The sequence below is a fragment of the Cnephaeus nilssonii genome, assembly GCF_951640355.1.
Source record: "Cnephaeus nilssonii genome assembly, chromosome: 14".
Classification (NCBI taxonomy): Eukaryota; Metazoa; Chordata; class Mammalia; order Chiroptera; family Vespertilionidae; genus Cnephaeus; species Cnephaeus nilssonii.
In genome coordinates, this window is record NC_137085.1 from 77,835,152 (window position 1) to 78,988,584 (window position 1,153,433).

Consider the following 1,153,433-nt stretch of genomic DNA (forward strand, 5'->3'; position numbering starts at 1 on the left):
CCTCCCAGTGCACGCATTTCGTGCACCAGGCCTCTAGTAAGAATATAATGCTAATGAATGAAATCTCTTCTCTAGAATACAAAGCCATAGGTGGAGAAGGAATGGTGGCAATGGTGAAGAAGTAGTGTGGACTCGTTAGTCTGAACCAGACACAGCAATGAAAAACTGTGGCTAGTCCTCCGAGGAGGGTGCCTGCAGGTCTCTCCGCAGGTGGTGATCACCAAGGGACACCAGCCGCGACACAAGGCACAGGCTGCGCGGCCAGAACTCGCGCACCTCCCGGGCGTCCCAGGCTAACCGCGGGCGCACACGTCCCGCCGCCTCGGCGACTAGGTCCCGCAGATGGAGGGGGCCCGAGGCCAGGTCTCGGCTCCCGGCCGGCCACCGCCTGCCGCCAGCCTCGCGGGCCCCGGGCGCGGGCAGGAAAACAGCACACTTCCGGCTCTACGACGGCGGCCTCGCGGGCCAATCACGGCCGGGGGCGGGCAGGCGCGGGCATGACGGTCCTTGTAGTCGGTGCGCGGGCGGGACTACGGCACCCAGAATACCCCGGGCGGCGGCGGCCGCGGCGATGGGGTTGGGAGGGGCCGCTCGGCGCCGGCCCGGCCAATCAAGGACCGGGGAGGGCGGGCTCGTGTCCACACGGGCTCTGCGGTCGCGCGGGCGGGACTACGGCCCCCACATCGCCCCGCGCGGCGGGGAGCGCACTGCGGCTGTGCAGCGGCCCGGGCGCCGTCGGGCTGGGCGGTGGCCAAGCGGACGGGAGCCGGGTGCGAGCCCGGTGGAAGCAACGTGAGCCGGTCCGCGGCCACCATGTCGGCGCCGTGTGAGGAGGAGGAGTACGCGCGGCTGGTGATGGAGGCGCAGCCCGAGTGGCTGCGCGCCGAGGTGAAGCGGCTGTCGCACGAGCTGGCCGAGACCACGCGCGAGAAGATCCAGGCGGCCGAGTACGGGCTGGCGGTGCTCGAGGAGAAACACCAGCTCAAGCTGCAGTTCGAGGAGCTCGAGGTGGATTACGAGGCCATCCGCGGCGAGATGGAGCAGCTCAAGGAGGTGAGGCGCGCGGGCGGCCGCCGCCACGCCCTCGGCGTCCCCGCCCAGCTCCCCACCCCACCCTGGGCTGACCCCTCGCCGGGCGACCACCTGGCCGGGCCGCCCCAGGGCGCCCAGGGGTGCGTGCGCGGCCGGCCTGCCGCTGCGGGCCGAGGCTGGGTGGGCCCGCGTCGCCAGCCTGCCTGCTCCTGGTGGCAGGCCTCGGACGGCGGGTGTGTTTCCTGCGGCATTGGCTTCCCGGGTTGGGAGAGGGTGTGGGCGTGGGGTGAACGCCGAGAAGAGCCCGCCTGGTCCTGCATCACCTCCGGGCGGACACTTCCCGGGCGGTGCAGCTGCCTCCAGCCGGTGTAGTGGCGGCAGGCCGGGGCTGGGGCAGGTCGCCGGGCCTGTGGCCGTCGCGGCCTGTGTCTGGGGGCCTGGCTCCGGAGTCAGCTCTCCGACCATTCCCCCCATGACTGCTCTGGGAAGCGAGCTTCTTCCGCCCACTTCCTGCCTTGGCGCCCTCCAGGCTCTCCCCGGCAGACGGGGGACGGCCTCTCGGGGTGTGTGTCACGGATTTTCACTCCGGGATGAGGAGGTCAGGTCCTCGGCAGCCTTCCGGGAAGTAGTCTCAGTGACTTGAACGCCAGCTTCTCCCCAGCCCTGTGCGCGAGTGAGGAGGAGGCCTGCCTTCTGGCTGGAACCCGGGTATGGACCCAGGCCGCCCCCTTGCGAGAGATGTGGCCGTGGACCGGGGCCTGGGCCGCCTCCTCTGCAACATGGCCCACCCACAAGGCTGGTTAGGAAGGTCGTACGTTTGAGAAGGCGGAGCATGGTGTCAGTTTCCCTGACTGGGTGCCCCTTCCCCGCCTGACTCTCCCCTTGTCCTGGTGGGCTCTTGGCCCTTGATCTTGGGAATCACCATGCTAGCTACTTCCCCCCCCACCCCCTTCACCTCCTGGCACCAACACACCTAGTGGCCTGGGCTGGGTGCCTGGACTGGTCAGAGCCTCCCGGCCTCACTGGGGAGTCCGGTAGAGTCCTCTTTTGAAGGTGGGGAGGAGAGTAAAGGAGTCCATGCCTGGCAGAGCAGGTGCTCAGCGTTAGCATCAGTCAACAACTGACATGGGCGGGTGGGGAGGCCGGTGGCAGCTCACCAACCCCAGGTCCTGACATCTGTCAGCGCGTATTGGGGCCTCCTTTGAGCCAGGCTTGGCTGGCACTGGATCTGCAAGAGGAGTAACATGTGGCCCCTCCAACAAGGGTTCCATTTTTTGGGGGGGGATGCACCCAGGGTCTCCCTGGATGGGGCTCACCCCCCACAGGACTCAGCCCCCCTCTTGTGCTCACAAGCTTGCCTTTGTAACCCTGTAAGAAAGGACTGATCCCATGATTGCAGCGGGAACTGCTTTCCACTCAGGGACCTTTCATTCGTTAGCCCTTTTCCGTTGTGGACAGACGTTGTGGCCAATGCAAGCATCTTGGCTCCGTTTAGTGGGTGTGTCTGGGAGGTGGGTCCCAGGGAAATCAGGAGGAAGTGGGTCCATCTCCACAGTGTCCTTCAGGCGCCTGCTTGCTTAGCTTGCTGTCACCTGGCTTTTGCATACACTGACCACGTGGCCCTGGACATGTTGCCCTCTGTCCTGAACTCAGTTTTCCCCGTTGTAGGTGGGAAGTTCTGGCAGAAGCTAGAGGAAGATGAATCCGCTCAGTAGGTGTTGCCAGAAAGCTTGCACCAGTTCACTCATACCTGTACCAGTACAGGCTCTTGTCAACCTATTTATTTTGTGCCCATTTCATACTAAGAAACACTGACTCTTATTTAAAAAATCAAGATTTAAGTAGATAATACAGAGTGGAGCAAGAGTAGGTTTACAGTTGTGAGTACGTGAAACAGTTTAATCTTGTATTATTATTGTATTATTAGTTATTGTATTATTTTTCATGTGAACAGCTGTAAACCTATATTTGCCCCACCCTGAATTTGTTGGGTCCATTTTTTTTCTCCTGTAGAGAAGTGAACTATCTGAATTCTTTTAAAACTTTATTGAACTAAAGTGGATTCAGTTACTAACAAATGCTGCAAACAGAATTGCCTGTACTCCTGTCCAACATGTGTAGGTAATACCACGTTTGAGGGAGGGAAGCTGTCTGGCAGGGTGCAGGCACTGTGTCCTCAGCTGCAGCTTTCCGGGTGCAGGCGTGTTGGGTGGGAGCTCCTGTCTGGTAGGGTTATAAGTGCCAGAAGTAGGTGGTCCGCACCGGGGGCGGGGTGAGAGGGCATGCCTCAGGCCAGGGGCAGGTTCCTGATGCAGTGTCAGCCCTGCCATCTCTAGGCTCCCAGAGAGAGTGAGAAGACAGGTCTGGATGCCCTCCCTGCCACCTCAGGATCTTGACTGTGTGGCATACATACATCTTGGGGAAGCAGTGGGTGCAGTTTGGTGAGCCCTGGCATCTCATGGGCTGAGCGTAGTGCCTGCCTGGCACACAGGAAGTGCTTACACTTGCTGGTTAGTGGCCTCAGCTCCTTCCTTCCACCTCTCCGGCCTGGATCCCCTCCCTGCTGTTCCCACAGCCACCAGCTCTGCTCCTTGGCTTGGTGTGATCTGTAGCATCCCCACTGCATCTCCCAGGGGCAGCCAAGCCTGCTGCCCGGGGCCTCCAGCTGGCCCAGCCTGTACTGCCCTCACTGCGGATGCTTGTAAGCCTCTGCCACCCCCTCTGGACTTGCCTGAGCCCAGCTCCCAACCCTCATCCGTCATCCCTCCTGTCCTGCAGGCTCCGCAGCCAGGAGGGTTGGGGCAGAGCTGCTGAGAGCAGCTCCCTTCCCTCCCTCTTACCATCTCCTCTCGCAGAGGATGGGGAGACTGCGGTAGAATGGGTGGGAGCGACTCCGGAAGGCTCAGCAGCTCAAACAACATGGGAAGGGGTCCTTGGCACCGATTCCCCAGCCGTGTGTTTGCAGAAGTCACAGATTGGGTGGGTGAGCGCTGCCACTTGGTCTCACCCCTGCAGCTGAGCTGCTCCTGTCCTAGCCTCCCTAGGCCCACTGAGTCCTGCAGTCCCATACCAGCCCTTGGGTCACCAGATCACTGCATGGGTTGGTGCACCTGAGCCTGTGGGGGTGGGGGCTAGGGGGTTAGTGGCTGAGGGGCCTGAGCAGCTGCCTGGGACAGAGCCATGGCCAGACCAGCATGGGCTCCTGCTGCGCCTCCCCCCGACCCCCCATCACTTCCTGTGAAGGAGGTCAGCTTCCCCTCATCAGTGTGGGGCAGTCACCCCTTAGACCTTCGCCATGTCAGGGCACTGGGTGAAGGGCCACTACACGTATTGGGCGTAAAGAAAGGTTTGGTTTCTTCTTAGTGGCAGGGGCTGGCCCGGACCCCGCAGGCTCTGACACGTGAGGTCCTCCCCGGCCCTGTGTGGCTGTCCAGCTGCTGTCCTGGGCATTAAACCCTGCCAGCCCGCTGGCTCTGCCATGGGAGGTGGACTGGGCATTTGTAACAGTTGTTTTTAAAAAGACACAGAGTTGGGTGTTACTCTCTGAGTTGCAGAAAACCAGGTTTCATTCAAGGGGATAAAGAGGAGTTTCCATAGTTCGGAAGACGCCGTGCACTTTGAGTCTGTTGTATCATGCGAAATAATTGCGTGGTTTGTATTTCACAGATTTGCTTTTTTAAAGACAGTTTTCTGCATTGCTTCCCTCATAATGGCTTCCACCTTCTTTAGGGGAAGTTGTAAGTATAACCAGAGCAGAGGGAATGTGTCTCTCCGCCTGCTCTGGCATCCTTCTCTTTGCCTCACTTTCTCTCTAAGTACATTGGTGTGTTGTGCTGAGAAAGTAACTCTTTTTTATAAAACACTAGAGGCCTGGTGCATGAAAATTTGTGCACTCTGGGGGGGGTCCCTCAGCCCAGCCTGCACCCTCTCGCAGTCTGGGACCCCGCGGGGGATGTCCACCTGCCAGCTTAGGCCCACTTCCCTGGGGGAATCAGGCCTAAGCTGGCAGTCAGACATCCCTCTGGCAACCTGGGAACCCTTGGGGGATGTCTGACTGCGGCTTAGGCCCGCCTAAGACACAGTCAGACATCGTTAGCGCTGCTGAGGAGGCACTGCGCCTGCAGCCGTCAGCCTGGCTTATGGCTGAGTGGAGCTCCCTCTGTGGGAGCGCACTGACCACCATGGGGCAGCTCCTGCATTGAGCGTCTGTCCCCTGGTGGTCATTGCGTGTCATAGCAACCAGTCGTACCACTGTTAGGGTCAATTTGCATATTACCCTTTTATTATATAGGATAACCGTAGGTGAATTTTCACACCTGACAGAATTAACAATGATTCCTTAATGCTGTCTCCTGTCCGGTCGTCGTTTGGAGTCCCCATTTTTGGCTCGTAAAGGCAGCTTTGCAGTTGCTCTGTTTGCATCCGGAGCCAGGCAGGGTCTACTCCACGCAGAAGGCCTTGGTGCTTTATGGACAGAACCTCAGAGCCCGTCTGGCAGTCGCCCCTCCTGCCTCCCTCTTGGAAACCTAGAGCTGCTCTCCCAGCTCCAGTCAGGACTGACTCACACTCTTATCTTTTCTTAACTTCCTCTTTTTTGAAAAATTGGCCAGAATGATGCCTTCAGTTGATATGTGGCCTGGTTCTTGGTTGCTGGGTTGTTGTCCCCCATCTAGTCATGACACCAGCCTTTATGGCACCTGCTTGTGCCTGCAGGGGCTCTTGGTCACCCATTGAGTTTGTTCTGACTGTGATGCTGAGAGCTGCCAGCTCTCGCTGAACCAGGAGGGAGGCTCTTGTCTTCGTTCCACAGGAGGGGATGCTGGGGCCAGAAGAGTGAGGGTGACAGCCCATGCTGTGTGCTTGCAATGCTTGATGTGACCCTGAGCGGTCCCCTCCCTGGGCCTCGGTTTCGGCCAGTGCATCCCTGAAGCCCTGGGAGTGGACCAGCTTCCCTCTCAAATGATGGCGTAGGGGGACCGGGACCTCATTCTGCAGGCTCCTGTGGTTTGCTGCCTGGGGATTGGCTGGGCTCTCTCCTCCCTCCTTGCCCCTCCCACCCCATCCTGCACTTGCTGCAGGGTCCAAATTGTCCCACCAGCTGGAGTGATTCCCTGAGAGCTGTAAAATGTGGCCTGAGTGGTCAGAGGGACACTGCCCCCTGGAAGGGGGTGCGCCAGGAAGACTGTCTACCGTCCTGAACCCAGAGCCTCGCCTGCCATCGGTCACCATGTCACCTGTGCAGATGCTGGGGTTGGCATGTCCCACCCCTTGTGGGAGGGCAAGCTCCTGGCAGCCTCACGGCCAGGCTGCGCTCTCACCAGCACCTGTGGTGGCCGCTCTCCTGTGCCCGGTGTCTGAGGGAGAGACGGTGTTTGGGGGGTTGATTTCTATCTTCTTCTGTGAAGCACCTGGTTCTGCTGTAACACTTGTTTAGAAAGTGCCAATTGTGTCCTAGCCAGTTTGCCCAGTGGATAGGCATCAGCTTGTGGGCTGAAGGGTCCTGGGTTCGATTCCGGTCAAGGGCATGGACCTCGGTTGCAGGCTCATCTCCGGCCTGGGCCCTGGTCGGGGCTTGTGCAGGAGGCAACTAATCGATGTGTTTCTCTCACATCGATGTTTCTCTCTGTCTTTCCCTCGCCCACTCTCTCTAAAAATCAATGGAAAAATATCCTCAGGTGAGGATTTAAAAAAAGGAAAAGTGCCAATTTGTTAGAGTGGATGATATTTGAGGGAACAATGTGAGCATCATGAGCTTTTAGCATTTGCTTATGTGTGATTTTTGTCCCCAGAACACACCAGGTGAGCATAGACCCTGACCCAGTGACCACCCACCCAGATCTGGTGCAACTTCCCGTCCCATTTCAGAAGGCCCGCTTTCCCCGCCAGACGCCCGCCCGGCCTCACTGCCCGGCCTCACCGCGTTGTCAGGACAAAGAGCCGTGTGTGTTGCAGCATTTGTGTCTTTTTAAATTCTCTGACACACGTTACACTGTGCTGCCTTTCTCAGTTAATGTCTGAAATTAAGCCACTTCAGAAAACTTGTAGGCTCACAGAGCCACGGTGAAGCTAGTAGGGAGGCCCTCCTGCCACCAGCCTCCTGCGTGAGCGGGTTAGCCGGCGTCCGTGGTCTTTCTTAACCAGAGTTCAGACTTGTTTAGATAGTCTTAGTTTTCTGTTCTTTTCCTACTCCAGGACCCTTCCATGACCCCACACGGCGGTTGTCATATCTCCTCAGTTTCTCCTTGGTTGTGAAAGTTTCTCAGACTTTTGCTGTTTTTGGTGACTTGGACAGTTTGGAGGAGTACTGGTCAGGTATTGTGTTGAATGCCCCTCATTTAGGATTTGTCTGGTATTTCCTTGTAATTGGAATAGGGTTAGGGGTTAGGGGAGGAAGACCACAGAGGTGCAGTGCCAGCTCCCCGCATCCGATCAGGGTCCGTGACCTCCGGCGAGGGTGGCTGGGCGCCTGGCGGAGGTGCTGGTCAGCGGCTGCGCTGGAAGGGCCTCTGCCCCGCTCCACACTGCGCCGGCCCCTCCTCCTGGGGGGCACCCTCGGACGTTCTGTGGAACTTCCCTGCATGGGAGCCCCGTCTCTCTGTCTTCATCCGTCCGTTTACGTCAGTGTGGACTCAGGGGTGTTTGTATTTGTTAAAATCCAATGCTGCTTTACTTTGTTGCTCAACTTGTTCCTGATTTGGTCCCTGGAAGCTCTTTCATTTGGCTCCTGTGCCCCTTTGAGATTTCCCCCTTCCTCCCTCTCTCCCTTCCTTTCTCAGCACCTCCATGCTTCCCAGCACTACAAGGTGCTCCAGGCTCCTTCTTTACATCCCGGCCCCCTCAGCCGACAGCCTGGGGGTAGATGTGTACTCTGCACACACGTCTGTAACCACTGCTAGGTGCAGCCACCTACATCCGTGTGTGTGCAGCCGACCTGAGTTCATCCTGATGTCTCCAGCCCTGGGTCTCCCCTGCCATAGTGATGCAACACCTCACAGTGCCTCCCAGCTGCGGCCTGGGCCCCTTGGGGAACAGTTGACCAACTAGGCTCTAATCGTACGTGCAGTTCCCTTTGCTTTGTCTTACACACTCTGCTTATTTCCCAGTGAGTTACGTAGGCAGCACTCTGCCCCGTTCCCTCCAGTGAAGTGGTTTTGTCCATCTGTAACACAGTGAGTTATTTCACCAAACTCGGCATTTCCTCTGGGACCCGCTGGCCTCCTAAGTGACTTAAGAATGTTGCCTCTCCTCTTCGGCTGTAACATCATCTGGGTTTGACAGATGCAGTGTCATTTGTCTACCATTAAATATCGCACAGAATTGTTTTGTTACTTTAAAATATCTTCTGCCCTGGCTGGTTTGGCTCAGTGCCGTGGTCGGCAAACTGCAGCTCACGAGACACATGCGGCTCTTTGGCCCCTTGAGTGTGGCTCTTCCACAAAATACCACGGCCTGGGCGAGTCTATTTTGAAGAAGTGGCGTTAGAAGAAGTTTAAGTTTAAAAAATTTGGCTCTCAAAAGAAATTTCAATCGTTGTACTGGTGATATTTGGCTCTGTTGACTAATGAGTTTGCCGACCACTGGCTCAGTGGCTAGAGTGTTGGCCTGTGGACTGAAGGGTCCCAGGTTCATTTCTGGTCAAGGGCACATGCCTGGGTTGCGGGCTTGACCCCCCAGTAGAAGGCGTGCAGGAGGCAGCCGATCAATGAATCTCTCTCATCATTGATGTTTCTATCTCTCCTTCTCCCTTCCTCTCTGAAATCAATCAATATATATATATATATATATATATATATATATATATATATATATATATAAAGAAAATCTCCTATGCTTCACCTGTGCAGCACCCTCCCTCCGCAAACCCCTGACAGTTGCTGATCTTTTACTGTCTCCATAGTTTTGCTTTTTCCAGGATTTCACATCATTGGAATCATCCAGTACGTAGCCTTTTCAGATTCATCTGTGTTGTTATGTGATTTGATAGCCCTTTTTTTTTTTTGAATCACAGAATAATATTTCATTGTCTTGATCAGGACTGGGGGCCCTTTTTTCTGTCAAGGGCCATTTGGATATTTAAAATATATTCTGGCCATATAAAGTTATCAACTTAAAAATTAGCCTGCTGTATTTGGTCAAACATTTAATGAACTCACCCCTAATGCCTTGGCAGGGCCAGCCCAAATGATTTCCCCAGCCCTGGTCTAGATGTACCATAGTTTGTGTATCCATTCAGCCCGGGCATCTTGGTGGCCTCCAGTTGGGGGCATTATTAAGAAAATTGCTGTAAGCATCCAGTGCACATGTTTGTTAGGGCATAAGTTTTACTTTGCAAGTAATTCTTGGCTTGTCTTTTCATTCTTTTAACAGTGTTGTTCACAGAGTAGTTTTTAATTTAATACCATTTTGCAGATCATTCTTCCAGTGGTACGATTTTCATTACCAAACCCAAGGTCACATAGATTTTTTCCTATGTTTTTATTTAGACATAGTTTTGTATTTCACATTTAGGTCTGTGGTTCATTTCAAGTAGTTTTTGTGAAAGGTTTAAGATCTGTGTCCAGATTCGGTTGTTTTGCATGTGTATGTCTAGTACCACTTATTGCAGAGACTATACTTTCTCAATGAAATTGCTTTTGCTCCTTTGTAAACAACTAGTTGGCTGTATATGTGGGTCTGCTCCTGGCCCCTGACCCGTTTTCTGTCCCATTGATCCTGTGATTGTCCTTTCGCCATAGCCCTGCTCTTGATGGTGTGTTACTGGTTTTATTGGGTTTCTGTCTTTTTTCTGTGTCACTGACGAGTCTTTCTCTTCAGCCCTGTGGCTTTTATTGTGTCAGGTCTTCAGCCCCAGACTGCAGGGTTGGTCCTGGTCACCATCAATTGATGATGGTTCCTTTTTAAAATTATTTTTCTCGTCTTGAGAAAAAGTAGTAGAATGTAAATGGTTAAAGAGAAAAATCATGCCCTGGCTGGGTGGCTAAGTTGGTTGGAGTATCATCCCATACACCAAAAGGTTGCGGGTTCGATTCCCGGTCACTGTACATACCTAGGTTGTGGGTTTGACTCCTGGTCAGGGCATGCACATCAGGGGCAACCGATTGATGTTTCTCTCTTCTCTCCCCCTTTCTCTCTCTAAAAAAGTCAATAAAAACATATCCTCAGGTGAGGATTTTAAAAAAGAGAAGGAAGGAAAAATCACTAGAATAGTTGGTCAGATTCTCAACAGGACACACGTGAGGCTTCTCTCCGTGTCTGTAAGGCGGCCCAAGGACTTCCACTGGGCTCAGCTCAGTCAGGGCTGCCTTTCCTCCTGGGGCACCACCAGCAAGCTGCTTAACTCACTGCCTTTGCATCTGACCCTGGAGGCAGGCAGCTACTGGTCAGACCTGGGGTGGAGCCCTGCTCGGCGCTCACAGGCTGCTTGTCCCACGGGTCGGGGCTGGCTGCTAAGTCCCTCCGAACGTGTGACCACCGTCCCCGTGTGCGTTTCAGATGCCTCTGCTGTCATTTCAGGTGCCCCCGACCTCCAGGGGCACATCTTTCCGGGTCTGGTCCTTTGGTACTAGAGCTGGACTCCACCAGAGATGCCAGCCCGACCTCCACCCCATCCTGGTCTCTTCACTGGCTTCAGGACGGCTCTGCAGGACCCGCTGTCAGATTTATGGTTGTTCCAGCTGGCACGCACCTTCCCCCCATGCTCTCTGGGCATCAGTGTCTCACCCCCCTGTAGCAGGCCTCGCCATGCCGGCTGAGGTCTGCAGTGCCTTCCTGTTTTCAGGATCCAGATGGCACAGTGAGGCTCAGAGAGGAAGCAGGCCTGGACCGGTCGGGGCCTGACATCACTCTCCTGGCTGTGATCTGCTTGGTGGCTGCTGCAAGGGAAGCAGTGTTGGTGCTGTTGGGATTGGGCTGCGAGTTTGCCACAGGCAGTCTGTGGATGGCATCCAGGATGAGTCAGGAGTGGTGGCCCTGGACCCTCATGCCCACGCTGTGGTGGAGCGGGCCGGGTGCGCAGGTGTGGTACAGGAAGGATCTGCAGGCCTTGCCCCTCTGGGAGACTAGACACCTGGCTTTAGTTCAGGGTCCTGGCTGCCCCTCCCTGAGCCTCCGTTTCTCGTCTCTTTTCAGAGTCAATGTCCTCACTTACTCGGGGTCTGGGAGCCCCTGATGTCAGGTGATACTTAGTCACTGGGGTACCTGGGACTGATCCTGCCAGGGTGCCCAGGACAGAATGCCAGGCGTGGGGCACACGTGGTCCCTGAGACCTTTTCTCACCCTGACTGCAGCTGTTGACTGGTCCATCCACCTGCTGGAGCCCCTGGAGGGACATGTGAGCATCACAGCCACGCCCACTTCCCTCTGTGCTCCACGCTCGCCCCGCCCCGAGGCCCGCTGCAGAACTCATTCCAGGGCCATGGCCTGAATTACCGTCTCTGGGCACTCGCTAACCTTGAAGCTTGCTGAGTGTCCCTTCCTGAAATGCGCGGAGATTAGAGATGAAGGGAAAAGGCCCGGCCACTCCCGCCGGGCTGCTGTCCTGGGGCTTCCAGCCCACACTGTCCCAGCCGCCCTGTCCTAGCCGTCCTCGGGCCTGGGACACATGGAGCTGGACAGCTGTCCCTCCTGCCCTGACTGCAGGCCGTGGAATGGAGTTTTTGTCAGGCAGCCAGCTGCTGAGGAAGATGGTGGCTTGGCCCCAGGCCCCAGGATTGGCCTCTGTGTCCCTGGGTGGAAGTGCCGGGGTCTGTGGAGGCTGCCACCAGCCACGGGGCTCAGCTGGCCAGAGCCTGTCTGCTGCCACTGAGGCAATTAGGGTGTAATCTTCTCTGAATAGCACCCAATTCCGCCTAAATCTCTCCTGCTCAAGAGTGGATGCCAGTTTCTAAAAGCAGCTTAGTGTGCGGACGCTGCCCAAGGCAGCTGGGGTGAGCAGTAGGCGATGGGATGGACGTGGGCAGATAGGACAAACATGGCGAGCGGTGTGTGATGACCATCACAGCCCAGTCTTTGATTCCCTCAGCCAGCATGTAAGTGCTCTGAAGGGAAACTGAGGCTGGAAGCCACACAGAGGGCAGGGCAGGCCAGTGGAGAGGGTAGACATCATACACTGACCCTGTTCGGACGGGAATGGGTGTGATTCTCGGCACACTGGTCCGATGGGTGAGGGCTGTCCGCCAGGTAGGGTGTGCAGGTGTGCCAGCCTCTGTCCTGCCCCCCATTTCCAGGAGGAACTTGCCCTCGCCTGCAAGGGCCGGAGCAGCCTTCCCAGGTTCCTCCCTGCCCACCTGCTAGGTGAGCCTTTTGGGCCTTCTTGGGGTCCAGCTCCATCCTTGACCCACTCTTTCTCCCGTACATTCCACCCCTCCTGGGACACCCCAGCTCTGGGAAGAGGAAAACATTTTGGAGTGAGAAGCCCTGTGGTGCCAACAAGGCAAATCATCTGACCTCATTGAGCCTCAGTTTGTTCCCCTGTGAAATGGGAGTGGTGAAAGTTTCTACTTTGCCTGCTGTTGTGACGATGAAGTGAGATTGCACTGTCTCCTTGGGGAGGTAGCTAAGCCTCCCAAGCTGCCTCCAAACATGCCCAGGGCTTGGTGCCATTCCCACCACCACCTGCCTGCTCAGGACATGCCCTCAGAGCAAGGGAGGAGGGAGTTGGTCTGGGGTCCTTCTTGGAGCTTCTCAGCCAGGTGGGAGGGGAGGGGGTGAGCAGAAGTCTCTCGTTGGGTGGCCCTGGGGGTCCCTTTCGGTGGGTTGGCAGGTCCATGAGCACCCGGCTCTGTCTGGTTCTCGGCGGACTTGGGTTCCAGTGGAAGCACCTGCAAAGCCGGTGTGGTGCTTCCGAAGGGACCCAGGGGCAGATGGGTGTGGGAGCCCCATCCTGTCCTTGCAGCTTACTCCGGGATCCAAAGGCTTCCTGCCCGTGTGGTGGAATGTCGCTCTGCATTTGTCTGCATTGGGGCCCAGGCTGTTGGGAGGGCCCACCTCTGTGTCTGCATCTCCCTGCGAGGTCACGACCACCAGCTGCCCTGGGCTGGACCTGGAGAGGTCTCCTCCCTGGAGGTGTGCGTGAGCCGAGGATACACCCAGGTAGAGGGGTGCGGCTGGGGGCCGTTCTGCCTCTGAGTCACTGGGGCTTTGTCCCTGCTGGCTAGGGGAGCAGTAAAGAGGAGACGCCTGCAGCACCTCCCCAGACCTTGCAGCCCCTCAGCCTTCCCAGCAGACCCGGGGAGGCACTGTCCACTCACTGGACCTGGTGTTCCCATCCACCCACTTGTGGTGTGGGCCTGTCCCCCTGCAGTGTCCCATGTCCTCCCTGACCCCCAGTTCATCGACAGGTATTTGCTGAGTACCTGTTACTTGCCAGGTGTGGGCTCCCAGGTGCACCGGTGCTTGCGTTCCTTCCGTGTAAGAGGCCATCCTGGCCCGCACTGTGTATCTGGGTGTCGGGCCTTGCCTCCCCCAGGCCCCGTCTGTGTTTGTGAAGTGAAATGGCAGAGTGCCGCCCTCAGGAGGCAGGGGGGGCAGGACTGAGGGAGCTCTGCAGGGAAGGTCCCTTGGGTAGCCCTCGGCACTTTCCTGCCGGCCCCTGGCCCCCTGGTGACATCCTGGCTCTGAGGTGTGGCCTGATGGGGACCCAAGGGGGACTCACACAGTCAGTCTATCAGCCCTCCAGAAGGTTGTGTCTTGTGTGGGAGCTTGGACACCCCTCCCGCCCCCAGTGGCTTCCCTCCCCGGAGGCTCCAGGAAGCTGCTCCTGCAGCCCCTGCTGGCCCGTCCCTGTTTGTCCAGGAGACCCAGCCACTGCCTGTCGGGACGTGGGGGACTCCTGTGAGGTGGAGCGAGCGCCTCTTCCAGCGCGGGCTGCACGTCAGGGCCTCTCACCTCCAGGGACAGGTGCTTCTGGAGCCACTCTGGCTGCGGCCCAGATGATGCTGTCTTGTCAGCAGCTCTCGTTTTAAAATTGGGGAGTAATTTACCGAAAAGAAGACAGAGTGGTTGCGTTCCTGTGGATGCCCCTGGGGGAGGGGCTTCCTCATGTGCCTTCCAGCCCCCTCCCCGCCCAGGGGCCCTGCAGCCTCGCCGGGGTCAGGCTCTGTTCTGGGCATCGGTGCTGATGGCTGTCCAGGTGCTGTTGTAGCTGGCTCCTCTGAGAGGCGTCGAGCTGCCTGTGAGCCGGGCCTGAGTCACTAGCACCTCCCTCTGGGGACCTCAGGGTTGCCCATGTCTGGCTCTCAGGATCACAGGTACGCGAACACCCAGGCACGTGTGGACCTGAGCTCTCACCTTTTTTGGCAATTCCTGTGAGGTAAGCCCATCTCCCCATGTCCACAATGGACACACCGACAGCTCCCCTCCCCCCCCCCACCCCCCACCCCCGTTCCCTGGCCAAAGGACCAGCCTCTTCTCAGTTACCCAGCACCTGGGGGAGGGGCTGCGTGCCAGGAGGGAGATCATCGCCATAAATTGGCAGGAACTAACAGGCACTGTCCCAGTAAGCCAGCACCAGACTCCAGGCCCAGACCCCAGGGCTGGGAAGGGCCGACTGGCAGGTGTGCCTGCACCTGGGAACGGGTGTTTCTGACTCCCTGGGTGACTGAGGCTCAGGCAGCTGAGCAGTGGGGCTGTGGGTCCTGATCCTGGTTTTGCCTTTCAGCCACTTCTGCCTCTTTCCTGTCTTTGTGGTGGTTCCACTGGGAAACGATATGGAGTTGTTTGTTCTCAGAGTTCAGTTTCTTACTTGTGAAAGGAGATCCCTCCCAAGAGAGAAGCTAATAGGCTCCCGTTAGCACAGACTGTGAAGTGCAGAGGCCTGGGCTATTGCCCGCCCTCCACGGCCTCTCCCAGCTGTTCCATCTCCTCCCTTGACCCCTCAGAGCTGGGAGGGTGCAGAGGGCCTGGTGGGAACCTGGGGGCAGAGAGCTGAGCTGGCCCTGCTGAGCCACTTTGTTTCTGGGTGCCTCGGAACTTCCCATGAGGTCTTAGGGTGGCCTTCCTGGGTGCCAGCCCCTCTCATGCCCTCTCCCCTGACCTGGTTGTCTGCTCAGGTGGCCAAGCATGTCAAACTCAAAAGGCTACCACGGGCCAAATAAGGTGTGAGTGGATGTGGCCGCAAAAAAACAAAAGCTTCCATTTCCATAGAAACGTAGGTTTATTTCGATAGAGACATGCTGAATACAAAGGGCTGAAATAAATGAGTCATCCTTAACATAAAATAATGGAACATTTTAATTAAAATTTTTTCTTGAACATTCACTTACCAGACACTGAATAACTTCACAAATTAATAAGCGTAACACAAATAAACCTATTTTTCTTGTTCTCCAAAAGCAAAATGTTTCCTGTTGCGCACACCAAACAAGTCAGTTCAAGACTAAGGATGTGGCCCTTGGCTGCTGAAATATTCGCTGCTGGTGTTAGTGGAGAGAAATGGTGCGCCTGCGCATAAGGCGCGAAAGGGAAATGAATGCAACACGACTATAGTAATCAGCCATTAGCCAACGCTGTGGTTCGTTAATAATTATGTATAATAGGATATTGTAAAAATTAAGTTACAGAAATTTTTATTAAAACGTTCCTTACATACCGTTGTATTGGCTGGGCCGCGCCGCGAGTTTGACATGCCTAGTGTAGGGGCTTCCCTTGTTCCTCTCCAGCTGCCAGCAAGGCTGTGTGACCGAGTGCTGGAGCCGTGGCCCGGGGGCCTCAGCTCGTTTCTGTCCCCCTTCCTGATGGGACCTCGCATCCTCGCAGCAGGTTTTTGCTGAAGTGCATTATGGGAAGTTGACCTTTCATCTGGTCTCTTATGCCTCTGTCTCCTCAGTAAGGAGGGATTGGCTCCCTGGAGTATATCCAGCCTGGGGCACGTTGGCTTGGGTTTCATTGGTCTTAGCTCACATCCCTGGGCACGCTTGCCCTTCTGCTGCCTGTTCTGTCTCTCTGCCAGGCCCGGGCCTCTCAGACGTCGGTCTCCTAGCATTGTGCATTTGGGTAACATTTCAGATGCTGCTTCCTTTTTAATGGTTTGCTTCTATTTCAATAGCATAAGATACAGAAAGGACACAAATCATAATTGTACAGCTTGATGGCCCCACATAGCTCTACAGATGGAACAGTGGCATGTTGTCAGCATCCCAGGGACTGGTCCCTGACTTTGTCCAGGGGTAATGACTCTGGCTCTGAATTTCCCTATTTTTGAGTTACGGTAGGCCAGGGGTGGGGTACGTCTGGTCCGTGAAATCATTTGGTCTGGCCCTGCCAAGGCATGAGGGGAGAGTTAATTAAATGTTTGACCAAATATAGCAGGCTCATGTTTAAGTTGGTAATTTTGTATGGCCTGGAAACGATGTTACAAATATCCAAATGGCCCCTGGCAGAGAGAAGGTTCCCCGCCCCTGCGCAGCAGTCCCATCCACAGGTTTTGTGTGTTCACGCAGCGTTTTGTGTCATGAGGTGTTATTGCCTGAATTTGCAGATTGTCGACATTCGTTGCTGGTAGGGCTCTTGTGCACTCACCATGCTTCCCTCCCCAGGTTTGAGCTGTTGGCCTCTGTACCGCTGTACGCATGTGTGTGGATGGCACGGGCTGGGCTTTCCAGGGTAGTTGTACTAGCAGTGTGTGTATTCCTGGCTCTTACCATCCTCCCCACCCAAAGGGACACTTTCTGATCTTGTCTTCCTTGCTGGCCTGGTGCTGATTTGCATTTCCCCATTTGGAGACTCTTGTGAAGAGCCTGTTCAGGACCTATGGGGTGTCTGCCTTTTCCTTATTGACATGTCAGAGTTCTTTGTTTACTCTGGGGATAGATCCTCCTGCTCTCTGGCAGTATTTCTGACACTAGTGCCGTGAGGGATCTGTATGGCCCAGAGTTCCAGATGTCCCTCTGCCCAAAATAGCTGAGGCCTTGGCCTCTTGAGCCTTCGTTTCTTTGTTCATAAAATGGGAATGTCATTTCTCCTGAAAACTTTGATATACTAGTAGGCATTAAGTGAAATAATATGCTTACAGAGAATTATGAGAGTAGTAGCTATTATTGTGACTAATATTAATTTACTAGAGGCCTGGTGCACGAATTCGTGCACGGGTGGGGTCCCTCGGCCTGGCCAGCGATCTGGGCCGATTGAAGGGGCCAGCCGGCCCGGGGGGGGGGGGGGGAGTGGAGGGGGGCTGTGGGAGGTTGGCTGGCCATGGGAAGTTGGCTGTGGGAGCGCACTGACCACCAGGGGGCAGCTCTTGCGTTGAGCGTCTGCCCCCTGGTGGTCAGTGCACGTCATGGCGACTGGTCGACCAGTTGTTTGGTCGTTTAGGCTTTTATATATATAGATTTTTAATGGGAGGAGATCTCACACCCATTAGGATGGCTAAAATCAAAAGACAGACAATATCAAGTGTTGGTAAGGATGTAGAGAAATCAAAACTCACACTTTGCTGGTGGAATGAAAAATGGTGCAGCTGCTTTGGCAAATAGTCTGGCAGTTCCTCAGAGTGTTAAACAGAGTTAACAAGTCCCATCTCTTTACTCCTATGTATGTGCCCAAAGGAATTAAAAGCATGTGTCTACACAAAAACATATGTAAAGTTACAACAGAATTATTCACAACTATCCCAAAGTGGAAACCACCTGTATGTCCATTAACAGGTGAATGAATAAATGCAGTGTGGTCCATTCTTACAGCGGGATAGTGTTTGGCAGTAAGAGAAGTGCTGGTGTCACTAGTGAAGGGGTTCTTGCCCCCTCAAGATAGAGATCAAGAGGAGATGAGACAGATTCAAAAGAAGAGGTTTACTGAAAACGAGGTAGAGGGAAGGAGAAAGGGAACTTGATGCACCAAGGGAGCAGTCACTAGTGAAGATTATGGCGCCCTGGCCCAATAGCTTGGTTGGTTAGAGCGTCGTCTCCAATACGCTGAGGTTGCAGGTTCAATCTCTAGTCAGGGTACATCCTAGAATCGACCAATGAATGCATAAATAAGCGGAACATACCTCTCTCTCTCCCCCTCTCTCCCCCACCCTCTGCCATTCCCCTTCCACTCTCTCTAAAACGAACAAATCAATAAATAAAAATTAAAAGCAAATGGCTCCCTGAACTGCTGCTGGATCGAACTTATTCTGGCCTGGGTTCTTCATGCAGGTGCCGAACAGATTTCTTTGCTTTCCGGTTCCTCCATGGGCTGGTCCCAGCGGGCGCAGGTGGCGTGCAGCTCTCTGGGGAGTGAGTGCTTGAAGAGAACTTTAAGCATATTGAGGAGAGGCTTAAAAAAATAACTGAAGGCATTCCCATCGTTTAAGAGAAGCTCAGCCTGTCTCAGTGGTACACATGGGTGAACCTTGCAATCATGTTCAGTGGGAGAAGCCATAGAAACAGAAAATACATTGGTGGTTCTTAGCGTCTGTGGGAGGGGAGCTGGGAGTGACTGGGAATGAATGGGCCAGGTCTTTTTGGGTGAAGAAAACATGCAATTGGATAGTGGTGATGGTTACACAAACTTGTGAATTTACCAAAACCCACCGAATTACACATATTGAAAGGGTGAATGTTAGCCCAGCCGCATGGCTCAGTGGTTGAGTGTTGACCTATGAACCAGGAGGTCATGGTTCAATTCCCAGTCAGGGCACATGCTGGGTTGCGGGCTCGATCTCCAGAAGGGGGCGTGCAGGAGGCAGCTGATCAATGATTCTCTCTCATCATTGGTGTACTCTCCCTTCCTCTCTGAAATCAATAAAAGTATTTTTTAAAAGGATGAATGTTAGAGTATGTGAATTATATCTTTAATTTTTTTAGTGGAGATGAGGGGGAGAGTCTTTTTGCTTGCTAAATGAACTAGTTAAACTTGACTGTTACTCTGAAGTACTCCCAGAGGATTTAGGCAGTTTTCTTCAGCCTTACAGCCGTGTTGCCCATGTCACGTGAGTTCCATGTAATGACTGGGTTCAGCCTTTCTTATTAGAGTATTTATCGTTTTCTTTGACTGAGTCCATGTTTCTAGTTAAAGTGATATTCAAGTGGTAATGATTTTGATGTTGAGATTATAAACATAATTGCTGTTTTTTTATTATGTATTCCTAACCACATTTAATTTGGGGGGATTGGAGGTCTCTAAATGATCTTTTTGAGGTTGAAATCCTCACCTGTAAACAATGTGGAATTAATGTGTCCTCTCTTCTGGTCTCTATACAGTGTGGTGGGAGGCTTTCTTGCCTCAGCCTTTGGCGGGGAGTGACACCAGTGCTTGTCCATTGCTGCTTAATGCCTTCTGTTCGTTGTTACTGTTTGCTGTCACTTTAAATCTGGGTGGGTAGACTTACGATAGCTGTAAACGCTCTTTTTATGGCATACGCTTTCTGAAGCTTCAGTGGAGGGGTGCGGCCAGGTCCCCGAGAATCCGTCCCAGTGCAGAGGCCATCTCTCTGCCGTTTGCACATTGCTGTCGGGCTCCCCTCTGCCCCTCAGCACGGGGCACTTACTGTGCTCGGCCTAGCCTGATCCCTAGCCAGTGCCTGGTCGATACTTTTTAAGGTGAATTGAAGGGGTGCCGCTGGTTTTGTGCTCCTGGGGCATGATCGTGATGCTCAGGATGGACATTGCTTCTGTTTGCTGCCGTCTCGCCTGCTCAGTCAGCGTGGCGTTGAGGAGCCTTCCTTTGAAGGGAGGGTGTGTGGAGCTCTGGTGCCAGGTCCAGCTGGGTTGAGCCTGTGCTGACCTGACGTCTTCCCACCCCCCCCCCCCGCTCCTGTCTCCTGCTGGGAGGGGATGTGACAGGAGGCCCAGAGCCCTGAGTCCCAGCCCCGGTCCTGTGGGAGGAAGCCGGGCCTGCTGGTCCTTGCTTAGTGCCGGGTGCTGGATAAAAGCATTGCCGGGTTGAGAAAATAGACCAGCTTGGTTGCTTTTTCTTTTGTGTTGTGTCACTTTCCCTTTGGGAGGCGTGCGCCTCATTTCTTTGTCCCGTGTCTGCCTTTCTTTACCTTTAATGTGTGTTTTTAGTGCAGCCCCACCCTCAGCACCTCTCTGGAGTGATTCCTCGGTTCTGATAATTCGATGTTTCTATTTTTTTATTTAGTTTCCTGTTGTGTTGTTCTATCCACCCTCTGATATAGACAGTTTTGATGAGATCAATTTTCATGTGTTTAGGTGCTTGCTAATATATCTTTTTGGCTTTCTTATAGGGCAGTTTTAGGTGTACAGAAGACTTTTAAATACATACTTGCAGCGGTGTGTCCTGTCTTCCCTTTTTACATTGCTGTGATGTGTTCCCGCCCATTGTGACGCCATTGGGGGAAGCTGCCTTGAGAAGAAGGCTGTGTCCTTCATCCTGCTGTTGTCTTCTCTGTGTTGTGTTGGGAATGATTGCGATTGCTAAATGCCAGATCCCTAGTCGAGCATTTTTGCATGTCTGCCATTACTACGTAACTAAGCTGTTTGGGCCGGCAAATGCAGTGTTGATAGGTTTAATCGACTTTTGACAAAGACTTTAATCTCCTAATGCTATAAAATCTTTCTCTAATAGTAATGTCATCAACCTTCACCGGACTGAGCCCCCTTTTGAGTTTGGTGAGTGGAAATGGGGTTTTGCAAGGCTGACGGGCCCTTGCCGAGGGAGTTGCCCACACAGAAACGTCCGAGTGTGGCCCCCACATACCATGTCCTCAGAGTTGCCAGATCCCCCCTGACTCTGGTGAGGGATGATGCCCTGTGGCTTTGTGGGAAGTCCGTTAGTCCCCCATACCTGTTGAGCACAGTGTGGCGGGCCAGCATGGAGCCTGAGTTTTCCCTTCCCCGGGGCAGAAGCAGTGAATTCTGTCTTCAGCTTTAGGTGGGGCTGGCAGCAGGGCCAGGGGCACGGTGGTGACTGCCCTCTCTCCCTGAGCGCCAGCGCCCGATGGCCTAGCTCTGCCCAAGGCTAGCGTCTGCCTAAGGTGGTGCACACTTGCTCTGAGAACTGGGAAAGGGGACCACACAATTCGGGGGCTCCTCACTTTGGTTGCAGATAGAGAGGCTGTGGTGCTGAAGGTCTTTGACCAATAATCAATACCATTGGCGAGCCAAGGTGGCAGTGATGGAGAAAAGGGGCCACATGCTAACCCGACAAGCTCAGGGAAGGCCTGTGTGGTGGCCTTGCAAACTCAGAGACCTAAGGTAACCACAAAGGGAGGTCTGAAATGAAAATGTGTGAACCAGAAGGAGTTTATGGTGGGTAGTCATGTCCTAGGCCAGTATATTCTCTGACAAAGGTCAGTCTTTATCTTAAGCGCGCCTATTGTCTTGTTGCATCTACGATAACATATTGTTGGAATGTCAGAGTCATTTTTCTTTCCAGACCCCTCAAAGCAGACACGAATCCTCTCATTGTTACTGAGTTAATTGTTGTCTGTTAATTATCCTGCACCCACCTAAGTAAGAGATGTGTCTATCATTTTGCTTTTTATCCAATCCCAGAGGTTTCCCTGCTCTGCTTTCTCCCGCCTCCCTAACCTATCACCAATGGATTTCATGCCACCCATTTACGCCAGTCTTCTCTTTTGATTGCAATGTATAAAACAAGGTGCAAAAATGCCATTCTCCAGAGCATTATCGCAGTCCGCTGGGTTCCTGGCATTTGTTGACAGTTTGACTCAAGTAAACTCACAAAACTTCCTCACAGGTTTGGATGTTTCTTATATTAACACAGTGATTCTGTCATTTGATTCCCCAGGATCCCAGGCTTTGGGGTCTCACCTGGGACAGAGTTGGGTCCTGGGGCCTGACAGTGTCTGGTGTCTTTGCACCAGCGGCACCCATCTGGGGCCAGGCATGCAGTCGGTGCTACTGATATGGGGCGAAAGGTGCTGCAGGCCACTGGTAAGTTCTGGGTGAAGCCCCGTCAGGCCTGCATGGGAGGGTGTGTGTGCACAGAAAGACGTCATGAGCCTCCTGGACCCTGGTCCCGTTGAAGATCAGGCAAGGAGCTCAGCAGCAGGGTAAGAGGGGCAGTTGGCAGAGCTCAGGAATTTCTGGGCTGCCCTTACCAGGCGTAGGCTGGTGGCCCTTTAAGGGAGAGGTGGGACCTGCTGGTGGTGAGTGGGGCTGGGTCAGCCCAGGAAGGGGCTGAGAGCAACAAAGGAGCTGAGAATGCCAAATGCCAACTTCCTTCTGGGTTCTGCTTTCTGTAAGGATCCCTGTCTTCCTTGTGGGAATGCTGAAGTCAGCGCTCCTGGCTTGGCCGGTGGCGTGCCTGCTGCTTCAGATGCCAGACTGCAGGCCTGGCTCCCTGCCGGGGCCAGGAGGCCACCCTCAGCCTCCTGCAGCACTGCTTCCAGCCGCAGCTGTCCCAGCCTCTGGGAGCAGAGACCAGTGCTCGGACAGAGATGCCCGCACTGCTCTCCTGCTGGGCGGACAGTGAGCCACTGCCCACATGGGCTCAGGGGCAGAACTCGCAGGCTGCTTTCCAGCCGTGGCACACCTCACACCTGGGCTTGACAGGGCTCGTCTCACCGGTGGGCCGGGTCCTTCAGCTGCCTCAGCACTGGGCTGGGCGTGCCACACGATGGCCCAGTTCACAGCCAGGCCTAGGGAGTGGGAGGGACCTGCCTGGCTCAGCCAGGACGGCCCGGGCCGCAGGCACCATGGTGCTCAGACTGCTCTCCTGGCTGCTGGGTGCTAAGGTCTGTTATGTGGGTGCCAGGTGATGACGAGGTGCTGGCCCCTGCGCGTCACATCCGGCCCTCAGCCTGGTCTTGTGAAGAACGTTTTCCTCAGATTGCACATGTTAATGGATGCTTTTGACCACAGCAATGGAGTGGAGCGTTGCTGCAGCGGAGCCCATGCCTGCGTGTTACGTCTGTGGACGGAGGCAGCCCAGCTGGTGAAGCATCATTTCTGGGCGTGTCTGAGGCTGGTTCTGGAAGAGAGCAGCATTTGATTCAGTGGACACGTCCCGATGTGGGTGGCATGATCCAGTCTGTTGGGTCCCAAATGGAACAAAAGGCAGAGTTCTGTCCCTTCTTGATCTGGGACATCCATCTCCTGCCCTTGGGCATTGGAGCTCATGTATGTGTATATATGTGTATGTACATATGTATGTATATGTATCTCCATGTCCTCTTGATTCTGTTTCTCTGGGAACCATGACTATTATGATTTTGGTAACAAGCGTGTGGAGCTTCTTGGGGTCTCTTCCTGTTTTCCTTCCTGTTTCCACATTCCCACTCTCGTCCCTGCCCTGGGCACCCCACCCAGAGGGGCTTTCTGCTCCCCCTGGTGTTGGACCACTCCCAAGGGACCTTCTCTCAGCAGGAAGCCTGTGCCCTGAGCGGGCAGGTTAGGGAGAGGTGAGCGGGGCCTTTGGCCTGGAAAGTCCACACATTCCCGTGGACACAGGCTCTCAGTCCCCAGCGGGTTGCTGGGTTACTGACCGTCCCTGTGTGGGTCTGGACCCAGCCCCCCTTTTTGAGCCCCAGGCCTTGTGCCCATGAACTCAAGGCAGGGGTCCCAGCATCACGCTGGCCTGCAGAACCAGGCTTAAGCCAGACGTGGCCCATGGGGCTGCAATGTGCTGACCCCCAGTCTCGGAGTGCCTCTCCGCACGTGGTCATGTTGTTATTCTCTCTGCTTCTGTCTCTGGATCATATTGACGGCGGTCAGACATGTTGGCCGTGGAGGTGTTGGTTCCTCTGGAGGCAGAAGGGGGATTGCCCATCCACTGGTGGGTTCCCGCCACAGAGGAGAGCAGAGGTTTGGTGTGTTGCAAGAATATCCTCATGAGCCCTAGCCAGCTTGGCTCAGTGGATAGAGCATTGGCCTGCGGACTGAAGGGTCCCAGGTTCGATTCCGGTCAAGGGCACATACCTGGGTTGCGGGCTTGATCCCCAGGGGGGTGCGTGCAGGAGGCAGCCAGTCAACGATTCTCTCTCTTCATTGATGTTTCTATCTCTCTCTCCTTCCTTACTCTCTGAAATCAATAAAGAAATACATTTTTTTTAAAAAAAGAATATCCTCATGAGAACCCCATCCACATCAAGCCCCGCCCTCTTCGGTGGCCGACTCTGTGGTCTCTAGCTCAGCACACCTCAGCAGGAGCCCAGGGCCCTGTGCTCACTCCACTCCTCTGTGGGCCCCTCAAGCACTGGCCTCATGCTCTTGGCACCGTGTCTAGGCTGTGTCACCCCTGGGCTCTCAGAGGCAGCTGCTTCTGCTACGCCTCACTGCACCAGCGGCACCTTCCCCTAGACTTGGGGCTCACTCATCCCGGATGTCTGGGCAGTGCCCCTTTGTGTGGATGAACTTGAAGGGAGGCCAGTTGTGACCTCACACCTGGGCTCACTGGGCTGTGTTGTGGCTTGCCCAGTCTGGGCAGCTTCAGAGCAGTGGGTAAGGGTGGGTCAGGAGCAGCAGTCAGCTGCCCACAGCCAGCGCATCCCCTGGGGGACATCCCAGAGACACTGCCATCACCTCCTTGAAGCCCAAACAAATGTCCTGCAGTCAAGGAGGCATTGCCCTTCTTCCCAAGTGTGCAGGCAGGGCGGGGGTGGGGGCCCAACGGGACCCCCTCTGGAGGCTGAGGCCAGGCAGATGGTGAATGTCATTGCTCTGAGCACTTCCCAGGATGCGGAGGCAGGTTTGACATGGGTTCAAGGTCACACACGACGGTGCAAGGTGGGAGTGAGGGTGCTTCGGTCAGGAGTTGTTCTGACAGGTCGACCCTCAGCCTCCTGGCCTGTGACTGGAGCAGTGAGCACAGGGATGGGCTCCTAGGTTCACGTCCTGCAGGTTGAGGGTAGAATGCTTCAGAAACATCCGAGATGTTGTCTTAAACAGCTTTATTGAGGCATCATTGAAAAAACAGTAAATTGCATATATTGAAAGTATTCAGTTTGGTCAGTTTTCATGCGCGTGTATACTCAGGAGATCAACAACATAGTGGAGATGGTGAAAGGATTCAGCGCCCACGTGTTTTCTGGAGCCATTTGTAATCTCTCCCCTCCTCTCCAGGCGAGCTCGGAATACACTTACATTTCCTAGTTTTTATATAAACGAAGTCATACTACATGTACTGCTTTCTTGGTCTGGCTTTCCACTAAGCATAATTTGAGATGAATCTGTGTGTGCTTATGAATAACTGCTCCCTTTGGATTGCTGAGTGCCTCAGAGGCATGCGGGCTGGGGTTCCAGACCACTCACGTAAAGTGAGTGTATGAAGTCAGTTGTCACCCTTCAGCTGGTGGAGGCGCTCGCCTTCAGTTTGTACACACACATCTGTGAAGCACAGTACAGCGAAGTGCGATGGTGTGAGGTGTGCCTGTGGTGGTCTGTTGTGTGGCTGCACCACAGTTTTAAAAAAGCCCATTTTCCTAGCGATGGACATTGGGTTGTTTCGGGTTGTTTGTTTTGTTTTGGCTATTAGAAATATTTCTCTCTGAGTCTTTGTATGGATGTGTGCTTTTATTTCTCTTGGGTTGCTAGGCCATATGTCAGATACATTCTTAAATTTCAAGAATCTGCCAGCCCTGGCTGGTGGCTCAGTCAGGTGGGGCATTGTCCCATACATCAAAAGGTTGCAGGTTTCGATTCCCGGTCAGGGCATATCCTTATACTAGAGACCCAGTGCACGAAATTCATTGTACACGGGTGCGGGCGGGGGGGGGGGGGGGCCTCAGCCCAGCCTGCACCCTCTCCAATCCGGAACCCCTCAGGGGATGTCCAACTGCCTCTCGCAATCTGGGACCGCTGGTTCCTAACTGCTCACCTGCCTGCCTGCCTGATTGCCCCTAACCCCTCTGCCTGCCTGCCTTCCTGATCGCCCCTAACGGCTCCCCTGCTGGCCTGATCTCCCCTAACCGCCTCTGCCTTGCCTCACACCTGGGACCCAGGATTCCTTCCTCTGGCCGGTTGCAGGCACCCGGGACCTGGGCTGGCTTCGCCCAGGCACCCGGGACCTGGGCCGGCTTCCCTCCTCTGGCTGGTTGCAGGCACCCGGGACCTGGGCCGGCTTCGCCCAGGCCTGCCTCAGCCGCAGGGGACCGTGGACAGGCGGCTTGTCACTCTCCTCTTGGGCCACAGCCCCAGCTGCTGGTGCCCGGGACTGCGGGGCCGGCGGCTTGTCCCTCTCCCGGGCCACAGCCTGGCTGGTCCCCATTCGTCTCTCGTGAGCTCATTTGTGCCTGGCTGGTCCCCATTCCTCTCTCCCCAGTGGTGAGTGAGCAGTTCTGGTGCGAGCGCATGAAGACCATTTGCATATTAGCTCTTTATTATATAGGATAGGTTGTGCAGGTTCATTACCAACTTGGGGAGGCAACTGATTGATGTTTTTCTTTCATGTGGATGTTTCTGTCTCTCTCTCTCCCTCCCCCCCTCTCTAAAAAACCCATGGGAACATATCTTTGGGTGAGGATTAAAAAAAGAAAAAAATAGTCTGCCAAGTTCTTTTCCCAGGTGCTGCACCATTTCACATTCCCCAGCAGCAGCAGCTTAGGAGAGCTCCCATTGCTCCCCCTTGTGTCTACAAGTGGTAGGGTCAAGCATTTTAATTGTCAACGTTGGAGTAGATGTGTAGCAGGATCTCATTGTGGTTGTCATTTTCTGTTGTTGAGCTTCTTTTCATGTCATCCTTTCCCATAGACATATCTTTATAGTAAGGTGACCAGATTTTAACATTGGTAAAGCGGGACACCATTGACCCGGGGAGGGGGGGTTCTTTTTTTAAAAAATATATTTTATTGATTTTTTACAGAGAGGAAGAGAGAGGGATAGAGAGTTAGAAACATCGATGAGAGAGAAATATTGATCAGCTGCCTCCTGCACACCCCCTACTGGGGATGTGCCCGCAACCAAGATACATGCCCTTGACCGGAATCGAACCTGGGACCCTTGAGTCCGCAGGCCAACGCTCTATCCACTGAGCCAAACCGGTTTCGGCCCGGGGGGGGGGGGGGGGAGGTTCTTGATTAAAAATTTGGTCTATATTGTAATTGCTTTTGGTTTTTTTAATAAAAGGAAATTCACTTCTTAGATCATCGTTGAATTTGCATCCTCTTTTCTTACTCATTATGTTAAAAATCTAAAAAAAATAATTTAAAATTATATTATAAATTATATACATATTGCTTAAAAACACAGTAAGTAGGTACATAATTACATGAACATATTTTATTGTTAGTTTTTAAATTAAATTAATTTGATTGTTATAAAGTAACTATATTTTAAAAATTATTTTAATCCTATGTTTCTTTCTAAATAATAACAATACTAAGTCGTATTATTTTTCCTCTGAATTTGCCGTAACGGAAGTCTTAAGTGTCACTTTCAAGGCCGGCGCTAGACTTTTTGCCGCCACTATAAAATATAAATAATACGAGTACTGTCTGCTAAATTCAAGAAAATTTATGTATTTATGAAATAAATAAATAAATTACTTACCTAAATTATCTGAATAGCTGATTTGTAATGACATCACTTGTTTAACTAGCTTACTAGCACGCAGTACGATGTGTATCGTCTGAGAGACAGTTACAAAATGTTTTCATCGTTGCCAATCCCAAAAAATGCCATTGTTCATTAAGTCCAAACAGTGGTGGTCGAATTCTAACAACTGATCAACAATGCGAACTTTGATAAGCAGTTCTCGATAATCAGTTCTCAACAATTATTTGTTATTATTAAAGTTTAACGTTATAAAGTTAACAAAAATAATATAAAACTCATATCCTGGCTAAATAGGCACATGGCCGCCGAAAACCGTCTATTCCCTTCCCGTTCTCCCGCCGTTCCCTAGCTTGTCGTGCATTCTTTCCAAAAATTGGGACTTTTTTAAAACGCTGTGGGACGCGGGACAAATTGTTAAAAAGCGGGACGTCTGGTCACCTTACTTTATAGGTGAAGTATCTGTTCAGTCTTCTTGCCCATTTTTTTACTGTTTTTTTTTTTTTTTCTTTTCACTTTCCTTTTTTTGGTGGTGGTGGTAGGGATGTTTTTCTTTCTGAGTTTTGAGAGTCCTTATGTTCTGGATACAAGTCTTTTATCAGATGTGTGATTTGCAAAGATTTTATCCTAGTCTATAACTTGTCTTTCAAACAGCATAAATTCTTAGTTTTAAAGTCCAAATTACCAATTTTTTCTTTTATGGGTCAGGTCCAAGGTCACATTTTCTCTTGTTTTCTCCTGGAAATCTTATGCTTTTAATGTTGAAGCCTATGATTCATTTTTAATTATTTTTTATATATGCTCTGAGGTGTGGGTAGGTATCCTTTTTCATCAATTTGCCTTGTGCCTCTGTCAAATCAGTTGGCTATATGCGTAAATAAACACTTATTAAATACAGATCTATTTCTGGATTCTCTATTCTGATCAGATCTATTTGTCTATCTTTATTCCCATATCGTACTGTCTTAATTACTAAAGCTTTATAAATATTGAGATCAGGTAGTGTTCATTTCCATATGAATTTTAAAAGCAGGTGGTCTAATTCTACCAAAAAAAAAAAAATGGTGGGAGATTGACTGGCATTGTGGTGAATTGAAAAATCAATTTGTGAAGAATCTACATCTTAACACCATTGAGTCTTCTGGCCCATGAATAAGGTATGATAAGGTATATTTTTCCTTAAAAATTTACTTAATTTCTCCCAGCAATGTTTTGTGGTGTTTAGTGTGTTATTTCAATATACTAGGAATGAACAATCAGAAAGTGAAAACAATTTTAATGCTATTTACCAGAGCATCAAAAATATTAAATACTTATGTTTAGATCTGACTGTTTTGTGGCTTTTAATGTGTGGGTCTTGTATATCTTCTGTCAGGTCTATAAGCATTTAATATTTTTGATGTTCTGGTAAATAGCATTAAAATTGTTTTCACTTTCTGATTGTTCATTCCTAGTATATTGAAATAAGTTTGATTTTTTGCATATTTATCCCTTTATCTTGCAAACTAGCTAAAGTCACTTATTTGGTCTAGTGGCTCCTTTGTAGATTCCTTTGGATTTTCTATGTATAGGCTCTCATGTGACACGTGATTAAAACATATCACACAACAGTTTTACCTCTTCCTTTCCAATCTGGAAGTCTTTGGTTTTTCTCGCTTCATTGCATTGCAGGCGGGGAATTCCAGTACAATGTTGAGCAGAAGTGGGAAGGCTCAGTGTTTCGCCATTAAATAATGTTAGCTGTGAGCTGTTTGGAAGATGCCTTTACCGAGTCAGGTTGAGCAAGCTCCTTTCTGTTTGCTGAAAGTATTTATCAGCGATGGATGTTGAATTTTGTCAGATTGTTTTCCTGCATCTTTCGAGATCATGCAGCTTTTCCTTTTTGTTTGTAAATATACTGAATTACATTGCTTTTTCCCCTAATGTTAATCAGCCCTACATTCTTTGGATAAGAGCCACTGTGTCATGATTCCTTATCCTTTTTATATGTTGGTGGGTTTTATTTGACAAAGTTTTTTGAAGAATTGTTTGCATCTGTATTCTTTTTTTGTACTGTCTTTGGTTTTGGTTTACAGGGTAATGATGGCATCATAAAATTAGTTGGGAAGTATTTTTTCCTTTTCAGTTTTCTGGAAGAGTTTGTGTACAATTAATTGGATTTCTTTCTTAAATGTTTGGTAGACTTGAGCAGTGAAGCCATCTGGGCCCAGCATGTTTTCTGTGGGTTTTTAACAATTACACATTTAATTGCTCTAACAGATACAGGACTATCCAGGTTTTCTGTTTCTTCCTGAGTGGACTTTGGTAGTTTGTCTTTCAAGGAATTTGTTCATTTTATCTAAGTTATCAGATTTATTGGCATAAAGCTGTTTGTGATATTTCCTTCTTATTCTTTTTAAATATCTGTATTGCTATTACTTTTCATTCCTGATATTGGTAATTTGTGCTCCCTCCTCCCATTAGTGTGGCTGGAGGTTTATTTATTTATTTTATATATTTTTTATTTTTTAATATATTTTTATTGATTTCAGAGAGCAAGGGGGAGGGAGTGAGAGATAGAAACATCAATCATGAGAGAGAATCATTAATCAGCTGCCTCTTGTACTCCCCACACTGGGGATCGAGCCCACAACCCAAGCATATGCCCTTGACCAAATCGAACCCGGAACCCTTCAGTCCACAGGCCAAAGCTCTATCCACTGAGCCAAACTGGCTGGGGCTGGCTAAAGGTTTATTGATTGGATCTTTTCAAAGAACTTGTTTTTTATTTAATTGATTTTTCTCTGTACTTTTTCTTTCATTGACTTCTACTCTGATCAGTTTTTACTGGGTTTCATTTGCTCTTATTCTAGTTTATTTGATTTTACTTTTTATTGAGAAAAAGCTTATAGAGTACAAATCGTAAGTGTGAACTTTCAGTAGCTGAACACACACACAGCACCCAGTTCAAGAATCAGACCATCTCCAGCCCTAGAAGTCCCCTCAAGAGCCCTCTCAGGAGCTGACCCTCCCTCAGTCCAGGGCTCACACTGCCCTGACTTCTAGCATAGGTTAGTTTTACTTACTCTTGGAACTGTGTATATGAACAGAATCACACTTCTATGTCTGTCTTCTTTCATTCAACATTATGTGTGACTAGAGGCCCGGTGCATGAAAAACGTGCACTCAGGCGGGGGGGGGGGGGTGTCTCTCAGCCCGGCCTGTGCTCTCTTGCAGTCCCAGAGCCCTTGGGGGATGTCCAACTGATGGCTTACACCCGCTCCCCGCAGCAGTCGGACATCCTTAGTGCTGCCACGGAGGCGGGAGAGGCTCCCCCTACCACCACTGCACTCGCCAGCCGTGAGCCCGCCTTCTGGCTGAGCAGCACTCCCCCCTGTGGGAGCGCACTGACCACCAGGGGGCAGCTCCTGCATTGAGTGTCTACCCCCTGGTGGTCAGTGCGCGTCAAGCGACCAGTAGTTCCGTCGTTTGGTGGATTTGCATATTAGCCTTTTATTATATACTAGGGGCCCGGTGCATGAAATTCCTGCACTGGGGAGGGGGGTCCCTCAGCCCAACCTGCCCCCTCTCACATACTGGGAGCCCTCAGGGGATGTCCTACTCCTAAGCTGCAGTCTGGCCTCCCTTTGTGGGAGGCGACCGGGCTGATGAGGGAAAGGCACCAGCCCCATCACCCCGCTGCTGCAGCCACTGCCAGTCACCACAGCCACCAAGGTGATTTCATCAACATGGACTCCAGTCCCTTCACCAAGAAAAAATGACAACTTTAGGCATTTTCAAGATGTCTTTCGTAGGATATACATTTCTTTATTTTTTTTTATCCTCACCTGAGTATATGTTTCCATTGATTTTTAGAGAATGTGGAAGAGAAAGGGAAAGACAGAGAGAAACATCAAAGTGAGAGGAACACTTTGGTTGGTTGCCTCCTGCATGAGCCCTGACCTGGGCCCCAGCCAGAGAGGAGCCTGCAACCTAGGTACACGCCCTTGATCAGAATCTAACCTGGACCCTGCAGTCGGCATTATCCACTGAGCCAAACCAGCTAGGGCAGGATATGACATTTCTTAGCCCTCCAGCAGCGGAACTTTGTTTTTTTCCCCAGGAGTGTGGTGGAAAGCCCTAGATCACCCTTTTGGATTCTTATACCCAAGTTACTAAGAATATTACCAGTGGCATACAGGGAGCTTAGCCAATGAGCGGTCAGAAAAGGTGTTTCCTCTGTAATTCACACCTATCTCCTCCAATTGCTGGCTCTGCCCCTGCCAAGGCCTAAAGCCTCCAGCCCTGGGCAGGGGCCCTCCAGCTCCCTCTGATCGCCAGCTCCACTCCCTGCCCAGGAGCCCCCTGGCTCAGGCCCTTCCAAGGTTGCTCAGGACCCACTCGGGCCTACCTCAGAGTGACCTGGGTGCTGAAGAAGTTCCCAGGACCCAGGCTGCTGGGCGCCTACATATGCAAATTAACCTCCATCTTCGTTGGGTTAATTTGCATACTCACTCTGATTGGCTGTGGGCGTAGCAGAGGTACGGTTAATTTACATGTTTGTCTATTAGGTATGACTAGAGGCCTGGTGCATGGATTCGTGCACGGGTGGGGTCCCGCAGCCTGGCCTGTGCCCTCTCACAATCCGGGACCCCTCGGGAGATGTTGGACTGCTGGCCTGCAGAGATCAGGCCAAAACAGGCAGTCCGACATCCCCCGAGGGATGTAGCAGTACCAGAGTGGCAGGCGGCTGGGGAGGAACCCGAGCCGGGGCTGGGCGCCCCACTGCTTCCGATCCCCGCTGCGCTGGCTGCCACTGCCTGCCGCCCGCTGCTGCCTGCTGCCCACTGCCACCACCGCAGCTTTGCTTGCCAGCCATGAGCCCAGCTTCTGGCTGAGCTGCCCTCCCACTGTGGGAGCACACTGACCACCAGGGGGCAGCTCCTGCATTGAGTGTCTGCCCCCCTGGTGGTCAGTGCGTGTCATAGCGACCAGTCGTTCTGGTCCACCAGTCGTAATAGTCACTTAGGCTTTTATATATATAGACTAGAGGCCCGGTGCACGAAATTCGTGCACGGAGGGGGGTTGTCCCTCAGCCCAGCCTGTACCCTCTCCAATATGGGACCCCTTGAGGGATGTCCGACTGGGATCGGGCCTAAACGGGCAGTCGGACATCCCTCCCACAATCCAGGACTGCTGGCTCCCAACTGCTTGCCTGCCTGCCTTCCTGATTGCCGCTAACCGCTTCTGCCTGCCGGCCTGATCACCCCCTAACCACTCCGCTGCCAGCCTTTTTGCCCTCAACTTCCCTCCTCTGCCGGCCTGGTCACCCCTAACTGCCTTCTCCTGCAGGGTTGATCACCTCCAACTGCCCTCCCTTGCAGGCCTGGTCCTTCTCAACTGCCCTCCCTTGCAGGCTGGGTGCCTCCCAACTGCCCTCTCCTGCTGGCCATCTTGTGGTGGCAGGATCTTTGACCACATGGGGGCAGCTATATTGTGTGTTGCAGTGATGATCAATCTGTATATTACTCTTTTATTAGATAGGATAGAGGCCTGGTACAGGGGTGGGGGCCAGCTGGTTTGCCCTGAAGGGTGTCCCGGATCAGGTGGGGGTTCCCTTGGGGCGTGGGGCAGCCTGAGCGAGGGGCCTTTGGTGGTTTGCAGGCCGGCCACGCCCCCTGGCAACCCAAGCGGAGGCCCTGGTATCTGGAATTTATTTTCCTTCTACAATTGAAACTTTGTAGCCTGGAGCGGAGCCAAGCCTGGGGCTCCCTCCATGGCAGGAAGCCATTTCTGTTGGGGTTATAATTGAAACTTTGTTGCCTTAAGCGGGTGGGCCCGGCCAGGGTGTGCGGAAAGCTTTGCTTCCCCTGTTGCCGGTGGCAACCCTGGCCTGCTCTCTCAAGCTCCATTCTGCTGCCATTTGTTTGAATTTGTTTACCTTCTATAATTGAAACTTTGTAGCTTGAGTGGAGGCTTAGGCATGGCAAGGGGAGGCGGAAAGCTTGGCTTCCTCTGTTACCTAGGAAACCTTGCTCTCTGTGGCTGTAGCCATCTTGGTTTGGGTTAATTTGCATGCTCGCTCTGATTGGATGGTGGGCGTGGCTTGTGGGTGTGTCGGAGGTATGGTCAATTTGCATATTTGTCTATTAGGTAGGACTAGAGGCCCGGTGCACGAAATTTGTGCACGGGGGTGGGGCGGGGAGGTGTGTCCCTCAGCCCAGCCTGCACTCTCTCCAATCTGGGATCCCTCTCGCAATCCAGGACGGCTGGCTCCCAGCCGCTTACCTGCCTGGCTGCCTGATTGCCCCTAACTGCTTCTGCCTGCCAGCCTGATCACCCCCTAATTGCTCCCCTGCTGGCCCGATTGCCTCCACTGCCCTCCCCTGCAGGCCTGGTCCCTCCCAACTGCCCTCCCCTACAGGCCTGGTCCCCCCCTAACTGCCCTCCCCTGCTGGCCTGGTCACCCCTAACTGCCCACCCCTGCTGGCCTGGTCACCCCTAACTGCCCTCCCCTGCAGGCCATCTTGTGGCAGCCATTTTGTGTCCACATGGGGGCAGCCATCTTTGACCACATGGGGGCAGCCTCTTGTGTTGGAGTGATGGTTAATTTGCATATTTTATTAGATAGGATAGGGTTCTTCTTTGTTGTCTGTATAACAGTAATTTACTCATTTCTGTGTAGTATGCTGTCATGTGATTATATCTTTTCTTCTATTGACAGAGACTTGGGAAGTTGTGGTTTGAGGTTTCTGTAGATAATGCTCCTATAAATGCGTTCTCCCATGCACATGTGCAAGCGTCCTGGAGCACAGGTGTGTCCTTAGCGTTAGTAGACAGTTTCCCTACGTGGTTGTTGCAGTTACACTCCCACCACCAGAAGATGAGATTTCATGAGGGTTTTCGGCAGGCCTTGTCCATGATGCTATTCAGTGTTTGTTGAGTGACTGCTTGAAAAGAGAGACAGTCTGACTGGGGCTGGCTGAACTCTCATAAGACACCATCTGGGCCCAAAGACCAGCCCAAACAGGGAAGAGCCCCTTTCCTGGGGACTCACAGCTGTATGGAGGGTTTAACACCGTGCTTCAGCGGGTCTTGGGGTTTCTGTTCGGGACAAGTGAGCTTGTGGTGTCTGGGACACAGAGGTGAGGAACATGGCAGGACTTGAGGCCTTCATCCCTTGGTCTGCAGGAGGCCCACAAGCCATTTGGGCAAAGGCCTGGAGGAGTGTTGTCTGGGGAAAACCAAGTGAGTGAGTTGGGGTGAACACCAGGCTCTTACCAGCTGTGAACAGGGCCCAGGCTCGCGGCCTTGTGATTGTAAGCCTCAGTCTTCTCATCTGTTGAAAGGGCTCAACCCCACAGGGTGGTTAGCTGTGCCTTGAGCTTTGCACATAGTCCCCGGTCTAGTTTTTAAGATGGAAGCTGAGGCTGTTGCTCGGATTGTTCTTTTGTCCTGATACCGTCATTTAGTGCTGTGAAGACCCTTCTGAGTTCTTGGCTTTAGTGGCATCCCACAGATTCCCATATCACTTCATTTTCATTCAGTTACAAACACTTTCTAGTTTCCCTTTTTATTTCTTCTTTGACCCACGAGTTACTTAGAAGTCTATTATTTAATTGCCAAATATTTTGGAATTTTCTAGATATCTTTCAGTATTGATTTCTCATTTAATTCCCTTTGGTCAGAGTGCATACTTTTTATGGCTTGAATTCTTTTAAGTTTGAGACATGTCTAATGGCTCAGAATTTGGTCTATTTGGGTAAATGTACCGTGTGCCCCTGAAAAGAATGTATGTGCTGCTGCTGTTTACAAGTTAGTTAGTGACTGTCTATTTTTTCTTGCAGTTTTATCAGTTTTTGCTCATGTATTTTGAAGCTCTGTTATTAGGTATACAAACATTTAGAATTGTTATGTTCTCTTTGTGAATTAACCTCTTATTATGAAATGACCCTCTATCTCTGGTAGTATTTTTTGCTGTGAAATCTTTATTTGATATTAATAAAGATATTAATTCTACCTTTTTTTTTTTTTTTTTTGGTAATAGAAATGTAATTCCTAGTCCAGTGTTAATGCTTAACATTGCTTAGGGTTGAAGGAAAGAGAAGGCTTTAGGTCATCCAGTATTGGTTGAGGGCAATTTATATGCCAATTAAACACTTCATCTTTTTTTGGGGGGGGGGGGTGGTCACATTATTTTTATGTGCTAAAGGGAAATGTTATCGGGTCTTCCACAAAGACATTGTTACCAAGCACTTTATTCTGAGCCAGTGACCCTTATGTAAGGGAAGCTGAACAGTCATTTAGAGCAGGGGTTCTCACACACATTAGAGTTTGACAATCCCTATTGTAGTCCATCTCCATTTTTGTTGATGAGGAACAGCAGTCCAGAGAAGATAAGTAATCTGCCAGTCACCAAGCTCGTTGGCAATAGCACCAGCCTGGAACTAGTGTCCCTCAGGACCAACCTGGGGCTCAGAGCACCCTACCTTTTTTTTTATATATATATATATATATTGATTTTTGAAAGAGAGAGAGAGAGAGAGAGAGACTGATACGAGAGTAAAACATTGATCAGCTGCCTCCTGCATGCCCCCTATTTGGCATTGAGCTGCAACCCAGGCATGTGCCCTGACCACGAATCAAGTTGGTACCCTTTATTTTATTTTATTTTTTTTAAATATATTTTATTGATTCTTTACAGAGAGGAAGAGAGAGGGATAGAGAGTTAGAAACATCGATGAGAGAGAAACATCGATCAGCTGCCTCTTGCACCCCCCCCACTGGGGATGCGCCCGCAACCAAGGTACATGCCCTTGACCGGAATCGAACCTGGGACCTTTCAGTCCACAGGCCGACGCTCTATCCACTGAGCCAAACCGGTTTCGGCCAAGTTGGTACCCTTTAGATGCACTGAGTGACACCCAATGAACTGAGCCACACTGGCCAGGGCTAGCTTTCTTTTGATGAGTGTTAACATGGTTTCCTTTTTTCATCCTTTAAATTTTTTAAACAGCTGTATTTTAACAGCTTTACTTATTTCTGTAATCCACATAATACAATTCAGTGGCTTTTGGTACAGTCACAGAGCTTTGCAGCCATTCCCACAACCCATGTTAGATACCCTGCACCCCTTAGCTTTCACCTGTTCCAACCTCCCAACTCCATCCCCAGCCCAGGGCAACTGCTGGTCACATTTTCTGTCTGTAGGTTTGCCTGTTTTGGACATGTCATATAAATGGAATCATACAATATAGGGTCCCTTGTGACTGGCCTTTTTCACTTAGAAGAATGTTGTCAAAGTTCCTGTCTGTTGTACCATGTATCAGTGCTTCATTTCTTTTTGTGAACAACCAGGTCTCCCATGTTGTGGGTAGACTACATTTATCCATTCATCAGTGGGTGGGCATTCGGGCTGCTTCCGCTTTGGGGCTGTGATAAGCAGCTTTGTGCAGGAGGTGTTTGTGTGGACGTCTGTTATTCCTCTCGGAGCTCTGCCTCGGAGTGGAATTGAGGCTCCCATGGTGACTGTGTGTTTGACATGGTGAGGAACTGTCATGCTGTTTTCCACAGCAGCAGCACCAGTGTACGAGGTCCAAGTTTTCCAGATCTTGGCCAGCATTTTCCATTTTTAAAAATTATAGCCATTCTAATGAGTGTGAAGTGCTGTCTCATTTTGGTTTTGACTTGCATTTTCCTAATGTCTACTGATATCGAGCGTCTTTTCATGTGCTTTTTGGCCATTTGTTCATCTTTTTTTTGAAATATCCAAGTTCTTGTCCATTTTTTAATTGGGTTATCTTTTTATTGTTGAGTAATAGGAGTTCTTTATATGTTCTAAATACTAGACCCTTATAAAAATATGATTTACAATCTTTTTTTAAATATATTTTTATTGGTTTCAGAGAGGAAGGGAGAGGGAGACTGAGAAAGAAACATCAATGATGAGAGAGAATCATTGATCGGCTGCCTCCTGCATGCCTCCTACTGGGGATCAAGCCCACAACCTGGGCATGTGCCCTTGACGGGAATCGAACCTGGGACCCTCAGTCTGCAGGCCGACGCTCTGTCCACTGAGCCAAACGGGCCAGGGCTGATTTACAATCTTTTCTTCTATTGTGTATGTTGTCTTTCCACTTGATAGTGTCCTTTGATACATTTTAAAAATTCTGATGCAGTCCAATTTATTTTTTTCTTTTGTTGCTCATGCTTATAGTGTCACCTGTGAGAGCCCATTGTGAACAAGGTCATGAAGAATTTTTTTTTTAATTTTAATTCATTCACACCGGACAGCTATTGTGTTGGCTGTTGTCGTTTTTGTTTGTTTGTTTGTTTTTTCAATATATTTTATTGATTTTTTACAGAGGGGAAGGGAGAGGGATAGAGAGTTATAAACATTGATGAGAAACATCGATCAGCTGCCTCCTGCACACCCCCTACTGGGTATGTGCCCGCAACCACGGTACATGCCCTTGACCGGAATTGAACCTGGGACCCTTCAGTCCGCAGGCCGATGCTCTATCCACTGAGCCAAACCGGTTAGGGCGAGATCATGAAGATTTTATCTCTGTTTTCTGAGTATTGTAGTTTTAGATCTCACATTTAGATCTTTGATCCATTTTGAGTTCATAATTTTGCACATGGATGTCCATTCGTCCAGCACCATTTGTTGAAAAATTCACCACTTAATTATTTTTGTGTCCTTGCCAAAATCGATTGACCACGATGTGAGGGTTTATTTCTGGTCTCTTCTGTTCCATTGGTCTCTATTGTCTATTCTTATGCCAGCACCATACTGTTTTGATCACTGGAGCCTCGTGTAAGTTTTGAAATTGAGAATTCGAGGCCTCCGACTTTGTTCTTTTTCAAAGTTGTTTTAGGTGTTATGCCCTTGCAGTTGCATATGAACTTCCATCTGTGCAGAAAAGGCCATTGGAGTTTTGATAGGGCTTGCATTGCATCTCCAGCTAATGATCTTTTAAAGGGATTTAAAGAATAAGAAAAGTAAGTCTTTTATATTTACCCACACAGACCCCTTGTAAATCTAGATTTCCAGCTTGGATTGTTTCCTTGTTTGTTTTGCTTGAAGGATTTTATTTAACATCTGTACGCAGGTCTGCTTTTGTGTATTTGAAATGTGTATCTCGCCTGTTGGTGAGCAGTTGTCACTGCGTGTAAACCGCTTTTTGTTTTGTTTCCCAAGATGCCGCTCCACTGTCAGGAGGCTGGCCGGCACCGCGCTGCCCTCCCGCGCTGGCTTCTCTGAGGGAGTGCCCTTTTCCCTCGGGCTGGTCTTCGCGTTCTCCCTGCAGTACTGTTTGACACAGTCTTGTGGTAGCCTCGGTGTAGTTTTCTGCATGGTTTTTGTGCTTGGGGGTTGGTGAGATGGTAGTGTTTGTGGATTTGTAGTTTCCATCAAATTTGCAAGTTTTTCAGCCCTTATTTCTTCAAGTATGTTTCTGTCTTCACCCTCCCCTCGGAACTCGAGTTACCTGCGCATCGGGCTCCGTGAGGCCCACAGCTCATTCCCGTTGTTGGGCATGTAGTCTCCTTTCTGTGTTTCATTTGGGGGTCTTGATTACTGTTCCTTCAGGTTTCCTCACCTTCCCGTTAGGTAGTTTGCCGTTAATCCCACCCAGTGCCCCTTTCACCCCCATGTTGTCTTTCATCTTCTGTACTTGGGCCTCCTGAGCCTGTGGACTGTGGAGTCTGTCCTGCCCACAGGTGGGCTTCAGATCTGTCACCGCGCTCAGGTCTCCAGGTGCGGCTGGACCGCCATGCCCTTTGTGAGCCCTGTGACCTGTGGTGGGCTGGGCTCTGGCCGGGAGCCGGTGCTGTTCTTCCTGTGGATGTTACTGTGCTTTGTTCTGGGGTGTAGCTGGAGCCTTCCAGGCTTTGTCAGGACCGAGAGGACTTGCTGGCTCCACTTTGGCCAGGGCCTGTGGGTGATGGGATGGTTCCCCCTGTCTTGCTGGTGGTACCTTTCTGGCTCTGGGGGCTCACTCACAGGTTTGCCATCCCCTGCTGAGGCCCTCTGTCCGCAGGCCTGCTGCCATCCTTGCCTGGCCACGGTCTTCCCGCGATACCGCCTGCTCTCGTTCTGTTCTGTGGCTGGAGTTCCTTCTGGGAGGGGCTGGGGCTGTCAGGGAGCTCACCTGTGCCTGCCTCTCATTCCTGGGTCCAGTGACTTGAAAGCCATTGCTCAGTCACATCAGCTTCCCAGTTAGTTTTAGTTTCTCCACACAGGAAGTAGGTCAGTCCCTGCCACAGCTTCGTCCTGGCAGGTGGTACAAGCCTCCATCTCCATGGCCTTGGAAAGGCTGCCTGGGTGCTCCGGAGGCCCCGGCTGGGCGCGGGAGCGGGAGCTGGGCTGAGGCTGAGGTTCAGGCTGCAGCTGGCAGGCCTGGGCGCTGCAGGTGTGTGTGCCTCTCCCCCTCTGGAGCGCCTCTGGGGTGACTCCATGCCTCGTGAGATGTTGGCATTTTGGCTTAAGGTTCCTGAGTGTGTTCTGCTCTGTTCGCCCAGGTAGACTTGTCTGGAGGTTTGGAGAGACATCATGGCTGCCTCATGCTTCCCTGCACTTCTTGGAGCCCAAGGCTCTGGCATCCCCGGGCTGGTGTGCAGCCCAGGGTCGAGGCAGCCACCCAGGAAGGGGCAGATCTGCATAGACGTGATTTGTGCTCTGGGCTTTCCCTGACCAAGATGGAGGAAGCGGGGGGAGGGGGAGGGGAAGGGGGAGGAGGGGGAGGATGACGACAGAAATCACAGGGCTGAGCTAACTTGGTTTGAAAATAAACCAGTATCTTCACCGAACGGCTGTGCCAGTGCTGGAGGCAATAAGCAAGACTGCCCTCGGAGGGCAAGCCAGAACCCTAGCCAGATCCTCCTTCGTTTGGCCAGTCACTTCTTCTTTTTTCTTTTTTTAACTTTTATTCTTTAAAATTTTTTAAATTGATTTCAGAGAGGAAGTGAGATGGAGAGAGAGATAGAAACATCAATGATGAGAGAGAATCATTGATCGGCTGCCTCCTGCATGCCCCCTACTGGGGATCAAACACACAACCTGGGCATGTGCCCTTGACCAGAATCGAACCTGGTACCCTTCAGTCCGCAGGTTGACGCTCTAGCCACTGAGCCAAACCAGCTAGGGCTGGACAGTCACTTTCTATGTTTTAATTTGTTCTATTAGAAACACTCCTGCTAGTAGCATCTTATACATAGCTTTGCACGGTTTCCCCAACTGTCTTCTTGGGCTAAATTCCTGGACTTAGTATTATAATTTGTCTGGTCATATTGGCATGTTAGCCTAGACTTGGATTGTGGTAAACGAGTGGAAATGTTCTTGTTTCTCTCAAGAAATAAAGGCATTAATTTCCTTGCTACTCAGGAGCCCTGTAAAGAGACAGGGTCTCCCCCTCTCCTGAGGTTTGCATAGGGCAGCCTGTGGAAAGCGGGCCCGGGGAGGGCACACAGCATTGGCCTGAGGGGGTTCCATTTTGGCTGCTGGGATGTACAGGATGGGAGGGCAGGAGAGTAGAGGTACTTCCTGGGGCCTGCCCCTTGCCTGGAGGACAAGGCACAGGACTCTGGCCTAGTTCCTCTCACCCATGGGGGCTCTTCCCTGGGTCTGGGGTGGCGGCATCCTCTCCCGTCACACAATTTCAGCTCTGTGCCCAGGTCCTGGGCAGGCAGGTGGATTCTCAAATTAGGCACACGTGGTGGCCTGTTGGCTGCTTTTGAGTGTCCTGGTTCATGCTCTGGTCCCTTCATGCAGGCCTGGCCCCCTTGGGCATAGGTGTCTACCCAGGATGAGTGGACATATCTACAGTCAGTATCCCCCGCTCCCCACCCTCCACCCCGTGTCTGGCTCCACGTGCACTTTCAGGAGTGCTGCCTGGCCTACTCTCGGTGTCTCTTCCCCCGCAGGCATTTGGACAGGTGCACACGAACCACAGGAAGGTGGCCGCGGATGGTGAGAGCCGGGAGGAGAGTCTGATCCAGGAGTCGGCCTCCAAGGAGCAATACTACGAGCGCAAGGTGCTGGAGCTGCAGACGGAGCTGAAGCAGCTGCGCAACGTGCTCGCCAACGCTCAGTCGGAGGGCGAGCGCCTGGCCTCGGTGGCACAGGAGCTGAAGGAGGTATCTCGGGCTGGGCACGGGCAGGCTGCTCCCTTCGTGAGGAGGCAACCCCGGTGTGCACGGGGGTGGGGGTGCGGCCACACCACCAGTTGTCCCACCTGCTCAGCCCCAGCCTCATGTGGTCCAGCCAGTAAGTGTCCTGGCTCCGCTTGAGCTGTGCATCCTGGTCTCAGCGCAGCTCGTTCCTCAGATGAAAGTGGGATAGAGCGTCCCTGCCATCTTGTGACGAAGAAGTCAGAAGGGGTCGCTGCAGATGGCACCCAGGACCAAGCTCGACCCTGATAGGACCTGGCCGTGAGAGGCCTGGCTGAGTGGAAAGTGGAGGGCACGTGGCCAGTGGCCTCCGAGGGAAGTGGCAAGGCGGGCCACTGACTTCTAAACAGCTGGACAGGGACGCAGGTCAACTGGGAGTCTGTGAGCTGCAGCCCCACCCGTGGCCGTGGGTCTCTCCTCAGAGCCCCAGGAGCTCAGGAAGAGCAAAGGGCTTGTCTGGGCTGCCGAGAGGCCCACCCTCTTTCCTGGGAGGGTAGTGACAGGCAGGCATACGGCTCTGAGTGCCGGCCAGCTCAAGGGTGCACACCTTAGACATGATGGTCCCACAGGATTGGGAGGGGACACTGGCAAAGTTTGGGACAGAGCCCAGGGCCAGCCTCAATGACCTCTGACCCAAATGAACCAGCCCTTCCCCCTCTGGTTCATTTGGGTCCGAGGGCTTTGCGGCCTGTGAGCCTAGGAGGAGCTTGGCTTAGGCCTGGAGGTGGGCAGCCCTGGCGGCCTGGAGCTGGAATGTGTGATCCCATTTCCTCCCACAGGATTGCCCTGGTCCAGGTGGCGAGGAGGGGCTGTTAGGGTGAGAAATGGACCTCCTCACGGCCCGGCGGGTTCCTTTTGCCTCTTCCCTCTTCCAGAGGCACCTCTCCTGGGCTGTGCGGAGAGTGCTGGGACCTGCTGACTCCTGGCTTTGGGTGCCAGGAAGGGAGCGCAGCCAGTCCCACAGGCTGTTAAAAGAACAGGTCTGGTGTGCCGGGATCCCTGCTATTCCTGTCAGTGCCTCAGGAGAAAGCCTGCCGCTCCCCACACCCTCAGCCCTCTTTCTCCTGAGGCACATCCTGGATCCCCCAAGTCTCTGTGGTGCCGGCCATGTGGAGCCGTTGTGGTTCCTGGTTGGGGAGGAAGCTCCCTCCTGCCACCAGCTTGGACCGAGTCCTGGTCAGTCCCTTCCATTGCTGGCTCCATTCGTATCCTGCTCCCAGCCCTCTCCTGTGGCTCTTCTACCAGTCCTGGCCCTGCCGCTGCTGCCCGAGCTGCTGTGCCGAGCTCCTCTGTGCCTCTGGCATGGCCAACCCCCTCTTGCACAAGACTTGTGCCAAGTCTCAGGCCTGGCTAAGGAGCCTGGGTTATGAGGACACAGCACCAAGCACTGTCCCCAATGAACACAACCTGCAGCTGCTTCAGGATAACCCAGTTGCACAGACCTTGCGGGTTACCCCACGTGATGCCCCTTTCGCGAGGAGGGTATCTGTGTTCCCTGGTGCCGTCCTGACCTATGTCCAGTGCCTGATGAGCCACCCTGTCCATCCTCCTTGTGACAACTGGCTTAGGTGTTTGTGCCCCGCATGTCCCGCTAACCCAGGGGACCCTGTAGCCTAGGGTCCTGACCTCTGAACTATATGTAGCCATCCAGCTAGCTTCTGTCCTGGGACGTGGCCTTGAGCTCCATTTTATAGGTAGAGAAGTAGAGTCCCAGCAGGCACCAGGTGAACACTGCAGTGTGGGTAGACGCATAGGTCCAGGGTTGCAGCCGCGGGAGGCAGAGCCAGGCCTGTGCATATGCTGGAGACGGCCCTTGAGAAGCAGGACTGCTGTTGGGAGAGGGGTCAGCCTCATCTACCAAGTGAGGCCCTTACCCCCTGGCCTGCCTGTCCTGATGGGCCCTTACCCCCTGGCCTTCCATCCTGATGGGCCCTTACCCCCTGACCTTCCTGTCTGATGGGCCCTTACCCCCTGGCCTTCCTGTCCTGATGGGTCCTTACCCCCTGACCTTCCTGTCTGATGGGCCCTTACCCCCTGGCCTTCCTGTCCTGACGGGCCCTTACCCCCTGGCCTTCCTGTCCTGACGGGCCCTTACCCCCTGGCCTTCCTGTCCTGATGGGCCCTTACCCCCTGGCCTTCCTGTCCTGACGGGCCCTTACCCCCTGACCTTCCTGTCTGATGGGCCCTTACCCCCTGACCTTCCTGTCTGATGGGCCCTTACCCCCTGACCTTCCTGTCTGATGGGCCCTTACCCCCTGGCCTTCCTGTCTTATGGGCCCTTACCCCCTGGCCTTCCTGTCCTGATGGGCCCTTACCCCCTGGCCTGCCTGTCCTGACGGGCCCTTACCCCCTGGCCTGCCTGTCATAATGGGCCCTTACCCCCTGACCTTCCTGTCCTGACGGGCCCTTACCCCCTGGCCTGCCTGTCATAATGGGCCCTTACCCCCTGACCTTCCTGTCTGATGGGCCCTTACCCCCTGGCCTTCCTGTCCTGACGGGACCTTACCCCCTGACCTTCCTGTCCTATGGGTCCTTACCCCCTGGCCTTCCTGTCCTGACGGGCCCTTACCCCCTGACCTTCCTGTCCTGATGGGTCCTTACCCCCTGGCCTGCCTGTCTGATGGGTCCTTACCCCCTGGCCTTCCTGTCCTGATGGGTCCTTACCCCCTGGCCTGCCTGTCATAATGGGCCCTTACCCCCTGACCTTCCTGTCTGATGGGCCCTTACCCCCTGGCCTTCCTGTCTGATGGGCCCTTACCCCCTGGCCTTCCTGTCCTGACGGGCCCTTACCCCCTGGCCTTCCTGTCCTGATGGGCCCTTACCCCCTGGCCTTCCTGTCCTGATGGGCCCTTACCCCCTGGCCTGCCTGTCTGATGGGCCCTTACCCCCTGACCTTCCTGTCTGATGGGCCCTTACCCCCTGACCTTCCTGTCTGATGGGCCCTTACCCCCTGGCCTTCCTGTCCTGATGGGCCCTTACCCCCTGGCCTTCCTGTCCTGATGGGCCCTTACCCCCTGGCCTTCCTGTCTGATGGGCCCTTACCCCCTGGCCTTCCTGTCCTGATGGGCCCTTACCCCCTGGCCTTCCTGTCCTGATGGGCCCTTACCCCCTGGCCTTCCTGTCTGATGGGCCCTTACCCCCTGGCCTTCCTGTCCTGATGGGCCCTTACCCCCTGGCCTGCCTGTCCTGATGGGCCCTTACCCCCTGGCCTGCCTGTCTGATGGGCCCTTACCCCCTGGCCTTCCTGTCCTGATGGGCCCTTACCCCCTGGCCTTCCTGTCCTGATGGGCCCTTACCCCCTGTCCTGCCTGTCCTGATGGGTCCTTACCCCCTGGCCTTCCTGTCCTGACGGGCCCTTACCCCCTGGCCTGCCTGTCATAATGGGCCCTTACCCCCTGGCCTTTCATCCTGATGGGCCCTTACCCCCTGGCCTTCCTGTCCTGATGGGCCCTTACCCCCTGGCCTTCCTGTCCTGATGGGCCCTTACCCCCTGGCCTTCCTGTCTGATGGGCCCTTACCCCCTGACCTTCCTGTCCTGATGGGTCCTTACCCCCTGACCTTCCTGTCCTGGTGGGTCCTTACCCCCTGACCTTCCTGTCCTGGTGGGTCCTTACCCCCTGACCTTCCTGTCCTGGTGGGTCCTTACCCCCTGACCTTCCTGTCCTGATGGGTCCTTACCCCCTGACCTTCCTGTCCTGATGGGCCCTTACCCCCTGGCCTTCCTGTCCTGATGGGCCCTTACCCCCTGGCCTTCCTGTCCTGGTGGGTCCTTACCCCCTGGCCTTCCTGTCCTGGTGGGTCCTTACCCCCTGACCTTCCTGTCCTGATGGGTCCTTACCCCCTGACCTTCCTGTCCTGATGGGCCCTTACCCCCTGGCCTTCCTGTCCTGGTGGGTCCTTACCCCCTGACCTTCCTGTCCTGATGGGTCCTTACCCCCTGACCTTCCTGTCCTGATGGGCCCTTACCCCCTGGCCTTCCTGTCCTGATGGGCCCTTACCCCCTGGCCTTCCTGTCCTGGTGGGTCCTTACCCCCTGACCTTCCTGTCCTGATGGGTCCTTACCCCCTGACCTTCCTGTCCTGATGGGCCCTTACCCCCTGGCCTTCCTGGCCTGATGGGCCCTTACCCCCTGACCTTCCTGGCCTGATGGGCCCTTACCCCCTGGCCTTCCTGTCTGATGGGCCCTTACCCCCTGGCCTTCCTGGCCTGATGGGCCCTTACCCCCTGACCTTCCTGGCCTGATGGGCCCTTACCCCCTGGCCTTCCTGTCCTGATGGGCCCTTACCCCCTGACCTTCCTGTCTGATGGGCCCTTACCCCCTGACCTTCCTTTCCTAATGGGCCCTTACCCCCTGACCTTCCTGTCTGATGGGCCCTTACCCCCTGGCCTTCCTGTCCTGGTGGGTCCTTACCCCCTGACCTTCCTGTCCTGATGGGTCCTTACCCCCTGACCTTCCTGTCCTGATGGGCCCTTACCCCCTGGCCTTCCTGTCCTGGTGGGTCCTTACCCCCTGACCTTCCTGTCCTGATGGGTCCTTACCCCCTGACCTTCCTGTCCTGATGGGCCCTTACCCCCTGGCCTTCCTGTCCTGATGGGCCCTTACCCCCTGGCCTTCCTGTCCTGGTGGGTCCTTACCCCCTGACCTTCCTGTCCTGATGGGTCCTTACCCCCTGACCTTCCTGTCCTGATGGGCCCTTACCCCCTGGCCTTCCTGGCCTGATGGGCCCTTACCCCCTGACCTTCCTGGCCTGATGGGCCCTTACCCCCTGGCCTTCCTGGCCTGATGGGCCCTTACCCCCTGGCCTTCCTGTCCTGGTGGGTCCTTACCCCCTGACCTTCCTGTCTGATGGGCCCTTACCCCCTGACCTTCCTTTCCTAATGGGCCCTTACCCCCTGACCTTCCTGTCTGATGGGCCCTTACCCCCTGACCTTCCTGTCCTGGTGGGTCCTTACCCCCTGACCTTCCTGTCCTATGGGTCCTTACCCCTTGGTCTTCCTGTTCTGGTGGGCCGTTACCCCCTGGTGTTGCTGTCCTGGTGGGTCCTTACCCCCTGACCTTCCTGTCCTGGTGGGTCCTTACCCCCTGGTTTTCCTGTCCTGGTGGGTCCTTACCCCCTGACCTTCCTTTCCTAATGGGCCCTTACCCCCTGGCCTTCCTGTCCTGATGGGTCCTTACCCCCTGACCTTCCTGTCCTGGTGGGTCCTTACCCCCTGACCTTCCTGTCCTATGGGTCCTTACCCCCTGATCTTCCTGTTCTGGTGGGCCCTTACCCCCTGGTGTTGCTGTTCTGGTGGGCCCTTTGTGTCTTAGGCCTAGTTCAGCTCCAGGAGTGAGTGCAGGGATGTCCCAGCAGCAGTCCCCTCCCCTCCAGGCCAGGAATCAGGAAAGGGCTTGTTTCCTTCCGTGGTGGCCTCTGGGCCCCGGAGCAGCTGGAAGGAAGCAGGGCGTTTGCTCACAAGTGAGGTGTGTGGTGGATCAGGAGCATCAGCCCGGGCACCAGGTGAACACTGCAGTGTGGGTGGACGCCTAGGTCCAGAACCAGAGGACAGAAGTTGGGGGGCTGTCATGTCAGCAGACAGCCCGGGGCAAGAGGGGGAGACCTGGGTATGGAGGAGCTAGCAGGAGTAGGGCCCTGCAGGGGTGGAGGAGCTGTGGGCTCTGATGGTTCCTGAGAGAACGAACCCCATGAGGAAGCGCACATTCCTCCAGGAAGCAGGCGGGACCTGAAGTGCTCTGGTGCGCCATCCAGCAGCCCCAGGAGATCAGGGGAGTTGGTGAGAGAGGGTCCGCAGGGGGTGGGGGATGCCCCTGACTAGGCAGCCTGCACGGATAGGCTCGCTTCACTCCCAGGCTCTAAAATTGCCTGTGAAAAACATGCGCCTTCCCAGATGTCCAGAAAACAGTGCCCCCAGCGCCAGGCAGATGCGCCTGCTCCCCCATCATGCTCCCTCAGAGCCTGGCACTGCAGCTGTGGGCACTGGAACTTCCTAGGAGCTGAATTCTAGTTTACTAGAGGCCCGGTGCACCGACGGGGTCCCTTGGCCTGGGCTGTGCCCTCTTGCAATCCAGAACCCCTCAGGGGATGTCGGACTACCTGTTTCGGCCCGATCCCCACAGGCCAGGCCGAGGGACCCCACCGGCGGGCCTCTAGTATGCATATAAGATCTTTGGTTACCCTCTTCCCGCCCTCCGCCCTCCCCCCTTCCCTCTGAGATTCATCAATCTGTTCCATGTTTCCATGCCTGTGTGTTGAGTGTCTGCCCCCTGGTGGTCAGTGCGCGTCATAGCTAACGGTTGAATGGTCGATGGTTGCTTAGGCTTTTATATATATAGGTTACACTTACTTTTTATGAAGTGCACCTGGCCATGCGTGCTTCGTGGCTGCGGTGTGTACAGCAGAGCTCTGGAATCTTCCGTATCCCTGTGGAACCACATTCCTTGGCCTATCCTGGGACTCTGGTCAGATTGGCATCAGTGTCACCTCAGGACCCTGGGTGCAGCCTGGGCTGCCACTCCTCACCTCCCTGATCCTGGTGTTGATCAGTGCATAGCCTGCATCATCTGCCACTCTGGATGCGTGGCCCTCACAGGCCCTGCGTGCGGCTCGTCCCCAGCTCCCCTCTCTGATGCTCCCTCCTGTCCTTGTCTCCTTGCTTCCCCCAACCCCCACCTTATCTGTTCTGGGGCCTGGCACCCCATCATGGTCCTCGGGCCTTCCTAGGGTTGTGGGCCTGGCCAGAGGACAAAGGCCTGGGCTTGGTCGGTTCCTGCCCTCATGGCCTGCTGGTGCCTCTCACCCTGAAGCCACTTCCCTGATGGTCCCAGGATGGCCGTGCCCTCTGGTGAGCATCCCCTGTGCATGTTCCTCCATGGTGTCTTCATTGAAGGGGAGTGTCTGCCCCCTCCCCCCAGGGGACCTGAGGAGCCACAGTGTGAGTGTGCTGGATGGATGTGGTAGGGGCTCTGAGGGGCACAGGGTGGGGTGGCCGACACCATCAGGTGCCTGCTTGGCCCCTGAGGTCAACATTTTTTTTTTTTTTTTTACCAACAAGTAACCTGAGGTCAGCGGTCCCTTGGAAAGATGTGGAGATGGGACCCTACTTGCCCACCTTATTTCTCCATCAGGGCTGCCATCGATAGGCCAGCTGGGAGAAGGTGCCCACCTGCGGCAAAGCACCACACTCCACGTGGCCAGGCGTAGCTTGTTGGAACCCACAAATTTGGGGGGGGGTGTCGGGTGGAGGTGCCCACACATATGGTGGAGGGAGGAAGCCCGGTCGCTGTGGGAACCACGTGCGGGCCTGTGAGTCCTGCAGTTTCAGCAAATGGTACCATCCCCTGCCATGGTGCCTCGCCTCACTGCTCACCGGCCCGCCTGCAGGTCTGGCCATGGAGCAAGGCAGGACAAGCGCCTGGGTCCTGGGGACCCGCACAGGCCCTGCCCCAAGTGCGCCTACTCCACTTCTGAGTTGGGAAAGTCAAGTCTGCCCCACCACATGGGCAACTCCTCCGAGTTTCTCTCCACAGCCTTGGGGTCCATATGTTGTCAGTCCTGGTGCAGAGATCTGTGGGGAGCTGGTGGGGTTCTGACATGCCCCTCTCTTCCCCTCTGCAGTGGCCCTGGCGGGGGTGCTTCCTGCATGCCAAGTGCGTGACTGAGCAAGGAAAGGGAGGGTTTGATCAGACCTTTTTGGCAGAGGGTAAGCAAGCCCTGCTCGTGTGCTCACGGAACGTACACGGGAGGCAGTGTGTGCAGGAGGCGAGGTGCACAGCCACAGCCTGCAGAGAGCAGGGGGCCAGGGAGGAGAGACGGAGAGCAGAGCCATTGCGTGGCGTCCCCTCGGCAGGAGGTGGGAAGACTGGTTTTGCAGACGAGCTGGTGCAGCCTGTGGTGTGGCTGCGGCGGGTGGGAGGTGCTTTGGATGGATGTGTGCAAAGCCAACGCTTCCCTGCCACGGCCTTCAGAATGGAGCCGAGGCTCTGAGAGGCGCCCCAAGGCGTGGCAGCCATGCGGGGGCCGTGGCCTCCTGTGTCCTGGCAGCCCGCCCGGCCCCTTCGCCTCACACCCACCTGAATCAGTCTGGGCTGTCTCCACAGCTAGTCCCTCCTGCTTCTCCAGGTGTGGGTCCCTGCGGAGGCAGCCGTTGTCAGTAAAGACGGTGGAGGCTCCTTGAGTGCGTGGTAGCTTGTGGGGGAGGCTGCCCTGCAAGGGTGGGAGGTGCCAAGCAGGACTCCCGGGGTCACGTCCATGGCTCCTTGACAGCTTTCAAGTGGGGGCAGCATACCACCCTGTCCATGAGAGGTGGGGTGTCTAAAAAGGTGCAAACAGCGCTGGGGTCCTCTGGCCTTTAGCTTACCCGGCATAACTGCCCACACTCCCATGTAGCTGTCCAGGTCATCTTATCTGACACCAGCTTAACGGGCACAAGACCAAAATCTGTTCATTTCCCGCGGTTGTCATAGAAATTAACAACGGGGCTTATGACAACAGAAGTTTATTCTCTCAGTCCAGGAGGTCAGAGGCCACAAGTCGAGGTGTGAGCAGGGTTGGCCTGCTCTGGTTGCAGGCTCTGTGGGCGTCCATCCCGTGCCTCCGCCAGCTCCTTGGCCATCCTGGTGGTGTGGACATGGCTGTCCGTGGCCTCCCCCTGGGTGTCTGGTCCCCACGGCCTCCTCCTATTCACTTGATTATGTCTGCAAATTCACAGGTTCTAGGGATTAGCTTCTCAGCACATTTTGAACAATTTAAACCCTCTGGTCTTCAAAATTCATATCCTTCCCACATACGAAATTTATTCACCCCATCCTAACCTAAAGTGTTAACCTGTTCCAGCTTCAACTCGAAGTCCCAGATCGAAGCTAACCCCTCTGAGTCAGGGATGGAGAGACTCAAGGGTCCACCCTGGGGTAAAGCTCCCAGTGCACACGGCCTCCTTCCAGAAGTCCAGGACGGGCAGACACTCCAGGAGGGAAGGTGTGGGAGGAATAAGCCCCGGGCCCAGCAGGCCCTGTCCTGTGGGGGAAGGCGCACTGGGCATCAAGGCCCGAGAACAGGCCTGCGCTCCGTGCTCTGCGGCTCCAGGCCAGCTGTGGGCGGGGCCGTACCCTTGTGCTCTCTCCAGAACACTCTAACCTTTTGCAGTAAGGACAGGCTGGTAATTTTCTAAATCTGCAGGTTCTGGTGAGTTTTGCTTACCAGTTCTTATTTCTCCTTTTACCGGGAGAGACCGGCCGCACCTTCCACAGGCACCGTTTAGACTTGCCCAGCCGACGTCACGTTCCTTGCTTAGCTTACTAGCTTTCCGAGCAGCACGTGCACACGGCTCAGCCAGGCTCGCTGCTTCTCCGGGGGCCTCGGCCGCCCCCCCGCCCCCAGGGCCCCTTTGACCCCATCACACCCCTCTCTACAAGCACTTCCTGAGACCACGGAGCTGTCTCCGCGCCTCCCCACAATCCCACGATCCAAGCCGCGGGCAGCCGGGCCTTTTCCTGTCACGCTCAGAAGGCCCAGCCTCGGATGCCGCCTCCAAGGCCACTTCCAGTCCAGGTGTTGGCCACAGCAGCGCCGCTCTCCTGGCAGCAAGCTGTATTCGCTCTCTCGGACAAGTTGGCACGGGACGCTAGCTTAAAAGACAGGCGCTGTGCTCTTCCGTTTCCTGTCTGAAGCGAAGGTGCCAGCAGGGCTCTGCCCCTGCGGAGCTCCCGCCTGGCGGTGGCCGCCGCAGCAGGCCCGTCCCGTGGCCACGCTGTCCCCGGCTCTGCCTCACGGTCCCCTCTGCTGTGCGCACCCACGGCTCAGGGCTGGGACTCGGGCTGTGGGACCCCCGCACAGGTGGCACCCTGGCGGCACCCCGGCCGTGCTGCGGGGCAGCGTCTGCGGCAGCACGACACCCGCCCCTCCCCCACCCAGGCCTTCTTTGGGGGCCGCCTGGGGTGCTTCAGCTGCAGTGAGTCCCTCGCTGGCCAAGCCCCAGCACACTGCCTGTGGAGACGGGGCCAGTGAAGGTCCCTGAGCCAGGCAGGTGCCACACATCGTCCGGGCCCGTGGAGACTGGGAGCAGGCGGTCGCTGATGGCCGGGTGGCTCCTTCTGGGCGATAAAACGCCCTGGCACTGGGTGGTGGTGCGCGGCTCCGAGTCAGGGACCGCTGTTCGTACACTGTGGGCGATCCTTTGGGTGTGAATGTCACCTCCAGGAAGAACAGGTGACCCTGTGAAGGAAGTCTGTGCCGAGTCAGCTCAGCACAGGTGTCCGCTTGAGGGGAGTTGCTCAGTTTTAAATAAAGCCCATTGACAGCGACAGGGACAGAATTTGCTCATGGCCAACCCTTCCCCCGCCCCAGTCTCCTCACATGAACGGGCAGGTGCCCACACACGTGTGTCTGCCCGGGGAAGGCCGAACCGCGGGGGGAGCACCCAGTCCTCTGCACAGAGCCCGTGACGTGGCCCTTCTGACGTTAGTGGTGAGGGCGCGTAGAGAAGCAGACCGCTGGGTGTGCGTGTGAGACGGGCGTGCACGTGTGTGTCATGGAGGGTGTGCGTGTGAGACGGGCGTGCACGTGTGTGTCATGGAGGGTGTGCGTGTGAGACGGGCGTGCACGTGTGTGTCATGGAGGGTGTGCGTGTGAGACGGGCGTGCACGTGTGTGTCATGGAGGGTGTGCGTGTGAGACGGGTGTGTGCACGTGTGTGTCATGGAGGGTGTGCGTGAGAGACGGGTGTGTGCACGTGTGTGTCATGGAGGGTGTGCGTGTGAGACGGGCGTGCACGTGTGTGTCATGGAGGGTGTGCGTGTGAGACGGGCGTGCACGTGTGTGTCATGGAGGGTGTGCGTGTGAGACGGGCGTGCACGTGTGTGTCATGGAGGGTGTGCGTGTGAGACGGGTGTGTGCACGTGTGTGTCATGGAGGGTGTGTGTGAGAGACGGGCGTGCACGTGTGTGTCATGGAGGGTGTGCGTGTGAGACGGGCGTGCACGTGTGTGTCATGGAGGGTGTGCGTGTGAGACGGGCGTGCACGTGTGTGTCATGGAGGGTGTGCGTGTGAGACGGGCGTGCACGTGTGTGTCATGGAGGGTGTGCGTGTGAGACGGGTGTGTGCACGTGTGTGTCATGGAGGGTGTGTGTGAGAGACGGGCGTGCACGTGTGTGTCATGGAGGGTGTGCGTGTGAGACGGGTGTGCATGTGTGTGTCATGGAGGGAGTGCGTGTGAGACGGGCATGCACGTGTGTGTCATGGAGGGTGTGAGACGAGGGTGTGCACGTGTGTGTCATGGAGGGTGTGCGTGTGAGACGAGGGTATGCACGTGTGTGTCATGGAGGGTGTACGTGTGAGACGAGGGTGTGCACGTGTGTGTCATGGAGGGTGTGTCATGGAGGGTGTGAGACGGGCGTGCACGTGTGTGTCATGGAGGGTGTGCGTGTGAGACGGGTGTGTGCACGTGTGTGTCATGGAGGGTGTGCGTGAGAGACGGGTGTGTGCACGTGTGTGTCATGGAGGGTGTGCGTGAGAGACGGGTGTGTGCACGTGTGTGTCATGGAGGGTGTGCGTGTGAGACGAGGGTGTGCACGTGTGTGTCATGGAGGGTGTGCGTGAGACGAGGGTGTGCACGTGTGTGTCATGGAGGGTGTGCGTGTGAGGCGGAGAGTGTGCACATGTGTGTCATGAAGGGTGTGCGTGTGAGCCGGAGGGTGTGTATCATGGAAGGTATGCGTGTGAGACAGAGGGTGTGCACGTGAGACATTGTGTATGTGAGTGATGGGGAGGGTGTGCTCATGAGACAGAGGGTGTATGTCATGGAAAGTATGAGTGTGAGACAGAGGGTGAGTGCGTGAGATGGACGGTGTACACATGTATGTCATGGGGGGTGTGCATGAGATGGTGCGTGTGTGCGCGCGTGCACGCAGAGAATCACATAAGGAATTGGTTCCCAGGACTGTAGGGCCTGGCAGCCCAGCTCCGCGGGGGGCAGCTGGCGGGCACTCTGGGGCGAGTCCATGTTGTAGTTCTAGTCCGAAGGCCATCTGGGGGCAGAATTCTCTTTCTGAGAGTTCTGGGCTTTGTTTGTTTTTGTTTTTTAAGGCCATCGGCTGGGGGTGAGGCCCACTCACAGGGGAGGGTCCTCTGCCTTCCTCCCAGCCGGCTCATCTCAGTGTCGGTCTCATCGAAAGATCCCGGACACTAGGCTGGTGTCTGAGCAAACACCTGGATGCTGGGCCGGCTCAGCTGGCCCTGAACCCACCGCCCGGCGCCGGGGGTCAGTGCGCTGCCCAGAGGCGAGGTTGCGTGCGTGTGGAGACTTCCAGTGCCTCTCCAGGTAAATGGAGCGAGTCAGTGTGGTTTCCTCAGGAGGTGGCCCTCACGCTGCCATCATGCTTCGTTTTGCCTGTTTGCCGGGAGTTGTGCTCTGTGGGGCCGGGCCTGTTCGCCAGCAGCTCCCTGGTGCTGACTCCCGGCATCCACCTCCCAGGCCTTCTGCGGAGCCTGCGCCTTCCACTTGCTAGAGGTCGTGGTGGAAAGCCTTTGTCAATGGAGCTGTACGTGAGGACCCCCCCGTCCCCCCCCCCCCCCCCCCGCGGCTTTTCTTTGCCCTGCTTTAATCCCCTTCATTTAATAGTGCACGTTGCTGTGTGTGTGCCTGCAGGGATCTTGGAATCGGGGCTGCACTGGTGCATGGATGCCATCACCAGGCCCCTCCGTTCCCGCGGAGAGGACCGAGCAAGCTGGGGGCCTTGTGCCGGGCCCAGGTGCGGCGGCTTTGCCTGGGGCACCAGATCTTTGCCGATCTACAGGGAGGCCACTTGGAGCGACGGGAGGGGAGGGGAGATAGTGTGTCTAGGGGTCAGTTACGTCCCCAGGGGACCTTGGCTCTGTCTGGAGACAGTTTCCGTTGCCTCCACAGGGGAGGGGCTGCCTTTGGTGGGCAGGGGTCAGGGAACTACTAAACATCCTTCAGCGTGAAGTGACCCCAGGATGTCGCAGAGTCTGGGGCCAAGGGGCAGGTTCTGTTACGTGGTGCACACGCGGCCTCTCCCTGCAGGACATCTGAATCCTCAAGGCAATCTGGAGGCGGGAACTATTTTTTAACAGGTTCATCGAGATCATTTACATCCTTACAACTCACCCACTTAAAGTGTACAAGTCAGTGGGCTTCAGTATAGTCACAGATTGTGCACCATCACAAATCAGCTTTAGAGCATTTCATCATTCCAGAAAGAAGCCCCATTAGCAGACACTGTCCACCCCCCCAACCGATCACCCTACCCCCTACAACCATTCATCTACTTCCCATCTCTGGATTTGCCTCTTCTGGACATTTCATTTATGCGGAATCATACAACACATGACCTCTTGTGTCTGGATTATTTCCCTCATGATAATGTTTTCATTTGGGTTGCGGCATTATGTCAATTGTATGAATGTTTTAAAATGTTTTTATTGATTTTAGAGAGAGGCAGGGGGAGAGAGAGAGAAAGATTGATCGGTTGGCTCCTGCATGCATCCCAACTGGGGATTGAACCCGAGTCATGGCCTGTGCCCTGACCTGGAATCAAACTGCACAGGATGACGCTTAACCACCTGAGCCACACTGGCCCGGGCCCACATATGCTTATCTGTTCTTCAGTCTGTGCTTTCGTTTCTCGGGGTGCAGCCAAGGAGCAGCATTGCCAGGGCAGGTGGTAATTGCTGAGCTGTTCCCACAGGTTACACCACTGTAATCCATTTTACAGATGAAGAAATCAAGGGTCAGAGCCCTTCCCTGTTCACCCCTCACCCTGCCTGGGGCCCCTGCTCCCCTGCAGGCAGCCACGCTTGGCCTGACTGCGCTGAGCCCCCCAAGCCCCAGGGGTGGCAGGGCCAGCTGGGCAGGCTGATCACACCTGCCTTCCCCCGGCAGATCAATCAGAACGTGGAGCTTCAGCGGGGCCGCCTCCGGGATGACATCAAGGAGTACAAGTTCCGGGAGGCCCGCCTGCTGCAGGACTACTCGGAGCTGGAGGAGGAGAACATCAGCCTGCAGAAGCAGGTGTCTGTGCTCAGGCAGAACCAGGCAAGTGGCTGGCCGGGTAAGCTCTGGGCCGCGACCCTCACACCCCCTCACTCTGCCATTTTGCGTTGTTGGAAGGCCACACACTAATGCTGACAGGAAGTGTGGGGCAGGGTCTGGCCCCCCCACGACTGTAAGAACAGGGCCTCTGGCTTCAGTGTTGGCTGAGCACGGCCTGGCCGCGACCTCCTGGCCAGCAGAAATGGGGGATGCAGGTGCTGATGAAGAGGTGACACCAAAAATCCTCAGAGGCTGGGCATCCAGCTTAGCCAGTCCCCTCCGAGGTGCTGGCAGGAAGCCCGATGTTCCCATGCCCTGGGGTGCCCGGGAGGTGTTGGCCTGCGCATCCCTCCTGCTGTTTCAGGTGCCAGCCCTGTGATCCTTTGTGGTCCTGGCCTCAAGGGACCCTCTGGGTGAAGACAGGGCCTGCCTTGAGGAACAGGGGGGATGTTCGAGCCATCATCTGTCCTCGGTAACTCAGCAATGGGTGAGATGAGGAGGCTCATCTTCCCGTGACCGGCCAACCAGGTGGTCCTGGCCCGAGGGTCTCAGTGCTATCCCTGGCTCCTGCTTCTCTCACAGGCACAGCTCCAGAGTGGGCACGGAGGGGCCTCCTCCCCGGTGGGAACTGCAGAGGGGTGTGGGCCATGTGCTTATCCCAACAACAGAACCTCCGTGTTTGCCAAAGCCAGCAGAGAGCACACTGCTCCCCAAGCACGCAGCACGGAGCTCCGCCTCCAGTCGCACAAGGGCCCCAGGAGAGGGAGACCTCGCCTCCGGCCTGGGCGGCCTGTGGTGGAGTCCAGCTCCATCCTAGGAACTGCCCTCTGGGCTTTGGCCATCTGAGATGCGCCCACTACTGCCTCTCAGTGGGTTCCTTCTATTTCTCACAAGTCTTGCAGAATAACTAGCAGTGTTTTGTTAAGTTACGCATAGACCCTGATCTCCCACCCCCCATGTCGAGCACAGGTTTCTGCCTGCTCCTTCCTCGTCCATCTGCACGTGCAGTGTCAGTAGGATCCTGCCTCCTCCTCCCCGGGCTGTCTGCGGGTGTGCTGAGCAGCTGCGCACATCCTGCCTCTGTGGAACTGCGGACTCTTTGTTTTTGAAGTATCATTGGGATTAATGGTCGCAGCACACATCCAGACATGTCTTTTATGTACCTTAAACTGTTCATGTTCAGTAGCTGTGTAGCACTCAACGTCAGTAGACACTTGGTGACCATTACTTCATCTGACACGTTGGCCTGGTGCGTGTGTTTAGATTCCCACGGGGTCTCCGCCCCGAGCCCGGGCTGGTGCTCTGCACACGCCGTGTGCACACTGTCCTGGGTGCTTCCTCCCCAGCACTGGGCTGAGGCAGGGGTTGGCTCTTTCCCAGGTGGAGTTTGAGGGCCTCAAGCATGAGATCAAGCGTCTGGAGGAGGAGACCGAGTACCTCAACAGCCAGCTGGAAGACGCCATCCGGCTCAAGGAGATCTCGGAGCGGCAGCTGGAGGAGGCGCTGGAGACACTGAAGACGGAGCGGGAGCAGAAGAACAGCCTGCGCAAGGAGCTGTCGCACTACATGAGCATCAACGACTCCCTCTACACCAGCCACCTGCACGTTTCTCTGGATGGCCTCAAGCTCAGCGAGGACGCCGAGGCCCTGGCTAATGGCTTTGAGCACGGCTGCCTGGCCAAGCTGCCCCTGGACAACAAGACCTCCACGCCCACCAAGGACGGCCTGGCCCCGCCCTGTCCCGGCCTCGTGTCCGACCTCCTCAGTGAGCTCAACCTCTCGGAGGTCCAGAAGCTGACGCAGCAGCTGGTGCAGGTGAGCAGGTGGTGGGGCAGGTGGACAGGTGTTGCAGGTGAGGGTCCACCTCCCTCTGCCCCCCACCGTATTTCACCTTGGCGTAAGTGGAACTGCAGCGTTGCGGGTGAAAGGTACCCAGAGGGGTGGGTTCCTGGTTGAGGCTGAATTCTGCATGCTGGCCAAGGTTTTCTCGTGTCCCCCTGCAGTGCACGTGCAGTCTTCCTCTCTGTCCTGTGGATATGTCTCTCAGGGTTTCCTCCCGGACCGAACAGAACCCCAGTGTCTGTATCCTGCAGTTTGCCCGTGTCTCTGAGGGACCCGCGTGGCCCCCCAAGCCTCAGCAGGGGAGGACCAGCAGTGGCCCCACACATGGCACCCCATCTAGGCATGTTACTGAACTCAAGGGGTCTGCACTTGGGGTGCTCTAGAACGAGATGTGGTTGTTACAAGGTAGTTTTATTTATTTGCAGCAAGTAAAGGGGATTCATAGCCACTGCGCTGCCTCCGGGAAGGAGGCTCAGCCATTGCTTATGCACACTGTTTGCCAAGTACACCTCGGTATTTTCTTCGCAGATATTTGTCAGGTTGAGTGCCTATCAAGCTCATCCTGTTCACAGGTGCTTCTGCAAAACACTGTGCTACATTTAACACTTAACACAACAGCATTTAGTAAGACTGCCCAGGCCTGGAGACCCTTGTCCTATCTCAGTCCCAGGCCAGCAGCGTGACAGGGGGGGCTGTTGACGGGCCCTCTCTGTGCCTTTGCAGATGGAGCGGGAGAAGGCGGGCCTGCTAGCCACCCTGCAGGACGCACAGAAGCAGCTGGAGCAGGCTCGAGGGGCCCTGTCGGAGCAGCGGGAGGAGGTGAGCCGCCTCACCGAGAGCCTGAGTGCTCTGCAGCGCCTGCAGGCTGGCAAGGAGCGACGCACGGCCCTGGACAGCGAGAAGGAGCGCGACAGCCATGAGGATGGCGACTACTACGAGGTGGACATCAATGGGCCTGAGATCCTGGCCTGCAAGTACCGTGTGGCCCTGGCAGAGGCTGGTGAGCTCCGGGAGCAGCTGAAGGCCCTGCGCAGCGCACACGAGGCCAGCGAGGCCCGGCACGCTGAGGAGAAGGGCCGCCACGAGGCCGAGAGCCAGGTGCTCGCCGAGAAGGTGTCTCTGCTGGAGAAGGCCAGCGGCCAGGACCGCGAGCTGCTGGCCCGGCTGCAGACAGAGCTGAAGAAGGTCAGTGACGTCGCGGGTGAGACTCAGGGCAGCCTGAGTGTGGCCCAGGATGAGCTGGTGACCTTTAGCGAGGAGCTGGCCAGCCTCTACCACCACGTGTGCATGTGCAACAACGAGACGCCCACCCGTGTCGTGCTGGACTACTACCGTGAGGGCCCAGCTGGCGCAGGCCACTGCAGTCCCGAAGCCCACGGACACCGCTCGCCAGTCCTGCCCAAGGGGCCACTGGCTGCAGAGGGCGGGGCTGGGGACAGCAGCCTCTCCCTGCCCTCACCCCTGAGTGACCCTCGCCGGGAGCCCATGAACATCTACAACCTGATTGCCATCATCCGGGACCAGATCAGGCACCTGCAGGCGGCCGTGGACCGCACCACGGAGCTGTCGCGGCAGCGCCTGGCCTCCCAGGAGCTGGGCCCCGGCACAGACAAGGACCGGGAGGCGCTCATGGAGGAGATCCTCAAGCTCAAGTCTCTGCTCAGCACCAAGCGGGAGCAGATCACCACCCTGCGCACCGTGCTCAAGGCCAACAAGCAGGTGCGTGCTGTGCTCGGCCGCCGGCGGGCCGGTTGGCAGGCTCCTCGCCCTCCCTGCCCCCCAGGCCTGCATCTCACAGGTCAGCCCAGGCCTCAGGCTACGGATTGTGTTGGTTGTGCTACTGAAGGTGGGAGAGCCTCGACTCAGTGCCATGGGGAGGAGCTGGGTGCTGAGGGGCCAGACAGGTTGGGGTCTTGGCTGTGGCACTCGGTGAAATAGCGGATGCCTCACCCACCCACCCACCTGTGTCTCTGTGACCCCCAGACAGCCGAGGTGGCCCTTGCCAACCTGAAGAGCAAGTACGAGAACGAGAAAGCCATGGTGACCGAGACTATGATGAAGCTGCGCAACGAACTCAAGGCCCTTAAGGAGGACGCAGCCACCTTCTCCTCGTTGCGTGCCATGTTCGCCACCAGGTAACACTGCTCCCCGGGGACGTGCCATTCCTGGGTTTGCGAACACCCAGAGGGCATAGTGTGTGTTCACATGTCGGATGAGGAAGCTGAAGGCAAAGGCTAAAGAGGACAGGTCCCTGTGGCGGGGCTGCTGGTTACGCAAGGTAGATTGGGGCCAGTAACTGACAAACGAGGAGTTGGCCCCCAAAATTTGGCTGGAAGTTTGTGGATTAAGAATCAAGGCCTTTCTCAGCCCATCCCCCCTCCTTCCAATGCCCCCTGTCTGACCCTGACCGTCAGAGATTTGGGGCTGGGGAGGGTCTCGGGAAGTTCACGGCTTCCTGGTGTTGCTGCCATCCGGAGCGGCATGGCGCCATCTGCTGCCAGTTTCAGGAGGCCCTGGGCAGTGGCCGGAGCCCCTAGATGGTCCAGGCGCGTCCTCAGGGTCAGGAGGCGGAGGCTCCCTGCGTTAGGGGTTGTCAGTGAGCTCGGGGCCTGCTTTTCCTCCCCCTGGGGTGCTGGGTGACCCCGCTGTCCGGAGGGGAGGGTGAAGACAAGGAAGCGCCCTCCTGGGCAGAGGTGGGCAGGATGGGAGTCACTCAGCACTGGCATGTGGACACTCGCTTCCTCACCTGTTCACAAGCCTGCCTTCTCGGCGCTGAGATGGCACATGCTCCCCTCTGGGCGAGAGCTACAACTCACGGCTGGCCCTGGGCTCTGGCAAAGGAGAGCGTGGAGGTGGCCCTTCTGCCCAGGCCACGCCCTCCTGGGGGACAGACCCGAGTGTGCACGTCCCCCAGCTCCATGTGCAGTGGGCAGACCCACATGCGCCCTCCCAGGCTCGGGTTGGCCATGGGGTGCAGGTTTCCCGAGCACCTCCTGTGTGCACGTGCTCACCTGGGAACGAGCCACGTCCCTTCCTTGGCCAGGTGACATCTTGCCTCTGACCAGCTTCCCCGGGTTACCTGAAGGCCTTGAAAGGCACCCTTGCCCTGTCAGTGAAGACCAGCTTCATGGAGTCCCTCCCAAAGGAAGCCAGGTCCTCTTCTCCCAGCCTGATGAGCAGTGTCCACGTCCCTCCCGGGGCCTTCAGTCACACTCGCATCTCGATGTCCCCACAGGTGTGACGAATACATCACACAGCTGGACGAGATGCAGCGGCAGCTGGCGGCCGCTGAGGATGAGAAGAAGACGCTCAACTCGCTGCTGCGCATGGCCATCCAGCAGAAGCTGGCGCTGACCCAGCGGTTGGAGCTGCTGGAGCTGGACCACGAGCAGACCCGGCGGGGCCGTACCAAGGCCGCCCCCAAAGTCAAGTCCAGCACCCCAAGCGTAAGTCACACCTGTGCCAGTGCCAGCGACAGGACCGAGGGCGCCGGGCTCACTGCCCAGGTGCTCTGCGGCGAGAAGTATAACGTTTGCTGCGATTAGGCCTCCGGGCCGCCCACCACAGCTCACCTGTCGCCACCACTGTCTGCTTCGTCTCCACTAACCCACAGCCGCGGGACCGCACGCTAGGCTGGTCTTCCCGGGACTAACGCGGAGGGAAGGGTGTAGCTGAGATGGTGCTTCCTCCACCTGGACAGTGCAGCTGGGCGTCCTGTGGGACGGGGTGGGGGTCAAGGTGGGGTCAGAGCCAGGAGTTCTTGAAAAACAGTGGCTTTCCAGGGCCCGAGTGCCATCGGCTGCGATGAAATGTGCACGTGTCTAGGGCAGCTGTGCTGCCCGGCACCTGGGAGCATGTCAGAGGTTCTGAGAGTTCCGGCTGCTGCCTCTGAACAGAATTACTTTGTAGCTTGTGCACCTTCTCACTGCAAATCCTATTCGGGACTAAAGGACCGACTTCCTCCCCCAGAGAAAGCGCAGCCCTGAGCCCCGAGTCCTCCAGCCCAGGCACGTGTGCGCGCCGAGCACCAGCCCCGCGCAGCAGAGGCACGTCTGGCCACACCGAGATCAGCTCAAAACCTCAGCTCCTCTTTCTGAGATGGGCACACTGGTCTGGTGGCCTGCGAGGTAACACATCAGCAGGCCCGAAGCCTGGGGTTTTCCCTGAGAAAATCTCCCCAAGTGCCTGACCAGAGTCCATTCCTTGGGGGGAGCCCATCCTTTTGTATCAGGGTGTCCCCAGCTTTCCATAATCAGGCCTTCCTCCCAGGGGGCTTTAGACCCTAAGAAACAGTGTTCTGGAAACCCCCAGCCCAGCCCAGCCCAGCCCAGCGTGGGAAAGGAGACTGGGTGGGCCCCGGGCCAGCCGGTCCGAGGAGGGCCGTGGTTCTCGGGTCACTGTCCTTGCTGGGTGGCGGCGGGCAGGAGTGGGAGCTGCCTCCACACCAGAGCTTGGCCACGTTTGGAAGCAGAACCTTTCTCAGTATTTTTCTCCCTTTCACCCCACGGGGCCTCTCCCTGAAGGGCGCTCTGTGGCTCACACAGCTGCCTGCCCCAACTCCTCTTCCCCTGGGTCCCCTCGTGTATCTCAATTCCCGCCCGACTCCAGATGCTGCACAGACCACCCTGGGCTTTGCCAGCCACGGGAGTGGAGAGATGCGGGCTGGGCACCTGACCCCTCTGTGTGCCTGTCCCTGGCTCTGGGTGGCTTTGCTGAGGGGATGGCGGTTGGGGATTCCCCTCCCACTAGAGAAGGGTCAGGCCCTCCACCTTGTGCAAGCAGGATGCTGGGGCTAGGGCTCCACAGCTGCTCTGCCCCCTCGCTGAGCCCGGCACACAGCTTCCCTCCGTACTGGTAAGGAATCTTCACGAAGCACTTGGAGCTGGCGGCTTCCCTAACACGCGCAGGTCTTCTCTGCTGCTGACTAACGCACCTGCGCACTCAGCTCGGCGAGAGCTTCAGTTGTCCGACAAGTGACTGGTTCTAACGCTGTCTTGTTTTCTCCCGTTTCCAGCTGTAGATTAGCTGCCGGGAGAACTCGGCCGCCGGCCCTGTCACTCCGCACCCCCTTCCCTCCCCCCCGTGGGCCCACGCAGAGGAAGGAAGGGCGGCCTAAAGCCCACTTAGGAACGTTTTTGGATATGCCACTGCAGATAGCATTGCTGAGTGTTTAACGGCAGAGGGAAAAGCTTTCAAGTTCAGAAAGCTGCAGCCGCTGCTGGGAAGGGCTCTTGTACAAGCGCTTGAAGAACCTGTTGGGACGGCGGCCGCCAGGCTCACTTAGGAACCCGCTAGAAACGCCCACCCGGGCTCCCTGTTACAGAAGCTCCTCATTGGATCAACTTGTGCACTTTTGATATTTTGATATTACACTTGCTTCCTTAGTCCCTTGCATAGAGATGGTCTCATGCTGTGGTCGCCTTGTCCTGGGGCGCGGTCTTAGCACCTGACGTGCTGTTGGACGTCAGCGTATGGCACAGAGGTGTCCTCGTGTGCAGCTCTAGACTGCTCAAAGGCTCCGACCCGCAGGGAGCTCGGCTGAACACCCGCTGCAGGCCAGCAGCCTTAGCTCATGCGGCATTGTGGCTCATGTTTGAAATGAACAGTTTCAAACGCCATGCTCGTTAAGAAATCCAGGGTGTTCCGATTCTGGGGTTTTCATATTGTATTATTATTATTCTTAGGAATAGTTCAATGTAACAAGAAGAAAACTTGACCTTTGCTCTGGTTAAACAGTTATAGGCACTTGGAAAAAAAAAAGATAAATTATTGAATGAGTAGTATTACCTACAAATTCCAGAATTTTCTGGGTTTTAGGATGTCGTGAAGCATGACTGATTAACAGAATTTTATACAACTGTACCAGTAAAATTCCAAATTGGAATTGTTTTGTTACTCTGGTTTTGTGCCAAATTGTGGTACACTTAGAAAATTCTACAGTCGTCAAATTTTAGGGTGTTCTGTTTCAACACCTTTTTCTTAGTAATCATTGCCAGTAGTGCCTTCATCAGTTAAGGGAGGTGTCCCAGCCTAGTTTATTCTCTAAAATGGACAGTGAAGAGCTAGTTGGGAATGTTGAAGGCCAGTGTGGACTAATAGGTGTGAAAAGGGGTATACTTCACACCTGAACCTGGGCATCTTCGTTGAGGGAAAGAAAACAGCAATTGTACAAAATTCTGTTAGTCAGTGATTCTTTACTGTGCAGGTCCTTGCAGATTTAGGGGCTGAGCAATGAAAGTGGACACAAGCCTTGAGTGCTTTGGGAACCAAACGGACTTCATGGGACAAGCTAAGCAGGCGGTGTGAGGGACATGCCGTGTTTGTGAAGAGCACGGGCAGCAAGGAAGGGGGGAGAGGGACTAGCCATAGTATTCTTCGCAAACGTGAGAAAAAGATGTCATATATTCTCTTGCTTGGTGTACCTAATCACTGTTAACTTCAGGAAACAGAACCTGCTAGATAAAACTTCTTAGCAAACCGGTCTGCCCCGTTTGCTGGTGAGGTTGTGTGGTCCTATTGGTACTCAGAGAGGACGAGCAGATGTCCTTTCTCCTCCAAATACAGGACAAGTTCTAACAAGTGGTAAGAACAGAGAGTTCTGTTTCCTGGAACGAGCATTTCTTACTCCTAGTTGTAGGGACTCCCTTTGTACCTTCTGTTACAGTGCTGGTTCGTAAGAAAGGTCGCATTATGATAACTTCATCTATATGGGTATTTATTTGCAATGTCTGAGTACTGTATTTTTTTCTATGCATTGCCTAGTGTCAGAGTGGTGTTGTCTTTATTAAGATCGTATGCATGTCCTCCTGCCAAGGAACCTTTACGCAGACCCACACAGACAGACAACAATGGCTTCAGATGCCGAGAAAATGAGGCAGAGGATGGAGAAGGAATGGGAAGGATAAGTCGGTCGTGATGTGGGACAGGCGTGGTGTGAAAGCCCTCCGAGCCAGTGCACATAGGAACAGTGGGCCTGGGTGAAGGGTCACGTTGGTGGGACCAGTAAATAAAGAGTAAGACAAAGACAAAGCCAAGGCGTCCTGTGCTGCTTTGACCCCCGCCCTAGATGACTGGCCCGGCAATGCACTGTCATCCAGCACCGGAAACAACGAAACCAGCCTCTCGAAGTCCTGGTGGTGGGAGCTGGGAGCAGCCTTCGGTAAACTGGGGAGTGGGTGCTTCCCACTATGGGTGACTGTGTGAGCATCCCGAACGGTGGTAGGAGAGCACATTGCCTCCTCACCGTCCTGGCAGAAAGATCTGCATAACACAGGACCCTTTGCTGGCCAGACTCTTGCTCACTGAGCCCAAGAATGACTAGATGCTGACAACAAGACTCACCTGTTTGTCATCACAAACCCCTATTCCTCTACAGAAATGTGCGTAAGGCATGTTGGCTCCATCCGGGACTGCTGTGTGAGGGCGGGGGACACGTCTTGGCAGAGGGAACAGGAAGTCCCTGGGATACTCTGCCCCCCGCTTCCGACAGCCTCAGTCAGGCCTGAGCAAGTCTGTCCCCGCCTCGGGAAGTGCATCCGAGGCGACGTCCTTCTGCCCTGGCATCTCCCGGGACCCTTCCCGCCCCTTGGGATCTCCCCGGGCCTCCTGGCCTCTAGGGCCCCTGCCTCTGATGAGTCCCATCCCTCTGTAGTAGCTGTAGCTTGACACTATCTTCAATTTGAAACTTTCTTTCAAAAGAGACTTGTTTTTCTAACTCGGATTGCCCTCTGCTGGCTGGCGCTCCCCAACACCGCAGAGGCCGAACCGAAGGAGCTCCCCGAGAAGGAGCCCTCGGCCCTGGCCAGGCGGAGCCATCCTGTCTGGGCGTCGGAGTGATGTGCACAAGCACAGGTGCCAAGACCTTCCCTGCCGCAGTGTGCTCTGGGTCCTGCGCATTGCAGGGCTGGAGAGGCAGCCTCCCTTCCGATGGGGAACGTCTCCATTCCCACCACCTCCTCCCTCTCCGTGGGGCAGTGCTCTGCCCACCTCCCACAGCAGGTTCCCAGTGCCAGTTTGGAGCCAGCCCTTGGGTTGCATTACCCTCTTTTAGTAGCTGACTGACTCTGGCAGACAACCTCTGGGAGCCCCAGTTTCTCCTCTAGCGGTTGGGGACTGTGGTTCTTTGCTCAGAGGTGGTGAGGTTTCAAGCCCTAGGCATGCAGCGGATGCTCAATGGATGGGTGTTGCTAATGTGGTTCTTGCTGCCATCATCATCCTTACCAAGATCTGGGATGCCAGGCCACGCAGCTGGGCCTTTGTCCACTGGGGCATGTTATTTTAACTCAGCTTTTTACCAAAGCATAGTTTGCCTTTAGGAAAGTGCACATCCTAATGTACAGACCAGATATGCACCAAAGCAACAGCTGTGTGACCAACAGCCACCCAGTTCCTAGGAAGGCCTCTGCTGGCCCAGAGGGGGGTGCTGGGAGAAGAGGCATGCCAGCATTCGTCACCTGCCATGGGTTCTGTTAGGGATGGGCTGCCATCGGGTTTGCCTCTGTGCTCAACATTCAGATGTGTCCAAACACAGTTGAGCTATAAGGTCCGTGTATTGTCATTTTGTCAGATTGCTTGTGGACAAGCACATTGGCTCTTGGGAGTTCACCTTGTTCATCCATGAGCCTGTAAGACCAGGACGCTGGGGTGAAGGCCTGCCCCCTCCCGTGGAGCTCCTCCCCCTAATCAGGAAGCGGCATGTCCACAGTAGCTCACCCACAGGTACTGTGAACACACCCTGCCGTGGGCCTCCTAGGAAGTGAGAACAGTACTAAGCACATACACCAGGCTCCTTTGTGTTCCCCTCACTCTCAAGTAAAGGATCAGGGTTTGTTCTGTTTGCCTTAAAGTGTGTGTAAAGTTTCTCTTGGCTGGATTTTTGCAAACTGAATACTCTGCAGCCAGCATCCAAATGAGAAGCGAATGAGGGCAGCCCCCCCGCCCCCAGTCTTCATTCTCTGCACCCACTCTTCCTCCCTGAGTCTGTCAACACAGGTCATCTGTGCCTATTTCTGTACTTTATATAAATAGAAGCATAAAATAGAGACCTAGAGCAGTGGTTCTCAACCTTTCTAATGCCGCGACCCTTTAATACAGTTCTTCATGTTGTGGTGACCCCCAACCATAAAATTATTTTCGTTGCTACTTCATAACTGTAATTTTGCTACTGTCGCGACCCACAGGTTGAGAACCGCTGCTATAGAGCCTAAGACCATCGGAAAACACAGATACTTACATTACAATTCATAACAGTAGCAAAATTACAGTTATGAAGTAGCAACGAAAATAATTTTTTGGTTGGGGGTCACCACAACATGAGGAACTGTATTAAAGGGTCGCGGCATTAAAAAGATTGAACTATGGCCGAAACCGGTTTGGCTCAGTGGATAGAGCGTCGGCCTGCGGACTCAAGGGTCCCAGGTTCGATTCCGGTCAAAGGCATGTACCTTGGTTGCGGGCACATCTCCAGTAGGAGGTGTGCAGGAGGCAGCTGATCGATGTTTCTCTCTCATCGATGTTTCTAACTCTCTATCCCTCTCTCTTCCTCTCTGTAAAAACTCAATAAAATATATTAAAAAAAAAAAAGATTGAACTATGCATTTAGAGGTGACTCATAGATTCAATGATATCCTATATAATAAAAGCCTAATATGCTAAGTGTCTGGTCAGCCGCTAGACCGTTCAACCAATCAAAGCGTAATATGCTAATGATAGGCTAAGGCCACTCAACCACTCACTATGACATGCACTGACCACCAGGGGGCAGATGCTCCAACCAGTAGGTTAGCTTGCTGCTGGGGTCCTGCTGATGGGAGGGGTTCCTCGGCCTGGCCTGCGCCCTCGTAATCTGGGACCCCTCGGGGGATGTCGGAGAGCCAGTTTTGGCCCGATCCTGCAGGCCAGGCCAAGGGACCCCACTGTAGCACGAATTCGTGCACCAGGCCTCTAGTATTAACCTTTTGCACTCGGATGTTGAGTGTGACTCGACACGGTTAGCATTAGAATAAAGGAATCGAGAAAAAAGCAAGTGAGTGCAAAGGGTTAATATAAATCAGTTGGATGCAAAAGAATGGAAATATATATTCCCTGCAAACAGTAGCCAAAACAACAGGAATGGCTATACTAATAGACATTAAGACAAAGTTGTTAAGAGACAAAGGACACTGTGTAATGATTAAAAAAGTCAATTCACCAAGGAGATTTAATAATTATAAACATGTATGCACCAAACAACAGAGCCCAAAAATACAATAAGCAAAACTGCCAAAATTGAAGAAATAGTTCAACAATAGAGTCTTTAATACCCCATCTTTAATTACAGAACAAGACAAAATATCAATAGAATACTTCAACAGAACTATAAGCCAAGATTACTTGAACAGAACTGTAAGCCACGCCTAATACATTTATAGAACACTCCAATTGATAATAGAATACATATTCTTAAGTGCATACAGAACATTTTCCAGGATAGACTATATGTTAAACCACAAGACAAATCTCAAGGAATTAAAGTTAAACATTATTTTCCAATGACAATGGAATAAAATTAGGAATAATGAAATGTAGGAAAGTCATGAATATCCTATCTAATAAAAGAGTAATATGCAAATTGACCACCACTCCAACACACAAGATGGCTGCCCCCATGTGGACACAAGATGGCCAGCAGGGGAGGGCAGTTAGGGGCAAAGAGGCTGGCAGGAGAGCAGTTAGGCATCAATCAGGCTGGCAGGGGAGTGGTTAGGAGGTGATCAGGCTGGCAGGCAGAAGTGGTTCGGGGCATCAGGAAGGCAGGCAGGCGAGCAGTTGGGAGCCAGTAGTCCTGGATTGTGAAAGGGATGTCTAACGGCCTGTTTAGGCCCGATCCTACTGGGATCGGGCCTAAACGGTCAGCCAGACATCCCTTGAAGGGTCCCAGATTGGAGAGGGTGCAGACTGGGCTGAGGGACACACACCCCCATGCACGAATTTCGTGCACCGGGCCTCTAGTATGTAAATGAAATAATACACTTCTTAATAATGGACCAAAGAAGATAGCAAGAGGAAGGACAAGTAGCTCTCAAATCAACGATTAGCATGAAGAAAATGAAATAGGAAATGGGAGTGGGAGAGAAATAAAAATCAACAAAACCAAAAGTTATATCTTTGAAAAGATGAGCAAAAATGCTAAGTCCTTTACACACACACCTACAAAAATCAGAAATGAAAATGGAGAAATTATTACCAAATTTGGAAAAATATGAAGGATTACAAAAGAATACTGTGAATAATCACATACCAAAAAATTGGATAAACTAAACACAAGCCAAGAAGAAAATAGAAAATACTAGACCAGAGGTAAATGAAATAGAAAACTCAATAGAGAAAACATAACCAAACGTAGTTTCCTAGGAAAGTGACAAACCTTTAGCTAGACAAAAACAGATGACTCGCCCTGGCCGGTTTGGCTCAGTGGATAGAGCGTTGGCCTAGGGACTGAAGGGTCCCAGGTTTGATTCTGGTCAAGGCCACATGCCCGGGTTGGGGGCTCAATCCCCAATGGAGGAGGCAGCCGATCAATGATTCTCTCTCATCATTGATGTTTCTATCTCTCTCTCCCTCTCCCTTCTTCTCTGAAATAAATAAAAATACATTTAAAAAAAACAACAGATGACTCAAATTACTGTAAGCAGCAATGAGAATGGGACACTACTAATAACTTGGCATGAAAAGATTATAACAATATTATAACAATGCCAACAAATTAGATAACTAATAAAGTGGCAAATCACTAGAATCACACCAACTACCCAAAGTGACTCCAAAGGAAATAGTCCTAATAGCTCTGTAACAAGAAACTGAATCAAAACTCTTCCGACAGGACTTCTGGTTTCTGGGCCAACCTGTAAGGAGCTTGGAACTCATGACTTTGTCATAACAGTAAGTCGTGCTGAGCGAACTGGAAACCAGCAACTCTTCCTAGACCCGTCCCAGAAGTGACACGGAGCACCACTGCCCATCCCTGCCAGCACTGTAGAGACAGGCACAGAGAATACAACTTACCAGAGTAGGTGTAACCAGTGCCTGGGGAGGACAGACTTCTGCAGGCTCAGTGCACACAGTGTGGACGGTAAAAACTCCTGGAGACTCTCACATTTCACACCTGAGTTTTCCCCCAGGAGCCCTACCAGGTCCCACAGCAAAGACTGGAGGGAAATCTTCCAGCAACAGAAGGGAAGGAGCCATTTGGAAAACCCTACAGCCTTGCATTCTTACTGAGGTCCTCCCTCAGGACAAACACTTTCCCACAGACTAATCTCCAAGGCCCCTCTGGCCACACTTCACCACCGAACAGAGGAAAAGAAGAAAACACTGTGAAGCACGGGCACTGATCACAGATCAGTCCCCACAGAGCACTTCCCCCCACACTACCATTATATTAATAAAAGTTCCCTTTCCCCAGGACATCACGTCTGGCTTTCAACAAAAACTTAGGCATAATAAAATGAAAGAAAAAAAACAAACGGAGACAAGCATTAGAACCAGCCTTAAATATGGCAAGAATGTTGGGAGTACCAGACCAGAAGTTTAAATGACAGATTGACATACTGAGGGCAGTGATGGAAAAGAGAGACAACGTGTAAGAACCAGGCACACTATAAGCAGAAAGATGGAATCTAAGGAAATAAAAAATGAAATTAAAAAACTAAGAAATAAAGCCTTTAGTTGGCTCATGAGTAGACTGGACACAGCTGAGGGAAGCGGCTAAGCTTGAGGGTATGTCAATAGAGACTTCCAAAACTGAAAATAAAAAGACTGAAAAATGGAGAAGACTATCCAAGAACTGTGGGACTACAAAAGGTGTAACAGACGAGGGGAAATACCAGGAGGTGTAGGAAGAAAAGAATATTTGAAACAATAGTGACTGAGAATTTACCAAAATTGTCAGATCTAAGAAGCTCAGAGAACAAGCAGGATAAACACCAAAATAAAACTACACCTCGGCAGATGATATTCAAACTGCAGACAATGAATCTGGAAGCCAGATGGGGAGACAAAGGCTTGCTTATAGCAAAGCAAAGATAAGAATGACATCTGACTTCTCCTCGAAGCCATGCAAGCAAGAAGAAAGTGGAGTGAAATATTTAAACTGGTGAGAGACAAAAACAACCCCTAGAATTCTGTAGCCTGTGAAGTTATTCTTGAAAGGTAAAGAATAGACTTGCTCAGACAAACAAAAATGAAGGGAATCTGTTGCCAGTAGACCTTCCTTGCAATAAATGTCAAAATAGCTTTTCAGAGAGAAGGAAAGTAATATAGATCAGAAACTCAGATCAATATAAAGGAAGGAAGAACATTAGAGAAGGAATAAAGGTAAAGAAAAAACTTTTATTGTTTCTTAATCTAATAGCAGTTTCTTCAAAATAATACCTATAATGCATTTAATAATTATAGATTATGGCCCTGGTTTGGCTCAGTGGATAGAGTGTCAGCCTGTGGACTGAAGGGTCCCAGGTTCGATTCCAGTCAAGGGCATGTACCTTGGTTGTGGGCACATCCCCAATGTTTCTCTCTCATCGATGTTTCTAGCTCTCTATCTCTCTCCCTTCCTCTCTGTAAAAATCAATAAAAATATATTTTAAAAAAATAATTATAGATTATGTATAACTGAAATGAATGACAGCAATGATACAAGGAATAGGAGGGGAGGATTAAGAATATTTTGTTTTAGGGTACTGCATTACCTGTGAAGTGGGATAGTGTTATTTGAAAATGGACTTCGTTAGTTGTGAATGTATTCTACAGACTCTATGGCAACCACTAAAAAAGAAAAAGACGTATAATTGATATTCGAAGAAAGGCAGAAGATAAAATTAGGAACAAAGAACAGGGCAGTAATCACTAAACATCAATGGTTTAAATACATCAATTAAAAGACATACTGTGTCAGAGTGGACCAATAAGCAAGATCCAAATATACGTATTTTCCGGCGTATAAGACGACTGGGCGTATAGAAGATTTCCCTGGGTTAAAAAGTCGTCTTATACGCCGGAAAATACGGTATGTTGTCTCAAAAAAACTCACCCCCATTTAAAATAAAAGACATATAACTTAAAAGTAAGGCTATACCATGCTAACACCAATCAGAAGAAAGTGGGTGTAGCTATATTACTTTCTTTTTTTTAAAAATATATTTTTATTGATTTTTTACAGAGAGGAAGGGAAAGGGATAGAGAGCTAGAAACATCGATGAGAGAGAAACATCGACCAGCTGCCTCCTGCACACCCCCTACGGGGGATGTGCCCGCAACCAATGTACATGCCCTTGACCGGAATCGAACCTGGGACCTTTCAGTCCGCAGGCCGACGCTCTATCCACTGAGCCAAACCGGTTTCGGCAGCTATATTACTTTCAGAAGGAACAGAGCAAGAACGTTATCAGGGATAAAGAAGGGTATTACATAATGTAAAGGGGTTGATTCTCCAAGAAGACTTAACACTCCTAATGTGGCTGCACTAATAGAGGATCACACTGAGGCAAAAGCTGATAGAGCTGCAAAGAGAAATAGATGAATCCACTATTTTGGTTGGAGACTTGAACATCCCTCTTATCAGAAACAGATCGAAAAGTAAAACCGCAAGGACGTATTTGAACTCAACAGCACCATTGATCAATTGGACACAACAGACAATTGCAGACTCTGCAGAATACAGTTCTCAAGCTCACATGGAACATTTCCCAAGATGGACCACATTTTGGGCCCTAAAGTACACGTTAACAAATGTAAAAGAATAGAAATCATACAATGTCTGCTCTCAGACCACAGTGGAATTTAACTAGAAGTCAGTAACAGAAAGACAAAATCCATTAAGTACATTAAGTAATACACTTCTAAATAACACATGGGTCAAAGAAAAAAAATCTCAACAGAAATTTAAAAATAATTTGAAGTAAATAAAAATAAAACCAAAATTAGTGTTATGCATTAAAGCAGTGATTTGAGGGAAATTTATATCATTTAATACATATTAGGAAAAATAATCTAAACCAATAATACAAGGTTCCCCTTTAGGAAACTAGGAAAAGAAGAGCACATTAAATCCAAAGTAAGCAGAGGAGGGCAATAAAAAAAAATTAGAGCAGAACCAATAACATTTTAAATAAGAAATCAATAGAGAAAAATCAACAAAACTAAAAGCTGGTTCTTTGAAAAGATCAATAAAATGTATAAGCTTCTAATCAGGTTAAAAAGTTGTTGAAATAAGAAAAGGATATCACCACAGATCCCATGGACATCAAAAGGCTAACAGAGGAATACTATAAACTACGCCCACAAAATCAATGACCTTCCAGAAACAGCAAGCACTGGGCTGAGATGGGCTCACTGGTCAATGCTGCGCGGCATTTAGGGACCAGATTACACCAACTGCCTGCAGATCTTTAGAAGACAAAGCAGAGCACAGACTTCACAGGGCTCCAGACGGTGGGACCGGCAACCACCACCTGTCAACGGAGAGCAGGACGGCCCTGTAGCCACTGGGCTCCGCAGGTAAAGCCGCGAACCCAGACACAGACCCCGCCACCTCCCGGGGAGCCTGCGCCCGGCTCTCCGCCCCTGGGCGAGCTACAGCCCCAGCTTCCGGCCCCCCCCAGTCCCGGCCCCGCCCCCGGCGCGCTGCCGCCCCTGCTTCCTGCCCCCGGGCCCGCCCCCGGGCGCCTGGGCCCCGCCCCCGGCGCGCTGCAGCCCCTGCTTCCGGCGCCCAGACGTAGACGTCACTTCCGGTTTTTCCCAGGCGGCGGTTCCGAGGTGAGTCACTGTGCCAGTACCTAAGATGGTCGCTGGCCCATCCACCGCAGTGGCCAATGGAGGAGAAGCCGGCACGAACCCGGAGTTGCCCGGCTCCGCCATGGCAGCCGGGGGCGTGGCTTCCGGCGGCCCGCGCCTGCGAGTCGGGGTGGCCGGTCGGGCGCAGGCGGCGGCTGACAGGCGCTCCTCCTCCTCCTCGCCCTTCTCGTTCTCCTCCTCTTCCGACGGCGCGGCTGGTGCCCAGGCGGACTGTCGACCCCCAGCTCGCGGCCCTGCAAGGCGCCAGGGCCGCTCTGGGGGATGGACAAGGGGAAGATGGACGAGAATGAATGGGGGTACCACGGCGAGGGCAACAAGAGCCTGGTTGTGGCCCACGCGCAGGTGAGCGACGGACGTCGGCGCGTCCGGGACCCTCACCTTGCCCGACCGTTTCCGCGTCCCCCAGCACCCCGGTGCGGGTCGGTTCCGCTCCTCCCAGACCCCTTCCCCTGTCCCCACGGAGTCACACCTCCCCCCTCGCGTCAGTTTGCGTCCCCACTTCGTCACCCCCTCCCCCAGGTCGGTGCAGCGTCCCCCAGGGTCACCCCCGCCAGGCCGGCGCCGTGTTCCTCCAGGTCACCTCCCCTCCCTCGAGTCAGTTCCGCGTCCCCCCAGCACCCGCTTCGGGTCGCTTCCGCGTCCCCGCAGTGTCATCCCCTCTCCCGGGTGAGTTCCCTGTTGCTCCAGTGTCGCCACCCCCTGGTCAGTTCCCGTGGCCTCCCGGGCTGCTGGCTGCTGTGGGCGGAGGGTGCGCGGCGCGGGTGGGGAAGAGTCCGGCGGCTGTGGACCTCCGCGCGGGGGTGGCGGCGGCGGGCGCGCCGTCTCTGGGACGCCAGAGTTGCTGCTCTGCTGCAGCTGCTAATCGTGGAGCCTTGCCCAGACGCTTTTTGCAGAATCTTTTAGAATTGAGTTTCCCTTTTTTAAAACCTCCCGTCCTCACTCCTCCCTTTCTTAGTGAGGGTGAGAGTTTCAGAAAGTGCTGGAAGAACTCCCAGGGAGGTGACTCCAGGAAGAGAAGCTGTGGACTTGTGCGAAGGCCCAGGTCTCCCTGACCTGCTGCCGGCTGACACCAGCGGCAGGAATGCAGTGCTGGGGGAGGGGTCAAGAGCATGCGAGTTGGAGTCACACAGAACTGGGCAGAATCCCAGTTCTACCACGGCCTGGCCCGGTCTCCATTTCTGCATTTGCAAAGTGAACTAGTAACAGAACCCCCTTTGTGTAATTGCTAGAAAGATGAGGGAGCAGGAGCTGGACAAGTTACACCTGGCAAGTGAGGCTAAGATACCTGACCCAGTCCACCGGCTCCTATGGGAGGGCGCCGGGCTCTGCCATTCCAGTGCTGGTGCCTGGGTCAGCTGTAGGGTAAGTTGCAGTCACCCCGCTGACCCCTATGTACTGCCACAGTCTGGAAACGTAAGAACTGAGACTACACGCTTTGCTCAAGATCTTTAGATGAATTAATAATGGACCAGGCTCACCTGAAGCTGTTCTCTGCGCAGTCAGCTGGGCCCCGTTGTGTTTCAAGGTCAGGCAAAGCTTGGGGTGTTCCAGCATGAGCCCCTTCTGTTGTGGTGGCGCAAAAGCCTCCCACAAAACAAATACTCATCTTCCAGTTCCTTAGTGAGACTGGATAGTGTGTCTTCACCTTGTGTAAAGCTCAGCTTTTCTAGTGGGGGCTAATGTACTGAGTTTCAAAAATACTGTTGGACAAAGGAGCAAGTCCCAGACTTGGAATACTATAAACTACGCCCAAAATCAATCACCTCCCGAAATAGAAGCACTGGGCTAAGATGGGTCACTGGTCAATGCTACGCAACATTTAGGGACTAGATTACACCAACCGCCTTCACGGTGGGAGCTCAGCGGCATCAGGCACTCACACACCTTCGCCACCCCTGACAAGAGCTTGCTCACCTCCAGGGTGGTTCACCGCCCACCGCCCCGCCCCCGCACCTTGTTGCATGCCTGTTGTTGGGGTGGTGGGTTTTTTGTTTCTTTTTTTCTTTTAAACTCAGTCACCAGGCTGCCCTGGACCCGTGGTTTTCATTCTGTATTTTAAATCTAAATTTGCTCTGCTATGCTCATGCCTGCCTGCCTGTTAAGTAGCTCATCATTTGAACTTGAAGATGATCTTTGTAAGTAGTCGTGTAAGAAAGTGTTCCTACCAAGTGAAGGCACTGAGTAAAGGGAGGACTGTGCCCCTTGGGTGTGAAGAAGCCTTTGTGCTTTGCCCGGGCCTTGAGGACCGGGGGAGAGAGAGTCCTGGAAGGCAGCCCTTCCGGTTTGTGCTGTGCCCGAGGAGAGGGTGTGTGCAAGTGGGAGAGAAGATGGACCACTGAGCACAGGATTCCCTCACCTGCGGGTGGACTCCCCAGACCCCCTTATTCATTCCAAGACAGAGAGCTGCCTTCCCCACTTTTTGTTTTTAATGTATTTTTATTGCTTTCAGAGAGGAAGGGAGAGGAGAAATAGAAACATCAGTGATGAGAGAGAATCATTGATCGGCTGCCTCCTGCACGCCCCACCCTGGGGATCGAGCCCACAACCCGGGCCTGTGCCCTGACCGGGAATCGAACCATGACCTCCCAGTCCATAGGTCGACACCACCATTGAGCCACAGCGGCCAGGCCCCACTTTTTTCTAGATCGGGAGATAGTCACTTTCTTGGAGAGGGCATCATGTACTTCTGATTGGAAGGTCCCTATGAAGTGAGCAATCTGTTCTCTCCTCGCCAGCTCAGAACACGGCGTGCCTCCAGGCAGCCAGTCCTGCAGCCTGGCATCTGCACTGAAGGAACATGAGGCGAAAGAGAGCCTCCAGGAGTCGGGAGCTGTGAGGAGCATGGGGCTTGTAAAGTGGGGCCTGCAGACGGAAGAGCCAAGTGCAGGCCACAGGAGGACCGTGGCCCGGGGAGGTCTCAGGGCTGAGCGGGAAGAAAGGACAGTGCGAGACCCTAATGGCAGACCAGTTCCCTGGCACATTGCTGTCGGCTTCCTGGTGGCCCCTTCAGGCATCCTGTGTCTGTCACACTCAACCTGGTGCTCAGCACCCTTGGGTCCAGCCGTGCAGTTTAACCTTTTCCCAGGCCCTGGCCCTTGGCCCTGGCGCCAGCCCCGTTGGCCCACAGCTTGGCACTGTGTCCCAGTGGGTGCCTGGAGGCCCATGCACTGACCTCATGCAAGGTCTTGGGCAAGAGCACTTTCCTTGTGGGCAGTGAGGGTGCTGTCACTCGTCCTGGTGACCGTGCCACCCTTCTGCTCCCTCTGAGCTGTGGTAGCGAGGCCCAGGCCGCCCGCGTGTGCTGCGGGCTTTCTGTCCGTGTGGCTTTCACAGCTGCACTTGCCCTCTTCACCGTTGTCCTGTTGGCTTGGCTCGGGGTCCTGTCCTGTGAAGGTCACCATAGTCTGGTTTGTAATTTGATCTCTTAAGTGTCTCCAATGGTGGTGGGCGTCAGCCGGGGCAGGCCAGGCAGAGAGCTGCCCCCAGGCCTGGAGCCGCCCTCCGGCTGCCCTCACCTATGGGGTGCAGGGCAGACAGTGGCCCACTCCCTTCATCACACTAGGCTGCTGTGACAGAAGCAAAATGACAGACCTGCCAACAAAGGCCATTTGTCACAGCACGTGGGAAGCTGTCAGGTCTGATCTTTCAGGTTTTGCATTCTTCCTAAGATTCTGGGGAGCGGGGTGGGGGGTAGGGGTGGGGGGACGGGTGAAGCCCTCTGGCGTTCGTCTGGGTCCTGAAGATGCGAAGTTCCTGCAGTCAGGCCATCTGACTGCTCCCTTCCTGTCTTGCATTTTAGCATTTCTGGTTTGTAGGTCATACTTAATGTATGTGTCGGAAGCAAATAAGAATTGTTCTGTTCTATTGTTTTTTAAAAAATGACTTTTCCCAACTCCTGGGCCACTCCCTTCTTTCATTTTTTCCTGAATCTAGTTGAAAGAGTCTTAACCTTTTGTTGCCTCTAGATTTTTTAAAATAAGTAACTGATTCTGTATTTGAGATTTTTAATTCTATCCATCCAGGTTGATACAGTAGCTGTGACTTCTTTCTTGGTAAGAACTCATTGGAGACTCTGCATGTGGCTCCCACCTGTTGGCACCTGTAGTTGAATGCCTAGGATTAGTTATTTCCCAGTTGTGTTTCCTTTGGTGGTTTCCAGCCCTGGCCTTGGCGAGCGCTGAGCCCTGCTTTCCTAGCATCGAGGTCTGCCCAGCCAGGCCTGGTCTCCCAAGGTGGCCTGGCGCCCCAGCCTCCTCCTCAGTCAGAACTCAGGGAGCAGTGGCCCCGTGTACCGTGAGGTAAGGAAGGTTTCTGCGTGTGCGGCAGCAGGACGACTGCAGCGCCGGCTGCCCCGCCGCCACACGCAGGCATTTGTGCACTGCTCCAGAGCCCTCGTGTGGCCGGGGCGGCCTGGGCCTCGATAGCTCCTCCAGGACTCACGGCACCCTGCAGTGTTTGTCATTCCAAGTCGTCCTGCTCCTCTGGCTGTCACCCCGGCCATCCCTTCAGGGACCATCGAGTCTCCTCCGTTTCAGCCCCTGAGTGCCCTTCCCTGCCTGTCACGTGGATGTAACTCCACTGCCCCCTCCCCACCTCACGGTCTAGCTGCGCCTGCGTCAGCTGTGCAGTAGTGGTGGGTCCAGACGGGGCTGCCAGCCTGGGAAGGAACAGGTCCTCCTTCTGGCCTCGATGGGCTCCCCTCGGCGAGCTGTCTCGTCTCTCTGTTTTGTCTGAGGCTGTCCACCCAGCACCATGTCCCACCCCCTGTCTCCCAACCCCACTGTGGGTCCTGGGGTGTGTTACTCGTTGGGTCACCACAGGCGTTGACCTGGCCAGGTGTTGTCACAGATGCTCTGAGAGGCCACCCAGGTTGGGGCTGGCAGGGCAACTGCAAAAGGCAGCCTCACTGAGAAGCACCTGAGCCATCGGACACCCAGGGCAGCGCCTCGAGGGTGTCATCCTCTGCTGCGGCGGGTCCGCCTCCCTCCCCCGTCACGCGGCCGGGGCTGTGCCTCCTGGCGTCTTCGGGAGGCCCGGCTCTGGGCCGTCATCCCTGGAAGCCTAGGCTGCCCTGCGACAGCGAGGCTGCAGCCTGAGACACCAGTGAGGGTGCCCGCAGGCCATGCCTCCCCTGGGTGTTTGCCTGGGGCCCTAACCCTTTAATTCCACCCACAGGTTCGCTCTCTCTGGCTTCAGGTGGGCAGGTCTCCTTTTTAATATATTGGTTTTTATGGTCTTTTATTTGTGTTCAATATCAACTATTGCTTCCTCAGTTCCAGAAAATTCTGTATAATAAAACCCTAGTATGCAAATCGACCGAACAGCGTAAAGACCGGTCGCTATGACGCACCGGGGGAGTGCCGCTCAGCCAGAAGCCAGGCTCAGGGCTGGCGCCTCCACTGCGGGCGGGAGGTAAGGAGCAAGGGGTCCTGGACTGCGAGAGGGCACAGGCTGGGCTGATGGCCCCCCCCCTCCGTGCATGAAAGCACCCAATATTTCCACACTAAGAAAATAATTTTTGTTAACACTCTGGTGCACTTCCCTCCACTATGGTTTTATTGGGTACTTAAGAATCCTTTGGCCTGCCCAGTGTGGCTCAGTGAACATTGACCCATGAACCAAGAGGTTACTGGTTTGATTCGCAGTCAGGGCAGTGTAGGGGGAGTGTAGGAGGTAGCTGAACGATGATTCTCATTGATGTTTCTCTCTCTCTCTCTCTCTCAAAAAAAAAATCAATAAAAAAATACATTTTTTAAAAAGAATTCTTTGTTTCTGTTTTCCTGCCTTTTCACTCAGCCTTGCAGCCTAACAATGTAGAATACCCTTCACGGGCTGCAGAGCACTCTGGCGGCAGGCCCGGTCCCGTGCTGCCAGGCATTCGTGAGGCTGTGCTTCTAGAGCTATTCCGAGCCTTGCTTTCCGGGCATCCTGATGTTTCGATGACTTGATGTTCTCAGAGTGGATCGGAGGCACCTTTGCCAGGCCCACTCCCCCCGCCCCCGTCAGTTCCAGAAAATTCTGTATAATAAAACCCTAGTATGCAAATTGACCGAACAGCGTAAAGACCGGTCGCTATGACGCGGACCCTGGGACCCTCGCAGCACAGGAAGCTTCCTGCTGCTTTGCTAAGTGACAAGTTGTACCCTACCTCTGTACGTTTTGAGGTTGTTGATATGTGTCATTTCTGCACTCAGTGACGTTTTTAGCTTTTTGAAATCACTGATTCTCACCGGGGGGCCAAGGTGCAAGTGCGTGCGCCTCGCTCCCTGTCCTGCTGTGGGCAGAGCTGCCTGGCCCAGACCGTCTTCTCCATCTCACCCCTCTCTGAACTTCCTTGGCACCCGTCCTAGACATCGAGAAGGCCCATTTCAGACACCTGCGTGCCGATGTCTGGCTGGAGAGAACGTTTCCTTCCCAGCTGGTTAGACCCCCTGGCGCTCACTGGCGCAGCAGTGCCCACCCCCTGGGCATCTCCCCGAGGGCAGCCGAGGCAGCCTGCCCTTCGGCCATGGTAGGCCTGGGACTAGGTGTCTCTGCCAACGAGGGCCGGTGCGGTTGATTCCTCACCTTTCTCTGCTGTCCATCTGAACGGGTGTTGCTGGCTCCACAGCTGGCCTCTTGGCATGACCTGTGGCCACCGGCCCAGCCCAGGCCCCCACAGGGCAGCCCCCACAGCCCGGCCCCCACAGAGCAGCCCCCACAGCCCGGCCCCCACAGGGCAGCCCCCACAGCCCGGCCCCCACAGGGCTGCGGTGCTGGCCTTGCAGAGCAGGTGCACCACTGAGTGTGGTTTGTGGGGACTGGCCCTCAGGAGGACAATAGCTCCCTGGGGTGGGCTGGGAACATTGAGATCGTTTCCATCTTATTTAGAATTAGCAATACTTTTCTATGAGTAGTAAAACCTTTTGTACATTCTTATTTCCTTAAGATAAATTCCTGAGAGTGGGCTGGCTGGGTCAGAAGGCACAGGTATTCCTGGTTGCCCTGTGGCCCCAGTGTGTCCTCTGGTGGGGGCACCGGGTGTTCAGGCCAGGGGGCTGCCTCTGAGGTTGCCACCTCCAAACTGCTGAGGACACCCCCACGCTGCCCAACCCCTCCTGCACACCCCGCCCCCCAGACTGCAGGCGGCACTAATCACCCTTTGCTTTCTTTTCCAATAGCGTTGTGTGGTACTGCGTTTTCTGAAGTTTCCTCCCAATAGGAAGAAGGTAAGAGCTGTTGAGTTTGCCACCCAGGCATTGAAACAATGACTTAGGAACACTTTGATTTTATTTCTGATGGAGAAGTCTGAATGCGCATCATAGAGACTTAACTACGACACGGCATTCAGTCAGAACGTGGTGGGTCTGATTCCTGCAGGACCCAGTGCCTGGTGGGGTCACTGTGGGGAGTCCCTGGGTGCTGAGCTAGGAGTCGCCCGTTCAAGTCAGAGAGCCCTGTGGTTGGCGGGGACCCCGAGGGCCAGGTCTCAGCTTTGCGCTTCCCCATCTCTGAACATGAAGTCTGGGATGCTGGCAGGTAGGCGGCATTGCAGGCCCCACAGGCAGCTCAGATGGCGCCTTGGCTTCTATTTGCTGAGTCACCCAAGCCCAGGACCGGACACCCTCGGAGCTGTTGCTGCTCTGTAACCCCGCTGACCTCTGCGAGGCAGTGACCCTGGAGGTGGGGTGTCGCTGTGGTATTCATCCAAATCTCAGTGGGCGCAGGGCTCAGTCAGGGGGCCCTGCAGAGCCTTCCTCTGTGGGCCCTGGGGGAAGGGAGAGAGGCAAAGGAGCTGTGGGCCGGCCCTCACAGTGGGACGGCGGGTGGGGGTGGGGAGTGGGAATTGGGCAGAACGGCCGTTGCGTTTCTGTGGAATCCAAGTGCAGACCAGAGCCGTCTGGGAGGCTGCCCCCAGGCCCCTTCTCCACGCAGCGTCTGCTGAGCCCAGACCCACAGCTCTGGTCAGCTGTTCCTGCTTCAGTTTATTGAGGCATTGTCTTCCCAGGCAACCAGCAATGTGCGTTTACTCATTATGTCAGTGGCGTTCCCCGTGGGAATCCCGTGGTCATGCTGTCAACAAGGGGAGCGTGTGGCGTCACTGCGTGTGCTCTGGGCCTCTCTGTCGGCTTCATTCTCACACGTCACACTGCACGAGCCCTGGGATGCAGGCTGGGTCTGCGGGTGCTGTAGTGCAGATGGCAGCCCGGCCCAGGCCTTCCCTGGAGCTCAGGCCCTGTGTCAGCACCACCTGGACTGCCCTTGAGGACAGCTCTCTCGTTCCTTAGACCTGGCATGGACCGTGCGGAGTTCTCGCCTCCGCCAGGGGGAGGGACACAGGGCTGATTTGCTGTCTCACCCAAATCTCATAGCTTATTGGCTCCTTAAGAACATCTGACTTGGGAGAAAATATTTTATTCTCTATTTAGAGGCTGAAGAATAAAATGTAAATACCTAGTGATTTTTGGACAGGAGAGATTTTCAAAGTCCAATTCCTCGGAAGCGGTGCACGAGCTGCTGGTGGAATCCACCGGTGCTCCTGGCACAGGGTGGGTCACGTGGGGCCCTGGGTGGAAGGCAGAGGTGGGCCTGAGAGCTGAGAGGACAGAAGCTCCAGTGGGTCTGGCGGTGTCTGGCGAGGCCCCGCGTCAGTAAGGCCTTCTGTGCTTCTGTGTTGCAGGCCTCGGAAGAAGTATTCCAGCACCTCCAAAACATAGTGGACTTCGGCAAAAATGTCATGAAAGAGTTTTTGGGGGAGAACTATGTTCATTGTGGGGTAAGTGGTTTCATTTATGGAGTCTTAAGTTCATGGGCAAGATCTGTATTAATAATACCAGCTTCTCAATTACAGTTTGGAACTATGAGCTTGATAGTTCCTCATGTTAGAGTTTCCGAGTGGTTTGTTTTTCGCATTTGCTGTGTTGTGAGGTAGCAGAGCAGATAGTATTATTCCCATTTTCTAGCTGAAGAGCCTGAGGTTCAGAGAGACCACATGAGACCCCCGCTTGCCAGGGTACCAGTCTCCTCCCCCCGCCTTGGAGACGTGCAGCATGGCGAGGGCCTGAGCGAGGTCCAGACAGCCTGCTGCGTCCATTGCATGTGGCTGGTCTGCACTGCTGGCTCTTATTGGTCCTGATAACTGAGAGGCGTGCGTGTCACTGACAAGGTCTGTAGTTTGGACACTTGGGGAGGAGACAGTGTAGGAAGCCACAGTGGCTTTGGTCCACGCCGGTGACAGCTGTCTTAGTATCTGTTGGCCCTGCTGCCTGTTTTAGATCAGGGCCCTGAACAGACTAACAGTTTATCACTTTGCATCCAGAGAGCACTGCTCCGTTTTGCAGACCCTATGCCTTGCGTCTGTCCTGGGAAAATGATCCTAGGAGGTTGAGGACACCTGTGAAGATGAAGGGTTGCCGGGCAAAGTAGGCTTTAAATGGCTCTGGCAGGAAAGCACCCTCCAAGAAGGTCCCTAGACAAGCTGAGGATGTATGGGGGTGGCTGCCGGTGTCCCTCAGGCTGCAGCCTTGGCTGAAGGCATCAGACCCTTTTCCAGGGTGGCCCAGCCGTGGGGTTGGCAGGGTGGTGCGGCTTTTGGCTGGCTTTCTCAGCACCTCCCCACGTGGGTTTGCTGCAGGGCTCTGAGGGTCCGTGAGACTCAGCCCGGCTCCCCAGTACTTGATCTGAGAGATGATCTGGCCCAAAGTTGTGTCCTTTCCACAGCATCCTGCGGCCTTGCAGGTCAGCCCGCAGAGTGGAGGCCCGCAGGGAGCCGCAGGGAGCCGCAGTCTGTGTGCGGAGTCCCAGGGAGCGGGCGCACCTGGCCCCTGCGGAGCCTTTCTCTGTAGCACAGCGCTGAGGCTCCAGACCTTCCTCCTGGCGGGGCCCGTGAGGAGGGTGTGGGAGGTGGGGCAGCCGGATAAGTGGGAGCAGCGTCAGGGTGCCCCCCGGCCCAGGGCACCCATGCTCCGCCATCCACAGCGGACGGCTCCCTGGGTGCAGGAGGTGAGGCCACAGGTCGCTTTCTGGGAACGTGCATCCCGTTGGCACCTTGGCGTGGAGATAGCACCTGAGTGAGCACAGCCTGTCTTGCCCCAGGCAGACGCGATGTCCCCAGGGGACCGCCACTCAGGCCTGGCCCCACTGGACGGCGGCATCCAGAGCACGTCTCTGGTCCGCACACGGCCGTCAGCCTGTGTAGGTGCCGTGTGACGGGAAGTGGGCCAGATGCAGCCGGTGAGCATTCCCCTCCTCTGTCCTGGGACCAGATACAGCCAGCCCCACGGTGAGAGCCGAGGCCCAGCAGCACCCTGCTCGTGCCTGCACTGCCTCCGGGCCTGCCGGCTGTTTGCGGACTGGTCTGGGCCGGTTTCCGTGTGAGCTGGCGGTTCGGCAATGGGGACGAGGCTGTCCCTTTATGCCTACACATGTCTGCGTCTTAAATCCCGGGGGTAGTGGAGACCTGGCGGATTTTAGAAGTTCTGCCTCGCTTTTGTGGGCCTCAGCCTCCAAGTTTGGGTGCCCCTGGGCGGCCTGGACTTCACCTTTACCCTGACACGATGGGGGCACGGGCCGGGCCAGCTCGTGTGGCGAGTGAGGGTGCCGTCTCCTGAGGGAGCTCCTGGGAGGCTGCGGACCTGCCGCTCCCGGTTGGCCCCCAGTCTGGGCGGCCCTTCTCCTCCGCGGCCTCCCGCCATCCCTTTGAGGGAAGTGCCTGGCAGCAGGAAGCGGTGCAGCCGCATCTTCCAGGTACACTTCCTGGGAGGTTCTGTGCGCTTCCAGTCTCCCTGCGCGAACACCACGTGCCCTGCGGATGCCTCCGGGGCTCCGCGGCGCCGTTCGTCCATCCGGCCGGTGATGGCGCGGTGCACAGGGTCATGCGTCTGAAGCAAATGGAACCAAATGCTAGGCGGGGTGTCTACTACCAGCATTTCATTCTGACTTAAACACAAGTAGAACTCATTATAAAAGCAGGAATTTAAAGTTGCTTAAAGAAATAAATTCTACTTTTTACCTTAGTGACTGTGGACTCAGGTGGGGCAGTCACAGGTGCGTTTCAAGAGAAGCTGAGCCGCTTTGAGCTCTGGACTCGACCCCTCGGTCCTCTGCACGTGTCTGTCACTTGAGGAGTCCAGCAGGGCCTGCCTGCCTGCACAGGCCTGAGCTGCGTGCGGCCCTGCCCAGCCTGGCCCCGGGCTGGCTGCGGGCTGAGGTGTTTCTCTGAGGGCGGGTCTGGAGGCAGTCTTTATCTTGCCTGCACAGTGTCCCTGAGTGCCACTGCTCACTTCCTACCTTTGGTTTGTTTAAAGTGGAGTGAGACCTGGGCCTTTTGTGAATGTCTAAGTTTTGAATTTTCAAATGTTTATAATCCCCCCTCTTCCATTGTTTCACCTTACCTAATTCACTGAGCCAAACCGGTCACACCTTACCTAATTCAGAACTAAATTTTTAGCAACTCGCCTTTTATCAGTTTATAGCATGTGTAGGTAAATGCCAGAATTCACGAGGTCAGCTCGCACAGCAGGCTGGGAAGTGGACGACTGACAGCCGGGCCCACTGCAGGAGCCCGTCTGTGCAGCAGGAAGCCAGGCAGGCCTGGGCGTCCGCATCCTAGGCTGGGCTCCTGTGCCCTGCGGGGCTTCTCCCGAGGGCGAGCCTGCCACCAGGCAGCACCGGGGCCGTGGTGAGGGCTCGGACTAAAGCTCCTTCCGCAGGAAATTGCAAGGAGCAGCAACGTGGAGAGAAGTTACTCTTAGTCTTTCGCCCAGATGCACAGCCTGCGGGCCTCAGTCCCGTGGCGGAGGGCCCTCGGGTCGCCCCGGAGAGTAGTATTCCATCAGACCCTTCCGTGGGGGAGTGGGAGAGGCTCCGCGTGTCTGCGGAGACAGCTGCTGGGAGCCTTCGTGCCAGCAGCAAGCCCCTCCGGCCCTGCTTTGCCGCAGGGACACCACGAGGAGAGGCCAGGGCTCGTGAGGACACCGGCTGGGTGGTGGACCGCTGCTGGTCACCACCCGCACCCAGGCGCTCTGCGGAGGGCCGGCGCTCCCATGCTCCTGCTGAATCGGGACATGAGGCCCACATGCTAGTACTGAGGACTTTGTAATGTGCTGGAGTAGACGTCACAGAAATGTGCCGTTGGCACCACTGTCAGTGTGCAGCTCCGTGGCATGGAGGACGTTCTCAGTGCTGTGCGGCCCACACTGCTGCTCTTGTCCTTACAGGAGGTGGTCCAGCTGCCTTTAGATTTTGTGAAGCAGCTCTGCCTAAAGATCCAGTCTGAACGACCAGGTAAGGGTGTCTGACTTACACTTTTCCTTTGTCATTTAACATACCCGATGTGAAGTGTGTGACATTTTCCCTCATGCTCGGTAGATGCAGCTTTCAGCAGTTCTTTTGCCAGAAACTTGATCATCAGGGTAGAGATCCCAGGAGCTTACGAAGACAATTCTGGCATCAGATCCCCAGGCCACTGCAGAGAATGTATGACCAGGAACTAATTAATACTAATAAACATGCATTTGGGAGCGAGAGGGAGCCGAGGGAGTTAGGGGAGACTCAGGGAAGGGAAGGGAAGGGAGGCTGCAGGGAGGCTGGAGGAGTCGAAAGGAAACCAGGTAGACCCACACCGCAGAGGAGGGCCAGCCCCCAGAGCTGGAGCCCACCCAGCCTGCTTGTCCTCCTGGGGACCAGGAGACGTGAGTTCTGTGGGCAGTACCTGCCCCATCACCTCCCATACCTGCCCCGTCACCTCCCGTCCCTGCCCCGTCACCTCCCATACCTGCCCCGTCACCTCCCATACCTGCCCCGTCACCTCCCATACCTGCCCCGTCACCTCCCATCCCTGCCCCGTCACCTCCCATCCCTGCCCCGTCACCTCCCATACCTGCCCCGTCACCTCCCGTCCCTGCCCCATCACCTCCCGTCACTGCCCCATCACCTCCCGTCCCTGCCCCGTCACCTCCCGTCCCTGCCCCGTCACCTCCCATACCTGCCCCGTCACCTCCCGTCCCTGCCCCGTCACCTCCCGTCCCTGCCCCATCACCTCCCATACCTGCCCCGTCACCTCCCATACCTGCCCCATCACCTCCCATCCCTGCCCCGTCACCTCCCATCCCTGCCCCATCACCTCCCATACCTGCCCCGTCACCTCCCGTCCCTGCCCCGTCACCTCCCGTCCCTGCCCCATCACCTCCCATACCTGCCCCGTCACCTCCCGTCCCTGCCCCGTCACCTCCCGTCCCTGCCCCGTCACCTCCCGTCCCTGCCCCGTCACCTCCCATCCCTGCCCCGTCACCTCCCATCCCTGCCCCGTCACCTCCCGTCCCTGCCCCATTGCCTCCCGTCCCTGCCCCGTCACCTCCCATCCCTGCCCCGTCACCTCCCATACCTGCCCCATCACCTCCCATACCTGCCCCGTCACCTCCCGTCCCTGCCCCGTCACCTCCCATACCTGCCCCGTCACCTCCCATACCTGCCCCGTCACCTCCCATCCCTGCCCCGTCACCTCCCATACCTGCCCCATCACCTCCCATACCTGCCCCGTCACCTCCCGTCCCTGCCCCATCACCTCCCATACCTGCCCCGTCACCTCCCATCCCTGCCCCGTCACCTCCCGTCCCTGCCCCATCACCTCCCGTCCCTGCCCCGTCACCTCCCATACCTGCCCCGTCACCTCCCATCCCTGCCCCGTCACCTCCCATCCCTGCCCCATCACCTCCCGTCCCTGCCCCGTCACCTCCCATCCCTGCCCCGTCACCTCCCATACCTGCCCCGTCACCTCCCATCCCTGCCCCGTCACCTCCCGTCCCTGCCCCATCACCTCCCGTACCTTCTTGAACTTGGTCATGGCTTAGTGATAGAAGCCATGTCAAAGCCTTGCCTTTCAGGGTCAGAGACAAAGAGGTAAAGCCCCTGTGATTGAGATGGACATGCCTCCGCCCAAAACACAGCCCGGCAGCCACGGTGTGCAGTGGCCGGTGGAGAAGTCTCCCTTATTGACAGGAGCAGGCAAGCCCCCAGAGCACCGTGCCTGGAGCCGCTGGTGGAGGAGGCCCAGAGGAGTGGGCTCCGCATGGAGAGGGCTGAGGGGGGAAGGAGGTCATAGCCACGTTGAAGCCAGGTCAGCCTCTTAGCTGTTTCCGCCTCTAGACTAGACGAAGACAGACTGAGACTTGCTGTAGGTTCTGCCGTGCAGCTGCAGTGCTGCTCAGTGCCATTATTTTACTTTAGGATTAGTAATTAAATGTATGCTACTTAACAGTAATAAGGACTGTGCCCCATTGTAATAATGACTCATAATCAGCCTTGTTCTGTGAAAGGAGGAGAGCCAACCTCACGTGGGGCCTGGAGGCCATATGTGCCTCCTATGACTGCCCACAGCACAGCTTCCAGGAGCCCCTGCCGGGGAGCTGTGTGCAGGAGCGCTCCTTCCTCTGAACTCCCGGGGTAAGGGGCTCACAGAATTTGGGGACAGTCCCCAAGACCACCTCACTTCTGATGACAATTGAACATTTGGGGGTCCCCAAAACCAACCTCAGGATCTGATAATTTACTAGAAGGGCCTATAGAACTCATTGTCATCGTCATGTTATGGCTTGTCGCAGCTCAGGGACACAGGTAAGACCAGCAGAATGAAGGGGCACTGGGGGCAGGTGCTTCCAGGTGTCCTGCCCCCTGGAGTCGTCTGGGGTGCGTGCCCTGCTGGCAGCAGCAGTGTGTGAGCGCATGGAGGAGTGCCACGCACGGAGGCTGCCCAGCTGTGGTGGGAGGGTTTGGGGAGGGTTGGGCATTAGACACAGCTGACTAGCTAGCTGCCCTCAGCCTCCAGCCTTCCGGAGGTCGAGCTGATACCGTGAGACCCAACCCCCACCCTGAGTCACAGTTACACTCATGTGACTCAAAGGCCCCGACAGGCAGCACGCTCCAGCTGCCCAGGGGCTGGAGGCCAGGGCTGGCCTTTCTCCAGGGAATTTGCCAAGTTGCTGCAGCATCGTCTTGTATCTCTGGCCCTGATCCTCAGGTATGTTCCACCTCTGTTTTCTAGAATCTCGCTGTGACAAGGACCTGGACACTCTCAGTGGTTACGCTCTGTGCCTTCCCAATTTAGCCAGACTTCAGACCTACCATTTTGCTGAGCACCGGCCGATTCTGTGTGTAGAGATCAAGGTGAAGTTTTGTAAAGGGGAGTGGTGTGGGGAGAAGGGAAAGGTGGGTTCAAACTGTGAGTCCAGGGTACCTGCCAGAGCACACCTTCCCGCAGAAGCTCCTGCTGTCTCCACGGCCCCGCAGCCCTTCTCAGGTCCAGCACCTCATAGAGACTCCGTCTGCTTCCCGCTCCTCCCATAGTGCCTCCTGCTCCATCCTGCTCTGGTTTCTCCCACCGGCCAGGCCCAAGGGACATGCTCCCCAGGCCCCAGGTTTAGGCCTGTCTCCAGGTGCTGCAATGGAGAGACCGTGGACAGGCCCTGGCCGACAGCCACCAGCACAAGTGCTTTGGGTTCCACCCTCCCCGTTGGCTCTGGAAGGTGCAGCTCGCTAGGCCCTCGACCACCCCCTCTGCCATGCCCTGTGGGCCCGTGGTGACACTACATGCTGTGTTCCAGGAGGTCAGCTTGAGGGTTGCCCTTCAGACCAGGGGGCACTCTGTTCCTTTGCTTCTGTCCTGCTCAGGGGAAACCTCCCTGGAGGCACAGTCACATACATGACCCTCAAGGCCTAGGTTTGTCGTGGCCAGGAGTCCTGAGCGGGGAGGACACGGGGTGTTGCTCGTCTATTGGAGGAAGTGATTGCCAGATAAGGGCCAGGCCCCTGGCTTCATTCTGCTGCCCAGTGTCCAGGGGGCTGCTCAGGTCTTCCTCAGGAAGCTTCCCGGATGTCCCAGGCCATTGTTTGTCTCCTTTTCCAAACCTCTTTGGTGGTGATTTCCAGGTCACACCCTTGGCCCTGAGCACTCACAACCCCTGTGCTTAGTGGGGACTGTGGACCTGCTTCCCCAGCCAGAGGGTGAGTGCCTTGGCCTCACAGAGACGCGGCAGCTCTCCAGGGCCACATGCTAAGTGCAGGTCTTACATGTTGTACGTGCCCAGAAACCATGGGTTTCAAAAGGCACCTGGGGTTCCAGACGTTTTGGGAGCCTAGCAACCATCAGATGGGCCCTTCCTGTTCATGACTTCTTGTCAGAGGGAATGAGGTTCTGCTTCTTGGAGCTGGGAGCACTCCCAGCATCTTTCCAGTCTTGTTTGTCTTGAAAACACAAAGTGACTCTGTGGTGTGCTTTTCAATCCAGCAACTGAGGACCAATGAGAGTTCTGACTCGAGCAGCAAAGAGATGTTTATATGATGCGACAAGAGAAGCATCAGGGGTTGGAGAGAAAAGCAGCTTTGGGGACAGTTCTGTCCAACACTGCTGCTCCCAAAGTTGCCTTGTAGTTCTATGTCTGCTTAAAGGTATGCAGTTTCTCCCTAAGCAGATTTTCTTATTTATTTTGCAGCCAAAATGTGGGTTTATTCCTTCCTCCAGTGCCGTGACGCACGAGATGAAGCACAAGGTGTGTCGCTACTGCATGCACCAGCACCTCAAGGTGAGTGCTGGCCAGCCCACCCGCCTGCAGCGCTGTGGGGAGGGTGCTGGCCTGCAGTGACCACCCAGAGTTTTCAAAAGAGTGAAAGAAATTGTAGATGCTTATTATTTACCTCACCTTTGTGTTGTTTGTTTTAAATTGAGATAAAATTTTTTTGCCCTAAGATTCAGCCTTTTAAAGTGTATACATTGAGTATATTTTAGTATATTCACAAAGTTGTACAACCATCACCACTATCTAATTCCAGAACATTTTCATCACTTCAAAAAGAAATTCTGCCCCAGGAGCAGTCCCTGTCCTGCCAACCCCTGTCAACCTCCTGTGTGTCTGGATTTGCCTGTTCTGGACAATGTGTGGCCTTTTGCGACTGTCTTTTTCCACTTAGTATAATTATATTGAGTCCATCATGTAGTAGCATGTATCAGCACTTCATTCCTCTTGTGGCCAATTAATAGTCCATTGTCTGGGAACATTTTGTCCATCCACTCGTCTGTTGATGAACATGTGACTTCTTTCCACCTTTTGGTTATTGTGAATAATGTTGCTATGAACATGCATGTACATGTGTTTCTTTGAATCTCTGTTTTCAGCTTTCTTCCGGCATGGCCATGGGTGAGCCTGAACTCAGGCCCCTGTTCTCCATACTGAGCCCCACGTTGGGCGCCATATGTGCCGTGCCAGCACAGCCAGGTTCAGTGAGCCTGAGAGGGGGCGGTGAAGGATTGAGAAAAGACAGATAAGAGAAAAAAGCTGGGTCTGGGTGGGACGCTGTCCTCTCAGATGGAGAGCTAGCGACAGCGCCACGGCCTGCAAGCCAAGTCTTTATTTTATAGCCAGATTCCACAAGGCAAAGTAAGGGCATGGTCAAGATGTTTACAATGTTCATGTGGGTTTCGAATCTACTCAATTAACATGCACCTGAACTCTATCAAGCCCACATCACTCAGCCACGTGGGACCACAGGTTCAGACCTTAGGTTCAAGCTTACAACTATAGCCTTTGGCTATAATTGTGCTGGGGCTTGCACGTGGCTTTGCCACGAGAGGATCGTGCCTTCTCATTAGTCCCAGGCTTGAACCTGTCCAAACGCTGTAGCTGCTCCCACAGGCTAGATTCCTTGGAGTGGAATTACCGGGTCTTAGGAAAGTTCTATGTTTAACCTTTTGAGAAAACACCACACTGTTTTCCCCAGTGTGGTATTCCCATCAGCAATGTATGAGTGTATGAGTGTTCTAATTTCTCCACATCCTTGCCAGCCCTGGTTGTTCTTGTTTGTGGTGAGTGTGCAGTGGTAGCCCATTTTAGTTCTCATTTGCGTTTCTCTAACAGTGATGGTCAGCATCTTTTCATGTGCTTATTATGTCATTTGAATATCTTCTTTGGAGAAATGTCTATTCAAGTTCTTTGCCCATTTTGAATTGGGTTTTTCTGTTGTAGAGTTTACATGTTCTTTATATATTATACTAGAGGCCCAATGCACGAAATTCATGTAAGGGGTTCGGCCCTCGCAGTTCCAGCTTCGTCTGTGGTCGTCCGGAAGGACATCCGGAAGGTTGTTTGGCTGTTTGGTCTAATTAGCATATTATGCTTTTATTATTATAGACTAGAGGCCTGATGCACGAAATTCGTGCACTGGGGGGGGGGGGTGTCCCTCAGCCCAGCCTGCACCCTCTCCAATCTGGGACCCCTCGAGGGATGTCCGATTGCCCTCTTACAATCCAGGACTGCTGGCACCCAACTGCTCTCCTGCCTGCCTTCCTGATTGCCCCTAACCACTTCTGCCTGCCAGCCTGATCACCCCCTAACCACTCCCCTGCCAGCCTGATTGATGCCTAACTGCTCCCCTGCCAGCCTGTTTGCCCCTAACTGCCCTCCCCTGAAGGCCTGGTCACCCCTAACTGCCCTCCCCTGCAGGCCTGGTCACCCCCAACTTCCCTCCTCTGCCGGCCTGGTCACACCTAACTGCCCTCCCCTGCAGGCTTGATTGCCCACAACTGCCGTCCCTTGCAGGCCTGGTCCCTCCCAACTGCCCTCCCCTGCTGGCCATCTTGTGGTGGCCATCTTGTGTCCACATGGGGGCAGGATTTTTGACCACATGGGGGCAGCCATCTTGTGTGTTGGAGTGATGGTCAATCTGCATATTACTCTTTTATTAGATAAGATAGAGGCCTGGTGCATGGGTGGGGGCCAGCTGGTTTGCCCTGAAGGGTGTCCCGGATCAGGGTGGGGGTTCCCTTTGGGCATGGGGCGGACTGGGCGAGGGGCCTGTGATGGTTTGCAGGCCGGCCACGCCCCCCAGTGACCCAAGTGGAGGCCCTGGTATCTGGAATTTATTTATCTTCGACAATTGAAACTTTGTAGCCTGGAGCGGAGCCAAGCCTCCTGCTTGCTCCATGGTGGCAGCCATTTCTGTTGGGATTTATTTATCTTCTATAATTGAAACTTGGTAGCCTTAAGAGGAGGCCAAGACAGGCCAGGGCTGCAGAAGCTTGGCTTCCTCCATTGCCGGGGGCAACTCTAGCCTCCTGCTCTCTCCAGCTCCATGGCTGCCACCATTTTAGTTGGGATTTATTTATCTTCTATAATTGAAACTTTGTAGCCTTTAGTGGAGGCCTGGGCCCGCCAGGGTGTGTAGAAAGCTTGGCTTCCTCCATCGCTGGGGAAACCCAAGCCTCCCTCCTGCTCTCTTCGTGGCCGCAGTCATCTTGGTTAGGGTAGAGCCAGCAAGTCCCCACTCCCTGGCCGCCCGGGAGCCAGCACCTCCTCGCTCCCGGGCCGCCCGGAGCCGGCAAGTCCTCGCTTCTGTCTGGAGCACCACTCCAGTAGCTCCCTCCGCCACCCCACTTCCCCTCATAGCAGGCTTCACTCCGCTCTGTGCCTGCATATGCAAATTAACTCCCACCTTTGTTTGGTTAATTTGCATACTCACTCTGATTGGCTGTGGGCGTAGCAGAGTGATGGTTAATTTGCATGTTTCTCTTTTATTAGGTAAGATATGTCTGTCCTTATGCCGGTACCACTCTTTGATTGCTATAGCTTTGTAGTAGGTTTTGAAATGAGGAAGTGTTAATCCTCCGGCTTTGTTCTTTTTCAAGACTGTTTAGGTTATTTGGTGCTCTTTACAATTATGTATGAATTTGAGGATTGGATTTTTCATTTTTTCAAAACATGACTCGGAATTTTGACAGAAATTGTGGGAATCTGTGGATCACTTGGGTAGTATTGCCATCTTAACCATTACAGTTTGCTAGCATTAAGTACATCCACATTGTCGTGCAGCCATCTCTAGACGTTTATTCATCCAGCATACTGAAACTATACCCACTAAACAGCCCCACATGTCCTCTTCTCAGCCCCTAGAACCGCCATTGCAGTTGTTATCTTTATGAATTTGACTGCTGTTGGCACCTCATACATGTGGAATGATACAGTGTTTGTCTTTGTGACTGGTTCACTTTAACTCAGCATAATGTCCTCGAGGTTCATCCATGCTGTAGCATGTCTCAGAGTTTCCTTCCTTTTGAAGCTGAGTAATCCACTGAACTTGGGTTGCTTCTCCCTTTTGGCTGTTGTCAATGATGTTGCTATGAATAAGAGTGCATAAATAGCTCTTTGAGACCCTGCTTTCCGTTTTTTGAGTAAATACCCAGAAGTAAGAATTGCTAGGTCATATGGTAAAACTCTGTTTTTAATGATGAGGAACCACATTCTGTGGTTCATAGAGCTGTTCCAGTTCACATTCCACCACAGCACATTTCCCCACATCCTCACCAAAACTTGCTATTTTCTATTTTTGATATTAGCCATCTTAATGAGTGTGAGGTGAGAAATGCAATTGTTTTTTGCATATTGATATTTTTTAAGGAAAAGAGGCTTACTTCTTTTGTGCACAATGACAAGAGTGGTACCCACCACCTGTTCATCCTGTGCCCCCATCCTGGTTGGTGCAGGGTACTATTGTAGCTGGCATTTCCCCTCTTCCCTGTTAACGTCACAGCTGGTGGCCGATGTGATGTTACAGCTCTTAGACTGCAGCAGCTGCCCAAATTCTGACGGAGGGCAGGGAACGGAGTGCAGCTGGGTCTCAGGGGTATCCCTGAAAGAATGGAGATAGGACGCCAAGGCTTGGGACCCCTCTGTGTGGCCAGCTTCTGACTCCCTCTTCTGAAGCCTTTCTGCTGTTCCCTTCCATTGGAGCAATTCCTGGTCCAACTCCCCCAAAGCCAAGGCAGAGGTTGGACTTCCTTCTGTTTGGCTTATTTACACTTAAGACCCAGTCAGTCAGAAAAAAATTCAGTCTTGATTATCACTGCCCGACAGCCTTCTCTGTGGAAAAATAGAAACAATTCTAAGTAGAAAACTTTAATACAGGACATTAAGTGTTTGCAGACTCGTTGGAAAGCTGGAGGAGTGAGCCAGAGGTTGTTCTCTGGGAATGAGAACATTGGAGACCGGCCACCTCAGGGAGGTGACGGAGAGTCCCTGCAGAGCTGCATCCAGGCAGGGAGCCCGGCTCAGCTGCCTTCGGAGCACCAAGAACTCCAGATTGGACCCTGGGAGGAAAAGCCCACCCAGAACAAGAGCCTGCTGTGTGCTGCGTAGCGACCTTTTGTCCTGTCACCCTTTGAACTTATTTATTTGCTCTAACATTTTTTGATGGTTTCTTATTTCTATATACATGGTCAGATCACTTGCAAATAGAGATAGTTCTGGTTCTTTCTTCCCAACCTGATGCTTTTTGTTTTTCTTCCCTGATTTCCCTGGTTAGAACTTACAGTACAATATTGTGTAGAAGTAGCAAGAGTGGACACCCTTACCTTGTTCCTGAACTTCGGGGGGACACTTTCACTTTTTCACATTCTGTGTAATGTTCACTGTGAGTTTGGTACAGATGTTCATTTTGAGTGCTGTTCGTTTTTTTAATCATGAAAGGATGGTGAATTTTGTCAAGTACTTGTCCTATATTGAAATGATCATGAGGTGTTTTCTTCTGTTAACATAGTGAATCACATTGGTTTTCACATGTTGAACCACTCTTGTATGTCTTGGATAAATTCCACATGACTGTAGGTGGATAATCCCTTTAATATGCTGCTGAATTTGATTTGTCTGTTTTGGTTAAGGATTTTTTCTTAAGGAATAATGGTCTATGGTTTTTATTTTTTTTAATGATGTTTTTGTCTGGTTTTGGTACCAGGGTAATAACTGGCTCCATGGACGTGTGTTAGGAAGTGTTTCCTTCTCTCCACTTTTCCGTTTTTGGAAGACTTTGAGTGTTGGGGTTAAACACGTGGTAGAATCACTAGTGAAGCCATCTGGTCCTGAGATTTCCTTTGTTGGTAGGTTTTGATTACTGATCCAGTGTCTTGTTATTGGTCACTGGACAGTTTTTTATGCAGGGTCTAGGTGTGCATCTCTGGGATTTTATCTTTTCCCTACTCAGATCTGTTGTTAAGTCCCTCTAATGACTTATTCATTTTTGTTCTTTTCAACTACAGAATTTCTGTCTGGTTCCTTTTTAAAATTCTGTCTCTGTTGTTATTCTCCGATAGATAAGAGGTTGTTTTCCTTGTTTTCTTTAGCGGTAGCAGAGTTAAGGTAGCTGATTTAAAGTTGTTGTATCAATCCAATGTCTGAGCTTCCTCAGGGACCACCCATGGATTGCTTTATGCCCTGAAGGTATGGATCATACTTTTTGTTTCTTTGTATATCTTGTAATGATTTGCTGACAGTGGGCATTTTAAGTAATACAATGTAGTCACTCTAGAAATCAAATTCTACAACCTCTCTAGGATTTCTTATTTCTGCTTGTTGTAATTGTTACTGCTTTTTCAGTGACTTTTCCATGCTAACTAAAGGCCTGGTGCTTGGGTTCATGCACTGGTGGGGTCCCTGGGTGCGGCCTGTGGGAATCCGGCCAAAACCAGCAGTCCAAAGCTGCCTGCCCCTCCTGCCTGCCACTCCTGCTCATCCCAGCCCCACTGCGCCTGCCACCGCCGCTAGGTAGGCTCGCTGCTGCTCCGCTGCCGTCTCTGGGCCATGGTAGCCAGCTGTGAGCCCTGTGTCTGGCGCTCCCGCTGTAGGAGCACACTGACCACCAAGGAGCAGCGCCTGCATTGAGCGTCTGCCCCCTGGTGGTCCGTGCGTGTCATAGCAACCGGTCAACTGGTCGAACAAACGGTCGCTTAGGCTTTTATATACAGTAGGTCCTTGGGTTACATCAGAGATCTATTCCTACGGCGCAATGTAATGCAATTTTCGCCGTAAGTCGGAACCCACCTACATAAGCACCTACATCACTCACATGGAGCACACACACAGCAGTAATGAAGTGAAACAGTAAAAAAAATTTAAAAGAAAGATAACAATTCCTGACCTTTACTTGTGGTAAATAAATAATAAAAAACATAAAGCACCTATGTACATACATCAAAATAACGGAACTTTTTTTTTTATAAATAAGTAGGAGATGGCGACGTAACCACAAAACGACGTATGTTGAGTCCAACATAACCCAAGGACTGTCTGTATGTAGATTCTGAGAAGTCTGCAATTTTCTTATGTGTAGCTTCTGAAGTCTCTGCTCAGTTAGCTTAGCGGGCAGCTAATGGTTTGGAAATATTTTCTTAAATGGCTGGAACCAGTAAGATTCTCAGTTTTTGGCAAGAGGCTCTTTGTGTGTGCTGAGGGCTGCTTTCAACCCTCAGCAGGAGAGTTGCAACTTTGCCTTGGCCTTCACTTTCAGAGCCTCTGACCGGCGGGAGGTGAGGGCCTTGGCAGGTCTTTGCAGAGCCTGTGCCTGGCCATCTAGATCCCCCAGGATATGCTGGAGTTCTACACCCTGTGCACACTTCACCCCTCAGCCTTTTCTGTTGAGCTTCAGGTTTAGCCACAACTGTTATTCCCCATGCAGGCAGCTAGGAAGTTGAAACAGTTGCCTCTGAATAGTTGTCATAAGTGCCCCTGGGAAACAATGCCCCTTTGGTCCCTGGTAAGCTCTGAGACAGGCCAGTGAACACAGGAAACAAGAGGCTGGGGAGGTAATATAATGCGCATTCTCTGGCAATGAGGCTCTGGAGGAGCCCCGCCCTGTCCCGCCCTCTGCAGGCTGCCAGGCTTCTGTTTTCACCAGGACTGCTGGTTTCCAGGGTTCCCTTGGAACTAGACAGGGGGTGGGAATAGGACATTAAAGTGCCACAAAGCTCACAGTTCTTACTTAGATTGGGTTGTATTTCTTGAGTAAATGCTTCCTAAATTGTTGCAAGACTTTGGTTAATTTTCAGAGTTATGAAAATTTTAATTGATTCTGGTAGTTTTGCAGTTTTCTCATTGCTCATATGGGGGAGAGAATTTCCAGAGGTTCTTACTCCACTGTTCCTACTGACTTAATACCTGCTCATTTAACTGATAAAATACGGAATTGTATGAATTAGGTCACCTGCTTTCCCAGAGGTAACTCATGTTATCAGTTTGTACATCCTTCCTGACTTCTTCCTGTGCCGACAAAAATAAACGTTCTAACAGTGGAAGTGAGGGGATGCCATCTTTATACATATCTGTGTTCACATGTGCACTTGTACTCATTTCTAACGCAAACACAGGGTCTCGCCTTGTGTGATTGCTCTGCTAATTGCCTTTTTCACTTAAGTAACCCTAAGGATTGTGTTGTACAGCCTTCAAGGGCTTTTCTTTGCATGTTGTGTACGTATGTGAGACACATACTCCATTTCTTTTCCATTTTTAAATGTACTTTATGTTGTTGATAGTATTACAGATATTTCCCATCCCCCCCATCCCCTCCTCCCAGCCCCTACCCGGTCTTCACTACCCTATTGCCTGTGTCCATGGGCTATGCATACCTGTATATATAAAAGGTTAAGTGTCTGTCCTTCCCTCCGACTGGTTTCTATGACATGCACTAACCACCAGGGGGCAGACGCTCAACACAGGAGCTGCCATGATGCACACTGGCCATCCTAACTAATAATAGACAAATATGCAAATTGACCGTACCTTCGCTATGCCCATGATTGGCCAGGAGGCGTGGGGGGGCGGGACTCGGGGGGCTGGGGTAGCCGATTGGGCCGGCGGAACGCTGAGCTGTGTCGCCAGCAGCGGCACGAGCTCAGCGTCTGCGCCATGGCTGTGCTGCGGCACAGAAGGGGCCTCTGAGGCAGCGAGCTGACGTCCCGCTGCGGACCATCAAAAGAGGGGGAGCTGAGTGCCTGAGCGGACAGGCACTCAGCTCCCCCGCAATCGAAAGCAAAAGTGTGGGAGCTGGGTGCCTGTCCGCTCAGGCAGAAGGCCTTTCAGAAGCCTCCGCCACGCCTGAGGCTTCTGAAAGGCCTGGTGCACCAGTGATCGAAAGCAAAAGCGTGGGAGCTGGGTGCCCATCCGCTGGTGCACCAGCGGACGGGCACCCAGCTCCCCGTGATCGAAAGCGAAAGCATGTAGGGGACCCTACACGTGCATGATTCAATCATGCACTGGGCCTCTAGTTTAAAAATAAACGGCACCATGGACCTGGCGCCGACAAGCCAACACTCGGCTTCCCCCAACTGGGACACAGGCCCCGCCACCACCCCGTAGCGACACCCCACCAAATCACAGCCAATGCGGCCAAGACCCCATGGCGCAAAATGCAGCCCACAGCCCAGCCCAGAAACGGTCGCTGTGGGCACCGGGCAATGACGTCACATAGCAATGCCCGGCTTCCTCTCCCTAGCGACTAGTCTCCTTGGAGTTTCTTCATCCCAGGAACATGACTTGCTTTATAGCCAGGTGGAAACATTTTACACATTAACCAAATGTCTGTGAAGCGTTTTCCCATGCCTCATCTCATTTGATCCTCACAGAAGTCCTGGAGTAGGTAGATAGGAGACTCGGTAGAATCCTATTTTCTTTTCATTAGCCAGAAAATAGAGGTTTAGAAACTTAACCCAACTGAAAAGAAGTAAGAAATGGTGGAACTTGAAAATGACTTCAGGTTTTGTCACCAATCGGAAAGAATATATGCACCCCCATGTTCATAGCAGCACCCCTATGTTCATAGCAGTGTTATTTACAATAGCTAAGATTTGAAAACAGCCCCAGTGCCCATCAGCAGATGAGTGGATAAAAAACTCTGGGACATTTACAGCATGGAGTACTATGCAGCTGTAAAAAAGAGGGATCTCTTATCCTTTGGGACAGCATGGATGGAACTGGAAAATATTATGCTAAGTGAAATAAGCCAATCTGAGAAAGACAGATATCATATGATCTCACTTATCTGTGGAATCTAATGAACAAAACGAATTGACCAACAAAATAAGACCCAAAGCAGGGAAGCAAGGAACAGACTGACATACCTCAATGTGGGGCTGAAGGGACGAGAAGAGATAAACCAAAGAACTTATATACTTACTAGTGTCCCGGGTCACGGATTCGTGCACATTGAAAGGAAATTAATTAGAAGAAATATTTTAATATCGCTATTTGCCCTTTCTCTATAATAGAAGTGTCAACCAAATTCATGATCGACAATGACAGATGGAAACACACGCATGCAAATGGTGCCAGCGAGAGCTTTATATGTACCGCGCATGAGCAAGTCAGTTTAGCCTTTTAAATATATATAAACTTGCTTAATTAAACCTGCTTTCTGATTTAGCTAAATTTTTTCCAGCCCAGTGAAGCACCCCAACTTCTCTTTCAGATAATTGTCAGCAACACAGCAGTAAATATCAACATGAAGCAGATTATTATTGTAGATCGTGATTCTTCCTGATTGAATTTTGGAAGATTGTATGTTTCTAGGAATTTGTCCATTTCACCCATGTTGTCCAGTTTGTGGGCATATAGTTGTTCTTAGTATTTTCTTACAATCCTTTGTATTTCTGTGGGTTCCGTTGTTATATCACCTCTTCCATCTCTGATTTTATTTATTTGGTTCCTCTCTGTTTCTTGATGAGTCTGGCTAGGGGTTCATCAATCTCGTTTATCTTTTTAAAGAACCAGCTCTTGGATTTATTGATCTTTTGGACTTTTTTTTTAGTCTCTATGTCCTTTATTTATGCTCTGATCTTTATTATTTCCTTCCTTCTACTTCCCCTGGGCTTTTCTTGCTGTTCTCTTTCTACTTCATTTAGTTGTCGGGCTAGATAGTTTATTAGTCCTTTTTGTTGTTTCTTGAGGTAGGCCTGTAGTGCTGTGAACTTCCGTTTCAGCACCGCTTTTGCTGTGTCCCATAGGTTTTGAGTGGTTGTGTGTTCATTTTCATTTGTTTCCAGGAAGTTTTTAATTTCTTTCTTGATCTCATTGGTAACCCATTTTTTGTTTAATAACATGCTATTTAGCTTCCATGTGTTTGAGTGTTTTTGAGTTTTGTTATTATAGTTGATTTCTAACTTCATGCCACTGTGATCTGAGAAGATGCTTGGTATTATATCAATCTTCTTGAATTTGTATAAACTTGTTTTGTGCCCTAACATGTGGCCTGTCTTTGAGAATGTTCCATGTGAGCTTAAGAAGAATATACATTCTGTTGCTTTGGGGTGAAATGTTCTGTAAATATTGGTTAGATCCATTTGATCTAGTGTGTCATTTAAGGCCTCTGTTTGCTTGTTAATTTTTTGTCTTGAAGATCTATTCAGTGAAGTCAATGTGGTGGTAAATCCCAAATTATGAATGTATTGCTGTCAATCTCTCCCTCAAGGTCCATCAAGAGTTTTTTAATGTACTTCAGTGCTCCTATATTGGGTGCATGTATGTTTATAAGGGTTCTATTTTCTTATTGAATCATTCTGTTTAGTATAATGAAGTGGCCTGCTTTGTCTGATATGAGTATTGCTACTCCAGCTTTTTTTCGCTTTCTATTTGCATGGAATATATTTTTCTAGCCCTTCACTTTCAGTCTGTGTCTATCTTTTGTTCTGAGGTGAGTCTCTTATAGACAGCACGTATATGGCTCATGTTTTCTTACCCATTCAGTCACCCTATGTTTTTTGAGTTGAGCATTTAATCCATTTACATTTAAGGTTATTATTGGTAGGTATTTTATTTATTGCCATTTTTATTTTCTTTATGCCTATGAACCTCTCTCTCCTTTTCTTCTTCTTAAAGCAGTCCCTTGAACATTTCTTGCATTGCTGGTTTGATGGTACTGTACTCCTTTGACCTCTTATTGTCTGGAAAGCTTTTTATTTCACCTTCAACTTTATTTGATAGCCTTGCTGAATACAGTAGTCTTGGATTTAGGTCGTTGCTTTTCATTACTTCGAGTACTTCATGTCACTCCCTTCTGGCCTGAAGTGTTTCTCTTGAGAAGTCAGTTCTAATGGGAACTCCTTTTTTATGTAATTTTCTCTCTCTCTTGCTGCCTTTAAGATTCTTTCTTTGTCTTTAACATTTGCCATTTTATTATTTTTATTATTATTATTTTTTTTTTTAGTCCTGATCTGAGGATATTTTTTCATTGATTTTTTAGAGAGAGTGGAAGAGAGAGGGAAAGACAGAGAGGAATACTGATGTTAGATAAACACATTAATTGGTTGCCTCCTGCATGTGCCCCAACCAGGGCCCAGGCCAGGGTGGAGCTTGCAATGAGGTATGTGCCCTTGACCAGAGTTGAACTAGGGACCCTTCAGTTCACAGGCTGGGCTAACATTTTCCATTTTAATTATGAAATTATGATGTGTCTAGGTGTGGGTCTCTTTGGGTTCATCTTGATTGGGACTCTCTGTGCCTCCAGAACCTGTGTGACATTTTCCTTCACCATGCGGGGGAAGTTTTCTGTCATTATGTCTTTAAACAGGTTCTCTGTCCTTGCTCGCATTCTCCCCCTCTGGCATTCCTATAATGTGGATGCTTTTATACTTCATGGTGTCCCAGAGCTCCCTTAAGCTATCTTCCTGCTTTTTAATTCTTTTTTCTCTTTGCTGCTCTAATGGGTATTTATTTCTACCTTGTCTTCCAAATCGCTGATTCCTTCCCCTGCTTCATCCAATCTGCTTTTAATCCCTTCCAGTGTGTTCTTCATGTCAGATATATCATTCTTCCTTTCTTTCTGGTTCTGTTTCCCTTCTCATGTTGTTGTAATTTTCACTAAGTTCCTTAAGAATCTTTATAACCATTGCTTTGAACTCTATTTCTGATAGGTTTCTTGCCTCCATCTTGCTTAGTTCTTTTTCTGGCGATTCCTTCTTTTCTTTCACTTGGGGTTGTTTCCTTGTCTCCTCATTTTAACTGTCTGTTTATCTTTGCTCCTATGTACTAGATAGACCTGCTGTGCCTCTCAGTCTGTGGGATGGCCTTATGTAGGAAGTGTCTTAAGGGGTCCAGTGGTGTAGTCCCTTTGTTCACCTGAGCTGGATGCTCTAGGAATGCTCCTTGTGTGCATTGTTTGGGCTCTCCTGTAATTGGGACTTGATTGTTGATGTCCTATTTGTGGGAAGTATCTCCCCTCTGACTAGCTGCCAGTTTCAACCCCAATGTCTTCCTGCCAGCTGTCCAGTGGTCGGGGACTCCTTAGCCCAGAGGCTGTGTCTACCTTGAACCACACACCTTGGTTGACTCTGTTCTGAGCTGTACTTCCTTCCCCACGGAGCTGGTCCTGCAGGTGTCACCTGCAGGCACTTGGGGTCCTGCTGGCTTTTGCTTTCCTGAGCAGACTGGGATGGTGTCTTTGGTGGAGACCCAATCTGCTGTTTTGACTAATTAGATCATTCAAAGACTCAGAGCCTCTAGAGAACCACCTCTGTCTGCAAACTGATTGGATTCAGTCTTGAGTAGCCTCAGGCAATTGTCCACAGTTTGGGTGAGACATTTTCCAACAGAGTGGGACAGCTGCTTCTGCCTAGAGGCTAATTGTTACTCTCAGTCTCTTAATGGGCCTCAGAAACTCCACAGGGTGGGTCAAGGGGCTTTCCAATAGGGTGGGCCAACTGTCTCCCCCCTCCATTTGCTACCCACAAAACACCTGGGTAGCAAATGTCTATGTGAGAAAGAGGACCTCCACAGCATGAGGAAATGAGACTCAGCACAGGAAACCGGGGTGTCTGCCTTCTGAGGTCTAGCCACAGAGCCCCCAACCCTGGCTTCTGCTCACTCAGCTCCAGTCCACTCTGCCCTCCCTCTGCCAGAGCCCAAGGTGAGTGGCTGCACACAGGATTTTGTGTGTTGGCCCTTTAAGAGGGTGCCTGCATTTCTAGCCGTCCCTCCCTGGCAGACAGCAACTCTGCTGCTTTTCACAATCAGATGTTATGTGCACCTTTCTCATGTGGTGCTCTGCGCCGGGGAGCCCAGCTTAGGGTCTAGACCCCAGAGTTCTCAGTGGCAACCCCTCTCCCCAGCTGAGATCTCTCTCCAGGCCTTCAGCTGCTGTCTGTGGGAGCCCGGCCAGCCCCCGCCCCTCCTGCTGTCTCTGTGGTCTCCACTCTCTGTCCTTGGTGATCAGGGTTCTCTCCAGCTGGTCTTCAGTTAATTATTCAGGAAGTTTTTCTGTATTTTAGTTGTAATTCCAGTTTGGTCCTGGGAGAGTGTCTGTGAGCTTCTACTTAATCCACTGCCATTTTTAATCCCTACATATATCCTTTTTCTTCTCTCTTTTTTAAAATATATTTTTATTGATTTCAGAGAGGAAGGATGAGGGAGAGAGAGATAGAAACATCAATGATGAGAGAGAATCATCGATTGGCTGCCTTCTACACACCCCTTAGTGGGGATTGATCTGGCAACCTGGGCACGTGCCCTTGACCAAAATTGAACCCTGGAGCCTTCCGTCCGCAGGCTGATGCTCTATCCACTGAGCCAAACCAGCTAGGACTCTTTATTATTATTACTAGAGGCCTGGTGCACGAAATTCGTGCACTTGGAGGGTCCCTCAGCCCAGCCTGTACCCTCTCTCAGTCCAGGAGCCCTCAAGGATGCCCGACTGATGGCTTAGGCCCGCTTGTGGGGAGTGGGCCTAAGCCGTCAGTCACTCATCCTTAGCACTGACCCAGAGGCTGGAGAGTCTCCCCCATGGGAGCGCTCCTGCATTGAGCATCTGCCCCCGGTGGTCAGTGCGTGTCATAGCGACTGGCCATTCTGCCATTCAGTCGATATGCATATTAGCCTTTTATTATATAGGATTGTTATTAAGTTAGTGATATCATATGCTTTGTTCTGCAGGTTGCTTTTTGCCTTGAATAAATTTTGGTGATTTTTAGGTCTACCTCTTTCTGTTGGTGACTGCATATCATTTATTCATTCCTTCACTGAATATGTGTCCTCCCGTGTCCTAGCCCATGAGAGCACATGTACTGTGATTTACTTAGTTGTTTCTAGGTCTTGCTCTTAGTCAGATAGCAGTGAACATCCTTGAACCTGTCATTCCTTGTAGATTTGCCAAGTTGGGATACCCACCTTTTAATGTTTTAAAATATGTTTTTATTGATTTTAGAGAAAGGAAGGGAGAAGGAGGAGAGAGTTAGAAACATCAATGATGAGAGAGAATCATTGATTGGCTGCCTCCTGCACGCTCCCTCCTGAGAATCGAGCCCGGAACCTGGGCATGCGCCATGACTGGGAATCGATCTGGTGACCTCTGGGTTCATGGGTGGGCACTCAATCACTGAGCCGCACCAGCCGGGCCACCTTTTAAATTTTGATGGAAACCAGCAAGTGGCCTTTGTTGTGCCAATTTTTCTTCTCATTGACAACATGAAATTACTATGAGCCACACCTTCTCCTTCCTGTATATTCTAATTTTAAAGATTTGTTTATCTGGTTACCAGATTTGGCCATGTCGCTTTAAAAAGGTGCTTGCTGCTGCTTCCTGCTCATGTAGAGGCTGGGCCGGCAGCCACGTGGGAACCTCAGAGGAGGGCTGGCACCCACCCCGCTAGTGAGGGTGTGTCCCCGGCGCGGGGATACCTGCTGGGACTCCCATCATCTCATCCGCTTGGGCTTGTGCTAAGTCACCGCAGTGCTGCTCCCAGTCCCATCACGGACACGTGTGGTGGTTTCTTCACAGGTGGCAACTGGGAAGTGGAAGCAGATCAGTAAATACTGTCCCCTTGACCTCTACTCAGGGTAAGAGACAGTCTTTGTCCTTAGTGCCATCTTCCCTGCCGGTGGGGTGGTTGGGGGTGTCCTGTAGGGGTCATGGGGGTGTCCTGTGAGGGGGTTAGTAGGGGGTGTCCTGTGAGGGGCCAGGGGTGTCCTGTGAGGGGTCAGGGGGGTGCCCCCTCCTGTGAGGGGTCAGGGGGGCCTTGTCAGGCGGGTGGAGACAAGGTGCTCCTCCCCTGGGGCCCGTGTCCCAGGTGCCCCCCCACAGCTCGGCCACAGGCAGGGACTGCAAGGCCTGCTGCTGACCCTGCGCATCGTCCTTTCCGTTTTAGAAATAAGCAGAGAATGTACTTTGCCTTGAAAAGCTTGTTGCAGGAGGCACAGAACAACTTGAAGATATTTAAGGTAAGAGGTGCGTCTGTGCTGTGGCTCTCCCACAATGCATCCTGCTCTGCTCCTGGCCGGGCGGAAGCGCAGGGTGGGCCTTCCGATAGCATCCCGGGCGCCGCCTCGCCCCGGGGTGTGGGCTCCCTGACCCCCTGGGTGCCTGGGCTCTGATCATCCCCAACCTGGGTCTGGGGTGAGGACAGGCCTGGTGCCTCTGAGGCCTGGCTGGCATCTGCCTTCCCAAACCTGGGAAGAGAGACACCCAGTCAGTGTGTGTGTTGATTCTGGTAAGGACCTGAGGAGCTCTGTGTGAATTAGAAGATGGATTTCTTTCCGTCGGGGGCCTCATCTGGAACCTGTGGTCAGGCTGGCATTCTGACTGAGGTGGCCTTTCTGGTTGCCCTGCCGGCTGGGCCCCGGACAGCTTGTCCTGCCCTGCGCCCCGGGCTGGGCCTCAGACCTGGGCCGTCTGCTGCTTCTGTTGCCATCAGCACGGAAAAATCCAGAGTCTGGGAGAATTGTCTCAAAAGGGATGGATTAAGAGAAGGTACACAGCATGGCTTTTTACAATAACATCTGGAGCATTGCCGTCCATTTTCTCAAGTGCCGTCGCTTTTTAAAAAATGTATGTTTTTATTGACTTTAGATAAAGAGAAACATGGATGAGAGAGAAACATTGATCAGCTGCCTCCTGCATGCTCCCTCCTGGGGATCGAGCCCGCCACCCGGGCGTGTTCCCTGATGGGGAATGGATCCTATGACCTCTTGCTCATGGGTCAGTGCTCAACCAGTGAGCCACCCTGACCCGGCCCGGGCGCCGTCACTTCTGCTGGGCAAGCTGAGGTGCTGCAGCTCTCGCCTTCCGAGCTGCGCCTCCCGGTGTGGAGCAGATTCCTGGGCCACGGCCGGCACCGCCATCCTGCTGTTCGTCCGCGTTTGTTCATATATTCCATGCCTGTGGCTCTGTCCACCCCAACACTGGTCACTTGTGAAACTTTGGGGGGACATGTGGAGTGACATGGAGCCTGAGTTGATGGCTCTCCTCCAAAAGTCACCTGAGGTCCTTGAGCAGCTGTATCTGCAGGGGTGAAACGCCGTGCCCTCCGACTTCAGACCTGGGGAGGAGAGGTCTTCGCCTCCGGGCTTGCTCAGCCCTCCGGTGCGGGAGCGGGCTCAGTCCCGGCCCCTGGTGCCAGCTCAGCACGTCCTCCCGGCCTGTCTTCCCCCGGGAACTACTGCCTGCCCTTGGCCTGGCAGACCCGCGCCACACAAGGCCCATCTCAGTCAGGGGTGTCTCATGGGTTCCCTGCCTGGGTGGTGGTGGCCTTCGTTGTGTCCCCATCACCCTGGACACCCACTGAGCTCTGGCAGTGCCAGCAGGCCTCCCGGGGAAGCCGCGTCCTGTTGGTTCCCAGGACTTTGCCGAGGGCGGCACGCCTGTCTGCACGCCTGTGGGTTGACTTGCCTCCCCTCGGCCACCTGGAGCGGAGCAGGAACGTCCTGTCCTATGCCCTGCTGCTGCGCGACAGGCACTCACACCTCAGCTCTGCCGGGGAGAGCAGGGGGGCCGGCTCTGGCTCAGGGTCTCTCCTGAGGCTGCTCCCAACGAAACCCTGGCTGAGCCGATCTGAGCTCCCGGGGCTTCGACCACGCTGCTGTGATCCAAGAAGAGAGCCACAGTGCAAGCCAGGCACCTTTCACCCTAGTCTGTGAGAGACCAGCTGGACGCGCTGCCACTCTGCCTTTATGCTGCTGGGCACACGGACCCAACCTCTGGGACGTGGGAGAACCTCAGGGTGTGACTGTCAAGGGAGATGGGCGTTGGGCACACCTTCTCGCAGGCAAGGGAGTGAGGCGAGAGGCGCCACTCCCCTGGGTGGGCTGCTGCTCGGGGCGGGAGCCAGGTTCTCTCAGGGCCTTTTTACCAGACACCAGAGGCCACGTCTGTCGCACTCCCGGGCCACCGTGGGCCGGACAGGCAAGGGCTACGTGCAAGTGGGCGCAAAACCAGAAGCTCCCGTTTTCATAGAAACGTAGGTTTATTTCGATAGAGACATGCTGAACACAAAGGGCTGAAATAAATGAGTCATCCTTAACATAAAATAACTGAACATTTTATAGTAATTAATATTTTTCTTGAACATTCACTTACCAGACACTGAATAACTGCACAAATTAATAAGCGTAACACAAATAAACCTATTTTTCTTGTTCTCCAAAAGCGAAATGTTTCCTGTTGCGCACACCAAACAAGTCAGTCCAAGACTAATGATGTGGCCGTCGGCTGCTAAAATATTCGCTGCTGGTGTTAGTGGAGAGAAATGGTGCGCCTGCGCGTAAGGGAAATGAATGCAACACGATTCTAGTAATCAGCCATTAGCGAACGTTGCAGTTCGTTATTAGTAATTATGTAAAACAGGATATTGTAAACATTAAGTCACAAAATTTTTATTAAACTGTTCTTTACATGCCGTTATATTGGCTGGGCCACAAAAATATTCGTTGTGGGCCGCGAGTTTGACATGCTTGTTGTAGACCCCGTAAAAGTCATGGGCTAGGCCCATGGGGGGTTCCTGCCTGCAGCCTGTGAACACCGGTACCGCAAGGGGTTTCTTGGCTGGACTTGGGTTAGAAGGCAGGATGGCCTCAAAGGCAAGGGTTCACACCCGCCCTGGCGGGACCGGCCCAGCCGTTCGCGAGGACAGAGCTCTGCAGAACTGGCCACCCCAGCGCCCACGCTGCCTCTGCTCAGGCCTGACGGACAGTGTCGCAGGGGACAGCGTCCCTGCCTCTGCAGTCCCAGCGGCCAGTGCGCTCTGTGTCTGGCCTGAGGGTTTGTACGTCAGTTCAGGACTCCGGTCTCCCGTTTCTAGAGCTTTTCTTCTTTCCCACCTTCCAGTGGGACTTGCCTTTTGGTCCGGGACAGGGTGCGTGAGAGTGGGCTCCCCACCGCCGCAGCACCGTGTGTAGGCCCCGATGGGCACTGGTTGATGTTCGGTCCCTTTGCCTGCCTGTCCTGTTTCTTCCCTGCAGAATGGGGAGCTGATTTATGGCTGCAAGGACGCCCGCAGCCCCGCAGTTGACTGGCGTGAGCTGGCACATCACCTGAAGCCGTTCTTCTACCCGTCCAACGGCCTGGCCAGCGGGCCCCACTGCGCGAGGGCCGTGATCCGGGAGCTGGTGCGCGTCATCACGCGGGTGCTGCTCAGTGGCTCAGACAAGGGCCGGCCAAGTGCCCTGAAGTTGGGGCCCGGGTCGCCAGGCCCCTGTGTCTGTGAAGCCAGCCCCTTCGGCAGGAGCCTGCGTCACCAAGGTAGGCTGGTGGCTGGCGGGTGGGCAGAGCCCGGGCATCGCCGGCTGGGGTCCTGCCTGGCCTCACGGGGCTTCTGCGGGAGCAGCCTGGGCCCAGGCCTCCCCAGAGCCAGCCTCCCTGCCTCTGAGCCTGGGGGGAGGGGGGGAGGCGCCCTTCTCCCCGATGTGGGGGTGTCCTTGCAGCCCACATCTTCCCTGCACCCTGTCCACCGGGCCAGTGTTTGCGGAGTGCTTTCTCCACGCCCGCCTGTCCTCTTGGTGCACCTGGGCAGGCCCTGTGCAGGGCGGGAGGGTGCAGGGCTCCTGGCTCTGGGCGCTCCCTGCTCGAGGGCCTGTTCCTCAGACTCACCCGGAGCTGGCTGTGACTCGGTGGCCTCAGGGCTTCCAGGTGGCTAGCTTGGGTTTTTGTCCTGCGCGTCCCCGCGCTCCTCGTTTGCCCCTGTGTCATCCGCCAGCAGCTCCACCACGCGCCCAGGGCTGTGGATGAGGAGCTGCCTCGGAGGAGGGAGCTGTGCCGTTCGGCTGCTAAGAGCCCTGTGGTCTGAGCTCTGGTGGGGCGGTGGGTGACTGTCAGAAGTGAGGTCACCAGGCACACCTAAACCACCACCTCCGGTGCCACCTCTTCCCCACATGGGCTGTGGGTTGGGGCTCCACAGACGTGCTCTCTCCGATTTGGGCTGTTAACATGGTCACTTTAAATGTGGTGCCTTATCTGAGAGCCATCTCTCTAAACAGCTCTGGGTTGGTGTGATGGAGTTGACGGATGTTGCAAGGGAAGAGAGGCACAGAGCGAGACGTGGGTCACCTGCCCTTTGCTTTGTGCCTGGCCCTGTGCACGTGCCCGCAGCTCCAGCGCCTCTGTGAGGCGGGGCAGCCTGTGCCTGCCGCCGACATCAGTCCTTGACAGTAACCCTCCTTTTCCCCGGATGTTCTTGGTAGGAAAAAGCAGCCTGGAGCACTCGGGGTTGCCGAAGGGCTGTCTTCTGTACCAAACCCTTCAGGTGCAGATGTTGGACCTGCTGGACATCGAAGGCCTCTACCCTCTGTACCGACGGGTTGAGCGGTACCTGGAGGAGTTTCCTGAGCAGAGGTGAGGCTTGGCCTGTGGTACCCCTGCCCCTCTGGGCCCAGGTGGGGCCCCCAAGCAGCTCTGAGGGTGAGATGGGGTGTGAGGGTTAGGGTTCTCCAGTGGAGGACCGCACAGGGCTCCCAGGAGGCTGACCCACCCCAGCCGCCTTCCCTCTGTCCCTTCTGGTGCCAGGCCCGCCCGGGACAGTGCTCTGTGGCCCGTTCCTGGAAAAGCAGCACGTCCTGGGAGTTGGACAGTCCACGGCGGCAGCTCTGGGTCCTGAGTCGGGGCTGAGCTGCAGGGGGCAGTGCCGCTCCACAGCCAGCAGCCTCTGCCTCGGGCCTCCCTGTGCCCTCCCGTCGGGGCGGCTGGGCCCACACAGGCGGGCGGCGGCGGCACCTCCCTCCCACTGTCCCTTCCCGCGGGCTCTGACCGGATGCCGTGTGTCAGGAGCAGGACTGTTCAGCTCAGCTCCCAGGCTCTGGTCTTGCAGGGTCTTCAGGGCAAAGTGTGGAACTGGAGGAGGAGGAGCCTATGAGCCACAGGTGTGGCTGCGGAGTTGTTAGCAGTTTAAGAAACAGTCCCTGTGCCTGTGGCATCTTACTTCTGTCCCTTTCCTTCAGGAAAGCATTGCAGATCGATGGGCCTTACGATGAAGCGTTTTGCCAGAAGCTGCTCGACCTTTCCACGGAGGATGACGGCACAGTGGCCTTTGCGCTGACCAAGGTGAGCGGGCCTTTCCGGAAGCGCACCGGGTGCTCCTTAGGCTCTCACGCTGAGCTGGGCTTTCCTGGGAAATGTCTCCTGATGGTTGAAGCTGGAATCGGGGATTTTTTTTTCTTTTCAAAGAAACCAATTATATTGAGATACATATATCCAAATATTTGAAAAGGTGAACGATTTTATTTTTTTTTACAGCTTATTTTTTTTATTCTTTAAAGTATTACCAGTAGTAGTACATATATCTCCTTTTTTTTCCCCATTGACCTCCCCCCCGGCACATGCCCTCATCCCACGCCCCCAGTGTCTGTGTCCATTGCTGTGCTTATCTGCATGCATACAAGTCCCTCAGTTGATCTCTTTCCCCCCCTCCCCAACACTCCCCAGCCTTCCCGCTGTAATTTGACAGTCTGTTTGGTGCTTTACTGCCTCTGTATCTATCTTTTTGTTCATCAGGTTATAATGTTCTTTATTTTCCATAAATGAGTGAGATCATGTGGTATTTTTCTTTCATTGCCTGGCTTATTTCACTTAGCATAATGCTCTCCAGGTCCATCCATGCTGCTGCAAATGGTAAGAGTTCCTTCTTTTTTACCGCAGCGTAGCATTCCATTGTGTAGATGTGCCACAGTTTTCTAACCCACTCATCTGCTGATGGGCATTTAGGCTGTTTCCAAATCTTAGCTATGGTGAAATTGTGCGGCTATGAACATAGGGGTGCATATATCCTTTATGATTGGTGTTTCTAGTTTCTTGGGATATATTCCTAGAAGTGGGATTAATGGGTCAAATGGGAGTTCCATTTTTAGTTTTTTGAGGAAACTCCATACTGTTCTCCACAGTGGCTGCCCCAGTCTGCATTCTCACCAGCAGTGCACGAGGGTTCCTTTTTTCTCCACATCCTCGCCAACACTTGTCCTTTGTTGATTTGTTGATGATAGCCATTTTGACCGGTGTGAGATGGTACTGAATTGTCATTTTGATTTGCATCTCTCGGATAATTAGTGACTTTGAGCATGGTTTCATATGTCTCTTGACCTTCCTTCTGTCTTCTTTCGAAAAGATTCTATTTAGGTCTATTGCCCATTTTTTTATTGGATCATTTATCTTCCTTTTATTAAGTTGTATAAGCTGTCTGTAGATGTTGGAGATTAAACCTTTATCAGTGATAACATTTCCAAATATGTTCTCCCATGCAGTGGGCTTTCTTGTTGTTTTGTTGATGGTTTCTTTTGCTGTGCCAAAGCTTTTTATTTTGATGTGGTCCCATTTATTTATTTTCTCTTTAGTTTTTATTGCCCTAGGAGTGGTATCGATGAAGAAATTGCTTTGGCATATGTCTGAGATTTCTCTGCCTGTGGATTCCTCTAGTATTTTTATGGTTTCCCGTCTTATGTTTAAGTCCTTTATCCATTTTGAGTTTATTTTTGTGTATGGTGTAAGTTGGTGGTCTAGTTTCATTTTTTTGCATGTATCTGTCCAATTTTCCCAACACCATTTGTTGAAGAGACTGTCTTGACTCCATTGTATGTTCATGCCTCCTTTGTCAAATATTAATTGAGCATAGTGGTTTGGGTCGATTTCTGGGTTCTCTATTCTATTCCATTGATCTATATGTCTGTTCTTGTGCCAGTACCAGGCTGTTTTGAGAACAGTGGCCTTGTAATACAGCTTGAAATCTGGTATTGAGATCCCACCTACTTGGTTCTTCTTTCTCAGGATTGCTGTGGCTATTCGGGGTCTTCTTTTATTCCAGATGAATTTTTGGAGAGTTCTTTCTAGGTCTGTGAAATATGCCATTGGTATTTTAATGGAGAGTGCATTGAATCTATAGATTGCTTTGGGTAGTATGGACATTTTTTAAAAAATATATTTTATGGATGTTTTACAGAGAGGAAGAGAGAGGGATAGAGAGTTAGAAACATCGATGAGAGAGAAACATCGATCAGCTGCCTCTTGCACACCCCCTACTGGGGATGTGCCCGCAACCAAGGTACATGCCCTTGACCGGAATCGAACGCGGGACCTTTGAGTCCGCAGGCCGACGCTCTATCCACTGAGCCAAACCGGTTTCAGCAGTAGTATGGACATTTTAATGATGTTGATTCTACCAATCCCTGAACATGGTATGTTCTTCCATCTGTTTATGTCTTCCTCTATCTCTTTTTTCAGTGTCCTGTAGTTTTCCGCGTATAGGTCTTTTACCTCCTTAGTTAAGTTTATTCCTAGGTATCTTACTTTTTTAGGTGCAATTGTAAGTGGGATTGCTTTTTTATTTTCTCTTTCTGTAAGTTCACTATTGGTGTATAGAAATGCCATAGATTTCTTGGCGTTAATTTTGTATCCTGCTACATTGCCGAATTCATTTATTAAGTCTTATTAGTTTTTTGATGGAGTCTTGCAGGTTTTTTATGTACAATATCATGTCATCTGCAAATAAGGATAGCTTTACTTCTTCTTTTCCAATTTGGATGCCTCTTATTTCTTCTTCTTGTCTAATTGCAATGGCTAATACTTCCAGTACTATGTCAAACAGGAGTGGTGAGAGTGGGCATTCCTGTCTTGTTCCTGTTCTTAGGGGAAATGGTTTTAGTTTTTGCCCATTAAGTATGATGTTAGCTGTGGGTTTATCATATATGGCTTTTATTATGTTGAGGTATGATCCTTCTATTCCCACCTTGCTGAGAGTTTTTACCAAGAAAGGGTGTTGGATTTTGTCAGATGCTTTTTCTGTATCAGTTGATATGACTGTGATTTTTATCTCTCAGTTTGTTTATGTGATGTATCACGTTTATTGATTTGCGGATATTGTACCATCCTTGCATCCCTGGGATAAATCCTACTTGGTCATGGTGTATGATCTTTCAGATATACTGCTGGATCCAATTTGCTAGAATTTTGTTGAGGATTTTGGCATCTATGTTCATGAGGGATATTGGCCTGTAATTCTCTTTCAATTGTGTTGTCTTTATCTGGTTTTGGTATTAGGGTGATGCTGGCTTCATAGAAGGAGCTTGGAAGTGTTCCTTCCTCTTGAATTTTTTGGAATAGTCTGAGGATAGGTTTTAGTTCTTCCTTGAATGTTTGGTAAAACTCCCCTGTGAAGCTGTCTGGCCCCGGGCTTTTGTTTGCTGGAAGCTTTTTGATGACTGCTTCAATTTCTTCCATAGTTATTGGCCTATTGAGATGTTTAGATTCTTCCTGCTCGAGTTTTGGAAGGTTGTATTTTTCTAGGAATATGTCCATTTCCTCCAGGTTGTCCATTTTGTTAGAATAGAGTTGTTCATAGTATTTTTTAACAATCCTTTGTATTTCTGTGGGGTCTGTTGTTATTTCTCCTCTTTCATTTCTGATTTTATTTATTTGGGTCCTCTCTTTGCTTCTTGTTAAGTCTGGCTAGAGGTTCATCGAACTTGTTTATCCTTTCAGAGAACCAGTTCTTGGTTTTGTTGATCTTTTGTATTGTTTCTTTGGTCTCTATGTCGTTTATCTCCACTCTGATCTTTATTATTTCCTTCCTTCTGCTTACACTGCGCTTTTCTTTTCTTTTTTTAAATATATTTTATTGATTTTTTACAGAGAGGAAGAGAGAGGGATAGAGAGTTAGAAACATTGATGATAGAGAAACATCGATCAGCCACCTTCTGCACAACCCCCACTGGGGATGTGCCCGAAACCAAGGCACATGCCCTTGACCGGAATCGAACGCGGGACCCCCCAGTCCGCAGGCCGACGCTCTATCCACTGAGCCAAACCTGTTTCGGCACACTGCGCTTTTCTTGTTGTTCTCTTTCTAACTCTTTGAGTTGTTGGGTTAGGTAATTTATTACCATTGTTTCTTATTTTTTGCAGTAGGCTTTTAGAGCTATGAAATTCCCTCTCAAGACTGCTTTAGCTGTGTCCCATAGATTTTGGATTGTTGTGTTTTCATTGTCCTTTGTTGCCATGTTGTTTTTTATTTATTCTTTGATCTCTCTGATAACCCAGCCATTGTTTAATAGCATGCTGTTTAGTCTCCATGTGTTTGATTTTTTTTGGATTGTTTTATTGTAGTTTATTTCCAGTTTTATGCCACTGTGATCTGAGAAGATGCTTGATATGATTTCTATCTTCTTGAATTTGAAGAGACTTTGCCTGTGACCCAATATATGGTCTATCTTTGAAAATGACCCATGTGCACTGAGAAGAATGTATATTCTGTGGCTTTGGGGTGAAATGTTCTGAAGATGTCAATTAATTCCATCTGGTCTAGTGAGTCATTTAGGATTGGTATTTCTTTGCTGATTTTTTGTTTAGAGGATTTGTCCAATGGTGATAGTGGGGTATTAAAGTCTCCTACTATGATTGTATTGCTGTCAATCACTCCCTTGATATCCTTCAGGAGTTGTTGTGTGTTTTTTTTAATGTATTTGGGTGCTCTTGTATTGGGTGCGTATATGTTTACCAGAGTTATTTCTTCTTGTTGGATTGCTCCCTTTAGTATTATGAAGTGGCCTTCCTTATCTCTTGTTATGTCCTTCGCTTTGAGATCTAATTTGTCAGATATAAGTATTGCTACCCCAGCTTTTTTTCATTTCCATTCGCCTGAAAAACCTTTTTCCATCCCTTTACTCTCAGTCTGTGTGCGTCTTTTTTTCTGAGGTGGGTTTCTTATAGACAGCAGATATATGGGTGGTGTTTTTTTATCCAATCTGTTACCCTATGTCTTTTGATTGGGGCATTGAATCCATTTACATTTAAAGTTATTATTGATAGGTACTTATTTGTTGCCATTTTTATTCTATACCCCTGTGTTCCTTCTTTGCTTCCTTTTTTTTTTTTTTCCTTTACAGCAGACCCTTTAGCATTTCTTGCATTGCTGGTTTGGTGGTAATAAACTCCTTAGTCCTTTTTTGTCTGTGAATCTCCTGATTTCACCTTCAATTTTGATTGATAGCCTTGCTGGGTACAGTATTCTTGGATTCAGACCCTTCCTTTGCATGATTTTGTATATTTCATTCCATTCCCTTCTGGCCTGATGTGTTTCTGTTGAGAAATCAGTTGCTAGTCTGATGGGGGATCCTTTGTAGGTAACTTTCTGTCTCTCTCTGGCCTCTTTTAAGATTCTTACTTTGTCGTTGGTGTTTGCCAATTTAATTATAATGTGCCTTGGCGTCGGTCTTTTGGGGTTCAATTTGCTTGGGACTCTGTGAACTTCTTGGATTTGTGTGGGTTTTTTCTTCCCTGTATCAGGGAAGTTTTCTGTCATTATTTCTTCAATCAGGTTTTCTATTCCTTGCTCAGTTTCCTCTCCTTCTGGAACCCTTATTTTGCAGATGTTGTTTTGTTTCGTGTTGTCCCAAAGTTCCCTTAGGCTCTCCTTCTGCTTTTTCATTTTCTTTTCTAGAAGCTGCTCTACTTGGGTATTTTTTTCCACCTTGTCTTCTAGCTCACTGATGCGGTCCTCTGCTTCTTCTAGTCTACTCTTGATGCTTTCTATTGAGTTCTTTACAGCAGCGATGTCATTTCTCATTTCTTCTTGGTTCTTCTTCATTTCCTCTTGGTTCTTACTCATATTGTCGAATTTGTGTTCCATTCTTTTCAGCCACCTTATGACCATTTCTCTGAATTCTTTCTCTGACAGGTTGCTTGCCTCCATTTTGTTTACTTCCTTTTCTTGTGATGCCTGCTTTTCTTTCATATGCGGGCTGTTTCTTTGTCTCCCCATGATCTCTCTTCTCCGGGTGTCTGGTTACGTAGTTCTCTCTCTCCTGCGTTGATTTAAAGGCACAAAATACAACACAACCAGGTACAACGCACAAGGCACTGAACAGAAATGTATTCACGATATTAATAACCCCAAATAAAGGTGACCACCAGAGAAAGGCGAATTAGAGGATAGGAGAGAAAGAAGAAGAGAAAAAAAAAAAGGAGTGCAAAAATGAAATTGGGAACAGGAAAAAAATAGTAAGAGAGAAAAGAAAGAGAATAAGAAAGAAGAGGGGAACAAACTATATATATGGGGAGAAAACTCCAATATAACAGCCACTAATCCCAACAAATGCCAGCAACAAGTACCTGGACATGAATGCAAACTACAAACAACTAATATCAAGCGAGGCGAGGGAAAACAGAAGCAAAAAAAAAAAGAACAAGCAAAACAATCTCACAAACAAGCATAAAAAATTGATATAATCAACAATCAAGCAAACAACAACAAAAGGACAGAGAGAAAAAAAATTTTTTGGATAGTGAAGAAAGAGAAGAGAGAGGTGTGTATGGACTTGGAGCAGGGGATTGGAAATTAGATATATAAGTAGGGTGAAATTTTAACAGGAGGTAAAAAGAAGGAATAAAGAAATCTAAAGCAGGAATAGGGTAAGAGAAACAGGACAACAAAAGGGGAAAAGTGAGGAAGAGAGTGTTGTCATAAAGGTAAAGTTGAGATGGAGTAAAATGATGCTAAAGGAAAGATGAAAGTAGAATGTAGAACACTAATCCCAAAGTAAAATAAAGAGAAAATAAAATGGCACTTTTTTTAAAAAAAGGTAAAATAGTAGTAGTAATAATACTGATTGAAAATAAAAATGTAATCATTAAAAAGGTAAAATCGAGTGAGGAGAAAAGAAAAAAAATCAGTTTCTTAAGTAAAAGATGAAAAAAATACAAATGTGCAGTAGTGAAGGTCATTCACTTCCTCTACTCTTCTGTCTGGCACGCCTGTTTCCTAGTCAGGACAGTATTTCAGTTCTCTGCGTTCCACTGCTCCTCAGTTTTGTAGGCCACAGTCCTGATTTTCAAGCAGGCAGTGTGTCTTTATTTCTTTGCTCCTTTATTTGTGTTTACAGAAGAGTCAATTTGTGATTCAACCCCTGGGTGGCAGTGTTTCTGGATTGACCTCCGGGTCTATAGGTCCTCCCTAGCTAGAGTTTAGATTTTGTTTTCCCTGTGGCACTCAGTACCGGTTTGGGGAGTGGGCTGCCCCAGAGCTGGTTCTCTGACGATCATTCCCCGCTCCGATCCCCAGGTTCCAGAAAAACAACTTTCCCCTGCAGTCTCCCAGGGTGTCCCCAATTAGGTGAACCTATGTATTGGGCTTAGTACTCAGAAGCAAGGACTTAAAGAGGAAAAAAACAAAAAAGAGCCAGAGTAAGTGTGCGAACTCTGGTGCTGTGCGCAAGTCTGTGCAGTCTTTTTCCCCTTGGGCTAAGCAGCCGGCGCACTTTTAAAATTTTTAGGCTGTCCTTTTGCGCCCACATCAAAATGGGTTGCTTTTTAGAGTTCCCTTCTGTTAGCAGCTCTGAGGACCCCCTTCCACATTCACAGATCACCCAGCCCCAACGGCTGCGGATTTTTCTAGGCACAGACTTCCCCAGGTCCTCCAGCTCCTGCCATGAGCACGTTTCTCTCTCCTGCCGGGACCACAGACCTCACTATCCCGGGCGAAATCAGACCTTTCCGTGAGGGGGTGCAGAGCTGCTCTGGGTCTGTGTGCTCGTGCCACTTTGGGACCGGTGTTCGCGGGTTTGCAGCTGTTCGGTGGGAGCCGTAGTTGTAGATTCCCGGGCTTTTCAGGCTTCGATAACATCAACTTTCCCCTTCAAAATGGCGCGGTCTCCGCGTCTGAGCCGGTGACTCCGGGAGGGAACCCAGCAGCAGTGGGGGCTGCCCAGTCAGGGGAGCCCCGTCCGGCCGTCCCCCCAGTCTCCTGGAGTGTAGCTGTCCCTCAACTCACCAACAAACACTCCCCGTGCGACCACACACTCCCCCTTTGTTCTCTCACTCACACACTATGTTGCAGTCTGCCTTCCCGTCGGCAGCCATCTTCAGGTGGTTTTTTTTTCAGGAATCGGGAATTTAAAAAAGCATGGCTAAGGTTTTCCTCATTGGACTGACCTGGGGAGGGTTTGTCCTGTCTACCCCTGGGCCCAGCTGTTTGCGCACCCCATGCCGGGGTCCAGGGCCGGGGCCACCTCTCTGCGCTTCCTTCTGAGAAGCTGGGGGACTGACTGGCACCAGCCACCCTCTGTGGCCTCCCTGGGGTCTGGATGGGTGGCGGCGGGGAGCGTGGGAGAAACTTTTAGGGAAGAGGCCTGGTCCTGTTCTTTCTGGTTCTGTCAAACCAGGGAATTCAGAACCTCCATGGAACTGGTTAGAAAAAAATTACATCTTTTACTAAGTTAGCATTTCCTTCCATATGAACATGGCAATGACATCTATGGGGTGCACAGGATCCCGACTGCCCCCGAGACATCAGACCTTTCATTTCACACTGCAGTCGCTGCCGAAGCTTCACGGCGGCCGCAGTCCTCGTTCTGAGGTTGGCTGTGTAGTTCTGTGTGACACGTTCATTTTAAAAATTGTGTCTGATAGGGTCACTCTGTCCTTTATTTTGTGCACTGAAAGATGTGATTCTGAGAGGGATCCATGGGCTGCACTGGGCTGTCAGGTGGTGTCAATGCTGAGATGGGCGGTGACAGAGGCAGGAGCGAAGCGCTGGCCTCCTGTGTGCACTGGCGGCGGCCTGGCGCCCGGCACAGCCTGTCCTGGTGCCGTGCCGGGTTGGTTCCCACTGAGGCCTCACTGCGTCTGGCCGAGGAGGCCCGCGAAGGCCACACTGTCCAGGCGAGAGACCGCAGTGGGCCTCCACCTCGGCATCGGGCGACAGCCTGCCTGTTCCTTGCTTGTGGGGTAAGTAACAGCTGTGCTTCTTTCTTCAAGAGGAAACAGACTTTACTTCCTTTTCTATACATTTCTACAATTTCAAATGCCTACTAAATAAGCATGGATTACCTTCTAATTTTATTTCAGTTTTTCAATATATTTTATTGATTTTTTACAGAGAGGAAGGGAGAGGGCTAGAGAGTTAGAAACATCGATGAGAGAAACATCAATCAGCTGCCTCCTGCACACCCCCTACTGGGGATGTGCCCACAACCAAGGTACATGCCCGTGACCGGAATCGAACCTGGGACCCTTCAGTCCGCAGGCAGATGCTCTATCCACTGAGCCAAACCGGTTAGGGCTTATTTCAGTTTTTTAACCTCATGTAAACATAATCTTCCACAGTGATGAGAATGGTAAAGTCAGCACATTGGGGGGACACTGAGTGCGACACAGAGAAGCAAGGTCACTCACACACACCAACCAGCCCCTCGGGGAAACACTACTGCAGCTTCATGCAAAACGACACGTGCAGGCAGCCTGTGACCCCGCTGGGCACCGCTCTGAGGACAGAGACCCATGCACGCCCAGAGTCGGGGCTGGAATCTGGACTCAGCCCGTGCCAGCAGGTGACCTACAACAGGCTGCCTGAACGCATTGCTGAGCCGTGAAAAGGAATGAGCCCCGGATACACTCAGAACCCCGGGAATCCTGCTGACTGACAAAAGCCAACCACAGCCGGTCACACACTGTGATTCTGTTTAGGTGACTTTAAAAATATATACATATGTTTTTATTGATTTCCAAGAGAGGAAGGGAGAGGTAGAGAGAGATAGAAGCATCGATGATGAGAGAGAATCATCGGTCAGCTGCCTCCTGTACATCCCCTACAACCTGGGATCGAGCCCGCAACCTGGGCATGTGCCCTGACTGGGAATCAAACCATGACCTCCTGGTTCCTGGGTTGACTCGTAACCACTGAGCAACACCACCAGGCATAGGTGACATGTTTGCAATGACAGAGATGCGTCATTGCTGTGGGTTGGGGAGGAGGGAGTGGGTGTGAGTATAAAAGGCCTACTCGAGGGATCCTTGTGGTGCGGGACTGCTCTCTAACTTGACTGAGTTGGTGGGTGCACGAACCTGCATGTTTGATCACACGTGCACACACATGCACAATGGTACAGAGCTCTGCAGATGGGAAGGGGATGGAGCAGTGTTCAGGGTCACTCTCCTGGCTGTGAGACTGTATTCAGTCATTGCTGCAAGACGGCACCACGGGGCTGGGTAAAGGGCACTCAGGGTCTCTGCCTTGTTTCTCACGGCTGCGTGTGAACCGACACTTAGCTCTAGGCCCGTGGTCGGCAAACTGCGGCTCGCGAGCCACGTGCGGCTCTTTGGCCCTTGAGTGTGGCTCTTCCACAAAATACCACGGCCTGGGCGAGTTTATTTTGAAGAAGTGGCGTTAGAAGTTTAAGTTTAAAAAATTTGGCTCTCAAAAGAAATTTCAATTGTTGTCCTGTTGATATTTGGCTCTGTTGACTAACGAGTTTGCCGACCACTGCTCTATACCAATACTTTGTGGCAGAGTAATATTCTATTTTATAAGATATGCAAAACATAAATTTTGTTTATTCATTCATCAGTTGGTGGCATTGGGTTGTTTCCACTTTTTGGCTACTGTGAACAATGCTGCTGTAAATAATTGTGTACACATTTTTGTGTGGACATATGTTTTTACTTTTCTTGGGTGTAGGCATAGGAGTGGAATTGGTGGGTCAAATGGTAACTTGCTCTCCCACCAGCAGTGTAAGACATTTCCAATTTGTCTATATCTTTGACAACACTCATTATCTGCCCTGATTTTAACCATCCTTTTGGATGTGAACTGGTATCTCATTGTGGTTTTGATTTCTCATTTCCCTGAAGACTAAGAGCATTTTTTAAATGTATGACTTCTTTGGAGAAATCTTTTCAGATCCTTTGCCTACTTTTAAAATTATATTATTTGTCTTGTTGAGTTGTAAAAATTTTGTACTTTGTGGATAGGAGGTCCTTATCAGATATATGATCTGCAAATACCTTCTTCCATCCTGTCAGTTGTCTTTTCACTTTTTTAATAATGTCTTTTGATGCAAAAATATTTTTAATTTTGATGAAGTCCAATTTATCTATTTTATCTTTTTTTTGGTTCATGCTTTTGGTTGTCATATCTAAGAATCCATTGCTAAATCTAAGATACTGAATATGTTTCCCTGTTTTTCTAATAGTTTTATAGTTTTAGCTCTTACATTTGGTTCTTTGATTCATTTTGAGTTAATTTTTGTATATGAGTTGAGGTAGAGATCCAGTATCATCCTTTGCGTGTGGATATCCAGTTGTCCCTGTATCATTTGTTGAAGAGATTATTTTTACCCATTGAATGGTCCTAGCTCCATTGTGTTCCATTGCTCCATGTCTATATTTATACCCATACCTTGTCTTGATTTACTGTTGAAGTCTTCCAATTTTTTAACCTGAGATGCTTTTTCATTTATTTAGATCTTTTTCTTTCTTTCAACAATCCTTTACAGTTTTCAGAGCATACATTTTGTATTTTAAGTTTATTCCTGATGCTTTAGTCTTTTTGATTCAGTTGTAAATGGAGTTTTTTCCCTAAATTCTGTTTTCAGATTGATCATTGAAAATGTATAGAAATACGATTTGTTTTTGTATATTAATCTTGTTACTTGCAACCTCACTGAATTTATTAGTTCTAATAGTTTTTCAGTGGCCTCTTTGGGATTCTTTCTATATAAGATAATCTGTGAATAGAGATAGTTTTATTTCTTCTTTTCCAGTTCACATGCCTTTTATGTCTTTTTCTTGCATAAGTGCCCAGGCTAGAACCTTTAGTACAGTGTTGAATGGAATTGGCAGGAACAGACATCCCTGATTTGTTCCTGGCCTTATTGGGACAGTGTTCAGTCTTTGTCATTATGTATGGGGTTAGCGGTGGGGTTTTCACAGATACCCTTTGTCAGAGTAAAGCAGCTTCCTTCGCCTCCTCATTTGTTGGGTGTATTTATCATGAATGAATAATGGATTTTGTCAAATGTCTTTCTGCATCAGTTGAGATTATGTGGTTTTTTGTTTTTTATTCTATAGATATGGTATATTACATTAATTTATTCTTGGATAGTACAGCCAACTTTGCATTCCTGGGATAAATCCCACTTGGTCATGCATATAATCCTTCTTTTATGTTGCTGGATGCGATTTGCTATTTCATTGAGAATTTTTGTGATGAGAGAGAATCATCGGTCAGTTTTTTATCATCTATATTTATAAGAGATACTAGAGGCCCGGTGCATGAAATTCATGCATGGGGGGGGGTCCCTCAGCCCAGCCTGCACTCTCTCCAATCTGGGACCCCTTGACAGATGTCTGACCGGCCGTTTAGGCCCAATCCCACCGGACATCCCTCTCACAATCCAGGATTGCTGGCTCCCAACCACTCGCCTGCCTCTGCCTGATTGCCCCTAACTGCTTCTGCCTGTCAGCCTGATCACCCCTAACCACTCCGCTGTCAGCATGATCAACGCCTAACGGCTCCCCAGCCGGCCCGATTGCCCCTAACAGCCCTCCCCTGCCGGCCTGGTCACCCCCAACTGCCCAACCCTGCCAGTCTGGTAGCCACTAACGACCACCCCTGCAGGCCTGGTCACCCCCAACTGCCCTCCCCTGCTGGCCCAGTCACCCCTAACTGCCCTCCCCTGCTGGCCTGGTCACCCCTAACTGCCCTCTCCTGCAGGCCTAGTCCCCCCCGTACTGCCCTCCCCTGCAGGCCTGGTTCCCCCCCAACTGCCCTCCACTGCTTGCCTGGTCTCCCCCAATGGCCCTCCTCTGCTGGCCTGGTCACCCCTAACTGCCCTTCCTGCTGGCCTGATCGCCCACAACTGCCCTCCCCTGCAGGCCTGGTCCCCCCCAACCGCCCTCCCCTGAAGGCCTGGGTCCCCCCCCAGCCCAACTACTCCTCTGCCGGCTTGGTCACCCCCAACTGCCCTCCCCTGCAGGCCAGGTCCCCCCCCAACCGCCCTCCCCTGAAAGCCTGGGTCCCCCCCCCAACTGCCCTCCTCTGCTGGCTTGGTCACCCCCAACTGCCCTCCCCTGCAGGCCTGGTCCCCCCCAACTGCCCTCCCCTGCTGTCCTGGTCCTCCCCAACTGCCCTCCCCTGCAGGTCTGGTCCTCCCCAACTGCCCTCCGCAGCTTGCCTGATCTCCCCCAATGGCCCTCCTCTGCTGGCCCGGTCACGCTAACTGCCCTCCCTGCTGGCCTGATCACTAAAACTGCCCTCCACTGCAGGCCTGGTCCCCCCCAACTCTCTTCCCCTGCAGGCCTGTCCCCCCAACTGTCCTCCCCTTCAGTCCTGGTCCCCCCCCCCAACTGCCCTCCCCTGCTGAACTGGGTCCCCCCCCAACTGCCCTCCTTTGCTGGCCTGGTCTCCCCCAACTGCCCTCCTCTGATGGCCTGGTCACCCCCAACTGCCCTCCTCTGCAGGCCTGGGTCCCCCCAACTGCCCTCCTCTGCCGGCCTGGTCACCCCCAACTGCCCTCCTCTGCCGGCCTGGTCACCCCCAACTGCCCTCCTCTGCTGGCCTGGTCACCCCTAACTGCCCACAACTGCCCTCCCCTGCCAGCCAACTTGTGGCAGTCATCTTGTGTCCATATGGGGGCAGCAATGTTTGACCACATGGGGGCAGCCATCTTGTGTCTTGGAGTGATGGTCAATTTGCATATTACTCTTTTATTAGATAGGATTGTTCTGTAGCTTTCATTTTTTTATAATGTCTTTTTTGTCCTTAGCATTAGGTAATACTGGCCTTATCAAATGAGTTGGGAAGTATCCAGCCTCTTATTTTTGGAAGGGTTTGAGAAGGAGTGATGTTAATTCTTCTTTAAATATTTGATTGAATTCACTAAAGCCATCTGAGTGTGGCCTGTTCTTTGTAGGTAGTGTTTTGATGCCCAACTCAGTCTCTTTAGTTATTGTAGTTCTAATTATATTATCTATTTCTTCTTGAGTCAGTTTTGGTAATTTGAGTCTTTAGGAATTCACCTGTTTCATCTAAGTTGTCTAATTATAATAATCTGGCCACTCAGTGTATATCCTTTAAGTTAAATCAGTGCAAGTTCTTGATAAGTTCTCTGTTTATCTGGATATGTTTATAATTTGTCCACAGACATAAAAGGTAGTTTTTTCCCAGGTACAAAGAAGGGTTGATTGTGTTCTAGCATGTAACCATCTCATGCTACACCTTCTGACTGCATGTTGCTTCTGAGATGTCTTCTCTCAGTCTGGCTGTCCTTTTTCAGGAGGTACATTTTTTTCTCCATGGCTGCTTTTAAGGCCTCTTTCTCTTGTTACTGACCTTTTAGTGCAGTGTGATTCGGTGTGGTATGCTTTTTATATATACAGCTAAGTGCATGTTGTGCTTCCTCTGTGTGGATTTATGTTTTTCTCTTGAGTATGGGCATATCAATGTCATTTATTTGGATGTTGTCTTATTTGTTGCTGTTAAAGATAATGTTGACATTCACATTTTTGTATTTTAATAACCTCATGTAAGATAGATTCTTAGAAATAAAATTTCTAGATTTATTTTTCTTGTATGTATTTATTTTTAATCCTCACCTAAGGATATGTTTTTATTGATTTGAGAGAGAAAGAGAGAGAGAGATCTCGAAGTGAGAGAGAACATTGATTGGTTGCCTCCCGTATGCTCCCCTACCAGGAATTGAACCTGGAACCTAGGTATGCACCCTGACCAGGAATTGAACCTGCACCCTTTTGGTATACAGTCCGATGCTGCAACCAGCTGAGGTGCCCGGCCAGGGCTAGGGTTACTTTTGATAGATTCTGTCATATTATCTTCCCTCTGAGCTCCAGTGCTAGGGCAACAGCTTGAAAAGCACCAGGGACATACCAGGAGGAACGGAAGTGTCTGGCTTCAGGGCCAGGGCTGGAGGGCAGCTTCCCTCCCCCCACCCCCCACCCCCAGGACAGAACTGCTGGCAGAGGCCACTGTTCCGTGGCTGAGCCCTCCCCCCACAAAGCCGGCAGACACCATGCCTGAGTCTCCATCACCCTGGCTCTCACTGTTCACCCAGCCCTGGGGGTTCATTGTGACAGCACCCACCCAGCTTGCAGGCCCACACAAGCTGCTTCCCTTGGCTTTTCTGTACAAACAGCCCGATCTCTGCTCTCACTGTGGCATTCCCTGTAATCTATAAAAGGTTCACAAACCCCAAACAAAGAGTATCTGGCGATAGTTAGAATGGGGAGACAACGCAACAATGCCCAGAGGAAATAAAGAGGAATCACCAAGAAAGGAAAATAAGTGAAACGGAAACATGCAACATGACAGAAAAATAATTCAGAGTAATGGTCGTACAGTACATACACCAGATGGATGAGAAAATCAACAACCTATGCAAAAATCAGGAAGAAATCAAAAGTGATATAGTTACAATCAAAAATACCATGGAAGGTTTCAACAATAGACTAGAAGAAACAGAGGACTGAATTAGTGAGTTAGAAGATAAGGTAGAGAAACAAGCCCAATCTGAACAGCAACTGGAGAAAAAAATTAAGAAGCAGTAGGAGAGCCTAAGGGAGCTTTGGGACAACACAAAACGAAGTAATATACGTATAATAGGGCTTCCAGAAGGACAAGAAGAGCAGCAAGGATTAGAAAATCTATTAGAAGAAATAATGACAGCAAACTTCCCTGATATGGGGAAGAAAAAAATTACACAAATACAGAGAGTCCCAAGCAAGATGAATCCCAGAAGACCCACACCAAGACACGTCATAATTACAATGGCAAATGTTAATGACAAGGAGAGAATCTTAAAGGCTGCAAGAGAGGACAGAGAGTTACCTACAAAGGATCCCCCATCAGATTATCAAATGATTTCTCAACAGAAACACATCAAGCTAGAAGGGAATGGAAGGAAGTATACAAAGTGATGCAAAGTAAAGGACTGAATTCAAGAATATTCTATCCAGCAAGGCTATCAATCAAAATTGAAGGGGAAATCAGGAGCTTCACAGACAAAAAAAGGCTTAGGGAATTTATCACTACTAAGCCAGCAATGCAAGAAATGCTAAAGGGAATGCTGTAAAAAGAAGAAATAGAAAGGGCGGAAGGAACACAGACTTAAAGCACTGAAATGGTTACAAACAAGTACCTATCAGTAATAACATTAAATGTAAATGGATTAAATGCTCCAATCAAAAGAAATCAAGTGACTCAATGGATAAGAAAACATGGCCCACCTCAGAACAAGGGACTAACACAGACTGAAAATGAAGGGATGGGAAAATATCTACCAGGCAAATGGAAGTGAAAAAAAAGCTCAGGTAGCAATACTTACATCTGACAAAATAGACCTCAAAGTAAAGACCTTAACAAGAGACAAGAAAGGCCACTTCATAATTCTAATTCAACCTATGCAAAAATCAGGAAGAAATCAAAAGTGATATAGTTACAATCAATCTAAAGGGATTGATACAACAAGAAGATATAACTCTGGTAAACATATATGCACCCAATGCAGGAGCACCCAAATACATTAAAAAAATCCTCCTGGAAGATATCAGGGGAGAGATTGACAGCAACACAATCATAGTAGGAGACTTTAATGCCCCATTAACATCACAGGATAAATCCTTTAGACAAAAAATTAGCAAAGAAACATCAATTCTAAACGACTCACTAGATCAGATGCACTTAATCAACATCTTTAGATCATTCTACCCCAAAACTACAGAATATACATTCTTCTCAAGTGCACATGGGACATTTTCAAAGATAGACCACATATTGGGACACAGGCAAAGTATCTCCAAATTCAAGAGGATTGAAATAATATCCCGCATTTTCTCGGATCACAATGGCATAAAATTAGAAATCAACTACAGTAAAAACAATCACAAAAATTCAAACACTTGGAGGCTGAATAGCATGCTATTAAACAATGAGTGGGTAACCAAAGATCAAAGAAGAAATAAAAAAAAACATCCTGGAAACAAACGACAATGAAAACACAACAACCCAAAATCACACAGTGAAAGCAGTCTTGAGAGGGAAGTTCATAGCATTATAAGCCTACCTCAAAAAAAAAAGAAAGAAAAAAACTGGTAATAAACCATCTAACTTAGCAACTTGAAGAATTAGAAAGAGAGCAACAAAAAGGCCCAGTATGAGCAGAAGGAATGAAATAATAAAGATCAGAGTAGAAATAAATGACATAGAGACAAAAAAAAAAAAAACAATACAAAAGATCAACAAAACCAAGAGCTGGTTCTTTAAAAGGATAAACAAGATTGATGAACCTCTCTCTAGCCAGGCTCACCAAGAATCAAAGAGAGAGGACCCAAATAAAATCAGAAATGAAAGAGGTGAAATAACAACAGACCCCACAGAAATATGAAGAATTGTAAAAAAAAAAAATACTATGAGCAACTCTACTCCAACAAACTGGTCAACCTAGAAGAAATGGACACATTCCTAGAAAAATACAAACTTCCAAAACTCAACCAGGAGGAATCAAAAAATCTGAATAGGCCGATAATTATGGAGGAAATTGAAGCAGTAATCAAGAAACTTCCAACAAACAAAAGCCGGGGCCAGACGGCTTCACAGGGGAGTTTTACAAAACATTCAAAGAAGAAATAAAAGGTATCTTCCTCAGACTATTCCAAAAAATTCAAGATGAAGGAGCACCTCCAAGCTCTTTCTACGAAGCTAGCATTACCCTAATCCCAAAACCAGATAAAGACAATACAAAGAAAGAGAATTACAGGCCAATATCCCTCATGAACATAGATGCCAAAATCCTCAACAAAATTCTAGCAAATCGAATCCAGAATTACATTAGAAAGATCATATACCATAACCAAATGGGATCTATTCTGGGAATGCAAGGATGGTACAATATATGCAAATCAAGAAATGTGATACATCACATAAAAAAATTTAGAGATAAAACCCATATAATCATAACCATTGTTGCAGAAAAAGCATTTGACAAAATCCAACACCCTTTCCTGATAAAAACTCTCAGCAAAGTGGGAATAGAAGGATCATACCTCAACATAATAAAAGCTATATATGACAAACCCACTGCCAACATCATACTCAATGGACAAAAACTAAAAACATTTCCCCTAAGAACAGGAACAAGACAGGGATGCCCACTCTCACCACTCCTGTTTGACATAGTACTGGAAGTACTAGCCATTGAAATTAGACAAGAAGAAGAAATAAAAGGCATCCAAATTGGAAAAGAAGTAAAACTGTCCTTATTCACAGATGGCATGATATTGTATATACAAAACCCCAAAAACTCCATCAAAAAACTACTAGACTTAATAAATGAATTCAGCAATGTAGCAGAATACAATATTAACACCCAGAAATTATGGCTTTTCTATACACCAATAATGAACTCACAGAGAAATTTAAAAAGCAATCCCATTTGCCATTGCAACAAAAAAATTAAGATACCTAGGAATAAACTTTGCCAAGGAGATAAAGGACCTGTACTCAGAAAATTTTAGGACGCTAAAAAAAGAGATAGAGGAAGACATGAACAAATGGAAGAATATACCATGTTCAACCCCGAATAGCTGCAGCAATCTTGAGAAAGAAGAGCAATGTTGGAGGGGTCACAATACCAGATATCAAGCTATACTACAAAGCCACTGTTCTCAAAACTGCCTGGTACTGGCACAAGAACAGACATATAGACCAGTGGAACACAACAGAGAACCCAGAAATCGACCCAAGCCACTATGCTCAATTAATACTTGACAAAAGAGGCAAGAGCATACAATGGAGACAAGACAGTCTCTTCAATAAATGGTGTTGGGAAAACTGGACAGATACATGCAAAAAAATGAAACTAGACCACCAACTTACACCATAGACAAAAATAAACTCAAAATGGATAAAGGACTTAAATGTTAGATGGAAACCATAAAAACCTTAGAAGAAGCCATAGGCAGCAAAATAGCAGACATTTGTCATAGCAATATCTTTACCGATACAGCTCCTAGGACAATGGAAACTAAAGAGAAAATAAATAAATGGGACTGCATCAAAATAAAAAGCTTCTGCACAGCAAAAGAAACCATCAACAAAACAAGAAAGCCCACTGCAGGGAGAATATATTTGCCAATGTTATATTTGATAAGGGTTTAATCTCCAACATTTACAGGGAACTCATACAACTTAACAAAAGGAAGATAAACAACCCAATCAAAAACAGGCAAAGGACCTAAATAGACACTTTTTGAAAGAGGACATTCAGAAGGCCAGGAGACATATGAAACATGCTCAAAGTCACTAATCATCTGAGAGATGCAAATCAAAATGACAATGCAGTACCATCTCACACCTGTCAGAATGGCTATCATCAACCAATGACAAGTGCTGGCGAGGATGTGGAGAAAAAGGAACCCTCGTGCACTGCTGGTGAGAATGCAGACTGGGGCAGCCACTGTGGAGAACAGTATGGAGTTTCCTCAAAAAACTGAAAATGGAACTGCCATTTGACACGGTAATCCCACTTCTAGGAATATATCCTAAGAAACCCGAAACATCAATCAGAAAGGATATATGCACCCATATGTTTATAGCAGCACAATTTACAATAGCGAAAATTTGGAAACAGCCTAAATGTCCATCAACAGATGAGTGGATTAGAAAACTGTGGTACATCTACACAATGGAATACTATGCTGCCATAAAAAAGAAGGAATTCTTTCCATTTGCAACAGCATGGATGGAATTGGAGAGCATTTTGCTAAGTGAAATAAGCCAGGCAGTGAAAGAAAAATACCACATGATCTCACTTATTTGTGGAATATAAAGAACATTATAAACTGTTGAACAAAAATAGATGGAGGCAAAGAAGCATCAAACAGACTGTCAAACTACAGGGGGGGGGGGTGATGGTAAGAGATCAACCGAAGGACTTGTATGCATGCATATAAACACAACCAACAGACGTAAGACACTGGGTGGGGGGAGGCCGGGTGGAGGTCAATGGGGGGGAAAAAGGGAGACATATGTACTACTATTTGTAGTACCTTAAACAATTAATTAAATATATATATATATATATATGTGTGTGTGTGGTGTGTGTGTGTGTGTGTGTGTGTGTGTGTATACTTTTTTTTTTTTAAGATGCAGAATTTTGGGAACTAAGTCAAAGAGTGGGTTCATCATGCTTATTGTCCACAGAGTGCTGGAGATTGGTTAAAAGTGCCCATTGGCCAATCTTCCAAAATTGTCCCTGCACCCCTTCCTGGGCAGAAAAGACCCAGATGTCTTTGTCCCCTGGTCCAGCACTTCTCCCTCCCTGGTCTTCCCAGCAGATGTTTTTGATATTTTGTCCAGCTTTTTCTAGTTAGCCTCAGCAGTTGGCCCCAGTTACAGTCCAGTTACTCGAAGTGTAAGTCCAGCCATTTCGTTCTATGTCAGATATACATACACTAGAGGCCGGTGCATGAAAATCCATGCACTGGAGGGGGGTCCCTCAGCCCAGCCTGCCCCCTCTCACAGTCCAGGAGCCCTCAGGGGCGAGAGGCAACTCGGTGATCAGGGGAAGGTGATGCCCCCATCACACCTCTGCTGCTGCCATTGCCGGCAGCACAAGCCTCAGCCGGCCCTGGTTACCTGAGCCTCGGGCAGCCCTGGGCGGCTGGGGGGCTGAAGGGACTGGGGGACTCTGGAGGCAGGCGCACCAGCGGGGCTGAGGGCCTGAGTGCCACCATCTTGTGGCTGTGGGCGCTGCCATCTTTGAGGGCGGGGCAGTCAATTAGCATATTTCCTCCTTATTGGCTGTGGGCACCGCCATCTTTGCGACAGCATGAGGATTAATTAGCATATTCCCTCCTTATTAGATAGGATATTTATAGTTTTGTCCAACTGATAAGTGAAAAATATTTCACTGTTATAATTTGCATTTCCTTGATTATTAATAAGGTTTAGCAAGTTTTCAGGTATTTTTTTGGCTATATTTCTTTTTCAATTTATTTGGTCCCTATCTTTTTGGGGTTCTTTTCTTTTTCCATATTGAACTAGCACTTTTTATATTCTTGATGTTGATCACCTGTTATATGTTGCAAATATTTTCTCCCATTCTTTCACGGGTCTTTTACATTCATTGTGACTAGATCATATAAAATATTTTAATTTTTAGGTATTCCAATCTTTTAGTCTTTTATGGCTTCTGGGTTTTATGTCTTGCAGATCAGGAGATGCTAAATATTTTATACTTTGTTTTTATACGTATCTCTCAGGAAGACTTTGGGCGGCATTTGTTATGTACTTTGTGAAATGCCCATTTCTTAGCGAACTGAATAGCGCCGTTTCTTTTCCATTCTACTTGTAAACCCCAGGTTTCCGCAGGCCCGGACCCGCAGTCAGTAGGCCTGAGTGCCCGCAGCGGGGTCTCCCCGCTCCTCCCGCACAGCCTGGCGTGGGCAGGTAGACCCGGGAGGTTTTCTCAGGGTGGGTCCTCTGGGCGGGTGACAGAGGGGGTGGCTAAAGGGACAGGTCTGTCACCACAGACCAGCCTGTGAGCACATGGAAGGCCCACTTCATTTTTCGTCAAGTGAGAGCTATTCAAACGAAACATTCAAATGATACAGGAACGTCCAAAAGGGAAAGAATGTCCCAAAGTCCACCCAGAGGCAACCATCTCTGGGGACCTCTGTGTCTTTCACACACGTGAGCACACGCGGCTTTACAAGTCAGGCCCTGCGAACCTCCCTGCGTGCTGTCTGCGTGGCAGCCCTGCGGTGCGTTCCTGGCCGGTGGCACCATCCACGGGTGCTGCAGCCGATGTTGAGCTCCAGCTTCAGACCGAGGCCCTGGTGTGGTCCGGCCCTGTCATCGCCCAGCGGGTCTCGTGCCTGCCTCCTGGGGGGCTGGCTGGTTAACAGTTTGGAGATCTACCTGCAGCATCCTGCCAGGTGTCTGCACAGCCTGCGGGAGAGAGGACCCGAGGCGTGTCCTGCCGCCAGACTGACCGTGGGGGGCGCTGCTCTCCCTCCTGAGGGAGTGCTGTCAGTGTGGCCGGCGCAGCGGGAGCTGAGGCCGCCTCCTTCCTTTTCCTCTAAGGCCGCTTGGCGCCTCCACGCTGCTGGCAGGAGGCGGGGGGCAGGGCTTGCTCTGAGGCGTGCTTGGCCTGCAGCTTCCTTTTCTTTCTGGGCACTCTTTTTAAAAACATGTTATTGTTTAAGGTATTACAAATAGTAGTACATATGTCTCTTTTTTTTCCCCCACTGACATCCCTCCCCCTGCCTCCCCTACTCCCCGGCACTTGTCCTCTCCCCCCCCCGCCCCCCCCGCCGCCCCCAGGGTCTTGCGTCTGTTGGTTGTGCTTATCTGCATGCATACAAGTCCTTTGGTTGATCTCTTACCCCTCCCCACCCTCCCCTACAAATCTGGTCCCTCTTGTTGCTGTGGTTCTCCACGGTGTTTGCGTCCTTTGCTTACGCAGTTGCCTCTGAAGAGGTCTTTCTACTGTTTTCCAGTAGATGGCGCTGCATCGCTAGATTTTTTTGCCTCTGTAGTCTCCCAGATGTGACCTCCCAGGCTGACGTAAGGTAGTACAGCTATGCTGCTTGGGGGTAGGGTTTGTGTTGCCCTCACCTAATGGCAACCCCTGACCTCCGTGGTTCCCACGCCAAGTCCCCCTCTTGGGAATCAGTCACAGATGGAAACCAGTTCTCCTGCAGTAGCTCTTGGCTAAGACGCCAAGGGCCAGGGAGGCGAGTGTTGGGAGTCCCTGCGGCGGCAGGGCTCTGTGGGTGTTTCTTTGTCTGAAACACCGCCGCTGCCCGACAGTGGGGAGCGCAGGGCAGGAGCCTTGCTCTGTCGCGTCTGCTGGCCCCGTCACTGTTTGTTTCCTCGCCACTCGCCCTGCTGGGCTGCCCTTCCGCACCCCCAGCGGCTCTGTTCCTCCTGGAGAAGGAAGCCCCTCCACCCGGGCTCCCTCCCTGCGGCCGCCTTGGCTGTTTCTGTGGCGGCGTCTGGGGCAGGGATGTCCTTGCAGTGGGTTAACGTGTTGAAATTTCAAGGGGAGAACAAGGTGCACCCTCACGCCGCCACTCCTCCACGTCACCCCCCAGCTTCCTCACCCCCACGCGCTGGGGGAGGAGGTGCGTGCGGGGCTGACCTCTCCTTGCCCGCAGGTGCAGCAGTACCGGGTGGCCATGACGGCGAAGGACTGCTCCATCATGATCGCGCTCTCGCCCCGTCTGCAGGACGCCAGGTGAGGGGCCCAGGCCGCCCGACCCTTTGGCCTCAGGGGATTTGTGGGTTGAGAGGAGTTGGTTTCCCACATGTAGAGATCACAGAAGGTTGTGATTCGCTCTAAAAAGGCATGGAGAATGATTTAAAAAGATGGTTCTATTAAACTGAAGGTTATTATACTGTTTTCTAAGGACTTGGAAGCAGTGTGGATACTGTGTGCAAACTCCTTTCTCTCACAAGCCCCGTGCTGCTGCCACAAGAGCTGTTGCCCTGGTGCCGTGGTCGGCAAACTGCGGCTCGCGAGCCACATGCGGCTCTTTGGCCCCTTGAGTGTGGCTCTTCCACAAAATACCATGGCCTGGGCGAGTCTATTTTGAAGAAGTGGCGTTAGAAGAAGTTTAAGTTTTAAAAATTTGGCTCTCAAAAGAAATTTCAATCGTTGTGCTGTTGATATCTGGCTCTGTTGACTAATGAGCTTGCCGACCACTGACCTGGTGTAGTCTGGCCTCCGTCAGGCGACGCCTGCAAGCGGGCAGCCTGCTCCTGTCTGTGGCATCGTCCTGAGACCCCGTCGTCACCGTGTCCTCCGGCCTCTTTTAGGAACTCAGGATCGGCCTTCTCTTAGTCACAGACGGCACCGTCGGCATTGCTCTGGGGCGCCAGCCCCCGTCTGGGAACATCCTTGTTCTGGCCCCTGGATCCGGGCGCCCTGGCACTGGCTGCCGCCGCCCGGTTTTCTGCTTTTGACCTAACATCCCCAGAAGGCCGGCTGCCGGACAGGCACCGAGCTGTCCGTCTCCTGATCGGGGAACATGGAGGGGCGTTTGTAGGGTAAAACTGAAATACAGAAAAAGCGGGTTCTGTTCGGTTGAAAACCACCATTGTCCCCAAGGGAGAGGCCGCAGTGCTTAGCTACGAGGACGCCATCGGCTGCATTAGCTGGTGCTGCATGAGAGGAAACCACAGCGATGCTACGCTCTCCCCCCTGCCGGACGCAAGGGTGCAGTCGGGGAACAGAAATTACCCTCATAAGAACTCACAGACAGGAGCCAGGTCACGTGTCCAGACAGTTCTGAAACGTGGGCACCAGTCTCAGCCCAGGGCGGCCAGGGTTAGGTGTCAGGAGCCCATGCCCTGGACTCCTGGGGACCTTCTGGCCGACAGAGGGTCCGGGTTTTCATGAGGCGGCCCTGCTCCCAGGCTCCCAGCGGCTGGTGACGGGCTCGGTCTGGCTCTGAAGGGAGAGGGGGCGTCCTTGGAACGGTGTGGCTGTCCAGGCCCAGCTGCACTGAGCTCGGGGTGGAGGCCGAGAGGAGACGTGCTCCCTGCGGGGGGTGCGGGGCCGCTAAGAACCCGCACGGCCCAGGTCGCTGTCCGGTCAGCTGGCTCTCGAGCAGGAATGAGTCCGAGTTCAGGCCCTTCAGCATTGGTTCCACAGGAGCCTGCTCGCTGCTTCCTGCTCAGGCAGAGCTTTTGAAATGGCTATTTTGTTTGAATTGTTTTTTTAAGATGCTACTTTTATCATTTTTTAATATATTTTTTTAAAAATATATATATTTATTGATTTCTGAGAGGGAGAGATAGAAACATCAATGATGAGGAGAATCATTGATTGGTTGCCTCCTGCACGCCCCCCCTGGGGATCTAGCCTGCAGCGGGCCCTCCTGGTTCGCAGGCTGACTTGTGTTTGGATGATCTCTAACTAGTAGTTCAGCCCGGGGAGAGCACGGCTCCTGGCTGACTCCCTGCGGCCGCATGAACTCGTCTCACGCCTGTCGCCAGTCACCTTGCTGCCGACCGTGCCCTGCGCGTGCTCCACAGCAGCCTGGGCATCAAGTTCAGACTCGGCCTCGGGGTCAAGTACAAGTCATTGTCCACAGCGTTCACAGCTGCTGATATTTAGAAAAACCGAAAAACTAAGCACTAAGAGACAAAACACAAAACCCTGCAGATTGAGTCGAGAATCAATCTGCAGGGGGACGTGTCGGGACTCTGCTCCCAGCATGTTCTCATCCACTTGGCTGTTGAGTGGCCCGATCTTCCTGCTCTTTCTTAGGTTCTCTCATAGTTGGCCCAGCATTCGCTTCTACCACTGGGATATAGGGAATGTCACAAATATCCTAGTAATTGGTTTTCCATCTTTCTGCACATTAACCCTTTCTTACCTGGGCAATAGTGGGTCTCACAGCAGGAGCTTCGAGCGCTGTGCACACCATGGACAGACGGGGTGCATGTAGGCGCAAGAAGGGGTGCTCTCTGAGCAAGGAGAGGGTTGGGAGCGCTGAAATTGCTTTTTTACTTTCAGCTCTGATCAGAGGCCTGTGGTCCCTGCATCGCGATCCAGGTTTGCCTTCTCCGTGTCTGTGCTGGACCTTGACCTCAAGCCCTACGAGAGCATCCCGCATCAGTACAGACTGGACGGCAAGATTGTCAACTACTACTCAAAGGCTGTGCGCGCCCAAGACGCCGCCGCGGTGTCGGCCAGGTTCAAGGAGAGCGAAGACTGCACGTTAGTTCTCCATAAGGTCTAACTTTTCTCCTGTGGTGTCTGAAACTTGGACATGGGATGTGAAGGTTGGACGATAGCGCTTTGTGGTGGGTGCCTGGCTGTGACTTGTTGCTTTCTAACCACTGTTCGGGGCTGCTGCTGGGACGGGGGTGGAGGACCCTCCCAGGGCAGGAGGGCCGGGGGGCTGTGCACTGTGTCCTGGCGCCTCGGGCAGCTTCCTCCCTGCCCAAGCTCATGTCTAATCTCTACTGCAAACACCTGATTGTAAGACCCACGGCGTGGGCCTCCTGCCACCAGACTCCTAGCACACGGAACACGGACTGCCATGTGGATCTTACAGTTTGGCCTTTTAAGAAAACGGGATCCTACTGGAAATTCCCCAGCTGAGTGGCAGCCATACGCCAACCAGCACAGGCCCGTGGCTCCTGCAGGTGAGGGCACAGCGCAGACGGCCACCATTCTGCGTGGGATCAGCAGGGACCACGGGACTCAGGTCGGGCAAACACCATCGTGTGAGCACCGACTCCTTTCCTTCCTGAGTGATGCCGCCCTGGGCCTCTGCCCTGGGCCCCCCCAGGCCGGGCTGCCTGCAGCCTCGAGTGGTGCTGGGGCGAGGGGCGGCCCTGCTGGCTCCCCGGCTCTGGGTGGGGCTCCCCAGGCGCCAGGCTGCTGCAAACACGAGAGTCCTGGTGGCAGGTTCACTCCATGGTCGGTTGTACAGATTATTTATATCATCGTTTTGAGGGATTAATGAAGGCTTATTGTAATATATTGTAATGTTAGTGAAACTGGAATTATATGAAAATGCTACATGAAAAATGAGAGTATTTTGCTGATTGTAAATTTTTGTGGGGAAATTTTGTGATAACTTGAGAATTACACTTGTTTGAATTACGCCAGTTTTTCTAGAATTTATTCTTTAATTCTGTCGTAACATTTCCATCTTACTTCTGCCCTCGGGGTCGGAAAGAGACTCAAGAGGGCAGCCCCACCCTGCCCCTCTTCTGTCAGGGTGGGGCTGGGGCTCGGGTGGGACAGAGCGGGGTTGGGTGGGGGGAGGGGGGCCCCAGGCTTGGGGGGCACAGTGGGTCTTGCTGTCCCACTGCAGGCTGAAGCGCAGACTCAGTGTTTTGGGTCAAGGAGAGTGCGTGTCAGGACTGGCTGCGAGGAGCGGGGAGGGGGAGCCTCCGGGGGCGGGAGGGGCCCAGCTGCTCCTGGTGTGTCCGTCTTTGCATTTTGTGTTTAAACAGCTGTGTGTGTTTCTCATGTCCTGACAGTTGATAGATCATGTGTCATAACTGCACAGACGTGCCAAGGGTGTGGCTTCTACGTCGGCAGTAGCAAGTTTTCTATTCAGTGGCCCCAGGCCCCAGGCCCGGCTGAGTGGGCACCGGGCTTCCCTCCGCGCAGAGCAGCCTCAGCAGGCTCTCCAGAGCCGCTTCGATGCCCAGCACGCCCAGCAGGGCCCGGAAGCTGCGCGGGGCGGCTGCGACTGCTCCCTTCTGGTCCAGCTCCAGGGCTGTGCGGAGAACACACGGGTCAGAAACAGCCCGGCTGAGACCCAGCCCGCCTCCCGCCCGCAGACACACCCGCTCCCCGCACGGTGCACGCAGCCCAGGAGGCCTGGGGCGCAGTCCCTCCACAGGTGCTTTTGGAGTGGTTATTGATCAGAATATTTTTTAAGATGACATAAAAAGTACACTGAGATTCCCAGCTTTCGATTGTTGCCACGTGAACCAGGTGAAATAAGTGGGCGTCCCTGTTGGCACTAAGCCCGCAGAGCCCGCGGGCCTGCCTACCTCGCTGTGGCACTTGGGGGAGAAGATCCAGCTTCGGCACAACCTTCCCTTCTTCATCCACGTGCATCCTCCAAACGACGACTAGCTCAAACCTGAAAGAGGTCAGAGCCGCCCCGGGGCCTTGAAGCACGACTGTGCCGGGAGGGCCCGCCCACCGCAGGTGCTGCCCTGGCTGAGCTCAGCTGCCCCCCTTAGACACCCAACCCCCGCAGGGCCAGTCCTGGACCAGCAGGGCCGTGCCAGGCCTCGTGCGGTGCTCTTGTGCACTAATACTAGGATGACGGTACAAGTGACGTACAGCACGTAGAGCAATAGCACTTAGTTTCCTGTGGGAAGTAAGTTGGTAACTACTTTGAAAAGAATCTGGTGGTAACAGGAAGCTGAGTCTACGCTAGGCCCAAGGACTGCACGTCTAGGCACATGCTCAGAGACGCTGTGTCCTCCTGGGCCCGGCATGGTCAGGAGGTTAGACAGGGTGGAAGCGGTGAATAACCCACATGCCCTAAGGGATACGGGAACGCTGAAATGGTCGACAGGCACCACCAGACGTGAGGGACGGACACGTTTCCTTACTTCAGGGCGAGTCCCAGAAGCCCGCATAATTGTGACGCCATTTTAAGGCTTGAAAACAAACCCAAACCTCGGCAGGCACTCATGCCAGTCACCAGGCCCTCCGACCCCGGCAGATCCGCGCCCCCAGGCACCCAGCAGAGTGGAGGCCAGGTGGTCCTCCCTCCCTCAGAGCTGGCTGACCCCTGACCCTCTCCCTTGGTCCCCTAAGGGCCCCAGAAGTGCAGACATTCCCTGTCCCCGATCCCTCTTCACCCGGCCTGCCCCCCCTCTTCGGCCGCCATCAGTGGGTGTGCACCTGTTAGGGTGCCACAGACACCTGTCCTCTACATTTGTAATCCTCGTTTTCACCAGGAAATAACCGTCTGGTTGCTGGGAAGGGACTGGGCGAGCAAGGAAGCCCGAGCCCACGGGCTGTGCACTCACCCCGGCTGGCTGGCGCTCCGGATGCTCATGCAGCTGGAGGAGGCCCCCTCAGGGAGCTGCACAGCCGCTGGGTACTTCTCCTGGGAGAAGAAAAATTACTGTTTTTAAATCATTTTTTATTTTTCAATTACAGTTGATAATATATTAGTTTTCAGTGTACACCCCAGTGATTAGACATCACATAACTAAGTGATCATCTTGATAAAGCACATACCCATTTGACACCACACACAGTTTTTACAATATTATTGACTATGTTCCCTATGTCGACGTCACATTCCAGGGACTATTCGGTAACAGCCAATTTGTACATCTTAATCCTTTCAACTTTTCACCGGGCCCCCAGCCCGTCCCAACGAACTGCTCTCTGTATCTATCATTGTGTTTCTGTTCTGCTTGTTCATTAATCTTGTTGTGTGTTTTTAGATTCAATTGTTGATAGATATGTATTTATTGCCATTTTATTGTCCATATTTTTTAAATCTTTTTTTTCTTCTTCAAGACCCTTTAACATTTCACATTATACTGGTTTGGTGGTGATGAACTCCGTTAGCTTTTTCTTTTTTTAAAAAAATAAATATTTTTTATTGATTTTTTTACAGAGAGGAAGGGAGAGAGATAGAAACATCGATGAGAGAGAAACATCCATCAGCTGCCTCCTGCACAACCCTACTGGGGATGTACCCACAACCAAGGTACATGCCCTTGACCGGAATCGAACCTCAGACCCTTCAGTCCGCAGGCTGACACTCTATCCACTAGGCCAAACTGGTTAGGGCTAGCTTCTTCTTGTCTGTGAAGCTTTATATGTCCTTTGATTCTAAATGATAGCTTTGCTGGGTAGAGTAATCTTGGTTGTAGGTCCTTACTATTCATCACTGAATATTTCCTGCCACTCCCTTCTGACCACCAAGTTTCTGTTGAGAAATCAGCTGACAGTGTTATGGGAGCTCCCTTGTAGGTAACTAAATGCTTTTCTCTTGGTGCTTTTAAGATTCTCTCTTTTTAACTTTGGCCTTTAAATTCTGATGTGTCTTGGTGTGGGTCTCTTTGGGTTCATCTTGTTTGGGACTCCGCTTCCTGGACTTGTATGTCTATTTCCTTCACCAGGTAGGGGAAGTTTTCTGTCATTTTTTTCAAATAGGTTTTCAATTTCTTGCTCCCTCTCCTCTCCTTCCAGCACCCCCTTCAAGCGAATGTTGGTACACTTGAAGTTGTCCCAAAGGCTCCTTACACTATCTTCATGTTTTTGGATTTTTTTTCTTTTTGCTCTTCTAATTGGGAGTTTTTTGCTTCCTCATATTCCAAATCGCTGATTTGATTCTCAGCTTTATCTGCTTTACAGTTGACTCCCTGTTATAGTTTCCATATCCTTTTTTTTTTTTTTTCCATGTCCTTTTTTTTTTTTTTTTTTTAATACTGTTAAACTTGTAAGTTCATTGAGCATCCTTATAACCAGTGTTTTGAACTCTGCATCTAGTAGATTACTAAGACAAGTAGATTTTGTCTAGTTTTTCTCCTGGAGTTTTGTTCTGTTTTGTTTGGGGCATGTTTCCTTGTGTCCTCATTTTGGCAGCCTCCTTGTGTTTGTTTCTATGTATTAGGTGGAGCTGCTACCTCTCCCAGGCTTGGTAGAGTGACCTAATGTAGGGTCTAGCAGCACAGCCTCCCCAGTCATCCAAGCTGGGCACTCCAGGTGCACCCTGACCCTCCCCCAACCCAGTGGGCTGTGTACACCCTCCTGTTGTAGTCGAACCTGGATTGCTGTTGGCACATTAATGGCAGGGATTTACCTTCAGGCCGATGGGCTGCAAGGACTGGCTGATACCAGTGACCACAGACCACAGGAGCAGCTGTGCAGGGGCCCACCCCACAGAGCAGGACTGACTTCAGCAGGGCTCCGGTGCCCGCTGAGTCTGCCCCTTGAGTGTGCTGCTTGTGGAGGTGGTTGAGCGGCGTTTCAATGTGATCTGAAGCTATCCACTGAGTGTGCTGACTTTGGGGCCTCCTAGGGCATCCAGGCCAAGGTCAACACCATCTGTGTTCTGTCCGGGGCCATTTGGCGTGAGCTACAAAGCTATCTGCAGATGGCTGCTCCTTGTGCTGGGCTTGGACCAGCTCATTCTGCAGTGTCTCGGCCCCTCCTACTAGTCTTGATGTGGCTGCTCCTTTAAACCCCTAGTTGTAGGACTTCCATTCAGCCAGGCTTCAGGCAGTTCTGAATGACGGTGGTTCTGTGGTTTAGAAGCCCCCTTACCATTTTCCCACAGAGCACTCTGTGGGGCACAGGGATGCTGATCCAGGGACCGGAAAGAAGTGAGAGACCTGCTCCGAAAGCCCAAGTTCCTGACGTGCCAGCCCCTCGCCCAGCACGCGGCATCTAGGTGCCCTGGCCACGGTGCCCGCACTCCTGCCTTCTGTGCTCACTGGCACTGTGTTCGCCACGAGACCTTCCAGCTGCCTCACCATCAGCCCCCCACGGTGAACACGTTACAGAAATGTCATCCCGACTCCTCCCGCCCTCGGAGCAGAGGCAGCCTCCCCGCGTGTCCTGCGGAGGCCCAGCAGGCTGCCCTGGGGGACCCTGACGCCAGAGGGGAGTGTTCCCTGCCGGCTTCCTCACTATCGGGCAACTGCTTTTCTCTCAGCTTTAAAAGCCTTTCAAACTAAGGCCTATGGGCTGGCCGTCCACACAGTGGACACCCCCACCCTGTCCATCCTCACACTGGCTACCACCTTGCCCCGCCCGCATGGCAGTGACCGTGGGCACACGGCTCCTGCGAGGCAGGGCCACCCGGTCTCCCGTCGGCCTGTCCGTCTCCCCAGGCACGGGGCCAGCTGTTCTGGGTAAGGAGGTTGCGGGAAGTGTGGTCTGCAGGTTAGCAGCTTCCCAGTGAGGCTGTGTCCCATTTTAAAGTGAAAAGTGGGCTCCCTCAAACAGGAAGGTGGCTTGGGCCTCCCCCACTTCCAGGCTCGCAGGCTCTCCTGTCATTTCTTAGCCTGGCAGTGGCTGCTGCCTGTCGTTTGCAGCTGGCCTGGGCCCTTCAGGACAGGGCGGCCCAAGGAGGTAGCAGCTGTGAATGGGAAGAGCATCCTGTAGCCCTGCTTCCTGTGACTGTTGGAATTAACACCATGGTGAGGCCGACCCTCCGGCCACCAGCACAAGAGCGCTGTGCTGTCCCCGCGGAGGGACTGCCTGGAGGGACTGCCTGGGTGTCTGCGGGGACAGACTGCAGTGGGTGTGGTGAGCAGGCCCCACCGGGAGTCCCAGCTCGCAGGGAAAGACACCTCCTGGTGCAGAAATGGGCACCTGAGCTGTGCCCAGACCCGGGCCCAGCCATGGGGCCACTCTGAGCCTCCTGAAGGGACAGGGAGGCACCTGGTCTCAAAGCCTGAGGACCCCAAGACGGGCGGGGACAGGGCCGGGGGCGGGAAGGGAGAGGCCCAGGGATCTGGGGACAGGCCCTGTGGGGACAAAGATGGAGCCGCTCCAGCGGGCGGCCAGTGCTCCCGCCCGTGTGTAAGACGCTGACGAGCAGAACATGTGGGCAGAACATGTGCAAACACCAAGCTGTCTGACCACATGCTGGGCGGGCCTGGTTCACGTTACAGACAATTTCTAATCTCAGCGGAACAGTTTCACGGGAAAGTTTATACCTAAGTGATCTAAGTGGAAAGTGCTGGCTGGCTTTTAAACCTCAAGCTCTTCTAAGTGAATAACAGCTGCAGGAGGAATGCCGGAGGACGCTGGGCGAGGCCACACTCCGGGCTGAGCTGTGCGGCCTGTGGCCTGAGCCGGTGCCAGCGCAGGGCGGGCAGCGCCAGGGCTGCGGGCACGGCCTCCACGCAGGCCTCTCGGTCTCGCCCGGCCTTCTCATGAGCAAAAGGAGGGTTTAGATTAGAAGCTTTCACTAAAAAATAAATGGTATTCCCTTTAGTTTAGTTCGTTTAAAACATCAGAAAGGAAATGCAGACACTAGGAAGAGGTCAGGCATCCGTGTGTCTCTGGAGGGCTCGGGGTCGTGGGCGAAGCTCCCTGCTGGATCCCTGATCTCACCCGCGTGCCTGGCGGCCCCTGATCTGTCCGGGGACAACGGGCGGGAGGAGGGCGGCTGCAGTGAGGGTCCCAGCCACGGAAGGGCAGGGCTTGGAGGGAGGAGACAGCGCCCAGCGGGAACTTCTCCTCCGGCTGTTCTGTTCGGACTCTCAGGACGGGTCCCTGACCCCCGCCCCCAGAAGGGGCGAAGGGGAGGTTTGGCCGAGGCCCTTCCCTGGAACGGAGCTGCGGGCAGAGGGGGCGCCCGGGGCCTGTGGCGGGTCAGGAGCGCTGGGTGTGGGGCTCTGCCCTCCCGCCGCCTCGGCCCCGCAGGGCGCCCGGCCCGGCAGAGCCGCCAAAGGGCGTCTGTTTGGCTGCTGGGCACGTGCCCGGCTTTGCCTCCACAACCCCCGGCCCGGGCTGCGGGGCGCGGCTTTGGCCCTTCGCCGTCCGTCCCCGGCCCGCCGCCCTCTGACGCTAATTCATCTTCCTTGTCCGTTTCTCCCGGAGATGATGTCTGGCTGGTTCAATGGTTCAATGGTTTAAAAAGTTGGGATGTAATCCACATTACAGAATTCCCTCCTGGAAGTGCGCGCAGGTGCCGACCAGCACCGCGTCCCACTCGCGGGTCCCGCCGCCCCCGCGGCCCTGCGCCCCCCCATCAGGGCAGCAACCGGAGGGGCGAGCCCCCTGCCCCCCCCCCCCCCCCCCCCGCCACGGAGCCCCGCACAGCTCGACAGCAGGCGCCCTTCTCTCCCCGGCACGGCACGGGGTGACGGCCCCGCGGCCTGAGGGAGGGCGGGCTGCTGGCTGGACCGCCTCTGCCTCTGGGGGGCCACCCGTGACCCCGCTGGGACCAGGCCCCCGCAGAGGGGCAGACAGACGCGGAGCAGTGCCCCTCAGTGCGGCCCGGAACTGCCCAGGGAACCCGGGGAGACGCCCAGTGCTGGCCGGGGGTGCCGGGGGCTGGGGGTGCCGGGGGCTGGGGGTGCCGGGGGTGCCGGGGGCTGGGGGTGCCGGGGGCTGGGGGTGCCGGGGGCGGGGGGGGGGGGGGAACGTCCTGAGGGTGCTGGGTGGACCGCCACCCCGACCCCGCCCCGGCTCCTTCCGGGGCCCGCAGCCCGCCCGGACCCCCCCCCCCGCCCCCTGCGTGGGCTGCGCGCTCCAGGGCACCCCCTTTCTTGTTTCGTGAGACGTGGAAGAGCCAGAGGGTTTCAGGGACCCACTTTCCTGGAATATATTCCAATCGGTTTGCTTTTAACAAACCCTCCCGCACGGATGAGGCGGTGTCCCCGTTGGTTTTTAGAGCCGGTGGAGGGGAAGGGGCGAGAGAGACTTCCATGGGAGACACAGGGACTGGGTGCCTCCCACATGCACTCCCACTGGGCGGGGTTCGACCCTGCAACCCAGTGTGTGGCCTCGACTGGAATGGAACCTGCGACCCTCCCGGCGTGGGGCGGCGCGCTAACCACTCGGCACACTGGCCAGGCCCTAATAGTCTTTCCAAAGTGAAGACATGGCCATCAGGTCACGCGTGGCCACCAGGACGAGGGGAGCGCGGGCCAGTGACTGCGAAGCCCGTGGCCCCAGCGGCCAGCTCCCAGGACTTGCCTTTGCGAAGGAAAAAAACCTGAAGAGCTGCCGCCAAAACTGGAAACACCAATAAGAAAGGATACATGCGCCCCTGTGTTCATAGCAGCACAATTCACCACAGCTACGAGCTGGAAACAGCCCCAGTGCCCGTCAGCAGATGAGTGGATCAGAAACTATGGTACATCTACATACACAATGGAATACTACACTGCTGTAAAATTAAGAACATTATAACCTGATGAACAAAAAGATAGATACAGAGGCAGTAAAGCACCAAACAGACTGTCAAATTACAGCGGGAAGGCTGGGGAGTGTTGGGGAGGGGGGAAAGAGATCAACCCAAGGACTTGTGTGCATGCAGATAAGCACAGCAATGGACACAAGACACTGGGGGGGTGGGATGAGGGCATGTGCGGGGGGGGGGGGGGGTAGGGGAGGCTGGGGGGAGGTCAATGGGGGGGGGGAAGGAGATATATGTACTACTACTTGTAATACTTTAAACAATAAAAAATATATTTAAAAAATTCTTAGTTCAATAAAAAAAAAAAGAGTTGCTGCCACTGAAATACAGGAAACTCACAGGGAGCGCCCCGCCCGCCCGCCCGCCCCGCTGGGGACCGGCTCCGGCGCCGGCAGGGCGGCCTCGCTGCGGGGGGGACCGGCCCGGAGGCGGGGGCGGGGCGCGGCCTGGGGCGCAGCCAGAGCCGCAGGGGCCACGCCGCGTTCCTGTGGCGTTTGCTGTGGCGTTTGCTGTGGGGGGAGGAGACAAGCTAACGGCTTACACACGCGAGAAACAAGACCAGGTCCCACGGGTGGGCGGCCGACCACGTGGCCCGGGATGAACAGGACACGTGGCAGGCTTTCCGCTCGGCAAGACCCCCCCACGTTGCCATTTTACAGGACCCTGTCCTCCTGGGCCCTCAGACTGAAATGTACTTTTTTCTTCTATTTTCCTTTTTCTTAAATCCTCACCTGAGGGTATTTCCCCCAATGATTTCCAGAGAGAGAGGGAGGGAAGGAGGGTGATGGAGGGAGAGGAGGGAGGAGGAGGAGGGAGGGGTGATGGAGGGAGAGGAGGGAGAGGAGGGAGGGGTGATGGAGGGAGAGGAGGGAGGAGGAGAGAGGGGTGATGGAGGGAGAGGAGGGAGAGGAGGGAGGAGGAGGAGGGAGGGGTGATGGAGGGAGAGGAGGGAGGAGGAGGGAGGGGTGATGGAGGGAGAGGAGGGAGGAGGAGGAGGGAGGGGTGATGGAGGGAGCGGAGGGAGGAGGAGAGAGGGGTGATGGAGGGAGAGGAGGGAGAGGAGGGAGGAGGAGGAGGGAGGGGTGATGGAGGGAGAGGAGGGAGGAGGAGGAGGGAGGGGTGATGGAGGGAGAGGAGGGAGGAGGAGGGAGGGGTGATGGAGGGAGAGGAGGGAGGAGGAGAGAGGGGTGATGGAGGGAGCGGAGGGAGGAGGAGAGAGGGGTGATGGAGGGAGAGGAGGGAGAGGAGGGAGGAGGAGGAGGGAGGGGTGATGGAGGGAGAGGAGGGAGGAGGAGGAGAGAGGGGTGATGGAGGGAGAGGAGGGAGGAGGAGGGAGGGGTGATGGAGGGAGAGGAGGGAGGAGGAGAGAGGGGTGATGGAGGGAGCGGAGGGAGGAGGAGAGAGGGGTGATGGAGGGAGAGGAGGGAGAGGAGGGAGGAGGAGGAGGGAGGGGTGATGGAGGGAGAGGAGGGAGGAGGAGGAGGGAGGGGTGATGGAGGGAGAGGAGGGAGGAGGAGGAGAGAGGGGTGATGGAGGGAGGAGGAGGGAGGAGGAGAGAGGGAGGGGTGATGGAGGGAGAGGAGGGAGGAGGAGAGAGGGAGGGGTGATGGAGGGAGAGGAGGGAGGAGGAGAGGGGGGTGATGGAGGGAGAGGAGGGAGGAGGAGGAGGGAGGGGTGATGGAGGGAGAGGAGGGAGGAGGAGGAGGGAGGGGTGATGGAGGGAGAGGAGGGAGGAGGAGGAGAGAGGGGTGATGGAGGGAGGAGGAGGAGGAGGAGGGAGGGGTGATGGAGGGAGAGGAGGGAGGAGGAGAGAGGGGTGATGGAGGGAGAGGAGGGAGGAGGAGGAGAGAGGGGTGATGGAGGGAGAGGAGGGAGGAGGAGAGAGGGGTGATGGAGGGAGAGGAGGGAGGAGGAGGAGAGAGGGGTGATGGAGGGAGAGGAGGGAGGAGGAGAGAGGGGTGATGGAGGGAGAGGAGGTCCGCCCGCCGGGCAGGCTCACCTCCCCGCTCCGTGCGCCGGAACCTGCTCCACCGCGAGGCCGAGGCTGCCTTTCCCGAGGTCAGGCGGCCTGGCACCCGGCGCCCCCAAACCCCGTGAGGAGGTGACCTCCCCCCACCTCGCTCCGCAAGGCCCCAGGAGCGGGAGGGCCGCTCGGAGGGCGGGGCGGACGCACCAGCCCAGCCCAGACGCTACCCCGCGCCCCTCCGCAGCTCCTGGGGGGCGGGGGGGGTTGGGGGTTCGAGGAGCGCTGGGCGCAGGGCGCAGGGGGGCGGGTGTGGGGCCCAGAGGAATGCAGTCTCCACACCTTCCCGCTTCGGGAAAAGGGGCGATCAGGGTGCGCACAGCCAGGCCCGCCCCGCAGTAAGTTCAAGCCCACGTCGCGGGCGGGCTGTGCGCTGGAGAAGCCCCTGTTCCCTCCTGTTCTAGTGAAAAGTCTAAAATGATGAAGAAGCTGAATACACAGCCATGTAAACATAATAAACACCAGAAACCCTTCAGCGTGACCTCACAGCTCTCTCCATACCGCTCCCGGCCTGTAACTGTGCGGGAAAGCAGCTGAGGAGTCACGTTCCAGCCTGTGCGCCAAGGGTCAGTTCGCTCCTGGTTCACAGGTGGCACAGGGATGTGTCCGGGGCCGGTAAAGTCACCGTGGTCTCCTTCACACCTTTTCCGCGGGGTCACCGCCTGGCTGCCTTCCCAAGGGAACCTGCGCCCCGCGCCCTCCTCCTCCCGGCGCCCGCCGCACCGCTCCCGGCCCGGGCAGCGCTCCCGCGGACGCAGTGGGAACGCACCGCCTGTGTCAGTCCCGCCCCTCGGCCTGACTCCTGTGGGCAGCTGGCGCAGACGGCAGCCACACACATTTTTGTTGGGAGCATAACCGCCCCTGAAAGTTGGTTCATGCATTCCACACCCTGAGCCAGACGTGCCAGACCTCAGCCCAGCGCCCAGGGCTCCCGGCCCGCAGGGCTGCTGGGCCGGTTCCTATTCAAAATCAGCCGCCCCTGGAGTTCCCTCCGGGGCGCCCCGTGCAGCCCTTTCTGGAGACCCCTCTCCTGGCAGAGGCCCAGCAGCCTGGGGGGCTCCCAGCGCCCACGCACTCTTGGGGCTTCCGGCCCTCCTCCCGCCCCTTTTTTACAACCCTCTCCGCCGTCATTTCAGGACGTTTGGGGCAGGGCTCTCAGAACAGGCCGCCTGTCAGGATCCCATTTTTGAGACCTTTCGTGTTCAATAATATTGTTAATGTTTCCTCAGACTGGGTGAATAGTTTGGCTATAGAAGTTAAGGTTTAAATAATATTTAAATTAATTTTATATAGAGAGCTAATGATATATGTCCAAACTTGTACTCTAGAGTCCTATGTTTAATGCCTATGGTTTTTAGGAGTGGGAAGCAAATAAATGAACCATCGAGTCAACTTATGTTCTTAGTAAAGAGCAAACCCCCACCTCTGGGGCAAAATAAAATAGGGCATAAATAACATGCAAATTAAATTTTAAATGGTTAAAAATTCTTATTACATCAGGAGTCGGTGGGTAAGCCCTGGCCAATGTGGCTCAGTGGTTAGCGGGTCAGCCCCAGCACTGAAGGGTTAGGGATTTGATTCCTGGTCCAGGGAACATACCTCAGCTACAGGTTCCATTCTGGCCCCAGGCGGGAGGCAACCAATCGATGGGCCTCCTGCTCCCCCCAACCCCCCCTTCATTCTCTCTAAAAACCAAGCCTTAGTGAAATCGTCCTGAGGACGATAGTAATTTATGTGATTTGCATAATAGTCCCAGCTCCACCAGATCTTCACACACAGAACTCTGGGCACCTTCGTGAAGTGGGAATAGAAAATTAGGTCGAAAAAAAAAAGAAGAAAATTAGGTCGATTTTTAAAATAAGAAAAAAACATACACCTGCAGCTATCCTCTCTAATAAAATGGTAATATGCAAATTAACCATCACTCCGCTACATAAGCCACGTCCACCAGCCAAGCCACACCCACCAGCCAATCAGGGCGAGTATGCAAATTAACCCCAATCCAAGATGGCTACAGCCACAGAGAGCAAGGTTTCCCAGGTAACAGAGCAAGCCAAGCTTTCCATAGCCGTTGCAGGCCTAAGGCTCCACTCAAGCTACAAAGTTTCAATTATAGAAGGTAAACAAATTCAAACAAATGGCGGCAGAATGGAGCTTGAGAGAGCAGGCCAGCCAGGGTTGCCGGCGGCAACAGGGGAAGCAAAGCTTTCCGCACACCCTGGCCGGGCTCACCCGCTTAAGGCTACAAAGTTTCAATTGTAGAAGGTGAATTAACTGCCACAGAAATGGCTGCCGCCCCAGAAAAGGCTGCCGCCCCAGGCTACAAAGTTTCAATTGTAGAAGGAAAATAAATTCCAGATACCTGGGCCTCCCCTTGGGTTGCCAGGAGGCGTGGCCGGCCTGCAAACCACCACAGGCCCCTCGCTCAGGCCGCCCCACACCCCAAGGGAACCCCCACCCTTATCTGTGACACCCTTCAGGGCAAACCAGCTGGCCCCCACCCGTGCACCAGGCCTCTATCCTATCTAATAAAAGAGTAATATACAGATTGATCATCACTGCAACACACAATATAGCTGCCCCCATGTGGTTAAAGATCCTGCCCCCATGTGGACACAAGATGGCCACCACAAGATGGCCAGCAAGAGAGGGCAGTTGGGAGGCACCCAGCCTGCAAGGGAGGGCAGTTGAGAAGGACCAGGCCTGCAAGGGAGGGCAGTTGGAGGTGATCAACCCTGCAGGAGAGGGCAGTTAGGGGTGACCAGGCTGGCAGAGGAGGGAAGTTGGGGGCAAACAGGCTGGCAGGGGAGCAGTTAAGCATCAACCAGGCTGGCAGCGGAGTGGTTAGGGGGTGATCAGGCTGGCAGGCAGAAGTGGTTAGGGGCAATCAGGAAGGCAGGCAGGCAAGCAGTTGGGAGCCAGCAGTCCTGGATTGTGAGAGGGATGTCCGACTGCCCGTTTAGGCCCAATCCCACCAGGGTCGGGCCTAAACGGGCAGTCGGACATCCCTCCAGGAGTCCCAGATTGGAGAGGGTACAGGCTGGGCTGAGGGACAACCCCCCGCCGTGCACGAATTTCGTGCACCAGGCTTCTAGTTCTAGAATAATATTGAATGTAAACTGCAACTGAACCCAAAGTGACCCTAAGGCCTTCTGGAAGCAGGTTTCGGGTGACCCCTGGCCCAGCTCAGTGCGGCCCAGAGTGAGGAGATCAAAGGGAACGCACCCTGGAACCAAGAGCGCTCGTGCCCCAGGGACCCCGCTGGCCCCTGCAAGGCCCTATTAAATGTGCAGAAGACTGCATTTGTAGACTGACAGGAAAATGGGAAGACAGTCCAGAGCTCCCATACCATTCCTGACACCTGGCCCTGGGTGGTGTGTTTGTTATAATTAATGAACCAATATCGGTGCATCACTTTTATAGCTAAAGTTTATACTTTATTCAGCTTTCTTTCATTTTTACTTAATGACTTTTTAGGAAATTTACCTGGATGCTTACTCTGTACACTAGAGGCCCGGTGCACGAAATTTCGTGCACAGCGGGGAGGGGGGTAGCGGGGGGTGTTGTCCCTCAGCCCAGCCTGCAGTCTCTCCAATCTGGGACCCCTCAAGGGACCTTCATTTTTTCCTTCAAGAGTGTGGTGGAAAAACCCTAGATCACCTTCTTGGATTCTTATAACCCAAATTACCAAGAACACTGCAAGTGGTGGCATACAGGGAGCTTAGCCAATGAGCTGTCAGAAAAGGTATTTACTCTCAAACTGGTTTGGCTCAGTGGATAGACCGTGGGCCTGCAGACTGAAGGGTCCCAGGTTTGAAACCTTGGTTGGAGGCACATCCCTAGTTGGGAGTGTGCAGGAGGCAGCTAATGGATGTTTCTCTCTCATTGATATTTCTGACTGTCTATCCCTCTCCCCTCTTCTCTGTAAAAAAAATCAATAAAAACTTTTTTTAAAAAGGTGTATCCTCTGCAGCTCATGCAGCCCCTGAGTTGTGTCCACTGGGCTAGGGGCGTGTCCCTGCCACCCGGTGGTGGCTGCGGGGTCTCCGCACACCCCAGAGGCCAGCGGCAGCCCCCGGTCCTGGGCGCCTGGCTGGGGGCGTGGCCCCAAACTGCCACTTTGTGCAGGAGCCTTTGCAAGCCGCTGGGGTGGGGCGGAGCATCCCCCCATCGCTATAGCGACGCGGGGATGTTCCGCCCACCAGGTTGCTTGGCGCCTACACCCATAGGCTCTGAGTGGCCAGGGGGCGTTCTGGGACCCCTGCCACTCAGGACCTAAGCACGGGCCTACAGGCTAGGAGCGGCCTGGATCTGGAGGGTGTTTCCTGGACCCAGGCCGCTCAGCGCCCGCGTATGCAAATTAACCGCCATCTTGTTCGCTCTGATTGGCTGTGGGCATAGCAGAGGTGCAGTCAATTTGCATGTTTCTCTATTATAAGGTAGGATTTTCCTCTAGGTCCTGCCTCCGGCTGAAATACTACGCTCAAGTGTTTCAATGAGGGACTCCCGTTTTTCACGTAAAGAATCTTTTTCAGTTGTTAATCCTCACCCGAAAATGCCCTTCCCATTGCTTTTCAGAGAGAGAGAGAGAGAGTGGAAGAGAAGGAGGGAGGGGGAGAGAGAAACATCAATGTGAGAGAGACTCATCAATTAGTTGCCTCTCGAACGAGCTGGGGATTGAACCTGCAACCGAGGTACATGCCCTTGACGGGGAACTGGACCCCAGACCCCTGGGTACACGGGCTGACACTAACCAATGAACCAAACCGGCCAGGGGTCATGTCAAGAATCTTAAGAGAAAGCGCAGAGTCGTTCTTTGGGTCCTAGAATAGCACCCATGTCCGGCCACAAACGGCACAACCAGCTGACCACGCCCGCCACTACAGGCCTCCCTGCGGGCCAGCTGATGGCGGCTTCACACGAGACTCCAGCAGGTAACAGACGCAGCAAACACTGGGAACGCCTGCAACTACTCCTTTCTGTCCAGACCACCGAGAACGGCAAAGGGTCTCTTCCCCAGCAGCTTCCGCAGGAGTCGGGGGAGCGAAGGCGGGCCGGCCAGGAACTCTTTATCTCCCAGGGGCCCCTCGCTGAAAGTGTTTCAAGTCCATCCTCTCACGCATGTGAACGTGGGCTGACACGCTCACTTCCTCAGGGTGAATTCGGGTGTCTGCAGTGGGGCTGCGTGGACAGTGGGGTGTCACGCTCAGGCCACTAACGGCCGTGGGAGGAGGAAGCCTCTTCGGCAGGGCCCGTCGCTGGGCAGAGCGGAGCCAGGGATGCGGTGCCTGAGCGAGGAGGCTCCCAGCGGAGGGACTCTCTCGGTAACACCAGGCGCGGCCGTGCTGTTTGCTTTAAGCTGTGCAGGACAGAATCACACACATTTGTGCCTCTCAGTGCAGCACTCCAGCTCCTCACGCTGACGGAGCGCGTGAAGATGGGTGTTGTAGTTAAAATACTATTGGTTAGCCCGGCCCGTGTGGCTCAGAGACTGAGCATCTACCTATGAACCAGGTCAGAGCTACCAGCCCATCAATCCCCAGTGTGGGGTGTGCAGGAGGCAGTCGATCAATGATTCTCTCTCATCATTGATGTTTCTATCTCTCTCTCCCTCACCCTTCCTCTCTAATAAAAATCAATAAAAATATTTTTGTTAAATAAAATAAAATACTATTGTTTAGGATTCCAAAATGGCAGAAGCTCAGAGACATGCTCCCAGGACCAAACTGGAATTACAACTAAAATACAGAAAAACTTCCTGAATAATTAACTGAAGACCAGCTGGAGAGAACCCTGATCACCAAGGACAGAGAGTGGAGACCACAGAGACAGCAGGAGGGGTGGGGGCTGGCCGGGCTCCCACAGACAGCAGCTGAAGGCCTGGAGAGAGATCTCAGCTGGGGAGAGGGGTTGCCACTGAGAACTCTGGGGTCTAGACCCTAAGCTGGGCTCCCCGGCGCAGAGCACCACATGAGAAAGGTGCACATAACATCTGATTGTGAAAAGCAGCAGAGTTGCTGTCTGCCAGGGAGGGACGGCTAGAAATGCAGGCACCTTCTTAAAGGGCCAACACACAAAATCCTGTGTGCAGCCACTCACCTTGGGCTCTGGCAGAGGGAGGGCAGAGTGGACTGGAGCTGAGTGAGCAGAAGCCAGGGTTGGGGGCTCTGTGGCTAGACCTCAGAAGGCAGACACCCCCGTTTCCTGTGCGGAGTCATTCCCTCCCACTGCAGACACCTTTCTCTGGTGACCTTTGCCATCCAGGCCATTTTCGCCTAGGGGTGCTGGGGGGTGGGAAGGCAGCGGCCCCACCTTGTCCCACCCCCGTTTCTGAGGCCCATTAAAAGACTGAGGATTGCTCTGCTGGTGTGGCTCAGTGCTTGAGCATCGACCTAAGAACTTGGAGGTCACAGTTTGATTCCTGGTCAGGGCACACAGATGCATGCAAACAAATGAAACTAGACCACCAACTTACACATACACAAGAATAAACTCAGGGTGATAAAAGGCCCCAGACCAGTGGTCGGCAAACTCATTAGTCAACAGAGCCAAATACCAACAGTACAACGATTGAAATTTCTTTTGAGAGCCAAATTTTTTAAACTTAAATTTCTTCTAACGCCACTTCTTCAAAATAGACTCGCCCAGGCCGTGGTATTTTGTGGAAGAGCCACACTCAAGGGGCCAAAGAGCCGCATGTGGCTCGCGAGCCGCAGTTTGCAGACCACGGCCCTAGCCGGTTTGGCTCAGTGGATAGAGTATTGGCCTGAGGACTGAAGGGTCCCGGGTTCGATCCCGGTCAAGGGCATATGCCTGGGTTGCAGGCTTGATCCCCAGTAGGGGGCATGCAGAGGGCAGCCGATCAATGATTCACTCTCATCATTGATGTTTCTTTCTCCCTTCCTCTCTGAAATTAATAAAAATATATTTTTAAAAATGGATAAAAGACTTAAATGTAAGTCATGAAACCATAAAAATCCTAAAGAAACCATAGGCAGCAAAATCTCTAACATCTCTCGTAGCAATATGGTTAAGGATACATCTCTCGGGCAAAGGAAACTAAGGAGAAAATAAACAAATGGGACTACATCAAAATAAAAAGCTTCTGCACAGCAAAAGAAAGCATCAACAAAACGAAAAGGGAACCCCTGTATGGGAGAAGATATTTGGCAATGATACATCTGATAAAGGGTTAATCTCCAAAAGATATAAGGAACTCATACAAGTAACAAAAGGAAGACAAACAATCCAATCAAAAAATGGGCAAAGGACCTAAATAGACACTTCTCCAAAGTGGACATACAGATGGCCAAGAGACATATGAAAAAATGCTCAAAATCACTGATCATCACAGAGATGCAAATTAAAGCAACAATAAACCAAGAAACAACAAGCGCTGGTGAGGCTGTGGGGAAAAGGGAACCCTCGTGCACTGCTGGTGGGAATGCAGCCTGGTGCAGCCACTGTGGAGAACAGTATGGAGTTTCCTCAAAAAATTAAATATGGCCGAAACCGGTTTGGCTCAGTGGATAGAGTGTCGGCCTGTGGACTCAAGGGTCCCAGGTTCGATTCCGGTCAAGGGCATGTACCTTGGTTGCGGGCACATCCCCAGTAGGGGGTGTGCAAGAGGCAGCTGATCGATGTTTCTCTCTCATCGATGTTTCTAACTCTCTATCCCTCTCTCTTCCTCTCTGTAAAAAATCAATAAAATATATTTTTAAAAAATTAAATATGGAACTGCCAGCATGGCTCAGTGGTTGAGTGTCCACCTATGAACCAGGAGGTCACGGTTCGATTCCCAGTCAGGGTACATGCCTGGGTTGCAGAGAATTTTGTTAGGTCTGATAAAAAAATATTGAATCAATACCCCTCCCCTGGAAACTGAACTTCAGGCCACTTCACAACCAACATTCCTTTTCGCTAAGACCACATACCACTTGCCAAGACCATATCCCTCCTCTCCGGACTTTCCCAGGATCCAGACTCGCTGAGTCCTTTAAAACCTCTGACTCCTGTCCCTGAGGGCTGGTGCTATTTTGGGGCTCAGTCCACCTGGTTTCCAGATGACCTAATAAATTCATAATTCTTTACCCCTTTTGGCCTCGTGCATTCCTAACATTTGGTGCTGAAACCAGGAGGGTGCTATGGGGAAGGGGAGCCATCACCCCGAGTTTACTACTTGGAGAGCAGTAGGCAGTGGCAGCTCGTCCTGGGCTTGCCTCCAAATCCTACTCAGTGACATGATCACCAGCCTCGATTAGGCCTCCCTCCCTTCTAGACCCTCCCGAACCAGCCAAGGAGGATGCTGGATGGGGAACCTGTCCTTCTCCACTGCTGACCCTCACCCACCCCGGCCAGTCTTCTCTGGGTGAGTGACGTCCCACAATTCCCCTCGTCTGGAGTCTGTCCACTCTCTCACTGACTTCTCGAAAGTCTCTCTTCTTGAAAGTCCTAGCGCTGGGCCAGAAGACTCCTCAGCCATTCAGGCTCGGGTTCTTCTGGACTGGGGACGCCCAGTCTGGAGGGTCACCCCTCGTTTCTGTGGTGATTTGTTCAGCAGTGGGGACGCCTGCCCTAAACAGTCCCCTCTGAGAGCTTGTTTGGAGGGTCTAGCAGGGGAGCGCAGCTACTCGTATACCCTTGACCGAAGACCGGTCCTCTCCTCTGGGGCGAGGTCGTCCTCTTTGACCGAGCGCGCAGCTTCGGGAGGGACGCACACGGATCGGTGAGGGAGGAGGGGGACACCCACCTAGCCAGCCAGATCAGCCGAATCAACCTGGCGATCAATGGGGTGATGTCGCAGCCAGATCGCCCTCACATCCTAAACAGTCACCTTTGGATTTGTGGTCTGCAATGGAAAACGGTCAGAGATTCCCTACGTCCAGGCCTTTTCACCCTTCCCTCCCAACCCTCTCTCTGTCTGCTCTACCCATCAGACCCTTCTCCTTCACACAAAACAGCATACCCTAACACTTCTGATTCTGAACCTACTCTTTACCCAGCAGATCACCGACTGCTACCCCCTAACACCCCCCCTCCCTCACCTGCAGTAGATTCCCAAAACCCAGACCCTCCTAACCAGCAGCCACCTTCTCCCCGACCCCTGAGAGCCCAAATCCCGAGAACTCGCGCTCCAATACAGACTTTCCCACCTAACACTCGCTCTCGGGCCACCCAAAGACCGCCTTCCTCAACAGCCACTCCTATTCCTGTGCCCCATCAATCCCTGAGGGAGGTGGTAGGAATTGAAGGTGTTGTCTGGGTACACATCCTATTTTCTATGTCCGTCCTCACACCGATTGAGAGGTGTCTCAGATATTTTTCCACCGACCCCACCACCTTTACCAAGGAATCTGAGTGCCTGACCCAGTCCTATGTCCTGGCCTGGCACGACATCCATGTCCTCCTCTCTCACCCCAGAGGAGAAGGAGCACATCTGGCTAGCAGCTCAGGACCATGCCCATGCCCATAGACACAACCCTGACATGGTCCCCCCAACTGACCCGAGATGGGGCTATCAGGTTACTTCTCCAGGGCACCAGCTCCGAAGCCATAAATCACCTGTCTCGTTGCCAGACTCAAAAGGCTGTCCATAAGGCGGTCAGCTATGACACAATAAAATCACTCAGGGCCCTGACGGAAACCCAGCTCTCCTCCCCCCCCTCACGGAGGCCTTATGGAAATTGACCACCTTAGACCCACCTCCCCAGAGGGAACCCTTCTTCTGAACACCCACTTTATAGCCCAATCAGCCCCCGACATATGCCGCAAGCTTCAAAAAATAGACACAGGTCCACAGACACCTCAAAAAGACCTCGTTAACCTGGCCTCTAAGGTCTTTAATAATAGAGACCAGGAGACCCAAATCCAACAAGGCGAGATCAGGCCAAGGCTGAGGCCCAGGCCTTTCAGCTCCTGGCCACCGCTCTCACAAACCCCAAACGAAGTGCCGGTCCTCCAACAAGGGTAAGTCAGGGGCTCAGCCTCCTCCAGGCCCTGCTTCAAATGCAGCAAGGAAGGACACTGGGTCCAGTCCTGCCCAAACCCGAGACCCCCGCCTGGCCCTGCCCAACGTGCGGAAGGGAAGGCCACTGGAAATCAGGCTGCAGTCTGGCCCCTCCGGGTCGGACCTCAGCCAGTCCAGCAAGGCCACCCTCTGGATCCGGTTTGGAACTCCCAGACCTCCTGGGACTGGGCACCAAAGACTAAAGCTGCCCAGGCCCTGACAGGGCCCCACAGACTTACATCACCAGGGCAGAGCCTCAGGTAACGATGTGGTGGCAGGTAAGCCCATCTCCTTTTTAACTGACACTGGGGCCACTTGTTCTGCCTTCCCCGAATTCAAGGGGACCCTTGTCCCCTCCTCAGTCTCTGTTTTGGGGGTTGACAGACTAGTCTCACAGCCATTAGCCACCTCACCTCTACACTGCCTCGTACTAGACACCCCCTATATCCACCCTTTTCTCGTTCTACCTCAGTGCCCAACCAGGGCTGCAGTGCATCCCCTCATAAAGCCCAGCTGTCCCGAACCAGTGACCTACCTCGGTGTCACTCTCACCCCACAAGGCCGAGCCATTCCTTGGACTGTAAATGCATTGTTTCCTCCATGGCTGTCCCCTCCTCAAGACAAGAAATAGTCTCCTTTCTCAGGCTCGCTGGGTCCTTTGGCCTCTGGTTCCCAACTTTAGTCTCCTCGCAAAGCCCCTCTATCAGTGAAGGGACCCCTCACTGAGGCTTTAGATCCCAAGGCCACATTCGCACCCCCTTTAATGCTCTGAAAACTGCTCTCACTTCAGCACCTTCTCACCCCCCTTCTCAAAGAACAACTTCCTTTACTACAAAACTTCAAATGCTTACTTTCAGTCCTGCTACTATCAGAAGCTGAACTCATTATCACCCAAACCTTAGCGTGTTATCCCTACGGAAACATGGGGCAGTTTTAAATCCAGCGGCTGGAGGTCTGGGAACTGCAGTCCTAGAACAGGCTGCTGGGCCTGCTCCCTCCTCCCCCGCCTTTTCTCCAGCCCCATGTGCCTATACATAATTTTCCAGTCTTTGGTCACTCAAAGGCTTTGGAGCATTGCTGGGTTAAATGATAAACATCTAAATATTTTTAAATAACATAAAATACTGAAACACTGATTGTTAGACAAGTTTTAAATTCACCTGCTCTTCACTTTTACTGGTAGTACAGAATGTCTCTTGTACTTTGTTGAAGGTATATTTTCTTGAAAGTAAGAGTGTGTTTAAGTGTGTTCATAAATGCCAATCTAAGAAATCCTGGCTGCTTACTTTTTGATTATTGTTGGAAAATTATGGTTTCTAAGAGTTAAGTTATATTGGAAAGAAATTGTGGTTTTGGTAATGAAGGCATGAGGCATAGATATGCATTTTGAAGGAAAAAGTAAGTAAGTTAAAGTTGTAAGAAGGTTTGTGAAAGTTGTAGACTTGTCAAAGTTACAGAAGGTTAGTAGGGAGAAATGTTAAAAGGAAGTTATATAAAGGACACAGGTCAGTAAGCCAGGACAAGCAGAACAGGGAAACTGAGATAAACAGCAGTCCAAAGCCATCTAGTAAGTCCTATCTTTCCTAAACCAATGACACTTAAGAGTAAATGGTTTGGATTTTTTCTCCCCAACCAGAGGGTAAATAGCTTAAATCACCTTACTCAGGGAGACAGCAAAAATCCAATTAGTGACATCTGCAGACTATACCCAAAGAACAAATGAAACTAAGAATAAACCTCATTTTAGTATATTTGACTACAACCCTCCAAACTAATCTCTTTCCTTCCAGCAGACCATTTGTCATAATTCTTATTGTTCTAGCTTTTCCCCCAGTAACTAAAATGTATAAAACAGTTTGTCTCTACCAGGTTACAAGCCCTACTTGTACTCAGGAAGTACCACCCCTAGACACCATCACAACCTCCTTTGTGCCCAGGCCTCTTCGTCCCTCTGACAGAGCAAGGATTTTGGTTCTGAAGAAAAACATCGTTCCCTTTCAGCAGGAAGTAGCTAAGAGACCCTGCACCCTTTCCCCTGAAAGAATTCAGTGCCAAAACCCTTAGGGGGGATGTAGGCCCTGAGACCCCCAGAGCAAAGAAGATGGGCCAGGGCCAGGTACAGAAACTCACTGGGGCAGAAAGCTCTGGGTGCCCAGCACGGGGCAACACTGGGAAAACAAGAACCTCGCCCCCAGAATAACCTATCCTCCCTTTCATATCACCTGTCAGGCAGCTTAGACCCTGATCTTTTCCTCCCTAGAGACAATATCTAGGCTTTCAGCTCCAGGCCCAGAAAAGCAGCAAAACCAGACAAGTGACGCTGTGGCAGCCTCAGGACCAGCTTTTACCTCCCAGTCTCTCAACAGGACACTCTCCAGCCTTCACCAACCAGTCTCTCAGGGAAATCATGCTGCTGGACCCCTCGCTCCAGCCAGCAGGAATCTATAGTGTTCCAGCTGACGACAATCAGAGTCCATCCCCCTGTGATCTCACCACCCCCCTCAGCAGGAAGTAACTACAGAAGCTATGACCTTCGTCCCTATCCCATAAAACAAGAAGGCTGGAGTGTTAGGTCTGATCAGATAATTGAATCAATACTCCCTCCCCTGGGAACTGGCCTTTAGGTCACTTCACATCTTGCATTCCCTTTCGCTTAGACCACATTCCACTTGCTAGGACCATTATCTCTCCCCTCCAGACTTTCCCAGGAACTGGACCCACCAGAGTCCTTTAGAACTTCTGATTCCCCATCCCTGAGTGCTGGTGCCATTTTGGGGATCAGCCCATCTGATTTTCCAGATGACCTAATACATTTATAATTCTTTACCCCTTTTGGCCTCATGTGTTCCTCCTTCAGTGACCCTAACATTGTACGCACCCCTATGTTCTTACAGCAGCATAGTTTACAATAGCTAAGATCTGGAAACAGCCCAAGTGCCCATCAGTAGACGAGTGGATAAAAAGCTGTGGTGCATTTACACCATGGAATGCTATGCAGCAGTAAAAAGAAGGCTCTCTTACCCTTTGAGACAGCATGGAGGGACCTAGAGAGCATTATGCTAAGCAAAATAAGCCAGTCAGAGAAAAAGACAAGTATCCCGTGATCTCACTCATATGTGGAATCTAATGAACAAAATAAATTGTTGAACAAAATAAATCCAGAGACATAGAAGCATGGACCAGACTGTCAAATCTCAGAGGGAAGGTGGTTGGGAGATAATTAACCAAAGAACTTGTGTGCATTTATGCATAACCCATGGACACGTATGCAGGTATGCATAACCCATGGACACGTATGCAGGTATGCATAACCCATGGACACAGATAATAGGGTGCTGAAGGCCTGGGGCGGGGGGTGGGGCGGGCTATAAGGGGACAGTGGGGAAAAAGGGGGACATATGTAATACTTTCAACAATAAAGATTAAAAATAAAAAACAACAACAAAACTATTGTTTAGCCCTGACCCTTGTGGCTCAGTTGGTTGGAGCGAGAGGGGGAAGAGAGGGAGGAGAAGGAGGAGGGGGAGGGGGAGGGGAGCATCAGCATGTACAGCGAGGGGGTTGGTGGGGGAGAGATGGAGAGGAGGAGGAGGAAGAGCAGGCTGCTTCCAAGAGCATGGCCATCAGTCAGAAAAGGACAAGAGGAAGGACAAGAGGGAGGAAGGCGGACTGGAGGCGCAGGCGTGGGCTGTCTGAGGCGCTTGCTGACCAAGTGCTGCAGGAGGGGGAGGCATGCGTGGGCGTGGGCGGAGGGCCGGAGGCTGAGGACACCCAGACAGGAGGTCCCCTGGGCTGACAGAGGTGAGAGTATTCGCAGGCGAAGAGGAGCCGATGACCATGCACACAGCCAGGCTCCTGCTTCAAGGGTGCAGGCTCCACGGGGTCCCTCCAGGCCAAGGTCACTCGTCATTTCACACCTGGTCTCCAAGGTCACTCTGGATACAGTCGTCACTCAGGTAGGTCATGAGTCCAAACGGATGGCCACCCCGGACCGACTGGTCCACGGAGGGTCTCCACCGGGCGCCCAGCTCAGGAAGGCGCTCTGTTCACACGTGAGAGCCACATGCTCCGCATTCACTTCCGTACTTTTGAGAGTTACCCCAACAGACGGCTTCGGAAGTTCCCTTGCCTCGTGTTGTACTGACGCGAGCACCGCCCTCATCTCGAGGGCTGAGTGCACTTAGACACACGGCATCGCCAGGAACTAGGTGCCGCACCCGCACAACGAGACCCGCACCCAAGTCCTCGCCGTGTTCTACACGTTTCTCCCTGGAAACTGGTCGCCACGCGCAATACCTGCCGCCTCCAGCGCAGCCCAGGGCTCCCGGGCCTCCTCCGGGCCTGCCAAAGCCATTTTATTACAGAGCAACTGCAGACTCCCGGCAGAACTGAGAAGAAGGTGCAGCGCCCGCCCCCCTCTAGCCTCCCTCCTTATCAGCACCCCCTATAATGGCGCAACTGATGAAGCACCCGCCACAGCTACACGGGACCGACCACTCGGGTTTCACACGCCGTGTGGGTCACACAACTCATAATGACATGGATCCGTCTTCACAAGACCACACGAAGTGTCCACTGCCCCAAAGTCCTCTGTGCCCACTGTTCATCCCTCCCTCTCCCCAAACCCTAGCAAACTTGGATCTTTTTTATTTTTTGTTGATTTCAGAGAGGAAGGGAGAGGGAGGGAGAGATAGAAACACCAATGATGAGAGAGAATCATTGATTGGCTGGTGAGGTCTGGCGTGGGGGGTGAGGGCGGGCTGGAGGGAGTCGGTGGGGAAAAGAGGGGACATATATAATACTTTCAACAAGAAAGATGGAAAATAATAAAAGAAACAAAAAGTAGATTACCTAGCCCATGACGGGCACTTATATATGTTATTCGTTTATTGGCACAGAAATGTGAAAGTAGTTATTCCATCCCTGCTTACAAAGGGATGAGCTTTGGACAGGAACCCAGGGACGCCGGAGGCCCTCCGACCTGCTGCTCAGCCGCCCTCACGGCTTCCAGGTGGAAAGTGGCCATCGCAATGACAGGCACAGGGACAGCTTTTGGTCTTGTTCACAACACTGCGTGTGCAGCCCCGTGGGCAGAGAGACCAGGAGGTCACCCGTACCACCCAACTCGGCGCCCAGGAGCGCGGCTCCTCTCACGTGGCCACAGGGGCCCCTGGGAGCAGGGTGCACCCAGCGGGTCACAGAGGCACGGGCATGGGAAGGTTTGTCTGCGAAAACCAGATTTCTTAACCAAGCTCACTTCTGTCCTTCCAACTCCACCTCCTCGGCCGGCAGCGTGTCCCGCTGCTCCTGTGAGTCAGACAAACATCTCCCTGGAAACCGTGCTCCTAGTTACTCTCTGGGCTGATTGCAAGGCATTCATCCCCAGGGAAGCATTAGCCGTTACCATGGAGGCAGGGCATTTCCACACGCCCCTGTGTGCTGGGTCTTACGGAAAGCTCTGGTTTTGTTTCACTTTCAGCTGGAGACTTAATGACACCAAGCAAAGCCTCCTTAGGTTAGATTTCCAGGTAAAAACGTTTTCTGCTTTAAGTTTCTGCAACAGCATGTGCAATGGTTATAAATTTGGGTGTTTTATGTTGTAAATATGTTAACATTTCAGGAAATTAGCTCTTACTAATAGATGTTTAAAGTTTAAAATGTGCATTATCCTGTTTACTTGTTTTTCTCAGGGTAAAAACTCAAGTATTTCAAACTTTATGGAATTGGGATAAAATATATTTTTATATGTTTAAATAGAATTACATGCTCAGTGAAAGTGTAAGTTAGTTTGAAATTTTTGCTTTCTCTATTTTTAAGTCCTAAAAGAACATAAAGGGTTAATGAAAACTTTTTTCATTTTAAGCCTGCTGAGTGAGGTGAAAGGGATAACAGACATCTCTCAGCTTCATGTAGAAGATTAAAATTCTAAATTTAATATTTTAAAAGCTTACTTAAGAGTTCTGATAAAAAAAAAACTTTTTAAGGAAATAAACAGAAAGTGAACCAAGGTTTACAGATGATATTTGTGTTGGGATGAACACAACGAGCGCTAAAAAAAGAATTCACTTGATTAAAATAATACTTGCTGTGATTAGAATGCCATACAATCTTTACCTTGGGAAACATTAACTCAATTGCAAAGTTGCTTATTAAATATTAAACGTAGTGCGGAACTATAAATTACTGAAAATCACAAAGGCGCAGGCATGAAGGATAACATGAGTATTGAGAGGCCATTTCATAAAAATTACTTCAACATTGCAATGAGATTATTTAGATTCTAATTTTGTTAAAGTTAAGGGAGCTCTGCAAAGTTATTTCTGCGCATGCCTGTTTAGATTTCTGGATTAGTAAAAGCAGGCCAGCTTTGGGGGAAATAGAGAGAAAGACGAGGCAGCTGGTTTCCAGGATGGGGTGAGCTCAGGCAGCTGCTGAGTGTTTGCAGGCGGCCCGGGGACAACAGGCCCCAGACTTCCCTCCAGCCCTGACCCGCCCAGGGGAGCCCGCACACAGCGGCAAGGCCGGCCCAGGGCTGATGCTCTCCAGCAGGGCCTCGCCCCGCCACCGCGTTCTCCCCACAGCCCACCTCCCAGTCCATTCCCTAGGCTTCCTGCTGCTTTTGTTACTCCTTTCCAGGGCTGGCTTGCTCTCTGAACTCCCGTTTACAATTTTTGCAGTCAATCAGCTAAGGGATTTGTTCCTTCCTTACATTTTGCATGTTAGTGTTTTTAAAAGTAAGTTACAAAAAGTTGTTCTAATATTGTTTTCTTTCAATGACTTACAGTAAAGATTTCAGAATGACTGCAGTAACTAATGTGCAGATACACTGAACAAAGTTTGCAGGGCTGGGCTCGCAGACATAATACCTTAGTGGCGGCAAGTCAGAATATGACCCAAGGACAACGTGGCTAGGGGAAGATGTTTTTCGATAAAGTTATAAAAAAACTACTGAGATTCAAGAGGGCAAACTGAGCAGATTGCACACCCTCTTCTCCTCTCACAAGATCCCTAGAAATAAGAGAAGATGTATGATCAACAAATACACACATGAGTATGTAGCTCCACTGGAAAATAAGAACTGCTGAGACAGAAGCTGGGAGGAGGCCTCGAAGACGGGAGAACATGGGGATGTGGGAGAAAACTAAGCAGAAGAGAGCCTGCAGGGGAGAAAGGTGTTAGATGAAAAGGTCCCAAGAAGGATGAATTAAAAACCACCACCCAACCCTATACATTGTAGTAAATTTTCTGAATATTAAATTAATTGAAAATATGAAAAAGTTTCTATAGAGAGAAAAACAGATTTCTTGAGATGAAAATCAGATTAAATTTAAAGTTTTCACTGATAACACTAGATGTAAGAAACTAATGGAATAATATCTGTGAAGTATTGATGGCAAATGATTTTGAAATAATTCTATTTTTAACTAAACAGAATATTTTCTGAACATGAAAATTCAAAAATTTTACAACTCACAACATTCTCTTTTAGGACATGGATATATTTCAGCAGGAAATAAAATGAATCTCAGGGAACTTCTGCTTCTAATAATGGCAGGCCAGGCCATCAGGTCGACTGATATACTGAGAATAATTAGACAAGATAGGACAATAACAGCCCACATATGGGACGGGACTGAAACGCAAAGAGGTTTGGGAAACTTTCCTTCGGAGGCATCTGTGGATCCAGAAGAGGTGGAGAAGCTTAGTATATGGCTCTACAATAGCCTCATTAGGCAAAAGAAACAAAAATCAAGGAAAAGGACTAAGCAGGCAGCAGGGATGGCGGGGAAGGTGATGCTGGAAAAATCTCCAGGCTTGACTTGGGGCACAAAGTGCTTCCATCACTCAATCTATAATTGGTAGCCCTTAGCTTCATGTCCAAAGTAGGTATCAATCCTTTTGGGATAAAGAATTCATCATCCACCCTAGCCGGTTTAGCTCAGTAGATAGAGCTTAGGCCTGCAGACGAAAGGATCCCGGGTTCGATTCCAGTCAAGGGCATGTACCTCGGTTGCAGGCTCCTCCCCTGCCCGGGCCCTGGTCGGGGCTCGCGCAGGACGCAACCAATCGATGTGTTTCTCTCACATCGGTATTTCTCTCTCTTTCTCTCTCTCTAAAAATCAATGGAAAAATATCCTCAGGTGAGGATTAAAAAATAAATAAATAAATATAATAATAAAAGAATACTATTTAAGAATATATCATCCTAGGCCTTCAACGTATTTTCATAATTTTTTATACACAATGTCATGCAATCAAAAGCCACCAATCACACAAACAGAACAACATGGCTCAAGACTTAAAGAAATTCAGACTAGAGAAATGACTACTTAAAGAAATATAGATTACAGAGGACCCTGAAAACGGAGTCTTCAGACACAAACTTAAAAAAATGTGATAAGTTGTTTACCATTCAAGGAGGTGCGTGCAGGCCCCCCGGTCAGCGGCCCAGCCTCGTGTCCACTGGCCAGGGGGCAGGCCGCCGGCTCACAGCCCCTGAACCTCCCTTCCTACCTCCCTCCTTGAGCAGAATACATTCCATGGGTATTCACTACCGCCATCTGTGCACGGCGGGGCGTCCTGTCATTACACACATTGTTCTCATTAAAAAGTGAATTATACTCGAAAAAAAAAAAGTGATAAGTATGTTCAAAAAGTAAAAACCAAGATTAAAATTTTCAGTAGAGTCAGTAGAACCCATTGACAACTCAAAAAACTACAAAACAAACTACATAACAGAAATAAGGAAGTCAGTGAGTGGATTTAATAGCAGATAAACCACAATTGAAAAGATAATTAGTGAGCTGAAAGACAGATTAAAAGAATAACTAGGATGAACCAGTGAATCTCGGATGAAAAATACAAGGCAGGAAGAGAGACATTAAAGACATAATAAGAAACAAACAAACAGAAACACCTCATAGGTACAGAAAACAAACTGATGGTTGTCAGATGGGAGAGGCTTTTGGAGGGTTGGGGTCTGAGTGAAAAGGTGAAAGGGTTACGTAGTACAAACTGGCAGTTACGAAATAGTCCTGGGGATGTAAAGTACAGCACAGAATATAGTCACATTGTAATAACTATGTATAGTGTGAGGTAGATGCTAGACTTATCAGAGTGATCATAAGTTATAGAAATGTTTAACTAACTATGCTGTATGCCTGAAACAAATATAATATTGAGTGTCAACTGTAATTGAAAAATAAAAAAATTAAAAACCCAAACGTACAAAATAAAACTGACATAAGAATAAGACTATCATACATGCAATTGTAGTTCTAAAAAGAAAGAGGAGAGAGAAGCAAGAAAGTATTTGAAGAGACAAGGGCTTAGAAGTTTTGAAATCTGATGAATATGAGGCTACAGGTTCAAAAGTGCTATAAAAAAAACAAGAAAATCATATGTAAACAGATAAAACAGCTGAAAACCAAAGCCAAGAGAACATCTTAAAAGCAACCAGGAAAAAGGTAACTTTTAAAGGAGTAATAATTAGATTGACACATGACCACTTAATAGAAACTATGGAAAAAAGAAGACATTGGAATGAAATCTTCAAAATGCTGAACAAAAACACGTGTGAACCTATAATTTCATATCTACACAATATAGCCTTTCAGAGTAAACATAAATATTTTCAGATAAACAAAAAGAGAACTGGTCACCAGTTGTCCTGCACTAAAAGAATTAAAAATGTCAATCAGAAATAAAATAATTCTATAGAAAACTGATGATGCTGGAAAGAATAAAGATAATCAAAAAGGAAAAATGTTTAGGGAGATCTAAATTAGTGGTTCTCCTCTGGGAACAGGATAATTCCCTCTATACCCTAGGATATATTTGGTGATGTCTAGAGACATTTATGGTTATCATAAATGAAGGGAAGGTAGTAGGGGCATCTACTGGCTTGAGGCAAGAGATGATACTAAGTATAGAAAGGCCATCCCCCAACAAAAAAGAACTATCCAACACAAATTTTAACAGTGCTAAGCCTGAGAGAGCCTGATATAAATAAAATGTGAGTATAAAACAACAACAATAATAATAATCTTTTAAGGGTTTAACATATGTAAAGAAGTGAAATATATGACAAAAGCAGCACACATGCCAGGATGAAGTGGAAGGTTCCTGATCCTTGCATTGTACAGGAAATGGAAAAGGTACTGATTTGTATTAGACTTGATAACTCAAGGATGTGTGTGGTAACCTGTATAAAAAAAACAGAATAGTAAAGGTGTATAGTTGCTAATGTAATAATAAAAAATAAGTAATCAATATTTTAAAAAGCAAGCAAGAATAGAAAAAACAAAACAAAAACACCACCAAAGCCCAGGCAGGATAAGCAGGAAGCAAATAGAAAACAGATTTAAACAAAAATACACTGAGTGGCCAGATTATTATGATCTCTGAACGCATAATAATCTGGCCACTCAGTGTATAGCCTATATAATAAAAAGCTAATATGCAAATTGTCCCCTCGACCAGGAGTTCGACCAGCAGGCAGGTCGGCCAACCGCCCATGTCCCCTCCCCCTGGCCAGGCTGGCTGGACCCCACGCATGCACGAATTCATGCACCGGGCCTCTAATAAATAAATACACACACACACACACACACACACACACACACACACACAGAGTGGCCAGATTATTACGCGTTCAGAGATCATAATAATTTGGCCACTCAGTGTGTATTCCATTGGTTTTTAGAGTGAGTGAAGAGAGAGGAAAAGACAGAGAGAAATATTGATGTGAGAAAAACACATCACTTGGTTGCCTCCTGCATGTGCCCTGACCTTACCAGGGCCCAGGCCAGGGAGGAGCCTGCAACTGAGGTACATGCCCCTGACCGGAATCGAACCCAGGACCTTCAGTCCACATATCGACGCTCTACCCACTGAGCCAAACCGGCTAGGGCTATTTACTTCTTTCTTTCTTTATTTTTCAATTACAGTGAATACTCCATATTATTTTATATTAGTTTCAAGTGTGCAGCATGGTGAAGAGACAGTTATATATTTTATGAAGTGATCTCCTGGATGAGCCAAGTGCCCACCTGGTGCCATGCATCATTATTACAATATATTATTGACTGTATTTATTTCCTAGGCTGTACTTTAAATCTCCATGACTATTTTGTAAATACCAATTTGTATTCCTTTCTTTTTTACAAAATATGTTTTTATTGATTTTCAGAGAGAGAGGAAGGGAAAGAGATATAGATAGAAACATCAATGAGAGAGAAACATCATCAATTGCCTGCCTTCTGAAAGCCCCCACACTGGGAATTGAGCCTGAAACCAGGCATATGCCCTGACCAGGAATCGAACCCTTGACCTCTTGGTTCATGGGTTGACACTCTCTCACTGAGCAACACTAGCTAGGCCTAATTTGTTTTACTTAATTTCTTCATCATTTCATCAAGGCCAAACCACCATCCTATCTGGAAACCAGGAGTGAGTTCTCTGTATCTGAGTCTGTTTCTGTTTGTTCATTTATTTTGATTCCACATATAAGTAAAATCGTATGGTATTTGTCTTTCTGTCTGACTTATTCCAGTTAGCATAAAACCCTCTAGTTCCATTCATGTTGTCACAAATGGTAAGACTTTATTTTTTTAATAGCTGAGTAATATTCCATTTTATTTACTAGTACGTATGACATAGTTACCATTCTATCGATGAGTTGCTTCCATATCTTGACTATTTTAACTAATACTGCAGATGGACAAAAGGGTGCATATATCTTTTTGAATTAGTATTTTGGGTTTCTTCAAATATCTGAGAGTGGAAATGCTGGGTAATAAGATGGTTCTATTTTTATTTTTTTTAATTAAATCTTTACTGTTGAAAGTCTGACATACATCCCCTTTTTTTTGCTCATTGACCCTTTCTAGCCTGTCCCCACGCCCCACCGGAGGACTAAACCAAACCACTGTCGGCGCCCATGGGTTATACATATACGCATAAAGTTCTTTGTTGTTCTCATCCCACCCACCCCGCTCCCCGCCTTCCTTCTAACACTCTGCAGTCTGTTCTATGCTTCTATGACTCTGGATCAATTCTGTTCATCAATTTATTTGGTTCATTCAATTCCACTTATTTGATATTTATGTGATGCTTGTCGTTCTCTGACTAATTTCACTTAGCATGATGCTCTCCAGGTCCCTCCATGCTGTCTCAAAGGGTAAGAGATCCTGCTTTTTTACTGCTGCACAGTATTCCATGGTGTAAATGCACCACAGCTTTTTATCCACTTGTCTACTGATGGGCACTTGGGCTGTTTCCAGGTCTTAGCTGTTGTAAACTGTGCTGCTATGAACACAGGGGTGCATACATTCTTTCTGATTGGTGCTTCAGGTTTCTTAGGATATGTTCCTAGAAGTGAAATCACTGGGTCAAATGGCAGTTCCATATTTAATTTTTTGAGCAAACTCCATACTGTTTTCCATAATGGCTGCCCCAGTCTGCATTCCCACCAGCAGTGCACGAGGGTTCCCTTTTCTCCACAGCCTCTCCAGCACTTGTCATTTGTTGATTTGTTGATGGTAGCCATTCTGACAGATGGGAGGTGATACCTCATTGTCATTTTAATTTGCATCTCCCTGATGATCAGTGACATTGAGCATTTTCTCATGTCTCTTGGCCTTCTATATGTCCACTTTGGAGAAGTGTCTATTTAAGTTCTTTGTCCATTTTTTTAATTGGATTGTTTGTCTTCCTATTGCTAACTTGTATGAGTTTAGGATAGTAACCCTTTATCAGATGTATCACTGCCAAATGAGTTCTCCCATACAGCGGGCTCCCTTTTCATTTTGTTGACAGTTTCTTTTGCTCTGCAGAAGCCTTTTATTTTTATGTAGTCTCATTGGTTTTGCTGAGTTTCCTTTGGCCTTAGAGATGTATCTGTAAACATATTGCTATGAGAAATATCTGAGATTTTGCTGCCTTTGGTTTCTTCTAGGATTTTTATGGTTTTCACATCTTACATTTTATCCATTTTGAGTTTATTCTTATGTATGGTGTAAGTTGGTAGTTTAATTGTATATTTTTGCATGTATCTGTCCAATTTCCCCAACACCATTTATAGAAGAGACTGTCCTGACTCCATTGTATGCTCTTGCCAACTTTGTCAAATATTAATTGAGCATAGCGTCTTGGGTCGATTTCTGGGGTCTCCTTTCTGTTCCATTGATCTATATGCCTGTTCTTGTGCCAGTACCAAGCTGGTTTAATTACAGTGGCTTTGTAGTATAGCTTGATATCTGGTATTATGATCCCTTCAACTTTGCTTTTCTTTTTTAAGATTGCTGAGGCTATTTGGGGTCTTTTGTGGTTCACATGCATTTTTGGAGTATTTGTTCTAGATCTGTGAAATATGCCGTTGGTATTTTAATAGGGAGTGCACTGAATCTGTAGATTACTTTGTGTAGTATGGACATTTTAACCCTTTGCACTCGCTTGCTTTTTTCTCCAGCTGCTACCAATGCCAACCGTGTCGAGTCACACTCGACATCCGAGTGCAAAAGGTTAATGTTGTTGATTCTACCAATCCATGAACATGGTATATTCTTCCCCTTCGTTTATATTTTCCTCTATCTCTTTTTTCTTTTCTTTTTAAAATATATTTTATTGATTTTTTACAGAGAGGAAGAGAGAGGGATAGAGAGTTAGAAACATCGATGAAAGAGAAACATCGATCAGCTGCCTCTTGCACACCCCTTACTGGGGATGTACCCGCAACCAAGGTACATGCCCTTGACTGGAATCGAACCTGGGACCCTTGAGTCCGCAAGACGACACTCTATCCACTGAGCCAAACCAGTTTCAGCCTCTATCTCTTTTTTTCAATGTCCTGTAGTTTTCTGAGTATCAGTCTTTTACCTCCTTGGTTAAGGTTATTCCTAAGTATCTTAATTTTTTTTTGTTGCAATGGTAAATGAGATTGTTTGTTTAGATTATCTTCCTGAGAATTCACTATTGGTGTACAAAAATGCCATAGAATTCTGGGTGTTAATTTTGTATCCTGCTACATTGCTGAATTCCTTTATTAAATCTAGTAGCTATTTGGTGGAATCTTTAGGGTTTTCTATGTACAATATCATGTCACTTGTGAATAATGAAAGTTTTACTTACTCCTTTACAAGTTGAATGCCTTTTAGCTCTTCTTCTTGTCTGATCGCTGTAGCTAGGACTTCCAGTACTATGTTGAATAAGAGTGGCAAAAGCAAACATCCCTGTCTTGTTCCTGTTCTTAGGGGAAATGGTTTTAGTTTTGACCCACTGAGTATTATGTTCGCTATAGGTTTATCACATATGTCCTTTACTAGAGGCCCAGTGTATGAATCCATGCATAGGAGGGATCCCTCGGCCTGGCCAGCAATCAGGGCGGCTGGCTGGGGGAAGGGACCACGGGAGGTTGGCTATGGGAGTGCACTGACCACCAGATGCATTAAGCATCTGCACCCTGGTGGTCAGTGCACGTCACAGTGACGGGTCATTCGGTCGACCAGTTATATGGTCCCTTAGGCTTTTATATATACACTAGAGGCCCAGTGCATGATTGAATCATGCACGTGTAGGGTCCCCTACACGCTTTCGCTTTTCGCGGTGGAGCTGGGTGCCTGTCCGCTGGTGCACCAGGCCTGGTGCCGGAGCAGACAGGCACCTAGCTCCCCCACTTTTGATGGTCCACGGCCACTGAGGGGGGCTACCCTGCTGTTGAGAGGCGCAGGGGGCGGGACTCCTGCCCCCTGCGCCTCTCAACGGCCGCTGAGTGGGGCTGCCGCGGACACCTGGCTATCCTGCCGTTGAGAGGCGCAGCTGGGTGTCCGAGGCAGGCCCCCTAAGCGGCCGCGGATCTGGCCGTTGAGAGGCACAGGGGGCGGGAGTCCCGCCCCCTGCGCCTCTCAACAGCAGGGCAGCCCCCCTCAGTGGCAGCGGATCCGTGCCTCTCAATGGCCTGATAGGCCACCCCGAGTCCCGCCCCCCAGCCTCCCGCCACCCAATCGTGGGCGTAGCGGAGTGATGGTAATTTACATGTTACTCTATTATTAGATAGGATAGATTATGTCGAGATATGATTCCTCTATTCCCACTTTGCTGACAGTTTTTATCAAAAATCTGTGTTGGATTTTGTCAAATGTTTTTTCTAAATCTAATGATATGATCATGTGATTTTTGTCCTTCAATTTATTTAAGTGATGTATAATGTTTATTGATTTGTGAATACAGTGCCAGCCTCACATCCCTGGAATAAATCCCACTTGGTCATGGTGCATGGTCTTTTTAATATATTGCTGGATCCAATTTGCTAATATTTTATTGAGGATTTTAGTATCTATGTTCATCAGGAATATTGGATTGTAATTCTCTTCCTTTGTAGTGTCTTTATCTGATTTTGGAATTAGGATAATGCTGGCCTCATAAAAAGAGTTTGGAAGTGTTCCTTCCTCTTGGATTTTCTGAAATAGTTTGAGGAGTATAGGTGTTTATTCTCCTTTGAATATTAGTTAAAACTCCCCTGTGAAGTCATCCGGACTCGGGCTTTTGTTTGCTTGGAATTTTTTTATTACTGCTTCTATTTCATCAGTTGTTATTGGCCTATTCAGGTTTTCTGATTCTTCCTGATTCAGTTTTGGAAGACCTTATTTTTGTAGGAGTTTGTCAATTTCATCCCCATTGTCTAGCCTGTTGGCATATAGTTGTTCACATTATTTTCTTAAAATCCTTTAAATTTCTGTGGTGTCAGTTGTTGTTACTTCAATGCTTTCATTTCTGATTTTACTTATTTGGTTCCTCTCTCACATTCTTCATGAGTCTGGCTAATGGTTCACCAATCCTTTTTAACTTTTCAAAAAGCCAAATCTTCATTTCATCGATTTTTTGTATCATTTTTTAGCATCTGTGCCATTTATTTGTGCTCTAATATTTAATATTTCCTTCCGTCCACTTACTCTGGGCTATACTTGTTGTTCTCTTTCTCATTTTTTTAAGTTGTAGGGTTAAATAGTTTATTATTCATTTTTCTTGTGGTTTTTGTTTGTTTGTTTTTTGAGGAAGGCCTGTAGTGCTATGAACCTCCCTCTCAGAACTGATTTTTTTGTTGTGTCCCAGAGAATTGAGGTTGTTGTGTGTTTTCATTCGTTTCCAGGAAGTTTTTTATTTCTTTCTTGATCTCCTTGGGAACTCATTTATTGTTTTTTTTGTGTGTTTTTTAAAATATATTTTATTGATTTTTTACAGAGAGGAAGGGAGAGGGATAGAGAGCTAGAAACATCGATGAGAGAGAAACATTGATCAGCTGCCTCCTGCACACCTCCTACTGGGGATGTGCCCGCAACCAAGGTACATGCCCTTGACCGGAATCGAACCTGGGACCCTTGAGTCCGCAGGCCGACGCTCTATCCACTGAGCCAAACTGGTTAGGGCTCATTTATTGTTTAACTAGAGGCCCAGTGCACGAAATTCGTGCACGGCGGCGGGGGCGGGGGGGTCCCTCAGCCTAGCCTGCACCCTTTCCAATTTGGGACCCCTTGAGGGATGTCCGACTGCCCATTTAGGCCCGATCCCCTGGGGATCGGCCTAAATGGGCAGTCGGACATCCCTTTCACAATCGAGGACCTCTGGCTCCCAACTGCTCGCCTGCCTGCCTTCCTGATTGCCCCTAACCACTTCTGCCTGCCAGCCTGATCACCCCTAACCACTCCCCTGACAGCCCGATTGATGCCTAACTGCTCCCTTGCCAGCCTGATTGCCCCTAACTGCCCTCCCCTGCAGGCCTGGTCAACCCTAACTGATCCACCAAACCCCAACATATTCTGTTTTTCTGTCTTTTCTTCAATCTTTCACCGCCCTCACTCAGGCTCACCAAACCCTTGACTGAGCTGGCCGGCACAGATAGGTATATAGCCATTTTATTATTCATATTTATGTCCTTTTTTGCCTTATTCTTCTTAGACAAGCCCATTTAACATCTCTTGTAGCATGGGTTTGGTGGTAATAAACTCCTCTAACTTTTTCTTATCTGGCAAGCTCTTTATCTTGCCTTCAATTTTAAGTGACAACCTTTCTGGATAGAATAGTCCTGGTTGTAGGTACTTGCTTTTTATCACTTTGAATATTTCCTCCCAATCAATTATGGCTGGCAAAACTGTTGAGAAATCAGCTGACAGTCTTATGGGAGCTCTGTTGTATTTAACTAACTGATTTTCTTTTTATATTTTTAAGATTCTCTATCTTTAACATTTGGTATTTTAATTATGATGTGTCATGGTGTGGGCCTCTTTGGGTCCATCTGTGCTTCTGGACTTGTATATCTATATTTTTTTGCCAGGTTAGGGAAGTTTTCAGTCACTATTTCTTCAAGTAAGTTTTCAAAGCCCTTACTATCTCTCTTCTCTTTCTGGTATCACTATGAAGTGAATGATGTTATTCTTAATACCCCTTAAACTATCCTCTTTTAAAATTCCTTTTGCTGTTCTGATTGGGTGTTTTTACCTACCTTATCTTCCATAGTATACATTTTCCATCCTCTTAAGTTTAACCTATTTAACCGATTTTCATCAAGCCTAAAAGTGATTGGTCTTTATTTCTTTATATATAAATGTGTCTATGCTTCCTTGACACATACTGATCTGCTTAAAATTTTTATTAGTCTTTTGTGTGTGCATGTGTTTCATTTTGGATAATTTCTATGACTGTGTTTTCAAGATCACTCATTTTTTTTCTGTAATATCTAGTGTGCTATTCACCCCTTATCATGTAATTTATCTTTCACATTGTAGTTTTAATCTTTAAAAGTATGATTTGAATCTCTTTAGTATATTTCTCCTACCCTTTTAAACACATGAATATATTTATACTAACTTTTAATAACTTACTTAGTAATCATGTCAGTTGAACCATTTTTGCATTGGTCTCAATAGACTGATTTTTCTCATCGTTATGAGTCAACTCTTCCTGCTTGGGTGCCTGGTAAAAATTCTCAAGCACCATTAGGTGTTCCGGGAAATAGTAAATTATTGCAGATAGTATTGATTCTTTTGGAAAGGCTTGTTCAGTTTTGTTAAGTGGGATCAATGCAGCTATTAGTTTAGGGTGAATTGTTTCCCCTCTGCTATGCCCGTGTCCTGAGAACTCTGCTTGATGCTCTATGAAGTAGGTTTCCCACTCTGATCGGTGGGCACACCAACTCTTCCACCCAGGCTTTTTCAAGCCCCAGCGATTTTTCCTTCCTGGTAGTTGTTTCTCCAGTGTTGAGGAGTTTATTCAGACAGAGATGCTAGTCAGTACTCAGTGGAAGTCTTGAGGTCTCTGGTGGCTTCCTGGGTACCTCTCACCTTTCTGTACTCTGACCTGCAGACTCTTGCCTCTCTGGTATCTCCAGACCTCCAGGTCTGTCTTTTCAACTGAGGCAGACTATCGGGCTCAGCCTGGGTCCCCTCCCTGAGCTACAGCCTAGGAAGGAACTCCCTCTAGGCAATAAGCAGGGGCTCACCTTGGGTTTTGTGCCCCTCACCCTGCCCTGGGATCCCTGTCTTGTGCTGTTCCATGTCTAATATTTGAAAATGGTGTTTCAAGTTTTTTGTCAAATTTTCAGTTGTTTTAGGTGGGAAGGTATATGTGGTCTGTTACTCCATCTTGGTTGGCAGTAAAAGTCAGACTTGGTAAGTCTTGTTACCAAATTGGTAATGGCTGATAGTTCTCTCAGAAGTAACCATGACCCGACCTTCAGCTTCTCTGGGAGCCGCCCCTTCATGGTCACTAGTTGTCCAACTGGCAGGAGTGCTGGTAATGCAGGAATGGAAACCCCACAAAAGAGTGCTCTTATTCTTAAACTCTAGGTCATGGGTCAGCAAACTCATTAGTCAACAGAGCCAAATATCAACAGTACAACGATTGAAATTTCTTTTGAGAGCCAAATTTTTTAAACTTAACCTTTTGCACTTGGATATCGAGTGTGACTCGACATGGTTAGCATTAGAATAAAGGAATCGAGAAAAAAGCAAGCGAGTGCAAAGGGTTAAACTTCTTCTAACGCCACTAATTCAAAATAGACTTGCCTAGGCCGTGGTATTTTGTGGAAGAGCCACACTCAAGGGGCCAAAGAGCCACATGTGGCTTGCGAGCCGCAGTTTGCCAACCACGGCTCTAGGTGATGTACCATATGGCAGAATGGAAAAAAGATGTCAGTAGGGGGAAATGTCAGTGAATGACATTTGTACAGAGGCAAAGAACCCAGGGTGGCAACTCTGTTTTTGCTATAACCATTATAGGTTTTTACGGAGAGGATCACAATATTTGGCTGGACTTGACATTGATCATCTCCATTTGATATACATTTGGGTGCTAGGCACTGTGACAGGGAAGGCCTTCTTTGCCTCCAGTACACAATCTTCTCTTCAGATGCCCTTGGGCTCCCCACAGCCTTCCCGAGGTTTGGAAGCAGACCTGAAAGATAGGAGCGCCTGGACGTCAGCAGGCCACTCTCACCCGGAAAGGCTGAGTCACATGCTTGGAGGGTCACTTGTTATTTCCTAAGGTCCCAACACGGCTGCTGGCTGACAGGCTCTGTGCCACTGTTGGCCCTTTGGGCTCTCAAAGTCCCTCCAGGGCAGTTTGAAGTTTTAATTTTTGTAGCAGCACCACCTGGAGCCTTTCCCATCCCTGCCCTTCACCAGCCAGAGTGATGTTTTCTGAAATATAACAGGTTTGTTCTGGTTGACAGAGATGATCAAGGAGGTCTGTGAGGAGTGGGGTACACTTTGAGGATCCTGGGTCCTTAGGATCGCGGGGTTTCAGGTTCTCCTCCACATACCTTGGCTGTGTGCAGAGGCAGCTGATCAGAGACTGACAGTGAGGGAACCTGGGGAAGAGTGCAAGGGAGGAACTGCCAGCGGAGGGGAGGGTGGGTGCTAGCTCGAAGCTCAGACAGGAAGTGGACACTGCACAAGCCCTCTGCAGGTCAGAGTGTATGGCTGGGTGATCCTCCAGCAAAGCCCCTGTAATCACCTTTGAAGGGCTTCTCTCTACCTGTCCCTGCACCTGACTTTAGAGCCTGGGGCATCCTACCCGACGACAACACTGCTGTCAGTCCCTCACCAGAGCACTGAGGTGCTTCTCAACTACGCTTCTCAGCTTCCCCACGTGCAGGGCCCTGTGCTGCTCTTGAGACCAACTAATTAAGAGTTACTTTTTGTCCCTCTTACCTCTTTATAATTGATGCTACTGCCCCTTATTATTATTTTTTAAATATATTTTTATTGATTTCAGAGAGGAAGGGAGAGGGAGGGAGAGAGAGACAGAGAGACAGAGAGAGAGAGAAACATCAGTGATGAAAGAGAATCATTGATCGGCTGCCACCTACATGCCCCACACTTGGGGATCGAGCCTGCAACCCGGGCATGTGCCCTGACCAAGAATCAAACCGTGACCTCCTGGTTCACAGGTTGACACTCATCCGCGAAGCCACGCGGCCAGGCTCCCATTATTTTTATATAGTGTGATCATGTCCCCTCCCTCAACAAATAAAATTATAAAGCTATTAGAGAATAAAAGAACAACAAAGGAGAGCAGGGAAAATGGATTTTAGATAATGTCAGTAACAAAATGACTTGGCAGACAGGTGCAAAGAAATCCTACAACTCAGCGCTCCAGAGCAGGGTCGGGAACTGGCCCAGGCGCCACGTCTGACCCGCCACCTGTTTTGATAAACAGAAGTTTATTGGCATACAGTCCCACTCATCTGTGCACGGACTGTCTGCTTTCCTGCTACAATGGCTGTGGGGAGCAGTTATGACAGAGAATATATGACTCGTGAAGCCTAAAATATTTACTGTCTGGTCCTTTACAGAAAAAGTCTGCTCATGCCTGGTCAGGAGACAAAGATATTAGAAGTCTGATTCAGATGGAAAAATTCTGAATTCTGACTTGGCAGTAATACTGAAGCACAGATTCCATATATCGTATGTGATACTTCTCAAAAACTGCTGCTGAGGCATAGAGGCAATTATTAGTCAGTTTTCAGATGTAAAAATTTGGTCACCATTAACTCGGAAACTGTTTCATTCTCATTCTAGAAACTAGATGGTGAAAACGCAAGCATGAAGTTTGCAGGTTTGTCTTGTGTTTTTCTGCTTATCATTTTTCAAATTGACTTTGGACAAAATGATGGAATTCCTAGGAAGCAAAGGAGGAAGATGTACTACAAAAGACTGAAGAAGAGTTCTCCACCTAACCACAGGTCCAGCAGACAGCCTAGAGTTCAGCAAACAGCGGTGGTGACACCACGGGCAGCACTTCCCATGGTGAACTTGGATTCTAGCACTGAGGAGAAGTTTGAATCCTTTTTAAGTTTTCTTGGAGTAGAATCAAGCTACAATGTGCTACCAGGTAAGAAAACAGTACTAGAGAGAGAACCTCCATGAAGATAATTTTTAAAAATTAAACTTATCTTTTGGTTTAATCTATGAAGATATTTTGAATTAATTTTTAAAATCACGCATAGAATCCATTTATAAAAGTATTGGAAAATAGATAAAGTAATTAGTTGTCCTACAACTATATTTATAAAACCAATAGAGGCCCAGTACATGAAAATTCATGCACTGGAGGGGGGTTCCTCAGCCCAGCCTGCCCCCTCTCACAGTCCAGGAGCCCTCAGGGGCAGGAGGTGACCCGGCGATCAGAGGAAGGCAATGCCTCATCACACCTCTGCTGCTGCCACTGCCGGCAGCACAAGCCTTGGCCGGCCCTGGTTACCTGAGCCTTGGGCGGCCCTGGGTGGGTGGGCAGCCGCCATCCGAGGCAGCTGGGGTGCTGAGGGGACTGGGGCACTCCAAAGGCAGGCGCCCCAGCGGGGCTGAGGGGACTGGGTGCCGCCATCTTGTGGCTGTGTGCACCGCCATCTTTGAGGGTGTGATAGTCAATTAGCATATTCCCTCCTTATTGGCTGTGGGCGCTGCCATATTTTGCGATGGTGCAAGGGTCAATTAGCATATTCCCTCTTTATTAGATAGGATAGTTACCATTTTGTTTTATTTCTTTCTAGCCTGTTTACTATGCAATGTATTTTAGTTGTAATCATAAAGTTAACATACATATAAAACTGCTTTTTAACTTTCTATATTACCTAAGATATAGAAATAAACGATTCAGATGATTCTATAAAAATGGATATTAATTTTAAATCAAATTTTTTCAACAAAAGATAGAATTAAGCTATTTTATTTTATATAGACTAAATTACTGAAGTTTTTTATAATTTCATTAAAAAATTATTTTCATTTATTTCAGAAAGGAAGGTAGAAGGAGAGATAGAAACATCAACAATGAGGGAGAATCACTGATGTTTCTGCAGGCCCCACACTGGGAATCAAGCCCACAACCCAGGCATGTGCCCTGACTGCTTTCCAGTGGTTTTATAGCACTTTTTAAAAATTGCAGCTAAATGAAATAATATAAAACTTACCATTTTAACATTATAAAGTGTACAATTCAGTGGCACTTAGTAAACTCACAATGCTGTGTAACAGTTATCACTATCTAGTTCCTGACCAAAAGGAAACTCCAAAATATTAAGCAGTCACTACCCATAACCCAGCCCTGGCAACTACTGAACTGTCTCTAAAGTTTTCAAACTCTGGATACTTCATATGAAAGGAGTCGTCTGCAGCCGTTTGTGTCTGGCTTCTTCCACTTTAGTATAATTATTTCCAAGCTCATCCATGTTGTAGCATGTGTCAGTACTTCATCCTTTATTATGGCTGAATAATATTCCATTATATAGATTGACCATATTTTGTTTCCCCATTCATCTATTGATTGACATTTTGGTTGTTCCTAACTTTTGGCTTCTGTAAACAGCACGCTATAAACGCCTGTGAACAAGTTTCTATTTGAACTCCTATGTTCAATTTTCTTGGGTATATACCTAGAAGTGGAACATGGGGTACTGAGGAGCTGGGCCATATGGAAATTCTATGATTAATTTATTGAGGAGCCACCAAATGTTTTCAACAAAGGTGACAGACACCATTTTATATACCTACAACCAATGTTCAAAGATTCCATTTTCTCTGTACCCTTGCCAACATGTTATTTTTCATTTTTTTAAAATATAGCCATTTTTGTGGATGTGAAGTTTTATTTTACTGTATATTTCCCTAATGACTAATGATGTTGACCATCTTTTTATGTGCTTATTGTCCATTGTACAACTTCTGAGAAATGTCTACTCAAGTCCATTGCTCAATTTTTTAATTGGGTTGTCTTTCTGTTGTTAGGAGAGTTCCTTATGTATACTGTGGCTATTATGCCTTTATCAGAGAATTATTTGCAAATATTCTCTGCCATTGTGTATGCTGTCCTTTTACTTTCTTGATCATGTCCTTTGATGCATCAACATTTTAATTTTGTTAAAGTCCAATTTATCTGTTTTTTTGTTGCTGGGCTTTTGGAGTAATATCTAAAAACCCACAGTCATGAAAATTTACACTTGGGTGTTCTTCTATGAGTATTGTAGTTTTAGCCCTTATATGTATGTCTTTTGAGTTAATTCTTATATTTGGAGTGAGGTAGGAGACAACCTCATTCTTTTTGCACATGGATGTGCAGCTGTCCCAGCACCATTTGTTGAAGAGACTATCTTCCCCCTACTGAATGGTCTTGGCCCTCTTGTAAAAAATCATTTGACCAGAGATTAAAAATGGTCGCAGAGTAAATGGATGCTGCACAGACACGCTCCCAGGAACAAAGTGGAATTACAACTAAAATACAGAAAAACTTCTTGAATAATCAATGGAAGACTCACAGGAGAGAACCCTGATACCCAAGGACCGAAAGTGGAGACCACAGAGAGACTGGTAGGGGGTGGAGGCACGAAAGGGCTGGGCCAGGTGCCCAGAGACAGCAGCTGAAGTTCTACAGAGATATCGCAGCTGTGTGTGTGGGGCGGGGGCGGGGGGGGGTGCCACTGAGAACTCTGGGGTCTAATACCCAACCTGGGCCGCCCAGTAGAGAGCACCAGAACTGAGAAAGGTGCCCACATAACATCTGGCTGTGAAAAGCAGCAGGGTTGCTGTCTGCCAGGGAGTGATAGCTGAAAATTCAGGCACCCTCTTAAAGGACCGAAGCACAAAATTCCCTGTGTAGTCATTCACCATGTGCTCCGCCAGAGGGAGGACAGAGTGGACTGGAGCTGTGTGAGCAGAAGCCAGTATTGGGGCCTCTGGGATTACAGCTCAGAATGCAGACACCCTGTTTCCTGTGCTGAATCATTCCCTCACACTGCAGAGGTCATCTTTCTTATGCAGACATTTGCTTTGCCCGAGAGGAAGACAGTTGACCCACCCTATTGGAAAACACCCTGCCCTGAGGCCATGTAAAAGACTAACAACAACAATTAGCCTCCAGGCAGAAGCAACTGTCCCACCCTGTTGCCTGGGGACATTCAAGTGGAATCCTATCAATCTGTAGGCAGCGGTAGGCTTTAGAGCAGGCGTCCTCAAACTACGGCCCGAAGGCCACATGCGGGTGTTTTTGCCGTTTTGTTTTTTACTTCAAAATAAGATATGTGCAGTGTGCATAGGAATTTGTTCATAGCTTTTTTTAAACTATAGTCCGGCCCTCCAACAGTCTATAGTGAACTGGCCCTCTGTTTAAAAAGTTTGAGGACCCGTGCTCTAGAGGCTTAAAGTCTTTGCCTGATACAATTAGAAACAGCATTTGACACTGTCCTGCACTGGAGATTGAGAGGCATAACGGATCTACCTAATACATAGCCACAAATCCAAAGAGAAAGCCAAATGAGGAGACAGAGAAACAACCCTAAGTGAAAGAACAATAGAATCCTACTGAAGAAGAGATAAATGAAGCAGGGATAAGAAATTTATATGAAACTGAGTTCAGAGTAATGATGGTAAAGATGCTCAACAACATGAAAAAAGGTATAGTAACTATGAAAAAAGAATAGTCGGAAATAAAGAATGACATAGCACAAATAAAGAACACATTGGAAGGAACACACAACAGATTAGGGGAAGATGAGGATTGAATCAATGAATTAGAAGACAAGGTTGAAAAAAATCACTCAATCAGAGAACCGAAAAGAAAGCACAATTAAAAAAACAGGAGGACAGCTTAAAGGAGCTGTGGAACAACATGAAACATAACAATATTAGAACAGCAGGTGTGCCAGAAGAGGCAGAAAGGGATAGAGAACATGTTTAAAGAAATAATGCAGAAAACGTTCCTGACCTGATAAAGGAAAAAGTCACACAAGTTCAGGAGGCACAGAGAACCCCAAGCAAGAAGAACCCTAACAGGCCCATGCCCAGACACCTCAGAAACGTCATAATTAAAATGCCAAAAATTAAAGACAAAGAATCTTAAAGGCAGCAAGAGAAAAGTACTTACTTACAAAGGAGCTCCCATAAGGCTGACATCTGACTTCTAATCAGAAACACTATAGGCCAGAAGGGATGGCATGAAGTACTCAAGGTGATGGAAAGCAAGGATCTGAGACCAAGATGGAAAGCTGGATCTGAGATCCAGCAAGGCTATCATTCAAAAGAGACGGTCAAATAAAGAGCTTCAACAAGAAAGGCATGTCTGTTTTCACCACTCTTATTCAACACAGTACTGAAGTCCTAGCCACAGCTATCAGACAAGAAGAAGAAATAAAAGACATTCAAATTGGAAAGAAAGAATTAAAACTCATTCGCAAGATGACATGATGTTGTATATAGAAAACCCTGAAGTCTCTCACCAAAAAACTGCTAGATTTAATAAATGAATTTGGCAATGTAGTAGGATATGAAATCAATATCCAAAAATTAATGGCTTTTTTTAATACACCAAAAATGAATTCTCAGAAAGAGAAACTAAACAACCAATCCCATTTACCACTGCAACAAATAAATTAAGATACTTAGGAATAAATTTAACCAAGGAGGCAAAAGACTTGTACTTGGAAAACTACAGGATGTTGAAAAAAGAGATAGAAGAAGATATAAACAAGTGGAAGACTATACCGTGGTTTATGGCTTTATAGAATTAACATATTCAATGCAAGCAAGCAATCTATTATTAAAACACCAACGGCATATGCTCCAAAAATTTATATGGAATCAAAAAAGACCCCTGAATAGCTGCAGCAATTTTGAGAAAGAAAAACAATGTTGGAGGAATCACAATACCAGATTTCAAGTAATACTACAAAGCCATGTGGTACTGGCACAAGAACAGGCATATAGACCAATGGAACAGAACAGAGATCCCAGAAATTGACCCAAGACATTACGCTCAATTAATATTTGACAAATGAGGCAAGAGAGTGTTGGGAAAAATGGTGTTGGGAAAATTGGACAGATACATGCAAAAAAAATTGAACTAGAATGAACTTATATCATAAACAAGAATAAACTCAAAATGGATAAAAGACTTAAATGTAAGACATGAAACCATAAAAATCCTAGAAGAACCCATAGGCAGCAAAATCTCAGACATCTCTCGTAGCAACATGGTTATGGATACATCTCCTAGGACAATGGAAACTAAGGAGAAAATAAACAATGGGTCTACATCAAAATAAAAACAATGGGTCTACAGCAAAAGAAACCATCAACAAAATAAAAAAGGAGCCCACTGCATGGGAGAACATATTTGGCAATGATACATCCAAAATATAAGGAACTCATACAACTTAACAAAAGGAAGATAAACAATCCAATTAAATGGGCAAAGGATCTAAATAGACACTTTTCCAAAGAGGACATACAGATGGCCAAGAGACAATAAAAAATGCTCCAATTCACTAATCATACAAGAGATACAAATCAAAACGACAATGCGGTACCATCTCACACCTGTCAGAATGGCTATCTTCAACAAATCAATAAATGACAAGTGCTGGTGAGGCTGTGGGGAAAAGGGAACCCTAGTGCACTGCTGGTGGGAATGCAGCCTGGTGCAGCCACCGTGGAGAACAGTATGGAGTTTCCTCAAAAAATTAAATATGGAACTGCCATTTGACCCAGTAATCTCACTTCTAGGAATATATCCTAAGAAACTCGAAACACCAATTAGAAAGGATGTATGCACCCCTATGTTCATAGCAGCACAGTTTACAACAGCTAAGACCTGGAAACAGCCCAAGTGCCCATCAGTAGACGAGTGGATACTAAAGCTGTGGTGCATTTATACCACGGAATACTGTGCAGCAGTAAAAAGCAGGATCTCTTACCCTTTGAGACAGCATGGAGGGACCTGGAGAGTATCATGCTAAGTGAAATAAGTTAGTCAGGGAAAGACAAGTATCACATGATCTCCCTCATATGTGGAATCTAATGAACAAAATAAAGTGAACAGAGTGGATCCAGAGACATGGAAGCAGGGAACAGAGTGCAGAATCTCAGGAGGGGGAGGGTGGCTGGGTGGGAGATAATCAACCAAAGAGCTTTGTGCATCCATGCATGGCCCATGGACAGACAGTGGGGTGCTGAAGGCCTGGGGCGGGGGATCAGGCGGTGGACAGGAGGGGGTCAATGGGGGAAAAAGGGAGACATATGTAATACTTTCAACAATAAAGAATTATTTTTAAAACATAAACAGAAGCAAGCAAATCTTTGTAGTTCAAGTGAAAAAAATTTGACCATAGTAAGGGACTCTCAATATTCCATTGGCCTATATGTTTATCCTGATGCCACCGCTGATCATTGCAGGTTTGTAGTAACGTGAAATATCTAAGTGTGAGTTCTCCAATTTTGTTCTTGTTATTTTTCTTCAAGGTTTTTTGGATATCCAGGGCCCTTTGTAATTCTATGTGAATTTGAGGGTAAACTTTTGCATTTTTGCCAAAAAAAAAAAAAGCTGTTGGAATTTTGACAGAATATAGAACTTTTATAATCAGGAAAAATATCATGTGGATCTATTTTCTTCCACGGAAGGAAAGGGCAAGTGTCTCCAGGAGAGCTGGGCAGGGCTGGAACTGGACTGACAGTGGCGAGGGAAGGACGGGACACATGTGAGACTCACTTGGGAGTGCAATTTGGGGACAATGTGAGTTATTAGGTCAAGAGTGATTAAGAAGGGCACCAGGGCCAGGAGAAAACAATTCTCTCTACTATTCAAATCCGCGCGCGGCCTGGCCAGCTGACCGTCATCCCCGTGTCTATGCCTGTAGGACAGCCATCCTGCGGGCAGGAGGGAAGCGCATCCTGTCAGGTCCCTGAAAGGAGCAGAGAGCAGGGCGGCGTCTCACAGGGCCCGTGGGCGACATCACCCGCGGAGCCACGCAGCGGCCACCTGTGGAGCTCAGTGTCCGCTGCTCTCTCCTAGGGCGGAAGGGCCGCTGCGCGGTGAACGGGATGACCATGTACCACGGGGCCGCGTGGTCGCCGGAGCCCTGCACCACCTGCCTGTGCGCCCACGGAAGGGTGCTCTGCGACAGGACCGGGTGCCCGCCCCCGCAGTGCCTGCGCGCGGCCACCCCCGAGGGCGAGTGCTGCCCCGTCTGCTCGGACTCCGGTATAAACGTTCGGCCCAAACAAAACGTCACCTGGGGTTCGGTCCTTGCCCTCCCCCTTCCCCTGCACTTGCTCTCGTGTACGATAACCTAGTCGTCAGAATCCTTGCACTACTGGCACACACCTGCCTTGTCCCGGTACATCCTGCTCACCTGCTCTACCACCCCGCTGCAGTCCACTCTCCTTGGGGCCCATCAGGGAAGTTTTCTGTCATTATTTCTTCAAACAGGTTTTCTATTCCTTGCTCAGTTTCCTTTCCTTCTGGAACCCCTATTATGCAGATGTTGTTTTGTTTCATGTTATCCCAAAGTTCCCTTAGCTCTTCACCTGCTTTTTAATTTTTTTTTTTATAGAAGCTGCTCTACTTCGGTATTTTTTCCCATCTTGTCTTCTAGGTCCCTGCTGCAGTCCTCTGCTTCTTCTAGTCTTCTCTTGATGCTTTCTATTGAGTTCTTTACAGCAGCGATGTCATTTTTCATTTTTTCTTGGTTCTTCTTCATTTCCTCTTGGTTCTTACTCATATTGTCGAATTTGTCTTCCATTCTTCTCAGCCACCTTATGACCATTTCTCTGAATTCTTTCTCTGATAGGTTGCTTGCCTCTATTTCGTTTACTTCCTTTTCTGGTGATGCCTGCTTTTCTTTCATATGCGGGCTGTTTCTTTGTCTCCCCATGGTCTCTCTTCTCCGGATGTCTGGTTATGTAGTTCTCTCTCTCCTTTCCGTGGTGGAGTGAAGAGCTCCTTTGAATCCGCGTGTTTGCGCCAATTCGCATTTCATGTTTAAACTGCACTCAAATACCTGGAGGGAATACTCACTAGCCTCCCTTTTGCTCTGACTCTTCTTTTATTCATATCACAATGTGCCCTGCTGCCTTCTCTGTGCATGGTCGGAGCCTCCTACTCGCTACTCAGTGCTAGAGCATTAATGACACAACTGAATTTTCTGGTGATTCTTCAGAACAAAGAGAACCTCCTAATTCACTTCATCGGCAACGGCCACCTCCTTGGGTGGAACTGGACCAAGCAGTGAGAAAAGAGAGGCTTCCATCTGAGGAGGCTGAAGGAATGAAAGAAAATGAAGACAGGGAGCAAAGGAAAATGAGCCCAGAGCCTGGGGACCGAGGAAGAGTTGCTAGCCAGGGGCAGCACAGCGGGGCCGAACAGAGGCCTGGAGAGGAGGGCAGGCAGGCCCGTCCCCATGGAAACACAGCCTGGGAGGAGGAGGAGGACGAGGAGGAGGAGGAGGAGGAGGACGAAGAGGAGGAGGAGGAGGAGACCAGAGGTGTGTTACGGGTGCTGTCCCGACTCCCAGCCGGTGCTCCTCCCAGACGCAGGCCAGCTCTGCCCAGCGGGTGCTCTCTGTCCTACAGAACCATCAGCTGCAACAGTGCAGACCTCATCCAGATTCCACTGCTGGCAGCGCCCGAGGTGACAAGCCTGGAGCTTGCTGGTAAGAGATGTCGATGTCCATTTCGTTTTGAGCTTTGAAAGTAAATAACTCATTCCCCTATGAATGTTGTATTTTAATCTTGTAATATAAATGGATTCTAAACAGACTATTTTCACAATCTTTAAACACATAAACACTGCAGAAGAGGTAGGTGTTTTACTACAGTCTAGCATAATTGGATGTAAAGCAGAGTCCTCCAAATCCAACCATGATTTCTCCTGGACTTCTTTAAAAAAAAGTTTTTTTCAGAGAGTGGGAGAGGGAGATAGAAACAATGATGAGAGAGAATTCACTGATCTGCTGCCTCTTGCCTGGCCCTTACTAGGGATCGAGCCCGCAACCCGGGCATGTGCCCTGACCTGGAATCAAACTGTGACCTCCTGGTTCATGGGTCAACACTCAACCACTGAGCCATTCTTAAAGTCAGCTTTCCTGAGGGTAACTTTCATGGAGTAAATCTCATTTTTAGCATGGAACTGAATTTTGAGCTATGCATATAGTCAGGTAACCTCTGCCCAATTCTTCATGTCCCTCAGTTCACAAGCCCTGGCCACCAGACTGTAGCTGTGTCTGTAGTTTAGACGTTTCTAGACGACATGAGAATGGGGTCACTAGGCACACGGCCTCTTTAGCTGGCTTCCCCTTCACACTGCTTTCGGGGTCATCCAGGCTGCTGCATTTGGTCAGCATCTTGCCCTCCCTACTGCTGAGTGCCGTCTGGATGAACTGCTGGTACCAGCTGAGGCATCTGGAGTGTTTCCAGTTTGGGCAGTGCTGTGTACTGTAGTTATGAACACCCACAGGCAGATGTCTGTGGAGACCCCAGTTTCTTTCTCCCTGGAGTACGTGCCAGGAGTAGGACCGCTAAGTGACACAGACGCGTTTAACTTGCATTCTGTGTCCCGTCGGCCATTCCCCCTCATGCTAGCCATTCTGGTGGACATGGATGGCCCCAACCTTCTATTCGTGTGTTTATAGGGCCACCTGAAAAGGTCCTGAGTGCAGGAACAGCACGACCAGGTGTGGGTGTGGCTGGCTGGCAGGGAGGCTGGGCTAATGGACAACGGTGTCACGGCCCATGAGGGGTGGCCCTGCAGATGCAGAGGCCACAGGGCCTGAATGGGGTTTCAGGCATCTTGGTGGAAATCACAGCAATAAACTACCATCAAAATAATAAATGATGATATAACTACTCAACAGAAAAAGTCTGACACCTTTGCTCAGGATGGCCCTCTGTGACAGACCCCCTGCATCAGGGCCTCCCGACACCATGCTCCTGTGACTCCAGCAAAGCCCCTCCTGCGCCCGCGTGCCAGATGTCCCCAAGAAAGCTTGGTTCGCGAAAGTCTAGAGTCTTATGCCGGTGATGGCCGGTGCACACACTTGAGGGGGCGTGGATTTGCAGGAAGGTCACATGTGGTTTATATTGTGCTTGCTCTTTCTGGGAAGCTCATTTTCTGAGTTTAAAACCATGGACTACTGTACTTAACTAATGTCAAAACAAAACCCCATAAAGTTAAGGCATGTAGGAACTTCTGCAGATCACAGTCATGGGAGCAGAACCTCGGATCTGGAGGCGATGAGATTATCTCCCCAGCGGCTGATTTAGGGACTGAGCCTGGTGCTCCAGAGAGGGAATCGACACGCCACAATGTCACTGACTAATCGCAGGGTTATAGTTGTGAGCAGGGCCTAAGAAATGCCGATGGGAAAAGATGAGGAACTCGAAACCATCTAGCAACCATCTGTTATACCATGCCCAACCTAACAGAATTATCCAGCAACCACACTGCACGTTTTAAGCAGCTTTGTCTAAAACATGATGCACTAGAGCATGGCAAGTCCTTAGAGTGAACATTTTGACTGTGGAACAGTTTAGTCCCAGTCTTTTATTTCTCTAAATGTACATTTGCTTATGTAATATACATCCTGCCCATGCTGTGCGGATTGCTTTTTCATACAGAGAAAACTCTCGGTTGCTATCTATGCAAGTGCACATGTGTGTAGGTATTGGCACATTGGTCTAAAACACAACTGCCCTGTCCTAGGCAATTCCATCACCTCCATTCCAGAGGAAGCATTTTATGGACTACCGAATTTGGAAAGGCTTGATTTGAGCAACAATAACATCACCTCTTCAGGCATAAGTCCAGAAGCATTCAAGGTAAACCCACATTCTGATTTGTCACAATCTATTTGGATCGCTTTCCCATGACTGGTACTGCAGTGGTGGAGATGGGGACGAGAGGAGAAGCTGAATGTTTGCCTGGCAGCATTCTCCTCAGGGGAGAAACTTTCTTCCCTGACGTCCCTGAACTGCTGAAGCTTTCCCTGGAACAGAGCCGTTATGTCACATGTGTCCGGCTGCATGAGCACCTTAGAGCACAGGCACCCCACCAATGACAACGTGAATGTGTTAAACTTATGGAGTAGCTTCCCCCGGGTAGCTGAGAACATGTCGTGAGGTGCTCCCGGGAGGAAGGGCAGAATCTGGAAGCTTCCCGAACGCTGGGCGGCAGCTTGTGTGAGCCCCCGCTCTGGGCCGGGCAGCACTGAGGAAGGGACACGTTAGCAGAGGGCGTCTGGAAACACAAATGGACTCAGGGTTCAGGTTAGGAAAAGAGGAGGGAAGATGGGAAACAGCACAGGATACATTTCTGAAAGACTCAGATTTGATGTTTTTTCTCTAAAAAGGAGAAAAGAAGAGAGGATCAAGGACTTTCTGAGAAACAAATGCAGATGCAGGAAAGGAGACGGCTGTGTGTATACAATGCTCACAATGTGTGTTCAGAAGCCCCAGCACAAATACCACAGCCCCTGGGTCAAACTGCCCCCTCCTGGCACAGCTCCCTCGGAGGCACACAGTCCTGGCTCACCCCCATTCGGGCTGGCAGGGGAGAAGGCCCACACTTGCCTCACAGACCGAGTGCCCCTCAGGCAGCTGTCCTGATCGAAACCTGGGCACCCGTGCATTCCCGGTGTTTGGTAAAAAGGAAGACATTGCAGGAAATCACCTTCTCTTCTCGTCTGGGGGTTTCTGTCCCAAACTGCTCTGAACCCACTGACGTGAGTCGCCCACGTGGCCCCACTCAAACCCGCCAGCTGCAGTGCTCAGCGCGGGCAGCCAGGCAGTGCCGCCGACCAGCAGCTGGGGCGGAGACGCCCCCCTCACCCCACCAAAACCGTGAGGGTGCCACCGAGCAATGGCTTGTGATGCCTGACCACCCCGTGTTGAAGACATGCTCCGTCGTTAGTGCTGTGTTATAATCTGCTCCTAGTTAATGAACAGGAAGCTGAGTTTTACAAATACGTTCATGGGGTTCAAAGTGCTGTGCTAACGCCAGCACCCAGGAGGGCTCAGGCCCTGCACCAGTACATCACACAGAGAAACTCCCGCACGGAGAGCGTTAATGACCGTGTGTCTGCTGCTGAGGAGGTGGAAAGCCAACATCTGGCAACATATAACCGACCCAGTGCGACAGGACCTTTCTCTCGGTTCCGAGGCCACAGTAACGCGTGGCCGATCTCTATGGCGAGTGGAACATGCCTGCCTAGTGTGGCTGAAAGTACCCGGAATAAACACTCACAGGACCGGCATCTGCGCGGCAGAGAGAAGCTGGGGACCCCCATCTAAACCCCAGTAAGGCAGGCTTAGAGGCATAACTGCAGCTAACTGACCATTAAGTGGGATGTACTGGACACCTGTGCCAGACGAAATAGTAATCTGAGGTTTGCTTTTTAAGCATTTGAAGAAGCTGGTGCACCTGAACATGGACGGAAACAGCCTGGCAGAGCTTCCTTCGGCGCTGCCACCGACGCTGGAAGAACTCAAAGTCAGCGAGAACGGGCTCCGCGCCATCGACGGAGAGCGCTTGTCAGGTACCGAGCGCGCGCTGGTCACGTGTCCCTGGAACCTTCTGTCATCCTGGGGGCATTTTATTTGCGGAATTGCCAGATGCATAGCTGGCAAGGTTTTTTAGGTCACTTTACCATTTAAGTGGAGACACCTTGTTTTAATATTGACTGGTGTAACCTCTTAAAATGTATTTTAAACTGCCCGTTGTCTTAACAAGTCCTCTACGTGGAAATCAAACCTCAGTGACTTCAGGTCCTCTCACCTACAGTGACTGAGCTCCAGACCTGGAGCCCTGAGCAACACTAACTTCCCACGCGGCCGCGTGCGGTGCTGGCGGGACAGGGGCCTGTGCAGTGGTGGCGACGGCACCAGGGCTGGGACGGTCTCCTTATCGCTCCTGCGTGTGCAGTGCACGCGCCTCAGCCCACTGCCTGCCACATTTTGCTACTGTAATCTGTCATATGTTGGCATATAGACTCCATCACATGAGCAAGTGGACACAGGCAGCCCACGCAGTCTCTCTGGCCCGAGCACACGGGGAGGATGCCCGGTGTGTGGCTGCGGGCAGCCCGGCGCTCCTGTGGGTGGGTGTTAGGGACGGGCCCGCGGTCCATGCATCTGAGACACCTAGAACTGACTATGCTTGTGGCTGTTTCTGGACTAAGCTGGAGAGCTAAAGTTGTCATATGACCTATATATATGTAAAAGGCTAAGCCACCCTCCAACCGACCGACCGACCGTATGGTAGGTATGACGCGCACCGACCACCAGGGGGCAGACGCTCAATGCAGGAGCTGTCCAGCGACAGCAACTTTGCAGAGTGCCCTCTTGCATTCCGGGGACCCCTTGGGAGATGTCGGAGAGCCGGTTTCGGCCCAATCCCCGCAGACCAGGCTGGACCCCACCTGCCAGAGGCCCTCCTCACTCCACAGACGCCCTTTGAGCCGTGGTGCCGCCCCGGGTGCAGCCGGCCTGCCAGCAGGGAGGGACCGTAGGAGGTTGGCTCCAGGGCATGTCCAGCCCCCCGTCTTGCCAGTCCGCCCTGCAAGACTAATTATTTTCCTTTCGATGTGCACTGGGCCACTAGTGAACTCTATAAAAGAGGCAGGATTATATTTACCTTTTCAGGAACTCTAGCTAATGTCTTTGATTAGATTTGGTTTACTTTAAGACTAACTGGCAAGTTTTTTGTTTTATCTTCCTAACAGTCTAATGTAGCTCTTGAGGTATAGAGCTCAACACTTTTTATTTGATCTGAAATATACTTATTATGTTCATGTATCTTGATAAGCCAAGATTTTAAAGGAAGAAAACAATTCAATTATTTCCTTTCATTCCCAAAAAACTTCATAGGAAGAAAACAGTTCTGACGATGGGAAAACAATGATGAGAATTGCCAAATCTGAGGACTCCAGAGTTATGGAAATACTCTATTTCCAGATGGGTTTCAGGGTACACAAGAAAAACATTAATAAACACAAATTTTGATGGCCTTTTTAATATGGAAAATATATTAGAAAATTCAATTTCTAACTGCTAGAAATTAAAACAGACCAAAGTAACACTTAATTTAGAAGAAGTGTAGTAAGGGTTGTATGTGAATTACATGTGAAATCATGTAATTGTGTTGTCACATGACATGTTATACAATCTAAGTCCACATTTAGAAAATGCTGTCGTACATTCCTGCAACTGCTTTTCTCGTCCTCTCCCTCATGAACAGATGCCCCCTCCTCCCCAGCAGGGACCGGTCCGGCGAGCTGCCAACTGTCTGGGGCGCGAGGAGGCGCTCCTCTGCCACCCCCAGGCCCTGCGCGGGGACTGCCCTTCTGTGGGCTGTGTTCTGAGCCCTGGCCAGTGCTAACCACTCGGGCTGGGTTCTCTCTCTCTCTCCTTCTCTCAAACATTTCTTTTAATTGATTTCAGAGAGGAAGGGAGAGGGAGCGAGAGATAGAAAATCAATGATGAGAGACAGAGCGGCCGCGTCTGGGTTCTCTCCTCAGTGCTGCAGCCCAGGAGACTGCTCAGCTCCTGTGAGTCCTGCTGCCCCTGCAGGTCGGGCTGACAGGCAGAGAGCTGGGTGGGCCTGCGCAAAGGCCGGCCCAGCACTGTCTGCTCACTCTAGGGGAGCTCAGCTGGGCCATCAGGGCCTGCTGCCTTCCATTCTCTCCCGAGGTGGGGCGTCACCAGGACTGTCCAGATTGCGTGGAGTTCCAGGGAGACAGACACTTCAGAGAGACGCAGCATGAGCAAAAGCGCGGAGGAAAGGAGGAACCTGGACACCACAGGCTGCACGCAGGTCCTGCCTGTCAGCTGGGATGCAGGGGGGGCGGGGCCTGCGGAGGCGCAGGAACTGGACAACCAGGAGCTGCGGCCTGTGCTGGCCCTGAGAGCTCCCCAGACGGGACGCTGAGATCTGCATGCCCACGTGGGAGAGAGTTACCTCTACAAATGAGGAGCGGGAGTAGAAGGGCAGAGAGGAACAGCAAGGGAAAACCGGGGGGTTGAAAACAGGTCTGTCCACACCTATAACCTGTCATGCTGTCCCCCGCAACAGGAGTGACATCCTGCCAATGTCCTGCTAACAAATCCCCTTTCTACCCCATCTAACCTACACGTTTTAATCTTTTCTAACTCTATCCAGTTTCCTGTTACAGACAGTAACACACATACTGTGTTCCCTATACATACATTATATGCACAAATGAGAGAATTATTGCAAAATGATGCATAGTACCATAAGCTTGCATCGCGTATTAGGTTTCTCTCTTCTGAGGTAATGAAATAACCACTAGTCTACTTCTGTTACCTGTTTTTGACTGGAAAACTTCTATTAAAAACCCAAGCCTGATAAATATGCTGGATTCTCTTGACCTTCCGTTTTGGAAATTAAAGAAAAGATGAGGAACTACAATCACTTATTAAGTTTACTGGTTGGCCTCACAAATTCCGGTCTCTGAGCCCTTCAACGGATCCTGAACACCACCATCCAACCACGTCTACACTGCTGTCTCCTCAGGGTATCCCCTAGCATCTATGGTCTACTCCAGAGAGCACTGTCTTGCTTCCCTGATAGGCCTACAGGTAGGAAATGGGTTGCACAGAGCATGTAAGGTGATGGCTTGAGTTGAATATGAAAACATCCCCTATTCTGGAAATCTTAACCACTGAACAAATCCCCGAGTTACACCCTGAATATCTGACTCAGACGCCTCTGGCAATCATTACTCCTGAGCTGCTCATTCTTTTTTTTATAATTAAAAAAAAAATTATAAACAGCATAACAGATGGCCCCCATTTGCACCCGGTACCCCCCTCCCACCCAGTCCCTGGCCCTACCCAAGAGTCATTATACTATTGTTTGAGTCCTAGGGCTATGCATATATGCATATTACATTTTTGGTTAATCTCTTCCTGCTTCTTCCATCCCTGAGATCTGTCAGTCTGGATCTATTTTGCTCGTCAGTTTATTTTGTTCATTAGATTCCACATATAAGTGAGATCATGTCATACTTGTCTTTCTCTGATTGACTTATTTTGCTTAGCATACTCTCCAGGTCCCTCCATGCTGTTTCAAAGGTAAGAGATCCTACCTGTTTTTATAGCTGCACTAGAGGCCCGGTGCACGAAATTCGTGCACAGGTAGGGTTCTTAGGCCTGGCCAGTGATCGGGGCTGATCTGCGGGGCAACTGGGGGGCTCCACTCGCACCTGCCTTGGCTGGCTGGGGGCAGCTCCTGCATTGAGCGTCTTCCCCCCTGGTGGTCAGTGTGAGTCATGGTGACCGGTCATTCCGCCAGTTTGGTAAATTTGCATATTAGGCTTTTATTACATAGGATAGCATTCCATTGTGTAAATGTACCCGTTTTTTGTTTGTTTGTTTTTTAATCCACTCATCTATTGATGGGCACTTGGACTATTTCCAGATCTTAGCTGTTGTAAATTGTGTTGCTATGAACATAGGGGTGCATACATCCTTTCTGATTGGTGTTTCTGGATTCATAGGATATGATCCCAGAAGTGGGATCAGGGGGTCAAAAGGCAGTTCCATATTCAGTTTTATGAGGAAGCTCCATACTGTTTTCCACAGTGGCTGCACCAGTCTGCATTCCCACCAGCAGTGCACGAGGGTACCTTTTTCTCCGCATCCTCACCAGCACTTGTTGTTTGTTGATTTATTGATGGTAACCATTTTGACAGTTGTGAGGTGATATCTCATCGTTGTTTTGATTTGCATCTCTCGGATGATCAGTGACTTTGAGCATATTTTCATATGTCTCTTGGCCATTGGTATGTCCCCTTTGAAGAAGTGTCTATTCAGGTCCTTTGCCCATTTTTAAATTGGATTATTTGTCTTCCTTTTGTTAAGTTGTATGAGTTCTCTCATACAGTGAGTTCCCTTTTCAATTTGATGGTGTGTGTGTGTGTGTGTGTGTGTGTGTGTGTGTGTGTGTGTGTGTGTTTTTCTGTGCAGAAGCTTTTTAGTTTGATGAGTCCCTTTTGTTTATATTTTCCTTTGTTTCTCTTACCCAAGGAGACGTATTGGTGACAATTCTGACATGCGAGATGCCTGAGAATTTGCTGCCTATGGTTTCTTCTACGATTTTTATGATTTCACTAGAGGCCCGATGCACAAAATTCATGCAAGGGGCTCAGGCTCGCTGCCACCACACTCTGCGAGGCAATCGATCTTGGAGCCCTCCTCCCCCATAGATCACCCCCCATAGGGTGGTGGTGGCAGCCGGGACTGTGAGAGCCGAGGCAGCTGGGGCTGAGGCAGCCCCGCCCCCTGCCCACTGGTCATTCTGGAAGGTCATTCTGCCGTCCAGTCTAATTAGCATATTAGCTCTTTATTATATAGGATGACTTGCATTTAAGTCTTTTATCAATCTTGAGTTTATTCTTGTGGATGGGATAAGTAGGTGGAGTAGCTACATTTTTTAATGTCCCTGTCCAATGATTCCAGCACCATTTATTGAAGAGACTCTTTACTTCATGGTATGCTCTTGCCCCTTTTGTTGAATATTAATTGACTGTAATGGCTTGGGTCGATTTCTGTGGTCTCTTTTCTATTCCAATGGTCTTTATGCCGCTTCTTGTGCCAGGACCAGGCTGTTTTGATTACAATGGCTTTATAGAATAGTTGTGATCCCTCCAACTTTGTTCTTCTTTCTCAGCATTGCTGCAACTATTGGGGGTCTTTCTTGGTTCCATATAACTTTTTGGATTATTTGTTGTAGATCTGTGAAATATGCCATTGGTATTTTAATAGAGATTGTATTGAATCTAGAGATTACTTTGGGTAGTATGGACATTTTAATGATATCAATGCATCCAATATATGTACACTGTATATACTTACACTTTTTTGTATCTTCATTTCTTTTCAGTGTCCTATAGATTTCCAAGTATAGGTGTTTTACCTCTTTGGTTGTTTATCCCAAGGTATCTTATTATTGTTGTTGCAATGGTAAATGGGATTCTTTTTTTTTCTTTTTTTAAATTTAATAAATCTTTATTGTCCAGATTATTACAATTATTCCTCTTTTTCCCCTCATAGCTCCCCTCCACCCGGTTCCAAACCCAACCTCTGCCCTTAACCCCCCCCCCCCCACTGTCCTCATCCATAGGTGTACGATTTTTGTCCAGTCTCTTCCCGCACCCCCGACACCCCTTTCCCCCCGAGAATTGTCAGTCCACTCCCTTTCTATATTCCTGATTCTATTATATTCACCAGTTTATTCTGTTCATCAGATTTTATTAAAAAAGAAAACAACAAATTAATTTAAATTAAAAAAATCAGAAATTGTCTGGAAAAAACAATGGAGCAAATTAACGCCTAAAAAAGAGGGCTGCATTTTAGTGATCACATTTATTGGAAGGGTTGGAGAAAAATAAAAATGCTATTTAGCTTAAGAATTTGTGAGTTATGTGCAAATAAACTCATTTCAGGAGCAGAAGAATCCTTGGTCATTTATTAATATGAAAATTTACGCAGGTTTCTCTTGAATATCTTCTACCTTTAAAGGCGCAATCATATAAAGTTTCCTAATTTCCACACAGGGTATTTATTTGTTTCAACCAACTCTCAATGGAGGGGCAACTAGGACAACACCATCTCCCCGGACAAAAAGCATTGGAATATCCCGTTTTGTTCATTTATATGTCTCTTCATCAATTTCTATCATAGTCAGTTTCTTCCACATCTCCAAATATCATATTTAAGTGTTGATCATAAGCATGTAATCTACCTCGAAGCTCTCTGTCATTTCTCATTTTCACATAAATTCGCTCATTCAGGCTGAGCCTGAAAAGATCCAGGGGCTCTTCTAGTGTTGGTAGTTTGTTGCTGGTCCACATCGTCCACAATGTTTCAAACCATCTTCATCAGATTTTTTTATTCAGTTGATTTTTAGATTCACTTGTTTATAGATATGTATTTGTTGTTCATACTTTTTATCTTTACCTTTTTCTTCTTCTTCCTCTTCTTAAAGAATACCTTTCAGCATTTCATATAATACTGGTTTGGTGGTGATGAACTCTTTAGCTTTTTCTTATCTGTGAAGCTCTTTATCTGCCCTTCAATTCTGAATGATATCTTTGCTGGGTAATCTTGGTTGTAGGTTCTTGCTATTCATCACTTTGAATATTTCTTGCCACTCCCGTCTGGCCTACATAGTTTCTATTGAGAAATCAGCTGACAGTTGTAAGGGTGCTCCCTTGTAGGTAACTAACTGTTTTTCTTTTGCTGCTTTTAAGATTCTCTCTTTGTCTTTTGCTCTTGGCATTTTAATTATGATGTGTCTTGGTGTGGTCCTCTTTGGATTCCTTTTGTTTGGGGTTCTCTGCGCTTCCTGGACTTGTAAGAATATTTCTTTCACCAGGTGGGGTAAGTTTTCGGTCATTATTTCTTCAAATAGGTTTTCAGTATCTTGCTCTCTCTCTTCTTCTGGCACCCCCATAATGCGGATGTTGGTATGCTTGAAGTTGTCCCAGAGGCTCCTTACACTAGCTTCATATTTTTTGGGGATTCTTTTTCCTTTTTGCTTTTCTGGTTGAGTGTTTTTTGCTTCTTTGTATTTCAAATCTTTGACTTGATTCTTGCGATTCTCTAGTCTGCTGTTAGATCTCTGTATAATATTTTTTATTTCAGTCAGTGTATCCTTAATTTCTAGTTGGTCCTTTTTCATAACCTCAAGGGTCTCGCTAAATTTATTGGCCTTTTCTAGAAAATTCTTGAAAAACCTTATAACCGTGGTTTTAAACTCTATATCCAGTCATTTGCTTTCCTCCATTTCTTTCATTTGTGACCTGTTTCTTTGTCTCTGCATTTTGGCTGCTTCCCTGAGTTGATAGAGTGGCTTTGTGCGCTAGGTGCCCTATAGGGCCCAGTGACTCAGCCTCCCAGTTACATGAGGTGGACACTCTTGGTGCACCCCTTTGTGGGCTGTGTGCACAGTCTTGTTGTAGTTAAGCCTTGATTGTTGATGGTATCACTGAGAGGAAATAACCTCCAGGCCAATTGGCTGTAAGGATCAGCTGTGTCTACACCAGGAGAACTTCTGTGCTGGAGACACCCTTATGAGACAAGACTTGCAAAAGCCTCTGTGCTCAGCTTGGATGAGGCGGAGTCTCAGGGCTGAGCAGACAGCATTGGTTTCCCGTCAGCCCTGTCCTATGAGGCCCCTGGGTCTCAGTGTCTCATGGTAATCACTGCAAGCACCTCTGAGAGAAAGCCGCCCTCGAGTTCCGCCCGCTGCCAGACAGTCCAGTTTCTTCCCGAATGAGTGTGGGTCCCCAGAGTCTCGCCCAGAACTGGAGTTCAGCGCAGTCTGGAGCTTTTGTCTCCATCCCGCTTTAGAAAGCCAGCCGCGCACTCAGTTGCCAGTCCTCTCCGCACGAGCATCTCAGTACCTCTGCCTCCTGAAGCTCCTCTGAGTCTCAGTGTGCTTTTCTCTTTCCTTCTAGTTGTAGAATTTCCACACAGCCAGACTTCCTGTGGTTCTGGATAATGTCCATTTTGTCTTTTGGTTGTAGTTTTGAAATTGTTGTGTGAGGCAGCAGTTTAGGTGATTACCTATGCCGCCATCTTGGTTTCTCCCCCGTAAATGGGATTCTTTTTTAAGTTTCTATTTCTGCTAGATCATTAGTGGTGTATAAAAATGCCACTGATTTCTGGATGTTAATTTTGTATCCTGCTACTTTGCCCAATTTCTTTCATTAAATCTAGTAGATTTTTAGTGGAGTCTTTAGGATTTTCTATTTTCAATGTCATGTCACCTGCAAATAATGACAGTTTTAGCTCCTCCTTTCTGATTTTGATACCTTTTATTTCTTCTTGTCTGATTTCTGCAGCTAGGACTTCCAGTACTATTTTAAATAAGAGTGGTGAAAGCGGAGATCCCTGTCTTGTTCTTGTTCTTAGGGGAAATGGTTTTAGTTTTTGTCCAGTTGAGTATTATGTTGGCTATAGGTTTGTCATATATGGCCCTTATTATGTTGAGGTGGATCCTCTATTCTCACTTTGCTGAAAGTTTTCTAAATAAAAAATGAATGTTGAATTTTGTCTAATGCTTTTTCTATATTGATTGATTGATATGATCATGTGATTTTTTAGACTTCATTTTGTTAATGTGAGGTATCACATTTATTGATTTGCAAATATTGTACAGCATTGCATCTCCAGAATAAACCCCACTTGGTCATGGTGTATGATCTTTATAAAGTATTGCTGGGTCCAATTTGGTAATATATGGTTGAGGATTTTAGCATCTAAGATTATCAGGGATGTTGGCCTGTAATTTTCTCTTTGTAGAGCCTTTACCAGGTTTTTAAATTAGGATAATGCTGGCCTCATAAAAAGAGCTTGGAAATATTCCTTCCTCTTGAGGTTTTTGAAATAGTTTGAGGGTGATAGGTGTTAATTTTTCTTAGAATGTTAGATAAAACTTCCCTGTGAAGCCTTCTGGGCCATGCTTTTGTTTGCTGTGAGTGTTTTATTTTTATTACTGCTTCAATTTCTTTAGTTGTTACCAGCCTATTGTTTTTCTGATTCTTCCTGATTGAGTTTTGGAAGATGGTATGTTTCCATAAATTTTCCCATTTCGCTCAGGTTATCCAGTTGTTGGCATGTAGTTGTTTATAGTATTTTCTTACAATCCTTTGTCTTTCTGTGGTATCAATTGTTAGTCTTTTTTATTTCTTGATTTATTTATTTGAGCACTCTCTATTTCTTGTTGAGTCTGGCTAATGGTCAATCTTGTTTATGTTTTCAAAGAAGCAGCTCTTGGTTTCATTGGTGTTTTGTATTTTATTTTAGTCCCTATATTATTAATTCTGCCCTGATCATTATTTCCTTCCTTCTACTTTCTCTGGGCTTTTCTTGTTGCTCTCTTTCTAGTTCTTTTAGTTGTAGGGTTATATATTTTGAGTTTTTTTGTTTGTTTCTTGAAGTAGGCCTGTAATGCTATGAACTTCCCTCTCAGGACTGATTTCACTGTGTCCAATAGATTTTGGGTTATTCTGTGTTCATTTTCATTTGTTTCCAGGAAGCCCTTCCTTCCTTCTCTCTTTCTTGATCTCTCTGGCAACCCATTCATTGTTTAATAACATGCTATTTAGCCTCCATGTTTGAATGTATTTGTTTTTAGTGTAGTTGATTTCATTTCATGCCATTGTGATCTGAGAAAAGGCTTGGTATGATTTCAGTCTTCTTGTACTTGTAGAGCCTTATTTTGTGTCCTAGAATGTAGTCTACTTTGAGAATGTCCCACATGAGAAGAATGTCCCACAATATTCTTCACATTTTGGATGAAATATGTGGTGAATGTCAATCAAGTCCATCTGATCTAGCATATCATTTAAGGTTGCTGTTTCCTTGTTGATTTTTTGTCTGGAAGATCTACCAAGTGAAGTCAGTGGAATGTTAAAGTTCCCTAACATGAATGTACTGCTTTCGATCTCTGCCCTAAAGTCTTCTGAGAGTTTAAACACACACACACACACACACACACACACACACACACACACACACACACACAAATTTAGGTGCTTCTATATTGGGTACATATATGCTTACCAATGTTATCCTCTCGGTGGATTGATCCATTTAGTATTATTTAGTGATCTTCTTTGTCTTTGTTTTGAAATCTGTTGTGTCAGATATAAGTATTGCTACCCTTGCTCTATTTTTTTGTTTGTTTGTTTCCATTTGCATGTAAAAGTTTTTTCAATCCCTTCACTTTCAGTCTTTTTTTTTCTCAGATGGGTCTGTATAGACAGCATATACACTGAGTGGCCAGATTATTCTGATCTCTGAACACATAATAATCTGGCCACTCAGTGTATATCCTATATAATAAAAGGCTAATATGCAAATTGTCCCCTCGACCAGGAGTTCGACCAGCAGGAAGGCTGGCCAACTGCCCATGTCTCCTCCCCTTGGCCAAGCTGGCCGGACCCCACCCATGCACGAATTCATGCACACACACACACACACACACACACACACAAACTGAGTGGCCAGATTATTATGCATTCAGAGATCATAATAATCTGGCCACTCAGTGTATATGGGTCATGTTTTCTTATTTATTCAGCTATCTTATGTGTTTTGCTTTGAGCATTTAATACATTTACATTTAAGGTTATTATTGACAGCTACTTACTTGTTGCAATTTTTATTCTTTTTTGCTATGTTCTCTTTCTGTCTCTTGCTTCTTCTTCTTTTAAATATGTTTTTTTAAAATATATTTTATTGATTTTTGACAGAGAGGAAGGGAGAGGGATAGAGAGTTAGAAACGTGGATGAGAGAGAAACATTGATCAGCTGCCTCCTGCACACCCCCTACTGGGGATGTGCCTGCAACCAAGGTACATGCCCTTGACCGGAATCGAACCCGGGACCCTTTATTCCGCAGTCCGACGCTCTATCCACTGAGCCAAGCCGGTTAGGGCTTAAATATGTATTTTTATTGATGTCAGAGGAGAGGGACAGAAACATCAATGATGACAGAGAATCACTGATTGTCTGCTTCCTGCACACCCCTATTGGGGATCGAGCCCACACCCGGGCATGTGCTCTTGACTGAAATCGAACCCAGGACACTTCAGTCCACAGGCCAATGCTCTATCCACTGAGCCAAACCAGCTAGGGCTCTTTCTTCTTATTATTTCAGCAGTCCCTTTAACATTTCTTGTAATGCTGGAAAGCTATTTATTTCACTATCTATTTTGAATGATTGTCTTGCTGGATATAGCAATCTTGGTTTCAGATCTTAGCTTTTCATTGCCTTGAATATGTCATGCCATCCCTTCTGGCCTGTAGAGTTTCTTATTAGAAGTCAAATGTCAGCCTTATGGGAGCTCCTTTGTAGGTAACTGCTTTTCCCTTGCTGCTTTTAAGATTCTCTCTTTGTCTTTTATTTTTGGCATTTTAATTATGATATGTCTAGGCATGGATGGGCCACTTTGGGTTCTTTGTGCTTGGGACTCTCTGTGCTTCCTGAATGTGTGACTTATTTCCTTATTTCCTCGTCCAATGATATTTTTTCCATTGTTTTTCAGAGAGAGTGCAAGGGAGGAAGAAGAGAGATAAACTGATGTGAGAGAGACACATCGATTGGTTGCCTTCCACAAGTATGGACCAGGGCCTGGGATCAAACCTGAAACCTAGATACATGACCTTGAATGGGAATGGAACCTGTGACTCTTTGGTACATGGGCTGATGCTTTACCCACTGAGCAATGCTGGCCAGGGCTGAACATGTGTGACTTTTCCCTTCACCAGTTTAGGGACATTTTCTGCCATATTTCTTCAAACAGGTTCTCTATCCCTTGCACATTTTTCTCTTTTCATACTCCTCTGTTGTGGATATTGTTACTTTTCATGGTGTCCCACAACTCCCTTAAACTGTCTCCTGTTTTTTTAATTGCCTTCATTTCATTTAGTTCTCTTTTTGGAGATTCCTCCCGTTCTTTCATTTGAGGCCTACTTCTTTGCCGCTGCCGCCCCCCCCCCCCATTTTTTTAAAAATATTTGTTTCCTTGTGTTGGATGAGACTGCTATGCCTTCCAGTCTTGATGAAGTGGCCTTTTTGTGGGAGCCAGTGGTGTAGTCTCCTTAATCTTCTGAGGTGGGTGCTCTAATAATGACCCTTGTTTGCATTTTATGGCCCTTCTGTTGCATTTGGGTCTTGATTGCTTTTGCCCCATTCATGAGTGGGATCAGCCCTCAGGCTTGCTAATTATGAAACTCAACTGGAACTACATGTTGCCAGCAGTTATACATGTGCTTACAGAACAAAGTAAGTCTGAACAGAAAATAACATGAAAAAGAACCAACAACCAGAAAGACTGAAAAAGAAAAATACTAAGAGATATGAGACCTAAAGAACTAGGCGGGGGGGGGGGGGGGGGGGGGGGACGGGGGGCGGGTAGGGAACCAAAGAAGAGAATATGGAAGGAAGAAAAAAGAACTTTGGATCTGGAGTTTGTGGAGCTTGCTGGATTTTGCTCTGCTATTGAGTCTGGCCCCTTGATGTGTCTGTCCCAGGCCTCCCGGTAGGTTCTCCTATGAAGGTCAATATGAGTCGTTACCCTGTGTGGCCTTGGACACCTGACTGAAGCAGGCAGGGCCCCAAGTAGTCCTGCGGCAAAGCTAGTAGCAGAGATGCTGGGTCTGCTTCAGGTCCCTGGTCTGAGATGCTCTCCCTTCACCTGTGGAAGTGGGCTTTGAGGGGGAACTCTGGTCTTGGCCCGAATGGTTTGAACAGACTTGCATTGGGGGTGATTCCATAGTTTGGGGGTGGGGGAAGCGGCACTACCTCTCCTTCCAATGCCTCAGCTCTGCCTGGCTTGCTGGCACCCCTTGGGCACCTCAAACAGGAGCAGATAAGAAAATCAGCCTGACTTGGTACTCCAATCTTTCAATGCCATGGGCCCTTGCTGGGTGGGGCCTCAGCCCAGAATCCGACCAGCCAGATGTCTAAGTCCCCTTGCCGCCGGACCCAGCTGCACTGGCGCAGCCGTGCACCCAGAGCCGTCTCCCTCACTCAGGTCACTGCAGGGCAGTGCAGAACCAGCTGTTCTGCAGGTGGCGGAAGAGAGCTCCCCCATGCTTGAGCCCCACTGCCCAGTCCCCATCGGCTCTCCTCCAAACTTACTCCAGAGAACAAAGGGTCCCTCAGATTTACTGCTGGGTCTGCCTGTTAGACCCCTCTGCCGGCGCCAAGCTCTGCTGTGTGGCCCTTCCCACAGGCAAGGTCAGGGCTAACTTCCCTGGCAGGAATGCAGCTGGATGATGGTGCTGCTCTTTCCAGCAAGTCTTGGCCTCTCCCTCTGCCCGGAGCTCGGCTCCATGGCCCAGCAGCACCCAGGGCAGGGGAGGCACAGCCCCCCGCCCCCCACACACAGCAGTCCCTGCTGACTTCTGGTGCGGGGTGTGCGGGCTCAACACTGAGCCGCGTCTGCTCCTGGCACCCTGCTCACAAGGAGGATTCCGCAATACCCCCAAACCTGTTCCACACCTGCGGAGCTAGAAGCACCCCGGGCAGCGGGCAGCAGTGGGGCGCAGAGGGGGACGCCCACACACTCACGCACGTGTGCGCGCGTGCGCGCGCGCACACACACACACACACACACTCTCACCCTCACACGGGTCCTGTGCTGTTCTCATCTAGCTGCCCATTCTTCTTTAAGCTTCCAATTAATTTGCATCATACCAGTCCTAAGGCCAGTAAAAATAATTGAGATAAAACTTGTTTGTACAAAGGCCTTTCTTGGTAGTGCAATTTGATTGCATGGAGAGTTTTTGATTATTTCCCTTTCAAAACGTCCACTTGGCTGCATTCTCTGCCAGGAAGTGAACACTGTGATGGAAATTCAGTGCTGTATGTTCATCAACTGAGGGTTGCAGGCGAAGATGCTCCTTCTTGTGCCAGAAAAGGAATCCCTCATTGCACTGTACTCCTCATCTATCCCCAATTATGCTGCCATTTTACACCTACCTGTCCCTACAAATGCTTCAAGTGACCCACAACCTTCTCCTTTACCCAGCTGTGTTTCAAGTCCCTGCTTGGCTATTGCTGCCTCCGTGGGGCACCCTGCCCATCACCGAACCACCCCCACCCCACCCCCACTCCCACCCCCACCCCTTATAGTACATACTTTTTATTTTTATTCTTTTAAATCCTCACCAGAGGATATTTTGTCCATTGTTTTTTTAGAGAGAGTGATAGGGAGGGAGGAGGTGCGGAGAGACAGAGAGAAACATCTACGTGGGAGAGACACATCAACTGTTTGCCTCCAGCACGTGCCCCGACTTGGGCCAGGGATCGAACCTGCAACACAAGTACATCCCCTTGGACCTGAGGAGACCCTTTGGTTGGCAGGCCGAAGCTCTAACCACTGAGCGACCAGCCAGTGCCCTTATAGTACACACTTTGATCAGCTAGCACAGCAATGGTTTTTCTACAAGCCTGCCTCCCCACTGGACCATGCATTCAGCATTTAATCTTGGCTGAACTGAGCTACAACATTTGCCCTCCAAATAGACTGAAAATTTCACATGACATTGTAAAAATATATTTTCATTGAATTCAGCGAGGAAGGGTGAAGAAGAGAGAAACATCAGTGATGAGAGAAAATCATGGGTCAGCTGCCTCCTGAACATCCCCTACTGGGAATCAAACCTGCAACCTGGGCGTGTGCACCCTGACAGGGATCAGAACCCTGACTCTGGTTCATGGGCCAATGCTCAACCACTGAGCTTCACCGGCTGGGCTCACATGACCTTTTGAAAAGTTATAGAAATTGCATGGTTTTCCAATTATCCTAATATTACAATAATTTTATTTTTTATAGGCTTAAGTCGATTGGTTACCTTAGAACTGGAAGGAAACAATCTCAGTGAAACCAATGTCAATCCTTTAGCTTTCAGACCTTTGAAAAGCCTGTCCTACCTGCGTCTGGGACGGAACAGATTTAGAATTATACCACAGGGACTTCCTGCTTCTATCGAGGTACCAATATTCTTTTCTAACGTGTTATACTTTAAATACAGTATGTACAAACCCCCAAACCATACATTTTAAGAGATTATTGTGATGCATATTGAACTTGGTAGTTTTGATGCTGTGTACATAATTATTATAATTTAAACACTGTTTTCTCTTCAAATTATATGAAACTAGAGGCCCAGTGCACAAAATTTGTGCACAGGTAGGGTCCCTAGGCCTGGCTGGTGATCAGGGCTGACCGGGGCCTTCCTTCATTCTGCGCCGCCCCCTCATGGTCAGTGCACATCATAGCGAGTGGTCATACTCCTGGTTGGTCAAACTCCCAGTAGGTCGAACTCCTGAGGGGACAATTTGCATATTAGCCTTTTATTATATAAGATTATGAATCAAAGTTACAATTATGAGTAGAGACCCTTAAAAAAGTAAGAAATGGTCCTGATGACAGCTCGTCAGGAGAGGCTGGGAGATGAGCTAACAATTTAAACAGAAACTCCAACCTCCAAAAATACCCTGACTTGCAAGATAGTTTTAACTACCCCAACGGGATTGTGCGCCCATCCCCAGCCTGCTCGGCCCAGAGCCCCTCCTGAACTAGCAGTGGCCCTGCATGGATGGAAGCCACCCACCCCTCTGCCGGCAGCCCCCACCTTCCCCGTCCTGACGCTCCCACCCTGGTCCAAGGCTGCCCCATCTCACCCTCTCTGGAGATGCCCCTGCTGCAGAGGTGTGGCCACCAGGGCGTGGGCTGGGAGCCCACTGCAGAGCTGCCTGGCACAGCCTTGGATAGCTGTGCCCTGACTGGCTGCGCCCTGACTGGGGCTCCTTTCACACTTTAAAAAAGTGCACAGTGATTGCACTGTACACAGTTTGGGAGCCACTGATCTAGTTTGCACCCAAATGCACATGAAGGTAAAAGCAAACAGCTAGAAGTCTCTACCAATTTCTGATAAATAGCAAAATTAAGTGACAAAGAGGGGGAAATTCCTACAAAAGGAACAAAAAGTTACACTGAAAATACATACCAATTCTACTTCTGAATTCCAATATCCTTGTTGTGTGAAAACTCTCTTTAATGCCAAATGAAATCACATATGAAGATAATTACCTGCTGAACATTAAAGTTCTAGTAAACTTCACCCTGACATTAAATGAAATGATGAGCTTTCATTTATTTTCAATACAAAAGCAAGTCCAGAAAACATGAGTCTAAAAATATTACAGACGGCACTTCAAGTGAGGCCAAGCTAGGACGAGTTCTTGTCATATTCGATGAGCGTGCGACACTGGCTGCTCATGTCCTAGGCCTGATTCTCTCAAGTGCTAAGTGGGATGATACTTTCTACCTATTTTCTCGTCAAATGAAATAATTTATGTGAATAAAGTTTTACAAATGAGGAAAGCTTTATCCAATTATTATGGCATATGATATCTTGCAACATTTTATGGTTAAAAATCCTATATAACAAAGAGGTAATATGCAAATTGATTGTCATGCCCTCACACAAGATGGCCACCCCATATGGTCACAAGGTGGCCGCCACAAGATGGTCAGCAGGGGAGGGCAGTTAGGGGGGGACCAGGCCAGCAAGGGAAGGCAGTTGGGGGCAATCGGGCCGGCAGGGGAACAGTTAGGCATCGATCAGGCTCGCAGGGGAGTGGTTAGGGGGTGATCAGGCTGGCAGGCAGGCAAGCGGTTAGGAGCCAGCAGTCCTGGATTGTGAGAGGGATGTCCGACTGCCAATCCACCACAGGGATTGGGCCTAAACTGGCAGTCGGACATCCCCCGAGGGGTCCCAGATTGGAGCAGGTGCAGGCTGGGCTAAGGGGACCCCCCCCCCCAGTGCACGAATTTCATGCACCGGGCCTCTAGTAATTAAATAAAATGACAGACAATACATTTTCTAATTAGAAAATTTGACAACTTACAACATGAATTCCCTTGAAGGGGCAGTAAAGGCTTTAGATAATACTAATGAGAATAGCCTACAATGCTATTTTAATTTCTATAAAATTGAATGTATTTATCAACCAATAGAAAGAAATATGTCTTTTCTCTTAATTATAGGAATTGTACCTAGAAAGTAATCAAATTGAAGAAATAACTGAAATTTGTTTCAATCATACCAGAAATATCAATGTCATTATACTATGTTACAATAAAATTGAAGAAAATAGGATTGCTCCTTTAGCCTGGATAAACCAAGAGTAAGTATATGTTATAATTAGACTTTCTGAGACAATTCCTTCCTTCTGCCAATATTAATGAGGGCCTGAACATGGAGCCACGAAGGAGGTGGCAGCATCCTTTCTTAGTGAGCCCCCTCCCACCCCCAGAATGTGGCCACCTTCATCGGGTTCAAATCCTTGATGATATGACTGGTGTGAGGATGACTGACCACGGTCACTAACACTGTGGACACCTGCCACATGCAAGTGCTGCACCAGCCACATGGAGCCTGCGCAGGGACACGAGGTCTGACCACCATGACACGCACTCTGTGGACCTCACTGGGCGGTCCTGCAGGTGAAGGGAGTGACCCCTGCACAGAGTGAGGAAGGAACCTGCCCTTCCCCTCTCCCCTCAGGTAAAACCCTCCAAACTATTTCTACCTCCAGTCTTACAAAACAGATGAGAATGCTTGGCCCGACAGCCTAGGCAAACAGCAGAGCCCATCTGCCCAGAGAGAAATGTGGCCCCAGCCGCAGCCCTCACTGAAGGGGCCAGCGTGGAAGCCCTGCCGTTCAGGACGGGGAGTAAGCCATGTGGGAAAGCGGGTTGAGCCCTGATCAGATGTGGAATAAGAATAGAAAGTCCCCACATCGCTGCCATTTCTTTGTGGGAACCATTGAAGACTTTAGGGATAGGCAATTTGATGTTGGCCAGAACTCCCTGGATTTCACTTCTGAGTCAAGTCTGACCTTAGGGATATTTGGGGACTTCCTTGAGCCTCACGGTTGCCCTTCTGAATCCTGGTGCTCCTCTCTGGTGGAAACCAACTGGCTGTGCCCAGGTGAGCACATGCACAGCCACGGGGCACCGGTGGTATGCCTGCACCGAGCGCTGGCAGGAAAACCTGCAAGCATCCTGACTGGCCTGTCTAAACCTAGAGCTCACAGTCACTGCCCTGACGCACCGCTGTTTACTCTTTTCTTCGCTGCAGAAATCTCGAATCCATCGACCTTTCTTACAACAGGCTCTACCACGTCCCCTCCTACCTCCCCAAGTCGCTGCTGCACCTTGTGCTCCTGGGGAACAGGATTGAGCGCATTCCTGGCTACGTGTTTGGCCACATGGAGCCAGGCCTAGAATACCTGTACCTATCATTTAATAACCTCTCTGATGACGGCGTGGACCGAGTCTCCTTCTATGGGGCTTACCATTCTCTGAGAGAGTTATTTCTGGATCACAATAACTTAAAGTCTATACCACCAGGGGTACAAGAAATGAAAGCACTACATTTTCTGAGGCTGAACAACAACAAGATACGGTAAATTTTGGCTTTTTCAAGTACCCATTTAAATTGTTGTGACTGACAAAATATATGATTAAACTACCATGACATGATGTCTGGGATTTACTTTAAGAAAAAAAGTGATGAGAGTTGTATTAAACCAGACTGGTAAATGTTAATAACTGTGAAGCCAGAAGATAATACGTACATAAGAATTCATTGTTTTCTTCTAATGTTATATATTTGCTAACTTTCAGAGTAAAATTTTCAAGGTATTATTATATAACTAGAGGCCTGGTGCATGGATTCGTGTACCAGTGGGGTTCCTCGGCCCGGCCTGTGGGGATCAGGCCGAAACCAGCTCTTTGACATCCCCTGAGGAATCCCAGATTGCAAGAGGAGTTAGGCCAGGCTGAGGAACCGCACCAGTGCACGATTGGGGCCAGGGAGGAACCGTGGGAGGGCTCCAGGGCACGTCAGGCCCGACTTGCCCAGTCCCGAGTGGCTGGACTCCAGCAGCAAGCTAACCTACTGGTCAGAGCGTCTACCCCCTGGTGGTCAGTATGCATCATAGCAACTGTACAAACGGTCGAACGAACGGTGGAACACTTAGCATATTAAGCTTTTATATAGCTAGATTGATACTTAGAACATTAAAAACAGGTTGAAATGGGGCATCAGGCATTAGATTATGGTGCTGCTTCCACCTTCACATATAATTATGAACACTAGCTTGTGGAACACAAAACCTAAATATGTGCTAAAATTAAAATCACTTCTATCTAGATTCTTCTCAAGGCAAAATTCTAAATACATTTATGGAGACCCTGTATCCCTCACCTGTGGAGACACACTTTCTGCATGTGTTCCTCTGCCCAGGGTGCATGAGAGCCAAAAAAGGGGTTTTTTGGCTAAAACCCTTCACCTGGAACCTTGGTTAATGCATTAACAGGGGAGGCAGGTCACTGACCTTGTCCCTGAAGAGTACCCCGACTCTTTTCCATAGTTCTCAAATTCCAAACACATTTAAAGTCCCCCAGAAAACTAGACAGGGAAAGGGTCAAGAGTTTCTAAAAGCCTGTGGAAGAGGTGCGGTGGGGTAGACTTTGTAAGATTTGGTTTCAAAATATTTGGCTAAAACCCTTCCGAGGTCAGGCTATATGCTTGCTTCCTATTCCACTGCCTCAGGAGGCATCGGCTTCAGGCGGGATTTAGGTGGCCACGGCCTCCATTATGACCTTTCTCCTCCACCCCCGAGCCAATGGCCTCACACACAGATGACTGTTGCTTAAGCCTGTTATTTCCTTAGGGGTAATAAAATGGTGAATTTTTGTTTTTGTCATTCTTTCCATATTTGCTGGCTGGAATTCCTTTGTAAAGAAATTTTTCTTATCAACTAGGGCCACTTTGTTACTCTGAAAGGTGAGATAAATGATCAATTGTCTTTTTAAAATGCCAGAAGAAAAAGCTGGTTACATATCTGTAAATATGAAAGGTGACAGATGTTAACTAAACTTACTGTAGCAGGAGAAACCAAGATGGCGGCATAGGTTAAACACCTAACTTACAGCCTGGCACAACAATTTCAAAAACACAACTAAAAATCAAAACGGACATCATCCAAAACCACAGGAAAGCTGCCTGACTGAAATGCCCACAACTAGAAGGAAAGAGAAAACCACAAGGAAAATCAGAGAAGCCGTAAAAGCTTGAGGTATGGAGACACGGGCGGAGACACGAGCCCGCGCGCGTGCGGGGAAGACGGAGCCGGAGAGGAAGGGGCGGCTTACGGCCTGGCTGGCGTTCTCTGGCGGGAAGGAGATAAAAGCGCCAGATTGTGCTGAACCCCAGCTCCGACTGCACTGAACCCCAGTTCCGGGCGAAACCCTGGGAAGCCGGGCTCAGGCTGGGGGAGTCTGAGCTGTGGGACGGAGGCACAGAGGAGTTGCGCCGGAGCCGCGCACGGGAATGTGCGCAGAGGAGGGACTGTTGCTTGTGCCGCTGGATTGCCCTAGCGGGAGGGAGACAAAAGCTCCTGACCGTGCTGAACCCCAGTTCCAACTGCACTGAACCCCGGTTCTGGGAGAGACCCGGGGAAGCCAGGCTCATGCTGGGGAAAACTGGGCTGTGGGGCAGAGGTGCAGAGAGGCGGCGAAGAGCAGAGCACCGGAGGCGCGCACGGGATTGTGCGCGGAGGATGGGCTGTTGACTGTGCCGCTGAGTCGCCCTGGTGGGAAGGAGACAAAAGCGCCAGACTGCGGTGAGCCCCAGTTCTGACTACACGGAAACCCAGTTCTGGGCGAGAATCTGGGAATCCAGATTCATTAGGGGAGAGTCTAGACTGTTTGGCAGCGCGCGAAACTCCAGGGCGCTTTTCTCTCAGAGGTGTTTGCTGGGAATACGGAGGGGCACTGAGACACAGGAACCTCATAGGGCGGGGCTGACGGGAAGCCAAGGCGGTAGGCTCCGCCCTGTAACTCCGCCCCATCCAAGCTGAACACAGAGGCTTTTACAATTTTGCAAGTCTAGTTGAATGGGGCTGTCTCCCGGCATAGACACAGCTGATCCTCACAGCCAATTGGACTGGAGGTCAAATCCTCCCAGTGTACCAACAGCAATCAAGGCTTAACAACACCAAGACTTTGCACTCAGCCCACAAAAGGGGGTATCAAGAGCGACCACCTAGGGAGATTGGGGAAGCTGAGCGATAGGGAGGCAGCCAAAAGGGGAAGACACCGAAACAGGTCACGAATATAAGGGATGCTGTAATTCCTGCTGAGGGGCCAAAGGCAGTAGCTGACCTACACTCCATTGGAGACCCAGAAACGAGGGCATCTAGGGGTCGGTGTGAGATGACTCCAGATTTCAACCACTCGCATAAGGGACACATTCAAGAGGCAGACGCAGTGAGCGCCAAAGCCTTGCTGCACCAAGACCCGGCCCATAAACGTGTCTCCCGCACAGCAACTCTTCCTTTATAGACACAGAGGGTCCGCACAGCCAAGTGGCCTGGAGGACAATTCCTCCCAGTGACACCAACAACAATCAAGACTTAACTATACAAACAAGGACCAAGATGGAGGCATAGGGCAGAAGCCTGATTGCTGCCTACCACAACGGTTTTGAGACTACGACGGGAGAGCAGAGCAGACACCATCCAGAACCACCGGAGGGCTGACTGAGCAGACGCTCTACAACTAGAGTAAAGAAGAGGGGTGCGCGGGATGATGCTGATGCCGGTGACCCAAAGACCACACTTTAAAAACTACGGCTCAGGCGACACAATGGAGGCCTGGAACGTGCTCGGCGCAGTTCCCCGGCAGTCTCCGGCTGAGGGGAAGGCTCCACTCGCTGCCGAGCACGGACAGACGAGCCACTGGGAGACATGGGGTGGGAGACTACGCACTTGCTGACCTCCGAGTCCTTCAAGAATCTCAACGCCCCGGAAGCGGCCAGGTGCGCACGCTCGGCGACCGGCCACCGCTGCAGACCCAAGGGCCAACGCAGCCACCCCGGACCAGCCCGCCGCCGCGCACCGGGCGCGCCGGAGCTTCGCCGAGCCCGCCGCCCAACGAGTTCTGCGGTGGCTGCCCTGGAGCTCTGAGAAAATGGCCGAAGGAATTGCTGAGAGGGAATTGACCAACAGGAATTGGGATCAAGAAGACGAAACCCCGCTGGGTCCCAGATCCGGGTGAAGCCGCGCACCCCTGGGTCCGGGTGAGGCTGGGAACTGGGTCAGGGTGAGGCTGGGAACTGGGTCAGGGTGAGGCTGGGTCCCGGGTCCGGGTGAGGCCACGCGCCCCTGGGTCCGGGAGAGGCCATGCGACCCTGGGTCCAGGTGAAGCTGAATCCTGGGTCTGGGCGAGGCCGTGTGCCCCTGGATCCGGGTGAGCCTGGCCCCGGGTCCGGGTGAGGCCGTGGGCCCCTGGATCCGGGTGAGCCTGGGTCCCGGGTCCGGGTGAGGCCGTGGGCCCCTGGATCCGGGTGAGCCTGGGTCCCGGGTCCGGGTGAGGCCGTGGGCCCCTGGATCCGGGTGAGGCCACGCGACCCTGGGTCTGGGAGAGGCCACGCGCCCCTGGGTCCGGGTGAGGCCACGCGCCCCTGGGTCCGGGGGAAGCTAGATCCCGGGTCCGGGTGAGGCCGTGGGCCCCTGGATCCGGGTGAGGCCACGCGACCCTGGGTCTGGGAGAGGCCACGCGCCCCTGGGTCCGGGTGAGGCCATGCGCCCCTGGGTCCAGGTGAAGCTGAATCCTGGGTCTGGGCAAGGCCGTGTGCCCCTGGATCCGGGTGAGGCTGGGTCCCGGGTCCGGGTGAGGCCGTGGGCCCCTGGATCCGGGTGAAGCCGTGCCCCTGGGTCCGGCCGAGACCAAACCAGAGGGAGTCGGACCTGCATTACCACCATTTGTCCACCATCCAGAGCTGAGGGGTCAGTGCCGACATGTACTCATAAGGAACTGGTGGACATTGATATTGGGTCTCAAAAGAACTGTTGGTCCAGAAAGAAACTCACTAAAGACTGATTCATTTGCCTGTCAGCATAACTATTATTGCTCGTCGCACATTCAATTCTTATAAGTATATCTCTAGTGACACATGATTTCGCTCATCTAGGGGAAATGATGAACAACATAGACTGATGAACAAGAACAGAACCAGAAACAAGGAGGCATCGATCGGACTATCGGGCCTCAGAGGGAGGATAGGGGAGGATGGGGGGAGGGGGGAGAGATCAACCAAAGGTTTTGTGTGCATGCATATGAGCCTAACCAATGGTTAAGTTCAACAGGGGGTTGGGGCATCCATGGGGAGGGGTGTGGGATGGGAATGGGGGGATGAGGACAAATATGTGACACCTTAATCAATAAAGAAATTAAAATAAATAAATAAATAAACTTACTGTAGCAACCATTTCCCAGTATATACACACATCAAATCATTTGTTGTACACCTCAAAAAATACAATATTGTCCTAACCGGTTTGGCTCATTGGATAGAGCGTCGGCCTTCGGACTGAAAGGTCCCAGGTTCGATTCCGGTCAAGGGCATGTACCTTGGTTGCAGGCACATCCCCAATAGGAGGTGTGCAGGAGGCAGCTGATCGATGTTTCTCTCTCATCAATGTTTCTAACACTCTATCCCTCTCCCTTCCTCTCTGTAAAAAATCAATAAAATATTTTTAAAAATACAATATTATATGTCAATTACATCCTTATAAAACTGGAAAATTATATAGATGTATTATATATGAATAAAAAGACTATAAAATATATTAAAATGTTAATAGTGGCCATCTCAGGGAAAAATTAATTGGTGATTAAGTGTTATTGTTTTATTATTTTGTTTTTGTCTCTCTCTCTCTCTCTCTCTCTCTCTCTCTCTCTCTCTGGAGAATCAACATGGACTTACGGTTTTACACATTCGGAATGTTTCAATCAATTGCAGTTATTGCTCTTACACTGTCCTGTCTTTGGCCAACGGTAGCCATTCAAGCTGGCTCCTATGTCCTTGGACCGTCCTCATTGCCCCTGGACAGTTAACTAGTACGTTTCCTACTGCACACCTGTGCCGGCCTTGCTCCAGAGCCCAGCTCCTCTCATGGGAGCAGAGGATCCAATCTGCACTCCACGCATGTTCCTCCCAAGTGTGTTGTTGTGTTTTGAGGAATTTAAGTGGACTGCCAGAAAACATGCATTTTTTTTGGGGGGGGGGGGGAACATGCATTTTGTAAAGAAAAAGAATGAGTTTATACTGACACTGCCAATTCAAATCTAACATTATAGAGTATCCTTTTGTTTTATACTTATCTTACATTGAAAATCTAGGTTTCCAACAATATCAATTTACACTTATTATATTAAAATATGTAAACATTAGTATGAAAATGATAATACCATTATTATGAGTAACACAAGAGAGTTTGTGATATTTTTGGTAGCTCTATTTGTCTTTAGAGTATGCTCCACAAAGGATGCATACCTGAAATATAGCCGTTTTATCTGTCACAATGTGTCAACAACTTAATACATACTCAGAAATGGTCTTCATTTTTGGTTTTTAGCAAGTGTTATTTTTCTATTTAATATTATTTTTCCCATGTTAAACATTTATATGATTCCAACATCAAAACGTTATAACAAAGAAGTCTTTCTTCTATGTTTGTCCCTTACACTGTAATCCATCCTTCCCCACAGTTTAAATTTGTAAATTAACTTCTAGTTTATCCTTCCAGTATTTCTTTTGGAAAATACTGGAAGCATTTTCCAGTATTTCCAGTATGTAAATGCATACATGCATATTAATATTCCCCCATCCTCCCCATAATTACCATACAAATATTCCACAGAAGACTTCATTTCCCTCTCTAGAGAATGTGCTCACTTTCACTCTTTACTTTTTTAAAATTATCATTATGTCAAGGATATCATTCCATATCCTCTCTAATAAAATTGTAGTATGCAAATTAACCATCACACCGCTACATAAGCCACGCCCACCAGCCAAGCCACGCCCACCAGCCAATCAGGGCGAGTATGCAAATTAACCCAACCCAAGATGGCTACAGCCACAGAGAGCAAGGTTTCCCAGGTAACAGAGGAAGCCAAGCTTTCCATAGCCGTTGCAGACCTAAGCCTCCACTCAAGCTACAAAGTTTCAATTATAGAAGGTAAACAAATTCAAACAAATGGCGGCAGAATGGAGCTTGAGAGAGCAGGCCAGGGTTGCCGCCGGCAACAGGGGAAGCAAAGCTTTCCGCACACCCTGGCCGGGCCCACCCGCTTAAGGCAACAAAGTTTCAATTGTAGAAGGTGAATTAACTGCCACAGAAATGGCTGCCACCCCGCCCCGGAGGGAGCAGCAGGCTTGGCTCCGCTCCAGGCTACAAAGTTTCAATTGTAGAAGGAAAATAAATCCCAGATACCAGGGCCTCTGCTTGGGTTGCCAGGGGGCTTGGCCGGCCTGCAAACCACCACAGGCCCCTCGCTCAGGCCGCCCCACGCCCCAAGGGAACCCCCACCTGATCCGGGACACCCTTCAGGGCAAACCAGCTGGCCCCCACCCGTGCACCAGGCCTCTATCTTATCTAATAAAGAGTAATATGCAGATTGACCATCACGGCAACACACAATATAGCTGCCCCCATGTGGTCAAAGATCCTGCCCCCATGTGGACATAAGATGGCCACGACAAGATGGTCAGCAGGGGAGGGCAGTTGGGAGGCACCCGGCCTGCAAGGGAGGGCAGTTGAGAGGGACCAGGCCTGCAAGGGAGGGCAGTTGGAAGTGATCAACCTTGCAGGAGAGGGCAGTTAGGGTTGACCAGGCCGGCAGAGGAGGGAAGTTGGGGGCAAACAGGCTGGCAGGGGAGCAGTTAAGCATCAACCAGGCTGGCAGCGGAGTGGTTAGGGGGTGATCAGGCTGGCAGGCAGAAGCGGTTAGGGGCAATCAGGAAGGCAGGCAGGCAAGCAGTTGGGAGCCAGCAGTCCTGGATTGTGAGATCCTGGTGGGATCGGGCCTAAACGGGCAGTCGGACATCCCTCCAGGAGTCCCAGATTGGAGAGGGTACAGGCTGGGCTGAGGGACAACCCCCCGCCGTGCACGAATTTCGTGCACCGGGCTTCTAGTCAGTATATAAAGAATTTCCTCATTCCGTTTTATAACTGAATAGTATTTCACTTTGCAGATATGTTATGCAACCAGTTCCTTATTGATACACATTTTATTGTTTCCATTCTTTTACTAACTACAAATGCCAAAATGCACAACTTTGTTCAATTGTTTTTTTTTCAGTCTAACTTTGGGATCAATTCCTAAAACTGGGATTGTAGGGTGATAAAATACACATGTAATTTTGCTAGATAATGTAAAAATCCTTGGGCTGGAGCAGTGAATTCCTTTCAGTGGTGTTTGGTCTTCCACAGCCTAATTGTCAGGACATGTGGACGAGCTTTTGGACGTTTGGGCAGCAAGTCTGGTGAGAGTGATCTGCCAGCATACTTTCAATTTCCAGTTCTCTCATCATGAATGAACCCGAGCATCTTTTCACATTTACACATTTCATTGTTTCTTTTGTGAACTAGTTACCTTCTTTTTTTTTCTCTTTTCCCCTTTCCTTCTAGATGTTTAGGTCTTTGTATATAAGCCCTTTATCTGTGATAAAAGTTGCAAATATCTGCTCCTAGTTTGCCATTTGTCTTTTAAGTGCATTCTTTAACACCCAGTAGTCAATTTATTAATCTCATTTTTCAGTGCTTCTAGTTTACGTCACAAGTAGGAAGATCTTCCCCGAACCCAGGGCACAACCACGCTTTTGTTATTCTAATACATCTATGCCTTCATTTACTCACATTTAGATCTTTGATGTATTCTGAATCTTTTCTGGTACATAATATAAAAAAGGGATCTAACTTTATTAAATGAAAAAATAAAATTTAAAAATAAATATAAAATTTAACTCCTAAATTATGAAGGCAGTATATTACTTGGACCATTTTGACTTTCATGTCTACTTTTCCTTAGGCATATTCTCCCAGAACAAATCTGCAATGCCAAAGAAGATGATGATTCAACACTGGAACATCTTCATCTTGAAAACAATTATATTAAAATAAGAGAAATATCATCCTATGCATTTTCATGCATAAGATCATATTCAAGTATTGTTCTTAAGCCACAGAATATAAAGTAATTCCATATTTCCTTTGTCAATTAAAACCTGTATTTATATATTTACTGTAGCAGCATTTATCATCAAGAAAGACATCATGTTATGTTACATTCAGTATTATTACGGTAGTCTACCTGATTCATAAGAGATGAACAACCAAAAATATATCTACAAGGTTTAATCTTCCAGAACTTTCAGCGAAGCCTTCAGTTTCACGCTCGAGAATGAAGCCATCCCCCTGCAGGGCTCCCTCAGGAAGCAGGAGGCTGTGCACTGCTGAGCAGACTGCGAGAATCTGGGACAAAGTATGCGTGTCCTTGACCAGCAGCCTGTGACCAGCGCTATCAGCGGACACCTGAAGGCCATTTACAAATCGTGTATGTTCTGGTTCAAAACCAGGAAGTGCACAGAAAAAAATTACAGGTGGAAGTTATGAATGAGTGTTCTGTTTATTACTCCAACATTAAAACAATAATATATTAATTTTCGACCCTAGCTGGTTTGGCTCAGTGGATAGAGCGTCAGCCTGTGGACTGAAGGGTCCCGGGCTCGATTCTGGTCAAGGCCACATGCCCAGGTTGTGGGTTCAATCCCCACTAGAGGGCAGGCAGGATTCTCTCTCATCATTGATTTTTCCATCTCTCTCTCCCTCTCCTTTCCTCTCTAAGAAATCAATAAAAAAAATATTTTAAAAAAATTTTATTAAAAAAAATTTTCTTAAAGAACCGATGATACAATTATTGGTATAAGTACACTTAATTACTGGGTTAGCTTTAGTTTCTTCTATTAATTATATGTGTGAAATTAAAACACTATTGTAATGTTAATTTCCTGATGTTGATCATTGTACTATGGTTATTAATGTGATTATTAATATTAGGGGAAGCTGGGAGAGGATATACATGTCCATACTATTTTGAAAGTTTTCTGCAAGTCTAAGAAGTGTAATAGTATATTAAGATTACCATATTTCTTTATTCAAGATCAAAAGATTTTATGAAAAGCAATGGAGTTTGCTTAAAATAGATATTCTTTATCCTTGACTGTACACTTACAAATGTAACCTAACGCGTGAGATTTTGGAATCTTTGCGCTATTGATCACTCTTACCACCCATCTTCCTTGCCCTGATTTGCTCAAGTGTATGTATCCTTCCACTCAGTTCAACTTAACACAAAACTATCAATAGTCACTACATATCAGACACTATCAAAACCATATATCAAAATTTTCAGTATGAAATGACCTTTTATCTTTATTCTAAAATCCTATCTAATAATAGACAAATATGCAAATTGACCATACCTCCGACACACCACAAGCCATGCCCACAAGCCACGCCCACCATCCAATCAGAGCGAGTATGCAAATTAACCCAAACCAAGATGGCTACAGCCACAGAGAGCAAGGTTTCCTAGGTAACAGAGGAACCCAAGCTTTCCACCTGCCCTTGCCAAGCCTAAGCCTCCACTCAAGCTACAAAGTTTCAATTATAGAAGGTAAACAAATTCAAACAAATGGCGGCAGAATGGAGCTTGAGAGAGCAGGCCAGGGTTGCCGCTGGCAACAGGGGAAACAAAGCTTTCCACACACCCTGGCCGTGCCCACCCGCTTAAGGCAACAAAGTTTCAATTATAACCCCAACACAAATGGCTGCCTGCCTCAGAGGGAGCCCCAGGCTTGGCTCCGCCCCAGGCTTGGCTCCGCTCCAGGCTACAAAGTTTCAATTGTAGAAGGAAAATAAATCCCAGATACCAGGGCCTCGCTTCGGTTGCCAGGGGGCGTGGCCGGCCTGCAAACCACCACAGGCCCCTCGCTCAGGCCGCCCCACACCCCAAGGGAACCCCCACCTCATCCGGGACGCCCTTCAGGGCAAACCAGCTGGCCCCCACCCCTATACCAGGCCTCTATCCTATCTAATAAAAGAGTAATATACAGATTGATCATCACTGCAACACACAATATAGCTGCCCCCATGTGGTCAAAGATCCTGCCCCCATGTGGACACAAGATGGCCACCACAAGATGGCCAGCAGGAGAGGGAAGTTGGGAGGCACCCAGCCTGCAAGGGAGGGCAGTTGAGAGGGACCAAGACTGCAAGGGAGGGCAGTTGGAGGTGATCAACCCTGCAGGAGAGGGCAGTTAGGGGTGACCAGGCCGGCAGAGGAGGGAAGTTGGGGGCAAACAGGCTGGCAGCAGAGTGGTTAGGGGGTGATAGGCTGGCAGGCAGAAGCAGTTAGGGGCAATCAGGAAGGCAGGCAGGCAAGCAGTTGGGAGCCAGCAGTCCTGGATTGTGAGAGGGATATCCAACTACCTGTTTAGGCCCGATCCCTTGGGATCGGGCCTAAACGGGCAGTCGGACATCCCTCAAGGGGTCCCATATTGGAGAGGGTACAGGCTGGGCTGAGGGACAACCCCCCTCCGTGCACGAATTTCGTGCACTGGGCCTCTAGTAATTTATAATAGACACATATAGAAACTCTGTTGACTTCTTTGTTACTATCAGTTTTGTGTCTTGAAAGTTCCAGCCTTGGCACCCATGCAGAGGCTACGCTAATCTTGAACTGCAGTTATTTAATCTTTTAATAGTTCTCTCACCACCGTCAGAACCTCCCACCCTCACCTCACAAGGCTGTTATGAGAAGCACAACATGAAAAGCATCTGGGAAGTGTATATGCATGTGTTTACGTTTCATATAAAATTGAGAGCAACTAGCATATTCACCAAAGTTGATTATTACAGATAAAACTATTTCAAATTATACCAGGAATCAGGTATAATTATACCAGGAATCAGGTACCTGAGTGCCAATCTTGGTCATCCTAGCCAACTTGTGAAAAGTTCAGTTTACCCATTTGAGCATATAATTTCTAAGCCCTTCTTTCTAAGTCCCCTTGTCTTAATAGCTATTTTGAGATTATAACATAAACAAGAATAATAATGTGATGGAGACTGATAGAATCAAAAGTCAAGGCTTAAACTAGGTGGTTAAAAACAGAAAAATAATCTTATGGAACAAAAAGTTGAGATATATAACTAGTTTCAGAATGTAGGAGCATTAACTAATTTAAACTGGCCAAGGTGAATTTAAGAGACAGGTGAAAATAAGAAGATATGGCTATCCATTCATTTAACAAGAAACCTTGTGCAGTGCTTCTTGCTATGTGAATATAAATGCATAGACCTACAGCGATTTTCAACTGGTATACCTAAAGTATCTTAGACACATGCAATACCTGACTAGTCAGGGACACTGACCTCCTTTTCTCTTACATTGTCAAAAAGTGACAACAGCAGCCCCGCTGGTGTGGCTCAGTGGTTGAGTGTCAACCTGAGAACCAGGAAGTCATGGTTCAATTCTTGGTCAGGGCACATGCCCAAGTTGTGGGCTCGATCCCCAGTAGGGGGCACGCAGGAGGCAGCCAATCCATGATTCTCTCGCATCATGGATGGTTCTATATCTCTCTCCCTCTCCCTTTCTCTCTGAAATAAATAAAAATGTACTTTAATAAAATGATAACAGCCATCAAAACAATAGCCATCCTGTGTGAATGAATCAAAATTATACCTATATTTTTTGTCAGATCAGCAAAAAAAAACAACATCTTTTTTTGGTATACCACGAAATTTGAGTAATTAGTGTGTGCCATGAGATGAAAAAGGTTAAAATCGCTGGTTAAAGGCAATCTAAGCAGTAAACAAAATCATTGTTGGAGGGGACTCCACCTGAATAAATTGATTCCACAGACTTAGCACCCTGGGACAACACAGAGGGATACTGAGCCTCTCCTACACTCCTTCTCCATTCAGACAAGACCAGCTTTCTTATCTCAGCCTCTAATGAAAGGAACAGAGATAAGATTAGATGAGGACTGCTCTGGGAGCACCCAGTGTGGTAGGAGCAATAAGTAGGAAATCAAAAAGACAAGCAAACCAAGAGGCAGGCAGAACAGGGTGGAGAAGCAATGAAGCATGGTGGGTCCTGAGCCCCCTCTTCCTGTGTCCCCCTGGCCCCAAGTTTTAAGAGTGTCCAAGCCTCATGAGACCCAGGAAGACTGAGCCATTCCCAGCAGCCTTGGAGGGCATGAGCCCAGGAGCACAGTGAGACCCTACTGTGCGCTCAGGGACATCCTGTGGGGAGCAGAATATCTAGGAAGGCTGAAAATCAGAATGACTGACAGAAGCTTTGTTCTTAAATCAGAAGAAAAAAATCAGTTATTTCAACTGATTTTAGTATAATTAAAATATAAAATGTCTGGCACTGAACTTTTGCAGCTTTGAAATTTCATCATGCTCTGCATAGGAAGTTTTAAATACATTTTTAAAAAAGTGATCAATGTCCTTATAGAAAACACTAGAGGCCCGGTGCACGAAATTCGTGCACGGAGGGGGGTTGTCCCTCAGCCCAGCCTGTACCCTCGCCAATATGGGACCCCTCAAGGGATGTCCGACTGCCCATTTAGGCCCGATCCTGGGATCGGGCCTAAACGGGCAGTCGGACATCCCTCTCACAATCCAGGACTGCTGGCTCCCAACTGCTTGCCTGCCTGCCTTCCTGATTGCCCCTAACCGCTTCTTCCCGCCAGCCTGATCACCTCCTAACCCAGTGATGGCGAACCTATGACACGCGTGTCAGCACTGACACATGTAGTCATTTCTGATGACACATGGCCGCTGAGGCGGCCGCATGCCGAGGATGAAACATTTGCTGCTCCTGAGGATGAAACATTTGCGAAATAATGTTTTTTCCTCAAAGTGACACACAACCCGAGTTATGCTCAGTTTTTTGGCGAAGTTTGACACACCAAGCTCAAAAGGTTGCCCATCACTGCCCTAACCACTCTGCTGCCAGCCTGTTTGCCCCCAACTTCCCTCCTCTGCCGGCCTGGTCACCCCTAACTGCCCTCTCCTGCAGGGTTGATCACCTCCAACTGCTCTCCCTTGCAGGCCTGGTCCTTCTCAACTGCCCTCCCTTGCAGGCTTGGTCCCTCTCAACTGCCCTCCCTTGCAGGCCAGGTGCCTCCCAACTTCCCTCTCCTGCTGGCCATCTTGTGGTGGCCATCTTGTGTCCACATGGGGGCAGGATCTTTGACCACATGGGGGCAGCGATATTGTGTGTTGCAGTGATGATCAATCTGCATAGTACTCTTTTATTAGATAGGATAGAGGCCTGCCTGGTACAGGGGTGGGGGCCAGCTGGTTTGCCCTGAAGGGCGTCCCGGATCAGGTGGGGGTTCCCTTGGGGTGTGGGGCGGCCTGAGCGAGGGGCCTGTGGTGGTTTGCAGGCCGGCCACGCCCCCTGGCAACCCAAGCAGAGGCCCTGGTATCTGGAATTTATTTTCTTTCTACAATTGAAACTTTGTAGCCTGGAGCGGAGCCAAGCCTGGGGCTCCCTCTGAGGCCAGCAGCCGTTTGTGTTGGGGTTATAATTGAAACTTTGTTGCCTTAAGCGGGTGGGCCTGGCCAGGGTGTGCGGAAAGCTTTGCTTCCCCTGTTGCCGGCGGCAACCCTGGCCTGCTCTCTCAAGCTCCATTCTGCCGCCATTTGTTTGAATTTGTTTACCTTCTATAATTGAAACTTTGTAGCTTGAATGGAGGCTTGGCCTGGCCAGGGCAGGCGGAAAGCTTGGCTTCCTCTGTTACCTAGGAAACCTTGCTCTCTGTGGCTGTAGCCATCTTGGTTTGGGTTAATTTGCATACTCGCTCTGATTGGATGGTGGGTGTGGCTTGTGGGTGTGTCAGAGGTATGGTCAATTTGCATATTTGTCTATTATTAGATAGGATTCTTCACAATACAATGTTAAAAAACACGCAGATATCCTGTTTGGCTTCAGAAGTATGCTATAATTACTAACACATATGTATACAAAGGAACTGCTGATGTAGTCATGGTCTGAAAATATTAATGGTGTCATCTTTGCACATATGTACAAGGAATACTAACTACATTTTTAATTTTGAGACTTGGCTTATTATAGATAAGACTAGAGGCCCGGCCTGCACCTTCTCACAATCTGGGACCCTTAGGGGGATGTCCAACTGCCGGTTTAGGCTCGATCCATAGGGATCGGGCCTAAACTGGCAGTCAGACATCCCTCTCGCAATCCGGGACCACTGGCTCCTAACTGCTGGCCTGCCTGCCTGCCTCATAGCCCCTAACCACTCTTCCTGCCTGCCTGATTGCCCCTAACCACTCGCCTGTCCGTCTGATCACCCCTAACCACCTCTGTCTCAGCCCCCGCTGCCGTGGCTTCGTCTGGAAGGACGTCCGGAATGACGTCTGGAAGGTCGTTCGGCTGTCGGGTCTAATTAGCATATTACGCTTTTATTATTATAGATACCATTTCAAAAAGCACTAAAGACATGATATGGTGAAGGCATGTGTAGCCTGGAATCGTAAAGAAGTCACTGCCCCAGGATGGGATACCTGGTGCCCACCTTGGTCCTGATGATGAACTGGGCAGACGTTTCCCTTTCCTGGGACTCAATTAGCTCAACCACAGAGCAGCTGTGTGGACAGGCCAGTGCTAAGTGCGGCCCAGCAGGGGTCATGGGCCTAAGGAGGACGTATTCCTTAAGACTCTTCCTTTGAAGCAGCTTTGATGCCATTGGAAAGAGCTAGCTGCCACTGCTCCTCCTTTGTTCCTTAAAACAAACGGAAAGGCACTAACTAAATCACATGCCAAGTTTTAAGATTCACAAAGAACATGCAACCAAAGGCCCTGGCCCTCCTCTCACCTTCTGCCCAACAACCAGGCTGCAGAGTGTGGCCTGAGCAAACGCTTCTCAGGGGCCAGGTCACAGGTGCCTGGATGCAGTCAAACTCTGTGTATCTGGGCAAGAACGTTTAGTCGGTGTGTCTGTTCCTTCGAGCTCCAGCACCACAGAGTGGGATTAGCTGAGCACATCTGCAACAACCAAAGACTGCTGACCTTTGACCCGGAAAACCCTGAAAGGCAGTCAGCGGGGCGCAAGTTCTGCAGGATGGCTAGGGCGTGGCACAGACTAGGCTCATGCATCCTCCATCTCTGTCTGACTTTGGCCTTAACCTGCATCTGCTGATTGAAGTCCACAAAGCGGGAAGTCTGGATGCCGGAGAATGGGCGTGTGCACTTTTGAATTTGAGGGCACAGGTACCTGGTGTACTGGGTGCTGCCAAAAGGGTGAGGACGATGCAAGAACCTCTCCTTTGGCTCCCATTGTCAAATGACTCCATCACTTAGGAGTTGGCCTCATTAAGACAAAGTCAATTACTTCTTAAGATAACAGATTTTGACTAAAAATCCAAGATGGCAGAGGATTAAGTGAAGTTACACTCATTTCTACCCAGGACCCAGCTGATGTTAACACTACTCCTAAATAACAGAAAGGAATCTGTACATTTTAAGGATTTGTACAGAAAAAGTGATAAACTGAATTGGAAAAGATTTATATATTCATAAAATTAATAAAGAATGATTTCTCTTATTAATATTTCCTGGTAAGAACATCAGAAAGCTTAGAGCATACTGTATAAACAAGTCACATTCTGACAACTGGTAATACTTAGGAATCAACTGGCTGCTCTGCATAGCAGCAACATTGCTTATGTGCCCAAAGCCATCATTTAAGCACACCATGGATCACTCGGTTCTTAGATGCTGACATAAAAGAATGAAATACTCAGATTCTGCTGTTTAAGTGAAAACTCCAAGGGCTGGATGAAACCCTCAACGATATCTATTCCACCACATTCCCTTATTTAGGAAACAGTGTCCTCATAGGAGAGGTATTTACAGACTGACGACGATAACTGTTCCTGTCTGCAGTTGAATGAGGTAAACTTAAAATTCAAAAACATTAACAGTACCGTGAAGAGTCAGAAGTCCCGGCCAGCTCTCACTTATGCCAGATGACCCGGGGCCCCTACATCCTAGAAGTCTACGGAACATGTGGTTCATCTTTTGTAGCTAAACAGGAATGAGCATCATGGTTCTGAACTGGAATCCCTTTGACTGTGAACTTGGCCAAGTCATACTCTGATTTCTAGTTTGCCACATGCCTTCAATTGGGGGAACAACATCTATCTCCCAAGGCTGCGGGGAAGGTTGAATGAGGTGATGTCCATGAGAGTGCCAGGCACTCGGTGAATGTCAGGTCAGGGGCTGGGAAACCAGCAGGCAGGAAGGTTCAGTGACTTGCTCAAGGCTGCCAGGCCTCTAACATGGTAGATACTAATTATTCAAGGAACTTCATTCCTTAGAGTGTGAAATATAGCGGGAGAATGGCGGGCCTATCACACCAGGACGGAGGCAGCGTGCACTCTCAGACGAGGGCCAGGCTCCAGCGGGATCCACAGTGGTGCCCACAGCGACCCGGGCATGAGGGCCTGTCCTGAGTCACGCCCGCCCACATCCATCTCCCAGTGCAGGTGCCCCAGGGCAGCGCTCGCGAGCAGGGGCCACCCCTCCGTAAATGCCAAGTCTGAAATACACCTTGTCATACACTTGAGAAAAGTTTAGGAGCAGATTTTTTTTTTTTACTGGGGAGTTTAATTATTTCATTACTGCCCCTGTGACTGAAACTAATCCAACAGATCCAGAGGCATTTATAAAAAATTTTTAGCAAAACTAAAACAGACAAGGGAGAAACCAAGATGGCGGCATAGGTAAACACCTAAAATGCTGCCTCGCACAACAATTTCAAAAGTACAACTAAAAGACAAAACGAACATCATCCAGAACCACAGGAAAGCTGGCTGAGTGGAAATTCTACAACCAGAAGGAAAGAGGAAAGCACATGGAGAATCAGAGGAGCTGCAAAAGGCTGAGGTACAGAGACGCACGCGAGCAGCTGAGTGCCTGGCTGATTTTCTCTAGCAGAAAGACAAAATGCTGCCGACTGCACTGAACCCCAATTCCGACTGCACTGAACCCCAGTTCTGGGAGAGACCCTGGGGGACCCAGGCTTATACAGGGGGGAATCTGGACTGTCAGGCAGAAACTCAGGGGAGCCGCGAAAGGCAGAGGTCTGGAGGTGCGCGAGCAAGTGCGCGAAGAGAGGACTGACTGCTGATTGCACTGCTGGCTTTCCCTAGCAGGTGGGAAACAGAAGCTCCCCACTGAGCTGAACTCCAGTTCTGGGCGAGAATCTGGGAATCCAGATTCATTGGGGGACAAACTGGACTGTGTGGCAGCGGGCGAAACTCGAGGGCAGCTTACTCTTAGAGGTGCTTGCAGCGATTACCGAGGGACACTGAGACCCAGGGGCCTCCTAGGGCAGGGCTGACGGGAAGCCAAGACTGTCTGCTCAGCCCTGAGACTCCGCCTCATCCAAGCTGAGCACAGAGGCTTTTGCAATTTTGCAAGTCATGTCTCATAAGGTTGTCTCCAGCACAGAAGTTCTCCCAGTGTAGATACAGCTGATCCTCACAGCCAATTGGCCTGGAAGTCAATCCCTCCGAGTGATACCAACAACAATCAAGACTTAACTACAACAAGGCAGTTCACAAAGGGATGCACCAAGAGTATCCACCTCAGGTAACTGGGGAGGCTGAGCCACTGGGCCATATAGGATACCTAGTACACAAAGCTAGCCTACCAACTCAGGGAAGCAGCGAAAATGCGGAGACAAAGAAACAGATCACAAATGAAAGAAATGGAGGAAAACAAACAACTGGATATAGAGTTCAAAACCATGCTTATAAGGTTTTTCAAGAATTTCCTAGAAAAGGCCGATAAATTTAGCGAGACCCTTGAGGATATGAAAAAGGACCAACTAGAAATTAAACATACACTGACTGAAATAAAAAATATTATACAGAGACCCAACAGCAGACTAGAGGAATGCAAGAATCAAGTCAAAGATTTGAAATACAAGGAAGCAAAACACACTCAACCAAAAAAGCAAAAAGAAAAAAGAATCCAAAAATTTGAAGATAGTGTAAGAAGCCTCTGGGACAACTTCAAGCGTACAATCATCAGAATTATGGGGGTGCCAGAAGAAGAGAGAGAGCAAGATACTGAAAACCTATTTGAAGAAATAATGACTGAAAACTTCCCCCACCTGGTGAAAGAAATATTCTTACAAGTCCAGGAAGCGCAGAGAACCCCAAACAAAAGGAATCCAAAGAGGACCACACCAAGACACATCATAATTAAAATGCCAAGAGCAAAAGACAAAGAGAGAATCTTAAAAACAGTTAGTTACCTAGAAGGGAGCGCCCATAGGACTGTCAGCTGATTTCTCAACAGAAACTATGCAGGCCAGACGGGAGTGACAAGAAATATTCAAAGTGATGAATAGCAAGAACCTACAACCAAGATTACTCTACCCAGCAAAGCTATCATTCAGAATTGAAGGGCAGATAAAGAGCTTCACAGATAAGAAAAAGCTAAAGGAGTTCATCACTGCCAAACCAGTATTATATGAAATGCTGAAAGGTATTCTTTAAGAAGAGGAAGAAGAAGAAAAAGGTAAAGATAAAAATTATGAACAACAAATACATGTCTGTCAACAAGTGAATCTAAAAATCAAGTGAATTAAAAACCTGATGAACAGAATAAATTGGTGAATATAATAGAATCAGGGGCATAGGAAGGGAGTGGACTGACAATTCTTGGGGGGAAAGGAGGTGTGGGGGGTGCAGGAAGAGACCAGACAAAAATCGTACACCTATGGATGAGGACAGTGGTAGCCGGGGGAGGTAAGGGCAGAGGGTGGGGTGGGAACCGGGTGGAGGGGATCTATGGAGGGAAAAAAAGAGGAACAATTGTAATAATCTGAACAATAAAGATTTATTAAATTAAAAAAAAAAACTAAAACAGACATGCTCAGTCCTATGCATCTAAACAACATGTCGGCACGTTCTAACACATGACCCAGGTCCGAGCGGCCTCGTGCTGCACAGAAGCAGTGGAGACTGAACGCCAGTGACAGTCGCTCTGCCCCCAGCTGTTTACAGAGAAGGGAATGTTTCTCACTTGATGAAGAGCTTAGTGATCACTCAACTAAAAAAAAAAAAAAGCATGACTATTTCTTCTTTGAAGTTATGTTTCTTTTTCTACATTAACATGGAGATAAAATCAAACCTGGCATATTTTTTCCTTTGCACAAAATGTGAGGAATGTGAGTACACACAAGGGAAAACAGACCGCTTTAAACATAACACGCGATTGCACTAAACACACATTAGTTTGGAAGAGAAATACATCATGTTATTAAAATGTCATTGTGTGTTCCTAAGTAACAGGATCTCTGTGGTCAAATAAACTTACATTAAACTATCAGCTGATGCAAGCAAATCTTTAAAAAAATTTTTTATTAAATTTATTTGGGTGATATTGGTTAATAGGATCATATAGGTTTCAAGTGTACATTTCTATGATGCATGATCTGTATATTGCATTGTGTGCCAACATAAGCAAACCTTTTTGTAAGTAAGATTCTGATGAAGGTTCATTTGTTTTGAATAAGTTGAAAATTTCGTTCACAATTACCAAATGTATACGTGCACTGTCTGAAAGACAAATTTAACTACTACTGTGGTACTTAGAATGAAGATTGCACTAGAAATTGTAAATCTACTATAGGGCAATATTTCCTAACTATTTGAAGGATGGATGCCTTTGATGATATCATGAAAACTATAATGAGCCTTCTATACAGAAAAAGACTGCATGTTATCAAAAGATTCATATAACCTTTCACAAATTCTCTAAGGATTCATGTGCTCTAGGTTAAGAATCCCTTCTAGGGTAACTCCTTAATTAACATAAAATAAGTTTTACACGTAAATATTTAATTAGAGGTAAGGATACAACAAAGATAAAATTACTTTTAAGGCAAACTGCCTTATTTCCAACAATTATTTAGCATTTATTCCCCCTTTATTTAGGAATATTTCTAAGGCCACATAAAAGTTAAAAGAATTATATAATGGACATCTTTATACTCTTCACCTACATTCACCAATTAATAGTATTTTTCACATTCATTTTATCGCTTTGCATATCCATATGTCTATACATCTACACATACATATTTATGTACTTGCAGGGGACAGGGTCTGGAACATTTGAAGTTGTAGATATTATAACATATCACTTCCCTAAGAGTCTTTTAAGAACATTTTCTTACATAACCATGAGACGATGATCACATCCTTCACATTATCAAAACCCAAGAAATTTAACATTAACTATCACCTAACATACAGTCTATATCAGATTCCCCCAAATACCCCAACCATGTCCTAACTTCCTGTATGTGTGTGTGTGTGTGTGTGTGTAGTTCAGATCTAACTGAGCTCACATCCTGACCCGCTCATCTTCGCTAGAGTAGCAATTTCTTAACTTTGTTGAAGGGTCCAAGTCAGCTACATTGTAGAATGTCACTTAATCTGCATTTGCCCAATTGCTTCCTCAAGATTAAATTTAGTCAAAACATTTTTGGAAAGAATCCTACATAGGTGATGTCACATGCTTCTTTTTGCATCATAACAGGAGGCTCAAAATGCCGGGCTGGCCTGTTAGTGGTGATGCTGAGACATTAAGGTAAGGTGGGATCTTTATCACCTTGTAATCCTATCTAATAATAGACAAATATGCAAATTGACCATACCTCTGACACACCCACAAGCCACGCCCACCATCCAATCAGAGCAAGTATGCAAATTAACCCAAACCAAGATGGCTACAGCCACAGAGAGCAAGGTTTCCTAGGTAACAGAGGAAGCCAAGCGTTCTGCCAGCTGTTGCAGGCCTAAGCCTCCACTGAAGCAACAAAGTTTCAATTATAGAAGGTAAACAAATTCAAACAAATGGCGGCACAATGGAGCTTGAGAGAGCAGGCCAGGGTTTCCACCGGCAACAGGGGAAGCAAAGCTTTCTGCACACCCTGGCCGGGCCCACCTGCTTAAGGCAACAAAGTTTCAATTATAACCCCAACAGAAATGGCTACCAGCCTCGGAGGGAGCCCCGGGCTTGGCTCCGCTTCAGGCAACAAAGTTTCAATTGTAGAAGGAAAATAAATTCCAGATACCAGGGCCTCCGCTTGCGTTGCCAGGGGGCGTGGCCTGCCTGCAAACCACCACAGGCCCCTCGCTCAGGCCGCCCCACACCCCAAGGGAATCCCACCCTGATCAGGGACACCCTTCAGGGCAAACCAGCTGGCCCCCACCCCTGTACCAGGCCTCTATCCTATCTAATAAAAGAGTACTATGCAGATTGATCATCACTGCAACACACAATATAGTTGCCCCCATGTGGTCAAAGATCCTGCCCCCATGTGGACACAAGATGGGCACCACAAGATGGCCAACAGGAGAGCGCAGTTGGGAGGCACCCGGCCTGCAAGGGAGGGCAGTTGAGAAGGACCAGGTCTGTAAGGGAGGGCACTTGGAGGTGATCAACCTTGCAGGAGAGGGCAGTTAGGGATAACCAGGCCGGCAGAGGAGGGAAGTTGGGGGCAAACAGGCTGGCAGCGGAGTGGTTAGGGGATGATCAGGCTGGCAGGCAGAAGCGGTTAGGGGCAATCAGGAAGGCAGGCAGGCAAGCAGTTGGGAACCAGCACTCCTGGATTTTGAGAGGGATGTCCGACTGCCCGTTTAGGCCTGATGGGATCGGGCCTAAACGGGCAGTCGGACATCCCTTGAGGGGTCCCAGATTGGAGAGGGTACAGGCTGGGCTGAGGGACAACCCCCCTCCGTGCACAAATTTCGTGCACTGGGCCTCTAGTCCTATATGTTAAAACATAATATGCAAATTGACCAAATGGCAGAACGACCGGTTGCTATGACGCATACTGACCACCAGGGGGGCAGACGCTCAGCGCAGGAGCTGTCCCTTGGTGGTCAGTGCACTCCCACAGGGGGAGCGCTGCTCAGCCAGAAGCCGGGCTCACAGCTGGTGAGCACAACGGCAGTGGGGGGATCCTCTCCTGCCACCTCTGTAGGTGGGTAGTAAGGAGCGAGGGGGTCCTGGACTGTGAGAGGGCGCAGGCTGGGCTGAGGAACTCCCCCCTGCTCAATTGCACGAATTTCATGCACCAGGCCTCTAGCTAAGAGATAATCTGCAAGGTAAGACTTTGGATCTCTGAATATCTTGCCATCCATATCCTTTCACTTAGTGGTTTCAGCTTCCATTTATTACCTTTACCTATACTGGAGGGTACATGGAGGTGATTTTTTCTTTTTCAAATTTTTATTTATTGATTTTAGAGAGAGAAAACCATCGATCTTGTGTAACACTTACTCATGCACTCACTGGCTGGCTTGTGCATGTGCCTGCCCAGGATGGAGCCACAGCAGGGACTTTGTCCTCCTGTGTTCACCAGTCAGCATGCTTCTCCAGGAGCTCTGAGTCTTTTCTCTCGTTATTATACAAAAGATTTTGCATCGGACATGTTATAACCCATTGCCATCCTTATTCGTCTGTGGGTGTTCAAACTCCCTCCCAGTTTCCATGTTCTGTTCACACAACCTTAGCAATCTCTGTTCGCGTTCATGCCCGTTGGCATGCCAAGATGCTTCCAGCATGACTCCTGCTTTCCTGGCCCCACCTGGTCCTTCTAGTGGGAAACAGTCCCTAACACACACCCCGAAGGCAGACACACTCTCTTTCAGGTCTTCTCAGTGGAACAAACTGGGCAATTTATTTAAAACAAAACCTTTACTTGTAAGCATTCTTCAAAACAAACTGACTTTTCAGGCATCATTTAAAAATATTATAAATCCACATAACATTTTAAACTAAATTGTATAAGTTCTTCATTCTTCATAAACTTACTTCATTCTAAATGACAATTTATGGCATAAATTTGTTTTCAAGGGAAATCTCCCTTAACTGCGCATCACAGAAGCGAGTGCTCAACGGCACAGGGGACAGAGGGAGGGAGGCCCATGTGAGGGAGGTCACTGCCCTGAGTTGGAATCGCACAGGAATTAAGAGCTGACTTTGTCAGATTGATTTTTAAAAAATATATATTTTATTGATTTTTTACAGAGAGGAAGAGAGAGGGATAGAGAGTTAGAAACATCGATGAGAGAGAAACATCGATCAGCTGCCTCCTGCACACTCCCCACTGGGGATGTGCTCGCAACCAAGGTACATGCCCTTGACCGGAATTGAACCTGGGACCCTTCAGTCCGCAGGCCAACGCTCTATCCACTGAGCCAAACCGGTTTCGGCTGTCAGATTGATTTTTGAAGATATGCTGTAAATTTGGATTTGATATAAAATTTCCTGATTTTAAAAAACACCATATGCTCCAAACAAAACACATCTATAGCCTCCATCCTGCCCGTGGGCCATGACCTGCAGTATATCATCAATTCATTATGAACCACAAAGCCGCCTGGTCCACCCTGAAGGGTACCTGAGCATTCCACACCACCCAGAAAACACCACCCAGAACATCAAAGCCATTCCTTTCAGAAATCTGTGAGTGTGTGCTATATACAACCTTTATGTTATGCATAAAGAACACACGTTCTTTACCATATTCTTCTGTGTATAAGATGCCCTTATGGATAAGATGCCCCACACTTTTCCAACCAAAATCAAGAAATCAATATTTGAAAAATAAAACAGAACACAGTTTTATTTAGTAATCACTGCAGGTAATGTTTACATACCCGTACTATGATATTATGCAGCGTATCACTTTATCCAGCCTCTGCTGCATCACTGCTCTCTTCTTCATCACTATTAGTTCCAGACATATCACTTTCTCCAACTTCTATTGTATCACTGCTGTCTTCTGAGTCACTGTCTATATATGTGAGATCCTCCTCATAAACTGGTGGCATTTTCTGAGCTAACTTTGTTCATGTTCTCTTGGCCAACTCTTCTCTCCTCATGAAATTGAAGCACTATTTTGCCTTTCCTGTAAAATCAATAATGTTTATTTTGCTTGCAAACATCCTTGCCTGACACTGAATAAGCTTGGTTGACACACATCAGCCACTCTGACGCTGCTCCATAATCCAAGCCTTAAGCCTCTGCTCCAAGTTTGCCCTTTTGCTGGTTTTCCTCTTAAGGCCTTCTTCTTTTTTGGCATCGTCAGGAGTTGTTCTTCCTGTTTTCTCCACTGTCTGATCATACTCGCAGTGGGAGGAGGTCCAAATTGTCTCTCTGCAGCTCTATTTCCATGCTCCTTTGCAGAGCTGATTACATTCAGTTTGAATTTTGCAGAGTAAGACAAATGCTTACTGGTATTTATCTTTTTATTTTTTGACAGCTTTATGGGCTCAGAATGCTCAGGTCCCTGTTGCATCTGCACAATCTCCACCTCCACTTCCAATTACAGCATCAGCTGACGTCAGTAACAATAAGGCTCGTGATTGGAGGAAGCCTGTTAAACAAGGTATGGGCAGCTATGCACCTTCGAGGCTCCCTCCTTAGCTGACTTCCATGTATAAGACGCCCCTCGATTTTCAGTCTAATGATTTTAGAAAAAATTAGCTTCTTATACACAGAAAAATACGGCATATCACAGGAGTCAATGGCCTAAACCAGTGGTTCTCAACCTTTCTAATGCCGCGACCCTTTAATACATGTCCTCATGTTGTGGTGACCCCCAACCATAAAATTATTTTCGTTGCTACTTCATAACTGTAATTTTGCTACTGTTATGAATCGTAATGTAAATATCTGTGTTTTCCAATGGTCTTAGGCGACCCTGCTAGCGGTTCTCAACCTGTGGGTCGCGATTTACATTACAATTCATAACAGTAGCAAAATTACAGTTATGAAGTAGCAACGACAATAATTTTATGGTTGGGGGCCACCACAACATGAGGACCTGTATTAGAGGGTGGCGGCGTTAGGAAGGCTGAGAACCACTAGCCTAGACATTCTTAAACTATGTATTTATTTGCAAGGCACTCCCACACAGCCCTCAGGGCTTCTCTTTGACTGACCACCCTGCCAGTCCCATTTTGCTTTTCTCCACAGCACTCACATCACTCACAAAGAAGGACCAGGCCGACTTCCTGGTAGCTCTGACCACATGAGAGTGACACAATCTACTCCAACGCGCTTAGAAGGCGAGCACAGAGGAGGAGACACCAGATACTGGCTGCTGAACACCACAAAGTCAACCCCTGAGTGACACTGAACTCCAAAGGCGCACCTCTAATCCACATGCATTGGACTCTTAATTTGAATGAGTTGGTTTCTCAGGTCTTTTCCAGCTCATTTTGGGCTTGGACCACTCCATTTCCACAGTAGGAGGTGGTCAGGAAAGGGTCTTAGAAATTATAAATGTGCTTGGCTTAAGCAATTTATTTTTATATTTACACTAGAGGCCTGGTGCACAAAATTCGTGCATGGGGGGGGGGAGGCGTCCCCTCAGCCCAGCCTGCACCCTCTCCGATCCGGGACATCCCTCTCACAATCTGGGACTGCTGGCTCCTAACTGCTCACCTGCCTGCCTGCCTGATCACCCTAACTGTCTCCCCCTGCCAGCCTGATCACCTCTAACCACCTCTGCCTGCTGGCCTGGTCGCCCCTTACTGCTCCCCCCCACCCCAGCCGGTCTGGTTGCCCCTTACTGCCTCTCTGCTGGCCTGGTCACCCCCAACTGCCCCCCCCCCGCCGGCCTGGTTGCCCCCAACTGCCCCCCCTGCCAGCCTGGTTGCCCTACACAGCCTGCTGTTCAGTCATTTGGTCGTCCCTCACCAACGCCCCTGCTGGCCTGGTTGTAGACAGCCATCTTGTGAGGGTGTGAGGGTCAATTTGCATATTACCTCTTTATTATATAGGATAGTTGGAATATATCAGGCCATGCAAGAAATTTGTGTTTGAAGTTCCTTTTATAGCAATCCATGCCTGTGTTCATAAAGTATTAGTACAGAGATTATTACATATTCAGTTTTGTAATTTATTTTCCTGTTTACCATGTAATAACGTGCTGGTTATTCATGATTCCTAACAATATTGTTTGATATTGTTATAAGTAACTCTGCGATATTTAGAGCACAGCCTGACGAAGCAAAACCAAACAATACAAATAACAAACATGTGGGAAGGATCGAGTCCCTTCCACAGAACCCTGGCAGAAACCCCAGCAGGACATTTGCTTCTCACACTCCGTTAAGGAAGAGGAGGCACACTGCAGTGTCTGGAACACCTGTGAAGCTGTGGGGAAACTTCAGGTCTTTCCAAATGGAGTCCACGCCTGCTGGGCCATCTCCCCAGCATGAGGTGCAGTCTCAAGACTATGTAGGGTCTGTGCCCTGGAGGGGTCCCTAGCCACACTCTCTGCAGATTAGAGGGAATAAACCGTCTGCACCACCCGCCAGCATGATGCTCTAGCCCTCTGCCCAGCTCGAAGCAAGATGCTGGAGGAAGATAAGCTTAGGGCTCACGAGAAGAGAGAGAAAATGGCTGTCACACACCTTTACAAAACCACCTCCCCCAGCGCCCCCCAGCTCTGCAGGCAGAGGCCGAAGCCACCTGGAAGAACTGTGCAGAGGACAGGCCTGAGAGGAGAGTGGCATGGACACTCGGGGCGAGCAGAGGCCAAGGCAGAGTGGGGCACACGCTGCACCGAGAGGAAGAGCCGCCCCTCCGCCCAGCCCAGCGGTGCCTCGTAAAAGGAGGGGCGCACTGACAGAGCTTTACTTTGCAAGAGAAGCTGAAGCTTTTCAGTACAGCCATTGCACATAACAAAGCTTCATACACACGAGCCTCAGACAAAGAATGTTCGATGTCCATAGCTGCCCTACAAATGGGAAAGAAGCCAGCTGACTATATGTGAAGTATGTAATTTGTGGCACAGTCACACCATAGAACACCATACAATAATGACAATGAACAAATAACTGCTAACCAAAAGGGCCCGGCGGGGTCTCAAAACCCTAACGCTGAATGAAGCAAGCAGACCCAGAAGAGAAAGCAAGGCCTGGCGCCTGCTCCTGTGCCGCCGCAGGGCTGCGTGCGGAGCCAGGAGGGCCTCGGGACGGGGAGGCTCTGGCGGCGCAGCGGTTTTGCTCAGGGTGCGGTGTGTGAAGCTGAGCTATACCATTAGAGTGTGTTTATATTTTTGTCAGATACACTTCAGCTAAAAGTTAAAAATTAGACATTGTGCACAACAAATATGATTATGCCCAAGGGCCTCCCATCAGAGCTGCTGCTCTCATGGAACCCAGGTTAATAAAATCCCATCAACTTTCAAGATGTCACAGTTCAAGGTACCATGTTTAGTTCAAAAACAAAGCCACGTCTGAACTAAACATAACTGAGTAAACAGGACATAAGCATTCTCACCAAACCAGAAGCCGCCACCCTCAGGTACTGCAGGCCCGCGGCTCCTGGGCCAGCGCGTGGGACGGTCCATCTCCAGGCGCGAGAAAGGGTGGTTTATTTGGGTGGGGCTGGCCACCCGACACACCTGAGCCATCCTCTCTCCCTCTCCCTCCCCCTCTCCCTCCCTCTCTCTGGCTGGAGCTGCCATTTCTCTGGGAGGGAGAGGATGGTCAGATCTTTACGGCAGAAGAACAAACTGCTGACTGGAGGCGCCGTGAGAACAGGCCTGCAGGCCAGGACCCGGCATCTCGGCACGGAGGGCTTCTCAGCAGGTGCAGGACAATGTCCTCTGGCAGGGTGCGGCCCTGCCTGATGTGGGAACGGGCATTCTCTCAGGGGAGTGGGGAAGGGTATGCTGCTGGGCCTTTCTTCTCCGAGAAGGACGTCTTTCCGCTCCAGAGTCCTCCCGAAAAACTGTGTTGTCACAGCTGATATTCTCTTGAAAAGGGAACTTCCCAGCAGGTGTTACCTGGATCCAGGTGTCTGTGCCATATCAGAACACACAAGCTGGGGCCTGGGGTACCCCAAGGGCCTGCTCTGCAGTTCCCAACACGCCGGCAGCGGGGTTCAACGCCGTGAAAGGAAAGCTTGAGAAGTATGCTCTCTGCAGTCGCTTCCGTCCACAGAAGGAAACAGCAGCATGGCTCCTGTCTCAGATACACTCGGAGTTTGGTTTATACTTCAATAATGTTCGTATTCTTGACTAAGATTGATAAATATTTTGTTGAACTATATAGGGTAATTTTTAAATTTGTAATTTGTAAGTATTCTTTCATTTAAGAATTTCATAAATTATTTTTTCAAATCAGGATTTCTTAATGACTTCATGTACTTCAGTGGCCAGCTGCCATGTATTAGTAAGCACTCTTTTTCTTCAGAATCTTCCAGTAGACGTCTAGAGTTTAGCTAGAAGTTTTGGCTACAATACAAACAGTGATGGAAAACACATGAGCAGTAACAAGCTTTAATCTTGCTTCTCGGCACTCACTTGGGCTAATCTGTGGAAGCAGCTCACCCCAGGGGCAGCCCCTCGGTCCTCTGTACATGTGACACCTCCTCTCCTCCTTGCAGAGTACATGAGGACATCCCTGCAGGGAAGCAGTACATGCTGGGAAACTCGACTTTCATGAGGACTTGCTCTCTCCTTACAAGGTATGTTTTCATGTTGTTGTTGTTTTCATGTACCAGTAGACAATTACCTTATAGTCAATACTAAGGGGACATTAATATTATTAACATAAATGCTTGTAAATGATAGAATAAAGTTTAAAGTTTGTATAATTTCTTAAAAAGCAGTACTTAATTATATAGCAACCTAAAATAACTCTTTTTGTTTTACATATAATGAATTTATTTCAATATAATTGTGACTTTTTTACAGCTAAAAGTGAAAACCCATCATTGTGCTTTACCATAAATGCTAACATAGTTAATTGTAAAAAATCATTTAAACAAACATCTATATCTCCTTTTAGGAAAATAATATTACCTTAATAATTAATGATAAGGAAGTTTGAGAATATCACAAATACATTAAATGAAATAGTAAATATTTCTTTTGAAATGTAAAACTATATTTTCTAATGTATTTAAAAATATATGAATTATTCAAATTTCATTTTTAGTTACACATTTGAATGTTCATATTTTCCCTTGATAAATGTCTTCCTTATTCTTAGGTGATGAAATGGCACTGTACAGTAAAAACAGAAATCCATATAATTTCAAGAAAGAATTATGATCAGCAACAGTTTAACTAGATCTATATTCAACATAAAAAATTAGGAACTTCTTTTCACAAAAATCCATAAAGTCAGAATTTAAAACAAAGTTTTCTTTTGTCCCACCCCAAAGTAAATTTTGTATTAAATCTTAGATTTAAGAAAATCAAACAATGTGTTTGGTATTCTACTTCCTCATAATTTAAATAGAGCAGAGCATTCTTCCTTGTTAACTACTCAGAGGGGTGACAACCAGGAACCGTGGCCACATGTGTAGGATAGATCACAGAGAAACCTGAGGGGTCTAGGTCTCTCTAAAAAGTATAAAGTACTTTTATAACTTAATCCCACCAAGAACCATTGAATTGTTTAAAAAAGTAAATCCAAAGCCCACACATATGCAAAAGCATCTTGATATTTTGTTTTCCATATTTCACACATTGTGTAGTGCTGGGAAGATGAGGGGACGTGCAGGCCTCTATTACAACTAGCGACTGCATATTAAAAATATTAAAACAGAATATTTTATACTTAATCTGAGATATGAGACAAAACAGATTGACTTATAAGCACAAGTCTTAAGGAACTAGAGGAAACAGCAGAAAAATGAAGAAGCTTTTGCTTTTAAGACAGCAGCTAGGTTGCTAGAAGGCACTGAAAAACTGATGGACAAAAATTGGAAAAGCAGCCAACAAGTTCTTTTATCAGATGTTATTTATACTTATAAGGTAACGTTACTGTTTCTTTAAGGAAAGTCTAGTCTATAGAAGTATCAGTTTCCATGACCAAGAGGTGCTGTGAATAAGATTCCAAATGCATATTTGGATGTTTAACTGACCTTGTTTACACCTGAATTTAGTCTGGATTCCACCTCTGAATGTGCAGAATATGTTATGTAACACTCATATACTGGCACTTGTGAACTGATATAAATATTTCAGCCAAAGGGAAAAGTTGCCAAGCATGAGATTTAAAAGCAATAACGTGTTTCCCTAATAATAGTGTCTGACAGGAAATACCATTTCACTTAGACAAATTTTCCATTCCAAGTTTGTGGAACATTGAAGGGGAAAACAGGAGCCTTTGCAATTTCAGAAAGACATTTCTCAGGTCTGTTGCCAAGCCTGGGAATCTGGGCGAGCTTCTCAGCCCGCCTCTCCTCGGACAGTTGGGTTACTGTCTGGAAGTCACTGGGCCTGGGACTTGGTGGAGGCCATGCAGGAGGTGGGCAGTGCAGGAGTGAGAAGGCTGGCCTCAGCTTCTTCAGACGCAACGAGGGCCAGGGGAGGAGCCTCTATGTGCCACGGCTCCGTTAATACCAATTATCAGCACAGAAATCACATTCCAAATACTATTCCGATCTAGGGAAACTTGAAACCAAAATCCAGAGCTCTGCATGAGTAAGAAACTCTGGCAAAACTGGTCTATATTGGGAAAATACTGAGTCTTCCTGAGAACAAGACAAATTTCAGTTTATAAATGACACAACATAAATACCTCCAAAACTAATCAAGCAAGAGCCTAAGCCATGGTAATAAACTCAAAATTTAAAATAAGGACAAATAACTAAAAGTCACATCATATTAAATGAGAATATTCTCTTATATTCTTTCTGAATAATGGGGTGGGGAGGGGCAGGACATTACTATGCCGTATTCTCTCCTGGACATTCCATATTTTTCTACTGATAAACAGACTTAAGGTTTGGGGTCTACAATCACTTGTACTTTATCAAGTCTGTATCATCTCAGATGGGGTGTAAATCATGGGTAGGGAACGTTCGGTCCGAGGGCCATAGGGCCAAGAAATCATTTGGCCTGGCCCTGCCAAGGCATTAGGGGTGAGTTAACTAAATGTTTGACCAAATACAGCAGGTTAGTTTTAAGTTGATAATTTTGGATGGCCACAAATGATGTTTTATATCCAAACTAGAGGCCTGGTGCACGAAATTCGTGCACGCGGGGCGGGGGAGGGGAAGGGTCCCTCAGCCCGGCCTGCACCCTCTCACAGTCCGGGAGCCCTCGGGGGATGTCTGATGGAGTGAGCCTAAGCTGGCAGTCAGACATCCTTAGTGCTGCCGCGGAGGTGGGAGAGGCTCCTGGCACTGCCACTATGCTCGCCAGCCGTGAGCTCAGCTTCTGGCTGAGCGGTGCTCCCCCTGTGGTAGTGCACTGACAACCAGGAGGCAGCTCCTGTGTTGAGCAGGATCAGGCTGAAACCAGCTCTCTGACATCCCCTGAGGTGTCCCAGGCCAGGCTGAGGGCGCAGGCCAGGCTGAGGGACCCCACCAGTGCACGATTGGGATCAGGGAGGGACGCAGGAGGTTGGCCAGCTGGGGAGGGACCGTGGGAAGGCTCCAGGTTGTGTCTGGCCTGTCTCACTCAGTCCCGATCGGCCAGACCCCAGCAGCAAGCTAACCTACCGGTCGGAGCATCTGCCCCCTGGTAGTCAGTGCACGTCATAGCGACTGGTCAACCAGTCGACTGTCTGCCCCCTGGCGGTCAGTGCATGTCATAGCAAGCAGTTGAGAGGCCTTAGCATATCATTAGCATATTATGCTTTGATTGGTTGAACGGATGACCAGACGACCAGACACTTAGCATATTAGGCTTTTATTATTAGAATTAGTTTCAGGTGTATAGTATAGTGGTTAGGCAATTATATATTTCACAATATGTTCCTTCTGATATTTCCAGTACTTACCTGGCACCCTGCAGTTATTATAATATGATTAACTATATTTCCTATGCTGTACTTTACATCCCTGAAGACTGTTTTGTAACTATTAATTTGTACTTCTTGACCCCTTCGCCTTTTTTTGAATACCCAGCCCTACAATCCACCTCCCCTTTGGCAGCCATCAGTCTGTTCTCTGTAGCGAGTCTATTTCTGTTTTGTTTGTTGTATAGTGTTGTTTAGATTCCACATATAAGTGAAATCATAGGTATTTGTCTTTCTCTAACTGACTTATATCACTCAGCATAATACCCTCTAGGTCTATACATGCTCTCACAAATGGTAAGATTTTGTTCTTTTTCTGGCCGAATAATATTCCTTGTATACACTGAGTGGCCAGATTATTATGATCTCTGAACACATAATAATCTGGCCACTCAGTGTGTGTGTGTGTGTGTGTGTGTGTGTGTGTGTGTGTGTATATATATATATATATATATATATATATATATATATATATATATATATATTAGAGGCCCGGTGCATGAATTCGTGCATGGGTGGGGTCTGGCCAGCCTGGCCATGGGGAGGGGACATGGGCAGTTGGCCGGCCTGCCTGCTGGTCGAACTCGTGGTCGAGGGGACAATTTGCATATTAGCCTTTTATTAAATAGGATATACACTGAGTGGCCAGATCATTATGCGTTCACAGATCATAATAATCTGGCCACTCAGTGTATATGTACCACAAATTTTTTTATCCATTCATCCATTTATGGACACTTGGGTTGCTTCCATAGCTTGGCTATTATAAGTAACTAGAGGCCCAGTGCACAAAATTCATGCACAGGGGTCCCTAGCGGCTGCTGGCCGGGGCCTTCCTTCATTTCACGCCATCCCCTGGTGGTCAGCGCATGTCATAGCAAGCAATTGAACTCCCTGGTCGAACCCCCAAGGGGACACTTTGCATATTACGCTTTTATATAGAGAGATGCTGAATATAGAGGTGACTATATTCTTTCAAATTAGTGTTTTAGGTTTCTTCGTGTATATAAACCCAGAAGTGGAATTGCTGGGTCATAAGGCAGTTTCATTTATTTTTTCTTTGTTTTTTTGTTTTATTTTTTAAGGCAGTTCCATTTTTAATTTTTTGAGGAACAATGGTGGCACCAATCTGCATTCCCACCAACAATGCTCAAGGGTTCCCTTTTCTCCACATTCTTGCCAACACTTGTTGATTTATTGATGATAGCCATTCTGATAGTTGTGAATTAATATCTCATTGTGGTTTTCATTTGCATTTCTCTGATGATTAGTGACGTTGAGCATCTTTTTATATGTCTGTTGGCTATCTGTATGTCCCCTTTGGAGAAGTGTTTATTCAGGTCCTTTGCCCATTTTTTAATTGGATTGTATTTCTGATGTTGAGTTATGTGAGTTCTTTATAAATTTTGGATATTAACCCCTTATCAGATGTATCATTGGCAAATATGTTCTCCCATTCAATGGATTGTCTTTTCATTTTGTTGATGGGTTTCTTTTGCTGTGAAAAAAACTTTTTAGTTTGATGTAGTCCCATTTATTTTTCTTTTGCTTTCCTTGCCCAGGATATATATATATATTTTTTTTTTAATATATTTTATTGATTTTTTTACAGAGAGGAAAGGAGAGGGACAGAGAGCTAGAAACATCGATGAGAGAGAAACATCGACCAGCTGCCTCCTGCACACCCCCCACCGGGGATGTGCCTGCAACCAAGGTACACGCCCCTGACCGGAATCGAACCTGGGACCCTTCAGTCCGCAGACCGATGCTCTATCCACTGAGCCAAACCGGTTTTGGCTCAGGATATATATTATTAAGAAAAATATCAGAGTTTATACTCGCTACCTCTAAGGGGCCCAGTGCACGAATTCGTGCACCAGTGGGATCCCTTGGCCTAGCCTGAGGAATCGAGCCAAAACCAGGTCTCCGACATCCTCTGAGGGGTCCTGGGTTGTGAGAGGGCACAGGCCAGGCCAAGGGGCCCCACTGGTGCATGATCGGGGTTGAGGAGGAACGCGGGAGTTTGGCCAGCCGGGCGGAGGGGGGACTTCGGGAGGGCTCCAGGGTGTGTCCGGCCCGTCTCAGTCCCAATCAGCCGGATCCCAGCAGCAAGCTAACCTACCAGTTGGAACATCTGCCCCCTGGTGGTCAGTGCATGTCGTAGCCACTGGTCAACCGGCCAACTGTCTGCCCCCTGGTGGTCAGTGCATGTCATAGCGAGCGGTTGAATGATATTAGCATAGCATTAGCATATTACACTTTGGTTGAACAGACGATCGGACGACCGGACACTTAGCATATTAGGCTTTTATTATATAGGATGGCCCCTGGCAGAGAGAAGGTTCCCCGCCCCTGCTGTACACGGTGAGTTTCTTGTGGAATCAAGGTTCGCCTGACTTCTCTTTTGAAGTAACCAAAATATGTGAATACAAAAATGTAAGATTAATTTTACATGGCTAATAGAAGGCAAAATTAGTAAAGAGAGAAAAATGTGCCGGAAGACATTCTTGGTTCCAACATTAAGCATTTCCCAAATGTGTGGCTCCATTGGCTGGGCATTGCCCTGTGCACTGAAAGGTAGCTGGTTCCATTCCTGACCCAGTGGGGGCGTGCAGGAGGCAGCTGACCTCTGTGTCACCATCACATTGATGCTTTTCTCTCTCCCTCTCCCTTCCTCTCTGTCTCTCAAAGTCAATTATTTTTTTAAAAAGTTGTACTTACTGTTCATTATAAAAGTTAAAAAAGAAAAAGACACAAGAAGTCATTCCTCATTCTACCACCCAGAGATTATCATCAATTAGTATATTTGTGTCAGGGTTTTTGTTTGTTTGCCATGTATAGATTTTTATATTTGTTTTTCCTTAAAAGAAATTTAATAATTTTAAACATCTGTGCAAATATCTTATAGGTTACAAAGTATTTCAAGAATATACCATATTTCACATATTTCCCTTTAGCCATTTTTAATTTTTTGCTACCCTATATAATAAAAGCCTAATATACTAAATGTCTGATCATCTGGTCAGCCATTCAACTAATCAAAGTGTAATATGCTAATGATATGTTAAGGTCGCTCAACCGCTCACTATGATGTGCACTGACCACCAAGGAGCAGACAGTCGACCGGTGGACCAGTTGCTATGACATGCACTGACCACCAGGGGGCAGACACTCTGACCAGTAGGTTAGCTTGCTGCTGGGGTCCAGCTGATAGGGACTGAGTGAGATGGGCCAGACATGACCTAGAGCCCTCCCGGGGTCCTTCTCCGGCTGGCCAACCTCCTGAGTCCCTCCTCAGCCCCGATCGTGCACCAGTGGGATCCCTCGGCCTGGCCTGCGCGCTCTCGCAATCTGGGACCCCTCAGGGGATGTCAGAGAGTCAGTTTCGGTCCGATGGAGAAATGACCGATCACTATGACACACACTGACCACCAGGGGGCAGACGCTCAATGCAGGAGCTGCCCCCTGGTGGTCATTGCACTCCCACAGGGGGAGCGCCACTCAGCCAGAAGCTGGGCTCACGGCTGGTGAGCATAGCGGCGGTGGTGGGAGCCTCTCCCACCTCTGCAGCAGCACTACAGATATCCGACTGCCCACTTAGGGGAGCAGGCCTAAGCAGTCAGATATTCCCTGAGGGCTCCCGGACTGCAAGAGGGCGCAGGCCAGGCTGAGGGAACCACCCCCCCCCAGTGTACGAATTTTGTGCACCAGGCCTCTAGTCATACATCCTATATAATAAAGAGGTAATATGCAAATTGACCATCACACCCACACACAAGATGGCCGCCCCATGTGGTCATAAGATGGCCACCACAAGATGGCCAGCAGGAGAGAGCAGTTGTGGGCGATCAGGCCTGCAGGGGAGGGCAGTTGGGGACGATCGGGCTGGCAGGGGAGCAGTTCGTCGTTGGTCAGGCTGGCAGGGGAGTGGTTAGGAGGTGATCAGGCTGGCAGGCAGAAGCGGTTAGGGGCAATCAGGCAGGCAGGCAGGTGAGCAGTTGGGAGCCAGCAGTCCCGGATTGTGAGAGGGATGTCCCAGATTGGAGAGGGTGCAGGCTGGACTGAGGGACCCCCCGCCTGCCCCCAGTGCACGAATTTTGTGCATCGGGCCTCTAGTCCTATCTAATAATAGACAAATATGCAAATTGACCATACCTCTGACACACCCACCAGCCACGCCCACCATCCAATCAGAGAGAGTATGCAAATTAACCGAAACCAAGATGGCTACAGCCACAGAGAGCAAGGTTTCCTAGGTAACAGAGGAAGCCAAGCTTTCCGCCTGCCCTTGCCAGGCCTAAGCCTCCACTCAAGCTACAAAGTTTCAATTATAGAAGGTAAACAAATTCAAACAAATGGCGGCAGAATGGAGCTTGAGAGAGCAGGCCAGGGTTGCCACCGGCAACAGAGGAAGCAAAGCTTTCCGCACACCCTGGCTGGGCCCACTCGCTTAAGGCAACAAAGTTTCAATTATAACCCCAACACAAATGGCTGCCGGCCTCGGAAGGAGCCCCAGGCTTGGCTCCGCTCGAGGCTACAAAGTTTCAATTGTAGAAGGAAAATAAATCCCAGATACCAGGGCCTCCGCTTAGGTGCTAGGGGGCATGGCCGGCCTGCAAACCACCACAGGCCCTCGCTCAGGCCGCCCCACACCCCAAGGGAACCCCCACCTGATCCGGGACACCCTTCAGGGCAAACCAGCTGGCCCCCACCCCTGTACCAGGCCTCTATCCTATCTAATAAAAGAGTAATCTGCAGATTGATCATCACTGCAACACACAATATAGCTGCCCCCATGTGGTCAAAGATCCTGCCCCCATGTGGACACAAGATGGCCACCACAAGATGGCCAGCAGGAGAGGGCAGTTGGGAGGCACCCGGCCTGCAAGGGAGGGCAGTTGAGAGAGACCAAGCCTGCAAGGGAGGGCAGTTGAGAGGGACCAAGACTGCAAGGGAGGGCAGTTGGAGGTGATCAACCCTGCAGGAGAGGGCAGTTAGGGGTGACCAGGCCGGCAGAGGAGGGAAGTTGGGGGCAAACAGGCTGGCAGCAGAGTGGTTAGGGGGTGATAGGCTGGCAGGCAGAAGTGGTTAGGGGCAATCAGGAAGGCAGGCAGGCAAGCAGTTGGGAGCCAGCAGTCCTGGTCCTGGATTGTGAGAGGGATGTCCAACTGCCCGTTTAGGCCCGATACCACCGGGATCAGGCCTAAACGGGCAGTTGGACATCCCTCAAGGGGTCCCATATTGGAGAGGGTACAGGCTGGGCTGAGGGACAACCCCCCTCCGTGCACGAATTTCGTGCACCGGGCCTCTAGTAATTCTATAATGAACATCTTTATGCACATTAGCATTGCTTCCTGAGATTAGATTCCAAAAGCATAAATACTGGATGAAAAACAAAGATCTTTTTAAAGTTTCGAATGCATACTGCTGAACTGCTTTCTAAAAGGTTGCAAAATTTACTCACAATGGACAAGAATGACACTTCTGAGAAAAGTTCAGTTGCAGAATTGTGTTTAACTGTTAACTTAATCTTCAATGTCTACTTAGTCTTAGACTGGCCCTGTACACAAGACAACATGAAGGAGTATGTGCTCCTAGTTTTCTTGGCTTTGTGCTCTGCCAAACCTTTATTTCGCCCTTCATACATGACGCTGAAGAATGTGATGCTGAAGGACATGGAAGATGAAGGTGACGCTGATGTTGACAACTCTCTTTTTCCAACAAGAGAGCCAATTAACCCCTTCTTCTCATTCGATCTGTTTTCAACATGTCCATTTGGATGCCAGTGCTACTCAAGAGTTGTACACTGTTCTGATCTAGGTAAGAACATGTCAACTTGTTTTGGAGAATAATCCTATTCTGACAAAATTTAATTTTTGAAAAGTATAACAAACCACAAAGTACATGCAAACTTATTTTGAAAATCAGAGGAAAACCATGAGAATTTCATATAGAGAGCATTTCCTTCTCTTCCCAAATTTGAACCAAAGTGCCTCGATTTCATTTCCGTCAGAAGGAATGGATGTTACTGCAGCCTCTTCACCTCAGGGCACCAGAAGGTTGAGAGTGTGCTTTCTAGTAAAACTCTACACTAAAAAAGTAATCCACTGTCCAGGGCAATGAACAGGTTACAGAGTTGTGAAGTCTCATTTAAAGACAATTCCCTATTTGTTTTTAGTGATTTGAGTATAGAATGTCTATATAAGAAGTGGCTGAACTAAATTACTTTTAAAGTCTGTTAAAAATGTGTAATTCTCTATTTTATTTTTTTTAATACTTTAATGAATGTGTTCTCCCATAGAAGGGCACACTCAGACCCTGCTCAAAAGAGGATGTGATGGGATTTATATGAAGAGGTGCTGTAGTCAGCTATTTCCAAAAGAGGTGACTCAAATGTGCACACTGCAGGAGGCCAAGGTCTGGCACCCCGTCCCAGGGGCTGAGGCCATCAGGGCCGCTGCAGAGTGCGTCTGAACACTCGGTGTCTCGTCCTGCGGCTATGGCACTTGGGCACTAGTCAAAGCTTGTTACAATCCACTCCAGAGACTTTACAAAGTGTGCTACTAAGGGACAATACGAGAGAGGTGAACAAAAAGCATTCGTTAAGATTATGAACTAGAATCAGTGGGAAAATCTTAATGAAATACACAGGTTAGAAAAAAATGGTTTTTAAGCTCTACCTTTGGCATTGCTGTGATGGGGATGATAAGATGAGGTAATGTTTGAGAAAAGCTAGTCTGGAAGCACAGCAGCGCGAGTGTGGGACGAGCAGCAGAAAGGAGAAACTCAGAGGCTGAGACAGACCCTGTCGTGAGAAACGGCTGTAGTTAGGAAATATCAGAATGTACTGTCATTTCTAAGCTGCATCCCAGGCAAGCAACATTGACACCGGTGGGTGTACACTGGGCTGGTTCACCGTGGCTGTGACTAAGAGGATGTGCGTCGTCAGCACAGCATCCTTAGGCCAAGGCCTTCCTAGCCGCTGCCAGCTCCGCTCCAGGACACACTGTCATCAGAGAGCTGAAACCACCTGCCTCCAGACAGACAGCTGTTTGGAAATAGTGTCCCCTGAACAGTTAGCTCATAAAATCAAATCTACTGAACGGAATCTGCACTGCACAGACCTTACCATGACACCTCCCCATTAGCAGCGGACACTGCGCCTCCCCATGACACTCACAACGAACAGTTTGGGTATCTGTCACTCTTCTCCCTCAGAAAATGGAACTCTAAAATGCTCAACAGACCACAAATTTGCAAAGAACTTGAATGTTCCTCAGTCAAAGTGCACCCACAGAAGCTGGCCTCGCTGGAGCCTCCTCCACGCCAGGCCCAGGCAGCAGTCCAGCGGTGACGGCTGGACCAGCCAGACATCTTGTAAAGATAAATGACTGGAAACGGTCTAGGCCTTTCCAAAGAACAATGTTTTTGTCATACGTTACATGTTAAGTCATCTGTTATTAATGGTAACCATGGACTTTAACAAGTGCACAGCCTAACATATCAGCTATCTCCTCTAAGAAAAGAGTGTACATCTAACGTTTGTTTATTTCTCAGGCTTGCCCTCTGTCCCGAGAAACATTCCATTGGATACTCGAATGATTGACCTTCAAAACAATAAAATTAAGGAAATCAAAGAAAATGATTTTAAAGGACTCACTTCACTTTATGTAAGAATATATGCTCATATTTTCAAATATTTAAGTGAAAATCTCTATCACTGCTAAAATAATCACTCGTATTGTGTTTGTGTAAGTCAGTCTTACTTTGATGTGTGAAGGAGGACAGAAACTTAGCTATTCAATGGTGTTCTGGTTAATGAAAAATTATAGATTTAATTCAAGTGGTGTTTACTGACAACAATCAGGTGAAAGGCAGTGGGCTAAGAATTAACTAAATGGTCCTTAAATGAGCTTATGACCTATTCAGGTAGTCACTAAAATGAGTAACACTGAGTACTTACAGGAACTAATAGCATACAGGGCTAAGGAAATGGGTACCCAAACCAACTGATTTAAGTCTAACAGTGCCACATGCAATATATCTAAATGACAATATATATTTTCATGGCTTTTTTTCTCTAAACCTTAAAAGATAAAAAAAAATAAAAATGCTTTACTGTATTTATTAACATTTTAATTTTCTAAGATTTAAAAGATTTTTATTTCTAATTTTAACATTTTGAGACTCTAGGTTTTAGCAAGTAAAATTTCCAATTTAATTTGCAATTAAGTTTGGGGAGAGCCTGACTCCGCACGGTCACAGGGTGTCCCTCTCCCCTCAGCACCGTGCTCAGCCAGCACTGCTCTTCCAGGGCCACTGTCCGCCTCCTCCTGCTGCGCTGAGCGAAGGCACTCACAGCGTGGCAGCGGCAGTGAGTCACAGAGGAGAGGGAGAGCACCACGCCCACATGGCTCTTGCTGCCATCAAGTAGGCCTGTGCCCTCCTTCAGCTAAAAGATCGGCTGGTCATGTCCTCGGCACCAGGAGGGATGCTCTCTACTAGGCTCTCTTGCTCAGTCCTCACCCTAAACCTGCCTGGAATGGAGCCAGGTCAGCCCCCTGCCAAGTCACTCTCTTCTCTGCACTTCCAACATCAGGCTCCTGGGGCCTTTCAAACGTACCATGCAGACAGCTCAGATTTGGTTAAGCCCATACATAGCATAGTTTCCGAGAGAGAGAGGGGGAGGGGGGAGAAACTGAAAGAGCATATATTTATCTTATAACCGAGGTCTCACTTGAATATTAAGACAATCAGAAACAGAAATGGCACAATGGATCCACCCAGGATCCATCCAGTCCGCCTGTTCAGGACAGACCACAGGACAGCGGAGGTGGCGAGAATGGGTCACCATTCTACCCTCATAAGTTGGACATAGAGCCTATGAGTGCTTCTACCACTTCTTAACCTATTTTCAGCTACACGACCACAAGAATATTTAATGTCAGATTTAATACCAAAACCATAAAAAGTTTTCAACTTAATTTGTCAGAACATTATTGCATTTTAGGAGCATTCCAGGGACTTCCTGCACATGTAGTCCTGTCAATCAGTGGGAAGGCCGCATAAGAAGATGGCAAAGCCATCTCAGGCCGCCGTGATGGTCTCTTAGGCGCAGTTTCGAGGGGGCACTGTATTGGAGGGTGAGTGCTCTCCAGTCAGGCACAACTGGGCTCACATCTCGGCACCCTATCTCAAAACATTTATTGAATTACAGTGTCATCAGTACCTGTCTTTAAAGAGAATAAAAATGTTTTTAGATATTCTGTGAATTCTCTATATTATGCTTCAGCGACTTGTTTAGCATCGTGGTTCTTACACAAGAACAACACAGCGTTAGAGAGTGAGTGAGATCCTTACACACACACACACGTGCGCATGCTCCCAGGTCACCTCCAGTCCATTGTCACAGCCTCACTCATCATAGTGGCTATTTCTAAAAGGCTATATTTTTCTCATTGTCTGGCCTTCCCTAGAGCTACACTGGGTAGGGCTCTATAACTGCCCCTTTTGGAATCTATAATAATAAAAGTGTAATATGCTAATTAGACCAGATGTCCTTCCGGATGAAGCCGTGGCTGCAAGGGAAGCCCGGGTCTCAGGTGCCTGCAGGCGGCTGGAGGGTCCTGGGTGCCAGAGGGAAGCTGGTGCCAGCAACCGGGAGAAGGAAGGCCTACTTTTGCATGAATTTCATGCATCAGGCCTCTACTTATTATATGAAAGCCAACACTGAAAATACAAATCACCTGGAGACAACCTGCTCACCTGACTTGCTGGGGAAGCATTTGATGGCATGCCACAAAAACTCTTACCCCATTTGTACTACTTACACCTCCTTTTATGAAGCTCTGACAATGGCATGTCTTACCCAGGGAGGGGAACAAACCCAGACGTGATGGAGGACCTGCCTGAGGCACACGTTCCCTGTGGGCTCTTGGCAGTGCAGGCACAGGAAGCGCACAGACAGGAAGGGAGACTGGAGGGCAGGCAGGCGGGCCAGAGAGGAGAGCAGGCTAGTCGCTTGTCTGCACTGGGCCCATTTCCTCACCACCACAAGGAGACATAATTTTCGCTAAATTGACCTCAAAGGGTTGAGTGAAGGTTCATAAAGTTGTTACGTCCTCCCGTCCCCCCTCCCCTCACCTGACCGCACACTGCAATGTAACCAAATGAAAAGAGAACGAAGTTATAACTGGCATCATGCATTCAGAAAGGAGTACATGTTAGCATTTGGTAACAACTGTAGTTTCATTTGTTCCCCTAGCCCTACCTTTTCTCAGGTAAAAACTGTATCAGCACTGGTGATGTCTGAATGAAGAGCAAGAAAAGGGAGAAGCAAAGTGCCTATAATAATAAAGATAATTTAACTGTCAAAGCATTTATTTGTATTTCTTCTGTGCAATACCAATAACATGAATAACACGAGAAAGGCATATTAACTCAGTGTGGAAACCACAGGAAGGTTGTTGTAGAAGGGGACTAGGGACAACATTCACAAGAGGAGTGCATCTAGAGCTGCCCCTGAAAGAACGGGGCATCTGGACAGCAGAGGGGGTAAAAGTCCGAAGGAAGCTACACACCTGCCACGCCCCCTGGGGAAACACCCTTGCAAAACCTGGCAGTAAAAGAAGGATTAGGCAACGTTCATTTTGAAGTGAAAATAATTACTAGGGTGACTGACAAGTTCTGGCTGCCAAAGACTTCCCAGTTTGGGTTCTGACGTTCCCACGTCCCAGGGGACCCCCATCATAGCAGCCAACACCCTCCACAGGGCACAGCGGGGAGAAGGCAGTCACCAAGTGGTGTGCTGTTTTTTCTTGGCTGGGTTAATTTGCATACTCACTGCTGAGTGGCTGGGTCACCAAGTGTTTTTACTCTCAGGCTGCTGTCTCCTCTAAAGGATGCTGCCTTGTCACATGGAGACATCCCGCAGAACTGAGAAAGGGTTAGGCATTGCTCAGGACCCCCCACTGTCCCCAGTATCTGAAATATGTCTGAGGGCACTTGGTAGGAGCTTACTCTGACAGGTCTATATTCTGGGGAAAATGGTAAAGAGTAGGAAACACAAAAGAAGTGAGGTTAAACTTAATTTTGCAGAGTGAACCAATTCTAAGGTGAGATAAAGATAACACTACCAACTACTGCCCTAAAGAGAAGTGGAAACTAGAGGGGCCTCAACCAGGTAACACATCACCTCCTCAAAATAAACCAAAGACACAAAACCACTCATTAAAGCTTTGCACTGTTCCAACTCAGTGTAAATATATACATATTTAGTTTAGATTGGGCTGAGCAATTACTGACATTGTTAATCAAGTACAGAAAATGATGCAGTTTGCACTGACTTCCATAGTGACTGGCCATTGTGGAATCCTGGCAGGTCAATCTGCTTCCTAATATGGTGCCACTTTCTATCTTTCATCTAGGCTTTGATCCTGAACAACAACAAGCTAACAAAGATACACCCCAAAGCCTTTCAAACCACAAAGAAGTTGAGAAGATTATATTTGTCCCACAATCAACTAAATGAAATACCACTTAACCTTCCTAAATCATTAGCAGAACTCAGAATTCATGATAATAAGGTTAAGAAAATACAAAAGGAAACATTCAAAGGAATGAATGCTTTACATGTTCTGGGTAAGTTTTTGCAAATAAATGAGACATTTAGAAATTATAAGTAATACACAGAGATAGAGATTTTTATCATCATTAACCTTTAAGACTGATAATTTCTAAAAAAATTTTGAATCTAATATTCTTTACCTAGATAAGCCACTTACAAGTCAAATAAAATGTAAAATTGTATAGTACTGAAAGATGCCTTTTGTAATACACACACACATGAACTCTCAGACTCTGCTCTTAAATACGTAGTATGGTTTTTGTTTTCTGACTGCTCCCTAATCGGTAAAATCTGTTATCACTAAATTTAAAGGTAGTATTCTAAGTGTATTATACAAACTACTCAAATACAGTATAGAAAGTTCATTCGGATACTGTCTGGAATGTACATCTAACTTTTCATTAACTGCTTTAAGAATACTGAGCTAAGGATGGTTTTTGTTGTACATTTTAAATTCCACTCTGTTTTTCTTCTAACACCCATGGAGTAACCATGCCATCTCCCCATTCCACACCCATTCAAAATTCCCAACCAATGTTCTCCTTCGTTTATGCCCTTTAATTTAGCCAAGTACCTGCCCTTCCCATAGCCTCACTTACTGGCATTTCCTCGGTTATTTTTCTGTTAATCAAGTAACAATTTCGTACTGACTAATAATTTTAAAAGTTTAGGTAACAAACTAATATACACTGGCAAACAAATACTTTAAATTATATGAAGGCTGATCTTTTTTCTACAGTAATATTACTGTAATGAATCCTTGACCATGCTTCTGATTGGGAGAGAATGATAAATTACTGATTTAGTAATTGAAAGCAAAGTGGTAAACGTGTTATTACATTCCAACCTGCAAAGCAGTCTTTTTCGGAGACTGAGGGGAAATGAAGGCAACAGAAGCAGACACACTGAGTGAACAGCCTAGCGTGCACTGCGTCCTGGGATGTGCATGCTAGGTGGCCTCCTTCCACACACCGCTGAGCCCTGTCATTCCCCCACAGAAATGAGCGCAAACCCTCTCGACAGCAATGGCATTGAGCCGGGGGCGTTCGAAGGGCTGACAGTGTTCCATGTCCGAATCGCAGAAGCAAAACTGACCTCAATTCCTAAAGGTTTGTGTTCACTTTGTGTAAAATAACGTATTTTTTAATGTCATCCTATTTTTTAAATGACCATTAAAATGTAATGTTGTAAACTGTACATACTGAAATTAGAATCCTTTCTGCCAGTATATCTGGTCAGTGTAGTATGAAATCGAGTGTTTTCTCATGAACACCCTGGAGAGCCGTATGTAGTATAAAACCAGAATCTCCACCCCACCACAGTGAGAACAAACATTAAGAAATAAATGCCTAGTTTTCTTTTCCTTTCCTAATATTTGCTATCTATACTTTGTCCTTCTGTGAAGTACCTGTTTCAGGTAAGAATTCTGTAAAGAAAACCGAGGACAATGCACGGGGCCACAGACTCTTGTCCTGGGTGGCGCTGTGCGGCCCTGGCGGGGGTGAGAGGGCTGCTGTCAGAATAATGAGTCACTGCACAGAAGGGCCCCAGGACAATGCTGAGGACCCGGGACACGCCCTCTTGTGACATCACTTACCAGAATGAGTACCATCCTTTACCATGTGATCTGAAGCTGACACCTCAAAGTAAAATACTTCTTTAAAAAAAAAATAAAAAAAAAAAAAAATATATATATATATATATATATATATATTCTTATTGATTCAGAGAGGAAGGGAGAGCCAGTGCTGTGGGAGGGTGGGCTCAGACATGGGGACACTGCAAACCATACGGACTGCAAGTCTCCTCACGGTGCAGTGTCTCTTTAAAAGGAAGCTTTAACTTCTCAAGATTCTTCCAAAGCCTAAAGGAAGGTTTTACGTCTTAGGAATCTAAATTGGAATAAAATCTCTCATCTTACATAATTACTCCTCCGAGATCCCTAGGACATTAATAATCCAGTTAAGTTTTTTGTTTTATAACTTATTTGTTAAAATGCTAAGGTTAGCCCTGGCCGGGTAGCTCAGTCGGTTAGAGCCTTGTCCCGATAGGCCAAGATTGTGGGTACGATCTCTGGTCAGGGTACATATAAGAAGCAACCAATGAATGCACGGGTGACAGCAGGTCAGTGTTTCTCTCTCCCCCTTCCTCTCTCTCTAAAATCAATTTTAAAAAATTAAAATGTTAAGGCTGCCAATGGATGTGTCTCACATCGATGTTTCTTTCTGTGTGTCTTTCCCCTCCCTCTTCCACTCTCTCTAAAAATCAATGGAAAAATATCCTCAGGTGAGGATTAACAACAACAACAAAATGTTAAGGCTGACCGCCTAAATGTTATCATTCAACCATCAATGCCCCTTGTGGCAGGATGAACTAGGACCAACAAGTCCTTACCATACCTGACAAGTTAACATAAAGATAGTGAGAAATGTTTTCTTCCTATTCATTTGGAAAATCCTACTTTATAATAAATGGTATTGTGTGGAGGGAAGGAGAGGCTTGTTTGAAGATAGGATAGGAATAGAAATACCTGTATAAAAGTATGCTGATATTTGTTGGCAGTCAAGGAGCTGCTACCCAAATTCATACTTTTGCTCACTTATCCTACAGAGCCTATTCATTTTGGTTACCTACCTTCTCCAGGCCTAGAGAGAAGTCCCCTTAAGTTCTACAAACCCAAGACGTTTCCCTGCCTCCTCCACATGAGCAGATATTTCTCTTCTTTGACTTGCTATAAAATATTCTAGAGTAGGCTAGCACACTCTGTGAACTTTTTCTAGTGATTTTTGTATGCATTTGCTTAACTAATATATAAGGTCTTTAAAAAGAGAACCTTTTCTCTTACATATTGAAGTGAGTATATAGTCATTCCATAAAGTAATTAGGTTCAACTAATCAGAATTCAAGAAATTAGAACGCTCTTGGTTTAGAATTATTTTCCTGCTCTCTAGTTTATTTACTTTTAAAATTCAGAATAGATTCTGGAATCAACATAAACTCAGCCATGAAGAATACTGATATTTATAAGGATGTTTTAATTACCTTCATCAGTCTTTGCCACCAATATAGGAAGGAAATGTTTCAGCAAGAGTTGAAAAATAGAACACCTTTCTCAGCTAGTTAACTAGAACCTTTGGTTGACAAATAATACTTTACATTTTTAATACTAAGTATTACATACAATACTAGGTCCGACATAGAATAAAATAAAATCTAACTTAATTTTCCTAAAATCTAACTTAATTTTCCAGTTGCTATCTTATATTCCAGCTTCAATTAATCTAAGGAGGCCTGGGGTCAGAACACACAGGTTGAAGAAGAGAAGCGGCAAGCATTCACAGAGTAGCTGCCATGTGCCAGATGGCACTTGGTAGAGTAAAAAAAGATGCTTCTCTTGCCCTGGCCAGTTTGGCTCAGTGGAAAGAGCATTGGCCTGCAGACTGAAGGGTCCCAAGTTCAATGCAGGTCAAAGGCATGTACCTCAGTTGCAGGCTCAATCCCCAGCCCTGGTCAGGGCACATGTGGGAGGCAACCAATAGGGTGTCTCTCTCACATCGATGTTTCTCTCTGTCTCTCCCCCTCCTTCCACTCCTTTAAAAATCAATGGGAAAATATCCTCAGGTGAGAATTTAAAAAAGAGAGAGATGCTTCTCTTGATTTATGCAGAAACTACTGCTAATTGAAAAGAATTAATATTGTAATGGACCAAATAGAGTAAAAAACTACATGTTCATAGTGATAGTAAAAAAATTCACTGGTCACCTCTGGGCATTGTACTAATTCATTTCTTGAAATAATCGAGCATTTATGCTGCCTTTTCTGTAAAACTGTATCACATAGTAAATAAATAAGGAAAATTCTTTAGAGAAGAATTCCACGTAATAAATAAAGAATGACAAAATCAGGAAAATCATCATGTTCCCATTCTCTTTTTAAAAATGTTTTTATTGATTTTAGAGAGAGAAGAAAGGAGGATAGAGAGATAGAAACATTATGAGAGAGAAACATCTGCTGCCTCCTGCACACCCCCAGTGGGGATCGAGCGGAAAACCTGGCCATGTGCCCTGACCGGGAATCGAACAGTGACTTCTTGGTTCCTAGATTAATGCTCTACCACTGAGAAGCAATGGCCAGCCCGTGTTCCCATTCTTAGAGAAGTAATGGACCTAGGAGTCACCAATGAATGCTAAGACCATCAGGGGAAAGGGCTCCTTCTGAGTCTAATCTGGTTGTCTCTCAATCTAACCACTAGGTCCTAAGAAGTACGGGGTCTAGAGGACATGATAAACTACCTTGTGGAAGTCGTTAGCCCAACCCACAAATGCGTATCTCAAACAAATCAATATCTGAAACTAATCAACAGAAGAGAGAGAATGTAATAGGAGAACAGATTTAAGAACCAAATAAATGTACTCGGTAAACTTTATTAGGATACAGATTTGAACAAATCAACAACATATTTGAGATCATTAGGGAAAGGAATAAAAACAAATAAACTGTTTTTAATAATCAATAATTAGGGAAGGGAGGTTGGGGGCTGTATGAAAAAGGTGAAGGGATTAATCAAAACAAACAAACAAAAAAACAAACAAACAAACACTAATAGACACAGACAACAGTATGGTGACTACCAGGGGGAGAGGGGAAGGTAAAAGAGAGTGATAGAAGGAGACTTGACTTTGAGTGGTGAACACACAATACAATACAATACCCGGATGTTGTATTATAGAATTGTACAGTTGAAACTGATATTTTATTAACCAATGTCACAAAAAATTCAATTAGAAATAATCAGAAACTAATGGGGTAGATAAAACAAGATTGGAAAAATTAAGATAATTGTTGAAACTTGGCAACAGCATGGTGGTTCATAATACTAGCTTCCATTTTTGTGTATGTTTGAAATTTTCCATAATAAAAACTAAAAAAAAAACAGATCCCTAAAAAATTACCTGTCTATATTGTGATTCTCAACAAGTAAATAATTAATGGGGCTTGATTTTACTTGATCTAACATACATTTCTTTCCTTATCATTAGAGCTACCATCAACTTTATTAGAGCTTCATTTAGATTATAATAAAATTTCAAAAGTGGAACTTGAGGATTTTAAACGATACAAAGATCTGCAAAGGTAAAAGTTCCCCAAATCCTTACTTGCAAGTGGTAGTCTGTGTGATGAATATGAGTGAAATTTCCTGGAGAATGTGTATAGGGACCTAATGAAGATTATTGTTGTTGCTACTGGAAAGTGTGAAGGGAAAACTGGAAGGAACTGCTACTACTCTGTCGTGGTGATGAAAGAGGGCACCAAGTAGAATCACAAGACACTTCACTTTTTTTTTTTAAATCCTTGCCCAAGGAGTGAGGATATTTTTCTCATTGATTTTTAGAGGGAGTGTGAGAGTAGAAGGGAGAGGGGAGGAGGAAAGAGAGAGAGAAGCATCCATGTGAGAGAGATACATCGATTGGTTGCCTCCTGCATGTTCCCTGACCAGGGCCAGGGATCAAACCTGCAACTATGTACGTGCCCTTGACCAGGTATTAAACCCTTGATTCTCATAGTGTGCAGACCGATGCTCTAACCATTAAGCAAAGCTGGCCAGGGCAGATGACACTTTTCAAATGTTCCTTTTTAAAAGTATCTATCTCTATAAAAGCCTAAGCAACCATCACAACCGAACGAACAACCGAACAGGCTGCGTGGGGCGACCAGGCCAGCAGGGGGCTTAGTGATGGGCGACCAAACGACCGAGCAGCAGGCTGCATGGGGCAACCAGGCCCACAGGGGGGGCAGTTGGAGGTGACCAGATTGGTGAGGGGGGCAATTGGGGATAACCAGGCCAGCAGGGGGGGGTTCAGTTAGGGGCAATCAGGCAGGCAAGCAGGTGAGCAGTTAGGAGCCAGTGGTCCCGGATTGTGAGAGGGATGTCCGACTGCCGGTTTAGGTCCAATCCTAAACCGGCAGTCGGACATCCCCCGAGGGGTCCCGGATTGGAGAGGGTGCAGGCTGGGCTGAGGGGACACCCCCCCTTGCACGAATTTTGTGCACTAGGCCTCTAGTAAGTTACATAAAGAATTTTCTGACAGTGGAGGAGAGGGCTGTTAAATAAAACCATGAAATGCCTTTCTCTGAACACAAATATAAATATAAACTAGAGGCCCGGTGCATGAAAATTCATGCACTGGAGGGGGGTCCCTCAGCCCAGCCTGCCTCCTCTCACAGTCCAGGAGCCCTAAGGGGCGGGAGGCGAGCCGGAGATGAGGGGAAGGTGACGCCTCCATCACACCTCTGCTGCTGGCACTGCCGGGAGAACAAGCCTCGGCCGGCCCTGGTTACCGGAGCTTCAGGTGGCCCTGGGCGGCTGGGCAGCCACCAGCCTTGGGCCGGCCCTGGGTGGCTGGGGGCTGAGGGGACTGGGGGGACTCCGGAGGCAGGTGCGCGGAGCGGCCGGACCCGTCTGGGGGCAGGCCTGGCCATGCCGCGCGCCTGCTGCCCCCACAGGGATGAGGGGACTGGGTGCCACCATGTTGTGGCTGTGGGCACCACCATCTTTGAGGGCGTGGCAGTCAATTAGCATATTCCCTCCTTATTGGCTGTGGGTACCGCCATCTTTGTGAGGGTGTGATGGTCAATTAGCATATTCCCTCTTTATTAGATAGGCTAGGAAAGGTTTATATTTTTAACTCAGTTGTGTTTTGAGCTGAATTTATCACACTATCTGCTTAAGAGTTGATGAATTTTATATCATTTTTAGGCTTGGCCTAGGAAACAACAGAATCACAGATATCGAAAATGGGAGTCTTGCTAACATACCACGTATAAGAGAAATACATCTGGAACACAATAAACTAAAAAAAATCCCTTCAGGATTACAGGAGTTGAAATACCTCCAGGTAAAACATTCTACTTGTGTTTTGTAGATATGAGTACTTTTCTTTGTTTTTATGAAGCCTATCAGTACCTACTGCACAGACCAAGTAAGTAGCAAGGGTAAAGGAAGAGAGCATTAGGAGAATGGTTTCCACAGAAACGTCACTAGTACACACAGGCACCCATCTCCATCCTGCCCGTTCTCCCGTGGAGACCAAGGCCCAGTGGCAGAGGGTCAGCGAAGCTCAGGGCTCTGGGAGGGCAGAGGCTCTGTAAAGGCAGGACTGGGCGGGAGGAAACCGGGCAGAATCACACATCCTTTCACTCTGTAAACATTCCATGAAGGCAGACCGTGGGGACAGGTCCTACGTATTTTCACTACCAATGCAGTGTTAGATTAGAAGTGTATGCTTCTTAAAAAATTAAGGCTAGAATATAAAATCAAAAGTCCATATTTGGAACATCATAGGTTCACATTTCTTGTTCTTCATTATTAGAAATCTTTTCCATCTAATTTGGCAACTCCTAACTTATGAGGGAGGGACCACAGAGTCCTTGGAGAATCAAATAAAGATATTCCCAAGAACAAAAATGAAGACAATATTTTGCACGGAATTTTAAAAGTTTCACAGATCTCCCCAATTCTCACCTATGGACCTCAAATTAAGAATCCCTATTTAACCCCATTTCACTTTAGCCCATTTTCTTCATATGCTTTCCTTGCTATAATATACAATGTTTTCACTTTCCAAGAAGCAAAAACATGTGGAGACCAAAACTAGGCTTTGAGCTACTTGCCTCTAGATTTCTTTCCTATTTATCTTTAGACAAGTTTTGTTAACTACACTCCTGTCACATACAAGCTATCAATATGGAAGTGCTATATGCAGGTGTTCATCTCAAGGTTATCACTTTTGCTTTGAATTTTTCAATGCTCCATTTCAATGTCTACTGTTAGACAGCGAGCATGACCTGAGTCTTTCCTCTCTTAAGCCGTCCCATCTTTGCCTACTTCCTCCATAGCTCTGGCCCCAGCTTCTGGAAGCTCTTAAATCTACCCATTTAAGATTTAAGCATTTTAAAAATTGAATAAAATTGTAACACAAAGAGAGAAGAACACAGCCATAATGGTACAATTCAGGGAATGTCCACAAAGCTAACAGACCCATGTCCAGTACCTCTTCCCACTCCCAGGGAGACGGGGCTGGGGAAACTACCCCTAGCACCGGCACTGAGCTTGGAGAACTGCACAGCTCAGAAAGCATCGTCACAAAAGCCCTGAGACACAGGGCACAGGGACTCCAACGCCAAACCGAACGGCTTTAGTAACGCCTAACAGCCAGAACCAATACTTAGCTTGTCCAGCAAAAGGCTCCTACTTTGTTATATGCCAAATGCTGTCAGTTAAGTAGATTGTTTTTACATCCCAGAAATCTCAGTTCCCCAAAAAGACCAAAGAAGGAATTTAAAGGGATGTTAAGGGAATGAAGGAAAGTTTCTATATTGTGCACTCTGAGTAATAATTTAAGTTAAAGACATATACACAGCCTATAAAATTGTATTTTGTCCACTGGTGCAAAGATTCAACTATTGATAATGTATTGCAGATATGTATGTCAGATGTCAACAGACATGTTTTTTTCTATAAAACAAACTTACAAAAAAGCGGCTCTATAACTCTTTCCCTTGATCACATAAAATGCTAACAATTCTCCACACTCATATTGCAAGCCTAATTCTTAAAGCGTTAAACTCCATTCTAACACTTTAAGCGCATGGCTGCACAGATGGCACTGAGGCGACCCGCACACCCGGCAGCTGTGCAGAGAAGAGCGGTGCCGAGCAGGAGAGTGCTCCTGCCGCGGCGAGTCTGACACCACACTTCACACACAGAGCACTTCTGTGTATGACGCATGGACCTCAGCTGTTAAATTAAGTATTTAACAAGCATAAACGAGAACATGTATTTTAAGTGAAATATATTCAAGTCAGTATAAAATAAACCCATGAACTAAAAATAGAGTATCTTCTTTTCACATTTACTATGTATTTTAAATCCATCCTTATTATTACTACAACAGATAATCTTCCTTCATTCGAATTCAATTACGAAAGTGGGAGTGAATGATTTCTGCCCAACAGTGCCAAAGATGAAGAAGTCTTTATACAGTGCAATAAGTTTATTCAAGAACCCGATGAAGTACTGGGAAGTGCAACCAGCAACATTTCGTTGTGTTTTGAGTAGAATGAGTGTTCAGCTTGGGAACTTCAGAAAGTAGTAATTAGCAATGAATAATGTCCATTTATTATAAAATGTAAAAGCTGTTAAACTTAGGATACTTGAGCTCTATTAGTAATGGTGGTATTATGCTCAGAAGCAAAAATCTATTACCTTGTGGTACATCAGTGACTTGACTTTAGGACAAAAAATTTCATCAGAATTTTGCAAAACTATTGATACATCTAAATTAAGAGAAACAGCATCAATTGCAGTTTTCTTATGCACACAAATGATTTTGCATAAATCTCATGCTTGAATATTCTTTATAAAAAAAAGAACATTCAGTATTTAACACTTTATTATCAAGTATATTTTAAAAAGAACTGTACTATAAATGGAATGCCTGATGTAGCAAAATCTGTACTAATATCATTTGTTGTTAAAAAAAAAAACCCACAAAATTAACAAGCACAGTGATATGAAGAATACAGTATATTATTTCCATTCTTTCTTTAATAACTTGGGTAGTACTGTAATATTTCCAATAATGGTAAAGTATGGGTTGATATCATGTATTCAACTTCTCATGTCTTAGAGTCTTACTGTCTTTATGTTTAAAACTAATCCTTTCTAATAAAATTGTCAGTAAGTGCATATGATCAACTCGACCGATGTTGAGCTGGTTTTTGAGCTACAGCACCTGCTTTTCTTTTTTAATTATTATTATTCAATTATGAAACCTCGATGAAATGTGTAGTGCTTATGTAAACTCTGAAACTCAGGTTTTCTATTATCACAGTTATTCTAAGCTGTTACAGTATGTCAATGGTAAGGTTGCACAGCATTGTCACCTCAACACGAAGGAATACTTCTGAGAAGTCCCTCTGTAAGGCCGTCGTTGGGAGAGCCTAGTCACTCTAAATTCTGCACAGATTGGATGATTCTAAAAAACACAGCTGGTATAACTAAACAGGCAGAGCATTAAATGAAACACATAAACTAAACACTCTCAATAAAACTTAAGAGTACTTTATGTAGTTTTTATTGGCATTCAACCTAAGTTAAGTAAAACTAGAAAATCAGATAAACATTAAAATTTTGGTTTTAAATAAAACATTTGTGCTTTGGCTTAATTTTTATTCTCCTACCCAGGAACTATTTGACAGAAAACTCTAGTTTATATATAATTCTAGAGACCTGATGCATGAAATTCATGCAGGGGAGAGGGGGTGTCCCTCAGCCCAGCCTGCACCCTTTCCAATGTGGGACCCCTGAAGGGATGTCCGACTGCCCGTTTAGGCCCGATCCCACCGGGTAGTTGGACATCCCTCTCACAATCCAGGACTGCTGGCTCCCAACTGCTCACCTGCCTGCCTTCCTGATTGCCCCTAACCGCTTCTGCCTGCCAGCCTGATCACCCCCTAACCACTCCCCTGCCAGCCTGATTGATGCCTAACTGCTCCCCTGCCAGTCTGTTTGGCCCTAACTGACCTCCCCTGCAGGCCCGGTCACCCCTAACTGCCCTCCCATGCAGGCCTGGACATCCCTAACTGGCCTTCCCTGCTGGCCATCTTGTGGTGTCCATCTTGTGTCCACATGGGGGCAGGATCTTTGACCACATGGGGGCGGCCAACCTGTGTGTTGGAGTGATAGTCAATCTGCATATTACTCTTTTATTAGATAAGATAGAGGCCTGGTGCATGGGCGGGGGCCAGCTGGTTTGCCCTGAAGGATGTCCCGGATCAGGGTTCCCTTGGGGCGTGGGGCGGCCTGGGCGAGGGGCCTGTGGTGGTTTGCAGGCTGTCCACGCCCCTCGGCGACCCAAGTGGAGGCCCTGGTATCTGGGGTTTATTTTTCTTCTACAATTGAAACTTTGTAGCCTAGAGCGGAGCCAAGCCTTCTGCTTGCTCCGTGGTGGCAGCCATTTCTGTTGGGATTTATTTATCTTCTATAATTGAAACTTTGAAGCCTTAAGCGGAGGCCTGGGCCGGCCAGGGTGTGCAGAAAGCTTGGCTTCCTCCATCGCTGGGGGCAACCCTAGCCTCCCGCTCTTTCCAGCTCCGTGGCTGCCGCCATTTCTGTTTGGATTTATGTATCTTCTGTCATTGAAACTTTGTAGCCTTGAGTGGAGGCCTAGGCCGGCAAGGGCCGGCGGAAAGCTTGGCTTCCTCCATTGCTGGGGAAACCCAAGCCTCCCTCCTGCTCTCTGTGGCCGTAGCCATCTTGGTTGGGTTTGTTTGCATATTTGCTCCTGATTTGCTGGTGGGTGTAGCTGGTGGGTGTGGCTTGTGGGTTTAGTATTTTTCATCCCCCCATGACTATTCTGTTAGCAATGCTTATTCTTAATAACAGTACTGAAATATCCCAATTTACGAAATATATGAAATATAATCACCTTTATGTTAAACTACCTCAAAAATTAGGTTTTAAGTAATTCAGGGGGAATAGAAAACATCACAGATGTGTAAGAAGGTGCCTGGATATCCAGGTCAAGAACGAGCAAACAGGCCTTGTTCTTGCTCATGAAGCCCCCAACTTTGGCAATGCTGACACTCTGGACTGGAACACACCCTGGGGGGAGCGGGCACCTGTCCTTTGCAGAATGTCTGGCAGACCACTGGTCTCTACTCATCAGGATGCCAGTAGCACCTGCAGCCCCAACCCACTGTGTAACAACCAACAATTTTTCCATACATTTGCCAATGTGTGTGGAGGGTGGGGAGGAGGAGGGCGAGAATGGGGCTGGTTGAGAACAACTGCTTTAAAGGAAATTTACTTAATTTCTAAAAACAGCTATGTTTATTTAGTAAATTATTGTGATACTAGTGGCCCAGTGCACAAAATTTGTGCATGGCGGGGGGAGGGGTCCTTCAGCCCGGCCTGCACCTTCTCCAATCTGGGACCCCTTGGGGATGTCTGACTGACGGCCAGTAAGTACAACACAGGTGAATAAGAGACTATAATCTGATAAATAAAATTATTGGGAGGTACTGTTTTGAGGTATTATTACATACTAGAGGCCCAGTGCATGATTGAATCATGCACGTGTAGGGTCCCCTACACGCTTTTGCTTTTGATCACGGGGAGCTGGGTGCCTGTCCGCTAGTGCACCAGGCCTTTCAGAAGCCTCCAGCGCGGCGGAGGCTTCTGAAAGGCCTGGTGTCTGAGCGGAAAGGCATCCAGCTGCCACGCTTTTGCTTTTGATCGCGGGGAGCTGGGTGCCTATCTGCTGGTGTCTGAGTGGACAGGCATCCAGCTGCCACGCTTTCACTTTCGATCGCTGGTGCACTAGCGGACAGGCATCCAGCTGCCACGCTTTTACTTTCGATCGCTGGTGCACCAGGCCTTTCAGAAGCCTCCGGCATGGCTGGAGGCTTCTGAAAGGCCTGGTGCACTAGCGGACAGGCATCCAGCTGCCACGCTTTCACTTTCGATCGCTGGTGCACCAGGCCTTTCAGAAGCCTCCGGCGTGGCGGAGGCTTCTAAAAGGCCTCGTGTTTGAGCGGAAAGGCATCCAGCTGCCACACTTTTGCTTTTGATCGCGGGGAGCTGGGTGCCTGAGCGGACAGGCACCCAGCTCCCACGCTTTTGATGGTCCGTGGCCGCTGAGGGGGGCTACCCTGCTGTTGAGAGGCGCAGGGGGCGGGACTCCCACCCCCTGTGCCTCTCAACGGCCGCTGAGGGGGGCTGCCGCGGACACCTGGCTACCCTGCCGTTGAGAGGCGCAGCTGGGTGTCCGCGCAGGCCCCCTCAGCGGCCGCGGATCTGGCCTCTATCTGGCTGTTGAGAGTCGCAGGGGGCGGGAGTCCCGCCCCCCTCAGTGGCAGCGGATCCGTGCCTCTCAATGGCTGGATAGGCCACCCCGAGTCCCACCCCCCAGCCTCCCACCGCCCAATCGTGGGCGTAGTGGAGTGATGGTAATTTACATTTTACTCTATTATTAGATAGGATTCCCACACATTCTCCTTTGTTTTCTCTTTTTCCTCTCTCCAAGATAAGTAGCTGGTTCTGCCTTTATTGCTAATGGAGAAAGATTCAACAGAACATTCTGGATGGTGGCTACCTGGGTGTAGACATAGATAAACATTTATTGAGCTGTACAATTGAGATTTCTGTATTTTACCTGGCATTTGGCTCTTGTGTTTGCATAAACATAAGCAGTGGCTTCTAACCCACAGGTTAGAATCATTCAGGGACACTTAAATTTTACTGTTGGCTGGATACTCTCCAAATCAGCAAAATCAGAATCTATGGATATTGAACAGAATTGGAACACTAATTTCTGAAGGGGTAGACTTGTTGTTTGGAATATTTTACACACACACACACACACACACACACACACACACACACACCCTCCTCAAGTAATTCCCATGAACAGCTATCATTGAAAATCAACCCCCAAGGGAATTTAGAGTCCTTGTAAGGGGGCAGAAGAATTCAGGCACAATAAACAGACAATTGTGTTGCTAGAAACAGCAGGAAATGTGGGCCTTCCCTCACGCCCTACAGCAGCCTAAAAAGCCTCGCGCTGCCCACCTGGACTCCCCCGGCCCCCAACAGAACGGGACTTTTCCTGCAGGGCCTGGCGCTGCCTGTCCCGCCTCCCGGGTCCCCTATGGACCTGGACCCCTCATTTGGGGCCTGGTGCTGCCTGCCACGCCTCCCGGGCCCCGATGGACCAGGACCCCACAGTTGGGGCTTGGCGCTGCCCAGCCCGCCTCCCCAGGCCCCCTACGAAACAGGACTTTTCAGGTGGGGACTGGAGCTGCTCACCCCGCCTCCCCCGACCCCTGATGATATAGGACTTTGCAGGTGCGGATTGGAGCTGCTCGCCCCGCCTCCCCGGGCCTCCGATGGACCTGGACCCGCAGTTGGGGCCTGGTGCTGCCTGTACTGACTCCCTGGCCCTGGATGGAACGGGACTTTGCAGGGCGGGAGTGGAGCTGCTCACCCCGCCTCCCCTGGCTCCCCAATGGACCAGGACTCCGCGGTTGGGGCCTGGCGCTGCCCGCCCCTACTCCCCAGGCCCGATGAAACAGGACTTTACGGGCGGGCCCTGGCGCTGCTCGCCCCGCCTCCCCAGGTCCCCCTATGGAACGGGACTTTGCAGGCGGGGCCTGGGGCTGCCCACCCCGCCTCCCCCGACCCCCAATGGACCGGGACCTGCGGTTGGGGCCTCACGCTGGTTGGGTCCGCAATCGGGGCTTGGGTCAGCGCCCGCCGGTGGTGGCGGGCGCTGACCCAAGCCCTGCCTGCCCCGGTCCACCATCAGGGCTTGGGTCCGCGATCGGGGCTTGGGTCAGCACCCGCAGGTGGCGGTGGGTGCTGCCCCAAGCCCCACCTGCCCCAGTCTGCGATCGGGGCTTGGGTCAGCGCCCACCGGCGGTGGCAGGCGCTGACCCAAGCCCCGCCTGCCCCGGTCCGCGATTGGGGCTTGGTCCGTGATCGGGGCTTGGGTCTCAACGGTGGCGGCGGGCGCTGCCCCTCCCCCTGCCATCTTTGCTGGGTTAATTTACATAGCATCCCTGATTGGCTGTGGGCATAGCGAAGGTATAGTCAATTAGCATATTACTCTTTTATTAGGTAGGATAACAGAAACAATCCAAGGATACAGAGCTCTGAGTTGGAAGAACATACCATTTAAGTCTTAGGCAAATCTCAATCTCTTTGAAACTGCTGCCTCATTTGTAAAGGGTAGGATGACAACACTGAGTAATTCTGTTGCTATGAGAACTGAATAATAAAAATGTATGTGAAAATGCTTTGTAAACCATAAAAGATTCCTAAAACACGAGTAATTATTATACTGGACAATGACTGATTTTAAAAATTGTAGGCTACGAAATCCTTAAAAAAAAACACACTACAATAACAATCATTCTAAAATTCGAATATTCTAAAGTTCCAATAGTTTTCTGCAATATACCATAAAAATAAAACTGTGATATTATGGCACTTATACGAACTTAAGTAAAATAAATGTTCACTGAAATTAAGAATATAGTTCTTAAAAAACCTAAGTGCCCATCAGCAGATGAGTGGATTAAAAAACTGTTGTACATCTACACGATGGAATATTACGCCGCTATAAAAAAGGAGGAACTTTTACCACTTGCAACAGCATCGATAGAATTGGAGAGCATTACACTAAGTGAAATAAGCCAGTCTGAGAAAGATAAATATCACATGATCTCACTCATTTGTGGGATATAATGATCAACATAATTTGATGAACAAGAATAGATCAGGAGACAAATGGGAGGGGAGAGAAAGGGGGTTAGAGAGCAACCAAAGGACTTGTATGCATGCATATTAGCAAAATCAATGGACACAGACACTGGGGCGGTCGGGGCTTGTCCGAGATGGGAATGGCTGGAGGGGGGGGTCAATAGGGGAAAAGGAGACATATGTAAAACTTTAGACAATAAAAAAAAGGATATAGTTCTTAAAATTGATAATTAAATTAATAAGATTAATGCTAAGGTTAAAATCATCTAAATGGATCTGATTCGTAGAGCTTAGAATGGCTAAGTTAGTCTTTTTCTAAAAAGAAAAGACAGAAAAACTTTTTAAATACTGAAAATTATTCCTGAAATCACCGCAATTATTTCCTGTAGGTAATGTTTCTGTTTTTCTTTCCACAGCTGTTAACCATTTTGGTTATAATTTTACAAAAAACAAATCACTAATAAAAATCATAAACAACCAAAACTGCACTAAAGTTTTCTGTTATAAATCCATTTTACGATAAATACAAACTACTACCCACTTGAAAGCAATTAAAGTTTGAAAGCAAACTTTTACAACTTACTTGGTTTATTAAGAAATTCAAAATAGAAAAAAATCGCAGTGACCATCTATCCCGATTTCCTTGAATACAATAAAAAAATGATCATTGAATTCATAACCCAAACATTATTCTTTTAGAAGATCACTTGAAGTCAATAAAACTAACATTATTAAAAAATCAACTTGGGGGTATTCCCACATGGCTGCGGAGTAGTTGAAAGCAATACACACCTCCTCCCGGTGCCAAACCGGAATTGCAGCTAGAGTTTAGAGCAATCAACCTAAATAAACAGCAGAGAGGCCTGAGCAGGAGTGTGTCAAGGCCTGGGAAAGAAGCTACAGAGACTGGTAAGGGGGGGAGACGTGGAGAGGGGAGAGGCTGTGAAGCCAGAGAAATACTGGGGCTGCAAAAACACTCCCCGGAGGAAAGTGGGGTCTCAATCTCACACCGGGACCCCAAACCAGAACACCAGGGCCAGGAAGAAGGGCCTGCATAGCATCTGGCAGTGAAAATAAGCAGGGACTTTGTCCACTGGAAACAGGAAAAAGTCTGCTTGAGTCCCGGGTGCTCTTCATAAGGGCTAACGCACAGGGCCTGGCGCTTGGGCACTCAGCCGGGCTCTGCTGGAGCGAAGGAGATTCAGGGCCGTGGAAGCACAGGAGAAGGTCTGGGTGGCATCGCACTGGAGATCTGCAAGGTGGCTCCTGAGGCCCTGGTTCCTAAGCTAACATCCCACACGCCCTCAGACACCATCTCCCAGGGCCCAGCACTTCTGTTCTTACAGCACCAGCTAGAGAAAGGGCATTAACCCCGTCCTCCAAGCACTGGCGACACTACCCTGCCCTGCTCAAGTCCGGCATGAAGGGTGGTTGGCTGCACTGAAAAGGGACCAGAGGTGTGCGTTTATCCCTGCAGAACCACAGACCGACTCTTAGACGTTCACGCGACTGAGTGGCTTCGGAACAAGGGCCACTCTTCCTTCCTTCCGCAGGCTAGGCAGCCAGCACCCCCAACAGGAGGCTCCCTGGTTATGGTCTCAGGCAGCTGGGGAGCTAGGGAGAGGCGCGGCCCTGTGCCGCCCCAACAAAAGGCTGCCTGCATTTGCATTCCCAAGTCCTGCTGGCCTCACTCATCCTGTTAAACTCACATCCCTGGGGAAAGGGAGCACAATTCAGTCTGGACACGTGACAGGCCACCTCGAGCCCTCCAGCAGGTTCCCTGGCAGCGCACTGCCGCGACAGGAGGGGGCGAGCAGCTCTCTTCCCTCCAAATGGCTGGGGCCACCCCAAGGAGAGGGCCGCTCTGACCTACACCTCCAAGTCCCTCGGGGGGCTGCGAGCAGGGAAAGCCCGGCCGGCCCCGTCTGGCTAGGCTCCGTTCTGAGTGGAAGGAGGCTCTGCTCAAGGCCGACGTTCAGGCGCAGCAGCCTCAGAGGCTCCGGGCCAGTGCCTGAGCAGGGGGGGCCACAGCTAAAAGGAGAAGGGCACCTCGGTGGCACAGCTGGTGCTACCCCAAAAGAAGGCTTTCGTGATCTGTTTGCCCACGTCCCAGTGAATCCGTCCTGCCCTGTTGAGCTTTCTCCCACAGTGAGGACAGCAGGTGACACCCAACCTCACTGAACCTGTGGTGTGTTCCTCCTGGCACATGGAGTTGGAGACTCAGGTATAGTCTGATTGGAATGGCTTCACAATAGGAGCCACATTCTCTCTGTTGAGTGGCAGACCATGCTGCCCCAAACAGGAGACCTACTAACCCTGTTTGCTCAACCTGGTCACCCCAAACCATCAAGCCGGAGCCCTGAGGGATGGTTAGTGGGGTGTGGCCAGCATGGGCCCACTCTACAGCCTTCCTGTATAAGAGGTAGGAGGAAGCCTCTTATCAACATAAGCAGAGAAGCTGAAAGGTGGATACCAACCTGAGGGAGACTTGGTCTCTTACCGATCTGACCTCAACCCAGAGCTCCAAGAGCTCAACCCATCTACCCAGATTAGCCCTCCCATTGCACACCCAGGTCCACTAGAAGCGGACGAAAACAATGAACAGTGTGGAAGCTCCAGATAGACGAAAACTGGTCACACACAATGTCTGAAAACAACCTGTACCCGAAACCCATCCAAGTGAACACAGAATCAACAAAACCAGTGGTGGAACTCAGACAACACCAAAGTATGACCTAACCAGCCACACAGGCAAAGAAAAATCCGACAGGCAACAGGCCTTGGTAAGATCAATTACACTTTGGGGGCAGGCCCTGTACAACATCTCATACACAGTGACTGAAGTTACCCTTGGAGCCACCCAGTCTGAAGGGTTAATAACACTCACAAAAGGGGCAAGAGTATTCATCAAGACACACTACAACAGTAGGTGCACATAACCCACAAGAACATTCCTGGAGGATGGAGCTCAGGGGATCTGGAAGTTTTGTCACTGAGTCCAACAAGACACCTCAAGAATGCACCTGTAGCCGAAACCGCTTTGGCTCAGTGGATAGAGCGTCGGCCTGCAGACTGGGGGTCCCAGGTTCGATTCCGGTCAGGGGCATGTACCTTGGTTGTGGGCACATCTCCAGTGGGGGGTGTGCAGGAGGCAGCTGATCGATGTTTCTCTCTCATCGATGTTTCTGGCTCTCTGTCCCTCTCCCTTCCTCTCTGTGAAAAATCAATGAAATATATTAAAAAAAAAAAAAAAGAATGCACCTGTATAGCAGCTTGCTCACCAAAGCCCCCTTGGGACCTCACTTAAGCATCTCTGGGGAGTCAATCCCACCTACAATTGGTCCAACAGCCATCTAGACCAAATAGCGGAGAAGGAAAGATGGCTGCCGACGGGAAGGCGGACTGCAAGGTACTGTGTGAGTGAGAGAACAAAGGGGGAGTGTGTGGTCGCACGGGGAGTGTCTGTTGGTGAGTGAGGGACAGCTACACTCCAGGAGACTGGGGGGACGGCCGGACGGGGCTCCCCTGACTGGACAGCCCCCACTGCCGCTGGGTTCCCTCCCGGAGCGACCAGTCTGACACGGAGACCGCGCCATCTTGAAGGGGACAGTGGATGTTGTCGAAGCCTGAAAATCTACAACTGCGGCTCCCACCGAACAGCTGCGGACCGCGAACACCCGTTCCCAGTGGCGCGAGCACAAGGGTTCAGAGGAGCTCGGCACCCCCTCATGAAAGGTCCGATTTCGCCCGGGATAGTGAGGTCTGTGGTCCCCGCAGGAGAGAGAAACGCGCAGTGTGGGAGCTGGAGGACCTGGGAGAGTCTGCGGCCAGAAAAATCCACAGCCGTTGGGGCTGGGTGATCCGCGAATGTGGAAGGGGGTCCTCACAGCTGCTAACAGAAGGGAACTCTAAAAAGCAACCCATAACTGAACTGGGCACAGAAGGACAGCCTAGAGATTTTAGGGGGGTGCCGGCTGCTTGGACCCAAGGGGAAAGGAGACTGCGCGAACTAGCACACAGCGCCAGGTTCACACGCTTGCTCTGGCTCTTCTCTCTCTCTCTCTCTCTCTCTCTCTCTCTCTCTCTCTCTCTCTCTCGTTTTTCTTCTTTATTTTCTGTTTGGATCCTTGCTTTTGATTGCTAAACCCAATACATAGGATCACCCAAATGGGGACACCCTGGGAGACTGCAGGGGAAAGTTGTTTTTGTGGAACCTGGGGATCAGAGCGGGGAGTGGCGATCAGAGAACCAGCTCTGGGGAGGCCCTTTCCACAAACCGATATTAAGTGCCACGGGGAAAACAAAATCTAAACACTAGCTAGAGAGGACCTATAGACCCAGAGGTCAATCCGGAAACACTGCCACCCAGCGGCTGAAACACAAATTGACTCTTGTTTAAACACAAATAAAGGAGCAAAGAAATAAAGACACACGGCCTGCTTGAAAATCAGGACTGTGGCCTACAAAACTGAGGAGCAGTGGAACGCAGAGAACTGAAATACTGTCCTGACTAGGAAACAGGCGTGCCAGACAGAAGAGTAGAGGAAGTGAATGACCTTCACTACTGCACATTTGTATTTTTTTCATCTTTTACTTAAGAAACTAATTTTTTTTCTTTTCTCCTCACTCGATTTTACCTTTTTAATGATTACATTTTTATTTTCAATCAGTATTATTACTACTACTATTTTACCTTTTTTTAAAAAAAGTGCCATTTTATTTTCTCTTTATTTTACTTTGGGATTAGTGTTCTACATTCTATTTTCATCTTTCCTTTAGCATTATTTTACTCTACATCAACTTTACCTTTATGCCATCACTCTCTTCACCCTACTTATATATCCAATTTCCAATCTCTTGCTCTAAGTTCATACACACCCCTCTCATCTCTTTCTTCACTATCCAAATGTTTTCTCTCTCTGTCCTTTTGTTGTTGTTTGCTTAATTATTGATTATATCAGTTTTTTAATGCTTGTTTGTGAGATTGTTTCCCTTTTTCTTTTTGTTTTTTGTTTTTGTTTTTGTTTGCTTCTGTTTTCCCTTCCTAGCTTGATATTAGTTGTTGGTTGTAGTTTGCATTCTACTCTAGCTATTTTTTGCTGGCATTTGTTGAGATTAGAGGCTGTTCTATTGTAGTTTTCTCCCCATATATATAGTTTTTTCCGCTCTTTTTTCATATTCTCTCTCTTTTCTCTATTATTTTTTTTTCCTTTTCCCAATTTCGTTTTTGTACTCCTTTTTTTTCTCTTCTTCTTTCTTATCTTCTAATTCACCTTTCTCTGGTGGTCAGCTTTATTTTGGGTTATTAATATCGTGAATACATTTGTGTTCAGTGCCTTTTACATTGTGCCTTGTTGTGTTTTATTTTGTGCCTTTAAATCAACGCAGGAGAGAGAGACCTACATAACCAGACATGTGAAGAAGAGAGAACATGGGGAGACAAAGAAACAGCCCGCATATGAAAGAAATAGACTTACAAGTTCAGGAAGCGCAGAGAACCCCAAACAAGAGGAATCCAAAGAGGACCACACCAAGACACATCATAATTAAAATGCCGAGGGCAAAAGACAAAGAGAGAATCTTGAAAGCAGCAAGAGAAAAACAGTTAGTTACCTACAAGGGAGTACCCATACGACTGTCAGCTGATTTCTCAACAGAAACTATGCAGGCCAGACGGGAGTGGCAAGAAATATTCAAAGTGATGAACAGCAAGAACCTACAACCAAGATTACTCTACCCAGCAAAGCTATCATTCAGAATTGAAGGTCAGACTAAGAGCTTCACAGACAAGAAAAAGCTAAAGGAGTTCATCACCACCAAACCAGGATTACATGAAATACTGAAGGGTATTCTTTAAGAAGAGAAAGAAGGAAAAAAAGGTAAAGGTAAAAATTATGAACAACAAAAAGACATCAAATACATACCTACCAACAAGTGAATCTAAAAATCAAGTAAATAAAAAATCTGAAGAACAGAATGGACTGGTGAATATAATAGAATCAGGGACATAGAAAGGAAGGGGACAGACAATTATCAGGGGGAAGGGGGCGTGAGGGGTGCAGGAAGAGATTGGACAAAAATCTTACACCTATGGATGAAGACAGTGGCGGGGGGTAAGGGCATGGGGTGGGGTGGGGAATCAGGTGGAGGGGAGCTATGGGGGGGGGGGGGGGAGAGGAACACCTGTAATAATCTGAACAATAATAATGTCAATACAACAAGAGAATATAAAGCTTGTTACTACAGATGCACCCAATACAGAAGCATCCAAATTATTTTTTAAAAACCACACACTTATGGATGATTTTAAGGGAGAGATGACCAGCAATAGAATCATAGTAGGGGACTTTAACACCCAACTGACATCACTAAATAGATCTTCTAGACAAAAAAAAAAAAAATCAACAAGGAAATAGTGATGCTACACAACAACACACAAGATCAGATGGAATTAATTGACATTTATAGAACATTTCACTCCATATACATTCTTCTCAAGTACACATGTGACATTCTCAAAGATAAACCACACATCAGGACACAAACTAAAACTACAAGTTCAAGAAGACTGAAATCATAGCAAGCATCTTCTCAGATCACAATGGAATGAAATTAGAAACTAACAACAATAAAAACACTCAGAAACATTCAAACACATGAAGGCTACATAGCATTTTATTAAACAACTAGAGGCCCGGTGCACAAAATTTGTGCACAGGGGTAGGGTGTCCCTCAGCCCAGCCTGCACTCTCTCCAATCTGGGACCCCTCAAGGGATGTCCGACTGCCCGTTTAGGCCCGATCCCACCTAAATGGGCAGTCAGACATCCCTCGCACAATCCAGGACTGCTGGCTCCCAACTGCTTGCCTGCTTGCCTGCATGATTGCCCTAACCACTTCTGCCTGCCAGCCTGATCACCCCCTAACCACTCCCCTGCCAGCCTGATTGATGCCTAACTGCTCCCCTGCCAGCCTATTTGCCCCTAACTGCCCTCCCCTGCAGGCCTGGTTATTCCTAACTGCCCTCCCCTGCAGGCCTGATCCCCCCCAACTGCTCTCCCCTGCAGGCCTGGGTCCCCCCCAACTGCCCTTCCCTGCCGGCCCGGTCACCCCCAACTTCCCTCCTCTGCCAGCCTGGTCACCCCTAAATGCCCTCCCCTGCAGGCCTGGTCCCTCCCAACTCCCCTCCTCTGCCTGTCTGGTCACCCCTAACTGCCCTCCCTTGCAGGCCTGTTCCCTCCCAACTGCCTTCCCCTCCTGGCCATCTTGTGTCCACATGGGGGCAGCCATCTTTGACCACATGGGGACAGCCATCTTATGTGTTGGAGTGATGGTCAATTTGCATATTACTCTTTTATTAGATAGGATGGATGGGTTACCAAAAAGATCAATAAAGAAGTAAAGAACTTCCTGGAAACAAATAAAAATGAACACACAGCCCTGACCCGTTTGGCTCAGTGGATAGAGTGTTGGCCTGTGGACTGAAGGGTCCCGGGTTCGATTCCGGTAAAGGGCATGCACCTTGGTTGCGAGCACATCCCCAGTAGGGGGTGTGCAGGAGGCAGCTCATCAACGTTTCTAACTCTCTATCCCTCTTCCTTCCTCTCTGTAAAAAATCAATAAAGTATATATTTTTAAAATGAACACACAACAACCCAAAATCTATGGGACACAGTGAAAATAGCCCTCAGAGGGAAATTCATACAATTACAGGCCTACCTCAAGAAACAAGAAAAACGTCTAATAAACAAAACAACTGAGAGAATTAGAAAGAAAACAAGTCCAGAGTAAGTAGAAAAAAGGAAATAATAAAGATCAGAGTGAGAATAGATGACATAGAGACTAAAAAACAACACAAAAGATCAATACAACCAAGAGCTGATTCTTTGAAAAGATAAACAAGATTGATCAATCTTTAGCCACACTCATCAAGAAACAAAGAGAGAGGACCCAAATAAACAAAATCATAAATGAAAGAGGCGAGGTAATAACTGACCCCACAGAAATACAAAGGATTGTAAAAAACAAAACAAAACTATGAACAACCATATTCCAACAAGCTGGACTACCTGGACGAAATGAACATATTCCTAGAAAAATACAAACTTCCAAAGCTCAATCAGGAAGAATTAGAAAACCTGAATAGGCCAGTAACAATTGATGAAATGGAAGCAGTAATCGCCTGGCCCGTGTGACTCAATGGTTGAGTGTTGACCTATGAACCATAAGGTCACAGGAATATTACCAGTCAGGGCACATGCCAAAGTTGCGGGCTACATCTTCAGTGTGGAGTATGCAGGAGGGAGCTGATCAATGATCCTCTCTCATCACTGATATTTCCTTCTCTCTCTCTCCCCCATGCTGTCTGAAATCAATAAAAATATAAATTTAAAAATAAAAATAAAATTGAATCAGTAATTAAAAACTCCACGCAAACATTTAAAGAACAACTAACACCTATATTCCTCAAACAAAATCCAAGAGAAAAGAAACACTTCCAAGTTCTTTTTATGAGGTCAATATTATCTTAATTCCAAAACCAGATAAAGACACTACAAAGAAAGAGAATTACAGGAAAATATCCCTGATGAACATAGATACTAAAATCCTCCACAAAATATTAGCAAATGGGATCTAGCAATATATTAAAAAGGTCATTCACCATGACCAAGTTGGATTTATTCTGGGGATGCAAGGCTGGTACAATGTCCGCAAATCAATAAACGTTATACTTCACATAAACAAAATAAGACACAAAAATCACATAATCATATTAATTGATGCAGAAAAGGCATTGACAAAATCCAACACCCTTTCTTGATAAAAACTCTCAGCAAAGTGGGAATAGAGGCATCATACCTCAACATAATAAAAGCCATATATGTCAAACCTACAGCCAACAGCATACTCAATGGGCAAAAACTAAAACCATTTCCCCTAAGAACAAGGAACAAGACAGGAATGCCCACTTTTACCACTCCTGCTGGACATAGTGCTGGAAATGCTAGCCATAGTGATCTGACAAGAAGAAATAAACGGCATCCAAATTAGAAAAGAAGAAGTAAAACTGTCATTATTCACAGATGACATGATATTGTACATAGAAAACCCCAAAGACTCCATCAAAAAACTACTAGACTTAATAAATGAATTTGGTAATATAGCAGGATACAAAATTAACACCCAGAAATCTATGGCTCTTTTATACACCAATAATGAACTCACAGAAAGAGAAACTAAAACAAACAAACAAAAAAAGTCCCATTTACCATCACAACAAAAAAATTAAGATACCTAGTAATAAACTTAACTAAGGAGGTAAAACACCTGTACTCGGAAAACTACAGGATGCTGAAAAAAGAGATAGAGGAAGACATGAACAAATGGAAGAATATACCGCATTCATGGATTGGTAGAATCAACATCATTAAAATGTCCATATTACCCACCCAAAGCAATCTATAGATTCAATGCAATCCCCATTAAGATATCAACGGTATATTTCACAGACCTAGAACAAACTCTCCAAAAATTCTTATAGAATAAGAAAAGACCCCAAATAGCCACAGTAATCCTGAGAAAGAAGAACAAAGTAGGAGGGATCACAATACCAGATATCAAGCTATATTATAAGCTACTGTTCTCAAAACTGCCTGGTACTGGCAAAAGAACAGACATATAGACCAATGGAATGGAACAGAGAACCCAGAAATCAACCCAAGCCATTATGCTCAATTAATATTTGACAAAGGAGGCAAGACAGTCTCTTCAATAAATGGTGTTGGAAAATTAGACAGATGCATGCAAAAAAAAATGAAACTAGACCACCAACTTACACCATACACAAAAATAAACTCAAAATGGATAAGGGACTTAAAAGTAAGATGGGAAACTACAAAAAAATCTTAGAAAAATCCATAGGCAGCAAAATATCAGACATATGTCATAGCAATATGTTTACTGATACAGTTCCTAGGGCAAAGGAAACTAAGGAGAAAAAAAACAAATGGGACTACATCAAAATAAAAAGCTTCTGCACAGCAAAAGAAACCATCAATAAAACGAAAAGAGAGGCCCCTGCATAGGAGAACATATTTGCCAATGTTATCTCCAATAAGGGCCTAATCTCCAACATTTACAGGGAACTCATACAACTTAACAAAAGGAAGATAAACAATCCAATCAAAAAATGGGCAAAGGACCTAAATAGACACTTTTCAAAAGAGGACATACAAGAGACATATTCAAACATGCTCAAAGTCACTAATCATCTGAGAGATGCAAATCAAAACAACAATGAGGTACCATCTCAAACCTGTCAGAATGGCTATCATCAACAAATCAACAAATGACAAGTGCTGGTGAGGCTGTGGGGAAAAGGGAACCCTCGTGCACTGCTGGTGGGAATGCAGACTGGGGCAGCCGCTGTGGAGAAGAGTATGGCGTTTCCTCACAAAATGATACTCCCATTTGACCCAGTGATCCCACTTCTAGAAATATATCCCAAGAAATCAGAAACATATCCTCTTATAGGTAGAAAGGATATATGCACCTCTGTGTTCACAGCAGCATAATTCACCATAGCTAAGATTTGGAAACAGCCTAAGTGCCCATCAGCAGATGAGTGGATTAAAAAACTGTGGTACATCTACACAATGGAATACTACGCTGCAGTAAAAAAGGAAGAATTTTTACCATTCACAACAGCATGGATGGACTGGAGAGCATTATGCTAAGCGAAATAAGCCATTTAAATATTACATGATCTCATTTGTGGAATGTAATGAACAACATAAATTGATGAACAAAAATAGATCCAGAGACATAGAAGCATCGAACAGATGTCAAACCTCAGAGGGAAGGCAGAGAAGGGTTGGGGTGGGGCGGGGGAAGAGATCAGCCAAAGGACTTGTATGCATGCATATAAGCATGACCCATGGACACAGACAGTAGGGGGGTGAGAGCATGCTCTGGGGGGTGGTAGCAGCGGGGAGTGGTCAATGGGGGAAAAAGGAGACATATATAATACTTTAAACAATAAAGAATTTAAGTTAAAAAAAAGAAAGGTATTAATAATGACCTATATCTTCAGCTGGATGGTAAGCATGTGCTTGCTTCATTAATCTTGGTGTCTTATATTTATATTTATAAATACTCATATTTATTCTTTTTTCTTTAATATATTTTATTGATTTTTTTACAGAGAGGAAGAGAGAGGGATAGAGAGTTAGAAACATCGATGAGAGAGAAAAATCCATCAGCTGCCTCCTGCACACTCCCTACTGGGGATGTGCCCACAATCAAGGTACATGCCCTTGACCAGAATCGAACCTGGGACCCTTGAGTCCGCAAGCCGACGCTCTATCCACTGAACCAAACCGGTTAGGGCCTCATATTTATTCTTTATATAAAGTATATAATTAATGAGTCTATCACACATAAAAATACTTAGTAAGATAAAGAACAGAAGTAAGGAAATTAACCACACTATAACACAGATGGACAACTTTAATATTGGAAAATAGTTAAAAAAAGGAAATATGCAGGTCCAGTGAAATCAAACAGGCAGCAGTAGCAGCAGCAGCAAGTGGGAATAGTCAGGCAAATCCTGAAAAAGTGTGAGGTGAGCAAGTCCTACTACCAGACATTCAAAAAGATACAATTAAAGTTACACAGTACTTGTACAAGGGTTGACAAATAGCCCAGCTGGTGTGGCTCAGTGGTTAAGCGCTGACCCAAGAATCAAGAGATCACAGGTTTGATTCCTGGTCAGGGCACATGCCCGGGTTGTGGGCTTAATCCCCAGGAGGGGGCGTGCAGGAGGCAGCCAATCAGTGATTCTCTCTCATCATTGAGGTTTCTATCTCTCTCTTCCTCTCCCTTCCCCCCTCTCTCTCAAAATGAATAAAAACATTTTTTTAAAAAGAGTTGACAGACAGCTCAAGGGGAGAGAATGTAATACTGAGAAACAATTCATAAGTGTACGCTGACAACAGCATGTCAGACCGGATGGAGAGACGCAGGCATTCAGTAAGGCTACTGGCCCACCTGGAGAGCCACCCACCAAAACATTCCGGGGGTGACACCTCACAATAGATATTGTAAAATTCTAACAAATTAGAAATTTAAATGTAAAAATGTAACCCTAAGAGTTCTAGAAGAAACTGTGGATACCATGGGAGCATTTTTCTGATATTGTGGAAGTAGGGAAGGTAGCAAATGCCAGGAGGACCTTAAATAGAAATGTGTAAACAACTTAAAAAGTTTTCACAGCAAAACTGCTAAAAGCAAAGTGCAAGGACAAATGACACGCTGGGAAACAACATTAGGAGTCGGAGCACATAGGCCTTCCTTCCCTAATACATGACGAACTCTTAAAAGCCAACCAGAAAGAGACCTACACAACCGGCAAAAAAAGTAGAAGTTATCGCTATCTTCAGAAAAAGAAGTGCACATGGCTGCAAAATATAAGAAAAGAAAATCAAACAGGCTCACAGAGAAATGAAAACTCACACTATAATACCATTTGACCTAGCAGATGGTTACGAATAAAACTTGATTACTGTATAGAGGAAGATGTAACAGGTGCCCTTGGATCCTCTGTGGAGAGCAGCAGTTCAGATCCCTCAAATTTCATCTGAGAAATCTTTCCGGGCAGCGGCTACGGGGGCGGCTGTGGTGGTGGCAGCTGAGGCAGTAGCTGAGGTGGCGACAGAGGAAGCAGAAGACGGCAAATTTTTTTAAATTTGTTTAAATGTATTTTTTATTGATTTCAGAGATGCACAGAGAGATAGGAACATCAATTATGAGAATCATCGATCAGCTGCCTCCTGCATTCTCCCCACTGGGAATGGAGCCCACAACCTGGGCATGTGAAGATGGCAGATTTTTTTAAAGGATTGCCAGTCTACAACAAAAGCAATTTTAGTAGATTTCATGCCGACTCTGTGTGTAAAGCCTCGAATCAACGCCCCTCAGTCTACCTGCCCACGTGTGAGTACCCATCTGAACAGATCACTGTGCCAGAAAATAACATCCTTTCACGCTACCTATATCAGCAATGGGACAAAAAGAACGCTGCCAAGAAGAGAGACCAGGAGCAAGTGGACCTCGAGGGTGAGAGCTCAGCGCAGGCATGAGGACACTTAAGACTGATGCTCCCCCACAGGTGTCTCCTGTCGTGTCCGCTCCTCACCGGCCGACTGTGTGTAAGCATCCTGCCCACTCTCCCCACACCCCTTCCAACCTCATAGGAGCCCATGTATTTGTTTTCCTCAAGTTTTTATTTATGCTGCAAAATGTACCGAGCGATGGTTAAAGGGGATGTCAGACCCAGTAGTGTGATGCTGGTAGATGCTTCTTGAAAAACAAGTTATTCATGATCCCACCCCACCCCTGCTCCCCTCCTGCTGCTCCCCAGGCCTTGTCTGGAGAACCAGAGTGTCTGAGTGTCTAGAGATAAGCCCCGCTGCAGCTGGGTGACAGGGGAGGGCCCTTCCTCCCGCTCCCTTCCCGATCTGGCCTTACAGACTTGGTGTTGACGCCCGTCCCACTGGGATCTATTCTGGCCGAACCCTGCTCTGAGAGTACGCCACAGGAGGAAGTCAACCCTTTCGGATCATTCTCTTAAGTCATCTTATCATGGACTGGTGCGCGCTCAGTGTCCACCCAATAAAAAATCTTTCCTTGCCCTAACCGGCTTGGCTCAGTGGATAGAGCGTCAGCCTGCGGACTCAAGGGTCCCGGGTTCGATTCCGGTCAAGGGCATGTACCTTGGTTGCGGGCACATCCCCAGTAGAAGGTGTGCAGGAGGCAGCTGATCGATGTTTCTCTCTCATCGATGTTTCTAACTCTCTATCCCTCTCCCTTCCTTTGTAAAAAATCAATAAAATGTATTTTTTTAAAAAAATTATTTCCTTAAAAAGAAAAAAAAAGCTTTCCAAAAATAATGATTTTTTGGTTGATCTATTACCCTTCCCCACCCCTGTCCATCCTCCCCTGCCTTCCCTCTGAGGTTTGACAGACTGTCCAATGCTTCTATATCTCTACATCTGTTTTTGTTCATCAGTTTACTAGAGGCCCAGTGCACAAAATTCATGCACTGGTAGGGTCCTTAGGCCTGGCTGGCAATCAGGGCCGATCTGTGGGGTGACAGGTGGGGCGATTGGGGGGTCCTGCTGGCACCCGCCTTGGCTGGCCTGGGGCCTGCGGGCTGGGGGCAGCTCCTACATTGAGCATCTACCCCCTGGTGGTCAGTGCACGTCATAGCGACTGGTCGTCCCAATGGTCATTCCGCCATTCGGTCAATTTGCATATTAGGCTTTTATTATATAGGATGTTGTTCATTATATTCCACAAATAAGTGAGATCATGTGAAGTTATTTTTCTCTGACTGGCTTATTTCGCTTAGCATAATGCTCTCCAGATCCATCCAGGCTGCAGTAAACTGTGAAAGGACAATGGGAGTAAGGGGGGACATATGTAATACTTTCAAAAATAAAAACATTTTTAAAAAGTACAAATTAGCAGGTACAGAATAGTCATGGGGATATAAAGTACAGCATAAGAAATATAGTCAGCAATATTATAATAACCATGTATGGTGTTAAATGGTATTAGATTTATCAAGATGATCACTTTGTAAGTTATATAAATGCCTCATCACTGGGTTGTGCACCTGTAACTATACTGTACCTCAACTTTTACTGATGAATAAAAAAATATTTTAAAAAAGAAAACCAAAAATAATAATTTTTAAATGCTCATATTTGCTTCTAGATGTATAAAGTATCTCTGGAAGGATTCACACACAAAAAATGACACTGTATTCTACTGAAAGTCCCAACAGAGTGAATGTGTACCCTGGAGTCATGCAAAGTGGTAGCCCTTAGCAGGGGCTCCTGGTATGGGACCCGGTGGCTGAGGGTCAGAAGCTGCAGGGTGAGTTTGCATGGTGTACCTTTGTGACATAAGAAATACACTGTATATTAGGTCTCTGCCCCTATTCCTGACACAGAACTCCTAAAATCTTACAATTCCCGAAGTGATAGAAGCAGTAGGAGCTTCTTTTATCCTAATGATGTGGTCTTGGACCCTGTTTTTGACACAGAGATCCTAAATCTTTTGAAATTTCCTGGGTGATAGGAACATCTTTTGTTCTAAAAAGACTGTTTTTGTGGGTTCATGGATAACTTCAAGATAGGGGCTGATCACTGGTAAGACTAAATAACAATTAGGATATTGGAACTTTCAACCACACTCACAATCCTCCAGGGAAGTAGAGGGGATGAAGATGGAGTTAACGATCCATCATGCCTACATGATGAAGCCTCCACAAAGGCCCTAATATACAGGGTTCAGAGACCTTCCAGGTTGTTGTTGTCTTTTAATATATTTTTACTGATTTCAGAGAGGAAGGGAGAGGGCGGGAGAGAGAGAGATAAAAACATCAATGGGGAGAGAGAAACATCCATCTGTTGCCTCCTGCACATCCCCTACCGGGGACCAAGCTGGTAGCCCAGGCATGTGCCCTGACCTGGAATCGAACCATGACCTCTGGTTCACAGCCAACACTCCACCACTGAACCACACCACCCGCTGCTTCCAGGTTACAGAACACATCTCCGATCCAGGCCACCGCACCCAATCCGCAAGCACAGAAGCTCCTGCACGCAGGATCTTCCCAGCCCTCACCTTATGTCCATCTGGCTGTACCGCTGTACACTTGATACTATGCTTTATCAGATGATCAACTTGGTAAACATATCAAGTGTTTCTCCAAGTTCTGTTATAGCAAATCACCCAATCTGAGGAGGGGCTCGTGGGAAGCTCTGATTTGTAGCCAACTCGGACAGAAGTTGTGGGCAACCTGGAGCCCTACTGCTTACAACTGGTGTCTTAGGTGGGGGCAGTATGTGGAACTGTGCCCTTAACTTGTAGGATGTGACACCAACTCCAAGTAGACATTGTCAGAATGGAATTAAACCATAGGGACACCAAGAGTGTCAGATCACTGATTGGGGTGGGGGAAAACAGACATCTGTTGTCAAAGTACTATGAGAAGAAATAGCATAGAGGGCCGAAGCCGGTTTGGCTCAGTGGATAGAGCATCAGCCTGCGGACTGAGAGGTCCCAGGTTCGATTCCGGTCAAAGGCATGTGCCTTGGTTGCGGGCACGTCCCCAGTGGGGGGTGTGCAGGAGGCAGCTGATCGATGTTTCTCTCCCATCGATGTTTCTAGCTCTCTATCTCTCTCCCTTCCTCTCTGTAAAAAATCAATAAAATATATATTTTTAAAAATAGCATAGAGGTAATAAAGTTTTTGTTTTCAACCTTTGAGTCATTTAAACATAAAATTGGCTGCATTCTACCCAGACGTGAAATTTCAAAACCTCCACAGGTGATCCAGATTCAACGTTAATAATAAGAACCACTTCTTTCTTCTTTCCCCTCTTTTCTGTAGACTTCAGCCAACCAGTTGCCAAGTGTCCTCTTTTCTCAGTGTTACTGTATTTACGATTTTATTAACAGAAGTTTCTACATGCAGGACATATGATGTCCACTGATCAGCTGAACGGGTGAGGTCAGGGAGCCGACGGCAAGAGACTATGCAGGAGGACGAACATCCAGGCATGTGGGGCAGCTTTGCAGGACCATCATTCCTCCAACAGGCAAGAAGTTAGAAAGATGTTCAGAAAATAGAGAAGAGGAAGAACCATAGAAGGTATTGTGTCTTCATTCATTCATCAATAATATTTACTGAGTACCCACTATGAACAGACAATTGGGGACATGCAGCATACTAAAGGAAGTGTCGGTAAGGAGAAATCAAGACACACAGCATTCCAAGCAGAGGCAAAAGAACATGCCAAGGCATCAGCGAGGAAAGGGCAGGGCAGCTTGAGGGTTAGTGTGAGTACAACCCAAAAGCACAGTCCACTGGACCAAGAATGAGGAAGGGGTATGCTGTCAGAGCTTCCCCCAACTGAAGGTCATGTTTAGAATTTATCTTAAAATATGATGTACCAGTGGAAGATTTTAAGCAGAGCATTGTAAAGTTAAGATTTTTTATTATTTTATTTATATACCAGAGGCCCGGTGCACGAAATTCATGCACGGGGGTGTGTGTCCCTCAGCCCAACCTGCACCCTCTCCAATCTGGGACCCCTCGGGGGATGTTCAACTGCCGGGCCTAAACAGACAGTCAAACATCCCTCTCACAATCCTGGACTGCTGGCTCCCAACTGCTCACCTGCCTGCCTGATTGCCCCTAACCGCTTCTGCCTGGCAGCATGATCACCCCCCTAACCACTCCCCTGCCAGCCTGATCGACGCCTAACTGCTCTCCTGCTGGCCTGATCATCCCCAACTGCCCTCCCCTGACAGTCCGGTCACCCCCAAATGCCCTCCCCTGCATATTCCCTCTTTATTAGATAGGGTTTTTTCTTTAACATATTGGACAGCTCCAACTGGTTTGGCTAGGTGGATGGAGCAACGGCCTGCAGACTCAAGGGTCCCAGGTTCGATTCCGGTCAAGGCCATGTACCTTGGTTGGGGGCACATACTCAGCGGGGACTGTGCAGAAGGCAGCTGATCGATATTTCTCTCTCATAGATGTTTCTAGCTCTCTATCCCTTTCCCTTCCTCTCTGTAAAACATCAATAAAATATATATAAAAAAAGAAACATTTAAGATTCCTCCATATCTGCCTGGCTGGTGTGACTCAGTGGCTGAGACCCCAGGCTGGGGGCGGGGCCCGATCGCCACGTGGGTGCCACGGCGCCACCAGCCCGAGACCCCAGGCTGGGGGCGTGGACCCAAACCGCCGCTTGGTGCTAGAGCATTCCCAAGTGGCTGCAGGCAGGGCAGGAACATCCCCGCCCCCAGCTGCTTGGCGCCTGCACTCATAGGCTTCGAGTGGCCAGGGGGCGTTCTGGGACCCCTGCTGCTCAGGGCCTATGGGCCTACAGGCTAGGAGCAGCCTTGGTCCAGAGGATATTCCCGGGACCCAGGCCAATCAGCGGCTGCATATGCAAATTAATCACCATCTTTGTTGGGTTAATTTGCATACTCGCTCTGATTGGCTGTGGGCATAGTGAAGGTACGGTCAATTAGCATTTTCTCTTTTATTATTGTACATTTATCTGTTAATCCTCACCAGAGGGTCTTTTTATTTATTTATTTTTATTGAGGTATTATATGTATACATATCTTACCATTGCCCCCACCCCCACCCCACACCCATACATGCCCTCACCCCCCCGAGTTTTGCGTCCATTGATTATGCTTATATGCATGCATACAAGTCCTTCGTTTGATTTCTTATCTCCCCCACCTCTCCCTAACTTTCCCCCTGTAATTTGAAAGTCTGTTTGATGCTTTACTGTCTCTGTATCTATCTTTTTGTTCATCGGTTTATAATTCTTTATTATCCATAAATGAGTGAGATCATGTGGTATTTTTCTTTCATTGACTGGCTTCTTTCACTTAGCATAATGTTCTCCAATTCCTCCCAGGTTGCTGCAAATGATGAGAATTCCTTCTTTTTTTATGGCAGCATAGTATTCCATTGTGTAGATGTACCACAGTTTTCTGATCCAGTCATCTGCTGACGGGCACCTAGGCTGTTTCCAAATCTTAGCTATTATAAATTGTGCTGCTATGAACATAGTGGTGCATATATCCTTTCTGATTGGTGTTTCCAGTTTCTTTGGATATATTCCCAGGAGTGGGATTACTGGGTCAAATGGGAGTTCCATTTTCAGTTTTTTGAGGAAACTCCATACTGTTCTCCACAGTGGCTGCACCAGTCTGCAATCCCACCAGCAGTGCACGAGGGTTCCTTTTTCTCCGCATCCTCGCCAACACTTGTCGTTTGTTGATTTGTTGATGATAGCCATTCTGACAGGTGTGAGATTGGCTGTGGGCGTAGCAAAGGTACGGTCAATTAGCATTTTTCTCTTTTATTATTGTAGATTTATCTGTTAATCCTCACCAGAGGGTATTTTTACCATTGATTTTTTTAAGAGAGAGTGAAAGGGAGGAAGAGGAAGGGGGAGGGGAGGGGACACATCAATTGGTTGCCTCCCACACATACCCTGACCATGGCCGGGGATCGAACGTGCAAGTCGGGTACACGTGCCCTTGACAGAGAATCCAACCTGTGAACCTTTGGTGTGTGGGTCAACACTCTGATCACTGAACCATACTGGCCAGGGCAAGATTTATATTTAGATTGAACACGATGAAAAATGGTTTGGAAAAGGATATGTGTAAACAATGGGAAACCAGTTAAGAGACTACTAAAAACATCTGGGTGACAGACAGTGGTCTCTGGGAAGAAGACTGTGACAGTGAAGACCCAGTAACAGATCCAATTTGAAAGTGAGGACAGACCTGGCTGGGTGGCTCAGTTGGTTGGAGAGTCGTCCCCCACACCAAAAGGTTGCAGGTTCAATTCTGGGTCAAGGCACATACCTAGGTTGTGGGTTCGATCCCCAGTTGGGGCACGTAAGAGAGGCAAATGATCAATGTTTCTCTCTCACACTGATGCTTCTCTCTTTCCCCCATCCTCTCTCTCTAAAATCAGTTTTTAAAAAAACACACATATCCTCAGATGAAGATTAAAAAATAATAATTAAAAATAAGCAGTGCAGAACAGAAGGTAATTTAGATCAGTGGTTCTCAAGTTTCATGGAACCTGGAACACTTGTTAACAATATAAGTTCCTGGGTCTACACTCAGAGGTTCTGATTTTATAGGTCTAGGGTGCAGAGACGCTGGAGCCTGGATTTTTAAACCAGCAGCCCTAGCAATTCGCATACTGATGAATCTCCCACCACATTTTGGGATGCACTGATTGTGAGGACTCCCAAAATTATGCCTTACATAAAGAATCGGTTAATTTGGAATATGGGAAGAGTAAAGGAGGAGGGAAATACACAGAAGTTAGTCATGCATTCTGGAGTGTGCGCTCCTCAAGCCCTGTGGAGGCCCGGACCAAGGTGGGCTGGGTCTCCGGGGCCCGTGTGACAGTCGGGTCTGGACTATTTCTGTAGGGCTGCCTAAACGGTTTTTCTGACAGGAGCAGCTCACCAGCTAAGTTATATTGCCTCCTAATGTGACTGGATTTAGAATGCCGGGAGATGTCCAAGCTATCAGAAACAAACAGTTCTTGCTAGCCCTGGCTGACTCTATGAGGGTACCCCCATATCTTACTCCTGGATCACTTGGCCCTGGCCATGGCATCTTTTAAAAAATAATTTTAATTGATTTTTTTATTTTTAAAAATATCTTTATTGTTCAGAGTATTACAGATGTCACCCCTCCCCCCCCATTGCCCACCCCTCACCCCCGCCTAGTTCCCACCCTGCCTCAGCGCTTCACTACCCCATTGTCTGTGTCCATGGGTAATGCATACATGCATGTAAGTTCTTTGGTTAATCTCTCCCTGTCCCCACCACCCCACTTTCCTCTGAGATTTGTCAGTCTGTCCCATGACTCTGGTTCTACTTTATTCATCAGTTTATTTTGTTCTTTAGATTCTTTGTTAGTTTATTTTTAGATTCAATTGTCAATAGATACGTATTTATTGCCATTTTATTGTTCATATTTCTCCTTCTCCTTCTTCCTCTTCTTCCACTGGGTGCACTGGCTCTGGGGTGTACACCTCCCAGCAGGAGCTATGGAGCAATCCGCAGGTGGTTTACTACTTGTGTTGGGCTTGGAAGTGCCCAGGCGAGGCCAAGCTGTGAAGCAAGGCAGACTGCTGCTAGTGCTAGGTCTTGCTGACGCCAGCTGCTGCTTGTTTGAGAGATTTTTGGAAAGTCTGAAGCCTGAGCCAGGACAGGTCATTCACACGAAAAAGCCGCTGCAAACAGCTTGGGTGGGGCTACAAATTGGATGGGGCGGGGTCTCAGGAAATCACCAGTGGAGATATCCCTCCTGAATAAAAAAACAAATGTGGGTTTCGGACCACCCCATTCATGTCTCTGCCCCTCCTACCAGCCTCAATGTGCTTTCTTCTTTGCTTCTCTAGTTGTAGGGCTTCCATTCAGCCAGCTCTCAGTGGTTCTGAATAATGGTGGTTCTGTATTTGAGTTGGAATTTGATGTGGCTGTGGGAGGCCGGGAGTCCTGGCATTTCCCTGTGCCGCCACCTTGGCTCTCCCATGGCATCTTTTGCCCTCCTTATACCACCTTGGCTTACTCCCTCGCTGTATGCAGTTATTTGTTAAACTATTTAAAATAGGAACTTCCCTTTTGAAAACTTATTAATAGACTTCATCTTTTAGAGCCGTTTTAGGTTCACAGCAAATCGAGAAGAAGTTACACAGATTTCCTGTATCTCTTCCTTTCTCAGCACCTCCTTACTTTTCAGCACAGCAAGATGCTCCAGGCTCAGCCTTAATGTTCCCTGCCCCCGTCCTGGGATCAGCCGTTTTACCAAGGATCCCTGGTCTCTTTTATTCAAGGATGGCATTAGAAGCCAAGATTTCGGTGCTGGGTGTTTGTTGCTGATAAGAGTGTCATTGCTTCCTGGCCCTCTCAGCCCACAGCCTGGAGGTAGATGTGTGTACTCTGGCCCCTGTATGCACACACATCTATAAACCCTTCTAGATGTAGCCACCTGCATGTGTATGAAGCTGACCCTGAGTTCACACTGATGTCTCCAGCTCTGACCCATCACCACGTGGATCATGTCCACTGCCTCCCCTTGCTTATCTGTCACGTCCGCCAGCAGTGAGATGAAGGGTCTCTCACTGGCCATAGTTATGTAACCTTCTGCTCCTGCACACCTCACCGTGGTGTCCACACTGTTTCCCCAACCCCTGTGCTCATCTGTTTTACCCCTCTACCTTGCTTTACTCTTCTCCATTGCACTTCACACCACTTGCAATGTTTATTTTCTAATTCCCTCCTCCATGACAACAGGGACTTTCACTGCTGGGTCCCCAACCTCTAAAACTGCCTTGAACAAAGAAGGGGCTCAATAAATATTAGCCGAATTATTAAACAAATGAAAAATCTTTATGCTTATTACCATAACTAAGCAAGTCTCAGTCAGGCCTTTCTTATCCAACAATTGGTTATTTAGCCTTGAGATACTGTATCTACTTCAATCAGATTATAATTGAGGAGCCCTGGCCACGTGGCTCGGTTGGAGCATCGTCCTGTGCACCAAAAAGTTGCAAGTCAGGGTACACACCTACGTTGTGGGCTCCATCCCCAGTCAGGGCATGTATAGGAAGGAGGCAATCAATCAATGTTCGTCCTTCTTTTTCTATTAAAAAAAAAAAAAAAAAGGAAAACAAACAAAACAATAAAAACAACTTTGGGTGAGGATTTAAAAAAATTATAATTGTAGAATATAATTTAAACTTTTCACCAATTCAACTGACTTCTCTCCTTAATTGCTTCAATTATAACCACCTAACTGAAACAGCGAACTATCACAATCACCACCGCTTCTACTTTTCCTCGAAGGCTTTACTTGCACCGCCCTCCCCACCACTTTTTAAAATGTATCTTTATTGTTGAAAGTGTAAGAGATGCCCCCCCTTTTTCCCATTGGCGCCTTCCAGCCTGCATTCACCCCCCAGCCCCCGCCCCAGGCCTTCACCACATCATTGTGTCCATGGGTTATGCATATGCAGATAAGTTCTTCCCTCTCATATTCCGCTGTCCCATGTTTCTCTGTCTCTGGATCTATTTTGTACGTCCACCACGCTTCCTCCCTCCCCCAAACCCCAACCTCTTGGACACTGCCAAATTCATTTAAATTTCCTAGACGCTTTTGAATCAAGCTATCTATTGATAAATATTTTTTCACATTTGTTAGGAACTTGAACAACATAATCATTATCATAAATTCAAATCACAGAGTTAAATGAGGAATTACAGAAAAAGCAAACTGATTGTAAATTAATCTTCCAAAGAACTGTGAGAGCATGTAAAGTAATTTTTGAAAAAAGTACACATATTTGCTCTCTGTTCCTCAGTGTGGAAGCCTGAGTTTAAGAACAAAGACTCAGAGGGAACATATGGAAAAGATCAGTAACAAGATGGAACCTTGGCCAAATTCGGTCAGCCATGTTTCACATACCAGTGTCTCAAATAATAAATGAGATTTTTCAATATTGCCAAAGTATCACTTGAATTATTTTATGCTTTTTAAAAATCTGAAGTATAACAAAATAGTGTGAATTCTTTGTAAAAACCCAATGACAATTATTTTGAATGGAAAGCAAAATGAATTCCAGAATTTACTCTACCTTATTACTTTGCATAATCTTGAAAGAATCTCCCATCGAATGGACTCAAAAAATTCACTGCCAAGAGATACAAGTTAACTATCTTTTTAAAATATGAAAACATTAGTATAAAAACATATCATTTAGGCAGGAGAGACAATTCAGTAAATCAGAAAAATGTCCTACATTTGCAAAATAAAGGCAGTGGTAATTGGTCAGCAAAAGCTGCTAATTCCATCTTATTCAATACTATGAACGTGTTTTTTATACTACTAATAACAGGCAAACTAGAGATATACTTTCTGAAGGCAAAATACTGAATTCTATAAACTTAGAGGTTAATTTTTATTTTGAAAGTTATTAGAAGCCATTCTAATGAGTATATTTGGGAGCAAGGTGATAGCTAATAGAAAAGAAGATATAATTCTTTGTATGAAAAAATTATATATTTAATCTGCATCACCAATGACAATCTATTTCATTTAAAAAATTAACTAGATGTGAAATATTATGTTTCTAATCCTAGTTTGAGTCTCAATGAAAGAAAGCACTGGTATGAACATCAGGGTATCAGACAAGCAAGGTCTCCAAATAATTCTGAGTTCCACCTTAAATTACTGAGACACTGTGCTCTAGGTTTCAGTGGGCCTTAATTTGAAGAATTCTTTGGCATGAAAATGAAAATAAAAACAGTAATCAGTACATGCTGTTTCATTTAGCTATGTTTGTCCTTCATATTAGAGGAAATTCTTGCCACACCTCAAACCAAACTTAAGGAAAAAAGAAAGAAGTAAGCCACATAAATCTGACCAAGAACACAAGCATCTTAATTTGAATCCACAAAGTTTTGGATAATGAAAAGAAGTACATAATTTTAATTCAACCCAAGTGTTTTCCAGGCAGATTATATTTGCTTAAATTGCAACAGTGATTCAAGAGACAGCCCTATTTGAGCATACAGTTACTGTGGATTTTTAAGAGACTGAGTTAAAGACTTTAGGAATTTCTGATTCATTTACAGGATTTGCAAATTCATCAACCCCTGAAAACTAAAGCAAACTCAACAGGTATGATGATAAAATAATTTTCCATTTTTAAGAAAGTATTCCTACTGTTTAAAATAGAAAGTATATTTGATTTGTTTGATGTTAAAATAGATTGTAACCATCATAAAAGCACAACTTTTGGAAGCAATATCTAGTAAAAGCTACATTAAACTCTGATTAGCCAAATTATTCAGGGAAAGAAGTATTATAGTGAATTTTCTAACTTAAGATCTACCCACTATATAATCTTTGTTTATATATATTTTTGTTTTGAATGAAAGGTTTTAGATTGATGGAATAATTTTGTTTCTCAATGTAAATGACAAACACCTGAGAAGTGCCTGTGAGCCATAGATCTGAGCAGTGCGAGAGGCCGGGGCCGGGAGATGGGTGCTGGTACAAGTTTCTCTCTCCACCAACAAATCCCTGGTATAAGAATGTTTTTGTTTTCGTTTGCCTTTCTCAAAGATATGAGAGCTCTATCTAGTCCTGAAGGATCTAGTTTTTGAGTTTTGGTTATTTAAGATTTAAATGTGTTACAGCTAAAAAGAATTTTGAAACTTTTGTATTTTTAATAGTAAAAGAGCCTTATTTCCTTAGGCCTTTGGGTGTAACAGTGATGACATACTAATTCTACAGAGTTAAATTTAAGTCTGCTTTTAAAAAATTCTGAATCATACACTAATACTTAGTTTCTTATATTCTAGTTTCCGTGGCATACCAAGAAAGCAATTAAGTCTATTTTAAAATAATAAAATGCTATGAGGCTTTCCGACAACTTTAAACTTTCAAGAACAAAGTCTGTCTCGTCTTAATTAGAATGTTCCTGATGAAAGCAGGAGTGCCTTTCTCCAAGCTAGAGAAACGTTATAACATTGAAACTTTTATTGCTACAATATGGAAAAGTCACAATAGGTGATTTTTAAAACTGGTAACTTGTATTTTACTTTCCTTGTATTTTATTTTCCTTTTCACATTTGTGATTTTCCTACCACATAATGTAAGAGGAAAGTGAAGAATACAGTATATTGTGATGGAGACACATTCAATAGACAAGAGAATAGCCACATTCTCTATGACCATGTTCATTTAAAGAAATATCTGTGATGAAATAAATGCCTAGAAATAATCAACATTAAGAACATTAATGTTCTCAATCAACAGTAGTTAATGAGCATCGTTAATGAGATGAAATATAATGATTTATTAATCCAATCATTCATTCAACAAAATGTTGAGCATTTATACAGTGTGAACTTTAGTAGATTCTGTCAAAAATTAGAGGTCAGGAAATGAGATGCTTGACAGTGAGTTATAATGTTTTGCTATGAATTACCCTATAGGAAACAAGGCATAAATTATAGAACATAAAAGGTCAAAAGTAATAAAAATATGCTTAGTAAATGACTGAGAAGAGATTCATTGAAATAAGAGATCATTGTAATGGACAATTATTATGGGTGAAATTGAAAAGGAATAGAAGTAAGAAGAATAGAATATAATGATGGAGATAGATGGAGATAGGCTGGATATCACACCAGGAAGTTACTGATAATCATAAGGCTAAGATCTGGGGCCCCGCTTCTCAAGAAGTAAGGACAATGATGACAAGCTCAGATTTAGAAGAGAAACCTTAGGTCTTCTTAGGTGGCCAAAGCTGACGCACTAAGAATCTCTTCATTTCTAGAGAGACCCCATCATCATAAGGTCTTCATTATCGTAATTATTGGACAACAGAGTTCTGACTTTAATCCTCAAATGTACGGTTACTAATTGATGATTGCTAATTTTTTTTCATTTCATTGAATTTATTGGGGTGACAGTAGTTAACAAAATTATACAGGTTTCAGGTGCACAAGTCTACAACACACCATCTGTACACTGCATTGTGGTTCACCACCCGTCAAGTCTCCGCCCATCACCATTTGTCCTCCCTTACCTCCTCTTCCTCTCCCCCTCCCCGCTCCCCACAATCACATTGTTTTCCTTGTCCATGACTTTTTCTCTTTTTTTTCCTTTTTTGTTCTATCCTTCCACCCCCTTAACACAAAATTCAGAGTTCTATGAGCACACTCTTTTCAAAGTTCAGCTATGTAACAGCAAGCTTCTGAGACTCCTACATGCCATGAGCCCACGCAGCTGCATACCTTTGCCTCTACTTCTATCTTCATCTTTCTGGGACGCAGCAATCTTATAGAACCCCAACTCCATGGTACAGTGAGACTGACAGGAAGTATGGGAAGTACTTTAAAAAGTTAATATACTATACTATAATGAGTATAATAAAATACGATAAGTTTAATACATAACTTATCAGCTACTGAATAAAATGTTTAAGTTGTTCTATATCCATTCCTGTTAACATCCAAATGCCTGGACCAAATGAATATCTATATTAAAGACCTCACTGTCTCTACCAAGCAGGGGTAAGCACCAACTGCCACAGCACCCGTGTCTCTATTGTGAGCCACCTTTTCCTCGGCCTGAGAATATGGTGTGTTGTGCGGAGTCTCTCCCATCCACTAACCTATATACTCTTTATGGAAGGGACCATGCCTTCACAACTTCATCTCTGTGTTCCCCACCAAGTGCAGTGCCTAATCCCTAGGAATTCAAGACATTCATTAACCTTAGTTAACCAAACCAAATAACTACTAATAGTTGTAAGATGCTTCCTAACCATTTTCACACACCCCATCAAGCATAAGTCACTAAGGACAGCAGGTGAGGGAGCCCGCCACCCCCACCCCACCCCCACCCTCAGGGCAGCCAGCACGGAACTGCCCTCTGGAAGAAGACCACACTCCTGCACGCATGAGCACTGCTGTGTGAGGGTCATGGCTCAAGTTCACATTAAATGATGTGCGGGCCCAGAGTGTCAATTCCTCAAGTCAGAACTCAGGTCCTAAGGAATTTACTGATTTTGGTCCAGATTGAATGAAACAGTTTTATTTTGCTCCTTCAACAGTTAACCACCAGTTTCCAACACCCCAGCCTTGGCTACTTATGTATTTTTGCTCATCTCTTATATCTGGAAATCTCCCTCTATGAGCAACCTAACATTCTTTCAAAGTCTTATTCAAATTGCCACATCCTCATGAATCCCACAGATAAGAAGGAACAATGAATCAAGTCTAATGAGATTTACAATAAGAAACTTTATGCGTTTCAAAATCACAGTTTAAAATACCAAACCATTACTATTTTGACATTTTCTGTAGATAGGGATAAGATTAGTATATAATGAAAAATATATTAAACGATTGGTTGATCCTATTTTCTCGATAAAAAGCAGCAGCAAGGTCACCATCGAATATCGCCTGAGGCTTTGGAGGCTTGTCCAGGAGAGAAGAGAATTGCCTAAGCAGGTGCTGCTGGGCAGCATGTGAACGCTCATGAATTTAAAGTTCTACCAGTTGGCATGGTCCTGGTTTTTCTTGTCACAGTCACTGCCCGAGTCAGGCTGAAAGTAAATGAAGAACTGAAATTACCAGAGGCGTATGGAGCTGTAAGGGGCCAGATCGCGCATGGCATGTGCAAAGGGGTGATGGCAGTGATGCACTACGGCCGTGGTCGGCAAACTGCGGCTCGCGAGCCACATGCGGCTCTTTGGCCCCTTGAGTGTGGCTCTTCCACAAAATACCACGGCCTGGGCGAGTCTATTTTGAAGAAGTGGCGTTAAAAGAAGTTTAAGTTTAAAAAATTTGGCTCTCAAAAGAAATTTCAATCGTTGTACTGTTGATATTTGGCTCTGTTGACTAATGAGTTTGCCCTCCACTGCACTACGGAGTCTAGGCTGGTCAGAAGGAATTGAGTGTGCTGGGAGGTATGGGTAAGGGGCAATGAAAACAACAGGAGGCTCAATATATTTTAGGTCAGACTGCAACTGGAGAATTATTGCAGTTCAGAGTTCCTACGTAGAATAAGTTAAAAAGACAGGAGATAGCGATCAGAGTATGAAGGGGCTGCAGCCTAGTAATGGCAAGGCCCTTGGGATGGATTCATGGAAAGGAATGAAATGGTGGGGAAGATTGGAGAGGATATAACTGAAAGCAAAGAGATCAAGGGTCCCTGACTCTACTCGATTAACTACTTCAATTCCCAAATACACACAACATTTAATTCTACCAAGTTTTAGTTTCTAGCCCTCACTGGTTTGGCTCAGTGGATAAAGTGTAGGCCTGTGAACTGAGGGGTCCCGGGTTTGATTTCAGCCAGGGGCACATGCCTGGGTGTGGGCTCGATCCCCAGTGTGGGGCTTGCAGGAGGCAGCCGATCAATGATTCTCTCTCATCTTGTTGTTTCTATCTCTCTCTCCTTCTCCCTTCCTCTCTAAAATCAATTTAAAATATATATATATATATATACACATATATATATGTGTGTGTGTGTGTGTATATATATATATATATATATATATATATATATATATTTTAAGTTTTAGTTTCTAATAAGAAAAGGTATCAGGGTCTACAGCAGCCTTTCTAAAATGAGGTTCTACCAGAGAAAATTATCTAAGTAACTATTTTTTCAATTATCCCAATGATGAAAAATGGCTAGTACCATTCTACATGAATAGGCAATAACATAATTTAATTCATATAATGTGTTAGGACATTAATTCTCTCATAAAACCCTGGATGACAAGGACAGAGAAAAATGGATTCAAAATAAAAGGTATGATTCTTTTTTTTTTTTTAACATACTTATTACTTCTGAATCACGGTAAGCGGGCAGAGCGTATCTCATATGACCCTAACAACTACCAGATGAGATAAGCCGCTAAGCAATTATTCTTACTTTATTGGTGAGGTAAGAGGCAGATATGTCAAGTGAATTGATCATCAGAAGTAATAGGACTTGCCCGGCCTGTGTGGCTCAGTGACTGAGTGTCAACCTATGAACCAGGAGGTCCCGGTTCGATTCCTGCTCAGGGTTGCATGTGCCTCAGAGATTAAATAATTGGATTTTGAAAACTGTTTCATGGGGAAAATCTGAAGTCATGGTTAGGCTTGGGTAAAAAACAACAACACAAAGAGGAAACATGACAGCTATCTTTAATATCTAAAACTCTCACATAAAAGGCAGTGTTCCATGTCCTCCTGAAGGGCAGAAAAGAGTATCAGCAAACAAGTTGCAGTGAGGAATTTTGGTTAATAATAAGAAAGAATCCCTTAGATAAAAGCTCTCTGATTAAAACACAGGGTTTCATCAAGAGACCAAATAGCCATAAGAACACCCAGCATTTACAGTGAAGGGAACACTGACTTTGGAGTTGAGAAACATCATGTTGTCATTGCAAATCTATAGTCTAGTAAACTAGCAAGACAAACTAAGATTCTCTTAAAAGATGGCTATTTAGTCTGGTTCGATGCAATATGTGACTTTAAAAAAGACAAAACATCCTTACTGCTACTTACACATCCATTTTTCTCCACCCAGCCCCCAATCCCCTCCCCTCTGACAGCTGTCAGTCTGTTCCATGCTTCCATGCCTCTGGACTTATTTTGTTCATCAGTTTATTTTATTCATTAGATTCCCATATAAGTGAGATCAATGGTCTTTGCCTTTCTCTGACCGGCTTATTTCACTTAGCATAATACCTTCTAGGTCCACTTATGCTACTGCAAAAGGTAAGAATTCCTTCTTTTTTACAGCCTCGTAGTAATGTACATTGTGTAAATGTACAGCTTTTTTATCCACTCACCTACTGATGGGCACTTGGGCTATTTTAATTTTGGCTTGAGTATTATCTATTCATTCTGGACATTCTTTTATATCTATACTAATAAAAAGGTAATATGCTAATTAGACCGGACATCTTCTGGATGTCCTTGCAGACAAAGCCACGGTGGCAGGGGCTGAGGCAGAGGCAGTTAGGGGCGATCAGGCGGGCAGGGGAGGGCAGTTAGGGGGCCATCAGGCCAGCAGGGGAGCAGTTAGGGGGTGATCAGGCTGGCAGGGGAGCAGTAAGGGGGCAATCAGGCCAGCAGGCACAGGCGTTTAGAGGCAATCAGGCCGGCAGGCAGAGGCGGTTAGGGGTGATCAGGCAGGCAAGGGAGCAGTTAGAGGCATCAGGCTGGTAGGGGAGCAGTTAGGGGGCGATCAGGCCAGCAGGCAGGGGAGCAGTTAGGGGCTTCAGGCTGGCAGGCAGAGACTGTTTGGGGCAATCAGGCAGGCAGGCAGGCGAGCGGTTAGGAACCAGTGGTCCCAGATTGCGAGAAGGATGTCCCGGATTGGAGAGGGTGCAGGCTAGATGAGGAACCCCACTCCCCCATGCACGAATTTCATGTACCAGGCCTCTAGCATTTCAATAGATATATATGTGCATCTCTCAACTTATACAAAAATTTTTCTAAATTTCACTTACTTTTCCCACAATATATTTCCTTTTTTCTTTGCAATAGGACAAAAAGAAACTATGGGCTTTTTAAGTCCAGTGTGTTTCCTTTTCTTCTTTCTTGGAGGCAAAGTATATTGTCAATATGAAAGTTATCAATGGGATGAAGATTATGACCAAGAGACAGATGATGTTTACCAACCAGAATTCCATTTTCATCAAAATGTGGACTATCGAGTGCCTTTTCATCCACATGCTTTAGGCTGTGCCAGTGAATGCTTCTGTCCATCTAACTTTCCATTATCCATGTACTGTGATCATCGCAAACTCCAACGTATCCCAAATATTCCAGCACACATTCAGCAAGTCTATCTTCAGTTCAATGAAATTGAGGCTGTGACTGCAGACTCATTTATCAATGCAACTCATCTTAAAGAAATCAATCTCAGCCACAACAAAATTAAATCTCAAAAGATTGATCACGGAGTGTTTGCTAAATTGTCAAATCTACTACAACTTCAACTACAGCATAACAACTTAGAAGAATTTCCATTTCCTCTTCCTAAATCTTTGGAAAGACTTCTTCTTGGTTACAATATGATCTCCAGACTGCAGACAAATGCCGTGAATGGACTAGTAAACTTGACCATGCTTGATCTCTGTTATAATCATCTTGATGATTCTATGTTACAAGAAAAACACCTAGCCAAAATGGAAAAATTAATGCAGCTCAACCTATGTCATAATAGATTAGAATCAATGCCTCCTGGTTTGCCTTCTTCACTTATGTATCTGTCTTTAGAAAATAATTCAATTTCTTCTATACCAGAAGGTTACTTCAATGAACTTCCAAAACTTCATGCTCTAAGAATGTCCCACAACAAACTACAAGACATCCCATATAATATTTTTAATCTTTCCAACCTTATAGAGCTCAATGTTGGACACAACAAACTGAAGCAAGCATTCTATATTCCAAGAAATTTAGAACACCTATACCTAGAAAATAATGAAATTGAAAGTATGTAAAATTTCGTTATTTTTTAAAGACATAATCTATGCTTTATACATTGTTGAAAATGGTTGCTTTAAAGTAGGCTAGGAAAATGGGAGAAAATGGTACCAGCGAAAGGTGTGCTATAAAGTTTATAGTCTTTTCTATTAAATGTTATCACCTTGAACACTAAGAAATAGTACTGTGGAACATATAAAGAAAAATGAGTATCTTGAGTAGTGTGTCTAGAAAAATGGCAGAAATTGGCCCCAGAGAAAGGTGTAAAGTTTATAGTTTTATCTATTAAAGCTTATCACCTTAAACATTGAGAAACAGTACTGTAGAATATATAAAGAAATATGTGTATTCTGAGTAGTGGGACTATAGAAGATTTTCATTTTTTTCTTTTTGAGACTGTTTCTACTAAGAATTTATTACTTTAATAATTTATTATTTAAATTACTAAGTTTCAAATGAAGTCATTTATTTTAATATAAAATTCATTTATAGACTTATTTTCATTTTATTACTTGAGTAACTGTAAAAATAATTAAACCTAATTCCACTTATAAGTATTCTAATTAATAAAACTAGATCTATATAACATTTTAACAAAATCCGATACAGGATGATGAATGAAATATAACAAGACTAATATTTAATTTGTATTTTCAGATATCAATGTTACAGTGATGTGTCCGTCTGTTGACCCACTATATTACCACCATTTAACATACATTCGTGTGGACCAAAACAAGTTAAAGGAGCCAATAAGCTCATACATTTCCCTCTGCTTCCCTCATATACATAGTATTTATTATGGTGAACAAAGAAGCACTAATGGTCAAACAATACAACTGAAGACCCAAGTTTTAGGGAGATTTCAAGATGACCCTGATAGTGAAGAACACGGTGATCACCAAGAAGACTCAGAACAAGAAGGAACAGAAGAAAATGTTGACCCTCACTATTATGGAAGTCAAGAATGGCAAGAAACTATATAGGTATACATTTATGGCTTCATAAAACTTATAGCTCATGATAATATATGAAGAATTATGTGTTATAGTATAAAATCAAATACTTGAATTTAAGGTATTGGTATACCATCTGCATAATTACATAGGATTAGAATTTACTCAAAATGATACAAGTCTTAAAAAATATAAATCAGAATAACAAGTGGAAATCAAAAACTAAACTTTAAACATAAAAATTTTATATTGAGAAAAAGTGAATATGTCCTTTCTATTAACAGTAATTTTTCTAAGAATGATGAAAGAAGTAGCATCAAGAGCTTTGGTTACTAGGAGGACTATTTAAATGCAACAGGTTACATTCCTGTAATAGGCAGCCATTCACTTAAGGAATACTTTTTTTTTACCTGATCTCCAGAAAAGTGTTCTTGGATCTTATTACCATCACTGAATCCACCCCTTGGCCCTGCCACTTAGTGCTTAAGATGATACTTTTGATTTTCAAAAGATGCCACCCTACTAAGGACCCCAGGCATGGAGATTCATGAAATAAATGAATCCTGTTTTTCCCTCAGAGCTTCAAAGCAACAAAATTTTAAACTCTGTGTTTGAATAACTAAAAAACACCAAATTATCTCATTACAATCTGTATTTAGCAAATTTTAGAAAATTCCAAAACAGTCTTTACTGTGTTCATTTTAACTGGAATAAATGTTTTATTGTAAACTAGGTGCCCGGTGCATGAAATTCGTGCACTGGGGGGGGGGGGGGTGTCCCCTCAGCCCAGATTGCAAGAGGGCGCAGGCCAGGCCAAGGGACCCTACCGGTGCACGATCTGGGAGGGACGAGGGAGGGACAAGGGAGGGCTCTAGGGCATGTCTGGCCCATCTCACTCAGACCCCAGCAGCAAACTAACCTACCAGTTGGAGCATCTGCCCCCTGGTGGTCAGTGCACATCATAGCAACTGGCCAACCAGTCGACTGTCTGGCCCCTGGTGGTCAGTGCACATCATAGCGAGTGGTTGAGTGGCCTTAGCATATCATTAGCATATTATGCTTTAATTAGTTGAACTGACAACCTGACAACCAGACACTTAGCATATTAGGCTTTTATTATATAGGAGGATTCACTCAAGAAAGATTTATTTGTTTTAATTACATAAAGATTTGCTAATAAATAACTACTTTGTTCACAAGGTTAATATTAGCACAAGAAAGTATATCAACATTATTAAACACTTCTATTTTTCTAGTACAATTAATTAGGAACTTATATGTGTACTAGCCAATGTTTATTTACATAATGTTAAAGTTGAATAAAGTTCCTTTAAAATTTAAACAGATGGGTTTTGACGGTCTCGTTAAAACCTTAAAAATTACCTAGTACCTATAGTATTTTAACTATACCTTATGATAGAGATGATCTACCTGCTGTGATGAACTTTCTTGATTAGGCTAACATTTCATAGAATTCCTCAAATAAGGAATAAACACACAAATGTGGGGCTACCTATACAGAAAATCCAAAGAATAAACAACAATTAGGACAATATGCAAAGAACAGACATGTAACACTCTATTTTAGAAGCAGTTTTCAAGTTGTCTTTTTTTTTTTTTTGAAGTGCCAGTTTAAATGAAGCCTCTAATGCTCTTTATATCTTTAAGTTATTAGCATTTAGCAGAAATAGTACCCACCTGTCCCCAGGAACAAGCTCCACAATCCAAAATGAACAGACAGCATTCCATTCTTTCCTTTAATTAAAATTCATCAAGTCATTTGGTGGGTAGGCTTCGCAATGAGAGGTCAAGAAATGGAGTACCTATGTGGGACTGAGACACATAAGGTACAGGTGCGAGGGTAAAAGGCAGAGCAAAATGCTAGTGATGTGGGGAAAGCCCACTTTCAATAAAGGTTAAAAAAACATTTAAGGACCACCTACTCCTTTATTGAAATTTTTAAAAATAGGATTATAAATGTAAAAATTTATTATGAGTTAATATGTGGAAAATACTGCGGGTGTTTTAAGACACAAGAAATTATTAATAGAGTGTTTCTTACCTAGACTAATTTAAAAATTACTGAAGAGCCATCACAGAACTATCAATGGGAACCACAATGAGATACCCTTTCACACTCACAGGATAGCTATAAGAAAAAGACAAAATACCAAGTATTAGCAAGGAGGTGGAAAAAGGGGAACCCTCATGCAGCACTGGTAGGGATAGCAAGTGGTAAAGCTGCTTTAGAAAGCAGTCTGGCAGATCCTTAAAAAGCCCATCACCATGACATAGCAATTTGGACAATATGCAAAGACCAGACATGTAAAACTCTATTTCCTAGGTGCATACCTAAGAAAAATGAGCACAGGTTCATACAAAAACATGCACCGAAATGTTCATAGCAGTATTAACCATTAAGAGACAGAAAGCACACCATCATGTCCATCAATTGGTGAAGCCAGGACAGGCGGAACAGGAAAACTGAGGCAGAGAGCTGAACACACTGACAGCGATTCACAGCAGACACACAAGGTCCCCTCCCCACAGGTAACATCTAGGCTTCAGCTGTATTTCAGCTCCAGGCCCAGAAAAGCAGCAAAACCAGGGGGGCGGCACCAGGACCAGCTGCGATGACTGACAACCCCCGGCCCCGGCACTGACCAATCAGGGGAGACCACGGCCCTGGAGGAGCCCACCTGGAAAGCTGATGAATATTCTGCTGGAACCCTCCCAAGACCGCCCCTAAGGTTCCCCTGTGAGACAAAGGACCCAGATTGTCTCTCTAGGAGCAGCCCCCCAAATCCCCTTCTCCCTCCCCTTCCCCCACAGGCATGCGCCTCCTGAACTCTAAGGGACCCCACGAGGCTTGCCACCATTGGCAGCTCGTCCCAGGCTCACCCCTGAACCCTTCCCAAGGCCCCTTTTCTCTGCCTTCCCAGCCTAGCTCTCCTCTTGTTTTTTCTATACTACGTACATTCTTGTTTTACTGCCCCACCTTTAATAAACATTCTCTCAAGGTTACCTGGACTCGTGTTGTGAATTTTTTCCTGCACAAATTCAAGAACCTACACACTACCGGCTGGCCCTAGGCAGACCCACCAAGGGCCAGGTCCCCTTTTTGGTAACAAATTGATGAACAAAAAGTGGCATATCCACACAATGAAATATTATTCAGCCAAAATAAGAAATAAAGTAATAATACACACTGCAACACAGATAAACCATGAAAAGTTTATGCTAGTGAAAAATTAGTCAGAAAAGACCACATATTCTATCATTCCTTTTATAGGAAATGTCCAGAATAGGCAAATCTATAGAGACAGAGAGAGATTACTGGCTGCCTGGGCTAGGAGGAAGAGGAATAGAGGGAAAGTGGCGAGTGACAGATAATGGGTAGAAGGTTTCTTTATGGGGTGATAAAATATTCTAAAATTGATTGTGATGATGGTTGTACAAGTCTGAAAATACTAAAACACTACTGAATTATATACTTTAAAGGGTGAAATGTATGAGATGTGAATTATCTAAATAAAGCTGTTATTAAAAATTTTAATGAAGATCAAACAACTAATTCTAATACAAGGAGGAAAGACATCAAATGCTAAAGTGGCAGAATTATGAAAAGTGATGTTGCTGACGGAGGATGACCAGGATGTGGTGGAGAAGCAGAAGGCGTCCAGTGAGTAGGAACTGACTGGTCAGAGTGGAGAAAACACACTCTCAGGGCGAGATTAGTATAGAGATGGGGAATTATTTTACCTCTTCACTCTTAAAAAACAAAACCCTACAATTTTCAGAATTTTGGAGCTTCTATTTTTATATCATAAACTGATAAAAGAAAATACATTTTCATCTTCAAAGAACAACCTTAGCGAAGAATAAAAATGCACAATCTAGCAATTTATAACAAGGAATTTGAAATCAGATGCACCTGGGTAGAAGCCTGACTTCATAGTTCTGAGCTAGCTAACTTCAGAAAGTTACTTATTCTAGAAGCTTCCCTTTCCTCATTTCCATAAGGAAGGTGGTTCTCATATAATTGCTAAAAGGATAAAGAGAAATAGTGTACATAACAAAAACTGCAACAAGCCCATGCCAGTCACAGGTAGCCAGCAAGCCAGAACCAGGATGTCAGCATGTCCGTCCAGCACCTGCTGCATCCAGCTGCTCCCCAAAGGTCAGCTGCCTTTCGCACATGTAGGTGCTCTCTCCGAGCCCCTAGCATGGATCAGCACTCTTCGGGTTCCTTCCAAGATTCGACTCATACAAAAGATCAGTGAACAAGAGAGACGGACTAAAGTTTCATTAGGGAGACAGGAGGGTGCTTACATCATACACAGGCAACAAAAATGCTCTAATAGCAGCTACTTGTTCAGGCCTGCAGAGCACCGACAGCCGCCGGGAGGCAAGCAGGCCAAGCCCTCCCAGTGCATCAGGAGGAAGAGCTGCACTCTGCTCGGCCCCTCCCAAGGCCGCACACACGGACACAGCACAGAGGGCCTCCAGCCAGGGCCCAGGAGAAGATACATTCACACCCTGCTTCTTTTACTCTAAGAATATACTCTAAGGAGCCCGCCCCAACTATTTCTCATTAAAAACAAACTAAACAAAAAGGACAAATAACACCCACTGCTTTCTTTAGGAGAAAGTGAAGAATAAAGGACTTCTTCAACTTGCACATCAAAACTGCAGATACCTACCATAGCTACAGACAAACCCAGCTGATCTGATATTTATAACAGGAAAGAAAAAGATAAAAATTCATCTATTTCCTCATTACACCTCAAAGTATTAGTTATATAAGCTACTAGGCTGAACTATATGACTATCAACTAATCCAATCATACCATGAACCCAAGCTTAATTAATAAACATAAAAGCCCAACATCCTTATAGAAAGGAAATAAAAATAAAGAGTATTTCATAAATTTGCTCACAATAATACTAGTTGAGAATGTTTAGCTTGTGTTTAAATATTACCTGAAACACTATACATTTTGCCTTAATTTCTTAAGGGGAGCCACTAAATTAAAATGGAGACGTATGCATATCATGTAACACACTAACCACCTCCATGGGAACAAACGGAAGAAATAAACCTGTCTCTTCTACATGCTTTCACTATTGCAGAGAATTCATATGACCCCTGAGCCAAACTCATTTCCTCATTCCCAGTCTGTTTTGTCTAAACCTTAGAAATAAAGCATACTTGCAGCTAGAAACAAAATTAAATCATAGCAGCTAAAAATCCAAAGTTCTTTTTATATGTTCCAATTGCCTAAATAAATATAACTATGGCTAGCAAATAAATATCATGTAATCATGGACATGTCTGACATTAAAACCTAAATATGTTACAAATTCACCATATAAAGATTTATGTACTACTGAGAGAAATTATACTCACAAATATGATACATTTTTTACATGAACTCTTCCTTATATTGAGTCATACTTTCCTCCTTTTAAATGTCACATTTAACAAACCCTTTAGTTTGAGAAGTTCTGGGTTAACCAACTGACTGGACTTCAGGCATAAGCATGAGATCTGAGATGGAGATTCAAACCATAGATTTCCCATAAAACCTTGGAATATTCCTGGCCACTCGGTGATTCTCAACAGGGGTGATTTTGCCCTCCAGGAGACACTTGGCAATGCTTGAGACAATTCTGCTGTCCTGCCACCGAAGTGAGTGGAGGAGAGTTACTGGCATCTAGTGAGCAGAAGGCAGGGGAGCTGCTAATGGTCCAGTAAAGCACATGACAGTCCCTCCCAAAAGAATTATCTGGCCCAGCGGTCGCCAACTGTTCGAACCTCACGAACCACCAGTGGTCTGCAGACCACCCGTTGGCGACCACTGCTCTGGCCCACAATTTCAACAGTGCTGAGGCTGAGAAACCCTAGGGGCTAGATTCTAGACCACCAGATAAAGAAGATAAAGCACAAAGAATTAACCAAGATGAAGGGAAGGTTAAAAATAGAACAAAACTAATGCTTATGTGATTTGACTTCTAAACTAAATAAAGGTAGAGGATGAAGAAAATAGAGAAAAGATTCTTCGAGCTTCAGTTTTTGAAATGCAATCCACTTGTTAGTCACATGTTCTTTGTCAGTAGAACTAGGCCTCCTCCAAAAACAAACAACTCCTAGAAAACCCGATTCCAAAACGCAGTTCTGTTCAATACGGGCCTGCTGCTGAGAAACACTGCGGAGGCAGAACCAACTGGCCAGGCACACCGTCAACAACGTAACCTCCAAAGACGCCAGGGAATGTGACAGGGGCACCAAAAAGAGCACCACAGACAAGACACACTCCGTTTTGGATAAATGCCTGCTCTTAAGTCTTAGACAACGTCCATCTTTTATTACGGTGCAGTGAAAGCGAAAAGCTTTCTACTAGGATATAATAGTTCTTTGTAGGATAGAAAACAATATAAATTTCAAACATGTTTTATTCTGGGAACTGCACAGTAAAGACCTTTACACCCATGAGAGGTCTGGGCTTAGCTGTTAGCTTTTAGGAGGTAGCCAATATCCTTGTTTAGAGTTGGGGTCATCACATTACATCTTAGGGTGAGCTAATCATACCCAATATTGGGTTGGCCATGTCAGAAAGAGACCGGAAGATCATGTGATTCAGGATGAGGACTTTGGGTCATGCAATCTGTCAACCTGGATGCTGAGTTCAACCACATGGACACTCAATCGATCATGACAATGTAATAAAGCCCCAATAAAACTCTGAATGGGGCTTGGGAGCACTGAGCTGGTTGGCAAAGTGTGTTGTTTCGCATCAAAGCCAGGAGGGTAATGCATCCTGAGAATAATGGAAGCTCTGCACTTTGGAACCCTCCCATGTTATGCCTAATGTATCTCTTCTTGGATGATATCCCAATATATAAAAACCCTGGCAGTCATGACTGAAGACTCGACCAACCAGAAGTCAGTCCTGCAGTCAGCGCTGGGTTGCCATGGCGACCCAGCACTGACTGCCAAGGGGGCTGCAGATCAGGACCGAGGAGAGGCCCGAAGAGAGAGGCAGGGTCTGACGCGTAGCCTCTGTGGAAGCTGTTGATCAGCACTTGCCTCACTCTTTCTCTCCAGGCCTGGCCAGCAGCCGTGCCTCCATTTCTCTCTAGGCCTCCACCAGGGCTGCTGATCAGCCCCGCCTTTCTGATCAGGCCCATTGACAGGCCCAGAGACGCTGACTGGCATAGAAACCGACCAATCAGAACCAAATCTGGGTCAAGTGTGAGGAGCCAATGGCTGCCTAGGAGGCAGAGCTTATGACGCTGACTGGCATAGAAACTGACCAATCAGAACCAAATCTGGGTCAAGTGTGAGGAGCCAATGGCTGCCTAGGAGGTGGAGCTTTTGACACTAACTGGCATAGAAACTGACCAATCAGAACCGAACTGGCTGGCAGAGGAGGGCAATTGGGGCGAGATCAGGCCTCCAGGGGAGGGCAGTTGGGGGTGAGATCAGGCCAACAGGGATGGGCAGTTAGGGGTGATCAGGCAGACAGAGGCAGTTAGGGGCGATCAGACCGGCAGGGAAGGGCAGCTGGAGGCAACCAGGCCAGCAGGGGAGGGCAGTTAGGGGGGACCAGGCCTGCAGGGCAGGGCAGTTGGGGGCGAGATCAGGCTGGCAGGGGAGGGCAGTTGGGAGCAACCAAGCCAGCAGGGGAGGGTGGTTGGGGGCAATCGTGCCGACAGGGGAGCAGTTAGGTGTTAATCAGGCTGGCAGAGGAGCGGTTAGGGGGTGATCAGGCTGGCAGGCAGAAGTGGTTAGGGGCAATCAGGCAGGTGAGTGGTTAGGAGCCAGCTGTCCCGGATTGTTAGAGGGGGCCTAAACTGGCAGTCGGACATCCCCCAAGGGGTCCCAGAATGGAGAGGGTGCAGGCTAGGCTGAGGGACATCCCCCACCCCCAGTGCATGAATTTCGTGCACCGGGCCTCTAGTTTATGTATATAAACCATAACTATAATGGCTTTCAGTGAGCTCCATAAATCTAGCTTCTGGCAAATTATCATACGTGAGGGTGGTTTTGGGAACCCCCTAATCTTGTACTTGGGTAAGTGAGGATAGTCTTGGGGACTTTGCCCTCAAACTTTGTTTGGCTAACTCTGAGCAAGAAAATACGTTATTTACCAGTGCAAGTCTGAATATCTCTGGAAGCTTGCCTTGTGTAGTCATTTCCCCTTCTGTGTGGCTGTGACCTCTGACTTGGTTCTAAACAACAGAACATGACAAAGGTGAGGGCATATATGCGATTATGTCAGCATGATTGCTAAAAAGACTGCCATGTCCATCTTGCTGCAAGACTGTCTTCCTTTTTAGCTATGAAGAAACAACCTGCCATGTTAGGAGCGGCCTGATGAAGGAGGCGATGTGGCAAGGAACTAAGGGTGGCCTTCAGCCAACATCCAGCAAGAAACTTGAAGCTCTTCATTCCACATCTGCATGAAGCTTCAGCCAACAACCACATGGGCTCACACGCAAATCCTTTACTGTAACCAGCACTTGAAGTGAGGGTGCAGCCCCAGCCAACACCTTAATTGCAGCTTTCAGGTTAGATCCTGAAGTAGAGAATCAAGCAAAGCCATGGCTGGACTCCTGACCCACAGGAACTCTGGTAATAAATATATGTTATTTTAAGCCACTAAAGTTGTAATATATAACCAATACAACAGACAAGTAGTGGTATTCGTCAGATATGCAACATTAGTGGGATATTTCTAAAATGAAAATAGGATCACTGGCTAAAAAAAAAAAATCTCTCAGTGGTCTCTCACTGGCTATAGAATAAAGCCCAAACACCTTAGCAAGGTATAACACTCTCCTTAACCTGACCTCTAGTCCCTTATCTGATCTCTTACTATGTGCCACCCACTCACCACTTCTCTCCCTCCCTCCAAGCTCCAGCCATATACAACGAACAAATTTTCTCAAGCATTTACTCGCCCCACCTATGCAATGCTGCCCTTCCTAGAACATCACCCTCTGTCACCATCCCCACTCGTTACCCACTTTCTCTCCACAGGTCAGGATGGTGCAGCCCCCGTGGCCTCGCCCTCGCGGGCTATCACAGAGCTCTGCACATTTCTGGGTAGCAGGTCCCACTGTGCATTCTTTGGTTTGTGTGCTGACTTTCCTGCTGATTGACAGACTACAAGTTGCTTGAGGGGAGTTTTTCTCATCTGTGGTTCTGGCAGAGAACGGCTGCTCCCTAAACTATTACTAAACAAATAAATGCCAAAGTGTAGTCCTGGTCATAACTTTTCAAGGAAAGATATAATCCACCAATATTTTGTAGCACAAAGTATCAAATTGTGTACACCATTTGTAAAACTATGAATCTCTAAGATTCCCTATATCTGACATTTAATATGTATCCAATTCTGTTAAACCTGCAACACAATGTGAAAACAAATCATTATCTTCCGTTTCATTAGATATTTTCAAAGACTTTCAAAATTTTATTGTATCCTGTAAGCCATGAAATTGACAATTTTTATTAACCAAACCCAGAAAATATCACAACTAAATTTAAAATAATTCACATTCAAGTAAAAACATAAATATCAAGTTTTAGTTTAACCAAGTTTTAATTTGAAAGGACCTTAGACCAGTTTTGAATAGAAAAAGAGAAAAAATTAGTATTCTTTCATTTTCTATTTTTTAATATTTATCCACATCCACATTTACTACGTTTTTAGCCTAGAGGAGAAAGAAATGTTACCTTGATTGCTAAATGCACCAAAGAATGACAAAAATAAAAGTGAACCTTTAAAGATAGGCATATGGTTATCTAAAATATCACTTGACTCTTTAACCTTAAATTTAACATTAAATTTTGTTTCCCTCATTTAGCAAACAAAAATATATTTTGTTATCAAACCCCAAATTATAAATCAAATCTACTTTTTAAAAGCTGACTATTGGCACTTGAGTTCTTTTATATGTAACTAAAACTAATTTTTACAATAGAAATTTCTTGGTTCTAAACTAACTATAGTCTGGAACAATATTTTTGCTTCTCTTAAAATTAAGATCATACACTATGCTTTAGTTTGCTATTTTATTTCATTCAAAAACAGATGTTTTATCTCCTGTGAAAACATTAAAATGAAAAGCATGCTTTTATAACTATGTCATCTTCATAAATTAATATTCACAAAACATTAGTATTCATTTTATAAGGTAAAAACAACACAAACTTACAATAATTAGTATAAGCAGACTGAGTACAACAGTTACAAATATTCTAAGCACAGTTCTCGAGTGCAAGCCATTACATTTCAGCCCAGAGAACGAATGTGAGCAAAGCTCTCTCCCACCTGGGAACTGCCTGTAAAGCTGCCGGGCCCTGAAATTCTACTCAGCAGTTTAAAATCAGTGCACAGCTTTCCTCATTCACCCTCCCACTTGGGGCTTATGCACAGACATGAACATCTATTGAGGAAAACCACAAAAAAACTTCATAATAGCTACAATGGTAGGCTCCCCACCTCCCCAGGATTATTTTAAATATCATTTAAGATGTGACTCATCTAACAGTCTATCTCTAATTTTTTAATGTTCCAGTTACCTCAAACAATTACTTTTAACTAACACTTCAGTGTACATCATTACATAACTTTAATATCCATTGCAGGCAAGAACACGGAGCTGCAAACATCACCGACGATGTGATTCCTAATTTTTAACCACTGATTTTTGATGAGTGGCATTTACAATACAGCACCAGCAACTCTGAGTGATCCTGTTTGAAAGTATTTAAGAAAAAGTCTGAAATGTGTACCACCAGATAAAACCCACCAGTAAGCCTAAATTTTACCTATTACTTTCTCTAAACATTGATTAAAACTTCTATCTTTTTCTAGTCTACAATACTATTTTTTTACTTTTCATAGTTTAAATTTATAAAGCAATCCTATTAACTAAAAATAGTGATACCTATGACAATGAAAAAACTAAGAAAATTAAAATTATGGCTTTCCCTATATTTTGTACCACTTTTAAAAGTGTTAATGACTACTTTTTATAATGTTAAATTTAAAGTTTAAACTTTAAAACTTTTCTTAAAACTTGTTTTTCTTAAAACTTTGTTCAATACAAATCAAGAGTTCTTATAAAGTAGCAAAGTTGAAATATGATATTTTAAGCTCACATGAGACAGGATCTTGGGCCTTCATGTTAACCATTTATACTACAGGTATTCTAAGACTTCAAGTTCATAAGAGTACTGTGTTCAAGGCACTTAACTATTAAAAAACTAAAATTATCAACATTGCTTGGATTTTTTTGATAGAAAATAAATAAACCCATTTTCTGAAACTGTTTTTCAGAATGTCACTGACACATAAAAACTTCCAGCATGTAATTTAAGAACACTAAGGGTTAAATACTTGTTCTCCGGCCCCTACTGCATGCACTCTGCCAAAAACTCCTCTAAGCTTTTAAATATTGCTTCGATGGTCTGGATTTTACTTCCATGGAAAAAGGAGTATTGTCTTACAGTCAGCAGGCCTCTAGCTTATTAACTTCTAGTCACCTTAATTTTTGTAAAAATGAAGATTCTGCAGTCTACACTTCTCCTGTTACTGTTTGTGCCTCTGATAAAGCCAGCACCACCAACTCAGCAGAACACCGATAATTTTGAAGAAATTTTATTTACTCGAGATTATGAGGATCAATACCTGGATGGAAAACATATTAAGGTACCTTATTTCCACTCTAAATTTAACTTCTAAAATAGTCTAGCCTATTTAACTGCATGCTTTTGTTTGTTTGAATGTGTCTGATAAGGTAAGAGGAAAGAAAAAGTACTTTAAGCGATTCAAATTAATTAAAAATAAGTATCCCTAAGATTATATTTTTTAAAGATGCATGCCTCAATAAATCATACATATTGTAACCAAACGGTATCTATAGTAACCAACACATAACATTTAAGGAAAACTAAACTTTAAGATAATCCCTGACCAGTTGAAATTTATAGTATTAAGTAGTGTTAAACAAAGCCCTATATTTGGATATGATATTATTTCAAAATAAAATAGGAGATGTGTATTAGAAGAAATAAAGATGGATTACCAGCTTAAGGTTTATTATTTTAGGAAGAAGCGGTTCAAGAAAATAAATAGAAGAATACTGTCATTTTGGTATATATAATATTTCACAAAATTTATAAATGTCAACTATATACAGTACCAGAAATGAAAAACTACTTAATATGGGGCTTTCTTTTTAAATCAGCTTCAACAACTTAGACTATCAGTGTGTACCAAGCTGAGTTAGTACTCTACCACATCTTTCATACTCCACTTACATGGGCTAAGTGATTATTGTGGTTTTCCTGTCACACAACTGGGGAAGGAGAAAGTAAACACACCACAGAAGTATCTTCCGCCTGCCTATAGTGTGACACACACACTGAGAAATGAGAAAGGCAGCCAAACATTTAACAATGTCGGTCTCCTCAAAGTTCTTCTCCAGTATGAATAAGATGGCAAAGATTTTTAAAGTGACCAGTTATAAGTCCTTCCTTCCTTCCTTCCTTCCTCTCTCCCTCCCTCTTTTCCATCTTTCCTTCCTTCCTTTTTCTTTCTTTCTCTCACTCTCGATCTCTCTTTCCTTCTTTCCTCTCATTTTCTCTCTCACACACACGAGTAAATGTTAAAACACATTTTCTGTCAACAAAGTTAGTTAATATGCTAGTCTTATTCTTGCTAACAAGAAGACAAAAAAGATAGGTATAACTAGTTATAGCTTCAGATTTTTTTTAAAAAAAAGGCCCATCACAATAATAAACTATTGGCTCACAAGTATGATCTGAATCTATCTATCAGTTAAAAGAATACTTTCAAAACTCCCTGGTCCCAAAACATGTAATAAGTAAAAGAAGCTCAGTTTTATTTCTTCATGCTGCTTTAGAAGTCTATCTTAATATAAATGAAGTGGAGCAGAGTTCAATGGCACTTAATATACAAAGAGAGTGGAGGGGACTGTTCAACCAGAACACACGAGAGAATGAAGGAGTCGAGAGTGAGACTAAAAGTGGAAAATGCTCCTGATGGGTACAGAAACTAGGGCACCACACAGTATAATGGCAGTCTAATGGCAGAACATGTTCCCTCCCAGAATATGAAAGAGAGTAAATGATAAAGACCCCAGTTCTCCTAGAGCTAACAGCCTGGACCGGTGGTCTGAGTGTGGCGGGTAGGCTAGAATGAAAGGACTCCAAGGCCTTAATGCACGCGCATGTATACTTAAGGGTCACTTCCAGAAGTGACAAAGAGAGCCTACTCAGGGCTGTCCAGGTAGGACATGACTGGTGCTTAGTACAGGCCAACATGGCAGAGTATGAATAATTAAAAGAGCTACTTTACATAAAAATAGTTTCAAGACACTATTTTTATTTTAGGTTACACCTCAGAAAATCTTTAATTCCAAGGCATAGAATTCTCTCTTAGTTCCCATTTGGAATTTCAACATATTTGACATTTAGAAAGTATGGAGTTTGGCCTTTGAAGATATAAAAATTTTTTTAAAAGACCTGGTTCTTTTACTCAAGGAGCCCACGGGATAAGTAAAAGCAAGCTAAACAAATATTTACATTGTAATAAGTGCATAAAATCCTAATAAAACATAAAGTAAATGCCATTATGTGACTATGAGAAGACAGATATTGTCCATAATCCCTCAGCTTATATGGTGAAAATTAGATTTCTCGCACTTGATAATAAATTTCTATTTTTCTAATAGAAAAAAGAATCTATGATGACATCTGATGAGAAAAGTCTTCAATTACAAAAAGATGAGAGTTCAACATCATTACCCCTCAAAAAAGAAAATGATGGTAAGTATGAACAGTCTATTATCTATTTTTTAGAAGCTTTAAAAAACAGCTTATAATGGAATTTTAGTCTTCATAGTAATCAAAAATGGTCTCTGAATAGAGTAACCCCAAATAATAGAATTCTATCTCCAACAACGAAGTCAAATAGGCATGTTAGGAGAGCACATCATTTCCCACCCCATGCTAGGAGTGAGAAACGTGGAATAGGAACATGCAAGAGCAACCAAAGCTGATGCAGTGTAGCCCCTACAAAGTATGCCTTTCTGTCTCTGTAAAATCAATTCAAGACACAGTTATTAGACACCGATTCATTTCAAACTTAGTCCTGAATTTACATTTAGACTTAATTTTTCAACTTTATAATGGCCCCAAAGTGATACTCATAATAAATTACACGAGATGCTCAACACTTTATTGTAAAACGGGTTTTGTGTCGGGCACTTTGCCCAATTGTAAGCTAATGTAAGTGTTCGGAGCACATTTCAGGTAGGCGAGGCTACGCTATGATGTCCGGAAGTAACCCCATCGTAAGTCGAGGAGCCTATGTACTATGGGCAGCCGGAGGGTAAGGTAAATAAAATGTAACTCTTTCCCTCAAGAAAGTCACAGAAGACGGAGAGATGGCTATACAGACTGTCACCAACTTATGATGGTTCGACTTGCATTTTTTGACTTTATGATGATGCAAAAGCAATACGCATTCAGTAGAAACAATCTAGGCTTAAGCTAAGATGTTCAATAGGTTAGGCATAATAAATGCATTTCCGACTTACGATATTTTCAAGTTTCAGTTTATCAGTATATAACTCCACCAGTAAGTTGAGGAGCATCTGCATACAGTCATGTGCTGCTTAAGGATGGAGATACATGCCGAGATAGGCATCATTAGGTGATGCTGTCCTGCAAATGTTGCGGAGTGTACTGACACACACCTACAGGTATAGCTTACTGCACACCTGTGGTGCATAGAGCCTACTGCTCCTAGGTTCCAAGCCTGTTAAGTATGCTACTGTATAAAACAACACAACATTAAGTCAGCCAGAAAAGAAAATGAAGCAATCGAGACACCATAAACACAAGATGGTTGAGGCTGCTGCCAGTGTGACACAGCATGTAGTTTTACAGTGCACATTTGTTCATTAAGTAGAAGGAGTACGCACACGCTATAATGTTAAAATTATACTGTAGTAAATACATAAGTCAGTAACATACTCATTTATTGTGGACATAACTGTATGTGTTAGTTACACTCTGTGCTGGTAGCTCAATAGGTTTGCATCACCACAAATACATGAGTAATATATTGTACTACGACGCTATGAAGGATACAACTTCTTTAGGTGATGGACATTTTTCAGTTCCATTATAATCTTACGGACTCTCATCGTATATGTGGTTTGCCAATGACCAAAACATGAATAGGTGGTGCATGTCTGTACATAAGTAATTATAATGCACATTTCAATTGAATCAATAGAAAACTTATAACAAACTACGAAGTCCTATTCAATAGTTCCTATCCATTTGATTTATTCTTATTCCATCACAGAACATTATTTCGCATGACAGTAAAAAAATCATATACTAATTTCTATATTGCTACAATAAATTAAAATGAACTAAAACAGATAATATATCTTAAGAAACCTGAAAGTATCAAAGTAAAAATAGCCTTGGACAAATGGAAAGATATTCCTTCTGCTTGCTAAGGTGATTCAATATCATAAAAATGTCAGCTCTCTAACTTTGTAACAATAAACTTCTTTAAAGATCTGATAAGGTTGATACTGAAGTTCACATGGAAAAATCAAAGCTGTATAAACAGCAAGGGAAATACTGAAAAATGACAGGTAACTGCAGGAATCAGAAGCACCACACACATTAGAACATACTTTAAAAACTCTATACTTTTTTTTAATATATATATTTTATTGACCATTTACAGAGAGGAAGGGAGAGGGATAGAGAGTGAGAAACATCGATGAGAGAGAAACATCGATCAGCTGCCTCCTGCACACCCCCTACTGGGGATGTGCCCGCAACCAAGGTACATGCCCTTGACAAAAAACTCTATACTTTTAAAAGGTGTGATACTGGTGCATGAATAGAATAGAAAGTCCAGTCAGGCAGAAATATATGTACAAATTTAGTATAGAATAAAGCCAGCATCTAAAATCACTGAAGTAAAGATTATTTATTTATTATTATTATTTTTTTTCAATCCTCCCCCATGGGTATTTTTTCCATTGATTTTTAGAGAAGGAGGAAGGAAGGGGGAGAGAGGAACATAGATTGTTTGCCTCCCACACACATGTCCCGACTCGGCCGGGGATCGAACCTGCACACAGGTACATGCTGTTGACCAGATATCAAACCTGAGACCCTTCAGTGCACGGGCCAAGGCTCTAACCACTGAAAAACACCAGCCAGAGTCAAAGATGATTTTTTTTTTAATGGTGCTTGGACAACTGAGTAGTCAACTGAAAGGAACTACAATTAGATCTATACCTTACACTGAAAAATAAACTCCAAATAAATTCAGATCTAAATGTAAAAAGTGAAACCATATAAATCCTAGAAAATAAACTGGGTATGAGGTACCTCCAAATCCAGAGGCAATAATAGAAAATATCAATGAATTCGACTCCATAAACTGAAATTTGCATGGCAAATACATCATAAGTAAAGTCAAAGACAACTGAAAATTGAGAAAAATATTTGCAACTTAATAGCACGGACAAAAAAATTAATACCTCTAAATTTTTTTTTTTTTAAGTAAAGATCTAGGAAAAAATCTGACTGAAAAAGACATTGGAAAATCAGCCAAAAGAGATGTACAGATAATTCACCAACTGATATAAAAACTATCCTCAAACATACAAAAATATGTTATATCTCACACAGAGCAATGCAACTTAAAATTACACTGAAATGCCATGTTTCAACCTGACTGGTAAAATTAAAAGTGTGACAACATATTACTATATTCCATTGGCAAGGCTATAGGGTATCAGACAATCTCATACATTGTTGGTGGAAGTGCAAACTGGTACAACAATTTGGACCAAAATTTGGCAATCCTAGATAATAAAGAGGTAATATGCAAATTGACCATGACTCCAACACACAAGATGGCTGCCCCCATATGGACACAAGATGGCCAGCATAAGATGGCCTGCAGGGGAGGGCAGTTGGGGGGCAATCAGGCCTGAAAGGGAGGGCAGTTGGGAGCAATCAGGCCTGCAGGGGAGGGCAGTTGGGAGGAACCAGGCCTGCAGGGGAGGATAGTTAGAGGCAATCAGACTAGCAGGGGAGGGCAGTTAGGGGTGATCAGGCAGGCAGGCAGGCAGGCAAGCAGTTGGGAGCCAGCAGTCTGGATTGTGAGAGTGATGTCCCAGATTGGAGAGGGTGCAGGCTGGGCTGAGGGACCCCCCCCCCCCGCCCTCCCATGTACAAATTTCATGCACCAGGCTTCTTGTATCTAATAAAACCAAATCCGAAAGAAAATACATATGCAAAATCATTGAAGCACTGCTTGAAATGGCAAAATATTGGAAACAATCTAATTGCCCATACATTGGAGAGTGTACATATAAAGTATTGTATATTCACACAAGGGAATACTATGCAGTTGTGAAAATAAATTATCTCTATTGAACATGAAATGTTTTCCAGAAAACATATGTGAAAAAACCAAAGTCTAACAGTCTGTCTATAGCAGTGATGGCGAACCTATGACACGCGTGTCAGCACTGACATGCGTAGCCATTTCTGATGACACGCGGCCGCTGAGGCAGCCGCATGCCGAGGATGAAACATTTGCTGCTCCTGAGGATGAAACATTTGCGAAATAATGTTTTTTCCTCAAAGTGACACACTACCCGAGTTATGCTCAGTTTTTTGGCGAAGTTTGACACACCAAGCTCAAAAGGTTGCCCATCACTGGTTTACAGTATGCTGCCTTTCATCTCACAAAAAAGGGGATATAAGTACAGGCATCAGTTCACTTGTTTCTAAAGAAACCCAAGAGGGGTATTAAAAAACTGAGACTAGTTACCTACAGGTCACAGATGGGCCAGCAGTGGAAAGGTACAGGGATGGGAAATGAGGGGCTGTGTGGGAGGGTAGTGGCACTTCTCTGTTGTACACCTTATTGTGTAGATTTTATTTTAGAAAGAGGTTATGCTTCACATAAGCAAACGAACAAACAAATACACTGATAAATAAAATCAATAAGAATAAGATAAAAAAAAACAAAGTGAAGCCGAAACTGGTTTGGCTCAGTGGATAGAGCGTCGGCCTGCGGACTGAAAGGTCCCAGGTTCGGTTCCGGTCAAGGGCATGTACATTGGTTGCGGGCACATCCCCGGTAGAGGGTGTGCAGGAGGCAGCTGGTCGATGTTTCTTTCTCATCGATGTTTCTAGCTCTCTATCCCTCTCCATCCCTCTCTGTAAAAAATCAATAAAATATTTTTTTTAAAAAACAAAAACCAAAGTGAAATACAAATAGAAAAATAGAAACTTAATTACATTTCAAATGAATAACGTAAAACACTAAAGGGGAAAATTCTAATCCAAGTAACCCTTCAACACAGTATTTTGACTGCATTCCTTCAGGCAAATAAATAAATAAATAAATAAATAAATAAATACAAACATACTAAAATTCCAGTGAGTGGGTTTGTGGCAATAATGAAACTACTTAATGCTTATTCTAAGACTGGGTGATGTAAAGTAAACACACTGTGGATAATGAGAGCTAGGTTCCTCACTGTCAGAGAAGGGTGTTAGAAATATGGTAAGGGGAAAGGCTAGAATGAACACTGGAGCTAAACTATTATCACCATCAACTCATGGCTTGTAAACAGAGATACAAAAACAGATAAAGGTCTGTCTCTGTGTGAGCAAGCATGTGTTTTGTATATATGCATATGGTGTGTTTATGTATACACTAGAGACCCGATGCATGAAATTCATGCACGGGCAGGGTCCCTAGGCCTGGCTGGCGATCAGGGCCAATCCGGGCCTTCTGGCTGCCGGCTGGGGCCTCCCTTCCCCAGCTGCGAGCCGGGGCCTCCCTCCCCAACTGCCAGCCAGGGCCTTCCTTTGTTCTGCACCACCCCTGGTGGTCAGCGCACATCATAGCAAGCGAACAGTCTCCCGGTCAAACTCCCACCGTGCCAAATTGCATATTAGGCTTTTATATAGATGAGTATATGATGTATGTATACGTGCACGTATATATATAGTAGAGGCCCAGTGTATGAAATTCATGCACTGTGGGGGGGGGGGGGGGCGGGGAAAGGTGTCCCTCAGCCCGGCCTGCACCCTCGCACATCCGGGACCCCTTGGGGGATGTCTGACTGGCCTGCAGGGATTGGCCTAAACCGGCAGTCCGACATCCCCCGAGGGATGGAGCAGTGCGCCAAATGGCAGGAGGCCAGGGAGAAGCCAGAAGTGGGGCCGGGTGCTGCACCACTTGTGCTCATCCAGCCCGGTATGACTGCTGCCGCCACTTGGTAGTGCTGCCACGGAGTTATGAGAGGCTCCTACTGCCACAGCTGCACTTGCCAACCGTGAGCCCGGCTTCTGGCTGAGCGGCGCTCCCCCTGTGGGAGCGCATTGAACACCAGGGGGAAGCTCCTGCCTTGAGTGTCTGCCCTCTGGTGGTCAGTGCGCATCATAGCAACTGGTTGACGGGTCATTCAGTCGTTACGGTCACTTAGGCTTTTATATATATATAGATAGAACAGATGTATCATGTGTGTATGTATGTGTATTATTACATATTGAGAGAGACAAATATGCATGCATATTCAGTATTTCCTAGCTCTCTCTGATGGGAAAGCCTAGAAGCAATGAGATTCCAGTAGCAAGGAGCATATCGACACCCAAATCTTGGTTTCTAAATACTATTTTCCATTAAAAGTAACCAGTACTCCTTGAAGAAATAGCTAATTTCAGGCTTGGGACAGGGAAAAGGCAAGATTGGTCTGGGACATCTTACTAAGCCAGAAAATAAGGAAGTACTCAAATAATAATGGCAACATTTAACTTTTAAATAATTAATCAAAATATAAAATATACCTGGGTATAAATTTGCAAAAGATATACTAGGACCTGTATACTAAAATCTAGATAACAATACTGAGAGAAATTTAAGATTTAAACTTATAAATAGATATAGTGTGTTCAATGATGAGAAAACTCAAAGTCATTAATATGTCAATTTTTCTCAAATTTTTCTGGAGATTCAATGCATTCCCAATTAAAAACCTAGCAGGCTTTCCTGTTTTTTAAATTAACAAGCTTATTGTAAAATTTATGTGGAAATGCAAAGAACCTAGAACAATCATAACAATACTGAAGAATTAAATTGGAGGATTTATACAACCTCATATCAGCACTTATTATAAAGTTATATGAACACAAAAATAAGCAGATCAATGAAACAGCAGAGTCTAGAAACAGACTTACACAATATGATTATTTACAATGGTGCCAACACAACTGGAAAAAGACAATTTATTTTAAAAATGGTGCTGAAAGAAGCAGATGGTTATAGGAAAATAAAAAATAAACTTTGACCCTTCCATATACCATATATTAAAATTAACTCAAAATGGAACCTATGCTTAAATATAAAGAGTGTAAGCTATACAACCTTTAAAAAAAACATAGGATGGAAACTTAGTAGTTGGCAAAGATTTCTTAAATAAAACACAAATGAATCAATTGTTCTTCATTAAAGTTAAAAATGTTTGCTATTCAAAAGACATTGATAAGAAAATAAAAAGAGCCCTAGCTGGTTTGGCTCAGTGGATAGAGCGTCTGCCTGTTCAATTCTGGTCAAGGGCACATCTCCTGGTTATGGGCTCATCCCTAGTACGGGGTGTGCAGGAGGCAGCTAATCAATGATTCTCTTTCATCATTGATGTTTCTATCTCTCTCCCCCTCTCCCTTCCTCTCTGAAATCAATAAATATATATAAAAATAAAATAAAATAAAAAGACAAGCCACAGACTGGAGGAAAATATTTGCAAAACATAAATCTGACAAATGACATATCTATAATATATACTCTTATACTTCAATAATAATACCAAAAAGTCGCATTTAAAAAATAACCAAGATGAATAGACACTTCACCAAAGAAAATACATGGATAGCAAATATAAACAGATGCTTGGCATCATTAGTCATTAGGAAAATGCAAATTAAAGCATGAGATACCACAACCCACCTTACCTGAATGGCTAAAATTAAAACCTCCAATCATAACAAAACGTTGGTAAGGATATGGAGCAACTGGAACACTCATGAAATGTTGATGGGGATATAAAATGACACAACCACTTTGGAAAATAGTTTAGGACTTGCTTCAAAATGTAAACATACACCTACCTAGCCATTTTACTCTTAGGTACTTACCCCAGAAAACAAATGCATTAAGTCCACAAAACTTGTACATGAATGTTTTCAGCAGCTTTCTTTAAAATACCCCAAAACTGGAAACTGAAATGTCCACAAAATATAACTATAACAAGGGAATACTACTCAGTAATAAAAAAGAATGCACTACGGATACAAGCAACAACAGATGAATCTCACAGTAACTATGCAGAGTGAAAAAAGTCAGACAAGATTATGTACCACATGATTCTTTCGATACAAGATTGGGAGGGAGGGATTACCAAGGGGTGTGAGAAAGTTTTGGGGGTAATGGGTATGTTAATTATCTCAATTGTGGTAATGGTTTTCTAGGTACTGTATTTTCTGGCATATAAGATGACTTTTTAACCCAGGAAAATCTTCTATACGCCCAGTCGTCTTATACGCCGGAAAATACGGTATATAAAAATGTCAAAAACGTATACATTATACAAGTTAAATATGTGCAATTTATTGTATATCATTTAACATGTTAAGCGCCAAGCATGTTTTGTCTTCCTTTCCGTTTCAGTCACCGATGACTGACATGGCACTTAATGTGTTAACCACAGAAAAGCTGTGGCAAGACAAAAAAGCTTAAAAGAATTCTCACTGGCTAATCTGTGAAAATCCTAATATATAAAAACCCTGGGTCCATCACATCCACAACAACCAGGAGGCTCGACCAACCAGAAGTCACTCCTGCAGTCAGTGCTGGGTTGCCATGGCAGCCCAGCACTGACTGCTATGGCAGCAGGCACAGTGACCCAGCACTGACTGCTGAGGGGGCTGTGAATCAGGCCCGGAGAGAGAAGCAGGGTCTGATCTGTAGCCTCTGTGGCAGCTGTTGATCAGCACTTGCCTCACTCTTTCTCTCTGGGCCTGGCCAGCAGCCATGCCTCCATTTCTCTCTAGGCCTCCACCAGGGCTGCTGATCAACCCTGCCTTTCTGATCAGGATCCACTGATAGTCCCAGAGATGCTGACTGGCATAGAAACCGACCAATCAGAACCAAATCTGGGTCAAATGTGAGGAGCCAATGGCTGCCTAGGAGGTGGAGCTTTTGACGCTAACTGGCATAGAAACTGACCAATCAGAACCAAATTGGCTGGCAGAGGAAGGCAGATGGGGGCGAGATCAGGCCTGCAGGGGAGGGCAGTTGGGGATGAGATCAGGCCGGCAGGGGAGGGCAGTTAGGGGTGATCAGGCAGGCAGAGGCAGTTAGGGGCGATCAGGCCAGCAGGGAAGGGCAGTTGGGCGCGAGATCAGGAGAGCAGAGGAGGGCAGTTAGGGGCAATCAGGCCGGCAGCGGAGAGCAGTTGGGGGCAAGATCAGGCTGGCAGGGGAAGGCCACTGGGGGCGAGATCAGGCCAGCAGGGGAGGACAGTTGGGATCAACCAGGCCAGCAGGGGAGGGCAGTTGGGGGGGACCAGGCTTGCAGGGGAGGGCAGTTGGGGCAATCGGGCCGGCAGGGGAGCAGTTAGGGGGTGATCAGGCTGGCAGGCAGAAGCAGTTAGAGGCAGGCAGGAAGTTGGACCTAAACCGGCCTAGACTGCCAGTCAGACATCCCCCGAGGGGTCCCTGATTGGACAGGGTGCAGGCTGGGCTGAGGGACACCCCTTCCCCCCTCCCCAGTGCACGAATTTTGTCTACCGGGCCTCTAGTCCTATATAATAAAAGGCTAATATGCAAATCGACCGAATGGCGGGACCACCAGTCGCAATGACGCGCACTGACCACCAGGTGGCAGACGCTAAATGCAGGAGCTGTCCCCTGGTGGTCAGTGCGCTCCCATAGGGGGAGCACTGCTCAGCCAGAAGCCCTGGGCCAGGCTAACAGCTGGCAAGCGCAGTTGCAGTGGCGGGAGCCTCTTCCACCTCCCGGACTGCGAGAGGGCCCATACCTGACTGAGCGACCCCCCCCCAAATGCACGAATTCATGCACCGGGCCTCTAGTTTGATTATAAAAATAAATGTTATAATAATGTATTATGACCTATAGGATTAGGAATTCATAAGTTCATACTGACAGAAATAAATAAACAAACAAACAAGAAGGGAATGTTCCACCTTACACCAGAATGCCGATGAACAAGTATAGAAAGAATGATAGATTTAGAAAATCATTATTTGGCAACTATCCTACTGATAAACAATTCAGGTTAAGAATCAATGGATGATAAAACTAGTAGGTGAGAGTTTAATGGCAAATCAGATATTTAAAACCTCAAAGTACTTCTCTGAAAAATATTTATTAATTACAAAGTGAAAAATATTTACTTTACAAAGTGAGAAACATGGTGGATACCAAATGAACCAAGTGACCAAAGACAGCATTGTCAGGAATGGGACAAATAGATACCTTGTGCTCCTTGTTACATGGCACTGAGAAACCTACACCATTTCCATGGTATTCCTGCCCCAAATGGGGGAACTCAGATAAATCCTACTTAAAAGACATTTTTCAAAATATATACCATAAAACATAAACGTTTTTTTAAGAATTAAAACATTTTTTAAAAATAGGTGAAAAATAAAGACTAATAAAACTGTTCCAGGTTAAAAGAGACAAAAAAGGCATGACAAATAAATGCAATGAATGACAGCAGAGTGAAATGGAATCTCAACAGTGTCTATGCTGACTCTAATTTTCAAGTTAACAGTTTGCTCATCTAACCAGTAGTTTCTAAACTCCTTAGCTGTCACCAATCTAAAATGCGTTTGTGCCACACCAAGGAATAAATCAAGCTCCTGTTTTCCTTAAGTCCTACTTTACAATTTTTTCTGGTATTCAAATGAGGAAATATAACTGTTGATCAATTCAGCAATTAAAGAATCAATGCAAAAGCAGAGAATAAGAAAGACTGAATTACAAAATCCTATATAATAAAAGCCTAATAAAAGCAAATCGACCAAACAGTAGAACAACCTGTGGAACAACAGGTTGCTATGACATGCACTGACCACCGGGGGCAGACACTCAACGCAGGAGCTGCCCCTAGCCCACAGGCCCCAGGCCAGCCACAGCAGGTGCCAGTGCCCCCCACCCTCACCCCCTGCATTGTCCCACCAGTCACCCCGCAGAGGGAGGCAACCAGAGGTGGCTGCGAGGACAGGGCCAGGTTGCAAGCAGGCCGGCCCCGTCTCCTGATCACCCCACCAGTCGCCTCCTGCAAAGGGAGGCAACCAGCAGCGGCAGTGGGGCGGCTGGGAGGCAGGGCTGGCCAGTGAGCAGGCGGCACCAGGCCGGCCAAGGCAGGTGCCAATGGGGGCCCCCTGATCACCTCGCCAGTTGCCACACAGATCGGCCCTAATCGCCGGCCATGCCTAGGGACCCTACCTGTGCACTAATTTCATGCCCTTGGCCTCTAGTCTAAAATAAATTCTGGTGAATTATCAGTTATAATACAGGTCTTTAGCAATCATAATCATGGTATCTTTCCTATCACCTGCACTTCTGTAAAACACCTTTTCAAATCAGTAATAACATTCATAATAGCAATAATTTTGCCAGTAGAGGCCAAATGTTCTTACTGTTTATACTTTTATGACTTTTCCCAATTAGAAATGCCCACGTGCCTGCTGTGTGTGTGTTTAAGTGGCTCTGTATACTGTGAAGAAGTTGACATTGTAACTGTCCCACCCTTGCCAAAGGAATCAGCCTATCTTTATGCACGATTCAACAAAATTAAAAAGCTGACTGCCAAAGATTTTGCAGAAATACGTAAGTGAGTTTTAAATAAGATATTAGTATTAACTCATGCTAGTATTTAACTTTAGGTATTTGTGGCCTATCACATCTAGGTGTATAGGTGTATTTGAAATATCTACCACGTTTCACAAAAATCCACTGATTTGTTGATGAATCTCCTTTCCATTCAGATATCCTCTGCCATCTTTCTTTACTGGTGACTTTGGTGTCTGTGTTGACAGCCCATTTACCAAACTATGTCCTCTCAACTCCAATACTTCAAGATCCACTTGCTAGTCAGCAGCACCAATATAATCAGGATGTTTCTCCAATTACAATGTTTTATTTTCTACCTTCACTGTAAAAGCACAGAAACTGCTTTTCCTTCCTTTAACTCATGGTTCTTAAATCTGACTGCATGATTTAAAATATCTGGGGAAGCATTTAAAAATTACCAGGCAGGGCCGGGTCGGCGTGGCTCCGTGGTTGAGGAGATCATGGTCCGATTCCTGGTCAGGGCACATGCTCCAGTGATGGGCACAATCCCCAGTGGGGGGATGTGCAGGAGGCAGCCAATCAAGGATTCTATCTCATCACTGATGTTACTATCTCTTTCTCTCTCTCCCTTCCTCTCTGAAATCAATAAAAATATATTTAAAATACCAGGCAGGCGCTGAGTCCCCGAGGCTGAGGTCTGGGGAGAGGCCCAGGCATCATCAAACACAACCAAACGCCTCAGATGATTCTAGTTACAGAGTTGGTGTCCTGGAGTCATTCGCAGTCTTGACTACTGGCGTCCTATCAAACCAATCCTCTGCCTTCTGCAGAGCCCAATCCCAGTCCTGGATCACTGATCCCTCATAAATTTCCTACATTCCTATGTTGTCAAATGCTTCTGAGGAAAATCACAACAAAAAATGTACACTGGCCCTGCCCCAGTACACATCTACAAAATTAACAATACCTGGATTCATGCCGCGCCGGTGACTCCCACTGAAGTACAGTTGTCCCTCACTATCTGTGGCTTCCACATTTTCAAACTCACCAACTTGCTAAAATTTAGTTGTAATCCCAAAATCAATATTTGCAGCACTTTCCGTCATTTGCAGACATATGCACAGTGGCAAAAACAACTGAGTTAGCCAGTCGAGGTCGAAGGTGATGCTCTGACCTTTTGTTTCTGCTTTCATACTGTAAACGAGTCCTGTTCAGTCTACTTAGTGCCACATTTTTCACATTTTTGTGATGTTTGCTGTTTAAAATGGCTCCTAAGAGGAGTGCTAAAGTGCTGTCTAGTGTTCCTAAATGCAAGAAGGCTGGCTGTGATACGCCTTGTGGAGAAAATACATGTGTTAGCAATCTTCCTTCAAGTGTGAGTTCCAGTGCTGATGGCTGTTGAGTTCAATGTTAATGTATCAACAGTATATACTAAAGAAGGCTATAGCCCTACCTGGTTTGGCTCAGTGGATAGAGTGTTAACCTGCAGATTGATGTTTGTATATCTCTCTCCTGGGTACAAATCCAGTGAAGGGCACATGCCCAGGTTGCGGGCTCGATCCCTAGAAGGGGTGTGCAGGAGGCAGCCGATCAATGATTCTCTCTCATCATTGATGTTTCCATCTCTCTCTCCCTCTCCCTTCTTCTCTGAAATCAATTTAAAAAAAAAAAGAAATCTATTAAAAGAAACACACATAAAATTATGTATTGATTGCTGATGAAAATGTGTGATCTGAGGCTTGAAGGAACCTAACCCTGCATTTCCCCTTGGAGCCATAATGTTCCATATTTACTAATTCAGTGTTTGTGGCAATTTTATACACATGACCGTCCCATATAATGAGAAGCATTTTTGTCTGTTGTCAACCAATAAGGCATAGAACAATTCAGATAACATACCCACAATGACAATGCAACATGCCAGCATAAAATAATTTGTGATTCTATTCAATCAAGTGTAATGCTTATTTTCCAAGATTTGCAACAAGAATTTCTTTCAAACTGCCTGAGCATCCTGAGAATTCAGAAGACAGTAGGACTCTACAAAATTCTCTTCTGAACCCGTCATTCTAGATTCCAGTTAGAAAGGCCATCAGTGTAAGCACAGAATAGATGCTCAGCATTAATTCAACAAAATTGCCTGAGCTACTAATAGTAGATACTCTATTAGACACTAAAATCAAAATATGGCTGAATGACCTGTTAAATACTTTTCTTCAGTCCATACAAATGAAAATTTAACTTCTTATTTTTATATATTTTCTGTATATTTCCCCTTCAAGCTAATTTAAGAAGACTCGATTTTACGGGAAATTTGATTGAAGATATAGAAGACACTACTTTTTCAAAACTTTCTCTGTTAGAAGAACTGACACTAGCTGAAAATCAACTATTGAAACTTCCAGTTCTTCCTCCCAAGCTTACTTTATTTAATGCCAAATACAACAAAATCAAGAGTAGAGGAATCAAAGCAAATACATTCAAAGTAAGTATTTTATAGTATGACTGAACACAGTATCAGTTTTATACAGCCAGTGATGATATGATAAAAGAAAGAGAAGTTCTGGTCTAGAATTTGGTTTTATGTTTTAAGATAATTTTAATTTAATAAATGAAGACATTATTTACATAACAAATAGCCACACCATTAGGCTCATTCTGTGTAGTTTATGCCTAACCTCACAAAATTATATAATCTTTATCTTATTTCATGGACTACTTTGTGTCTGATGTTTTTCACTTGCTTACAAAGCAAATATTTATTTATACAGACACTAGAGGCCGGGTGCACGACATTTGTGCACTGGGACGGAGAGGAGGGGGTTCCCCTTAGATCGGCCTGTGTCCTCTTGCAGTCCGGGATCCTTCTCACAATACAGGGCCGTTGGCTCCTAACTGCTCCCCTGCCAGCCTAATCGCCCCTAACTGCTCTCCAGACTGCCTGATTGCCCCTAACCACCTCTGCCTGCCTGACTGATCGCCCCTAACTGCTCCTCTGCTGGCCTGATCGCCCCTAATTGCTACCCTGCCGGCCTGATCGCCCCTAACCGCCTCTGCCTCGGCCCCCACACCCAGAACCCAGGCTTCCCTCCTCCGGTCGGCCGCAGGCACCTGGGATCCGGGCTTCCCTGCCTCTGGCTGGCTAGAAGTACCTGGGACTCAGGCCAGCCGCAGGTGCCCGGAACCGTGGATGGCTTTGCCCAGGCCTGGCTTTGTCAGGAAGGACGTCCAGAAGGTCGTCCAGAAGACTCCGGGTCTAATTAGCATATTACCCTTTTATTGGTATAGATGGTTCACAGCCATATGGCACCAAAAACTCCAAAAGGGAGTTTTCCTGTCTTTTTCCTTACAATATTAGTAATTTACTAATGCCAGAAAAAATAAAGTTCTAGAAGTAAACACTAAATTTTAATTTTAATTTTATAAAATTTTATAGATAGCCTTCCTTTTGAATCCCATGATGGCACCGAAACAAAATTATCTATGTAGTAAAAATTAAATACTTTTCTTAATTTAGTATTTCAAGGAAACGTATGTACAGGAAAAGGGGAAGGTGTGTGACTTTGGTAGCCAGATTGTCTTGAAATGCATGGTCTATGGAGAAGTAATAATCTCAGCCCAGGAAGGAACCCCAGATAAAGGGTCATGCCACTGTTGACAAGAGAAAACCTCATTCAAAAAGAAGGTTTGTAGCTTGTAATGATAAGCACCTAAAACTATCGAATATTCATTATCATAAATTTATGATGATCATACAATGTACAATCTGTCCACAAACATATGTGTCAGAAAATGTAAAAATATTCCACTTTTCTCCTATTTCTGTCTACAATTAAGGAACCCTCTTTCTACTTTAGGGGCATTCTAGAGATACATCAAAGTTTCACAAAATTTAATGGACTTAGGGGACTTTTAAAAAACTAAACTAACTTTAAAAACAAACAAAAACCGCCCTAGCTGGTTTGGCTTAGTGGATAGAGCATTGGCCTGCGGACTGAAGGGTCCCAGGTTCAATTCCAGTCAAGGGCACATGCCTGGGTTGTGGGCTTGATTCCCAGTGTGGGGCGTGCAGGAGGCAGCCGAACAATGATTGCCTCTCATCATTGATGTTTCTATCTCTCTTCCCTCTCCCTTACTCTCTGAAATCAATAAAAATGTTTGAAAGAATAAATAAATAAATAAACCCCTGTAGTTGAAGATAGATAATTCTATCTAGTAAGCCTTTGAATAACTAGCATTGTAAAGACCTACAGGAACTGATCAACATTTCACAAAAGGAATGTTTGAATATTTTGCATTTTACACATGCATTACAGTAGGGATTCATGACAAGTTGACATGGAAATGATAAACTCAGCTACCTTGCAGTTTGACTTAACAACCTAGGCTTCAAAAGCCACTGGTAAATCAGGTTACTCTAACCCAGGGGTGGGGAATCTTCTTTCTGCCCAGGGCCATTTGGATATTTATAACATCACTTCAGGCCACACAAAATTATCAACTTAAAAATTAGCCTGCTATGTTTGGTCAAACATTTAATTAACTCACCCCTAATGCCTTGGCAGGGGCAGACCAAATGATTTCTCAGGCCGTATAGGGCCCTTGGGCCAGAGGTACACACCTCTGCTCTAGCTCAAGTGAAGAGGGCCCCTGGGGAATACAGGAGCCTGGGGTCCATATGGTGAATGATAAAATGCTAAAGAAGTATCAATAATAGCAAATTAGTTCTAAAAAATAAAATTGGAAAATTCTGCTACAGGATGCACATCAGAGATAAGGTAAAAGATTAATGTCAGGGAAAACTACATCTTGAAATCATTATAAAGTTATACTCAACTAGAGACCCGGTGCATAAAATTTGTGCCCAGCCTGCACCCTCTCACAATTCAGGACTGCTGGCTCCTAACTGCTTACCTGCCTGTCAGCCTGGTCGCCTCTAACTGCCCTCCTGCTGGCATGGTCACCCCTTACTGCTCCCCCTTGCCAGCCTGATTGCCCCTAACTGCCCCCCTGCCAGCTTGGTCGCCCCCAACTGCCCTCTCCTGCAGGCCTGGTCACTCCACGCAGCCTGCTGATCAGTTGTTTGGTCGTCCCTCACTAACTCTCCTGCTGGCCTTGTCGCCCCACACAGCCTGCTGTTCGGTTGTTACTGTTACTGTGATGGCGTCCTGGACAATTTGCATATTCCTCTATTAGTATAGATAACTGGGTTACTGATCATGAACAGTAATCCAGTATCAAACCCTTCGGGGGAATTTTTTACTAAAAAAGTATTTAATAAATAGCTTTGAGAAACATCTTACTAGTAAGCATATACACCTTTTAGGAATATTCGTTTTGCCATAAATTGGAGCTAAAATGGGAAGTTCTGAAGATTCAAGACAAGTTATGACAGCACCAGGATCCAACTGTAATCCTGTACAGGGACTGTCCCATTGGCTGCTCCTAAGACAAACTCAAAGGGCCCCAGACACTAGTATGAGGGCTGAGGCCGGGCACCGCTGGGTCTTCAGAGGCTGGATGAGTGGATAGAGCTGGGAATGCAGCAGGGGTCTACTGCCCTTCGTAAGAGACAAACTACACCATTTATGAGGCCAAAAATACCCACCAAGCCAAAACACTGTGATGGCAATGATAAATAGTACGGACGAGTCTGTCAGTATCAGTATGTATATCCATGTGGACATACTGAGTGTGGAGAACTGGAACCCGTAGAGAGATGCACTGACCTCACTGAAGTAAAGTGCCTTTCCTTACAGAAACTGAGTAACCTGTCCTTCCTCTATTTGGACCACAACGCGCTGGAATCTGTGCCCCTTAATTTACCAGAAAGCCTACGTGTAATTCATCTTCAGGTAGGACTGCTCCTTTCAAATACCTGACTTTAATTTAAATTACTAAGGATCAGTCTTATGACTCATTATGAAACGCACATTCACAGGTAAATTTTATCAAAAGTATCACTATGAGCCCAATGCACTCTCTGCTCACCAACTCGGGTTCTGTCCAGAGCACGTGAAAGGACCAGCAACACCAGGTCTGAGGCCTGCTCTCAGAGGGCGTCAGTCCCGAGCTGTGCACATAGTGTCTCCTAGTTAGCCTGGCACATGGATTTGAAGCTGGGGGACACTAAAACCTCGGGCTAAGTTTTTTTCTCGAAATAGCAATAAATCTTTGCTTTTGAAGCCTTTGCAACTGACTTTATTGTACAACATCAACTTAAGGTAAAGAAAAGTGAAGAGGGTATAAAAATAAACTAAAATTGATCTTTCAGCATCATAAGAATTCCTATTTGTTCTTTTTACTTATTCAAAGGTTATTTAAGGACACAGTATGCATTTTACGCTGACACTAGAATAGAATACATTTTTCCAGCTAGTATAATAGCAAGTTGTCTGTTCTTCCAAAGTCATGCTGTAGACTTAAAAATAAAGGCTGAGCTTGCACAGAGAGGGTTTTATTACCATGACGATGAATACATAGTATGTACAATACAGTAGTTTAAAAATCACTTTTTAGATAAAATATTCTGAGATCCCATTGCATGGCATACAAAAGATTGATTTCAGCTATCTGAACACCTTTTCCTTTTTTTTTCTAGTTCAACAACATAACTTCAATTACAGATGATACATTCTGCAAGGCTAATGACACCCGTTATATTCGGAACCAAATTGAAGAGATACGCTTGGAGGGAAATCCCATCGCCCTGGGAAAGCATCCCAACAGTTTTATCTGCTTAAAAAGATTACCTATAGGCTCATACTTTTAACCACTATCAGTGCAGCATATAAACTAAAGCACACACATACTTATAATCTATCTCAACAATGTCTAAAGGAGCATAAATACCTGTTTAATATTAACTTTGTATCGCACTATGAAGGAATTTTATGTTTTAAGCAAGTATGTTCAAAAGCTTACATATAAGTAAGAAGACTGAATCTCTAACTTCAAAACAAGGCAATGAGAAAATATTTAAACAGTACTACAAAATCTTTGTAGTCCATAGTAGAGCGCCCTTTAAAAGGTGTGTTTTTATGCAAATACCCAAAATTAAGAAGCATTATTTCTAATACTAATGAAGTACGAGGATAAGTCCAAGAAACTTTCAACTGTTTGTCTTTTCTGGCCTTTACTGGATCCCTAAAAGTAGTTAAGGCTGACATTTCAAAAACTCTGAAGAGCTAAATATTTCCAGTGATCTCCCATTTTTCTTTTATGATTCAGACATTATTCATTATGAAGGAGAAACTCTTTTCTTTCTATTAAGGCAGCTGCTATCTTTTTACTTAGCCTGAGAAATAGGGTATAGTCTCATACCTAGGTAAAACTTTACAAATAAAGTATAATTTTACTCTGATAAAGAGCTAATATAGTAATGTTCAATGTTATTCTGCTTTGTAGTCACACAGTTAAAGGTTTCAGTAAAACAGTATAGGATTCTCTTTCTTCAATATTAATATCCTAAATCTAGTGTAAATATTTTAAGAAGCCAAGCAGATAAAAATCAGTATGCTTGAGGGGAAAAAAAAAGTCTATCCCATTTCTCAGAAAATAGCTATAAAGAGCTCTATTGTAAAGGCTTACAAATATGATAAATACTGCAAAACATTTTCTTTTCACACTACATGAATGAGAATCTTATCAATAAATTTGTCCGAATGTAAGACATAAAAACAAAATGAATTCCATGGTGTCATTACACACCACCCTCCCATCCACCCCATACACATCCCCCCGTTCACCCAAACAGACCTTATATTCACAAGAAAGCTTCTGAGGAACATTTTCTAAAGGTCCATAAGCAACTAATATATTTAATGGTGAGAATTCATCTTCAATCTAGTAGTGAAGACTTATGATGACACAATGCTATCAGATTAGTTTCTAACATAAATTTACATTTGTCCAAACCCCATTCAAAAGTCTTTATCTCCGCATTATTTTGGGGTTACATACAAAATTATCAGTGCTTCAGAAACATGACTGAACTGTGTATATAAAAATTACCGGGGGAAAAAAAATTACTGACATTGGCCCAGCCCAGTTTGGCTCAGTGGACAGACCATTGGCTGCGGACTGAAGGATTCCGGCAGGGCATGTGCCTTGGTTGCAGGGACCCTGTGAAGGAGGCAAGCAATCAATGTCCATGTTTCTCTCTCTCTGCCTCCCTTCCACTCTCTAAAAATCAATAGAAAAATATCCCCAGGTGAGGCTTAACAACAACAACAAAATTACTGAGAATTGTTTCCAATATAAACTATACTTAGAATCAAGCTGGTCTCTGTATATTATGCCCAGAACAAACACTTATTCCTATTTTTAAGCATTTTACTTCCATGTTTTTCCTACCTAGAATGACCTCCTATCTGTTTTTCAATTTTTCCCCAATTTGTCAAGGTTGACCCCAAAATAAAACTTTTTCACTAAACAATCTATGATCTCTTAAGGCCATAATAATTACATCATAACATTTATTAACTCATTCATGTATTTTATTTTAGTAACTGATAATCATGACTATTATACTGCTTTCTCATTACTTTGTGTGCATGCCTCATTTCTCAATGACTGAAACTCATTGAGCACATAAATATTCCCTTTATACTTTCAAAGTCCTAGCATGATAGTGAGTATATTTAATTGAAGGTAAAATAAACGGTGCAAGCCGGAACCGGTTTGGCTCAGTGGATAAGAGTGTCGGCTTGCGGACTGAAGGGTCCCAGGTTCGATTCCGGTCAAGGGCATGTACCTTGGTTTCGGGCACATCCCCAGTGGGGGGTATGCAGGAGGCAGCTAATCGATGTTTCTCTCTCATTGATGTTTCTAGCTCTCTATCCCTCTCCCTTCCTCTCTGTAAAAAAATCAATAAAATATATTTAAAAAAAAATAAAATCCATTTAAACAGAAGGGCTCTGTTGTATTTGAAAAAAAAAAAAGGAATCTTTATGTTATCACAATCCTGACTAAATTAAAGGAAATAAATTGTAAATTTATCTGGAAAAATAAACTTGATGAGAGCTGACTGATGGGGTCAAAAGTGGAGAAAATGGCCCTGGGTAACGGGCATGGCCCAGAAGGTCAACAGTTCGATTCCTGATCAGGGCAGGACTCGATCCCCATTAGGGGGCATGCAGGAGGTAGCAGATCCATGTTTCTCTTTCACATTGATGTTTCTCTTTCGCTCTCATTTCCTCTTGAAAATCAATAAAAACATATTTTAAAAAACGTACAAAACTGGATGCCCTGGAAGGTTTTGCTCAGTGGTTAAGAGTGTTGGCCCGCGAACCAGAGAATCATGGGTTCGACTCCTGGTCAAGGACACGTACCTCAGTTGCAGGTTCAATCCCCAGCCTCAGTCAATGTGTCTCTCTCATGTTGATATTTCTCTCTCATTCTCTCTCTCCCTCCACTTGTCCTCCTTTCCACCCTGTCTAAAAATCAATGGGAAATATATCCTAGAGTGAGGATTAAAAAGAAAAAAAAAACTGGAGAAAACGGTCAAAGAAGAGTTCTCTCACATTTCCAGATGTCAGAAAAATAATATATTCCTATGTACTTAAGATAACTAAACTTAGCTAGAAAAAAATCATACAATAACTCTCAAATTTTATAGAATTTAAAAGCCAGTGGCTTAGGTAAAATAATTAGGAAAGAACACTGGTAAAAACTCTGAGTTATAGAATAATCATTAAAAAATAATGTTGGGCCCTAACTGGTTTGGCTCAGTGGATAGAGCGTCAGCCTGCGGACTCAAGGGTCCCAGGTTCAATTCCGGTCAAGGGCATGTGCCTTGGTTGCGGGCACATCCCCAGTAGGAGGTGTGCAGGAGGCAGCTGATGGATGTTTCTCTCCCATCGATGTTTCTGACTCTCTATCCCTCTCCCTTCCTCTCTGTAAAAAAATCAATAAAAATATATTTTTAAAAATAATAATAATGTTGGGGCTCTAAACAGAAAGAAGACACGAACATTGGGACCTGACAACCTTCTGTACACCATAAGTCACAAATATGGGAATGACAGTAAAAACATGTGGTCCCATTGTCTCAAATAGATTGCTTCATTCTTGACATTAATAGTTAAAGAAATTGAGGCTTAAAATTAAAAATATTTTACTCTTACAAACATTCCTGAAAGAAACCAAGGAGGTCATGCATAAATGGAAAGACAGTCTGTGTTCATGGATTGAAGAGTGAATAGTCAGTATGTCAATATTACCCAAAGCAATCGGCAGATTCAAAGTCCCAATGACATTTTTTGAAGAAACAGAAACACCCATCCTAACATTCATGTGATCTCAAAAGACTCCAAGTACTCAAACCTGAAAAGAACAAACCTGAGGATTCACACGTGCTCCTTTCAGAATGTAACTACAGAGATACATTAATCACAGTGTGGTGCTGGTGTAAGGACAGACATAGCGACCAATGAAATGTCATAGAGAGCCCAGACACAAACCTTTGCGCGCGCATATATATATATATATATATATATATATATATATATATATATATATTTTTTTTTTTTTTTTTTTCCCAAAGGATTTCAACAAAGGCGCCAAAACCACTCAGTAGGAAAAGGACAGTCTCTTCCACAAACAGTGCTGGAAAACTGAATAAGCACATGCAAAAGAATCAAGTTGGATCCTTAGCTTACAAACTAAACACCTAAACTTAAGGGCTAAACTATAAAACTCTTAGAGAAAAATCTTTATAACATTAAATTTGACAATAATATTTTGGATATGGCATTAAAAATAGATAATTTGGCTTCTTCAAAATTAAAAACTTTCATGTACCAAGACATTCTCAAGAGAATGAAAAGTATTTACCAATTATGTATCAGATAAGGGATCAATATCTAGAATTTATAAAGAACTACAACTCAACAATAACAACTCCAACAATCTGATTCAGTGCGGAAAGGCCTTGCACAGATATTTCTCCAAAGAAGACATACAAATGGCCCATAAGCACACGAAGAGATGCTCAACATTGCTGGTTATTGAGAAAATGCAAATCAAAACCACAATGAGGCACTAGCTGATTTGCTCAGTGGATAGAGCGTCAGCTTGTGGATTGGAGAGTCCCAAGTTCAATTTCAGTCAAGGGGTCCCGAGTTCGATTCCAGCCAAGGGCACATGCTCGGGTTGCAGGCTCGATCCCCAGTAAAGGGCGTGCAGGAAGCAGCCGATCAATGATTCTCTCTCATCATTGATGTTTCTATCTCTCCCTCTCCCTTCCTCTCTGAAATCAATAAAAATATTAAAACACACACAATGAGAATACCACTTCACACCCATTAGGCTGGCTATGACAAAAAAAAGAAAAAAACCCACCCCAAATTAACAACTGAAAATGAAGGAATTGGAAGCCTTGTACACTGATGTTGGAAATGTAAAATGGTATAGCTACTGTGGAAACAAACATGCAGTTCTTAAAAAATATTAAAGATAGACTTGCCATATAATCCAGGAATTTCACTCACCGGTTATACTTAAGAGAACTGAAAGCAGGGATTTGAACAGATATAATGGTTATTGTATACCATGCTTCATAGAAGCATTATTCACAATAGCCAAAAGATAGAAACAACCCAACTGTGCATTAACAGATGGATGGATCAACAAAATGTGATAAAGCACATAAAATGGAATATTATTCAGCCTTAAAAAGGAATGACATCATGACATATGCAACAACACAGATTGTTATGAGAAATAAGCCGGGCAAAGGGCTGATTTTAGGGTTCTGCTTCAATGAATAACCAGGGTAGTCACATCCACAGAAACAGAAGCTAGAATGCTGTTCCCGGAAGCTAGGGGAGAAGGAAATACAAGTTACCATCTATGGGACAGAGTTTCCGTTTGGAATACTGAAAGCTTCCGGAGCTAGATATTAACGTAACTGTACGACCATGTGGCTGTTTCTTTCTGTTCTAGTGACCTTAACCCGGCTCACAGACATGCTCTGCCCTACAGGAAAAACACACAATCACACTTCACACCTGCATGGAAAGCACCTGGAGGTGAACTGGCTTTGGAAATGGAACTAGAGCTCACATTCCCCACAACCCATTCAAATGTATAAGTAAACAACCACATTAGGTGATTCATAACCGTAACTGCCAGCATATTCCTCAATCGTTTGTGAAGAAGAACTATTTAATTGTTCTGGTGCCAAGAGCACCTGCAAGTAAACGAGAGGATCGAGAGGACTCCTCAAGGGATCACAGTACAGGTATAGGTATTAGCATGTTTCATTCTAAAGAAAGCCCTATGCCTGACAGGTTTTATTAGTTCAACCAAACTGAATGCAAATAATCTATACTAATAAAAGGCGAACATGCTAATTAGACAGGACATCTTCCAGACGTCCATCCGGACAAAGCCATAGTGGCTGCGAGGGCCAAGGGCTGGCAGCGGGAGAGGGGGCAGTGCGGGCCAGTCCAGCGCCTCGGCCCCTTCCACAGAGGCCACGGGAGAGGGGGCAGTGCGGGCCAGTCCAGCGCCTCGGCCCCTTCCACAGAGGCCGCGGGAGAGGGGGCAGTGCGGGCCAGTCCAGCGCCTCGGCCCCTTCCACAGAGGCCGCGGGAGAGGCGGCAGTGCGGGTCAGTCCAGCGCCTCGGCCCCTTCCACAGAGGCCGCGGGAGGGGGCTGCGCGGTCCGGTCCCAGTGCTGCCCCTTCTGCAGAGGCAGCCACAGAGACAACGGCGCGGGCCCCGGCCTGACGCCACCCTCCACAGAGGCTGGACAGGGTGCGACCTGCTGTGCCTCAACCTCCCACAGCCCCTCCCCCAGCCGACCTGGCCCCAGATTGCCCCCCACCCACCAGTGGGCAGGGGGCGGGGCCAGCGGCCAGCAGTCAGTTGGCCAGCAGTCTGTCGCAGCGGCCGGCTGGCAGTGGCAGCAGCGGGGTGATGGGGGTGGCGCCTTCCCATGATCAGCCTGGTCGCCTCCCACAGAGGGAGGCCAGACTGCGGCTTAGACCCCCTCGGAGAGGGCCTATGCCCTCAGTAGGACATCCCCTAAGGGCTCCCAGACTGTGAGAGGGGGCAGGCCAGGCTGAGGGGACCCCCGGCAGTGCACAAATTTTCGTGCACCAGGCCTCTAGTAATAATAATAATAATAATAATAATAATAATAATAATAGAAAACAAGGCAAAGGAGAGTTCATGGCTCTTGGGGGGAAACCTGAACCTTGCGATCCTATTTACGCTGGCTCTTTCAGAGCTGGTTTTTGTGTGGATCCCTGCCTTTAATAATTTGATGCTATCCAGCTAGGTAGAACCTGGGGGGTTACAATGCAGCCAAACATAATTCTAGTTATGCCAGAAAACAAACAAAAGGAATAAAGAGGAGGTTTTTAATATATCAGTATCAGACTTAAGAAGCATTACCTTATAAAAATCAGGGTTCAGTATTTAAACTTGAAATATATGTTAATTAAGAAGTTTAAAATACAAAGGCTAACTCAGGAAATAAAGATCATACTGCTATGTGATAAGCATGCTATAATTTTATCCTTTTTTAAAAACACTTTTAAAATTGACTCTTAGAGAGAGAAGAAGGGAGAGGGGGAGAGAGAGAAACGTTCATCAGCTGCCTCCTGCCCAGGCGGCATGCGCCCTCGCCGGGAATCGATGGGCAGCCTGTTGGTGCACAGGATGCGGTGCTCAACCAGCCGAGCCATCCCAGCGGGGCTCTTGTCATTCTACTTCAAGGACCCTTGATAGATTAATTTTTCAAAATGTGTATTATAAAACATATAAGACTATAAACACACTTCTCTCAAGATATTCCATCATAAAGATTCACTGATTTGTACAAAAGCATTCCTCCTTCATTTATTCTAAATAATTGCAAATTCCAGAAGTCAATTAAATTTTTCTTGATTAAAAACTTTAAGGAAAGAATGTTATGTTAAATCTCCAAATTAAAATGAGTTTCACTTTGTTATCATATGTTTAAATTTGAAGACTTTAGACACTACCTTGAAATGTTTAAATGTGCGCTTCCGATATTCACACCATTCCACAAAAAAGTGCAGGCTTCGGAAAAACATAAACAGATCTCTTCTTTCTTCTGCTCTGTAGGAATAAAAAAGTTTATGATTAATAAATATTGTTAAATGAGAGGTCCAATCTGGCTTTATTCAATATTCTTTTTTATAGATCCTTCACTAAAGCTAAAGAAAATATTAGATATATTTCTACATACTGAACTCTGCACTTTGGAGTGTGTGCCGGCTAATGCAACTTTTTCAGCCTGGAATGCCCTTTTCCCCATCTCCTAATGTGTAAATCCTACCCATCTTCCAGGGCACCACTCAAATGCCACATTCTCCTTGGAATTTTACTTGATAACTGTGGTAGAATAAAGAATATATCTTGCTTTGTCCCTAGTTGCTGGCACAGAGCTTCAAAAACCTTTAAAAGTCCCGAGTGACAGGAGTGCCTTTGTGACGTGAATGACTCAAGGTGACCCCTAGATAGCCTCCAGATAGGGACTGGTCACCAGAATCACCAACCACTTGATCAAAGAGATTGAAACTTTGGGCCAATCAAATCTCCAGGAAGGAGAGGGGAGGTGGGAGGAGCTCAATCACGTGGGCGATCATTTAATCAATTACCAATAGGTAAGGAAACACCAATAAAAATCTGGATAACAAAGCTCAGTGGAGCTTCCTAGTTAGTGAACACATTGATGTGCTGGAGGCTAATGTGCATGGATTCCACAAGAAAGGGTGCAAAAGTCTACATATTTCCTCATACCCCAACCCTGCCCTTGCCCCAGACCATGGCCTAGTCATTGTTTCCATTTAACTGTTTCTAGGTTGTACCTTTAATAATAAAATCACAGCCCTAGCTGGTTTGGCTCAGTGGCTAGAGCGTCAGCCAGTGGACTGAAGGGTCCCAGGTTCAATTCTGGCCAAGAGCACCTGCCTGGGGTTGCCAGCTCAATCCCCTGGGCAGAAGGCGGCCAATAAACAATTCTCTTTCATCATTGATGTTTCTATCTCTCTCTACTCTCCCTTCCTCTCTGAAATCAATAAAAATATATTTAAAAATAATAATAATAATAATAAAATCACAGTTTTTAGTATAGCGTTTTTCAGAGAGCTTCTTGAGTCTTAGCAAATTATCAAATCTGAGGAGGCTTGCCCTAGCTGGTTTGGCTTAGTGGATAAAGCATCAGCCTGCGGACTAAAGGGTCCTGGGTTCGATTTTAGTCAAGGGCACATGCCAGGGTTTCAGGCTCCATCCCCACTAGGTGGCGTGCAGGAGGCAGCTGATCAATGATTCTCTCATCATTGATGTTACTCTGTCTTTCTTCCTCTCTGAAATCAATAAAAATACATTTTAAAAATATCTGAGGGGCTGTGGGAACACTCAAGTGATTGCTAAGTAGGTCAGACATGCAGGGGGCCTGAGACTTGTGCTGGCATATGAAACGGGGCAGTCTTGTGGAGGGTTTTGCCCTTAACCCGTGGGTCAGGATTAAACTGAACTGAAGGACACCCACTTGGTGTCAGAAAGTCATTGTCTGGACAATGATCTTACCACCATACCACATGTTCTATTCCAAAATCACCAGAAATAATTTCTGTGCCTATGAGTTTGTGGACAAAAAGAGGCCACATACTAACCTGACTAACTCAGAGAAGGCCTGTGTGGAGGTCTTACAACTAAGAGATCTAAAGTCAGACCACAAAGGATGGTCTCATGTTTTGACTGTTAACTATCCAAAGTAAAAGAAACATGAGCCTATCATTTCAATTTTTATCCAATCCCAGGGGTCCTCCTGCTTTGCTTTTTCCTGCCTCCCTAATCTATCACCAATGAATTTCATGTAACCCACTTATGTCTCCTCCTTTTATTGTAATGTATAAAAATAGGTTAAAATCCGCCATACTCCAGAGCATTGCCATTCTCTGAAGCATTATATTAATTCTTTGAGATTCTGCTTTCCAACACTTGTTGACAATTTTGCTCAAATAAACTCACAAAAATTCTTTACAGCTTTGAATGTTTTTTATGTTAACAAGTTCCCATAGGAACTTATCTTAATTCTGTTACTACTATACCTATTGTTATACTGACACCCACAAACACAAGCAACTTGTAGGTAAGATGTGTGTATTCATTTAATCATTCATTCAATAAGTGTCGGAGTAAAGTTCCCATCCTAATCATGATAGATTTAAAAGCACATTCCTCCCAGACTCCCATTAATTATAATTTAGAACCATTGATATAATGCATATAACAAGTAATGAAAGATTCTGAAATGTGGACAGAAGAAGGCAGAATGGGTTGAGACTTCAGGAATTAAGGGAGGATCAGGTGTTCAGTTTCTAGAGGTTTATTTTTGCCTCCTGTGTATCCCAAATGCACACTAAAGGAGACTGCACCCAGAACTGCCATAGGGTAGGGTTTTTTAAAAAAGGCCCAGGGAAACATTGCTCCCCTCTAGCAGCAGAGATCATCCTATCTAATAAAAGAGTAATATGCAAATTGACCATCACTCCAACACACAAGATGGCTGCCCCCATGTGGTCAAAGATGGCCACCACAAGATGGCCAGCAGGGGAGGGCAGTTGGGAGGTACCAGGTCTGCAAGGGAAGGCAGTTGGGGGCGATCAAGCCTGCAGGGGAGGGCAGTTAGGGGTGACCAGGCCGGCAGAGGAGGGAAGTTGGGGGCGACCGGGCCTGCAGGGAAAGGCAGTTGGCGGGGACCCAGGCCTGCAGGGAAGGGCAGTTAGGGGCAAACAGGATGGCAGGGGAGCAGTTAGGCATCAATCAGGCTTGCAGGGGAGTGGTTAGGGGGTGATCAGGCTGGCAGGCAGAAGTGGTTAGGGGCAATCAGGAAGGCAGGCAGCGAGCAATTGGGAGCCAGCATTCCTGTATTGTGAGAGGGATGTCCGACTGCCTGGTAGGATCAGGCCAAAATGGGCAGTCAGACATCCCTCAAGGGGTCCCAAATTAGAGAGGGTGCAGACTGGGCTGAGAGACACACACCCTCCTGTGCCCGAATTTCGTGCACCGGGCCTGTAGTCTATATATATAAACTGGGAATATGCTAATTAGCCAGGCGTCATGACCGCTCAGGAGGAGGAGGCTGCATCACCACTGCTCAGGAGGAGCTGCGCGCTCAGATGGGCGCGAGGGGACTGCATGCCGTCCCCAGCCCCAGCGGCCGCAGTGAGGCTGGGGCTGGGGGCGGGCTGGAGCAGAGACACAACACACAGGAGCGCCTGCCTCCACCCCAGCAGACAGGACACAATTCGGCAGCTGGGGGTGCAGCTCGGAGCATGCCCCCACCTCAGCAGACACAAAGTGGCAGCCGGCGCTATGCACTATGCAGGTCAGGCGCGGGTCCCGGACTCCCGCGGGGCACCTCCTCCCACGATTTCAATTGTGCGCTGGGCCTCTAGTGTAAGATAAAAGGGAGGACATTGGTCTTGGTAATTGTTAGGATGAACTACCCCTAATCTCTCCTGCTTGGACATGTTTTCTGAAATATATATTGTTATAAGCCTTTCCCATGGCTTGGGGAAGACCACCTATGCCTGCAGAAGCAAGATAAGAACTCCTCTCCGCCTGGCTGACCCGTGCATTCTCCTCCCTCCCCTCCGCCTGACTGACTCGTCCACCCACACCCTGACCCTATTTTGCTACTTCTACCCTATATAAGAGAACCTAAGCACACCCTTGGGGCTGACCCACTGGTCTTAATTTGACACCAAAAGCTAAGGCAACAAAAGCAAAATAAACAAGGGACTACATCAAACTAAAAAATTTCCGCAGAGTAAGCAAAACCATCAACAGAATAAAAGGGAATGTACCAAATGGAAAAATATATCTCCAAAGCAAGTATCTGATATGAATTAATATCATAAATATATAAAGAACTTATATAATACAATAGCAAGAAATAACAAAAACAAACAAATAACAACCCCATTAGAAAATGGGTGGAGGACCAAAAGAAACATTTTTCTTTCTTTTTAAAAAAAATTTATTTTATTGATTTTTACAGAGAAGAAGGGAGAGGGATAGAGAGTTAGAAACATCAATGAGAGAGAAACATCAATTAGCTACCTCCTGCATGTCCCCTACTGGGGATGTGCCACAACCAAGGTACCTGCCCTTGACCAGAATTGAATCTGGGACCCCTCAGTCCGCAGGCTGATGCTCTATCCACTGAGCCAAACTGGTTAGGGCAAGAAACGTTTTTCCAAAGAAGACGTACAAACAAAGGACTTATATGCATGCATACTAGCATAACCAATGGACACGGACACTGGGGTGGTGGGGGCTTGTCCTAGGGGGTGGGAGTGGCCGGGGAGGGGTCAATGGGGGAAAAAGGCATATGTAATACTTTTAACAATAAAAGGAAGGAAGGAAGGAAGGAAGGAAGGAAGGAAGGAAGGAAGGAAGGAAGGAAGGAAGGAAGGAAGGAAGGAAGGAAGAAAAGGAGAGAAGAAGGGAGGGAGGGGGATAAAGGAAGGAAGGGAGGGATGAAGGAAGGGAGAAAGGAAAGGAGGGAAAAAGGAAGGGAGGAAGGAAGGAAGAGAGAGAAGGGAGAAAGGAAGGAAGGAAGGAAGGAAGGAAGGAAGGAAGGAAGGGAGGGAGGAAGGAAGAGAGAGAAGGGAGAAAGGGAGGAAAGAAGGAAGGAAGGAAGGAAGGAAAGAAGGAAGAGAGAGAAGGGAGGAAGGAAGGAAGGAAGGAAGGAAGGAAGGAAGGAAGGAAGGAAGGGAGGAAGGGAGGGAGACAGAAAGGAAGGAAGGAAGGGAGGGAGGGAGGAAGGAAGGAAGGAAGGGAGAGAGGGAGGAAGGAAGAGAGGAAGGGAGAGAAGGGAGAAAGGAAGGAAGGAAGGAAGGGAGGGAGGGAGGAATACAGATGGACAACAGGTACATAAAAAGGTGCTCAACATCACTAATCTCAGGGAAATGTAAACCAAAACCACAATGAAATATTACCTCATGCCTGTTAGAATCCTAACTAATAAAAGAGCAATATGCAAATTGACCACACCTCTGCTACACCCACAAGCCACACCCACCAGCCAATCAGGAGCAGGTATGCAAATTAACCCAACCAATATGGCTGTGGACACCGAGCGAGCAGGAGGCTTGGGTTTCCCCAGCAATGGGGGAAGCCAAGCTTTCCACACACCCTGGCCGGCCTATGCCTCCACTAAAGTCTACAAAGTTTCAATTATAAAAGATAAATAAATCCCAGATACCAGGACCTCCGCTTGGGTCACCGGGGGGCGTGGCTGGCCTACAAACCACCACAGGCCCATCACCCAGGCTGCCCCATGACCTAAGGTAACCCCCACCCTGATCTGGGACACCCTTCAGGGCAAACCAGCCAGCCCCCACCCGTGCACCAGGCCTCTATCCTATCTAATCCTATCTATTAAAAGAATATGCAAATTGACTGTCACTCTAACACACAAGATGGCTGCAACCATGTGGACACAAGATGGCCAGCAGGGGAGGGCAGTTGGGAGGGACCAGGCCTGCAAGGGAGGGCAGCTGGGGGCGATCAAGCCTGCAGGGGAGGGCAGTTAGGGGTGACCAGGCCGGCAGAGGAGGGAAGTTGGGGCGACCGGGTCTGCAGGGAAGGGCAGTTGGGGGGGAGCCAGGCCTGCAGGGGAGAGCAGTTGGGGGGGACCCAGGCCTGCAGGGAAGGGCAGTTAGGGGTGAGCAGGCCTGCAGGGGAGGGTAGTTAGGGGCAAACAGGCTGGCGGGGGAGCAGTTAGGCATCAATCAGACTGGCAGAGGAGTGCTTAGGGGGTGATCAGGCTGGCAGGCAGAAGCAGTTAGGGGCAATCAGGAAGGCAGGCAGGTGAGCAGTTGGGAGCCGGCAATCCTGGATTGTGAGAGGGATGTCTGACTGCCGGTTTAGGCCCAATCCTACTGGGATCGGGCCTAAACGGGCAGTCAGACATCCCTCGAGGGGTCCCAGATTGGAGAGGGTGCAGGCTGGGCTGAGGGACACACACACACCCGTGCACGAATTCCGTGCACCGGGCCTCTAGTGACTATTATAAAAGAGACTAGAGGCCTGGTGCACGAATTTGTGCGTGAGTGGGGTCTGGCCGGACCGCCTCTATTGGGGCCAATCGGGCCGGGCCAGCTGGTGGGGAGGGGCTGTGGATGTTGGGCAGCTGGCCCAGCCCCCAATGGGGGCGGGGCCGAGGGTGGTTGGCTGGCTGGCCCCACTCCCTGGTTGAACTCCCAGTCAAACTCCCAGTCGAGGAGACAATTTGCATATTAGCCTTTTATTATATAGTACTAGAGGCCCAGTGCACGAAATTTGTGCATGGGTAGGGTCCCTAGAAGCTGCCAGCTGCCAGCAGGACCTCCCTTCCCCTGGCTGCCTGCTGCCACCTCCGGCCAGGGCCTCCCTTCCTGTGGTTGGCTGGCCCCGCCCCCTGGTCAAACTCCCGGTCCAGAGGACAACTTGCATATTAGACTTTTATTATCCTATCTAATAATAGAGTAATATGCAGATTAACCATCACTCTGCGACAAAAATGGCGGCGCCCATAGACACAAGATGGCGGCGCCCAGTCCTCTCAGGCCCTCAGGAGTCCCCCAGTCCCAGGGAAGGCTGCCGCTGAAAGCAGGCAGCGAGCAGCCCAGCCTGTTGGACTAGGACGCGGCTTTGCCATCCGGCCAGATCCTCTCCTAGCCCTGAACCTGGCCGTGGGTCTGGAAGGCGCCCTTGCACAGCCGCCATGATCAGCTGCCCTCCGACCCGGGCTGTGGGTCTGGGAGGCGCCTGTACCCGGCTGCCTCAATCAACTGCCCTCCGGGACCCGGGCCGTGGGTCTGGAAGGCGCCCGCGCACGGCTGCCTCCCTCATCTGCCCTCCGGGACCTGGGCCGTGGGTCTGGGAGGCGCCCGCGACCAGCCGCCTCCATCAGCAGCCTGCCTGGACCCGGGCCGTGGGTCTGGGAGGCGCCCGCACACGGCTGCCTCCCTCATCTGCCCTCCGGGACCCGGGCCTTGGGTCTGGGAGGCGCCCGCACACGGCCGCCTCCATCAGCTGCCCTCCGGAACCCGGGCCGTGGGTCTGGGAGACGCCCGCGCACGGCCGCCATGATCAGCTGCCCGCCGCGACCCAGGCCGTGGGTCTGGGAGGCGCCCGCGCATGGCCGCCTCCATCAGCTGCCCTCCGGGACCCGAGACGTGGGTCTGGGAGGCGCCCGCGCACGGCCGCCTCCATCAGCTGCCTGCCCGGACCCAGGCGTGGGTCTGGGAGGCGCCCGCGACCAGCTGCCTCCATCAGCTGCCGTCCGCGACCCGGGCCGTGGGTCTGGGAGGCGCCCGCGCTCGGCCGCCTCCATCAGCTGCCCTCCGGGATCCGGGCTGTGGGTCTGGGAGGCACCCGAGCACAGCCGGGGCAATCAGCTGCCGCCCTAACCCAGGCCGTGGGTCTGGGAGGCGCCAGTACTGGGCCGGTGAGATCAGCTGCCCATGGATGCCTGGGCTGTGGGTCTGGGAGGCGCTTGCACATGGCCGCCTCCATCAGGTGCCCTCTGAGACCTGGGCCGTGGGTCTGGGAGGCGCCCGTGCAAGGCGTGCACAATCAGCTGCCTGCCAAGGCCCGGCTGTGGGTCTGGGAGGCGCCAGTACCAGCAGGCAAGATCAGCTGCCCGTGGAGGCCAGGGCTGTGGGTCTGGGAGGGCCGTGGGTCTGGTCTGGACATTGCAGTTACATTGTGCAAGGCGTGCACAATCAGTGCCTGCCGAGGCCAGGGCTGTGGGTCTGGGAGGCGACTGCACAAGGCCGGTGCGATCAGCTGCCCACAGTGGCCTGGGCATTGGGCCTGCGAGGTTCCCGTGCATGGCAGGAGCCGTCTGCTGCCTGTCCCAGCCTGGGCTTTGGGCCTGGGAGACCCAGGAGCTGCCTATACACCTCCCTCCCCACCCCCCCACCCCGCCCCCTCTGAGATCAGCTCCCATCTGCAGCTGGGGGGTGTAGGCCTGGGAGGCAGCCGTGCCCCCCAGAGCTATTCCTTCCAAGAGGCAGCCTGGGGTGTCAGGCTGCACCCCCATGGAGTGATCCCCCACATACACTATAGCCTTGGAACTTCCCTTGCCGCCAGCCGAGTGATTCGAGATGGGCGGTGATATCTGGGCGATGCTGCCCAGCAAACCTCTCCCATTGGGTAGAAAGTTCTGACCAGGTTAGGGAGGTAAATGGGTTTTGTTTAAAATCTTTAGGAACCACATGGAAATGTCTGAGGTAGGGTTTCACATGGGAAGTAACTTACAACTAATTTCTGAAGGCAAACCTGGAGATTGCAGTTACATTACTGGAGAGTACCCCGAGGTCGGCGGTGCAGAGTGCTACCCACCCTGGTTCCTCAGCACCTTGGGCAGGGCTTGAGCCCACCCAGGAAGGCCTTTTCCCCTACAGTTTTCACCAAGGCAGGGAGGTTTTGTAGACATGAATAAGAAGTGCCCACGCACAAGTCCTGAAGATGCCGGGGCCGGCAGAAATGACAATCAAACCGGGAAAAGAGCAAAACCAGAAACACCACCAATCCCATCATAGATCATCTTTTTCTTCAGATGACTGTGTGTTTCCCTCTTCTTTGTCTTCTGGAAGCAAGACAGATTCAAGTACTGACAATTCTACCAACGGAAAAGTTAAGAGAAAGAGAGGACAGAAAAGGAATAAAAGGAAAAAAGAAAGGACAAAAGTTGAAACATCAAGAAAAAGAAAGAAAAAAGGAAGAAACAACCACATCATATCACCTTTCTAAGGAAGAAACAACCACATCATATCACCTTTCATGAAATTGCTGTTTAAGTTTATTTTATGACACTTTTAGTTTGGGTTTACATTTTTACTGGTTTGTGAAGACCACGGCAGGTACACTGTCCAATATGTTAAAGAAAAAAACCCTATCTACTAAAGAGGTAATAGGAGGGGAGAGCATTTGGGGGTGACCGGGCTGTCAGGGGAAGGCAGTTGGGGATGACTGGGCTGGCAGGGGAACAGTTAGGCATTGATCAGGCTGGCAGGAGAGTGGTTAGGGGGTGATCAGGCTGGCAGGCAGAAGTAGTTAGGGGCAATCAGGAAGGCAGGCAGGCAAGCAGTTTGGAGGCAGCAATCCTGGATTGTGAGAGGGATGTCCGACTGCCCGTTTAGGCCCGATCAGATCGGGCCTAAACGGGCAGTCGGATATCCCTTGAGGGGTCCCAGATTGGAGAGAGTGCAGGCTGGGCTGAGGGACACCCCACCCCCGTGCACGAATTTCGTGCACCGGGCCTCTAGTATAGGATAAGAAATAACAAGTGTTGACCAGAATGTGAAGAAAAGTGAACCCTTTACCAGTGCACTGCTGGTAAAAATGTAAACTGGTAGAGGCATATAAAAACTGTATGGAGTTTCCTCAAAAAAATTATAACTACAATGACCATATAACTACAATGATCCACCAACTCCACTTCTGGGTATTTATCTAAAAGAAACAAAAACACTAACTTGAAAAAATATATGCACTCTCATGCTTACTGCAACATTTACTGTAGCAAAGACATGCAAATAACGTGTCTATCAATAAGTGAATGGATAACAAAAATGCGTGCTCACACATGGAATATTATTTATTCACAAAGATATATGCACCACTATGTTCACTGCAGCATTAATCACAGTGGCCAAGACATAGAAAGAACAAAAGCGTTCTTTAATTTAGGATTCAATAAAGAAGATGTGGTACATATATACAATGGAATACTACTCAGGCATAAGAAAAAATGAAATACTGCCATTTGTGGCAACATGGATTAGTTTTGAGAATATTATGTTAAGCAAAATAAGTCAGTGAGGAAAAGCTAAGAACCATATGATTTTTCTCGTAAGTGGGATCTAAAACTAAAACTCATAGACATAGACAAAAGCATGATGGTTACAAGAGGGACGTGGGTGCAGAAGTAGTAAAGGGTAGAGGGGACCAAATATGTGGTAATGAAAGATGATTTGACTTTGGGTAATGGGCACACAATGCAATATACCTATCATGTATCATAGAAATGTACACCTGAAACCTATATGACCCTATCAACCAATGTCACCCCAATAAGTTTAATTTTAAAAAATACTAGCAAAACAAATTCAGTAATATATTAAAACAACCATACACCATAATTAATTGGGATTTCATACAGGGATGCAAGGTTGGTTCATCTGCAAATCAATACACCACATAAATAAAATAAAAAATAAAAATCATACGATCATATCAATAGAAGCAGAAAGAGCATTTGATAAAATCCAACATAAGGACCTCAGAGAAATGGCAATGTGAGAGGTCCCCTTGGTCTCTCCCACTGATATTACAACAATGTGAATAGCTATCATTCAACAAAGGATTCAATCCTCAACACATAAACACATCTGAGATATCCGTGCATTGAAACATCTGAAGGTGAGCAGGTGGAGTAAACCAAGAGGAGGGAAGAGCTGAGATGGTGCCCTGAACACAGCCCAGAGCTCACTGTCGGTCTCGGGAGAAGGAATAAGGTTGCAATGACACTCCCTTTTGCCAGGAGGCGCATACAGGTACAGTGAGCATCCCTGGTCAGTGTGTGCTGTGGATGAGCCCAGTGATTTGGGCACGGACAAAGAACAGAAGTGAGGTGGTCTGAAGGCCACTATCTCCAGGCAGAAAAACAAAGCCACAGAGACTGGCTGCCGCATCCCACCGCCCAGAGTGGCAGAGGACCACAGAAGAAGCTGTATTGGTAAGTGTCGGGCTGCAGACTGCAATGTCTGGAATTTTGAGAAATGGAACCACAGAAAGTTTTTTCCTGAGTGAAAGGTGTACTCTGTGGCTAATTCCAGGAATGGAGATACAGAGGTGAGGCTGCCGATGTCTGCCACTCACCATTACGGGGAGAACAAAGCCACAAAGGTATTAGCCAGGCATTGCCAGCTCATCCCTCCCCGCATCAGGAGGCCTTGCTGGATTTCATGGACCTGGAACCCTATTGCCGCCCACATTCCGCTGAGGCGTTGATGCCCTAGGACCTAGGGGAATGGTCACAGAAAAGACGCCCGCCTCCCCAGAAAGCACAGAATACCTTGCTCCAGCGGCGGCTTAGAAAGAAAATAAAAAATCTTCAGAAAATAAACTTAAAGACATGCAAATATGTAATTTAAATGACAGAAATTTCAAGACTGCAATTCTAAAAAACTCAATGAGATACAAGAAAACACACATAGGCAGTTTAATAGACTCAAATAAAATCAACAAACAAAAGGAGTTTTTAACCAAAGAGCTAGAAGCTAAAAAAGAACCAAATAGAAATTCTGAAGAGAAAGAACTCAATAAAAGAGATAAAAAAAAAAATTAACTAGCAAGCTTAGGATAAAGAGCTGACCAGATGGAAGAAAGAATTAGTGATATCAAAGATATGATGCAGAGGGAAGAAGAGAGTCCTGAGAGTTCAAAAAAACCCTCTACAAGAGCAATCTGACTCCATCGGAAAGAGTAATACTGTATAAGAGTAACGGGCATACTAGAAGACAGGAGGGAAAGGAGGGAATTCAGGGTCAATTCAAACAAATAGTGGAGGAGACCTTCCCAAACCTATGGAAAGGGCTAGATCCTTGAAGCCAAAAGGCAAACAGAACACCTAGTTATCTAACAAAGGTCTTCTTAAAGGCAAATTGTATTAAAACTGTCAAAACTTAATGGCACAGAAATAATTCTCAATGCAACCAGGGAAAAGAAGAAAGTAACTGATATAGAAAGTCCCATTAATTATCACCAGCTTTCTCAGAAGAAACCCTACAAGCTAGGAGAGAGTAGAATTATGTATTTAAGCTACTGAAAAAGAGAAATTATCACCAAAAATAATATATCCAGCAAAGTTATCCTTTAGATATGAAAAAGAAATAGACTTTTCTAGACAGACAGAAGCTAAGGAAATGTACCAGCAGACCTCCATTACAGGAAATGTTCAATGGGGTTATTCTACCTGAAACAAAGAACAAAAGGACACAAAACAATGACAAAGATTATCAAGAGACAGATAGAAGCCGAATATTACAACCATCTATATATATAAAAAGCCAGTGACCGTAATGCTAAAACGACTATAATAACCGGTCACTATGACGCCCACTGTGGCCAGCAAACCTGCCTGATCAGCTGGCCTACCCCTGATCGGACTCTCCCACCCCATCAAGGGTGGGGCCGGCCAACCAAACCACCCCCCGCCCTTCCCCCCCCAGCCTTCCACCCTTCCCCACCAGCCCTGCCCCCAATCAACCCACCCCACCATGATAGGCCGGCAGCCCCTCCCCCCAGCTGGCCCCGCCCCTGATTGCACCCCCACCCCAATAGGGGGAGGAGCTGGCTGGCCAACCACCTGCAGACCCTCCCCCAGCTGCCCCGCCCCCTGATTGCACCCCCCACCCCAATGGGGGCAGGGCCAGCTGGCCCACCACCCACAGCTTCTCCCCATGGCCAGACCCACCCCCAATCAGCCCCCCAACCCCTATCAGGGGTGGGCCCGCCGGCCAATCGCCCGCAGCCTCCCCCTAGCCAGCCCGGCCCTGATTGGCCCTGATCGGGGAGGGCCAGCCGGCCAACCTCCTACCATCTCCTCCTCCCAAAGGTCCAGCCCCGATCCACCTCAATTGGGGCAAGGTCCGCCGGACCCCACCCATGCACAAGTTCGTGCACTGGGCCTCTAGTTTTTTCAGAATAACGTACTATACACTTAAGTATCACTTAAAAGTTAAAGGTAAAAATATTTAAAAAGAGAAAGAAGAATACAATAGTTACTGCAATTTGGGAAGGAATTCACAACATAAGTAGGGAAAATTTGTGACGACAAAAAAATAAATAAAAGGAGAGGATAGAAGTCTGAATTTGCAAAGGTGAATAAAGATAAACTGCCTTCAGAAAATAAAACTACATCCTATATAAGTCTAATATGCAAATTGTCCCTTCGGGCGGTCGTTCGACTGGGATACCGGGAGTTTGACCACTCGCTATGACATGCACTGACTACCAGGGGGCGGCACGGAACATCACAGGCGTCAGTGACGCGGCACTGACAGCAGGCGGCAGTGAAGGTGCTGCCGGCCTCTATGAGCCCCGATGAGAGTGGGACGGCAGAGGGATTGTGAAGCAGATGGCAGGCGACACCAGGCCAAGGCGGGTGCGAGCAGGGGCCAGATCGCCCTGCCAATCGCCCCTTAGACTGTGACCAACGGTGATGGCTAGGGGTGGGGGCCACTGCCTGGCTCCCAGGCGTTGAGAGAACTGGGCGGAGGGCCCAGCCCCAACCGATCATCCCAAAGATGGTGACCAGCAGTGGTGACCGGGGGTGGGGCCGCCGCCCGGCTCCCAGGCACTGAGGGAGCTGGGCAGGGCGCCCAGCCCTGATCAATCACCCTGCAGACGGGATGGTGGAGCAGGTGAAGGGGCGGCGCCAGGCCAAGGTGGGGTGCCAAGCAGGGCTGCGGGGTGGGAGGGCGAGCTAGGGATGCGAGGCTGGGGACGCAAGCTGGGGCCCAATCCCTACAGGCCACCAACCATGCACAAATTCGTGCACCGGACCTCTAGTCTATAATAATGAAAGCATAACATGAAAATCGACCGAATGACCGAACAGCAGAACGACCATCCGGATGACCTTCTGGATGACCACACTATGACACGCACTAGCGCCAGGCCAGCCAAGGCGGGTGTGATGCAATTGGTCGGGGGACCCCGCCATTGCCCCATGATCGCCCCACAGAGGGAGGCCCAGGCCACTGGCTGGTGGGGCGATCCATCATGGGAGGTGGGGGGGCTGTGCAATCGCCCCAAAGAAGAAGGCGCAGGCTACCCAGCCGTCGGCGATACAGCAGGTGGGCAGGGTCACCCGGCCAGCAGCCACAGAGGGAGGCCCAGACCACCCAGCTGGTGGTGCTGTGGTGGGTGGGGCCTCCCTCTGTGGGGCGATCAATCTGGGGGGCCCGCGATCGATTGCCCCATAGAGGGAGGCCCAGAACACTGACCAGTGACACTGTGGTGGGTGTGCGGGACCGGCCAACAAACGATGAGGGAGAGGCCCAGGCCGGCCAAGAAACCCTACAGGGATTAGGGTTACTCTCCACAGGGAGAGGCCCAGGCCAGCCAAGCGATCACACCCCACACCTGTCTCCCGCAGAGGAAGGCAACCGGTGGTGGGAGAGGGAGGGGGCAGTGCTGCACAGATGGCAAGCAGTGGCAGCAGCGTGGGCAGGGCCAGCTGCCAACAGCCAGGAGAAAGAAAGCCCCAATAGGCCCTGATCTAGGGACCGTACCCGAGGGGTCCTGGATTGCGGGAGGGCGCAGGCCAGGCTGAGGGAAACCCCCGCCATACACGATTTTTGTGCACCGGGCCCCTAGTGTGTGTGTGTGTGTGTGTGTGTGTGTGTGTATGTGTGTGTGTGTGTATACCTTTCTTTTTAATAAAACTTATGATCACCACACACACACACACACACAATCAGAAAACTGAGACACAACTTAAAAAAAAATAGAGAAAAATATTATAGAACTAGAGGGCCGGTGCACGAAATTTGTGCACTGGGTGGATGTCCCTCAGCCCAGCCTGCCCCCTCTCTCAGTCTGGGAGCCCTCAGGGGGTGTCCTAAGCCACAGTCTGCCTGTGGCGGCTCAGAGCACGCCCCCCTGGGCGGGTCTGCAGGTCCACTGAGGGCCTTGGTCCAGGTGGCAGCGCGGCTCAGAGGCAGGGCCGTTGGGGGCCTTGCTCTCAGGGCAGGCAGCGTGGTGTGCCTGCCCGTGAACCCCCGGTGGGAGTGGCCTCAGAGCTGGGCGGCACTGACTCCCACCAGCGACTTGTTTCCAGGGCAGGAAGATTCCCAGGGCAGGCAGCGTGCCATGCCTGCCCGTGAACCCCCGGTGGGAGTGGCCTGGGAGCTGGGTGGCGCTGGGGCTGGGGGCAGCCTCCGAGCCGCGCTGTGGCCGCTCGGAGCCCGCCCCCAGCCCTGGTGTGTGTGTGTTCACTGGGCTGGGGGCGTGCTCTGAGCTGGTCGTGACGCAGCCTCCTGAGCTGGTTGTTATGTCCCGACCTAATTTGCATATTTCTCTCTTATTATACAGGAGGATACTACCAAACTACAACGGAGAGAAACACAAGGGAAAAGAAACAATAGAGACACAAAGCTATAGAGCTATCACACATTAAGATAAAATAACTATAGGAAATCCTGATACATCAATAATTACCCTAGTCCTAGCCGGTTTGGCTCAGTGGATAGAGCGTCAGCCTGCGAACTGAAAGGTCCCAGGTAAATTCCGGTCAAGGGCACATGCCCGGGTTGTGGGCTCAATCCCCAGTGGGGGACTTGCAGGAGGCAGCCGATACATGTTTCTCACTCATCATGGATGTTTCTATCTCTCTCTCTTCCTCTTCCTTCCTCTCTGAAACCAATAAAAATGTATTTTAAAAAATAATAATAATAATAATCACCCTAAACATAAATGGACTAAATTCAATAATAAAAAGAGAGGAGCATATTGGATCCAAAAACAAAACCCAACCATATGCTGCCTTCAGGAGACACATATAAGCTGCAAAGACAAATATATACTCAATGTGAAAGGGTAGAAAATGATTCTCCAAGCAAATGGTATCTAGAGAAAAGCAGGTATAGCCACACTTATATCTGACAAAATAATAAAGGTCACAAGAGACAAAGATGATCATTTTATAATGATAAAGGGGACATTACATCACGAAGACATAACAATTATCAATATAGTATATGTACCTAGGCAGAAAGCAACAAAATATATAATAGAACTAATGGGGAAAACTCACAAAAAAACAATCATAGTAGGGGACCTAAATACCCCATTGAGAACTAAGGCTAGATCATCCAATCAGAAAATCAATAAAGAAATACCAGTCTTAAATAACACAACAGACCAAATGAATATAATTGACATTTACATCCCAGAAAACCAGATTATACATTATTCTCTAGTGTACACAGCACATTCTAAAGGATAGACCATCAGTTGGGACATGAAACTAGTCTTAATAACAAATTTTAAAAGATTGAAATCATACCAAGCATATTCTCTGACCACAATGATTTGAAATTAGAAATCAAGTTCAAAAAGAAAAAGGGGGAAAAAAAAACACAGAAATATCTGGAGATTAAACATCATGCTACTAAAAATCCAAGGGTCTTGCCAGTGTTGCTCAATGGTTGAGCGTCAGCCTGTGAACAAGGAGGTCATGGTTAGATTCCCAGTCAGGGCACACGCCCAGGTTGCAGGCTTGGTCCTCAGTAGGGGGCGTGCAGGAGGCAGCTGGTCGATGATTCTCTCTCATCATTGATGTTTCTATCCCTCTCTCCCTCTCCCTTCCTCTCTGAAATCAGTAAAATAATATTTAAGAACAAAAAAATGAGGTCAAAGAAGAAATAAAAGTAGAGATCAAAAGATACAAATAGACAAATGAGAAGGGTACTATGACATGTCAAAACTTTTGGAATGCAAGTAAAGCATTCCAAAGGTTCCGTGCTAAGACAAAAGTTTATACCACTGCAGGACTAGCTCAAAGACAAGAAAAGTCCCAAGGAAACAGCGTAACTTTAAATGTGAAAGAACTAGAAAAAGAACAAAACCAACCCAAAGTCAGCAGAAGTAATGAAATAGAGAACAAAAAGACTATGTCAAAATTTTATGCAACAAAGAGCTAGTTCTTTGAACACATTAATAAAATTGACAAACATCTATCTAGACTCACTAACGAAAAAGTGAAAATACTCAAACAAAACCAGAAATGAAAGAAGTTACTACAAACACCACAGAAATACAAAGAAACAAGAAAGAATAGCAAGATCATATGCTACCAATTCTAAAAGAAACAGATAAGTTCCTAGAAAGCTGTAACCTTCCTAGACTGAATCACAAAGAACTGTTAAATCTAAATAGGCTGATCAACAGCAAGGAAATTGAAACAACCATCAAAAATCTTCCAAAAAATAAAAGTCCAGGACCAGATGGTTTCACTAGTGAATTCTACAAAACATTCAAAGATTTGATACCTATCCTTCTCAAACTCTTCCAAAAAATTGACGAAGAGCCAATACTTCCTAACATATTTTAAGAATTCAACATAACCCTAATACCAAAACTTGTCAAGGTAACACACACACAAACACACACAACTCAGACCAATATCTGTGATAAACACAAATGAAAGTATTCTAAATAAGATACTAGGCAAATCAAATAAAACAATATTCTTTCAAGATATTACATCACAATTAACTGGAGATCGTTCCAGGGGCACAGCATAGTTCAACATATGCAAATCGATCAATGTAATACACCACATTAATAAAACGAAGGATAAAAATTATTTGACAAGATAAAACATCCATTTATGATCAAAATACTCAGTAAAATGGGTATAGGATAACAGTACTTCAATAAAATAAAGACCATGTACAACAAAGTCTCAGCTAATATCATACTCGATAGTGAAAACCTGAGAGCCTATCCTCTAACACAGGACCGGGGAACATCAGCCTGCAGGCCATATAAGGCTCGTGAAATCATTTGGTCATGAGGGGTGAGTTCATTAAATGTTTTACCAAATATAGCAGGCTAATTTTTAAGTTGATATTTTTGTATGGCAGCAAATGATGTTAGAAACATCCAAATGGTCCCTGGCAGAAAAAAGGTTCCCCACTCCTGCTCTAAAATCAGGAACAAGAAAAGGGTGCCCATTTTCACTATTCTTATTTAACATCAGAGGCCTGGTACACGAAATTCGTGCATGGGGGGGATCCCTCAGCCCAGCCTGCACCCTCTCGCAATCCGGGACCCCTCAGGGGATGTCCTACTGCCGGTTTAGGCCCAATCCCTCGAAATCCGGGACTGCTGGCTCCTAACCACTCGCCTGCCTGCCTGATCGCCCCTAACCACTTCTGCCTGCCTGCATGATCGCCCCTGCCCACCTCTACCTCAGGCCCCGCACCCGGGACCCAGGCTTCCCTCCTCTGGCCAGCTGCAGGCAACCAGGACTCAGGTTTCCTTCCCTCTGGCTGGGTGCAGGCACCCAGGACCCAGGCCGGCTTCGCCTGGCCAGCCGCAGGCACCCAGGACCCAGGCCGGCTTCGCCCGGGCAGGCACCTGGGACCCCAGACGGTGCCTCCTGGGCCCCCGGCTGCAGGCACCCGGAACCGGGCAGCTGGGGCCATGGCTTTATCAGGAAGGACACCCGGAATAACGTCCGGAAGACGTCCGGTCTATCTATTCTAATTAGCATATTACCCTTTTATAGATAGTTCTGGAAGTCCTAGCCAGAGCAATCAGGCAAGAAAAATAAAAGGCATCCAAACTGGGAAAGAAGAAGTAAAAGTGTCACTTTTTGCAAATGGCATGATTCTGTATATATAAAACCCTAGACTCCACCAAAAAACTATTAGAAACAATAAAGAAATACAATAAAGTAGCAGGATAAAAAAATCAAGGTACAAAAATCCATTACATTTCCATTTACTAACAAAGAAATTTCATGGGGCGAGAGGGGGAATGAAAAAAATAATTCTATTTGTAATTACAACAAAAAGTATAAAATACCTAGGAATAAACTTAACAGAGAATGTAAAGGACCTATATACTGACAACTACAAGGCATTATTAAAAGAGATTTAAAAAGACACAAAGAAATGGAAAGATTGCCCGGCCATGTGGCTCGGTGGTTGAGCGTCGACCTATGACCCGGGAGGTCACAGTTCAATTCCCGGGAGGTCAGGGCACATGCCTGGGTTGTGGGCTCGATCCCCAGTGTGGGGCGTGCAGGAAGCAGCCGATCCATGATTCTCACATCATTGATGCTTCTCTCTCTCTTCCTCTCTCTGAAATTAATAAAAATATATTTTAAAAAAGAAAGAAATGGGAAGATATTCCATGTTTACAAATTGGGATAACCAACAGTGTTTAAATAGCTTTATTACCCACAGCAATATACAGACTCAATAAATCACCATCAAAATCCCAATGTCGTTTTTTAAAAGAAATAGAACAAAAATCATCAGATTTTGATAGAAACACAAAAGATCCCAAATTGCCAAAGTAACCCCAAGAAAAAAGAATGAAGCTGGAGGTGTCACACTCCCTGTCTTCATGCTATAATACAAAGTAACAATCATAAAAAAAGCATGGTATTGACAGAAAAACAGATACACAGACCAATGGAACAGAACTGAGAGACCAGAAACAAACCCACTTGTATATGGGAAAATAATTTTTAAATATGTTTTTATTTATTTTTAGAGAGAGGTAGGGAGAGGGAGAGAGAGATAGAAACACTGATGAAAGAGAAACATCAACATCAATTAGGAGGCATCCTGCATGTCCCTGCTGGGGATCCAGTCTGCAACCCAGACATGTGCCCTGACCAGGTTTCGAACTGGAGACCTCCTGGTGGACAGGTCCATGCTCAGCCACTAAGCCACACAAGCTTAGCCTGGGAAAATAATTTTTTGAGATAGGAACCAAAAACATACAACGAAAAACAGAAAGGCTCTTTAATAAATGGTGCTGGGAAAATTGGAAAGCTGCATAAAAAGGAATGAAACCAGGCTACACTTTGTACCCACATACAAAAATTAACTCAAAATGAATCAAAGACCTAAATATAACACCTGAAACAATAAATTACATTAAAAAAACAAAAACCACTGGTACTAAAATCATGGAACTTGGTCTTAAATATTTTTGCTTTTTACCTCCCTTGACTTGTGAGGATTTTATAAATTTGACCTTACAGTCAAGGGAGGCAAAAGCAAAAATAAATGAAAGGGTCTATATCAAACTAAAAAGCTTGGACACAGCAAAAGAAACTGTCAACAAAACACTAAGGCAACTAATCAAAATGGAGAAAATATTTGCAAACAACAACTCCAATAAGCGGATATTATATATTTAACATCCAAAGCAAGTAAAGAACTCATACAACTGAACACACACAACACACACACAAACACAAACACACGCACACACACATTCAAGTAAAAAAAATAGGTAGAGGGCCTAAAAGATAGTTCTCCCAAGAAAACATACAAATGGCCAACAGATATATGAAGATGTACAACTTCACTAGTTATTAGGGAAATGTAAATTAAAACTACAATGAGAAGCGACCACTCTCCTGTCAGAAAGGCAAGCAATATCAAGTGTTGGAGAGGATGTGAAGAAAAGGGAACCCTCACTCACTGCTGGAGGGAATGTAAACTGGTACAAGCCACTATGGAAAACAGTATGGAGGTTCCTCAGATAATTAAGAGCAGAGTTACCATATGACCCAGCAACCCCTCTTCTGGGTATCCACCTGAAAATTTTGAAAAAATTTATTCACAAAGATATATGCACCCTTATGTTCACTGCAGCATTATTTACTATAGCCAGTATGTGAAAAAAAAAAAAAAAAAAACCTTAGTGTTCATCAATAGAGGATTAGATAAAGATGTGGTACATAGATACAATGGACTGTTACTCTAATATAAAAAAAGAATAAAATTTTACCTTTTGCAACAACAGGGATGGGCCTAGAGCAGTGATTCTCAACCTTTCTAATGCCTCACCCTTTAACACAGTGCCTCATGTTGTGGTGACCCCCAACCATAAAATTATTTTCGTTGCTACTTCATAACTGTAATTTTGCTACTGTTATGAATCGTAATGTAAATATCTGTGTTTTCCGATGGTCTTAGGCGACCCTGCTAGCGGTTCTCAACTTGTGGGTCACCCCTAACTGCCCTCCCCTGTAGGTCTAATCGCCCACAACTGCCCTCCCCTGCTGGCCATCTTGGGGCAGCCATCTTGTGTCCACATGGGGGCAGCCATCTTTGACCACATGGGGGTGGCCATCTTGTGTGTTGGAGTGATGGTCAATTTGCATATTACCTCTTTATTATATAGGAGGATTTACTTATTGAGGTAGGAGAGGTATAGTGTGAGCCTGGAAAATTTTTTATGCCAGAATATAAGGAAGTGCTAAAAACTATGATGAGAATATATCACTCAAATTCAGGAGCCAACCGAAAGGATTTTTCACTGATCAAGTCTAAGATAATTTGAGCAACAAAATAACAAGAAGAATAAGGAATTATAAATCATTAAAAAAATAAGAATGAGTGAAATCAAATCTATACTAAATACTTATGTATACACACACACACACACACACACACACACAGGAGAGAAAAGAGATTTATTAATTACAAGGCCTAATGCCTATTGAAAAATGTACAGGAATTGTTAGAGTTGAAAATTTATCATTTTGCAACCATCACAGTAAATAGCAAACCAAACAAAAATCATCACGAGATGCTAAATCTAGGCAAAAATTTTAATGAAGACTAGTGTGGTAATAAAGTATCTCCACACAGACTACTTAATTTTTAAAATCTGGGTAAATATAACAAACTATCACTTTTCACTTAAGCTTATTAATTTACGTATGATGGTCAAAAGTAAAAATTCTAACATTATCTTATCAGGTTTCCAGTGCACACACATCATTGTAATTCCTAGGAAAACTACAATTTGAAGCAGGGAGGGAAAGGGCCTATAGTTATAAGGCTTCCAGACTAAACTTGGAGTGGCAAAGTATTAAACCTAAGAAAACTGTTTAAAATTAGGTTATGAATGTTGCAATCCCTCTAGCAGCTAACTAAAAGGACATACAAATAGATAGGACCAAAACAAAAAAAAGATCAGTGGATAAATTAAAACAGAATACTAAAAGATCTATATATATAAAAAGCCTGCAACTGGAACGGCATAATGACTGAAACGACCAGTCACTATGACGCCCACTGCAGCCAGCGAACCGGCCGATCGAGGGGTGGGGCCGGCTAGCCAACCTCACGCAGCCCCTCCCTGCTGCCAGCCCCACCCCTGATCAGCCTCTCCCACCCCAATCAAGGGTAGGGCGGCTGGCCAACCCCCCCTGCAGCCCCTCCCCCTGGCTGGCCCTGCCCCTGATTGCCCCCCCTCCCCAATAGGAGGCAGGGCCGGCCGGCCAACCTCGTGCACCCCTCCCCCCAGCTGACCCCACCCCTGATCACCCCCCATACTCCAATTGGGAGTGGGGCCAGCCAGACAACTGCCTGCAGCCCCTCCTCCCAGCCTGCCCCACCCCCGATGGGCCCCCACCACCCCAATCAGCCCACAGCTCCGCTCTCAATCGGGCCCCCCACTTCAATCAGGGGCAGGGCCAGCTGGCCAACCACCCATGGCTCCTCCCCAGGCTGCTGCCCCCGATTGCCCCCCCCCCATTCTGGGACAGGGACAGCTGGCCCACCACCCAGAGCCCATCCCCATGGCCGAACCCACCCCCAATCAGCCCCACCACCCCGATCAGCCTATGGCCCCTCCCTCCAGCTAGTTCCACCCCTGATCAGCCCCCCCAATAACAATTGGGGATGGGGCTGGCAGGCCAACCTCCCACGGCCCCTCCCCTGGCGCTGACCCCTGATCAGTCTCTCCACCCCAATCAGAGGCGGGGACCGACAGCCAACCTCCTGTCATCTCCTCCTCCTGACAGGCCCGGCCCTGATCCATCCTGATTGGGGCCAAGCCGGCCCGACCCCACCAGTGCACGAATTCGTGCACTGGGCATCTAGTATATAAATAATCCAAAAGAAAGCAGGAAATGGAAACAAAGTGACAAATGACCAAAGGAGACACCAAGAAAACAAAAAAGAAAATAAGTTAACACACAGCTACATACACATAAATTTTGTAGGAAACACTTGAGATTAAGTGTTAAAACTTACTCCAATATCTATTACAAATACCTTTTTAACATCTGAGTGAACAAATGACTCTCCAAAGAATACAGGCCTATAATGAGCAGCAGTTACTTCATTGGAGCTTGCAGGTGAAAGTGACATGATATTTTAATCTCCATCAAACAAGGTTGCCAATTAAGCACCTGTTCATGCAGTGAGGGAGTGAGCAGAGAAAAACATCTGATAAACATTACAATGGCCAAGCGTAAATACATACGCACTTACAGGCACTCAGAGAGAAGGAAAGAGAAAAGAGACTGTTCTGTGACATAATTTTTTAAAAGAACTTTATTTAAAAGTGGACTAAGTCACAATTCCTTCAACACATTAGCATCTCCATAAAGGGTACTCCATTACGGCATATATAGCTTCCCATTTAAGAAAGAAGTGTGTGTGTGTGTTATAGCTGTAAAGAATGATTGTAATTTATCTATTCTTCCGAAGCACAGTCCAAACTTTACTAATGCAAACCAGATGATAGGGGTTTCTTTCACAAAATGTTGGCAGTGACACATTTCCATTTCCACTAGCCAGGAACAAAATAAACCCAACTGTCTCCTTCTCAGTAATATAGCAAAACAGAGAACTTTAGAATAAAAATTCTAAACCTTTATTTCAAAAACAAACTCCTAGAAATATTAGGCCCAATTCAGGTGATTAACAGAAGATAATGCACTCAAATATTATCAATCACTTCCACATATTGCTGGTGGGAAAGGACTGTAAAATAGTATGGTTGCTCTGATAAAGTTTGTCGGTTTATTATAAATTTAAACATATCCTATCACATGACCCAGCAATCCCACTTTTGGTTCTTTTCTCTAGAGAAAGAAACCTTACACACACAAAAACCTCAATGAATGTTTACAGCAGCTCTGTTCATAATCACCAAAACTGGCGAGAATCCAAATGTTCTCCAAGGGTAAGTGAATAAACAAACTAGTGTCCAAACAATGGACCTTACTTGGAGGTGAAAACATGGATGAATCTCAAAGCCACTGTACTAAGTAAAGAAGCCAGTCTCAAAAGGTTACCCACTGGGATTTCATTTACTTGACATTTTGTAAACAGCAAAGCTGGACTGATGAAGATCAGAGCAGGTTTTGCCAGGCACGAAGCGTTAGGGGAGGGTGTGACTATAAAGGGAGAACCTGAGAGGTTGGTTGTGTGGATGGAACTGTGCAATATCTTTATTGTGTGGTGAGTACACAGAAACCAGCCAATCTGAAGAAAAAGAAAAGGAACACGTGGGACAATACCAAGAAGTTTTACATTTATGTCATCAGAGACGGAGAAGCAGAGAAATGAAGACTAGTATGGTAATAAAGTATCTGTCCCTAACTGCCCTAACTGTCCCAAACTGTCCTCCACAGACTGAGCAAGAAATATCCTATATAGCCCTGACTGGTTTGGCTCAGTGGACAGAGCGTCGGCCTGCGGACTGAGGGTCCCAGGTTCGATTCCGGTCAAGGGCATGTACCTTGGTTGCGGGCACATCCCCAGTAAGGGGTGTGCAGGAGGCAGCTGATCGATGTTTCTCTCTCATTGATGTTTCTAACACTCTATCCCTCTCCCTTCCTCTCTGTAAGAAAATCAATAAAATATGTTTTTTTTAAAATAAATATCCTATATAATAAAAGCCTAATATGCAAATTGACCATCACTCCAACGCACAAGATGTCTACCCCCATGTGGTCAAAGATTGCTGCCACAAGATGGTCAGCAGGGGACGGCAGTTGGGAGGGACCAGGCCTGCAAAGGAGGGCAGTTAGTGGGGACCAGGCCTGCAGGGGAGGGCAGCTGGGGGTGACAAGGCCTGCAGGGGAGGGTAGTTAGGGGAGACAAGGCTGGCAAGGGAGGGCAGTTAGAGGTGACCGGGCCAGCAGGGGAGGGCAGTTGGGGGTGACCAAGCTACAGGGAAGAACAGTTAGGGGCTACCAGGCCGGCAGGGGAGGACAGTTAGGGGCAACCAGGCCAGCAGGGGAGGGCAGTTAGAGGTGACCAGGCTGACAGGGGAGGGCAGTTTGGGGCAATCGGGCCGGCAGGGGAGGGCAGTTGGGGGTGACCAGGCTGGCAAGGGAGGGCAGTTAGGGGCGACCAGGCTGGCAGGGGAGGACAGTTAGGGTCAATCGGGCTGGCAGGGGAGCAGTTAGGTGTCGATCAGGCTGTCAGGGGAGTGGTTAGGTGGTGATCAGGCTGGCAGGCAGAAGCGGTTAGGGGCAATCAGGCAGGCAGGCAGACGAGCAGTTGGGAGCCGGCAATCCTGGATTGTGAGAGGGATGTCCAACTGCCTGTTTAGGCCCGATCCCACTGGGATCCCAGATTGGAGAGGGTGCAGGCTGGGCTGAGGGACACCCCCCCATCACCATGCACGAATTTCGTACACCGGGCCTGTAGTCTATATCATAAAAGGCGTGACTCAGCAGGAGGTGCATTGATGGGTCCCGGGTGACTGGGACTTCTCGGTCCCATGGCGGCCGCAGCGGGCAGGACTTCTGGGTCCTGCAGCAGCTCCGGCAACGTCCACGGAGTGTCATTGGCTTTGTGGGGAGGTGGATATGGCCCTGATGGCAGGTTAGGCCTAGGGGACCCTACCCTCTAGTACAGTGGTTCTCAACCTTTCTAATGCCGCGACCCTTTAATACAGTTTCTCACGTTGTGGTGAGCCCAACCACAAAATTATTTTTGTTGCTACTTCATAACTGTAATTTTGCTACTGTTAATGAATCGTAATGTAAATATCTGTGTTTTCCGATGGTCCTAGGCGACTCTGCTAGCGGTTCTCAACCTGTGGACTAGAGTACCATTTAGAACAGATGGGAACCCAAAACACAGCAGGACTCCATCAGAAAGACTGGAGTCATGGTAGCAACTGGGAGAGAGCTCCCCCTAATGGCACAGGCATGAAGAGGCGAACAGCTGCTGCTCGAGTACAAGATGAAGCCAGAACTCTTCTACAGAACTCTTCTATAGTGGGAAGCAAAAACCCTAACCCATTGAGGAAAAGGCAGTAAAGCAATGGGGGAAAGCCCCTTACTTCTGAGGGAGGAACAGAAGTCAAATCCATGTGACTATGGGAGAGGGGCGGTCAAGTACTGCTACCAAGACAAAGATGCACTGCTTCGGAAAGAGGGACATAGGCAAAAACTTCTGGCCTTAAGTTGTGGCAGGCTGTTAGACAGACATGCGCAGAGCAAGGAAGATGGGTCAGTTACAGAAGGTCACCCCAGGGTGACCTTTCCTCCCTTAGCGTATTGCTGGTCATGAGGTTTGGACCCCTGACCTTTCCTCCCCAGACATAACATTTAGGCCTCAGTTGTATTTCAGCTCCAGATCCAGAAAAGCAGAAAAACCAGACCACCGACCCCATGGCTGACCTCAGGACCAGCTGCATTGAATAATGACCCCTGGCCCAGGCGCTACCCACCAATCAATCAGTGGAGACCACAACCCTGAAAGGACACACTTGCAATGCACTGAATATTCTATTAAGATCTTCCCCTGGGGATTCCCTAAAATCTCCACCCTTAAAACCCTCAGGAAGCGGCCCCTCTCTGTAGCATACCCATCTTTCCCTTTCCCTTCCCCCCGCCCAGCCCCAGGCAGTTACCATTGGCTTCCCACTCCAAGCTCCAAGGCCCTTCCTTTGCCTCTGAACTTGTTTCCTAAGCCCACTTCTTCTAGGAATTCCTTCTACTTATGTGATTGACCAAATACATGTTCTCTTACAGTTGGGTCTTAGCTCTGAATGCTTTCCTAGCCGGAACCCAAGTACTGAGGTTGCTGAACTCAGGTTCGGCTTGCTCCCTGGTGCCATTGCAGCCGCCAACAACAAAACAACCCCCTTCCAGCACTGGGTCCAGGGTTCTTTTAGGTCAGCGTGCAGCATCTTCGATTTCTCACCTATCACGGCTGCTGAAATGCTGTCACAGGCTAACTTGTTTTGCATTATCCAAATCAACAATTTTTCTACCTCTTCAATGGCCTGTTATCATTGTTTCATGAACACTTTCACACCTTTAGCAAAATCACCATTCCTCATGGCTTCTTTATGTTTTAAAATTGTGCTAATCATCCATTTGCCAGCAACAAAAGGAAAAAACACACACAAAAAGACTCACATCACTATTTCCTGAGATGTTAACAAGCTGAGGTCACACTTGTGCATTCTCTCCTTTCTTTGTGGCCTGAGAGACACTTTTTAATAAGCTGTATCAGCATCAAAGCATTGTCAGGTCAAGAACTGAAATTAAGACCTTTTTTCCATGAACAAGTTGGTCGAGAATTAAACTGTTCAAGATGGGAGGCATTCGAGAACTGAGCTCTGACTGTAATCTATACTAACAAAAATCTAGGTGGTGCTTGCGCCCTCGTGGGTGTCGCCACAAGATGGCCGCCATAAGATGGTCGCACATACAGCGGAGGTGAGGCCCGGAGTCCTGGGGGCCCAGGGGTCCCACAGCTCCGTGTGGTGCGGAGGAGGCCAGTCCCGGCGTCTCCGCAGCCTCGCGCGGAAGAGGCAGGTCCCAGCAGAGGAGGCGATCTGTCTGGCAGGGGAGGGCAGCTGGAGGCAATCAGGTCAGCAGGGGAGGGCAGTTGGGGGGGATCAGGCCTGCAGGGAAGGGCAATTGAGGTCAATCAGGCCGGCAGGGGAGCAGTTAGGCATCAATCAGGCTGGCAGGGGAGCAGTTAGGGGGCGATCAGGATGGCAGGCAGAAGCGGTTAGGGGCAATGAGGCAGGCGAGCAGTTAGGAGCCAGTGGTCCCACATTGTGAGAGGGATGTCTGACTGCTGGTTTAGGCCCAATCCCAAAACCGGCAGTCCGACATCCCACAAGGGGTCCCAGACTGGAGAGGGTGCAGGCCAGGCTGAGGGACACCACCCTCCCATGCACAAATTTCATGCATCGGGCCTCTAGTGATAATTAATGTTTACGAGATCTGGTAGAATAGTTGGACAGCATCCATGAACAAATGGGGAATTTCAGCAGAAAGAGAAATTAATAATCAAGTAAAAATGCTAGAGCCCAACTGGCATGGCTCCGTGGTTGAGTGTCGACCTATGAACCAGGAGATCAGGGTTCGATTCCCAGTCAGGGCACATGCCAGGGTTGTGGGCTCAACTGCCAGTAGGGGTCAGCTATGATTCTCTCTTAATGATTCTCTCTCATCATTGATGTTTCTCTCTCTCTCCTGCTCCTCCTTCCTCTCTGAAATCAATAAAAACATATTTAAAAAAAGAAAATGGCAGAAATAAAAAAAATTACATTAGAGCTGAAGAATTCTTTCAGTGAGCTTATTGGTAGACTCGACTTTAACCCTCTGTACACCATTAGCATCTATACACGCAAGTAGTGGACCTGTTTTCGAGGCGTGGCTGTTAACTGCTTAAATGAGGAAAGACTCTGTACATTTGAAGATAGGGTAACAGAAATTATCCAAACTGTAATGTAAAGGAAAAAAAAAGAAAGACAGAACAGAACATCCAAACAGTGCGAAAGTATCTCAAATTGTCTAACATATAAGTGAGGTTGAAGAATAGAGAACATGAGGAAAAAGTATTTCCAAAAATGTGGTGAGAGATTTTCACACAATTATACCCTAGATATAGCACAAGCTATAGAAGAGAAAAATTAAGATAAAAGTTTAAAGGCAGCCCAAAAAACACATGCACAAAATAACAATATAATAGACATCTTGACACAACCTATACAATCCAGAGGACGTTGGAAGGACATCTTTAAAGATGTGAAAGAAAAACTGCCAACCTAGTTGTCAATGTTCAACAACACGTTCCTGGTTTTCCTCTCACCTCTCAAATAGTTCCTTTCCTAATCCTTTGCAAGCTCCTGCTCTGTCATTCAGCAGTACATTTTAGAATTCCTCATGGTTCAGTTCCAGTCCTTTTCCTAGTTTCACTTTACATTTTTTCACAGGCGATCTCATTCCTTCTCAAGGCTTTCATGTATAGTCATTGGCAGATAACTCCAGTGTTCTATCTCCGACCTCTACAGTTTCTGAGCTGCCTATGTCATATTTTACTTCAGTGTTTCACAGGCACTCAAGTCCAACATGTCCAAACTGAAGTTAGTCTCACCTGATTTGGTCTTCTTCCAACTCTCCCTATCTCATCAAATGCAATCAGCATCAAGAAGCTATTCCCTGTCAGTGACTCCTGACCCCTCTTATTCAACAACACCACGCCCATTTAATTGTGCTTCCTAAATATCTCCCAATCCATCCAGCTCTCTACCTCAAGTACCATCATTCTAGTCCAAACTACAAACCTCTGTTGCATGAACGTCTTACTGGACAGTCATTTACCCTCCTGCATCTACTATTGCACCCCTTCAATCCATTCTCCCTGCAGCACCCAGAATAATCTATATATATAAAAAGCCAGTGGCCCTAACACCGTAACACCATCACGACCAAACGAGCATCGGCTCTTGTGGCAGGCGGAGCCGGGCGTGAGCTACTAGTGGCAGAGAGCTACTAGCGGAGGAGGACGGTGAAGGGCGGGGCAGTGAGCAACAAGCAGCAGAGAGCTACGAGCGGAAGAGAGCAGCGGCAGCGAGCTACCAGTGGCAGAGGACTACGTGCTACGAGCGGCAATGGGCAGGGCGGCCAGCTGAGGCAAGTGGAAGTGAGCTACCTGCACACGATTTCGTGCACACTGGGCCTCTAGTAATTCTTTATAGAAAGGGTGTTGCACTTCTGCCTTCCTTAGGCTCTGCTTAAAACCTTTCAAAAGCTTCACATTGCCCTGGCTGGTTTGGCTCAGTGGATCCAGCGTCAGCCTGCCAAATGAAGGGTCCCAGGTTCGATTCCGGTCAGGGGCACATGCCCAGGTTGTGGGCCCTATCCCCAGTGGGGGGTGTGCAGGAGGCAGCTGGTCAATGATTCTCTCTCATCATTGATGTTTCTATCTCTTTCTCCCTTCCTCTCTGAAATCAATAAAAAATATATATATATATATATATATATATATATATATATATATTTTTTAAAAGCTTCACATTGGGTGGGACTTGTGATCAAACTCCCTACACCAACTCCATTACTTCACTAGCTTCATCTTATACCACACTCCCTTGCCTTCCCTTCTCTAGTCACTCGTGCCTCCTGCCAGCTGCTCACAGATGCCATGATCCCTCCTAATACAGTGCCTATGCACAAGCTATTCTGCTGAACACCTGTTTATGCCTATTCAGTTTTCAGATGTAAGCTCAAGTTTCAGAAAATCATGCCATGTTCTCCCTGGAAGTTAAATTCATGATGTATGCTTCAACAGCACTATGCAACTCTTCATTATAACATTTAGCACAGACACAATTTTAGATTTATTTCTGTGACTACTTAATACTCGACTTTTCCACTAGGCTACAAATTCCATGAGGATTAAGGCTTACATCTAGTTTTGCTCAGAATTTAATTTTAATGCCTAGCACAGAGTAAATGCACAATGAATTTTTATTGAATCAAAGAATAATAGACATAAAGAACATAGGATTAAATATAACCCATAAAATGGTGTCATACTTTCAGATTTATTTTGATATTTATTTATCAAGAAGGGAGAAAAGGTAAACTCAAAACTATAGAGTGAAAACAATCCCTAAAAAAAAAAATTTGTAAATTATCTTACCTAGATACAAATTCACTTAATTCTGAATATGCAGTGGACTCCATTATTATGTTGAGGTCAGTAATAACGGAAGATAAATTGTCCTTGTTCTAAAATTTAAGAAAAGTTAATGTATCAGAACACAGTCAACTTTTAAATAAAATAAAAAGACAAAAATAATTTTAAAATTTATGAAAAATGTAATGTTGCCACCTAATAGGAAAAGGTAATCTACAGAAGTTTCTGAAAATATTGCCTACTTGTAAAAAGAATAAAACTCAGACCTGTGCTACATACAAAAAAAACAAAATGAACTACAAATGAATTACTTACTTAAATGTGAACCATAAAATACTAGGAGGAAATATTTATTTAACTGGTTACTCAGCAAGGAAGAACTATCCACAAAATGCTAATAGAAAAAAGTAAATAAATTAGATAAAACACTCAAAATACCTGTATAAAAATAATTTTATAAAAGAAAAGCAACAAACTGAAGAAAAATTTTACCATAAACACAACAGATAGGAAAACCAAAAAGAAAAAGGCAAAGCACATTAACTAAAAACTCGAAGGTAAAAGACAATTCACATGAAAAACCACGTTCACTCTCACTACTAATAAAGTAAGTGTAAATTAAAACAAGGGGATGACATTTTTTTCTGTAAAATCTTTTGGACAATGCATAACTTATAATATTCACAGTCTCTGTCTCAATAATCTGACTCTGAAGAATCTATCCTCAAATAATAAGAAATGAAGACAAAGCCTTCTGGCTATTTATTACAAAAAGCAAAAAGCAACCCAATATTCAATAATGGGGATTGCTAAATAAACTCACATACTTTGAACTGCAAATTTAGGTTTTCTTCTTCACACTAGTAAACTTTCTCTTATTATATATTTTCCTAACATTTGTTCCCTTTTTTTTTCTATTCTAGTTTTTGAAAAAATCATTTATTGACTTTCTACTGTCTATCTTCCAGATTTTTCTTTTCACTTGCTCTCATGGGCGATTTTCCTCAAGCCTATCCTCCAAGTTCTACTCCTGGCTACTTCTAATGTAGTTTGAAACACTATAATCATTAGATCCATCCTACTCTCCCTTTCTCCCTTCCTCCCTTCCTCCTTTCCTCCCTTCCTTCCCTCTCTCTTCTTTCTCTCAGCTCTCTGTTAATCTTACTCATTTTTCTTTAAATGCTTTCATTTGAGAGAGCAATTTTATATAGCATGTTCTTGTATTTCCTGGATCCATTTTTCCAAAGTGAATTTACCTCCATTTTCTTATTGATTTTCTTCATGGTAGTATTTTTACACAGGCCCTAAATGATGATGAAAGAACTCTGCACCTTCTTTGTGCTTTAAACTCTGTGGTTCCCATTTAGTAATAGGAGTAGGTCTAGAAATGTTCTGAGTAACAGAGTGGGTGGATACTCCTTGACTCTTCCCCTTTTGTCTGGGTATTATCTGACTTGTTTCTTTGTATCTTGAGCTGCTGCAGAAATTAATATTGATGGTTTATACGCTTTGTTCAGTTTTTTAGCTACTCCAGTGCAGAGTGAAAATTATTACGGTCAGCTACAGTTGAAGTAGGCTATCTGTGGGCCTCTATCGCGATATCTAATAAAAAACATACATCAGAACTCTTACAACTCAGTAATAAAAACACAATTCAATTAAAAACTGAGCAAAGGATCTCAACAGACATTTCTTCAAAGATGATATATAAATGGCCAATAGCATATGAAACAATGCTCACCATTACTAGTCGTTATCTGATAGTTCAATTTGACCTAGTAATTTTCCTCCTAGATATACACTGAGTGGCCAGATTATTATGACTTCTGAACGCGTAATAATCTGGCCACTCAGTGTGTGTGTGTGTGTGTGTGTGTGTGTATTAGAGGCCCGGTGCATGAATTAATGCATGGGTGGGGTCCAGCTAGCCTGGAGACGGGGAGAGGACATGGGCGGTTGGCCGGCCTGCCTGCTGGTCAAATTCCTGGTCGAGGGGACAATTTGCATATTAGCCTTTTATTATATAGGATATACACTGAGTGTATATATCCAAGAAAACTGAAAATATGTCTACTTAAAAACTTGTACATAAATGTTTACAGCAACATTATTCATAACAGCCAAAAGGTGAGAGCAACTCAAATATCCATCAACTGATAAATGAGATATCCTCACACTGGATATTATTCATCCAAAAACAGAATGAAGTAAGGATACATGCTACCACATGAATGAACCTTGAAAACATTAGGTTAAGTTAAAGAAGCCAATCAAATAAGACCACATATTATTCCATTTATATGAAATATCTGGATAAGCAAATCCATAAAGATAGAAAACAAATTAGCTGATGCTTAGGTCTAGGCAGAAGGAGGGGGATTGAGGGGTGTTAAGAAGTACGGAGTTTCTTTTTCAGGTGATAATTTCCTAAAATTGATGTACTGATGGTTGTACAACTCTGTGAACATGCTAAAAACTACTCAATGTATTCTTTTTTTTTTTTAATGAATCTTTATTGTTCAGATTACAATTGTTTCTCCTTTTTCCCCCCATATCTCACACCACCCAGTTCCCACCCCCCCCTCTGCCCTTACCTCCCCCCCACTGTCCTTATCCATAGGTGTATGATTTTTGTCCAGTCTCTTCCCATACCCCCCACACAGACACCCCTTTCCCCCTGAGAATTATCAATCCATTCCCATTCTATGCCTCTGATTCTATTAAGTTCACCAGTTTATTCTGTTCCTCAGATTTTTAATTCACTTGACTTTTAGATTCACTTGTTGATAGATATGTATTTGTTGTTCATAATTTTTATCTTTCTTCTTCTTTTTCCTCTTTTTAAAGAATACCTTTCAGCATTTCATATAATACTGGTTTGGTGGTTATGAACTCCTTTAGCTTTTTCTTATCTGTGAAGCTCTTTATCTGCCCTTCAATTCTGAATGATAGCTTTGCTGGGTAGAGTAGTCTTGGTTGTAGGTTCCTGCTATTCATCACTTTGAATATTTCTTGCCACTCCCGTCTGGCCTGCATGGTTTCTGTTGAGAAATTAGCTGATAATCGTATGGGAGCTCCCTTGTAGGTAACTAACTGTTTTTCTCTTGCTGCTTGTAAGATTCTTTGTCTTTTGCCCTTGGCATTTTAATTATGATGTGTCTTGGTGTGGTCCTCTTTGGATTCCTCTTGTTTGGGGTTCTGTGTGCTTCCTGGACTTGTAAGTCTATTTCTTTCATCAGGTGGGGGAAGTTTTCATTAATTTTTCTTCAAATAGGTTTTCAGCATCTTGCTCTCTCTCTTCTTCTGGCACCCCCATAATTCTGATGTTGGTTCGCTTGAAGTTGTCCCAGAGGCTTCTTACACTATCTTCAACTTTCTGAATTCTCTTCTCTTCATACTTCTCTGGAGCAGTGTCCTTGGCCTCTTTGTATTCCAAATCTTTGAGTTGATGCTTGCGATCCTCTAGTCTGCTGTTGGATCTCTGTATAATATTTTTTATCTCAGTCAGTGTATGTTTAATTTCTAGCTGGTCCTTTTTCATATCTTCGAGGGTCTCATTGAATTTATCGGCCTTTTCCATGAAATTCTTGAAAAACCTTATAACCGTGGTTTTGAACTCTATGTCCAGTCGCTTGTTCTCCTCCATTTCTTTGGTTTGTGATCTGTTTCCTTGCCTCCTCATTTCGCTGCTTCCCTGAATTGGTAGGGTAGTTTTGTGTACTAGATGTCCTATTGGTTCAATGGGTCAGCCTCCCAGTTACTTGAGGTGGACACTCTTGGTGCACCCTTGTGTACTGTGTGTCCCCCAGCAGGAGCTACAGCAAGAACTAGTTTTCTCCTCCTTTGCTTGGGCGGTTTTGGAGCTGTCTGACCAGAGCTGCAGTTAATTTGGTTGAGCTGCCACAGAACAGGCCATTTATATGCAAAAGCCGCTGTGTGGAGCCTGGGCAGGTTTGTAGAATGTGCGGGGCGGGCCTCAGGGCGGGGCGGGATCTCAGGGCGTCCCTAGGCTGGGGCGTGGCCAACGGCAATGGCTGGCGTCAGCCGTCTCTGCCTTTCCACGTTTCCAAGTCCCTGCCCCGCGTTCCAGCGCAGTAAAACAATGATTGCTGGGCGCACCTCTGCAAAAAAGTCACTCTCACTTTCTGACCCGATGGCCGAGAGTCCAGCTTTTCCCCATAGGTGTCTGGGTCCCCCGCGAGTCCCCAGAAACTGGGTTTCAGAGTGATCGGGAGCTTGTCTCCCTGCGGGTTGAAGAAAAACCGCGCGCCCAGTCGCCCGCCGCCAGCCTGATTCGCGCGCCTCCGTACCTCAGCTTTTCAGCGTTTGTGCTCCTTTCTCTCCTTAGTTGTAAATCTTCCACTCAGCCAGCTTTCCCGTGGTTCTGGGTGGTAGACGTTTTATCTTTTAGTTGTATTTTTGAAATTGTTGTTCGAGGCAGCAGATTAGTTGTTTAACCATGCCGCCATCTTGGTTCCTCCTTTCTCAAATAAAAATCTGAATGTATTCTTTAAATGGATGAACTATGTGGCATGTGAATTATATCTCAATGGATCTGTTACAAAAAAGAAAAAAGAAATCCCAGAGATGCACATGTCTGTTGTTGGAGTGTGTGTGGGTGTGTAGATTTGGGCTGTCACACATCAGGACAGGCAAATAATCCTGTCAGCAGGAAGCGTAGGATTTACTGGCTGCTCTACTTTTTTTTCTTTTGTTGGGAGGGGGAGAGGGAAGGTCTGAATTCTGTTCAGCCACTAAAAAGCTGACTTCAAGATACTCTTTTCCCATCTCTCTCTGGTCTGTCCTACAATTAACCAGGTCAATCCTCCCCAGTTGGTAAACGAGGAAAGGCAGCTGATAAGCGACTTCAAACACAGTGTCTGAGTCTCAGCAGCACATTCACTTCTACCAAGGTCCATTTAACTTCAGTCCCAAGTTCTCATTCTTCCCTACAACCTGAGAATTGTGGGTGTGCCCTGGCCAGTTGCTCAGTTGGTTGGAGCGTCGATTCCTGCTTGGGGCACATTCCTGGGTTTCGGGTTCAATCCGGGATCAGGGCACGTACGAGAGACAACCAGTCAATGTTTCTCTCACATAGATGTTTCTCTCTTTCTCTCCTTCCCTCTCTCTCTCAAATCAATAAACATATCCTCCAGTGAGGGTTTAAAAAAAAAAAAAGAAGAAGAAGAAGCCTAGCTGGTTTGGCTCAGTGAATAGAGCGTCAGCCTACGTACTGAAGAGTCCCGGGTTAGGTCAAGGGTACGTAACTCGGTTGAGGGCTCCATCCCCAGTCCTGGTCAAGGTGCATGCAGGAGGCAACCAACTGATGTGTCTCTCTTATATCAATGTTTCTCCCCCTTTCCTATTGTCTCTAAAAATCAATGAAAAAATATCCTCGGGTGAAGATTAAAATATAAAATTAAAAAATACAAAGAATTGTGGGTATATACATTCAAGAAAAGGGTCCTGTTAACTTCGAAAGATTTATATCTGTTCTTGAGGTGTCCTTCTCGCAATCTGGGACCGCTGGCTCCCAATCGCTCACCTGCCTGCCTGCCTGATCGCCCCTAACTGCCTCTGCCTTGGCCCCCACCACCATGGCTTGTCCGGAAGGAAGTTGGACGTCCGGAAGATGGCCAGTCGACCCGGTCTAATTAGCATATTACCCTTTTATTAGTATAGATAGATTATATAGGATAGGATTGCTTAAATGGGGGGGGGAGGGAGGCTTTTTCAGCAGGAGGTGATGCTCTTGGCATACAAAAATACATGATCCCTATATTTGGACTAATAGCCAGCCATATGCACTATACTGCCAAACCGGTCATTAAAAAATTGAACCGCTTTCTTACACCTTACACCAAACAGCTGTTGCCCTTAAAACCCCTCCTCAGCCCCCACCTTAGGTTCTGCCTTTGCAGTTCACCCAGATTAGGTTCCGACTGGTCAGTTTCTATGCCAGTCAGCATCAAAAGCTCTGCCTCCTAGGCAGCCATTGGCTCCTCACAGTTCACCCAGATTTGGTTCTGACTGGTTGGTTTCTATGCCAGTCAGCGTCTCCGGTCCTATCTCTGGGCCTAATCAGAGAGGCAGGGCTGATCAGCAGCTCCCACAGCTGCTGGTGAGGCCCGAAGAGAAAGAGAGAGCCAAGGGCTGATCAACAGCTGCCACGGAGGCTGCAGATCAGATCCTGCTTCTCTCTCCGGGACTCTCTCCGGGCCTGATCCGCAGCCCCTTTGGCAGTCAGTGCTGGGTTGCACTCACTGCAGCACTGACTCTCGGTGTTCAGTCATCCATTCGGGCGTTTTGGATGTTACGGATGCCGGCTCTTTATAGATGAGTAGGCCTAGAATATGTGAAGATTCACTACTAAATAATAAAAATTTAAAATATAATTCTCATTAGTCTATTACATCAGAATTCTAAGCAACAAAAGACAAAAAAGTAAGATAGTTCTTTGTTCTTTTCTTCTCCAAAAAGGCTGAGTCCCACATGTGGCTTATCCCTAAGATCTTGCTGACTCGCAAGTTGTTGGTGATTGCTTCCAGTATCTTGCGTAGAGGTCTGGTCCTCAGGGAGCATCATAAAGTTGGAAAGGGGCAGATGAAGTGAGTGTTCTTAACAGAGCCAGGGAGAAGAACATGTTCCTTCTGCAGCCAAGTAAAACCGAACAGTTCAAAAGACCGATATACTTTGAAATGTGAGCAATGACAACTCACATCTCTTTAGAGATTCCACAATTACTGTGTTCTGTGTCTTTCAAAGAACATAAATTCTCCCTCTCCTTAGATGGCCCCCCACACACACACATTCCCTAAAACAGGGGTGGGGAACCTTTATTCAGCCAAGGGCCATTTGTATATTTATAACATCACTAGAGGCACGGTGCATAAAATTCGTGCACAGGGGGGAGGGGTGTCCCTCAGCCCAGCCTGCACCCTCTCCAATCTGGGACCCCTCAAGGGATGTCCGACTGCCCGGGAGTCAGACATCCATCTCACAATCCAGGATGGCTGGCTCCCAACCGCTTGCCGGCCTGTCTGCCTGCCTGATTGCCCCTAACCGCTTCTGCCTGCCAGCCTAATCACCCCCTAATCACTCCCGTGGCAGCCTGATCAACGCCTAACTGCTCCCCTGCTGGCCCAATTGCCCCTAACTGCCCTCCCCTGCCGGTCTGGTCACCCCTAACTGTCCTCCCCTGCAGGCCTGGTCGCCCCCAACTGCCCTCCCCTGCTGGCCCGGTGACCCCTAACTGCCCTCCCTTGCCAGCTGGTTGCCCCTAACTGCCCCCTGCTGCTGGCCTGGTTGCCCCCAACTGCCCTCCCCTGCATGCCTGGTTGCCCCTAACTGTCCTCCCCTGCAGGCCTGGTCAGCCCAAACTGCCCTCCCCTGCAGGCCTGGTGGCCCCCAACTGCCCTCCCCTGCAGGCCTGGTCCCCCCCAACTGCCCTTCCCTGCAGACTGGTCCCCCGCAACTGCCCTTCCCTGCAGGCCTGGACCCTCCCAACTGCCCTCCCCTGCTGGCCTGGGTCCCCCCCAACTGTCTTCACCTGCAGGCCTGGTCACCCCCAAACTGCCCTCACTTGCAGGCCATCTTGTGGCAACCATCTTGTGTCCACATGGGGACAGCTATCTTTGACCACATGGGGCAGCCATCTTGTGTGTTGGAGTGACAGTCAATTTGCATATTACTATTTTATTACAGATATAAATTTATGTTGTTATGAAAAAAGCTCCTAGATGTATTGAATTTCAAGTCCCACCTGCAGTTGCCATGGCAGGGCCAGACCAAATGATTTCGAGGGCCTTATATGGCCTGCTGGCTGGATGTTCCCCACCCCTGCATATGGGACAGAAACTGCTATTACTCCCCAATTCTTCTTTTCACTCTTGCCCCAAATTTTCATTAGCCACATGCCATCCTATCTAATAAAAGAGTAATATGAAAATTGACTGTCACTCCAACACACAAGATGGCTGCCCCCATGTGGTCAAAGATGGCTGCCACAAGATGACCAGCAGGGGAGGGCAGCTGGGAGGAACCAGGCCTGCAAGGGAGGACAGTTGGGGGTGATCAAGCCTGCAGGGGAGGGCAGTTAGGGGTGACCAGGCCAGCAGAGGAGGGAAGTTGGGGGCAACTGGGCCTGCAGGGAAGGGCAGTTGGGGGGGAACCCAGGCCTGCAGGGGAGGGCAGTTGGGGGGGGGACCAGGCTGGCAGGAGAGGGCAGTTAGGGGCAATCGGGCTGGCAGGGGAGCAGTTAGGCATCAATCAGGCTGGCAGGGGAGTGGTTAGGGGGTGATCAGGCTGGCAGGCAGAAGCAGTTAGGAGCAATCAGGAAGGAAGGCAGGCGAGCAATTGGGAGCCACCAGTCCTGGATTGTGAGAGGGATGTCCAACTACCCATTTAGGCCTGATCCCAGGGTCCCAGATTGGAGAGGGTGCAGGCTGGGCTGAGAGATACATCCCCCGGTACACGAATTTCATGCACCAGGCCTCTAGTGTATAATAAAGACTAAATTTCCAGCCTCCCTCACACTAACTTATTGGCCAAGAGAATGTAGGTGAAAAAATGGGTGTTGCAATTTCTAAAAAGTGTCCTTCGACAGAAAAGGTGAGGCCTTGTTTGCCAACCCTTCTTCCTGATGCCTCAAATGCTAAAGTGATTCACAACATGATTTGGAAGTCACGTGGGTGATGTGAGAGCTCAATGATCATGCAGTCCCTAAAAACTTACCCTACATTTTGTTGAAGCAACAGAGAAGTAAATTTCTAGTACCTGAAACCACCTTTTATTTTTAAGTTTTCTGTCAAGTGCAGGTCAACTAATTCTAATTCATTCAGCATATGATCTTAGGCCATAACGAAATGGTCAGAAAGTTTTCAGTTATGCTTCAGTGGCATGGGATTGGAATATTAGCTTGAAATGCTGTAGACAGGCCCTGGCAGGTGTGGCTCAATTGGTTGGGCATCTTCCCATGCACCAAAAGTTTGCTAGTTCCATTCCCAGTCAGGGCACATGTTCAGAGTACAGGCTGGATCCCTAGTAAGGGACATGCAAGAGTAGGAGATCAATGTTCTGCTCTCACATCACTGTTTCACTTTCTCTCTCCCTCTCCCTTCCTCTCTTTCTAAAAAATCAATAAAAAATATTTTTTTTACCTAAATAAAAAAAAGTGGAAAAAAATATATATATATATATAATTTTAAATACTTTGGACAGCCCTAACTGGTTTGGCTCAGTGGATAGAGCGTCGGCCTGCAGACTGAAAGGTCCCAGGTTCGATTCCAGTCAAGGGCATGTACCTTGGTTGCGGGCACATCCCCAGTAGGAGGTGTGCAGGAGGCAGCTGATTGATGTTTCTCTCTCATCAATGTTTCTAACTCTCTATCCCTCTCCCTTCCTCTCTGTAAAATATAAATAAAATATATTTTAAAAAATAATACTTTGGACAGGGAAGTAAGGGCTGGGCTGATGCAGCCACTCCCTAGTAGGAGGCAGGAAACATGGCCACTGAAGCCAGGAGAGCAGCACCTGTGTGGCAGGGTCCATGTGGCTCTGGTCCTGTCTTCCTGTCTGTGCTCACAACAGCCACCTAGGACAGCAAACCAAACCACAGCGGGAGCTGCAGAGCCCAGGGCCAGTTCACCCTGGGACTGCCTCTGTAAAATATGTAGTTTAAAAAACCACCACCACCAAAAAAGCAGTCTATTTGACCTCTCAGGCCATAGTCCTACTAATGAGCACACCAATCTTTGGGCAGAACCTATCCTGGAATGTCCAGCTCCACTGAGCAGCTCGTTCACCTCAACTGCAGAGGACAGTCTCTTGCCAACTGGATTTGTGGACAAACCTCCCAGGGCAAACCTGATTTTGCCCATAGTCTAGTTTCTCCCCAGCTAACCCATGGAATGACTGTGGGAAAAGATGAACACCTATAGCAGAAAAAGCCTGCAGGACCCAGGAATACTAGGACACCCCTGAGCACTTTCCTGGGCAAGGCACACACTGACAGTGCAGATGTTCGTAGACACGGATTTGGTCCTCAAGCCTATGACTCCTCCCCCTGACATGGACTGTAGGCCTGGCCCATTAATGGAGGCCAGGATGCAGGTGGGCACTGGTATATCACCACTCAGTTTAGGACTGCATTACCCACAAAAAAAGAAAATGCAGTTGGTCCTTTTGTAATGCAACCTTCTGCAATGGGACAACATCCACGAGTTCCTCAGCCGCAGTAGGGCCAAGCTGGGGTCCTGGCACAGACCTCCGTCCCAAACAAGACTAATCCATTTAGGTCCATGTTCTGTCTCAATTTTCAGCAGGTGATCATGCAGAACAATATTATTTTGGTGACCTTACATGGACCCAAGGCCTGGTGCCAAACTGGGAACAATATATTCCCCCCTAGGGCCACTCATCACCTATGTCTCCGACTGTGTCATATTCTGCTCAACTGACCTTGGCAATACCACACTGTGGATGTTCTTGATCACCATGGCAGCCTTGAGGGGGGCACTCTGAGGTGAGAGCAAGCTGGGAACTCTGACATCAGACGGAGCCTGGAAACCCCTCAGCTCATCCTCACGCAGCCTGCCGGGGACAGTGGCGGCAGTCGAGACATGGACACAGAGTTCTCAAGAAGCAACTCCTCCAGCCCAGATAACTAGACCCAGGCAATATTGACTAGTTCCTAAGGAGACAGGGTCCTGATTACAGACATCCACCCCTGTCCCATATAAAAAGGGACAACTTGGGGCTGTTTTATGGCTGAGAACAAGGATGAGGAATCCTAGCACATGGCCATAAATGCAAGTAAGCATCCTGCCCATAGGACTTAGGAGCTGGTGTAGACTAGTCTGTATCCACTATGGTGATCTGATGCGCTGAAGCCAAGGCAGCCTTCCTGCCCTCCTTGCTCCTGTCCTCTTATACATACTCTCTTGGTAGGCCCAGCTGGAAAACCAACGGGTTGAAAGAGCTTTCTGCTATCAAAGCATGAACCCCATCCCAGTTAGTTCACAAAATTATGCCTGGATCCCACTCTCCTGAGAGCCAGCCTTTGAAGGTGTCAGACTGAGCCTTATTCTTCCACTCCACCCTTGCCGTGTGTTGTACATTAACATTCTGTCTGCTTCCTAATTTTATGTGAAAATCTTGGTCAAAAGTATCTTCCTCCTGTGCTGTGTCTTAGCAGTCCAGTACAACTTGCTGGCATAACCATGAACTACCTTGGAGTCTAACCCTCCAGCCCAGAGCAGTGTTTGGATAGCTGTGGTCCCAGATGACCATAACTTCATGAGAGGCCCTAAGCAAGAACACCCAACTGAGCTGCCCCCAAATTCCTGACCCACAAGAAACGAATGAGATAATAAATGTGGTTTCTTTTTGTTGTTGCTTTAAGCCATTAAATTTTGGGGAAATTTGTTAGGCAGCAATAGATAAAAGCTTACAAATGGCTGGCATATCAGCGAACTACTGGAGGCATCCCAGGACTGCTCCCAGCACTCAGGGCTTGCACTGGGAGCCCAGGAGCATCTTGCAACCTGCCCTCCAATAAAGTACCTATCCCCCAGCAACAACCCTCCCACATGCAGTTGTTGGGGTACTGTGTTATACTTTAAAATTTTTTGAAGTGGTACTACTTTGCACAAATATGCAACAAGGGGATCCTGGTTCATGAACTGCTCTTCAGTTCAGCCACTGCTGGAGGCTAAGGGAGGGGGGGGGGTTATTTCATAGCAATAGAATCTCTGTTATCACAACATAATCTTTCGTTTACCTGGACTTCCAGAACCTGAAATTCAACTTGAAATGTAATCATGTGGCAATTTCCTGATAATTTGTGTCTTTGTAGAACTTTCTTTATACCTATCAATCAGAAAAACAAATATTTTATTTGCAAATAACAATTTTCTTCAAATATCCATGTGGTTATATAGTGTAAAGTATGTGTTAGTATTTGCATTGAAAATATCTAGAATAATATGCACCAAATTGATTACCTTTGTGTGAAACAGAATTAAATCAACTTATACTTTCTAGCTCTCAATTATACCAAAAGATTAAGGTAAAGAATAGAAATTCCCATGTAACCAGCACTGAGTCAAGATACATCAATTTTAAAGGACCCCATGAAATTACCTCATGCCCTTTCCCAGGCTATATTCTACCCTCACCCAAGAAATAACCACTATTCTGAGTTTATCAACATCTAGATTTGCTAATAACGGTATTTTTAGAACGGCACAATTCCACAAGGAGAAAGAGAAAGAGATGAGAGGAACCTAATTTTAGAGGCTAAAAATCGTATGGATGAGCTAGATATCACATGTAAAAGAACTGAACTGGCAAACCTAGGAAAACTAAAACCTCAGCCAGCAACGGGGAAACCTTAGAGTCAAATCCATCTACGCACAGAATACCAGGAAAGGCATTCTGAATCGGCAGCATCAAGTACATCAATAGATGGAGGTGAACTTGGGGCTCAAAATAAGAAGACTGAGACTTCTGTAATAATAAAAGTCTGACACCTGGCCTGACATCACTCTCCATCCTCTGTATTCCATCTCCTCGTTCCAAGTACCTGAAGTGTCTAAATTCCATCACTCACTTCCACATGCAATTCAATCTTCCCAAGACTGAGAGTCACTCTCCCTCCTTCCCAGTCTTGAGGGTTATTTTGATGGAAGTCAGGAAGCATTTCCAAAAGTGATTCTTCCTTTAGGGAATGCTACTTCGTTCAAAGTTCCTGACATCCAATTGCACCACTGAATTAGCTTCCCCTTTCCTGTTAGTGCATCACAGATCCTTGGCAATAAAACTCATTGAGACCAGAAAAACCCTCCTTGGGTAAACAGTCCAGCTGCTGGTACTTTTATCTTGGCCAAAGACTATGTTCAATAGGAGTACAGTACTGTAGATGAAGCATCTTTCGGGTCAGCGTGGTGGTGGTGTTCTTACAACCACTTATCTCTGCTACTTGACTATTAAGCTGCTTAAATATCTACCCTTCCATCGTGTTTCCTTTAATATCTATCTCAGGCAGCTTTTAAGAGTATTATGTACACTGTGATATTCAAGACCCTACAAAACAACTTTACCACAACCACACATTCAAATAGTTACCTTGTAAAATTTTAATTCAACGACACCCGACCCAATTCCTATGCATAACAAGAAAAGCTTCAACACCACTTTTAGATTAAAATTAACACTTACGCCTTTCTGTCATCTCAGCGCTCATTAAGTTCTCTGTCTTCTTGGAGTACTTTCTGATATTGATACCAGTAAGCGTATTTAGAAATAGAAGTTCTGATTCTAAATTTCCAAGATTACTTCTCAGATCTTTTGAAGTTTCCCATCCTTCAGAATCTGATTGGTATATTTCTTGAAATGATTTTCTAAAAAGCAAATATTGGAAATAATTACTCCAAAGAAGAAACCATCTAATACGTACAAATTTCTTCAAACCATTCCCATTTTGTGTTTCTCTTCCCATTAAAACCAACTCAAAACCAATGTGGCTCATTGACACTGCCACCTTTAATCACAACATAAAACAAACCTAACCAAATTATTTTACCACTAGAAGCCCGGTGCACGAAATTCGTGCACGGCGGGGGGTTGTCCCTCAGCCCAGCCTGTACCCTCTCCAATCTGGGACTCCTGGAGGGATGTCCGACTGCCCGTTTAGACCCGATCCTGATGGGATCGGGCCTAAACGGGCAGTCGGACATCCCTCTCACAATCCAGGACTGCTGGCTCCCAACTGCTTGCCTGCCTGCCTTCCTGATTGCCCCTAACCGCTTCTGCCTGCCAACCTGATCACCCCCTAACCACTCCGCTGCCAGCCTGGTTGATGCTTAACTGCTCCCCTGCCAGCCTGTTTGCCCCCTACTTCCCTCCTCTGCCAGCCTGGTCACCCCTAACTGCCCTCTCCTGCAGGGTTGATCACCTCCAACTGCCCTCCCTTGCAGGCCTGGTCCCTCACAACTGCCCTCCCTTGCAGGCCGGATGCCTCCCAACTGCCCTCTCCTGCTGGCCATCTTGTAGTGGCCATCTTGTGTCCACATGGGGGCAGGATCTTTGACCACATGGGGGCAGCTATATTGTGTGTTGCAGTGATGATCAATCTGTATATTACTCTTTTATTAGATAGGATATTTCTACATATTTGAAGCAACTGTAAAAAATTATCACAGGAGTATTTTACAGAATCAAAATGTCCATTTTGGTCAAAATGTTTAAAATGTTCCCATCTAAATATCTGATATATCAAGACATCTCAAATTATGTTAAAAGATGTCACAAAATTAAAAACAAAATATACTAGCTAGCTTTAACTTCCAAAACAAGTAAAGTATCAGAGAGCATTATATTAAGTAAGAGATTCTCAGGAAATCTGAGAATAGAGGAGGTAAAAATTCCAAAAGAATAAAACATAACATAATTTCCTTAACACTGCAATCAGATATTCTGCACTGAGAATATGTAACTCTATTTTCCTGAAAAAACACGAACATTTCAGCTAATATTCACAGTGAATGGTACTTTACTCTTTGCCATACTATGTTGCCCTCATACTCAGCCACATTCTTCGGTGCTGACTTCTGCCCCCGTAAGAAACACCTTCCTTCCATTCTGGAGCATATCGTCCTACTTCCCAGTTTACATCGCGGGCCCTCCAAATATGTATCGTTCACACTAGAGATCAAACACTTGTACAAAGTCTGTAGTGACTTTTTTAAATGTTGCTTTAATTATGATTTGAAATATTAACAAATATATTCTGAGAGAATGTCACATGCTCTTTTGTACTTGCCATCACTGATTGATGAAAAAAGTTACTTTAAATATACAAAGCTAATGAAAAAAAGGAGGCAATCTTCATATATAAATGATGAGTTGCTGCCAAATGAATCTATAATAATAAAAGTGTAATATGCTAATTAGACCAGTCGAATGACCTTCCGGACGTCATTCCAGACGTCCTTCCAGATAAAGCCGCAGCGGCAGGGGCCAAGGCAGAGATGGTTAGGGGCGATCAAGCAGGCAGGTGAGTGGTTAGGGGCAATCAGGCAGGCAGGCAGGGGGAGGCTGTTAGGGTCAATCAGGCAGGCAGGCAAGTGGTTAGGGGTGATCAGACAGGCAGGAAGGGCGGTTAGGCAGGCAAGCAAGTGGTTAAGGGCGATCCAGCAGGCAGACGAGTGGTTAAGGGCGATCAAGCAGGCAGGCGAGTGGTTAAGGGCGATCAAGCAGGCAGGCGAGTGGTTAGGGGTGAGCAGGCAGGCGACTGGTTAGGAGCCAGCAGTCCCAGATTGCGAGAGGGTGCAGACTGGGCTGAGGGACCCTCCCCACATTCCCCGTGCACGAATTTCATGCACCAGGCCTCTAGTACCAAATAATGTCACAGCAAACTATGAATGAAATGTCAAGGTATTTCTAATACTGTCATCAATTAAAGGATAGCTATGCAGAACACAAAGAACCTGTAACTTGGAATGGGGAGAATGGGAAGTTAATGTTTAAAGGTTACAGAGTTTCACTCAGGGGCAATGAAAACAGTCTAGAGAAGGACAGTGGTGATGATTGCGTGACAATGTAAAAGTACTGATGCTACTGAACTGTAGACTTTGAAAAAATTAAAATGGTAAATTTTATGTTATGTATATTTTATCACAAAGACAACCTAAATTTTCTCATTCATAGCAGTGACATACTTTAAACAAAATATCATTGGTCCATTTCAATTACTGACATTGGTTGGAATGATGCTGGGTTATGAATTTTATTAGTTTTATAGTTAATTTATTATTCATAAATTTGTCTCCTTAGCATAGTTTGTTGGCCAAAAGTAGAGGTTCAGAAGAAACTTGTCTCTTTTAAAACAAATCTAGCCCGGCTGGTGTGGCTCAGTGGTTGAGTGTCAATCTATGAATCAGGAATTCACAGTTTGATTCCCGATCAAGGCACATGCCCAGGTTGAGGGCTTGATCCCCAGTGTCGGATGTGCAAGAGGCAGCCGATCAATGATTCTCTCTAACCATTGATGTTTCTATCTCTCTCTCCCTCTCCCCTCCTCTCTGAAATCAATAAAAATATATTTTAAAATAATAACAACTGCCGGGGTTCTTTTCCCAACCTTACAAAGGGTTCAGCATTCTGGAGAAAGGGGCTGCGCATAGATTCAAGGAGTCCAGAGATAATTTTGAAAGGCATTGGGGGTCAGAGGATCTTCAGCTGAAGGAACTAAAGACTCTCTCCTTGTCTAGGACCCGTGCTTTTATTATAACAAAATTTGTCCTTAGGCAAGGTGGAGATATACACTTCAAAGGGTAATGTATCAAAGGGTAGAATACAGAAGCATTATCAGTTTGGGGAATAGTCTAGAACTGTTCAGGTGATTGGCCACAGGAGGCAATAAAATGCCCTGAGCTGTCTGGCAGCAGACAATTATCCTATTCAGGTTTGAGGGAAGTGCTGTTTAGCCATTTCCAACAGGTAATTACATGTGTGGCTCACCCTTGTTGAGCCGCCCAAGCTTCACCAACCTTTTGGTAAAACTCTTGTAATTATTACATGCTGGAATTGGTTCCCGGCAAATAACAAAAAAGAAAACAAATCTACGTGAGCTCTGGCCCGTGTGGCTCAGCTGATTGAGCATGGTCCCATGAACCAGAAGGTTGCAGGTTTGTGTCCCCATTAGAGCACAAGCTGGGATTCTGGGCTCGATCCTCAGCACAGACGGGTAGGAGAAAGGAGGCAGCCGGTGGATGTTTCTCTTTCACATCTATGTTTCTCTCCTTCTCTCTTTCTCCTCTCTCTCACTCCCTTCCTCCCTCTAAAATCAATAAAATCATATTTTAAAAATACAGAATAAAACAAATCTACATGAGACTTGAGTTTAAAAGTTAATGAGCAGTGACATCAGAGGAATGGCCCTGTGAGAGCATACCTTTTCCTCCTCCCTGAAATTTCAACAAGTTAACCAACTATAATTCCACAAAAAAATTCTGCTCAGCCGGAGCACTGAAACATCTAAAGGTGGGTTTACAGAGACGAGAAGGGAGGAAAGTGCAGAAGGCCTGCAGATATAGCCCTGCAGTCAGGAGCTCGTGGCTTGGCTGGCCTGAGGAGGAGAGAAAAGGGCGGGCCGGGGCGGGGGGGGGGGGGGGGGGGCGGTGGAGAGTAGCAGGTGCTTCCTTCTCCAGGAGGAACAGAGCCGCTGGGGGTGCGGAAGGGCAGCCCAGCAGGGCGAGTGGCGAGGAAACAAACAGTGACGGGGCCAGCAGACGCGACAGAGCAAGGCTCCTGCCCTGCGCTCCCCACTGTCGGGCAGCGGCGGTGTTTCAGACAAAGAAACACCCACAGAGCCCTGCCGCCGCAGGGACTCCCAACACTCGCCTCCCTGGCCCTTGGCGTCTTAGCCAAGAGCTACTGCAGGAGAACTGGTTTCCATCTGTGACTGATTCCCAAGAGGGGGACTTGGCGTGGGAACCACGGAGGTCAGGGGTTGCCATTAGGTGAGGGCAACACAAACCCTACCCCCAAGCAGCATAGCTGTACTACCTTACGTCAGCCTGGGAGTTCACATCTGGGAGACTACAGAGGCAAAAAATCTAGCAATCCCCCAAAAAGAAAAAAAGCCCGGGCCAGTTTGGCTCAGTGGATAGAGCATCAGCCTATGGACTGAAGGGTCCCGGGTTCAATTTCAGTCAAGGGCACGTACCTCGGTTGCAGGCTCCTTCCTGGCCAACGCCCTAGTTGGGGTGCATGCAGGAAGTAGCCGATCAATGTGTTTCTCTCAAATCGATGTTTCTCTCTCTCTTTCCCTCTCTTCCACTGTCTCTAAAAATTAATGGAAAAATATCCTCAGTGAGGATTAATAAAAAATCTTGCGACACAGTGCCATCTACTGGAAAATAATGGAGAGACCACTTCATAGATAAATGTGTAAACAAAAGAGGACAGCAAATACCATGGAGAACCACAGCAAGAAGGATGACCAGAAAGAAAATGAAAAGTCTTCAGAAAGCAAATTTGAACACATGGAAATATGTGATATAAATGAGAGATTTTAAGATTGCAATTCTGAAAATACTCAAAGAGATGCAAGAAAATACTGACAGGCAATTCACTGCACTCAGAAAACAAATCAATAAACAAAATGAATACTTTACCAAAGAGTTTAAAACTTTTAAAAAGAACCAATCAGAAATCATAGTAATGAAGCATGCAATTAAGGAAATTAAAAGTGAACTACTGAGCCAAGAGAACAGAACCAACCAGATGGAGGAAAGAATTAGTGATACCAAAGACAGGAATTAAGAAATGATGCAGAGGGAGAAAAAATGGCAGCAGAATAGACAAACATGTCCCGAGCCTTGTCCCGGAGCAGAAAGAAAGGGCAGCTGAGGATCACAAGGGGAGTGTTTGTTGGCAAGTTGAGAGACAGCTATACTCCAGGAGAAGGTGGGGGACTGCTGGAGGGGGTTCCCCTGGATGGGCAGCCCCCACTGCCGCTGGGTTCCCTCCCAGAGACACCAGCTCGGACGCGGATACCGCGCCACCTTAAAGGGGAAAGTAGATGTTATCGGAAGCCTGAAAATCTACAACTGCGGCACTCACCGAACAGCTGCAAACCCCAGAACACCAGTCCCCAATTGGCGCAGACGCGCAGATTCAGAGGAACTCTGCACTCCACCACGGAAAGGTCAGATTTCGCCTGAGATAAGGTGAGGTCTCTGGTCCTGGCAGGACAGAGAAAGGCGCGCACTGTGGGAGCTGGAGGACCAGGGGAAGTCTGCGCCTAGAAAAATCCGTGGCTGATGGGGCTGGCATGATCTGTGAAGGTGGAAGGGGGTCCTCGGAGCTGCTGACAGAGGGGATCTCTAAAAAGCAACCCATTTTCATCTGACACAAAAGGACAGCCTAAAAATTGTAACCTTTTGCACTCGGATGTTGAGTGTGACTCGACACGGTTAGCATCGGTAGCAGCTCGAGAAAAAAGCAAGCGAGTGCAAAGGGTTAAAAGTGTGCCGGCTGCTTAGACCCAAGGGGGAAGGGGGACTGTGCAGACTTGCGCGCAGCCCGTTGTTCACACACTTGGGCGTTTTCCTCTTCAAATCCTTGCTTCTGATTGCTGAGCCCAGTTCATAGGATCACCAGGTTGGGAACACCCTGGGAGACTGCAGGGGAAAGTTGTTTTTCTGGAACCTGGGGATCAGAGCGGGGAATGACCATCAGAGAACCAGCTCTGGGGCAGCCCACTCCCACAAACCGGTATTGAGTGCCACAGGGAAAGCAGGATCTAAGCACAGGCTAGGGAGGACCTATAGACCCGGAGGTCAATCCAGAAACACTGCCACCCAGGGGCTAATCACAAATTGCCTCTTGTGTAATCACAAATAAAGGAATACAAGAAATTAAGACACTGCCTGCTTAAAAATCAGGACTTGCTTACAACACTGAAGAGCAGTGGAACGCAGGGAACTGCAATACTGTCCTGACTGGGAAACAGGCGTGCCAGACAGAACAATAGAGAAAGTGAATGACCGTCACTACTGCACATTTTATTCTTTTTATTTTTTATTTTTTTCATCTTTTACTTAATAAACTAATTTTTTTCTTTTTTCCTCATTTGATTTTACATTTTTAATTATTACATTTTATTTTCAATCATTATTATTACTCCTACTATTTTACCTTTTTTTTTCAAAAAGTGTCATTTTATTTTCTCTTTATTTTACTTTGGGATTAGTATCCTACATTCTATTTTCATCTTTCCTTTAGTATCGTTTTACTATATCTCAACTCTACCTTTATGACATCACTCTCTTCCTAACTTTTCCCCTTTTGGTGTCCTGTTTCTCTTACCCTTTTCCTGCTTTAGATTTTCCCTATTGTTTCTGTTTAACCCCTGTTAAAATTTAACCCTACTTATATATCTAATTTCCAATCCCCTGCTCCAAATCCATACACACCTCTATCTTATCTGTCTTAACTATCCAAAAAATTGTTTTTCTCTCTATCCTTTTGTTGTTTTTTGCTTGAATGTTGATTATATCGATTTTTTATGCTTTTTTGTGAGATTGTTTTGCTTATTCTTTTTGTTTGTTTTTGTTGGCTTTGTTTTTCTTTGTTTTTTGCTTCTGTTTTCCCTCGCCTCACTTGATATTAGTTGTTTGTAGTTTGCATTAATCTCCAGGTACTTGTTGTTGGCATTGGCTGGGATTAGTGGCTGTTCTATTGGAGTTTTCTCCCCATATATATACCGTATTTTCCAGCGTATAAGACGACTTTTTAACCCAGGAAAATCTTCTCAAAAGTCGGGGGTCGTCTTATACGCCGGGTGTCATCTTAATAGGGCGGGTATATCCCAAACTCTATATTTTAACTGGAAAAGTTGGGGGTCGTCTTATACGCCCAGTCATCTTATACGCTGGAAAATACGGTAGTTTTTTCCCCTTTTCTTTCTTATTCTCTTTCTTTTCTCTCTTACTTTTTTTTTCCTTTTCCCAATTTCATTTTGGCACTCCTCTTTTTCTTTTCTTTCCTTTCCTTTCCTTTCCTTTTCTTTCCTTTTCTTTTCTTTTCTTTTTTTCCCTCTTTTTCTTTCTCTCCTATCCCCTAATTTTCCTTTCTCTGGTGGTCACCTTTATTTGGGGTTATTAATATCGTGAATACATTTCTGTTCAGTGCCTTGTGTGCAATACCTGGTTGTGTTGTATTTTGTGCCTTTAAATCAATGCAGGAGAGAGAGAGCTACATAACCAGACATCTGGAGAAGAGAGACCATGAGGAGACAAAGAAAAGCCCACATATGAAAGAAAAGCAGGCATCACCAGAAAAGGAAGTAAACGAAATGAAGGCAAGCAACCTGTCAGAGAAAGAATTCAGAGAAATGGTCATAAGGTGGCTGAAAAGAATGGAAGACAAATTCGACAATATGTGTAAGAACCAAGAGGAAATGAAGAAGAACCAAGAAGAAATGAGAAATGACATCGCTGCTGTAAAAAACTCAATAGAAAGCATCAGTAGACTAGAAGAAGCAGAGGACCGCATCAGTGAGCTAGAAGACAAGGTAGGAAAAAAATACCCAAGTAGAGCAGCTTCTAGAAAAAAAAATTCAAAAGCAGGAGGAGAGCCTAAGGGAACTTTGGGACAACACAAAACAAAACAACATCTGCATCATAGGGGTTCAAGAAGAAGAGGAAACTGAGCAAGGAATAGAAAACCTGTTGGAAGAAATAATGACAGAAAACTTACCTGATACAGGGAAGAAAAAACCCACACAAATCCAAGAAGCTCACAGAGTCCCAAGCAAAGGGAACCCCAAAAGACTGACACCAAGGCACATTATAAGTAAATTGGCAAACACCAAAAACAAAGTAAGAAGCTTAAACGCGGCCAGAGAGAGACAGAAAGTTACCTACAAAGGATCCCCCATCAGACTAGTGACTGATTTCTCAACAGAAACTCATCAGGCCAGAAGGGAATGGAATGAAATATACAAACTCATGCAAAGGGAGGGCCTGAATCTAAGAATACTATACCCAGCAAGACTATCAATCAAAATTGAAGGTGAAATGAGGAGCTTCACAGACAAAAAAGGACTAAGGGAATTTATTCCCACCAAACCACCAATGCAAGAAATGCTAAAGGGTCTGCTGAAAAAAAAAGAAATAGGAAGTGAAGAGGGAACACAGGGGTAAAGAATAAAAATAGCGGAGCTCAGTAGCACAATCAGTTAGCGCGTGGTACTTATAAGAATAAAATGGTGACAAATAAGTACCTATCAATAATAACTTTAAATGTAAATGGATTAAATGCCCCAATCAAAAGACAGAGGGTAACAGATTGGATAAGAAAACAAGACCCAGAGAAACCAAGATGGCGGCATAGGTTAACACCTAAACTGCTGCCTCGCACAACAATTTCGAAACTACAACTAAAAGACAAAACGTCTATCACCCAGAACCACGGGAAACCTGGCTGAGTGGAACTTCTACAACTAGAAGGAAAGAGAAAAAAGCATTCAAACGTGCACAATCGCTGAAAAGCTGAGATACGGAGGCATGCTGTCAGGCTGGAGGCGGGCGACTGGGTGCTTTTTTCAACCCGAAGGGAGACAAGCTCCTGATTACTCTGAACTCCAGTTTCTAGGGAGACGCTGGGGACCCAAACTCCTACGGGGAGAACCTGGACTGTCTGCCATCGGGTTGGAAAGTAAGGGTGACTTTCTTGCAGAGGTGCGCCCAGAAATCATTGTTTACTGCGTTGAGGCACGGGACGTGGGGACTTGGAAACGCGGAGACGCAGAGACGGCTGACTGGCAGCCATCGCTGTTTGCCATGCCCTAGTCTAGTGACTCCCTGAGACCCCGCCCCGCACAATCTACAAACCCACCCAAGCTCCATGCAGCGGCTTTTGCATAAAAATAGCCTGCCTTATCCCAGCTTAACCTAACAAACTGCAGCTCTGGTCAGACAGCTCCAAAACCTCCAAACCCCAAGCAAAGAGGAGAAAACTATAGTTCTTGCTATAGCTCCTGCTGGGTTGCCTCAGACAGTAGCTGACCTGCACCCCATTGGTGATCCAGAAGCTAGAGTATCTAGTGGTCAGTGTGAGACGACACCAGATTTCAACTCCTCACATCCATAAGTGACACATTCAAGAGGTAGACACAGTGAGCACCAAAGCCCCACTGAAACAAGTCCTGCCCCATAAGCATGTCTCCAGCGTAGTAGTTCTTCCATTATAGACACAGTGGGTCCTCACAGCCAATTGGCCTGGAGGTCAATTCCTCCCAGTGACACCAACAACAATCAAGACTTAACTACAACAAGGCTGTATGCACAGTCCACAAAGGGGTGCACCAAGAGTGTCCACCTCAGGTAACTGGGAGGCAGACCCACTGGGCCATATAGGACATCTAGCACAAAAAGCCACCCTACCAACTCAGGGAAGCAGCGAAAAGGCAGAGACAAAGAAACAGATCACAAACTAAAGAAATGGAGGAAAACAAACGACTGGATATAGAGTTCAAAACCACGGTTATAAGGTTTTCCAAGAATTTCCTAGAAAAGGCCGATAAATTTAAGGAGACCCTCAAGGATCCGAAAAAGGACCAAATAGAAATTAAACATACACTGACTGAAATAAAAAATATTATACAGAGACCCAACAGCAGATTAGAGGAACGCAAGAATCAAGTCAAAGCTTTGAAATACAAAGAAGCAAAAAACACCCAACCAGAGAAGCAAAAAGAAAAAAGAATCCAAAACTTTGAAGATACTGTTAAGAAACCTCTGGGACAACTTCAAGCATACCAACATCAGAATTATGGGGGTGGCAGAAAAAGAGAGAGAACAAGATACTGAAAACCTATTTGAAGAAACAATTACTGAAAACTTCCCACACCTGGTGAAAGAAATAGACTTACAAGTCCAGAAAACACACAGAACCCCAAACAAAAGGAATCCAAAGAGGACCACACCAAGACACATAATAATTAAAATGCAAAGGGCAAAAGACAAAGAGAGAATATTAAAAGCAGCAAGAGAAAAACAGTTAGTTACCTACAAGGGACCACCCATACAATTGTCAGCTGATTTCTCAACAGAAACTATGCAGGCCAGATAGGACTGGCAAGAAATATTCAAAGTGATGAATAGCAAGAACCTACAACCAAGATTACTCTACTCAGCAAAGCTAACATTTAGAATTGAAGGTCAGATAAAGAGTTTCACAGATAAGAAAAAGCTAAAGGAGTTCATCACCACCAAACCAGTATTATATGAAATGCTGAAAGGTATTCTTTAAGAAGAGGAAGAAGAAGAAAAACGTTAAGATAAAAATTATGAACAACAGCCCTGGCCGGTTTTGCTCAGTGGATAGAGCGTTGGCCTGCGGACTGAAAGGTCTCAGGTTCGATTCTGGTCAGGGGCATGTACCTTGGTTGCGGGCACATCCCCAGTGGGAGATGTGCAGGAGGAAACTGAATCGGTGTCTCTCTCATTGATGTTTCTAACTCTCTATCCCTCTCCCTTCTTCTCTGTAAAAAAATCAATAAAATATATTTTAAAAAATTATGAACAACAAATACATATCTATCAACAAGTGAATCTAAAAATCAAGTGAATTAAAAATCTGAGGAACAGAATAAACTGGTGAATATAATAGAATCAGGGGCATAGAATGGGAGTGGATTGATAATTCTCAGGGGGAAAGGGGTGTGGGGGGTACGGGAAGAGACTGGACAAAAATCGTACACCTATGGATGAGGACAGTGGGGGGGGGAGGTAAGGGCAGAGGGTGGAGTGGGAACCGGGTGGAGGGGAGATATGGGGGGGGAGGAGAAACAATTTTGATAATCTGAACAATAAAGATTTATTAAATAAAAAGAAAAAAAGAAAACAAGACCCATATATCTGCTGTCTACAAGAAACCCACCTCAGTAAAAAAGATGCACACAGACTGATGGTGAAGGGATGGAAAAAGATTTTTCAGGCAAATGGAAATGAAAAAAAAGCTGGGGTAGCAATACTTATATCTGACAAATTAGATCTCAAAGTGAAGGACATAACAAGAGATAAGGAAGGCCACTTCATAATACTAAAGGGGGCAATCCAACAAGAAGATATAAATCTGGTAAACATATACGCACCCAATACAGGAGCACCCAAATACATAAAAAAAACTCCTGGAGGATATCAAGGGAGAGATTGACAGCAATACAATAATAGTAGGGGACTTTAATACCCCACTATCACCATTGGACAAATCCTCTAAACAAAAAATCAGCAAAGAAACATCAATCCTAAATGACTCACTAGACCAGATGGAATTAATTGTCATCTTCATTCCTCGGCGCTGCCTACGGAGGTGGCAGCCATCTCCTACTCAGCACCACGGCTGCCCTCAGACCCCTCGTGAAGCCCAAGATTGTCAAAAAGAGGACCAAGAAGTTCTTCCGGCACCAGTCAGACAGATATGTCAAAATTAAGCGGAACTGGCAGAAATCCAGAGGCACTGACAATGGGGTGCGTAGAAAATTCAAGGGCAGATCTTGATGCCCAACATTGGTTATGGGAGCAACAAGAAAACAAAGCACATGCTGCCCAGTGGCTTTCGGAAGTTTCTGGTCCATAACGTCAAGGAGCTTGAAGTGCTGCTGATGTGCAATAAATCTTACTGTGCTGAGATTGCTCACAACATCTCCTCAAAGAACCGCAAAGCCATTGTGGAAAGAACAGCTCAGCTGGCCATCAGAGTCACCAATCCCAATGCCAGGCTGCGCAGAGAAGAAAATGAATAGACAGATTATGTACACATTGTATTTGTGTTAATAAAATCATAAAATTCTGCCAAAAAAAATTGACATCTTCAGAACATTTCACCCCAAAGCCACAGAACATACATTCTTCTCAAGTGCACAAGGGTCATTTTCAAAGTTAGACCATATATTTGGTCACAGGCAAAGTCTCTTCAAACTCAAGAAGACAGAAATCATATCAAGCATTTTCTCAGATCACAGTGGCATAAAACTGGAAATCAACTAAAATAAAAACAATCCAAAAATATCAAACACATGGACACTAAATACCATGCTATTAAACAATCTTAATAGGCCAATAACTATGGAAAAAATTGAAGCAGTCATCAAAAAGCTTCCAGCAAACAAAAGCCGGGGCCAGACAGCTTCACAGGGGAGTTTTACCAAACATTCAAGGAAGAACTAAAACCTATCCTCCTCAGACTATTCCAAAAAATTCAAGAGGAAGGAACGCTTCCAAGCTCCTTCTATGAAGCCAGCATCACCCTAATACCAAAACCAGATAAAGACAACACAATGAAAGAGAATTATAGGCCAATATCCCTCATGAACATAGATGCCAAAATTCTCAACAGAATTCTAGCAAATTGGATCCAGCAGCACATCAAAAAGATCATACACCATGACCAAGTAGGATTTATCCCAGGGATGCAAGGATGGTACAATATCCGCAAATCAATAAACGTGATACATCACATAAACAAATTGAGAGATAAAAATCACATAGTCATATCAATTGATGCAGAAAAAGCATTTGACAAAATCCAACACCCTTTCTTGATAAAAACTCTCAGCAAGGTGGGAATAGAAGGATAATACCTCAATATAATAAAAGCCATATATGATAAACACACAGCCCACATCATACTCATAGGACAAAAACTAAAAACATTTCCCCTAAGAACAGGAACAAGACAGGGATGCCCACTCTCACCACTCCTGTTGGACATAGTACTGGAAGTACTAGCCATAGCAATTAGACAAGAAGAAGAAATAAAAGGCATCCAAATTGGAAAAGAAGAAGTAAAGCTGTCCTTATTTGCAGACGACATGATGCTGTACATAAAAAACCCAAAAGACTCCATCAAAAAACTATTACACTTAATAAATGAATTCGGCAATGTAGCAGGATACAAAATTAACGCCAAGAAACTATGGCATTTCTATACACCAGTAGTGAACTTACAGAAAGAGAGACTAAAGAAGCAATCCCACTTACCATCGCACCAAAAAAATTAAGATACCTAGGAATAAACTTAACTAAGGAGGTAAAAGACCTATACGCGGAAAACTACAGGACACTGAAAAAAGAGATAGAGGAAGACATAAACAGATGGAAGAACATACCGTGTTCATGGATTGGTAGAATCAACATCATTAAAATGTCCATACTACCCAAAGCAATCTATAGATTCAATGCACTCCCCATTAAAATACCAATGGCATATTTCACAGACCTAGAAAGAACTCTCCAAAAATTCATCTGGAATAAAAAAAGACCCCGAATAGCCACAGCAATCGTGAGAAAGAAGAACCAAGTAGGTGGGATCTCAATACCAGATTTCAAGCTGTATTACAAGGCCACTGTTCTCAAAACAGCCTGGTACTGGCACAAGAACAGACATATAACGGTAGATTAAAGGAATAGAATAGAGAACCCAGAAATCGACCCAAATCACTATGCTCAATTAATATTTGACAAAGGAGGCATGAACATACAATGGAGTCAAGACAGTCTCTTCAATAAATGGTGACAGAAGGAAGGCCAAGAGACACATGAGAACATGCTCAACGTCACTAATTATCCGAGAGATGCAAATCAAAACAACAATGCGGTACCATCTCACACCTGTCAGAATGGCTATCATCAACAAATCAACAAACGACAAGTGTTGGCGAGGATGCGGAGAAAAAGGAACCCTCGTGCACTGCTGGTGGGAATGCAGACTGGTGCAGCAGCCACTGTGGAAAACAGTATGGAGTTTCCTCACAAAACTAAAAATGGAACTCCCATTTGACCCAGCGATCCCACTTCTAGGAATATATCCCAAGAAACTAGAAACACCAATCAGAAAGGATATATGCACCCCTATGCTCACAGCAGTACAATTCACCATAGCTAAGATTTGGAAACAGTCTAAGTGCCCATCAGCAGATGAGTGGGTTAGAAAACTGTGGTACATCGACAGAATGGAATACTACGCTGCCGTAAAAAAGAAGGAACTCTTACCATTTGCAGCAGCATGGATGGACCTGGACAGCATTATGTTAATGAAATAAGCCAGGCAGTGAAAGAAAAATACCACATGATCTCACTCATTTATGGAAAATAAAGAACATTATAACCTGATGAACAAAAAGATAGATACAGAGGCAATAAAGCACCGAACAGACTGTCAAATTACAGCGGGAAGGCTGGGGAGTGTTGGGGAGGGGGGGAAAGAAATCAACTGAAGGACTTGTATGAATGCGTATAAGCACAGCAATGGACAGAAAGACACTGGGGGGGGGGGGGATAAGGGCATGCGACAGGGAGTAGGGGAGGCTGGGAGAAGGGAATTGGGGGGAAAAAAAGGAGATATATGTACTACTATATGTAATACTTTAAACAATAAAAAAAAAAAAAACATTGATGAGAGAGAAACATTGATTAGCTGCCTCCTGCACACCTCCTACTGGGGATGTACCCGCAACCAAGGTACATGCCCTTGACCGGAATCGAACCTGGGACCTTTCAGTCGGCAGGCCGACATTCTATCCACTGAGCCAAACCAGTTAGGGCTGTTACAGCTTTCTGATGGCTGCCTTTTTATATATATACACTAGAAGCCCAGTGCACGAAATTCGTGCACGGCTGGGGGTTGTCCCTCAGTCCAGCCTGTACCCTCTCCAATCTGGGACTCCTGGAGGCATGTCCGACTGCCCTCTCACAATCCAGGACTGCTGGCTCCCAACTGCTTGCCTGCCTGCCTTCCTGATTGCCCCTAACCGCTTCTGCCTGCCAGCCTGATCACCCCCTAACCACTCCACTGCCAGCCTGATTGATGCTTGATTGCTCCCCTGCCAGCCTGTTTGTCCCCAACTTCCCTCCTCTGCCGGCCTGGTCACCCCTAACTACCCTCTCCTGCAGGGTTGATCACCTCCAACTGCCCTCCCCTGCAAGCCTGGTCCCTCTCAACTGCCCTCCCCTGCTGGCCATCTTGTGTCCACATGGGGGCAGGATCTTTGACCACATGGGGGCAGCTATATTGTGTGTTGCAGTGATGATCAATCTGTATATTACTCTTTTATTAGATAGGATAGAGGCCTGGTGCAGGAGTGGGGGCCAGCTGGTTTGCCCTGAAGGGTGTCCCTGATCAGGGTGGGGTTCCCTTGGGGCGTGGGGTGGCCTGAGCAAGGGGCCTGTGGTGGTTTGCAGGCTGGCCACACCCCCTGGCGACCCAAGCGGAGGCCCTGGTATCTGGAATTTATTTTCCTTCTACAATTGAAACTTTGTAGCCTGGAGCGGAGCCAAGCCTGCTGCTCCCTCCGGGGTGGCAGCCATTTCTGTGGCAGTTAATTCACCTTCTACAATTGAAACTTTGTAGCCTTAAGCGGGTGAGCCCGGCCAGGTTGTGCGGAAAGCTTTGCTTCCCCTGTTGCTGCCGGCAACCCTGGCCTGCTCTCTCAAGCTCCATTCTGCCGCCATTTGTTTGAATTTGTTTACCTTCTATAATTGAAACTTTGTAGCTTGAGTGGAGGCTTAGGCTTGCAACGGCTATGGAAAGCTTGGCTTACTCTGTTACCAGGGAAACCTTGCTCTCTGTGGCTGTAGCCATCTTGTATGGAGTTAATTTGCATACTCACCCTGATTGGCTGGTGGGCGTGGCTTGGCTGGTGGGCATGGCTTATGTAGCGGAGTGATGGTTAATTTGCATATTACCATTTTATTAGAGAGGATGGGTGTAGAATTTCAGTTTTACAAGATGAAAAATTATAGAGATGGATGGTGGTGACAATTGTACAACATTATGAATGTATGTATCACTGATCTGTATACTTAAAAATAATTAAGATGGTAAAATTTATGGTTTTCACCACAATAAAATAACACACACACACACTTCAGTGCATCACCAACAGAGAATTCAGACTGAGAGAAGCCCTATAAATGAAGAGAATGTGGCAAAGCCTTCCTGCATTCCACAGGCCTTACTTTCCATCACATAACTCATACTAGAGAGAATCCTCATGAATATAGAGAATGTGGCAAAGCCTTTAGCAAGTCCTCAAACTTGACTGAGCATCAGAACTCTGAAGAGAAGCCACATGAGTTGGCAGCTCCTCAACCTTACTGCGCACATCAGAGAGGTCACACTGGAGAGGAGCCTTATAAATGTAGAAGAAGTAACAAAACCGTTAATCAGTGTTCCTGCCGAATTGTACAGCAGAGAGTTCATACTTGAGAGAAATATTACAGATATGATTGTCATAAGTCCTTGACCAGCAGTGAGAACTTACTGAACATCACAGAATTCTGACTGGGAAGAAGCCTTATGAATGTGAAAAATATAGAAAAACCTTTAAAAGCCATTCTTGTATTACTGTAATGAGACTTCATTCTAAAGAGAAACCTTACAAATTTATAGCATGTGCAAGAGCCTGTACCCACAGCTCAAAATTTACTGCATATCAGAGGCTTTTATAGTGGTGGAAAGCCTTACACTGCAGAGAATGTGAGAACGCACCTGGCTGGCCTCTCATCACTGTTTCCGTGGCTCCCTCTCTCCTCTGTGTGCCACAGCAATGGCACCTAACCTCTTCCTCTCCCAGCTCAGTCCTTCAGGCCCCTGGAGCTTCTGTTCAGTCGTTTGGACTGTTACTAATGCTATAACTCACATCAGAATTTGGCAAACATATTGCTTTATATTCATGAAGTAGGTAGACTACCATACAAGTATTCATGCTGGATTCTATAGTTTTTAATATGAATATTAATTTTTGGAATATAATAAGTTGGCTCCTGTGTACTTTATAACTGGAATGAAAACAAAAAACACATAGACCAAAAATTTTGGTACACAGATCCCAATCTTCCTTCTCCACCATAGTGAAAAGAAAGTTCACATTAAACCAAACACCCGGGACTCTTCTGACTTCCCCAACTTGATCCCCGAGGAGGCCCAGACTGCATTCACAGTCTGCATGCTCTCCTGGCCTACAGGAGAGAAATGGTTTTCATCCACAGAATGATCTGGCACTTCTCAAACTTTCAAGTGTGCGTAGAATAGTGTGGGGTCTTGTTATAAAGAGCAGATTCTGACACAGTAGGTCGGGGTGAGGCCTACATCTGTATTTCTACCCAACTCCGAGTAATGCTACTGCTTCCCACCTGTGCACACCTGGAGCAGCGCCCGGCCGGCCTCCCTCCCTTCCGCCATTCACAGCTCCCTCGGCCTCAGGATCCCCACACGAGGCAGACGTCAGCGGTCAGCTCAGGAGAACCTTTCTCTCTGCACCCGTGTCAAACAGTCTCGACTGAAAAAATGAAGGTAGTTTCTGCTTCCGAGCAGCTTGCCAGTTTGAGGCGATAGGTACACACTATTACACACCGCACAGCCCTTCCCCCCTCCCTCCCTCGGCAAAGGGCCGGGCTTTCCCGTTAGCCTCGGGGCTCCCACCAGCCCTGACCCTTACGCTCTTCCTCTGAGGCCTCGGGCAAGCAACTCAACTCCCCGAGCCTCAGGTTCCGAGACTCCCAGGCCGGGTTGAAAACAGCACCCACTTCTCCCAAGTGCCAGGCTCTAACAGAGGGCGCCCATGAAGGCAGGTCTGGCGCTTAGGAGTCCTCCACACACTCCGCCAATTGCTGGTAACAGAGGGGGGCCGCGCCGCCGCGCCGCGGCAGACAGCGCTCCCGCGCGGGGCCGCGGGTCAGTGCGCACGGCGGCGCGGACCGGGGCGGCCAGTTCCCCCGCCCGCCCGCCCTCCGCGCGCCCACTCCTCCCGGGCGGCCCCGACGGCACTCTGCGCCCCGCCCACGCTCGGTGCTGCGGGACGTCCGCGGGGAGGTGCGCACACCCGAGAGGAGACACTTCCGCCCGCCCCCGGGGCCTGAGGAGGGCCACGTACTGGACTCGGGCGGTGTCTTCTCCGGGCGCCGGCAGCTCCTCCAACGCCCGTTTCAGAGCCTCGACCTCGGCTTCCAAGACGCGGACCTCGGCCTGCTCCGCGTCCATAGCGCGGCGCTAGCGGGAAGCAGCCAGACGGACCCGCGCCTCGCCCGGCGATTCAAGCCTCGCGCGCTCCTGGCGCGGACCATCCGGGGCGCCCCGCGGGGGGGTGGCGAGAGCGTGTGCGCGACGCCCTGCGGGACGCCCGCGCTGGCACGCAGCCTCGGCGCTCTGTCGCCCGGGCACGCTGCACCCGCTGCTCCTCAACGGTCCCCACGCTGGGAGAGTGTTGGTTCGCTCCAACCCGAAGCCCCAGGACCGAGCTGCCCCCCCGCCCCCTCGCGCTAGCGGAGTTTGGAGCAACCAGATGCGTGCGTCTCTGAGGAGTAGCTTCCGGACGTTGCGAAACGGAGCGGCTCGTTATTTTCCTCCCGCTCTCACTTCCGCCGGTAGCTAATCCAGGCGTGGATAAACACGAGGCGATAATCCTAAGTAAGAATCATATCATTACGATTCCAGAGTTCCAGGACGTTGGGGGACGGGTGCGGAGGCATCGCGGTATCCCAGACGACGGGGAACGGAATGCAGAGCACGGGCACTGAGGACGGTAACGGAACCTTAGGAGGCTGGGTGCGAAGTCGAGTAGGAAGGAATAGCGACTCTGCCCGTGGAGCACGTGACTAGGAGTTCGGGACCTCCGCGGCGCTGGCTGGGGAAACTACGCGGTAGGAGTGCGTCTGGGCCGTGGAAGAGACCGGGCCGTTTTGCCTCCACTGTCCCTTCTCTTGGGTCTTGGGTCTTCAGGGGCAAAAAGCCTGGGTGCGCAGGGTGGGGGCAGGGAGTCCACCGGGAAGACGTAGGTCGTGCCTCACGCCCAGAGCACGAGCCGTAGGTCGGTTCTGAGCTGCTTTGGGGGCTAACGTGGGAGGTGTCAGCTCTGGGGAAGAGGCGAGTGTGGCCGCCGCGCCCCTGGGTGCCACCGGGGTTAGAGATCTCACAGAGGGCCTCAGCCTAGGACCTCCGAGAGTTTTCCCGAGCCCCTTCAAATACAACAACTTTCCTAGTATAATTATGCATTCCAGGTTCTGAAATTAGACCTGGTTTATAATTCTGGCTTCATTAATTCTCTGAATGACATTGGGAAAGTGACTTAATCTCTCCTGCTCATCTGAAAAACGAGATGCACGCAAACTATGCCATACAAAGCTGACACATACTTAAATTAAAAAAAAAAAAAGCAGAACAAGCCTGTATTAGCTATGGTATCATTGCTCTCTGCGCCTGAACAGTCATCTCTTGGGACAGGAGCTGTCTCTTTCATCCTTCAGCATGTTGACCTGCCACACCTCATTTCTGTCAGCATTCGTTCAAGTGAACTAAGGAATGCATAAATGAATGAAAGCAAAATGCCTGCCGAGGTGGATAAGGAACTGAGGAGGGTGGAGCACACTTTGGCGCCCACCTGTGGGGAAGCGTCTCCCCGAGCCTGTCTGCAGAGGTGCTGTTCCAACGGGGTTCATGGAGAAAGGGGGTGTAGGGTTTGACCAGAATCTCCAGGGATAAAATTTAGAAACAATATAATAGTGAAAGTTTAGGCAACCAATTTGGCATCAAAGGTTCCAGGTGAGTTGGGGTTGTTTTGGTTGTTTTCTTAGGTTTGAGAAGAACTAATGGAAAAACTCAAATTATTTTCCCTACCAGAACACACTGAGTGTACCCCACCCAGCCTTTATGAAAGCCAACCGAGAAACAAAGCGCCTTTTTGTGGGTGGCCTTGGCCAGAGCGTTTCTGAGGTGGACCTGCAAAACCAGTTCAGCAGATTTGGAGATGTTTCTGATGTGGAGATCATCACTCGGAAAGATGACCAAGGTAAGTTTATAGTCTTTCGTGGGTAAAGGCAGGTCTGACTCAAGTTAGTTATCACAAAATAAAGGAACCGCAGAGATTAATGTTAGCCCCTGTGTATTATGGTATACCCCACGCCATGCCCTGGAGGTATAATTCATGATATGGAACTGGCCCAGAATTACATTCCTGAGTTCAAAAATATTCTACATTCTAAAACACCTGATTTCTGAAACATGTAACTTTCAGTTTTTAGAGCTAAAATTCAAATACTCATTAAATGTCCTATTAAGAAGAATGTCACTAACATAAAATCATATAACAACATAACATCATAACATAATCAACTGACCATTTGACATTTTTTGTTTCTTTTAATATTTTAATAATCATACTTAGAAAATTTCAATCTTTGAGTCCAGTGAAAAATAAACAAGTTTTTGCTTTGAAAGAGCTTGTTTCCAAGAGTTCATTTTTTTTTTAGATTTATAAATGTAATCATTTTATATTGTTTCCTGGATAAGAGTTTAAATAAATGTATTTTTCTTTTTTTTTAGGAAACCCACAGAAAGTCTTTGCATATATCAACATCAGAGTTGCAGAATCAGACCTGAAAAAATGTAAGATATTCCTTATGACTTGCCAGTTTATGTCTGTGTAACTTGGAATAACTTCGTTCTAAATCTTAACAGCCAATTTTTAAGTCATCCAGAGGGACAGCTATGATCAAGAGAATTCCAATAACCTGTAACTCGGCAGGTTTAGTTTCATACCATTTGGCATCTGCAGACATGTGGTAGCACATTGCTACTGGTATTGCTCAACAATGGTATTCTAAAATATTTTGGACAAGAAACAAAACTTTCATAGAAATTGCCTGTTACACATATCTCACTATGCCATACCCCTCCCCCCTTTCCTTGTGAGTTCATTCCTTAGGGAGGTTATTTTCTTGTAATGAAATGCTGTTAGGAGAGGCTGGTTTAGTGTATGCCCTTGTAAGACTGTATTCTTGAAATTATAGAATCTCTATCAAGAAGTTTAGTATATATTTTAAAAAAAACACACACACACACCACACCCGGCTAGTGCGGCTCAGTGGTTGACTGTCAACCCAAGAAACCAGGAGGTCACAGGTTCATTTCCTGGTCAGAGCACATGCCCGGGTTGTGGGGGGCATACAGGAGGCAGGCGATAGATTATGTTTCTCACTGATATTTCCATTTCTTTATCCCTCTCCCTTCCTCCCTTGCTTTAAAAAGTTAATTAAAAAAAACATATACATATATATAGAGAGAGAGAGAAATTTAGTAAAACTGTTCTTCATTGAAGAAGAAAGGGAAGATAATCCATGTTGCCACTGATTCGGTGAAGAATTCTAGTTATTTAGAAGCTGAATAGTCAGGTTCTTGTTGTTAATAGGGAAAGAGGGCCATCGCCCTTGACGAGTCGTGGTTAAGAACACAGCAGCTTTGAATGTAACCTGTGGCATGTTATTTAAACTTCTAAGCTCCCGTTTGCTTATCCAATGTATAGCAAAGATATTGTTTGCCTTATAATTTACTGCAAAGATTAAATTGAATAGAATCTTTGTATTTAAAATAGTATCTACCAATACAGTCTTCCCTCTGTTAGTGGTTATTATTAAGGAATCTGATAGCAAATATTGAGAAAAAGCAACTATTAGGGCATAGCATAGTTCAGTCACTTGCAGCTAATTTGTTTGGAAGTTACACAGAGGTAACTAGCATGAGGTGAAAAATGAAAGTGAGGAGCTACATAATTCCAGTGTACTGTAGTTCACCTTGGGAAAATTACATTGACATTTTATAGTTTCATTGTGGGAAGTAAAGAAATGTCACTCATTCACCAGAGATTTCTGGCATTACTTTATAAACAAATAGCAAACAAGTGTTGCTTTATAGTTTACACATTTGCCTCATTCGTATCTTCCAGTCCCACTGGGAGGTAGGGAACGTAAGGGCTGCACTAGTAAGTGGTCTAGGTGAGACCAGGATCTAAGCCCTTTCACTGCTGTTCTCTTAGGGCTCTCCAGGCAGCTCAGGGGGACCTGGTCCTCAGGTGTGTTTGGCGGCTCAGGATCACAGCCTGGTGGAGCCCCGCACCGGGGCTGCGCACCTGCGTGCTGAGCAGTGACCGAGCTCAGAAGCCCAGCGTGACTTCCCATCAGGGGCTTCATAGGGAGACTGTGGCTCTTAAGAAAGTATTGGGGAGCCCTAACCGGTTTGGCTCAGTGGATAGAGCATTGGCCTGCATACTCAAGGGTTCCAGATTCGATTCCGGTCAAGGGCATGTACTTTGGTTGCAGGCACATACCCAGTAGGGAGTGTGCAGAAGGCAGCTGATCGATGTTTCTAACTCTATCCCTCTCCCCTCCTCTCTGTAAAAAAAAAAAGTATTGGGGAACCTGGAAAGTTGATAAGGCTTCGTGGCATTGGATGGTAAAGACCAATTTTGTGGTCAGTTTTCGGTTACTGTTCCGAAAAGTTGATTAGCTGGGGTTGATTGCTCATAGTTGTATAAAGGTAGACAGATCATACCCTCGGAAGTGTCAGCCTTAAAATATGCTCTTGTGAATTTATTTTTGTTTAAGGCATTAACTTTTATTTGTGTGATTTTAAAAAATTACCAGGAATCAGATCCCGAGTTTCAGAAACAACTTGTCTTACTAAAGAATTAAAAGTGAGCTGGGGCCTGGCCAGTGTGGCTCAAAAAAAAAAAAAGATTAAAATAAAATAAAATTCCTTGTTCTGTTTTCTCTGTGTCTCTTCATGATTAACAAGTCTACTTTTTTTGGTATTAAATAATTAGAAGAGGCACATTCTGAAATGTATTTTTGCATTGTGATGTAATTGGGTAATAATTCTTTACTCTATAGGTATGTCTGTTTTAAATAACACAAAATGGAAAGGTGGAACACTACAAATTCAAATAGCAAAAGAAAGTTTTCTGCACAGGTAAGATTTGTTCTATGTGAATTTAAACAGTATTTTTTATTTTGTAAATGGTTTTGTATATTCACTTAATTGATTTAAAATTATTGAGTAATTATATTTATTACTAGAGGCCCACCGGTGGGGTCCCTCAGCCTGGCCTGCAGGGATCAGGCCGAAACTGGCTCTCCGACACCCCCCAGGGGGACCTGGATTGCGAGAGGATGGTTCTTGAGTGACGCACCCTAGAATTGGGGTCCCTCCTCTCTGGTTCCGGGTGCAAGAACCACAGCTGCCAAGTCACCACAGCTGGGCAGCTCCTGCGTTAAGCATCTGCCCCCTGGTGGTCATTGCACATTATAGCTACTGAACAGTTGGCTGGTCGCTTAGGCTTTTATTTATATAGACTAGAGGCCCGATGCACAAAATTCGTGCAAGGATCTCAGCCCTCGCAGCCCCGGCTTCATCCAGAAGGTGGTCCCGTCGTTCTGCTGTTCAGCCGTTCAGTCAATTTGCATGTTACACTTTTATTATTATAGATGGTATTAGCAAATTCACTCTCAACTGTTTCTCCTCACAACCCAATAAAGATAATGCAATGCATTTACATGTGCATATTTTAAGCTATCAAAATATATGCCTATGTTATCTTTTTAGTACAATCTTCTGCGGTGATGTAGACCTTCCCAGTTTTCTGTAACTTCTTTTTAGTACTGTTTTGGCAAATAGCTGACCCACAGTGTAGCTGGCTATACCTCACTGATGGACATGTAGACCCTGCATGGATGGCTCCTGCATAATGCAAGGCTTCCTCTGGAGTTTGTGTCAGCCAGAAGAGTTGCTGGAGTTACATACGTTTAACATTTGAATAGACACTACTAAGTTGCTTATGTTATTTTTGACTGTTAATGCTAGTGTCATACAAAGATAAAGGTAATAGGAAATTCCTGTGTGAGAGGCATAGGATTAGTTTGGTAAGTGATTAAGTACAAGGCATTGTAACAGCTATTTGAGTATTTTATGATTCCGAAGGTATTCTCAGGGAGGAAAGAGTGTGTAAGTTTGGGAACTTTCAAGAGAGAAAACATAGATTCAATGCACTCTCCATCAAAATACCACATAAAACAGATGGAAGAACATACCATGTTCATGGGTTGGTAGAATCAACATCATTAAAATGTCCATACTACCCAAAGCAATCTATAGATTCAATGCACTCCCCATTAAAATACCAATGGAATATTTCACAGACCTAGAAAGAACTCTCCAAAAATTCATCTGGAATAAAAAAAGACCCCGAATAGCCACAGCAATCCTGAGAAAGAAGAATAAAGTAGGAGGGATCACAATACCAGATTTCAAGTTGTATTACAAAGCCACTGTTCTCAAAACAGCCTGGTACTGGCACAAGAACAGACATATAGACCAATGGAATAGAATAGAGAATCCAGATATCGACCCAAACCACTATGCTCAATTAATATTTGACAAAGGAGGCATGAACATTCAATGGAGTCAAGACAGTCTCTTCAATAAATGGTGTTGGGAAAATTGGACAGATACATGCAAAGAAATGAAACTAGATCACCAACTTACACAATACACAAAAATAAACTCAAAATGGATACAGGACTTAAACATAAGACGGGAAACCATAAAAATACTAGAGGAATCCACAGGCAGCAAAATCTCAGACATATGCCAAAAGAACTTCTTCACCGATACTGCCCCTAGGGCAATGGAAGCTAAAGAGAAAATAAACAAATGGGACTACATCAAAATAAAAAGCTTTTTTACAGCAAAAGAAACTATCAACAAAACAAGAAAGCCCACTGTATGGGAGAACATATTTGCAAATGTTATCACTGATAAAGGTTTAATCTCCAGTATCTACAGGCAGCTTATACAACTTAATAAAAGGAAGATAAGTGATCCAATAAAAAAATGGGCAACGGACCTAAATACAATCTTTTCTAAAGAAGACAGAAGGAAGGCCAAGAGATGCAAATCAAAACGACAATGCGGTACCATCTCACACCTGTCAGAATGGCAATCATCAACAAATCAACAAACGACTAGTGTTGGCGAGGATGCGAAGAAAAAGGAACCCTCGTGCACTGCTGGTGGGAATGCAGACTGGTGCAGCCACTGTGGAGAACAGTATGGAGTTTCCTCAAAAAACTGAAAATGGAACTCCCATTTGACCCAGTAATCCCACTCCTAGGAATATATCCTAAGAAACTAGAAACACCAATCAGAAAGGATATATGTACCCCTATGTTCATAGCAGCACAATTTACAATAGCTAAGATTTGGAAACAGCCTAGGTGCCCGTCAGCAGATGACTGGGCCAGAAAACTATGGTACATCTACACAATGGAATACTATGCTGCCATAAAAAAGAAGGAATTCTTACTGGATGGATAAGCCAGTCAATGAAAGAAAAATACCACATGATCTCACTCATTTGTGGATAATAAAGAACATTATAAACTGATGAACAAAAAGATAGATACAGAGGCAGTAAAGCATCAAACAGACGGTCAAATTACAGCGGGAAGATTAGGGAGAAGTGGGGGAGATAAGAGATCAACCGAAGGACTTGTATGCATGCATATAAGAATAACCAACGGATGCAAAACATTGTGGGGTGAGGGCATGTATGGGAGTGGGGTGGGGGAGGGGCAATGGTAAGGTATGTACACATATAATACCTTAATAACAAGAAAAAGTAATTTTAGGAATATACAGATGGAGCAACCAGTGTTATTGATAAGCTTGTTCATCAAGGAAACATTGGTCTAAGGCAAGTGGCAGGCAGGAGGCATGTTTTGAGGGAGTGGTCTGAAGGGACAGGTGAGAATTTGATTTTGTTCTTCAGCTGGGAATATCTTCAGCTGTGAACCGGGTAGTGGTGAGACTTTTATTCAATAGCACTTTAGTGCCTACTGTGTACAGGACCTGGTGCCCCAGTCCTGAGCAAGGCAAGCACTCAGTGCCCGCTGTCCTGAAGTGCCTGCAGATGTGCCTCAGGAGCATAAATCTGACAGTTGCTCCTGAAGGTGGGATGTTAGAAAACAGGCCAGAGGCAGAGAGTCCAGCAATGATTGGTTTGCGCAGTAGTTCAGGCCTAAATAAGGTGAGGAGTTTGAATCAGCATTCTCTTCATTAGGATAGGAATAATCCCGACTTGGCTGACTGGGCTCTGAAAGGCACCTCTTCCTCGTGAGGAAGATGGGATTGAGAAGGGACATATGCAAAAGTGCTTAAGTTGAAAGGGAAAATTGAGGGACTCTAAATGATCACTATAAAGTTAAACAGCATTATATTATAAAAATAAAACAGAAGCTCCATTAATAGCATGGTTGATTTATTTATATTTTCTCTTTGATTCAGATTGGCCCGAGAGAGAGAAGAAGCACAAGCAAAGAACGAAAAATCAGTAATGGGCAACACCAACTTGTTAGAAAAGATGGGAATGGTGGATTTCCATATGAAAGCTGTGCCAGGGACAGAAGTACCAGGGCACAAAGTGAGTCTTTTCTTGTAGCCTGACTAGCCCGAGAACCCAATCCTGGGACCACTTGACTGGGTATCATGTCTAAAGCAGTTGCTTTCTAACATACTAGTAGACAGTACTTGGAACATAGCACTTTATGGTTTCAAAGTGCTTTTACAACTCTTGGGCAAGCACATTTCTGCTCCATTTTATAGAAACAAAAACCGAAATCAGTGGAGACAGGTCTCCACTGTCCATATATGGCATTGTGTGCTCCCCACCCAGTGTAGTCTTCCCTCTATCACCATATATTGACCCCCTTTACCCTCTTCACCCTCCCCCACCCTTCTTCCCTCTGATAACCTATGAGTTTATATTTGTTGCTTTTTATGCCCTGTATATGAATGAAATCATACAGTTCCGATATATCCATGTTGTCCCAAATGGCAGTATTTCATTCTTCCTTTTGGCTGAACAGTATTCCATTGTGTGTATATAGTCATCCATTGAAGGATACTTAGATCGTTTCCATGTCTTGGCAACCATGAGTAATACTGCAGTGAACATAGGGGTACATACATATTTATAAACACGTTTTCCATTTGTTCCGCAAGGTACCCAGAAGGGGGATTGTAGGGTCAAAAGATAGCTCTATTAAAAAAAAAAAAAAAGATAGCTCTATTTCTAATGTTTTGAGGAACTGTGATGCTGTTTTATATAGTGGCTGTACCAGTTTACATTCCTACCAACAGTAAATGTAGATTACTTTTTCTCCACAACCTCTCCAACGCTTGTTGTTATTTGTTTTATTGATAATAGTCATTCTAATTTGTATTTCCCTAATAGCTGGTGAAGGTGAGCATCTTTTCATAAATCTTTGGCCATTTGTATGCCTTAAGAACAGTGCCTTTTAGATCCTCTGCCCATTTTTTAATTGGATTGTTTGTTAGTTTTTTGTTTAGTTGTATGAGTTCATTTATATTTTAAATATGAGCTCCTTATCTCTATATATTGTTTGCGAATATTTTCCCTCATTCTATTGGTTGCCTTTTGTTGATGGTTTTTCTGCTGTGCAGAAGTGTTTCAGTTTGATATAGTCCCATTCATTCCTTTTTGCTTGTACTTTACTTCCCTTGCCTTTGGGGTCAAATTCTGAGACCAAGTTCCATAAGTTTAATATCTATCGGGGTTTTTTTGTTTTGGGGTGTGTTTTTTTAATGTAATTTATTTTTTCAGGTCTTATATTTAGGCCTTTGAGCCATTTTGAGTGAGTGTTTGTATATGGGGACAAACAGCAATCTAGTTTCATTCATTTGCATATGACATTCCAATTTTCTCAGCACCATTTATTCAAGACACTTTCTTTTCGCCTCGTGTGTTTTTGGCTATTTTTTCAAAACTATTTACCCATAGCCCTCACTGGTTTGGCTCGGTGGATAGAGCATTGGCCTGCAGACTGAAGGGTCCTGGGTTCGATTCCGGTCAAGGGCACGTACCTTGGTTGCGGGCACATCCCCAGTGGGAGGTGTGTAGGAGGCAGCTGATCGATGTTTCTGGCTCTCTGTCCCTCTCGCTTCCTCTCTGTAAAAAATCAATAAAATATATATTTTTTTAAAAAACTATTTACTCATAAATATGTGGGTTAATTTCTGGGTTCTCAATTCTGTTCCATTAGCTTCTGTGTCTGGGTTTTGCCAATACCATATTGTTTTGATTATAGCAGCTTCACAGTATAATTTGAAGTCAGAATGATACAGCCAGCTTTGTTCTTTTTTTTTTTTTTAACGTATTTTATTTATTTTTTACAGAGAGGAAGGGAGAGGGATAGAGAGTTAGAAACATCAATGAGAGAGAAACATCGATCAGCTGCCTCCTGCACACCTCCTACTGGGGATGTGCCCACAACCAAGGCACATGCCCTTGACCAAAATCGAACCTGGGACCTTTCAGTCCGCAGGCCAACGCTCTATCCACTGAGCCAAACCAGTTAGGGCCAGCTTTGTTCTTTTTTCTCAGGATTGCTTTCGCTATTCCCAGTTTTTTGTGGTTCCGTAAATATTCGATTTTTTTGTTTGTTTTTTGAGATTACATTTAATGAAAGCTGGGGACAGGGAAACAAGGCAGAGCTTAGGATAGAAGAAGCAGCAGGAGAGAGCCTAGGTGGGGCGGCTGTGGCTTCCTAGAAATGTTATAATAAAAATGAGCTAGGGCAGGGCTGCATTAGCTCACTGGGAATTGGAGAAGAGGGGGCCTTAGAAACAAGTTCATGAGGTTAGCTTTGGAAGACCTGCCACTGCCCATTGCTCCCCTGGTTGCAAGTCTTGTGGAGTTCCTTGGACTTTAAGAGATGCCTGTGGGGGAAGAAGAGACAGAAGGGAGAACACACCTTGATGATTTTTTTGTTCTATTTGATTTTGGGATTTTGATGGGGATTGCATTAAATTTGTATAATGCTTTATAAGGCTAGTTCAAGCATTTATTTGTGTCTTTAATTTCTTTCACCAATGTTTTATAGTTTTCAGTGAATAGTTCCTTCATTTCTTTTGTTGAGTTTATTTCTAAGTGTTTTATTCTATCTTTTTGTAAATTCTAATGGAATTTTCTTTTTCTCATGTTTTTTGTTTTTCATTTATTTTAATGACTAGAGGCCCGGTGCACGAAATTCATGCACAGGAAGGGGGTGTCCCTCAGCCCGGCCTGCACTCTCTCTAATCTGGGACCCCTTGGGGGATGTCTGACTGCCGGTTTAGGCCCTTAAACCAGCAGTCAGACATCCCTCTCACAATCCAGGATTGCTGGCTCCTAACCGCTCACCTGCCTGATTGCCCCTAACCGCTTCTGCCTGCCAGCCTAATCCCCCCTAACCGCTCCCCTGCTGGCCTGATTGACGCCTAACTGCTCCCCTGCTGGCCTGATTGCCCCAACTACCCTCCCCTGCTGCCCGATAACCCCCAACTGCCCTCCCCTGCCGGCCTCATTTTCCCCAACTGCCCTTTCCTGCCAGCCTGATGGCCCCCAACTGCCCTCCCCTGCAGGTCATCTTGTGACGTCCATCTTGTGACGACGTGACGGTGGCCATCTTGTGGCAACATCGCACGAGGGTGTGATGCCACCTAGGCTTTTATTTTTATTTTTATTTTTTTAATATATTTTATTGATTTTTTACAGAGAGGAAGAGAGAGGGACAGAGAGCTAGAAACATCGATGAGAGAGAAACATCGATCAGCTGCCTCTTGCACAACCCCCACTGGGGATGTGCCCGCAACCAAGGCACATGCCCTTGACCGGAATCGAACCTGGGACCCTTGAGTCCGCAGGCCGACGCTCTATCCACTGAGCCAAACCAGTTTCGGCTAGGCTTTTATTATATAGGATATTTCATTGTTAGTATATAGGAACACAGTGGGTTTTCCTACACTGATTTTATATCCTGCAACTTTACAGTATTTGTTTAAAGTTTTTAATAGTCTTTCAGTGGAGTTTTTAGAGTTATCTATATATGTAATCATGACTTTCTCTTGCCCAATTGCTCTGGCTTGGATTCTCAGTCCAATGTTGAATAAGAGTGGGCATCCTTGTCTTGTTCTTTTTTTTCTTTTTCTTTTTTTTAATTTATTTCAGAGAGGAAAAGGAGAGGGAGAGAGAGATGAGAGAGAATCACTGATTAGCTGCCTCCTGCATGTCCCCCTACTGGGGATTGAGCCTGCAACTTGCACATGTGCCCTTGATTGGAATCGAACCTAGGACCCCTCAGTCCAATGCTCTATCCACTGAGCCAAACCAGCTAGGTCTTGTTCTTGATCTTACATGAAAAGCTTTCAGTTTTTCACTCTTCAGTATGATATTAGCTGAGGGTTTTGGCCTTTATTTTATTGAGTTACTTCCCTTCTATAGTGTTATTACTCATAAATGGGTGTTGTACCTTGTCAAATGCTTTTTTTGCATCTATTGATATGATAATATGATTTTTTTTATCCTTCATTTTGTTAATGTGGTGTAGTACATTGATCAATTTGCATATGTTGAACCATCCTTGTGCCCCTGCAATGAACCCCATTTGATTGTGATATCTTTTATTGTATTGTTGTATTCTGTCTTCTTGTTTTCTGGTATCTTGTTTAGGACTTTTGCATCTGTATTCATCAGAGATCTTGGCCTGTAGTTTCCTTTTCTTGTGTTATCCAGGCCAGGTTTTGGTATCAGTCATGATGGTCACAGAAAATGTGTTAGGAAGTATTGCCTCTTCCTCAGTTTTTTGGAAGAGTTTGAGAAGGATAGGTATTAAATATTTGAATATTTGGTAGAATTCACTAATGAAGACATCTGGTCCTGGACTCTATTTTTTGGGAGGTTTTCAATTTCCTTTCTATTGATCTCGCTATTTAGGTTTCTTTCAATCCTTCTTGTTCAGTCTAGGGTGGTTATATATATTTCTAAGAACTTGTTCATTTCTTCTAGGTTATCGAATTTGGTGACATAACTTATCCATTGTACTTCTTTGTGTCCATTGTAACTTATCCACTTCAATTTCTGATTTTGTTTTGAGTTTTCTCTATTTTTATTTTAGTGCATCTGGCAAGAGTTTTGTCAACTTTATCTTTTCTAACAACCAGCTCTTTCTTGTATTAATTTTTTCTGGTTTTTGTTTGTTGTTATTGTTCTCTATTTTATTTAATTCTGCTCCAATTTTATTTTTTCTTCTACTGACTTTTTTTTTTTTCTTAGTTCTTTAAGGAGAAATGTTAGGTAATTTACCGGAGATTTTTCTTGTATATTGAAGTGGGTGGAATGCTATAAAGTTGATTTGATGAGGCTGGTTTGTGCCCCATCGTAAGGACTATCCTTGAAAATGTTCCAAGTGCACTAGAGAAGAATGTATAATCTGGTGTTTAATGTGACAGCTCTGTCAATACCGAGCATGTCCATTTGATCTAATGTGTCATTCATTACTGATTTTCTTTTTGGATGATCTATGCATTGCTGACAATGAGTATTTATGTTCTCTACTATACTTGTGTTTTTGTCAATTTCTCCCTTTATTTCTGTTAATAATTGCCAAATATATATATTTTTTAATATATATTTATTTCAGAGAGGAAGAGAGAGAGAGAGAGAGAGAGGAGAGATAGAGAGAAAGAAACATCAGTAATGAGAATCATTGATCGGTTACTCCTGCACACACCACACTAGGGATCTAGCCCACATCCCAGGCATGTGCCCTGACCGGGAATCAAACTATGATCTCCTGGTTCATAGGTCAACACTCAGCCATTGAGCCATGCCAGCCTGGCGATTGCTGTGTACATTTTGATGCTCCTAGGTTGGATGCATATATGTTGATAAGTGTTATGTCTTCTTGATGTATTGCCTCCTTTATCACTGTAAAATGTCCATCATTATCTCTTGTTACCTTTTTTATCTTGAAATCTATTTTTTCACTATGCCTGCATACCTATTCTCTGGATGCCCCTTGCTTGGAGATGCTACTTTCCTCCTTCACTGTGTTTGTCTCCTGAAGGCAGAAAATAATTGGGTTTTGTTTATAAATCTATCTAGTTCCTCTCTGTCATTTTATTAGTGAGTTCAGTCCTAAATACAGTTAAGATGATTATTGATGTTTGAGGATTTCCTATAGCCTTTTTGTGTGTTTTTTGTTGTTGTTGTTTTTTGTTTTGTTTCTTTTGTTTTGGTAGCTCTGTGTCTTCGCTATTGCTTTTCCTTTGTGTTACTGTCTGTTATTTCATTTTGTTGGTATTCTATATTTTTCCTTCGGTTTTGTGTGTGTGTGTGTGTGTTGTGTGTTGTGTGTGTGTGTCAGTTCCAGATTTTTGTTTTGTGGGTACCATTAGGTTTATGCAAAAAAAAAAAAAAGTCATTTTTCGTGGGGTTTTTTTCTTGTGATTGCACCTTATCTTCATTCACCTGTACAAGTTCGGTCCTTCCCCCCCCTCCCGCTTTATGTTTTTGTTGTCACACATTATCCCATTTTATGCTGTGTGTTCATTTCCAATTGCAATTTCCAATTTGACTTGTTTATTTACTTTCTTTTTAATCCTCACACACGGACGACATGTTTTGATTGATTTTTCAGCAGGAACACTATAATAAGCTGGATATATTGTTCTTAATAGTGATGTCTCTTTTTGCATTTTTTGAATATTTGATTCCACTCTCTCCTGGCTTATAGTGTTCCTGTTGAAAAATTTGATGGTAATCTAATGGGCTTCATTTCATAAGTTACTGTCTTCTTTACCCTGACAACCTTGAGGATTTTTCCTTTTTCATTAATTTTTGAGGGTTTTTTTTTTATTATTGATTTGAGGGAGGGAGGGGGAGAGAGAGAGAACATTGATATGAGAGCGAAACATCAATTGGTTGTCTCCTGTACATACCCCAACAGCATCAAAACCACAACCTGGGCATGTGCCCTGACTTGGAATTGAACCCACCACTTTTCAGAGTGTACGGGACAACACTCCACACGGGCCAGGGCAATTTTTGACAGCTTTAATATAATATGCCTTTCAGAAGAACTTTTTGGGTTGATATAAATAAGTAGGTGTTATCTCTAGGTGTAAGCTTCTTAGATCAAGTGTCCAGCTCTTTCCTTATGTGTGAAAACGTCTCATCAACATTTTGTTTGAATAAGCTCTCTGTTAGCTTTGAGAGGAAGGGACAGGGAGAAATACAAACATCAATGATGTGAGAGAATTATTGATCAACTTCCTCCTGCACGTCCTGCATTGGGGATCAAGCCTGCAATCTGGGCATGTGCCCTGACTGGTAATAGAACTATAACCTCCTGGTTTAACCACTGAGCAACACCAGCCAGGCAAACCCATTATTCTAACATTGCTCTAGTGGAGTCAGATACTTTTCATGGAGTCTTTAATCTTTCTACTCGCAATTCTCTATTCTTCCACCAGAGTCATTCCTAAATTTCTGTCTTCGATATCACTAATTCTTTATACCATCTAGTCTGCTCTCTTTGCTATGTTTGCTAGTTCATTCTTCATCTCTTCTATTGATTTCTTCAAATCCAAAATTTCTGTTTGGTTCTTGTTTAAAGTTTCAATTTTTTTTGGTAAAGTACTTCTTTTATTCATTGATTCTATTCCTAAGCTAGTTGCATTGTTTTTTGAATTTGCTTATATCTGAGTGAATACTTTTTGTGCTGCGCCAGCACAGCCAAGGGTTTGGCGAGCCTGAGGGGGGCTGGCGAAGGATGAAGAAAAGACAAAGAGAATAAGCTGGGTCTAGGTGGATCTTCTGTGCCTGGCTGAGACCACAGAACAGATCCAGATGGCAAGTTGAGCCTTTATTTATAGTCAGAGGTAAACAAGGTAATTTATGAAGTTCTTGTGAGTTTCACTTGTTTTGGCAGCACTTGCTGCACCTCCCACAGCCCATTAGCTACCCAGGAAAGATCTAGGGAGCAGTCACAAGATCAAGCTTAATTATGCTAAGAGGGCTGTGCCCTCCAAGCTGGGACTTGTTTGTGGCTTTGCCAACAGGTCAGTCCGAGGCTTAACCCTATAGCCGCTTCCTACATCTCGCCTTTCTTTTATTTTTAAGCTACTATAATGAAAGTAAAACTTAAGCATCAAGAACAAAACTCTGGCTATTAAAACAGTAACAAAACAATCACAATGCAAAACCCAAACTACAGACATGTTAACATTTTAAAACTTAAACATCAAGAACAAAACTCTGGCCCTAACCGGTTTGGCTCAGTGGATAGAGCGTTGGGCTGCGGGCTGAAAGGTCCTGGGTTCGATTCCGGTCAAGGGCATGTACCTTGGTTGCAGGCACATCTCCAGTGGGGAGTGTGCAGGAGGCAGCTGATCGATGTTTCTCTCTCATCGATGTTTCTAACTCTCTATCCCTCTCCCTTCCTCTCTGTAAAAAATCAATAAAATAAAAAAAATTAAAAAATAAAAAAGAACAGAACTCTAGCTATTGACAAAACAATGCCAGTGCAACACAACAATAATAGAGAAATCAAACTACAGTAACATTTTTCTACTAAATGAAAGTTTCTTTTGCTGATTTACTCAGAGTCCTTGGACTTGGCCGCGTAAGACTTTACAGAAGACTGGCAGCTAACCAATGCTAGCATGGCCAGAAACATGATTGAGGGAGTAGTTTCCACTTCCTGCTTTCTGCCATCTGCTGGGCCTCAGTTGTTAACTTCTTCAGCTGACCCCATGTTGGCACCTCGGTCTCTTGTGTAGCCTTCGTCGTCTTCCTTTTCTGCTTTACTGTCATCGGGGCAACTCTCAGTCTTTTGAATGAAGGGACAAGGAGCTTCTCTGGGTCCATTGTGGTGACGCATGTAAAGCTCGGGCACCCAAATTGGCTGTGCTGCTCCTTCTGGAAAGGTACAAACACAGCCTCTTCCCCACATCATTATTGGATCTGGTCCAAACCACTCTCCAGTTTGTGCATCCTTCCATTGGGCTAACCCCGCGGAGGCTATTGTACAGGAGGCCCGGTGCCTTTTGGCTGCCATACGACCCTCTGCATCGCAATTCAAAAATTTAAAGCATAGAGAACATGACTGAGTTTGTTTTGAGGTGACACATAACATCCGTCTCCCCCTTTCTGTTTTAGTAATTGCATTTTAAGAGTATGATTTGCTCTTTCCACTATTGCTTGACCTTGAGGGTTGTAAGGGATACCAGTTTTATGACAAAATTGATATTGCTGGCAAAAATGTTGAAAAGCAGAACTAGTGTATGCGGGTCCATTGTCTGTCTTTAGCTCTAAGGGAGGATCTAGTACCGCAAAGGCAGCTAGGCAGTGATTAATTACATGCTTGGCACTCGCTCCCATTTGCGGAGTCGCAAAGATAAAGCGGGAGCAGGTATCTACATTAACATGCACCCATCTATGGTTACCAAACTCCGGGACATGGGTGACATCCATTTGCCAGATTTGATTAGGTTTAAGACCTTGATTAGGATTAACCCCCAACGATTGCACAGGGCAATGAATTAATTACACACTGAGGGCACTGCTTAACAATTTGACGAGCTTGCTCCCAAGAAATACGGAATTGTTTGGGTAAGGCAGCAGCATTTTGATGATGCAAAGCATGGGAGGACTGGGCAAGAGAAAATGGGGTAGCCTCTTGCATCACAGCAAGGAGGCGATCAATAGCTGATGGACCAGGGAGACCTGAATGAGACTGGATATGACCAATAAAGCAGGGAAACTGTCGTTCTCTAATGACTTTTTGAAGGTTGAAAAATAAATGAAAGAGTTCCTCCGAATTAGTGTGCCCTATAGTAGCCGTTTCAATTAGTTTGGCCATACTTATCACATACGCACTATCACTATATAGGTTGATGGGCTCCGTAGCAGAGTTTGTCAAGGCATAAATAAGAGCTTGTATTTCTACCCGTTGTGCTGAAATATAAGGGGTTTGAAGGACCCTTGCTCCCCTGCTGCAGTAGATCCAGCCTTTCCAGAACTGGATCCACCTGTAAAAATGATTAGTGCCTGAGGTATAGGTTGTGACTTCACTGTCTTTGGGAAGGTAAAGGTAGTGACTGAGAGAAATTGTAAAACCTTATTTGCTGGGTAATGGTTACCAACCTGTCCGGAGAAATTAGCAAGTGCAACTTGCCAACTTGTTGATCGTTGCCAGAGCCGGTCTTGCTGAATAGCAGTAAATGGCACTACAATAAGGTCAGGGTCTCGGCCCACTAACTGGCCTGATCGAAGGCGGGCTTGAGCTATTAGCTGGGAAACCGAATCATGGAAAGGAGTTAATACCTTCGTTGGAGAATGAGCCAAATATAGCCATTCAACAACTCCAGGAGCTTGCCAACTGACCCCAGTGGGTTGATGTTGATGGTAATTTAATTTTGCTTATGTCTAAAGACTTTTCCCCTTTTGTTGGCAGCTGCCTCCAGGCTTTGGTGGCACATACATTTATTTGCTGATAAGCTTGCATGGGGTACACTAACTGAGCCTGCAAAGCCCCATGAGGTCCGGTGCCCGTGAGCATATTAATTGTAATGGGTACCCCATGAGCTTGGTTTCTGTTATCCTGCTCCTCACTAAGCTCTGCCCAATTAGATTTCCATAATAAGTAATCTCCAGGTGGGAGACAAGCCTTCGAGACAGTATTCCAGTCACTAGGAGCCATAGCTTCCTCATATATTGTATATAGTGACCCCAGCCCATAGGGGGAAGTCGGTCCATACATAGAACAAGAAGTCTTCAACTCCTTCAAAGTTTTAAAAGGTATAGACTGATGACCACGGAGCATCTGACCTGGATTCTGAGGATCAGGCTGCTCAAATTTAGGATATAAACTGAATCCTGACGTATCTTCCCCAGCCTGCCTGGCCTCATACAGAGTCTGCTGGAGTAGAGACAAAAGCACCATTCTTTTTTCTGCTTGTTTAGGGGGTAAAAAGAGAGGCTTATGAGCAACAGTAAGCTCTCCAAATGTTTGCATCAGACCCCCATCATCCCAGACCCGCCGGTGCTGTTCCCTTGCTTCCTCCAATCCTCGCTCATATTTGTGAGGCAGCGCATCGTCTGGAGGCCTCTCTCCCACAGGAGCTGTAGCCCCAGGGACTGGAGGAGGCAGCGGAGGCGCCGATAGTGGAGTTGGAAGTCTCTGGCAGCCTTCCCCCATCTGTCTTGATTCCCCTGCCACATTCCTCCACTCCCCTTCTGGAGCGAGCTCTAGGCAGTCCCGAATCAGGGACCACAGACTGAAAGCAGAGGCAGGCATTTCCTCTGGACCTTCAGCTGTATAATGATCGCGAAGTTGTTTGCCTACCTTCTCCCGTGCCTCTATATTTACCCAACCCTTCACGGCTGTCGTGTGCATTGTGCTATCCTTCACCCCTCTTCCCTCTTTCCCTACTCACTCTGACATGCCCACCTTTAGATGTCTCAGTGCATGGAACCCTGGGAGCTGTTTGTGTGTTAAACAGGGAATCCTGTTTTGAATTTTGGCTGTCCAGCTTCTTGTAACTTCATGGAGAAGTCCTCTCATGTTGCCATGCTGCTGGTGTCACTAACAACTGGTGTATTTGGTGTAGCATCCTACGTGCCCCAGTTGTCCTTTTGTTTTTCTCTCTTCACATACTTGTGTGTGTGTGTGTGTGTGTGTGTGTGTGTGTGTGAACTCGTTTCATTATCAGAAAACTAAACCCAACGGTAATCATGGCAGACTGTGACTTTAATTTTGGTTAAAGTTATATTTGTGGCCCTAGTTGGGTGGCTCAGTTGGTTGGAGTGTCATCCCATACATCAAAAGGTTGCAGGTTTGATTCCTAGTCAGGGCACGTACCGGAGACAACCGGTCCATGTTTCTCTTTCCCCCTCTTTCTCGTTCTTTTCCTTTCTCCCTCCCCCTCTCTCTAAAATCAATAAACATATCTTCATGTGAGGATTTTTAAAAAGTTATATTTGTCAACTGAAGGACTTGTATGTAGGAATCCCTTTCCACGTCCCGCGTGGTCCAGGGTTCCGGTTCAGGGTTCGAGTTCTGGAGAAGGGCCGCACACAAATGAATGGAGACTTGAAGAAATTCAATTTGGCGAAATGGGGGGCCAGGCGGTAGTCCACCTCTAGTGGGAGAACTGACAACTGCTCTGGCCCTGCCATCCCTTTTATTGAGGTTTTGGGGAAAAACATCTTAGGCAAGATAACAGAAACTTACATGTAGCCCTTAGGCAGGAAATAACAGAAACTTACATGGGACAAACAAAGGTGGAGGCTGCTTCAGCTAACAATGTAAACAACTAAAGGGTGAGTGGTTAGAGCAATTAAGGTTGTTGACCAGCCTTCCTGGCTTCCTGTCAACATCTCTCTTTTAGTGAAACTGATTTGTTTCCGGCACTTGTATGCATGCATATAAGTACAACCAATGGACACAAGATACTGGGGGGATGGGATGAGGGCATGCGACAGGAGATAGGGGAGACTGGAGGAAGGTCAATGGGGGGGGCGAAAGGAGACATATGTACTACTATATGTAATACTTTAAACAATAAAATAAAATTTTAAAAAAGTTATATTTGTGAAATGTGGTTAATCCTTTTCATTTGTGACATATATAATAAATACGTGTTTTTTTATTTTTTCAGAATTGGGTTGTAAGTAAATTTGGAAGAGTCTTACCTGTTCTTCATCTAAAGAATCAACAGAAACGTAAAATATCCTTTGCAATTGGGTTTCCAGAGTAATTATTATTTAGCACAGTTTTGGCTAATTACCAAAGTTTACTTCCTATCTTTAGAATTTCATTACCTCTGTCAAGAAATCTTTAGATGTTTAACAGTTTTATGTTCCCAACTTTTAGGCAAGGTAAGACCTTACTACCTGCATGAATGGAATAATTAAGATAATAATTAGAGAATATAATGAGGTTTTATATGAGTAAGTGATAGAAATGATGATTGTCAAAGAAGCCTTTCCACTTATTAATGTATATGCCTTTCTCTCACGTGACATGGACTCAGAGCCATTGCTGAAGATCTAAAGTGGGGCAGTGGACAGGGGGCCATTGGGAAAGAAGGTTTTAGAGGAAGTGCAGGCGGCTTCACATTCCTGGAAACGTGATGGGAAGGAGAGTCCAAGAAAGAGGAAAATAGTTTATGGAAATACATAGCTAAGTATGAGAATGGTGGGTGGAGAAGTAGTGTGGGCCCAGAATGCGCAAATTCAGATGCGCCTGTTCCTTTGAGGAAATGAGGTCAGATTGTTAAAACTTTGAATTTCTAGTGTTAAGAACTGCTGGGCAGAGGTGCACTTGTGTATCGTTACCTGTTATAATGTGAGTCAGAGAAGCAGAAGCAGTTCCACGTCTTTCATTCAGAGGGGATGTAATTCAGCCAGTGCCTTAAAACGTGCTGGAGGAGCTGGGAACTAACAGATTGCCCAGAGATTACTAACTGAAACCGCTGCCACCCTGGGGTTAGAGAGCAGCAAGCATGTCCTCATTGTTTGAGGCTGCTGTGCTCCTGAGGCCGCAGGAGCCTCCCCTGCCAGTGGCACTAAACTCGGAGAAATGGGGGGCACTTCCTTCCTCTTCCCCTTCTTGCTTCCTACCAATGGTAGCCACTGACAGCGAAGAGGGAGATCTTGGCGGGAACTGTGAAGCTGAGAGACCGTGGGCACTATGGAAGGCCTCACATACTTGCTATGTGTTCATTAGTTACTAGATGAACAAAGAAACTTTTCAGGGGTAATAACTTAAAGCAACTTCTTACTGCCTGTTCATATGTTTTAGGAAATTGGCAAATGCCAAGAGTCATCACAGCATGTTGACATTAACTAGATCAGTGATGGGCAACCTTTCGAGCTCGGTGTGTCAAACTTCGCCAAAAAACTGAGCATAACTTGGGTAGTGTGTCACTTTGAGGAAAAAACATTATTTCGCAAATGTTTCATCCTCAGGAGCAGCAAATGTTTCATCCTCGGCATGCGGCCGCCTCAGCGGCCACGTGTCATCAGAAATGGCTACGCATGTCAGTGCTGACACGCGTGTCATAGGTTCGCCATCACTGAACTAGATCCTTCTTGATAATGTTAGCCACAAAACACATCCTGGTATTATCTTTCTGATAAAGACCTACAAAATGCCCTGCAGAGAAAAGAGATGTAAGTGGGGATTATTGAGCTGAGAGAGTCAGAGCTCGGATAGCTAGAATCAGAGCTAGTCCTGAGGAGGCAGGAGAGCCAAAGGGGTTTGAGACCCGAGGACACGTGGTGTCTAGCTGTGCCCCTTAGGGTGCTCCTCTGTTCTCTGCTTTATAGCATCAGCTCCGTAGATGGGCTTCTGAAATTTACAGAAAACAGTCTTTGGGACTCTGTATCTAGAATCTAATTTGAATGACTTTGCTATGGTGTCTACATACAAGTATATATTCTGCTGATTAATATTGATGGTGCTTTTTATAATTCTGTATAGAACTCTCAATTTCAGGGAACCTGAGGTCGCCTAGTGAAATCCTCATTTTGTTGGATAGGGAACTGAGGGTAAGATGAAACAGTATTGTGTGGTGAAGGCCAGGGATGGGGCAGGAGCTGGGTGGAGGGGATCACAGGGTGGGGGAGAAACGGGATATCTGTAATATCCTCAACAATAAAAATAATTTTTAAAAAAGATTGAACATTATTCCTTTTGCTTCACCAGATTGACAGGTTTTCCTAAAACCTAGGCCTTTGTTTTGTTCCTTGACTTATGGAAACATAAAGTATGACCCATCAAAATACTGCCACAACTTAAAAAAAATAGGGGAGGATTTTACAAATGCCATTCCTGTATCCAATCTCACTTGGGAATTGGAAGGAGGGAACGATCCTATGAGTAAGAAACGGCAAGGGAAATTTTCTGACATTTTCAGCCCTCCCAAGAAGATAATAAAAGTGCAAAAGAATCAGAGTTCCACTTTGTCTCTGACTATGAGACCAAGACCCAGCAGGGTAAAAATGGAGACCACACAAGAAATACCTAATGATCCTGTTACTCTTAAATCACCCCATGGACCTGATGCTGATAGTCAGAAACTTAGAAGTCTTTTTCAGACTTCTGGCTTGGAAAACACTGGGAACAAAAATAGCATGTCTAAGGATGATATCGATTCTGAAGATGAATTAAGACTAATGATCGCAAGAGAGGAAAACTTAGAGAGAACTGCATGGTCCTCAATAAATGAATATGATTCCTTTGAAATTGTAAGGGATGATTTCAAATCAGATGTTCACAAACTTTGTTCTTTGACAGGTTTAGGCAACAAAAATAACGTCTCTTTTGATAGTGAAGATAATGTGGGAGGTGATTGCGACGATGATTCAGGAGATGCAGACGACACTGCAGTGAATAACAATGTTGGTAAGGTAAAAAAGAGTACAAAATTTTCACAAATGGAAAAGTCTGTATTCAAGAAAAGTTCTTCGAAAAATAGAAAAACGTGTGAGCTTTCTGATCATTGTACCAAAGTACAAAACAGCCAAACCAATGTGGAGCTGGCCGTAAGTCATGGAGTTGAGTCTCTGTGTCACTCGCGTGGCAGTGAAGATGCTGCTTCTCGGTCGGAATCAGCCGTGTCTGAGGACGGGGAGTATGACGCCATGATGGACAACTGTCTCCAGGTGACTCTCTCTCTGGCTGATTTGGCACATTTGGCTGGCAGTGACCTGAAGGCTCCAAAAGAAGATCCCGAGAGCCATGGCTGGGAAACCACCTCCATGTGTGACAGAGCCTCCAAGAGCCATGGGACTTCTGGTGGCCTCCACAGAAGTCGAGAATGTATTTATCCTGAAGAGATTGTGGCTTCCCTTTTAGAAGAAGAAGAGAATACCCCTGGAAAGCAGAAACCAAAGGCAAACAACTTAAAGCTAAAATTCCAGGCATTCAAGGGAGTAGGCTGTCTCTATGGAAAGCAGCCAGTGAAAAAATCCTTGAAAGAGAATGTTGCCTCTAGCAATGTTCATAAAAATGGGCACTCCTTGAAACTTGAGGATCCCACTAGCATGTCCATGGAAAAGGGCTTCCCAAATTCGAATGGCTCGTCAAGCAAACTGACTCCTTTCCAAGGTTCAAAGAAAGCAGATGACCCAAACTATATCCAACCTCAGAAGAGACGGTTTACTTTTAAGACCCAGAATCACAAAGTGGGGTCCCCTAGCAGTTCAGAAAAGGGAAGTCGAAATCCTGATCCTGGTCTGTTGCCATTAAAACATAACGCAGTAAGGCTTGGTGCAGAAACCTCCCTGAGAGGCTTTGATGAAGACTGTTGCCACGAGACAACAGAGACAGGAGAGGACTCTGAAAAGAGGCCTGATCTAACCAGCCCCGTGGTTCCTGAGAATCCCCCAGAGGCCTCCAGGATGAACACGCAGGGAAGCAAAACTGACTTCCCACTTTCTCTTCATAGTTCACCCGATGTTTTTGCTAAGAAAAAGCATGCTGAAGATAATCAGAAGCGTTTGTCAGCCGTAGAGGCAAGGCAGAAAGCAAAAGAAGTACAAAAGAAGCTGGTTCATAATGCCCTGGCCAATTTGGTGAGTCTGGTTTAACAAGAACTCTAAAATTGCATCCTTTTCTTCCCATGAAGGTAGGCATGCCCCTTTAGAGGTCAGTATCTTGGCACTCACCAGTTTCATTTTTTTTGTCCTTGAGTTGGAAGCTTTTATCACCATGTATATTTAGTATATTCCAACAGAAGTGAGGTTAATCTATTTATGAAAACCCCTTTTAATTTGTTTTGATCTATTTTCATAGTTTCCTATGAAATTAGAACTGGTATAGTTAAGTAAGATATCCTAATATATTCGAATTTACATATTAATCACCTCCCAAGTGATTTATATCTTGCCAAGATTTACTGTAATGAACCTATATTCGTTCTTCCAACATGTGTTAAGTACCTCTGAAGTTCTAGGCCTTCACTGGAAGTACTAGGTTTGTAAAATGAGGTCAAGAAACATGGTTCCTGCCTCAGGTATTGGCTCTTAGTGTGGTACGCAGAAGGTGACGTTTGCGCCCCGCAGTGCAGGGAGAGTATGCCCATGTGCCCTGGCAGCACTGGGAGGCAGCAGGTGGGTCAGGGGAATGGGAATAGGGGTTTCCTCAGCCTAGACGGAGGCTAGTGAGAACAGTGTACTCTGATTGGGCAGAGGTAAAGATGGGAAGGGAGAGGAAAGGCATTTCATGAAGAGGGAGCAATTTATACAAAAGGGAATGTGTGTGACGGAAATGTTTAAAGTATGAAGTGGCAAGAAATAAGACGAGAGGTAAATGGGGACAGTGAAGAGTCTACAGGGCTTGGGCTTTTTATTTTTATTTTTATTGATTTCAGAGAGGAAGGGGGAGAGAGGTAGAAACATCAATGATGAGAGAGAATCATGGATCGGCTGCCTCCTGCACACCCCCACACTGGGGATCAATCCTGCAATCTGGGCATGTGCCCTGACCGGGAATCAAACAGCGACCTCCTGGTTCATAGCTCGACGCTCAGCCACTGAGACACGCCGGCCGGGCTGGACTTTATTCTTTTTATTATTATTTTTTTAAATATATTTTATTGATTTTTTACAGAGAGGAAGAGAGAGGGATAGAGAGTTAGAAACATCGATGAGAGAGAAACATCGATCAGCTGCCTCCTGCACACCCCCCACCGGGGATGTGCCCGCAACCAAGGCACATGCCCCTGACCAGAATCGAACCTGGGACCCTTGAGTCCGCAGGCCAACGCTCTATCCACTGAGCCAAACCGGTTTCGGCACTTTTTATTTATTTTATATATTTTATTGATTTTTTACAGAGAGAAAGGGAGAGAGAGAGAGTTAGAAACATTGATGAGAGAGAAACATCAATCTGCTGCCTTCTGCACACCTACTGGGGATGTGCCTGCAACCAAGGTACATGCCCTTGACCGGAATCGAACCTGGGACCCTTCAGTCCGCAGGCCGACGCTCTATCCACTGAGCCAAACCGATTAGGGCTGGACTTTATTCTTAAGGCTGTGAAAAGACTGAATAATTTTAAAGGAAGAGATGAAGATTCATTGTGTCTATATTGGAGTAGGAATTGGCAAACTATAGCTCGCAGGCTATGCAGCCCACAGCCTATCTTGGTACAGCTTCCAAGCTAAGAAAGGTTTTTACATTTTTTTAAAAAGAATACAGGACAGACCACAGATCCTTTGTGACCCTTTACAGAAATAGTTTGCCAAACTCAGTTTGGAGAAAGTTATTCAGGCCATAATGATCAAGAAATCAAATGGCAAATCTGGAACCAGGGACAGCCTTTGGGAAGGTCATGAGCCAGAACCAAGACAGTACCAATGGGAATAGATTTAAAGATACCAAGAAGGGCCAATTGATGGGACTTTGATCAGCTGGTTATGCAGAGAAGTCGTAAGTGTCCCTCTTGGGAAAATAATTGGATGATGGCATTCACTAGACAAGAAAAAGGGACGGGAAGTAGACTTGGCCAGGAAGGGAAATGAGGGCTTGTCTTACAATGCCTTTGATGACCGCCCTAGGATGGTCCTCCGGAGGACAAGCCAACACACATCATCTTTGGTTCTGACAGTGAGATTGACACAGAAGAGACGTCCATTCGGGAGCAGAGCCAGCTGGTAGAGAACCCAATCAAAGTAAGCGTTCAGGGTGTCATTGTGGGCACTCCTACTTCTGCAGATCCATTTGCACACCAACACCTGCAGACAACTGCCAGGCTCAACGTAAAGTCCTCCGGGAGCCACTGAAAGCCAGGGCTCCCTAGTCACCACACACACTGCAGCAGTGGTTCTCACCTTCCTGACGCCGCGGCCCTTTAACACAGTGCCTCATGTTGTGGTGACCCCAACCATAAAATTCTTTTCGTTGCTACTTCATAACTAATTTTGCTACTATTATGAATCGTAATGTAAATATCTGTGTTTTCCGATGGTCTTAGGCGACCCTGCTAGCTGTTTTCAACCTGTGGGTCACGATCCACAGGTTAAGAACCGCTGCTGTAGAGCCTAAGACCATCACATTTATAACAACTGCCGTCCTCCCCCCTCCCTGCCCTCACCCCCCATTTGGGCTGCATGGGGAGCCTCTGCTTGGCCTGAGTCAGGAGTTCCCATTCTAACCATCACCACCCTTTCCTGGGAGAGCCACCTGGGTTGTTGGTTCTTAAATGTGAGGGACGATTGCATAATGAAGGAAGCACTGATTGCCTTCGCTTTTAATGCATGTTTCTGCTGTCATCCCTGTCACAGGAGTTCCTGAGCCGAGCATCCGGGACACTGTTTGGCAGCAGTGAGGAGGAGTCGGACCCTGAAGAGGACAGGAATAGGTTCAGAATTAAGCCTCAGTTCGAGGGCAGAGCTGGGCAGAAGGTTAGTAAAGAATGAAAATGCTAACACTTGCAACATGTCCTTATTTTTTAACATAGCCCTTAAATCTAGGCAAATGCAGGAAGACTTTGACCCACACTCCAGTTTTTAGCTTTGTTTTGGGAGTAAATCGCCCACAGCCATTCCAACTGGCTCATGGGTAGGTGAGGCTATGAAACATACAGTGTCATTTCAGAGTGAGGGAGGGCACCTGCAAAGTCTTCTTTAGAAGCGATTTCTTGGGACTGTGGCCATAGTTGTGTGTGTGTTTTGTCTTGGTAGCTCATGAATTTGCAGTCTCACTTTGGCACTGATGACAGATTCCGCATGGACGCCCGATTTCTAGAAAGTGACAGTGAAGAAGAACGGGAAGGTAAATGCCTCATTGTCCGCCATGCTGATGTCAGAGCTGGGCCCCTGAGAAGCCTCCAGTCTAGCTTTTGCTTAACACTGGAGAAGCTCTGCTGACTCAGGAAGCTTACTGTCCAGTGCACAGCTTGTTCAGTGGTCCTGGAGTTCGTGTGCGCATATTAGTTTATTTAGAAAATTTAAATTACTTGAAGCTGACAGAAAAGAGAGGAAAAGATGGCATCCACCAGAGGCTCCGTCTTTCTCTGTGCCATCTCTGGCACAAGAGAAGAGGTGAGGTCCCTGTCTGGCAGTGGAATTGGAGGTCCAGGGGAGGCCATGAAAGACAGTTAAGTCACACTTGACTCTGAAAGAGTATTCGTCTTCCCTGCTGTGTATGCTGGGTGCAGGTATTTTAAAAAGGAATGTGCTATTGAATACCATTCTACTTAGATGTGTCTTTATTTGGGTATATCTAACCGTAATGATGCTATCAGAAGCACCCAAATTCTACTCTTTTACTTCTTTAGCGTCTTCCATAGCAGTGGTTCTAAGCTTTCTCTAGACCTACTCCTGTCCTCAAGTGAGCTCCCTGCTCCCTCTGTAGTCACAGAACTTCTTTCTTTACACCTTCCCTTTTTCTTTCCTTCTTGAGTTAACCTAAACTGCATCTTAATCCCTCATTCATACATCCCGCCACCCCCTTTCTCGCAGACTTCTTCATCTTCCCTTTCTTGTAGCTCCATTCCTCTTTCTACAGAAAAAGCTCTCATAGGTCCAAGAAGCCATTCCTTCAACCCTGCCAATTTTCGAGCTGCCACTCCCAAGATTTTAGTTCTAAACTTGAAAAAAATAAATTACATCTGATGTAGAACCAGTTGACTACTGAAAAAACAGTCTGATTTGAATAACACTTCAATTCTTTGAGGTGATTGTTATGTGATGTACATTACCAGGAACCAGAGTTCAAGGATTAAATTCTCCAGGGTCCACACAAGTTATGCTTCAGAGCTTCTCACTCAGAATCCCATGTTGAACACAGGAATGGACAGAACCTTGGGAGTAGCCTGCATTTAGAAGCTGCACAGAGAGGTTACTTCCTTAACTTCCGCCACTTTGGTCTGTCTCTTTACAGCTCTTCTGTTAAGTGCTCCCTCAAACGCTGTGAATTACCACTTCACCAAATGTAGTGTCATTTTTTTCTAACATCAGCCTCTTCAGCCAACCTACAGCATTTGTCACTGGTGAAATGTTCTCTTTGCTTTGCTCTCCATTATACCACAACTCTGGTGTTCTTCTTTCCTGGGTGTCTAATTTTCCCTTCACCTCCAGGTGTAGGCTCTTCCCAGGTTTCTGTGAGTTCTTGTTGCTTTAGCCTTCTCTTATTCGGGTAATTTCCAAATTTGGGTCATCTTTGATTCTGACTGCTCAACGGAGTCCTATTCCTTCTTTTCTCAGTGCCTGATGGATAGTTCTCACAGGCATTCCTGGGCCCATGTTAAAATTAAAGTCCCAACTTCAGTTTCTCTCTCAGCTCCTCCAGACCCTTCTGTTTCTGTTGATGGCACTTCCATTCTTAAGGCATGCAGACACATGTCCTTGTGTGTGTTTTTTTCTTCCCTGCTTTTGAGGCTCATTTCAAGTGAATTGCAAATACTGTTTGCAAGTAGGCGGCACGGACAGCCTGCAAACACCCTAGTGGTCATTATTAGGTTAAAATTGAAATTGCCATTTTCCAACTCAAAAGTTGTTGAAGCCCTAGCCGGCTTGGCTCAGTGGATAGAGTGTCAGCCTGCGGACTGAAGGGTCGCAGATTCGATTGCGGTGAAGGGCATATGCCTGGGTTGTGGGCTCGATCCCCAGTGGGGGGCATGCAGGAGGCAGCCAATCAATGATTCTCTCTCATCATTGATATTTCTATCTCTCTCTTCCTTCCTCTCTAAAATAAATAAAAATGTATTTTTAAAAAAGAAAAAAAAGTTGTTGAATTAGTAGTTCATATGGTTCAATCTAATGCAGCATAAAACTCTTTGTACTTTTAAAAATATGTGTTTATTTTGTCTTCCCCTACCTGCCACGTGCTCCTCCCATCACTGTGTCTGTCCTTCTTACACTTTGCCTGGTTTATAAAGCATTTCTTGATTTATTTTAACATGATCTATACCTCCGTGGAACCCTTAGAAAGTTTGGGACATCTCTGTTGATAACTTTTTCAAATCAGTGTTTTGTTTTAGATTCTGTGTTTTGGTTTATATCCTGGAAAAAGTTAAGGGTCTCTAAGGCTTATATCTGTCATCCACAGTAGCTGTTTACTTTCCTCCCTGGTCTTTTTCTGAGGCTGAGGGTGACCGCCGTCTCCTTCCGTGACGCCCTGTGCTGTGGACCGTGGGCGCTCTTCCGGCAGTATCGATGGCCGGGTCAAAGCTGGCACAGCTGTCTGCTAACGTCTGGTCGCCAGTACAGTGGCCATCTCTCACTTCTAGATGTCATTTAGATTACATTCTAAAATGTTAATAACTTTAGTTTTGTAATTGGTATCTTTCTATACATTTGTCAGTTTTTACCTTAAAAACTGTTAAATGTGCCAATGAAAACTATTAAATCCAGATTCAATTTTTATAATTACAAATAAAAGTGAGAATTTTTGTTTGTTGGCCATGCAGCTCCGGGTACACTGTGGTGTTGAGGGTCTTGGGGATAGGGAGATCATTAGCAAAATGAGGTTTCACTTTCTTTCTGCATATCTTAATGTGTGTAGGTGATTGATAAGTATGATGATTGAGACTCCTCAAGTTATATTTGCCAAGAGATCACTAATTATCCTTTTCCCTTTAAGAGGTAAACGAAAAGAAAACTACTGAGAAAGAAGAGCTCACTGCAGAAAAGTTGAAAGCCTTGAATATTGTGCAGAGTATTTTGCAAACCAACTTTAGCAATTCTGCAAGCAAAGGATCAGTAGCTGCTAAGAAATTTAAGTATGGTTTATGTCCTGTCCCATTCCACCTTTTTTTTCTTTGCCATAAATGCCTTCCTGAACTCAGTTTAAAACTAGGCCATTTTAAACTTGCTGAGGTGGCCTAATGGCAGTATGTATCAGACCCTTAAAAATATACCTGCCTCCCCTGACCTGTTGGGCTCACTGGATAGAGCATCGGGCTGTGGACTGAAAGGTCCCTGGTTCGATTCCGGTCAAGGGCATGTACCTTGGTTGCAGGCTTGATCCCCAGTGGGGGGCATGCAGGAGGCAGCTGATTGATGTTTCTCATCAATGTTTCTAACTCTATCCCTCTCCCTTCCTTCCTGTAAAAAATCAGTAAAAATATTTTTTTAAAAAAAAATTTATATATACACACACACACACACACACATACATATCTGCCTTTGACCCAGTGATTTAATTTTAACCCTTTGCACTCGCTTGCTTTTTTCTCGATTCCTTTATTCTACTCGGGACTTAATTTTTTAAATACCCCAGATTTTACAAAGCGCGGCAGTAGAATAAAAAACTGGAGTTTCTTTTCATACAAACTTATTTATTTTGGATTTTTTTATATTTCAAATTATTGATACATTCAATACAATTCGACATACGAGCTGCTACCGATGCTAACCGTGTTGAGTCACACTCGACATCCGAGTGCAAAAGGTTAAGAAATTAATCTAAAATAATTTCAATGCCTATGCTCTTAGATAGCATAGCAGCATTGCTTCCATTAAGTGTTTTCAATACAATTCTTTATTATGGACAATTTTAAACATGTAATTTAGAGTAACTAGTGTAATGAAATCCTTGTACTCCAGCCTCTATATTACCAACATATGACCAGCTTTCTTTTCTCTACCTTTACTCACTTTCCCTTGCTTTACCCACTGAAATATTTTATGCAGACTCCAATAGTGTATCATTTTATCTCTATATATTTTAGTATGTTTAAAATAATTTTTAATATTAACAAAAAGGTCCAGGGAAACTTAAAAGTAAATAATTTAAAATATTCTAATGAGATTTTTCTTTGATATTGTATAGCATTGTCTTGCTCAAAAGTTGGAATGGCTCTGATGTTGAATTATAATTTGCTATTAACTTTTTGTGTTTGTTTTCTAATTGATCTCTTCCAATTTATCACTCCTTTTTTTTTTTACATAGGGACATCATACACTATGATCCAACAAGGCATGACCATGCCAATTATGAAAAAAAGAGAGATGATAAACCAAAAGAAAGGTAAGTCAAGCTCCTTCTTTTAGTAGCAGGATTATGTGAATTAATCTCACTGCAAACAATGAGAAAAGTCAATAGTAATCAATATCCCACCCATTGGTCTCCACTGTGTTTTGTTTAAAACCAGGGGAGAGAAAGGAGTGGAGTTATGGGTGTGGTGGAAAGAGCCTTACCTCGGACACAGGAATGTCATGCATGTGAAGGATCATGTGTCTCCTGCTCTAGCATGGTGCCTCCTATTCACGTTAGTTTCTTGTAGCTGCTGTAACAGATTACTGCAAACTTCGTAGCTGACAACCACAGAAAGTATTTCCTCACAGTTCTGAAGGCTAGGATTCTGAAATCACGGTATTGGCAGGGCTGCATTCCTTCTGAAGATTCAGGTTGAAATCATTTCACATCTCTTTCTCAGCCTCGGTTCCTGCCAGCAGTCCATGGTATGCCTTGGTTTGTGGTTACATTGCTTCATCCTTTGCCTCCACCCTCACATGGCCTCCTCCTCTTTTCTGTGTGTGTGTCATCTTTGTGCTCATTATACGGATGCTTGTGACTGCATTTAGGGCCGACCTGGATAATCCTGGGTAGTCTCTTTGTTACATGGTCCTTAACTACTCTACCAAGTCCTTTTTCCAATGAAGGTAATACAGTTTCCAGGGTTTAGGGCCTGGACATGTCTCCTGGGGAACAACCATTCAGTCCACTACTCTAGTGTGGTAGGAGCTTCGCTTTCCTCTAAATATGCTGTCAGTTTGTTAAATGTGCCAAATACATGAGGCAAACAGTAACTTCCCCTGCCTTACCACTAAAGACATGTGGTATCCTGAATTAAATCCTGTAACAAAAAGGACATTTGTAGAGAAACTGGTGAAATGATAATAATGCAACAAGGTTAACCTTTTAGTTTGGGTAATTGTACTATAGTTATATAAGGTGATACTATGAGAAGAAACTAGGTGAACACTACTTTCTTTTCAACTGTTTGGTAAATCTAAAATTATTCTAAAATTAAAGGTTACTTTTAAAAAGAATCACATATCAGACCAAAGTAGAACCAATATAAAAATTTGGTATGTTATTTAAGGTTATCACAATGGTACATAAGTAGGGGATATTTTGTATAATATATTAGTTTTTATTTACATATAGGCTTATCTATTGATGCATAACAAATTGGCCAAAACTTAGCACCTTTACACCAGAAACATTTATTATCTCAGGGTTTCTCTACATCCAGGATTTGGGAGCAGCTTCTTTAAGTGGTTCTGGCCAGGGTTTCTCAAGAGGTTGCAGTCAAGGCCTGGCTGGTGTCACTCCGTTGTTGTAGCGTCATCCCATACACCAAAGGTTGCCGGTTTGGTTTCTGGTCAGGGCACATGCCCAGGTTGCAGGCTTAATCTCTGGTCAGGGCACATGTGCGAGGCAGCCAATCGACATTTTTTTCTCACATCGATATTTCTCTCCTTTTCCCTTCCTCTTGCTCTAAAAATTAATAAAAACATTTTTAAAAGGAGGTTACAGTCAAAACATTGCCTGAGGCTTCAGTCTCTGAAGGTCTAACTGAGCCCGTAGGGTCTGCTTCCAAGATGGCTCATTCACATGGCTTTTGGCCAATTCCTTACTTTGTTGGCCTCTCTATTAGACAGCTTAAGTGCCCTCGTAACATGACAGCTGGCTTCCCCAGACCACGTGACTGAAAACAGAGAAGGAGGAAGCCATCGTGTATTTTATTACCTAGTCTTAGAGTCACACACTGACATCAGTCTTATTTAATCTTCTTTTTTTAAAACATATATATATATATATATATATATACACACACACACACACACACACACACACACACACACACACACACACTGATTTCAGAGAGGGAGGGAGAAGGAGAGAGAGATAGAAACATTGATGATGAGAGAGAATCATTGATCGGCTGCCTCCTGCAAGCCCTAAACTTGGAATCGAGCCCGCAACCTGGGCATATGCCCTTTATCGAAATCGAACCTGGGACCCTTCAGTCTGTAGGCTGACGCTGTATCCACTGAGCCAAACCGGCTAGGGCTTATTTAATTTTCTTGAACCAAATCACTGTCAACCGATACTTTCATGGGGAGTTTAAGTGCCATCTCTTGAAGAGAGAAGTATTGAGGAATTTGTAGACATATTTAAAACCAGGACAATCCACCCTCTGGCCACAAATTGTTTACATTCCTACCACATGCATAATATTTTCTCCTTCTCTCTAGACTCTTCCAGAAGTCTCAGCTCTTTACATTATTAGTTTAAAATCCAGAATGTTGTCCTCCAAATAAGATCTAAGTGCAGATCAGGCTTACCTGTTGTTAGTACAACATCTTGAGTGAGGCCTTTTGACTAGAAGACCTGGGAACATGGCATGGTGGGATGAGCATAGGTTAACCAGTCTACTATAAGCCCTACTATTCAGCGGAGAAAACAGGAGGCAGAAAGAGTCACTGGTCCATAGGAGCTCTGAAATCTAGGCAGCCAAATGTTGTGAGCTCTTTTATTAGAATAATTCTCCATAGTTCTTGACTCTGCCTTTTGTGTCATCCTTTTATATATATGGATTTGAGAGAGAGACATCAGTTTATTGTTCCACTTATTTATGCTTTCACGGTTGATTTTTGTATGTGCCCTGACTGGACATTGAACCCGCAACCTTGGCATATCCAGACAACATCCTAACCAACAGAACTACATGGCCACGGCTGAGTAATTGTCTCAGCCTGAATGGTGCTTGTAGAAATATGGGAGTCTGAAAGCCTCTTTGTTGTTGACTGTCTTTGTACTTAGCCATTCTAGCTAGAAGAGTTTATTTTAATATAATCCTCTTAAAATATTCATGAGTCTCCTGTGCATATTCTTGGGTTCATTCGTTAGACAAAAGCCACATTAGAAATCATTTTGAGGTCAGCTTTTTTCCTTTACTGTGGTCTTCTGTTAAGAGACATCATCTTTAAACTCCTTTCAAGGCTTATTATCAGAACAGTTTCTGGGCTATGTGAAGTTGAAGTTTGTGGGCTCTAAGACAGATGTCTTATATGTAGAATGGAGTGTACATACTTTCCTGCTTAGGGTCAGATGGTCTGCTGCAGTAAATTCACTCTGCCTTTGTAGCAAATAAGGGTGCCTGTGTTTAAGTAAAACTATGAGAAAGACACATCTGTTACATATAATTTATGAATGTCACAAAATCATCTTTTAGTTCTTTTTCCAACCATTTTAAACTATAAAAAATATTCTTAATTTGTGGTACTTATATAAATAGACAGCAACCTGGATTTAGCCCGTGCGCCATAGTTTGCCAACACCTGCTTTAGACTATCTTTTTCTGAGAGTCTTAGATTTGATCTTTGCTTAGAAGCCATTTATTAAATTTCATGTCATTTTCTTGAGATCAAGAGTCTTCAAAACCATGAGATGCTGGTTCCTGACAAATTTTTTTTCTCTAGTTTCACTGTCTCTGCTCAGCTTTTATGGTAAACAGCAAGCAGAAACCAGCAAATGACTTCATCACCTTCCTAGACATCTCCTTAGCTAGATCACCTGTTCATTAGGTACATTTCTACTTCCCGTGTTAATAAAGGTGACAGTGTTACTAACCTTTCTGTCGCTGCATAGGAGGATCCCCTTTCCTGCATTTCCAATAGACTCACTTTCAGCACAACCTTCCTGCAGCCTCGTCAGTGCCCATGTAGTTCCGAGTAAGTCTTCTTAAGGCTCTTCAGGCTTTTGATAATACCCTCACTGACCTACCAATTTCTGCCCATTACTCGGGCTCTGAAGCCACTTCTACGTTTTAGCTTTATGTTACAGCCTCACCCTATTTTTAGGTCCCCAAATCTGTACCAGTTATGTATTGCTGTATTAACAATTGCCTCAAAACTCAACAGCTTGAGCCCTCAAGAATATGTTAGGTTCTGATTTCTCTGGCCAGGAATTTGAGTGCTCCACTAGGAGTTCTGGCTCAGGGTTCTCAAGGTTGGAGTCAGATGTCAGCTAGGGCGATAGTATCTGAGGGCTTGAGATCTGCTTGCAAGATGGGTCAGGCACATGGCTGTTGGCAGGAAGCCTCACTTCCTTGCCTCACTGGCCTCTCTACTTAGCTATTTGAGTTCCCTCACAACATGGCAGCTGTTCCCCAAATGCAGTGAACCAGAAACGGGAAAGAGCAAGGAGGAAATCAAAGAGCCTTCTATGACCCTAGTATCAGTAGTCACACACCATCACATCCGTCTTATTCCATTAGGTAAAGAGGTGGAGTACAGCCCACACTCAAGGAATGGGGGAATTCATCCCACCTCTTAGAGAAAGAAGTATCAAAGGATCATTGGAACACTTGAAAACCACTCCATCGTAGCTCAATGATAATCACTTAGGACTGTCTTAAGGATGCCATTTTTTAACGAGTTTGCTTTCATAGGAGGCATAGCTGTCTTAAATTGTAGCTAGATTGGAAGTATTAAAAATTTCTTACTATGAGATAATCTCCACCAATAAGATGATCATTTAAGACATCTTGTTCACTTACTATTTTAGTAATATAATTAAATTTTTGCCCTGATATTACTCCTGTTACATAGAGTCAGCTCTAATAGGAAAAAGGGATTTAATCTTTTATTAGCTAAGAAGTTGATATTGGAAACTGCCATGTAACTTTTTATCTAAGATCAAAGAGAAAAAAGCATATTCCTAAGTATAGAGCAGGTCTATGGTAATATACAAATTTCATCCCGAAACAAACTAGACTTAGCATATTTATAATTCATTTTTAAAACAGAATTATACCTAAATTCTTTTACACCAGTTTTGTAAAAGTTACAGAATTTTAGAACTGGAAAAAGCCTTAGAAGTCACCTGGTTTAACATGTTCATTTTACAGATGAGATAACTGAGGCACATTAAGTGAGTTTTCTTACTCAAAGCTAATATCTTAGCTGTAATTTCTGAATCGTAGTTCGCAGGTTAAGAGGTAGACTATGACTGTGCTGTTATAAGTAGAGTTTTATTTATGTGGGTCCTACTGGTTTTTGAAAGGATGGAAGTAAAGTAATCCATGTTGTTTTACTTTCTTGACTCCTGGAGACTGTCCAAAAACTGACTGTTTCATTGTGGTGCACATGTCTATGTCAAATGCAGTAAAGCAAAGCGAAAGAAGAAAAGAGAGGAAGCTGAGAAGCTACCTACAGTGTCAAAAGAGATGTATTACAACATCACTATGGACTTAAAAGAAATATTCCAAACCACAAAAGATAATGAAAAGAAAGACGTGCCCTATGTGGACTGTGATGAAGAGAAAGCAAAGCAAGTCCATGTCCCTGCAGCTCCAGTGACGGGGGCCGAGCAGCCCAGCGGGTTCACATTTTCCTTTTTTGATTCAGACACAAAAGATGTAAAAGAAGGTATTTTTTTTCTTTTTTTACTATTTCATTCTAGGCAGTTTAAACTTAACTGACTGAGTCTACATTAAGTGTAATGTAGAAACTCTTCTTTCTTGCACCTAGATAAACAATAGGTTCTATATCACATGACCATCAATGTTCCTGGACCTGTGTTTAACACAGTAGAACATTGTTTCTGCTCTAAGGGAGCAAACTTCTAGCATATGAAGGGAAGCTAAAGAATAATGTGCAGCATACCTTCTGTTGAAGAGTCATATATTTAAATAATTTCATATCTTGACCTAGCCGGTTTGGCTCAATGGATAGAGCATCGGCCTGCATACTGAAGGGTCCCAGGTTCAATTCCTGTTAAGGGCACATGCCCGGGTTGTGAGTTCGATCCCCAGTGTGGGGCATGCAGTAGGCAGTGGATCAGTGATCCCCTCTCATCATCAATGTTTTTATCTCCCTCTCCCTTCCTCCCTGAAATCAATTAAAAAAATTTTTTAATAGTTTCATATCTTAATTGCAGTTGGAGAAGCCATGACTTATTTACAGAAGCCTACTATATGGTAGGAGAAAGGAAGAAATAGGTAACCTTGGCTTTATGTAAATGTGCTATTTCATGGATATCCCAGTTGTTTCAAACTTTATCCTTGAAGATTTGCCAGAACCTAGAGAAAAATACCAGTACCAGTATTGTTATTCCATTTCAGGAGGTTACTGCTGAAGGCCAACATGGTACAAAAGTTAAAACCCCTATTCCTATGTCTTAGCCGGTTTGGCTTAGTGTTTAGACTGTCCACCTTGGAACTAAAGGTCCCAGGTTCGATTCTGGTCAAGGGCACATGCCTGGGTTGCGGGCTCGATCCCTAGTAGGATGTGTGCAGGAGGCAGCCAATCAATGATTCTCTCTCATCATTGATGTTTCAGTCTCTTTCTCCTTCTTCCTCCCTATCTGAAATGTATAAAAAATATATATTTAAAAAATAAAATAAAATAAAACAACCCTGTTCCTTAAGGCTGCTCTTTACCTAGTGTTCAGATTGGAAGTGCAGCTTTTCTGAAACTTCATTGTGAAAAGTAGGATAGAGGAGAATCCATCCACACCTAACTACAGTGGATTCTACTTAAAGATCAGCAGTTAAAATAGCATCCATGTATTTAGCTGTAAAATATTAAATGCCAGCTCTGTGGTATTCCTACAGGATATACAACAATCTAGTAGTTTTTCAAATATTGTTCTAAATAAGACACAATATTGTATATGTCCTGCATATCTCATTCTACTTATGAGAGCCAGTTGTGAGAAAAAGGTCTTAAAATAAGTACTAAGACACCTCAGCAACCTGGGAGATGTGCTTTAAGTACTTGGAATGTTTTGGGGTCATGCAGTGAATGTTCGTAGCTTTTTCAGCAGTTCTAGAAAGAGGTTTTGGAAATTGAAAGTGTACACATATGTCTCTTTCCTCGTCCTATATAATAAAGAGGTAATAAGCAAATTAAACCTCACACCCTCACAAGATGGCTGCCTACAACCAGGCCAATAGGGGGGTTAGTGAGGGACAACCAAACGACTGAACAAGCAGGCTGCGTGAGGCGACCAGACCGGCAGAGGGGTTAGTGAGGGGCGACCAAACGACTGAACAAGCAGGCTGTGTGGGGTGACCAGCAGGGGGGTTAGTGAGGGACAACCAAACGACTGAACAGCAGGCTACGTGGGGTGACCAGGCCGACGGGGGCGCAGGGAGGGGTGACCAGGCTGGCTTGGGGAACAGTTGGGGGCGACCAGGCTGGCGGGGGTGGTAGTTGGGGCGACTAGGCCAGCAGAGGGGGGCAGTAAGGGGTGACCAGGCAGGTGAGCGATTAGAAGCCAGCAGTCCAGGATTGTGAGAGGGATGTCCGACTGCCAGTTTAGGCCCAATCCCCGGGATCAGTCCTAAACCGGCACTTGGACATCCCCCAAGGGGTCCCAGATTGGAGAGGGTGCAGGCTGGGCTGAGGGGGACCCCACACACACACACCCTTGCCCGAATTTCATGTGCCAGGCCTCTAGTTTATGAATAAACATGAAGGAAATCTGGTTTCACTGCAGTGGGTTCTATTTAAGGCTTCTCGTGCTAGCACAGGTACAACACTTAGCTTGTTTGTTTTTAAACTATGATGCCCATTCATAAACTACTAGTTTTTATATCTTTTAATAATATTGTTGTGTTCCTTATCAGTTTACCCTAGCAATGCCAAAAAAAATGATAGTACCTTCTCTGTTAGTATTTAAATATCTCAAAAGATACTATCTATTATTTTTTTTAATATATTTTATTGATTTTTCACAGAGAGGAAGGGAGAGGGATAGAGAGCTAGAAACATCGATGAGAGAGAGACATCGATCAGCTGCCTCCTGCACAACCCCCACCGGGGGATGTGCCCGCAACCAATGCACATGCCCCTAACTGGAATCGAACCTGGGACCTTCCAGTCCGCAGACCGACGCTCTATCCACTGAGCCAAACCGGTTTCGGCGATACTATCTATTCTTAATGATTAAGATATTGTAAGTGTAGACATATACTAACATGGTGAAAATAATGAAATGAGTATGTTCACAAATACTTGGTTATTCATTACAATCCTGTCATCTTTTATGGTCATGACAATACAGAGACCTATAGAGTTGAAACAGTGAAACCTGGTCAGACTGCCTGGCATGTAGCCCCTCGTTTCCAAGACAGCAGTTCCGAAGAGGAAGATGTTACTGAAGAAACAAATGACAGGAAGTCCAGCCCCGGGTAAGCAAATTGTTTCTGAACAGGTATATTTCATAATTCATAAAACCTGAGTTTGACATGCTTTAGAAATATTTTAGAAAAATAGAAGTTTATTGTTACAAGACAACTTAATGTTCTCCTCTCAGCTTATTTAGAGAGCTCTGTAGCCTTTTTGTAATGAGCATATTTCCTTTTCTTGAAATATGGATAGTACTGGGTGGGGGTTATGCTATGCACAGACAAGAGAGCCTAACACTGAAGTCCCTAGTCTGGAAAGAAGATATTACAGCTGGCTGGCTGCCAACCCATGGAAACATTGATAAACGGGGTAGCAATGGTAGGGTGAAAGGATCAGCATCCAGCGTGGGAAGGTGGAGCGTGGTATGTTTACACAGTCTTCATCATCAAAGCTTTCAGTAGAAGAGAAGAATGTTGACTAGAAAGAGCATCGGGTTACTTTACCTCAGCAAAATAAGCAAAACACAAAGCAAATATATTTAAGGAACAGTTAATTTATGTTTTCAGTGTAAATATTTTTTCTTAAATATAGAAATTAACCAATATATGTCTATGTGTCTCTCTCTCTCCCTCTCTCTCTCTCCCTCTCTCTCTCTCCCTCTCTCTCTCTCCCTCTCTCTCTCTCTCTCTCTCTCTCTCCAGAGAAGTATCATTACCTGCGAAAGAGACCACTAGATTTTTTTTTTTCTCTAATAGTGATGAAAGACTTCTCGGTAAGTCAATTTTTTAAAAATCACCACTGCACATTCTGATACAATCACATGCATCCAGGTAAGAACTCTTCGGCACAAATCCTGACCCTCTGCAGTGCCGTGTGGCTTAGCCCTCTCTGTTAGACTGATGCATGTTGACATTAAAGTTCTACAGGGCTGAGAGTATCCTTTCACCACCTCCCTCATTTATTATCATCAGCAAGAGCTTTTTTAGTTTCAAGGACTTGGGAAGATGCTCGACACAGCACTCCTATGATTTTATTACCTAAAAGTTCATGTGAAACCTCATTTCTTAAAACCTAGCACAAACGTAAACCATAAAAGTTACATAATAGTAATTGGTATACAAACAATAAAATCCTTACAATTCTACATTTTCATTTTGTAAAACAAAGAACAAAATATATTTTTTAATAGCTCAAATTCTTCCAGCGACAGCAGGGAAGTCTGTGCCCAGGGATTCCAGGCACCACTGGGAGTGCAGGAGCTGCCCTGAAGGGAGACCTGAATCACACTATTATTTTGATCAAGTTATTGGCACAGGTACTCACATTTTCTGATAGCCACATCACAAATACAGCTGTACTACAGAATCGCCATCATTCAGAACCACCTGGAATTTAGCTGAACAGAAGTCCTACAACTAAGGATATAAAGAAGCCACGTCAATACTGGTGGGAGGGGTGGGGACGTAGAATCGGCTGGTCCCACACCCACTTGTGGGTAAAAATCTGGAGGAATATTGTAACTGCGGAGGTCCTCCCTGTGGAGCAGGGGGTCTCAGCCCCTCAGCCCAGGGTTCCAGTGCTCGGAAGAGAAGCCCCATGACGTCAGCCTTTAGGAACCAGTGGGGATTGAGGCTGAGGCAGACAGAGCTGCCCGAGTTCCAGATAGGCCCATTCTCAGACTTCCTCATCCTCCTCTGAGGCTGCAGCTGGAAAGGCACCACGGACATATGTGGAGGAACCGGACTGCTGGCATCGGGGCAAGACCTGGAGGGGCACCTTTCTCACAAACAGAAGTGCTGGCAGAGGCCATGGTTCCTTTGATGAGCCCTCCCCACACACAGACCGAAAGTTGGCACTACATCTGAGTTTCCATCAAGCTGGCTATCACTGTTTGCCCAGCCTGAAATCCCACACAACCTAACTTATAGGCCCACCCAAGCTATTTCCAGTGGCTTTTGCATACCAATGGCCTGTCTTAGCTCATACTTCAGAATTTCCTAAAATCCCTCAAACAAACAGCATCTGGCCCCAGAGTGCCCTGGCTCTCATGTTAAGTGGCCCCTGTCCTGGCACTAGCCGCAATCGGCCTTGGTTCACAGCTTGGCCTCACCTGGGCACCAGCACAAAGAGCAGCCATCTGCAGATCGCCTTATAGCTCATACCACAAATTTTAGGAAATTCTGAAGTATGAGCTAATCCCTCGCCCAGGCAGCAGTTGACTTTGGCCTGGATGCTGCAAGAGGCCCCAGAGCCAGCTTCAGACCACATGGAAGCACTACTCCACCACCTTCCACAAGTAACACACTCAAGGGGTGGATGCAGCAGGCACCAGAGCCCTGCTGAAGTTAAGTCATGCTCCATGGAGTGGGCCCTGCACAACCTATCCCCCATGTTGGTTACAGCCACACATTTAGCTGATTGGCCTGGCAATAAATCCCTCCCTTTGATGTGCCAACAGCACTCGAGGGTCAACTACAACAGAAGAGTATACACAGCCCTCATGGGGAGCACGCCTGGAGTGCCCAGCTCAGGTGAATGGGGAGGCAGTGCCACTGGGACTATGAAATGTGAAGTTCAAAACACTGGTTATAAGGATGCTCCTTGAACTTAGTGGAAGAGTAGATGAACTTAGAACTTCAACAGCATAAAACAAAAAATGCCAACCATAAAAAGGAACCAGCCAGAGATGAAGGATTCATGAACTGAACATAACAGTAAAGTATATGAAGCTGAGAATCAAAACAGCAATTTGTACTGTAAGGAAGCAAAAACTATCCAATCAAAACAGCAAAAAAAAAATTAGGTAGAGGGAAGAGGCGGTGGCCATGGCAGCTGCGCGGTAGCGACGACACCCGGTTTTGAATGAGCATGAGCAAGGCTGGGACTGAGCCGGCAGAGCACAAGCTCAAATGAAGAGGTGACCAGCAGCGAGCACGCACCGCGCGTGTGTGTGTGTGTGTGTGTGTGTGTGTGTGTGTGTGTGTGTGTGTGTGTGTACGCGCTCTGTCTCATGTGTGGCCCATAGCTCAGAGCCTCCACCGGGTGGGAGATGGGGCAGGTTTTAATTCCCATCATGGCTATCACACAGTTTCGGTTATTTAAAGTTTGTACCTGCTTAGTGACATTATTCTCATTCCTAAAGAGATTAATATTCGGATCTGACAGAGGACGGAAATTAGTGGAGACCAAATAACTTTGCCAACTACAGTTGATTATTCATCAGTTCCCAAACAGACAGATGTTTAAGAGTGGACTTCCTGGGATGAAGATGCTCCCACCAGTATAAAGATTGAAGGAGGGAATATGAATGTGGCAACACAACAAAATGCTTTGGAACAACTGGAACCTGACTATTTTAAGGACATGACACCAACTATAAGGAAAACTCAGAAAATCATTATGAAGAGGAGAGAACCATTAAATTTTGGCATCCCAGATGGTAGCACAGGTTTCTCGAGTAGATTAGCAGCTACACGCGATATACCATTTATTCATCAATCACCTGAATTAGGTGACTTGGATACCTGGCAGGAAAATACCAATGCATGGAAGAAGAGGAAGGTGCAGCCTGGCAAGCAGAAGAAGTTGTGAGGCAGCAGAAGATGGCAGACAGAGAAAAGAGAGCAGCGGAACAGCAAAGAAAAGAGAGAAGGAGGCATAGTGGCTAATGAAAAAGGAGCAAAACAAAATTGGTGTGAAACTTTCATAACAAATGTTCTTCAAATGTCATCGTGTCAGTGGGAGAAATATGAAATCCACAACCCAACCAACATTTGTGTGGATCTAAGAGTATTTCCCAAATACAAACACACTGTTTGATTTAATGCATTCATCAGGCCATTCAGCACACTAGGATTCTGTCAAAAGTACCTTGAACTTGTAGTGATTGAGACTAAAAAGAACAAAAAAGACTTATGAGACAATGTTTTCTTCAATATGTCCCATTATAAGACAATTGTTTGTTGTAAGCAAATTATTACATATGGAATATACCACTACCTCTTCAAGCTGGTGTTTCTAGCTGAATCAATGAGTATAAATAATTTTGTGGTGGGAAGAACTCTGTTGTCTATAATATTCTTCATTGTGCATAATAATTTAAAGAAAACAAATTTTAAAAATGAGGGTAGTATAAGCCTCAAAGACAATTTCACGTCCACCAACATTTGCATCATGGAGGTGCCAGAAGAAGAGAAAGAAATTGAAAAACTATTTTTAAAAAATGACAGAAAACTTGCCTCACCTGGAGAAGGAAATAGAAGTCCATGAAGTGCAGAGTCCCAAACAAAATGAACCTAAAGTGGCCCACACCAAGACACATAATTAAAATGCAAAAGGTCGGAGAGAAAGAGAGAATCTTAAAAGCAGCAAGAGAGCCCTAACCAGTGTGGCTCAGTGGATAGAGCGTTGGCCTGTGGACTGAAAGGTCCCAGGTTTAATTCCGGTCAAGGGCATGTACCTTGATTGTGGGCACATTCCCAGTGGGAGGTGTGCAGGAGGCAGCTGATCGATATTTCTAATTCTATCCCTCTCTTTTTTTTTTATTGTGCCCTGACCAGGAATCGAACCACGACTTCTAGTTCCTAGGTCCACGCTCAACCACTAGACACAATGGTTGGGGTCTAGGGCATTTTTATACACCAATAATGAACTAACAAAAAAAGGTAAACTAAAAAAAAAAATCCCAGCCCTAACTGGTTTGGCTCAGTGGATAGAGCATCAGCCTGCGGACTGAAGGGTCCCAGGTTCAGTTCCAGTCAAGGGCATGTACCTTGGTTGCGGACACATCCCCAGTAGGGGGTGTATAGGAGGCAGCTGATTGATGTTTCTAACTCTCTATCCCTCTCCCTTCCTCTCTGTAAAAAAAATCAATAAAATATATTTTTTTTAAATCACATTTATTATTACAACAAAAATAAGATACCTAGGAATAAACTTAACCAAGGAGGCAAAAGACCTATACTTGGAAAACTATAGGACATTAAAGAAAGAAATAGAGGAAGATACAAATGAGTTGAAGCATACACTGTGTTCATGAATTGTTAGAATGAACATCATTAAAATGTCCATATTACCCAAAGGAATCTATAGATTCAATGCAATTCCTATTTAAATACCATTGGCGTATATCACAGATATGGATCAAGTATTCCAAAAATTTATATGAAACCAAAGAAGACCCAGAATAGTTGCAGCAATCAAACTATACTACAGAGTCGTTGTGATCAAAACAGCTGGTACCGGCACAAGAACAGACATAGATCAATGACGCCGAACAGAGAGCCTAGAAATAAACCCATGTCTTTTTTTATTTTTTAATTGATTTCAGAGAGGAAGAGAAACATTAATGATGTGGGAGAATTACTGATGCACTGATCAGCTGCCTCTTGCAAAGCCCCCTACTGGGGATTGAACCTGCAACCCTGGCATGTGCCCTTGGCTGGAATTAAACCCAGGACCATTCAGTCCATAGGCCAACATGGCTAGGGCTAAACCCATGTCTTTTTGATCTAGTTATATTGGACAAAGGAGGCAAGAGCATACAATGGAGTAAAGATTATCTGTTTAATAAATGGTGTTGGAAAATCGGACAAGTACATGCAACAACAACAAAAAAATAAGACACCACCAACTTAAACCATACACAAGAATATAAACTCATAATGGGTGAAACACTGAAATGTAAGACACAAAACCATAAAAGTCTTAGAAGCAAACATAGGCAGTAAAATCTCAGACATTTCATGTACCAGAATTTTCACTGGTACATCTCCTAAGGCAAGAGAAACAAAGGACAAAATTAACCTTTTGCACTTGGATGTCGAGTGTGACTCGACACGGTTAGCATCGGTAGCAGCTCGTATGTCGAGCCACACTCGACACGTAGTTTCACCGCGGCCGGGGGGCGGGGGGAGGGAGGGGGATTTTTGTCTATTTTCCCGGTATCTTTTCTTGTTTTCATTAGCATGAAAGGACAAGTAAAATGTAAATGCCGTCTCAACTGATGCCAAAAAAGAAAAAATGAAAAACCGATAACGCATGTGAAATTTATTAGGAAACTAGTACATGATCTTGTTGGAGAATTCAGAGATAGTACACTAACTTCCAGGGGTAGATTATTATCCACTAACTTAGAGCAACGTTTAGATGGAAAGCTCCATATAATCACACCTCACCCTAACAAAAAACACAAAGATTGTGTTGTTTGTTCTAACAGAAAAATCAAAGGAGGAAGAAGAGAGACAATTTATATTTGCGAAACATGTGAATGTAAACCAGGTCTTCATGTGGGTGAATGTTTCAAAAAATATCACACCATGAAAAATTAGATTAAAATTACTCTTTGAATGTATCAATAATTTGAAATATTAAAAAATCCAAATAAATAAGTTTGTATGAAAAGAAACTCCAGTTTTTTATTCTACTGCCGCACTTTGTAAAATCTGGGGTATTTAAAAAATTAAATCCCGAGTAGAATAAAGGAATCGAGAAAAAGCAAGCGAGTACAAAGGGTTAATGGACTAAAACAAAACTGCTGCATGGCAGAAGAAACCATCCTCAAAATGCAAAGGGAACCAAATGTATCCGAGAACATATTTGTCAATGATACAACTGATAGTAGATTAATTCCCAAAATATATAAAGAATTTATACAACTCAACAAAAGGAAGGTGGAATGGTTAAAAAATGGGTAAAGAACCTGAATATAAACTCTCCAAAGTGGACATATGGATGGCCAAGAAATGTGAAAAAATGCTCAACATAACTAGTCAACAGAGATATGAAAATGACAATGAGGTATCACCTCACACTTGTAACAGGTTGCAAAAAGTAACAAGTACTGGGGAGGATGTGGGGAAAAGGGAAAGTTAGTCCATTGCTGGTGGGAATGCAGACTGGGACAGCCATAGTGGAAAACAGTATAAAATTCCCTTAAAAAACAAAAAATGGAACTGACATTTGACCCAGCAAACCACTGCTGGGACTATGTCTTAAGAATCCTGAAACAGGAATCAATGAATATATGCATCCCTATATTCATAGCAGTGTTGTTTAGCTAAGACCTGGATACAGCCCAAGTGCCCATCAGTAGATGAGTGGATAAAATAGCTATGGTACATTTACACAATGGAATATTAAGCAGTTGTAAATAAACACGGATCTCCTATCCTTTGCGACAACGTGAATGGACCTGGAGAGTATTATGCTAAGCGAAATAAGCCAGTCAGAGAAAGACAAGTATCATGTGATCTCACTTATATGTGGAATGTAATGAACAAAATATACTGACAAACAAAATAGGTCCAGAGACATGGAAGCATAGAACAGAGTGATGAATCTCAGAGGTAAGGGAAGAGTTTAACCAAATAATGTATATGACTATATAGATGGCCCATGGACACAGATAGTAGTGTGGTGATTGCCTGGAATGGGGCTGGGGCAGGTTTGAGGGGGGAAAAGTTGAGAAAATGGGGGACATCTGTAATATGCTCCATAACAACAAAAAGATCCTACAACCAAGATACTGTATCCAGCAAAACTATCATTTAGACTTGAAGGACAGATAAAGAGCTTCCCAAACAAGACCAGTATTACATGAAATGTTAAAGGGCTTCTTTAAGAAGAGAAAATTTAAAAATCAAAAATATGAACAATAAAATGCAATAAATACATACCAACAATTAATTGAATCTGAAAAACAAAATAAACAAGCAGAACAGATACAGACTCATAAGTGCTTACAACTCTTTCAATTTGTCCAGCAGGTCTTCCAGCTTTTACCAGAGGCCAGAAAGGAAAAGAAACAGACTCATAGATGCAGAAAACATTTTGATTGTTGCTAGATGGGATGGGTGTTGGGGCAATGGGTGAAATATGTGTTACAAAATAGTCACTGGGATGTAATGTATTTGACACTAATAACATTGGTGTCAAATGGGTACCAGTTTTATCAGGATGGTCACTTAAGAAGTTACAGGTCTAATCACCGGAGCATACACTTGAAACTAATATAATGTATGTGAATGTAATTGAAAAATTAAAAATGACTTAAAAATAATAACAAAACTTGAAAAATTAGCATAAATTGATGGTTGTTTCTGTAGGTCCTAACTAGAATTAAAGACCTTGATAATGTCAGCAGTATAATAGTATCCTTTTTTTATAGTAATTTGTTTTCTTACCTTGTTTTATCTTCCCCGAGTAGGTTCTGACTTATTCTGGAGAGGAATGGGAGGTAATATTAGTAGGAATTCTTGGGAGGCCAGAACAAACAACCTGCGTATGGTGAGTATTTGTATGTTTGTATTGTCTCCATAAATAGATACTTTGTTATCTTTGTATTAATATATGCCTTTTGTAATATATGCCTTTTCTATTCACTGAGCCAAACCGGCATGCCATAACAGGTTTGGCTCAGTGAATAGAACATCGGCCTGCGGACTGAAGGTCCCAGGTTTGATTCCAGTCAAGGGCATGTACCTTGGTTTCGGGCACATCCCCAATAGGTGGTGTGTAGGAGGCAGCTGATTGATGTTTCTAACTCTACATCCCTCTCCCTTCCTCTCTGTAAAAAATCAATAAAATATATTTTTTAAATATATTTTATTGATTTTAGAGAGGAAGGGAGAGGGAGAGAGGGATAGAAACATCAATGATGAGAAAGAATCATTGATCGGCTGCCTCCTGCATTCCCCCTACTGTTGATCAAGCCTGCAACTCAGGCATGTGCCCTAGGCCAGAATCGAACCTGGGACCCTTCAGTCTGCAGACTGATGCTCTATCCATTGAGCCAAATCAGCTAGGGCTAAAATATATTTTTTTTAAAAAAAAAAAAAGAATAATAGCATAAGGTATGAAACTTAAGACAGAAAGAATGACAACTGAGAACATGATTTAAACACTTAGAATTACAATGTTGGAAGGGAACTTTGAGGTTGTTTGATGCAACACACATGGTACAAGTGAAGAGACAAGACCGTCCTAATCTAGTCACTGGTCCGAGTTCCAGGCATGCTTCATTAAGTAACAGGAAGTCAGGAGACTTCTGAAAGACCGTGTGAGTTTCCGTTATAAACACTTAGCACCCACAATTTGAATCGTCCTTGTCCATTCCAGGTGAGCACTTCCACAGTGGTCCCCACAACCATGACCCTAACTGTTACTTTATGGTTACTGAACTCCCTGAAAATAACTTGCATTTACTTTTAACAAAGGCTTTTATGTTTTTGTGTTTTTATAGGATTGTCGGAAGAAACATAAAGATGCCAAAAGGAGAGTGAAACCAAAATAAAAGTGTCATTATGGGTTTGATACTGATTGTGAACAAGATGCACCTGTGGAAATTGGGTGACCTAGAAAATAGTTTTAGCTAACAAGAGTGAAGGAATATTCAAAATCTGGCTAATGGATACCCTTCTGTTTGTTATTGCTATGTTTTTCTGTGGATTTTCTCTCTTTCTACCTAAGTACTTCAAAAATTTTAAACTGAACTTTTTTTTAATGAAGCACAAGATAGTCCCTCAAAAAGAAGAAAACTTTTTGTATGTAATCTTGTTGCCCTCCATCCTCAATGACCAATGGGCATCTTCTGATGCAAGGTTTACATAAAGTCTTTTATAATATGTATGGGTCAGCCTGGCCATCGTGGCTCAGTGTTTGAGCGTCAACCTATGAACCAGGAGGTCACAGTTTGGATTCCCAGTAAGGGCACATGCGGGCTCAATCCCCAGTGTGGGGTGTGCAGGAGTCGGCCAATCGATGATTCCCTCTCATCATTGATGGTTCTGTCTGTCTCTCCCTCTCCCTTCCTCTCTGAAATCAATAAAAATATTTTTTTTTAAATGATAAAATATATGGGTCAGGGCACTTGTGTTTTTCACGTTAAGTTTTGTGTGAATTTTGGCTACTTGATTATTTCTGATTGTGCCAAGTACACTTTACCTCCATTCTATGTTTTTTGTTTTAAGAGATTGAACACAAGTCAAATTTGAGTTTTGTACTTGCTTTCTGGTAAGTAGTGAACTGAAATGCAGGACATTCCAGACCAACGTTCTAGGAGAGTTCTGGGAAGACCAGAAAAAGACAGCAAATAGAGTTTTCCTATCCTTCGCCTCCAGTAATTGATAGAGGCAAGCCCATCAATCCCACAATTCTAGTTAGAGCAGAGGCTTATGGAAAATCTAAGTGTTTGAAAGGTATGTAATCACAGTAGGACCCTAAGTCCCTATGGGGAGGCAAATTTAATACCTTATTAAATCAACTGGGCTAGAATGAAGACAATCCTATCAAACTTGGCTCTGTACAAAAGTATTTAGCCTTGGCTTAGTTGATTGAACGTGGTCTCATGCACCAAAAGGTCTCCATTTGATTCCCTGTCAGGGCACATACCCAGGTTGCAGGTTCGATCCTCAGTCAGGATCTATGAAGGAGGCAATCAATTGATGTCTCTCTCACACCAATGTTTCTCCCTCTCCCTTTCTGTCTCTCTAAAAATCAGTTAAAAATAAAACATTAAAAAAATTGTGTTGTATAAATCCCAAGGGGTTATCATTGAAACAGTGTATATCTGAAATTAAGCATTTATTGATTTATATCTTGATTGAATATAAACTTAATGAGGGATGTAATGTTGTCTTTGTTCGTTATGTCCCCACTGCCTAGAATCATGTCTAGCACATAGTGGGTGCTCAGCACATAATTTTTTAATAAGCAGGGTGCAAGGAACTAAGTAGCCTAAGATTCAATCCTGTGTTTCCAATACTTCAAACTTCACAGAGAATGGAAACGACCACTCCGCAGGATAAATAATCCAAACGTCCACCTTGTGTTGATGTGTATTTCATTTACACATTATCTATTGCTGCATAACAAGTTATCTCCCTAACAGTCATTTATTCCTACAGAAACCAGTTTGGTCAGACTCCTTGGGGACCGTTCATCTCCTTGTGGGGTCATGGGTGTGGCCCACTCAGTGCCTGTCATCAGTTTCCTCCAGCATGGCAGCTACGTTTTCGGATCAGGAAACATGCCAGCGGTCTCCTAAGGCCTGCTCAGAAATGGCTGCGTCACTTCCACTAGGAACAGAACACTGAACCCACCTGGGCTCGATGGCTGTTCACATACACCCTCACCCCAGTGGGAGGAGTTTTCCTTTGTGACCATGTTTTAAAAGAAATGTCTGACAACCAGCCTTAAAAACTTTTCCCATTATGAAAAAAAAATTATTTGCTTATTTATCTGCTCACTTATTGGTTGTGCTGCATGTCTCCATATCAAGTAGCTTTGCCCACCCCCAATTCCTGCTCCCCAGATACAACCACCTTAAACAGTTTAATGTTTCCTCTGAATTTATCTCCATATTTCTACCTAATATGCGTATGCTGTGATATTTCCATTTTAGACATTAGCTATTGACGTCCTACTCTGAAAAATGAAGATTTACCCCTGGCCGGTGTGGCTCAGTTTGTTGAGCATTGTCCTGTGCAACAAAAGTTGCCGTTTCATTTCCTAGTCAGGGCACATGCCCAGGTTGTGGGCTCAATCCCCAGTAGGGAGCGTGCAGGAGGCAGCCTCTTGATGTTTCTCTTCCTCTCTCTAAAATAAATTTTTTAAATAAGAAAAAAAAAAAAAGTTTAGCCCTAACCAGTTTGGCTCAGTGGATAGAGCGTCGGCCTGTGGACTCAGGGGTCCCAGGTTCAATTCCGGTCAAGGGCATGTACCTTAGTTGCGAACACATACCCAGTAGGGGGTGTGCAGGAGGCAGCTGATCGATGTTTCTCTCATCAATGTTTCTAGCTCTCTATCCCTCTCCCTTCCTCTCTGTAAAAAATCAATAAAATATATTTTTTAATATTACTATAAAAGAAAAAAGTTTAATAAGGATTTAACTGTAATCCAAGTAGTATATTTTGACCACATTTAACCTTGTCCTAGAATCTTTTTTTCACTTTCTCAACTTTTTCTATATTTAGTCCTCTCATGTTTCCCAACAATACCATAAAATGTGTCTCAGTATAATTTGTAAATAATCAGACTCATCCTCCTCCCCCTTTTTCCCTGGTCTCATCAGTCTAAGAGCCCTCTGCCCTGTTCTAATCTGGACTGTCTAGACGGATGATAAAAATGAACTGGACAAGGTAGCAACTTAAGGAATGCAAAGACTTAAAATACACTCCCAAGTTCTTCTAGTTAATAAGCTGAAGACACACAACTACTAAATGTGTGTTTTCAAGCAAGTTAAGTTATTGAGTCGCAAGTTACCCCTTTGAGGAGGACATGAATCCTGCCTTACTATAATCCCTGATACTTTGTAGGGTTTTCTTAGACCCTAATTGACTTGAATGAATATTACAGAGATTATCAAAATGTTCTTAAACTGAAGGTTGTGCTTTCTACATATTCTTGGCCAGATCAATTTGTTTTTTTGTCACTGTTAATGTGTACACTAAGCAGTTACTTGCAAAATTATTCTTAATTTGTCAAGGCCTAGAATTTCCTTTATAGTCTCTGGTGCCAAAGCCTAAGGTCTACTAACTTTTGCATGGGTCCAGATTCTCTCCTATTTTTTTAGATGTATGTTTTATTGATTTTAGAGAGGGGGAGAGAGAAACATCAATGATCAGAATCATTGATTGGCTGCCTCCTGCACGCCTTCTATTGGAGGTTGAGCCCACAATGCAAACCAGCAGATCTAAAGGTGCCAGGGAGACATGCAGCACAACCAATAAGTGAGCAGATAAATAAGCAAATAATTTTTTTTTCATAATGGGAAAAGTTCTTAAGGCTGGTTATCAGACATTTCTTTTTATCTCTCCATATGGCCATTTGCCATAATTTATGCACTCTGTGTTAGGGTCACTAAAGGAGGAATGCCCAAGGCCAAAAGGGGTAAAGAATTATGACTATATTAGGTCATCTGGAAACCAAATTGGTTGAGCCAAAATGGTGCTAGCACCCAGGGACAGGGAGTCGGAGATTTTAAAGGACTCTAGGCAGCTTTTTCTGGGAAGAGAATTCTCTGTGTGAGTACTAAGGAGAAAGATAATGGTCTTAGCAAGTGGACTGTAGTCTTAGTAAGTGCTGAGCAAAAGGGAATGTTGGTTGTGAAGGTCAGTTGCTAGGGTAGGGGTATCCATTCAATTATTTTATCAAACCTAACATTCCAGCTTTATTGTTTTATGGAATAGGGTCAAAAGGCATATCCTATCTAATAAAATAGTAATATGCAAATTGACCATACCTCCGCTACACTCACAAGCCATGCCCACAAGCCAATCAGGATCATATATGCAAATAAACCCAACCAAGATGGCTACAGCCACAGAGAGCAAGAGGGAGGCTTGGGTTTCCCAGGCAATGGAGGAAGCCAAGCTTTCCTCCTGCACTTGCCGGCCTAGGCCTCCACTCAAGGCTACAAAGTTTCAATTATAGAAGGTAAACAAATTCTAACAGAAATGGCGGCAGCCATGGAGCAAGCAGAAGGCTTGGCTCCGCTCCAGGCTACAAAGTTTCAATTGTAGAAGATACATAAACCCCAGATACTAGGGTCTCCACTTGGGTCGCCAGGAGGCGTGGCCGGCCTGCAAACCACCACAGGCCCCTCACCCAGGCCGCTCCACGCCCCAAGGGAACCCCCACCCTGATCCGGGACACACTTCAGGGCAAACCAGCTTGCCCACACACATGCACCAGGCCTCTATCCTATCTAATAAAAGAGTAATATGCAGATTGACCATCACTGCAACACACAAGATTGCTGCCCCCATGTGGACACAAGATGGCCAGCAGGGGAGGGCAGTTGGGAGGGACCAGGCCGGCAGAGGAGGGAAGTTGGGGGTGACCGGGCCTGCAGGGAAGGGCAGTTGGGGGGGACCCAGGTCTGCAGTGGAGAGCAGTTGGGGGTGACCAGGCCTGCAAGGGAGGGCAGTTAGGGGTGACAAGGCCTGCAGGGGACGGTAGTTAGGGGTGACCAGGCCTGCAGTGGAGAGCAGCTGGGGGGGACCAGTCCTGCAGGGGAGGGAAGTTGGGAGGGACCAAGCTGGTAGAGGAGGGAAGTTGGGGTGACTGGGCCTGCAGGGAAAGGCAGCTGGGGGGGACCCAGGTCTGCAGTGGAGAGCAGTTGGGGGGGGGGGACCCGGCCTGCAGTGGAGAGCAGTTAGGGGTGACCAGGCCTGCAGGGGAGGGCAGTTAGGGGTGACCAGGCCTGCAGGGGAGGGCAGTTAGGGGCAAACAGGCTGGCAGGGGAGCAGTTAGGCATCAATCAGGCTGGCAGGAGAGTGGTTAGGGGGTGATCAGGAAGTCAGGCAGAAGTGGTTAGGGGCAATCAGGAAGTCAGGCAGGCCTGCAGTTGGGAGCCAGCAGTCCTGGATTGTGAGAGGGATGTCCGACTGCCCATTTAGTGGCATCGGTCCTAAACGGGCAGTCGGACATCCCTCGAGGGGTCCCAGATTGGAGAGGGTGCAGGCTAGGCTGAGGGACAACTCCCCTGTGCACGAATTTCGTGCACCGGGCCTCTAGTCTAATCTAATAAAATGGTAATATGCAAATTAACCATCGCTCCACTACAAAGATGTTGGCACCCATAGCGCCCCGTCCGCAGAGAGAGGGAGGGCTGCAGACACAACGCGGGGCCCAGCGGACAGAAGCCCAGTAGACACATCACGGAGCTGCTGGGCTGTGGGCGTGCCCTGGACCGCCTCCACGCAGCTTGGGGCACTCCCCCAGCCCGGCGGACACAATGTGGGGTTACTATTCAGGGGGTGTACCCCAGGCCGCTGCCACACAACTCGGGGCACACCCCCAGCCCAGCAGACAGAACACAGGCTAGGGACGTGCTCTGAGCCACCACCACACAGCTTGGGGCACGCCCCCACCCCAGCGGACAGAAGCCCAGTGGACACAACACAGGTTCCTCTCCACATGAGCTGCAGAGGACACACCTTTTCTGACTGCTCATTGGCTAAGCTCCCTGTACGCCGCCACTCACACTGTTCTTGGTAACTTGGGTAATAAAAATCCAAGAAGGTGATCTAGAGTTTTTCCACCTCACTCCTGGAGGAAAACATGAAGGTCTGCTGCTGGAGGGCTAAGAAATGTCATATCCTTCCCTAGTCAGTTTGGCTCAGTGGAAAGAGCTTCGGCCTGCCGACCACAGGGTCCAGGTTCAATTCTGATAAAGGGCATGTACCTAGGCTGCAGGCTCTTCCCTGGCCAGGGCCCAGGTCAAGGCTCGTGCAGGAGGCAACCAATCAAAGTGTTCCTCTCACAGTGATGTTTCTCTCTGTCTTTCCCTCTCTCTTCCACACTCTCTAAAAATCAATGGAAACATATCCTCAGGTGAGGATAAAAAAAGAAAGAAAGAAATGTCATCCTATGAAAGACACATCTTGAAAATGCCTAAAGAAAGTTGTCATTTTTTCATGGTGAAGGGACTGGAGTCCATGTTGAAAACACCTTGGTGGCTGTGGTGACTGGCAGTGGCTGCAGCAGCGGGGTGATGGGGCTGGCGGCTTCCCCTATCAGCCTGGTCACCTCCTGCAGAGGGAGGCCAGATTGTGGGAGCAGGCCTAAGCCATCAGTAGGACAATCCCTGAAGGCTCCCAGTCTGTGAGAGGGGGCAGGCTGGGCTGAGGGACACCCACCCCCCACCCCAGTGCATGAATTTTGGGCCTCTAGTCTTTTCATAATTATTTCCTGCTGAGTGGGATGTCAAGATCACAGGGGGATAGACTTGTTTAAAATATATTTTTATTGATTTCAGAGAGGAAGGGAGAAAGATAGAAACATCAATGATGAGAGAGAATCACTGATTGGCTGCCTCCTGCACGCCCCCTACTGGGAAACGGGAAATGAGCCTGCAACCCAGGGCATGTGCCCTTCATCGGAATCTAACCTGTGACCTTTCAGTCCACAGGCCAACACTCTATCCACCAAGCCAAACCGGCTAGGGCAGGAGTATGGACTTTGATAGTAGTCGGCTGGACGAGGGGTTGCAGCAGCATGATTTCCCCAAGAGACTGGTTGGTGAAGGCTGGAGAGTGTCCTGTTGAGAGACTGGGAGGTAAAAGCTGGTCCTGAGGCTGCCACAGCGTCACTTGTCTGGTTTTGCTGCTTTCCTGGGCCGGGAGCTGAAAGAAAACTGAGGTCTAGATGTTGTCTTTAGGGAGGAAAAGATCAGGGGTCTAAGCTGCCTAACCTGGTAGAGACAAATTGTTTTATAAATTTTAGTATTATTGAGACAAAAGCTAGAACAGTGGTCGGCAAACTCATTAGTCAACAGAGCCAAATATCAACAGCACAACGATTGAAATTTCTTTTGAGAGCCAAATTTTTTAAACTTAAACTTCTTCTAACACCACTTCTTCAAAATAGACTCGCCCAGGCCGTGGTATTTTGTGGAAGAGCCACACTCAAGGGGCCAAAGAGCCGCATGTGGCTTGCGAGCCGCAGTTTGCCCACCACTGAGCTAGAAGAACAAGAGCTGTGGTCTGGTGGAAGGAAAGAAACATTAGTTTGGAGGGTTGTAGTCTAATATACCAAAATGAGGTTTATTCTCTTAGTTTCAATTATCCTTGGTTTAGGAAGCTAGGCTTTACTATATGGCTACAGACTGCTTAGCATCTGGATTTTCTAGATGGTTGCAAAGTGCTTTTTACTATCTCAGTTTCCCTGTTCTGCTTGTCCTGGCTTACTGGCCGTGTCATTTATATAACTCCCTTTTAACATTTCTCCCTACAAACCTTCTATAACTTTCACAAACCTTCTTACAACTTCCACAAACATTCTCTGAGGCCTCCTTTTGGACTTTAGCCTTGGCCTGATCTTGCCTTTGTTTTTGGATTTGGGTCTCCTCCTCTCTATTATTAAAGATCTTAAAGGGCAGGTTAACAAGGTCTTTTTGAGGGGTTTGTGAACCTGTGTCTATGTTTGAAATTTGCAGCATATGTTGGGGGCTTATTGGGATATAAAATGGGTGTTCAGAAGAAGGATTCCCTCTGGGGAGGTGGGGTCTGGCAATGAGGCAGGTGATTCTATGGGTACAGAGCCAGTGCCCTGAAGAATTAACCTAATAGTCCAATCTCACGTCAGTTTGGGGGACCATGTCAGCATCACCTCTATGGAGGGCATGGCATGGTCATGAGCTGCTAGCCAGACGTGCTCCTTCTCCTCTGGGGCGAGGGAGGACAGGATGACACAGATGTCATGCCAGGTCAGGGCATGTACTGGGTCATGTACTCAGATTCCCTAGTAAAGGTGGTGGGGTCGGTGGAAAATACCTGAGATGCCTCTCAATCTGTGCGAGGCTGGACATGGAAAATGGTATGTGTACCTGGACAATGCTCTCGGCCCTGGTCACCTCTCAGAAGGGCAGGAGGGGGCTGGAGACTGGGCTGTCTGGGAACAAGTAAGACGGGGGCTTGGCAAGGAGGAGAGAGAAGGGTAATTGCGAGTGTAAAGAAGGCCTGGGGGCAGGGCATCTCTGACAACTCCCATTGCAGTGACAGAAATTAAGTCCTGGAGAATGTTAAAAATCTCTGGCCAGTGTGAATCATGGTCCAACTTATCTTGTGGATAAGGTGCTTTGTCCGGACCTCCATGGAAAGGCTGAGTGTGTTCAGATTATGGAGGAGACATCCCAGAGGAGTGTTTTTTGGGGGGATGGAGAGAGGAGGACAGTCTAATCCATGTGGCAGGCGTCCCTGTGACAAGGAAGACAGTGGGAGGGCACAGCCCTCTTAGCATAATTAAGCTGGACCTTATGAGCCCCCTAGATTAAGGTGACCAGATGTCCCGCTTTTGGCGGGACAGTCCCGATTTTTAACAATTTCTCCCGCGTCCCGCGGGGTTTTAAAAAAGTCCCGGTTTTTGGAAAGAATGCACGACAAGCTAGGGAACGGCGGGAGAACGGGAAGGGAATATACGGTTTTCGGCGGCCAGGTGGCTATTTAGCCAGGATATGAGTTTTATCTTATTTTTGTTAATTTTATAATGTTAAACTTTAATAATAACAAATAATTGTTGAGAACTGATTATCGAGAACTGCCTATCAAAGTTCGCATTGTTGATCAGTTGTTAGAATTCGACCACCATTGTTTGGACTTAATGAACAATGGCATTTTTTGGGATTGGCAACGACGAAAACATTTTGTAACTTGTCTCTCAGACGATACACATACAACTGCACGCTAGTAAGCTAGTTAAACAAGTGATGTCATTACAAATCAGCTATTCAGATAATTTAGGTAATTTATTTATTTATTTATTTCATAAATACATAAATTTTCTTGAATTTAGCAGACAGTACTCGTATTATTTATATTTTATAGTGGCGACAAAAAGTCTAGCGCCAGCCTTGAAAGTGACACTTAAGACTTCCGTTACGGCAAATTCAGAGGAAAAATAATACAAGTTAGTATTGTTATTATTTAGAAAGAAATATAGGATTAAAATAATTTTTAAAATATAGTTACTTTATAACAATCAAATTAATTTAATTTATAAACTAACAATAAAATATGTTCATGTAATTATGTACCTACTTACTGTGTTTTTAAGCAATATGTATATAATAATTTATAATATAATTTTAAATTATTTTTTTTAGATTTTTAACATAATGAGTAAGAAAAGAGGATGCAAATTCAACGATGATCTAAGAAGTGAATTTCCTTTTATTAAAAAAACCAAAAGCGATTACAATATAGACCAAATTTTTAATCAAGAACCCCCCCACCCCCGGGCTGAAACCGGTTTGGCTCAATGGATAGAGCGTGGGCCTGCGGACTGAAGGGTCCCGGGTTCGATTCTGGTCAAGGGCATGTACCTTGGCTGCGGGCACATCCCCAGTGGGGTTGTGCAGGAGGCAGCTGATCAATGTTTCTCTCTCATCGATGTTTCCAACTGTCTATCCCTCTCCCTTCCTCTCTGTAAAAAAATCAATAAAAAATATATATTTTTTAAAAAAGAACAGCCCCCCCCCAGTCAATGATGTCCCGCTTTACCAGTGTTAAAATCTGGTCACCTTAGGGATGAGACTCTAATCAAACTGACGGCCGGAGGCGGTTCCAGCGGCCTGCTCTGCGCCGGGCCTCCGCGCCCCGCCCACTCCTGGGTAATGGGTGACGGTGTGCACTGCGCTGCACAACAGCCCCGGGGCCCGGCTTTTGGGGGTCGTGCTCACAGCCCACAGGGCAGTCACCGAGGCCACTGTCGGGGCGTGTGAGCAGTGACAGCGCGGACACCGGAGGGACGGCTCCCAGGCCGGATGCAGCACTCGAGCTCCACGGCGTGACCGTCACAGCCGGCCCCACTCCGGAAACGCCCAGCTGTCTTCCCAGCACGCACCGCGGGGCCTGACCAGCGCCCAGAGCGTCCAATCGGCGTTGGGTGTGTTGCCTGGTGCCCGCCGTCACGCGCTGATTGGCCGGTGCGGTGCCGGCTCAGCTCGCGGGGCCGCCTTGCATCACCTCGGACTCCGGGCGCCTCGCGTGCGCTGTTCCCCGGCTCCGGCGGCCCTCAGGTTCGGCGCGGGGGGACGCGGAGAACACGGCCGGGTGGGGTGACTGTCTCCTGGCGCCGCCGGGCTGCGCGCGTATCTAGTTCCAAGGGGAAGGTCGGGAGGGGCAGCGGGGCTGAAGGACGGCGCCGGCCGAGGCTGCAGGTCCCCGTAGAAGCGGGAGCGAGCCGCTTCTCCTCGGCGCTGGCGGCGTTTGGAGGCGGGGGAGGCGGCTTCTCCGGCGGCGGTGGGGTTGGGGCCTCGAGCTAAGCGGTAGGAGTTGAGGTCTTGGTGTTTGGCATAATAATGCAGTGACTTTCCATCTTTGGAGCAGTAGTAGCTCCCTAAAAAACGTTACCAAAGTTATGAGCCATCTTCATAAGTCTCATTTTCTCAGAGGAAAGGAAGAGAAGCCCCGGCCGGTGGCCAGTGGTTACAGCATCAGCCCGAGGGCCACGGGCTGCGCGTTGACGCTCCTGGTCCGGGGCACTTCCCTCGGTCGCAGTTCCACCCCGCCCCGGCTGGGTGCCCATGTTTCCCTCTCCATCTCTCTCTCCTTCCCTCCCTTCCACTTTCTCTAGAAATCAATGGAAAAATATCCTCGGGCGAGGATTTAAAAAAGAAAGAAAAAGTTCAGCTACGTTTGCCTGAATGGTCAGAACAGCCGCCGAGCAGTGACGCTCCCACGTTCCGTACCTGCGAAGCCCCTGCGGCCCGCGGAAGTGCAGGTGCGGACCCCGGTTCAGAGGGGGCGCCAGGCTGCTCGGTCCGCTCCCACAGACCCACAGTCCCGGCCGTCAGGACCAGCCCGGGGCACCGGAAGTGGCCGGAGTAAACGTTGATAGCTAACGCTCCAGGCTTCCAGTGCGACCCCTTAACTTGTCCGGGATCAGGTACTGAACAAGTAGGACCGGAAAGACGAGGTTGCAACAAGAGCGGAAGATCCAAAATGCCTTTAACTTCTGTTTAACACCGTTTAATGGCACACTCTACTCAGAAATGGGTAGTAAATTAAAGGCCACTTGTACTTCTCTTCTTTTTTCCCTATATAAAACTGTTGCATCTCGAAAATAATGGCAAGAAAAAAATCTCTTGTAACAAATTTTTTGTTTTGATTACATGGCTCAATCTCTGTGATTAGGCTTTGATGTTTTCAGAATTTCTAGTCAGAAACCCCAGACTTCTATAGTTATTGAGTTGTTAAGGTTTTCCATCTTCTCTGTTGTTTTCTCATTATCACTATCCTGTCCCCTTCTAATCTGCTGTTGGCTTGGAAACCTGGTCACCAACCTAGTGAGGATTATAAAGTAAGACCACATGGGCCTTGAGGGGGCATGGACGGGAGGATACTCAACCAGATAGTCGAGTGTTTCTACATGAGATTATTAGCAAAATTCTTATAAGGACACTTGTAAGACCTCTCACTAGAGACTGAATCAGATAACTATAAGGTTTGTCCTATCTGAAAACCACAAATAAGCAATAAAAAGGATAAAATAGAAAATTGGAATGAGCTGGTAATTATTTGAATGTGAGATTCTCATCTTTTTAGCTTTAAAAATTTTTAGGTCTCATTCCTCAATAGCAAGTTACTGTGATTGAAGTGTAACAGATGAGGTTAAAGAGATGAGGTTATTTCAAAAGAGGTGCTTTTTGTCTTGTGATTGTAGGTACTGATTCTTACTATTTTTTTAAAAAAAATATTTTTTTATTGATTTTAGAGAGGAAGGAAGAGAGAGAATGAAGCATCAATGAGAGAGAATCGTTGATCTGCTCTGCCTGCTGGGGACCGCAGTCCGGGCATGTGCCCTTGAACAGAATCAAACCGGGACCCTTCAGTCCACAGGCTGATGCTCTATCCCTGAGCCAACCCTGCTAAGGCTAATTCTTACCTATTTTGAGATTTTTAAAATTATTATTGAATTTATATTATCATTAGATAGAATTCCCAAGATTTTTCTTTTCTTTTTTCTTTCTTTTCTTTTTTTTTTTTTTTTTTAGGGCTAGGGCTAAAGCTAGAGTTATGGTTAGGGTTAGGGTTAGGGCTAGGGTTAGGGTTAGGTCTAAGGATCTCCCAAGATTTTTTTTGTTTACTTTTAGAAGCATATTGTCTACAATTACTAAATGTTACATTGTAGATGAAAAATTGGTGAAGAATGTGATTTGGACACAAGTTTTGCAATAATTTAAAAATAACATATATCACCATCCCCAAGAAATGGAAACAAGAAACTCATCATTCTTATCCTACCCCAAGTCATATTTATTTATTCTCCAAAATAAAACTTGACTCTAACTCTTTTAAAAAAATCCTGTATAATAAAAGGCTAATAGGCAAATTGACTGAACGGCTTAATGACTGGTTGCTATGATGCACACTGACCACCAGGGGCCAGATGCTCACTGCAGGAGCAGGGTTGGTGAGCACAGCAGCCATGGCAGGAGCCTCTCCCACCTCCACGTCTGTGCTAAGGATGTCCGACTGGGGGGGGGGGGGGGGGAGCGGGCCTAAGCCATCAGTCGGACATCCCCTGAGGGCTCCCGGACTGTGAGAGGGCATGAATTTCGTGGACTGGGCCTCAAATAAATAAATAAAATTAAAAGACCATGTATCCCTATTCTACACTGAATATACAAATAACTCAACTGGATCAATGACTTAAATATAGGAGCTAAAAATTCACAACCTTGTTTAAGGTAGTGGTTTGTTTTTTTATTTTTCTATTAATATGTTTTTATTGATTTTCAGAGAGAAAGGAAGGGAGATAGGAATATGGATGAGAGAGAAACACTGATGGGCTGCCTCCTCCATGGCACCTTACTGGGAATTGAACCTGGGACCTCTGGGTGCATGAATAGATACTCAACTACTAAACCACACTGGCAGGAAGGTAGTGGTTTCTTAGACATACATCTAAAGCTCAAGTAACAACAAAAAAATAAACTGGACTTCACTAGAATTGAAAAAGTCCACAGAATGGGAGAAATTTTTGCAAATTATATAACAGAAGGAGCTTGTATGTGGAATATATAAAGAATATCTTTCAACTCAACAATAAAAAAGACAATTATACATTGGGCAAAAGATAGACAGCTCTCTAAGGGAATATAAAAAATGCCCATTAAGCACACGCTTAACATAACTAATCATTAGGAAAATGCAAATGAAACCACAATGAGTTACTACTTCCTAACCACTAGGATTTCCTATAATCCAATAATAGTAATAAGGAGTGAGGGCTTAGAGAAACTGGAATCCTCATTCACTCCTGGAATAACAGAAAATGAGGCAACAGCTATGGAAAAAATTTAGGCATTTTCTCAAAAAGTTGAACACAATTACGATAGGACCTGGCAGTTCCACTCCTAGATATATACCCCAGAGAACTGGAAACATTAGGTCCACACAAGAACATACATTCATATTCATAGCATTCTTCATAATAGCCAGAAAGTGGAAAAGAGTCCTAATGCGTGGGTAAACAAAACATGGCATGTTGACAGAATGAAATCTTCAGTATAAAAAATAATGATATGTATATTACAACATGGATGAACCTTGAACACACAATTCTAAATAAAAGAAGCCAGACAAAATAGGCTGTACATACATGATTCCATTTATATGAAATGTCCAGATCAGGAAAATCTATAGAAGCAGCAGAATTACGGTTGTCAGGGGGCTGGAAAAAAGGGAATGGAGAGTAACTGCTAATGTGTACAGGTTTTTAGAGGATGGGGAGGGAGCATTGATGAAAAAGTTCTGGAATTAGCATGGTGACAGTTGCACAACTTTCTGAATATACTAAAAATCACTGAATTGTACACTTCAAAAGGATGACCTTGGTAGTGTGTGAAATTTACCTAAACTTAATTATTTTTATTTTTTAATCTTTTAAATTAAATATATTTTATTGATTTCTTAGAGGAAGGGAGAGGGATAGAGAGTGAGAAACATTGATCAGCTGCCTCCTGCACACTCCCCACTGGGAATGTGCCTGCAACCAAGGTACATGCCCTTGACCGGAATCGAACCTGGGACCCTTAAGTCCGCAGGCTGATGCTCTATCCACTGAGGCAAACTGGTTACGGCAAACGTAATTATTTTTAAAGTAACATATAGTATCATGGGTAGTAATATGTACACTCGTGTTAATGTATGGTAATTATTTTTAGGCTAGACTTCTCTTTGAGAATAATAAATTTGATTTCTCTTGCAGCAACAAAATGGTTCAACAAGTTCCAGAAAACATCAATTTTCCTGCTGAAGAAGAGAAAATCTTGCAGTTCTGGTCCAAATTTAATTGTTTTCAAGAATGCCTAAAGCAGTCAAAACATAGGCCAAAGTATGTGAATTTCTTGGAAAAGATAGAGTCCTTAAGACTGTTCATTTCTTAGACTATGTTCAATTAAGGCAGGAACTTTTTATTCACCTTGTAGTACCAGAGACTCGTAGCTCTATATAGTAGGTACTCTCAGTTGTAAATATACATTGAATGAATGAGTTCTTAATTATTAGATTAGATTCAGTTTAAGAGTTCTGAATAGATTAACTTGAATGATCTAATGAAATTCAGATGTGAAACGATATTTAAATTTGGACCACTATTGAATAGCGTTCACATATCTTCTTTCTACTTTTCTCATTACCACCTCATTAATTACTTAGACTAGCCTTCTGTTAGGGTGCCTCCTGCCTATAGTCTTCCCTTCACCTAACGACCACTTTTGTTGTGTTTTTAATCATGTGTCTCCTGCTCAAAAACTTTATGAGATAGGCGTTTGGTGTCCTATTTTACTGATGAATAGCTTTATCGTTTAGCATCAGGATGAATAACCGATGAAGAATGATGGCCCAATGGAGGCCTCTCCAGCGCCCCCATAACTAGCTTTTTTGAAGGCAGGACCTGCAATAAATATCTAATCATTTATCTGAATTTATCCACTCATCTACTGATGGGCACTTAGCCAGTTTCCAGATCTTAGCTATTGTACATTGTGCTGCTATGAACATATGGGTGTATCCATTCTTTCTGATTGGTGCTTCAGGTTTCTTAGGATATATTCCTAGAAGTGGGGTCACTGGGTCAAATGGGAGTTCCATATTTAATTTTTTGAGGAAACTCCATATTGTTTTCCACAGTGGCTGCACCAGTCTGCATTCCCATCAGCAGTGAAAAAGGATTCTCTTTTCTCCACATCCTCGCCAGCACTTGTCATTTGTTGATTTGTAGATGGTAGCCATTCTGACAGATGTGAGGTGATACCTCATTGTCATTTTAATTTGCATCTCTGTGATGATCAGTTATTTTGAGCATTTTTTCATATGTCTCTTTGGCCATCTGTGTGTCCACTTTGGAGAAGTGTCTATTTAGGTCCTTTGTGCATTTTTTAATTGGATTGTTTGTCTTTTGTTAGTTTTGTGAGTTCCTTATATATTTTGGAGATTAACCCTTTATCAGATGTATCATTGCCAAATATGTTCTCCCATACAGGGGGCTCCCTTTTCATTTTGTTGATGGTTTCTTTTGCTGGGCAGAAGCTTTTTATTTTGATGTAGTCCCATTTGTTTATTTTCTCCTTAGTTTCCTTTGCCCGAGAGATGTATCCTTAACCATATTGCTACGAGAGATGTTAGAGATTTTGCTGCCTATGTTTTCTTATAGGATTTTTATGGTTTCACTAAATACATTTAAGTCTTTTTTTCCATTTTGAGTTTACTCGAGTATGTATAAGTTGGTGGTCAGGTTTCATTATTTTGCATGTATCTGTTTAATTTTCCTAACACCATTTCTTGAAGAGACTGTCTTGACTCCATTGTATGCTCTTGCCTCCTTTGTCAGATATTAATTGAGCTTAATTGGCTTGGGTTGATTTCTGGATTCTCTTTTCTGTTCCATTGAGCTACATGCCTGTTCTTGTTCCAGTACCTGGCTGTTTTGATTACAGTGACTTTGCAGTATAACTTGATATCTGGCATTGTGATTCCTCCAACTTTGTTCTTCTTTCTCAACATTGCTGCGAATATTTGGGGTCTTTTTGGTTCCATATAAATTTTTGGAGTATTTATTCTAGATTTGTGAAATATGCAGTTTGTATTTTAATAGGGATTGCATTGAATCTGTAGATTGCCGTGGGTAATATGGATATTTTAATGTTAATTCTACCAATCCATGAACATGGAATAATCTTCCACTTGTTTATATTTTCTTTTATCTTTTTTTTTTTCAATGTTCTGTATCTTTCCAATTACAAGTCTTTTGCCTCCTTGGTTTATTCTTTAGTTATCTTAATTTTTTTGTTGTAGTGGTAAATGGGATTGTTTTGTTTAGTTCCTCTTTCTGAGAATTCATTATTGGTGTATAAAAAAGCCATAGATGGCCGAAACTGGTTTGGCTCAGTGGATAGAGCATCGGCCTGCGGACTCCGGGGTTCCAGGTTCGATTCCGGTCAAGGGCATGTACTTGGTTGCGGGCACATCCCCAGTAGGGGGTGTGCAGGAGGCATCTGATCGATGTTTCTCTCTCATCGGTATTTCTAACTCTCTATCCCTCTCTCTTCCTCTCTGTAAAAAATCAATAAAATATATTTAAAAAATAAATAAAAAAAAAAGCCATAGATGTTTGGTTTTGATTTTGTATTCTGCTACATTGCCAATTTCATGTATTTATCTGAAATCAATAAAAATTTAAAAAAAACATAATAGATTTTAATAACACTTTTTATTTTTTTAATATATATATTTAAATATATTCTTATTGATTTCAGAGAGAAAGGGTGAGGGAGAGATAGAAACATCAGTGATGAGAGAGAATCTTTGATGGGCAGCCTCGTGCATGCCCCTCACGGAGTATGGAGCCCGCAACCCGGGCATGTGCCCTGACCGGGAATTAAACCGTGCCCTCCTGATTCATAGGTCCACGCTCAACAGCTGAGCCACGCCAGCCAGGCATTCCCCACTTTTCTTCCTGAACACTCTGAGACAGTTGCCATCTATTAAAAAATGTTCTACATTTTTGTTGTTTATTTTAAAGTAATCACATATTTTTATTCTTTTTGTTAGATTTACTTTCTATGATGGACCTCCTTTTGCAACTGGACTGCCTCACTATGGACATATACTTGCAGGGACAATTAAAGATATAGTTACAAGATATGCTCACCAGAGTGGGTTTCATGTTGACAGAAGATTTGGATGGGATTGTCATGGCTTACCTGTGGTATGTTTGAGTCACCAGCCTTATGTTTTGATTTTTTAATAAGCATTAGATTTCATCATATAACCTATATTAGTCTGATGGAATATTTACTGTAATCAGACTTTTTCTTCATTTCTATAATATTTATAGTTTATTTTCTCTAGATTTTTTGAGAACTTATTTTTAAATGTTTATTTTCTAGAGTTCAATTGCATTTTATTTCATAGGGCAGGGTTGTTAACAATGTTATTGTAAATTTTCAGGAATATGAAATAGATAAGATACTAGGAATCAGAGGACCAGAGGATGTAGCCAAAATGGGGATTGTGGAGTACAACAATCAGTGCCGAGCAATTGTGATGAGATATTCTACTGAGTGGAAGGTATGTTCAGTTATTTTCATTAGAATTGACAAAAACTTCTAGTTTAAATGGATGTTGAGGTGGCTTATGGTCCTTTGTGCGTTTTATGATGCTCCCCAAAGGATGGCTGTCCATGTGAAGTTGTAACTTCAGGTGTCAGCTCTTCCTTTTTAAAGGGGTGTTTTGCTTCCACCTCCAACCCTAGTGCAGAGACTAGGTTAAACTGAAGCCTCTGTCATTTCTGTGTGCTTGGTTAATCTTCCATATTTAATCTCTTACCTGCCCACAGTGTTTGACAGGAATCAGGCTGACCTAGCAGATAGGTTAGCTTGAATATTGTGAAAAAGAAAAAGAAAATCAAATGTTAAATCAGTTCTAGTTTGGACTCATTGTTACCTGAACTAGCGGTGGCTCCCACAGCTGGTGCCTGTGCCTACCTGCCGTGCTGTCAGAGCTCTGCCCTCCTTCTTAGGGCTCAGAACACAGGGCCTCGGCTCCTTGTTTTCTCCCGGGCCTTTTGATTGATTAGCTTGTGCCACTTAACAGCTTTCTTTTATTTTTTTGATCTTCTCCATCTTACCACTTTGATTTCCTAAACTTGCTATTCTTCAGAATTCACTATTCTGCCAGTGGACTCAGGCTTTAAACATTAATCAAATATACAGTCAAATTCTATCAAGTCTTAGCATCTCTTATTTAGTCATTTCTTTTCTTTCTTTTTTAAAAAAATTTTTATTGCGTTTTTTTACAGAGTGGAAGAGAGAGGGATAGAGAGTTAGAAACATCATTGAGAGAGAAACATTGATCAGCTGCCTCTTGCACACCCCCTACTGGGGATGTGCCCACAACCAAGGTACATGTCCTTGAACGGAATCGAACCTGGGACCCTTCAGTCGGCAGGCCGACGCTGTATCCACTGAGCCAAACTGGTTAGGGGTAGTCATTTATTTTCATTCCAGCAACCTTTCCCTAGTTTCTCGCCTCTTCATTTCGGTAACAATCTTCTAATTGGTCTCTTGCTCATGCTCTTTCCCCTCAGCCTGTGAAGTTCTCTTTCCTCTCCCACAGGACTCTGCTCATCTTGCTCTTCTCTGCTCAAAGCATTGAGTAACTTCTCTTCATTGGTGAATAAAATTTTATATCATGGACCTAAAATATCAAAGCTTTTAAACTTTCTCCTAACTTTCTTTAATCTAACTTTCCTTGCCTGGTTACCAGTAGGGAAAAATCCTGATTTTAATATGTATGTAGGTCTTCCCCCACCCTCCTTATTTTTAAATTGTTCATTGTGAAATAATTGTAGTTTGTTAAAAATTGTGAAGTTGTATCAAGAGTTTTCTTTTATCCTTTACTTATTAGCTAACACCTTCAATAACTATAGAACAATTAACAAAAGCAAATTGTCAAAATGAAATGAACATTGATACATTACATTAGACCTTTTTCAAATTTAACCAATTCCACTAATTTTTATTTCTGATCCAAAATACAGTTTAGAAGCAGACACTGCATTTAGTTTCATACCTCCGTAGTCTCCTTTAATCTGGAACATGACCTCAATCTTTTTTGTCATTTATGACCTTGTCACTTTTTAAAAATCTTTTAAAAAGTTTTAAATTTATATTTTAGAAAGGGGGGAACAGCAATTTTCTTAACCACTTATTCATACATTCATTGGTTGTTTTTTTTGTTTTTTAAAAAAATATATTTTATTGTGTTTTTTTTTTTACAGAGAGGAAGGGAGAGGGATAGAGAGTTAGAAACATCGATGAGAGAGAAACATCAATCAGCTGCCTCTTGCACACCCCCTACTGGGGATGTGCCCGCAACCAAGATACATGCCCTTGACTGGAATCAAACCTGGGACCCTTCAGTCCACAGGCCGACGCTCTATCCACTGAGCCAAACCGGTTAGGGCCATTGGTTGGTTTTTGACTGTGTTCTGAACGCAAAACCTTTGTGTATCTGATGATGATGCTCTAACCAAATGAACTACCCAGCCAGGGCTTGCCCTTGTCACTTTTAAATAGTACAAACCAGTTATTTTTAAGAAATTCCCTCAATATCTACTGTTTTTTCATGATTCAGTTTAGGATTTACATTTTTGGAAAAAATGTCTCAGAAGTGACATCATACTCTTAGTCTGTCATCAGGAGGCCTGTGATACTGATAAGTCTCGTTAATTATGTTAACTTTGGTTACTAAGGTGATCTGTGTCAGATTTCTTTATTATAAAATTGGAGTTTTTCCTTTCTCATTAATATTCTTTGGGGAGATTCTTTGCAAATATCCTGTTTCTCATACTTTAACTCAGTAGTTTTAGTATCCATTAATGATTCTTACCAGCCAACAGTTATAGCTATAGCTTTTGTCGAATGGTAACTTTGCTAGACTTTAAGGGCATATTAATAACTTACAAATAAGATTTTTATATGGGATGAATGCCAGAATAATCTGGTGCTTAATCTTACATAGTAATATGATAGCAATATAGATTTACCTCAATCATTGATTGTTCTGTTTTCCCAGAATCATTGCATGTGCTGATAAAAAAGTAAAACACATTGATTTACAATAACAAATATTCTCTAACAACTAATATTTATACTTTTAAGTCTACTGTTACCAGACTTGGCCGATGGATTGACTTTGACAATGACTATAAAACACTCTATCCAGAATTCATGGAATCTGTCTGGTAAGTTTATTTGAAATTGTAAATATAATGAATATTCTTGTCATTCAGGGGTGGACAAAAATAGCTTTCCAGTTTTTCATATAGAAAATACAGTAATTAGCCTTGGCTTCGTAGGTTAGTTGGTTAGAGCGTTGTCCTAATGTGCCACAGTTTCAGGTTTGATCTTGGTCAGGGCACATACAAGTATTAACCAATGAATGCCTGAATGAGTGAAGCAACAGATTGATCAATCTCTCTCTCTCAATTCAATAAATTTTAGAAAATAGGAAAAAAGAAAATACAATAATTAAATAATATAAGAATGAACTGTATTTTGCATACTTGTAACTATAAAACTACTTTTGCCCACCCCTGTATTACATAGTAGAGTAATGATAGGTTTGTTTTGGTGTTTGAAGATTTAAAACTTTTAATTTTTTTATAGCATTTTTAGGTTCATAACAAAACTAATAGCACGGTACAGACATTTCCCGTATGCCCTGTGCCCCCACACCCATTGCCTACCCATTATTATGTTTGTTATTATAGAACAGTTTATTACAATTGAACCTTCATTGACACATAATAATCACCCAAAGTCCATAATGTACTTTAGCTTTCACTCTTTTTGAACATTTTATGGTTTGGTATAAATGTATATAGTGACATGTATGTATCATTTTAGTATCCTTTAGAGATCTGTCTTTGAGCCCCAGTTTGATAACAGACCATTTATATTTTTCATTCTACTTAGTGTGAGCAGTTGCATGCACTGATGCAAAAATACCAGTGTATTTGATTACTGCTTGATGCACAATCTTCTGTGGCCATTGTATATGACAAAATACATAGATATCTTACTATCAAGAATCCAAAATTATCTAAATTCAAAACTAACCTCTAAAGGACACTAGAATAATAGATGCATGTCATTATACATTTACTCCAAAGCATAGAATATTCAAAAAGAGTAAATGCTAAAGTAAACTATGGACTTTGGGTAAAGATGTAGAGAAAGGGAAGCCTTATGTATTGTTGGTGGGATTGGACATTGGTGCAACCACTGTGGAAAACAGTATGGAGGTTCCAAAAAATTGAAGATATTACTATCTTATGACCCAGCAATTCCCCTTGTGGATATTTAGCTGAAGAAATCCAAAATACTAATTTTAGAAGATACATGCATGCCTCTGTTCATTACAGCATTATTTGCAACTAGAGGCCTGGTGCATGAAATTTTGTGCACTGGATAGGGGGAGGGTTCCCTCAGCCCGGCCTGCGCCCTCTTGTAGTCCGGGACCCCTCTCTCCTTACCGCCCGCCTGCAGCAGAGGTGGGAGAGGCTCCTGCCACCACTGCTGCACTCGCCAGCTGTGAGCCCAGTTTCTGGCTGAGCGGAGCACAGCTCATCCAGAAGCTGAGCTCCCTCCTCCTTAACGCTGCCTCAGAGGCAGGTCTGCCACCGCCGCACTTGCCAGCCATGAGCCCAGCTTCTGGCTGAGCGACGCTCCCCCTGTGGGAGTGCACTGACCACCAGGAGACAGCTCCTGCATTGAGCATCTGCTCCCTGGTGGTCAGTGCGCGTCATAGCGACCGTCATTCCGCTGTTCAGTCAATTTGCGTATTAGGGTTTATTAAGTATGATAGCGAAAGTATAGAAGCAACCTAACTGTCCATTAATAGACAAGTGGGCATAGGAGATGTGATCCATATGTGCAATGACATATTTCTCAGCCACTGAGAAAAACAAGTAAGATCTTACCATTGTGACAACATGGATGGACCTAGAAGACATTATGCTAAGTGAAATAAATCAGAGAAAGAAATATATCATATGATTTCACTTATATGTGGAATTTAAAGGACAAATTAAGTCAACAAACTCATAGATAAACAGAACAAACTGGTGGTTGCTAGATGGGAAGGTGAATAGGAGGCTGGGTGAAAGAGTGAAGAGATTATTTGGTAGTTAACAAAATAGCAGTGTAAAGTACAGTAGAGGGAATATAGGCAATAATATTACAATAACTAGTGCAGAATGGGCACTAGACTTGGGGTGGGAGGTCACTTCATAAATTATAGAAATGTCTTATCACCATGCTGTACACCTGAAGCTAATAAAATAATATGTCAACTGTAATTGAAAATAAATTTAAAAGATATATCAGTTAAAGATATTTGCCAAATTTATTGGTATAACATTTAGGGAAACTAGTTTCAGAAGTTTTTTTTTGTTTTTTTTTTAAGGAATTAAGTCTAAGAGACTATATACTTGAGTTTTATACTGAGAGAAAAGTTGAGTGTAGTTCTATGTCATAACTGTTTCAAAATGGGTTTTACTTACCCTACCTAATAAAAGAGTAATATGCAAATTAACCATCACTCCGCTACACCCACCATCCACGCCCACCATCCAATCAGTGGAGTATGCAAATTAACCCCAACCAAGATGGCTGCTGCCACAGAGAACAGGAGGGAGGCTTGTGTTTCCCCAGCAATAGAGGAAGCCAAGCTTTCCACACACCCTGGCGGGCCTAGGCCTCCACTCAAGAATACAGTTTCAATTATAGAAGATAAATCCCAAGAAAAATGGCGGCAGCCATGGAGCTGGAGAGAGCAGGCTAGGGTTGCCCCCGGTGACTGAGGAAGCCAAGCTTTCAACCTGCCCTGGCCAGACCAGGCCTCCGCTTAAGGCTACAAAGTTTCAATTATAGAAGGTAAACAAATCCAAACAGAAATGGCAGCAGCCACGGTGAGAGCAGGCTTGGCTTTGCTCCAGGCTACAAAGTTTCAATTATAGAAGATAAGTAAATCCCAGATACCAGGGCCTCCGCTTGGGTCACCAGGGGGCATGGCCAGCCTACAAACCACCACAGGCCCCTCGCCCAGGCCGCCCCATGCTCCAAGGGAACCCCCACCCTGATCCAGGACACCCTTCAGGGCAAACCAGCTGGCCCTCACCCATGCACCAGGCCTCTATCCTATCTAATAAAAGAGTAATATGCAGATTGACCATCACTCCAACACAAGATCAAGATAGCTGTCCCCATGTGGTCAAAGATCCTGCCCCCATGTGGACACAAGATGGCCAGCAGGGGAGGGCATTTGGGAGGGACCAGGCCTGCAAGGGAGGGCAGTTGGGGGCAATCAAGCCTGCAGGGGAGGGCAGTTCGGGGTGACCAGGTCGGCAGAGGAGGGAAGTTGGGGGCAAATAGGCTGGCAGGGGAGCAGTTAGACATCAATCAGGCTGGCAGGGCAGTGGTTAGGGGGTGATCAGGCTGGCAGGCAAAAGTGGTTAGGGCCAATCAGGAAGGCAGGCAGGCGAGCAGTTGGGAGCCAGCAGTCCTGGATTGTGAGAGGGACATCCCTCGAGGGGTCCCAGATTGGAGAGGGTGCAGGCTGGGCTGAGGGACACCCCCCCCCCCCCCGTGCACGAATTTCGTGCACGGGCCTCTAGTCTATCTATATAAAATCCTAAGTGATGGTTCGACTGGTCGCTATGATGCTCACTCGCCACCAGGAGGCAGGCGCTCAACACAGGAGCTGCCCCCTGGTGGTCAGTTCATTCCCACTGTGGGAGTGCCACTCAGCTGACTGTTGGGACCCAGTGCCACTCAGCTGGCCTAGCTCGCAAGCGCTGCTGCGACAGCGTGAGCCTCTCCCGCAGACACTCCCCCTGCGCGCCCCTCCCCCATCCGGATCAGGATTGGTGTCAGGACTGACTGGGCGCGAGCCCGCGGCTGCTTCTCAGTCATGGGCTTGCCAGTGTCACCCTAGGACGGGTGTGCAGAGACCTCAGCAGAGTGCGAGTAGTGGTGGCGGCAGACGCAGTGGGGCCGGGATGAGTTGGAGCGTCATCCGGCCCGGCTTGGGCTCCTCCCTGGCCACCTGCCGCTTTGCCTACTACTACATCCCTCGGGGGATGTTGGACTGCTGGTTTTGGTCCGATAACCCCAGGCCACGGGAAAATCTAGGACAGTGATGGCGAACCTATGACACGCCTGTCAGCACTGACATGCGTAGCCATTTCTGATGACACCGGCCGCATGCCAAGGATGAAACATTTGCTGCTCCTGAGGATGAAACATTTGCGACTAGAGTCTTGGAGTTAGTTTTTTCCTCAAAGTGACACACTACCCGAGTTATGCTTAGTTTTTTGGCGAAGTTTGACTCACCAAGCTCAAAAGGTTGCCCATCACTGATCTAGGGTGACTCTTATGGATGTTTGCAGTCCTATTAGTACATTTAACTTAAAACAACATGATTAAATGTTCAATAAAAGTTTTTGTCTAATTGTAGGGGAGATAGTAATTTTAATCCCAGTGGAGTAAAACTGACCATTATAGTGAAATTTAAGAAATACACCAGAAAACTATTAAAAAACAAAAAATGAAATGCCAGCCATAGTTAAGATATTATTGGAAATCTATTTTTTCAGCACTCCTGAAAAATGTAAATATATATACGGTAGGTCCTCGCGTTACGTCAGAGATCTGTTCCTACGATGTGACATAACGTGATTTTTGCCGTAAGTTGGAACCCACCTACATAAGCACCTACGTCACTCACATGGAGCACAGACACAGCAGTAATGAAGTGAAATAGTAAAAAGAAAAAAAAAATTAAAAGAAAGATAATTCCTGACGTTTACTTGTGGTAAATAAATAATAAAAAGCATAAAGCACATGTATACATACGTCGAAATGACGGAACGTTTTTTTTTAAATGGAAGATGGCGATGTAACCATGAAACGATGTACATTGAATCTGATGTAACCTGGGGACTGCCTGTACTGAACGTGCAGTTTTGCGTAATTGGTATCTTACTGTACATTATGGTGTCAGTAACTTTTTTCAGTCAACATTAAGTTATGCACATGTTTCCATGTCAACAGATATTAGCACTTTCATGTCTATATAAAGTCTCATTCTGATCTGTTGTAATTTACCAGTGAATCTTCAGTTGAGAGACATTGTGTTTTCATGTCAAATTGTATAAATAAAACCTGGCATAAATATTTGTCTTTGGGGAAATAGAATTTTGGTTATATAATTACTAGAAGCCCGGTGCACAACATTGGTGCACTGGGGGATGGAGGGGCCCTCAGCACGGCCTGCCCTCTCTCACAGTCCGGGAGCCCTCGGGTGGGAGGGGACCCGGCAATCAGGGAAAGGCAGTGCCCCCATCACACCTCTTCTGCTGCCAACTGCCGGTAACGCAAGCCTCGGGCGAACCTGGGTGTCTGGGCAGCCACCATCTGAGGCTTGCCTGTGCCTCAGGCGTCGGCTGGGCAGCTGACATCCAAGGCTTGCCTGTGCCTCGGGCCGCCCTGGTCTGCTGAGGGTGGGTCCGGCTACACCATGTGCCTGCCACTCCCCCCGCCCTCCCGGCTGAGCTGAAAGGACTGTGGGACTCCGCTGAATGCACAAGGAGTGGTGCGTCCGGCCACACTGGATGCCTGCCACCCCCATGGTGAGGCTGAAAGGATTGGAGGACTCCAGCGGAGCTGAGGGGACTGGCCGCCGCCGCCATCTTTCTGACAGTGTGATGATCAATTTGCACATTCCCTCTTTATTAGATAGGATTCTAAAATGTCTCTTTGCTTGATAGGTGGGTCTTCAAACAACTTTATGATAAAGGCCTTGTTTATAGAGGTATGAAAGTCATGCCTTTTTCCACTGCATGCAACACTCCACTTTCCAACTTCGAATCTCACCAGAATTACAAGGTATGTAAAAGATCCGTGGGCATTAAGTTACGTACATGGAAGGTAAATGGTGTGGTGACCACAGTAATAGTCCCACTGTGGAGTGTCAGCCTAGGGAGGCTTGTGAATTTGATCATTCGTCCTGCCTGTTGGTACTGTCAGTCACTGAACCAAAGCTCTTGGAAATGTAAAAACAAGGGCTCCCCCCCACCCCAGGAGATTTGTTACTGATGTGTCTTACTGGGGTAGGTTTTGCTTGTTTGGACCATGTTTGTGCTTCTCTTAGGTTTACAAGTTCATCTCTGCCCTGTTTCCCTCCAATCACTTGTTTCACAAGGGTTGTTGGTTTTAGTGATTTATATCCCTCATCTGGGATCTCATAGTTCATTTATTTGAGAAAAATTCTGATTGGGGATTGGAGCACAGTATTATGAGCTTTTCTGTAATGAATGGAATTTCCTGTCATTGGTATGATAGAAGAGTTTAGACATGCCTGGCGTTTATAAAGTACTAGAGGCCTGGTGCACGATCGGGGCCGGGGAGGGACGCGGGATGTTGACCAACCATGGAGGGACTGTGGGAGGGCTCCAGGGCATGTCCAGCCCATCTCTGCTGGACCCTAGCAGCAAGCTAACCTACAAGTTGGAGCATCTGTCCCTGGTGGTCAGTGCACGTCATCGCAACTGGTTGACTCTCTGCCCTATGGTGGTTGGTGCATGCCATAGGGACTGGTTGACCAGTCAGCTGTCTGCCCCCTGGTGGTCAGTGCATGTCATAGCGAGTGGTTGAGCAGCCTTAGCATATTACCCTTCGATTGGTTGCATAGCATATTAGGCTCTTATTCAGTTCTAAAAATTTATTTAACCCTCTTTGTTTTTAAAGGACATTGATTTTAGGGGGGAATTCTTACTTTATAGCTCAAATTTGAAAATATTATTAAAACTTGCATTCTGGCCCTAACTGGTTTGGCTCAGTGGATAGAGTGTCGGCCTGCGGACTGAAGGGTCCCAGGTTCGATTCCGGTCAAGGGCATGTGCCTTGGTTGTGGGCACATCCCCAGTGGGGTTGTGCAGGAGGCAGCTGATCGATGTTTCTCTCTCATCAATGTTTCTAACTCTCTATCCCTTTCCCTTCCTCACTGTTCAAAAATCAATAAAATATATTTTAAAAAAACTTGCATTCTGAAAGCATTTTGCATCTTATACAATGCTTTTCATACATTCAATTTGATCCTTGCAAATTCTACTGAGATGGACATGATTTCTGTTGTCTACAAAATATGCTGCAATGACAATAGTAAATGGGGTTGTTTTCTTAGTTTCTCTTCCTGAGAGTTCATTATTGGTATATAAAAATGCCATTGACTTTTGAATATTAATTTTGTATCCTGCTACTTTGACAAATTCATTTATTAGACCTAATAGTTGTTTTTTTTTAATATATTTTATTGATTTATTACAGTAAGGAAGAGAGAGGGATAGAGAGCTAGAAACATCGACGAGCTGCCTCTTGCACACCCCCTACTGGGGATGTGCCTGCAACCAAGGTACATGCCCTTGACCGGAATCGAACCTGGGACCTTTCAGTCTGCAGGCTGACGCTCTATCCACTGAGCCAAACCGGTTTCGCCAGACCTAATAGTTTCTTGATGGAGTGTTTAGGGATTTCTATGTACAATATCATGTTATCTGTGAATAATAATAGTTTTATTTCTTTTCCAATTTGGAATCCTTTCATTTCTTCTTTTTGTCTGATTGCTTAAGAGTGGTAAAAGCAGACATCCCCATCCTGTTCCTGATCTTAAGGGAAACGCTTTTAATTTTTGCCTTTAGCGTATGATGTTGGCTTTAGGTTTTTCATATAAGGCTGTTATTATGTTGAGGAATGATCTCCTTAATCCCCCTTTGCTAAGAGTTTTTATCATAACTGGGTGCTGGGTTTTTAAAATACGTTTTTATTATTCTCAGAGAGAGACATCAGTGATTAGAAAGAATCATTGAGGCCCTGACCAGTTTGGCTCAGTGGATAGAGCATCGACCTGCGGACTGAAGGGTCCCAGGTTCGATTCCAGTCAAGGGCACGTACCTTGGTTGCGGGCACATCCCCAGTAGGAGGTGTGCAGGAGGCAGCTGATCGATGTTTCTCTCTCATCAATGTTTCTCTCTCATCAATGTTTTTAATTCTCTATTCTTCTCTCTTCCTCTCTGTAAAAAGTCAATAAAATATTTGGAAAAAAAAAGAAGAAAGAAAGAATCATTGATTGGCTGCTCCCTGCATGCCCTACACTGGGGATCGAGCCGTGACCTCCTGGTTCATAGGTCCATGCTCAACCACTGAGCCACAACAACTAGGGTTGAATTATTTTCTGTATCTATTGATATGATCATGTGAGCTTTATGTTTTCTTTTATTTATGTGGTATATCACATTTATTGAATTGTGAATGTTGTACCAGCCTTTGTTTTGAAGTCTATTGTCAGATATAAGTATTACTACTCCTGCTTTTCGTTTTTTAATTTACGGAGATTTTTTTTTTTTTGCATCCCTTCACTTTCAGCCTTAATAAATCTTTTTTTCTGAGGTGGGAATCTTGTATACATCATATATATGGGTCATGTTTTCTTATCTGTTCAGCTTTTGAATCGAGCATTTAATTAATTTACACTTGAGGTTATTGTTCATAGGTACTTATTTATTGCCAGTTTTTCTTTATACCTGTGTTCCTCTCTAATCTTTTTAAAGCAATCCCTTTAACATTTCTTGAAATGCTGGTTTGGTGGAAATGAACTCAGTATGTGTGTGTGTGTGTCTCTCACCTTCTATTTTAATTGATAGCCCTTGCTGGACAAAACTGTCTTAGTTACAGGTCTTTGCTTTTCATTATTTTGAATATTTCATGCTATTCCCTTCTGGCCTGTAATGTTTCTGGTGCCAAATCAATTGATAGCCTTATGGGAACTTCCTTTCAAGGTCACTGTCTTTCTCTCGCTGCCTTTATCATTCTTTTTCTTTTTTTAAATATATTTTATTGGTTTTTCACAGAGAGGAAGGGAGAGGGATAGAGAGCTAGAAACATCGATGAGAGAGAAACATCGACCAGCTGCCTCCTGCACACCCCCTAACGGGGCTGTGCCCGCAACCCATGTACATGCCCCTGACCGGAATCGAACCTGGGACCTCTCAGTCCGCAGACCGACGCTCTATCCACTGAGCCAAACCGGTTTCGGCTATCATTCTTTTTCTTTAACCTATTCCATTTTTAATTATGACATGTCTTTGAATTCATCTTGATGGGTTTCTGTGCTTCCTGAACTTGTGTAATTTTCTTCTTCACCGGGCTTGGGAAGTTTTCTGTCTTGATTTCTTCAAACAGGTTCTCCATCCCTTGCTCACATTATTCTCCTTCTGCGGCCTCTATGGAGAGCTTGTCCTTACATTTCATGTTGTCTCAAAGTGCTCTTAACACATTAAGCGCCAAGCCTGTTTTGTCTACCTTTCCGTTTAGCCCACGACATCTGATTTCACTGATATGCTGGCGGCCGGAGGCTAATGAGGTCCAAACAGAATGTATGGTGTCATACCGGTGACTGATATGGCGCTTAACGTGTTAAACTATCCTCATGCTTTTTTTCCCCCAATATATTTTTATTGATTTCAGAGAGGAAGGGAGAGGGAGAGAAAGACAGAAATATCAATGATGAGAGAGAATCATTGATCGGCTGCCTTCTGCATGACCCACATTGGAGATCAAGCCCACCACCTGGGCATATGCCCTGACCAAGAATCCAACTATGACCTGGTTCATAGGTTGACACTCAACCACTGAGCCACACTGGCTGGGTTGTCTTCATGCTTTTTAATACTTTTTTCTTTTTGCGGTTCTAATTGGGTATACTTTTCTATGTTGTTTGCAAAATTGCTGATTCAATTCTCAGCTTCATCTAACTTACTGTTTTCTCTTTCAATGTTTTCTCTTTTTTTAATTCTTTTTTTGTTGTTGTTCAGAGAGGAAGGGAGAGGGAGAGAGAGATAGAAACAACAATGATGAGAAAGAATCATTGATCGGCTGCTTCCTGCATGCCCCCTCCTGGTGATCGAGCCGGCATCATGGGTATTTGCCCTTGACGAGCCTACAACATGGGTATGTGCTCTTGAGTGGAATTGAACCCGGGACCCTTCAGTCCACAGGCTCATGCTCTATCCACTGAGCCAAACAAGCTAGGGCTTTTTCAGTGTATTCTTGATATTGGACATCATATTCTTTGTTTCTGACTGTTTTTTTTTTTCATGTTTTGTTTTATGTCATTTTTCATGCTGTTGTAGTTCTCACTAAGTTACTTGAGCATCCCTATAACCAATAATTTGACTTCTATATCTGATAAATTGCTTGCCTCCCTATAGTTTACCTTTTTTCTCTATATTCCTCCTGTTCCTTCATTTGGGGCCTCTTTCTTTGTCTCCCCATTTTCACTGTTTGTTTATGATTGTTCTATGTATTAAACTAGAGGCCCGGTACATGAAACACGTGCACAGGTATAAGGGCCAGCGATAAGGGCCAATGGGGGCCTTCTGGCTGACCGCCGGAGCCTTCCTTCCAGCTGCCCACCGGGGCCTGCCTTCCCCGGCTGCTGGCTACTGGCCAGGGCCTTCCTTCCCTAGCTTCCGGCTGGAGCCTTCCTTAGTTCCGCGCCAGCCCGTGGTGGTCAGTGCACGTCATAGTGAGTGATTGCACTCCTGGTGTGCTGGTCGGACTCCCAAGGGGACACTTTGCATATATAGATAGATCTGCTATGACACCCAGCTTGGTATGGTGACCTTATGTAAAGTTATTGGGTTCATCTTGATGGGTCTCTGTGCTTCCTGAACTTGTGAACTTTCTCTGCCAGACCCACCGGTGCAATCTCTGTTTTACGAATGTCCCCTTGTGTGCATTATGTGGGGCCTTCCTGTTTTACTTGGGTCTTGATTGCTGTTGGCCTGTTTGTGGGTTCGGTAAACCCAGGGCTGGCTGGCTGGGGATAAACCCAGACTATGGTGTGCAAACTGCTGTGCAGGTGTCATATTGGGATGTCTTGTCGGGCTCAATAGCACAATCTTCCAGATCACCCGAGCTCCATGTTCCAGAAATGTTTCTGTGAGTTATGTGCACCCCCTATTTTAGTTGGGGGTGAATGCTGCTGTCCCTTTTGTGGGTGGAGTTAACCCTTCAGGTTGGGCGAATCTATATCCTATCTAATAAAAGAGTAATATGCAAATTAACCACCACTCTCCTACACACTAGCCACGCCCACCAATCAGGAGTGAGTATGCAAATTAACCCAACCAAGATGGCTGCAGCCACAGAGCAAGCAGGAGGCTTGGGTTTCCCCAGCAATGGAGGATGCCAACTTCCCGCACACCCTGGCGGGCTGTGGACTCCACTCAAGGCTACAAAGTTTCAATTATAGCCCTAACTGGTTTGGCTCAGTGGATGGAGCATCAGCCTGTGGACTGAAGAGTCCCAGGTTCGATTCCGGCTAAGGGCATGTACCTTGCTTGCGGGCACATCTCCAGTGGGAGGTGTGCAGGTGTCAGCTGATCGATGTTTCTAACTCTCTATCCCTCTCCCTTCCTCTCTGCCCAAATCAATAAAAAAAAAAATTTCAATTATAGAAGATAAATAAATCCCAACAAAAATGGTGGCAGCCACGGAACTGGAGAGAGCAGGAGGCTTGAGTTGCCCCTGGCGATGGAGGAAGCCAAGCTTTCCGCCCACCCTGGCCTGCCTTAGCCTCCGCTCAAGACTACAAAGTTTCAATTATAGAAGATAAATAAATCCCAGATACCAGGGCCTCCGCTTGGGTCGCCGGGGGGCGTGGCCGGCCTGCAAACCACCACAGGCCCCTCGCCCAGGCCACCCCATGCCCAAAGGGATCCCCCATCCTGATCCAGGACACCCTTCAGGGCAAACCAGCCAGCCCCCACCCGTGCACCAGGCCTCTATCCTATCTAATAAAAGAGCAATATGCAGATTGACCATCACTCCAACACATAAGATGGCTGCCCCCATGTGGACACAAGATGGCCACCACAAGATGGCCAGCAGGGGTGGGACCAGGTCTGCAAGGGAGGGCAGTTGTGGGCCATCAGGCCAGCAGGGGAGGGCAGTTGGGAGGGACCAGGCCTGCAAGGGAGGGCAGTTGGGGGCGATCAAGCCTGTAGGGGAGGACAGTTAGGAGTGACCAGGCCGGTAGAGGAAGGAAGTTGGGGGTGACCAGGCTTGCAGGGAAGGGCAGTTGGGGGGGACCAGGCCTGCAGGGAAGGGCAGTTCGGGGGGACCAGGCCTGCTGGGGAGAGCAGTTGGGGGGGACCAGGCCTGCAAGGGAGGGCATTAGGGGCAAACAGGCTGTTAGGGGAGCAGTTAGGCAGCAATCAGGCTGGCAGGGGAGTGGTTAGGGGGTGATCAGGCTGGCAGGCAGAAGCAGTTAGGGGCAATCAGGAAGGCAGGCAGGCGAGCAGTTTGGAGCCAGCAGTCCTGGATTGTGAGAGGGCAGTCCGACATCCATTGAGAGGTCCCAGATTGGAGAGGGTGCAGGCTGGGCTGAGGGATACAATACCCCCTGCCCCCCGTGCATAAATTTCATGCACTGGGCCTCTAGTATATATATATATATATAAAAGCCTAATATGCAAATTGTCCCCACAGGAGTTTGACCAGGAGACCGATTGCTCGCTATGACATGCGCTGACCACCAGGGGCAGCGTGGAACGAAGGAAGACCCTGGCCGGCAGCCGGAAGGCCCTGATCACCGGCCAGGCCTAGGGACCCTACCAGTGCACTTATATCGTGCACCAGGCCTCGAGTATAAGGATAAACCTCAATCACCTTGTATGAGACACTGTGTCCAAAATGGGGTTTTTCTGGCAGGGTCTCGTGCCTTCCCGTATCATCTCCCTGTGGCTAGTAGGGTTGAGTTTTGGTGAGGTCTGAAGCCTACCATTGGTTCTGTTGGTTTTTGGGTCCACTTGGGTGGGATTCAGTTGCAGGTTGCTTTCAGACATTGTGTGTAACCAGCTTTGGGCTACCTGTCTGTAGTTACCACGCTGATCAATTTTTGTGTGTCTCCTGGACCTGAGTGTGCATGGGAGGGGCCAGTCCATGTGAAAGGGTTGGCTTCTTCAGCTCAGAGTTGATCACACATCTGTAAAAGTACTAAGGCTCCCCAGGTCCACCTTTACTTGTCAGCTCCTCTGCTGCCCATGAGATTGCAAGGTCTGCCTCCAGAACCTTCCCAGGAGAGATTGTAGGATGAGTCCAGGCTAACCAAGATAGGGCTAGTAGGTCCCCTACTTGGGGACCACACTGTAAGGCACCAAACCCCTTTCTCTGCCAGAGTCTTCAACTCTAGCTCCCCCTAAGGAGCCTTGTTGCTGGTTCAGGTTGGGTACAACCAGCCATCCCCACTGTGGGACTAAGCTCAGCTCCATTGAGGTCAGGAGGATAGATGAAGAGTCTTCATTGAGGAGGATGTTGGTCCAGCTCACTGGTGGCTAAGCACTCCATCCCAGCCCAAGCCAATAGCCTCCGAGGGTCTCATGCTTTGAATGTCCCTGCTCTGAGCTACTCTCCCCTCCCCCATAGAGCCTGCGCCCAACAAGGTTATCTGGGACTTGGCAGGCTGATCCAGTCAGTCTCCTGTTGGGGTGGGCACTAACCTTCCCAGGCTGGTACAGGGCTCAACTTGCAGGGGAGCCTGGGCTTGTCTCCCCACAATGCCCAGCCCAGCACTCGCCCCTCTGGACCCAGGGCGATACGGTACAGAAATCCCAGCTCTGCACGGCTTCCTGGACACCCACCCACCTACCCCTGCTGCCACTAAGTCTCTGATGGGTGTGGTCGGCAGAACCCTCCACAGCCTCTCCAGCAGTAGGAGTCTAGTGAACTCCCCAGACTGGTGCTGTAACTTTAAGAGTGCTCTTTCCTTGAGATGGTGCTGTCCAAGCCTCGCAGGCAGACGGAATCCCCACACACTCCCACTACCAGACATCATTCGGGCTCCTCTTCCCCCCTTTTTCTCTGGGTTTGGGATCCCCACGTGTGGTTGATAACCCACAATCCTAGGAGGAGGAAGTTCCACAACCGCAGTATCCCTCTGGTTTGCCTCTTCTCCACCCTTCTTACCAGTCTCTTAACCCGTCTCTGTACTCCTTGGTTATAGTATTTCAGAACAGCTAGGGTCCAATTAGATTTTCAGGTTGATTGTTCTATAATTTAGCTGTAAACCCATTTTGGGGGTGGGAACTACAGCTTCCAGCTACTCTGCAGCCATCCTGGAATTTTCTGTTTATTTATTTTAAAAAAATTTTAATTGATTTCAGTGAGGAAGGGAGATGGAGAGAGAGATAAGATAGAAACATCAATGATGCGAGAGAATCTTTGATCACCTGCTTCCTGCACGCCCCATGTTGGGATTGAGCCTGCAACCTGGGCATGTGCCCCGATGGTGAATTAAACCGTGACCTGGTTCAACACAACCACTGGGTCACAATGGCTGGGCTAAATTTACTTTTAACTGTTATATAGTGTTCCGTACAGCAAATAGGTTACAGTGTCATTCTTTTAATAGATATTTGAGTGGTTTTGAAAGGTGTAACTTCCTTTTTCATCGTAACAATGTTACGATGAAAATGTAAATGCTGAGTTTCCTTTGGCAACTAAATTTTTACATGTTAGATCTCCATAATAGCTTGTGAGTGCCTAGAATTTTCAAAAGTCATTCTCTTCCATAAGTAAACAAATACCTTTTTATTTTTTGGAAAGAGCAAGCTGTGCAGAAGCAAATTGAGTTTCAGGAGAAAGTCCCTCCAACTGTTCCAAAGGGAAGGCCAGCTTTGGGTATAGAAAATTACTTGTTAGGAACGTCATCTTCATTGTGAAATATATGGAAACCATTAGAAGATACATAGAAGGAGAAAAAACAACACTAGTTAGTGTTTTATTTAGGTTTCCATTTGGAGGGTTTTTTTAAGCTTATTTTTGAACCGTCATTTCTATACATACTAAATTAATGTTTTACATCTTAATGCCTATTCCCTGTTTTAATGATAAGGCTTTTTTTGCTCCTTTTCTTGCGCTACTCCATGTAGTTACACAAAATGAATACATCTCTGAAGCCAGCACCCAGATTAAAGAACCTTATCAACCTGTCAGTAGCTCTCCCATGTAATGGTCCCTTCAGGTTAAACACACACCTCACCCCTACTTTCAACTGCATTGAGTTGTTTGCTGATTCTAAGTTACGTATAAATTTTACAATGTGTTCTTTTTTGTGTCTGACTTCTCTTGCTCAAGATTACGTTTAAAGTCGTCCATTTTGTGTGTCTGTAGGTCACTATTTTCATTACTACCTGATATTTAATTTATTTCTACTACTGTTGATGGGCATTTCACTAATTTTCAGTTTGTTTCTTATCAGTAGTGCTTCTGTGAACTTTCTAGAACTTGTCTGGGCATATACTGTACACATTTCTGTTGGACTGGAATGGTTGAGTCAATTGTTACATTTAGCTCCAATATACAGGTTGGCAAACTCTGTAAAGGGCCACATATTATTTTAGGCTTTGTGAGCCAAATGGTCTCTGAATCAAGTACTCAACTCTGTCAAAACCATTCTTAGCTCTTGGGCTGTATGAAAACAGGACACCACCAAATTTGGCTTGTGAGCTCTGGTTTGCTGTCTTCCATTCTAATTGATACTTGAATAGAGTGCTTCAAAGTGGTTATACTGATGTATACTCCCACTAGACAGTTCTGATTACTCTGCATCCTGCCAACACTTAGCATTTTATTTTTTCACTTTCGCCATATTATGATTGTGTGTTGATTGCCTCTAGGTTTGTTTTGTATTGTTTTTCTTGGATGAACTGAATTATTGTAAATGAGTCCAAGATCCTACTCCTTGCTGCACTACAGCCAGTGAGTTGAGTGATAAGGTGATAGAGCAAGGTAAGTGACTTTATTCAGATAGCCAGCAGCCAACAAGATGACAGGCTAGCACCCTAAAAAACCATGTCCAGAAGTACAGAATTCAGCCTTTTGTGTCAAGGGAAGCGGAAGACAGAAGGCAAAGAGGTGATTATCAGCTGCAGGCATTCAAATGCCAGCAGGGGTCCAAGGAAGCTTGTAAAGCTTACTTGTTCTGAGGTGTTTACTCTAATTTATGTGAGTCCATTCAAATCTTAGATAATCATTTTTGTATATACTTCCTTTATCTCCTTGGGAGCCCGGAGCAGAATTTTCCAATGACTAGCATGTCTATTTGCAAAACTAAGTAGAAGCTGTAAGGCCCTGGGAACAAAGCAGGCTTAAACAAGATGGAGTCAGAGAGACCAAGCATTTCACTCTGTTAAACTTTGGTGTGTTATAAGTTCGTGTATATGGTGTTTCAGAATGACTCATACTTAGATTTTTGAATAAAGAATAACTTTCCCTAAACAGTTATTTTGTTGTGTGCCACTTTATGAACTTGTTATGAAATAGATCATTGTAATAGTGAAACCTGCATTATTTATCCACTAGAGGCTCGGTGCATGAAATTCATGCATGGGGTGTGTGTGTGTGTGTGTGTGTGTGTGTGTGTGTGTCCATGTCCCTCAGCCCAGCCTGCACCCTCTCCAATCTGGGACCCCTCGAGAGATGTCTGACTGCCCGTTTAGGCCCGATGTTGGGATCGGGCCTAAACGGGCAGTCAGACATCCCTCTCACAATCCAGGACTGCTGGCTCCCAATCGCTCGCCTGCCTGCCTGCCTGATTGCCCCTAACCGCTTCTGCCTGCCAGCCTGATCACCCCCTAACCACTCCCCTGCCAGCCTGATCGATGCCTAACTACTCCCTGCCGGCCTGGTCCCCCCAACTGCCCTCCCCTGCAGGCCTGGGTCCCCCCCAACTGTCCTTCCCTGCAAGTCTGGTCCCTCCCAACTGCCCTCCCATGCAGGCCTGGTTCCCCCCAACTGCCCTCCCCTGCAGGCCTGGTCCCTCCCAACTGCCTTCCCCTGCTTGCCTGATCGCCCACAACTGCCCTCCCCTGCTGGCCATCTTGTGGTGGCCATCTTGTGTCCACATGGGGGTAGCCATCTTTGACCACATGGGGGCGGCCATCTTGTGTGTTGGAGTGATGGTCAATTTGCATATTACCTCTTTATTATATAGGATACTGATACACTTACAATGTTTGATCTGTGACTACAGTCATGCTCTGCTTAAGGCTCCGTTAGGTCCATTTGTCCTTGCAAGAAGATCAGGGTGCATGCACACAAACCTACATGGTACAACCTACTACACACCTAGGCTACATGGTATAGCTTATTGCTCTTTGGGGGTAGAAAAATAATTTCCCTCTACCCTCCTGGGTTCTTGGCTCAAATACTCTGTGATAAAAGACAGATTAACAGGAGAAAAACAAAAGAGTTAAGTAGCATGTATACCTCCTATATACATGGTAGATACCTAGGAAAACTGAGTAACTTGCCAAAATTCAGCTGAAGGCAAGAGATGTTGCGGGCGGATCAGTTGTGGGAGGTTACTAGGAAAATCACAGCAAACAAAAGTAAGGTTGCTAATTGGATTTACATAATTTCCTGCATTGAAGAAAGTTTCCAATGATAAGTTCTTCCTCTTCCTGGTATATGGAGTAGACACCTTGCAAGTGGAGTTTTCTCTTACAAATGTAAATGTCTTTTAAAAAAGGCTAACTTCTTGGTTTTCAGAGCTTCTCCCATATCTGCTGTTTCCTATGTTAATTGACATATTCTGTTTCCCTACACTTCCTAGGCTACATGCTACATACACAGCATGTTACTATACTAAACATTGTCGACAATTGTAAGGCAATGCTACTAAGTGTAACCGGCAATCAGTGGGTCCATGCTGCCTGTCACTATTTGAGCAAATTAAGCAGAGACAGGGTTGAATCATATATGAGCATTTATTCCAATACTGCCAGCAGTATGGGAGAGCAGCAGGCCATCCACAAAAATCTGTTCTGTAGAGGGCCCCCCCCCCCCTCCAATAAGCCAGCTGCTTATATAGGGTAGGACAAGGATTACTTGGGGAAGTAGGGAGTACAGGCCTGGGAAGTAGGAGGCTGGGGTGGGACTCCATTGTTTGGGCAACAAGGCCGTTAATCTTTCCATGATGATAGGCAGTTCTTGAATGAGAATGGTTCCAAGGTTGACTCCCTTGGCCTGGGGGCATCCAACTCCCAGCCAGGTCAGAAAGTCCTTTAACCAACACTAGGCAGTCATGATTAACAGAGCATGATTAATATTTCCCATAACCAGAGCTAGTCCCCAATATTATATTTTTGCCCCTAACGTAAGTACTTGTGTAATACATTGCCTTATGACCTTAGGAAACCTATGGCATCATTAGCCTAGTCTTATAGCAAATTTTCAGCTCCATTGTAATCTTAAGGGATCACCACCATATCTTCAGTGTATAATTGTTAAAACTTTTAAAGTATACTAAAAAATACATTTGTAATTTCTTGATTTGTATTTTTTTATAAATGTGGCAAATGGTTTTTTAAAAGCTCAATTTACACTGAAAATCTATTTCTTCTTCAGGATTATTTTCTTTTTCTTCAATGTCCGTTGTTATGGATTTTGTAAAAAAAATACTTTGTCTCATTTTATTTGAGGATGTTCAAGATCCTTCAATATTTATTACCTTTCCTTTGGTGGAAGATGAAAATATATCTTTGGTTGCTTGGACAACTACTCCCTGGACTCTGCCTAGTAACCTTGCCCTCTGTGTTAATCCGGATATGCAGTATGTAAAGATTAAAGGTAAGTGTGAGCCTGATGACTTATGATTAATATGGATACGGTAATTGTTAACATTTTGGGAAAGAGTAAACATTACATTTTTTTGTGGAGTAAACAGTAATCTGTAAAAGTTTTGTTTTCATTTCTAATCTGTTAAAGAACAATATTCAGCCAACTAAATTTGAAGGTCTAATTGGCTTTGATAAGTGGGCAACATCCCATCTAGTAAGTAGAAGGTTGCTGCTAAGGATAGTACAAAATGATGCATTTTTATAGGAAGAGGGGTGGGGCAAGGAGAGCTACTAGGGAAAGAAAAGAAAGGATTATTTTTAGACTGGGACATCTGTTTGGTATGTGAGTATTTTTTGAGGAAGCTAATTTTTGTTTGTTTTTTTGTTATTCAGATTGGTCCTTTTCCTTTGGGGTGGATATGGTCAGAGTCTATGCCACAGATTACCTCATTGGGTTGACCAGAAAATTCCTGACTTGTTGATTAAGATGGTTTTTGGGAGAGGTTGAGACAACAATTAGATCAAATAATAAACCTGGGTTTGGTATCATGGGCTTTTCGCATGAATGAAGACAATTTGGCTCTGTGCTTTTCTCTTTGACAGATTAAAAATATAGCATACCAAAAAGTAAAATAGTGCAGATATAAAAGTAAATATTCCTTTATAATTTTTTGATTTTAGCATACTTTTGCACATCGTGCCCCCATTATAGATGAAGTATTAAAGGTTCAGAGAGCTGGCATCTCATCATTCGTAGGAATCTCTGATGTGTGTGGGTTGTTTGTTTTTTAATCTTCACTGAGGATGTGTTTAGAGAGCAGAAGAGAGAGAGAGAAAAAGAGAGAGAGAAATTCATCAGTTGTCTCCCATATGCACCCGACTGGGGATGGAACCAACAATCTTTTGGTGTAAGGGACTACACTCAACTACATGACTGTGCACACAGCTCACACAGGGGCACAGCTAGGGTGTCCAGCTCAGGTGACTGGGGAGGCTGAACCACTAGGCCCTATAGGAAACCTAGTACACAAGGCCACTCTACCAATTCCAGGAGACTAGAAGCTCTACCTAATACATAGAAACAAACACAGGGAAACAGCCACAATGTGGAGACAAAGAAACATGTTGCAAATGAAGGAAAAGAAAAAAAAATCTCCAGAAAAACACCTAAGTAAAATGGAAGCAAATAAACTACTAAATACAAAGTTCAAAACAATGGTTATAAGGTTGTTCAAGAATATTAAGCATCAAGGGACGTAGTGAGACTTTTCAAGGATCTTGGTGAGAATTTCAAAGACATGAAAAAGGACCAGTCAGAAATGAAGCATATACTCACTGAAGTAAAGAATACTGTATTTTCCGGCGTATAAGACGACCCCCAACTTTTTCAGTTAAAATATAGAGTTTGGGATATACCTGCCCTATAAGATGACACCCGGCGTATAAGACGACCCCTGACTTTTGAGAAATTTTTCCTGGGTTAAAAAGTCATCTTATACGCTGGAAATACGGTAATTTACAGGGATTCAACAGTAGAATAGAAGATGCCTAGAATCAAATCAGCAATTTAGAATATGAGGAATCAAAAAAGACCCAATTAGAAGATCAAAAAGAAAAAATAATCCAAAAATATGCAGAAATGTAAGGAGCCTGTGGGACAACTTCAAGCATACCAACATTCGCTTGGGGGTGCCAAAAGGAGAAGAGAGCGAGCAAGATATTGAAAACCTATTTGAAAAAATAATGACAAGCCCTAACTGGTGTTGCTCAGTGGATAGAGCATCAGTCTGTGGACTGAAGGGTCCCAAGTTTGATTCTGGTCAAGGGCATGTACCTTGGTTGTGGGCACATCCCCAGTAAGGGGTGTGCAGGAGGCAGCTGATTGATGTTTCTAACTCTCTATCCCTCTCCCTTCCTCTCTAAAAAATCAATAAAATATATTTTAAAAAATAAAAATAATGACAAAACCTCCCCTACCTGGTGAAAGAAGTAGACTTACAAATCCAGGAAGCACAGAGTCCCAAACAAGAGGAACCCAAAGAGGCCCACACCAAGACACATCATAATTAAAATGCCAAGGGCTAAAGACAAAGAGAGAATCTTAAAAGCAGCAAGAGAAAAGCAGTTAGTTACCTACGAGGGAATGCCCATATGACTGTCAGCTGATTTCTCAACAGCAAGTTGGCAGGCCAGGAGGGAGTGGCAAGAAATATTTAAGGTGATGAATAGCAAGGACCTACAACCAAGATTACCCAGCAAAACTATCACTTAGAATTGAAGGTCAGATAAAGAGCTTCACAGACAAGAAAAAGCCAAACCACTGTTACATGAAATGTTGAAGAATATTCTTTAAGAAGAGGAAAATGAAGGGGGAAAAAATAAAAAACATGAATAATAGTAATGAATACTTATTTCTTGAAAATTGAATCTAAAAATAAAAATAAATGAACAAGGAATCTAATGAACAAAATAAACTAATGAATACTAATCAGTCTATTCCATAACTAATGAACCATAGTTATGGAATAGACTGATGAATCTTAGGGAAGGGGGGAGAGGGGGAGGGGAGCGATTAACCAAAGATCTTATATGGGTCTCTAGGCCTGGCTGGTGATCAGGGCTGATCGGGGCCTTCTGCCTTGCAGCCGGGGCCTCCCTTCCCCAGCAGCTGGGGCCTTCCTTCATTCCACACTGCCCCCTGGTTGACGGCACACGTCATAGTGAGCAATTGAACTTCCGAGGAGACGCTGCATATTAGCCTTTTATATATATAGAATACGCATTACCTATGGCAACAGATAGTAGGGTGGTGTGGTGTCAGCCAAGTTGGGAGCATTGAGGGGAAAAGAGATCCCTTCTAATACTCAGCAATAAAGATTTTTTTAAATAGCTTTTGCTGGCAAGAACAACATTTTGATAAAGGAACAGGAGAGGTTGTTGGTCAGAAAACAGGTGGTTTTTTATTATTACTTAGCTGTGCCTTGGGAGTGGATAGGACCTAGTGTTGTTTCCTAGGATACGTGCTGGAAAAGAGCTGTTGTTGGTGCAGAGCCTGGCTCAGGTGTAAGGAGATGCTTCTCGGTGTACCTGAGATGATGGCCATTCTGTAGTGAGCCTGACAGCCTTAGGGGCCATCTGGCCAAGAGTTCAGTCATGTCACTCCTCTGCCTTTATACGCCTCTTGTACTTGGTGGGACATGTGTCCTGAGTGTTCTTCAGAAATGTATACTCCACTTACATTGACATTCCTGTGATGTCAGAGCTGGTGAGTGTCAGAATTAAGTATAGCAGTTTTTGAATATATATGTGTAATTTTTAAAAATTGATTTCAGATAGAAACATTGATGATGAGAGAGAATCATTGATTGGTTGTCTTCTGCATGTCCCACACTGTGGATCAAGCCCACAACCCCGGGGATATGCCCTTGACCAGATCAAACCCAGGACCCTTCAGTCTGCAGGCTGATGCTCTGTCCTCTGAGCCAAACCAGCTAGGACAGTGGTCGGCGAACTGTGGCTCTTTGGCCCCTTGAGTATGGCTCTTCCACAAAATACCACGTGTGGGCACACGTACAGTGCGATTGAAACTTTGTGGCCCATGCGCAGAAGTCGGTTTTCGGCCTGGGCGAGTCTGTTTTGAAGAAGTGGCGTTAGAACACTCAAGGGGCCAAAGAGCCGCATGTGGCTCGCGAGCCGTGGTTTGCCGACCACTGGGGGGCTAATTATAGCAGTTATTTAATGAATTGCAGGGGCCTTCACAATGATTCACAGATTCTCATTTTTCTTACAGTGAACTGTACTGTATGTACGTTATGCTCTAGTACAGTGGTCAGCAAACTCATTAGTCAACAGAGCCAAATATCAACAGTACAACGATTGAAATTTCTTTTGAGAGCCAAATTTTTTAAACTTAAACTTCTTCTAAGGTCACTTCTTCAAAATAGACTCGCCCAGGCCGTGGTATTTTGTGGAAGAGCCACACTCCAGGGGCCAAAGAGCAGCATGTGGCTCACAAGCCACAGTTTGCGGACCACGGCTCTAGTAAATTCTTGGATATGTCATACTTCATAGATGGGAGTTTAAGTTAGCCTAAGCTTTTGTAAGGCAATTTGCTAGTATCTATTAAATTTTAAATATTTACGTAATTGTTCAGCTTTTCTATTTCTCGGGTTATATAATTCATTTTCAATAAGGTTGCAAAAGTGTGAACAGGATACTATTTTCTCAATGTTCATAGTAGCAATGATTTGAAATCAACTTAGAGTCTCTTATTAGTTGATGTGGTAAAAATAACTTGTACTCCAGTAAAGTGAAGTACTATTGAGCTATCTTAAAGAGTAAGAAAGATATGTATGCTAATATCTGAGATGTTCACAATGTATTATCTGAACACGAATGTAAAACTATATTGAGTCTTATCCCACAATTATTTTTAAAAATATTTTCATTCAGCCTGGCTGGGTTGATCAGTTGGCTGGAGTTTCATCCTGTACACCAGGAGATTTGGGTTCCATTCCTGTCAGGGCACATCCCTAGATTGTGGGTTCAATCCCCAGTACGAGGGAAAAGCGGGAGGCCACCAATAGATGTTTCTCACATAAATGTTTCTCTCCATTACTCTCTCTCTTTCTAAAATCAATTAACATATCCTTGGATGAGAATATTTTAAAAAATACCCATTCACACAATATATACATTACTATATGCATAGGAAAGTCCCTGGAGGAATAGGCACTCGAATGATAGTGCCCGAGGATAGATGTGATTATAGGGGCTTGTATTTGTGAGCTTCTCAGTGTGTTAATGTTAGAACTTGGAATCATTCACGTATATTAACTTTGGTAGGAGAAAATAAAGATTAATTCACTTTAAATGGATAGAGGTGCAATTAACGACAATTGAGCTGCATGCTGCTTTTTATGCTTTGTCATGTATGTAGAAGGCAGTGTGTCCTGGCCCTATTGGCAGTGCTGCTCTGAGTGTTGGGCCCGCTGGCTCGGGGGCCTGCGGTAGAGGTGAGCTGAGCCTTTAGAGTAAGCCACAACCTGGCTGTCACTGAAGTCCTCTTTTCCTGTTGCTCTTGTAGATGTTGTCAGAGGAAAATCATTCATTTTAATGGAAGCCAGATTACCGGCCCTCTACAAATTGGAGAGTGACTATGAGATCCTTGAAAGGTAAATATACAAATCATTGATTTATGCATGTGTGTCTTTAGTTTAAAAAAAAAAAAAAGACACTTTATTCCCCAAAAGTTATATTATTCAAGTTTAGCTTTAAGTATATTACCATTTTAAATACTAAGTACTTAAGTACTATTTTAAGTACGAGTATGTTTGGTAACCTGTGCCAGCATGAATGACTAAGGAACAAGTAAACTAGAAGGCAGTGGTGACTTCATGTGGTTGCAACCTAATTTCATTGATAATTTGAATCTAATTGTGAGTTTGCGTTCCTCCTTTTTTCCCTAGATTTCCAGGTTCCTCTCTCCAAGGCAAGAGATACAGGCCCCTGTTTGACTATTTTGTGAAGGTGAGCTTAGGGTGCTCCACCAGAGTGCTCTCCACCACCCTCTGTAGTATTGATCACTGGACCAATGTAATGGTAGCCGGCGTGGGCTTCACTTGACCTGATTGTTCTGCTGTTTCCTGAATGTGCCTGAAGCAAAGTCTACTTTAGTGTTAACAGGATTCAATTCTGTTTGTATTGCCTTCTTGTACTAATAATTTTAAAAATACTTTTCTCAAATTGCATAAGAAGTCACTTACATTTCGTAAGATTCATTGTGTATATATTTATTGTTTATGGTCTGCTTATTGCCAAGGAATATGAGGGATTGTTTTTGGCTATTTTATAAATTTAGGATAGTGCTCAGAATAAAACTGTAAAAGTAAACAATTTATTTCCAATAAATGGATTAGGTGAGTCCTTTAAATCTAGGCACCACAGCAAAGCTCACACAATTAGGAACTTCGTTCTCTTAGGAATCATAAAGCTGTTGTTTTTTTTTTTTTTGTTTGTTTGTTTTGTTTTTAATATATTTTATTGATTTTTTACAGAGAGGAAGGGAGAGGGATAGAGAGTTAGAAACATCGATCAGCTGCCTCCTGCACACCTCCCACAGGGGATGTGCCCACAACCAAGGTACATGCCCTTGACCGGAATCAAACCTGGGACCTTTCAGTCCGCAGGCCGACTACTGAGCCAAACTGGTTAGGGCTCATAAAGCTGTTTTATGTGGTTTTCATTTTCTGACAACAGAGACTTTGCAGCTATAGTTGCAAACCTAACCACCAACAAAACAACAAGGTCAGCAGGAATTGATACTTATTTATAGGTCTTAGAGCAAGCATGTCTTTTATTGAAAGGAGGCCTGTGGCCCACTGGCTGCTGGTCATCCAGTGAATGATTTGACATGCTTGTCTTAGAGTCAAATGATTGACTGAGCAACGCCCTCAGAACTGACCTAGCTTTGTATATTATGTAAGAAACATATTCAGCTTGGCATAGCATTAGCCATGAAAAAACTGGCATTGCGGCACAGAATAAAACATGTGCTTATCTCTGTTTTCAGTGCAGGGGTGAGTTTGGTTAGTGCAGATGACCTCAGCCATGTGGACTTTTTCCACAGTATTGCTCACATGTTTCTTTCCTTGAGTGCTTCCCCATGTTTTTTGTCTCCTAACTAGGGGCCCTTTTCCTCATTACATGTTGCTGCTGGTGGTTATCCCTACGCTTTGCCTGGTCTGGTCCCTTCCTGTGAGCCTGTAGTCGTTTCGTTTGCCAACACATTCCTCGCCAGGTGCTCTCCACTTGGCATGAGTCAGACCTGCTTCCTAGTCACATCCCCTAACCTATCTTTTGCCTCAGTCAAATTGCCCCCTTTTCACTCCCCTTTCTGTCTTTCTTTTCATTACATTCTCCTTCTTTTTAAATTTGCTTCACCTTTCTGAAATGGCCTGTATTGGATGCCTTCTGCAAAACTCTTTTCTGAAGTGTCTCTTAGTTGTCTTCCCTGGAATAATGCCATTATTGCATTCTTTTCTCATGTATCTTAACATATTTCGTGTGTTTTTGTTTGTCTTAAAACTCTGCCTCTAGGTCAATGACTTCTCAACTTTCTGAACTACAGGCCCTATTGAGAGCCTGAGGACAGCTGAGCCCTCTCAGAAAATGCACATGGACACTCGATAGGAGCTTTGGGTTAAGTCATTGAAATATGCACTCAGTACATAGATGATAAATAAGATCTATCTGATTCATTCAGTTAGCTTCCTGAAATTTCTGGGACCTTCTGTGAATTTTACACAAAAGCTACAAATTCCTTGACTTAGGACAAAATCATCTGATGTATATCTAAAATACGCATGCTCTGACATATTAAATGGGAGCTGTGAGAGTGTGTGGGGGCAGCACTGTAGTGCTCTGTGCGGACTGCTGGCCAGCCGCAGCAGGGCTTGATCCAGAGCTGCGCCCGGAGAGATGGGAATGCAGGGTGGGGTTTCTTGGTGTACAGTGATAAGGAGCAAAATACCTTCGTGTTCCCTATTCCTACATCTGATTCTGAGAACACACATGTTCTCTCCATGTTTAAATCATTGAAGACACACCTCTCAGTACCTGTCACACCACACCATAAGCATTTACAGGTGATTTAGGTTACAGCAGTTGAAAATCTATAGTTACTTGTCATGTTTACTTTTAAGCAAGTACCAACAGTTCAAGAGCTGTGAGGTCGTTGTGCTGTATTTTGAACCAGAAGGCCTTCTTTCAGGACCCAGCTTCATCATTGCTGGTGTGTGATTTAGGCAAAACATTTCATCAACTTTGTTCTGGGTTCACTGTGAAATACAAATGCAACCAGAATATTTTTATTTTATTTATTTATTTATTTTTAAAAATTTCTTTATCGATTAAGGTATCACATATTTGTCCTCATCCCCCCGTTCCCATCCCACACCCCTCCCCACGCATGCCCCCACCCCCCCTATTGTCCTTAACCACTGGTTAGGCTCATATGCATGCACACAAGTCCTTTGGTTGATCTCTCCCCTATATCCCCACCCTCCCCTACCCTCCCTCTGAGGCCCGACAGCCTGATCCATTCCTCCTTGTTTCTGGGTCTGTTCTTGTTCATCAGTCTATGTTGTTCATCATTTCCTCTAGATGAGTGAGATCATGTGCTACTAGAAATACACTTATAAGAACCGAAAATGAGACAAGCAATAATGGTTATGCTGACAGGCAAATGAATCAGTCTGTAGTGAGTTTCTTTCTGGGCCAACAGTTCTTTTGAGACCCAATTTCAATGTCCACCAGTTCCTTATGTGTACATGTCAGCAATGATATTTCAGTTCTGGATGGTGGACAAATGGTGGTAATGCAGGTCCGACCCTCTCTGGCAACCAGAATATTTTTAAAACATGGAAATACTAATACATTTTTCACAGTGTAGGTTTAATTGTGAAAATCATTTCTGATCGTACTTTTTGCAAACGCAGATAGGTAAGAAAGCAAAGGGTTTTAGTTGGGCTAAAACAAAGGGCATCTGAAAAGAAATATTAAGAGATGAAGGTAGGAAAATAAGTCTGTAGCTTTATATGTACTAACCTATAGGGATTAAGGGCACGTGTTTTATTGTTGTTAGAAATGAAGTCACATTGGAAACATTTCCCCCCTGAGGTTACAATGTCTGCAAATAGAACATAGAACTTGTAGCTCGTGGCCCTCCTCCCATTTCTTTCAAGGTTTACCTTTTACAGCTGAATCACTTGAGCTGGACTGGAAGGAGAAAGAGAAGCAAAGCGTTTGCAGTGATTGAAAATACACTTGACCCTTCAATAAGGCCCAGTTCATTTAGACATGGATTTTATTTAACCAACCATGGATAGATAACAGTTTTTTGCATTCCCAAATGCAAATTGAAAATATAGTTTTCACTTTATGGTTGGTTGAATTCAAGGATGGGAAGGGCCAACTTTAGCGTCAAAAGTTACACTCAGGTTTCCACTGTATGGGGATTGGTGCCCCTAACCCCTGCATTGTTCAAGGGTTAACTATGTACCAGGAAGGGAATAATTTGAGGAGTATGTTTTCTGAGACTATGATAAACAGCATGCTGAGGGAGAGGGGTTCAGTCCAGGAGAAATAATGAAAAGCCCGTTTTTGCACTAAAAAAGTTGGACATTTTATGCCACTTCAGATAATTATTTCATTTATTAGGGATGCATTATTCATGATGTGATGTATAGAACTAGCATGTTTCTTTCCAGTCTGAATTATTGCCATTTCCATCGCTGAGCATAATCTCATGTTAAAAGTTTTTTCGGGCCAAAACCGGTTTGGCTCTGTGGATAGAGCGTCAGTCTGTGAACTGAAGGGTCCCAGGTTCGATTCCGGTCAAGGGCATGTACATTGGTTGCGGGCACATCCCCGGTAGGGGGCGTGCAGGAGGCAGCTGGTCGATGTTTCTCTCTCATCGATGTTTCTGGCTTTCTATCCCTCTCCCTTCCTCTCTGTAAAAAATCATAAAATATATTTTAAAAAAAAGTTTTTTCGGGCTCTAAAAATGGTTATCAAATTATATTATAACTAGAGGCCCGGTGCACGAAATTCGTGCACGGAGGGGGGTTGTCCCTCAGCCCAGCCTGTACCCTCTCCAATCTGACATCCCTCTCACAATCCAGGACTGCTGGCTCCCAACTGCTTGCCTGCCTGCCTTCCTGATTGCCCCTAACCGCTTCTGCCTGCCAGCCTGATCACCCCCTAACCACTCTGCTGCCAGCCTGTTTGCCCCCAACTTCCCTCCTCTGCCGGCCTGGTTACCCCTAACTGCCCTCTCCTGCAGGGTTGATCACCTCCAACTGCCCTCCCTTGCAGGCCTGGTCCTTCTCAACTGCCCTCCCTTGCAGGCTGGGTGCCTCCCAACTGCCCTCTCCTGCTGGCCATCTTGTGGTGGCCATCTTGTGTCCACATGGGGGCAGGATCTTTGACCACATAGGGGCAGCTATATTGTGTGTTGCAGTGATGATCAATCTGCATATTACTCTTTTATTAGATAGGATATGGTATTGTTTCATCTTTTAATCCTGCCATCATTTCTTTTCCAGTGGAAAGAGCATGGCGCTTTTACAGTGCTTGTTGACAACTACGTGAGGGAGGAAGAAGGCACTGGGGTGGTGCATCAAGCTCCTTACTTTGGTGCTGTGAGTAGTATATATCTTACCGATGTTATAAAGAAACGTCTGTGTGTGTGTGTTTGCCTGTGTGCTCCTTACTTCAGTGCTGTGAGTAGTATATATCTTACCAATGTTATAAACAAATGTCTTGTGTATGTGTGTTTGCCTGTGTGCATGCATTTTTTGTGTTGGTCATCACTCTTGATTAAGCCATGGAGTCAACCTCTTTTCAAGCTTCTAAAACTTGTATCTGCAATGTCTTTTCACCCTGAGCTGATTTCTGAAAATGGTGGGCTAAGAACATTTGGTCTTCAAAGGCATGCTGTGTTTTGATTCATTCATATATGATTTACATGAGACTTTGCTCTATTTTTTAAAATATATTTTATTGATTTTTTACAGAGAGGAAGGGAGAGGGATAGAGAGTTAGAAACATCGCTGAGAGAGAAACATCAATCAGCTGCCTCCTGCACACTCCCTACTGGGGATGTGCCCGCAACCATGGTACATGCACTTGGCCAGAATCGAACCTGGGACCCTTGAGTCCGCAGGCCGACGCTCTGTCAACTTGAGCCAAACGAGCCAAACTGGCTAGGGAGACGCTTTGCTCTTTATGATGTGCAGTTCTTTGAGTTTTGATGAGGGCATGCAGTCACACAGTCTCTTGATAAATCAAGGTTCCCATCACCTCTGCTGTGCTGTTCACTAAATGCTGCATGTTCAGAAGGGAGAGTTTGACCTCTCTTTTCAAGGTGGAAGAGTGTGCTGAATTTTAAATTTTGCCCAAAGTAATTTTTATGAAAATGTAATCCTTTTTTCTTTAATTTTCTTTTTGTTTTCCTTCTTTTTCTTTCCTTTTTTTTTCTTCTTTTTTCAAAATGTAATTGTTTTAATGTAATTTGTAATTACATTAAAACAATTACATTTTGAAAAAATGGATTAAGGGCACATGGATTAAGGGCACATGTTTTAGAGCAAATCAGACCTCATGTTAAGTCAAAGCTCTGCAATAAATTAGTTGACCTGTCTAGATTTTCTTTTCCTTTCCTGTAACACGGAGTTACTACCTGCCTGTGTGGAGACTGGGAAGGATTAAATGGGATCTTTCTCTAGAGAGTGTTTCTATAGTTTGTGACGCTCGAAGAGTGTACACACTGCTGCGAGTGCCGCACGCACTGGGCCCTGTGGACTCCTCTCCGCTTGATCATTTTGCCTGTGATAGGGGAGCAAAGTAAGATAATGTAAGTCCTTATGTTCACATCACCCGGCTATATTATCAACATTTTGGGAATTCTGTTTTATCTATCTTACTCCCTCACCTTCCCTCATGCTTTTAATTTAGACAGTTTTGGAGCAGATCCTGAATATCATATCTTTGTCTGCAAATACTTCTGCACACATCTCTGATGGATAAGAAATTTTATTTTTCTATTTTTATTTTTTTAAACCTCACCCAAAGACATGTTTTTATTGGTTTTTAGAGAGAGGGGAAGGGAAAGAGAAAAATGGATCGATTGCCTCCTGTATACATCCTGATTGAGAATTGAACCCACAACCTTTGGTATACACTCCAACACAAGACATTTTATTTTTATTATAACCACCATGCTAATGTTGAACCCAATAAAATGAATGACTTTTTAAATCACCTAGAACCTGTTCACTATTCAAATTGGGTGGGAGCTCTATTTATCTCCTGCCACAATCACACCAAAATTACAACTGAACTTCGGAACCACCTGAAGTCTAGCTGTATGGGAGTCCTACAACTAGAGTAGAAGATACACCCAGATAGTAGGAGGGGTGGAGCTGCAGGCCAGCTGGTCCCATTCCCCATGTGTCAGATAAAAATTCGGAAGGATATCTCATCTGCAGAGGTCCTGCTCTGAGGAGTTCTCAACCCCTCACCAGACCTCCCAGCCTCGGTTTCTAGTGCCAGTCCTCATAACTTCTGGCTGTGAAAACCGGCTGGAATTAAGGGAGACTAAAGCAGCTAGACCCCCCAGCTATTACTCTTAAAGGGCCCCTGTGTGGACCTACTCAGACTCCCTCTCCGTAATCTCCAGCATTGAGGCAGCAGTTTGAAAGACGGCAGAAACACATGGGCCTGGCCTCAGTGTGAGAGCTGTGGGGGCAGCTGTTTTCAGGACAGAAGTGCTGGCAGAGGCCAGTGTTCCTTTGATGAGCCTTCCCGGCACAGAGTCTTGCAGGCATCACATCTCAGACTCTGTCAACTGGGCTATCACTGTTTCTCCAGACCGGGTGATTTTCCAGGCCTACGCAAGCAGTTTCCAGTGGCTTATTCATACCAAAAGCCTATGTTGGCTCATGCTTAAGAATATCCTAAGATTTCTCAAGCAGCATCTGACTTCAGTGTGCCCCACACCTCTCATGAAGTGGCCCCAAGCCTTTGCACTAGCAGTAGTCTTTCTTGATTTCCAGCAGCTTGACTTCACCTGGGCACGTCTAAGCCCAGCACAAGTAGCAGCCAACTGCAGATCACCTTATAGCTTATACTTGGTTGTCCCAAGCAGAACACAGGCAGTGGCTGACCTTGGCCTGCACTTCCTGGGAGGCCCCAGAGCCAGCACACCCAGTGGTCACCTTCAGACCACGTGGAAGCACCACCACCCAACCACCTCTACAAGCAACACACTCAAGGGGTAGACTCAGCATACACCAGAGCCCCACTGAAGTAAGTCCTGCTCTTTGGGGTGGTATCCTACACAGCTAATCCTGCAGTAGTTGAAGGTTGTTGGTCTGTGGTCATAGCCAGTCTTTGTAGCTGATCGGCCTGGGGATAAATCCTTCCCATTGACGTGCCAACAGCAATCGAGGCTCAACTACAAGAGGATGGTGGCACATCCCCACAGCAGGGGCAGGGTACACCTCATGGGCCCAGCCTGGGTGATAGGGGAAGCTGTGTTGCTGGATCCTACAAAACCCCTACTACATGAGGCCACTCTGCCAAGCTTGAGAGACATAGCAGCCCTGTTTAACACATAGAAACAAACACAGGGAGACAGCCAAAAAGAGGAGACAAACATGTCCCAAAGGAAAGAGCAGAACAAAACTTCAGAAAAAGTAGTAGACAAAGGAGTGACAAGCAATCTAGATGCAGAGTTCTAACACTGGCTATAAGGATATTCCGTGAACTTAGTAAGCACTTCATCAGCATAAAAAAGGACCAGTCAGAAGACAACACCAACTGAAATGCAGAATAAGTAACGCACCCTAACCAGTTTTGCTCAGTGGATAGAGCGTTGGCCTGTGGACTGAAGGGTCCCAGGTCTGATTCCGGTCAGGGGCGCATGCCCGGGTTGTGGGCTCCATCCAAAGTTAGCGTGCAGGAGGCAGCTGATCAGTAATTCTCTCTCATCGTTGATGTTTCTATCTCTCCCTCTCCCTCTCTGAAATCAATGAAAAAATAAAAATATATTAAAAAAAAAAAAAAAGAATAAGTAATGGGATCAACAGTAAAGTAGATGAAGCCCAGAATCAAATCAGTGATTTGGAATAAAAGGGAGCAAAAAACTCCCAATCAGAACAGCAAAAAGAACAAAATACAAAATTAAGAAGAAAGCGTAAGGAGAGTGGGACAACTTCAAGTGTATCAAATGTTCGCTTCATGGGGGTGCCGGAAGAAGAGAGAGCAACAAATTGAAAACTTATTTTAAAAAAAGACAGGAAACTTCTCTAATCTGGTGAAGGAAATACACATACAAGTCCAGGAAGTGCAGTCTCAGACAAGATGAACACAAGAGGCCCACACCAAGACACATCAGAATTAAACAAAAGGTCAAAGACAGAATCTGTAAAGCAGCAAGAGAAAAGCAGTTGGTTAACTACAAGGGAGCTCCCACATGACTGTCATCTGATTTCTGTACAGAAACTTGGCAGGCCAGAGATTGGCAAGAAATATTCAAAGTCATGAATAGCAAGAACCTACAACCAAGATTACTCTACCCAGCAAAGCTGTCATTTATAATTAAGGGATGGATAAAAGAGCTTCATAGACAAGAAAAAGCTAAAGGAGTTCATCACCACCAAAACCAGTATTCCATGAAATGTTAAAGGGTCTTTGAGAAAATGAAGGAAAAAAAAAAGAATGAAGGAAATAAAAGATAAAAAACTATGAACAATAAAATGGCAATAAATCCATATCAGCAATTGAATCTAAAAAACCCAACAGGCAGAACAGAAACAGTCTCATAAATACAGAGAACATTTTGTTGGTTGCCAGGTGGGAGAAAGTTGGGGAAATGGGTGGAAAAGGTGAAAGGATTAAGAACAAATTGGCCCAGCTGCAGTTGCTCAGTGGATTGAGCATCATCCCATGGACCAAGAGGTCCCGGGTTCGATTCCTGGTTAGAGCATAGCCAGAATTCCAAGCTTGATCCTGTGTTGGGCGTGCAGGAGGCAGCTGATCGATATGTCTCTCTCATCGATGTTTCTATCTCTCCCTCTCCCTTCCTCTATGAAATCAATAAAAAAATATATTTTTTAAAATGTACAAATTGGTCATTACAGAATAGTCCTGGGCATGCAATGTACAGCATAGGGAATATGTAGTGCACAATCCTATATAATAAAAGCCTAATATGCAAATTGTCCCCTCAACCAGGAATTTGACCACTTGCTATGATGTGCGCTGGCCCCCAGATGGTGACCAACAGTGGCGGCGGGAGGCGGGGCCGCCGCCCGGCTCCCAGTCACTGAGTGAGCCAGGTGGGGGCCTGATCGCCCCACCAGTGGCCCTGCAGAAGACGACCAGTGGTGGCAGCAGGGGGTGGGACTGCCGCCCAGCTCCCAGGTGCTGAGGGAGCTGGGCAGGGGCCCAATGACTCAGGTGGAGGCGGGGGCCCAGGGACCCAGGTGTTGCCAGGGCCCAGAGGTCAGCTGGGATCCTGCCATTCCACACCAGATGCTTGCGCTTTGATCGCTAGCCAGGCCTAGGGACTGCACCTGTGCACAAATTTTGTGCACCAGGCCTCTAGTACTTGAATAACTGTTTATGGTGTCAGATGGGTGGGAGATTTATCATGACTTAGTTATGTCATGTCTTATCACTGAGGTGTACAGCTGATGTTAATATAATAATCTACATTAATGTACATATGACTATTTGTCATTTACTATAGTAATACTGTACCTTATATATCTGCCCTGAATGCCAGGCAGATTAATGTTATAGACGATCAGATCTCTGAACTGCAGCCTCTAAACCCCTTTAGGTAGAGATTTCCTGAGAGCCCTCCCTTGTGGCATTTTGCCAGGTGATACACTGTGTGACCTCTGCAGAGTCATACTTCTGCATGACCGTGACCTGTCCTTGTGGCACCACTCGGGAATGCTGCTCTTAGCTTGTCAAAGGAGCTGTTAAATACTTCAAATTGCCGGGCTTCAGGTCTGTCTTTATGGGCAGGTGCCCACATGTTCATCACCAGGGAACCCTCAGAGCACAGGGCCAGGTGCGAACACACTGGCTTCCCATTGTGTTTTGGATTCAAACAGAGTATGGTTTCTCCATCTAACCCTAAGACAGTCTCTTTTAGATTTGGGCAACATAGCACAATAAAGACTGGACTCTGGAGCCAGGCTGTTTGGTTTTGAATGGGAGCATTACCACAGCTTCCTCCTCTGTTGAGTGGAGATAGTTGCTGGTTTTTGCAAGGGGAACACCTGGTTAAACTGCGCCAGTCGGTCCTTTTCACAGAGGTGAAACTTAAATGAGTTAAGTAGTAAAATGTCAGAGCACTATATATGCTCTGACATTCTATATAAATGTCCAGCATTATATAGAATTTTCCCTAATTCTCACTGCTCAAAATGTATTCCTGAAGTATTGTGGGTAATCTAGGTGAGCGATACTCAGTGTTGTGATCTCTCAGTTGCCCCTCGACAGGGTGCAAATCCATATGCATATCAAGTATCATGCAGGACTGAATAGGTCATGCCTTACACCTATATGTGCTTCTGTTTTGGTGATACTTGTATGTGCATACATGTTGATGTTATAAGTCAAATTTAATTTGTTTTAATATGTTTTAATATGCCATCTTCTCACTTAGTGATAGATACTCATATATGTAGGGATCTGGGAAATAATGGCTGGTTAGACGAGGCGAGATGATAATCCTCTGCAACTTTGATGCTCTGTTAAATTCTCTGTGCAGTCTTTGAATTAACTTCCGTTGGGAGATAATTACTGTGATGAGAGGTTTGTATCAGAATACAGAAAATTACTCCTGTACACCTCCCTCCTCATACTGGGCTCTGACTGGTGACTCATGAAGCAACTTGGTGACCTTGTGGGAGTCATTGCTGATTGAAAACTGCACTGCCTCATACACTTGTTTTATTCTTATCCCCTTCCCCCCAGGATGACTATCGAGTCTGTATGGACTTCAACATCATTCAGAAAGATTCTGTCCCTGTGTGCCCTGTGGATGCTTCAGGCTGTTTCACAGCGGAAGTGACGGATTTCGTGGGACAGTATGTGAAGGTCTGTGACTGTAAGGCATAGAAAGGAGTCGGTTTCATCCGGCTATTTTAATTAATCAGTTTTTATCAAAAAGCTTCCACATCTGGGATTTTTTTTTTTTTTTTAGGAAGCTGCTTGTTTTGTTTGGCTTCAGCACTTAAAATCAGTAAACGTAGACGGTTATTATTAGCTGCATTCGAGGGTCTAGTATCTTCAGAGGAAGCAGGCTGTAGTTTCAAGGAGTTGGGAAAAATGGACTCTGACTGGTGACTCATGTAGCAACATGGTGACCTTGGGTTAGTCATTGCTGATTGAAAACTGCACTGCCTTAATGATATGGCATGTATTTTAAAAGTGCGTGCAGTTACACAGTGGCTAAAATACAGATGCATCATGTATATAATACATTTGTTATTTGTGCCTTTTACTCATAGTAAAGGTATCCAAATACCAGATTTTAGTAATAAATACTCAATTATATTATGTTACTAAATACTGGAGGATATTTTAGTAGCTACATTTTAATTTTTTAACAGGATGCTGACAAAAATATCATCAGGATGCTGAAGGAACAAGGCCGACTTCTTGTTGCCAGCACCTTCACTCATAGCTACCCTTTCTGCTGGAGGTGAGGAGGGGACTGATTTAGCCAGAGCTTTCGATTTGTGCATTCACTTGTTTTTGTGCCACTCCATCAGTTGGTGGTTTCCATCTCATTTGTATTCTTTAGAGCTTGTGTTTGGATACTACCTTCTTGCTCCAAGGAGAATGTTATGAATGCATACAATTATTTCTTTTCCCAGGAGTTGTGTTAGAAATACAGACACAGACTGTAAAGAAAAAACCTAGTTCTTCCCTACTTAGTTTCTTGTGTGTTTTTTGTTTGTTTTTAAAATATATTTTTATTTATTTCAGAGAGGAAGGAAGAGGGAGAGAGAGATAGAAACATTGATGATGAGAGAATATCAGCTGCCTCCTGCACACCACACTCTGGGGATCGAGCCCGCAACCTGGCATGTGCCCTGAGCAGGAATCAAACTGTGATCTCCTGGTTCATAGGTCAATACTCAACCACTGAGCTATGCTGACTGGGCCCTACTTGTTTTTTTATCCTGTGATCTTTACAACTTACATAAAACATTTCACTTATGACATTTTTCAGTCCCCAGTATTGTAGATGTTTTTCTCCACACCAAGCAATTCTCTGTGACACCAGCTGGGTGTCCTAGAGTTTAATTCAGTTCGACACCATCTACCTAGAGGTATCATCAGGTCCCAAGGATTAATCCCTGATAGACGGATCGGCTTCAGTTCAAAGGTTCCCTCTGTCCCCTCCATGGGTCGGTTCATTTCATTTGCTAGTCAGGCTCAGAATTCCAGGAAACACATCTATTGAAGGATGCAGGTGAACAGCCTTCTGGAGGGTCCTGTGGGATTAGCATGTGTCACGTGGAGTTGAGGTGTGTCACCCTCCCATGGATGCATTCATCAACCTGGAAACCGCTCAACTCCTGTACTGTAAGATTTTAGGCTTCACCACAAAGGCATGATCAGCCATTAGCTCTGTTGTCAGCCCTTCTCCTTCTCAGCGGGATGGAGACAGGCTGGAATTCCAAGTTATCATGGCTTCATCTTTCCAGTGACCAGCCCCCATCCAGGGGCCCACACAGAATCACCTCATTAGAACAAAAGACACTCCTGTCACCCAGGAAATTAGAAGCGTTTCACGAGCTCTGTGCCGGGATCCAGGGGCAAAGACATATGTGCATATTTTCTATCACCCTACAGGGACAAATATCTTTTGTGGTGGGGGTCACATTTCTTTAGGATGAGAAACATCTCTAAAATTTTCTAATGGAATTAAGTGAGATGTATGTGATAAGTTTTAATACAAGATTATAAAGATTTGGGTGAAATGGAATCTTCCGTGGTATGTTATGTTCTCAGTCCTCATTTTTGCTGAGTGTGACATCTGTTTTTTCAATGTTTTTATAAATTTGAGAGAGAGAGAGAGAGAGAGAGAGAGAGAGAGAGACATTGATCAGCTGCTCCTGTAGGCTCCACTGGGAATCAAGCCCAAAACCAGGAATTGAATTTGTGACCTCTTAGTACATGGATTGATGCTCACCCACTGAGCCATACAAGCTGGGTGAATATGATATCTTTTCTGGACAGCTGTCCCACACCAGGAGAACTCTATGTTTTTTCTTGTATTCTTTTTTTTAAAAAAATATATTTTATTGATTTTTTACAGAGAGGAAAGGAGAGGGACAGAGAGCTAGAAACATTGATGAGAGAGAAACATCGACCAGCTGCCTCTTGCACACCCCCTACCGGGGATGTGCCCGCAACCAATGTACATGCCCTTGACCGGAATCGAACCTGGGACCTTTCAGTCCGCAGACCGACGCTCTATCCACTGAGCCAAACCGGTTTCGGCTTTCTTGTATTCTTTTACTAGCTTGCCTTTCTGGGTTTTGTGAAGGGTGGTGACCAATACTGAGGATGTAGACTTTAGTTTTGCAGAGGGCCAAGTAGTTGGTGGTGACATCAGTGAGACACTAAAGGTGGTTGTCCTGGGTGCCTGCACACCTGACCAGCTGCACTTCCATTTCTGCTTTCCTAGGTCAGATACTCCCCTTATTTACAAAGCGGTGCCCAGCTGGTTTGTACGGGTTGAGCACATGGTGGACCAGCTGATGAGGAACAATGACCTGTGTTACTGGTGAGCAGTAAGATGTGTGTCTTCAGAATGTTCTTTGTCATATAGTTAGTATTGGTTTACACTCCCCCAAATCATAATAATTTTAATAGCCATCATTTATTATATATTGTAGTAACATCTGTTTTTTTTCTTTTTAGGAACACAAAACAATTTAAATAAGATATAACAAAGTGCCATTTTTTTATTGTAAGGCATATAGAGTATTTTTACCTTTTTTTTTTTAAGCCAAATGGAAATGAGAAACTGCTGTTTGTTCATTTTACAGAATTGGATGACTGAAAAACATCTGACTGTACTTTCTGTTCATTAGCCGTAAATAATAGTAATTTTCAGGGTAAACATTTGTTTTTGGATATATCCAGAAAAGCCGTTTCTGAAGACAGTTGGCCCTTAGAAAACACTGCGTTAGGGGCGCGGATCTCTGCCTAGTCACAGATCCATGTAGAACAGGCGGCTCTCCACATCTGTGGTTTCCCAGCCGTGGCATTGACCCTAAACAACCCAGGTTTGAACTGCGTGGGTCACTGGAGAAAACTGGCATATCATTGGACTCTTGTAGTTCAAACACATGTTCAAGGATCAGCTGTCCTACTTTTGATAGTTGTTGAGTTTCCAGACTGTGATGGTCTTGTTCAGGCTGGCTGCACTGAGGGGACAAAAGCTCTTAGCTAATATCCGATTGTAAAGAAGTGTTACTCGACCTGTTACAAGAATGAAGGAAGACTGGATCTATGTATTGCAAAAGTATGTTTTTCACTGAGAGTTTGTAGGGTAATCACTATTTTTTACTCCCGATAAGAACTTAAAGACTGCATTTGATTTTGGAAGAATGGGGAGCATCTCAGGGCAGTAAAAGGAAGTGGCTATAGCTTTCTATTTTTTTCCAGCGAAGTGACTCTGATTTCTCAAGTAAAAGCTGTTCTTTGATTTTTATACCTAGAATGCTCCAGTTCTCCTAATGTGTGATGTGCTGGGTATGGAATATTCGTAGTCCTGTGGGAGGTGCCGGCCTATAAACTGACATTTATGATACAGGACTAGGGGACCCTAACTTGATCTTAAACTTGTTAAGTTTTTCTGCAAAGCTGAACCTCAAAGGATAGGTGTCATTTATCAATCTGAGACAAGAAAAATCTGGGGGAAGAGTTGCTGATGTGAGTTCTGCCAGGTGAAGGTTATCACAGAGGAGGGTTAGTACTAGCGAAGGCATTGAGGTGAGAAGCGCATTTAAGGAACTTGCCTCATTGCTGGAGCCTAATGTACAATGTGCCGGTGAGCCTGGGGAGGCGTCTACCAGCCAGCTACCAATACCCTACCTGCTCGGACTCTGATTTTCTAGGTCCGTGGTCGGCAAACTGCGGCTCGCGAGCCACGTGCGGCTCTTCAGCCCTTTGAGTGTGGCTCTTCCACAAAATACCACGGCCTGGGCGAGTCTATTTTGAAGAAGTGGCGTTAGAAGAAGTTTAAGTTTAAAAAAATTTGGCTCTCAAAAGAAATTTTAATCGTTGTACTGTTGATATTTGGCTCTGCTGACTAATGAGTTTGCCGACCACTGCTCTAGGTGATTGGAGCCCACGCCAGTGAGTTACAATTAAAGCACTGTTGTATGGATGACCCAGAAACTACATAGGAGCGGGGCCGGGCTAGCTAGCACATGGTGACTGTTCAGAGGACTGTGGCCGTCCCCCAAGGGAAACCAGGGTGGGGAGGCCTGGGTGCGGTGATGTTTCCCAGTAAAGAGCATCTTCACCGGGATGAATTCACAGCAGGTGCTGCCCATGTGGAAAACCACCTCTCAGGAGGGAGCTCAGCATTTCCAGGGTGTCTGGTCCACAAAGCCTATGCCAAGGCCTATGCCGGAGTCCTTCACAGATTTACTCAGTAATGTTCTCAGGTGATCTGGTGTCTGACCTGCTCATCCAGGGTCCCGGAGTTTGTGAGAGAAAAGCGGTTTGGAAATTGGCTGAAAGATGCGCGTGACTGGGCAATTTCCAGAAACAGATACTGGGGCACCCCCATCCCGCTGTGGGTCAGCGAGGACTTCGAGGAGGTGAGGCTGGTGGTGTTTTCGTGTGTTGATTTTTATTGGGGCCCTCTGTGCTTTTGTTCCATCTGAATATGGGGTAAAAGAATATGGCTGCTTTCTTTTCCTCTTTTGCCCCTCATTTCATCTTTTTCTCATTCCTTCCTATAATAATGACATAAATAAGAATGTTTTTAGAGCTTTAACTTTATTTTGATTCTAATGCAATATTTAACAATTTCCCTTTGTGTAAAAGTGAATATAATTTGCATTTTTCTCAGGAAGCCAAACATTAAATTGTTTGTGTTGCTCATATCTCTGTTTCTTCTTGTGAGTTATTTATGAACAGAACAGATACTCTGCACTAAGTCATAGTATGTTTAGCCCAACTTATAGTGATGGAGAAGGAAGAGTGAAAAAAAATTACCCAAGCATTGCAGACCTTTAACCGACAAAGCCAAGTGATTGCATGTGAGTGTAGGTCTATGTAGATGTTCTATGGAGGAGTGATTGCATGTGAGTGTAGGTCTATGTAGATGTTCTATGGAGGAGTGATTGCATGTGAGTGTAGGTCTATGTAGATGTTCTATGGAGGAGTGATTGCATGTGAGTGTAGGTCTATGTAGATGTTCTATGGAGGAGTGATTGCATGTGAGTGTAGGTCTATGTAGATGTTCTATGGAGGAGTGATTGCATGTGAGTGTAGGTCTATGTAGATGTTCTATGGAGGACTTCAGATGAGGCTTTCTGTCCATCTCTGAAAGCTGAGAGCATTAGAGCCGTCAGGAGCCACAGCGGGCCTGGGACCTCAGTGAGTTCCCAGTGTGGCTGAGTCAAGGCTTTCAGGACCAGTCAGGATGGGCGGGCAGAGACCAGGGTGCTTCCAGGGAGCGGAGAAGCCTCGGAGGGTCAGCTCAGCTCCTTACCCAGACATCATTCTAACATCTTGGAATAGGACTGACTATTTTGACTCAGCACAGTAATTTACTTCTAGCGTTCACTTCAGAAGATTCCAGCTTAAAGAATCAAATTCAAGTGCCAGGAAGAAACTACGATGCCTTCGAGAAACAGTCTAGGGCCGTGGTCGGCAAACTGCGGCTCGCAAGCCACATGCGGCTCTTTGGCCCCTTTAGTGTGGCTCTTCCACAAAATACCACGGCCTGGGCGAGTCTATTTTGAAGAAGTGGTGTTAGAAGAAGTTTAAGTTTAAAAAATTTGGCTCTCAAAAGAAATTTCAATCGTTGTACTGTGGATATTTGACTCTGTTGACTAATGAGTTTGCCGACCACTGTTCTAGGCATTTCAAGTCTGCTGGTCATTTTGGCAGAGATTTGGACACAGTAAACCCTCAAAAAATGCTTGTTGAGATGATGGCCATGAATGTTTAAAATCTCTGTGTAGAGCTTCCTCTGATATGGGGTTGGTAGCAAGGAAGGGAAATCTCACTTCTTCAGACAGTGACCTGGGGGTTAGCCATGTTGGTGGTAACTGTCCTGAAGATCAGTGGTCTCTAAAACTAAACACAAATGTTGCAGAAATAATCTCTGTGATCCTTGCCTCTGTGGCAATCTTGCTTTTTAACTTTGTTTTGACAGATAGTATGCATTGGGTCAATGGCAGAACTTGAAGAACTGTCAGGAACAAAGATCTCAGATCTCCACAGAGAGAGGTCAGTTTCTAAGTGTGTGATTCATGTCAGTTCTGTCATTCAGAGCTTTGGCCTAGGTTTAGCCTATTAACACATTGCGGACCAGTAGTTTTATTGCTAGCTTCACCCAGTGGCCAGATGAGTTTCTATTGAACGAGTACAAAAAACATTTTACATAAATGTTAAAGGCACGCTTTAAAATTAAATGCCCATTGCATTTTGAAGTTACTTATTACATGTTCTTACAAGCTAATATCTTTTTAAAGTATGATACTTTGTAAAACACTGTGTAATATGAAGCGAGAATTCTCGTGATCTGTCCGCAATGTGTTAAGATGTGGTCTCTCTAGCAGATCCTAGAGCGGCATATAGAAGTCAAACTAGTTTGCTGAAGTACATTGCTGATAACGTGTGTCATAATGAGGAAGGGTGGCTTCTGTCCTTGAGGTAAATGGCGGGGCCTCTGGTACATAGCCGAGGTCGAGCACTCTTGGTGCTCTCTGAAAGCCTGTGAGAATTGCCGGTATTTCTCTTCACAGGAAGAACTTTCAGGAGATTGTGTTTCCTACTGGCAATTAAACTGCAAGTTCTGTTGTGCTTAACACGTTTTTGTTTATTAGCATTGACCATCTGACCATCCCTTCCCGCTGTGGGAAGGGATTGCTGCGTCGCATCTCTGAAGTGTTTGACTGTTGGTTTGAGAGTGGCAGCATGCCCTATGCTCAAGTTCATTACCCATTTGAAAATAAGAAGGAGTTTGAAGATGCATTTCCTGCAGACTTCATTGCTGAAGGCATTGATCAAACCAGAGGATGGTATGTTTTTTGTTCTTTTAAGTGTTTTGTTGATTTCATTTTATTTAGAAGCTACTTTACTGAGCATGTGGTCTTGATCAGCTGTGCAGGGAAGACTGTGTCAGGGAGCTAGGCCCTTCTGCCCACTGCTCCTTATACCAAGCAACCCGTTAGTGTCTTGAGTAGGTGTCTCTCCCTATGATAGGCTGTAGTTTTAGAGTTTCAGTTATTTCACTGATATCTTGGAGTATAGAGATTTGTTTCACTGGAATTGTAAGTGATAAGAAACACTTAATGTGTGATGATCATAGCTGTGTACTTCAAATCATTTACTCCAACGTGTAATGAGTATTTTCTAGTAAATACAGGATAAAGAGTGGGGTACTACAAATGCAAAAAGGGATGCTTGGAAATGTGCTTAGATGTTAGACTAGCTTTACAAAATTAACATTCTAAAACATCTAGAATTTAAAAGATCATGGGGAGAGAATTTGGGTATTGGTTTTACCTGGTGACTTTTTTAAAGCCATACCCTTGCCCTCTTAATTACAAAAAAGTTAAGTTACCTTCTTTTTGTGGATGATCTTGGTTGGTCCAGGTTCTAATTATATTTTCATTAGTAATGTTTTTACAGGAGTGTTTAAGGAGTTTTGGTGGTGGTTTCTGCTTTTACAAATTGCACTAGTCATCACAAACTGATTAAATTCCAGCCTAATGTTTCGGGATGTGCTGTTTTCAGCTTCCAATCCATGTACCTGTAGGAACTGTACCAGGCACAAACTCCTCTTCCCAGGGAGCTTCTCAGAGGAGTGGTGACATCTGGCACCTGTCAGCAGTCCTTAGGGAATGGATGTCTTGTCAGGTGCTCATGTAGCCATGGGGTCTGGTCTCCAACCTCATCTGCTCATGTCCTGGGATCTTCTTAGAGTGAAAATCAGGTTAGAGGTGACAAGAGCCTCACTTACCGGGACAGCTTACAGGGATGTGATGCAGTCCTTTTAGCAAACAAGCTAGCAAGCAAAATAAACAACATATTTGATATCTGACTGACAGAATAAAAACTGCCTCTGTTACTGTCGTCTATCTTTTGACTTTGGAATGAGAGAGATGTTGTTTTTGGGGGAGAGGGGTTGGTTTGTTTGTTTTTTGTCATAAGCCTGTCTCATATGGCCCTGTGCTAAAGGCGATATCTCGATTTTCTGTTTTGTATTTTGGGGAGGTCCTGAGGGACCGCTCCTCTGACCTTCTCTGCCTTTTAGCTGTCCGGCTGCTTCCCGAGGAGAGTGTGGCGCTGTCCTCACCTGGGCCAGCACCTGGCTCCAGGCCTATATTCGCTTTCAGTAACGCAGTTCACTTTCTGATCAGAGCTGTTCTGCAGTGGGTCCGGGTATAATGTTTTTCCCGTGACCCTGACATGACCTAATAAGTCACCAAAATTAAGAACCTTTGCTTTATGTGCTTATGAAGAAGTGTAACAGATCCAAAACAGAAATTCAGTTCAACAAGTAAACATAGTTTTTCCCTATGCTGGATTTCTTTTCCGGTTCTTGCTTTGTTTCTTAACTCTTCTTTGTGATATTTTCCCAGGTTTTACACTCTGCTGGTGCTGGCCACAGCTCTCTTTGGACAACCACCTTTCAGGAACGTGATTGTGAATGGGCTCGTCCTTGCAAGGCAGGTGCACTTCTGGGTAATGACAAGGTTCTCCGTCCCTTGACCATCCTTTGTGAAGAGAGGAATTCAGGAATGCCCCCACTCTGTTCCTACTATTTCTTCTCTGCTTTTTATGTTTTTCTGTACTTCCCATCCAACTCCTGTCCTGTGCACTTGTCCATCTTTTGCGTTCTGTCTCCCACCCACTCCCGTTTGTCTTAAGAATCAGGGCTGGGTTGAGAGCTCAGCCTAATGGAAGGGGAGGTCTTTTCTGGGATCTTCTAGTGATAAAATTGTGTGTGTGTGTGTGTGTGTGTGTGTGTGTGTGTGTGTTTAGAATTTCATGAAGTTCTTTTGCTTATAGCTCATAATTTAATCTGTACACTGGCCCTTTAATATAGATTTTTGTTGTCTTGTTTTTAACATGAGGAAATTAATGGGTTATAGAGGTTTCTAGTATTGCATAGGATACTAGAAACCTCTATAACCCATATATTCTTATTCTTTTCCCTGTTCTTCCTCAAGTTATTAAAAGTAAAACAAGTAAAAATAAGAAACTAAGAATGTTCACATAGGTGCCCAGCTTTATGTGCAGTGAGGGGGTGGCAGTAGGCCCTGTTGTGAGCTATTACACGTCTTCACACACTTAATCCCCAGAGTTCTTTTGACATTTGAGGAATTGAAGTTCAGGAAAAGTAAGTAACTTGCCCCAAATCACACAATAAATAAGTGTTAAATTCAAGTACCCAGGCAGTCTGGCTGTACTGGCTGTGCTTTTTCACATTTTAAATTGAAAATTTTATTGAATTGTAGATTTGCATGCAATTGTGAAAAATAACAGAGGCCCCTTTTGAGTTTTCCCAGTTTCCTTCCCCTAGTGGTCACATTTTTCAAAACTATAATACATGATCACAACCAGGACGTTGATGCAATCCACCAATCCTGGTCAGGTTTCCCCGTTTTATGTGTACTGATTTATGGGTGTGTTTAGTTGCATATAGCTTTATCACATGTAGGTTCCTATATCCACCAGCACAGTCAAGATATTCAATCCTTTGAACATCTCACGCTTCCTCTGTTGCCTTTTCATAACTACACCCACATCCTTCTGCCCTTTCAGCCTCCTCCCCAACCCCTGGCAAACCACTGATCAGTTCTCCATCTCTGAAATGGTGTCATTTCAAGTCTGTTATGTAAATAGAATCCTACCACGTGTAACTTTTTGAGATTGGCTTTTCTGCTCAGTGTTACTCCCTGGAGGGTGCTGGGGGGCTTGTGTATCTGTGGCTCCTTCCTTTTCTTTGACGAGCTTATGGGTGACCCAGAGTTTGACTCTTCAACTGCTCAAGTGAGTTGTTTCAGTGTTTGCTGACAATGAATAAAGCTGTCAACTTTGTTGTAAGGTTTGTGTCACTATAGATTTTCATTTCTGTAAGGTAAATGCCTCATCTGTATTTTTAACTGTTACACTGTAATGTCTTCTTCCTTCATCTCTCCTGAAACTTCTCTGTTGACTCAACACACTATTTAAAAAGAAGCTTACAGATACTGACAGACAGCTTTATTGTACTTTAACATCGGCTGTATGCCCTGTGCATTTATGTGTTCCAGTTGAAAATAGCTGTAACCATATATAAAGGTAAACTGTGACATTGACTTTTGTTTTTCAAGTGATGGCCAGAAAATGAGCAAACGAAAAAAGAATTATCCAGATCCACTTTCCATCATTCATAAATATGGTGCTGACGCCCTCAGGTAAACGCCCATGCTTTGCCCTGTGTGTGTTTGTCGTCTTTTTCTTTTCTTTTCTTTTCTTTTCTTTTCTTTTCTTTTCTTTTCTTTTCTTTTCTTTTCTTTTCTTTTCTTTTCTTTTCTTTTTACATTTAATCACCTTTATTTATTTTTGTTTGTTTTTGTTAGTCCGCACCCGCGGATATATTCCCATTGATTTTTAGAGAGAATGGAAGAGAGAGGGAGAGACTGAGAGAAACATCGATGTGAGAGAAACCATCCATTGGTTGCCTCCTGCAGGAGCCCTGACCAGGGTCAGGGCCAGGGAGGAGCCTGCAACCAAGGTACATGCCCTTGACCGGAATCAAAGCCGGGACCCTTTGGTCCACAGGCTGATGCTCTAGTCACCGAGCCAGACCGGCTAGAGTGTGTTTGTCGTTTTTATGTAAGCATTTCTCATTCTGTTAGTCATGTTCCTTAGATGTGGTTTAGAATTTGCTTTTCAAAAAATGTATCTTTGCTACAGGGGGATCTAAATTTGTATGATGTTGACTCAAACCCCCCAAGGTGGTTTTTAAAGTAATGATGACATTTTCAAATCTAGAGATCACTGAGTATTCAAATTAAACCCCCCCGCCCCCCCGCCCCCCCGCCCCCCGCCCCCCCCCCCCCCCCCCCCAGCCCTCTGCCCTGGCAGAGCACACACAGCTGCTCCTGGTGAGTCTTTGGTGCCTGCATTGTCCTGGGAGGAGGGCCTGGCCGCCACCTTTGGGTTCTGCTGCACCCACCACCAGTGGCCTGCACTGGGCTTACATCTCCTTTTATAATGTGCTTGGCCTCATGCATATAACAGTAAGAGCTTTATCAGTTTAAAATAGACCATGAGAAGAGTATTCACAGTTACCCCTTTTGTAGAAGAAATGCTAATTTTGGTGTTGCCCTGTCAAATGTCACGTAATAATTGTTGACTGTCTACGTTCCTTTTTGGTGTGATTTTTCTCTTCCAGATTGTATCTGATTAACTCGCCTGTGGTGAGAGCAGAAAACCTCCGCTTTAAGGAGGAAGGTGTTCGCGATGTTCTGAAGGACGTGCTCCTCCCTTGGTACAATGCCTATCGCTTCTTCATCCAGAATGTCCTGAGGCTGCAGAAGGTGTGGACTGCGGTGCTGTGGTTGAGCTCTGCCTTCCCAGCTGTGTTGAGCTGGGTTTGCACTGTCCCTGTGATGTGGAGGGTCAGAGACTCTTGGGGGGCCATTGGTGAAGTTATCTGGGGCCCTTGTTGGGCCAGTAGCATGCGACTGGGTCTTCTCGGCAAGCTCCCCTGTGCAGACAGCAGCCTCACCTGTAGAAGAGTTGCATTGGATATTCATTTAGTCAGCCAGTTCCCCTCTCTTCGTGGAACCAGTGGGGGTGGGGCATGGCAGAGCCAGTGAAGCGTCATATACTGTCTCAGAGTAAAGGCCCTCAATGGGTGCCTTTGGGCTGATACTCGTGAGTGAGAGAAATTCTCATTGGGGTCTCAGGACTTAAAGTAATGATTGTGATGTATATGAAAGTGCCTTCTAGCAGTGCCCTGCTGCCCGTGAGCATTCTTGGAGAAGCTGCCTGTCTTGCTCCATGATGTAGGCTCCTGTCTGCGCTTTCAGGACTCCATTGGGGTTGGGCCTGGTCCCACTGATCTTTTTACCTCCAGCATCTTACAAGTAGAATTGCTTAGTAAATTACTGTTGACTAAACATGGGATGTTATTCCTTCCTGAGAAATGGGTTGGAAAGCTGAGCTTTGAACATCACACTCCAGCAGTCCCGTCACTTGCAACTTCTGCCTCTGGCTTTTCTGGGTCTGAATAAAGCTTCCCAGGGGCCATTTTCCCTGTATTTGAGAAAGGCAGTCATTTTCGCCAGGTCCCTAGTGCTCCTGGCTTTTTGTTCCAACCACCTTTTTGGGCCCACAGTTCTTAGGCAGGTCCACGTTGCAGCCTCTGCCGGTGTGGAGCCTGGTCTGGGCATGGCAGCAAGACACCGGTTCTACCATCAGGCCCATGAATTTGGGCAAGGATTAGCATGACCACTGTTCTGCCACTGGTGTGTAGGGACAGATGAGGTGGGCCTTCACAACTGAGGAAGATTTTGCAAAGGAAGAACAGGTGAAATAAAGCATTCTAGGTAAAATGAATAATACAAGCTGAGACATTAATTCCTAGTGCTCATTTTCAATTTGTAGACAGTCATCCAGTGCTTGCAAATTTTACTGTCTTTCCTCCCTCAGATTTAAAGTAACTATACTCTAGAGTTATTGACAATATTTTAGAATGTTTCTCAATTCATAGTCATTCTTTAGTGCAGAAGAATAATTATTTTCCTAAATTCTCCTCTCAAAAACGTAATTCACTAATTGAGGACTTAATATCCCAAGTTTAGAGCTTATCCTGAAAATTAGAAATTTAGATTGCCAATGGGCCTGGATTGGGCTAGGCGGGGCATGGTATTGGCTATTTCAGTTTAAGTGCTTTAAACAGCTCATTTCTTCACATGAATTTTCCCAAGCAAACAGAATATTTCAATAATTGTCCATTCCTAGGAGGAAGAAATGGAATTCTTCTACAATGAGAACACGGTTAAAGAAAGTGCCAACATCACAGACCGGTGGGTCCTGTCCTTCATGCAGTCGCTCATTGCCTTCTTTGAGACGGAAATGGCAGGTGTGTCTCTCTTTGTCCCTCCTCCCAGGACTAAGGACTCTTAATCTGATTGCTCTTTACATATTTAACTTTTTATTTATAAACAAAGGATATTTTATAGAAATTTTAAGAGATAAATAGTTATTTCTTTCAGCACTCAAATATAATTTTGTCAAGGCTAGTGATAGAAGATGCTGTTCCAAGGCCTGGGGAAGCGTCTCCAAGGATGCCCAGTGGCTTCATCCCTTTACAGGCTCAGTGCTGGGTGACTCTGTGCCTGTTCCCTAGTTTCCTTCTGTGAAAAACACCTGGTTAGAGTTATTCGAAGGCTCTGATAGAGATCGTGTACATCAAGTAGCTGGTAGGTAGTAGGTACTCAGTAAGTAGTACTTGTTAGTAGGTCCTTTATTTTGTTACTACTGCTCCGGTGCATGCACATTGAAAGGAAATTTATTAAAAGATGGCCAGCAGGGCCGGACTGGGCTAAACAGGCTGGATACGCCTTGGAGCCAACCTCCAGCGGTCCCTCCCTGGCCGACCACACCTGGGGTGGCACCCGCGGCTCGGAGGGAGACTGCGTAGTGAGTGGGGTCCCTCTGGCAGGTAGGGTCCTTCAATCTGGCCTGCGGGGATAGGGCCAAAACCAGCTCTCCGACATCCCCTGAGGGGTCCCAGATTGCAAGAGGGCGGTTCTCGGATGATGCACCCCAGAATCGGGCTACCTCCTTTCTGGTTCCAGGGTGCATCACCTGAGAACCCCACTGCCAAGTCACCGTAGCTTGGCAGCTCCTGCGTTGAGTGGCTGCCTGCTGGTGGTCAGTGCACATCATAGCTACCAGTCGGAGCATCTGCCCCCTGGTGGTCACTGTGGTTGGATGGTTGCTCAGCCTTTTATGTATATAGATTTTTTTAATTTCTATTTATTGTAAAGTCTACTCTATTAAATAAGTGTCCTTGTTCAGTCTAGAAAAATTAGGAAATACAGAAAAGCAGTAATGAAGTAGACATTTTCCTATATTTCTGTTACCTACAGCAATGAATTTGGTTTATACAGCGGTTGGGAAGTAGGTTATGATGGTTTCCTCGAGGTTGGAGATGGAACAACCAGAAGTCAGGGTGGAAAATTCTAGAAAGCATTAATTCAGATACTTGAGATGGGTGGGTCTGATAAAGTAGGTGGGCTTCCCAGTGCTGCACACCTTAGCAAGGTTGACCTGCTCCCTCAGCCAGGGGCTGCCGTGCAGGTGCAGTGCTCCTGGGTTCAAGGAGCAGAGCCACCCTTTGGTGCAGACAGGGGCCTGCCGTCCTCAGCTGGTGCACGGCTCCCACTGGAGTAGGTGCCTTTGATCCTGGCACAAAGGACGGTGAGTTTCCACATGCTCACCAGTCATCCTGACGGACTGTGTCTGCCCCATTAAACGTAAGGATCATATGACTGCCAACCTATTGGACAGAAGTGGTGATGGAAATGAGTGTGGGAAGCAGACTACTGAGTGGGATTTCACCAGGCTCCCAGGACACGGGATCCCAGCCATGCTCCTTCCTCCTGAGAGATGTGAATGGGAGGAAAGCCCTGCTGGGGCTTATTGCTTGGGGCTCCTGTATCTTCAGGCAGCTGTGCCCTCCTGAAGAGTGTGCCCAGTCTGACTGGGTGCTAGAGGTCAGGCAGCTTGTGCACATGAGCTTAGTGGTAAGGAAGAGCCAGGTGTGAGAGGCCTGGTGTGCTCCACAGGCTGCGTGACACAGCTTGTGCCCTCAGCCCCTCGTAACAGAGTTTGAATTAGCATCCTTGAAGCGTGACACTTTTATAGTGATCTCAGCGATATTTGCTATGGCTTCTGTTTATTGTGTGCTCATTACCCATGGGCTTCCTCTCTCTCAGCTGAAACCTGAATATAGGAAGTAGGTTATAATGGCTTCCTAGAAGAAGAAAAGTGTAATGAACACTAAGAATAACTTAGGCCTCTTTATTTTCTTTTTTAATATATTTTTATTGACTTTAGAGAGGAAGGGAAAGGGGGAGAGACATCAATGATGAAAGAAAATCATTGATTGGCTGCTTCCTGCATACCCCCTACTGGGGATTGAGCCTGCAACCTGGACATGTGCCCCCGACCAGAATCGAACTCAGGATCCTTCAGGCCACAGGCTGACACTCTATCCACTGAGCCCAACCATCTAGGGCAGGCCTCTTTCTTTACAGCAAGCATGTCAAACTCAAAGGCTACCATGGACCAAATAAACAAGGTTTAAGTGTATGTGGCCGCAAAAAAACAAAAGCTTCAATTTTCATAGAAACGTAGATTTATTTTGATAGAGATATGCTGAATACAAAGAGCTAAAATAAATGAGTCATCGTTATCATAAAATAACTGAACATTTTAATAGTATTTTTTTCTTGAACATTAACATACTAGACACTGAATAACTGCACAAATTAATTAGCATAACACAAATAAACCTATTTTTCTTGTTCTCTGAAAGCGAAATATTTACTGTTGCGCACACCAAACAAGTCAGTTCAAGACTAATGACGTGGCTATCAGCTGCTAAAAATATTCGCTGCTCGTATTAGTGGAGAGAAATGGTACGCATAGGCACGTAAGGGAAATGAATGCAACACAATTATAGTAATTGTGTTGCATTAGAACGTTGTAGTTCATCCTATCTAATAATAGACAAATATGCAAATTGACCATACCTCCAACACCCACCAGACACGCCCACCATCCAATCAGAGCGAGTATGCAAATTAACCCAAACCAAGATGGCTACAGCCACAGAGAGCAAGGTTTCCTAGGTAACAGAGGAAGCCAAGCTTTCCGCCTGCCCTGGCCAGGCCTAAGCCTCCACTCAAGCTACAAAGTTTCAATTATAGAAGGTAAACAAATTCAAACAAATGGCAGCAGAATGGAGCTTGAGAGAGCAGACCAGGGTTGCCGCCGGCAACAGGGGAAGCAAAGCTTTCCGCACACCCTGGCCGGGCCCGCCCGCTTAAGGCAACAAAGTCTCAATTATAACCCCAACACAAATGGCTGCCGGCCTCGGAGGGAGCCCCAGGCTTGGCTCCGCTCCAGGCTACAAAGTTTCAATTGTAGAAGGAAAATAAATTCCAGATACCAGGGCCTCTGCTTGGGTTGCCAGGGGGCGTGGCCGGTCTGCAAACCACCACAGGCCCCTCGCTCAGGCCGCCCCACACCCCAAGGGAACCCCCACCTGATCCGGGACGCCCTTCAGGGCAAACCAGCTGGCCCCCACCCCTGTACCAGGCCTCTATCCTATCTAATAAAAGAGTAATATGCAGATTGATCATCACTGCAACACACAATATAGCTGCCCCCATGTCAAAAATCCTGCCCCCATGTGGACACAAGATGGCCACCACAAGATGGCCAGCAGGAGAGGGCAGTTGGGAGGCACCCGGCCTGCAAGGGAGGGCAGTTGAGAGGGACCAAGCCTGCAAGGGAGGGCAGTTGGAGGTCATCAACCCTGCAGGAGAGGGCAGTTAGGGGTGACCAGGCCGGCAGAGGAGGGAAGTTGGGGGCAAACAGGCTGGCAGCAGAGTGGTTAGGGGGTGATCAGGCTGGCAGGCAGAAGCGGTTAGGGGCAATCAGGAAGGCAAGCAGGCAAGCAGTTGGGAGCCAGCAGTCCTGGATTGTGATAGGGATCTCAGATTGGAGAGGGTACAGGCTGGGCTGAGGGATAACCCCCCTCTGTGCACGAATTTCATGCACTGGACCTCTAGTTATTAATGATTATGTATGATAGGATATTGTAAAAATTAAGTTACAAAATTTTTATTAAAACATTTCTTATATATGGTTAAATTGGCTGAGCTGCAAATATATTCTTTGTGGGCTGCATGCAGACCACGGGCCGAGAGTTTGACATGCTTGCTTTACAGAGTAGGCCTCTGTTCACAGACATCACCTGTCTGGGAATGTGCAAACAGCCAGGGACTGGCCAGGGGATGGGCCTGCAGCACCTCTTTCTGCTCTTTGTGAACCACAGCAGAGAGCAGCTCTGCCCTTGGCAGTTTCTCACCATGTATGCTTAGACCAGCAGCATTATTAACAGTCTCTGAACATTAAAATAAATTGTGTTGTTTGAGCAACAGAGAAAGGGGACATGAGTGGGAAAATCCCTAAAATAAGCCTGTGCCTCAAACAAGATAGGCTAGACACCCTTACTTTCCTGCTGGCCCTCTAGTTCCTCACAGGAGCCTTCCAGTCTTTCTAATGCTTTACAGATTTTCTTGCCTTTCACTACCCCCTTTAGCTTTCTTTCTTTGACTGTAGGCATGGCATAGAGATATTGTGGGTTCGGTTCCAGACCACCACAATGAAGCAAATCCTAATATATAAAAATCCATGGTCTGTAATGACCGAAGGCTTGACCAACAGGAAGTCAGTATTGCAGTCAGTGCTGGGTTGCTGTGATGACCCAGCACTGACTGCCGAGGGGGCTGCAGATCAGGCCCGGAGAGAGGCCTGGAAAGAGAAGCAGGGTCTGATCCGAAGCCTCTGTGGCAGCTGTTGATCAGCCCTTGCTTCTTTTTCTGGGCCTTGTCAGCAGCCGAGGGGGCTGCTGATCAGCCCCACCTCTCTGATCAGGCCCAGAGATAGGACTGGAGACGCTGACTGGTATAGAAACAGACCAGTCAGAACCAAATCTGTGTAAACTGTCAGGAGCCAATGGCTGCCTAGGGGGCAGAGTTTTTGACACTGACTGGCATAGAAATCGCCAATCAGAAACAAATCTGGGTGAAGTGCGAGGAGCCAATGGCTGTCTAGGACGCGGAGCTTTTGATGCTGACTGGCATAGGAACTGACCAGTCAGAATCTAATCTGGGTGAACTGTGAAGGCAGAACCTAAGATAGGGGCTGAGGAGGGGTTTTTAGGGCAACAGCTGTTTGGTGTAAGGTGTAAGAAAGCGGTTCAATTTTTTAATGACTGGTTTTGCAGCATAGTGCATATGGCTGGCTATCAGTCCAGCTATAGGGATTATGTATTTTTGTCTGCCAAGAGCATCTCCTCCTGCTGAAAAAGGCTCCCCCCCCCCATTTAAGGAATCCTATCCTATGTAATCTATACTAATAAAAGGGTAATATGCTAATTAGACCAGGTCGACTGGCCATCTTCTGTACATCCGACTCCCTTCCAGACAAGGTCATGGTGGTGGGGGCCGAGGAAGAGAGGGCAGTTAGGGATGATCAAGCAGGTGGGCAGAGGCAGTTAGGGCCGATCAGGTCGGTAGGGGAAAACAGTTAGGGGCGAGATCAGGCTACCAGGGGAGGGCAGCTAGGGGCAACCAGACTGGCAGGAGAGGGCAGTTGGGGGCAACCATGCCAGCAGGGGAGGGCAGCTGGGGACAAGATCAGGCCGGCAGGGGAGTGCAGTTAGGAGCGATCAGGCAGGTGAGCAGTTGGAGCCAGTGGTCCCAGATTGCAAGAGGGATGTCTGACTGCCAGTTCAGGGGCCTAAACTGGCCGTCGGACATCCCCAAAAGGGTCCCAGTTTGGAGAGAGTGCAGGCTGGGCTGAGGGACCCCCCCCCCCCGTGCATGAATTTCATGCACCAGGCCACTAGTATCCAATAAAGAGAATATGCAATAAAGCAAGTGATATGAATTTTTTGATTCCCAGTGAATATATGAGTTGTGCTTATAGTATTAAGTGTGCAATAGCATTGTGTCACAAACAATGTGCACACCTTAATTTAAAAAACAATTTACTAAAAAAAAAAAAATAGTTTACTGCTTGTCGTGTCTGATGTTTTCAGTGGTTAGAGCATAGACTTGTACACGGAATGGTCACTGGTTCAAATTTTAGTTAAGGACATGTACCTGGTTTGAGCTTTACTCCCTGCCCCTGGTTGGGGCATGTGTTGCAGTTATCCAGTCGATGACTCTCTCTCCTCTTGCTCCTGTCTCCCTTCCACTCTCTAAAAAGCAATCGGAAAAAATATACTTGGGTGAGGGTTAACAACAACAACAAAAATGCTGCTAAAAAATGTTAGCCATCATCTGAGCCTTCAGTAGGAACCTTTTTGATGGTGTGGGTTCTGTCCTTTTTTTATTTATTTACTAGAGGCCCAGTGCACAAATTTGTGCATGGATGGGGTCCCTCTGGGTGGCCTATGAGGATCTTGCTGAAACCCACAGTCCAACGCCACCTACAACTCCTACCTGTCGCTCCCACTCATCCTGACCCCACTGCGCCTACCGCGGGCTCGTGCCCAATCACTCCCAATCGGAAGAGGCTCACGCCGCCACCGCGGCACTCACCAGTCGTAAGCCATGCGTCTGGCGCCCTCCTGAGGGAAGTGGCCTGCAGGATTGAGCCAACACTGGCTCTCTGAAATCCCCTGCGGGGTCCCAGATTGCAAGAGGGTGCAGGCCAGGCCAAGGGACCCCACAGTGCATGATCAGGGCCGGGGAGGGACTGCAGGAGGGCCCTAGGGCGTGTCCAAATGGTCTCACTCAGTCCCAATTGGCCAGACCTAAACAGCAAGCTAACCTACTGGTTAGAGCATCGCCCCCTGGTGGTCAGTGCACGTCATAGCAAGCATTTGAGTGGCTTAGCATATCATTAGCATATTACATTTTGGTTGAACGGTCAACCAGTCACCAGACGACTGGACACTTAGCATATTAAGATTTTACTATATAGGATTTATTGATTAATTTTAGAGAGAGGAAGGGGAGAGAGCGAAAGAAATTGATTTGTTGTTCCACTTATTTATGCATTTGTTTGATTCTTGTATGTGCCTTGACCGGGGATCGAACCCTCAACCTTGGCATATTGGGATGACACTTGAGCCAAATGAGCTACCAGGCTGGGTTTCTTTCCTTCATCTTGATGCCTGCTCAGTGATCAGAGTGGTTGTGGCTGTGTCAATTATTTTTTTTAATTGGCCAACAATGAAGTTTGCTGCATCAGTTGACTTTTCCTTTCGTGAACAGTTTCTCTATAGCATGGAATGCTGTTTGATAGTATTTTACACACTGTAGACATTCTTTCAAAATTAGAGTCAGTTTTAGACCCTGTTGCTGCTTCACCAACTAAGTTTATGTAATACTCTAAATCCTTTGTTGTCATTTCAACAGTCTTCACAGCATCTTCACCAGGAGTAATTGTGCGGCTCTTCTTTCACTTGAGCACTTGGAGGCCATTGTAGTTTTATTAATTGCCCTCATTTCAATGTTGTTGTATCTCAGGGAGTGGAGAGGCCTGAGGAGCAGGAGAGAGATAGGGGAATGGCCAGTCAGTAGAGCAATTGGAACACAGAACACATATCGATTAAGCTTGAAATGCTTTGTGGGGATAGTTCGTGTTACCCCAAAACAGTTGTAATAGTAACATCAACAACCACTGACCATAGATCATAACAAATATAATAATGGAATAGTTTGAAATATTGAAAGAATCAAGCCAGACACAAGCAAGCAAATGATGTTGGAAAAATGGTGCCGATTTACTTGTAGGATTGCCAGAATCCTTTGGTTTGTATTTTAAAAAATCTGAAATGCAGTAAAACAAGTACAGTAAAATAAGGTGTGTTCATATTTTGGTCTTCAGAAAGCCTATTCTATTTTATTTATGGTTCTTGCTAAGTTTCTCAGTGGCCTCATGAAGGATAGCTTGGGCTTGTGGGTTCTCTGGTGGGGCTGGGCTGTGTGTTACATGATGTTGAGCAGCAGGTATCACTGGGGTCCCTTTGCCAGATGCATGGAGCACCCACAAGTTCAGTTATGACAAGGATGTCTCCAGGCATTGCCAGTGTCCCCTGTGGGACAGAGTGGCTCTGGTTGAGAAATGCTGACCTATGCTATGCCCTTTAACACCTAATTAGGGCTTTCTGTGTGTCAGCCTTAGTTGATGTACAGAGCAGCACAGCTCCAGGTAAACCTGCCTCCTGGCGTCGTGTGATGGGCAGTGTTGGCCTCTTGGCCACACATACAGGATATCCATTTCTCTCACTGACAGTGGCTCACAGGGCAGTTGTGTGCACCCCAAGACACTTTATGGTCGTTGAGTATGTCCTCAGTGCATGAGCCAGTGTGATTGCTTCCCTTTGGTTCTTTCTGTCTCAACAAGCATGGGGACCCTTGGATGACAGGGCTGTTCGTTCTTTCCTTGTGTTCACTCCTTCCCCAAGTACCCCAAATGCTTAGTCTATTCTCAGTTCCTGATTGATTGGTCTTACTTTTAGCTTATAGGCTCTATACTGTGGTGCCCCGCCTGGTCAAGTTTGTCGATGTTCTGACCAATTGGTATGTCAGGATGAACCGCCGAAGATTAAAGGTAAGTCCAGGCTGTTCTTCAGAAGAGCAGAAAGTGTAGGAAGTGTGAAAATGAGTACAGCCCAATGCCGTAATGTTTTGAAGCAATTTTTTTCTTTTTACATTGCATATTAACTCTATTTATCGCCATTTGATGGATAGGGACCTATAAATTTTAAAAGTCATGGTGCATGTTTTCAGAACACAATTATGGACATGCCATATTGGAGGGAGGCTCAGGGCCATGGAAGAGTCAACTAAGCATACCTCTTAAAACCCAAAACAAGTTTTGCCAATATTTTCAAACTACAGGCCCAGTGAATGATTGAATCATGCACGTGTAGGGTCCCCTACACGCTTTCGCTTTCTATCACGGGGGAGCTGGGTGCCTGTCCGCTGGTGCACCAGTCCTTTCAGAAGCCTCCGGCGCGGCGGAGGCTTCTTTTTTTTTTTTTAAATATTTTATTGATTTTTCACAGAGAGGAAGGGAGAGGGATAGAGAGTCAGAAACATCGATGAAAGAGAAACATTGATCAACTGCCTCCTGCACACCCCCCACTGGGGATGTGCCCGCAACCAAGGTACATGCCCTTGACCGGAATCAAACCCGGGACCCTTCAGTCCGCAGGCCGACGCTCTATCCACTGAGCCAAACCGGTTTCGGCACGGCGGAGGCTTCTGAAAGGCCTGGTGCCTGAGCGGACAGGCACCCAGCTCCCCCGCTTTTGATGGTCCGCAGCGGGACGTGAGCTCGCTGCCTCAGAGGCCCCTTCTGTGCCGCAGCACAGCCATAGCGCAGACGTTGAGCTCAAGCTGCTGCTGGCGATGCAAGCTCAGCGTCCCGCTGGCCCAATCAGCCACCCCGGCCACCCCGAGTCCCGCCCCCCCGCGCCTCCTGGCCAATCGTGGGCATAGCGAAGGTACGGTCAATTTGCATATTTGTCTATTATTAGGTAGGCTGTCATACAACTGTGATTTCCAGAGTGTCAGTGACTGATAAAACTCTTCCTTGAGCATGTTGGGGACTTTAATGAGTGAAGAATAAGTCCTGTCTCAAGACTTAAGCCATTCATAAACAATCTTCTGTTTCTATATATAAAAGCCTAAGTGACTGTTCACCCGGTAGCTATGACACGCACTGACCACTAGGGGTAGACGCTCAATGTACAGGCATGGAAACATGGAACAAACTGATGAATCTCAGAGGGGAGGAGGAGAAGGGTGGGAGAGATTAACCAAAGATCTTATATGCATACTAGAGGCCCAGTGCATGGATTCATGCACCAGTAGGGTCCCTAGACCTGGCCTGCAGGGATCGAGCCAAAACTGGCTCTCTGACATCCCTTGAGGGGTCCTGGATTTCGATCAGTGTATATGTGCCCTTGACCAAAGCGAATCCAGGACCCTTAAGTCCACAGACTGATGCTCTATCCACTGAACCAAACCAGCTAGGGCTGGATTGCCTCTTTTTAGTAAATTTCTTACTTGGTTTTAACAGTTCAGTATGTGTTTCTTTTTCATTCACTAGGGCGAAAACGGGATGGAGGATTGTGTTAGGGCCTTGGAAACCTTGTTCAGTGTTCTGCTTTCTCTGTGCAGACTGATGGTAAGATTCTTGACCCCGTTCTATCCTGGTCCTGGGGCTGCTCACTGCACCCTGTTGCTTCAGTGTCCTCTGTTCTGTATTCTGTATTGGGTCCACCGAAAATAGAAACTGAGTTTTAAAGCAACTTAAATCTCTAATTCCTTTTCAGAAATCTTTCGTGTGTCAAGTAAGGACTAAGCAATAGTTTTAAAAGTTGGATTTTTGTGGTGATTGCAGGGGGAGAGTGATGGGGAGGTGGAAGAAGGGTATAAGGGGGATAAATGGTGATGGGAAAATTAAAGTATAGGCGGTGAAAAGTTAATACTATAAAACAATTTGGATATTTTTTTTCTTTTCACCACTGGCAGTATGTTTCAGGTCATGGTTCTTGCATCTAGATTGAATTTCCGAAGTTCCCCTAAACATCGGACCTCTTCTTCATTATCATTGTAACAGTGAAGTTCTTGAACTAATATCTCGTCAAACATATAACAAACAGTATTTTACTTGACACGTATTCCTACCAATTAAAATATTAATTAAATAATATACAGTATATTTGTACTTGTTTTAATTCCTCATATCCTATTTCGGCTACTCCATTGTCAATTATAAGCTTTCTGTGTATTTCCTAACCACACCCAGAATGAGAGCCTGCTTTGTGTGCGGTCTCCTGCTGGTTCCACACCTTTGTTCCCATTCATTTTACCCTCGGAGGCAGGTTGTATTCCCCCAGGTTGAAGATGAGGTTCTAACTCTTGGGGACATTGAGTCCTTTTTATATTGCCTTTGCTGACACCTGGTCAGTGACTCCTTTTTTTTTTTTTTTTTTTGTTAATTAATTTACGGGGGTGACATTGATTATTAAAATCATACAGATTTCAACTGTACAGTTCTATGACACATCCCTTCTGTATATTGCACTGTGTGCCCACCACCCAGTCAAATCTTCTGTCACCATTTATTTGATACCTCCCTTCTCACTCCCTTCCCTCCAGTAACAGGTAACAAGTAGTTACCTCTGTCTGTGAGTTTTTGTTTGTTTGTTTTTCTTGTTTGTTCAGTTGTTGTTTTCAATTTTATATCCCATCCATGTTGTTGCAAATGATAGTGTTTCATCTTCTAGCTGAATAGTATTCCATTTTATATATGTACCACATCTCCTTGATCTAGTCATCGATCGAAGGACAATTTGGTTGTTTTAATGTCTTGTCCACCATGAATCTGCTACACAGAACCTAGGGATGCATATATCTTTGCAAATAAATGATTTCAAATTTTTCCACTAGGTACCAGAAGAGGGCTTGTTGATTATATAGTAACTATTCTTAAGAAATTTGAAGAACCTTCATACTGTTTCTGTTTTTCATATTTGCTGTAACAGTTTACATTCCCATGAACGATGAATGATCATTTTTTTTTCGTAACCTCTCCAACACTTGTTGTTACTGCTTTCTTATTGATAACAACATTCTAAGGAATGTGAGGTGGTATCTCATTCTAGTTTTGATTCGCATTTTCCTAATAGCTGATGCAGTTGAGCATCTTTTCATATATCTGTTGGCCATTTCTATGTCTTGGCAGAAGTGTCCAGGTTTTCTGCCCCTTTTGTAATTGGATTATTTTTCAGTGTTGTGTGCTTGATATATTTTGGATATTGACTGCTTGTCAGAGCTATTGTTTGCAAATATTTTCTCCCATTCATTTGTTTTTTTGTTGTTTGTTTGTTTTTGTTGTTCATGGTGGCTTGCTGTTCAGAAGTTTTTTAGTTTGATACAGTCCTATTCATTTATTTTTGCTTTTACTTCCCTTACCTTTGGGATCAAATTCATAGAATTCTCTGTCCATAAAATTTAGTACCTAAGTTCTAATATATATGGATAAACACTAGTTTGCTTCTTTTGCATGTGGCTTTCTAATGTTCCCAGCACCATTTATTAAAAAGTCTTTCTTTTTTCCATTGTATGTTTTGGGCTCCTTTGTCAAAAATCATTTGCCCACATACATGTGGGTTTGTTTCTGGGCTCAGCTCTTAATTCTGTTTCCTTGAATTTTGTGTCTGTTTTTCTGCTAATACCATGCTGTTTTCATTATTGTTGCTTTGCATAATTTGAAGTCATGGAGTGTGATACCTTAAGTTTTGTTCTTTTTTCTCAGGATTGTTTTGGGTGTTCGGGGTCTTTTGTGGTTCAATACAGATGTGATGATTTTGTGTTCTATTTCTTAAGTGCCATTGGGATTTTGATGGGCAATTGCATTAAATCTGTATATTGCTTTGGATAATATATCGTAACTATTGTGATTCTTCCAATTCATAAATATGGAATACCTTTCCAATTTATTGTGTCTTTTTCAAAATCTTTTAATAATATCTTGCAATTTTCAGTGTACAGGTTCTTCACATCCTTTGTTCAGTTTATTCCCAGGTATTCTACTCTTTTTGTTGCAATTGCAAAAAGATTTTTTGTTCTTTCTTTAGTATGTTTTTGAAATTTCATTGTTAGTATATAGGAAAGCAGAGCAGTGTATTTTTGTATATTAATTTTGTATCCTGCCACTTACTGTATTTGTTCATTGTTTCTAATAGTTTTTTTGGTGGTGTCTTTATAGAGTTTTCTATATAAAGAATCATGTCATCTGCAAACGGTGGCACTTTTACTTCTTCATTCCCAAATTGGATGCCTTTTATTTCTTTCTCTTGCCTTATTACTCTGGCTAGGACTTCCATTACTATTTTATACTAGAGTTCTGGTGCACAAAATTCATGCACTTGGGTTCCCTCAGCCTACCTGTGCCCTCTCGCAATCCGGGAGCCCTCGGGGGATGTCCAATTGCCACAGAGGTGGGAGAGGCTCCAACCACTGCTGCTTCGCTCGCCAGCTGTGAGCCCAGCTTCTGGCCGAGTGGTGCTCCACCTGTGGGAGTGCACTGACCACCAGGGAACAGCTCCTGCATTGAGTGTCTGCCCCCTGGTGGTCAGTGCGCATCATAGTGACTGGTCAGTTTGCATATTAGCCTTTTATGCCTGAGGAATCATGCTGTAATTGACTCTTTGACATCCCCCTAGGGGTCCCGGATTATGAGAGGGTGCAGGTCAGGCCAAGGGACCCCAATGGTGCATGATCAGGGCTGGGTAGGGACGCGGGAGGTTGGCCATCCAGGGAGGGATTATGGAAGGGCTCCAGGGCATGGCTGGCCGTCTTGCTCAGTCCCGATCAGTCAGACCCCAGCAGCAAGCTAACCTACCGGTCGGAGTGTCTGACCCCTGGTGGTCAGTGAACATCAGAGCGAGCAGTTGAGTGGCCTTCTTTGATTGGTTAAATGGACAACTGGACACTTAGCATATTAGGCTTTTATGCTAAGTGTCTGACTGGTCGCTATAAAGCACACTGACCACCAGAGGTCAGATGCTCAATGCACTGGCCATTTACAGAGAAATGGCACTGTGGACCTGGTACCCACAAAGCAACACTTGGCTTCTCCCAAGTGGGACACAGGCCACACCACCCAGAGCGACAGCCCACCAAATCACAGCTAATGCTGCCCAGACTCCATGGTGCAAAATGCAGCCCACAGCCCAGCCCGGAAATGGTTGGTGTGGGCACTGGTAATGACATCACATAGCAACGCCTAGCTTCCTCTCCCTAGTGATGACTAGCCTCCTTGCAGTTTCTTCAGCTCAGGAACACAGCTTGCTTTATAGCCAGGTGCAAACATTTCACACTTTAACCAAATGTCAGTGAAGTGTTTTCTCATGCCTCATCTCATTTGATCCTCACAGAAGTCCTGGAGTAGGTAGAAAGGAGACTTGGTGGGATTCTGTTTTCTTTTCATTAGCCAGAAAACGGAGATTTAGAAAGTTTAGAAACCTGACTGAAAAGAAGGAAGAAATGGTGGATCTTGAAAATGACTTCAGGTTTTTTCACTGTGTAGAATATAGTCAAACACTGCTACAGTTAAATATTTTACCCTTTGTTCTCCCTGCGTGATCTACAATGATAATCTTCTTTGTGTTGATATTTACTGCTGTGTTGTTGACAAATACCTGAAAGAGAAGTTGGAGTGCTTCACTGGGCTGGAAAAAGTTTAGCTAAATCAGAAAGCAGGTCTAATTAAGCAAGTTTATTCTGTATCTATAAAAGGCTAAGTTGATATGTGTGTGTTGAACCATCCTTGTACCACTGGAATGAACCCTTGATCATGGTGTATTATTTTTTAATGTACTATTGTATTCAATTTGCTAGTATTTTATTTAGGGTTTTTGCATCTGTATTCATCAGAGGTATTGGTCTGTAATTTTATTTTTCTGTGTTATCTGTGCCAGGTTTTGGTATCAGGGTTATGTTGGCCTCATAAGATGTATTAGGAAGTATTGGCTCTTCAGTTTTTTAGAAGAGTTTGAGCAGGATCTTTGAATTTTTGGTAGAATTCACTGGTGAAGCCTTCTGGTCCTTCACTTTTGGCTTTTAGGAGGTTTGTTTTGTTGTTGTGGGGAGTTGTTTAGTTTGGCTCATTTTTGTTTTGTTTTTGTTGGTTTGTTTGTGTTAATCCTCACCCAAGATTATTTTTTACATTGATTTTTATTTTTTTAGAGAGAGTGGAAGGGAGTGGGAGAGAGTTAGACACATCAATGTGAGAGAGACACATCAATTGGTTGCCTCCTAAACGTGTCCCAGTCAAATCCCTGGATTGAGCCTGCAGCTGAAGTACGTGCCCTTTGCCAGAATCAAACCCAGGACCCTTCATTCTGTGGGCTAATGCTCTACCCTATGAGCCATACTGGCTATGGCTTATTTGTTTTTTATGTTTTCATTGATTTTTTAAAAAATATTCAAACCTGTCGTTTATTTACTTATTTATTTTTTAATCTTTATTGTTGAGAGTATTACCGATGTCCCGACCACCCTCTCCCCTCCTCCCTCTGAGATTCATCAGTCCGTTTCATGATTCCATGCTTCTGGTTCTATTTTATTCATTAGTTTATTTTGTTCATTAGATTCTTTGCATGTGTTACTTGTGTATGTGGTAGAGTTGTAATACGGTGTGGTCTGAAGCTGTCCACTGAGTGCACTGGCAAGAGCTACAGAGTGATCTGCAGATGGCTGCTATTTGTATTGGGCTTGGAGGTGCCCGGGCAAGGCCTAGCTGTGAAGCGAGGCAGGCTGCTGCTAGTGCTTGGTCTGGGGCTTCTTATTAAGAGGTATGGAGCATGCTGATGCCAGCTTCTGCTTGTTTTAGCTATTTTAGGAAAGACTGAAGCCTGAGCAAGGACAGGACATTCATATGGAAAAGCCACAACACCTTGGGTGGGGCGGGGTTTTAGAATCACCAGGGTGGAGCAGTGTGAACAAGGTTGATGGGGACTCGTATATAACACCTGTCAGTCAGCTCTGGGATGGGAGGGGTTAGGGGGGAGGTCTCAGCATAGGATCGATGAACCCTGTGAGCACCCCTTTCTGGGAGAAAGCCACATTCTAGTTCTTACTCTGCTACCAGACAATCCAGTTCCTTCCCGTATGTCCCTGGATCCCCCCCAGGCCACTGCCCCAGCACTGGAGCTAAGAGGGAATAAGTCTGAGTAAGTCTGTATATCGTCCCTTTAAGAGGAACTGCTGGGACTCCATGTCACTTAACCTCAATCTCTGCTGGTTTTCATAGCCTGAAGTTGTGGGGACTTCTCCTCCCAGTACTGGAAACCTGGACTGAGGGATCTGGTGTGTGGCATGTGCTTTCTTATTTACTTCTCTAGTTGTAGGACTTCGATTCAGCCAGATCACAACTGGTCTGAATGATGGTTGTTCTGTATTTTATACTATATATATATATATATATTTTTTTTTTTTAATCATCTTTATTATCTCTTGTTTATTTTTAAATTTTTTTTATTGATTTCATAGATGAAGGGAGAGAGAGATAGAAACATCAGTGATGAGAGAGAATCACTGATCGGCCGCCTCCTGCCCACCCCCTACTGGGAATTGAGCCCGCAACCAGGCATGTGCCCTTGACCGGAATCGAACCCGGGACCCTTCAGTCCCCAGGCCAACGTTCTAACCATTGAGCAAAACCGGCTAGGGCTTTAGTTATAATTTTAATGTGGTTGTGGGAGGCAACAAGTACTGGCATTTACCTGCGTCACCATCTTCATTCATTCTTCGAATATTCTTTTTTTTATTGATTTTTAGATAGATAGAAACATTGCTGAGAGAGAAGCATCAATTGGCTGCCTTCTGCACGCCCCTACTGGGGTTAGAGCCCACGCAACCCAGGCATGTCTCCTGATCAGGAATCACACCGGGGACCTCTTGGTTCATGAGTCAGTGCTCATCCACTGAGCCACAACTGCCTGACACTAGGAGATTTCTGATGATTCTTTCCATTTCCTCACTGGTAGTCTATTTAGATTTTTCCAGTTCTTTGAGATTCAGTCTAAGAAGGTTTTATATCTCTAGGAACTTGTTCATTTCTTTCAAGTTATTAAATTTGGTGATCTATTTTAGTGTGATCCTCTGTGATGTTTGTGGTAACTTCTCTTTCATGTCTCATCTTGCTTATTTCTCTTTTTTTTTTATGTAATGAGTGTAGCCAGAATTTGTCAATTTTGTTAATCTTTTTATATAGAGGCAGCTCTTTGTTGCATTAATTTTTTGTGTAGTGTTTCAGTTCTCCACTTCATTATATTCTGCTTTAATTTTTATTTTCTTCTGGAACTTGGGCTACTTTTGTTGTTTTTTTTTTCTAGATCTTTAAGACTAATGTTGTTTACTTGGGATTTTTCTTTTCTGTCTAGACATAGGACAGTCACTCTTTTTTTATTGCAGAAATCCTCCAGGATGCTTTGGGTCCTGACTGTACTCCACTTTGCTTCACAGGAAGTTCCTCTCTCCAAAGTCAAAATGAGGTCCTTTCTGTTGCGTAGTACATGTTTATTTACCTCATGTCCACTTCTGTGCAGATATCTGTCTTTCTCGAAAATGTTTAGTTCCCATTTTCCACTGAGGTCAGCTAATGATGGTTGCATATGAATGACATGATGTTCTCTGTCCTTACATAGGCCCCGTATACACCTTTTCTCACTGAATTGATGTACCAGAATCTTAAGATGCTGATTGACCCTGTTTCTGTCCAGGACAAGGACACACTCAGCATCCACTACCTCATGCTGCCCCGTGTTCGGTAAGAATCTAATACAGCCCTGGCCAGTTACTCAGTGGTTAGAGCATACGTCGACACACCAAAGGGTCATGGGTTTAATTCCTGGGTTCCAGGTTTGATCCCCGGCCCCGGTTGGGGTACGTGCAGAAGGCAACATCTCTCACATCGATGTTTCTCTCTGTATCTCTCTGTCTCTCTCTCCACTGCCTCTCCCTCACTCACTTACACTCTCTAAAAAGCAAAGGGAAAAATATCCTCGGTTGAAGATTAACAAGAAAAAACAAAACAAAACAGAAGAATCAAATATATGTAATCCTCACCAGGACCATGGGAAGGGAAGTTGCCAAAGACGCACTGGTGTGGGGGCCCTAGCTGGCCCGTTGGTTCCCTGCCTCTCACCTGAGCTGCTCCTGAGGGTACAGCATAGGTAGAAGTGGGGATGCTCAGCGTGAAACCACTTACAGCGCTGCAGCATGTGTGCTTTGAGCAGGTGGTTGGAGTCACCTTGGGGAGCTGCTGGGTACTGACCAGGAGACTCTAGCTTGCCGCCTACTTCATGCCACGTACCCCCAAGGCCCGTGCACGCTGTCCTTCCCCAAGGGCCTCCTCACCAGTAGGCCTAGCCACACCATCATATCTCTAACCTGTCCTTCTTTCTTATGTAGGCATGCCTATTTGGGATTTTTCCCTTAAAATTTAATACCTTTTATTTCCCTGCTTCTTCTAATCAGAGAGGAATTGATTGACAAGAAAACCGAGAGTGCAGTATCTAGAATGCAGTCTGTGATTGAACTTGGGCGAGTGATTCGTGACCGAAAAACTATTCCAATAAAGGTTTGAAATTTTATTTATTTTACATTGCACAGACCTAAATAATTATGTCTGAGTATTTTCTTTGTATAGAGAGCTTCCAGCAATGGCGTAAGTGTTTATTCATTTCTACAGTAAGGGTATGAATGACTTAATACAAGTTGAGCCTAGTTATTCTTGGAACCTGACATTAGGTTAAAACATTTAACGTTCCATTTTTCTCTGGTTGTGAGGACTGGCTGCTTAGTGAACTCATTCTTATCTTTTCCTCCTAGTATCCTTTGAAAGAAATTGTTGTTATCCATCAAGATCCGGAAGCTCTCGATAGTATCAGATCTTTGGAGAAGTATATTATTGAGGTAAGGCATGTGATTTGTCTCTGGGTCTAAACAGACTTCTTTCATTGAGAAGATTATTTTGATTAGGACTCTCCAATAAACTACACTTTGAGAGTATAATCAGGCGGTGGGGAGTGAATTGGTTTTGTTTTTATAAAGGGTCCGGAGGGCCTCTGCGCAGCATTCCGCCAGGCCGCTTACTCTGCAGGCTCTCAGCGGCTGCCCTCCCTGAGACTGGGGGACTCCGGTGGGGCTGAGAGGACTGGGCGCCGCCATTTTTGTCGTGGAGTGATGGTTAATTTGCATATTACTCTTTTATTAGATGGGCTATTAATTGCTAGAGAATTACAGAAAATATTAGAAAGTAAAGAGTTATAAATTTTCTAAGTAATGCTTGCAGATGTGGATAAAAATAGAATATATTTAAATAGAACATCTGAATCACTGTAATAAGGTCATGTAACACAGTTATTTGTAATGGGAAAACTAGACACTTCCTTACAATTTGCTTCGGTCACATTTCCTGTGCTGTCATCAGCTCCTGTTTCGTTAGTGATGTTTAATAGCATGATGGAGGCATGAAATGTTTTGGTTAACTGATTCTTCTTGTTGGTTAACCTGTGGTGCTCTGAAATGGCTTGAGCAAAGATTACCTCCCCTTGAGAGAACCTTTTTCTAGAGTTGTTTTTAGTTGATTTTATGCTAAACTCTTTTGACTGAGCAGGACAGGAAATGTGTTTTCATACCTTTCATTTCAATGGTTTCTAGTATGAATTTACAGAGTTGTGCAACTAATCACCACAATTTTATAACATTTTCATTGCCACATAAAGAAGTCCTGTATCCTTTAAATTAATGCACCATTTCTCCTCAACGTCCCACCATCCCTGTCAACCACACACCTGTTTTCTGTCCCTGGACATTTCCTATAAATAGAATCATATGATACATGGTCTTTTGTATCTGACATCTTCCACTTTATTCATGTTTAGCATGAATTAGTGCTTCATTTCTTTATATTGTTTAATAAGAATTCATTGTATGGATAGACCACATTAAAAAAATATATATATGTCTTTATTGATTTCAGAAAGGGAAGGAGATGGAGAGGGAGATAGAAGCATCAGTGATGAGAGAGAATCATTGATTGGCTGCTTCTTGCATGTCCCCTATTGGGGATTGAGTGCACAACCGAGCATGTGCCCTTGATCAGAATTGAACCCAGGACCCTTTAGTCTGCAGGTTGACACTCTATCCACTGAGCCATTAACAGCTCAGGCTGGATAGATGACATTTTTTATCTGTGTTCACAGTTGATGGACATTTGAGGTTGTCTGCTTTTTGTTTAGTGAATAATTTTATTACTATGAACATTTGTTTCTTGTCTTTTTTGTTGTTGTTAATCCTCATCTGAGGATATTTTTCCACTGACTTTTTTAGGGAGAGTAGAAGAGAGAGGGAGTGGGAGAGAGAGAGAGAGATAGACAGAGACAGAGACAGAGACATGTGAGAGAGACACATCGACTGGTTGCCTCCTGTGCATACCCTGACCAGGGCCGGGAAACTTGCAATCAAGGTACATACCCTTGACCAGAATCGAACCCGGGACCCTTCAGTTTGCAGTTTGATGTTCTATCCACCAGCTCAGACTGGATAGACAACATTTTCTTTTTTCTTTTCTTTTCTTTTTTAGACAACATTTTCTAAGCTGTGTTCACAGCTGATGGACATTTGAGGTTGTCCACTTTTTGTTTATTGTGAATAACGTTACTATCAGTATTTGTGAGCACTTTTTTGTCGACATTTATGTCATTTCACTTGTTTTTTCATTTTGTCTACCAACCATAGGAGTTGAATGTTCGAAAGGTTACACTGTCTACAGATAAAAACAAGTATGGTATTCGCCTAAGGGCAGAGCCAGATCACATGATCCTGGGGAAGCGGCTGAAGGGAGCCTTCAAGGCAGTGATGACATCCATCAAGCAGCTGAGCAGTGAGGAGCTGGAGCAGTTCCAGAAGCGTGGTGAGTGTCACTGAGGGAGCCTCGGCTCAGGGAGGCCTCTGGTTGGCATTCACTGTCTTTGGACCTGGGAGTTTATATACAGCTGGAGACATTGGATTAGGAGGACTTGATATTATGAAGCCTCTATAGATTAATCCTACAAATATTTTTTTAAATACATTTTATTGATTTTTTACAGGGAGGAAGGGAGAGGGATAGAGAGTTAGAAACATCGATGAGAGAAACATCGATCAGCTGCCTCGTGCACACCTCCTACTGCGGATGTGCCTATAACCAAGGTCCATGCCCTTGACCGGAATTGAACCTGGGACCTTTCAGTCCGCAGGCCGACGCTCTATCCACTGAGCCAAACCGGTTAGGGCTGCTACGAATATTTTATCTTAAAGTGGCACAATGTACTTGTAGCAGGGCATTTTGTGGAGGAAGAGGGACTGATTAACAGTGGCAATTGCTTCTCCACTAGGGACCATTGTTGTGGAAGGCCATGAATTGCATGAAGATGACATTCGCCTCTTGTACACTTTTGATCAAGCAACAGTTGAGACAACGCAGTTTGAAGCACACTCGGATGCTCAGGTATTTTTCTGTTCCCTAGAGCATTTCTTGATCAAAGGATAAGACCACAGTGGAGAAATTATACTGTACCTGTGCCTTTCCTGAAAGTGTTTGCAGCTTGTCGTGGTGTTAAATAAACCAGTTATTCATTTTAAATTGGCTTATTAAGCTCCTCTATGATATGCTCTGTACATATGCCTTTTAACCAGTGCATAAATAGATATTTTGTGACTTCTACATGGGAGTACTTGTCCTAAGTGTTGGGTCATACTAAAATGAGTCAGATGTTATCCCACTCTTTAAGGAATAAGCCAGTCATGGAGACAGGAGAGTGAGCCACATGTTATTCTGCCTGATAAATGATCTGGTAGAAATAAGGACAGGGAAGAGCTCCTAGCCAGTGTGGGTAGATGGCTAGGGAGTGCGGGCAGTTTTGGATTCTTGGGTCAACATTTTCATTGTGATGGAGCACAGCATCTCCTTTCACTCCTGATCAGACTTCTCGGGGTCGATAGGTTGTTGGGGCTCCACTGTGGGAGTGGGGGCTTGATGGAGACCCTCTGTGGCTAACATGCCAGATGAGGGGAGGGGCGGAGTACCTGGGCTGAAGAGGCCAGCCTCCTCAAGCCTTTGCACCGGGCTTAAGCTAGATGCAGACAACATGTAGGCAGACTGGTACAGAGCCAAAGGCGAGGGACCCAGCAGGGCCGGGAGGATTGTGAACACGGTGGGCGCAGTCCTGCTGGGCTCCAGCCAGTGGGAGGGAGGGCCTGAAGTCGTCGGTGTGGGCCCGGCGCCCTGCCCGACTCCTCATCCATTTCCAGTACTGGTTTCTGCACCTTCGCAAAGTTTAACTTCTCTGATTGAGTTTCCTTTATGATAAATGGTGATCTTACCTACTTTACAAGTATATTCCCCTCTAATAGAAGTGATACTTATATTAGTACATCGTCATTTGACAACCTTCAGAATAGGTGAGAGAGAAAAATAGACGAAGTTGACAAGAAGGTGGCCATTTAAACTCATATAAAAACAACTGTGTCCATTGTAGAACTTGCTTCTTGACTCCCACTAATCAACCAAAGAATAAAAAGGGGTCATGGCTTAAGAAAATAGTTGGTATGGCCTTTACTTCATTTGTTTGTGGTAGATCCATTTGGAAAGCTGTTCTACAGGCTTTATGACTACTGATGTTTTTATTGGAAGAGTTGACACGATTCATTAAACAGGCCAGGAGAGCAGAGCTGAGAGACTAACGGACCGGGCTCATGGTCTCCTGTGAGTACACCCTGCAGAAGAAAAATGAAAGCTGCCCTCTCTTCAGATCTGCAGGGTCGCTGGTTACACAGGAACCGAACTAGAAAGGAATTAGATTAATTGTGTCCTTTGCTTAGTTTTGTGAATAAATAGTGCTGCAATTAGACTTCCCAGAATTTGGTTTTAAGTCGCATTTTGATGAGTTGGAAGAACTGTTTTTCTCTATGTGATTGTCACTGTCTGCTCTGTTAATCCCTGCAGGCTTTGGTTCTCTTAGATGTCACCCCTGACCAGGCGATGGTGGATGAAGGAGTGGCTCGTGAGGTCATCAATCGCATCCAGAAACTTCGCAAAAAGGTTTGTCACATTGAGAGTAAGCTGCTGATTGGAGTTTTGTTCGTTTTGTCTTCTTTGTTGGGGAGGGTGGGAGAGGTGGGTAATGTAAACCAAGGTAATGAATTAATGAAAATGAGTTCGTTCAGATCGCACAGGAAGGTGGGGCCCCTTCCTGCTTATTCACTCCCAGCTGGATGTGGATGTTCTGTTTCTCTGACTAGGAGCTTTCAGCCAGCCTGGGCCCCTTTTCCTCCTATTTCCACCTCCCTGGGCTTCTACAAAATCATCTTCTGGATTCATAGCCCTCCCCATGGGTACAGAAGGCTGTCAGAGGACCGTTAGGGTCTGAGAAGGGGAGAGATGCAGTCAGGTCAGCGTCAAATGGCTTCTGGTTCAGGGGAGATAGTGTTGTATCTGGACAGAAGGATTGATTCTTCCTTATTCAGGAGCTGGGAGCCAGGACGGGGGCCTAGCCCATTGCCTGCCCTCACCAGGTGAGAGAGCCAGGGAGCTGCTATCCCTAGGAGGGTACCCCCCGGCCCTCCTCGTGAGGCCAGGTTTGAAACCTGTAGTTTAGGGTCTGAGGGGGCCACTCCCAACAGAGAAACAGGCGCCGAGGACTCTGGGCTGGCGCAGAGCTCTGGGAGTGGCTCTCACTGCGCCACGCCTTCGCCTTAGTTTCCGAGGAGGGCAGGTCAGAGGCTGGGCCCTCCCACGGTGACTCAGCATGGAATTGTCAGCCCTTGTTCAACAGCACCTTACCTGCTGACTAATCAAGTGCTTCCCGTTTTACTTTTTCCGTATGTGCTTTCAGTGCAATCTGGTTCCCACTGACGAAATAACAGTTTATTACACAGCAAAGTCTGAAGGAAATTATCTGAGCACCATTATTGAAAGCCACATGGAGTTCATATTTGCCACCATAAAGGCTCCCTTGAAACCATATCCAGTCCCTACATCAGATAAAATCCTTATTCAAGAAAAAATGCAGGTGAGTCCTGTGAAACTATTCAGAGATTTAGTTTTAAATTTTATGTTAAGTTTATGTGCTCACATCTTGATAATTCAGTCTCCCCGGTAGCAATGGCTCTGGCCGACAGTCAGGAGGGTCAGAGAGATGACAGCCAGAGCAGGAGAGGGGAAGGAGGGCAGCCAGGAGTCACAGTTGTGTCTAACGCTACAGAAGTCAGTGCCGTGTGCTTTGAGAATTGTTGTTAAACTGCATTTAACTTTTAAGGTAGTGGGTTATACATAAAGCTAAAATCTCATTTTCTGTTGGTACATTGTAGAGGTGACTGTGGAAATCTGGTAACAAGGCGCGGCCAGAAGTCGGTCGTTTATAATAGGAGAAGAAAATCTGTCAGTCATTTATTTGTTTGCTTCCTATCTTGTTCCTAGGTGGTGTAGGACAAATAAGATAGACAGGTATGGGCTGAAAATGACTCTTTTCAGTGGGGCAGTGTATAAGATGGTTTCATTGTCTGTTTTGTATATTTTAAACAAGGTAAAAAGAAAAAGGGGGGAATGTAGCCCTTGACTGTTTTATTGATGGCATTGAATATGCTCTCAGAATTGTAGAAAGTTCTTGCTCTTAAAGAAATGGTTGCTGCATTATTTGTGCCCTGTGGTCAGATGCTGCAGTTATGCAATCACCTCTTTTTGTTGTTCAGTTAAAGGGGTCTGACCTGGAAATTACACTCACCAGGGGATCCTCCATACCTGGCCCTGCTTGTGCATATATCAATCTTCACATTTGTGCAAATGGCAGTGAGCAAGGTAAGAGTAAATAATTCCATGGTTTGTATTTTATTTTTTACTTAAACCTATGAATATCTTTAAACTACTATAATAGAACTAGAGGCCCGGTGCATGAAATTTGTGCACGGAGGTGAGGGGGGTCCCTCAGCCTGGTCACCCTCTCCAATCCGGGACCCCTCGGGGGATGCCCGACTGCCTTTCACAATCCAGGACCGCTGGCTCCTAACCACTTGCTGCCTGCCTACCTGATCACCCCTAACCACCTCTACCTGCCTGCCTGATTGCCCCTAATTGCTCCCCTGCTGGCCTGATCGCCCCTAATTGCCTTCGCTTTGCCCTGCACCCGAGGCCCAGGAATCCCTCTAGCCGGGCGCAGGCACTCAGGACCTAGGCCGGCTGCAGCCGCAGGGGACCATGGGCGGGAGGCTGCGCCCGGGACGGCAGGGTGGACAGCTTGTCCCTCTCCTAGAGCCCAGCCTGACTGGTCTCCATTCCTCTCTCATGAGCTCATCTGTGCCTTGCTGGTCCCCATTCCTCTCTCCCCAGTGTTGAGTGTCTGAGCAGTTCTAGCGCAAGGGCGTGACCATTTGCATATTAGCTCTTTATTAAATAGGGTTGGTAAACTATAATTTTTTCTTTTTAATCATCAAAATGAACCCATAGCCTGGCCAGTGTAGCTCAGTGGTTGAGCATTGACCTATGAACCAGGAGGTCACAGTTTGATTCCCGGTCAGGGCACATGCCCCAGTTGCAGGCTGGATTCTCAGTGTGGGATTGGGAAGAGGCAGCCAATCAATGATTCTCTCTCATGATTTTGATGTTTCCACCTCTCCCTTCCTCTCTGAAATCAATATATATGTACACACACACACACATACATATATACATACATATATATATGTATTTCAATGAACCCACAAAAGCCCAGTGATATAGCTCAACTAGTTGAACTCTGTCCCATCCCCACAGGTCACGGTTCGATTCCCCATCAGGGCACATGCCCAGTTTGTAGGCTTGGTCCCCAGTAGGGAATGTACAGTTGATCCATGTTTCTATCTCCCTCTCCCTTCCTCTCTCTAATATCAATAAAAACATTTTTAAAAAATGAACCCACAAGAGTAAATTTTTAGACTTGCACTACTAGGATGCTGGAGTAGATGTACTTTTCCCTATTCCTCCGACAAGGACAGCTATAAACACGCACCACATATAAAATCAACATGAGAAGACTGTTTTGTACTGTCTCAGCCTGTCAGTAACCAAAGATATTGGTAGTGTACCAAGAACTGAGAAGACGTGTGTGTTGGACGCAGCTGTCTTTGATTCTTACTATGATTAAGACACCCTTCAGCAGTAACCATCAGGAACCTGGGAATATACAGATTTCTGACTAACAAAACCTGGAAATTACATGGCACACATGGGACTGCCCAGTAAGGTTGTGGGGGCTGGGGCAAGCACACACATGCACGGGCCTGGGTTATTGGTGAACCTGAAACGTAAGAGTGGGGATGTAAAGCATTGGGAAAGAAAACAAGTAGCTCAAATGTCAGTTATTGAAATCAACCACGGTCCCTAAAACAAGGGAGCCGCAGTGCAGGAGCTCAGTCTGGCTTTGTCCAGTCAAGTGGCTGGCGACGTGTGTGTTGGACGCAGCTGTCTCTGAAATGGACTCCTAGGCAAACAAAGCTTAAGTCCGGCACTTGCCTTACAAACAAGAAAAAGTGCAGCTTACATTTCCAAGACCCTTCCAAGTGCAGGGAAGAAGGCACACCAGCCAAGGACCTAGGGACCAAGCCACCAAACAGCGCTGTGTTCTCTGCGTTTTCTTTGTGCCTCGTGTGTATTCCAGACTTGGAGTGGAAGAAGCCGGCAGTCTGGAAATGCCAGTGAGCACCAACAGAAACACTCCGGCAAGATCCTGCAGCCCAGCGAGTCAGAAAACGTAGACAATTGTTGTCTTCCGTGAACATAACGAACATTTTGTAACCTTACTACTCCTCATACTGACAAAGGCCAAGTGGGAGCCTAGACTCCTGCCTCTGCCGAGCTGCAGAGCTCCCAGCCCACCGCCTTGGTGGTGTCGGAGAAGACCAAGTGGGGAGCTCGGACTTCCACCCTACCTGGTGGCCAGCCAGCCCTCTGCCCAGGCGTGTGCACTAAGGCGTCTCTTCCCCAGAGGTAACGAGGCCACATACATCCTGACAAGCTATCATTGAAGGCCATTCGGGAAGCAGTGAGGAGGCCATTCAATTCTTCGTAGCCAGGAAGGCTTATCACTGAATGCCAAGAGAAAAGTGGGAACTCCCTTGTCACCGTCACTGTCCCCGTGCCCCAGCAGTGACAAGGAGTGTCAGTGATCAGAAACCTGGACTTATCCTGTCACTAAGCAGCAATGAAGCAGTACCACCTTTCCCCTGACATTGCGATGTCAGACAAGGTCAGCTAAAATGGATTTAATTAAGAGCCGGTCTCATAAAACCTACAATGTCCAGGTTTTAACTGAAGTTTATGCATCATACCAAGAAGTGAGAAGATTTTTTTTTTTTTTTTAGAATAAACACCTTGATTACCTGAGCTAAGATGGGCGGGAAGTGATTTTCCTGGTAGAACTGCAGCTCCCTGCCCTCGAGCACACAGCCCTTTGGGTGGCCACACCTGCCTGGTCTGGAGCGAAGCAGGCAAGAAGCTCGCCTGCGGGCACTGCTCCTCGAGAAGCCTGCTTCTTTGGATTCTTTTCCTTCCATCATATTTCTTCTGAATTTCCGGTGATCATGTTTTGTTTAAAAACTCTCCCTCTTCAGGAGTCAGCTTGGGCCCCTGCTTGCGGCCCCGGGGCAGTGCCCAGTGGGACTCTTCCCGCTGTCGGTCCGCTGTCGGTCCGGTGTGCCGTCAAGAAGCACGGTGCCGTTCTTTACTAGGGGTTTGGTGCGGACCCGTTTGCTGTTGGGTGCACTGTGGACAACATCAGTAACCCTCGCTTTGCGAACCCCAGGAGAAGTTGCCCACATCCAGCCTCCCAGCACTCAGACTGTGTGTGCGGCAGGGTCCCATCTGAGTGTTGGCAGCAGGGCGTCCCCGCTCATATCTTCGCTTCTTGTGGTAGGGCTTGCTCTTGCCCTGGTCCTGCGGCACTTGTGCCAGTTGTCCCGAGAGGACCCATGGCTCGGTGCCGGCTGGAAAGAAAAGAACCAAGAAGATCTCAAACTAAATGAAAAAAAGCAATATATGTGAATGAACATTAAGATAACAGAAACGTTAAAATTATTTGACAATATAAAGCAGCCATAATAAAAATGCTTCCCAAAGTTATTACAAACACAATAGGAAAAAATGAAAAGTAGAGTCTCAGCAAAGAAATGAAAAATCAAACAAAAATTTTAGAACTGAAAAATATTACTAAAGTACAAAAACTCAGTGGATGAGGTAAACAACAGTTTAAAGGAGATGGGAAAGAATCTGTGGACTGGAGGATAAAATAATAGAAATTCTCCATTCTGATCCACAGACAGTAAAACTTGTTGTTGTTGTTTTTTAAAAATGGTGCCCTAACCGGTTAGGCTCAGTGGATAGAGCGTCGGCCTGCGGACTGAAGGGTCCCAGGTTCGATTCCGGTCAAGGGCATGTACCTTGGTTGCGGGCACATCCCCAGTAGGGGGTGTGCCGGAAGCAGCTGATTGATTTTTCTCTGTCATTGATGTTTCTAACTCTATCCTTTCTCCCTGTAAAAAATCAATAAAATATATATTTTTAAAAATGCCCCTAGCCAGTTTGAATCAGTGGATAGAGCGTCACCCTGCACTGAAGGGTCCTTTCGATTTCGGTCAAGGGCACATGTGGGCTCAATCCCCCATAGGGGGTGTGCAGGAGGAGCCGATCCATGATTCCCTCTCATAGATGTTTCTGTCTCTCTCCCTATCCCTTCCTCTCTGAAATCAATGAAAATGTTAAAATAAATAAATAAATAAATGCAGCCCTGGCCAGGTGACTCAGTTGGTTAGTGTTATCCTGTGCACCCAGTGAGGGCACATAACCCAGGTTATGGGTTCAATCCCCAGTTTGGGTACCTATGGGAGGCAACAGATCAATATTTCTCTTTCTCTCCCTTTTCTCTCTTTCTAAATAAAAATCATCCTCAGATGCGGATTAAAAATGATACAATAATAAATTTAAACGGCTTTTTAAAAAGACATTGGAAGAAAGAGATTCTGTCTCCAGCTGTGTGGCACTCTGTTCTTCCATAATCCCCACGGGACATGTGAGGAAAGGCCCCTGCGCTGCCTCTGGCTCACCCCGCTTATGTTACATACATCACACCATGGCTCTGGAAGGGAGCGGATTATAAACCCCAGAATGGAAGTTTGTTTGTGTAATCCTCACCGGAGAACACGTCCATGTTTTAGAACGAGGAAGGGGGAGAGAGAGGGGAAACTTATGTGACACTGACTGGGGATGGAGCCCACCACCTAGTGTGTGCCGTGGCCGGGAATTGAACCTGCAGCCTTTGGGGTGTGGGACAGTGCTCCACGAACAGAGCCTCAAGCACCTGTAGGGTAGTAAAAGTTCAATCTTCTTGTCCATGAATTCTGGGAGAAAGTAAAGAAAGGACAGGACTAAGAAAATACTTAAAGAGAAGTGCCCGGGCTCCAGCCGCCCGGCCGGCCGCGATGCACATTGGGAAAGCAGCAGCACCAGATCCAAGATGGCGGCCAGCAGGAGGCTGATGAAGGAGCTTGAAGAAATCCGCAAATGTGGAATGAAAAACTTCCGTAACATCCAGGTTGATGAAGCTAATTTATTGACTTGGCAAGGGCTTATTGTTCCTGACAACCCTCCATATGACAAGGGGGCCTTCAGAATCGAAATCAACTTCCCAGCAGAATACCCATTCAAACCACCGAAGATTACATTTAAAACAAAGATCTATCACCCCAACATCGATGAAAAGGGACAGGTCTGTCTGCCAGTAATTAGTGCTGAAAACTGGAAGCCAGCAACGAAAACCGACCAAGTAATCCAGTCTCTCATAGCACTGGTGAATGACCCCCAGCCTGAGCACCCGCTTCGGGCTGACCTAGCTGAAGAATACTCTAAGGACCGTAAAAAATTCTGTAAGAATGCTGAAGAGTTTACAAAGAAATATGGGGAAAAGCGACCTGTGGACTAAAATCTGCCACGATTGATTCCAGCAAGTGTGAGCAGAGACCCCAAGCAGTGCAGACACCCCGCAAAGCAGGACTCTGTGGAAAATTGACACGGGCCACCACCTGGCGTTTGCTTGTGGCAGTTACTAACTTTCTACAGTTTTCTTAATCAAAAGTGGTCTTAGGTAACCTGTAAAGAAAGGATTAAAAATTTAAGATGTTCTAAAAAAAAAAAGAAAATACTTAAAGACCTGGCTAAAAACTTCCTAAATTTGGTAAAACTCATAAGCTACAAAATCAAGAAGTTGAGGAAAGTGCATATACGAAAAACCCAAAAGAATCTTCATCAAGAGAGCGTAGTCAAACTTAAGAGAATTTATGATTAAGAAAACAGCTTAAAAGCAGAGGGATGTGCAACACCGAACTTAGGGGGGGAATTGGAATAATACTGGCCTTTTCACCAGAACCCATGAAGGCCCGAAGGGTTAAGGACGTTTCTCAAATGTTAAAAGAGGTGTACTTTCTACCCATGATGATATCGAGCAAAAATACCTTTAACAAAGAAGAGTAAGTCAACACATTCTCAAACGAAGGAAAAGGAAAATAATTTGTTGCTATGTATTGTGTACCACCTAGTGCATCCACTAAAACAGCCCATCCCAGGAGGTCCACTCAGAAACACCTGGCAGTCCTGGGCACCTTCCCGTACGCCCAAAGGTGGCGGCTTGATTCCTGGTCAGGACCCTCACACAGGTTGCATTTCTCTGATGATAGTGACATGGAGCATTTTTTTATATGTCAAACAGTCCAATTTAAAATTGGGCAAAGGACCTGAATAAATGAATAAACACTTCTCCAAAGACGGCAGGTGGCTAAAGGCTTCTTGAGAAAGAAGAAAAATTCAGTTCGATTGGATCTTTTCGTGCAATGAGATCTTCCTAAAAAAAAAATCCTGACCTTAGTCTTACATCTTATACAGAAATTAGCTCAAAACCGATCACAGACACACTTAAAATGCAAAATGTTAAACTGTCTTTAGGATTTAGGGCTAGGCAAAGAATTTTTAGGACATGACACCAAAAGCCCGTTTCATAAAAGGAAAAATTGATAAATTGAACTTCACCAAAATTAAAAATCCTGTAAAGGATGAAAGAAACAAGTTACAGACTGGAAGAATATTTTTCCAAATCACACATTCAACAAAGGAAGCATCTAGAATATATAAAGAACTCTTAAAACTCAACAGTTTAAAAAGTATCCAGTTAGAAAATGAGAAAACACACGAATAGACATTTACCAAGGAGACTACAGATGAAGATGTGTAGCATCAATAGGGAAATACAAATTTAAATTGAATTGGAGAACATTATGCTAAGTGAAATAAGCCAGTCAATGAAAGAAAAATACCACATGATCTCACTCATTTATGGATAATAAAGATAATTATAAACTGTTGTACAAAAAGATAGATACAGAGACAGTAAAGCATCAAACAGACTGTCAAATTACAGCGGGAAGGTTAGGGAGAGGTGGGGGAGATACTTGTATGCATACATAGAAGCATAACCAATGGACACAAAACTCGGGGGGTGAGGGCATGTATGGGAGTGGGGTGGGGGGACAATGGTAAGATATGTACACATATAATACCTTAATAAAAAAATGAACAATAAATAAATAAATAAATTACAATGAGTTATCACTACACACATATCAAATGGCTAAAATAAAAAATAGTACATTAAAATTGGGTCTCAAAAGAACTGTTGGCCCAGAAAGAAACTCACTACACACTGATTCATTTGCCTGTCACCATAACCATTATTGCTTGTCTCATTTTCGGTTCTTATAAGTGTATTTCTAATAGCACATGATCTCACTCATCTAGGGGAAATAATGAACAACATAGACTGATGAACAAGAACAGACCCAGAAACAAGGAGGCATCGATCGGACTGTCGGGCCTCAGGGGGAGGGTAGGGAAGGGTGGGGGTAAAGGGGGAGATCAACCAAAGGACTTGCGTGCAGGCATATGAGCCTAACCAGCGGTTAAGGACAACAGGGGAGTGGGGGCATGTGTGGGGAGGGGTGGGGGATGGGAATGGGGGGACGAGGACAAATATGTGATACCTTAATCAATAAAGAAATTTAAAAAAATTAAAAAATAAAATAAAAAATAGTAACAATGCCAAATGCTGGTGAAACCATAGAGAAACTGGGCTCTCCTGTAGTGCCATTATAAATGTAAAATGGGAGACATTTAGCATGTGTTTTCCACAGTGATCCAGCGGCTGCACTCTTGGGTATTCAGTCCAAAGAAATGAAAGTTTTTGGCCAGAAAACCGCTGCCCAAATATTTTATAGGGGCTGCATTCATAACAGCCCAAACTGGCAGCAGCCCAGATGTTCTTCACAGGTGCTGGCCGAGCAAACTGTGGTGCATTCACACCATGGCATTTGACTCAGCAACAAAAAGGAGTAAACCATTGATCAGCACAACAATCTGGGTAAATCTTCAGAGATCCGTGCCGAGTGTAAAAAGTCCATTTGCAAATGAGTACATACTGTGTGATTCTATTTATACTGCATTCCTGAAATGATACTGTTACAGAAATAGTAGATTGTTTGCTAGCAGTTATTAGATAGGGAGTTGAGGGAATTAGGGATAGACCTTTTAATGGACTTTTGAGAGAGAAACTTCTGTTGGTGCCTCCTACATGGGCCCTGATCAGGGATTGAATTTGCAACTTGGGTGTGTGCCCTGACTGGGAATCGAACCCTCACATTTTGGTGTACAGGACAAAGCTCCAACCCACTGAGCCACTTGGCCAGGGCAGATGTAGATTTTAAAGGGCAATACAATGGGTTCTCGTGGTGATTGAACTGTTCTGTGTTTTGGGGTGTTGCTTTTTTAAATATAGTTTTATTGATTTCAGAGAGAAAGGGAGAGGACGGGAGATAGAAACATCAATGATGAGAGAGAATCATTGATTGGCTGCCTCCTGCACACCCCACACTGGGGATCAAGCCCGAAACCCGGGCATGTGCCCTTACCGGAAATCAAACCGTGACCTCCTGGTTCATAGGTCAATGCTCAACCACTGAGCCATACCGGTTGGGCTGAACTGTTGTGTTTTGACTGTGTTAATGTCAGTCCCTGAGTATGATATTGTATGATAGTTTTATGTTAACTGTGATAAACTGACTGGTTAAAGGGCCCAGTTTAATGATTCTTTAATTATCTCAAAATACATAAAACAGATCAATAAAGTATCTGTTGTTAAATCTCAGGTATAGATTAATCAATATGAAGGACCATTTGAGATATTGTGTTTAAATTAGATAGTATTTTTACCACCCTGAGCCCTAGGGATTCGTAAATGCTGCAGCATCAAATAGGGTCATAAGACAAAAGTTTGTATCTAGAAAATGATTTCTTGAAGGAGTTCCCCCCAGAATAGACCCCCAGGACTGCCCACGTGCATCCTGAGAGCGCATGGTGTACATGCTCAAAAAGAAAGAAAGGCCAGCTGAGCACTCTGTGCCCTTCACTTTACATTCAAATTTACCTTTTTCTTCAGATTTACTTCTATTTTTGGCTTTTTAGGTGGAGTACTGCTTCTGGAAAATCCCAAAGGCGACAATCGGTTAGACCTCCTAAAGCTGAAGAGTGTGGTTACTAGCGTTTTTGGTGTGAAGGATTCAGAGCTGGCGCTCTTCCTCGGGGAATCAGGTGTGCAGAAGGGGGAAAGCTATCCATGGCCTTTGACACAGGCGGAGTGTGTGAATCAGTCCGGCTCTTCGGCGGTGCCTGCCTGTGCCTATGGCAGAAAGAACACCATCCTTCTCAGGAGATGAAAGCTCCCCCTATTCTCTCACTTGTTAGCCAGGTGCAGGATTCTGAGCTTCACAGACTTTGCTGGGGTGTTTGAACTTGCTTAAACATAGTGTCTGCATCTTGCTAAATCCAGATTCTCAGTAAGATAATCATAAATAGAATTTTTAGAAGATGTATGTACATTCTCTCCCACTGTCACAGGTTGAAATGTGAGAGCAGTCCACCAAAAAAGAAAGAAAGTAAAAAGATACATTGAAGTCTTTACCCACAGTACCATGGGCCTTCTTTGCAAATAGGGTCGTTGCAGATGTAGTTGGATGAGGTGCGGTGGGCCCTGTTCCGTGTGACTGGTGTCCTTGTGGGAAGATGGTGAAGACACGGAGGCCTTGTGTGATGACAGGCCTAGACTGAGTTGTGCAGGTGCCAGCCAAGAAACAGCGAGGATTGCTAGGGACTTCCGAAGCCGGGAGGAAGGGAGGGCTTCCCGAAAGGCCTCCCAGGGAGTGAGGGCCTACTGACACTTGATCTCAGGCTTCTTGCCTCAAACTGTGAGACACTACATTTCTGTTGTTTTAAGCCCCTAATTTATGTTTCTCAGGTGTAGGAAACTTCATTTTATGAACCTGAATGCTTATTTTAGAAACTTTTAAATAGCCTAAAAGAGAAAATCCAAATGGTCAGTAACTAAAGGAATACCTGCTGAACCTCAGTAGTAAAAACCACATGTGGTGCTATTACTTGATACCAGATTGGCAAAAACTAGAACAATTTCACAGCCTTGAGTGTTGTCAGAGCTGTTGTGTAATAGGAACTCCCATTCCCTGCTGGGTTGTGAGTGGAGAGAAGCACCATGGAGAACCGTGATGAGAAGTCGAGGTCAGCAAGGACGGGCCGGAGCGCCTCTGTCCGCACCTCTCACACCGGCAGGCCCTGCAGGCGCAGCTTGGCGAGTGAGTTGCTCGTGCACCGGGCCCGGCCGTTGGATGAGCACAGGAGTGTAGGCGGGTTGCTGTCCCCTCTGACTCTGTGGCGGTAACTGAAACTGAGTGGTGCCTGGGCCCCACATTGACTTTTGGAAACGGGCTGTACATAAAATCCTGTGCACCTTTCTCTGGTCAGCCCTAACCAATCCAGGACAGCCAGAAAGTTCTGGGAAACTTTTAGCTTAGCTAAGTGAGCAGAGTTAAATCTCCACCATCCACCCCTTGTGATTTAGGCATCTATACATGGCTCTGTAAACCACATCTGACTTCCAGATAAAGCAGTATTTTCCATCTGAAGTTGAGAATGCAGAAATACTGTTTCTGATCCTTGGATGCAAAACCTGTGTATAGAAAGGGCCCACTGTGTTTTTTGAAAAAATCTGCATTCTTCCCCATTTTCAAAAGTCAACTATACAGGGAAAAACTAAAGGGAAACAAAATAGTTTGCATTTTAGGTTGTGAATATTATGCCATTTATTTTGCACCAATAACATTTCCTACTAATTGCATGTGATTTTATACAAAAGGCAATGTCCTTTCATAAACAAGTTGAAAGTATCACTGTAAAGATATACTATGGTAGTTTAATAAATATGGAAAAGTGAATGACAGGTCTATAAACAATCTGCCCCTGAAAGAATGATGTCGTCATTTGTAGAAATACAAAACCAAACCGACTTACTGAGTCTGAGTGGAAAGATGCTGGGTGTGACTGCAGGAGCAGCTCCCTCCGTGATTGACAGTCCTGCTCTTCTCTGTCAGTACGTCAACTTACAGCTCCTGAATGCAAACCCACAAGGTACATGCCTTCCCTCGTTGTAACCCTCTTCTGCCAGGTGAGTGGTGGGTGTTGGATGGTGAGGTTTCTGTGGGTTTTCCCATTGGCTTTAACGTAGGAATTTAGATGAGCACACTCAGGCTTAGAAACACTCGTCCGTCTGATGCGGAAAGGAATGAGGCAAATTGAAAAGGTAAAAGTCACAGCTAAAGGAAGCTGAATTGTTTCAGTGCCAACACATTGCAACTCAGCCTTCTTTTTTCTTCTTGGGAAATGTTTTGAAAACTTAGTTTTTCTCGTTGTTGGCGTTCTCATTGTGCACATTTGTTACTGAAGCCTTTAGGCTCTGCATGATGCTTTTGCTGAATGACTCTTTTCCAAGCTGCAGGGCTTTGTATACTGGTCCGTTTTCTTTTTCTCCTTTCCCTTTCCCTCTGGGAGATGTTTGAGACTTTTCTGCAAACTGTTCAGCTGTCTCACTGGCGCCCTGCACTCACGGCTGCCTTTCCAAGCTTGCAGTAGCCCCCCCTTCTTTAGGGATGCTGTAGCTTGATGGTGTGGACTCTCAGGGTTTAATCCAGTCTGTTCTTTCTTCTGTAGAGTGTTTATTGGGAACAGTGGGTACCCTCCTGCTGGAAAACCCACTTGGGCAGAATGGACTCACCTATGAAGGTCTTCTGCGTGAAGCAGCCAAGATGTTTGGCCTTCGCAGCAGGAAGCTAAAGCTGTTTCTGAATGAGTCTCAAATGGATGGTGAGATTGTAGATCATGCTAAATTTTTGTTTTATTTTTCTTTTGTTGCATTATTTTCTATATGAACAACTGTAGACCTACTTTTGCCCCAACCCTGAATATGCTTCTAGGAAAATTAGCATGTTCTAAATTTGCTGATTCTAAATTGTTCTCTTCCCCAGGATCAAAATGATCCCAGTATCTATCTATCTATCTATCTATCAGGCTAATATGCTAAATGTTCCCTTGGAAGTTCGATCGCTCACTATGAGGTGCACTGACCATCAGGGGGTGGCATGAAACGAAGGCCCTGATCACCAGCCACCCTACCCTGTGCACGAATTTCATGCACTGGGTCTCTAGTCTTATATAATAAAAGCCTAATATGCTGCCCTGACTGGATTGGCTCAGTGGATAGAGCATCAGCCTGCAGACTCAAGGGTCCCATGTTCGATTCCGGTCAAGGGCATGTACCTTGGTTGTGGGCACATCCCCAGTGGGGGTTGTGCAGGCGGCAGCTGATCTATGTTTCTCTCTCATTGATGTTTCTAACTCTCTATCCCTCTCCCTTCCTCTCTGTAAAAAATCAATAAAAAAATAAATATTTTAAAAGCCTAATATGCTAAATGTCTGGTCTGGTCGTCTGGTCGGCCATTCAACCAATCAAAGTGTAATATGCTAATGATATGCTAAAGCCCCTCAACTGCTTGCTATGACATACACTGACCACCATGGGGCAGATGTTCCAACTTGTAGGTTAGCTTGCTGCTGGGGTCTGGCCTATTGGGACTGAGTGAGATGGGCCGGACACGCTCTGGAGCACTCCCACAGTCCCTCCCTGGCTGCCCAACCTCCCGCGTCCCTCCCTGGCCCCAGTTGTGCACTGGTGGGGTCCCTGGCCTGACCTGCGCCCTCTTGCAATCTGGGCTGAGGGACACGCCCTCCCCTTCCAGTCTCCCGCCCAGTGTATGAATTTCATGCAACCGGCCTCTAGTTGTAAAATAACAGTGGAAAGTTATATAACTGACATGACTGTGAGTTACTGCCTAGCACACTTGCTTTTCAACCTGAAGGACTCCCTTTACCACATTTAGTGGAAATGAACTCCCTTAACTTTTCTCTTTTTTTTTTTTTTTTGGAATCTACACTAATAAAAGAGTAATATGCAAAGTGGCCGTACCATCGCGATGCCCACCAGCCAATCAGGAGTGAGTATGCAAATTAACCCAACAAAGATGTTGTGTTAATTTGCATATGCAGGCGTCATGCGCCCGGGGGCAGGGCAGGACGGGGCGCAGGCATTCTGCACCGCTCCGGGCCTCTGGGCAGTGTGTGAAGGTGGTGCCGGCAGCCAGGGGAAGGAAGGCCCATTCTTGCACAAATCTTCGTGCCTCGGGCCTCTAGTGCTTTAATAACTTCTTAATTTTTAAGAACAGTTTTGCCAGATAGAGATTTCATGTTGATAGTTTTTCAGTATTTTAAATATGTTATTCTACACTACCTTTGGCTTCCATGGTTTCTGATTGGAAATTGGCTATTCATTAGTATCGCAGTCATGTAGCTTCTCTTTTGTTGCTTTCAAGATTTGGTCACTGTTTCTTCAAATGTTCTTTCTACCTTTTCTTCTCCTTCCAAAACTCTCACAATGTATATGTTAGTCCATTTCAACTGTATTATTTCAGATGTTCTATTTCAAGATCACTGATTTTTTTTAGCAACTCTTGTGAACTTATTTCAGTTGTTTTCCTTTTCTGCCCCAGAATATCTATTTGGTTTCTTTTATACTTTCTCTATTGATATTCTTAATTTGTTGATACATTGCTTTCTTGGATTTCTTTAATTATTTGTGGCTTCCATTGGCCTTTCCATTGGTTCGTGGTTTTCTATAGAGTGTAAGTTCAAATATTTGCGCTTCCTAAAGGACAGATTCTGTCAATTTAGCTTTTCCTCTGACTGTGCCATAACTTTTCTGCTTTTTTGTATGCCTTGTGACATTTTTAATGTTGAAAATTGGACATTTGAATATTAGGCTCTCCCCCTTCCCAGACTGTGCTATTTCTGTGCTTTTTTACTTGATTTCAGGTAGAAGAAGGGCGAGGGAGAGAGGATCGAAACATCAGTAATGAGAGAGAACCCTTGATTGGCTGCCTCCTACACGCCCCCTACTGGGGATCGAGCCTGCAACCAGGCATGTGCCCTGACCAGGGTCAAACCTGGGACCCTTCAGTCCACAGGCTGACACTCTATCCTCTGAGCCAAATTGGCTAGGGCTATTTCTGATTTTTGAAAGCTGTAATTGTTCATTTGTTTAATGACTTTGCCAAACACTGCTCCCAACCCCTGGCAAAGACTGTGTTCCTTGTTGTGTGTAATCAGTTCAGTCTCTGTTCCATTAGCTTGTTTTCAAATACTGTTTTACAGATTATCTTGACCCCCAGGAGCTAAAAGCTTAACAACAAAATACCCACCTCTCAGTCTTTGGAGATGGGCTCATTCAGCACAGCCAAGCTGTTTGTAGCTCTGCCTCCACCTTCTCCTTCGGTATGCGCTGAGCCTGAAGAGCAGCCAGCTTTAGCCAGAAATGCCTTTCACCTTTTTCAGAATTGGAAGATTTGGATCTTCTCGGGTGTTTTCTGTTCATACATCTGGGCCAGGGCATACATGTAGCTTTCTAAAATTACTCAGGATGCTCGGCAATTGTTAAAGCCCCAATTATTCAAAGAATCTCTCTCCTACTTTTCCTCCCAGGCCTTAGGCAGCCTATGTATGTTTCAGTGATAATCTTCTATTCCACGCAGCTGTGGGATTTTTGTTGGCCTTATAATGTTCTTAAGCAATACCTACCACTTTCTGCCCTGACCGAGTTCCAAGTTAGGCAAAACAGAGACAAGTACCTTATGTAAGCCGTTCAGAGAGGTTAGAACAAACAGTATTTTTGCTCTGTTCCTCCTAGAAATAGGTGCCAGCGTCCCACACTGGGCACAGGGCTGCTGTCGTTTAGCCCACCACCAAGACAGCAGGCGACGACACACACACTGCTACCTTTGGCCTCATTCGCACTATATCTTTTTCTCTAAAAATTGTCTTTCATAAAGTATTAAATAGAAGGACCACGTAATGCTCACAGTTTTAAAAACTCACTGATGCCTTCTTGCTTGTTCCACTAGATTCTAAATGTCATCTCCAGATCCTGGAGTTACTATCTGTTAAGGAGGCAGCTTTGAGAGTATTTTTACATTCAGGATTCCTGCTTGGACAGAGCCATTTTTAATGACAAGAGCCATTCTTAGAGAAAGTTGATTTCTTCTTTGAATTCAGATCTGGGTAGAAGCAAAAGCACCAAAGTAGGCGAAGAGCTTTTTAAGTTTTCCTTTTGTCACTCGTTCTGAGTTTTTATGTATTCGGTGTTAATTGCATTTGTGTTACACTTTGGATACTGGAATTTTTTCTCTTTGGGCATATTGGGTCCTGTATTCTTTGACATGAGCCCTTCAGTTTTAGAAAAGTTCCTGTTATCAGTGTGGTTCAACAAAACCAGTTCTTGGTTTCTGGCATTTCCTAGGTGTACCACGTACTCTTATCCCCCCGACCTGGAGATAGCTGTTCTTCCCATTACTGGAAGTTAATATTTAGAAACCACCAATCTGGGCTACTGGCTTGGTTTTGTTCTCTGCCTTTTCTGTGTATATAGGAAATGCCTGTGGTGTGATATGGAGGGAGTGGTATGAGGACATTTGGGGCAATGCCCAGGATTACTTCAGTTGAGGCACAGTCCTTCATAAGTTAAACAAAGAATGAACCCTCAGCTATAAGCAGTCAGGGTCCAACTACAAACGTGGAGGGAGGGCTTCATACAAGGCCTCTGTCACTTCTGGCACCAACTGCAACTACTCTCGGGTTTGCTAATATGTTAGCAGGTTTCACAGGACTCACTGGAAGCGTTTGCATTCATGACTACGTTTACTCCAGGGGAAGGAATAAATGAGTGTGTAGGGCCGAATGTGAGAGCTGTGCAGACGCAGGGCTTCAGCTGTCCTCTCCCAGGAGTCATAGACAGTTCCTCTCCTGGCCCTGGTGCATGCCAGTGTACAGGCTTCCCACACAGAAGCTCGCCCTTGGTGCCTTGCTTTGTAGTGAGGCTTTATTACAGAGGCATGATGGAGTCCTTGCCCACATGGTTGAACTTCCTTTTACCTTGAATTATATGCTTGGTCTTTCTGGTGTGGCTTCCTCGCCCCGAGTTAGCTGTCTCCCTTGCATTAATTCTCAGGTGAAAGGTCAAACCCCTCTTGGGGTGAGGCCAAACTTATTGCTTACTCAGGCTGCTGACGTTTTTATGGTATGCATAATAGGAAGAAAATTTATTTATTTTCATCTCTTTTCACTCTAGAAATTACAGAAGAAATTCCCCTGAAGACTTTGAACACGAAGACTGTGTATGTTTCTGTATTTCCAACAACGGCTGACTTCTAACTTCCTGTTACCAGTGTGGTTCAGTCAACCTTTACACACACACACACACACACGCACACACACGCATATATTCATGTATTGAAAATATTCCTGTCAGGGGCATTTGGTCTGAATGTGCTGCCTTGGGTCTAAATGTGACGTGGTCTTGGTTCATCAAGTAGCTTAAAACCTCACAGCAATATTCACATAACCTTAAGCACCTATGTAGTCATGTTGGGAGAAGATTGCAATGTTACCTCAGCACTAGAGTTTATTTCTGTACTTGAATTCCTTACGTATAGGGGGAGAAAGTTATTAAAGTGGCATAATGTTTATCCTTTTATGGTCTTTTAAAACATACTTAAAACCTTGAAGAAATTGATATGGATAATTTGATGGAATATGTTCCATTAAAGCAAGAAAAATAAACAAGCTTTCTCAGATAATAAATATGTTAAAAGTAATTCATTCTCCCATTATTTATTGAAATTTGAAATTTATAATCTTCAAAAAACACAAAAACTTAATATAGTGACTTCTGTATTAAGACAGTGGACTAAGCCCTGGCCGGTAGCTCAGCTGGTTAGAGCCTCATCCCAGTAGGCCAAGGTTGCGGGTTTGATCCCTCATCAGGGCACATAAAAGAATCAACCAATGAATGCATAAGTAAGTGGAACAACAAGTCTCTCCCTCCCCACTCTCTCCCTTTCTCCCTCTCTCTCTCAAAAGTCTTTTTTTAAAGATTAAAAAAATAATAATGTGCTAAATAAATATCTCACTTTACTTCTTCCCAAAACCCTATGTTTACAGATGCCCAAACAGAATTCGATGTGTAAGATTTATTGGGGGAAACATACATAAAGGGTAAAGGGGGAGGGGGTAACACATAGGTAGAGGGAACCTTCAGGCGACAATGTAGGTTTGACACCTGTGAAAATTTAAGGAGACAAAAGGAAAATTGATTGGAGAAAGTTGAGACTGCATTGCAGCTCTCAGAGAAGCTTGCTCAGGCTAATCCAGAGTCCCTGGCAAAGAAAGATTCCAAAACAAAGAGTCCAGATTTGGGTAGCTGTTCTCCCCGTCTGCCTTATCTACAGGCTGGTTTGTTTATGGCCTCAGTTACACAGTCAATGGTGGTTCAAAAATAATTCATAAGATTTTTGTTTGTTTTTAAAATATCTTTATTGAATTAAGGGAGAGGGAAACATCAATCAACTGCCTTCTGCATGCCCCTACTGGGGATTGAGTCTGCAGCCTGTAATCCAATCAGTGACTCGCAATGTGTGATGATGCAGACCTGAGGCTGAGCCACACGGACCAGGGCCATGGTTCTGATGAGATCTTGCCATCTGCAGCACCACGGATGGCCTGCCACGCATTGTGCTAAGTGAAATCAGAGCGAGACCTTTATCTGATTTCACTTGTACGTGGAACCTGAAATAATCAGAAATAGGACATTTTGATGACTGCCCTGTGGGAGGGAGTCGGGTGGGTAAGAAGTGTAAATGGGCAGTTACAGAAGAGTGACAGGGATGTGAAGTACACCTTAGGGACTGTAGAGTCAATAATGCGATAACGTGCCAGATGGGTACCAGACTTAGGGGGATCGCTTTTTAACTTACATAAATGTCGTACACCTGAAACTAATATAATACTGTATGTCAGCTGTAATTAAAAATAACATTTATTTTTTTGAAAATCAGCTTTAAATTGCACATAGTCTGAGTAGGTGATGAATCTTGAGCTGTTCTCCATCCTTGCTGGTTTGTGAATCATCCCTTTGTTCAGAATATCCATCCATGTGTTAGACGCTACCTGCCCATTAGAGGCCAGAAACCAGTGGCACAATATTTTGTAAGGGGGAAAAAAACAAAACAAAACTGTGAATTATAAATTCCCTGTACTTCAACAATTAAGGAGTAAAATATTTTTTCAGACAATTGGAACGAAAATAATTTGTCACTGGAAGACATACTGTTAAAAAATGGCTAGAGGAAGTTATTGAAATACAAAAGGAAAAAAACCTTGAAATACCAACAGATAGAGCAGAAATATGGTAAATACAATGGATTACCCTTTTCTTAGATCTATAACATCTGATATTCCAATCAGTGACACTTTAAAGGCGTGGACTTAGCCCTGGTGAGTGTCTTGGGCATCGGCCTGTGCACTGAGAGGTTGCTGGCTCTTGAGCCCAGTGAGGGGGGCAGGGAGGAAGGACAGGTGCGGCCAGAAAGCCAGGGGCCTGACTGCCCCTCACCCCCCAGAGCCCTCAGCAGGCCCGGAAAAACTGGAGCGGTGAGGATTGGCACATTGTCTGAAATTTTTTTCCCTGAGTGACCGGCACAATGTGACTAATCCCAGGGTAGGGTGGAGACATGGAGGTGATGCCACAGATGTCTGCCAGTCAACATTACTGGGAAAGCAAAGCAACAAAGGAAGTGACCAAATTCTCTCAGTTCACCTCACACCAACAGATCAGTTTCTGTCGGCAGTGTCTGGCTGAAGTGGACAGCACTGGCATTTCACGGATTTGGAACCCCAGTGGCCACTACATTCATTCCCCTGGGGGATTTGTTTTCTGAGACCAAGATGACCAGAGCACAGAGGAGACACATACCTTCTATTGGAACACAGGTGATTTTCCACCACCCACATACATCTGAGAGGTGCTAGAGACTTAAAGATCTTGCTTCAGCACCACCTACTGTAAAGCAATAGGAAGACTTTTATCTATTCGAGGAGTGCCATTCATACATAGATATCTAGATCTAGCGCGAGGAGGAATCCATCAAATACCATGAACAACCAAGGTAACATGGCAGCCCAGAAAGAAAACGAAAATTATCCCCAAAATAAAATGGAAATATGTGATTTAAGTCAGTGGTCGACAACCTTTCGAACCTCACAGACCACCGGTTGGCGACCACTGATTTAAATGACAGAGAATTCAGGATTTCAGTTCTCAGAAACAAGATACAAGAAAACAGGCAATTGAACCTTTTGCACTCGGATGTCGAGTGTGACTCGACACGGTTAGCATCGGTAGCAGCTCGTATATCGAGCCACACACAACACGTAGTTTCACCACGGGGGGGGGGAGGGGGATTTTTGTCTATTTTTCCAGTATCTTTTCTTGTTTTCATTAGCATGAAAGGACAAGTAAAATGTAAATGCCGTCTCAACTGATGCCACCACCTAAGCTTCACCAATGGCATCTTCAAAGGCTGTTTCTAAGACACATCAGTCACGTGAAAAAGGTTAGACCAGTACACTAACTTCCAGGGGTAGATTATTATCCACTAACCTAGAGCAACGTTTAGATGGAAAGCTCCATATAATCACACCTCACCCTAACAAAAAACACAAAGATTGTGTTGTTTGTTCTAACAAAAATCAAAGGAGGAAGAAGAGAGACGATTTATATTTGTGAAACCTGTGAATGTAAACCAGGTCTTCATGTGGGTCAATGTTTCAAAAAATATCACACCATGAAAAATTATAGAGATTAAAATTACTCTTTGAATGTATCAATAATTTGAAATATAAAAAAATCCAAATAAATAAGTTTGTATGAAAAGAAACTCCAGTTTTTTATTCTACTGCCGCGCTTTGTAAAATCTGGGGTATTTAAAAAATTAAATCCCGAGTAGAATAAAGGAATCGAGAAAAAAGCAAGCGAGTGCAAAGGGTTAAAGAACTCAAAGTCAACTAACTAAATTAGTACTTTACCAAACAGATGACAACTTTTAAAAAGACCCAAACAAATTATGGAGATGAAGGATTCAATAAAAGAAAAATGAACTAGTAGGCATAGGAAATAGAGCTGACCAATGGAGAAATGAATTATTAGTCATATCAAAGATGGAAATCTAGAATTGATGCAGAGGGAAGAAGAGAGGAATGAGCATAAAATCACTACAAGAACCATGACTCCGTCAGAAAGAGCAATGTAAGAATAGTCATACCAGCAGAAGAGAGGGAGAAGGGAATGGAGATTTTCAAACAGTTGAGAACTTCCCAAACCTAATGGGAAGAGCTAGGTCCTTGAATCCAAGAAGCAAACAGAACACCTAGTTACCTCAGTCCAAAAGGCCTTCTCCGAGGCACATTGTATTAATACTGCACCAATGATGAGGCCCTGGCCAGGTTGCTCAGTTGGTTAGACAGTTGTCCCGGTATACCAAGTTTGTGGGTTTGATCTCCAATCGGGGCACATACCAGTAAGTGCATAGATAAGTAGAACAATAAATCGATATCTCCTCCCCCTCCCCCTTCCTCTCTCAAATCAAATAAACTTAAAATAGATTCATGACAAAAATTCTCAAGGCTGCCAGGAAAAAGAAGTAACCTATAAAATAAACCCCATTAGGGAGAAACCAAGATGGCGGCATAGGTTAAACACCTAACCTACAGCCGGGCACAACGATTTCAAAAATACAACTAAAAGTCAAAACGGACATCATCCAGAACCACAGGAAAGCTGGCTGACTGAAATGCCCACAACTAGAAGGAAAGAAAACCACAAGGAAAATCAGAGAAGCCGTAAAAGCCTGAGGTATGGAGACACGGGCGGAGACACGAGCCCGCGCGCGTGCGGGGAGGACGGAGCCGGAGAGGACGGGCTGCTGAGTGCCTGGCTGGCGTTCTCTAGCGGGAAGGAGATAAAAGCTCCAGATTGCGCTGAACCCCAGCTCTGACTGCACTGAACCCCAGTTCCGGGCGAAACCCTGGGAAGCCGGGCTCATGCTGGGGGAGTCTGGGCTGTGGGGCGGAAACACAGAGGAGCGGCGAAAGGCAGAGCACCGGAGGCGCGCGCGGGAATGCGCGCAGATGACGGACTGTTGCCTGTGCCGCTGAATTGCCCTGGCGGGGAGGAGACAGGGGCTCCGGACCGTGCCGAACCCCAGTTCCGACTGCACTGAATCCCAGTTCCGGGCAAGACCCTGGAAAGCCAGGCTCATACTGGGGGAATCTGGGCTGTAAGGCGGAAATGCAGAGAAGCGGCGAAGGGCAGAGCACCGGAGGCGCGCACGGGAATGCGCGCAGAGGATGGTCTGTTGACTGTGCCGCTGAATTGCCCTGGTGGGAAGGAGACAAAGGCGCCAGACTGCGCTGAGCCCCAGTTCCGACTACACGGAAACCCAGTTCCGGGCGAGAATCTGGGAATCCAGATTCATTGGGGGAGAGACTAGACTGTTTGGCGGCGGGCGAAACTCCAGGGCGCTTTTTTCTCAGAGGTGGAGACCGCACAGAGACTGGTCGGAGGGGTGGAGGTGCAAAAGGGCTGGCCAAGCTCCCACACACAGCACCTGAAGTTCTGGAGAGAGATTTCAGCTGGGGTCGGGGTACCACTGAGAACTCGGATCTAAACCCTAAGCTGCTCCCCCACCCTACCCTGCGCAGAGCACCAGACCTGAGAGAGGTGTCCACGTAACCTCTGGCTGCTGTCTGCCAGGGAGGGACGGCAGGAAATGCAGGCACCCTCTTAAAGGGCCAATGCGAAAATCGTGTGTGCAGCCACGTATCTTGTGCTCCGGCAGAGGGAGGGCAGAGTGGACTGGAGCTGTGTGAGGAGAAGCCAGGGTTGGGGGCTCTGAGGTTAGAGCTCAGAAGCAGACACCCCGGTTTCCTGTGCGGAGCCATTCCCTCAGGCTGTGGAGGTCCTCTTTCTCAGGCAAAAACTGCCATCCAGTCAGATTTTGCATGGGGGTAAGGATTCGCAAATCGGATCCATCAATATATTAAAAAATTGCACACCATGACCAAGTGGTATTTATTCCATGGATGCAAGGTTGGTACAATATTTGCAAATCAACAAATGTGACACATCACATAAAGAAATTTAAAGACAAAAAGCACTGATCATATCAATAAATGCAAAAAAAGCATTTGACAAAATCCAACACCCGTTTTTGATAAAAACTCTCAGCATAGTGGGAAGAGAGCATATCTCAACGTGATAAACGCCATATATGATAAACCTATAGCGAACATCATACTCAATGGGCAAAACTAAAACCATTTCACCCAAGAACAGGAACAAGACAGGAATATTTTCACCACTCTTTTTTTTTTTAATTTTTTATTGATTTTTTTACAGAGAGAAAGAGAGAGGGACAGAGATTTAGAAACACCAATCAGCTGCCTCCTGCACACCTCCTACTGCGGATATGCCCGCAACCAAGGTACATGCCCCTAACTAGAATCCAACCCGGGACCCTTCAGTCTGCAGGCCGACGCTCTATCCACTGAGCCAAACTGGTCAGGGCTATTTTCGCTACCCTTATTTAACCTAGTCCTGGAAGTCCTGGCCACAGTGATCAGACAAAAAGAAGAAATAAAAGGCATCCAAATTGGAAAGGAGGAAATAAAACTGTCATTATTAGCAAATGACATGATATTGCACATAGAAAACCCTACAGACTCCATCAAAAAAGTACTAGATTTCAACAATATAGCAGGATAACAAATTAACACCCAGAAATGAATGGCTCTTTTTATAATATATTTTTATTAATTTCAGAGAGGAAGAGAGAGATAAAAACATCAATGATGAGGGAGAATCATTGATTGGCTGCCTCCTGCACACCCCATACTGGGGATCAAGCCCACAACTTGGGCATGTGCCATGACTGGGAATTGAACCATGACCTCCTGGTGGAGGTCAACACTCAACCACTGAGCTATACCGGACAGGCATTAGTAGCTTTTTTATACATAAATAATGAATTTTCAGAAAGAGAAACAGACAATCCTATTTATCATTGAAACAAGAAAAATTAAGATACTAAGAGTAAACCAAGGAAGTAGACTTGTACTTGGAAAGATACAGTACATTGAAAAAAATGGTAAAGGAAGATTTAAACAAGTGGAAGAGTATTCCATATTCATCATCAAAATGTCCATACTACCCAAGGAAATCTGCAGATTCCATGCAATCCCTATTAAAATACAAGCTGCATATTTCACAGATCTAGAACAAATACTCCAAAAATTTATATGGTACCAAAAGGAACCCTAATATCTGCAGCAATCTTGAGAAAGAACAAAATTGGAGGAATCACAATACCAGATATCAAGTTATGCTACAAAGCCACCATAATCAAAACAACCTGGTACTGACACAAGAACAGGCATATAGATCAATGAAACAGAACAGAGACCCCAAGCCACTATGCTCAATTAATATTTGACAAATGAGGCAAGAGCATACAATGGAGTCAAGACAGTCTCTTCAATAAATGGTGTTGGGAAAATTGGACAGATACATGAAAAAAAAAATGAAACTAGACCACCAACTTACACCACATATAAGAATAAACTCAAAATGGATAAAATACTTAAATGTATGCAATAAAACCATAAAAATCCTACAAAAAACCATAGGTAACAAAATCTCAGACGTCTCTCATAGCACTATGGTTACAGATACATCTCCTAGGACAAAGGAAACTAAGGAGATAATAAACAAATGGTACTACATCAAAATAACAAGCTGCACAGAAAAATAAACCATCAACAAAATTAAAAGGGAGCCCACTGTATGGGAAAACATATTTGGCAATGATACATCTGATAAAGGGTTAATATCCCAAATATATAAGGAACTCACACAACTTAACAAAAGGAAGCCACACAATTCAATTAAAAAATGGGCAAAGGACCTAAATAGACACTTCTCCTAAGTGGACCTAAAGATGACCACGGGACAGATGGAAAAAAAAATGCTCAAAGTTACTGATCATAGGAGAGATGCAAATTAAAACCACAAAGAGTTATCACCTCTCACCTGTCAGAATGGCTGCCATCTACAAATCAACAAATAACAAGTGCTGGTGAGGATGTGGGGAAAGGGAACCCTAGTGCACTGCTGGTGGGAATGCAGTCATTATGGAAAACAGTATGGAGTTTCCTCAAAAAATTAAATATGGAACTGCCATTTCATCCCACAATTCCACATCTTGCAATATATCATAAGAAACCCAAACACCAATCAGAAAGGATGTATGCACCTCTATGTTCATACCAGCACAATTTACAATAGCTAAGATCTGGAAACAGCCCAAGTGCCCATCAGTAGATGTGTGGATAAAAAAGTTGTGGTACATTTATACCATGGAATACTATACAGCAGCAAAAAAAGGACTTATAACCTTTTGAGACAGCATGGAGGGACCTGGAGAGTATTATGCTAAATGAAATAATGCAATCAGAGAAAGGCAAGTATCTCATGATCTCGCTCATATGTGGAATCTAATGTACAAATAAACTGATGAAAAAAATAGATCCAGAGACACAGAAGCATAGAACAGACTGCGGAATCTCAGAGGGAAGGTGGAGAAGGTGGGGAAGTGTGGGAAGAGATCAATCAAAGAACCTGTATACATATGTGCATAACCCATGGACACGGACAATAGGGTGGTGAAGGCCTGGGACTGGGGGTGGTGTGGGCTAGAAGGGGTCAATGGAGGAAAAAAGGGGACATATGTAATACTTTCAATAATAAAGATTTAATTTAAAATGTTTTTTAAAGAAAAAGAAAGAAAGAGAGAGAGGGAAGGAAGGAAGGAAGGAAGGAAGGAAGGAAGGAAGGAAGGAAGGAAGGAAGGAAGGAAGGAAGGAAGGAAGGAAAGAAAGAAAAAGAAAGAGAGAAAGAAAGAAGAGATAAAGTGGCTATAGGGGATCATTATACATAAATTAACACAATTGTAAGTGGACTAAATTCACCGATGGAATGACACAGTAGCAGATATGATAAAAAAGCAAAACCCAAGCTTGGCCAGTGTCACTCAGTGGTTGAAGGCCAGCCTATGAATCAGGAAATGATTATCTTATTCCTGGTCAGGGCACATGCCCAGGTTGCAAGCTTGATCCCTAGTAGGGGGTGTGTATGAGGCAGCCGGTCAATGATTCTCTCTCCTCATGGATGTCTCTCCCTTCCTCTCTGAAATCAATACAAAAATATATGTTTTAAAAATCAACCAAATGCTGTCTTCCGATGACACATCTAAGCTACAAAGACATATATGGACTCAAAGTGAAAGGATGCAAAATGATTCTCCAAGAAAATAATATCCATAGAAAAGCAGGTATAGCCATATGTATATCTAACAAAATAGTGAAGAGAACAAAGGTAACAAGAGACAAAGATGGACATTTTATAGTGATAAAAGGAAAACTACATCAAGAAGATATAACACTTCTTAATATATATGCACCCAATCATAGAGAACCAAAATATATATAGCAATTGCTAACAGAAGTAAAGAGAAGAAACAGACAAAAATAATCATAGTACGGTACCTAAATATTCTATTGACAGATTTAGATGAATCATTAAAACTGAAAATCAATAAAGAAATATTGGCCTTAAATGACACATTAGACCAAATAGACATTATTGACATCCCAAAATATCAAATTGTATATACTTCTCCAGTGCACATGGAACATTTTCAAGAAAAGACCATACGTTGGGACTCAAAACTAATCTCAACAAATTTAAGAAGATTAAAATTATATCAAGTATATTCTCCGACCACTGTGCTTTGAAATTTGAACTCAAAAATAATAAAATACACATATTACACAACTACTAAAAAATGACCGGGTCAAATGAGAAATAAAAGGTGAGATCAAAAGATATGGAGAGATTAATGAGAATGAGAATATGACATATCAAAACTTCTGGAATGCAGCTAAAGTAGTAATGAGAGGGAGTTTATAGCATTTCAAACCTATCTCGAAAAAATCTCAAGTAAATAATCTAACATTATATCTTGAACGAAAAAAAAAGAAAAGCAGTAGAAGAAAGGAAATAATAAATGTTAGAGCTGAATTGAATTAAATAGAGAACAAAGTATACAAAAAAATACAAGTCTTTTTTTTTAAAAATTAAGTTGAAAAAAAATTAAGTTGACAAAATCAGAAAAAAAGAGAAGTCACCATAGACATCACAGAAATACAAAGTATCATACTAGAATGCCATGAAAGATTATATGTCATCAAATTCCACCTAGAATATGCCATCAAATTTCATCAAGAATCTATGCCACCTAGAATAAGTGGATAAGTTCCTAGAAATATATAACCTTTCTAGACTGAATCATGAAGAACTGAAAAATCTAAATAGATCAATCAACAATGAAGAAATTGAAATATCCATAAAAAAAACTCCCAAACAGTAAAAGTCCAGGACCAGAGTCTTCACTAGTGAATTCTACTAAACATTCAAAAACATGTGGTACTTAACCTTATCAAACTCTTACAAAAAAATTGAAGAAGAGAGAATACTTTCTAATACATTTTATGAGGCCAACATAACCCTGATACCAAAACCTCGCAAGGTTAACATACAAAAAGGAAAATTGCAAACCAATATCTTTGATGAATACAGATACAAAAATCATAAACAAATACTAGGAAATCAAATACAACAGTACATTAAAAAAAATACATCAAATGGGGTTCATTCCAGAGGAATAAGGATGGTTCAATATTTGCAAATCAATCATTGTAATACACCATATTAAAACAAAGGATAAAATAATATGATTTTATTAATAGATTAGAGGCCCGCTGCACGAAGATTCGTGCCGTAGGCCTTCCTTCTGCTGGCTGCCGGCACCGGTTTTCCTCCGGCACCTGGAACCCAGGCCTTCGCTCTGGCCACCGCCTTCCATCTTCGCTCTGGCCGGAGCCTTCAGTCTTCGCTCTGGCCAGAGCACTGCTCCTATTGCTCCCTCCTCCCCCCGCACTCCCCGTTGTAGCAGGCATCCCGCCCTGCCTGGCCGCTCTGCGCCTACATGCGTGCTGCCCAGAGGCCTGGAGTGGCTGGGGGGCGGGGCCGCCTCCATCTTTGTTGGGTTAATTTGCATACTCACGCCATATTGGCTGGTGGGTGTCACAAAGTGATGGTCAATTTGCATATTTCTCTCTTATTAGTGTAGATGCAGAAAACCATTTGATAAGTTAAAACATCCATTTATAAGTTATAACACCTCAGCATAATAAAGGCCATATATGATAAGCCCTCAAATAATATCATAGTCAATGGTGAAAAACTGAAAGCTTTTCCATTAATCTCAGAGGTACAAGACAAGGATGTCCACTCTCACCACTCTTATTCAAGACTAGAGGCCCAGTGCATGGATTCATGCACCAGTGAATGAATCCATGCAGTTAGGGGTGATCAGGCCTGCAGGGGTCCATTGGCCTGGCCTGCAGGGAGCGGGCTGAAACTGGCTCCCAAACATCCCTCTAGGGCAGTGGTTCTCAACCTTTCTAATGCCGCGACCCTTAATACCATTCTTCATGTGGTGGTGACCCCCAACCATAAAATTATTTTCGTTGCTACTTCATAACTGTAATTTTGCTACTGTTATGAATCGTAATGTAAATATCTGTGTTTCCCCTGTGGGTTGAGAAGAGCTAGCAGGGTCACCTAAGACGATCGGAAAACACAGATATTTACTTTACGATTCATAACAGTAGCAAAATTACAGTTATGAAGTAGCAACAAAAATAATTTTATGGTTGGGGGTCACCACCACATGAAGAATGGTATTAAAGGGTCGCGGCATTAGAAAGGTTGAGAACCACTGCTCTAGGGGTCCCAAATTGCAAGAGGGTGGTTCTGGACAATGCACCCCAGATTCGGGCTCCCGCCTCTCTGGTTCTGGGTGCATCACCCAAGAACCACAGCTTCCAAGTCACCAGAGCTCAGCAGCTCCTGCGTTGAGCATCTGCCCCCTGGTGGTCATTGTGCATCATAGCTACAGTTGGACGGTCACTTAGGCTTTTATATCCTATCTAATAAAAGAGTAATATGCAAATTGACCATCACTCCCACACACAAGATGGATGCCCCCATGTGGTCAAAGATGGCTGCTCCCATGTGGACACAAGATGACTGCCACAAGATGGCCAGCAGGGGAGGGCAGTTGGGAGGGACCAGGCTGGCAGAGGAGGGAAGTTGGGGGTGACTGGGCCTCCAGGGAAAGGCAGTTGGGGGGGACCCAGGCCTGCAGGGGAGAGCAGTTGTGGAGACCAGGCCTGCAGGGGAGGGCAGTTAGGGGTGATCAGGCCTGCAGGGGAAGGCAGTTAGGGGCAAACAGGCTGGCAGGGGAGCAGTTAGGTATCAATCAGGCTGGCAGGGGAGTGGTTAGGGGGTGATCAGGCTGGCAGGCAGAAGCAGTTAGGGGCAATCAGGCAGGCAGGCAAGCAGTTGGGAGCCAGCAGTCCTGGATTGTGAGAGGGATGTCCAACTGCCCAGGTAGGATCGGGCCTAAACGGGCTGTTGGACATCCCTCGAGGGGTCTCAGATTGGAGAGGGTGCAGGCTGGGCTGAGGGACACCCCCCTCCATGCACGAATTTCATGCACTGGGCCTCTAGTTATATATAAAACTAAAAAGCTTCTGCACAGTTAAAGAAACCGCCAAACCAACCAAACAAACCAACAACAACAAAACCAAATGGGAAAAGATATTTGCAAATAACGGCTCCAACAAAGGGTTAATATCTAAAGTATATAAAGAACTCATACAACTCAACACCAAACAAACAATCCAATTTAAAAGTGGGCAGAGGACCTGAACAGACACTTCTCCCAAGAAGACATATAAATAGTCAACAGATGTATGAAAAGATGCTTAACTTCACTATCTATTAGAAAATGCAAATCAAAACTATAATGGGATACCCCCTCACACCTGTTAGAATGCTATTATCAATAAGATAGGTAATAACACGTGTTGGAGAGGTTGTGGGGAAAAAGAGACCCTCATTCTCTGCCCGTGGAGGTGTAGTGGTGCAGCCACTATGGAAAGCAGTATGGAGGTTCTTTAAAAAATTAAGAATAGGGCTACCATATGACCTGAAAATTTTGAAAACATTTCTTTTTGCAAAGATATATGCACCCCTATGTTTATTGCAGCATTATTCTCCGTGGCCAAGACATGGAAACAACCAAAGTATCCTTTGATAGAGGACTGGATAAAAAGGCTTGGATAAAGGCCTTCCTCAAAATTAAAAGCTTTTGTTCATCAAAATACAATGTTAATTAAATAAAAATGAAAATTGCAGAGTGGAGGAAAATATTTTCAATGCATACATTTCCTTTGCGCTGGGCCTGAAGAACATTGTGTTCCGAAGAACCATTTACAGGAGCAGGTGTTGTGACGACTGGTTTGATAATTCCAGACTGGAAATTACAAACACTGCTTAGAACTAGCAATCATTGTATTGTCTGCTGGACCTGAGTCACCCCTCACTCTGGTGATGTAATCGCCCTTTGGCCTTTGTCTCCTGTTGGGAGCACTTCGGCTTTGGCTCTGCCTGAATCAGTGCTTCCCAAACAGCTGTTTCAGTTGTTTTGTTTTGTTTTCAATCTCAAATAAATGCTGTTGCCTGTCTTTGGTCTTTTACTTTTAGGTTAACTGTATGTGTCCTGACAGGGACGACCCCAGTACGTAGAAGCGTGTGTGAATATAGACTCCTTTCAGCACGATGGCTGGCATCCGCGGCAGTGTCTCAGACTGTCCATGGACATCGGGTTGGCTATTGTTGCGTTTGGCCGGTGCTGTGGGCTGTGAAGGAATTCACAAGTGGAGAAGAGAGAGCTGCAGAGAGAAGGACATCATTTTACTTCCCGAGGAGGAAGGGCTAAAGAATACAAAGGCCGGGAAAAGCAGCTTCTCTCTTTAAAGGGCAAGGGAGGGGTTTAGGGCTCCAGCTGAGTTTGTTTTCCAGGAGACAGGCCAGACAGATGTCAAGCATTTTTCCAAAGCATGTAAAACATGCTTAGAGCAAAAATTATGAAGAAGTCTAAAGAGGCCTGTTTGAAGGGGTGGGGATGGGGGGGGGGGGGACTTTCTACTAACTAGAGACTCCTTAGTGCAAATTACCCCAGAGTTGTAAACACAGCAGGAAGGAGGTGGATGTAAGGATGTAACCTTGAAAGTAGCTTAGGGTGTCTTGCAGTTTGAACAGAGGGGCCGTTTGAACCAGAGGAGCTAACAACCATGGAGTTTAATTGCCAGGTACTTCTCATAGCTTATGAAAAGTTACAGTAAGGAAAAGAGGCCTTTTTCTTGTCCTAACAGCTGTATCTATCAGCATGTTGGAAACACTTCAATCCAGTAACCCTACAGCCAGCACCAACTCCCTGACCATGTATGTGAGGTCATTGCTTGAAAGTGCCAACAATGTACACCATTGAGTGTGCCTTCTGCCGACACTAGTTATCTAATTTTGTGGTAAAAATTGTTTCCAATAAAGAACAATTACAGCCCTGACCGGTTTGGCTCAGTGGATAGAGCATCAGCCTGTGGACTGAAGGGTCCCAAGTTCGATTCCGGTCAAGGGCATGTACCTTGGTTGTGGGCACATCCCCAGTGGGGGGTGTGCAGGAGGCAGCTGATCAATGTTTCTCTCCCATTGATGTTTCTAACTCTCTATCCTCTCCCTTCCTCTCTGTGAAAAATCAATAAAATATATATTTTTAAAAAGAACAATTACACAAATTGACAACGGTTAAAGCTGTATGATTATGCCTGGAAGTTCCTGTTATCGTTGCACTTTTGTATGTTTCAAATGTTTTTTTACAAAGATCAAGAGCAGTCAGGTCTCAACATTCTCTGCCCTTTCCAAGAATTGGTGCCAAATGCAATCAGATTTTATTTTGAAAGGTAAACTTAGTTTAATTATCTCCAGTTGATTTTTTAAAATTATGTCTCAAAAGACATTTTCCCTCATAATTTCCTAGATTTTTTATTTTTTAAAATATATTTTTACTCCTTATGCTTATTGAGGACATGGTTATTGATTTTAGAAAGAGAGAGAGGAGAGATATGAGAGAGAGAGGGAGAGGGAGGGAGGGAGGGAGGGAGAGAGAGAGAGAGGGAGAGGGAGAGAGAGAGAGAGAGAGAGAGAGAGAGAGAGAGAGAGAGAGAACGAACATGATGTGAGAGAGAAACGGATCCGCTGCCTCCTGCACCACAAAAGGTTGTGGTTTGAGTCCAAGGCAGGAGGTGTATGGGAGGATGCTCCAACCAACTGAATCACCTGGCCAAGCAATTTCCTAGATTTTGATCTTTCCCTTGAGTGAATGTTCTCTAAATACTCTTGTACCACTTACTACCTCATCTCAAGGCCTCCTGTTTTGTGTGTGTTTCATTGCATAGAATTGCAAAAACTTCCTGCAATCCATTGGCCAGCATTGCGTGGTAGCTGTGTTCATGTAAACACAGAGCCTCACTCACCGGGGCACGCTCTGCAACCTGAAAGGATGGCAGGCGTCCTGGCCTCGCTGTCCGGGCCTATGGACGCAGGAGCCTTCCTGAGTTCTTGGTCTGGATCATATCTAACTCTCACCCGAGGACCCTGAGACAAATTTGAGGCCCTGGGACTCTGAAGAGGCTCCTGTATTGGGTGCGTATATGTTTACCAGAGTTATTTCTTCTTGTTGGATTGCTCCCTTTAATATTATGAAGTGGCCTTCCTTATCCCTTGTTATGTCCTTCACTTTGAGATCTAATTTGTCAGCTATAAGTATTGCTACCCCAGCTTTTTTTTTCTTTTTTAAAATATATTTTATTGATTTTTTTACAGAGAGAAAAGGAGAGGGATAGAGAGTCAGAAACATTGATGAGAGAGAAACATCTATCAGCTGCCTCCCGCACACTCCCCACTGGGTATGTAGCAGGATACAAAATTAACGCCAAGAAACCTATGGCATTTCTCTACACCAATAGTGAACTTACAGAAAGAGAGACTAAAAAAGCAATCCCATTTACCATCGCACCAAAAAAAATTAAGATACCTAGGAATAAACTTAACTAAGGAGGTAAAAGACCTATAAATGGAAAACTGCAGGACACTGAAAAAAAGAGATAGAGGAAGACATAAACAGATGGAAGAACATACCATGTTCATGGGTTGGTAGAATCAACATCATTAAAATGTCCATACTACCCAAAGCAATCTATAGAGTCAATGCACTCCCCATTAAAATACCAACGGCATATTTCACAGACCTTGAAAGAACTCTCCAAAAATTCATCTGGAATTAAAAAAGACCCTGAATAGCCACAGCAATCCTGAGAAAGAAGAAAAAAGTAGGTGGGATCTCAATACCAGATTTCAAGCTGTATTACAAAGCCACTGTTCTCAAAATAGCCTGGTACTGACACAAGAACAAACATATAGATCAATGGAACAGAATAGAGAATCCAGATATCGACCCAAACCACTATGCTCAATTAATATTTGACAAAGGAGGCATGAACATACAATGGAGTCAAGACAGTCTCTTCAATAAATGGTGTTGGGAAAATTGGACAGATACATGCAAAAAAATGAAACTAGACCACCAACTTACACCATACACAAAAACAAACTCAAAGTGGTTAAAGGACTTAAACATAAAACAGGAAACCATAAAAATACTAGTGGAATCCACAGGCAGAGAAATCTCAGACATATGCCGAATCAATTTCTTCACCGATACTGCTCCTAGGGTAATGGAAGCTAAAGAGAAAATAAACAAATGGGACTACATCAAAATAAAAACCTTTTTCACAGCAAAAGAAACCATCAATAAAACAATAAGAAAGCCCACTGTATGGGAGAACATATTTGCAAATGTTATCACCGATAAAGGTTTAATCTCCAACATTTACAGGGAACTCAAACAACCTAATAAAAGGAAGATAAATGATCCAATAAAAAAGTGGGCAACGGACCTAAATAGATACTTTTTGAAAGAAGACAGAAGGAAGGCCAAGAGACATATGAAAACATGCTCAATGTCACTAATCATCCGAGAGATGCAAATCAAAATGACAAGGCGGTACCATCTCACACCTGTCAGAACGGCTATCATCAACAAATCAACAAATGACAAGTGCTGGTGAGGATGCTGAGAAAAAGGAACCCTCGTGCACTGCTGGTGGGAATGCAGACTGGTGCAGCCACTGTGGAGAAAAGTATGGAGTTTTCTCAAAAAACTAAAAATGGAACTCCCATTTGACCCAGTAATCCCACTTCTAGGAATATATCCCAAGAAACTAGAAACACCAATCAGAAAGGATATATGCACCCCTATGTTCATAGCAGCACAATTCACCACGGCTAAGATTTGGAAACAGCCTAAATGCCCATCAGCAGATGAGTGGGTTAGAAAACTGTGGTACATCTACACAATGGAACACTACGCTGCTGTAAAAAAGAAGGAATTCTTACCATTTGCAGCAGCATGGATGGAACTGGAGAGCATTATGTTAAGTGAAATAAGCCAGGCAATAAAATAAAAATACCACATGATCTCACTCATTTATGGAAAATAAAAAACATTATAACCTGATGAACAAAAAGATAGATACAGAGGCAATAAAGCACCGAACAGACTGTCAAATTACAGCGGGAAGGCTGGGGAGTGTTGGGGAGGGGGGGAAAGAGATCAACCAAAGGACTTGTATGCATGCAGATAAGCACAGCAATGGACACAGACACTGGGGGGTGGGATGAGGGCATGTGCAGGGGGGGGGGGTAGGGGAGGCTGGGGGAAGGTCAATGGGGAAAAAAGGACATATATGTACTACTACATGTAATACTTTAAACAATAAAATAAAATTTAAAAAAGAAGAAGAAGAAGAAGAAAAATATTTTTACTAGGAAACCAAGATGGCGGCATAGGTTAAACACCTAACCTACAGCCTGGCACAACAATTTCAAAAACACAACTAAAAGTCAAAACGGACATCATCCAGAACCACAGGAAAGCTGGCTGACTGATATGCCCACAATTAGAAGAAAAGAGAAAACCACAAGGAAAATCAGAGAAGCCGTAAAAGCTTGAGGTATGGAGACACGGGCGGAGACACGAGCCCGCGCGCATGCGGGGAAGACGGAGCCGGAGAGGAAGGGGCGGCTGTCGGCCTGGCTGGCGTTCTCTGGCGGGAAGGAGATAAAAGCGCCAGATTGTGCTGAACCCCAGCTCCGACTGCACTGAACCCCAGTTCCGGGCGAAACCCTGGGAAGCCGGGCTCATGCTGGGGGAGTCGGGCTGTGGGGCGGAGGCAGAGGAGTTGCGCCGGAGCCGCGCACGGGAATGTGCGCAGAGGAGGGTCTGTTGCCAGTGCCGATGGATTGCCCTAGCGGGAGGGAGACAAGGGCTCCGGACTGTGCTGAACCCCCAGTTCCAACTGCACTGAACCCCAGTTCCGGGAAAGACCCGGGGAAGCCAGGCTCATACTGGGGAAAGCTGGGCTGTGGGGCAGAGGTGCAGAAAGGCGGCGAAGAGCAGAGCACCGGAGGCGCGCAGGGGATTGTGCGCGGAGGATGGGCTGTTGACTGTGCCGCTGAGTCGCCCTGGAGGGAAGAAGACAAAAGCGCCAGACTGCAGTGAGCCCCAATTCTGACTACACGAAAACCCAGTTCCGGGCGAGAATCTGGGAATCCAGATTCATTGGGGGAGAGACTAGACTGTTTGGCAGCGCGCGAAACTCCAGGGCGCTTTTCTCTCAGAAGTGTTTGCTGGGAGTACAGAGGGACACAGGAACCTCATAGGGCGGGGCTGACGGGAAGCCAAGGCGGTAGGCTCCGCCCTGTAACTCCGCCCCATTCAAGCTGAACACAGAGGCTTTTACAATTTTGCAAGTCTAGTTGAATGGGGCTGTCTCCCGGCATAGACAAAGCTGATCCTCACAGCCAATTGGACTGGAGGTCACATCCTCCCAGTGTACCAACAGCAATCAAGGCTTAACAACACCAAGACTTTGCACTCAGCCCACAAAGGGGGGTATCAAGAGCGACCACCTAGGGAGATTGGGGAAGCTGAGCGATAGGGAGGCAGCCAAAAGGGGAAGACACCGAAACAGGTCACGAATATAAGGGATGCTGTAATTCATGCTGAGGGGCCACAGGCAGTAGCTGACCTACACTCCATTGGAGACCCAGAAACGAGGGCATCTAGTGGTCGGTGTGAGATGACACCAGATTTCAACCACTCCCATAAGGGACACATTCAAGAGGCAGACGCAGTGAGCGCCAAAGCCTTGCTGCACCAAGACCCGGCACATAAACGTGTCTCCCACACAGCAACTCTTCCTTTATAGACACAGAGGGTCCGCACGGCCAATTGGCCTGGAGGACAATTCCTCCCAGTGACACCAACAACAATCAAGACTTAACTATACAAACAAGGATCAAGATGGAGGCATAGGGCAGAAGCCTGATTGCTGCCTACCACAACAATTTTGAGACTACGACGGGAGAGCAGAGCAGACACCATCCAGAACCACCGGAGGGCTGACTGAGCTGATGCTCTACAACTAGAATAAAAGAGAGGGGTACGCGGGATGAAGCTGATGCCGGTGACCCAAAGACCACACTTTAAAAACTACGGCTCAGGCGACACAATGGCGGCCTGGATCGTGCTCGGCGCAGTTCCCCCAGCGGTCTCCGGCTGAGGGGAAGGCTTCACTCGCTGCCGAGCACGGACAGACGAGCCCCTGGGAGACATGGGGTGGGAGACTACGCGCTTGCTGACCTCCGAGTCCTTCAAGAATCTCAACGCCCCGGAAGCGGCCAGGTGCGCACGCTCGGCGACCGGCCACCACTGCAGACCCAAGGGCCGACGCAGCCACCCCGGACCAGCCCGCCGCCGTGCACCGGGCACACCGGAGCTTCGCCGAGCCCGCCGCCCAACGAGTTCTGCGGTGGCTGCCCTGGAACTCTGAGAAAATGGCCGAAGGAATTGCTGAGAGGGAATTGACCAACAGGAATTGGGATAAAGAAGATGAAACCCCGCTGGGTCCCGGATCTGGGTGAAGCCGCGTGCCCCTGGGTCCGGGTGAGGCTGGGCACCGGGTCCGGGTGAGGCCACATGCCCCTGGGCCCGGGCAAGGCCATGCGCCCCTGGGTCCGGGTGAGGCTGAATCCTGGGTCTGGGCGAGGCCGTGTGCCCCTGGATCTGGGTGAGGCTGGGTCCCGGGTCCGGGTGAGGCCGTGGGCCCCTGGATCCGGATGAGCCTGGGTCCCGGGTCCGGGTGAGGCCGTGGGCCCCTGGATCCGGGTGAGCCTGGCCCCGGGTCCGGGTGAGGCCGTGGGCCCCTGGATCCGGGTGAGCCTGGGTCCCGGGTCCGGGTGAGGCCGTGGGCCCCTGGATCCGGGTGAGCCTGGCCCCGGGTCCGGGTGAGGCCGTGGGCCCCTGGATCCGGGTGAGCCTGGGTCCCAGGTCCGGGTGAGGCCGTGGGCCCCTGGATCCGGGTGAGCCTGGGTCCCGGGTCCGGGTGAGGCCGTGGGCCCCTGGATCCGGGTGAGCCTGGGTCCCGGGTCCGGGTGAGGCCGTGGGTCCCTGGATCCGGGTGAGTCTGGCCCCGGGTCCGGGTGAGGCTGTGGGCCCCTGGATCCGGGTGAGGCCACGCGACCCTGGGTCTGGGAGAGGCCACGTGCCCCTGGGTCCGGATGAAGCTGAATCCTGGGTCCGGGTGAGGCCGTGGGCCCCTGGATCCGGGTGAAGCCGTGCCCCTGGATCCGGCCGAGACCAAACCAGAGGGAGTCGGACCTGCATTACCACCATTTGTCCACCATCCAGAGCTGAGGGGTCAGTGCCGACATGTACTCATAAGGAACTGGTGGACATTGATATTGGGTCTCAAAAGAACTGTTGGACCAGAAAGAAACTCACTACAGACTGATTCATTTGCCTGTCAGCATAACTATTATTGCTCGTCGCACATTCAATTCTTATAAGTATATCTCTAGTGACACATGATTTCGCTCATCTAGGGGAAATGATGAACAACATAGACTGATGAACAAGAACAGAACCAGAAACAAGGAGGCATCGATCGGACTATCAGGCCTCAGAGGGAGGATAGGGGAGGGTGGGGGGAGGGGGGAGAGATCAACCAAAGGTTTTGTGTGCATGCATATGAGCCTAACCAATGCTTAAGTTCAACAGAGGGTTGGGGCATCCATGGGGAGGGGTGTGGGATGGGAATGGGGGGATGAGGACAAATATGTGACACCTTAATCAATAAAGAAATTTAAAAAAAAAAAAGAGGAAGAAGAAGAAGAAGAAGAAGAAGAAGAAGAAGAAGAAGAAGGAGAAGGAGAAGGAGAAGGAGAAGGAGAAGGAGAAGGAGAAGGAGAAGGAGAAGGAGAAGGAGAAGGAGAAGGAGAAGGAGAAGGAGAAGGAGAAGGAGAAGGAGAAGGAGAAGGAGAAGGAGAAGGAGAAGGAGAAGGAGAAGGAGAAGGAGAAGGAGAGGAGAAGGAGAAGGAGAAGAAGGAGAAGGAGAAGCAGAAGCAGAAGGAGGAGGAGGAGGAGAAGGAGAAGGAGGAGGAGGAGGAGGAGGAGGAGGAGGAGGAGGAGGAGGAGGAGAAGAAGAAGAAGAAGAAGAAGAAGAAGAAGAAGAAGAAGAAGAAGAAGAAGAAGAAGACCCGGTTCTGACCTCAGCCCTCGGGGCTGCTGCAGCCACAGCGCCAGCACCTCTCCTGGGCAGCGGGGGAGCGGAGGGGGCTCTGCATGGCTTTGTCCTCTGAGGTGCACGGGGCGGGGCGGGCCACGGGCAGCCCCTCCTGCCAGGTCTCTGCCCTGTTGCCCGCTCAGGTGCGGGGGGTGTTGCCATCTGCCCTGAGGGCTGTGGAGTGCGCCTCCCTGGCCTCCGTGCCTGCTCCCCAGTCCTGTGGGACGCCAGGGTGGGTGAGCTCTGGGCTGTGCCCCTCCTTCCCTGTTTGCTCACATATCCTACCTCTAGACCAAGCATGTCAAACTCAAAAAGGACACGGGCCAAATAAACAAGGTTTAAGTTCAAGTGGGCCGCAAAAACCAGAAGCTTCCATTTCCATAGAAACGTAGGTTTATTTCAATAGAAACATGCTGAACACAAAGGGCTGAAATGCATGAGTCATCGTGAACATAAAATAACTGAATATTTTAATAAAAATTAATATTTTTCTTGAACATTAACTTACCAGGCACTGAATAACTGTACAAATTAATAAGCGGAACCCAAATAAACCTATTTTTCTTGTTCTCCAAAAGCAAAATATTTCCTGTTGTGCACACCAAATAAGTCAGTCCAAGAGTAAGGACATGGCCATCGGCTGCTAAAATATTCGCTGCTGGTATTAGTGGAGAGAAATGGTGCGCCTGCGCATAAGGGAAATATAAGGAATGCAACATGATTCTAGTAATCAGTCATTAGCGAACATTGCAGTTCGTTATTAATAACTACAGGCCCAGTGCACTAAATTCAGGCACGGGGGGGCGGTGCGGGGGGGAGGTCCCTGATTGCGAGAGGGTACAGGATTGGGGCGGGGAGGGATACGGGAGGTTGGCCAGCTGGGGAGGAACAGCAGGAGGGTCCCAGGGCACGTCCGGACCATTTCACTCAGTCCCCCAGCAGCAAGATACCCTACTGGTCAGAGCATCTGCCTCCTGGTGGTCAGTGCATGTCATAGCAAGTAGTTGAGTGGCCTTAGCATATCATTAGCATATTGCACTTTGATTGGTTGAATGGACGACCGGACAACCAGACACATAGCATATCAGGCTTTTATTATGTAGGATTATGTATAACAGGATATTATAAAAATTAAGTTATGAAATTTTTATTAAAGCATTTCTTACATACCGTTATATTGGCTGGGCCGCAAAAAATATTCATTGTGGGCCACAGGTGGCCTGCAGGCGAGTTTGTCATGCTTGCTCTAGAGGTTGAAATGTGAGGGTCTCTCAGGCCTGTGCACGTGGAGCAGGGAATTACTTGTTGAATTACACTTGTCCACTTGGGATGTCTCACACCATCATGATGCTGACGTCACTCCCTAGGATGCTCGGTATGATTTCAATCTTCTTGAACTTGTAGAGACTTGTTTTCTGTCCTAAACAAGTGGTCTTTTTGTTGTTGTTGTTAATCCTCACCAGAGGATATTTTTCCATTGTTTTTTTTTTTTTTTTTTTAAAGTTAACTACATTTTGAATATATTTTATTGATTTTTTACAGAGAGGAAGAGAGAGGGATAGGGAGTTAGAAACATCGATGAGAGAGAAACATCGATCAGCTGCCTCTTGCACACCCCCTACTGGGGATGTGCCCGCAACCAAGGTACATGCCCTTGACCGGAATCGAACCTGGGACCCTTGAGTCCGCAGGCCGATGCTCTATCCACTGAGCCAAACCGGTTTCGGCTCCATTGTTTTTTAGGGAGAGTGGGAGAGAGAGAGGGAAAGATAGAGAGAAACATCGATGTGAGAGAAATACATCCATTGATTGCCTTCTGCATATGCCCCGACCAGGGCCTGGGCCAGGGAGGAGCCTGCAACCAAGGTACGTGCCCTTGACTGGAATCGAACCCGGGACCCTTTGATTCACTGGCCAATACTCTATCCACTGAGCTAACAGCTAGAGCTGTGATCTACCTTTAAGAATCATCCATGTGCACGTGAGAGGAATGTATATTCTGCAGCTTTGTGGTGAAATGCTCTATAAATGTCAGTTAAACCCATCTGATCCAGTGTATCCTTTAGAGTCACTGTTTCCTACCCTTGTTGGATCAAACCCTTGAATATTATGTTGCGACCTTTGTTGTCTCTTGTGATTGTCTTCATTTTGAAGTCTATTTTGTCAGATATTTTGCTATTCCAGCTTTTTTTATTTTCCATTAGCATGGAAAAAATTTTTCCATCCCTTCATTCTCATCCTGTGTGTTTTTGTTCTGAGGTGCACCTCTTGTAGACAGCATATAGTTAGGTCATGTTTTTTATCCATTCAGCTATGCTATGTCTTTTCATTGGAGCATTTAATCCATTTACATTTAAGGTTATTGATAGGGACTTATTTATTGCCATTTTAATTCTGTGTGTTTCTCTCTCTATTTCTTTTTCTCATTACAGCAGTCCCTTTAGCATTTCTTGCAGTGCTTAAATGGTGGTGATAAACTCCTTTAGCCTATTTTTTTCTTTTTTGGTCTGGGAAGCCCTTTATTTCACATTCAATTTTGAATAACAGCCTTACTGGCTATAGTAATATTGGTTTCAGATCCTTGCTTTTCGTTGCCTTGAATATTTTATGCCATTCCCTTCTGGGATGTAGAGTTTCTAATCAGAAATCAGCTGACAGCCTTATGGGAGCTCTTTTGTAGCTAAAAAGTTGCTTTTCTCTTGGTTGCCTTTAAGATTCTTTTTTTTTTTTTGGTTTCTGACTTAAATTTATGTATTCATTTTTTAATTTAATAAATTTTTATTGTTCAGGTTATTAAATTTGTTCCTCTTTTTTTCCCCCCATAGATCCCCTCCACCTGGTTCCCACCCCACCCTCTGCCCTTACTCTTCCCCCCCCCCCGCACTGTCCTCATCCATAGGTGTACGATTTTTGTCCAGTCTTTTTCTGCACCCCCACACCCCCTTTCCCCCCGAGAATTGTCAGTCCACTCTCTTCCTATGCCCCTGATTCTATTATATTCACCAGTTTATTCTGTTCATCAGATTTTTTATTCACTTGATTTTTAGATTCACTTGTTGACAGACATGTATTTGTTGTTCATAATTTTTATCTTTACCTTTTTCTTCTTCTTCCTCTTCTTAAAGAATACCTTTCAGCATTTCATATAATACTGGTTTGGTGGTGATGAACTCCTTTAGCTTTTTCTTATCTGTGAAGCTCTTTATCTGACCTTCCATTCTGAATGATAGCTTTGCTGTGTAGAGTAATCTTGGTTGTAGGTTCTTGCTATTCATCACTTTGAATAATTCTTGCCACTCCAGTCTGGCCTGCATAGTTTCTGTTGAGAAATCAGCTGACAATCGTATGGGTGCTCCCTTGTAGGTAACTAACTGTTTTTCTCTTGCTGCTTTTAATATTCTCTCTTTGTCTTTTGCTCTTGGCATTTTAATTATGATGTGTCTTGGTGTGGTCCTCTTTGGATTCCTTTGGTTTGGGGTTCTGTGTGTTTCCTGAAAGTCTATTTCTTTCACCAGGTGGGGGAAGTTTTCGGTCGTTATTTCTTCAAATAGGTTTTCAGTATCTTGCTCTCTCCTTCTTCTGGCATCCCCATAATTCTGATGTTGGTACACTTGAGGTTGTCCCAGAGGCTCCTTACACTATCTTCAAATTTTTTGGATTCTTTTTTCTTTTTGCTTTTCCAGTTGAGTGTTTTTTTGCTTCTTTGTATTTCAAATCTTTGACTTGATTCTTGCGTTCCTCTAGTCTGCTGTTAGGTCTCTGTATAATATTTTTTATTTCAGTCAGTGTATGCTTAATTTCTAGTTGGTCCTTTTTCATATCCTCGAAGGTGTCACTAAATTTATCGGCCTTTTGTAGGAAATTTTTGAAAAACCTATAACCGTGGTTTTGAACTCTATATCCAGTTGTTTGCTTTCCTCCATTTATTTCATTTGTGATCTGTTTCTTTGTCTCCGCATTTTCGCTGCTTCCCTGAGTTGGTTGAGTGGCTTTGTGTGCTAGGTGTCCTATAGGGCCCAGTGGCTCAGCCTCCCAGTTACCTGAGATGGACACACTTGGTGCACCCCTTTGTGGGCTGTGTGTACAGCCTTGTTGTAGTTGAGTCTTGATTGTTGTTGGTATCACTAGGAGGAATTGACCTCCAGACCAATTGGCTGTGAGGATCAGCTGTGTTTATGCTGGAAGAACTTCTGTGCTGGAGACATTCTTATGAGACAAGACTTGCAAAATTGCAAAAGCCTCTGTGCTCAGCTTAAATGGGGCGGAGTCTCAGGGCAGAGCAGACAGCCTTGGCTTCCCGTCAGCCCTGCCCTAAGAGGCCCCTGGGTCTCAGTGTCCCTCAGTAATCGCTGTAAGCACCTCTGAGAGAAAGCCGCCCTCGAGGTTCACCCACTGCCAGACAGTGCAGTTTCTCCCCGAATGAGTCGGAGTTCCCAGAAACTCGCCCGAAACTGGAGTTCAGTGCAGTTGGGAGCTTCTGTCTCCCTCCTGTTTTAGAAAGCCAGCCGCGCACTCAACTGCCCGTGCACTCCGCAGTCAGTCCCTCCACTTGCGCGCACCTCCAGACCTTTGCCTTCCGCAGCTAACGAGTCTCAGTGTGCTTTCTCTTTTCCTGACAGTCCAGATTCCCCCCAAATAAGTCTGGTTTCCCAGAGTCTCACCCGGGACTGGAGTTGATTGCAGTCGGGGGCATCTGTCTCCCTCCCACTTTAGAACGCCAGCCGCGCACTCAGCTGCCTGTGCACACAGCTGCCTGTCCTCTCTGCGTGCGAGTCTCAGTACCTCAGCCTTTTGCAGCTCCTCTGAGTCTCAATATGCTTTCCTCTTTTCTTCTAGTTGTAGAATTTCCACTCAGCCAGCTTTCCTGTGGTTCTGGATGATGTCCGTTTTGTCTTTTAGTTGTAGTTTTTTTTTTTTTTATATTTTATTGATTTTCTACAGAGAGGGAGAGGGACAGAGAGCCAGAAACATCAATGAGAGAGAAACATCGACCAGCCGCCTCCTGCACACCCCCCACTGGGGATGCGCCCGCAACCAAGGCACATGCCCCTGACCAGAATCGAACCCGGGACCCCTCAGCCCACAGGCCGACGCTCTATCCACTGAGCCAAACCGGTTTCGGCTTAGTTGTAGTTTTGATATTGTTGTGCAAGGCAGCAGTTTAGGTGTTTACCTATGCCACCATCTTGGTTTCTCCCCTTTAAGATTCTTTGTCTGTAATTTTTGGCATTTTAATTATGATGTGTCTGGGTGTGGGCCTGCTTGGGTTCTTCTTGCTTGGGACTCTCTGTATCTCCTGGACTTGTGTGACCTTTTCCTTCACCAGGTTATGGAAGTTTTCTATCATTATTTCTTCAAACAGGTTTTTAAATCACTGTAAGGTTCGAGGTGGAGAAAACGGGAGCCAGAGACCACGACATATTAAAGGGAGGTTTATTCCGCAGTAACGAGCGAGATTCATTACGGAGGAGGTAGAAACCAGGATTAGAGTAGGGGGAGGGGGAGGAGGAGGGACCCAACCGGGCTGTCTCCGCAGACGGAGAGAGAGGAGAGCAGCAGCAATGGAGGGGTTGAAACGGCCTTTTGAGGGAACAGGAAGGGGTTGGGCCCAGGGTGGAACAGGAAGGGGTGGGCCCCAGGGCACTCGGCATGCGCTGATTGGTGGTTCAGACACCGGTAACATCATAACTCCGCCCACCAGTTGGGGGGAGGGAGGATCTCTCAAGCACTTTCTTCTCCTTCTGGCACTCCAGTTATTCTAATATTGTTATGTTTTATGTTGTCCCACAGCTCCCTTAAGCTGTCCTTTTTTCAAATTGATTTTCTTTTTGGTTCTCTGGTTAAGTGATTTTTTCTACCTTGTCTTCTAATTCACTAATCTGATCCTTGGCTTCGCCTAGTCTGATGTGTATTCCTTCCAATGTGTTCTTTATTAGTGCTGTGTCATTCTTTTTTTCCAACTCCTCTTTTCTCATGCTGTTGAACATCTTTACCATCATTATTCTGAGCTCTGTATCAGATAAATTTATTTCCATTTCATTTAGCTCTTCTTCTGGAGAAATCTCCTGTTATTTCGTTTGGCACTTGTTTTTTATCTCCGCATTTTGGCTGCCTGTTTGGGTTTGTGTCTGTGTATTGGGTAGACCTGCTACGCCTCCCAACCTCTAGTGCAGGACAGGGTCAGACGCTGTGTGTGACTGTCCCTGAGGCCCCTGTTTGGAGCGATCAGCAATCCACAGCTTGTGGCTCCTCTGCTGGGGCTGGGTGCCTTTGGCAAGGACCAAGACGTACATGAAGGTCTGGTTTTCCGAGCCCTGGCCCAGAGAGATCAGGCAAAAACTCAGAGCCTCCAGAGATTCGCCTCTGCCTGCAGTCTGGTTGTCATCAGCCTTGACTGGCCTCAGGCTCTCGACCACGGGATGGGGAGAGAGGCCTTCCACAGGGCGTGGCACCTGCCTTCCCCCAGGTCAGAACTGCCTGGATGGCAAAAGGTCCATTGGAGAAAGCTGTTCTCCGCAGCATGAGGAAATGACTCAGCAAAGGAAACCGGAGTGGCTGCCCTCAGAACTCCAAACCCAGGGCCCCCAACCCTGGACTCTCCTCACACAGCTCCAGTCCACTCTGCCCTCCCTCCGCTGGAGCCCACGATGAGTGGCTGCACTCGAAATTTTGTGCATTGGCCCTTTAAGGAGGTGCCTGCGTTTCCTGCTGCCTCGCTGGCAGACAGCAACGCTGCTGCTTTTCACAGCCAGAGGTTATGTGGGTCCCTTCTCAGTCCTGGTGCTTGCTCTAAGCTGGGGGACCCAGCTTGGGTCTAGACCCCAGAATTATCAGTGGGAAAGCCCCCCTGGACCTTCAGCTGCTGTCTGTGGGACCCTGGCCACCCCTTCCATGCCTCCGCGCTTTCTCCCAGTCTCTGTGCGGTCTCCTCCTCCTGTCCTTGGCATTGGGTTTGCCTCCAGCTGGTCCTCAGGTGGGCTTTCAGGGTGGTTTTCCTGTGTTTTAGTTGTATTTCCAGTTTGGTCCTGGGAGCGTGTCCGTGTAGCTTCCAGTTACTCCACTGGCACTTTTTAATCTACCTTTCATGACTTTTTTTTAGTTATGTTCTTTTTTTACAGATTGTAGAAAATGCAAGGCTTTTTAGTGTCCTGATGACAAAGATATGAAGTCATGTTGTTGGAGCTAAAATGACAAAAGTCAGCCTTTGCGGTTCATGTCTCAGCCTCACGCAGACCTGTGAGCCCACTCATTCCCCGGAGGCACCCGAGGCCCCGGCAGCCGCTGTGGTGGTGCCGCACTGATGCCAGGAACGAGGGTACAATTGGTTTCGGGGCCTGGCGCCAGGAAGGTCAGGCAAACTGTTAAACACTTGTCTTAAAATTTAAAAAGGAATAAAGAAAGCTGTTGAACACAACCAATCCAGAAAGAGAGACAGGATGACCTAGTCCAGAGGCCCACGCCCGCCCTAGGCGGTGTGTCTCAGTGGACAGAGCATCAGCCTGGGGACTGAAGGGTCTCAAGTTCGATTCCAGTCAAGGGCACAGGCCCAGGTTGTGGGCTTGAGCCCCAGTGGGGGGCGTGCAAGAGGCAGCCGATCAATGATTCTCTCTCATCATTGATGTTTCTATCCCCCTCTCCCTTCCTCTCTGAAATCAGTAAAAATATATTTTTAAAAAGAGGCCTACTCCCTGTGCATCAATCCAGAATGAAAAAAACAAAAAGCAAAATGAAAATATAATCCAGACTTGGTAGCCAGGTGAAAACAAGCCAGTGCCCGGGACACGATGGAGAGAAGAATCAGGACAAAGAGGCTGGAGCTCACCCGGCCCGGTGCTGGGTCTGAGGAGGAGGAGACTCAGAATGGGTTCTCCCCAAACTGCAGCCACCTGTTGGGGCATCTGACTCAGGAGCCCCTACCAGCTCTGGGCCTGGACCTATGATAGGAACCGTGCACTGAGAGGGAGGCCCTGAGACTGAGGCTGGAGGACAGCAGACACCCCACAAATCACAGGCAGGGATGCCGACAGAAATGACACAGATGACAAAACTCCATGGTAAATACAACAGCCACGCATTCAGTTCAGATCGTTTAAAAAGAATGTGCTAAGCCCAAGCTGGTGTGGCTCAATGGATAGAGCGTCAACCTATGGTCTGAAGGGTTCCAGGTTTGATTCTGGTCAGGGGCACATGCCCAGGTTGCAGGCTCGATTCCCAGTTGGGGACGTGCAAGAGGCAGCCGATCAGTGACTCTCATCATTGATGTTTCTATCTCTCTCTCCCCCTCTCCCTTCCTCTCTGAAATCAATAAAAACAAAACAAAAAAGTATGTGCTGAGGGCAGAGGCACGTTTCTCATTTAAAAAGAACCAGGGGCCCTGAGTCCAGCCAGCAGGGACAGTGGCCTGAAACTGCATTGTGGGAAATTCAGTCAGAGACAAAGAAGAGCACCAAGGCTGCCCCTCGGTGTCCTATGCCGGGACGCTCTCCGGGGCCCGTCTGTCCTCCGCTTTGTTGCTAAAGACCAGGCTTCTGGCTGCTCCTGGTCTTAACCCAGAGCTTAGCCCAGGAGTGAGTGCACTCCAAGGACCTCCCCTGCAGCCCCTCCAGGGCAGAAGCTGAGGCAGAGATCACACTGCCCGGTCTCATGGGGGCGTGGCAGACTCTCCTCTGAAGGGACACAAACACAGAATGAAGGTGAGAACGCACAGCCCGCTGCAGGATGGATCTTCACAGACAGGTTGATTGCTGTTTCTGTTCTGCAACTGAGAGAAGGAAAACTAACCTCTGGCAGAACAGAATGCATTTCCACAGGAGTCTTCTTCAGTTCAGCACAGTCCTGGGCTCAGAAAACTCTGAGTAGCAGAGGTTGTGCTGGGACTGAATGGTGGTGGTTTTCAATAGGATAATTAGGGAAGGCATCATGAAAGATGAATAAAAATCAGAAGATGAAGAAAACACCCTGGTAGGGATCTGAAGGAAGGAGAGCATTGTGGAAACGCCTGGGTGCAGGAGGTAGCGGCGGGGGGTGGGGGGGAGGTGCGGGGGGCACTGGAGCCAAAGTGGAGGGGCAGCAGAGTGTGGAGGACACCTGGAGGCTCTGGGCAGGGGATGAACAAGATCAGACACTCGGTGAGGATTCCTCAAGTTACTGTGTGGAGAATACACAGAAAAGACACAACTGTGCCATGAGTCTTTAAAAACAGCTTTATTATCCTATATAATAAAAGCCTAATATGCTAAGTGTCCGGTTGTCCAGTTATCCAGTTGTCCATTTAACCAATCAAAGGGTAATATGCTAATGATATGCTAAGGCTGCTCAACTGCTTGCTATGATGTGCACTGACCACCAGGGGGCAGACGCTCCAACTGGTAGGTTAGCTTGCTGTTGGGGTCCAGCCAATCAGGGTTGAGTGAGATGGGCCAGAAATGCCCTGGAGTCCTCCTGCAGTTCCTCCTTTGCTGGTCAACCTCCCATGTCCCTCCCCAGCTCTGATCTTGCACCAGTGGGGTCCCTCAGCCCTCACCCTCTCACAATCCAGGACCCCTCAGGGAATGTTGGAGATCTGGATTTGGTCCAATCCTTCTCAATGCGGGAGCTGCCCCCTGGTGGTCAGTGCACTCCCACAGGGGGAGCACTGCTCAGCCAGAAGCTGGCGAGAGCAGCGGCGGTGATGGGAGCCTCTCCTGCCTCCATGGCAGCCGGACATCCCCCGAGGGCTCCCAGACTGTGAGAGGGTGCAGGCCGGGCTGAGGACCGCACCCCCCCTCTGCCGAGTGCACGAATTTCATGCACTGGGCCTTTAGTCATTGACATAAAACATTTTCAAACTGTACACCTTGATGTTCATAAATCTGATCTTAATGTAAGCATTACCTCATTGTTTGAAAATTTTATAAGCTTTTAAAGTCTAGCTATTTGAAATATTTTATACAATAAAAATAAATTTAATACAAAGAATTTTAATCAAGACAAAGTATTCAAAACTAGTGAAAACCTAAACCCTTAAAGGAGGGGCTCTAACGGGGCGCAGTGCCATCTACGGGGCCTCAGGCCAGAACACAAGGCTCAGGCTCCCGGGGACGGAGTGGAGGCCCCTCGGCCGTCACACCTGCTAACCCTCTGCAGCTCTGACAGCCTCCAGGGGGAGGCGTGTGGCTAACGCTGCCACACAGAAACAGACACGGTTCCACTCCACTCGGGCTGCTCGGGAACTAAGGCAGCAGGCACAGGGTCGCTGCCCTCCGTGAGGAAGGAGGGCTGGCACCTGGAGCTCGCTGGCTTCTCTGAGGAGCCTCTTAGCAGTGCTGTGCCCAGTGGAACAGTTAGTGGGAAATTACAGCTATCGAAAAGGGCAGGGCTGCTGAGGATTCAGCCATTAGGATGGAGATCTACATCAACCACCACGCAGAAAACCCCAGCTGCAGTTCTGATCCGCGCCAAGGACCATGGGATCGGTGCAGGCAGAAGCTACCGGCATGACCGTCACAGGAAAGAGGACAGCCAGTTGCACGCAGCAGCTCCTCCTTCTTGCTGTTGGTGTGTAAGTGTGCAGATTAAGCCTTCTTTTTTTCTTCCTCGCTTTATACAAGTTTCACTGGAGACTAATTTTACCTGTTTGTCAGAGAATTTTCAGATGGGACTATGACTGATTTGGGAGGAGTAATCAATATCTAGTGATAGATACCTGACTAAAATTTTGCATCTCCTAATTGTGTGGAGAGAGTGGGAGGATCATCCTATATAATAAAGAGGTAATATGCACACTGACCATCACTCCAACACACAAGATGGCTGCCCCCATGTGGACAAGAGATGGCCGCCACAAGAAGGCCAGCAGGGGAGGGCAGTTGTAGGCAATCAGGCCAGCAGGAGAGGGCAATTAGGGGAGACCGGGCCAGCAGGGGAGGGCTACCAGGCCTTCAGGGGAGGACGGTTAGGGGGAACCAGGTTGTCAGGGGAGGGCAGTTAGGGGTGACCAGGAGAACAGTTAGAGGCAATCGGGCCGGCATGGGAGCAGTTAGACATTGATCAGCCTGGCAGGGGAGGGGTTAGGGGGTGATCAGGCTGGCAGGCAGAAGCAGTTAGGGACAATCAGGAAGGCAGGCAGGGGAGCATTTGGGAGCCAGCAGTCCTGGATTGTGAGAGGGATGTCCCAGATGGGAGAGGGTGCAGGCTGGGCTGAGGGACACCCCCACCTGTGCACGAATTTTGTGCAGCGGGCCTCACATCTCATTAGAGAAAATGGAGCTGGTTACTGATTGCACAGAAGCTCACAATGCTGGTGTCAGTGACTCAGTATTATCTCCCAGTTGCAACCTGCTCTTTAGTTGGCACAGCCATTCCGCATGGCCAGCTGGCTGTGTCTGAGCTCTGCCAGAAAGGATGCTAGAAGAGAACTGCTAACTGAGGAGGAAGGGAGGGGCTGACAGACTCCTGCTGCCTTCTTTCCTCACAGCTCCATTCCAGCGATGCTTCTTCACCTGGCGGTGCCTGTTCCCACTCGGCAGCAGCCGACCCCGCTGGCAGTGTTTCCAACACCCAGGGCGTTGTGCCAGCCCCTCCACCACACCCAGGACCGTGTCTCCCAGCCTAGAGGCACACGCTGGCCAGCTGGCAGGCCTTCTTCAGAAGTCTGAGGCCCAACCACAGATTTTATGACCCTTCCCTAAATTCTGTTTTAATGATTTAAACTTGTACCCTTTGTTCCCATCATCCAGGGAAACGACTGTTTAGCCTCATGGTACCTTGGAATAGTTCTCAGCTGTGTGCCCAGGACCAGCAGCATGGGCATCTCCTGGGACTTGTTAGAAATGCAGATACTCAAGCCCCACCCAGCCTTCCGGGTCAGCACCTCTGGCCACGTGACCTGGCAGCGCGTTAACTAGCCTCCCGCTGACCCTGAGGCGGCTGAGGCTGGAGACCCAGTGCTCACTGCCTTGGAGTTCTCGCTTCACTCTTTCAGTTATCTAGTGAACAGCATAGTTCGCAAGTCTTCATATTAGAGTATTTCTTTAAATTACTGGTGTGGGACACCTGACCAATCTAGTAGAATTCTATCAAATATTTAAAGACGTATCAACATCAATCCTTAAACCCTTCCAAAACAGAGAAGGGAACATTTCCCAATGCACTTTGTGAGGTCAGCATGACCAAAGCCAGAGAAAAACATCGCAAGACCAGTATCCCTTATGAATACAGATGCAAAAATCCTAAAAAGAATTAGTGTACTGAATCCAGCAGCATATTAAGAGGATCATTCACCATGACGAAGAAGTATTTACCCCGAAATGCAAGGGAGAATCCTACCTAATAATAGACAAATATGCAAATTGACCATACCTCTGACACACCCACAAGCCATGCCCACAAGCCACACCCACCATCCAATCAGAGCGAGTATGCAAATTAACCCAAACCAAGATGGCTACAGCCACAGAGAGCAAGGTTTCCCAGGCAACAGAGGGAAACAAGCTTTCCGCCAGCCGTTGCAGGCCTAAGCCTCCACTCAAGCTACAAAGTTTCAATTATAGAAGGTAAATAAATTCAAACAGAAATGGCGTCAGACCGGAGCTTGAGAGAGCAGGCCAGGGTTGCCGCTGGCAACAGGGGAAGCAAAGCTTTCCGCACATCCTGGCTGGGCCCACCCGCTTAAGGCAACAAAGTTTCAATTATAACCCCAACACAAATGGCTGCCACCGCAGAGGGAGCCCCAGGCTTGGCTCCACTCCAGGCTACAAAGTTTCAATTGTAGAAGGAAAATAAATCCAGATACCAGGGCCTCCGCTTGGGTTGCCAGGGGGCGTGGCCAGCCTGCAAACCACCATAGGCCCCTCTCTCAGGCCGCCCCACGCCCCAAGGGAACTCCACCCTGATCAGGGACACCCTTCAGGGCAAACCAGCTGGCCCCCACCCCTGTACCAGGCCTCTATCCTATCTAATAAAAGAGTAATATGCAGATTGATCATCACTGCAACACACAATATAGCTGCCCCATGTGGTCAAAGATCCTGCCCCCATGTGGACACAAGATGGCCAGCAGGAGAGAGCAGTTGGGAGGCACCCGGCCTGCAAGGGAGGGCAGTTGAAAAGGACCAGGCCTGCAAGGGAGGTGATCAACCCTGAAGGAGAGGGCAGTTAGGGGGTGATCAGGCTGGCAGGCAGAAGCGGTTAGGGGCAATCAGGAAGGCAGGCAGGCAAGCAGTTGGGAGCCAGCAGTCCTGGATTGTGAGAGGGCAGTCGGACATCCCTCCAGGGTTCCCAGATTGGAGAGGGTACAGGCTGGGCTGAGGGACAACCCCCCTCCGTGCACGAATTTCGTGCACCGGGCTTCTAGTCACCATATAAAAATCAACCATTGTGATAGAATTATACACCATATTAATCAAATGAAGGAAAAAAAACCCACAATCATCTAAATTGATGCAGAAAAAGCACTTGATACAATCAAACACACTTTCATGATTTAAAACAACCCACTCAACAAACCAGAAATATAGGGGGACTCCCTACCACATAATGAAGAACATCTATTATGAAAAACCTACAGCTCACATTATACTCGGTGGTAAAAAGCGGAAAGCTTTCCTTGCTTTTGCCACTGCTATTCAACATTTTACCGGAAGTTCTAGCCGGAAAATTAGGCAAGAAAAATATATAGAAAATCCTAATGAGTACACATGCACGCATGCACACACTCACACAAATTTCTGGAGCTAATAAATTCAACAAAGTTGTAAGATACATGATCAACATAAAAATCAGTGTTTCCATACACTAGGAATGAACAATCTGAAAATAAAATAAAAGACATTCCATATTCATGGATAGGAGAGCTTAATATTGTTAAGATGGCAGTACCAACCAAAGTGATCTACAGATTCAGTGCTATCCCTACCAAAATGGAAAAGCTGATATTAAAATTTATATGGAATATCAATTTATATAGTCACTAGAAAATAGTCAAAACAATTTTTAAAACATCTTCTGATTTCTGAAAACTTTGTTTTGCAAAGTTACAGTAATAAAAACCATGTGTTACTGGCCTAAGCATAGACATGTAGACCAATGGAATACATTAAAAGCATAGAAATAGACCAAGCTGGTTTGGCTCAGTGGATAGAGCATTGGCCCAACCTGTCAGGGCATGTGTGGGAGGCAACCAGTCCATGTGGTTCGATATGGTTCTCTCACATCAATGTTTCTCTCTCTCCCTCACTCCCTCCACTATATCTGAAAAAGCAATGGAAAAAAAATATCTTCAGGTCAGGATTAAAAATAAATTTTAAAGGGAAGAAAATTTGACACATGCTGCAACATAGGTGAGCCTTGAAAAACACACTATGTTGAAAGAAGCTAGATACAAAAGGTCACATATTGAATGATTCCATTATATGAAATGTCCAAAATAGGCAAATACACAGACAGAAAGTATATTATTGATTGCCAGGGGACAGGGGAAGGAGGAATTAATAGTGATTGCTAATTGTTATGGGGTTTCTTTTTTGAAATGATAGAAATGTTCTAGAGTCAGATAGTGATATTAGATGCACAACCATATGGATAAGCTAAAAACTAATGAATAGTACACTTTGAAATGGTTAAAATAGTGAATTTTATCTCAATTTTAAGAACCCACCTAATTGCGTACACCAAAAAATGCCGTTTGTTATACTGGGTAAGAAACTCCAATTTTGATAAACAGTGGTAAAGAAAAATGATGCTATGAGAGTATTTTTAAAATACTGGCAAACTATACATTTTAATTATTTTTAAGTAGTTCTGTGGTATTAAATACATTCACGTTATTGTGCAACCATCCTCACCACCCATTTTCAGAACTTTTCTCATCTTACAAAACTGAAACTCTGCCTATTAAATACCTTCCCACTCCCCCTAGTCCTGGCCAACACTCTTCTACTTCGTGTCTCCACGATTGGATTAGATATTTCCTAAGAGTGGAATCATACAGTACTTGTCCCCTTGTGACTGGCTCAGTTCATTGAGCATAATGTCTTCCATGTTCACTCATGTTGTGTGTAGCATGTATCAGAGTCCCTTCCTTTCTAAGGCCGAGTCAGTTCCACATCGGACATTTTCTTGATTCATTCACCCAACAATGGATACTTGGGTTGCTTCCAGCTTTTATCTAGTGTGAATAATGCTGCTAATCAACATGGGTGTACAAATATCAGTGTCCCTGACTTAAAAATATATATATACAAGAGGCCCAGTGCATGAAATTGGTGCATGGGGTGGGGGGTGTCCCTCAGCCCAGCCTGCACCCTCTCCAATCTGGGACCCCTTGCAGTTGGACATCCCTCTCACAATCTGGGACTGGTGGCTCCTAACCACTCGCCTGCCTGCCTGCCTGATTGCCCCCTAACCACTCCCATGTTGGCCTGATTGATGCCTAACTGCTCCCCTGCCGGCCCAATTGCCCCCAACTGCCCTCTCCTGCAGGCCTGGTCGCCCCCAACTGCCCTCCCCTGCAGGCCTGGTCGCCCCTAACTACCCTCCCCTGAAGGCATGGTCACCCCCAACTGCCCTCCCCTGCCAGCCATCTTGTGGTAGCCATCTGGTGGCAGTTATCTTGTGATGACATGAGGGCATCGCGCAAGGGCGCGAGGGCCACCTAGGCTTTTATTAGTGTAGATATGCATTGTCCATGTGATAGCTGGAACAGCAAGCCAAGGTTTTTTCCCCGGGGTCGTGTTTCATGACGCCAAAGAATAAGCTCCACAGACCAGAAGATTTAAGAAAAAGCGGAAATTTTATTACAAGCAGATTCAGACTTCCCTTACAGGGAAGGGGGCCCAGTGATGGGCTGCCCCATGAAGCCTTCTAGTCCAGGGTAGATATTTGCTACAAGCCTGCTCCCATATCTGTCCGTGTTGTCACCTCGACTGTTCCTGCCCAGCACGGACCTGAACTCCCCGTTTCTGTTCTTTCCCTGTTCCTGTGCGTTCGCACACCTTGCTGCCGCAGGCCCTGCCCTGGTCTCCCAGGCCTCCCGCTCGGAGTCCAGAAACAGCCGTTACTTCTGCTCGGTTGGTGCCTGTGGTCAGGCCGCTCCACTGCCCCGTCTGCCCCGCCCCGTCTGCCCCGCCCCGTCTGCCCCGCCCCGTCTGCCCCGCCCCGTCTGCCCCGCCCCGTCTGCCCCGCCCCTGGTTCCCACTCGGCCCCTGCCCTGCCCCGTCTGCCCCGCCTGTGTTCCCCCCCGCCCTGGTTCCCACTCGGCCCCTGCCCCGCCCCGTCTGCCGCGCGTCAAAGTTAACCCTTCCACATGGACCCAGACAATAGGGTGGTGAAGCCTGGGGTGGGAACTGGGTGGAGGGGGCAATGGGGAGGAAGGGGGGGACATCTGTAATAGTCTCAACAATAAAGATTAAAAAATTAGTGATGATGTTACTAAAGGGAGCTTTTAAGGCAGTTTGTTAAAAACTAAACTTTGAAAATACACATACATATTGCATTAGCTTAAAGATTAGCAATTTATTTTAGTTGAAAGCCACCCAAAAGAGAACCCCAAGATCAATGGTACATTTACCTTAAAGGGCACCAAAGACATAAAAGCGCCCAGTGCAGGGTTACTGCGCACTCGGAAGCTTAGCTTACAACCAGCAGCATGATAAAAAGAGGTCATTTTTGTTCATAGCAGAACAGATTTCAAAATATATTTTCTTTTAAATGTATTCAAGCAGTACATAATCCTTTATAAAAGTTACATATATATTTTTGTCAATACCTTCCTTACATTTATAAATACTAGATTTGCACAGCACTCCATCAAAAAAATTTAAAACCCCTCAAAAATATGTACATACATTTCATATCTATAAAACCTTCACAGGTTCAAGGTAGGCCTAGCGAAGGGTTCATTTACTGGTGCAACAAAATGCATGTAAATCTGTAGTTTTCTTTGTCTGTAAAACATCTTGAAAAATTAGCAAGACACTTACTGTGAAACCGAGTTTCCTAAACGATCCTATTGCAGAAAGGAATTTGATGTGCACATTCCCATGGGATTCAGCGTCAGACACACAGGTGGAGAGAGACCTGAGAACAGAGGCTTCCAGGGCAGTGAAGGCAGGAGTGCCGGCTGAGGCCGAGGGCGGGTGTGGGAGGAGCAGTCCTGCGCCCGCGTCTGCGCCGGTGTCCGCTCGCCGAGGGCCCCTCCGGGTTCGGTGCTGCACCAGCGCTGGACGTGTTTCTTCTGTAAAATCACCTTGAATCCGACCAAGACACTAGGTCAAGGAATCTGAATTGCTATTTCTTCAAGATTTAAACTTGGAGGGAAATTTTCTTCCCTGGTCAAGGCCATCACGGGTCAGTGTCATGAACACCCAGTGTGTGTGCCGGATCTCATTCTGGCCGAGAACACGGAGCGGAGACAAGCAAAGGGGAGGAAGACCGGCTGTTTGACCTTAGAACAGAGGCAACAGGCCCGACCGAGCGGCTCAGAGGCCCCGCTCCTGCACCTGCGGGCCACGGAGAGAGGACAGAGGGGTCTGCACTGGGACTCTGGCCAGAGAGGGCGGGCCCTGCAGCCCTGCAGCTTCTCCGGAGCAGGACCCGGGCTGCTGGCCCTCGGCCCCGGAGGTGAGAGAGGAAAGACACCCTTCTCAGAGACGCGACTTTTTCCATTTGAGTTTCGAAGCCGGAACTCCAGATAACTTTGAGAGTTGCATACTATTTGCAGCAACGTATTTCAAATCCTAACTTGTTCCAATGCACAAACTGAAAGAAAAAGAATGAAGAAGAGAGGAGGAGGGAGAGCGGGGAGGCAGAGGGTTACTCATCAAACTTGGCCCTGAAGGATGCCACTGCATCTCCCCTCCAGCACCAAAAGTCTCCGCGTGGGGCGGCTCCGGCGGCTCCCAAAGACAGCGTCACAGCTCGGTGCACAGGCTCCCCGGCTTCTGGAAGGGAGCCGGGCCCCAGACGCTGCCGCTCGGCAGCAGGGGCTCCATGTCCGCGTCGCTGTCCCGCTCCGGCGTGTCGGTCCCGGTGCCGCTGAGGCTGTTGCTATGTTTCTTAGCCCCAAGACTACATTCAGGGATGAATAAGGCAACCAGGAAAGATAAAAGAACTATACATGCCCCAAATAAAAACGGCGGGCCTGGGATGAGGGCTCCCTGATGGGTGTGGAAACAAACAGATGAAGAATTTGGTTAGTCTCTTCAATGCAAAATTAGCTCTGGGTGACCCAAACCCCACACCTCCTCCAAGAGAATCACTTTCTCGTGTGCAAAGTTTCCTTGCGTGCCAGGGCCAACTCCCCTGGGCCTGGAGCCCCCCCAGAGGCAGGCAGCCTCTCACGGCCTCATCACTGCTCAGCAGCTGAGCCCCAGCCTGTAACGTTGTTTCTCTCTAACCTTACCCTCTGGTCCCAGACCATGCATTCTGTCCATGAACATTAATTCCAATTCTGTATAGAAATCTCTATTAAATATTGCTTAGAAGGAAGGAGGGAAAATACTAAATAAAGAATAGGAAAAAGACTCTAGTTCAATTTCTAGCTGGAATTGTAGGTCATTTTATATTTTATCTGGCTTGGGTTTTCCCAGAAGACAGGGTTCTGATCAGAGTTACAGTGTAGGTGAGAACAGAATCTGAACAAATTAAATCTTTTATATGAGACATTAAATCACCGAAACTGGCAGTCTGTTTATTGCACAAACAAGGACACGCTCCACATTTAAGGTCAGAGGGTTTGCTACAGTCAGACATATTCATGGTAACAACACCAGACTTATCACCAAATTACCTGCAAAGCAGCATTGTTAGAATTCAATTTCGGTTCCAACTCAGTCAGCTCTACATGGAACATGTAGAATATGAAGCCATATAGCGCTGGCCCCAGGCCATTACACAGCCCTCGGATTCCAGTTACGATGCCCTGGGCAACTCCTGAGTGAGAACAAAAAGGAAGGCAGTCTGCTCAGAAAGGCATGTCGAGACTGGGGGCTTGACTAGGCTCTCTAGCGGCTGTGAGCACTGAGGCGGCGGGACTGGGCGTCCGTGCCGAGAAGGCAGGGATTCATCACTCTACAGATGTGTTCGCGGCTGCACTGTGTCCGTTTAATGCGGTCACTCTGCCCTAACATCCGTAAGGAGATGAAATGACAGCGATGTTTCTGAAATCCCACAGGGCCTGACCCCTCCTCCTAACAGCTAGATAGTCCTATAAATGGGGATAACAAAATGAAAAACTTTAATATTCTCCATTTGCAGACAGTTTCCACTTTTCTGTGGACTAAGATCTCCCTGCTCTGCTTATTTAAAGGTGCCTCTACAGTAAAATCCTGCCCTCTGCCTCCTGCAGCCCGTGCATGTGCCCACAACAGCCCTGAGCTGCGGCCCAGCCTCCGGCAGACTGCTCCTCAAGGCGACCCCCATTTCTGATGCATCTTCCTGCAGGCCTGCATTGAAATAGCCCACAAGTGCCCATTTCTAGATATCTCTGGTTTCTAACAAGAAAGGAAAATATTAGCTTGAATTGTATGAAATGCATGTGTTTGTAGGTCAAAAATGGTCAAAGATTATTCAACCCAATGCAATGTGCTGTAATAGTTTTATGCACGGACATTTAGAAACATCTGTACTAACACATATGAGCATAAAAAGAGCCAAAGAGGGAGAAACCAAGATGGCGGCATAGGTAAACACCTGAACTACTGCCTCGCACAACTATTTCAAAACTACAACTAAAAGACAAAACGGACATCATCCAGAACCACAGGAAGGCCGGCTGAGTGGAAATTCTACAACTAGAAGGAAAGAGAAAAGCACACCGAGACTCAGAGGAGCTGCGGAAGGCAGAGGTATGAAGGCGCGCGCACAGAGAGGGCTGGCAACTGAGTACGCGGCTGGCTTTTTCAATCCGCAGGGAGACAAAAGCTCCAGACTGCTCTGAACTCCAGTTCCAGGCGAGACTCTGGGGACCCAGACTCATACGGGGAGAAACTGGACTGTCTGGCTTCGGGCGGAACTCAAGGGCGGCTTTCTCTCAGAGGTGCTTGCAGCGATTACCGAGGGACACTGAGACCCAGGGGCCTCTTAGGGCAGGGCTGACGGGAAGCCATTGCTGTTTGCTCTGCCCTGAGAACTCGCCCCATCCACGCTGAACAAGCAGAGGCTTTTGCATATGAATGGCCTGGTCCTTTGAAATCTAAACTTACCTAACAAACTGCAGATGAGTCAGAGACCCAGAACATCCAAAAGAAGGCCCAAGGCCCCACAGCAGCTTGCATTGCTTCAGAGCTGGGCCTCACCTGGGCACCTCCAAAACCCAAACAAAGAAGAGGAATCTGCAGATCTCTCCGTAGCTCCTGCTGGGTGGCCTCAGGCAGAGCTAAATTAGCACCTCCTTGGAGATCCAAGAGCCAGTGTACCCAGGGTTCAGAGTAGGACCATCCAGATTACAACTCCTCAGATCCATAAGGAACACACTCTGGGGGCAGAATCAGTGAGCACCAAAGCCCCACTGAAACAAGTCTTGTCTCATAAGGGTGTCTCCAGCACAGAAGTTCACCCAGTGTAGACACAGCTGATCCTCACAGCTAATTGGCCTGGAGGTCAATTCCTCCCAGTAATACCAACAACAATCAAGACTCAACTACATCAAGGCTGTGCACACAGCCCACAAAGGGGTGCACCAAGAGTGTCCACCTCAGATAACTGGGGAGGCTGAGCCACTGGGTCCTATAGGACACCTAGCACACAAAGCTACTCTACCAACTCAGGGAAGCAGCGAAAATGCGGAGACAAAGAAACAGGTCACAAATGAACAAAATGGAGGAAAGCAAACAACTGGATATAGAGTTCAAAACCATGGTTATAAGTTTTTCAAGAATTTTCTAGAAAATGCGATAAATTTAGTGAGACCTTCGAGGATATGAAAAAGGACCAACTAGAAGTTAAGCATACACTGACTGAAATAAAAAAAAATATATACAGAGATCCAACAGCAGACTAGAGGATCGCAAGAATCAAGTCAAAGATTTGAAATACAAAAAAGCAAAAAACACCCAACCGGAAAAGCAAAAAGAAAAATGAATCCAAAACTATGAAGACAGTGTAAGGAGCCTCTGGGACAACTTCAAGCGTACCAACATCAGAATTATGGGGGTGCCAGAAGAAGAGAGAGCGCAAGATATTAAAAACCTATTTGAAGAAATAATGACCAAAAACTTCCCCCACCTGGTGAAAGAAATAGACTTACAAGTCCAGGAAGTGCAGAGAACCCCAAACAAAAGGAATCCAAAGAGGCCCACACCAAGACACATCATAATTAAAATGCCACTAGCAAAAGACAAAGAGAGAATCTTAAAAGCAGCAAGAGAAAAACAGTTAATTACCTACAAGGGAGCACCCATACGATTGTCAGTTGATTTCTCAACAGAAACTACGCAGGCCAAACGGGAGTGGCAAGAAATATTCAAAGTGATGAATAGCACAAACTTATAGCCAAGATTACTCTACCCAGCAAAGCTATCATTCAGAATTGAAAGGCAGATAAAGAGCTTCACAGATAAGAAAAAGCTAAAGGAGTTCATCACTGCCAAACCAGTATTATATGAAATGCTGAAAGGTATTCTTTAAGAAGAGGAAGAAGAAAAAGGTAAAAAAAAAAAAGAAGAAGAAAAAGGTAAAGATAAAAATTATGAACAACAAATACATATCTATCAACAAGTGAGTCTAAAAATCAAGTGAATTAAAAATCCGAGGAACAAAATAAACTGGTGAATATAATAGAATCAGGGGTATAGAATGGGAGTGGATTGATAATTCTTAGGGGAAAAGGGGTGTGGAGGGTGCTGGAAGAGACCGGACAAAAATCGTACACCTATGGATGGGGACAGTGTGTGTGTGGGGGGGGGGTAAAGAAAGAGGGTGGGGTGGGAACTGGGTGGAGGGGAACTATGGGGGAAAAAAGAGGAACAACTTTAATAATCTGAATAATAAAGATTTATTAAAAGAAAAAAAATAGAGCCAGAGGATTTAGTCCGTGAAAGAGAGGTGCACCTGTCAGGTGCCGAGCAGGGCCTGCTCTGCAGGGCCTTCGGCCGGGACCACGTCTCTCCACGCTGTGCAGCCAGCGGGATGTCCGTTGCCGGGGACACACAGGATCTGCGGTCACTATTTTAATTTTTTATTATTTTTAAAAGTATTTTTATTGATTTTAGAGAGGAAGGGAGAGGGATAGAGAGACAGAAACATCAATGATGAGAATCATTGATCGGCTGCCTCCTGCACACCCCTACTGGGATCGAGCCCGAAACCCAGGCATGTGCCCTTGGCCAGAATGGAACCTGGGACCCTTCAGTCTGCAGGCCGACGCTCTATCCACTGAGCCAAACCGGCTAGGGCTATTTTAAAATGTGGATATGAATAAGATGGCTAATTTCTGATGAGGAAAAATGGGTGCAATAAATAAACTATCTTTTCCAATATAGTTTTTTTATTGAAACTTTTTAGAGGGCTGTTAGGCATTTATAATTTTTTTTCAAATTTACTACTTCCTGACTACAATAAGGTGAGTCATTGAAAGAGGAAGTGGAAAAGGATTAATTCTGGTCGTGGGAAATGCCTGATGGTGAACCAGAGACACAAGAAGGAAGGAATCTATAAGCTTCTCTCCACACAGTTGTCCCCACTCTGCCTCTCACTCGGCATCCGATTACCAGCAACGGCACAGATTTGTTCTTCATCCTCTGGGAGAATCACTCCCTACATGCAGCTCATGCGTTAGAGGGAGTCCAAATTAAACAAGTTCCAGTGGTGACAGTGAGTAGATAAAAAGCTCGCTGTTTTGCTAACTAGTCGGTATCATTTAAGAGACATCTGTTACAGTCTAGTTAATTTCTATGGCATCACAATAAAGAGGAGTCAAAACCAAAAAGAGGAAACAGCCTATTTCTATTTCTTAGTGTTCTGAACTGCTGAGTGCACATTTTAAAAACATGAGTATGATTTCAGAGCAGGACGGAAAGCAAACAGGTGATCACTGAGGGAGCACCCGGGCTGAAGAGGCTCAGAGCCGCAGGCTGCCGGCAGGTACGTCTCCAGGGCAGGAGGGAGACGGGGACAGTGCTCTCACCTTGCTGATCGGACTCCGCGTTCTGAGAGACCAGGGCACTGACCGCGGGGAAGGTGATGCTGGACGCGGCGGCCACGGCCCCTGCGGCCCACACCATCCTGCAAGGACAGGGCAGCGTCAGGGCGGCCGTCGGGCGGAGCACGAGGTGCTGTCTGTCTCCTCAGGTTACCTTGTATTTAATCTTTCCTCTTTACAAAGGGGTTGTTTTTTTTTAACATGGAAAGTTATTTGTCACTTCACAGGCTGGGAAAGTTTCATTTTTTAATTTTACTTCACCTCTTTCAAAATCTGTTCTGCTTGATTTCCCCTTTACCACCTTTAGATGTAAGCTCAGTGAAACTCGAAAGGATTTACTTCCACGAATGCCACCTTTCCTCCCCATTCCACTTGCTCTCGGTGTCTCAGAGGCCGGCTGCACACTGCCTGTGAGCTGCTCGTTTTGCCGCCCTGGCGTGCGGGATGACCCTGCGGACTCCCACCCGCTTCCTCTGGACCACGCCCGGCACCGCCAAGGCCGGCCCCGCGCCGCGTCTGTGCTTCCTCAGACTCTGGTCCCTTCCTCAGGGAAAGAAACTCGAGTGCGAATCAGTATTAAGCCTCTGTGTGAGGAAGGTGAGGCCCCACCGTGGCTTAGACCCTGCGCGACCAGACTCCCGTGGGGAGGGCCGGCCTGCGCATCCTTAAGGAGAGACCCTCAGGTCGACAGCATCCTCTTCCGGCAGGAGCTTGACTGGCTCAGCTCCGGAACCAAAGTCCATCGGACTGAATGTTAACGAACAAGAACCATCTGCTGACCTCTACAGCACTTCTCGTGTCTGTGAGTTATGCCCTGCAGGCAAAATGAGGAGTAACTAATATTTAAAGATAGGACCTCTGGATTTGGTAACCAGGCATTGGGGACACTAGCCACATCACGGAACCGCACTCGGGACTGTCATTTCTCCTGGCCGTCCTGTCAGGGGAGGAGACTGTGCCAGCAGGGTCACCGCCCCAGGGTACCCGTGGTTTTGGAAGAGATCGTAGGATTAATCTACCTCAGGTTCTTACGTTATAAAGTCACTCAGCTAATTACAGCCATGAGCCCTGCTATCATTTGTCCTTGCCTTTTTGCTTTGTTTTGGAGAATATCTGATGTCCCTACAAACTGACAAACGTGTTTAAAATGCAGACAGAACATTTGCGGAGGGGCTGGAGGAGGCACACACATTTCATTAAGTAACAGCTCACTGACAGCCACGAAGGTGAAGACTGTTTACAAATGATCCTGTCACCTCGCTCAGCCTTCCCAAAATTAAGTCCAAACAGGTTTTGAAATGCTGAGCACACCAAACTGGTCAGCAGCCCTTGCTGCCTTCACACCACACGTCATGTCCAGCTCCCCCAGAAGATGGCCGTCTAGCGGGGAGGGTCCGGGGAGGCTTACCAGGCCTGCGATCCGAGCCCGTACCAGGCCAGCTGCAGCACCTGGAGGCCCAGGCCCAGGAGCACGGTCTTCTTCTTCCCCAGCGAGCGCATGCAGACGGGGAGCAGGGCTGTCTGCAAAGCCAAGGAGAGCCCTGAGAAGCACGGGACACCCCGCGGAGGCCCTCGGGGAGGGCGCCCAGGACAGGGGCCACGGGGGCGGACGCAGCTCTCCAGGGGCTCAGGGCCCTCGCCTCCTCCCAACGCTGTTCACCGGGTGCTCCGCCAGCACTTCCCCAGGGAGGCTGGAGCCATCACCAGCTGGCGTGCCCGAGAGGGCCACGGCTCCGTCTCTTCTGAGCAACGCCAACCCCTTACCCCCCGGTGACGAGCAAGCCCCGCTGAACAGTTACAGGACGTGTGGAGTTTTGCTGGAGGTTAGCAGTTTTGCAAAGTTGGACTGATATGAATTTGATTTTAACACATATATACTCTGTTAAAAAACTAGTTGAGATGGTCTGGGCTAATGACTAACTAGAGTTAACATACCCCCCCCCCCCCCCCCCCGCCCCCAAATTATGAGCAACTTGAAAGTGTAACGTAATTTACATTTGCTGATACAACTGGACGAAAATAAACACAGGCCTTTGCCTGAGGCAATCCTGTGAGCCTTGTCAATGCGAACACGTAGGCGCAACAGCCCTGCAGCCCCCTCCTTTCCTGGGGTCCCAGCGCGCTGCCCGGCCCCCGCGCTCCAGCCGCGGTGCCAGGGAGCAGCCCCAGGAGCCACAGGACACAGGGAGGCCTGTCGGGGGGATGGCAGGCACACGCACCGGCCTGCGTGGTCCTGTGTTTATAACAGATGAAGAAATTCGGTGCTCTTTACTCATCACGCATGTTCGTTCCAACGCACCGGTCTGCCACATTTCTTCGAGCAGAGGTGCCGATTTCCATTTGTGCTTTTCACTTCCACTCACTTCCCAACAGGAAAATAACACCGGAGCCTTCTCCTGGTGAAGTGAACTTCTGGGTATCTGGAGTCCATGCCAGTTTCCTGGGTCTGCTATTGTTCCACAGACATGCAGGATGTCCCTGCCAGGGCAGGGAACGAAGGCCGGCGTGCGGGAGACATTCAAGAACGCTTCCTACAGCTTCCTGTGAACTTACCGTTATTTCAGAATAAAAATGTTTAAAAAAGAAATGAGAAAAATGACACTCACCTGAGCCACAATAGATAGAATTCCTAGCACAGCTATGAACTCTGCAATTTTAACAGATCCAAAACCTATGATCTGTGAAATAGAGGGGGAGGGGTAGAAACACTATTGTTAATATAGATATTATAAAAATAAGAAATGTTATGTTTTAATAAGGCTATAAGGACAAAATAGTTGGAAAAAGTTAATAAAACCTTGATTATGACAAGTTAAGGCAGTGCTGAAAGGTGAACCTATTTAACCAGAAAATTACATCTAAATCTGATAAAAAACCATTACAAGTAAGCATAACTTAACAAATATTTTAAAGATATTTTTTATTACAGGCCTATCGTTTCATATTCCTTCCCATCCCCAACCCACCGAAAAACAAATGTTATCAAGCGTTAGAGAAAATATAAAGAACATAACCTGACTTCTGATGCAGAATTTGGAATTTACTCATTAGCAAGTTCAGTGGCTCTCAGCGTTGGCTGCACATTAAAATCCCGTCGGGCCCGTGGAGACCGACTGGGCAGTCTCAGGCCTCGGCACAGGCACGTTCCAAAGCTTCACTGGAACCGCTCTGATATGCCAACAACTATTTGTTTTAAATACTAAGTTTTTAAAAATATATTTTTATTGATTTCCTGGAGAATGGAAGAAGGCAAGAGATAGAAACACCAATACGAGAGAATCATTGCTCAGCTGCCTCCTGCACGATCCCTACTGGGGATCGAGCGCGCAGTCCGGGCATGTGCCCTTGACCAGAATCCAACCAGGGACCCTTCAGTCTACAGGCCGATGCTCTATCACTGAGCCAAACCGGCTAGGGCTCTCAAACACATTTTACAGGAGGGCCAACATTATCCTGATACCAAAACCAGACAAAAATGACACACAAAAAAATATAATTACAGGCTAATACCTGTGATGAACATGATGTAGACTGAATTTAATAGTACATTTAAAAAAATCACGCATTATGATCAAGTGAAATTTATATCAGAGGCAAGGATAGTTCAACATCTGCAAATCAGTTGATGTAATATACCACATCAATAAAATGAAGGCTAAAAATCATACGACCATTTCAATAAATGCAAAGCATTTGACAAATTTCAACACCCATTTATGATAAAAAAACAAAATGGGTGTGGAAGGAAAGTACCCCAATATAATAAAGGCATCATATGACAAGACCACAAACACACAACTTTTTCTGTCAGGTCAGGAACAAGACAAGGATGTCCATTCTTGCCATTTTATTTGATACTAGAGGCTCGGTGCACAAAATTTGTTCACTCGGGGGTGGGGGGAGGGGGTCCTTTCACAGTCCGGGAGCCCTCGGGGGATGTTCGACTGATGGCTTAGGCCCATCAGTCAGACATCCTTAGTGCTCCCGCGGAGGCAGGAGAGGCTGCCGCCACCACCGCTGTGCTTGCCAGCCATGAGCCTGGCTTCTGGCTGAGCAGCGCTCCCTCTGTGGGAGTGCACTGACCACCAGGGGGTATCTCCTGCATTGAGCATCTGCCCCCAAGTGGTCAGTGTGCATCATAGCAACCGGTCATTCCATCGTTTGGTCAATTTGCATATTAGCTTTTTTTTTTAATTTTTATTGATTTTTTACAGAGAGGAAGGGAGAGGGACAGAGAGTTAGAAACATCGATGAAAGAGAAACATCTATCAGCTGCCTCCTACACACCCCGTACTGGGGAGGTGCCCGCAACCAAGGTACATGCCCTTGACTGGAATCGAACCTGGGACCCTTCAGTCCGTAGGCCAACGCTCTATTCACTGAGCCAAACTGGTTAGGGCGCATATTAGCTTTTTATTATATAGGACTAGAGGCCTGATGCACAAAATTCGTGCACAGGTAGGGTCCCTAGGCCTGGCTGGCGAACAGGGCTGGCCAGGGCCTTCCTTTACTGGCTGCCGGCTGCCAGCCGGGGCCTTTCTTCGATCTGCACTGTCCCCTGGTGGTCAGGACACATCATAGCAAGTGGTTGAACTCCTGGTCAGTCAAACTCCCAAGAGGACAATTTGCCTATTAGCCTTTTATTATATAGGATAGTATTGGTAGTCCTAGCAGCAGCAAAGAGGCAAGAAAAAGAAATAAAATGCATCCACATTGGAAGTGAACAAGTAAAACTGCCTGGCTGGCATGGCTCAGTGGTTGAGCGTCGACCTATGAACCAGAAGGTCATGGTTTGATTCCCGGTCAGGGCATATGCCTGGGTTTTGGGCTCGATCCCCAGTGTGTGGTGTGCAGGAGGCAGCTGATCAATGATTCTCTCTTCACTGATGTTTTCATCTCTCTCCCCCTCTCCTTTCGTCTCTGAAATCAACAAAAATATATTTAAAAAAAGAATAAAATACCTAGGAACAGTCTTAACAAAGGAGTTGAAGACTGTACTCTGTACTCTGAAAATTACAAGACATCGTTGAAGGAAGCGGAAGATACAAAGCTGTTCTGTGTTCATGGACTGGAAGAATTAACATTGTTAAAATGGCCCTTAATAGTCAAAGCACTTGGAGGCATCACACCACCTAATTTCAAATTATCTTACCAAATTACAGTAATTAAAGCAATCTGGCACTGGCATACAAACAGACACAGACTAAAGAAACCAATGAGTGAGCCCAGAAATACACGCATGCATATACAGTCCATTAAGTTATGGTAACGGAGCCAAGAATACACAATGGGAGAAGACAGTTCTTCAATGGTGTTGGAAAAACTGGACAGCCATGCAAAACAGTAATGAAACTAGACCACCAACTGACACCATACAAAGTAAATTCACTGAAAGTGGATTAAGGACTGGAATGTAGGACCGGAACCATAAAACTCCTAGGAGAAAACATAGGTGGTGAGCTCCTTGACTTAGATCTTGGAGATGATTTTGTGAATCTAACACCAAAAGCAAAAGCAAAAGCAGAAATAAGGAAGTGGGACTATATCAAACTAAAAAGGATATCATCAACAAAATGAAAAAGCAATTTACTGAATGGGAAGAAATAACTGGATGTCATATTGGGACTAATATCCAAAATATATAAAGAATTCATGTAACTCAGTAGCAACAAGCAAACAAACAATCCAATTTAAAAAATGGGCATAAAACTGAACAGCATTTTTCCAAAGAAGACATACAGATGGCCAGTAAGTACATGAAAACATGCTGAAATCACTAACCATCGGAGAAGTCACTATCACCTCACACTAGTTCAAATGGCTATTTCCAGAGTTACAAGTGCTGGGGAGGATGTGGAGAAGGGGAACCAATACACGTGGGTGGGACTATAAACTGGTGCAACCACTAAGGAAACCAGCAGGGCGGTTCCTCACATGGCGGCAGGCAGATATGAGCAGAGCGAGGACGATGGGCGCTGTACCGGTCAGCAGGGAACAAGGCCCCGGTGCCAAACCATGGACATTGTAGGGTGGGACCTTGACCCAGGGTGACCTTTCCGCCCCTAGCATTTTGCTAGTTACGCAGTTTGGACCCTCTGATCTTGGAGGTAACATCGAGGCCTCAGTTATATCTCAGCACCAGGCCCAGGAAAGCGGCAAAACCAGACAAGTGACACCCAGGCTGCGTCAGGACCAGCTGCGCCGGCTCATGAACGGCCTCCTGCCCTGGAGCCGACCAACCCGTCCGTGGAGACCAGACCCTGAAAGGACACCCTGGGAAGCGGCTGGACCTGCCATGCTACTCCCCTGGGCCCTCCCACAACCTCCACCCTTCACGCCTAGAACGAGGAGCCTGCCCGTTTTCCCTCGCCCTCCCCACGCCCCTGGGCCCGCTGGGTCACCTGCGCCTGCTCACTCTGAAGCTCCGCGGCTTTCCTGGGCCTCTCACTGGTTCCCGAAGCCTCTTTCTTCTCCCAATTACTTCCACCTCTGTGATTTTCCATGTACATGTCCTCTGACAGTTTGGGTCTTGGCAGAGTTCTTTCCTAAGCTGAACTCAAGAACCAAAGTTGCTGAATTCGGGTCGCCTGACCCCACCAATCTAACATCTAGTGCCTTTCCCAGGGCCCCAACAAAACAACTAAAAACAGAGCTACCATAGGACACAGCAAGTCCACTTCCGGGCGTTTCTCTGAAACTAAACGAAAACGAGGGGCTGGGGTGGGGCTGCCCTGGGGTGGGCCAGTGTGGCCTTCAGACCTGGCCCAGCAGACAGCCCGCAGCAGCTGGCTTTGGGGCGAGCTCAGCGGAAAAGACAGGACCTCAATGCCAATGCTGGTTTCCCCCCCACTCCTCCCGTGGGCTTTTCTGTATGCATTATGGGTAAGGGCATTTCCAGAAGAAAGTTTGTGTCAATCACCCCTGGATGCAAATGAGTCTCGATCCAGAGTCTCCCCCCTTTTTTTGCAAAATAAAATTCCTGTTTATTGTTGGACATTGTTTCAAACACATCAAACTGGCCAAACAAAGAGAAAAAAACACAAAAACCCAGCAACTTCATAGACAAAAAAAGGAGAAGAAAAAAGAAACCTTTTTACCCTTGGCCTTTTTAACCATCTCATACAAGCCAACTACTTATAGTACAGCGAAGTACGTACACAAAAAGTTACTGGAATGCCTGGAATAAGATGATTTTGTTTTTGTTTTACAAGGTTTTCTTTCTCCGTTGGTTGCGAGTGTAATGAACATGGTCACCCCAAAGTCAAGTCATAAGTAGGACAGAGAACGCTCCCATCATTAAAAATGGCTGACCCCTAACTTGTACAAAAACACAAAATGTAAATTAAAAATACAAATTTTCTTTTTAAAGCGCTTTTAAGAAAAAAAAGCAGGTGCTTGGGAGTCTTCCTCCTCCCTCGAGCCCATTCCCGGCTGGTCTGGCTGCGGGGGAGGGCGGCCACCTGCAGGGGCTCTGCCAGGCTCTCTCCTCCCAGCGCCCACTTTACATCCGGAGGCGGTAAGTGGGGGGTGAGGAGGTCACGAGGCCTTTTTTGTTTAACTTTTCTTTTTTGCTGCCCCAGCGGGCCCATCGGCCTCCTGCTTCTCAGCGTCCACAGGTCACCCTCATCTTCAGCTGTCCACCTGCCTCCGCCTCCTCTCCGCCCCCTCCCCCTCCCCTTCTCATCCCCTCCCTCCGCCCCCTCTCCCTCCCCTTCTCATCCCCTCCCTCCGCCCCCTCTCCCTCCCCTCCTCATCCCCTCCCTCCGCCCCCTCCCCCTCCCCTCCTCATCCCCTCCCTCCGCCCCCTCCCCCTCCCCTTCTCATCCCCTCCCTCCGCCCCCTCCCCCTCCCCTTCTCATCCCCTCTCCCTCCGCCCCCTCCCCCTCCCCTCCTCATCCCCTCCCTCCCCCTCCCCTCCTCATCCCCTCCCTCCGCCCCCTCCCCCTCCCCTTCTCATCCCCTCCCTCCGCCCCCTCCCCCTCCCCTTCTCATCCCCTCCCTCCGCCCCCTCCCCCTCCCCTTCTCATCCCCTCTCCCTCCGCCCCCTCTCCCTCCCCTCCTCATCCCCTCCCTCCGCCCCCTCTCCCTCGAACGACTGAGAAGACAGAGGAAGCTAGTCAGGAAGCGGGTGTGGGGCGGGAGGAGGTGGCAGCGGAACCAGCTGGGTGGGGTAACTAAGGCACCCAACTGGGTAGGGAAAGGAGGCGCCCAGAGACCTGAGCTTCAAAATGTGTGAACTGCTAAGACAGGCAACCTGCAGATAACCAACCTAAGACAAGGCTATGACCAACCCCAAGAATGTTATTAGAGCAGAATTCTTTTTTAAAATATATTTTTATTGATTTCAGAGAGGAAGGGAGAGGGATAGAAACATCAATGATGAGAGAGAATCATAGATTGGCTGCCTCCTGCATGCCCCCCACTGGGGATAGAGCCCACAACCCCAGGCATGTGCCCTTGACCAGAATCCAACTGGGACCCTCTGGTCCACATGCTGATGCTCTATCCACTGAGCCACACCAGCTAGGGCGAGGCAGAATTCTTTGAAAGGGCCAATCAGGACCTAGCAAGGCATGTATCTGCCCGGAGATTAAAAAGCCCCGCTTCCTCTCGTCCCCGCCCCGCCATGGGCTCCTGGCATTCCTGTGGAGCACATTCTTGTGCCCACGCGGCGTACGGCAGTGTGGGATTCCATACATGGAGTCACAGACTTTAATTCACTTGGATGCTGAACTACACCTGACAGGAGCATGGAACGGAAGCAGGACTGGCTTCCCTCAAGAAACTCTGCTTCTGCTAACCGTTTATGTAATGCGAATCCATTTTTCGGTTCTCAACAAACTCGGACTCAAACACCCCCCATTTTGGTTTCAGTATCACACAGTCTATGGTCCTGGCTTCTTTCACTTATTCACTCACATGGAGGGTTCTCAGTGCTTCACTGCTTTTGTCACCAAATAACGGCATTCCATTGTAGTGACAGACCCCATTTGTTGACCCATTTCATGAGCTGATAGTTTCTACTTTTAGGCTGTTATGAATAGTAATCTGCATAGAAGTTTCTGTATGGACATTTTTCCCATTTCTCTTGGGTATGTACCTAAGATTAGCTTTGACTGGAACCCTATGCTGAGCACTTTCAGGAATGGCCAGACTCCTTCCCCCAGAGCCTGCATCATTTCACATTCCCACTAGCATATGAGATCCCGTTCCTCCATATCCTTCTTTTGACTAAAGCCATCTTAGCAGGTGTAAAGTTGTTTTGATTTGCATTTCCTTGAGGCTAATGATGTTAAGCATCTTTTCGTGTGCTTACTGGTCATTTATATATCTTCCTTGGAGAAATATCTACTTAAAATTCTGTGCCGATTTTTTCAGCTGAGTTAATTGTTTTCATTGTTGAGTTATAAGAGTTCTACGTAAAGCTCTGGTAGGGTGGCTCAGTTGGCTGGAGCATCACCCTGGACACCAAAACGTTGCGAGTTCGGTCACTGGTCGGAAACATATGAAAGGCAGCTGATCTCTCTCTCTTTCTCTTTCTCTAATCAATAAAAACATATCATTGGGTGAGGATTAAAAAAAAGTTCGGCATATATACTAGCTATAAATTCCTTATCAAATATATGATTTACAAATATCAAATGCAATTTTAATTAAAATGTGTGTATGTTAACTTCTTGTAAAGCAAGCACAAATACAAAATAACAATGATTCTGTTGTATGGCAGTGGTGGTGGTGGTGGTGACATAAAAATATATATACCCCTAACTGGTTTGGCTCAGTGGATAGAGCGTCGGCCTGCGGACTGAAAGGTCGGGTTCGATTCCAGACAAGGGCATGTACCTTGGTTGTGGGCACATCCCCAGTAGGAGGTGTGCAGGAGGCAGCTGATCGATGTTTCTCTCTCATCAATGTTTCTAACTCTCTATTCCTTTCCCTTCCTCTCTGTAAAAAATCAATAAAATATATTTTAAAAAAAGTAATTTATAAAAAATATATATATAGGAAAAAGGGAAAGAAAGAAATTATTCACAGTAGTTTTTATACATGTGAAGGGATGAGATATGACTTTTCACTTTCTTCTTTGGGCTTTCCCATATTTCCTACATTAAATGCATATTTAATTCCATGGACAATTTAATTACCTCCACTCTTCCCTCTAAATCTCTAGCATCCACCACCAAAAATGAGAACAACAAAATAAAACTGCTTGAAAAAGGTTTTACTTAATGCCGCCATAAAATATTAGTGGTACAATCTCAGAAACTATGAGAAAGGCAAACTTAACCAATTTCATTTAAAAACATTGCCAACATAGAGGACTCCGCTCAGGAGGCCTGCTGCCCAGGCTGTGTGGCCATGAGGACTCGCAGGGAGGCCAGGGCAAGGCTGCAGGCAGGACGTAACGGAGGGCGGCTCAGGCTGAAGCAGGTGGTCCCCCCTTTGGAAAACTGCTGTTTGAACTACTCTGTCATTTTTAGACAGTCTCTTATTCTGTAAAATAGAACTTTGTTTTTTAGCTTGAATAATAGAAAAGATAAACTTAACTGTCTGACCTTGCAAGCTAGCCATCTAACATAAGGGGCTGATACGCTGATACTGATGCCAGGTGTCTGTATAGATATGTATGCACTCAAGGTTACAAGTTGTCTGTATAGATATGACAGGTGTTTGTTAGATATGATATGTACTCAAGGTTACAAACTGTCTGTAAAAATAACTTACACAAGGACCTAAAAGATATAAAAAGAGTGCTTCCTCCTTTGGGGGTTCAGAATTTGACAGAGGTAATCTGCTCTGAACCTGCGCGCAATAAAGATGACACCTAACTAACTGGCTCATTAGGCGTCTTGTCCAGCTTGCTGATTTGCGATACAAGGTCCCAACGATCCCAGAGACCTGAAACCACATCTGGAAAAAGGAACTTAAAAAACTGTCTTAGGGCAAACGCCTTTGTGGACACAGAGGAAAGCACACATTTTTAAGAGGAAACAATCCGGAGAAACAGCATTGTTTTCATCATTCCTGTGAGCCACCTCGGGCCCATAGCAGGTGCTTCTGAAGTCAGCGTTCCCTTTGCAAAACTGACTGGGTATTAACGATTCAAAACATTACGATGAATTGCTTCTGCTAATTCTCTATAGTTCGCAAGGTAATTTTTTCCACAGTAAACATTTCACTACATTTTAAAACACTACTGTATTAAAGGTTTCCTGCCTACTCATTACATGTCAGCACCTTCATTTATAACTTAAAGCAAGTTGACACATTTTTTTCTCTCGACACTGTTTTCCCCAAAATACCTTTAGACAGATGCCAATCCTTGCTTTTTCCTTATGTTCGAAAGCTTCTAGGCACCCACTACCTACCTGTCTGAGGTAGAGAAAAAAACTTGAGTATTGTCCAGCTTCAGGAAGGTAAGAAAGAAACACAGTGATGCAGATGAGTAACACGGTAGGATCTTTTCCAACTTTCTTCAGTGGCTAAGAAAAAGCAGAAAGATAAAAGAAGAAATAGTCAGATGGGTCCGAAATTTATCGGACGATCACTTAGTAAGTTCTATAATGTCTAATCACTGGGTGCACACCGAAAACTAATATAATAGTAGATGACAACTGTAATTGAAAAATAAAAAGCAGCAAATAGAAACTGATGTCAGCTATTCTGCCATACTGGCTTCATTGTTTTCATCTATTGAGGTAGAGTAACAACTGTTGATTGGACTATAAAAGGAAGTGAACCTTCACATGATATCGATCACCATCTCTCTATGGAGGTTACAAGTCCTCATTTCTGAGATATGTGATTCAAATATTACAGCGTAAATGCACACAGACACACGTTTGCTCCTGTTTACTTAACAACATTGCTTCACAACCTGAAACAGACCCTGAACATCCTATAAACACCCTGTAAACATGTTACTCCAGAACCTTTTAAGAAAAATCTGCCCTAACCGATTTGGCTCAGTGGACAGAGCGTCGGCCTGCGGACTGAAGGGTCCCAGGTTCGATTCTGGTCAAGGGCATGTACCTTGGTTGTGGGCACATCCCCTGTAGGGAGTGTGCAGGAGGCAGCTGATCGATGTTTCTCTCTCATTGATGTTTCTAACTCTCTATCCCTCTCCCTTCCTCTCTGTAAAAGATCACTAAAATATATTAAAAAAAGAAGAAAAAAGAAAAATCTGATCTCTCTTTTTCATTCATAACTTATTTAAAGCCATAAACAGTATAGGCGTTTCATTACATATAAGTTCACTCTATTCTTTAAAATGTTAGCATTCAATTTGCCTGTAAATTGGTCAACAAGGTAGGTGGTGGGAGGCTGCCTGCATCTGGGTGTGCCTGGTCTCCTCCTTCCTCCACGTGGCACCAATGGATGGGCACACACAGAACAGGCAGGTCCCAGGCCAGGCCCCACGGAAGCTTTTTGGAAAAGAATTTCTCATGAGTTAGTTTCTTATTACATGTATTTTCCTAAAGGGTAGACTTGGAGGATAAAAAACAAGTATCAACTCTCTGGTTAATTTTTTTTCTGTACATATTTTCTTTAAGGACAGTTTCAAATCAAGAGCGGGAACTAAAGTTTTCTTCTGAGTACTATTTTGAGTTTTTAATGGAATTCTCCGATGCAAAAAATAAATATATTTTTTTGAAAAGAAAGAAAACCAAGAATCCAATCTATAAAATACAAGTTCAAAGCCTCTGGTCTAAATGGATGTATTTCTACAACCTAGAAAATAACTACTTTAGTCAGATCTGATATTTTTATCCTTTTTTAATTTAGCAAATGAAAACAACTACTTTAAATGGCCACCTTCATTTCTTTGTTAAAAAATTAATATAAACCACCATGCAAAACCAAAACAATTTTTTCCCTCATCAGGAATTAACTAGACATTTTTTCTCTCTTTCGTTGTGATAACCACACGCATGACTTAAGAAATACCAACTCCTTATATCCTTGGTGCACACTCTACCTCAGTCCCTTCCTTGCAGTTAATTTTTTCTATTACTGGAGACAGAAATGGATGAACAATCGCGGGGATGCTTCAGGTTGCAGAAATGTTCTCTTATTTGCATGGCTTAGAAAGATACTTGGAAAAATATTGTTTTCAGATTTTTATTTACCGCAAAAGGATCTGCTTGTTTCCAGGAAACCTGAGCTCCCCAGGAGAGTGGTCCCATTTTCTCTGGCAAGGATTCTGGAACAGCCAATAAGATGAAGCAGATGTCCAGAAGAGCCACCACCGTGGCCACCAGCACAACGAGGCCGTCTCCGTAGCTGGCTGAGAGGTACGCTCCGATGGCGGGGCTGCTGACCAGACTGGCGGCGAAGGTGGCTGAGACCTGTGGAAAAGGCACACTCTCCCCAGAGTCACACCTGCAGCAGGTGCACACCTACAGCCATCCTCCCTCGGTTTTAAACAAGACAAAGGAATGTGTTGCACACAAATTTTAAGAAACAACGAGAATCAAGGTCATTTTGTTTTAAGAATATTTTTCATCCACTACTAACTAATTGGAGATATTTTGTAAAGCTACAAGAACAACAACAAAAAAGTAATTAAAAATAAAAATTGTGGCCCTGACTCAGTGGGTTAGAGCATCATTCCGTACAAAGAAAGGTTGTGAGCCTGATCCCGGGTTGGGGTGCATACAAGGCAACTGATAGATGTTTTTCTCCCACATTGATGTCTCTCCCCCCACTTCCCTCTCTCTAAAATCAAAGAAAAGAATATCCTCTGGTGAGGATGGAAAAAAAAGACTGTGCAAATCTTCCTTATAAAGAAAACACACATGCTTTAGTCTTCTTTAATTGAGAAATAGGGCTGTGGGAAGAAAGGTATTTTAAAAATGCCTACTGGCAATGATAAAAACTACTCAGGGACTGTACTTGATTTTATCTCTCAGAAATATGCACTGTTTGAGCTTCCGGTCAAGATGGCAGAGTAGGAAAACGCTGTCCTTGCCTTCTCCCACAACCAAACAAAAATTACAACTAAATTACAAAGCAATCATCATTAAGGACCTCCTAGAGATCAGAGGGCCAGAGACCCAGAATGGGCTGGTCCCACACCCATATGTGGAGTTAAATCAGGACTGAGCCTCAGCTGCGGAGGTCCCCAGCTCAGGGTACCAGTGCCAGGAAGAGAAGTCCCCAGAACTGCTGGCTGTGAAAGCCAGCAGTGAGCGTGGCTGCGTGAGAGAGGCTGCTGGAGTGCTGGGCGCTCTTCGAAGGTCCACGCGTGAACTTAGCGTTGGCACACTGGGGCACTGGGGCACTGGGGCAAAAGCCCGAAAGGCTCCGAAGCACGTGGGAGGAACTAAAGTGCCGGCCATCAGGGCAAAAGTGCTGGCGGCGACCAGGGCTCCTTTGCCGAGCCCTCCCCGCGTGCAGGCAGGGGATCTCCATCACCCTGGCGAGTCCCTGAGACCAGCCCCACCCAACTTGTGGGACAACCCAAGCCACTACCAGTGCTATTTCCATACAAATGGCCTAACTAGGCTTACGCTGCGAGAATTTAGAACTCCTAAATGCTCTCAAAGGTTCACAAGCCCCAAACACCAGCACCTGGCCTCAGCACCCCTTCCCCGCCTGCTAAGTGACAGTGCCTCACTTCACACCGGCCCCCCCCAGGCACCTCCGAGCCCAGCACAAGTGGCAACCACCATCTGGAAAACACTTTGTAGCGCATGCCATAGGGTGAAAGCAGCAGGTGACATTGACCTGCACTTCCCAGAAGGCTCCAAAGTTAGCTCACCCAGCAGACAGCTTCAGATCACACTTAAGAACAACCCAAAATCTCCATGAGCGACACACTCAAGGGGTGAACTCAGCGGGCACCAGAGCCCCACTGAGGTGAATCCTGCTCCACTGGGTCAGCCCCTACCCAGCACATCCTCTGTGATGGTTGTGGCCAGTCCTCACAGCTGATCAGTCCTCACAGGTGGGTAAAATCCATCCCATTGACGTGTCAACAGCAATCAAGGATCAACTACAATGGGAGGGTGCACACAGCCCCAAAGGGTAGGGTGGTACCTGGAGCACCCAGCTCCAGGGGGTGGTACAGGACAGGCACCCATTGGGGGGAAGTGGTCCCTACCCCAGAACCACAGCACTCAGTCACTGCACGAGTCTCTAAGCAGAGGATCCTTAAAAAAGAGCTCACTGCAGGTCCGGGCTGGGTACAAGAAACAGACTTTTCTGAAGGACATAAGCTTGGCAGGGCAAGGCCACAGGGGTTGGGAGGCCGGGTCTAGTGGGTCTCCTGGTGATGGATAGCACCAGGGGTGCACAGTGGAGGGAAATACCTCCTGCCTGGAGCCACATAACCCAGTGCCTGTCTCAGTTGCCAACAAGAAATCCTCAAGAGAAACCAAGATGGCGGCATAAGGTAAACACCTATACTGCTGCCTCGCACAACAATTTCAAAACTGCAACTGGAAGACAGAGCAGACATCGTCCAGAACCACCGGAAAGCTGACTGAGTGGAAATTCCAAAACCAGAAGGAAAGAGAAAAGGACAGACTCAGAGGAGCTGTGGAGGTGCGGAGACCCATGCTCACGGAAAGGGCGGGCAGCTGAATACGTGGCTGGCTTACTCGCAGCGCGCGGAGAGGGCGGGAAGCAAACGCGCGGCTAGCTTTCTCGTTCGGGATGGAAACAAAACCTCCCGACTGCACTAAAATCCAGCTCCGGATGAGACTTTGGGTACCCAGACTCATTCGGGGAGAAACTGGACTGTCTGGCAGTGGGCGAAACTTGAGGGCAGCCTTCTCTCAGAGGTGAATGCAGCCATTGTCACGGGACACTGAGACCCAGGGGCCTCTTAGGGTGGGGCTGATGGGAAACCAAGGCTGTCTGCTCCACCCTGAGACTCCACCCCATCCAAGCTGAGCACAGAAGCTTTCCCAGCGTAGACACAGCTGATCCTCACAACCAATTGGCCTGGAGGTCAACTCCCCCCAGTGATACCAACAACAATCAAGGCTTAACTACAACAAGACTGCACACACAGCCCACAGAGGGGTGCACCAAGAGTGTCCACCTCAGGTAACTGGGGAGGCCGAGCCACTGGGCCCTGCTAGGACACCTAGCACACAAAGCCACTCCATCAACTCAGGGAAACAACTAAAATGCGGAGACAAAGAGGCAGGCCAGAAATGAAGGAAATGGAGGAAAGCAAAAGACTGGATATAGAGTTCAAAACCACGGTTATAAAGTTTTTCAAGAATTTCCTAGAAAAGGCTGATGAATTTAACGAGATCCTCGAGGATATGAAAAAGGATTAACTAGAAATTAAGTATACACTGACTGAAATAAAAAATATTATACAGAGACCTAAAAGCAGACTAGAGGATCGCAAGAATCAAGTCAAAGATTTGGAATACAAAGAAGCAAAAAACACTCAACTGGAAAAGCAAAAAGAAAAAAGAATCCAAAAAGTTGAAGATAGTCTAAGAAGCCTCTGGGACAACTTCAAGCATACCAACATCAGAATTATGGGGGTGCCAGAAGAAGAGAGAGAGCAAGATACTGAAAACCTATTTGAAGAAATAATGACAGAAAACTTCCCCCACCTGGTGAAAGAAATAGACTTACAAGTCCACGAAGTGCACAGAACCCCAAACCAAAGGAATCCAAAGAGGACCACACCAAGACACATCATAATTAAAATGCCAAGAGCAAAAGACAAAGAGAGAATATTAAAAGCAGCAAGAGAAAAACAGTTAGTTACCAACAAGGGACTACCCATACGACTTTCAGCTGATTTCTCAACAGAAACTATGCAGGCCAGACGGGAATGGCAAGAAATATTCAACGTGATGAATAGCAAGAAACTACAACCAAGATTACTCTACCCAGCAAAGCTATCGTTCAGAACTGAAGGTCAGATAAAGAGCTTCACAGATAAGAAAAAGCTAAAGGAGTTCATCACCACCAAACCAGAATTATATGAAACGCTGGAAGGTATTTTTTAAGAGGAGGAAGAAAAAAAAGATAAAGATAAAGATTATGAACAACAAATACAATCTATCAACAAGTGAATCTAAAAATCAAGGGAATAAATAAAGTGATGAACAGTATTAACTGGTGAATATAATAGAATCAGGGGCATAGAAATGGAGTGGTCTGACAATTCTCAGGGGGAAAGGGGAATGGGGGGTGCGGGAAGAGACTGAACAAAAAGCATACACCTATGGATGAGGACAGTGGGGGTGGGGAGGGCAGAGGGTGGGGTGGGAACCTGGTGGAGGGGAGCTATGTGGGGAAAAAAGAGGAACAATTATAATAATCTGAACAGTAAAGATTTATTAAACTAAAAAAAAAAAAAAAGAGATCCTCAAGAAAAATAAAAAGCACACCACTAAAAAAAAAAAAAAAGCACACCACTGCTCCAGGTGGATGCAGCCAACAGTCTTCTCTGCAGGGCATTAGCTCAGCAGGGAGGGTCCACTAGGAGTCGAAGGACAAGGCTATAGGTCTCCTACAGAGGGATGGCACCAGTGGCATGCAGGGAGGTGGGAGGTAAATGGCCACCACTCCAGAGCCACATAATTCAGTGTCTGGCCTAGTCTTCAACCAGAGTTTCCCAAGAAAAAGGACACCACAGATCTAGGCAGGTTGCAGCCAGCAGACTTTTCTGCAGGATGCAAGCTCAGCAGGGTGGGGTCATTGCGAGTCAGAAGAGGAGACTTGTGGGTCTCCTTTAGGGCGATGGGCACCAGGGGTCATAGGGAGGGAAAAATGACCCCTGTTATGGAGCCACAGAACTCAGTGTCTCTGTCTCTACCAAAATATCCTCAAGAAACAAAAATCGCACCAAAGGTCCCACTGGGTAGTCAGCCAATGTGAGGTCAGCACAGTGGGGCCACTGGGAATCAGAGGGACAGGTTCGTGGGTCTCCTATTGGCTGACAGACAGCACCAGTGGTGGGCAGGATGGAAACATGGCCCACTGTTCCAGAGTCACATAGTTCACCGACTGCCCTAGTCTCCAACAACTACTGTGTTTGCCTGAATGTCTTCAATTGTTCCACAGGCAGAACGCACTGGGCCAAAGCTGAAACAGCCCTTTCTGCAGGTCATGAGCTCCGCCAGGTGTGGTGCCGAGAGCTGGAGGACGGGGTCAGTCCACTGCCCCAGGCTGGTGCTATGAGGACAGAAGTGCTTGACCCAGGGAAGATGGCACCTGTGGGCCTTCAGATGAAGCAGATGATCAGATAAGCGATTTGAAGACATGGTGGCAGAAAACACCCAATCACAGCAGCAACAAGAAAAAAAAATTTAAAGTAAAAATAGTTTAAGGGACCTCTGGGGCAACAGGAAGTGTAACAACAACCCTTACAATAGCCAAGATGTGGAAGCGACCCAAATGCATATCAATTGACGAGTGGATAAAAAAGTTGTGGTACAGCCCCGGCTGGTTTGGCTCAGTGGATAGAGTGTCAGCCTGCAGACTGAAGGGTCCCGGGTTCGATTCCAGTCAAGGGCACATGCCCGGGTTGCAGGCTCAATCCCCAGTAGGGGGCATGCAGGAGGCAGCCAATCGATGATTCTCTCTCATCATTGATGTTTCTATCTCTCTTCCTCCCCCTTCCTCTCTGAAATCAATAAAAAACATACAAAAAAAATTGTGGTACATATATGCAACGGAATATTACTCAGCCATAAAAAAAGAAAAAAACACACGAAATCTTACCATTTGTGATAGCACAGATGTACCTAGAGGGTATTATGCTATGTGAAATAAGTCAGTCTAAGAAAGACAATTACTGTATGATTTCATGTACATATGGCATCTAGAACAATACAAATGAACATACAAAACAGAAACAGACTCAGATACAAAGAACACCAAGATGCTGGCGTAGGTAAAAGCTGGTATTTGCAGCCTCCCACAACCATATCAAAATTGCAACTAAAATCCTACATATAAAAAAAGAGAATATGCTAATTAGACCAGACAGTGGAACCACCTGCGGAATGACCAGTGGGCAGGGGCAGGGCCGCAGGGTTTTGAGGCAGCCAGGGCTGCAAAGGCCAAGCCCCTTGCATGAATTTTGTGCACTGGGCCTCTAGTACAGAATGACCATCATTCAGAAGCACCTGAAATCAGATTGAGTGGAAGCCCTACAACTACAGAAGTAAAGAAGCACACTGAGGCTGGTAGAAGGGGGTGAGGGGGAAGCACGGAATGGGCTGGTCTGATACCCACTTGTGCCGCTTTTTTTATTGGGAGGGAGATCTCTGTGGCGGCCGCCCATGTGGAGCAAGGGGTCCCAGCCCCACAACAGACCCCCTGCCCAGAGTTCCAGTGCTAGGAAGAGAAGTCCCCTTAACTTCGGGCTGTAGAAACCAGCAGGGGTTGTGGCTGAGTGACAGTAAGGTTACTGGAGACCCAGCAGTTCCTCTCAAACAGCTGGTGCACAGACTTACATGGTCCCACTTCCTCTGAGCTCCAGCGCTGGGTGGCAGCTTTGAGGGATCCAGGGACATAGGAGGAGGAACTGGATTGTCTGGCAGGAACTTGGGGGCAGCTTTCTCTTAGATGGGAGTGCTCACAGGGGTCACTGTTCCTGTGCTGGGACCTCCTGTGTCACAGAGCTGAGTGGCAGCCATATCTGAGTTTCCATTAGTCTGGAGCACTCTCTTTGCTCCACCCTGGGGATTTCCTGAGACCCCGCCCAGCCAAGCTGTTTGCAGCAGCTTCTCCACATGAATGGCCTGTCCTGGCTCAGGCTTCAGACTTTGCTAAAATTTCTTAAGCTGCAGCTGGTGTCAGTGTGCCCCAAACCTATCAATAAAGGGACCAAGACCCAGCCTGCCTTGCTGGGCCTTGCCTGGGTACAAATAGCAAATAGCAGTTGTAGATCCCTCTGTAGCTCCTGCCAGGTGGCCACAGACAGTGGCTGACTTTGCACCTCCTGGGAGGCCCCAGAGCCAGTGCACCCAGTGGGCAGCCTCAGGCCACACCAGATCACAACTCTACATCCACAAGTGACACACTCAAGGGGCAGACTCAGTGAGCACCAAAGCCCCACTGTACCAAGTCCTGCTCCTTAGGGGTGTCTCCTGCACAGCTGCTCTTTCACTGTAGTCCCAGATGGTCCTCACAGCCAATTGGCCTGGAAGTCAATTCCTTCCAATGACGCTAATAGCAATCAAGGCTCAACTATAAGACTGTGCACACAGCCCACACAGGGGCGCACCTAGAGTGCCCAGCTCAGGTGACTGGGGAGGCTGAGCCACTGGGCCCTACAGGACACCTACTACACATGGCCACTCCACCAGTTCCAGGAGACATAGAAGCTCTACCCAATACATAGAAACAAACACAGGGAAACAGCCACAATGTGGAGACAAAGAAACATTTCCCGAATGAAAGAACAGGAGAAATCTCCAGAAAAAGATAAAAATGAAATGGAAGCAAGCAAACTACCAGATATACAATACAAAACAATCATTATAAGGATGCTCAAGGATCTTAGTGAGAGCTTCAAGGGACTTGATGAGAACGTCAAGGGATTTAGTGAGACTTTCAAGGATTTTAGTGAGAATGTCAAGGATATGAAAAAGAACCAATCAGAAATGAAGCATACACTAACTGAAACAAAATATAATATATAGGAACTCAACAATAGAGGATTCTGAGAATCAAATCAGTGATTTGGAATATGAGGAAGCAAAAAACAACCAATCAGAAGAGCAAAAAGAAAAAGAAAAAAAAATATGAAGATAGTGTAAGGAGCCTCTGGGACATTCACATTATAGGGGTAGCAGAAGGAGAATAGAGACAGCAAGGTATTGAAAACCTATTTGAAAAAATAGTGACAGAAAATTTCCCCCACCTGGTGAAAGAAAAAATTTACAAGTCTAGGAAGCACAAAGAGTCCCAAACAAGAGGAACCCAAAGAGGCCCACACCAGGATACATCATAATTAAAATGCCAAGAGTTAGAGACAATCTTAAAAGCAGCAAGAGAAAAGCCGCTAGTTACCTACAAGGAAGAGCCCATGTGACTGTCAGCTGATTTCTCAACAGAAACTTTATGGCCAGAAGGGAGTGGCAAGAAATACTCAAAGTGATGAATAGCAAGGACCTACAACTAAGATTATTCAGCAAGGCTATCATTTAAAACAGAAGGTCAGATAAAGAGCTTCACACAGCCCTAACCAGTTTGGCCCAGTGGATAGAGTGTCGACCTGCAGACTGAAAGGTCCCAGGTTCGATTCTGGTCAAGGGCATGTACCTTGGTTTTGGGCACATCCCCAATGGGGAGTGTGCAGGAGGCAGCTGATGGATGTTTCTAACTCTCTATGCCTCTCCTTCTCCCTTCCTCTCTGTAAAAAAATCAAAAAAAAAAAAATTTTTTTTAAAAAGAGCTTCACAGATAAGAAAAAGCTAAAGGAGTTCATCACCACGAAACCAGTATTACATGCAATGTTAAAGAGTATTCTTTAAAAAGAGAAAGAAGAAAACAAAGATAAAACATGAACAATAAAATGGCAATAAATACATGTCTATCAACAATTGAATCTAAAAATCAAAATAAACAAACAAAAAATGAACAAAATAAACTGATGAATATAAAATAGAATAAAAGACATGGAAACATGGAACAGACTGACAAATCTCAGAGAGAAGGGGGGGTGGAGGTGGGAAGAGATTAACCAAAGATCTTATATGCATACTGGAGGCTCAATGCATGAAATTCACGCAAGAGTAGGCATTTCTTCTCCCGGCTGCCGGCACTGGCTTCCCTCGCAGCCCTGGCTTCATCCAGAAGGTTGTCCGGTGTAATTAGCATATTACACTTTTATTATTATAGATATGCATTACCTATGGAACACAGACAATAGGGTGGTCAAGGACCAGGGTGAGGAAGGAGCCAGGTGGAGGCGGACAATGTGGGGCAATAGGGTGGACATATGTAATACTCTCAACAATCAGATTAAATGAATGAATGAATAAAAGCACCTCCCCACCCCCTCAATTTGGAGGCGATACAATAGCTACTTGAGATGTAAAGGGGAAAGAAATGTTGACTATGAGATGAATGCTCATTGTTAACTAGTGCGTTCTGAACCACTCTGAGCTGAGGCACCTGTCCCATCCAGGCGGTGCCCCCTGCAGCGGTGCTCCGAGGCAGTGCTGCGCTCATTTTCTGGTATTTCCATAATTTAAATATGTGTAAATTGCCATGAGAAAAACTGGGAATTCATAAAGGCAGAAATCTTGATAAGACTTTATTAAGTCTTGCAAATGAGGAAGAAAGGAACATTATTATTTACAAGTCCACACATCTGGAGTCAAAAGCCTCACACCTGACGTAGAAGGCACAGCAGACAGAGGGACAGGCCCCACGCTTACGCCTGACAGCTGGGTCAGTTAGGGCATCCTGTGCTCAGGACTCCCTCCTGTCATCTCTCCCTCCACTACTGCCTACTTGTCCCAACCTTATTCCTTCCATTATTAGAGAAGCAATCTTCTACTTCTGCTGAGCACTGCTCTCATGACTCTAACACCCCTGTGAACAAGCATTATTTTACAGACGAAGAACTGAGCTAGTGAGGGGAGCTAAGTCACTGGTTCCAGAACTTTCTCTCTGAAATCTCCTTAAAGCCCTAATGCTCAGCACCACAGCTTTGTGACTGATTTTTCTGCTGAAAGCAAGAAACAGAAATCTAGTAAATTGGAGAGAAATGAGTTTCTCAACAGGTGTTTCCTACAATGTAGAGAAAATCTGCACAAGTGTGGAAAGAGGCTTTGGCACCTGTACATTTTCCCGCTGACCAACCTCTGAGAGCCATTTGGAACCCTTCCCATCAGCTTCCTCTGTCCTCCTCTGCAGGACTCTGGAGATGCCTAGTTTTAGGACAGGGCATGGAGAAATTCAGGAGACGGGGGGAAAGAAAGGGAGGAGAGAGCAGGGAGTAGCTAGACGGGAAGTTGGGTTGAAAGGGAAGTTTTTTAAACTACTGAGGTCTAAAGTCAACAAAGTAAAAATTGCTATTGTGTTTAGTGGGAGAGCAGTAATTGACCTAGTCCATCACTGATTCCTGCAATCAATCATTTAATGATTCAACATTGAATGACTCCTTACTTACTATCTCCCAGGAAGTGGGATTTAAAGAAAAAGAGAAGTAACCTGGGTTTCTGGCATTTAACCCCCCTTCAAATTATTCAACAATCCAGCTAGATAATTCTTCTTCTTCTACCTTCTTACTGTAAACATTTCAAACATAGGAACGTGGAAGGAAGAGCACAGTGCATGTTGGGGGGAAGTGGAAATAACACCCCAAAATGTGCCACTATGGCATGTAGATTGTTTTGAGCTGAAGGCAATTAACACCCAAAAGCCTCAGGAAAAGCTTTACACTTCTCCCACAGGAGCCTGAAAAATGTTAGGTAGGGAGCTGGTACCAGAAAGAGAGCTATTACCAAAGACAACTTTTTTTAAAAATATATTTTATTGATTTTTTACAGAGAGGAAGGGAGAGGGATAGAGAGCTAGAAACATCGATGAGAGAGAAACATCGACCAGCTGCCTCCTGCACACCCTCTACCGGGGATGTGCCCGCAACCAAGGTACATGCCCTTGACCGGAGTCGAACCTGGGACCTTTCAGTCCACAGACCGACGCTCTATCCACGGAGCCAAACCGGTTTCGGCGAAAGACAACTTTTTATGTCAGAAAAACTTACCTGCATGGCAGGACAAACATGTGATTAACGATCGTTTGCTCTTCCTGTGAATTGTCTTCCTCCCTCTTTGAAGCCCAGAGCCCTCCCCCTTTCTCCTCAGCCCAGGACAGCATAGAAGCCTCAACTGCCGGACTGCCTCTGAGGTGCTCATGTCTTTGTGGAGCTCTTGTACATATAAAATTAAATTCGTTTTCTCCTGTTAATCTGTCTTATGTCAATTTAATTACTAGGTCAGTCAAAGAACCCAGAAGGTTTAAGACGGAACAATTCTCCCTCTCCAACAACACCCACACAGGCCAGGGCGTGCGCACACCGACCACATGCTCACGCGCCCTCTTTCCCCTGGAACAGCGGAGCAGCTCTCAGAGACGAGGTGCTCTGGCATCAACAGATTCAGCCTGTCAGCTACAATCTTTCTTCGCTGCACAACCGCACTGCCATTCTCAGGCCCAGGAAAATTAGAAATGATTGTCTGATATTCAAGTATCCAAAAAGAAAAGGGCTCTTACAACCTTGGCAATGCATTCAAACATTATTTGCTGAATGAATGTGTAGTCCTTTTCTGCAATATCAGATCCCAAATAAATGCCTGAGCCACACACCAAATAACAGTTGGATTAACATGGCTGAGGTTTTAACACCTCTCCAATTCAAAACAGGTGCACAGAGACTTCTAATCTGCCTATTTATGATCTGTCAAGAGAATAGCTAACAAGAAACAAGTCAACTTTTAAAAAACTTTACAACTGACAACTCATAGATTCCAACCTTAAAATCAGAGAATAGATTAATAGTAATTTCTAGCTTGCTATTTTTAACTTTTTTTAAAAAAATTAAGGGAGAGGGAGAGAGAGAGAAACATTAGTGATGAAAGAGAAACATCATTGATCGGCTGCCTCCTGCACCCCCCCAAATGGGATCCAGCCCACAACCCAGGCATGTGCCCTGACCGGGAATTGAACCGTGACCTGCTGGTTCATGGGTCAATGCTCAACCACTGAGCCACACTGGTCAGGCTATTTTTAACTTTTAAGTCTCTTTTTAAATTTCAATTCTTTAAATTTTTTTTTTATATGTCAATATTTACTACATATTTTAAACCTCACTTTTAGTGACCTTTCAATAGGATGTTAATTATTTCTCTGGTTAAAAACAAACAAACTATTATTTTATTTATTTATTTATTTATTTTCAAACAAACTATTATCTTACCCATCCATAAGCAGTACTTCGCTCATGCTCCTGAGTGACATCAGCTACATAGGCAAATATCACAGAGAATGTGACTGAGAAGACTCCAGACACAGAAATCATTGCAAAATACCACCTATAAAAAGATATTTCAGTTACCCAGGAGAGAGGTAGTGTATGTACATTTTGATAACCACAAAGATATCATGTAGATTATAAACAAAAATCTCAATTTTAAGAAAATCTCTGCATAAAATATAAATTAGTATTTTTCAATCTAAAAGCTAACTTATAAAAGCTAGCGTAACACTTCATGATAAAACATTACAATATTTTCTTTATGAGGAAGGTAAGTCTATAATCATCACTTCTATTTATCATTATTCATACAAGTAGCAAAAGCAGTATCAAGAAAACTAGGAGAGGTAAAATCATTTAAAGATCTATAAAACATTTTAAAGATATTCAGAGAGCATTAAAAAAGCTCTAAATCATTGGAAAAGTAGGACATTCTTGGAAGGAAAGGCTTAATACCAAGAAGTCGTTTCTTTAAATTCTTCATCTGGTAGGAAATAAAATGCTCCAGTATGGTTACAAATTTAGAACATGATGATAATCTATACTAATAAAGGAGTAAGATGCTAACTAGACCGGGAGACCTTCTGGACGTCCTTCCAGACAAAGCCATGGTGGCGGGGCCGAGGCAGAGGCAGTTAGGGGCGATCAGGCCAGGAGGGAAGGGCAGTTGGGGGCGAGCAGGCCAGGGGGGGGGGCAGTTGGGGGTGAGCAGGCTGGCGGAGGGGGGGGCAGTTGGGGGCGAGAAGGCAGGCAGGGTGGTACTTGGGGGTGAGTAGGCCGGCAGGCAGAGTGGTTAGGGGCGATCAGGCAGGTGAGCGGTTAGGAGCCAGTGGTCCCAGATGGCGAGTTTGATGTTCTACTGCTGGTTTAGGCCTGATCCGCAGGCCAGGCTGAGGGACACCCCCCCCCCCCAGTGCACGAATTTCGTGCACCAGGCCACTAATCCTATCTAATAAAAGAGTAATATGCAAATTAACCATCACACCCACAAGCCAATCAGGAGCAAGTATGCAAATTAAGGCAACCAAGATGGCTGCAGCCACAGAGTGAGCAGGAGGCTTGGGTTTCCCTGGCAATGAAGGAAGCCAAGCTTTCCGCACACTCTGGCCGGCCTAGGCCTCCACTCAAGGCTACAAAGTTTCAATTATAAAAGATAAATAAATCCCAACAAAAATGGCGCAGCCTTGGAGCTGGAGAGAGCAGGAGGCTTGAGTTGCCCCCGGCAATGGAGGAAGCCATGCTCCTGCAGCCCTGGCCTGCCTTGGCCTCCGCTCAAGGCTACAAAGTTTCAATTATAGAAGATAAATAAATCCCAGATACCAGGGCCTCCGCTTGGGTCACTGTGGGGTGTGGCCGGCCTGCAAACCACCACAGGCCCCTCACCCAGGCCACCCCACGCCCCAAGGGAACCCTCACCCTGATCCGGGACACCCTTTAGGGCAAACAAGCTGGCCCCCACCCGTGCACCAGGCCTCTATCTTATCTAATAAAAGAGTAATATACAGATTGATCATCACTGCAACACACAATATAGCTGCCCCCATGTGGACACAAGATGGCCACCACAAGATGGCCAGCAGGGGAGGGTAGTTGGGAGGGACCAGGCCTGCAAGGGAAGGCAGTTGTGGGCGATCAGGCCAGCTGGGGAGGGCAGTTGGGAGGGACCAGGCCTGCAAGGGAGGGCAGTTGGGGACAATCAAGCCTGCAGGGGACGGCTGTTGGGGTGACCAGGCCAGCAGAGGAGGGAAGTTGGGGGCGACCAGGCCTGCAGGGAAGGGCAGTTGTGGGGGACCCAGGCCTGCAGGGGAGAGAAGTTGTGGGGAGACTAGGCCTGCAGGGGAGGGCAGTTGGGGGGATTAGGCCTGCAGGGGAGGGCAGTTAGGGGTGACCAGGCCTGCAGGGGAGGGCAGTTAGGGGCAATTAGGCTAGTAGTGGTTAGGGGCAATCAGGAAGGAAGGGAGGTGAGCAGTTGGGAGAGGGATGTCCGACTGCCCGTTAGGCCGTACCGGGATAGGCCTAAACGGGTAGTTGGACATCCTTCGAGGGGTCCCAGATTAGAGAGGGTGCAGGCTGGGCTGAGTGATACCCCCCCATGCATGAATTTTGTGCAACAGGCCTCTAGTCTATAGTAATAAATGGGTAATATGCTAATGAGACCAGATGTCCTTCCTGACAAAGCAGAGTCTGGAGGGAAGCCAGTCCAGGTTCCGGGTGCCAGAGGGAAGCCGGTGCTGGCAGCCAGGGAAAGAAGGCCTACTCTTGCACAAATTTTTGTGCATCGGCCTCTAGTGTTGACATAAAATCCCTATCAAATAATAAAATGATAATATTTTCACACAAGAACAAAAAGAAAAGAAAATCTACTAATTGAATTAAAAACAAAAATCTTCCATCATAAGGTATGTCCTTCACATTGCTGAGATCAGCAACAGGAATTCTGGCCAAATTACCATCCTTTGGACTCCAGGAAAACAATGATGTTACAAGCTCAGGTGCAAATTCCAACCCATCTTTGGTAACTAAATAGACTTGTTTATGTGCTCAATATTCTCTCCCTGCTTATCACGAAAAAATGAGATCTAATTAAAATTCATATTATGGCCCTGGCTGGGTAGCTCAGTTGGTTTGAGCATTGTCCCGTTATGATAAGGTTGTGGGCTTGATCCCCACTCAGGGCACATACAAGAATCAACCAAAGAATGAATGAATAAGTGGAACAACAAATCCATGTTTTTCTTTCTCTCTCAAAATCAATCAATAAAAAATTTTTAAAATTCATATTATGATTTAGAATAGGCTATTGGTCTGACTTTATTATACACGAAAGTGACCCCTGACTATTGACATAAATTATGTTCAGATCAGTGTTCTAGACCACTGGTCGGCAAACTCATTAGTCAACAGAGCCAAATATCAACAGTACAACAACTGAAATTTCTTTTGAGAGCCAAAATTTTTAAACTTAAACTTCTTCTAACGTCACTTCTTCAAAACAGACTCGCCCAGGCTGTGGTATTTTGTGGAAGAGCCACACTCAAGGGGCCAAAGAGCTGCATATGGCTCGCGAGCCGCAGTTTGCCGACCACGGCCCTAGACCAATGAGCTGACCAAAACAATTACATTCCCAAAGGAAACTGAGCCACAGGAGCAAGTGGGACCCCCAGACCCCCTTTCCCCCAAGACCCAAATCCTGTAACTGACATCATGGCAACTACAGCTTTTACTTCTCTTTCTTTACCTCGGACTGAATTATGTAATCTCTTCATTTCCCCATTATAATATGGGCAAGATAGCAACTGCCCAAACTGGCTTTCAGTATTAGCAAAGAGATCTAATAAAAACCAGATACAACTGCTTTGAAATTGTTAAGAAGGGCTCACAGATGTATTATTCATACGTGACCCAAGACAGCCGGGATGACGCAAGGCTGAGCACTCACCACGGGCTGACCGTCAGCAGGGGTATCGGGAAGCAGGTAAAGAAGACGGTGCCCAGGAGGAAGGGCTTCCTCCCCCACACGTCGGACAGGGCGCCTATGAGCGGGGCGCTCAGGAAGGAGAGCAGGCCCTGGAGAAGAAGAAAGCAGAAGCCCAGTCAGAGTTCCGATGCATTTACAGTACTTGTGATTCCAGCACTTACAGAATTATAGTACTTGTGATTCTCATTTTCTCAATGAATTTCTAAATGCTGCAGTTCACTTTTTGGCCCCCAAACAGAATAATTTGAAATATTAAATATAAACGATCGTTTTTAAAAATTCTAACAAAATTCCTAAATCTGTTAGAAAAGGAAGAGAAGAGTAAGAGCTTGTTTTCTGGGACAAGTTGAAAAGGTGATACGAAATACATTTATACCCACAGTTGGCCCTTAAGATGAACATTAATAAATTCATTTTAATAAATATGCACAGCATATCTATTATGTACAAAGCTGTGAATTAACTGATGCTATAAAGACACCCAAACAAATATTTAAAATATTAGCCTTTATTTTATATTTTGGCAATATAGGGTGGGTATGCAAAAAATAATGAAATAAGTAGAAATATATTGTGTATGCATCAACTGCGCCGTGAAATTCACTCTACATCTAATGAAAATAAACGGTAAATATTCAACTTGGGAAAGAGCATGTGTTTATTTTAGTTGGTTGAAAACACAGATGCCCAAGGCTCTCATGTTTTCTATGACATAGTTGCTCCAGCTGTTGCTTATATTACACAGCTGTTACTCTCAAACCACTTGTAAGCTAATAGGGATAAACAGAACAAGTATGCATATACCAAATATCCATAAGAAAAGCTAAAGACCTATCTTCCTGTTGAATTTAGGAAGAAGATAATGCAACTTGACAACGGGGTTGAGGCTAGGGAGAAGCAAGAAACAGGAACACCACACATAAGCAAAGGAAGTAAAGAAACTCACACTAATTATTTGCCAGTCACTCTGTTAGCTGGCACTTTCATAATAATTTCCTTTTTGACCTCAGGGTCCTCTGAGGTGGCCACAGGTCTGATCCGCAGACCCTGCTGGTGGCACAGTGCTCACTTCACATGCTCTGTCTGCACATTACAAACAGATTTCCAATCTGTCTCTTTTGAGCTCCATGCTTACAGCTAAATAGACTTCTCTATTAGGACATTTAAGATGCACACTCTCCCTTTACAGCAGTCCCCCCTTTCTCTAAGGGGCATACATTCTAAGCCCCCCAGTGGATGCCTGAAACCACAGATAATACCAAATCCTGTATATGGTATATTTTTTCCTATACGCATATATCCATGATAAAGTTTAATTTATAAATTAGACCCAGTAAGAGACTGACAACAATAAATAATAACATATACTGTAATAAAACTTATGTGACAGTGATCTCTTTCTCAAAATATCTTATTGCACTGTATGTACAGTGTGGATGCTCTGGACGAAGGGATGATTTAGGTGCCAGGAGGGATTGCGCAGATTTCATCATGGTACTCAGAATGGCGTGCAACTTAAAACTTATGAATTGGGCCGTAACCAGTTTGGCTCAGTGGATAGAGCGTCGGCCTGCAGACTGAAAGGTCCCAGGTTCGATTCCGGTCAAGGGCATGTACCTTGGTTGCGGGCACATCCCCAGTAGGGAGTGTGCAGGAGGCAGCTGGTCGATGTTTCTCTCTCATCGATGTTTCTAACTCTCTATTCCTCTCCCTTCCTCTCTGTAAAAAATCAATAAAATATATTTAAAAAAAAAAACCTTATGAATTGGCATATAAGCATAACCAATGGACACCAGACAGTAGGGGGGGGGCGAGGGCATGTGCTGGGTGGTGCGAGTGGCCAGGGAGAGGTCAATGGGGGGTGGGGAGGGAGGAGACTTATACTTTCAAAAATAAAGAATTTAAATTCAAAAAGCCGTATGATTGTTTACTTCTGAAGTTTTTCATCTAATATTTTCAGATTGCAATTGACCATGGGTAACTGAAACTGAGGAAAGAAACCTCAACAGATAAGAAAGGACCTCTGTAAACCTGGCCACACACCACACCTCCCATCTTGGCTAGAAGCCCTCCAAAGCTTTTTCCTTCATCCCTCCACTGCCCAAGACCACTGTTCAGACCACTGTCTCCAAATGACCTCTTCTATCCATCCCTGTAGCACTGCCACCTGAATGAAAACAAAACCATCTCCTAGCGGCCCCGGACCCTGTCCTCGCTCCCTCCAGCATGGTTTTCACACAGCCCCGAGAGCAACGATGAGCAGCTTGCTGTCAGAGCTGCCGGAGCCTGCCCAGCTCTGAGTCCATGTATGTTCTCAATTCTTCCCGACGACGCCAGGGCTGGGCCTTCTCCAACCCTGCCCACTGTGCTGACTGCAGGAACTTGGTCCACGTTCCTCCTCCATCTGCTCACAGACACGGGTCAGTTCTCAGCGGTGGGGCAGACAGAAGCATGAGAAGTTGAGGGTGTACACGGATGAGTCTTACTGCAGAAGCCAGTGGCCACACAGCCGTCAGACAAGGACAATTTTTTTTTAAATAAATCTTTATTGTTCAGATTATTACAATTGTTTCTCCTCCCCCCCCCCCCCATATCTCCCTATCACCTGGTTCCCTCCCCCTCCCCGTTGTCCTTATCCATAGGTGTATGATTTTTGTCCAGTCTCTTCCCATACCACACAGACACCCCTTTCCCCCTGAGAATTATCAATCCACTCCCTTTCTATGCCTCTGATTCTATTATGTTCACCAGTTTATTCTGTTCCTCAGATTTTGAATTCCCTTGAGTTTTAGAATCACTTGTTGATAGATATGTATTTGTTGTTCATAATTTTGATCTTTACTTTTTTCTCCTTTTTCCTCTTTTTAAAGAATACCTTTCAGCATTTCATATAATACTGGTTTGGTGGTGATGAACTCCTTTAGCTTTTTCTTATCTGTGAAGCTCTTTATCTGACCTTCAATTCTGAATAACTTTGCTGGGTAGAGTAGTCTTGGTTGTAGGTTCTTGCTATTCATCACTTTGAATATTTCTTGCCATTCCCGTCTGGCCTGCATAGTTTCTGTTGAGAAATCAGCTGACAGTCGTATGGGTGCTCCCTTGTAGGTAACTAACTGTTTTTCTCTTGCTGCTTGTAAGATTCTCTCTGTCTTTTGCTCTTGGCATTTTAATTATGTGTCTTGGTGTGGTCCTCTTTGGATTCCTTTTGTTTGGGGTTCTGTGCGCTTCCTGAACTTGTAAGTCTATTTCTTTCACCAGGTGGGGGAAGTTTTCTGTCATTATTTCTTCAAATAGGTTTTCAGTATCTTGCTCTCTTTCTTCTGGCACCCCAAAAATTCGGATATTGGTACGCTTAAAGCCATCCCGGAGGCTCCTTATGCTAGCCTCACACTTTTGGGTTCTTCTTTCTTTCCGCCTCTCTGGTTGGGTGTTTTTTTCTTCCTCATATTCCAGATCTTTGGTTTGACTCTTCGGGTGCAGTGGTCTACTCTGTATATTCTTTATTTCAGACAGTGTATGCATAATTTCTGACTGGTCCTTTTCCATTTTTTTGGTATTCTCATTTAGGTCCTTGAAGGTCTCTTCAAGTTTCTCAGCAGTTTTTAGAAGATTCTTGAGTAACCTTATAAATATGGTTCTGAACACTGTGTCATCCATTAGTTTACTTTCATCTATCTCTCCTACTTGTGACATACTTCGATGTCTCCACATTTTGGCTGCCTCCCTGTGTTGATGGAGTGGCTTTGTGTGGTCGGTGACCTATAGGGGCCGGTAGCTCAGCTTCCCCTATCACCCTAGGTGGTCGCTCTTGGTACTCCCCTTTGTGGGCTGAGTGGAAAGTCTTGATGTAGTTAAAAGCCCTGATTGCTGTTGGTACACTGGGAGGAATTGACCTCCGGTCCAATTGGTTGTGAGGGCCTGCTGTGTCTATAACGGAAGAATTGCTGTGCTGGAGATACAGTAGGGCTTTGGTGCTCACTGAGTCTGCCTCTTGAATGTGTCCCTTATGAGAGTGGTTGAAATCTGGTGTCGTCCACACTGACAGAAAAGTCACTCTCACTCTCCGACCGATGGCCGAGAGTCCCGTAGGCGTCTGGGTTCCCCGTGTGTCCCCAGAAACTGGAGTTCAGAGTGGTTGGGATTGTTGGTATCACTGGCGGGAATTGATCTCCAAGCCAGTTGGCTGTGAGGATCAGCAGTGTCTCCACTGGGAGAGCTTCTGTGCTCAGCTTGGATGGGGCGGAGTCTCAGGGTGGCGCAGACAAGCTTTGGTTTCCCGTCTGCTCCGCCCTAAGAGGGGCGGTTTCTCCGTGCCCGTATTAATGGCTGCGCGCCTCTGAGAGAAGGCAGCTTTCGAGCCTCTCCCGCTGCCTAACAGACCAGTTTCTCCCCAGCTGGGGCTGGATTTCAGTGCAGACCGGAGGTTTTGGTTTTCTCCTGAACGAGAAATCCAGTCACTGGGAGGGCTGTGCTCAGCTTGGATGGGGTGGAGTCTCAGAATGGCGCAGACAAACTTGGTTTCCATTTGCTCCGCCCTAAGAGGGTCGGTTTTTCTGTGCCCTAATCAATGGCTGCGTGCCTCTGAGAGAAGGCAGCTTTCAAGCCTCGTCCGCTGCCAAACAGACCAGTTTCTCCCCGACCGCAGCTGGATTTCAGTGCAGTCAGGAGGTTTTGTTTTTCTCCCAAACGAGAAAGCTAGCCACGCAGCGTCTGCTGCCCTCCCGCTCCGCGCGCGAGCTGCGAGCAAGCCTGCCGCGTATTCAGCCGCCCGCCTTTCCGCGCTCACGGATCTCCGCACCTCCACAGCTCCTGAGGCTCAGCGTCCCCCTCTCTTTTTTTCTCTAGTTGTAGGTTTTCCACTCTGCCAGCTTTCCGGTGGTTCTGGACGGTGTGCGCTCCGTTTTCCAGTTGTAGTTTCAAAATTGTTGTGGTAGGCAACAGTTAGGTGTTTACCTTATGCCGCCATCTTGGTTTTTTCCTCAGACAAGGACAATTTATTACAGCCAAGTCCATACGGCAGGCAGCCGGACCGCAGCTGGTGAAGACATCTTCCCTGCACAGTATTAGCAATCTCCGTCCCCACAGCTGCTACCTGAGCAGCCGCACGCTGCCCCCAGACTCACCGCCTCACGTGGTTGCGGCCCCTGAGCTCTCCGGCTCAGCAGCTTCTCCGTCTCCCCACGCAGCACACTGGCCGGTCCACATGGCAGCTATAGAGAGCTCTTTTTTTAAACAATTATGAATTTATTAAGTCATCTGGAAAACCAGACGGGCTGAGCCCCAACATGGCACCAGCCCTGGGAAGGTTTTTTGTAGATGTGGTTAACATCTGCAACAGCTGGCTTTAAGGTGTAGCACCCTCAACAATACGGGGAGCCTCATCCATCAGCTGATGAACGCCTTAGCAGAAAAATCTGAGGTTTCCAGGCAAGGAAAGAATCCTGCTTCAGGGCTGCAGCAGTCCCAGCCAGCCCAGGCCTCCCTCCGCATGTCACACTCACCAGCCCCACTCATGTGAGCCAATTCCTTAAAGTCAGTCTACACACACACACCCCACACACTACTGGTTTTGTTTCTTTGGAGAATACTGACTGATACAAGTTCTTATGCCTATGCATATACCAATGTGGCCACATATTTCAATTCCATAAAAATAAAAAAGTGCTGTAGAAAGTGGTTGAAGGGTTAAGATTTTGGGAACATGAGAAGTGGAATCAAGTTTGAGTTGTTTTTTTCCTTCATAATTGTTAAGATAAACAGGTACTAAATTATTTTATGATAATCCCCTCATCTTTTAATGATTACTAAAATACATTCTTTGGAAATAAAGAATCACATAATATTTATTAGAAAAATAAACAAAAAAAACTTGAAGGTACTTCATAAAAGTGGCCAGCAAATATATGTAAAAACAACCCCTTACTTGTAATAAAGAAAAGACTAGACATCATTTTCAAGCTCCCAGCCTGGTGATGATCTGAAAAGTAACAGAGCTCCGCTCTGCTGGGCGGGAAGCAGCACCGCTGCTGGCGGAGACAGATAATGTGGCCACACACATGGACGACTGTAGACGCCCAAACCTCTCACTCACTGGTTACACCTTCACAATGCCGTTTGTAGAAAACAATAACAATTACAAAGATTTATTTTTTACAATTTATTAAGTAATTATCTTCAATGGTTTGAACTTGGAAAACAATTTATATAGAAAAATGGGTAAATAAATTATGGCATATTCATACAATTGAATAGCACATCACCATTCAAATAACTCAGGCAGTTCTTGCTTTGCACGGCGGTGCAGGGATGTAAACTAACTGTACGAGCTCCAATTGTGTAAGTGACTTCAATTAATCAGAAATATTGTGATTTGTTCTAGGACCTTTAGAAATTTTGTGAGAACACTGAAAACCTTTACTGTCAGTTATAAATGTTTAGGAAAATAAAAAAGTAAAAGTAGTATTTATTTAGTATTCTGTAATTTAAAACGTTAAGAATTTAAGTGTTTTATTTCTTTGTAAAAAACGTATCGAGTCATCTGAACAGCTCTTGCTGTGAGGACAGAAAGGCCTCTTTCTTTGCTGTGACTCCCCCCGTCGTGAGAAGCGCCTGGAGACGGCATGTGGAGACTGTGGCTCCCGAGTCAAAAGCCTCTATTCAGACGGCAGCACAGGTGAGGGTGGTAAGGGATGCTGCTGTCTCCAGCACCCGCTCCCTGCGGTTTCAATGCTCTGAGTCTCTTAGTAGAGTCTCTCACACCCAAGCCTCCCCCTTCCGATTCTCTTGGGCCTTTGCTCTAAGCCTGTCTCACAGGCCTGGGACGATGCCGAGACACCACCCTGAGCTCGGGCGTCTGCGGGATTATCTCCTGGAAAGCAAACTAACTAACTTCTCCAGACAACCCTCAGGAACTGGGGAACTTCAACCCAATGCCCCTCCCTTCTTTATCGTTTTGCCATAACCCCCCTTCTGCCTCCCTTTACTCTCTAAAACCCTATTAAAAGACCAACCCACTCTATCTTTGGTGCCTTGTGCCACCTAATGGCATCTGGCCTTTACCTCCCTTGAACAGTAAAAGAAATTTCCTCCCTGCACCCCTCTCTTCTCTCAGTTGTGAATTCTTTCACAGCCCATGTCATCGGCCTAACACTTGCCTTCTTTAAAAATCATACAACGGCCTGAACCGGTTTGGCTCAGTGGATAGAGCATCGGCCTGCAGACTGAAAGGTCCCAGGTTCGATTCCGGTCAAGGGCATGTACCTTGGTTGCGGGCACATCCCCAGTAGGGAGTGTGCAGGAGGCAGCTGATCGATGTTCCTCTCTCATTGATGTTTCTTTCAGTGTACTAATTCAGCTCCTGCTGGGTGGCCTCAGGCAGGGGCTAAATTAGCACTTCCTTGGATATCCAAGAGCCAGTGTACTCAGTGATCAGAGTGGGACCATCCAGATTACAACTCCTCAGATCCATAAGGGACACATTTAGGGAGCAGACTCAGTGAGCACCAAAGCCCCAGTGAAATAAGTCTTATCTCATAAGGGTGTCTCCAGCACAGAAGTTCTCCCATCGTAGACACAGCTGATCCTCACATCAAATTGGCCTGGTGGTCAATTCCTCCCAGTGATACCAACAACAATCAAGACTCAACTACAACAAGGCTGTACACACAGCCCACAAAGGGGTACACCAAGAGTGTCCATCTCAAGTAACTGGGGAGGCTGAGCCACTGGGCCCTATAGGACACCTAGCACACAAAGCCACTCAGGGAAGCAGACAAAATGCAGAGACAAAGAAACAGGTCACAAATGAAAGAAATAGAGGAAAGCAAACGACTGGATATAGAATTCAAAACCACGGTTATAAGGATTTTTAAGAAACCGCCGATAAATTTAGTGAGACCCTCAAGGATATGAAAAAGGACCAACTAGAAATTAAGCATACACTGACTGAAATAAAGAATAATGTACAGAGATCCAACAGTAGACTAGAGGATTGCAAGAATCAAGTCAAAGACTTGAAATACAAAGAAGCAAAAAAAACACCCAACCAAAAAAGCAAAATGCAAAAAGAATCCCAAAATATGAAGATAGTGTAAGGAGCCTCTGGGACAACTTCAAGCATACCAACATCAGAATTATGGGGGTACCAGAAGAAGAGAGAGAGCAAGATACTGAAAACCTATTTGAAGAAATAATGACTGAAAACTTTCCCTACCTGGTGAAAGAAATAGACTTACAAGTCCAGGAAGCACAGAGAACCCCAAACAAGAGGAATCCAAAGAGGACCACACCAAGACACATCATAATCAAAATGCCACGAGCAAAAGATAAAGAGAGAATCTTAAAAGCAGCAAGAGAAAAACAGTTAGTTACCTACAAGGGAGCACCCATACGACTGTCAGCTGATTTCTCAATAGAAACTATCCAGACGGGAATGTCAAGAAATATTCAAAGTGATGAATAGCAAGAAACTACAACCAAGATTACTCTACACAGCAAAGCTATCATTCAGAATTGAAGGGCAGATAAAGAGCTTCCCAGATAAGAAAAAGCTAAAGGAGTTCACGAACACCAAACCAGTATTATATGAAATGCTGAAAGGTATTCTTTAAGAAGAGGAAGAAGAAGAAAAAGGTAAAGATAAAAATTATGAACAAACACATATCTATCAACAAGTGAATCTAAAAATCAAGTGAATTAAAAATCTGATGAACAGAATAAACTGGTGAATATAATAGAATCAGGGGCATAGAAAGGGAGTGGACTGACAATCCTTGGGGGGAAAGGGTTGTGGAGGGTGTGGGAAGAGACTGGACAAAAAGCGTACACCTATGGATGAGGACAGTGGTGGGGCGGGTGAGGGCGAGGGTGGGGTGGGAACTGGGTGGAGGGGAACGATGGTTGAAAAAAGAGGAACAACTGTAATAATCTGAACAATAAAGATTTATTTAAAAAAAAAAAAGAAACATTCAAACCTCTGAAAAATTTTTGTGAGTTTTTGAGCCAAGCTGTTGACAAGTGCCAGGAAGCAAAATCTGGACAGATTGAGATAATGCTCCAGAGAATAGCAGTCTTGCAATTTATCTATACTAATAAAAGCCTAGGTAGCCCTCGCATGGCGCCTTCACGTCGTCACAAGATGGCCAGCAGGGGAGGGCAGTTGTGGGCGACCAGGCTGGCAGGGGAGGGCGGTTGTGGGCGACCAGGTCTGCAGGGGAGGGCAGTTGGGGGTGACCAGGCCAGCAGGGGAGGGCAGTTGGGGGCGATCGGGCCTGCAGGGGAGCAGTTAGGCATCAATCAGGACAGCAGGGGAGCGACTAGGGGGTGATCAGGCTGGCAGGCGGAAGCATTTAGGGGCAATCAGGCAGGCGAGTGGTTAGGAGCCAGTAGTCCTGGATTGTGAGAGGGGTCCCAGGTTGGAGAGGGTGCAGGCTGGGCTGAGGGACACCCCTCCCCGTGCTCAAATTTCGTGCACTGGGCCTCTACTCCTATATAATAAAACTCTAAGCAAATCGACCGAACGGTGGAACGACTGTTTGCTATGACACACACTGACTACCAGGGGGAAGATGCTCAACGCTGGAGCTGCCCCCTGGTGGTTAGCGCCAGAAGCCCAGTTCATGGCTGCAAGCGCAGCCGTGGAGGGAACCTCTCCCGCCTCTGAGGCAGCGCTAAGGATCCCTCAGGGTCCCAAACTGCAAGAGGGCGCAGGCTGGGCTGAGGGACCCTCCCCGCCGCAGTGTACAAATTCAGCAAATTATTAGGGCATAACTTTCAGTGTACGGTTCATTACAAAGTAAAATTATGCACCGATTTATATGATCTAAGCTGGGAAGGGCAAATTAGACACTATATTCATATACTTTACTATGAAGTCTAACTGGAGTATAACATTATCTTCACCATTTTATTTAAATGAAAAATACTTATAAGCTGTTATAATAGCACATTAAAATTCAAACAATAAAGGCTAATTATGTTAAGAGGTTGAGAACTCAAAAAGTGTGGCTAGAACCTGTAGATTATTATGCTGAGCAAAATAAACCACTTAGAGTAAGACAAATATCACATAATCTCATATGTGAAATCTAATGAACAAAATAAATTGCCAAACAAAATAGGTCCAGAGGCTTGGAAGCATGGACCAGACTGACAGATCTCAGAGGAAAGGGGATTGAAGGGGATGGTTAGAGATCAACCAAAGAACATATATGCATAACCCATGGACACAGACAATAGGGTGGGGAAGGCCTCAGGTGGAGAAGGGTTAAGGGGGAAATGGGGGACATCTGCAATACAGTCAACTACCAGACTTGCCAAAAGTCATATACCCAACTAAGTCTTGATTCTTCTTCCTCAATCCAATAGTATTTCTCAAAAGAAGACAGTACTTGCCCATTTTATTCTGCTGATAGGTAGAGAAATCAAAAGTTCACAAAATCGAACCCTCTATAAACTGCAATGTACATGTTAATAAAAACAGTCTTTCATTTACCAGTAAATTATTTTATGCCTTACTGGTTAGGATTGTATTTTATTTTGACTTTGATAATCAAGCTAAAAATTTAAATTTAGGTCTACAAAACAAATAATAACTGTTTTCCTAAATCCCATCTAAACTTCCAGAGTTAAACTGCTAAGAATTCCTGGCTTCATTCACAATTATTCTTACCTTTACACCTTGAATGAGACCATTCATGAGGAATGTGTGTTGAGGAAATGTTTCATGTAGAACCTACAAAAAGCAAACAAACATCAAGGCAAATTCAAAAGCAAATTAAAGGAAAATATTTCTGCTTCTGTTAATGGCAGGCTAGGTAAGTAAGATGGAACCACGTAATGAATAATTTTTAAGTATAGATGAAATTTTAAAAGTATCTAAAAGTATAAAAAGTTAACAAGATAGTGAGGCAGAAACCTAAATAAGAGCCCAAAAAGGCACTTCAGTCATTCGGTTGCTTTTGTTACAAAAGCACCTGCAGTAAAAAAACCCTGTTAATTAGCTACCCCCTCAATCACCAACAATTTTAAGCCGGTACCACAAATGGTTACACAAATCCCAGTTGGACCTGCAGCCCAGTTTTATGTCACTGAGGCAGTCCAGGAAACAATAGCCTTAAATGTGGATTATAGTGACTCCAGACTGGTAACCTCCTTATGTCTAACAGGGAAAAATCTAAAGTCACTGCTGAAAAGGCTATCATCTAGACTTCAAACCAACCATACATATATTTTTTTCAAGTATAATGAATGGTATGTAATCAAAGGAAATCAGATACAAAGAGAAGACACCATGCACAAAACATAGCTACAGACAAACAAACAAACAAACAAACATACAAACTTCCCTACCCTGGTGAAGGACAAAGACCCACAAGTGCAGGAAGCACAGAGAGTTCCAATCAAGATGAACCCAAAGGAACCCACAATGAGACACATCATCATTATAATGACAAAGGTTAAAGACAAAGAGATGATTTTAAAGGCATCAAGAGAGAAACAGTTAGTTACCTACCAAGGAGTTCCCATCAGTGTATTAACTGATTTTCAACAGAAAGTCTTCAAGCCAGAGGGGATTGACAAAATAATGAAAAGCAAGGACCTGAAACCAAGGCTACTCTACCCAGCAAGGCTATCATTTCAAATTGAAGGTGAAATAAAAAGCTTCCAATAAATAAATAAAAAGGTTAAAGAGTTAATTACCACCAAACCAGCATTGCAAGAAATGCAAAAGGGAGTGCTTTAAGAAGAAAAAAATTGAGACAGGACATTGGTATAAAGAAAAAAATGGCAGTAAATGAGTACCTATCAATAATAACCTTAAATGTAAATGGATTAAATGCTCCAATAAAAAAGACACAGGGTAGCTGAATGGATAAGAAAACATGACCCAATTATATGCTATCTATAAGAGACCCACCTCAGTACAATAGATTCACAGTCTGAAAGTGAAGGGTATAAAAAAATATTCCATGGAAACAAACAAACTAACTAACTAACTAACAAAAGCTGGGTTAGAAATACTCCTACCACACAAAACAGACTTCAGAACAAAGGCCATAACAAGAGGAAAAGGTCACTACATAATACTACAGGGATTGCTTCAACAAGAGGATGTAACTCTGGTAAATATAGGAGCAAATAAATCCCATCTAATAAAAGGCTAATATGCAAATTGACCTAACAGCAGAACAACCGAACTATGACGCTATGACACGCACTGACCACCAGGGGACAGATGCTCAACACAGGAGCTTTCCCCTGGTGGTCAGTGTGCTCCCACAGGGGGAGCAAGTCAGCCAGAAGCCGGGCTCATAGCTGGCAAGCGCAGCAGCAGTGGTGAGAGCCCTGCCTTCGAGTCAAAGCTAAGGATGTCCGACTGCCCACTGCGAGCCCCAGACTGCGAGAGGGCACAGGCCGGGCTGAGGGGACTGCCCCCCAGTGCAGGAATCTTGTGCAGCGGGCCTCTAGTAAATATGTATTATTTTTTAAAAACTCCTGAGACTTTAAGGGAGAGATCCACAGCAATACAGCCATAGTAGGGGACTTTAACACCTCACTGAATTCATTAAATACATCTTCCAGACAAAAAACCAACAAGGAAACAGTGACATTAAGTGACACACTTGATCAGATGGATTTAATTGGCATTTACAGAACTTTTCACCCAAAAGTTGCAGAATGTAAATTCTTCTCAGGTGCACATGGGTCATTCGAAGGTAGACCATGTGTTAGAACACAAAACAATTCTCTGCAAGTTCAAGAAAATTAAAATCATATCAAGTATCTTCTTGGATCACAATGGCATGAATTGGAAATCAACTACAGTAAAACACTCAAAAACATTCAAACACATGGAGGCTAAACAGCATGTTATTAAACACTGGGTTACCAATGAAATCAAGAAAAAAATAAAAAACTTCCAAGATACAAATGAAAATGAAAACAAAACAATCCAAAACCTCTGGGACACATCAAAAGCAGTTAGAGAGGGAAGTTCACAGCACTGCAGGCCTACCTGAAAAAACAGAAACAAAAACCAAGAAAAAAATTTAATAAACTATCTAACCCTACAAATTAAAGAATTAAAAAGAGAACAAGAATGGCCCAAAGTAAATAGAAGGAAGGAAATAATAAAGATCAATGCAGAAATAAATGACAGAGACTAAAAAAAAAAAAAACCCCAAAAAACACACCAAAAAACAAAAGATCAACGAAACCAAGAGCCAATTCTTTGAAAAGATAAACAAGATTGATGAACCCCTAGTCAGACTCATCAAGTAACAAAGAGAGAGGACCCAAATAAATAAAATCAGAAATGAAAGAGATGAAGTAACCACTGTCACCACAGAAATACAAAGGATTGTAAGAAAATACTACGAACAACTATATGCCAACAAGCCAGCAAAATATGGATGAAATGAACAAATTCCTACAAAAATACGATCTTCCAAAACTGAATAAGAAAACCTGAATAGGCCAATAACAACTGATGAAATTGAAACTATAATAAAAAATCTCCCAACAAACAAAAGCCTTATTCCAGATGGCTTCACAGGGGAGTTTTACCAAACATTCAAAGAAGAACTAACACCTCTCCTCCTCAAACTATTCCAAAAACTCCAAGGAAGGAACACTTACAAGCTCTTTTTATGGGGCCAGCATTATCCTAATTCCTAAACCTGATAAAGACACTACAAAGAAAGAGAATTACAGGCTAATATCCCTGATGGATGCTAAAATCCTAAACAAAATATTAGCATACTGGATCCAGCAATATATTAAAAAGACCATACACCATGACCAAGTGGGATTTATTCCAGGGATGCAAGATTGGCATCATATTTGCAAATCAATAAACGTGATACGTCACATAAACAAATTGAAAGGCAAAAATCACATGATCATATCAATAGATGCAGAAAAAACATTCAAAAAAAATCCAACACCCATACTATGTAATAAAAGAGCAATATGCAAATTGACCGTACTTCCGCTACATAAGCTTCCCCCACAAGCCACGCCCACCAGCCAATCAGGAGCAAATATGCAAATAAACCCAACCAAGATGGCTGCAGCCACAGACAGCAGGAGGGAGGCTTGGGATTCCCCAGCAATGGAGGAATCCAAGCTTTCCGCCTGCCCTTGCCAGCCTAGGCCTCCACTCATTGCTACAAAGTTTCAATTATAGAAGGTAAATAAATCCCAACAGAAATGGCTGCTGCCACTGAGAGAGCAGAAGGTTTGGCTCCGCTCCAGGCTACAAAGTTTCAATTGTAGAAGGTAAATAAATCCCAGATACCAGGGCCTCCGCTTGGGTCGCCGGGGGGCGTGACCGGCCTGCAAACCACCACAGGCCCCTCGCCCAGGCCACCCCACGCCCCAAGGGAACCCCCACCCTGATCCAGGACACCCTTCAGGGAAAACCAGCCAGTCCCCACCCATGCACCAGGCCTCTATCCTATCTAATAAAAGAGTAATATGCAGATTGACCATCACTCTAACACACAAGATGGCTGCCCCCATGGGGACACAAGATGGCCACCAAAAGATGGCCAGCAGGGGAGGGCAGTTGTGAGGAACCAGGCCTGCAAGGGAGGGCAGTTGGGGGTGATCAAGCCTGCAGGGGAGGACAGTTAGGGGTGACCAGGCCAGCAGAGGAGGGAAGTTGGGGGTGACCAAGCCTGCAGGGGAGGGAAGTTAGGGGCAAACAGGCTGGCAGGGGAGCAGTTAGGCATCAATAAGGCTGGCAGGGGAGTGGTTACGGGGTGATCAGGCTGGCAGGTAGAAGCGGTTAGGGGCAATCAGGAAGGCAGGCAGGCGAGCCGTTGGGAGCCAGCAGTCCTGGATTGTGAGAGGGATCCCAGATTGGAGAGGTTGCAGGCTGGGCTGAGGGACACCCCCACCTGTGCACGAATTTCATGCACCAGGCCTCTAGTTTTTAATAAAAACCTCTGAGCAACGTGAGAATACAGGGATCATACCTCAATATAATAAAGGCCATATGTAACAAACCTACAGCCAACATCAAAAACAGGGATGTCTGCATTCACCTCTCTTATTCAACACAGTACTGGAAGTCTTAGACATAGCTATCAGACAAGAAGAAGAGATAAAAGGCGTCCAAATTGGAAAGGAGGAAGTAAAACTGTCATTATTCACAGGTGACATGAATAATTGTACATAGAAAACCCTAGACTCCACCAAAAACACACACAAAAAACTAGATTTAATAAATGAATCTGGCAATGTAACAGGATATAAAATTAACTCCTAGAAATTGATGGCATTTTTATACACCAATAACGAATTATCAGAGAAACTAAAAAAAAATTTAAAAAAAATCGCATTTACCATTGCAACAACAATAAAAAAATTAACATACTTAGCAATAAACTTAACAAAGGAGATAAAAGTCCTGTACTCAGAAAACTACAGGACATTTAAAAAAGACATAGAGGACAATATAAACAAGTGGAAAAATATACCGTGTCCATAGATTGGTAGAATCAACATTAAAATGTCCATATTACCTAAAACAATCTATAGATTCAATGCAATCCCTACAAAAATACCAACAGCATACTTCACAGAACTAGAACAAATATTCCAAAAATGTATATGGAACCAAGTAAGACCCCAAATACCCTCAGCAATCTTGAGAAAGAAGAATAAAGCTGGAGGAATCACAATACCGGATTATCAAGCTAAACTACAAAGCCACTTTAAAACAGCCTGGTACTGGCACAAGAACAGGCACATAGACCAATGGAACAGAACAGAGAACCCAGAAATTGATCCAGCCATTACGCTCAATTACTACTTGACAAAGGAGGCAAGAGCATACAGTGAATAAAGACAGCCTCTTCAATAAATGGTGTTGACATGATCTCGCTCATCTAGGGGAAATGATGAACAACATAGACTGATGAACAAGAACAGAACCAGAAACAAGGAGGCATCGATCGGACTATCGGGCCTCAGAGGGAGGATAGGGGAGGGTGGGGGGAGGGGGGAGAGATCAACCAAAGGACTTGTGTGCATGCATATGAGCCTAACCAATGGTTAAGTTCAACAGGGGGTTGGGGCATCCGTGGGGAGGGGTGTGGGATGGGAATGGGGGGATGAGGACAAATATGTGACACCTTAATCAATAAAGAAATTAAAAAAATAAAATAAATAAATAAATGGTGTTGAGAAAATTGGACAGACACATGCAAAAAAAATCAAACTAGACCACTACCTTATACCATACACAAGTATAAACTCAAAATGGGTAAAAGACTTAAATGTATGTAGTGAAACCATAAAAATCCTAGAATATATAAGCAGCATAATCTCAGACATCTCTCGTAGCAATATGTTTGTTGACACATCTCCTAGGGCAAAGGAAACTAAAGAGAAAACAAACAAATGGGACTGCATCCAAAGAAACCATCTCCAAAAGGAGCCCACTGTACGGGAGAACATATTTGGTAATAGTTCATCTGATAAGAGGTTATCTCCCAGCTACAGGGTGGGGTAAAATTAGATTGACAGTTTTGAGTATGAGATACACAGTATATTCTTATATCATTACTTATTTCATATATATATATAATTGATTTTTTACAGAGAGGAAGGGAGAGAAATAGAGAGTTAGAAACATCAATGAGAGAAAAACATCAATCAGCCACCTCTCGCACACTCCCTACTGGGGATGTGCCCGCAACCAAGGTACATGCCCTTGACCGGAATCAAACCTGGGACCCTTGAGTCTGCAGGCTGACGCTCTATCCACTGAGCCAAACCGGTTAGGGCTCATTACTTATTTCTTATTGTATTATTTTCCATATGAACAATTGTAAACCTACTTTTACCCCACACTGTAAATAAAAATTAATACAACTCAACACCAGGAAGACAGACAATCCAAGTTAAAAATGGGGAAAGGACCTGAATACACACTTCTCCAAACAGGACATACAGATGTTCAATAGCCATTTGAAAAAAATACTCAAGGTCACTAATTATCAGGTAGATGCAAATTAAAACCACAATGAGGTATTACCTCACACCTGTCAGAATGGCTGCCATCAATAAATCAACAAACAAGTGTTGGCCAGGATGTGGAGAAGAGAGAACCCTCCTGCACTGCTGGTGGGAATGCAGACTGGTGCAGTCACTGTGGAAAACAATAATTTCCTAAGAATCCTGAAGCACCAGTCAGAAAGAATATATGCGCCGCTGTGCTCATAGCAGTGTTGTTTACAATAGCTAAGATCTGGAAACAGCCAAGTGCCCATCTAGTAGATGAGTGGATAAAAAAGATGTGGTACATTTACACCATGGAATGCTATGCAGCAGTAAAAAACAAACTAACAAACAAAAACAACCATGGATGGACCTGGAAAGTATTATGCTAAGTGAAATATGCAAGTCAGAGAAAGAAATACCATATTATCTCACTAATATATGGAATCTAATAAGCAAAAGGAACTGGTGAACAAAACAGAAGCAGAGGCTTGGATACATGAAACAGCCTGAGAAAGTCAGAGGGGAGAAGGGTGGTGGTGACGGGAGAAGAGGAGACGGGAGTAGCTAAAGAACATACATGCATATGCCACGGACACAGACAATAGCGTGGTGCGGGCATGGGTAGGGGGAGATGTAGGTGGGCAATGGGGGGAGAGTAGGAGGAAATCTACAATAGTGTCAACAATATAAAATTTAAATTAAAGACATAGAAATGAATATTAGAACTGTTTAATAATTTATTTTGTCACACACATCACAAAAATGTGGTGAAACGGCAAAACAAGAAATCAGTCTATTTTTAAAAGTGCTTCTCTGATCCAGGGAGTGACACTGTCTCTCAGCCTCCCCCTTTCCCTTCTATCCCTGGTCAGAGCAAGGCCGAGAGCTTAGAGACACTTCTGACTCTGGACTACAGGCTTTCTCACAGCTTCTGCCACTCGGGGGAGAGCCGGTGAGCACTCAGAACTCCAGGTTACCCTCAGGTGGTCGAGGAGCAGCAGTGCTGATCGCTGCCCCCAGCTCTGTCTTCACACTCCTGACCCCTTACGTCCCTAAAACAATTCTACACTCAAAATGATCCAAACATGCATTCACCGATGCAGGTACTCTCTCTAGGAATAAGAGATAACCTTTTTAATTTGGTAAGACCATAACCATGCATGGATGACAGTCTATGCTTTTTAATTTCTGGCAGTCTGAGTGACCATTTCTGGGTAACAGCCATGGTGCAGGCTGTTCCTCTAAAGATTTTCTATCTATGCTTTCTAAAACTTTCTAATTTTCTCCATTAAAAAAAGAGAGAAGGAAACAGTAAAATCTTATAGGAGGGATAAATAAAAGAAGTTAATAATTGTTTTTAAAGCTAATGACTAAACCTCCATAAAATAAAGCATCTGTAAAGGAAACAGCAATATTCAAACTTTTTATGATAGTCAAAGAAATTAAAGATATAAATAAATTGAACTACAAAAGATAACTGTTACCATAATAAAGTAAACCTAATTATAAGAAGTATATTAATATCTCAGATAAGGTCAAAGTTTTCATTTTTTAAAACACCTTTCACATAAAGAAACTCAGGGATCCCTGGCTGGTGTGGTTGGTGGTTGAGCGTCATCCTGTGCTGGCTCGATTCCTGGTCAGGTTGCACATCCAGGTTGTGCATTCTGTCCCCAGCAGGGGGCGTGCAGGAGGCAGCCAACCAGATTCATCCCTGTGTCTATCTTCCTTCCTCTCTCTAAAATCAATTAAAACATGTTAAGAAATAAAAACTCAAGGAAGATATCGCTTTTATTCTTGGGAAGGACTATTGTAAACATAAAAGTTATGTTTATCACTTTAAAAACATAACTTTAGAAAACTTGGAGAAATTATTTCCTGTACAATATCTGCACGTATGTATAGTTGTTCATATGGAAAATACGACTTGGTAGAACCTCAGTTCTCGAACTTAATTTGTTCCAGAAGGATGTTTGAGATTTGTTCGAAAATCGAATCATTTTTCCCCATTAGAAATAATGTAGATTGGATTAATTCATCCAGATCCCCAAATGACTGTTTTAACCTTTCTTACATACAGTACATGTCTAATGTACTGTTTAATCTGTAAACAAACACTTTCTTTCTTAAATTTATCGAACCACCTCCTACTCGCCTTAAACTTTCAGCCTTACTCCAGCATGCAGCGTCTTCCTTGCTGTCACAGGCTGACTGCTTTTCATTCATCCAAATCAACAGCAGTTTTCTACCTCTTCCATTGCCTGTGGTCATTATTGTTTTCACACCATTAGAAATACCAGCACTCCTTTTTTTTAAATTTCTTTATTGATTAAGGTATTACATATGTGTCCTATCCCCCAGTTGCTCCCCCAACCCCCCCACTCATGCCCTCACCCCTCACCGCCTCTGTTGTCTGTGTCCATTGGTTAGGCTTATATGCATGCATACAAGTCCTTTGGTTGATCTCTCCCCCTACCCCCACCCTCCCCTACCTTCCCTCTGAGGTTTGACAGTATGATCAATGTTTCTCTGTCTTTGGATTTGTTTTGTTTTTTTTCATCAGTTTATGTTGTTCATTAGAAATACCAGCATGCTTGATGACCTCTTTTATGCCTTAACATTGTGGTAATCATCCATTTTGCCAGCAAAAACCCCCACAAATATTCACAGCACAATTTACTGAGATGTTAATGGGTAAACTGACTCACAGTAGCCCATTCTCTCCTTTGTTTGGAAAAACATCTATAGTTGAAAGGGTTAATAAAAGGTTACGAAATAAGCTCCTGGAATCTTACTCTCAAATCTGCGGAGCTACAGCCGTGGTCAGCGGGTTGCATATTTGATCCCCAGCCTGGTCCGGGCTCCTACAGGAGGCAACCAATTGATATGCCTCTCTTACATTGATGTTTGTGTCTCTCTGTCTCTCTGTCTGTCTGTCTCTCCCCCCCCCCCACAACCCCCCTCTCTGAAAATCAATGGGAAAAAGTGGTGAGGATTAACAAAATAAAAAAAGAAAAGTAAAAGAAAAAAGCTGCTATTGGTCTCCAAGGTAACAATCACAAGCACAGTTATGTGAAGTGGGACTTCTAAGTGAAATACTTGAAGAATTGAATGGTGTAAGATTCATTAAAAAAGGATAGTACACCAGGTCACTCATGGCTGCCAATGGCATGAAGCCCTACAATCACAGGATAAAGTACTCCAGGACTACAGGAGGTCCCAGACACCCACACTTTAATAAAGCAAGAGGTCCTATAAGCAGCACTTGGTGCAATTCTAAGGAACAGGACTTTCCATCAGGCTGGAGAACAACACTCTTGCTACCAGAGGTGTCTACACCACAGGTGGGAAATTAGCAAAGTAATTCTTTTTGACTCATTGTATTTTTCATAGTGAATTAGCTGTCAGTCTGCAAATTTCAGGAAATTTCACCCAACTTTCTATGACTTTCTAGCATTTCATAGGAAGTCACTGAAGATTTCAAAACACGGGGCTTGAACTGCCACGTAACTGACTGGCTGAGCAGCAGACAGTGGCCGTGCAGTAGAAGGAACATATATTCCAATTGCCAATGTTTGTCACATTTACTTCCTTGCCTAGCCCCACAAGACATGTTTTCACAATCCCTGATCTATCCCATTTGTAAATAAAGTTCAGCAAAAATTTTGAGGAAAACCACCATTTAAAAATGTAAAAACTATTTTTAGCAACATCAAGAGCTTAGAAAATAAGAATAAGTACATCCACTAACTCAGCAACACTTCTAGGACACCACAGAGTGACAAAGTGACACTAGCAACTCTATGCTCCTCACAAACAAATGTCCATTTTAACCAAATCCTTGAAAGCAGCAGAACTGCTTAGAAACTGCAAAGTGACAGGAGAGCAGCATTTTAGCTGCCTTATAAGACTGCATTCCAGGAACTAACAGGGATATAGAAAATCTAGGAATATTATTTGCTTTGGGCAGCAAGAAGGAGGGCGCATCAGTCCCTGGGGCATATTAAAATTCACTAGTTTAATTAAAATTAAAAGGGGTCTAGGGTCAAAAAGGCCCAAGGATTTTAATGTGTAGAAGGAAGTTGCAGAATTTCTGATGGGTACTAGAAACATTAAAGCACTCTTCAATTCAATTTGAATTTTTACCCAATGAAGAATGATCACAGGATTGCTTCCATATTGAGAAAGCTGCTGAACTACCACAACAGACTATAAGCAACTTTGCAACCTAGAAAAGTTGGAAGGAAAAAGAAATAAAGAACTAGGGCAAAAAATCAAATAACACAGTTTCTTAAAATGAGTGGCCTGATGTGTCTATATTTATGCTAAAAATACGTTAAAGAAATAATCACTTGGGGACATATATGTACCTACAATATATATATTTGTTCAAAGAAAAATACCAGCTGTGTCCAAGGCAACCCTAGTCCCTAGGGCCACAGTGATGAGCACAGCAGGCAAATCTCATGAAACCTAAATTGGGGACTACTTAGTCCCAGTTCCTTCCGTAGTAAAGCATTATGCAGAAAAAAGTAGTACAATGAGAAAGAATAAAACAGAGGATTAAAACACAGACAATTTTTTAAATTGATTGCTTCATCCAAGTTGTAATTTTATTTAATCATATTGTATTTAAATGTGCCACAAGAATTAAAATCTTAAAAGTATATAGCGAAGTCTCATGTAAGGCTAACAGCCACCCTCTAAGTTTCTGTATTTTCTAAACCTACTTTGGAAACAAAGTTTAGTTGTATACAAAGGGATTCTCTTGAGTAAGACAAAATGGTGACTAGGAAGAGTTAATTTCCAATTATTTTTAAAGAACAATTTGCCCTGGCCGGTTTGGCCCAGTGGATAGAACGTCAGCCTGCGTACTGAGGGGTCCTGGGTTCGATTCCGATCAGGGGAGCATGCCCAGGTTGTGGGCTTGATCCCCAGTGGGGGGCATGCAGGAGGCAGCCGATCAATGATTCTCTCTCATCATTGATGTTTCTATCTCTTCTCCCTCTCTGAAACCAATAGAAATATGTTTTTTTAAAAAAGAACAATTAAAGACAACTGTAATTTAAGGCCAATTTTAAAATATCTTTATTAAAATTAAGTGTTAAATAGTTACTAGGCACCTAAAATCTGTACCCGAATCTTTACTTAGCATCTCTCTTCCATCTAACCATACATCAAACATCTAAGTTCTTTCTAAGAAATTCAATACAGCCTCTGCAAAGATATGACTGTAGGTAAGCTACCAAAAGTGGAAATGTCAATATTCTTACAATCATCACTTGCATTGTTACAAGGTACTTACCAATCTCCTAATTTTTATGTTCTTAAGTCAAAGGCCATCACATCCATATAAAGTAATTTGTAATCTTCAACAAAGCTTTGTAATTCCCTCTAAGACATCTTAATGATCTCTTAAAACATATGTAGTTTATTCATTATGAACCAGGACTTGGGGGTGCAGTGAGAGTGTCCTGCTACTCAGGAATACTTAATGAGCAACCCAAGTGTTCTGTTGCAGGTGGATCCATCTGGCACAGCATAAACAACCCAATGGAATAAGCAGTCTTTAAATTGCTGTCAAAAACTACTCTCAAACACATATTTAGACATATCATCCTGCAAACATAGACTTAAACACTTCTCTTTGGCTCATATAAATGAGGACCCAGTTCAGCAATACTTACAGTTAGCATTGGAGTTGTCAACAGGCCCCAAGCAAAGAATTCAAGGAAAATTACAATTGCAGCATGGTACACACTTGGTCGGCCAAAGCCTTCTTGCTAAAAAAGGAAGAAAGTTATTATAAAAAAGAGTAAAGAAAATTTTAAAATCCATTATCCTAAAATAGCATCTAACACACACACACACCGTATAAATTTAAAACCTATCCTATACAATAATCCTATGTAATAAAAGGCTAATAATGCAAATTGACCAAACAGCAAGAATGACAGGTCACTATGACAGGCACTGTCCACCAGGGGGCAGATGCTCAATGCAGGAGCTGCCCCCCTGGTGGTCAGTGCGCTCCCACAGGGAGAGTGCTGCTCAGCCAGCAGCCAGGCTTAAGGCTGGCTGGCGAGCGCAGCGCCACTGTAGCAGTCCTAAGGACCCCTCAGGGGATGTCCCACTGCTGGCTTAGGCCCGGTCCAGGACTACGAGAGGGCACAGGCCAGGCTGAGGGACCCCCGCGTCCTCCCAGTGCAGGAATGTCATGCAATGGGCCTCTAGTATTTAAGATAAAACTTCATTCTGCAGTATCCCTGATTCTTTCATTTTCCCTAATTATAGAAAGTACCATGATTATAGACTTTCTACTCATCCCATCAATTCAAATCACTGGAGCTTTGGTAAAAAATCAACTGATTCGCCCTGGCCGGTTTGGCTCAGTAGATAGAGCGTCGGCCTGTGGACTGAAAGGTCCCAGGTTCAATTCCAGTCAAGGGCATGTACCTTGGTTGCGGGCACATCCCCAGAGGGAGGTGTGCAGGAGGCAGCTGATCGATGTTTCTCTCTCATCGATGTTTCTAACTCTGATGTTTCTGACTCTCTATCACTTTCCCTTCCTCTCTGTAAAAAAATCAATAAAATATATAAAAAAAAAATCAACTGATTCTTCAAGATACTGAGGTTCCAGGATCTCACTATTCAGTCTCTTAATTATGTGTTGTTTTTCAGCATCTTGGCCTCTATAGGTCTAAAGTTCCTCTAGCCCAGTGGTCGGCAAACCGCGGCTCGTGAGCCACATGTGGCTCTTTGGCCCCCTGAGTGTGGCTAATTAGGGTACTCTAATTAAGTTAATAACAATGTACCTACCTATATAGTTTAAGTTTAAAAAATTTGGCTCTCAAAAGAAATTTCAAGCCAAACCAGTTTGGCTCAGTGGATAGAGCGTCAGCTTGCGGACTGAAAGGTCCTGGGTTCGATTCCAGTCAAGGGCATGTACCTTGGTTGCAGGCACATTCCCAGTGGGGGGGGGGGGGTGCAAGAGGCAGCTGGTCGATGTTTCTCTCTCATCGGTGTTTCTAGCTCTCTATCTCTCTCCCTTTTACTCTGTAAAAAAATCAATAAAATATATTTTTTTAAAAAATTTCAATCGTCGTACTGTTGATATTTGGCTCAGTTGACTAATGAGTTTGCCGACCACTGCTCTAGCCACATAAGGAGACATAGGCACTGGATTCAGTCATATGCTCAAAAGCTTCAGGAAAGTGATGATGTAAATTCAGTGGTTAGGGGAAGAAACGTACTCCATACTAAGTGTCAAAATCCCGTTTTCTGTTTCTGTTTTAAAACTGGGCCTATTCTGCTAGTTTTCTGCAGTTTGTGACTTCCAGAGAGGAAATCTAAAACTCCTCTTAACTGAATGTTCTCTGACTCTGTTAAATTGCTTAGTATGAGATCAGGTGCTGTTAGCACTTGGGAGACCTAGAAGTGAACTGACAAAAGACTGTAAAACCCACAGGATTCCTATGTTTATATTTTCAAGTCTTCAAAAGACACAATTACATCTGCATTATTTAACTAGAATCTAATCATAACAAAAGATCAGACAAATCCAGACTGTGGGACATTCAACAAGACACTAGCCTATTCTGCTTCAAAACCTCAATGTTTAAAAGACAGAAGTAGCCCTGACTAGTTTTGCTCAGTGGATAGAGCATCAGCCTGCGGACTCAAGGGTCCCAGGTTCGATTCCGGTCAAGGGCATGTACCTTGGTTACAGGCACATCCCCAGTAGGGGGTGTGCAGGAGGCAGCTGATCGATGTTTCTCTCTCATCGATGTTTCTAAATCTCTATCCCTCTCCCTTCCTCTCTGTAAAAAATTAATAATATATATATATTAAAAAATAAATAAATAAAACAAAATAAAATAAAAGACAGAAGTAAATGTAGGAAGACCACAGTCATAACAACCAAACTAATGTCTTTTTTCTGGTCTTTAAATAGCAAAACCTAGAATGTGGAAAAAATTTTGAAACAAATGGACCAGTTTCTTCAACAAAGAAATGGTATAAAGAGAAGAAAAAAGGAGAACTATCCTATCTAATAATAGAGTAATATGCAAATTAACCATCACTCTGCGACAAAATGGCGGCCCCATAGCCACAAGATGGCGGCGCCCAGTACCCTCAGCCCCGCTGCTGGAGTGCAGACCCTGCGATCGATCGCAGAGCTGGGGGTTGCTTAGGCCTGGTGCTGGAGAAGACCCCCTGCAATTGATCGCAGGGAGCTGGGTGTCTGCTCCGGCCCCGGGCCGAAAGCCTCCGCACCCTTCCCCCACAAACTTCAAAAAATTGGGTCGGCTTCCTTTCCAGGGAACTAGGACTGATTTTGGGGTCCCAGATACACTGGACCTGGTCACTGTGGAGCGATCTATCTGCTCAAATGACAGGGGCGGGATGAGACAGAGGATGTATTTGAGTTTTGTTCTGTTTTTCCAAAATTGCCTGTCACAAACACTTCTGCAGCAGTCCTCAATTGTACTCAAAGTACTGTATTTCCTCCATTGGTACGCATACTCCTTTCTTCAAATTTTAACATTTTTGAAACCAGGATACATGTTAACAGAGAGGTTAAAAGGACTTGCTAGCTGCTAGGCATCTGCATGGGTATCTATTTATATACAGAGCCAGGGTCCTACCGAAGGCTCCACCAAGTGGGCGGGGACTGGCGAGTGGGCTGAACTCTGCGAGGTTCCTGGTGGCCAAGGGTGCAGAGCGGGAGTGTGGGCGTGTGGGTGTGTGCATGAGCGTGGACCCGAATGACACACACTCACACACCCACACCCACACAGGGTCCTCGGCGTGCCACCCACACCTCCCTGGACCTCACCCTCCAGCCCGGATCCTCCTGATCCCGCCTCCCCTTGGAGCGGGCGGGAGTCAGTCTGGGAAAACTTTCTCAGACTTGCTTGGTGCTGGAACTGGATGCATCCGAACTCATGGAAGGCTCCACGGAGGTTTCTGGTGGCCGAGGGTGCAGAGAGGGAGTGAGGGCGTGTGGGTTGTGTGCATAAGCGTGGACCCGAGCGACACACACTAACAGGCCCGCACCCACACAAGGCCCTCGACTGCGTCACCTGCGCTTCCCTGGACTTCACCCTCCAGCCCAGATCCTCCAGGTCCTGCGCCCTGGGGTCGCTCAAGTTCAGCAAGAGTTTGCGATTTGCCCAAGGTGCATAGAACAGTTTTCTCTTAACCCATTTGAGGGAATGTAATCTGATTTAAAACCAATGGACTAAACAAACAGAAGCACTTTCTAGAAAGTCAATTTAGAAATGTGGATCAAAATTCAAGTGAATTACTTTGGGCCAGGAGTTCCATGTCTGTGAATGTGTCCTAAGTAAACAGTCAAATAAGCAATTATGTTTACTGTAGTTGTTGATGCCAGGGGAAACAGAAGCAACCTGCCCCACAATAAAGGGTTAGTGAAGTAAACCATGGTAATGTCAAACAGTCAGGGATAACACTGTAGCCATTAAAAATTATGTCTGTACATCCAATTCGTTGACATGAAAAGAAGGCCATAGCCAAATATTAAGTGGAGGGCAGGGGAAGCTCAGAAGAGGGCATGTATGTATGTATATTTTATATGTCAGGGAGATAATAGTTTTAAAAACAGTGATTCTTCCTGAGCTCTGCAATTGTGAGTGTTAGCAAATTGTGTTTCAGGTGTGACAGGTGTCCTCTGGTGTCCCATACACACAGACATCCCTGCCTGTGGGACAGCCTGAACCTTTGTCGCACCTGCCCCTCTCTGCTGTGGCAACAGCCAATCAGACATTCCCTTTTATAGGGCTGGTTTCCTTTTCTCCTTTGCCCAAACCAGGCCTTTCCAACAAAAGAATATTAACCAAGCAATCCTAACAGCAAGTTTTGTTGCCAACTGCAACTTATGCCCTTTTATGCAAATGTTGTTGCTTTCAAGCCTACCAGGTTGTATTTCAAAACTTTTATTTTTCTGCAACTTGACCATTTTTTATTCGCTTAAAATATTCTGGAGGCCAAAACTGGTTTGGCTCAGTGGATAGAGCGTCAGCCTGCGGACTGAAGGGTCCCAGGTTCAATTCCAGTCAGGGGCACGTGCCTTGGTTGCGGGCACATCTCCAGTTGGAGGTGTGCAGGAGGCAGCTGATCGATGTTTCTTTCTCGTCGATGTTTCTAACTCTCTCTCTCCCTTCCTCTCTGTGAAAAATCAATAAAATATATTTTAAAAAAATATATTCTGGAGTATTTTAAATACATACAGAAAAGTAGAGAATAATATGACAAATACTTATCTATACTAATAAAAGGGTAATATGCTAATTAGACCAGACATCTTCTGGACATCCTTCTGGAAAAAGCCACGGTGGCGGGGACCAAGACAGAGGTGGTTAGGGACAACCAGGCCAGCTGGGGAGGTCAGTTAGGGGTGACCAGACCAGCAGGGGAGGGCAGTTGGGGGCGACCAGGCAGGCAGATAGGTGAGCAGTTAGGAGCCAGCGGTCCCAGATTATGAGAGGGATCCCAGAATTAAGAGGGTGCAGGCTGGGCTGAGGGACCCCCCCCCCCCCGCCCGGCACGAATTTCGTGCACCGGGCCTCTAGTGTTAGTATATAGATTTAAGAAATATGTGGACTTTTGAGTTTTGACTTAAATAAACTGGGGGGGAAAAGAGACAATTTTAAGTCAATCATAGAAATTTTAAAATGCACTGGATATTAGATAACAAAAGTAGGAAATAGGGTGGCAAATGCATACATTTTTAAAAGTAAATAGCCTATATTCTTTTACTGATAATTTCATAATTACTTTGTTGAGAATTCTGATAGTCACTCACTGTATACAGCAAAGTAAATGCTTCCAAACAGTCAAATAGCGTGAATGTCAATAAACAGCCGATTCCTCTTGAATCATTTGTTTTATTTATCAAGCATCATGATGTAAGAATCTCAAAACACTCTGAAGAGCAGCTACAAGTAGGAAGCACAGGAAGACTCCCTTTTTCATTTGCAGTTTCTGTGACTTGGTGCTCTTTCCCGGGCAATGAAGCTTTATTTACGGAGACCATAGGATAGAAACTATGTTGCTGCAATGCTGATTAAATATTTTTAAGATGCACATTTTCTTCTGTGTGCACATTTCTTCATGCTATTATTTTTAATACCTTGCAAAAAACAACAACAGACAACCCACCATTTTGTTCACACATTATATATTTTTAAAGTAAAAATTTTAAAAATAAACATCTTTTAAAATGCAAATGTTACATTATTCTCCTCTCTACATAAATTACTTTAATTGTACTATCATACATCCCTAACCAATAACAGTGACATATGAGAAAAATGCAACAGGTAGGCCTTGATATGGTGGGAACTTTGTGTGAGCAATCAGACAAAAGGTAACAAAAGTAAATCTTCCTTACTTCCAATTATTTCTAAGTTCTTGGGGCCCAATATGTTGAGAAAAAAAGTGTCATATATTTACTTCTCCTTTAAGTTATCTGAGCTAATTAGAAAGGCTTTATAAAAACTTAACCAATTATTGCCCTGGCCAGTGTGGCTCCGTAGATTGGAACATTGTCCCATACACCAAAAGGTTGTGGGCCATACCTAGGTTGCAAGACTGGTCCCTGGTTGGATCGCATATGAGAGGCAACCACTCGATGTTTCTCTCTCATCAATGTTTCCCTCTTGCTCTAAAAAAATAATAAATCAATAAATATAATATACTTGGGTGAGGATTAAAAAACCAATTATTTCCAGTTGAGCCTGATCTAGTACTGCCTCTCTCAATCAGTTCAATGTCCCCCTCTTCATTTTGTTGTCCTTTTATAAATCATTACAGAACATCTTGAGACATTTGAAAGCAGACAATGAAAAATGAGTCGTGCCCAGCTGGCCTGGCTCAGAGGTTGAGCATCAATCTATGAACCAGGAAGTCTCGGTTCAATTCCGGTCAGGGCACACACCTGGGTTGCATGCTCAGTCCCCAGTAGGGGGGTGCAGGAGGCAGCCAATGATTCTCATCATTGATGTTTCTATCTCTCTCTCCTTCTACCTTTCTAGTTGATATCAATTTTAAAAATGTTTAAATAAGTGTGTTGTGATGTCTTCATACACTCTCATTACCATCTCTCCCATAGCTGACTACTGATGCCTAGACCCAGCAGTGACAGCCATCACCCAGTGCCTGACTCCTCTTCCTGCCCCTTTGACACTACACTCAGAGTGATCATCTAAAACACAACTCTCATCCTGTCGCTCCTGCACAAGACTCAAAACCGCCCACAATTCCAATTCCTGTATACCAACATTTTGGCAACAGAACTGTGCTGCCGATTCCATCAATCGGTGGAGTTATTTGTCCACTTCCTGGACTGGAGCTGTCCTAACCAACAGATGTCAGGTGAAGAGACAAGGTGGGCTTCTGAACCTAGACCCCCAGGGGCCTTCAATACCAAGTGGAGAAGTCCCTTAGAGGCACAGGAGAATGAGAGCATTTCAAGCCCTCCCAATGGATGTCCCTTAGACCCAGCAGTGACAGCCATCATCCACAGCCTGACAAAAGGAGCAAGGCCATCTTAAGTCACCCTACAGATGACCACAGTATCTGTAATCAAATCTAGTGACGACTCCCAGGCCGAACACGGCCCAAACTGCTAATCCCCCAACCATCGTGAAAAGCCACTAATTTGGGAGTAGTTTCTTATGTATTAACTAGAGGCCCGGTGCATGAAAATTCATGCACTGGAGGGGGGGTCCTTCAGCCCAGCCTGCCCTCTCTCACAGTCCGGGAGCCCTCAGGGGCAGGAGGTGACCCAGCGATCAGGGGAAGGTGACGCCCCCATCACACCTCTGCTGCTGCCACTGCCGGCAGCGCAAGCCTCGGCTGGCCCTGGTTACCGGAGCCTCGGGCGGCCCTGGGCAGCTGGGCAGCAGCCATCCGACGCTTGCCTGCACCTCGGGCGGCTAGGGAGCTGAGGGGACTGGGGGACTCTGGAGGCAGGCATGTGGAGCGGGGACTGGGAGCCGCCCTCTTTGAGGACATGGCAGTCAATTAGCATATGCCCTCACTGGCTGTGGGTGGCATCATCTTTGAGGGTGGGGCAGTCAATTAGCATATTGCCTCCTTATTGGCTGTGGGTGCCACCATCTTTGAGGGCAGGACAGTCAATTAGCATATGCCCTCCTTATTGGCTGTGGGTGCTGCCATCTTTGCAAAGGTGTGAGGATCAATTAGCATATTCCCTCTTTATTAGATAGGATTTTTAAGTGATACAACCACCCTCCTTTTGCCCTCATGATTAGGTTTAAACTCTTAAGACTGCTTTGAGGTTCCTTTTATAACTCTCCAATCTCATCCCTCAGTTCAAACATAACTTGATAAAATATTTGTGAGATTAAAGAATAATATTCACACAAACCATTTTTTGGTATTTTATTTTAAAAATATACTAGTTAGGTATTACAGTCAGTTGTAGTCAGAAAGGGCAACAAGAATTCCTGAAAACCCAGCTGGCGTGGCTCAGTGGTTGAGCACTGACCCATGATCCAGGTGGTCATGGTTCAATTCCTGGTCAGGGCACATGCCCGGATTGCAGGCTCAGTCCCCAGTAGGAGGCAAGCAGGAGGCAGCCGATCAATGATTCTTTCTCATCATTAATGTTTCTATCTCCCTCTCCATTTCCCTTTTTCTCTCAAATCAATAAAAATATACTTAAAAAAGAATAAAAATACTCATCATGGTTGGTGTTTCTCAATGGTTAGAGCATCAGCCCACACACTGAAAGGGTCAAGGTCAAGGGCACATACCTGGGTTGCAGGTTCAATCCCCGGCCCTTGTCTGGTGTGCAGGAGGCAACCAATTGATGTGTCTCTCTCACACTGATGTTTCTCTTTCTCTCTCTTCCTTTCACCCTTTCTAAAAATCATTGGGAAAAATATCCTCGGGTGAGGATTAACAACATAAATTAAAAAAAATAAAATGGGTTCCCCAAAACTGGGGTCCACTTAAAAAAAGAAAAAGAATAAAAGTACTCAACTCCAACTGATTAGTTACTTGCTGAGCTCTATCTACATATGTCAGCTAGATGCTGGGGACAATACTAGCAACAGTAGAAACTATTCCTGCTCCCATTTCATGGATGTAAAATTAAAAAGGAAATGAACACTCTGAAGGATAAGGACAGTCTATTACAAAGAATCCTGAGCTATACCCAGGCAAAACAGGGTCCTGGGACAGTGGCCACAGCCACTATGCCACACACTGATCACACACACTACACTTTTGAGATAGTAACTATTACTAACCCCTAATTTTATAGATGACAAAACTCAGATGGAGAATTTACTTGTAACTTGCCCAACTGAAATGGTTAGTAACTGCCTAAGCTGGTATTCCATCCAGAGTCAGATAGCTCCGGAGTGTGTTACCACTGTATCACTTACACTGCCTTTTTCTTAGGCCAAACTTCTCCCCAAATGGAATTAGCATAGATATAAGGCAGGCAGCCTGGACTGCAGCAACCTGAGTAAGAGGCAAATAGGAGTCAAATGCAGAGCGCTCCTTAAGCAAAGCACAGTAGACCTTTACTCACATACCCACCCTTTCCCCACACGAAGGAATCTGGCAAAAGGACAATCTCTACTAACCCCTCACCTGCTTTCTCACCATGACCTGAAGAGTTCAGATAAATGAGGGCATATGGCTTTTATCAATCAGGTCATCTGTTGTCAGTTGGAAAAAGATAAGGTTAAAAATTACTCCCACTTGTTTCACACAGGATTCCAGTAAACACCAGTGACCTGTCAATATGGAAGCTAAAGACAGAGGCCGTCATACACACCAAGTGAATAAAAAGGAGAGTCCACAAACAAGCCATGTATGCACGTCCAGCTGATTTCGGGCCACAGTGCCGACTCCAATCAGTGGGGAAAGAACAACTGCTTCAACGGGAGGGCTGAGACAACTGAATTTCCACTGATGAGGAATAAAGCTGGCCCCTACCTCACACCATATATAAAAAGTAACTCAAAATGAATGAGTGACCTCAGCTAAAACCATAAACCTCCTTACAGGAAACATAGATGTAAATCTTGGATTTAGTAATGGATGCTTAGATATGACTCCAAACTATAAGCAACAAAAGAAAAAACAGATATGGGCTTCATCAAAATTACAAACTTTAATTGGACTTTATCAAAATTTAAAACTTCTATAAATCAAAAGACAATCAACAGAATGAAAAGGCAACCTGTGGAGCTGTGGAGGAAATATTTGTAAAGCATATATCTGATGAGCTACTATCCAGAATATATTAGAAACTTCTACAACGCAACAACAAAAAAAGCACACCAAATAGCCCAATTTAAAAATGGGCAAAGGACTTGAGTTGCTATTTCTCCAAAGAAAATACACAAATAAACATATGGAAACATATGGGAATACGTGGCCAATAAACATATGGAAAGATGCTCAACATCATTCATTATTAGATGAGTGCAAAATACAAAACATGAAACATCACCTCACACCCATCATCAAAAACAAAAAACAACAGAAAACAACAATGTTGGCGAGGATGTGAAGAAATCAGAACCCTGGTGCACTGTTGGCAGGAAAGTAAAATGTTGCAGCCATTTGGGAAATTTTATGGCAAGCCCTAAAATAATTAAAAATAGAATTACCTAGTGATCCCACAATTCCATTTCTGGGTAGATATCCAGAACTGAAAGCAGGATCTCAAAAAAGGTATTTGTACACTCATGTTCCAGGAGCATTATTCACAACAGCAAAGAGATAGAAGCAACCCAAGTACTCATCAACAGATAAATGGAGAAACAAAAAGTGGCATATACATAAAATGAAATACTATGCAGTATTAAAAGAAAATTAGGGCACATGCCACACATCCTTTCAACAGTATTGATAACAACACATATCAACAACCCTGATGACATCACGTCCAAGTAAAATAAGCTAGTCACAAAAAGACAAACAGTAGATGGCTTCACTTATATGAGGTATCTAGAGGAGTCAAACTGAGAAGCTGAATGCAGAATGGTGGTTACTAGGGGATTTGTGATGGAGTCAATGGGAGTTGCTATTTAATGGATATAAAGTTCCAGTTTTACAAGATAAAAAAGTTATGGAGATTGATTGTAAAACAATGTGAACATAATTAACACTAATGAACTACTTAAAATGGTTAAAATGGTAAATTTTGTTAAATATGGCTATTATAAATATTTCTTAAATTAACTCTATTTCCATATATTAGCAATAAACAATTGTGAATTTAATTTTTTAAAATAATTTACATTTGTATTACATTTACATTACATGTACAATAGCACCAAAATATGAAATAGGGAATAATCTGACAACTGTTGTGGAAGAATTATACACTGAAAACTACAAAACATAGCTGAGAGAAATTAAAGAAGATCTAAAATAAATGAAGAGATAACGCATTCATGGATCAGAACACTCAATATTGTTTTCAATTCTCGCCAAACTTATCTTCAGAATCAACACCATCCCAATGAAAATACCAGCAGGGCCCTAGCCGGTTTGGCTCAGTGGATAGAGCGTTGGCCTGTGGACTGAGGGTCCCAGGTTCGATTCTGGCCAAGGGCACATGCCCAGGTTGTGGGCTCGATCCCCAATAGGAGGTGTGCAGGAGGCAGCCGATTGATGATTCTCTCTCATCATTGATATTTCTCTCTCTCTCTTCCTTCCTCTCTCAAATCAATAAGGAAATATACACTGAGTGACCATATTATTATTATGATCTCTGAACGCATAATAATCTGGCCATTCAGTGTGTGTGTGTGTGTGTGTGTGTGTGTGTGTGTGTAATTTTTTTTTAGAGGCCCGGTGCATGAATTTGTGCATGAGTGGGGTCCGGCCAGCCTGGCCAGGGGGAGGGGACATGGGCGGTTGGCCGGCCTACCTGCTGGTCGAACTCCTGGTCGAGGGGACAATTTGCATATTAGCCTTTTATTATATAGGATATACACTGAGTGGCCAGATTATTATGCATTCAGAGATCATAATAATCTGGCCACTCAGTGTATATATACTAGAGGCCCGATGCACGAAGATTCATGCAAGAATGGCCTCCCTTCCCCTGGCTGCCGGAGCCGCCTTTCCATGCTGCCCAGAGGCCCAGAGTACCCCGCCCCCGGCTGCTCAGTGCCTGTGTATGCAAATTAACCGGCCATTTTTGTTGGGTTAATTTGAATACTCATGCCTTATTGACTGGTGGGCATCGCGAAGGTACGGCAATTTGCATCTTACTCTTTTATTAGTGTAGACCAGAGGCCTGATGCACAAAATTCATGCATGGGGAGGTCCCCTCAGCCCAGCCTGCACCTTCTCCAATCCGGGACCCCTTGGGGGATGTCCGACTGCCTGTTTAGGCCTGATCCCAGCAGTTGGGACATCCCTCTCACAATCCGGGACTGCTGGCTCCTAACTGCACACCTACCTGCCTGCCTGATCGCCCCTAACTGCCCCCCCCACCAGCCTGATCACCCCTAACTGCCTCTGCCTGCCAGCCTGATCGCCCCTAACTGCCCTCCCTACTGGCCTGGTTGCCCTTTACTGCCCCCCCTGCCAGTCTGGTTGCCCCTAACTGCCCCCCACCGCCAACCCTGGTTGCCCCCAACTGTCCCCCCCCACCAACCTGGTCGCCCCCAACTGCTCCCCCTTATGGCCACCCCCATCAAGCCCCACGGGGTTGCAGCTTCAGGTCTGGTGCTGGGCGGGGGGCACAGCCTCAGGTTCCCCATCAAGCCCTCCAGGTGGGGGGGCGCAGCCTTAGGTCCCCCCCATCAAGCCCCGCTGGGTGGGGGGTGCAGCCTCAGGTCACGGAATGACAGCGTGACAACCATTTGCATGTTAGCTCTTATTATACAGGATAAAAAAGAAAATACCACAGGCTTTTTGGTATAAATTCATAAAGCTGATTCAATACTTCTAAAATGCAAAGACCCCAGAATAGCCAAAACAATTTTAACAGAGAACAAGGTCATAAAACTAACTCTCATTTGTTTTGTCTTATTATGAACTTCCAGTAACAGAGACTGAATAGTATTAATGTAAAGATAAACTAATAGATCAATGAAAGAGAATCCAGAATAGACTAACATTTTGACAAAGCTACAAAGGCAATTCAGTGAATAAAAACGCCTTTTCAACAAATGATACAGCAACTGGTTATCTAAATGCAGAAAGAACTTCCATTCACATGCTGCAGCATATAAAAAATTAACGCACACCTCCCTTTCATAGAAGGCAATGCTCACTTGGTTCCCTTCTATTATTCAGGTTAACACATCTCTTTGTCAATATAATTTTTAGGTCAATATACCTCTTGGCCAAACAAGGTAGAAAAATGGCAGCAGCCAATCCCTTAGAGCAGTAGCATGGGCAGAACCCAAAACCATGAAGTCAAGCTATAGGAAAATTCTAACACATTAAAATAAAACCAAGTCCTGGGACCTGCAGTGACACACTAGCAAACAGAAACTGCAAGCAGGAAGACGCTCGTTTGGAGGCACTGGCACATGCCATGAACAGGTCTGACTGAGGCACTCGCTGCCCTCAGCCACCACACATTCCACAGCACCGAGCCCCTGCCCAGGCCAGCTCTCTCACTACATCAAGCACCCAGTGAACTCATTTCCTTACCTGTTGCCGTGTGTTACTACGTAGTGACTTTATGCACCTTCAGAGAAAAGGAAGCCTGGACATGAAAATCTACTTGTGCCCAAATTACCTTCAGGGTCAGAGAAGGAATCGGGGAATAAATTGTCTAGGTTTCTTTAAGTCAACATTCCTCAAAAGTTCCCGCTCTAACACATAATTAACAATTTTAATTTTTAGAGTGGGTTCTAGTTCCTGTATAGATTAGTAAATGAGAACTGAATACTCTTATTAATCAGGGAACCCCTATAGAATCTGACCAATCATTCATGCCAAAAATATTGAGAAATAAGAAAAATAACAGCTAATATTTACTGAGGGCTCACTAGGTGCCAGGTGGTGGTACCCTCACAATCCCTGAGGTAAATATTACTATTAATTCAGAGAGGTTACGTAACTTGCCCCAAGTTATAGTTAATTAAGGTGGGAACTGGGGTTGCAAACATGCTCATGGAAGCCCATGCTGAATGCCCCCCCTGCAGACTGTTTCCATCCCGGGGCCAATGGAAAGAGCTGCGGAGGGCAGGAATGGCCATGTTCACATGAGATCACACCGACCCCACTGCGGAGGGCAGGAATGGCCATGTTCACATGAGATCACACCGATCCCACTGCGGAGGGCAGGAATGGCCATGTTCACATGAGATCACACCGACCCCACTGCGGAGGGCAGGCCGACGGTGAGGTGAGCGAGTCAAAATCTAGGTCAGCAATGCTGCGGAGCGGAGCCCCAGGAATCTTCACCGGCCGGCCGGCCCTGTGTCCGGGTGTGTGGGTATCGAGAGGACCAAGTCGTGCCTCTTAGGTGATCGGTGGCCTCATTACTGTCCGTGAGTCAAAAAGAGCAGGAGGCGGAGCCGGCAGTCGGTTTTGTGTGGGGCGGACAGGGAGCCGGCCTACTTTCCCCTCTCCAGAAACGAGGAGGAAGAACAGCTCCGTGGGTTCCCGCCCCTCCGAGACATTCCGACTTCCCAGAAATCCCGTCCGGAGGACGCCCCCCTCGCTCTCCCCCTTTTGGAAACGCGTCAGTCGGCGGGAGCGGGCCTCCGGCACCAGCCGGCTCTTCCCGACCGGCCCGGCCCGGGTTCCGGCAGAACCGGGCCCAGAACCAGCCCCGCCGCCACTGCGCGCAGGACCCCGGCACCGGCGCCCCGGCCCGCGGCGGGGCTCCCACCCACACACAACGCCCGGCCGCCCCCGAAGGCACCCAGACCCGCGCGCCAAAGCCTGAGGCCCGCTCCCGGGCTGACGGCCCCGGAGCCCTTCCTCCCGGAAACCGTCCCCCTGCGTTAGGGCTCCCCTTCCGTGTGAGGCTCCTCTCCGGTCCGCGCGGCCGGCCCCGCTCACCCCGCATCCGCCGGCGGCCCGCGCGCCCGCGCGCTCCTCGGCCATGACTCCCGCCTCGGGCTCCCAGCTCAGGCCGCGCCGGCTCCGGCTCCCGGCGCCCCGGCAGGACTGCGCTGCCCGCCCGCGCCCTCATGGGCTCCGCGCCGGCGCCTGCGGGCCCACGGCCCAGGCGGAGGCGGCGGAGGAGGTCTGAGGGCCCGCGCCCGCCGGCCCGCCCCGCGGCCGCCTGGCGCCCGGAAGTACGTCATCACCGGGGCCGGTCTCTTCCGGAGGTGGGGCGGCGGGCGGAGCGGAGGCCTCCGCTGGGACGGGCGCGGGGTGAGCTGCGCGCGGAGGGAGCGCCCCGCCCCGCGGAGCCCGCGGAGCCGGAGCCGGAGCCGGTCCCGCCTGGGGCTCCCGCGGGCCGCGGGCTGGGAGGGGCCGCTCCGGAGGCCGCCGGACCCAGAGCCACGTGGCAGCTCCGCAGCCGGAGCTGGTGCCCCGGTGAAGACATGGAATACCTTAATCAGTAAAGAAATTAAAAAAAACACGGGGTACAGTGATGTGGCGGCAAAGGGGCCAAGGGCTAACCTGCCGGCTCAGTTTGCCTCGCAAACTCAGAGATCTAAAGTGACCACAAAGATGGTCTGAAAACCTGTTAATTAAAAAGCAGTTATGGTGGTGCCATGTCCTAGGCCGGCATCTCCCCTGACAAAGGCAAACTTTCGGTCTTTACTGAGCCTACCTACCGTCTTTTGCGTCTAACAACCTCCCCGGGGACTGTCAGGGTACCTCGTGACTGCCCTCTCGTCCAGAGGGAATGTCGGGGCACAACCCAATGCCCTGGGCGCCAGGACAGCGACCACAAATGCCCTCGTTGTTATGTTAATTGTCAACTACTGGCTATCCTGCACCTGATACCGAATGTTTGGACTGGACCCCGGACTCTTTCTCCGCCGTAATCGAAGAATGAATCCCCGGACAGAAGAGTGGGATAGCAAAGATGGAGATTTATTGAAGATCAAGTACAGACTCCCACGTGGGGCGGGGGAGAGTCCCACAGAACTGACTCCCAAGTAGGGAGGGGGGAGAGCCCGGGTGTTGTGGAGCGAACGGGAGTGAACGACCACTGGAGTCCAGACCAAATTAAAATTTAAGGAGCCTTTAATAACCGGCCGGCTGACTGCTCTCTCCACGCAGCCCCGAGAGCAGCCCTGACCCTTTGTGTCCGACCGTATTTATACCCATTCACTACCTCCTGTTTTTGCAGAGCAAACATTTTTAAAACAATTTAAACAAAGTAGTTTTTCTTAGGTAAAGTCAACATGTCATTTATAAGGTCCTGGCGCCTGGTGGAGTAAGTAACTGCATCCCGTTATCAGGAAAGTTGACAGTGATACATCCTGTAAGGCTGTTTGTTAGTTGTAGCTGGGATTTATGGCCAAGTTGACTAGGAGAAAGCATGCTCAAAAATTCCCAGTCTCTAACACGGGGTCCAGTCCAAACATTCAGTATCAGATGGTGCGTTGGCAGGGAATTTGTAAGTCAGGCAACCCTTTTCACGTCGAATGGTGAGTAACCACGGATTCTGTCTCTTGTATAATTTTAGAGGCAGACGGCCACCTGCCTGTCACTTAAACTAGGCTGCCGTAAAAAAAGCAGGCGTCTCTCTCTCTCTCTCTCTCTCTCTCTCTCTCTCTCTGCTCCTTTCTGGATGTATTCTCCAGGGCCAAAACCAACGCGGACATGGGTCAGTCAAGTAAAGGCCACTAGGGCGACTGCCGCTAGAAAAGTCTCCTGTGGAAGGATAAACTGGTGCCGGGTCGGATTAGAGCATTAGGCTCCGCCAGTCACAAGACAAAGCCCAGCCATCGGCTAAATGAGTGCCTGGGTCCCTGCCCAGCTCCCAAGATCTAAGAGGCAATTCCTCCCCCTGGTTCGAGAATCTCGAATGTCCTTACGTGAGTACAGGACCGCGCAGGGGTGTCTAGGGTTGTTGAACCCTAACAGACGTGCAGGGCCTCGCAGGAACAACGCATGTAATTAAATTCTGACCCGTCCAGGGGATGCATACAAGGGCTGGTCACCCGGCGTCCGGGTCCTCGCGGCTGTCTTAGACAGCTGGGAGAGAAACTGACACGGTTCCCAGAACAGCACATTTCTGACCCACTACATACATCCACTCCCCTGGCCCAGATCCCAAGCAGGTTTTAATCGGAGAGTCATCTGCCTTTTCTTCTGCTTCCGTTCTCAGTCAGGCCAAATAGTATCCAGCCAAGACTGCTGCCTCCGCGGTCCAGGACCCACTAAGCTTAAGATCCTAAGCCTCCATTGGTGCAGGCCTTTACGGCAAGGGTCCTGGGGAAAATTTCTAGGCAAGTGTTAGGAAAGGAAGAGCCAGCTAACTGTTTTCCACCCCGGCAGAAGTTTTAGCCTTTCAGAGAATTCAGCATTAGAGCCAGACATCGCTGTTCAGTTATCTCCTTAATTACTGGGTAACTCGCCTCTCGCCTTCATCGTGATGCTGTAAAATGGTCGCACGCTCTCGGGAGCATTCTTGGAAGTCTCATTTTCGCCAGGTTTTATTTCCCAGCCCGTTTGAAATTTGGAAAGGTGAGCCGTTTCTCATAAACTAGGGGGTGCTTCTGGGACTTTTCTGCACCCGTGCAGAGGAAAGGCCAGTTCAAGGGGAGGCGCCCCCTGACTTTGGGCGGCCCTTGGCCCGAGCCCACCTCTTCCTGGTGCTGTGGAATAGCCCTGGGATGGTTTTTCTCTGAAAAATGGCGGAAATGACAAAGGAGAATGCTAGACCATCGGGCGAGCCACGTGGCCAAAATGGTCCATTGGGAAATGCTGAGGTTCTGGGGAGGGCCGGTCCCAAACCCAGGACGAGAGACCCTGCTTTTAATGGGGTTCCTTGTGGAGTGTCTGTGGATTGTGCGCACTTGTAAACACTGTGCAGGAGAGCGTTTCTGTTAATGTTTCACGCTGATGTTTGAATCAGTCTGTTGGAAGATAGGGAACGTCCCCATTTGCTTGCAGACAGGAGGAGCAGCGGCCGGGTTTGAATCCTGAGAGGCTCTTTGCCTGTGACAGCACCCAGGTTACTGAGTGCTCGCGTGGTTTGCTCTTCGCCGTCTTCATGAAGATGGAAAGCAGTCTGTCTATCCTGTGCAGGCTCTGTGTGTCACTCAGAAGCAGAGGTTGCTCTGCTAGGTTAAGATTTTAAGACTCCAAGGCTAATTTTAAAGTGTAAATTTGTGGAGGTTGCGTATATGTTAACCCAGGGAAGTTTACATAAAGACCGCTAGCTCAAGTTGTATGAGTGTCTTTCCCCACCCGGGGCGAAGCGGGGAAAGGAAAAAAAGACCTTTTACTCAGACCAGCCGCTTCTGGTTCCAAAGGCGGCGGCAGGGCAGGGAGATTGGCAAAGCCCCGCCCAGCAGCACGTCCATCAGACAGCATTTGGCAGTAATGGTACTGGGTGGTCCAAGCCTGCCGGTGACATCACAAACCCGCGCAGGCCATGCTGAGGCGGGAAGGAAGGTTATCTAAGAGGAGACTGCAGCTTTGCAACTTCTGCACCCTTGGGGGCAAGGCGGCAAGGGAATGGGCGGGCGGTAGGCGTGTTCTCCCAGCAGTTTCTCTGACATCCAAAGTATCCTATCTAATAAAAGAGTGATATGTAAATTGACCATACCTCCGCTACACCCACAAGCCATGCCCACCAGCCAATCAGGAGCGAATATGCAAATAAACCCAACCAAGATGGCTGCGGCCACGGAGAGCAGGAGGGAGGCTTGGGTTTCCCTGGCAATGGAGGAAGCCAAGTTTTCCACCTGTCCTTGCTGGCCTTGGTCGGGAGTGGAGCCGGGCAATTGGAGCGAGATGGGGGTCCCCTGCCCAGGGCCCGAGCCTTGGCCAGAGGCTTGCAGCCTTGGCTGGGGGCGGAGCCGGGCAATTGGAGCCAGCTGGGGGTCCCCTGCCCAGGGCCGGAGGCTTTAGGCCTTGGCAGGGGCAGAGCCAGCGATTGGAGGGAACTTGGGGGGGGCCCCTGCCCAGTCCCCAAGGTTTTAGGCCTTGGCAGGGGTGGAGCCGGAGATCGGAGGAGATAGGTATGAAATACAGAGGAAACACCTTTTCTGACTGCTCATTGGCTAAGCTCCCTGTATGCCACTGGTAATATTCTTAGTAACTTATGTATAAGAATCCAAAAGGGTGATCTGGGGCTTTCCACCACACTTCTGGAGAAAAAACGAAGTTCTGCTGCTGGAGGGCTAAGAAATGTCATATCCTGCCCTAGCCGATTTGGCTCAGTGGATAATGCCTAGGTTTGCTTACTGCAGGGTCCGGGTTCAATTCTGATCAAGGGCGTGTACCTAGGTTGCAGGCTCCTCCCTGGCTGGGGCCCAGGTCAGGGCTCATGCAGGAGGCAACCAATCAAAGTGTCCTTCTCACTTTGATGTTTCTCTCGGTCTTTCCCTTTCTCTTCCACATTCTCTAAAAGTCAATGGAAACATATCCTCAGGTGAGGAAAAAAAAAAAAGAAAGAAGAAAGAAAGAAAGAAAGAAAGAAAGAAAGAAAGAAAGAAAGAATAAATAAATAAATATTGGAGAAACCAAGATGGTGGCAAAGGTAAACACCTAAACTGCTGCCTCACACAACAGTTTCAAAACTACAACTAAAAGACAGAACGGGTTTTGGGCCTGCGGTTTGGAGCTCGTGAAGGGGCTGTCCACTGCTCCATGGCCGTGTCTCCACCCTGTTCCCGGGCCGGGTTCCATGGCTTCCCACGGGAGGAGGTGGAAGGCCGAGGCGGCAGTGGTCTCGGCAGCTGAGAAGCAGGAGAAGCTGGCTGGCGGCCAGAAGGAAGTGGAGGAGGTGACGGTCATTATCGAGCATTGCACGAGTTGACGCGTGTACGGGTGCAATGCCGCGGCCCTGAGCCAGACGCTGCGCCTGGAGGCCTCGGAGCTCCCAGTGAAGGTGAACCCTGCCAAGCCCCGGAGGGGCAGCTTCGAGGTCATACTGCTGCGCCCAGACGGCAGCAGTATGGAGCTCTAACTGGGACTAAGAAGGGGCCCCCACGCAAACTCAAGTTCCCTGAGCCGCAAGAAGTCATAGAGAAGCTGAAGAAGTACCTTTTGTAGGGAGTCTTGGGCTGAAATCCTCATGCTGAGCTTTCTGTTTCTGGTGATGATGTAGCCAAACTTCAGCTATGTGCCTGAAGCTATAGTTTCTTCCCCTGCAGAACTGATGGTTCAGCTGTGAGGCAACACTCTAGTAAGGCATTGAAAAGTTCTTGGATTTGGTTTAATAAAAGTTGAAATAAAGTACTTGACTAATAAATAAAAATAAATAAATAAATAAATAAATAAATAAATAAATAAATAAATAAAAGACAGAACAGACATCACCCAGAACCACAGGAAAGCTGGATGAGTGGAAGTTCTACAACTAGAAGGAAAGAGAAAAGAGCACAAGCGCTGTAAAGCACGAGAATCAGGCTGGTGACAGGTGACTGGGCGTGCTGCTTTTTTTCAACCCGAAGGGAGACAGGCTCCTGATTACTCTGAAATCCAGTTTCTGGGGAGACACGGGGGACCCAACTCCTATGGGGAGAAGCTGGACTGTCGGCCATTGGGTCGGAAAGTGAGGGTGACTTTCTTGCAGAGGTGCGCCCAGCAATCATTGTTTACTGCGCTGTGGCATGGGATGCAGGGACTTGGAAATGCGGAAAGGCAGAGAAGGCTGACTGGCAGCCATCGCTGTTTGCCACACCCTAGCCTAGTGATGTCCTAGACCCCGCCCCGCACAATCTACAAACACACCCAAGCTCTGCGCAGCGGCTTTTGCATATAAATGGTCTGCCCTGTCGCAGCTTAACCAAACAAACTGCAGCTCTGGTCAGACAGCTCCAAAACCTCCAAACCCCAAGCAAAGAGGAGAAAACTGTAGTTCTTGCTGTAGCTCCTGCTGGGTGGCCTCAGACAGTAGCTGAACTGCACCCCATTGGAGATCCAGAAGCCAGTGAATCTAGTGGTCTGTATTAGACGACACCAGATTTCAACTACTCTCATAAGGGATACATTCAAGAGGCAGACTCAGTGAGCACCAAAACCCCACTGGAACAAGCCCTGCCCCATAAGCGTGTCTCCAGCACAGCAATTCTTCCATTATAGACACAGTGGGTCCTCACAGCCAATTGGCCTGGAGCTCAATTCCTCCCAGTGACACCAACAACAATCAAGACTCAACTACAACAAGGCTGTACACACAGTTCACAAAGGGGTGCACCAAGAGTGTCCACCTCAGGTAACTGGGAGGCTGACCCGTTGAACCAATAGGACACCTAGCACACAAAGCCACCCTACCAACTCAGGGAAGCAGCGAAAAAAAGGATACAAGGAAACAATCACAAACAAAAGAAATGGAGGAAAACAAACAACTGGCTATAGAGTTCAAAACCACGGTTATAAGGTTTTTCAAGAATTTCCTAGAAAAGGCCGATAAATTTAGTGAGACCCTCGAGGATATGAAAAAGGGCCAACTAGAAATTAAACATACACTGACTGAAATAAAAAATATTATACAGAGACCCAACAGCAGACTAGAGGAACGCAAGAATCAAGTCAAAGATTTGAAATACAAAGAAGCAAAAAACAACCAACCAGAAAAGCAAAAAGAAAAAAGAATCCAAAAAGTTGAAGATAGTGTAAGGAGCCTGTGGGACAACTTCAAGCGTACCAACATCAGAATTATGGGGGTGCCAGAAGAAGAGAGAGCGCAAGATACTGAAAACCTATTTGAAGAAATAATGACTGAAAACTTCCCCCACCTGGTGAAAGAAATAGACTTACAAGTTCAGGAAGCGCACAGAGCCCCAAACAAAAGGAATCCAAAGAGGACCACACCAAGACACATCGTAATCAAAATGCCAAGGGCAAAAGACAAAGAGAGAATATTAAAAGCAGCAAGAGAAAAACGTTACCTACAAGGGAACACCCATACGATTGTCAGCTGATTTCTCAACAGAAACTATGCAGGCCAGACGGGAGTGGCAAGAAATATTCAAAGTGATGAATAGCAAGAACCTACAACCAAGATTACTCTACCCAGCAAAGCTATCATTCAGAATGGAAGGTCAGATAGAGCTTCACAGATAAGAAAAAGCTAAAGGAGTTCATCATCACCAAACCAGTATTATATGAAATGCTGAAAGGTATTCTTTAAGAAGAGGAAGAAGAAAAAAGTAAAGATAAAAATTATGAACAACAAATACATATCTATCAACAAGTGAATCTAAAAATCAAGTGAATTAAAAATCTGAGGAACAGAATAAACTGTTGCATATAATAGAATCAGGGGCATAGAATGGGAGTGGATTGATCATTCTCAGGGGGAAAGAGGTGTGGGGGGTGCGGGAAGAGACTGGACAAAAATCGTACACCTATGGATGAGGACAGTAGCGGGGGAGTAAGGGTAGAGGGTGAAGTGGGAACCAGGTGGAGGGGAGCTATAGGGGGAAAAAAGGAGAAACAATTGTAATAATCTGAACAATAAAGATTTATTAAGTTGAAAAAAAAAAAAGAAATGTCATATCCTATGAAAGACACATCTTGAAAATGCCTAAAGAAAGTTGTCATTTTTTCATGGTGAAGGGACCGGAGTCCCTGTTGATGAAAACACCTTGGTGGCTGTGGTGACTGGCAGTGGCTGCAGCAGCGGGCTGATGGGGCTGGTGCCTTTCCCTGATCAGCCCGGTCGTCTCCCACAAAGGGAGGCCAGACTGATTCAAAGTTTCAATATATATTCAGAAATGGGAATAATAGTCTTTGGTTAGTCTCCAATTATAGCTGTTAACTGAATAACCGTCAGTAGGACATCCCCTGAGGGCTCCCAGTATGTGAGAGGGGGCAGGCTGCTGAGGGGACCCACCCCCCCAGTGCACGAATTTCATGCACCGGGCCCCTAGTATCATATAAAAATTTAATGGCTAGATTGAAAATAATTCTGTGGCCAAGACCAAATTTTTAATGTTAAAAACCGGTTCAAGTTTTAATGATCTTTAAATTGGGTATATTTGACAGCTTTTCCGAATGTAATATTTCAAGAATTTTAACTGAAGGATATTTATTATCTCAAGGACCCTGAGATGATACAAAGATTTATTCTTTCTCCCTAAAAGGAAATATCTGTGAACTAAATTAGATCAATGCAGTATACTTGAAGTTGCATGAGGAAACTCTGCCAAATAAAAATTAATAGCAGTGTTCTATTTAACACATACACTTTGAATGTCATACAGGTTTTAGTCTACTTCAGAATACGCAGAACCAAGTTCAAACAGGGAACTTTCAGTCAGGGAAAAAGGGCAAGTGTGACAATTCTGAGTCTGCCAGTGACATTCTGGGGTTTTAGGTTTCTCTTATTAGGATTTATAAATTGTTTTCAATGCTTTAATGCACCGTCTGCAATAAGCCATGTGCCACATGTTATATACAAATTGTTTGATGTACTAGAAAGTTGTGGTCTCAGCAGAGGTTTTATCCGTTGCATTTTTTAACAAATCTATAACCATGCCACTTTTGAATTTTGTCATTAGACAGCCATTGCCTTACTTTGGTGCATTTAAGTCTTTAGAAAATTTATGGAAATGAATCTAACTTACTCTAAATTGCAGGCTTCTAAGCAGATCATGGTTGAACTAAAAGGTGTTTTGTAAAACTTCAGGAAATTACGGCATCCCTTTTCTAGCATACCTGAATAAAGGAAGCTTAAAGTTTAAAAATCTCTTCCACCAATATTCACCATTAATGAAAACTGGGAAGGCGTGCCTTTGTAATTCCTTGCAAAGTCAACTAGCATGTCCCTCTCCCAGCAGGTGAAGCAACCAAGTAGGTTGCCCAGTTTAAAAGAAGGTGACATTTTTAACGTTTGAAAATAAACAGCAGAAATTAAGGGTCAGTCAGAACTAAAAGTTAAGCCAGTGAGCAGGAAGCTTAAAACACAAGATCAGGCAAAGAATAAATCCTCCAATGACGGGGGGCATACAAGGGATGGGGGCCGGAGTTGTTGGTGCTTTACCGGGATCACTGCGCATTGGCCAAACCAGGGTTCCAGGTACCGTGTAAACGCTCTTAAGTCCTCCTCCTAGAGTAGACCCCTCGGAAATTCAGGTCAGCAGGCACTCCAACCCATCCAGGCCAGTGGGTAATTCAAACATGACAGTCGTTCAGGTCCTTTTAAATCACAAAGGACCTGGATGGTAACACGGGGTCTGCATGCTTCCACGGGAGGCTCGGGTGGTCTCTGCGGGAGCTCGGGCCCTCACCGCCGTGTCAGGGCGCTGGTCCACCCGCAGCCTGTCTGCGGCCGCACGTCCACAACCTGGGTCCTTGTGCACCCACAGCCTGGGTCCTTGTGCTCCCAGCCTGGGTCCTTGTGCTCCCACAGCCTGGGCCCTTGTGCTCCCACAGCCTGGGCCCTTGTGCTCCCACAGCCTGGGCCCTTGTGCTCCCAGCCTGGGTCCTTGTGCTCCCACAGCCTGGGTCCTTGTGCACCCACAGCCTGGGTCCTTGTGCTCCCACAGCCTGGGTCCTTGTGCACCCACAGCCTGGGTCCTTGTGCTCCCACAGCCTGGGTCCTTGTGCACCCACAGCCTGGGTCCTTGTGCACCCACAGCCTGGGTCCTTGTGCACCCACAGCCTGGGTCCTTGTGCTCCCACAGCCTGGGTCCTTGTGCACCCACAGCCTGGGTCCTTGTGCTCCCACAGCCTGGGTCCTTGTGCTCCCACAGCCTGGGTCCTTGTGCTCCCACAGCCTGGGTCCTTGTGCACCCACAGCCTGGGTCCTTGTGCTCCCACAGCCTGGGTCCTTGTGCACCCACAGCCTGGGTCCTTGTGCTCCCGCAGCCTGGGTCCTTGTGCACCCGCAGCCTGGGTCCTTGTGCACCCACAGCCTGGGTCCTTGTGCACCCACAGCCTGGGTCCTTGTGCTCCCACAGCCTTTTTCAAAGGACCTGGAATGTTCACTCAGGCCCTCTTTCTGTGCACTTCGTTTTTTCCTACCTTTTTTTTCAAAAAAGCCTTTTTCTTTCTAAAGCACAGAACGGATACAGGACCTGGAATGTTCACTCAGGCCCTTTCAAACATCCTTGTGCACGTCTTTTTTCTTTTTTCTTTCAGATGGGAAGCGTGTTTTCTCCTCTACAAAAAGACAGTCCATTAGGATGTATCCTCAAGAATTGGGATAAGTTTGACCCACAGACCTTAAGAAAAAGTGCCTGATTTTTTTCTGCACTCAGGTTTGGCTGCAATACCAACTAGCAAATGGGGAGAGCTGGCCCTCAGAGGGAAGCCTCAGGTATAACACCATCCTACAATTAGATCTTTTCTGTAGGAAAAATAAGAAATGGTCAGAAGTCCCACATGTCCAAACTTTCTTTACCCTAAGGGACAGGTCAGCTTATATAAAAAATGTAAAGTAAATACCTCGCTCCTGGCAATAACAACCAAAGTCCACCGAGGGAGAAGGCAGAGGCTCGCCCCCGCCCAGCTCTGAGCCAACCTTAGCTTGCCCCAAGACAGATGAAGGATCTGAAGAATCTGGCCAAACTTCAGCCCAGATCCCTTCTTACCCCAGGACATGAGACGGATTAAAAGTGACCGAGGAAAGTTCTCAGAAGACCCTGACAAATAGATTGAGGCCTTCCCAAACTTCACTCAGTATTGGGTCTCACATAGAGACATCAGGACCCTCTCAGCCACTGAAAAGCAAAACATACTAGAGAAAGCAAGAGAATTTGGGAATGACCATTTTCTTATTTACGCTGGGGGAACAGGGGACTCTGAGGAAAGAAACAGGGGTTTCTTAACAGGACAAGAGGCAGTTCCCCCGGGGACCCTCAGTGGAACCCTGACCCTGAGAGGTGGGAAATAAAGCACGGCCGGTTTTGTATTATAGAAGGCCTCAGACATAGTAAAATAAAGCCTGTCAACTACTCTAACCCACTGGTCGGCAAACTCATTAGTCAGCAGAGCCAAATATCAACAGTACAACGACTGAAATTTCTTTTGAGAGCCAAATTTTTTAAACTTAAACTAGGGTACTCCTAAGCTGGCCTTTGCTGAAAACTCAAGGGGCCAAAGAGCCGCATGTGGCTTGTGAGCCGCAGTTTGCTGACCACTGCTCTAAACTAACCACCATTAATCAAGGGGCTGACGAAAACCCCTCGGCTTTTGTAGAAAGGCTCGGGGAGGCATTGGCCAAGTATACTAACATTACCCCAGATTCAGAATTGGGACAACTCATTTTAAAGGACAAATTTATCACTCAGTCTTTCCCAGACATCAGGAGGTTGCAAGAATTGGCTATTGGTCCCAAGAGTACTTTAAAAATCTCCTGAAAGTTACCACCTCTGTGTTCTATAATAGAGACCAGAATGGGGGAAAAGGAGAAACAGGGGAAGCCGGGCCAGACCCAAGGCTCTTAGTGCCGTGCTTTGGCAAGGCAAGGGCCCCCAGTCAGAGCCCGGAGGCGATGGTCAGTCCCGGTCACCTGCTACAACCAGAGACAGGTTGGAATTGCCCCAAGGGGCGTGGTGGGCTCCCGAAGCCCTGTCCTGCCTGTGAAGGAAACCACTGGAGGTCGGACTGCCCTGGAGACTGAGGTCCCTTGGGGCGGGGCTGGCGACCAGTTGGCCCAACAGGACTGATGGGGCCTGGGGTCTCTCAATCCGGCTCATCAGAGGGCTGCCACCTCCACCCAGGAGCCCCGGTAAGCCTGACAGTGGGGGGGGGGGGGCAAGGAAATTAATTTCCTCCCCAATGCTGGAGCCACCTTCTCTGTACTCCTCCCAAACCTGGTGAACCATCCTCAGAGGCTGTAGCCGGTACAGGCAGGTCTGGGAAGCCAAGAAAGAGATCTTTTTCTCAGCCTTTAGGGCGCAGCTGGGGTACGTGGTTCCTTTCCCTCCTTCCTGATCCTGCAAAAAGCCTCACATTCACACCAGAAACACTGCCCCCTCCACCCTGAGGCTCTAGAAGGACTCAATATTCTAAGCCCAAGGTTTATTGAAACCTGGACATAGTCCTCACCATACCCCATCTTAGGGGTACAAGAGCCTAGTGGAGGGAGGACTAGTGCAGAATCAAAGCCGTCAGCTAACAGACAATACTGCCCCAGAGCTTTCGGGAATAGCCCTCTTTATTTGGGCAGGCCTTTAAACAGCCCCAAAGGCTCTTTTACAGGCACCGTCTTTAAGTCTCCACAGGTCAGCAGTGTCAACTCCCAAACCCGTCCGTCTCCAGTGAGCCTTGAATGCCAGCACAGGAGGAGGACGAAGCTGCATTGTCACCAATTAGATCACCAAACTTCTCCTCATGTGAGCCTCTAAAGGACCTGAAACTTCTCTTTCAAAGGGATCAGGGAAGACAATGAGTGCCAGATAAGTAACATACCCTGGTATTTCTAAATAATCAGTATTTTCATCTTTTTAACAATTCTTACTCTGTCTTTTCCTAAGTGTCACCTGAATCCTAGGCTGGTACCTGGAGGAGACCTTCTCTGTCCTCACTGGGACCCAGAAACATCACGAGATACTTACTTATAGCCCCTCTCTGTAACCCTGGTGCAGTACATTTCTCAAGCCAGACCGGCTCCCCAAATCCCTAACTACTAAGTATGTTATAAGCAGCCCGATTCAGAGTAAGATGTGTTACATCTTGGTCTGTAGGACAACCTATGCTACCACTGCCACCAATCAAAACCACTCCCAGGCCTTGGTTTATACTGTTTCACTATTGCTCGTCTCGAACCATTGCTTGTTATGTTTTTTTAAAAAATATATTTTATTGATTTTTTGCAGAGAGGAAGGGGGAGGGATAGAGAGTCAGAAACATCGATGAGAGAGAAACATTGATCAACTGCCTCCTGCACACCTCCCACTGGGGATGTGCCCACAACCAAGGTACATGCCCTTGACCGGAATCGAACCTGGGACCCTTCAGTCTGCAGGCCGACGCTCTATCCACTGAGCCAAACTGGTCATGGCGCTTTTTACGTTTCATATTCTCCCATTTAGAAGCCCTAAAGCTGCAACTGGTCCTCCGCATGGAACAGCAAATGGAGGCCGCTACATCCATCTTCCCTGGACCCTTAGTAGCCCACTTCTGATGGGACCCTGACTGCAGCCCCAAACAACGACCCCTTTGCCAGCAGGAAGCAGCCAGAAAGACAGGGCGTCCATTGTCCCCAACGGCAGTTGGGGTTTCCTAATCAACTGAAGCAGGAATTTTAGGGGGATATAGGCAGCTTAGGGATTTTTTAGAATTGGGGTCCATGGAGAAGCACAGACTGGGAGAAGGCACATTTCCATAACACAAGGAAGCCAGGTGCAGTTACATCTCCATAAGACAAGGAAGTAGCAACAGGTATCCTATCTAATAATAGAGTAACATGTAAATTACCATCACTCCGCTACGCCCACGATTGGGCGGCGGGAGGCTGGGGGGCAGGACTCGGGGTGGCCTATCCAGCCATTGAGAGGCATGGATCCGCTGCCACTGACGGGGGGCTACCCTGCTGTTGAGAGGCGCAGGGGGTGGGACTCCCGCCCCCTGTGCCTTTCAACAGCCAGATCCGCGGCCGCTGAGGGGGCCTGCCGGGGACACCCAGCTGCGCCTCTCAATGGCAGGGTAGCCAGGTGTCTGCGGCAGCCCCCCTCAGCGGCCGTTGAGAGGCATAGGGGGCGGGAGTCCCGCCCCCTGTGCCTCTCAACAGCAGGGTAGCACCCCTCAGTGGCCGCAGACCATCAAAAGTGGGGGAGTTGGGTGCCTGTCTGCTCCGGCACCAGGCCTTTCAGAAGCCTCCGCTGAGCCGGAGGCTTCTGAAAGGCCTGGTGCACCAGCTGACAGGCACCCAGCTCCACCGCGAAAAGCGAAAGCGTGTAGAGGACCCTACACGTGCATGATTCAATCATGCACTGGGCCTCTACTATTTCCATAAGACAAGGGAACTGGAAGTAGCCAAGAAAAGTCTATATTTACAAAATAAAGAGAAGGAAGCCCTTCATTCAGAAGGAAGGATGGGGAGAACCTCACATATCCCAGGTGAGGTTTGACCTTTGAGTCCAGAAGTTACTATAGTAACCAGTGTAAGGGAATAGTGACCAATCAGAGGGGATATCAAGGCACCAAGTTCTGAAGCCTTTATAAGCCATAGGGAAAGGGAACCCAGTGGGACTCTTCCCCCTCCCCACGTGGGAGTCTGTACTTGTTCTTCAATAAATCTCCACCTTTGCTATACCATTTTCTGCCTGTGGATTCATTCTTTGATTCCGGCGGACAAAGAATCTGGGTTCCAGTCCAAAAATTCGGTATCACACCCTCCTAAATAAAAGAAGCCTGTGTCTATCATTTTACTTTTTACCCAATCCCAGAGGTTTCCCTGCTTTGCTTTCTCCCAACCTTCTATCACAGGTGGATCTCCTGTAACTCACTTATGTCTCCTCCTTTGATTGTGATGTATAAAAATAGGTGAAAAAATGCATTCTCCAGGGTATTATCTCAATACGTTAAGATTCTGCTGCTTCCAGGCAGTTATCGACAGTTTGGCTCAAATAAACTCAGTTATTCTTTACAGGTTTGAACATTAACAGTGACGATGTAGGAAACCAGCCAACACTGATCCTGGCTCCATAGTGCTGAGAGGACTGGCTGAGAGGGACCTTGTGAGGCACCACAACCTGTTTTGCAGATACCAACTTCAAGGAGGGGCGCTGTGCTGCAGGAATCACACTGCGGGCCACAGGGGTGTTTAAAACAGTGAAGTCCGGGGCACTGACCTCTTTCCTCTTAGATTGTGTCAACATGAAAAACATTCAAACCTGTAGAGAATTTTTATGAGTTATTTGAGGCAAACTGGCCACAATTGCCAGGAAGCAAAATCTTAACAGATTGAGAAAATGCTCCAGAGAATGGCAGTTTTGCATCTTGTTTTACACGTTATAATAAAAAGAGAAGGCTTAAGTGGGCTACAAGAACTGCATTGGTGATGGATTAGGCAAGTTGGAGAAAGCAAAGTGGGAGACATCTGGGTTTGGATAAAAGGTAATATGATAGAAACATACTTTTAAAAAATATACATATTTTTTTATTTCAGAGAGGAAAGGAGAGGGAGAGAGAAACATCAATGACGAGAGAGAATCATTGATTGGCTGTGAAAGATGAGACAGAGGGCCGAAAGCCAAGACTACAGGCTTTATTAGAGGAGAAGGACCCTCCAGGCTGCCCGGCAAGGGGGAGTAGCAACACGTGCAGAGGGGAACACGCCTTTTGAGGGGAGGAATGGGAAGGGATGGGGCTTAGGGTACTCGGCACGTGCTGATTGGTGGTTTCATATAAGGCACATGATTAGGCACTTAGGTACTTAGGAATCGGGGGCTTAGGGTATTTGGCAGGTGCTGATTGGTGGTTTAATATACAGTCCATATAAGGTGCCTGATTAGGTGCTCAGGAATGTCCAGGCCGCCAGTGCAGTTTACATCATACTCTGCTCATCAGTTGGGGGAAGGGAGGACCTATCATTCCAGGCTTTTGGTAATATTAAAAAAAATTGAGAGTACGGGCAAGGTCAGGGGGTGAAGGTCCATCTTCCATAGCTACTTCCTGCTGAGAGGGGGCGTCGTTAGGGGCGTCTACCCCGGGTCTCAAGGATTCTGGTGCTAGGTTCTGAATTCAGTGCCAGATAGATCTCTCCCACCTTCTGGTTGGCGAACGTCTGCATTCTGTTCTGCAAAAGACTAGTGAAACAGCACATGAGACAGGGGCCAAAGAGCAAAATTAAAAGAATAAATACCAGTGGGCCTAATAGTGGGAGGAGCCATGGGGTAAGTGAGCGAAAAACAGGTAGTTTTTCCGTGCTGGACAAGGGGTGCAGCAGCATGATTTCCCCAAGAGACTGGTTGGTGAAGTCTTGAGAGCGATCCTGTTGAGTCACTTGGGAGGTAAAAGCTGGTCCTGAGGCTGCCACAGCGTCACTTGTCTGGTTTTGCTGCTTTTCTGGGCCTAGAGCTGAAAGACAACTGAGACCTAGATGTTATTTTTAGGGGGAAAAGAGTAGGGGTCTCAGTTGCCTTATTAGTGATGTGAAAGGGGAGAATACGTTACCCTGGGGGTGAGATTCTTGTTTTCCCAGTTTTGCCCCTTGCTGGGCATCCACGTGTTTCTTGTAGGTCCTGAGACAGGGTTTCAAAGTAGGTAGAGCAGTGGTTAAGCTCCCTTTGGCAGTTCCAACCCCTGCTGTGATGCCGAGGGTTAGGAGGAGAGGGATGATCTGGACTCCTCTTTTGTGTCAGATATGATGGGTTACGGGGACAGGTAAAGACTGATTATTGGGGGCTGCATCTACATTGGGTGAGAGATAGACGTGAGTACAGGTTCCTGTCCAGCTGATGGGGAGACAGATGTTTTCCCCACAGAGGAAGAAAATCCCTGATCACGGAGACAAGCTGAAAGGTGTAAGGAGAAGAGGTGGACTAAAGGGTATGAGATTCCTTTTTCTAGTTCCGCACTCCAAGCTGAGAGGGTAGTTGCCATGGCACTACCAATAAGGGGTGACAGATGAGTGATTGAGATTGTATTGCCGTGAAAGTGGGAGGGAATGGAGTGATTGAGATTGTATTGCCGTGAAAGTGGGAGGGAATGGAGTGATTGAGATTGTATTGCCGTGAAAGTGGGAGGGAATGGAGTGATTGAGATTGTATTGCCGTGAAAGTGGGAGGGGATGCTAGAATGGGCTGTTATCCGAGGGAAGAGGGAAAGGGAAGGAAAGGAGTAGTGGAAGATGAGGCTGAGAAAAGGCAGGAGGAGGAGGGAGTAGGCCCAACACCTGTGTCCAGGCCTCTAGCAGCTTGAATCCCAAACCGCCGCATTCTTCCTAGAGATAATGATCATAGAGGAGATAAGGCGTTTACAGTCCCAGGAATGGCTCGGCCTTGTGGGGGTGGAGAGTGACACCGAGGTAGGTGACTGTGGTTTGGGACAACTGGGTTTTATGAGGGGATGCATGGTAGACCTGGCCGGGCACTGAGGTAGAATGAGAAAAGAGTGAATGGGGAATTTAGTAAGATGCAGTGTAGACATGAGGTGGCTAATGGCTGTGAGACTAGTCTGTCAACCCCCAAAACAGAGACTGAGGAGGGGACAAGGGTCCCTGTGAATTCGGGGAAGGCAGAACAAGTGGCCCCAGTGTCAGTTAAAAAGGAGATGGGCTTACCTGCCACCACATCGTTACCTGAGGCTCTGTCCTGGTGATGGAAGTCTGTGGGGCCCTGTCAGGGCCTGGGCAGCTTCTTCGGTGGCCAGTCCCAGGAGGTCTGGGAGCTCCAAACCGGATCCAGAGGGCGGCCATGCTGGACTGGCTGAGGCCTGAACCGGAGGGGCCAGACTACAGTCTGATTTCCAGTGGCCTTCCCTTCCGCACCTTGGGCGGGGCCCAGGCGGGGGTCTCGGATTTGCATGGGCCCGGAGGAGGCTCAGCCCCTGACTTACCCGCGGTTGGAGGACCGGCACTTTGTTTGGGGTTTGAAAGTGGTGGCCAGGAGCTGGAAGGCCCCCTACTGGGCCTCAGCCTTGGCCTGATCGGTTTGATGTAGCCAGAAAGACCAAGGGTCGAGAGATTGGCGAGGAGACACCCCAAGGGTGTGTGGAGGGGCTTTGGACTGAGAGGTCCCTATGACCAGAGGGAAGGGCCACCGGGAAGTTGGGGAGGAAAGAAGGAGCGTCCTCCTTTTTCCTCAGCCAACCTGTAGAGCGAGAGACGAGAGAGAATCATTGATTGGCTGCCTCTTGTACACCCCACACTGGGGATCAAGCCCACAGCCCGGACATGTGCCCGGACTGGGAATCAAACAGTGACCTCCTGTTTCACAGGTTGACGCTCAAACACTGAGCCATACTGGCCGGGCAACACATGCTTCTTTTACAGGTGGGTACGGATAGCTAATAGTCAGAGTTTAATAGCAATCACAGAGGATTTGTGGTCTGCCCTGGTGCCCTTCATTCTGAACATAAGGGTCTTGACTGCCTGTCCCCACTGAGCGGAGACAAGGTTGGCTCTTGTGAGTGTTCTGTTCAGATTGCCGGCTACAGGCCAGCGGGGGGCGCAGCTCCTCCACGAACTGCTCTGACGTTTCCTTTTAAACTGGTATTTGTGCTTCATAGCAACAGCACACGGTCAAGGAATAACAGATTTGTACATGTTCCTCCCGGAGTATTAAAGCAGAACACCTTCCCAAGAAGAGTTTCCAAAGCATGTTGAGAGTGGACCCTTCTGTTGGGTTGACTGGATCTGTTTTCCAAGGCAGCCCAGCAGAGAGGGGCATCTTCTAACGCCCGCTGTCTGAAACCTGGGACCGGGAGCCCGTCCTTCAGCCGTCCCTCACCGCTGGTGGCCTACACTGAGCTGAGGGGCACAGGACAAACACGCACTGGGCACCAACAGGCCATCAGCCCAGGGGAGTGTCAGAGCCGCCGGAGCCTGCTCAGCTCTGAGTCCATGTATCTTCTCAATTCTTCCCGACGACGCCAGGGCTGGGCCTTCTCCAACCCTGCCCACTGTGCTGACTGCGGGAACTTGGTCCACATTCCTCCTCCATCTGCTCACAGACACGGGTCAGTTCTCAGCGGCGGGGCAGACAGAAGCATGAGAAGTTGAGGGTGTACAAGGATGAGTCTTACTGCAGAAGCCAGTGGCCACACAGCCGTCAGACAAGGACCATTCATTACAGCCAAGTCCATACGGCAGGCAGCCGGGCCGCAGCTGGTGAAGACATCTTCCCTGCACAGTATTAGCAATCTCCGTCCCCACAGCTGCTACCTGAGCAGCCCACTGCCCCCAGACTCACGCCTCACGCGGTCGCGGCCCCTGAGCTCTCCGGCTCAGCAGCTTCTCCGTCTCCCCGCGCAGCACACTGGCCGGTCCACATGGCAGCCACAGCTGAGCTCCCTGTGCGCTCTTAGCCTCCCGTCGGCAGGACCAGCTCCCTCCAAGCTCACTGCTCTACTCTTCTCTCTCTCCAGCACACTTCTTCACAGCCGAGCTGTCTCACAGACTAACTGGTCCGTAGCCTGTATATTTCTCCAGAGACAAAGAAGGCTGGTTGCCAACAGTGACAGCAATCATACTTTGGCTACAGAAGGGCACAGTGTACCGTGTGTCCTTGCACCCGCTCGGTACTTAGCCTGATTGTGATTCCCAGCTCCGAGTCCTTGGACATCCTGTTGAGGCTCATGCCAGAACAGCCTTGAATATCCTGGCGTTCGAATAACAAGGCTGTGCTCTCATTGGCGTGGTTCCTGCAGGGAGTGTACGGGCCGTTGCTGTGCCCAGTGTAAGCACAGTGGCTGGTTGAGGGGGTCTCCGTGGCCTCCGATGCTGCACCTTCTGACGGGTGATGGCCCCTCCGGCCTAGCACAGAGCTGTGAGGGGAGGGACAAGATCCGCCATGTACCAGTATGACAGGCTGTATATGCAAGCCCTGGGCAGGACCCGCACCAAGTGTGTTTCCCAGGCCGGTTAAAGGCCAGCTCCCGGCGTGTCCTGGGGTGCGGGCAACAACAGCCAGTCTCCGCCCCCACGAGGTCTCAGCATCTGCTTTCGGATCTGCACCGTCCGTGGGAAGCACACGGCTGATGAGGAATCCAGTCCGCAGGTCCGTCTGGTTGGGGCTTTGTATTCATGGTTAATAGTACTGGTACGGCCTGTGCCAAAACCGGTGTGGCTCAGTGGATGGAGCGTCAGCCTGCGGACTGAGAGGTCCCGGGTTCGATTCCGGTCAAGGGCATGTGCCTTGGTTCCGGGCACATCCCCAGTAGGGGGTGTGCAGGAGGCAGCTGATCGATGTTTCTAACTCTCTGTCTCTCTCCCTTCCTCTCTGTAAAAAATCAATAAAATATATTTAAAAAAAAAATAGTACGACCTTCCCTCAGTGGTCAGCGTTTTCAACAGATAAAGGAACGTGACAATGCCTGTCAGCCCAGCTCCGGGGATCGTAAGGAGCTGCAGCGGCCGCTCAGTGTGGTGGCTCAGCTGGTCTTGCTCGCACAGGATGTCTTGCTGTTGCTGACAATGGACGTGGACATGGCCCCACACACAGAACGCCGTGGCCACGCTCTAATGATGCCAGTCAGTGCCAGTGGGAGGCCCCGGGCTTTCCCTGTTGCTCACAGGGTGTTCTGCCCGTATGCTCCATTTTCCTGTGTAGCCGCGTCTCTGCTTGGGTCTCTTCTAGCCCTCGAAGGCAGGCAGGCGTATTTGCTTCACCATTCCCTGACGTTGTCACGGTTGGTGTCCTGTGTCATGATACAGGGCCACCTCCTTAGTCTGAACCACGGTGCCGGTGCCAGCCCACAGGGGTTTGTACTGACTGTCCAGGCCTGCACATGCCGTCAGGAGCTGCCCTCTGCCTGGCCCGTGCGCACCAGGCCTCGGGTGGCGCCGGGACCTCCTACGTGCACTGGCACAGGACCCAGAGGCGCAGCTCCTCTGATATGAAGGTGCCTGTCCCTAACAGCATCTGCAATTCCCGGCCGAGAGAGGACGTGAACGGACACGTCTCTGCTGCAGGTAAACCCTCCATCTCATTCCAGGTGGCGTCTGTGCGGCACAGGCTCCGCGGGTGGGACTCGCAGCCGCCTGGGCTTCCCGTGGGCGCCCGCTCGCAGGGTGCGGCAGGTGGCGTGCAGCTGCTTCTCTGTTAGGCTGTGCTCTCTGCAGCCCCTTCCCGCACTTGGGGCCGAAGCCCTTTTGGGAGGCAGCATCTCCCTGCTGCTGCCGGAGACCCCACGACCTCCCTCCCGGGTTCCGTGTACGCCGATTGCCCAGGTGGGCCTGGCCTAGACCCAAGGCCTGGACCTGTTTAGCTGCCCTTTGCTTCCGCAGGTTCTCATTGGATTCATGCAAACAACCATATTGCCATGATAATTAAATAATATTTATTAAGATTTTTCATATTCGCCCTAGCCGGTTTGGCTCAGTGGATAGAGCGTCGGCCTGAGGACTCAAGGATCCCGGGTTCTATTCTGGTCAAGGGCATGTACCATGGTTTCGGGCACATACCCAGTAGGGGGTGTGCAGGAGGCAGCTGATCAATGTTTCTCTCTCATCGATGTTTCTAACTCTCTATCCCTTTCTCTTCCTCTTTGTAAAAAATCAATAAAATGTATTAAAAAAAAAGTTTTCATATTCTAGAGGGATCAGGTAGGGAGGAAAATATAAATGCTTTAATATTGCTTATTAAGGTTTAATTTATCAAATTGCTTTAAATTTTGTTTCCTTGTGTCTAGAAAACAAAAAGATTTTTAGAAATCAATGCTTTTGGTTGTCACTAAAATTTAAGGTTCCTAAGAGTTAGAAGTTATAATTAAATTGGAAAGAAATGATAGGGTTTTGGTAAGATAGAATTGAAGACAGGTTGTTCTAAAGTTGGGTGTGACACAGTGGTTGAGAGTCAACCTATGAACCAGGAGGTCACGGTTCTATTCCTCCTGCCCTGGAACCCTGTAATAGTTACAGGTTCCTGGTCAGGGCACAGGCCCAGGTTGCAAGCTCAATCCCAGTGTGGGGTGTGCAGAAGGCAGCCAATCAATGATTGTCTCTCATCCTTAGTGTTTCTTTCTCTCCCTGAAGCATGGTAGCAACCATATTTGGATAAAAATTGCTGTTTAATAGTTTAACCCTACTGTTTGGGTTCTGTACTCATTTGCTTGCTAAAACAATAGAAAAGTTATTTTGATTTTCTGAACTTATGTATGCTACCCCAATCAATTGAATACTCCATTGATGGTGGTTTGAATATCCCATTGATTGTGATCTCACTGGTTATTGAAGCACATTCTTCTGTGCCTGGGAACCAGGACAGCTCAATTACCCTAAAGTGTCTCAGTAGCTACAGATACTGAGTTCCGGTTGACTCAGTGGTCCTGGAATCAGAACAGCACAATTATTCTAAATTGCCCTGGTGGCCCCAGATAATGTTTCTGTTGATTCAGTGATCCGTAGACCCAAAACTATATTTTAGATAATTAACTTGCTCAATTTCACTTCTGTAACTGCTTTGTGCAAATCAAGTTCTTCATTCCAGACCCAAAGATGTCATCGATACCTTTGTGATATTCTGCCAATATAAGCCAGATGCGGCGAGCTTTAAGGCACTGTGAGATCTGGAGCACTTTTGCCCCTTGTATGCCGCTGGCCTTTAATAAATGACTCCATGATTCGACTTCTTGAGGCGTCCTTTGTGAGATTCGGGGTACACTACAACATCCCTCCCCTTCCTCTCTGAAATCAATAAAAATTATTTTTTAAAATAAAGATAAAAATAAAAAAATCAGCAATACTTTAAACAAAAAGTTCCAAAAATTACAGTCATCTACAGTTAATTCAGTCCTATAATCAATGTTTGTTTCTCCTAATTATTCACCAGAGGTTCCATAAATTCAGGTATTTTTTAGAGTTCTAGTAATCTTAATCCAGTTTAAGGGGATGATCTGAAAATTTTTTTCTGAGATGTATAATCTAAAATAAAGCCTTTCCAGGGATCTCTCAGAAGATGTAATATTTTAATAAATGTATTATAACAAAATAGTGAATGTCTCTAAATGAGAAAACAAACAAGCACCCTTAAAATGACATGGTTACGTTACAGGCACCTCTCAGGACAGCAGAGAGGTGTTCCGTTCCGGGACAGGACAGCCCCCTGAGCCAGAGGGGGGGCTGTCCCCCACCTTGACCCTTGTCTTCGCATGTGAATGAGCTTATAGGATAGAGTAGACCGTGCCTGCATTTGAAAGCCCGTGTGTTAAAGCAGTTGAGCATGAACCTTCATTGAAAAAGCAAAGCAGAAAACCTATGCACCTGGCTCCTGGGAGGAGCAGGCTGGGTGGGGTCTGGGCGCTCTGTGCCCTCGGGTCTGTAGGTCTCAGAATTCCTTTGAGTCACTCTCAAGACCCCTGTTCACTTTGCTGAGGCCTTCCCAGAGCAATGCGAGGCACCTGGCAACTTTACCTTGTCAGGCCCGAGACTGCGCTTCTCTGCTTAGGGAGTAAAGCTGCCCCCTTCCCCCCCTCCCCGCCCCCTCCTCTCCTGCATCCTCTCCTCAGGGAGGCTTTTAACCCTTTGCTGTGTCCTGGGCTGGGGAAGAAAATGGCTCTTAGTTACAAGCTGGCTGCAAATGGCCCACCCTGTGTGGCCTTGTCTTAACTTTCCTGCCTCAGTTTCCCTATTCCTCCTGCCCTGGAATCCTGTAATAGTTATAGATCTAACTAGAGGGTGTTGGGGGGCACGGTGGGTCCCTCAGCCCGGCCTGTGCCCTCTGGTAGTCTGGGAGCCCTTGGGGGATGTCCGACTAACAGCTTAGGTCCGCTGCCCATGGAGCAGGCCTAAACCGCAGTCAGACATCCTCAGTGCTGCTGCGGAGGCGTGAGAGGCTCCTGCCACCACCACTGTGCTTGCCAGTCATCAGCCTGGCTTGTGGCTGAGCAGCACTTCCCCCCCCCCCCCGGGGAGCGCAATGACCACCAGGGGGCAGCTCCTGCATTGAGCATCTGCCCCCTGGTGGACAGTGCGTGTCATAGCGACTGGTTTTTTTCACCCTTTGGTCAATTTGCATATTAGCCTTTAATTTATCCTATCTAATAATAGACAAATATGCAAATTGACCGCACCTTCGCTACGCCCAAGCCACGCCCACCAACCAATCAGGACGAATATACAAATTATCCCAACAAAGATGGCAGCTAATTTGCATATCAAGACAGCATAGAAAGAAGCCAAGAGCTGCAGAAGGGAGCAAAGCTGCAGAGAAGCAAGCAAGCCGGGGGGGCGGAGAAGGGAGGAGCGGAGGCGGGGCCGGGGGAGAAGGAAGTTGAGCAGGCGGGGCCGGGGGAGAAGGGAAAAGCAGGCGGGCTGGCAGAGAAGGCGGGCCGGGGGAGAAGGGAGGAGCGGAGGCGGGGCCAGGGAAGAAGGAAGGAGAGCGGGCTGGCGGAGAAGTTAGAAAAGCAGGGGGGCTGGCGGAGAACGCGGGGCGGGGGACAAGGGAGGAGAGCAGGCAGGTTGGGGTAGAGTGCAGCAGGAAACCCTATTGCAGGATTTTTCCTGCAACGGGAACGCTAGTAGGATTATAATGTAATTGACACCTAACCACGTCCTTTCTGTAAGAGAATATTCCAGAATAACAATCAGTTATAAACGAAAGTATCAGAATTTATAGACTCTTGGAGATTTTTATATAATCTCGAGAACATTTTTAAAAAAATATATTTTATTGATTTTCCACAGAGAGGAAGGGAGAGGGATAGAGAGTTAGAAACATCGATGAGAGAGAAACATCGATCAGCTGCCTCCTGCACAACCCCCACCGGGGATGTGCCCGCAACCAAGGTACATGCCCTTGACCAGAATCGAACCTGGGACCCTTCAGTCCGCAGGCCGACGCTCTATCCACTGAGCCAAACCAGTTTCAGCTAATCTCTAGAACATTTTAATGTGGTTATGATTTCTTATTTGATAAAACATCCCATGCACCTTAAGTATAAATTTTTTCCTTCATAAGGAGAGAAAAGAAACCCTTTTTTCAACAGAGCACCTATGCATGCACAGCTCGTGTGTGTGAGGGAGTGTGTATCCTCCCAGCCGCTCTTTGTAAAATAAACGGCAGCTCATGGTAAGCTTGCTCTGCACTTGGTTTTGACCTTAATGTGTTCTGGAGCTTGCTCCATGTCCGTCAACATAAGGCCCTCTCTCTTCTGCAGAGGGACCACTCTGTGACTATATCATAAATGATTTTTTAGCTCACAGAAGTTGACATTACTGATGAATGACGTTGGTAATGTCAACTTCTGTGAGCTGAAAAAACATGAGAAGGTTAAAGGAGGAAGGGAAAAGGGTGGACACCCTGTGTCTTTGTGTTTGCTAGCCAGCTTCATCCACTGCCTGCGGGAACCCCTTCCACGTCCCGCGTGGTCCAGGGTTCAGGTTCAGGGTTCTGGTTCTGAAGGAGGCTGCACACAAATGAAAGAGACTAGAAAAGTATTAATTTGGGAATATTGGGGGCCAGGTGGGAGGCCACCTCTAGGGGGAGGACTACTCATCACTTTGGCCTTTTATTAAGGTTTGGGATCCACCCATAGCCAGTAATAGCCAATCAGCAAGGATTTACATAAGATTGACAGGTGGAAGTTGCTTCAACTACCAATGTCTCAATCAGAGGACAATGGGTGGCTTCCAACAACTGCCTCTTTAAAAAAAGATTTTTTAAATTGATTTTTAGAAGGAGAGGGGATTAGGTAGAAAGAGAGAAACACTGATCAATGTGAGAGCAAAACATCGATCAGCTGCCTCCTGGACACCCCTACCGAGCCTGTGTCTTGACCTGGAACCAAACTGGCAACCTTTCAGTGCATGAGATTATGCCCAACCAACTCAGCCACACTGGCCAGCGTCATCCCCAGGGGAGGTCGTGCAGGAGGCAGCTGATCAATGATTCACTCTCATCATTGATGTTTCTATCTCTCCCTCTCCCTTCCTTCTCAAATCAATAAAAATATATTTAAAAATGTTAAAGAATACACTTGGCATAAAGCACAAGTGGGCATCTCAGCTAGTCTGAGTGCCCCATTTGGCTTCTTTCCCCCCACAGGTTTCAAGGTTCCTTTGCTGGATAGACTAGATTTCAAGGTCCCCTTTTTACATTGTTGTGGCTTTTCCCAGAATTTACGAGAACATCTGCTGATTTTATCTTGGCAAGTCCCTGACTGCTGACTTCTTTCCCCTTTCCCCTCCACCTGCCCTTGCAGCTATCTCTCCTGCCTAACATTCCCCCCTCGTGTGATATCATCCAAATGCTTTTGGGGTTTGAGGAACGATGGTCAGCTTCCTTATCTACTTCCTGCTGATTGAGGACGTAGAGCTGGGTGGCATCACTTGTCTTGCCAGACACTACTAGTATATGTATGTGTTAGACACACCTGCCCTCAGTGAGCTCAGGCAAATGAGAAAAAGATTTAAAGAGCCCCATTGTATGAGGTTACACTGTTGGAAAGTGATTAAACCGGGGAGTCAACCCTAGATCTATCTGACCCCAAAGTAGATTCTGGGGTAAAGAGTTTGAATTTTATCCTGGGAACACAGCAACTGAATGATGGGAGATCAAGGCGTCACTATCAGATGGTTTGTTAAGAGGTCACTTTGGACAATAGAAAGATTTGAGGAAGCAAGGGTTCAAACTACAGGCAGTGGCAGTGACTGAAATAAAGGAAAGGATTTGGGGCCATCTGGGAAGTAGAATAGAATTACTTGGTGACTAGATGTGGAGAGAGAAGTGAAGAGGTGAGGCCAAAATTGCCATTAGGTTTATGACATGGGGATTGAGTAGGTAGCTGGAGATAGAGAATACAGGAGGAGGAATAGGTTTGCAGAGGATATTGTCTCTGTTAAGTGAAATATCAAAATGGAACTCTCTGGTTGAAAGTTGGCTATGTTCATTTTGTGATATTACAACTTACATTTTTGAAAATAGCACACATTAGATCAAACCAAAGAAAGTGATTAGGAAAATTTCTTGAAGTTCACATGCTAAGAATATCACATTTTTTTTTGTAATTGATTTCATGGGTCAACATGGAATCTATGGTTTATTAAATGAGGCATCCTATGTAAAAACAAAACTGTTAATAAAAACATTTAAAATTGTATTGTTATTACATTTTATAAAAAGTAATTGAAGCCTAGCTGGTGTGGCTTGGTGGTTGAGCATTGACTGATGAACCAGGAGGTCACGGTTTGATTCCTGGTCAGGGCACATGCCTGAGTTTCGGGCTTGGTCTCCAGTGTGGGGCATGCAGAAGGCAGTCAATTGATGATTCTCTTTCATCACTGATGTTTGTATCTCTCTCCCTCTCCCTTCCTCTCTGAAATCAATACAAATATATTTTAAAAAGTAAAAAGTAAAGGAAGCACCCTGACCGGTTTGGCTCTGTGGATAGAGTGTCAGCCTGCAGACTGAAGGGTCCCAGGTTCAATTCCGGTCAAGGGCATGTACATTGGTTGCAGGCACATACCCAGTGGGGGGTGTGCAGGAGGCAGCTGATCGATGTTTCTCTCTCATCGATGTTTCTAACTCTCTATCCCTCTCTGTAAAAGATCAATAAAATATATATATTTTTAAAAAGTAATGGAAGCCGCCCTGACCGGTTTGGCTCAGTGGATAGAGCGTCGGCCTGCGGACTCAAGGGTCCCAGGTTCGATTCCGGTCAAGGGCATGAACCTTGGTTGCGGGCACATCTCCAGTAGGGGGTGTGCAGGAGGCAGCTGATTGATGTTTCTCTCTCATCAATGTTTCTAACTCTCTCTCCCTCTCCCTTTCTCTCTGTAAAAAATCAATAAAATATATTTAAAAAAAAAGTAATGGAAGCCATGGCCATAAGAGTGATTACTTTGAGAAAATCCTACCTAATAAAAGAGTAATATGCAAACTGACCGCACCTTCGCTACGCCCACCAGCCAATCAGGGTGAGTATGCAAATTAACCCAACCAATATGGCGGTTAATTTGCATACATAGGTGCCCTGAGTGGACCCCCTGCAACGAATCGCAGGGAGCTGGGTGTCCGCTCCAGCACCAGGCTGAAAGCCTCTGGAGGAGGCTTTTGGCCTGGTGCCAGAGCAGACCCCTGCAATTGATTGCAGGGAGCTGGGGGTTGCTTTGGCTTGGTGCACAAGTGGACCCCCTGCAATCGATCCCAGGAAGCTGGGGGTCTGCTTTCGGCCTGGGAAGGAGTGGACCCCCTGCAATTGATTGTAGGGAGTTGGGGGTCTGCTCCTGCCCAAGAGGCTTTCGGTCTGGGCAGGCCTGGGCAGGGGCCGAGCTGGTGAACAGAGGGAGCTGGAGAGGCCTGCCCAGGCCTAAAGCTTTGGCCAGAGGCTTTAGGCCTGGGCAGGGCCCAGCCCTCCATTGGTGTGAACTATAGAGGAAACACCTTTTCTGACTGCACATTGGCTAAGCTTTCTGTATGCCACTGGTAATATTCTTAGTAACTTGGGTAATAAGAATCCAAAAAGGTGATCTAGGGTTTTTCCACCTCACTTCTGGAGAAAAAAATGAAGGTCTGCTGCTGGAGGGCTAAGAAATGTCATATCCTGCCCTAGCCGGTTTGACTCAGTGGATAATGCCTCGGCCTGCAGACAGCAGGGTCTGGGTTCAATTCTGATCAAGGGCATGTACCTAGGTTGCAGGCTCCTCCCTGGCCGGGGCCCAGGTCAGGGCTCATGCAGGAGGCAACCAATCAAAGTGTTGCTCTCACTTTGATGTTTCTCTCTGTCTTTCCCTTTCTCTTCCACATTCTCTAAAAGTCAATGGAAACATATCCTCAGGTGAGGATAAAAAATAAAGAAATCCATATCCTATGAAAGACACATCTTGAAAATGCCTAAAGAAAGTTGTCATTTTTTCTTGGTGAAGGGACTGGAGTCTGTGTTGATGAAAACACCTTGGTGGCTACGGTGACTGACAGTGGCTGTAGCAGCGGGGTGATGGGGCTGGTGCCTTCCCCCGATCAGCCCAGTTGCCTCCCACAAAGGGAGGCCAGACTGTGGCTTAGGCCCGCTCCCCGTGGGGTGTGGGCCTAAGCCATCAGTAGGACATGCCCTGAGGGCTCCCAGTATGTGAGAGGGGACAGGTTGGGCTGAGGGACCCCTGACCCCCCAGTGCACAAATTTCATGCACCGGGCCCTTAGTCTATAATATAAAAGCCTAAGTGACCATTACAACCAAACAGACGATCAAACAGGCTGCGTGGGGCGACTAGCTGGCAGGGGGCTTAGTGAGAGACGACCAAACGACGGAGCAGCAGGCTGTGTGGGGCAATCAGGCCAGCAGTGGGAACAGTTGGGGGCAACCAGGCCAGCAGGGGGACAGTGAGGGGTGACCAGGCTGGCAGAGGGGGGCAGTGAGGGGTGACCAGGCTGGCAGGGGGGGGCAATTGGGGGCGACCAGGACAGCAGTGGGGGCAGTTGGGGATGACCAGGCTGGTAGGGAGTGCATTTAGGGGTGACGAGGCCAGCAGGAGGGGGAGAAAATTGGGGGTGACCAGCCAGCAGGGGGGGCAGTTAGGGGCAATCAGGCAGGCAGGCAGGCAGGTGAGCAGTTAGGAGCCAGTGGTCCCGGATTGTGAGAGGGATGTCTGACTGCCAGTTTATGCCTGATCCCCAGGATCGAGCCAAAACCAGCAGTTGGACATCCCCAAGGGGTCCTGGATTGCAGAGGGTGCAGGCTGGGTGGAGGGGACCCCCCTATCCCTGTGCACAAATTTCATGCACTGGGCCTCTAGTATATATAATAAGAAAGAAAAAAAGAAGAAAAAAGAATTCTTGCAGAAAAGGGGGATTTAAGTGGCATTTAAGTGAATGTTGCAGAGATGAGCAGTGAAAATCAAGGGACTTGCATGTTATCAGGAATGACTGAACTTATGAGGCAGGAATCTCATCTGCCTTATAATATTGACAATATTCCCTATGCTGTACTTTACATCCCATGTCTGTTCAGATTTTCTGTTTCATGATTCAGTTTTGGAAGGTTGTAAGTCCTAGGAATTTATCCATTTCTTTCAGATTATCCAATCAGTTGGCATATATTTGTTTGTGATATCCTATCTAATAACAGGGTAATATGCAAATTAACCATCACTCCATCACAAAAGATGGCTCCCCATAGCCACAAGATGGTGGCACCCAGTTCTCTCAGCCCTGCCAGAGCCCCCAGTCCCGGTGTGTGTGTGTGGGGGGGGCGGGCCGCGGCCGCTGAGAGCGGGCAGCATGAGTGGCCTTCCATACCCGGCTGTGGATGGGCGTCTGGCTAGGTTGGGGCACGAAACACTTGTGTCGTCGCCCCGGCAACGAGGCAAGCGTTTTGCACCTGGCCGTGGATGGGCCTCTGGGCCATGGAGAGACTTTGGGAAGTGGGTGTGGAGTAGCCAGGCCCTGCAGAGAGCTACTGGTGCACAAATTTGTGTGCAGGGCTACTAGTTTTCTTTCTTTTAAAAAAAAAATTAAATATATTTTATTGATTTTTTACAGAGAGGAAGGGAGAGGGAGAGAGAGTTAGAAACATCAATGAGAGAGAAACATCAATCAGCTGCCTCCTGCACACCCTGTACTGGGATGTGCCCGCAACCAAGGTACATGCCCTTGACGGTAATCGAACCTGGGACCCTGCAGTCTGCAGGCTGATGCTCTATCCACTGAGTCAAACCAGTTGAGCCACTACTAGTTTTCTTATAATCTTTTGTATCTCTGTAGTGCAATTTGTTATTTTTCTTTTATTTCTGATTTTATTTGGGTACTTTCTCTTATTTTCTAGATAAGTCTGCTTAAAATGTTTATCAGTCTTATCATTTCAAGGAAACAGCTCTTGGTTTCATTTATCCTTTGTGTTGTGTTTAATTTTTTTAAATATATTTTTATTGATTTCAGAGAGGCAGGGTGAGAGATAGAAACATCAATGATGAGAAAGAATCATGGATCAGCTGCTTCCTGCATGCCCCCACCTGGGGATCGTGTCCACAACCCAGGCATGTGCCCTTGACCAGAATCAAACCTGGGACCCTTCAGTCCACAGGCCGATGCTCTATCCAACGAGCTAAACTGGCTAGGGAGTGTGTTTTAGGTTCTATTTATTTCCACTCTGACCTTTATTATATTCTTTCTTCTACTTACTTTGGGCTTTGTTTGTTGTTCTTTTTCTAGTTCCTTTAAGTATAAGGTTAGATTATTTTCTGAAGATGTTTTTTTGTTTCTTAAAGTAGGCCTAAAATGCTTTGAATTCCTTTTAACTCTGCTTCCACTGTGTCCCACTGTGTCCCATAGATTTTGAGTTGTTTTCTCATTTAAAAAAATTTTTTCCAGGTCCTCTTTTTATTTTATTTTTTTATAAAATATATTTTATTGATTTCTTACAGAGAGGAAGGGAGAGAGATAGAGAGTCAGAAACATCAATGTGAGAGAAACATCGATCAGCTGCCTCCTGCACAGATGTGCCCGTAACCAAGGTACATGCCCTTGACCAGAATCGAACCTGGGACCTTTCAGTCCGCAGGCCGATGCTCTATCCACTGAGCCAAACCGGTTTCGGCCTCTTTTTATTTTTTATTAATATTTTTTATTGATTTCAGAGAGGAAGGGAGAGGGAAACTTCAATGATGGGAATCATGGATCAGCTGCCTCCTGCATGCCCCCTACCGGGGATGGAGCTCACAAGCCAGGCATGTGCTCTTGACCAGAATCAAACCTGGGACCCTTCAGTCCACAGGCCGATGCTCTATCCACTGAGCACAACTGGCTAGGGCAGTTTTCTCATTTTCATTTGTCTCAAAGTATCTTTGATTTTTTTTCTCTTGACCTCATTGCTAACCCACTCATTGTTTATAACATGTTATTGAGCTTTCACGAATTTGTTTTTCAGGTGTTTGTTTTTTTCCTGGTAATTAATTTCTAGTATCATATCATACCATGGTTATCAGAGAAGATGCCTATATGAATTCAATTGTGCTACGTCAGCACAGCCAAGGGTTTGGTGAGCCTGAGGGGGGCTGGCGAAGGATGAAGAAAAGACAGACAAAGAGAATAAGCTGGGTCTAGGTGGATCTTCTGTGCCTGGCTGAGACCACAGAACAGATCCAGACAGCAAGCTGAGCCTTTATTTTATTTTATTATTATTATTATTTTTTAATTTATTTTTTTATTTTTTAAAAATATATTTTATTGATTCTTTCACAGGGAGGAAGAGAGAGCGATAGAGAGCTAGAAACATCGATGAGAGAGAAACACCGATTAGCTGCCTCCTGCACACCCCCCACTGGGGATGTGCCCGCAACCAAGGTACATGCCCCTGACCAGAACCGAACCTGGGACCCCTCAGTTGGCAGGCCGACGCTCTATCCACTGAGCCAAACCGGTTTCGGCTGAGCCTTTATTTTATAGTCAGTGGTAAACAAGGTAGTGGTCACCATAGTTACAATGTTCTTATGAGTTTCACTTGTTTTGGCAGCACTTGCTGTACCTCTTATAGCCCATTAGGTACCCAGGAAGGATCTAGGGAGCATCATAAGGTTGAGCTTAATTATGCTAAGAGGGCTGTGCCCTCTAAGCTGGGACTTGTTTGTGGCTTTGCCAGCAGGTTAGTCCAAGGCTTGACCCTATACCTGCTCCCTACATCCCGCCCTTTTATTTTTAATCTACTATAATGGAAGTAAAACTTAAACATCAAGAACAAAGTTTTGACTATTAAAATATTAACAAAACAATGCCAATGAAAAACCCAATAACAAAACAATGCCAATGCAAAACCCAGACATAGCTATTAATAAAACAATGCCAATGCAACACAACAATAATAGAGAAATCAAACTACAGTAACATTTTTCTACTAAATGAAAGTTTCTTCAAGGAGGCATGGATCAGACTGTCGGGCCTCAGAGGGAGGGCAGGGGAGGGTGAGGGTAAAGGGGAGAGACCAACCAAAGGACTTGTGTGCAAGCATATGAGCCTAACCAGCGGTTAAGGACAACAGGCGGGTGGGGGCATGTGTGGGGAGGAGTGTGGGCTGGGAATGGGGGGATGAGGACAAATATGTGATACCTTAATCAATAAAGAAATTAAAAAAAAAAGAAAAAAAGAAAGTTTCTTTTGCTGATTTACTCAGAGTCCTTGGACTTGGCTGCGTAAGACTTTACAGAAGACTGGCAGCTAATCAATGCTAGCATGGCCAGAAACATGATTGAGGGAGTAGCTTCCACTTCCTGCTTTCTGCCATCTGCTGGGTCTCCGTTGTTAACTTCTTCAGCTGACCCCATGTTGGCACCTCGGTCTCTTGTGTAGCCTTCGTAGTCTTCCTTTTCCGCTTTACTGTCATCCGGGCAACTCTCAGTCTTTTGAATGAAGGAACAAGGAGCTTCTCTGGGTCCATTGTGGTGACGCACGTAAAGCTCTGGCACCCAAATTGGCTGTGCTGCTCCTTCTGGAAAGGTACAAACACAACCTCTTCCCCACATCATTACTGGATCTGGTCCAAACCACTGTCCAGTTTGTGCATCCTTCCATCGGGCTAACCCCACGGAGGCTATTGTACAGGAGGCCCGATGCCTTTCGGCTGCTGTACGACCCTCTGCATTGCAATTAAAAAAATTTAAAGTATAAAGAGAATGACTGAGTTTGTTTTGAGGTAACACATAACATCCGTCTCCCCCTTTCTGTTTTAGTAATTGCATTTTAAGAGTACGATTTGCTCTTTCCACTATTGCTTGACCTTGAGGGTTGTAAGGGATACCAGTTTTAGGACAAATTTGATATTGCTGGCAAAAATGTTGAAAAGCGGAACTAGTGTATGCTGGTCCATTGTCTGTCTTTAGCTCTAAGGGAGGACCTAGTACCGCAAAGGCAGCTAGGCAGTGATTAATTACATGCTTGGCACTCTCTCCCATTTGGGGAGTTGCAAAGATAAAGCAGGAGCAGGTATCTACATTAACATGTACCCATCTATGGTCATCAAACTCCGGGACATGGGTGACATCCATTTGCCAGATTTGATTAGGTTTAAGACCCCTAGGATTAACCCCCAACGATTGCACAGGGCAATGAATTACACACTGAGGGCACTGCTTAACAATTTGACGAGCTTGCTCCCAAGAAATACGGAATTGTTTGGGTAAGGAAGCAGCATTTTGATGATGCAAAGCATGGGAGGACTGGGCAAGAGAAAATGGGGTAGCCTCTTGCATCACAGCAAGGAGGTGATCAATAGCTAATGGACCAGGGAGACCTGAATGAGACTGGATATGACCAATAAAGCAGGGAAACTGTCATTCTCTAATGACTTTTTGAAGGTTGAAAAATAAAGAGTTCCTCCGAATTAGTGTGCCCTAAGATAGCTGTTTCAATTAGTTTGGCCATACTTACCACATAGGCACTATCACTATATAGGTTGATGGGCTCTGTAGCAAAGTCTGTCAAGGCATAAAGAGCTTGTATTTCTACCCGTTGTGCTGAAATATAAGGGGTTTGAAGGACCCTTGCTCCCCTGCTGCAGTAGATCCAGCCTTTCCAGAACTGGATCCACCTGTAGAAATGGTTAGTGCCTGAGGTATAGGTTGTGACTTCACTGTCTTTGGGAAGGTAAAGGTAGTGACTGAGAGAAATTGTAAAACCTTATTTGCTGGGTAATGGTTACCAACCTGTCCGGAGAAATTAGCAAGTGCAACTTGCCCACTTGTTGATCGTTGCCAGAGCCGGTCTTGCTGAATAGCAGTAAATGGCACTACAATAAGGTCAGGGTCTCGGCCCACTAACTGGCCTGATTGAAGGCGGGCTTGAGCTATTAGCTGGGAAACCGAATCATGGAAAGGAGTTAATACCTTCGTTGGAGAATGAGCCAAATATAGCCATTCAACAACTCCAGGAGCTTGCCAACTGACCCCAGTGGGTGTATGTGTCGTAGGGAAAATTGAAACCTGTAAGGGAAGGGAGTAATCAATGCTAGTAAGTCGTGCTGAACTTAAGGCATCCTCAACTTTATGTAAGGCTGTCCTGGCTTCCTCTGTCAAGCAGCGTGGGGATGACGGAGACGCATCTCCCCTTAGGATATGAAATAAAGGGCTTAAGTCAGCAGTGGTCAATTTTAAAGCAGGTCGAACCCAGTTAATATCTCCTAATAATTTTTGGAAGTCACTTAATGTAAGTAAAGTGTCAGTTCGAATTTGAATTTTCTGAGGTTTTATTGGTTTTCCCTCAATAATGCTGCTAAGATAAGAAAAAGGAAATGTCCTTTGAACCTTTTTGGGTGCTATGCATAATCCAGCACAATGCAGAGAATACTGCAAATCTACATAGATATTTAGATGCGTTTCATTTTCATGAGCTAAGAGAATGTCATCCATATAATGAATAATATAAGCCTCGGGATATTTTTTTTCCTTATAGGATGTATGGCTGCAGCCACAAAATCCTGACATAAGGTAGGACTATTGGCCATGCCCTGAGGCAATACTTTAGCATATCTCCACCCCCATCTTGCTTCCTCCAATCCTTGCTCATATTTGGAAGAAAGCACATCGTCTGGAGGACTCTCCCACAGGAGCTGTAGCCCCAGGAACTGGAGGAGGCAGCGGAGGCATCTATGGAGGAGTTGGAAGTCTCTGGCAGCCTTCCCCCATCTGTCTTGATTCCCCTGCCACATTCATCCACTCCCTTTCTCGAGCGAAGGTAAAGGTAGTAACTGAGAGAAATTGTAAAGGAGTTACAATTGTAAAGGCAGTCCCGAGTCAGGGACCACAGACTGAAAGTAGAGGCAGGCATTTCCTCTGGACCTTCAGCTATATAATGACCTCGAAGTTGTTTTCCTCCCTTCTCCCGTGCCTCTATATTTACCTCTCCTTCCTCAGAAAACCATGGGCAGGTTTTACTCACAAAATCCAACAAATCAAAAAGCTGTTCATACCTCACAGAACAGCTCCTTGCTTGGAGCATAGCCTTAAGCATAGATACCCATACATCCTTTCCCTGCGATCCTGAATTTCCCATGTTTTACACCTAGCTATTACTAAACTGTGCTACTTACCTTCCTTTTTGCTTTCTGAACGTGCTTCACTGGAGCGTCCTTTCATCTGACAATTGCAGTTCCCTCACACTCAGGCCCACATTGAGTGCCACTTGGGCCAAACTCAGCCCCACGTTGGGCACCACTTGTGCCACACCAGCACAGCCAAGGGTTCGGCGAGCCTGAGCAGGGCCGGCGAAGGATGAAGAAAAGACAGACAAAGAGAATAAGCTGTGTCTAGGTGGATCTTCTGTGCTGGTTGAGACCACAGAAAAGATCCAGAGTGGTCACCATAGTTACAATGTTCTTGTGAGTTTCACTTGTTTTGGCAGCACTTGCTGCACCTCCCACAGCCCATTAGCTACCCAGGAAGGATCTAGGAGCATCATAAGGTCAAGCTTAATTATGCTAAGAGGGCTGTGCCCTTTAAGCTGGGACTTGTTTGTGGCTTTGCCAACAGGTCTTGTCCTGGGCTTAAATCTATAAATGTTCCCTACATTCAATCTTCTTAAATTTATTGAGATTTGTTTTGTATCTTAACATGTTGTGTATACTAGGAAATGTTTTATATGCAGGTGAAAAGAATTATTTTTGCTGCTTTAGATTAAATGCTTTGAAAATATCGATTAAATCCATCTGGTCTAGCATCATGTTTTGGACTTCTTGACTTGTGTGTCTTTTTCCTTCACCAGGTTTGGAAAATTTTCAGTCACAGTTTCTTCAAATAAGTTATCAATCTTCTGCGCTATCTTTTCTCATTCTTATAACCTCATGATGTTGATGTTGTCTCATATGTTCTTTAAACTACCCTAATTTCTTATTTTTATATTTGCTACTCTGATTGGGTCTTTTCTGCTAGCTAGACTTCCAAATCGCTGATTCAACTTTATGCTTAATCAAACCTACAGTTTATTTTTGCAATGTATTCTTTATTTCAGATATTGTATTATTATATGTATTTATTATTATTTGTTTGGTTAGTCCTCAACTGAAGATATTTTTCCATTGGCTTTTATTATTTATTTAATATTTTTTGATTTCTTACAGAGAGAAAGGGAGATTTTATTTATTTTTTAATAAATCTTTATTGTTCAGATTATTACAGTTGTTCTTTTTCTCCCCACAGCTCCCCTCCACCCAGTTCTCACCCCACCCTCTGCCATTACCACCCCCCCACTGTCCTCATCCATAGGTGTACGATTTTTGTCCAGTCTCTCTTCCTGCAACCCCACCCCTATTTCCCCCCAAGGATTGTCAGTCCACTCCCTTTCTATGCCTCTGAGTCTATTATATTCACCAGTTTATTCTGTTCATCAGATTTTTTTTATTCACTTGATTTTTAGATTCACTTGTTGATAGATAAGTATTTGTTGTTCATAATTTTTATCTTTACCTTTTTCTTCTTCCTCTTCTTTTAAAAAAAGTATATTTTATTGATTTTTTTGACAGAGAGGAAGAGAGAGGGATAGAGAGTTAGAAACATCAATGAGAGAGAAACACCGATCAGCTGCCTCTTGCACACTCCCTACTGGGGATGTGCCCACAACCAAGGTACATGCCCTTGACCGGAATTGAACCTGGGACCTTTCAGTCCGCAGGACGACACTCTATCCATTGAGCCAACCTGATTCGGCCTTCTTCCTCTTCTTAAAGAATACCTTTCAGCATTTCATATAATACTGGTTTGGTGGTGATGAACTCCTTTAGCTTTTTCTTATCTGTTAAGCTCTTTATCTGACCTTCATTCTGAATGATAGCTTTGATAGGTAGAGTAATCTTGGTTGTAGGTTCTTGCTATTCATCACTTTGAATATTTCTTGCCATTCCCGTCTGGCCTGCATAGTTTCTGTTGAGAAATCAGCTGACAATCGTATGAGTACTCCCTTGTAGGTAACTAACTGATTTTCCTCTTGCTGCTTTTAAGATTCTGTCTTTTGCTCTTGGCATTTTAATTGTGATGTATCTTGGTGTGGTCCTCTTTGGATTCCTTTTGTTTGGGGTTCTGTGCGCTTCCTGGACTTGTAAGTCTATTTCTTTCACTAGGTGGGGGAAGTTTTCGGTCATTATTTCTTCAAATAGGTTTTCAGTATCTTGCTGCTCTCTCTCTTCTTCTGGCACCCCCATAATTCTGATGTTGGTACGCTGGAAGTTGTCACAGGGGCTCCTTACACTATCTTCATATTTTTGGATTCTTTTTTCTTTTTGCTCTTTTGGTTGGGTGTTTGCTTCTTTGTATTTCAAATCTTTGACTTGATTCTTATGATCCTCTAGTCTGCTGTTGGATCTCTGTATATTATTCTTTATTTCAGTCAGTGTATGCTTAATTTCTAGTTGGTCCTTTTTAAAAAAATATATTTTATTGATTTTTTACAGAGAGGAAGGGAGAGGGAGAGAAAGAGTTAGAAACATCGATGATAGAGAAACATCAATCAGCTGCCTCTTGCACACCCCCTACTGGGGATGTGCCCACAACCAAGGTACATGCCCTTGACCGGAATCGACCCTGGGACCATTCAGTCTGCAGGCCGACGCTCTCTCCACTGAGCCAAACCGGTTTCGGCTCTAGTTGGTCTTTTTTTTAAAAAAAATATTTTATTGATTTTTTATAGAGAGGAAGGGAGAGGGATAAGAGATTTAGAAACATCGATGAGAGAGAAACATCTATCAGCTGCCTCCTGCACACCCCCCACTGGGGATGTGCTCACAACCAGGGCACATGCCCTTAACCGGAATCGAACCTGGGACCCTTCAGTCCACAGGCCGACGCTCTATTCATTGGGCCAAACTGGTTAGGGCTCTAGTTGGTCCTTTTTCATATCCTCGAGGGTCTCACTAAATTTATTGGCGGTTTCTAGAAAATTCTTGAAAAACCTTATAACCGTGGTTTTAAACTCTATATGCAGTAGTTTGCTTTCCTCCATTTCTTTCATTTGTGATCTGTTTCTTTTGTCTCTGCATTTTGGCTGCTTCCCTGTGTTGATAGAGTGGCTTTGTGTGCTAGGTGTCCTATAGGGCCCAGTGGCTCAGCCTCCCCAGTTACCTGAGGTGGACACTCTTGGTGCACCCCTTTGTGGGCTGTGTGCAGTCTTATTGTAGTTAAGCCTTGATTGTTGTTGGTATTACTGGGAGGAATTGACCTCTAGGCCAAGTTGCTGTGAGGATCAGCTGTGTCTACGATGGGAGAACTTCTGTGCTGGAGACACCCTTATGGGGCAAGACTTGCTTCAGTGGGGCTTTAGTGCTCACTGAGTTTGCCCCCTGAATGTGTCCCTTATGGATCTGAGGAGTTGTAATCTGGATGGCCCCACTCTGATCACTGGGTACACTGGCTCTTGGATCTCCAAAGAGGTGCTAAGTTAGCTCTGCCTAAGGCCACCCAGCAGGAGCTATGGAGAGATCTGCAGATTCCTCTTCTTTGTTTGGGGTTTGGAGGTGCCCAGTTGAGGCCCAGCTGTGAAGTAATGCAAGCTGGTGTGGGGCCTTGGGCCTTCTTTTGGATGTTCTGGGTCTCTCTGACTCAGCTGCAGTTTGTTAGGTAAGTTTAGATTTCAAAAGACCAGGCCATTCATATGCAAAATCCTCTGTGCACAGCTTGGGTGGGGTGGGGTCTCAGGGCAGAGCAAACAGCAATGGCTGGCCGTCTGCCCTGTCCTAAGAGGCCCCTGGGTCTCAGTGCCCCTCGGTAATCGCTGCAAGCACCTCTGAGAGAAAGCTGCCCTTGAGTTCCGCCCAATGCCAGATAGTCCATTTTCTCCCCGAATGAGTCTTAGTCCCCAGAGTCTTGGCCGGAACAGTTGGGAGCTTGTGTCTCCCTCTCGATTGAAAAAGACAGCCGCATGCATATTCAGTTGCCAGCCTTCTCGTGCGTGCCTCCGTACCTCTGCACTTTACTTCCGCAGCTCCTCCGAGTCTCAGCGTGCTTTTCTCTTTCCTTCTAGTTGTAGAATATCCACTCAGCCAGCCTTCCTGTGGTTTGGGATGATGTCTGTTTTGTCTTTTAGCTTTGAAGTGGTTGAGCGAGGCAGCAATTTCAGGTCTTTACCTCTGCTGCCATCTTGGTTTCTCTCTGTCCATTGATTTTTAGAGAGAGTGGAAAGGAGTGTGAGACAGAGAGAGAAACATCGATGTGAGAGAGGCACATCAACTTGTTGCCTCCTGTATGCACCCTGAACAGGGCTGGGGATTGAGCCTGAAACCAAGGTATGTGCCCTTGACTGAAATTGAACCTGCAATCCTTCAGTCTGTGGGTCAATGCTCTATTCACTGAGCCAAACCTGTTAGAGTGGATATTGTATTCTTTATTTTTGGTTCTTTCTTTATGGTATCTATGTCCTTTTAGATGCTATTGGAATTCTCATTAAGTTTTTTGAGCATCCTTATAACCATTGCTTTGAACTCTCTGGTAGATAGCTTTGCTTCCTTTACATTTAGTTTTTTTTCTGGAGATTTCTTGCTATTTGATTTGGGGCATGTTTATCAGTCTCCCCATTTTGGCTGCCTCTGTTTTGCTGTTGCTGTGTATTAGGTAGATCTGCTAGCCTTAATAGGGTGGACTTACACAGTAGGCATATAGTGGTACCTGGTGACATAGTCTCACTGGTCACCTGCACATAGTGCACCAGGAATGTTTGTTGTATAGGTTACATTTGCCCCCATCCTGCTAGTTCCCCAAACATCCTCACCTCACAGGTTGTCCTGCCGGCCCTCGGCATTCCCCAAGCAAGCCAATCACATCCTCCTGTGGAAACCAGAGCTTACTCCAGCTTCTGGTCACAAGCCTACCCCCGCCCCCCTCCCAGCACCTGTGGTCTGAGAGCATACTTTGTATGACTCCCATCTTTAAGAAATTGTCAAGGTGTGTTTTATCGCCTAAAAATGTGGCCTATCTTCAGGAATGTTCTGTAAGCTTGAGGCATACACTTTGAAATAATTTAGGAATGTCAATTTGATGTTCAGTTCAATCATGTCCTTGCTGAGCTTCTGTCTCTGCTCACATCGCCCAGCTGTTCTCTCATGTGTCCACTGTCTACATTAGAGACCTTAGTAGATTAATCCTAGTTGTTTAAATTCCCAGCCTGGTAATTCCAACATTGCTGCCCAGTCTATGTCTGATGATTGCTCTGATTTTTTTTGTCTTTTAGTACCCTGTGAATTTTTTTTGTTAAAAGGTGGACATGATGAACTTACTGAGTAAAAGGAACTGAGGTAACAGGCCTTCAGCGTGACATTTTAGGTTTATTTGGGTATGAGCTAAGACTTGTACCATTTGCTAAGCTGTAGGTGTCAGAGGCGAATTCAGCTAATGAAAGAGGTATGTTTTGTATGCTGGACGTGATGAGTTTTGTGACATATAAAGAATTTTATGCCGACCCCTCCATGATGGCTGTATGGTGCTCGAGCTCCCATCAATGGCCACAGGCTGCCGTGCAGGACGGTTCCAGAGGCTGCTCTCTTAGTGGTGAGGTTACGCTGCATTTTCTTCAGCCTTGGAAGTAGCTGTCCAGCCCCTGGCGTTTGAAGATTGCCTCAGTGAATTTCTTCCAATTTCGGAGGAAAGCCTCGGAGCCAGGCGCCTGGCTCCCAGGAAGAGCTGTTTCCAGACACTGCTGTCTGCCGCAGGGTGCCTGTCCCAGTGTCTGAGGGCAAGGACATCCTGGCACTCAGCTCTGAGGCAGTTTGGAGTTAGTGGTTGTTTGTAAAAAACTAAGCAGTAAATATGGTGCTCAGTCATAAATGCTAGAGATATACAGAGAACACAAGAAGGAAACGTGGGAAATGGAATGGTAAGCATGATTTTAGCTGGCTAAAAAGGCTCAGAAAGGCCAAATGATAGTATGGACCAACAGCTGCTCCTACGTGAAGTTGGCCTTTACATTACTGATATTTGTTGAAGCTATTTTCCATTTTGGAACTTCTGAGGCACATAAAAATACATTTTTAGATAGCTAAATCTCACACAAGCTTTAGGGAAGACAACATGTAAAACTCTATACAAAAAAACTGTGACAGTAAAAGAAGAATAAAAAATGTAAAATGCTGTATTTTTAATATTAACAATTACATTTTCAAAAATATCATTCACATCTAAAGGTAACAATGCCATAAATCTATAGCTTACAGTAGGAAATATAGGTGTAAATAGCCTATGTATACTTTGCATTATTGATACAATTTTATACAGATAACCCTATACAATACCCAATAAGCTTCAGCGAAAACACCTACAAACCCACTTGTATGGACAGTAGAGAAGAGTTTTTTAAAAAGAGACAAAAACAAATGATTCTTATTTCTCAGCTGCATGTGATGGAGCTGTACATGTATGGAGATGAAGTCCGAGGTATTTATCACATGAAGATATTTAACTTTGCTCCATGCCAGCCATGAGGGACAGTGCTAGAGACTCCACTGTGGGCAGAATAAAGTTAAAAAATTGGTTTAAATATTTGAAAATGTATGAGTAAGGCTTTAATCAATTCAAAACTGAAAAGTATTTAAAAACATTTTCCATTTTTATTGATTTCAGAGAGGAAGGTAGAGGGAGAGAGAGATGGAAACATCAATGATGAGAGAGAATTATTGGCTGCCTCCTGCACACCCAATAATTCTGGGGATGGAGCCTGCAACCCAGGCATATGCTCTAGACCCGAATAGAACCCAGGCCCCTTCAGTCTGCAGGCTGACACTATCCACTGAGCCAAACCTGCCAGGGCCACATTTTCCATTTTTAACTAAAATGGTGATTATTATTTATTTTTAAAGATTTTTAAATATATTTTTATTGATTTTAGAGAGGAAGGGAGAGGAAGAGAGAGGTAGAAACATCAATGATGAGAGGGAATCATTGATTGGCTGCCTCCTGCACGTTGGACTGAGCCCACAACCCAGGCATGTGCCCTCGACCGGAATCGAACCCTGGACCCTTACATCCGCAGGCCAACGCTCTATCCACTGAGCCAAACCGGCCAGGGCAATGGTGATTATTTTTAATGTATAATAAAGATAATCTTCATTTATTAAATACAAATTAAAAAAGTATGATTTATTTTTATTCACTTCATTTTAATTTTGAAAACAAACAAATCTGGACATTTCATGAAATAAATCGTATTTGTTCCACATGTCAGAAACTCTGGAGTCTGTTCATAACAAAATTCCAAGTTCTAACCTACAACCACCCAATTAAAAAATAGACAAATGGCCCAGCTGGTGTGGCTCAGTGGTTGAGCATTGACCTATGAACCAGGGTTGTGGGCTTGATCCCCAGAGTGGGTGTGCAGGAGGCAGCTGATCAATGATTCTCATCACTGATGTTTCTCTCTCTGTTTCAGTTCCTCTTTGAGATAAATAAAAATATATTTAAAGAAAATGGACAAATGCATCAATATTTCTAACACAGTGTTTAAAAAAATGTCCAGCTGTTCTTTTTTTAAAATATACTAAATTATGCAGATATTCCAAAGATTAAGACATTTTAAAAAAAAATTTATCCTTATTTATTTCAGAGAGGGAGGAAGAGAGAGAAACATCAATGATGAGAGAATCATTGATTGGCTGCCTCTTTCACGCTCCCTACTGGGGATCAAGTTAATAACTCGGGCATGTGCCCTGACCAGGAATCAAACCATGACCTCCTGGTTTATAGGTTGACGCTCAACCACTGAGCCAAAAGGGCCAGGCAGTTCAGCTATTCTTAATGAATAGATCACAATTTGAATATGCAGGAACAGGGAAGAGATTAACCCTGCGTATTTTCCCCAAAAAGCTGCGCAAAGAAATACGACTTAGTCCTTTGTTTCTGCAAATTAAACATCACTCTCCTCCCCGACGCACCCTTCAGACTTCTGCCTGCTTCAGTGTTTGTCAGAAGTTTTAAAATGTTAAAGAATCCCCCCCGCCCCCATCTTTTGAAAAGGAATAGTTACAACAGCTGCACATGATCGAAAGTTACTGAGCCCAGCCGGTGTGGCTCAGTGGTTGAGCATCAACTTATGAACCAGGAGATCATGGTTTGATTCCCGGTCAGGGCACTTGCCTGGGTTGAGAGCTTAATCCCCAGGGAAGGGTGTGCAGGAAGCAGCCAAGCAAGGATTCTCTCTCATTATTGATGTTTCTCTCTCTCTCTCTTTCTCCCTTCCTCTCTGAAATCAAGAAACATATATTAAAAAAAGAAAAGTGTGACTGAAATCTATTTTGCCTTCTGGTTTTCTAAGCAATAGTTTCAGAATCCACTAGTGTAACAAATGACATACTAGAAAGCAAAATCTTTAGTAACCGTGTTTTATCTTTGATATTCATTCATCCCACAGTAATTCTGAAAACAAAACAAAACTAAAACACACACACACACACACACACACACACACACACACACACACACACACACACACACCACAATTCAAAGCATGGTCCAGCTGCTGACAGACTTTCCAGGTTGAAATAATTCGTCATGAGATCAGTATCAAAATAGGAACATGCAGCCTTTGTACAAGGAAACAGAAAAGCAGTAAGATTTTAGCATGTATACTCACGATGCGGAAAGGACCCTCTACAGACGGCTTTGTTTAAAATGGTGACAAGAAACATATGGCAGTTTTTAAAATCAGACTCCATTTTCTCTATAGATTCCATCCTAGGAAAGAAAGTACATTTCAACTTAAGTAAGTGCATCTGGAATAATTTCAAAAGTACCTCAGTTTAATTATTTAGAATCCCAAGTATAAAGACAAAATATAAAATTTCTTGCCTCACTTTTTAAAGAATATTTTTACTTTTTTTTTGGCCATTTAATCCTTTTTTATTTTTCAATTACAGTTGACATACAATGTTGTATGTTTCAGATGTACAGTCCAGTGATTAGACATTTTAGAACTAAGTGATCATCCCGGTAAGTCTTGTACCCATCTGACACAACACCTTAGAATACTGACTATTCCCTATGCTGTCCATGACTCCATGGTTCTCCAACCCATTCGTACTTCTAATCCCTGTACTTTTTCCGTCCAGATCCCCAACCCCATCAAGCAATTGTCAAAATGTTCTGTTTCTCTGAGTCTGTTTCTGTTCCACTTGTTCATTTATTTTGACTTTTAGATTCAATTGTTGATATGAATTTATTGTCATTTTATTGTTCACATTTTTAACCTATTTTTTTCTTATCCTCCTTAAAGAAGACCCTTTCATATTTCATATGATACTGGTTTGATAGTGATGAACCACTTTAGCTTTTTCTTGTCTGGGAAGCTCTTTTGTCTGTCCTTCAGTTCTGAAAGAGAGCCGTGCTGAATAATCTTCCTTGTAGGTCCTGCTTTTCACCACTTTGCATATTCTCTGCCACTCCCTCTGGCCTGAAAAGTTTCTGTTGAAAATCAATCAACAATTGTATGGGTGCTCCCTTGTAGGTAACTAACTGCTTTTCTTTGCTTTTAAGATTCTTTGTCTTTAATTAAATGTCTTTGGCATTTTAATTATGATGTGTCTTGGTGTGGGCCTCTTTGGGTTTGTCTTGTTTGGGACTCTCTGTGCTTTCTGGGCTTGTGTGTTTATTTCCTTTACCAGGTTAGGGAAGTTTCTTCTTCTTATATTTTCAAATAGGTTTTCAGTATCTTGCTCTCCATTCTCCATGTGGCATCCACATGATGCAAATGTTGGCATGCCTGAAGTTGTCCCAGAGGCTCCTTACACTATCTTCATTTTTTTAACTCCTTTTTCTTTCTGCTTTCTGATTGGGTGTTTTTTGCTTCCTTAATTCCAAATCACTGATTTGATTCTCAGCTTCATCTACTCTGTTGACTCCCTGTAAATTATTCATTTCAGTTAGTGTGTGCTTCATCTCTGATTGGTTCCTTTTATGGCTTCTATGACCTTTTTTCATGCTGTTGAAGTCCTCACCGAGTTCCTTGAGCATTTTTATAACCATTGTTTTGAACTCTGTATTTGCTAGTTTGCTTGCCTGAATTTCATTTAGTTCTTTTTTTCTGGAGCGTTCTCATGTTTCATTTGGGACATGTTTTGTTTCTTTGTCTCCACATTTTGGCTGCTTCCCTGTGTTTGTTTCTATGTATTAGGTAGAGCTGTTATGTCTCCCGAAATTGGTAGAGTGGCCTTGTGTAGTAGGTGTCCTGTAGGGCCCAGTGGCTCAGCCTCCCCAGTCACCTGAGCTGGGCATTCCAGGTACATCCCTGTATGCACTGCCCTGTTGTAGTTGAGCTTTAACTGCTGTTGGTGTCACTGGAGAGATTGACACCCAGGCCCAATTGGCAGTGAGGAGCAGCTGAGACTACAGTGGAGGAGCTGCTGTGTAGGAGACACCCTTATGGAGCAGGACTTACTTCAGCGGGGCTTTGGTGCTCACCGAGTCTGCCCTTGACTGTCACTCATGGAGATGGTAGTGTTGTAATCTGGTGAGGTCTGAAGCTGTTGACTAGGTGCACTGGCTCTGGAACCTCCCAGGAATTGCAAGGTCAGTCACCACCTGTGCCCCACCTGGGGTCACCTAGCAGGAGCTACAGAGCAATCTGCAGATGGCTGCCATTTGTGCTGGGTTTGGAGGTGCTCAGGAGAGGCCAAGGTGCAAACCAAGGCCGGCTGCCACTAGGGCTGTGCCTGGGGCCACTTAACGAGAGGTTTGGGGCACGCTGAGCCCAAATGCTGCTTGTTTGCAATTTGTGAACCTTTGAGAAATTTCAATAAAGTCTGCAACAGGAGCCAATACTGACAGGCAGTACAGAAAAGCCACTGATTGTTTGGCTCAATGGATAGAGTGTCGGCCTTTGGACTGAAGGGTCCCAAGTTCGATTTAGGTTAAGGGCACATACCTCAGTTGCAGGCTCAATCCCTGGCCCTGGTCGGGGCACATGCAGGAGGCAACCAACAGATGTGTCTTTAACATCAATGTTTCTCTCTGTCTCTCCTCCTTCCTTCTACGATCTCTAAAAATCAATGGAAAAGTATCCTTGGGTGAGGATTAACAACAAAAAAGAAAAGCCACTGGAAACAGCTTGGATGGGCCCAGAAATTGGGTGGGGTCTCTGTCTCACACAGCCACACTCCCTGCTGGTTTTCACAACCAGAAGTTATGGGGACTCTTCTTCCCTGGGCTGTGGGGCCTAGTGTGGGGCTGTGAATTCTGGCTCTTCAGGGGAGGATAGGGTGGGGTGGGGGGTGTCAGCAGCCGAGGAATCCCTTGGTTTTTATCTGCCACCATGTGTGTGGGACCAGTCTGTTCTTTGTCTCTGCCCCTCCTACCAGCCTCAGTGTGGCTTCTTCTTTAAGTCCTGAGTTGCAGGGCTTCCATTCAGCTATATTTTGAGCAGTTTTGAATGATGGCTCTTCTGTAGTTGAGTTGTAATTTTGATGTGGTTGTGGGAGGGTTCGAATAATGCATTTACCTATGCTGCCATCTTGACAGGAAGTCCTCCTGCCCTTCTCTAAAATAAAACTTCCAAACAGTCTGAAGGTGTCATTTCTACATAAATCTTGTTGCTGTTGTTTTAAAAAAATATATTTTATTGATTTTACAGAGAGGAAGGGAGAGGGATAGAGTGTTAGAAACATCGATGAGAGAGAAACATCAATCAGCTGCCTCCTGCATGGACCCTACTGGGGATTGAGCCTGCAACCAAGGTCCATGTCCTTGATCAGAATTGAACCCTGGGCTGATGCTCTATCCACTGAGCCAAACCAGTTAGGGCACGTTGTTGATTTTTAAATATATTTTTATTGATTTCAGAGAGGAAGGGAGAGGGAAAAAGATTTAGAAACATCAATGGTGAGAGAGAACCATTGATTAACTGCCTCTTGCACGCTCCCTACTAGGGATGGAGCCTGCAACCCGGACATGTACTCTGACTGGGAATTGAACTCGTGACCTCTGGTTCATGGGTCAATGCTCAATCACTGAGCCACTCCTGCCGGGCTTGACATAAATCGTGTTTCAGGATGGTACTACCGAGTTCTAGATCTGAGGGCACAGGAAATTCCTTTTCCTATTATTCACTTCTGTATTTTGACTTTTCACAAGCATAGCTTCCTTTTGAAATAACACATTAAAGATATAAAACCCTAAATTTAAAAATGATTTAACAACTTAAGATCAGAAACCACCTAGAGACTGGAAGGGCAGGGTCAAGAGAGGAGCTGGCCCAGCTCCCAGAAGAGGCAGGCCAAAGGTAAGGAGGGTTATCTTGGCTGCCAGGGGCTCCCCTGAGAGGAGAGAGGCCTAGACTCTAGGCGGGGCTCCCCAGCATGGACAGCCAAAGCGGGGAACAGCCATCCATGCTCCATCCCACAGCAGGGCTTCTATCTGCCTGGGGGAGGAGCTGAGCCTCCTGGAGACAATGCAATTTCTTTCTTTCTTTCTGTTTTTTTAATATATATTTTTATTGATTTCAGAGAGGAAGGGAGAGAGATAGAAACATCAATGATAAGAAAGAATCGATTGGCTGCCTCCTGCTCGTCCCCTACTGGGGGGGAATAGAGCCCGCAACCCGGGTATGTGCCCTTGGCCGGAATCGAACCTGGGACCCTTTAGTCTGCAGGCTGATGCTCTATCCACTGAACCAAACCGGCTAGGGCGCAATTTCTTTAAAAAAAAAAAAAGTATTTTATTGATTTTTTACAGAGAGGAAGGGAGAGGGATTGAGTTAGAAACATCGATCAGCTGCTTCCTGCACACCCCTACTGGGGATGTGCCCACAACCAATGTACATGCCCTTGGCCGGAATCGAACCTGGGACCCTTCAGTCCATAGGCCGACGCTCTAGCCACTGAGCCAAACTGGTTAGGGCAGTGGTCGGCAAACTCACTAGTTAACAGAGCCAAATATCAACACTACAACGATTGAAATTTCTTTTGAGAGCCAAATTTTTTAAACTTACACTTCTTCTAAAGCCACTTCTTCAAAATAGACTCACCCAGGCCGTGGTATTTTGTGGAAGAGCCACACTCAAGAGGTCAAAGAGCCGCATGTGGCTCGCGAGCCGCAGTTTGCCGACCACTGGGTTAGGGCAATGCAATTTCTTTAAAGGGCTGGCACACAGGATTTTTCGTTCCCAGCCACTCACCCTAGGTTTTGGTGTAGGGAGGGCAATGTGGACTGGAGACGCCTGAGGAGGGCCTGGGGTGGAAGGAATTGGGGAGAGTCACGGGGGATCAGGATACCTGTGCTGGGTCACAGCCATCAGTTTTCCTGAGAGGTGCAAGCCACCCCACCCTCCCAGCAGCAGAAGTCTGGGGAAAGGCAAATGTCCCACCCTAAGAAATCCAGCTCCTCCCACTTTCTCAAGTCCAGCTTGTCCCACCCTGCATCTCAACCCCTGCTGAGGAGGCACCAGGCTCAGGGAGGAACAGTGACTGGCTTTGGGGTGGGGCCATTGCCCCCACATTTCTGGGAACCTGGCTGATGCTTCCCTCTCACAGGAGAGCTGAAACTCCTGGCTTCTGGCAGATCCCCCAGCCTGGCTAAGAGGCTCCACCCTGCTGAAGTAGGGAAATATTCCAGGACAGACTCAGATGGCGGGAACACACCCACCATCTTCTCTGAAGTCTGAACGTGTGCTGACCCACCACTGGCTTTGTGCTGCTAAAATGCTGGCCTAGAAGCTCAGCTTGGCCCTTCCTGAGGGCAGACAAGCCCAGTGGAGGCAGCAACACGCTGTGGGTTGCATCAAACTTTGAACCGGATGCTGAGACCCAAATGTTGACAGCTTCTGTCATTGGCTAGCACAAAAGTACCTCCCAGGAGGCCTGAAATTGGCATACAAAACAGCCTTACCCAACATAAGGGCAGGATCCAAAGGGAAATCCTAGCAGGCACTAAAGTCTACTGAGATGAATTCCAACTATTTTATTTTTATTTTCCATTATTTTCTCTTTTTTAATGCTTTTTAATTATTTTACCAGAGGCCCGGTGCATGAAATTTGTGCACTCAGGAAGGGGGACCCTCAGCCAGGTCTGCGTCCTCTCGCAGTCTGGGAGCCCTCGGGGGATATCTGACTGATGGCTTAGGCCTGCTCCCCGCCTCAGCTGTCAGTCGGACATCCTTAGCACTTTCGTGGAGGCGGGAGAGGCTCCTGTTACTGCCACTGTGCTCACCAGCCCGTGAGCCCAGCTTCTGGCTGAGAGGCGCTCCCCCTGTGGGAGTAAACTGACCACCAGGGGGCAGCTTCTGTGTTGAGTGTCTTACCCCTGGTGGTTAGTGTGTGTCATAGCGACTGGCCATTCTGCTGTTTGGTCAATTTGCAGTATAGGGTTTTATTATATAGGATTTTCTCTCTTGTTTCTTTCACATTTCTTATTTTTCTCTTCCCTTTCTTAACTCTATCAATGATTAGAGAGAATCATTGACAGGTTATCTCCTGCATGCCCCCTACTGAGGGGTGACCCTGCACTCCGGACATGTGCCCTTGACTGAGAATTGAACCATGACCTCCTGGTTCATAGTTTGATGCTTAACCACTGAGCAACACCAGCCAGGCTCCTTTTTTACTTTCATAATTTTTCTCTTCCCCTATTCTCTTCTAGTATTCTTTTTATTTTATTATTATATATATTTTTTCTTTTATTATTCTTGTTCCTTTTTCTCTTTCCTAATTCCCCTTCTTTTGTGGTTAATTTTGCTGTTATTGTTGGGTACTTTTGTGTGTTTTAGTTTTGCATATATTTTAAGTATATTTTTATTGATTTCAGAGAGGAAAGGAGAGGGAGAGAGAGATAGAAACATCAATGATGAGAGAGAATCATTGATTGACTGCCTCTTGCACGCCCCCTCCTGGGGATCGAGCCTGCAACCTGGGCATGTGCTCTTGACTGGAATCAAACCTGGGACCTTTCAGTCCGCAGGCTGACACTCTATCCACTGGGCCAAACCAGATAGGGGCTTTTCTTTTCTAATGTTTTTATTTATTTTATTTTATTTTTATTTTTATTTTTTTAAACATTTTTATTGATTTCAGAGAGGAAGGGAGAAAGAGAGACATGGAAACATCAATGATGAGAGGGAATCATTGATTGGCTGCCTCCTGCATGCCTCCTATTGGAAATCGAGCCCACAACACAGGCATTTACCCCTGACCGGAATCAAACCTGGGACCCTCAGTCCACAAGCCGACGCTCTATCCATTGAGCCAAACTAGCTAGAGCAAACTTATGTTTTCTTTTGTGTTGAGAGCACTGTACAACAGCTCACACAACATGGTCAGGGGTGAGCCTCGTAGTCAGCCAGCCTGAAAGGAGATCTGACCCATGAATGAGACATCAAGACCCAATTACAATACGAGAGCCCAAATAGCACACAAAAGGGCACCCCAGCATCCAGTTCAGGAGTCAAGGAGACCACATCACCGGGTCCCGCAGGACATTTACTGCACAAGGCCACATCATAAAGACAGGGAATCAGAGGAGTTCTATTTAATAAACAGAAATACACACAAAAGGTAACTAACATGGTGAGACACAGAAACAATGCCCAGCCTGGTCGATGTGGCTCAGTGGTTGTGTGTGGACCCAGGAACCAGGAGGTCACAGCTCCATTCCCGGTCAGGGCACATGCCTGGGTTGCGGGCTCGATCCCCAGTGTGGGGCTTGCAGGAGGAGGCCAATCAATGAGTCTCTCTCATCATTGATGTTTCTGTCTCTTTCTCCCTCTCCTTTTCTGTCTCTGAAATCAATAAAAATATATTAAAGAAAAAAAGACAAAGAGAATCTTAAGGTCAGGAAGAGAGACAGTTACTTATAAGGGGGATCCCAACAGAAACACTACAGGCCTGCACTCCGGACATGTGCCCTTGCTGATTTCTCAACAGAAACACTACAGGCCAGCACTCCGGACATGTGCCCTTGCTGATTTCTCAACAGAAACACTACAGGCCAGAAGGGAACAACATAAAGTATTCAAAGTAATGAAAAGCTGGGATCTGAAACTAATACTACTCTTTTTAAAAAAATTGATTTCAGAAAGGAAGAGAGAGGGAGAAAGAGTTAGAAACATAAACGAGAGAGAATCATTGATTGGCTGCCTCCTGCTGTCCCCTACTGGGGATCGAGCCCACAACCAGGACATGTGCCCTGACCAGGGATTGAACTGTGACCTAGTGGTTCATAGGTTGATGCTCAACCACTGAGTCACACCAGCCAGGCCCAAGAGAAAGGGGGAGAGAGAGGGGAAGAGAGAGAGGTGGGGGGAAGGGAGGGAGGGAGGGAGAGAGAGAGAGAGCGAGAGAGAGAAAGGGAGAGCAAGTGAGTGAACATCGATAAGGTCCCTCTTGTATGCGCCCCCAACCGGGGATCAAACTCGAAATCTTTCGGTGCACGGTATGGTGCCCCAACTGAGCCACCCGGCCAGGGCACCTCTGTTTTTTTCTTATAATCGGCTGGTTGAAGAAATGGAAACTGTTCAATTTTAAGTAAAGCATATGCAGCAGTGTTATTTTTTCTCCACCCCAGTTACATAGAAAGAGAAATATGCTTTACATACTCTGAGATGGCAATAATGAAGCCAGTAAGACTTCCATTTCCATGCCTGCAATCATGGATTTTACTTGCTATCTTAGTTTGCATAGCCAAAGTATTCTGATATAGCCACAGGCCAAGATTTAAAATGGATGAGCACTACAACAACCTCTCATCTCCCAAGTTAAGGACAAGCTGTTATCACAACAACCAGGCAATGGGACTTGCACTTTTCATTTAGGGAAGTAACGGCGGCAGCATTACATTGGGGGTGATCAATTTATGAGGTATACAAATGTCTAACCATTATGCTGTACACCTGAAACTAATATAATGTTGAAGGCCAACTGTAATTGAAAAATAAGAAATTGCAGCATTACATTGATTTTATGAATAAGGCAGAGAAAAACTCACTGCTCAGCTGTACATGTGAGCTCACAGTGAGGACGTGGCAGGGTGCTCAGGCAGGCGACTCCTGGTCCTCACGCCCTTTGCTGGCAGGGCGCTTGCCCTCCATGTGCTGCCGTGAGTCATGAGCACCCCACACATCGAATACAGAATCCTTCTTCTAGGGCTCATCTCAAATACAACTTGGGGCTACAGTGTAGCATGGCTTTTAGAATTTGCTTTAAGATCCATTCAGTGAGAGTGGTGAGTAAGCAGAACTGGTTACAGCTGGCGCCTGCTGAGGCGGAGTGAGGGCGCCTTGGGTCCGTTCTGTCCTTTTCTCTCTACTTCTATGTATGCTTTATGCATCGACAATAAACATTTAACAAACCTACACAACAAAACATGAACGTAATCTAAGGATATTTGTCCTCATTAAAAGACGTCAATTTTTTCTTATTATTTTACTGCTCACAAAAGAATCGCACAGTCCTGATGTTGTCTAGTTTAGGTGAGCAGATTCTTCAATTTTTTCCTTAAATATGTGGTATGTGATGTGTTGCCAAGATGAAAACCAACCCTCAGGATGGAGCCAATGGAAACACTTGCAGCACAGAGGCTCCATAAGCCACATACTTACTGCCACGCCCCAAGGCCGGCCTGCCAGCCATCTGCAAACAGGAGTGCCAAGTTCAACACCTTCATGATGGCTTCCTTCACAAAGCTGACCTGCAGATCAAAGACGGACAGATCACCGTCTTGGTACCTACGTTTGGACACGGACACCAAAGCTTTTACCTCACTCAGTCACCAAGCAAGTCCCTCAGCACCACGGCTGCATGCCGCGCAGGAGAAGGGCGCCTGGCTCGGACCGCGCACGGGGCCCGGCCACACACACACACACACACACACACACACACACACACACACACACACACACGGCGCCCGCAGCACAGGCGGCGGCAGCACAATCCGACCCCTCTCCTGGGACAGTCACTGAAATTCACCATCGAAACGAGGCAAGCATTTCCAATGGCTGTAAGAGGACTTCACCCCCACAGTCACACTAAGGTGGGCGCACTTCCCAAACAGCACTCTTACGTCACATGTGCAGATCAACATTCCCACCTGACTACGCGCAGAGCAGGTGAGGCCGGGCTGGCAACAGAATTCTCACGGTTTCTCTAAATTTGTAACCTCATGTGGTCTGGTCTTTCCTTAAAGAATATTCTACAGAACAGAAACCTAATAACTAGAACATTCCAAAGCCCAGAGGCAACCTCCCTTCCTAGCTTCATTCCCGCCTAGGGGACAATATTACTGGTGATGTCCCGTCTCACGTACCTTTTCTCTCAGCAGACATCGATCATGGATGGTTGACAAATATCTATAGTGAATTTTAATTAACTGATCTAAATCCTTGGCTTCCTCGATTTGATGTTGAAATTCCAACCCTGTACTGTGAAGAATCTTGGAAGAGAAAGATGAAAGTATAATCAGATTTCTTGTTGGAGAACTTGTGTAACCCCACACAAAACTTTCTTTTATTTTATTTAAAAAATATTATTATTGATTTCAGAGAAGAAGGGAAAGGGAGAGAAACATCAGTGATGAGACTCCTAGATCGGCTACCTCCTACACACCCCACATTGGGGATCAAGCCTGCAACCTGGACACATGCCCTTAACTGGAATTGAACCTGGGACCCTTCAGTGTGATACTCTATCCACCGAGCCAAAGTGGCTAGGGATGCACTAATTTTTTTGAAATATAAAAATTAAAAAATTTATCGGTAAATTGAACAAGTTTTTCTAAGTTCCATTGTCTATATAGAGGTGGGCAAAGTAAGTTTACAGTTGTAATACAAAGAAATGCTATAATAATTAATCAATAATACAGGAATAAACTGCTTCCTGTACTCAAACTGCTCACCTGATCCTCCGGCCGCTTCCTCCGCACGGAGGCTGAGGCCAGCGCTCGGAAGGCCGCGCTGCAGGCCAGGAGGCAGAGCGCAGCAGGTCTGACACGGAGGCGGGAGGACTCACTTCCCCAGAGTGGGTTCAGAACCAGAGAGAGTGTGACTAGAAGTGTTTTTGGCAACCACCTGAAACTCCCAGCGAGTCCTGCCCTCCAGTAACACAGCCCTCATTCACACAGCTGAGCGCCTCACTCAGCACTTCCCCTTGAGCTGCCTCTAAGATGTGTAAGAAACACTTGCACTGTAACTAAGTTTCTTGTTCTGAAGAAAAGAAAAGAGGATGTGATCTGGTGGTTTCTTCCTCCTGACACTCCACACTGGCCTGACAGCTTCTGGCTGCTATCCAAAGGTGAAGCGGTTTCCAGGGGCCACTGTCAACACTGTCAAGTTCAGAGGCTCCCACAGCAGGTAGGAGGCAACTCCCAAAGAGGGCGCTGGCTGTGCCCGTCCTGGGGGACAGGAGGGCTGACGGGATACACGTCTCAAAAACAGCCCCTCCCTACCCCACTGCCACAGTTTCATGACCAAAGTTTTTCTAGGGGCTATTTTCACATTTACAGTCTAGGAGTACGTGGGGGCTCCTCTGGGTGTATGACTGTTGGAAGGAATCTTACCTAATAATAAGACAAACATGTAAATTGACTGTACCTCGGTTATGCCCACAGCTAATCAGAATGAGTATGCAAATTAGAAGGGCAAAGATGGCGTCTGCCCAGCTGCTCCAGGCACGGAGTGTCCAGGCCGGGCAGGACACCTGCTATGAGAGGGAGGGCGGGGGGCGGAGGGATCTACAGGAGCGGAGTGCCGCAGCAAACACAAGACTGCAGACTCCAGCTGGAGTCTGCAGCGAAGAAGGCAGACTCTGGCCGGAGTCTGCAGCGAAGAAGGCAGACTCCAGCCGGAGCAAAGGCCTGGGTCCCGGGTGCCGGAGGAAAACTGGTGCTGGAAGCCAAGGGAAGGAAGGCCTATTGCACACATCTCTTCGTGCAACGGGCCTCTAGTCCTATGTAATAAAAGGGTAATATGAAAATTGACTGAACGGCGGAAAGACTGGTTGCTATTGACACACACTGACCACCAGGGGGCAGATGCTCAACGCAGGAGTTACCCCCTGGTGGTCAGTGCACTCCTCAGCCACAAGCTGGGCTGATGGCTGAGGAGTGCAGCAGCCTGCCTCCATGGCAGTGCTAAGGATGTTCAACTGTGGGGAGCGGGCCTAAGCCATCAGTCGGACACCCCCTGAGGGCTCCCAGACTGTGAAAGAGTGCAGACCGGGCTGAGAGACCCCCTCCCCCGCCTGTGCACAAATGTCGTGCAGCAGGCCTGTAGTTCTCTATAAACAGATACGAACCCTGGTCATGATGTAGTTGTGTAAGCTGTTTACAAAGTGCATAAGCTTCACGCGCAAGAGGAACATGCGATGAATCTGCTGCCTCACTGGTTTCTTCTGTGGTCCAAACTGGGCAGCCATTTCCTGTCCACACAAAAGCCCGTCCTGCAGTGGTGGCTGTCCAGCTAGTTCTGTAAAGGATTCAAAGAGCAGTGTGGGGGACGAGCTCCACTCTGAGCTGACCCTCCTGCTCAGGGCAGGTCCTTGGCCCGTGGTTACCATGTGCACGGCAGGGACCCCCCTCAGAGTCTCTGGAAGTTAAGCTCTGAGAAGTTTCCCTATCATCTGGATGATTGCTGTTATCAAAAATGCACATGCAAAGTCCCATGAACTTGTCATTAGAATTTTCACATTACCTAAGATGAGCTATTATTCTGGCTAAATTCCAAATCAAATTGTTGTATTTCAGGTTAACTGTATATATGTCTGGTATTTCATTCAGGGACATTAATTCTGACATCTGTAAAAATGCTGCTATGAATACATATCATTTTGGTACTTGTATATACCAACCTCTTTTCAGGGCTAAAATTAAATGACAATTTATCTGCTGAAAACAAATCTTACCACCAAATAGTAAAACATCCAGACTGTATTTTGCCCATTTTATTTGCAGTAAGAGAAGGAACACCTGATTATAAATTTTTTGACATTCTGAACTTATAACAATGTCCACAGGCCATGGGACCTGTGAAAACAAGAACAGGAAATCAGGACAGAAAGTGTTCCGATGAGGCGCACTCTCATGAACAGAAAGCAATGTTCTCACAAGAGGGCCAGCACTACCTTATAGCTCAGAGTCAGGCCGTCTAAAATGTGAACGGGGAGTTTCTTCTTAGTTGTGTCCACATTTTCAAAAGATATAGACAGACTAGATAAAAGAAATTTAGTTTTAGTTTGTGAAAATATTATGCTCATATAAAAATGCTCTTTAAGAAAACCCTTATCACTTTAACACTTATTTTATTTACATTGTATTCCAAAAAAAGACACAATATTTCATAAAAGGAGTGCAAATATTCCAAGAAAGGGATATTTTCTGACATATATTCCAGAATAGGAATTTGGCTTTGGAAATAAGAGGGCAAAGTTTTCAAATACTGGGTTTAGCTATAAAAGAGAAGAGACACTTCACAGTGGCAGTAGGTTAGTTAGGAAGAGACGAAGGCAGGGTGCTTAATTCTGAAAAAATGCAGGCAACGGGCTCAGAAGCAAACCTCTGCTCACCCTGAGTGTGTGCGCGCGTGTGTGTGTGTGTGTGTGTGTGTGTGTGAAGTGGGGTCTGCCCAGCTGCTCCAGGCACGGAGTGTCCAGCTAAAGCACGGTGTCATGCTCATTTTCTCCACTCGTCCCTAACACTGGTTCGAATGTGGCTTTCGAGTTGCAGCAAGAACCACTCCTTCCCCAGAGAAGTCCCACACATCTGTCCCGAGGACACAGGGAGGGGCCTGCGTGTGAGGGTGCAGGTGCTGCTGGCTTACACAGTAACTGGTGGCTTGTGGGGTCAAGTGGAAGGGGAGAAGCTAAGAGCTGTCAGGAGGCATCAGAGAGGAGCTTTCAGATGAGCAGCACTGAAGACACAGGGATATGTGACATCTGAGCAGTCAAAGGTGTTGGCTGTGCAGGCTCTTGGGCCAAACCACTGATTTCCAGGTCATCAGGGGTCGAAGAAGCCATCAGTAGGGAAGGGACTTGCCCAGGAACGAGTGCTGAGGGAGGAGGGCAAGGGGTCTCCGGGGGGCTGGGGAGGAGTGCAAGGTGGGGAACCGCCTTGGCCTTGATGCTGAGCTCAGGAGATTCTCCCTGGGACTCCGGAAGCCTGAGGGGCAGACAGACGTGCAGAGCGCATGGAAGACATGGCAGGAGGGGTGGGCGGCGCCTGGCCCTGAGGTAACCTATGGATGAATGCAATCTCAGAAAAAGAAAAAATGCCCTGGCCGGTGTGGCTCAGTGGATAGAGCATCGGCTTGCACACTGAAGGGTCCCAGGTTTGATTCCGGTCAAGGGCACATGCCCAGGTTGCAGGCTCCCCAGTAGGGGGTGTGCAGGAGGCAGCCAATCAATGATTCTCTCTCATCATTGATGTTTCTCCCTCTCCCTTCCTCTCTGAAATCAATTAAAAAAAATGGCATCTAGCCCTGACCGGTTTGGCTCAGTGGATAGAGCGTCGGCCTTTGGACTGAAGGGTCCCAGGTTCGATTCCAGTCAAGGGCATGTACATTGGTTGCGGGCACATCCCCAGTGGGGGGTGTGCAAGAGGCAACTGATCGATGTTTCTAACTCTCTATGCCTCTCCCTTCCTCTCTGTAAAAAATCAATAAAATATATTTAAAAAAGAAATGGCATCTAGGTTTATGTTTTTGTAGAGCCAGACACTTGAAGATAAAGTGCATTTAGAAAAATAAATAAGCAAGAATAGCCAGGAAAACCCTATTAAAACAAAATGCAACGGGCACACAAATAAAAAGAACAATGAAATAGAATGAAAAATCTAGAAAGAGGCCCAAATACATATGAAAATTTAAAGATATAGGGGTATCTTACCTAATAATAGACAAATATGTAAATTGACCGTACCTTCGCTATGCCCACAGCCAATCAGAGTGAGTGAGTATGCAAATTAACTCACCAAAGATGGCGGTTAATTTGCATATGAAGGCAGAGCGGGCATCACCATAGCCTGCTTCCGGGGTATGGGTCCATGGGGCGGAGGAGGCCCTGTGGGCAGCGCCAGACACCTCCCACAAGGTACCAGGCCATGGCCTGGGAGGCGGTGGGGTGGGCAGCGCCAGACAGCACAGGAGGGGGTCCGGGTCCATTACAGGCCCCAGGAGGGGCAGCGCCTGCCAAGCCGCTCCCCGGGGGTCCCTGGGAAGATCGCCACCCTGGGGAGGTGAAGCCGGACCCGCCAAGCCGCTCCCGGGGGTCCCTGGGAAAATCGCGGCCCAGGGGAGGTGAGGCAGGACCACCAAGCCGCTCCCGGGGGTCCCTGGGAAGATCGCTGCCCCGGGGAGGTGAGGCCAGACCCGCCAAGCCGCTCCCGGGGGTCCCTGGGAAGATTGCTGCCCCGGGGAGGTGAGGCCAGACCCGCCAAGCCGCTCCCGGGGGTCCCTGGGAAGATCGCTGCCCAGGGGAGGCAAGGCCGGACCCTAGCCGCTCTGGGGGTCCCTGGGCACATTGCAGGCATGGGGTTGCTGAGACCCAGACCAGGCCTCTGGCCACAGATTCATAGCTTCATGGAGACCGAGGGCAGGGATCTGCCTCATCTGCAGAGAGACAGAGGTTCTGCAGTGGCTCCAAGACGTGGGTGGGCTCAGCCAGGGATCAAGGGGCATGGAAGGACTCCCAAGCAGAGGGGCAAGGACCCTGCCCCTGAGGCAGGGGTTGAGGGGTGGTGCCACCTCAGTGGAGGGGTGCTGTACTGCAGGGTACTGGACTGACTGATGTGATTCAGAGAAGCTCCCAGTGCTAATGGGCCTCGCTCAGGCGGCCTTCACACTTCAGAGGCAGTGACTCCTGCTCCTGCCTTGACCCAAAAGCAAGCCCGCGGTGCCCTGCCCCATGGCAGAGCATGCCTAGGCAGTGAGTGGGAAGCCTTCCACCTGCTCCGGAGAAGCGGGGGCAGTAAAGAATGGGGGACAGGGGACGGGGAGAGGAAAGAATGTGGAGCATCCGCAATGAAGAGGTGCTCGAGAAAGAGGCTTGGAAGCCTGACTGGAAGGTTTGTTCTGTTTGCCGGGCGGCTGCCCCTTAGGAAGCGCAAAGAGCATGGCTCTGAGGGCTTCCTGTGTGCTGAGTCAAGTTCCACAGCCAACTGGAATTGGCCTCAGTTTCCTGGTCTGTAAAATGGATTAAGCGTGTCCCAGTGCCTTCACTGAGCTTTGATGGCCAATTGAGATACTATATAAAGAAAATGAGGGAAGAAGTGAGAAAGAAAAGGAAGGACGAGCAACACAAAAGAAAGACTGAAAGGAACGTGTAAACCCATTGTCACTTAAATAGGGAATATAGTCAATAGTGTTGTAATGATGGTATGATGCCAGGTGGGTACTAGAAATATCGGGGAACACTTTGTAAAGTATATGATTGTCTAACCACTATTCTGTAACTAATGTAAAACCTGAAACCAATACAAAATAATATTGAATGTAAAGAAATGAAAATTGGAGTGAAATTTTTATAAATTTCAAAGTTTAAATAAAAGCTGTAAAGGAAGGAAGGGGAGAATAAAAATAGTGTTTTTCATTTTACCACTTCATTAAAAAGACAGTTGTCTTTATATGGTGCTTTTATACTTTTCTAAGTCATTATCTCATTTTAATTTCTGGGCAACTTAAAGACAAGATAATTATTCCCTCCACTATTCAAAGAAAGAAAATCTTGGTGTCTGGTCCTAATGATTCAATTATCAAGCCCTTATTGTAAAGCAGGGTTAGTAAAATTTTCTGTGCAGGGTCATATCTATACTAATAAAAGCCTTGGGGATGATCAGGCCAGCAGGGGAGGGTATTTGGGGACAATCAGGCCCACAGAGGAGCAGTTAGGTGTCAATCAGGCCAGCAAGGGAGCAGTTAGGGGACAATCAGGCAGGCAGGTGAACGGTTAGGAGCCAGGGGTCCCGGATTGTGAGAGGGATGTCCAACTGCAGGTTTAGGCTCGGTTTCGGGCCTAAACCTGCAGTTGGACATCCCCCGAGGGGTCCCATATTGGAGAGGGTGCAGGCTAGGCTGAGGGACACCCTCCCCAGTGCACGAATTTCGTGCACCGGGCCTCTAGTCTTAAATAAATGAGGGAAAGATATATTTCGTTTTTTTTGTGTGTTTTTTAAGTGATGAGAACCAACCAGTCATTTGGAAAAAGATTAAGCTGGATCTATTTCTCCTATTTAGCCAGATAAATTCCAAATGAATCAATATATAAATGTAAAAAATCAATTCAAACATTGGAACAGGGTGAATTTAAATATAACTGGAAGGGAGTAAAACCTTCTTAACTATGACTCAAAATCCAGGGGTAATAAGAGAAAGACTGTTACATTATAAAACTGAAAAAAAATCTGCATGACTATACGCAACAAAAATGATTATATGACAAGCAGAACAAAAAGACCAATGTCAAAGTGGGAGACCAAACTCAAGAGCTCCTAAACGTAGAAAAAGATGATAAAGACCGACAACCTGATGCTGATAGAAATCGTGTCCAAGACATGAACAGCTGTTCTAAGAGAAACGCAAAAACAAACATTTGGAAAGATGACAAAGCTCACTCATATTTAAAAAAATGTGAATTAAAACTACACTGAGATACCATTTCTCACCGTCAGATGGCAAAAATCCAAGTTTGACAACACATTGTGGGGGCAAAGCTGTGGGCAAAGCCACTCTGCGCACTGCTGGGAACAGAGGGGATACAGCCTGTGGGAGGAGGGTCCCGGGATTCAGAGGGGATACAGCCTGTGGGAGGAGGGTCCCGGGATTCAGAGGGGATTCAGCCTGTGGGAGGAGGGTCCCGGGATTCAGAGGGGATACAGCCTGTGGGAGGAGGGTCCCGGGATTCAGAGGGGATTCAGCCTGTGGGAGGAGGGTCCCGGGATTCAGAGGGGATACAGCCTGTGAGAGGAGGGTCCCGGGATTCAGAGGGGATTCAGCCTGTGAGAGGAGGATCCCGGGAATCAGAGGGGATTCAGCCTGTGGGAGGAGGGTCCCGGGATTCAGAGGGGATACAGCCTGTGAGAGGAGGGTCCCGGGATTCAGAGGGGATTCAGCCTGTGAGAGGAGGATCCCGGGAATCAGAGGGGATTCAGCCTGTGGGAGGAGGGTCCTGGGAATCAGAGGGGATTCAGCCTGTGGGAGGAGGGTCCCGGGATTCAGAGGGGATTCAGCCTGTGGGAGGAGGGTCCCGGGATTCAGAGGGGATTCAGCCTGTGAGAGGAGGGTCTGGTGGGACCCAGCACTGCTGGGAATAGAGGGGATACAGCCTGTGAGAGGAGGGTCTGGTGGGACCCAGCACTGCTGGGAATAGAGGGGATACAGTCTGTGAGAGGAGGGTCTGGTGGGACCCAGCACTGCTGGGAATAGAGGGGATACAGCCTGTGGGAGGAGGGTCCCGGGATTCAGAGGGGATTCAGCCTGTGGGAGGAGGGTCCCGGGAATCAGAGGGGATTCAGCCTGTGGGAGGAGGGTCTGGTGGGACCCAGCAGAATCACACACACGTTTACTCTTCGCTGCAATCCCATTCTAGAAAGCTACTTCCGAGTCACACTGAGGTGAACTGTGCAAGGCCAGCCCCGCACACGCACAGCGAGAATCAGAACCGGTGGCCCCTATGGCGCAGGAGCTGACGGACACGAGAAACCAGAAATCAGTCGCTGGGAAAGGACGCCCTGCCGAGCAGGTGTGGAGGGTGTGGACTGTGCTGCCTTTCATGTAACATGCAAAGAGGAAAAGGAACACATACACACGTTTTTGGTCCAAAAAGTAAACATAACAAGGATAAAACAAAATCTAATAAAAATGATTACCTACAAGGAAGGTAAAACAGAAGCCAGGTGTCCCTAAAAGTACCTTTGTACCAGTGGTTTCAATTTAAGAACGCACAGCTGTTTTACCTAATTCAAAAACAAAATGGAACGGCCCTGGCTGGTGCTGCTCAATGGTTAGAGTGCCGGCATACACACCAAAGGGTCACCGGTTTGATTCCCAGCGAAGGGCACATACCTGTGTTGCAGGTTTGATTCCCGGCCCTGGTCGGGGAGCATGTGGGAGGCAACCAATTGATGTGTCTCTACATGAATGTTTCTTTCTCTCTCTCCCCCCCTACCTTTCTCCCTCCTTTCCACTCGCTCTAAAAATCAATGAAAAAAATATCCTTAGCCGAAACCGGTTTGGCTCAATGGATAGAGCGTCGGTCTGCGGACTGAAAGGTCCCAGGTTCGATTCCGGTCAAGGGCATGTACATTGGCTGCGGGCACATCCCTGGTAGGGGGTGTGCAGGAGGCAGCTGGTCGATGATTCTCTCTCATCGATGTTTCTAGCTCTCTATCCCTCTCCCTTCCTCTCTGTAAAAAATCAATAAAATATATTAAAAAATATATATCCTTGGGTGAGAATTAACAAAAACAAAAAACAAAAAAAGGAACTAAGGTGGGAGGAAGCAATTCTTGGAAGTAGAAATACACTGTAACCCTTTGTCAATGCTGGTCTAATCACAGGAAGAGCTATTCCAATTGACCTTGGAATGCAGATGACCGGAAGTACAAGAAAACAATCCCAAGCATGTTTTGGGGGGCTTGTTGTTACTTTGGAACTATTACTGTTTATTATAGAACAGAACCAAGGCCTGTTACCGTAATGTGTTAGTGACATTCAAAGGAAGATAAAAATGAGATCTGTCATCTTGAACACACACTGAAAATACCGGTAAGAGCTGCTCTCTCTTTCTACGTGTCTCCCAGCTCTGTCCGCACCGAGCCCAGAAGTGGTGACCGCCCAGGGCCGGCGGATGTGCTCCAGCCCCAGCTGAGACTCCGAAGCCTCCCAACAGCCGAGCGCTGAGAGGCACTGGGTCTGGGCAGGGCGAGCGCAGGACGAGCCTGGACAGGCTGAGCAGCAAGCAGAGACGGACTGCAGCCTGGCCAGTGGGGCTCAGCTGGCTGGGCGGCTCCCCATACCAGGGCACAGGCCCGGGGTGGAGCTCGACCCCCGTAGGGGGTGTGCAGGGTCAATGTTTCGCTCTAACATTGATGTTTCTCTCTTCTTCTTCCTTCCTGTCTAAAAATATTTAAAAAAATGAATGTCATAGATGAAAACTTATAAAAAACTAGAGGCCTGGTGCACAAAATTTGTGCACTTATGGGGCCCTGCTCCCCAACCCTCCAATATTCATGTATTTTTGTATATGTGTGTATGTATGCACTGTTGGTTTTTTTGTTAATCCTCACCTAAGGACATTTTTCATAGATTTTTAGAGTAGAAGGGAAGGAGAGAGACAGAGAGAGAAACATGGATGTGAGAAAGACATATCAATTGGTTGCCTCCTGCACATGCCCTGACCAGATCAGGCCGAAATAGCGCTGCCAACAGGGCCGACTGCTGGCAGCCCACTGGGGCTCAGATGTTGAGCATATGGCAATTTTCTGTTTCTGCTTCCACATCTGGTAGAGGTCCCGCTTGTAGGAGCTGCTGATGTAGCGACCACTTTCTGTCTTGATCTTCTTGTCCTCTTGTCCTGACTGTCCCACAAACCGCTTCTTCTTCCAGTCCCACTTGAGCTGCTGCCGGCCCCTGGTCAGGTTCTGGGCCTCGCCCCCCATCAGGTCCAGGACAGCACCAGCCACCTGATGCTCAAAGGCACCTCTGGTCCCCACCAACGCTTAGGACCCATTCACTGTCGAAATCTTTGGGCTGATAGGGGACATAGAAATCCTGGTCCAGCTGCCGGGCCTCCTCCTTCCACCTCTTGGCTCCCCGTTCAGGTCCTGGCTGTTGCCGTTTTCGGCCCACAACCTCTATGAGACATCCTCCATGCTCTCTCCCGCCACCTGCTCCTCCTCCTCCTCCTCCTCCTCCTCCTCCTCTTTCCCAGGCTGCTCCGCCTGCCACACTGGCAGCTCAGGGCTGGACCAGCCAGGCCCTCCTGCCGCTCCTGCCGGAAGCTGGCGATGGCCTTGAAGTCCTTCTGCCGCGTGGCCCACATCACCTGGCTGCTCAGGTCCCGGCTGGAGGCGTTGATCTCAAAGATGGTTGCCTGTGAGCGGTACTGCTTGATGCTGTCCCACCAGCCTCAGCTGCTGCAGCTCCTCCTCCTCGAAGCTCAAGCTGAAGAGGGGTTGTAGGCCCAGCCCCGCAAGGTCCAGCTCCTTGGCCTGCTTAATGGACTCTGGCAAGTACACCGGCTCCCCGCTTTTTGGCCTTGGAGCCGGAGCGGACACCCCTCCCCACTTTAGATGGCAGGGCAGCCGGGTATCCGCTCCGTCTCCCCGCTTTCGATGGCAGGGGAGCCGGGTATCCGCAGCCACCCTTAGCGGCCACTGATCCGGTGTTTGAGAGGGTGGGGGGCGGGGTGGGACTTGCGAGTCCCGGCCCCGTGCCTCTCAACAGCCGGATCTGCGATGGCGCGGGGGAGGGGGGGAGGGGGGGGCGGGACTCGCGAGTCCCCCGCCCTGCGCCTCTCAATGACCGGCCGCCGATGGGGCTGCTGAGAGGCGCGGGGCAAGCACTCAGGCGGCCCGGTCATTGAGAGGCGCGGGGGCGGGACTCGGGAGTCCTGCGCCCTGCGCCTCTCAATGACCGGATAGGCCCCCCCGAGTCCCGCCCCCAAGCCTCCGCTGCCCAATCGTGGGCGTAGCGGAGTGATGGTTATTTGCATCTTACCCTATTATTAGGTAAGATAGCAAAATTCATGGGTTTCTACTGATATTGAAAAACATAAACTTCTCTGGCCCCTCTGGGATGCTGGGCACTAATTTCTCATCTGGGAAAGAACTGAGCGGTTATCCTGCTTTTACTAACTACATTACTGATAAAATTCTGTTTTTATGGAAGAATCAAAGGTAATAAGAGAATGAAATAAAAACAAAAGGAATTATTCCATCTACTACCAGCAATAGATGGTCAGTAACCAGCATGGCTGTGAAAAAAATAATGCCTTAAAAGTGACGCGTAGCCCACGTTAACCATTAGCGTTATTTATTTCAAAGGGGAGTGAGGAAGGGACTGAGCACGATGGGGTGGGTGGGATCCCTGTGCTACGAAGACTTGGCGGCACTGACCCCCAGACCTGGCCCAGCTGCTCTGCAGGAAGGAAGAGCTGAAACATACAACTCTGCATCTCCTTCTCACTCCTGAGCCGGGCTGCCTGTGACTGGGTCTGAGCAGCATGTGGCAGGAGTGAGGGCCCACGAGGCCGGAGCTCCCACAGACCCCCTGACTGTCACGGAGGAGGCCAGGGCAGCCGCTGGAGGGACAGCCACTCGGCACAGCCTGACAGCCGAACAGCCCATCTTGTCATCCCCGTTTGTTTAGTGGGCAAGTCACTTAGCTTCCTGCTGCCTTGGTTTTGTAAAATAACAGTAGCAAAATCCATAGGCTTAGTGTGAAGATTAAATAACATACACAAAAGTTCACAGAAGGGTGCATGGCACGTGGTTTACTTGGTAACACTGAAAATGAAAGGTGCCGCCCATACTTTACCGTGAACTGTCTTCAGGATAACGCTGTCCTACTGCTTCTTGGAGCTGGACGTTAAGAAAAGACACGTTTTGCCAGGTTTCCTTTTCTCTTATTTTGTCAAAAATTGATGTGTAGAAGTCATACATGGTATCTCCACCCTCCATTAAAAAAAAATTCCTCATGGCCTGCAAGTACTCCACCAACCTGAATGGAGAGAAAATAAGCAACTTGAGCCAGGATTCTCCATCAGAAACAGGTTTGTACGCTACCATTTCCAGTGAAACAGGTTTACATCCCACAATGACTAAAATGAGAAACACTAACACTTCTTAAATACATTGTTAATACTAAAAATAGCATGTGCTTTATTTTAATGATCAGAAAGTTATTTTTCCATCACGTAGAACACTCGGCAGTCACAAAAGTGTAATAAAAAATAGTGAATCCAGCCCTGGCTGGTGTGGCATCATCCCATACACTGAAAGAATGCAGGTTTGATCGCCAGTTGGGGCACATACAGGAGGCAACCAATCAATGTTTCTCTCTCTTTCTGTCTTTCTCTCTCCCTCCCTCATCTTCTAAAAAATCAATGAAAACATATCCTTGGGTGAGGATTAAAAAAAAAAAAAAAAAAAAGTGAATCCAAATCCTACTATTCATAGTGAATTCCCACTGTTAATATTTGGGGTGTTTCTTCCCAGTCTTTTTTCTGTGCATTAAAAAAATATAGTCCTCATTCTATAACACCAGAGGCCCGATGCACGAAATTCGTGCAAGAGGAGGCCCTCGCAGCCCCGGTTTCGTCCAGAAGGTGGTCCAGACATTTTGCTGTTTGGCCATTTGGTTGATTTGCATATTACGCTTTTATTATTATAGATATCCTGCTTTTTAAGTTTTAAGAACAAAATATGTTATTTAATACTCTGTATAAACATTATTTGTATGAACTTTACAAAATTCACACATGATATGAATATGGCATATTTATAGATATGCCATAATTTAAAGAACTGGTAATTTCATGTTTTTCACTCTGATAGCAAATTTTGTGATGGGCATTTTGTGCAACAAACTTTATCTGTCTTTCTTTTGGGATAGCATCTCAGAAACAAAAAATTAAGTTTCACAACATGGTTAAGAAAACATTAATGGTTAATTGATTCTTTCAAAAGAAAATTGTTTACTGCATAATTATTTCCAACTCTAATAGAACTTAACTTGAAATACAGGTTTTAAAATAGCCTCAACTGTTCTTTTTTTTTTTTTTAAATTACTTTATTGATTAAGGTATCACATATTTGTCATCAACCCCCTCCCCCCCGTTCCCTTCCCAACCCCCCCCCACATACAGGCCCCCCTCCCCCTGTTGTCCGTGATCACTGGTTAGGCGCATATGCATCAACTGTTCTTAAGTACAATAAACTACAGACTACTTCCGAACTGAACTCCTTCATACCTGTAATCTGTTTTCAGCGTTTGCATGAGGTCTCCACAGCAATCTAGATACTGCTTGTCAATATGGGGGTAGAGGCAAGATCTCAGCGTTAACTCAAACGTCTGGCACGTCACAGATTCCGAAGATCTAGCCATACACACCTCTCCACCAGCAAACTTCTCGTGAAAGTCACTCTGTTCCAAATACAACCTTTATACACACACAAAAATGAGCCTTCTTTTTAAGAGCTGCTGTCAACAGAATTCTCTTATTCCAGAGTACCATTTTAACTGTTAAGTCTTTAAATCACCAACTATTATAGAAAGAGAAAATCTTTTTCCTCAAAATATACTTTGAGTGGCCCTAGCTGGTAGCTCAATGGTTAGAGCGTGGGCCCATGGACTGAAGAGTTGAGGTTCGATTCCAGTCAAAGGCACGTGCCTCAGTTGTGGGCTCGATACCCGGCCCTGATCCAGACTTGTGCGGGAGGCAACCAATGTGTCTTCCTCACATGCATGTTTTTCTCTCTCTCCCCCTCCCTTCCACTCTCTCTCTCCAAAAAAAAAGAAAAAATCAACGGAAAAAATATCCTCGGGTGAGGATAAACAAAACAAAGTGAAATGCTTTGGGTGGATCAGTTTTCATAGTCACTTTTGTCTTTAGGATCAAGTATGTGCAGCCATTTGGCTGCTGGTAGTGAGTGACGGCCATCAGATGATGAGGGGCACTGTGTTGGTTTAATACCTAAATGCTTCAAAGGGTCAGGGTGCATTCTGCACATAAGGAAGGCCTGACTCAATAGGTCTGATGTCCGTCCATAACCCATACTTAAAAAAAAAATTAATTTAATTCTCACCCGAGGACATGCATAGTGGAAGGGAGTGGGAGGGAAACACTGATGTGAGAGAAACATCAATGGGTTGCCTTCCTAACATGCCCTGACTGGGAATCGAACCAGCACCCTCTCTGTGCACAGTACGATGCTCAATCAACTGAGCCACCCGCCAGGGAGAGCCCCGACGCTTTAGAGCTTCTCCGGTTCCAGTGGCAGCACTCCCTTCGGCCCAGGGCACGTGAGAATCTGTGGACTTGCACCAACATGGAGGCCAAATAAGACACCTGAAATAAGTGAACACAGTATCCTGCATTCCATTCATGAGGTAGGAGAGGCTACAAAGTTTTTATTTTTAAGGCGGGAAAGCCCCACCTGGCCGAAATAAACATTACTGAATACTGCACCGATTCTGCTGCTTCTACCATCGAAGATACTGCAGTGGATTTCACCTGGCAAAGTTGACTGCCAGCAGGGGGTCGTGAGCATCGTCCAGCTCCAGGTGTCTCTCCGCAATGGACTGCATCCTAATGAGGGTCCCTCGGGCTGCCTGCTGCTTGGTGAGGGGCTGTGTACGCGCTTCTTCTCCATGTCGAAGGCGTGACTGCACAGATTCCAGAAAGAGGCTATACAAGCCTTTTCTTCCTGCATCTAAAACAACGAAATATGTCAAGTTACTTAATGTTATTAGCCATGTTCTAGTAAATAATATTAAGTAGCATTCAGAATTATTATGTAATTTTATCTAAATATAGCCTGGTATTTTTCCTTTGGATTATGAGGGTCTACTCCTGTTTCGTTACCTTTAAAATACAGTGCCACTAAACATTTTTACATCCTGTCAGACAACTGCAAAATTCATGGTGAAACATTAAAGTGTAACCTAATTTTTTTCTGAACAAGGTAATAACCCTAAGCAGGATGCCTGATAGTTAAGTTACCATGATACCATACAGCACTTTGATAATAACACTAAGGGAAGTCTTAATTTCACTGGAAAAAACACTTCTAACAGTGACCCTGAAAAGCTCCAGACATTTTACTATTCATTCAAAAGAGAAATTATTATAAAGTGAATTATTATAAAGTGAATTATATAATATTATTAAAGCACATAAAAGATATGAGATTTCTGGTCAAGGTGCTGGTAAATGCAGTACTTGCTGCCTCCCACAACCACATAAAAATTACAACTAAATACAGAACCACCATCATTCAGAACCACCTGAAATCTGGCTGAATGGAAGTCCTACAACTAGAGGACTAAAGAAGAAAGCACACTGAGGCTGGTAGGAGGGGCAGAGCCACAGAACAGAGTGGTCTGACACCCATGTGTGGTATTCTTTTAATCAGGAGGGATATCTTGGTTGTGGAGGTCTATGTGAGAAACAAGGTGTCCCAGCCCCACACCAGGGCCCTCAGCCAAGGGTTCCAGAGCTGGGAAGAGCATCCCTGTAACTTCAGGCTGTAAAAACCATTGGGGATTGTGGCTGAGTGACACAGAGGCTGCTGGTATCACAGGTGTTCCTCTTAAAGGTTCAGCACATGAATTTATACCGACTTGCTGCCTCTGAGCTCCAGTGCTGGGGCAGTAGCTTGAAAGGTACAGGGGATATGGGGAGGAACTGAATTGTTTGGCATCAGGGTGAGAACTGGGGGGCAGCATTCTCCTAGACAGGGGTACTGTCATTGTTCCTTTGCTGAGCCTTCCCCCACACAGCCCGCAGACAGGTGCCATATCTGAGTCTCCATCAATCTGGCTCACACTCTTCGCCCCACTCTGGTGACTCCCTGAGATCCGACCCCACACAATTTGCAGCCTGAATCCAAGCTGTTGCAGTGGTTTTACCATATGAATAGGCTCTCTTGGCTCAGACTTTGCTAAAATCTCTCAAACAAGCAGCAGCTGGCCTCAGCATGTCCCATACCTCTCAATAAGAGGGCCCAGGCCTGGCACTAGCAGCCATCTGCAGATCACTCCATAGCTCATGCCAGGTGGTCCTAGGCAGAGCATAGGCAGTAGTTGACTTTGCACCTCCCTGGAGGCCCAGAGCCAGTGCACCCTACAGTGGACAGCTTCAGACCATAGCAGATTACAACTCTACACATCTACGAGTGATACACTCAAGGGGCAGACTCAGTGAGCAGCAAAGCCCCACTAAAGCAAATCCTGCTCCACAGGGTGCCTCCTACACAGCAGCTCTCCCACTGTAGTTGCAGCTGGTCCTCAGAGCCTATAGGCCTGGATGGAGGTCAACTCCTCCCAGTGATGCCAACAACAATCAAGGCTCAACTACAGGGAGTGCCCACCTAGAGTGCCCAGCTCAGGTGACTGGGGAGGCTGAGCCAATGGGCCCTATAGGACACCTACTACACACGGCCACTCCACCAGTTCCAGGAGACATAGCAGCTCTACCTAATACATAGAAACAAACACAGGGAAGCAGCCAAAATGCAGAGACAAAGAAACATGTAACAAAAGCAAGCAACCTACTGAATACAGAGTTCAAAACCACAGTTATAAGGTTAGTCAAGGATTTTTATGAGACTTTCAAGGATCTTAGTGAGAATGTCAAAGACATGAAAAAGGACCAATCAGAAATGAAGCATACACTCACTGAAATGAAGAATAATTTACATGGATTCAACAGTAGAGAAGAAGATTCCAAGAATCAAATAAACGATTTGGAATATGAGGAAGCAAAAACTCCCAATCAAAAGAGCAAAAAAAAAAAAAAAAAAAAAAAAAAAGAATCCAAAAATATGAAGATAGTGTTAAAGAGCCCGTGGGACAACTTCAAGCCTACCAACATTCACATAGGGGGGTGCAAGAAGAAGATGAGAGAGAGCAAGATATTGAAAACCTATTTGAAGAAATGACAGAAAACTTCCCCTACCTGGTGGAAAAAAAAAAAATACAAGTCTAGGAAGCAGAGTCCCAAACAAGAGGAACCCAAAGAAGACCACACCAAGAAACATCATAATTATAATGCCAAGGGTTAAAGACAGAGAAAACCTTAAAAGCAGGAAGAGAAAATCAGTTAGTTTCCTACAAGGGAACTCCCATAACACTCTCTGCTGATTTCTCAACAGAAACTTTGCAGGCCAGAGAGAGTGGCAAGAGATATTCAAAGTGATGAACGTAAGGACCAACAACCAAGATTACTCTACCCAGCAAAACTCTCATTTAGAATCGAGGGTCAAAAGAAGAAACCAAGATGGCGGCATAGGTAAACACCTGAACTGCTGCCTTGTACAACAATTTCAAAATTACAACTAAAAGACAAAACGAACATCATCCAGAACCACAGGAAAGCTGGCTGAGTGGAAATTCTACCACTAGAAGGAAAGAGGAAAGCACATGGAGAATCAGAGGAGCTGCAAAAGGCTGAGGTACGGTGACATGCGCGTGGGTGGCTGAGTGCCTGGCTGGCTTTCTCTAGCGGGAAGGAGACAAAAGCTCCCGACTGCGCTGAACCCCAGTTCTGACTGCACTGAACCCCAGTTCCGGGCGAGATGCTGGGGACCCAGGCTTATATGGGGGGAATCAGGACTGTCAGGCAGAAACCCAGGGGAGCCACGAAAGGCAGAGGTCTTGAGGCATGCGCGAGCAAGTGAGCGCAGAGAGGACTGACTGCTGAATGCGGCGCTGGCTTTCTCTAGCAGGTGGGAAACAGAAGCTCCCCACTGCGCTGAACTTTAGTTCCAGGCGAGAATCTGTGAATCCAGATTCATTGGGGGAGAAACTGGACTGTCTGGCAGCAGGCGAAACTCGAGGGCGGCTTACTCTTAGAGGTGCTTGCAGTGATTACCATGGGACACAGAGACCCAGGGGCCTCATAGGGCAGGGCTGACGGGAAGGCAAGACTATCTGCTCAGCCCTGAGACTCCGCCCCATCCAAGCTGAGCACAGAGGCTTTTGCAATTGTGCAAGTCTTGTCTCATAAGGCTGTCTCCATCACAGAAGTTCTCCCGGTGTAGACACAGCTGATCCTCACAGCCAATTGGCCTGGTGGTCAATTCCTCCTAGTGATACCAACAACAATCAAGACTTAACTACAACAAGACTGTACACACAGTCCACAAAGGGGTGCACCAAGAGTGTCCACCTCAGGTAACTGGGGAGGCTGACCCACTGGGCCATATAGGAAACCTAGCACACAAAGCTACCCTACCAACTCAGGGAAGCAGCGAAAATGCGGAGACAAAGAAACAGATCACAAACGAAAGAAATGGAGGAGAACAAACAACTGGATAGAGTTCAAAACCACGGTTATAAGGTTTTTCAAGAATTTCCTAGAAAAGGCCAACAAATTTAGCGAGACCCTCGAGGATATGAAAAAGGACCAACTAGAAATTAAACATACACTGACTGAAATAAAAAATATTATACAGAGACCCAACAGCAGACTAGAGGAATGCAAGAATCAAGTCAAAGATTTGAAATACAAAGAAGCAAAAAACACTCAACCGGAAAAGCAGAAAAGAAAAAAGAATCCAAAAAGTTGAAGATGGTGTAAGAAGCCTCTGGGACAACTTCAAGTGTACCAACATCAGAATAATGGGGGTGCCAGAAGAAGAGAGAGAGCAAGATACTGAAAACCTATTTGAAGAAATAATGACAGAAAACTTCCCCCACCTGGTGAAAGAAATAGATTTACAAGTCCACGAAGCGCACAGAATCCCAAACAAAAGGAATCCAAAGAGGACCACACCAAGACACATCATAATTAAAATGCCAAGAGCAAAAGACAAAGAGAGAATATTAAAAGCAGCAAGAGAAAAACAGTTAATTACCTACAAGGGAGTACCCATACGATTGTCAGCTGATTTCTCAACAGAAACTATGCAGGCTAGATGGGAGTGGCAAGAAATATTCAAAGTGATGAATAGCAAGAACCTACAACCAAGATTACTCTACTTAGCAAAGCTATCATTCAGAATTGAAGGGCAGATAAAGAGCTTCCCAGATAAGAAAAAGCTAAAGGAGTTCATCACCACCAAACCTGTATTATATGAAATGCTGAAAGGTATTCTTTAAGAAGAGGAAGAAGAAAAAGGTAAAGATAAAAATTATGAACAACAAACACATATCTATCAACAAGTGAATCTAAAAATCAAGTGAATTAAAAATCTGATGTACAAAATAAACTGGTGAATATAATAGAATCAGGGGCATAGAAAGGGAGTGGACTGAAAATTCTCAGGGGGAAAGGGGTGTGGGGGGTGCGGGAAGAGACTGCACAAAAATCGTACACCTATGGATGAGGACAGTGGTGGGGGTAAGGGCAGAGGGTGGGGTGGGAACCGGGTGGAGGGGAGCTATGGGGGGAAAAAAGAGGAACAATTGTAATAATCTGAACAATAAAGATTTATTAAATAAAAAAAAAATTGAGGGTCAAATAAATTCCTTCACAAACAAGAAAAGACTAAAGGAGTTCACAACCACCAAACCAGAGTTACATAAAATGTGGAAGGGTATTTAAAAAACAAACAAACTTCTTTTTTTCGCAACGGGTTTGCCACCAGAACACAGGTGTTGTGAAAACCACCATTAACTCAAACCCAAGATGGGAAAGGAAAAGACTCACATCAACATTGTCGTCACTGGACACGTAGATTCTGGGAAGTCTACCACTACTAGCTATCTGATCTATAAATGTGGTGGGATCGACAAAAGAACCATCGAGAAATTTGAGAAGGAGGCTGCAGAGATGGAAGGGCTCCTTCAAGTATGCCTGGGTCTTGGATAAACTGAAAGCTGAACGGGAGCGAGGTATCACCACTGATATCTCCTGTGGAAATTTGAGACCAGCAAGTATTATGTGACCATCATCGATGCCCTAGGACACAGAGATTTCAAAAACATGATTACAAGCACATCTCCGGCTGACTGCTGTCCTGATCGTGGCTGCTGATGCTGGTGAATTTGAAGCAGGCATCTCCCAGAATGGGCAGACCCGTGAGCATGCCCTCCTGGTCTACACACTGGGTGTGAGAGAGCTGATTGTTAGTATTAACAAAATGGATTCCACTGAGCCACCCTACAGCCAGAAGATATGAGGAAATTGTTAAAGAAGTCAGCACCTACATTAGGAAATTGGCTACAACCCTGACACAGTAGCATTTGTGCCAATTTCTGGTTGGAATGGTGACAACATGCTGGAGCCAAGTGCTAATATGCCTTGGTTCAGGGGATGGAAGGTCACCCGTAAAGATGGCAATGCCAGTGGAACCACGCTGCTTGAAGCTCTGGATTGCATCCTGCCACTAAGCCGTCCAACTGACAAGCCCCTGCATCTGCCCCTCCAGGATGTCTACAAAACTGGTGGTATTGGAACTGTCCCTGTGGGGCGAGTGGAGACTGGTGTTCTCAAGCTCGGCATGGTGGTCACCTTTGCTACAGTCAACGTTACAACTGAATAAAGTCTGTTGAAATGCACCATGAAGCTTTGAGTGAAGCTCTTCCTGGGGACAATGTGGGCTTCAACGTCAAGAACGTGTCTGTCAAAGATGTTCGTGGCAATGTGGCTGGTGACAGCAAAAATGACCCACCAATGGGAGCAGCTGGCTTCATGGCTCAGGTGATTATCCTGAAGCCCCAGGCCATGTCAGTGCTGGGTGTGCACCTGTGCTGGACTGGCACACAGCTCCCATCGCTTGCAGATTGGCTGAGCTGAAGGAGATTGATCGTTGTTCTGGGAAAAAGCTGGAAGATGGCCCCAAGTGTTTGAAATCATTGATATGGTTCCTGGCAAGGCCCTGTGTGTTGAGAGCTTCTCTGACTGCCCTCCTCTGGGCCGTTTCGCTGTTCGTGACACGAAACAGACAGTTGCTGAGGGTGTTAACAAAGCAGTGGGCAAGAAGGCAGTGGGAGCTGGCAGTCACCAAGCCTGCCCAGAAAGCTCAGAGGCTAAATGAGTATTAACCCCAATACCTGCCGCCACCCAGCCTTACGCAGTGGTGAAAGAACAGTCTCAGAACTGTTTGTCTCAATTGGCCACTTAAGTTTAATAGTAAAAGCCTGGTTAATGGCTACAGTGCATCATAAAACCTTCAGAAGGAAAGGAGAATGTTTTGTGGACCATTTGGTTCTTTTGTGTGTGTGGCAGTTTTTAAGTCATTAGTTTTTAAAATCAATACTTTTCAATGGAAACAACATGACTAAAAATCTGTCACAGAATTTTGAGACCCAATAAAATAACAAAGTTTAATGAGAAAAAAAACAAAACTTTATTGTTGAGATTATTAAAGATGTCCTTCTTCCCCCCCCCCCTGCCAACAGTTCCCCTCCACCCAGTTCCCACCCACCCCAGGCCCTCGCCACCTTATTGTCTGTATCCATACATACATAAGATCTATGTCTAATCTCTCCCCGCATCCCGCCCCCTCTTCCCTCTGAGAATCATTAGTCTGTTCCATTTCTATGCCCCTGATTCTATTCTATTCACGTTTATTCTGTTCATCAAATTTTTTATTTATTTGATTTTTAAACTCACTTGTAGATATGTATTTGTTGTCACTTTGTTGTTGTAATTTTTTTATCTTTATCTTTTTCTTCTTCTTCTTAAAGAATACCCTTCAGCATTTCATATAATACTGGTTTGGTGGTGATGAACTCCTTTAGCTTTTTCTTATCTGTGAAGCTCTTTATCTGACCTTCAATTCTGAATGATAACTTTGCTGGATAGAGTAATCTTGGTTGTAGGTTCTTGCTATTCATCACTTGGAATATTTCTTGTCACTCCCTTCTGGTTTGCATAGTTTCTGTTGAGAAATCAGCTGACAGTCATATGGGCATTCCCTGTAGGTAACTAACTGCTTTTCTCTTGCTGCTTTTAATATTCTCTCTTTATCTTTTGCCCTTGGCATTTTAATGATGATGTGTCTTAATGTAGTCCTCTATGAATTCCTCTTGTTTGGGGTTCTTTGTGCTTCCTGGACTTGTAAGTCTATTTCTTTCACCAGGAGGAGAAGTTTTCTGTCATTATTTCTTCAAATAGGTTTTCAAAGTCTTGCTCTCTCACTTCTTCTGGCACCCCCATAATTCAGATATTGGTATGCTTGAAGTTGTCCCAGAGGCTCCTTACACTATCTTCATATTTTTTGGATTCTTTTTTCTTTTTGCTCTTTTGGTTGGGTGTTTTTTGCTTCCTCATATTTCAAATCATCGACTTGATTCTCAGGATCCTCTAGTCTACTGTTGAATTCCTGTATGTTATTCTTTATTTTAGTCAGTATATGCTTAATTTCTTACTGGTCCTTTTCCATTTTTTTGGCATTCTCACTAAGATCCTTGAAGGTCTCCCTAAATTCCTTGGAGGTTTCTAGATGATTCTTGAGTAAACTTATAACTATGGTTTTGATTTCTATATCCAGTAGTTTGCTTTCTTCTATTTCTTTCATTTGTGACATGTTTCTTTGTCTCCACATTTTGACTGCTTCCCTGTGTTTGTTTCTATGTATTGGGTAGCTGCTAAGTCTTCCTGAGTTGAGAGAGTGGCTTTGTGTAACAGGTATCCTATAGGGCCCAGTGGCTAAGCCTCCGCAGTCACCTGAGGTGGACACTCTTGGTGCACCCCTTTGTGGGCTGTGTGCACATTCTTGTAGTTGAGCCTTGATTGTTGTTGGTATCACTGGGAGGAATTGACCTCCAGGCCAATTAGCTGTGAGGATCAGCTGTGTCTACACTGTGTGAACTTCTGTGCAAGAGACACCCTTATGGGGCAGGACTTGCTTCAGTGGAGCTTTTGTGCTCACTGAGTCTGCCCCTTGAGTGTGTCACTTATGGATGTGAAGAGTTGTAATCTGGTATGGTCTCTCACTGACCACTGGGTACACTCTTGGATCTCCAAGAAGGTGCAAAGTCAGCCACTGCCTGGGGCCATTGAGTAGGAGCTACAGAGAGATCTGCAGATTCTTCTTCTTTGTATCAGGTTTGGAAGTGTCCATGCAAGGCCCAGCTGTGAAGCAAGGCAGGCTGGTGCTGGTGCCAGCCTTGAGCCTTTTATTGATAGCTTTGGGGCTCCCTGACCCAGCTGCAGCTTGTTTGACAGGTTTTAGGCTGAGAAAAGACAGGCAATTCATATGCAAAAGTCACTGTGCACAGCTTGGGTGGGATGGTAAACTGGGTGGGGCGGGAGTTTCAGGGAATCTCCAGGGCAGAGCAAACAGAAATGGCTGCCAGTCGGCCCTGCAACCGGGGAGGTCGCAGCACGGGAACAATGACCACTGTGAGCACCTCCATCTGGAAGAAAGCCACCGCTAAGTCCTGTCCCGATGCCAGGCAGTCCAGTTTCTCCCCGTATCTGTCTGGGTCCCCCAGGGCCTGTCCCAGCACTCAGAGGAAGTGGGAGCTTGTAAATCCAGTTTGCGGTGCTAGCCTTTTAAGAGGAGCAGCTGGGTTTCCAGCAGCCTGCGTGCCACTCAGCCCCAATCCACACTGGTTTTCACAGTCTGTAGTTCACTGCCTATAGGGACTTCTTTCTCAGCTCTGGAAGCCTGGGCTGGGGGGCTGGTGTGGGGCTGGGACCCCTTGCTCCTCTGGGCAGCCTCTGCAGAGAGGATCTCCCTCCCAATTAAAAAAATGGCGCACACACACACACACACACACACACACACACACAAAAGCAGCACACTCGGGTGCTGAACCAGCCCGTTGCATGCCTCCGCACCTCCTACTAGTCTCAGTGTGCTTTCTTCTTTACCTCTATAGTTGTAGTACTTCTGCTTAGCCACGGTTCTGGATGATAGTTGTTCTGTATTTTAGTTCTAATTTTTTTTCAAATATATTTTATTGATTTTTTTTTACAGAGAGGAAGAGAGAGGGATAGAGAGTTAGAAACATCGATGAGAGAGAAACATCGATCAGCTGCCTCTTGCACACCCCCCAATGGGGATGTGCCCGCAACCAAGGTACATGCCCTTGACTGGAATCGAACCTGGGACCTTTCAGTCCGCAGGCCGACGCTCTATCCACTGAGCCAAACCGGTTTCGGCATTAGTTGTAATTTTTATGTGGTTGTGGGAGGCAGCAAGTATAAGGCATTTACCTGTGCTGCCATCTTGGTTCCTTCCAAAAATAATTCTTTAAAAAAAAAAAAAATATTTTATTGATTTTTTTTTACAGGGATGAAGGGAGAGGGAGAGAGAGTTAGAAACATCGATGAGAGAGAAACATCGACCAGCTGCCTCCTGCACATTCCCCACCAGGATGTGCCTGCAACCAAGGTACATGCCCTTGACCGGAATCGAACCTGGGACCCCTCAGTCTGCAGGCAGACGCTCTATCCACTGAGCCAAACCGGTTAGGGCCCAAAAATATTCTTTCAGAAGAGGAAGAATAAGCCCAGCTGGCATGGCTCAGTGGTTGAGTGTTGACCTATGAACTAGGAGGTCATGGTTGATTCCTGGTCAGGGAATATGCCTGGGTTGTGGGCTTGATCCCGTGTGTGTGTGTGTGTGTGTGTGTGTGTGTGTGTGTGTGTGTGTTGGGGGGGGGGGTGCAGGAGGCAGCTGACCAATGATTCTCTCATCATTGATGTCTCTATCTATCACTCTCCCTTCCTCTCTGAAAGCAATAAAAATATATTTAAAACAAAAAAAAAAAGAAGAGGAAGAGTAAGAGGAAGAGGAGGAGGAAGAAGAATAGGAAGAGATTAAAAATATGAACAATAAAATGGCAACAAATACATATCTATCAACAATTGAATCTAAAAATCAAAATAAATGAACAAGAAATCTAAGGAACAAAATAAACTAGGGAATAAAAAAGAATCACAGGCATGGAAGCATGGAATAGACTGACAAATTTCAGAGGGAATGGGGGCTTGGGAAGAGATTAATTAAAGATCTTACCTATGGACATAGACAGTAGTGTGGTGAAGGCCTGGGGTAGGGTGGAAACTAGGTGGAGTGGGGCAATGGGGTAAAAACGGGGACATCTACAATTATCTCAAGAATAAAGATTTAAAAACAACAACAAAAACAACAAAAAAATTCCCAATGAGGACAAACTTTTTTCAATCAGGAGTAGCATAATCCATTCACTTGATCATGGTGAAAATTTCCATGTAACTAGAAGTCTTTGATGATTTTCAAACTACACCATTATGTAGCGCGGATGACAAGAATCAAGAAAACAATCACCCCAATGCTGCAAGAGAGGCACAAGGAAAGGGCCCCACCTCTGGCCGTGGCCTGGCACATGGTGCTGTCCCCAACCTGCAGGTGTTTGAGCAGCTGCATGGACTTGCCAGCCATGATGATCTGCTTCAGGACGGGTCTGAGGAAGGACACCATGGTGTGCTGTCGGCTGGAGGGCCCTTGGTCACTGCCAGAACTTGCACTGGCATTATCACTCATTTTTTCTTCATTTTCTGTCTTTTCTGATATACTGTACAGTGTGTACGTTGCATACCAAAAGTCTCTGTGATTTACTGGAACATTTTTGTTTCTATAGAGATTCAAAATAATTTAAATGTTAATTCCCCCCCCCCCCAAAACAACAACAACAACAGTATATCTGTTCTAGCTTTGTCATATCATCAGACATTCTAAAACATAGTAACAGCAATTATAGCTAAAACGAAGCAATGTTCATGAATAACAGGGGATATTTTATCTGACTTCAGTTTAACATGGAAAAGTGGATAAATACACTGAATGGCAGAGGTAAAATATAACTAAGTAGAAAGTTTCCTGAATTAGAATTAAACAAACTATGATGAATTTGTTCATCTCCTGTGAGGGTAATCTTCAGATTCCACATCTTTTTTCCTACATAGATTCTTAACTGAACTTTAAAAAAAAAAAAAATTTTATTGATTTTTTACAGAGAGGAAGGGAGAGGGATAGAAAGTTAGAAACATCGATGAGAGAGAAACATAGATCAGCTGCCTCCTGCACACCCTCTACTGGGGATGTGCCCGCAACCAAGGTACATGCCCTTGACCGGAATCGAACCTGGGACCTTTCAGTCCACAGGGCGACACTCTATCTACTGAGCCAAACCGGTTTCGGCTTAACTGAACTTTTAAAAAATTTTTTAAATACTCACCCAAGGATATATTTTCCATTGATTTTTAGAGAAAATGGAAGGGAGAGGGGAAGAGACAGAGAGAAACATTGATGTGGGAGAGACAGAGATACACTGATGAGAGAGAGACACATCAATTGGTTGCTTCCTGCAGGCTCTCAGACCAGAGCTGGAAGCCTGCAATGGAGGTATGGGCCCATAACCGGAATCAAACCCAGGACTCTGCAGTCCACAGGCCAATGCTCTATCCACTGAGCCAAACCGGCTAGGGCTGGACGGCTTTTAATAATGAAATGATAGATACTCATCACCATCTAATAGTCAGAATCCCATTTTTACAAAAATTGTCAAGTAAGAAAGATGAAACAGGACAGAAGGGACATGAGATGGACTTGAGGAAAGACTGGCTCCTTTATCTTGGCACTGGAATCGGCCACCATTCCAGAGCACTGAGGAATCACGGTTGCCCTTCCTGCCCAAGTAAATGGACAGCTGTCAATCAAACCTAAACACAGTGCAAACTTCAGAGTTGAGATGCGGACGGTTCCACATGGCAGATTCTATTGAGAAAAACCAATTAATTGAAGGGTAGTTAATTTGGAGAAATAAATATATTAGAGGCCAATTCTGTAATATTGCCATACTTTTGTCTTCCTGATGACTTGTATTGGAATGACTGAAGCCTACTGGTTGTTTCCTGAACTCATTTTATGAAACGCAGTGTGCATTCACCAGCCCAGCCCTTCATGAACACACTATTACTCAAAATGTGATTTGCAAAGAAAAGCTGTGAACTGACATAAACTTGGAAAAATATATTTTGGGGCTGGGGCTGAACCTGCGATTGCCGCAGTCACCTCTGGATGATGAATTCCCGGGCGCAGTCGCACAGGTGGCCGTGCACAATCCACTCGTCCACAATCTGCAGGTACGGCCTCACGGTTTCCACCCAGAGAGAGAAGAGCAGTGAGACCTGTGGAGACAGCGTGCACCGCTCACACTCACCTCTGTATGAAATGAGTTGCAAACATTTCTGAAATACTGTTTTTAAAATCAACAGATTTCTATTTTTTGAAACAAAAAATTAAAAATTAAAAACATGTTATAAGATCCTGACAAAAAACTCACCTATATGCGAGATGAGCACATATCTCTAGTCCCTACCAGGACCCTCCCAAGAGTGATGGTTACCCAGGGACGATAGGGATACAGTTCCCTTACCTAAATGGGGCAATTAGCAAGATGCCCATTAAAAATGAGGAAATGCCTTAGCTGGTTTGGCTCCGTGAATGGAGCCTCAGCTTGTGGACTGAAGGGTCCCATGTTCGATTCCAGTCAAGGGCACATGCCTGGGTTTCGGGCTCAGTCCCCAGTAGGGGGCGTGCAGGAGGCAGCCAATCGATGATCCTCTCTCATCATTGATGTTTCTACCTCTCTTCCCTCTCCCTTACGCTCTGAAATCAACTAAAAAAATACATATGTATGTATATGTATATATAAAAAATGAAATTATTTCATTCTACTATACAAAAAATTGCACAGCAGAAAGAAATTAACTGCCTTTGGACTAAACTGCAGCATAAAAATGTTGAGAAAACGGTACACCAACAAACTAGGAAATATACCTAAAATATGTACTACCATCCTACTTTCTGTTTCTAAGAATCTGACTGCTCTAGGTGCCTGATATCATAAATTTGCATTTCTGAAAAATTATTTTTTAAAATATAATTTCAGAGAGGAAGGAAGAGGGAGAGAGAAACAGAAACATCAATGAGGAGAAAGAGCCATTGACTGGCTGTCTCTTGCATGCCCCTGCCTAGGGATTGAGCCCAGAACACAGGCAGGTACTCTGATCGGAAATTGAACTAAGACCTTCGGGTTTATAGATCGACGCTCAACCATTGAGCCATGCGAGCTGGGCTGAAATTTTATTTAGAAAGGATTATGCAAGATAAAAAATGGTGGCAGAGTTAAGTGGGTGCTACACTGGTATGTTCCCAGGACCATACTGGAATTACAACTAAAGTAAAAAAAAAATCACCCTGAATAATCAACTGAAGACCAGCTGGAGAGGGAGATATGGCTGGAAATGCAGACACCCTCTTAATGGGCCAGCACACAAAATTCCATGTGCAGCCACTCACCTTGTGCTCCAGCACAGGGAGGTCAGAGTGGATTAGAGCTGTGTGAGCACAAGCCAGGGTTGGGGGCTCATGGGTTAGAGCTTGGAAGGCAGACACCCTGGTTTCCTGCGCTGAGTCATCCCCTCATGCTGTGGAGGACATCGTTCCCAGCAAACCTTTGCTATTCAGGCAGTTTTGATTGGAGGGAAAACAGCTGACCTACACTATTGGAAAATACCGTGCCCCATGTGTGGAGTTTCTGAGGTCCATTATGAGACTGAAATAACAATAAGCCTCCAGGCAGAAGCAATTGCCCCACCTTGTTGGGAAACCTCTCGCCCCACCTCTGATGACTAACTGAGGGCTACTCAAGACTGAACCCAATCAGTCTGCAGGCAGAAAAGAGTCTCCAGAGGCTTTGCATCTTTGCCTGATCTAATCAGTCAGAAATAGCATCTGACACTGTCCTGCACAAGAGACTGAGAGGCGTAGCAGATGTACCTCATACATAGTCACAAACCTAAACACGGAGCCAAAATGGGGGGTCTGAAAAACAACCCCCAAATGAAAGAATAAGAGAATTTTCCAGAAGAAGAGATAAATGAAATGGAGATAAGAAACTTATCTGGGAGAAACCAAGTTGGCGGCACAGGTAAACACCTGAAATTGCAGCCTTGCACAACCACTTTGCCCTGTTAATTCCCTGAGACCCTGCCCCACCCAAGCTGTGCACAGAGGCTTTTGCATAGGAATGGCTTGGCACTTTGCAATCTAAAATTACCTAACAAATTGCAGCTTAGTCAGAGAGACCCAGAACATCCAAAAGAAGGCCCATGGCCCCACAGCAGCTTGCACTGCTTCACAGCTGGGCCTCATCTGGGCACCTCCAAACCCCAAACAAAGAATAGGAATCTGCAGATCTCTCCGTAGCTCCTGCTGAGTAGCCTCAGGCAGAGGCTAAAAAAGAGAATTGCATGAAGTACTCAAGATAATGGTAAGCAAGGATCTGCAACCAAGATTACTATATCCAGCAAGTCTATCACTCAAAATAAATGGTGAAGTAAAGAGCTTCCCAGACAAAAAAAGGCTAAAGGAGTTTATCACCACCAAGCCAGCATTACAAGAAATCCTAAAGCTCTCTCTTTCTCTGCCATCGAGGTATGTGCGTTCGCTTCTCCTTCACCATGTCTTCGCACAAGACTTTCAGAATCAAGAGGTTCCTGGCCAAGACACAAAAGCAGAATTGGCCCATTCCTCAATGGATTCGGATGAAAACTGGTAATAAAATCAGGTACAACTTGAAGAGGAGACATTGAAGAAGAACCAAACTGGGCCTATGAGGAATCACACATGAGAGATGACTCACATATTTATGCTACATCCAGGTTGCCTACACCTTTAAATGATTGAAAAGATGCTACTGTTTGGACAGTTGGGGCATTTTAGTTGGAAAATTAATGGACTTGTGATTTTGCTCTATTGATTTTTTCCCCCTGCAATAGTAGGTTGGTTCAGTAATAAATGTGTGAGACCTTAAAAAAAAAAAAAAAGAAATGCTAAAGAGACTGCTATAATGAGAAGAAGAAATAGAAACCTAGGCATACAGAATTAAAAATGGCACCTATCATGATAACCTTAAATGAAAATGAATTAAATGCTCTAATCAAAAGATATTGGATAGCTGAATGGATAAAAAACATGACCCAACTATATGCTGTCTACAAGAGACCTACCTCAGAACAAAAGACTCATACAGGACAAGAGTAAAGGAATGGAAAAAAATTTTCATGCAAATGAAAACAAAACAAAAAGCGGGGTAGCAATACTCATATCTGAAAAAATAAACTTCAAAATGAAGGCCATCACAAGAGACAACAAAGGTCACTACATGTTACTAAAGGGATAGATCCAACAGGAGGACATAACCTTGGTAAACATATATGCACTCAATATATAAGCACCAAAATACATAAAAAAAACTTCTAGAGGACTTTAAGGGAGAAATTGACAATAATACAGTCATAGTAAGGGACTTTAACACCCCACTGACTTCACTGGATTTTTGTCTTCCAGACAAAAAATTAATAAGCAAATAGTGACTCTAAAGGACACACTGGACCAGATGGATTGAATTGACACTTATAGAACATTTCATCCCAAAGCAGCAGAATATACATTCTTCTCAAGTGCTCATGGATCATTCACAAAAACCACATGTTAGGACACAAAACAAGTCTCTGTAAGTTCAAGAAGATTGAAATCATATCAAGCATCTTCTCAAATCACAGGGGAATGAAATTAGAAATCAACTACAGTAAAAACACCCCAAACATTCAAACACAAGAGGGTAAATAGCATGTTATTAAACAATGAATGGGTTGCCAATGAGATCAACAAAGAAATAAAAACTTCCTGGAAACACACAACAAACAAAAACCTCTGGGACACAGAAAAAGCAGTCCTGAGAGGGAAGTTCATAGCACAACTTAAAGAACTATAAAGAGAACAATAAGAATAGCCCAGAGTAAGTAGAAGGAAGGATATCATAAATATTAGAGCAGAAGTAAATTATATAGACTTAAAAAACAATACCAAAAAAAAAAAATCAATGAAACCAAGAGCTAGTTCTTTGAAAAGATAACCAAGATTGATGAACTGTTAGCAGACTCATCAAGAAACGAAGAGCGAGGACTCAAATAAATAAAATCAGAAACGAAAGAGGTAAACACTGACACCACAGAAATACAAGTAATTATAAGCAAACACTATGAACAACTAAATGCCAACAAGCTGGACAATGGATGAAATGGAGAAATCCCTAGAAAAATACAATCTCCCAAAGCTGAATCAGGAGGAATCAGAAAACCTGAATAGGCCAATAACAATTGAGGAAATAGAAGCAGTAACTAAAAAACTCCCAGCAAACTAAAGTCCAAGTCTGTATGCTTCACAGGGGAGTTTTAACAAACATTCAAAGAGAACTAATAACTATACTCCTCAAACTATTTCAGAAAATCCAAGAGGAAGGAACACTTCCAAACACTTTTTATGAGGCCAGCATTATCCTAATTCCAAAACCAGGTAAAGACACTGCAAAGGAAGAGAATTACAGGCCAATATCCCTGATAAACCTAGATGCTAAAATCCTTAACAAAATATTAGCAAATTAGATCCAGCAATATACTAAAAAGATCATACACCATGAACTAGTGGCATTTAATTCAGGGATACAAGGCTGGTACAATATTCGCAAATCTAAATGTGATACATCACATAAACAAAATGAAAAATAAAATTCACATGATCATATCAATAGGTGCAGAAAAAGCTTTTGTCAAAATCCAACAACCATTTTTGATAAAAACTCAGCAAAGTGGGAATACGGGAATATCTCAACATAATGAAGGCCATATACGACAAACCAACAGCCAATAGCATACTCAATGGGCAAAAACTAAAACCATTTCCCCTAAGAACAGGAACAGGGATGCCCACTTTTACCACTCCTGTTCAACACAGTACTGGAAGTCCTAGCCACAATGATCAGACAAGAAGAAGAAATAAAAGGCATCCAAATTGGAAAGGAAGAAGTGGAAATCTCATGATATGATATTGGACATAGAAAACCCTAAAGACTCCACCAAAAAAATACTACATTTAATAAATGAATTTGGCAATGTAGCAGGATACAAAACCAACACCCCAAAATTGATGCCTTTTTTTAATACACCAATAATGAATTTCCAGAAAGAGAAACTAAACAAACAATTCCATTTACAATCGCAACAAAAAAAATTAAGGTACTTAGGAATAAACTTAAGCAAGGAGATAAAAGACTTGTACTCAGAAAAGTACAGGATATTGAAAAAAGAGACAGAGAAGATATAAACAAGTGGAAGAATATACTGTGTCCACAGATTGGTAGAATTAACATTAAAATGTCCATACTACACACGGCAATCTACAGATTCAATGCAATCCCTACTAAAATAATAGCATATTTCACAGATCTATAATAAACACTTCAAACATTTCTATGAAACTAAGAAAGACCTCAAATAGCTGCAGCAATCTTCAGAAAGAACAAAGTTGGAGGAATCACAATACCAGATTTCAAGTTTTACTCTAAAGCTACTGTGCTCCAAAGAGCCTGGTACTGGCACAAGAACAGGCATACTGATCAATGGAAGAGAACAGAAACCCCAGAAATCAATCCAGCCATTATGCTCAATTAATATCTGACAAAGGAGGCAAGGGCATACAATGGAGTCAAGATAGTCTGTTCAATGAATGGTGATGGGAAAATTGGACAGATACATGCAAAAAAAAAAAAAAAAGAAAAAAAAAGAAATTGGACCACCAACTTACACCATACACAACAATAAACTCAAAATGGATAAAAGACTTAAATGTAAGGCGGAAAACCATAAAAATCCTAAAAGAAACCATAGGCAGCAAAATTTCAGACATCTCATAGCAATATGTTTACTGATACATCTCCTAGGACAAAAGAAACTAAGGAGAAAATAAACAAATGGGACGACATCAAAATAAAAAGCTTCTGCTCAGCAAAAGAAACCATCAATAAAACGAAAAGAGAGCCCACTGTATGGGAGAACATATTTGGCAATGATACATCTGATAAAGGGTTAATATCCAAAATATATAAGGAACTCACACAACTAACAAAAGGAAGACAAACAATCCAATAAAAAAATGGGCAAAGGCCCTAGCTGGTTTGGCTCAGTGGATGGAGCATTGGCCTGTGGACTGAAAGGTCCCGGGTTCGATTCTGATCAAGGGCACATGCCCAGGTTGTGGGCTCGATTCCCAGTAGGGGGCGTGCAGGAGGCAGCCTATCAATGATTCTCTCTCATCATTGATGTTTCTATCTCTCACTCTCCATTCCTCTCTGAAATAAATAAAAAAAATAAAAAAAAAATCGGCTAAGGATCTAAATAGATACTTCTCCAAAGTGGACATACAGATGGCCAGAAACATATGAAAAAATGCTCAAAGTCACTGATCATCAGAAAGATGCAAATTAAAATGACAATGAGGTATCACCTCACACCTGTCAGAATGGCTGTCTTCAACAAACAAGTGCTGGCGAGGACACGGAGAAAAAGGGAACTCTCGTGCACTGCTGATGGGAATGCAGTCTGGTGCAGCCATTATGAGAAACAGTATGGCATTTCTTCAGATAATTAAAAATGAAACTGCCATTTGACCCAGTGATCCCACTTCTAGAAATATATCCTAAGAAACCGGAAATACCAATCAGAAAGAATGTACGCACCCTTATGTTCACAGTAGCACAATTTACAATAGCGAAGATCTGGAAACAGCTCAAGTGCCCATCAGTAGACGAGTGGATAAAAAAGCTGTAATACACTTATACCATGAAATACTGTGCAGCAGTAAAAAAGAAGGATCTCTTATTCTTTGAGACAGCATGGAGGGACCTGGAGAGTATTATGCTAAGAGAAATAGGTCTGTCAGAGAAAGACAAGTATCCCATGATCTCATTCACATGTGGAATCTAATGAACAAAATAAAGTGAACAGAGTGGATCCAGAGACATGGAAGCAGGGAACAGAGTGCAGAATCTCAGAGGGAAGGCGGAGGAGGGTAGGTGGTTGGAAGGTAATCAACCAAGGACCTTGTATGCATATATGCATGGTCCATGGACACAGACAATAGAGTGGTGAAGGCCTGAGGTGAGGGACAGAGCTGGCCTGGAGGGGGTCAATGAGGGAAAAAAGGGGACATGTAATACTTTCAACAATAAAGATGAAAAAAGAAAGGGTTATTGCAAATATCGATGTAAGTTAGCTAGGTATTTTTCACATCTTGCTTTATGCTTTGCTTTGTCCTTTCCTCACCCTTTTGGTGATCATGGCAATTACAATTTAGAAGCTCATTTAAAAACCCTGCAGTGTCTGCATAGCATGACTTAAACACTGTTTTTACAAAAGCTAGGACAGCTGTGCACCACTCCTTTAGCTGGGCAGAATGGAGCCCCACACTTTAGACTAGATGAGGGCCCACTTACGGTTTGCTCAGAGGCTTCTCCAACATCGTCATATTCAAGAATGGCCTTGTACAGGGTGTTAAGCAGGTGAGATGCCCGCACGACATTCCGAGTGTCTGGTGGGACTTCTGCTATCCCAGTGCTAAAGACTTTGTGCAGAACCTTCAGCTGAGCCAGTCGAGGCGACAACTTGTCCACTACTATGGCAAGAGTTATTGTCGTATCTGCAAATATCAAGAAATCAAACTCATTAGCCAGGAAAAATATGCTTTCAAATGTGTTCAGCCACTTATGGTAAGGCAGAGCCAACAGAGGATGCTGGGTTTTCATCTTATATCACAAAGGATTCATATTCCTAAAGAAAGTACTTCCTAAAGGGAAAAAAAAGCAGAAAAATAATGTATAAAGGAACTGACAGAAAAAGAAACACAAGTGATTTCTAAACATATAGAAAGATACACGATCTCACTTGTAATAAAATAATGCAAATTAAAACTACATTGTGGGGAAAAAAATCCCAGACTAGCTGAAACCGGTTTGGCTCAGTGGATAGAGCGTCGGCCTGCGGACTCAAGGGTTCCAGGTTCGATTCCGGTCAAGGGCATGTACCTTGGTTGCGGGCACATCCCCAGTAGGGGGTGTGCAAGAGGCAGCTGATCGATGTTTCTCTCTCATCGATGTTTCTAACTCTCTATCCCTCTCTCTTCCTCTCTGTAAAAAATCAATAAAATATATTAAAAAAAAAAATCCCAGACTACAATGGGCTACTATTTCAGTGAGGGGAGGGGGGCTGACTAACTACAAAGGGGGAGCAAGAGCAAGTCCCTTTGTGGGGAATGGCACAACTCTGAGTCCCCAACATGGAGGTGATTTTGTGAATCTGCACATGTGACAAAATGTCACCTAACTGCACACAGGTATTACTCGCCCCCTCCCCCTCCCAACAAAACAGAAGTACCTGCAAAACTGGTGAAACCCACATCAGGTCTGTAGACTAGTTAATCAATACGCCATGTCAATTTCCTAGTTTGGTAACAGATGTAGCTATGTAACCCATTGGGAATGTGGGGTGATGGGAACACAGGATTCAGCATTACTTTGTGCAGCAGTTGTAAGTAAAATTGAGGAGGAAACCAACACTGGGTTGGGTCACCATTTCACACCTGTCAGTATCAAAAAGTTTGAGAATACACTGTTGGCAAGACTATGAGGAAACAGGTATTCATTTACACTGCCTGCAAGAATGAAGTTGCTTATCTGTACCTATCGAACAATGTGGTGGAATCAATCAAAATTACACATGCCATCACACCTCCTCGGCCCAGCACTTCCACTCTTATACATTGTGGACCAATTGTTTTATTGCTAGCTTTACCTAGTGGCCAGATAAGTTTCTACTGAACGAGTACAAAAAACATCCTATATAATAAAGAGCTAATATGCAAATGGTCATCATACCTTCACGTCCTGGTGCTCAGACACTTAACACTGGGGAGAGAGGATTGGGGACCAGCCACGCACAAATGAGCTGGGGAGAGCAGAATGGGGACCAGCCAGGCACTAATGAGCTTGCGAGAGAGGAATGGGGACCAGCCAGCCTGCATCCTGGGAAGGGAACAAGCAGCCCATCCCGCGGTCCTGGGCACCTGCGGCTGCAGCCCAGGCTGGGTGAAGCAGGCCTGGGTGCCTGAAGCCGGCCAGAGGGAGAGAAGCCTGGGTCCTGGGTGTGGGGCAAAGCAGAGGTGTTTGGGGTGATCAGGTCAGCAGGGGAGCAGTTAGGGGTGATCAGGCCAGTAGGGGGATCAGTCAGGCAGGCAGCAGTGGTTAGGGGCGATCAGGCAGGCAGGCAGAGGTGGTTAGGGGCGATCAGGCAGGCAGGCAGGCAAGCAGTTAGGAGTCAGCGGTCCCAGATTGCGAGAGGCAGTTGGACATACCCCAAGGGGTCCTGGATTGGAGAGGGTGCAGGCCGGGCTGAGGGACCCTCCCTGCGTGCATGAATTTCATGCACCAGGCCTCTAGTTTTACATAAATGTTAAAGGCAAGCTTTAAAAAATTAAATACCCATTGCATTTTGAAGTTATTGATTACATGTTCTTACAAGCTAGTATCTTTTTCAAGTATGATACTTTGTAAAACACTGTGTAATATGAGAACATGAGAATTTCCGTGATCCGTCTGCAATGCATTAAGAACTTATGCTATAGATAACTTGCTGCACATGTGCACTGTGATTTACAGCTAAGAGGTTATCACTGCAGCAGTTGGCAATAGCAAAAGATCAGAAACAACCTAAATGCCCACCAAAAGGGGCCTTGGCTAGTAGCTCAGTTGGTTAGAGCATTGTCCTGATACACCAACATTGCGGTTCGATCTCTGGTCAGGGCATATACAAGAAGCAACCAACAAATGCATGGATGGGTGCAACAACAAATCAATGTTTCTCTCTCTCTTTCCCTTCCCCTCCCTCTCTCTCAAATCAATATATTAAAAAAAATAAAAAAATAAAAATGAGGAGGCTCTTTATATACTTATTAGAGGCCCAGGGCACGGATTCATGCACAGGTGGGGTCTCTCGGCCTGGCCTGTGGGGATTGGGCCGAAACCAGCTCTCCAACATCCCCCGAGGGGTCCCGGGTTGTGAGAGGGCAGTTCTCGGGTGATGCACCCTGGAATCGGGCTCTCTCCTCTCTGGTTCTGAGTGCGTCACCCGAGAACTGCAGCTACCAAGTCACTGCACCTCGGCAGCTTCTGCGTTGAGTGTCTGTCTTCTGGTGGTCAGTGCGCATCATAGCTATTGGTTGAATGGTTGGCTGGTCACCACTTAGGCTTTTATATACATACTAGAGGCCTGGTGCATGAAATTCGTGCATGGGTGTGTGTGTGTCCCTCAGCCCAGCCTACACCCTCTCCAATCTGAGACCCCTCAAGGGATGTCCGACTGCCTGTTTAGATAGGATAGATAAGGTAGTAATCTCTTTTTTTAATATTATATATTTTTTATTTCAGAGAGAGGAAGGGAGGGGGAGAAAGATAGAAACATCAATGATGAAAGAGAATCATTGGTTTCCTCCTGCACGCCCCTTAATGGGATCAAACCCACAACCTGGGCATGTGCCCTGACTGGGAATCGAACCGTGACCTCCTGGTTCATAGGTCGATGCTCAACCACTGAGCCACGCTGGCTGGGCATAAGGTAGCAACCCTAAAAATTTAAATAAGAAATAATTTGAAGGGGGCAGTTAATAGACGTCTAGGTATAAACATACGAACAGGCATGGACTGCATGTGTCTAAGTTCTTTCAGGGAGGGTGCACCAGACACTGATCACTTGGCTGCCTCTGGGGAGAGGAACTGAGTACTCATCTGGACAATTGGAGCAGGAGGAAAAATCTTCAGTCTTTCGTTACTGTTTGTATTTTTAAAGATATGAACAGCTTAAATATAAATGTAAGATAATTTAAAAAATGAATGTACTCATAACAATTATTTATTTTCCATGTAATTTTCAAACTTTATATCAATTAACAACTTAAATGACATTCAAAGTATGTTGTGTGTCAAAGGGAAGAACATTTGAATACCGTTATTGATGATACACTTCTCAATTTCTGTAAGTTCTTCTTTGAAAGTAATAAAGTATTTGTATAGGGCCCACATGAAAGCCTGGTAAGTCCGAAAGGGAGCTTCTGTCAGCTTCTTAAGGATGGATCCATTCCCAGGAAGCGTGTGCTCGGAGCTATGCCCCATGACATCATCGATGAACTCCTGGAGTCGGAACACAACCTGGCCATACGCTGCTATCTGCTCCAGCACTGACCGCAAACAGCTCTGTGGTCAGAGGGAATGAGAATTAAAAACGGCAATTACTAAAGTCAGTCTCTGTAAGCACTCAAATTCATATCCCCCTCACTGTAAAATATTTCTTTCATGACTGTTTTGAACAGTATACTTAGGAGATGACAAACTAATAGAGTAAATATTTAGATTCAAAGGATACTGTGAGCATTAATTTCTACAGAATATAGAATTATGGCTTCAACTTTTTAAAAACACATTTCTGGTAAATGCACTACAGGCAACACCAACAAAAAAATTACAGTATACAGCTTTCCCAATACACAATGACAAATAAAAAAGAGAAAACACAAATTAAAACTAAATGTAATGTCACAAACAATACTAAAGAATTCTCTAAGCACTGTTAAGATGCACTTAATTTTGTCTTTAAGATCTTAAATATATTTAGTAGTTTTAATAATGAAAAATGTTCTAAAGTTATATAAAGATGATCTACATAAATCCTATCATTTAATTGTAACTATAACAAATACAAATCACTTACATGTGTCAAATGGGTCACTATTATATTGTTTCTCACAGTTACCTTCCCATCTATCAATTGAAATATAAAGAGCTTTTTGACCCCTGAAAGTAACCTGAAATGAAATAAAAAAATGAGTGTATTTTAGTCTAGAAAAATATTCACTCCTGCAGGGTGGTGGACCTTCCTTCAGCCAGGGGCCATTTGGATATTTATAACATCATTTGCAGCCATACATAATTATCTCCTTAAACATTAGCCTGTTCTATTTGGTGAAACATTTAATTAGCTCTCCCTTAATGCCTAGGTAGGGCCAGACCGAATGATTTCTCAGGCCTTATATGGCCTGCAGACAGCGGTTCCCCAGCCCTGCACTACAGTAATAGTAAGAAAATTTAACAAAAGACTCAGAATTGGGTGGGGGAGGCAGAGGTCAGATAACTGGAAAACAGAAGACATCAATCTTTTAATCTGATTACCTTGTCACTCAAGATAATCTCAATACTGTCCCAGAGAGAAGTTCAAAACGGCTATGGAAGCCTTTCCTCCCGGAGGAGAGGGTCTCCCCGCTTCCTGCTTTGAGGCCAGCATCCCCCTTCTGCAGAGGGAGCAGAACCGGAGATCTCCGCGGCGACTGCGCTGCCTGCTGAGCGTTCACCTCGTTCGGTGTGACACTCTCGAATTTCTCGGATTCCTGGTGTGCAGGCCTGAGGCACAGGTGAGCTTTCACTGATACACTCTGCCTGTTACAAGCGGTAAGCAGCAAACTAGGAACCTTGCTTTGAACTCCGATATTAGAAAAGTGATGGCTTACCCTAATTAAATCAGATAGTAAGCTATTCAAAATAAAAAAGAAGTAAATACATCAAAACCGTCTTCTCCGTGGCTGAAAATGCAGTGTGGGCTTCCTGAGTCCAGGTGCCCAGTGGGGACTCTTTAGGATTCATACCTAACGGCCTGTTTCTAGGTCACAGATGAAAAAACCCGGAACACTTTTCTTTAAAAATGCAACATTTTGCTTCTCACTAATAAAGTCTTCTAGACTATTAACTGGGTGAACAGGACTCACCATAGGGTTTCCCGAATAACCTGTGTCTCAGTAACAAAAACTCTGTCATCTGGAACATACAATGGGTCACTGCTGTACAAGTGCTGGTCCCTATTAGAAAGCAAATAGCAAATGTCAATGAAAAAGTTTCTCATTTCCTAAAATTACCTCTCAAAGAATATATGCAATTTAGTGGTAATTTAACCAGTGATCAATAAACGAGTAAACACATTACAAGCTGTAAATGCCCTCCATATTAATTTTCACAAATCAACTAAAATACTCCTGAGGAAGCACTTTCAGAGCAATCCCAATTGTTATGTTTATTGCTGATTCAAGCAAATATTTAAAGTATGTATCGTTTGTGGGGTTTTTTGGTCAAAATGGAAATGGTACTTTTTTTTAACATCAAAGCTTTTTAAAAAATTATTTTCCAAAAGACAGGCCAACAAAGCCTAAACTTTTTATTTCACCAGCCAGCCCGATGCTGCAATTTAAAATCTTCGAGGCCCACACAAATAGCATTGAGACTTCCTTCTGCCAGGGAACAGAGGGAGCAGAGGTCAGCCTCAGGCTATGTGCTGATACGACATTTCTTTGCTAGTCTGTTACACAGGCACTAGCCAAGCTTCTTCTTTTTAAATTGATTGTTATTTATTCATAAATCTACCTACCTACCTACCTACCTACCTACCTACCTACCTATCTACCTATTTCTTTAGAGAGAGGAAGGGGGGGAGTGAGTAAGAGAGAGAGAGAGAAAGAGAGAGACATCAATTGGCTGCCTCTTGCGTGCACACTGACTAGAGATTGAGCCCACAATCTGGGCACATGTGCCTTGACCGGAAATGGAACCTGCGACCTTTCAATGCGTGGGATGATGCTCAACCAATTGAGCCATACCAGCCAGGGCTGGCCAAACTTCTTATTCAGCCAGAGAATGGATTTCTGTCTCAGTGAATGGCAAGAAGATGCACAAACCTGTGGTGAGATTGTCCTGGTCCCCCTCAGGGTAAGCTGGACTGGATATTTGTGAATGGAGGTGTTGCACATGATCAAGGTGAATTAAGCTCTACCAAAAACTCCTCCCTCCCTTAGTGGAATGTGAGCTGTTCCTGGAATCCAGGAAGGCCTACACACACAGCTCTTCCACACATGGCCAGCTCCTCATGCACAGCTACATGGGAAGCACAAAACCCTTTGTGAACTCTTTGAAGGAGGAACTTGGGAAAGTTGTGCGATGGATTTTTTATTTCTCACCAGCAAAAACTATGTATCTACACATACACTTAGACACACAGACATGTCTATTTTCAAGAAAATTTTCTTGCCTATGACCACAGAACCTCAGAATGCAGCCACCCCAGGCTGAGACAGTCCTGACACTGCACAGAACTGGCGCAGCAACACATATAAAGCTTCTGTGCTGTCTCACAAACAGAGAAGGCAGGGGAAAAGGGTGGCTACTCAAGGGGGATTGGCTTTTTGTCTGAAATCCAATCTAATTGGCCACACTGTTAGGTCCAGGTTCTGCCCCGCCCCCTGTGGCAAGAGGGAGCGATTGAGTGGGGACAAGAAGCTTTTCTCACAAAGTCTCTGTGGGCGCAGCTTCTCAAAGCCCCGCAAAGCCTGGAGCCGCCCAGGAGGGGCAGTGCTGCCGGCCCGCCCGGAAGGGAGCACTGTGTCTGCAGAACACCAGCCCAGGAGCTGAGGGCACAACCCAGCCCATTCCTATCACCAGAGAAAAAGCCTTCGCTCTGCTGAGGGGGCAGCCAGTGAGGCAGGAAGGTAGCCAGAGGCAGCACAGCCCCTCTGTGATGCTGGCTCAGGACGGAATATCCCAGAGCAAAACCCTACTGTCCTCACGGCACGGAAGAAATACAGAGTCCTCTGGGAGAGGCAGCAACACAGATGATATGCCCAGAGTGAGCTGGGTATGAATTCAGTGCCATCTGCCGAGTGAGGTGCCAAGCCTTGATACAGAAGTCTTCGCCACCCCTGACAGCGTGTGTGCCAGAGCTAGGACAGGCACAGGAACACTATACCATTGTACGCATGCTCGCAGAACCTGTTGACAGTGAGTGTCTCCTTCTCATCCAGCTCCCACAATTCAACAGCATCTGACTGGAAGCCACTAGAATGCCTCTGTCCCCCCCAGGTGAGGTCAGTCACTGGCCTGAGCGCACTGCAGTGGAGCAGAAGCCTTCACTGGGGCAGCACAAGGGCCTTGAAAAGCCAGAGGGGCCAGCTCAGCTGCAGCCACTCAGGCTGGGGGCTCGGGCAGGAGTGCCCCATCTGACCGCTACCATGCAGACTCCAAAGGCCACTTGGTACAGGGGGTGTGTTAGGGAGAAGGTTCCAGGGGACGTGAGGGAAGGTGTGGCTCCTTCTGCATCTTTGCTGTGCCAATTCCAACCTAGACACAAACTGGATAGCAACAGAAATTTAATTCTGGCAGTCCATGACCAAAATTTCTTCTATTAACACATTAAATGGAAAATCAAGTTTCTTACCAGACAGCAGCTAAATTGGAGTGCAAATGCAAACTATGAGGAAACCTCGAGGACTGAGCTGTCCAGTACTGATAGACCACATGCTGCTCCAGCCAGCTTCGGGCATCGGGCTCATCCACTAAAGGAAATGTAATATATTTAAGTTATGAGTTAACAAAACAACAACAACAACACTTGATCAACTTTGCCACAATATCTGAACTTACAAGTCCCTTCAAATATTCAACAGAAAGAGGCTCTTTAAAATAACAGCTACCACCCTGGCTGTCAAGATTGCAGGCTCGATTCCCAGTCAAAGCACATACCTAGGCTGCGGGTTCAATCCTAACAGACAAGGTCGTACGGGAGGCAACGGATCAATGTATCTCTCTCACATTGATGTTTCTCCTTTTCTCTCCTTCTCTCTCTCCCTCTCTCTCTCTCTCTCTCCCCCTCCCTCCCTTCTTCCCTCCAAAACCAATAAAACATATTCTCAGGCGACAAAAAAATAGCAGCTACCTGACATGTATATATATAATTATTTATTTAAAAGCATATATATTAAAACATAGCTAACCCAAGTTCAGGTCAAGATGGCGGAGTAGGTAAACACTGTGCTTAATGTCCTCCCACAACCACATCAAAATTACAACTAAACATACAGAACAGCCATCATTGAGAACCGCCTGACATCTAAAGGAAGAGAAGTCCTAAGAAAGAAGAAGTCACATCAAGACTGGCAAGAGCAGGAGGAACCAAGATGGCGGCAAAGTTAAACAATTAAACTGCCGCCTTGCACAACAATTTCAAAACTACAACTAAAAGACAAAACGTCTACTACCCAGAACCACGGGAAAGCTGGCTGAGTGGAAGATTTACAACTAAGGAGAGAAAGGAGCACAAACGCTGAAAAGCTGAGGTACGGAGGCGCGCGAATCGGGCTGGTGGCAGGCGACTGGGCGCGCGGCTTTTCTTCAACCCGCATGGAGACAAGCTCCCGTTCACTCTGAAATCCAGTTTCTGGGGACACGCGGGGGACCCAGGCGCCTACGGGGAGAAGCTGGACTCTCGGCCATCGGGTCAGAAAGTGAGTGACTTTTTTGCAGAGATGTGCCCAGCAATCATTGTTTACTGTGCTGGAGTGTGGGACGCGGGGACTTGGAAACGGGGAAAGGCAGAGACGGCTGACTGCAGCCATCGCTGTTTGCCACGCCCTAGCCTAGTGACGCCCTGAGACCCCGCCCCGCCCTGAGACCCCGCCCCGCACATTCTACAAACCCGCCCAGGCTCCACACAGCATCTTTTGCATATAAATGGCCTGTTCTGTGGCAGCTTAACCAAATAAACTGCAGCTCCAGTCAGACTGCTCCAAAACCACTCAAGCAAAGAGGAGAAAACTGTAGTTCTTGCTGTAGCTCCTGCTGGGGGGGCCTCAGACAGTAGCTGACCTGCACCCCATTGGAGATCCAGACACTAGTGTATCTAGTGGTCAGTGTGAGATGACACCACATTTCAACCACTCTCATAAGGGACACATTCAAGAGGCAGACTCAGTGAGCACCAAAGCCCTACTGGAACAAGTCCTGCCTCATAAACGTGTCTCCAGCACAGCAATTCTACCACTATAGACACAGCGGGTCCTCACAGCCAATTGGCCTGGAGGTCAATTCCTCCCAGTGACACCAACAACAATTAAGACTTAACTACAACAAGGCTGTACACACAGTCCACAAAGGGGTGCACCAAGAGTGTCCACCTCAGGTAACTGGGAGGCTGACCCGTTGAACCAATAGGACACCTAGTACACAAAGCTACCCTACCAACTCAGGGAAGCAGCGAAAATGAGGAGGCAAGGAAACAGATCACAAATGAAAGAAATGGAGGAGAACAAACGAATGGACGTAGAGTTCAAAACCACGGTTATAAGGTTTTTCAAGAATTTCATGGAAAAGGCCGATAAGTTTAATGAGACCCTCGAGGATATGAAAATCACGGGATATCTCAGAGGCAGAGGTCCCCCCTGAGGTCAAGGAGTCCCAGCCCCCCACCAGGCTCCCCAGCCCAGGGTTCCAGCGCCAGGAAGAGGAGACCTCACAATGTCTGGCTATGAAAACTAGCAGGGATTCTGTCCATCCATGAGACGAGAACCTGCTAGAATCCAAGGCACCCACTTAAAGAACCTATGCATAGACTCATTTGCCAAGATCAGAAGCACCCTAAGTTGTCCACTGATAGACAACTGGATAAAGAAGTGGTACAGATGCCCTAACCAGTTTGGCTCTGTGGATAGAGCGTCGGCCTGTGGACTGAAGGGTCCCGGGTTCGATTCCGGTCAAGGGCATGTACTTGGTTGTGGGCACATCTCCAATAGGAGGTGTGCAGGAGGCAGCTGATCGATGTTTCTCTCTCATCAATGTTTCTGGCTCTCTATCCCTCTCCCTTCCTCTCTGTAAAAAATCAATAAAATATATTAAAAAAAACCAACCTATATGACAAGACATGACACAGAAGGAACAGAACACGAATATACACAAGACACCTATAACCCAGGCCTGCAGGGGAGGGCAGTTGGGGGCAACCAGGCCTGCAGGGGAGGGTCCCTCCCAACTGCCCTCCCCTGCCAGCCTGGTCACCCCTAACTGGCCTCCCCTGCAGGCCTGGTCACCCCAAACTGCCCTCCCCTGCTGGCCCGGTCACTCACCCCTAACTGCCCACCCCTGCTGGCCTAGGTCCCCCCAACTGTCTTCCCCTGCTGGCCTGATCACCCACAACTGCCCTCCCTTGCTGGCCATCTTATGTGTTGGAGTGATGGTCAATTTGAATATTACCTCTTTATTAGATAGGACTAGAGGCCTGGTGCACAAAATTCGTGCACTCGCGGTGGGAGGGGGCCCTAAGCCCAGATTACGAGAGGGCACTGGTGCACGATTGGGGCCGGGAAGGGATACAGGAGGTTGGCCAGCTGAGGAGAGACTGCAGGAGGACTCCAGGGCATGTCTGGACCGTCTTGCTCAGTCCTGATCGGCTAGACCCCAGCAGCAAGCTAACCTACAGGTTGGAGTGTCTGCCCCTGGTGGTCAGTGCATGTCATAGTGAATAGTCAACTATCTACCCCCTGGTGGTCATCATAGCAAGCACGTCATAGTGAGTGGTTGAGTGACCTTAGCACAGTGATGGGCAACCTTTTGAGCTCGGTGTGTCAAACTTCGCCAAAAAACTGAGCATAACTCGGGTAGTGTGTCACTTTGAGGAAAAAACATTATTTCGCAAATGTTTCATCCTCAGTAGCAGCAAATGTTTCATCCTCGGCACGCGGCCGCTGAGGCGGCCGCGTGTCATCAGAAATGGCTATGTGTGTCAGTGCTGACACGCGTGTCATAGGTTCGCCATCACTGCCTTAGCATATCATTAGCATATTACGCTTTAATTGGGTGAACGGATGACCGGACACTTAGCATATTAGGCTTTTATTATATAGGATATGCATTACCTATTGACACAGACAAAAAGGGTGATGAAGGCCTGGGACAGGGTGGGAACCAGGCGGAGTGGGGCAATGGGGGTAAAAGGGAGACACCTGTAATACTCTCAACAATAAAGATTTTAAAAAACCGTATGGGGGATCTCTATACGAGTTATATACATGTCTAACCACTATGCTATATACCTGAAAAACAGAACTTTGAACAGCTAACCCAATCCAATAATGAAGTAAAAACAAACAGCATGATCAAGGAATTGTAGCTCAGGAATTCAAGAACGATTCACTATCAAAAAATCTATCAATGCAATAGTAAAGTAAAAGAGAAAAATTATAGGATTATCTCTCAAATAAAGAATAGCATTTGATAGAGCTCAATATCTATTCATGATTAAAGAAGTATAGAAAAACAGAAATAGAAGGAAATTGTCTCAATTTGATAAAGGTCCCATACCCAGAACCTATAACCCAAGCCCATTACACTTCATGAAGGAATTTCAGGTACAACCCTCTTAAGGATGAAACCCACCAACTTCCACTGCCCTTTCTTCCTCTGCAGACTAGAGGGCTGGCCAGAAAAAAGACACCGTTAACATGTCTTTTTTGTTTTGTTTTTATTGATTTGAGAAAGAGAGGAAGGGAGAAGGAGGGAGAGATAGAAACAACAATGAGAGAGAATCACTGATCAGTCGTCTCCTGCACAACCCCTACTGGGGATCGAGCTAGCAACTCAAGCATGTGTCCTGCCCAGGAATCAAACCAGCGACCTCTTGGTTCATGGATCAATGCTCAACCACTGAGCGACACCAGCTGGGCTGTTAACATGTCTTGAAGACATAACATATAAGAACCAGCAGGAGATAAAACTGTCAGTATTTGCAGGCGGTGTGCACTGGTGGGGTCCCTCAGCTTGGCCTGTTCCCTCTCTCAATCCAGGACCCCTTGGAAGATGTAGTACTGGGTGTGAGCACCGTGCTGCTCCCACTCATCCTGGCTCTGCTGCACCTGCTGCTACCACTGCTGCTTAGTAGCATGCTAATGTGGAGGTGGGAGAGGCTCATGCTGCTGCAGCTGTGCTTGCCAGTGGTGAGCCCAGTGTCTGGCGCCTGCCAGTCAGCTGAGTGGTGCTCCTGCATTGATCGTCTGGCCCCTGGTGCTCAGTGTGTGTCATAGAGACTGGTTGTTCGGTTGCTTAGGCTTTTATTTATATACTAGAGGCCCAGTGCACGAAATTCATGCACTGCGGGGGTGGGGTGGTGTTCCTCAGACCAGCACCTCTTCAATCTGGGACCCCTCGGGGGATGTCTGACTGCCAGTTAGGCCTGTGGGATCAGGCCTAAACCGGCAGTCAGACATCCCTCTAACAATTGGGACTGCTAGCTCCCAAATGCTTGCCTGCCTGCCTGCCAGCCTGATCACCCCCTGACCACTCCCCTTTCAGCCTGATCAACGCCTAACTGCCCTCCCCTGCAGGCCTGGTCCTCCCCACTGCCCTCTCCTGCAGGCCTGGTCCCCCCACTGCCCTCTCCTGCAGGCTTGGTTCCCCCAACTGCCCTCCCCTGCAGGCCTGATCCCCCCCACTGCCCTCTGATGCAGGCTTGGTCCCCCCCACTGCAGGCCTGGTCCCTCCCACTGCTCTCTCCTGCAGGCCTGGTCCCCCCCACTGCCCTCTCCTGCAGGTCTGGTTCCCCAAAACTGCCCTACCTCCCCTGCTGGCCCGGTCACCCCCAACTGCCCTCCCCTGCGGGCCTGGTCCCCCCCAACTGTCCTTCCCTGCTGGCCTGGTTGCTAACTACCCTCCCCTGCCGGCCATCTTGTGGTGGACATCTTGTGATCGCATGGTGGCAGCCATCTCATGACAACAAAGGGCGGCCATCTTGTGTGAGGGTGTGATGGTCAATTTGCATATTACCTCTTTATTATATAGGATTAGAGGCCCAGTGCATGAAATTCATGCACGGGTACTGTCCCTAGGCCTAGTCTGTGATCAGGGCCATCTTCCCCAGCTGCCGGCATTTGGCCTCTCCCCTCCCCCGCTGCCACCCACCCTGGTTCCCAGTTTGCTATCGGGCGATTGGAGCCTGAAGGCCAGGGGAGGAGGGACCGAGAGGTCAGCCGGTCCCGCCTGTTTGTGGCCCTGCCCCGCTACGGGTCGCCCTCTGTGTGTGGGGTGACCGGCAGGGCGGGGGCCTTTTCTTGGTGCTTCCTACATCCCCTGCTACCCACCCCCAGGTCCCCGTTTGCCATCAGGAGATGGGAGCCAGCCGGCCAGGGAAAGGGACTGAGAGGTGGTCAGTGCACCGCATAGTGATTGGTCGAGCAGTCGTTCTGCCATTACGGTCACTGGGCTTTTATTATATAGGACTAGAGGCCCAGCATTGTGCACGTGTAGGGTCCCGTAGGCCTAGCTGCCATCAGGGCCATTTCTGCCGCCCCACGACACCTTGCACACTCCGCGATGCTGCCGGCGCCCCGTGATGCTCCACTGATGCTGCTGGTGCCCGTGACGCTCCGCGGACGCTGCCGGCGCCCAAGGGGTGGGGGTGGAGGGAGGGCCCAAGAGGTGTTCCATGAACCTCAGCAGTGACGCCTCTGGCCTTTTATTATTATGACAGATGAGAGTCCAGCAATGTTGGATATAAACCCAGTTTGGCTCAGTGGATAGAGCATCGGCCTGCAGACTGAAGGGTCCCAGGTTTGATTCCAGTCAAGGGCATGTACCTTGATTGCAGGCACATTCCCAGTAGGGGGTTGTGCAGGAGGCAGCTGATCGATGTTTCTCTCTCATCGATGTTTCTAACTCTCTATCCCTCTCCCTTCCTCTGTGTAAAAAAATCAATAAAATACATTTTAAAAACAAACAAACAAACAAACACACACACACACAAAAGCAAAAATGTTCTACACCGCCAAAAAGATGCCCCTCACAACAAAAACTGACAACATTTGTAGAAATTAACAGATAAAGATTTTTAAAGAAATTTTCCAAACTCTGATAAGACATCAAAAAATTAGAAGAAATGTAGATATTTTCAAAGTAAAGATGTCAAATCTTCCCTAAGTAAACCTATAAATTCAATACAATACCAATAAAAATTCCAACTAGATTTAAAAAATGAAACTTATTGTACTTCTTCTAAAATGTCTACAGAAGAATAAAAGTCCAGAGAAAGCGAAGCCCATTTTGGTGAAGAGTAAAGGAGGCTAGGGGAAACTTGTCTTCTATGTGTTAAGACATATAACTAAAATCATTTGTTCCTCAGCAACTCGAATTAAAGGACGAGAAGGGAATGTTCACAAATAAATACACATATCCTATATAATCCTATATAATAAAGAGGTAATATGCAAATTGACCCTCACAACCTCGCACTAGATGGTCGCTCCTAGGTGGTCAAAGATGGCTGCCACAAGTTGGCCGGCAAGGGAGGATAGTTTTGGGTGATCAGGCCATCAAGGGAGGGCAGTTGGAGGCGACTGAGCCGGCAGGGGAGGGCAGTTGGGGGCAACTGGGCCAGCAGGGGAGCAGTTAGGCGTCGATCAGGCTGGCAGGGGAGTGGTTAGGGGGTGATCAGGCAGGCAGGCAGGCAGGCGAGTGGTTGGGAGACAGCAGTCCTGGATTGTGAGAGGGATGTCCGACTGCCCGATTCCACAAGGATCGGGCCTAAACGGGCAGTCGGACATCTCCCAAGGGGTCCCAGATTGGAGAGGGTGCAGGCTGGGCTGAGGGACACCCCCCCAGTGCACGAATTTCCTGCACTGGGCCTCTAGTTGATATATGATTATGGTAGAACCACAGAGCAATGTGGAAAGGATGGACTACTAACTAGATGCTTTGGGGAAAACTGGCACAGGACATGAAGAAAAATCAGCTGGACTCTTTAACCTCACTTCATAGGTAACAGTGGGCCTGGCAGTCACTAGACACCTAAATCTAACCTACAAAAGAAGAAAACAGAGGGAGAATACAGAGAAAAATATCAAGACCAAAATATTAATCACACCATGAAAAAAGTCACAGGTTTGAAACCAATATAATATTTTTTAAAATGACATTATTTGGCCCTAAACAGTTTGGCTCAGTGGATAGAGCGTTGGCCTGTGGACTCAAGGGTGCCAGGTTCGATTCTGGTCTAGGGCATGTACCTTGGTTGCAGGCATATCCCAAGTAGGGAGTGTGCAGGAGGCAGCTGATTGTTGTTTCTCTCTCATCGATGTTTCTAACTCTCTATCTCTCTCCCTTCCTCTCTGTAAAAAATCAATAAAAAAGGACATTATTTGAAGGATACCATGCAAAATGTTAATATCAGGTGACTAAGAAAAGATCATTGTAATGTCTAAAACTTAGGAATTAATATCTAGACATCCAAAAAGGTCTGAAGGGTCAGGTTGGGCAGACAGGACATAATACTAAAAAAAAAAAACAAGCAAAGGAGTCAATAATATTGTAATAACTATGTACAGTGCCAGGTAGTACTAGAAATATCAGAGGGGACCACTTTGTAAAGTATATGATTGTCTAACTGGTATGCTGTACACCTGAAACTAATACAAAATAATACTGAATGTAAACTGTAACTGAAAAAGAAAAACAAGCAAAAGATGTCATAGAAGGGGCTATACTGAGGGGCCTTAGGAATCACAAACACTCATCTTGTACCCTCACACAAATGCAAATGAAAATAGACTCCAAACAGAGGAGAGGATCTTATAAAGTAGGACCAGGTCCATGATGGGTGGGGAGCTTAGGCAGAGGAGGCCAGGCAGCCCAGGACACCACTAACAAAAATGTGGGGGTACAAAGCACAGCATCCCCCAGAAGTGTTGGGAGCAACAGAAGAAATGTTCACAGAGTGATAAGGGCAGATTTCACCCAGAGTTCAAAGCAAAGAGGAACAAAGTTTACACACAGTATCATAGTCGTATATAGTTGAAAATCGGAACCCACTCACTAACACAATGTACTTTATAAGAAGTTAACACATGCGGGAACACACACACCCACTCCATCAGAACAGGTGCCTATAACCGGGGGCAGGGAGAATGAAAGACCCAAAGAGAAGAAATATGCAGAGGGCCCTGGACACACCAGTGGCGGCGTGCTCTTCAATCTGCGCTCTGCTCTGAACGTCCCCATTAAGAATTAGAAAGTAAGGGAAGAAAAGAGAAAGTCATTAGGAAGCTAAAATCAGCTTTAACTCCATTGTGTCCATGGGGCAAAGTTCAAGTACAGCGCACAGGGCCTGGGCACAGACCAGCCTCGGGGGCTGGCGCCTCAGCTGTGCAGCCATGGGAAAACCACTGTAGCCAGGCTGCTGCTTCCTCATCTACAAAATGAGAAGTCGGATTCGATGACCTAACCTATAAGGTTGTTTCCAGCTCTTTCTAGATCCTATGAGTTCATAGTTCTTCAGTGAACACTAAAAAGCAGACACCCAAATTGAAAATTAAATGGTATAGATCTTTTCCTTTTAGTTACCAACTTTAGCAAAGGAAATCCTTCTCCAATAAAAAATAAACTAAGAATATTCAGGACCAACACAATTCTCAGAACAATAAGAAAAGAACAAAATTGCAGTCTAAATCCCCTTTCAACATTAATTCTATAGCACTACTTCTTAGACCAGGCGTCCTCAAACTACGGCCCGCGGGCCACATGCAGGTGTTTTTGCTGTTTTGTTTTTTTACTTCAAAATAAGATATGTGCAGTGTGCGTAGGAATTTGTTCGTTTTTTAAAACTATAGTCCGGCCCTCCCATGGTCTGAGGGACAGTGAACTGGCACCCTGTTTAAAAAGTTTGAGGACCCCTGTTTAGACAATTATAGACCTAATGATGAAAAGATCTGTTTTATAAGGATGGCAGAGCTTGCCAATATTTTAAATGACATGGGTATGAGTCTCAAAGCTGGTCTTTCCTTCTAGAGAATTCTTCCATTAGAGAAAGATGCCGACATCCAAGAACACAATACCTTTCCAGCTGACACATGGCCCCGGCTTTCTGTTGTGATCTTGTTCCTCTAATGGTGTCCTATCCACCTGAATCCCAGAGTCCTCTCTGCTCCAGGGCTGAGGATCATCTTCATCCTCGCTCTCTTCAGACCAATTCTGACGAAGAAAGGTGTAACAACGGAAGCTACTTATATTAAAAGATTAGGAAAATTTCAGAGGAAAAGCAGCAACGATATCAAACAAAACTTTTTCTAAATGTCTTGAATGGATGGACTTATTTTTGGTGGCAAAAATCCCAAGTCACAGTTCTTTAAAGGATACTTTGCATTCAATTTCCTAGTAGTAATGATTTGGTATAAAATCTAAATGACTCCCCCATAATAAACTACTCTAGTTCATTGAAGAATGAAGTTGCTGCAAGACAGAAGGACCCATAAAAGTCATATGTATCACTTGGAAGGGATTTGTATTTTCAATAGGAAAACTATTGACACTTACCGGTGTGTCTATATTTGGACTAAGGTCAATTTCTTCACCTTCCATCAAGTATTTCCCCCAGTCAAAATCATCTTTCTTTTCTAAAATGTAACAGAAGAATCTTATCAGTTTTATCAAATATGTATGGGGAAAAAATCCACCCAAACCTATAGGGAAAAAGTCTACCAAAACTCAAAATAAAATGCACTTGGAAATGTTTCTAATACATTTAAATTTCTTATCAAAAGTAATTTTTCTCTTCATATAATTGAGATTAGTTCAACTTACAAAGTCAGAATTCATACTTTAAATGAAAATTTGCAATTGTAATTGTATACAAGGCAACAGAAATATTTTAGTTTCATAAATTTTTACAAAGTTTATAAAAACCAATTAAGCATTAAAAATAATTTCTTTGTTATATATTAGAGTATCTGATAACGTACCCACTTCTTTATCTCTTGGTATTTCCACGTAATTGCTGTTTGAAGGAGAGTCAGAAAGACATAGGAGAAGTGACAGTATGGAATAATGCACATCCGTCTTTAAAATAAAAAAAACAAAAAAAAGAAGAGTATGAGCCACTGAGGTTGGTAAGAGCTTTTTAAAATTAGTTTGAGTAAAGAAAAGATAATCCCATGACTGTTATGTACTCGATTTTTTTCTAGTTTGAGAAAACATGAATTTTCCTATATAATAAAAGCCTAATATGCAAATTGTCCCCTCAACTGGGAGTTCTGCTGGGAGTTCGACCGCTTGCTATGATGTACGCTAACCACCAGGGGGCGGAGCAGAACATGGTGGGTGTTGGCAACACGGTGCTGGCAGCGGGCAGCAGTACAGGAGCTGCAGGCCCCGATGGGCCCCGACAAGAGCAGGACCAGGGCGGGATGGTGGAGTAGGTGAGTGAGTGGCACCAGGCCAAGGCAGGTGCGAGCCACTGGTCACCGGGCGGGGGCCGATTGCTTCGCCACCACTAGTCACCCTGCGATTGGATCAGTGGGGTGATCGGGCCCCTGCAGGCGGTGACCAGCCAGGGCAGTGGGGATGGAGCCGCTGCCCTGCTCCCTCAGCACCTGGGAGCCAGGTGGCACTGGGGCGATCGGTGGGGTGATCAGGTCCCGCAGGTGGCGACCGGCGGCAGTGGTGGGGGGTGGGGTGCTGTCAGGCTCCTTCAGTGCCTGGGAACCAGGCAGTGGCATGATTGGCAGGGCGATTGGGCCCCTGCAGGCAGCGACCAACAGGAGTGGCAGGGAGTGGGGCCACCACCCTGCTCCCAGGTGCTGAGGGAGAAATGGCAAGTTGCAATTTTAAAATATTTCTTCTAATTATTTTCCTTTCAGTGTGCACGAATCAGTGCACCGGGCCGCTAGTTACCTAAATAAAACCTAACCTCTAAACTATCCTTTGAAATTTTATTTTTCAATTACAGTTTACATTCGATATTATTTTGTATTAGTTTCAGGTATAAAGTGATTCCCTCCAATATTTCAATTACCCACCTGGCACCATACATACTTATTACAATATTATTGACTACATTCCCTGTGCCATACTTTATATCCCTGACTATTCTGTAACTGCCAATTTGCACTTCTTAATCCCTTCACCTTTTTCACCTGGTCCTTTAAACCCCATCTCCTCTGGCAACCACCAGTCTCTTCTCTGTATCTATGAGCTTGTTTCTGTTTTGTTTGTTTGTTTTGTCCTTTAGACTCCATGTACAAGTGAAATAAGATGGCATTTGTCTTTCTCTGCCTGACTTATTTCACTCAGCACAACACCCTTTAGGTCCACCCAGGTGGTTGTGAATGGTAAGAGTTCATGCTTTCAGTGGCCATGGACTAGTCCATCATATATGTACCACTCTACATTTTATACTTCAAATGTGCATACATAAGGAACCTGTCAAAAATGCATTACCTAAATCATAATGAGGAATCATCAGACACACCTAAATTGAGAGACAAGTTACCAAATAATTGGCCTGTGCAGGTCAAGAAAAAGAAAGGTATCTATTCCAGATTAGACACAATTGCTGAACCTGAGCAAAGGAGCATAGGAGTTCCTTTTACTATTCTTTAACTTTTCTTTATATTTCTTTAAAACTTAAATTAGCTGAAACCGGTTTGGCTCAGTGGATAGAGCATCAGCCTGCGGACTCAAGGGTCCCAGGTTCGATTCCGGTCAAGGGCATGTACCTTGGTTGTGGGCACATCCCCAGTAGGGGGTGTGCAAGAGGCAGCTGATCGATGTTTCTAACTCTCTATCCCTCTCTCTTCCTCTCTGTAAAAAATCAATAAAATATATTAAAAACAAAATAAAACAAAAACACCTTAAATTATATTTAAAAAGTTATCAAAATAAAAACACTCCAAATTTGCTAAAAATCAAAACTATGCATGGAAAGGAGAGGTGGGTTAAATTCAAGGAAGGAATGGGAAGGTCTAATTATTAGGTATGGAAAGGTCTAATTATAACCCTAATACCTACAGAATAGGGATCAACTCTCCCTATTCTGTAGTAGAGAGCACCTTCTGTCCATCTCCATTGTGTTAATCACCCTATATAATAAAAGCCTAATATGCAAATCGACCAAACAGCAGAACGACCGGTCACTATGATGTGCACTGACTAACAGGGGGCAGATGCTCAATGCAGGAGCTGTCCCAGCCCACAGGCCCCAGGCCAGCCAAGGCGGGTGCCAGCAGGGGGCCCCTCTGATCGCCCCACAGATCAGCCCTGCTCACTGGCCAGGCCTAGGCTCCCTACCCGTGCACAAATTTCATGCACCAGGCCTCTAGTAATCATAATAATTAAGATAACTATTTGGTGGTACCATGTCTTTTTTACTCTGTATTTCCACCACTTAGTATGATGCTAGAGATAGAATACAAACTTGGTAAACTTTCCTGGAAACATAAAGCTCACTAATAAGGTTGCAAGGGCTTCCTTTTTATTGGTAATTTCTCATCTGCTTAAAAATGTGTGAGATTCCTTCACAAAGAATTTTTATTCCCCAGAGAAAAGTAATCTAAAATGGAAATACATTTGACCCTTGAACAATGCAGGGATTGGAGATGCTGACCATGCACACAATGAAAAATGTACATACGCAGATTCTCAACTGCCAGCTGACCCTTGAATGACTTGGGTTTGAACAGCGTGGCTCAACTGAACTGGGTCACTGCATATAACTGGATCCATGCAGGTTAAACCCCCATTGTTCAAGGGGTCAACTGCACTTGAAGAAAATAACTCTCACTATATGAATCTATTATTTATTAACAATTACTGTCAGATTGGATTTGGGGTGTGTGTGTGGAGGGTTTTGTGCACTTGAAAGAGGTGAAACTTACCAGTGAAAGAGGAAAGATGTGTGGAGTATGGCATAATGGAGGGAGGTGGTCTTAAAACCCTGTCCCCAAAAACTAATTATAGAGCTGCACAAAATTGCCAAGACAACCATTTCAGTGCTCTGCTTCAAGCACAGGAAGTGTTAATCCATAAAAATGACCTTGTGACCACTCAGAAACTCCATTTCTTAAACATGACCCATTCGCTTTTCTGTCCCGTCCACTCTCTCTTAGGACATCAGAGTCTGGTCAACATCAAACTGTCTTAAGATGCCCTAACCGGTCTGGCTCAGTGGACAGAGCGTCAGCCTGCGGACTGAAGGGTGCGAGGTTCGATTCTGATCAAGGGCATGTACCTTGGTTTCGGGCACATCCCCAGTAGGGGGTGTGCAGGAGGCAGCTGATCGACGTTTCTCTCTCATCAATGTTTCTAACTCTCTATCCCTGTCCCTTCCTCTCTGTAAAGAATCAATAATATATATATATATATATATATATATATATATATATATATATATATATGTAAAAAAAACTGTTTTAAGAACAAGCCTCAGGTCTGTGGACCTCAGAAACAGTTTCCATCAAGATAAAGACAACACCATAACTTCAGTTGTATTTCAGTCCCAGACCCATGAAACCCTGAATAACCCCACGGGCCACATCCTCAAGAAACCAGACATAACAATGCTATGGTTGTATCAGGACATGATATAAGAACCAACTACTTCCTCCTCTGGTCCCAACCAATCAGCAGAGTGCATGATCCCAACTCTGTTAGCCACCATAACATGATTAATGATGGTCCCCCATATAACCCATTCCCTGGAAGCCATCAAGGAGCCAGGTCTTTGAGCATTGCTTACTTATGACTCTGGGCTTGGCACCATTTCCTGAACTAATAAACCCTCTCTTTCTTGGATGCAAACTCCTGATCACGTTTGATTGGGCCACTGAGTCTGATAACAAATAGTGTGAGTTTGTGGCACATTTGCCTGGGGCCATCTCCCCGCCTCCCTCCAGCTCCATCAGAGTGGCAGTTCAACCAGGACTGGACAGGGAGTGAAAACAAGCAGCCTTGTTGCTGTTCTCCAAGGAGGTTTACTTGAACCTGAGAGCTGTCCATTAAAGAGGCAACTGCAGTGGCAAGTGAGCAGGGGAGCCAGTGACTGCCGGCCGTGTGGAGCAAGTAGTGGCCGCTAGGACAGCTGAGTGTTCCCCAAGCAGCTCCTGGGGGCCAGACAGCCAAAGGGGGATTGCTAAGCTCTCCACATGTCTGGGATTGACTAGAGGCTGTGATATGCACAGCAGGCCGAGTGGACCCACGCCACTCACACATTGTTGGCCAAGGGAGTGGAGCCCATGCTCAGAGGAGATGAGAACCAACAAAGCCAGGACAGACCTGAGAATGGCCTTAAGTATGCATGACTTCTCAGTCCACACACAAATAAAGCAGATGAATATCCAAAATCATTTGAAGTAATATACCATATGTCACAGACTGAATGTCAAATTCACATGTTTAAACTTGAACCCCCAATTTGATGGTATTTGGAGATGGGGTCTTTGGGAAGTAATAATTAGGTCATGAGGTTGGAGCCCTGGTCCGATGGGATAAAAAGAGATACCAGAGCCCTGGCCAGTGTGGCTCAGTAGTAAGCCCATGCACCAAAGGGTCACAGGTATGATTCCTGTTCAAGGGCACATGCCTGGGTTGCAGGTTTGATCCTCGGACCCTATCAGGGTACGTGCAGGAGGCAATCAATCAAGAAACTTCGATGTTTTTTTTCTCTCTCTCTCTCTTCTCCTTCCCTCCCTTCCATTCTTTCTAAAACTCGACGGGAAAAATATCCTCAGGTGAGAATTAACAGCAACAACAAAAGGAGATACCAAAGAGCTCTCTCGGCCATGTGAGGACTTGGAGAGAAGGTGGCCTTTTACCAGTCAGGTGGGGTCCTCACCAGCAACCAAACTGGCCGGCACCCTGACCTTACCAGGGGTCCTCAAACTTTTTAAACAGGGGGCCAGTTCACTGTCCCTCAGACCGTGGGAGGGCCGGACTATAGTTTAAAAAAAACTATGAACAAATTCCTATGCACACTGCACATATCTTATTTTGAAGTAAAAAAACAAAACGGCAAAAACATCCGCATGTGGCCCGCGGGCCATAGTTTGAGGATGCCTGCCTTAGACCTTCTAGCCTCCTCAACTTGAGAAAAGAAATTTCTGTTTTTAAGTCTGTGGTATTTTGTTATGGCAGCTCCAGCTGAACAAGACATCACATTAATAGAATACAAGGCAAAAAAACATTATCATCTCAAAGATGCAGAAAGATATCTGACAAAAACCCAACACTCTCAACACACTGGGAATAAAAGGGAGCATGCACAACGCGCTGAAGGGGATTCAGTGGAAACCTACAACTAACATCATAATTAACGGCCAGAACTGAAGCTTTCCCTCTAAGGCTGGTAACAAGGCACAGATGTGCACTCTGGCTTTTGTTCAGCATTTTTTCAAAGTTTCCAGCAAGTACAGTAAGCTGAAAAACAAAAACTACACCAGAAAGGAAGGAGTGACTTTAATCAGCGATGACATGATCATAGAAAACTAGAGGCCCGGTGCACAAAATTCGTGCACGGGGGGGTGGGAGGGGTGGGGTGTCCCTCAGTCCAGCCTGCATCCTCTCCAATCTGGGTCCCCACTCACAACCCAGTACTGCTGGCTCCCAACTGCTCGCCTGCCTGCCTTCCTGATTGGCCCTAACCGCTTCTGTCTTCCAGCCTGATCACCCCCTAACCACTCCTATGCCAGACTGATTGATGTCTAACTGCTCCCCTGCCAGCCTGTTTGCCTCCAACTTCCCTCCTCTGCTGGCCTGGTCACCCCTAACTGCCCTCCCCTGATGGCCATCTTGTGGTGGCCATCTTGTGTCCACATGGGGGCAGGATCTTTGACCACATGGGGGCAGCCATCCTGTGTGTTGGAGTGATGGTCAATCTGCATATTACTCTTTTATTAGATAGGATAGAGGCCTTGTGCATGGGTGGGGGCCAGCTGGTTTGCCCTGAAGGGTGTGTCGGATCAGGGTGGGGGTTCCCTTGGGGCATAGGGCGGCCTAGGCGAGGGGCCTGTGGTGGTTTGCAGGCCAGCCACGCCCCCCGGCAACCAAAGCAGAGGCCCTAGTATCTGGAATTTATTTATCTTCTACAATTGAAACTTTGTAGCCTGGAGCGGAGCCAAGCCTCCTGCTCGCTCCGTGGCGGCATCCATTTCTGTTGGGATTTATTTATCTTCTGTAATTGAAACTTTGTAGCCTGGAGTGGAGGCCTAGGCTGGCCAGGGCTGCAGAAGCTTGGCTTCCTCCATTGCCGGGGGCAACCCTAGCCTCCTGCTCTTCCAGCTCCGTGGCTGCCGCCATTTCTGTTGGGATTTATTTACCTTCTATAATTGAAACTTTGTAGCCTTGAGTGGAGGCCTGGGCCCGCCAGGGTGTGCAGAAAGCTTGGCTTCTTCCATTGCCAGGGAAACCCAAGCCTTCCTCTTGCTCTCTGTGGCCGCAGCCATCTTGGTTGGGGTTAATTTGCATAGTTGCTCTGATTGGCTGGTGGGCATGGCTTGTGGGTGTAGCGGAGTGATAGTTAATTTGCATATTACTCTTTTATTAGATAGGATTAGTGGCCTGGTGCACGAATTCATGCACACTGAAAGGAAATTAATTAGAAGACATATTTTAATATCACTATTCACCCTGTCTCTATAATAGAAGTATCAACCAAATTCATGATCGACAATGACAGATCAACACACACGCGTGCGATTGTTGCCAGCGAGAGTTTTATATGTATCACACATTTGCGAATGAACTTAGTCTTTTATACGTATAGAATGAACTTGCTTAATTAGAACTGCTTTCTGATGTAGCTAAACTTTTCCCAGCCCAGTGAAGCACCCCAACTTCTCTTTCAGGTAATTGTCAGCAACACAGCAGTAAATATCAACATGAAGCAGATTATTATTGTAGATCACACAGAGAGAACAAAGAGTACAATATTTAACTGTAGCAGTGTTTGACTATATTCTGCACAGTGACAAAAAAACCTGAAGTCATTTTCTAGGTCCACCATTTCTTATTCTTTTCAGCTGAGTTAAGTTTCTAAGCTTTCTAAATATCTGTTTTCCAGCTAATGAAAAGAAAATAGGATTCTCAGAGAAAAAATGGCGGCGGAAGAGACAGATGTGTCCCGAGCCTTGTCCTGGAGCAGATAGAAAGAAAAGCTGAGGGTCTCATGGGGAGTGTCTGTTGGTGAGTTAAGGGACAGCTATACTCCAGGAGAATGTGGGGGACTGCTGGACGGGGCTCCCCTGACCAGGCAGCCCCCACTGCTGCTGGGTTCCCTCCCGGAGCCACCGGCTCAGACGCAGAGACCGCGCCATCTTGAAGGGGAAAGTGGATGTTATCGGAAGCCTGAAAATCTACAACTGAGGCACTCACCGAACAGCTGTGAACCCCAGAACACCAGTCCCCAATTGGTGCAAACATGCAGATTCAGAGGAGCTCTACACTCCACCTTGGAAAGGTCAGATTTTGCCTCGGATAAGGTGAGGTCTCTGGTCCTGGCAGGACAGAGAAAAGCGCGCACTGTGGGAGCTGGAGGACCGGGGGGGGGGGGGGGGGGGGAGTCTGCACCTAGAAAAATCCGAGGCTGACGGGGCTGGCATGATCCGGGAATGTGGAAGGGGGTTCTTAGAGCTGCTAACAGAGGGGATCTCTAAAAAGCAACCCATTTTGATCTGATGCAGAAGGACAGCCTGAAGGTTTTGGAAATGTGCCGGCTGCTTGGACACAGTGGGGAAAAGGGGACTGTGCAGACTTGCGCGTGGCTCCGGAGTTCGCACACTTGTGCTTTTTCCTCTTTGAATCCTTGCTTCTGAATGCTAGGCCCAATGCATGAGATTGCCCAGTTGGACACCCTAGGAGACTGCAGGGGTAAGTTGTTTTTCTGGAACCTGGGGATCAGAGCGGGGAGTGACTGTCGAAGAACCAACTCTGGGGTGGCCCAAACCCACAGACCGGTATTGAGTGCCACAGGGAAAGCAGGATCTAAGCACAGGCTAGAGAGGATCTATAGACCCCAAGGTCAATCCAGAAACACTGCCAACCAGGGGTTGAATCACAAATTGACTCTTGTGTAATGACAAATGAAGGAATACAAGAAAGTAAGACACACTGCCTGCTTAAAAATCAGGACTGGCTTACAACACTGAGGAGTGGTGAAACGCAGGGAACTGCAATACTGTCCTGACTGGGAAACAGGCGTGCCAAATAGAAGAGTGGAGGAAGTGAATGACCTTCACTACTGCACATTTTATTTTTATTTTTTTTCAGCTTTTAATATATTTTATTGATTTTTTTACAGAGGAAGGGAGAGGGATAGAGAGTTAGAAACATCGATGAGAGAGAAACATCGATCAGCTGCCTCCTGCACACCCCCTACTGGGGATGTGCCCGCAACCAAGGTACATGCCCTTGACTGGAATCGAACCTCGGACCCTTGAGTCCGTAGGTTGACGCTCTATCCACTGAGCCAAACCCGTCAGGGCTTTTTTTCAGCTTTTACTTAAGAAACTAATTTTTTTCTTTTTTCCTCACTTGATTTTACCTTTTTAATTATTACATTTTTATTTCCAATAAGTATTATTACTACTACTATTTTACGTTTTTTAAAAAGTATCATTTTATTTTCTCTTTATTTTACTTTGAGATTAGTGTCCTACATTCTATTTTCATATTTCCTTTAGCATCATTCTACTCTATCTCAACTCTACCTTTATGCCATCACTCTCTTCCTAACTTTTCCCCTTTTGTTGTCCTGTTTCTCTTACCCTTTTCCTGCTTTAGATATTCCCTATTCTTTCTTTATACCCCCTGTTAAAATTTCATCCTACTTATATATCTAATTTCCAATCCCCTGCTCCAAGTCCATACACACCTCTCTTCTCTGTCTTCTCTATACAAAAAATGGTTTTTCTCTCTGTCCTTTTGTTGTTGTTTGCCTGAATGTTGATTATATCAATTATTTATGCTTATTTGTGAGATTGTTTTGCTTATTCTTTATTTTTGTTTGTTTGTTTGCTTTGTTTTTGTTTGTTTTTTTGCTTCTTGTTTTCCCTCAACGCGATTGATATTAGTTGTTTGTAGTTTGTATTCATCTCCAGGTACTTTTTGCTGTCTTTTGCTGGGATTAGTGGCTGTTCTATTGGAGTTTTCTCCCATATATATATAGCTTGTTCCCCTTTTCTTTCTTATTCTCTTTCTTTTCTCTCTTACTTTTTTTCCCCTTTTCCCAACTTCATTTTGGCACTCCTTTCTTTTTTGTTTTGGTTTTTCTTTCCTCTTCTTTCTCTCCTATCCCCTAATTTATCTTTCGCTGGTAGTCATTTTATTTGGGGTTATTAATATCATGAATACATTTCTGTTCAGTGCCTTGTGTGTTGTACCTGGTTGTGTTGTATTTTTAAATCAACGCAGAGAGAGAGAACTATATAACCAGATATCCAGACAAGAGAGACCATGGGGAGACAAAGAAACAGCCCGCATATGAAAGAAAAGCAGGCATCACCAGAAAAGAAAGTGAATGAAATGGAGGCAAGCAACCTGTCAGAGAAAGAATTCAGAGAAATGGTCATAAGGTGGCTGAAAAGGATGGAAGACAAATTCGACAATATGAGTAAGAACCAAGAGGAAATGAAGAAGAACCAAGAAGAAATGAAAAATGACATTGCTGCTGTAAAAAACTCAATAGAAAGCATCAAGAGTAGACTAGAAGAAGCAGAGGACCTTATAAGTGAGCTAGAAGACAAGATGGAAAAAAACACCCAAGTAGAGCAGCTTCTAGAAACAAAAATTAGAAAGCATGAGGAGAGCCTATGGGAACTTTGGGACAACACGGAACAAAACAACATCTGCATTATAGGGGCGACAGAAGGAGAGGAAACTGAGCAAGGAATAGAAAACCTATTTGAAGAAATAGTGACAGAAAACTTCCCTGATACAGGGAAGAAAAAACCCACACAAATCCAAGAAGTTCACAGAGTCCCAAGCAAAAGGAACCCTAAAAGACAGACGCCAAGGCACATTATAAGTAAATTGGCAAACACCAAAAACAAAGTAAGAAGCTTAAAAGCGGCCAGAGAGAGACAGAAAGTTACCTACAAAGGATCCCCCATCAGACTAGTGACTGATTTCTCAACAGAAACTCATCAGTCCAGAAAGGAATGGAATGATATATACAAAGTTATGCAAAGGAAGGGTCTGAATCCAAGAATACTGTACCCACCAAGGCTAACAATCAAAATTAAAGGTGAAATCAGGAGCTTCACAGACAAAAAAGGACTAAGGGAGCTTATCACAACCAAACCAGCAATGCAAGAAATGCTAAAGGGTCTGTTGTAAAAAAAAGAAATAGAAAGTGAAGAAAGAACACAGGGGTAAAGAATAAAAATGGTGACAAATAAGTACCTATCAATAATAACGTCATTTTTATTTATTTGTTTTCTTAATACATTTTATTGATTTTTTACAAAAAGGAAGGTAGAGGGATAGAGAGCTAGAAACATCAATGAGAGAAAAACATCGATCAGCTGCCTGCTGCACACCCCCCACTGGGGATGTACCTGCAACCAAGGTATATGCCCTTGACCGGAATTGAACCTGGGACCCTTCAGTCCCCAGGCCGACGCTCTAACCACTGAGCCAAACCAGTTAGGGCTCAATAATAACTTTAAATGTAAATGGATTAAATGCCCCAATCAAAAGACATAGGGTAACGGATTGGATAAGAAAACACGACCCATATATCTGAAACCCACCTCAGAAAAAAAGACGCTCACAGACTGAGGGTGAAGGGATGGAAAAAGGTTTTCCAGGCGAATGGAAATGAAAAAAAAGCTGGGGTAGCAATACTTATATCTGACAAATTAGATCTCAAAGTGAAGGACATAAAAAGAGATAAGGAAGGCCGCTTCATAATACTAGAGGGAGCAATCCAACAAGAAGAAATAACTCTGGTAAACTTATACGCATCCAATACAGGAGCACCCAAATACATAAAAAAAACTCCTGGAGGATATCAAGGGAGAGATTGACAGCAATACAATCATAGTAGGAGACTTTAATACCCCACTATCACCATTGGACAAATCCTCTAAACAAAAAATCAGCAAAGAAACATCAATCCTAAATGACTCACTAGATCAGATGGAATTAATTGACATCTTTAGAACATTTCCCTCCAAAGCCACAGAATGTACATTCTTCTCAAGTGCACATGGGTCATTTTCAAAGATAGACTATATGTTGGGTCATAGGCAAAGTCTCTTCAAATTCAAGAAGACAGAAATCATATCAAGCATCTTCTCAGATCACAGTGGCATAAAACAGGAAATGAAATACAATAAAAACAATCCAAAAAAAATCAAATACATGGAGACTAAACAGCATGCTATTGAACAATGACTGGGTTACCAGAGAGATCAAGGAAGAAATAAAAACATCATGGCAACAAATGACAATGAAAACACAACAATCCAAAATCTATGGGTCACAGCGAAAGCAGTATTGAGAGGGAAGTTCATAGCTCTACAAGCCTACTGCAAGAAACAAGAAACAATGGTAATAACTTACCTAACCCTACAGCTCAGAGTTAGAAAGAGAGCAACAAGAAAAGCCCAGTGTAAGCAGAAGGAAGGAAATAATAAAGATCAGAGCCGAGATAAACGACATTGAGACCAAAAAAGCAATACAAAAGATCAACAAAACCAAGAGCTGGTTCTTTGAAAGGATAAACAAGATTGATGAACCTCTAGCCAGGCTCACCAAGAAGCAAAGAGAGAGGACCCAAATAACAAAATCAGAAATGAAAGAGGTGAAATAACAACAGACCCTGCTAAAATACAAAGTATTGTTAAAAAATACTATGAAAAAGTCTATTCCATCAAACTGGACAACCTGGAGGAAATGGACATATACCTAGAAAAAAATAACCTTCCAAAACTCAATCAGGAAGAATCTAAACATCACAATAGGCCAATGACTATTGAAGTAGTCATCAAAAAGCTTCCAGCAAACAAAAGCCCGGGGCCAGACTGCTTCACAGAGAGTTTTACCAAACATTCAAGGAAGAACTAAAACCTATCCTCCTCAGACTATTCCAAAAAATTCAAGAGGAAGGAACACTTCCAAGCTCCTTCTATGAAGACAGCATCACCCTAATACCAAAACCAGATAAAGCCAACACAATGAAAGAGAATTACAGGGCAATATCCCTCATGAACATACATGCCAAAATCCTCAACAAAATCCTAGCAAATCGGATCCAGCATTACATCAGAAAGATCATACACCTTGACCAAGTAGGATTTATCCTGGGAATGCAAGGATGGTACAATATCCGCAAATCAATAAACATGATACATCACATAAACAAAATGAGATAAAAACCACATAGTCATATCAATTGATGCAGAAAAAGCATTTGACAAAATCCAACACCCTTTCTTTTTTTTAAAAAAATAAATCTTTATTGTTCAGATTATTACAATTGTTTCTTCTCCCCCCCCCATATCTCCCCATCACCCGGTTTCCTCCCCCCTGTTGTCCTTATCCATAGGTGTATGATTTTTGTCCAGTCTCTTCCCATAGCCCCCACACAGACACCCCTTTTCCCCTGATAATTATCAATCCACTCCCATCCTATTCCTCGGATTCTATTATGTTCACCAGTTTATTCTGTTCCTCAGATTTTTAATTCACTTGATTTTTAGAATCACTTGTTGATAGATATGTATTTGTTGTTCATAATTTTTATCTTTACTTTTTTCTTCCTTTTCCTCTTTTTAAAGAATACCTTTCAGTATTTCATATAATACTGGTTTGGTGGTGATGAACTCCTTTAGCTTTTTCTTATCTGTGAAGCTCTTTATCTGGCCTTCAATTCTGAATGATAACTTTGCTGGGAGAGTAGTCTTGGTTGTAGGTTCTTGCTATTCATCACTTTGAATATTTCTTGCCATTCCCGTCTGGCCTGCATAGTTTCTGTTGAGAAATCAGCTGACAGTCGTATGGGTGCTCCCTTGTAGGTAACTAACTGTTTTTCTCTTGCTGCTTGTAAGATTCTCTCTTTGTCTTTTGCCCTTGGCATTTTAATTATGATGTGTCTTGGTGTGGTCCTCTTTGGATTCCTCTTGTTTGGGGTTCTGTGCACTTCCTGAACCTGTAAGTCTATTTCTTTCACCAGGTGGGGGAAGTTTTCTGTCATTATTTCTTCAAATAGGTTTTCAGTATCTTGCTCTTTCTCTTCTGGCACCCCAAAAATTCGGATATTGGTACGCTTAAAGCCATCCCGGAGGCTCCTTATGCTATCCTCACACTTTTGGATTCTTCTTTCTTTCCGCCTCTCTGGTTGGGTGTTTTTTTATTCCTCATATTCCAGATCTTTGGTTTGACTCTTTGGGTGCGGTGGTCTACTCTGTATATTCTTTATTTCAGACAGTGTATGCATAATTTCTGACTGGCCCTTTTCCATTTTTTTGGTATTCTCATTTAGGTCCTTGAAGGTCTCTTCAAGTTCCTCAGCGGTTTTTAGAAGATTCTTGAGTAACCTTATAACTATGGTTCTGAACACTGTGTCGTCCATTAGTTTGCTTTCATCTATCTCTCCTACTTGTGACATACTTCGATGTCTCCACATTTTGGCTGCCTCCCTGTGTTGATGGAGTGGCTTTGTGTGGTCGGTGACCTATAGGGGCCGGTAGCTCAGTTTCCCCAATCACCCTAGGTGGTCGCTCTTGGTACTCCCCTTTGTGGGCTGAGTGGAAAGTCTTGCTGTAGTTAAAAGCCCTGATTACTGTTGGTACACTGGGAGGAATTGACCTCCGGTCCAATTGGTTGTGAGGGCCTGCTGTGTCTATAACAGAAGAATTGCTGTGCTGGAGACACAGTAGGGCTTTGGTGCTCACTGAGTCTGCCTCTTGAATGTGTCCCTTATGATGGTGGTTGAAATCTGGTGTCGTCCACACCAACAGAAAAGTCACTCTCACTCTCCGACCGATGACCGAGAGTCCCGTAGGCGTCTGGGTCCCCCGCGTGTCCCCAGAGTTCAGAGTGGTTGGGATTGTTGGTATCACTGGTGGGAGTTGATCTCCAAGCCAGTTGGCTGTGAGGATCCGCAGTGTCTCCGCTGTGAGAGCTTCTGTGCTCAGCTTGGATGGGGCGGAGTCTCAGGGTGGCGCAGACAAGCTTTGGTTTCCCATCTGCTCCGCCCTAAGAGGGGCGGTTTCTCCGTGCCCGTATTAATGGCTGCGCGCCTCTGAGAGAAGGGAGCTTTCGAGCCTCGTCCGCTGCCTAACGGACCAGTTTCTCCCCAGATGGGGCTGGATTTCAGTGCAGACCGGAGGTTTTGTTTTTTCTCCCGAACGAGAAATCCAGTCACTGGGAGGGCTGTGCTCAGCTTGGATGGGGCGGAGTCTCAGAATGGCGCAGACAAACTTGGTTTCTGTCCGCGCCACCCTAAGAGGGGTAGTTTCTCCATGCCCGAATTAATGGCTGCGCGCCTCTGAGAGAAGGCAGCTTTCGAGCCTCGCCTGCTGCCAAACAGCCCAGTTTCTCCCCGACCGCAGCTGGATTTCAGTGCAGTCGGGGGGTTTTGTTTTTCTCCCAAACGAGAAAGCTAGCCACGCAGCGTCTGCTGCCCTCCCTCTCCGCGCGCTGCGAGCAAGCCAGCCGCGTATTCAGCCGCCCGCCCTTTCGGCGCTCACGGATCTCCGCACCTCCACAGCTCCTGAGGCTCAGCGTCCCCCTCTCTTTTTTTCTCTAGTTGTAGGTTTTCGACTCTGCCAGCTTTCCAGTGGTTCTGGACCGTGTGCGCTCTGTTTTCCAGTTGTAGTTTCAAAATTGTTATGGTAGGCAACAATTAGGTGTTTACCTTATGCCGCCATCTTGGTTTTAGCATCCCAACACCCTTTCTTGATAAAAAACTATCAACAAGGTGGGAATAGAAGGATCATACCTCAACATAATAAAAGCTATATATGATAAACCCACAGCCAACATTATAATCAATGGGCAAAAACTAAAACCATTTCCCCTAAGAACAGGAACAAGACAGGGATGCGCACTCTCACCACTCTTGTTCGACATAGTACTGGAAGTATTAGCCATTGCAATTAGACAAGAAGAAGAAATAAGAAGCATCCAAATTGGAAAAAAAGAAGTAAAGCTGTCCTTATTTGCAGATGACATGATATTGTACATAAAAACCCAAAAGACTCCATCAAAAAAAACCAATAGATTTAATAAATGAATTTGGCAGAGTAGCAGGATACAAAATTAATGCCAAGAAATCTATGTCATTTCTAAACACCAATAGTGAATTTACAGAGAGACTAAAAAAGCAATCCCATTTACCATCGCACCAAAAAAATTAAGATATCTAGGAATAAACTTAACTCAGGAGGTAAAAGACCTATACGCGGAAAACTACAGGACACTGAAAAAAGAGATAGAGGAAGATGTAAACAGATGGAAGAACATACCATGTTCATGGACTGGGAGAATCAACATTATTAAAATGTCCATACTACCCAAAGCAATCTATAGATTCAATGCATTCCCCATTAAAATACCAACGGCATATTTTACAGACCTAGAAAGAACTCTCCAAAAATTCATCTGGAATAAAAAAAGACCCCGAATAGCCACAGCAATCGTGAGAAAGAAGAACAAAGTAGGTGGGATCTCAATACCAGATTTCAAGCTGTATTAAAAAGTCACTGTTCTCAAACCTGCCTGGTACTGGCATAAGAACAGACATATAGATCAATGAAATAGAATAGAGAACCCAGAAATCGACCCAAATCACTATGCTCAATTAATATTTGACAAAGGAGGCATGAACATACAATGGAGTCAAGACAGTCTCTTCAATAAATGATGTTGGGAAAATTGGACAGATACATGCAAAAAAATGAAAGTAGACCAGCAATTTACACCATACACAAAAATAAACTCAAAATGGATCAAGGACTGAAACATACAATGAGAAACCATAAAAATACTAGCGGAATCCACAGGCAGAAAAATCTCTGACATATGCCGAAACAATTTCTTCACAGATACTGTTCCTAGGGCAATGGAAACTAAAGAGAAAATAAACAAATGGGACTACATCAAAATAAAAAGCTTTTGCACAGCAAAGGAAACCATGAATAAAACAACAAGAAAGCCCACTGTATGGGAGAACGTATTTGCCAATGGTATTAACGATAAGGATTTTAATCTCCAACATTTACAGGGAACTCATGCAGCTTAACAAAAAGAAGATAAACAACCCAATCAAAAAATGGGCAACTGATCTAAATAGACACTTTTTGAAAGAAGACAGAAGGAAGGCCAAAGACATATGAAAACATGCTCAAAGTCACTAATCATCAGAGAGATGCAAATCAAAACAACGAGGTACCATCTCACACCTGTCAGAATGGCTATTATCAACAAATCAACAGATGATAAGTGCTGGCGAGGATGCAGAGAAAAAGGAACTCTCATGTACTGCTGGTGGGAATGCAGACTGGTACAGCCACTGTGGAGAACAGTATGGACTTTCCTCAAAAAACTAAAAATGGAACTCCCATTTGACCCAGTGATCCCATTTCTAGGAATATATCCCAAGAAGCTAGAAACACCAATCAGAAAGGATATATGCACCCCTATGTCCATAGCAGCACAATTCACCATAGCTAAGATTTGGAAACAGCCTAAGTGTCCATCAGCAGATGAATGGATTAATAAACTCTGGTACATCTACACAATGGAATACTACGCTGCGGTAAAAAAGATGTAGTTCTTACCATTTGCAACAACATGGATGGAGATGGAGAGCATTATGCTAAGTGAAATAAGCTAGGCAGAGCAAGATAAATATCACATGATCTCACTCATTTGTGGAATATAATGAACAACATAAACTGATGAACAAAAATAGATCCAGAGACAGAGAAACATTAACCAGAATGTCAAACCTCAGGGAAGGTAGGGGAGGGTGGGAGTAAGGGGGAAAGGTCAACCAAAGGACTTATATGCATGCATATAAGCCTAACCAATGAACACAGACAATAGGGGGGTGGGGGTATGAATGGGAGGAGGGGGTTAATGGGGGAATAAGGACACATATGTAATACCTTAATCAATAAAGAAATAAAAAAAGAAAGAAAGAAAATAGGATTCCATCGTATCTCCTATCTACCTACTCCAGGACTTTTGTGAGGATCAAATGAGATGAGGCATGGGAAAACACTTCACAGATATTGGTTAAAGTGTAAATGTTTCCACCTGGCTATAAAGCAAGTCTTGTTCCTGGGATGAAGAAACTATAAAGAGGGTAGTTGCTAGGGAGAGGAAGCTGGGTGTTGCTATGTGATGTCATTACCTGGACAGACACTTAGCATATTAGCCTTAGCATATTAGCCCATATATATATAGACTAGGCGCCCAGTGCATGAATTTGTGCACCTTGAAAGGAACTGTGGGCTGTGAGGTTGCAGTAGGCACAGGGGCAAGTATCGGCTCATCATCTGTGCCCCCGCCCAGCCCCTCCCGCCGCAGCCCTCGGTTCTGACTGCTGGCAGCCCTGTTCCCACCGCTGCTCCCATGCGCTGATGGTGCTGTCCTGCTTGCACCCACTGATGGCACAGAGCAATTGGGTCTGGCGCCCGCAGTGGGTGCAAGTGGCGGCTGCTGCCGTAATTGCCCCTCAGGAGCAGGGGAAAGTGGAGAAGCCCTCAGGGGTGATCAGGGCCAGCAGCCACCACTTGCACTTGCTGATGGCGCCAAGTGATTGGGACTGGCACCGGGCACCGGCAGTGGGTGCGAGAGGCAGCTCTGGTGCCAGCTGTGAGCAGGGCCGGAGCTGGAAGTGGGTGCTAGCAGTATCTCCAATGCCGGCAGCGGGTGTGAGTACCAGGTGGGGCTGTGGTGTGCGGGAGCAAAGAATTTTCAGTAACCACCAGAGGCTTGCCCCAATGACAGTGACTGGCACCCCGCCTTGGTCTGGCGCCCCCACTCACCTGTTCCACCATCCTGCCATGGCCAAGGCCCACTACTTTCCACACACGCCCCCTGGTGGTCATAGCACATCAGAGTGACCAGTTGTTCGGTTGTTCTGCCATTTGGTCTATTTGCATATTAGACTTTTATTATATAGGATACTAAGCAATCCAGAAGAAAATTGCAAGAATAAAGCTATTATCAAGTCTAAGTATATAAAAATCAATATTTTTATATGCTAGCAATAAGGAATCTGCAAATGAAATTAAGAAGACAATTCCCTTCATAATAGCACCAAACAGAATAAAATATTTAGGAATAAACATAAAAGAAATGCAAGATATATGCCTGGAAAAATAAAATTGCTAAGCAACAATTAAAGATGATCTATCACATTAAAAGGAGGCAGTCACATTCACGGATTAGACTTAATATTGACAAGAGTGTGTATTAGTTTCCCTGGGTTGCCACAAGAAAATACCACAAGCTTAAAATAAATTTTAATGGCTTGAAATACATTTACTCTCTCACATATGGGAGTCTGAAGTCTAAGATCAAGATGTTGGCATCTCAGCCCTGGCTGGTGTGGCTCAGTTAAATTGGCATGTCATCCCATACACTGAAGGTCGCAGATTTGATTCCTGGTCAGAGCATACACTTGGGTTGCAGGTTCAATCCCTGGCCGTGGTTGGGACGCATGTGGGATGCAACTGATTGATGTCTCTCTCTCCCTTCCCCTCTCTCTCTAACAAGGAATGAACATGTCCTCGGGGAGGGATGGCAGTTTCAGGCCCTTCTGAAGCTGAGGGAGAGGATGCCTCCCCTCCCAGCTCCTGCTGATGCTGGCAATCGCTGGTGATTCTCCCGCGGCCGCACCGCTCCTCCCGCTCCAGTGTCTGACTCAGCGTGGCAGGGTTCAAATGTTTATTTTCTGATAGGGACACCAGTCAACTGTCCTGCTCCAGCATGACTTCATGCTAACTCGCTCACATTGTGAAGGACCTGGTAAGGTCACATTCACAGGTAGCAGGAGACAGAACTTGAACATATTTTTGGGGAGGACAGAGTTCATGCCAACCAAAGCAATATTCCCCCCGCCCCCCATATCTACAGATTCAGCACAAAGCCTGCCAAAACACCAGGAGGCTATTTACAGAAATTTAGCTGATCCTAAAATGTGTCTGGAAATTCAAAGGGTTCATAATGGACAAAACAATTTTGAAAAAGAAAAAGTTAAAGGACTTAGACTACCTGATTCCAAAACTTACTGTAAAGCTACACCAATAAAGACAACGTGGGTGTGAAAACTGAGGCCGAATAGGCAGGCCTGTCGTGCACCTCATCCCAGGCCAGACCGGAAATGGAACTGAGAGGGAGAAGTCACCTGGGATTACCCCCGGAGGTCCCGCCCAGGACACACCGAGCACCTGGAGCCAGTAGGAAGGCGAGGCTGCGAGGAGAAGAGCCAGCTCCCAGGGCCGAGGGGAGGCTGGGCTGCGGGAGGGCTGTTCCCTCGGGAGAGAGGCCCGAGCCGGGATGGCTGCAGGCCGGGAGCACGAGGGCCGAGACCCGCAGCCCCGGCAACACCAGCCCTGACAGCGGCGGGGCTGCTGGAGCCCGTCAGGAAGAAAGCCCGTTTCGCCTCCTTTCTAACCGGAGCACAGGAGTTTCCACTCGCAGCTCCTCCCCGAGCTGTGGGAGTCATGGACGGAGGTGCCTGAGGAGGGGCTGGGTGGGGAGCACTGCGGAGACCTGGAAAAGCAGCGGCCGGGAGCGTTTGGGCAAAGGCCCGCAAACCCAAACGGCCGTGTTTCCCAGAGGAGCTGGCCGCTGCCAGCAGCCCCAGGGCAGGCAAAGGGAACCCCGCTCTGGGGACACAGCCCCCCGCAGGAGCCCTGCGGCCGCACCTGCCGTGAGCTCTCAGCTCTCGGAGGAAACAGGCAGAGCCGAGCCAGGGCTGAGCCGTCTCCAGAGCATCAGTGCCTGCGTGGGGGCGAGGCCGGCCGCCACACTGTCCCGGGAACCAGCCGGCACTGCCGCAGGGAGAACCGATGAAAACTGCAGGCTCCCAGCCGACGCCGCTGGTCGCCATGCAGGGACCCCTGTCCAGCCGAGGCCACTCGCGGAGGAGCAGCTCTGGGACAGGGACACACGCCCACCACATTCCCTGAGAGCGAACCAGCACCTCCCTGCCTAAAGCCCTTCCAGAAACAGACTTCTGAGCAATTGACAGCTAGCCCTAGCCGGTGTGGCTCAGTGGATAGAGCGTCGGCCTGCGGACTGAAGGGTCCCGGGTTCGATTCCGGTCAAGGGCATGTACCTTGGTTGCGGGCACATCCCCAGTAGGAGGTGTGCAGGAGGCAGCTGGTCGATGTTTCTCTCTCATCGATGTTTCTAACTCTCTATCCCTCTCCATTCCTCTCTGTAAAAAATCAATATATTAAAAAAAAAAAAAAGATTGACAGCTGGCTGACAGGCAGAGGCGGGGCCTGAGGAACCACGGGAAGTGCTGACCAACCCTGGGTGCCCTGCTGCTAACAAACCTGCTTCAGAGGGCAGACTGGCCTCCTGCTGGCAGCTACGGCCTGTGGAGACGGACACAGCGGTGATCAGTGGATCGCTGGGAACCTCCAGCAGGTGCTGAAAGCCAAAGGACAGGGTCTGGCAGTGGCCAGCACCTACGCACTAACAGGAAGCCCAGAATCTGCAGACAGAAGAGTGGAGAAGAGTGGGGTCCAAACTCGGCTGAAACAAATGCCACTTCACTTTTACTTTTTTCCTCTCCCTTTTTTTCTCTTTCCTTTCTTTTTTTCCCCATTCAAAATTTACCTTATCTAATCGTTTTATTGATTTACTAGAGGCCCGGTGCATGAAAATTCATGCATTGGGGGGGTTCCTCAGCCCGGCCTGCCCCTTCTCACAGTCTGGGAGCCCCGAGGGGAGCAGGCCTAAGCCACAGTGTGGCCTCCCTCTGCGGGAGGCGACGGGGCTGATCATGGGAAGGCACCGCCCCCATCGCCCTGCTGCTGCCACTGCTGGCCGCGGGCCATGGCCCTCACTTCTTAGCGCTGGCCCCGCCCCCTGCCCACTGGTGGGTGGGGGGCAATCTGGGGCCAGGTCGGCTGGGGGAGGGGCTGTGGGAGGTTGAGGCACAGCAGGTCGCACCCTGTCCAGCCTCTGTGGAGGGTGGCGTCAGGCCGGGGCCCGCGCCGTTGTCTCTGGCTGCCTCTGCAGAAGGGGCAGCACGGGGACCGGACCGCGCAGCCCCCTCCCGCTGCCTCTGTGGAAGGGGCCGAGGCGCTGGACTGACCCGCACTGCCCCCTCTCCCGCTGCCTCTGTGGAAGGGGCCGAGGCGCTGGACTGGCCCGCACTGCCCCCTCTCCCGCGGCCTCTGTGGAAGGGGCCGAGGCGCTGGACTGACCCGCACTGCCCCCTCTCCCGCTGCCTCTGTGGAAGGGGCCGAGGTGCTGGACTGGCCCGCACTGCCCCCTCTCCCGCTGCCTCTGTGGAAGGGGCCGAGGCGCTGGACTGACCCGCACTGCCCCCTCTCCCGCTGCCTCTGTGGAAGGGGCCGAGGCGCTGGACTGGCCCGCACTGCCCCCTCTCCCACGGCCTCTGTGGAAGGGGCCGAGGCGCTGGACTGACCCGCACTGCCCCCTCTCCCACGGCCTCTGTGGAAGGGGCCGAGGCGCTGGACTGGCCCGCACTGCCGCCTCTCCCGCGGCCTCTGTGGAAGGGGCCGAGGCGCTGGACTGGCCCGCACTGCCCCCTCTCCCGCGGCCTCTGTGGAAGGGGTGGTGGTGGCGGTGACCTCTCCTCTCCTGCAGCAGTGCCTCTTCCATGCCTCCGGCTCGCAGCTGCTGTGGCTTTGTCTGGACGGACGTCCGGAAGACGTCTGGTCTAATTAGCATATTACCCTTTTATTAGTATAGATTATTCTATTCTGTTGTTTCACTTATATATCTAACTTTACACTTCCCTTTTCCTACCTTTCCCCCCATTTTTCATTACTCAATTTTTTCCTCTCTCTTTTCATTTTCTACTGCTTTCTCATCTTTTTTCTTTTTCTTATTTTGGGGATATCTGCTTTTTACTCTATTTTCCCTTTCAAATTTTTTTCTTGTTTTTTTCTTTTCTCCCTCCTTTACTTTAAACCATTTTTCTTCCCCTATAGCCTTTAATTCTTTATTCTTATTTTCTTTATTTCAGGTCTGCACCTACATATTCTGTCCCCTCCTTTTCTTGTGGTTTTGTGTTTGTGCTTTTGTTTTCTCCTCGTGCTTCTCCCATCTTTTTTTCTATTATTCTTACTCTCTTTCCTCTGTCCTAATTCTCTCTTCTCTGGTGATTGCTTTTGTTGGTGCTGTAGCGGTCTTGTGTATGTTTTTGTTTTGTTTCTTCTTTTTTTAAGAAATGTGTATCCATCCACATGTATCTATATGTGTTAGTGAATTTTATTTTTTTAAATATATTTTATTGATTCTTTACTGAGAGGAAGGGAGAGGGATAGAGAGCTAGAAACATCAATGAGAGAAACATTGATCAGTTGCCTCCTGCACACCCACTCAATGGGGATGTGCCCGCAACCACGGTACGTGCCTTTGACCGGAATCGAACCTAGGACCCTTCAGTCCGCAGGCTGATGCTCTATCCACTGAGCCAAACTGGTCTGAGCTGTTTTGTTTCTTCTGATTTATGTTTTGTCGTGTTGTATTTTGTTCTGTTTGGGCAGCACTTTCACAACAGCTCTCACAATGTGGTTGTGGGTGAGCCACATAGTCAGCCAGCCTGAGAGGAGACTCCATCCATGACAGGCCTACAACATTCAAGACCCCACTACAACAGGAGAACCCAAATAACTCAAGTAGGGGGGCTTTCTAGAGCACCCAGCTCAGGAGAACTAAGACTGCGCCACTGGGCTCCACAAAGCACCTGCTACATAAAACCACCCCACAAAATCTGGGAGACATAGCAGTCTCATCTAATATACAGAAACAAAATCAAAGGGACAGCAAAAATAAGGAGGTAAAAAACAACCCCCAAATGAAAGTAAAGGAGGAATCACCAGAAGATGAACTAAATGAAATGGAAGTCAACCATTTGTCAGATAAAGAATTCAGAGTAATGGTAACAAGGGTGCTCAAACAATTCAGTGAGAACTACAAGCAACTTAATGAGTATTATACAGGTCTTAATGAGAGCTACATCAACATGAAAAAAGGTTGAAACAACGAATGAGAATAGGTTGGAAGTGAGGAATGACACAGCTGAAATAAAGAACACCTGGAAGGATTCAACAGTGGACTAGAAGAGGCTGAGGACCAGATCAGTGGATTACAAGACAAGGTAGAAAAAAACAGCCATTCAGAGCAGTGCACGGAGAGAAAAATTGAAAAGCAGGAGAGCCTAAGCTTTGGAACAACATGAAATGTCACAACATTCGCATTACGGTATACCAGAAGGAGCAGAATCTAAGAAAGGAATCGAGAACCTGTTTGAAGAAATAATGGCAGGAGAAAATGGTGGCTGAAGAGGCAGACCTGTCAGGCACCTCGTCACAGCGCCAGGCTGGAAATACCACTAAATTGGAGAACATACACCTGGAATTTCCAAGTGTGGTCCAGCTGAAGAGTGACTTATAACAAGGAAGAAAGAAGGCACTTGGAGATCTGTAGAAAGGGCGAGATCTAGCGGTGGGGAGCCCAGAGAGGAGGGTGCTGAGCTACGGGGAGAACTGTTCCGGGCACAGGAGGGCCCACACACCACCTGTGGTGGCAGTGCCGCTGACCTGACTGGCGGGGCTTCCCAACCTGAGGCGGGGTGACTGGCTGCGCCCATATCATCCAAGCAGCTACGAGAGGGAGCAGGACTGCTGGCGGCAGTCTAGACCCCGCAGACCAGAGCCGGTGGGGGGAGAGCAGCAGTTTCGATTGCCCTTTTTCTCTAAGCCAGAGCACAGGAGTCTCCATTTGCAGCTGCACACCCAGGCATTGGCGCAGGAAGGAGGTGTGGACATGAGGTGACTGAGGAGAGGCGGGGAGGGAAGCAGGGCAGGGTGACCTGGAAAAGCAGTAGCCAGGAGTCCTGCAATGGGTCGTTCATAGGCTTCCAAACCCAAAGGGCCATTTTCCCTGGGAGGAGCTACCTGCTCCCAACACCCAGAGAGCAGGTGAAGGGGAAAACCCTGCTCCCCGTGACACAGCCTGCCACACCTGCACTTTGAGCTTTACTGAGGAAACAAAGGCAGAGGCCAAGCTTACAGGTCTGAGCAGTCTCAAGGAGCCCCCAGTGATTGGATTGGAAGAGGAGCTGTCCACTCCAGTATTCTGAGAACCAGACTGATAAAAACTCCAGGGTTGCAGCTGACCTCATTGGTCTCCGTACAAGATCTGTCCAGTCGAGGGCAGAGAAACGTTTTGGGAGGAGTAGTTCTGACATAGGAAACACACCCATCATATTCCCTGAAAGCGAAACAGCACTTCCCCCACCTAAAGCCCTGCCAGAAACAGACTCTCGAGAGATGAAGACTGACAGCTGGTGGACAGACAGAAAGAGCAGACTGGCCCTGCCTGCTTGCAGCCAAGGCCTGTGGAGACAGACACAAGCAGTGGACTGGTGGATTGCTTGGAGCTTCAAGCAGGGAGCCAACAGGCAAAAGACAGGGCCTGACAGTGGTTAGCACCTAAGTCCTCACAGGAAGCCCAGAACCTGCACACGGAACAGAAGAGAGGGGTCCTCAGCCAGCTCCCCGGGCACTAAACTCGGCTGAAGTGAATGAGACTTCACTGTATTTTTTATTTACTTTATCTATCTTATTTTTTGCACCCCTTTCTTCTTCTCTTGTTTTACTCCCATTTTTCTTATTATTTTTAACACTTTTTAAAATATTCTTTACCTATCTGCTATATTGATTTGCTATTATTCTAGTCTCTACTGTTGTGTTCATCTATCTAATTTCCTCTTCCTTTCTCTTTTCATTTAACTACTCAATTTTTAAATTTTTTCTCTTTCTTTTCTTCTTCTAATTTCTTAATTTGTTTCATATCCTAAATTTAGGTCTATCTGCTCTATTCTCCTATCTAAATTTTTTCCTTGTCTTCTCATTCCTGCCCCGCCCCCCTCCCCCCCTTTATTCTAAACCATGGTCCTTCCCCTATTCCTCTAATTCTTTAATATATTTTTTATTTAAGCTCTATATCTACAGATTCTGCCCCCACCCACCTTTTCTGGGTGTTTTTTGTTTGTGCTTTTTGCTTTATTTGTTTTTCTTTTGTTGTGTTCCTCCACATATTTTTTCTTTTTGTTCCATCATTCTTGCTCTCTTTTCTCTTTCTTAGTTCTCTTTTCTCTGGTGGTCATGGGGCTATAGGGTCTTGTATATATTCTTGTTCTCTTCCTTCTGTGTTGTGTCTTGTCTTGTTGTATTTTGTGCTGTTCAGACAGCATCTCCTCAACGGCTGGCACGACATGGTAGGAAATGAGACACATAATCAGACACCCTGAGAGGAGACTCCATCCACAAACAGACAATAACATTCAAGACACAACCACAACAGGGCAACCCAAATATCTTGAGTGGGGAGGGGAGCCCAGCTCAGGAGGCCAGGAGACTGAGATACTGCACCACCGGTCCCCAAAAACATTTGACCAACACCAAACATCTGGGTGGCATAGCAGCTTGATCTAATACATAGAAACAAATACAAAGGAACAGCAAAAATGGAGAGACAAAGAAACAACTTGTAAATGAAAGAAGGAAGAATCACCAGAATTTAATGGGTCAAAGAAAGAATTCAGAATAATGGTTATAAGGATGCACAAACAGCTGAATGAGAAATACAAGCAGCTCAATGAGAATTATAAGGAGCTGAATGAGAAATACACCAACATGAAAAGAATCAAGAGAAAATGAAGAATGCAGGCAATAAAGACCATGATGGAAGGTTTCAACAGTAGACTAGAAGAAGTTCAGGACCGAATTAGCAAGTTAGAAGACAAGGTAGAAAAAGACACCAAGCAGAGCAGCAACTAAAAAAAAAAAATGTTTAAAGCCAGAGAATTTAAAGGAGCTTTGGTACAACACAAATCAAAACAACATCTTCACCAAAGGGGTGCCAGAAGGAGAGGAAGCTGAGCAAGAAATAGGAAACCTGTCTAAAGAAATAATGACAGAAAACTTCCCTAACTTTGTGAAGAAAAAGTCACACAAGTCCAGGAAGTACAGAGTCCCAATCAAGATGAACCCAAAAAGACTTACTCTAAGACATATCATATAGGGTTAGGGTTAGGGTTAGGGTTGGGGTAGGGGTTAGGGGTTAAGGGTTAGGGTTAGGAAAAAAAAAAGACATATCATAATTAAACTGGCAAATGTAAAAGACAAAGAAAGACTATTAAAGGCTACAAGAGAGAGACAGAAAACCACCTACAAGGGATCTCCCATTAGATTATCAACTAATTTCTCAACAGAAACACATCAGGCCAGAAGAGAATGGCATGAAGTTACAAAGTGATGAAAAGCAAGGGACTGAATCCAAGAATACTCTATTTAGCAAGGCTATCATTCAAAATTGACGGTGAAATCAGGAGTTTTGCAGACCAAAAAAAAAAAAAAAAAAAGACTAAGGGAGCTCCATGGTTTGGCTCAGTGGATAGAGGGTCCCAGGTTCAATTCCAGTCAAGGGCATGTACCTTGGTTGCGGGCACATCCCCAGGAGGGGGTGTGCAGGAGGCAGCTCATCGATGTTTCCCTTCCTCTCTGTAAAAAGTCAATAAAATATATTTAAAAAAAAACCATCATGGAAACAAATAAAAATGAACACACAACAATCCAAAATCTATGGAACACAGTGAAAACAGTACTGAGAGGGAAGTTCATAACACTACAGGCCTACCTCAAGAAACAAAACAAAAAAACAAGAAAAACTGGTAATAAGTTATCTAACATAACAACTTAAAGAATTAGAAAAAAAACAATAAGAAAAGCCCAGAATAAGTAGAAGGAAGGATATAATAAAGATCAGAGTGGAAATAAATGACATAGAGATAAAACCCCCCCACAAAAGATCAATTAAACCAAGAACTGGTTCTTCAAAAAGGATAAACAAGATTGATGAATCTCTAGCCAGACTCATAAGGAAACAAAGAGAGAGGACCCAAATAAACAAAATCAGAAGCGAAAAAGGTGAAGTAACAAGTGACCCCACAGAAATATAAAGGATCATAAAAACAACAACACTAAGAACAACTTCTATTTCAACAAATGGGACAAATTGGACATATTCCTAGAAAAATACAACCTTCCAAAACTCAGACAAAGAAAGAGAACAACAGGCCAATATCCCTGATGAACACAGATGCTAAAGTTCACAAAAAAATTTTAGCAAATCGAACACAAAATATATTATAAAGATCATACACCACGACCAAGTGTGCCAGAAGCTAATTCCAGCAGGTCATAAATTCAAGAAGTTCATCAAAAGGTTGGTGGACCTTGAGCCTTCAGCAATATGGAAAATACATATTATTGCCTGTTGGAAATGGCTGAGGGCATTTCCCCAAACCTGAAAAGGATGCATAAATGATTGCTTGCTGCCAGACAGCTGAGAGCATTTCAATCTACATGTTATTGCCTCCTGCTGGCCAAACACCTGAACAGCCAAATGCAGTTCCCCCAATTTGACAATGGATTCTGTATACTAAACCTTAGCCTTTGATGTGTATATCTACCTTGCCTTAGGACAATCCTATCTAATAAAAGAGTAATATGCAAATTACCATATTACTCCGCTACACCCACAAGCCACGCCCACCAGCCAATCAAGAGTGATATGCAAATTATCCCAACCAAGATGGCGGTTTACTTGCATATCCAGGCGCAGAGGGAAGACTGAAGACAGTGGAGAAGGAAGCCAAGCACTGCAGAAGGGAACAAAGCTGCAGAGAAGTAAGCAAGCGAGGCGGCGGAGAAAAGAGGGAAGCAGGCGGGGCCAGGGGAGAAGGAAGTGAGCGAGGCACCGGAGACGGGAGGGAGGGAGCGAGGCAGCAGAGACTGGAGGGAGGGAGTGAGGCAGCGGAGACTGGAGGGAGGGAGCGAGGCAGTGGAGATGGGAGGGAGCGAGGCAGATGAGACGGGAGGGAGCGAGGCAGAGGAGATGGGAGGGAGCGAGGCAGATGAGACGGGAGGGAGCGAGGCAGATGAGATGGGAGGGAGCGAGGCAGAGGAGACGGGAGGGAGGGAGCGAGGCAGCAGAGACGGGTGGGAGCGAGGCAGAGGAGACGGGTGGGAGTGAGGCAGAGGAGACGGGTGGGTGGGAGCGAGGCAGAGGAGACGGGAGGGAGGGAGCGAGGCAGCGGAGACAGGTGGGAGCGAGGCAGAGGAGACGGGAGGGAGGGAGCGAGGCAGAGGAGACGGGAGGGAGGGAGCGAGGCAGCAGAGACAGGTGGGAGCGAGGCAGAGGAGACGGGTGGGAGCGAGGCAGAGGAGACGGGTGGGAGCGAGGCAGAGGAGACGGGAGGGAGGGAGCGAGGCAGCAGAGACAGGTGGGAGCGAGGCAGAGGAGACGGGTGGGAGCGAGGCAGCGGAGACGGGTGGGAGCGAGGCAGCGGAGATGGGAGGGAGCTTCGCTCAGGCTGCAGGAAGCCCTATTCTTGCAGGAATATTCCTGCAATGGGCCGCTAGTTTGTGTTAAAAAGCAAGAGGTCTAGAGAGACAGGAGAACTTGGTTTCTTTAGCTAAGTTTTCTTTGGCTCCCCAAAATGCCTTCCAAAATTATGTTTAGTCTCTGGACTCTTTATTAATTTACATACAGCGCCTTCTTCAGATTCCTGAACCCTTCTAGATGCTGGATTAAGACCCCGGCATCACAAGTGGGATTTATTCCAGGAATGCAAATCTGGTACAATATTCATGAATCAATAAACATAATAGAGCACATAAACATATTGCAAGACAAAAATCACATGATCATATCAATAGATGCAGAAAATGCATTCGACAAAATCCAACATGCTTTTTTGATAAAAACTCTCAGAAAAGGGGGAATAGAAGGTTCATACCTCAACATAATAAAAACCATATACTACAGCCAACATCACTCCCACTAAATGGGCAAAAACGAAAACCATTTCCCCTAAGAACAAGAACAAAACAGGGATGCCCTCTTTCAGTACTCTTATTCAACACTAGAGGCCCAGCGCATGAAGTTGTGTGGGTAGGGTCCCTAGGCATAGCCTGTGATCAGGACCATCTTCTGCCTGTTCGCCAGTCCCCAGGCCTCCGCTGCCGGGGTGGGTAGGTCGCGGGTGCGCCCCACAGCTTCCGTCAGCGCTGCAAGCCCCAGCAGCAGCGGTGCCGCCTCCGTGAACGGCCCCAAGCAGGCAGCGTGTTCCATCAGCGGCTGGCCTGGCGCACGGGCATGGAGGTGAAGTCGGTGCTTTCCCGCCGGCCTGAGCCCCGGAACAGCCAGGGATGAGCTGGGGATCCCAACGGCCTGACAGCCAGCCTGGTCCTTTCGCCACCCACCCCGGCTCCCCTGTTCATCATCGCTGATCCATCGAAGCCTGCGGGCTGCGGGGAGGGACCAAGAGGTCAGCCGTTCTGCCCACTTGCCAGTCCCCAGTCCCTCCCTGCCACCCTGCCTGCTGCTGCTCACGGGCCACGGGACTGAGAGGTGGTCAATGCACCTCGTGGCAACTGGTTGTTCCACTTATGGTCCCTGGCCTTTTATTATATAGGATAGTACTGCAAGTCCTAGCGATAGCGATCAAACATAAGAAGAAATAGAAGGTATCCAAATTGGAAGGAGAAAGAAAAACTCATTATTCACATGATACTATACACAGACAACCCTAAAGACTCCATAAAACCTACCAGATTTAATAAATGAATTCAGAACCTATGAATACAAAATTAACACCCCAAAATCCATGGCATTTTTATGCACCAATAATGAACTCTCAGAGAGAGAAACTAAGATGAACAATCTTATATGTATACCATTTCAACAAAAAAATAAGATATGTGGAAATAAACAAGGTGGTAAAGGACCAGTACTAGGAAAACAATAGGACATTGAAAAAAGGAAATAGAGGAAGATACAAACAAGTGGAAGCAAATACTGTGTTCATGGATTGGAAGAATTAGTATCATTAAAATGTCCATACTACCAAAGCAATATTACAGATTCAATGCAATCTCTATTAAAATACCAATGGCATGTTTCACATATCTAGAAAAAGTATTCCAAAAATTTATATGAAACCAAAAAAGACCCCATATAGTCATAGCAATTTTGAGAAAGAAGAACAAAGTTGGAGGGTCACAATATTGGATATCAAACTATATTACAAAGCCATTGTAATCAAAACAGTATTGGCACAAGAACTGGCATGTAGATCAATGGAACAGAAAAGAGACCTCAGAAATGAACCAAGATGAATATCAATTAGTATTTGACAACGGAGTCAAGAGAATACAATGGAGTAAAGATAATCTTTTGGATAAATGGTGTTAGGAAAATTGGTCAGACACATGCAAAAAAAAAGTGAAACTAGATCACCAACTTACACCATACACAAGAATAAACTCAAAATGAATAAACGACTTAAATGTGTCACAAAACCTTAAAAAGCTAAGACATCTCACGTAGCGGTATTTTCACTGATATATCTCCTATGACTAGAGAAACAAAAGAAAAAATAAACAAATGGGACCACAGCAAACTACAAAGCTTCTACACAGGAAAGCAAACCACCAACAAAATTAAAAGGGAACTTAATTATGGGAGAACAGATTTGCCAATGATACATATGATAAGGGGTTAATTTCCAGAATATACAAAGAACTCACACAACTCAACACCAGGAAGACAAACAATGCAATTAAAATTGGGCAAAAGATCTGAATAGACACTTTTTCAAAGACAACATACAGATGGCCAATAGAATTATGAAAAGATGCTCAAAGTTACTAAACATCAGAGAGATGTAAATTAAAACTACAATAATATATCACCCCACACCTGCCAGAATGGCTATCATCAATAAATTAACAAGCCACAGTGCTGGTGAGGATGTGGAGAAAAGGTAGCCTTAGTATACTGTTGATGGGAATGGAGACTGGTGCAACCACTATGGAAAAAAGTATGGAGTTTACTAAAAAAATTAAAAATGGAACTGCCTGTTGACATAGCAATCCCACTTCTATGAATATATCCTAAAAATCCCAAAACACAATCAGAAAGAATATGCAACCTTATGTTCATAGAAGCATTAATTACAATAGCTAAGATCTAGAAACAGCCCAAGTGCCCATCTATATCTATATCTATCTATATATGAAAGGCTAATGTGCAAAGTGTCCCCTTGGGAGTTCGACCGAGAGTTCGATCGCTTGCTATGACATTCCCTGACCACCAAGGAAGGTCCTGGCCTGCCCTGATGGCTGGCCAGGCCTAGGAACCCTACCTATGCATGAATTTCATGCACCGGGCTTGTAGTCAGTAGATAAATGGGTAAGAAAGCTGTGGTACATTTACACAATGGAATACTATGCGAATGTACAAAAGGAGCTCTTACCCTTAATGACAGCATGGATGGACCTGGAGAATATTATGCTAAGTGAAATAAGCCAGTTAGAAAAAGAAAAATACCATACAATCTCACTAATATGTGGAATTTAACGAACAAAGTAAACTGATGAATAATATATATCCAGTGGCATGGAAACATGGAACAGAATGACTCAAGAGTAGGAGGAGGTAGAAAGGAAGAGATAACTAAAAAACATCCTATTTAATAAAAGAGTAATATGCAAATTGACCACCACTCCAAGACACAAGATGGCCGCCCCCATGAGGTCAAAGATGGCTGCCCCCATGTGGACACAAGATCGCCTGCAGGGGAGGGCAGTTGGGTGTGACCAGGCTGGCAAAGGAGGGCAGTTGGGGGAGACCAGGCCAGCAAGGGGAAGGCAGTTATGGGTGATCAGGCCAGCAGGGGAGGACAGTTAGGGGCGACCAGACTGGCAGGGAGGGGCAGTTATGGGTGATCAGGCCAGCAGCATATGGCAGTTAGGGGCAATCGGGCTGGCTGGGGAGAAGTTAGGCGTTGATCAGGATGGCAGGGGAGTGGTTTGGGGTGATCAGGCTGGCAGGCAGAAGCAATTAGGGGCAATCAGGCAAAGGCAGGAGAGCGGTTGGAAGCCAGCAGTCCTGGATTGTGATTGGGCCTAAACGGGCAGTCAGACATCCCTCAAGGCGTCCCAGATTGGAGAGGGTGCAGGCTGGGCTGAGGGACACCCCCCGTCCCATGCATGAATTTCGTGCACTGGGCCTCTAGTGTTAGAATATGCAAATATGCATAGCCCATGGACATAGACAACAGTGTGGGGAAGGCCTGGGAATGGGGGACATCTGTAACATTGACCCCAATAAATATTAAAAAACATTTTTACTGAGAAGATAAAATAGAAACTGGAGGAATATGTTTGTCAATCATTATTCTGATGAAGAACTTGTATGAGGAATATATAAGTAACTGATGACTCAATAAGAAGAAAAATACCATTCCAAAGAATGGACTCATTCAAAGATGTAAAGGATACCAGGATTTTCAAAATGTACTTTGATGCATAATTTTCTGGCAAGGACATCAGAATTATCAGATTATATAGGAAGACTCTAGAATTCTGTGCCAAAAAACTTCACTTGAGCCTAAGGTGCTAACTAATAGGACATGTTTTTATAGATAAAAATATAAATTTGAGACACTGCAAGAAGAATCCTTTGGCAACTTAGCCAGACAGTATCACCTTCCATGTGGCCTGCAGGAAAAGCCTAGAATGCAGATGTATTCTCATCTGTACGGAGTGAATTCCTAAGCTGGATTGTACAGCGTACTGCCAGAAATGAAATTCTCAAATTGGACTGAATCATTCTCAGAAGTGGAAATATCACTGATCTGGAAGGTTTCGTGTGTATTTGGTTTTTTAATGCAGAACTTCTTTGATTAAACACAGAAATGTATAGGGTGGTCAGTCTTCACATTTTCGATCATGTATACACTTCATGATTTCAACTCAAGATCTCACTGATCTGCGTGTTTGGCCTTTTCTTTTGTGAGCTCATTTTAATGTAGGGTCACTGAACTTTCTAGAACGCCCCTCACAACTTCCCCCAAATCGTGGAAATATTATGAGGTGTGTGTGTGTGTGTGTGTGTGTGTGTGTGTGTTGGTGTCCACAGGGGCGCACAGAGAACTTGGGTGCCCCTTTCAGGTTGCTCTCTTGTTTTTTTTCCTCTTCAGAGCAGTCCTATGGTGGACAGGATGGGTGATACTAACATTTTGTATTGAAAACACCTAAGCCTAAAAGAGCTATATAATTTATTTTTTTGGAATAAAGAAACTTTAGAATATTCAGTTATTTTGAATCACAATGGTAAATCTCTGTGATGCGTATATAGTGTGGGTGGGGGACAGCTAAAATTTCTTAGACTGACAGGCTCAGTAAATCTGACTGTAAATTTTAATTTAGCTGTAGACTGGCCAAAAGAAAGAAATAACATTATGATAAAGGAAAGTCAGGAACAGAGAAAACAGGAAACAATGAAAAGTTTTTAAATTCAAGGTCTAGTATCTAAGGATATGACGACAAGCTTTTCATTCATGTATTCAAAATGTCTTGGTTGTCTAAAAAAATATTTTTTGAGTATGTAGGCTTCTCATTTTGCTGTTGCCCAGATTGGTATTTAAGGATATGGATTAAAAACGTGGTCTGTACTTAAAAAAAAAAAAATCCCATTTAAAAATAGATGAAAGACTTGAATGGACATCATAGAAGACATTATCAGTGGCTAAAAAATACATGAAAGAAACACCCAACATCATCAGTCATTAGGGAAACATAAATCAAAACCACAATGAGATACTCTCTAGGACAGTGGTTCTCAACCTTCCTAACGCCGCGACCCTTTAATACAGTTCCTCACGTTGTGGTGACCCCCAACCATAAAATTATTTTTGTTGCTATTTCATAACTGTAATCTTGCTACTGTTATGAATCGTAATGTAAATATCTGTGTTTTCTGATGGTCTTAGGCGACCCTGCTAGCGGTTCTCAACCTGTGAGTCTCGACCCACAGGTTGAGAACCGCTGCTGTAGAGCCTAATCCAAATATCACTCACAGGTGAAGAAAAATGTGGCATATTCAGAAAATGCCACACTATTCAGCTTTTAAAAGAAATAGAATATGGCTAAACCTCAAAAACATCATGAAAATAAGCAGACACAAGAACTGTATGTGATCTCATTTATGAAATGTCCAGAAAGGCAAATTCATAAACACAGCAAGCACATCAGTAGTTGTCTCGTGTTGCCATGGAAGCACGCACTGACTTCACATGGGCCTGAGGGAAACTTTTGGGTAACAGAAAACGTTCTAAAACTGAACTGCTGCTGTATAACTACATATTTACTGAAAATCGGTAACCTGTATATTCACAATGGATGGATTTTATGGCATGTACTGGTAAGTTATTGCTATACTACCACAGATGTGTCAAAGGTGCCAAAGTAAGGGAGAAAGGGAACCAATTCTGCCTGTGTAACGGGGGCAGAGAGGGACAGTGGGGCAGAAAGGATCACACAGATTTATTTATTCAACAAATATTGATTATCTTCTTTGTTCCAGGTGCCTAAAATTAATATGAAAGGGTGGGGTGGCTCACCAGGAGAGGAGGGGAAGGGCGCTGCAGCGCGGCACCCAGGATGTGCCCCTGCAGGGAGCCCGACTGCTGGGCACACAGAAGGATGACCGGGGATGACCATGAAAAGGTCAGGGTAAAAAATCACAAGTGACACTCACTGTTTCATTTAATTATTTGCAAAACATAGGTATTCTCATTGGTATAGATGAAACTGAAGTTATGTAAAGCATTTGCCTTCCCAAAATGAGTCCTGTAACAGTATCTATTGATTGTGGTGGTTATGGGAGTAACAGTGCCTGGCATGTAATAAGTGCTGTAAAAACATTTGCGTTATTTTTATTATTACTATTATGGTGTCATAGGGTCTGTTTATTAAATTTTACAGGCTACCAGAAAGCTATCCAAAATGAATCAAGAAATATAAAAAAGATGTGCCTTCTGCTTTTGCAGGAACAATATATGGGGTGTGCCGCTCACCCTCACGGCATGGACTCAGAAACTGCAGCTCTCTTTTCCAGCAATGCCTTCATAGCCCTTCCTTAAAATGTCTAAAGCCCTCTTTCTTAGGACACCAATTCCACACCTTTGTGCAGACAAAGGGGAAGCCTATCAGTATCAATAGAGGGTACTGCCCTAGCTGGTTTGGCTCAGTACATAGTGTCGGCCTGGGGACTGAAGGGTCACGGTTCGATTCCGGTCAAGGGCACATGTCTCGGTTGTGGGCTCAATCCCCAGTAGGGGTCATGCAGGAGGCAGCCAATCCATGATTCTCTCTCATCATTGATGTTTCTATATCTCTTTCCCTTCCTCTCTGAAATCAATAAAAAATATATTAAAAACAATAATAACAGAGGTTACCACGAAGATTAAACAAAGGTCTGCAGGACTGGCTTTCGACTGGCTCCTGAGAGAGAACCCGAGCCCTCGGACTATCCTGTGGAGAAGAGGGTTTTTGTATGCTAGAGGCTTTCGGCCATACACCAGACCATGTATGCTAACAATGGGAGTTATGGAACATGCCTGTTTTCCTATGCCAGAGGTCTCAGTTTGACTGCTGTGGGGCTGGAGATTGAGTTGCTAAGATCAGCCTCATGGGTACTGCACATCCATGCAACAAGTCACCCCAATATAAACCCTGGACACCAAGGCTCAGGTGAGCTTCCCTGGTTTGCACACTTTGCATGTGTTGTCACACAGCCACTGGGTGGATTAACCTTTTGCACTCGGATGTCGAGTGTGACTCGACACGGTTAGCATTAGAATAAAGGAATCGAGAAAAAAGCAAGCGAGTGCAAAGGGTTAAGGGCATTCCCACTTAACTCACTGGAAAGGAGTATGTTCGAGTTTGTGCTGGTATCTCCTGGGCCTCACCTTCGGCATCTTTCCCTTTGCTCATCGCTGACTGGATCCTTTCACTGTAACAAACCGTAACCATGAGGAGAGCAGCTATTTTTAGTTTTGTGAATTTCTCTAGAGCATCATCAAGCCTAAAGGTGATCTTGGGGACCCATGACCGAAAGTGCTCACAACAGCACCTGGCATCTAATGAGCATTCTACAGGGAGTTCCTATTGCCAAGTGCTGAGAAGCCATTTAAAAGACCTGAGATAGCTAGACAGTGCTATTACTTATGTCAATTTCTTATCTCAATTTTCTTTTCATTTTCTAAAAAATATATTTTTATTGATTTCAGAGAGGAAGGGAGATGGAGAGATAGAAACATCAATGATGAGAGAGAATCATTGATTGGCTGCCTCCTGCACATCCCCTACTAGGGGGGATCGAGCCCACAACCCAGGCATGTGCCCCTGGCTGGAATCGAACCTGGGACCCTTTAGTCCGCAGGCTGACGCTCTATCCACTGAGCCAAACCGGCCAGGGCTCTTATCTCAATTTTCACAGCAGACTGGGGCTGAGATGATTCAACAAGCACATGCTGAAGTTCTTTCATTTCGAGCCTGAATCACACTGGGCTTCATGGCAATACTTATGTCAGTTTCCAGCGTATTCTGCTTTAGCCCGTGAACAATACTAAGAGAATTAATGTTTAATTAACAGAAAGTAGTTGACAATAATCAGATTGGAAATAGCAAAATACACAACAGAGCTCTCACAATACAACGCCTACCTTTATTTCCTGTATGTTCGGGAGCGATGCATTTAGAAATTCCTCAGTTAATCTCTTCCAACTGGCAGCTTTACCGAGATCAGAATGAATGATGAATTTTTCATAAATTCTAAAACATATTTAAAAAATGTACTGATAGAAAGTTAAATTAACAAAAAAATCTATAAAAATACACATATTTTGAATATGTACATACACACACACACATATAAACTGACTTACCCTTCTACTGTCTTTTCTACTTTGTGACTGTTGACATCCAAGAAACGATGAAATCTAAGACAAAAGGCAATTCTTACATCAATCTTGTCATCTAGCTCAGCAGACCAGTATCACTGCCCTCCATGTCTCCGAACACCCTACACTCAGCCATGCTCAGAGCGCACCTCTCGCTCTTTCACCCCGTCATCCAGGCAAACCACCACGCATCTCAGGGAGTACTCAAAGGGCCTTTCAGGACGCAGGCCATCCCAAGCCACCCCCACCTGTCCTCTGGACCCTCTGTCTTTCCATAATGGCCTGTATTTAAGCCCAGCATAGCACATCCTATATTGTTCCTAATTTTTTTATTATGGCATAATGAAGCCCAGTGAAGAGTCAGGATCCCCTCTCTTAAATCATAAAATGAAATACAAAGGAAACCAAGTATACTGAAATACAGTTGTGAAGTATTTTTAAGTTTGTGATAAGTAAGAAACATTCCTTTTTAAAGCATTAACCTTTTGCACTTGGATGTCGAGTGTGACTCAACACGGTTAGCTTTGAGATTAAAATTACTCTTTGAATGTATCAATAATTTGAAATATAAAAAAATCCAAATAAATAAGTTTGTATGAAAAGAAACTCCAGTTTTTTATTCTACTGCCGCGCTTTGTAAAATCTGGGGTATTTAAAAAATTAAATCCCGAGTAGAATAAAGGAATCGAGAAAAAAGCAAGTAAGTGCAAAGGGTTAAGATCTAGCAGTGGGTCTATAACTACCATTAAAGTGAGACATAAACAATATTAGAAATATCTGCAACTATAATATGACTAGAGGCCTGGTGCACGAAATTCGTGAACAGGGTGTGTGTGTGTGTGTGTGTGTGTGTGTGTGTGTGTGTGTGTATCCCACAGTCCAGCCTGCACCCTCTCCAATCTGGGACATGCCTCTCACAATCCAGGACTGCTGGCTCCCAACTGCTCGCCTGCCTGCCTTCCTGATTGCCCCTAACCACTTCTGCCTGCCAGCCTGCTCACCCCCTAACCACTCCCATGCCAGCCTGATTGATGCCTAACTGCTCCCCTGCCAGCCTGTTTGCCCCTAACTGCCCTCCCATGCAGGCCTGGTCACCCCTAACTGCTCTCCCCAGCAGGCCTGGGTTCCCCCCAACTGCCCTTCCCTGCAGACCCGGTCACCCCCAACTTCCCTCCTCTGCCAGGGAGATCACTTCGGAAACTTCATAAATACTTAATCACTACTAGTATGCTGTACACTTGAAACTAATAAAATAATATTGAATGTCACCTGTAATTGAAAAATAAAAATAAGTTGGGGGAGGAAGAAGAGGGTATAGGGGAAATAAACGGTGATGGAAGGAGACTTGACTTGGGGTGGTGTAGTATAGAATTGTACACCTGAAACCTACATTATTTTATTAACTAACTAGAGGGCCAGTGCATGATTGAATCATGCACGTGTAGGGTCCCCTACACGCTTTCACTTTTCGCGGTGGAGCTGGGTGCCTGTCCGCTGGTGCACCAGGCCTTTCAGAAGCCTCCAGCTGAGGCTTCTGAAAGGCCTGGTGCACCAGCGGACAGGCACCCAGCTCCCCCACTTTTGATGGTCCGCGGCCGCTGAGGGGGGCTACCCTGCTGTTGAGAGGTGCAGGGGGCGGGAGTCCCACCCCCTGCGCCTCTCAATGGCCACTGAGGGGGGCTGCCGCAGACACCTGGCTACCCTGCCATTGAGAGGTGCAGCTGGGTGTCTGCGGCAGGCCCCATCAGCGGCGCCTCTCAACAGCAGGGCAGCCCCCCTCAGTGGCAGCCGATCCATGCCTCTCAAAGGCTGGATAGGCCACCCCGAGTCCTGCCCCCCAGCCTCCCGCCACCCAATCGTGGGCGTAGCGGAGTGATGGTAATTTACATGTTACTCTATTATTAGATAGGATGTCACCCCAATATGCTCAATAAAAAATAAGAAAAAGAAAATCAAAAAATAGTTCATTCAATCTGTAGAAAAAAACATTCTGTTAAGTTACATTTAAGAACTGAGTTTATTATTTTAGAAACTTGGCGGGCTTCTACCTCGTCTATTCTCATTGTAAATCAAGTAGGAACTTCATGTATGATCATTAAGGTTGAAACTCAAGATCACTGATTTTGAAAAACTGTTTGGTATTCAAGATTTCTATTGAAATTAATCTGGTATATTAACACTGACATTCTTTTAGTAATAAAATTCCATCACAGATAATAATCCTAACAGTATTGTCTAATTTACATCTTCCATAAAGGACACTAGGAGCTCTGACTTCATTTAAGTGTTTAAACTAGATAAATCCGGAAGCTGTGCTAGTGCATCAGGGGACGCAGTGCCTACGGCAGGAACCGTTCTGCTGCCGCCGGCGAGGAGCGAACACCGCACAGCCCGCGCCCGGCCCGCGCCCCGCGCCCCTCACCTGAAGTTGGACCAGGCGAAGTGCAGGCAGAGCTGGAAGTTGGGGTCCGCATCGTCCCGGAGGCCCGCCACGTGGCGCACGAGCTCCCGCACGTCGCGCTCCAGATGCGGGTTCAGCCGGCGCCAGGACGGCTCTGGCCGCGCCATGTTTCTCCGCTCCCGGGCGCCAAGTACCCTCGGGGGGTCGCACTCGCTCTCGCGAGATTTCTCTCCGTCACCGCGCTCCGCTTTAGAGGCTGCTCTCGCGAGAGTTAGAGTCCCACTGCGTTTTGTGTGGGAAAGGCTGAGGTTGCTCTCGCGATAGCCGGGCGGATCCTGGCTGGCGGCCGAGCCTGCCTTTTCCAATCTCCCCGCCTAAGTTTGGGAGCGTCCCTGGAGAGGTAGCGGTTTGTTCATCAGATTCATTCCGGGCCCTGCGTGACCGGGGCTGGTTTAAGTGCTGGTGCTTGGGAGCAGCCGGTTGGCTGTCAGTGCACTCCCCCTGCCCCGGCGCCTCGGAGTGCGGCTGTGAGGTGGCCACCGGATGTGAAGCACGGCCTCGGGACCCCTGTGACAGCCTGTCCGACGACACTGCGGAGTGAAAGGCTGCTGCACGCGGGTGCCCTCCGAGCTGCTCCGCGGGGCCTCCGCGGGATCCGGCAGCGGCGGCGGCCTGGCCGAGCGCTGCGCCTCCTGGTGGCCGGGGAAGGACTTAGTCACCCCGGCCCAAAGCTGTCTTTGCTGTTCTAATTAAAACGGTACCTTTACATTTTGTTAATTATTGCTCACAAGCATTCTGAAACCTATGACATAGACCTTCATTTTTTCCTTTAGGGAGCTCGGTTTTCGTGTGGTTTATTGCACTGCATTCCTGTGGTGATGTGACAAGAAAAATCCCGAGACAGTCTAGCCACGCTGGGCTAACTCGAAGGCTAGCGGGCCAAATAGACAAGGTTTAAGTTTATGTGGGCTGCAAAAAAACAAAAGCTCCAATGTTCATAGAAACATAGGTTTAATACAAAAAGTATACTGTAAAAACAAAAAGGACAAGAGCAATGATAAAATTAATGTTTTCTTCCTGACACTTGGCGTGTCTTCTCTGCGACTGTCTTTCCTACTTGGGCGGAAATCTTGTTCGCAGAGATCCCCTTCCAAACGGACCCAGGTGAGCGCCAGTAATCCTGGACCTGACAGGAGGCTTATTTCCTTTCATAATCGTAATAACTGCTCACACCGATAAGTACTTCCAAACATGGAAATAATTTCATATGTGAATTTTCTAGTATTTTCAAACCTAGCAGGTAAATATTTGTAAGATTCAGGCATGCCAACTTCACTGAATTTTGCCTTCAAATCTGAATCGCACTGGATTTCAATGACCTCCATTTGCATTTGATTAGGTACTGATTCTATATTTATTGAAAACATTGAAGAAGACTTGTCTTCCAGAAATTTAAAATCTGCAAACCTTGTTTCAAATTCGGTTCTATGACTTAAACATTTTTTCTGCGTATTTTTGATACGATTTCACCTAAATTTAATTTGTTCATGTTGCATGTCGGAAAGTGCATTAAATCTTCATTTTTCAACTGCTTTCCCCAAGGAACTAGCTTACATCTGAATGCTTTGACTTGGTCACACATATTTGTAATAATCTGATCTTTTCCTTGCAGTTTTAAGTTCAATTTGTATAAGTGGTTTATTATATCAACCGTGAAGGATAAATCTTGCAACCATAGAGAGTCAAAAAACAGGCTTGTGTCTTGATTTTTAGTTAAGGACTGACATATTTCTTCTTCCAAGTCCCAGAATTGTGTAAGAACCTTGGAGCAGGATAGCCACCCTACCTTGGCATAGTAGGACAAGCCGGAATACTCGCTAATTCGCTTAAGAAAGCAGAGAACTGTCGCTGATTTAAACTTTGAGATCTTATGAAATTGATAATTTTTTTGGTATATGTCATCACATTTTCCATGTTTATTATCTTCACGCATAATAAATCTTGATGTATAAATGCAATGCGTATGATGAATCTTGGATTCATCATAAATTTCACTTTTTTTTTTGCAATAATGCCACGAAACCATTGTTTTTTCCGGTCATTGAAGGAGCTCTATCTGTAGCTACAGAAGTTAATTTTGAGAGAGGTAGATTGTATTTTTGCAGAAGTTTAAAAACATAATTAAATACATCTTGTCCTGTGCTAGTGTTATATATCGGTACTAGTTCCAATAACTCCTCAAACATGTTGAAATCCGTGTCGCAAGCACGAAGAAACACAGCTAACTGAGCTACGCCTCCAATGTCCATACTCTCGTCACAGCCAATGGAAAAAGCTTAGAAACCAGATGTTTTTGCTTTGATCTGAACACTTAAATTGTCGGCCAAATCAGTAACTTTTCCCGCAACTGTATTTCGAGACAAAGAGATTGTTTGAAAAGACTTCACATTTCCAGAACAATTTCTGCAGCTTTAATTAGACATTCCTTGATGAAACCACCGTCAGTAAAAGGTTTCGGGTGTTTATCTATCAACGCCGACAAGACTTAGCTTGCGTGCACCCCCGCTTCCCTTTCTTGTGATGCTTTAGTAACCATGCACTGTTGTGTTTTCAGTCCCAACTTGAGCTCTTTCAACTTTTCTTGTCTCATTAATCCCTCGTAATTATCATATTTTGATTTATGTAGTTCATAGTGACAATGGATGTTGTATAACTTTGGTACACCAACAGCATTATTACATATCAAGCAGGTTATTTTATTTTTTGCTTCACAGCAAAAATACTCCAATTCTCACTTTTCTTGGAAATTTCGATGTTCGTCAGCAATTTTTCGTTTATTTTTACTACCACTTGATTTCGATAGAGACATGCTGAATCCAAAGGGCTGAAATAAACAAGTAATTGTTAACATAAAATAATAGAACATTTTTATAAAAATTAATATTTTTTCTTAAACAGTAACTTACCAGACACTGAGTAACTGCACAAATTAATAAGCGTAATGCAAATAAACCTATTTTTCTTGTTCTACGGAAGCAAAATATTTCCTATTGCGCACACCAAACAAGACTAATGATGTGGCAATCGGCTGCTAAAATATTCACTGCTGGTATTAGTGGAGAGAAATAGTTCGCCTGCGCATAAGAGAAATGAATGCAACACGATTATCGTAGTCATTACCGAACATTGTCATTTATTTTAATAACTAGAAGCCCGGTGCACGAAATTCGTGCACGGCGGGGGGTTGTCCCTCAGCCCAGCCTGTACCCTCTCCAATCTGGGACTCCTGGAGGGCAGTCGGACATCCCTGTCACAATCCAGGACTGCTGGCTCCCAACTGCTTGCCTGCCTGCCTTCCTGATTGCCCCTAACCGCTTCTGCCTGCCAGCCTGATCACCCCCCTAACCACTCCGCTGCCAGCCTGGTTGATGCTTAACTGCTCCCCTGCCAGCCTGTTTGCCCCCAACTTCCCTCCTCTGCCAGCCTGGTCACCCCTAACTGCCCTCTCCTGCAGGGTTGATCACCTCCAACTGCCCTCCCTTGAAAGCCTGGTCCCTCTCAACTGCCCTCCCTTGCAGGCCGGGTGCCTCCCAACTGCCCTCCCCTGCTGGTCATCTTGTAGTGGCCATCTTGTGTCCACATGGGGGCAGGATCTTTGACCACATGGGGGCAGCTATATTGTGTGTTGCAGTGATGGTCAATCTGTATATTACTCTTTTTTTAGATAGGATAGAGGCCTGGTACACAGGTGGGGGCCAGCTGGTTTGCCCTGAAGGGTGTCACAGATAAGGGTGGGGGTTCCCTTGGGGTGTGGGGCGGCCTGAGTGAGGGGCCTGTGGTGGTTTGCAGGCTGGCCACGCCCCCTGGCAACCCAAGGGGAGGCCCTGGTATCTGGAATTCATTTTCCTTCTACAATTGAAACTTTGTAGCCTGGAGCGGAGCCAAGCCTGGGGCTCCGGCAGCCATTTCTGTGGCAGTTAATTCACCTTCTACAATTGAAACTTTGTAGCCTTAAGCGGGTGGGCCCGGACAGGGTGTGCGGAAAGCTTTGCTTCCCCTGTTGCCGCCGGCAACCCTGGCCTGCTCTCTCAAGCTCCATTCTGCCGCCATTTGTTTGAATTTGTTTACCTTCTATAATTGAAACTTTGTAGCTTGAGTGGAGGCTTAGGCCTGCAACGGCTATGGAAAGCTTGGCTTGCTCTGTTACCTGGGAAACCTTGCTCTCTGTGGCTGTAGCCATCTTGGATTGGGGTTAATTTGCATACTCGCCCTGATTGGCTGGTGGGCGTGGCTTGGCTGGTGGGCATGGCTTATGTAGCGGAGTGATGGTTAATTTGCATATTACCATTTTATTAGAGAGGATTATGTGTAACAGGATATGGTAAACATTAAGTTATGAGATTTTTATTAAAATGTTCTTACATACTGTTATATTGGCTGGGCTGCAATATAACATCCTGGGTCTAAACTAAATTACAGCATCTGGATAGTGAGAGAGGGACAGGGAGAGTGGACCAGGTGATACTGACGGTGGGCACCTTCCTGAGTGTCTTAGGCTTTGGATCAACACCACTCAAGGGCAGTGCGTCCCACACACATACGAACTCACTGATGCTTGTCTGTAACCAAGTAGAGGCAGTAACTGTTCCTTCAGAGGGTGCTGCCCTAGAACAGCCCTGCTTCATCTTTCCCACCTCCTTATCTGCAGCCGATGTAAATTCTCTCAAGACAAGTTAGAGAAAAGATGGCGACCGGCAGGAAGGTAGGGAGAGAGAGAGTGTGAGTGAGGAACCCATAGAGGAGAGTGTAGATGTGTGTGGTGTGTGTGTGTGTGTGTATGAGATAGGGTCAGTTAGATTCTGCAGGTCTTCCAAGGGGCTCCCGAACAGGGCAGCCCTAGACGGCGGAGCCCCGCACACAAAGCGGACACTTCTCGGCGGCTGGTGCGGACGCAGAGACCACGCCATCTTGAGAAGCAGAGCTGCCTGAGACTTGGATCCTGGCTTCTGACACAAACCAGGACCCTGCAGCCACCGGGGACAGAGAACTGCTATCACAACTTCAGACAAACAAACAACAAGAATCCAGACTTCCCGGCAGATTTCCGTGAGTCAAAGAGCCTATCCCCCTCCTCGCAGGCACGCTGATAGCGCCATAGTAACTGATAGAGCTGCCCCTCCCCCAAGCTGCTGAGCGCCCACAGGTGCGCGGAAAGCGCCATAGTAACTGATAGACGCGCCCTTCGCCCAAGCTGCTCACGGGCACGCGCACAGACAGCGCCATAGTAACTGATAGACCCGCCCCCAGCCCAAGCTGCCGAGCTTTGCGCAGGGACGCGCTCCCTCTTAGGGAACTTGGCGCGCGCTCGCGCACGGGACAGAAGCAGCTCCCCGTCGGGGAAATCTGTCAGTGCGCACAGAGGGCTCCCCTTCGGGGAATTTGGGGGAATTTGGCTCGCGGGTCACAGCTCCCCCTTCGGAGATTCTTAAGAGCCTGCACAGAGGGGCTTCCCTTTGGGGAATTTGGCGCGCAGGACGGACTCCGCCCCCCTTCTGGGACTTTGGGAGAGTGCACTGAGCCGGCTCACCTTCAGGTTTTTAAGAAAGTGCGCTCTAGCCGGTTTGGCTCAGCAGAGAGAGCACACACAGGACGCAGCTCCGCTTCAGGGAATTTGGCACGCCGGACACAGCTGCCTGGGATCCCTGACTCACAGCGCATTCACACTAAGAGCCAGCGACCCCAATTGTTGGTGCGTGCACACACAGGGACCCTGATTCTCAACGAGAAACCGCACAAGGCAACAGAGACTTTGACACTCGAGTCTTGGTGCAGACACAGGGAAACTCTGACTCCTGGCACATGCTAAGGATCTCATTCTCGGCACATACCAACAGTGTGGTGCAGACAGGGCCCCTGATTCTAAATGTGCACACGAGACCACACAGAACACTGGGGACACTGATCCTGGGCAAGTCTGGTTCCCACCAACCAAAGACAGCCACACGTCCTAGTGTCAGAGCACTTCAGTGAAACTCGGGTGGAGCGAAGTCCCCACAGCACACGGCCCAGGTCCACGCAAACATAAGCTTGAGCTTTCTGGTAATAGCCAGAATGGGGAAACGAAATAACTCACAGAGGAAAGAAAATGTGGAGTCGCCAAGAAAGGAAATTAGTGAAAATGAAGCTTGCAACATGACCGAAAAGGAATTCAGAGTAATGGTCATGGAATTTATACATCGGATGGATGAGAAAATCAACAACTTATGCAAGAATCAGGAAGAAATGAAAAGTGATATAGCTACAATCAAAAACACCATGGAAAGTTTCAACAGTAGACTACAAGAAGCAGAGGACCGAATTAGTGAGTTAGAAGATCAGGTACAGAAACAAGCTCAAGCTGAACAGCAATTGGAGAAAAAAATTAAAAAGCAGGAGGAAAGCCTAAGGGAGCTTCGGGACAACATGAAACGAAGTAACATGCGTATAATAGGGCTGCCAGAAGGACAAGAAGAGCAGCAGGGATTAGAAAATCTATTTGAAGAAATAATGACAGAAAACTTCCCGGATATGGGAAAGATAAAAGTTACGCAAGTAAAGAGAGTCCCAAGCAGGATCAACCCCAAAAGACCCACACCAAGACATGTCATAATTTCAATGGCAAATATAAATGATAAAGAGAGAATCCTAAAGGTGGCAAGAGAGAGACAGAGAGTTACCTACAAAGGAACACCCATCAGATTGTCAAATGATTACTCATCAGAAACACAACAAGCTAGAAGTGAATGGAAGGAGGTATACAAAGTGTTGCAAAGCAAAGGACTGAATCCAAGAATACTATATCCAGCAAGACTATCAATCAAAATTGAAGGGGAAATCAGGAGCTTTGCAGACAAAAAAAGCCTCAGGGAGTTTATCACCACCAAACCAGCAATGCAAGAATTGCTAAAGGGAATACTGTAAAAAGAAGAAATAAACAGGTAAGAAGGAATACAGACACAAAAATAGATATGACTGCAAACAAATACCTTTCAGTAATAACTTTAAATGTAAACGGACTAAATGCTCCAATCAAAAGACATCGAGTAGCTGAATGGATAAAAAAACACGACCCATATATATGCTGTCTACAAGAGACCCACCTCAGAACAAGAGACTCACACAGATTGAAAGTGAAGGGATGGAAAAATATCTTTCAGGCAAATGGAAATGAAAAAAAAGCTGGGGTAGCAATACTTATATCTGACAAAATAGACCTCAAAGTAAATGCCATAACAAGAGATAAGGAAGGCCACTTCATAATACTAAAGGGAGAAATCCAACAAGAAGAAATAATTCTGGTAAACATATATGCTCCCAATATAGGAGCACCCAAATACATAAAAAAACTCCTGGAGGATATCAAGGGAGAGATTAATAGCAACACAATCATAGTAGGAGACTTTAATACCCCACTATCACCACTGGACAAATCCTCTAAACAAAAAATCAGCAAAGAAACAGCAATCCTAAATGACTCACTAGACCAGATGGAATTAATTGACATCTTCAGAACATTTCACCCCAAAGCCACAGAATATACATTCTTCTCAAGTGCACATGGGTCATTTTCAAAGATAGACCATATGCTGGGTCACAGGCAAAGTCTCTTCAAATTCAAGAAGATAGAAATTATATCAAGCATCTTCTCAGATCACAGTGGCATAAAACTGGAAATCAACTACAATAAATACAATCCAAAGAAATCAAACACATGGAGACTAAACAGCATGATATTAAACAAGGACTGGGTCACCAGAGAGATCAAGGAAGAAATAAAAAACATCATGGCAACAAATGACAATGAAAACACAACAATCCAAAATCTATGGGACACAGCGAAAGCAGTCTTGAGAGGGAAGTTCATAGCTCTACAGGCCTATTGCAAAAAACAAGAAACAATGGTAATAAATTACTTAACCCTACAACTCAAAGAGCTAGAAAAAGAGCAGCAAGAAAAGCCCAGTGTAACCAGAAGGAAGGAAATAACAAAGATCAGAGCGGAGATAAATGACATAGAGACCAAAGAAACAATACATAAGATCAACAAAACCAAGAGCTGGTTCTTTGAAAGGATAAACAAGATTGATGGACCTCTAGCCAGGCTCACCAAGAAGCAAAGAGAGAGGACCCAAATAAACAAAATCAGAAATGAAAGAGGTGAAATAACAACAGACCCCGCTGAGATACAAAGGATTGTTACAAAATACTACGAACAACTCTATTCCAACAAACTGGACAACCTGGAGGAAATGGACATATTCCTAGAAAAATATAACCTTCCAAAAATCAATCAAGAAGAATCTAAACAGCTCAATAGGCCAATAACTATGGACGAAATTGAAGCAGTCATCAAAAAGCTTCCGGCAAACAAAAGCCCGGGGCCTGATGGCTTCACAGGAGAGTTTTACCAAACATTCAAGGAAGAACTAAAACCTATCCTCCTCAGACTATTCCAAAAAATTCAAGTGGAAGGAACACTTCCAAGCTCCTTCTATGAAGCCAGCATCACCCTAATACCAAAACCAGATAAAGACAACACAATGAAAGAGAATTACAGACCAATATCCCTCATGAACATAGATGCCAAAATCCTCAACAAAATTCTAGCAAATCGGCTCCAGCAGTACATCAGAAAGATCATACACCATGACCAAGTAGGATTTATCCCAGGAATGCAAGGATGGTACAATATCCGCAAATCAATAAACGTGATACATCACATAAACAAATTGAAAGATAAAAATCACATAGTCATATCAATTGATGCAGAAAAAGCATTTGACAAAATCCAACACCCTTTCTTGATAAAAACTCTCAACAAGGTGGGAATAGATGGCTCATACCTCAACATAATAAAAGCTATATATGATAAACCCACAGCAAACATCATACTCAATGGACAAAAACTAAAAACATTTCCCCTAAGAACAGGAACAAGACAGGGATGCCCACTCTCACCACTCCTGTTTGACATAGTACTGGAAGTATTAGCCATTGCAATTAGACAAGAAGAAGAAATAAAAGGCATCCAAATTGGAAAAGAACAAGTAAAGCTGTCTTTATTTGCAGACGACATGATATTGTACATAAAAAATCCGAAAGACTCCGTCAAAAAACTAATAGACTTAATAAATGAATTCGGCAATGTAGCAGGATACAAAATTAACGCCAAGAAATCTATGGCCTTTCTATACACCAATAGTGAACTTACAGACAGAGAGACTAAAAAGGCAATCCCATTTACCATCGCACCAAAAAAATTAAGATACCTAGGAATAAACTTAACTAAGGAGGTAAAAGACCTATACACGGAAAACTACAGGACACTGAAAAAAGAGATAGAGGAAGACGTAAACAGATGGAAGAACATACCATGTTCATGGATTGGTAGAATCAACATCATTAAAATGTCCATACTACCCAAAGCAATCTATAGATTCAATGCACTCCCCATTAAAATACCAACGGCATATTTCACAGACCTTGAAAGAACTCTCCAAAAATTCATCTGGAATAAAAAAAGACCCCGAATAGCCACAGCAATCCTGAGAAAGAAGAATAAAGTAGGAGGGATCTCAATACCAGATTTCAAGCTGTATTACAAAGCCACTGTTCTCAAAACAGCCTGGTACTGGCACAAGAACAGACATATAGATCAATGGAACAGAATAGAGAATCCAGATATTGACCCAAACCACTATGCTCAATTAATATTTGACAAAGGAGGCATGAACATACAATGGAATAAAGACAGTCTCTTCAATAAATGGTGTTGGGAAAATTGGACAGATACATGCAAAAAAATGAAGCTTGATCACCAACTTACGCCATACACAAAAATAAACTCAAAATGGATACAGGACTTAAACATAAGACGGGAAACCATAAAAATACTAGAGCAATCCACAGGCAGCAAAATGTCAGACATATGCCAAAAGAAATTCTTCACTGACACTGCCCCTAGGGCAATGGAAGCTAAAGAGAAAATTAACAAATGGGACTACATCAAAATAAAAAGCTTTTTCACAGCAAAAGAAACCATCAACAAAACAACAAGAAGGCCCACTGCATGGGAGAACATATTTGCAAATGGCATCACTGATAAAGGTTTAATCTCCAACATCTACAGGCAGCTTATACAACTTAATAAAAGGAAGATAAATGATCCAATAAAAAAATGGGCAACAGACCTAAATAGAATCTTTTCAAAAGAAGACAGAAGGAAGGCCAAGAGACACATGAAAACATGCTCAACGTCACTAATTATCCGAGAGATGCAAATCAAAACAACAATGCGGTACCATCTCACACCTGTCAGAATGGCTATCATCAACAAATCAACAAACGACAAGTGTTGGCGAGGATGCGGAGAAAAAGGAACCCTCGTGCACTGCTGGTGGGATTGCAGACTGGTGCAGCCACTGTGGAGAACAGTATGGAGTTTCCTCAAAAAACTGAAAATGGAACTCCCATTTGACCCAGTAATCCCACTCCTGGGAATATATCCGAAGAAACTAGAAACACCAATCAGAAAGGATATATGCACCCCTATGTTCATAGCAGCACAATTCACCATAGCTAAGATTTGGAAACAGCCTAGGTGCCTGTCAGCAGATGACTGGATCAGAAAACTGTGGTACATCTACACAATGGAATACTATGCTGCCATAAAAAAGAAGGAATTCTCATCATTTGCAGCAACCTGGGAGGAATTGGAGAACATTATGTTAAGTGAAATAAGTCAGTCAATGAAAGAAAAATACCACATGATCTCACTCATTTATGGATAATAAAGAACATTATAATCTTGAACAAAAAGATAGATACAGAGACAGTAAAGCATCAAACAGACTGTCAAATTACAAGGGGAAGGTTAGGGAGAGGTGGGGGAGATAAGAGATCAATCAAAGGACTTGTATGCATGCATATAAGCATAACCAATGGATGCAAAACTCTGGGGGGTGGGGGCATATATGGGAGGGGGGTGTGGGGAGGGCAATGGTAAGATATGTACACATATAATACCTTAATAAAAAAATTGAAAAAAAAAAAAAAGACAAGTTAGAACTTTCTTCCTGGTACTTGTACTTAGAGAGAGAGCCCTCACCTCCAGGAAGGCCGGCATGTTGCCTTTGCACCCAGTGCTGCTGCTGCTGGTGGCTTAGACTTCATGTCCCAGAACCCTGTTCTTTTTTTCTTGCTAGCACATGGCTCAATAAACGCTTTCTTTTAAAAAGACTTTCAGCCCTGGGCGGTGTGACTCAGGTGGTTGGAGCATCATCCCATGCACTGAAGGGTAGGGGGTTCAATTCCAGGTCAGAGCACATACCAGGTTGTGAGTTCGATCCCTGGTCAGAGTGAGGATGTGTGAGAGGTAGCTGATTGATGTTTCTCTCTCCCTCTCTCTGTTAAACCAATAAAAAATAATAAAAAGGAATCAACTGTGGAAGTTAAGATTTGTGATTTACAAACATAGCCAATATACTTAGTTCATTGGGCTGCCATAACAAAGACAACAGTCTGGGTGGCATATAAACAACAGAAATTCTGGAGGCTGGGCTTCCAGGTCAGGTTGCCAGCATGATTGGGAGAGGGCCTTCTTCCCGGAGCAGACTTCCTGCTGTGTCCTTAGGTGCAAGGGCTGAGGAGCCCATTGGGGCTTCTTTCACAAGGGACTCCTGGCCATTCAGGTCACAGCAACTATCTAAAACATAGACTACACGTGATTGCACAAATCCCATAAAAAGGATAAAATCATAGCAATAGACATGATTCTATGGAAGGGAACTTATACTCTCTTTAGTTTCAACTATCAGCTTCCTGTTTGTAGCTCTCAAATCTGTGCATGCATCTCACATTTTTCTTTTTTAAATTTTATTTTATTGTTTAACAGATAGTAGTACGTATGTCTCCCCCCCCCGCCATTGACCCCCCTCCAGCCTCCCCTACGCCCCAGCACTTGCCCTCACCCCCCACCCAGTGTCTTACATCTGTTAGTTGTGTTTATATGCATGCATACAAGTCCTTCGGTTGATCTCTTAGCCACCCCCCTACCTTCCTGCTGTAGTTTGACAGTCTGTTCGATGCTTCTTTGCCTCTTATCTATTTTTGTTCAACAGTTTATAATGTTCTTTATATTGCACAAATAAGTGAGACCATGTGGTATTTTTCTTTCATTGCCTGGCTTATTTCACTTAGCTTAATGCTCTCCAGTTCCATCCAGGCTGTTGCAAATGGTAAAAATTCCTTCTTTTTTACCACAGCGTAGATGTACCACTGTGTAGATGTACCACAGTTTTCTAATCCACTCATCTGCTGATGGACATTTAGGCGGTTTCCAAATTTTAGCTACTGTAAATTGTGCTGCTATGAACACAGGGGTGCATATATCCTTTCTGATTGGTGTTTCTGGTTTCTTGGGATATATTCCTAGAAGTGGAATCACTGGGTCAAATGGGAGTTCCATTTTTAGTTTTTTGAGGAAAGTCCATACTGTTCTCCACAGTGGCTGCACCAGTCTGCATTCCCACCACCAGTGCAAGAGGGTTCCTTTTTCGTTTGTTGATTTGTTGATGGTAGCCATTCTGACAGGTGTGAGATGGTACCGCATTGTCGTTTTAATTTGCATCTCTCGGATGATTAGTGACTTTGAGCATGTTTTCATGTGTCTCTTGGCTTTCTGAATGTCCTCTTTTAAAAAGTGTCTATTTAGGTCCTTTGCCCATTTTTTGATTGGATTGTTAATCTTCCCTTTGTTAAGTTGTATGAGTTCCCTGTAAATGTTGGAGATTAGGCCCTTATTGGAGATAACATTGGCAAATATGTTCTCCCATGCAGTGGGCTTTCTTGTTGTTTTGTTGATGGTTTCTCTTCTGTGCAGAAGCTTTTTATTTTGATGTAGTCCCATTTGTTTATTTTCTTCTTAGTCTCTCTTGCCCTAGGATCTGTGTCTGTAAAGATATTGCTACGACATATGTCTGCAATTTTACTGCCTATGAACTCTTGTAGGATTTTTATGGTTTCCCATCTTACATTCAAGTCCTTTAGCCATTTTGAGTTTGTTTTTGTGTATGGTGTAAGTTGGTGATCTAGTTTCATTTTTTTGCATGTATCTGAACAAATTTCCCAACACCATTTAGTAAAAAGGCTGTTTTGAATCCATTGTATGCTTTTGCCTCCTTTGTCAAATATTAATTCAGTATAATGGCTTGGGTCAATTTCTGGGTTCTCTATTCTATTCGGTTGGTCTATATGTCTGTTCTTGTGCCAGTACCAGGCAGTTTTGAGAACCGTGGCTTGGTAATATAGCTTGAAATCTGCCATTGTGATCCCTCCTACTTTGTTCTTCTTTCTCAGGATTGCTGTGGCTATTCGGGGTATTTTTTTATTCCAGATGAATTTTTGGAGAGTTCTTTCTAGGTCTGTGAAATATGCTGTTGGTATTTTTTTATTTATTTATTTTTTATTTTTTTTAATTTATTTTTTTAAATGTCTATTGATTAAGGTATCACATATTTGTCCTCATCCCCCCATTCCCATCCCACACCCCTCCCCACCCATGCCCCCACCCCCCTGTTGTCCTTAACCGCTGGTTAGGCTCATATGCTTGCACAGAAGTCCTTTTGTTGATCTCTCCTCTTTACCCCCACCCTTCCCTACCCTCCCCCTGAGGCCCGACAGTCTGATCCATGCCTCCTTGTTTCTGGGTCTGTTCTTGTTCATCCGTCTATGTTGTTCATTATTTCCCCTAGATGAGTGAGATCATGTGCTATTAGAAATACACTTATAAGAACCGAAAATGAGACAAGCAATAATGGTTATGGTGACAGGCAAATGAATCAGTGTGTAGTGAGTTTCTTTCTGGGCCAACAGTTCTTTTGAGACCCAATTTCAATGTCCAACAGTTCCTTATGTGTACATGTCAGCACTGACCTTTCAGTTCTGGATAGTGGACAAATGGTGGTAATGCAGGTCCGACTCTGTCCGGTTTGGTCCTGGGCAATCTGCAGTGATGCACAGCTGCTAACTGCTAGTATGGGAAGGCCACATCAGCGTCTTCCGTTTCTGGACTGCTTCTCTTCTGTCTTCATGGCTGGAGTAGTCCTGTCGATTCCTCTCTTGCTGGAATCCACATGGTCTCGGAGTTGTTTTCTGAAAATATACAAACATATTCTCGACCAAAGGTTAATAAAGGAATATTTTCTATAAATTTGACTGGGGATCCTTTTTTAATTTTTGCCCAAATGATTTTCCTCTGGCTTGTTTTGTCACCTTGTGTGTTTTTCATGGGTGTCTTGCTTTTAGTCTTACAATTAATTTTCTAAAGTATTAATTTTCTAGATGTAATTTACTTACAGGATATTTTTCCTTACATGATATTCCTCTACTATCCCCTCCTTTTTTGATTTAAATGTTAGGAGGCTTTTGAAAATTTTATAATGTATTCTTGACGGCTTTTAAATTTTAATTTTTTGCACTATAATATTACTGTTTTAGGTTCATTATATGGTGCACACTTTTATCATGAGATGAAGTACCAATAAAAATTTTAGTTGACTCTTTAAGAACACCTTTTTGTCTGGTACAATTAATTTTTCTAGAATATTCACTTGTTTCAACTAGCCAATTTAAATTTGCCTGAAAACTTGACTACTATTTTACTGTCAAATTTATTACTCTAACAATAATCTTGTTTTACCCTGTAAATATTGGTGGAAGGGATTATTTGCCTTCTTGAGTAGGTCCTGAGCATTCCTGGTGGTAGGCTGGATTTAGATATCGTAAACCCCCTTCCCCACACCATGGGTACAAGGCAACTCAAACAATTCTTGTTGGAGTGAGAGGGCATCTGCTGTCGGCCAAGTCTCTGTCGGTCACCTGGGTCCTGATCTGAGCTGGGCATGGGAAGCACAAAGCAGCCATGGGGGCAGGAGACCTCCCTCAGAAGGGGCTAGGATTCAGGCCCCTGCAATGTTGGGGGGGTGAGGGTCTGTGCCCCACCTCTGTTGATCCCCAAATTCTCTCCTGATGGCCCTCTGCGACTGTGCCTGTCTTAGGTTGTTCCTTTCTTGAGGAATCTTACCCGTCTCTGGCTAACCAGCCATCCTCCGGGGCCAAGCAGGGTGACGTGAGGTTCAGTTTTGTCTCCTTGGTAGACTATGCGCCCGTGGCCTCCACGCCCAGCTCCTGCCTTGGGATCCCCTCGCCTGCTGGCGGGGTCCCAGCACTGATCACATATCTTTTGGAACCCGGGTTTCTTCTCCAGGGAGGGCTCAGTTCGCCCTACTGGGTGATAGACAGATCCATGGCACCAGTCATCATGAGACTTCAACCTCGACATGAACAGAGAGCTCATGCAACAGCTGTGAGCAATTGAATTGTGAGAAGAGGGTCTCTCTTGGCCTAAAGGGTAAGAGGGACCAATATAGAATGCTCAGGTGCCCTCCCAGGAGGCCCTCTACACAATGAAAAGGGTTAAATCCTTACATGTCCTTTTTAAATTGCTGCCAGACATTCAAAGAATTAGTTTGTATGTTTGCTTGGGATAATTGTATATTATGCTGTAGTAATTCTAAAGTATCAAGAGATGTGTTAAGTTTGTCTCCAAGCACCAAACAGATGACTTTTTTAATTTTATTTATTTTTTATTCCCAAGGGTGCGAGGAACTATTATAAGTACTGGGGGTGATCCAAATCTGGGAATAATTTTTAATGACAGTGTAGGATAATATCATGTAAGGATATTCTTTGTTCTAGTCCATGGGAATTCCCTTTCAGACTGGCTGTCCATTTCTTTTTATATAGACAAGGTCTTAGTTACATTTTCTGCACCTCCACCGGGGGCACGTAGTGATAGTAGTGACACCCTTTCTTTGGTGTCCACACAAGCCAGAAACCTCTCTTTAATTGTACACACAAAGGGGCATTGTTTTGATTTCGTATCATACAAAAGGGAAGCTGGGTGGAGACCCCTATGTATTTATACTTTCTTGCCCCACCCATGGACCTCCTAGATGTCCAGGGTGTTTGGTATTATTGGTAACTACATTAGTCAGAGGATCAGCCCACGTAATGGGTCTTACCCATGAAGGGTCAGGAGCATAAGATCAAAATACTTACCCTCTTGTCCCCGGTAAAATTACCGTACATCTGATGATTGCTAGCGTGGCTAGAAAGGCGTTCTCAGGCATTCTTGGGTTTCTGGTTACCTCACAATTTCTTCCCTGCGGTTTGACATTCTGATTGATGTTTCTCTGTTTCTGGATCTATTTTCCCCCCCATCAGTTTATGTTGTTCATTATATTCCACAAATGAGTGAGATCATGTGATATTTATCTTTCTCTGCCTGGCTTATTTCACTAAGCATAATGTTCTCCATCTCCATCCATATTGTTGCAAATGGTAAGAGCTCCTTCTTTTTTACCGCAGCGTAGTATTCCATTGTGTAGATGTACCACCGTTTTTTAATCCACTCATCTGCTGATGGGCACTTAGGCTGTTTCCAAATCTTAGCTATGGTGAATTGTGCTGCTATGAACATAGGGGTGCATATATCCTTTCTGATTGATGTTTCCAGTTTCTTGGGATATATTCCTAGAAGTGGGATCACTGGGTCAAATGGGAGTTCTATTTTTAGTTTTTTAAGGAAACTCCATACTGTTCTCCACAGTGGCAGCACCAGTCTGCATTCCACCAGCAGTGCAATAGGGTTCCTTTTTCTCCACATCCTCTCCAGCACTTGTCATTTGTTGACTTGTTGATAATGGCCATTCTGACAGGTGTGAGATGGTACCGCATTGTTGTTTTGATTTGCATCTCTCTAATGATTAGTGATTTAGAGCAGGTTTTCATATGTCTCTTGGCCTTCCTTCTGTCTTCTTTCGAAAAGTGTCTATTTAGATCAGTTGCCCATTTTTTGATTGGGTTGTTTATCTTCTTTTTGTTAAGCTGCATGAGTTCCCTGTAAATGTTGGAGATTAAACCCTTATCGTTGATATCATTGGCAAATATGTTCTCCCATGTAGTGGGCTTTCTTGTTGTTTTATTGATGGTTTCCTTTGCTATGCAAAAGCTTTTTATTTTGATGTAGTCCCATTTGTTTCTTTTCTCTTTAGCTTCCATTGCCCTAGGAGCAGTATCAGCGAAGAAGTTCTTTTGGCATATGTCAGAGATTTTTCTGCCTGTAGATTCCTCTAGTATTTTTATGGTTTCCTGTCTTATGTTTAAGTCCTTGATCCATTTTGAGTTTATTTTTGTGTATGGTGTAAGATGGTGGTCTAGTTTCATTTTTTTGCATGTATGTGTCCAATTTTCCCAACACCATTTGTTGAAGAGACTGTCTTGACTCCATTGTATGTTCATGCCTCCTTTGTCAAATATTAATTGAGCATAGTGATTTGGATCGATTTCTGGCTTCTCTATTCTATTCCATTGATCTATATGTCTGTTCTTGTGCCAATACCAGGCAGTTTTGAGAACAGTGGCTTTGTAATACAGCTTGAAATCTGGTATGGAGATCCCACCTCCTTTGTTCTTCTTTCTCAGGATTGCTGTGGCTATTCGGGGTCTTTTTTTATTCCAGATGAATTTTTAGAAAGTTCATTCTAGGTCTGTGAAGTATGCCGTTGGTATTTTAATGGGAAGTGCATTGAAATTATAGATTGCTTTGGGTAGTATGGACATTTTAATGATGTTGATTCTACCAATCCATGAACACGGTATGTTCTTCCATCTGTTTATGTCTTCCTCTATCTCTTTTTTCAGTGTTGTGTAGTTTTCCGTGTATAGGTCTTTTACCTCCTTAGTTAAGTTTATTCCTAGGTATCTTAATTTTTTTGGTGCGATGGTAAATGGGATTGCTTTTTTAGTCTCTCTTTCTGTAAGTTCATTATTGGTGTATAGAAATGCCATAGATTTCTTAGCATTTATTTTGTATCCTGCTACTCTGCCAAATTCATTTATTAAGTCTAGTAGTTTTTTGACGGAGTCTTTAGGGTTTTCAATGTACAGTATCATGTCATCTGCAAATAAGGACAGTTTTACTTCTTCTTTTCCATTTTGGATGCCTTTTATTTCTTCTTCTTGTCTGATTGCAATGGCTAGTATTTCCAACACTATGTTGAACAGGAGTGGTGAGAGTGGGCATCCCTGTCTTGTTCCTGTTCTTAGGGGAAATGGTTTTAGTTTTTGCCCATTGAGTATGATGTTGGCTGTGGGTTTGTCATATATGGCTTTTATTATGTTGAGGTATGATCCTTCTATTCCCAGCTTGCTGAGAGTTTTTATCAAGAAAGGGTGTTGGATTTTGTCAAATGCTTTTCCTGCATCAATTGACATGACTATATGGTTTTTATTTCTCAATTTGTTTATGTGATGTATCACGTTTATTGATTTGCGAATATTGTACCATCCTTGCATCCCAGGGATAAATCCTACTTGGTCGTGGTGTATGATCTTTCTGATGTACTGCTGGATTCGATTTGCTAGAATTTTGTTGAGGATTTTGGCATCTATGTTCATGAGGGATATTGGCCTGTAATTCTCCTTCATTGTGTTATCTTTACCTGGTTTTGGTATTAGGGTGATGCTGGCTTCATAGAAGGAGCTTGGAAGTGTTCCTTCTTCTTGAATTTTCTGGAATAGTCTGAGGAGGATAGGTTTTAGCTCTTCCTTGAATGTTTTATAAAACTCCCCTGTGAAGCCATCTGGCCTCGGGCTTTTGTTTCCTGGAAGCTTTTTGATAACTTCTTCAATTTCTTCCATAGTTATCAGCCTATTGAGATTTTTAGTCTCTTCCTGAGTAAGTTTTGGAAGGTTGTGTTTTTCTAGGAATGAGTCCATTTCTTCTAGGTTGTCTAGTTTGTTGGAGTAGAGTTGTTCATAGTATTTTTTGACAATCCTTTGTATTTCTGTGGGGTCTGTTGTTATTTCACCTCTTTCATTTCTGATTTTGTTTATTTGGGTCCTCTCTCTTTGTTTCTTGGTGAGCCTGGCTAGAGGTTCATCAATCTTGTTTATCCTTTCAAAGAACCAGCTCTTGGTTTTGTTGATCTTGTGTATTGTTTTTTTGGTCTCTATGTCATTTATTTCTGCTCTGATCTTTATTATTTCCTTTCTTCTGCTCACTGTGGGCTTTTCTTGTTGCTCCCTTTCTAATTCTTTGAGTTGTTGAGATAGATGATCTATTACCATTTTTTCTTGTTTTTTGAGGTAGGCCTGTAGAGCTATACATTTGCCTCTCAGGACTGCTTTCACTGTGTCCCATAGGATTTGCAATGTTGTGTTTTTATTGTCATTAGTCTCCAGGATGTTTTTAATTTCTTCTTTGATCTCATTGATAACACAATCATTGTTTTGTAGCATGCTATTCAGTTTCCAACTGTTTGAGTTTTTTGGAATGTTTTTATTGTAGTTTATTTCTAATATTATGCCATTGTGGTCTGAGAAAATGCTTGATATAATTTCAATCTTTTTGAATTTGGGGAGACTTTGCTTGTTACCCAATACGTGGTCTATTTTTGAGAATGTCCCATGTGCACTTGAGAAGAACGTATATTCCATGGCTTTGGGGTGAAATACTCTGAAGATGTCAATTAGGTCCATCTGATCTAGTGTTTTATTTAGAATTGCTGTTTCTGTGCTGATTTTTTGTCCAGAGGATTTATCCATTGATGTCAGTGGTGTATTAAAGTCCCCTACTATGATTGTATTGATGTCGATCTCTCCCTTGATATCTTCCAGCAGATTTTTTATGTATCTGGGCGCTCCTGCGTTGGGTGCATATACATTTACCAGAGTTATATCTTCTTGCTGGATTGCTCCCTTTAGTATTATGTAGTGGCCTTCCTTATCTCTTATTAAAGCCTTTACTTTGAGGTCTATTTTATCTGATATAAGTATTGCAACCCCAGCTTTTTTCTCATTTCCATTTGCCTGAAAAATGTTTTTCCATCCCTTCACTCTCAGTCTTTGTGAGTCTTTTGCTCTAAGGTGGGTCTCTTGTAGACAGCAAATATATGGGTCATGTTTTCTCATCCATTCAGCTACCCTATGTCTTTTGATTGGTGCATTTAATCCATTTACGTTTACTGTTATTATTGATACGTATCTTTTTGTTGACATATTTTCCCTTAGTGTTTGTGTTTCTTCTTGCCTTTCTCTTTCTTCTTTTTACAGCAGCCCCTTCAGCATTTCTTGCATTGCTGGTTTGGTAGTGATGAACTCTCTTAGCCCTTTTTTGTCTGTGAAGCTTCTGATTCCGCCTTCAATTTTGAATGATAGCCTTGCTGGGTATAGTATTCTTGGATTCAGTCCCTTGGTTTGCATCACTTTGTATATTTCATTCCATTCCCTTCTGGCCTGGTGTGTTTCTGTTGAGAAATCAGTTGATATTCTGATAGGAGATCCCTTGTAGGTAACTTTCTGTTTCTCTCTGGCAGCCTTTAAGATTCTTGCTTTGTCGTTGGTGTTCGTCAATTTAATTATGATGTGTCTTGGTGTCGGTCTTTTGGGGTTCAACTTGTTTGGGACTCTGTGTACTTCTTGGACTTGGATAGTTTTTTTCTTGCCAATATCAGGGAAGTTTTCTGTCATTATTTCTTCTAACAGGTTTTCTATTCCTTGCTTCTCTTACTCTCCTTCTTTTATCCCTATTATTCGAAGGTTGTTTCGTTTTGCGTTGTCCCGAAGCTCCCTTAGGCTCTCCGCTTGCTTTTTAAGTCTTCTTTCCAGTTGCTGCTGTGTTTGTGTGTTTTTTCCTACCTTGTCTTCTAATTCGCTGATGCGGTCCTCAGCCTCTTGTACTCTACTCTTTAAGCCTTCCATTGTGTTCTTTATTTCAGCTATGTCGTTCTTCATCTCCTCTTGGTTTTTTTTTCATGTTGGTGACATTTTCATTCAGCTCCTTATAGCTCTCATTGAGTTGTGTGTATTTGTCATCCATCCGTTTAAACATCCTTATAACGAATACTCTGAATTCTTTCTCTGTTAAGCTGCTAGCCTCAAGTTCATTTAACTCCCTTTCTGGTGATTCTTCCTGTTCCTTCCTTTGAGAATTTCCTTTCTGTCTTCCCATGTTTTCCTGTAATGTTTTAATTGTAGTTCCAATTGCTTTGCTACCCAGGATCTTTTGGTGATGGTGCTACTGGTATAATCTCTCAGTTCTCCTGGGCTTGGCAATCTAGTGTAGCTCCCTACTTGAGCTACTTGGGTTCTCTTGATGTAGGCCTGGAAGCTTGAGAGGCACAACTATGGTGTCTAAAAGTCAGCAGCTATGGAGTGGGGTGTCCCAGTTTTTGCTGTCTTGCACCCTTAGTTGAAATCGTGCGTGTCCAGTGGGAACTCACAGTGGCACCCAGGAACCGTCTGTTGGGAGAGCTCCCAGTGGCTCCCCCTAGCACCCTGTGTGTAGATGGGCTTGGGGTGCCTGCTTGTTGTAAATTCCCTTCTGTGGAGGTGTGTTTGCAGGTGCACAGCTCTGACGCACTTTGAGGGACTCTGGCACTGAAGTTAAACAGCTAGGGTGTATGTGGGAAGTTATTCAGGAGAAAGGAGTTCAGAGTTTTTGCTGTGGGGCAGCGCGTCCTTGGCTGTACAGAATAACTCCCAGCAGAGGCTCACAGCAGCTCCCCAGAGAACACTGTGGATATATGGGCTTGGGACGCCTTCCCTTGCTGTGGCTGTGAGTTTGCCAGCCCTGGAGTGTGCGCGAACTGGTGGCGCGCCCGCCAGCGCAAAGCTCTGAAGCCCCCTGGCACTGAAGTTGCACCGCAGGGGTGTCCCTGGGCAGTTATTTAGGAAGAGGCAGTTCAGAGATTCTACTGTAGGGTCTTGCACCCTTGACTGTGCAGAATAACCCCCTCAGGGGCTCTCAGTGGTTCCCAAGCACTGCCTGGGTAGTGGAGTGCCTGGGTGCTTATGGGCTGGGAACGCTGCGAGTCCTGAGTTCCGGCGCTGGGGAGGGGGAGGTTGTACTTACTACTTTCAGCGGCACGCTTTTGGAGATGGAGGTCTCAGGGTTCGCGCTTCTGCAGCTGGGGTGGCAGGTCTTCTACCCGAGTGGCTGTAGTGACCAGGTTTGCTTCCGAGACCAGACTAGGTGGTGGTAAGGTTAGGATTCTAGTCTCTAGCAGTTCCTTTCTTAAAGATGGCAGGGTCTCTGTGCCACTGGTGTCCTCCCTGGAGTGTTTGCAGCGGCCGCGGGGTTTTGCCAACCAAGACCGCCTGGATTGGATGCCCCCTGGAAGAACTGCAGGGTCTAACTGTCCCTATTTCATTCACACACACCCACACAGGTCCACACACACCTCTGTCACTCCTTCACTCGATCACACGCTCACCCTCCCTACCTACCTGCCGGTCGCCATCTTTCCTCTGCTGTTGGTATTTAAAAATATATATATATTTTATTGATTTTTACAGGGAGGAAGGGAGAGGGATAGAGAGCTAGAAATGTCGATGAGAGAGAAACATCGACCAGCTGCCTCCTGCACACCCCCTACTGGGGATGTGCCCACAACCAAGGTATATGCCCTTGACCGGAATCGAACCTGGGACCTTCCAGTCCGCAGGCCGACGCTCTATCCACTGAGCCAACCCGGTTTCGGCAATGCTGTTGGTATTTTAATGGGGAGTGCATTGAATCTATAAATTGCTTTGGGTATTATGAATATTTTAATGGTGTTGATTCTACCAATCCATGAACACGGTATATTCTTCCATTTGTTTATGTCTTCCTCTATCTCTTTTTTCAATGTCCTGTAGTTTCCTAGTATAGGTCTTTTACCTCCTTGGTTAAGTTTATTCCTAAGTATCTTAAATTTTTTTGTGCAATGGTAAATGGGATTGTGTTTTTAGTTTCTTTTTGTGTCAGCTCATTATTGGTGTATAAAAAAGCCATAGATTTCTGGTGTTAATTTTGTATCCTGCACCATTGCCGAATTCATTTATTAAGTCTAGTACTTTTTTGGTGGAGTCTTTAGGGCTTTCTATGAACAATATCATGTCATCTGGGAATAATGACAGTTTTACTTCTTTTCCAATTTGGATGCCTTTTATTTCTTCTTCTTGTCTGATCGCTATTGCTCAGTAGTTCACTCTTAATCTCCTTAATTGCATGCTTCATTTCCAGAATTTTTGATTGGCTCTTTTTTAAAGTTTCAATTTCCTTGTTTTGTTCATTGATTTGTTTCTTAAGTGCACTGAATTGCCTGTTTGTATTTTCTCACGTCTCACTGAGTATTTTCAGAACTGCAGTCTTGAAATCTCTGTCATTTATATCACATATTCCCAAGAGTTCCACCCTGCTCTCTGGGTATTTTTCATCTTCTTTCTGGTCATCTTCATTACTGCGGTTCTTCATGGTGTTTGCTGTCCTCGTTTCCTTATGCGTTTATTTCTGAAGAGGTCTTTCTGCTATTTTCCAATAGATGCACTGAATTGCAAGATTTTACCTCTGGTCTCCCAGTGCTGAACCAACTCAACTTCCATAAAAGTGCAGCTGTGCTGCCTGGGGGTGGGGTATGTTTTGCCCTCACCTTACTGGTGACCCCTGACCTCTGTGGGGTCCCATGCCAATTACCGTGGGGTCCCTCTTGGGAATCAGTCACAGAGGGAAACAGGGTTCTACTGCAGCAGCTCTTGGCTTACAGATGATATGCTCCTGGGCCCGATCCCAGGGCCATGGGAGGGGAGTTTGGGAGCTCAAGCAGCAGCAGGGCTCTGTGGTCTGAGACACCACCGCCCAGCCTGACAGTGGGGAGCTGCATGGAGAACCCCGTGCTCTGCCAGGCGCCTGCCCACTCAGACACTCACTCTCTGGCTGCTTGCAGCCTTCCCTGCTGGGCCTCCCCACCTCATGGTCCCGTTGTCCCCCCCCCCCACCAAAGGAATTTCCTGCTACTGCCTTTCCTCCCCTCTCCCAGCCCAGCTGCTAGCTCCCCGCTGCTGCAGGGCTGCATGTGTGGGCCACCTGTGCTTTTCTCTTTTCGCATCTCCCCATTCATTCCCGGGAGCCCACCTTTACACGTTTCATTGTACAGGTCTCTCAGGTATGCCTCTGTGTTGACCAGGGATCTCTTTATTGAATTATATATTGCTAACTTGTTGATATTCCAGGGGCAGGGAAAATCATACACCCTTCCACCACCATTCCACCGAGGTCACTCCAAGAAGATAGTAAAACAAATGGACACTTCACCCTGCAGCGGATCCCCTCTTGTGTATTTATTTGGTTCATTAAAATTTGTTACATTTACTAAACTGTCATGTTTGATTCCCAATTCATGTTATGACGCCTTCATCTTTCATTTCCAGAAAATTCTAGGGAACAGACAGACCTAAGACAGGTGCGCTGATTGAGTTATAAAATGATGAGGTCAGAGCTATGCACGTTGCTCTCCTTAACTGTACAGATTCCTCCTCCTCTGGATAGAGAGCCATGCATTGAAAGATGAAACAGCACAGACTCCCACGTGGGGAGGAGAGACTCTCACCGCACAGACTCCCACGTGGGGAGGAGAGACTCTCACCGCACAGACTCCCAAGTGGGGAGGGGAGACTCTCCCAGCACAGACTCCCACGTGGGGAGGGGAGAGACTCTCTCAGCACCGACTCCCGCGTGGGGAGGGGAGACTCTCCCAGCACAGACTCCCACGTGGGGAGGGGAGACTCTCCCAGCACAGACTCCCACATGGGGAGGGGAGAGACTCTCCCAGCACAGACTCCCACGTGGGGAGGAGAGACTCTCCCAGCACAGACTCCCACATGGGGAGGGGAGAGACTCTCCCAGCACAGACTCCCACGTGGGGAGGAGAGACTCTCCCAGCACAGACTCCCGCGTGGGGAGGAGAGACTCTCACCGCACAGACTCCCACGTGGGGAGGGGAGAGACTCTCCCAGCACAGACTCCCGCGTGGGGAGGAGAGACTCTCACCGCACAGACTCCCACGTGGGGAAGAGAGACTCTCCCAGCACAGACTCCCACGTGGGGAGGAGAGACTCTCCCAGCACAGACTCCCACGTGGGGAGGAGAGACTCTCCCAGCACAGACTCCCGCGTGGGGAGGTGAGACTCTCTCAGCACAGACTCCCACATGGGGAGGAGAGACTCTCCCAGCACAGACTCCCACGTGGGGAGGAGAGACTCTCCCAGCACAGACTCCCGCGTGGGGAGGAGAGACTCTCCCAGCACAGACTCCCACGTGGGGAAGAGAGACTCTCCCAGCACAGACTCCCACGTGGGGAGGAGAGACTCTCCCAGCACAGACTCCCACGTGGGGAGGGGAGAGACTCTCCCAGCACAGACTCCCACGTGGGGAGGAGAGACTCTCCCAGCACAGACTCCCACGTGGGGAGGAGAGAGACTCTCCCAGCACAGACTCCCGCGTGGGGAGGAGAGACTCTCACCGCACAGACTCCCACGTGGGGAGGAGAGACTCTCCCAGCACAGACTCCCACGTGGGGAGGAGAGACTCTCCCAGCACAGACTCCCACGTGGGGAGGAGAGACTCTCCCAGCACAGACTCCCACGTGGGGAGGAGAGACTCTCACCGCACAGACTCCCGCGTGGGGAGGAGAGACTCTCCCAGCACAGACTCCCGCGTGGGGAGGTGACACTCTCACCGCACAGACTCCCGCGTGGGGAGGTGAGACTCTCCCAGCACAGACTCCCACGTGGGGAGGAGAGACTCTCACCGCACAGACTCCCGCGTGGGGAGGAGAGACTCTCTCAGCACAGACTCCCACGTGGGGAGGAGAGACTCTCTCAGCACAGACTCCCACGTGGGGAGGGGAGACTCTCCCAGCACAGACTTCCGTGTGGGGAGGAGAGACTCTCTCAGCACAGACTCCCGCGTGGGGAGGAGAGACTCTCTCAGCACAGACTCCCGTGTGGGGAGGAGAGACTCTCTCAGCACAGACTCCCGCGTGGGGAGGGGAGAGACTCTCTCAGCACAGACTCCCGTGTGGGGAGGAGAGACTCTCCCAGCACCGACTCCCACGTGGGGAGGAGAGACTCTCCCAGCACAGACTCCCGCGTGGGGAGGAGAGACTCTCCCAGCACAGACTCCCACGTGGGGAAGAGAGACTCTCCCAGCACAGACTCCCACATGGGGAGGGGAGAGACTCTCCCAGCACAGACTCCCACGTGGGGAGGAGAGACTCTCACCGCACAGACTCCCGCGTGGGGAGGGGAGAGTCCCACTGAGTTCCTTTTCCCTGCAGCCTATAAAGGCTTCAGATTCTGGTGCCTTGATGTCCCCTCTGATTGGTCACCATTTCCTTGGACTGACTACCGCAGTAACTTCTGAGCTCAAAGGTCTAATCTCATAGGAGACACATGAGGTTCTCCCCCCTCCTTCCTTATGGCCAGAAGTGGGCGCCTGTTCAGGGGACGGGGCTAGGTGATAGGTCGGAAGTGGGCAGCTGATCAGAGGAGTGGGGACACTAAAGGCCGGAAGTGGACACTTGAGTACAGGGCGGAGCAACGTGATAACCAGAAGTGGGCAGGTTATTGGGGAGGGGGGCACGTGAACATTGAGAGTGGGACTGAGTTCCCACCTGATGTTTTCACCCCCCTGACTAAGGGGTCGACACACTTCCCCTCCCAGACTGGTTTGAGGACGCTGGGGCTGCAGGCACGACCTGGGGTCTAGTGACAGGCTGGGGTCAGGCTTAGCTGGTCCCTGGAGCTGCCGTGGAGCTCTGCGTGTGCCGTGGGCCCAACGGCTTCTCCAGGGAAGGAGAGATGCGGCCACGGCGGTGCGTGGCATCAGGGACTTGTACCAGGCGACCCCCGGGCACAGCCACGTCTCAAAGAGCAAATGCAGGGAGTCAGCCAGTTTGCAGACCCTGAATCAATTTCTTTTCGAGGTAAAACAAAATCTGCCAGGGGAGGCAGGTGGGGGAAGCCGCACACAGGGAAAATTATGGTACTTTGGAATCTAAGCCACAGGTGGGCAGGGGAGGCCGGGGTTCTACACAAGAGGTCTCGGCCCATTGCAGGGGGACTCATCAAATTACCAGCTGGGAGGGAGCCCTGGACAGAGAGCCAGTGCCTAGAGGCAGAGGTGTAAATAAAGGAACCCTGTACCCTGGGGGTGAAGAAGGGGGTTGGAACAATTGGCCACAGGGTGAGGGTGCTGACCCAGAGGTCCCAGGTAAAGGATTACAGGCTGTGGGCAACCCAGGGCTCCAATTCTAGCTCAGCCCTTTCACTGCTGTGTGCCCATGAGGAAGTCGCTCTCCCTCTCTGTGCTGCTGTAGCCTGGCCTATACAATGAGCCACAGCTGCTGCTCCTACTGCCCCACTTGCCCTGAGGGTTTTCTGCTTCCAAGTCAGCACCCAGCTTCACCACCCTTCCCGCCCCCAGCTTTCCCGGGACTTTACAGGACCCTCTGGACCTCTTTCATGGACCCGGGACAAGCCGCTGCTCTCCTGTCTCCTTGTTAATCCCAGCTGTCAGAGTCCCACACGAAAGGGAGAGCAAGAAGGAAGAGTTCTTGGGAGGGCTTTGGCCAAGGGACTGCTGACAGGTGTCAAGTTGTCAGAGCAGGACAGACTGCCCACCAGGGTGGTGGCACCTGGGAAACAGATACCATCCAGGGTTCAAGGGTTTTGGGCCTGGTGGTCATACCTGAGTGGGTGAAGTATGGTAGCAACCACACTTAGGTAAAAACTGCTGTTTGAATTTTAACCCCGCTATTCTGGCTTTTGCACTCACTTACTTGCTTGAACAATGGGGTAATTACCTCAGCTTCCAGATTGAGACCTGGAAACTTATATAAATCCATCCCACATCACAAAGGCAATTTTCCTGTGCCTGTGGACCAGAACCACAGGAGATTGATTCCCACTGACTCAGTGGCTCCAGGAGTTGAAACTGTAGATGACCTTTAGAGATTATTAATTCTGCTTCTGTAAAAACTGCTTTCGCAAGATAGGTCTGCATTCCAATGTCCAGTATTTAGAATTTAGAATTGAGAACAAAGGAAAATTTTTGTGGTTTAGACCTTTAAAAAGGACTGCCTACACCTGAAACGGCGCGGTCGTGAGTGTGGACTCCACCTGTGTGTAGCTGGCCAGCTCAATAAATCCTTGTCTGCTTTTTTAATCAATTAGCAGCCTCCGGTGGTCTTATTTTGACTCCAGGGTTCAACCCCACAACAGTGGGCAGGAGAAAAAGGTTGCCTGGCCACGTGTTAGGTCGGAAGTGGGCACCTGATCTGGGGGCGGAGCAACATTATGGCTGGAAGTGGGCACCTGAACAGGGGCGGTGCCAGGTAATGGCTGGAAATGGGCACCTGATCAGGGACCAGGGCCACATGAAAGCTGGAAGTGGACATGTGATCAACAGCAGGGCAATGTGATGGCCAGAAGTGGGCATGTGATCAGGGGTGGGGCCACATGATAGCCCGGACCTGGGCACCTTATTAGGGGACAGGGCCTCATGATATATCGTAAGTGGCACCTTCTCAGGGGACAGAACTTCGTGATAGGCCAGAAGTGGGCAGCTGATCAGGGGGACGGGGCCAGGTGATAGGTCAGAAGTGGCCACCTAAATAGGGAGCAGAGCAATGTGATGGGCAGAAGTGGGCGTGTGATCAGGGGCGGGGCCAGGTGATGGCCAGAAGTGGGCACCTGGTCAGGGGCCAGGGCCTCCTGATGGCAGGAGGTGTGCAGGTGATCAGGGGGCCAGGCCACATGATCATTCTAGAGTGGAGTACATATTTCACAACTGTGTAAACATGAATTCTAAGTATTTCTTTTTCTTTTTTTAAAAAAATATTTTACTGATTTTTTACAGCAAGGAAGGGAGAGGAACAGAGAGTTAGAAACATCAATGAGAGAGAAACATTGATCAGCTGCCTCCTACACACTCCCCACGAGGGACATGCCCACAACCAAGGCACATGCCCTTGACCAGAATCGAACCCGAGACCCCTCAGTCTGCAGGCCGACGCTCTATCCACTGAGCCACACCAGTTATGGCTAAACATAAATTCTAATTATTTCAATGACATTCCCACATATATCCCAGCACTTGAAGCATTAATTATAACTCTTTACAAACACTTTTGTACATAATCCCCAGGGCTTTCAACATGAATTCTAAGTATTTTAAACACTATCCTACACATTTCACAGCTTTTTGAATGCTAATTCTTAGTGTTTCAACAATTCCATACAGATATCAGTCTATCATCATGTATTCCAAGTGTTTGTAAAATGTTTCTAAACATTTCCTCACCCATCAATGTGAATTCCAAGTGTTTTATACACTTTCCTACAGTTTTCTAAGCTCTATCAACGTGAATTCTAAGTGTTTTAAACACAATTCTTCACAGTTCACAGCTCTTTGAACGCAGATTCTCACTGTTTCAACACTTCCCTACAGACATCACAGCTCTATCAACAAGTATTCCATGTGTTTCAAACACTTTTCTAAACATTTCTTGGCTCAATCAATGGGAATTCTCTTTTATACACTTTTGTACAGTTTTCTAACTTCTTGAAACCAAATTCTGAGTGTTTAAACCACTTTCTTACATCAATCCCAGCTTGTTCAGTGTGAATAAGTTTTTTTCAAACATTGTGGTACACATTTCACAGCCCTTTAAACATTAATTCTTGGTGTTTCACATATCCCAACAGGTATCACAGCTCTATCAACATGTTTTCTAAGAGTTTCAAACACATTTCTAAACATTTTGCTAGCTCTTTAATATGAATTCCAAGTGTTTTATAGATTGTGATACATTTTTCTAAGCTCTTTAAATGAGAATTCTGTGTTTAAACCACTTTCTTACATATATTCTAGCACTTTCAGCATGAACTACAAGTGTTTCAAACACTAGCCTACACATTTCCCTAACCCTAACACTAAATGCTAATCCTAAATCTAACCCTACCCTTAACTCCTAACACTAACCCTAACCCTAAAGCAATACCTAACCCTAACCTTAACATAACCCTGACCTTAACCTTAACATAACCCTGACCCTAACCCTTATCTCCTAACCCTAACCGTAACATAACTGGGCCTTGAATCGGCCAGAGGGCGGGGTTTAGGCGAAGAAGAAAAACAAAAAAGCCTACAGCACCCTGTATTCCCAGGCAAAATCCCACCCAAGAACTAACCATGTCGACACTGCATTGCTTTGGAGATCAGAGGAGATCGGGCTCCTTCAGGGTGGTGTGGCCATAGACGCGGGGCAGGCCTCCGGGAGCCTCAAGAGCCCGCACAGTGGAGCCCTGGGCCCCATGGCTGACCTGGTGCTCAGCCCCCACCCGCCTCCACCCTCTAGCCAGGACTAGATCTCTCCCTGCTAAGCCCTCAGCTGCCTATCACCTACCCGCTTTCTGAGCTTCCAGGAGAGGCGAGATGCTGGGGGGCGGCTGGCGGTGGGGGTGCGATGTGCTGGGTAGCCGGAAGGGGGCGCCCTCCCCAACTGGGCTCCCCTAGGGATTCCCCTTTACATCCCCAAGGCAGTCTCGATGTGGAGAAGCCATTTGGTCAACACTTAGTTGTGGCCAAAATATGTGCAAGTGCCAAGGCAGGGTTCAGGGCCAGGCGAGGTGGAGGCCGCCCACCACGGAGGCCCACAGCAAGCCCAAGGTCTGATGTGACGTGTCCCGGGAGACCGCGGAAGGTGACGTGGCACGGGCGGTCACACCTTCCTTTCCTTCCTCTCACCCTCGGACGTAACAGTGAAGACCTCTGCAAGTGGCCCAGAGCACTGTGGCTCGACCAGCATCACGGTGCTGAAACCCAGGCCTGTTGGAAGCGGCCGTTCGGGCCACAGCCAAGCCCGTCTTAGACTTTGGCCACCTCTGAGTTGTTGCATCTCGTCCCGCACGCGTCCCCCTGCCCACGGGGGTGGCAGGTTTCATGTCATCGACACCTGCCCACGTCTCTAGAAAATGGTTTCTTGCATCATCCCTCGTGTGTCGGGAGGGTCCCTGGCAAGGCCCAGGAGGACACGGTGGCTTTGCCGGGCCACTCAGCCCATCAGGCAGACACAGGTCTAACTCGCCTCTCCTGATCGCCGGGACCCTGGTGTTGGGGAAGGGGAAGCCGTGGGGGAAAGCTGAGTTGGAAAACTTGGACTGTTTATGGGGGGTGGGGGGTTTCACTCCTAAGCCCTGAGGGGTCTCCGGGTAAGCCTGCCGAAAGGAAAACATACAAGTCACGGAACCTTGCACACGTGATGTCACTTCCTCAGTCACAGGACAATACAGAACCTAGAACTCCGGTCTCCGGGCTCCCGCATTCCTGAGCCAGGCCCCTATCTCCTCACTTGGCTGGAGACCTCGGAGAGAGCAGGGTGTCCTCCCCTGGTCTCCAGATGGTCTCAGGGGGCGTCTTTGGAAGAGCTCACACCCAAAGCTGTTTCACTCACCGCAGACGGTGGCTCTAGTCTCCCTTCTGAGGCCTGCTGTCACTGGGCAGTGTGGAGCCTCCGGGAACCTGTGACAGCCTAGCGCTGGCCCATCCCAGGGAGGCCACAGCTGGGAGCACTTGAGGGCATCACATCCGTCCTTGCCGCTGTGTGCGTGCGTGCGTGTGTGTGTGTGTGTGTGTGTGCGCGCGCGCGCGTGCATGTGCGAGTGTGAGTGTGTGTTGGAGTGGAAGAAACTGCAGGAGGGCTGGTTTGCTGGGTCTCTCAAGTGCCTATCTGAGGTCATGAGGGGCACAAGAGGAAGTGAGTGCTGGGGACCAAGCTCCCCTACCCTCCGGAAATCCTAGGCGTCGCGAGGTCATTTTATTCCTTCGTGGCTGGAAGTCTATTCGGACAACCCTGGGTACCACCAGATGAGGGAAAGTGACTTTATGGTGGGTTTTCCTGCCGTGGTGAGTGAGACCCATGCAGTTTTCTCTAATGGCCCGGACACCAGGTGTTGCCTGTCAGAGCTCCACCCAGGAGATCGTGAGGAGGTCATGGAGACTCAGTTGGACTAGTCCAACTTTTTGCCAACCTTGTCCGGGAGCTAGAGACCAGACCCCTGGCAGTCAGAGTGGGCCCAGAGTTGAGGGTGGGTACGGAGGGCGCTGTGCCCACGGGGTGAAGATGACCCAGGGGAGCCAGATCTCAGATTGCCACTAGAATGTTCAGCTGTCCCACCTTCATTCATTCATTCACTCATTCATTCACTCATTCATCCATCCATCTTAATCCTCTGCCAGGATATTTTTCCATTGATTCTTCGGGCGAGTGGAAGAGGGCAGGAGAGGCAGAGGGAAACATGGATGTGAGGGAGACACTTGGATTGGTTGCCTCCTGCAGGCGCCCTGAGGGTGCAGGGAGGGATCCAGTCTGCAAGGGAGGTAAGTGGCCTTGATCCCAGTCGAACCCGAGACCCTGCCTTCCATCCACAGGCCTGCGCTCTGTCCACTGAGCCAAACCCGCTGGAGCCTGTTCCCTTAGTCAGGGTAACAGACACACAGGCCTCCAACCCAGAGATGCCCTCTGTGAGGCGGGAGACACCTTTCCCTGATTGGGGGTGGAGGTCGTGGTGGTGGGGGCGGGAGTGAGTGTGAGTGTGGGGAGATTCCTGGGGTTTGGATTCCAGAGTAGAACCAGGGGTGCTCCCCCCTCCCCCCGCAACATCTCCAAGGCGAGGTTGGGAGTGGCCTAGCCATTCTCCTGGGCCCAGGGAGGGTATTTGGGAGTGTGGAGAGGGAGTGTTGCAGCATGGCAGGAAGGGGGCAGGCTTCCTAGTGCCCCTCAGGGCCCTGCATTGGTCCGGGGTCTGGGGAGGGGGACGTGAGCTTGGGCAAGGAAAAATAACAATGAGAAAAGCCCAGGGCACCCGGTAGGTAATGCCATCTCCTGAGCTTGCCCAAGATTCGGGGCAGGAGGGCGCCTTCCGTTGTGGGTGCGATTGCCTGAAGTGGAGAAATGTGAGTGTAACACTGAGAATTCACAAGTACAGACTAGGGAAATATTTAGAAATGAGCTTCACACACTAGAAATACATGTTCAAATATCTTAACAACACAATTTTGTCACTGGGAAATCGTGATCAAAGAGCTGACAACTGAGTGTGATACTGTTTACATTTACTTTTCCCGTCAAAATGAGTTGGCATTTTGGGAAAAAAGTTTGTGAAACACTTAAAAATTCGTTTTCATAGATCTATATAACAGGATGAAAGTATTTAAAACACTAAGAAACCAAAATGATAATTAGGCTAGTGTTCAAAGTAGTAATAATGTACCTTTAAAAAGCAGGTAAGATAGCTGTATTAAAATGATAAACTCTCAGAGCTCAAAATAACAGACCAGGGGGATGTGTAAGAGTGTTTCTAAAACACTTGGAATACGTTTTAGAACCTTAACATCTCTACTGAATTTTGAAATACTGAGAATTTGTATTCAAAGCATTGTGAACTATAGGATAGTCTTTCAAATGGTAATAATTGTTTTTGAAAATGCTGGGATGTATATAAAAACACTGTTTAAACCCTTGGAATTCAAAATGAATGAGCTTGAAACAATGGATGAAAGTGAATCAAACTCTGGAAATTTACAAACATAACCTGCAAACAGAGTGAGTGCCTTCTGGACTCCCGGCAGGGTGCTGAGAGCAGAGTCAGTGCTTCCCGAGCACCCAGCAGGGTGCTGAGAGCAGAGCATGGTTCCTCCTAGGTTTTTGGCAGGGTGCTGAGAGCAGAGTCAGTGCCTTCCGACTCCCGGAAGGGTGCTGAGAGCAGAGTCAGTGCCTCCCGGGCACCAGGTTGGGTGCTGAGAGCAGATCACTGTGCCTCCCGGGCTCTCGTCAGGGTGCTGAGAGCAGTTTCAGTGACTTCTGGGATCTCGCTTGGGTGCTGAGAGCAGAGTACAGTGCCCCCAGGGCTTCAGGCAGTGTGCGGAGAGCAGAGTCAGAGCCTCCCGGGCTGCCGGCAGGGTAATGGACAAATGAGAGTGTAGCACTGAGAATTCAGAACTCCAGACTAGGGAAATATTTAGAAATGTGCTTCATACACTAGGAATACATTTTCCAATAGACTCAACATTGAAGGGGCCTGAACCCTAGCCCCTTCTGAGGGAGGTCTCCTGCCCCCATGGCTGCTTCGTGCTTCCCATGCCCAGCTCAGATAAGGACCCAGGTGACCGACAGAGACTTGGCCGACAGCAGCTGCCCTCTCACTCCAACAAGAATTGTTTGAGTTGTCTTGTACCCATGGTGTGGGGAAGTGGGTTTACGATATCTAAATCCAGCCTACCACCAGGAATGCTCAGGACCTACTCAAGAAGGCAAATAATCCCCTCCACCAATATTTACAGGGTAAAATAAGATTCTTGTTAGAGTAATAAATTTGACAGTAAAATAGTAGTCAAGTTTTCAGGCAAATTTAAATTGGCTAGTTGAAACAAGCGAATATTCTAGAAAAATTAATTGTACTGGACAAAAAGGTGTTCCTAAAGTGTTAACTAAAATTTTTATTGGTACTTCATCTCATGATAAAATTGTGCACCATGTAATATTACTAAAACAGTAATATTATAGTGCAAAAAATTAAAATTTAAAAGCCATCAAGACTACATTATAAAATTTTCAAAAGCCTCCTAACATTTAAATCAAAAAAGGAGGGGATAGTAGAGGAATATCATGTAAGGAAAAATATCCTGTAAGTGAATTACATCTAGAAAATTAATACTTTAGAAAATTAATTGTAAGGCTAAAAGCAAGACACCCATGAAAATCACACAAGGTGTCAAAACAAGCCAGAGGAAAATCATTTGGGCAAAAAATGAAATAGGATCCCAAGTCAAATTTATGGAAAATATTCCTTTATTAACTTTTGGTCGAGAATATGTTTGTATATTTTCAGAAAACAACTCCGAGACCATGTGGATTCCAGCAAGAGAGGAATCGACAGGACTACTCCAGCCATGAAGACAGAAGAGAAGCAGTCCAGAGACGGAAGACGCTGATGTGGCCTTCCCATACTAGCAGTTAGCAGCTGTGCATCACTGCAGATTGCCCAGGACCAAACCAGACAGTATCGGACCTGCATTACCACCATTTGTCCACCATCCAGAACTGAAATGTCAGTGCTGACATGTACACATAAGGAACTGTTGGACATTGAAATTGGGTCTCAAAAGAACTGGAGGCCCAGAAGGAAACTCACTACACACTGATTCATTTGACTGTCACCATAACCATTATTGCTTGTCTCATTTTCGGTTCTTATAAGTGTATTTCTAATAGCACATGATCTCACTCATCTAGGGGAAATAATGAACAACATAGACGGATGAACAAGAACAGACCCAGAAACAAGGAGGCATGGATCAGACTGTCGGGCCTCAGAGGGAGGGTAGGAGAGGGTGGTGTTAAAGGGGAGAGATCAACAAAAGGACTTCTGTGCAAGCATATGAGGCTAACCAGCGATTAAGGACAACAGGGGGGTGGTGGCATGGGTGGGGAGGGGTGTGGGATGGGAATGGGGGGATGAGGACAAATATGTGATACCTTAATCAATAAAGAAATTAAAAAAACAACAAAGCGTTGTGAAAGGTAGAATAGTCTTTCAAGTGGTAATAATGGTTAAAGTGCTGGTATATATGTAAAAAATGCTGTTTAAACACATTGGAATTCACAATGAAGGAGCTTGAGACACTAGAAGTAAGTGAATCCAACTCAGGAATTTCACAATGATAACCTAGGGTAATGTCTAAGAATGTGCTTGAAACAATAGGAATACGTGAATAAAGGGCGCTAATATCTGTAATACACTGTTTCATGCCAGGGAAATCGTGTTCAAAGATCATAGAACCGAGTTGGATACTGATTACATTTATAATTCAGTGACAGTGAGTTGGCGTTTTTGAAGGAAGCTTGGTTCGGCCTTTAAACCGGAAGTGCTGATGTCACCAAGGGGGAGGGGCCACGTGGGCAGCCTCAAGTGCTCTCATGTGATAATGGTTTGGGCCAGGGGACCTGCCGGGAGTGATGACGTCATCAAGGTTAGTTCTGGTATTAGGGTTAGAGAATTGGGGTTCGGGCTAGGGTTAGGGTTCGGGCTAGCTAGGGTTCAGGCTCAGGTTAGGGCTAGGTTTAGGGTTATTGTTAGAGGGTTAGGGATAGGGTTAGGGTCACGGTGTAGTAACATTGGGAATTTACAATGAATGAGCTTCAATCACTGGGCAAATGGGAGGGTAGCACTGAGAATTCACAACTCCAGACTAGGGAAATATTTAGAAATATGCTTCATACACTAGAAATACATGTTCCAATAGACTGAATATCTGAACAGGACAATTTTGTCACTGGGAAATCTTGTTCAAACAGCTGAGAACCGAGTGTGACACTTTACATTTATGTTTTCCGTCAAAAGGAGCTGGAGTAGTCTTATCGATTCCTCTCTGTTGCTGGAATCCACATGGTCTCGGAGTTGTTTTCTGAAATCATACAAACATATTCTCGACCAGAATTTAATAAAGGAATATTTTCTATAAATTTGACTTGGGATCCTATTTCATTTTTTGCCCAAATGATTTTCCTCTGGCTTGTTTTGTCAACTTGTGTGTTTTTCATGGGTGTCTTGCTTTTGGCCTTACAATTAGTTTTCTAAAGTATTAATTTTCTATATGTAATTTACTTACAGGATATTTTTCCTTACATGATATTCCTCTACTATCCCCTCCTTTTTTGATTTAAATGTTAGCAGGCTTTTGAAAATTTTATGATGTAGTCTTGATTGCTTTTTTTAAAAAATTTCTTTATTGATTAAGGTATCACATATTTGTCCCCACCCCACCATTCCCATCCCACACCCCTCCCCTCACATGTCCCCACCCTTCTGTTGTCCTTAACCGTTGGTTAGGCTCATATGCTTGCACACAAGTCCTTTGGTTGATGTCTCCCCTTTACCTCCACCCTTCCCTACCCTTCCCCTGAGGCCTGACAGTCTGATCCATGCCTCCTTGTTTCTGGGTCTGTTCTTGTTCATCCGTCTATGTTGTTCATTATTTCCCCTAGATGAGTGAGATCATGTGCTTTTAGAAATACACTTATAAGAACCGAAAATGAGACAAGCAATAATGGTTATGGTGACAGTCAAATGAATCAGTGTGTAGTGAGTTTCCTTCTGGGCCTCCAGTTCTTTTGAGACCCAATTTCAATGTCCAACAGTTCCTTATGTGTACATGTCAGCACTGACATTTCAGTTCTGGATGGTGGACAAATGGTGGTAATGCAGGTCCGATACTGTCTGGTTTGGTCCTGGGCAACCTGCAGTGATGCACAGCTGCTAACTGCTAGTATGGGAAGTCCACATCAGTGTCTTCCGTCTCTGGACTGATTCTCTTCTGTCTTCATGGCTGGAGTAGTCCTGTCGATTCCTCTCTGTTGCTGGAATCCACATGGTCTCGGAGTTGTTTTCTGAAAATATAAAAACACTAGAGGCCCAGTGAACGAAATTCGTGCTCTGGGCGAAGGTGTCCCTCAGCCCAACCTTCACCGTCTCCAATCTGGGACCCCTCAGGGGATGTCTGACTGCCTCTTTAGGCCCGACAGGGATCGGGTCTAAAGAGGCAGTCAGACATCCCTTTCACAATCTGGGACTGCTGGCTCCCAACTGCTCGCCTGCCTGCCTGATTGCCCCTAACCACTTCTGCCTGCCAGCCTGATCACCCCCTAACCTAGTGATGGGCAACCTTTTGAGCTTGGTGTGTCAAATTTCGCCAAAAAACTGAGCATAACTCGGGTAGTGTGTCACTTTGAGGAAAAAACTTACTCCAAGACTCTAGTCGCAAATGTTTCATCCTTAGGAGAAGCAAATGTTTCATCCTCGGCATGCGGCCGTGTGTCATCAGAAATGGCTACGCATGTCAGTGCTGACACGTGTGTCATAGGTTCTCCATCACTGCCCTAACCACTCCCCTGCCAGCCTGATCGATGCCTAACTGCTCCCCTGTCAGCCAGATCATCTCTAACTGTTCTCCCCTGACAGCCCGGTCACCCCCAAATGCCCTCCCCTGCATATTCCCTCTTTATTAGATAGGGTTTTTTTCTTTAACTTATTGGACAGCTGTAACTGGTTTGGCTCAGTGGATGGAGTGTCGGCCTGCAGACTCAAGGGTCCCGGGTTCGATTCTGGTCAAGGGCATGTACCTTGGTTGGGGGCACATACTGCAGGAGGCAGCTGATTGATGTTTCTCTCTCATAGATGTTTCTAGCCTCTATAATTTTCCCTTCCTCTCTGTAAAAAATCAATAAAATGTATTTAAAAAAACACATATTGGACAGTGTACCTGCTGTGATCTTGACAAAACAGTAAAAATGTAAACCCAAACTAAAAGTGTCATAAAATAAACTCCTTAAACAGGAATTTCATGAGACTTAGAAAGGTGATATCCTCTGGTTGTTTCTTCCTTTTTTTCTTCTCTTTCTTTTTCTTGATGTTTCATCTTTTGTCCTTTCTTACTTTTCTCCTTGTGTTCCTTTTCTGTCCTCTCTTTCTCTAAACCTTTCCTTTGGTAGAATCATCAGTACTTGAATCGCTCCCTGGAGGTGCAGGTGCCTCCCATCCTGACACCCCGGGCTGCCTCTGGGAGGTGATGGTGGTGCGGACGCCTCCCTTGCAGACACCCGGGGCTGCCTCTGGGAGAGGATGGCGGCGTGGGGGCGCGGACGCCTCCCAGCTGGACACCCTGTGCTGCCTATGGGAGGGGTTGGCGGTGTGGGGTCGCAGACGCCTCCCAGCTGGACACCCCGTGCTGCCCCTGAGAGGGGTTGGCGGCATGGGGGCGCGGATGCCTCCCATCCAGACACCCCGGGCTGCCTCTGGGAGGGGTTGGTGGCATGGGGTCACGGGCGCCTCCCAGCCTGACACCGGGGGCTGCTTCTGGGAGGGGATGGTAGCATGGGGTCCCCGGCACCTCCCAGCCGGACACCCGGGCTGCTCAGCTCTCAACGGCAGCCCTCCCTGGGACTGGGGGACTCCGGCGGGGCTGAGCGTACTGGTCGCCACCATCTTGTGGCTATGGGGGCCGCCATTTTTGTCGCGGAGGTACAGTTAATTTGCATATTACTCTATTATTAGATAGGATATTCTCGACCAGAAGTTAATAAAGGAATATTTTCTATAAATTTGACTGGGGATCCTTTTTCATTTTTTGCCAAAATAATTTTCCTCTGACTTGTTGTGTCACCTTGTGTGTTTTTCATGGGTGTCTTGCTTTTAGACTTACAATTAATTTTCAAAAGTATTAATTTTCTAGATGTAATTTACTTACAGGATATTTTTCCTTACATGATATTCCTCTACTATCCCCTCCTTTTTTGATTTAAATGTTAGGAGGCTTTTGAAAATTTTATAATGTAGTCTTGATGGCTTTTAAATTTTAATTTTTTGCACTATAATATTACTGTTTTAGTAATATTACATGGTGCACAATTTTATCATGAGATGAAGTACCAATAAAAATTTTAGTTAACACTTTAGGAACACCTTTTTGTCCAGTACAATTAATTTTTCTAGAATATTCGCTTGTTTCAACTAGCCAATTTAAATTTGCCTGAAAACTTGACTACTATTTTACTGTCAAATTTATTACTCTAACAAGAATCTTATTTTACCCTGTAAATATTAGTGGAGGGGATTATTTGCCTTCTTGAGTAGGTCCTCAGCATTTCTGGTGGTAGGCTGGATCTATTTATTTATTTATTTATTTATTTATTTATTTATTTATTGGATATACCAATATTTTGTTTTTTTTATTTTATTATTATTTTTTAAATTTCTTTATTGATTAAGGTATCACATATTTGTCCTCGTCCCCCCATTCCCATCCCACACCCCTCCCCACACATGCCCCCACCCCCCTGTTGTCCTTAACCGCTGGTTAGGCTCATATGCCTGCACACAAGTCCTTTGGTTGATCTCCCCCTTTACCCCCACCCTTCCCTACCCTCCCCCCGAGGCCCGACAGTCTGATCCATGCCTCCCTGTTTCTGGGTCTGTTCTTGTTCATCAGTCTATGTTGTTCATTATTTCCACTAGATGAGTGAGATCATGTGCTATTAGAAATCCTCTCTAATAAAATGGTAATATGCAAATTAACCATCACTCCGCTACATAAGCCACGCCCACCAGCCAAGCCATGCCCACCAGCCAATCAGGGCGAGTATACAAATTAACCCCCATCCAAGATGGCTACAGCCACAGAGAGCGAGGTTTCCCAGGTAACAGAGGAAGCCAAGCTTTCCATAGCCGTTGCAGGCCTAAGCCTCCACTCAACCTACAAAGTTTCAATTATAGAAGGTAAACAAATTTAAACAAATGGCGGCAGAATGGAGATTGAGAGAGCAGGCCAGGGTTGCCGGCGGCAACAGGAGAAGCAAAGCTTTCCGCACACCCTGGCCGGGCTCACCCACTTAAGGCTACAAAGTTTCAATTGTAGAAGGTGAATTAACTGCCACAGAAATGGCTGCCACCCTGGAGGGAGCAGCAGGCTTGGTTCCGCCCCAGGCTACAAAGTTTCAATTGTAGAAGGAAAATAAATTCCAGATACCAGGGCCTCCCCTTGGGTTGCCAGGGGGCGTGGCCGGCCTGCAAACCACCACAGGCCCCTCGCTCAGGCCGCCCCACACCCCAAGGGAACCCCCACCCTTATCTGTGACACCCTTCAGGGCAAACCATCTGTCCCCCACCCGTGCACCAGGCCTCTATCCTATCAAATAAAAGAGTAATATACAGATTGCTCATCACTGCAACACACAATATAGCTGCCCCCATATGGTCAAAGATCCTGCCCCCATGTGGACACAAGATGGCCACTAAAAGATGGCCAGCAGGAGAGGGCAGTTGAGAGGCACCCGGCCTGCAAGGGAGGGCAGTTGTGAGGGACCAGGCCTGCAAGGGAGGGCAGTTGAGAGGGACCAGGTTTGCAAGGGAGGGCAGTTGGAGGTGATCAACCCTGCAGGAGAGGGCAGTTAGGGGTGACCAGGCTGGCAGAGGAGGGAAGTTGGGGGCAAACAGGCTGGCAGGGGAGCAGTTAAGCATCAACCAGGCTGGCAGCGGAGTGGTTAGGGGGGTGATCAGGCTGGCAGGCAGAAGCAGTTAGGGGCAATCAGGAAGGCAGGCAGGCAAGCAGTTGGGAGCCAGCAGTCCTGGATTGTGAGAGGGCAGTCGGACATCCCTCCAGGAGTCCCAGATTGGAGAGGGTACAGGCTGGGCTGAGGGACAACCCCCCGCCGTGCACGAATTTCATGCACCGGGCTTCTAGTACACTTATAAGAACCGAAAATGAGACAAGCAATAATGGTTATGGTGACAGTCAAATGAATCAGTGTGTAGTGAGTTTCCTTCTGGGCCTCCAGTTCTTTTGAGACCCAATTTCAATGTCCAACAGTTCCTTATGTGTACATGTCAGCACTGACATTTCAGTTCTGGATGGTGGACAAATGGTGGTAATGCAGGTCCGACTCTGTCCAGTTTGGTCCTGGGCAATCTGCAGTGATGCACAGCTGCTAACTGCTAGTATGGGAAGGCCACATCAGCGTCTTCCGTCTCTGGACTGCTTCTCTTCTGTCTTCATGGCTGGAGTAGTCCTGTCGATTCCTCTCTTGCTGGAATCCACATGGTCTCGGAGTTGTTTTCTGAAAATATACAAACATATTCTCGACCAAAGGTTAATAAAGGAATATTTTCTATAAATTTGACTGGGGATCCTTTTTCAATTTTTGCCCAAATGATTTCCCTCTGGCTTGTTTTGCCACCTTGTGTGTTTTTCTTATTTTATTTTATTTTATTTTTATTTTTTTTCTTTCCAATTTTTTTTATTAAGGTATTATATGTGTACATATCTTGCCATTGCCCCCCCCACCCCACTCCCATATATGCCCTCACCCCCCAGAGTTTTGCGTCCATTGGTTATGCTTATATGCATGCATACAAGTCCTTTGATTGATCTCTTATCTCCCCCATCTCTCCCTAACCTTCCCCCTGTAATTTGACAGTCTGTTTGATGCTTTACTGTCTCTGTATCTATCTTTTTGTTCAATTTTATAATGTTCTTTATTATCCATAAATGAGTGAGATCATGTGCTATTTTTCTTTCATTGACTGACTTATTTCACTTAACATAATGTTCTCCAATTCCATCCAGGTTGCTGCAAATGATGAGAATTCCTTCTTTTTTATGGCAGCATAGTATTCCATTGTGTAGATGTACCACAGTTTTCTGATCCAGTCATCTGCTGACGGGCACCTAGGCTGTTTCCAAATCTTAGCTATGGTGAATTGTGCTGCTATGAACATAGGGGTGCATATATCCTTTCTGATTGGTGTTTCTAGTTTCTTCGGATATATTCCCAGGAGTGGGATTACTGGGTTAAATGGGAGTTCCATTTTCAGTTTTTTGAGGAAACTCCATACTGTTCTCCACAGTGGCTGCACCAATCTGCATTCCCACCAGCAGTGCACGAGGGTTCCTTTTTCTCCGCATCCTCGCCAACACTTGTCGTTTGTTGATTTGTTGATGATAGCCATTCTGACAGGTGTAAGATGGTACCGCATTGTTGTTTTGATTTGCATCTCTCGGATAATTAGTGACGTTGAGCATGTTTTCATGTGTCTCTTGGCCTTCCTTCTGTCTTCTTTTGAAAAGATTCTATTTAGGTCTGTTGCCCATTTTTTTATTGGATCATTTATCTTCCTTTTATTAAGTTGCATAAGCTGCCTGTAGATGTTGGAGATTAAACCTTTATCAGTGATGCCATTTGCAAATATGTTCTCCCATGTAGTGGGCCTTCTTGTTGTTTTGTTGATGGTTTCTTTTGCTGTGAAAAAGCTTTTTATTTTTATGTAGTCCCATTTGTTAATTTTCTCTTTAGCTTCCACTGCCCTAGGAGCAGTGTCAGTGAAGAATTTCTTTTGGCATATGTCTGAGATTTTGCTGCCTGTGGATTGCTCTAATATTTTTATGGTTTCCCGTCTTATGTTTAAGTCCTGTATCCATTTTGAGTTTATTTTTGTGTATGGCGTAAGTTGGTGATCAAGCTTCATTTTTTTGCATGTATCTGTCCAATTTTCCCAACACCATTTATTGAAGAGACTGTCTTTATTCCATTGTATGTTCATGCCTCCTTTGTTTTTTTTTTTTCCAATTTTTTTATTAAGGTATTATATGTGTACATATCTTACCATTGCCCTCCCCACACCCCACTCCCATATATGCCCCCACCCCCCAGAGTTTTGCATCCATTGGTTATGCTTATATGCATGCATACAAGTCCTTTGATTGATCTCTTATCTCCCCCACCTCTCCCTAACCTTCCCCTTGTAATTTGACAGTCTGTTTGATGCTTTACTGTCTCTGTATCTATCTTTTTGTTCAAGTTTATAATGTTCTTTATTAGCCATAAATGAGTGAGATCATGTGGTATTTTTCTTTCATTGACTGACTTATTTCACTTAACATAATGTTCTCCAATTCCTCCCAGGTTGCTGCAAATGATGAGAATTCCTTCTTTTTTATGGCAGCATAGTATTCCATTGTGTAGATGTACCACAGTTTTCTGATCCAGTCATCTGCTGACGGGCACCTAGGCTGTTTCCAAATCTTAGCTATGGTGAATTGCGCTGCTATGAACATAGGGGTGCATATATCCTTTCTGATTGGTGTTTCTAGTTTCTTCGGATATATTCCCAGGAGTGGGATTACTGGGTCAAATGGGAGTTCCATTTTCAGTTTTTTGAGGAAACTCCATACTGTTCTCCACAGTGGCTGCACCAGTCTGCAATCCCACCAGCAGTGCACGAGGGTTCCTTTTTCTCCGCATCCTCGCCAACACTTGTCGTTTGTTGATTTGTTGATGATAGCCATTCTGACAGGTGTGAGATGGTACCGCATTGTTGTTTTGATTTGCATCTCTCGGATAATTAGTGACGTTGAGCATGTTTTCATGTGTCTCTTGGCCTTCCTTCTGTCTTCTTTTGAAAAGATTCTATTTAGGTCTGTTGCCCATTTTTTTATTGGATCATTTATCTTCCTTTTATTAAGTTGTATAAGCTGCCTGTAGATGTTGGAGATTAAACCTTTATCAGTGATGCCATTTGCAAATATGTTCTCCCATGCAGTGGGCCTTCTTGTTGTTTTGTTGATGGTTTCTTTTGCTGTGAAAAGCTTTTTATTTTGATGTAGTCCCATTTGTTAATTTTCTCTTTAGCTTCCATTGCCCTAGGGGCAGTGTCAGTGAAGAATTTCTTTTGGCATATGTCTGACATTTTGCTGCCTGTGGATTGCTCTAGTATTTTTATGGTTTCCCGTCTTATGTTTAAGTCCTGTATCCATTTTGAGTTTATTTTTGTGTATGGCGTAAGTTGGTGATCAAGCTTCATTTTTTTGCATGTATCTGTCCAATTTTCCCAACACCATTTATTGAAGAGACTGTCTTTATTCCATTGTATGTTCATGCCTCCTTTGTCAAATATTAATTGAGCATAGTGGTTTGGGTCAATATCTGGATTCTCTATTCTGTTCCATTGATCTATATGTCTGTTCTTGTGCCAGTACCAGGCTGTTTTGAGAACAGTGGCTTTGTAATACAGCTTGAAATCTGGTATTGAGATCCCTCCTACTTTATTCTTCTTTCTCAGGATTGCTGTGGCTATTCGGGGTCTTTTTTTATTCCAGATGAATTTTTGGAGAGTTCTTTCAAGGTCTGTGAAATATGCCGTTGGTATTTTAATGGGGAGTGCATTGAATCTATAGATTGCTTTGGGTAGTATGGACATTTTAATGATGTTGATTCTACCAATCCATGAACATGGTATGTTCTTCCATCTGTTTACGTCTTCCTCTATCTCTTTTTTCAGTGTCCTGTAGTTTTCCGTGTATAGGTCTTTTACCTCCTTAGTTAAGTTTATTCCTAGGTATCTTAATTTTTTTGGTGCGATGGTAAATGGGATTGCCTTTTTAGTCTCTCTGTCTGTAAGTTCACTATTGGTGTATAGAAAGGCCATAGATTTCTTGGCGTTAATTTTGTATCCTGCTACATTGCCGAATTCATTTATTAAGTCTATGAGTTTTTTGACGGAGTCTTTCGGATTTTTTATGTACAATATCATGTCGTCTGCAAATAAAGACAGCTTTACTTGTTCTTTTCCAATCTGGATGCCTTTTATTTCTTCTTCTTGTCTAATTGCAATGGCTAATACTTCCAGTACTATGTCAAACAGGAGTGGTGAGAGTGGGCATCCCTGTCTTGTTCCTGTTCTTAGGGGAAATGTCTTTAGTTTTTGTCCATTGAGTATGATGTTTGCTGTGGGTTTATCATATATAGCTTTTATTATGTTGAGGTATGAGCCATCTATTCCCACCTTGTTGAGAGCTTTTATCAAGAAAGGGTGTTGGATTTTGTCAAATGCTTTTTCTGCATCAATTGATATGACTATGTGATTTTTATCTTTCAATTTGTTTATGTGATGTATCACGTTTATTGATTTGCGGATATTGTACCATCCTTGCATTCCTGGGATAAATCCTACTTGGTCATGGTGTATGATCTTTCTGATGTACTGCTGGAGCCGATTTGCTAGAATTTTGTTGAGGATTTTGGCATCTATGTTCATGAGGGATATTGGTCTGTAATTCTCTTTCATTGTGTTGTCTTTATCTGGTTTTGGTATTAGGGTGATGCTGGCTTCATAGAAGGAGCTTGGAAGTGTTCCTTCCACTTGAATTTTTTGGAATAGTCTGAGGAGGATAGGTTTTAGTTCTTCCTTGAATGTTTGGTAAAACTCTCCTGTGAAGCCATCAGGCCCCGGGCTTTTGTTTGCTGGAAGCTTTTTGATGACTGCTTCAATTTCGTCCATAGTTATTGGCCTATTGAGCTGTTTAGATTCTTCTTGATTGAGTTTTGGAAGGTTATATTTTTCTAGGAATATGTCCATTTCCTCCAGATTGTCCAGTTTGTTGGAATAGAGTTGTTCGTAGTATTTTGTAACAATCCTTTGTATCTCAGCGGGGTCTGTTGTTATTTCACCTCTTTCATTTCTGATTTTGTTTATTTGGGTCCTCTCTCTTTGCTTCTTGGTGAGCCTGGCTAGAGGTCCATCAATCTTGTTTATCCTTTCAAAGAACCAGCTCTTGGTTTTGTTGATCTTATGTATTGTTTCTTTGGTCTCTATGTCATTTATCTCCGCTCTGATCTTTGTTATTTCCTTCCTTCTGGTTACACTGGGCTTTTCTTGCTGCTCTTTTTCTAGCTCTTTGAGTTGTAGGGTTAAGTAATTTATTACCATTGTTTCTTGTTTTTTGCAATAGGCCTGTAGAGCTATGAACTTCCCTCTCAAGACTGCTTTCGCTGTGTCCCATAGATTCTGGATTGTTGTGTTTTCATTGTCATTTGTTGCCATGATGTTTTTTATTTCTTCCTTGATCTCTCTGGTGACCCAGTCCTTGTTTAATAGCATGCTGTTTAGTCTCCATGTGTTTGATTTCTTTGGATTGTTTTTATTGTAGTTGATTTCCAGTTTTATGCCACTGTGATCTGAGAAGATGCTTGATATAATTTCTATCTTCTTGAATTTGAAGAGACTTTGCCTGTGACCCAGCATATGGTCTATCTTTGAAAATGACCCATGTGCACTTGAGAAGAATGTATATTCTGTGGCTTTGGGGTGAAATGTTCTGAAGATGTCAATTAATTCCATCTGGTCTAGTGAGTCATTTAGGATTGCTGTTTCTTTGCTGATTTTTTGTTTAGAGGATTTGTCCAGTGGTGATAGTGGGGTATTAAAGTCTCCTACTATGATTGTGTTGCTATTAATCTCTCCCTTGATATCCTCCAGGAGTTTTTTTATGTATTTGGGTGCTCCTATATTGGGAGCGTATATGTTTACCAGAATTATTTCTTCTTGTTGGATTTCTCCCTTTAGTATTATGAAGTGGCCTTCCTTATCTCTTGTTATGGCATTTACTTTGAGGTCTATTTTGTCAGATATAAGTATTGCTACCCCAGCTTTTTTTTCATTTCCATTTGCCTGAAAGATATTTTTCCATCCCTTCACTTTCAATCTGTGTGAGTCTCTTGTTCTGAGGTGGGTCTCTTGTAGACAGCATATACATGGGTCGTGTTTTTTTATCCATTCAGCTACTCGATGTCTTTTGATTGGAGCATTTAGTCCGTTTACATTTAAAGTTATTACTGAAAGGTATTTGTTTGCAGTCATATCTATTTTTGTGTCTGTATTCCTTCTTACCTGTTTATTTCTTCTTTTTACAGTATTCCCTTTAGCAATTCTTGCATTGCTGGTTTGGTGGTGATAAACTCCCTGAGGCTTTTTTTGTCTGCAAAGCTCCTGATTTCCCCTTCAATTTTGATTGATAGTCTTGCTGGATATAGTATTCTTGGTTTCAGACCTTTGCTTTGCAACACTTTGTATACCTCCTTCCATTCACTTCTAGCTTGTTGTGTTTCTGATGAGTAATCATTTGACAATCTGATGGGTGTTCCTTTGTAGGTAACTCTCTGTCTCTCTCTTGCCACCTTTAGGATTCTCTCTTTATCATTTATATTTGCCATTGAAATTATGACATGTCTTGGTGTGGGTCTTTTGGGGTTGATCCTGCTTGGGACTCTCTTTACTTGCGTAACTTTTATCTTTCCCATATCCGGGAAGTTTTCTGTCATTATTTCTTCAAATAGATTTTCTAAACCCTGCTGCTCTTCTTGTCCTTCTGGCAGCCCTATTATACGCATGTTACTTCGTTTCATGTTGTCCCAAAGCTCCCTTAGGCTTTCCTCCTGCTTTTTAATTTTTTTCTCCAATTGCTGTTCAGCTTGAGCTTGTTTCTGTACCTGATCTTCTAACTCACTAATTCGGTCCTCTGCTTCTTGTAGTCTACTGTTGAAACTTTCCATGGTGTTTTTGATTGTAGCTATATCACTCTTCATTTCTTCCTGATTCTTGCATAAGTTGTTGATTTTCTCATCCATCCGTTGTATAAATTCCACGACCATTACTCTGAACTCCTTTTCGGTCATGTTGCAAGCTTCAGTTTCACTAATTTCCTTTCTTGGCGACTCCACATTTTCTTTCCTCTGTGCGATATTTCGTTTCCCCATTCTGGCTATTACCAGAAAGCTCAAGTTTCCGTTTGCGTGGACCTGGGCCGTGTGCTGTGGGGACTTCGCTCCACCCGAGTTTCACTGGAGTGCTCTGACACTAGGACGTGTGGCTGCCTTTGGTTGGTGGGAACCAGACTTGCCCAGGGTCAGTGTCCCCGTGTTCTGTGTGGTCTCGTGTGCACACTTGGAATCAGGGGCCCTGTCTGCACCACACTGTTGGTATGCGCCGAAAATGAGATTCTTAGGATGTGCCAGGAGTCAGAGTTTCCCTGTGTCTGCACCAAGACTCGAGTGTTAAAGTCTCTGTTGCCTTGTGAGGTTTCTCGTTGAGAATCAGGGTCCCTGTGTGTGCATGCACCAACAATTGGGGTCGCTGGCTCTTAGTGTGAATGCGCTGTGAGTCAGGGATCCCCGGCAGCTGTGTCTGGCGTGCCAAATTCCCTGAAGTGGAGCTGCGTCCTGTGTGTGCTCTCTCTACTGAGCCAAACCGGCTAGAGCGCACATTCTTAAAATCCTGAAGGTGAGCTGACTCTGTGGTGCACTCTCCCAAAGTCCCGGAAGGGGGGCGGAGTCCGTCCTGCGCGCCAACTTCCCCGAAGGGAAGCCCTTCTGTGCACGCTCTAAGATTCCCAGAAGGGGGAGCTGTGACCCCCAAGCCAAATTCCCCGAAGGGGAGCCCTCTGTGCGCACTGACAGATTTCCCCGACCGGGAGCTGCTTCTGTCCCGTGCCGCGCCAAATTCCCGAGTGGGGAGCGCGTCCCTGCTCAAAGCTCGGCAGCTTGGGCGAGGGGCGGGTCTATCAGTTACTGCGCTCTCGGCGCGCCTGTGAGCGTTCAGCAGCTTGGGGGAGGGGCGGGTCTATCAGTTACTATGGCGCTCGTGCGCCTGCTGGGAGTGGGGTAGGCTCTTTGACTCACGGAATTCTACTGAGAAGTCTGGATTCTTGTTTGTTGATCTGAAGCTGTGATAGCAGTTCTCTGTGCCCAGTGGCTGCAGGGTCCTGGTTTGTGTCAGAAGCCAGGATCCGCGTCTTAGGCAGCTCTGTTTCCCAAGATGGCGTGGTCTCCGCGTCTGCACCAGCCACTGAGAAGTGTCCGCTTTGTGCGCGGGGCTGCGCCGTCTAGGACTGCCCAGTTAGGGAGCCCCTTGGAAGACGTGCAGAATCTAACTGACCCTAGCTCACACACACACACACACCACACACGTCTACACTCTCCTCTATGGGTTCCTCACTTGCACTCTCTCCCTACCTTCCAGCCAGTCGCCATCTTTTTTTTTTTTTTTCCACCTTGTGTGTTTTTCATGGGTGTCTTGCTTTTAGCCTTACAATTAATTTTCTAAAGTATTAATTTTCTAGATGTAATTCACTTACAGGATATTTTTCCTTACATGATATTCCTCTACTATCCCCTCCTTTTTTGATTTAAATGTTAGGAGGCTTTTGAAAATTTTATAATGTAGTCTTGATGGCTTTTAAATTTTAATTTTTTTGCACTATAATATTACTGTTTTAGTAATATTACATGGTGCACAATTTTATCATGAGATGAAGTACCCATAAAAATTTTAGTTAACACTTTAGGATAACCTTTTTGTCCAGTACAATTAATTTTTCTAGAATATTCGCTTGTTTCAACTAGCCAATTTAAATTTGCCTGAAAACTTGACTACTATTTTACTGTCAAATTTATTACTCTAACAAGAATCTTATTTTACCCTGTAAATATTGGTGGAGGGGATTATTTGCCTTCTTGAGTAGGTCCTGAGCATTCCTGGTGGTAGGCTGGATTTAGATATCGTAAACCCACTTCCCCACACCATGGGTACAAGACAACTCAAACAATTCTTGTTGGAGTGAGAGGGCAGCTGCTGTCGGCCAAATCTCTGTCGGTCACCTGGGTCCTTATCTGAGCTGGGCATGGGAAGCACGAAGCAGCCATGGGGGCAGGAGACCTCCCTCAGAAGGGGCTAGGATTCAGGCCCCTGCAATGTTGGGGGGGTGAGGGTCTGTGCCCCACCTCTGTTGATCCCCAAATTCTCTCCTGATGGCCCCTCTGCGACTGTGCCTGTCTTAGGTTGTTCCTTCCTTGAGGAATCTTACCTGTCTCTGGCTAACCAGCCATCCTCCGGGGCCAAGCAGGGTGACGTGAGGTTCAGTTTTGTCTCCTTGGTAGACTATGCGCCCGTGGCCTCCATGCCCAGCACCTGCCTTGGGATCCCCTCGCCTGCTGGTGGGTTCCCAGCACTGATCACATATCTTTTGGAACCCGGGTTTCTTCTCCAGGGAGGGCTCAGTTCGCCCCACTGGGTGAGAGACAGATCCATGGCACCAGTCATCACGAGACTTCAACCTGGACATGACCAGAGAGCTCATGCAACAGCTGTGAGCAATTGAACTGTGAGAAGAGGGTCTCTCTTGGCCTAAAGGGTAAGAGGGACCAATATAGAATGCTCAGGTGTCTTCCCAGGAGGCCCTCTACACAATGAAAAGGACTAAATCCTTACATGTCCTTTTTAAATTGCTGCCAGACATTCAAAGAATTAGTTTGTGCGTTTCCTTGGGATAATTGTATATTATGCTGTTGTAATTCTAAAGTATCAAGAGACGTGTTAAGTTTGTCTCCAAGCACCAAACAGATGATTTTTTTTTATCCCCAAGGGTGCAAGGAACTATTATAAGTACTGGGGGTGATCCAAATCTGGGAAAAATTTTAATGATAGTGTAGAATAATATCACGTAAGGATATTCTTTGTTCTAGTCCATGGCAATTCCCTTTCAAACTGGCTGTCCATTTCTTTTTATATAGACAAGGTCTTAGTTACATTTTCTGCACCTCTACCGGGGGCACGTAGTGATAGTAGTGACACCCTTTCTTTGGTGTCCACACAAGCCAGAAACCTCTCTTTAATTGTACACACAAAGGGGCATTGTTTTGATTTCGTGTCATACAAAAGGGAAGCTGGGTGGAGACCCCTGTGTATTTATACTTTCTTGCCCCACCCATGGACCTCCTGGATGACCAGTGTGTTTGGTATTATTGGTAACTACATTTAGTCAGGGGATCAGCCCACATAAGGGGTCTTACCCATGAAGGGTCAGGAGCATAAGACCAAAATACTTACCCTCTTGTCCCAGGTAAAATTACTGTACATCTGATGATTGCTAGTGTGGCTAGAAAGGCGTTCTCAGGCATTCTTGGGTTTCTGGTTACCTCACAATTTCTTCCCTGAGGTTTGACGTTCTGATTGATGTTTCTCTGTTTCTGGATCATCAGTTTATGTTGTTCATTATATTCCACAAATGAGTGAGATCATGTGATATTTATCTTTCTCTGCCTGGCTTATTTCACTAAGCATAATGTTCTCCATCTCCATCCATATTGTTGCAAATGGTAAGAGCTCCTTCTTTTTTACCACAGCGTAGTATTCCATTGTGTAGATGTACCACAGTTTTCTGATCCAGTCATCTGCTGACGGGCACCTAGGCTGTTTCCAAATCTTAGCTATTGTAAATTGTGCTGCTATGAACATAGGGGTGCATATATCCTTTCTGATTGGTGTTTCTAGTTTCTTCTGATATATTCCCAGGAGTGGGATTACTGGGTCAAATGGGAGTTTCATTTTCAGTTTTTTGAGGAAACTCCATACTGTTCTCCACAGTGGCTGCACCAGTCTGCATTCCCACCAGCAGTGCACGAGGGTTCCTTTTTCTCCACATCCTCGCCAGCACTTGTCATTTGTTGACTTATTGATAATGGCCATTCTGACAGGTGTGAGATGGTACCGCATTGTTGTTTTGATTTGCATCTCTCTAATGATTAGTGATTTAGAGCAGATTTTCATATGTCTCTTGGCTTTCCTTCTGTCTTCTTTCGAAAAGTGTCTATTTAGATCAGTTGCCCATTTTTTGATTGGGTTGTTTATCTTCTTTTTGTTAAGCTGCATGAGTTCCCTGTAAATGTTGGAGATTAAACCCTTATCGTTGACATCATTGGCAAATATATTCTCCCTTGTAGTAGTCTTTCTTGTTGTTTTATTGATGGTTTCCTTTGCTGTGCAAAAGCTTTTTATTTTGATGTAGTCTCATTTGTTTATTATTTATTTATTTATTTATTTTTTAATTTCTTTATTGATTAAGGTGTCACATATTTGTCCTCATCCCCCCATTCCCATCCCACACCCCTCCCCACAGATGCCCCAACCCCCTGTTGAACTTAACCATTGGTTAGGCTCATATGCATGCACACAAGTCCTTTGGTTGATCTCTCCCCCCTCCCCCGACCCTCTCCTATCCTCCCTCTGAGGCCCGACAGTCCGATCGATGCCTCCTTGTTTCTGGTTCTGTTCTTGTTCATCAGTCTATGTTGTTCATCATTTCCCCTAGATGAGCGAGATCATGTGTCACTAGAAATATACTTATAAGAACTGAATGTGAGACGAGCAATAATAGTTATGCTGACAGGCAAATGAATCAGTCTGTAGTGAGCTTCTTTCTGGACCAACAGTTCTTTTGAGACCCAATATCAATGTCCACCAGTTCCTTATGTGTACATGTTGGCACTGACCCCTCAGCTCTGGATGGTGGACAAATGGTGGTAATGCAGGTCCAACTCCCTCTGGTTTGGTCTCGGCCGGACCCAGGGGCACGGCTTCACCCGGACTCAGGGGCACGTGGCCTCACCCGGCCCCCGGGGGCGCATGGCCTCACCTGGACCCAGGTGCGTGCGGCCTCACCCGGACCCGGGACCCAGCCTCTCCCGGATCCAGGGGCACACGGCCTCACCCCGACCCGGGATACAGCTTCACCCAGACCCAGGGGTGCGTGGCCTCTCCCAGACCCAGGGTCGCGTGGCCTCACCCGGGTCCAGGGGCGTACGGCCTCACCCGGACCCAGGATCCAGCCTCACCCGTACCTAGGGGCGCATAGCCTCACCCAGACCCAGGGGGGCTGCCCCACCCGGACCCGGGACCCAGCCTCACCCGGACCCAGGGGCGTGCGGCCTTACCCGGATCCAGGGGCATGTGGCCTTGCCCGGACCCGGGACCCAGCCTCACCCTGACCCAGTTCCCAGCCTCACCCGGACCCGGGACCCAGCGGGGTTTCGTCTTCTTGATCCCAATTCCTGTTGGTCAATTCCCTCTCAGCAATTCCTTTGGCCATTTTCTCAGAGCTCCAGGGCGGCTGCCGCAGAACTCGTTGGGCGGCGGGCTCGGCAAAGCTCCGGTGTGCCCGGTGCGCGGTGGCGGGCTGGTCTGGGGTGGCTGTGTCGACCCTTGGGTCTGCAGTGGTGGCCGGTTGTCGAGCGTGTGCACCTGGCCACTTCTGGGCCGTTGAGATTCTTGAAGGACTCGGAGGTCAGCAAGCCCGGAGTCTCCCACCCCATGTCTCCCAGGGGCTCGTCTGTCCGTGCTCGACAGCGAGTGGAGTCGTCCCCTCAGCCGGAGACTGCCGGGGGAACTGCGCTGAGCACGTTCCAGGCTGCCATTGTGTCGCCTGAGCCGTAGTTCTTAAAGTGTGATCTTTGGGTCACCGGCATCAGCATCATCCCGCATACCCCTCTCTTTTATTCTAGTTGTAGAGCATCTGCTCAGCCAGCCCTCCGGTAGTTCTGGATGGTGTCTGCTCTGCTCTCCCATTGTCGTCTCAAAATTGTTGTGGTAGGCAACAATCAGGCTTCCGCCCTATGCCTCCATCTTTGTCCTCCTTTGTATAGTTAAGTCTTGATTGTTGTTGGTGTCACTGGGAGGAATTGTCCTCCAGGCCAATTGGCCGTGAGGACCCTCTGTGTCTATAAAGGAAGAGTTGCTGTGCAGGAGACACGTTTATCGGCCGGGTCTTGTTGCAGCAAGGCTTTGGTGCTCACTGAGTCTGCCTCTTGAATGTGTCCCTTATGTGAGTGGTTGAAATCTGGTGTCATCTCACACTGACCACTAGATGCCCTCGTTTCTGGGTCTCCAATGGAGTGTAGGTCAGGTACTGCCTGAGGCCACTCAGCAGGAATTACAGCAAAAACTGCAGTTTCCTCCTTCTGTCTGAGCGGCCCTGGAGCAGTTCGACTAGAACCGCAGTTCATCTGGTCAAGCTGCCACAGGGCAGTCCACCCACGTGCAAAAGCCGCTGCTTGGAGCCCAGGTGGGCCTGCAAAACGTGCGGGGCGGGTCTGCAAAACGTGCGGGGTGGGTCCCAGGGTGGGGCAGGTCTCAGGGCGGGGCGGGGTCTCAGGGCGCCATCAGGTCATGGCGTGGCGAACCGCAATGGCTGCAAGTCTGCTTTTTCTGCTTTCCACGTTTCTAAGCCCCCTCATTCCGCACTCCAGCACAGCAAACACTGATTGCTGGGCGCACCTCCGCAAGGAAGTTACTCCCACTCTCCGACACGAAGGCCGAGAGTCCAGCCTCTCCCCGCAGGTGTCTGGGTCTCCCGTGAGTCCCCAGAAGCTGGATTTCAGGGTGATGGGGAGCTAATCTCCCCTAGGGTTGGAAAAAAAGCTGCACGACCCTTCCCCCGCCACCAGCCCGACCCACGCGCCTCCGCACCTTATCCCCTCCGAGTTCGCTCTTTCCTCTTCCCTCTTAGCTGTAAATCCACAATTCAGCCAGCTCTCCTGTGGTTCTGGGTGGCAGATGCTCTGTCCTCCAGTTGTATTTTTGAAATTGCTGTGCGCGGCGCAGTTCATTTGTTTAACTTTGCCGCCTTCTTGGTACTCCTCTCTCAAAATGGCTAAAGGACTTGAATGTAAGACGGGAAATCCTAAAAATCCTCCAAGTCGGTGTCGGTGGCCTCCGGGGCCCCGAGGATCTCACTGGGTAGCTCGGCCAGGTTGGTGACACGGATGGGCCCGTCCTACAGAAAGATGGTCTCTTCCTTCACCGAGAGCCACTGCGCCGAGTCCGCGGCCGCTGCCACAGCAGCAGCCGCGGCCGCCCACGAGCCCATGGTCCTGGCTGAGCCACTTTGCCAATGTTTCAGCTCATGGTCCCGAACCTGGCCCCGCCACCCGGGTCCGCCGCCGCCACTTGGTCCTCGGGGATCACTTCCCCCATTTCTTTATTTTCTCTTTAGCTTCCCTTGCCCTAGGAGCAGTATCAGCAAAGAAGTTCTTTTGGCATATGTCAGAGATTTTTCTGCCTGTAGATTCCTCTAGTATTTTTATGGTTTCCTGTCTTATGTTTAAGTCCTTGATCCATTTTGAGTTTATTTTTGTGTATGGTGTAAGTTGGTGGTCTAGTTTCATTTTTTTGCATGTATCTGTCCAATTTTCCCAACACCATTTGTTGAAGAGACTGTCTTGACTCCATTGTATGTTCATGCCTCCTTTGTCAAATATTAATTGATCATGGTGATTTGGATCTATTTCTGGGTTCTCTATTCTATTCCATTGATCTATATGTCTGTTCTTGTGCCAATACCAGGCAGTTTTGAGAACAGTGGCTTTGTAATATAGCTTGGATTGCTGTGGCTATTCGGGGTCTTTTTTTATTCCAGATGAATTTTTGGAAAGTTTGTTCTAGGTCTGTGAAGTATGCCGTTGGTATTTTAATGGGGAGTGCATTGAATCTGTAGATTGCTTTGGGTAGTATGGACATTTTGATGATGTTGATTCTACCAATCCATGAACATGGTATGTTCTTCCATCTGTTTATGTCTTCCTCTATCTCTTTTTTCAGTGTTGTGTAGTTTTCGCGTATAGGTCTTTTACCTCCTTAGTTAAGTTTATTCCTAGGTATCTTAATTTTTGTGGTGTGATAGTAAATGGGATTGCTTTTTTAGTCTCTCTTTCTGTAAGTTCATTATTGGTGTATAGAAATGCCATAGATTTCTTAGCATTTATTTTGTATCCTGCTACTCTGCCAAATTCATTTATTAAGTCTAGTAATTTTTTGATGGAGTCTTTAGGGTTTTCTATGTACAGTATCATGTCATCTGCAAATAAGGATAGTTTTACTTCTTCTTTTCCAATTTGGATGCCTTTTATTTCTTCTTCTTGTCTGATTGCAATGGCTAGTATTTCCAACACTATCTTGAACAGGAGTGGTGAGAGTAGGCATCCCTGTCTTGTTCCTGTTCTTAGGGGAAATGGTTTTAGTTTTTGCCCATTGAGTATGATGTTGGCTGTGGTTTTGTCATATATGGCTTTTATTATGTTGAGGTATGATCCTTCTATTCCCAGCTTGCTGAGAGTTTTTATCAAGAAAGGGTGTTGGATTTTGTCAAATGCTTTTCCTGAATCAATTGATATGACTATATGGTTTTTATCCCTCAATTTGTTTATGTGTTGTATCACGTTTATTGATTTGTGAATATTGTACCATCCTTGCATCCCAGGGATAAATCCTACTTGGTCGTGGTGTATGATCTTTCTGATGTACTGCTGGATTCGATTTGCTAGAATTTTGTTGAGGATTTGGCATCTATGTTCATGAGGGATATTGGCCTGTAATTCTCTTTCATTGTGTTATCTTTATCTGGTTTTGGTATTAGGGTGATGCTGGCTTCATGGAAGGAGCTTGGAAGTGTTCCTTCTTCTTGAATTTTCTGGAATAGTCTGAGGAGGATAGGTTTTAGCTCTTCCTTGAAGTTTTATAAAACTCCCCTGTGAAGCCGTCTGGCCCCAGGCTTTTGTTTGCTGGAAGCTTTTTGATGACTGCTTCAATTTCTTCCATAGTTATCAGCCTATTGAGATTTTTAGTCTCTTCCTGAGTAAGTTTTGGAAGGTTGTGTTTTTCTAGGAATGTGTCCATTTCTTCTAGTTTGTTGGAGTAGAGTTGTTCATAGTATTTTTTGACAATCCTTTGTATTTCTGTGGGGTCTGTTGTTATTTCACCTCTTTCATTTCTGATTTTGTTTATTTGGGTCCTCTCTCTTTGCTTCTTGGTGAGTCTGGCTAGAGGTTCATCAATCTTGTTTATTCTTTCAAAGAACCAGCTCTTGGTTTTGTTGATCTTGTGTATTGTTTTTTTGGTCTCTATGTCATTCATTTCTGCTCTGATCTTTATTATTTCCTTTCTTCTGCTCACTGTGGGCTTTTCTTGTTGCTCCCTTTCTAATTCTTTGAGTTGTTGAGTTAGATGATCTATTACCATTTTTTCTTGTTTTTTTGAGGTAGGCCTGTAGAGCCTCTCAGGACTGCTTTCATTGTGTCCCATAGGATTTGCAATGTTGTGTTTTTATTGTCATTAATCTCCAGGATGTTTTTAATTTCTTCTTTGATCTCATTGATAACCCAATCATTGTTTTGTAGCATGCTATTCAGTTTCCAAGTGTTTGAATTTTTTGGAATGTTTTTATTGTAGTTTATTTCTAATATTATGCCATTGTGGTCTGAGAAAATGCTTGTTATGATTTCAATCTTTTTGAATTTGGGGAGACTTTGCTTGTTACCCAATATATGGTCTATTTTTGAGAATGTCCCATGTGCACTTGAGAAGAACGTATATTCCATGGCTTTGGGGTGAAATACTCTGAAGATGTCAATTAGGTCCATCTGATCTAGTGTGTCATTTAGAATTGCTGTTTCTTTGCTGATTTTTTGTCCAGAGGATTTATCCATTGATGTCAGTGGTGTATTAAAGTCCCCTACTATGATTGTATTGATGTCGATCTCTCCCTTGATATCTTCCAGCAGATTTTTTATGTATTTGGGCGCTCCTGCGTTGGTTGCATATATGTTTACCAGAGTTATATCTTCTTGCTGGATTGCTCCCTAAAGTATTATGTAGTGGCCTTCCTTATCTCTTATTATAGCCTTTACTTTGAGGTCTATTTTATCTGATATAGGTATCGCAACCCCAGCTTTTTTCTCATTTCCATTTGCCTGAAAAATGTTTTCCCATCCCTTCACTCTCAGTCTGTGTGAATATTTTGCTCTAAGGTGGGTCTCTTGTAGACAGCAAATATATGGGTCACGTTTTCTTATCCATTGAGCTACCCTATGTCTTTTGATTGGTGCATTTAATCCATTTACGTTTACTGTTATTATTGATAAGTACCTGTTTGTTGACATATTTTTCCTTAGTGTTTGTGTTTCTTCTTGCCTTTCTCTCTCTCTCTCTCTCTTTTTTTTTACAGCAGCCCCTTTAGCATTTCTAGCATTGCTGGTTTGGTAGTGATGAACTCTCTTAGCCCTTTTTTGTCTGTGAAGCTTCTGATTCCACCTTCAATTTTGAATGATAGCCTTGCTGGGTATAGTATTCTTGGATTCAGTCCCTTGGTTTGCATCACTTTGTATATTTCATTCCATTCCCTTCTGGCCTGGTGTGTTTCTGTTGAGAAATCAGTTGATATTCTGATAGGAGATCCCTTGTAGGTAACTTTCTGTTTCTCTCTGGCAGCCTTTAAGATTCTTGCTTTGTCGTTGGTGTTCGTCAATTTAATTATGATGTGTCTTGGTGTCGGTCTTTTGGGGTTCAACTTGTTTGGGACTCTGTGTACTTCTTGGACTTGGATAGTTTTTTTTCTTGCCAATATCATGGAAGTTTTCTGTCATTATTTCTTCTAACAGGTTTTCTATTCCTTGCTTCTCTTCCTCTCCTTCTTTTATCCCTATTATTCGAAGGTTGTTTCGTTTTGTGTTGTCCCGAAGATCCCTTAGGCTCTCCTCTTGCTTTTTAAGTCTTCTTTCCAGTTGCTGCTGTTTGTGTGTTTTTTCCTACCTTGTCTTCTAATTTGCTGATGCGGTCCTCAGCCTCTTCTACTCTACTCTTTAAGCCTTCCATTGTGTTCTTTATTGCAGCTATGCCATTCTTCATCTCCTCTTGGTTTCTTTTCATGTTGGTGACATTTTCATTCAGCTCCTTATAGTTCTCATTGAGTTGTGTGTATTTGTCATCCATCCGTTTAAACATCCTTATAATGAATACTCTGAATTCTTTCTCTGTTAAGCTTCTAGCCTCAAGTTCATTTAACTCCCTTTCTGGTGATTCCTCTTTTTCCTCCCTTTGGGAATTTCCTTTTTTTCTCCCCATGTTTTCCTGTAATGTTTTAATTGTAGATCTGCTTGCTTTGCTACCCAGGTTCTTTTGAGGATGGTGCTACTGTTGTAATCTCTCAGTTCTCCTGGGCTTGGTAGTCTAGTGTAGCTCCCTACTTGAGCTACTTGGGTTCTCTTGATGTAGGCCTGGAAGCTTGAGAGGCACAACTATGGTGTCTAAAAGTCAGCAGCTATGGAGTGGAGTGTCCTAGTTTTTGCTGTCTTGCACCCTTAGTTGAAATCACACGTGTCCAGTGGGGACTCACAGTGGCACCCGGGAACCGTCTGTTGGGAGAGCTCCCAGTGGCTCCCACTAGCACCCTGAGTGTAGATGGTCTCAGGGTGCCTGCCTGTTGTAAATTCGCTTCTGTGGAGGTGTGTTTGCAGGTGCAGAGCTCTGATGCACTCTGAGGGGCCCTGGCACTGAAGTTAAACAGCTAGGGTGTATGTGGGAAGTTATTCAGGAGAAAGGAGTTCAGAGTTTCTGCTGTGGGACAGCGCGTCCTTGGCTGTACAGAATCACACCCAGAAGGGGCTCCAAGCAGCTCCCCAGAGGACCCTGTGGATATATGGGCTCAGGGCACCTTCCCTTGCTGTGGCCGTGAGTTTGCCTGCCCTTGAGTGTGTGCGAACTGGTGGCGCAAGCTGTGACGCACCCTGACACTGAAGTTGCACCTCAGGGGTGTCCATTGGCAGTTATTTAGAAAGAGGCAGTTCAGAGATTCTACTGCAGGGCCGCACACCCTTGACTGTGCAGAATCACCCCCTCAGGGGCTGTCAGTGGTTCCCATGGACTGCCTGGGTAGTGGAGTGCCTGGGTGCCTATGGGCTGGGGGCGCGACGAATCCTGAATTCCGGCACTGGGGAGGGGGAGGTTGTACTTACTGCTTTCAGCAGCGCACTTTTGGAGGTGGAGGTCTCAGGGTTCACGCAGCAGGTCTTCTCAGGGGTGGCAGGTCTTCTACCAGAGTGGCTATAGTGACCAGGTTTGCTTCTGAGACCAGACTGGATGGTGGTAAGTTTAGGATTCTAGTCTCTAGCAGTTCTGTTCTAAAAGATGGCGTGGTCTCTGTGCCACTGGTGATCTCACAGGAGTGTTAACAGAGGCTGCGGAGTTTTGCCAACCAAGACTGCCTGGATTGGAAGCCCCCTGGAAGAACTGCAGGGTCTAACTGTCCCTATTTCACTCACATACACACCCACACACGTCCACACACAACTGTATCACTCCTTCACTTGAACACAAACTCACCCTCCCTACCTTCCTGCTGGTCGCCATCTTCCATCTCCTCAAAAGTAGTGTTTTAATGTGCCTTTAAAAAGCAGGTATGACACCCGTGTTAAAATGATAAATTCTCAGAGCTCAAAACAACAGACCAGGGGGATGTGTCAGAGTGTCTCTAGAACTCTTGGAATACGTTTTAGAACCCGAACATCTCTACTGAATTTTGAAATACTGAGAATTTGTATTCAAAGCGCTGTGAAAGTAGGATAGTCGCTCAAGTGGTAATAATGGTTAAATTGCTAGTATATATGTAAAAAACGATGTTTAAATACATTGGAATTCGCAATGAAGGAGCTTGAGACACTGGAAGAAAGTGACTCCAACCCAGGAAATTCACAATGATAACCTAGGGTAATGTCTAAGAATGTGCTTCAAACACTAGGAATACATGAATAACGGGCCTTAATATCTGCAACACATTGTTTCCTGACAAGGAAATCGTGTTCAAAGAACATAGAACCGAGTTGGATACTGGTTACAATTATATTTCAGGGACAATGAGTTGGCGTTTTTGAAAGAAGCCTGGTTAGGCCATTAAACCAGAAGTGATGACATCACCAAGGGGGAGGGACTACGTGGGCAGGCTCAAGTGATCCCAGGTGATAATGATTTGGCCAGGTGACCTGATGGGAGTGATGACATCATCCAGGTTAGTTCTGGTGTTAGGGTTAGAGAATTGGGGTTCGGGCTAGGGTTAGGGTAGGATAAGGGTTCAGGCTAGGTAGGGTTCAGGCTCAGGTTAGGGCTAGGTTTAGGGTTAGGTTTAGAGGGTTAGGGACAGGGTTAAGGTCATGGTGTAGTAACATTGGGTATTCATAATGAATGAGCTTCAATCACTGGACAAATTGGAGTGTAGCACTGAGAATTTACCACTCCAGACTAGGGAAATATTTAGAAATGTGCTTCACACAATAGGAATACATATTCCAATAGACTGAATATCTGAACAGCACAATTTTGTCACTGGGAAATCTTGTTCAAACAGCTGAGAACTGAGTGTGACACTGTTTACATTTATTTTTCCCGTTAAAGGAGTTGGCGTTTTCGGGAAAAGGAGTTGGTCAAACACTGAAAAATTCATTTTCTAGAGCTATAGAATAGTATGAAAGTATTGAAAACACTATAAAATCAAAATGTTAGTTAGGCTAGGGTTCCAAGTAGTGTTTTTTTTTTATTGAGGTGTTTTATGTGTACATATCTTACCATTACCCTCCCCACCCCACATCCATACATGCCCTCCCCCCCAGTGTTTTGCGTCCATTGTTTATGCTTATATGCATGCATACAAGTCCTTCGTTTGATTTCTCATCTCCCCCACCTCTCCCTAACTTTCCCCCTGTAATTTGAAAGTCTGTTTGTTGCTTTACTGTCTCTGTATCTATCTTTTTGTTCATCTGTTTATAATGTTCTTTATTATCCATAAATGAGTGAGATCATGTGGTATTTTTCTTTCATTGACTGGCTTATTTCACTTAGTATAATATTCTCCAATTCCATCCAGGTTGCTGCAATGATGAGAATTCCTTCTTTTTTATGGCAGCATAGTATTCAATTGTGTAGATGTACCACAGTTTTCTGATCCAGTCATCTGCTGACGGGCCCCTAGGCTGTTTCCAAATCTTAGCTATTGTAAATTGTGCTGCTATGAACATAGGGGTGCATATATCCTTTCTGATTGGTGTTTCTAGTTTCTTTGGATATATTCCCAGGAGTGGGATTACTGGGTCAAATGGGAGTTCCATTTTCAGTTTTTTGAGGAAAGTCCATACTGTTCTCCACAGCGGCTGCACCAGTCTGCATTCCCACCAGCAGTGCACATGGGTTCCTTTTTCTCCGCATCCTCGCCAACACTTGTCGTTTGTTGATTTGTTGATGATAGCCGTTCTGACAGGTGTGAGATGGTACCTCATTGTTGTTTTGATTTGCATCTCTCAGATAATAAGTGACTTTGAGCATGTTTTCATGTGTCTCTTGGCCTTCCTTCTGTCTTCTTTTGAAAATATTCTGTTTAGGTCCGTGGCCCATTTTTTTATTGGATCATTTATCTTCCTTTTATTAAGTTGCATAAGCTGCCTGTAGATGTTGGAGATTAAACCTTTATCAGTGATAGCATTTGCAAATATGTTCTCCCATGTAGTGGGCTTTCTTGTTGTTTTGTTGATGGTTTCTTTTGCTGTAAAAAAGCTTTTTATTTTGATGTAGTCCCATTTGTTAATTTTCTCTTTAGTTTCCATTGCCCTAGGGGTGGTATCAGTAAAGAAATTGCTTTGGCATATGTCTGAGATTTTGTTGCCTGTGGATTCCTCTAGTATTTTTATGGTTTCCCGTGTTATGTTTAAGGCCTGTATCCATTTTGAGTTTATTTTTGTGTATGGTGTAAGTTGGTGATCTAGTTTCATTTTTTTGCGTGTGTGTGTCCAATTTTCCCAAGACCATTTATTGAAGAGACTCTCTTGACTCCATTGCATGTTCATGCCTCCTTTGTCAAATATTAATTGAGCATAGTGGTTTAGGTCGATATCTGGATTCTCTATTCTGTTCTATTGATCTATATGTCTGTTCTTTTGCCAGTACCAGGCTGTTTTGAGAACAGTGGCTTTGTAATACAGCTTGAAATCTGGTATTGAGATACCTCCTACTTTATTCTTCTTTCTCAGGATTGCTGTGGCTATTCGGGGTCTTTTTTTATTCCAGATGAATTTATGGAGAGTTCTTTCTAGGTCTGTGAAATATGCTGTTGGTATTTTGATGGGGAGTGCATTGAATCTGTAGATTGCTTTGGGTAGTATGGACATTTTAATGATGTTGATTCTACCAATTCATGAACATGGTATGTTCTTCCTTCTGTTTACGTCTTCCTCTATCTCTTTTTTCAGTGTCCTGTAGTTTTCCGCGTATAGATCTTTTACCTCCTTAGTTAAGTTTATTCCTAGGTATCTTAATTTTTTTGGTGCGATGGTAAATGGGATTGCTTTTTTAGTCTCTCTTTCTGTAAGTTCACTATTGGTGTATAGAAATGCCATAGATTTCTTGGCGTTAATTTTGTATCCCGCTACATTGCCGAATTCATTTATTAAGTTTTTTGATGGAATCTTTTGTGTTTTTTATGTACAATATCATGTCATCTGTAAATAAGGACAGCTTCACTTCTTCTTTTCCAATTTGATGCCTCTTATTTCTTCTTCTTGCCTAATTGCGATAGCTAATACTTCCAGTACTATGTCAAACAGGAGTGGTGAGAGTGGGCATCCCTGTCTTGTTCCTGTTCTTAGGGGAAATGGTTTTAGTTTTTGTCCATTGAGTATGATGTTTGCTGTGGGTTTATCATATATAGCTTTTATTATGTTGAGGTATGATCCATCTATTCCCACCTTGTTGAGAGTTTTTATCAAGAAAGTGTGTTGGATTTTGTCAAATGCTTTTTCTGCATCTATTGATATGACTATGTGATTTTTATCTCTCAATTTGTTTATGTGATGTATCACATTTATTGATTTGCGGATATTGTACCATCCTTGCATTCCTGGGATAAATCCTACTTGGTCATGATGTATGATCTTTCTGATGTATTGCTGGAGCCGATTTGCTAGGATTTTGTTGAGGATTTTGGCATCTATGTTCATGAGGGTTATTGGTCTGTAATTTTCTCTTTCATTGTGTTGTCTTTATCTGGTTTTGGTATTAGGGTGATGCTGGCTTCATAGAAGGAGCCTGGAAGTGTTCCTTCCTCCTGAATTTTTTGGAATAGTCTGAGGAGGATAGGTTTTAGTTCTTCCTTGAAAGTTTGGTAAAACTCTCCTGTGAAGCCGTCTGGCCCCGGGCTTTTGTTTGCCGGAAGCTTTTTGATGACTGCTTCAATTTCTTCCATAGTTACTGGCCTGTTGAGCTGTTTAGATTCTTCCTGATTGAGTTTGGAAGGTTGTATTTGTCTAGGAATATGTCCATTTCCTCTAGGTTGTCCAGTTTGTTGGAATAGAGTTGTTCGTAGTATTTTGTAACAGTCCTTTGTATTTCGTCGGGGTCTGTTGTTATTTCACCTCTTTCATTTCTGATTTTGTTTATTTGGGTCCTCTCTCTTTGCTTCTTGGTGAGCCTGGCTAGAGGTTCATCAATCTTGTTTATTCTTTCAAAGAACCAGCTCTTGGTTTTGTTGATCTTTTGTATTGTTTCTTTGGTCTCTATGTCGTTTATCTCCGCTCTGATCTTTATTATTTCTTTCCTTCTGCTTACACTGGGCTTTTCTTGTTGCTCTCTCTCTAACTCTTTGAGTTGTTGGGTTAAGTAATTTATTACCATTGTTTCTTGTTTTTTGCAGTAGGCTTGTAGAGCTATGAACTTCCCTCTCAGGACTGCTTTCGCTGTGTCCCATAAATTTTAGATTGTGGTGTTTTCATTGTCATTTGTTGCCATGATGTTTTTTATTTCTTCCTTGATGTCTTTGGTAACCCAGTCATGGTTTAATAGCAAGCTGTTTAGTCTCCATGTGTTTGATTTCTTTGGGTTGTATTTATTGTAGTTGATTTCCAGTTTTATGCCACTGTGATCTGAGAAGATACTTGATATGATTTCTATCTTCTTGAATTTGGAGAGACTTTCCCTATGTCCTAACATATGGTCTATCTTTGAAAATGACCCATGTGCACTTGAGAAGAATGTATATTCTGTGGCTTTGGGGTGAAATGTTCTGAAGATGTCGATTAATTCCATCTGGTCTAGTGAGTCATTTAGGATTGATGTTTCTTTGCTGATTTTTTGTTTAGAGGATTTGTCCAATGGTGATATTAGGGTATTGAAGTCTCCTACTATGATTGTATTGCTGTCAATCTCTCCTTTGATATCTTCCAGGAGTTTTTTAATGTATCTTGGTGCTCCTGTATTGGAAGCATATATGTTTACCAGAGTTATTTCTTCTTGTTGGATTTCTCCCTTTAGTATTATGAAGTGGCCTTCATTATCTCTTGTTATGTCCTTCACTTTGAGATCTAATTTGTCAGATATAAGTATTGCTACCCAGCTTTTTTTTTTCATTTCCATTCGCCTGGAAAACCTTTTTCCATCCCTTTACTCTCAGTCTGTATGCCTCCTTTTTTTTGAGTTGGGTTTCCTGTAGACAGCAGATATATGGGTTTTGTTTTCTTATCCAATCTGTTACCCTGTGTCTTTTGATTGGGGCATTCAATCCTTTTACATTTAAAGTTATTATAGATAGGCACTTATTTGTCGCCATTTTTATTCTATACCCCTGTGTTCCTTCTTTGCTTCCTATTTCTTTCTTTCTTTTTTTTTTTTTTTACAGCAGACCCTTTAGCATTCCTTTCATTGCTGGTTTGGTGGTGATAAACTCCCTTAGCCCTTTTTTTGTCTGTGAAGCTCCTGATTTCACCTTCAATTTTGATTGATAGCCTTGCTGGGTACAGTATTCTTGGATTGAGACCCTTCCTTTGCATGACTTTGTATATTTCATTCCATTGCCTTCTGGCCTGATGAGTTTCTGTTGAGAAATCAGTTGCTAGTCTGATGGGGGTTCCTTTGTATGTAACTGTCTGTCTCTCTCTGGCCGCTTTTAAGATTCTTACTTTGTCGTTGGTGTTTGCCAACTTAATTATAATGTGCCTTGGCGTCAGTCTTTTGGGGTTCATTTTGCTTGGAACTCTGTGAGCTTCTTGGATTTGTGTGGGTTTTTTCTTCCCTATATCAGGGAAGTTTTCTGTTATTATTTCTTCTAACAGGTTTTCTATTCCTTGCTCCGTTTCCTTTCCTTCTGGTACCCCTATTATCCTGATGTTGTTTTGTTTTGTGTTATCCCGAAGTTCCCTTAGGCTCTCCTCATGCTTTCTAATTTTTGTTTCTAGAAGCTGTTGTAATTGGGTATTTTTTTCCATCTTGTCTTCTAGCTCACTTATGCGGTCCTCTGCTTCTTCTAGTCTACTCTTGATGCTTTCTATTGAGTTCTTTACAGCAGCGATGTCATTTTTCATTTCTTCTTGGTTCTTCTTCATTTCCTCTTGGTTCTTACTCATATTGTCGAATTTGTCTTCCATCCTTTTCAGCCACCTTATGACCATTTCTCTGAATTCTTTCTCTGATAGGTTGTTTGCCTCTAATTCGTTTACTTCCTTTTCTGGTGATGCCTGCTTCTCTTTCCTATGGGGGCTATTTCTTTGTCTCCCCATGGTCTCTCTTCTCTGGATGTCTGGTTATATAGTTCTCTCTCTCCGGCGTTGATTTAAAGTTACAAAATACAACACAACCAGGCACAACACAGAAGGCACTGAACAGAATTGTATTCACTATATTAATAACCTCCAATAAAGGTAACCACCAGAGAAAGACAAATTAGGGAATAGGAGTGGAAGAGGGAGAGTAAAAAGAAAGACCAAAAAACAAAACAAAAAAACAAAACAAAAAAAGAGTTTGAATCTGAACTTGGGAAAAGAGCAGAAAGAAAAAGGAAAGAAAAAAAAGTAAGAGAGACAAGAACAATACTAAGAGAGAAAAGGGGAACAAACTATATATATGGGGAGTAGACTCCACTAGAACAACCAATAATCCCAGCAAATTCCAGCAACACGAGCCTGGAGAGTAATACAAACTGCAACACCAACTAATATCAAGTGAGGCAAGGGAAAACAAAAGTAAAAAACAAACAAAAACAGAGCAAACAAAAGAACCAACCAAACAAACAAAAAGAATAATCAAAACAATCTCATAAAAAAGCATAAAAATTCAATCTAATCGACATTCAAGCAAACAACAACAAAAGGCCAGAGAGAAAAATAATTTTTTAAGGTAGCGTAGAGAGAGGTATGTATGGATTTGGAGCAGGGGGTCGGGAATTAGATATATAAGTAGGGTGAAATTTTAGCAGAGGTTAAACTGAAAAAGTAGGGAAAATCTAAAGCCAGAAAGGGTTAAGATAAACAGGAGACCGAAAGGGGAAAGGTTAGGAGGAGAGTGATGGCAAAATGTTAGCATTGAGATAGGGTAAGGGAAAGATACAAATAGAATGTAGGACACTAATCCCAAAATACAAGAAAGGGAAAATCAAATGACATTTAAAAAAAAAGTAAAATAATAGTAATAATAATGCTGATTGAAAATAAAAATGTAATAATTAAAAAGGTGAAAATCGAGTGAGGAAAAAGAAAAAAAATTAGTTTCTTAAGTAAAAGATGCAAAAAATGAAAATAAAAAAATTAGAATAAAAAAAATAAAAAAAATTGAAAAAAGAATTAAAAATTAAAAAATAGGAAGACTAAAATGTGCAGTAATGGCTGTCATTCACTTCCTCTATTATTCTGTTTGGTATGCCTGTTTCCCAGTCTGGGTGGTATTTCAGTTCAGCTTGGTTCCTCTGCTCCTCAGTGTTGTAAGCCAGTCCTTCTTTTTAAGCCGGCCGTGTCTTAATTTCTCGTATTTATTTTTGATTACACCAGAGACAATTAGCGTTTCAGCCCCTGGGTGGCAGTGTTTCTGAATTGACTTCCAGGCCTCTCTAGCTTTTTTTTTTTTTCCCCCTCTATGGCACTCACTACAGGTTTGTGGAGGTGTGCGCCTCAGAGCTGCCTCTCCGATGGTCACACCCAGCTCTGCTCCCCAGGTTCCAAAAAAACAACTTCCCCCTGCAGTCTTTCAGGGTTTTTCCACCTGGGTTTTCCTATGTATTGGGCTTAGTACTCAGAGTCGGAAAGAGCCCAAGTGTGCGGACAGTGGGTCTGTGCGCCAGACTAAGGAGCCCGCCCTCCTTTGAAGATTCTTAGTCTGATCCTCCTCGTCAGATTAAAATGAGTTGCTTTTAAGAGGTCACTTCTGTTAGCAGCTCAGAGGACACCCTTCCAGATTCACGGATCACAGCAGCTCCAACTGCCGCCGATTTTTCTAGGTACAGACATCCCGGTCCCTGCCGGTCCTACGGCTCGCGCACTTCCCTCCCACCGTGGGGATTAGAAACCACACCTTATTTCAGGCGAAATCTGACCTTTCCGTGGTGCAGTGAAGAGTTCCTTTGAATCCAAATGTTTGCGCCAATAGGGGACCGGTGTTCTGGTGCTCGCAGCTGTTCAGTGTTTGCAGTTGTCGCGGAAAGTCAGGTTTCCAATAAAATCCTCCTTTCCTTGCAAGATGGCGAGGTGCCCGGTGAGCCCGCAGCTCCGGGAGGAGACCCAGCCCCTGTGGGTGCTACAAGGTCAGGGGAACCCTGGCCAGCACTCCCCCGGCATCTCCTGTAGTTTAGCTGTCCCTTGGCATGCCAATATACACTCCCCCTGCGAACCTCTGCGGCTCCTACTCTCCGCCCCAGGACCAGACTCCAAACACGACTCTATTCCATCGCCATTTTTTTCTCTCCACTAGAGAATTTTTTTCGGGCAGGCTTAATTGATCCCAGGAGAAAATGATTTGGCCGGGGGCCCAGCTGGGAGTGAAGACGTCATCCAGGTTAGTTCTGGTGTTAGGGTTAGAGAATTGGGGTTCTGGCTAGGGTATGGGTTGGGATAAGGGTTCGGGCTAGGTAGGGTTCAGCTCAGGTTAGGGTTAGGTTTAGGGTTAGGGTTAGAGGGTTAGGAACAGGGTTAAGGTCATGGTGTAGTAAGGTTGGGTATTCACAATGAATGAGCTTCAAGCACTGGACAAATTGGAGTGTAGCACTGAGAATTTACAACTCCAGACTAGGGAAATATTTAGAAATGTGCTTCACACAATAGGAATACATATTCCAATAGACTGAATATCTGAACAGCACAATTCTGTCATTGGGAAATCTTGTTCAAACAGCTGAGAACCGAGTGTGACAATGTTTACATTTATTTTTCCTGTAAAAGGAGTTGGCGTTTTTGGGAAAAGGAGTTGGTGAAACACTGAAAAATTCATTTTCCTAGAGCTATAGAATAGTATGAAAGTATTGAGAACACTATGAAATCAAAATGTTAGTTAGGCTAGGGTTCTAAGTAGTGTTTTTATGTACCTTTAAAATGCCGGTATGACACCCGTGTTAAAATGAAAACTCTCAGAGCTCAAAACAACAGACCAGGGTGAGATGTCAGAGTGTCTCTTGGAATACGTTTTAGAACACGAAGATCTCAACTGAATTTTGAAATACTGAGAATTTGTATCCAAAGCGCTGTGAAAAGTAGGATAGACTTTCAAGTGGTAATAATGGTTAAAGTACTGGTATATTTGTAAAAAACACTGTTTCACCCAATTGGAATTCATAATGAAGGAGCTTGAGACACTGGAAGAGAGAGACTCCAAGTCGGGAAATTCACAATGATAACCTAGGTTAATATCTAAGAAAGTGCTTCAAACACCAGGAATATGTGAATAAAGGGCCTTAATATCTGTAACTCATTGTTTCCTGACAAGGAAATCATGTTGAAAGAACATAGAACTAAGTTGGATACTGGTTACATTTGTATTTCAGGAACAATGCGTTGGCCTTTTTGCAAGAGGCCTGGTTAGAGCATTAAACTGGAAGTGATGATGTCACCAAGGGGGAGGGGCCACGTGGGCAGGCTTAATATATCCCAGGAAATAATGATTTGGCTGGTGGCCCAGCTGGGAGTGATGATATCATCTAGGTTAGTTCTGGTGTTAAGGTTAAAGAATTGGGGTTCTGGCTAGGGTTAGGGATAGGACAAGGGTTTGGGCTAGGTAGCATTTAGCTTAGGAAAGGGCTAGGTTTAGGGTTAGGGTTAGAGGGTTATGGACAGGGTTCAGGTCTCAGTGTAGTAAGGTTGGATATTCAGAACGAATGAGCTTCAAGCACTGGACAAATTGGAGTGTAGCACTGAGAATTTACAACTCCAGACTAGGGAAATATTTATAAATGTGCTTCACACAATAGGAATACATATTCCAATAGACTGAATATCTGAACAGCACAATTTTGTCCCTGGGAAATCCAGTTCAAAAGCTGAGAACCGAGTGTGACACTGTTTACATTTATTTTTCCCGTCAATAGGAGTTGTCGTTTTCAGGAAAAGAGTTGGTGACACACTGAAAAATTCATTTTCCTAGAGCTATAGAATAGTATGAAAGTATTGACAACACTATGAAATCAAAACGTTAGTTAGGCTGGGGTTTTAAGGAGTGTTTTAATGTACCTTTAAAAAGAGGGTATGACACCCGTGTTAAAATAAAATCTCTCAGAGCAAAAAACAACAGGCCAGGGGGATGGGTCTGAGTGTATCTAGAACTCTAGGAATACGTTGTAGAACACGAACATCTCTACTGAATATTGAAATACTGAGAATTTGTATCCAAAGCGCTATGAAAAGTAGGATAGACTTTCAAGTGGTAATAATGGTTAAAGTACTGGTATATTTGTAAAAAACGCTGTTTCGCAAAATAGGAATTAAAAATGAAGAAGCTTGAGACACTCGAAGAGAGAGACTCCAACTCGGGAAATTCACAATGATAATCTAGGTTAATATCTAATAAAGTGCTTCAAACACTAGGAATACGTGAATAAAGGGTCTTATTATCTGTAACACATTGTTTACTGACAAGCAAATCGTGTCAAAGAACATAGAACCGAGTTGGATACTGATTACATTTATAATTCAGGGACAATGAGTTGCCCTTTTTGAAAGAGGCCTGGTTAGACCATTAAACCGGAAATGATGACGTCACCAATGGGGAGGGGCACGTGGGCAGGCTTAATTGATCCCAACAGATAATGATTTGGCCGTGGGCCCAGCTGGGAGTGATGACGTCATCGAGGTTAGTTCTGGTGTTAGGGTTAGAGAATTGGGGTTCTGGCTCGGGTTAGGGTTAGGATAAGGATTTGGGCTAGGTAGCATTCAGCTCAGGTTAGGGCTAGGTTTAGGGTTGGGGTGAGAGGGTTAGGGACAGGGTTAAGGTCACGGTGTAGTAAGGTTGGGTATTCACAATGAATGAGCTTCAAGCACTGGACAAATTGGAGTGTAGCACTGAGAATTTACAACTCCAGACTAGGGAAATATTTAGAAATGTGCTTCACACAGTAGGAATACATATTCCAATACACTGATTATCTGAACAGCACAAATTTGTCACTGGGAAATCTTGTTCAAACAGCTGAGAACCGAGTGTGACACTGTTTATATTTATTTTTCCAGTCAAAAGAAGCTCGCGTTTTCAGGAAACGAGTTGGTGACACACTGAAAAATTCATTTTCCTAGAGCTATGTAATAGTTTGAAAGTATTGACAACAATATGTAATCAAAACGTTAGTTAGCCTAGGGTTTCAAGGAGTGTTTTAATGTACCTTTAAAAAGAGAGTATGACACACGTGTTAAAATGAAAACTCTCAGAGCTCATAACAACAGACCAGGGGGATGTGTCTGAGTGTCTCTAGAACTCTTGGAATACGTTTTAGAACAGGAACATCTCTACTGAATTTGGAAATACGGAGAATTTGTATCCAAAGCGCTGTGAAAAGTCGGATAGACTTTCAAATGGTAATAATGGTTAAAGTACTGGTATATTTGTAAAAAATGCTGTTTCGCCAAATTGGAATTCACAATGAAGGAGCTTGAGACACTGGAAGAGAGAGACTCCAACTCGGGAAATTCACAATGATAACCTAGGTTAATATCTAAGAAAGTGCTTCAAACACTAGGAATACGTGAATAAAGGGCCTTAATATGTGTAACACATTGTTTCCTGACAAGGAAATCATGTTCAAAGAACATAGAACCAAGTTAGATACTGGTTACATTTATTATTCAGGGACAATGAGTTGGCGATTTTGAAAGAAGCCTGGTTAGGCCATTAAACCGGAAGTGATGACGTCACCAAGGGGGAGGGGCAAGTGGGCAGGCTTAATTGATCCCAGGAGATAAAGATTTGCCTGGGGGTCCAGCTGGGAGTGAGGACGTCATTGAGGTTAGTTCTGGTATTAGGGTTAGAGAATTGGGGTTCTGGCTAGGGTTAGGGTTAGGATAAGGGTTCGGGCTAGGTAGGGTTCAGGCTCAAGTTAGGGCTAGGTTTAGTGTTAGGGTTAGAGGGTTAGGGACAGGGTTATGGTCACGGTGTAGTAAGGTTGGGTATTCACAATGAATGAGCTTCAAGTACTGGACAAATTGGAGTGTAGGACTGAGAATTTACACCTCCAGACTAGGGATATATTTAGAAATGTGCTTCACACAATAGGAATACATATTCCAATAGACTGAATATCTGAACAGCACAATTTTGTCACTGGGAAATCTTGTTCAAACAGCTGAGAAGCGAGTGTGACACTGTTTACATTTATTTTTCCCGTCAAAAGGAGTTGGCGTTTTCGGGAAAAGGTTTTGGTGAAACACTGAAAAACTCATGTTCCTAGAGCTATCGAACAGTATGAAAGTATTGAGAACACTATGAAATAAAAATGTTAGTTAGGCTAGGGTTCCAAGTAATGTTTTACTGTGCCTTTAAAAAGCCGGTATGACACCTGTGTCAAAATGAAAAGTCTCATAGCTCAAAACAGCAGACCAGGGGAATGGCAGAGTGTCTCTAGAACTCCTGGAATAGGTTTTAGAACCCGAACATCTGTACTGAATTTTGAAATACTGAGAATTTGTATCCAAAGCGATGTGAAAGGTTGGATAGACTTTCAAGTGGTAATAATGTTGAAAGTGCTGGTATATTTGTAAAAAAGGTTGTTTTACCAAATTAGAATTCACAATGAAAAAGCTTGAGACACTGGAAGAGAGAGACTCCAACTCGGGAAATTCACAATGATAACCTAGGTTAATATCTAAGAAAGTGCTTCAAACACTAGGAATACATGAATAAAGGGCCTTAATATCTGTAACACATTGTTTCCTGACAAGGAAATCGTGTTCAAAGAACATAGAACCGAGTTGGATAGTGGTTACATTTATTATTCCGGGACAATGAGTTGGCGATTTTGAAAGAAGCCTGGTTAGGCCATTAAACCGGATGTGATGATGTCACCAAGGGAGTGGGGCCACGTGGGCAGGCTTAATTGATCCCAGGTGATAATGATTTGGCCAGGGGACCAGCTGGGAGTGATGACGTCATCGAGATTAGTTCTGGTATTAGGGTTAGAGAATTGGGGCTCTGTTCATGGTTAGGGTTAGGATAAGGTTTTGGGCTAGGTAGGGTTCAGGCTCAGGTGTGGGCTAAGTTTAGGGTTTGGGTTAGAGGGTTAGGGACCCGGTTATGGTCACAGTGTAGTAATGTTGGCTATTCACAATGAATGAGCTTCAATCACTGGACAATTTGGTGTGTAGCACTCAGAACTTACGACGCCAGACTAGGGAAATATTTAGAAATGTGCTTCACACAATAGGAATACATATTCCAATAGACTGAATATCTGAACAGCACAATTTTTTCACTGGGAAATCTTGTACAAACAGCTGAGAAGCGAGTGTGACACTGTTTACATTGATTTTTCCCGTCAAAAGGAGTTGGCGTTTTCGGGAAAAGGTTTTGGTGAAACACTGAAAAACTCATTTTCCTAGAGCTATCGAACAGTATGAAAGTATTGAGAACACTATGAAATAAAAATGTTAGTTAGGCTAGGGTTCCAAGTAATGTTTTACTGTGCCTTTAAAAAGCCTGTATGACACCCGTGTTAAAATGAAAAGTCTCATTGCTCAAAACAACAGACCAGGGGAATGGCAGAGTGTCTCTAGAACTCCTGGAATACGTTTTAGAACCCGAACATCTCAACTGAATTTTGAAATACTGAGAATTTGTATCCAAAGCGCTGTGAAAGGTAGGATAGACTGTCAAGTGGTAATAATGTTGAAAGTGCTGGTATATTTGTAAAAAAGGTTGTTTTACCAAATTAGAATTCCCAATGAAAAAGCTTGAGACACTGGAAGAGAGAGACTCCAACTCGGGAAATTCACAATGATAACCTAGGTTAATATCTAAGAAAGTGCTTCAAACACTAGGAATACGTGAATAAAGGGCCTTAATATCTGTAACACATTGTTTCCTGACAAGCAAATCGTGTTCAAAGAACATAGAACTGAGTTGGATACTGGTTACATTTATTATTCCGGGACAATGAGTTGGCGATTTTGAAAGAAGCCTGGTTAGGCCATTAAACCGGAAGTGATGACGTCACCAAGGTGGAGGGGCCCCGTGGGCAGGCTTAATTGATCCCAGGTGATAATGATTTGGCCAGGGGACCAGCTGGGAGTGATGACGTCATCGAGATTAGTTCTGGTATTAGGGTTAGAGAATTGGGGCTCTGTTCATGGTTAGGGTTAGGATAAGGTTTTGGGCTAGGTAGGGTTCAGGCTCAGGTGTGGGCTAGGTTTAGGGTTTGGGTTAGAGGGTTAGGGACCCGGTTACGGTCACAGTGTAGTAAAGTTGGCTATTCACAATGAATGAGCTTCAATCAGTGGACAATTTGGTGTGTAGCACTCAGAACGTACGACGCTAGACTAGGGAAATATTTAGAAATGTGCTTCACACAATAGGAATACATATTCCGATAGACTGAATATCTGAACAGCACAATTTTGTCACTGGGAAATCTTGTTCAAACAGCTGAGAAGCGAGTGTGACACTGTTTACATTTATTTTTCCCGTCAAAAGGAGTTGGCGTTTTCGGGAAAAGGTTTTGGTGAAACACTGAAACACTCATATTCCTAGAGCTATCGAACAGTATGAAAGTATTGAGAACACTATGAAATAAACATGTTAGTTAGGCTAGGGTTCCAAGTAATGTTTTACTGTGCCTTTAAAAAGGCGGTATGACACCCGTGTTAAAATGAAAAGTCTCATTGCTCAAAACAACAGACCAGGGGAATGGCAGAGTGTCTCTAGAACTCCTGGAATACGTTTTAGAACCCGAACATCTCTACTGAATTTTGAAATACTGAGAATTTGTATCCAAAGCGCTGTGAAAGGTAGGATAGACTGTCAAGTGGTAATAATGTTGAAAGTGCTGGTATATTTGTAAAAAAGGTTGTTTTACCAAATTAGAATTCACAATGAAAAAGCTTGAGACACTGGAAGAGAGAGACTCCAACTCGGGAAATTCACAATGATAACCTAGGTTAATATGTAAGAAAGTGATTCACACACTAGGAATACGTGAATAAAGGGCCTTAATATCTGTAACACATTGTTTCCTGACAAGGAAATCGTGTTCAAAGAACATAGAACCGAGTTGGATACTGGTTACATTTATTATTCCGGGACAATGAGTTGGCGATTTTGAAAGAAGCCTGGTTAGGCCATTAAACCGGATGTGATGACGTCACCAAGGGAGTGGGGCCACGTGGGCAGGCTTAATTGATCCCAGGTGATAATCATTTGGCCAGGAGACCAGCTAGGAGTGATGACGTCATCGAGATTAGTTCTGGTATTAGGGTTAGAGAATTGGGGCTCTGTTCATGGTTAGGGTTAGGATAAGGTTTTGGGCTAGGTAGAGTTCAGGCTCAGGTGTGGGCTAGGTTTAGGGTTTGGGTTAGAGGGTTAGGGACAGGGTTACGGTCACAGTGTAGTAATGTTGGCTATTCACAATGAATGAGCTTCAATCACTGGACAATTTGGTGTGTAGCACTCAGAACTTACTACTCCAGACTAGGGAAATATTTAGAAATGTGCTTCACACAAATGGAATACATATTCCAATAGACTGAATATCTGAACAGCACAATTTTGTCACTGGGAAATCTTGTTCAAACAGCTGAGAAGCGAGTGTGACACGGTTTACATTTATTTTTCCCGTCAAAAGGAGTTGGCGTTTTCGGGAAAAGGTTTTGGTGAAACACTGAAGAACTCATTTTCCTAGAGCTATCGAACAGTATGAAAGTATTGAGAACACTATGAAATAAAACTGTTAGTTAGGCTAGGGTTCCAAGTCACGTTTTACTGTGCCTTTAAAAAGGCGGTATGACACCCGTGTTAAAATGAAAAGTCTCATTGCTCAAAACAACAGACCAGGGGAATGGCAGAGTGTCTCTAGAACTCCTAGAATACGTTTTAGAACCCGAACATCTCTACTGAATTTTGAAATACTAAGAATTTGTATCCAAAGCGCTGTGAAAGGTAGGATAGACTGTCAAGTGGTAATAATGTTGAAAGTGCTGGTATATTTGTAAAAAAGGTTGTTTTACCAAATTAGAATTCACAATGAAAAAGCTTGAGACACTGGAAGAGAGAGACTCCAACTCGGGAAATTCACAATGATAACCTAGGTTAATATGTAAGAAAGTGATTCACACACTAGGAATACGTGAATAAAGGGCCTTAATATCTGTAACACATTGTTTCCTGACAAGGAAATCGTGTTCAAAGAACATAGAACCGAGTTGGATACTGGTTACATTTATTATTCCGGGACAATGAGTTGGCGATTTTGAAAGAAGCCTGGTTAGGCCATTAAATCGGATGTGATGACGTCACCAAGGGGGAGGGGCCACGTGGGCAGGCTTAATTGATCCCAGGTGATAATGATTTGGCCAGGGGACCAGCTGGGAGTGATGAAGTCATCGAGATTAGTTCTGGTATTAGGGTTAGAGAATTGGGGCTCTGTTCATGGTTAGGGTTAGGATAAGGTTTTGGGCTAGGTACGGTTCAGGCTCAGGTGTGGGCTAGGTTTAGGGTTTGGGTTAGAGGGTTAGGGACCCGGTTAAGGTCACAGTGTAGTAATGTTGGCTATTCACAATGAATGAGGTACAATCACTGGACAATTTGGTGTGTAGCACTCAGAACTTACGACGCCAGACTAGGGAAATATTTAGAAATGTGCTTCACACAATAGGAATACATATTCCAATAGACTGAATATCTGAACAGCAAAATTTAGTCACTGGGAAATCTTGTTCAAACAGCTGAGAAGCGAGTGTGACACGGTTTACATTTATTTTTTCCGTCAAAACGAGTTGGCGTTTTCGGGAAAAGTTTTTGGTGATACACTGAAAAACTCATTTTCTTAGAGATATCGAACAGTATGAAAGTATTGAGAACACTATGAAATAAAAATGTTAGTTAGGCTAGGGTTCCAAGTAATGTTTTACTGTGCCTTTAAAAAAGCTGTATGACACCCGTGTTAAAATGAAAAGTCTCATTGCTCAAAAAAACAGACCAGGGGAATGGCAGAGTGTCTCTAGAACTCCTGGAATACGTTTTAGAACCCGAACATCTCTACTGAATTTTGAAATACTGAGAATTTGTATCCAAAGCGCTGTGAAAGGTAGGATAGACTGTCAAGTGGTAATAATGTTGAAAGTGCTGGTATATTTGTAAAAAAGGTTGTTTTACCAAATTAGAATTCACAATGAAAAAGCTTGAGACACTGGAAGAGAGAGACTCCAACTCGGGAAATTCACAATGATAACCTAGGTTAATATCTAAGAAAGTGCTTCAAACACTAGGAATACGTGTAGAAAGGGCCTTAATATCTGCAACACATTGTTTCCTGACAAGGAAATCGTGTTCAAAGAATATAGAACCGAGTTGGATACTGGTTACATTTATTATTCCGGGACAATGAGTTGGCAATTTTGAAAGAAGCCTGGTTAGGCCATTAAACCGGATGTGATGACGTCACCAAGGGGGAGGGGCCACGTGGGCAGGCTTAATTGATCCCAGGTGATAATGATTTGGCCAGGGGACCAGCTGGGAGTGATGACGTCATCGAGATTAGTTCTGGTATTAGGGTTAGAGAATTGGGGCTCTGTTCATGGTTAGGGTTAGGATAAGGTTTTGGGCTAGGTAGGGTTCAGGCTCAGGTGTGGGCTAGGTTTAGGGTTTGGGTTAGAGGGTTAGGGACCCGGTTACGTTCACAGTGTAGTAATGTTGGCTATTCACAATGAATGAGCTTCAATCACTGGACAATTTGGTGTGTAGCACTCAGAACTTACGACTCTAGACTAGGGAAATATTTAGAAATGTGCTTCACACAATAGGAATACATATTCCAATAGACTGAATATCTGAACAGCACAATTTTGTCACTGGGAAAACTTGTTCAAACAGCTGAGAAGCGAGTGTGACACTCTTTACATTTATTTTTCCCGTCAAAAGGAGTTGGCGTTTTCAGGAAAAGGTTTTGGTGAAACACTGAAGAACTCATTTTCCTAGAGCTATCGAACAGTATGAAAGTATTGAGAACACTATGAAATAATAATGTTAGTTAGGCTCGGGTTCCAAGTAATGTTTTACTGTGCCTTTAAAAAGCCGGTATGACACCCTTGTTAAAATGAAAAGTCTCATTGCTCAAAACAACAGACCAGGGGAATGGCAGAGTGTCTCTAGAACTCCTGGAATACGTTTTAGAACCCGAACATCTCTACTGAATTTTGAAATACTGAGAATTTGTATCCAAAGCGCTGTGAAAGGTAGGATAGACTGTCAAGTGGTAATAATGTTGAAAATGCTGGTATATTTGTAAAAAAGGTTGTTTTACCAAATTAGAATTCACAATGAAAAAGCTTGAGACACTGGAAGAGAGAGACTCCAACTCGGGAAATTCACAATGATAACCTAGGTTAATATCTAAGAAAGTGCTTCAAACACTAGGAATACGTGAATAAAGGGCCTTAATATCTGTAACACATTGTTTCCTGACAAGGAAATCGTGTTCAAAGAACATAGAACCGAGTTGGATACTGGTTACATTTATTATTCCGGGACAATGAGTTGGCGATTTTGAAAGAAGCCTGGTTAGGCCATTAAATCGGATGTGATGACGTCACCAAGGGGGAGGGGCCACGTGGGCAGGCTTAATTGATCCCAGGTGATAATGATTTGGCCAGGGGACCAGCTGGGAGTGATGACGTCATCGAGATTAGTTCTGGTATTAGGGTTAGAGAATTGGGGCTCTGTTCATGGTTAGGGTTAGGATAAGGTTTTGGGCTAGGTAGGGTTCAGGCTCAGGTGTGGGCTAGGTTTAGGGTTTGGGTTAGAGGGTTAGGGACCCGGTTACGGTCACAGTGTAGTGATGTTGGCTATTCACACTGAATGAGCTTCAATCACTGGACAATTTGGTGTGTAGCACTCAGAACTTACGACTCCAGACTAGGGAAATATTTAGAAATGTGCTTCACACAATAGGAATACATATTCCAATAGACTGAATATCTGAACAGCACAATTTAGTCACTGGGAAATCTTGTTCAAACAGCTGAGAAGCGAGTGTGACACGGTTTATATTTATTTTTCCCGTCAAAAGGAGTTGGCGTTTTCGGGAAAAGGTTTTGGTGAAACACTGAAGAACTCATTTTCCTATAGCTATCGAACAGTATGAAAGTATTGAGAACACTATGAAATAAAAATGTTAGTTAGGCTAGGGTTCCAAGTAATGTTTTACTGTGTCTTTAAAAAGCCCGTATGACACCCTTGTTAAAATGAAAAGTCTCATTGCTCAAAACAACAGACCAGGGGAATGGCAGAGTGTCTCTAGAACTCCTGGAATACGTTTTAGAACCCGAACATCTCTACTGAATTTTGAAATACTGAGAATTTGTATCCAAAGCGCTGTGAAAGGTAGGATAGACTGTCAAGTGGTAATAATGTTGAAAGTGCTGGTATATTTGTAAAAAAGGTTGTTTTACCAAATTAGAATTCCCAATGAAAAAGCTTGAGACACTGGAAGAGAGAGACTCCAACTCGGGAAATTCACAATGATAACCTAGGTTAATATCCAAGAAAGTGCTTCAAACACTAGGAATACGTGAATAAAGGGCCTTAATATCTGCAACACATTGTTTCCTGACAAGGAAATCGTGTTCAAAGAACATAGAACCGAGTTGGATACTGGTTACATTTATTATTCCAGGACAATGAGTTGGCGATTTTGAAAGAAGCCTGGTTAGGCCATTAAATCGGATGTGATGACGTCACCAAGGGGGAGGGGCCACGTGGGCAGGCTTAATTGATCCCAGGTGATAATGATTTGGCCAGGGGACCAGCTGGGTGTGATGACGTCATCGAGATTAGTTCTGGTATTAGGGTTAGAGAATTGGGGCTCTGTTCATGGTTAGGGTTAGGATAAGGTTTTGGGCTAGGTAGGGTTCAGGCTCAGGTGTGGGCTAGGTTTAGGGTTTGGGTTAGAGGGTTAGGGACCCGGTTACGGTCACAGTGTAGTGATGTTGGCTATTCACACTGAATGAGCTTCAATCACTGGACAATTTGGTGTGTAGCACTCAGAACTTACGACTCCAGACTAGGGAAATATTTAGAAATGTGCTTCACACAATAGGAATACATATTCCAATAGACTGAATATCTGAACAGCACAATTTAGTCACTGGGAAATCTTGTTCAAACAGCTGAGAAGCGAGTGTGACACGGTTTATATTTATTTTTCCCGTCAAAAGGAGTTGGCGTTTTCGGGAAAAGGTTTTGGTGAAACACTGAAGAACTCATTTTCCTAGAGCTATCGAACAGTATGAAAGTATTGAGAACACTATGAAATAAAAATGTTAGTTAGGCTAGGGTTCCAAGTAATGTTTTACTGTGTCTTTAAAAAGCCCGTATGACACCCTTGTTAAAATGAAAAGTCTCATTGCTCAAAACAACAGACCAGGGGAATGGCAGAGTGTCTCTAGAACTCCTGGAATACGTTTTAGAACCCGAACATCTCTACTGAATTTTGAAATACTGAGAATTTGTATCCAAAGCGCTGTGAAAGGTAGGATAGACTGTCAAGTGGTAATAATGTTGAAAGTGCTGGTATATTTGTAAAAAAGGTTGTTTTACCAAATTAGAATTCCCAATGAAAAAGCTTGAGACACTGGAAGAGAGAGACTCCAACTCGGGAAATTCACAATGATAACCTAGGTTAATATCCAAGAAAGTGCTTCAAACACTAGGAATACGTGAATAAAGGGCCTTAATATCTGCAACACATTGTTTCCTGACAAGGAAATCGTGTTCAAAGAACATAGAAACGAGTTGGATACTGGTTACATTTATTATTCCGGGACAATGAGTTGGCGATTTTGAAAGAAGCCTGGTTAGGCCATTAAACCGGATGTGATGATGTCACCAAGGGGGAGGGGCCACGTGGGCAGGCTTAATTGATCCCAGGTGATAATGATTTGGCCAGGGGACCAGCTGGGAGTGATGACGTCATCGAGATTAGTTCTGGTATTAGGGTTAGAGAATTGGGGTTCTGGCTAGGGTTAGGGTTAGGATAAGGGTTCGGGCTAGGTAGGGTTCAGGCTCAGGTTAGGGCTAGGTTTAGGCTTAGGGTTAGAGGGTTAGGGACATGGTTATGGTCACGGTGTAGTAAGGTTGGGTATTCACGATGAATGAGCTTCAACCACTGGACCAATTGGAGTGTAGCACTGAGAATTTACAACTCCAGACGAGGGAAATATTTAGAAATGTGCTTCACACGCTAGGAATACATATTCCAATAGACTGAATATCTGAACAGCACAATTTTGTCACTGGGAAATCTTATTGAAACCGCTGAGAACCTAGTGTGACACTGTTTACATTTATTTTTCCCATCAAAAGGACTTGGCGTTTTCGGGAAAAGGAGTTGGTGAAACACTGAAAAATTCATTTTCCTAGAACTATAGAATAGTATGAAAGTATTGAGAACACTATGAAATCAAAATGTTAGTTAGGCTAGGGTTCCAAGTAGTGTTTTAAAGTACCTTTAAAAAGCCGGTATGACACCCCTGTTAAAATGAAAACTCTCAGAGCTCAAAACAACAGAACAGGGGGATGTCTCAGAGTGTCTCTAGAACTCTTGGAATACGTTTTAGAACACGAACATCTCTACTGAATTTTGAAATACTGAGAATTTGTATCCAAAGCGAGGTGAAAAGTAGGGTAGACTTTCAAGTGGTAATATTGGTTAAAGTACTGGTATATTTGTAAAAAACGGTGTTTCAGCAAATTGGAACTCACAAAGAAGGAGCTTGAGACACTGGAAGAGAGAGACTCCAACTCCGGCAATTCACAATGAAAACCTAGGTTAATATCTAAGAAAGTGTTTCAAACACTAGAAATACGTGAATAAAGGGCCTTAATATCTGTCAGACATTGTTTCCTGACAAGCAAATCGTGTTCAAAGAACATAGAACCGAGTTGGATGCTGTTTACATTTATAATTAAGAGACAATGAGTTGGCATTTTTGAAAGAGGCCTGGTTAGGCCATTAAACAGGAAGTGATGACGTCACCAAGGTGGAGGGGCCACGAGGGCAGGTTTAATTGACACCAGGAGATAATGATTTAGCCTGGGGCCCAGGTGGGTGTGATGACGTCATTGAGGTTAGTTCTGGTGTTAGGGTTAGAGAATTGGGGTTCTGGCTAGGGTTAGGGTTAGGATAAGGGTTCGGGCTAGGTAGGGTTCAGGCTCAGGTTAGGGCTAGGTTTAGGCTTAGGGTTAGAGGGTTAGGGACAGGGTTATGGTCACGGTGTAGTAAGGTTGGGTATTCACGATGAATGAGCTTCAACCACTGGACCAATTGGAGTGTAGCACTGAGAATTTACAACTCCAGACGAGGGAAATATTTAGAAATGTGCTTCACACGCTAGGAATACATATTCCAATAGACTGAATATCTGAACAGCACAATTTTGTCCCTAGGAAATCTTGTTCAAACCGCTGAGAACCGAGTGTGACACTGTTTACATTTATTTTTCCCGTCAAAAGGAGTTGGCGTTTTCGGGAAAAGGAGTCGGTGAAACACTGAAAAATTCATTTTCCTAGAGCTATAGAATAGTATGAAAGTATTGAGAACACTATGAAATCAAAATGTTAGTTAGGCTAGGGTTCCAAGTAGTGTTTTAAAGTACCTTTAAAAAGCCGGTATGGGTGGTAAGAAAAAGATGGCGACCCGCAGGAAGGTAGGGAGAGAGAGAGTGTGAGTGAGGAACCCATAGAGGAGAGTGTAGATGTGTGTGGTGTGTGTGTGTGTGTGTGTATGAGATAGGGTCAGTTAGATTCTGCAGGTCTTCCAAGGGGCTCCCGAACAGGGCAGCCCTAGACGGCGGAGCCCCGCGCACAAAGCGGACACTTCTCGGTGGCTGGTGCGGACACAGAGACCACGCCATCTTGGGAAACAGAGCTGCCCGAGACTCGGATCCTGGCTTCCGACACAAACCAGGACCCTGCAGCCACTGGGGACAGAGAACTGCTATCACAGCTTCAGACAAACAAACAAGAATCCAGACTTCCCGGCAGATTTCCGTGAGTCAAAGAGCCTATCCCCCTCCTCGCAGGCGCTGATAGCGCCATAGTAACTGATAGACGCGCCCCTCCCCCAAGCTGCTGAGCGCCCACAGGCTTGCGGAAAGCGCCATAGTAACTGATAGATGCGCCCCTCGCACAAGCTGCTCACAGGCGCGCGCACAGACAGTGCCATAGTAACTGATAGATTCGCCCCTGGCCCAAGCTGCCGAGCTTTGCGCAGGGACGCGCTCCCTCTTAGGGAATTTGGCGCGCGCTCGCGCACGGGACAGAAGCAGCTCCCCATCGGGGAAATCTGTCAGTGCGCACAGAGGGCTCCCCTTCGGGGAATTTGGGGGAATTTGGCTCACGGGGCACAGCTCCCCCTTCGGAGATTCTTAAAAGCGTGCACAGAGGGGCTTCCCTTTGGGGAATTTGGCGCGCAGGACGGACTCCGCCCCCCTTCTGGGACTTTGGGAGAGTGCACTGAGCCGGCTCACCTTCAGGTTTTTAAGAATGTGCGCTCTAGCCGGTTTGGCTCAGTAGAGAGAGCACACACAGGACGCAGCCCCACTTCAGGGAATTTGGCACGCCGGACACAGCTGCCTGGGATCCCTGACTCACAGCGCATTCACACTAAGAGCCAGCGACCCCAATTGTTGGTGCGTGCACACACAGGGACCCTGATTCTCAACGAGAAACCGCACAAGGCAACAGAGACTTTGACACTCGAGTCTTGGTGCAGACACAGGGAAACTCTGACTCCTGGCACATGCTAAGGATCTCATTCTCGGCACATACCAACAGTGTGGTGCAGACAGGGCCCCTGATTCTAAATGTGCACACGAGACCACACGGAACACTGGGGACACTGATCCTGGGCAAGTTTGGTTCCCACCAACCAAAGACAGTCACACGTCCTAGTGTCAGAGCACTTCAGTGAAACTAGGGTGGAGCGAAGTCCCCACAGCACACGGCCCAGGTCCACGCAAACAGAAGCTTGAGCTTTCTGGTAATAGCCAGAATGGGGAAACGAAATAACTCACAGAGGAAAGAAAATGTGGAGTCGCCAAGAAAGGAAATTAGTGAAAATGAAGCTTGCAACATGACCGAAAAGGAGTTCAGAGTAATGGTCATGGAATTTATACATCGGATGGATGAGAAAATCAACAACTTATGCAAGAATCAGGAAGAAATGAAAAGTGATATAGCTACAATCAAAAACACCATGGAAAGTTTCAACAGTAGATTACAAGAAGCGGAGGACCGAATTAGTGAGTTAGAAGATCAGGTACAGAAACAAGCTCAAGCTGAACAGCAATTGGAGAAAAAAATTAAAAAGCAGGAGGAAAGCCTAAGGGAGCTTCGGGACAACATGAAACGAAGTAACATGCGTATAATAGGGCTGCCAGAAGGACAAGAAGAGCAGCAGGGATTAGAAAATCTATTTGAAGAAATAATGACAGAAAACTTCCCGGATATGGGAAAGATAAAAGTTACGCAAGTAAAGAGAGTCCCAAGCAGGATCAACCCCAAAAGACCCACACCAAGACATGTCATAATTTCAATGGCAAATATAAATGATAAAGAGAGAATCCTAAAGGTGGCAAGAGAGAGACAGAGAGTTACCTACAAAGGAACACCCATCAGATTGTCAAATGATTACTCATCAGAAACACAACAAGCTAGAAGTGAATGGAAGGAGGTATACAAAGTGTTGCAAAGCAAAGGACTGAATCCAAGAATACTATATCCAGCAAGACTATCAATCAAAATTGAAGGGGAAATCAGGAGCTTTGCAGACAAAAAAAGCCTCAGGGAGTTTATCACCACCAAACCAGCAATGCAAGAATTGCTAAAGGGAATACTGTAAAAAGAAGAAATAAACAGGTAAGAAGGAATACAGACACAAAAATAGATATGACTGCAAACAAATACCTTTCAGTAATAACTTTAAATGTAAACGGACTAAATGCTCCAATCAAAAGACATCGAGTAGCTGAATGGATAAAAAAACACGACCCATATATATGCTGTCTACAAGAGACCCACCTCAGAACAAGAGACTCACACAGATTGAAAGTGAAGGGATGGAAAAATATCTTTCAGGCAAATGGAAATGAAAAAAAAGCTGGGGTAGCAATACTTATATCTGACAAAATAGACCTCAAAGTAAATGCCATAACAAGAGATAAGGAAGGCCACTTCATAATACTAAAGGGAGAAATCCATCAAGAAGAAATAATTCTGGTAAACATATACGCTCCCAATATAGGAGCACCCAAATACATAAAAAAACTCCTGGAGGATATCAAGGGAGAGATTAATAGCAACACAATCATAGTAGGAGACTTTAATACCCCACTATCACCACTGGACAAATCCTCTAAACAAAAAATCAGCAAAGAAACAGCAATCCTAAATGACTCACTAGACCAGATGGAATTAATTGACATCTTCAGAACATTTCACCCCAAAGCCACAGAATATACATTCTTCTCAAGTGCACATGGGTCATTTTCAAAGATAGACCATATGCTGGGTCACAGGCAAAGTCTCTTCAAATTCAAGAAGATAGAAATTATATCAAGCATCTTCTCAGATCACAGTGGCATAAAACTGGAAATCAACTACAATAAAAACAATCCAAAGAAATCAAACACATGGAGACTAAACAGCATGCTATTAAACAAGGACTGGGTCACCAGAGAGATCAAGGAAGAAATAAAAAACATCATGGCAACAAATGACAATGAAAACACAACAATCCAGAATCTATGGGACACAGCGAAAGCAGTCTTGAGAGGGAAGTTCATAGCTCTACAGGCCTATTGCAAAAAACAAGAAACAATGGTAATAAATTACTTAACCCTACAACTCAAAGAGCTAGAAAAAGAGCAGCAAGAAAAGCCCAGTGTAACCAGAAGGAAGGAAATAACAAAGATCAGAGCGGAGATAAATGACATAGAGACCAAAGAAACAATACATAAGATCAACAAAACCAAGAGCTGGTTCTTTGAAAGGATAAACAAGATTGATGGACCTCTAGCCAGGCTCACCAAGAAGCAAAGAGAGAGGACCCAAATAAACAAAATCAGAAATGAAAGAGGTGAAATAACAACAGACCCCGCTGAGATACAAAGGATTGTTACAAAATACTACGAACAACTCTATTCCAACAAACTGGACAATCTGGAGGAAATGGACATATTCCTAGAAAAATATAACCTTCCAAAACTCAATCAAGAAGAATCTAAACAGCTCAATAGGCCAATAACTATGGACGAAATTGAAGCAGTCATCAAAAAGCTTCCAGCAAACAAAAGCCCGGGGCCTGATGGCTTCACAGGAGAGTTTTACCAAACATTCAAGGAAGAACTAAAACCTATCCTCCTCAGACTATTCCAAAAAATTCAAGTGGAAGGAACACTTCCAAGCTCCTTCTATGAAGCCAGCATCACCCTAATACCAAAACCAGATAAAGACAACACAATGAAAGAGAATTACAGACCAATATCCCTCATGAACATAGATGCCAAAATCCTCAACAAAATTCTAGCAAATCGGCTCCAGCAGTACATCAGAAAGATCATACACCATGACCAAGTAGGATTTATCCCAGGAATGCAAGGATGGTACAATATCCGCAAATCAATAAACGTGATACATCACATAAACAAATTGAAAGATAAAAATCACATAGTCATATCAATTGATGCAGAAAAAGCATTTGACAAAATCCAACACCCTTTCTTGATAAAAGCTCTCAACAAGGTGGGAATAGATGGCTCATACCTCAACATAATAAAAGCTATATATGATAAACCCACAGCAAACATCATACTCAATGGACAAAAACTAAAGACATTTCCCCTAAGAACAGGAACAAGACAGGGATGCCCACTCTCACCACTCCTGTTTGACATAGTACTGGAAGTATTAGCCATTGCAATTAGACAAGAAGAAGAAATAAAAGGCATCCAGATTGGAAAAGAACAAGTAAAGCTGTCTTTATTTGCAGACGACATGATATTGTACATAAAAAATCCGAAAGACTCCGTCAAAAAACTCATAGACTTAATAAATGAATTCGGCAATGTAGCAGGATACAAAATTAACGCCAAGAAATCTATGACCTTTCTATACACGAATAGTGAACTTACAGACAGAGAGACTAAAAAGGCAATCCCATTTACCATCGCACCAAAAAAATTAAGATACCTAGGAATAAACTTAACTAAGGAGGTAAAAGACCTATACACGGAAAACTACAGGACACTGAAAAAAGAGATAGAGGAAGACGTAAACAGATGGAAGAACATACCATGTTCATGGATTGGTAGAATCAACATCATTAAAATGTCCATACTACCCAAAGCAATCTATAGATTCAATGCACTCCCCATTAAAATACCAACGGCATATTTCACAGACCTTGAAAGAACTCTCCAAAAATTCATCTGGAATAAAAAAAGACCCCGAATAGCCACAGCAATCCTGAGAAAGAAGAATAAAGTAGGAGGGATCTCAATACCAGATTTCAAGCTGTATTACAAAGCCACTGTTCTCAAAACAGCCTGGTACTGGCACAAGAACAGACATATAGATCAATGGAACAGAATAGAGAATCCAGATATTGACCCAAACCACTATGCTCAATTAATATTTGACAAAGGAGGCATGAACATACAATGGAATAAAGACAGTCTCTTCAATAAATGGTGTTGGGAAAATTGGACAGATACATGCAAAAAAATGAAGCTTGATCACCAACTTACGCCATACACAAAAATAAACTCAAAATGGATACAGGACTTAAACATAAGACGGGAAACCATAAAAATACTAGAGCAATCCACAGGCAGCAAAATGTCAGACATATGCCAAAAGAAATTCTTCACTGACACTGCCCCTAGGGCAATGGAAGCTAAAGAGAAAATTAACAAATGGGACTACATCAAAATAAAAAGCTTTTCACAGCAAAAGAAACCATCAACAAAACAACAAGAAGGCCCACTGCATGGGAGAACATATTTGCAAATGGCATCACTGATAAAGGTTTAATCTCCAACATCTACAGGCAGCTTATACAACTTAATAAAAGGAAGATAAATGATCCAATAAAAAAATGGGCAACAGACCTAAATAGAATCTTTTCAAAAGAAGACAGAAGGAAGGCCAAGAGACACATGAAAACATGCTCAACGTCACTAATTATCCGAGAGATGCAAATCAAAACAACAATGCGGTACCATCTCACACCTGTCAGAATGGCTATCATCAACAAATCAACAAACGACAAGTGTTGGCGAGGATGCGGAGAAAAAGGAACCCTCGTGCACTGCTGGTGGGATTGCAGACTGGTGCAGCCACTGTGGAGAACAGTATGGAGTTTCCTCAAAAAACTGAAAATGGAACTCCCATTTGACCCAGTAATCCCACTCCTGGGAATATATCCGAAGAAACTAGAAACACCAATTAGAAAGGATATATGCACCCCTATGTTCGTAGCAGAGCAATTCACCATAGCTAAGATTTGGAAACAGCCTAGGTGCCCGTCAGCAGATGACTGGATCAGAAAACTGTGGTACATCTACACAATGGAATACTATGCTGCCATAAAAAAGAAGGAATTCTCATCATTTGCAGCAACCTGGGAGGAATTGGAGAACATTATGTTAAGTGAAATAAGTCAGTCAATGAAAGAAAAATACCACATGATCTCACTCATTTATGGCTAATAAAGAACATTATAAACTTGAACAAAAAGATAGATACAGAGACAGTAAAGCATCAAACAGACTGTCAAATTACAAGGGGAAGGTTAGGGAGAGGTGGGGGAGATAAGAGATCAATCAAAGGACTTGTATACATGCATATAAGCATAACCAATGGATGCAAAACTCTGGGGGGTGGGGGCATATATGGGAGTGGGGTGTGGGGAGGGCAATGGTAAGATATGTACACATATAATACCTTAATAAAAAAAATTGAAAAAAAACAAACAAACAAAAAAAAAGAATTGGGGCTCTGTTCATTGTTAGGGTTAGGATAAGGTTTTGGGCTAGGTAGGGTTCAGGCTCAGGTGTGGGCTAGGTTTAGGGTTTGGGTTAGAGGGTTAGGGACAGGGTTACGGTCACAGTGTAGTAATGTTGGCTATTCACAATGAATGAGCTTCAATCACTGGACAATTTGGTGTGTAGCACTCAGAACTTACGACTCCAGACTAGGGAAATATTTAGAAATGTGCTTCACACAATAGGAATACGTATTCCAATAGAATGAATATCTGAACAGCAGAATTTTGTCACTGGGAAAACTTGTTCAAACAGCTGAGAAGCGAGTGTGACACTGTTTACATTTATTTTTCACGTCAAAAAGAGTTGGCGTTTTCGGGAAAAGGTTTTGGTGAAACACTGAAAAACTCATGTTCCTAAAGCTATCGAACAGTATGAAAGTATTGAGAACACTATGAAATAAAAATGTTAGTTAGGCTAGAGTTCCAAGTAATGTTTTACTGTGCCTTTAAAAAGCCGGTATGACACCCGTGTTAAAAAGAAAAGTCTCATTGCTCAAAACAACAGACCAGGGGAATGGCAGAGTGTCTCTAGAACTCCTGGAATACGTTTTAGAACCCGAACATCTCTACTGAATTTTGAAATACTGAGAATTTGTATCCAAAGCGTTGTGAAAGGTAGGATAGACTGTCAAGTGGTAATAATGTTGAAAGTGCTGGTATATTTGTAAAAAAGGTTGTTTTACCAAATTAGAATTCCCAATGAAAAAGCTTGAGACACTGGAAGAGAGAGACTCCAACTCGGGAAATTCACAATGATAACCTAGGTTAATATCTAAGAAAGTGCTTCAAACACTAGGAATACGTGAATAAAGGGCCTTAATATCTGTAACACATTGATTCCTGACAAGGAAATCGTGTTCAAAGAACATAGAAGCGAGTTGGATACTGGTTACATTTATTATTCCGGGACAATGAGTTGGCAATTTTGAAAGAAGCCTGGTGAGGCCATTAAACCGGATGTGATGACGTCACCAAGGGGGATGGACCACGTGGGCAGGCTTAATTGATCCCAGGTGATAATGATTTGGCCAGGGGACCAGCTGGGAGTGATGACGTCATTGAGATTAGTTCTGGTATTAGGGTTAGAGAATTGGGGCTCTGTTCATGGTTAGGGTTAGGATAAGGTTTTGGGCTAGGTGGGGTTCAGGCTCAGGTGTGGGCTAGGTTTAGGGTTTGGGTTAGAGGGTTAGGGACAGGCTTAGGGTCACAGTGTAGTAATGTTGGCCATTCACAATGAATGAGCTTCAATCACTGGACAATTTGGTGTGTAGCACTCAGAACTTACGACTCCAGACTAGGGAAATATTTAGAAATGTGCTTCACACAATAGGAATACATATTCCAATAGACTGAATATCTGAACAGCACAATTTTGTCACTGGGAAATCTTGTTCAAACAGCTGAGAACCGAGTGTGACACTCTTTACATTTATTTTTCCCGTCAAAGGGAGTTGGCGTTTTCGGGAAAAGGTTTTGGTGAAACAATGAAAAACTCATTTTCCTAGAGCTATCGAACAGTATGAAAGTATTGAGAACACTATGAAATAAAAATGTTAGTTAAGCTAGGGTGCCAAGTAATGTTTTACTGTGCCTTTAAAAAGGCGGTATGACACCCGTGTTAAAATGAAAAGTCTCATTGCTCAAAACAACAGACCAGGGTAATGGCAGAGTGTCTCTAGAACTCCTGGAATACGTTTTAGAACCCGAACATCTCTACTGAATTTTGAAATACTGAGAATTTGTATCCAAAGCGCTGTGAAAGGTAGCATAGACTGTCAAGTGGTAATAATGTTGAAAGTGCTGGTATATTTGTAAAAAAGGTTGTTTTACCAAATTAGAATTCACAATGAAAAAGCTTGAGACACTGGAAGAGAGAGACTCCAACTCGGGAAATTCACAATGATAACCTAGGTTAATATCTAAGAAAGTGCTTCAAACACTAGGAATACGTGAATAAAGGGCCTTAATATCTGTAACACATTGATTCCTGACAAGGAAATCGTGTTCAAAGAACATAGAACCGAGTTGGATACTGGTTACATTTATTATTCCGGGACAATGAGTTGGCGATTTTGAAGGAAGCCTGGTTAGGGCATTAAACCGGATGTGATGACGTCACCAAGGGGGAGGGGTCACGTGGGCAGGCTTAATTGATCCCAGGTGATAATGATTTGGCCAGGGGACCAGCTGGGAGTGATGACGTCATCGAGATTAGTTCTGGTATTAGGGTTAGAGAATTGGGGCTCTGTTCATGGTTAGGGTTAGGATAAGGTTTTGGGCCAGGTAGGGTTCAGGCTCAGGTGTGGGCTAGGTTTAGGGTTTGGGTTAGAGGGTTAGGGACCCGGTTACGTTCACAGTGTAGTAATGTTGGCTATTCACAATGAATGAGCTTCAATCACTGGACAATTTGGTGTGTAGCACTCAGAACTTACGACGCCAGACTAGGGAAATATTTAGAAATGTGCTTCACACAATAGGAATACATATTCCAATAGACTGAATATCTGAACAGCACAATTTAGTCACTGGGAAATCTTGTTCAAACAGCTGAGAAGCGAGTGTGACACTCTTTACATTTATTTTTCCCGTCAAAAGGAGTTGGCGATTTCGGGAAAAGGTTTTGGTGAAACACAGAAAAACTCATGTTCCTAGAGCTATCGAACAGTATGAAAGTATTGAGAACACTATGAAATAAAAATGTTAGTTAAGCTAGGGTGCCAAGTAATGTTTTACTGTGCCTTTAAAAAGGCGGTATGACACCCGTGTTAAAATGAAAAGTCTCATTGCTCAAAACAACAGACCAGGGTAATGGCAGAGTGTCTCTAGAACTCCTGGAATACGTTTTAGAACCCGAACATCTCTACTGAATTTTGAAATACTGAGAATTTGTATCCAAAGCGCTGTGAAAGGTAGCATAGACTGTCAAGTGGTAATAATGTTGAAAGTGCTGGTATATTTGTAAAAAAGGTTGTTTTACCAAATTAGAATTCACAATGAAAAAGCTTGAGACACTGGAAGAGAGAGACTCCAACTCGGGAAATTCACAATGATAACCTAGGTTAATATCTAAGAAAGTGCTTCAAACACTAGGAATACGTGAATAAAGGGCCTTAATATCTGTAACACATTGTTTCCTGACAAGGAAATCGTGGTCAAAGAACATAGAACCGAGTTGGATACTGGTTACATTTATTATTCCGGGACAATGAGTTGGCGATTTTGAAGGAAGCCTTGTTAGGGCATTAAACCGGATGTGATGACGTCACCAAGGGGGAGGGGTCACGTGGGCAGGCTTAATTGATCCCAGGTGATAATGATTTGGCCAGGGGACCAGCTGGGAGTGATGACGTCATCGAGATTAGTTCTGGTATTAGGGTTAGAGAATTGGGGCTCTGTTCATGGTTAGGGTTAGGATAAGGTTTTGGGCCAGGTAGGGTTCAGGCTCAGGTGTGGGCTAGGTTTAGGGTTTGGGTTAGAGGGTTAGGGACCCGGTTACGTTCACAGTGTAGTAATGTTGGCTATTCACAATGAATGAGCTTCAATCACTGGACAATTTGGTGTGTAGCACTCAGAACTTACGACTCCAGACTAGGGAAATATTTAGAAATGTGCTTCACACAATAGGAATACGTATTCCAATAGAATGAATATCTGAACAGCACAATTTTGTCACTGGGAAAACTTGTTCAAACAGCTGAGAAGCGAGTGTGACACTGTTTACATTTATTTTTCACGTCAAAAGGAGTTGGCGTTTTCGGGAAAAGGTTTTGGTGAAACACTGAAAAACTCATTTTCCTAGAGCTATCGAACAGTATGAAAGTATTGAGAACACTATGAAATAAAAATGTTAGTTAGGCTAAGGTTCCAAGTAATGTTTTACTGTGCCTTTAAAAAGCCTGTATGACACCCGTGTTAAAATGAAAAGTCTCATTGCTCAAAACAACAGACCAGGGGAATGGCAGAGTGTCTCTAGAACTCCTGGAATACGTTTTAGAACCCGAACATCTCTACTGAATTTTGAAATACTGAGAATTTGTATCCAAAGCGCTGTGAAAGGTAGAATAGACTGTCAAGTGGTAATAATGTTGAAAGTGCTGGTATATTTGTAAAAAAGGTTGTTTTACCAAATTAGAATTCACAATGAAAAAGCTTGAGACACTGGAAGAGAGAGACTCCAACTCGAGAAATTCACAATGATAACCTAGGTTAATATCTAAGAAAGTGCTTCAAACACTAGGAATACGTGAATAAAGGGCCTTAATATCTGTAACACATTGTTTCCTGACAAGGAAATCGTGTTCAAAGAACATAGAACCGAGTTGGATACTGGTTACATTTATTATTCCGGGACAATGAGTTGGCGATTTTGAAAGAAGCCTGGTGAGGCCATTAAACCGGAAGTGATGACGTCACCAAGGGGGAGGGGCCACGTGGGCAGGCTTAATTGATCCCAGGTGATAATGATTTGGCCAGGGGACCAGCTGGGAGTGATGACGTCATCGAGATTAGTTCTGGTATTAGGGTTAAGAATTGGGGCTCTGTACATGGTTAGGGTTAGGATAAGGTTTTGGGCTAGGTGGGGTTCAGGCTCAGGTGTGGGCTAGGTTTAGGGTTTGGGTTAGAGGGTTAGGGACCCGGTTACGTTCACAGTGTAGTAATGTTGGCTATTCACAATGAATGAGCTTCAATCACTGGACAATTTGGTGTGTAGCACTCAGAACTTACGACGCCAGAGTAGGGAAATATTTAGAAATGTGCTTCACACAATAGGAATACATATTCCAATAGACTGAATATCTGAACAGCACAATTTAGTCACTGGGAAATCTTGTTCAAACAGCTGAGAAGCGAGTGTGACACACTTTACATTTATTTTTCCCGTCAAAAGGAGTTGGCGTTTTCGGGAAAAGGTTTTGGTGAAACACAGAAAAACTCATGTTCCTAGAGCTATCTAACAGTATGAAAGTATTGAGAACACTATGAAATAAAAATGTTAGTTAGGCTAGGGTTCCAAGTAATGTTTTACTGTGCCTTTAAAAAGCCGGTATGACACCCGTGTTAAAATGAAAAGTCTCATTGCTCAAAACAACAGACCAGGGGAATGGCAGATTGTCTCTAGAACTCCTGGAATACATTTTAGAACCCGAACATCTCTACTGAATTTTGAAATACTGAGAATTTGTATCCAAAGCGCTGTGAAAGGTAGGATAGACTGTCTAGTGGTAATAATGTTGAAAGTGCTGGTATATTTGTAAAAAAGGTTGTTTTACCAAATTAGAATTCACAATGAAAAAGCTTGAGACACTGGAAGAGAGAGACTCCAACTCGGGAAATTCACAATGATAACCTAGGTTAATATCTAAGAAAGTGCTTCAAACACTAGGAATACGTGAATAAAGGGCCTTAATATCTGTAACACATTGTTTCCTGACAAGGAAATCGTGGTCAAAGAACATAGAACCGAGTTGGATACTGGTTACATTTATTATTCCGGGACAATGAGTTGGCGATTTTGAAGGAAGCCTGGTTAGGGCATTAAACCGGATGTGATGACGTCACCAAGGGGGAGGGGTCACGTGGGCAGGCTTAATTGATCCCAGGTGATAATGATTTGGCCAGGGGACCAGCTGGGAGTGATGACGTCATCGAGATTAGTTCTGGTATTTGGGTTAGAGAATTGGGGCTCTGTTCATGGTTAGGGTTAGGATAAGGTTTTGGGCCAGGTAGGGTTCAGGCTCAGGTGTGGGCTAGGTTTAGGGTTTGGGTTAGAGGGTTAGGGACCCGGTTACGTTCACAGTGTAGTAATGTTGGCTATTCACAATGAATGAGCTTCAATCACTGGACAATTTGGTGTGTAGCACTCAGAACTTACGACGCCAGACTAGGGAAATATTTAGAAATGTGCTTCACACAATAGGAATACATATTCCAATAGACTGAATATCTGAACAGCACAATTTAGTCACTGGGAAATCTTGTTCAAACAGCTGAGAAGCGAGTGTGACACTCTTTACATTTATTTTTCCCGTCAAAAGGAGTTGGCGATTTCGGGAAAAGGTTTTGGTGAAACACAGAAAAACTCATGTTCCTAGAGCTATCGAACAGTATGAAAGTATTGAGAACACTATGAAATAAAAATGTTAGTTAGGCTCGGGTTCCAAGTAACGTTTTACTGTGCCTTTAAAAAGCCGGTATGACACCCGTGTTAAAATGAAAAGTCTCATTGCTCAAAACAACAGACCAGGGGAATGGCAGAGTGTCTCTAGAACTCCTGGAATACGTTTTAGAACCCGAACATCTCTACTGAATTTTGAAATACTGAGAATTTGTATCCAAAGCGCTGTGAAAGGTAGGATAGACTGTCAAGTGGTAATAATGTTGAAAGTGCTGGTATATTTGTAAAAAAGGTTGTTTTACCAAATTAGAATTCACAATGAAAAAGCTAGAGACACTGGAAGAAAGAGACCCCAACTCGGGAAATTCACAATGATAACCTAGGTTAATATCTAAGAAAGTGCTTCAAACACTAGGAATACGTGAATAAAGGGCCTTAATATCTGTAACACATTGTTTCCTGACAAGGACCTCGTGTTCAAAGAACATAGAATCGAGTTGGATACTGGTTACATTTATTATTCCGCGACAATGAGTTGGGGATTTTGAAAGAAGCCTGGTTAGGCCATTAAACCGGATGTGATGACGTCACCAAGTGGGAGGGGCCACGTGGGCAGGCTTAATTGATCCCAGGTGATAATGATTTGGCCAGGGGACCAGCTGGGAGTGATGACGTCATCGAGATTAGTTCTGGTATTAGGGTTAGAGAATTGGGGCTCTGTTCATGGTTAGGGTTAGGATAAGGTTTTGGGCTAGGTGGGGTTCAGTTTCAGGTGTGGGCTAGGTTTAGGGTTTGGGTTAGAGGGTTAGGGACAGGCTTAGGGTCACAGTGTAGTAATGTTGGCCATTCACAATGAATGAGCTTCAATCACTGGACAATTTGGTGTGTAGCACTCAGAACTTACGACTCCAGACTAGGGAAATATTTAGAAATGTGCTTCACACAATAGGAATACGTATTCCAATAGAATGAATATCTGAACAGCACAATTTTGTCACTGGGAAAACTTGTTCAAACAGCTGAGAAGCGAGTGTGACACTGTTTACATTTATTTTTCACGTCAAAAGGAGTTGGCGTTTTCGGGAAAAGGTTTTGGTGAAACACTGAAAAACTCATTTTCCTAGAGCTATCGAACAGTATGAAAGTATTGAGAACACTATGAAATAAAAACGTTAGTTAGGCTAAGGTTCCAAGTAATGTTTTACTGTGCCTTTAAAAAGCCTGTATGACACCCGTGTTAAAATGAAAAGTCTCATTGCTCAAAACAACAGACCAGGGGAATGGCAGAGTGTCTCTAGAACTCCTGGAATACGTTTTAGAACCCGAACATCTCTACTGAATTTTGAAATACTGAGAATTTGTATCCAAAGCGCTGTGAAAGGTAGAATAGACTGTCAAGTGGTAATAATGTTGAAAGTGCTGGTATATTTGTAAAAAAGGTTGTTTTACCAAATTAGAATTCACAATGAAAAAGCTTGAGACACTGGAAGAGAGAGACTCCAACTCGAGAAATTCACAATGATAACCTAGGTTAATATCTAAGAAAGTGCTTCAAACACTAGGAATACGTGAATAAAGGGCCTTAATATCTGTAACACATTGTTTCCTGACAAGGAAATCGTGTTCAAAGAACATAGAACCGAGTTGGATACTGGTTACATTTATTATTCCGGGACAATGAGTTGGCGATTTTGAAAGAAGCCTGGTGAGGCCATTAAACCGGAAGTGATGACGTCACCAAGGGGGAGGGGCCACGTGGGCAGGCTTAATTGATCCCAGGTGATAATGATTTGGCCAGGGGACCAGCTGGGAGTGATGACGTCATCGAGATTAGTTCTGGTATTAGGGTTAAGAATTGGGGCTCTGTACATGGTTAGGGTTAGGATAAGGTTTTGGGCTAGGTGGGGTTCAGGCTCAGGTGTGGGCTAGGTTTAGGGTTTGGGTTAGAGGGTTAGGGACCCGGTTACGTTCACAGTGTAGTAATGTTGGCTATTCACAATGAATGAGCTTCAATCACTGGACAATTTGGTGTGTAGCACTCAGAACTTACGACGCCAGAGTAGGGAAATATTTAGAAATGTGCTTCACACAATAGGAATACATATTCCAATAGACTGAATATCTGAACAGCACAATTTAGTCACTGGGAAATCTTGTTCAAACAGCTGAGAAGCGAGTGTGACACACTTTACATTTATTTTTCCCGTCAAAAGGAGTTGGCGTTTTCGGGAAAAGGTTTTGGTGAAACACAGAAAAACTCATGTTCCTAGAGCTATCTAACAGTATGAAAGTATTGAGAACACTATGAAATAAAAATGTTAGTTAGGCTAGGGTTCCAAGTAATGTTTTACTGTGCCTTTAAAAAGCCGGTATGACACCCGTGTTAAAATGAAAAGTCTCATTGCTCAAAACAACAGACCAGGGGAATGGCAGATTGTCTCTAGAACTCCTGGAATACATTTTAGAACCCGAACATCTCTACTGAATTTTGAAATACTGAGAATTTGTATCCAAAGCGCTGTGAAAGGTAGGATAGACTGTCTAGTGGTAATAATGTTGAAAGTGCTGGTATATTTGTAAAAAAGGTTGTTTTACCAAATTAGAATTCACAATGAAAAAGCTTGAGACACTGGAAGAGAGAGACTCCAACTCGGGAAATTCACAATGATAACCTAGGTTAATATCTAAGAAAGTGCTTCAAACACTAGGAATACGTGAATAAAGGGCCTTAATATCTGTAACACATTGTTTCCTGACAAGGAAATCGTGGTCAAAGAACATAGAACCGAGTTGGATACTGGTTACATTTATTATTCCGGGACAATGAGTTGGCGATTTTGAAGGAAGCCTGGTTAGGGCATTAAACCGGATGTGATGACGTCACCAAGGGGGAGGGGTCACGTGGGCAGGCTTAATTGATCCCAGGTGATAATGATTTGGCCAGGGGACCAGCTGGGAGTGATGACGTCATCGAGATTAGTTCTGGTATTTGGGTTAGAGAATTGGGGCTCTGTTCATGGTTAGGGTTAGGATAAGGTTTTGGGCCAGGTAGGGTTCAGGCTCAGGTGTGGGCTAGGTTTAGGGTTTGGGTTAGAGGGTTAGGGACCCGGTTACGTTCACAGTGTAGTAATGTTGGCTATTCACAATGAATGAGCTTCAATCACTGGACAATTTGGTGTGTAGCACTCAGAACTTACGACGCCAGACTAGGGAAATATTTAGAAATGTGCTTCACACAATAGGAATACATATTCCAATAGACTGAATATCTGAACAGCACAATTTAGTTACTGGGAAATCTTGTTCAAACAGCTGAGAAGCGAGTGTGACACTCTTTACATTTATTTTTCCCGTCAAAAGGAGTTGGCGATTTCGGGAAAAGGTTTTGGTGAAACACAGAAAAACTCATGTTCCTAGAGCTATCGAACAGTATGAAAGTATTGAGAACACTATGAAATAAAAATGTTAGTTAGGCTCGGGTTCCAAGTAACGTTTTACTGTGCCTTTAAAAAGCCGGTATGACACCCGTGTTAAAATGAAAAGTCTCATTGCTCAAAACAACAGACCAGGGGAATGGCAGAGTGTCTCTAGAACTCCTGGAATACGTTTTAGAACCCGAACATCTCTACTGAATTTTGAAATACTGAGAATTTGTATCCAAAGCGCTGTGAAAGGTAGGATAGACTGTCAAGTGGTAATAATGTTGAAAGTGCTGGTATATTTGTAAAAAAGGTTGTTTTACCAAATTAGAATTCACAATGAAAAAGCTAGAGACACTGGAAGAAAGAGACCCCAACTCGGGAAATTCACAATGATAACCTAGGTTAATATCTAAGAAAGTGCTTCAAACACTAGGAATACGTGAATAAAGGGCCTTAATATCTGTAACACATTGTTTCCTGACAAGGACCTCGTGTTCAAAGAACATAGAACCGAGTTGGATACTGGTTACATTTATTATTCCGCGACAATGAGTTGGGGATTTTGAAAGAAGCCTGGTTAGGCCATTAAACCGGATGTGATGACGTCACCAAGTGGGAGGGGCCACGTGGGCAGGCTTAATTGATCCCAGGTGATAATGATTTGGCCAGGGGACCAGCTGGGAGTGATGACGTCATCGAGATTAGTTCTGGTATTAGGGTTAGAGAATTGGGGCTCTGTTCATGGTTAGGGTTAGGATAAGGTTTTGGGCTAGGTGGGGTTCAGTTTCAGGTGTGGGCTAGGTTTAGGGTTTGGGTTAGAGGGTTAGGGACAGGCTTAGGGTCACAGTGTAGTAATGTTGGCCATTCACAATGAATGAGCTTCAATCACTGGACAATTTGGTGTGTAGCACTCAGAACTTACGACTCCAGACTAGGGAAATATTTAGAAATGTGCTTCACACAATAGGAATACATATTCCAATAGACTGAATATCTGAACAGCACAATTTTGTCACTGGGAAATCTTGTTCAAACAGCTGAGAACCGAGTGTTACACTCTTTACATTTATTTTTCCCGTCAAAGGGAGTTGGCGTTTTCGGGAAAAGGTTTTGGTGAAACAATGAAAAACTCATTTTCCTAGAGCTATCGAACAGTATGAAAGTATTGAGAACACTATGAAATAAAAATGTTAGTTAAGCTAGGGTGCCAAGTAATGTTTTACTGTGCCTTTAAAAAGGCGGTATGACACCCGTGTTAAAATGAAAAGTCTCATTGCTCAAAACAACAGACCAGGGTAATGGCAGAGTGTCTCTAGAACTCCTGGAATACGTTTTAGAACCCGAACATCTCTACTGAATTTTGAAATACCGAGAATTTGTATCCAAAGCGCTGTGAAAGGTAGCATAGACTGTCAAGTGGTAATAATGTTGAAAGTGCTGGTATATTTGTAAAAAAGGTTGTTTTACCAAATTAGAATTCACAATGAAAAAGCTTGAGACACTGGAAGAGAGAGACTCCAACTCGGGAAATTCACAATGATAACCTAGGTTAATATCTAAGAAAGTGCTTCAAACACTAGGAATACGTGAATAAAGGGCCTTAATATCTGTAACACATTGTTTCCTGACAAGGAAATCGTGGTCAAAGAACATAGAACCGAGTTGGATACTGGTTACATTTATTATTCCGGGACAATGAGTTGGCGATTTTGAAGGAAGCCTGGTTAGGGCATTAAACCGGATGTGATGACGTCACCAAGGGGGAGGGGCCACGTGGGCAGGCTTAATTGATCCCAGGTGATAATGATTTGGCCAGGGGACCAGCTGGGAGTGATGACGTCATCGAGATCAGTTCTGGTATTTGGGTTAGAGAATTGGGGCTCTGTTCATGGTTAGGGTTAGGATAAGGTTTTGGGCCAGGTAGGGTTCAGGCTCAGGTGTGGGCTAGGTTTAGGGTTTGGGTTAGAGGGTTAGGGACCCGGTTACGTTCACAGTGTAGTAATGTTGGCTATTCACAATGAATGAGCTTCAATCACTGGACAATTTGGTGTGTAGCACTCAGAACTTACGACGCCAGACTAGGGAAATATTTAGAAATGTGCTTCACACAATAGGAATACATATTCCAATAGACTGAATATCTGAACAGCACAATTTAGTTACTGGGAAATCTTGTTCAAACAGCTGAGAAGCGAGTGTGACACTCTTTACATTTATTTTTCCCGTCAAAAGGAGTTGGCGATTTCGGGAAAAGGTTTTGGTGAAACACAGAAAAACTCATGTTCCTAGAGCTATCGAACAGTATGAAAGTATTGAGAACACTATGAAATAAAAATGTTAGTTAGGCTCGGGTTCCAAGTAACGTTTTACTGTGCCTTTAAAAAGCCGGTATGACACCCGTGTTAAAATGAAAAGTCTCATTGCTCAAAACAACAGACCAGGGGAATGGCAGAGTGTCTCTAGAACTCCTGGAATACGTTTTAGAACCCGAACATCTCTACTGAATTTTGAAATACTGAGAATTTGTATCCAAAGCGCTGTGAAAGGTAGGATAGACTGTCAAGTGGTAATAATGTTGAAAGTGCTGGTATATTTGTAAAAAAGGTTGTTTTACCAAATTAGAATTCACAATGAAAAAGCTAGAGACACTGGAAGAAAGAGACCCCAACTCGGGAAATTCACAATGATAACCTAGGTTAATATCTAAGAAAGTGCTTCAAACACTAGGAATACGTGAATAAAGGGCCTTAATATCTGTAACACATTGTTTCCTGACAAGGACCTCGTGTTCAAAGAACATAGAACCGAGTTGGATACTGGTTACATTTATTATTCCGCGACAATGAGTTGGGGATTTTGAAAGAAGCCTGGTTAGGCCATTAAACCGGATGTGATGACGTCACCAAGTGGGAGGGGCCACGTGGGCAGGCTTAATTGATCCCAGGTGATAATGATTTGGCCAGGGGACCAGCTGGGAGTGATGACGTCATCGAGATTAGTTCTGGTATTAGGGTTAGAGAATTGGGGCTCTGTTCATGGTTAGGGTTAGGATAAGGTTTTGGGCTAGGTGGGGTTCAGTTTCAGGTGTGGGCTAGGTTTAGGGTTTGGGTTAGAGGGTTAGGGACAGGCTTAGGGTCACAGTGTAGTAATGTTGGCCATTCACAATGAATGAGCTTCAATCACTGGACAATTTGGTGTGTAGCACTCAGAACTTACGACTCCAGACTAGGGAAATATTTAGAAATGTGCTTCACACAATAGGAATACATATTCCAATAGACTGAATATCTGAACAGCACAATTTTGTCACTGGGAAATCTTGTTCAAACAGCTGAGAACCGAGTGTTACACTCTTTACATTTATTTTTCCCGTCAAAGGGAGTTGGCGTTTTCGGGAAAAGGTTTTGGTGAAACAATGAAAAACTCATTTTCCTAGAGCTATCGAACAGTATGAAAGTATTGAGAACACTATGAAATAAAAATGTTAGTTAAGCTAGGGTGCCAAGTAATGTTTTACTGTGCCTTTAAAAAGGCGGTATGACACCCGTGTTAAAATGAAAAGTCTCATTGCTCAAAACAACAGACCAGGGTAATGGCAGAGTGTCTCTAGAACTCCTGGAATACGTTTTAGAACCCGAACATCTCTACTGAATTTTGAAATACCGAGAATTTGTATCCAAAGCGCTGTGAAAGGTAGCATAGACTGTCAAGTGGTAATAATGTTGAAAGTGCTGGTATATTTGTAAAAAAGGTTGTTTTACCAAATTAGAATTCACAATGAAAAAGCTTGAGACACTGGAAGAGAGAGACTCCAACTCGGGAAATTCACAATGATAACCTAGGTTAATATCTAAGAAAGTGCTTCAAACACTAGGAATACGTGAATAAAGGGCCTTAATATCTGTAACACATTGTTTCCTGACAAGGAAATCGTGGTCAAAGAACATAGAACCGAGTTGGATACTGGTTACATTTATTATTCCGGGACAATGAGTTGGCGATTTTGAAGGAAGCCTGGTTAGGGCATTAAACCGGATGTGATGACGTCACCAAGGGGGAGGGGCCACGTGGGCAGGCTTAATTGATCCCAGGTGATAATGATTTGGCCAGGGGACCAGCTGGGAGTGATGACGTCATCGAGATTAGTTCTGGTATTAGGGTTAAGAATTGGGGCTCTGTACATGGTTAGGGTTAGGATAAGGTTTTGGGCTAGGTGGGGTTCAGGCTCAGGGGTGGGCTAGGTTTAGGGTTTGGGTTAGAGGGTTAGGGACCCGGTTACGTTCACAGTGTAGTAATGTTGGCTATTCACAATGAATGAGCTTCAATCACTGGACAATTTGGTGTGTAGCACTCAGAACTTACGACGCCAGAGTAGGGAAATATTTAGAAATGTGCTTCACACAATAGGAATACATATTCCAATAGACTGAATATCTGAACAGCACAATTTAGTCACTGTGAAATCTTGTTCAAACAGCTGAGAAGCGAGTGTGACACACTTTACATTTATTTTTCCCGTGAAAAGGAGTTGGCGTTTTCGGGAAAAGGTTTTGGTGAAACACAGAAAAACTCATGTTCCTAGAGCTATCTAACAGTATGAAAGTATTGAGAACACTATGAAATAAAAATGTTAGTTAGGCTAGGGTTCCAAGTAATGTTTTACTGTGCCTTTAAAAAGCCGGTATGACACCCGTGTTAAAATGAAAAGTCTCATTGCTCAAAACAACAGACCAGGGGAATGGCAGATTGTCTCTAGAACTCCTGGAATACATTTTAGAACCCGAACATCTCTACTGAATTTTGAAATACTGAGAATTTGTATCCAAAGCGCTGTGAAAGGTAGGATAGACTGTCAAGTGGTAATAATGTTGAAAGTGCTGGTATATTTGTAAAAAAGGTTGTTTTACCAAATTAGAATTCACAATGAAAAAGCTTGAGACACTGGAAGAGAGAGACTCCAACTCGGGAAATTCACAATGATAACCTAGGTTAATATCTAAGAAAGTGCTTCAAACACTAGGAATACGTGAATAAAGGGCCTTAATATCTGTAACACATTGTTTCCTGACAAGGAAATTGTTGTCAAAGAACATAGAACTGAGTTGGATACTGGTTACATTTATTATTCCGGGACAATGAGTTGGCGATTTTGAAGGAAGCCTGGTTATGGCATTAAACCGGATGTGATGACGTCACCAAGGGGGAGGGGTCACGTGGGCAGGCTTAATTGATCCCAGGTGATAATGATTTGGCCAGGGGACCAGCTGGGAGTGATGACATCATCGAGATTAGTTCTGGTATTAGGGTTAGAGAATTGGGGCTCTGTTCATGGTTAGGGTTAGGATAAGGTTTTGGGCCAGGTAGGGTTCAGGCTCAGGTGTGGGCTAGGTTTAGGGTTTGGGTTAGAGGGTTAGGGACCCGGTTACGTTCACAGTGTAGTAATGTTGGCTATTCACAATGAATGAGCTTCAATCACTGGACAATTTGGTGTGTAGCACTCAGAACTTACGACGCCAGACTAGGGAAATATTTAGAAATGTGCTTCACACAATAGGAATACATATTCCAATAGACTGAATATCTGAACAGCACAATTTAGTCACTGGGAAATCTTGTTCAAACAGCTGAGAAGCGAGTGTGACACTCTTTACATTTATTTTTCCCGTCAAAAGGAGTTGGCGATTTCGGGAAAAGGTTTTGGTGAAACACAGAAAAACTCATGTTCCTAGAGCTATCGAACAGTATGAAAGTATTGAGAACACTATGAAATAAAAATGTTAGTTAGGCTCGGGTTCCAAGTAACGTTTTACTGTGCCTTTAAAAAGCCGGTATGACACCCGTGTTAAAATGAAAAGTCTCATTGCTCAAAACAACAGACCAGGGGAATGGCAGAGTGTCTCTAGAACTCCTGGAATACGTTTTAGAACCCGAACATCTCTACTGAATTTTGAAATACTGAGAATTTGTATCCAAAGCGCTGTGAAAGGTAGGATAGACTGTCAAGTGGTAATAATGTTGAAAGTGCTGGTATATTTGTAAAAAAGGTTGTTTTACCAAATTAGAATTCACAATGAAAAAGCTAGAGACACTGGAAGAAAGAGACCCCAACTCGGGAAATTCACAATGATAACCTAGGTTAATATCTAAGAAAGTGCTTCAAACACTAGGAATACGTGAATAAAGGGCCTTAATATCTGTAACACATTGTTTCCTGACAAGGACCTCGTGTTCAAAGAACATAGAACCGAGTTGGATACTGGTTACATTTATTATTCCGCGACAATGAGTTGGGGATTTTGAAAGAAGCCTGGTTAGGCCATTAAACCGGATGTGATGACGTCACCAAGTGGGAGGGGCCACGTGGGCAGGCTTAATTGATCCCAGGTGATAATGATTTGGCCAGGGGACCAGCTGGGAGTGATGACGTCATCGAGATTAGTTCTGGTATTAGGGTTAGAGAATTGGGGCTCTGTTCATGGTTAGGGTTAGGATAAGGTTTTGGGCTAGGTGGGGTTCAGTTTCAGGTGTGGGCTAGGTTTAGGGTTTGGGTTAGAGGGTTAGGGACAGGCTTAGGGTCACAGTGTAGTAATGTTGGCCATTCACAATGAATGAGCTTCAATCACTGGACAATTTGGTGTGTAGCACTCAGAACTTACGACTCCAGACTAGGGAAATATTTAGAAATGTGCTTCACACAATAGGAATACATATTCCAATAGACTGAATATCTGAACAGCACAATTTTGTCACTGGGAAATCTTGTTCAAACAGCTGAGAACCGAGTGTTACACTCTTTACATTTATTTTTCCCGTCAAAGGGAGTTGGCGTTTTCGGGAAAAGGTTTTGGTGAAACAATGAAAAACTCATTTTCCTAGAGCTATCGAACAGTATGAAAGTATTGAGAACACTATGAAATAAAAATGTTAGTTAAGCTAGGGTGCCAAGTAATGTTTTACTGTGCCTTTAAAAAGGCGGTATGACACCCGTGTTAAAATGAAAAGTCTCATTGCTCAAAACAACAGACCAGGGTAATGGCAGACTGTCTCTAGAACTCCTGGAATACGTTTTAGAACCCGAACATCTCTACTGAATTTTGAAATACCGAGAATTTGTATCCAAAGCGCTGTGAAAGGTAGCATAGACTGTCAAGTGGTAATAATGTTGAAAGTGCTGGTATATTTGTAAAAAAGGTTGTTTTACCAAATTAGAATTCACAATGAAAAAGCTTGAGACACTGGAAGAGAGAGACTCCAACTCGGGAAATTCACAATGATAACCTAGGTTAATATCTAAGAAAGTGCTTCAAACACTAGGAATACGTGAATAAAGGGCCTTAATATCTGTAACACATTGTTTCCTGACAAGGAAATCGTGGTCAAAGAACATAGAACCGAGTTGGATACTGGTTACATTTATTATTCCGGGACAATGAGTTGGCGATTTTGAAGGAAGCCTGGTTAGGGCATTAAACCGGATGTGATGACGTCACCAAGGGGGAGGGGCCACGTGGGCAGGCTTAATTGATCCCAGGTGATAATGATTTGGCCAGGGGACCAGCTGGGAGTGATGACGTCATCGAGATTAGTTCTGGTATTAGGGTTAAGAATTGGGGCTCTGTACATGGTTAGGGTTAGGATAAGGTTTTGGGCTAGGTGGGGTTCAGGCTCAGGGGTGGGCTAGGTTTAGGGTTTGGGTTAGAGGGTTAGGGACCCGGTTACGTTCACAGTGTAGTAATGTTGGCTATTCACAATGAATGAGCTTCAATCACTGGACAATTTGGTGTGTAGCACTCAGAACTTACGACGCCAGAGTAGGGAAATATTTAGAAATGTGCTTCACACAATAGGAATACATATTCCAATAGACTGAATATCTGAACAGCACAATTTAGTCACTGTGAAATCTTGTTCAAACAGCTGAGAAGCGAGTGTGACACACTTTACATTTATTTTTCCCGTGAAAAGGAGTTGGCGTTTTCGGGAAAAGGTTTTGGTGAAACACAGAAAAACTCATGTTCCTAGAGCTATCTAACAGTATGAAAGTATTGAGAACACTATGAAATAAAAATGTTAGTTAGGCTAGGGTTCCAAGTAATGTTTTACTGTGCCTTTAAAAAGCCGGTATGACACCCGTGTTAAAATGAAAAGTCTCATTGCTCAAAACAACAGACCAGGGGAATGGCAGATTGTCTCTAGAACTCCTGGAATACATTTTAGAACCCGAACATCTCTACTGAATTTTGAAATACTGAGAATTTGTATCCAAAGCGCTGTGAAAGGTAGGATAGACTGTCAAGTGGTAATAATGTTGAAAGTGCTGGTATATTTGTAAAAAAGGTTGTTTTACCAAATTAGAATTCACAATGAAAAAGCTTGAGACACTGGAAGAGAGAGACTCCAACTCGGGAAATTCACAATGATAACCTAGGTTAATATCTAAGAAAGTGCTTCAAACACTAGGAATACGTGAATAAAGGGCCTTAATATCTGTAACACATTGTTTCCTGACAAGGAAATTGTTGTCAAAGAACATAGAACTGAGTTGGATACTGGTTACATTTATTATTCCGGGACAATGAGTTGGCGATTTTGAAGGAAGCCTGGTTATGGCATTAAACCGGATGTGATGACGTCACCAAGGGGGAGGGGTCACGTGGGCAGGCTTAATTGATCCCAGGTGATAATGATTTGGCCAGGGGACCAGCTGGGAGTGATGACGTCATCGAGATTAGTTCTGGTATTAGGGTTAGAGAATTGGGGCTCTGTTCATGGTTAGGGTTAGGATAAGGTTTTGGGCCAGGTAGGGTTCAGGCTCAGGTGTGGGCTAGGTTTAGGGTTTGGGTTAGAGGGTTAGGGACCCGGTTACGTTCACAGTGTAGTAATGTTGGCTATTCACAATGAATGAGCTTCAATCACTGGACAATTTGGTGTGTAGCACTCAGAACTTACGACGCCAGACTAGGGAAATATTTAGAAATGTGCTTCACACAATAGGAATACATATTCCAATAGACTGAATATCTGAACAGCACAATTTAGTCACTGGGAAATCTTGTTCAAACAGCTGAGAAGCGAGTGTGACACTCTTTACATTTATTTTTCCCGTCAAAAGGAGTTGGCGATTTCGGGAAAAGGTTTTGGTGAAACACAGAAAAACTCATGTTCCTAGAGCTATCGAACAGTATGAAAGTATTGAGAACACTATGAAATAAAAATGTTAGTTAGGCTCGGGTTCCAAGTAACGTTTTACTGTGCCTTTAAAAAGCCGGTATGACACCCGTGTTAAAATGAAAAGTCTCATTGCTCAAAACAACAGACCAGGGGAATGGCAGAGTGTCTCTAGAACTCCTGGAATACGTTTTAGAACCCGAACATCTCTACTGAATTTTGAAATACTGAGAATTTGTATCCAAAGCGCTGTGAAAGGTAGGATAGACTGTCAAGTGGTAATAATGTTGAAAGTGCTGGTATATTTGTAAAAAAGGTTGTTTTACCAAATTAGAATTCACAATGAAAAAGCTAGAGACACTGGAAGAAAGAGACCCCAACTCGGGAAATTCACAATGATAACCTAGGTTAATATCTAAGAAAGTGCTTCAAACACTAGGAATACGTGAATAAAGGGCCTTAATATCTGTAACACATTGTTTCCTGACAAGGACCTCGTGTTCAAAGAACATAGAACCGAGTTGGATACTGGTTACATTTATTATTCCGCGACAATGAGTTGGGGATTTTGAAAGAAGCCTGGTTAGGCCATTAAACCGGATGTGATGACGTCACCAAGTGGGAGGGGCCACGTGGGCAGGCTTAATTGATCCCAGGTGATAATGATTTGGCCAGGGGACCAGCTGGGAGTGATGACGTCATCGAGATTAGTTCTGGTATTAGGGTTAGAGAATTGGGGCTCTGTTCATGGTTAGGGTTAGGATAAGGTTTTGGGCCAGGTAGGGTTCAGGCTCAGGTGTGGGCTAGGTTTAGGGTTTGGGTTAGAGGGTTAGGGACCCGGTTACGTTCACAGTGTAGTAATGTTGGCCATTCACAATGAATGAGCTTCAATCACTGGACAATTTGGTGTGTAGCACTCAGAACTTACGACGCCAGACTAGGGAAATATTTAGAAATGTGCTTCACACAATAGGAATACATATTCCAATAGACTGAATATCTGAACAGCACAATTTAGTCACTGGGAAATCTTGTTTAAACAGCTGAGAAGCGAGTGTGACACTCTTTACATTTATTTTTCCCGTCAAAAGGAGTTGGCGATTTCGGGAAAAGGTTTTGGTGAAACACAGAAAAACTCATGTTCCTAGAGCTATCGAACAGTATGAAAGTATTGAGAACACTATGAAATAAAAATGTTAGTTAGGCTCGGGTTCCAAGTAACGTTTTACTGTGCCTTTAAAAAGCCGGTATGACACCCGTGTTAAAATGAAAAGTCTCATTGCTCAAAACAACAGACCAGGCGAATGGCAGAGTGTCTCTAGAACTCCTGGAATACGTTTTAGAACCCGAACATCTCTACTGAATTTTGAAATACTGAGAATTTGTATCCAAAGCGCTGTGAAAGGTAGGATAGACTGTCAAGTGGTAATAATGTTGAAAGTGCTGGTATATTTGTAAAAAAGGTTGTTTTACCAAATTAGAATTCACAATGAAAAAGCTAGAGACACTGGAAGAAAGAGACCCCAACTCGGGAAATTCACAATGATAACCTAGGTTAATATCTAAGAAAGTGCTTCAAACACTAGGAATACGTGAATAAAGGGCCTTAATATCTGTAACACATTGTTTCCTGACAAGGACCTCGTGTTCAAAGAACATAGAACCGAGTTGGATACTGGTTACATTTATTATTCCGCGACAATGAGTTGGGGATTTTGAAAGAAGCCTGGTTAGGCCATTAAACCGGATGTGATGACGTCACCAAGTGGGAGGGGCCACGTGGGCAGGCTTAATTGATCCCAGGTGATAATGATTTGGCCAGGGGACCAGCTGGGAGTGATGACGTCATCGAGATTAGTTCTGGTATTAGGGTTAGAGAATTGGGGCTCTGTTCATGGTTAGGGTTAGGATAAGGTTTTGGGCTAGGTGGGGTTCAGTTTCAGGTGTGGGCTAGGTTTAGGGTTTGGGTTAGAGGGTTAGGGACAGGCTTAGGGTCACAGTGTAGTAATGTTGGCCATTCACAATGAATGAGCTTCAATCACTGGACAATTTGGTGTGTAGCACTCAGAACTTACGACTCCAGACTAGGGAAATATTTAGAAATGTGCTTCACACAATAGGAATACATATTCCAATAGACTGAATATCTGAACAGCACAATTTTGTCACTGGGAAATCTTGTTCAAACAGCTGAGAACCGAGTGTGACACTCTTTACATTTATTTTTCCCGTCAAAGGGAGTTGGCGTTTTCGGGAAAAGGTTTTGGTGAAACAATGAAAAACTCATTTTCCTAGAGCTATCGAACAGTATGAAAGTATTGAGAACACTATGAAATAAAAATGTTAGTTAAGCTAGGGTGCCAAGTAATGTTTTACTGTGCCTTTAAAAAGGCGGTATGACACCCGTGTTAAAATGAAAAGTCTCATTGCTCAAAACAACAGACCAGGGTAATGGCAGAGTGTCTCTAGAACTCCTGGAATACGTTTTAGAACCCGAACATCTCTACTGAATTTTGAAATACCGAGAATTTGTATCCAAAGCGCTGTGAAAGGTAGCATAGACTGTCAAGTGGTAATAATGTTGAAAGTGCTGGTATATTTGTAAAAAAGGTTGTTTTACCAAATTAGAATTCACAATGAAAAAGCTTGAGACACTGGAAGAGAGAGACTCCAACTCGGGAAATTCACAATGATAACCTAGGTTAATATCTAAGAAAGTGCTTCAAACACTAGGAATACGTGAATAAAGGGCCTTAATATCTGTAACACATTGTTTCCTGACAAGGAAATCGTGGTCAAAGAACATAGAATCGAGTTGGATACTGGTTACATTTATTATTCCGGGACAATGAGTTGGCGATTTTGAAGGAAGCCTGGTTAGGGCATTAAACCGGATGTGATGACGTCACCAAGGGGGAGGGACCACGTGGGCAGGCTTAATTGATCCCAGGTGATAATGATTTGGCCAGGGGACCAGCTGGGAGTGATGACGTCATCGAGATTAGTTCTGGTATTAGGGTTAAGAATTGGGGCTCTGTACATGGTTAGGGTTAGGATAAGGTTTTGGGCTAGGTGGGGTTCAGGCTCAGGTGTGGGCTAGGTTTAGGGTTTGGGTTAGAGGGTTAGGGACCCGGTTACGTTCACAGTGTAGTAATGTTGGCTATTCACAATGAATGAGCTTCAATCACTGGACAATTTGGTGTGTAGCACTCAGAACTTACGACGCCAGAGTAGGGAAATATTTAGAAATGTGCTTCACACAATAGGAATACATATTCCAATAGACTGAATATCTGAACAGCACAATTTAGTCACTGTGAAATCTTGTTCAAACAGCTGAGAAGCGAGTGTGACACACTTTACATTTATTTTTCCCGTGAAAAGGAGTTGGCGTTTTCGGGAAAAGGTTTTGGTGAAACACAGAAAAACTCATGTTCCTAGAGCTATCTAACAGTATGAAAGTATTGAGAACACTATGAAATAAAAATGTTAGTTAGGCTAGGGTTCCAAGTAATGTTTTACTGTGCCTTTAAAAAGCCGGTATGACACCCGTGTTAAAATGAAAAGTCTCATTGCTCAAAACAACAGACCAGGGGAATGGCAGATTGTCTCTAGAACTCCTGGAATACATTTTAGAACCCGAACATCTCTACTGAATTTTGAAATACTGAGAATTTGTATCCAAAGCGCTGTGAAAGGTAGGATAGACTGTCAAGTGGTAATAATGTTGAAAGTGCTGGTATATTTGTAAAAAAGGTTGTTTTACCAAATTAGAATTCACAATGAAAAAGCTTGAGACACTGGAAGAGAGAGACTCCAACTCGGGAAATTCACAATGATAACCTAGGTTAATATCTAAGAAAGTGCTTCAAACACTAGGAATACGTGAATAAAGGGCCTTAATATCTGTAACACATTGTTTCCTGACAAGGAAATCGTGGTCAAAGAACATAGAACCGAGTTGGATACTGGTTACATTTATTATTCCGGGACAATGAGTTGGCGATTTTGAAGGAAGCCTGGTTATGGCATTAAACCGGATGTGATGACGTCACCAAGGGGGAGGGGTCACGTGGGCAGGCTTAATTGATCCCAGGTGATAATGATTTGGCCAGGGGACCAGCTGGGAGTGATGACGTCATCGAGATTAGTTCTGGTATTAGGGTTAGAGAATTGGGGCTCTGTTCATGGTTAGGGTTAGGATAAGGTTTTGGGCCAGGTAGGGTTCAGGCTCAGGTGTGGGCTAGGTTTAGGGTTTGGGTTAGAGGGTTAGGGACCCGGTTACGTTCACAGTGTAGTAATGTTGGCTATTCACAATGAATGAGCTTCAATCACTGGACAATTTGGTGTGTAGCACTCAGAACTTACGACGCCAGACTAGGGAAATATTTAGAAATGTGCTTCACACAATAGGAATACATATTCCAATAGACTGAATATCTGAACAGCACAATTTAGTCACTGGGAAATCTTGTTCAAACAGCTGAGAAGCGAGTGTGACACTCTTTACATTTATTTTTCCCGTCAAAAGGAGTTGGCGATTTCGGGAAAAGGTTTTGGTGAAACACAGAAAAACTCATGTTCCTAGAGCTATCGAACAGTATGAAAGTATTGAGAACACTATGAAATAAAAATGTTAGTTAGGCTCGGGTTCCAAGTAACGTTTTACTGTGCCTTTAAAAAGCCGGTATGACACCCGTGTTAAAATGAAAAGTCTCATTGCTCAAAACAACAGACCAGGGGAATGGCAGAGTGTCTCTAGAACTCCTGGAATACGTTTTAGAACCCGAACATCTCTACTGAATTTTGAAATACTGAGAATTTGTATCCAAAGCGCTGTGAAAGGTAGGATAGACTGTCAAGTGGTAATAATGTTGAAAGTGCTGGTATATTTGTAAAAAAGGTTGTTTTACCAAATTAGAATTCACAATGAAAAAGCTAGAGACACTGGAAGAAAGAGACCCCAACTCGGGAAATTCACAATGATAACCTAGGTTAATATCTAAGAAAGTGCTTCAAACACTAGGAATACGTGAATAAAGGGCCTTAATATCTGTAACACATTGTTTCCTGACAAGGACCTCGTGTTCAAAGAACATAGAACCGAGTTGGATACTGGTTACATTTATTATTCCGCGACAATGAGTTGGGGATTTTGAAAGAAGCCTGGTTAGGCCATTAAACCGGATGTGATGACGTCACCAAGTGGGAGGGGCCACGTGGGCAGGCTTAATTGATCCCAGGTGATAATGATTTGGCCAGGGGACCAGCTGGGAGTGATGACGTCATCGAGATTAGTTCTGGTATTAGGGTTAGAGAATTGGGGCTCTGTTCATGGTTAGGGTTAGGATAAGGTTTTGGGCTAGGTGGGGTTCAGTTTCAGGTGTGGGCTAGGTTTAGGGTTTGGGTTAGAGGGTTAGGGACAGGCTTAGGGTCACAGTGTAGTAATGTTGGCCATTCACAATGAATGAGCTTCAATCACTGGACAATTTGGTGTGTAGCACTCAGAACTTACGACTCCAGACTAGGGAAATATTTAGAAATGTGCTTCACACAATAGGAATACATATTCCAATAGACTGAATATCTGAACAGCACAATTTTGTCACTGGGAAATCTTGTTCAAACAGCTGAGAACCGAGTGTTACACTCTTTACATTTATTTTTCCCGTCAAAGGGAGTTGGCGTTTTCGGGAAAAGGTTTTGGTGAAACAATGAAAAACTCATTTTCCTAGAGCTATCGAACAGTATGAAAGTATTGAGAACACTATGAAATAAAAATGTTAGTTAAGCTAGGGTGCCAAGTAATGTTTTACTGTGCCTTTAAAAAGGCGGTATGACACCCGTGTTAAAATGAAAAGTCTCATTGCTCAAAACAACAGACCAGGGTAATGGCAGACTGTCTCTAGAACTCCTGGAATACGTTTTAGAACCCGAACATCTCTACTGAATTTTGAAATACCGAGAATTTGTATCCAAAGCGCTGTGAAAGGTAGCATAGACTGTCAAGTGGTAATAATGTTGAAAGTGCTGGTATATTTGTAAAAAAGGTTGTTTTACCAAATTAGAATTCACAATGAAAAAGCTTGAGACACTGGAAGAGAGAGACTCCAACTCGGGAAATTCACAATGATAACCTAGGTTAATATCTAAGAAAGTGCTTCAAACACTAGGAATACGTGAATAAAGGGCCTTAATATCTGTAACACATTGTTTCCTGACAAGGAAATCGTGGTCAAAGAACATAGAACCGAGTTGGATACTGGTTACATTTATTATTCCGGGACAATGAGTTGGCGATTTTGAAGGAAGCCTGGTTAGGGCATTAAACCGGATGTGATGACGTCACCAAGGGGGAGGGGCCACGTGGGCAGGCTTAATTGATCCCAGGTGATAATGATTTGGCCAGGGGACCAGCTGGGAGTGATGACGTCATCGAGATTAGTTCTGGTATTAGGGTTAAGAATTGGGGCTCTGTACATGGTTAGGGTTAGGATAAGGTTTTGGGCTAGGTGGGGTTCAGGCTCAGGGGTGGGCTAGGTTTAGGGTTTGGGTTAGAGGGTTAGGGACCCGGTTACGTTCACAGTGTAGTAATGTTGGCTATTCACAATGAATGAGCTTCAATCACTGGACAATTTGGTGTGTAGCACTCAGAACTTACGACGCCAGAGTAGGGAAATATTTAGAAATGTGCTTCACACAATAGGAATACATATTCCAATAGACTGAATATCTGAACAGCACAATTTAGTCACTGTGAAATCTTGTTCAAACAGCTGAGAAGCGAGTGTGACACACTTTACATTTATTTTTCCCGTGAAAAGGAGTTGGCGTTTTCGGGAAAAGGTTTTGGTGAAACACAGAAAAACTCATGTTCCTAGAGCTATCTAACAGTATGAAAGTATTGAGAACACTATGAAATAAAAATGTTAGTTAGGCTAGGGTTCCAAGTAATGTTTTACTGTGCCTTTAAAAAGCCGGTATGACACCCGTGTTAAAATGAAAAGTCTCATTGCTCAAAACAACAGACCAGGGGAATGGCAGATTGTCTCTAGAACTCCTGGAATACATTTTAGAACCCGAACATCTCTACTGAATTTTGAAATACTGAGAATTTGTATCCAAAGCGCTGTGAAAGGTAGGATAGACTGTCAAGTGGTAATAATGTTGAAAGTGCTGGTATATTTGTAAAAAAGGTTGTTTTACCAAATTAGAATTCACAATGAAAAAGCTTGAGACACTGGAAGAGAGAGACTCCAACTCGGGAAATTCACAATGATAACCTAGGTTAATATCTAAGAAAGTGCTTCAAACACTAGGAATACGTGAATAAAGGGCCTTAATATCTGTAACACATTGTTTCCTGACAAGGAAATTGTTGTCAAAGAACATAGAACTGAGTTGGATACTGGTTACATTTATTATTCCGGGACAATGAGTTGGCGATTTTGAAGGAAGCCTGGTTATGGCATTAAACCGGATGTGATGACGTCACCAAGGGGGAGGGGTCACGTGGGCAGGCTTAATTGATCCCAGGTGATAATGATTTGGCCAGGGGACCAGCTGGGAGTGATGACGTCATCGAGATTAGTTCTGGTATTAGGGTTAGAGAATTGGGGCTCTGTTCATGGTTAGGGTTAGGATAAGGTTTTGGGCCAGGTAGGGTTCAGGCTCAGGTGTGGGCTAGGTTTAGGGTTTGGGTTAGAGGGTTAGGGACCCGGTTACGTTCACAGTGTAGTAATGTTGGCTATTCACAATGAATGAGCTTCAATCACTGGACAATTTGGTGTGTAGCACTCAGAACTTACGACGCCAGACTAGGGAAATATTTAGAAATGTGCTTCACACAATAGGAATACATATTCCAATAGACTGAATATCTGAACAGCACAATTTAGTCACTGGGAAATCTTGTTCAAACAGCTGAGAAGCGAGTGTGACACTCTTTACATTTATTTTTCCCGTCAAAAGGAGTTGGCGATTTCGGGAAAAGGTTTTGGTGAAACACAGAAAAACTCATGTTCCTAGAGCTATCGAACAGTATGAAAGTATTGAGAACACTATGAAATAAAAATGTTAGTTAGGCTCGGGTTCCAAGTAACGTTTTACTGTGCCTTTAAAAAGCCGGTATGACACCCGTGTTAAAATGAAAAGTCTCATTGCTCAAAACAACAGACCAGGGGAATGGCAGAGTGTCTCTAGAACTCCTGGAATACGTTTTAGAACCCGAACATCTCTACTGAATTTTGAAATACTGAGAATTTGTATCCAAAGCGCTGTGAAAGGTAGGATAGACTGTCAAGTGGTAATAATGTTGAAAGTGCTGGTATATTTGTAAAAAAGGTTGTTTTACCAAATTAGAATTCACAATGAAAAAGCTAGAGACACTGGAAGAAAGAGACCCCAACTCGGGAAATTCACAATGATAACCTAGGTTAATATCTAAGAAAGTGCTTCAAACACTAGGAATACGTGAATAAAGGGCCTTAATATCTGTAACACATTGTTTCCTGACAAGGACCTCGTGTTCAAAGAACATAGAACCGAGTTGGATACTGGTTACATTTATTATTCCGCGACAATGAGTTGGGGATTTTGAAAGAAGCCTGGTTAGGCCATTAAACCGGATGTGATGACGTCACCAAGTGGGAGGGGCCACGTGGGCAGGCTTAATTGATCCCAGGTGATAATGATTTGGCCAGGGGACCAGCTGGGAGTGATGACGTCATCGAGATTAGTTCTGGTATTAGGGTTAGAGAATTGGGGCTCTGTTCATGGTTAGGGTTAGGATAAGGTTTTGGGCCAGGTAGGGTTCAGGCTCAGGTGTGGGCTAGGTTTAGGGTTTGGGTTAGAGGGTTAGGGACCCGGTTACGTTCACAGTGTAGTAATGTTGGCTATTCACAATGAATGAGCTTCAATCACTGGACAATTTGGTGTGTAGCACTCAGAACTTACGACGCCAGACTAGGGAAATATTTAGAAATGTGCTTCACACAATAGGAATACATATTCCAATAGACTGAATATCTGAACAGCACAATTTAGTCACTGGGAAATCTTGTTTAAACAGCTGAGAAGCGAGTGTGACACTCTTTACATTTATTTTTCCCGTCAAAAGGAGTTGGCGATTTCGGGAAAAGGTTTTGGTGAAACACAGAAAAACTCATGTTCCTAGAGCTATCGAACAGTATGAAAGTATTGAGAACACTATGAAATAAAAATGTTAGTTAGGCTCGGGTTCCAAGTAACGTTTTACTGTGCCTTTAAAAAGCCGGTATGACACCCGTGTTAAAATGAAAAGTCTCATTGCTCAAAACAACAGACCAGGCGAATGGCAGAGTGTCTCTAGAACTCCTGGAATACGTTTTAGAACCCGAACATCTCTACTGAATTTTGAAATACTGAGAATTTGTATCCAAAGCGCTGTGAAAGGTAGGATAGACTGTCAAGTGGTAATAATGTTGAAAGTGCTGGTATATTTGTAAAAAAGGTTGTTTTACCAAATTAGAATTCACAATGAAAAAGCTAGAGACACTGGAAGAAAGAGACCCCAACTCGGGAAATTCACAATGATAACCTAGGTTAATATCTAAGAAAGTGCTTCAAACACTAGGAATACGTGAATAAAGGGCCTTAATATCTGTAACACATTGTTTCCTGACAAGGACCTCGTGTTCAAAGAACATAGAACCGAGTTGGATACTGGTTACATTTATTATTCCGCGACAATGAGTTGGGGATTTTGAAAGAAGCCTGGTTAGGCCATTAAACCGGATGTGATGACGTCACCAAGTGGGAGGGGCCACGTGGGCAGGCTTAATTGATCCCAGGTGATAATGATTTGGCCAGGGGACCAGCTGGGAGTGATGACGTCATCGAGATTAGTTCTGGTATTAGGGTTAGAGAATTGGGGCTCTGTTCATGGTTAGGGTTAGGATAAGGTTTTGGGCTAGGTGGGGTTCAGTTTCAGGTGTGGGCTAGGTTTAGGGTTTGGGTTAGAGGGTTAGGGACAGGCTTAGGGTCACAGTGTAGTAATGTTGGCCATTCACAATGAATGAGCTTCAATCACTGGACAATTTGGTGTGTAGCACTCAGAACTTACGACTCCAGACTAGGGAAATATTTAGAAATGTGCTTCACACAATAGGAATACATATTCCAATAGACTGAATATCTGAACAGCACAATTTTGTCACTGGGAAATCTTGTTCAAACAGCTGAGAACCGAGTGTGACACTCTTTACATTTATTTTTCCCGTCAAAGGGAGTTGGCGTTTTCGGGAAAAGGTTTTGGTGAAACAATGAAAAACTCATTTTCCTAGAGCTATCGAACAGTATGAAAGTATTGAGAACACTATGAAATAAAAATGTTAGTTAAGCTAGGGTGCCAAGTAATGTTTTACTGTGCCTTTAAAAAGGCGGTATGACACCCGTGTTAAAATGAAAAGTCTCATTGCTCAAAACAACAGACCAGGGTAATGGCAGAGTGTCTCTAGAACTCCTGGAATACGTTTTAGAACCCGAACATCTCTACTGAATTTTGAAATACCGAGAATTTGTATCCAAAGCGCTGTGAAAGGTAGCATAGACTGTCAAGTGGTAATAATGTTGAAAGTGCTGGTATATTTGTAAAAAAGGTTGTTTTACCAAATTAGAATTCACAATGAAAAAGCTTGAGACACTGGAAGAGAGAGACTCCAACTCGGGAAATTCACAATGATAACCTAGGTTAATATCTAAGAAAGTGCTTCAAACACTAGGAATACGTGAATAAAGGGCCTTAATATCTGTAACACATTGTTTCCTGACAAGGAAATCGTGGTCAAAGAACATAGAATCGAGTTGGATACTGGTTACATTTATTATTCCGGGACAATGAGTTGGCGATTTTGAAGGAAGCCTGGTTAGGGCATTAAACCGGATGTGATGACGTCACCAAGGGGGAGGGGCCACGTGGGCAGGCTTAATTGATCCCAGGTGATAATGATTTGGCCAGGGGACCAGCTGGGAGTGATGACGTCATCGAGATTAGTTCTGGTATTAGGGTTAAGAATTGGGGCTCTGTACATGGTTAGGGTTAGGATAAGGTTTTGGGCTAGGTGGGGTTCAGGCTCAGGTGTGGGCTAGGTTTAGGGTTTGGGTTAGAGGGTTAGGGACCCGGTTACGTTCACAGTGTAGTAATGTTGGCTATTCACAATGAATGAGCTTCAATCACTGGACAATTTGGTGTGTAGCACTCAGAACTTACGACGCCAGAGTAGGGAAATATTTAGAAATGTGCTTCACACAATAGGAATACATATTCCAATAGACTGAATATCTGAACAGCACAATTTAGTCACTGTGAAATCTTGTTCAAACAGCTGAGAAGCGAGTGTGACACACTTTACATTTATTTTTCCCGTGAAAAGGAGTTGGCGTTTTCGGGAAAAGGTTTTGGTGAAACACAGAAAAACTCATGTTCCTAGAGCTATCTAACAGTATGAAAGTATTGAGAACACTATGAAATAAAAATGTTAGTTAGGCTAGGGTTCCAAGTAATGTTTTACTGTGCCTTTAAAAAGCCGGTATGACACCCGTGTTAAAATGAAAAGTCTCATTGCTCAAAACAACAGACCAGGGGAATGGCAGATTGTCTCTAGAACTCCTGGAATACATTTTAGAACCCGAACATCTCTACTGAATTTTGAAATACTGAGAATTTGTATCCAAAGCGCTGTGAAAGGTAGGATAGACTGTCAAGTGGTAATAATGTTGAAAGTGCTGGTATATTTGTAAAAAAGGTTGTTTTACCAAATTAGAATTCACAATGAAAAAGCTTGAGACACTGGAAGAGAGAGACTCCAACTCGGGAAATTCACAATGATAACCTAGGTTAATATCTAAGAAAGTGCTTCAAACACTAGGAATACGTGAATAAAGGGCCTTAATATCTGTAACACATTGTTTCCTGACAAGGAAATCGTGGTCAAAGAACATAGAACCGAGTTGGATACTGGTTACATTTATTATTCCGGGACAATGAGTTGGCGATTTTGAAGGAAGCCTGGTTATGGCATTAAACCGGATGTGATGACGTCACCAAGGGGGAGGGGTCACGTGGGCAGGCTTAATTGATCCCAGGTGATAATGATTTGGCCAGGGGACCAGCTGGGAGTGATGACGTCATCGAGATTAGTTCTGGTATTAGGGTTAGAGAATTGGGGCTCTGTTCATGGTTAGGGTTAGGATAAGGTTTTGGGCCAGGTAGGGTTCAGGCTCAGGTGTGGGCTAGGTTTAGGGTTTGGGTTAGAGGGTTAGGGACCCGGTTACGTTCACAGTGTAGTAATGTTGGCTATTCACAATGAATGAGCTTCAATCACTGGACAATTTGGTGTGTAGCACTCAGAACTTACGACGCCAGACTAGGGAAATATTTAGAAATGTGCTTCACACAATAGGAATACATATTCCAATAGACTGAATATCTGAACAGCACAATTTAGTCACTGGGAAATCTTGTTCAAACAGCTGAGAAGCGAGTGTGACACTCTTTACATTTATTTTTCCCGTCAAAAGGAGTTGGCGATTTCGGGAAAAGGTTTTGGTGAAACACAGAAAAACTCATGTTCCTAGAGCTATCGAACAGTATGAAAGTATTGAGAACACTATGAAATAAAAATGTTAGTTAGGCTCGGGTTCCAAGTAACGTTTTACTGTGCCTTTAAAAAGCCGGTATGACACCCGTGTTAAAATGAAAAGTCTCATTGCTCAAAACAACAGACCAGGGGAATGGCAGAGTGTCTCTAGAACTCCTGGAATACGTTTTAGAACCCGAACATCTCTACTGAATTTTGAAATACTGAGAATTTGTATCCAAAGCGCTGTGAAAGGTAGGATAGACTGTCAAGTGGTAATAATGTTGAAAGTGCTGGTATATTTGTAAAAAAGGTTGTTTTACCAAATTAGAATTCACAATGAAAAAGCTAGAGACACTGGAAGAAAGAGACCCCAACTCGGGAAATTCACAATGATAACCTAGGTTAATATCTAAGAAAGTGCTTCAAACACTAGGAATACGTGAATAAAGGGCCTTAATATCTGTAACACATTGTTTCCTGACAAGGACCTCGTGTTCAAAGAACATAGAACCGAGTTGGATACTGGTTACATTTATTATTCCGCGACAATGAGTTGGGGATTTTGAAAGAAGCCTGGTTAGGCCATTAAACCGGATGTGATGACGTCACCAAGTGGGAGGGGCCACGTGGGCAGGCTTAATTGATCCCAGGTGATAATGATTTGGCCAGGGGACCAGCTGGGAGTGATGACGTCATCGAGATTAGTTCTGGTATTAGGGTTAGAGAATTGGGGCTCTGTTCATGGTTAGGGTTAGGATAAGGTTTTGGGCCAGGTAGGGTTCAGGCTCAGGTGTGGGCTAGGTTTAGGGTTTGGGTTAGAGGGTTAGGGACCCGGTTACGTTCACAGTGTAGTAATGTTGGCTATTCACAATGAATGAGCTTCAATCACTGGACAATTTGGTGTGTAGCACTCAGAACTTACGACGCCAGACTAGGGAAATATTTAGAAATGTGCTTCACACAATAGGAATACATATTCCAATAGACTGAATATCTGAACAGCACAATTTAGTCACTGGGAAATCTTGTTTAAACAGCTGAGAAGCGAGTGTGACACTCTTTACATTTATTTTTCCCGTCAAAAGGAGTTGGCGATTTCGGGAAAAGGTTTTGGTGAAACACAGAAAAACTCATGTTCCTAGAGCTATCGAACAGTATGAAAGTATTGAGAACACTATGAAATAAAAATGTTAGTTAGGCTCGGGTTCCAAGTAACGTTTTACTGTGCCTTTAAAAAGCCGGTATGACACCCGTGTTAAAATGAAAAGTCTCATTGCTCAAAACAACAGACCAGGCGAATGGCAGAGTGTCTCTAGAACTCCTGGAATACGTTTTAGAACCCGAACATCTCTACTGAATTTTGAAATACTGAGAATTTGTATCCAAAGCGCTGTGAAAGGTAGGATAGACTGTCAAGTGGTAATAATGTTGAAAGTGCTGGTATATTTGTAAAAAAGGTTGTTTTACCAAATTAGAATTCACAATGAAAAAGCTAGAGACACTGGAAGAAAGAGACCCCAACTCGGGAAATTCACAATGATAACCTAGGTTAATATCTAAGAAAGTGCTTCAAACACTAGGAATACGTGAATAAAGGGCCTTAATATCTGTAACACATTGTTTCCTGACAAGGACCTCGTGTTCAAAGAACATAGAACCGAGTTGGATACTGGTTACATTTATTATTCCGCGACAATGAGTTGGGGATTTTGAAAGAAGCCTGGTTAGGCCATTAAACCGGATGTGATGACGTCACCAAGTGGGAGGGGCCACGTGGGCAGGCTTAATTGATCCCAGGTGATAATGATTTGGCCAGGGGACCAGCTGGGAGTGATGACGTCATCGAGATTAGTTCTGGTATTAGGGTTAGAGAATTGGGGCTCTGTTCATGGTTAGGGTTAGGATAAGGTTTTGGGCTAGGTGGGGTTCAGTTTCAGGTGTGGGCTAGGTTTAGGGTTTGGGTTAGAGGGTTAGGGACAGGCTTAGGGTCACAGTGTAGTAATGTTGGCCATTCACAATGAATGAGCTTCAATCACTGGACAATTTGGTGTGTAGCACTCAGAACTTACGACTCCAGACTAGGGAAATATTTAGAAATGTGCTTCACACAATAGGAATACATATTCCAATAGACTGAATATCTGAACAGCACAATTTTGTCACTGGGAAATCTTGTTCAAACAGCTGAGAACCGAGTGTGACACTCTTTACATTTATTTTTCCCGTCAAAGGGAGTTGGCGTTTTCGGGAAAAGGTTTTGGTGAAACAATGAAAAACTCATTTTCCTAGAGCTATCGAACAGTATGAAAGTATTGAGAACACTATGAAATAAAAATGTTAGTTAAGCTAGGGTGCCAAGTAATGTTTTACTGTGCCTTTAAAAAGGCGGTATGACACCCGTGTTAAAATGAAAAGTCTCATTGCTCAAAACAACAGACCAGGGTAATGGCAGAGTGTCTCTAGAACTCCTGGAATACGTTTTAGAACCCGAACATCTCTACTGAATTTTGAAATACCGAGAATTTGTATCCAAAGCGCTGTGAAAGGTAGCATAGACTGTCAAGTGGTAATAATGTTGAAAGTGCTGGTATATTTGTAAAAAAGGTTGTTTTACCAAATTAGAATTCACAATGAAAAAGCTTGAGACACTGGAAGAGAGAGACTCCAACTCGGGAAATTCACAATGATAACCTAGGTTAATATCTAAGAAAGTGCTTCAAACACTAGGAATACGTGAATAAAGGGCCTTAATATCTGTAACACATTGTTTCCTGACAAGGAAATCGTGGTCAAAGAACATAGAATCGAGTTGGATACTGGTTACATTTATTATTCCGGGACAATGAGTTGGCGATTTTGAAGGAAGCCTGGTTAGGGCATTAAACCGGATGTGATGACGTCACCAAGGGGGAGGGGCCACGTGGGCAGGCTTAATTGATCCCAGGTGATAATGATTTGGCCAGGGGACCAGCTGGGAGTGATGACGTCATCGAGATTAGTTCTGGTATTAGGGTTAAGAATTGGGGCTCTGTACATGGTTAGGGTTAGGATAAGGTTTTGGGCTAGGTGGGGTTCAGGCTCAGGTGTGGGCTAGGTTTAGGGTTTGGGTTAGAGGGTTAGGGACCCGGTTACGTTCACAGTGTAGTAATGTTGGCTATTCACAATGAATGAGCTTCAATCACTGGACAATTTGGTGTGTAGCACTCAGAACTTACGACGCCAGAGTAGGGAAATATTTAGAAATGTGCTTCACACAATAGGAATACATATTCCAATAGACTGAATATCTGAACAGCACAATTTAGTCACTGTGAAATCTTGTTCAAACAGCTGAGAAGCGAGTGTGACACACTTTACATTTATTTTTCCCGTGAAAAGGAGTTGGCGTTTTCGGGAAAAGGTTTTGGTGAAACACAGAAAAACTCATGTTCCTAGAGCTATCTAACAGTATGAAAGTATTGAGAACACTATGAAATAAAAATGTTAGTTAGGCTAGGGTTCCAAGTAATGTTTTACTGTGCCTTTAAAAAGCCGGTATGACACCCGTGTTAAAATGAAAAGTCTCATTGCTCAAAACAACAGACCAGGGGAATGGCAGATTGTCTCTAGAACTCCTGGAATACATTTTAGAACCCGAACATCTCTACTGAATTTTGAAATACTGAGAATTTGTATCCAAAGCGCTGTGAAAGGTAGGATAGACTGTCAAGTGGTAATAATGTTGAAAGTGCTGGTATATTTGTAAAAAAGGTTGTTTTACCAAATTAGAATTCACAATGAAAAAGCTTGAGACACTGGAAGAGAGAGACTCCAACTCGGGAAATTCACAATGATAACCTAGGTTAATATCTAAGAAAGTGCTTCAAACACTAGGAATACGTGAATAAAGGGCCTTAATATCTGTAACACATTGTTTCCTGACAAGGAAATCGTGGTCAAAGAACATAGAACCGAGTTGGATACTGGTTACATTTATTATTCCGGGACAATGAGTTGGCGATTTTGAAGGAAGCCTGGTTATGGCATTAAACCGGATGTGATGACGTCACCAAGGGGGAGGGGTCACGTGGGCAGGCTTAATTGATCCCAGGTGATAATGATTTGGCCAGGGGACCAGCTGGGAGTGATGACGTCATCGAGATTAGTTCTGGTATTAGGGTTAGAGAATTGGGGCTCTGTTCATGGTTAGGGTTAGGATAAGGTTTTGGGCCAGGTAGGGTTCAGGCTCAGGTGTGGGCTAGGTTTAGGGTTTGGGTTAGAGGGTTAGGGACCCGGTTACGTTCACAGTGTAGTAATGTTGGCTATTCACAATGAATGAGCTTCAATCACTGGACAATTTGGTGTGTAGCACTCAGAACTTACGACGCCAGACTAGGGAAATATTTAGAAATGTGCTTCACACAATAGGAATACATATTCCAATAGACTGAATATCTGAACAGCACAATTTAGTCACTGGGAAATCTTGTTCAAACAGCTGAGAAGCGAGTGTGACACTCTTTACATTTATTTTTCCCGTCAAAAGGAGTTGGCGATTTCGGGAAAAGGTTTTGGTGAAACACAGAAAAACTCATGTTCCTAGAGCTATCGAACAGTATGAAAGTATTGAGAACACTATGAAATAAAAATGTTAGTTAGGCTCGGGTTCCAAGTAACGTTTTACTGTGCCTTTAAAAAGCCGGTATGACACCCGTGTTAAAATGAAAAGTCTCATTGCTCAAAACAACAGACCAGGGGAATGGCAGAGTGTCTCTAGAACTCCTGGAATACGTTTTAGAACCCGAACATCTCTACTGAATTTTGAAATACTGAGAATTTGTATCCAAAGCGCTGTGAAAGGTAGGATAGACTGTCAAGTGGTAATAATGTTGAAAGTGCTGGTATATTTGTAAAAAAGGTTGTTTTACCAAATTAGAATTCACAATGAAAAAGCTAGAGACACTGGAAGAAAGAGACCCCAACTCGGGAAATTCACAATGATAACCTAGGTTAATATCTAAGAAAGTGCTTCAAACACTAGGAATACGTGAATAAAGGGCCTTAATATCTGTAACACATTGTTTCCTGACAAGGACCTCGTGTTCAAAGAACATAGAACCGAGTTGGATACTGGTTACATTTATTATTCCGCGACAATGAGTTGGGGATTTTGAAAGAAGCCTGGTTAGGCCATTAAACCGGATGTGATGACGTCACCAAGTGGGAGGGGCCACGTGGGCAGGCTTAATTGATCCCAGGTGATAATGATTTGGCCAGGGGACCAGCTGGGAGTGATGACGTCATCGAGATTAGTTCTGGTATTAGGGTTAGAGAATTGGGGCTCTGTTCATGGTTAGGGTTAGGATAAGGTTTTGGGCTAGGTGGGGTTCAGTTTCAGGTGTGGGCTAGGTTTAGGGTTTGGGTTAGAGGGTTAGGGACAGGCTTAGGGTCACAGTGTAGTAATGTTGGCCATTCACAATGAATGAGCTTCAATCACTGGACAATTTGGTGTGTAGCACTCAGAACTTACGACTCCAGACTAGGGAAATATTTAGAAATGTGCTTCACACAATAGGAATACATATTCTAATAGACTGAATATCTGAACAGCACAATTTTATCACTGGGAAATCTTGTTCAAACAGCTGAGAACCGAGTGTGACACTCTTTACATTTATTTTTCCCGTCAAAGGGAGTTGGCGTTTTCGGGAAAAGGTTTTGGTGAAACAATGAAAAACTCATTTTCCTAGAGCTATCGAACAGTATGAAAGTATTGAGAACACTATGAAATAAAAATGTTAGTTAAGCTAGGGTGCCAAGTAATGTTTTACTGTGCCTTTAAAAAGGCGGTATGACACCCGTGTTAAAATGAAAAGTCTCATTGCTCAAAACAACAGACCAGGGTAATGGCAGAGTGTCTCTAGAACTCCTGGAATACGTTTTAGAACCCGAACATCTCTACTGAATTTTGAAATACTGAGAATTTGTATCCAAAGCGCTGTGAAAGGTAGCATAGACTGTCAAGTGGTAATAATGTTGAAAGTGCTGGTATATTTGTAAAAAAGGTTGTTTTACCAAATTAGAATTCACAATGAAAAAGCTTGAGACACTGGAAGAGAGAGACTCCAACTCGGGAAATTCACAATGATAACCTAGGTTAATATCTAAGAAAGTGCTTCAAACACTAGGAATACGTGAATAAAGGGCCTTAATATCTGTAACACATTGTTTCCTGACAAGGAAATCGTGGTCAAAGAACATAGAACCGAGTTGGATACTGGTTACATTTATTATTCCGGGACAATGAGTTGGCGATTTTGAAGGAAGCCTGGTTAGGGCATTAAACCGGATGTGATGACGTCACCAAGGGGGAGGGGTCACGTGGGCAGGCTTAATTGATCCCAGGTGATAATGATTTGGCCAGGGGACCAGCTGGGAGTGATGACGTCATCGAGATTAGTTCTGGTATTAGGGTTAGAGAATTGGGGCTCTGTTCATGGTTAGGGTTAGGATAAGGTTTTGGGCCAGGTAGGGTTCAGGCTCAGGTGTGGGCTAGGTTTAGGGTTTGGGTTAGAGGGTTAGGGACCCGGTTACGTTCACAGTGTAGTAATGTTGGCTATTCACAATGAATGAGCTTCAATCACTGGACAATTTGGTGTGTAGCACTCAGAACTTACGACGCCAGACTAGGGAAATATTTAGAAATGTGCTTCACACAATAGGAATACATATTCCAATAGACTGAATATCTGAACAGCACAATTTAGTCACTGGGAAATCTTGTTCAAACAGCTGAGAAGCGAGTGTGACACTCTTTACATTTATTTTTCCCGTCAAAAGGAGTTGGCGATTTCGGGAAAAGGTTTTGGTGAAACAATGAAAAACTCATTTTCCTAGAGCTATCGAACAGTATGAAAGTATTGAGAACACTATGAAATAAAAATGTTAGTTAAGCTAGGGTGCCAAGTAATGTTTTACTGTGCCTTTAAAAAGGCGGTATGACACCCGTGTTAAAATGAAAAGTCTCATTGCTCAAAACAACAGACCAGGGTAATGGCAGAGTGTCTCTAGAACTCCTGGAATACGTTTTAGAACCCGAACATCTCTACTGAATTTTGAAATACTGAGAATTTGTATCCAAAGCGCTGTGAAAGGTAGCATAGACTGTCAAGTGGTAATAATGTTGAAAGTGCTGGTATATTTGTAAAAAAGGTTGTTTTACCAAATTAGAATTCACAATGAAAAAGCTTGAGACACTGGAAGAGAGAGACTCCAACTCGGGAAATTCACAATGATAACCTAGGTTAATATCTAAGAAAGTGCTTCAAACACTAGGAATACGTGAATAAAGGGCCTTAATATCTGTAACACATTGTTTCCTGACAAGGAAATCGTGGTCAAAGAACATAGAACCGAGTTGGATACTGGTTACATTTATTATTCCGGGACAATGAGTTGGCGATTTTGAAGGAAGCCTGGTTAGGGCATTAAACCGGATGTGATGACGTCACCAAGGGGGAGGGGTCACGTGGGCAGGCTTAATTGATCCCAGGTGATAATGATTTGGCCAGGGGACCAGCTGGGAGTGATGACGTCATCGAGATTAGTTCTGGTATTAGGGTTAGAGAATTGGGGCTCTGTTCATGGTTAGGGTTAGGATAAGGTTTTGGGCCAGGTAGGGTTCAGGCTCAGGTGTGGGCTAGGTTTAGGGTTTGGGTTAGAGGGTTAGGGACCCGGTTACGTTCACAGTGTAGTAATGTTGGCTATTCACAATGAATGAGCTTCAATCACTGGACAATTTGGTGTGTAGCACTCAGAACTTACGACTCCAGACTAGGGAAATATTTAGAAATGTGCTTCACACAATAGGAATACGTATTCCAATAGAATGAATATCTGAACAGCACAATTTTGTCACTGGGAAAACTTGTTCAAACAGCTGAGAAGCGAGTGTGACACTGTTTACATTTATTTTTCACGTCAAAAGGAGTTGGCGTTTTCGGGAAAAGGTTTTGGTGAAACACTGAAAAACTCATTTTCCTAGAGCTATCGAACAGTATGAAAGTATTGAGAACACTATGAAATAAAAATGTTAGTTAGGCTAAGGTTCCAAGTAATGTTTTACTGTGCCTTTAAAAAGCCTGTATGACACCCGTGTTAAAATGAAAAGTCTCATTGCTCAAAACAACAGACCAGGGGAATGGCAGAGTGTCTCTAGAACTCCTGGAATACGTTTTAGAACCCGAACATCTCTACTGAATTTTGAAATACTGAGAATTTGTATCCAAAGCGCTGTGAAAGGTAGAATAGACTGTCAAGTGGTAATAATGTTGAAAGTGCTGGTATATTTGTAAAAAAGGTTGTTTTACCAAATTAGAATTCACAATGAAAAAGCTTGAGACACTGGAAGAGAGAGACTCCAACTCGAGAAATTCACAATGATAACCTAGGTTAATATCTAAGAAAGTGCTTCAAACACTAGGAATACGTGAATAAAGGGCCTTAATATCTGTAACACATTGTTTCCTGACAAGGAAATCGTGTTCAAAGAACATAGAACCGAGTTGGATACTGGTTACATTTATTATTCCGGGACAATGAGTTGGCGATTTTGAAAGAAGCCTGGTGAGGCCATTAAACCGGAAGTGATGACGTCACCAAGGGGGAGGGGCCACGTGGGCAGGCTTAATTGATCCCAGGTGATAATGATTTGGCCAGGGGACCAGCTGGGAGTGATGACGTCATCGAGATTAGTTCTGGTATTAGGGTTAGAGAATTGGGGCTCTGTACATGGTTAGGGTTAGGATAAGGTTTTGGGCTAGGTGGGGTTCAGGCTCAGGTGTGGGCTAGGTTTAGGGTTTGGGTTAGAGGGTTAGGGACCCGGTTACGTTCACAGTGTAGTAATGTTGGCTATTCACAATGAATGAGCTTCAATCACTGGACAATTTGGTGTGTAGCACTCAGAACTTACGACGCCAGAGTAGGGAAATATTTAGAAATGTGCTTCACACAATAGGAATACATATTCCAATAGACTGAATATCTGAACAGCACAATTTAGTCACTGGGAAATCTTGTTCAAACAGCTGAGAAGCGAGTGTGACACACTTTACATTTATTTTTCCCGTCAAAAGGAGTTGGCGATTTCGGGAAAAGGTTTTGGTGAAACAATGAAAAACTCATTTTCCTAGAGCTATCGAACAGTATGAAAGTATTGAGAACACTATGAAATAAAAATGTTAGTTAAGCTAGGGTGCCAAGTAATGTTTTACTGTGCCTTTAAAAAGGCGGTATGACACCCGTGTTAAAATGAAAAGTCTCATTGCTCAAAACAACAGACCAGGGTAATGGCAGAGTGTCTCTAGAACTCCTGGAATACGTTTTAGAACCCGAACATCTCTACTGAATTTTGAAATACTGAGAATTTGTATCCAAAGCGCTGTGAAAGGTAGCATAGACTGTCAAGTGGTAATAATGTTGAAAGTGCTGGTATATTTGTAAAAAAGGTTGTTTTACCAAATTAGAATTCACAATGAAAAAGCTTGAGACACTGGAAGAGAGAGACTCCAACTCGGGAAATTCACAATGATAACCTAGGTTAATATCTAAGAAAGTGCTTCAAACACTAGGAATACGTGAATAAAGGGCCTTAATATCTGTAACACATTGTTTCCTGACAAGGAAATCGTGGTCAAAGAACATAGAACCGAGTTGGATACTGGTTACATTTATTATTCCGGGACAATGAGTTGGCGATTTTGAAGGAAGCCTGGTTAGGGCATTAAACCGGATGTGATGACGTCACCAAGGGGGAGGGGTCACGTGGGCAGGCTTAATTGATCCCAGGTGATAATGATTTGGCCAGGGGACCAGCTGGGAGTGATGACGTCATCGAGATTAGTTCTGGTATTAGGGTTAGAGAATTGGGGCTCTGTTCATGGTTAGGGTTAGGATAAGGTTTTGGGCCAGGTAGGGTTCAGGCTCAGGTGTGGGCTAGGTTTAGGGTTTGGGTTAGAGGGTTAGGGACCCGGTTACGTTCACAGTGTAGTAATGTTGGCTATTCACAATGAATGAGCTTCAATCACTGGACAATTTGGTGTGTAGCACTCAGAACTTACGACTCCAGACTAGGGAAATATTTAGAAATGTGCTTCACACAATAGGAATACGTATTCCAATAGAATGAATATCTGAACAGCACAATTTTGTCACTGGGAAAACTTGTTCAAACAGCTGAGAAGCGAGTGTGACACTGTTTACATTTATTTTTCACGTCAAAAGGAGTTGGCGTTTTCGGGAAAAGGTTTTGGTGAAACACTGAAAAACTCATTTTCCTAGAGCTATCGAACAGTATGAAAGTATTGAGAACACTATGAAATAAAAATGTTAGTTAGGCTAAGGTTCCAAGTAATGTTTTACTGTGCCTTTAAAAAGCCTGTATGACACCCGTGTTAAAATGAAAAGTCTCATTGCTCAAAACAACAGACCAGGGGAATGGCAGAGTGTCTCTAGAACTCCTGGAATACGTTTTAGAACCCGAACATCTCTACTGAATTTTGAAATACTGAGAATTTGTATCCAAAGCGCTGTGAAAGGTAGAATAGACTGTCAAGTGGTAATAATGTTGAAAGTGCTGGTATATTTGTAAAAAAGGTTGTTTTACCAAATTAGAATTCACAATGAAAAAGCTTGAGACACTGGAAGAGAGAGACTCCAACTCGAGAAATTCACAATGATAACCTAGGTTAATATCTAAGAAAGTGCTTCAAACACTAGGAATACGTGAATAAAGGGCCTTAATATCTGTAACACATTGTTTCCTGACAAGGAAATCGTGTTCAAAGAACATAGAACCGAGTTGGATACTGGTTACATTTATTATTCCGGGACAATGAGTTGGCGATTTTGAAAGAAGCCTGGTGAGGCCATTAAACCGGAAGTGATGACGTCACCAAGGGGGAGGGGCCACGTGGGCAGGCTTAATTGATCCCAGGTGATAATGATTTGGCCAGGGGACCAGCTGGGAGTGATGACGTCATCGAGATTAGTTCTGGTATTAGGGTTAGAGAATTGGGGCTCTGTACATGGTTAGGGTTAGGATAAGGTTTTGGGCTAGGTGGGGTTCAGGCTCAGGTGTGGGCTAGGTTTAGGGTTTGGGTTAGAGGGTTAGGGACCCGGTTACGTTCACAGTGTAGTAATGTTGGCTATTCACAATGAATGAGCTTCAATCACTGGACAATTTGGTGTGTAGCACTCAGAACTTACGACGCCAGAGTAGGGAAATATTTAGAAATGTGCTTCACACAATAGGAATACATATTCCAATAGACTGAATATCTGAACAGCACAATTTAGTCACTGGGAAATCTTGTTCAAACAGCTGAGAAGCGAGTGTGACACACTTTACATTTATTTTTCCCGTCAAAAGGAGTTGGCGTTTTCGGGAAAAGGTTTTGGTGAAACACAGAAAAACTCATGTTCCTAGAGCTATCTAACAGTATGAAAGTATTGAGAACACTATGAAATAAAAATGTTAGTTAGGCTAGGGTTCCAAGTAATGTTTTACTGTGCCTTTAAAAAGCCGGTATGACACCCGTGTTAAAATGAAAAGTCTCATTGCTCAAAACAACAGACCAGGGGAATGGCAGATTGTCTCTAGAACTCCTGGAATACATTTTAGAACCCGAACATCTCTACTGAATTTTGAAATACTGAGAATTTGTATCCAAAGCGCTGTGAAAGGTAGGATAGACTGTCAAGTGGTAATAATGTTGAAAGTGCTGGTATATTTGTAAAAAAGGTTGTTTTACCAAATTAGAATTCACAATGAAAAAGCTTGAGACACTGGAAGAGAGAGACTCCAACTCGGGAAATTCACAATGATAACCTAGGTTAATATCTAAGAAAGTGCTTCAAACACTAGGAATACGTGAATAAAGGGCCTTAATATCTGTAACACATTGTTTCCTGACAAGGAAATCGTGGTCAAAGAACATAGAACCGAGGTGGATACTGGTTACATTTATTATTCCGGGACAATGAGTTGGCGATTTTGAAGGAAGCCTGGTTAGGGCATTAAACCGGATGTGATGACGTCACCAAGGGGGAGGGGTCACGTGGGCAGGCTTAATTGATCCCAGGTGATAATGATTTGGCCAGGGGACCAGCTGGGAGTGATGACGTCATCGAGATTAGTTCTGGTATTAGGGTTAGAGAATTGGGGCTCTGTTCATGGTTAGGGTTAGGATAAGGTTTTGGGCCAGGTAGGGTTCAGGCTCAGGTGTGGGCTAGGTTTAGGGTTTGGGTTAGAGGGTTAGGGACCCGGTTACGTTCACAGTGTAGTAATGTTGGCTATTCACAATGAATGAGCTTCAATCACTGGACAATTTGGTGTGTAGCACTCAGAACTTACGACGCCAGACTAGGGAAATATTTAGAAATGTGCTTCACACAATAGGAATACATATTCCAATAGACTGAATATCTGAACAGCACAATTTAGTCACTGGGAAATCTTGTTCAAACAGCTGAGAAGCGAGTGTGACACTCTTTACATTTATTTTTCCCGTCAAAAGGAGTTGGCGATTTCGGGAAAAGGTTTTGGTGAAACACAGAAAAACTCATGTTCCTAGAGCTATCGAACAGTATGAAAGTATTGAGAACACTATGAAATAAAAATGTTAGTTAGGCTCGGGTTCCAAGTAACGTTTTACTGTGCCTTTAAAAAGCCGGTATGACACCCGTGTTAAAATGAAAAGTCTCATTGCTCAAAACAACAGACCAGGGGAATGGCAGAGTGTCTCTAGAACTCCTGGAATACGTTTTAGAACCCGAACATCTCTACTGAATTTTGAAATACTGAGAATTTGTATCCAAAGCGCTGTGAAAGGTAGGATAGACTGTCAAGTGGTAATAATGTTGAAAGTGCTGGTATATTTGTAAAAAAGGTTGTTTTACCAAATTAGAATTCACAATGAAAAAGCTAGAGACACTGGAAGAAAGAGACCCCAACTCGGGAAATTCACAATGATAACCTAGGTTAATATCTAAGAAAGTGCGTCAAACACTAGGAATACGTGAATAAAGGGCCTTAATATCTGTAACACATTGTTTCCTGACAAGGACCTCGTGTTCAAAGAACATAGAACCGAGTTGGATACTGGTTACATTTATTATTCCGCGACAATGAGTTGGGGATTTTGAAAGAAGCCTGGTTAGGCCATTAAACCGGATGTGATGACGTCACCAAGTGGGAGGGGCCACGTGGGCAGGCTTAATTGATCCCAGGTGATAATGATTTGGCCAGGGGACCAGCTGGGAGTGATGACGTCATCGAGATTAGTTCTGGTATTAGGGTTAGAGAATTGGGGCTCTGTTCATGGTTAGGGTTAGGATAAGGTTTTGGGCTAGGTGGGGTTCAGTTTCAGGTGTGGGCTAGGTTTAGGGTTTGGGTTAGAGGGTTAGGGACAGGCTTAGGGTCACAGTGTAGTAATGTTGGCCATTCACAATGAATGAGCTTCAATCACTGGACAATTTGGTGTGTAGCACTCAGAACTTACGACTCCAGACTAGGGAAATATTTAGAAATGTGCTTCACACAATAGGAATACATATTCCAATAGACTGAATATCTGAACAGCACAATTTTGTCACTGGGAAATCTTGTTCAAACAGCTGAGAACCGAGTGTGACACTCTTTACATTTATTTTTCCCGTCAAAGGGAGTTGGCGTTTTCGGGAAAAGGTTTTGGTGAAACAATGAAAAACTCATTTTCCTAGAGCTATCGAACAGTATGAAAGTATTGAGAACACTATGAAATAAAAATGTTAGTTAAGCTAGGGTGCCAAGTAATGTTTTACTGTGCCTTTAAAAAGGCGGTATGACACCCGTGTTAAAATGAAAAGTCTCATTGCTCAAAACAACAGACCAGGGGAATGGCAGAGTGTCTCTAGAACTCCTGGAATACGTTTTAGAACCCGAACATCTCTACTGAATTTTGAAATACCGAGAATTTGTATCCAAAGCGCTGTGAAAGGTAGCATAGACTGTCAAGTGGTAATAATGTTGAAAGTGCTGGTATATTTGTAAAAAAGGTTGTTTTACCAAATTAGAATTCACAATGAAAAAGCTTGAGACACTGGAAGAGAGAGACTCCAACTCGGGAAATTCACAATGATAACCTAGGTTAATATCTAAGAAAGTGCTTCAAACACTAGGAATACGTGAATAAAGGGCCTTAATATCTGTAACACATTGTTTCCTGACAAGGAAATCGTGGTCAAAGAACATAGAACCGAGTTGGATACTGGTTACATTTATTATTCCGGGACAATGAGTTGGCGATTTTGAAGGAAGCCTGGTTAGGGCATTAAACCGGATGTGATGACGTCACCAAGGGGGAGGGGCCACGTGGGCAGGCTTAATTGATCCCAGGTGATAATGATTTGGCCAGGGGACCAGCTGGGAGTGATGACGTCATCGAGATTAGTTCTGGTATTAGGGTTAAGAATTGGGGCTCTGTACATGGTTAGGGTTAGGATAAGGTTTTGGGCTAGGTGGGGTTCAGGCTCAGGTGTGGGCTAGGTTTAGGGTTTGGGTTAGAGGGTTAGGGACCCGGTTACGTTCACAGTGTAGTAATGTTGGCTATTCACAATGAATGAGCTTCAATCACTGGACAATTTGGTGTGTAGCACTCAGAACTTACGACGCCAGAGTAGGGAAATATTTAGAAATGTGCTTCACACAATAGGAATACATATTCCAATAGACTGAATATCTGAACAGCACAATTTAGTCACTGTGAAATCTTGTTCAAACAGCTGAGAAGCGAGTGTGACACACTTTACATTTATTTTTCCCGTGAAAAGGAGTTGGCGTTTTCGGGAAAAGGTTTTGGTGAAACACAGAAAAACTCATGTTCCTAGAGCTATCTAACAGTATGAAAGTATTGAGAACACTATGAAATAAAAATGTTAGTTAGGCTAGGGTTCCAAGTAATGTTTTACTGTGCCTTTAAAAAGCCGGTATGACACCCGTGTTAAAATGAAAAGTCTCATTGCTCAAAACAACAGACCAGGGGAATGGCAGATTGTCTCTAGAAGTCCTGGAATACATTTTAGAACCCGAACATCTCTACTGAATTTTGAAATACTGAGAATTTGTATCCAAAGCGCTGTGAAAGGTAGGATAGACTGTCAAGTGGTAATAATGTTGAAAGTGCTGGTATATTTGTAAAAAAGGTTGTTTTACCAAATTAGAATTCACAATGAAAAAGCTTGAGACACTGGAAGAGAGAGACTCCAACTCGGGAAATTCACAATGATAACCTAGGTTAATATCTAAGAAAGTGCTTCAAACACTAGGAATACGTGAATAAAGGGCCTTAATATCTGTAACACATTGTTTCCTGACAAGGAAATCGTGGTCAAAGAACATAGAACCGAGTTGGATACTGGTTACATTTATTATTCCGGGACAATGAGTTGGCGATTTTGAAGGAAGCCTGGTTATGGCATTAAACCGGATGTGATGACGTCACCAAGGGGGAGGGGTCACGTGGGCAGGCTTAATTGATCCCAGGTGATAATGATTTGGCCAGGGGACCAGCTGGGAGTGATGACGTCATCGAGATTAGTTCTGGTATTAGGGTTAGAGAATTGGGGCTCTGTTCATGGTTAGGGTTAGGATAAGGTTTTGGGCCAGGTAGGGTTCAGGCTCAGGTGTGGGCTAGGTTTAGGGTTTGGGTTAGAGGGTTAGGGACCCGGTTACGTTCACAGTGTAGTAATGTTGGCTATTCACAATGAATGAGCTTCAATCACTGGACAATTTGGTGTGTAGCACTCAGAACTTACGACGCCAGACTAGGGAAATATTTAGAAATGTGCTTCACACAATAGGAATACATATTCCAATAGACTGAATATCTGAACAGCACAATTTAGTCACTGGGAAATCTTGTTCAAACAGCTGAGAAGCGAGTGTGACACTCTTTACATTTATTTTTCCCGTCAAAAGGAGTTGGCGATTTCGGGAAAAGGTTTTGGTGAAACACAGAAAAACTCATGTTCCTAGAGCTATCGAACAGTATGAAAGTATTGAGAACACTATGAAATAAAAATGTTAGTTAGGCTCGGGTTCCAAGTAACGTTTTACTGTGCCTTTAAAAAGCCGGTATGACACCCGTGTTAAAATGAAAAGTCTCATTGCTCAAAACAACAGACCAGGGGAATGGCAGAGTGTCTCTAGAACTCCTGGAATACCTTTTAGAACCCGAACATCTCTACTGAATTTTGAAATACTGAGAATTTGTATCCAAAGCGCTGTGAAAGGTAGGATAGACTGTCAAGTGGTAATAATGTTGAAAGTGCTGGTATATTTGTAAAAAAGGTTGTTTTACCAAATTAGAATTCACAATGAAAAAGCTTGAGACACTGGAAGAGAGAGACTCCAACTCGGGAAATTCACAATGATAACCTAGGTTAATATCTAAGAAAGTGCTTCAAACACTAGGAATACGTGAATAAAGGGCCTTAATATCTGTAACACATTGTTTCCTGACAAGGAAATCGTGTTCAAAGAACATAGAACCGAGTTGGATACTGGTTACATTTATTATTCCGGGACAATGAGTTGGCGATTTTGAAAGAAGCCTGGTTAGGCCACTAAACCGGAAGTGATGAAGTCACCAAGGGGGAGGGGCCACGTGGGCAGGCTTAATTGATCCCAGGTGATAATGATTTGGCCAGGGGACCAGCTGGGAGTGATGACGTCATCGAGATTAGTTCTGGTATGAGGGTTAGAGAATTGGGGCTCTGTTCATGGTTAGGGTTAGAATAAGGATTTGGGCTAGGTAAGGTTCAGGCTCAGGTGTGGGCTAGGTTTAGCGTTTGGGTTAGAGGGTTAGGGACCTGGTTACAGTCACAGTGTAGTAATGTTGGCTATTCACAATGAATGAGCTTCAATCACTGGACAATTTGGTGTGTAGCACTCAGAACTTACGACTCCAGACAAGGGAAATATTTAGAAATGTGCTTCACACAATAGGAATACATATTCCAATAGACTGAATATCTGAACTGCACAATTTAGTCACTGGGAAATATTTTTCAAACAGCTGAGAAGCGAGTGTGACATTTTTTACATTTATTTTTCCCGTCAAAAGGAGTTGGCGTTTTCGGGAAAAGATTTTGGTGAAACACTGAAGAACTCATTTTCCTAGGGCTATCGAACAGTATGAAAGTATTGAGAACACTATGAAATAAAAATGTTAGTTAGGCTAGGGTTCCAAGTAACGTTTTACTGTGCCTTTAAAAAGGCGGTATGACACCCGTGTTAAAATGAAAAGTCTCATTGCTCAAAACAACAGACCAGGGGAATGGCAGAGTGTCTCTAGAACTCCTAGAATACGTTTTAGAACCCGAACATCTCTACTGAATTTTGAAATACTAAGAATTTGTATCCAAAGCGCTGTGAAAGGTAGGATAGACTGTCAAGTGGTAATAATGTTGAAAGTGCTGGTATATTTGTAAAAAAGGTTGTTTTACCAAATTAGAATTCACAATGAAAAAGCTTGAGACACTGGAAGAGAGAGACTCCAACTCGAGAAATTCACAATGATAACCTAGGTTAATATCTAAGAAAGTGCTTCAAACACTAGGAATACGTGAATAAAGGGCCTTAATATCTGTAACACATTGTTTCCTGACAAGGAAATCGTGTTCAAAGAACATAGAACCGAGTTGGATACTGGTTACATTTATTATTCCGGGACAATGAGTTGGCGATTTTGAAAGAAGCCTGGTTAGGCCATTAAACCGGAAGTGATGACGTCACCAAGGGGGAGGGGCCACGTGGGCAGGCTTAATTGATCCCAGGTGATAATGATTTGGCCAGGGGACCAGCTGGGAGTGATGACGTCATCGAGATTAGTTCTGGTATTAGGGTTAAGAATTGGGGCTCTGTACATGGTTAGGGTTAGGATAAGGTTTTGGGCTAGGTGGGGTTCAGGCTCAGGTGTGGGCTAGGTTTAGGGTTTGGGTTAGAGGGTTAGGGACCCGGTTACGTTCACAGTGTAGTAATGTTGGCTATTCACAATGAATGAGCTTCAATCACTGGACAATTTGGTGTGTAGCACTCAGAACTTACGACGCCAGAGTAGGGAAATATTTAGAAATGTGCTTCACACAATAGGAATACATATTCCAATAGACTGAATATCTGAACAGCACAATTTAGTCACTGGAAAATCTTGTTCAAACAGCTGAGAAGCGAGTGTGACACACTTTACATTTATTTTTCCCGTCAAAAGGAGTTGGCGTTTTTGGGAAAAGGTTTTGGTGAAACACAGAAAAACTCATGTTCCTAGAGCTATCGAACAGTATGAAAGTATTGAGAACACTATGAAATAAAAATGTTAGTTAGGCTAGGGTTCCAAGTAATGTTTTACTGTGCCTTTAAAAAGCCGGTATGACACCCGTGTTAAAATGAAAAGTCTCATTGCTCAAAACAACAGACCAGGGGAATGGCAGAGTGTCTCTAGAACTCCTGGAATACATTTTAGAACCCGAACATCTCTACTGAATTTTGAAATACTGAGAATTTGTATCCAAAGCGCTGTGAAAGGTAGGATAGACTGTCAAGTGGTAATAATGTTGAAAGTGCTGGTATATTTGTAAAAAAGGTTGTTTTACCAAATTAGAATTCCCAATGAAAAAGCTTGAGACACTGGAAGAGAGAGACTCCAACTCGGGAAATTCACAATGATAACCTAGGTTAATATCTAAGAAAGTGCTTCAAACACTAGGAATACGTGAATAAAGGGCCTTAATATCTGTAAGACATTGTTTCCTGACAAGGAAATCGTGTTCAAAGAACATAGAACCGAGTTGGATACTGGTTACATTTATTATTCAGGGACAATGAGTTGGCGATTTTGAAAGAAGCCTGGTTAGGCCATTAAACCGGATGTGATGACGTCACCAAGGGGGAGGGGTCACGTGGGCAGGCTTAATTGATCCCAGGTGATAATGATTTGGCCAGGGGACCAGCTGGGAGTGATGACGTCATCGAGATTAGTTCTGGTATTAGGGTTAGAGAATTGGGGCTCTGTTCATGGTTAGGGTTAGGATAAGGTTTTGGGCCAGGTAGGGTTCAGGCTCAGGTGTGGGCTAGGTTTAGGGTTTGGGTTAGAGGGTTAGGGACCCGGTTACGGTCACAGTGTAGTAATGTTGGCTATTCACAATGAATGAGCTTCAATCACTGGACCATTTGGTGTGTAGCACTCAGAACTTACGACTCCAGACTAGGGAAATATTTAGAAATGTGCTTCACACAATAGGAATACATATTCCAATAGACTGAATATCTGAACAGCACAATTTTGTCACTGGGAAATCTTGTTCAAACAGCTGAGAAGCCAGTGTGACACTCTTTACATTTATTTTTCTCGTCAAAAGGAGTTGGCGTTTTCGGGAAAAGGTTTTGGTGAAACACTGAAAAACTCATTTTCCTAGAGCTATCGAACAGTATGAAAGTATTGAGAACACTATGAAATAAAAATGTTAGTTAGGCTAGGGTTCCAAGTAATGTTTTACTGTGCCTTTAAAAAGCCGGTATGACACCCGTGTTAAAATGAAAAGTCTCATTGCTCAAAACAACAGACCAGGGGAATGGCAGAGTGTCTCTAGAACTCCTGGAATACCTTTTAGAACCCGAACATCTCTACTGAATTTTGAAATACTGAGAATTTGTATCCAAAGCGCTGTGAAAGGTAGGATAGACTGTCAAGTGGTAATAATGTTGAAAGTGCTGGTATATTTGTAAAAAAGGTTGTTTTACCAAATTAGAATTCACAATGAAAAAGCTTGAGACACTGGAAGAGAGAGACTCCAACTCGGGAAATTCACAATGATAACCTAGGTTAATATCTAAGAAAGTGCTTCAAACACTAGGAATACGTGAATAAAGGGCCTTAATATCTGTAACACATTGTTTCCTGACAAGGAAATCGTGTTCAAAGAACATAGAACCGAGTTGGATACTGGTTACATTTATTATTCCGGGACAATGAGTTGGCGATTTTGAAAGAAGCCTGGTTAGGCCACTAAACCGGAAGTGATGACGTCACCAAGGGGGAGGGGCCACGTGGGCAGGCTTAATTGATCCCAGGTGATAATGATTTGGCCAGGGGACCAGCTGGGAGTGATGACGTCATCGAGATTAGTTCTGGTATGAGGGTTAGAGAATTGGGGCTCTGTTCATGGTTAGGGTTAGAATAAGGATTTGGGCTAGGTAAGGTTCAGGCTCAGGTGTGGGCTAGGTTTAGCGTTTGGGTTAGAGGGTTAGGGACCTGGTTACAGTCACAGTGTAGTAATGTTGGCTATTCACAATGAATGAGCTTCAATCACTGGACAATTTGGTGTGTAGCACTCAGAACTTACGACTCCAGACAAGGGAAATATTTAGAAATGTGCTTCACACAATAGGAATACATATTCCAATAGACTGAATATCTGAACTGCACAATTTAGTCACTGGGAAATATTTTTCAAACAGCTGAGAAGCGAGTGTGACATTTTTTACATTTATTTTTCCCGTCAAAAGGAGTTGGCGTTTTCGGGAAAAGATTTTGGTGAAACACTGAAGAACTCATTTTCCTAGGGCTATCGAACAGTATGAAAGTATTGAGAACACTATGAAATAAAAATGTTAGTTAGGCTAGGGTTCCAAGTAACGTTTTACTGTGCCTTTAAAAAGGCGGTATGACACCCGTGTTAAAATGAAAAGTCTCATTGCTCAAAACAACAGACCAGGGGAATGGCAGAGTGTCTCTAGAACTCCTGGAATACGTTTTAGAACCCGAACATCTCTACTGAATTTTGAAATACTGAGAATTTGTATCCAAAGCGCTGTGAAAGGTAGAATAGACTGTCAAGTGGTAATAATGTTGAAAGTGCTGGTATATTTGTAAAAAAGGTTGTTTTACCAAATTAGAATTCACAATGAAAAAGCTTGAGACACTGGAAGAGAGAGACTCCAACTCGAGAAATTCACAATGATAACCTAGGTTAATATCTAAGAAAGTGCTTCAAACACTAGGAATACGTGAATAAAGGGCCTTAATATCTGTAACACATTGTTTCCTGACAAGGAAATCGTGTTCAAAGAACATAGAACCGAGTTGGATACTGGTTACATTTATTATTCCGGGACAATGAGTTGGCGATTTTGAAAGAAGCCTGGTTAGGCCATTAAACCGGAAGTGATGACGTCACCAAGGGGGAGGGGCCACGTGGGCAGGCTTAATTGATCCCAGGTGATAATGATTTGGCCAGGGGACCAGCTGGGAGTGATGACGTCATCGAGATTAGTTCTGGTATTAGGGTTAAGAATTGGGGCTCTGTACATGGTTAGGGTTAGGATAAGGTTTTGGGCTAGGTGGGGTTCAGGCTCAGGTGTGGGCTAGGTTTAGGGTTTGGGTTACAGGGTTAGGGACCCGGTTACGTTCACAGTGTAGTAATGTTGGCTATTCACAATGAATGAGCTTCAATCACTGGACAATTTGGTGTGTAGCACTCAGAACTTACGACGCCAGAGTAGGGAAATATTTAGAAATGTGCTTCACACAATAGGAATACATATTCCAATAGACTGAATATCTGAACAGCACAATTTAGTCACTGGAAAATCTTGTTCAAACAGCTGAGAAGCGAGTGTGACACACTTTACATTTATTTTTCCCGTCAAAAGGAGTTGGCGTTTTCGGGAAAAGGTTTTGGTGAAACACAGAAAAACTCATGTTCCTAGAGCTATCGAACAGTATGAAAGTATTGAGAACACTATGAAATAAAAATGTTAGTTAGGCTAGGGTTCCAAGTAATGTTTTACTGTGCCTTTAAAAAGCCGGTATGACACCCGTGTTAAAATGAAAAGTCTCATTGCTCAAAACAACAGACCAGGGGAATGGCAGAGTGTCTCTAGAACTCCTGGAATACATTTTAGAACCCGAACATCTCTACTGAATTTTGAAATACTGAGAATTTGTATCCAAAGCGCTGTGAAAGGTAGGATAGACTGTCAAGTGGTAATAATGTTGAAAGTGCTGGTATATTTGTAAAACAGGTTGTTTTACCAAATTAGAATTCCCAATGAAAAAGCTTGAGACACTGGAAGAGAGAGACTCCAACTCGGGAAATTCACAATGATAACCTAGGTTAATATCTAAGAAAGTGCTTCAAACACTAGGAATACGTGAATAAAGGGCCTTAATATCTGTAACACATTGTTTCCTGACAAGGAAATCGTGTTCAAAGAACATAGAACCGAGTTGGATACTGGTTACATTTATTATTCAGGGACAATGAGTTGGCGATTTTGAAAGAAGCCTGGTTAGGCCATTAAACCGGATGTGATGACGTCACCAAGGGGGAGGGGTCACGTGGGCAGGCTTAATTGATCCCAGGTGATAATGATTTGGCCAGGGGACCAGCTGGGAGTGATGACGTCATCGAGATTAGTTCTGGTATTAGGGTTAGAGAATTGGGGCTCTGTTCATGGTTAGGGTTAGGATAAAGTTTTGGGCCAGGTAGGGTTCAGGCTCAGGTGTGGGCTAGGTTTAGGGTTTGGGTTAGAGGGTTAGGGACCCGGTTACGGTCACAGTGTAGTAATGTTGGCTATTCACAATGAATGAGCTTCAATCACTGGACCATTTGGTGTGTAGCACTCAGAACTTACGACTCCAGACTAGGGAAATATTTAGAAATGTGCTTCACACAATAGGAATACATATTCCAATAGACTGAATATCTGAACAGCACAATTTTGTCACTGGGAAATCTTGTTCAAACAGCTGAGAAGCCAGTGTGACACTCTTTACATTTATTTTTCTCGTCAAAAGGAGTTGGCGTTTTCGGGAAAAGGTTTTGGTGAAACACTGAAAAACTCATTTTCCTAGAGCTATCGAACAGTATGAAAGTATTGAGAACACTATGAAATAAAAATGTTAGTTAGGCTAGGGTTCCAAGTAATGTTTTACTGTGCCTTTAAAAAGCCGGTATGACACCCGTGTTAAAATGAAAAGTCTCATTGCTCAAAACAACAGACCAGGGGAATGGCAGAGTGTCTCTAGAACTCCTGGAATACCTTTTAGAACCCGAACATCTCTACTGAATTTTGAAATACTGAGAATTTGTATCCAAAGCGCTGTGAAAGGTAGGATAGACTGTCAAGTGGTAATAATGTTGAAAGTGCTGGTATATTTGTAAAAAAGGTTGTTTTACCAAATTAGAATTCACAATGAAAAAGCTTGAGACACTGGAAGAGAGAGACTCCAACTCGGGAAATTCACAATGATAACCTAGGTTAATATCTAAGAAAGTGCTTCAAACACTAGGAATACGTGAATAAAGGGCCTTAATATCTGTAACACATTGTTTCCTGACAAGGAAATCGTGTTCAAAGAACATAGAACCGAGTTGGATACTGGTTACATTTATTATTCCGGGACAATGAGTTGGCGATTTTGAAAGAAGCCTGGTTAGGCCACTAAACCGGAAGTGATGACGTCATCAAGGGGGAGGGGCCACGTGGGCAGGCTTAATTGATCCCAGGTGATAATGATTTGGCCAGGGGACCAGCTGGGAGTGATGACGTCATCGAGATTAGTTCTGGTATGAGGGTTAGAGAATTGGGGCTCTGTTCATGGTTAGGGTTAGAATAAGGATTTGGGCTAGGTAAGGTTCAGGCTCAGGTGTGGGCTAGGTTTAGCGTTTGGGTTAGAGGGTTAGGGACCTGGTTACAGTCACAGTGTAGTAATGTTGGCTATTCACAATGAATGAGCTTCAATCACTGGACAATTTGGTGTGTAGCACTCAGAACTTACGACTCCAGACAAGGGAAATATTTAGAAATGTGCTTCACACAATAGGAATACATATTCCAATAGACTGAATATCTGAACTGCACAATTTAGTCACTGGGAAATATTTTTCAAACAGCTGAGAAGCGAGTGTGACATTTTTTACATTTATTTTTCCCGTCAAAAGGAGTTGGCGTTTTCGGGAAAAGATTTTGGTGAAACACTGAAGAACTCATTTTCCTAGGGCTATCGAACAGTATGAAAGTATTGAGAACACTATGAAATAAAAATGTTAGTTAGGCTAGGGTTCCAAGTAACGTTTTACTGTGCCTTTAAAAAGGCGGTATGACACCCGTGTTAAAATGAAAAGTCTCATTGCTCAAAACAACAGACCAGGGGAATGGCAGAGTGTCTCTAGAACTCCTGGAATACGTTTTAGAACCCGAACATCTCTACTGAATTTTGAAATACTAAGAATTTGTATCCAAAGCGCTGTGAAAGGTAGGATAGACTGTCAAGTGGTAATAATGTTGAAAGTGCTGGTATATTTGTAAAAAAGGTTGTTTTACCAAATTAGAATTCACAATGAAAAAGCTTGAGACACTGGAAGAGAGAGACTCCAACTCGAGAAATTCACAATGATAACCTAGGTTAATATCTAAGAAAGTGCTTCAAACACTAGGAATACGTGAATAAAGGGCCTTAATATCTGTAACACATTGTTTCCTGACAAGGAAATCGTGTTCAAAGAACATAGAACCGAGTGGGATACTGGTTACATTTATTATTCCGGGACAATGAGTTGGCGATTTTGAAAGAAGCCTGGTTAGGCCATTAAACCGGAAGTGATGACGTCACCAAGGGGGAGGGGCCACGTGGGCAGGCTTAATTGATCCCAGGTGATAATGATTTGAGCAGGGGACCAGCTGGGAGTGATGACGTCATCGAGATTAGTTCTGGTATTAGGGTTAAGAATTGGGGCTCTGTACATGGTTAGGGTTAGGATAAGGTTTTGGGCTAGGTGGGGTTCAGGCTCAGGTGTGGGCTAGGTTTAGGGTTTGGGTTAGAGGGTTAGGGACCCGGTTACGTTCACAGTGTAGTAATGTTGGCTATTCACAATGAATGAGCTTCAATCACTGGACAATTTGGTGTGTAGCACTCAGAACTTACGACGCCAGAGTAGGGAAATATTTAGAAATGTGCTTCACACAATAGGAATACATATTCCAATAGACTGAATATCTGAACAGCACAATTTAGTCACTGGAAAATCTTGTTCAAACAGCTGAGAAGCGAGTGTGACACACTTTACATTTATTTTTCCCGTCAAAAGGAGTTGGCGTTTTCGGGAAAAGGTTTTGGTGAAACACAGAAAAACTCATGTTCCTAGAGCTATCGAACAGTATGAAAGTATTGAGAACACTATGAAATAAAAATGTTAGTTAGGCTAGGGTTCCAAGTAATGTTTTACTGTGCCTTTAAAAAGCCGGTATGACACCCGTGTTAAAATGAAAAGTCTCATTGCTCAAAACAACAGACCAGGGGAATGGCAGAGTGTCTCTAGAACTCCTGGAATACCTTTTAGAACCCGAACATCTCTACTGAATTTTGAAATACTGAGAATTTGTATCCAAAGCGCTGTGAAAGGTAGGATAGACTGTCAAGTGGTAATAATGTTGAAAGTGCTGGTATATTTGTAAAAAAGGTTGTTTTACCAAATTAGAATTCCCAATGAAAAAGCTTGAGACACTGGAAGAGAGAGACTCCAACTCGGGAAATTCACAATGATAACCTAGGTTAATATCTAAGAAAGTGCTTCAAACACTAGGAATACGTGAATAAAGGGCCTTAATATCTGTAACACATTGTTTCCTGACAAGGAAATCGTGTTCAAAGAACATAGAACCGAGTTGGATACTGGTTACATTTATTATTCAGGGACAATGAGTTGGCGATTTTGAAAGAAGCCTGATTAGGCCATTAAACCGGATGTGATGACGTCACCAAGGGGGAGGGGTCACGTGGGCAGGCTTAATTGATCCCAGGTGATAATGATTTGGCCAGGGGACCAGCTGGGAGTGATGACGTCATCGAGATTAGTTCTGGTATTAGGGTTAGAGAATTGGGGCTCTGTTCATGGTTAGGGTTAGGATAAGGTTTTGGGCCAGGTAGGGTTCAGGCTCAGGTGTGGGCTAGGTTTAGGGTTTGGGTTAGAGGGTTAGGGACCCGGTTACGGTCACAGTGTAGTAATGTTGGCTATTCACAATGAATGAGCTTCAATCACTGGACCATTTGGTGTGTAGCACTCAGAACTTACGACTCCAGACTAGGGAAATATTTAGAAATGTGCTTCACACAATAGGAATACATATTCCAATAGACTGAATATCTGAACAGCACAATTTTGTCACTGGGAAATCTTGTTCAAACAGCTGAGAAGCCAGTGTGACACTCTTTACATTTATTTTTCTCGTCAAAAGGAGTTGGCGTTTTCGGGAAAAGGTTTTGGTGAAACACTGAAAAACTCATTTTCCTAGAGCTATCGAACAGTATGAAAGTATTGAGAACACTATGAAATAAAAATGTTAGTTAGGCTAGGGTTCCAAGTAATGTTTTACTGTGCCTTTAAAAAGCCGGTATGACACCCGTGTTAAAATGAAAAGTCTCATTGCTCAAAACAACAGACCAGGGGAATGGCAGAGTGTCTCTAGAACTCCTGGAATACCTTTTAGAACCCGAACATCTCTACTGAATTTTGAAATACTGAGAATTTGTATCCAAAGCGCTGTGAAAGGTAGGATAGACTGTCAAGTGGTAATAATGTTGAAAGTGCTGGTATATTTGTAAAAAAGGTTGTTTTACCAAATTAGAATTCACAATGAAAAAGCTTGAGACACTGGAAGAGAGAGAGTCCAACTCGGGCAATTCACAATGATAACCTAGGTTAATATCTAAGAAAGTGCTTCAAACACTAGGAATACGTGAATAAAGGGCCTTAATATCTGTAACACATTGTTTCCTGACAAGGAAATCGTGTTCAAAGAACATAGAACCGAGTTGGATACTGGTTACATTTATTATTCCGGGACAATGAGTTGGCGATTTTGAAAGAAGCCTGGTTAGGCCACTAAACCGGAAGTGATGACGTCACCAAGGGGGAGGGGCCACGTGGGCAGGCTTAATTGATCCCAGGTGATAATGATTTGGCCAGGGGACCAGCTGGGAGTGATGACGTCATCGAGATTAGTTCTGGTATGAGGGTTAGAGAATTGGGGCTCTGTTCATGGTTAGGGTTAGAATAAGGATTTGGGCTAGGTAAGGTTCAGGCTCAGGTGTGGGCTAGGTTTAGCGTTTGGGTTAGAGGGTTAGGGACCTGGTTACAGTCACAGTGTAGTAATGTTGGCTATTCACAATGAATGAGCTTCAATCACTGGACAATTTGGTGTGTAGCACTCAGAACTTACGACTCCAGACAAGGGAAATATTTAGAAATGTGCTTCACACAATAGGAATACATATTCCAATAGACTGAATATCTGAACTGCACAATTTAGTCACTGGGAAATATTTTTCAAACAGCTGAGAAGCGAGTGTGACATTTTTTACATTTATTTTTCCCGTCAAAAGGAGTTGGCGTTTTCGGGAAAAGATTTTGGTGAAACACTGAAGAACTCATTTTCCTAGGGCTATCGAACAGTATGAAAGTATTGAGAACACTATGAAATAAAAATGTTAGTTAGGCTAGGGTTCCAAGTAACGTTTTACTGTGCCTTTAAAAAGGCGGTATGACACCCGTGTTAAAATGAAAAGTCTCATTGCTCAAAACAACAGACCAGGGGAATGGCAGAGTGTCTCTAGAACTCCTGGAATACGTTTTAGAACCCGAACATCTCTACTGAATTTTGAAATACTAAGAATTTGTATCCAAAGCGCTGTGAAAGGTAGGATAGACTGTCAAGTGGTAATAATGTTGAAAGTGCTGGTATATTTGTAAAAAAGGTTGTTTTACCAAATTAGAATTCACAATGAAAAAGCTTGAGACACTGGAAGAGAGAGACTCCAACTCGAGAAATTCACAATGATAACCTAGGTTAATATCTAAGAAAGTGCTTCAAACACTAGGAATACGTGAATAAAGGGCCTTAATATCTGTAACACATTGTTTCCTGACAAGGAAATCGTGTTCAAAGAACATAGAACCGAGTGGGATACTGGTTACATTTATTATTCCGGGACAATGAGTTGGCGATTTTGAAAGAAGCCTGGTTAGGCCATTAAACCGGAAGTGATGACGTCACCAAGGGGGAGGGGCCACGTGGGCAGGCTTAATTGATCCCAGGTGATAATGATTTGGCCAGGGGACCAGCTGGGAGTGATGACGTCATCGAGATTAGTTCTGGTATTAGGGTTAAGAATTGGGGCTCTGTACATGGTTAGGGTTAGGATAAGGTTTTGGGCTAGGTGGGGTTCAGGCTCAGGTGTGGGCTAGGTTTAGGGTTTGGGTTAGAGGGTTAGGGACCCGGTTACGTTCACAGTGTAGTAATGTTGGCTATTCACAATGAATGAGCTTCAATCACTGGACAATTTGGTGTGTAGCACTCAGAACTTACGACGCCAGAGTAGGGAAATATTTAGAAATGTGCTTCACACAATAGGAATACATATTCCAATAGACTGAATATCTGAACAGCACAATTTAGTCACTGGAAAATCTTGTTCAAACAGCTGAGAAGCGAGTGTGACACACTTTACATTTATTTTTCCCGTCAAAAGGAGTTGGCGTTTTCGGGAAAAGGTTTTGGTGAAACACAGAAAAACTCATGTTCCTAGAGCTATCGAACAGTATGAAAGTATTGAGAACACTATGAAATAAAAATGTTAGTTAGGCTAGGGTTCCAAGTAATGTTTTACTGTGCCTTTAAAAAGCCGGTATGACACCCGTGTTAAAATGAAAAGTCTCATTGCTCAAAACAACAGACCAGGGGAATGGCAGAGTGTCTCTAGAACTCCTGGAATACCTTTTAGAACCCGAACATCTCTACTGAATTTTGAAATACTGAGAATTTGTATCCAAAGCGCTGTGAAAGGTAGGATAGACTGTCAAGTGGTAATAATGTTGAAAGTGCTGGTATATTTGTAAAAAAGGTTGTTTTACCAAATTAGAATTCCCAATGAAAAAGCTTGAGACACTGGAAGAGAGAGACTCCAACTCGGGAAATTCACAATGATAACCTAGGTTAATATCTAAGAAAGTGCTTCAAACACTAGGAATACGTGAATAAAGGGCCTTAATATCTGTAACACATTGTTTCCTGACAAGGAAATCGTGTTCAAAGAACATAGAACCGAGTTGGATACTGGTTACATTTATTATTCAGGGACAATGAGTTGGCGATTTTGAAAGAAGCCTGGTTAGGCCATTAAACCGGATGTGATGACGTCACCAAGGGGGAGGGGTCACGTGGGCAGGCTTAATTGATCCCAGGTGATAATGATTTGGCCAGGGGACCAGCTGGGAGTGATGACGTCATCGAGATTAGTTCTGGTATTAGGGTTAGAGAATTGGGGCTCTGTTCATGGTTAGGGTTAGGATAAGGTTTTGGGCCAGGTAGGGTTCAGGCTCAGGTGTGGGCTAGGTTTAGGGTTTGGGTTAGAGGGTTAGGGACCCGGTTACGGTCACAGTGTAGTAATGTTGGCTATTCACAATGAATGAGCTTCAATCACTGGACCATTTGGTGTGTAGCACTCAGAACTTACGACTCCAGACTAGGGAAATATTTAGAAATGTGCTTCACACAATAGGAATACATATTCCAATAGACTGAATATCTGAACAGCACAATTTTGTCACTGGGAAATCTTGTTCAAACAGCTGAGAAGCCAGTGTGACACTCTTTACATTTATTTTTCTCGTCAAAAGGAGTTGGCGTTTTCGGGAAAAGGTTTTGGTGAAACACTGAAAAACTCATTTTCCTAGAGCTATCGAACAGTATGAAAGTATTGAGAACACTATGAAATAAAAATGTTAGTTAGGCTAGGGTTCCAAGTAATGTTTTACTGTGCCTTTAAAAAGCCGGTATGACACCCGTGTTAAAATGAAAAGTCTCATTGCTCAAAACAACAGACCAGGGGAATGGCAGAGTGTCTCTAGAACTCCTGGAATACCTTTTAGAACCCGAACATCTCTACTGAATTTTGAAATACTGAGAATTTGTATCCAAAGCGCTGTGAAAGGTAGGATAGACTGTCAAGTGGTAATAATGTTGAAAGTGCTGGTATATTTGTAAAAAAGGTTGTTTTACCAAATTAGAATTCACAATGAAAAAGCTTGAGACACTGGAAGAGAGAGAGTCCAACTCGGGCAATTCACAATGATAACCTAGGTTAATATCTAAGAAAGTGCTTCAAACACTAGGAATACGTGAATAAAGGGCCTTAATATCTGTAACACATTGTTTCCTGACAAGGAAATCGTGTTCAAAGAACATAGAACCGAGTTGGATACTGGTTACATTTATTATTCCGGGACAATGAGTTGGCGATTTTGAAAGAAGCCTGGTTAGGCCACTAAACCGGAAGTGATGACGTCACCAAGGGGGAGGGGCCACGTGGGCAGGCTTAATTGATCCCAGGTGATAATGATTTGGCCAGGGGACCAGCTGGGAGTGATGACGTCATCGAGATTAGTTCTGGTATGAGGGTTAGAGAATTGGGGCTGTGTTCATGGTTAGGGTTAGAATAAGGATTTGGGCTAGGTAAGGTTCAGGCTCAGGTGTGGGCTAGGTTTAGGGTTTGGGTTAGAGGGTTAGGGACCTGGTTACAGTCACAGTGTAGTAATGTTGGCTATTCACAATGAATGAGCTTCAATCACTGGACAATTTGGTGTGTAGCACTCAGAACTTACGACTCCAGACAAGGGAAATATTTAGAAATGTGCTTCACACAATAGGAATACATATTCCAATAGACTGAATATCTGAACTGCACAATTTAGTCACTGGGAAATATTTTTCAAACAGCTGAGAAGCGAGTGTGACATTTTTTACATTTATTTTTCCCGTCAAAAGGAGTTGGCGTTTTCGGGAAAAGATTTTGGTGAAACACTGAAGAACTCATTTTCCTAGGGCTATCGAACAGTATGAAAGTATTGAGAACACTATGAAATAAAAATGTTAGTTAGGCTAGGGTTCCAAGTAACGTTTTACTGTGCCTTTAAAAAGGCGGTATGACACCCGTGTTAAAATGAAAAGTCTCATTGCTCAAAACAACAGACCAGGGGAATGGCAGAGTGTCTCTAGAACTCCTGGAATACGTTTTAGAACCCGAACATCTCTACTGAATTTTGAAATACTGAGAATTTGTATCCAAAGCGCTGTGAAAGGTAGGATAGACTGTCAAGTGGTAATAATGTTGAAATTGCTGGTATATTTGTAAAAAAGGTTGTTTTACCAAATTAGAATTCCCAATGAAAAAGCTTGAGACACTGGAAGAGAGAGACTCCAACTCGGGAAATTCACAATGATAACCTAGGTTAATATCTAAGAAAGTGCTTCAAACACTAGGAATAGGTGTAGAAAGGGCCTTAATATCTGTAACACATTGTTTCCTGACAAGGAAATCGTGTTCAAAGAACATAGAACCGAGTTGGATACTGGTTACATTTATTATTCCGGGACAATGAGTTGGCGATTTTGAAAGAAGCCTGGTTAGGCCATTAAACCGGAAGTGATGACGTCACCAAGGGGGAGGGGCCACGTGGGCAGGCTTAATTGATCCCAGGTGATAATGATTTGGCCAGGGGACCAGCTGGGAGTGATGACGTCATCGAGATTAGTTCTGGTATTAGGGTTAGAGAATTGGGGCTCTGTTCATGGTTAGGGTTAGGATAAGGTTTTGGGCTAGGTAGGGTTCAGGCTCAGGTGTGGGCTAGGTTTAGGGTTTGGGTTAGAGGGTTAGGGACAGGGTTACGGTCACAGTGTAGTAATGTTGGCTATTCACAATGAATGAGCTTCAATCACTGGACCATTTGGTGTGTAGCACTCAGAACTTATGACTCCAGACTAGAGAAATATTTAGAAATGTGCTTCACACAATAGGAATACATATTCCAATAGACTGAATATCTGAACAGCACAATTTAGTCACTGGGAAATATTTTTCAAACAGCTGAGAAGCGAGTGTGACACTGTTTACATTTATTTTTCCCGTCAAAAGGAGTTGGCGTTTTCGGGAAAAGGTTTTGGTGAAACACTGAAAAACTCATTTTCCTAGAGCTATCGAACAGTATGAAAGTATTGAGAACACTATGAAATAAAAATGTTAGTTAGGCTAGGGTTCCAAGTAACGTTTTACTGTGCCTTTAAAAAGGCGGTATGACACCCGTGTTAAAATGAAAAGTCTCATTGCTCAAAACAACAGACCAGGGGAATGGCAGAGTGTCTCTAGAACTCCTGGAATACGTTTTAGAACCCGAACATCTCTACTGAATTTTGAAATACTGAGAATTTGTATCCAAAGCGCTGTGAAAGGTAGGATAGGCTGTCAAGTGGTAATAATGTTGAAAGTGCTGGTATATTTGTAAAAAAGGTTGTTTTACCAAATTAGAATTCACAATGAAAAAGCTTGAGACACTGGAAGAGAGAGACTCCAACTCGGGAAATTCACAATGATAACCTAGGTTAATATCTAAGAAAGTGCTTCAAACACTAGGAATAGGTGTAGAAAGGGCCTTAATATCTGTAACACATTGTTTCCTGACAAGGAAATCGTGTTCAAAGAACATAGAACCGAGTTGGATACTGGTTACATTTATTATTCCGGGACAATGAGTTGGCGATTTTGAAAGAAGCCTGGTTAGGCCATTAAACCGGAAGTGATGACGTCACCAAGGGGGAGGGGCCACGTGGGCAGGCTTAATTGATCCCAGGTGATAATGATTTGGCCAGGGGACCAGCTGGGAGTGATGACGTCATCGAGATTAGTTCTGGTATTAGGGTTAGAGAATTGGGGCTCTGTTCATGGTTAGGGTTAGGATAAGGTTTTGGGCTAGGTAGGGTTCAGGCTCAGGTGTGGGCTAGGTTTAGGGTTTGGGTTAGAGGGTTAGGGACAGGGTTACGGTCACAGTGTAGTAATGTTGGCTATTCACAATGAATGAGCATCAATCACTGGACCATTTGGTGTGTAGCACTCAGAACTTATGACTCCAGACTAGGGAAATATTTAGAAATGTGCTTCACACAATAGGAATACATATTCCAATAGACTGAATATCTGAACAGCACAATTTAGTCACTGGGAAATATTTTTCAAACAGCTGAGAAGCGAGTGTGACACTGTTTACATTTATTTTTCCCGTCAAAAGGAGTTGGCGTTTTCGGGAAAAGGTTTTGGTGAAACACTGAAAAACTCATTTTCCTAGAGCTATCGAACAGTATGAAAGTATTGAGAACACTATGAAATAAAAATGTTAGTTAGGCTAGGGTTCCAAGTAACGTTTTACTGTGCCTTTAAAAAGGCGGTATGACACCCGTGTTAAAATGAAAAGTCTCATTGCTCAAAACAACAGACCAGGGGAATGGCAGAGTGTCTCTAGAACTCCTGGAATACGTTTTAGAACCCGAACATCTCTACTGAATTTTGAAATACTGAGAATTTGTATCCAAAGCGCTGTGAAAGGTAGGATAGGCTGTCAAGTGGTAATAATGTTGAAAGTGCTGGTATATTTGTAAAAAAGGTTGTTTTACCAAATTAGAATTCACAATGAAAAAGCTTGAGACACTGGAAGAGAGAGACTCCAACTCGGGAAATTCACAATGATAACCTAGGTTAATATCTAAGAAAGTGCTTCAAACACTAGGAATAGGTGTAGAAAGGGCCTTAATATCTGTAACACATTGTTTCCTGACAAGGAAATCGTGTTCAAAGAACATAGAACCGAGTTGGATACTGGTTACATTTATTATTCCGGGACAATGAGTTGGCGATTTTGAAAGAAGCCTGGTTAGGCCATTAAACCGGAAGTGATGACGTCACCAAGGGGGAGGGGCCACGTGGGCAGGCTTAATTGATCCCAGGTGATAATGATTTGGCCAGGGGACCAGCTGGGAGTGATGACGTCATCGAGATTAGTTCTGGTATTAGGGTTAGAGAATTGGGGCTCTGTTCATGGTTAGGGTTAGGATAAGGTTTTGGGCTAGGTAGGGTTCAGGCTCAGGTGTGGGCTAGGTTTAGGGTTTGGGTTAGAGGGTTAGGGACAGGGTTACGGTCACAGTGTAGTAATGTTGGCTATTCACAATGAATGAGCTTCAATCACTGGACCATTTGGTGTGTAGCACTCAGAACTTATGACTCCAGACTAGGGAAATATTTAGAAATGTGCTTCACACAATAGGAATACATATTCCAATAGACTGAATATCTGAACAGCACAATTTAGTCACTGGGAAATATTTTTCAAACAGCTGAGAAGCGAGTGTGACACTGTTTACATTTATTTTTCCCGTCAAAAGGAGTTGGCGTTTTCGGGAAAAGGTTTTGGTGAAACACTGAAAAACTCATTTTCCTAGAGCTATCGAACAGTATGAAAGTATTGAGAACACTATGAAATAAAAATGTTAGTTAGGCTAGGGTTCCAAGTAACGTTTTACTGTGCCTTTAAAAAGGCGGTATGACACCCGTGTTAAAATGAAAAGTCTCATTGCTCAAAACAACAGACCAGGGGAATGGCAGATTGTCTCTAGAACTCCTGGAATACGTTTTAGAACCCGAACATCTCTACTGAATTTTGAAATACTGAGAATTTGTATCCAAAGCGCTGTGAAAGGTAGGATAGGCTGTCAAGTGGTAATAATGTTGAAAGTGCTGGTATATTTGTAAAAAAGGTTGTTTTACCAAATTAGAATTCACAATGAAAAAGCTTGAGACACTGGAAGAGAGAGACTCCAACTCGGGAAATTCACAATGATAACCTAGGTTAATATCTAAGAAAGTGCTTCAAACACTAGGAATAGGTGTAGAAAGGGCCTTAATATCTGTAACACATTGTTTCCTGACAAGGAAATCGTGTTCAAAGAACATAGAACCGAGTTGGATACTGGTTACATTTATTATTCCGGGACAATGAGTTGGCGATTTTGAAAGAAGCCTGGTTAGGCCATTAAACCGGAAGTGATGACGTCACCAAGGGGGAGGGGCCACGTGGGCAGGCTTAATTGATCCCAGGTGATAATGATTTGGCCAGGGGACCAGCTGGGAGTGATGACGTCATCGAGATTAGTTCTGGTATTAGGTTTAGAGAATTGGGGCTCTGTTCATGGTTAGGGTTAGGATAAGGTTTTGGGCTAGGTAGGGTTCAGGCTCAGGTGTGGGCTAGGTTTAGGGTTTGGGTTAGAGGGTTAGGGACAGGGTTACGGTCACAGTGTAGTAATGTTGGCTATTCACAATGAATGAGCTTCAATCACTGGACCATTTGGTGTGTAGCACTCAGAACTTATGACTCCAGACTAGGGAAATATTTAGAAATGTGCTTCACACAATAGGAATACATATTCCAATAGACTGAATATCTGAACAGCACAATTTAGTCACTGGGAAATATTTTTCAAACAGCTGAGAAGCGAGTGTGACACTGTTTACATTTATTTTTCCCGTCAAAAGGAGTTGGCGTTTTCGGGAAAAGGTTTTGGTGAAACACTGAAAAACTCATTTTCCTAGAGCTATCGAACAGTATGAAAGTATTGAGAACACTATGAAATAAAAATGTTAGTTAGGCTAGGGTTCCAAGTAACGTTTTACTGTGCCTTTAAAAAGGCGGTATGACACCCGTGTTAAAATGAAAAGTCTCATTGCTCAAAACAACAGACCAGGGGAATGGCAGAGTGTCTCTAGAACTCCTGGAATACCTTTTAGAACCCGAACATCTCTACTGAATTTTGAAATACTGAGAATTTGTATCCAAAGCGCTGTGAAAGGTAGGATAGGCTGTCAAGTGGTAATAATGTTGAAAGTGCTGGTATATTTGTAAAAAAGGTTGTTTTACCAAATTAGAATTCACAATGAAAAAGCTTGAGACACTGGAAGAGAGAGACTCCAACTCGGGAAATTCACAATGATAACCTAGGTTAATATCTAAGAAAGTGCTTCAAACACTAGGAATAGGTGTAGAAAGGGCCTTAATATCTGTAACACATTGTTTCCTGACAAGGAAATCGTGTTCAAAGAACATAGAACCGAGTTGGATACTGGTTACATTTATTATTCCGGGACAATGAGTTGGCGATTTTGAAAGAAGCCTGGTTAGGCCATTAAACCGGAAGTGATGACGTCACCAAGGGGGAGGGGCCACGTGGGCAGGCTTAATTGATCCCAGGTGATAATGATTTGGCCAGGGGACCAGCTGGGAGTGATGACGTCATCGAGATTAGTTCTGGTATTAGGGTTAGAGAATTGGGGCTCTGTTCATGGTTAGGGTTAGGATAAGGTTTTGGGCTAGGTAGGGTTCAGGCTCAGGTGTGGGCTAGGTTTAGGGTTTGGGTTAGAGGGTTAGGGACAGGGTTACGGTCACAGTGTAGTAATGTTGGCTATTCACAATGAATGAGCTTCAATCACTGGACCATTTGGTGTGTAGCACTCAGAACTTATGACTCCAGACTAGGGAAATATTTAGAAATGTGCTTCACACAATAGGAATACATATTCCAATAGACTGAATATCTGAACAGCACAATTTAGTCACTGGGAAATATTTTTCAAACAGCTGAGAAGCGAGTGTGACACTGTTTACATTTATTTTTCCCGTCAAAAGGAGTTGGCGTTTTCGGGAAAAGGTTTTGGTGAAACACTGAAAAACTCATTTTCCTAGAGCTATCGAACAGTATGAAAGTATTGAGAACACTATGAAATAAAAATGTTAGTTAGGCTAGGGTTCCAAGTAACGTTTTACTGTGCCTTTAAAAAGGCGGTATGACACCCGTGTTAAAATGAAAAGTCTCATTGCTCAAAACAACAGACCAGGGGAATGGCAGAGTGTCTCTAGAACTCCTGGAATACCTTTTAGAACCCGAACATCTCTACTGAATTTTGAAATACTGAGAATTTGTATCCAAAGCGCTGTGAAAGGTAGGATAGGCTGTCAAGTGGTAATAATGTTGAAAGTGCTGGTATATTTGTAAAAAAGGTTGTTTTACCAAATTAGAATTCACAATGAAAAAGCTTGAGACACTGGAAGAGAGAGACTCCAACTCGGGAAATTCACAATGATAACCTAGGTTAATATCTAAGAAAGTGCTTCAAACACTAGGAATAGGTGTAGAAAGGGCCTTAATATCTGTAACACATTGTTTCCTGACAAGGAAATCGTGTTCAAAGAACATAGAACCGAGTTGGATACTGGTTACATTTATTATTCCGGGACAATGAGTTGGCGATTTTGAAAGAAGCCTGGTTAGGCCATTAAACCGGAAGTGATGACGTCACCAAGGGGGAGGGGCCACGTGGGCAGGCTTAATTGATCCCAGGTGATAATGATTTGGCCAGGGGACCAGCTGGGAGTGATGACGTCATCGAGATTAGTTCTGGTATTAGGTTTAGAGAATTGGGGCTCTGTTCATGGTTAGGGTTAGGATAAGGTTTTGGGCTAGGTAGGGTTCAGGCTCAGGTGTGGGCTAGGTTTAGGGTTTGGGTTAGAGGGTTAGGGACAGGGTTACGGTCACAGTGTAGTAATGTTGGCTATTCACAATGAATGAGCTTCAATCACTGGACCATTTGGTGTGTAGCACTCAGAACTTATGACTCCAGACTAGGGAAATATTTAGAAATGTGCTTCACACAATAGGAATACATATTCCAATAGACTGAATATCTGAACAGCACAATTTAGTCACTGGGAAATATTTTTCAAACAGCTGCGAAGCGAGTGTGACACTGTTTACATTTATTTTTCCCAACAAAAGGAGTTGGCGTTTTCGGGAAAAGGTTTTGGTGAAACACTGAAAAACTCATTTTCCTAGAGCTATCGAACAGTATGAAAGTATTGAGAACACTATGAAATAAAAATGTTAGTTAGGCTAGGGTTCCAAGTAACGTTTTACTGTGCCTTTAAAAAGGCGGTATGACACCCGTGTTAAAATGAAAAGTCTCATTGCTCAAAACAACAGACCAGGGGAATGGCAGAGTGTCTCTAGAACTCCTGGAATACGTTTTAGAACCCGAACATCTCTACTGAATTTTGAAATACTGAGAATTTGTATCCAAAGCGCTGTGAAAGGTAGGATAGGCTGTCAAGTGGTAATAATGTTGAAAGTGCTGGTATATTTGTAAAAAAGGTTGTTTTACCAAATTAGAATTCACAATGAAAAAGCTTGAGACACTGGAAGAGAGAGACTCCAACTCGGGAAATTCACAATGATAACCTAGGTTAATATCTAAGAAAGTGCTTCAAACACTAGGAATAGGTGTAGAAAGGGCCTTCATATCTGTAACACATTGTTTCCTGACAAGGAAATCGTGTTCAAAGAACATAGAACCGAGTTGGATACTGGTTACATTTATTATTCCGGGACAATGAGTTGGCGATTTTGAAAGAAGCCTGGTTAGGCCATTAAACCGGAAGTGATGACGTCACCAAGGGGGAGGGGCCACGTGGGCAGGCTTAATTGATCCCAGGTGATAATGATTTGGCCAGGGGACCAGCTGGGAGTGATGACGTCATCGAGATTAGTTCTGGTATTAGGGTTAGAGAATTGGTGCTCTGTTCATGGTTAGGGTTAGGATAAGGTTTTGGGCTAGGTAGGGTTCAGGCTCAGGTGTGGGCTAGGTTTAGGGTTTGGGTTAGAGGGTTAGGGACAGGGTTACGGTCACAGTGTAGTAATGTTGGCTATTCACAATGAATGAGCTTCAATCACTGGACCATTTGGTGTGTAGCACTCAGAACTTATGACTCCAGACTAGGGAAATATTTAGAAATGTGCTTCACACAATAGGAATACATATTCCAATAGACTGAATATCTGAACAGCACAATTTTGTCACTGGGAAATCTTGTTCAAACAGCTGGGAAGCGAGTGTGACACTGTTTACATTTATTTTTCCCGTCAAAAGGAGTTGGCGTTTTCGGGAAAAGGTTTTGGTGAAACACTGAAAAACTCATTTTCCTAGAGCTATCGAACAGTATGAAAGTTTTGAGAACACTATGAAATAAAAATGTTAGTTAGGCTAGGGTTCCAAGCAATGTTTTACTGTGCCTTTAAAAAGCCGGTATGACACCCGTGTTAAAATGAAAAGTCTCATTGCTCAAAACAACAGACCAGGTGAATGGCAGAGTGTCTCTAGAACTCCTGGAATACCTTTTAGAACCCGAACATCTCTACTGAATTTTGAAATACTGAGAATTTGTATCCAAAGCGCTGTGAAAGGTAGGATAGACTGTCAAGTGGTAATAATGTTGAAAGTGCTGGTATATTTGTAAAAACTGTTGTTTTACCAAATTAGAATTCACAATGAAAAAGCTTGAGACACTGGAAGAGAGAGACTCCAACTCGGGAAATTCACAATGATAACCTAGGTTAATATCTAAGAAAGTGCTTCAAACACTAGGAATAGGTGTAGAAAGGGCCTTAATATCTGTAACACATTGTTTCCTGACAAGGAAATCGTGTTCAAAGAACAGAGAACCGAGTTGGATACTGGTTACATTTATTATTCCGGGACAATGAGTTGGGGATTTTGAAAGAAGCCTGGTTAGGCCATTAAACCGGATGTGATGACGTCACCAAGGGGGAGGGGCCACGTGGGCAGGCTTAATTGATCCCAGGTGATAATGATTTGGCCAGGGGACCAGCTGGGAGTGATGACGTCATCGAGATTAGTTCTGGTATTAGGGTTAGAGAATTGGAGCTCTGTTCATGGTTAGGGTTAGCATAAGGTTTTGGGCTAGGTAGGGTTCAGGCTCAGGTGTGGGCTAGGTTTAGGGTTTGGGTTAGAGGGTTAGGGACCCGGTTACGTTCACAGTGTGGTAATGTTGGCTATTCACAATGAATGAGCTTCAATCACTGGACAATTTGGTGTGTAGCACTCAGAACTTACGACGCCAGACTAGGGAAATATTTAGAAATGTGCTTCACACAATAGGAATACATATTCCAATAGACTGAATATCTGAACAGCACAATTTTGTCACTGGGACATCTTGTTCAAACAGCTGCGAAGCGAGTGTGACACTGTTTACATTTATTTTTCCCAACAAAAGGAGTTGGCGTTTTCGGGAAAAGGTTTTGGTGAAACACTGAAAAACTCATTTTCCTAGAGCTATCGAACAGTATGAAAGTATTGAGAACACTATGAAATAAAAATGTTAGTTAGGCTAGGGTTCCAAGTAACGTTTTACTGTGCCTTTAAAAAGGCGGTATGACACCCGTGTTAAAATGAAAAGTCTCATTGCTCAAAACAACAGACCAGGGGAATGGCAGAGTGTCTCTAGAACTCCTGGAATACCTTTTAGAACCCGAACATCTCTACTGAATTTTGAAATACTGAGAATTTGTATCCAAAGCGCTGTGAAAGGTAGGATAGACTGTCAAGTGGTAATAATGTTGAAAGTGCTGGTATATTTGTAAAAAAGGTTGTTTTACCAAATTAGAATTCACAATGAAAAAGCTTGAGACACTGGAAGAGAGAGACTCCAACTCGGGAAATTCACAATGATAACCTAGGTTAATATCTAAGAAAGTGCTTCAAACACTAGGAATAGGTGTAGAAAGGGCCTTCATATCTGTAACACATTGTTTCCTGACAAGGAAATCGTGTTCAAAGAACATAGAACCGAGTTGGATACTGGTTACATTTATTATTCCGGGACAATGAGTTGGTGATTTTGAAAGAAGCCTGGTTAGGACATTAAACCGGAAGTGATGACGTCACCAAGGGGGAGGGGCCACGTGGGCAGGCTTAATTGATCCCAGGTGATAATGATTTGGCCAGGGGACCAGCTGGGAGTGATGACGTCATCGAGATTAGTTCTGGTATTAGGGTTAGAGAATTGGGGCTCTGTTCATGGTTAGGGTTAGGATAAGGTTTTGGGCTAGGTAGGGTTCAGGCTCAGGTGTGGGCTAGGTTTAGGGTTTGGGTTAGAGGGTTAGGGACAGGGTTACGGTCACAGTGTAGTAATGTTGGCTATTCACAATGAATGAGCTTCAATCACTGGACCATTTGGTGTGTAGCACTCAGAACTTATGACTCCAGACTAGGGAAATATTTAGAAATGTGCTTCACACAATAGGAATACATATTCCAATAGACTGAATATCTGAACAGCACAATTTTGTCACTGGGAAATCTTGTTCAAACAGCTGGGTAGCGAGTGTGACACTGTTTACATTTATTTTTCCCGTCAAAAGGAGTTGGCGTTTTCGGGAAAAGGTTTTGGTAAAACACTGAAAAACTCATTTTCCTAGAGCTATCGAACAGTATGAAAGTATTGAGAACACTATGAAATAAAAATGTTAGTTAGGCTAGGGTTCCAAGCAATGTTTTACTGTGCCTTTAAAAAGCCGGTATGACACCCGTGTTAAAATGAAAAGTCTCATTGCTCAAAACAACAGACCAGGTGAATGGCAGAGTGTCTCTAGAACTCCTGGAATACCTTTTAGAACCCGAACATCTCTACTGAATTTTGAAATACTGAGAATTTGTATCCAAAGCGCTGTGAAAGGTAGGATAGACTGTCAAGTGGTAATAATGTTGAAAGTGCTGGTATATTTGTAAAAACTGTTGTTTTACCAAATTAGAATTCACAATGAAAAAGCTTGAGACACTGGAAGAGAGAGACTCCAACTCGGGAAATTCACAATGATAACCTAGGTTAATATCTAAGAAAGTGCTTCAAACACTAGGAATACGTGAATAAAGGGCCTTAATATCTGTAACACATTGTTTCCTGACAAGGAAATCGTGTTCAAAGAACATAGAACCGAGTTGGTTACTGGTTACATTTATTATTCCGGGACAATGAGTTGGCGATTTTGAAAGAAGCCTGGTTAGGCCATTAAACCGGATGTGATGACGTCACCAAGGGGGAGGGGCCACGTGGGCAGGCTTAATTGATCCCAGGTGATAATGATTTGGCCAGGGGACCAGCTGGGAGTGATGACGTCATCGAGATTAGTTCTGGTATTAGGGTTAGAGAATTGGAGCTCTGTTCATGGTTAGGGTTAGCATAAGGTTTTGGGCTAGGTAGGGTTCAGGCTCAGGTGTGGGCTAGATTTAGGGTTTGGGTTAGAGGGTTAGGGACCCGGTTACGTTCACAGTGTAGTAATGTTGGCTATTCACAATGAATGAGCTTCAATCACTGGACAATTTGGTGTGTAGCACTCAGAACTTACGACGCCAGACTAGGGAAATATTTAGAAATGTGCTTCACACAATAGGAATACATATTCCAATAGACTGAATATCTGAACAGCACAATTTTGTCACTGGGAAATCTTGTTCAAACAGCTGCGAAGCGAGTGTGACACTGTTTACATTTATTTATCCCATCAAAAGGAGTTGGCGTTTTCGGGAAAAGGTTTTGGTGAAACACTGAAAAACTCATTTTCCTAGAGCTATCGAACAGTATGAAAGTATTGAGAACACTATGAAATAAAAATGTTAGTTAGGCTAGGGTTCCAAGTAACGTTTTACTGTGCCTTTAAAAAGCCGGTATGACACCCGTGTTAAAATGAAAAGTCTCATTGCTCAAAACAACAGACCAGGGGAATGGCAGAGTGTCTCTAGAACTCCTGGAATACGTTTTAGAACCCGAACATCTCTACTGAATTTTGAAATACTGAGAATTTGTATCCAAAGCGCTGTGAAAGGTAGGATAGACTGTCAAGTGGTAATAATGTTGAAAGTGCTGGTATATTTGTAAAAAAGGTTGTTTTACCAAATTAGAATTCACAATGAAAAAGCTTGAGACACTGGAAGAGAGAGACTCCAACTCGGGAAATTCACAATGATAACCTAGGTTAATATCTAAGAAAGTGCTTCAAACACTAGGAATAGGTGTAGAAAGGGCCTTAATATCTGTAACACATTGTTTCCTGACAAGGAAATCGTGTTCAAAGAACATAGAACCGAGTTGGATACTGGTTACATTTATTATTCCGGGACAATGAGTTGGCGATTTTGAAAGAAGCCTGGTTAGGCCATTAAACCGGAAGTGATGACGTCACCAAGGGGGAGGGGCCACGTGGGCAGGCTTAATTGATCCCAGGTGATAATGATTTGGCCAGGGGACCAGCTGGGAGTGATGACGTCATCGAGATTAGTTCTGGTATTAGGGTTAGAGAATTGGGGCTCTGTTCATGGTTAGGGTTAGGATAAGGTTTTGGGCTAGGTAGGGTTCAGGCTCAGATGTGGGCTAGGTTTAGGGTTTGGGTTAGAGGGTTAGGGACAGGGTTACGGTCACAGTGTAGTAATGTTGGCTATTCACAATGAATGAGCTTCAATCACTGGACCATTTGGTGTGTAGCACTCAGAACTTATGACTCCAGACTAGGGAAATATTTAGAAATGTGCTTCACACAATAGGAATACATATTCCAATAGACTGAATATCTGAACAGCACAATTTAGTCACTGGGAAATATTTTTCAAACAGCTGAGAAGCGAGTGTGACACTGTTTACATTTATTTTTCCCGTCAAAAGGAGTTGGCGTTTTCGGGAAAAGGTTTTGGTGAAACACTGAAAAACTCATTTTCCTAGAGCTATCGAACAGGATGAAAGTATTGAGAACACTATGAAATAAAAATGTTAGTTAGGCTAGGGTTCCAAGTAACGTTTTACTGTGCCTTTAAAAAGGCGGTATGACACCCGTGTTAAAATGAAAAGTCTCATTGCTCAAAACAACAGACCAGGGGAATGGCAGAGTGTCTCTAGAACTCCTGGAATACGTTTTAGAACCCGAACATCTCTACTGAATTTTGAAATACTGAGAATTTGTATCCAAAGCGCTGTGAAAGGTAGGATAGGCTGTCAAGTGGTAATAATGTTGAAAGTGCTGGTATATTTGTAAAAAAGGTTGTTTTACCAAATTAGAATTCACAATGAAAAAGCTTGAGACACTGGAAGAGAGAGACTCCAACTCGGGAAATTCACAATGATAACCTAGGTTAATATCTAAGAAAGTGCTTCAAACACTAGGAATAGGTGTAGAAAGGGCCTTAATATCTGTAACACATTGTTTCCTGACAAGGAAATCGTGTTCAAAGAACATAGAACCGAGTTGGATACTGGTTACATTTATTATTCCGGGACAATGAGTTGGCGATTTTGAAAGAAGCCTGGTTAGGCCATTAAACCGGAAGTGATGACGTCACCAAGGGGGAGGGGCCACGTGGGCAGGCTTAATTGATCCCAGGTGATAATGATTTGGCCAGGGGACCAGCTGGGAGTGATGACGTCATCGAGATTAGTTCTGGTATTAGGGTTAGAGAATTGGGGCTCTGTTCATGGTTAGGGTTAGGATAAGGTTTTGGGCTAGGTAGGGTTCAGGCTCAGGTGTGGGCTAGGTTTAGGGTTTGGGTTAGAGGGTTAGGGACAGGGTTACGGTCACAGTGTAGTAATGTTGGCTATTCACAATGAATGAGCTTCAATCACTGGACCATTTGGTGTGTAGCACTCAGAACTTATGACTCCAGACTAGGGAAATATTTAGAAATGTGCTTCACACAATAGGAATACATATTCCAATAGACTGAATATCTGAACAGCACAATTTAGTCACTGGGAAATATTTTTCAAACAGCTGAGAAGCGAGTGTGACACTGTTTACATTTATTTTTCCCGTCAAAAGGAGTTGGCGTTTTCGGGAAAAGGTTTTGGTGAAACACTGAAAAACTCATTTTCCTAGAGCTATCGAACAGGATGAAAGTATTGAGAACACTATGAAATAAAAATGTTAGTTAGGCTAGGGTTCCAAGTAATGTTTTACTGTGCCTTTAAAACGCCGGTATGACACCCGTGTTAAAATGAAAAGTCTCATTGCTCAAAACAACAGACCAGGGGAATGGCAGAGTGTCTCTAGAACTCCTGGAATACCTTTTAGAACCCGAACATCTCTACTGAATTTTGAAATACTGAGAATTTGTATCCAAAGCGCTGTGAAAGGTAGGATAGACTGTCAAGTGGTAATAATGTTGAAAGTGCTGGTATATTTGTAAAAAAGGTTGTTTTACCAAATTAGAATTCACAATGAAAAAGCTTGAGACACTGGAAGAGAGAGACTCCAACTCGGGAAATTCACAATGATAACCTAGGTTAATATCTAAGAAAGTGCTTCAAACACTAGGAATACGTGAATAAAGGGCCTTAATATCTGTAACACATTGTTTCCTGACAAGGAAATCGTGTTCAAAGAACATAGAACCGAGTTGGATACTGGTTACATTTATTATTCCGGGACAATGAGTTGGCGATTTTGAAAGAAGCCTGGTTAGGCCATTAAACCGGAAGTGATGACGTCACCAAGGGGGAGGGGCCACGTGGGCAGGCTTAATTGATCCCAGGTGATAATGATTTGGCCAGGGGACCAGCTGGGAGTGATGACGTCATCGAGATTAGTTCTGGTATGAGGGTTAGAGAATTGGGGCTCTGTTCATGGTTAGGGTTAGAATAAGGATTTGGGCTAGGTAAGGTTCAGGCTCAGGTGTGGGCTAGGTTTAGCGTTTGGGTTAGAGGGTTAGGGACCCGGTTACAGTCACAGTGTAGTAATGTTGGCTATTCACAATGAATGAGCTTCAATCACTGGACAATTTGGTGTGTAGCACTCAGAACTTACGACTCCAGACAAGGGAAATATTTAGAAATGTGCTTCACACAATAGGAATACATATTCCAATAGACTGAATATCTGAACTGCACAATTTAGTCACTGGGAAATATTTTTCAAACAGCTGCGAAGCGAGTGTGACACTGTTTACATTTATTTTTCCCAACAAAAGGAGTTGGCGTTTTCGGGAAAAGGTTTTGGTGAAACACTGAAAAACTCATTTTCCTAGAGCTATCGAACAGTATGAAAGTATTGAGAACACTATGAAATAAAAATGTTAGTTAGGCTAGGGTTCCAAGTAACGTTTTACTGTGCCTTTAAAAAGGCGGTATGACACCCGTGTTAAAATGAAAAGTCTCATTGCTCAAAACAACAGACCAGGGGAATGGCAGAGTGTCTCTAGAACTCCTGGAATACGTTTTAGAACCCGAACATCTCTACTGAATTTTGAAATACTGAGAATTTGTATCCAAAGCGCTGTGAAAGGTAGGATAGGCTGTCAAGTGGTAATAATGTTGAAAGTGCTGGTATATTTGTAAAAAAGGTTGTTTTACCAAATTAGAATTCACAATGAAAAAGCTTGAGACACTGGAAGAGAGAGACTCCAACTCGGGAAATTCACAATGATAACCTAGGTTAATATCTAAGAAAGTGCTTCAAACACTAGGAATAGGTGTAGAAAGGGCCTTAATATCTGTAACACATTGTTTCCTGACAAGGAAATCGTGTTCAAAGAACATAGAACCGAGTTGGATACTGGTTACATTTATTATTCCGGGACAATGAGTTGGCGATTTTGAAAGAAGCCTGGTTAGGCCATTAAACCGGAAGTGATGACGTCACCAAGGGGGAGGGGCCACGTGGGCAGGCTTAATTGATCCCAGGTGATAATGATTTGGCCAGGGGACCAGCTGGGAGTGATGACGTCATCGAGATTAGTTCTGGTATTAGGGTTAGAGAATTGGGGCTCTGTTCATGGTTAGGGTTAGGATAAGGTTTTGGGCTAGGTAGGGTTCAGGCTCAGGTGTGGGCTAGGTTTAGGGTTTGGGTTAGAGGGTTAGGGACAGGGTTACGGTCACAGTGTAGTAATGTTGGCTATTCACAATGAATGAGCTTCAATCACTGGACCATTTGGTGTGTAGCACTCAGAACTTATGACTCCAGACTAGGGAAATATTTAGAAATGTGCTTCACACAATAGGAATACATATTCCAATAGACTGAATATCTGAACAGCACAATTTAGTCACTGGGAAATATTTTTCAAACAGCTGAGAAGCGAGTGTGACACTGTTTACATTTATTTTTCCCGTCAAAAGGAGTTGGCGTTTTCGGGAAAAGGTTTTGGTGAAACACTGAAAAACTCATTTTCCTAGAGCTATCGAACAGTATGAAAGTATTGAGAACACTATGAAATAAAAATGTTAGTTAGGCTAGGGTTCCAAGTAATGTTTTACTGTGCCTTTAAAACGCCGGTATGACACCCGTGTTAAAATGAAAAGTCTCATTGCTCAAAACAACAGACCAGGGGAATGGCAGAGTGTCTCTAGAACTCCTGGAATACCTTTTAGAACCCGAACATCTCTACTGAATTTTGAAATACTGAGAATTTGTATCCAAAGCGCTGTGAAAGGTAGGATAGACTGTCAAGTGGTAATAATGTTGAAAGTGCTGGTATATTTGTAAAAAAGGTTGTTTTACCAAATTAGAATTCACAATGAAAAAGCTTGAGACACTGGAAGAGAGAGACTCCAACTCGGGAAATTCACAATGATAACCTAGGTTAATATCTAAGAAAGTGCTTCAAACACTAGGAATACGTGAATAAAGGGCCTTAATATCTGTAACACATTGTTTCCTGACAAGGAAATCGTGTTCAAAGAACATAGAACCGAGTTGGATACTGGTTACATTTATTATTCCGGGACAATGAGTTGGCGATTTTGAAAGAAGCCTGGTTAGGCCATTAAACCGGAAGTGATGACGTCACCAAGGGGGAGGGGCCACGTGGGCAGGCTTAATTGATCCCAGGTGATAATGATTTGGCCAGGGGACCAGCTGGGAGTGATGACGTCATCGAGATTAGTTCTGGTATGAGGGTTAGAGAATTGGGGCTCTGTTCATGGTTAGGGTTAGAATAAGGATTTGGGCTAGGTAAGGTTCAGGCTCAGGTGTGGGCTAGGTTTAGCGTTTGGGTTAGAGGGTTAGGGATCCGGTTACAGTCACAGTGTAGTAATGTTGGCTATTCACAATGAATGAGCTTCAATCACTGGACAATTTGGTGTGTAGCACTCAGAACTTACGACTCCAGACAAGGGAAATATTTAGAAATGTGCTTCACACAATAGGAATACATATTCCAATAGACTGAATATCTGAACTGCACAATTTAGTCACTGGGAAATATTTTTCAAACAGCTGCGAAGCGAGTGTGACACTGTTTACATTTATTTTTCCCAACAAAAGAGTTGGCGTTTTCGGGAAAAGGTTTTGGTGAAACACTGAAAAACTCATTTTCCTAGAGCTATCGAACAGTATGAAAGTATTGAGAACACTATGAAATAAAAATGTTAGTTAGGCTAGGGTTCCAAGTAACGTTTTACTGTGCCTTTAAAAAGGCGGTATGACACCCGTGTTAAAATGAAAAGTCTCATTGCTCAAAACAACAGACCAGGGGAATGGCAGAGTGTCTCTAGAACTCCTGGAATACGTTTTAGAACCCGAACATCTCTACTGAATTTTGAAATACTGAGAATTTGTATCCAAAGCGCTGTGAAAGGTAGGATAGACTGTCAAGTGGTAATAATGTTGAAAGTGCTGGTATATTTGTAAAAAAGGTTGTTTTACCAAATTAGAATTCACAATGAAAAAGCTTGAGACACTGGAAGAGAGAGACTCCAACTCGGGAAATTCACAATGATAACCTAGGTTAATATCTAAGAAAGTGCTTCAAACACTAGGAATAGGTGTAGAAAGGGCCTTCATATCTGTAACACATTGTTTCCTGACAAGGAAATCGTGTTCAAAGAACATAGAACCGAGTTGGATACTGGTTACATTTATTATTCCGGGACAATGAGTTGGTGATTTTGAAAGAAGCCTGGTTAGGCCATTAAACCGGAAGTGATGACGTCACCAAGGGGGAGGGGCCACGTGGGCAGGCTTAATTGATCCCAGGTGATAATGATTTGGCCAGGGGACCAGCTGGGAGTGATGACGTCATCGAGATTAGTTCTGGTATTAGGGTTAGAGAATTGGTGCTCTGTTCATGGTTAGGGTTAGGATAAGGTTTTGGGCTAGGTAGGGTTCAGGCTCAGGTGTGGGCTAGGTTTAGGGTTTGGGTTAGAGGGTTAGGGACAGGGTTACGGTCACAGTGTAGTAATGTTGGCTATTCACAATGAATGAGCTTCAATCACTGGACCATTTGGTGTGTAGCACTCAGAACTTATGACTCCAGACTAGGGAAATATTTAGAAATGTGCTTCACACAATAGGAATACATATTCCAATAGACTGAATATCTGAACAGCACAATTTTGTCACTGGGAAATCTTGTTCAAACAGCTGGGAAGCGAGTGTGACAGTGTTTACATTTATTTTTCCCGTCAAAAGGAGTTGGCGTTTTCGGGAAAAGGTTTTGGTGAAACACTGAAAAACTCATTTTCCTAGAGCTATCGAACAGTATGAAAGTATTGAGAACACTATGAAATAAAAATGTTAGTTAGGCTAGGGTTCCAAGCAATGTTTTACTGTGCCTTTAAAAAGCCGGTATGACACCCGTGTTAAAATGAAAAGTCTCATTGCTCAAAACAACAGACCAGGTGAATGGCAGAGTGTCTCTAGAACTCCTGGAATACCTTTTAGAACCCGAACATCTCTACTGAATTTTGAAATACTGAGAATTTGTATCCAAAGCGCTGTGAAAGGTAGGATAGACTGTCAAGTGGTAATAATGTTGAAAGTGCTGGTATATTTGTAAAAACTGTTGTTTTACCAAATTAGAATTCACAATGAAAAAGCTTGAGACACTGGAAGAGAGAGACTCCAACTCGGGAAATTCACAATGATAACCTAGGTTAATATCTAAGAAAGTGCTTCAAACACTAGGAATACGTGAATAAAGGGCCTTAATATCTGTAACACATTGTTTCCTGACAAGGAAATCGTGTTCAAAGAACATAGAACCGAGTTGGTTACTGGTTACATTTATTATTCCGGGACAATGAGTTGGCGATTTTGAAAGAAGCCTGGTTAGGCCATTAAACCGGATGTGATGACGTCACCAAGGGGGAGGGGCCACGTGGGCAGGCTTAATTGATCCCAGGTGATAATGATTTGGCCAGGGGACCAGCTGGGAGTGATGACGTCATCGAGATTAGTTCTGGTATTAGGGTTAGAGAATTGGAGCTCTGTTCATGGTTAGGGTTAGCATAAGGTTTTGGGCTAGGTAGGGTTCAGGCTCAGGTGTGGGCTAGATTTAGGGTTTGGGTTAGAGGGTTAGGGACCCGGTTACGTTCACAGTGTAGTAATGTTGGCTATTCACAATGAATGAGCTTCAATCACTGGACAATTTGGTGTGTAGCACTCAGAACTTACGACGCCAGACTAGGGAAATATTTAGAAATGTGCTTCACACAATAGGAATACATATTCCAATAGACTGAATATCTGAACAGCACAATTTAGTCACTGGGAAATATTTTTCAAACAGCTGAGAAGCGAGTGTGACACTGTTTACATTTATTTTTCCCGTCAAAAGGAGTTGGCGTTTTCGGGAAAAGGTTTTGGTGAAACACTGAAAAACTCATTTTCCTAGAGCTATCGAACAGTATGAAAGTATTGAGAACACTATGAAATAAAAATGTTAGTTAGGCTAGGGTTCCAAGTAACGTTTTACTGTGCCTTTAAAAAGGCGGTATGACACCCGTGTTAAAATGAAAAGTCTCATTGCTCAAAACAACAGACCAGGGGAATGGCAGAGTGTCTCTAGAACTCCTGGAATACGTTTTAGAACCCGAACATCTCTACTGAATTTTGAAATACTGAGAATTTGTATCCAAAGCGCTGTGAAAGGTAGGATAGGCTGTCAAGTGGTAATAATGTTGAAAGTGCTGGTATATTTGTAAAAAAGGTTGTTTTACCAAATTAGAATTCACAATGAAAAAGCTTGAGACACTGGAAGAGAGAGACTCCAACTCGGGAAATTCACAATGATAACCTAGGTTAATATCTAAGAAAGTGCTTCAAACACTAGGAATAGGTGTAGAAAGGGCCTTAATATCTGTAACACATTGTTTCCTGACAAGGAAATCGTGTTCAAAGAACATAGAACCGAGTTGGATACTGGTTACATTTATTATTCCGGGACAATGAGTTGGCGATTTTGAAAGAAGCCTGGTTAGGCCATTAAACCGGAAGTGATGACGTCACCAAGGGGGAGGGGCCACGTGGGCAGGCTTAATTGATCCCAGGTGATAATGATTTGGCCAGGGGACCAGCTGGGAGTGATGACGTCATCGAGATTAGTTCTGGTATTAGGGTTAGAGAATTGGGGCTCTGTTCATGGTTAGGGTTAGGATAAGGTTTTGGGCTAGGTAGGGTTCAGGCTCAGGTGTGGGCTAGGTTTAGGGTTTGGGTTAGAGGGTTAGGGACAGGGTTACGGTCACAGTGTAGTAATGTTGGCTATTCACAATGAATGAGCTTCAATCACTGGACCATTTGGTGTGTAGCACTCAGAACTTATGACTCCAGACTAGGGAAATATTTAGAAATGTGCTTCACACAATAGGAATACATATTCCAATAGACTGAATATCTGAACAGCACAATTTAGTCACTGGGAAATATTTTTCAAACAGCTGAGAAGCGAGTGTGACACTGTTTACATTTATTTTTCCCGTCAAAAGGAGTTGGCGTTTTCGGGAAAAGGTTTTGGTGAAACACTGAAAAACTCATTTTCCTAGAGCTATCGAACAGTATGAAAGTATTGAGAACACTATGAAATAAAAATGTTAGTTAGGCTAGGGTTCCAAGTAATGTTTTACTGTGCCTTTAAAACGCCGGTATGACACCCGTGTTAAAATGAAAAGTCTCATTGCTCAAAACAACAGACCAGGGGAATGGCAGAGTGTCTCTAGAACTCCTGGAATACCTTTTAGAACCCGAACATCTCTACTGAATTTTGAAATACTGAGAATTTGTATCCAAAGCGCTGTGAAAGGTAGGATAGACTGTCAAGTGGTAATAATGTTGAAAGTGCTGGTATATTTGTAAAAAAGGTTGTTTTACCAAATTAGAATTCACAATGAAAAAGCTTGAGACACTGGAAGAGAGAGACTCCAACTCGGGAAATTCACAATGATAACCTAGGTTAATATCTAAGAAAGTGCTTCAAACACTAGGAATACGTGAATAAAGGGCCTTAATATCTGTAACACATTGTTTCCTGACAAGGAAATCGTGTTCAAAGAACATAGAACCGAGTTGGATACTGGTTACATTTATTATTCCGGGACAATGAGTTGGCGATTTTGAAAGAAGCCTGGTTAGGCCATTAAACCGGAAGTGATGACGTCACCAAGGGGGAGGGGCCACGTGGGCAGGCTTAATTGATCCCAGGTGATAATGATTTGGCCAGGGGACCAGCTGGGAGTGATGACGTCATCGAGATTAGTTCTGGTATGAGGGTTAGAGAATTGGGGCTCTGTTCATGGTTAGGGTTAGAATAAGGATTTGGGCTAGGTAAGGTTCAGGCTCAGGTGTGGGCTAGGTTTAGCGTTTGGGTTAGAGGGTTAGGGATCCGGTTACAGTCACAGTGTAGTAATGTTGGCTATTCACAATGAATGAGCTTCAATCACTGGACAATTTGGTGTGTAGCACTCAGAACTTACGACTCCAGACAAGGGAAATATTTAGAAATGTGCTTCACACAATAGGAATACATATTCCAATAGACTGAATATCTGAACTGCACAATTTAGTCACTGGGAAATATTTTTCAAACAGCTGCGAAGCGAGTGTGACACTGTTTACATTTATTTTTCCCAACAAAAGAGTTGGCGTTTTCGGGAAAAGGTTTTGGTGAAACACTGAAAAACTCATTTTCCTAGAGCTATCGAACAGTATGAAAGTATTGAGAACACTATGAAATAAAAATGTTAGTTAGGCTAGGGTTCCAAGTAACGTTTTACTGTGCCTTTAAAAAGGCGGTATGACACCCGTGTTAAAATGAAAAGTCTCATTGCTCAAAACAACAGACCAGGGGAATGGCAGAGTGTCTCTAGAACTCCTGGAATACGTTTTAGAACCCGAACATCTCTACTGAATTTTGAAATACTGAGAATTTGTATCCAAAGCGCTGTGAAAGGTAGGATAGACTGTCAAGTGGTAATAATGTTGAAAGTGCTGGTATATTTGTAAAAAAGGTTGTTTTACCAAATTAGAATTCACAATGAAAAAGCTTGAGACACTGGAAGAGAGAGACTCCAACTCGGGAAATTCACAATGATAACCTAGGTTAATATCTAAGAAAGTGCTTCAAACACTAGGAATACGTGAATAAAGGGCCTTAATATCTGTAACACATTGTTTCCTGACAAGGAAATCGTGTTCAAAGAACATAGAACCGAGTTGGATACTGGTTACATTTATTATTCCGGGACAATGAGTTGGCGATTTTGAAAGAAGCCTGGTTAGGCCATTAAACCGGAAGTGATGACGTCACCAAGGGGGAGGGGCCACGTGGGCAGGCTTAATTGATCCCAGGTGATAATGATTTGGCCAGGGGACCAGCTGGGAGTGATGACGTCATCGAGATTAGTTCTGGTATGAGGGTTAGAGAATTGGGGCTCTGTTCATGGTTAGGGTTAGGATAAGGTTTTGGGCTAGGTAAGGTTCAGGCTCAGGTGTGGGCTAGGTTTAGCGTTTGGGTTAGAGGGTTAGGGACCCAGTTACAGTCACAGTGTAGTAATGTTGGCTATTCACAATGAATGAGCTTCAATCACTGGACAATTTGGTGTGTAGCACTCAGAACTTACGACTCCAGACAAGGGAAATATTTAGAAATGTGCTTCACACAATAGGAATACATATTCCAATAGACTGAATATCTGAACTGCACAATTTAGTCACTGGGAAATATTTTTCAAACAGCTGAGAAGCGAGTGTGACATTTTTTACATTTATTTTTCCCGTCAAAAGGAGTTGGCGTTTTCGGGAAAAGATTTTGGTGAAACACTGAAGAACTCATTTTCCTAGAGCTATCGAACAGTATGAAAGTATTGAGAACACTATGAAATTAAAATGTTAGTTAGGCTAGGGTTCCAAGTAACGTTTTACTGTGCCTTTAAAAAGGCGGTATGACACCCGTGTTAAAATGAAAAGTCTCATTGCTCAAAACAACAGACCAGGGGAATGGCAGAGTGTCTCTAGAACTCCTGGAATACGTTTTAGAACCCGAACATCTCTACTGAATTTTGAAATACTGAGAATTTGTATCCAAAGCGCTGTGAAAGGTAGGATAGACTGTCAAGTGGTAATAATGTTGAAAGTGCTGGTATATTTGTAAAAAAGGTTGTTTTACCAAATTAGAATTCACAATGAAAAAGCTTGAGACACTGGAAGAGAGAGACTCCAACTCGGGAAATTCACAATGATAACCTAGGTTAATATCTAAGAAAGTGCTTCAAACACTAGGAATACGTGAATAAAGGGCCTTAATATCTGTAACACATTGTTTCCTGACAAGGAAATCGTGTTCAAAGAACATAGAACCGAGTTGGATACTGGTTACATTTATTATTCCGGGACAATGAGTTGGCGATTTTGAAAGAAGCCTGGTTAGGCCATTAAACCGGAAGTGATGACGTCACCAAGGGGGAGGGGCCACGTGGGCAGGCTTAATTGATCCCAGGTGATAATGATTTGGCCAGGGGACCAGCTGGGAGTGATGACGTCATCGAGATTAGTTCTGGTATGAGGGTTAGAGAATTGGGGCTCTGTTCATGGTTAGGGTTAGGATAAGGTTTTGGGCTAGGTAAGGTTCAGGCTCAGGTGTGGGCTAGGTTTAGCGTTTGGGTTAGAGGGTTAGGGACCCAGTTACAGTCACAGTGTAGTAATGTTGGCTATTCACAATGAATGAGCTTCAATCACTGGACAATTTGGTGTGTAGCACTCAGAACTTACGACTCCAGACAAGGGAAATATTTAGAAATGTGCTTCACACAATAGGAATACATATTCCAATAGACTGAATATCTGAACTGCACAATTTAGTCACTGGGAAATATTTTTCAAACAGCTGCGAAGCGAGTGTGACACTGTTTACATTTATTTTTCCCAACAAAAGAGTTGGCGTTTTCGGGAAAAGGTTTTGGTGAAACACTGAAAAACTCATTTTCCTAGAGCTATCGAACAGTATGAAAGTATTGAGAACACTATGAAATAAAAATGTTAGTTAGGCTAGGGTTCCAAGTAACGTTTTACTGTGCCTTTAAAAAGGCGGTATGACACCCGTGTTAAAATGAAAAGTCTCATTGCTCAAAACAACAGACCAGGGGAATGGCAGAGTGTCTCTAGAACTCCTGGAATACGTTTTAGAACCCGAACATCTCTACTGAATTTTGAAATACTGAGAATTTGTATCCAAAGCGCTGTGAAAGGTAGGATAGACTGTCAAGTGGTAATAATGTTGAAAGTGCTGGTATATTTGTAAAAAAGGTTGTTTTACCAAATTAGAATTCACAATGAAAAAGCTTGAGACACTGGAAGAGAGAGACTCCAACTCGGGAAATTCACAATGATAACCTAGGTTAATATCTAAGAAAGTGCTTCAAACACTAGGAATACGTGAATAAAGGGCCTTAATATCTGTAACACATTGTTTCCTGACAAGGAAATCGTGTTCAAAGAACATAGAACCGAGTTGGATACTGGTTACATTTATTATTCCGGGACAATGAGTTGGCGATTTTGAAAGAAGCCTGGTTAGGCCATTAAACCGGAAGTGATGACGTCACCAAGGGGGAGGGGCCACGTGGGCAGGCTTAATTGATCCCAGGTGATAATGATTTGGCCAGGGGACCAGCTGGGAGTGATGACGTCATCGAGATTAGTTCTGGTATGAGGGTTAGAGAATTGGGGCTCTGTTCATGGTTAGGGTTAGGATAAGGTTTTGGGCTAGGTAAGGTTCAGGCTCAGGTGTGGGCTAGGTTTAGCGTTTGGGTTAGAGGGTTAGGGACCCAGTTACAGTCACAGTGTAGTAATGTTGGCTATTCACAATGAATGAGCTTCAATCACTGGACAATTTGGTGTGTAGCACTCAGAACTTACGACTCCAGACAAGGGAAATATTTAGAAATGTGCTTCACACAATAGGAATACATATTCCAATAGACTGAATATCTGAACTGCACAATTTAGTCACTGGGAAATATTTTTCAAACAGCTGAGAAGCGAGTGTGACATTTTTTACATTTATTTTTCCCGTCAAAAGGAGTTGGCGTTTTCGGGAAAAGATTTTGGTGAAACACTGAAGAACTCATTTTCCTAGAGCTATCGAACAGTATGAAAGTATTGAGAACACTATGAAATTAAAATGTTAGTTAGGCTAGGGTTCCAAGTAACGTTTTACTGTGCCTTTAAAAAGGCGGTATGACACCCGTGTTAAAGTGAAAAGTCTCATTGCTCAAAACAACAGACCAGGGGAATGGCACAGTGTCTCTAGAACTCCTGGAATACCTTTTAGAACCCGAACATCTCTACTGAATTTTGAAATACTGAGAATTTGTATCCAAAGCGCTGTGAAAGGTAGGATAGACTGTCAAGTGGTAATAATGTTGAAAGTGCTGGTATATTTGTAAAAAAGGTTGTTTTACCAAATTAGAATTCACAATGAAAAAGCTTGAGACACTGGAAGAGAGAGACTCCAACTCGGGAAATTCACAATGATAACCTAGGTTAATATCTAAGAAAGTGCTTCAAACACTAGGAATACGTGAATAAAGGGCCTTAATATCTGTAACACATTGTTTCCTGACAAGGAAATCGTGTTCAAAGAACATAGACCCGAGTTGGATACTGGTTACATTTATTATTCCGGGACAATGAGTTGGCGATTTTGAAAGAAGCCTGGTTAGGCCATTAAACCGGAAGTGATGACGTCACCAAGGGGGAGGGGCCACGTGGGCAGGCTTAATTGATCCCAGGTGATAATGATTTGGCCAGGGGACCAGCTGGGAGTGATGACGTCATCGAGATTAGTTCTGGTATGAGGGTTAGAGAATTGGGGCTCTGTTCATGGTTAGGGTTAGAATAAGGATTTGGGCTAGGTAAGGTTCAGGCTCAGGTGTGGGCTAGGTTTAGCGTTTGGGTTAGAGGGTTAGGGACCCGGTTACAGTCACAGTGTAGTAATGTTGGCTATTCACAATGAATGAGCTTCAATCACTGGACAATTTGGTGTGTAGCACTCAGAACTTACGACTCCAGACAAGGGAAATATTTAGAAATGTGCTTCACACAATAGGAATACATATTCCAATAGACTGAATATCTGAACTGCACAATTTAGTCACTGGGAAATATTTTTCAAACAGCTGCGAAGCGAGTGTGACACTGTTTACATTTATTTTTCCCAACAAAAGGAGTTGGCGTTTTCGGGAAAAGGTTTTGGTGAAACACTGAAAAACTCATTTTCCTAGAGCTATCGAACAGTATGAAAGTATTGAGAACACTATGAAATAAAAATGTTAGTTAGGCTAGGGTTCCAAGTAACGTTTTACTGTGCCTTTAAAAAGGCGGTATGACACCCGTGTTAAAATGAAAAGTCTCATTGCTCAAAACAACAGACCAGGGGAATGGCAGAGTGTCTCTAGAACTCCTGGAATACGTTTTAGAACCCGAACATCTCTACTGAATTTTGAAATACTGAGAATTTGTATCCAAAGCGCTGTGAAAGGTAGGATAGGCTGTCAAGTGGTAATAATGTTGAAAGTGCTGGTATATTTGTAAAAAAGGTTGTTTTACCAAATTAGAATTCACAATGAAAAAGCTTGAGACACTGGAAGAGAGAGACTCCAACTCGGGAAATTCACAATGATAACCTAGGTTAATATCTAAGAAAGTGCTTCAAACACTAGGAATAGGTGTAGAAAGGGCCTTAATATCTGTAACACATTGTTTCCTGACAAGGAAATCGTGTTCAAAGAACATAGAACCGAGTTGGATACTGGTTACATTTATTATTCCGGGACAATGAGTTGGCGATTTTGAAAGAAGCCTGGTTAGGCCATTAAACCGGAAGTGATGACGTCACCAAGGGGGAGGGGCCACGTGGGCAGGCTTAATTGATCCCAGGTGATAATGATTTGGCCAGGGGACCAGCTGGGAGTGATGACGTCATCGAGATTAGTTCTGGTATTAGGGTTAGAGAATTGGGGCTCTGTTCATGGTTAGGGTTAGGATAAGGTTTTGGGCTAGGTAGGGTTCAGGCTCAGGTGTGGGCTAGGTTTAGGGTTTGGGTTAGAGGGTTAGGGACAGGGTTACGGTCACAGTGTAGTAATGTTGGCTATTCACAATGAATGAGCTTCAATCACTGGACCATTTGGTGTGTAGCACTCAGAACTTATGACTCCAGACTAGGGAAATATTTAGAAATGTGCTTCACACAATAGGAATACATATTCCAATAGACTGAATATCTGAACAGCACAATTTAGTCACTGGGAAATATTTTTCAAACAGCTGAGAAGCGAGTGTGACACTGTTTACATTTATTTTTCCCGTCAAAAGGAGTTGGCGTTTTCGGGAAAAGGTTTTGGTGAAACACTGAAAAACTCATTTTCCTAGAGCTATCGAACAGTATGAAAGTATTGAGAACACTATGAAATAAAAATGTTAGTTAGGCTAGGGTTCCAAGTAATGTTTTACTGTGCCTTTAAAACGCCGGTATGACACCCGTGTTAAAATGAAAAGTCTCATTGCTCAAAACAACAGACCAGGGGAATGGCAGAGTGTCTCTAGAACTCCTGGAATACCTTTTAGAACCCGAACATCTCTACTGAATTTTGAAATACTGAGAATTTGTATCCAAAGCGCTGTGAAAGGTAGGATAGACTGTCAAGTGGTAATAATGTTGAAAGTGCTGGTATATTTGTAAAAAAGGTTGTTTTACCAAATTAGAATTCACAATGAAAAAGCTTGAGACACTGGAAGAGAGAGACTCCAACTCGGGAAATTCACAATGATAACCTAGGTTAATATCTAAGAAAGTGCTTCAAACACTAGGAATACGTGAATAAAGGGCCTTAATATCTGTAACACATTGTTTCCTGACAAGGAAATCGTGTTCAAAGAACATAGAACCGAGTTGGATACTGGTTACATTTATTATTCCGGGACAATGAGTTGGCGATTTTGAAAGAAGCCTGGTTAGGCCATTAAACCGGAAGTGATGACGTCACCAAGGGGGAGGGGCCACGTGGGCAGGCTTAATTGATCCCAGGTGATAATGATTTGGCCAGGGGACCAGCTGGGAGTGATGACGTCATCGAGATTAGTTCTGGTATGAGGGTTAGAGAATTGGGGCTCTGTTCATGGTTAGGGTTAGAATAAGGATTTGGGCTAGGTAAGGTTCAGGCTCAGGTGTGGGCTAGGTTTAGCGTTTGGGTTAGAGGGTTAGGGATCCGGTTACAGTCACAGTGTAGTAATGTTGGCTATTCACAATGAATGAGCTTCAATCACTGGACAATTTGGTGTGTAGCACTCAGAACTTACGACTCCAGACAAGGGAAATATTTAGAAATGTGCTTCACACAATAGGAATACATATTCCAATAGACTGAATATCTGAACTGCACAATTTAGTCACTGGGAAATATTTTTCAAACAGCTGCGAAGCGAGTGTGACACTGTTTACATTTATTTTTCCCAACAAAAGAGTTGGCGTTTTCGGGAAAAGGTTTTGGTGAAACACTGAAAAACTCATTTTCCTAGAGCTATCGAACAGTATGAAAGTATTGAGAACACTATGAAATAAAAATGTTAGTTAGGCTAGGGTTCCAAGTAACGTTTTACTGTGCCTTTAAAAAGGCGGTATGACACCCGTGTTAAAATGAAAAGTCTCATTGCTCAAAACAACAGACCAGGGGAATGGCAGAGTGTCTCTAGAACTCCTGGAATACGTTTTAGAACCCGAACATCTCTACTGAATTTTGAAATACTGAGAATTTGTATCCAAAGCGCTGTGAAAGGTAGGATAGACTGTCAAGTGGTAATAATGTTGAAAGTGCTGGTATATTTGTAAAAAAGGTTGTTTTACCAAATTAGAATTCACAATGAAAAAGCTTGAGACACTGGAAGAGAGAGACTCCAACTCGGGAAATTCACAATGATAACCTAGGTTAATATCTAAGAAAGTGCTTCAAACACTAGGAATACGTGAATAAAGGGCCTTAATATCTGTAACACATTGTTTCCTGACAAGGAAATCGTGTTCAAAGAACATAGACCCGAGTTGGATACTGGTTACATTTATTATTCCGGGACAATGAGTTGGCGATTTTGAAAGAAGCCTGGTTAGGCCATTAAACCGGAAGTGATGACGTCACCAAGGGGGAGGGGCCACGTGGGCAGGCTTAATTGATCCCAGGTGATAATGATTTGGCCAGGGGACCAGCTGGGAGTGATGACGTCATCGAGATTAGTTCTGGTATGAGGGTTAGAGAATTGGGGCTCTGTTCATGGTTAGGGTTAGAATAAGGATTTGGGCTAGGTAAGGTTCAGGCTCAGGTGTGGGCTAGGTTTAGCGTTTGGGTTAGAGGGTTAGGGACCCGGTTACAGTCACAGTGTAGTAATGTTGGCTATTCACAATGAATGAGCTTCAATCACTGGACAATTTGGTGTGTAGCACTCAGAACTTACGACTCCAGACAAGGGAAATATTTAGAAATGTGCTTCACACAATAGGAATACATATTCCAATAGACTGAATATCTGAACTGCACAATTTAGTCACTGGGAAATATTTTTCAAACAGCTGCGAAGCGAGTGTGACACTGTTTACATTTATTTTTCCCAACAAAAGGAGTTGGCGTTTTCGGGAAAAGGTTTTGGTGAAACACTGAAAAACTCATTTTCCTAGAGCTATCGAACAGTATGAAAGTATTGAGAACACTATGAAATAAAAATGTTAGTTAGGCTAGGGTTCCAAGTAACGTTTTACTGTGCCTTTAAAAAGGCGGTATGACACCCGTGTTAAAATGAAAAGTCTCATTGCTCAAAACAACAGACCAGGGGAATGGCAGAGTGTCTCTAGAACTCCTGGAATACGTTTTAGAACCCGAACATCTCTACTGAATTTTGAAATACTGAGAATTTGTATCCAAAGCGCTGTGAAAGGTAGGATAGGCTGTCAAGTGGTAATAATGTTGAAAGTGCTGGTATATTTGTAAAAAAGGTTGTTTTACCAAATTAGAATTCACAATGAAAAAGCTTGAGACACTGGAAGAGAGAGACTCCAACTCGGGAAATTCACAATGATAACCTAGGTTAATATCTAAGAAAGTGCTTCAAACACTAGGAATAGGTGTAGAAAGGGCCTTAATATCTGTAACACATTGTTTCCTGACAAGGAAATCGTGTTCAAAGAACATAGAACCGAGTTGGATACTGGTTACATTTATTATTCCGGGACAATGAGTTGGCGATTTTGAAAGAAGCCTGGTTAGGCCATTAAACCGGAAGTGATGACGTCACCAAGGGGGAGGGGCCACGTGGGCAGGCTTAATTGATCCCAGGTGATAATGATTTGGCCAGGGGACCAGCTGGGAGTGATGACGTCATCGAGATTAGTTCTGGTATTAGGGTTAGAGAATTGGGGCTCTGTTCATGGTTAGGGTTAGGATAAGGTTTTGGGCTAGGTAGGGTTCAGGCTCAGGTGTGGGCTAGGTTTAGGGTTTGGGTTAGAGGGTTAGGGACAGGGTTACGGTCACAGTGTAGTAATGTTGGCTATTCACAATGAATGAGCTTCAATCACTGGACCATTTGGTGTGTAGCACTCAGAACTTATGACTCCAGACTAGGGAAATATTTAGAAATGTGCTTCACACAATAGGAATACATATTCCAATAGACTGAATATCTGAACAGCACAATTTAGTCACTGGGAAATATTTTTCAAACAGCTGAGAAGCGAGTGTGACACTGTTTACATTTATTTTTCCCGTCAAAAGGAGTTGGCGTTTTCGGGAAAAGGTTTTGGTGAAACACTGAAAAACTCATTTTCCTAGAGCTATCGAACAGTATGAAAGTATTGAGAACACTATGAAATAAAAATGTTAGTTAGGCTAGGGTTCCAAGTAATGTTTTACTGTGCCTTTAAAACGCCGGTATGACACCCGTGTTAAAATGAAAAGTCTCATTGCTCAAAACAACAGACCAGGGGAATGGCAGAGTGTCTCTAGAACTCCTGGAATACCTTTTAGAACCCGAACATCTCTACTGAATTTTGAAATACTGAGAATTTGTATCCAAAGCGCTGTGAAAGGTAGGATAGACTGTCAAGTGGTAATAATGTTGAAAGTGCTGGTATATTTGTAAAAAAGGTTGTTTTACCAAATTAGAATTCACAATGAAAAAGCTTGAGACACTGGAAGAGAGAGACTCCAACTCGGGAAATTCACAATGATAACCTAGGTTAATATCTAAGAAAGTGCTTCAAACACTAGGAATACGTGAATAAAGGGCCTTAATATCTGTAACACATTGTTTCCTGACAAGGAAATCGTGTTCAAAGAACATAGAACCGAGTTGGATACTGGTTACATTTATTATTCCGGGACAATGAGTTGGCGATTTTGAAAGAAGCCTGGTTAGGCCATTAAACCGGAAGTGATGACGTCACCAAGGGGGAGGGGCCACGTGGGCAGGCTTAATTGATCCCAGGTGATAATGATTTGGCCAGGGGACCAGCTGGGAGTGATGACGTCATCGAGATTAGTTCTGGTATGAGGGTTAGAGAATTGGGGCTCTGTTCATGGTTAGGGTTAGAATAAGGATTTGGGCTAGGTAAGGTTCAGGCTCAGGTGTGGGCTAGGTTTAGCGTTTGGGTTAGAGGGTTAGGGATCCGGTTACAGTCACAGTGTAGTAATGTTGGCTATTCACAATGAATGAGCTTCAATCACTGGACAATTTGGTGTGTAGCACTCAGAACTTACGACTCCAGACAAGGGAAATATTTAGAAATGTGCTTCACACAATAGGAATACATATTCCAATAGACTGAATATCTGAACTGCACAATTTAGTCACTGGGAAATATTTTTCAAACAGCTGCGAAGCGAGTGTGACACTGTTTACATTTATTTTTCCCAACAAAAGAGTTGGCGTTTTCGGGAAAAGGTTTTGGTGAAACACTGAAAAACTCATTTTCCTAGAGCTATCGAACAGTATGAAAGTATTGAGAACACTATGAAATAAAAATGTTAGTTAGGCTAGGGTTCCAAGTAACGTTTTACTGTGCCTTTAAAAAGGCGGTATGACACCCGTGTTAAAGTGAAAAGTCTCATTGCTCAAAACAACAGACCAGGGGAATGGCAGAGTGTCTCTAGAACTCCTGGAATACCTTTTAGAACCCGAACATCTCTACTGAATTTTGAAATACTGAGAATTTGTATCCAAAGCGCTGTGAAAGGTAGGATAGACTGTCAAGTGGTAATAATGTTGAAAGTGCTGGTATATTTGTAAAAAAGGTTGTTTTACCAAATTAGAATTCACAATGAAAAAGCTTGAGACACTGGAAGAGAGAGACTCCAACTCGGGAAATTCACAATGATAACCTAGGTTAATATCTAAGAAAGTGCTTCAAACACTAGGAATACGTGAATAAAGGGCCTTAATATCTGTAACACATTGTTTCCTGACAAGGAAATCGTGTTCAAAGAACATAGAACCGAGTTGGATACTGGTTACATTTATTATTCCGGGACAATGAGTTGGCGATTTTGAAAGAAGCCTGGTTAGGCCATTAAACCGGAAGTGATGACGTCACCAAGGGGGAGGGGCCACGTGGGCAGGCTTAATTGATCCCAGGTGATAATGATTTGGCCAGGGGACCAGCTGGGAGTGATGACGTCATCGAGATTAGTTCTGGTATGAGGGTTAGAGAATTGGGGCTCTGTTCATGGTTAGGGTTAGGATAAGGTTTTGGGCTAGGTAAGGTTCAGGCTCAGGTGTGGGCTAGGTTTAGCGTTTGGGTTAGAGGGTTAGGGACCCAGTTACAGTCACAGTGTAGTAATGTTGGCTATTCACAATGAATGAGCTTCAATCACTGGACAATTTGGTGTGTAGCACTCAGAACTTACGACTCCAGACAAGGGAAATATTTAGAAATGTGCTTCACACAATAGGAATACATATTCCAATAGACTGAATATCTGAACTGCACAATTTAGTCACTGGGAAATATTTTTCAAACAGCTGAGAAGCGAGTGTGACATTTTTTACATTTATTTTTCCCGTCAAAAGGAGTTGGCGTTTTCGGGAAAAGATTTTGGTGAAACACTGAAGAACTCATTTTCCTAGAGCTATCGAACAGTATGAAAGTATTGAGAACACTATGAAATTAAAATGTTAGTTAGGCTAGGGTTCCAAGTAACGTTTTACTGTGCCTTTAAAAAGGCGGTATGACACCCGTGTTAAAATGAAAAGTCTCATTGCTCAAAACAACAGACCAGGGGAATGGCAGAGTGTCTCTAGAACTCCTGGAATACGTTTTAGAACCCGAACATCTCTACTGAATTTTGAAATACTGAGAATTTGTATCCAAAGCGCTGTGAAAGGTAGGATAGACTGTCAAGTGGTAATAATGTTGAAAGTGCTGGTATATTTGTAAAAAAGGTTGTTTTACCAAATTAGAATTCACAATGAAAAAGCTTGAGACACTGGAAGAGAGAGACTCCAACTCGGGAAATTCACAATGATAACCTAGGTTAATATCTAAGAAAGTGCTTCAAACACTAGGAATAGGTGTAGAAAGGGCCTTAATATCTGTAACACATTGTTTCCTGACAAGGAAATCGTGTTCAAAGAACATAGAACCGAGTTGGATACTGGTTACATTTATTATTCCGGGACAATGAGTTGGCGATTTTGAAAGAAGCCTGGTTAGGCCATTAAACCGGAAGTGATGACGTCACCAAGGGGGAGGGGCCACGTGGGCAGGCTTAATTGATCCCAGGTGATAATGATTTGGCCAGGGGACCAGCTGGGAGTGATGACGTCATCGAGATTAGTTCTGGTATGAGGGTTAGAGAATTGGGGCTCTGTTCATGGTTAGGGTTAGGATAAGGTTTTGGGCTAGGTAAGGTTCAGGCTCAGGTGTGGGCTAGGTTTAGCGTTTGGGTTAGAGGGTTAGGGACCCAGTTACAGTCACAGTGTAGTAATGTTGGCTATTCACAATGAATGAGCTTCAATCACTGGACAATTTGGTGTGTAGCACTCAGAACTTACGACTCCAGACAAGGGAAATATTTAGAAATGTGCTTCACACAATAGGAATACATATTCCAATAGACTGAATATCTGAACTGCACAATTTAGTCACTGGGAAATATTTTTCAAACAGCTGCGAAGCGAGTGTGACACTGTTTACATTTATTTTTCCCAACAAAAGAGTTGGCGTTTTCGGGAAAAGGTTTTGGTGAAACACTGAAAAACTCATTTTCCTAGAGCTATCGAACAGTATGAAAGTATTGAGAACACTATGAAATAAAAATGTTAGTTAGGCTAGGGTTCCAAGTAACGTTTTACTGTGCCTTTAAAAAGGCGGTATGACACCCGTGTTAAAATGAAAAGTCTCATTGCTCAAAACAACAGACCAGGGGAATGGCAGAGTGTCTCTAGAACTCCTGGAATACGTTTTAGAACCCGAACATCTCTACTGAATTTTGAAATACTGAGAATTTGTATCCAAAGCGCTGTGAAAGGTAGGATAGACTGTCAAGTGGTAATAATGTTGAAAGTGCTGGTATATTTGTAAAAAAGGTTGTTTTACCAAATTAGAATTCACAATGAAAAAGCTTGAGACACTGGAAGAGAGAGACTCCAACTCGGGAAATTCACAATGATAACCTAGGTTAATATCTAAGAAAGTGCTTCAAACACTAGGAATACGTGAATAAAGGGCCTTAATATCTGTAACACATTGTTTCCTGACAAGGAAATCGTGTTCAAAGAACATAGAACCGAGTTGGATACTGGTTACATTTATTATTCCGGGACAATGAGTTGGCGATTTTGAAAGAAGCCTGGTTAGGCCATTAAACCGGAAGTGATGACGTCACCAAGGGGGAGGGGCCACGTGGGCAGGCTTAATTGATCCCAGGTGATAATGATTTGGCCAGGGGACCAGCTGGGAGTGATGACGTCATCGAGATTAGTTCTGGTATGAGGGTTAGAGAATTGGGGCTCTGTTCATGGTTAGGGTTAGGATAAGGTTTTGGGCTAGGTAAGGTTCAGGCTCAGGTGTGGGCTAGGTTTAGCGTTTGGGTTAGAGGGTTAGGGACCCAGTTACAGTCACAGTGTAGTAATGTTGGCTATTCACAATGAATGAGCTTCAATCACTGGACAATTTGGTGTGTAGCACTCAGAACTTACGACTCCAGACAAGGGAAATATTTAGAAATGTGCTTCACACAATAGGAATACATATTCCAATAGACTGAATATCTGAACTGCACAATTTAGTCACTGGGAAATATTTTTCAAACAGCTGAGAAGCGAGTGTGACATTTTTTACATTTATTTTTCCCGTCAAAAGGAGTTGGCGTTTTCGGGAAAAGATTTTGGTGAAACACTGAAGAACTCATTTTCCTAGAGCTATCGAACAGTATGAAAGTATTGAGAACACTATGAAATTAAAATGTTAGTTAGGCTAGGGTTCCAAGTAACGTTTTACTGTGCCTTTAAAAAGGCGGTATGACACCCGTGTTAAAGTGAAAAGTCTCATTGCTCAAAACAACAGACCAGGGGAATGGCACAGTGTCTCTAGAACTCCTGGAATACCTTTTAGAACCCGAACATCTCTACTGAATTTTGAAATACTGAGAATTTGTATCCAAAGCGCTGTGAAAGGTAGGATAGACTGTCAAGTGGTAATAATGTTGAAAGTGCTGGTATATTTGTAAAAAAGGTTGTTTTACCAAATTAGAATTCACAATGAAAAAGCTTGAGACACTGGAAGAGAGAGACTCCAACTCGGGAAATTCACAATGATAACCTAGGTTAATATCTAAGAAAGTGCTTCAAACACTAGGAATACGTGAATAAAGGGCCTTAATATCTGTAACACATTGTTTCCTGACAAGGAAATCGTGTTCAAAGAACATAGACCCGAGTTGGATACTGGTTACATTTATTATTCCGGGACAATGAGTTGGCGATTTTGAAAGAAGCCTGGTTAGGCCATTAAACCGGAAGTGATGACGTCACCAAGGGGGAGGGGCCACGTGGGCAGGCTTAATTGATCCCAGGTGATAATGATTTGGCCAGGGGACCAGCTGGGAGTGATGACGTCATCGAGATTAGTTCTGGTATGAGGGTTAGAGAATTGGGGCTCTGTTCATGGTTAGGGTTAGAATAAGGATTTGGGCTAGGTAAGGTTCAGGCTCAGGTGTGGGCTAGGTTTAGCGTTTGGGTTAGAGGGTTAGGGACCCGGTTACAGTCACAGTGTAGTAATGTTGGCTATTCACAATGAATGAGCTTCAATCACTGGACAATTTGGTGTGTAGCACTCAGAACTTACGACTCCAGACAAGGGAAATATTTAGAAATGTGCTTCACACAATAGGAATACATATTCCAATAGACTGAATATCTGAACTGCACAATTTAGTCACTGGGAAATATTTTTCAAACAGCTGCGAAGCGAGTGTGACACTGTTTACATTTATTTTTCCCAACAAAAGGAGTTGGCGTTTTCGGGAAAAGGTTTTGGTGAAACACTGAAAAACTCATTTTCCTAGAGCTATCGAACAGTATGAAAGTATTGAGAACACTATGAAATAAAAATGTTAGTTAGGCTAGGGTTCCAAGTAACGTTTTACTGTGCCTTTAAAAAGGCGGTATGACACCCGTGTTAAAATGAAAAGTCTCATTGCTCAAAACAACAGACCAGGGGAATGGCAGAGTGTCTCTAGAACTCCTGGAATACGTTTTAGAACCCGAACATCTCTACTGAATTTTGAAATACTGAGAATTTGTATCCAAAGCGCTGTGAAAGGTAGGATAGGCTGTCAAGTGGTAATAATGTTGAAAGTGCTGGTATATTTGTAAAAAAGGTTGTTTTACCAAATTAGAATTCACAATGAAAAAGCTTGAGACACTGGAAGAGAGAGACTCCAACTCGGGAAATTCACAATGATAACCTAGGTTAATATCTAAGAAAGTGCTTCAAACACTAGGAATAGGTGTAGAAAGGGCCTTCATATCTGTAACACATTGTTTCCTGACAAGGAAATCGTGTTCAAAGAACATAGAACCGAGTTGGATACTGGTTACATTTATTATTCCGGGACAATGAGTTGGCGATTTTGAAAGAAGCCTGGTTAGGCCATTAAACCGGAAGTGATGACGTCACCAAGGGGGAGGGGCCACGTGGGCAGGCTTAATTGATCCCAGGTGATAATGATTTGGCCAGGGGACCAGCTGGGAGTGATGACGTCATCGAGATTAGTTCTGGTATTAGGGTTAGAGAATTGGTGCTCTGTTCATGGTTAGGGTTAGGATAAGGTTTTGGGCTAGGTAGGGTTCAGGCTCAGGTGTGGGCTAGGTTTAGGGTTTGGGTTAGAGGGTTAGGGACAGGGTTACGGTCACAGTGTAGTAATGTTGGCTATTCACAATGAATGAGCTTCAATCACTGGACCATTTGGTGTGTAGCACTCAGAACTTATGACTCCAGACTAGGGAAATATTTAGAAATGTGCTTCACACAATAGGAATACATATTCCAATAGACTGAATATCTGAACAGCACAATTTTGTCACTGGGAAATCTTGTTCAAACAGCTGGGAAGCGAGTGTGACAGTGTTTACATTTATTTTTCCCGTCAAAAGGAGTTGGCGTTTTCGGGAAAAGGTTTTGGTGAAACACTGAAAAACTCATTTTCCTAGAGCTATCGAACAGTATGAAAGTATTGAGAACACTATGAAATAAAAATGTTAGTTAGGCTAGGGTTCCAAGCAATGTTTTACTGTGCCTTTAAAAAGCCGGTATGACACCCGTGTTAAAATGAAAAGTCTCATTGCTCAAAACAACAGACCAGGTGAATGGCAGAGTGTCTCTAGAACTCCTGGAATACCTTTTAGAACCCGAACATCTCTACTGAATTTTGAAATACTGAGAATTTGTATCCAAAGCGCTGTGAAAGGTAGGATAGACTGTCAAGTGGTAATAATGTTGAAAGTGCTGGTATATTTGTAAAAACTGTTGTTTTACCAAATTAGAATTCACAATGAAAAAGCTTGAGACACTGGAAGAGAGAGACTCCAACTCGGGAAATTCACAATGATAACCTAGGTTAATATCTAAGAAAGTGCTTCAAACACTAGGAATACGTGAATAAAGGGCCTTAATATCTGTAACACATTGTTTCCTGACAAGGAAATCGTGTTCAAAGAACATAGAACCGAGTTGGTTACTGGTTACATTTATTATTCCGGGACAATGAGTTGGCGATTTTGAAAGAAGCCTGGTTAGGCCATTAAACCGGATGTGATGACATCACCAAGGGGGAGGGGCCACGTGGGCAGGCTTAATTGATCCCAGGTGATAATGATTTGGCCAGGGGACCAGCTGGGAGTGATGACGTCATCGAGATTAGTTCTGGTATTAGGGTTAGAGAATTGGAGCTCTGTTCATGGTTAGGGTTAGCATAAGGTTTTGGGCTAGGTAGGGTTCAGGCTCAGGTGTGGGCTAGATTTAGGGTTTGGGTTAGAGGGTTAGGGACCCGGTTACGTTCACAGTGTAGTAATGTTGGCTATTCACAATGAATGAGCTTCAATCACTGGACAATTTGGTGTGTAGCACTCAGAACTTACGACGCCAGACTAGGGAAATATTTAGAAATGTGCTTCACACAATAGGAATACATATTCCAATAGACTGAATATCTGAACAGCACAATTTAGTCACTGGGAAATATTTTTCAAACAGCTGAGAAGCGAGTGTGACACTGTTTACATTTATTTTTCCCGTCAAAAGGAGTTGGCGTTTTCGGGAAAAGGTTTTGGTGAAACACTGAAAAACTCATTTTCCTAGAGCTATCGAACAGTATGAAAGTATTGAGAACACTATGAAATAAAAATGTTAGTTAGGCTAGGGTTCCAAGTAACGTTTTACTGTGCCTTTAAAAAGGCGGTATGACACCCGTGTTAAAATGAAAAGTCTCATTGCTCAAAACAACAGACCAGGGGAATGGCAGAGTGTCTCTAGAACTCCTGGAATACGTTTTAGAACCCGAACATCTCTACTGAATTTTGAAATACTGAGAATTTGTATCCAAAGCGCTGTGAAAGGTAGGATAGGCTGTCAAGTGGTAATAATGTTGAAAGTGCTGGTATATTTGTAAAAAAGGTTGTTTTACCAAATTAGAATTCACAATGAAAAAGCTTGAGACACTGGAAGAGAGAGACTCCAACTCGGGAAATTCACAATGATAACCTAGGTTAATATCTAAGAAAGTGCTTCAAACACTAGGAATAGGTGTAGAAAGGGCCTTAATATCTGTAACACATTGTTTCCTGACAAGGAAATCGTGTTCAAAGAACATAGAACCGAGTTGGATACTGGTTACATTTATTATTCCGGGACAATGAGTTGGCGATTTTGAAAGAAGCCTGGTTAGGCCATTAAACCGGAAGTGATGACGTCACCAAGGGGGAGGGGCCACGTGGGCAGGCTTAATTGATCCCAGGTGATAATGATTTGGCCAGGGGACCAGCTGGGAGTGATGACGTCATCGAGATTAGTTCTGGTATTAGGGTTAGAGAATTGGGGCTCTGTTCATGGTTAGGGTTAGGATAAGGTTTTGGGCTAGGTAGGGTTCAGGCTCAGGTGTGGGCTAGGTTTAGGGTTTGGGTTAGAGGGTTAGGGACAGGGTTACGGTCACAGTGTAGTAATGTTGGCTATTCACATTGAATGAGCTTCAATCACTGGACAATTTGGTGTGTAGCACTCAGAACTTACGACTCCAGACAAGGGAAATATTTAGAAATGTGCTTCACACAATAGGAATACATATTCCAATAGACTGAATATCTGAACTGCACAATTTAGTCACTGGGAAATATTTTTCAAACAGCTGAGAAGCGAGTGTGACATTTTTTACATTTATTTTTCCCGTCAAAAGGAGTTGGCGTTTTCGGGAAAAGATTTTGGTGAAACACTGAAGAACTCATTTTCCTAGAGCTATCGAACAGTATGAAAGTATTGAGAACACTATGAAATAAAAATGTTAGTTAGGCTAGGGTTCCAAGTAACGTTTTACTGTGCCTTTAAAAAGGCGGTATGACACCCGTGTTAAAGTGAAAAGTCTCATTGCTCAAAACAACAGACCAGGGGAATGGCAGAGTGTCTCTAGAACTCCTGGAATACCTTTTAGAACCCGAACATCTCTACTGAATTTTGAAATACTGAGAATTTGTATCCAAAGCGCTGTGAAAGGTAGGATAGACTGTCAAGTGGTAATAATGTTGAAAGTGCTGGTATATTTGTAAAAAAGGTTGTTTTACCAAATTAGAATTCACAATGAAAAAGCTTGAGACACTGGAAGAGAGAGACTCCAACTCGGGAAATTCACAATGATAACCTAGGTTAATATCTAAGAAAGTGCTTCAAACACTAGGAATACGTGAATAAAGGGCCTTAATATCTGTAACACATTGTTTCCTGACAAGGAAATCGTGTTCAAAGAACATAGAACCGAGTTGGATACTGGTTACATTTATTATTCCGGGACAATGAGTTGGCGATTTTGAAAGAAGCCTGGTTAGGCCATTAAACCGGAAGTGATGACGTCACCAAGGGGGAGGGGCCACGTGGGCAGGCTTAATTGATCCCAGGTGATAATGATTTGGCCAGGGGACCAGCTGGGAGTGATGACGTCATCGAGATTAGTTCTGGTATGAGGGTTAGAGAATTGGGGCTCTGTTCATGGTTAGGGTTAGGATAAGGTTTTGGGCTAGGTAAGGTTCAGGCTCAGGTGTGGGCTAGGTTTAGCGTTTGGGTTAGAGGGTTAGGGACCCAGTTACAGTCACAGTGTAGTAATGTTGGCTATTCACAATGAATGAGCTTCAATCACTGGACAATTTGGTGTGTAGCACTCAGAACTTACGACTCCAGACAAGGGAAATATTTAGAAATGTGCTTCACACAATAGGAATACATATTCCAATAGACTGAATATCTGAACTGCACAATTTAGTCACTGGGAAATATTTTTCAAACAGCTGAGAAGCGAGTGTGACATTTTTTACATTTATTTTTCCCGTCAAAAGGAGTTGGCGTTTTCGGGAAAAGATTTTGGTGAAACACTGAAGAACTCATTTTCCTAGAGCTATCGAACAGTATGAAAGTATTGAGAACACTATGAAATTAAAATGTTAGTTAGGCTAGGGTTCCAAGTAACGTTTTACTGTGCCTTTAAAAAGGCGGTATGACACCCGTGTTAAAGTGAAAAGTCTCATTGCTCAAAACAACAGACCAGGGGAATGGCACAGTGTCTCTAGAACTCCTGGAATACCTTTTAGAACCCGAACATCTCTACTGAATTTTGAAATACTGAGAATTTGTATCCAAAGCGCTGTGAAAGGTAGGATAGACTGTCAAGTGGTAATAATGTTGAAAGTGCTGGTATATTTGTAAAAAAGGTTGTTTTACCAAATTAGAATTCACAATGAAAAAGCTTGAGACACTGGAAGAGAGAGACTCCAACTCGGGAAATTCACAATGATAACCTAGGTTAATATCTAAGAAAGTGCTTCAAACACTAGGAATACGTGAATAAAGGGCCTTAATATCTGTAACACATTGTTTCCTGACAAGGAAATCGTGTTCAAAGAACATAGACCCGAGTTGGATACTGGTTACATTTATTATTCCGGGACAATGAGTTGGCGATTTTGAAAGAAGCCTGGTTAGGCCATTAAACCGGAAGTGATGACGTCACCAAGGGGGAGGGGCCACGTGGGCAGGCTTAATTGATCCCAGGTGATAATGATTTGGCCAGGGGACCAGCTGGGAGTGATGACGTCATCGAGATTAGTTCTGGTATTAGGGTTAGAGAATTGGGGCTCTGTTCATGGTTAGGGTTAGGATAAGGTTTTGGGCTAGGTAGGGTTCAGGCTCAGGTGTGGGCTAGGTTTAGGGTTTGGGTTAGAGGGTTAGGGACAGGGTTACGGTCACAGTGTAGTAATGTTGGCTATTCACAATGAATGAGCTTCAATCACTGGACCATTTGGTGTGTAGCACTCAGAACTTATGACTCCAGACTAGGGAAATATTTAGAAATGTGCTTCACACAATAGGAATACATATTCCAATAGACTGAATATCTGAACAGCACAATTTAGTCACTGGGAAATATTTTTCAAACAGCTGAGAAGCGAGTGTGACACTGTTTACATTTATTTTTCCCGTCAAAAGGAGTTGGCGTTTTCGGGAAAAGGTTTTGGTGAAACACTGAAAAACTCATTTTCCTAGAGCTATCGAACAGTATGAAAGTATTGAGAACACTATGAAATAAAAATGTTAGTTAGGCTAGGGTTCCAAGTAACGTTTTACTGTGCCTTTAAAAAGGCGGTATGACACCCGTGTTAAAATGAAAAGTCTCATTGCTCAAAACAACAGACCAGGGGAATGGCAGAGTGTCTCTAGAACTCCTGGAATACGTTTTAGAACCCGAACATCTCTACTGAATTTTGAAATACTGAGAATTTGTATCCAAAGCGCTGTGAAAGGTAGGATAGACTGTCAAGTGGTAATAATGTTGAAAGTGCTGGTATATTTGTAAAAAAGGTTGTTTTACCAAATTAGAATTCACAATGAAAAAGCTTGAGACACTGGAAGAGAGAGACTCCAACTCGGGAAATTCACAATGATAACCTAGGTTAATATCTAAGAAAGTGCTTCAAACACTAGGAATAGGTGTAGAAAGGGCCTTAATATCTGTAACACATTGTTTCCTGACAAGGAAATCGTGTTCAAAGAACATAGAACCGAGTTGGATACTGGTTACATTTATTATTCCGGGACAATGAGTTGGCGATTTTGAAAGAAGCCTGGTTAGGCCATTAAACCGGAAGTGATGACGTCACCAAGGGGGAGGGGCCACGTGGGCAGGCTTAATTGATCCCAGGTGATAATGATTTGGCCAGGGGACCAGCTGGGAGTGATGACGTCATCGAGATTAGTTCTGGTATTAGGGTTAGAGAATTGGGGCTCTGTTCATGGTTAGGGTTAGGATAAGGTTTTGGGCTAGGTAGGGTTCAGGCTCAGGTGTGGGCTAGGTTTAGGGTTTGGGTTAGAGGGTTAGGGACAGGGTTACGGTCACAGTGTAGTAATGTTGGCTATTCACAATGAATGAGCTTCAATCACTGGACCATTTGGTGTGTAGCACTCAGAACTTATGACTCCAGACTAGGGAAATATTTAGAAATGTGCTTCACACAATAGGAATACATATTCCAATAGACTGAATATCTGAACAGCACAATTTAGTCACTGGGAAATATTTTTCAAACAGCTGAGAAGCGAGTGTGACACTGTTTACATTTATTTTTCCCGTCAAAAGGAGTTGGCGTTTTCGGGAAAAGGTTTTGGTGAAACACTGAAAAACTCATTTTCCTAGAGCTATCGAACAGTATGAAAGTATTGAGAACACTATGAAATAAAAATGTTAGTTAGGCTAGGGTTCCAAGTAACGTTTTACTGTGCCTTTAAAAAGGCGGTATGACACCCGTGTTAAAATGAAAAGTCTCATTGCTCAAAACAACAGACCAGGGGAATGGCAGAGTGTCTCTAGAACTCCTGGAATACGTTTTAGAACCCGAACATCTCTACTGAATTTTGAAATACTGAGAATTTGTATCCAAAGCGCTGTGAAAGGTAGGATAGACTGTCAAGTGGTAATAATGTTGAAAGTGCTGGTATATTTGTAAAAAAGGTTGTTTTACCAAATTAGAATTCACAATGAAAAAGCTTGAGACACTGGAAGAGAGAGACTCCAACTCGGGAAATTCACAATGATAACCTAGGTTAATATCTAAGAAAGTGCTTCAAACACTAGGAATAGGTGTAGAAAGGGCCTTAATATCTGTAACACATTGTTTCCTGACAAGGAAATCGTGTTCAAAGAACATAGAACCGAGTTGGATACTGGTTACATTTATTATTCCGGGACAATGAGTTGGCAATTTTGAAAGAAGCCTGGTTAGGCCATTAAACCGGAAGTGATGACGTCACCAAGGGGGAGGGGCCACGTGGGCAGGCTTAATTGATCCCAGGTGATAATGATTTGGCCAGGGGACCAGCTGGGAGTGATGACGTCATCGAGATTAGTTCTGGTATTAGGGTTAGAGAATTGGGGCTCTGTTCATGGTTAGGGTTAGGATAAGGTTTTGGGCTAGGTAGGGTTCAGGCTCAGGTGTGGGCTAGGTTTAGGGTTTGGGTTAGAGGGTTAGGGACAGGGTTACGGTCACAGTGTAGTAATGTTGGCTATTCACAATGAATGAGCTTCAATCACTGGACCATTTGGTGTGTAGCACTCAGAACTTATGACTCCAGACTAGGGAAATATTTAGAAATGTGCTTCACAAAATAGGAATACATATTCCAATAGACTGAATATCTGAACAGCACAATTTTGTCACTGGGAAATCTTGTTCAAACAGCTGGGAAGCGAGTGTGACACTGTTTACATTTATTTTTCCCGTCAAAAGGAGTTGGCGTTTTCGGGAAAAGGTTTTGGTGAAACACTGAAAAACTCATTTTCCTAGAGCTATCGAACAGTATGAAAGTATTGAGAACACTATGAAATAAAAATGTTAGTTAGGCTAGGGTTCCAAGCAATGTTTTACTGTGCCTTTAAAAAGCCGGTATGACACCCGTGTTAAAATGAAAAGTCTCATTGCTCAAAACAACAGACCAGGTTTATGGCAGAGTGTCTCTAGAACTCCTGGAATACGTTTTAGAACCCGAACATCTCTACTGAATTTTGAAATACTGAGAATTTGTATCCAAAGCGCTGTGAAAGGTAGGATAGACTGTCAAGTGGTAATAATGTTGAAAGTGCTGGTATATTTGTAAAAACTGTTGTTTTACCAAATTAGAATTCACAATGAAAAAGCTTGAGACACTGGAAGAGAGAGACTCCAACTCGGGAAATTCACAATGATAACCTAGGTTAATATCTAAGAAAGTGCTTCAAACACTAGGAATACGTGAATAAAGGGCCTTAATATCTGTAACACATTGTTTCCTGACAAGGAAATCGTGTTCAAAGAACATAGAACCGAGTTGGATACTGGTTACATTTATTATTCCGGGACAATGAGTTGGCGATTTTGAAAGAAGCCTGGTTAGGCCATTAAACCGGATGTGATGACGTCACCAAGGGGGAGGGGCCACGTGGGCAGGCTTAATTGATCCCAGGTGATAATGATTTGGCCAGGGGACCAGCTGGGAGTGATGACGTCATCGAGATTAGTTCTGGTATTAGGGTTAGAGAATTGGAGCTCTGTTCATGTTTAGGTTTAGGGTAAGGTTTTGGGCTAGGTAGGGTTCAGGCTCAGGTGTGGGCTAGATTTAGGGTTTGGGTTAGAGGGTTAGGGACCCGGTTACGTTCACAGTGTAGTAATGTTGGCTATTCACAATGAATGAGCTTCAATCACTGGACAATTTGGTGTGTAGCACTCAGAACTTACGACGCCAGACTAGGGAAATATTTAGAAATGTGCTTCACACAATAGGAATACATATTCCAATAGACTGAATATCTGAACAGCACAATTTTGTCACTGGGAAATCTTGTTCAAACAGCTGCGAAGCGAGTGTGACACTGTTTACATTTATTTTTCCCATCAAAAGGAGTTGGCGTTTTCGGGAAAAGGTTTTGGTGAAACACTGAAAAACTCATTTTCCTAGAGCTATCGAACAGTATGAAAGTATTGAGAACACTATGAAATAAAAATGTTAGTTAGGCTAGGGTTCCAAGTAATGTTTTACTGTGCCTTTAAAAAGCCGGTATGACACCCGTGTTAAAATGAAAAGTCTCATTGCTCAAAACAACAGACCAGGGGAATGGCAGAGTGTCTCTAGAACTCCTGGAATACCTTTTAGAACCCGAACATCTCTACTGAATTTTGAAATACTGAGAATTTGTATCCAAAGCGCTGTGAAAGGTAGGATAGACTGTCAAGTGGTAATAATGTTGAAAGTGCTGGTATATTTGTAAAAAAGGTTGTTTTACCAAATTAGAATGCACAATGAAAAAGCTTGAGACACTGGAAGAGAGAGACTCCAACTCGGGAAATTCACAATGATAACCTAGGTTAATATCTAAGAAAGTGCTTCAAACACTAGGAATAGGTGTAGAAAGGGCCTTAATATCTGTAACACATTGTTTCCTGACAAGGAAATCGTGTTCAAAGAACATAGAACCGAGTTGGATACTGGTTACATTTATTATTCCGGGACAATGAGTTGGCGATTTTGAAAGAAGCCTGGTTAGGCCATTAAACCGGAAGTGATGACGTCACCAAGGGGGAGGGGCCACGTGGGCAGGCTTAATTGATCCCAGGTGATAATGATTTGGCCAGGGGACCAGCTGGGAGTGATGACGTCATCGAGATTAGTTCTGGTATGAGGGTTAGAGAATTGGGGCTCTGTTCATGGTTAGGGTTAGGATAAGTTTTGGGCTAGGTAAGGTTCAGGCTCAGGTGTGGGCTAGGTTTAGTGTTTGGGTTAGAGGGTTAGGGACCCGGTTACAGTCACAGTGTAGTAATGTTGGCTATTCACATTGAATGAGCTTCAATCACTGGACAATTTGGTGTGTAGCACTCAGAACTTACGACTCCAGACAAGGGAAATATTTAGAAATGTGCTTCACACAATAGGAATACATATTCCAATAGACTGAATATCTGAACTGCACAATTTAGTCACTGGGAAATATTTTTCAAACAGCTGAGAAGCGAGTGTGACATTTTTTACATTTATTTTTCCCGTCAAAAGGAGTTGGCGTTTTCGGGAAAAGATTTTGGTGAAACACTGAAGAACTCATTTTCCTAGAGCTATCGAACAGTATGAAAGTATTGAGAACACTATGAAATAAAAATGTTAGTTAGGCTAGGGTTCCAAGTAACGTTTTACTGTGCCTTTAAAAAGGCGGTATGACACCCGTGTTAAAGTGAAAAGTCTCATTGCTCAAAACAACAGACCAGGGGAATGGCAGAGTGTCTCTAGAACTCCTGGAATACCTTTTAGAACCCGAACATCTCTACTGAATTTTGAAATACTGAGAATTTGTATCCAAAGCGCTGTGAAAGGTAGGATAGACTGTCAAGTGGTAATAATGTTGAAAGTGCTGGTATATTTGTAAAAAAGGTTGTTTTACCAAATTAGAATTCACAATGAAAAAGCTTGAGACACTGGAAGAGAGAGACTCCAACTCGGGAAATTCACAATGATAACCTAGGTTAATATCTAAGAAAGTGCTTCAAACACTAGGAATACGTGAATAAAGGGCCTTAATATCTGTAACACATTGTTTCCTGACAAGGAAATCGTGTTCAAAGAACATAGAACCGAGTTGGATACTGGTTACATTTATTATTCCGGGACAATGAGTTGGCGATTTTGAAAGAAGCCTGGTTAGGCCATTAAACCGGAAGTGATGACGTCACCAAGGGGGAGGGGCCACGTGGGCAGGCTTAATTGATCCCAGGTGATAATGATTTGGCCAGGGGACCAGCTGGGAGTGATGACGTCATCGAGATTAGTTCTGGTATGAGGGTTAGAGAATTGGGGCTCTGTTCATGGTTAGGGTTAGGATAAGGTTTTGGGCTAGGTAAGGTTCAGGCTCAGGTGTGGGCTAGGTTTAGCGTTTGGGTTAGAGGGTTAGGGACCCAGTTACAGTCACAGTGTAGTAATGTTGGCTATTCACAATGAATGAGCTTCAATCACTGGACAATTTGGTGTGTAGCACTCAGAACTTACGACTCCAGACAAGGGAAATATTTAGAAATGTGCTTCACACAATAGGAATACATATTCCAATAGACTGAATATCTGAACTGCACAATTTAGTCACTGGGAAATATTTTTCAAACAGCTGAGAAGCGAGTGTGACATTTTTTACATTTATTTTTCCCGTCAAAAGGAGTTGGCGTTTTCGGGAAAAGATTTTGGTGAAACACTGAAGAACTCATTTTCCTAGAGCTATCGAACAGTATGAAAGTATTGAGAACACTATGAAATTAAAATGTTAGTTAGGCTAGGGTTCCAAGTAACGTTTTACTGTGCCTTTAAAAAGGCGGTATGACACCCGTGTTAAAGTGAAAAGTCTCATTGCTCAAAACAACAGACCAGGGGAATGGCACAGTGTCTCTAGAACTCCTGGAATACCTTTTAGAACCCGAACATCTCTACTGAATTTTGAAATACTGAGAATTTGTATCCAAAGCGCTGTGAAAGGTAGGATAGACTGTCAAGTGGTAATAATGTTGAAAGTGCTGGTATATTTGTAAAAAAGGTTGTTTTACCAAATTAGAATTCACAATGAAAAAGCTTGAGACACTGGAAGAGAGAGACTCCAACTCGGGAAATTCACAATGATAACCTAGGTTAATATCTAAGAAAGTGCTTCAAACACTAGGAATACGTGAATAAAGGGCCTTAATATCTGTAACACATTGTTTCCTGACAAGGAAATCGTGTTCAAAGAACATAGACCCGAGTTGGATACTGGTTACATTTATTATTCCGGGACAATGAGTTGGCGATTTTGAAAGAAGCCTGGTTAGGCCATTAAACCGGAAGTGATGACGTCACCAAGGGGGAGGGGCCACGTGGGCAGGCTTAATTGATCCCAGGTGATAATGATTTGGCCAGGGGACCAGCTGGGAGTGATGACGTCATCCAGATTAGTTCTGGTATGAGGGTTAGAGAATTGGGGCTCTGTTCATGGTTAGGGTTAGGATAAGGTTTTGGGCTAGGTAAGGTTCAGGCTCAGGTGTGGGCTAGGTTTAGCGTTTGGGTTAGAGGGTTAGGGACCCAGTTACAGTCACAGTGTAGTAATGTTGGCTATTCACAATGAATGAGCTTCAATCACTGGACAATTTGGTGTGTAGCACTCAGAACTTACGACTCCAGACAAGGGAAATATTTAGAAATGTGCTTCACACAATAGGAATACATATTCCAATAGACTGAATATCTGAACTGCACAATTTAGTCACTGGGAAATATTTTTCAAACAGCTGAGAAGCGAGTGTGACATTTTTTACATTTATTTTTCCCGTCAAAAGGAGTTGGCGTTTTCGGGAAAAGATTTTGGTGAAACACTGAAGAACTCATTTTCCTAGAGCTATCGAACAGTATGAAAGTATTGAGAACACTATGAAATAAAAATGTTAGTTAGGCTAGGGTTCCAAGTAACGTTTTACTGTGCCTTTAAAAAGGCGGTATGACACCCGTGTTAAAATGAAAAGTCTCATTGCTCAAAACAACAGACCAGGGGAATGGCAGAGTGTCTCTAGAACTCCTGGATACGTTTTAGAACCCGAACATCTCTACTGAATTTTGAAATACTGAGAATTTGTATCCAAAGCGCTGTGAAAGGTAGGATAGACTGTCAAGTGGTAATAATGTTGAAAGTGCTGGTATATTTGTAAAAAAGGTTGTTTTACCAAATTAGAATTCACAATTAAAAAGCTTGAGACACTGGAAGAGAGAGACTCCAACTCGGGAAATTCACAATGATAACCTAGGTTAATATCTAAGAAAGTGCTTCAAACACTAGGAATACGTGAATAAAAGGCCTTAATATCTGTAACACATTGTTTCCTGACAAGGAAATCGTGTTCAAAGAACATAGAACCGAGTTGGATACTGGTTACATTTATTATTCCGGGACAATGAGTTGGCGATTTTGAAAGAAGCCTGGTTAGGCCATTAAACCGGATGTGATGACGTCACCAAGGGGGAGGGGCCACGTGGGCAGGCTTAATTGATCCCAGGTGATAATGATTTGGCCAGGGGACCAGCTGGGAGTGATGACGTCATCGAGATTAGTTCTGGTATTAGGGTTAGAGAATTGGGGCTTTGTTCATGGTTAGGGTTAGCATAAGGTTTTGGGCTAGGTAGGGTTCAGGCTCAGGTGTGGGCTAGATTTAGGGTTTGGGTTAGAGGGTTAGGGACCCGGTTACGTTCACAGTGTAGTAATGTTGGCTATTCACAATGAATGAGCTTCAATCACTGGACAATTTGGTGTGTAGCACTCAGAACTTACGACGCCAGAGTAGGGAAATATTTAGAAATGTGCTTCACACAATAGGAATACATATTCCAATAGACTGAATATCTGAACAGCACAATTTTGTCACTGGGAAATCTTGTTCAAACAGCTGAGAAGCGAGTGTGACACTGTTTACATTTATTTTTCCCGTCAAAAGGAGTTGGCGTTTTTGGGAAAAGGTTTTGGTGAAACACTGAAAAACTCATTTTCCTAGAGCTATCGAACAGGATGAAAGTATTGAGAACACTATGAAATAAAAATGTTAGTTAGGCTAGGGTTCCATGTAACGTTTTACTGTGCCTTTAAAAAGGCGGTATGACACCCGTGTTAAAATGAAAAGTCTCATTGCTCAAAACAACAGACCAGGGGAATGGCAGAGTGTCTCTAGAACTCCTGGAATACGTTTTAGAACCCGAATATCTCTACTGAATTTTGATATACTGAGAATTTGTATCCAAAGCGCTGTGAAAGGTAGGATAGACTGTCAAGTGGTAATAATGTTGAAAGTGCTGGTATATTTGTAAAAAAGGTTGTTTTACCAAATTAGAATTCACAATGAAAAAGCTTGAGACACTGGAAGAGAGAGACTCCAACTCGGGAAATTCACAATGATAACCTAGGTTAATATCTAAGAAAGTGCTTCAAACACTAGGAATACGTGAATAAAGGGCCTTAATATCTGTAACACATTGTTTCCTGACAAGGAAATCGTGTTCAAAGAACATAGAACCGAGTTGGATACTGGTTACATTTATTATTCCAGGACAATGAGTTGGCGATTTTGAAAGAAGCCTGGTTAGGCCATTAAACCGGATGTGATGACGTCACCAAGGGGGGAGGGGCCACGTGGGCAGGCTTAATTGATCCCAGGTGATAATGATTTGGCCAGGGGCCCAGCTGGGAGTGATGACGTCATCGAGATTAGTTCTGGTATTAGGGTTAGAGAATTGGGGCTCTGTTCATGGTTAGGGTTAGGATAAGGTTTTGGGCTAGGTAGGGTTCAGGCTCAGGTGTGGGCTAGGTTTAGGGTTTGGGTTAGAGGGTTAGGGACCCGGTTACGTTCACAGTGTAGTAATGTTGGCTATTCACAATGAATGAGCTTCAATCACTGGACAATTTGGTGTGTAGCACTCAGAACTTACGACGCCAGACTAGGGAAATATTTAGAAATGTGCTTCACACAATAGGAATACATATTCCAATAGACTGAAAACTGAACAGCACTATTCAGTCACTGGGAAATCTTGTTCAAACAGCTGAGAAGCGAGTGTGACACTGTTTACATTTATTTTTCCCGTAAAAAGGAGTTGGCGTTTTCTGGAAAAGGTTTTGGTGAAACACTGAAAAACTCATGTTCCTAGAGCTATCGAACAGTATGAAAGTATTGAGAACACTATGAAATAAAAATGTTAGTTAGGCTAGGGTTCCAAGTAATGTTTTACTGTGCCTTTAAAAAGCCGGTATGACACCAGTGTTAAAATGAAAAGTCTCATTGCTCAAAACAACAGACCAGGGGAATGGCAGAGTGTCTCTAGAACTCCTGGAATACGTTTTAGAACCCGAACATCTCTACTGAATTTTGAAATACTAAGAATTTGTATCCAAAGCGCTGTGAAAGGTAGGATAGACTGTCAAGTGGTAATAATGTTGAAAGTGCTGGTATATTTGTAAAAAAGGTTGTTTTACCAAATTAGAATTCACAATGAAAAAGCTTGAGACACTGTAAGAGAGAGACTCCAACTCGGGAAATTCACAATGATAACCTAGGTTAATATCTAAGAAAGTGCTTCAAACACTAGGAATACGTGAATAAAAGGCCTTAATATCTGTAACACATTGTTTCCTGACAAGGAAATCGTGTTCAAAGAACATAGAACCGAGTTGGATACTGGTTACATTTATTATTCCGGGACAATGAGTTGGCGATTTTGAAAGAAGCCTGGTTAGGCCATTAAACCGGATGTGATGACGTCACCAAGGGGGAGGGGCCACGTGGGCAGGCTTAATTGATCCCAGGTGATAATGATTTGGCCAGGGGACCAGCTGGGAGTGATGACGTCATCGAGATTAGTTCTGGTATTAGGGTTAGAGAATTGGGGCTTTGTTCATGGTTAGGGTTAGCATAAGGTTTTGGGCTAGGTAGGGTTCAGGCTCAGGTGTGGGCTAGATTTAGGGTTTGGGTTAGAGGGTTAGGGACCCGGTTACGTTCACAGTGTAGTAATGTTGGGTATTCACAATGAATGAGCTTCAATCACTGGACATTTTGGTGTGTAGCACTCAGAACTTACGACGCCAGACTAGGGAAATATTTAGAAATGTGCTTCACACAATAGGAATACATATTCCAATAGACTGAATATCTGAACAGCACAATTTAGTCACTGGGAAATCTTGTTCAAACAGCGGAGAAGCGAGTGTGACACTGTTTACATTTATTTTTCCCGTCAAAAGGAGTTGGCGTTTTCGGGAAAAGGTTTTGGTGAAACACTGAAAAACTCATGTTCCTAGATATATCGAACAGTATGAAAGTATTGAGAACACTATGAAATAAAAATGTTACTTAGGCTAGGGTTCCAAGTAATGTTTTACTGTGCCTTTAAAAAGCCGGTATGACACCCGTGTTAAAATGAAAAGTCTCATTGCTCAAAACAACAGACCAGGGGAATGGCAGAGTGTCTCTAGAACTCCTGGAATACGTTTTAGAACCCGAACATCTCTACTGAATTTTGAAATACTGAGAATTTGTATCCAAAGCGCTGTGAAAGGTAGGATAGGCTGTCAAGTGGTAATAATGTTGAAAGTGCTGGTATATTTGTAAAAAAGGTTGTTTTACCAAATTAGAATTCACAATGAAAAAGCTTGAGACACTGGAAGAGAGAGACTCCAACTCGGGAAATTCACAATGATAACCTAGGTTAATATCTAAGAAAGTGCTTCAAACACTAGGAATACGTGAATAAAAGGCCTTAATATCTGTAACACATTGTTTCCTGACAAGGAAATCGTGTTCAAAGAACATAGAACCGAGTTGGATACTGGTTACATTTATTATACCAGGACAATGAGTTGGCGATTTTGAAGGAAGCCTGGTTAGGCCATTAAACCGGATGTGATGACGTCACCAAGGGGGAGGGGCCACGTGGGCAGGCTTAATTGATCCCAGGTGATAATGATTTGGCCAGGGGACCAGCTGGGAGTGATGACGTCATCGAGATTAGTTCTGGTATTAGGTTTAGAGAATTGGGGCTCTGTTCATGGTTAGGGTAGCATAAGGTTTTGGGCTAGGTAGGGTTCAGGCTCAGGTGTGGGCTAGATTTAGGGTTTGGGTTAGAGGGTTAGGGACCCGGTTACGGTCACAGTGTAGTAATGTTGGCTATTCACAATGAATGAGCTTCACTCACTGGACAATTTGGTGTGTAGCACTCAGAACTTACGACGCCAGACTAGGGAAATATTTAGAAATGTGCTTCACACAATAGGAATACATATTCCAATAGACTGAATATCTGAACAGCACAATTTAGTCACTGGGAAATCTTGTTCAAACAGCTGAGATGCCAGTGTGACACTGTTTACATTTATTTTTCCCGTCAAAAGGAGTTGGCGTTTTCGGGAAAAGGTTTTGGTGAAACACTGAAAAACTCATGTTCCTAGAGCTATCGAACAGTATGAAAGTATTGAGAACACTATGAAATAAAAATGTTAGTTAGGCTAGGGTTCCAAGTAATGTTTTACTGTGCCTTTAAAAAGCCGGTATGACACCTGTGTCAAAATGAAAAGTCTCATTGCTCAAAACAACAGACCAGGGGAATGGCAGAGTGTCTCTAGAACTCCTGGAATATGTTTTAGAACCCGAACATCTCTACTGAATTTTGAAATACTGAAAATTTATATCCAAAGCGCTGTGAAAGGTAGGATAGACTGTCAAGTGGTAATAATGTTGAAAGTGCTGGTATATTTGTAAAAAAGGTTGTTTTACCAAATTAGAATTCACAATGAAAAAGCTTGAGACACTGGAAGAGAGAGACTCCAACTCGGGAAATTCACAATGATAACCTAGGTTAATATCTAAGAAAGTGCTTCAAACACTAGGAATACGTGAATAAAAGGCCTTAATATCTGTAACACATTGTTTCCTGACAAGGAAATCGTGTTCAAAGAACATAGAACCGAGTTGGATACTGGTTACATTTATTATTCCGGGACAATGAGTTGGCGATTTTGAAAGAAGCCTGGTTAGGCCATTAAACCGGAAGTGATGACGTCACCAAGGGGAAGGGGCCACGTGGGCAGGCTTAATTGATCCCAGGTGATAATGATTTGGCCAGGGGACCAGCTGGGAGTGATGACGTCATCGAGATTAGTTCTGGTATTAGGGTTAGAGAATTGGGGCTCTGTTCATGGTTAGGGTTAGGATAAGGTTTTGGGCTAGGTAGGGTTCAGGCTCAGGTGTAGGCTAGGTTTAGGGTTTGGGTTAGAGGGTTAGGGACAGGGTTACGGTCACAGTGTAGTAATGTTGGCTATTCACAATGAATGAGCTTCAATCACTGGACCATTTGGTGTGTAGCACTCAGAACTTATGACTCCAGACTAGGGAAATATTTAGAAATGTGCTTCACACAATAGGAATACATATTCCAATAGACTGAATATCTGAACAGCACAATTTTGTCACTGGGAAATCTTGTTCAAACAGCTGAGAAGCGAGTGTGACACTGTTTACATTTATTTTTCCCGTCAAAAGGAGTTGGCGTTTTCGGGAAAAGGTTTTGGTGAAACACTGAAAAACTCATTTTCCTAGAGCTATCGAACAGTATGAAAGTATTGAGAACACTATGAAATAAAAATGTTAGTTAGGCTAGGGTTCCAAGTAATGTTTTACTGTGCCTTTAAAAAGCCGGTATGACACCCGTGTTAAAATGAAAAGTCTCATTGCTCAAAACAACAGACCAGGGGAATGGCAGAGTGTCTCTAGAACTCCTGGAATACCTTTTAGAACCCGAACATCTCTACTGAATTTTGAAATACTGAGAATTTGTATCCAAAGCGCTGTGAAAGGTAGGATAGACTGTCAAGTGGTAATAATGTTGAAAGTGCTGGTATATTTGTAAAAAAGGTTGTTTTACCAAATTAGAATTCACAATGAAAAAGCTTGAGACACTGGAAGAGAGAGACTCCAGCTCGGGAAATTCACAATGATAACCTAGGTTAATATCTAAGAAAGTGCTTCAAACACTAGGAATACGTGAATAAAGGGCCTTAATATCTGTAACACATTGTTTCCTGACAAGGAAATCGTGTTCAAAGAACATAGAACCGAGTTGGATACTGGTTACATTTATTATTCCGGGACAATGAGTTGGCGATTTTGAAAGAAGCCTGGTTAGGCCACTAAACCGGATGTGATGACGTCTACAAGGGGGAGGGGCCACGTGGGCAGGCTTAATTGATCCCAGGTGATAATGATTTGGCCAGGGGACCAGCTGGGAGTGATGACGTCATCGAGATTAGTTCTGGTATGAGGGTTAGAGAATTGGGGCTCTGTTCATGGTTAGGGTTAGGATAAGTTTTGGGCTAGGTAAGGTTCAGGCTCAGGTGTGGGCTAGGTTTAGTGTTTGGGTTAGAGGGTTAGGGACCCGGTTACAGTCACAGTGTAGTAATGTTGGCTATTCACATTGAATGAGCTTCAATCACTGGACAATTTGGTGTGTAGCACTCAGAACTTACGACTCCAGACAAGGGAAATATTTAGAAATGTGCTTCACACAATAGGAATACATATTCCAATAGACTGAATATCTGAACTGCACAATTTAGTCACTGGGAAATATTTTTCAAACAGCTGAGAAGCGAGTATGACATTTTTTACATTTATTTTTCCCGTCAAAAGGAGTTGGCGTTTTCGGGAAAAGATTTTGGTGAAACACTGAAGAACTCATTTTCCTAGAGCTATCGAACAGTATGAAAGTATTGAGAACACTATGAAATAAAAATGTTAGTAGGCTAGGGTTCCAAGTAACGTTTTACTGTGCCTTTAAAAAGGCGGTATGACACCCGTGTTAAAGTGAAAAGTCTCATTGCTCAAAACAACAGACCAGGGGAATGGCAGAGTGTCTCTAGAACTCCTGGAATACCTTTTAGAACCCGAACATCTCTACTGAATTTTGAAATACTGAGAATTTGTATCCAAAGCGCTGTGAAAGGTAGGATAGACTGTCAAGTGGTAATAATGTTGAAAGTGCTGGTATATTTGTAAAAAAGGTTGTTTTACCAAATTAGAATTCACAATGAAAAAGCTTGAGACACTGGAAGAGAGAGACTCCAACTCGGGAAATTCACAATGATAACCTAGGTTAATATCTAAGAAAGTGCTTCAAACACTAGGAATACGTGAATAAAGGGCCTTAATATCTGTAACACATTGTTTCCTGACAAGGAAATCGTGTTCAAAGAACATAGAACCGAGTTGGATACTGGTTACATTTATTATTCCGGGACAATGAGTTGGCGATTTTGAAAGAAGCCTGGTTAGGCCATTAAACCGGATGTGATGACGTCACCAAGGGGGAGGGGCCACGTGGGCAGGCTTAATTGATCCCAGGTGATAATGATTTGGCCAGGGGACCAGCTGGGAGTGATGACGTCATCGAGATTAGTTCTGGTATTAGGGTTAGAGAATTGGGGCTTTGTTCATGGTTAGGGTTAGCATAAGGTTTTGGGCTAGGTAGGGTTCAGGCTCAGGTGTGGGCTAGATTTAGGGTTTGGGTTAGAGGGTTAGGGACCCGGTTACGTTCACAGTGTAGTAATGTTGGCTATTCACAATGAATGAGCTTCAATCACTGGACAATTTGGTGTGTAGCACTCAGAACTTACGACGCCAGACTAGGGAAATATTTAGAAATGTGCTTCACACAATAGGAATACATATTCCAATAGACTGAATATCTGAACAGCACAATTTTGTCACTGGGAAATCTTGTTCAAACAGCTGAGAAGCGAGTGTGACACTGTTTACATTTATTTTTCCCGTCAAAAGGAGTTGGCGTTTTTGGGAAAAGGTTTTGGTGAAACACTGAAAAACTCATTTTCCTAGAGCTATCGAACAGGATGAAAGTATTGAGAACACTATGAAATAAAAATGTTAGTTAGGCTAGGGTTCCAAGTAACGTTTTACTGTGCCTTTAAAAAGGCGGTATGACACCCGTGTTAAAATGAAAAGTCTCATTGCTCAAAACAACAGACCAGGGGAATGGCAGAGTGTCTCTAGAACTCCTGGAATACGTTTTAGAACCCGAATATCTCTACTGAATTTTGATATACTGAGAATTTGTATCCAAAGCGCTGTGAAAGGTAGGATAGAGTGTCAAGTGGTAATAATGTTGAAAGTGCTGGTATATTTGTAAAAAAGGTTGTTTTACCAAATTAGAATTCACAATGAAAAAGCTTGAGACACTGGAAGAGAGAGACTCCAACTCGGGAAATTCACAATGATAACCTAGGTTAATATCTAAGAAAGTGCTTCAAACACTAGGAATACGTGAATAAAGGGCCTTAATATCTGTAACACATTGTTTCCTGACAAGGAAATCGTGTTCAAAGAACATAGAACCGAGTTGGATACTGGTTACATTTATTATTCCGGGACAATGAGTTGGCGATTTTGAAAGAAGCCTGGTTAGGCCATTAAACCGGATGTGATGACGTCACCAAGGGGGAGGGGCCACGTGGGCAGGCTTAATTGATCCCAGGTGATAATGATTTGGCCAGGGGACCAGCTGGGAGTGATGACGTCATCGAGATTAGTTCTGGTATTAGGGTTAGAGAATTGGGGCTTTGTTCATGGTTAGGGTTAGCATAAGGTTTTGGGCTAGGTAGGGTTCAGGCTCAGGTGTGGGCTAGATTTAGGGTTTGGGTTAGAGGGTTAGGGACCCGGTTACGTTCACAGTGTAGTAATGTTGGCTATTCACAATGAATGAGCTTCAATCACTGGACAATTTGGTGTGTAGCACTCAGAACTTACGACGCCAGACTAGGGAAATATTTAGAAATGTGCTTCACACAATAGGAATACATATTCCAATAGACTGAATATCTGAACAGCACAATTTTGTCACTGGGAAATCTTGTTCAAACAGCTGAGAAGCGAGTGTGACACTGTTTACATTTATTTTTCCCGTCAAAAGGAGTTGGCGTTTTTGGGAAAAGGTTTTGGTGAAACACTGAAAAACTCATTTTCCTAGAGCTATCGAACAGGATGAAAGTATTGAGAACACTATGAAATAAAAATGTTAGTTAGGCTAGGGTTCCAAGTAACGTTTTACTGTGCCTTTAAAAAGGCGGTATGACACCCGTGTTAAAATGAAAAGTCTCATTGCTCAAAACAACAGACCAGGGGAATGGCAGAGTGTCTCTAGAACTCCTGGAATACGTTTTAGGACCCGAATATCTCTACTGAATTTTGATATACTGAGAATTTGTATCCAAAGCGCTGTGAAAGGTAGGATAGAGTGTCAAGTGGTAATAATGTTGAAAGTGCTGGTATATTTGTAAAAAAGGTTGTTTTACCAAATTAGAATTCACAATGAAAAAGCTTGAGACACTGGAAGAGAGAGACTCCAACTCGGGAAATTCACAATGATAACCTAGGTTAATATCTAAGAAAGTGCTTCAAACACTAGGAATACGTGAATAAAGGGCCTTAATATCTGTAACACATTGTTTCCTGACAAGGAAATCGTGTTCAAAGAACATAGAACCGAGTTGGATACTGGTTACATTTATTATTCCGGGACAATGAGTTGGCGATTTTGAAAGAAGCCTGGTTAGGCCATTAAACCGGATGTGATGACGTCACCAAGGGGGAGGGGCCACGTGGGCAGGCTTAATTGATCCCAGGTGATAATGATTTGGCCAGGGGACCAGCTGGGAGTGATGACGTCATCGAGATTAGTTCTGGTATTAGGGTTAGAGAATTGGGGCTTTGTTCATGGTTAGGGTTAGCATAAGGTTTTGGGCTAGGTAGGGTTCAGGCTCAGGTGTGGGCTAGATTTAGGGTTTGGGTTAGAGGGTTAGGGACCCGGTTACGTTCACAGTGTAGTAATGTTGGCTATTCACAATGAATGAGCTTCAATCACTGGACAATTTGGTGTGTAGCACTCAGAACTTACGACGCCAGACTAGGGAAATATTTAGAAATGTGCTTCACACAATAGGAATACATATTCCAATAGACTGAATATCTGAACAGCACAATTTTGTCACTGGGAAATCTTGTTCAAACAGCTGAGAAGCGAGTGTGACACTGTTTACATTTATTTTTCCCGTCAAAAGGAGTTGGCGTTTTTGGGAAAAGGTTTTGGTGAAACACTGAAAAACTCATTTTCCTAGAGCTATCGAACAGGATGAAAGTATTGACAACACTATGAAATAAAAATGTTAGTTAGGCTAGGGTTCCAAGTAACGTTTTACTGTGCCTTTAAAAAGGCGGTATGACACCCGTGTTAAAATGAAAAGTCTCATTGCTCAAAACAACAGACCAGGGGAATGGCAGAGTGTCTCTAGAACTCCTGGAATACGTTTTAGAACCCGAATATCTCTACTGAATTTTGATATACTGAGAATTTGTATCCAAAGCGCTGTGAAAGGTAGGATAGACTGTCAAGTGGTAATAATGTTGAAAGTGCTGGTATATTTGTAAAAAAGGTTGTTTTACCAAATTAGAATTCACAATGAAAAAGCTTGAGACACTGGAAGAGAGAGACTCCAACTCGGGAAATTCACAATGATAACCTAGGTTAATATCTAAGAAAGTGCTTCAAACACTAGGAATACGTGAATAAAGGGCCTTAATATCTGTAACACATTGTTTCCTGACAAGGAAATCGTGTTCAAAGAACATAGAACCGAGTTGGATACTGGTTACATTTATTATTCCAGGACAATGAGTTGGCGATTTTGAAAGAAGCCTGGTTAGGCCATTAAACCGGATGTGATGACGTCACCAAGGGGGGAGGGGCCACGTGGGCAGGCTTAATTGATCCCAGGTGATAATGATTTGGCCAGGGGCCCAGCTGGGAGTGATGACGTCATCGAGATTAGTTCTGGTATTAGGGTTAGAGAATTGGGGCTCTGTTCATGGTTAGGGTTAGGATAAGGTTTTGGGCTAGGTAGGGTTCAGGCTCAGGTGTGGGCTAGATTTAGGGTTTTTGTTAGAGGGTTAGGGACCCGGTTACGTTCACAGTGTAGTGATGTTGGCTATTCACAATGAATGAGCTTCAATCACTGGACAATTTGGTGTGTAGCACTCAGAACTTACGACGCCAGAGTAGGGAAATATTTAGAAATGTGCTTCACACAATAGGAATACATATTCCAATAGACTGAATATCTGAACAGCACAATTTTGTCACTGGGAAATCTTGTTCAAACAGCTGAGAAGCGAGTGTGACACTGTTTACATTTATTTTTCCCGTCAAAAGGAGTTGGCGTTTTTGGGAAAAGGTTTTGGTGAAACACTGAAAAACTCATTTTCCTAGAGCTATCGAACAGGATGAAAGTATTGAGAACACTATGAAATAAAAATGTTAGTTAGGCTAGGGTTCCAAGTAACGTTTTACTGTGCCTTTAAAAAGGCGGTATGACACCCGTGTTAAAATGAAAAGTCTCATTGCTCAAAACAACAGACCAGGGGAATGGCAGAGTGTCTCTAGAACTCCTGGAATACGTTTTAGAACCCGAATATCTCTACTGAATTTTGATATACTGAGAATTTGTATCCAAAGCGCTGTGAAAGGTAGGATAGACTGTCAAGTGGTAATAATGTTGAAAGTGCTGGTATATTTGTAAAAAAGGTTGTTTTACCAAATTAGAATTCACAATGAAAAAGCTTGAGACACTGGAAGAGAGAGACTCCAACTCGGGAAATTCACAATGATAACCTAGGTTAAGATCTAAGAAAGTGCTTCAAACACTAGGAATACGTGAATAAAGGGCCTTAATATCTGTAACACATTGTTTCCTGACAAGGAAATCGTGTTCAAAGAACATAGAACCGAGTTGGATACTGGTTACATTTATTATTCCGGGACAATGAGTTGGCGATTTTGAAAGAAGCCTGGTTAGGCCATTAAACCGGATGTGATGACGTCACCAAGGGGGAGGGGCCACGTGGGCAGGCTTAATTGATCCCAGGTGATAATGATTTGGCCAGGGGCCAGCTGGGAGTGATGACGTCATCGAGATTAGTTCTGGTATTAGGGTTAGAGAATTGGGGCTTTGTTCATGGTTAGGGTTAGCATAAGGTTTTGGGCTAGGTAGGGTTCAGGCTCAGGTGTGGGCTAGATTTAGGGTTTGGGTTAGAGGGTTAGGGACCCGGTTACGTTCACAGTGTAGTAATGTTGGCTATTCACAATGAATGAGCTTCAATCACTGGACAATTTGGTGTGTAGCACTCAGAACTTACGACGCCAGACTAGGGAAATATTTAGAAATGTGCTTCACACAATAGGAATACATATTCCAATAGACTGAATATCTGAACAGCACAATTTTGTCACTGGGAAATCTTGTTCAAACAGCTGAGAAGCGAGTGTGACACTGTTTACATTTATTTTTCCCGTCAAAAGGAGTTGGCGTTTTTGGGAAAAGGTTTTGGTGAAACACTGAAAAACTCATTTTCCTAGAGCTATCGAACAGGATGAAAGTATTGACAACACTATGAAATAAAAATGTTAGTTAGGCTAGGGTTCCAAGTAACGTTTTACTGTGCCTTTAAAAAGGCGGTATGACACCCGTGTTAAAATGAAAAGTCTCATTGCTGAAAACAACAGACGAGGGGAATGGCAGAGTGTCTCTAGAACTCCTGGAATACGTTTTAGAACCCGAACATCTCTACTGAATTTTGATATACTGAGAATTTGTATCCAAAGCGCTGTGAAAGGTAGGATAGACTGTCAAGTGGTAATAATGTTGAAAGTGCTGGTATATTTGTAAAAAAGGTTGTTTTACCAAATTTGAATTCCCAATGAAAAAGCTTGAGACACTGGAAGAGAGAGACACCAACTCGGGAAATTCACAATGATAACCTAGGTTAATATCTAAGAAAGTGCTTCAAACACTAGGAATACGTGAATAAAGGGCCTTAATATCTGTAACACATTGTTTCCTGACAAGGAAATCGTGTTCAAAGAACATAGAACCGAGTTGGATACTGGTTACATTTATTATTCCGGGACAATGAGTTGGCGATTTTGAAAGAAGCCTGGTTAGGCCATTAAACCGGATGTGATGACGTCACCAAGGGAGTGTGGCCATGTGGGCAGGCTTAATTGATCCCAGGTGATAATGATTTGGCCAGGGGACCAGCTGGGAGTGATGACGTCATCGAGATTAGTTCTGGTATTAGGGTTAGAGAATTGGGGCTTTGTTCATGGTTAGGGTTAGGATAAGGTTTTGGGTTAGGTAGGGTTCAGGCTCAGGTGTGGGCTGGATTTAGGGTTTGTGTTAGAGGGTTAGGGACCCGGTTACGTTCACAGTGTAGTAATGTTGGCTATTCACAATGAATGAGCTTCAATCATGGACAATTTGGTGTGTAGCACTCAGAACTTACGACGCCAGACTAGGGAAATATTTAGAAATGTGCTTCACACAATAGGAATACATATTCCAATAGACTGAATATCTGAACAGCAAAATTTAGTCACTGGGAAATCTTGTTCAAACAGCTGAGAAGTGAGTGTGACACTGTTTACATTTATTTTTCCCGTCAAAAGGAGTTGGCGTTTTCGGGAAAAGGTTTTGGTGAAACACTGAAACACTCATTTTCCTGGAGCTATCGAACAGTATGAAAGTATTGAGAACACTATGAAATAAACATGTTAGTTAGGCTAGGGTTCCATGTAATGTTTTACTGTGCCTTTAAAAAGCCGGTATGACACCCGTGTTAAAATGAAAAGTCTCATTGCTTAAAACAACAGACCAGGGGTATGGCAGAGTGTCTCTAGAACTCCCGGAATATATTTTAGAACCCGAACATCTCTACTGAATTTTGAAATACTGAGAATTTGTATCCAAAGCGCTGTGAAAGGTAGGATAGACTGTCAAGTGGTAATAATGTTGAAAGTGCTGGTATATTTGTAAAAACGGTTGTTTTACCAAATTAGAATTCACAATGAAAAAGCTTGAGACACTGGAAGAGAGAGACTCCAACTTGGGAAATTCACAATGATAACCTAGGTTAATATCTAAGAAAGTGCTTCAAACACTAGGAATACGTGAATAAAGGGCCTTAATATCTGTAACACATTGTTTCCTGACAAGGAAATCGTGTTCAAAGAACATAGAACCGAGTTGGATACTGGTTACATTTATTATTCCGGGACAATGAGTTGGCGATTTTGAAAGAAGCCTGGTTAGGCCATTAAACCGGATGTGATGACGTCACCAAGGGAGTGGGGCCACGTGGGCAGGCTTAATTGATCCCAGGTGATAATGATTTGGCCAGGGGACCAGCTGGGAGTGATGACGTCATCGAGATTAGTTCTGGTATTAGGGTTAGAGAATTGGGGCTCTGTTCATGGTTAGGGTTAGGATAAGGTTTTGGGCTAGGTAGGGTTCAGGCTCAGGTGTGGGCTAGGTTTAGGGTTTGGGTTAGAGGGTTAGGGACCCGGTTACGTTCACAGTGTAGTAATGTTGGCTATTCACAATGAATGAGCTTCAATCACTGGACAATTTGGTGTGTAGCACTCAGAACTTACGACGCCAGACTAGGGAAATATTTAGAAATGTGCTTCACACAATAGGAATACATATTCCAATAGACTGAAAACTGAACAGCACTATTCAGTCACTGGGAAATCTTGTTCAAACAGCTGAGAAGCGAGTGTGACACTGTTTACATTTATTTTTCCCGTAAAAAGGAGTTGGCGTTTTCTGGAAAAGGTTTTGGTGAAACACTGAAAAACTCATGTTCCTAGAGCTATCGAACAGTATGAAAGTATTGAGAACACTATGAAATAAAAATGTTAGTTAGGCTAGGGTTCCAAGTAATGTTTTACTGTGCCTTTAAAAAGCCGGTATGACACCCGTGTTAAAATGAAAAGTCTCATTGCTCAAAACAACAGACCAGGGGAATGGCAGAGTGTCTCTAGAACTCCTGGAATACGTTTTAGAACCCGAACATCTCTACTGAATTTTGAAATACTGAGAATTTGTATCCAAAGCGCTGTGAAAGGTAGGATAGACTGTCAAGTGGTAATAATGTTGAAAGTGCTGGTATATTTGTAAAAAAGGTTGTTTTACCAAATTAGAATTCACAATGAAAAAGCTTGAGACACTGGAAGAGAGAGACTCCAACTCGGGAAATTCACAATGATAACCTAGGTTAATATCTAAGAAAGTGCTTCAAACACTAGGAATACGTGAATAAAAGGCCTTAATATCTGTAACACATTGTTTCCTGACAAGGAAATCGTGTTCAAAGAACATAGAACCGAGTTGGATACTGGTTACATTTATTATTCCGGGACAATGAGTTGGCGATTTTGAAAGAAGCCTGGTTAGGCCATTAAACCGGATGTGATGACGTCACCAAGGGGGAGGGGCCACGTGGGCAGGCTTAATTGATCCCAGGTGATAATGATTTGGCCAGGGGACCAGCTGGGAGTGATGACGTCATCGAGATTAGTTCTGGTATTAGGGTTAGAGAATTGGGGCTTTGTTCATGGTTAGGGTTAGCATAAGGTTTTGGGCTAGGTAGGGTTCAGGTTCAGGTCTGGGCTAGATTTAGGGTTTGGGTTAGAGGGTTAGGGACCCGGTTACGGTCACAGTGTAGTAATGTTGGCTATTCACAATGAATGAGCTTCACTCACTGGACAATTTGGTGTGTAGCACTCAGAACTTACGACGCCAGACTAGGGAAATATTTAGAAATGTGCTTCACACAATAGGAATACATATTCCAATAGACTGAATATCTGAACAGCACAATTTAGTCACTGGGAAATCTTGTTCAAACAGCTGAGATGCCAGTGTGACACTCTTTACATTTATTTTTCCCGTCAAAAGGAGTTGGCGTTTTCGGGAAAAGGTTTTGGTGAAACACTGAAAAACTCATGTTCCTAGAGCTATCGAACAGTATGAAAGTATTGAGAACACTATGAAATAAAAATGTTAGTTAGGCTAGGGTTCCAAGTAATGTTTTACTGTGCCTTTAAAAAGCCGGTATGACACCTGTGTCAAAATGAAAAGTCTCATTGCTCAAAACAACAGACCAGGGGAATGGCAGAGTGTCTCTAGAACTCCTGGAATATGTTTTAGAACCCGAACATCTCTACTGAATTTTGAAATACTGAAAATTTATATCCAAAGCGCTGTGAAAGGTAGGATAGACTGTCAAGTGGTAATAATGTTGAAAGTGCTGGTATATTTGTAAAAAAGGTTGTTTTACCAAATTAGAATTCACAATGAAAAAGCTTGAGACACTGGAAGAGAGAGACTCCAACTCGGGAAATTCACAATGATAACCTAGGTTAATATCTAAGAAAGTGCTTCAAACACTAGGAATACGTGAATAAAGGGCCTTAATATCTGTAACACATTGTTTCCTGACAAGGAAATCGTGTTCAAAGAACATAGAACCGAGTTGGATACTGGTTACATTTATTATTCCGGGACAATGAGTTGGCGATTTTGAAAGAAGCCTGGTTAGGCCATTAAACCGGATGTGATGACGTCACCAAGGGAGTGGGGCCACGTGGGCAGGCTTAATTGATCCCAGGTGATAATGATTTGGCCAGGGGACCAGCTGGGAGTGATGACGTCATCGAGATTAGTTCTGGTATTAAGGTTAGAGAATTGGGGCTCTGTTCATGGTTAGGGTTAGGATAAGGTTTTGGGCTAGGTAGGGTTCAGGCTCAGGTGTGGGCTAGGTTTAGGGTTTGGGTTAGAGGGTTAGGGACCCGGTTACGTTCACAGTGTAGTAATGTTGGCTATTCACAATGAATGAGCTTCAATCACTGGACAATTTGGTGTGTAGCACTCAGAACTTACGACGCCAGACTAGGGAAATATTTAGAAATGTGCTTCACACAATAGGAATACATATTCCAATAGACTGAAAACTGAACAGCACTATTCAGTCACTGGGAAATCTTGTTCAAACAGCTGAGAAGCGAGTGTGACACTGTTTACATTTATTTTTCCCGTAAAAAGGAGTTGGCGTTTTCTGGAAAAGGTTTTGGTGAAACACTGAAAAACTCATGTTCCTAGAGCTATCGAACAGTATGAAAGTATTGAGAACACTATGAAATAAAAATGTTAGTTAGGCTAGGGTTCCAAGTAATGTTTTACTGTGCCTTTAAAAAGCCGGTATGACACCCGTGTTAAAATGAAAAGTCTCATTGCTCAAAACAACAGACCAGGGGAATGGCAGAGTGTCTCTAGAACTCCTGGAATACGTTTTAGAACCCGAACATCTCTACTGAATTTTGAAATACTGAGAATTTGTATCCAAAGCGCTGTGAAAGGTAGGATAGACTGTCAAGTGGTAATAATGTTGAAAGTGCTGGTATATTTGTAAAAAAGGTTGTTTTACCAAATTAGAATTCACAATGAAAAAGCTTGAGACACTGGAAGAGAGAGACTCCAACTCGGGAAATTCACAATGATAACCTAGGTTAATATCTAAGAAAGTGCTTCAAACACTAGGAATACATGAATAAAGGGCCTTAATATCTGTAACACATTGTTTCCTGACAAGGAAATCGTGTTCAAAGAACATAGAACCGAGTTGGATACTGGTTACATTTATTATTCCGGGACAATGAGTTGGCGATTTTGAAAGAAGCCTGGTTAGGCCATTAAACCGGATGTGATGACGTCACCAAGGGGGAGGGGCCACGTGGGCAGGCTTAATTGATCCCAGGTGATAATGATTTGGCCAGGGGACCAGCTGGGAGTGATGACGTCATCGAGATTAGTTCTGGTATTAGGGTTAGAGAATTGGGGCTTTGTTCATGGTTAGGGTTAGCATAAGGTTTTGGGCTAGGTAGGGTTCAGGTTCAGGTCTGGGCTAGATTTAGGGTTTGGGTTAGAGGGTTAGGGACCCGGTTACGGTCACAGTGTAGTAATGTTGGCTATTCACAATGAATGAGCTTCACTCACTGGACAATTTGGTGTGTAGCACTCAGAACTTACGACGCCAGACTAGGGAAATATTTAGAAATGTGCTTCACACAATAGGAATACATATTCCAATAGACTGAATATCTGAACAGCACAATTTAGTCACTGGGAAATCTTGTTCAAACAGCTGAGATGCCAGTGTGACACTCTTTACATTTATTTTTCCCGTCAAAAGGAGTTGGCGTTTTCGGGAAAAGGTTTTGGTGAAACACTGAAAAACTCATGTTCCTAGAGCTATCGAACAGTATGAAAGTATTGAGAACACTATGAAATAAAAATGTTAGTTAGGCTAGGGTTCCAAGTAATGTTTTACTGTGCCTTTAAAAAGCCGGTATGACACCTGTGTCAAAATGAAAAGTCTCATTGCTCAAAACAACAGACCAGGGGAATGGCAGAGTGTCTCTAGAACTCCTGGAATATGTTTTAGAACCCGAACATCTCTACTGAATTTTGAAATACTGAAAATTTATATCCAAAGCGCTGTGAAAGGTAGGATAGACTGTCAAGTGGTAATAATGTTGAAAGTGCTGGTATATTTGTAAAAAAGGTTGTTTTACCAAATTAGAATTCACAATGAAAAAGCTTGAGACACTGGAAGAGAGAGACTCCAACTCGGGAAATTCACAATGATAACCTAGGTTAATATCTAAGAAAGTGCTTCAAACACTAGGAATACGTGAATAAAAGGCCTTAATATCTGTAACACATTGTTTCCTGACAAGGAAATCGTGTTCAAAGAACATAGAACCGAGTTGGATACTGGTTACATTTATTATTCCGGGACAATGAGTTGGCGATTTTGAAAGAAGCCTGGTTAGGCCATTAAACCGGAAGTGATGACGTCACCAAGGGGGAGGGGCCACGTGGGCAGGCTTAATTGATCCCAGGTGATAATGATTTGGCCAGGGGACCAGCTGGGAGTGATGACGTCATCGAGATTAGTTCTGGTATTAGGGTTAGAGAATTGGGGCTCTGTTCATGGTTAGGGTTAGGATAAGGTTTTGGGCTAGGTAGGGTTCAGGCTCAGGTGTAGGCTAGGTTTAGGGTTTGGGTTAGAGGGTTAGGGACAGGGTTACGGTCACAGTGTAGTAATGTTGGCTATTCACAATGAATGAGCTTCAATCACTGGACCATTTGGTGTGTAGCACTCAGAACTTATGACTCCAGACTAGGGAAATATTTAGAAATGTGCTTCACACAATAGGAATACATATTCCAATAGACTGAATATCTGAACAGCACAATTTTGTCACTGGGAAATCTTGTTCAAACAGCTGAGAAGCGAGTGTGACACTGTTTACATTTATTTTTCCCGTCAAAAGGAGTTGGCGTTTTCGGGAAAAGGTTTTGGTGAAACACTGAAAAACTCATTTTCCTAGAGCTATCGAACAGTATGAAAGTATTGAGAACACTATGAAATAAAAATGTTAGTTAGGCTAGGGTTCCAAGTAATGTTTTACTGTGCCTTTAAAAAGCCGGTATGACACCCGTGTTAAAATGAAAAGTCTCATTGCTCAAAACAACAGACCAGGGGAATGGCAGAGTGTCTCTAGAACTCCTGGAATACGTTTTAGAACCCGAACATCTCTACTGAATTTTGAAATACTGAGAATTTGTATCCAAAGCGCTGTGAAAGGTAGGATAGACTGTCAAGTGGTAATAATGTTGAAAGTGCTGGTATATTTGTAAAAAAGGTTTTTTTACCAAATTAGAATTCACAATGAAAAAGCTTGAGACACTGGAAGAGAGAGACTCCAGCTCGGGAAATTCACAATGATAACCTAGGTTAATACCTAAGAAAGTGCTTCAAACACTAGGAATACGTGAATAAAGGGCCTTAATATCTGTAACACATTGTTTCCTGACAAGGAAATCGTGTTCAAAGAACATAGAACCGAGTTGGATACTGGTTACATTTATTATTCCGGGAAAATGAGTTGGCGATTTTGAAAGAAGCCTGGTTAGGCCACTAAACCGGATGTGATGACGTCACCAAGGGGGAGGGGCCACGTGGGCAGGCTTAATTGATCCCAGGTGATAATGATTTGGCCAGGGGACCAGCTGGGAGTGATGACGTCATCGAGATTAGTTCTGGTATTAGGGTTAGAGAATTGGGGCTCTGTTCATGGTTAGGTTTAGGGTAAGGTTTTGGGCTAGGTAGGGTTCAGGCTCAGGTGTGGGCTAGGTTTAGGGTTTGGGTTAGAGGGTTAGTGACAGGGTTACGTTCACAGTGTAGTAATGTTGGCTATTCACAATGGATGAGCTTCAATCACTGGACAATTTGGTGTGTAGCACTCAGAACTTACGACTCCAGACTAGGGGAATATTTAGAAATGTGCTTCACACAATAGGAATACATATTCCAATACACTGAATATCTGAACAGCACAATTTTGTCACTGGGAAATCTTGTTCAAACAGCTGAGAAGCGAGTGTGACACTGTTTACATTTATTTTTCCCGTCAAAAGGAGTTGGCGTTTTCGGGAAAAGGTTTTGGTGAAACACTGAAAAACTCATTTTCCTAGAGCTATCGAACAGTATGAAAGTATTGAGAACACTATGAAATAAAAATGTTAGTTAGGCTAGGGTTCCAAGTAATGTTTTACTGTGCCTTTAAAAAGCCGGTATGACACCCGTGTTAAAATGAAAAGTCTCATTGCTCAAAACAACAGACCAGGGGAATGTCAGAGTGTCTCTAGAACTCCTGGAATATGTTTTAGAACCCGAACATCTCTACTGAATTTTGAAATACTGAGAATTTGTATCCAAAGCGCTGTGAAAGGTAGGATAGACTGTCAAGTGGTAATAATGTTGAAAGTGCTGGTATATTGGTAAAAAAGGTTGTTTTACCAAATTAGAATTCACAATGAAAAAGCTTGAGACACTGGAAGAGAGAGACTCCAGCTCGGAAATTCACAATGATAACCTAGGTTAATATCTAAGAAAGTGCTTCAAACACTAGGAATACGTGAATAAAGGGCCTTAATATCTGTAACACATTGTTTCCTGACAAGGAAATCGTGTTCAAAGAACATAGAACCGAGTTGGATACTGGTTACATTTATTATTCCGGGAAAATGAGTTGGCGATTTTGAAAGAAGCCTGGTTAGGCCACTAAACCGGATGTGATGACGTCACCAAGGGGGAGGGGCCACGTGGGCAGGCTTAATTGATCCCAGGTGATAATGATTTGGCCAGGGGACCAGCTGGGAGTGATGACGTCATCGAGATTAGTTCTGGTATTAGGGTTAGAGAATTGGGGCTCTGTTCATGGTTAGGTTTAGGGTAAGGTTTTGGGCTAGGTAGGGTTCAGGCTCAGGTGTGGGCTAGGTTTAGGGTTTGGGTTAGAGGGTTAGTGACAGGGTTACGGTCACAGTGTAGTAATGTTGGCTATTCACAATGAATGAGCTTCAATCACTGGACAATTGGGTGTGTAGCACTCAGAACTTACGACTCCAGACTAGGGAAATATTTAGAAATGTGCTTCACACAATAGGAATACATATTCCAATAGACTGAATATCTGAACAGCACAATTTTGTCACTGGGAAATCTTGCTCAAACAGCTGAGAAGCAAGTGTGACACTGTTTACATTTATTTTTCCCGTCAAAAGGAGTTGGCGTTTTCGGGAAAAGGTTTTGGTGAAACACTGAAAAACTCATGTTCCTAGAGCTATCGAACAGTATGAAAGTATTGAGAACACTATGAAATAAAAATGTTAGTTAGGCTAGGGTTCCAAGTAATGTTTTACTGTGCCTTTAAAAAGCCAGTATGACACCTGTGTCAAAATGAAAAGTCTCATTGCTCAAAACAACAGACCAGGGGAATGGCAGAGTGTCTCTAGAACTCCTGGAATATGTTTTAGAACCCGAACATCTCTACTGAATTTTGAAATACTGAAAATTTATATCCAAAGCGCTGTGAAAGGTAGGATAGACTGTCAAGTGGTAATAATGTTGAAAGTGCTGGTATATTTGTAAAAAAGGTTGTTTTACCAAATTAGAATTCACAATGAAAAAGCTTGAGACACTGGAAGAGAGAGACTCCAACTCGGGAAATTCACAATGATAACCTAGGTTAATATCTAAGAAAGTGCTTCAAACACTAGGAATACGTGAATAAAAGGCCTTAATATCTGTAACACATTGTTTCCTGACAAGGAAATCGTGTTCAAAGAACATAGAACCGAGTTGGATACTGGTTACATTTATTATTCCGGGACAATGAGTTGGCGATTTTGAAAGAAGCCTGGTTAGGCCATTAAACCGGAAGTGATGACGTCACCAAGGGGGAGGGGCCACGTGGGCAGGCTTAATTGATCCCAGGTGATAATGATTTGGCCAGGGGACCAGCTGGGAGTGATGACGTCATCGAGATTAGTTCTGGTATTAGGGTTAGAGAATTGGGGCTCTGTTCATGGTTAGGGTTAGGATAAGGTTTTGGGCTAGGTAGGGTTCAGGCTCAGGTGTAGGCTAGGTTTAGGGTTTGGGTTAGGGGGTTAGGGACAGGGTTACGGTCACAGTGTAGTAATGTTGGCTATTCACAATGAATGAGCTTCAATCACTGGACCATTTGGTGTGTAGCACTCAGAACTTATGACTCCAGACTAGGGAAATATTTAGAAATGTGCTTCACACAATAGGAATACATATTCCAATAGACTGAATATCTGAACAGCACAATTTTGTCACTGGGAAATCTTGTTCAAACAGCTGAGAAGCGAGTGTGACACTGTTTACATTTATTTTTCCCTTCAAAAGGAGTTGGCGTTTTCGGGAAAAGGTTTTGGTGAAACACTGAAAAACTCATTTTCCTAGAGCTATGGAACAGTATGAAAGTATTGAGAACACTATGAAATAAAAATGTTAGTTAGGCTAGGGTTCCAAGTAATGTTTTACTGTGCCTTTAAAAAGCCGGTATGACACCCGTGTTAAAATGAAAAGTCTCATTGCTCAAAACAACAGACCAGGGGAATGGCAGAGTGTCTCTAGAACTCCTGGAATACGTTTTAGAACCCGAACATCTCTACTGAATTTTGAAATACTGAGAATTTGTATCCAAAGCGCTGTGAAAGGTAGGATAGACTGTCAAGTGGTAATAATGTTGAAAGTGCTGGTATATTTGTAAAAAAGGTTTTTTTACCAAATTAGAATTCACAATGAAAAAGCTTGAGACACTGGAAGAGAGAGACTCCAGCTCGGGAAATTCACAATGATAACCTAGGTTAATATCTAAGAAAGTGCTTCAAACACTAGGAATACGTGAATAAAGGGCCTTAATATCTGTAACACATTGTTTCCTGACAAGGAAATCGTGTTCAAAGAACATAGAACCGAGTTGGATACTGGTTACATTTATTATTCCGGGAAAATGAGTTGGCGATTTTGAAAGAAGCCTGGTTAGGCCACTAAACCGGATGTGATGACGTCACCAAGGGGGAGGGGCCACGTGGGCAGGCTTAATTGATCCCAGGTGATAATGATTTGGCCAGGGGACCAGCTGTGAGTGATGACGTCATCGAGATTAGTTCTGGTATTAGGGTTAGAGAATTGGGGCTCTGTTCATGGTTAGGTTTAGGGTAAGGTTTTGGGCTAGGTAGGGTTCAGGCTCAGGTGTGGGCTAGGTTTAGGGTTTGGGTTAGAGGGTTAGGGACAGGGTTACGGTCACAGTGTAGTAATGTTGGCTATTCACAATGAATGAGCTTCAATCACTGGACAATTGGGTGTGTAGCACTCAGAACTTATGACTCCAGACTAGGGAAATATTTAGAAATGTGCTTCACACAATAGGAATACATATTCCAATAGACTGAATATCTGAACAGCACAATTTTGTCACTGGGAAATCTTGTTCAAACAGCTGAGAAGCGAGTGTGACACTGTTTACATTTATTTTTCCCGTCAAAAGGAGTTGGCGTTTTCGGGAAAAGGTTTTGGTGAAACACTGAAAAACTCATGTTCCTAGAGCTATCGAACAGTATGAAAGTATTGAGAACACTATGAAATAAAAATGTTAGTTAGGCTAGGGTTCCAAGTAATGTTTTACTGTGCCTTTAAAAAGCCGGTATGACACCTGTGTCAAAATGAAAAGTCTCATTGCTCAAAACAACAGACCAGGGGAATGGCAGAGTGTCTCTAGAACTCCTGGAATATGTTTTAGAACCCGAACATCTCTACTGAATTTTGAAATACTGAAAATTTATATCCAAAGCGCTGTGAAAGGTAGGATAGACTGTCAAGTGGTAATAATGTTGAAAGTGCTGGTATATTTGTAAAAAAGGTTGTTTTACCAAATTAGAATTCACAATGAAAAAGCTTGAGACACTGGAAGAGAGAGACTCCAACTCGGGAAATTCACAATGATAACCTAGGTTAATATCTAAGAAAGTGCTTCAAACACTAGGAATACGTGAATAAAAGGCCTTAATATCTGTAACACATTGTTTCCTGACAAGGAAATCGTGTTCAAAGAACATAGAACCGAGTTGGATACTGGTTACATTTATTATTCCGGGACAATGAGTTGGCGATTTTGAAAGAAGCCTGGTTAGGCCATTAAACCGGAAGTGATGACGTCACCAAGGGGGAGGGGCCACGTGGGCAGGCTTAATTGATCCCAGGTGATAATGATTTGGCCAGGGGACCAGCTGGGAGTGATGACGTCATCGAGATTAGTTCTGGTATTAGGGTTAGAGAATTGGGGCTCTGTTCATGGTTAGGTTTAGGGTAAGGTTTTGGGCTAGGTAGGGTTCAGGCTCAGGTGTGGGCTAGGTTTAGGGTTTGGGTTAGAGGGATAGTGACAGGGTTACGTTCACAGTGTAGTAATGTTGGCTATTCACAATGAATGAGCTTCAATCACTGGACAATTTGGTGTGTAGCACTCAGAACTTACGACTCCAGACTAGGGGAATATTTAGAAATGTGCTTCACACAATAGGAATACATATTCCAATACACTGAATATCTGAACAGCACAATTTTGTCACTGGGAAATCTTGTTCAAACAGCTGAGAAGCGAGTGTGACACTGTTTACATTTATTTTTCCCGTCAAAAGGAGTTGGCGTTTTCGGGAAAAGGTTTTGGTGAAACACTGAAAAACTCATTTTCCTAGAGCTATCGAACAGTATGAAAGTATTGAGAACACTATGAAATAAAAATGTTAGTTAGGCTAGGGTTCCAAGTAATGTTTTACTGTGCCTTTAAAAAGCCGGTATGACACCCGTGTTAAAATGAAAAGTCTCATTGCTCAAAACAACAGACCAGGGGAATGTCAGAGTGTCTCTAGAACTCCTGGAATATGTTTTAGAACCCGAACATCTCTACTGAATTTTGAAATACTGAGAATTTGTATCCAAAGCGCTGTGAAAGGTAGGATAGACTGTCAAGTGGTAATAATGTTGAAAGTGCTGGTATATTGGTAAAAAAGGTTGTTTTACCAAATTAGAATTCACAATGAAAAAGCTTGAGACACTGGAAGAGAGAGACTCCAGCTCGGAAATTCACAATGATAACCTAGGTTAATATCTAAGAAAGTGCTTCAAACACTAGGAATACGTGAATAAAGGGCCTTAATATCTGTAACACATTGTTTCCTGACAAGGAAATCGTGTTCAAAGAACATAGAACCGAGTTGGATACTGGTTACATTTATTATTCCGGGAAAATGAGTTGGCGATTTTGAAAGAAGCCTGGTTAGGCCACTAAACCGGATGTGATGACGTCACCAAGGGGGAGGGGCCACGTGGGCAGGCTTAATTGATCCCAGGTGATAATGATTTGGCCAGGGGACCAGCTGGGAGTGATGACGTCATCGAGATTAGTTCTGGTATTAGGGTTAGAGAATTGGGGCTCTGTTCATGGTTAGGTTTAGGGTAAGGTTTTGGGCTAGGTAGGGTTCAGGCTCAGGTGTGGGCTAGGTTTAGGGTTTGGGTTAGAGGGTTAGTGACAGGGTTACGGTCACAGTGTAGTAATGTTGGCTATTCACAATGAATGAGCTTCAATCACTGGACAATTTGGTGTGTAGCACTCAGAACTTACGACTCCAGACTAGGGGAATATTTAGAAATGTGCTTCACACAATAGGAATACATATTCCAATACACTGAATATCTGAACAGCACAATTTTGTCACTGGGAAATCTTGTTCAAACAGCTGAGAAGCGAGTGTGACACTGTTTACATTTATTTTTCCCGTCAAAAGGAGTTGGCGTTTTCGGGAAAAGGGTTTGGTGAAACACTGAAACACTCATTTTCCTAGAGCTATCGAACAGTATGAAAGTATTGAGAACACTATGAAATAAAAATGTTAGTTAGGCTAGGGTTCCAAGTAATGTTTTACTGTGCCTTTAAAAAGCCGGTATGACACCCGTGTTAAAATGAAAAGTCTCATTGCTCAAAACAACAGACCAGGGGAATGTCAGAGTGTCTCTAGAACTCCTGGAATATGTTTTAGAACCCGAACATCTCTACTGAATTTTGAAATACTGAGAATTTGTATCCAAAGCGCTGTGAAAGGTAGGATAGACTGTCAAGTGGTAATAATGTTGAAAGTGCTGGTATATTGGTAAAAAAGGTTGTTTTACCAAATTAGAATTCACAATGAAAAAGCTTGAGACACTGGAAGAGAGAGACTCCAGCTCGGAAATTCACAATGATAACCTAGGTTAATATCTAAGAAAGTGCTTCAAACACTAGGAATACGTGAATAAAGGGCCTTAATATCTGTAACACATTGTTTCCTGACAAGGAAATCGTGTTCAAAGAAAATAGAACCGAGTTGGATACTGGTTACATTTATTATTCCGGGAAAATGAGTTGGCGATTTTGAAAGAAGCCTGGTTAGGCCACTAAACCGGATGTGATGACGTCACCAAGGGGGAGGGGCCACGTGGGCAGGCTTAATTGATCCCTGGTGATAATGATTTGGCCAGGGGACCAGCTGTGAGTGATGACGTCATCGAGATTAGTTCTGGTATTAGGGTTAGAGAATTGGGGCTCTGTTCATGGTTAGGGTTAGGATAAGGTTTTGGGCTAGGTAGGCTTCAGGCTCAGGTGTGGGCTAGTTTTAGGGTTTGGGTTAGAGGGTTAGGGACAGGGTTACGGTCACAGTGTAGTAATGTTGGCTATTCACAATGAATGAGCTTCAATCACTGGACAATTTGGTGTGTAGCACTCAGAACTTACGACTCCAGACTAGGGAAATATTTAGAAATGTGCTTCACACAATAGGAATACATATTCCAATAGACTGAATATCTGAACAGCACAATTTTTTCACTGGGAAATCTTGTTCAAACAGCTGAGAAGCGAGTGTGACACTGTTTACATTTATTATTCCCTTCAAAAGGAGTTGGCGTTTTCGGGAAAAGGTTTTGGTGAAACACTGAAACACTCATTTTCCTAGAGCTATCGAACAGTATGAAAGTATTGAGAACACTATGAAATAAAAATGTTAGTCAGGTTAGGGTTCCAAGTAATGTTTTACTGTGCCTTTAAAAAGCCGGTATGACACCCGTGTTAAAATGAAAAGTCTCATTGCTCAAAACAACAGACCAGGGGAAAGGCAGAGTGTCTCTAGAACTCCTGGAATACGTTTTAGAACCCGAACATCTCTACTGAATTTTGAAATACTGAGAATTTGTATCCAAAGCGCTGTGAAAGGTAGGATAGACTGTCAAGTGGTAATAATGTTGAAAGTGCTGGTATATTTGTAAAAAAGGTTGTTTTACCAAATTAGAATTCACAATGAAAAAGCTTGAGACACTGGAAGAGAGAGACTCCAGCTCGGGAAATTCACAATGATAACCTAGGTTAATATCTAAGAAAGTGCTTCAAACACTAGGAATACGGGAATAAAGGGCCTTAATATCTGTAACACATTGTTTCCTGACAAGGAAAGCGTGTTCAAAGAACATAGAACCGAGTTGGATACTGGTTACATTTATTATTCCGGGACAATGAGTTGGCGATTTTGAAAGAAGCCTGGTTAGGCCATTAACCCGGATGTGATGACGTCACCAAGGGGGAGGGGCCACGTGGGCAGGCTTAATTGATCCCAGGTGATAATGATTAGGCCAGGGGACCTGCTGGGAGTGATGACATCATCGAGATTAGTTCTGGTATTAGGGTTAGAGAATTGGGGCTCTGTTCATGGTTAGGGTTAGGATAAGGTTTTGGGCTAGGTAGGGTTCAGGCTCAGGTGTGGGCTAGGTTTAGGGTTTGAGTTAGAGGGTTAGGGACAGGGTTACGGTCACAGTGTAGTAATGTTGGCTATTCACAATGAATGAGCTTCAATCACTGGACAATTGGGTGTGTAGCACTCAGAACTTACGACTCCAGACTAGGGAAATATTTAGAAATGTGCTTCACACAATAGGAATACATATTCCAATAGACTGAATATCTGAACAGCACAATTTTGTCACTGGGAAATCTTGTTCAAACAGCTGAGAAGCGAGTGTGACACTGTTTACATTTATTTTTCCCGTCAAAAGGAGTTGGCGTTTTCGGGAAAAGGTTTTGGTGAAACACTGAAAAACTCATGTTCCTAGAGCTATCGAACAGTATGAAAGTATTGAGAACACTATGAAATAAAAATGTTAGTTAGGCTAGGGTTCCAAGTAATGTTTTACTGTGCCTTTAAAAAGCCGGTATGACACCTGTGTCAAAATGAAAAGTCTCATTGCTCAAAACAACAGACCAGGGGAATGGCAGAGTGTCTCTAGAACTCCTGGAATATGTTTTAGAACCCGAACATCTCTACTGAATTTTGAAATACTGAAAATTTATATCCAAAGCGCTGTGAAAGGTAGGATAGACTGTCAAGTGGTAATAATGTTGAAAGTGCTGGTATATTTGTAAAAAAGGTTGTTTTACCAAATTAGAATTCACAATGAAAAAGCTTGAGACACTGGAAGAGAGAGACTCCAACTCGGGAAATTCACAATGATAACCTAGGTTAATATCTAAGAAAGTGCTTCAAACACTAGGAATACGTGAATAAAAGGCCTTAATATCTGTAACACATTGTTTCCTGACAAGGAAATCGTGTTCAAAGAACATAGAACCGAGTTGGATACTGGTTACATTTATTATTCCGGGACAATGAGTTGGCGATTTTGAAAGAAGCCTGGTTAGGCCATTAAACCGGAAGTGATGACGTCACCAAGGGGGAGGGGCCACGTGGGCAGGCTTAATTGATCCCAGGTGATAATGATTTGGCCAGGGGACCAGCTGGGAGTGATGACGTCATCGAGATTAGTTCTGGTATTAGGGTTAGAGAATTGGGGCTCTGTTCATGGTTAGGGTTAGGATAAGGTTTTGGGCTAGGTAGGGTTCAGGCTCAGGTGTAGGCTAGGTTTAGGGTTTGGGTTAGAGGGTTAGGGACAGGGTTACGGTCACAGTGTAGTAATGTTGGCTATTCACAATGAATGAGCTTCAATCACTGGACCATTTGGTGTGTAGCACTCAGAACTTATGACGCCAGACTAGGGAAATATTTAGAAATGTGCTTCACACAATAGGAATACATATTCCAATAGACTGAATATCTGAACAGCACAATTTTGTCACTGGGAAATCTTGTTCAAACAGCTGAGAAGCGAGTGTGACACTGTTTACATTTATTTTTCCCGTCAAAAGGAGTTGGCGTTTTCGGGAAAAGGTTTTGGTGAAACACTGAAAAACTCATTTTCCTAGAGCTATCGAACAGTATGAAAGTATTGAGAACACTATGAAATAAAAATGGTAGTTAGGCTAGGGTTCCAAGTAATGTTTTACTGTGCCTTTAAAAAGCCGGTATGACACCCGTGTTAAAATGAAAAGTCTCATTGCTCAAAACAACAGACCAGGGGAATGGCAGAGTGTCTCTAGAACTCCTGGAATACGTTTTAGAACCCGAACATCTCTACTGAATTTTGAAATACTGAGAATTTGTATCCAAAGCGCTGTGAAAGGTAGGATAGACTGTCAAGTGGTAATAATGTTGAAAGTGCTGGTATATTTGTAAAAAAGGTTTTTTTACCAAATTAGAATTCACAATGAAAAAGCTTGAGACACTGGAAGAGAGAGACTCCAGCTCGGGAAATTCACAATGATAACCTAGGTTAATATCTAAGAAAGTGCTTCAAACACTAGGAATACGTGAATAAAGGGCCTTAATATCTGTAACACATTGTTTCCTGACAAGGAAATCGTGTTCAAAGAACATAGAACCGAGTTGGATACTGGTTACATTTATTATTCCGGGAAAATGAGTTGGCGATTTTGAAAGAAGCCTGGTTAGGCCACTAAACCGGATGTGATGACGTCACCAAGGGGGAGGGGCCACGTGGGCAGGCTTAATTGATCCCAGGTGATAATGATTTGGCCAGGGGACCAGCTGTGAGTGATGACGTCATCGAGATTAGTTCTGGTATTAGGGTTAGAGAATTGGGGCTCTGTTCATGGTTAGGTTTAGGGTAAGGTTTTGGGCTAGGTAGGGTTCAGGCTCAGGTGTGGGCTAGGTTTAGGGTTTGGGTTAGAGGGATAGTGACAGGGTTACGTTCACAGTGTAGTAATGTTGGCTATTCACAATGAATGAGCTTCAATCACTGGACAATTTGGTGTGTAGCACTCAGAACTTACGACTCCAGACTAGGGGAATATTTAGAAATGTGCTTCACACAATAGGAATACATATTCCAATACACTGAATATCTGAACAGCACAATTTTGTCACTGGGAAATCTTGTTCAAACAGCTGAGAAGCGAGTGTGACACTGTTTACATTTATTTTTCCCGTCAAAAGGAGTTGGCGTTTTCGGGAAAAGGTTTTGGTGAAACACTGAAAAACTCATTTTCCTAGAGCTATCGAACAGTATGAAAGTATTGAGAACACTATGAAATAAAAATGTTAGTTAGGCTAGGGTTCCAAGTAATGTTTTACTGTGCCTTTAAAAAGCCGGTATGACACCCGTGTTAAAATGAAAAGTCTCATTGCTCAAAACAACAGACCAGGGGAATGTCAGAGTGTCTCTAGAACTCCTGGAATATGTTTTAGAACCCGAACATCTCTACTGAATTTTGAAATACTGAGAATTTGTATCCAAAGCGCTGTGAAAGGTAGGATAGACTGTCAAGTGGTAATAATGTTGAAAGTGCTGGTATATTGGTAAAAAAGGTTGTTTTACCAAATTAGAATTCACAATGAAAAAGCTTGAGACACTGGAAGAGAGAGACTCCAGCTCGGAAATTCACAATGATAACCTAGGTTAATATCTAAGAAAGTGCTTCAAACACTAGGAATACGTGAATAAAGGGCCTTAATATCTGTAACACATTGTTTCCTGACAAGGAAATCGTGTTCAAAGAACATAGAACCGAGTTGGATACTGGTTACATTTATTATTCCGGGAAAATGAGTTGGCGATTTTGAAAGAAGCCTGGTTAGGCCACTAAACCGGATGTGATGACGTCACCAAGGGGGAGGGGCCACGTGGGCAGGCTTAATTGATCCCAGGTGATAATGATTTGGCCAGGGGACCAGCTGGGAGTGATGACGTCATCGAGATTAGTTCTGGTATTAGGGTTAGAGAATTGGGGCTCTGTTCATGGTTAGGTTTAGGGTAAGGTTTTGGGCTAGGTAGGGTTCAGGCTCAGGTGTGGGCTAGGTTTAGGGTTTGGGTTAGAGGGTTAGTGACAGGGTTACGGTCACAGTGTAGTAATGTTGGCTATTCACAATGAATGAGCTTCAATCACTGGACAATTTGGTGTGTAGCACTCAGAACTTACGACTCCAGACTAGGGGAATATTTAGAAATGTGCTTCACACAATAGGAATACATATTCCAATACACTGAATATCTGAACAGCACAATTTTGTCACTGGGAAATCTTGTTCAAACAGCTGAGAAGCGAGTGTGACACTGTTTACATTTATTTTTCCCGTCAAAAGGAGTTGGCGTTTTCGGGAAAAGGGTTTGGTGAAACACTGAAAAACTCATTTTCCTAGAGCTATCGAACAGTATGAAAGTATTGAGAACACTATGAAATAAAAATGTTAGTTAGGCTAGGGTTCCAAGTAATGTTTTACTGTGCCTTTAAAAAGCCGGTATGACACCCGTGTTAAAATGAAAAGTCTCATTGCTCAAAACAACAGACCAGGGGAATGTCAGAGTGTCTCTAGAACTCCTGGAATATGTTTTAGAACCCGAACATCTCTACTGAATTTTGAAATACTGAGAATTTGTATCCAAAGCGCTGTGAAAGGTAGGATAGACTGTCAAGTGGTAATAATGTTGAAAGTGCTGGTATATTGGTAAAAAAGGTTGTTTTACCAAATTAGAATTCACAATGAAAAAGCTTGAGACACTGGAAGAGAGAGACTCCAGCTCGGAAATTCACAATGATAACCTAGGTTAATATCTAAGAAAGTGCTTCAAACACTAGGAATACGTGAATAAAGGGCCTTAATATCTGTAACACATTGTTTCCTGACAAGGAAATCGTGTTCAAAGAAAATAGAACCGAGTTGGATACTGGTTACATTTATTATTCCGGGAAAATGAGTTGGCGATTTTGAAAGAAGCCTGGTTAGGCCACTAAACCGGATGTGATGACGTCACCAAGGGGGAGGGGCCACGTGGGCAGGCTTAATTGATCCCTGGTGATAATGATTTGGCCAGGGGACCAGCTGTGAGTGATGACGTCATCGAGATTAGTTCTGGTATTAGGGTTAGAGAATTGGGGCTCTGTTCATGGTTAGGGTTAGGATAAGGTTTTGGGCTAGGTAGGCTTCAGGCTCAGGTGTGGGCTAGTTTTAGGGTTTGGGTTAGAGGGTTAGGGACAGGGTTACGGTCACAGTGTAGTAATGTTGGCTATTCACAATGAATGAGCTTCAATCACTGGACAATTTGGTGTGTAGCACTCAGAACTTACGACTCCAGACTAGGGAAATATTTAGAAATGTGCTTCACACAATAGGAATACATATTCCAATAGACTGAATATCTGAACAGCACAATTTTTTCACTGGGAAATCTTGTTCAAACAGCTGAGAAGCGAGTGTGACACTGTTTACATTTATTATTCCCTTCAAAAGGAGTTGGCGTTTTCGGGAAAAGGTTTTGGTGAAACACTGAAACACTCATTTTCCTAGAGCTATCGAACAGTATGAAAGTATTGAGAACACTATGAAATAAAAATGTTAGTCAGGTTAGGGTTCCAAGTAATGTTTTACTGTGCCTTTAAAAAGCCGGTATGACACCCGTGTTAAAATGAAAAGTCTCATTGCTCAAAACAACAGACCAGGGGAAAGGCAGAGTGTCTCTAGAACTCCTGGAATACGTTTTAGAACCCGAACATCTCTACTGAATTTTGAAATACTGAGAATTTGTATCCAAAGCGCTGTGAAAGGTAGGATAGACTGTCAAGTGGTAATAATGTTGAAAGTGCTGGTATATTTGTAAAAAAGGTTGTTTTACCAAATTAGAATTCACAATGAAAAAGCTTGAGACACTGGAAGAGAGAGACTCCAGCTCGGGAAATTCACAATGATAACCTAGGTTAATATCTAAGAAAGTGCTTCAAACACTAGGAATACGGGAATAAAGGGCCTTAATATCTGTAACACATTGTTTCCTGACAAGGAAAGCGTGTTCAAAGAACATAGAACCGAGTTGGATACTGGTTACATTTATTATTCCGGGACAATGAGTTGGCGATTTTGAAAGAAGCCTGGTTAGGCCATTAACCCGGATGTGATGACGTCACCAAGGGGGAGGGGCCACGTGGGCAGGCTTAATTGATCCCAGGTGATAATGATTAGGCCAGGGGACCAGCTGGGAGTGATGACATCATCGAGATTAGTTCTGGTATTAGGGTTAGAGAATTGGGGCTCTGTTCATGGTTAGGGTTAGGATAAGGTTTTGGGCTAGGTAGGGTTCAGGCTCAGGTGTGGGCTAGGTTTAGGGTTTGAGTTAGAGAGTTAGGGACAGGGTTACGGTCACAGTGTAGTAATGTTGGCTATTCACAATGAATGAGCTTCAATCACTGGACAATTGGGTGTGTAGCACTCAGAACTTACGACTCCAGACTAGGGAAATATTTAGAAATGTGCTTCACACAATAGGAATACATATTCCAATAGACTGAATATCTGAACAGCACAATTTTGTCACTGGGAAATCTTGTTCAAACAGCTGAGAAGCGAGTGTGACACTGTTTACATTTATTTTTCCCGTCAAAAGGAGTTGGCGTTTTCGGGAAAAGGTTTTGGTGAAACACTGAAAAACTCATGTTCCTAGAGCTATCGAACAGTATGAAAGTATTGAGAACACTATGAAATAAAAATGTTAGTTAGGCTAGGGTTCCAAGTAATGTTTTACTGTGCCTTTAAAAAGCCGGTATGACACCTGTGTCAAAATGAAAAGTCTCATTGCTCAAAACAACAGACCAGGGGAATGGCAGAGTGTCTCTAGAACTCCTGGAATATGTTTTAGAACCCGAACATCTCTACTGAATTTTGAAATACTGAAAATTTATATCCAAAGCGCTGTGAAAGGTAGGATAGACTGTCAAGTGGTAATAATGTTGAAAGTGCTGGTATATTTGTAAAAAAGGTTGTTTTACCAAATTAGAATTCACAATGAAAAAGCTTGAGACACTGGAAGAGAGAGACTCCAACTCGGGAAATTCACAATGATAACCTAGGTTAATATCTAAGAAAGTGCTTCAAACACTAGGAATACGTGAATAAAAGGCCTTAATATCTGTAACACATTGTTTCCTGACAAGGAAATCGTGTTCAAAGAACATAGAACCGAGTTGGATACTGGTTACATTTATTATTCCGGGACAATGAGTTGGCGATTTTGAAAGAAGCCTGGTTAGGCCATTAAACCGGAAGTGATGACGTCACCAAGGGGGAGGGGCCACGTGGGCAGGCTTAATTGATCCCAGGTGATAATGATTTGGCCAGGGGACCAGCTGGGAGTGATGACGTCATCGAGATTAGTTCTGGTATTAGGGTTAGAGAATTGGGGCTCTGTTCATGGTTAGGGTTAGGATAAGGTTTTGGGCTAGGTAGGGTTCAGGCTCAGGTGTAGGCTAGGTTTAGGGTTTGGGTTAGAGGGTTAGGGACAGGGTTACGGTCACAGTGTAGTAATGTTGGCTATTCACAATGAATGAGCTTCAATCACTGGACCATTTGGTGTGTAGCACTCAGAACTTATGACTCCAGACTAGGGAAATATTTAGAAATGTGCTTCACACAATAGGAATACATATTCCAATAGACTGAATATCTGAACAGCACAATTTTGTCACTGGGAAATCTTGTTCAAACAGCTGAGAAGCGAGTGTGACACTGTTTACATTTATTTTTCCCGTCAAAAGGAGTTGGCGTTTTCGGGAAAAGGTTTTGGTGAAACACTGAAAAACTCATTTTCCTAGAGCTATCGAACAGTATGAAAGTATTGAGAACACTATGAAATAAAAATGTTAGTTAGGCTAGGGTTCCAAGTAATGTTTTACTGTGCCTTTAAAAAGCCGGTATGACACCCGTGTTAAAATGAAAAGTCTCATTGCTAAAAACAACAGACCAGGGGAATGGCAGAGTGTCTCTAGAACTCCTGGAATACGTTTTAGAACCCGAACATCTCTACTGAATTTTGAAATACTGAGAATTTGTATCCAAAGCGCTGTGAAAGGTAGGATAGACTGTCAAGTGGTAATAATGTTGAAAGTGCTGGTATATTTGTAAAAAAGGTTGTTTTACCAAATTAGAATTCACAATGAAAAAGCTTGAGACACTGGAAGAGAGAGACTCCAGCTCGGAAATTCACAATGATAACCTAGGTTAATATCTAAGAAAGTGCTTCAAACACTAGGAATACGTGAATAAAGGGCCTTAATATCTGTAACACATTGTTTCCTGACAAGGAAATCGTGTTCAAAGAACATAGAACCGAGTTGGATACTGGTTACATTTATTATTCCGGGAAAATGAGTTGGCGATTTTGAAAGAAGCCTGGTTAGGCCACTAAACCGGATGTGATGACGTCACCAAGGGGGAGGGGCCACGTGGGCAGGCTTAATTGATCCCAGGTGATAATGATTTGGCCAGGGGACCAGCTGGGAGTGATGACGTCATCGAGATTAGTTCTGGTATTAGGGTTAGAGAATTGGGGCTCTGTTCATGGTTAGGTTTAGGGTAAGGTTTTGGGCTAGGTAGGGTTCAGGCTCAGGTGTGGGCTAGGTTTAGGGTTTGGGTTAGAGGGTTAGTGTCAGGGTTACGGTCACAGTGTAGTAATGTTGGCTATTCACAATGAATGAGCTTCAATCACTGGACAATTTGGTGTGTAGCACTCAGAACTTACGACTCCAGACTAGGGGAATATTTAGAAATGTGCTTCACACAATAGGAATACATATTCCAATACACTGAATATCTGAACAGCACAATTTTGTCACTGGGAAATCTTGTTCAAACAGCTGAGAAGCGAGTGTGACACTGTTTACATTTATTTTTCCCGTCAAAAGGAGTTGGCGTTTTCGGGAAAAGGGTTTGGTGAAACACTGAAAAACTCATTTTCCTAGAGCTATCGAACAGTATGAAAGTATTGAGAACACTATGAAATAAAAATGTTAGTTAGGCTAGGGTTCCAAGTAATGTTTTACTGTGCCTTTAAAAAGCCGGTATGACACCCGTGTTAAAATGAAAAGTCTCATTGCTCAAAACAACAGACCAGGGGAATGTCAGAGTGTCTCTAGAACTCCTGGAATATGTTTTAGAACCCGAACATCTCTACTGAATTTTGAAATACTGAGAATTTGTATCCAAAGCGCTGTGAAAGGTAGGATAGACTGTCAAGTGGTAATAATGTTGAAAGTGCTGGTATATTGGTAAAAAAGGTTGTTTTACCAAATTAGAATTCACAATGAAAAAGCTTGAGACACTGGAAGAGAGAGACTCCAGCTCGGAAATTCACAATGATAACCTAGGTTAATATCTAAGAAAGTGCTTCAAACACTAGGAATACGTGAATAAAGGGCCTTAATATCTGTAACACATTGTTTCCTGACAAGGAAATCGTGTTCAAAGAACATAGAACCGAGTTGGATACTGGTTACATTTATTATTCCGGGAAAATGAGTTGGCGATTTTGAAAGAAGCCTGGTTAGGCCACTAAACCGGATGTGATGACGTCACCAAGGGGGAGGGGCCACGTGGGCAGGCTTAATTGATCCCTGGTGATAATGATTTGGCCAGGGGATCAGCTGTGAGTGATGACGTCATCGAGATTAGTTCTGGTATTAGGGTTAGAGAATTGGGGCTCTGTTCATGGTTAGGGTTAGGATAAGGTTTTGGGCTAGGTAGGCTTCAGGCTCAGGTGTGGGCTAGTTTTAGGGTTTGGGTTAGAGGGTTAGGGACAGGGTTACGGTCACAGTGTAGTAATGTTGGCTATTCATAATGAATGAGCTTCAATCACTGGACAATTTGGTGTGTAGCACTCAGAACTTACGACTCCAGACTAGGAAAATATTTAGAAATGTGCTTCACACAATAGGAATACATATTCCAATAGACTGAATATCTGAACAGCACAATTTTTTCACTGGGAAATCTTGTTCAAACAGCTGAGAAGCGAGTGTGACACTGTTTACATTTATTATTCCCTTCAAAAGGAGTTGGCGTTTTCGGGAAAAGGTTTTGGTGAAACACTGAAACACTCATTTTCCTAGAGCTATCGAACAGTATGAAAGTATTGAGAACACTATGAAATAAAAATGTTAGTCAGGTTAGGGTTCCAAGTAATGTTTTACTGTGCCTTTAAAAAGCCGGTATGACACCCGTGTTAAAATGAAAAGTCTCATTGCTCAAAACAACAGACCAGGGGAAAGGCAGAGTGTCTCTAGAACTCCTGGAATACGTTTTAGAACCCGAACATCTCTACTGAATTTTGAAATACTGAGAATTTGTATCCAAAGCGCTGTGAAAGGTAGGATAGACTGTCAAGTGGTAATAATGTTGAAAGTGCTGGTATATTTGTAAAAAAGGTTGTTTTACCAAATTAGAATTCACAATGAAAAAGCTTGAGACACTGGAAGAGAGAGACTCCAGCTCGGGAAATTCACAATGATAACCTAGGTTAATATCTAAGAAAGTGCTTCAAACACTAGGAATACGGGAATAAAGGGCCTTAATATCTGTAACACATTGTTTCCTGACAAGGAAATCGTGTTCAAAGAACATAGAACCGAGTTGGATACTGGTTACATTTATTATTCCGGGACAATGAGTTGGCGATTTTGAAAGAAGCCTGGTTAGGCCATTAAAGGGATGTGATGACGTCACCAAGGGGGAGGGGCCACGTGGGCAGGCTTAATTGATCCCTGGTGATAATGATTTGGCCAGGGGACCAGCTGGGAGTGATGACATCATCGAGATTAGTTCTGGTATTAGGGTTAGAGAATTGGGGCTCTGTTCATGGTTAGGGTTAGGATAAGGTTTTGGGCTAGGTAGGGTTCAGGCTAAGGTGTGGGCTAGGTTTAGGGTTTGGGTTAGAGGGTTAGTGACAGGGTTACGGTCACAGTGTAGTAATGTTGGCTATTCACAATGAATGAGCTTCAATCACTGGACAATTTGGTGTGTAGCACTCAGAACTTACGACTCCAGACTAGGGAAATATTTAGAAATGTGCTTCACACAATAGGAATACATATTCCAATAGACTGAATATCTGAACAGCACAATTTTGTCACTGGGAAATCTTGTTCAAACAGCTGAGAAGCGAGTGTGACACTGTTTACATTTATTTATCCCATCAAAAGGAGTTGGCGTTTTCGGGAAAACGTTTTGGTGAAACACTGAAAAACACATTTTCCTAGAGCTATCGAACAGTATGAAAGTATTGGGAACACTATGAAATAAAAATGTTAGTTAGGCTAGGGTTCCAAGTAATGTTTTACTGTGCCTTTAAAAAGCCGGTATGACACCCGTGTTAAAATGAAAAGTCTCATTGCTCAAAACAACAGACCAGGGGAATGTCAGAGTGTCTCTAGAACTCCTGGAATATGTTTTAGAACCCGAATATCTCTACTGAATTTTGAAATACTGAGAATTTGTATCCAAAGCGCTGTGAAAGGTAGGATAGACTGTCAAGTGGTAAAAATGTTGAAAGTGCTGGTATATTGGTAAAAAAGGTTGTTTTACCAAATTAGAATTCACAATGAAAAAGCTTGAGACACTGGAAGAGAGAGACTCCAACTCGGGCAATTCACAAAGATAACCTAGGTTAATATCTAAGAAAGTGCTTCAAACACTAGGAATACGTGAATAAAGGGCCTTAATATCTGTAACACATTGTTTCCTGACAAGGAAATCGTATTCAAAGAACATAGAACCGAGTTGGATACTGGTTACATTTATTATTCCTGGACAATGAGTTGGCGATTTTGAAAGAAGCCTGGTTAGGCCATTAACCCGGATGTGATGACGTCACCAAGGGGGAGGGGCCACGTGGGCAGGCTTAATTGATCCCTGGTGATAATGATTTGGCCAGGGGACCAGCTGGGAGTGATGACATCATCGAGATTAGTTCTGGTATTAGGGTTAGAGAATTGGGGCTCTGTTCATGGTTAGGGTTAGGATAAGTTTTTGGGCTAGGTAGGGTTCAGGCTCAGGTGTGGGCTAGGTTTAGGGTTTGGGTTAGAGGGTTAGGGACAGGGTTACGGTCACAGTGTAGTAATGTTGGCTATTCACAATGAATGAGCTTCAATCACTGGACAATTTGGTGTGTAGCACTCAGAACTTACGACTCCAGACTAGGGAAATATGTAGAAATGTGCTTCACACAATAGGAATACATATTCCAATAGACTGAGTATCTGAACAGCACAATTTTGTCACTGGGAAATCTTGTTCAAACAGCTGAGAAGCGAGTGTGACACTGTTTACATTTATTTTTCCCTTCAAAAGGAGTTGGCGTTTTCGGGAAAAGGTTTTGGTGAAACACTGAAACACTCATTTTCCTAGAGCTATCGAACAGTATGAAAGTATTGAGAACACTATGAAATAGAAATGTTAGTCAGGCTAGGGTTCCAAGTAATGTTTTACTGTGCCTTTAAAAAGCCGGTATGACACCCGTGTTAAAATGAAAAGTCTCATTGCTCAAAACAACAGACCAGGGGAATGGCAGAGTGTCTCTAGAACTCCTGGAATACGTTTTAGAACCCGAACATCTCTACTGAATTTTGAAATACTGAGAATTTGTATCCAAAGCGCTGTGAAAGGTAGGATAGACTGTCAAGTGGTAATAATGTTGAAAGTGCTGGTATATTTGTAAAAAAGGTTGTTTTACCAAATTAGAATTCACAATGAAAAAGCTTGAGACACTGGAAGAGAGAGACTCCAGCTCGGGAAATTCACAATGATAACCTAGGTTAATATCTAAGAAAGTGCTTCAAACACTAGGAATACGTGAATAAAGGGCCTTAATATCTCTAACACATTGTTTCCTGACAAGGAAATCGTGTTCAAAGAACATAGAACCGAGTTGGATACTGGTTACATTTATTATTCCGGGACAATGAGTTGGCGATTTTGAAAGAAGCCTGGTTAGGCCATTAAACCGGATGTGATGACGTCACCAAGGGGGAGGGGCCACGTGGGCAGGCTTAATTGATCCCAAGTGATAATGATTTGGCCAGGGGAACAGCTGGGAGTGATGACGTCATCGAGATTAGTTCTGGTATTAGGGTTAGAGAATTGGGGCTCTGTTCATGGTTAGGGTTAGGATAAGGTTTTGGGCTAGGTAGGGTTCAGGCTCAGGTGTGGGCTAGGTTTATGGTTTGGGATAGAGGGTTAGGGACAGGGTTACGGTCACAGTGTAGTAATGTTGGCTATTCACAATGAATGAGCTTCAATCACTGGACAATTTGGTGTGTAGCACTCAGAACTTACGACTCCAGACTAGGGGAATATTTAGTAATGTGCTTCACACAATAGGAATACATATTCCAATAGACTGAATATCTGAACAGCACAATTTTGTCACTGGGAAATCTTGTTCAAACAGCTCAGAAGCGAGTGTGACACTGTTTACATTTATTTTTCACGTCAAAAGGAGTTGGCGTTTCCGGGAAAAGGTTTTGGTGCAACACTGAAAAACTCATTTTCCTAGAGCTATCGAACAGTATGAAAGTATTGAGAACACTATGAAATAAAAATGTTAGTTAGGCTAGGGTTCCAAGTAATGTTTTACTGTGCCTTTAAAAAGCCGGTATGACATCCGTGTTAAAATGAAAAGTCTCATTGCTCAAAACAACAGACCAGGGGAATGGCAGAGTGTCTCTAGAACTCCTGGAATATGTTTTAGAACCCAAACATCTCTACTGAATTTTGAAATACTGAGAATTTGTATCCAAAGCGCTGTAAAAGGTAGGATAGACTGTCAAGTGGTAATAATGTTGAAAGTGCTGGTATATTTGTAAAAAAGGTTGTTTTACCAAATTACAATTCACAATGAAAAAGCTTGAGACACTGGAAGAGAGAGACTCCAACTCGGGCAATTCACAATGATAACCTAGGTTAATATCTAAGAAAGTGCTTCAAACACTAGGAATACGTGAATAAAGGGCCTTAATATCTGTAACACATTGTTTCCTGACAAGGAAATCGTGTTCAAAGAACATAGAACCGAGTTGGATACTGGTTACATTTATTATTACGGGACAATGAGTTGGCGATTTTGAAAGATGCCTGGTTAGGGCATTAAACTGGATGTGATGACGTCACCAAGGGGGAGGGGCCACGTGGGCAGGCTTAATTGATCCCAGGTGATAATGATTTGGCCAGGGGACCACCTGGGAGTGATGTCGTCATTGAGATTAGTTCTGGTATTAGGCTTAGAGATTTGGGGCTCTGTTCATGGTTAGGGTTAGGATAAGGTTTTGGGCTAGGTAGGGTTCAGGCTCAGGTGTGGGCTAGGTTTAGGGTTTGGGTTAGAGGGTTAGGGACAGGGTTACGGTCACAGTGTAGTAATGTTGGCTATTCACAATGAATGAGCTTCAATCACTGGACAATTTGGTGTGTAGCACTCAGAACTTACGACTCCAGACTAGGGGAATATTTAGTAATGTGCTTCAAACAATAGGAACACATATTCCAATAGACTGAATATCTGAACAGCACAATTTTGTCACTGGGAAATCTTGTTCAAACAGCTGAGAAGCGAGTGTGACACTGTTTACATTTATTTTTCCCGTCAAAAGGAGTTGGCGATTTCGGGAAAAGGTTTTGGTGAAACACTGAAAAACTCATTTTCCTAGAGCTATCGAACAGTATGAAAGTATTGAGAACACTATGAAATAAAAATGTTAGTTAGGCTATAGTTCCAAGTAATGTTTTACGGTGCCTTTAAAAAGCCGGTATGACACCCGTGGTAAAATGAAAAGTCTCATTGCTCAAAACAACAGACCAGGGGAGTGGCAGAGTGTCTCTAGAACTCCTGGAATACGTTTTAGAACCCGAACATCTCTACTGAATTTTGAAATACTGAGAATATGTATCCAAAGCGCTGTGAAAGGTAGGATAGACTCTCAAGTGGTAATAATGTTGAAAGTGCTGGTATATTTGTAAAAAATGTTGTTTTACCAAATTAGAATTCACAATGAAAAAGCTTGAGACACTGGAAGAGAGAGAGTCCAACTCGGGCAATTCACAATGATAACCTAGGTTAATATCTAAGAAAGTGCTTCAAACACTAGGAATACGTGAATAAAGGGCCTTAATATCTGTAACACATTGTTTCCAGACAAGGAAATCGTGTTCAAAGAACACAGAACCGAGTTGGATACTGGTTACATTTATTCTTCCGGGACAATGAGTTGGCGATTTTGAAAGAGGCCTGGTTAGGCCATTAAACCGGATGTGATGACGTCACCAAGGGGGAGGGGCCACGTGGGCAGGCTTAATTGATCCCAGGTGATAATGATTTGGCCAGGGGACCAGCTGGGAGTGATGACGTCATCGAGATTAGTTCTGGTATTAGGGTTAGAGAATTGGGGCTCTGTTCATGGTTAGGGTTAGGATAAGGTTTTGGGCTAGGTAGGGTTCAGGCTCAGGTGTGGGCTAGGTTTAGGGTTTGGGTTAGAGGGTTAGGGACAGGGTTAGGGTCACAGTGTAGTAATGGTGGCTATTCACAATGAATGAGCTTCAATCACTGGAAAAGTTGTTGTGTAGCACTCAGAACTTACGACTCCAGACTAGGGAAATATTTAGAAATGTGCTTCCCACAATAGGAATACATATTCCAAGAGACTGAGTATCTGAACAGCACAATTTTGTCACTGGGAAATCTTGTTCAAACATCTGAGAAGCGAGTGTGACACTGTTTACATTTATTTTTCCCGTCAAAATGAGTTGGCGTTTTCGGGAAAAGGTTTTGGTGAAACACTGAAAAACTCATTTTCCTAGAGCTATCGAACAGTATGAAAGTATTGAGAACACTATGAAATAAAAATGTTAGTCAGGCTAGGGTTCCAAGTAATGTTTTACTGTGCCTTTAAAAAGGCAGTATGACACCCGTGTTAAAATGAAAAGTCTCATTGCTCAAAACAACAGACCAGGGGAATGGCATAGTGTCTCTAGAATTCCTGGAATACGTTTTAGAACCCGAACATCTCTACTGAATTTTGAAATACTGAGAATTTGTATCCAAAGCGCTGTGAAAGGTAGGATAGACTGTCAAGTGGTAATAATGTTGAAAGTCCTGGTATATTTGTAAAAAAGGTTGTTTTACCAAATTAGAATTCACAATGAAAAAGCTTCAGACACTGGAAGAGAGAGAGTCCAACTCGGGCAATTCACAATGATAACCTAGGTTAATATCTAAGAAAGTGCTTCAAACACTAGGAATATGTGAATAAAGGGCCTTAATATCTGTAACACATTGTTTTCTGACAAGGAAATCGTGTTCAAAGAACATAGAACCGAGTTGGATACTGGTTACATTTATTATACCGGGACAATGAGTTGGCGATTTTGAAAGAGGCCTGGTTAGGCCATTAAACCGGATGTGATGACGTCACCAAGGGGGAGGGGCCACGTGGGCAGGCTGAATTGATCCCAGGAGATAATGATTTGATCAGGGGACCAGCTGGGAGTGATGACGTCAAAGAGATTAGTTCTGGTATTAGGGTTAGAGAATTGGGGCTCTGTTCATGGTTAGGGTTAGGATAAGGTTTTGGGCTAGGTAGGGTTCAGGCTCAGGTGTGGGCTAGGTTTAGGGTTTGGGTTAGAGGGTTAGGGACAGGGTTAGGGTCACAGTGTAGTAATGTTGGCTATTCACAATGAATGAGCTTCAATCACTGGAAAATTTGGTGTGTAGCACTCAGAACTTACGACTCCAGACTAGGGAAATATTTAGAAATGTGCTTCACACAATAGGAATACATATTCCAATAGACTGAGTATCTGAACAGCACAATTTTATCACTGGGAAATCTTGTTCAAACAGCTGAGAAGCGAGTGTGACACTGTTTACATTTATTTTTCCCGTCAAAAGGAGTTGGCGTTTTCGGGAAAAGGTTTTGGTGAAACACTGAAAAACTCATTTTCCTAGAGCTATCGAACAGTATGAAAGTATTGAGAACACTATGAAATAAAAATGTTAGTCAGGCTAGGGTTCCAAGTAATGTTTTACTGTGCCTTTAAAAAGCCGGTATGACACCCGTGTTAAAATGAAAAGTCTCATTGCTCAAAACAACAGACCAGGGGAATGGCAGAGTGTCTCTAGAACTCCTGGAATACGTTTTAAAACCCGAACATCTCTACTGAATTTTGAAATACTGAGAATTTGTATCCAAAGCGCTGTGAAAGGTAGGATAGACTGTCAAGTGGTAATAATGTTGAAAGTGCTGGTATATTTGTAAAAAAGGTTCTTTTACCAAATTAGAATTCACAATGAAAAGCTTGAGACACTGGAAGAGAGAGACTCCAACTCGGGAAATTCACAATGATAACCTAGGTTAATATCTAAGAAAGTGCTTCAAACACTACGAATAAGTGAATAAAGGGCCTTGGTATCTGTAACACATTGTTTCCTGACAAGGAAATCATGTTCAAAGAACATAGAACCGAGTTGGATACTGGTTACATTTATTATTCCGGGACAATGAGTTGGCGATTTTGAAAGAGGCCTGGTTAGGCCATTAAACAGGATGTGATGACGTCACCAAGGGGGAGGGGCCACGTGGGCAGGCTTAATTGATCCCAGGTGATAATGATTTGGCCAGGGGACTAGCTGGGAGTGATGACGTCATCGAGATTAGTTCTGGTATTAGGGTTAGAGAATTGGGGCTCTGTTCATGGTTAGGGTTAGGATAAGGTTTTGGGCTAGGTAGGGTTCAGGCTCAGGTGTGGGCTAGGTTTAGGGTTTGGGTTAGAGGGTTAGGGACAGGGGTAAGGACACAGTGTAGTAATGTTGGCTATTCACAATGAATGAGCTTCAATCACTGGACAATTTGGTGTGTAGCACTCAGAACTTACGACTCCAGACTAGGGAAATATTTAGAAATGTGCTTCACACAATAGGAATACATATTCCAATAGACTGAGTATCTGAACAGCACAATTTTGTCACTGGGAAATCTTGTTCACACAGCTGAGAAGCGAGTGTGACACTGTTTACATTTATTTTTCCCATCAAAAGGAGTTGGCGTTTTCGGAAAAAGGCTTTGGTGAAACACTGAAAAACTCATTTTCCTAGAGGTATCGAACAGTATGAAAGTACTGAGAACACTATGAAATAAAAATGTTAGTTAGGCTAGGGTTCCAAGTAATGTTTTACTGTGCCTTTAAAAAGCCGGTATGACACCCGTGTTAAAATGAAAAGTCTCATTGCTCAAAACAACAGACCAGGGGAATAGCAGAGTGTGTCTAGAACTCCTGGAATACGTTTTAGAACCCGAACATCTCTACTGAATTTTGAAATACTGAGAATTTGTATCCAAAGCGCTGTGAAAGGTAGGATAGACTGTCAAGTGGTAATAATGTTGAAAGTGCTGGTATATTGGTAAAAAAGGTTGTTTTACCAAATTAGAATTCACAATGAAAAAGCTTGAGACACTGGAAGAGAGAGACTCCAACTCGGGAAATTCACACTGATAACCTAGGGTAATATCTAAGAAAGTGCTTCAAACACTAGGAATATGTGAATAAAGGGCCTTAATATCTGTAACACATTGTTTCCTGCCAAGGAAAACGTGTTCAAAGAACATAGAACCGAGTTGGATACTGGTTATATTTATTATTTCGGGACAATGAGTTGGCGATTTTGAAAGAAGCCTGGTGAGGCCATTAAACCGGATGTGATGACGTCACCAAGGGGGAGGGGCCACGTGGGCAGGCTTAATTGATCCCAGGTGATAATGATTTGTCCAGGGGACCAGCTGGGAGTGCTGACGTCATCGAGATTAGTTCTGGTATTAGGGTTAGAGAATTGGGGCTCTGTTCATGGTTAGGGTTAGGATAAGGTTTTGGGCTAGGTAGGGTTCAGGCTCAGGTGTGGGCTAGGTTTAGGGTTTGGGATAGAGGGTTAGGGACAAGGTTACGGTCACAGTGTAGTAATGTTGGCTATTCACAATGAATGAGCTTCAATCACTGGACAATTTGGTGTGTAGCACTCAGAACTTAGGACTCCAGACTAGGGAAATATTTAGAAATGTGCTTCACACAATAGGAATACATATTCCAATAGACTGAATATCTGAACAGCACAATTTTATCACTGGGAATTCTTGTTCAAACAACTGAGAAGCGAGTGTGACACTGTTTACATTTATTTTTCCCGTCAAAAGGAGTTGGCGTTTTCGGGAAAAGGTTTTGGTGAAACACTGAAAAACTCATTTTCCTAGAGCTATCGAACAGTATGAAAGTATTGAGAACACTATGAAATAAAATTGTTAGTTAAGCTAGGGTTCCAAGTAATGTTTTACTGTGCCTTTAAAAAGCCGGTATGACACCCGGGTTAAAATGAAAAGACTCATTGCTCAAAACAACAGACCAGGGGAATGGCAGAGTGTCTCTAGAACTCCTGGAATACGTTTTAGAACCCGAACATCTCTACTGAATTTTGCAATACTGAGAATTTGTATCCAAAGCGCTGTGAAAGGTAGGATAGACTGTCAAGTGGTAATAATGTTGAAATGGCTGGTATATTTGTAAAAAAGGTTCTTTTACCAAATTAGAATTCACAATGAAAAAGCTTGAGACACTGGAAGAGAGAGACTCCAACTCGGGAAATTCACAATGATAACCTAGGTTAATATCTAAGAAAGTGCTTCAAACACTAGGAATACGTGAATAAAGGGCCTTAGTATCTGTAACACATTGTTTCCTGACAAGGAAATCGTGTTCAAAGAACATAGAACCGAGTTGGATTCTGGTTACATTTATTATTCCGGGACAATGAGTTGGCGATTTTGAAAGAGGCCTGGTTAGGCCATTAAACAGGATGTGATGACGTCACCAAGGGGGAGGGGCCACGTGGGCAGGCTTAATTGATCCCAGGTGATAATGATTTGGCCAGGGGACCAGCTGGGAGTGATGACGTCATCGAGATTAGTTCTGGTATTAGGGTTAGAGAATTGGGGCTCAGTTCATGGTTAGGGTTAGGATAAGGTTTTGGGCTAGGTAGGGTTCAGGCTTAGGTGTGGGCTAGGTTTAGGGTTTGGTTTAGAGGGTTAGGGACAGGGTTACGGTCACAGTGTAGTAATGTTGGCTATTCACAATGAATGAGCTTCAATCACTGGACAATTTGGTGTGTAGCACTCAGAACTTACGACTCCAGACTAGGGAAGTATTTAGAAATGTGCTTCACACAATAGGAATACATATTCCAATAGACTGAATATCTGAACAGCACAATTTTGTCACTGGGAAATCTTGTTCAAACAGCTGAGAAGCGAGTGTGACACTGTTTACATTTATTTTTCCCGTCAAAAGGAGTTGGCGTTTTCGGGAAAAGGTTTTGGTGAAACACTGAAAAACTCATTTTCCTAGAGCTATCGAACAGCATGAAAGTATTGAGAACACTATGAAATAAAAATGTTAGTTAGGCTAGGGTTCCAAGTAATGTTTTACTGTGCCTTTAAAAAGCCGGTATGACACCCGTGTTAAAATGAAAAGTCTCATTGCTCAAAACAACAGAGCAGGGGAATGGCAGAGTGTCTCTAGAACTCCTGGAATACGTTTTAGAACCCGAACATCTCTACTAAATTTTGAAATACTGAGAATTTGTATCCAAAGCGCTGTGAAAGGTAGGATAGACTGTCAAGTGGTAATAATGTTGAAAGTGCTGGTATATTTGTAAAAAAGGTTGTTTTACCAAATTAGAATTCACAATAAAAAAGCTTGAGACACTGGAAGAGAGAGACTCCAACTCGGGAAATTCACAATGATAACCTAGGTTAATATCTAAGAAAGTGCTTCAAACACTAGGAATACGTGAATAAAGGGCCTTAATATCTGTAACACATTGTTTCCTGACAAGGAAATCGTGGTCAAAGAACATAGAACCGAGTTGGATACTGGTTACATTTATTCTTCCGGGACAATGAGTTGGCGATTTTGAAAGAGGCCTGGTTAGGCCATTAAACCGGATGTGATGACGTCACCAAGGGGGAGGGGCCACGTGGGCAGGCTTAATTGATCCCAGGTGATAATGATTTGGCCAGGGGACCAGCTGGGAGTGATGACGTCATCGAGATTAGTTCTGGTATTAGGGTTAGAGAATTGGGGCTCTGTTCATGGTTAGGGTTAGGATAAGGTTTTGGGCTAGGTAGGGTTCAGGCTCAGGTGTGGGCTAGGTTTAGGGTTTGGGTTAGAGGGTTAGGGACAGGGTTAGGGTCACAGTGTAGTAATGGTGGCTATTCACAATGAATGAGCTTCAATCACTGGAAAAGTTGTTGTGTAGCACTCAGAACTTACGACTCCAGACTAGGGAAATATTTAGAAATGTGCTTCCCACAATAGGAATACATATTCCAAGAGACTGAGTATCTGAACAGCACAATTTTGTCACTGGGAAATCTTGTTCAAACATCTGAGAAGCGAGTGTGACACTGTTTACATTTATTTTTCCCGTCAAAATGAGTTGGCGTTTTCGGGAAAAGGTTTTGGTGAAACACTGAAAAACTCATTTTCCTAGAGCTATCGAACAGTATGAAAGTATTGAGAACACTATGAAATAAAAATGTTAGTCAGGCTAGGGTTCCAAGTAATGTTTTACTGTGCCTTTAAAAAGGCAGTATGACACCCGTGTTAAAATGAAAAGTCTCATTGCTCAAAACAACAGACCAGGGGAATGGCAGAGTGTCTCTAGAATTCCTGGAATACGTTTTAGAACCCGAACATCTCTACTGAATTTTGAAATACTGAGAATTTGTATCCAAAGCGCTGTGAAAGGTAGGATAGACTGTTAAGTGGTAATAATGTTGAAAGTCCTGGTATATTTGTAAAAAAGGTTGTTTTACCAAATTAGAATTCACAATGAAAAAGCTTCAGACACTGGAAGAGAGAGAGTCCAACTCGGGCAATTCACAATGATAACCTAGGTTAATATCTAAGAAAGTGCTTCAAACACTAGGAATACGTGAATAAAGGGCCTTAATATCTGTAACACATTGTTTTCTGACAAGGAAATCGTGTTCAAAGAACATAGAACCGAGTTGGATACTGGTTACATTTATTATACCGGGACAATGAGTTGGCGATTTTGAAAGAGGCCTGGTTAGGCCATTAAACCGGATGTGATGACGTCACCAAGGGGGAGGGGCCACGTGGGCAGGCTGAATTGATCCCAGGTGATAATGATTTGATCAGGGGACCAGCTGGGAGTGATGACGTCAAAGAGATTAGTTCTGGTATTAGGGTTAGAGAATTGGGGCTCTGTTCATGGTTAGGGTTAGGATAAGGTTTTGGGCTAGGTAGGGTTCAGGCTCAGGTGTGGGCTAGGTTTAGGGTTTGGGTTAGAGGGTTAGGGACAGGGTTAGGGTCACAGTGTAGTAATGTTGGCTATTCACAATGAATGAGCTTCAATCACTGGAAAATTTGGTGTGTAGCACTCAGAACTTACGACTCCAGACTAGGGAAATATTTAGAAATGTGCTTCACACAATAGGAATACATATTCCAATAGACTGAGTATCTGAACAGCACAATTTTATCACTGGGAAATCTTGTTCAAACAGCTGAGAAGCGAGTGTGACACTGTTTACATTTATTTTTCCCGTCAAAAGGAGTTGGCGTTTTCGGGAAAAGGTTTTGGTGAAACACTGAAAAACTCATTTTCCTAGAGCTATCGAACAGTATGAAAGTATTGAGAACACTATGAAATAAAAATGTTAGTCAGGCTAGGGTTCCAAGTAATGTTTTACTGTGCCTTTAAAAAGCCGGTATGACACCCGTGTTAAAATGAAAAGTCTCATTGCTCAAAACAACAGACCAGGGGAATGGCAGAGTGTCTCTAGAACTCCTGGAATACGTTTTAAAACCCGAACATCTCTACTGAATTTTGAAATACTGAGAATTTGTATCCAAAGCGCTGTGAAAGGTAGGATAGACTGTCAAGTGGTAATAATGTTGAAAGTGCTGGTATATTTGTAAAAAAGGTTCTTTTACCAAATTAGAATTCACAATGAAAAGCTTGAGACACTGGAAGAGAGAGACTCCAACTCGGGAAATTCACAATGATAACCTAGGTTAATATCTAAGAAAGTGCTTCAAACACTACGAATAAGTGAATAAAGGGCCTTGGTATCTGTAACACATTGTTTCCTGACAAGGAAATCATGTTCAAAGAACATAGAACCGAGTTGGATACTGGTTACATTTATTATTCCGGGACAATGAGTTGGCGATTTTGAAAGAGGCCTGGTTAGGCCATTAAACAGGATGTGATGACGTCACCAAGGGGGAGGGGCCACGTGGGCAGGCTTAATTGATCCCAGGTGATAATGATTTGGCCAGGGGACTAGCTGGGAGTGATGACGTCATCGAGATTAGTTCTGGTATTAGGGTTAGAGAATTGGGGCTCTGTTCATGGTTAGGGTTAGGATAAGGTTTTGGGCTAGGTAGGGTTCAGGCTCAGGTGTGGGCTAGGTTTAGGGTTTGGGTTAGAGGGTTAGGGACAGGGGTAAGGACACAGTGTAGTAATGTTGGCTATTCACAATGAATGAGCTTCAATCACTGGACAATTTGGTGTGTAGCACTCAGAACTTACGACTCCAGACTAGGGAAATATTTAGAAATGTGCTTCACACAATAGGAATACATATTCCAATAGACTGAGTATCTGAACAGCACAATTTTGTCACTGGGAAATCTTGTTCACACAGCTGAGAAGCGAGTGTGACACTGTTTACATTTATTTTTCCCATCAAAAGGAGTTGGCGTTTTCGGAAAAAGGCTTTGGTGAAACACTGAAAAACTCATTTTCCTAGAGCTATCGAACAGTATGAAAGTACTGAGAACACTATGAAATAAAAATGTTAGTTAGGCTAGGGTTCCAAGTAATGTTTTACTGTGCCTTTAAAAAGCCGGTATGACACCCGTGTTAAAATGAAAAGTCTCATTGCTCAAAACAACAGACCAGGGGAATAGCAGAGTGTCTCTAGAACTCCTGGAATACGTTTTAGAACCCGAACATCTCTACTGAATTTTGAAATACTGAGAATTTGTATCCAAAGCGCTGTGAAAGGTAGGATAGACTGTCAAGTGGTAATAATGTTGAAAGTGCTGGTATATTTGTAAAAAAGGTTGTTTTACCAAATTAGAATTCACAATGAAAAAGCTTGAGACACTGGAAGAGAGAGACTCCAACTCGGGAAATTCACACTGATAACCTAGGGTAATATCTAAGAAAGTGCTTCAAACACTAGGAATATGTGAATAAAGGGCCTTAATATCTGTAACACATTGTTTCCTGCCAAGGAAAACGTGTTCAAAGAACATAGAACCGAGTTGGATACTGGTTATATTTATTATTTCGGGACAATGAGTTGGCTATTTTGAAAGAAGCCTGGTGAGGCCATTAAACCGGATGTGATGACGTCACCAAGGGGGAGGGGCCACGTGGGCAGGCTTAATTGATCCCAGGTGATAATGATTTGTCCAGGGGACCAGCTGGGAGTGCTGACGTCATCGAGATTAGTTCTGGTATTAGGGTTAGAGAATTGGGGCTCTGTTCATGGTTAGGGTTAGGATAAGGTTTTGGGCTAGGTAGGGTTCAGGCTCAGGTGTGGGCTAGGTTTAGGGTTTGGGATAGAGGGTTAGGGACAAGGTTACGGTCACAGTGTAGTAATGTTGGCTATTCACAATGAATGAGCTTCAATCACTGGACAATTTGGTGTGTAGCACTCAGAACTTAGGACTCCAGACTAGGGAAATATTTAGAAATGTGCTTCACACAATAGGAATACATATTCCAATAGACTGAATATCTGAACAGCACAATTTTATCACTGGGAATTCTTGTTCAAACAACTGAGAAGCGAGTGTGACACTGTTTACATTTATTTTTCCCGTCAAAAGGAGTTGGCGTTTTCGGGAAAAGGTTTTGGTGAAACACTGAAAAACTCATTTTCCTAGAGCTATCGAACAGTATGAAAGTATTGAGAACACTATGAAATAAAATTGTTAGTTAAGCTAGGGTTCCAAGTAATGTTTTACTGTGCCTTTAAAAAGCCGGTATGACACCCGGGTTAAAATGAAAAGACTCATTGCTCAAAACAACAGACCAGGGGAATGGCAGAGTGTCTCTAGAACTCCTGGAATACGTTTTAGAACCCGAACATCTCTACTGAATTTTGCAATACTGAGAATTTGTATCCAAAGCGCTGTGAAAGGTAGGATAGACTGTCAAGTGGTAATAATGTTGAAATGGCTGGTATATTTGTAAAAAAGGTTGTTTTACCAAATTAGAATTCACAATGAAAAAGCTTGAGACACTGGAAGAGAGAGACTCCAACTCGGAAAATTCACAATGATAACCTAGGTTAATATCTAAGAAAGTGCTTCAAACACTAGGAATACGTGAATAAAGGGCCTTAGTATCTGTAACACATTGTTTCCTGACAAGGAAATCGTGTTCAAAGAACATAGAACCGAGTTGGATTCTGGTTACATTTATTATTCCGGGACAATGAGTTGGCGATTTTGAAAGAGGCCTGGTTAGGCCATTAAACAGGATGTGATGACGTCACCAAGGGGGAGGGGCCACGTGGGCAGGCTTAATTGATCCCAGGTGATAATGATTTGGCCAGGGGACCAGCTGGGAGTGATGACGTCATCGAGATTAGTTCTGGTATTAGGGTTAGAGAATTGGGGCTCAGTTCATGGTTAGGGTTAGGATAAGGTTTTGGGCTAGGTAGGGTTCAGGCTTAGGTGTGGGCTAGGTTTAGGGTTTGGTTTAGAGGGTTAGGGACAGGGTTACGGTCACAGTGTAGTAATGTTGGCTATTCACAATGAATGAGCTTCAATCACTGGACAATTTGGTGTGTAGCACTCAGAACTTACGACTCCAGACTAGGGAAGTATTTAGAAATGTGCTTCACACAATAGGAATACATATTCCAATAGACTGAATATCTGAACAGCACAATTTTGTCACTGGGAAATCTTGTTCAAACAGCTGAGAAGCGAGTGTGACACTGTTTACATTTATTTTTCCCGTCAAAAGGAGTTGGCGTTTTCGGGAAAAGGTTTTGGTGAAACACTGAAAAACTCATTTTCCTAGAGCTATCGAACAGCATGAAAGTATTGAGAACACTATGAAATAAAAATGTTAGTTAGGCTAGGGTTCCAAGTAATGTTTTACTGTGTCTTTAAAAAGCCGGTATGACACCCGTGTTAAAATGAAAAGTCTCATTGCTCAAAACAACAGAGCAGGGGAATGGCAGAGTGTCTCTAGAACTCCTGGAATACGTTTTAGAACCCGAACATCTCTACTAAATTTTGAAATACTGAGAATTTGTATCCAAAGCGCTGTGAAAGGTAGGATAGACTGTCAAGTGGTAATAATGTTGAAAGTGCTGGTATATTTGTAAAAAAGGTTGTTTTACCAAATTAGAATTCACAATAAAAAAGCTTGAGACACTGGAAGAGAGAGACACCAACTCGGGAAATTCACAATGATAACCTAGGTTAATATCTAAGAAAATGCTTCAAAAACTAGGAATACGTGAATAAAGGGCCTTAATATCTGTAACACATTGTTTCCTGACAAGGAAATCGTGTTCAAAGAACATAGATCCGAGTTGGTACTGGTTACATTTATTATTCTGGGACAATGAGTTGGCGATTTTGAAAGAGGCCTGGTTAGGCCATTAAACCGGATGTGATGATGTCACCAAGGGGGAGGGGCCACGTGGGCAGGCTTAATTGATCCCAGATGATAATGATTTGGCCAGGGGACTAGCTGGGAGTGATGACGTCATCGAGATTAGTTCTGGTATTAGGGTTAGAGAATTGGGGCTCTGTTTATGGTTAGGGTTAGGATTAGGTTTTGGGCTAGGTAGGGTTCAGGCTCAGGTGTGGGCTAGGTTTAGGGTTTGGTTTAGAGGGTTAGGGACAGGGTTACGGTCACAGTGTAGTAATGTTGGCTATTCACAATGAATGAGCTTTAATCACTGGACAATTTGTTGTGTAGCACTCAGAACTTACGACTCCAGACTAGGGAAGTATTTAGAAATGTGCTTCACACAATAGGAATACATATTCCAATAGACTGAATATCTGAACAGCACAATTTTGTCACTGGGAAATCTTGTTCAAACAGCTGAGAAGCGAGTGTGACACTGTTTACATTTATTTTTCCCGTCAAAAGGAGTTGGTGTTTTCGGGAAAAGGTTTTGGTGAAACACTGAAAAACTCATTTTCCTAGAGCTATCGAACAGCATGAAAGTATTGAGAACACTATGAAATAAAAATGTTAGTTAGGCTATGGTTCCAAGTAATATTTTACAGTGCCTTTAAAAAGCCGGTATGACACCCATGTTAAAATGAAAAGTCTCATTGCTCAAAACAACAGACCAGGGGAATGGCAGAGTGTCTCTAGAACTCCTGGAATACGTTTTAGAACCCGAACATCTCTACTGAATTTTGAAATACTGAGAATTTGTATCCAAAGCACTGTGAAAGGTAGGATAGACTGTCAAGTGGTAATAATGTTGAAAGTGCTGGTATATTTGTAAAAAAGGTTGTTTTACCAAATTAGAATTCACAATGAAAAAGCTTGAGACACTGGAAGAGAGAGACTCCAACTCGGGAAATTCACAATGATAACCTAGGTTAATATCTAAGAAAGTGCTTCAAACACTAGGAATACGTGAATAAAGGGCCTTAATATCTGTAACACATTGTTTCCTGACAAGGAAATCGTGTTCAAAGAACATAGAACCGAGTTGGATACTGTATACATTTATTATTCCAGGACAATGAGTTGGCGATTTTGAAAGAGGCCTGGTTAGGCCATTAAACCGGATGTGATGACGTCAACAAGGGGGAGGGGCCACGTGGGCAGGCTTAATTGATCCCAGGTGATAATGATTTGGCCATGGGACCAGCTGGGAGTGATGATGTCATGGAGATTAGTTCTGGTATTAGGGTTAGAGAATTGGGGCTCTGTTCATGGTTAGGGTTAGAATAAGGTTTTGCGCTAGGAAGGGTTCAGGCTCAGGTGTGGGCTAGGTTGAGGGTTTGGGTTAGAGGGTTAGGGACAGGGTTACGGTCACAGTGTAGTAATGTTGGCTATTCACAATGAATGAGCTTCAATCACTGGACAATTTGGTGTGTAGCACTCAGAACTTACGACTCCAGACTAGGGAAATATTTAGAAACGTGCTTCACACAATAGGAATACATATTCCAATAGACTGAATATCTGAACAGCACAATTTTGTCACTGGGAAATCTTGTTCAAACAGCTGAGAAGCGAGTGTGACACTGTTTACATTTATTTTTCCCGCGAACAGGAGTTGGCGTTTTTGGGAAAAGGTTTTGGTGAAACACTGAAAAACTCATTTTCCTAGAGCTATCTAACAGCATGAAAGTATTGAGAACACTATGAAATAAAAATGTTAGTTAGGCTACGGTTCCAAGTAATGTTTTACTGTGTCTTTAAAAAGCCGGTATGACACCCGTGTTAAAATGAAAATCTCATTGCTCAAAACAACAGACCAGGGGAATGGCAGAGTGTCTCTAGAACTCCTGGAATACGTTTTAGAACCCGAACATCTCTACTGAATTTTGAAATACTGAGAATTTGTATCCAAAGCGCTGTGAAAGGTAGGATAGACTGTCAAGTGGTAATAATGTTGAAAGTGCTGGTATATTTGTAAAAAAGGTTGTTTTACCAAATTAGAATTCACAATAAAAAAGCTTGAGACACTGGAAGAGAGAGACACCAACTCGGGAAATTCACAATGATAACCTAGGTCAATATCTAAGAAAATGCTTCAAACACTAGGAATACGTGAATAAAGGGCCTTAATATCTGTAACACATTGTTTCCTGACAAGGAAATCGTGTTCAAAGAACATAGAACCGAGTTGGTACTGGTTACATTTATTATTCTGGGACAATGAGTTGGCGATTTTGAAAGAGGCCTGGTTAGGCCATTAAACCGGATGTGATGATGTCACCAAGGGGGAGGGGCCACGTGGGCAGGCTTAATTGATCCCAGGTGATAATGATTTGGCCATGGGACCAGCTGGGAGTGATGATGTCATGGAGATTAGTTCTGGTATTAGGGTTAGAGAATTGGGGCTCTGTTCATGGTTAGGGTTAGAATAAGGTTTTGCGCTAGGTAGGGTTCAGGCTCAAGTGTGGGCTAGGTTTAGGGTTTGGGTTAGAGGGTTAGGGACAGGGTTACGGTCACAGTGTAGTAATGTTGGCTATTCACAATGAATGAGCTTCAATCACTGGACAATTTGGTGTGTAGCACTCAGAACTTACGACTCCAGACTAGGGAAATATTTAGAAATGTGCTTCACACAATAGGAATACATATTCCAATAGACTGAATATCTGAACAGCACAATTTTGTCACTGGGAAATCTTGTTCAAACAGCTGAGAAGCGAGTGTGACACTGTTTACATTTATTTTTCCCGTCAAAAGGTGTTGGCGTTTTCGGGAAAAGGTTTTGGTGAAACACTGAAAAACTCATTTTCCTAGAGCTATCGAACAGTATGAAAGTATTGAGAACACTATGAAATAAAAATGTTAGTTAGACTAGGGTTCCAAGTAATTTTTTACTGTGCCTTTATAAAGCCGGTATGACACCAGTGTTAAAATGAAAAGTCTCATTGCTCAAAACAACAGACCAGGGGAATGGCAGAGTGTCTCTAGAACTCCTGGAATACGTTTTAGAACCCGAACATCTCTACTGAATTTTGAAATACTGAGAATTTGTATCCAAAGCGCTGTGAAAGCTGGATAGACTGTCAAGTGGTAATAATGTTGAAAGTGCTGGTATATTTGTAAAAAAGGTTGTTTTACCAAATTAGAATTCACAATGAAAAAGCTTGAGACACTGGAAGAGAGAGACTCCAACTCGGGCAATTCACAATGATAACCTAGGTTAATATCTAAGAAAGTGCTTCAAACACTAGGAATACGTGAATAAAGGGCCTTAATATCTGTAACACATTGTTTCCTGACAAGGAAATCGTGTTCAAAGAACATAGAACCGAGTTGGATACTGGTTACATTTATTATTCCGGGACAATGAGTTGGCGATTTTGAAAGAGGCCTGGTTAGGCCATTAAACCGGATGTGATGACGTCACCAAGGGGGAGGGGCCACGTGGGCAGGCTTAATTGATCCCAGGTGATAATGATTTGGCCAGGGGACCAGCTGGGAGTGATGACGTCATCGAGATTAGTTCTGGTATTAGGGTTAGAGAATTGGGGCTCGCTTCATGGTTAGGGTTAGGTTTAGGTTTCGGGCTAGGTAGGGTTCAGGATCAGGTGTGGGCTAGGTTTAGGGTTTGGGTTAGAGGGTTAGGGACAGGGTTATGGTCACAGTGTAGTAATGTTGGCTATTCACAATGAATGAGTTTCAATCACTGGATAATTTGGTGTGTAACACTCAGAACTTACGACTCCAGACTAGGGAAATATTTAGAAATGTACTTCACACAATAGGAATACATATTCCAATAGACTGAATATCTGAACAGCACAATTTTGTCACTGGGAAATCTTGTTCAAACAGCTGAGAAGCGAGTGTGACACTGTTTACATTTATTTTTCCCGCGAACAGGAGTTGGCGTTTTTGGGAAAAGGTTTTGGTGAAACACTGAAAAACTCATTTTCCTAGAGCTATCTAACAGCATGAAAGTATTGAGAACACTATGAAATAAAAATGTTAGTTAGGCTAGGGTTCCAAGTAATGTTTTACTGTGTCTTTAAAAAGCCAGTATGACACCCGTGTTAAAATGAAAATCTCATTGCTCAAAACAACAGACCAGGGGAATGGCAGAGTGTCTCTAGAACTCCTGGAATACGTTTTAGAACCCGAACATCTCTACTGAATTTTGAAATACTGAGAATTTGTATCCAAAGCGCTGTGAAAGGTAGGATAGACTGTCAAGTGGTAATAATGTTGAAAGTGCTGGTATATTTGTAAAAAAGGTTGTTTTACCAAATTAGAATTCACAATAAAAAAGCTTGAGACACTGGAAGAGAGAGACACCAACTCGGGAAATTCACAATGATAACCTAGGTCAATATCTAAGAAAATGCTTCAAACACTAGGAATACGTGAATAAAGGGCCTTAATATCTGTAACACATTGTTTCCTGACAAGGAAATCGTGTTCAAAGAACATAGAACCGAGTTGGTACTGGTTACATTTATTATTCTGGGACAATGAGTTGGCGATTTTGAAAGAGGCCTGGTTAGGCCATTAAACCGGATGTGATGATGTCACCAAGGGGGAGGGGCCACGTGGGCAGGCTTAATTGATCCCAGGTGATAATGATTTGGCCATGGGACCAGCTGGGAGTGATGATGTCATGGAGATTAGTTCTGGTATTAGGGTTAGAGAATTGGGGCTCTGTTCATGGTTAGGGTTAGAATAAGGTTTTGCGCTAGGTAGGGTTCAGGCTCAAGTGTGGGCTAGGTTTAGGGTTTGTGTTAGAGGGTTAGGGACAGGGTTACGGTCACAGTGTAGTAATGTTGGCTATTCACAATGAATGAGCTTCAATCACTGGACAATTTGGTGTGTAGCACTCAGAACTTACGACTCCAGACTAGGGAAATATTTAGAAATGTGCTTCACACAATAGGAATACATATTCCAATAGACTGAATATCTGAACAGCACAATTTTGTCACTGGGAAATCTTGTTCAAACAGCTGAGAAGCGAGTGTGACACTGTTTACATTTATTTATCCCATCAAAAGGAGTTGGCGTTTTCGGGAAAACGTTTTGGTGAAACACTGAAAAACTCATTTTCCTAGAGCTATCAAACAGTATGAAAGTATTGGGAACACTATGAAATAAAAATGTTAGTTAGGCTAGGGTTCCAAGTAATGTTTTACTGTGCCTTTAAAAAGCCGGTATGACACCCGTGTTAAAATGAAAAGTCTCATTGCTCAAAACAACAGACCAGGGGAATGTCAGAGTGTCTCTAGAACTCCTGGAATATGTTTTAGAACCCGAATATCTCTACTGAATTTTGAAATACTGAGAATTTGTATCCAAAGCGCTGTGAAAGGTAGGATAGACTGTCAAGTGGTAAAAATGTTGAAAGTGCTGGTATATTGGTAAAAAAGGTTGTTTTACCAAATTAGAATTCACAATGAAAAAGCTTGAGACACTGGAAGAGAGAGACTCCAACTCGGGCAATTCACAAAGATAACCTAGGTTAATATCTAAGAAAGTGCTTCAAACACTAGGAATACGTGAATAAAGGGCCTTAATATCTGTAACACATTGTTTCCTGACTAGGAAATCGTATTCAAAGAACATAGAACCGAGTTGGATACTGGTTACATTTATTATTCCTGGACAATGAGTTGGCGATTTTGAAAGAAGCCTGGTTAGGCCATTAACCCGGATGTGATGACGTCACCAAGGGGGAGGGGCCACGTGGGCAGGCTTAATTGATCCCAGGTGATAATGATTAGGCCAGGGGACCAGCTGGGAGTGATGACGTCATCGAGATTAGTTCTGGTATTAGGGTTAGAGAATTGGGGCTCTGTTCATGGTTAGGGTTAGGATAAGGTTTTGGGTTAGGTAGGGTTCAGGCTCAGGTGTGGGCTAGGTTTAGGGTTTGGGTTAGAGGGTTAGGGACAGGGTTACGGTCACAGTGTAGTAATGTTGGCTATTCACAATGAATGAGCTTCAATCACTGGACAATTGGGTGTGTAGCACTCAGAACTTACGACTCCAGACTAGGGAAATATTTAGAAATGTGCTTCACACAATAGGAATACATATTCCAATAGACTGAATATCTGAACAGCACAATTTTGTCACTGGGAAATCTTGTTCAAACAGCTGAGAAGCGAGTGTGACACTGTTTACATTTATTTTTCCCGTCAAAAGGAGTTGGCGTTTTCGGGAAAAGGTTTTGGTGAAACACTGAAAAACTCATTTTCCTAGTGCTATCGAACAGTATGAAAGTATTGAGAACACTATGAAATAAAAATGTTAGTTAGGCTAGGGTTCCAAGTAATGTTTTACTGTGCCTTTAAAAAGCCGGTATGACACCCGTGTTAAAATGAAAAGACTCATTGCTCAAAACAACAGACCAGGGGAATGGCAGAGTGTCTCTAGAACTCCTGGAATATGTTTTAGAACCCGAACATCTCTACTGAATTTTGAAATACTGAGAATTTGTATCCAAAGCGCTGTGAAAGGTAGGATAGACTGTCAAGTGGTAATAATGTTGAAAGTGCTGGTATATTTGTAAAAAAGGTTGTTTTACCAAATTAGAATTCACAATGAAAAAGCTTGAGACACTGGAAGAGAGAGACTCCAACTCGGGCAATTCACAATGATAACCTAGGTTAATATCTAAGAAAGTGCTTCAAACACTAGGAATACGTGAATAAAGGGCCTTAATATCTGTAACACATTGTTTCCAGACAAGGAAATCGTGTTCAAAGAACACAGAACCGAGTTGGATACTGGTTACATTTATTCTTCCGGGACAATGAGTTGGCGATTTTGAAAGAAGCCTGGTTAGGCCATTAAACAGGATGTGATGACGTCACCAAGGGGGAGGGGCCACGTGGGCAGGCTTAATTGATCCCAGGTGATAATGATTTGGCCAGGGGACCAGCTGGGAGTGATGACGTCATCGAGATTAGTTCTGGTATTAGGGTTAGAGAATTGGGGCTCTGTTCATGGTTAGGGTTAGGATAAGGTTTTGGGCTAGGTAGGGTTCAGGCTCAGGTGTGGGCTAGGTTTATGGTTTGGGATAGAGGGTTAGGGACAGAGTTACGGTCACAGTGTAGTAATGTTGGCTATTCACAATGAATGAGCTTCAATCACTGGACAATTTGGTGTGTAGCACTCAGAACTTACGACTCCAGACTAGGGGAATATTTAGTAATGTGCTTCACACAATAGGAATACATATTCCAATAGACTGAATATCTGAACAGCACAATTTTGTCACTGGGAAATCTTGTTCAAACAGCTGAGAAGCGAGTGTGACACTGTTTACATTTATTTTTCACGTCAAAAGGAGTTGGCGTTTCCGGGAAAAGGTTTTGGTGCAACACTGAAAAACTCATTTTCCTAGAGCTATCGAACAGTATGAAAGTATTGAGAACAGTATGAAATAAAAATGTTAGTTAGGCTAGGGTTCCAAGTAATGTTTTACTGTGCCTTTAAAAAGCCGGTATGACACCCGTGTTAAAATGAAAAGTCTCATTGCTCAAAACAACAGACCAGGGGAATGGCAGAGTGTCTCTAGAACTCCTGGAATATGTTTTAGAACCCAAACATCTCTACTGAATTTTGAAATACTGAGAATTTGTATCCAAAGCGCTGTAAAAGGTAGGATAGACTGTCAAGTGGTAATAATGTTGAAAGTGCTGATATATTTGTAAAAAAGGTTGTTTTACCAAATTACAATTCACAATGAAAAAGCTAGAGACACTGGAAGAGAGAGACTCCAACTTGGGCAATTCACAATGATAACCTAGGTTAATATCTAAGAAAGTGCTTCAAACACTAGGAATACGTGAATAAAGGGCCTTAATATCTGTAACACATTGTTTCCTGACAAGGAAATCGTGTTCAAAGAACATAGAACCGAGTTGGATACTGGTTACATTTATTATTACGGGACAATTAGTTGGCGATTTTGAAAGATGCCTGGTTAGGGCATTAAACTGGATGTGATGACGTCACCAAGGGGGAGGGGCCACGTGGGCAGGCTTAATTGATCCCAGGTGATAATGATTTGGCCAGGGGACCAGCTGGGAGTGATGTCGTCATTGAGATTAGTTCTGGTATTAGGCTTAGAGATTTGGCGCTCTGTTCATGGTTAGGGTTAGGATAAGGTTTTGGGCTAGGTAGGGTTCAGGCTCAGGTGTGGGCTAGGTTTAGGGTTTGGGTTAGAGGGTTAGGGACAGGGTTACGGTCACAGTGTAGTAATGTTGGCTATTCACAATGAATGAGCTTCAATCACTGGACAATTTGGTGTGTAGCACTCAGAACTTACGACTCCAGACTAGGGGAATATTTAGTAATGTGCTTCAAACAATAGGAACACATATTCCAATAGACTGAATATCTGAACAGCACAATTTTGTCACTGGGAAATCTTGTTCAAACAGCTGAGAAGCGAGTGTGACACTGTTTACATTTATTTTTCCCGTCAAAAGGAGTTGGCGTTTTCGGGAAAAGGTTTTGGTGAAACACTGAAAAACTCATTTTCCTAGAGCTATGGAACAGTATGAAAGTATTGAGAACACTATGAAATAAAAATGTTAGTTAGGCTATAGTTCCAAGTAATGTTTTACGGTGCCTTTAAAAAGCCGGTATGACACCCGTGTTAAAATGAAAAGTCTCATTGCTCAAAACAACAGACCAGGGGAGTGGCAGAGTGTCTCTAGAACTCCTGGAATACGTTTTAGAACCCGAACATCTCTACTGAATTTTGAAATACTGAGAATATGTATCCAAAGCGCTGTGAAAGGTAGGATAGACTCTCAAGTGGTAATAATGTTGAAAGTGCTGGTATATTTGTAAAAAATGTTGTTTTACCAAATTAGAATTCACAATGAAAAAGCTTGAGACACTGGAAGAGAGAGAGTCCAACTCGGGCAATTCACAATGATAACCTAGGTTAATATCTAAGAAAGTGCTTCAAACACTAGGAATACGTGAATAAAGGGCCTTAATATCTGTAACACATTGTTTCCAGACAAGGAAATCGTGTTCAAAGAACACAGAACCGAGTTGGATACTGGTTACATTTACTCTTCCGGGACAATGAGTTGGCGATTTTGAAAGAGGCCTGGTTAGGCCATTAAACCGGATGTGATGACGTCACCAAGGGGGAGGGGCCACGTGGGCAGGCTTAATTGATCCCAGGTGATAATGATTTGGCCAGGGGACCAGCTGGGAGTGATGACGTCATCGAGATTAGTTCTGGTATTAGGGTTAGAGAATTGGGGCTCTGTTCATGGTTAGGGTTAGGATAAGGTTTTGGGCTAGGTAGGGTTCAGGCTCAGGTGTGGGCTAGGTTTATGGTTTGGGATAGAGGGTTAGGGACAGGGTTACGGTCACAGTGTAGTAATGTTGGCTATTCACAATGAATGAGCTTCAATCACTGGACAATTTGGTGTGTAGCACTCAGAACTTACGACTCCAGACTAGGGGAATATTTAGTAATGTGCTTCACACAATAGGAATACATATTCCAATAGACTGAATATCTGAACAGCACAATTTTGTCACTGGGAAATCTTGTTCAAACAGCTGAGAAGCGAGTGTGACACTGTTTACATTTATTTTTCACGTCAAAAGGAGTTGGCGTTTCCGGGAAAAGGTTTTGGTGCAACACTGAAAAACTCATTTTCCTAGAGCTATCGAACAGTATGAAAGTATTGAGAACAGTATGAAATAAAAATGTTAGTTAGGCTAGGGTTCCAAGTAATGTTTTACTGTGCCTTTAAAAAGCCGGTATGACACCCGTGTTAAAATGAAAAGTCTCATTGCTCAAAACAACAGACCAGGGGAATGGCAGAGTGTCTCTAGAACTCCTGGAATATGTTTTAGAACCCAAACATCTCTACTGAATTTTGAAATACTGAGAATTTGTATCCAAAGCGCTGTAAAAGGTAGGATAGACTGTCAAGTGGTAATAATGTTGAAAGTGCTGATATATTTGTAAAAAAGGTTGTTTTACCAAATTACAATTCACAATGAAAAAGCTAGAGACACTGGAAGAGAGAGACTCCAACTTGGGCAATTCACAATGATAACCTAGGTTAATATCTAAGAAAGTGCTTCAAACACTAGGAATACGTGAATAAAGGGCCTTAATATCTGTAACACATTGTTTCCTGACAAGGAAATCGTGTTCAAAGAACATAGAACCGAGTTGGATACTGGTTACATTTATTATTACGGGACAATTAGTTGGCGATTTTGAAAGATGCCTGGTTAGGGCATTAAACTGGATGTGATGACGTCACCAAGGGGGAGGGGCCACGTGGGCAGGCTTAATTGATCCCAGGTGATAATGATTTGGCCAGGGGACCAGCTGGGAGTGATGTCGTCATTGAGATTAGTTCTGGTATTAGGCTTAGAGATTTGGCGCTCTGTTCATGGTTAGGGTTAGGATAAGGTTTTGGGCTAGGTAGGGTTCAGGCTCAGGTGTGGGCTAGGTTTAGGGTTTGGGTTAGAGGGTTAGGGACAGGGTTACGGTCACAGTGTAGTAATGTTGGCTATTCACAATGAATGAGCTTCAATCACTGGACAATTTGGTGTGTAGCACTCAGAACTTACGACTCCAGACTAGGGGAATATTTAGTAATGTGCTTCAAACAATAGGAACACATATTCCAATAGACTGAATATCTGAACAGCACAATTTTGTCACTGGGAAATCTTGTTCAAACAGCTGAGAAGCGAGTGTGACACTGTTTACATTTATTTTTCCCGTCAAAAGGAGTTGGCGTTTTCGGGAAAAGGTTTTGGTGAAACACTGAAAAACTCATTTTCCTAGAGCTATCGAACAGTATGAAAGTATTGAGAACACTATGAAATAAAAATGTTAGTTAGGCTATAGTTCCAAGTAATGTTTTACGGTGCCTTTAAAAAGCCGGTATGACACCCGTGTTAAAATGAAAAGTCTCATTGCTCAAAACAACAGACCAGGGGAGTGGCAGAGTGTCTCTAGAACTCCTGGAATACGTTTTAGAACCCGAACATCTCTACTGAATTTTGAAATACTGAGAATATGTATCCAAAGCGCTGTGAAAGGTAGGATAGACTCTCAAGTGGTAATAATGTTGAAAGTGCTGGTATATTTGTAAAAAATGTTGTTTTACCAAATTAGAATTCACAATGAAAAAGCTTGAGACACTGGAAGAGAGAGAGTCCAACTCGGGCAATTCACAATGATAACCTAGGTTAATATCTAAGAAAGTGCTTCAAACACTAGGAATACGTGAATAAAGGGCCTTAATATCTGTAACACATTGTTTCCAGACAAGGAAATCGTGTTCAAAGAACACAGAACCGAGTTGGATACTGGTTACATTTACTCTTCCGGGACAATGAGTTGGCGATTTTGAAAGAGGCCTGGTTAGGCCATTAAACCGGATGTGATGACGTCACCAAGGGGGAGGGGCCACGTGGGCAGGCTTAATTGATCCCAGGTGATAATGATTTGGCCAGGGGACCAGCTGGGAGTGATGACGTCATCGAGATTAGTTCTGGTATTAGGGTTAGAGAATTGGGGCTCTGTTCATGGTTAGGGTTAGGATAAGGTTTTGGGCTAGGTAGGGTTCAGGCTCAGGTGTGGGCTAGGTTTAGGGTTTGGGTTAGAGGGTTAGGGACAGGGTTAGGGTCACAGTGTAGTAATGGTTGCTATTCACAATGAATGAGCTTCAATCACTGGACAATTTGGTGTGTAGCACTCAGAACTTACGACTCCAGACTAGGGGAATATTTAGTAATGTGCTTCAAACAATAGGAACACATATTCCAATAGACTAAATATCTGAACAGCACAATTTTGTCAGTGGGAAATCTTGTTCAAACAGCTGAGAAGCGAGTGTGACACTGTTTACATTTATTTTTCCCGTCAAAAGGAGTTGGCGTTTTCCGGAAAAGGTTTTGGTGAAACACTGAAAAACTCATTTTCCTAGAGCTATCGAACAGTATGAAAGTATTGAGAACACTATGAAATAAAAATGTTAGTCAGGCTAGGGTTCCAAGTAATGTTTTACTGTGCCTTTAAAAAGCCGGTATGACACCCGTGTTAAAATGAAAAGTCTCATTGCTCAAAACAACAGACCAGGGGAATGGCAGAGTGTCTCTAGAACTCCTGGAATACGTTTTAAAACCCGAACATCTCTACTGAATTTTGAAATACTGAGAATTTGTATCCAAAGCGCTGTGAAAGGTAGGATAGACTGTCAAGTGGTAATAATGTTGAAAGTGCTGGTATATTTGTAAAAAAGGTTCTTTTACCAAATTAGAATTCACAATGAAAAGCTTGAGACACTGGAAGAGAGAGACTCCAACTCGGGAAATTCACAATGATAACCTAGGTTAATATCTAAGAAAGTGCTTCAAACACTACGAATAAGTGAATAAAGGGCCTTGGTATCTGTAACACATTGTTTCCTGACAAGGAAATCATGTTCAAAGAACATAGAACCGAGTTGGATACTGGTTACATTTATTATTCCGGGACAATGAGTTGGCGATTTTGAAAGAGGTCTGGTTAGGCCATTAAACAGGATGTGATGACGTCACCAAGGGGGAGGGGCCACGTGGGCAGGCTTAATTGATCCCAGGTGATAATGATTTGGCCAGGGGACTAGCTGGGAGTGATGACGTCATCGAGATTAGTTCTGGTATTAGGGTTAGAGAATTGGGGCTCTGTTCATGGTTAGGGTTAGGATAAGGTTTTGGGCTAGGTAGGGTTCAGGCTCAGGTGTGGGCTAGGTTTAGGGTTTGGGTTAGAGGGTTAGGGACAGGGGTAAGGTCACAGTGTAGTAATGTTGGCTATTCACAATGAATGAGCTTCAATCACTGGACAATTTGGTGTGTAGCACTCAGAACTTACGACTCCAGACTAGGGAAATATTTAGAAATGTGCTTCACACAATAGGAATACATATTCCAATAGACTGAGTATCTGAACAGCACAATTTTGTCACTGGGAAATCTTGTTCACACAGCTGAGAAGCGAGTGTGACACTGTTTACATTTATTTTTCCCATCAAAAGGAGTTGGCGTTTTCGGAAAAAGGCTTTGGTGAAACACTGAAAAACTCATTTTCCTAGAGCTATCGAACAGTATGAAAGTACTGAGAACACTATGAAATAAAAATGTTAGTTAGGCTAGGGTTCCAAGTAATGTTTTACTGTGCCTTTAAAAAGCCGGTATGACACCCGTGTTAAAATGAAAAGTCTCATTGCTCAAAACAACAGACCAGGGGAATAGCAGAGTGTCTCTAGAACTCCTGGAATACGTTTTAGAACCCGAACATCTCTACTGAATTTTGAAATACTGAGAATTTGTATCCAAAGCGCTGTGAAAGGTAGGATAGACTGTCAAGTGGTAATAATGTTGAAAGTGCTGGTATATTTGTAAAAAAGGTTGTTTTACCAAATTAGAATTCACAATGAAAAAGCTTGAGACACTGGAAGAGAGAGACTCCAACTCGGGAAATTCACACTGATAACCTAGGGTAATATCTAAGAAAGTGCTTCAAACACTAGGAATATGTGAATAAAGGGCCTTAATATCTGTAACACATTGTTTCCTGCCAAGGAAAACGTGTTCAAAGAACATAGAACCGAGTTGGATACTGGTTATATTTATTATTTCGGGACAATGAGTTGGCGATTTTGAAAAAAGCCTGGTGAGGCCATTAAACCGGATGTGATGACGTCACCAAGGGGGAGGGGCCACGTGGGCAGGCTTAATTGATCCCAGGTGATAATGATTTGTCCAGGGGACCAGCTGGGAGTGATGACGTCATCGAGATTAGTTCTGTTATTAGGGTTAGAGAATTGGGGCTCTGTTCATGGTTAGGGTTAGGATAAGGTTTTGGGCTAGGTAGGGTTCAGGCTCAGGTGTGGGCTAGGTTTAGGGTTTGGGATAGAGGGTTAGGGACAAGGTTACGGTCACAGTGTAGTAATGTTGGCTATTCACAATGAATGAGCTTCAATCACTGGACAATTTGGTGTGTAGCACTCAGAACTTACGACTCCAGACTAGGGAAGTATTTAGAAATGTGCTTCACACAATAGGAATATATATTCCAATAGACTGAATATCTGAACAGCACAATTTTGTCACTGGGAAATCTTGTTCAAACAGCTGAGAAGCGAGTGTGACACTGTTTACATTTATTTTTCCCGTCAAAAGGAGTTGGCGTTTTCGGGAAAAGGTTTTGGTGAAACACTGAAAAACTCATTTTCCTAGAGCTATCGAACAGCATGAAAGTATTGAGAACACTATGAAATAAAAATGTTAGTTAGGCTAGGGTTCCAAGTAATGTTTTACTGTGTCTTTAAAAAGCCGGTATGACACCCGTGTTAAAATGAAAAGTCTCATTGCTCAAAACAACAGAGCAGGGGAATGGCAGAGTGTCTCTAGAACTCCTGGAATACGTTTTAGAACCCGAACATCTCTACTAAATTTTGAAATACTGAGAATTTGTATCCAAAGCGCTGTGAAAGGTAGGATAGACTGTCAAGTGGTAATAATGTTGAAAGTGCTGGTATATTTGTAAAAAAGGTTGTTTTACCAAATTAGAATTCACAATAAAAAAGCTTGAGACACTGGAAGAGAGAGACACCAACTCGGGAAATTCACAATGATAACCTTGGTTAATATCTAAGAAAATGCTTCAAAAACTAGGAATACGTGAATAAAGGGCCTTAATATCTGTAACACATTGTTTCCTGACAAGGAAATCGTGTTCAAAGAACATAGATCCGAGTTGGTACTGGTTACATTTATTATTCTGGGACAATGAGTTGGCGATTTTGAAAGAGGCCTGGTTAGGCCATTAAACCGGATGTGATGATGTCACCAAGGGGGAGGGGCCACGTGGGCAGGCTTAATTGATCCCAGATGATAATGATTTGGCCAGGGGACTAGCTGGGAGTGATGACGTCATCGAGATTAGTTCTGGTATTAGGGTTAGAGAATTGGGGCTCTGTTTATGGTTAGGGTTAGGATAAGGTTTTGGGCTAGGTAGGGTTCAGGCTTAGGTGTGGGCTAGGTTTAGGGTTTGGTTTAGAGGGTTAGGGACAGGGTTACGGTCACAGTGTAGTAATGTTGGCTATTCACAATGAATGAGATTTAATCACTGGACAATTTGTTGTGTAGCACTCAGAACTTACGACTCCAGACTAGGGAAGTATTTAGAAATGTGCTTCACACAATAGGAATACATATTCCAATAGACTGAATATCTGAACAGCACAATTTTGTCACTGGGAAATCTTGTTCAAACAGCTGAGAAGCGAGTGTGACACTGTTTACATTTATTTTTCCCGTCAAAAGGAGTTGGCGTTTTCGGGAAAAGGTTTTGGTGAAACACTGAAAAACTCATTTTCCTAGAGCTATCGAACAGCATGAAAGTATTGAGAACACTATGAAATAAAAATGTTAGTTAGGCTATGGTTCCAAGTAATATTTTACAGTGCCTTTAAAAAGCCGGTATGACACCCATGTTAAAATGAAAAGTCTCATTGCTCAAAACAACAGACCAGGGGAATGGCAGAGTGTCTCTAGAACTCCTGGAATACGTTTTAGAACCCGAACATCTCTACTGAATTTTGAAATACTGAGAATTTGTATCCAAAGCACTGTGAAAGGTAGGATAGACTGTCAAGTGGTAATAATGTTGAAAGTGCTGGTATATTTGTAAAAAAGGTTGTTTTACCAAATTAGAATTCACAATGAAAAAGCTTGAGACACTGGAAGAGAGAGACTCCAACTCGGGAAATTCACAATGATAACCTAGGTTAATATCTAAGAAAGTGCTTCAAACACTAGGAATACGTGAATAAAGGGCCTTAATATCTGTAACACATTGTTTCCTGACAAGGAAATCGTGTTCAAAGAACATAGAACCGAGTTGGATACTGTTTACATTTATTATTCCAGGACAATGAGTTGGCGATTTTGAAAGAGGCCTGGTTAGGCCATTAAACCGGATGTGATGACGTCAACAAGGGGGAGGGGCCACGTGGGCAGGCTTAATTGATCCCAGGTGATAATGATTTGGCCATGGGACCAGCTCGAGTGATGATGTCATGGAGATTAGTTCTGGTATTAGGGTTAGAGAATTGGGGCTCTGTTCATGGTTAGGGTTAGAATAAGGTTTTGCGCTAGGAAGGGTTCAGGCTCAGGTGTGGGCTAGGTTGAGGGTTTGGGTTAGAGGGTTAGGGACAGGGTTACGGTCACAGTGTAGTAATGTTGGCTATTCACAATGAATGAGCTTCAATCACTGGACAATTTGGTGTGTAGCACTCAGAACTTACGACTCCAGACTAGGGAAATATTTAGAAACGTGCTTCACACAATAGGAATACATATTCCAATAGACTGAATATCTGAACAGCACAATTTTGTCACTGGGAAATCTTGTTCAAACAGCTGAGATGCGAGTGTGACACTGTTTACATTTATTTTTCCCGTCAAAAGGAGTTGGCGTTTTCGGGAAAAGGTTTTGGTGAAACACTGAAAAACTCATTTTCCTAGAGCTATCGAACAGCATGAAAGTATTGAGAACACTATGAAATAAAAATGTTAGTTTGGCTAGGGTTCCAAGTAATGTTTTACTGTGTCTTTAAAAAGCCGGTATGACACCCGTGTTAAAATGAAAATCTCATTGCTCAAAACAACAGAGCAGGGGAATGGCAGAGTGTCTCTAGAACTCCTGGAATACGTTTTAGAACCCGAACATCTCTACTGAATTTTGAAATACTGAGAATTTGTATCCAAAGCGCTGTGAAAGGTAGGATAGACTGTCAAGTGGTAATAATGTTGAAAGTGCTGGTATATTTGTAAAAAAGGTTGTTTTACCAAATTAGAATTCACAATAAAAAAGCTTGAGACACTGGAAGAGAGAGACACCAACTCGGGAAATTCACAATGATAACCTAGGTCAATATCTAAGAAAATGCTTCAAACACTAGGAATACGTGAATAAAGGGCCTTAATATCTGTAACACATTGTTTCCTGACAAGGAAATCGTGTTCAAAGAACATAGAACCGAGTTGGTACTGGTTACATTTATTATTCTGGGACAATGAGTTGGCGATTTTGAAAAAGGCCTGGTTAGGCCATTAAACCGGATGTGATGATGTCACCAAGGGGGAGGGGCCACGTGGGCAGGCTTAATTGATCCCAGGTGATAATGATTTGGCCATGGGACCAGCTGGGAGTGATGATGTCATGGAGATTAGTTCTGGTATTAGGGTTAGAGAATTGGGGTTCTGTTCATGGTTAGGGTTAGAATAAGGTTTTGCGCTAGGTAGGGTTCAGGCTCAAGTGTGGGCTAGGTTTAGGGTTTGGGTTAGAGGGTTAGGGACAGGGTTACGGTCACAGTGTAGTAATGTTGGCTATTCACAATGAATGAGCTTCAATCACTGGACAATTTGGTGTGTAGCACTCAGAACATACGACTCCAGACTAGGGAAATATTTAGAAACGTGCTTCACACAATAGGAATACATATTCCAATAGACTGAATATCTGAACAGCACAATTTTGTCACTGGGAAATCTTGTTCAAACAGCTGAGAAGGGAGTGTGACACTGTTTACATTTATTTTTCCCGTCAAAAGGTGTTGGCGTTTTCGGGAAAAGGTTTTGGTGAAACACTGAAAAACTCATTTTCCTAGAGCTATCGAACAGTATGAAAGTATTGAGAACACTATGAAATAAAAATGTTAGTTAGACTAGGGTTCCAAGTAATTTTTTACTGTGCCTTTATAAAGCCGGTATGACACCAGTGTTAAAATGAAAAGTCTCATTGCTCAAAACAATAGACCAGGGGAATGGCAGAGTGTCTCTAGAACTCCTGGAATATGTTTTAGAACCCGAACATCTCTACTGAATTTTGAAATACTGAGAATTTGTATCCAAAGCGCTGTGAAAGGTTGGATAGACTGTCAAGTGGTAATAATGTTGAAAGTGCTGCTATATTTGTAAAAAAGTTTGTTTTACCAAATTAGAATTCACAATGAAAAAGTAGAGACACTGGAAGAGTGAGACTCCATCTCGGGAAATTCACAATGATAACCTAGGTTAATATCTAAGAAAGTGCTTCAAACAGTAGGAATACGTGAATAAAGGGCCTTAATATCTGTAACACATTGTTTCCTGACAAGGAAATCGTGTTCAAAGAACATAGAACCGAGTTGGATACTGGTTACATTTATTATTCCTGGACAATGAGTTGGCGATTTTGAAAGAAGCCTGGTAAGGCCATTAAACCGGATGTGATGACGTCACCAAGGGGGAGGGGCCACGTGGGCAGGCTTAATTGATCCCAGGTGATAATGATTTGGCCAGGGGACCAGCTGGGAGTGATGACGTCATCGAGATTAGTTCTGGTATTAGGGTTAGAGAATTGGGGCTCTGTTCATGGTTAGGGTTAGCATAAGGTTTTGCGCTAGGTAGGGTTCAGGCTCAGGTGTGGGCTAGGTTTAGGGTTTGGATTAGAGGGTTAGGGACAGGGTTCGGTCACAGTGTAGTAATGTTGGCTATTCACAATGAATGAGCTTCAATCACTGGACAATTTGGTGTGTAGCACTCAGAACTTACGACTCCAGACTAGGGGAATATTTAGTAATGTGCTTCACACAATAGGAATACATATTCCAATAGACTGAATATCTGAACAGCACAATGTTTTCACTGGGAAATCTTGTTCAAACAGCTGAGAAGCGAGTATGACACTGTTTACATTCATTTTTCCCGTCAAAAGGTGTTGGCGTTTTCGGGAAAAGGTTTTGGTGCAACACTGAAAAACTCATTTTCCTAGAGCTATCGAACACTATGAAAGTATTGAGAACACTATGAAATAAAAATGTTAGTTAGGCTAGGGTTCCAAGTAATGTTGTACTGTGCCTTTAAAAAGCCGGTATGACACCCGTGTTAAAATGAAAAGACTCATTGCTCAAAACAACAGACCAGGGGAATGGCAGAGTGTCTCTAGAACTCCTGGAATATGTTTTAGAACCCGAACATCTCTACTGAATTTTGAAATAATGAGAATTTGTATCCAAAGCGCTGTGAAAGGTAGGATAGACTGTCAAGTGGTAATAATGTTGAAAGTGCTGGTATATTTGTAAAAAAGGTTGTTTTACCAAATTAGAATTCACAATGAAAAAGCTTGAGACACTGGAAGAGAGAGACTCCAACTCGGGAAATTCACAGTGATAACCTAGGTTAATATCTAAGAAAGTGCTTCAAACACTAGGAATACGTGAGTAAAGGGCCTTAATATCTGTAACACATTGTTTCCTGACAAGGAAATCGTGTTCAAAGAACATAGAACCGAGTTGGATACTGGTTACATTTATTATTCCTGGACAATGAGTTGGCGATTTTGAAAGAAGCCTGGTAAGGCCATTAAACCGGATGTGATGACGTCACCAAGGGGGAGGGGCCACGTGGGCAGGCTTAATTGATCCCAGGTGATAATGATTTGGCCAGGGGACTAGCTGGGAGTGATGACGTCAACGAGATTAGTTCTGGTATTAGGGTTAGAGAATTGGGGCTCTGTTCATGGTTAGGGTTAGGATAAGGTTTTGCGCTAGGTAGGGTTCAGGCTCAGGTGTGGGCTAGGTTTAGGGTTTGGGTTAGAGGGTTAGGGAGAGGGTTACGGTCACAGTGTAGTAATGTTGGCTATTCACAATGAATGAGCTTCAATCACTGGACAATTTGGTGTGTAGCACTCAGAACTTACGACTCCAGACTAGGGGAATATTTAGTAATGTGCTTCACACAATAGGAATACATATTCCAATAGACTGAATATCTGAACAGCACAATGTTGTCACTGGGAAATCTTGTTCAAACAGCTGAGAAGCGAGTGTGACACTGTTTACATTTATTTTTCCCGTCAAAAGGAGTTGGCGTTTTCGGGAAAAGGTTTTGGTGAAACACTGAAAAACTCATTTTCCTAGAGCTATCGAACAGTATGAAAGTATTGAGAACACTATGAAATAAAAATGTTAGTTAGGCTATGGTTCCAAGTAATATTTTACAGTGCCTTTAAAAAGCCGGTATGACACCCGTGTTAAAATGAAAAGTCTCATTGCACAAAACAACAGACCAGGGGAATGGCAGAGTGTCTCTAGAACTCCTGGAATACGTTTTAGAACCCGAACATCTCTACTGAATTTTGAAATACTGAGAATATGTATCCAAAGCGCTGTGAAAGGTAGGATAGACTGTCAAGTGGTAATAATGTTGAAAGTGCTGGTATATTTGTAAAAAAGGTTGTTTTACCAGATTAGAATTCACAATGAAAAAGCTTGAGACACTGATAGAGAGAGACTCCAACTCGGGAAATTCACAATGATAACCTAGGTTAATATCTAAGAAAGTGCTTCAAACACTAGGAATACGTGAATAAAGGGCCTTAATATCTGTAACACATTGTTTCCTGACAAGAAAATCGTGTTCAAAGAACATAGAACCGAGTTGGATACTGGTTACATTTATTATTCCGGGAAAATGAGTTGGCGATTTTGAAAGAAGCCTGGTTAGGCCATTAAACTGGATGTGATGACGTCACCAAGGGGGAGGGGCCACGTGGGCAGGCTTAATTGATCCCAGGTGATAAAGATTCGACCAGGGGAGCAGCTGGGAGTGATGACGTCATCGAGATTAGTTCTGGTATTAGGGTTAGAGAATTGGGGCTCTGTTCATGGTTAGGGTTAGGATAAGGTATTGGGCTAGGTAGGGTTCAGGCTCAGGTGTGGGCTAGGTTTAGGGTTTGGGTTAGAGGGTTAGGGACAGGGTTACGGTCACAGTGTAGTAATGTTGGCTATTCACAATGAATGAGCTTCAATCACTGGACAATTTGGTGTGTAGCACTCAGAACTTACGACTCCAGACTAGGGAAATATGTAGAAATGTGCTTCACACAATAGGAATACATATTCCAATAGACTGAGTATCTGAACAGCACAATTTTGTCACTGGGAAATCTTGTTCAAACAGCTGAGAAGCGAGTGTGACACTGTTTACATTTATTTTTCCCATCAAAAGGAGTTTTCGTTTTCGGGAAAAGGTTTTGGTGAAACACTGAAAAACTCATTTTCTTAGAGGTATCGAACAGTATGAAAGTATTGAGAACACTATGAAATAAAAATGTTAGTCAGGCTAGGGTTCCAAGTAATGTTTTACTGTGCCTTTAAAAAGCCGGTATGACACCCGTGTTAAAATGAAAAGTCTCATTGCTCAAAACAACAGACCAGGGGAATGGCACAGTGTCTGTAGAACTCCTGGAATACGTTTTAGAACCCGAACATCTCTACTGAATTTTGAAATAATGAGAATTTGTATCCAAAGCGCTGTGAAAGGTAGGATAGACTGTCAAGTGGTAATAATATTGAAAGTGCTGGTATATTTGTAAAAAAGGTTGTTTTACCAAATTAGAATTCACAATTAAAAAGCTTGAGACACCGGAAGAGAGAGACTCCAACTCGGGAAATTCACAATGATAACCTAGGTTAATATCTAAGAAAGTGCTTCAAACACTAGGAATACGTGAGTAAAGGCCCTTAATATCTGTAACACATTGTTTCCTGACAAGAAAATCGTGTTCAAAGAACATAGAACCGAGTTGGATACTGGTTACATTTATTATTCCGGGACAATGAGTTGGCGATTTTGAAAGAAGCCTGGTTAGGCCATTAAACCGGATGTGATGACGTCACCAAGGGGGAGGGGCCACGTGGGCAGGCTTAATTGATCCCAGGTGATAATGATTTGGACAGGGGACCAGCTGGGAGTGATGACGTCATCGAGATTAGTTCTGGTATTAGGGTTAGAGAATTGGGGCTCTGTTCATGGTTAGGGTTAGGATAATGTTTTGGGCTAGGTAGGGTTCAGGCTCAGATGTGGGCTAGGTTTAGGGTTTGGGTTAGAGGGCTAGGGACAGGGTTACGGTCACAGTGTAGTAATGTTGGCTATTCACAATGAATGAGCTTCAATCACTGGACAATTTGGTGTGTAGCACTCAGAACTTACGACTCCAGACTAGGGAAATATTTAGAAATGTGCTTCACACAATAGGAATACATATTCCAATAGACTGAATATCTGAACAGCACAATTTTGTCACTGGGAAATCTTGTTCAAACAGCTGAGAACCGAGTGTGACACTGTTTACATTTATTTTTCCCGTCAAAAGGAGTTGGCATTTTCGGGAAAAGGTTTTGGTGAAACACTGAAAAACTCATTTGCGTAGAGCTATCGAACAGTATGAAAGTATTGAGAACACTATGAAATAAAAATGTTAGTTAGGCTACGGTTCCAAGTAATGTTTTACTGTGCCTTTAAAAAGCCGGTATGACACCCGTGTTAAAAGGAAAAGTCTCATTGCTCAAAACAACAGACCAGGGGAATGGCAGAGTGTCTCTAGAACTCCTGGAATACGTTTTAGAACCCGAACATCACTACTGAATTTTTAAATACTGAGAATTTGTATCCGAAGCGATGTGAAAGGTAGGATAAACTGTCAAGTGGTAATAATGTTGAAAGTGCTGGTATATTTGTAAAAAAGGTTATTTTACCAAGTTAGAATTCACAATGAAAAAGCTTGAGACACTGGAAGAGAGAGACCCCAACTCGGGCAATTCACAATGATAACCTAGGTTAATATCAAAGAAAGTGCTTCAAACACTAGGAATACGTGAATAAAGGGCCTTAATATCTGTAACACATTGTGTCCTGACAAGGAAATCGTGTTCAAAGAACATAGAACCGAGTTGGATACTGGTTCCATTTCTTATTCCGGGACAATGAGTTGGCGATTTTGAAAGATGCCTGGTTAGGCCATTAAAGGGATGTGATGACGTCACCAAGGGGGAGGGGCCACGTGGGCAGGCTTAATTGATCCCAGGTGATAATGATTTGGCCAGGGGACCAGCTGGGAGTGATGTCGTCATTGAGATTAGTTCTGGTATTAGGGTTAGAGAATTGGGGCTCTGTTCATGGTTAGGGTTAGGATAAGGTTTTGGGCTAGGTAGGGTTCAGGCTCAGGTGTGGGCTAGGTTTAGGGTTTGGGTTAGAGGGTTAGGGACAGGGTTACGGTCACAGTGTAGTAATGTTGGCTATTCACAATGAATGAGCTTCAATCACTGGACAATTTGGTGTGTAGCACTCAGAACTTACGACTCCAGACTAGGGAAATATGTAGAAATGTGCTTCACACAATAGGAATACATATTCCAATAGACTGAGTATCTGAACAGCACAATTTTGTCACTGGGAAATCTTGTTCAAACAGCTGAGAAGCGAGTGTGACACTGTTTACATTTATTTTTCCCATCAAAAGGAGTTTTCGTTTTCGGGAAAAGGTTTTGGTGAAACACTGAAAAACTCATTTTCTTAGAGGTATCGAACAGTATGAAAGTATTGAGAACACTATGAAATAAAAATGTTAGTCAGGCTAGGGTTCCAAGTAATGTTTTACTGTGCCTTTAAAAAGCTGGTATGACACCCGTGTTAAAATGAAAAGTCTCATTGCTCAAAACAACAGACCAGGGGAATGGCACAGTGTCTGTAGAACTCCTGGAATACGTTTTAGAACCCGAACATCTCTACTGAATTTTGAAATAATGAGAATTTGTATCCAAAGCGCTGTGAAAGGTAGGATAGACTGTCAAGTGGTAATAATATTGAAAGTGCTGGTATATTTGTAAAAAAGGTTGTTTTACCAAATTAGAATTCACAATTAAAAAGCTTGAGACACCGGAAGAGAGAGACTCCAACTCGGGAAATTCACAATGATAACCTAGGTTAATATCTAAGAAAGTGCTTCAAACACTAGGAATACGTGAGTAAAGGCCCTTAATATCTGTAACACATTGTTTCCTGACAAGAAAATCGTGTTCAAAGAACATAGAACCGAGTTGGATACTGGTTACATTTATTATTCCGGGACAATGAGTTGGCGATTTTGAAAGAAGCCTGGTTAGGCCATTAAACCGGATGTGATGACGTCACCAAGGGGGAGGGGCCACGTGGGCAGGCTTAATTGATCCCAGGTGATAATGATTTGCACAGGGGACCAGCTGGGAGTGATGACGTCATCGAGATTAGTTCTGGTATTAGGGTTAGAGAATTGGGGCTCTGTTCATGGTTAGGGTTAGGATAATGTTTTGGGCTAGGTAGGGTTCAGGCTCAGATGTGGGCTAGGTTTAGGGTTTGGGTTAGAGGGCTAGGGACAGGGTTACGGTCACAGTGTAGTAATGTTGGCTATTCACAATGAATGAGCTTCAATCACTGGACAATTTGGTGTGTAGCACTCAGAACTTACGACTCCAGACTAGGGAAATATTTAGAAATGTGCTTCACACAATAGGAATACATATTCCAATAGACTGAATATCTGAACAGCACAATTTTGTCACTGGGAAATCTTGTTCAAACAGCTGAGAACCGAGTGTGACACTGTTTACATTTATTTTTCCCGTCAAAAGGAGTTGGCATTTTCGGGAAAAGGTTTTGGTGAAACACTGAAAAACTCATTTGCGTAGAGCTATCGAACAGTATGAAAGTATTGAGAACACTATGAAATAAAAATGTTAGTTAGGCTACGGTTCCAAGTAATGTTTTACTGTGCCTTTAAAAAGCCGGTATGACACCCGTGTTAAAAGGAAAAGTCTCATTGCTCAAAACAACATCCAGGGGAATGGCAGAGTGTCTCTAGAACTCCTGGAATACGTTTTAGAACCCGAACATCACTACTGAATTTTTAAATACTGAGAATTTGTATCCGAAGCGATGTGAAAGGTAGGATAAACTGTCAAGTGGTAATAATGTTGAAAGTGCTGGTATATTTGTAAAAAAGGTTATTTTACCAAGTTAGAATTCACAATGAAAAAGCTTGAGACACTGGAAGAGAGAGACCCCAACTCGGGCAATTCACAATGATAACCTAGGTTAATATCAAAGAAAGTGCTTCAAACACTAGGAATACGTGAATAAAGGGCCTTAATATCTGTAACACATTGTGTCCTGACAAGGAAATCGTGTTCAAAGAACATAGAACCGAGTTGGATACTGGTTCCATTTCTTATTCCGGGACAATGAGTTGGCGATTTTGAAAGATGCCTGGTTAGGCCATTAAAGGGATGTGATGACGTCACCAAGGGGGAGGGGCCACGTGGGCAGGCTTAATTGATCCCAGGTGATAATGATTTGGCCAGGGGACCAGCTGGGAGTGATGTCGTCATTGAGATTAGTTCTGGTATTAGGGTTAGAGATTTGGGGCTCTGTTCATGGTTAGGGTTAGGATAAGGTTTTGGGCTAGGTAGGGTTCAGGCTCAGGTGTGGGCTAGGTTTAGGGTTTGGGTTAGAGGGTTAGGGACAGGGTTACGGTCACAGTGTAGTAATGTTGGCTATTCACAATGAATGAGCTTCAATCACTGGACAATTTGGTGTGTAGCACTCAGAACTTACGACTCCAGACTAGGGGAATATTTAGTAATGTGCTTCACACAATAGGAATACATATTCCAATAGACTGAATATCTGAACAGCACAATTTTGTCACTGGGAAATCTTGTTCAAACAGCTGAGAAGCGAGTGTGACACTGTTTACATTTATTTTTCCCGTCAAAAGGAGTTGGCGTTTTCGGGAAAAGGCTTTGGTTAAACACTGAAAAACTCATTTTCCTAGAGCTATCGAACAGTATGAAAGTATTGAGAACACTATGAAATAAAAATGTTAGTCAGGCTAGGGTTCCAAGTAATGTTTTACTGTGCCTTTAAAAAGCCGGTATGACACCCGTGTTAAAAGGAAAAGTCTCATTGCTCAAAACAACAGACCAGGGGAATGGCAGAGTGTCTCTAGAACTCCTGGAATACGTTTTAGAACCCGAACATCTCTACTGAATTTTGAAATAATGAGAATTTGTATCCAAAACGCTGTGAAAGGTAGGATAGACTGTCAAGTGGTAATAATATTGAAAGTGCTGGTATATTTGAAAAAAGGTTGTTTTACCAAATTAGAATTCACAATGAAAAAGCTTGAGACACTGGAAGAGAGAGACTCCAACTCGGGAAATTCACAATGATAACCTAGGTTAATATCTAAGAAAGTGCTTCAAACACTAGGAATACGTGAGTAAAGGGCCTTAATATCTGTAACACATTGTTTCCTGACAAGAAAATCGTGTTCAAAGAACATAGAACCGAGTTGGATACTGGTTACATTTATCATTCCGGGACAATGAGTTGGCGATTTTGAAAGAAGCCTGGTTAGGCCATTAAACCGGATGTGATGACGTCACCAAGGGGGAGGGGCCACGTGGGCAGGCTTAATTGATCCCAGGTGATAATGATTTGGTCAGGGGACCAGCTGGGAGTGATGACGTCATCGAGATTAGTTCTGGTATTAGGGTTAGAGAATTGGGGCTCTGTTCATGGTTAGGGTTAGGATAATGTTTTGGGCTAGGTAGGGTTCAGGCTCTGGTGTGGGCTAGGTTTAGGGTTTATGTTAGAGGGTTAGGGACAGGGTTACGGTCACAGTGTAGTAATGTTGGCTATTCACAATGAATGAGCTTCAATCACTGGACAATTTGGTGTGTAGCACTCAGAACTTACGACTCCAGACTAGGGAAATATTTAGAAATGTGCTTCCCACAATAGGAATACATATTCCAAGAGACAGAGTATCTGAACAGCACAATTTTGTCACTGGGAAATCTTGTTCAAACAGCTGAGAAGCGAGTGTGACACTGTTTACATTTATTTTTCCCGTCAAAATGAGTTGGCGTTTTCAGGAAAAGGTTTTGGTGAAACACTGAAAAACTCATTTTCCTAGAGCTATCGAACAGTATGAAAGTATTGAGAACACTATGAAATAAAAATGTTAGTCAGGCTAGGGTTCCAAGTAATGTTTTACTGTGCCTTTAAAAAGCCAGTATGACACCCGTGTTAAAATGAAAAGTCTCATTGCTCAAAACAACAGACCAGGGGAATGGCAGAGTGTCTCTAGAATTCCTGGAATACGTTTTAGAACCCGAACATCTCTACTGAATTTTGAAATACTGAGAATTTGTATCCAAACCGCTGTGAAAGGTAGGATAGACTGTCAAGTGGTAATAATGTTGAAAGTGCTGGTATATTTGTAAAAAAGGTTGTTTTACCAAATTAGAATTCACAATGAAAAAGCTTGAGACACCGGAAGAGAGAGACTCCAACTCGGGAAATTCACAATGATAACCTAGGTTAATATCTAAGAAAGTGCTTCAAACACTAGGAATACGTGAGTAAAGGGCCTTAATATCTGTAACACATTGTTTCCTGACAAGAAAATCGTGTTCAAAGAACATAGAACCGAGTTGGATACTGGTTACATTTATTATTCCGGGAAAATGAGTTGGCGATTTTGAAAGAAGCCTGGTTAGGCCACTAAACCGGATGTGATGACGTCACCAAGGGGGAGGGGCCACGTGGGCAGGCTTAATTGATCCCAGGTGATAAAGATTCGGCCAGGGGACCAGCTGGGAGTGATGACCTTATCGAGATTAGTTCTGGTATTAGGGTTAGAGAATTGGGGCTCTGTTCATGGTTAGGTTTAGGATAAGGTTTTGGGCTACGTAGGGTTCAGGCTCAGGTGTGGGCTAGGTTTAGGGTTTGGGTTAGAGGGTTAGGGACAGGGTTAGGGTCACAGTGTAGTAATGTTGGCTATTCACAATGAATGAGCTTCAATCACTGGACAATTTGGTGTGTAGCACTCAGAACTTACGACTCCAGACTAGGGAAATATGTAGAAATGTGCTTCACACAATAGGAATACATATTCCAATAGACTGAGTATCTGAACAGCACAATTTTGTCACTGGGAAATCTTGTTCAAACAGCTGAGAAGCGAGTGTGACACTGTTTACATTTATTTTTCCCGTCAAAAGGAGTTGGCGTTTTCGGAAAAGGTTTTGGTGAAACACTGAAAAACTCATTTTCTTAGAGGTATCGAACAGTATGAAAGTATTGAGAACACTATGAAATAAAAATGTTAGTCAGGCTAGGGTTCCAAGTAATGTTTTACTGTGCCTTTAAAAAGCCGGTATGACACCCGTGTTAAAATGAAAAGTCTCATTGCTCAAAACAACAGACCAGGGGAATGGCAGAGTGTCTGTAGAACTCCTGGAATACGTTTTAGAACCCGAACATCTCTACTGAATTTTGAAATAATGAGAATTTGTATCCAAAGCGCTGTGAAAGGTAGGATAGACTGTCAAGTGGTAATAATATTGAAAGTGCTGGTATATTTGTAAAAAAGGTTGTTTTACCAAATTAGAATTCACAATGAAAAAGCTTGAGACACTGGAAGAGAGACTCCAACTCGGGAAATTCACAATGATAACCTAGGGTAATATCTAAGAAAGTGCTTCAAACACTAGGAATACGTGAGTAAAGGGCCTTAATATCTGTAACACATTGTTTCCTGACAAGAAAATCGTGTTCAAAGAACATAGAACCGAGTTGGATACTGGTTACATTTATTATTCCGGGACAATGAGTTGGCGATTTTGAAAGAAGCCTGGTTAGGCCATTAAACCGGATGTGATGACGTCACCAAGGGGGAGGGGCCACGTGGGCAGGCTTAATTGATCCCAGGTGATAATGATTTGGACAGGGGATCAGCTGGGAGTGATGACGTCATCGAGATTAGTTCTGGTATTAGGGTAGAGAATTGGGGCTCTGTTCATGGTTAGGGTTAGGATAATGTTTTGGGCTAGGTAGGGTTCAGGCTCAGGTGTGGGCTAGGTTTAGGGTTTGGGTTAGAGGGTTAGGGACCCGGTTACGTTCACAGTGTAGTAATGTTGGCTATTCACAATGAATGAGCTTCAATCACTGGACAATTTGGTGTGTAGCACTCAGAACTTACGACTCCAGACTAGGGAAATATTTAGAAATGTGCTTCACACAATAGGAATACATATTCCAATAGACTGAATATCTGAACAGCACAATTTTGTCACTGGGAAATCTTGTTCAAACAGCTGAGAACCGAGTGTGACACTGTTTACATTTATTTTTCCCATCAAAAGGAGTTGGCATTTTCGGGAAAAGGTTTTGGTGAAACACTGAAAAACTCATTTGCATAGAGCTATCGAACAGTATGAAAGTATTGAGAACACTATGAAATAAAAATGTTAGTTAGGCTAGGGTTCCAAGTAATGTTTTACTGTGCCTTTAAAAAGCCGGTATGACACCCGTGTTAAAATGAAAAGTCTCATTGCTCAAAACAACAGACCAGGGGAATGGCAGAGTGTCTCTAGAACTCCTGGAATACGTTTTAGAACCCGAACATCTCTACTGAATTTTGAAATGCTGAGAATTTGTATCCAAAGCGATGTGAAAGGTAGGATAAACTGTCAAGTGGTAATAATGTTGAAAGTGCTGGTATATTTGTAAAAAAGGTTATTTTACCAAGTTAGAATTCACAATGAAAAAGCTTGAGACACTGGAAGAGAGAGACCCCAACTCGGGCAATTCACAATGATAACCTAGGTTAATATCAAAGAAAGTGCTTCAAACACTAGGAATACATGAATAAAGGGCCTTAATATCTGTAACACATTGTGTCCTGACAAGGAAATCGTGTTCAAAGAACATAGAATCGAGTTGGATACTGGTTCCATTTATTATTCCGGGACAATGAGTTGGCGATTTTGAAAGAAGCCTGGTTAAGCCATTAAACCGGATGTGATGACGTCACCAAGGGGGAGGGGCCACGTGGGCAGGCTTAATTGATCCCAGGTGATAATGATTTGGCCAGGGGACCAGCTGGGAGTGATGACGTCATCGAGATTAGTTCTGGTATTAGGGTTAGAGAATTGGGGCTCTGTTCATGCTTAAGGTTAGGATAAGGTTTTGGGCTAGGTAGGGTTCAGGCTCAGGTGTGGGCTAGGTTTAGGGTTTGGGTTAGAGGGTTAGGGACAGGGTTACGGTCACAGTGTAGTAATGTTGGCTATTCACAATGAATGAGCTTCAATCACTGGACAATTTGGTGTGTAGCACTCAGAACTTACGACTCCAGACTAGGGAAATATGTAGAAATGTGCTTCACACAATAGGAATACATATTCCAATAGACTGAGTATCTGAACAGCACAATTTTGTCACTGGGAAATCTTGTTCAAACAGCTGAGAAGCGAGTGTGACACTGTTTACATTTATTTTTCCCGTCAAAAGGAGTTGGCGTTTTCGGAAAAGGTTTTGGTGAAACACTGAAAAACTCATTTTCTTAGAGCTATCGAACAGTATGAAAGTATTGAGAACACTATGAAATAAAAATGTTAGTCAGGCTAGGGTTCCAAGTAATGTTTTACTGTGCCTTTAAAAAGCCGGTATGACACCCGTGTTAAAATGAAAAGTCTCATTGCTCAAAACAACAGACCAGGGGAATGGCAGAGTGTCTGTAGAACTCCTGGAATACGTTTTAGAACCCGAACATCTCTACTGAATTTTAAAATAATGAGAATTTGTATCCAAAGCGCTGTGAAAGGTAGGATAGACTGTCAAGTGGTAATAATATTGAAAGTGCTGGTATATTTGTAAAAAAGGTTGTTTTACCAAATTAGAATTCACAATGAAAAAGCTTGAGACACTGGAAGAGAGAGACTCCAACTCGGGAAATTCACAATGATAACCTAGGGTAATATCTAAGAAAGTGCTTCAAACACTAGGAATACGTGAGTAAAGGGCCTTAATATCTGTAACACATTGTTTCCTGACAAGAAAATCGTGTTCAAAGAACATAGAACCGAGTTGGATACTGGTTACATTTATTATTCCGGGACAATGAGTTGGCGATTTTGAAAGAAGCCTGGTTAGGCCATTAAACCGGATGTGATGACGTCACCAAGGGGGAGGGGCCACGTGGGCAGGCTTAATTGATCCCAGGTGATAATGATTTGGCAGGGGACCAGCTGGGAGTGATGACGTCATCGAGATTAGTTCTGGTATTAGGGTAGAGAATTGGGGCTCTGTTCATGGTTAGGGTTAGGATAATGTTTTGGGCTAGGTAGGGTTCAGGCTCAGGTGTGGGCTAGGTTTAGGGTTTGGGTTAGAGGGTTAGGGACAGGGTTACGGTCACAGTGTAGTAATGTTGGCTATTCACAATGAATGAGCTTCAATCACTGGACAATTTGGTGTGTAGCACTCAGAACTTACGACTCCAGACTAGGGAAATATTTAGAAATGTGCTTCACACAATAGGAATACATATTCCAATAGACTGAATATCTGAACAGCACAATTTTGTCACTGGGAAATCGTGTTCAAACAGCTGAGAACCGAGTGTGACACTGTTTACATTTATTTTTCCCATCAAAAGGAGTTGGCATTTTCGGGAAAAGGTTTTGGTGAAACACTGAAAAACTCATTTTCTTAGAGCTATCGAACAGTATGAAAGTATTGAGAAAACTATGAAATAAAAATGTTAGTCAGGCTAGGGTTCCAAGTAATGTTTTACTGTGCCTTTAAAAAGCCGGTATGACACCCGTGTTAAAATGAAAAGTCTCATTGCTCAAAACAACAGACCAGGGGAATGGCAGAGTGTCTGTAGAACTCCTGGAATACGTTTTAGAACCCGAACATCTCTACTGAATTTTAAAATAATGAGAATTTGTATCCAAAGCGCTGTGAAAGGTAGGATAGACTGTCAAGTGGTAATAATATTGAAAGTGCTGGTATATTTGTAAAAAAGGTTGTTTTACCAAATTAGAATTCACAATGAAAAAGCTTGAGACACTGGAAGAGAGAGACTCCAACTCGGGAAATTCACAATGATAACCTAGGGTAATATCTAAGAAAGTGCTTCAAACACTAGGAATACGTGAGTAAAGGGCCTTAATATCTGTAACACATTGTTTCCTGACAAGAAAATCGTGTTCAAAGAACATAGAACCGAGTTGGATACTGGTTACATTTATTATTCCGGGACAATGAGTTGGCGATTTTGAAAGAAGCCTGGTTAGGCCATTAAACCGGATGTGATGACGTCACCAAGGGGGAGGGGCCACGTGGGCAGGCTTAATTGATCCCAGGTGATAATGATTTGGCAGGGGACCAGCTGGGAGTGATGACGTCATCGAGATTAGTTCTGGTATTAGGGTAGAGAATTGGGGCTCTGTTCATGGTTAGGGTTAGGATAATGTTTTGGGCTAGGTAGGGTTCAGGCTCAGGTGTGGGCTAGGTTTAGGGTTTGGGTTAGAGGGTTAGGGACAGGGTTACGGTCACAGTGTAGTAATGTTGGCTATTCACAATGAATGAGCTTCAATCACTGGACAATTTGGTGTGTAGCACTCAGAACTTACGACTCCAGACTAGGGAAATATTTAGAAATGTGCTTCACACAATAGGAATACATATTCCAATAGACTGAATATCTGAACAGCACAATTTTGTCACTGGGAAATCTTGTTCAAACAGCTGAGAACCGAGTGTGACACTGTTTACATTTATTTTTCCCATCAAAAGGAGTTGGCATTTTCGGGAAAAGGTTTTGGTGAAACACTGAAAAACTCATTTTCTTAGAGCTATCGAACAGTATGAAAGTATTGAGAACACTATGAAATAAAAATGTTAGTCAGGCTAGGGTTCCAAGTAATGTTTTACTGTGCCTTTAAAAAGCCGGTATGACACCCGTGTTAAAATGAAAAGTCTCATTGCTCAAAACAACAGACCAGGGGAATGGCAGAGTGTCTCTAGAACTCCTGGAATACGTTTTAGAACCCGAACATCTCTACTGAATTTTGAAATAATGAGAATTTGTATCCAAAGCGCTGTGAAAGGTAGGATAGACTGTCAAGTGGTAATAATATTGAAAGTGCTGGTATATTTGTAAAAAAGGTTGTTTTACCAAATTAGAATTCACAATGAAAAAGCTTGAGACACTGGAAGAGAGACTCCAACTCGGGAAATTCACAATGATAACCTAGGGTAATATCTAAGAAAGTGCTTCAAACACTAGGAATACGTGAGTAAAGGGCCTTAATATCTGTAACACATTGTTTCCTGACAAGAAAATCGTGTTCAAAGAACATAGAACCGAGTTGGATACTGGTTACATTTATTATTCCGGGACAATGAGTTGGCAATTTTGAAAGAAGCCTGGTTAGGCCATTAAACCGGATGTGATGACGTCACCAAGGGGGAGGGGCCACGTGGGCAGGCTTAATTGATCCCAGGTGATAATGATTTGGACAGGGGACCAGCTGGGAGTGATGACGTCATCAAGATTAGTTCTGGTATTTGGGTAGAGAATTGGGGCTCTGTTCATGGATAGGGTTAGGATAATGTTTTGGGCTAGGTAGGGTTCAGGCTCAGGTGTGGGCTAGGTTTAGGGTTTGGGTTAGAGGGTTAGGGACAGGGTTACGGTCACAGTGTAGTAATGTTGGCTATTCACAATGAATGAGCTTCAATCACTGGACAATTTGGTGTGTAGCACTCAGAACTTACGACTCCAGACTAGGGAAATATTTAGAAATGTGCTTCACACAATAGGAATACATATTCCAATAGACTGAATATCTGAACAGCACAATTTTGTCACTGGGAAATCTTGTTCAAACAGCTGAGAACCGAGTGTGACACTGTTTACATTTATTTTTCCCATCAAAAGGAGTTGGCATTTTCGGGAAAAGGTTTTGGTGAAACACTGAAAAACTCATTTTCTTAGAGCTATCGAACAGTATGAAAGTATTGAGAACACTATGAAATAAAAATGTTAGTCAGGCTAGGGTTCCAAGTAATGTTTTACTGTGCCTTTAAAAAGCCGGTATGACACCCGTGTTAAAATGAAAAGTCTCATTGCTCAAAACAACAGACCAGGGGAATGGCAGAGTGTCTCTAGAACTCCTGGAATACGTTTTAGAACCCGAACATCTCTACTGAATTTTGAAATAATGAGAATTTGTATCCAAAGCGCTGTGAAAGTTAGGATAGACTGTCAAGTGGTAATAATATTGAAAGTGCTGGTATATTTGTAAAAAAGGTTGTTTTACCAAATTAGAATTCACAATGAAAAAGCTTGAGACACTGGAAGAGAGACTCCAACTCGGGAAATTCACAATGATAACCTAGGGTAATATCTAAGAAAGTGCTTCAAACACTAGGAATACGTGAGTAAAGGGCCTTAATATCTGTAACACATTGTTTCCTGACAAGAAAATCGTGTTCAAAGAACATAGAACCGAGTTGGATACTGGTTACATTTATTATTCCGGGACAATGAGTTGGCAATTTTGAAAGAAGCCTGGTTAGGCCATTAAACCGGATGTGATGACGTCACCAAGGGGGAGGGGCCACGTGGGCAGGCTTAATTGATCCCAGGTGATAATGATTTGGACAGGGGACCAGCTGGGAGTGATGACGTCATCAAGATTAGTTCTGGTATTTGGGTAGAGAATTGGGGCTCTGTTCATGGATAGGGTTAGGATAATGTTTTGGGCTAGGTAGGGTTCAGGCTCAGGTGTGGGCTAGGTTTAGGGTTTGGGTTAGAGGGTTAGGGACAGGGTTACGGTCACAGTGTAGTAATGTTGGCTATTCACAATGAATGAGCTTCAATCACTGGACAATTTGGTGTGTAGCACTCAGAACTTACGACTCCAGACTAGGGAAATATTTAGAAATGTGCTTCACACAATAGGAATACATATTCCAATAGACTGAATATCTGAACAGCACAATTTTGTCACTGGGAAATCTTGTTCAAACAGCTGAGAACCGAGTGTGACACTGTTTACATTTATTTTTCCCATCAAAAGGAGTTGGCATTTTCGGGAAAAGGTTTTGGTGAAACACTGAAAAACTCATTTGCGTAGAGCTATCGAACAGTATGAAAGTATTGAGAACACTATGAAATAAAAATGTTAGTTAGGCTAGGGTTCCAAGTAATGTTTTACTGTGCCTTTAAAAAGCCGGTATGACACCCGTGTTAAAATGAAAAGTCTCATTGCTCAAAACAACAGACCAGGGGAATGGCAGAGTGTCTCTAGAACTCCTGGAATACGTTTTAGAACCCGAACATCTCTACTGAATTTTGAAATACTGAGAATTTGTTTCCAAAGCGCTGTGAAAGGTAGGATAGACTGTCAAGTGGTAATAATGTTGAAAGCGCTGGTATATTTGTAAAAAAGGTTGTTTTACCAAATTGGAATTCACAATGAAAAAGCTTGAGACACTGGAAGAGAGAGACTCCAACTCGGGAAATTCACAATGATAACCTAGGTTAATATTTAAGAAAGTGCTTCAAACACTAGGAATACGTGAATAAAGGCCCTTAATATCTGTAACACATTGTTTCCTGACAAGGAAATCGTGTTCAAAGAACATAGAACCGAGTTGGATACTGGTTACATTTATTATTCCGGGACAATGAGTTGGCGATTTTGAAAGAGGCCTGGTTAGGCCATTAAACCGGATGTGATGACATCACCAAGGGAGAGGGGCCACGTGGGCAGGCTTAATTGATCCCAGGTGATAATGATTTGGCCAGGGGACCAACTGGGAGTGATGACGTCATCGAGATTAGTTCTGGTATTAGGGTTAGAGAATTGGGGCTCTGTTCATGGTTAGGGTTAGGATAAGGTTTTGGGCTAGGTAGGGTTCAGGCTCAGGTGTGGGCTAGGTTTAGGGTTTGGGATAGAGGGTTCTGGACAGGGGTAAGGTCACAGTGTAGTAATGTTGGCTATTCACAATGAATGAGCTTCAATCACTGGACAATTTGGTGTGTAGCACTCAGAACTTACGACTCCAGACTAGGGAAATATTTAGAAATGTGCTTCACACAATAGGAATACATATTCCAATAGACTGAATATCTGAACAGCACAATTTTGTCACTGGGAAATCTTGTTCAAACAGCTGAGAAGCGAGTGTGACACTGTTTACATTTATTTTTCCCGTCAAAAGGAGTTGGCGTTTTCGGGAAAAGGTTTTGGTGAAACACTGAAAAACTCATTTTCCTAGAGCTATCGAACAGTATGAAAGTATTGAGAACACTATGAAATAAAAATGTTACTCAGGCTAGGGTTCCAAGTAATGTTTTACTGTGCCTTTAAAACGCCGGTATGACACCCGTGTTAAAATGAAAAGTCTCATTGCTCAAAACAACAAACCAGGGGAATGGTAGAGTGTCTCTAGAACTCCTGGAATACATTTTAAAACCCGAACATCTCTACTGAATTTTGAAATACTGAGAATTTGTATCCAAAGCGCTGTGAAAGGTAGGATAGACTGTCAAGTGGTAATACTGTTGAAAGTGTTGGTATATTTGTAAAAAAGGTTGTTTTACCAAATTAGAATTCACAATGAAAAGCTTGAGACACTGGAAGAGAGAGACTCCAATTCGGGAAATTCACAATGATAACCTAGGTTAATATCTAAGAAAGTGCTTCAAACACTAGGAATACGTGAATAAAGGGCCTTAATATCTGTAACACATTGTTTCCTGACAAGGAAATCGTGTTCAAAGAAAATAGAACCGAGTTGGATACTGGTTTAATTTATTATTCCTGGACAATGAGTTGGCGATGTTGAAAGAGACCTCGTTAGGCCATTAAACAGGATGTGATGACGTCACCAAGGGGGAGGGGCCACGTGGGCAGGCTTAATTGATCCCAGGTGATAATGATTTGGCCAGGGGACCAGCTGGGAGTGATGACATCATCGAGATTAGTTCTGGTATTAGGGTTAGAGAATTGGGGCTCTGTTCATGGTTAGGGTTAGGATAAGGTTTTGGGCTAGGTAGGGTTCAGGCTCAGGTGTGGGCTAGGTTTAGGGTTTGGGATAGAGGGTTAGGGACAGGATTATGGTCACAGTGTAGTAATGTTGGCTATTCACAATGAATGAGCTTCAATCACTGGACAATTTGGTGTGTAGCACTCAGAACTTACGACTCCAGACTAGGGAAATATTTATAAATGTGCTTCACACAATAGGAATACATATTCCAATAGACTGAATATCTGAACAGCACAATTTTGTCACTGGGAAATCTTGTTCAAACAGCTGAGAAGCGAGTGTGACACTGTTTACATTTATTTTTCCCGTCAAAAGGAGTTGGCGTTTTCGGGAAAAGGATTTGGTGAAACACTGAAAAACTCATTTTCCTAGAGCTATCGAACAGTATGAAAGTATTGAGAACACTATGAAATAAAAATGTTAGTTTGGCTAGGGTTCCAAGTAATGTTTTACTGTGCCTTTAAAAAGCCGGTATGACACCCGTGTTAAAATGAAAAGTCTCATTGCTCAAAACAACAGACCAGGGGAATGGCAGAGTGTCTCTAGAACTCCTGGAATACGTTTTAGAACCCGAACATCTCTACTGAATTTTGAAATACTGAGAATTTGTATCCAAAGCGCTGTGAAAGGTAGGATAGACTGTCAAGTGGTAATAATGTTGAAAGCGCTGGTATATTTGTAAAAAAGGTTGTTTTACCAAATTAGAATTCACAATGAAAAAGCTTGAGACACTGGAAGAGAGAGACTCCAACTCGGGCAGTTCACAATGATAACCTAGGTTAATATCTAAGAAAGTGCTTCAAACACTAGGAATACGTGAATAAAGGGCCTTAATATCTGTAACACATTGTTTCCTGACAAGGAAATCGTGTTCAAAGAACATAGAACCGAGTAGGATACTGGTTACATTTATTATTCCGGGACAATGAGTTGGCGATTTTGAAAGAGGCCTGGTTAGGCCATAAAACCGGATGTGATGACGTCACCAAGGGGGAGGGGCCACGTGGGCAGGCTTAATTGATCCCAGGTGATAATGATTTGGCCAGGGGACCAGCTGGGAGTGATGACGTCATCGAGATTAGTTCTGGTATTAGGGTTAGAGAATTGGGGCTCTGTTCATGGTTAGGGTTAGGATAAGGTTTTGGGCTAGGTAGGGTTCAGGCTCAGGTGTGGGCTAGGTTTAGGGTATGGGATAGAGGGTTAGGGACAGGGGTAAGTTCACAGTGTAGTAATGTTGGCTATTCACAATGAATGAGCTTCAATCACTGGACAATTTGGTGTGTAGCACTCAGAACTTACGACTCCAGACTAGGGAAATATTTAGAAATGTGCTTCACACAATAGGAATACATATTCCAATAGACTGAATATCTGAACAGCACAATTTTGTCACTGGGAAATCTTGTTCAAACAGCTGAGAAGCCAGTGTGACACTGTTTACATTTATTTTTCCCGTCAAAAGGAGTTGGCGTTTTCGGGAAAAGGTTTTGGTGAAACACTGAAAAACTCATTTTCCTAGAGCTATCGAACAGTATGAAAGTATTGAGAACACTATGAAATAAAAATGTTAGTTAGGCTAGGGTTCCAAGTAATGTTTTACTGTGCCTTTAAAAAGCCGGTATGACACCCGTGTTAAAATGAAAAGTCTCATTGCTCAAAACAACAGACCAGGGGAATGGCAGAGTGTCTCTAGAACTCCTGGAATACGTTTTAGAACCCGAACATCTCTACTGAATTTTGAAATACTGAGAATTTGTTTCCAAAGCGCTGTGAAAGGTAGGATAGACTGTCAAGTGGTAATAATGTTGAAAGCGCTGGTATATTTGTAAAAAAGGTTGTTTTACCAAATTAGAATTCACAATGAAAAAGCTTGAGACACTGGAAGAGAGAGACTCCAACTCGGGAAATTCACAATGATAACCTAGGTTAATATTTAAGAAAGTGCTTCAAACACTAGGAATACGTGAATAAAGGCCCTTAATATCTGTAACACATTGTTTCCTGACAAGGAAATCGTGTTCAAAGAACATAGAACCGAGTTGGATACTGGTTACATTTATTATTCCGGGACAATGAGTTGGCGATTTTGAAAGAGGCCTGGTTAGGCCATTAAACCGGATGTGATGACGTCACCAAGGGGGAGGGGCCACGTGGGCAGGCTTAATTGATCCCAGGTGATAATGATTTGGCCAGGGGACCAGCTGGGAGTGATGACGTCATCGAGATTAGTTCTGGTATTAGGGTTAGAGAATTGGGGCTCTGTTCATGGTTAGGGTTAGGATAAGGTTTTGGGCTAGGTAGGGTTCAGGCTCAGGTGTGGGCTAGGTTTAGGGTTTGGGATAGAGGGTTCTGGACAGGGGTAAGGTCACAGTGTAGTAATGTTGGCTATTCACAATGAATGAGCTTCAATCACTGGACAATTTGGTGTGTAGCACTCAGAACTTACGACTCCAGACTAGGGAAATATTTAGAAATGTGCTTCACACAATAGGAATACATATTCCAATAGACTGAATATCTGAACAGCACAATTTTGTCACTGGGAAATCTTGTTCAAACAGCTGAGAAGCGAGTGTGACACTGTTTACATTTATTTTTCCCGTCAAAAGGAGTTGGCGTTTTCGGGAAAAGGTTTTGGTGAAACACTGAAAAACTCATTTTCCTAGAGCTATCGAACAGTATGAAAGTATTGAGAACACTATGAAATAAAAATGTTACTCAGGCTAGGGTTCCAAGTAATGTTTTACTGTGCCTTTAAAACGCCGGTATGACACCCGTGTTAAAATGAAAAGTCTCATTGCTCAAAACAACAAACCAGGGGAATGGTAGAGTGTCTCTAGAACTCCTGGAATACATTTTAAAACCCGAACATCTCTAGTGAATTTTGAAATACTGAGAATTTGTATCCAAAGCGCTGTGAAAGGTAGGATAGACTGTCAAGTGGTAATACTGTTGAAAGTGTTGGTATATTTGTAAAAAAGGTTGTTTTACCAAATTAGAATTCACAATGAAAAGCTTGAGACACTGGAAGAGAGAGACTCCAATTCGGGAAATTCACAATGATAACCTAGGTTAATATCTAAGAAAGTGCTTCAAACACTAGGAATACGTGAATAAAGGGCCTTAATATCTGTAACACATTGTTTCCTGACAAGGAAATGGTGTTCAAAGAAAATAGAACCGAGTTGGATACTGGTTTAATTTATTATTCCTGGACAATGAGTTGGCGATTTTGAAAGAGACCTCGTTAGGCCATTAAACAGGATGTGATGACGTCACCAAGGGGGAGGGGCCACGTGGGCAAGCTTAATTGATCCCAGGTGATAATGATTTGGCCAGGGGACCAGCTGGGAGTGATGACATCATCGAGATTAGTTCTGGTATTAGGGTTAGAGAATTGGGGCTCTGTTCATGGTTAGGGTTAGGATAAGGTTTTGGGCTAGGTAGGGTTCAGGCTCAGGTGTGGGCTAGGTTTAGGGTTTGGGATAGAGGGTTAGGGACAGGATTATGGTCACAGTGTAGTAATGTTGGCTATTCACAATGAATGAACTTCAATCACTGGACAATTTGGTGTGTAGCACTCAGAACTTACGACTCCAGACTAGGGAAATATTTAGAAATGTGCTTCACACAATAGGAATACATATTCCAATAGACTGAATATCTGAACAGCACAATTTTGTCACTGGGAAATCTTGTTCAAACAGCTGAGAAGCCAGTGTGACACTGTTTACATTTATTTTTCCCATCAAAAGGAGTTGGCGTTTTCGGGAAAAGGTTTTGGTGAAACACTGAAAAACTCATTTTCCTAGAGCTATCGAACAGTATGAAAGTATTGAGAACACTATGAAATAAAAATGTTAGTTAGGCTAGGGTTCCAAGTAATGTTTTACTGTGCCTTTAAAAAGCCGGTATGACACCCGTGTTAAAATGAAAAGTCTCATTGCTCAAAACAACAGACCAGGGGAATGGCAGAGTGTCTCTAGAACTCCTGGAATACGTTTTAGAACCCGAACATCTCTACTGAATTTTGAAATACTGAGAATTTGTATCCAAAGCGCTGTGAAAGGTAGGATAGACTGTCAAGTGGTAATAATGTTGAAAGCGCTGGTATATTTGTAAAAAAGGTTGTTTTACCAAATTAGAATTCACAATGAAAAAGCTTGAGACACTGGAAGAGAGAGACTCCAACTCGGGAAATTCACAATGATAACCTAGGTTAATATTTAAGAAAGTGCTTCAAACACTAGGAATACGTGAATAAAGGCCCTTAATATCTGTAACACATTGTTTCCTGACAAGGAAATCGTGTTCAAAGAACATAGAACCGAGTTGGATACTGGTTACATTTATTATTCCGGGACAATGAGTTGGCGATTTTGAAAGAGGCCTGGTTAGGCCATTAAACCGGATGTGATGACGTCACCAAGGGGGAGGGGCCACGTGGGCAGGCTTAATTGATCCCAGGTGATAATGATTTGGCCAGGGGACCAGCTGGGAGTGATGACGTCATCGAGATTAGTTCTGGTATTAGGGTTAGAGAATTGGGGCTCTGTTCATGGTTAGGGTTAGGATAAGGTTTTGGGCTAGGTAGGGTTCAGGCTCAGGTGTGGGCTAGGTTTAGGGTTTGGGATAGAGGGTTAGGGACAGGGGTAAGTTCACAGTGTAGTAATGTTGGCTATTCACAATGAATGAGCTTCAATCACTGGACAATTTGGTGTGTAGCACTCAGAACTTACGACTCCAGACTAGGGAAATATTTAGAAATGTGCTTCACACAATAGGAATACATATTCCAATAGACTGAATATCTGAACAGCACAATTTTGTCACTGGGAAATCTTGTTCAAACAGCTGAGAAGCCAGTGTGACACTGTTTACATTTATTTTTCCCGTCAAAAGGAGTTGGCGTTTTCGGGAAAAGGTTTTGGTGAAACACTGAAAAACTCATTTTCCTAGAGCTATCGAACAGTATGAAAGTATTGAGAACACTATGAAATAAAAATGTTAGTTAGGCTAGGGTTCCAAGTAATGTTTTACTGTGCCTTTAAAAAGCCGGTATGACACCCGTGTTAAAATGAAAAGTCTCATTGCTCAAAACAACAGACCAGGGGAATGGCAGAGTGTCTCTAGAACTCCTGGAATACGTTTTAGAACCCGAACATCTCTACTGAATTTTGAAATACTGAGAATTTGTTTCCAAAGCGCTGTGAAAGGTAGGATAGACTGTCAAGTGGTAATAATGTTGAAAGCGCTGGTATATTTGTAAAAAAGGTTGTTTTACCAAATTAGAATTCACAATGAAAAAGCTTGAGACACTGGAAGAGAGAGACTCCAACTCGGGAAATTCACAATGATAACCTAGGTTAATATTTAAGAAAGTGCTTCAAACACTAGGAATACGTGAATAAAGGCCCTTAATATCTGTAACACATTGTTTCCTGACAAGGAAATCGTGTTCAAAGAACATAGAACCGAGTTGGATACTGGTTACATTTATTATTCCGGGACAATGAGTTGGCGATTTTGAAAGAGGCCTGGTTAGGCCATTAAACCGGATGTGATGACGTCACCAAGGGGGAGGGGCCACGTGGGCAGGCTTAATTGATCCCAGGTGATAATGATTTGGCCAGGGGACCAGCTGGGAGTGATGACGTCATCGAGATTAGTTCTGGTATGAGGGTTAGAGAATTGGGGCTCTGTTCATGGTTAGGGTTAGGATAAGGTTTTGGGCTAGGTAGGGTTCAGGCTCAGGTGTGGGCTAGGTTTAGGGTTTGGGATAGAGGGTTCTGGACAGGGGTAAGGTCACAGTGTAGTAATGTTGGCTATTCACAATGAATGAGCTTCAATCACTGGACAATTTGGTGTGTAGCACTCAGAACTTACGACTCCAGACTAGGGAAATATTTAGAAATGTGCTTCACACAATAGGAATACATATTCCAATAGACTGAATATCTGAACAGCACAATTTTGTCACTGGGAAATCTTGTTCAAACAGCTGAGAAGCGAGTGTGACACTGTTTACATTTATTTTTCCCGTCAAAAGGAGTTGGCGTTTTCGGGAAAAGGTTTTGGTGAAACACTGAAAAACTCATTTTCCTAGAGCTATCGAACAGTATGAAAGTATTGAGAACACTATGAAATAAAAATGTTAGTTAGGCTAGGGTTCCAAGTAATGTTTTACTGTGCCTTTAAAAAGCCGGTATGACACCCGTGTTAAAATGAAAAGTCTCATTGCTCAATACAACAGACCAGGGGAATGGCAGAGTGTCTCTAGAACTCCTGGAATACGTTTTAGAACCCGAACATCTCTACTGAATTTTGAAATACTGAGAATTTGTTTCCAAAGCGCTGTGAAAGGTAGGATAGACTGTCAAGTGGTAATAATGTTGAAAGCGCTGGTATATTTGTAAAAAAGGTTGTTTTACCAAATTAGAATTCACAATGAAAAAGCTTGAGACACTGGAAGAGAGAGACTCCAACTCGGGAAATTCAAAATGATAACCTAGGTTAATATTTAAGAAAGTGCTTCAAACACTAGGAATACGTGAATAAAGGGCCTTAATATCTGTAACACATTGTTTCCTGACAAGGAAATCGTGTTCAAAGAACATAGAACGAGTTGGATACTGGTTACATTTATTATTCCGGGACAATGAGTTGGCGATTTTGAAAGAGGCCTGGTTAGGCCATTAAACCGGATGTGATGACGTCACCAAGGGGGAGGGGCCACGTGGGCAGGCTTAATTGATCCCAGGTGATAATGATTTGGCCAGGGGACCAGCTGGGAGTGATGACGTCATCGAGATTAGTTCTGGTATTAGGGTTAGAGAATTGGGGCTCTGTTCATGGTTAGGGTTAGGATAAGGTTTTGGGCTAGGTAGGGTTCAGGCTCAGGTGTGGGCTAGGTTTAGGGTTTGGGTTAGAGGGATCTGAACAGGGGTAAGGTCACAGTGTAGTAATGTTGGCTATTCACAATGAATGAGCTTCAATCACTGGACAATTTGGTGTGTAGCCCTCAGAACGTAGGACTCCAGACTAGGGAAATGTTTAGAAATGTGCTTCACACAATAGGAATACATATTCCAATAGACTGAATATCTGAACAGCACAATTTTGTCAATGGGAAATCTTGTTCAAACAGCTGAGAAGCGAGTGTGACACTGTTTACATTTATTTTTCCCGTCAAAAGGAGTTGGCGTTTTCGGGAAAAGGTTTTGGTGAAACACTGAAAAACTCATTTTCCTAGAGCTATCGAACAGTATGAAAGTATTGAGAACACTATGAAATAAAAATGTTAGTTAGGCTAGGGTTCCAAGTAATGTTTTACTGTGCCTTTAAAAAGCCGGTATGACACCCGTGTTAAAATGAAAAGTCTCATTGCTCAAAACAACAGACCAGGGGAATGGCAGAGTGTCTCTAGAACTCCTGGAATACGTTTTAGAACCCGAACATCTCTACTGAATTTTGAAATACTGAGAATTTGTATCCAAAGCGCTGTGAAAGGTAGGATAGACTGTCAAGTGGTAATAATGTTGAAAGCGCTGGTATATTTGTAAAAAAGGTTGTTTTACCAAATTAGAATTCACAATGAAAAAGCTTGAGACACTGGAAGAGAGAGACTCCAACTCGGGAAATTCACAATGATAACCTAGGTTAATATCTAAGAAAGTGCTTCAAACACTAGGAATACGTGAATAAAGGGCCTTAATATCTGTAACACATTGTTTCCTGACAAGGAAATCGTGTTCAAAGAACATAGAACCGAGTTGGATACTGGTTACATTTATTATTCCCGGACAATGAGTTGGCGATTTTGAAAGAGGCCTGGTTAGGCCATTAAACCGGATGTGATGACGTCACCAAGGGGGAGGGGCCACGTGGGCAGGCTTAATTGATCCCAGGTGATAATGATTTGGCCAGGGGACCAGCTGGGAGTGATGACGTCATCGAGATTAGTTCTGGTATTAGGGTTAGAGAATTGGGGCTCTGTTCATGGTTAGGGTTAGGATAAGGTTTTGGGCTAGGTAGGGTTCAGGCTCAGGTGTGGGCTAGGTTTAGGGTTTGGGATAGAGGGTTAGGGACAGGGGTAAGGTCACAGTGTAGTAATGTTGGCTATTCACAATGAATGAGCTTCAATCACTGGACAATTTGGTGTGTAGCACTCAGAACTCACGACTCCAGACTAGGGAAATATTTAGAAATGTGCTTCACACAATAGGAATACATATTCCAATAGACTGAATATCTGAACAGCACAATTTTGTCACTGGGAAATCTTGTTCAAACAGCTGAGAAGCGAGTGTGACACTGTTTACATTTATTTTTCCCGTCAAAAGGAGTTGGTGTTTTCGGGAAAAGCTTTTGGTGAAACACTGAAAAACTCATTTTCCTAGAGCTATCGAACAGTATGAAAGTATTGAGAACACTATGAAATAAAAATGTTAGTTAGGCTAGGGTTCCAAGTAATGTTTTACTGTGCCTTTAAAAAGCCAGTATGACACCCGTGTTAAAATGAAAAGTCTCATTGCTCAAAACAACAGACCAGGGGAATGGCAGAGTGTCTCTAGAACTCCTGGAATACGTTTTAGAACCCGAACATCTCTAATGAATTTTGAAATACTGAGAATTTGTATCCAAAGCGCTGTGAAAGGTAGGATAGACTGTCAAGTGGTAAAAATGTTGAAAGCGCTGGTATATTTGTAAAAAAGGTTGTTTTACCAAATTAGAATTCACAATGAAAAAGCTTGAGACACTGGAAGAGAGAGACTCCAACTCGGGCAATTCACAATGATAACCTAGGTTAATATCTAAGAAAGTGCTTCAAACACTAGGAATACGTGAATAAAGGGCCTTAATATCTGTAACACATTGTTTCCTGACAAGGAAATCGTGTTCAAAGAACATAGAACCGAGTTGGATACTGGTTACATTTATTATTCCGGGACAATGAGTTGGCGATTTTGAAAGAGGCCTGGTTAGGCCATTAAAACGGATGTGATGACGTCACCAAGGGGGAGGGGCCACGTGGGCAGGCTTAATTGATCCCAGGTGATAATGATTTGGCCAGGGGACCAGCTGGGAGTGATGACGTCATCGAGATTAGTTCTGGTATTAGGGTTAGAGAATTGGGGCTCTGTTCATGGTTAGGGTTAGGATAAGGTTTTGGGTTAGGTAGGGTTCAGGCTCAGGTGTGGGCTAGGTTTAGGGTTTGGGTTAGAGGGTTCTGGACAGGGGTAAGGTCACAGTGTGGTAATGTTGGCTATTCACAATGAATGAGCTTCAATCACTGGACAATTTGGTGTGTAGCACTCAGAACTTAGGACTCCAGACTAGGGAAATGTTTAGAAATGTGCTTCACACAATAGGAATACATATTCCAATAGACTGAATATCTGAACAGCACAATTTTGTCACTGGGAAATCTTGTTCAAACAGCTGAGAAGCGAGTGTGACACTGTTTACATTTATTTTTCCCGTCAAAAGGAGTTGGCGTTTTCGGGAAAAGGTTTTGGTGAAACACTGAAAAACTCATTTTCCTAGAGCTATCGAACAGTATGAAAGTATTGAGAACACTATGAAATAAAAATGTTAGTTAGGCTAGGGTTCCAAGTAATGTTTTACTGTGCCTTTAAAAAGCCGGTATGACACCCGTGTTAAAATGAAAAGTCTCATTGCTCAATACAACAGACCAGGGGAATGGCAGAGTGTCTCTAGAACTCCTGGAATACGTTTTAGAACCTGAACATCTCTACTGAATTTTGAAATACTGAGAATTTGTATCCAAAGCGCTGTGAAAGGTAGGATAGACTGTCAAGTGGTAATAATGTTGAAAGTGATGGTATATTTGTAAAAAAGGTTGTTTTACCAAATTAGAATTCACAATGAAAAAGCTTGAGACACTGGAAGAGAGAGACTCCAACTCGGGAAATTCACAATGATAACCTAGGTTAATATCTAAGAAAGTGCTTCAAACACTAGGAATACGTGAATAAAGGGCCTTAATATCTGTAACACATTGTTTCCTGACAAGGAAATCGTGTTCAAAGAACATAGAACCGAGTTGGATACTGGTTACATTTATTATTCCCGGACAATGGGTTGGCGATTTTGAAAGAGGCCTGGTTAGGCCATTAAACCGGATGTGATGACGTCACCAAGGGGGAGGGGCCACGTGGGCAGGCTTAATTGATCCCAGGTGATAATGATTTGGCCAGGGGACCAGCTGGGAGTGATGACGTCATCGAGATTAGTTCTGGTATTAGGGTTAGAGAATTGGGGCTCTGTTCATGGTTAGGGTTAGGATAAGGTTTTGGGCTAGGTAGGGTTCAAGCTCAGGTGTGGGCTAGGTTTAGGGTTTGGGTGAGAGGGTTAGGGACAGGGTTACGGTCACAGTGTAGTAATGTTGGCAATTCACAATGAATGAGCTTCAATCACTGGACAATTTGGTGTGTAGCACTCAGAACTTACGACTCCAGACTAGGGAAATATTTAGAAACGTGCTTCACACAATAGGAATACATATTCCAATAGACTGAATATCTGAACAGCACAATTTTGTCACTGGGAAATCTTGTTCAAACAGCTGAGAAGCGAGTGTGACACTGTTTACATTTATTTTTCCCATCAAAAGGAGTTGGCGTTTTTGAGAAAAGGTTTTGGTGAAACACTGAAAAACTCATTTTCCTAGAGCTATCAAACAGTATGAAAGTATTGAGAACACTATGAAATAAAAATGTTAGTAAGGCTAGGGTTCCAAGTAATGTTTTACTGTGCCTTTAGAAAGCCTGTATGACACCCGTGTTAAAATGAAAAGTCTCATTGCTCAAAACAACAGACCAGGGGAATGGCAGAGTGTCTCTAGAACTCCTGGAATACGTTTTAGAACCCGAACATCTCTACTGAATTTTGAAATACTGAGAATTTGTATCCAAAGCGCTGTGAAAGCTGGATAGACTGTCAAGTGGTAATAATGTTGAAAGTGCTGGTATATTTGTAAAAAATGTTGTTTTACCAAATTAGAATTCACAATGAAAAAGCTTGAGACACTGGAAGAGAGAAACTCCATCTCGGGAAATTCACAATGATAACCTAGGTTAATATCTAAGAAAGTGCTTCAAACACTAGGAATACGTGAATAAAGGGCCTTAATATCTGTAACACATTGTTTCCTGACAAGGAAATCGTGTTCAAAGAACTTAGAACCGAGTTGGATACCGGTTACATTTATTATTCCAGGACAATGAGTTGGCTATTTTGAAAGAAGCCTGTTTAGGCCATTAAACTGGATGTGATGACGTCACCAAGGGGGAGGGGCCACGTGGGCAGGCTTACTTGATCCCAGGTGATAATGATTTGGCCAGGGGACCAGCTGGGAGTGATGACGTCATCGAGATTAGTTCTGGTATTAGGGTTAGAGAATTGGGGCTCTGTTCATGGTTAGGGTTAGGATAAGGTTTTGCGCTAGGTAGGGTTCAGGTTCAGGTGTGGGCTAGGTTTAGGGTTTGGGTTAGAGGGTTAGGGACAGGGTTACGGTCACAGTGTAGTAATGTTGGCTATTCACAATGAATGAGCTTCAATCACTGGACAATTTGGTGTGTAGCACTCAGAACTTACGACTCCAGACTAGGGAAATATTTAGAAACATGCTTCACACAATAGGAATACATATTCCAATAGACTGAATATCTGAACAGCACAATTTTGTCACTGGGAAATCTTGTTCAAACAGCTGAGAAGCGAGTGTGACACTGTTTACATTTATTTTTCCCAAAAAAAGGAGTTGGCGTTTTCGGGAAAAGGTTTTGGTGAAACACTGAAAAACTCATTTTCCTAGAGCTATCGACCAGAATGAAAGTATTGAGAACACTATGAAATAAAAATGTTAGTTAGGCTAGGGTTCCAAGTAATGTTTTACTGTGCCTTTAAAATGCCGGTATGACACCCGTGTTAAAATGAAAAGTCTCATTGCTCAAAACAACAGACCAGGGGAATGGCAGAGTGTCTTTAGAACTCCTGGAATACGTTTTAGAACCCGAACATCTCTACTGAATTTTGAAATACTGAGAATTTGTATCCAAAGCGCTGTGAAAGGTAGGATAGACTGTCAAGTGGTAATAATGTTGAAAGTGCTGGTATATTTGTAAAAAAGGCTGTTTTACCAAATTAGAATTCACAATGAAAAAGCTTGAGACACTGGAAGAGAGAGACTCCATCTTGGGAAATTCACAATGATAACCTAGGTTAATATCTAAGAAAGTGCTTCAAACACTAGGAATACGTGAATAAAGGGCCTTAATATCTGTAACAGATTGTTTCCTGACAAGGAAATCATGTTCAAAGAACATAGAACCGAGTTGAATACTGGTTACATTTATTATTACGGGACAATGAGTTGGCTATTTTGAAAGAAGCCTGGTTAGGCCATTAAACCGGATGTGATGACGTCACCAAAGGGGAGGGGCCACGTGGGCAGGCTTAATTGATCCCAGGTGATAATGATTTGGCCAGGGGACCAGCTGGGAGTGATGACGTCATCGAGATTAGTTCTGGTATTAGGGTTAGAGAATTGGGGCTCTGTTCATGGTTAGGGTTAGGATAAGGTTTTGGGCTAGGTAGGGTTCAGGCTCAGGTGTGGGCTAGGTTTCGGATTTGGGTTAGAGGGTTAGGGACAGGGTTACTGTCACAGTGTAGTAATGTTGGCTATTCACAATGAATGAGCTTCAATCACTGGACAATTTGGTGTGTAGCACTCAAAACTTACGACTCCAGACTAGGGAAATATTTAGAAATGTGTTTCACACAATAGGAATACATATTCCAATAGACTGAATATCTGAACAGCACAATTTTGTCACTAGGAAATCTTGTTCAAACAGCTGAGAAGCGAGTGTGACCCTGTTTACATTTATTTTTCCCGTCAAAAGGAGTTGGCGTTTTCGGGAAAAGGTTTTGGTGAAACACTGAAAAACTCATTTTCCTAGAGCTATCGAACAGTATGAAAGTATTGAGAACACTATGAAATAAAAATGTTAGTTAGGCTAGGGTTCCAAGTAATGTTTTACTGTGCCTTTAAAAAGCCGGTATGACACCCGTGTTAAAATGAAAAGTCTCATTGCTCAAAACAACAGACCAGGGGAATGGCAGAGTGTCTCTAGAACTCCTGGAATACGTTTTAGAACCCGAACATCTCTACTGAATTTTGAAATACTGAGAATTTGTATCCAAAGCGATGTGAAAGCTGGATAGACTGTCAAGTGGTAATAATGTTGAAAGTGCTGGTATATTTGTAAAAAAGGTTGTTTTACCAAATTAGAATTCACAATGAAAAAGCTTGAGACACTGGAAGAGAGAGACTCCAACTCGGGAAATTCACAATGATAACCTAGGTTAATATCTAAGAAAGTGCTTCAAACACTAGGAATACGTGAATAAAGGGCCTTAATATCTGTAACACATTGTTTCCTGACAAGGAAATCGTGTTCAAAGAACTTAGAACCGAGTTGGATACCGGTTACATTTATTATTCCAGGACAATGAGTTGGCTATTTTGAAAGAAGCCTGTTTAGGCCATTAAACTGGATGTGATGACGTCACCAAGGGGGAGGGGCCACGTGGGCAGGCTTACTTGATCCCAGGTGATAATGATTTGGCCAGGGGACCAGCTGGGAGTGATGACGTCATCGAGATTAGTTCTGGTATTAGGGTTAGAGAATTGGGGCTCTGTTCATGGTTAGGGTTAGGATAAGGTTTTGCGCTAGGTAGGGTTCAGGTTCAGGTGTGGGCTAGGTTTAGGGTTTGGGTTAGAGGGTTAGGGACAGGGTTACGGTCACAGTGTAGTAATGTTGGCTATTCACAATGAATGAGCTTCAATCACTGGACAATTTGGTGTGTAGCACTCAGAACTTACGACTCCAGACTAGGGAAATATTTAGAAACATGCTTCACACAATAGGAATACATATTCCAATAGACTGAATATCTGAACAGCACAATTTTGTCACTGGGAAATCTTGTTCAAACAGCTGAGAAGCGAGTGTGACACTGTTTACATTTATTTTTCCCAAAAAAAGGAGTTGGCGTTTTCGGGAAAAGGTTTTGGTGAAACACTGAAAAACTCATTTTCCTAGAGCTATCGACCAGAATGAAAGTATTGAGAACACTATGAAATAAAAATGTTAGTTAGGCTAGGGTTCCAAGTAATGTTTTACTGTGCCTTTAAAATGCCGGTATGACACCCGTGTTAAAATGAAAAGTCTCATTGCTCAAAACAACAGACCAGGGGAATGGCAGAGTGTCTTTAGAACTCCTGGAATACGTTTTAGAACCCGAACATCTCTACTGAATTTTGAAATACTGAGAATTTGTATCCAAAGCGCTGTGAAAGGTAGGATAGACTGTCAAGTGGTAATAATGTTGAAAGTGCTGGTATATTTGTAAAAAAGGCTGTTTTACCAAATTAGAATTCACAATGAAAAAGCTTGAGACACTGGAAGAGAGAGACTCCATCTTGGGAAATTCACAATGATAACCTAGGTTAATATCTAAGAAAGTGCTTCAAACACTAGGAATACGTGAATAAAGGGCCTTAATATCTGTAACAGATTGTTTCCTGACAAGGAAATCATGTTCAAAGAACATAGAACCGAGTTGAATACTGGTTACATTTATTATTACGGGACAATGAGTTGGCTATTTTGAAAGAAGCCTGGTTAGGCCATTAAACCGGATGTGATGACGTCACCAAAGGGGAGGGGCCACGTGGGCAGGCTTAATTGATCCCAGGTGATAATGATTTGGCCAGGGGACCAGCTGGGAGTGATGACGTCATCGAGATTAGTTCTGGTATTAGGGTTAGAGAATTGGGGCTCTGTTCATGGTTAGGGTTAGGATAAGGTTTTGGGCTAGGTAGGGTTCAGGCTCAGGTGTGGGCTAGGTTTCGGATTTGGGTTAGAGGGTTAGGGACAGGGTTACTGTCACAGTGTAGTAATGTTGGCTATTCACAATGAATGAGCTTCAATCACTGGACAATTTGGTGTGTAGCACTCAAAACTTACGACTCCAGACTAGGGAAATATTTAGAAATGTGTTTCACACAATAGGAATACATATTCCAATAGACTGAATATCTGAACAGCACAATTTTGTCACTAGGAAATCTTGTTCAAACAGCTGAGAAGCGAGTGTGACCCTGTTTACATTTATTTTTCCCGTCAAAAGGAGTTGGCGTTTTCGGGAAAAGGTTTTGGTGAAACACTGAAAAACTCATTTTCCTAGAGCTATCGAACAGTATGAAAGTATTGAGAACACTATGAAATAAAAATGTTAGTTAGGCTAGGGTTCCAAGTAATGTTTTACTGTGCCTTTAAAAAGCCGGTATGACACCCGTGTTAAAATGAAAAGTCTCATTGCTCAAAACAACAGACCAGGGGAATGGCAGAGTGTCTCTAGAACTCCTGGAATACGTTTTAGAACCCGAACATCTCTACTGAATTTTGAAATACTGAGAATTTGTATCCAAAGCGATGTGAAAGCTGGATAGACTGTCAAGTGGTAATAATGTTGAAAGTGCTGGTATATTTGTAAAAAAGGTTGTTTTACCAAATTAGAATTCACAATGAAAAAGCTTGAGACACTGGAAGAGAGAGACTCCAACTCGGGAAATTCACAATGATAACCTAGGTTAATATCTAAGAAAGTGCTTCAAACACTAGGAATACGTGAATAAAGGGCCTTAATATCTGTAACACATTGTTTCCTGACAAGGAAATCGTGTTCAAAGAACTTAGAACCGAGTTGGATACCGGTTACATTTATTATTCCAGGACAATGAGTTGGCTATTTTGAAAGAAGCCTGTTTAGGCCATTAAACTGGATGTGATGACGTCACCAAGGGGGAGGGGCCACGTGGGCAGGCTTACTTGATCCCAGGTGATAATGATTTGGCCAGGGGACCAGCTGGGAGTGATGACGTCATCGAGATTAGTTCTGGTATTAGGGTTAGAGAATTGGGGCTCTGTTCATGGTTAGGGTTAGGATAAGGTTTTGCGCTAGGTAGGGTTCAGGTTCAGGTGTGGGCTAGGTTTAGGGTTTGGGTTAGAGGGTTAGGGACAGGGTTACGGTCACAGTGTAGTAATGTTGGCTATTCACAATGAATGAGCTTCAATCACTGGACAATTTGGTGTGTAGCACTCAGAACTTACGACTCCAGACTAGGGAAATATTTAGAAACATGCTTCACACAATAGGAATACATATTCCAATAGACTGAATATCTGAACAGCACAATTTTGTCACTGGGAAATCTTGTTCAAACAGCTGAGAAGCGAGTGTGACACTGTTTACATTTATTTTTCCCAAAAAAAGGAGTTGGCGTTTTCGGGAAAAGGTTTTGGTGAAACACTGAAAAACTCATTTTCCTAGAGCTATCGACCAGAATGAAAGTATTGAGAACACTATGAAATAAAAATGTTAGTTAGGCTAGGGTTCCAAGTAATGTTTTACTGTGCCTTTAAAATGCCGGTATGACACCCGTGTTAAAATGAAAAGTCTCATTGCTCAAAACAACAGACCAGGGGAATGGCAGAGTGTCTTTAGAACTCCTGGAATACGTTTTAGAACCCGAACATCTCTACTGAATTTTGAAATACTGAGAATTTGTATCCAAAGCGCTGTGAAAGGTAGGATAGACTGTCAAGTGGTAATAATGTTGAAAGTGCTGGTATATTTGTAAAAAAGGCTGTTTTACCAAATTAGAATTCACAATGAAAAAGCTTGAGACACTGGAAGAGAGAGACTCCATCTTGGGAAATTCACAATGATAACCTAGGTTAATATCTAAGAAAGTGCTTCAAACACTAGGAATACGTGAATAAAGGGCCTTAATATCTGTAACAGATTGTTTCCTGACAAGGAAATCATGTTCAAAGAACATAGAACCGAGTTGAATACTGGTTACATTTATTATTACGGGACAATGAGTTGGCTATTTTGAAAGAAGCCTGGTTAGGCCATTAAACCGGATGTGATGACGTCACCAAAGGGGAGGGGCCACGTGGGCAGGCTTAATTGATCCCAGGTGATAATGATTTGGCCAGGGGACCAGCTGGGAGTGATGACGTCATCGAGATTAGTTCTGGTATTAGGGTTAGAGAATTGGGGCTCTGTTCATGGTTAGGGTTAGGATAAGGTTTTGGGCTAGGTAGGGTTCAGGCTCAGGTGTGGGCTAGGTTTCGGATTTGGGTTAGAGGGTTAGGGACAGGGTTACTGTCACAGTGTAGTAATGTTGGCTATTCACAATGAATGAGCTTCAATCACTGGACAATTTGGTGTGTAGCACTCAAAACTTACGACTCCAGACTAGGGAAATATTTAGAAATGTGTTTCACACAATAGGAATACATATTCCAATAGACTGAATATCTGAACAGCACAATTTTGTCACTAGGAAATCTTGTTCAAACAGCTGAGAAGCGAGTGTGACCCTGTTTACATTTATTTTTCCCGTCAAAAGGAGTTGGCGTTTTCGGGAAAAGGTTTTGGTGAAACACTGAAAAACTCATTTTCCTAGAGCTATCGAACAGTATGAAAGTATTGAGAACACTATGAAATAAAAATGTTAGTTAGGCTAGGGTTCCAAGTAATGTTTTACTGTGCCTTTAAAAAGCCGGTATGACACCCGTGTTAAAATGAAAAGTCTCATTGCTCAAAACAACAGACCAGGGGAATGGCAGAGTGTCTCTAGAACTCCTGGAATACGTTTTAGAACCCGAACATCTCTACTGAATTTTGAAATACTGAGAATTTGTATCCAAAGCGATGTGAAAGCTGGATAGACTGTCAAGTGGTAATAATGTTGAAAGTGCTGGTATATTTGTAAAAAAGGTTGTTTTACCAAATTAGAATTCACAATGAAAAAGCTTGAGACACTGGAAGAGAGAGACTCCAACTCGGGAAATTCACAATGATAACCTAGGTTAATATCTAAGAAAGTGCTTCAAACACTAGGAATACGTGAATAAAGGGCCTTAATATCTGTAACACATTGTTTCCTGACAAGGAAATCGTGTTCAAAGAACTTAGAACCGAGTTGGATACCGGTTACATTTATTATTCCAGGACAATGAGTTGGCTATTTTGAAAGAAGCCTGTTTAGGCCATTAAACTGGATGTGATGACGTCACCAAGGGGGAGGGGCCACGTGGGCAGGCTTACTTGATCCCAGGTGATAATGATTTGGCCAGGGGACCAGCTGGGAGTGATGACGTCATCGAGATTAGTTCTGGTATTAGGGTTAGAGAATTGGGGCTCTGTTCATGGTTAGGGTTAGGATAAGGTTTTGCGCTAGGTAGGGTTCAGGTTCAGGTGTGGGCTAGGTTTAGGGTTTGGGTTAGAGGGTTAGGGACAGGGTTACGGTCACAGTGTAGTAATGTTGGCTATTCACAATGAATGAGCTTCAATCACTGGACAATTTGGTGTGTAGCACTCAGAACTTACGACTCCAGACTAGGGAAATATTTAGAAACATGCTTCACACAATAGGAATACATATTCCAATAGACTGAATATCTGAACAGCACAATTTTGTCACTGGGAAATCTTGTTCAAACAGCTGAGAAGCGAGTGTGACACTGTTTACATTTATTTTTCCCAAAAAAAGGAGTTGGCGTTTTCGGGAAAAGGTTTTGGTGAAACACTGAAAAACTCATTTTCCTAGAGCTATCGACCAGAATGAAAGTATTGAGAACACTATGAAATAAAAATGTTAGTTAGGCTAGGGTTCCAAGTAATGTTTTACTGTGCCTTTAAAATGCCGGTATGACACCCGTGTTAAAATGAAAAGTCTCATTGCTCAAAACAACAGACCAGGGGAATGGCAGAGTGTCTTTAGAACTCCTGGAATACGTTTTAGAACCCGAACATCTCTACTGAATTTTGAAATACTGAGAATTTGTATCCAAAGCGCTGTGAAAGGTAGGATAGACTGTCAAGTGGTAATAATGTTGAAAGTGCTGGTATATTTGTAAAAAAGGCTGTTTTACCAAATTAGAATTCACAATGAAAAAGCTTGAGACACTGGAAGAGAGAGACTCCATCTTGGGAAATTCACAATGATAACCTAGGTTAATATCTAAGAAAGTGCTTCAAACACTAGGAATACGTGAATAAAGGGCCTTAATATCTGTAACAGATTGTTTCCTGACAAGGAAATCATGTTCAAAGAACATAGAACCGAGTTGAATACTGGTTACATTTATTATTACGGGACAATGAGTTGGCTATTTTGAAAGAAGCCTGGTTAGGCCATTAAACCGGATGTGATGACGTCACCAAAGGGGAGGGGCCACGTGGGCAGGCTTAATTGATCCCAGGTGATAATGATTTGGCCAGGGGACCAGCTGGGAGTGATGACGTCATCGAGATTAGTTCTGGTATTAGGGTTAGAGAATTGGGGCTCTGTTCATGGTTAGGGTTAGGATAAGGTTTTGGGCTAGGTAGGGTTCAGGCTCAGGTGTGGGCTAGGTTTCGGATTTGGGTTAGAGGGTTAGGGACAGGGTTACTGTCACAGTGTAGTAATGTTGGCTATTCACAATGAATGAGCTTCAATCACTGGACAATTTGGTGTGTAGCACTCAAAACTTACGACTCCAGACTAGGGAAATATTTAGAAATGTGTTTCACACAATAGGAATACATATTCCAATAGACTGAATATCTGAACAGCACAATTTTGTCACTAGGAAATCTTGTTCAAACAGCTGAGAAGCGAGTGTGACCCTGTTTACATTTATTTTTCCCGTCAAAAGGAGTTGGCGTTTTCGGGAAAAGGTTTTGGTGAAACACTGAAAAACTCATTTTCCTAGAGCTATCGAACAGTATGAAAGTATTGAGAACACTATGAAATAAAAATGTTAGTTAGGCTAGGGTTCCAAGTAATGTTTTACTGTGCCTTTAAAAAGCCGGTATGACACCCGTGTTAAAATGAAAAGTCTCATTGCTCAAAACAACAGACCAGGGGAATGGCAGAGTGTCTCTAGAACTCCTGGAATACGTTTTAGAACCCGAACATCTCTACTGAATTTTGAAATACTGAGAATTTGTATCCAAAGCGATGTGAAAGCTGGATAGACTGTCAAGTGGTAATAATGTTGAAAGTGCTGGTATATTTGTAAAAAAGGTTGTTTTACCAAATTAGAATTCACAATGAAAAAGCTTGAGACACTGGAAGAGAGAGACTCCAACTCGGGAAATTCACAATGATAACCTAGGTTAATATCTAAGAAAGTGCTTCAAACACTAGGAATACGTGAATAAAGGGCCTTAATATCTGTAACACATTGTTTCCTGACAAGGAAATCGTGTTCAAAGAACTTAGAACCGAGTTGGATACCGGTTACATTTATTATTCCAGGACAATGAGTTGGCTATTTTGAAAGAAGCCTGTTTAGGCCATTAAACTGGATGTGATGACGTCACCAAGGGGGAGGGGCCACGTGGGCAGGCTTACTTGATCCCAGGTGATAATGATTTGGCCAGGGGACCAGCTGGGAGTGATGACGTCATCGAGATTAGTTCTGGTATTAGGGTTAGAGAATTGGGGCTCTGTTCATGGTTAGGGTTAGGATAAGGTTTTGCGCTAGGTAGGGTTCAGGTTCAGGTGTGGGCTAGGTTTAGGGTTTGGGTTAGAGGGTTAGGGACAGGGTTACGGTCACAGTGTAGTAATGTTGGCTATTCACAATGAATGAGCTTCAATCACTGGACAATTTGGTGTGTAGCACTCAGAACTTACGACTCCAGACTAGGGAAATATTTAGAAACATGCTTCACACAATAGGAATACATATTCCAATAGACTGAATATCTGAACAGCACAATTTTGTCACTGGGAAATCTTGTTCAAACAGCTGAGAAGCGAGTGTGACACTGTTTACATTTATTTTTCCCAAAAAAAGGAGTTGGCGTTTTCGGGAAAAGGTTTTGGTGAAACACTGAAAAACTCATTTTCCTAGAGCTATCGACCAGAATGAAAGTATTGAGAACACTATGAAATAAAAATGTTAGTTAGGCTAGGGTTCCAAGTAATGTTTTACTGTGCCTTTAAAATGCCGGTATGACACCCGTGTTAAAATGAAAAGTCTCATTGCTCAAAACAACAGACCAGGGGAATGGCAGAGTGTCTTTAGAAATCCTGGAATACGTTTTAGAACCCGAACATCTCTACTGAATTTTGAAATACTGAGAATTTGTATCCAAAGCGCTGTGAAAGGTAGGATAGACTGTCAAGTGGTAATAATGTTGAAAGTGCTGGTATATTTGTAAAAAAGGCTGTTTTACCAAATTAGAATTCACAATGAAAAAGCTTGAGACACTGGAAGAGAGAGACTCCATCTTGGGAAATTCACAATGATAACCTAGGTTAATATCTAAGAAAGTGCTTCAAACACTAGGAATACGTGAATAAAGGGCCTTAATATCTGTAACAGATTGTTTCCTGACAAGGAAATCATGTTCAAAGAACATAGAACCGAGTTGAATACTGGTTACATTTATTATTACGGGACAATGAGTTGGCTATTTTGAAAGAAGCCTGGTTAGGCCATTAAACCGGATGTGATGACGTCACCAAAGGGGAGGGGCCACGTGGGCAGGCTTAATTGATCCCAGGTGATAATGATTTGGCCAGGGGACCAGCTGGGAGTGATGACGTCATCGAGATTAGTTCTGGTATTAGGGTTAGAGAATTGGGGCTCTGTTCATGGTTAGGGTTAGGATAAGGTTTTGGGCTAGGTAGGGTTCAGGCTCAGGTGTGGGCTAGGTTTCGGATTTGGGTTAGAGGGTTAGGGACAGGGTTACTGTCACAGTGTAGTAATGTTGGCTATTCACAATGAATGAGCTTCAATCACTGGACAATTTGGTGTGTAGCACTCAAAACTTACGACTCCAGACTAGGGAAATATTTAGAAATGTGTTTCACACAATAGGAATACATATTCCAATAGACTGAATATCTGAACAGCACAATTTTGTCACTAGGAAATCTTGTTCAAACAGCTGAGAAGCGAGTGTGACCCTGTTTACATTTATTTTTCCCGTCAAAAGGAGTTGGCGTTTTCGGGAAAAGGTTTTGGTGAAACACTGAAAAACTCATTTTCCTAGAGCTATCGAACAGTATGAAAGTATTGAGAACACTATGAAATAAAAATGTTAGTTAGGCTAGGGTTCCAAGTAATGTTTTACTGTGCCTTTAAAAAGCCGGTATGACACCCGTGTTAAAATGAAAAGTCTCATTGCTCAAAACAACAGACCAGGGGAATGGCAGAGTGTCTCTAGAACTCCTGGAATACGTTTTAGAACCCGAACATCTCTACTGAATTTTGAAATACTGAGAATTTGTATCCAAAGCGATGTGAAAGCTGGATAGACTGTCAAGTGGTAATAATGTTGAAAGTGCTGGTATATTTGTAAAAAAGGTTGTTTTACCAAATTAGAATTCACAATGAAAAAGCTTGAGACACTGGAAGAGAGAGACTCCAACTCGGGAAATTCACAATGATAACCTAGGTTAATATCTAAGAAAGTGCTTCAAACACTAGGAATACGTGAATAAAGGGCCTTAATATCTGTAACACATTGTTTCCTGACAAGGAAATCGTGTTCAAAGAACTTAGAACCGAGTTGGATACCGGTTACATTTATTATTCCAGGACAATGAGTTGGCTATTTTGAAAGAAGCCTGTTTAGGCCATTAAACTGGATGTGATGACGTCACCAAGGGGGAGGGGCCACGTGGGCAGGCTTACTTGATCCCAGGTGATAATGATTTGGCCAGGGGACCAGCTGGGAGTGATGACGTCATCGAGATTAGTTCTGGTATTAGGGTTAGAGAATTGGGGCTCTGTTCATGGTTAGGGTTAGGATAAGGTTTTGCGCTAGGTAGGGTTCAGGTTCAGGTGTGGGCTAGGTTTAGGGTTTGGGTTAGAGGGTTAGGGACAGGGTTACGGTCACAGTGTAGTAATGTTGGCTATTCACAATGAATGAGCTTCAATCACTGGACAATTTGGTGTGTAGCACTCAGAACTTACGACTCCAGACTAGGGAAATATTTAGAAACATGCTTCACACAATAGGAATACATATTCCAATAGACTGAATATCTGAACAGCACAATTTTGTCACTGGGAAATCTTGTTCAAACAGCTGAGAAGCGAGTGTGACACTGTTTACATTTATTTTTCCCAAAAAAAGGAGTTGGCGTTTTCGGGAAAAGGTTTTGGTGAAACACTGAAAAACTCATTTTCCTAGAGCTATCGACCAGAATGAAAGTATTGAGAACACTATGAAATAAAAATGTTAGTTAGGCTAGGGTTCCAAGTAATGTTTTACTGTGCCTTTAAAATGCCGGTATGACACCCGTGTTAAAATGAAAAGTCTCATTGCTCAAAACAACAGACCAGGGGAATGGCAGAGTGTCTTTAGAACTCCTGGAATACGTTTTAGAACCCGAACATCTCTACTGAATTTTGAAATACTGAGAATTTGTATCCAAAGCGCTGTGAAAGGTAGGATAGACTGTCAAGTGGTAATAATGTTGAAAGTGCTGGTATATTTGTAAAAAAGGCTGTTTTACCAAATTAGAATTCACAATGAAAAAGCTTGAGACACTGGAAGAGAGAGACTCCATCTTGGGAAATTCACAATGATAACCTAGGTTAATATCTAAGAAAGTGCTTCAAACACTAGGAATACGTGAATAAAGGGCCTTAATATCTGTAACAGATTGTTTCCTGACAAGGAAATCATGTTCAAAGAACATAGAACCGAGTTGAATACTGGTTACATTTATTATTACGGGACAATGAGTTGGCTATTTTGAAAGAAGCCTGGTTAGGCCATTAAACCGGATGTGATGACGTCACCAAAGGGGAGGGGCCACGTGGGCAGGCTTAATTGATCCCAGGTGATAATGATTTGGCCAGGGGACCAGCTGGGAGTGATGACGTCATCGAGATTAGTTCTGGTATTAGGGTTAGAGAATTGGGGCTCTGTTCATGGTTAGGGTTAGGATAAGGTTTTGGGCTAGGTAGGGTTCAGGCTCAGGTGTGGGCTAGGTTTCGGATTTGGGTTAGAGGGTTAGGGACAGGGTTACTGTCACAGTGTAGTAATGTTGGCTATTCACAATGAATGAGCTTCAATCACTGGACAATTTGGTGTGTAGCACTCAAAACTTACGACTCCAGACTAGGGAAATATTTAGAAATGTGTTTCACACAATAGGAATACATATTCCAATAGACTGAATATCTGAACAGCACAATTTTGTCACTAGGAAATCTTGTTCAAACAGCTGAGAAGCGAGTGTGACCCTGTTTACATTTATTTTTCCCGTCAAAAGGAGTTGGCGTTTTCGGGAAAAGGTTTTGGTGAAACACTGAAAAACTCATTTTCCTAGAGCTATCGAACAGTATGAAAGTATTGAGAACACTATGAAATAAAAATGTTAGTTAGGCTAGGGTTCCAAGTAATGTTTTACTGTGCCTTTAAAAAGCCGGTATGACACCCGTGTTAAAATGAAAAGTCTCATTGCTCAAAACAACAGACCAGGGGAATGGCAGAGTGTCTCTAGAACTCCTGGAATACGTTTTAGAACCCGAACATCTCTACTGAATTTTGAAATACTGAGAATTTGTATCCAAAGCGATGTGAAAGCTGGATAGACTGTCAAGTGGTAATAATGTTGAAAGTGCTGGTATATTTGTAAAAAAGGTTGTTTTACCAAATTAGAATTCACAATGAAAAAGCTTGAGACACTGGAAGAGAGAGACTCCAACTCGGGAAATTCACAATGATAACCTAGGTTAATATCTAAGAAAGTGCTTCAAACACTAGGAATACGTGAATAAAGGGCCTTAATATCTGTAACACATTGTTTCCTGACAAGGAAATCGTGTTCAAAGAACTTAGAACCGAGTTGGATACCGGTTACATTTATTATTCCAGGACAATGAGTTGGCTATTTTGAAAGAAGCCTGTTTAGGCCATTAAACTGGATGTGATGACGTCACCAAGGGGGAGGGGCCACGTGGGCAGGCTTACTTGATCCCAGGTGATAATGATTTGGCCAGGGGACCAGCTGGGAGTGATGACGTCATCGAGATTAGTTCTGGTATTAGGGTTAGAGAATTGGGGCTCTGTTCATGGTTAGGGTTAGGATAAGGTTTTGCGCTAGGTAGGGTTCAGGTTCAGGTGTGGGCTAGGTTTAGGGTTTGGGTTAGAGGGTTAGGGACAGGGTTACGGTCACAGTGTAGTAATGTTGGCTATTCACAATGAATGAGCTTCAATCACTGGACAATTTGGTGTGTAGCACTCAGAACTTACGACTCCAGACTAGGGAAATATTTAGAAACATGCTTCACACAATAGGAATACATATTCCAATAGACTGAATATCTGAACAGCACAATTTTGTCACTGGGAAATCTTGTTCAAACAGCTGAGAAGCGAGTGTGACACTGTTTACATTTATTTTTCCCAAAAAAAGGAGTTGGCGTTTTCGGGAAAAGGTTTTGGTGAAACACTGAAAAACTCATTTTCCTAGAGCTATCGACCAGAATGAAAGTATTGAGAACACTATGAAATAAAAATGTTAGTTAGGCTAGGGTTCCAAGTAATGTTTTACTGTGCCTTTAAAATGCCGGTATGACACCCGTGTTAAAATGAAAAGTCTCATTGCTCAAAACAACAGACCAGGGGAATGGCAGAGTGTCTTTAGAAATCCTGGAATACGTTTTAGAACCCGAACATCTCTACTGAATTTTGAAATACTGAGAATTTGTATCCAAAGCGCTGTGAAAGGTAGGATAGACTGTCAAGTGGTAATAATGTTGAAAGTGCTGGTATATTTGTAAAAAAGGCTGTTTTACCAAATTAGAATTCACAATGAAAAAGCTTGAGACACTGGAAGAGAGAGACTCCATCTTGGGAAATTCACAATGATAACCTAGGTTAATATCTAAGAAAGTGCTTCAAACACTAGGAATACGTGAATAAAGGGCCTTAATATCTGTAACAGATTGTTTCCTGACAAGGAAATCATGTTCAAAGAACATAGAACCGAGTTGAATACTGGTTACATTTATTATTACGGGACAATGAGTTGGCTATTTTGAAAGAAGCCTGGTTAGGCCATTAAACCGGATGTGATGACGTCACCAAAGGGGAGGGGCCACGTGGGCAGGCTTAATTGATCCCAGGTGATAATGATTTGGCCAGGGGACCAGCTGGGAGTGATGACGTCATCGAGATTAGTTCTGGTATTAGGGTTAGAGAATTGGGGCTCTGTTCATGGTTAGGGTTAGGATAAGGTTTTGCGCTAGGTAGGGTTCAGGCTCAGGTGTGGGCTAGGTTTCGGATTTGGGTTAGAGGGTTAGGGACAGGGTTACTGTCACAGTGTAGTAATGTTGGCTATTCACAATGAATGAGCTTCAATCACTGGACAATTTGGTGTGTAGCACTCAAAACTTATGACTCCAGACTAGGGAAATATTTAGAAATGTGCTTCACACAATAGGAATACATATTCCAATAGACTGAATATCTGAACAGCACAATTTTGTCACTAGGAAATCTTGTTCAAACAGCTGAGAAGCGAGTGTGACCCTGTTTACATTTATTTTTCCCGTCAAAAGGAGTTGGCGTTTTCGGGAAAAGGTTTTGGTGAAACACTGAAAAACTCATTTTCCTAGAGCTATCGAACAGTATGAAAGTATTGAGAACACTATGAAATAAAAATGTTAGTTAGGCTAGGGTTCCAAGTAATGTTTTACTGTGCCTTTAAAAAGCCGGTATGACACCCGTGTTAAAATGAAAAGTCTCATTGCTCAAAACAACAGACCAGGGGAATGGCAGAGTGTCTCTAGAACTCCTGGAATACGTTTTAGAACCCGAACATCTCTACTGAATTTTGAAATACTGAGAATTTGTATCCAAAGCGCTGTGAAAGCTGGATAGACTGTCAAGTGGTAATAATGTTGAAAGTGCTGGTATATTTGTAAAAAAGGTTGTTTTACCAAATTAGAATTCACAATGAAAAAGCTTGAGACACTGGAAGAGAGAGACTCCAACTCGGGAAATTCACAATGATAACCTAGGTTAATATCTAAGAAAGTGCTTCAAACACTAGGAATACGTGAATAAAGGGCCTTAATATCTGTAACACATTGTTTCCTGACAAGGAAATCGTGTTCAAAGAACATAGAACCGAGTTGGATACTGGTTACATTTATTATTCCGGGACAATGAGTTGGCTATTTTTAAAGAAGCCTGGTTAGGCCATTAAACCGGATGTGATGACGTCACCAAGGGGGAGGGGCCACGTGGGCAGGCTTAATTGATCCCAGGTGATAATGATTTGGCCAGGGGACCAGCCTGGAGTGATGACGTCATCGAGATTAGTTCTGGTATTAGGGTTAGAGAATTGGTGCTCTGTTCATGGTTAGGGTTAGGATAAGGTTTTGGGCTAGGTAGGGTTCAGGCTCAGGTGTGGGCTAGGTTTAGGGTTTGGGTTAGAGGGTTAGGGACAAGGTTACGGTCACAGTGTATTAATGTTGGCTATTCACAATGAATGAGTTTCAATCACTGGAAAATTTGGTGTGTAGCACTCAGAAATTACGATTCCAGACTAGGGAAATATTTAGAAATGTGCTTCACACAATAGGAATACATATTCCAATAGACTGAGTATCTGAACAGCACAATTTTGTCACTGGGAAATCTTGTTCAAACAGCTGAGAAGCCAGTGTGACACTGTTTACATTTATTTTTCCCGCCAAAAGGAGTTGGCGTTTTTGGGAAAAGGTTTTGGTGAAACACTGAAAAACTCATTTTCCTAGAGCTATTGAACAGTATGAAAGTACTGAGAACACTATGAAATAAAAATGTTAGTTAGGCTAGGGTTCCAAGTAATGTTTTACTGTGCCTTTAAAAAGCCGGTATGACACCCGGGTTAAAATGAAAAGTCTCATTGCTCAAAACAAGAGACAAGGGGAATGGCAGAGTGTCTCTAGAACTCCTGGAATACGTTTTAGAACCCGAACATCTCTACTGAATTTTGAAATACTGAGAATTTGTATCCAAAGCACTGTGAAAGGTAGGATAGACTGTCAAGTGGTAATAATGTTGAAAGTGCTGGTATATTTGTAAAAAAGTTTGTTTTACCAAATTAGAATTCACAATGAAAAAGCTTTAGACACTGGAAGAGAGAGACTCCAACTCGGGAAATTCACAATGATAACCTAGGTTAATATCTAAGAAAGTGCTTCAATCACTAGGAATACGTTAATAAAGGGCCTTAATATCTGTAACACATTGTTTCCTGACAGGGAAATCGTGTTCAAAGAACATAGAACCGAGTTGGATACTGGTTACATTTATTATTCCGGGACAATGAGTTGGCGATTTTGAAAGAGGCCTGGTTAGGCCATTAAACTGGATGTGATGACGTCACCAAGGGGGAGGGCCACGTGGGCAGGCTTAATTGATCCCAGGTGATAATGATTTGGCCAGGGGACCAGCTGGGAGTTATGATGTCATGGAGATTAGTTCTGGTATTAGGGTTAGAGAATTGGGGCTCTGTTCATGGTTAGGGTTAGGATAAGGTTTGCGCTAGGTACGGTTCAGGCTCAGGTGTGGGCTAGGTTTCGGGTTTGGGTTAGAGGGTTAGGGACAGGGTTATGGTCACAGTGTAGTAATGTTGGCTATTCACAATGAATGACCTTCAATCACTGGACAATTTGGTGTGTAGCACTCAGAACTTACGACTCCAGACTAGGGAAGTATTTAGAAATGTGCTTCACACAATAGGAATACATATTCCAATAGACTGAATATCTGAACAGCACAATTTTGTCACTGGGAAATCTTGTTCAAACAGCTGAGAAGCGAGTGTGACACTGTTTACATTTATTTTTCCCGTCAAAAGGAGTTGGCGTTTTCGGAAAAGGTTTTGGTGAAACACTGAAAAACTCATTTTCCTAGAGCTATCGAACAGTATGAAAGTATTGAGAACACTATGAAATAAAAATGTTAGTCAGGCTAGTGTTCCAAGTAATGTTTTACTGTGCCTTTAAAAAGCCGGTATGACACCCGTGTTAAAATGAAAAGTCTCATTGCTCAAAACAACAGACCAGGGGAATTGCAGAGTGTCTCTAGAACTCCTGGAATACGTTTTAAAACCCGAACATCTCTACTGAATTTTGAAATACTGAGAATTTGTATCCAAAGCGCTGTGAAAGGTAGGATAGACTGTCAAGTGGTAATAATGTTGAAAGTGCTGGTATATTTGTAAAAAAGGTTCTTTTACCAAATTAGAATTCACAATGAAAAGCTTGAGACACTAAAAGAGAGAGACTCCAACTCGGGAAATTCACAATGATAACCTAGGTTAATATCTAAGAAAGTGCTTCAAACACTACGAATAAGTGAATAAAGGGCCTTAGTATCTGTAACACATTGTTTCCTGACAAGGAAATCGTGTTCAAAGAACATAGAACCGAGTTGGATACTGGTTACATTTATTATTCCAGGACAATGAGTTGGCGATTTTGAAAGAGGCCTGGTTAGGCCATTAAACAGGATGTGATGACGTCACCAACGGGGAGGGGCCACGTGGGCAGGCTTAATTGATCCCAGGTGATAATGATTTGGCCAGGGGACCAGCTGGGAGTGATGACGTCATCGAGATAAGTTCTGGTATTAGGGTTAGAGAATTGGGGCTCTGTTCATGGTTAGGGTTAGGATAAGGTTTTGGGCTAGGTAGGGTTCAGGCTCATGTGTTGGCTAGGTTTAGGGTTTGGGATAGAGGGTTAAGGACAGGGTTACGGTCACAGTGTAGTAATGGTGGCTATTCACAATGAATGAGCTTCAATCACTGGGCTATTTGCTGTGTTTCACTGAGAACTTACGACTCCAGACTAGGGAAATATTTAGAAATGTGCTTCACACAATAGGAATACATATTCCAATAGCCTGAATATCTGAACAGCACAATTTTATCACTGGGAAATCTTGTTCAAACAGCTGAGAAGCGAGTGTGACACTGTTTACATTTATTTTTCCCGTCAAAAGGAGTTGGCGTTTTCGGGAAAAGGTTTTGGTGAAACACTGAAAACCTCATTTTCCTAGAGCTATCGAACAGTATGAAAGTATTGAGAACACTATGAAATAAAATTGTTAGTTAGGCTAGGGTTCCAAGTAATGTTTTACTGTGCCTTTAAAAAGCCGGTATGACACCCGGGTTAAAATGAAAAGTCTCATTGCTCAAAACAACAGACCAGGGGAATGGCAGAGTGTCTCTAGAACTCCTGGAATACGTTTTAGAACCCGAACATCTCTACTGAATTTTGAAATACTGAGAATTTGTATCCAAAGCGCTGTGAAAGGTAGGATAGACTGTCAAGTGGTAATAATGTTGAAAGTGCTGGTATATTTGTAAAAAAGGTTGTTTTACCAAATTAGAATTCACAATGAAAAAGCTTGAGACACTGGAAGAGAGAGACTCCAACTCGGGAAATTCACAATGATAACCTAGGTTAATATCTAAGAAAGTGCATCAAACACTAGGAATACGTGAATAAAGGGCCTTAATATCTGTAACACATTGTTTCCTGACAAGGAAATCGTGTTCAAACAACATAGAACCGAGTTGGATACTGGTTACATTTATTTTTCCAGGACAATGAGTTGGTGATTTTGAAAGAGGCCTGGTTAGGCCATTAAACCGGATGTGATGACGTCACCAAAGGGGGAGGCGCCACGTGGGCAGGCTTAATTGATCCCAGGTGATAATGATTTGGCCAGGGGACCAGCTGGGAGTGATGACGTCATCGAGATTAGTTCTGGTATTAGGGTTAGAGAATTGGGGCTCTGTTCATGGTTAGGGTTAGGATAAGGTTTTGCGCTAGGTAGGGTTCAGGCTCAGGTGTGGGCTAGGTTTCGGGTTTGGGTTAGAGGGTTAGGGACAGGGTTATGGTCACAGTGTAGTAATGTTGGCTATTCACAATGAATGAGCTTCAATCACTGGACAATTTGGTGTGTAGCACTCAGAACTTACGACTCCAGACTAGGGAAGTATTTAGAAATGTGCTTCACACAATAGGAATACATATTCCAATAGACTGAATATCTGAACAGCACAATTTTGTCACTGGGAAATCTTGTTCAAACAGCTGAGAAGCAAGTGTGACACTGTTTACATTTATTTTTCCCGTCAAAAGGAGTTGGCGTTTTCGGGAAAAGGTTTTGGTGAAACACTGAAAAACTCATTTTCCTAGAGCTATCGAACAGTATGAAAGTATTGAGAACACTATGAAATAAAAATATTAGTCAGGCTAGGGTTCCAAGTAATGTTTTACTGTGCCTTTAAAAAGCCGGTATGACACCCGTGTTAAAATGAAAAGTCTCATTGCTCAAAACAACAGACCAGGGGAATTGCAGAGTGTCTCTAGAACTCCTGGAATACGGTTTAAAACCCGAACATCTCTACTGAATTTTGAAATACTGAGAATTTGTATCCAAAGCGCTGTGAAAGGTAGGATAGACTGTCAAGTGGTAATAATGTTGAAAGTGCTGGTATATTTGTAAAAAAGGTTCTTTTACCAAATTAGAATTCACAATGAAAAGCTTGAGACACTGGAAGAGAGAGACTCCAACTCGGGAAATTCACAATGATAACCTAGGTTAATATCTAAGAAAGTGCTTCAAACACTATGAATAAGTGAATAAAGGGCCTTAGTATCTGTAACACATTGTTTCCTGACAAGGAAATAATGTTCAAAGAACATAGAACCGAGTTGGATACTGGTTACATTTATTATTCCGGGACAATGAGTTGGCGATTTTGAAAAAGGCCTCCTTAGGCTATTAAACTGGATGCGATGACGTCACCAAGGGGGAGGGGCCACGTGGGCAGGCTTAATTGATCCCAGGTGATAATGATTTGGCCAGGGGACCAGCTGGGAGTGATGACGTCATTGAGATTAGTTCTGGTATTAGGGTTAGAGAATTTTGGCTCTGTTCATGGTTAGGGTTAGGATAAGGTTTTGGGCTAGGTAGGGTTCAGGCTCAGGTGTGGGCTAGGTTTAGGGTTTGGGATAGAGGGTTAGGGACATGGTTACGGTCACAGTGTAGTAATGTTGGCTATTTACAATGAATGAGCTTCAATCACTGGACAATTTGGTGTGTAGCACTCAGAACTTAGGACTCCAGACTAGGGAAATATTTTGAAATGTGCTTCACACAATAGGAATACATATTCCAATAGACTGAATATCTGAACAGCACAATTTTGTCACTGGGAAATCTTGTTCAAACAGCTGAGAAGCGAGTGTGACACTGTTTACATTTATTTTTCCCGTCAAAAGGAGTTGGCGTTTTCGGGAAAAGGTTTTGGTGAAACACTGAAAAAGTCATTTTCCTAGAGCTATCGAACAGTATGAAAGTATTGAGAACACTATGAAATAAAAATGTTAGTTAGTCTAGGGTTCCAAGTAATATTTTACTGTGCCTTTAAAAAGCCGGTATGACACCCGTGTTAAAATGAAAAGTCTCATTGCTCAAAACAACAGACCAGGGGAATGGCAGAGTGTCTCTAGAACTCCTGGAATACGTTTTAGAACCCGAACATCTCTACTGAATTTTGAAATACTGAGAATTTGTATCCAAAACGCTGTGAAAGGTAGGATAGACTGTCAAGTGGTAATAATGTTGAAAGTGCTGGTATATTTGTAAAAAAGGTTGTTTTACCAAATTAGAATTCACAATGAAAAAGCTTGAGACACTGGAAGAGAGAGACTCCAACTCGGGAAATTCACAATGATAACCTAGGTTAATATCTAAGAAAGTGCTTCAAACACTAGGAATACGTGAATAAAGGGCCTTAATATCTGTAACACATTGTTTCCTGACAAGGAAATCGTGTTCAAAGAACATAGAACCGAGTTGGATACTGGTTACATTTATTATTCCGGGACAATGAGTTGGTGATTTTGAAAGAGGCCTGGTTACGCCATTAAACAGGAAGTGATGATGTCACCAAGGGGGAGGGGCCACTCGGGCAGGCTTAATTGATCCCAGGTGATAATGATTTGGCCAGGGGACCAGCTGGGAGTGATGACATCATCGAGATTAGTTCTGGTATTAGGGTTAGAGAATTGGGGCTCTGTTCATGGTTAGGGTTAGGATAAGGTTTTGGGCTAGGTAGGGTTCAGGCTCAGGTGTGGGCTAGGTTTAGGGTTTGGGTTAAAGGGCTAGGGACAGGGTTATGGTCACAGTGTAGTAATGTTGGCTATTCACAATGAATGAGCTTCAATCACTGGACAATTTGGTGTGTAGCACTCAGAACTTACGACTCCAGACTAGGGAAATATTTAGAAATGTGCTTCACACAATAGGAATATATATTCCAATAGACTGAATATATGAACAGCACAATTTTGTCACTGGGAAATCTTGTTCAAACAGCTGAGAAGCGAGTGTGACACTCTTTACATTTATTTTTCCCATCAAAAGGAGTTGGCGTTTTCGGGAAAAGGTTTTGGTGAAACACTGAAAAACTCATTTTCCTAGAGCTATCGAACAGTATGAAAGTATTGAGAACAGTGTGAAATAAAAATGTTAGTCAGGCTAGGGTTCCAAGTAATGTTTTACTGTGCCTTTGAAAATCCAGTATGACACCTGTGTTAAAATGAAAAGTCTCATTGCTCCAAACAACAGACCAGGGGAATGGCAGAGTGTCTCTAGAACTCCTGGAATACGTTTTAGAACCCGACATCTCTACTGAATTTTGAAATACTGACAATTTGCATCCAAAACGCTGTTAAAGGTAGGATAGACGTTCAAGTGGTAATATTGTTGAAAGTGCTGGTATATTTGTAAAAAAGTTGTTTCACCAAATTAGAATTCACAAAGAATAAGCTTGAGACACTGGAAGAGAGAGACTCCAACTCTGGAAATTCACAATGATAACCTAGGTTAATATCTAAGAAAGTGCTTCAAACACTAGGAATACGTGAATAAAGGGCCTTAATATCTGTAACACATTGTTTCCTGACAAGGAAATCGTGTTCAAAGAACATAGAACCGAGTTGGATACTGCTTACATTTATTATTCCTGGAAAATGAGTTGGCGATTTTTAAAGAAGCCTGGATAGGCCATTAAACCGGAAGTGATGATGTCACCAAGGGGGAGGGGCCACGTGGGCAGGCTTAATTGATCCCAGGTGATAATGATTTGGCCAGGGGACCAGCTGGGAGTGATGACGTCATCGAGATAAGTTCTGGTATTAGGGTTAGAGAATTGGGGCTCTTTTCATGGTTAGGGTTAGGATGACGTTTTGGGCTAGGTAGGGTTCCGGCGCAGGAGTGGGCTAGGTTTAGGGTTTGGGTTAGAGGGTTAGGGACAGGGTTACGGTCACAGTGTAGTAATGTTGGCTATTCACAATGAATGAGCTTCAATCACTGGACAATTTGGTGTGTAGCACTCAGAACTTACGACTCCAGACTAGGGAAATATTTAGAAAGGTGCTTCACACAATAGGAATACATATTCCAATAGACTGAATATCTGAACAGCACAATTTTCTCACTGGGAAATCTTCTTCAAACAGCTGAGAACCGAGTGTGACATTGTTCACATTTATTTTTCCCGGCAAAAGGAGTTGGCGTTTTCGAGAAAAGGTTTTGGTGAAACACTGAAAAACTCATTTTCCTAGAGCTATAGCACAGTATGAAAATATTGAGAACACTATGAAATAAAAATGTTAGTTAGGCTAGGGTTCCAAGTAATGTTTTACTGTGCCTTTAAAAATCCGGTACGACACCCGTGTTAAAATGAAAAGTCTCATAGCTCAAAACAACAGACAAGGGGAATGGCAGAGTGTCTCTAGAACTCCTGGAATACGTTTTAGATCCCGAACATCTCTACTGAATTTTAAAATACTGACAATTTGTATCCAAAACGCTGTGAAAGGTAGGATAGACTTTCAAGTGGTAATAATGTTGAAAGTGCTGGTATATTTTTAAAAAAGGTTGTTTTACCAAATTAGAATTCACAATGAAAATGCTTGAGACACTGGAAGAGAGAGACTCCAACTCGGGAAATTCAAAATGATAACCTAGGCTAATATCTAAGAAAGTGCTTCAAACACTAGGAATACGTGAATAAAGGGCCTTAATATCTGTAACACATTGTTTCCTGACAAGGAAATCATGTTCAAAGGATATAGAACTGAGTTGGATACTGGTTACATTTATTATTCCTGGAAAATGAGTTGGCGATTTTGAAAGAAGCCTGGATAGGCCATTAAACCGGAAGTGATGACCTCACTAAGGGGGAGGGTCACGTGGGCAGGCTTAATTGATCCCAGGTGATAATGATTTGGCCAGGGGACCAGCTGGGAGTGATGACGTCATCGAGATAAGTTCTGGTATTAGGGTTAGAGAATTGGGGCTCTGTTCATGGATAGGGTTAGGATTACGTTTTGGGCTAGGTAGGGTTCCGGCGCAGGAGTGCGCTAGGTTTAGGGTTTGGGTTAGAGGGTTAGGGACAGGGTTACAGTCACAGTGTAGTAATGTTGGGTATTCACAATGAATGAGCTTCAATCACTGGACAATTTGGTGTGTAGCACTCAGAACTTACGACTCCAGACTAGGGAAATATTTAGAAATGTGCTTCACACAATTGGAATACATATTCCAATAGACTGAATATCTGAACAGCACAATTTTGTCACTGGCAAATCTTGTTCAAATAGCTGAGAACCGAGTGTGACACTGTTTACATTTATTTTTCACAGTACAAGGAGTTGGCGTTTTCGAGAAAAGGTTTTGGTGAAACACTGAAAAACTCATTTTCCTAGAGATATAGAACAGTATGAAAGTATTGAGAACACTATGAAATAAAAATGTTAGTTAGGCTAGGGTTCCAAGTACTGTTTTAATGTGCCTTCAAAAAGCCGGTATGACACATATGTTAAAATGAAAAGTCTCATAGCTCAAAACAAAAGACCAGGGGAATGTCAGAGTGCCTCTAGAACTCCTGGAATACGTTTTAGAACCCAACCATCTCTACTGAATTTTGAAATACTGAGAATTTGTATCCAAAGCGCTTTGAAAGGTAGGATAGACTTTCAAGTGGTAATAATGTTGTAAGTGCTGGTATATTTTTAAAAAAGGTTGTTTTACCAAATTAGAATTCACAATGAAAAAGCTTGAGACACTGGAAGAGAGAGACTCCAACGCGGGAAATTCACAATGATAACCTAGGTTAATATCTAAGACAGTGCTTCAAACACTAGGAATACGTGAATGAAGGGCCTTAATATCTGTAACACATTGTTTCCTGACAAGGAAATCGTGTTCAAAGAACATAGAACCGAGTTGGATACTGGTTACATTTATTATTCAGGGACAATGAGTTGGCGATTTTGAAAGAAGCCAGGTTAGGCCATTAAACCGGAAGTGATCACTTCACCAAGGGGGAGAGCCTATGTGGGCAGGCTTAATTGATCCCAGGTGATAATGATTTGGCCAGGGGACCAGTTGCGAGTGTTGATGTCATCGAGATTAGTTCTGGAATTAGGGTTAGAGAATTGGGGCTCTGTTCAGGGTTAGGGTTAGGATAATGTTTTGGGCTAGGTAGGGTTCAGGCTCAGGTTAGGGTTAGGTTTAGGGTTTGGGTTGGAGGGTTAGAAACAGGGTTCTGGTCACCATGTAGTAACGTTGGCTATTCTCAATGAATGAGATTCAATCACTAATGATTTCTAGCTTTGTCTTATAATGGGCCATCTGCTCTATTTGTGGGACTTCACCACATGTACAAACAACTTTATACACTCTTCTCTGAACTTGAGAAGCTATATAAACTTGTCTTTCAACTGTTTTACAGTTGAGTACTACTTTTCAGTGACTTATGGTGGATTCAAACACTGGTTTCATGTGAACTAACTCTATTTCAAGGATTTCTGCAGTGTACAACATCCTTTCTATTCTAGACACTTACATTTTGATGGTTTTCCAGTTGTTCTAACACAATTCTATGATATTTATTAGTATTTGCTCTGAATTACTATGCTTTCTTGCAGTGTCCTTTAATGGGCCTTCTGCTCTACTTGTGGGACTTCACCACTTGTAGCAACATCTTTATACATTCATCTCTGAACTTGAGAAGCTATATACACTTGTTTCTCAACTGTTTTACAGTTGAATACTACTTTTCAGTGAATTCTGTTGGTTTTAAACACTGGTTTCATGTGATCTAACTCTATTTCAAGGATTTCCGCAGTGTACAACATCTTTTCTAGACTAGACACTTACATTTTGATGGTTTTCTACTTATTCTCACACAATTCCATGCTATTCATTAGTATTTGCTCTGAATTACCACTGATTTCTAGCTGTGTCCTATAATGGGACATCTGCTCTACTTGTGGGACTTCACCACATGTAAAAACAAATTCATACACTCTTATCTGAACTTGAGAAGCAATATATACTTGTCTTTCAACAGTTTTACAGTTGAATGCTCATTTTCATTCTATTCTAGGGGTTTCAAACACTGGTTTCATGTAAACTAACTCTATTTCCACGATTTCTGCAGTGTACAACATCCTTTCTAGACTATACACTTACATTTTGATGTCTTTTCACCTTGGTCTCTCACAATTCTGTGATACTCATTAGTATTTGCTCTGAATTACTACTGCTTTCTTGCAGTGTCGTATAATGGGCCTTCTGCTCTACTTGTTGGACTTCTCCACAAGTACAAACAACATTATACACTCTTCTCTGAGATTGAGAATCAATATACACTTGTCTTTCAACAGTTTTACAGTTGAATGCTAATTTTCATTGTATTCTAGGGGTTTCAAACACTGGTTTCATGTGCACTAACTCTTTTTCCAGGATTTCTGCAGTTTACAACACCCTTTCTAGACTAGACACTTACATTTTGATGTCTTTTCCACTTGTTCTCTCACAATTCTGTGATACTCATTAGTATTTGCTCTGAATTACTACTGCTATCTTGCAGTGTCCTATAATAGCTCTTCTGCTCTACTTGTGGGACTTCACCACATGTAGAAACAACTTCATACACTCTTCTCTGAACTTGAGAAGCTATATACACTTGTCTTTCAACTGTTTTACAGTTGAAAACTACTTTTCAGTGACTTCTGGTGGTTTCAAACACTGTTTTCATGTGAACTAACTCTATTTCAAGGATTTCTGCAGTGTACAACATCCCTTCTAGACTAGACAATTACATTTAGATGGTTTTCCACTTGTTCTCACAGAATTCTATGATATTCATTAGTATTTGCTCTGAATTACTACTGATTTCTAGCTGTGTCCTATAATGGGCCTTCTGCTCTACTTGTGGGACTTCACCACATGTAGAAACAACTTTATACACTCTTCTCTGAACTTGAGAAGCTATATACACTTGTCTTTCAACAGTTTTACAGTTGAATGCTAATTTTCATTGTATTCTAGGGGTTTCAAACACTGTTTTCATGTGAACTAACTCTATTTCCAGGATTTCTGCAGTGTACAACATCCCTTCTAGACTATACACTTACATTTTGATGGTTTTCCACTTGTTCTCACACAATTCTATGATATTCATTAGTATTTGCTCTGAATGACTACTGCTTTCTTGCAGTGTCCTTTAATGGGCCTTCTGCTCTACTTGTGGGACTTCACCCCTTGTAGAAACAACTTTATACATTCTTCTCTGAATTAGAGAAGCTATATACACTTGTCTTTCAACTGTTTTACTGTTGAATACTACTTTTCAGTAAATTCTGATGGTTTCAAACACTGGTTTCATGTGAACTAACTCTATTTCAGGGATTTCCGCAGTGTACAACATCCTTTCTAGACTAGACACTTACATTTTGATGTCTTTTCCACTTGGTCTCTCACAATTCTGTGATACTCATTAGTATTTGCTCTGAATTACTACTGCTTTCTTGCAGTGTCCTATAATAGCTCTTCTGCTCTACTTGTGGGACTTCACCACATGTAGAAACAACTTCATTCACTCTTCTCTGAACTTGAGAAGCTATATACACTTGTCTTTCAACTGTTTTACAGCAGAAAACTAATTTTCAGTCACTTCTGCTGGTTTCAAACACTGGTTTCATGTGAACTAACTCTATTTCAAGGATATCTGCAGTGTAAAACATCCCTCCTAGACTAGACACGTACATTTTGATGGTTTTCCACTTGTTCTCACACTATTCTATGATATTCATTAGTATTTGCTCTGAATTACTACTGATTTCTAGCTGTGTCCTATAATGGGACATCTGCTCTACTTGTGGGACTTCACCACAAGTACAATCAACATTATACACTCTTCTCTGAGATTGAGAATCAATATACACTTGCCTTTTAACAGTTTTACAGTTGAATGCTAATTTTCATTGTATTCTAGGGGTTTCAAACACTGGTTTCATGTGCACTAACTCTATTTCCAGGATTTCTGCAGTGTACAACATCCTTTCTAGACTAGACACTTACATTTTGATGTCTTTTCCACTTGGTCTCTCACAATTCTGTGATACTCATTAATATTTGCTCTGAATGACTACTACTTTCTTGCAGTGTCCTATAATAGCTCTTCTGCTCTACTTGTGGGACTTCACCACATGTAGAAACAATTTCATACACTCTTCTCTGAACTTGAGAAGCTATATACACTTGTTTTTCAACTGTTTTACAGTTGAAAACTACTTTTCAGTGACTTCTGGTGGTTTCAAACACTGGTTTCATGTGAACTAACTCTATTTCAAGGATTCCGCAGTGTACAACATCCTTTCTAGACTAGACACTTACATTTTGATGTCTTTTCCACTTGGTCTCTCACAATTCTGTGATACTCATTAGTATTTGCTCTGAATTACTACTGCTTTCTTGCAGTGTCCTATAATAGCTCTTCTGCTCTACTTGTGGGACTTCACCACATGTAGAAAAACCTTCATACACTCTTCTCTGAACTTGAGAAGCTATATACACTTGTCTTTCAACTATTTTACAGTTGAAAACTACTTTTCAGTGACTTCTGGTGGTTTCAAACACTGGTTTCATGTGAACTAACTCTATTTCAAGGATTTCTGCAGTGTACAACATCCCTTCTAGACTAGACACTTACATTTTGATGGTTTTCCACTTGTTCTCACACAATTCTATGATATTCATTAGTATTTGCTCTGAATTACTACTGATTTCTAGCTGTGTCCTATAATGGGCCTTCTGCTCTACTTGTGGGACTTCACCAAATGTACAAACAATTTTACACACTCTTCTCTGAACTTGAGAAGCTATATACACTTGTCTTTCAACAGTTTTACAGTGGAATGCTAATATTTTTTTTTATTCTAGGGGTTTCAAACTCTGGTTTCATGTGAACTAACTCTATTTCCAATATTTCTGCAGTGTATAACATCCTTTATAGACTAGACACCTACATTTTGATGTCTTTTCCACTTAGTCTCTCACAATTCTGTGATACTCATTAGTATTTGCTCTGAATTATTACTGATTTCTAGCTGTGTCCTCTAATGGGCCTTCTGCTCTACTTGTGGGACTTCACCACATTTAGAAACAACTTTATACACTCTTCTCTGAACTTGAGAAGCTATATACACCTGTCTTTCAACTGTTTTACAGTTGAATACTACTTTTCAGTGAATTCTGTTGGTTTCAAACACTGCTTTCATGTGATCTAACTCTATTTCCAGGATTTCTGCGGTTTACAACATCCTTTCTAGACTAGACACTTACATTTTGATGGTTTTCCACTTGTTCTCACACAATTCTATGATATTCATTAATATTTGCTCTGAAATACTACAGATTTCTAGCTGTGTCTTATAATAGGCCTTCTGCTCTATTTGTGGGACTTCACCACATGTAAAAACAACTTCATACATTCTTCTCTGAACTTGAGAAGCTATATACACTTGTCTTTCAACAATTTTACAGTTGAATGCTAATTTTCATTGTATTCTAGGGGTTTCAAACACTGGTTTCATGTGAACTAACTCTATTTCCAGGATTTCCGCAGTGTACAATATCCTTTCTAGACTAGACACTTATATTTTGATGGTTTTCTACTTATTCTAACACAATTCCATGCTATTAATTAATATTTGCTCTGAATTACTACAGATTTCTAGCAGTGTCCTATAATAGCCTTTCTGCTCTACTCGTGGGACGTCACCACATGTAAACACAACTTCATACACTCTTCTCTGAACTTGAGAAGCTATATACACTTGTCTTTCAACAGTTTTACAGTGGAATGCTAATTTTTTTTTTGTATTCTAGGGGTTTCAAATCCTGGTTTCATGTGAACTAACTCTATTTCCAAGATTTCTGCAGTGTATAACATCCTTTATAGACTAGACACTTACATTTTGATGTCTTTTCCACTTGCTCTCTCACAATTCTGTGATACTCATTAGTATTTGCTCTGAATTACTACTGCTTTCTTGCAGTGTCCTTTAATGGGCCTTCTGCTCTACTTGTGGGACTTCACCACTTGTAGAAACAACTTTATACATTCCTCTCTGAATTAGAGAAGCTATATACACTTGTCTTTCAACTGTTTTACTGTTGAATACTACTTTTCAGTGAATTCTGATGGTTTCAAACACTGGTTTCATGTTTACTAACTCTATTTCAAGGATTTCCGCAGTGTACAACATCCTTTCTAGACTAGACACTTACATTTTGATGGTTTTCTACTTATTCTCACACATTTCCATGGTATTAATTAATATTTGCTCTGAATTACTACAGATTTCTAGCAGTGTCCTATAATAGCCTTTCTGCTCTACTTGTGGGACGTCGCCACATGTAAAAACAACTTCATACACACTTCTCTGAACTTGAGAAGCTATATACACTTGTCTTTCAACTGTTTTACAGTTGAATGCTAATTTTCATTGTATTCTAGGGGTTTCAAACACTGGTTTCATGTAAACTAACTCTATTTCCACGATTTCTGCAGTGTACAACATCCTTTCTAGACTAGACACTTACATTTTGATGGTTTTCCACTTGTTCTCACACAATACGATGATATTCATTAATATTTGCTCTGAAATACTACTGATTTCTAGGTGTGTCTTATAATAGGCCTTATGCTCTATTTGTGGGATTTCACCACATGTAAAAACAACTTCATACATTTTTCTCTGAACTTGAGAAGCTATATACACTTGCCTTTCAACAGTTTCACACTTGCGTGCTAATTTTCATTGTATTCTAGGGGTTTCAAACACTGTTTTCATGTGAACTAACTCTATTTCCAGGATTTCTGCAGTGTACAACATCCCTTCTAGACTAGACACTTACATTTTGATGTTTCTCCACTTGTTCTCACACAATTCTATGATATTCATTAGTATTTGCTCTGAATTACTACTGATTTCTAGCTGTGTCCTCTAATGGGCCTTCTGCTCTACTTGTGGGACTTTACCACATGTAGAAACAACTTTATACAATCTTCTCTGAACTTGAGAAGCTATATACACCTGTCTTTCAACTGTTTTACAGTTGAATACTACTTTTCAGTGAATTCTGTTGGTTTCAAACACTGCTTTCATGTGATCTAACTCTATTTCCAGGATTTCTGCAGTGTACAACATCCTTTCGAGACTAGACACTTACATTTTGATGGTTTTCCACTTGTTCTCACACAATTCTATGATACTGATTAATATTTGCTCTGAAATACTCCAGATTTCTAGCTGTGTCTTATAATAGACCTTCTGCTCTATTTGTGGGACTTCACCACATGTAAAAACAACTTCATACATTCTTCTCTGAACTTGAGAAGCTATATACAGTTGTCTTTCAACTGTTTTACAGTTGAATGCTAATTTTCATTGTATTCTAGGGGTTTCAAACACTGGTTTCATGTGAACTAACTGTATTTCCAGGATTTCTGTAGTGTACAACATCCTTTCTAGACTAGACACTTACATTTTGATGTCTTTTACACTTGGTCTTTCACAATTCTGTGATACTCATTAGTATTTGCTCTGAATTACTACTGCTTTCTTGTGCTGTCCTATAATAGCTCTTCTGCTCTACTTGTGGGACTTCACCACATGTACAAACAATTTTATACACTCTTCTCTGAAGTTGAGAAGCTATATACACTTGTCTTTCAACAGTTTTACAGTGGAATGCTAATTTTTTTTTTTTTTGTATTCTAGGGGTTTCAAACCCTGGTTTCATGTGAACTAACTCTATTTCCAAGATTTCTGCAGTGTATAACATCCTTTATAGACTAGGCACTTACATTTTGATGTCTTTTCCACTTGGTCTCTCACAATTCTGTGATACTCATTAGTATTTGCTCTGAATTACTACTGCTTTCTTGCAGTGTCCTTTAATGGGCCTTCTGCTCTACTTGTGGGACTTCACCACTTGTAGAAACAACTTTATACATTCTTCTCTGAATTAGAGAAGCTATATACACTTGTCTTTCAACTGTTTTACTGTTGAATACTACTTTTCAGTGAATTTTGATGGTTTCAAACACTGGTTTCATGTGTACTAACTCTATTTCAAGGATTTCCGCAGTGTACAACATCCTTTCTAGACTAGACACTTACATTTTGATGGTTTTCTACTTATTCTCACACAATTCCATGCTATTAATTAATATTTGCTCTGAATTACTACAGATTTCTAGCAGTGTCCTATAATAGCCTTTCTGCTCTACTCGTGGGATGTCACCACATGTAAACACAACTTCATACACTCTTCTCTGAACTTGAGAAGCTATATACACTTGTCTTTCAACAGTTTTACAGTTGAATGCTAATTTTCATTGTATTCTAGGGGTTTCAAACACTGTTTTCATGTGAACTAACTCTATTTCCAGGATTTCTGCAGTGTATAACATCCCTTCTAGACTAGACACTTACATTTTGATGTTTTTCCACTTGTTCTCACACAATTCTATGATACTCATTAGTATTTGCTCTGAATTACTACTGATTTCTAGTTGTGTCCTCTAATGGGCCTTCTGCTCTACTTGTGGGACTTCACCACATGTAGAAACAACTTTATACACTCTTCTCTGAACTTGAGAAGCTATATACACCTGTCTTTCAACTGTTTTACAGTTGAATACTACTTTTCAGTGAATTCTGTTGGTTTCAAACACTGCTTTCATGTGATCTAACTCTATTTCCAGGATTTCTGCAGTGTACAACATCCCTTCTAGACTAGACACTTACATTTTGATGTTTCTCCACTTGTTCTCACACAATTCTATGATATTCATTAGTATTTGCTCTGAATTACTGCTGATTTCTAGCTTTGTCCTCTAATGGGCCTTCTGCTCTACTTGTGGGACTTTACCACATGTAGAAACAACTTTATACAATCTTCTCTGAACTTGAGAAGCTATATACACCTGTCTTTCAACTGTTTTACAGTTGAATACTACTTTTCAGTGAATTCTGTTGGTTTCAAACACTGCTTTCATGTGATCTAACTCTATTTCCAGGATTTCTGCAGTGTACAACATCCTTTCTAGACTAGACACTTTCATTTTTATGGTTTTCCACTTGTTCTCACACAATTCTATGATATTCATTAATATTTGCTCTGAAATACTCCAGATTTCTAGCTGTGTCTTATAATAGGACTTTTGCTCTATTTGTGGGACTTCACCACATGTAAAAACAACTTCATACATTCTTCTCTGAACTTGAGAAGCTATATACAGTTGTCTTTCAACTGTTTTACAGTTGAATGCTAATTTTCATTGTATTCTAGGGGTTTCAAAC

At 44.8% G+C, this 1,153,433-nt stretch overlaps 13 protein-coding genes, 1 long non-coding RNA gene and 5 pseudogenes across 39 annotated transcripts; 15 read left to right on the top strand and 4 right to left on the bottom strand.

The window, feature by feature from the left end:
* The first annotated feature begins 669 nt into the window (after positions 1-669).
* On the top strand, positions 670-66,623 carry BICD2 (BICD cargo adaptor 2). 2 transcript variants are annotated; one of them, XM_079791355.1, is made up of 8 exons: positions 670-1,053; positions 41,331-41,543; positions 55,472-55,624; positions 57,002-57,436; positions 58,187-59,182; positions 59,447-59,598; positions 60,699-60,909; positions 61,433-62,470. In XM_079791355.1, the coding sequence occupies exons 1-8, from the start codon at positions 814-816 to the stop codon at positions 61,592-61,594; spliced, it is 2,562 nt and encodes an 853-aa protein (XP_079647481.1). In that variant the 5' UTR covers positions 670-813; the 3' UTR covers positions 61,595-62,470. The 2 variants fall into 2 exon arrangements, with proteins under 2 accessions (XP_079647481.1, XP_079647482.1); XM_079791356.1 differs by lacking the exon at positions 61,433-62,470 and adding an exon at positions 62,478-66,623 and having other exon boundaries at positions 672-1,053.
* A 6,772-nt stretch (positions 66,624-73,395) lies between these two features.
* IPPK (inositol-pentakisphosphate 2-kinase) lies at positions 73,396-136,725 on the top strand. Its single transcript, XM_079791357.1, has 13 exons — positions 73,396-73,633; positions 80,452-80,499; positions 81,951-82,046; positions 85,489-85,555; positions 88,311-88,432; positions 89,758-89,847; positions 104,843-104,901; positions 105,210-105,282; positions 108,298-108,577; positions 109,516-109,666; positions 110,269-110,371; positions 133,262-133,341; positions 135,628-136,725. The coding sequence occupies exons 1-13, from the start codon at positions 73,553-73,555 to the stop codon at positions 135,851-135,853; spliced, it is 1,476 nt and encodes a 491-aa protein (XP_079647483.1). The 5' UTR covers positions 73,396-73,552; the 3' UTR covers positions 135,854-136,725.
* On the bottom strand, positions 85,563-401,846 carry CENPP (centromere protein P). 3 transcript variants are annotated; one of them, XM_079791365.1, is made up of 8 exons: positions 401,711-401,846; positions 383,482-383,663; positions 382,043-382,131; positions 370,267-370,355; positions 339,751-339,847; positions 138,627-138,706; positions 137,631-137,722; positions 85,563-85,736 (listed from the first exon to the last, which is right to left on the bottom strand). In XM_079791365.1, the coding sequence occupies exons 1-8, from the start codon at positions 401,815-401,817 to the stop codon at positions 85,627-85,629; spliced, it is 846 nt and encodes a 281-aa protein (XP_079647491.1). In that variant the 5' UTR covers positions 401,818-401,846; the 3' UTR covers positions 85,563-85,626. The 3 variants fall into 3 exon arrangements, with proteins under 3 accessions (XP_079647491.1, XP_079647490.1, XP_079647489.1); XM_079791364.1 differs by lacking the exon at positions 85,563-85,736 and adding an exon at positions 136,800-137,350; XM_079791363.1 differs by lacking the exon at positions 85,563-85,736 and having other exon boundaries at positions 137,208-137,722.
* On the top strand, positions 160,570-218,743 carry ECM2 (extracellular matrix protein 2). 2 transcript variants are annotated; one of them, XM_079791353.1, is made up of 10 exons: positions 160,570-162,053; positions 177,600-177,912; positions 184,858-185,046; positions 186,005-186,496; positions 188,545-188,660; positions 190,240-190,375; positions 205,214-205,371; positions 207,434-207,573; positions 208,530-208,856; positions 217,337-218,742. In XM_079791353.1, exons 1-10 carry the CDS (start codon positions 161,463-161,465, stop codon positions 217,503-217,505), a joined length of 2,631 nt encoding a protein of 876 aa, XP_079647479.1. In that variant the 5' UTR covers positions 160,570-161,462; the 3' UTR covers positions 217,506-218,742. The 2 variants fall into 2 exon arrangements, with proteins under 2 accessions (XP_079647479.1, XP_079647480.1); XM_079791354.1 differs by lacking the exon at positions 160,570-162,053 and having other exon boundaries at positions 184,858-185,072; positions 185,965-186,496; positions 217,337-218,743.
* Positions 196,171-196,721, bottom strand: LOC307111099 (U6 snRNA-associated Sm-like protein LSm3; annotated as a pseudogene). Its single transcript has one exon. The product of its transcript is annotated as a U6 snRNA-associated Sm-like protein LSm3 (transcript).
* On the top strand, positions 237,691-263,090 carry ASPN (asporin). Of its 2 annotated transcripts, XM_079791361.1 has the most exons (9): positions 237,691-237,925; positions 242,828-242,929; positions 246,763-247,035; positions 248,773-248,885; positions 252,642-252,855; positions 253,840-253,950; positions 257,881-257,974; positions 259,599-259,737; positions 261,796-263,090. In XM_079791361.1, the coding sequence occupies exons 3-9, from the start codon at positions 246,792-246,794 to the stop codon at positions 261,991-261,993; spliced, it is 1,113 nt and encodes a 370-aa protein (XP_079647487.1). In that variant the 5' UTR covers positions 237,691-237,925; positions 242,828-242,929; positions 246,763-246,791; the 3' UTR covers positions 261,994-263,090. The 2 variants fall into 2 exon arrangements, with proteins under 2 accessions (XP_079647487.1, XP_079647486.1); XM_079791360.1 differs by lacking the exon at positions 242,828-242,929 and having other exon boundaries at positions 237,692-237,925; positions 261,796-263,088.
* OMD (osteomodulin) lies at positions 290,312-303,793 on the top strand. Of its 2 annotated transcripts, XM_079791359.1 has the most exons (3): positions 290,312-292,482; positions 298,869-299,822; positions 300,471-303,793. In XM_079791359.1, the coding sequence occupies exons 2-3, from the start codon at positions 298,883-298,885 to the stop codon at positions 300,797-300,799; spliced, it is 1,269 nt and encodes a 422-aa protein (XP_079647485.1). In that variant the 5' UTR covers positions 290,312-292,482; positions 298,869-298,882; the 3' UTR covers positions 300,800-303,793. The 2 variants fall into 2 exon arrangements, with proteins under 2 accessions (XP_079647485.1, XP_079647484.1); XM_079791358.1 differs by lacking the exon at positions 290,312-292,482 and having other exon boundaries at positions 296,859-299,822.
* On the top strand, positions 312,226-335,202 carry OGN (osteoglycin). Its single transcript, XM_079791366.1, has 6 exons — positions 312,226-312,495; positions 314,543-314,636; positions 325,632-325,790; positions 328,037-328,239; positions 331,514-331,609; positions 332,356-335,202. Exons 1-6 carry the CDS (start codon positions 312,346-312,348, stop codon positions 332,524-332,526), a joined length of 873 nt encoding a protein of 290 aa, XP_079647492.1. The 5' UTR covers positions 312,226-312,345; the 3' UTR covers positions 332,527-335,202.
* On the top strand, positions 394,764-396,072 carry LOC307111454 (large ribosomal subunit protein eL32-like; annotated as a pseudogene). The gene has a single exon. The product of its transcript is annotated as a large ribosomal subunit protein eL32-like (transcript).
* Positions 401,847-402,103: 257 nt separating the features above from the next.
* Positions 402,104-452,146, top strand: NOL8 (nucleolar protein 8). Of its 5 annotated transcripts, none has more exons than XM_079791349.1 (17): positions 402,104-402,243; positions 403,453-403,621; positions 404,155-404,217; positions 406,497-406,575; positions 409,948-410,083; positions 422,167-422,235; positions 424,274-426,088; positions 428,074-428,187; positions 428,800-428,919; positions 429,199-429,289; positions 432,101-432,239; positions 433,412-433,489; positions 438,641-438,903; positions 441,545-441,671; positions 442,311-442,381; positions 449,816-449,895; positions 450,851-452,146. In XM_079791349.1, the coding sequence occupies exons 2-17, from the start codon at positions 403,483-403,485 to the stop codon at positions 450,899-450,901; spliced, it is 3,435 nt and encodes a 1,144-aa protein (XP_079647475.1). In that variant the 5' UTR covers positions 402,104-402,243; positions 403,453-403,482; the 3' UTR covers positions 450,902-452,146. The 5 variants fall into 5 exon arrangements, with proteins under 5 accessions (XP_079647475.1, XP_079647476.1, XP_079647474.1 ...); XM_079791350.1 differs by having other exon boundaries at positions 402,220-402,358; XM_079791348.1 differs by lacking the exon at positions 402,104-402,243 and adding an exon at positions 402,360-402,476.
* LOC307111455 (receptor-binding cancer antigen expressed on SiSo cells-like) lies at positions 444,668-449,835 on the top strand (annotated as a pseudogene). Its single transcript has one exon. The product of its transcript is annotated as a receptor-binding cancer antigen expressed on SiSo cells-like (transcript).
* An 8,853-nt stretch (positions 452,147-460,999) lies between the features above and the next one.
* On the top strand, positions 461,000-560,270 carry IARS1 (isoleucyl-tRNA synthetase 1). 4 transcript variants are annotated; one of them, XM_079789911.1, is made up of 36 exons: positions 461,047-461,128; positions 461,686-461,832; positions 462,344-462,411; positions 465,325-465,450; positions 468,168-468,324; positions 468,567-468,686; positions 471,281-471,363; positions 476,953-477,070; positions 489,727-489,874; positions 494,951-495,038; positions 495,333-495,393; positions 499,971-500,066; positions 506,422-506,544; positions 507,060-507,151; positions 509,150-509,248; positions 511,172-511,298; positions 512,867-512,940; positions 513,540-513,734; positions 515,301-515,387; positions 517,038-517,121; positions 518,105-518,249; positions 519,679-519,799; positions 527,993-528,084; positions 529,591-529,668; positions 536,702-536,823; positions 537,534-537,636; positions 537,888-537,971; positions 539,799-539,973; positions 540,437-540,549; positions 542,047-542,142; positions 542,936-543,112; positions 543,792-543,897; positions 552,631-552,756; positions 554,503-554,643; positions 555,223-555,375; positions 559,745-560,270. In XM_079789911.1, the coding sequence occupies exons 4-36, from the start codon at positions 465,332-465,334 to the stop codon at positions 559,825-559,827; spliced, it is 3,786 nt and encodes a 1,261-aa protein (XP_079646037.1). In that variant the 5' UTR covers positions 461,047-461,128; positions 461,686-461,832; positions 462,344-462,411; positions 465,325-465,331; the 3' UTR covers positions 559,828-560,270. The 4 variants fall into 4 exon arrangements, with proteins under 4 accessions (XP_079646040.1, XP_079646037.1, XP_079646038.1 ...); XM_079789912.1 differs by lacking the exon at positions 462,344-462,411; XM_079789913.1 differs by lacking the exon at positions 461,686-461,832 and having other exon boundaries at positions 461,049-461,128.
* On the top strand, positions 547,747-549,298 carry LOC307110658 (ubiquitin-conjugating enzyme E2 L3). The gene has a single exon (XM_079789915.1). The coding sequence runs from the start codon at positions 548,582-548,584 to the stop codon at positions 549,044-549,046; it is 465 nt and encodes a 154-aa protein (XP_079646041.1). The 5' UTR covers positions 547,747-548,581; the 3' UTR covers positions 549,047-549,298.
* A 37,897-nt stretch (positions 560,271-598,167) lies between the features above and the next one.
* On the bottom strand, positions 598,168-670,144 carry MFSD14B (major facilitator superfamily domain containing 14B). Of its 2 annotated transcripts, XM_079790389.1 has the most exons (12): positions 669,919-670,144; positions 655,554-655,649; positions 643,523-643,585; positions 632,815-632,942; positions 629,319-629,433; positions 617,527-617,745; positions 615,766-615,879; positions 607,003-607,074; positions 605,805-605,917; positions 604,382-604,479; positions 600,047-600,189; positions 598,168-599,414 (listed from the first exon to the last, which is right to left on the bottom strand). In XM_079790389.1, the coding sequence occupies exons 1-12, from the start codon at positions 669,961-669,963 to the stop codon at positions 599,169-599,171; spliced, it is 1,452 nt and encodes a 483-aa protein (XP_079646515.1). In that variant the 5' UTR covers positions 669,964-670,144; the 3' UTR covers positions 598,168-599,168. The 2 variants fall into 2 exon arrangements, with proteins under 2 accessions (XP_079646515.1, XP_079646516.1); XM_079790390.1 differs by lacking the exon at positions 643,523-643,585.
* A 4,536-nt stretch (positions 670,145-674,680) lies between these two features.
* Positions 674,681-675,098, top strand: LOC307110470 (selenoprotein H-like; annotated as a pseudogene). The gene has a single exon. The product of its transcript is annotated as a selenoprotein H-like (transcript).
* Positions 675,099-710,343: 35,245 nt separating this feature from the next.
* TUBGCP5 (tubulin gamma complex component 5) lies at positions 710,344-816,254 on the bottom strand. Of its 7 annotated transcripts, none has more exons than XM_079790391.1 (23): positions 816,096-816,254; positions 813,659-813,712; positions 813,437-813,545; positions 776,595-776,691; positions 776,170-776,249; positions 775,692-775,827; positions 766,262-766,379; positions 763,770-763,859; positions 762,722-762,815; positions 761,961-762,207; positions 758,401-758,603; positions 751,077-751,192; positions 749,369-749,637; positions 738,635-738,833; positions 737,372-737,560; positions 735,937-736,119; positions 726,533-726,617; positions 726,314-726,434; positions 725,708-725,877; positions 723,723-723,848; positions 723,019-723,107; positions 714,073-714,173; positions 710,344-711,949 (listed from the first exon to the last, which is right to left on the bottom strand). In XM_079790391.1, exons 1-23 carry the CDS (start codon positions 816,239-816,241, stop codon positions 711,903-711,905), a joined length of 3,069 nt encoding a protein of 1,022 aa, XP_079646517.1. In that variant the 5' UTR covers positions 816,242-816,254; the 3' UTR covers positions 710,344-711,902. The 7 variants fall into 7 exon arrangements, with proteins under 7 accessions (XP_079646517.1, XP_079646523.1, XP_079646518.1 ...); XM_079790397.1 differs by having other exon boundaries at positions 725,708-725,919; XM_079790392.1 differs by lacking the exons at positions 813,659-813,712; positions 816,096-816,254 and adding exons at positions 797,148-797,308; positions 801,827-802,062 and having other exon boundaries at positions 813,437-813,546.
* On the top strand, positions 726,632-734,297 carry LOC307110892. The gene is made up of 3 exons (XR_013814512.1): positions 726,632-727,000; positions 727,037-730,394; positions 730,459-734,297. It is a non-coding gene; the product is annotated as an uncharacterized lncRNA (long non-coding RNA).
* Positions 742,841-745,382, top strand: LOC307110890 (elongation factor 1-alpha 1-like; annotated as a pseudogene). The gene has a single exon. The product of its transcript is annotated as an elongation factor 1-alpha 1-like (transcript).
* On the top strand, positions 753,313-758,389 carry LOC307110891 (large ribosomal subunit protein eL39-like). The gene has a single exon (XM_079790399.1). The coding sequence runs from the start codon at positions 753,506-753,508 to the stop codon at positions 753,659-753,661; it is 156 nt and encodes a 51-aa protein (XP_079646525.1). The 5' UTR covers positions 753,313-753,505; the 3' UTR covers positions 753,662-758,389.
* Positions 816,255-1,153,433: the final 337,179 nt, after the last annotated feature.

Excerpts from the sequence above, each read along its gene's own strand:
- BICD2 (XM_079791355.1), top strand. The coding sequence starts at position 814 with ATGTCGGCGCCGTGTGAGGAGGAGGAGTACGCGCGGCTGGTGATGGAG. Across the intron at positions 55,625-57,001 it reads CTGTGCTCAGGCAGAACCAG|GTGGAGTTTGAGGGCCTCAA; the intron begins GCAAGTGGCTGG and ends GCTCTTTCCCAG. Across the intron at positions 59,599-60,698 it reads CGTGCCATGTTCGCCACCAG|GTGTGACGAATACATCACAC; the intron begins GTAACACTGCTC and ends ATGTCCCCACAG.
- IPPK (XM_079791357.1), top strand. The coding sequence starts at position 73,553 with ATGGACAAGGGGAAGATGGACGAGAATGAATGGGGGTACCACGGCGAG. Across the intron at positions 80,500-81,950 it reads TTCCTCCCAATAGGAAGAAG|GCCTCGGAAGAAGTATTCCA; the intron begins GTAAGAGCTGTT and ends TCTGTGTTGCAG. Across the intron at positions 109,667-110,268 it reads GAGGAGTTTCCTGAGCAGAG|GAAAGCATTGCAGATCGATG; the intron begins GTGAGGCTTGGC and ends CCTTTCCTTCAG.
- ECM2 (XM_079791353.1), top strand. The coding sequence starts at position 161,463 with ATGAGCTTTGGACAGGAACCCAGGGACGCCGGAGGCCCTCCGACCTGC. Across the intron at positions 186,497-188,544 it reads GACAAGCCTGGAGCTTGCTG|GCAATTCCATCACCTCCATT; the intron begins GTAAGAGATGTC and ends GCCCTGTCCTAG. Across the intron at positions 208,857-217,336 it reads CTGAACAACAACAAGATACG|GCATATTCTCCCAGAACAAA; the intron begins GTAAATTTTGGC and ends ACTTTTCCTTAG.
- ASPN (XM_079791361.1), top strand. The coding sequence starts at position 246,792 with ATGAAGGAGTATGTGCTCCTAGTTTTCTTGGCTTTGTGCTCTGCCAAA. Across the intron at positions 247,036-248,772 it reads TGTACACTGTTCTGATCTAG|GCTTGCCCTCTGTCCCGAGA; the intron begins GTAAGAACATGT and ends TTTATTTCTCAG. Across the intron at positions 259,738-261,795 it reads AGGAGTTGAAATACCTCCAG|ATAATCTTCCTTCATTCGAA; the intron begins GTAAAACATTCT and ends TTACTACAACAG.
- OMD (XM_079791358.1), top strand. The coding sequence starts at position 298,718 with ATGAGGAACCCCACTCCCCCATGCACGAATTTCATGTACCAGGCCTCT. Across the intron at positions 299,823-300,470 it reads AGAAAATAATGAAATTGAAA|ATATCAATGTTACAGTGATG; the intron begins GTATGTAAAATT and ends TTGTATTTTCAG.
- OGN (XM_079791366.1), top strand. The coding sequence starts at position 312,346 with ATGAAGATTCTGCAGTCTACACTTCTCCTGTTACTGTTTGTGCCTCTG. Across the intron at positions 312,496-314,542 it reads TGGATGGAAAACATATTAAG|AAAAAAGAATCTATGATGAC; the intron begins GTACCTTATTTC and ends TTTTTCTAATAG. Across the intron at positions 325,791-328,036 it reads CAAAGATTTTGCAGAAATAC|CTAATTTAAGAAGACTCGAT; the intron begins GTAAGTGAGTTT and ends TTCCCCTTCAAG.
- CENPP (XM_079791363.1), bottom strand. The coding sequence starts at position 401,817 with ATGGACGCGGAGCAGGCCGAGGTCCGCGTCTTGGAAGCCGAGGTCGAG. Across the intron at positions 382,132-383,481 it reads CGCTGAGATGACAGAAAGGC|GTATAAAGAAAGTTCTACAA; the intron begins GTAAGTGTTAAT and ends TCTGATTGATAG. Across the intron at positions 138,707-339,750 it reads GCACATTTAAACATTTCAAG|GAGAAGTACCCAGCGGCTGT; the intron begins GTAGTGTCTAAA and ends TTCTTCTCCCAG.
- NOL8 (XM_079791349.1), top strand. The coding sequence starts at position 403,483 with ATGAAAGCCAACCGAGAAACAAAGCGCCTTTTTGTGGGTGGCCTTGGC. Across the intron at positions 422,236-424,273 it reads AGAATCAACAGAAACGTAAA|ATAAAGTATGACCCATCAAA; the intron begins ATATCCTTTGCA and ends ACTTATGGAAAC. Across the intron at positions 438,904-441,544 it reads CACAAAAGATGTAAAAGAAG|AGACCTATAGAGTTGAAACA; the intron begins GTATTTTTTTTC and ends ATGACAATACAG.
- IARS1 (XM_079789914.1), top strand. The coding sequence starts at position 465,332 with ATGGTTCAACAAGTTCCAGAAAACATCAATTTTCCTGCTGAAGAAGAG. Across the intron at positions 513,735-515,300 it reads ATTGATCAAACCAGAGGATG|GTTTTACACTCTGCTGGTGC; the intron begins GTATGTTTTTTG and ends ATATTTTCCCAG. Across the intron at positions 519,800-527,992 it reads CTTTGAGACGGAAATGGCAG|CTTATAGGCTCTATACTGTG; the intron begins GTGTGTCTCTCT and ends TCTTACTTTTAG.
- LOC307110658 (XM_079789915.1), top strand. The coding sequence starts at position 548,582 with ATGGCGGCCAGCAGGAGGCTGATGAAGGAGCTTGAAGAAATCCGCAAA.
- MFSD14B (XM_079790389.1), bottom strand. The coding sequence starts at position 669,963 with ATGGCCGAGGAGCGCGCGGGCGCGCGGGCCGCCGGCGGATGCGGG. Across the intron at positions 632,943-643,522 it reads GTCTCATTCAAGGTGTAAAG|GGCCTGCTCTCCTTCCTGAG; the intron begins GTAAGAATAATT and ends CTTCTTCTCCAG. Across the intron at positions 600,190-604,381 it reads CGCGGAGTCCGATCAGCAAG|GAGTTGCCCAGGGCATCGTA; the intron begins GTGAGAGCACTG and ends GTTCTCACTCAG.
- LOC307110891 (XM_079790399.1), top strand. The coding sequence starts at position 753,506 with ATGTGCGTTCGCTTCTCCTTCACCATGTCTTCGCACAAGACTTTCAGA.
- TUBGCP5 (XM_079790397.1), bottom strand. The coding sequence starts at position 816,241 with ATGGCGCGGCCAGAGCCGTCCTGGCGCCGGCTGAACCCGCATCTGGAG. Across the intron at positions 758,604-761,960 it reads GAAGTGTATCATCAATAACG|ATACGACAATAACTCTTGCC; the intron begins GTATTCAAATGT and ends TGATATTTGCAG. Across the intron at positions 736,120-737,371 it reads ACGCTGAAAACAGATTACAG|GTTGGTGGAGTACTTGCAGG; the intron begins GTATGAAGGAGT and ends CTCTCCATTCAG.